This window comes from Spermophilus citellus (genome assembly GCF_964194105.1).
Source record: "Spermophilus citellus genome assembly, chromosome: 10".
Classification (NCBI taxonomy): domain Eukaryota; kingdom Metazoa; phylum Chordata; class Mammalia; order Rodentia; family Sciuridae; genus Spermophilus; species Spermophilus citellus.
This window is the reverse complement of record NC_138197.1, coordinates 27,573,832-28,650,827: the sequence shown is the minus strand read 5'-3', so window position 1 is coordinate 28,650,827 and position 1,076,996 is coordinate 27,573,832. Positions and strand designations below refer to the sequence as shown.

Here is a 1,076,996-nt window from a genome sequence, read left to right as displayed (position 1 = left end):
CTCCCTGCCGGAGGGATTTTAAGACCTCCTCAGGACTTTTAGAGCCTCTAAAGAGCTCATGAAGCAGAACCATAAAGCAGGGCCACCACTGTCCAGGGCTTCAGGCAAATTTCATGTGCTTGTCACTGCAGTGCTGTTCCTAAACTCTGGGCCAGTGCCTGCGGCCCTGGGGCCTGGCCTGGGGCTGCTCTGGTCTCTGACTGCAGCATCTGCTGCCTCTTGGGATCTGCTGAGCCCATGGGACCCAGGCCCAGGCACCCAGCAGTGCTTCCCAGTAACAGAACTGTAATTCAGGGCAGTGTTATTATGACGACCTGACTATGACTGGATGTTCCACGGTGCTGTGCAGTTTCCAAACCTGTTTTATGTCTATTTCATTTTGTTCTGAGTCATGTCCTTTTTGGCACATGAACATGTTGAGTCTCCTGGGTGGACAGTGACTTGCCCCAAAGTCGCACCATCCGTCATATGGCTCCAGATCTCATGTCCTATGGCAGAGCTGTCCAGTGACTGCCGGTCACCTTTGGAATTGGGCAGGAAGGGATTGGGCCAGGTTGAGCCAAAGACCAGCCAGCCAGGAGTTTTCTTGGCCCAGTTTGCTCTGGCTGCCTCTGAGGCTGAGATATTAGCTAATGGTTAATAAAGTCCCTTTGACACTTCTGTTGTGAGAAATGACCTACTGCCAGCAAGAAAAAGGGTCCTAGGCTCCCTTGAGTACTAGCATTCACTTAAAATGACAGGTTGGGCCTTCCTGTGGAATTTAGATAGCAGAGAAATTTTTAAGTGTTCCCTGTTTCCAGAGCCTGGATGAAGGAAGAAAGAGTCCTCACCACTTATCCTAGAGGACCTATGGATGGCCCACAGCTGGGAAGGGCCGAGCTGGAGCTGGTTAGGAGGATGGCTATGGGACCCTCTCTCTCAGGATTTAGGTAAGAGCTAGCCCAGCCCACTCAGAGGTTAACACAGTGAGTTCCGTGAAGATGGAGATGGTGTCTGCTGCCTCAGCTGTTTGCTGATGCCCAGTTCCGTGCCTGGAACTTATGAATTACCCAGTGGAAGTTTGTTGCAGATCTCCTGATTCTGGGGTTCGTTGTGTCTGAGCTTTTGCTGAATATGGGATGATTAATTCCATGAGACGGGGACCTTTGGGGCTCCAGACCCAGAGCTGAGTATACAGGTTGTAGTTGGGCAACTCACGAGGAGACCACTCATTCTCAGGGAGTCGGACTTGTTCCTGGAAGTCATAAGGTAGCAGGTCAAGGATTGCATACAACACACGACAGTCCAAGTGTCTAAGGCAAGATAGGCTACCCCCGCCCCCCGGCGTAGGGCTACACACATAAACAAGGTATCCAGGGAGGTGCCATTCAAGATCTAAGGCAGGAAGATTATGGGGATCAGGAAACATGTTTGTTTCACAAATAGAGCTCCAGGAATCAGGCTGGGGGCCCTCAGCAGGGAGGGGGATTTGAAAGAACAAGATGTTGCTTGCATTCTATGTGAGAATCTGGTTATGACAAGGAATCAAGGTAGGGCAGGTACCCAGTGATCCCAATATAGAAATGCCATCTTAGTCCATTTTCTGTTGCTATAACAAAATAGCTGAGTCTGAGTAATTTATAAGGAAAGAAGTTTATTTTGGTTCATGGTTCTAGAGGTTGTGAAGTCCAGGAACAAGGTGAGAGTAATGGCCTCAAACTATTTCAATTCACAGCAGAAAACAGAAAGGCAAGCAGGTGTGTAGAGAAGAGACAAAATACAAGTGGCAACCTCACTCTACAACAACGTGCTCCCACAATAACTGAACAAGAGCAGGAATGCACTCGTAAGAGAAAGGCATGAATCCCTTTACCCCCAGGACCCCAAACCTCCCATCAGGCTCCACCTCCCAACATTGCCACACTGGGAACCAAGCTCAATGTGGGTTTTATTGAAGAGAAACCGTATTCAAAGAACAGCAGATGGACTGAGCTATCTGGCTGCATTCCATGCCACTATGGAGATCTGGGGTCAGGCTGGGCTTCCACATGTGAAGCTGGGTGCAATTCCAAGAAGAGAGGGAGGCTGCAGAGATGGGGAGGAGTAGGGTCCAGTGAAGTCCTCTTTTCTGCCCATGGAGCTTATGGAGTCTCATGTCTCACTGGGGAGACAGCCTGCAAGTGGCGCCTTTTATGAAAGCAAAGAAAATGTCGGCATCTCCTGGGGAGCACAGACAGAGGGACTGGAGCCTGGTGGTCCTGCAGAAGCTGTGGGGTTATTGCAAGGGAGTCCAGCTAGTGCTGGGATCTGCTGCTGCCCTGTCACCAGCTCCTGCAGCCCACCCTGTTTAGGCAGGTTCCATTCTTGGAGCTTGAGGTCTAGTTAGGGAGAGAGATCACCTCTGCAATGGACTAACGAGCATGCCCACAGCAGCCCAGGTATAACCAACCCAATGCCATCACAATAGAGGCCCCCTGGCTGCAAGCTTGGGAGATGTGAGTGGACACTGGAAGGAAGTTCTCCAGAGGGGAGAGAGCCACTGATGAGTTGGGTACAGTCTCAGAAAAAAAAAAAGGCAATGGATTGGGGACAAAAAGAAAAAACAGACTTCACACGTGAATTCATCTTTATAGCATCTCTATTGTCACCCTGGGAGCCACTGACTTCCACTCAGAACAGGCTCCTAACAGATATTTTCCACTGAAACAGAGGGAAGTTACAATTCCCAGTGGAGCATCTCCAGGAGCAGGTGGGAGGAGGCAGCTGTGGACTTGCTTTTCCGTGGCTTCCCAGCAGGACTAGGGTAGCTCCAGAAACTAAAGACCCTCACCTTTGAGGACCTGAGAGATAGAGTGGCACCAGGGATGTCTACAGGCCCCAAATCCTGGAGGTCCTGAAATTAGTCATCCTGTCACCTCCCCTGGGCTCCAACAATGTGGGATTTGGCCCTGTTGGATGGAGTCCTCCAGGAGGTGGCAGGAACTCCCTGTCGGAGGCTGGGCTGGTTGCAATAGGCAGAATGCAGAGGCCCCGGTTCCTACTCCTACAATGGAAACTCTAATGAGAGAGCCCCACCTTGATCTCCTTCTTCAAGGTCCTTTCTAACATATGTGCCTTTGTCCCCTTTTAAGTCTCTATTTTTCTTGTGTGATACAGATGAATAGAAAGGATCAGATAATTTTCACTGTAGGTACCATAAACGTCTCACTCGCTGGTTCTGTGGCTCAGAAGAATCAACAAGAGGCAGCGAAAGGCATGTGAAACTGGGTTTGAGGTTCTGGCCCAGCTCTGCCATAGACTCTGCTTTTCTCCCTGGGTCTCAATATGCCTCAGCTATAAAATGGGCCATAATGTCTCTGTGCCTAACTCCCCAGCCTTTGGCAGAAGTTGATAAAATACATTGACATCAGAAGGTTCTGGAAGCATAAGGTCCTTTGCCATTGGATTCAGTTATTATTTTTTAAAAATATTTTTTAGTTGTAGATGACACTATATCCTTACTTTATTATTTTCATGTGGTGCTGAGGATGGAACCCAGTGCCTCACACATGCAAGGCAAGCGCTCTACCACTGAGCTACAGCCCATGTCCCAAGATTCAGTTATTATTATGGAAATGCCATAGAGTTTATGGAGGCTTGTGTCTATCTAGTGTAACAGCTTCCAAGGGGTGGCTTTATGAAAATAAAGGGTGAATTCACATGACATAATTTACAAAAAAAAAAGTAAATAGTAGAAAGATCAGCAGAGTAGAAGGAAAGAAAGAGGGAGAGGGATGGGGGGGGAGATGGGAAACCCTGGGGACTGAGCTAGAGCAAATTCCATTCCATACCTTTATAATTATGTCCAAATAATCCTGATGTTATGTATAACTAAAAAGAAACAATAAAAGAAGAAAAAAAATAAAGAGAAAATGTTGGCATCTCCTGGGGAGTTCAGAGGTTCTGCAGCCTGGTGGTCCTGGAGAGGCTCCAGGGTATATTGCATGGGAGTCGAGCTAGTGCTAGGATGTGCTGCCTGTCACCAGCCCCTGCGCTCCACCCTGTCAGCAGATCATCCTGAACAGTTCGTTGACAAGACTTCCCAGCCCCCTCGGCTCCTCCCACCATTTCTAAATGACCCTCTTTCCTCCCCAGCACCAGGAATGACTCTCCCAGGGGAAATGACATAGATGAGACCGATGGTCTAGGAAATTAATGAATAACCTAAAAACAAACCAAATCCGAATATTCCACCACGCCTGGCAAAGTATGGGATCCGTCCATCTCCTATGGAGATTCTTTTTTTTTTTTAATATTTATTTTTAGTTATTGGCGGACACAACATCTTTGTTGGTATGTGGTGCTGAGGATCGAACCCGGGCCGCACGCATGCCAGGCGAGCGCGCTACCGCTTGAGCCACATCCCCAGCCCTCCCAACAGGTCTTTAGGCCACACATAGCTCCCAGATTATCGGTAGCTTCCCATTGGGGTGCACTCTCAGTCAGCCCCAGTTCCCCCAACCCTGGCCTCCCAGCCCTCTTCTCCCCAGGGGTAGGACCTTGCAGTATGCAGGAAAGATGCTCTCAGACCTGTCTCTGACTTCTGGGCTGCTACTGCTGTGACACTTTCCTTCGGAGGGTAAACACAGTCACTTGTGGAGGAGGCTGTCGTCTTTAATTTTCCCCTCCACTGTGACTTCTGGCTCCCCACACCCAGCCCTCCCCACCCCTCCAGAGCACCAGGAACACAACATCCCATCGTTTCGTTCTCATGTGTGTTTATTGAGTGCCCACGGGGCCCGTGGTACTGTGCTCAGGGTTCGGAGCCACTGTCTAGTCCAAAGGAGACCAGAGCTAGTACAGAGAATTTTTCATAGCTGCATAACATCTGTTAAGGGGTAGGGAAGGGGAGAACTAATCACAAAACAAATTCCTATTCGAAAGCAACAGAATCTCCTCTGAGAGTAATATATATGGTACGCGCACACACCCAGGCGCACGCACACACACACGCACACACCCCTCTGGATGAACACGGAAGTATACCCACTTGGTTGTATATGCATGCATATACAACAGTGTTTGTGGGCAAATAAACTAATATATATATATGCTGTGCACACACACGCACGCGCACACACACACCACCGCACAGATAATCTGGCTTATGCTATCAAAGACACTATTCTCCAGGTTCTAGTAGAAGCAATCTGTCCTAGATGCCTGCAGCATGCAAAACTTGGAAGATCCAGAGTCACAGTTTAGGAGGACGATGGGGAGACACAGGGGCTTTTCCATCCTCAGGGCCCAGCCACAGCACATGAGGTTGCTCTTTGTTGGCGACGACAAAGCCTTTGTGGCAGGCTCCCAGGGCAGAGCGGAGGAGCTGGAGGCCTTCCGTCCATGGCGGGGCCCACGGGAGCCCTGGTGAGTCCACCAATCTTCAAGGCAGAATTGAAAGCTCTGGTTTTCGAGTGTGTAGTCCTGCGAACAGTGTTCCTGGGGACAGCGCGGCAGGTCGAGGTGAGAGTTCCTTTTCCCGCTCGTTCTCTGCGCTTTCCCACGTGTGCTAACGCATTTTGTAGTCATTAGATACAGATGTTTCACACAGCTGTCCCTTAAAATCCAAGTCCACTGTGAAATCGAGGTCTCGCTGCAAAGAAAGAGCAAGGGTTGCCGTGTTAGTTTAGGTAGGGAAGTTGAGCCCTCCTCCTGGTGCTGGACGGGTAGGCAGTCTCGGGCTTCTTGAGGGTTTCTAGCTAGGGCCTCTCCATGAACCGTCCTCAGGATCTATTCTGGTGCCTCATTATTCTCACAGGAAGTTCTTTGATTTCTAACCTAAATCCTGTCTGTTCTAATGTAAAAATGTTCTCTCAGATTTCATCCTGGGAAAAAATGGGGCGGGGGGAGTGCTTGAATGTTCTATGCCATAACCCTCCAAGTATTCTGTAGACTTGGGGTTACTCAAGAAGAACTGGTGTCCAATCTACCAAGCCAGATGAAGAAGTACAAACCAAATGTCATCCAGACACCAGAAACTGTTATTTCCTGGCCCAGCTCATCCTAACCGAGGTAGAACCCAGTCATTCGACAGAGTCCATCCTCAAAGCACCTCATGTGAAGGGCTGGGAGCTGCCCTCAAGGCTGAGAATCCAGGGGGAACCTAGAGAAGGCTCCTAGTTGCCAGATTTTGAAGAGTGAAGGTCGGAGTCCTTCCATTATGCCTAATTGCATGTCACCCCCAAATGTGTCCAGCTAGTGTCTCCCTTGGGAACTTTTCCAGTTGTACACATGACGTTTGATCCTGGGAGAGTGAGTCCTGGGGGCTCCCTAGGACCTTTCTCCTTGGTGACCCTGGCCACACCAGGCTCCTCAGCACTCACCACGTTTTTGGCATTTGGCTTCATGGATATGGTTCCATAGATTTCCTCCCCCCTCCGGACAGTGAGGTAGTCTTCCAAGTAGAAGACGGTCTGCTTCCAGTGGGTGTAGGGAGCATCAGGGGCTGAGGGGTGAGGAAGGAGGAGTCAGAGGTTATGTCTGTAGAAGGGCGAGGCTTCCCATGGGACTCACTGACGATCTTGTGGAGTCAGATGCCCAGTCTGAGCCCCCACCAGAACTCCCCACTCAGCCCCAATGCCCTCTCTTCCCTTCAAATCCCCACCCCTGCAGGGCTGTTATTCACAACCACGGATCAGCCGAGAAAGAAGCTGATGTTACAAGTTCATACCAAGGGTGCATGATGAAAGCCCTCTCATCAATGAACCTCATTAGCGCCAATGAACTCACCACACCGCTGTTTTAATTAGTTCAACAGAGTTAAGACTTCCAAATAGTGTGAGGGGAAAATTTGTGTAGTAGGCCCCCCATCTCCCCTCAAATAGCATCATTTATGCAAACTCCATGGCTAAACCAGCTTCCTGATTCCTTTGACATCCCATGTACTTGATCCTCAGTCCTCAATAGCTTTCCCTGCCTGTGACTCTGTGTCCTGGAACTGAGCCCAGCACCCTGGTCCAGGGCTACTGGGGTCCCAGCTGTGCCTTCCTTACTGGACTGGAAAGAAACGAGGGATGATTCTCACTCCACAGCTTCCACCCCCTGGTGCATAGTTCATATATCCCACATGCTCCACAGCCACCATGATGCCCACAGCACCCCAATATTATCCACTGAACCCCCTCAGCACATGGCATATTCTCCAGCTAAGCATGAGGGTCCCGCCTTTAGAGACATCTTCATCTTTTTGCAGCAGCTGTCTCTGGAACATTCTTCTCCTCCTTTTCCCTCATCCCTTGTGGTCAGCCTTCTCTGGACACTCACCCTTGTATCAAGGGCTCCAACAGCACCCTGAGCTGAAGTCATCACAGTCCAAATGCCTCCCCCTCCACCACTCATTTGCCTCTTCCACAAGACTACAGTCTCCATGAAGGCAGGGAAATGCCAGCCCTGCTGATGATCATATCCTCAGTGCCTGCCACAATATTCAGTCGTAAGTTTTAAATAAATGGACGATGGGGGAACCCAAAAAGCAGGTCCCTGTGATGCTTCGACGTACCCTGAGATGATCAGTGATGCTGGGAGTCTAGGATTGGAGAAGAACTCACTTTACAGCAAGGTTCTTGTCCAAGGCTATTGCTTTCTTCTGCCAGCTTCCTCTTTGTCATCTTGTTCCAGAGATGACAAGACTTGGGGAGACCCGATGAAGGCCTTTCAAACTTGTCAAAAGGTGCCACATAGAGAGGCTTATATGTGGCTATATGGCCTTGGGGCAGAACAAAGGCTAGTCACCAGGAATTACTGGAAGGCAGATATTCAGTTCACCAGGAAGAATCAGAGCTGTCTCACAATCACACCAGCTACCTAAGGCCCAGCCCAGGAGGGGCTCACAGGACCACCCTGAGTGAGTGCAATCATCACATACCAGCTCAGACCAGGTGACCTCTAAGATCTTTCCAAACCCTGAGATCTCTGTTAATGGTGGTAAAGAGTCTCTCTCTGCCCTCTGCAGTGAACTGGCTTGATCAAATGTCAGTGGTTTGGAGAGACTCCCGCAGCCTTCAAAGTGCTCATTTGGAAATCAATGTAAACTCAAGGTCACGGGGAGAAAGCACAGTCTGTGCACTTGGAAGGAGAAGGAGTACCTTATATGTGCAACCTGTGCGTCTCAGACTCTGGGTCCTCACACGCACCCAGCCTGCCCAGCCTCCCACATACTGTTGCCATGGACAAGTCCACCTGCTCCTGGCACACTTCCCTGCCAACAACCTCTAAATAAATTGTCAAAAGATGGCTTCTGGTTGTCTGTGGAGCATGTCAGTGTATGACTGACAGCACTCTCGCCCCCACTCCCACCTACACCAGCTCAGACAGGTGTCTCTTTTTCCTAAAGACCTTCAGGCAAGGGGACTCAAGCAGCCTTTTTCTGTCACCCAATCAGATGCTTTCTGAGAAACCAAGACATCACTGGCTCAAAATTGCTGGCCAGTGAACCCAGAAGTCTGAATCGGAAGGTGGCCTAAAAAAAAAAAAAAAACACCAGCTCCAGATTGGAAGAAAATTATTTTTCTATCAACATCAACACCAAAAGGTTAGAGATTTCCCCCAAATATCTATTTCCACGGTGGGTCCCTTAGCCATGGGCTAATTGTCTAAACCAGTTTTCTCCATCCTATTTCTCCATAAAAGTATTCGGCAAAATTTAGAATCTGGATGTTTGAATCTATTCCAAGAGATGGCAATACAGTAACTCTAGGGAGGAAGGTGAGGGGACAGCTTGCCAAGACATGAAACCTCCTCCCAGGTAGTGTGGACACACAGCCAGGACTGAATCACTGTAGAAAAGACATTTACAGCCAGGACTGAATCACTGTAGAAAAGACACTTAATTAGGCGACCATCAGCCCTGTTTCCAGTCTTTGCTTTGCCACAGACCTGCTACAGACTGGGGCTCATGTTCTACATCTGTGGAATATGGGACATGATACTTGTTCCCTGAGGCAGTGTGAGAATAAGATGAGAGGAGAAGGGGGAAGCGTCATATGCTAAGGGTGACCCAGTCTCCTGCAGTGCCGAGGACAGTCCCAGTTTATGTCTGTTTTCCTGGCATAATTATTAATAGCTCTCCCTTTTATTTGCAGAAGCGCCCTTAATTGAAAGATAAATTATAAAGTTAGCCTACCTATAACATATTAGGCTTGTATTTAGGGTATCACTAAGCCATTGCATCTGGTAATTATTTAATCACTACATAAAGTGGTATGTAATTTTGTTCGTCCATCAACTGTGGCTCTGGTCTGCAAAGGTAAGCTCCCTCATTCGAGCAGCCTAGAATATCCTGGGGAAGGATCTGGAATGCTGCTGCACAGCAAAAGGGTAAGCACCCAGCACAGGGCTGTGGATGACATCTAGAGCTCTCCATGTGAGTGACAAACCTTCCCTCTCTCCCCTACCCCAACTGCAACTCTGGAGATGGTACTGGCTTTCAGCTTTCCCTGGCATGGCAAAGCCTTCCTCTTGGAAATATTCTGGCCCCACCTGCCTGCCTCCACTTTTCTCCCTTTCTCGAGCCTCCTCCCCCTCAGTCTCTCTGGGTTCTAGATTCTGGACAATGTGTGTTCTATATTTTGAAGCAAATGTGATCAGTACTGTCCATAGCACCCCAAGTGCGAATGCACAGATTCGTTCACTTAGTAGATCTTTGTTTAGGAAACTTATGTGCCAGGTCCCCACCCCCTTGGACACATCCTCAGTGGGGCGGGGGAACAGCAACCAAAATGAACAGAGCTTTGCATGCCCCTCACCCCTGCAGGCCCTACAGCCTGACGAGACAGTCAGGTGGACAGTGAGAGACACAGTATGAAGGACAGAGTTGGAAATAGAGGAAGCTGTGGCAGGGGGCTCTCATTAGATTTTTCCTGGTGCTTTTGGAAAGGGAAACTTGATTCCTAATGACTAAGTGGCTAAAACTTCTTTCTGAAATATTAATAACTTTCCTAGTTGTAAATTTGGAATTATATTCCCTCGGGAATTTACATAGTTTTAAAAGAATTACCATGTACCAAGAGGTTTCTTTGACCTGAGAAAATAACCCAATGTCACAGGATGGCAAAGCTGGAGCCGGACTGCCTAAGTCCAAGAGCCAGAAAGTAACTAATTCAAGGACATCTCCAATGAATGGTCACCCCATCTTGAAGATTTTTCCAGGAAAAGCAGGTCTTGAAACCAAGCCTGCTTTCACCTGGCCTACTGCCTTCCACCTGCTACACAGTTTTCCTGGATTGAACAGAAGCCCCAAGGGTTCCCAGTGCCCATTTCCTACCCCCGCCCCACTGAAGATGTGTCCAAGGGGGTGGGGACAGCTCTGCCTGCTGGCTGGCAGAGTCTGGAAGCCTGGGTGCCTGTGCCTATTTGTGACAGCTTCTGCCAGAGCAGCAGAGATGCCGGAGCCATTAACAGGGATCATTTTCAGGCTGCATAATATGTGATGTGCTGTGGAGTGGGCCCCCCAGAGCCAGCTGCGCCTGGGCTGGGATGAACAACTCAGTCAGCCGTTGTGGGGGAGGGGTCCCATCGGCAGGTTCTGATTTGCATGAAATTCAAAAACAATGGAGACCAAAAAAATACTTTGTTTAGGCATATTCATACTGGTGATAAAACATTTAAAATAGCAAGGGAATAAGGAACACAAAATGCAGGATAATGTTCAACTGAAGGCCATATAAAGGAGAAGAGGATAGAAGTGAAGAATACTAGGTAGGTGCAGAGGTGTTGATACAGCACTTAAGTCACGGACTTCTGTGGGCTGACAGGGAGTTAGATAACTATTATTATTATTAATATTATTAATAGTATTATATTATCATAACAAGATGGCTATTAATTAACATTGATTGGAAATATAATCATATTTATTAACAATGTATTTCTAGTTGATATTTATAGTTTAGTAATTATTTATTGTTTAATCACTAACAGAGTTACATTCTGATAGAAATAATAAATTTATTGCTAGTTACTACTTGCATTCTAGTTAACACTACTTTATTGACATCCTAGCTTTTTAGTTAGGTGGTGAGTTCATGAGTGCTGGTGATATTAAAAAATAAATAAGCAAAAAGTGACCCAGGTGGGATGGGATTGTGGCTCAGCAGTAGAGCGCTCGCCTAGCATGTGTGAAGCCCTGGGTTCCATCCTTAGCACCACATAAAAAATAAAATAAGGATACTGTGTCCACCTACAACTAAAAAAATAATAATAAATATTTTTTAAAAAAGTGACCCAGGCATGGTCCAATGATGGCTGTGTGTCATAAACCAAGAACCAGGGCTAATCTAATTCTGTGCATCTGAGATCCTCAAAAACAGAAAGGAATTGCTTGGTCAGTTGTCAGAGGGCAGATGTCTGAGTAGAGCCCAGTGTCCAACACAAATGATCCAGTACAGAATCCAGCTGCATGCTGGATACAAACCCCACACTCACACCCCAAGGTGGCTGAGAAAGCAGCCAAACAAATACTCCCCCTGATGTCTACCCACTCCAGATTGCTGTAGGCAAAAGTAAACTGTGTCTATTCCAAAAGCACAAAGTCTCAGTGAGTGCAGAGGAGATGGAATCGCCTTTCCAGAGGGGCTCCACATTGGTCTCATTCTCAACCACATTATTGAGGACAGTCTTTCACAAAGACAGTGGTTCCCAAACTTGAGCAGACACTGCAACTAACTAGAAGTCTTGTTAAGAGGCAGATTGCTGGACCCCACCCCCAGAGTTTCTGAGTGAGTGGGTCTGAAGTGAGGCCTTACACGCTCTCTGGTGATGCTGAGGCTGCTGGCCCATGGGCCACACTACACCAAGGCATAGGAGCAGAGGACTTGCAGGGGGTCCAAATGTCTTACAGCCTAACTTTATGAAATTCTGTGCACCCTGTTACCACCAAAAGACAGACATTGGAGCAGGCTTTCACCTGGATTTAGACCACAGTCCGTGAGTTTGTGTGGGAGGGTGGTAGGGGTGTGGCTAACAAATAGGAAGGAAATCATCTTTGGGACAAATCCTCACTATCAGGAAGCCCAGATTCTGGACTCCAGTTTCACCAAGCCTCCACCACATGGGCCACTTGGAATGTTATCCCTGCCACCCACAGAGCCAAGAGACTGCTTGGATTGGAGAAGAGATCATTTCAAAGGGAGGCAAACCTTGCTGAGTGCTGCAGAGCTAGAGCCAGGCTATAGAAGCCCACACCTTTTTCCAGAGTGGCCTCATCTACTGACTTTCTCATCACCCGCAGCAGGGCAGGCCCTGGGCAGATCCCGACACTGTGTCCCTGACCACAGCCATGGTCCTCAAGCACGCTCGTCCTCAGCTCTCTCACTGTCTCCACTCCCTCACCGTCACTGGGACTGAGCTTTATGTATCCTTCAAGGTCAAGTAAAATCTTCCTTCTCTGTCCTGGCTGTCCACTGAGAAGGTGAACTCCCCTAGTCCCTCTCTAAGGAGGGTAGCAGCTGTAGGATGGTCTCCTAGACCAGGGAGGGTTCTGGCTTTCCCCAGGGCAGGAGGGCACCAGCACAGACAAGCTGATACAGACAAGAAAACCTTGACCATTTAGGGGACACTGGTTCTGGGAAAAGCATTTCTAGAAAAGATCAGGGAAGCCTCTTGGCTTCTCTATCCACAGGTAAACAAAGAATCTTCATCATCCTGATTTCAGAAAGTTCATAATCATATCCTCCAATTAACTCCCCTTCCTCTTCCCCTAATGCACACACACTCACCCATCCTCTGAGGATGGGCTTCTAGTCCCAGGAAGACTTCCGTCCCCTTATGAACACAAAGGCAGAGGCATAGCATCCTAGACTCATGTAACAGAGATGCGTATACAACTCTGTTGTAGAAGCCAGGAGTGCAGAGATGAATGAAATGTGATTCCTACTCCAGGGAGACAGGTAGTCTCAAGAAGAATGGAAATGTTGAATAAAGAATGGCTTCCCCTCTGGAATCCCATGGAGTTGCTTAAAGTGAAGAAAGTAAATATTTCTGCGAGGCTATGGAAATATCTCCAAGATATGTTGTTGAACAACAAAAAGGTAGCAAAGGGCAGGGTGGGTAGGATGACTCAACCAGTGGTTTCTCAAGGATGTTGTTTTCATATTGTGTTACAGTTAAATAAAATGCCACAAGTGGGGGAAACTGGTGAAGAGCTCACAGAACTCTGTGGGCTATTATTGCAATTTCCTGTGAGTCTAATAACTTCTTCAAAATAAAACACAAAAGCAGTATGTATAAATACCTACATGCTTGAGCACCCACTGAGGTATTTTGGAAGGACATGAAAGAAATCATTAATCACATATGCCTCTGAGGAGGGGCCCGGACACATGGGGCAGAGAATTTGTTCCTTGACGTGTTATCCTGTTTTGAACCAATTTCTTAATGTTACTGTGAATATGTATCACTCTTAACAGAGGCATAACAGGCATTTACAAGGGATGTTAGGGGCCCTGAGAAGGACTCCTAAAGTTGACCTGAAGGAAAGGCGAGGACCAAGTAACACCTGAGCTGTCAAGAGGTGAAGCCTGTGGTAGAGTTGACCAGGAAAGGAGGTGGGGACCGGGAAGGTACTGTGAGCTGAACCGTAGCCACTCATGTTCATATTGAAGTCCTAACACCCAGAACCTCAGACTGTGACTCTGTTTAGAGATATGACCTTTAAGGAGGTGCTTGAATTAAAACGGGCCCTTAGCATGGACCCTAACATAGTCTATTGTCCTTATAAGAAGAGAATAGGAACATGAAGAGAGAGCCTACAGAATGGGAGAAAATCTTTGTCACCTGCACCTCAGATAGAGCAATAACCTCCCGGATACATAAATAACTCAAAAAACTTAACACTAGAAAAACAAATAATCCAATCAATAAACAGGCAGATACTTCACAGAAGAAATACAATCAGCCAACAAATATATGAAAAAATGTTCAACATCACTAGCAATTAGAGAAATGTAAAATAAAACTGCATCTCATCTCAGTCAGAATGGCTATTATCAAGAATAAAAGTAACAATAAATGTTGGTGAGGATGTTGGGGAAAAGGCACACTCATACATTGCTGGTGGGACTGCAAATTGGTGCAATCACTCTATAAAGCAGAATGGAGATTCCTAAGAAAACCTAGAATGGACTCACCATTTGACCTAGTTACCCAACTCCTGGGAATATACCCAAAGGACTTAAAATCAGCATACTATAGTGACATATCCACATCAGTGTTTATAGGAGCTCAATCCACAATAGCTAAGCTATGGAACCAACTAGGTAGACTTCAACAAATGAATGGGTAAAGAAAATGTGGTATATATACACAATGAAATATTACTCAGCCATAAAGAAAAATGAAATTATGGCATTTTTCAGTAAATGGATGGAACTGGAGACTATCATGCTAAGTGAAATAAGCCAGTCCCCCAAAACCAAAGTTCAAATGTTTTCTCCCATATGCAGATGCTGACATCTGTGGTGAAGGGGCAGAAGGGGAGGTTCACTGGATTGGACAGGGCAGAGTGGGGGGAAGGGAGAATGGTGGAAATGGGAAAGGCAGTAGAATGAATCAGACATAACTTTCCTATGTTCATATAGGAACACACAACCTGTGAAAGTCCTCATCATGCACAACCACAAGAATGGGATGTTCTAGTCCATGTATGTATAGTATGCCAAAACACACTCTACTGTCATGTATAATTAAAGAGAACAAATAAAGATTTAAAAAAGCAAAACAAAACAAAACAAAGACAGAATAAGAAGAAGAGGAGAAGATTGGGATGCACAAACAAAATCCCAGGGTGCATGAGGAACCACCATGTGGGATACAGTCAGAAGACAGCCATCTGCAAGCCAAGGAGAGGGGGCTCAGGAGGAGCCAAACCTGCTGACACTTGGGTCTTGGAGTTCTAGCTTCCAGGATGTGAGAAAATAAACGTCTGCTGTCTAATCCCCACACCCCAGGGTCTATGGCACCTCGTTTTGACAGCCCAACATGGGAGGAAAGGAGATCGCAAAGCCTTGGGATCTGGGACCCTCCCACCCCCGGGACACACGCTGGATGCACAAGGCAGTGGTGTCTGCAGAGGCAACAGCCCAGAGACACAAGAAGCCTCCTTGAATTTTTGTCCCCCAGAAGTTGTTGTGTTGGAAATGTGGTCTCCAATGCAGCACTGTTGGGGGGGGGGAGCTTGGGAAGTGATTGGGTCAGGAAGGTTCTACACTCACAAATGGATTAATCCATGCATAGTTGGATGGATTCACGGGCTTTTTGGGGAGCAGCTTGTCATAAAGGCAAGCTCGCCCCACACACTAGCTCACTTACCACATGCTGCCTCTACCATGTTGTGATGTAGCACAAGGCCCTCATCAGAGCCCAGCAGATGCCAGCACCATATCCTCGAACTGCCTAGCAGCCTCCAGAACCAAATAAATTTCTAGTCTTTATAAATTATCCAGTCTCAAGTATGTTGGGATAGCAACAGAAAACAGACTAAGACAGTACAGGAGATCTTTGGGGAACTTAACCAGGGATTCAATGAAGGATGGATTGGGGGTAGACGTACAGAGGAGAAGAAGAGATCAGTTTGTAGTCTAGTGAGATCAGTAGAATTCTAACAGAGGCATTGCAGTGGAGCTGGGGGAGTCTAATTCAATCCTGGGTCCTTACCTCTCATACAGAATATGCTCAGTAAATGAAAATGGAAGAGTCTCTGGGGGTCCTCAGTAGTTTCCCCCTGCCTCCCCCTTACCCAGTGCTTGCTCTCAGCTCTGGGAGCATCAACCACATTTGGTTTACCTTCTCCTTGGGGAGCCAGTGTGTGGGACATGCCATTTCTCCCCTGCCTGAACCCCAAACACCTTCTCCATCAGTTGAGGCCAGTCTTGGTCTTGCCCACAAAGCTTCAGGGAAGCCCCGAGGAGGGGAGAACCAAGAAACAGCTCACCTGTGGAAAACCCCATTTTCTTGTGGCACTTGGTAAATTCAATATTAAAATAGGTGACCAGGGCGTGGACGTAGTCATTGCGCTGTATCTGCAGGCAGAACGCAGATGTGAATGATAACTCCTCTGTCTTCACCGTGTAGATGTCCACTTCCTGCAGTCCAGACAGGAGAGAATGCTGGAAACGTGTGGCCTCCACCAGGTCCAGGGCCTGGTCAGTGGACTCACTCCAAGAGAGACTGTGGGCAGTGGCCTCTCTGGGGGTGTCATTATTCTTAGAGTGAATCCAGGCCCACCCTCCACCCTCCCGATGACCTTCTCCATCCATTCTAGGGTGGAGGGTGCTCAGGGAATGGTACAAATGGACTTGAATTAAAAACTGAGGGGAACAGAATGTGGGAGGTAAATCTGCTGGAGATGAGCCCTGGAGGGGGCTGGCAGGGAAGAGAAGGGTCCATTAGACAATAAATCCCTGAACTGATCATGGTCCAGACACTACCTCCATCCAGTTATCCTCAAAGTGTGGACCCCAGATGGTCAGCATCCATATCACCTGAGAGCAAATTCTGAGTGGGGAAGGGAGGGGGTCCCAGACCTATTGAATCAAAACAGCAGTCTGAGTTTATCAGGCTCTCCCAGGGATTTGCATGAACCAGACCATTTATTTCCTGTTTTTTTTTTTTTCTTCTTCCTTCCTTTCTTTTCTATTCAAGCTCCCAGTAATAGGAGACACTGAGCATTGTCTCAGGAGTCAAAGCCTCAGCTCACAAAGTCACAGGTTGAACTGAAGGAAGTTCTCTCAACCATTTATAACAAGGTTGGACAGTTTTTTAAAAATAAATAAAAGGGAGAAATAAGAGCGAGAATTTTCAGGTCTGGCCGGGGAATGTGGAACACAAAGAACTAATAATTCTCACAATTTCAGCCCGAAAGTGACTGGAAATCAATCTCGCGTGGGGAGCAAGGGTAATAGAGAGACGAGTCTACAATGTGCTGTTCTTTTGAGTGTGGAGGACGCAGACCTGTGGTTTGCTGGCTGCCATGAGACAGGGAGACCCCACCAGAAGCCCAGGAAGCGTTCAGACAGATTCCAGAGAGGCCCAAGGAAGAACTCCCCACAGGTCATGTTTGTGTAGCAAGAACCACTGTCCTGAAAATTCTCTAAGAGCCAGACAGACACCTGTGTGCTTCCTGGTTCTAGGGGTCCTCCTGAGACCCAGAAGCAGGATGGATGAAGAAACAAAGTAGCATTGAGAAAATAGCTTTTATCTCTCTATATTTCTAGGATAAATAAAGAAAAAAAGAGATCCATAGTTGTCTGGGACCTGCAAAGAGAAGTCCTGGCTCCACAGAGATGGAGAGAGGAGGGAGAAGAGCAGTCATGGCTGATCATGAGAGTCCTGCTGTGGCCTGGGTTGAGCGGCCGTGAAGGCCTCTGGGAAACTGAAGCTCTCTGACCATTGTGAAGAGGGTGGGATTGCAGGGCTCGGGGAAGGTGGTAGCCCCTCAGTGAGTTGACTTTCCAGTGCAAGTTGCACTGTGTTTTCTGGGTTCTGATAAAACTATTGAAGGGTGAGCCCTGGCCAGGCATGCAAAAGTTGATGGGATTGTACGCCAGGACCCCTGGAGCAGAGCCCTTTATTCAACGTAAGATTCCAAAATCCCTCTGCAGCATTCCCAGCCAGTGTCCCTCTAGTGTTTGTAGAACCCTTTAGGGTGCTGCACTCCCCACCCACGGGGCAGCTCACACCATATCCAGACATCTCCAACCACTAGGTCCGTCTTCAGAACCAGACAGCCCACTCTGTCTCTGCAACTTCCACCCACAGAAAAGGCCAGTGGCTCTTCCCACTCACACAGGCCCCCTAAACCTTTTCTTCTGTAACATGGATTGTCCCTGGTTGGCAATTTCTCCTAAGTCATGGTTTCGGACCCCTTGTCATCCTGGCCTTTCTCCTCTGGTGAGTTCCACCACTTTCAAAGCTGACCATGATGCTGACTCACATTAGCCCTTCCTTCTCCATTTGGAACATACTTCTAGAAGCCCCCCCCCCCACCCATGCCATCCTGTTGGTACAGGCCAGGGCCCAGTCTGGGAAACCCTCAAAGACTCAGCACCCATGGGCCTTCATGGTGCTAACTGTCCCTCCAGCCACACATGATCCACAAGTTCCCTCCAGCTCCTGAGCGCTAGAGTGAGCCTGGGTGACCCTCATGGCTATTAATGCCACCATCATGGTCCACCTGGCTTGCAGTGTCCACACACAGTGATTTTTCTATCTCCTTCTCAGCCAGGGACAGCCAGGCTCCAGGTCCTCTCCAGGGTCCTGGACATCTTTCTGTTTAGGTCCCTCTGCCACCAGCCCAGCCTAGTTTCTGGCTCATCTCCAAAGCCTCATCACCTCTACCCTTATTCCTATCCTTGAGATGCAGAAGCTGCCCCTCATGGTCCTGTGCATCCTTGTTGAGTGACACAGCACGCCAAACACAGTAATGTGTGTTGGACCCATCTTCTCAGAACAGATCTCCCTGTTGAAGTCTTTCCTTCCTTCCCCAGGTCTCTCATAACCATGAATCAGCAAAACTCCTTAAGGTTCATTCAAAGGATGTTACTCCCTGGATCCACAATCTGCAATGACTCCCTGTGGCTTATCAGCTAGACTTGGTTACTTTCTCCTTCTAGACTCCCCTCACTTCTTAATTGCTTTTAGGACACACACACACACACACACACACACACACACACACACACACACATCACCCCATCCAGTAGGAACTCTACCTCTAGCAGTTTTTTCTTGCAGTCAAATGTCCATCAACCAAATGTCAGCTGTCATAATCTTTAGCTGACTGTGTTCACTAAGTCCTGAAGACATTTGCATTTGAATAGCCCCCCTCCTCAGAACAAAAGCCTTCAAGGGGACAATAGTGGAGCTATACATTAAACTGGCAATTACAGAGGCAGCTGGTCCTCTGGAGTGAGGGTCCTGCTGCATGTAAGAGTGGGATCAGTCACACGGCTGGGCTTTGCAGACAAAGGCCCCTGGGTTCATGCCCATCCCCCTTCAGATCCAAAGGTTTCAGATCAGTCCCCTTATTCTGATCCCCAGAGCCCTTTGCTGAAAGTTTTCTTTCTTTCCACAGATGCAGCAGCCTCTTGGAGACCCCAGGGAGACCCACTGCCTTGGCCTCAGGCAACCCCGGCCAGCAGAGGTTTCTCTGGAGTAAATTACTCAGAAGAGCCCCTGGCCGCGGCTGTCCTGCCTCTAAATCATGTTACAAATGGATGTCTCCAAGCAGAAGTCTGGTCAAAACAGACTCTTAATTATAATAAAGTGTCACACTAGGCAATGTTAATAACGATGAAAATAGCAATTAAGTGTGTGAAGAAGGGCAAGCGTCTTCCCAAAAGGTGGGGCCAGATGCTGCTTAGCACATTAGCAAGAGAGCTGATGGAAGGGCTCCCCTGGCCGCTGGAGCAGACACAGCCAGCCAGTCCCCCTCAGAAAACAGGAAGGGAGGCTGGGGCGGGGGGAGGGGCAGGACGGCATCACAGATGTCCCCTCCTGAGACACCATCAGTGCCCCTTAGTTTCATGAAGAGTGTGTGAGAGACACCACCCTCCCTCCTGTCCCTCCTTGATCAGTCTGGCTGCTTTGTCCCTGGATGCACTCAGGGGCAACCACAGGAGATGCCCTTGCTGGTACTGGGCTGAGAGGTGGGAGGAAGGAGGAAGGACACAGGCCCCTGTGGGAAGAAGCAGGCCAGTCCATGAGGAAACCAACAGGACCCAAAATGGAAGTGTAGGGGCCACGCCTGCAATGGGGGCTAGAGTCAAGTGCAGAAATCTATCAGATGTCCAAGAACATCGAAGGAATTTTATCCTCAAGCTGAAACCATTGCCTGCAGATGCCTAATGGTGGCTATAGTTGCCATGTGTCGTTTTGACCAATGTGATGGTGTGGGTGGACTTCCACCTGTTCTACAATATTGACAGAAATGTCTTACACTGTGGGTGAGCTTCTTTTTGTATGTGTTTGTTGGGGGGTGCCTTCCTTTTCTTGTTTGGGTACCAAGTGAAGAGGCTTCAGGGTAGAGGGGCTGGTCGGAAGAAATGGCTCACAGTTAATCCTGCCTGCCAGAGGAAGAGGCTGCTTCAGAAAGCAGTGGGAACCCTAAAAGCAGAGTCCCGGGCTTAGACTTGAAGCCAAACCTCTGAGGCAGGATGTCACCAACCGAGGGCATCTGATGAGGTCTGCATGAGGCTCTGCTATTTTATTTGCCCCTGAGGTCCCAAGTGATAGTCCAGATCATGGACTATAGTTCTGCAAAGGCCCATGCTCAGCAGGAGAGAACACTTCTCAAAGGGACAAAGCAGCAGTTTGCATCAATCTTTCAGAAACTTCAACTCACCCTGGTTGGCCCTGGACCCACCCTCCACCCCCATCTCACTATGAATGCTCCAGTCCCTCCTTTCACTTTCAGGGAAAAAAAAATTGTCATCAGAGCAAGTGTGTTTTAGCAAGTCAAGAGTCAGGTGTCTGATGAATACTTTCAGAAAGAACCCATATGTTTGAATTAAAGATTAATTTCAGCCATGTGAAATTGATGTCTTCTACATAAAAAATTCAGATGTCGGTAGTTTTATACAGTTCAACATAATATATCAGCACGTATAAATGCAAACACATAGAATGAGAACTGGAAGAGTCAATCCAGCCTTGGAGAGCGGTCACCCCGGGAGGAGTGTGGGATTGGAAGGGAGGGGAGGGAAAGAGAGCTTTAATCTGTGCTCTCGTTGGGTGTGTTTGAGTAGCTGATAATAAGCATGCATTGAGGACAGCTATGGAGAGGATACTGACCAGCTAGCTGTTCGTCTGCACTACGAAAGAAGGCCTTGGAAGAAAAGATATTAAAAGCAGAAACGAGCAAGCAGGACTAGGAAGGGGCCAGAAGCTCTGGCTGGGTCAGATGAGAGCTCTCGGAAGAGGAGATGATTGCATGGCAGACTGAGCCGGGGGGAGCTCTTTGCAGATGCACAGCCAGCTCTGAATGGACTCACTTTCCCAAGCCTCACATACCCTCCTGGCTCCACAGCATCCAGGGCCCTGATCTGGACCCTCTTCCTTCAGCTGTGCCACCATGGAGTCCCCTCAGGGGATCTGCTCAGTGAGAACCCCAGCTTTTGGCTTGTCACCGCAGAGCACCCTGAGCTCTGGCCAAGGTGGCCTTGCATCACTAGGATGGGGCAGTGCAGGAGCTGGTTCTGCCCACACTCCAGGCCCACCCCATGCCTGGCTTTCCAAGGTGGCTCAGCTGGGTTCCCAGCATGCCCAGGCCCAACCAGGATGTCTCCAGACCTTTATTAAACAGGCATTGGTCACCACTTGCTTTGGATCCACGATGTCCACCAGGGGCTCCTTCATGGCAACGTCCCGGATGCAGGTCATGTCAAAGCCATAGACGTTCTCCCACCCTGTGGGAACAGAGCGAGATGTCAAGGCAGGCTGCAGGACCCCCGAAGCTCACGTGGTCTCCTCAGTGCTAGAGCACAGCCTGCTTTAGAAGGTGGGGGCAGCCCACGTCCCCAGCATCAAATGGAGTGAGCACTGCTTACCTGCATGGGGAGCTGGGCAATATACCAATTTTTTCACTTTTATCTCTAGAAAAGGCAGGGCCCATTTTATAATTTGGTAAACTAGAGTTCAGAGAGGCTGGGAAACTAATTTCTCCAAGTTCACACAGGTAGAATAGAGCTAGGCTAAAACCAGAACCCAAATGACTCTTCCTGGTGTCTACTTTTGTGTCCCCTTGCTAAGCCACAGAGTGTCCTATGAACTCCCTCATCTGCCAGCGGCTTTCCTATTTCTATGCGCAAGCTGTTCTCCTCTCCTGAAAGATCCCTCTCTCACCCTTCTCCCAGCCCCACCCATTGACCCTTTAATGCAGCCTAAGGAAGCATGGACTCTTCAAGTGAAAGAGACTAGATGTGAATCCCCACACCGTCACGGACAAGTCAGGCCCTGTGCAGACTCCCCAACCCTCTGAACCTCAATTTTCTCCACTGAGTGAGTCCAAGAGAGCCTTTCTGTCTCCACAGGCCATGAAGCACTAAGGATCCATCCCATAAGGAATGGCCCGCAGGTGGGGTAAAACCATCCCAGCCTTCTGTGTTGGCCTTGTTCTTCAGACTACTCATAAGATGCTTCTTTCAGAGGGAGAAAGATTTGGGGTCTCAGAGTTGGTGAGTAAATGAAATTAAATCACATGGCTCAAGGTCATCAATGATGGTCATAATTGGTACCACTGATTAATCACCTTCATTGAATCTACCCAGCAACTCCTTGAGAATATCTCTGCACTAGAGATAAGAAATTTGTGGCTGGGAGAATTTGGCATCTGGCTCATACAAAAATTCTGGCTCCTGTCACTCATTGGGGAAATCATGAAGGTAGGCATGGAGCCAAACTTGTCCCCCTAATCCTTGAGCAGAGAACCAACTGAGTCAGCCACAGCTATGTCACGTTCTCACCCCACTGGGCAGAGAGGCTGATTCCTGGGCAGCTGAATCTCATTTATCTGTTTATTCAGCCGGGTTTATAAATGTCTTGTAGTAGAAGTGCTTTTCTTTATAATCTTATGAAGTTTAATTTTTTTAGAGCATTCATTGGGGGCCGGGGGGAGTTCCTTGGGGAACCCATGGCTCTGTGTGTGTGGAGCAGAGTGGGTGGATGAGGAGCAGGATGAGAGTGGTCAATGAAAGACTGGCTCCTTTGACTCAGATTCTTTCCTAAGGTACAGAAAGACCTTTCTCAGGGAGAAAAGAAAGCAGGAAAAGTAATCGTCTCCCAGAGGGTGAGCACTTGTGAAATTCCAGCTTGAGGATAAGACGCCAGTCAAATCCCATTCAATCACCCAAGGTGGGTGCCAAACTCCCACTTGAAACCTACATTATGGAGAGGAAGCTGCCCGGTTGGCCATAGGACAGGCTACAGAGAAGTCTCCCTCCCAGAAACTGGAAATAGCCATTCATCCTCTCCCCAGATGAAAACACATGCTAAAACACACTGCTTTCAGTTAAAACTCTCCCTTAAGAGACCAGCAGCCACGCCCCTGCTCTGTCTCTCCTGGATCCCACCATGACGTTAGAGTTCAGGGGAAGTGTTGGGCAAATCCTGAGGGTTGCTGAGGGTTGTTGGGCTTTGGAGTTCAAATCTGAGCTCTGCCATTTATTTGCTATGTCATCTTGAGCAAGAATGAATCCTCTCTAAGCCCGTGGCAGTTTCTTTCTCTTTAAAATAGAGGTGAGGAACCCATTTCCAGAAAAAAAAAAAATCTCCCAAATGATCTTCTGGGTTGTGCCTTATGCCAGCAGTTCCAACTAAAGAGTATTCCTAAGAGAGTCTTCAAATACTCCCAGGGACAGGGGTACTTTAAGCGAATCCATTTCCAGCTCTTCCATTTCCATATGTACTCTTTCCTGAAATTGATTTGTCTAAGATGTCTACAGTTGAGATGTGAATCAGTTCTTGTTTCTCATATTTCTTTTCCTTGTCCATGTCACCCACCCATATCTTACTACATCCATCCTTCATGATGCTTAAAAAAAGACTCCAAATAAAGGTACAATTTGAAAAATAAATAAATAAAATAGAGATGATGATGATGATGATGATGATGATAATGATAATGGCAGCTGCCATCAGGGTCATTATGAGGATTAAATGTGATAGCAGTTGTAAAGTGCATAAGATAGTTCTGGGCACATAGAACTTGATACACAGCAGACATTATCATCTTTTGGTTTGTGCTCTGTCTTTGCTGCCTTCTGAGCTGTATGACACTGGGTTTATTTGTAAAATGAGAAATTTGATTTAGTGGTTCTGTGAGTTCATCTGGAACACAGTCTCAAATGCAGACTCCTGGACCCATACAGGTCTGCTGTATCAATAGGAAATTAAGACACACATAGAAAAAGGGGAAAAAGACTTAATATCAAAAGAAAAAAGAGTCATCGGATCAGATTCAGACGTAACTCACATGTTGGAATTAAAAGTAATTATAATAAGTATGTTCAAATATGCAGTGAAAAGGTTGACAACACGCATGGATAGATGGAGAATTTTACCAGTAAGATGGAAACAACTTTTGAAGTCAATGAAAATGCTAGAAAACAAAAATTACAGGAAGCTGCATTTTTAAAATAAAATCTATATAGGCAATTCCAACCAGAGTTTGGAAATCTTTGGAGTGTATGATCTTTAAAGTTTTTTTCAAGTCCTGAAATGATGAACCTTGTGACACTTTCTCCAGCTACTCCTGACCATGGGCCTCTCCTTCTGTATCCTTAGTATCTAGTCACAGGCCTTGGCATGGTACAGGTCTGAAGGTAACATAGTGCTTTTCATGTTGCAATCCATTCCCCAACATTTAATGCTATACCCCTTTGCAATGCCTGGTGTTTTCATTACCTTTCTAGGGCTTAACTGATGTCTTATCTCCCAGCTAGACTGCCCTACCTCCAACTCTTCAGGAAACAGATTAACCAGGGTAGACATTTTTTCTCCTTTCTGTTGACTGTTCACTCCCACTAGGCTCTTTTTCCAGAAGAAGAGCAGGAATGGGATATGTTTCAAATCAAATGCATTAACTTTTTTATTGCAATTATGTATTATCTGTTGAATGAATGAATGTGAGGTAATGGCTACTAGCCACCAAGAAATATTGTTAGTTATCTAGGTATTAAAAAGTAACAGCAGAGGAACCTGTGAATCTTTTGTTTATGGATTAAAATTAGCTCCTGAAAAGAACTGCACTGTGGTGTAATGAACATAACTACAGCAAACCACAAAGTCCACAACTACAGATTATACTGACTCAAACCCCCATTCTAATAGCCTGACAGAGGAAAAGCCTCTTTTCTGAGCATAAATATTATTCATCTGTCTCTACTGTTCTTTTACCCACAGTGTCTAGCATGAATGGAAAATTATAAGACACATGAAAAAGTAACTATACTAATTATGATAAAAGATCTAGAAACAGGTAGACAACATTCATGAACATACATAGATTTTCATCACTGAGATGGAAATAATTTTCTTAAAGCCTATGGAAATGCTAGATCAAATTCACAATATCAGAGAGGAAGAATTATTTTAATTAGCTCATTAGCAGAATGGATACATCAGAGGCAATAATCAACAAACTAGAAATCAGGTCAAAAAAAGGACAAACTTAAATACAATGAGAAAAAAATTAAAAAATAAACAAAGCATCCAAGAGCTATGGTACAACAACAAACAAACAATACCTAACATATCTTTAATGGGAGTTTCTGATCAAGAAGAGAAAGAGATCAGACAGGAAAACACACACACACACACACACACACACACACACACACACACACACATATATATATTTACACACCCAAGTATTGTGTAAGACCCCAATTAGGATAATACAAAGAAAAATACCCAGGTAAATCTATGTGAAACTGCTTAAAATCAAAATATAGAGAGAAATATTTTTTAAAAAGCCAGAGAAACAGAAATATGGAACAAATTTGACTTCTTTCTTATTGGAGTGAGCCATAGCTACATCCTCTCTCCATTTGTTGGCTCCAGAGATCTGAGTTTCTCTGCTGGGGCTAATGGCACTGCCTGAGAATGATGTCAGAGAAAACCAGCAGGGCCTTCTAGGCACTAATGCAATTTCTCCTCTATTCACAAGGGAAGATGTTCAGAATATCGGTATGCATCTTAGGCTCTCACCGTCAACTCCTGGCATAAAAGCGGGTGGACCCAAGAATAGCACTCTAAGTGCTGGGAGTAGAAATAAAGGAGAAACCCAGGGATAGCCACTAGCCCTCCAAGAGGAGCTGCCCTTCCACCCTTCAACTGAGGGTGAGCTGCTTCTGCACAAAGTCTCCCTCTCAGTCTTCTCATCGTTGAGAAAGCTGGTGCCCATCTCTCCAAATCTCAGTGGCTGTAGAGAGTCATGTGTTGGGAATAAAATTGAATAGACAACCCACCACGTTCCCTTCCAACTTGGAGATTCCATAAATGTCTTTTATAGTAGGATTTTTTTCCCACTACTCCTCTCTCAGAGATAAGCACTACACCGTGCACACCCCTCTGATGCCTTACTTTTTTTTTTTATTCCTTTATCCAACAAACTCTGTATATGCCAATCATTCGTCTCTGTCTTCCTATGGGTTCTCTATGGGTGATGAACGAATCAAGGGCAGATTCTGCATTTCACCCGTTCCTGTGTTCCCCCTGTTGCATGTGGTTCAGAAAGGAAAGGGGAGGGATCGAGGGGAGGAGAGAGAAAGGAAGGAAAAGGCGAGAAGAGGAAAAGAAAGGATGTCTTTCCCCTAACAGTTTACTTTCTGAAGGGGCTGGGCACATCTCATCCTCCTGCCCCACTTTAAGATTTTTCCTTGACAGCTGGTTCTTGAGCCAATTGAAATTTGCTTATAATTGTTCCCTTAGCAACCAGCAGCCTTTATGCTTTTCTTTTGATTTGGAACGCAGAGTAACTAAAACCTCTTTTTATCTGAAAGACATTTCTAATGTGTTTGCTTCCATTACAAAATAAAAAAGATATTTTAAAAATTTCAATAGAAAAATTTAACAATATTCTAAATAAATTTTAAGTGGTGTGTGTGTGTGTGTGTGTGTGTGTGTGTGTGCGCGCGCGCTCTCTCACGTGCATGCACGTTTGTCATTCCGGTTTTTGTTGTTTTGTTTTCTTGGCAAAGACTTCAGAGCAAACACTCCATAAGAATAAAATGGGGGCTGAGTTTTAGACTTTGCTCTTTTCCAAAAGTTAGGAACAATGCATTGGAAATCAAAGGAATAAATCACACGATGCTCAGTCCCAGGCTGGCACCTGAGTAGCAGCTCCTGTCCCCTCGGCTCCTCTCTGGACCCCCAATCCTTTTCTGCCGGTGGCTGGCTCATTCCTGTCTACATCCTCCAGACTCCAAGTACAACCCAGTGAAAGGGAAGAAGGGATGAGATCTGTTTGTTTTGGAAACCACGAGGAAACTTCTTTAAAAGGTGTTCCCAGGACTGGAGCTCACTAAAGATTTAAGTGGAGATGAGAATAGAGAATGCACCTGAACGTTCCCCTCAAAACACCGCTCAGTACAATTACGCTACGAGAGCTCCGAAACACAGCTCCAGGGCAACGCATGTCCTATTTATACACACATTTGATCAATGTTCACTGTTGAGTTGTTTCTGTAATCTTCCCTGGGAAGACATCTGCCCTAGATTCCAAGCCACGAGGGGCCAGCGGGCTTGGCAGAGCCCTGAGCGGAAAGGGGCGTAGTCTTAGCTTCAGAGAGGAGACCTGGTCTAGTCCACCCGTACAGCACCATGAACGGCTGCGCCCTTAACACATGTCACCTCACTGACTCCCTGTGACAAGTCACTGGCTTTGATGATACTGTCTTCAACTGAGGCTCAAAGGTGTTAGGTCATTTGCTCAAGATTTCCCAGTCAGGAAACGGCAAAGCCCAGAGTTGAAACTCAGGGTTGGCGACTTCAAAGCATTTAACCTAAGGTACCCAACCCATTGCTTGCTCTCATTTGGAGATTTATCTCCTTCCCTCTTTAGGTCAAATATTAGAAATCGTACTAGATCAGCCAGAAACAGAACTCTGAGTGGGTTTCCAGGGCCTGGAGCCTCAAACAACTGTCCCAGTCCCAACTTCTCCTGAAGTTGGCTCTGAACATCATGCTTTGATTTTGCAACTCCAGAAAAGTGTGCAAATACACACACACACACACACACACACTCCCTAGCACAGTCCAGTGGAGGCCTCACTGGTGGCACTAAAGATTAGATGACAATTGTTGGAATAAAGGGGGCAACAATTTAGTGACTCTTGGCCTCTGGGGAAAGGAGGCCTGGGTTCACCTAATCAGCATTCGAAGCCCTCTGCAGTAATCTTGTCAAGCGGGGCCTGTCCACGCCATCACGGCAGGATCGACTGATTCTCCTGGACAGTTCAGAGCTTCTGTCCTGCTGGTAGCAGGCCTTCCCTGGCCCCCGGGGCCCGGCCCCCAGTTCCTTGTTCTGCATGTCAAAGTGGCCAGCTCACAGGGTTGTGATGCAGGCTTGCGGTTTCATGTTTATCTGCCTCAGACATATGTGCCTTTTTGGGAACATCTTGGCCTTCTCGGAGCTTCCTGATAAGGGACGGTCACGGTAACCCAAGAGTAGCAGGTGTTATTCCTCCCCTGTTTTGGCTAAATTTCCACTGCAGTTATAGAAAGTATATAAGGGAACAAAACTTGGATAATAAAGCAGCACACATGCCTCCTCCTGGATGAAGAACCTTGGTGTCCTGTGAACTCTTTTAACCCCGACGTCTCTCGCCGGACTCGGTCCATTCGCCGGACGCGGCACTGTCCCTTGCTCCAATTAGTTGTTTGTGTGCTTGCTTGTTTGATTCTTTGCTCTTTCATTATGTCTGAATCTGGTTGAGGAGATGCAGCTATGTCTAACCTCACAAACACACACAGTAGGATTTCTCCCCAGACTAGGCCTGCATTGCTGAGAAATGTTTTCTTTTAAAGGTAATAGAATAAAATAGTTCTTTTTCTTTCCAGACCAGATAAAATATTAGAGAGTGTTTTTTGTTTCATTTGTTTGTTTTACTTAAATTTTTTAAGAGAATCTTTGCGTGTGTGTGTGTAAGAGAGAGAGAGAGAGAGAGAGAGAGAGACTGAGAATCGAACCCAAGGGTGCTCTACCACTGAGCTACATCCCCAGCCCTTTTATTTTGAGCCCGGGTCTTGCTAAATTGCCCAGGCTGCCGTCCTCCTGCCTGAGCCTCCCAATTTGCTGGACGTACAGGAATGAGCCACTGTGCCCAACAGTGTCGCTCCTTTTCATCTGGTGAGGCATTATGAATACACATTTAATGTGAGCCTCCTGCTCCCCCTGAACACGCACACGCAGAGACCTACACATACACGCACACATAAACACACCATTTGTTCGACTGTTCAAAGCAAAGTCTCCCCTTCTGCCCACCCTACTGCTATCCAATCTCTGAAAGAACTTCAGGGAAGAATACCTCTTTACCTAATGTGAAGAGGAATCGAAATTATTTTGACATATTTGAGTGGCCTGAAGGCAGATTTACCATGATTGGCCTGGCTGGAGACCTGCCCCCGCTGACTCCTGTGATGGCCTTTAGGATGACTAAGCCCTGCTCTCTGCAATTCTTTTCTTATTCGTTTTGCATTCCTTCTCTCACATCAGGACATTTCTCTTTTACCAGCCATATCGCTTATTTTCTTTCTTAAACTTCCCTCTCTTGGGATTGGAGAGAAACACAGAGAAGAATCCAGAAAGGGTCACAGACAAACTCTGCCACGGGGAGAGTGGCAGTGTTCATGACACTCAGTCCCACTGAAGTGGCTCCCACCCACAGTGTGCAGCAGAAGTTCCAGGCAGAATGAAAAGGTGACTTACAGTGGATTTTGAAGTCCTTGTACTGTCTGTCTTCGATTGCTACCACGTACAAAGCTGCCCGGTCTGGAAACATAAGCCCTCCAGGTTTCTGTTGATGAATGGTGGGGAAATGGGTCTCGTAATCTATTCACCTGACAAAGACATCACATTTTGAACTGCACATAGAGTCACCAGACAAGCATCCCCTCGCCAGCATTTCTCATTCAAGGGACTGTCGCCTCGTCCAGGGTCAGGGCTGGGACAGCCATGCTCAATGTTTATTTGGGAGCCAGGAGAAGTCGGGGGACAAATGCAGAGTCGAGGGCACTTCAAAGCCAAGGTAAGCAACACGTTTGCTCACTGGCAGTTATGTGAGTCCCAAGGGCTATGGCCCAGGACAGACTTTTCTCTTGAGGGCAGCAAATGGGCGTCTACTATCGAGAGGCCCCAGTTAGTCCTCAATCGGGCATTCTGACGGTTGCCTGGGGGACCAGAGTGAGCCTCCCATCCCTTAAAGCAGATAGGCTTTACAGAGAGCGGCCTGGGAGAGCTCTCTCTGAAGTCCTCGTATTCTCCCTAGGCTGTAGGCCAGGGGGACAGCAGCAAGACAGCCAGCAGAACAATGCGGGGACAGCATGTGAGACACTTACCAGCCACTTGTCCCTGGCAAAGATCACCGTGTTGAGCATTGACTCATAGAATAGACAATAGCCCATCCACTCGCTGATGATGATGTCCACCTTCTCCACGGGAAGCTCCACCTCTTCCACTTTACCCTTAAATATGGTGATGACTGGAAAATAAAAACCCCAAGGCCAAGCTTTGCGGGGACCCCACCGAGGAACCATGAGCTGCTCACTTCAGAGCAATCTCCAATTCTACCTTTAGGAAGTGACGAGCCTTGCTCCCGGCCAAGCTGATCTGTACTAAGATCACTGAACGCTACTTGCACATTTGCCCCCTAAAAGGCTTTAAGCAGTTACGAGGGCTGGCGTGCCTCGCCATCAGCTAGCTCTCCCTGCAGCCCTATGAAGTAAGCATGTAATCATTCTTCTTGTTTTTACAACAGGAAACGGAGGATTGCAGCGGTCAAATGGTGGCAGCGGAAACAGAGCCCAGGTCTGATATGATAGGACAGTAATCCTCCCATCAGTGTCCCTGTCCAGGGCCAGGTGACCATGACATTCAAATGCAAAGAAACAAGGGATGCCTCCTCCATGCCCCTGTGTCTATTCAGTCAGCACCCAACACCCCTGGGTGCCCTCGGTGTCTGAGAGGGAGGCAAATTGGTGTTTTGACAAGATCTGGGTTCCACAGTCACAGAAACCTGGGGGTAAGTGCTGGGTCTTCTAATGGTTAGCTGACTGGCTTTGCCCGTGTTATTTGACCTAACTTAATGCCAATTCCCCAGAGAACAATGGGGGAAAGTAAGGTCTACATAGAGGGACCTTGTATTGATTAAAGAAATGACACATGGGAAGTGTCAGGCCCACTGTTGAGGTCAGCAGAAGGTAAAAATGATCTGACAGATTCCTTCTTGTTGATGGATGGATGGAGAGGGGATAGTAATAAAGCCCTATTCCAGGTGGCCTCTGCTTATGAGTCAGTTCCCAAACCTCAGATCCCACTGTGATTGGTAAAACTTCTTAGTTGGATTTTTGATCAGCTGACACAGACATATACATAATTTTGGAGTCTCTCTCCTCTCTCTCTCTCTCTCTCTCTCTCTCTCTCTCTCTCTCTCTCTCTTTTATTTGTTTCAGAAAAGATCAGAGCAAAATCTACCTTGGATTGCTGCTACTAAATTGACAGAGTCGTGTCCTGGTTGGCTACTTCCTTCTGAAATTCTCGCTCAGCACCCACCTCCCCACCGCCCCAAAGGCCACGCTGGGCCTGAGCTCTGAGGACAGGAACCCATGGTGGCCTGTACCAAATCAACCACAGCTGTCATCAATCTGAGTTTCATGAAAATTAATTTGGACACAAAGCTGTTCCTGGGTGAAGGTCACAAAGTCCAGTGGCTTAACTTGGTGTCCTCACTGGGGACGCAGATGATGACAGAGGGCCCATTAGCCACCTCTAGTGCTGGTTCACTCTATGCCTTCTTCTGTTTGATCCGGGGTCATTAGGAAGACCCTCCTCTACAAGGAGCCAGAGACTGTACATGAGCGCTGGCCCTGACCCAGGCCTCTGTGACCTTTCTGGTTACTACTCATGAGTCCCTGCCAAAATTCTCCTTCTCCAGGGCCCTGAGACAAAAGGGCAGGGACTCAACCAAGAGCGGGGCCCAAGATACACCAAGAGAATTCACAAGGGCACAAAATCAAGGATTTTTGAAAATGCAAACAGTGCCTAATTTATTTCTTATTCTTATACGCCTGACCTACCTGCCTAATTACTGGCTTGCAAAGTCTGGCTTCTCTAAGTTTTTGGTAAACAGTTTTACAGTGTTTTAATGGCCATTCTCCTTCTCCTCCTTCTTCTCACGACTCCTGAAGGCTCTTCCCTGATGTCCACAGGTGTCTAGGCTGCTGTGGGTCAGGCCCTCCTCCTGTGTTATATCATGGCCTCCCTATGACCAGGGACATGTCTCTTCTGTCCTCTGGAGTCCCATGGCCTCCAAATGGGGTGTTTAACACAAGGCTCCACCCATGACGATTCAGTGGACTGGGCTCCATTAGGAGCTGTGAGAAACAAATGGACAAGCACTTATCGGCTAGTTCAGCAAAGAGGCGTATGTGGAATATTCTTGGGTGCTTCCCCTGCCCCCAGTGAGTGAATACTGCCCATATTCTCTGTGCTAGCCTTCTAATCCATCAGCTGCTATATCCTGATCAGTATAGCTTATGACAGATAAATAGATAAGATGGCTTGATAAGCAGACAGGTGCTTTGCAACAGGAAGAAGAAACACCTCCCTTGGGTTCAGATGTGGACTGGAACACAGACTCTACTCCTACCCTTGTCCAGGTGCTTTTGTGCAGTGCTCAACCCGCACAATTTTATGCTGTCATCTTGGAGGCAACAACTTATGCTCTTGTTTCAACTGACAATGAATCCTGTGGAATCACCGCCTCTCCTTTGGGACCTCAGTTTCCTCAATAGTAAAAAGAAAAGAGGGGAAACAAAGGAAGTAAGTTGTATCACAAATCCTTTGCGGTTCCAAAACACTATGGTCCTTCAAATATGTACTGAGCACTCACATTCTGTAAGGCACTCTGTGAGATGTCCTGGTAAGGGCAGCTGGCTTTTATATAAAGTGCCACCTACAATATCCAGTTTAGTTCTAAGTTGCAACAATTCTTGAGCTTGATTTTTTTCTCAGAGGCCACATATTTCCTATGGACACAAACACAACTGCCAAGATGAATTGTGGATATTTATGAGGACTGTAGTCATCGCTGTAACCACTTCAATCCCCAAATTCAATTTCCAATCTGCAAAATGATACCTCTTGTGGTAGAATTTGTGCCAATCTGTTAGGGGCTGTGGACCAACATATGGCATGAGGCTGGCTTGAAGAATTCTGTGGGGACTCATAGCTCCGGTTTCCCCTTCTCCACATCACGGTTTTTCAAGGGGGTCTAAGGTTCTGGGTAGCTTCAGGCTGCAGACACCCTTGCCCAATCTGGACCCCACATCACTAAAACTGCACCAGCTCAAGGTTGCATTGAGGACACTAATGGGGCTGCATTCTTATTCCATAAGGATGGTGGAAAGTTGGTTCAACTACCTGTGACAGGACCCTGGCTCGTCAACTTCAGGATGATGGATCATAACTAAATGCACCACAGGGAGCGATCGACTCTAAACTGGGAAGTTTCCCCCGTAGCAAATTAGACATCCAGAAATGTTATACTAGTATTCTTTTTCTTTCAATTTGAGCAGTTATTTCAGAAATGTAATCATTCTGATTAAAGGTAATTTTTATTACCTTTAATATTAAAAAAATGATGTTAAAAATATTTTAAAAGATATTAAAAAATTGGAGCCGGGCGCAATAGCACATGTGTATAATCCCAGTGGCTTGGAAGGCTGAGGCAGGAGGATCGTGAGTTCAAAGCCAGCCTCAACAAAAGCAAGGCACTAAGCACTCAGTGTGACTCTGTCTCTAAATAAAATACAAAATAGGGCTGAGGATGTGGCTCAGTGGTCGAATACCCCTGAGTTTAATGCCTGGTACCAAAAAAAAAAAAAAAAAGCAAAAATTTAAAAACCTCCTCATTGGGGGCCAGCACAACATTTGAGCCTCCATTGCATCCACCAAAATCAGATGACCCTGTGGAGTCTGAAGTTAGTGATGTTCCCGTTTTAAACTCCTCACATCTGGGAGCAAATACTGTCCCACAGAAAAGTGGGCATTAGGGTCATGTGCCTGAGGACAAGAAGGACACTATGAGCCAGTGATACTGAGAGTGCCACCCGACTGCAGCCAGGCCCCTGGCCACTCCCTCTCCACTCCCTCAGAATGTCACTTGCTTGTCTGTTTTGGGGACACCCACGCTGACTGCCATGCACCTTCTGAGGGCCTGACTCGCCTCCAGCCTAGAGGCTCCAGCTCCCGCTGTCTATTCTAGGTTCCTATTTCCAGGATCTAACAGAGCACTCGACTCCCCACAAGCATTCAAAACTCGTTACTGCATGAATGGATGGATGAATGAGCAATTTCAAAAGAGAGAGAGAGAGAGAGAGAGAGAGAGAGAGAGAGAGAGAGAGAGAAGAGAGAGAGAGAGAGAGAGCGCATGCATTGGGTTAAGAAACAAAAGATCTTCCAACTCATCCTAATTATGATAGTAAAAAATTGCTATCATTTGAAAAGCAACATGCAGAGTGATTTCACATATATTATCTCAATCATCCTCCCAGGGACTTGCATGGCTGTTTTTACTCATCCCTTTGCCTGATGAGAGAAGTGGAGTTCATCAGAGTCAAACTTTGGACCCAAACCCAAGCCGGCTGTGTGGTCTTGTGCAAGGCACGCAGCCCCCCTGAGGTCCCTTCCCTTTGCCTGGTGGGTGGATGCAATAATGTCTGACCTGTCTGCTACCTTGGATTGCTTAGAGAATAATGAAGAGATCATCCTCAAGCTTGGGAAGTTGAGAGAAAAGAAATCAGAGAAGGGAAAGGACTCAACGCTGGTCAGGTTGGTTGGCAGGTGGAGGAGAGAGAAGCATCACCAGCAGCCAGGGCGGGGACAGAACCCATCAATCTTCCCTGGCCTCAGCACCTGCCCCAGCTTCCTGCCCTTGTTTTCTACAGGGCCCAGATGTGTGCATAAACCTCTCTCAAGTAGGTCGGAACCAGCCCAATCTGGAGCCTGTGGTGACAGGAGAAGAACATCAGTATGTATCTTTATCTTCTACATCTAGTAGGACTTGGCATGTGTCCTGCAGCAAACAGACCCCATTACTAGAGTGGCATGGGTGGCCCCGGGTGCCATGTACCTTCCATATAATACGTACCACTCTATGGTACCCAGATTCTTACTCATCCAAGAGCATAAAGCTTGAGGTTCCGCCTTGTCCCCAGTGCATGATCTGCCTCATTCTGTGTGCCAGCCTGCTCTGGCTCCCCGGAGAGAAGCTTAAGTCCCACTGGCTTCTGGCCAGAAGCCCCACCTGGCATCTCTCCTCCCTAAGCAGTGAATGTAAGTCATACTAGAACTCTTCCCCATCCCCAAACACCATCTACCACTTAAAACCCCTTGCCTGGCCCAGCCTGCCAGAGGAGAGCATAGGCCTGGCTGGTGGGGGCAGGGAGGGGTACTGGGAGGATCCAGTGAATCAGTTGGTGTGTAAAAGACAACCAAGCTTCCCCTGGATTCATGTACTCAAAAACTCACTCCCCATCTCACTTTCACTCACTGGCTGTAGCGGAGGTTTACTAGGGACGGACAGAATTGTGCCCCATCTTAGGGAATTGACGAAGATGCTCTTCCACAGCTGTGGGTTCAGCATCTGCGGATTCAACCAAAATGAAATCAAAAATATTTTTTAAAAGTTGTTTCTTTACCGAACACAGACTTCCTCTTCTTGTCACCGTTGCCTATGCAATATAGTAGAACAATTAATTATTTACACACATTTGCATTGTATTCAGAGTGATGAGTAAGGCAGAGATAATTTCAAGTACCCAGGAGGAGGTGCCTGGGCTACGTGCTACTGTGCCATTTGAAACGAGGAACTCGAGCATCCTCAGATTCTGGTACCAGCAGGGCATGGTGACACATGCTTTTAATTCCAGCAACTCAGGAGGCTGAGGCAGGGGGGTCACAAGTTCAAAGCCAGCCTCAGCAATTTAGCAAGGTCCTAAGCAACTTAGCAAGACCCTGTCTCTAAATAAAATATATAAAGGATGTGGCCCAGTGATTGAACACTCCTCTTCAGGAGGTTCTGAAACCCATTCCCTACTGACACAAGAGATGACTATACAGTTGTCCCTGTGTGTGAAACACTGTCCCCCCACTTATCATGGACCTCTTCATCTTTCAGGTCTCTGCTTCAGCACCCTCTTCTCTGAAAATTGTCCCCTTCTTACCAGTGCTGTACTGGATGATGCTCACCTTCAGCCCCAGAAGGAAGTAAGGGAGGGAGCAGAGTGGCCGGCAGCCCCGAATCAGAGCGCCTGCTGACCCCCGTCATGCAAAGACTTTCAGGCTAAGGACACCCCACCTGCGGCGTCACTCAGGCAGGACTGAGAAGAGGGGCATGCACAGAACTGTCTCTTAAAGAAAGCAGTCCCCTGGTTTTCTCCATCACTACAGCATGTTTCTAAGAACTTTCCCATTTTGTAATCACGTGGTTATTTTGTCTGCCCACTGGCCTTCATGGCTATCTTCTCTGTGACTTTGGAAGCTTTGTGACAGCAAAAATTTTACTGTCCTTGTCACACTCCCTTGTGCCTGGCTCAGGGTCTGGCATGAGGGACAATGAAACCTAAAGGGATGAATCAGTGAAACTCACTTCTGAGATTATTAATTGGTTATTTCACCAGCGGTTAGGAAAAGAAGTACCAATGGCCGATAGGCACTAGTACAAGTTCATTAAAAACACTTGTATGTGATTACTCTCGTTTCTTCTTTTGACAGGGCCATTAGTCAAGTTAATAGATGAAATAATAATAGCAACAGTAGCTAACCGTGCATTGGCTACTTGCTGCCCACCAGACGCTGCTGTGGTGTGCTGCAGGGTCTCAGCAACTGGCTCTCAAGAGGATGAAAGCCTAATTTGTAGAATCTTGTGATTTCTTGGTAGCAAAGAATACTTAGAAATATTTACATTTCCACCATGATCCATTTCAAGCCCTTAAACTTCACCCATTCCACAAATTTACTGAAAATTTAGCAGTCAGATGCCCTAGATTGCCACACTTTTACTGAAGCAAATATATAATTCTCACAGAAACCCTGTGAAATAGGAATCACAATTATTCCCATTTCACAGATGAGGAAACCAAGGCAGAAAATCACAAGCTGAGTGTTCAGGAAGTCCTGTTCTAGGGCCAGTGCTTACAGGACACCAGGTGGAGACGGGAGCAGGACTTTGACGAGGCCTCTCCTCCACTGCATCCCACTGGAGAAGGTGGCAGATTGTCAGGGGGCTTCACATCTGGCTTCATGACAGCATTCCAAGGAGCTGGTGAAGAGCAGAATGTCAACAAGCCCACAGGAGCCCCCACACTCGCCACAGGGCATCAACAAATGTGTAGATTTGAGGAGGGAGGGGTGTGGGAGTCTTAGTAGTTTGTAACAAGGGACCAACTGTCTCAATGTGAAATTTAGTATGAGTAAGAAACTCGACTCCCAGTTTGGATGCAAAACATGCGGCATCCAGAGGTAGGCTGGTTGATGGAGCCCAGCAGTAGTGTGTGAACCGGCCACAGGCTGTAGCTGGTCCCCAGCTAGAACAGGGTGGCACGGTGTTTTCCACACTGCTGATGGGAACTGGAGCTGCGCTGTCAAGAGGTACAGTGTGTGGCTCCCCCAGGCCCCTGGCTGAGCATCACCCTCAGAGGGTGGTGGGGGGGGGGACGCTGAAGCACACCTGGCCTGAGGAGAAGGGAGTCCAATCAAACCCTCCCAAGCAAAGAGGGGCAGGAAGTGGGCTGTGTAGCCGGCGTCTGTGGGAGAAGGGAGGCTCCTCACTCTGTGTGGCCCCAAAGGAGAGAAATAGAACATTGGCAAGGTCACCAGGAAGCAAAGTCCACCTCCGTGGAAAAAAGTGCTTTCTGACAACCCCAGCTCCCCAGATGGCTGGTAGTGGGATCCCCATCAAGAGGATCAAGAGGGTCATCCCAGAATGGCACACCTGCGTAGCATGGAAGAAAACTGTAGGGAGACAGAATCGGGCATCATCTAGGTAAGGTTCGCAGTGCGTGGCCAAGAATTATCAAGGTGGAGAGCATCAGGCCTGAAATAATCTACAGCTGCTTTATTGAGCACCTATTATGGGGGAGGGCTTGTATTAAGCACTTTGCCTATATTAACTATAACTCCCAGTAACCCAGAAAGCTGTGCAATGGTGTATCTCCTCTCTGGGGAGCAAACGGAAGCTCTTTAAAGGCTTCAGAGGCCCCTATCTCCATTGTCACTGGGCTGCATCCTGCTACCCTCTGATCTCTTCCACCCGTGACACTTATGCTTAGAACACACACAAAGGGAAGAGAAAGGAGGGGTATTTTGTTTTCCTTTAGGTTTCTGAGAAGCAAATGGGTGAGAGTGTTTGCATGTGGAATTACGAAAATCCTCTCAATCTGCACTCTGGTGTCAAGTCTCACGAACGACCCAGGATTCCCAAGCACCTGGGCAGTACAGTGGCTTCCTCGTCACAGAGGAAATGATGGTTGTCAGATGCTCCAGGCAAAGAGGAGTCACTGACGTGTGTGAGGGCCACGTGGGGAGTGAGGTGCATGAAGGCTGTGTGTCTGCTGCAGGTGGCTTCCTGTAGGTGTGTCTCCATGTGAATCAATCAATCCCAAGTTGCTTCGTGGGGAGGACAGGGAGAGAGATGGATCGCTTCTGGGAGGCAGGTATTTCGTGCCCCATGTTGTTGTTATTTACGTCTCCACACCCACACTCCCGAGATCGGCACCATTAGACATGGTGACATTTCAAAGCATTTCCATGGAAGCATCCGGGCACTACGAGCTGTCCTCTTTGAGTCCCCATGCCAAGGCTGAGTGAGCTCATGCAGGTGACCGGGCCCCGGGTGGCTCTGTCAATTCCCCCCACCTGTTGCAACCTCTAAGAAATAGACAATTTGCCAGGAGTCCCCTCCTTGGGACAGTGTGTGTGAGGGGGAGGAACAGGGACGAGGCATGGGGAGGCTCTTCTCTTAGGGACAATGGTTCGGCCTTCTTGGGTCTTTGCCTCAGTGGCACAGAATCAAGTCTGAGCTACCAAATCAGAGCATGAATCGATTCCACCCTAGAGATCCTCAGTGGAGCTCAAGGGCTGGATGTCCAGGCTGCCTTGGGAAAGGTGGGGGTGCGGATGCCACAGCTCGGGACGGTGAAGCTTGAGTGGGGAGAGGCTGGCCCAGCTGGGCACGTCAGAGCCCAAGAGGGTGGAGAAGGAGCCCTGGTCCGGCGCAGAAGAGTGGAGGCCCAGGGCCAAGAGGCCTCTGTGCAGGAGGAGGCCCACTTGAGAAGGCTTCACAGGGAACTGGCAGGAGGTGGCAGCAGCTAAGGGAGATTGGTCATAGACAACAGGGACTGGTTGGATAGTGAGCATGCAAATAATGGGAGGCTGGGAAAAACTAGAGTAATCCTGTGGCCCTGGGTGAAAAGTGGAGGTGTCCCAGGAGCTCAGGCTTGACAATAGATATAGACAAATAAGTGCTGTATAGAGGTGCACACACTCCCTGGCTTTCCACGGTCAACCAGCCTGGGAACATCAGGACCCTAAAGCCCATGGGCGTACCTAGCCCCAGGTCCTCATGTCTAAACACAGTCCCTGGGATCAAGGGGAAACAGCGGATCTGAAAACAGAAGCATGACAACCTGAACGAGCCTGGACGATCTGCTGCCAGAGAGTGAGAAAACTTGCAAAAAGGGAATGAAGTGCATGGAAAAGACAGAAGAAGCCAGACTGAAGGGTGCCCAGGGACCCAACTGGGAGTATCCAAGTAAGTAGTGATAACAAGCATAACCCATTAAATTAAAACTAGGAGTCCATAGGGAAATGAATTAATACATAACGAAAAAAAAAAAAGGTAGCTGGATAGCTGGATGGGCAGATGTACAGTGCACATGTACACAAGGTGGATATTTGGCCAGGTGCGGGGGCACACGCCTGTACTCCCAGAGGCTCGGGAGGCTGAGGCAGGAGGATCATGAGTTCAAAGCCAGCCTCAGCAACAGTGAGGTGCTTAGCAACTCAGCGAGACCCTGTCTCTAAATAGAATACAAAATAGGGCTGGGGATGTGGCTCCGAGGTGGAGTGCCCCTATGAGTGACCCTGAGTTCAATCCCCAGTACCAATAAATTAATAAATAGATAAGTAAGTAAATAAATAAAAGATGAATATTTGATGAGGAATGACATTGCTCCTAGCTGGGATCTGTGATGTCCCCCAAAATCCCATGGGTTGAAGGCTTGGTCCCAGCTGCTGGTGCTATTGAGAGGTGGTAGAAAACTTAGGAGGAGGGGCCTGCTTGGAAAAAATAGGTCCCGTGGGTGTGTCTCTGAAGGGTAGGTCTTGTTCTGGTTCCTTCCTCTCTTTCTGCTTCCTGGCCCTCAGCAGGTTCGCAGCGTTGGCTGACCACACTCCCCGCCATGACCTACCTCACCACTAGGGCCAAAACGATGGAGTTCAGTGACAATGGGCTGAAATCTCTGAAACTGTGAAGCAAAATAGATCTTTGCTCCTTTTGAGTTGCTTATGTCAGGTATTTTGTCACAGTGATGTAAAGCTGACTAGCACAGAGATGTTAATATGATTTCAAAGTGACTTCCCCAGGAAATCTTACTAATCACAAAGGGGAACAGGGCAACTCTGCCACAGAGAAGCCTGATAGACGTGGCTGTTACCAAGTGGTCAAAGCAGATGCTCTCAGGAACAGGAGAAGCCAAAGTGTCATGTAACGAGAACATGGCATCTTGTCTGGGATGTGTCTGCCAGAGATGCATCACCTGAACCCCTTCATGGGGACAGGCCACGCTCGATCCTGCCCAGAGTCCTGTAACTTCTGCTGGGTTCTTTTCCTCTGAACTTGGTGCTTTGGTCTGAGTGTGTCCCTGAAAAGTTCATGTGTTGGAACCTTAATTCCTCTGTGTGGCAGTGTTGAGAGGTGGGGCCTAGAGGGGGTGTCTGGGTCATGGCCCTGGAGCCCCAGTGAATGGATTCATGTCTTTTCGAGGGAGGGGTTAGTTAGTACCAGAGCAGGTTGTTGTGACCCTTGGCTTTCTCTTGTTTTCTCTCTCATCATGTGACCTTGCTTCTATACACACCTGCTTTCTCTTCCACTTTCCACAATGAGCTGAAGAACCAAGAAGCCCACACCCATACAAATGCCCAATCTTGAACTTCCTGGCCTCCAGAATTGTGAATCAAAGTCAACCTTTTTCCTTTGTAAATTACCAGTCTTAGGTATTGTATTGTAGCAATAGAAAACAGACTAAGGCACTTGGTCAGCCTGGTGCCTTCCTGTTAGTCAAATTTGAGTTTAAATGTGATCCCGTCAGAAAGCATCTAACCTAAAGTAACCACGGGGTCCCTTTCTATCCTATCACTACTTCAGTGCACAGAGGAGCACTTATCACCCTCTGGTATCTTTCTTTGTCTCCTGATTTGTTTAGCATCTGTAATTCCACGTTCCACTGGAACACAGAATCCATGAGGTAGTTTTATTCCCTACTCTGTCCACAGAGCCTGGCTCACAGTGATGCACACAGAAGTTGGTTGAATGAACCACACTACTGTCCCTTCAAGGGGTCTAGGCAAGTGGGTTAAACAGCAAACAAGTGGTAGGGCTGAGGCCACATGGAAATAGGTCAGTCCATAACTGTGTGTGGAGGCAAGAGAACCACTGGACCTGCCATCTCTGGTCAGACCCATAGGGACATCTGGGCAGCAGACACCCCACAGGGGAGCAGGAGGTTTGGTGCCCAGCAGGGAGCCTGGCCATGGAGCTGGGCTGCCTCAGCACAGAGGGGGACGGCAGGCTTTTTAGGGACTCCTATTCCAGCCTCTTCCCCAGGCCTACGGACCGGCCCTCAACCTTGCCCTGGCTCAGGAGTGTCCTTCCCTCCCAGCCTCATCCTCTCCACCCCTGGACTCCATGTGGGCTCTTTCTTGTGCACGTGTCCCTCCCAGGCCTGCTGCTCCCAGCGGATTTGGGCCCACTGACCAGAAATGGCAGCTCGCCCTGCTCAGGGAGGTCCTCTGATCAGGGCCCCGACAGGTCTAAGATGGGCACCGGGACAGGGGCCGGGAATGTCGCAGTCCAAGGGCGAGGAGCGAGAGGAGGAAGGGGAGGGAGGGGATGCACTTTTCTTTATAATCAGACTCCAGCTTGCAGAAGCTCCCAGGAGCAGCATGGTGCCTGGGCAGTCCACTGGCCACAGGGGTCTGCCAGGATGGCCGGGGGCAGGTGATGAGCAGAGGTAGGCCCGGGGATGGTGAAGACAGGAGGAGGGAGAGGAAGACTACCATTCTGCAGAGCTCAGCAAGGTCAGTGAAGCAGAGGCAAGACAATCAGGGATTCAGCCATGGGTGGGGCCTGCTGAGAGCTGACCCTCAGCTGGCATGGTAAGGTGAAAACCTGAGACCCCAGGGTCACCGTCCTGTTCTCAGGGGCCTCAGCGAGGGTCTCCACCACCCCAGGCCAGGAGCTCTGGACTCTCCCCTAGGATGTCAGTCTGTGACCCCCAAACAAGAAAGCGCAAGCCTCCTCCCCGCTCCGTCCATGGGAAAGTACTCGGAGGCGGCCTTACTGTTGTCCAGGTGGTTGGCCTTAATGATCTTCTCCGAGTAGTCAGAAATACTGGAGCACTCGATCTAGACAGGGCACAGAACAAAGGAGCAGCATGTCAAGAAGAGTCACAGCATGTCTGCTGCAGCCTGGATCTGGGAAGCCCCCAAAGCCCCTGTGTGAAAGGCTGTCCCCAGCTTGTGGCACTATTGGGAGGGGGTGTCACCTACAGGAGGCGGGGCCTAGTGGGAGGAAGTTAGGTGACTGAGTGCATGGTCTCGAAGGGGATACTGGGACCCCAACCCTTTTTTCTCTTTCTCTCCTTGGTTCTCAGTTTCCATGAGGGGAACAGCTTTGCTCTACCACATACTCCAACCACAATGCTCTCCCTCACCACAGGCCCAAAGCAATGGAGCCAGACAGCCAGAGGCTGAAATATCTGAAACCATAAGTCAATAAACCTTTCCTCCTTAACAGTTGTTTATGTCAGGTATTTTGTCACAGTGACAGAAAACTGACTCATACAACATCCAATACCAGCTTAATGAATGGAGAAGTTTCAGGTCTAGAGAGGTGTGGTGACTTGCCCACAGCTGCACAATAAATAATGGCAGAATAAATTAGGGACAGAATTTGTGCCCTCTCAAGTCCAGTGTCCTTCCACTAAATTGGATTGTCTTCATCAGGTTCTAACACCTGGCTGCAGCCCATGATGAAGGACCTGATCTTTGTTCTGGGGCTTTAAGAAGAACTGGTGATCCTCACCTCCTGGCTAGAGGAGAATGGGAAGAGGTAACACAGCCACTGACCTCCCAGGGAGGTGTTGGCCAGAGTTGCCACAAACCTTCCTCTACATTCCCCACATTAAACCCTCCCGAGGTGAACCATGCACACTTCTGACCACGTGGGAAATGCCAGGTCAGGACTTTAGGACTGGTCTTAAGATGCTCTCCTACCTCACTACACACGTTCGCTTCAACCCTTGCTATAGTTGGGATAGTTACTAAAAGGCTTTTTTGCCTGTCTATGGAAGGTTGTAGAACCTTTAGGAGGTGGGGCCTAGTGGGAGGAAGTGAGGTCAATGGGGACATGCCCTTGAAGGAGATATTAGAACCCAGGTCTTTGTTCATTTCACTCCTGACCATGAGGTAAGGCCTTTCTCTTGCCATATGATGTGCTGCCTCATCACAAGTCCAAAAGCAATGGAGCCAACTAACAATGGACTGAAACCTAAAAAACTGTAAACCTTTCCTCTTTTTAAGTTGATTATCAGGAGTATTTTGTGACAGTAATGAAAGCTGACTCATGCAACCCTTCTGCAGACTCCACTTTTGAAAGGATTTATTTCTTTTAATCTGGAAGTCCTTTCTAGGATCCCTAAGCCTCCTAAGTGAAGGGCCAACATATTTGAGAGATGAATGGGTCATTAGCTCACAGCAGGACCTTGTGGGAATAGTTGGAGATCAAGCCCCAGGCCTAGGATGTGCTATCAGAGATTTCTGGGAAACAGATGGGCCTCTGTCAAGCGCTGCCCCTACCTCCCTAGCTGGCTCTCCCACAGGGCTAGTCTGTGCCCAGGCCCTGGGCTTGACTCACCTCCACACTGAGGCCCCATCTCAGACTGCCCTAGGGCCTCACGAAGGGACCATTCCCTTCAGAAGTCATTGCAGAGGGCCACTGAGGGAGTTTCTGACAATCAGTGTCTGCCTTTGGGGCTGGAAATGGGTCTGGTCACTGTTAGAGGAACAGCTGAGCAGGCAGACCCTGGCCCAAGCTCAGGTCCAGGAGGCCCTCCCCGCTCCTGGGCTGCCTGGCTCTTGGCCCTCGGGTCTCACGCTCTTCAGAACCACGCCTCTGTCCTCCTCTTCTCCCCTTGCCACCATTCCACCATCCCCGTGAGGTGACGGAGGTGAACGGTGAAAACACAGGCTCCTGGCCAAGGAGCTGGTCTCCCATCGGGCCTCCACCTCCTTCTACCTGGGCCTCTCGGGCCTTGAGACAAGGTGCAGCCCGTCTCAGGTGGTCCTGGGAGGACAAGGCGGGTTCAAGTGTGAAACTCCAGCACCAGCTGCCCACGGCTTCCCGGACACGCCAGGCCACTCTGTCCCCGTCCCTGTCATCTTCCTCCACCTCTTAACGTCCCTGCCTTCCCATCCTTCTCTCACACTTTCTCCTTCCTTTTCTTCCTCCTTATTTTCTGATCCTGCTGTTTCTCTGGCTCCTGGCGTCTCTTTGGTCCCCTCTGCTCTTCATTTCCCTCCGGGTCTCTTCCTCTGCCTCGGTCTCCACTTCCTGTGGCTCACAGTGGTCTCTCCCCCCTCCTCCCTGCTCCACCCTGGCCACCATCTCCCTCCCTGGGGAGGAGCCTGGGCGGAGGGGGGAGCCTGGGAGAGAAGGGCCTGGCAGGCGGGTGGCGGGCTGCCTAGGAGAGCCGCTGAGGCTGTGCCAAGTCCCCACAGCTGGGCGCTCTTGACAGCTCCTTGGCTGGAGCCCCATGACTCAGGAGCCAGGGACGGCGCTGCCTTCCCCAGCACTGTCCCGTCCCCTACCGAGGCCTGGGCCCTGGGAGAGAAAGCAGGCAGGGATCACCAGATGACCCCAAGGGCACCTCGAAGGCACGTGACCTTTCTGCATGTTGAATCTGTGCCCTGCTGGGGGCCTCTGTCCTGGTGAGGGGACCTAGAGAAGGAAGCCTGATGGGGAGGGGCCACAGCCTGATGATAACAGTGACTAGGACTATGGCAACGACAGGTGACCATGTGCCTCCTGGGCATCACATGGGCACCTCCCCTCAGCTCAGGCCTCAGCTGAACTTTCACGCTGTTCCTGGTCAAGGCTGCATCCCAGGTACCTGAGGAAAGCCAGGGCTTCCGGAAGACTCTACAGCCGCTGTCCCAGGGGCATGAGAGAGGAAGGAGCACTGTCCTGTTGGAGGCTCAGGGGCCAGCCTCGGGGACCGGGGTGCCCAAGGGGACTTGGGGGCTCTGGTGGACCCAGGGCCTGGAGCTCCTGAGGGCAGGCTCCAGTGGCCCAGCACAGCTGGAAGGATGCTCCCGCACACTGTTCCAGGCCCCAGGGCCTTGCCACATGCCCACTGGAGCCCACTGGGGGTCGGCCTCTGTTTTCCAGCCCTGGACCCTCAGCCGTATTCCATCAAGGCCGGCAGCTCAGAGCTCTTCCCAGTTCTTTCCAGCTCCGACCCTCCCTGCCCTTCCCTGTCCTGGCTGCGTGGCCACATCCTGGGAGCCAGGGGAGGCTTCCCAGAGCAGCCTCCCCCTCCAGCCAGAGGCCTGCAGCGCCAAAGCAGATTTAAAGGGACCAACTTGCTCCTGAAAGATAGAGGAAGGAGATTGCCTGCCCTCTGCTAGGGCCCCTATCCCCCAGCCATGACAACAAGCCCTGAGCTCTGGCCGTCTGCCCGGCACCCTCTGAGCACCACCACGTTTGAGGCTCACCACAGCCTATGGGCCAGGTTCTGCCGACCTGCCATTCTACAGATGAAGACCGAGACGCAAAACGTCCAGGTCACACACGTGATGGGTGGAAGTGCAGAGGGTCAGACCAGGGCTCACGTCTAATCAGCGAGGGCAGAACTTGGTTCTGGAAGTTAAGGATGACCTCAGGAAGGCCCCAAAATCAGGAGAGCCAAATCCCTTCACAAAAGTCACCAGTCGCCAGGGCAAGAGGTCGGGGCCATGCCTGGTGACCAGGGGCCTGCCCACCCCGAGACCACGCTTGGTTTTCTCTACTCCTCCTCCGGAGCAAGCGTGCCCCTCCAGGAGGGAAGCCGAAGCGGTGGGGCGGGCAGGACGCGCTCACCCCGAACACCTTCCTGGCCCCGGCCTTGGCGGCGAACATGGAGAGGATCCCAGTTCCACTGCCCACGTCCAGCACCACCTTGTCCTTGAACACGTGCTTGTTGTGGTACATGGAGTTCCGGTAAGTGAGCGTCCGCACCTCGTCCTTCAGCATCTCCTGTGGTGGAAAGGAAGGGAAGGCAAGGTCAAGGCAGTCAAGATACCAGGGGGACAGTTGGGCCATGCACCCCTGGACCACCCCGGAAAATGCTTCCAGAACCTCAGTATCACGGGGCACAGCCACAGAAAACTAGGGTGGGGCAGCTGGGCCAGAGACTCCCTGCATTGTCCCAAACTACCCAGAAAAATAACTTGGTGCCATCAGAAGAGAAGCTCAGGTCTGAGCTTTAGAAAGTTCTATTTTACAAAAGAACACAGGGAGCAATTATTCCAACTCAGTGTGAGAGATTTAAATTAGATCTGAAGCAGAATTTTCTGCTATAGCAAAAGAATTGTCATTGAACAGGTTTTTTAAAAAATATTTTTAAATTATACATGGACAGGATATCTTTATTTTGTTTATTTATTTCTATGTGATGCTGAGGATCGAACCCAGTGCCTCACATGTGCAAGGCAAGTGCTCTGCCACTGAGCCACAGCCCCAACTCTTGAACAGGTTATTAAAGATGGGTTTTTTATGTGTGTGTACTTTCATTTCATTGGCTTGTTTGTTTTTGAGAATGGAAGACATGCTTCTCTCTCCAGAAGTAAGTGCTTGGTAAAAACTGGAACCTGATAAACTGTGAAAACTGTCTGTTGCCCAATGAGAACATGATGGATCTGTGTATGGGTAAGGCAGGGACCTCTGGCCATTCAAATTACGGGCAGATGCTTTCAGCTAACTCATCACCAACAGTGTTGGGTTATTTTTTTTTCCCCCACAGAAATCAACATTATTGATACAATTTGGATACAATAAAAAGCTCAGATTTTAAGAGTAGCCATGCATCACTTCATGCGTGAACATCACACAAGCTTGGACGTCGCTAGGCTGGGATCTCATGGCCACAGCCCTCCGTGGGGTCCCGGGTGCCTGCAACACCCTAGTGTGGCACATGACTGAAGTGGCCAGTGTGAGGATTTTGACACGTACCCATTGGCACCATGGCCATAGGCAAGATCCGCAATATTTCCTTTACCCTGGAAGGTGCCTTGCTCCCTGAGTCCACACGGCCCGAGTCCACACGAACAATATTCTGATTTCCGTCCCCAAGCTTCTTCCTGCCTGTTCCAGACCTTCGTGCAGATCAAACCGGCTGGCATGCGCCTTTTTGTGTCTGGCTTCTTTGCTCCATGTAAAGCTTCGAGATTCACTCGTTCGCGTGGCTTCGCGTATCCAGGTCTGTTTTCTGCTGTAGTTTTTATTGTCGACTAGCACGCCATGGCACCAGCACCACCAATGTTTTTGTCTGCTCCCTTGTTCATGCGAGTCTGGATCGTTTCCAGTATTGTTTGTTTGTTAATTATAAATAAAGCTGCCATAAACATCCTTGTGTAAGGATCTTGGAGGATGCACATTCCTATTTGCTTTGGGTAAATACCTAGAGCTGAATTTTCTGCATCTTAAGGTGGGTGCACGTTTAATTTCATAAGAAATTGCCAAATCTTTTCCCCAAAGAGTTGTACCATTTTATGCCACCATCAGCAATGTCTGAGAGTCCAAGTTGTTTGTCATCCCAGCAACTTAGTACAGTTAGTCTTTTAGTTCTAGCCACTGAACGGGTGTCTCACTGTAGTTTTAACTGCAATTCCTCGATGGCTATTTGTTTTGTAGGTCATGTGCTTGGTGGCTATTTGTTTTAGTCAGCTTTCTTCACTACTATGAAGAAAGACCCAACCAAAACAACTGTAGAGAAGGAAAAGTTTATTTGGAGGCTTACAGTTTCAGAGGTCTCTCAATCCATAGACAGTGGCTCCATTCCCCAGGGCCCCAGGTGAGGCAGGAACAACATGGGGAAGAGTGTGGCAGAGGGAAGCTGCTCACATGACGATCAGAGAGCAGAGAGACTCCACTCTATAAATATACACCCCATAGCCACAGCCCAATTCCCACCTCCTCCAGCCACCACTCAGCTAATCCCATTGAGGACTAATACACTGATGAGGTTAAGTTAGTCATTTCTCCTCCAAACTTTCTTGCATTGTCTCACCTTTGACCTTTTGGGGGACACCACATCTAAGCCACAACACTTCATATTTACCTTGTGTGTGTGTGTGTGTGTGTGTGTGTGTGTGTGTGTGTCATGCCAATTCAAGCCCTTTGACATTTTTTTCCCTTGCACTGTTTGTTTGACTTGTTTTTACTGAATTATAGGAGTGGACATATTCTAGAAATAAGTTATTTTATAAATTTATCCTTTTTACTTATACCTGACAGTAGAGTGTATTTTGACATATTATTACATACATGGAGTATAATTTCCCATTCTTGTGGTTTTCATGATGTGGAGTTTCACTGGTTGGGTATTCACATATGAACAGAGGAAAGTTATGTTTGATTCATTCTACTGTCTTTCCTATTCTCATCTCCCTTCCCTTCCATGCATTCTCCTTTGTCTAATCCAATGAACTTCTGTTCTTCCCCCCGCCCCCCACTCCTTATTGTGTGTTAGCATCCATTAGAGAGAACATTCAGCCTTTGATTTTTAGGGATTGGCTTATTTCACTTAGCATGATATTCTCTAGTTCCAACCATTTACTGGCAAATGCCATGATTTCATTCTTTATAGTTGAGTAATATTCCATTGTGTATATATACCATATTTTGTTTATCCATTCATCTGTTGAAGAGCAGTTAGGTTGGTTCCATAGCTTAGCTATTGTGAATTGAGTGCTATAAACATTGATTTGGCTGTATCGCTACGGTATGATGATTTTAAATCCTTTGGGTATATGCTGAGGAGTTGGGTAACTAGGTCAAATGGTGGGTCCATTCCAAATTTTCTGAGGAGTGTCCATACTGCTTTCAAGAGTGTTGCACCAATTTGCAGTCCCACCAGCAGTGTATGAGTGTGCCTTTTCCTCCACATCCTACCCAACACTTATTATTGCTTGTATTTTTGATAATTGCCATTCTGACCGGAGTGAGATGGAATCTCAGTGTGGTTTCAATTTGCATTTCTCTCATTGCAGGAGAGGTTGAACTTTTTTTTCATCTATTAATAGAAACAAGTTCTTTTTGCCAGCTATATAAAATATTTCTAATATCTTCTCCCAATCTGTGGTTGGCTTTTCTCTTCTCAACAATATCTGTTGAGCAGTCTTAAATGTTGATAAAGGCTGATTTCTCAGGCTTTTTCTTTCTTTCATTATCAGTGCTTTTTCTTTCCTATTGAATTTATCCCAAGGTCACAAAGATAGACTATATTTTCTTCCAGAAGTTTTGTGGTTACATTCAGGTCTTTGATTCATGTCAGGTTTACTTCTGTTAGTGGGTAAGGTGGAGTGTGAGCCCATGTTTTATCTTATAAATAAATGTTCCAAGTGCCACCGACTGTATACGCTGTCATCCCCCCACACCTCGCATGACCTTGCCACTTCTCTCTTTGTCTGTATGTGGTGCTGAGGATCGAACCCGGGTCGCACGCACGCCAGGCGAGTGCGCTACCGCTTGAGCCACATCCCCAGCCCTTTTGCCACCTCTCTCAAGATCAACTGCCTTTACACAGCTGGCTTTCAGATATTTAATCCGCTCCACTGATACACCAATTCCACACCAACTTGACAAGTTGATATTAATTTTGAAATAAAGTAGTGGAAGTCTTCCAATTTAGCTCTTATTTTACAAGATGATTTTGTTTTTTCTAGGTCTTTTGCATTTCTGTATGAATTTTAGAATCTGCTTATTAATTCATGCAGAGCAATCTCCTGGGGTTGATTGAGTTACAGTGATTCTGTAGGTAAATCTGGGGAGAATTGTTATCTTAGCACAACTGAGTTTTACAAGCCAAGAGCATGACACAGTTCTCCATTCATTTAGGTCTTCTTTAATTTCTCTCTAAAATGATTTATAGATTTCAGTGCAGAGATCTTGCATTTATTTCCTCCATTCAATTGATTCTTAACTATTTTATAGTCATGCCCAAGGCCTTTCAAAAGTACCCGATTCCAGGAGCTAGTGTATATGTGACCTTATATCTCGAAGCCTCGCCCACACCACGTGGTAGGATTTTTATTTGTTTTCTAGATTTCTTTATTTTTTTATGTAGAAATTTTTTGTTGCTTATAAATAAAACTAATTTTCCTCCTATCTGTTTGCCCTTTGTTTTTTGTTCTTTCCTCTTGCACTCACAAGAAAACACTGATCAGAATTGCCAAGGATAGACATCCTTCCTTCATTCCAATATGTAACATGTCACCAGCATGTAAAATTTTAGCTGTAGGCTTTCCATGATTTTTTTTTTAAATCAGACTGAAGATGTTCCCGTCTCTCTTTAACTGGTTGAAAGCTTTGATCATGAATCGGTATTTAATTCTATCACCTGCCTTTTCTACATTTTTTGAGATGGTGCATGACTTTCCTCCTTTGTTCTGTTAATGTGTAACTCCACAGACTGGTTTTGAATGTCATGCTGCATCAGCCTTTTTAAATATTACTAGGTTTTCTTTACCAACATATTGCCACAAATATTTGTATCTGTGTTTATGAGAGATGTTGATCTGAAATTTCTTTCTACCCTCCCTGCTAAGCTCTGCTGGGCGCGCCTCGTATGTTAGAAAGGATCCTCTTCTCAACACTTTTCACAAACGTTTGTGTAAGATGCATATTCTTTTTTCCTTTAACTCTTTTATATTACTCACTAGTAAAACCATAGGAGTCAAGAGTCTGGGGCAGGAGGATTGCAAGTTTAAGGCCAGCCTTAGCAACTTAGCAAGGCCCTAAGCAATTCAGTGAGACTCTGTCTCCAAATAAAAAGGGCTGGGGACGTGGCTTAGTGGTTAAGCATCTCTGGGCTCAATCCCTGGTGATAAATAAATAAATAAATAAATAGCCTGGGTTTTTTTTTTTTGGGGGGGGAGTTTTCAATTATGAACTTCATTTGTTTCATTAGTGAAGGGTTATTTTAGCTTTCTATATACTTTGTATCAGTTTTGACAATGTTATTTTTCCAATGAACTTATCCATTTCATTCAAAGTATCAAATATATAGGCAGACCAATAATTCTCTTATTGCCTGCTGAGTGTCAGCACAACTACAAAGATGTCTATTTATGATTCTATAACTTGTGTTTTCTCTGGGATTTTTTTCTTGATCACTCGAGGTGGGTGTTATCAATTGTTTTAGTCTGTTCAAAAACTAGCTTTTGGTTTTATTGGTTTTCTCTCTGGGTTGATTTCTATTCCATTGACTTCAGCTCCCATACTTATAATTTCCTTTCCTACAGTTATTTAGGTTTTACTTGTTCTTCTTTCTCTAGCTTTATAAGACAGAAGCTTTGATCATTGATTTTACACCTTGATTCTTGTTTTCTAACATAAACATTCAAAGCTATGAGTTACCCTCTAAATGTTCCTTTATCTGCATCCCATAACTTTGGATATGCTGTGTTTTCACTATTATTTAGTTTGGAATATTTTCTCATTTCTCTTGTGTTTTCTTCTCTTAGCCATGAGTTGTTAAGAAGAGTGCTGCTTAATTTCCAATTACTTGGAGATTCTCTGCATGAATATTACTTTTGGTTTCTAATATATTTTTAACAAAAACAAACTCTGCTTTATTTTATTTTATTTTATTTTTGAAATTTGTAGATCTCTTTTTTTGTAACCAGTTTTGGAATTTGAATGTCCCCCAAATGCCCGTATGTTAAAGGCTCACTCCCTGCCATGGTGCCATTGGAAGTAATGGAACCTTTAGGAGGTATGGCCTAGTAGAAGGAAGTTAGGTCACTAGAGAAATGATCTTGAAGGGGATATTGTGTACCTGTCCCTTCCTGATTCTCTCTTTGCTCCCCAGCTGACATGAGGTGAGCAGTTTTGGTCTGCCATGGGCACACTGCTATGACGTTCTCCCTTGCCATAGGCCCAAAAGCAATGGGCCCCCCCGACCACAGACTGAACTCTCCAAAACTGTAAACTAAATCAAAACTTTTCTCTTTTTAAGTTGATTGTCTCAGGTATTTTGTCACAGTGCTAGAAAGCTGACTGACACATCAGCACATGATCTATCTTAGTGAATGTTTCCATGTATGTGAAAAGTATGTGTCTTTCATAGTTTGGGATGTAATGCTCTATAAATTATAATTAGTTCAAGCTGTTTGTAACATTCAAATTTTCTACATCTTATTGATTTATGTGTGTGTGTGTGTATTTTTGCTATCAACTACAACGAGAAATGTCTTAAAAATATTTGACTGATTGGAGATTTGCCTTTTTCTCCCTTTAGTTTTTCAGGTCTTGCTCCATTTGTGTTTTTTGGAGCTCTGTACACACACATTGTGATGATTACACACATCACCTTGGCTAGGCCAAACCGCATTTCCCAGAATCTCTTTCTCCTATGTTTCCAGTTAGGGTGGATTGCAAGGGAGATTCTTGTGAGATATGGAAAGTGAAAAGAAGGCATGAAGACTAGCCACTGCTTCTCTGCTACCTGGGATTGATCTCTGTGATATTAGTAGAAGTAGAACAAGTTTAGTTAGATTGAGTTTTCTTCTGTTTTAAAAGACTTTAAACCTCTCTGTCTCAGAAATCTCTGAGATCCAGTACCATCAAACAGCTGGACAATATCTCCAGGACTAGGCACGGAGCATGGTGCACAATAGATGCTCAGTAAACACAAAGACAGTCTGTATGGCATATGGTAAAATGCCAGAACCAGAATCCCTGCATTTCCACCATACCTCCACTGCTACTGAGCTCTTCTGACCCAGTCCATGGCTTAGCCTTAATTTTCTCATCTGGAAAATTGGATCATCGGGGCTGGAGTTGTGGCTCAGTGGCAGAGTGCCTGCCTCACACACGTGAGGCACTGGGTTCGATCCTCAACACCACATAAAAATAAGTAAATATAATAAAGCTATTTTTTAAAAATTCAAATAGTAAAAGAATCAATACAATAAAAAAAAAAGAAAATTGGGTCATAATAGCACTTACTCTACAGGGCTATTGGGTTGATTGAATAAATACAGTAAGTTTCACAAAAGTGAAGCCCAAACAGTTCTGGATCTTTCTAATAACCACACACCTTTTCTTCTTCCATGCAAGGAAATAGTTGCGGATGAGCAGAAAGTGGAGGAAAATAATGACAAAGGTGTCAAAAATCTTCAGTCCTTGCCTATCTGCCTCTCCTGGGTTGGCCGAGCACCTCTGGAGACCCTGTGTTTGCTGGAGGAGTTTCCCAGATGTCCTGTTTGGATTCACAACTCTGTCACTTCTTTGGCCGCTTCCTCTTTTCCTTAAGGCCCTAAACCACAGGAGCAAGGTCCAAATGCTGGGAAGACGAAAGCTGTGCCTGCCAAGAGCAAACACTCCCTCTCCACCTCCTCCTCCCTGCTTCAGTGGCTCCTGGGAGGATGCCCCAATGATGCCTTCAGACGGGAACAGGCCACGCTCTCTGTTGAAAGCAGTTCCCAGCCCCCAGCTGAGGGTGGCTTTGTCTCCCGCTTCCTTGCCTATTAAGCACACAACAGCACATGGAGTAATTGCTAGGAAATGAGGCCCCCAAGAATGTATTTCAACAGGACCTGCAAGGTGGTTCCAAGAAGGGGGCTGGCCAGGAGTGGGATCGTGCCCAGGGCTCGGGGTGCAGGACACAGCTACATTGTCCAGGACTCTTCCTGAGGCAGAGGCACCAAGCCCAGCCCTGACTTCCAGAGATGCTGAGAAGTCAGAGCCTGGGTCTCAGGGTCACAGAGCCCACTCCCTCCTCTCCTCTCTGGGTGGAAGATTCAGGAAGCACACGTCTGTCACTCCAGCCCCTGTTCTGGAGTCCGTCCTTCTCAGAGAGGCTTTGGATTGGAAGACCACAGTCTTCCCCTCCTGGCCCCTGTTCTAAGGAGGCTGGGTACCAAGTCATCTCTGAATGGAGCGTGGGAAGGGAGGAGCACAAGCGTCCAGAATCACCTCCTGCTCTGCTCTTCAGAAACCCAACAGTCCCCTGCACCCTGCCCACCACTGGGCGCTTCCTGTTACTATTTACAGGTGAATCAAACCCAACCTGAGTGTGCTACGCTCCCCAACATCCATTGACGGCTGTCCATCAGCAGGCTGCTGCACCCCACCCCTGTGTGGAAGAAAGGGCATCCGAGCCACCACCCAGCTCTGCACGGTGAGACATGGGGCTTGCCCAGACCCAGGAGGCAGAGCATCGCTGCAAGCTGCCTGGCAATGACTGGGTAGAGACCCCTACTGCTCGACAACAAGAAACCAGAGGCCCTGGCCTGCAAGCACAGTGTCAGAGTCATCCTCGTGCCCCTACCCCCAGATGACCTTGACATTGAACCCAGTGGAAGGAGACCTCAGGGGTGAAGGAGGCTGCCCTGCTTTAAAGGACTGTGCATTTCTCTCGCAGCCAGGGTCTAGAATGGCCTAGCACAGCAGAGGAGGGATGTGAAATAATTGTGCAGAAGTACTTCTGATGAGAAGGTTGCTGAGGACTCTTCTAGGACTCAAGTGTTTTCTGGAACTTGCAGGTCCTTTAAGTCCGCTGCTCAGTCTGCACTAGGTTTGCGTATATTCATCAATTCACACAACTGAGGGAACCTGGTCTGGTATTTTAATTGGTGGCCCTAGGTGACCCTTCCCAAGTGGAAGTCATACTCCTCTGGTGTTGGGTCACCGTGCTGACCAGGCATCCCCCCGAGTGACTAGATTAGCAGCCATGTCAACAGACCTCTGCAAATCAGACAGTGGGCCAAGCTCTGGGTCCCAAGCTGGGGACATAAAGTCCCAAAGGAATTATAGAGATCAAGAGTAGCCCAGAGTGTGTGTTCCAAGTGCCAGAGGTGGCCCAGCAATTCAGAGCTGGGGACAGGCCAACCTGGGGAAAGGTGCAGACAGTTGGAAGTGGAGGCAGAAGATGGGGGGAAGGCTGGCTGGGGTATAGGTCCTGGTTGGCTGGTTTCTAGCAGGGAGACTTCCGGCTGGCCCAGGGCAGGTGTTTGGGGCACTTTTCTTTCTTCACAGGAATGTGCCCTGAAATGGGTACCCAGAGCCACAGGCTCATTAGCATTTGTCACAAGTCATGCCCTTTAATTAGAGACAGGATCTTGAGGCGGGATGGGGGAGATTTTGAGGTTCTCAGAGCTTCTCACAGGCCTAGAATAAGGCCCTGGGCACCAGGCCCCACCCTGATGATGAGCTGCAGTCCACCCACCTGTCCTGAGACGGCACTCAATCCCCTCCTGGGCAAGGACCCTCAGAAGTGAGCTCCAGGCCCAATTCCCTGCCCACAGGCTCAGGCCTCGAGGTCTTATGTAGAGGGCAGCTCTCACCAGCCAAAGCCTGAGCCTCCCTGGAGTAAATGAGGCTGAGCCCTGAGTCCAGAAGTAACTAAGGGGCCCCACCTGCACCCTCTACCGCCATGTGGGGCTGCCAAGGAACCAGCAGAAACAAATGAGTCCATGAGAAACAAATGAGCGGTTTCCAGAGAGAGAGAAAGAATGAGGCCTGGCAGGGTGGTGCACGCCTGTCATCCCTGTGGCCTGGGAGGCTGAGGCAGGAGGATTGAGGGTTCAAAGCCAGCCTCAGCAACTTAGCAAGGCCCTAAGCAACTGAGTGAAACTTAGTGAGACCCTGTCTCAAAAATTTTAAAAAATATATAAAAAGGGTTGGGATGTGGTTCGGTGGTTAAGCACCCCTAGGCTCAATCCCTATTACCAAAAAAAGGGAATGAAGACAGAAGGAGACAGAGGCCGTAGGGCACAGTGGTCAGGAATGAAGTCCCTGGAGCCAAGTGTGGAAGTTTAATTTCTATTTCTGTATCACTAGCTCGTGACCTTGTAAACAGATAATGAGAGCAGATTTGATTCTTAGGGTCCTCGGCCATCTGTAGAATGGGGACAAACAATAATACCAGCCTCTCAGAGGCAACTGGAGAAATAAAGGAGCCAATCATACAAAATGCCTGGAACAACACCCAGCAGGCAGTAAGCGCTGGAATGGTTTTTAAATGTTGGCTCCTCTTATTAAACACCTTCCTGCAATGGCTACAGGCAGAGCTTACAGCAGCCTCTAATTTGAAAATGCATTTGCATAGCAAGCCAACTTTTGTTTCTTTTCCAATGTTTTCTTCATACCATAAGAGGATCATGAAAATATCTCCTTCATAGGTTTTCATTGGGATTAAATGAAATGATACATTTAATGTACTTAGAACCATGACTGTGGCTTAGTAAGCACTCCATATATGCTAGCTGTTTACTGCCAGTAGCTTAAGAGTGTTAGGGATTATAACGGGCGGTGTAGAGTAGGAGCACCATCATGCCCCCCCTGTGGCCAAGAAGCCTCTTGTTTGGAGGCTCTGTTCTGTTCCATGGCTAACAAGTTGACCCTGCTATGGTGGAAGATAGGGTTTTGGATCTAAGAAATTCCAGAGCATCATCAGGTATCAGACCTGGGCCAGGTGGCCAAGGACACTTCCCACATCTCTCCCCCTGGAGATGTTCATCGCTCTAAAGAAGGGGCACCAGAGCCCAGAGCAATGGTGCACGCCTGTAATCCCAGCAGCTCAGGAGGCTGAGATAGGAGGATGGCAAGTTCAAAGCCAGCCTCAGCAAAAACGAGGCACTAAGCAACTCAGTGAGACCCTGTCTCTAAATAAAAATACAAAATAAGGCTGGGGATGTGGCTCAGTGGTTGAAGGCCCCTGAGTTTAATCCCCAGTACCAAAATAAAAAATAAAGAATGGACATCAGGACCTCCAGAAGGTCCTTTCAGCCTCAGGACTCTGGATGCAAGCACCTGAGCTCCCTGTAAGGACCAACACCATCCAGTCCATCCTGGGTGTCCAGGGATTATGGCTGGGGAGAGACACGGGTACGGAATGTCAATCAAACAAGCCCTGAAGGCCCCTCGCACTCTGCAGGGCTGTGGAGCCCACACTGGCTCTCACTGCTGGCCTGCTGCCGGCCTGACCCTGACCCCATGAGAAGGGCCCGTGGGACCGAGAGGGTCAGGACCTGCAGACGCTGGGAGGATCCACTTCGTGATGGTTCAGAGTCGTGCTGCCCCTGTACCATGACAAGAAGGCAGGGCCAAGCTTGTCCCACCTGCCCTCTACCCCACCCCTGGCTTAGGACATTTACCTCGTGGATCCCAAAGTGGGCGTAGGAGTCAAAATAATAATCTCGCGACGTCATCTCCTCCGGGTTCAGCAGCTTGGACATCTTGCCCCGTCCCGGGCAGCTGGGTTGAGTGGACACATGATGGACACATTGTACAGGCTTGGGTGGGACCACGGGCTGTGGGGGCTGGGAGGGGGGACTGCTCACCTGGGGAGGAGAGAAGGAGAGCCGTGTTAACAGGTCCTGCCCTGGCATCTTTCGCTCCGCTTCCTGTCCCCTCCCCGAGCCCTCTCCAGTCCTCCTGGGCAGGCATTCTGCAGGGCTGATGACCTCTTCCAGCTCCCTGGCAGTCAGATTGATGGCTGTGACTCACAGAGAGGTGGCAGGCTACTGATACGTCAAATGACCTGGACTGAACCCAGGTCCAGCTCTTGCTAGCTAGGTGACCTGAGCTGATCTAGGCCTTAGTTCCCATCTCTGTGAAATGGGGAGAACAAAATTTCCTTTAGCTGTGAGTAGGAAACTCTCAATAAAGGGAAAGACAGCTGCAGAGCACAGAGTGGTGCCTGAGAATGAGGATTCCAGAGCAAAGCCGAGGCTGTCTTGACCCCAGCTCTGTTATTCACTAGCTGCTCTGGTTTGGGCGTGGTTTGTCCCTTGAGGGTCCCTGTGTTTGGAGGCTTGATCTCCAGTGTGGCAATGTGAGAGAAAATGGAATCTGAAAGAGGCGGAGCCTCATGAGAGGTGATTGGATCATTGGGAGATGCCCTTGGAGGGAATAGACCTAGCTCTCTAGTGGGACCCTGCTTCATTCTCAAGAGGGTCCTTATAAAAGAACAAGAATGGCCCTTCTCTGTTTTTCTGCTTCCTGTCTCATTAGGTGATCTCACCCTCTTGCTCACACTCCCAGCATTGTGATGCCACCCGCCGTGAGGCCCTCACTAGAGCCCAGTAGAAGCTAGTGCCACGCTCTTGAGCCTCCAGAATTGTAAACCAAATAAACCTCTTTTCTTTACAAAACACACAGCCTCAGGTATTTTGTTACAACACTACAAAACTGACTGCTATTTGTTGACCCTGTGGTCCTGAAAGTCATTTGTTACCATTATGACTCCATTTGTTCCTCAGTAAAATACAAATCATAATAAAGCATGCCTGTAAGAACTGTCAAGGCCATTTGGATGAGTTTGTAGACATAAAGACTTTGTACACTTCCTGGAATGTAGGGAGTGCTTATTTATTTTGACTATTACTATTATTCTGATCACATAAATCATGTCCCCACTTATGTTTCAGTTTTCTCTTCCATAAACTGGGTCAGCTCAGACTTATTCTTAAGGGAAACAGAGGGATCCTAGAACACAGCAGATTAAAAAAATAAAAAATCCAAGGGATTCCATCCCTTCTCCTTGACGTGGTGCACTTGGCTCCAAGAATGTCCCATGTCCAGGGCTGCAGGAGTGAGCTGGGGGAGGGTGATGGTCCCATTTCCTGGTATATCTAGGCTACCACCTCTGGGAAATAAGCAGGCTTCCCAGTTTAGCAACATTGGATTTCAGGTCGACAAGATCCTGGGCAGGCTGACAGAGAGGCAAGCAGGGCTGCCTCATTAGAATGCAGCAGGTGTGTCCACTCTCGGCTTGGGATGCTGGTCACGGTCCCCAGGAGGCTAAAAATGGACTGTGTCAATTGTACACTCCCGTGCAGGCTGCAGAGTCACCTCTAAAGCCAAAGAAGTCTCAATGCATGTAGCTGACCCCAATATTGACTCCATTTAAATATGTTAAGGAGAGAAAAACTCCTAACCCGTCCAGGATTGTCCACAGCAATGGTCATAGGGCCCAGCACCCTTAGCTGTCATTCACCTAATTCCTAGCTTCCCTTTTCCATGAGATACCTGAGTCTTCTTCCCCAACAGCCACCTTATGAAGTATCTACCACACGCCACACATTGCATAATGCAAAGAGACAAATGAATTCGGGGGCCTTCAACTTCAATAGACACGGACGGGTCTTGGGGACAAAGAGATGACTATCAGCCAATCACTGGTTCCAAAGGCTGCCATCCAATCTTGGCCTTCTGCAGAGAAAACTTGTCTTCTTCTAACTATGAGCTAATACATGGACCATCTCCCAGAAGGCTTCGAGTCAGCAGGAAAGAGTAATGACTTTCAATCTTAGGGCATTCAGCTATGTGGAGTGTCGCTTTTAATTCCACAAATACCTATGGCACTTCTGCTCTAGCAGGACACTGGGTGGATCCTGTGAAAGAAACAGACATATGGGAACTGTAACCTCTAAAGACTCTTTTTTTTCTAGACCCTAAAACACACAACAACTCCACAGAAGCTAGAATAAGGTGTAGTCTGAAAAAGAAGTTCAAGGAAATTGTTCAGAGGCTGCAAAAAGAGAAAGAATTTACTTTAACTCAGAGAGTCAGGAAATCCTGGGACAGCTGGCCCAGGGTAAGCTGGGGACCTTGGGTAGGTGTCGAGGGTGTGGGGGAATTCTAGGAGGAGAGGATGCTTAGGCAAATGGTGAAGGGGTGGGAAGGCAGTGAGCTTGTTGGGAGCAGTTTGGCTGTGATAGCGGGGGATTCATTCAGTTGAAAGAAAAATAAGGCCAGGTTAAGAGGTTGTAGTTAAATACAGAAGGCCATGGGAGCATGGCCCCTTCACCCAGGGAGTTCTCTGTTTGAGCCCTACTTCAGGAAGATGAATACCAGAGCAGCATGCAGGAGGGGACAGGAGGAGAAAGGAGGAGAGGGACTCGGGTAAGGGAGACCAGGGATGCATTTAGGAGGTGATTTTCAAAGTCCAGTCAAGACCTAATGAGAATCTGAACTGCTCTGCCCGCCAGGGAAGTACAGAAAGAGAATCTACAGGAGTTGGCAACTGATGGAACGTGGGGGAGAGAGAGGAGCTGGAATCAAAGACGACTTCCACGTTTCAAGCCTGGGTGAGTAGGGATATGGTGACATTAACAGAATAAGCAAGTCAGCGGGAAGAGCAGGTGGGGGTGGGGGAGACGATGAGTTTCAATTTGGATGTGTGGAGTCTGAAATGTCATCGAGTCCTATAAGACAAGATGTCTAGCAAGCAGATATTAACACAGTGCCAGTCGATAAACACCAGGAACAAAATCGAAAAGCAAATGACAAACTGGGAAGTACACCCTCACGTGTGACAAAGGTTAATACCCTCTATATGGAGAGAGCTCCTAACACACCCATAAGGAAGAGAGGCACACCGCCAATTTAATGTGGACTAAGGGTCTGGGCTCTATTCGTGCAAGAATAAATATAAATGGCAAATTAACATGCAGGGGAAAAAAAAAAACCTCACCAGCAGTCAGGTAAATTCAAAACAACAACAACCACAAAATGCAAGTGGTCCCCATAAAAACTGTAAGGTTTGTTAAAAAAAAAAAAAAAAAAAAGCAGTTGCCCTCATCCACTTCCTGTGGGACTGTAAATAGGTCAAGACTTTTAGGAAGTCACTAAAATTCTTTTTTTAAACACAGATCCTTTAACCCATAATTGCATTTTAAAATTTATCCTAGAGCATTGTAATAATCATATATATGTAGTTACAAAAATTTCATGATGGTGTTGTCCATAATGGCAGAAAATAGTTAACTTTGATGCTCCACAAAACAGAACTAATTAAGTCGATGAGGGTGTATTCCACAGTAGAATGTTATGCAGCCATTAAAAATGTCATGGGAAGAGTGTCTAATAACACAAAGATGGAGTGCAGTAAATTGTTGGTTGAAGATGACAAGCACAATAGGGAAAGACTGTGTGACTGCGTTTTAGCCACTAAAACCTGTTCCTGCCTGTGTGCGAAGAGGGGAGATTCAGAGAAGGCACCAGAACTGGCAGTGACTAATGCAGAGAGTTGGGCTAAGAACAATTAATTCTTTGTTCTTGTGCTTGCTTAATATTTTCTGAAACAGATGCCATTAATATGGCACCACTCTTTGTAAATAGCAAAGAATAATAATATTGAAAAAGAAAAGGAAAAAGTTATCCTAGATCTTTGGAGAGAAACTGAGGCTGGGACTCTGGTTTGGAAACTATTTCTGGGGATGGGGTCCTGAAAGTGTGCATGTGGGAGAGGCTCCAAGTGGAGGTGGGGAGTGGGAGTGAGGATGGGCCTAGGAGAGAAGCCAGAGTTCCTGTCCTATGAGGACCTTGGAGTCACCTGGAGACCCAGGGAGAGAGGCGGGGGGACAGGGAGACAAACAACAAAGTGGGGAGGAGGCATCCTCATTCCTCCAGCCCCATGACTGACCCTCCCCTGGGGTTGTGCAATCCAAGCATTGCACCCCTGTGTTCAGCAAAGTGCTCCAGGACAAAGTGGACCTTCATTCAGGACCCTCTGAGCCTCATCTACCCAGGGTGACAGTGAGCTCAGAAGGCAGTGCAGAGCCACCTTGAATGGTGTACATGAAGCTGGCCCCCATACTGACTCCATTTAAATATGTTAAAAGAAAAACTCCTAGCTTGTTGAAGCATTGTGCGTGGTCAGGGTCACCAGGCCTCCTGCAACCCTTAGGGGTCATTCAACTCTGATTCCATGATCCCCCTTTCCATAGTCTCCTTCCCCAACAGCCAAATTACAAAGTATCTATTGTGTGCCACACATTGTATTTTTAAGGCAAAGGGATGAAGGGATTGGGGGAGATGGACTTCAATAGCCACAGGCCACAGAGACAAAGAGGTGACTGTCCCAGGCCAGTCTCTGTTCCCAAAGGCTGCCAGCCCAGCTCAGTCTCCTAGAGGGGACCTGTCCTTCTGTGCATGGGCTATTAGGTATGTCCTCTCCCAGAAGTCTTCTCCAGAGTGAGAAGGGGAAGTGGCCCAAGCCTTCAGCTACAAATGCCTGCTGAACACCTACCACAGAAAGGCAGTGTGCAGTTCCTGTGGAAGAAACCAGAGATGCATAGGACCCCTAGAGGTTGCCATATAGACAAATAGGAACCAGTGCAGGAATCCAGACATCTACTATAAAAGATGGTTCCACTGCAGATGAAGGTCCTTGGAGGGGATCTGAAAAGTTGGCTTTTGGCTTATCTGTCTGCCTACCCAGGGTCCTGGGAAGACTTGAAGAGCATAAGCAATGGTTTGAGCAAGGCCCAAGGTCTCATCTGCAATATCAGAAGGCCCGTTTCCTCCCTGGGCCACACTGGACAACCAGAGACTCCTAGCCCAGGAAGTCTTCAAACTTCAGACTATCTTGTGTATGTTGAGAAGTCGAAAAAGGTTGGGGAATCACACTAGGATGTGCAGCCCGACTCGCTCCCACGCTCCAGCACCTCTGTCTCCCTCCAGTGGCACACACCCCAACACACATCCAGGGCCCAAGCCCCTTCCCTCTGGACATTTTGCCACCCTGGAGTCCTGGTCCTGCCTGCTTCGCCTGCTGTCCAGTTTTGGTAGTTGTTTCTGCACGGTCACCTCTACCCTGGTCTTGCCCAAGCCACCCGGGACCCAGTGCAGGGAAAGGGCCCTGCCCTGCTCTCTCCCAACCTCCTCTGAGGGCCCAGCCTCGGGCGCTGCCATTTGCTGAAGGTCTGTGATGGTGATTGGCTGAGAATTACATCCCGCTGGATGGCTTTGTGACTTGCTGACCAGGACTGTCCCAACACTTGTCCTGCCTTCGGGGTGGATTTTCCAGGGGCCTCTTCAGCTAGGTGTTCTCCTAGTCTACACATTCCATTTTGGTGAACAGGCCTGGGCACCACAAAACACGGAGATAAAGGACATCGGAGTACAAAAGTTGGAGACCACAAAGATCATTTCCTGAGGAGGTGGCACTTGAAGGATGGGCGAGATTTCCCACACATGGGTGGGGACCCACGGAGAGCATTTTTGATCTAACCCACCTCCATTTGAAAAGATCAGCAGATGATGAAGGACGATGTTGAAGATGCCTATTGCTGACCGGGGCCCACTGTGCCAAGCACTTTCCAAGTGTCATTTCACGAAATCTTCATAATAATTCCACGAGGTGCTGAAATTTACAGACAAGAAAACCAAAGTTCCATGATATTTGAGTCATTTGCCAGAGCCCAGAGCTAGCGAGGAACAGAGCCAGAATGTAAACCAATGTCTGTTTGACACTGAAGCCCGCGCCCTTAACACTGGTGCTATGGCAAGCTCGGTTCAGCCCAACTGAGCTCAACTGAGCTACTGCAGGAGGCCAGGCCTGGTGCTGGGAAACGAGTGGCAAAGCTGGCCCAGGAAAGCAACGACTACCCAGAGCAAAGTGCTTCCATGAAACTAAGCTCCTACAGGCACTTCTCCAAGGTGGCTGAGTTTAAAAGGGAGCGGACAGTCGGCTCCAGGTTGCAGATGGAGAAACCGAGACCTGCGTAAGAAAAGCCAGAGGTAGATCTAGAAACGGAACTTTCAAAGAAAGTAGGAAAGTGGTGGGGGCCCAGTGAGAAGAAAGAGGAGAGTGGAGAGGAGGGGCTTCTTTTAAAGGGGGAAGGCGGGATGCAGAGAGTAGAGAGAGGCCAGTGCTTTCCGCGCCAGGCTGCTGAAGCTAACCCAAGCCCTTTGGGCTATAAATGGCTCCTACTGGCATCAGCCCAAGCTGTAAAACATTTTTTTCCTGAGAACAAGAGGCTCCACTAGAGGAGCCAAATCCTGCTCTGTTCTCCAAATGTCAAGAGAGCTTTTTCTAACCCAAGCCATTCATCCGCAGCAGTGGCCTGCCTGCCTGGAGACCCCGAGGTGGGAAGAGAGAGGACAGGATGGCAGGAGCTGGGACACTGCAGAGGAGCAGAGGAGGAGTGGGCCTCACCTGTCCCCCACCCCCAACTGCCTTCGCTCTCTCCTCCCACCCTGTCCTTGCAGCTAGCCCTGCCACCAGCGTTGCCCTGGACACTCACTGCACCCTGTCACTCCCCGACGTGTATGGACGAGGCTGTGATCTGAACTTGGCCCTTGTCGTTGGTACTCACATAAAGAGTTAGCTCGACGAGCACCATCTGTCTGCCTGTAGAGACCAGAATTTTACACAGAGAACATTGTAATGGTGTGACGCCAAACAGGGCTCTATAGGGCCTTTGGGCCTCTCCTACTACCATGATCACATTGCAAATAAGTAGTTTTCACCTCTGCCTTTGGCCAAAGAGGACCCGAGTTCCACCTTCCTATCTGCTGTCCTTCACCCATGTTTCCTGTCATCTGGGTACAGAAAGGGGCCCCACAAAGTCATCTTGAAGTCCCCCATGCCCCGCCTGCACTGGTGGAAGCAGCATGTTTTATCAAGTAGCTCTAGTCCCCTGCCTCTTACCCGGGGTGCAGAACCCCAAGAGTCTAGGGTAGGTCTGTTGCAGCTGATCCTGCATATCTCTGTGGTCCTCTTGCACTTGGCCAGCAGGGCTCTCCAGCTTGCTCCAGCTCATTTACCAAGAGTCATCCTCAGGACTCCTAATGCCCCTAGAGTGGGCTTCTTAGGCACAGACCCTCTCCAGATGTCCCTTCCCTAACCAAAATGCAGAGGCCAAGGCAGCTACTGCTGCCTGCCACTGAGAGTCAGCTACTGTCATCCATTTGTCTTTCCTGTTAACAGTGTCTCTGTCTGTAACTCTGGTATCTTGACAGAGCCCATCGTCATGTACTGTTTTGTGACCTTGGAGTCAAGATCCCTCAAGGCTGCACTTCTTGGAATCCCCTTCTCTCAGGTGCTATCACCCACCACTCTCAGTCCCCACCTTCCCGCTCTCCTGAGTACACTGCTTGGGAAGTGCTGAGCCAGGATTCATGAAGGGGCCTGGGGCTGTGGTTCTCAAAGTGAGATCCACGAACCATCAGCATCAACATCACCTGGGGGTTTGTAAGAAATGCAAATGTCAGGGCTGGGGTTGTAGCTCAGTGGTAGAGTGCTTCCTCCTCATGCATGAGGCCCTGGGTTTGATCCTCAGCACATAAAAATAAATAAATAAAATAAAGATATTGTGTCCATCTACAACTGAAAGAAAGAAAGAAAGAAAGAAAGAAAGAAAGAAAGAAAGAAAGAAAGAAAGAAAAGAAGGAAGAAATGCAAATGTCTAGACTTTATCAGAAACCTCCAAGTCAGAAACTCTGGAGTGGGGCCCAGCAATCTGTGTTCAGCAAGCCCCCCAGGGGACTTCCACACACTACTCAGTTTGAGAATCACTGGTCTAAACTGGCGCTGCCCACACTGTACTACTCCACAGAATAGTCCCTCCAAGAAAGTGTTCCATGGACAGGTACATTGGTGCAGATAAGCTGAAGAGATTTCTTCTTTGTGATACTTCTAAGCCTTTCATTTGCTAAAATAAATTGGAAATCTCCAAGCAGGAATGAGGGTGTCTGGTGCCACCAAATTTATGGCCGTGGCACTCTTTTTTACTAAGAAATCTATCAACATGCTAGAAACTAATGTTCCGAGGGAAACAATCTGGGCTCTGATTGAGAACAGTTGCTGTAATCCAATCTCTGTCAAACATTGTGGGGTGGCTTTCAGGCCACCAGATGAATGGGATCAGAACGAGTGGGATGAACCCTACAATGTGCATGTTCAGCAAGGTCCCCGGGTGAAGCCTATGAACCTGGTCCTGACAGTGCTGAGGAAGGCCCCAGCCTTTTCCATTGCCCTGCGACCCCCTGAGCTCAGATGCAGCCCTCAGATGCCCACCTGGCACTGTCTGAGTACTGCTAAGATTCCCACACTGCATCTGGGCCAGCCAAGTTCCCCTGGAAGAGAGACAGCCAAAGATTTCAGAAAGCTCTTTAGCTCTAATGGAAGAAGAAGATCAGGATCAGTTCGGGTTCTGCCATTCTCAGGCTTTGTGACCTTGGCCAGTTCCTGACTCACAGTCACCACCAGAGTTCAGTTTGAAGGCAGCCCCAGCGGGCTTCCGTGAGCTGTGCCCGGGTGTTTCCTGTCAGCCCCTGGCTGTCTCTTTGTGGTACAACAGCAATGCCTACCTCATATCAAAATGGCTCAGCTCCCACACAACACTCCTCTGTCTTCTGGATCAATAACTGCTGGGAAAGCGTCTCTTGGATTTGTTGGACCTGACCTATTTTTTAAATAAACTGGGGCTGTTTTCCACTATTAGTCACTTTTCTCCCAAGCCTCCATGTATTAAATTTTCTTTTTGTATCCTCAGATATTTGAGTTGCAGAGAGATGTCAGGTTAATTGGATGTTTGGCTCCTGGCTCTTCCTCATTAATGGGCTTTAAGAGCAGGTTTCCCTGTGTGTCCCCCTCCCCTTTGTCCCTCTTCCTGCCCCAAGGTAGCAGGATCCTCTCTCTCCTTGGACTGGAAGAACAGTGCTGAGCACTTGGCTTCCCTTTCTGGTCGCCTTTACAGGCAGATATGCAGAGAGACAGTTTCCTCTCACCCCTCACCTCACAGGCATTAGGCTACTCTTTTAGTTACAGATTTGAGTCACATGATCCCTAGGGGATCTGGGCTGGACTCTCATTTCCCCAGCCTGAGGACATCAGCAGAGATGTCTGTCCTGTACCCTCTTCCTCAATATGTAGACAGAAAACCTGTGCATTCTGCTCCTGGTTCTCTTGTCCCCATTCATATCCCTATGCAAACGCCACTGAAACTCTCTGACCCTCAGCTTCCTCTTCTGTCAGATGGCAAAAAACTATATGTTCCATCCCTTGCAGGGGCTGTTGTGAGGACTGAAAGATTCTGAGTATGCAAACATTCAGAGGAAATACTAAAATGTGACACAGGGACATGAGAAGTCCAGTTCTCACCATGTGATCCATGTCATGGTGCTAATTTTGGAGACTCTCTGGGCCCTTTGCTGGAACTGAGCACAGTGGCTTTGGCTGCCCTTAGAGTTTCTTGACCCCGCTCCTCACCCTCCATAGTGTCCACTCTAGGCTTTAGCTCTGCCCCACCTCCCTCTGAAGCCGCCTGAGTGCGATGGGATTGATTTCTGCAGGACGGGGCCATCCTTGGAAAGGAAATACTTTCTCAAACTGCTGACACCTGGGTCTGTCCTGCTCCTATTCCGAATCTTATGGCACCTGCTGGTCTAACACTACTGATTATTATCTGTTTTGTTTTACAGGAAAATTCTCACACAAATTATCTCACAACTGTAGGTGTTACCTGCACATAAAGAAGTAAATTCTTTCAGACTTGTAACCAGATCTTCTGTGTCTCTGCTTCCCCTCAATACTTGGCATAGATCTGAGAATCAATAAAGATGTGTCGATCACAGGCTCACCATTGCTCTTTAGAGATATACTATGAAAGTAGATTTGGGCATGGAGGTGCACACCTGCAATCCCAGCAGCTCAGGAGGCTGAGGCAGGAAGAGCGAGAGTTGGAAGCCAGCTTTAGCGACTTAGTGAGGCACTAAGCAACTCGATGATACTCTGTCTCAAAATAAAATAAAATAGAAAAGGCTGGGGATGTGTCTCAGTTGTTAAATGTCCCTGGGTTCAATCCCCAGTGCCAAAAAAAGAAAAGATAAAAAGAAGAGACAAGGCGGCTCCTGGCCACCACGCAACCAGAGAACTTTCAGTGAGAGGGTACTGAGGTGGCAGGAAGATAGAAAAAACTGAGAAGAATAATCATCAGAATGCCAGTAATGCTCCAAACCCTTTGAAGTGTTCGACAGTACTCCAATTGTCTTTACGGAGAAGTGTCTCATCTCCTAGGATTTCAAGAAGAAGGACATACTTTGCAAATATAGATTCCATTTATGAAGACTCCGCCATGTAGATGACAAGAGGCTTCGAGTACAGACTTAGTGTATTTGTTAGGCATTTTTTTCAAGCAATCTCTTCACACTGAAGTAGTGCAAGACTTCCCTGCAGGTAACGATGGTGCCATGACTCAAAGAAGCTGGCTGCCCGGGTCAGCCCACACAGCATGGCTGGCCAGGAGCCAGGAGGTCACCCCTCACCGCTGTCAGGCACCATCGTCAGGCCATTAAGCTTGTGGCTGGAGGAAAAATGAACTCCAAAGTCGTGTGGTAACACAGAAGGAGAATCACAAGTTGCTGACCGACTCATCTAGAGCCTCACCTGGTTTCCATGGATTCCTCCAGCAAACCTATGTACTCCAAATATATTTCCACCATGATTCTAAGAAGAAATGAATGACTCCTTTAATCAGAGATTCTGATGCAAATACTCACTGAAAACACTGACATTTCAGCTAAAAGGGAATCATGTCAGCTATTGGGTAATATGCAGGTCTATTCCAGAGGTGGTCTCAAGTTAACCAATATAGATTCCAGGATTATGGATATTTTAAGTGCTCCCAGGTGATTTCAGCAATCAGTTAAAAAGAAAGAAAAAAAAATGTCAGAACTAGCAGTTCTCAAGACAGTGAATACTGGACAGTGAAAGATAGTGATCCCTGACAGGTGGCCAGCAAGGTGAATCCTATGATTGCCCCAGCTGCCAGCCTGGAAAGAGTGCCCAAGCTACAGCATCAAATCCAGGCGGAACCCAGTGATCCCTGCTGGTGGAAAAGATGGAGATGGAATCTGAGGACGGCATGGCAGCTGACATTTGCAGAGCAGAGTCCTGGAGAGCAAAACATCATTCTTCACAGCGCAGTCTGAAGCATTCTGTAGTGTGTGCCCCTCAAGTCTTCAGCTAAGACTGATTGAACCCCACACCTGAATAATCTACCTAAGGTCAGGAAAAGAACTCCTGAAAGGATAGAATGGCTAAATCAGAGCACCCACAGGGTGCTGCAGAGATTCCCACACACTGTCAGAACAAGCCCAGGACCCCTGGGAGAGAGACGGAGGTTCCAGAAAGCACTTTAGCTCCAACAGCAGAAGGTCAGGCATCAGTTGGGCTCCACCACCTTCAGGCTCTGTGATCTTGGCCAGTCTCTGAGCAGCAGTTACTATCAGGGTCCCGGTGTGGCTCAACTTGAAGAGGGTCCCTGGTGGGCTTTGGTACACTGTGTCCCTCAGGAGATGTGTTTTTTTTTTTTGGGGGGGGGTATTTTCTCCTCAATAGTGAAAAACCAGCCCTAGACTAAAATAATATTTAAAAGCAAAATATGAAAAAGATTAAATGGTCCAAGTAGTTCAACTGCTTCCCAGAAAAACATCTAGTACCCAACAAAGTAAAATCCACAATGTCTGGCATCCAGTCAAAAATTACCAGGCTTGCAGAGAGGCAGGGAAATAATATCTAAAATACCTACAATAAGGAGAAAACCAAAAACCTATAAGTCTATAATATTACTTGAAAGTAGACTATAATAATACATACACACATAGATCACCTTGCTTGCCGTGTGTGTGTGTGTGTGTGTGTGTGTGTGTGTAGTCACTTTATAAAAACAAAAATATGGATTTTCCTCAAAAAAGGCAGAAAAAGAATAAGGGCAGCAAAAAACAGTGATATAGAAACAGATAGCAAGACAGTAGGTTTAAACCCAACTGCACAAATAATTATATTAAATGTAGTGGTAAAAACACCTCAATTAAAAGGCAGAAGCTGTCATATTAGATTTAAAAAGCTACCATATGCCTCCCGATTTGAAACTTACTTTACGTATTTAAAAAGTTTCAAAGTAAAAAGATAAAAAGATACATGGTGTTAATTCTAATTAAAGGAAAGATAGAATATCTATGTTAATATCAACTTCAGAGCAAATAATATTGTCAGGAAAAAAAGGAGGTCATTTCATAATGATCACTCACCAAAAGGACTTAATAATCCCAAATATTTATTGCATAATGAAAGAGCTAGAAAACATATGAAGCAAGAATCAATAGAGCGAGTCACTGGGAGGACGCAAATCAAAACTACATTGAGGGCTGGTAAAGTAGCTAAATGGGAGAGGGCTTCCCTGGCATGGGCACAGTTCTGGGTTTGATCCCCAGCATGGAAAAAAAAAACCTATAGTGAGATACAATCTCACATCCCAAACATGACTAATACATATTTACATATTTTAAAAAAAAAAAAAAAACAGAAAACAACAAGTGCTGGCAAGGATGTAGGGAAATTGGAAACCTTGCATGTTGTTGGTGTGAATGTAAAATGGTACAGCCGCTGTAGGAAACAGCATAGTCGTTCCTCAAAAAAAAAAAAAAAAGAAAAATTGAACTAACATATGATGCTGTGATTCCATTTCTAGGTTTTAAACTCAAAATAATTGAAAGCAGATTCTCAAAGAGATATATGTGCACTCTTGTTCACATCAGCTTTCTTCACAAAACTTGGAAATAAACCAAGGATCCGTTGAGGAGTAGATAAAACCTGACAGGTGCACACAGTGGAATATTATCCAACCTTAGGAGCAAGGAAATCCTGGCAGGTGCTACAGTGTGGATGAAACTTGGGAAAATTATGCTAAGTGCAATAAGCCATTCACAAAAGTCGAATATGGTGGGATTCCACCTAAGGGACACTTGGAATTGTCCAGACCATAATTGTCCATAAGGAAGACAGAAGATTGAACAGTGATTGCTAAAGGCCAGGGGGAGGAGGACAGGAGAATTAATGTTCCAGGAGTACAGCATTTAGGTTTTGCAAGATAAAGAAAGTCCTGGAGGTGGATGGTAGTGATGGTTGCACACACTCTGAATATACCTAATGCCACTAAAATGTACACCTGAAAATGGTTAAGATGGTAAATTTTAGGTTATATGCCTTTTTGCCAAAATTTTTTTAAATGGAGAGAAATATATGATCAAATCACAAAGAAAAATAGCCAAATCTGATGATTTCGATGGTCTAAAGCTAAAATAGGCAATCCTTGGACTTCAAGCCTTCAAAATGAAGAACTGTTGGTTCCCATCCCATCACTTCCCAAACTCCCCAATTAAGAATTTGAAGCACCCCTCTGTTAAATAAACACCTCACTATGAGCCCACTCTCAGGTCCTTTTATTCCTGAAAGAAAAGTACATTTTAATCATGCTGGAAAGGAGAGAGAAGAAAGACAAACCCAAAAGACCATTTATTTCCCAAGGACTATCTGTGGGTGCTGACCCTGGGAACGGAAGTAGAGGTAAGCAAAGGGAAGCCCTGTGCTAAAAGGAGAAGCAGGAAAGTCCAGAGCCAAGGGCCATCTCCTCGAAACTCTGGGGTTCTTCCCTTACATCCAACTTCCTGCCCCCTCTCCACCTGCTCCCGCACTTTGGCCCCTGTCCCCTGGCCTTCCCCTGCTCCTTGAGCACACCCAGGCTCACCTCCATTGAAGGCCTTTGCCGCAGCAGTCTCCCCACGTGCTGGAAGGCTCGACTTTTCGCCTCACTTGGTTTCTCTCCCACTGCCCTCTCCGCAAACATCCCCACCTCCGTCACATTCTGCTTCCTTACCTGCCTTATTTTTTCCAGCATTTCAGTTCCTGACACTGTTTTCTATATTTGTTTATTGTCTGTCTCTCCCATCAAATGAAAGCTCTTACCAGTGCTGGCAGGATCAGGCCCTCCGGTACCATAATACCAGTTGATAGAACTGAGCCTGGATCGAGGGGGTGTTCAGTAAATATGTGTGGGACACAAGAATGGACGAGCAGATGAATGGATGGATGGATGCCTTAACTCAGGGGCTTGGGGGGCTGATGCAAGGGTAAGAAGCACAGTGAAACTGGAACGGAGAGTCATCCTTGGAGACACACTCTCAGCCTGGGCCAGGAGCTCCACGAGAGAGACCACAGGGCACCTAAGGACAGAAGGTGCCTCATCTGTGCCCCAGTTAGACTGTGGACCCACAGCATGGAAGAAGGCTGGGTGCTCCAGAGCCCAGGAACACAAGATCAGCCCTCGGCAGCCATGTGACCCAAGAGGCTAGCTGGAGCTACCAGAGCCCCCACTGAAAAGTTCATGTTCATTAGCAAAGTTTTCAAGCCTCTCCCACCGTGATCTGAGCCCCACAACTCCTCAAGCTCCTTTTCAGGCTTCTCCCCTCCTCCAATGCTGCTCCATCCTACCGCCCTTTGCTGCGCCCCCTCAATGCTCTTAAAAGTCTCCTGACCTTTGTTCCCGCTGCTTCCCCGCCTCAAGCCACCAGCTCCTCCCTCTTACTTCCCACCCACCTGCCAAAGCCCTCCTCCTGGACAACTTCACCAAGCCTTCCAGGAGGCCCAGCCGACCTTCCCTATGGCAACTCTACTTTGATCACCTTTCGTTCGTGAACAAATCAATCACGGGACACACGGGCTGCCTCTGAGAGGAAGGCAGCAAGAGTCCGTGCTGTCCTACCAGGCTCCTTTGTAAGATCAGCCTTTTGTTGATCCGAGGTCCTGATCCCTTATTAAATTATACAATCCCCCCTTCGGTGTGTGTCATAGTCCCTTCCCCGCTGAAGAGTCATGAAATTCCCTCTCCCAGCTGACTATGTACAATTCTCAGAGGAAGCCTGAAACTCCAGTTCTGTCTCTGTATAAAAGAAAGCCTGTGGTTTGGAGGTGCCATAAAATGTTAGGGGATGGAAGGAATCGAAGCTGGCAGCCTTCGGGGGCTATGCCCTTGCTTCTCTTGTTCCTGCATTGCAGTTCTTAGCAAATGGTGCAGTCTTGTGTTAAATTCCAAGTCTTGTCTCACCCACAACAGCTCCTTCCCTCAGCACTCCTCTTATAGTCTTTACAGTACCCCTGCAACTCTTGGTGTCCCTGTCTGAACCCCTGCCAAAGCATGTGTTCCTCAAAAACAAGGACCATTTCTTACTATTGATTCATCTCTAGGATTTATCTTCGTACAGGCATGGAGCTGGCACATAGGACGTGCTAAGGGAATATTTGTCAAAGGAACAACTGGTTGAATGCACAGAGGGATGGATGGACAATTAGATCTATAGAAGGGACTGACACTTCAGAGAGTTTAAGTGGCTTCCCCCTCCAGTCCCTGGTGTCAGTAAACGACCCAACTCATGGCTTCCTGCCTCCAGAGTTGGCCCTAAGCAGGACTGCTGAAAATGTGTCCTCTGGATTTGACTTCCCTTCTATTCTCCGGGCAACTTGCCAGATGAGCAGGGCCCAAATGTTACTCTTTGCTCTCTTTGGGCCTGACTTTCATTTGCAAACCAGATTGGCTTTTCTGATTTCATCCAAAAAAGGTAAGCATTTAGCAACCTGATTCGACAGTCACCAAGGTCAAGATCCTGAGGCGTGGATGGCCAGTGGTGATAGCCCTGCCTGGAACATCTCCTAGAACATGGGGCAGTGCTGTGAACTCTCTCTTATGTCGAGGAGTTCACTCACCAACTGGACACAAAAATATGACCCTGTGCATGAATCACCCCACCCGAGACACCATCTCCAACAACCCCAAGGGCGCCTTCCTTTGGCCAGGCTCATAAAATGATCGAAAACTTCTTCTCAGGCAGTTGTGAAAGCTCAGAGGTGCACAGGGATCCTCGGCCTCAGCCAAAGGACCCCACGATGAGAAAAGTCCCACTTCTGGATTAGGACCTCCTATCTCCAGTCCCAGTTTTGCCACAATTCACCGCATGGCCTGGAGTCAGCCACCATCCTCTCTGGCCTGGGATCCCTATCTACAAAAAGAGAAGGGACAGCATTAGACACTATTGAGCCCAAGAATCAAACAAGCATCCAGGGGGATGGAGTGAGTGACGTAAGTCAGTGCCTGGAGCAGGCGTAGGTGATGTCACCCACCCTGAGGGAGCAATGTGAATGGCAGGTGCAGACTGGGCCCCTCCTCCAAGAGGTGGCCTAGGCCCTGTGCTGTTGTCTTCTCATCAGACACTTCTTTATTTTTAAATGTTGGCCTCTCTGAGGCTAAATGAAACCTATCCTTGGGTAGGTTCGGCTTATTCTATTCCATTATTTATTACCCTGTGTTCATAACTAGAGAGTAGAGGCAGAGAAAGAAGCAGATCGGTGAGAAGCAAGGCAAGGGCAAAAAGGTCACAGCCCTGAGAAACCAACCGTGAGGCCAGGATCACCACAAAGCAGAAAACAGACACTTCAAGGCCTGGGGCCATGATGGATGCCTAAGGTGCCTGTTTCCCAGAGCAGCCTAGATAGCGGAGTCAGCCCCATCAGTGGGGCCAGAGCCGCAAGTTCCCAGGAAGGTAAGAAGGCGCTGATCTTCACCTAGTCCATGTGCAGGCACAGTGTCCTGTGATCAGAATCACCTGGAGGACAGAGAGTTTCTTATTCAACAGGTATGGGATGGGGGAGCATTTGCATTTCTAATAAGCCCCCAGTTGCTGATATGACAGGTGCAGAGACCACACTGGTGACCAGGGAGCATTTGGATTCTGAGATAGGACTGCTTCTGTTTGAAAACAACTATGTGACCTCGTGACCTTGGGAAGTTCACTGACCCTATCTGTGTCTGTTCCCTCTTTATTCATAAATCCAGGATACTCTGAGTATCTTCTCAGAGGACTGCTGAAGAGTTAAATGAGATAATCCATGTCAAGAGCTTTGAAAGGTGCTTGGAGTACAGCTAGCGCCCAGTGAGTGACATGAATAATTTCTGTTTGTGCAAGGAGCTTAGTGGAAGTGGTGGTTGCAGTAACCTGGCATTGGGAACAAAGACGCTCCGCGATGACCCCCTAGGTCTAAGAGAAGTGGCTGGGACCCAGAGCTAGCAAGGTCTCCACGGAGAGGATTACGGGAAAGCTCCACTTCAGGGAAAGAGCCAGTAGACAGTAACCCCACAGGGGACGAACAGGGGACAAATGCCCTGACCACACTCTCCTCCCTTCTCTGCCCTCCTGCTAATGTCCCCACAGGGGAACTCAGTCAGCCACAGAGTGGGAGGAGCTAGGAAGTGAATCTGGTAAGAACTGTGCATGGAAAGTTCCACAGAACAGGATGGAGAAGGACAGGGAGTAAATTGGAGGGGCGGACAGAAGATGCCAGGGCACTTAGGAAAGAATCCACATAGGTCATTTGGTCTATGCCATCATCTTGAGGTAGGATGATTCCCTAACCCAACGGACACAGGTGACTTCCAGCAAGAGAGCGGTTTCTGAAAGGCTCCATGTGCCAGGGTGAGCAACCCCTCTACTAACCACTTCATGCAGCCTGAAATGCCAACCATCCTCCAGCACCAGCCTGGTCCCCAGTGTCACCAGGAAGGTGAGCCAGATGACCTTGACACCAAACCCAGCCAGCTCTGACACTGAGCCAACCAGACATCACCCTCAGAGGACACGGAACTCCTTAGCATTTTGTAGGGGACAAGAGACCACCTTCCAAGGGACAGGAAAGACAGGATGAATTTAGCAGACACTGCAAAATGAACTTAGCAAGCTGACACATGGACCTAAAGCCAGATCTCTGACCCAAACAAAGTAATGTCTCCTCAGAATATCCTCATCAAGCCAGGTGCTGTGGTGCATGCTTGGGAGGCTGAGGCAGGAGGATCACAAAATCAGGGTCGGCCTCAGTAACTTGGCAAATCCCTAAGCAACTTAATCAGACCCTGTTTTATATTTTTTAGACAATAATAAAAAGGACTTGGGATGTAGTTCAATGGTGAAGCATCCTGGATTCCATCCCCAGTGACCCTACCCCCTGCAAAAAAAAAAAAATATATATATAGAATATCTTCATCAAAGGACAGTCACACCATCCTGCCCCTTCCTCCACTTCCTCTACCTGAATTCTCCTTATGCTGCAGGATTTGGGGACTGGAATAGGCTTCCAAGATGTACTAAGTCACCTTAGCCCCCTAGGGGGAAATCACTAGACCATTCTCACTCTCTTCTCTAGAGACTTACAAAGGACTGATGGCAGAAAAATTCCACTAATGGTGGGATTCTGGAAGCCTCTTTGCACCTGGACCAAATATTGAATGTACCTGTTGAAAAGAACTCCAACTTAAGTTTCCCCTTTATTTTGGCTGGAATAGGAAGCTGGCGAGGTGACCCTCCGTGAGTCCTTTAGGCTTTTGGAGCCTGTTTAGTGATATCCTACCTGACCACAGAGGACAAAACCACACATTTTATTGAAGTCTTTTGGGCCTCCATCTGTTAATTCTGGGGAAAGTGATGTGGAAGAGGCACTTAACTGATTTTCTAAAAAGATCCAGCTACAATGGAGTAGAGAAGATACAACATGGTGCTCACCCTGCAGAGAAATGGCTGCACTGTCCAGGTGCAGCTGTATTCACTAAAAGCTGCAGTTGCAAGAGCAGAATTAACAGAGACCCAAAAAGACCCTAGAGAATCGTGTGGTGTCCCCCACGCCCCTACCACCATCACACAAAATGTTATTAAGCAGGCTCCAAAAGTCCTGAAGGACTTGCAGATGGTCACCCGTCAGTTCCCTACTCAGGGCAAAATAGGAGGGAAACTTAAAGCAGAGTTTTCTGTTCAACACATACATGTTACATTTGGCCCAGGTGTCAGATCTCTGCAAAGAGGCTTCCAGAATCCCCAAGACAAAGCCCATCTTGTTATGAGGGGAAGAGGAACACATTAGAACTTTCTAGGATCGGGTGATGCTGGAGGGATTGAAAATGTTTCCCATAAGAAGCTCCCACGCTAGGTCCCTGTGGGTTCAGCACTTCTTCAGCTTCACTCACGGTCATAACCTTTGTTCTTTTTCCTCCCCGGGTGGAAAAACAGAAATAAACCATGTTAAGAAAGTAGAATTGTGCTTACCTAACATGTGCAAGGTCCTAGGTTTGATCCCCAGAACAGGGGAAAAAAATAGGTAGAATCAGCAAAATTTTACTATGAATCATCTGGGATTGGGTGAGTGGAAGTGTCAGTAAGGGAGGCCTCTAGTCTAATTCCTGATTCCTGGTGAGACAGAGGGAGGAATGACAGTGTCCTTCATGGAGATAGGCATCCAATAAGAAAAGCAGATGAGGAAATTGGGAAGCATCTTGAATTGTAAGTGCCTGAAGAACACAGAGGAAGACAAATCTATCCATAAGTGCAGGTCTAAATGTCCCAAGATGTGGGAGAGGATGAGATCATCCAGGGACAGTAAGCTAGAGGCACCACTATCAAGTAAGGAAGAAGAATTCACATTAGCAACCAAGAAAGAACAGTAATGGACATTGGAAAGTGTATTAGTCAGCTTGGCATTGCTATGACAAAATATCTGAGATAAAGAGCTTATAGTGGGAAAAAGTTCATTTTGATTCACAGTTTCGGAGTTTTCAGTGGCCCTGTTGCCTCTATGCCTGTGGCAAGGCAAAGCATCATGGCAACAAGCATGTGGTGTAGGAGGTCCATTTACCTCCTGGTGACTGGGAAGCAAAAAGAGGGAGAGAAAGAAAAAGGGCTTAGAACCCAATATTCCCACTGAGAGCACACCCCCAATGATCTAACTTTCTCCTACTAGGCTCCACCCCCACATGAAGCTTTGAGGAACATTTAAGATCAAACCATAAGAGAGAGGCAGGTGAAAGCAGGGCTTAGAAGCCCAAAGAACAGAAGGTATCAGGTAAAATGCATCAACCAACAGCGCCTGATGCCCTGGATGGGTCAGGTTGAGATGAGACCAAGGAGACCCATTGCAGCAAATCACAAAGGAGTTGTCCAGTGCTGGTGGAAAGAGCCCTCTCTGAGGAGGGTATCTGCAGGGATGGCCATAGACCCCCTCACCGCCCCAGGCCCCAGTGTAGAACTCAGCTGCTGGTACGAGCCATGTGCCCAAAGGAATAGGAAGGACATCCTAGCTCAGGCCTGGGAGATGAGCCAGGCTTCAGCATTTTGGAAACAATTGTCCAGTCCTACCTATGAGGATGGCAGTGAAGAATGGTTTTAACAAATCTGGAACTCAAATATTCCCTCTCACTCCCTCCTTCACCCACCCTTTTCACAGTTAGAACAGACTAGGTCCTTGACATCTGGGTAAGGTTATGCGGCGATTGCCCGATCGAGTGGGTATGAAAGGAACGGCTGCCTGGGATTGGGTGCTTTCCAACATCCAGGCCCACGGAGCACAGAGTGGAGAAGCTGGGGCTTCCACCTGGAGCACGAGCCCTTCTTCGTCTCTCCTGCCTGAAAAAAAAAAATAGAGCGGGTGCTCTTAGAATCATAGAAGCTAATGCTTGAGAATGTGAGAGAGAGAGAGAGAGGAGAAGGCTGAGCCAGCAGGTGGAGGGCAGAAAGGAAGGAGGAGGTTTCAGGAGAAAAGTTCATTCTTTCCCAGACAAATAACTGCCTCAGGCTGCCCACCCTGTGTCCTTAGGTCTGAGTCAGGGCTCCAGAGGAGTTCTGCTCCCCGCAAAGTCAAACCACAGATTGACAGCACCTTCTCGCTTTTCCCCCAACCTCTACTTTCTATGCCATTTGCCACCCAGGGGGGAAAACATCACTCCATTTTCAACATCACGAATTTAGCACACGTGGGCATGTCTGGAAGGGGAAGCCACGTGGAGGGTGGCAATGAGCTCGTCCCCAGCTCCACTGACAACTCAATAAAGGGAGACAGGCACAAGGCTGCACTGGAGATGGCAAGGTAATAACAACAAGTTCAAGATTGGCACCACACTCTCTACTTCTTCAAAATGCCCTGATGACTGTTGTGGCCATTTATTTAAGGAGCAGGGCCAACCAGTGGGATCAATGTGAATCATCCCTTGCACTTCTCAGATAGGTTTGAGTCAGGGCCTAGTTGAGTCAAGATCATGGCTACTTTTGCTATGCTACCTGGTATCAGCTGAGGGCAAGAGGAACTGGAGGGAAGGACCTAGAAAAGTTGAAGCAACTGAGCTGGGTGTGGTGGTGCACGCCTGTAATCCCAGCAGCTTGGGAGGCTGAGGCAGGAGAATCACAAGTTCAAAGCCAGCCTCAGCAACTTAGTGAGGCCCTGTCTTAAAATTTTTAAATTTTAAAAAAGGAGGCGGGGGACAGCGCGCAGTGGCACATGCTTATAAACCCAGCGGCTCAGGAGGCTCAGGCGGGATGATCACGAGTTCAAAGCCAGCCTCAGAAATATAAAATGGGCTGAGGAAGCAGTTCAGTGGTTAAGTATCCTTGGGTTCAATTCCTGGTACCAAAAAGAAAAAAAAAATTGAGGCAACTAGTTCCTCCTCAGGGTTCACGATCTATTCCACCGTCCTCACGAGATCACAGGGCACGCATTCTGGAGGTGGAGGGATAGACCGGAAGTACTGCAAGACTCTGGATCCCTGAGGCTGACACAAAGCTGGAAAAAGAACCGGGGTGGGGTGCAGGCTTGGTAAAGCCTCAAAGAAAAGCCACCAGCCTTATGGACAAAGTCCCAGGGCTCTGCAGTGCTGGCAGCCTGTGCCATTGGTTTGGTTTTCTTTACATCTGGAAGTAGGGGGACACCTTATTTTTAAATTTATACCTAGGAGAGTGAAAGGCAGTACTGGACCAAGAGCAAGCAAGAATAAAAGAGGCCTGGGCCAAGTTGAGGCAGAAGAAACATCTGCTCCGCAGACATGGAGCCTGGTAGGGCCACAGCCTCGGGGCAGTTCAAAGCCCTTGTCCAGGAACATCTCCCTGCATGACCTACTCAGCACAGCCCCAGATGATGGATCAAGTCAAGTAGGAAAAGAATACTGATTGAGCCAAGCCCTAAACCTTTCTGTCCCAAATCAGGTTTTCAGAGGAGCCTCCAGGGTATCTCTGCTGCCTCTTCCCACTACCAAAGTGCAGGAAATCCCCAGGCAAAGCCTGACTTAACTCATTCTGAGACTGACATCTGTGCAGTTCCCCTTATCTGTCTGAAAACCTCCTCATGCCAGTTGGCGTGGACTCCACACCTTCTCTCAGAGTACTGACTTTGCTCTTCAGCAGTGAACATCTAACTGGCACAGCTTAACTCCCACCTTGCTTTTGGGTCAGGGGGAATGACAGCTGTGACCTCTGAGATTCACTCCATATTGGGGTCCTGTGTGACTGATAAGAGCCTCAGCCAGTGTATTAGAAAGGGTAGCAATACGTAGAGATTTCATTTAATTGATATATCTGTAGGGCCTTTCCTATAGGAAAGGCACCTGTAGCCATGACCATCCATTGGACAAACGGTTTTCTGCCTGCAGTAGGCCGTGGGCCCTGTGGCAGATGCTGGGGATTGAACAGCGAATCACACAGAGTGCCCACTCATAAAAAGTGCACCGCTGACTCTTAGACAAGGGAGTCAGGGAATGGAGTCCAGTGTCGTGTGTGTTGTGACAAGAGTCCTGGGCACTGTGGAAGAACACAGGAGGGAGAACCAAACCAGACTCGGGTAAAGGGACGGTGGCGGACAAGGCTTTCCTGGAAAAGGTGACTTATAAACTGAGACCTTAAGGAAGAGTAGAACCTGTCCAGGCAACGAGGAGAAGGAGACAGTCGCTGCCTGTGACTGCAGCCAAAGGGGAAGGACTAGAAATGAAGGTGGAGTAGTCTTCAGGGACATGAGTATGCAAAGCTTCATAGGCCACGGCAAGAAAGGGCCATTATCCTAAGAATAATGGAAGAGCCACCAAGTGGTTTAAGGAGGAGAGAAGCATAATCAGATTTCCATTTTAGAATCTGCATCCAGACCATTATCAGAGTAGAACCAAGCAAAGAGAGTAAGAGTGTGTGGAGACTATCAAGAGGGCACCAGAGAGATCCAGACATGAGAGGAAGAGACACAAACCAGGATGACCTCGGTGGGCCTGGACCATGGAGGACAGACTCAGGACAAAGAGGAGAAATAAATACTGAAGATGTAGAGTCACCAAGACTTATGGAGAATGGAGAGAAAAGAGTATAGGTTTGTGGCTTTGGAAACTTCATACTGAGAAAGATGATGATGATGGAGGAGGGCTGGGTTGGAAGGAAAAGAGCAGGACTTAGGAGGGGACCCTGAGTAGTCTGAGGCCCCTGTAAAATTTCTAAGTGGCAGTCAGACATGAGGGGACAACTCCAAGGACAGATTTGGGCTACAGCTCTGAGTCTGAGAATCACTAGCAAATAAACAAGGAAGAAAGCTGTACTAATCAGCTTTTCATTACTGTAACAAAATAGCTGAGACAGGTATTTATGAAGAAAAGAGGCTATTTAACTCAGAGTTTTGGAAATTCCAAGTTCAAGATTGGGCTACCCCATTGGTTCGTCGTCTGGCAAGGGAGGCCTATTGTAGCACAGAGTGGCAGAAGCACATGGAGGAGCAGTCATATCTTAAATCAGAAATGCCTTTTCCCATTATTAAATCCTTTCAATCTCTTCAATCTCCAGTCGACCCAAGGACGTGCCATTCAGCCCTCCTTTTAAAGTTCCACACCATCTTCCAATACTACACCGTGGGGACCAAGTTCCCAACAGGTGAAACAGCAGAAGCCAAGGGAGTGGATGAGATGTTCTGGAGAGAGTATGTGGGGTTAAGAGACAGACATAGCCTGGAACACAGCCCTGGAGAAGACCAGTACACCTGAGCTACATAACAAATGGTGCCCATCAGACCGTGAAATCAGGACTGCATATCCTTTCTGACATTGAATCTCAGATCCAGAACCACCAGACTCTCCCTCAACTATTTTTACAACTGGACTCATCCTATCGTGTGTCCAACGTACAACACACTCCCCCATGCTGAGACATCAGACTCTGACTAACTCAGAGGCTCCAGGCAAATAATTAAACTTTCACCTTACATATTGCATGTTATAAATTGAAAACCACATTTGATATGTATGTAAATATATGTACTTCTGCTTAAAGTACCTCCTGACGCAGATGCATATCCACAGCCCGGCACAGAAACAGCCCCACAGGCCCTACAGCCTGCCTGCATTAGCTTATTTATATCTACTCTCACTGAACATTAGACGTGACTGTTCCCACTTTGAACTATAAATTTTCCCTTAAAAGCAAAACAGACACTGGGCAAATAAAGTTATAACAGGAAGAAAAAGAACAAAACATTCAAAACATTTGTCAAGTTTCTTTATGACTTATCCTGTTATTAAATTTAATCCTCATGGCCGCCCTCTACAATTATGGTCCCACAGGGATGAAAATGAAATTCAAACTAAGATTGGACTCCAAAACTTGCCCCTGTATCCTCCTGGGCCCACAGCTTCAATGTGGGGAGAGAAGTAAGATTCTGACAAAAGGAAGTTAGTACGTTACATGTGATACACACTTTTTTTAATTCATTCATTAAATAGTCATCAATTTCCTACTATGTACCTGGAGGCAAAAGTTAAACTAATGCATGTTAATAGAGAATGAGAACGTTGCTTAATTAGGATCCTATCTACGCTTCTGATGGGCTATAATCTTTTGCGGGATTCTCTGATTGAGCCTCTTCAGAGAATTGCTGTCATAACTGCTTGTCAGGGAGAGATGAAGTCCTCGAATTTAACTCATCTGTGGGAATTACAGTCTTTCATTTTCTGGGAGGCCCAATCTTGAAAGGCCACCACTTTACTGCAGCTAACATGAGATCATCTTTCACAAGAGAGAGACAAATTGGGCCCCAGCTGATGAATTTGCTAATAGCCACTCCCTTTCTAGTGGCATTAGCTCAATGTGATCTTAGCTGGACCAACTCTTGGGTCGGGCCACACACACACTATGGGATTTATGGCCAGTAGGACAGGGGGTTTAACCTGGTATTTAAAAACCCAATTGTCTGGTAAAACCCTCCTCCCTTCCCCTTCCCCCTTCACCCCTCCCCTCCCCCTTTCACCCTCCTTCCCCCTCTCTCTTGTCCTCCCTCCCTCCCTCCCTCCTTCCCCTAGCCTCAGTTTCTGTCAATAGGAACATGAAGAAAAATCACCCATTAATGCAGGAGTGAACAAATAGGAACTGTGCTCTTTCTAGGAGCAGGTCTGGGAGGGGCATATTGAGAGCCACACAGGAAGTCTGCAATTTGACAGACAGATACTCCCAGCTTCCCCATATTCCTCGCATTTTTAGGGACATGGAGAAGTTTCACTTTCATTCTGAAGATGTGGATAAACACCTGGGTTCTAGATCCCTGTTATGGTTAGGATATATAATGTCCCTCAAAGGCTCATTTGTTGAAGCCTTGGTCCCCAAGGCAGCCACGTTCAGAGATGGGGCTCTTGGGAAGTGATGGGATTTAAGGGCTCTGAACTCACCACTGGTTTTATCCGTGGTGAGTTAATGGTTCTTGGCATTAGAGGGAGAAGGTAGAAATGTTAGTAGGTAGATCCTCGCTGGAGGACATGGATTCCTGGAGGTGTGCCCTGGAAGGATATTTCTTGCCTCCAACCCTGTCCTCTCCCCCTCCTTCTCTCTCTCTCTCTTCCCTGGCTTCTGTGACCTGAGAGCTTTCCTCCACTAGAACATTCTGCCAAGAGGTTTGTCTCACCTCAGGAAATTTTGAAACCATCAACTAAAATTGATCCTTTAATTTCCTCCTTTACTTTGTTTCTCTCAGGCATTTTGGTCCCAGCAATGTCAGGCTGACTAACAAGTGGGGTACGCCAGCCTCTGGGTCACAGAGAGCCCCTCATCCTCCTGTAACTGGACTCTTCTCGTGAGGACTGGTGGAACCCTGGGCAAGGGTGCTACGGAGTCCTGCTTCCAGCTGTCTTCCTGGTTCTTGCGGACTGAGCTGAGAATGAATTGGCCTTTCCTCAACTTCTTGGCTTCCATTTCTGTGAGTACTGATTCCACAATGTCACCAGTAAATGCCCTTTATGCATCTGCACCCCCTTTGGGACGCCAACAGATAAGCCCAGATGACTAATAATAGCTAATCTTCCTTGAGCATTCACCAGATGCCAGACATGTGCTTGACATGAAATAAGTTATTTAATGTTCATATCATATCATTCTGTCATAGATGATGAAATTCAGGCACAGGGAAGTGGAGTGACCTTCGGAAGCTAGGAAGCAGCAGAGCTCCTGTGTGAACCCAGACAGAGTCCAGAGCCTGCACTCAACCTCCACATGAGACAAAGAAGTCAGCTGCCTAGGGGTTTAATTTTTAGAAGGTGCCAAGGGGTTTCATTGTCCCTCCTGCTCTCCAGAAAATCCTTCAGATAAACTATGAATACACTCACAATTCTACCAATAAAATCATCCCTCTGGCAACTATAAAGCAAATCCCCTGGGAGGATGATGGATATAAACCCTATTACAGGTTCTTGGGTTCCAACAGTCACGAGCCCTTTCTCATATCTGGAAGTTTATCAGTTCCTTCCTGAATCTCCAGATGGGTAGGAGCTGTTGTGGGGCGAAGGGGAAGAAGTCAAGGTTGTGCGTGTAGGTCAAAGAGAGGAGAGAGGTCCACACCACCAGCAGAGTACATTCCAACTCTGAGAGCATTCCAGATGGGCTACTCATTGGCTGAATCACCTTGATCAACATAATTAACCACAACAGGTGTAAGTTTCCCAAACTGCAAAATGCAATTAGTAAGAGTTGCTCTGTATTATATAAATTCAATAAGACAATGCTTACTAAGGGCATAACATGGTACCCAATACATAATATGGACATTAAAATGGTAGCTCTTGTTATAATCACTGCTACCGATCAAGGAAAAGGCCAGGATAGAGACTTTGAGAAGCCAGTGGACAAGATGGATAGTTGAGTGAGGAGCAGGAAAGAGATCAAGGGAGAGAATGTCACACTGACTAGTCAACTGTTCAGGCCTTCAGAAGTCATGTCCTGCTGACCAGGCACTGTGTTGGGTATGTTGTGAGCTGATCTGTGCACCCCCCACAAAAGATGTTTTAGATTCCTAATCACTGGTACCTGTGAATATGACCTCATTTGGAAATCATGTCTGTGCAGATACAATCAAGTTAAGATGAGGTCATATGGATTTGGGATGAGGGCCCTAATCCAATATGACTGGTGTCCTCATAAGAAGAGGAGAAACATACACACACACACACACACACACACACACACACACACACAGCAGAATGGCATGTGCAGATGTAGACAGAGACTGCAATGATTAAGTTTAGAAGCCAAGGAATGCCCAGCGTCACTGGCACACACCAGAAGCTTGGAGAAAAGCAAGGCACAGATTTTTCACTGGAATCTCCAGAAGGAACTAACCCTGCTGACATCTGGATTTCAGACTTCTGGCTTCCAGAACTGTGAAAAGAATAAATTTCTTCTGTCTAAAGCCACCCAGTTTGTGGAGCTTTGTTACAACAACCCTAGGAAATGAACGCAGGAGATAAAACTACAAAGATAAATTTGAAAAACAAAGTTCCTGTGCTGCACTGTTTAGGGTTCACTTCCTCCTGCTAAAGTAGCTGGATGAGGTTGCAGACTCAGGACTGATGGCCTGTGTCGAGCTTCCAAAATGGTATTTGTTAAATGAGAGTCTTTCTCCTGGTCCGTCAATGAGGACTCTAAGCATCGATCTATCTCAGGTGCATACAGGGAATGGGGTGATGGTTGTCCTTGTCACAAGTGATGCCAGATCCCTGTCACCGACAGGGCATAGTACTGAGGACTCTGGGGGTGCGGGTGGCGGACAGTGGTGGAGGCCAGGAAAGAAGTCTTGGAAATAAAAGAAAGTGAGCTTGCGGTCCTTCCCGGGGGTTTCTCCTAAACCCACTGTTCCGTATTTCACCTGCTCATTTCTCTATACTATCTTCATATTTTTTTAAATATTTTTTAGTTGTAGATGGACACAGTATTTTTATTTTATTTATTTATTGTTATGTGGTGCTGAGGATTGAACCCAGTGCCTCACACATGCAAGGCAAGTGCTCTATCCCTGAGCCACAATCCCAGCCCTCTATCTTCATATTTTGAGTCTCTGCTCTGGTCCGTCTCATGCCTTACCAGTCTCATGCCTTACTCCCTTTAGGATAGTATAAACAAAGGTGACTCAGATTACAAGATTCAGTCTTGTGGACTGAAAAAAGCACGGGAAGCCAGAGTTGAGTCCTGGCTTCATCACTTACTAGCTTGGAATCCTGGGAAGTAACTCTAATTTCCTATGCCTCAGCTTCTCAATCTGTACAATGGGGATCATATGTACTTTACAGTGTTCCATGTAATGAAATCATAACATAAGCATTTTAGGGCTATATGAAGAGGAGAGAGCTCTCACTGTGCACAATTCCTAGGTCTTGTGTTGAGAAATATGAGTTTTGGATAGTACAGATCAGGATACACCAAAAAACTAGCACAAAAAAATAAAAACATCAGACCAGAATAAAGGAGATCTCTCCACCAATGCTGAGGAACTCTGACATCGGACAAGTGTTCTCATCTCTTCATTTAAATGATTTTAGTTTCCTTCAGCTCTAAGATTCTATGACATTATGAAAATGTGCATATCAAGCTTTTTGCTCTTATAAAATTGCACTTGAAAAAGAGATCTTTACTTATGGGTCACCTATTACGAATCCTGGAAAAGCTTTGATGATTGAGGGAATTCTAATTACAACTGAAGTAAGAAAAGACATTTTATGTGTGAAATATCCTATGGGCTCCATAATATTGGAAGGAAAAATCTTCTCAAACAATCCTCTCTCTACTATTCCTATGAAAAGGTGAATACCAGACTATCAGAGGAAGAAACTAGAATCATTTGGACCGAAAACTAGTAAAGAAGGTGAATTCACCTAATACAATTCATAGTGGAATGTAACCAGACAGCTCTCATTTCCCTTTAGGATAGTATAAACAAAGGGGACTCAGATTACAGTAAAAAAGATTGGGGTCAGACTCTAGGAAGAACTTCCTGATTACTGAAAAACTCCAACAGATGGGAAATTGCCTTCTCTGAAGCTTTCAAACAAGAAACCAAGTTGCCAGGTACCCATCCTAAATTAGAGTACTCAGAGGCAGAAGCATGAACAGAATGACCTTCCTGGAGGTTCTCTGCCTGTTCGCTCCATCTATTCCTTGACCAAATTAGTTCACAGGGTACTTTTCGCACACCCAATGACTGCTTGCAGTCACCTTGGCAGTTTGCATGTTACCATGCTGCCCGTTTTTCCCTGCTGGCACCGTAGGCTGCAAGGTGTAAGTAATGTTTTTACAGATTTTTGCATGTTCCACAGCGGCACGTGAGAATCACTTCACATTGCAGTTAGCAAAGAGGAGGAAATGAACCCACTCCTGAATTGGAGACGGGAGTGTTGTGTTTCACCCTCTTTGACAGCCAAAAGCCAATTTAGGACTCTTTACAAAGCCAAATTTGCCAGGGCGGTGGTGAGGGGACTGTGGGTATCTTCTTAATTCTCCTGAGCTCACTTAAGGCCTGAAATCAGTGTTGGCTGAGGGAGGAAAAATTGATGTGGATGATGGTTTATGGATCATTTCAGCTGGAGAGTCCATCCAGCTTGCACTTTTCGGGCAAGACTCCAAAATGCTAGCACAGTAATAATCATAAACACGTATTCAGGGCTCACCATGAATGCAGCAGGGCCCTAATCCCTGTGCATGAATGAGCCCATTTAACCATCTTAACCACCTTATAAGACCCATCGAGGGTAAGCAACTGATCCAACATAGTAATACAGCTGCCAAGTTCACAGCTGGATTTAAAACCAGGCAGCCTGTCTCCATAACCTCACTGTTAGTCAGTGCTCACCCTTTTCAGAAAGACATAGACAGAGGCCATCCTTAGGGATGGAGAGCTAAGTCTTGCTTCCTCTTGCTCCTCTTCTTCTTTTCCCAGGTCTTTGTATAAGGGACAATGCTTCAGTTAAAAGTGAAGGATCCATTAGCCAAAACTACCAAGTTGCACCATACTGGAAGTCAGCTCAGTTATCCCCACAACTCAGGCAACTCCTTGGTACCCTCAGCCCTGCTGTTACAGCATAGGATTTTTCCCAGCCCATGGTTATTCTCTCTCCCTGGGCCAGCAGTTCAACAGAACATTCAAGAAACAAAATGACTCTTTGCTAAAACTGCTTTCCCACCCTGGGTGCTCTCCTCTGAGGTGATGAAATCTCAATCAGGTAGTCATCACCATAAATAATGCATCGGGCTTTCACCCAGAATCAGAAAAGCAAGCAACAGCTAAGAAGGGTCCATTATCCCCCCATGGTTCACAAGTGGGTATTGTGATTAATCCATTTATCTGCTATTCAGATGAACACCCCATAGGAAGAGTCAGTAATTGCTGAATATTGAATAGGTACATGAATAACCAAAATGTACCCAGGCTCTGAGTGGCAGCAACACCTCAATTCCCAGAATCTTTCTTCATTTTGAGTTTTAAAGATCCACAATAACTTAAGTACAGCAGAGAGGTGGGAGATAGGAGCCCCAATTCTCCAGAAAGTCAGAAGTTTCAAAGAACTTGTTCATAATCACATGAATCAATTCAATCAATACTTATTATTTACTTGCCTCAGTCTCGGTGCTAAGAACACGGTACAAACAAAAAATCATATTATTTAACTGGAGAAATAGATATATAAAAGGCCAATTATCCTGCAATAGGAAAAGTGAGAGGTAGGTGTTAGGAACACAGAAGGAAGAAAGCTCACTCTCCCTGGGGGGAGAGGCTAAGTGGCAGATCTGGGAAGGCTGTGTAGAGGAACCGGCACTGGAGTTGGGTCTCACAGATTGAGGAAGATTTTCTCCAGAGAGAAGGGGGAAAGAGCAGCACAGGTAGAGGGACAATTGTCCACAAAAGCATTCAGGTATAAAGTCAGTGATCTTTTCCAAGAGTCGCACGGGACAGGTATTAAAGGGCCTTGTCCACTATGCTATGGAAATTGGCTTTCAGCTAGTTCAAAACTGTTAAAGGGATAGCAGAGGCATCCAGGGCCAGGTGTGCCCACCAAGCCTGTGCCCTAGAGGCTCCCAAGCCTTGGCTCATCACTTCACTAAGCCCAGGGGACTGTGGTCACAACATACATAGCTTTATTCCTGGCTTTCTCCCTCCTGGAATCCTTCCCTGTCTTTACCTTGTGAAAGAACTCCTCCCATCCTCCTTGCCTCCCCCCTCAGCACATCTCTTCCTTCCAAAACGTTCCTCTCCTCCCACTCCTCATCCACTCCCATTCACACATGGCATCTTGCTAGAAATAGCAAGGGTAAGGCTAAGAGCAATGAATCAGAAGAGGGGGCAATTTGTGTTCCAACGCTGATTTACCCCACCCAGTGCCTGACCTCAGCCTCAATGTCCTCAAATAAAATGTGGATAAGAAATGCATACTACCCTTGGCTTCTCAGGCAGGGTTATTGTGAAGGTGAAATAAGATAAAGCCTTGAAAATAACATTAACAAAAAGCAGAAAGGGGTGCTATTATGTCATCCAGCACAATTGTCTACCAGACTTTGAGTTCCTTGAGTGTAGGAACCAGGTGGTTTGGAACTTGGGTGTCCAGTTATTCCTGGTACAGTGCGAGTGCTTGATACGCCTTGAATTAAGACCAAGGACCATTACCGCCACCACCCCGCCCCCCCCCACATGATACACAGACACTTTTCTTGCAGGTCCCCATACATACACGCAAACCCACAGTACCCCACTTTGGGAAGTATTGCTCTCCTTCTGGCTTATTCCAAAAACAGCTAGTTCCTGGAGGAGAACCAAGTGATAGTCACGCTGCTTGGATGCCTCGCTGGGCACGTTTGACCAAGTCTAGGTTCCACCCCTTCTCCAAGGAAGTTGCTAAGAGCTGAACCTCCTCCTCCCCTACTCATTCCCCTCCTAGGAGCCCCAGCTGAGGCTGTTCCTGCCCCCGCCGCCTCTGTGCCCTGTGAGCGGCGTGGATTTTTTTTTTTTTTCCTCGCAAGAGCTCGGCCGCCTCTACTGCTGTTTTCATTGATGCCTTGAGCAGAGCTGGCATGTGCGACTGCTGAGAAGGGGGAGCGCCGAGCGGCGGGGGAAGCAAGTAAAAATAGCCTGGCGCGCGTCGCTCTGCCTGCTCCGGACGCCTTTAACCCTAGCCGAGTAGGGAGCGCTGCAGCCGCCACTGCATACTGCGGAACCCGGCAAGGGTCTGCATCCAGACCCCGAGCAACGGCGGGTTACAGGGGATAGGGACTCGCGAAAACTTTTTTTTCTTTTTCTTTTCTATTGTTTTAGAAAACAAGCAAGGAATGGGGTGGGATGGGGAGGCAGAGAGAAGCGCCTTTTCGCTTCCAGCGCTCCAGCCACCTGGCTGCAGGGACTGCTACGTGCCGGCTGGCCCAACACGTTGCAGGAGCGAGGCCTTGAGACTGAGCTATTTTTAGAAACCTTTTCGGCTGGTGGGCGATCACAGGGCGTAGGGGGAGGGGAATGATACAGCTGGGTCGACTGTGAGGCTAGGCGCCTTGCCCTACACGGGGTTCTGAATGTCTGCTCTCAGATGGGAGGGTGGGGAGAAGGAGGCGGCGAGGGGACCGCACGCCTGCTAGCTTTGCCCGAACTCAAGGAGACGGCGTTAGCTACTAAATGCCCTGCTGTTTTGAAGCCCCAGAGCGTGTTTGTTTCGAATTCGACAGTTGCCAGATGCATGCTGCTTCTGGTCTCTCTGGGAATGGGGATTTTTAAAGCTTTGCTGCCTACGCTGTGGGCTAGGGGTTAGCGACAGAGTTCTGACCTCCAGGAAAGAAGATCGCAAAGGGTCTCTCTGCACCGTTTTGCATTCCGGCAAGACAGAGGGACAATCCCCGCGCCACACCCCCCTCGCCGCCCCACGCTGCATATGGTTAACCATATGTGAAATGTACGGCAGCCCCACCAGACACCCGGCTATTAATAGAGCCCGGGAGTTTGCTCTCTGTGTCTTTTTCCTGCCACCGAGTAAGGGATGATCACACATACCCCACTCCGCCCCCACCTTGGCGCATCATTTCTTCGGGAAGGTAAGGGGGCTACCCACGCCGAACCCCTTCGTGACTACAGGTGCCCAGAGCCTACGGAATAGTCCAGTTGTTGTAATGACAACGGGGTCAGAGCGAGGCGAAGGAACACAGCCTCGAGTGTTGGGACGCAAAGCCCGGCGGGATCTCTGCGGCTCGGGGCCAACTCGAGAGTAGGAAGGGCAGCTATGGGATTGCCTCCGGCGGGGGGCAAGAGTATTATTTGCGGAGCTAAAGCGACCTCCTCGACAGCTGCTGCGGGACAAGTGGCTGCAGACCCATTTTTCGCTGCAGCTGTCCGCTCGCAGCCCCCACCCCCCGCGCAGGCTCGGCTGCGGCAGGAGCGGGCGCTATCCCTGGTTCTGAAGGTGGCCTCGGCCAGTGCGCCCTCCACGGATTGAGCGCCCCAGAGGCTGCTCTAACATCGAAGGATTGCAGACTTCTCCCGGGCCCGAATCTGGGCCCGAGGATCTGTGGAAGGTGCCTAAATACTACCACTGGCTTGCCCCCACCCCCGCGGCCGGGAGCTCTCGGTGATTATCGCGGGGAACTAGAGCTCGGGACCGACTTGAGCTTGAAGGGTAAAGCCGAGGAATGGGCAGGAGACAGTCAAGGAGCTGCAGGGAACAGACCTGGCCCCAGGATCACCCACCCTGGCTCTGCATAAAGCCGGGACGGGAACCCCTAACGGGGCCCAGAGCAGAGGGCAGGGGAGCGCGACTGCCCAGGGTTTGGGACTTGGGGGAAGGGGAAGGGAGCAGCGGGTGGCAGGAGAGGGTGATGGGGTGAAAGCGACTCTTTTGCATTTTCTAGAGGGAGGGGACCTGAGACGACATGCACTGTCTCCCCCCCCCAACACGTACACACACACACACACACACACACACACACACTCACACACACACACGGACGGCAGAAGCAAGCGGGATGGAGCTGGGGAAAGTTTGGCACTAGGTGCTGAGCAGCGGCGGCGGTGGCGGCGGCGGCGGCGACAGCGGCGGCGGCGCGGTGGTCCGGGTGGGCGGCGGGGTCGCCGAGAGCCCGGGCTCTGTAGCCTCCTTACCTCAGTGTTCTCGGCAGCGTTCTCCGCCATTTTCCTCCTTAGGAGCAGGCAGCGGGAGGAGTGTTTCATGCCCATAAGAGCCAGCAAGGGTTTGGTGATACAGAGATAGTAGAGAAAGAGAGAGAGCTGGTGTAGCTTTAAAAGAGAGAGCCAGAGAATGGGAGGAAAAAAAAAAAAGAAAAAAAAGAAACAGCCCCTCTGCTGGAGCGTCAGCCGATACAATCAACCACGGTGGAGTCTTTCCTGCAGTCTCCACTTTGTTTTATTTTCCTCCCTTCTCATCTGCTTCGGATTCCTTCAGACAGTTTCAAGTTCTTCTCGCGCACCCGACCCCCTCCCCACCCCTCTCCACCCGCGCTGCGGGCTCGGCAGGAGGGAGGCAGCCCCGAAGGCTCCGCGGCGGCGGCGGCTCCTCTCCCGGCTGATGGCAAAGTCCGACCGGCCGGAGGCAGCCACCAACTCCTCTCAACTTCTGTCGATCGGCTGGGCGAAGCCACACGCTTCCTGCGCGTCTCTCCCAGGGGCTGAGCGGGGTGAGTGGGGGCGGGGGAGGAGGTTCGGTGGAGCAGGCGCCGGCTGGGCGCAGATCGAGGGCCCCCAGCGCCCCCGGGCCCGCCCCCTCCCCAGGCTCCCAGGGTCTCTCCGCCGCCTCCACTCCTGGGCGCTGCGCACAACTTGCGCGGGGGCCAGGGCTGCGCGGACGCTGCAGGGCCGCGCGCGAGGCTCAGAGAAAGCAGGCTCCCCCGGAGCAGGGCTCTGGCAGGTTCTCAGACTCGGCTCACGTCCTCCCACTGAGGGCAAGCTCCGGGCAAGACTGGGCCACAGTTACCTCGCCCGCACCCCACCCCACCCCACCCCCAACACTCGTGCTCCTCTGCCAATTCCTGGATGCTTCCTTAGCTAATTACGGTTTGGGGAACGAAGGAGTGGGTGTCTGGATGGGGGAGGGTCCTTAACTCCTTCAACACTGGCGCTCAGCTTGGTGTCATTACCTAGCCTTCTCTCCCACTCTCCCTGTCCAAGGCGCTTGGGGCTCCTAGACCCTCTGGGGCAGGCAGGGTTGAATGAAGGTGGCAGTCATAAGTGGTTTGGGAAAGAGGGTGGAAGAAAGTCAAAGGCAAGAGCCTGCTGTCATGCTCCCCCTACCCCAGTCTTCTCTGGCAGCCCCCTGCCCACACATTTCTCTTCTTTCTCCTCACCCATCCCCCACCATCACCAGATTTTGAAGTCCCTTTTATGGCAGAGAGGGAGGATGTCACGTACCCATTAGGATTCTCTTGATCCTTTTTTAAGGGAGTTTGGGCGGCAGCAGGGGGTGTGAATTTTTATACAATGCATTCCTGTCTTCACTTCGAGAGCTTCTTTTTCTCTTGTCTTACTGGCCATCTGTCAGGCGGTTGGAAACAGAACAATGGGGGAGGGGGACCCATTCTTCCCCTCAGTTGCAACAGGACACTCAGGCTGACTCCTTGAAAGACAGCCTCACTTTGAAGCTTTCAGCCCACAAGTCAAGGGCAGGGAGCTCAAAGACCACCGTCAGCATCCTGGCTCTCTTCTCTTCATGGGTGTCTTCATTTGGGGAGATCTGCTCTGAATGCCCTAAATTTACTTTTATCATCACCTTTGATAGCCAGAAGTGTAAGCCTGACTGTCCTCAACTAACCTCGAGGTCCATTGAAGTAAAAGGGCTAGGGCCATGCTGGGCAATAAAGATACCCGCATCACCTGGTCCTCAGGCAAGGAGAGAAGACAAAGCAATAAGTGGAGGTGAGAAGTAAGGATGAAGAATGAGAAGGATGAACACACACAGAGACTTGAAGTTAATGGGAGTACAGTGTGTGTTGTGTGTGTGTGTGTGTGTGTGTGTGTGTGTGTGTTGTGAACGAGTAAATTGAAATGAATGAATTTAACCTCCTTAACCTTTTCCTTTCTCAGACCACAGACCTGGATTAGAGTTCTTAGCAACACACCTGGTCATTCTCTTTCCTTCTACACTCTGCCACCATGAGGAAGCAGTAGGGGAAGAAATGCAGTGAGTCTATATATTTTTTTTTTTTTTGCCCTAACCTCAGTTTCTCTAAGCATCTTCTTGGATATTAAAGATCCTGGGAGACACCCTACCAAAAACATCTCAGTACTTGTAAAATCAAAGAAAACCCGAAAAGGAAGGATCCCCACAGCTCATTGGTCCAGTGACAGATTAGGGTCCTGAGATCAGAGAGGACTTTGTCTGGTCCTTCAGCAAGAGGACCCAGCATCTGAGACCAGCTCTCCAGCCTCCCGACTTTCAGTTCAACACTCCTTCTGCTTGTGCATCCATTCTGTGACTAACCAGGGAGGAGGGGAGCTGAAACAAGCTCCCACCGAAATAGGCTGCTGCCTGTGCGTGATTATGTTGCTATGAGAACCTCAGTGGGTGTGTTTCCTCCGTTCTCTGTTGAAATCTTTTGCTTGGCTTGGCTTCTCCCCAAGCACAGACACGGCTCCCCTTGGAATGGGGAGTGGAGAGGCTGAGATGGAGAGCTGTATTTTCATGGTGAGATTTTTATGGGTCCGTGAGTGAGGATCCCAGGCCAGGAGAGTGGTTCCACAGTGCCTCCAAGGAGACATGAATGAACTCTCTCAGGAATGGATCCTCCAGCCCCCCTGCTGAGCAACCTTGGAACACTGCATACAGCCATCTTATTACAAATTCACAAGCCAAATCATGATTACTTTAAGAGAGTGAGTCTGTGGTGATTTGTTATATAACAAGAGATTACCTGAAACACCTACCTCCTAGAGCTGTGAAAATCCATGATGCATAAAAAATGCCTGCACATAGTAGGAATTTTATGGAGCGTTTTCTCACCATACCCACCATTTATATGATCCCAGTCTTTCTTCATCTCTTTTGCATCAATAGCTATCATATTTTTTTATTACTTTAATTAGTTGAATCATTCCACACAGAACTAACTTACTCAGTATCTCATATACCTAGCTCAGGAATGGACCCTAGGCTTGACACAAAGCAAAAAAAGACAGGAACTATTAATGAGTTCTTAATTTAGTTACCTCCACTGCTTTGAAAAATACAGAACTTTTGAAGAGATTTTGATAAGAAAACCTATGAGATGATAAAGGGGTACAGAGAGTTCACCAGGGTGTGAGTTACATGGATATTGTGGAACAATAAAACTTACTAGATAAAGCAGTTCTGGAGGTACATTTTGCTTATGGCATTTTTCATACAGTAGCCCTTCAATAAATCAAAATGCTTAGAACAACACTCGTCTAATGGTAAGAGCACAAATATCTTGTTAACATTCACTAAGCTTTGTCTTGGCTCATAAGTTAAACTTTGAAGAGTATTTACTACATGTCATGAACTCTTCCAGATTTATCTGGGTTTTTCTGTAGTCCTTTCAACAACTTTTTCAGATACTATCATTATTCCCATAAAACAGACGAGAGAGAGAGAGAGAGAGAGAGAGAGAGAGAGAGAATGAATTGCCCATAGGGTAGAATCAGAATCCACATCCAGGATGCCTGTTTCCCATAGCCTCATAGCATGACTCCCAAGAAGTTAACCAAGTTCATGGGACAAGACAGTTGTTCTCAACCTTGGCTGCACAGCGGAATCCTCTAGGGAGCTTTAAGGGGGAAAAAATGCTTTGGTGCCTCCCCCGTGACTAATTTAGTGAGGTCTGCATATCAAGGCTTTTTAAAGACCCTAATTCTAATGGACAGTCCTGGTTGAGGACAAGTGGTTAAGTATATTTGAAGATAAAATGAACGACAGAGGCAGAAGGTCTCTACAGTACAAAAGGTGCTCTCCAAAACCACAAGAACCCACACACTGTAGAAAGGTCTGTCTCAAATGCAGGTTCCTGAGAGCCATGAAGTAGAGAGCCACGTTGCACCGATGGTTGACCTGGTCTGCAAAGGCTGGAATTAGGTTCTTGGGGAGAACTGAAACTGGAAAAGGTATCCAGCTCTGTAAGATGCCACAGAGGAAGTGCTTCCTGTCACTGGAAGGATTCCACTGGACTAGTTATTTGGCAAAGCAAGGCCTCTGGGGTACTACCTGCCCAAGGCTGGACACCCCATATTTCTCTCACCTCTAACTAAGCCTGTGCTGAGACCTCTAGAAGAGGAAGACTGTAAAATCTCAACTCTAGGGGCCAACCAAACTTCCTTTGTTGTCGTCCCAAATCCAGTGACCCAGAGTCAGGATGCAGACCAGGCTGCCTGGGAAGGCGCAGTCTCTGGGTCCTGTTCCAAAGTGGTTGCTGCCACGAGGGGAGATATATAAGACATGTCATGTGGTTTCCTCCTCCCTCTCCTCACACGTGGCAAGGGCTCACATATGGCCACGGCACACTGCAGCGAATCCATGCCTCCTCAAGAATCAGGCCAGAGCTGTTATCCATCACACCTCATGGCAGCTAAGCCAGCAGTGTGCTGAGTTTCTTCCAGGCCAGATGGGAGCCTCACCAAGGCTGCAGCAGCCAGCTACCTGGCTAAGCTTTCAGGCAGCCCCACACCTGGGTAGTTCTCCTGCACAAAAGCATCTGCAGCCCTATTTCTCCCTAACCCAAGGCCCAGTGTTTCTTAAACTATATTCCAAAATTCAATTTGCAAGAGTACCACCAGTGCCTGCAAAGCAATTTAAGTTTATTTTTCTTTTTCTTCTTTTTTTTTTTTTTTGCCATTAAAACCAGAATGTTATTTCTTCCTTGCTCTGATAATGTCTGATTAAATCAATTCATTGTGGCTTTGTGCTGCATATGACACTATTCAGTTTGTTTATTTAATAATATTTGGAAGGCATTTTGTTAGTTCTGTACCCATAGGGTAATCCTTGGTGTTCTATGCTTCTGAAAAGTCAAACACTCGAGCTACCTTCCTTTGGCTCAGGGTGAGAAGGACCCAAAAAAGCATCCATTTTTCTCAATGGCCTATGATTGCACCCAAACATCTTTGGAGAAGGGGGAAGAGGAATACAGTAGCAGATCCCTAAAGGTACTAAAATATTCTAAAATGCTGTCACAACAGAATTTGATTTTCCTACTTGGTGGGGGTTGTGCACTCCTATCCTCCTTTTCAAATATTTCATAAAGGTTTGCCTCTTTATGGAAAAATCTCTCTCGAATCAAAGCCAGCTGGAAGTTAGTCAGTCTACCCAGTGCAATATCTCTATACATATTTGTTTCTATGATTCCTTACATAGCTATGACTATGGGCCATGCATGTGCTCAGCAATCTGGACTCAAAAGATAAAAAAGATGCATCTCTTCCCTGGTGACGCTTGTCTTCTGGGAAGAGTTGGTCAAATGGCAAACTCCAATATAATCTGTACTGTAATAGTCTTCTATTATCAAGGGTCTTATTATTGGTTCTTAAAGGTCAAATCAGTGGCTTATGGTCATATAGGCCCTGCAAGAAGTATTTCGTGACATGAACAGGAAACTCTGGAGACTCTAGGGCCTGCACCAGAGCATGGTAAGCTCCCTTCAACTATGGCTTGGGGTGCATTATTTAATCAAAGCACCAAAGTTCTTGGGTGCCTCTGGAACTTTTACACATGAGAAGTTTTGTGGTGGTCTCAACTCTCCAAACACACAATGTGCTGGTATCACTTGGGTCATAATGCATATCCAGTTTGGGGCAGATATTTGGTTTTTCAGGGGTAACCTCACCTGAAAATGCACAATAAGCAGAGGTGGCCAAACAAAACAAAGCTGTCATTGATGCCATCTGTTTCCTTTCCAGAGCATTTAACCACCTGGTCTCTTCTCTTCCTCCCAGATTATTTTATTTTAAATTTAAACTTTTTTAGTTTTTTTTTAAATTTAAAATTAAATTAAAACCCTTTCTGCTGTGTGCAGTAATGCACATAATCCTAGCGGCTCCAGAGGCTGAGGCAGGAGGATCAAAATCTCAAAGCCAGACTCAGCAAAAGCGAGGTGCGAAGCAATTCAGTGAGACCCTGTGTATAAATAAAATAGACTGGGGATGTGGCACAGCGGTCGAGTGCCCCTGAGTTCAATCCCCAGTACTACCCCCCAAAAACCCTCTTAACTCTTAAAATAATGTTAACATTTTGCTGTGTGTTTTTTTGCTTTTTGCTCATGCAAATATATATGACAAATTTTACCTCTGTGTGCAGTTGGTATATGTTACGTAGAAATAGAAACATGCTATATACATTACTCAGAAACTTGCCTTCTTCAATAAACAATGCAGTATAAGCCTCCTTCCAGGTAATTACATGTAGATCCAAGTCATTTTTAAAAAGTTATATAATTCCTCACTATATGGATAAACCACACATTTTAAAATCCCTCATTAATGAACTTCAAAGTTGTTCGTAGTTTCCTATTTTTTCTAAGTGATACTAAGTACTACTAAACAATAAATGTTCTTTTACACATACCTGTGAATGGAGCTTTTATTTCCACTGATAGTTTCCCAAAAGTGGCATCATTTTGATACATATTGTCAATTCCTTACCAAAGTGAGATTTCAGGCCCAGAGCTAGAACACTTGAAAGGCACAAACCTAATCTTCCTTCCTTTTCCTATCCCAATGTCAAGTGCAAAAACATCTGCTGCTTTCAATGTCCTGGAAGATCCACGAAATAAAGGACACAATCCTGTTGAACAGGCATTTTGACACCCATCAGCCTTCAAATGCGAAAACAGAGGTTCTTGAGACAGACGCGGAGATACAGGGTGTACTTTGCCAGAGGTCTTTACAGAGAACAGGTCACTTCCAAATGCTGGATAACAGGGCATGTATTTGGTGATACCAAGAGGTATTGTGATCTGAAAAGCAATAAAGAGTTCTTTTTTTTTTAATTGGCACAAAAAATACTGAGGGCCAAGTGGAAACCCTCAGTTCCTTTGTCTTCTGGAAGGCTGTGCTGAAGGAGAGCCTGGGTGGGTAGCAGCATGTTATCTAATAGAAACCTGCAACCAGGAGACCACACTCTCTATTCCTAGAAGAGCTTTGTTCAACTCCCTTGAAAATAATACTTTCTGTATTCAGAGTTGCATATCAGAGCTGACCCACCTGTTACCCTCAACTCAAGGAAAACTTATCACAATCTCCCCAGTGAGTCTATCCAAGGGTGGTTCAAAGAGTGAAGGAGGCCAAGAGAGGAAGAAGGTAAGAGGAAGGAGACATTTAGCAGAGCAAGAAAGAGTGTGTGGTCAATCTCTCTATGTGCAAATGGCTTAGAGGTGTTTCATTGGCAGAGGGTTGTAAAGACAAAAGAAGCCATCAAACAGAGGCATCTAGCACAGTTCCTGGGGCATAGTGTCCTAAGGTCCTAAGACAGCTAAATTTCCTTCCCAGAATCTCTTTTATCTAAGCTCACATGAAATTGACATTGGAGGAAGAATATGACATCAGGATGGATCAGGTTAACATCAGATGTGCTAGCTTCAATTCTGTCATTGAAATGCTGGATGGGCTTAGAAAAGCCACCTCACCTCTCTGGGGCCCATATCCCTCCTCCATCTTGAAAAGAAGGGGTTTGTCTGAGGCAAGACCCTCAACCCCTTTCTGTTTTATCATTTTATACGTGGTGTGAATTATGATTCCGACCACACTCACGTCGCCAAAACAAAGACCCAGAGGACAGAGTTCCTTCCTCCTGCTTGGAAGAATAAATGAAAGCATGGTCCCGTCCCCTTTGGGTCAGAGACTTGCAAAGGAGGTCTCCAGGAGATGCTGGTTACAGTGTTCTTGTCTGGTCTTTCCAGAGGTCAAAGGAGTTTTGTTCTGTTTGGCATGTGTGTGTGTGCGCGCGCGCGCGCTCGAGCTTGCGTGTTTTTTAATCCCGTTTGTCTCTAGCAGCCTCAAAGACAGTAAGCAAACAGCCATTAGAGATAGTCATCATTTGATTTCTCCATTTCTCCCCAGAAGCAGATCTCAAGGGGAAACCAATGCATTTTTTCGACAGCTCAGGCTACTGGGCTGAAAGTCAGCATAATCTCATCAGCTCCAATAATCTGTGTCAATATTTGCACAAATAACACAAATCAGCCAATTATCCCAAAACTCCCTTCTCTTTGACTCATGTATCAGCTACATCCATACAAATAGAATTTTACCTGTGCAGTGATTCGTGACTTCAACATGTATTCAAATTTGTGTGTTGCTCAGGAGTACATAATGAGGGCCACAGCGACGCCCCCAAGGCCGCCAGCAAGCTGTTGGAGAAGCTGGCCAGGGTGGTGTTCCTTCCAGAAGCAGTTCACCATGTGGCTTAATACACCTGTGGGGAAACAACAATCAATTATGACCCTCACATAACTCTCCAAAGTATCCATAAGGTGGGGGGTTAGGAGTGGCTTGGTTTATTCTATGGGAAAAACTACACAATGATCAGGTGACATTTTAAGATCACACAGCAAAAGAGTGGTTTCTGTTTCTTGGATCTACCAGGTTACCACTTAATGTGAGTGCAACTGTGGCTTCCGGAGGCAAGGGCTTCCCTCTTCTGGGATGGTAGTACTACAGGCAAATCTAGAAGCTGTCTCCTAGGAGGCCAGGGTTCCTCCCACCCAGGGCCAGCCTCACTGGAGGCAGAGGGATCCTGGTGGCATCAGAATAATGACTGCACACAAAGAACCCCCTGCAAACCAGACACTGTGCTAGATGTCCCACGCACTACCCCCACTGAGTCCTCACACCAGCCTCGGAGGTTGGTGGCATTCTTATTCCCATTTTATAGATTAGGAACATTGGCTCCGAAAGGCTCAAGAATTTGGATTCAAGAACCAGGTCATACTCATGTCTTTCTAATGCCACCAAGTGGACAGGAACCAGGCAGACCTAGTTTTACATCTGAACTCTGACATTTAACCAATTCTGTGACCTTGAGCACATCATTTATTTTCCCTGAGCCCTCAAATGCCCATCTGCAATAAGAGGTAGGCCTGGTTACACGGCCATTTCAGGTTGTTGTAAAGTGCCAAACCCAAAACCCAGAACCCAGCTCATTGATAGACTCCAGAAAATGAGAGCTATGACACGTGGCATTGTTGCTGGAAGTGATGGACTTAACTCAGCAAAATTGCGCCTGCTGTTAAGACTCTCAGGCACAGAAAAAGTTCACCCCACCCCCAGAGGCCAGAGTGTCTGTCAACCTGGCAATGGATCTAGACAAGCAGCTTCACCTAAGTGGCACCTATCAACCTGTATTCTTGCTGCAGTTCTGCCTGTCACATCTGCTTTAGTGACTTCTCTCAGTGGTATAACTCTGGGTTGCATAATGTATTTGCAGGTATGGAAGACATTGCTTTTTTTTTTTAATCTTCTGGAAAATTCAGCTTATACAGGCCCAAATCTTCCATCCAACCACATCAGGAATTGGTTAATGCATCCTGAGCAAATATTGGATTAATTGAAGGAAGGAAGGAAGGAAGAAAGGAAGGAAGGAAGGAAGGAAGGATCGATCCAGCACTTTTACAAGTGGATAGTGCAGGAAAAAGGGGGATATTAACATCAGGACAACCCTGCATGAATGCCCTCTTTTCTAGCCTGCAAAGATGATCTTTTTTCTTTTTTCCTTCCTCTATCCATTTCTCTCTCTTTCTCTCTCTCTCTCTCTCTCCTCCTTCTCCTTCTCTTCCTCCTTCTTCTTCTGACTAATCTATTGTCATCCTTTGCAGGATAGTCTATGCTACATTGATATTAACCAAATATCATTAGCTTTTCTTCCTGGCCCAGAAACCAGGCCCTGGAAAGTTCAAGTCACGCTTTCTGCCTGGAAGGCTCTGAGCGAGTCTTGCCCTCTTCCTTCTGACCCCTCTTATTTTGAATCAGTTAAGAGGAAGAGTGGGATACTCCCTTCCTTCTCCTGGTTGGATATTGGAGTCCCTGAAACCATTCTTGTCACTGCCTTTTCCCAGATGGAGTTTGGAAGAAACTTTCCAGTCCTGTAGACTCAGAACCTAAATTTCAGTGGGTAAGAAGCAAAAGAGATTGGGCCATGAGCTATGTGGACCGTTTTTGTCTGTCAGCATCTCAGGCAGGGATTGAATGATCTGAGGTTCCTCTTCTTGACCCATGTTTGTGACAGACAATCATTTACCATCCTTACCCATGTAAAGACCCTCCCAAGGGTTTCTAGAAGACCTTTCGGACCACAGTATATATACTCACATTATGTCGTACTCTTTGTCTTTGGCTCTCCTTAGTAATATCCAATAAACTTGAGGTTGCCTTGATGTTGTCCACGTGAATAATGTCCCTCATTATCACGGAGGACACAGAGGGGTTCTGCCAGGGGTGCTGGATCTTGTGCAGAGGATGGTGAGGTCCTACACGTCTCTCGCACACTCTCCTGTGTTCAGAGTCCTGTCGAGTCTCTTGGGGAAACAGTCATTCTGTTACTGACCCCAACCCTTCCATTTCTCTGTAAGGGCACAAACCCCAGTGTTGGGCTAGATACAAAGGACCCGCCTTCTTCAGCCATAGACGAAAATTGCCCAGAACAGCCCATTCATGAAAACAAAACTTCACAGGGGACTGTCTCTTCCTGAGTCTCCATGCCTGTTAGCAGAAAACACTGGGCTGGGTGTCCTCTGGTGGCACAGGTGCTTGGGCATATTGTCCTTCTGACTGGGAACACTTACTCAGGCCTTGTGAAGGGAATGTCCCATCAATGCCTCTGGGTTATGTTCTGCCTTGTAAATCTAGTCTGGCCTGTAGGGACATTGATTGAATATCTACAATGGAGACAGGACCCATGTCACCAAATCGATCCTCCTTTTTCAATGTGTTCCCAGATCTCTGGGTCCTGGCCTGGCTCCTCCTCCATCCCACCATCACCCTGTTGGGTATCAGCTGTCTTGGAGAAAAGGTCTTCCAGTGTATTGGCCATCAACTCTCGGTGGATCTGTATCTCAGGAGGAAACTCTGGAACAGGCAGTCCAGCCTCCCAGTACAAAAGAATGAATCTCTAATGGTGGAAAGTCAAGCATCAGTTACAGGATCTTGGGGGGTTTAAGTTCACCTTGCACTCTTTAAAGTCACGCTACCCTGGTATATAATTAGGCCTATGGGCTTCAGAGGAAGCTTGGAGTTATAGAAAGAAAGAAAAAAGAAATCACTGAACCAAAGTCAAGAGAATGTGAGATTGTAGTCCAGGTTCTCCCATGTCACCAAAGTCCCAGGATGGTGGGAAGTCAAGATAGAGACCCCTGAGAAATTGAGGCAGGGGGTTGGCTAAGGTCTATTTCTCTCCTCAATGTCCTCTGTTTTTCTGGGTTCCATTTTTTCCTCTGCAACATGAGGTATTTGGGGAAACTGAATTTTTGTGGGTCACATTCAAATCTTCCATTCTATTATTGTGAACCTTGCAGCTGGCATTCAGAGTCAAGAAACTGACTGTGGCCCTCATTATGTACTCCTGAGCAACACACAAATTTGAATACATTTTGAAGTCACGAATCACTGGACAGGTAAAATTCTATTTGTATGGATGTAGCTGATACATGAGTCAAAGAGAAGGGAGTTTTGGGATAATTGGCTGATTTGTGTTATTTGTGCAAATTATTGACACAGATTATTGGAGCTGATGAGGTTATGCTGACTTTCAGCCCAGTAGTCTGAGCTGTCGAAAAAATGCATTGGTTTCCCCTTGAGAAAGAAGGAAAGAGTATTAGGAAAGCTTGTGCACTGAGGGCTCAGAGTCTTAGGCTTCAAGAGTATCCAACCCTACCTTATCTTCAAAGTCAGTTTTCTTTGATGAAAGAAAGAAAAAAAGACAAGCTTTCAATACCACTTCCTCCCCTTAAAGAACTCAAGTGCTTATGGCAGAAATCATCTGTCTTTGAATATTTCATTCAAGCCAGGTTTGCAGAAAAGTCCTCTCTAGCTGGAGATTTATGGAGAAACATGGCCATTGGGGTTGGTCCATTCTCCATGCAGGTGGGAGAAGCATGCCGGAGGGTCAGGGGACGTACCTGTGGGCTGGTACTTCTCAGGATCTGTTTTGCAAGGTGGCCCTAAACAATGATCTGTTCCTGTCCCAGCCTGCCCTTTTACACTCCTCACCCTGCAGGCACTTTACCATCATTTCAGAGGAAATGCTGTGCTGAGAGGCTTCCCAATGGGCATATAGTGTCTGAAGCATGAATAAAAATGTGAGAGCCAAATCCAACACCAATGTGTAACAAAAATTCTACAGCAGGTTCCAGAACCAAGAGGCTGCCTTATTTATGAGCAAAGATGGAGTGAGGCCAGGTATGTGCATTCAGTGGTCTTCCAAGGGTACACAGAGAACCCTCATGATGGTCCTTTCCCTCAATTATAGTGGGTTGCGGGGGAGTAGCTTAACCTTTCTTGCCCAACTGCAAGAAATGCAAGAGAGTGTTTCCAAGAGACACTGTAGTAGCTGATTCTCGGGGGATATTTTAAATTTTTATAGCCAAGTCAAGAAGATGGTTATCTGAGGAAACTGCTTTAAATTTGGTCCTACCTAAAAGCCAGGGAACAGGATATCATGGCTTTGAGCCCCCCCCCCCCTTCTTGATTACACAGTCAATGATCGTAATCAAAAGACTAAAAAAAATATTAGCCAAGTTTGTGGGGCTCCTTGGAACATAATTAAGCATGGTATCTGGTCTTCTAACCTGGAGAACCAGGGACAAGCCAAGGGACATGTGCCTGACTAGGTAAAAAGAGGACCCACAAAGATCTGTCTCACAAGGACCAGGATGGCTAAGAACTGGAGAAGCTAACAAAAAGGTGCACACTCGTGTGGGGGAACATTAGCCCCACTTGGTTTTCCCAAACATGAGAGTAGGAAGAAGAGAGAAATTTGAGGGGTAAGAATTACTTTAATCACATGAATTTTTAAAAAGCTTCCAAATCCTCCTCTGTGAGGAGCCTGTCTAGGGATCCAGGCAGAACCGACTGTACCCTGACTTAGACTCTAACACCCTGAGGCGCCTCCATAAGCCACCTCTCACTCTGATTTCTACCCTCGAGGTTTACCAAAGCAGAGCTTTGTCCATGCAATTCCTCCACGGACTTCCACAGCCTCCTACAATAACGTCCCAAGACTGTCAGGGCCTCTTCCTGACGGGTATTCCCCCTCCATCCAACAGGGCTGGCACTTTCCGAAGATGCTAGGCCAGTGGACAGAGCTCCCCTCTGCTCAGCAGAGCATATACCTCTTGTTCAGAGCAGTTGAAGTCTGACATTGTCCAGCTTCCAATTTAAAAAAAAAAAAAATCCACAGAGATAAGTTCACTGCAAGCCAGAACATCAGCTCTGGGGAGAGGGATAATTGCCCTCAGTCTTATCTCAGAGCCCAATCTTATCTTATGATAAGATAAATTTGAGAATTTAAGGGACAGAAAAATCTAATAGAATAGTGGCAAGCCCAGTCAGGTAGCCATCCGTTTTAAATGCCAAAGGGAAAAGTCAGGACTCAGTGTCAACACGCCATGCTCATTCCACACTTTAATATAATGAACCCACAAGGGCAGCTCAAGATTAAGAGCTCTTCACTATGGGTACCTGCCATTTATCTTGGGGAGGTGACACATCAGTTCACTCTTCTTCAACAGTGAACCAATTGAGATAGACTGCCTTGCTTTGCTCTCTTTAAGGCAGAAGTGTATGCAATTAGCAAAGAGTAAACTCCTGAACCTGCTGCTTTTATTTTGCTTTTTGTGACCCCTGGTAATTTTCTTAGTGGGAGCCAGTGCATAGTGAACTCTCTGAGTCTATGACATCTAAAGTGACACCTCTCTCACCCATGCATTTGAATGGCAGTTTTACTGGGTAGATCATTACAGGTGCTCGGTCTTCCATTGTGCAGACAGCTCCATTGCCTTTTTGCATCTAGTATTGTCAGTGAGAAGTCAGTCGTCATTCTTTTCCTTTTTCCTTTTTACACAACCCCTCACTTTCTATCTGGGAATTTTGTTTTTAATCGTTTTCTCATCTTCAGTATTGCAGTCTAACTTGTTATAGACATTTTCTCACTCATCCTACTTGGCCACTTGGTCATGTTATTTAATATTGGGATTTTTGTCTCATTTCTTTTCTCTGAAACTGCTTGTGGATGGGTTCCGAAATCTATGGATATGTTCTCCACATCTCAACTTTCCCCTTCCATAATTCTATCTCATGGTCTTTTAGACCGTGTGCTCAGAGAGAATTCCTGTTTTGTCTCTCATTTCACCAATTTGCCCTTTGGTTCACTCTACTAACCCAAACCATCTGTTAATTTTAAATTTTCATTGTAAAGTTTTAACTCCAAAGGACTTTTTATGGGTCTGAAAAGCATACTAAGTCCTATTCCACTTACACAATTGATATTTCCTTCTGTGTGAATTCTTGTTTACTGAAATCAGTAATTCCTTTTTTGAGTAATGGTCTCCATACACAATTTTGGTGGCTCCTGGATGCAGGCTCACTTTTGTATTGGGAAATCACGGTTAACCTGGCAATGGTGGGAGGTCAAGGATTGTTGGTGGGGAGAGTAGAATGTACTATAGGCAGACTTTACTACAGCCTGTCCAATATAAGCAAAGGAAGGCACCTACTGTTGGTAGAGTGAAACAGTTGGTTTTGTAGAAATGGAAATCTTTCTCTTGGGTTGTGTTGGGCTACCTGGAGCAGTGTTCTGTTCCTGTGACCCAAGTTTCCAAGAAATTTCTATTGTCCATGGCCTGACCCAAAGGGTCAAACAGAGTTATAGGGGAATTCACTTGCCTGCCCCATCTTCCTGGTAACCCAAACCATTTGTCCATCCCACACTCTGGGCTCCTTTCTTCCACATACCTGTCACTTACAGGCCCAGAACACATTTTTCCCCCCAGTGGTCCTTCTACAGGAGCATTTGGAGCAGTGTTTCCTTCATCAGTCTTATTTTACCTATGTTTTATCTTTCAGGCATCAAGGACACCTTTATTTTCTAGCACTGTTTATATCTTAAAAGTATATATCTGTCATTCCTAGGATGAGTGAGATTGCTAGTTTTGCTTAATCCCTCGTCTTGAGCCAAAAGACATGTTCTGTAGTTGTTGCTGGTTGCAGGAATGAATTTAACTTCTTCTTTTCTTTGAACATGTCCCACATTTGAACAACATAATGGTTGAACCACTGACTTAGCGACTGATTTTCAATATGCCTCCTCCACCATCTCAAGTGGATATGGAACTTGGTAGGATCCTAGGCCCCAAGTGGACAGCTTGTCCTTGCCTCACTCCACGGTTCCAGAGTTCCCAGGTTTGATAACTTGGGAAAGAACCCTGATATTTTTCATGAATAATAGACGTCCCCATGAACCCACATCCAATTGTGGATTTTAAATCTGGCTTTGTCACTCTTCCCTGGTGTTAGGAAAGTCTGGATTCTAGGGGACGGGAATGGGCCTTTGCCAGCACATGAAGGAGATGAAACCAGTCTTTGCCCTCCACCTCTGAAGCTTGGCAGACTGTCTCCTTTCATGTCATCTGAGTAAAAGCCAGGGTACAAGTTTCTCTTCTGCCATTCACCCTCACCATCCAAGAAGCAATCATAACCAGCAAATGTTCTGTGGCTTTCTGCAGAATGTGGAGGAGCCCAAGCTAAGGTCTACAAAATCCTTGCTGTGGGCTGGTAGGATGGATGATATAGTCTCACGCACAACCTCATGATATATGCATCTATTTCATGAAGACGTCACCTGATTCCGCTGAAGAGTTCAATTTATCCCTTTCTAGATAATGCAACTGCTTCCTCTCTCAACTCACCCAGGCTCTGTTCTGTCCCCAAGGTCCAGTTAAGTTTCATTTCCATAAAGCTTTCCCTGGGGCCTCCCAGACCGTGGGGACTTTTTCCTCTTCCTTACCCTCCCACAACATTCTAGACAGTGCCAATCATTTTGACACCTCATCTTATAGAATTTTGACCTATCTTACCTAAAAGTTATGCCCAGTAATTCTGCTTATATGGAACACACCTTAAGAGAAAGGAAGAAATACACTCTCAGGAAGGGAAGGAGACCAGTTGCCACAATATTCATGCAGCACTCAACCACCAAACCAAAGCTTAGTAACCAGGAGCTGGAAATAAACTTGTTTGTTAATTAAACAAAAGCAGTTCTCTCGTCTTATTGGTACCATACCAGGGAGAACCTTACACAGTGAGAAATGAATGCCAATGCTTTCAAAGGAAATAATCACCAACAACTAGAAAAAGTTGAACACTGAGGGAAGGGTTGGATTAGGACCAAACCATCCAAAAGAGATGAAATCGTGTCTGTGAATTCTGTTTTCTAAGGTAAAGGGGAGTATCTTTTCAAAGGCCTTCCTCGGAAGTTTTAAATAAGACGTTTCAGAACTTGAAGGCAATTAGAGAGTCCACTGCAGGAAAATCCAGGCACATGGGGCACAAGATACAGAAAGCAAGCTCTAGCCACCTCCCCGCTTCCACGCTGCAGGTGTGCTTGGTCATTTCATAGCCAGGCCTCTTGATTTCCCAACCATAAACTCCAGAGGATGAAGCCATGCCTTCTGACTCCTTTCTCTTTTGGTGTCCAGCCAAGTGGTGAGCACAGAAAAAGTGCTTATACAGACTATTTAAATAAATGAGTGAATGAATGAATGAATGAATGAATGAACACATCTCAGTTTCAGGCTCTCCCTCTGACGTTTTTAATTCCACTGTCTTTCAAAAAAAAAAAAAAAGTTTCGAACTAGGAAGCTTTGTAAACCGCAGTTTTAGAGGACCAGTCGGAGGACTCCACAGTCCTTGGCACCACTCCTTCTTTACCCCTCTCCTCACTTCCAGTATGACAAGGAGGAAAATCAGTTCTCAACTCTAGTCAGTCGAGTTCCAGGCTATTCCCAAAGTGTTTCAGGCTAAAGTTCTGTCCAACGTCTCTCCAAGGCTCAGGCCTTGAGGGACCAGCTTTTGAGAAGTCCTCCTCCCTTCATCATCCAGATACATACCCCAGTCCCTATTAGCTCATAGTCCTGCTGAATGCTTGAATGTTCACCTGCAGAACCCACAAACAGCTACAAGTGTTCTGCTGGGTAGAAAAGACAAAGAATACAAGGGGTTGCAGTCGATGCTCCCAGGGCAGGCAGCCCTCAGCTAACTGTTCTGCTCCAGCTCAGCCCACGGAGGGCTCTGCTCAAGAAGCCAAGTCATTTTTGCCAGGGTTCATCTAATTCGCCTCCTCTCTTGATCTCCCCGCACAACGTTGAGCAAAACTCTTCCGGGAAAAGAGATGGGGGCAGGGGGTCAGATCAAGTGTGTGCTGGTGAGACAGGGAGTCGATGCCTATTGAAGAGCTAGGTACACCGCGGGCCTGGTGCCCAATGCAGGCCAGCTCGCGGGCACTTCCCTGGTTCACTGTTTATGTCCCTGCCAACAGCAATACCTCATTCACCTGAGAATCAGACTCTTTGAAAGAAATGCTCTGCCTAAGACCAGCTGCCTCGGGGGCCCCTCTCACCCAGTGAGCCCACACTTCTGGCACCCTATGTGGATGAGTGTCCTCCAGAGAAAAGGCTCCAACCTCCCTCACTTCCAGACGTCCTGACTCCCCAGCAAGAAGCGCCCATGTGTGTAACCTAAGATGCCACCCGCCCCAGAGCTGAGCCCTTCAAATTGCCTGGCTCCCAGTGGGGTTAGAAAACATTTGGATCCCTGCCCTGGAAACCCCCTGTGCTGGGAAGGGAGATAAAGCCATGTTTATTGAGGTTAGTCTTAGGACCAGTTACCCAAGTGAGGTCTCCCTTCTAGATCCTAAATACTGTGGAGCATCGAGCCTGACCCCATTTCTTAACAATGAGAAGAAATGAAACTTTGAAAGCTATGACATGGAGAGAGATGTCTAAAAAGAGAACTCAGGCACAAACCCCTGACGCTGGGGGCACCAAGCTGGTGGCCTGTCTCTGTCCCCTCCCTCCCATCCCTGGTACTTGGGAAGGAAGCAGCCTGACCTGATCAGTGCCGTTCGAGGGCTCCTTCACTGCTTGGCCTCTTGCAGGGCCACAGACAGGGAGGCTAGCAATCCGTCTCCACTTCTGCTAGAGATCCAAAGCAGTGAAGACCCCGCGTAATGCCTAGGAGAAGGTACAGATGCGGAAGCGCCCCTCAGGGCAGAGAGGCAGGTGAGCAGGCTCAACCCAGATAGCAAGGTAAAGAAATCCCCCGGGGGATCCCTCCAGCCGCAAACAGACAGGCTCACTGGTAAACTGATGGGAAGTGACACTCAGAGGCTCTCTGATCTGCCTGAAAAATGATTTTAAAACAGAACCTAAATCCAGATTGGTGGGAAAGGTCAGTCTTTGCCTGACAGTCCCTGAGGCCAATGTCCACAATCCTCCTGGCCAGCCAGAGTGAGAAACTGTACATATCCTCTAGGGAAATGTTTGAACTGTTTGGCACCTCCCTTCCCCAAAATTTCTCCGCTTCCTACCCCAACCCCCATCCCACCATGTTCTCCACTATCCACAGGACCTCTGAGCTAACCCAGCTCCCTCCGTGGCCACTGGGTCTGATTGCAACAAAGGGTAGATGATGACCAGCGTCTTTCAATTTCCCTTCTTGCAGGAACTAGGCAACGAGATGGTGGTACAATACCTGACAACCACCTATCCCAAATTCCACAGGTCACATTGCTGCTAGGGGCCCTGCCCTCAGGGAGCTTACAATCTGATGATGGGCTGACACCCCTTGCTCCCGAGAGAAGAAAAAAATAAACAAGAAACAATGAGAGCAAGAGTTTGAAAGCCACCTGGAGAGAATGTCCTGTTTGGGTCAGTTCATCCAACAAATGGCTATTGACAGCGCTAGGCTAAGTCCCAGGGATATAAAGATAAATAAGACATGATCCCTACCCCCTCCAGATTCCTTGTGCTTGGGAAGAACACTTGGGAGAAAGGTCCTTGTGAGAACTTGAAGTGAGCGCCTGTGGGGGCATGAAAGACTGTCATGGGAACACTCAGGAGCAGCAACCAGGCTTGATGTGCCTGGGAGAAACTTCCAGTAGATGGTTCCCGAGAAGAACCTCAATGACGAGGTGTAAGTCCTGCAAAGAGGTGCATGGGGACAGGGAGTGGGGGCAGAGCTGCAGACATTGTGAACTGGTGTGGAGGTCAGGAAGGGCCTTGGCTCCTGGGGAGGATGGGTCCCTCAGGATGGCTAGAGCAGAGAGTAAGGGCCGAAAGCTGACAGGAAGAGACAGCAAGGAACAGGCTGGCAGCATATGCAGGGGGTCCTATTCACTATATGCCTACAACAAGCAAGGCACTGTGCTAGAGGCAAAGGGGCATACAGAACAACAAAGTGGCATAGACAGGGCATCTTTTAACACTCCGCACCCCAGGAGGCACATTGTCCTCTTTATATACCTGAGAACACAGAGGCTCATAGAGGTTAAGTAACTTCCTTGGAGACACACAGCCCAAACGCTGCCAAGTTTTGTACCCAGGTCTGAGTCCTACTCCTCATACTCAGGACCACCGGGCATGTTTGGAAAGGGCCTTGGACACCCCACTAAGGAGTTTGCACTGTATTCTGAGGGCGTTGGGGAAGCCAAGCCCTGGAGAATTTTACGCAGGAGAAAGGCATGAGCACACCTGCCTGGGTAGGCAGCTGTGTGGAGAGCAGACAGACCCACGTTGGGGGAGAGGAGGTGGGCGGCTGTAGCAAGAGATTCTGGGGGTCCGGAGCAAGGTAGCAGCAGCCAGGAAGATAAGCAGGAGCTCCAGAGAATAGACAGGGCCAGAGGCCAGGCTGGGTGCAGGCGTAAAGGAGAAGATACCACTAGTGATAAGGGGCCCAGGTGTTGGCTGACTGGGCCGGATGGATGGTTGAAGACAGTATTTACCAAGACAGGAAATAAAGTGGGAAGGAGCAGATTTAGGGGGTGGAGGGAGAAGTTTCTTTCTGGGCCTCGCCTGGTGACAGGTGGTCGCATAGCCCTGGCCCTCAGGAATGCCACCTGGGTTTTAGACCCTAACAGGGAGTCATCTCAACAGTCGTTGCACCTTTGAAAAAGAATTCACTTCACCAAAGAGACCACAGTTGATCGGTTTTGGAGCCTGGAGAGCCCCCTACCCCTGACTTTCAGTGAGGTGACAGAGGAAGCAGATGTTAGGAAGGAGACTGGAAAAGACCATCTAGAGAGACAGAAGGGAAGCAAGCAGAGGGCACCGTCAGGGAAGTGGAGCAGGAGGATGTTGGGGGGGTGGCGTGGAGAGCCAATGGCCTCTCCTTTAGAGGCTTCTAGGTATGTGAGGTCTGAGAAGTAGAGTCCACTGGGCTGGACACAGAGGCCAGCAATGATTTCAGTTCTAGGACGCGCTCAGAATATTCTTGGGGCCAGGAAGGAACTATGAATGTCATCGTGAGGGTTGACAAGCGAAAGGGTGGGGACGCCACATTGACGAGAAAGGCAGACCAGGCTTTCAAGAACTCTGACTGTAAAGAGAAGTGGCGGTGGGCCCAGGTCTCGGAGGACTGAGGGTGGAGAGAGGGTCGGGCTGGAATTTCTACTGAAAGAGCCAGGATCGTGTGTTGAGATGCCAATGGGGAAAGAGCTGATGGTGAGGGAGAGAGTTAAGACAGGAGAGTCCCCAGTGGGAAGAGCCCCCTATGAAGAGGGAGGCAGGAGGAGGGGCCATGGGGAGAGATCAGCTTTGCCCAAAAGAAAGAACCCTCTGCACATTATGGGAGGAGGAGCTGTCAAGTGGCCAGAAGGGGGCCGGGCCAGTAAGTGAGAAGGCTCCACCCCGTGAGGAGATTGACTCTCTCCTTGGAGAAGAAGAGGGAGGTGGCTGGGAATTGGGGTGGCGGGGTCCAGTTGGTAGGAAGCAGGCTTAGGGGACGGGGGAAGGTTGTCCACGTCTCGTGTGGGGAGCAGAACAGAGAGCTGGCCGGGCCCCACAGAAGGACCTGTGGGCAACACTGAGGACGATGCCAAGGTCTCAGCAATCTTGTGCTGGCCTCCGTCCACCAGGTCCTGTGACCTTGAGCAGCTCTCCACCACCCAGGCAGGAGCAGAGAAGGCATCGGGCTGGATCAGGGTCAAGAATCAGAGTTACTTTTGTGATCCACTGGGTTGAGGTCCTGCAGAGGGAGGTGACGCAAGGGGTCATAGAGAAGCAAGAGAAGATCCCAGGGGACCTGTTGGGAGTCTTGAGAGAAAATGGAAAGACAAAGTCCTTGATGTTGGTTGAGGCCGCGAGGTAACAAAGCTGCAAGGACAAGAAATTGAGATGATGAGACCCTACCACATCAGCTTCCAAAGGGGCAGCAGTCCAGGGTCGGGAGACAGACAAGAGTGATCTCCCTGAAGTGGGGGCTGCTGACTCTTAAGGATCCCAGCCCTCGGTATGAGCACGGACGGGGCCATCCTCTGAGCTTCTCTGGGCATCCAGGCCCTCCACTCCCCACACCACATCACAGACTCAGACCGGAAGGGCCTGCTTGGCAACACATGGGCACATGTTGGACTCCAGAGCTGCATCTTTAAGACAGGTGGGGTCTAAACCATCAAGACATCACTCCTGACCTCCAGCCACAGGCCAAGCTCCCAGTAGCTCAGCGTCCTCTCCTCCTGGCCCCCCAGCTTGCTGCTCTTGGGTCCTGATGGCTTTGGGCTTTTGTCCCAAACTGTGCACCAACTTGGACTCTGACTCTAAGCTCCTGTGCCCCACATGGGTCTTGGCGCTGCGGGTGGTGTTCCTCTCCTACGGGATGCTGGCCTTCACCAGTTCTTCCCCCAAACCTGGCTTCTGGAATGCAGCCCCCGCCTGCCAGACTCTGTCGTCTCCCTCTGGTCGTACTCAGTGCTTCAGTCCTGGCACTGCAGTCTAAGTCCCTGGGTGGGGAAGACCAGGCACACAGCTAGGGGATGGGCCTACCCTTCCATATGAACCCCAGTCAAGCGGTGAGCGGCTCTGTTCCCCCCGGCCCGAGCACCCAAGTCCTCCCTCGAGGAGTGAGCTGCTCCTGCCCATTCATTCATCCATCCAGTCATTCATTTTTTACCAAACACGTCATCCTGTTTGAGGCTCCAAATGCTCCCTCAGGCCTCAGAATGGTGAAGCTTAGCGTAAGAAAGGGAAAGGTTCAGATGAGCTCAGATGTCAGGTGGACAGGGCACAGTGGAGCCCCGGGGCTGGCAGCCATCGGTGGGCCACTTTCTGTAGCCAGCGAGAACTCCACAAACCTGTCCTGTCACCTTTCCTTGTTCTCATTTCCAGAGCCACTAAAAGGGAGAAAGACAGAGACATTCACTGCATCCAATGGTGAGAACTTATCTCAGAAGAGGACCGTGGGCATGGCTGTCTCCCCCACACCATGTGGAGACCCATCTGGGATCTGTTCAAGGCAGCCCCATATCCAGAGAGGGCTTCAGAACTTGTATTGCTGGGACAAGACTTTAGGAGACCTAAAGACTTTAGGAGACCGGCCATGTCTTAGGAGACCTGCTCTCCCCTTATCCTACACTGGCCTTCCCGGCACCCCCACTCACTCCCATCACCACCAATAGTCCCACCAACACCCCACCTGGAACAGCAGCCACCCCGTGTGATCCTGCTGCTGAGCTACAGCCAACTCAGCCAGCGGGGGGCCAGCCAGAGGCCCAAGAGGTGGCCTAGCATGAAAGTGGCTACTAACATGGGCCATGGTGACAACAGATCTCGTCGAAGTCTCTCGAGAAGTTGGAGTGTGAGAGCAAAGGCAGCTGGTAGTGTGACTAGAAGCTAAAAGACACAATGAGAGAGCCACAGGCAAGCAGAAGCCATGAAGAAGCGGAAACTGCGTGTCGGTGGGGGGGAGGGGGCACTCAGTGGAGATAGAGACAAAGGAGCCAGAGCCCGTCTGGGTGATGGAGTAGTTCCATCTTCCTGCGCAGCTTAGGAGATGACCAGATCCCTCCGACTGCCGCAGAGCCGGGGTCCTGTCCTGGGCTCTGGAAGCCAATCTGCCCTCACTGTTTATGGCATCTTCAGCACTGGGGGGCTCCCAATTTCCAGACACATCCTTACAATAAATCCCCATAAATTAAGGTGACCCACAAAGGTGTCTGGGGCCTGGGGAATGTGTGACCAATGGCCACACTAGCATCTGACTTCCGTTCCCTTCATCCTGCCCTCCTTGCTCCTGCCAAGCGTCTGCCAGAAGGCCTTGAAGGACGACATCCAGTGAAGTAAGTGCCTCCCCATCGCTACGTTTTGGTTCTCCCCAACTCCCACTCAGCTTGGCCACGGTCTCCAGGAACTCCATTTTCAGGCCCTGGGGTTCACCAGGCGTTGACTGACTCGCATGGAAAGCTGCCACCTTACAGTGGGAGTGGTCGGTCCTCCCAGAGGTACCTTTTCCAGCAACAAATTTGAATTGTGTTTTTAAAATCTCCAAAATGTCTATTTTAAAATGCAGGCCCTATGTCCCGAAGCCTGTGGAGGGTAGGAACCCAGCGTTCCTTGAAATAGTCCTGTTAGTTCCCATAGCCCCTCACTTGGGTGGGAAACCCTTGGGTTGCAGGGGTGCAAATAGGACTTTGGGAAGAGGTTGCTTTATCAGTGCAATGAGTCTCAGAGAGGCAAGAGCTGCTGTGGGATCGTCTGCACTCCCGTCTCATCTTGGGACTATTTCCATTTTTCGAACACTTCCCTTGAGTTGGGAAAGGGGCCAGTTCCAAACAGACCTCACTCTGCTACGCCTAGTTACAATTCCCGCCCATCTAGCCCCTTTCCTGCCACCTTAGCTCAGTGCTGCTCTCAGGCCCGAGTAAGAGGCACATTGAATCTTCTGGAAAAATAACACAAGTCAATGCAATTGGAGCATTCACCACGAGCTCCCACATGCTCAGGGAACTGGGGGTGGGGGCTGAAATATTCCGACTCAGTCGCTCTCTGGGGGTGTTGGGGGGCCTGTGGGGATGTTTGCCTTTTCACAGATGCATGAAGCCATCTCATTCCCCGGCTTCTCTGGGAAATGAGCTGTTCCACATTGTTAACCTGGCACCAGAAGTTTTCATATTTCTTTAAAAGGCTGGTGATTTTGAAATCTTTTTTCAGGAATGTATGACTTATGACCCACTCCTCTGTCTTTTTAAAGTAAGCATTTTGAAAGTGATCTTTCCAAGCCGACTTGCTTGGGGTCATTATTAGGAAGAGCTCTCATTGCTAAGGCACAATTCTCCCCAGAGTGCAGGGACCCGACTGTGCGTTAGTCATCTTTGAATTCCTCAGTACTCAGGCCAGCGTGGGGCCCAGCGGGGACGGTGGGCACTTGGCTGAGGCTGTGGAACAGGAGGCTGGCTGAGCCTGCTCCTCTGGAAGGCTGTGCTACACCTTGAGGCTCTTCTTCAAAAATATTTGTATTAAGGTATAATTCACGTATCCTAAAATTCAACGTAAAGTGGGTTTTAGATACGTACAAAGCTGTGTGACCATCGAATATCTAATTCCAAACATTTTCATCACCTCCCCCCCTCAAAAAAAAAATTCCACACCCATTATTGTGGTTGGGGTCTAATTATTCCCCAAAGGCCATGTGTTGAAGACTTGGCTGCCAGTCTGTGGTTCCACTGGGAGACTGTAGGACCCTTAAGAGGTGAGACCTAGTGGCAGGAAGTTAGGTCACTGGGTGTGTGCCCTTGAAGGGGATACAGGGACCATCGCCCCTTCCTGTCTTTGCTTCTTTTGCTTCCCAGCTGCCATGAGGTGAGCAGATTTGCTTCACCATCTGCTTCCTGCCAATATGTGCTGTCTCACCACAGGCCCAAAGCAATGTGACCAAGAGATCATGAAATGAAGCCTCTGAGAAAATAAAGTTTCCTTCCTTATAAGTTGATTATCTGAAGTACTTTGTTACAGTGATGGAAAGCTGACTAACACATTCATTGTTACTCCACATCCTCCCTCCACTAGTCCTGGCAGCCACTAATCTACCTTCTGCCTCTCAGGATTTGCCTCTCCTGCACTTTTTTATAGAACTGGAATCATGCACTCTGTGGTCCTTTGTGTCTGGCTCCTTTTATTTGTCATAACGTCTTTCAAGATCCATCCGAGTTGTAGCATGAATCCTACTATGAAGATGCTGTTCTTCTTACTCTCGCTTCTAAGAGTCTTTCTTCAGCAACTTCCTGCATTTCTAATGTCCTATGAGCCTGATAACCAAACTTTCTAGAAAAGAAAGCAAAACAAAAAGAGATAGGTCTTGTGTAAAACTGAGAAAAATGTGGAGGTACTTGGGGCTTTTATTTCAGTTGATCAGGAATGTTGCCTGCTTGCTTTCAGTATCTTAGTTATTTTCTCAGTGGCTAAGTTTTCCAGTGACTCCAAGAAAAGCATCAATCTAAGAATCACTTGCTTCATTTCCATTTGACAAATCCATATATATATACAGAGAGAGAGAGAGAGAGAGATGCCGCAGTCTCGGCTGGGCACAGAATCACGAGCCACCACACAGCTTTGTAGATTCAAACAGCAATTCTTTATTCCCGAACTCACACCGGCCTCCACACACGTTCTGGGGCAATCCCAGTTCTGCTGCCACCCAATTCACCTACTTCACGAGGCTTTTTTCTCACGAGAGCTCAACGGGAGCTCAGGTAGCAGGAATGCCCTATTTCCAGCAGCAATAATCCTCAACATCGAACTTCCCTAAAATCCAAGGTCTTAAACTGGGAACGCCCTTAACCCAAGGAGTGGGATACTTCCTCATACTGCAGGACACACCCTAATCCTGGACCCTCCCTGGTCGTTGAGCAGGGTCACCTTTCTCAAACACACATGCAAGGTCAACAGCGAATTTAACATGGGGTACGCTGGCAAGGAAATTTCGATGCGTCATTCCTACTTCGTAATGGCCCTCAGCAGAGAGAGAGAGAGAGAGAGAGAGAGAACAAAGAAGCTAAGTGATTTGTACACAGTCACACTGGTGGTATATGTAACACTAAAAAAATTCATAACATTCTCTACTCTGAGTCCCCCATCAATACTTAAGAATTGGTGTGTGTGTGTGTGTGTGTGTGTGTGAAATTCAAGAACTAGTCTGACATGCACAACTAGGCCTCAGCATTGGTAGGAGCTCCCTTGAGCTCTAGGGCCAAGGCATTCTGTGTTTTGTTGGACACAGACAATCTCGTGGATCCTACCATCAGAGACAGTCACTCTGTGACCACAAAATGAAACCAAGAAAACACTAATCTGTCTAAGCAGACCAAAAAAAAAAAGGTCATTGTGCAAATCACAAAAACATCAACCATCTCTCCATCCCAGCTAATACTGATGATGGAGCTTCTTCAACAAGTGCAACTTGAACCTTGCTCCGTTCCTCTGGCTTTCTAGGGAAGAATCATTAACACAATTGTAGTAGCATCATCCTGCTTACTGAAAATACCCAACCCAGAGAAAGGCCCCATCCTTCCTAACCCTCCTGGCCCCAGGCACAAGCCCAGGTGTGTAAAGTAGATCTAACATCAATGGAGCAGGTTCTTCCTTCTTGGAACAAGTCCATAAGAACAACTCAGTTCAACTGCAGGTATGTTCTCTGTGGTTTTCAGGTAGAGAGTTTTGGCAGAAACAGAGATTGCCCTGCAAAGCCCACTGAACCAAGAGGCTCTCCTTGAACCAAGAGATTGTCACTTGGTGATGGCATTCATTGCCATCCAGTCTTCTAAGGACTGCTCCTATCCCTAGCTACTTGTCTGATGCATTAGGTGTTGTCTCTAAGTCAGCAGGAAGAGCGCAGACCTAGCCCTAAGAAGTCGACCCTGGAGCTGGTCTCAGGGACTGTGGAGTTCAGAAGATCCCCTGACCAGCATCCTTTTGGGACCAATTTTACCCCAGGTCATCATTTCAAAACTTTATGAAGGCTTCCCCCTGGGTCCTGTCTTTGTGCTGTGGCATCAGAAGGATTTTTGACTGAATGCTCATTTTTGACAACCTGCCTTTGACCTTAGACCAAGCTCCAGGGACACAGTGTCCTTACAGATGGCTAGGGTTTCCCTAGGGCTTTCTTCTTCTAAAATGGCACTCTTCTGGGCTTTAGACTTTCTCCCTGCTAATTCATCTTATTTCATTTACACAAGTCCTTAAGAGGCAATTTGGAAATATAAGGGCCACCATGGGGGAATTTTGACACAAGCAAGATTGTTCATTGGTACCATGCGGCAAAAAGAAAGATCATTTTGTTTAATGTAGGAGCCCCAACCCTCCTCCTTTGTTACCTTACTTCAGGGATTAATAAGTGCTGGCTTTTTTATCACAAGCCAATGTTGACGCGGTAGCGTTTGAGCACCTATGTCAAAATCCATTTTTCTTCTAACCATCTTTTCGTAACTCTCTCTATGGAAGGAACATTTAGCCTTAGAGTGATAATTTCTTATTGGAAACCAGCCCCTCATATTTTGTTTGCTTGTGTGTTTCTGTCCCTCTATTTTTTTTCCTCTCTTGAGAAACTGCAAAGATAACTGGTCAGAAACTCACCTTTGAGGGTGTGTTCTAAGATACCTAGGGTCCAGAATAAACAGTCCAAAAATATCCAAAAAGAAAGTCATTCAACTGTGCTTCTTTTTGTGGATGTTATACATAACATGTATAGCCTTTTTAAACGATATTTGTGAAATAAGAAAACGTGTTAACTCCAAGATTAGATTTTGATCAGCTCAGTCTTTAATCAATTTACCATAGATAGGTGGGTAATGCCACCCACTGCTGAGAACAAGACCACTGTTAAAGTTCCCATTGGTTTTATGAGTTAAGTTACACTGTTTAAAAATAAAAGCTATGCAACTATAAAACTGTGTTCAACTAGCTGGAACATGAGTAATGAATAGCCCATTTGGATGATCTGCAAAGGGACTTGAGGTTTGGGTTCAAACCACCTGTTGCCTATTTTTGTCCTCTGAGGCCCTCTGTCCTCTCAACGTGGTCTCCCTTACCTTTATCCCACTTATTTTTACTCTTTGTTCTTCAGCCACTTAAGAAAAATGAAATTCTCATATAGTTCCCCCCCACCCCCAATGTTGGTTACTGTTCTGAATTTAACTCATTATTAACAAAATTGAACAACTTTCCTCTGAACACTTGGGAAGGTAGAGTTCCTTCAACAGGCTCCTTCTGGTTCTTGAAGTGCCCTTGCATCATAAATTAAAAATTTGGGTCTTACAAATCGAACCTTGATCCCACTATAGTGAGATGTTTCTGTGGAGACCATTACAATCCTATTGGCCAAATCCAGCCCATCGGGAATGGGAACTGGCATGGGATCTCTTTGAGCCACAATAAAGCAGCCTGTTCTTGCTTTGCAGGGACTTTTTAGTTTTACTCAAGAAACCTGCCCATCTTGAGGGACCAAACATTGGCTCATTTCTGTTGTGCTAAACGATGCTTATTCTCCCCATCCAGTTGGGCAACCCCCCAAATCCAGGCTGCTACTTTTGTGAACATGAGGCATAAACATAAATACAAGGGACAATTGTTAGAGAGCATTACATGTTTCAAATGACTGTCCCCACACACTGGATCAAGTGTCCCTGAAAAGAATATTTAGAAACCTCCTTGGGAGAATCCTCCATGCTTATTCTGGGAGCTACAGTTCCCATAGTGTGCATTAATACAAGTGGAAAAAGGTCATCTGGATTGGCCTGTGACCCAAATGGACAGCATAAATGACAACTTTGGTGGTAGAAATTTAGCAAATCAGTTTAAACTTCACTAGCTAGTGTTGGCTAATCACATAGTGCTTAATTTCTCCTTAGGTCCTCTCCCAAAAGACATGTATGTTATGGCAACATTTTTTGCTGTCCCCATGTCCATACTACAGGGAAAGTATGTGACTAAAAGTAAGAGCTACCTGAATCTCCTTAGCAGACCCACATGGGTTCTGGAACATGTGTTCATAACCCAGGTCCTATGATAGCTTTTAGGATTCTTAAAGGGACTAATGATCCTTTTATTACTAATAAGTCATTTGTGTTAGGGTTGGCTAATATATTTGGTCCAGTATCTTTAACACTACTGTGCAGCCCCTGTTCAAGCCAGAGGAGTCAACAATTCACCCTGCAACAGAAGAACCTATAGTCCAGCTATACATTACATTCTCTGGACACCCTGGCAATCCTATATCAGCAATAATTTAGCAATGGTCAAGAGCTGGAGGTCAAAGATTAATTCCCACAGCTCCTTTGGCCAAAAAGAAGAGGTCTCTGAACAGAGGACATTTAGACATTTATTTCTTTCTCTCTTTTTTTTTTTTTGGACATAAATATGTTACTTGCACCCTAGTTCACACTACTAACCTACTTCAGGGCCGGGACTCAAATTCAGGGCCACAGATCTGGTTGGGGTTCTGAGCAATAATACTGTATCTTGTTGCATTGTCTCCCTCAGAATCAGTGAAAGGAAAAAGAAATATGGGGATCATCAGACTTTCCATGCCAGAGGTCCGGCAGTCTCACCGAGGCCCATAAACCCACAGAATGTCAGAGCTCATCCAGTCTAACGGCTCAGTTTACAGATAAGGAGCCTCAGGCCCAGAAAAGTGACTTGTTCAAGGTCACACAGCAAATTAGTGGCAACGCCCAGACTTCCACTGAGATGGCCTGAGCTTAGGGCACACCTCTGTCTAGGCCTTAGACAGTAGATGCCTTCATCCTCCGTCCCTAGAGCACATGGGTAGCTTTTTGTTTCCGTGTCCTTCCTCTCAGCAAGAAACATCCTTGGGCGGAGAAGGCTCATGCCTCCCTTGCAACCACACGGGATTTCTCTTGGCATTTTAGTTAGAAGTGTCCAGATTTCTTGTGTCCAAATTTATCTCCACTGCAGACAGGAATTGCAAAAGAACTCAACTCTGCCACTACACGTGCATCATGCTCATGCTAAATAAAGTGAGAGTAGGGAGCAGAAAACATGTAAGCAGAAAGGCCAGCCCCAAACTGTTGTCCCCTTTTTGAATTATTCTCAGGTCATCCTTAAATCACCCATGGAATTATTTCCCAAGTTCTTTCTCAAAAATGAGATTTCAAATTTCAGAATCTATTAACAGCCAGACAATCATGCTATCCCCTTGCCTACCCCTCCAAAACCTCTATTATTCCCTAAAAGTCACAGATCCTTACCCCACCATGCAAGGCCATCTGTGACCTGGCTTGAATCTACTTCCGGTAAGCAGTGCCCACTATCTCCTTTTTTGGCATTCAATCTGCATGGAGAAGATCAAATTTCCTAGAAAGAACTGCTTCTCCTTCTGACCTCCAAACTCTTATCTCCCTCTTGACAAATCACCGTCTACCTAAGTGCAGATACTGGAGTATATAGGTACATATATACATCTCTTCTCCCCTTAAAGGAATGGCTTCTAGTTATCCCCTGCTAGCAGAGAGCTCAGCCCATGGTTGCATTGAATAAAAAGTGAGTAAATGAGTGAGTATGTGCTCCGAAAAATTACGCTTACCCTCCCCCAGTTGCAGCCTGGGAAGAATCAACTACTACAGAAGAGAAAATAGATAATGTCCTGAGATTTTTCTCAAGTGAACATAAACAAAGCTCAAATGAGATAGCAAGTTGAAGCAAGTGTGACACTGCTTATTTTTAGGGTGTCTTTTTTCTTAAAGAAACACACTGAAGAATAGGAAATAACGCACTAGAAGTTGAGGAGAGGGTACCCATGCATCTTCACAGTTTGCGTGAACTTTGTAACCAGGATTCATGGGGGGCGGGGAATAAAAACCCCTCGTTGCCTGTATAATTTTGTTCCCTTTGTTTGTTGCTTTAAAGAGGCAAGATGCTATTTGCTTTCTATTACTGAACAAAAATCACTCAGTTTATATTGCTCTCAAAGGTAGAGAAGAATCCCTTCCCCTTTATGCATTCCATTCATTTGTAACCAAGATCTTCAGTGTTGCTAGTAGAGGCCCCCTCAGGCCCATATCTACTGGGGGTAAAGCAGTGAGTGGTGGATTTAGTTAAAACATCAGGTAAAATCAGTACCCTAACCTTTCTAGGAGAATCCTAGAGACAGAGGATTACCCTGTGCATACAATTGCTCTAGGCAAGAATCATCACCCTCCAAGGCTGTTGAGAGCTCTTTACAGTTTTCTTATCTTTTTCCTGTTTATTCTCCCTCTAAATCACTAAAAAGAATCCTGTAAGATAGGTGTAAATCTTTCCAGAGCACAGCTGAAAAGGTTAAATGGCTTCTCCTAGAGCATGCAGCTTGCTGGAGGGCCAAGGGGAAAATTTTAATCTAGTGTTTTTGCTTCGATACTGCAGCAAACCTCTGCTAGAATTTTAGAGAAGTCCAACTTCTTGGTGATAGAAAAAGCAACTATAACCTTCCTTGATAATTTAATCTACCTAACAATCTTCAGCCCAGAGAAAATTTTCCAAAAGCCCAACACAGATATATGAGCCGGCTCGTGTGAGTGCGCACATTCACCCATCAGCCATGACCTTCAATTTAAAGCCAGGAACTGAACAGGAATTCTCAGAGCAGCTTCTTCTTTCTTTTTTTTTTTTTCTTTTATTTCCCCTTCCCATTATCAGCCTTCCTTCCAGGCCCAATTATGGTTTAGGTCTGTCTCCATCCTCCAAATGCCTAATTTCACTCTTTCTATGCACATCTTCCCAGACTTGTACCACTCCTGTCCCTCCAAAAGGGACTGGATCCCTGAACTTGCGCATGTCTTCTCCATCTGCCTGCACCTATGTTACAAGCTCTCTGGGAATAGGACTAGCAGGGCTAATCAAGATATTTATTTGACTTAAACTGGCTTTTACCATTCACCCTACAGTCACAGGATTTCAATGCTTTTCAATGTTGGTTGCAGTCAGGGGACTGTGGACTCTTGCATGTATACCCTGTCCTTGGCTCTGTCTACTCCTGCCAGCAGCTCCTCATAGGACCAATCCAGACACTCAGGTTAAAACAAATAAAGGGGTTCCTGGGGGGAAATGAATGAATGGCCCAACTCCTTCTCTGTCTTATACGCAGACTCCACATGAGAGGACTTCCTACTCCAAGATAGCAGGGAGGCTCTTTCAGAAGAAAGAGGAGCTCCTGTCTGCTAAGGGCATGGTTCTGTCCAATGAGGTCAGGAGAGGGCTGTTGGAAGCTTCCGTTAATTCCGTTGGGACAGGCAAGTGGCAACTGGCAGTTAGTTCTGAGGTTGAGCTGAGGATGATGGGATGGGTTTTTAAGTGAACAGTTGGCCTTTACATCATGAGCGTAACTTAAGTGCCCAAGGAAATGGAATACCAGGGAGAAGGGACATTTGCAAATAATGCCAAAACCTCTTGTTAGTCTTTGGCTTCCATATCCTTCCCAGAAACTTTTGCCTAAATGCTAACCAATTTCTCCGTCTCTCCTCGTTGTACCATGGCAGATGTTCCTGTTGGTAAGGCAACAGGGGAAAAGCAGAAAAGATAAAGGATTGTAATAATTACCATATGTAATTTACCAAAAGCCTTGTTCAAATTAGATGATGACCTCTGAATCTGAGCTGGACCTGTTAGGTCAATGACCATGCTCTAGAACTGACAGAGGAGGTGTCTTAAGAAATGCCAGTTATATGGACAAATAAATAGCTAAATGAGTTTCGATCCAAGGCTGAGAACTTCCTTCTCTTGCACTGAAGCAAAAATCCCACACCCTCAGGTCAGACCTACTCGGATAATCCAGTTTCTTATCAATACAGGGAATGTCTGCTTCTTTTTCTTGCTTTCTCTTACACCTTGGGGCTAGAAATCCCATCACTGTCAGTCATCCAAACAGCAGGACAGAAGACAGACATTCTTTTGTTGTGGCCATTTGGAAATCTCCTGGGAATCTGGCTTCTCCTCACACTGTGGCTCCATGAGCCATAGTGGTAACAAGCTTAGGTTCAGAAATCAGAAAACTCCACACTTGAATCCTGGACCCTCTTACTGGATATAAGACTTTGGGCAAATTACTTAACCTCTCTAAACCTCCATTTCCTCAATCTGTAAAATGGGGATAATATTGGGTAAAGCACCAAGTGTCCAGAAATACATTTAGTGCTCAATAAATGTTTGCCTTTATTATTCCCACACCCCTTCCTGCCATTTCTTTCTTTCTCTTCCTCCCCATAACCCCTAACTCCATCATTGCCTATGAATAGCCCAAGGGTAGAGTTGTCACAAAAACTGGACCCAGAGATTATTTAAAAGCCTCCATGGCAGCCCAAGCAGCTGCGTGGTCTTTTGAAATGTACAAGTAAAAGCTGGTGATGTCCCCAAGCCCATATAACTTCCTAGGGATAACGGGGGGGGGGGTACATTCATAAAGGAATCACCCTTTAAAAGAATACATGTATGTTTTGCCCCCATGATATCTCAAATAGTACCTAGATTTAGAGAATCCTGTCCAAGGAGTAATGTCACCCAGATAGCACATATAACTAGCTAAATGTCTAGATCTATAAAGCCACTTCTTAGCATCTTAGTCTCTTCATAGGTAAAACCAAGGGGTTGGATCAGATGCTAGCTGAAGAATCTCCAAATTTCAAGAGTTCAAGTTTAAATGGTTCTATGATGATCAGAGAGGGGTCCTAAAAAAAAAAAAAAGAAATCCACAAAACTTAATCTCCCTGGGGGAACAATTCAAATGTTTTAATTAGAGGTAAAGTATAAAGTGTTCTAGTTTGATGTAAATGTAATGGCATGGGTAGGCCAGCGGGTTGGGGACCCTCTCAAACTCATCCTCAGTACCCAATGTGGCATCAGGAGTAGTCCCATTCCATCCTGCCGATGCTGGGAGAAAGATGCAGGAAGCCCGGGACTCACTCTGCTCCCTCACCGGCTGCTCCCAAGCTGGAAGGGGGTGTGGGGGAAGTGCCCAAGGTCTTCCGTCACTGCTGTAGACACTGGCAAAGGCCCTCCCTCCTCCCTCTCTGCTCTGCTTCACACTCACCTGTGTCCTCACCCCAAACTGTCTCCTGCCAGGTATTAGGTATCAGCTGCCCTGCACCTGCCAGAGGTCTTCTTTGACAACTTAGGTCACAGATCTTTGCATATGATCTGTGTACATTTGCAGACAGGAATCAAGAGCTCTGATTCCAATTATGTAAGAGCAAACGACAGTGACTTCACTTAGCAGTGAAAAAGGTTTTCAGGAGGAACCACACTGTATTCACCTGGGATGTTCCTATGGTAGTTTCCTCCACCATCAGGAAAAGCCAGCTTTTTCAATCCTGGCTTGAAGTCATGCCAATAGGTAGGGGAAAAACTTTTCTAATCATAAGGGAAGACTGGCGATGTGGGGAAGGGTGGATGGCCCATCTCTTCCATCCAAAAGGGAGCGTGGAAGAACAGTGGCAAGCTGCAGTTTGGAGTTCTCCCCAACAGGGAATGATTTTCTATTTCTGATTTAGCCCAACCGGGCTCTGATTTCTTAAATAAGGCTAAATCCAGAACCATTTAGGGAATGAGGTATCTGGCTAAAAGATGAGCTTTGGAAGAGTTGTCCTGTCGTCAGCTCTCAGGCCACATTAACACAAATAAATGACTCTGCCCATTTCATTCTATGAACAATCCATCTAAGAGAGGAAAAATCCCCAATTAGTGTCACAAAATGAGGTTCATCATTTTTGAGTGCAGACCCTCTGAGCATCTTGAGAGAAAAAGTGAGTCTCCACCTTCCCCCCATGAACAAACAGGAAGCATTAGCAGCAACCACCTGGAAAGGGAGCAATTATCCTCTGAGCCCAGGGATGACAGAAGTGAGCCCCATGCCATGGACAAAACCTACAAAGTCCTCAGAGCAGCCGGCAGCTGCCACATTGAGTTTATTATTTGCCAAACGGGGGTGGGGGGAGAGCTCCATTTCATTCAGAAAGCTCAGGATGGCTCTCTGAACTGAAGGTGAATGAAACACATAAAGTGTAAAAAAAAAGAGGAAATTTTATCCAAATTTTTGATTGGCTCAAAAAAGCATACTGTAAAGGTTCTCTTGGGATTGGTTGCTGGTGCAATTTTGCATCACAGAAGGGCAAGTGGAATTCTCAGAGAAGTCCTGGGTGGATCCGTGGCACGTGGCTCTGGCAGCCTGGCACATGAGTCTCCTTTCTTTGATACTTGAAGGGTGAAGGGTTAAGAGTCCTGGAGTTGTGTCAGCTGCTGTGTGGCTTAGTAAAGCGCTCTGGTGTCCAGTGCCCGTGATGAATGGATAAGCATCCTCTCCTGCTCAAAATAGAGGAGATAAAATGAAAGCAATCGCATAGTTCTGTTAGCAGGTCACTATGATATTGTCTAAACATGAAAACATAAGAGACAGATCCCCAAACTTTGGCATGTGAAGTATTGTATGATTCAAATTCAACTGAAGGAGAAGGGACGAACTGAAAAGAGCTAACCCAGTGTCAATGGGGTTCAAATCCCACAGGGACTGTATTTCTCTGGCCTTAGTGTTGTCGTGGCAGACACGGTCAGCAAGGCCCGCTCTCTATGTCACCCTCTGCCAGGACCTCAGCCACACGGAGACAATACCTGTCTGTCCCATGTGTTTGAAGCCCATGAGTTAAGAGAGCCCATGGCGTCTGTTCTGCTGTTCACCTCCTTTCCCTGGTGGTGGGATTGAGGTGATTTTTATTTTCTTCTTTTCTGTATTGGTTTTCTAGATTATTCTTTTGTATGTTGGTGTTCTATGTGCTCCAAGTTTTCTACTATGGGTGGTTTTGAAATCATATATACACGTATATATGTTTTAATTTTTTGATGCAGCAAGGATGAGCTCAAGGTCAAGGTGCCTAGAGAGCCAAAGGTGTGCTTTGCAAAGTCAGGACATTGTCCCAGGACAGGAGTTGAGAATTCAGAGCTTGTGGCTAAGTCTGACAGCCTCCTGCTGGCCAGACAGAGTGTGCAGCTCCATCAAAGACACAGAAACCTCTCTCCTCTCCCGGGTCCCTGGGAGGGCAGCAGTGCTCAGCCGATGCTTGGGGACCTCAAGCTTCCTCTTGCAAAGCTCACTCAGATAGTGGTGGATCGAAGACACCAAATAGCATTTCATCTTTATAAGACATCTCTGCAAAAGAGAGAGAGGGACCTTTTGTTTTCTAAAACTGGTGGCAGCACAATCCCACAGGGACTCTATTTCTCTGGCCTTAGTGTTGCCGTGGCAGGCACGGTCAGCCCGGCCAGCTCCCTGCTCCGCTCGCGCCCCCGTGCCCTGCCAGGACCTCAGCCACACGGAGACAACACGGGCCCGCCCCCTTTGTTTGAAGCCCATGAGTTAAAAGAGCCCATGGTCCCTGTTCTGTTGTTCACCTACTTTCCCTGCTATAGGGCTTCAGTTTGTTTTGTCTGGTAATTTTTTTTTTCTCTCTTATTTGATCCTTGGTCAAGGAGGGGGCGAGGAGACAGTGGCGACTTTGGGTGTTTCCATCCCTTCTCGGCCGACCCCCTCTGCTTTCTCTCCTCCAGGCCATGCCAGTCCCACTCTGCATCCTTCTCTCGAAGGTCACCTTCCCGACCATGCACTCGACATTCCTCCACTTTTTATCCTCATCCCATTGGGTGGATTCAGAGGGACCTTTCTGGGTAATTTCACAAAAGAAAGACTGCTTGTGAGTTGGGAGATGACCAACCTGCGACAAATCACTCAGGAGGCTGAGTGTCTGTGCTTGTGCGACCTGATATGGCCTTGGACCAAGGAGCTTTGCAGGTGGTTTCAGAGTTTCTGGGGGTCTCCCGAAACCCTGTCACCAACCGTGTGGATTGGGAATACAGGGGAGTATCTTTTCTTCTCAGAAAGGGAATCTCTAGCTTTCATTAGGTTCTCAAAGAGGTCTGTGTCCAGAAAAATGTCTAGAACAGTCATTGAATGGCTCTGTCCCCCCAGTTGACCACCTCAGCAGAAACTGTTGTTGGGGGCAGTGGGGCCGGAGGAGGTCAAAGGCAGGTTGTTCTTTCTTCCTTGGGGACAGTGCAGGTGCGGTGTGGCAGCCCTAGCATACTTGGATGTAGTCATAGGGGGGCTGTGGTTTAAAGAAAGAAAAAAAAAAGCCACAGGGGAGCCTCACTCCTGTCCAGGTGTTGGGCTGAAGAGGTGATATGCCTTCTCTGGTCTTGACATCACAATTCCCCGGTGCAGTGGCTCTTATTATCCCCATTTTACAGATGAGGAAACAGGCTCAGAGAAGTTAAGGAGCTTCCCCTATGTCCCTTCCCTAGCAAGAGGCAGACCTAGACTTGGAACTGGAGCTGTGGGGCCAAAGGTCCTCATTCCTCTCACTTCTTTGAGCAGCCCTATTTGTTTCTTGTGTCACTAGTGGGGGAAGGGGAGACAGTGGCCCAGACATGTCACCTACCCCCTTGGAGATTCATTCAGGTTCTTGTACCTTCAAAGTAGAAATATTGTTGGCCCTGCTTTCCTCGCCCTGTCTGGAGATTTGTCAAAGGATCCTTAAGAGAGGGCAGGAGGCCAGAGGCCAGATGCAGCTTAGCAGGCCCCACTTCCCAGGCAGGATGCTGCAGGGCGAGGGGCTGGAGGCGTGGCCATGGGCCTGGTGTGCCCGCAGAGCGGAGCTGCAAGGGCCAGCTCTGTCACCATCTCCTCTGGGGTGGGTAGAAGATGAACCGTGGTGGGCGAGGCTCCGATTGCAAGGTGGAAAGAAGGAACACTAGACTCCCGCTAACAGCCCACTCAGGCATGCCCGACAGCCCCCCTCCCAGCTAGGTGAGTGGCAGTTTCCTTGATGAGGGCGGCGGCAGGGTGAAGGGGTAGGGAGACGGGAAGGAGCAGAGCGGGGCAGAGGCAGGAGTGGGGATGGCTCGCCAGCTCTGCACCCAGCCCACCGGCTCCCTCCGTCCCATCTGAGGGTTCTCGCCCCAAAGCTGGAAGGTACCTTTCCCACCTCCATCCTCTGCTTCCAACCTGCCAGACACAAGGGGGAGTGAATGAATCCCAATCTCCCTAGAGAAACGTCAGGCATGGGGCTCTCCCGGGCCCCTCCTTTCTTGGCCTCCCCGCTCCCCTCCCCCTTCCCCAGCTAGGTAGTGAATGACTTCCTTTATGGTTGGTTTCCCTTCCAGCCCCCTTCACCCCCTCCCTCCAAATGCTTTCACATAATGCAGGCTTTCATGGACACTGGTGATTCATTTCCCATCAAACTTTAAATATTCCTCTCTGAAATGAGTAATTCTGACTTTGAAGGGAGGCACGCTGCGGTGGCCTGGCCTCCCTCCGGTTCCCACTGTCTCTTACCTTGCCCACCCCGCATGTGTGGCCTTCCATGGCCAGGGGTTGGGGGAGGAGCTGCTGAGAATCCAGGCTGACCCAGGAGCCCCAGGGAGAGCAGGGCACTGGGTGCAGGTGTTGAATTGGGACACTCTGAGCATGCTAAGCTGGGGGCGATTCAACAAAGTGATGGTTGATGGTGACCCTGACAGTCATTTTCAACTCCAAAGTCTTGGATGGGCCTCTGTGATGGGGAGTGTCAGGTGAGCCTTTCCACACAAAGGCAGAGCAGTGTGCATGGTCACATCCGGGGACTTGGTGAACAATCAGAAGAGCTTCCGATGGGATGGGAGGCCGCTTGCTAGGGGGCCTTGGCTCAGGGTGAGGCTTCTCTCGCCTCTGACCGGGTGCAGGCTTTCCCTAAAACCAGTTACCTCTCCGGTGTTTCCCCGGATCTGAAGAAGGCAGCCAACAGACCCTTCCTTAGACACCGGTCACCATGCTTTGTACCCTGTGACACCACCAGCCTGGCTACAATTGTCTGGATGTGGATGGGCTCAGTCCCTAAGCCAAGAGCAGCCACCTGAGGCGAAGCAGCAGAGCAGCCCTTTGGTTGGTCCCTGGGGCCCCTCTGTGCCCCTGTGATGGTCCAGTTCTCTAGGAGGCTAAGAACTACAGGATGGCCTGGGTTTCCCTATTTCCTTACATATCCTTACAATAAGCCCCCATCACCTGAGGTGACCTGAGCACATCACTGCTTCTTGATACCTGAAAAAGCTTTTTGAGACCATAAAGCTGCTGTGAGAAGCACTTGACGTGGTATAAAGGGCGTGTGGAAGACAAAGCTCCCCTAGGGGCCAGAATTTTACTCAATCACTTGAGGAAGGCAGGAGCTAAGCCCAGCCTGGGGTGTAAGGCTGAGCAACAGGCTTATTAGACAAGAGGACAAGAGCGCCAACCACTGGGTCACATCAGGACTCAAGCCCCGGGCGTCCACTGTGAAAGATGGGGGGAACCGACAGACAAAGCCAGAGAGAGAGGCAAAGCCCCAACGCCCAGCTGAGGGTCAGGGGGTGAGCTCCGGGAGCCCTCAAATCAAGCCATAGCATCCCCCAAGTGAGCTGGCTGAGGTCCAGTCCTCCCTGACTGTGGAAGGATGAGCTCATCTCCTCAGGATGTCCCTTGACCCTGTGCTCACCAGTTCTTGCCCCAGACATGTCATTCCTGATCCTACCTTCAGGTCCCACTGGCATATGAAATGTTCCATCTGTATTTCCCCAATGGAAGGAAAGCAAGGCCTCTGGGGTCGGAGCTGTGGTCCCCAAATGACACACTTGGACTGGGCAGTGGTTGGTCTATTTCCAAAAAGCTCCAGGATACCAGCTCCCTCAGCTGCCAATACCCAGCCAGCATCAGCAGCCACTGCCCTTGGGGATCCCACTGAGTGACCACCGAGGCATGAGTCTTTAGGAGGGTGGGGGTGACCTGCGATCATACCAAGCATGTGAAAAGAGGCCTGAATTAGAGAGAGTGAGGACCCCGGGAGGGAAGGGACCGTGGCTTCCCCCTTAACCTTTCTCAGCTTCTGTCTCTCCCGAAGACTTTTTGAATCAGGAGGTGTCCCCGCTCTGTGAGGCTTTTCCTGGTCAACACCACACCTGTCCCAGTCCACCTACATCCCACGTGCAGTGCCCTCTTGTCATCCTTCACTTCAATCATGTTTTCGATGACCTCATCCGAGGGTCGAACTTTTCTCCCCTGCCAGGTTGGAAGCTCTGAACAAGCGCGTATATTTTCTTTCTTCCACAGGCCGGCTAAAACTGCCATTTTGCCTCTTGGTCTCTGGGGCTTGCAGACAATCCTCTGATCAACTTTTCTTACACCCCATCCCCACCCTACATGCTGGCTTCTCAGTCCTTAGGTATTTCAGCAGCAGCCCCCAGGGGAGTTAACCGGGGCTGTGGTTTTGCTTCTCCTCTGCTTTGGACACTCCCCAAGATCAACCAGTTTTGAAATCCAGATCTTCACATCCTTGGGAGACCTTATCCAGGAAGCCCAACCTGGTGAGGCAGGAGTCCTGGGACAGCAAATCAGAAGAATTCCAGAAGATAGCAGACCCTGCTCCTGGGTCGGAGGCTCCAGGCAGGACACCCTGGAAGGAAGGATCACTGCAGGTCTTTTTCAGGAAATAGGTCTTTCCAGGTGCAAAGCTGCCCTGCACCTCCCAGTCCTAAAGCAGCCCAAGAGACCACCTAGTCCAGCCTCTGCCCACCCCAGGGCAGTTTCTGAAGAAATCACCTTGGCTATTAACTCTTAGATCTATCTTGTGGGGCAAAAAGAAAAAAAAACATGACTAGAAGAGGAAGAGGGGTCCCCATTTTCTCAGCTCAGCTGTCTGAAAGCCAAGCAGGCCTGGCCCTGGCTTTCAAAAGAAGATTCCAGGCCACCAAGAAGGAGCCCTTTCCATTTTTCACTGTCATTAATAATTTTGAACTTGCTGTTCTGCCACTTTTTTTTATTTAGAGAAGCCACAACTATCTTCTCTGCTCCCCAGCTGCCAGAGAAAATGGCCCCAGTTCTCTTCTGAAATCCCCCGAGGCAAAATGGGTAGAAGTCAAGAGCTGTGATCAAGGAAATGAGCAGCATCAAAACCACCCCGTTAAAGCTGATCCCATGGAAAATGTTGCAGAGGCTTCCTGTAAAAGAGCTCGTGGGCAATAGAAACACCAGCTCCTTAACTGAGGGGGAAACCCAGGGGGTGCCATTTGTGAATCAGCTCCACGGGTATAAGTACAGGGCACAAAGGTGTGACTGATTAGCACATCCCGTAGCAGCTCGAATAACTGTAGGTAGGCAACTGGAGGAAACAGCCCCTGAATGCTGGGTGGGGCAAAATCAGCCTCTCAGACCAAGAGTGACGACACCCTGATCGTGAGCCATCATCCACCCTGAGCGTATGAAGGACATTTCTGCACGCGTACTGGACACCACGTGGGATACTTGTGAATAACAGGGTGTGGTAGAAAGAGCACTGGACTGGGAATCAGAAGACCTGGGCTCTAGGAGTGGTTCTGCCACCACTAGCTTCAACACTTTGGGTGAGTTCCTTCCTCTCTCTGGGCTAAGTATGCTCATCTACAAACTGAAGAGGCTTCAGTGATCTCAAGGTTCCCTTTCTGCCTGAAATTTCTAATTCACAACTATTTCCTTGGCCATTTGTGAGGCAATTGCATATATAGAACTCCATGTTCACGTGTCTGGCTCTTGCAGTCATTGCATTTCATGATCAAAGTGAAACCACATTGGAGTGGACCAGCAATGTGCTCTGTGCACCCCCCAGGGACTCAAAAGCCTTTCCAGGGTCAGTGAGGTCAAAACTATTTTCACAATAAAAAGATGGTGCTATTTGCCTTCGACGCTGTGTTGACGCTGGCACTGATGCTGCAAAAGCAGTGGTGGGTCCAGCTGCTTTTCCTTAGCCCAAATGGAGGCCGTTCTGGAACTAGGGGTCATTGCATTCTTCACATCCGGGTATTTGCAGAAGTCGGGGTGGGGGGGGGGAACTAACTTCATTTAGGAATGTCCTTGATGAAGACACACACACACATTTTTAATTTTATTAAATCTCAACTTTTTTTGGTGTACTTTTTACAATATTCTTTGTGAGAATAAGAGAAGTACACATAGAACTCTTGGGTTCCATATCAAAGAAGAGTGTTTGTCTTGAGATAAGCACTGGGCGGTCGTTTTGAGTTGCAGACTGAACCAGCAAGCCACTTTTTATGTGAAACACTAATATTTTCTGCTTGAAAGAATAATTGATAGTCTACAATTATACAGATTTTGGCATTGGATAGCCATTTCCTCAAGACTGAATTGATCAAGAAAGATGGGTGATAATATATTTTGCCAGTGATAAAGTCTCAACTTTCAAAGGGAAAGCAGAATTTTTGGAAACCTTCTATTCTGACCTGTACTTAAAAACCTCTCTAACAAGATTAACAAATGTCATTTCTTTTATATCATATAGTGAGATGCACTGACATTTCGAAGACCTGCACAATTTTTTTCCAATTAACTAACATAGGATGTTATGAAACCTCACATAAGTAAAAGACCCATTCAAAGTCCAAGGTAACATTTTAACATTTAGGAAAAGTTTATTAATGTGGTTTCAGATTCCACATTACAATTGACCTTGAAGAAACCACCACTCCCTAAATTTTGGTGTAGAAGCAAAGGAGAAGAACAGCACTTATCTAAAGGTTATTAAAATACGTCTCCCTTTCCAACCATGTATCTGTGTAAGGCTGAAATTTCATCCATACGCAGATTGAGCAGACTGAATGCAGAAGCAGAGGTAAGAATCCAGATGTCTTCTATTAATCAGCACATTAAACTTGCAGAATAATCAAACAGTGGTTCTTACTCATGGTGATGTTTTCTCCCTCCCAGGGGATGTTACGCAGCTTCTGGGTTATCTTAACTGGAAGGAGGGGGTGCTAGTAACCTCTAGTGGGTAGCAACAGACAAGATGTACCACAGGGTTTCCTGCGACAAAGAAGTATCTTGTCCAAAATTTCAATAGTGTCAAGGTTGAGAAACCCTGACATAAAAAAAAAAAAAGAATGCCACTCACTAGCATTTTTTTTTAAAGTATCCATGGGAGGGTATAACGGGGTGGCTATCTTTAAATAAAGTTAATAGTTTAAAATTGTTGCCATGTTAATTTGTGATGTGATTACTACCAATAGATTTTAACTCATATAAACAAAAGCTCTTCGATATCCTCAATCATTTTTAAAAGTTTGATTCCAGCACCAAAAAGTTTTAAGAGGTCCTGCTATAGACAGTAGCGCAGGTGAATCCCAGAACTACATTTACTGAGCCAGCCCAGCCCTACCCATCAGCCATTACGAAAAAAAGAAAGCACCATGGCGGGCTCACCCAAGTAAAGGCTTCCAGGTAGAGGTAACGTCAAGAGAAGAACAGCACTTATCAAAAGGTTATCTGGCACCGAGGGCAAATGCCAGATCATCGCTCGGGTGTCAGAGCCTGATCATTGCAGGAAAAGCGACCATGACTTAGATTCATTTGCTACTGCCAAAAAGCTTACTGTCTAGAAGGGAAGAGAGACAACAGGTGACGTTTTCATCAAAATCTGAGTAGGAAAAGGCAAACCTTGGTGCACAGGATGCATGAGATCAACAGAGAGGGGCCCTGGGATTGGGGGGGTAGAGGGGCAAAAAGGACTTCTGGGAGGAAGTGACATCTGAGCTGGGTCTTGAAGGATGAGTAGGAATTTGGTCACTGAGAGTGGGAGAGGCACCATGGGAGACAGCCATTTTCCCTGCAGCTGTGGGGACAGCAAAAACCCCCAGAGGCATAAAACAGCATGATGTGTTTGGAGAAGGCATGAAAGGGAATGGAGAAAGCAGAAAACAGACAACCTCCCTCCAACAAAATAAAAGCAGTGTCCCCAGTAAAATCGAGATTTTAAAGATTTTTTTTAAATGCCTTTTTTTTTCCTTTTTAAGCAGAGAGGAGTCAGGCTCCAAACTTAGGTCTGCTGATACAAACTACCTGCTTTGGAAAACAAAGTGACTCTGCACTCCCATCTCCACACAGAGTGAAATGATGCCATCCTCCCTCCCCGGCTCTGGCACTTCCTTTTTGTTACACCAGTTCTTTCTCTGGCTCAGGGGGCTGCCTGGGTGTCAGTGACCTTCGGGTCAGAGGAGGAGGAAGGCGCCCCCTTGGGGCTCATGGCATGAACCCCAGACACGCCCCCTACATTTGCCAGAAAGGGGATGGGGTGAGCTCTCCGTGCCACTGCAGCAGATGACATTGTCTTTCCCACCTAAGGAGTTGGTGGAGATAGTTGGATGTCAATTTTGGAAACACGGGCTTGCCGTGCTGCAGCTCACTGGGACAGGCGGGGGTCTTGCCCATCAAGTACAACGAAAGCGGAGAGAGAAGACAAAGGGAACATTTTCCAATAATAATGAACACCCACCTATTCCCACCAGTAGCCTTCATCAAAGGTCGAACAGATCCAAAAGATACTCTGGCATTTGCCCAGGGTCCCAGGGGGAGAACCTGCCCTTTCCAACAGGTATTGGTAGGTGGCGGAAGCAGCTTATCTGACACACAATTGGGAATCTGCTTCCCATACAAGTTGGGTTGAGATCCCTTGAATGGTGGAGCTCCCAGACCCCTCCACCCCGCCCCCTACAGCAGGCCTGTGCAGGCCGACAAGGACAGCCTCAGGAGGCAAACGGGCTGCCCATAACAGCAGGCAACCAAAGCAGCACAGCGGGAGCAAGAGAGCCCCTCAAGCTGGCTAGGGAGCTGGCAGGTGGAAAGGACAGTCGGCTCACACGAGTCTGCAGGTCAAGCTGATTCTACAAACAGGAGAAAAGTCAGTGGCCTCAGGAGTAGTAAGGCTGGGACTGTCCTAGGAAATTGGGGCTAAAAGTAAAAAAGTGGGAATTCCAGTGGTGAGAGAGGGAGCCCCCTTAGCCTTCCATACCAAAGAGTTCATGGACAGGCCACCCAACATAAGGGGTCTCACGCTTAGGGAACTGGGCTTGCACCCTCTTGCCAGCAATCCAGCCGTCTACTGTGAAAGACTTAGTGAGTGTCCAAAGGCCCAGGCATGGCAGGGCAGAGGGTGCCAAGGAGGGACGGTGGTTTTCTGTTTCTCACCATCCAGGACGGGAAGGAGGCATCCCTGACAGGGATGTCTTGTCAATCATTCTCTATGATTGAAGCCATACACACAGGCCCAGGCCCCATCAGTGGGGCAGGAGGCAGTAGCCTCAGAGGCAGGCCTGCTCAGGGAGTGCCTCCCACCTGACCCGGATGACATCACACTGGTGTTTATTGTTTTGTTTATTGTATCACCGCAAACAAGCAGCTTCTTGTTTTACCAACACGCACAGTTTGCACACGGTATACAACAGCTACACGTGTATTGGGGGCCTTGGGGTAGATTTCATTTAGGAAAGACACTGGGGTCAGATAGTCAGGACAAATAACTGTGTCCAGGAGCAGTCACCTTACCCTTTGGTCCCCCAGGCCATCGGCATTGTCCCAATTACCTGGAGTTGCACCCACACCTGTCCGTTCACAGAGACTTTCAGGGTCAGCCACAGGGCTGGGGCTGTAGCTCAGTGGCAGAGCGCTTGCCTAGCATGTGCAAGGCACTGGGTTCGATCCTTAGCACCACATACAGTAAATAAAATAAAGACAATCTGACTATCTACAACGACAACAACAACAAAAAAAGTTAAAAAATAAGAGGGCCGAGGACACAGCTGCAATCATTATCACCATTACTATCAGAGGAATAGCTAGCAGCACCAGGCACTGTTCTAAGCTCTTTACAAACATTAACTCACTTAACCAGCCATGGTTGATATGGCGTTGTGTAAGCAACTTCGATCAACTAGTGAATTACCTGAGTCTGGCGATTAATAAAAGAACAAAAAAGGTGGTGGCATCAACTTGGCCCTCTCTGTGCACTGAGCAGGCCCAGCCCTCCCAGGAGGGGAGGCAGTGACTAAGCCACAGGCTGCTCCTCCCACCCCTCCCAGGGCCTCAGGAGGTGAGCATGTCCCCGTCTCAGCACTCAGGACAATAAGAACACAGGAGACAAAGTGGGTGCCACTCTCAGGGTTCCCAAGTCTGTTACCTGGGCCAAGTGTCGTTGATCCTCGGGCCACACTTCAGATCTGATTATAAACAAGAGTGGGAGGTCCCCATACACAGCCCATAGTTCCAAATCACCCTTTTCTGCTTCACTTGGAATCTCTCCTTGGAGTAACAGTCACTCCTGTTGGTGGCATGACGCCCTCCTCCTCCCTCTTCCTGAGGAGAATTAGGAGACGCACAGATGGTCGGGAGCCAGGGGGCCGTGTGCTCTGCTCATCAGAACCCCTGCCTCCAGGGCCCTCACCACCAGGAGGAAAGTGTGCAGGGCAGCTCCAAGAGGCCCTGTGGCCAGCTTGCTCAGAGGCACCCACGTCGGGCCCCTTCTCTGACGCCGTGGGGAAGGTGAACCCACCTCTGAGCCACCTGTTTCCTCCTTGCTCTGCTCTGGCATTGCATGTCTTGAGGCCAGGACAGTTTCTCTTCCCCTTAAATGGAAACGGGGCTACCTGGCACAACCCAGATGCCTTTCCTTCCCTTCTCACGTGGATTTCCCCCTCCGCCCAAGACTCTCACTCAACATTGACCAGGCACAATACACATCTAATGGAAACAGAGACTGCTTGCCTGAACAGTTCCTTTTAAAAAAGAGACTAGAAAGTGGGTGACTTTGGAGGGAAGCTTCTTGCCTCTCTCCCCAGGACTTTGCTCTAGCAAGGTGGATTCCGGGGTTGCTGAGGACAGGGTCCCAAGACTGTCCCCAGTGATGTGCCTTGTTACCCTTCCCCTTAGAGTCCTACCATCCAAAAGAGTGCAAAAGCAGGAAGCCAGACCAAGAGTGGAGAAAATACCTGGATTAGAGGCATGAGGGCTGGAAAAGCCTGGCAGTCAGGGCAGGAGTGTTCACTGGGCATTTGGGAAGAGGACTTTCCTTGATCCGGAATGACTGAGGCTTTAAAAGCTTCATAAGCACATCTGATAAGAAAGGAAATTAACTCAAATCCTTGTCTGGGCTCTCAGAGAAGAGGAAACAGGACAAAGGATGAGTCCCATGACTGCTCGTTTCTACAGAGGTTTGGAAATGCACGGAGACTTTTGGATCACCTTGCACGTGACATGTTGAAAATAGAACAGGGAGATGTGAAATGAATGGTGGAAACCTTGGATTGGATCCGAAGAGATGATGCTTATGCTGAGTCTGACAATTAAAAGCAATTCATTGTCTTTTGTGGGGGCGGGGTTACACATTGCCAGAGAAGGGGATAATGCAAGTCTCAGAGGCAGGATCAAATTTGGGGAAGAGACAAAGGGTGTTTGGGGCTGAAGCCTGCTGTGTGAGGGGGAGGATGGCCAGGGTAGATAGATGCTGGAGGGGTCAGCAGGGGCTGGCCCCATGCAGCCTTCCTGGGAAAGGAGTCTGGATTTTATTACAAACCATACGGACAACCCTGGGAAGGTTCTGACCCGGAGGGTGAATTGATCAGTTTACATTTAGAAAAATTAAAAGTCTAGGGGGCACACCTGAAGGCAACAAAAAACAGACATGTAAAGAGACCCCGTAAGAGGCCTATAGTAACCCAGGCAGGAAGTGAGGGTGGCTTTGACCTGGTGGACAGCCGTGGATGTGGGGCGGCGGGGAAGGACCACATCAACTTGGAAAGTGTTTCAGGGATGGTCTTGACAAGACTTTCTGGTGGACTGGATGTGAGTTAGACAGAAGGGGATGGAGGATGGATGCCAAGGGGACGGGGTACCACTTAGAGAAGCCAAGCACGTTGGGGTGGGTCATTACGAACCTTGTTTGGGGACATGGTGCACATGAGTATTAATGGCTTATAAAATGTGATGCTATCATAGGACCCATTGTGACTCCCAGGAACTTTGACTCTTCCCCTGAGGTTTTAACCAATTATGTCCCATCGTCCTATCTAAACAAATTGTCCCATAAAAACAAATTGACCAACAAAGATACCACTTATGGCCACTTTGAAATAAATGTGTTTTTAGAGTTTTTATTTATTGATTTTTTGAAAAAAGTAATGCATGAATGATTAGTGTTTGGAAATATATACATATGTTTTGTGGAACATATACAGAGGATATATAAGCTCTAGATTATGGTTTCCAGCATATTTCAATGTACCTGTGCCAGTTTTGTTGAAATAGTCACAGAATTGAAAACTTGGACTTGATGGGTTGAACTCTACTAGGAAACCATGGACAGAGTTCATGAAGATCAGCAATGACCTTGTCTGGTCACTCATCCATTCATTCATTCCACAAACACACACATGTACCTCCCATAAGAAAAGTCTGCACTTTCCTCAGTCTTCATAATAACCAACCTACAGAGGCCTTTCGATCCAGAACCCTGTCATTGTATTTTTCAAAACTGATTTTTTTTTTTTTTTTAGTAAATAAAAGCACAGAAAAACAAAAACAAGACCAAAGTATGGCTTCCTATCTTCACGTACAGGAAATGCATCCAAAGAGTGGCTCCTGCCCAGGCCCCTCCAGGCCCAGTCCTAGTGTCCCCTCCACTGTCAGCCTATATGGGAATTTTCTATTTCCTGCCCCAGGAAACCAGGAGAGCTAGGCTGTTCACATGGGGTGGGGGGGTTGTGTGTGACATTACATAGGAGCTGAGGGCTGACAGGTCCCGGCCAGGGCCAGTTGGCAATCAGGAGTCTGGACAAGAGCTGCCACCAGCCAGTTCTCCTTCCCTCCTCCTCCTCCTCTTCTTCCTCCTCCTCCTCCTCCTCCCTGCACAGAGTTCTGGAAGGCAGGCTCTGAATAGTTGTTTTCCTCTATGTCTTTGGTTTTCTATTTTCTCATTTTCAATTTTATCTTTCTGCCTCTTCTGTGTAACCAAAAAAAAAAAAAAATAGTAGTCACCCTATGATTAGCTCTTCAATCATTCCATCCAGCTTTCAGGTTTTCGTAGGCCTAAAACATTTTGTCTCCGGATAATTTCCATTGCTCTGCTTTCCTTGTGATTCTTTTTTAACCACATGTGCAACTCTCCAACTCACTTCCACATACCGGATGTGAATTATAAGTTATAAATGCTATGAGTCCTTTTTGAGCAACATTAACTCTATGGCAGAGATTTTGATATGTGTTGTCTACTTTTTTAGGTTCAGTTTTAATGATCCTCTAACCCCCCTGTGTTCATTTAGGGGAATTTTTAGACTTCCATGATAGCTATTTTGACTTTTGTTTTTTGTTGATCCCCATTAAAGAATTTTATTTTTCAAACAATGCTGAGGTTCTTTATAGAGTGAAGGGCAGATTTTGAGGAATGGTATGTGAATACCCAATGTTTATTTGTTAAATATTTTCAGTTTCACTGCACGAATATCCCACATTCTCAAAAGAGTTTTAAACCCTCCTGGCAGAATGCTCTGCTGAGCCTCAGAAGATTAGAGAAACCCTCTGGGAGTCTCTCTCCCTCATTGGCTCATTCATTCATCCATTCATTCATCCACTGAGTGCCCAGTTGGCCCCGGGGCCCCTTGTAGAGTCACAGGTTATAAGGTCTGGTGGGTCTGGTGGGCGTGTGTCTGCAAGTCGTCCCTGAGAGCCGCTTTCCAAGGAGAGAGAACAGCTTACACAGAGGTTGGTTCCTCAAGGCAGGACTGAGGCACTTGAGCACTTTGTTTCTGTCCTCCCCACTCTCTCCGGGCGTGTTCTGCTCTAGCTGTCTGGTGGTCCTGGGATAAACCATGTGGGACAATCTGCATGGTCTCTGTGACCCAGCAGGCTCTGGTGGCCACAAGGTGTTGGGTGGCAACCTGGAGCTCTGGAGGAGCCCTACCTACCCTACTGTGGATCCTTCTGTTGGAGAAGCTACAGAGTTTTATGGAAGGAATGCAAGGTGGTGCGACCCAGGCCTGCTGGCCTCTCTGGGTGTAAGTGGACCAGGGCGGAGTGGGCCATGGCATTTCTTGTTAGTAGTGTTCTGGACATTAGGCGGAATTATCCTACGAGTGAAAATTTTTCCATGCAGAGAGATGAATACAGCATTTTAACAGCTCAACACTAACTAGTTCTAGTAAAATATAAAGCCCTGCTCAAGTTTCATCCTTTAATGGAAAAAAACTCTAACCCAACAGTGCCCATATTTATGTCATTGGTGAGACCCCATGTGGTAGAATTTACATGGTTTAAAAAAAAAAAACTTGAAATTACACTTTGAGATACATCAATCCACATACCTCACGATCAAACTTCTGATACATCAATTCAAAAGTTCCCTTGATTTTCATGCTTTCTTTTAGGGACTTAGTGACTGTCAGAGCTGAAAGAGACCTCATAAAGACAGTGGGCACACCACGCAGAGTGTGCTGGCAACAAGAGGAAGTCAGTCCGTATTTTTAAAGCTTGCAGAACTGGGATATTTTAAGTCAACTTGTTGTCTGATCCAATTATATCTTCATTGTTTTTAATGCATAATGAATACTGACGGGGAGACTATTCCAGGCCCAGCACCAGGGTTGATTCTGCCATTTTCTTGCTGTTTCCTTGACTTTGCGTAATCACTGTGATCTTCAGCCCACCTGTTTCCTTACAGGAATCTTTAAGTTACTCATCCATTTTACGAAGGGTAGCTGGATCCAGACCACGATATGTTGTAATGGAGCACACGTAAACTGCAAAAGGTAGCGATGTGCTGAAGGCTAACCAGCTGGTCAGGCTAAGGAACTGGTCAGGCTAATGAGCTGGTCAGGATGCCAATGCCAACACCTGTGATGATGACCGTCCCTTCCCCCAGTAACATGCATGCCACGCGGGGGCCTGGCCTCACACCAGTCACTGTCCAGATTCTTCGGAGGATAAAATAACTACCCATCGTGGGCCAAATAACAGCATTTTGCACCTCCGTGGTTTGTGGGGGTACCTCTGAGTGGAGAACAACCAATTTGTCTTCCAGATGCCGAAGATGAGGCACGACTTGCTCCGGGTCACATACTTAGACATCTTGGTCAGGATGAGAGCTCAGTGCTCCAGAGGCCCAGAGCTCGCTCTGCATTTCCAGGTGCCCAAGGGGGCTGCTCCACAAGACCCCTCTGCATTTCCGGCCCTATTTGAGACCCATGATCCCCAAGGGAAACAACAAATGCTCCAAAATGAAAGCAGTGCTGTGACCCAGGGGAGTCAGAGGGTAGAGGACAGCAAATTTACCTGTGGCAGCAAAGGCATTGTTGACGGCACCGGTTTGGGGTTACTATCAAGTTAAGGTTGGGTCTCCTAAAGTCACCCCCGTCTGCTTTTCATGCAAATCACTCTGAGTCAATGGGAACAACTGTTGCTGTAATTGGAAGTTTGAATGTTGAATTAGTGACTATGGAAAAGCACGAGTTATAATAGCAGCTGTTGAGAGTGAACATTGTGACCTCAAAGGAACAAGGGGATTTGATGCTAATGATTGGATCAGGAAAGACCCTGGTTTGTATGCTGAGAAAGTGAAGCCAAAGGGACTCAAGAAATAAGGAAGTTATTAGGAGACGCATTAGTTTGGTTTGTTTTTTAAGTTCTAAAAAGTTGAAACTCCACCTACTTAGGGTTGCCTCTTTTTAAATTTGTCACAATCGGGGTATAGGTAGGGGGAGCCAATAAATTTAAGTCTTATTAAACATTAAGTGAAAACAAATTGTCTGAATCGGAGATAAAATGTAGAATGGAGTTAGATTTATTTTCATGGCTTTTATTATTTAAGTGGTGAAAAGAATTGACTGTATATGCATAAAGTAGCAACTATACATCAAATAGCATACACGAGATGTAAAATTAGTGATGCATGTGACATTTTTGCAAATGTTTTTCTTAAGGGGTAATGCTTTTAATATAATGTATCTTGGTTTTTTAAATTTTCTATTTGTTATTTTTAGGTATACATGACAATAGAGTATATTTTGACATATACTCTACATATATTATACATACATGGAATATAACGTGTTCTAATTAGGAATCTCATTCCTGTGGCTGTACATGACGTGGAGTTAACACTGCTCATGTATCCACATATGAACAGAGGAACTCATCCCACCGTGTCTCTAGGCCCATCTCCCTCCCTTCCCATCTCCTTTCCCTGTGTCTGATCTAATGAACTTCTATCCACCTCTCCTTCCTTTACTATGTGTTAACATCCCAAATGACCAAAGTCCAAATGTTCTCTCTGATGTGCGGATGCTAACACATAATAAGGGTGAGGGAGCATAGAACTTTGTTGGATTAGACAAAGGGGAATGAAGGGAAGGGAGGAGGCACGGGAATAATGTATCTTGTAAATCAACATAAAAGACATTAACATTCATCGAAAATATGGATGGATTCATAAGCAGAAAAATCATAGAAATTAACTTTAAAATATCATTGAAAATTTTAAAATGTGTCCATTTGTAAAAGGAACCACCATCATTTTTTCCACCATGATTTTTAAAAGGACATTCCAAGGCCCCAAAAGTCATCTCTAAATCTCAAAGGGTACAAGGGCAGCCCCATAAGTGGAATATGCTTAGCTTTCTGAAAACTCATCCCTCTGTTCTTATTTTTCTCATTTCACCAATGAACCAGTGTCTGAAGCCAGTCTGGGGACCACTATTTGGACCATTGATCTGGAAAACTCTGAGCACGTAGCTCAGCCTGTGCAAAATGATGAAGGGGCCTAATGTGCACACACACCCAGGGTCAGCTGGGACGACCAAGGAGGTCACCAAAAGCGCCTTCACCCAGTGGCCCTGGAGACTCCCGGGAGAGAGGAGAGACTTCAGTGGGATTGCCCACCTTGCCCCTGGACCCTAGTGAAGCCACTGTGTCAAATCTCCTGGACAGTATCTGGGTGGAGGGGAGATGCCACCTGGTGAAAGCAGGTGTGGTCAGAAGCAGCTCTGCCTAGGAGGGCTGGGGAGCAAGTGAGCTTCATGGCACTCGAGGGCTTGAGTGAGAATCCCAGAGACTCTGGGCAAACAGCCCTGACGGACAAGAGCCAGTGGCTCTGGGCCCTCGGGGGTGGTACTAGCTGAAGCCTACCAGGTGCACGGCAAGACCACAAGGTTCCTGACCATGACTAAACTGGAGAGGGTCCTGGTATAAGGACCTTGCATGAGACCCCTCCACCAAGTGGCCTCCTCCACTTCTCTGAACACAACCCCCTCCCCCCCCCATAGGACAAGTAGAACCCTTCAAAGGTGGGCGGTTCACTTAATAAGCAGAGAGAGGAGACCCACTGCCTTCCTGGGGTGGCCTCGGAACACCTCCAGGACCCACCCCTTCTGAGGAGGCTGTCCCTGTTTCTGCAGAGGACGTAGACTCAGGTCAAGCTGGATGAACACTTCTCCAGTGACTTCTCCCTGAGAGCCCCAGGCCCTGTAGAGAACTATCTTTAATGTACAACAGAATTCTGGCAAGATGGAGGAGGACTTCCAAATCCCAAGTCACCATGAGGGTTGACTGTTCTGTCTTATAGAGACCCGGCGCACATCATCTCCACCCATCCTCACCCTGTCACTGTGAGCTGTGGCTGCCGCCATTTTGCAGTTGAAGGCCTTGAAGCTAGAAGAGTTTAAAGAAGGTCCTGAGGGTCACTCACTAAATGGCAGAAGTGGAATTCAAACCCAGTTCTGTCTACTCCCAAAGCCCCCTCTTAACCCCACCACACTCCCAGAGGAAAAAAAGCAGAAAAAGAAAAACCCTAGAAAACAAGCTGAACATAGACCAGAAGAGGGGGATTCAATGCACTATGTATATTACGCTCATGAACGGTTAGGCAGGTATACAAAGAAATAAGTTACATTTATATGTATGAACCTAGAGATGTTTCTTATATGGTTTAGGGGGGGAGTAGAATATATGTCCTATCATTCCAATTTTCTTCCTGTAAAAGTCCAACATCTGTGAATTTGTAGAAGCACAGAACTTATAGAGCAGTCCCATAATATGGACTCAACCTCGGATACCTCTGGGGAGGGTTGAAAGGGGAGGAGAGTGACCTTCCCACTTAATCACTGGAATTGTCAGAATGAGCATATCTAAACTTCCTAATTGAAAAGAAAAAAAAAAAAAAAAGACCCTTGGTTTCATGTCCTCCATACAACCCAGTAAGAGGTGAGCAATTTTTTGCCAAAATGAGTCAAAGTGAAGCAGCAGAGCCCTCCCAGTTCACTGGGAACTCTCCACTAGTTGGGCAGGCTGCCCGGAAGCAGGGAGGTAGGACCAGCGCTTCCAAAGATAAAGGGTCCCTCTGCCACCAAGCCAAGAGGGCCCATGGAAAGAGAGCAGGCTCCCCTGTTCAATCCGTCTCTCTCTCCCCCTCGACCCAGGCCTTGGCACTGTCGGGAAACGCTGCGATTGATCACCTGGAAATAACTTCACCTTTGACGTTGAGTGGACTCATGGCTTTTGCATTTCCAGGCAACCCAATAGTATTAGCAGCCCCCAAACCCAATTATGGCCACACACACCCTCAAAACATCTCCCTGCAAAAGGGGACAGCTGAGCCCAGTTGGCTTCATTACTGGCTCCTCTTGGAAAAATCACTGGCAGCATGAAATCTTTAGTCTATTAATAGAGGTCTCCTACACCCTGAGAATAGCAGCTCATAAAAAAAAGAGAGGAGTGGCTACCGAGGTTCTGATGGATGGAACCAGAATTGGATCACAGAGGCTCAGCCCCTGGCTTACTTGAGGTTCCAGCCTTGAAGAGACAGAAGCCTTTTGCCTTTCAAAGGCATGGACTTGAAAGTGTTCTGTGGAAACTGTGGGAAGGTGTTTTAAAAGCTAGTGAGCGTCAAAGACAAATTGGATAAAGATGTGCGACAAGAAAGCCAGGTGTTTCTCTAGGACTTTGAGATGAACTCAGGACATAATTGGATCCTAACAATCCTTGCAGAATAACTGAGGGGAAGGTGGCAGGCATGTGGCGTTTTTTAGGTGAGGAGCCCTGTGACCTTCACTCAAAGTCACAGGGAGGAGATGGAGGCCTCGACTTAGACCAGTGACAGCACAGCCATGGGCTCACCCTTCTGATCTCAAAGCGTCTCCCCTTTGCCCCCGAATTACTTCTCCTAAGAAGCAATAAAAGGGGTATCAGGACTGGGTTTTCTTGCTGACAGGGGGTCATCTGGGACCAGTCCTTTGACGCCCTACAGCTGAAATATACCAAGCATAATTCCCCATCCTACAAGGACCTGGGAGGTTCGGAGAGGGTTCAGTTCCACACCCAGGCCTGATCATTCTCGATAGCCAAAGGCACTTTACAGTGTGGGAAGCACTCTGCAGGTTGAACTTCACAAACACCCTGGCCAGGCAGGACTGGCCTGACGGTTCCTGTTTAATACACAAAAGCCTCAGACAGCAGGTTACAGGCAGAGCCTACTCTAGCAACTTCCAGTCCCCAGCCCGACACTCTTCTTGTCCAATGTAAAGAGCAAAACCAAGCAGGGTCTCCACCGCGGACACCTTTGCCTGGCCATGGAGTGAGGTAGTCCACCAATCCTCAGCTGTCACAGTCATGCACTGGATCGGGGACACTTCCTCCCGAGGGCCCGGCAATCAGGCCATGGCTTCACATGCACGGTGGGAGTCTCAGCTGAGATCACAGAAAAATGAATAAATTAAATAAAAGGTGGGCAATCCATCCTATCCATGTTCATCATCCCCTCAAACCCCTCGGCTTCCTGGCACACTGTCTAGGGACAGGCACAGGGACCCTTTGTCCAAGATTCCTTCTGTAACTTTTGCTGATCAGCCAGTGCCCATGGCCAGAGGGGAAGGACACCAATGAGGCCGCGGAGCTTCTGGAAGCCATGCCATTTTATGGCGTGTTTAAATAGCTTTTGCTCCCTAATTTGGCGTCGCTTAGGGTTCTGTTAAAATTAGCATGTCCAGGAAATAGCAGCGAGGAAAGATGGCCCAGAAACCTTTTTTAGAATAGGAAGGAGAATGTTGCCCTGCTTTTAATTTTGTGCCCAGGGACAGACTACAAAGTGAAGGGGAGTTGACAAACTGTCCGTCTCCCTGCGCGCTTTGTCTTGCTTGTGCCTCGTGAGTGGGGTCCGTGGAGGGTGTCAGCGTTCCCATCCTCAGCCAGTCCCAGTGGGTTTTAATGGCTGTGGCTTCCTCGTGGCTGACCAGCTGCAGTTTAGAGTTCCTCGGGCTGGTCACAGCTGGGTGGAGGACCTCCCCTTCTTCCTCCCTCCTCCCTCCTCACTCCTATCTATAGGAGTGACAGCCCACTCACATGTCCTTGGAATTGTGTCCTGTCGCAGGAGGATACCTCGTTTTTCGTGAATATACGTGCTGTTATAAGAGTGGTATCACACGGTGCGTCTCACTCCTTCATTCAACACTACATTTGTAAGATCTTGTCACTAAATCTAGCTGGTGGTTTCTGACTGCTGCAGAGCATCCCCCCCCCCCCGCCCCCGTCTCCTGGAGATGCCTTCCAAGACCCCCGGCGGGTGCCTGAAGAATCGTGGATGGTCTCCACCCCTGTGTCTGCTATGTTTTTTTGGTACATGTAGAGGCCAATGATAAAGTTTAATTGATAAATTAGGCACAGCAAGAGATTAACAATGACTAATAATGAAATAGAACAATCAACAATATACTGTAATAAAAGTCACATGAACCTAGTCTCTCTCTGTTTCTCTCTCTCTCTCTCTCCCTCTCTCTCTCTCTCTCTCTCAATATCTGACTGCACTGTGGCCACCCTTCCTCTTCCTGTGATGCTATGACATGGGCACAAAGTCCCTGTGCTGAGATGAAGTGTGGTGAGTGACACAGGGTGGTGGTGTAGTGCCAGGTACTAAGTAAGGGTCACTTGAACCCAAGCCCTGCGAGAACTGTGGCTCATAAGTCAGTCTGACAACCCAGACACCTACCGATTGACTAATGGGCAGTGCAGGCAGCATGGACATGCTGATGATTCACATTCCAGGCAGGTCAGGGCAAGGTGGACCAAGATTTCATCACAGCTCTCAGGACAGTGTGCAATTTTAAATTTATGAATTGTTTATTTCTGGAATTTTCCATGTAATATTTCCAATCAGCAGTTGGCTTCAGGTGACTGAAACCTCAGAAAGCAAAACATCAGATGGGGTAGGGAGGGGAGTAGCTACTGCATTCCACTCTCTCACCCCACTGTATCACAGTTCTGCCTCTTGCTAGCTGTGTGACCTTGGGCAACTTACTTAACCGCTCTGTGCCTCAGGTTCCTAATACATAAAATACAGCAAAAAGGGCCTATGTTACAAGATTTAATAAGTTTTAATATATCCTAATAGTTGAGAAAAACTTGGCACCTAATAAGTGCTTTAAAAAACTCTAGCTACATTATTATTTATTTCTTCCCAATTCTCCCAGTGAAGGGTGTGTGGGATAGACAACTCTCTGCAAACACAAATAATACTGCCATGGGCATCCTTGTTCATGTTCCCGCATATTATTTTCCATTAATTTCTCTGGGACGCATACCCAGCAGTGGGTTTGCTGAAATACAGGGCGTGTGAATAATTTCAAAAAGAGAGGCCAGGCTGCCCTCTAGGATGTCCAGTTTGCAGAAGTCTTGAGACCTCTTGCTCCCACAGCCCTCCGACACTGGGAGCATCCTGCCTTCCAGTGGCTGCTAACCTGATGGGTGAAAAGCAGCCTCTAGTGTTGTCCCGTGTGTCTCCCGTGGGCACTAAGTGGGTTTGCACATCTCTCCATAAGCCTGGGAGTCTCCTGGGAATTCATCCTTTGCCCAATGTCCTGAAGAGCTTCCTGTCTTTTCCTTCTTGGTTTGTGGTTATCCCGCCATATTCTCATCTCCTTGTCGGTTCTAAGCCTTACCTGCAATTCTATCACCGATTGGTTACCTTGGTCTACGGTGTCTTTTACTAAGCAGAAATTCTTAATGTGGTCACATCCATCCATTTTTCCCTTTGTAATCTGTACTAGGTTAGTAATGCTTAAAAAGTCTTTTCAGAAAACACACACACACACACACACACACACACACGCACACACACAAAAAATCACCTTCATTTTCCCGTGTAGATGTACAATCCAAGCTGATTCTTGAACATGACAGAAGATAGAGATCTGGATTGCTTTTCTCCAGTAGCAAGCCCGTTTCCCACCTAGCACCCGTGGACGCACACACCATCCATTCTCTGCTGATGTGCTTGCCACCTCTCTCAAAACAGAGCCGATGCAGGGGACGAGGGATTCCTGTAATCCAGCGGTGTTGTATTGATCTTATTGATCCCACACCAGGAATGCACTCACCACATTTGCAGGCTCTTGAAGCACATTTGCAGCACCTGGCAGGGGGAAGCCTCTATTTCCTATTTTTCAAAACTGTCTTAGGAATTGATGGATGTTTATTATTTCACCTGCATGTTAGAATAAGTTTGTTAAGCCAGTCCCCAGATTCTACCATTTACTCCGGTTGAAGTGTCATGGCATTTATTTGAGGAGAATTTACATTTTCAGCATCCAGTATTAAACACTTATCTAAGTCTTATAATAACCTTTAAGAGAGTTATTTTTTTTAAAAGGTCTGGAAGGTTCTTTGCAAGACATTTTCCTAGGTACTTCATCATGTTGCTTCTGAAAATAGTCTCTTTTCTCCTGTTCATATGCTAATTGGTTATAAAGAATACTACTGATTTTTGTAAGTTATTTTGTATCCAATAACTTTGCTAACATTTATTGTTAGTTCTAATGGTTTGCCTGTTGATTCCATTGAGTTTTTCATGTCTGCAGATGAGTTTCTGTCCCCTCCCTCTCTATCTTTGTTCTTCTAATTCCTTTTTCATGAATTATCATATCGGTCAGGACCTCCAGTAATACATTGAAGAGTAACAATATTTCGTAGGCATCTTGTATTATTCTAGACTGTGAAGTAATTGTTTCCCCGTTAATATCATTGTTCATGGTAAATTCTTCATGCATACGCTTTCTCAAAGATGTTCTATTCCCAGGGTGTGACTATTTATTTTATTTTGGTGTATTTTTATGTTTTTGAGTGATCATTGATTTTTCATGATCTTATTTCTGGATTAAATCTTCTGGCCACTAGACCTTTCTAAATACTCTTGGATCCAGTGAGTTAATATTTCATTGCGAAATCCAAATAGACTATAATCTTAATTTTCTAAAACAATTTGCTCTCTTTAAAGTTTGAGTCTTACAGGCTCTTTTTTTTTTTTTTTTAACCAGTCTGAGCCTATTTTTTGACGTTAGTTTTCAGTTCCTTCAATGGTTATGGTTCTGTTTAAATTTTCTGTTTCTTGGGTTGTAATACACCCAACTCAAATTGTGTGTAGGTTTTTAAAATTATTTTTTTTCTAGAAAATTGATAATTAGATGGTAATTCTAATCAATTATATAGGCATTCACTTCCTCTTCCTGATGCTTGGAATATTATCTATTCATGGTCATTTTCTGCCAGAAGATTTGTTTCTCAGAGAACAAGTTTTCAGTTTGGTTATTTCTCCTCTGCTGCATTAACATGCATCCTCATCTTTTTATTCTGTCTTATTTCCATCTTGTAATTCTGTCGGTCTTTTCTAAATACCCCGAGTTGGAGGTTGAGCTTGTTTGTTTTCAAACTTTTTTTTACTGGATGATAAATGTAGTATTGGAAGCTCTACACTTCTAAGTACCAGTTAGCTACATCTCCTAAATGTCACTTTGAGTTTTGTTCATCACTATTTGGTATTTTCCTGTAAGTATTCCTCTTTCAATAGTGATATCACCAAAAAGGTGGGAATTTTTGTAAGCACCATTATTAGTAATTGCTAATTATTAGTAACTGCTAATTTCTTGGCATCGAGGTCAGAGAATAGTATCTCTCTTCATCCCGATAACCATGGGAGCATCCTCTATGGTCATATAGTTAGACCTCTGTCTTCTAGGTTCCTTTTAACACTTTGAAAATGCTATTTGGTTTTCTTGAAATCAGTGTTCCTGTTGAGAAGATGGATGTCAATTTGATTCTTGTTTTGTATTCTGATTGTGTGTGTGTGTGTGTGTGTGTTGTTTTGTTTTGGGGGGGGGTTGTTTGCCTTTTCTCTCTGGAAGTACTGTACACTTAAATTGCACCACAGATTTGTCTACTAGTGTTTTATATTTTTACCTATATTGTCCAGCACTCTATGACACCTTTCAATTTTAAGTCTTATATTTATCTTTGGTTCTTAGAAAAAAAAAATCTCAGCATACATGTATTTGTGTCTATAAATATATGCAAATATATATCCTTTCCTCCACTCTTTTCTGAAAAGGACGCCTATTTTTCTCCTGAGACATCTGGTATGGATCTTGACATTTATTCCTCTTCCAGTCCCCCTATCTCCTAGGCTTTCCTCGTCTGTCCTCCTGGATCCTGTTTTGAGACTTCCCAGACTCCATCTTCAAGTTAGTTGATTTGATCTTCAGGTGCAATCATTCTGCTACTCAACCTGCGTGCTGAGCGCTTTGTCAAGTGTTATACATTTTAAGCTCAGGAATTGCAGTTGGGTATTGATAACGGCTCATTTCTGCCTCAGGCTCCCAACATCCTATCCTATTTCCTCCTATGTCCGTGAGGATATTTATAAGGTTCTTGCTCACTTGATGCATCCCGCTGCCCCGCCTAACTTAGTTTGCTCAGCTCCTCACAGTTTTCCCTCTAATGATTATTCTGCTTTGGCAAGTGATAGACATTTGGGAAAGGAGTGAGGTCAGGGGCCCCAGCTGTGCCTTTGACAATGAACTTGAAGGAGGAGGGCCTGGCCTCTGGCCAAAAGAGCCCCCATCCAGCAGGACCACCTGGCTGGCTTGGCACTCTGCAGCCCAGCCCGGAGAATCTCCCTGTTGGGCACAGGAAGAGTTGCTCCTTCTGGTGTCTGTGATTACCCAGCCCCACTGCCCACCCTCTAGGGTCCTGGGGCTGCAGGGTTGGGGAGGGAACAGTCAGGGAGTCTGCAGTTTTCCCACCTTGTGCAGATGACCCAGGGCAACAGCACGGAGAGGACAAGCCTCATGGCAAAGCCCCTCCTTCCCTCAACCCACGCCCATCAGTGGCATCTGGTCTACCTCCTTTCTACCTGCCATTTCCCACTTTTTCTTCCAGCTGAGAAACCAATTTCCCAGTCTCCCCCTAAGCTCCTTGGACCCACCGGCCTCCCTCTGGCTTTTCCTACACCCTCAAGTTGGTTTGGGGATCCAGGGCCCGCCAGCATCTCTGCTGGTTAGCCATTTCTTCTGGGAGTGAGATGGTTCCTTCCACCTGCTGACTCAAGGTGTCTGCTCTGTTTTTAATCCATCTGCACACTTCCACCATCTTGCTTTATGTGTCAAGTCCCAAGTGGCTGCATTGCTTCAAAAAAAAAATAAAATAAAAAGAGGATAGGTCAGGTCCTGAACCTGGATCCTATCACCCAGCTGTACAGACGAGAGCCAAGAAGGGAAGGCCAGGTAGGTGCCAAGACGGGCAGACCCTGAGGACTCTTTCTCTTCTTGTCCATTGCTTTCTCAAGCCATGTCAGTCTCCTAAGCAGTTTCGTACCTCCTGAGCCGCGCTGCCTGCCTAAGGCTGCCAGTTTTCCTTCCAGGAATCTCTAGGGTTCACGACGGCCTTGGGATTGCGGGCCTCGCATGTAATTCCCTCTGCTTTTCAACCCTATTTGTCTCTGCCTGTCAGATTTCTCTGAATCTTGGTTTCAAAGGACTCCACTCTACACAGGCAAATGGGTAGGTTCCTCAAGGGTGTCCCTTCCTCTGTAGTCAGCCATGACACTGGGTACCAGAACCACTGTCCCAAAACTTCTCAGCAGGCTGCAGTGCTGGGCCAACTTATGCCTTCTCCAAGACAGACAGGGAAACAGGGGGTGGGGAAGGCCAGGAGCCCCCTCTGATAGTGAGACTTGTGCTGAGCAGCCCTCCTGGGTTGCCACCCTACCCCTGCCACCACCATCATGTCCCCTGCCCAAAGTCCCCTTCAACCTGGGCCTCCTCTAATATCCTAGGGATGCCACCACCATCTCTCAGGACTCTGCCAACTGGCACTCATCCCCAGAGCAGCGTCGGTCTTCTTAAAACTCTGTGGCCTGTGCCAGACTCCACTGTCTCTGTAGAAATCCCTGCCCCTCTCAGGGCCTCACATTCTGCCGGGAGCATTCTCCGGCTCCTTGGGGCTGCCAGCCAGCAACCTTGTGCTCACTCGGCAGCGGCTTCTCCTGGTTCCTCCACATTCCTGGAATGTGCCCAGCCTCGGCCCACTCCCCTGAGTGCTAGCTTTCTCTTGAGAGACCCAGACCTCCTCGGAGATGCAGACTGCACACCCCCGCCCCACTTGCTCACCTCCATCTGCCCCCTGAGCCCCACCCAGGCTCTCCGGGAAAATGGTCCAGGCCCAGGTCCTCCTCCCTTAGCTTGACATTGTACTTCTCCTTCTCGAAACTCAATCTCTCCTTGGTTTCCGGGACGCCATTCCCTCGGGGGTCTGAACCCTCTCCAGGGCCCTCCCACTGGTCACCCCTTAAACATGAGTGTTTCCCAAGTCCCCAACTCGGCCCTTCCCCCTCTGACTTCTTGTTCTTGATGTCCCAAGCTCTCCCTCGTGGTGACCTCATGGTGACCTCATGGTGACCTCACCTGTCATCCAGACCCAGAGCCTCTGCTTTCTGGAGGTCTTGCCGAGTCTTGATTCTGCCTCAAGCCCCACATCAAAATGGCCACCAGGGACTAGAAGTTCCACCTTCCGTCTCTGAGGTTGGCCCCCTCCCTCCGTGCCGACTGTCACTGCTTTTGACAAGGACCTCATGATTTTCAACTCAAACCACTGATGCAACCTATCTGCTGTCACTGCCTGGTTTCTCTTTTCCCCAAGCCACCCGCTAAAATGCGGGCAAGTAGAGTTTTCTAGAACAAAAATCTGTGCCAGCTCTTCTGTTTGAGGCTATCCGATGACTCCAAAATCATAAAGTCCTTAGCATGGCACCCAGAGCCCTGTAGGATCTGGACACCCCTTGTCTGGAAAGCCTTCAAGCCTCTCTAGCTAACTGATCTCTCTGGAGTGTCAAGCCCCAGCCCCAGGGCACCTTCCCCGCATCACCCCTACCTCTGGATAGGATCTCTTCCCAGGGCCCCACGAGGACCCCTGGGCTCACTGCTCACCAACACTGCTGAACTGCACTGTCTCCCCCCTAGGATACACACTCCATGTTTTTTCTTCTGTGTTTCTAGCCACTTGTGTAGTGCTGGGTCCTTGGTGATGGATCTGGAAATGGTGGTGGGATAAATTGGTGGATGAATGAATGAATGAATGAATGAATGAATGAATGAATGTTCTACCATGGGGGCAAACTTTGCCTAGAAAATACTGTATTATGGTTAGTGAATTCTTGGAACCAAACTGGAAAGGTTTAGATGATGTCAAACAGGGCCATTAAGTGACTTTATGTCACTTGACAAATTTAAAGGGGGAGGAGAATGAGGTAAGGGAAAGGGACCTACTATTTATTGGGTAGCACTTATGGCTCCTTAGTAGGCATTTTTTTAAAAAAATGTTCTCTCATTTAACCTTGGTAAAAATACTCTGGAATCAATATCTTGGTTTTCTAGATCCACAATTATGGCACAGAAAAATTAGCCTCAGGCCCCCGTCGTATTCCAAAATCTGTGCTTCTTCCAGGAGATTAGCCCGAAAGACCACCCAGGTAACCCTGCAGGTTGGAGGCTGAGGAGAAGGAGAGGGGCCAGTGGCAAGGCGGCTGCGGAGGTCCTGCCAGTGGGGATGCTGAGCATGGGCCCAGATGCATGAGCTGCCGTGAGCCCTAGCTCCAGTTGGTTTGCAGATGAGAGAAGGTAGGGAGAGGGTGATGTCAGGGACGACTGAACACCCAGAGGTGTCATTTCAGGGATTTGTCTTCTGTGGACTCTAGAGCATTATGGGGAGTCAGATTTCTGCTCCCTGCTAGGAAGGACTCTCTGACCAAGATGAAAGGAGGGGGGGACACTGGCAGAAGCGAAGGGAGACACCCCGGTTCATTACCCCTAGTCTGGGACAGCAAACGGTGGGCTAGAAATATTGGTCCAGGTGGGTGATTGGGAGAACAAGCCTCAACAGGTACATGGCTCCCTGCAGCCTGTGGTTCTGGTTCACTGGAATAGGTGCTGGATGGGTGGCAAAAATAATGCCTTCTCCTTAGCACCTTCTCAACATGCACATCGGTGACAAGGATGACGCTCTCCAAGTGCAGTTTGAGGAGATGGATTTTAAAGTTGAGCTACTCACTATCAGGGCAAATGTGGGCGTGGCTTCCTTCTGCTTCACAGCCACAACCAGTCTAGCACCAACAAGAGGTGTTGTATTGTTTATTTTTCTACTTGGAAGAAAATGTATGAATGTTCATACTTTAAATTCAATGGTATTCTGTGTGTGATCAAATAAACTGACTTGGTTGAAATGAAATATTTTTTAATGGTTTCTAAGGTATTTGTTTCTGTTCTGGTCTGGGTTTTTTTGTTCTTGTCTGTTTGACTTTTTTTTTTTCTCCCAAACAAATTGCCTTCCTGTGCTGCCTTGAACTTCCATGGTTCGACATCTGGGATTCCTAGACAGGCTAACTGTGTCCAGGTGCCCTAATCAGAGTGGGCTGGGATAACAGCAGGTGGCCAGTTAACTTCCAGGTAGCACGACAGGGGGGGGGGGGCGGCTCCACCTTGTTTACACTCAGACTCTCTCAGGGTTCCAGCAGGGCAGATCCCCGAGGCAGCAGGACATTTGTCCAGTGGCCTGGTGAGGACTGTAGCTTTGAAAACGCCTGTTGAAATGGCTGATGAAAGAGCAGCTATGGCCCAAACCCCAGAGCCCCATCCTGACAGTCTGGCTTCACAGAGGCTTGTGGGAAACAGAGACCCACCATCGAAAAGCCAGAGTTAAAAAGAAACTTGGGAGCCACGGGGTCTTTATTCCTCATTTTACAGATGAGGAAACCGAGGCCTAACGCTGGGTGGGCATGCACCACTCTCCATGCCCCAGCTCGGGCCTCTCCCTCCTCACATCCCCACTCCATCCACTGCCCCCTACAAAGAGGAACGCCTCCCCACAGGCTGTCCTCTGAAATCCCACACGGGAAGGGAGCATGTGTCTCTGAACACACATCACCACTAGAGTTTGGACACAGAAACATTGTTCCCTGCAGATGCGGACACCTCATGGACCCTCAACAGCAACAGTCTCAGCGTGGTCCACTGGTTTGGGCACTTAGTTCTTCGGGGGGTTAATGGCTCTGGTTCCACATCAGTCAGCCTTGACAACTTGTTCCTTCAAAATCTTTAACCATAAAAAACTGGAATTCAATACTGTATCTGCAGAGTGCCTTCTTCCCAGACAGGGTAGTGAAGGGGGAACGGGTGTCAGGGTGGGTTCGATAGCACGTCTTTCTATCCTCAGGGGCACATTTCAGGCTCTTGGGCCTGAATATTTTCAGAAGTGCAAGAAAGAGTGTCTGGGCAATGGGAGAGAAAAACACATCCATCACCTCCAGCCCAGACCCGTTAATGTGAAAAACTGGCCGGTGCCTGGCCTCACGCTGGCCCTGGCGCCTGTGTCCTGAGCACTGAGGATCTAACCAAGCAGATGTGAGCCGTGGACATCCCAGCAGGGGGACAGGGCTGGAGAGCCGGTCCCCCGTGGAGCTGCTGCCTCAGGGGGAAACCCACCCTTCAGCTTTGAAGGTTTCCACCCCTGGAGGACACCTGGACGGCAGCCAGAGGAGTGACTCCCTGTCCCTCCAGACCACCAAAGATGACACAAGAGGCTGCAGACACTGGGCCCAGAAAGCTGAGAGCAGGAAATAAAAACCTGGTCCTAGATGCCAGCAGTCTCGAAATGGACATGTGCCTTACCCCAGTTTTGTTGAAACAGTCATGTTTTAAAGCTAAATTTAAGACAAGGAGGAGGCGGAGTGGGAGGGCTCTGTGTTGGTAAGATAAGGAGGGCGTCTTACATTTTCCTTGCTCCTGACAAAGCATATTCACAATATCTCAGCTTCACCATGGGATACCTGATACTCAACATGATTGTCTGACTTGGTCACTTTGACCATTATCATTTCCTCTTTATTTTAAACAGGTGTGCATTGCACGCAGGATCTGGACCCAGGGCTTCACTTCCCGCCCCCACTGAGCTGCGGCGCTCCGACTTCTCTGAAGTCCCATCTACCTGTCGTGCTCTAAACCCACCACCCTAGGAAGTAGGTGAGTATTTGGGCCGAGACCCTTGGTTCTGCCCACAGAAATTGACTCTGGCCCATTGACTTGAGAACATAATCTACTGGGGAAGAAATCCAGCAACTTCCAGAATGGACCAGAAAAATGGAAGAAAGGAACCAAGTCCATGCCACAGGGAGAGTCTGATCTGGATGACAGAGTAACCTCCACCACTGGTCATTGTCACCGTGGCCTCCATTGCGTCTACGGAGATGATGCTCCACGTGCCCGTCTCTCTGCTCTACCCTTCAGATGCCAAGGTCCTGGCCCAGGCGGCCCACCCTCCTGGCCAGGGCCCTCACAGCACCTGCCTTCAACTTCCCAGCAGGAGACAGTGCTCCCCTCCCCCACCATGGAGGCACACACAGTGGGGATCCCCACAAACAGAAGGCCATCCACACAGTAGGTCAGCTATTATTCCCTTCTCATGGAAGAGGAAACTGAAAGTGCTCACAGCCTCATAACAGTAAGTGACCCACCCAGCATCACACAGCTGGTAAGAAATGCCATGCCTCTTAAGGGTCATCACGCTTTACCCACCACATCAGGGCTGTCTGGAGAGAGAGAGCTGTGAGTTTGCAGACTTTATTGGAAACCATCCTCCTCCGAGCCTGACCCGTGCTCCTCAGGCTGAGAATATCCCATAGGAAAGGGCCCTTGCGTGCAGGCGGACAGTTCTGTATGGAGGGGCTCTGAGCCTCTCTCTCCCTTCCTCCCTCTCTTTCCTCTCCCTCTCTCTCCCCATTCCTGTAAAATTCTTTTAGCCCCTCTGGTCCCATCACCAAAGTTCCTACAGTGTCACCAAGTCAGGGGACTGAACTTCATTCTGTCTGGTGAGTGGTGCATGAGGCAGAACAACAGATGAGTCCAGAGAGCCAGGCAAGAGCCTGTGACAAAGTATTTGGGCTTTGTTCAACCAGAGGCCATTGGGAGCCTTGGAAGGGTTTTCAGCAGGAGTGACCCAGTCCAGTTTTAGTAAGTGGAAGAATGGACAGGCTGGAATGAGGAGGAGGCACGAAGAGGCTAATGAGCAGGCAATCATGGTAGACAGGTGGCCACAGTGGGGACCAGGAACAGTGGAGGGAGTCAAATATTAAGCTGATGGAATTAAAGGTCCTGATGATTGATTTGACACAGGGTGGGTGGGAGCCGGCAAAGATTTTTGAGCAGTGGTGACATTCTCCAGGAGAGGGAATGCTGGTAGGTGGGCAGGTCAGAGAAAGCAGGAGTCTTGGGGGCTGGGGACTCAGGAAGGACCTCTATAAGCTCTGTCTGTCAGCCTTCTGTTACTATAACAAAGTACCTAAGAGAACTGATTTGTAAAAAGAAAAGCTAGATTTTGTCTCACCATTTTGGGAGGTTCTGTCCATGACCAGGCAATCCCTTGGCTCTGGAGGCTGTGGTGGCATATCATGGTGGGGTGCAGGTGGTAGAGCAAAGCCACTCACCTCATGGCAGAGAAGAAGGAAAGATGAGAAAAGACCAGGTCCCACAATCCCCTTCAAGGGCACACCCCCAATGACCTAACTTCCTCCCGCTAGGCCCCACCCCTAAACGTGCCCCCCCCACACACACACCTCTCAGTAGTACCTCAGGCAGGCCAGGATGGAAGCCTTGATCACATGGGACTTTGGAGGACATTCTAGATCCAAACTATGGCAAAAGCTGAAAGGTTCAGGACAGCCTTTTTCTGGGTCAGTGAGGGTCATTCCCTCTCTGTTCCTCTACCTAAAGGCTGTGGCCAGTCAGCTTCAGCATTCCTCCCTGGGTGTTTAAGGGCTAATTAATCAAAAGTTCTTTGCAGGTGACAAGGGGACCTGGGATCTCCTGTCGGCCCCCGCAAAAAGCAAACTGTTTTTGTGACCTTGACCAAATCCTCCCTGGACCTTGGTCTCCGGGCCGTCACCCACATTCCAGGGCTTTGTGGATGAATGTTGGGGGGAAGTGAAGTGCTGTGTAAATGTTGACTGCTAATAACAAACCCTCCACGAAACGTCTGTATATCGCCTGGGCAACCCAACGGCTTTAAAAATCTTAAGTGGCTCTTGTTCTTCTGATTCATCGCATTCTATGCATTTAACTTCCAGAACAAATTTAGCCCTCGAAATATCTTGGTACATTTTCTACCCACCCCTTAACATTTAAATCCTCCATCTTCCATGCCACTTCACCATTCCTGCATCACCTGTTTCCCTGGAACACCCTCCTCCCTGTCCTCTTCAAGAAACCAGCCCAGCCCACCCCAGAGGTGTGGCCTTGCTGGGTCTGCTCTAGGCACGTCCTGAAACAGGAAACCAGCAAAGCATGGCAGGAGCCTGGGGAGACATGGGCAGGGCAGGGGAGGAGAAGTTAGGACCCAGTGAAGGGCCAGAGTCCAAGGCAGCAAGTAGAATGATCCCCGGCCACCCACACACTGTAGGCATATAGCCTCAGGATTGGGGGAAGATTGCCGCAGGGTACCAACTTCTGAATCTGTTTGGAGCCATTCCCGTCCCTGGCTAGAGACCTAGCCTCCTCAGGGGTGGGGCTGGACCAGCCTGGAGTCCCAGTTCTTTTGGACCAGAAACCCATCAAGGGAAGACTGAGGTCAGTGCTGTTCTCTCAGAACCATTTGCCTTAGCCACACTCAGTCCATACCTCCTCTTTCTTTAAAAGCAAAAATTGTCTCCATCCCTTCCAAGATGTTAAACACGAGGTTTAAGGTGAGGCTTGAAGGCGGCCAAGGCAAGGGCTGGAGAGACTTTCAAAGTGTTTGCAGCTGAGCAAGGCAGGGCAGAGCCCAGCCCTAGCCGCCAGCTCCTCTGCACTGGGCTGGAGCTGAGATGGGAAATTCTTTCAGAACAGCAGGTGCCACCACCCTGAAAGCTAATAAGAGTGATAGAAAATGTTTATTGAGCACTTGGTATGCACCAGAAGCTATTCTAAGTATTTTCACATGAATTTACTTGCTTAATGCTCACAACAGCCCTATGAAGCACAAAAGATGATTTTTCATTTGACAGAAGGGCAAATCCAAGTACAACGAGGTTAAGTGACTGGTCCCAAGTCCACAGGCTGGCAAGCAGGCAAACTGCATTTTGAAACCAGGAGGTGGGGGCATCAAGTAAGGCCACATGGATGGGATTTTTGTCTTGTTCCCACCTCTCTCTCCTCTTTCTGGGTGCTGTTCTAAGCCCCTTGGACAATGGGAAGAGGAATCCCATAAGCCTCACTCAAGTACGATCTGAGCCACAAAATGAAACGAACACCTGATGCTGAAATCTCAGGAACTGTGGCTCCGGAGTTTGGTCATATTTTCAGCTGGGTTCAAATTACCAGCCCCCTTTAAATTGTACGATGCTGCTTCAATGATCCATAAAGTTCATCTTGCCCTGGCTTCTCTTCCCTCACCCACCCCAAACATTTATATCACAAAAATGAAACCCTTTGTATGTCCTTTAAAAACCACTTGCAAAACCCACAGGGTCCTTGTTCTTTTGTAAATAACAGGAGAGCCAGAGCTCTTCAGTCCCTTGAATTAGCTTCTGGTGAGTGACCAGCTTTTCTGAAAGTTAACTCCTCCGAGCCTGGCCTCTGATAATCTGCCAAAATCCCCAGCCACAGAAAAGATCAGAATCTGTCTCTCCCCCCATGCCCATGCTGCTGTCTGACATTTGACTGTTAACACAGTTCTAGCATGGTAGGCTTCAGATCCTTTTCTCCAAATAAACCTCAGTGCTGTAAAGAGATCCCCGTCCCACCCAAATGTCTGAACTCCAGGTCTCTCACTCAAACGTCCTTGGATTATAAACCTTTAGGCTTCTCCATTCAATTACACGCCTCTGCTCAAATACCTAATGGACGCCATCAAAGACCTGAAAACTCTGGCTTCAGATCAATACAACAGTTCCCTTGATAAGGTTCCTTCTGGTAAAGAACTAGAAGTACCCTCTCAAAACCCCAAGCACACTGGCTTATTATTATTTGCCACTAAAAATCTCACAGACTCTTTGTTCTCTGCCCAAACTCATGTTCCAGTTTTTTTTTTTTTTTTTTCCTGAGACCAGTCCCCCCCCATGCCTGAGAAAATGTACTCAGGTCTACAGGGGCAGATTCCATCTCCCCAGGCCTGGGCTTCCCTTCATGCAGCTTTGTCCCCGCATTCTCTCTACCTCAAATGGCACAACTCCTTTTCCTCCTTTCCCTCCTGACTCAGGGTCCTTGTAAGTCTCTCTGAAACTGACACTAGAATCAAAAGAGGAAGGGGAAAAAAATAGCCACAGAGAACCCCAGACAGTCTCCTTTAACCAGCTCTGAGCTGCACGCCCCTCTCTTGCCAGTTCTTTCTGGATGGGCCTCCGCCTCTCCCAAGCACCGCTCCTTCAAACTGCCCCCCAGTCTCTCCACAAGCATCCACTCAGCCCATCTGTCAAGTGCATTTCGTGCAAGACATCATCTACCGTGCCGGGGAGCATGGTGCAATGTGGAAGAATGGATTCCTGCCTTCCAGAACTTAGAGTCTCTAGGAGGGGACCAGACGCTTTCTCCAAAGTAGATGCAACTCCCGGAGAATCCTTTCTAAAAGACAGCAGTGACAGCCACAGACTCCATTAGCTTGAAGAAGTTGCACCTTGAGGGGTGTATAGAATTCTGGAGCAAGAGGAACAGGAAGGATGCTTTGGAAAGGGATCAAGGGAGCAAAGACATAAACTTATTTGGGGACAGTAGATTCATGACTCAGCACCAAATGACCAGAATAGGGCTGTGGGAGTTGAGAGGAGGTGTGGAAGCGGACAGATGTATGTCCCAATGCGGAGACCTGGGCAGGCTGGGGAGGGCTTTGAATGCCAGGCTAGCAAGGTGACCTGTAGGCAGCGCCATCCCTGAGGGAACCAACCTCTCCCCAACAAAATGGAAATAGGGCAAGGGGGAGGTGGCAGGGCCTCCTACCAAACATTGGTGACCCAGCCAGGCTGATGCTTCACTTTTAGCTCTGGCCCTAAGTTGTAATCCCAGCTCTGCAGGAGAACCTCCTGTGACAGCCCACATTGATAGTTTTTTGTTGTTGTTGTTGTTTGTTTGTTTCTGGAAAGAGTGCAAGCCTGGGAATTGAGAGACCTGGCTCCTGCCCCGGAACAGCCACTGACTAGAAGACAACCCATGTTGTTTTATGAGCCTCTGCTTCTTCATTTGTTGAGTGACAGTGAGGGATTTGAACCAGTCCTTCCAGCCCTCAGATGATATTTTACAGTCTCTCTGTGGGGCCACTTCTCTCCGCTACCCTCTCTTAAGGCTCCAGAAGAGATATATATATTTTGTTGTTGTTTTAGTTGCTGGGGTATCATCTTTTTTTTTTCAGTTTTCTCTCTTCTTCTATTTCCTGACAGATGTCTTTTTCTAAAAAACTTTTTTTTAATGTGAAAAAAAATTATATTTACTTTGAAAAATACAGAAAGCCTGGAGATGATAAGAAAATCTCCATCCAACCGTTCACAGAGAACCACCATGAACAACTTGGCATATTTTTCTGGTCTTTCTGTTCATATACATAAACACATTGCTATGGTTCGGATCCTGAATGTCCCCCAAAGCTCCTGTGTTAGGCAATGCAGCAAGGTTCAACGGTGAAAAGATAGGGTTGTGAGAGCTGTGACCTCATCAGTGGAAAAATCCGACGTTTAATAATCTGAATGGACTACTGGGTGGTAACTGTGGGGAGGTGGGGCATGGCTGGGGAAAGTAGGACACTGAGGGTGCCCTTGGGGATTATATCTTGTCCCTGACGCGCCTCTCTCTCTCTCTCTCTCTGTCTCCCCCCCACACTCCCTCCCCATCCCAGTTACCATACCTGAGCAGCTTCCCTCAGCCAGGCCCTTCCACCATGATGTTCAACCCCATTTCAGGCCCGGAACAGTAAAGCCAGCCGACCATGGACGTCACCTCTAAAACTGTAAGCCCAGAATAAACTTTTCCTCCTCTAAGTTGTTCTTTGTCAGGGATTTTGGTCACAGCAATAAAAAGCTGACTAACACATACAGTTACCTGTTTTTACTTTTAATTGAGTCAGTGCCATACAACGTGTACTGCTTCAAAACCTGCTTTCTTTTTTCATTTAAAAAATACATTTTGTAGAAGGATGGGGGCCGGGCTCAGCAGTAAAGAATGCACAATCAGCAATAGAAGGCCCTGCATTTGATCCTCAGAACTGCAATAAATGCATATATTTTTGAGTTTCACCTCCAGTATTGATTTTTTTTTTTGGTTGTTTTTGAGCCATCCCTCCAACTGAGAACTAGAAAAAGCTGGACAATATATAACAAGATCTTCTTGAAGATATCCAAAAGATTATCAAGGCAGTGAAATTTTGTGATGCTATGATCTGAAAGAGGAAAGAAATCAGGAAAAATGAACCCAGAATTCATTCCATGGTGGACATCTTTATCCCTCAAAGCCACAGCTCGACTCCATAAGCAAAAACAGCACTCAAGAGGCTGAGAAATCCGAGCGCCAGCAGCCTTGAGAGGCTGGTGGACCCCAGATGAAGTCCAGAGTCCACTAAGGAAGAGGAACCTGGTGAACACCCCAGGTCTTCAACCGGGACCCCAAAGGGCTTTGTCCAAGTTACCAGCCGAGCTTTTAATGGGTCAATTTCTCACTGAATTTGGGTGACCCCCGCCCCCCGCCCCGGATTAGCTGACAGCCAGCCCAAATCCCCTAAATCCTCCCCGGAGAAAGATAACATCAACTGGAACCCCAAATCATCTCCACAGTTTTTCAAACACAATGTTCGGCTTTCACAACTGAACAGAATAGTTGTCACAGTTGAATGTCCCCAAGGAATGCCATTAGAAAACCAAATAAAATGCAGAAGTTGTAGATGGATGGACGGAGAGCTTGAGAGACAATGAGGACCACAGAGGATGGGATTCTGGGGAGGTGAAACTGCGCAGAGAATGACCTGCAGCTGCTTGTTTTGAGGTCGCTGTCAATTCTGTGAACAGAAAATAAAAAACTAAAAAAAAAAAAAAAAAAAAAAAAAAACACAGAGCTTTGCCCAGGCCACGGGGCACTGCCTGGGGCCATTAGAGCTTCACAAGTTTCATGAGGGCTTATGGGGTGACAACTGGAGACCTGAGAGGTCTCAAAAATATGGCTGGCTCATAAAGAAAATGGCAATTATGTCATCTGCAGGAAAATGGGTGGAACTTGAGACCATTATGTTAAGTAAAATAAGCCAAAGTCAGAGGGTCAAGGGTTGTATAAAGAAGAAAAAAAAAAAGGTAAAGGCTAATCAAACAGAAAACAGAGAGAGGTCGGCAGAGCTGAGGCAGGGCACGAGAGGGGGTGGATACAAGGAGGAGGGGATGTGCAGGGGAGGCACACTGGCCAAATTACATTGGTCTATTGTGTGCGTGTACTAATATGTAACAGCCAATCCCACCACTGTGAACACCTGGAACGCACCAGGAACAAAGGGAAAAATATGGATGAGTTTTGCCCCTGTATATTCGCCAAATTCTGCAACTATCCAAGAGAGAAAGCTAAAGTTCCAAACAGAGGAGGTGGGACAGTTTAGGGTTCTGAGAAGATAAATGTTAGAATTTAGGACCAGCCAGAGAAAGGGATCTCAGTGAACTTTCCAGAGACTTGAGGGGAAAAACCTGAAGGTTTATGCCCCAGTATTAAAAAAAGAAGAAAAAAAGAAAGAAAGAAAAACCCAACCAGAGGCACACAGAGCCTTGCCAGACGGCAGCAGTCAGGGTTCAGCTTGGCACCTGAACGACTCAGGTGATCAGCTCCCGCTCCACCTGCCCAACTATAATGTAAGTCTGATTGGTATCTTTAAGGAAATACAAGGAAGATGGTGAGACAAATGAAAGCATAAAGAATTTCAACTGAGAACTGGAATCTATTTTTAAAGAACCGAACAGAAATTCTAGAACTCCAAAATCCAACATCTGATGTTATCAGCTCAGTATCTGACATCAGTAACTCAACAAACCTCTTACAGCAATTTCAACACAGAAGAGCCAATGCAAAATGTTCAAACAAGATCATTTTTAAATGAAAAATACACAAAACAGCATAAAGACCCAGAGGAATAGTTAGAATATTTATCTTATAGGAAGTCCCATGGTAAATTAAAGAAAAGAAAAGCAATTTTGGAAAAGAAGATGTCTAAGAATTTTCCAGAATGGATAGAGAATATTTGTTCACTTATACATAGAAATATACATAAAATCTCAATGAGGTGCATGACAGGACAAGTATTGAAAGAAAAAGAAAAAAAATAAAAAATAAAAATGTTCAAAGAAATGGCACTAAGAAGCCAGGTGCAGTGGTGTATGCCTGTAATTCCAGGATCTGGGAGGCTGAGACAGGAGAATCATAAGTTCAAAGCCAGCCTCAGAAACAGCTAGGTGCAAAGCAACTCATTGAGACCCTGTGTCTAAGTAAAATACAAAATAGGGCTGGGGGTGGGGCTCAGTGGTCAAGTGCCCCTGAGTTCAATCCCCCCCCTTAAAAAATGGCACTAAGATTTATATGTGACTTCTCATAGAGATGACAGAAGCCACAACACAATGGAATACTCACTGTTATAGTCCTAAAATGACATACTCTCCAACCTAGAAATACATGCACATCAAAACTAGTCCTTAAAAATGAAAGCAATATTCAGGCATTTCAGACTAACAAAAACAGAGTTTGTGGCCGCTGGGCCTGCCTTAAAAGAAACATGGAAGTTATTTATTCAATAAAAGGACAACAGTCTAAGGTGGAAATACAGACCCTTAAGAAGGAAAGACTAACAGAAAAGGTAAAAACATTGGCAAATATAAATGAAAATTGACTTTATGAAATAACATAATATTAACATATTGTGGGGGTTGAGATATATATATAATTAAAATGCATGTAGACAACAAGAAGTAAGGTTGGGAGGGAGAAAATGGAGATAAAATATTCTAAGGTCTTGCATTAGTTAGAGATTAGTGAACATCATAGTTTGTATTAGAGCATAAGGAAGTCAAGTATGCAAAGTAATCACTAAAAGAACAGTAAAAGAGCATATATCCATGAAATTAATACAGGGGTAAAAATAAAATAATCAAAATATTTTTTTCCTCCAAAAGTTGGTATGACCAGGCACTGTGGTACACGCCTATATCCCAGCAGCTCAGGAGGCTGAGGCAGGAGGATAGCAAGTTCAGAGCCAGCCTCAGCAAAAGCAAGGTGGTAAGCAAATCAGTGAGACCTTGTCTCTAAGTAAAATACAAAAAAGGACTGGGAATGTGGCCCAGTGGTTCAATCGCCAATACCAAAAAAAACCAAAAAACAAAAAAAGTGGTATGAAAGAAAAGAAAAGGTAGATAAAACAAACAGTTCAAATGTGGGGGGGAGGGTATGGCAATTGGTAGATATGCAATCAAATACCACAATAGTTACAATAAACGTAAATGGACAAAACACTAAATATATATTAAATATAAAATTAAATCTACAAAGATTATGAAAGTGGATTTTGAAGATCCAGCTATATACTGCATATAAGAGGCACTCTAAATATAAGGACTGACAGAATGGCAATTATCAATAACACAAGCAACAATAAATGTTGGTGAGGATGTGGGGGAAAGGCACACTCTTACATGCTGGTGGGACTGCAAATTGGTGCAACCACTATGGAAAGCAGTGTGGAGATTCCTCAGAAAACTTTCATGGAACCACCATTTTAAAAAATATATATATTTATTTTAATTTTAGTTGTAGGTGGACATAATATCTTTATTTCATTTTTATGTAATGCTGAGATTTGAACCCAGTGCCTCACATGTGCTAGGCAAGTGCTCTACCACTGAGCCACAACCCCAGCCCTATGGAACCACCATTTGACCCAACTATCCCACTCCTTGATTTATACCCAAAGGATTTAAAATCTGCATACTATAGTGACACAGCCACATCAATGTTTATAGTAGCTCAATTCACAATAACTAAGCTATGAAACCAACCTAGGTGCTGTTCAACAGATGAATGGACAAAGAAAATGTGGAATATATGCACAGTGGAATATTACTCAGCCTTAAAGAAGAATAAAATCATGGCATTTGCTGGTAAATGGATGGAGCTGGAGACTATCATGCTAAGCAAAATAAGCAAATTCCAAAGAACCAAAGGCCAAATGTTTTCTCTGATATGCAGATGCTAATTCACTATAAGGTCAGAGGACTAGGGAAGAATAAAAACACTTTGGATTAGACATAAGGAAGTGAAGGGAGGGGAAGGGGTATAGGGATGGGAATGAATGATAGGATAGAATGAATTGGACATTATGACCTATGTGCATATGTGATTACATGACCTGTGTAATCTTACATCATGTGCAACCAGAAGAATGAGAAGTCATACTCCATTTGTGTGTGTGTGTGTGTGTGTGTGTGTGTATCAGAATGGAAGATATCCAAAGACTAGACAAATGAAAATTGGTGTAGATAGCCAGATAGAAGAGAAAGCAGACTGCAAGGCAAAAACAAGACTTAAGATAAAGAAAGATGTTTCATAAAGAGATCAGTTCACCAAAGACCTACCACAATTCTAAATGTATAAGAATGCAAAAACATAGTTTTAAAATATTTAAGGCAAAAAAATTGACAGAATTAAGAGAAACAACAGATCCAAATTCTTAGTTGGACAGTTTAATACATATGTAATAGTGGATCCAATAAAATCAGAAAGGAAAGAGAAGAACTAAAAAACAGAACAAATGAACTAATTGGCAAATATAGAGCACTGCATGATTCCTTCCGCATAATGTTCAAACACAGGAAAAGTGATGTCATTACAAATTGTGACAGAGGGAGACAAAAGCAGTTGTCAGAAGTGGCATGAGGGAGAGTTTCTGGAGTGAAGTAATGAAGGTTCTAGAATGTTCTATTTCTTGACCTGGGTGGTAATTAGGTGGGTGTATTCTCTTAGAGATGACTCATCAAACTGCTATAATTCCTTTTTAAAGTTTATTAAGCATACTTGTGTAATTAGAATACCACATATAACAAAACAGTGTTATCTACATATATCAAGATGAAAATTGAAGTGTGTTGGAGGAAAACAGAACCCTGAAGGAGGTTAGAATTTTTTGTAAGTTATAAAAACACTACCTATTTAAATGGACCTACCTATACAAGCAGTAAAGGCATAGCTCCCGAACAGGAAGGGTAGATGCCGATCTTATTAAAATAGTTATCTCTGGGGAAGTAGAGAAGGAGGTTTGCAAAAGATGTCTCGACTGTGTCTGTAAACTTTTATTTTTTTAAACATTCCAGTAAATATGGCAGCATGCCATCACTTATTAGATTCAGCTGGAGGGAACAGAATTATTTGTTGCAATTGTCTGCATAAAATATTTCATGATTTTTTAAATTTTAAAAATTGTCAATGTGTTCTCATGGCCTTGGACATTCTGAAATAACAATTTTTTTAATGACGAATGTTACTAGGATAAACATCCTTATCTTAAATCCTTGTGGTCTCTCTAATTTCTTTGGAGACATTCTTAGGTTATTTGGATTACTAAGTCAAAGTCATGATTATTTTTTAAAGGCTCTAAAAGTGACGGCCACCCTAGCACCGTTACCCTCAACCCTTATGGGAGAGTGGAGACCACAGGGAATCTTCCTGTCTGGCCCTAGAGTATGGTCAGATCCACTCTCTTCAGACTCTGTGACTAAAAGGCCCGACCAGCCCGACTGCAGAGGAGGGAAAGTTTATCTGATGGTTCACATTTTCAGAGGTCTTAGTCCACAGGAGGCTGGCTCCATTCCTGGGGCTCTAGGTGAGACTGAATATGGTGGTGGGAGGGGGTGTTGGAGGGAAGCAGCTCACATGGTGATCAAGGAGCATAGAGACCCACTGGCCAGATACAGGAATAAGTGTCCCCAGCCATCACCCTGTTGCCTACCTCCTCCAGCCACACCCTAGCTCTTCAGTGACCACTCAGTTAATCCCCATCGGGGGAATAATTCACTGTGTTAAAACGCTCACAACCCAACCATTTCTCCTCTGAACCTTCCTGCATTGTCTCACACGTGAGCTTTTGGGGGACACCACATCTAAACCATAACAGACCCCCATGTCCAGTCTAGCCTGTGCCCTCCCCTAAACCTTGTAGCTAATCTTCACATAATCTTCATAAAAAGTCTTCTTCATAATCTTCACCATAATCTTCATGGCAAAGGTTCTACTGAGGGTTCTAGAAGGAACAAATAGGAAGAGCCAGGTAAGCTCACCTCCCGAGGACTCAGATTGCCTGGAGACAGTGAGCCACGGTCATAGGGGACCTCCCAAGGCAGCAAGGCAGGAGGTGCTGCCACGGTGGTCCCTAACTTTAATGTGAGAGAGAGCAAGATCCAGGGCCTTGGTTGGTCCGAGGACAGCATGCCAGGTAGAGCGCTGCTCCTCATGTGGTTTTCTGTCCCCGGACGGTCATGGTGTCCCTGGGGCTCCTTTCCCTTCCACTGGGTCATTTCAGTACATGGCAGCTGAGGAATACTGCTTCGCCTTCCCCGAATTCAGTTGGAAGGAAGCCGGGGATTGCTATTAGAGTTTTTACTCCTTCCACTTCCCTAGTTCCTGGTTACTACTTAAACCCCCAGAAAGCTTGATACAGGGGTGCTCTGAGCCATTCTGCACCTGCCTCATTCCCCACCCTTGAAAGCTCTGCACTATTTAAAGCGTTGCTCCTCTGTACCTGTCCTGTGGGCCCATGAAGCCTAAGGAGGCTCTCCAGGGACAGTAACCCTAGGTCAAAATCTCATGGGTGAATGGGGGGCGGTGGCACATGCCAGGAATCCCAGTGGCTCCCAAGGCTGAGGCAGGAGGATCCCGAGCTCAAAGCCCATCTCAACAAAGGCAAGGTGCTAAGCAACTCAGTGAGGTCCTGTCTCTAAATAAAATACAAAATAGGGCTGGGGATGTGGCTCAGTGGTCAAGTGCCCCTGAGTTCAATCCCAGGTACCCTCCAAAACAACAAAAATGAAAAAATGTCATGGGTGAGCTGCGCTCAGGCCTGCTCCATACAGAGCAGGAGACGTGTGGTGGGAAAGCCAGTCAGCTCTGTGGGTTCACTCAGTCTGCATTGGAGTGGACAGTGACGGTGGGGGACAGCCTGAGAGGTGCCATCAGGGCAGGACTGTAGGAGCCTTAGGCTGCAGCCTGGAAATGAGCCCATGGCTGCCAACTCTCAATTAGACATGGACTCTCATCTCCATTTTAAGAGGGCCTCCCAAAGGCCTTTCTGTACCACACAGGCCACATACTTAGGACCAGGACAGTACACGGAAGACCTATCTCATGGCCTCCCCTGCATTCATCCTACCAAGTGAGACATGGAAGCCTCCTAAAGCCACTCTGACTAGTCCCTGGCTTCCAGACAGGCCACATCGGGACAGAGCAGAGCATGTCCCAACTCTCCGCCAGCCTCCTCCAGCTCAGGAGGAGAAATCGAATAAACCCAGGAGCCTCCTGGCGGACTGACTTTACGTATAAGCAGTATGGCTGGGTGAGCAGCGTAATGAGATCATGGCTGCTCCTGAGGAGGACACAGGTGTCCATCGGAAGACACCTGAGCATAAACTGCCGAATCTCTCACAGTGCCACGTCAGAGGACTCCACAGAGGAGAGTCCCTTTGTGCCACGAACTGATAGACAGACTCTTCCCTTCTGTGCACAACAGTATTTCCAGACACACAATCGGCACGATGCTCGGGGCTGCACCGTGGCCACAAGGTGAGGTCCAGCCTGCCCATGAGCAGCAGCCTTCTCGGCACCCGCTGCTGTCCTTGTTGGCCACAAGCCAGGACTGATTGAGCCCAGCCCAAAGGGGCCGAATCCCATCCTCCAAAATGAATATACCTATGGACTCCTGCGGTGGCTCCCCGCAGGCTGTAGCATGAAACCCAAACTCTTCACATGGCCGGCAAGTCGCCTGTGCTCTGGCCCTGGTCTGGAATTCTGGCCTCCTCTCCCCCAGGAACATATCTGCCTGTTTGGTTTCTTAGTTTTCTCTGCACCTTCATGCCTCCAACCCTGTGCTGCTCTTCCTTGCTCAGTCTCAAATGCTCTTTGCTCTTTCTCTCTCTCTCTCTCTCATTCTTCGGAGCCTAGATTAAAAGTCACCTTTTCCCATAAAACACATTCCTCATTTCAGAATTCACAGGTCCTTCCTCAGGGGCTGACAGGTGCACCCTGTTCAATTTGTATCCATTCCTGCGTTTTCCCTGTGTTTGGTCACATTAGAGGCATGCGTGGACACTTCCCTGCGCCGGATCCCGAATACAGCCCTGGGAACACGTCGTGGACCAGGTTTGAGAACCTCACAGACCTGTGGGCAGACAGTCAGATCATGTCCCCTCTCCTCTGCCAAAATCCCCCAGTGGCTCTCTGCCTCTCTCTGAGTGGAAGCCTACAGGACCTTCCACAGCCTGACTCTGGTTACTCCTCGGACACTTTGTCACTCTCTTTTCTCACTCTGGTGACCTCTGACCTTCCCCTGCTCCTCTAACTTCCGGCATGGCTCTGCCCCCAGGCGCGGGGCCTGGCCATCCCATCTGCCTGGACAGCTCCCTCCTCAGGTACCTGCATGACTGTCCCTTTTATTTCCTTTTGGTCTCATCAAATGTCACTGCTATGGTTTGGATATGGCGTAAGTGTGTCCCCAGGGGTTCATGTATTAGAAGATGGATCCCCAGTTTAGTGATGTTAAGAAGCAGTGGGGTCGTTAAGAGGTGGAGCTTTATAAGAGATCACCAGGTCACTGGGAAGGTATAAATGTAGTTCTCAAGGGACCCCTATCTTTCTTCCTGTCTTGCTACATGATCTCTCTCTGTCCATGAACTCCAAACTTTGTGATGCTACCCATTTGAGGTCCTTGTCAGAGCTGCTGCCAAGCTATTTGAACTTTTGTCCTCCAAAACTGTGAGCTAAACAAACCCCTTTTCTTTTATAAGTTAACCAGCCACAGGTATTTCATTATAGTAACAGAAAATGGACTGATAATTTGCTGGCCATCTATATTCCTACCCTTCATATCCCTCTTTCTTAGCATTTTGTATGCATTATATATTTACTTACTTATCATTCATTGTTTGCTCTTCCACTGGATTGCAAATCCCATGTCAGAAGACATCTGTATCAGCCTTGACATGCCTGGAACAGCATCTGACATATAACAGGCACTCATTAAAGGTCTGTCAAGTAAAGAAATCACAGAATGAGTGCATGCTATATAAAATGCAAGTCAGGGCAAAGAAAAGAACAACTCAGTAAGTCACTCCAAAGCCCTCTCCCCAGAGCCCAGAGAGCTGTCATAACTGAGAACACAGATCCAGGGAATGGCCTGTATTCACTGGTTCTCTCTCATGAGCAAATTATTAAACAGGCAAAATGGCCTGATCCATGGCTTCTCATTCAGTCCAAAATATGTAGGAAGCACCTACTCTGTGCCAACGATGGCACCAGGCTCTGGGATCTCAGTGGTGAACAAGACTGGCCTGCTCCCTGCCCGTATGGAGTTTATATTCTAAATTGACCACGAAGTGAATTAGCAACATAATTAGGAATCGTCACAAATGCTAGATCTCCTGTCTCAACCACATCCTCCTGAAACCGAGAGACAATTTTGCTTAATGAGTAGGAATGCGGGTTCAAAAATCACACCGATGAATTGGTGAAGTCCTGGTTCCACTATTTATTAGCTGTGTGACCTTGGGCAAGTGACGTACGTCCTCTGAGCTTTGGTTTCTTTCTGCACAAAACAGGAATCTCCATAGCACCTGATTATCTGGGTCACTGTGAGGATTGAATGGGTAATCCATAAATAGTCTGGCACAGCAAAATGTCATTCGATGGTCACCGATGTTAGGAAGGTCAGCAGAGCCCAAAGCCATGCTGGGTGAGGCCGTCACTCGGGCTCACTGACAGGTAAGCAGATGTTCCCTAATTGGTCTGAATTGTGTAATCGGTCAACAGCAGGCACAGAATAAAAGCAGCCAGAACTTTTCTGCCTTGGTCTAATCAGCCCAGCGCACTCCCTCCTACCAGCTTGTGATGTGATTATTCCCCTGTGCGGAATAAGACTCGGGCCTAGTTCAGATCCCGTAACTAAGGTCCATTATGCAGGGTGCTGAGCAGCCAGCAGGCAGATCAGAGGACCTCCCCCGGCCGGAGCTGCCATTAGCGCCCCAGGACAGCCGTGTCCCCGCTTCTCTGTGCCTTCTCCATTCTCCCCGCTGCTCCGGCCCCTGCCCCCAAGCACAAGCCACTCTGGGCCCCAGGCAGCCCTGGAGGAGGCTCTGACTCACCCCTAAACCTTTGAACCCAGCCGAGTCAATAGCCAGGGGTCTTCTTTTGCCTCCTACCTCTGTGCCTACCATGGGCTCGATACACAGTAAGAGGAAAATAGATGTTGGTTATAAAGAACCAACAAAGGGAAGGAAAGGGGAAGGGAGGAGCAAACGCCTTCAAAGAACAAATCTGGTCAGGGAAGGGGTGGGTCAGGGCAGCCGAAGGACCAAGGGCGGGTTGGTTTGCTTGGACCTGGGCAAGGGCTGGACCCGAGCATAGCCTGAGTGATTCTGCAGCATGATAAACGTGGAGTTCATGGTTCCCAAGTCTGCCGGTCACCAACTAGGACCTGGACAGTCCACCTGACATACTAGGGCTCAGTTTCTTCACCTGGGGAGTAGGACTCAGGTGAGCTCTTTTCCAATGTTAATAGGTTCTGACTTGTTGATCCAATTCTTGGCTGGTAAATTAGATACGACTAGAAAAATATATCCCCCGCCCCCATCTCTGGGTCCCCCCAAGTCCCCCTCTATGAAAGAACCCAGAAAAAAAGTTCAGTGTCATCAGACCTACGGGTCACATCGTGGGCTTTCTCATACTTGAATGGACCATTGCCAAGTGTAATTACCTCACTCACAACAAGACGCTGGCCAGTACGCAGGGTCCTGGACACTGTGGGATCAAATCCAAGCAGGACTCTTGAGCTCAGGAGCCGTTGGGCAAAAGCATAACTTACTCACTGTGTTTCAGGTAATAGGGGTGAATTGAGATGCATTAGGCTTCAGGGGGAAAAATATAGTGCTTAGGGAATAAGGAGAAGATGAAATAAATCGTGTCTTATGTGATCTGAATTACAACATTTCTCTTGTCTTGCCTGGAGCAAAAGAGATGAGAAACTCTACCTCCAGATAGTCGAGTGTAGTAAGTACTAAGAGGACAGGCGCTAGAGGAGGCCAGACCTGGGAGGACGCACAGCCCCGTCCCTCGTGAGCAGTGTGACCCTGGTCAAGTTTCTTTTCTCTCTCTGAGACTGTTTCCTCTCAGTTAACCACTGACTGAGTACCTGACAGGGGTCCCATGAGAGGGTGTCACTGAGCGATGGCATAGCCATCCCGGTCTGTTTGAGTTTCCTCTATCATGTTCCCACGATGATGTCATTGCCTGCAATGCATGGCTCAGAATGTGGCCCTGTCACAGGACACACGCTGTATCCGTGGGTAATCACAGCCTCTAATTCACAGGGTTACGGTGAGCCTCTAAAAAGATAATACATAATTATCATCAGTGGATACTGCAACTTACGGCATGAAAGACAGGTGGGGTATATCCACACAACCCCAAGACATCACCACACGGGCTACTTCTTTTTTTATTGGTTCTTTTTAATCCTACATAGCAATAGGATTCATTTTGACATAATTATAAGAGCATGGAATAGAATTTGTCCTAATTCAGTCCCCAGTCCTTCTTCCCTTCCCCTCACCTCCTCCCTCTCCCTGTTCCCTTTCCTCAACTCCACTGCTTTGTGCTATTTACTTAAATTTAAGTAAATAGCACAAAGCAGTGGAGTAGAGAATATATATATATATATATATATATATATATATATATGTAATATTATATATAAAAATATAATATTATATATAAAACTTATAGTTGTTTTTTTAAATTAATTTCATGTGGATGTCTGCAATGGTGAGATTCTCTGTGGCATATTCATACATGTACGTAGGAAAGTTAGTCAGATTAATTTCCTGTCTTTCCCTACTTATTAATGACAAAGGAAAAGGGTACCTCGGCCACGTGGGAACCCGGGAACCTTACCTCACCAGGCAACCAAGCCTCCTCAGTGAGGGACACACGGACAGGAGGAACTGAGAAGAACAGGACACTCATGCAATTCTCTTGCCAGCAATATTTAACTTGAATCTTTCCACGAGGAAATCCAAATGGAGGGCATTTTGCAAAACAACTCACTTAGCCTCTTTGAAAACTGTCAACGAAAGGAGGAAAAGTAAAAGAGGCTGAGAAACTGTTCTGATTAAGGGAGACCAGTGTGCTATGAAAAGCTAAGGCAGAGTGTGATTCTTGATTAGATCCTGGGTTGAAAGAAAAAGGAGAGGGAGGGAGAAGGGAGGGAGGGGCTGAGTGAAGGAGGAAAGAAAAGGAAGGAAGGAAGGAAGGAAGGAAGGAAGGAAGGAAGGAAGGAAGGAAGGAAGGAAGGAAGGAAGGAGGCAGCAGGTGGGAAGGAAGATGATTATTGGAAAAGTAGGGGGGAATTTCAGGAAGGATGGCTCTGTTTGGATTTGTCTTCTAAACTTCATATGTTGGAAACAGTCCCTGAGGTAGCAATGAAGAGAAGCAGGACTGGAAACGGTGGTAAGATCATTACTGCCATTATCCCAAGAGTGGCTGAGGTACTGCAGGGGTGGACTCCTGATAAAAGGATGAGCTTGGTCCCACCCCTCACTTGTTGTCATGGGTGACACAACAAGAAGATACTCTCCAGATGGCACCTTGATCCTGGACTTCCCAACCTCCAGAACTATGAGAAGTAGATGTAATTTTCTTTATTAATTACCCACTCTGTGGAACAGACACACACACACACACACACACACACACACACACTGAGAAAGACAGAAAAAATGTGAAAAGTAGGTATAAGAAATGCAGTGTGAGAAATACCAGCAAATTGTGAAACCAGAGGTTTCCTCATACAATCTTGCAACCTTTGGCAGTTTTTAAATGTTTTCAAAATGCAAAGTTGAGGGGCAGGATAATACATGTGAAAATCTTTGACACAGTTCAATAACTAGCAAATATGATATGCTGGTGATAATGATATTTTGATGTGACCAAAATTATGAAAATCTAACAATGCCCATCTTGTCCCCACATCTGGGTTTCTGTCATGCCACACAAGGTGGCTCAAGCCACTGGCCAGTTCTGGGGTTCCATTTTCCCATCTGTAAGCAAAGGAGATATCAGAGCCACGTGAGGAGAGCCAGGGAGAAAAGGGGGTGCTGAGGGGATGACGCCGATGATGGTGCGTAATGAGGAGATTAGATTTCTCACAGGGGTTGGGATCAATCCCTGCACATTATGGTAATCATGATAGTGACACCCAATGATTATTCGTACGAACTCTATCCTGGTTTATTTTTCTCTTATTGCATCCTCTGTCATACTCTGATGAAATTATTGTCTCTCTGTGCTTTTTAACCATCCTGGCAAGGACATTTTCAAGGAGAAAAGTGATGATAGTTTTAAAAGGCTGGAGGAGAAGACAGACCCTATTGGAAACATAACTCTATAAACACCGGTAGAATTCCTTTCTTTGTGTCAGGCACTTGGAATGCAAAAAGGAGCAATCAGACCCCTTTTCTCTCCCTCCTGGAAGGGTTCATAAACTATGAGAGGGAAAACAGAATCAGGAAGCCAAACAATCAGTGAGATCTCCTTGCTAAATATTTTTTGGCATGTAAAGCGGATATTATAGTGAAATGATTAGATTATGAGAGCTGTACCCTCATCAGTGGATTCATCTACTGACATGGACTAACTGCATGGAAACTGTAAGCAAGTAGGGTTTAGCCGGAGGAAGGAGGCCACGGAGGGTGGCTGTGCCTTTAGGGTTTCTTTATTTTGTCCCTGGTCAGTAGACCTCTCACTCTCTCTCTGCTTCCTGGTTGCCAGGTCTTGAGCTGCTTTCCTCTGTCTTGGCCTTCCGCCATGATGTTCTGTCCCCTCAGGCCCTGAGCTACGGAGTTGGCTGACTGTGCACTGAACCTCTGAAACCAAGAACCAAAATGAACTTTCCCACCTCTCAGTTGCATTTGGTCACAGGGATGCAAAGATGACTAAACAGCATAATAAATTCATAGTAAGTAAGTATTCACTAGGGCTGGGGCTGGGGCTCAGCGGTAGAGCGCTCACCTAGCATGCGTGAGGCCCTGGGTTTAATCCTCAGCACCACATAAAATAAATGAATGAAATAAGGTATTGTGTCCATCTTTAGCTAAAAAAGAAAATAAAGTATTTACTGAATCATTTTTTAATGAACTAATAGTTGAGTGGATGGATGGATAATTGGGCAGATAAAAGAATGGAGAGGACGATATGAGGAAAAAGAGAGAGAGTGATTCCACATGAAGACCTGAGAAGGTTGGGGAGAGGCCACTAGTTTTTGGTATTTAAACTGCACCTCAAAGGACCAGGAAAATTTCACCTGGGATGAAAAGCATCTTAGGGGAACGGTGTTACCTAAGGAATCATTTTTCACTTTTCAATAAAATCTGTCCTACTTAGAAGATGAAGTCAGATGAATACAGTGTTAGCCATGTGATCACCAAGATAAATCTCCTCTGAATCAAAAGAGAATTACAGAACTTTCTAGAAGAAGAACATTTCTGAGCCTGCACGTTTGCTGACACTGTTCATCCTGGAGACACAAAGGCAGCATGACATTGCCATGCACCTGAAGGTGCTTGGAAATAAGATCTTTTCTGTAGATTTTCCTGTTCTGCTCTACAAAAGTCCAAGTCAAGGAAGGAACCAGAGAAAAGCATTCTGAAACTAAAAACACGCTTTGAGGTCAAGGTGTTTTCTGCTCCCTGTGTGGCATGTGAAACGTAGTAAGTAGAAGTCAATGAATCATTGTTGAATGAGTGGATAGATGGGTGGATGGACAGACAGAAGGACAGGTAGAGAGCAACCAGATAAAAGGATGGAGAGGTTATGAATGACTCAAAATACAGGCAATGTAGAAATGCCCAGAGAGAATTGCCTTCCTCAGAATGAGTCTACACCCAAACTGCTAGGGGCTGTTTTGGTTCCTGGAAGCCTGGCCCATTCAAAAGAGCATCACAATGCCTGGAATCACTAGAAAACATAAAAGAGCAAGGAAAGCCAAAGCTCAGAGACGGAGCCATTGAAAACAGTGCTTGAGCGAGACAACTTATACTCGTTGCCATATTTTAATTTTGCCCTAATCATATCTTTTCTTCAGAACTGCAAAGCCTAGGTTATAATTAAGACATAGCCTAATAGTTAAACTGTTGATCTAATAATGAGTTTTCTTGAAAAAAAAAAAAGCAAAATAATATGGCTGAGTCACACTTTTCATCTCTTACCCCTTCTCAGTCGTGGAGAACTGGAGCAGATTTATTCATCTTCCGCTGCGGTTCCTCCAATGGGCCGGGAGGCAGCGGGAAGGACAGGACCAAGCTAGGTGGGGGCACCTGCCCTCTGCAGAAGGCCTTGCTACCACCTACAACAAATGGCAGAAAAAGACAATCAAAGCTTATTTTATTCGATAATCAGTACAGTGCAGCAGCCAATTTTGCTGATTGTGAAATTCAACCGGGAGGACCATCCTTAGTCTTATATCTTACTCTGCAATATGGGGACAATAGATTAACTATCTCATAAAGTTGTTATAAGAATTGAAATTATAAAGAATATCAATCAATGAGCATGGCGTGTCTCATAGTAAGCCCCCTCCCCAAATATTGGATATCACTGAGACAAGATAAATAAGAGCCCATGGCTGGGAACCCAACCTGCAGGGTTCACTGAGCAGGCCCTGTCCGAATCACCCCACCGGCCATCCATGGGTAGATATCCTCGCTGTCCTGGGCTTCAGTGTCTCATCTCTAAGTTAATCTTCCTGATCACCAAGGACCCTTCCAGTCTAAGCTTGTTCAGTGTTAGAACAAGATCTAACAGAGAAAGAAGGCAGCCTGGGGAAGACACCTCCCTCTCCCCTGGTCATCTTGCTCACCACGAGGCTGGAGTTGGTGGGAAGTCTGGGTCCATGACGCCCCCTGGAGCTACCCAGCGGCAGAAAAGTAAGAACCACTGGATTCCGAGGACCTGCCGAGAATGCTGGTGTCTCCTGGATCTCATTGTGTTTCAGTCTCCCTTGGAATAGGCTTCTTCCCCTCCAGGAGCTAACACTGCTGGCTGTCCACCCAGAGCCAGGTCATCCTTCTTCCTTGAGATCTCACGAGGCTAAAATGGGCCCATCCCCTGGGGCCATATCATGATGGGTCTACACTGATGGCTCTCAGTGGGAAGTGGCAATGCTCCCCAGGGGAACTTGGAAAGAAGTTGTCACCCTGACTAGAGGACTCCACTGGCTCTGAATAAGAGAGGGCAGAGATGCCAAGTGTCCTGCATCAAGCAGGACAACACTGCTGTAGCAAAAGCTTGTCATCCAAAATGCCAAACGCACCCCTACTGAGAAGTGCCTTCCTAAATTATTCTTCCCATTGCCTTTGGCTTAGCTTAGATGTGGGCCTAATTTGACTAATAAGAATGTCTGAGAGATTTTCCTCATGATTAAGAAAAAGGGGTGGACCTTCTACTTCCTGCCTCTGTGTGACACTTGGAGTCTCATCAGTCAACCCACGGCCATGAGGAGAAGCCAAGAGAGTCATGGGGCACCCAGAGCTGTGACGTCACTAAGGTCTGAGCTAGCCAGCCTGAGGACTGCTGCCCTCAGGCCTCTTCCATAAGGGCACCAATCCCACTGGAGAGGCCTCCACCTTTACAGCCTAACCACCTCCCAGAAGCCCCACCCCCTAATACCATCACCTTAGGAGAGAAGATTTCCACTATGAAACACAAACATTCAGAACACATAGTTAAAAAACACTGTTGAAAGAAATCAAAGATCTAAATAAACGGAGAGACATACTGTGTTCGTGGTTTGGGAGAATCAACAGAGGAAAAATGTTAATTATCCCTCCACTGTATATACAGGTTGAATATAAGTCTACCAAAAAATTCAAGCAAACTTTTAATAAATATAGACAAGCTTATTTTAAAATTTATATGGAAAGGCAAAGAAACTGAAATAACTCAAACAATTTTGAAATGAAAGAATGAAGTGGGAGGAATCAGTCTGCCCAATTTTAAGATATGATATCAAAATATACAGCTACCGTAATCAAGACTGGATGGTATTGATGGAGGAACAGACACACAGATCCCTAGAACATAATGGAGAATCCAGAAATAGACCTGCACAAAATATGCATGAGTGATTTTTGAAACAGGTGCAAAAGCAATTCAACAGAGGAAGATAGCCTCTTTAACAAACAGCTCTGGAGCAATTGGACATTCACAGGGTAGAGAAAAATAACTTGGCATGCAGAAATTAACTCAAAATGTGTCATGGACTGGTGCACAATGGTAAAACATTTTTTTAAAAAATGCAAGAGAAAATCTTCACAACCTAGAGTTGGGTAAAGAGTCTTTAGGCTTGAGACCAAAAGCATAATCTAGGAAAGCAAAAATTGCTTATGCTCTGTGAAAGACTCCATTTAAAAGATGATAAAACAGAAAAGCACGTATGAGGCTCTGGGTTCCATCTCCAGCACAGCAAAAGCAAAAACAAACAAGGAGAAAATATTTACAAAGTATACAAACAAGCATGACCATAAAGAAGATATATAAATGGCAAATAAGAACGTGAAAAGAACTTCGATAACACTAATGACTAAGGAAGTGCAAATTTAAGCCATCAAGATATCATACACACTTAGCAGATTGACTGAAATAAAGAATAATGCACAAATGCAGGTAAGGAGATAGAGAAACTGGATCCCTCACACATTCCTGAGGGGATTGTAAAATGGTCCGGCCACTTGGGAAAACAGTTTGGCTTCTTTAAAAATCAAGTGTGCAATTACCATATGACCCAGCAACTGTACCCCTGGGCATTTATCCTGAAGAAATGAAAATGCATGTTCACACAAAACCTGTACACCACAGTTCTTCACAGCTATTTCCATGAAAGCCCAAAACTGGAGCTAGCCCTAATGTCCTTCAGTGAGTGAAGACTTAAACCATACCATGCCATGGAATGCTACTCAACAACAAAAAGAAATTATTGATATGTACAACAATTTGGATAAATCTCATGGGAATTATGCTGAGTGGCACGCACATAAACAAGATTCAGTCCCAGAAGGTTGTATATTTTACTATATGATTCCATTTGTATTGTGCCATAGTTTGGATCTTGAACGTCCTCCAGAGGCCCTTGTAGTAAAAGCTTGGTCCCCAAGGTGGCGCTACTGAAGTGGTAGTATCTTTAAGAGGTAGAGCCTAGTGAGATGTCCTTAGGTCATTAAGCTCATGCTCCTAAAGAAGATAATGGGACCCTGGTCCCTTCCTCTTCATCTCTCTTTTGCTTCCTGGCCACAAGGTAAATGGTTTTTCTCAGTCACACACTCCACCCATACTTTGGGCCTGCCTTACCACAGGCCCAAAGTAATGGGGCCAGCTGATTGGATTGGAAACTCCAAAACTATGAGTAAGGATAAACTTTTTGCTTTTTAAGTTAATTACCTCAGGTAGTTCATTATAGTGGCAGAAAGCTAATATATATATATATATATATATATATATATATATATATATAGAGAGAGAGAGAGAGAGAGAGAGAGAGAGAGAGCGAGCTTTCTTGAAATTATAGCATTAAAAAAAAAGAATAGATAATGGTTGCCAAGGGTAATGGAGGAGGGCAGTAGGAGGGTGGGAAGTGGGCATGGCTATAAAAAGGCAACATTAAGGATCTTTGTAATGGAAGTGTTCTTTATCTTAAATATACCAATGTCATTATCCTGTTTGTGATATTTTGTGCTAGTTTTGTAAGCTGTTATCATTGAGGGAAATTGGATAAAGTATGCATGGAATCTCCCTGTATCATTTCTTACAGGTGCAAATGAATTTAAATTTAAACTCATAATTAAATTAAATTAAAACTCATAAGTTAAATTGAGCCAGGCACAGCAGTGCATGCCTGTAATCCTAGCAACTCAGGAGGCTGAGGCAGGAAGATCAGGAGTTCAAAGCCAGCCTCATCAAAAGTGAGGCACTAAGCAACTCAGTGAGACCCTGTCTTTAAATAAAATACAAAATAGGGCTGGGGATGTGGCTCAGTGGTTGCATGTCCCTGAGTTCAAACCCCAGTACAAAAAAAAAAAAAAAAAGTTTAATTTAAAAAATTTTGCACAGTGTGTAGTCCACAGTCTGTTGCACCTGAAGCCTGTAGGAGTATAGTATGGACTTAAGAAACAGAGACAAGAACAGGCCCTACAGAGGAACAAGAGGGGAAAAGCCAACAGCCCACATGGGTCAAGATAATTGTGCATTGATATTTCACTTGCAGGGAGAAGAAAAGAAAGAAATTACCATGCAAGCTGATCTACAAAAGAAACCTCTTGCAGCCCGAATCTATCCGAAGCCAGAGGTTCCATTCAACCTGGCATGCATTCAAATTGCAAGCCCCCGCCCCTCCCTGGTGCCGAATGGGCCTCTCCAACACAGACTGAGTAATTTGATCCAGTTACTCTGAGTCAGCGGTTTGGACATGTGTTTGCAATCTGAAGGCTTCCTGTGAGGTACACAGGCCCTTAATAACATTTCTTACGGGAAATGTTTGGCTTGGGAGGCCAGGCCAAGCTGGAGTTGGACTGAAGTCGTGGTCATACATAAACAAGGGTTTTAAAGGTCAGTTCTTCAGCCAATGAGCTGGATTTGAGAACTCTGGGGGCAGGAGTGGGGAAACTGCTCTCAATGGGTTTTCTCAGAAAATGACCATGTGCACGCATTCCTCTTGTATCAGAGAAGAGAAGCCCTGGGGTGGGCGGGGACTGACTTTTCTGCTTCTCCACAACTGTCTCTGATGGGAGGCAGAAGAGAGGGCTCAGAGCCCCCTCCCTGCCCTGCAGCCCACTTCTCCTGGTCCAGCCCTGAGAGAAGCACTAGCACAGCATGCCCAGCACCCCTTAAGCAAAGCCATCACCCCTAGTCCTCGACCCCAGAAGGCTGCCATACCTGGCTCACCCTGGCTTTTGCATGGGGACCAATTTATATGAGTCACACCGCTGTGCAGGCATTTCAGGTGGTTCTATAAGCACACGCAAAAATAATGTCACAAATTAGTTCAACCAATATTCCACCAGGTCTGCCCCTACTGTTCTCAACTTCTTTTTTTTTTTTTTTTGGCCAGGGTGGAGGTGGGGAGGTACCAGGGATTGAACTCAGGGGTACTAGACCACTGAGCCACATCCCCAGCCCTATTTTGTATTTTATTTAGAGACAGGGTCTCACTGAGTTGCTTAGTGCCTCTTTTGCTGAGGCTGGCTTTGAACTCAGGATCCTTCTGCCTCAGCCTCCCAGGCGTCTGGGATTACGGGCGTGCGCCACCACGTCTGGCTAATTTCAACTTCTTTAACCAATTAGAGAACAGAGATTTGGAACAGCCCATTCCTCCTCACCCAACACTAACATCCATTTAACAAGTTTATGGCCTCCTTCCGCTTCAGAGTTGGACGGGACACCTCCCTTAAGCTGCAGATGCCAACACTGCCCCATCCCTTGGTCTCTTGGAGACTGTCCTCAAAGTCCAGGCTCCGGGGCAAAGGAAAGTCGACTCCTTGGCAAGAGACACTTGACCTGGGATTCCTTTTCTGCAAACTCCTAACTTAGTGGCCCTCGATCGGAGAGCTGTTGGATTATGGGAAATCAGCATGACTATATTCTCCTTCCACATGGAAACTGATTCTTCTCATCTCTTGTGGTTTGCTCCCCAGGGGCTAGGGAAGGGCACAGAGAGGAGAGGAAGAAGCAGGACCAGAAAACCAACTACCCAAATGACCAAGATGCCTGGGGCCAGAGTGGTCCTTGAGCCACTAGGCTCTGGGCCCACAGGATTGCCTCTTGTCCTGGTGAGTCACCAGCGGAGTATCCTCCCGAGCGGGGGGACAGGGGCAACAGCGTGGCTATGGACTTGCTCATTGATCCTCACAACCACGCTGTGAAGGTCACCAGACACAGAAAATGCAAGGGAGCACAAAGGTACAGGGTCAAGAACACTAGATTTGGGGCTCCTGAGTCTTAACTGTGGGCTCAGCTCACATTTCTGACCTGCACAATTCTTCTGTGCCTCCATTTGCTCCAAACAGAGACATTAATACCCATCTCAGGACAGGATGTGGCAAGTCACGGTTAGGAATGTGTTTTTATGCAAGTAATAGAAAACCCAAAAACTATGTCTTAAAGAATTAGGAGTTTGTTGTTGTTACGAAATTCAAAGATAGCTCTTCCAAGGTTCAGACACCTATTCATTTCTTATGGATTCTAAAACCCACATTTTTTTTCACATTTTAACATTCTATATGTGTATTACAAACATCAAGTTGTAGTTTAATTAGTGGCATTTTTTTATTTCCTAATGATACTTTAAAAATGGTTTATCATACAACATTGTGTTTCCAATTAAAAACAACAAGATATTAGGGGCTAGACTCTTATATATCCTCTGTCCTTAGGCTGGTGGATGCTTTGCCTTATCCTCATGCCTTGCCTCATTGTTACAAAATGGCTGCTGCATCTTCAAGCATTGCATCTATTTTACAGGCAGGAGAAAGAGAGAAGTAGGAAGGAGACAAAGGGTTTTCTTCAGTTAAAATTTGGTCTTTGTAGTTAGACTAATAACGCTTTCACTTTTATACTGTTGGCCAGAACTGTGTCATATGGCCATCTGCAGAGTGCTGGGAAAGTTGATTGTATAGATTTCCAGGGTCTATAAAAGAGAAAAGTAGGGCTGTGGGTATAACTCAGTGGTTGGGAGCTTGCCCTGGGTTTGGTGCCTAGTCCTGGAAGAGAGGGAGAGAGAAGGGAGGGGAGGCAAGAGAGAAAGAGGCTGTTGGATGGTAAATGAGCCAACCTATTGCATCTGCCACAGTATTTACAATAACTAGCACTCTCTCTGGCATGTGGCAGAAGATCCACAAAGAACATCCCTGTAACTCCACACACAAACAAAAATCCAAGTGGTTTGTGTTGGGGATGAGGTAAACCAGCCCACCAAACAACTTCTCTTCTTGGAGCAGTGCAGTCAACACACTACAGGAATGCAAATTAGCTTTCCCCAGGAAAGAGTGATAAACACACTTCTCTCCCTTCCAGCTCCGCACAGCCACTTCTGTGGGCTTATGCACTAGAAGATTCTGGTGCAAAATGAGTACACAAACTGCTTTGCTTTTCTCACAAATGGGTTCTTTTGGTTTCCTTCCACCACCACTAAGCCTGTCTCCTACTTCAGCTCTGGGGTAGACACAGCCCACAGCCCCTGGTGGCTTCAGGGGGAACAATCCGCAGGCTGGCACCTGTGACCCAGGCATTGGGCACTCTTGAGGGCATGCCTGAGCTTTCTTTTTTTTTTTTAAGGTTTTTACAAATATTGTTTATTTTAATGAAGCTGGTACAGACAATGTCCATTTAAAACCCATATCCCAGGCCAAAAGTACAAATAAAATCAAAGGAGCAGTGTTCTGTTGTACACACGTCTGCATGAATAACTTTATTAACTGCTAATGAAAATTAGAACTTTTCCGGGATCTTCTGACAAGATTTTTTTTTTAATCTTAAAATGCTTTCTCTTCAGTGAAGCCATCTTTGGAGTTAGTTGTTACTCTCCCCATGTCTGTTCGTCTTGACTCCAAAGCTGATATTCCTCCTCTTTTGGTCCAGACCCTCAGATTTTAAAAGTAGCATCAGATTAAGGAAAGGTCATTTTCCCACAGTTCAGTTCTCTGAAAAACTTCCATCTCCCACTGAAAGTCACAGTCCAGGAGTGAAGCAGTCACATGCTAGAACTTCAGGGCCAACTGGAAAGTCATTATATAAACACTCACATTGGTCGATCTTATTTACCACCAAAAGCCTGAAAATGCACAGTCCTGAAAAAGGTGGCCTCTCTGTATACACGTGTAATTTTTTAAAAGGAGAGGGCAATATAAAGGAAGCTGAGGTTTGATCACCAAAAAATCAGCACAATGAAAACAAACAATAATGAATAATGAGCACTAGAATTCCAATTACCAGCTGTTTTAAAGAGATGGGTGCCAGTTCTCAATTCCATTTGAACACCACATTACAAAAGAACTATTTTTAAAAATAAAAAAAGGATTGAGGGAAAAGAAAAAAAAATAAAGAATATCTAAACCATTGAATGACCCCCTGTTTGTTCCTGATAAACTTCAATCACATCTTCTTCCTCCATTCCCAGTTCTTTTGGAGTATGATTATCAGCAATTCTCTGACCTTCAAAGAGAAACCTGAGTGAATTCATTGGAACTCCCTGTCTTTGACAATATGATTCTTTGAGTTTCTTGAGATGTGTTGTCATTTTCACTTTGAAGTGAATCTCACTGCTATCCTGTCCAATTACTTTGAGTTTAATGTATTCTCCTTCTTTCTTATCCCCCAAATCCTCAGTTGAAGGTTTTGCCTCCTGATCAGACATGGTGACGGTGGCTTCACCCGGGGATCTCCGCACAGCAGCGGCCTCGGGTAAGTAGAACCTGGCTCCGGGGTTTATAAATCCGTCTCCCTTCCCCACAGCACAACCCATGCCTGAGCTTTCTAAGATAACAGGAGGGGAGCCAACAGTTATTCTGTTTATATATATATAAATTCAGGGCATCGTCACTGCAAACTTGTGGTCCTTATATAAGCTAAGCAGTCCAACTGGCCAAAGCTATAGCTAACAGAAATTAGGAAACTGTTCCTGGTCATCCTGCTGGTAAGCAAGGGACTGAGACACAAACCCAGGCCTGTCTGGTGCTGCCAATACCCATCATTTCCAGAAGTACTGCTTTCTGTTTGACTCTCAGTTTTAGGCCAGGAAAAAAAAAAATCATGCTTCTCCTCCAACATCAGGATCCCATAGAAAGGTTGTCATAGTGACCATGCAAATAAATAGAGGAGCTACAGACACTGTTGCCCCAGAACCTCTGGTCCTCAGATGGAAGCTGGCCTCTTCTACGCAGCTGAAGGGCAGTGTGTCCTGGAATCTGACCTGAGAGACACCCAATCCAGTCCCCTCCCAGCACAGTTGGGGAATGGAGATGAGAGAGAGGCTAATGACCACAGCCAGCAAAGTACTAGGACTCAGTGCCCCTGGCTTCTGGGCCATTGCTGTTTTGCACACCACAGTCTTCAGCTGGTTTTTGGTGCTCAGATGGACACTTCCAGTCATCCGGCAAGCCAGACTGGGAAGCCACCACCTCCGGGTGGACTTCCATCTATTCATTTAACCCGTATCCTTGGAGCACTCGCCAGAGGCCTAGCTCCATTCTGAGAACCAAACTGCAACCAAGGGCTATAATGATAATGCCCAGCTTTCACGGAGCCTCTTGTCCAGTGGAGCAGACAGATGAGAAGTGAAGAAATGTAGAGATATGACATGGCAGACATCAGCTAGGGACGTTAGGGTGGTGTGGACTTCAGAACCAGGTCAGGGTAGCATTTAAGTGGAGACCCGAAGGATGATAAGAAAGTGGTAAAGGGGAGGCGAAGACAGGAATCCATGCAGGAAGACAGGACCAGGCAAAGAACACCACAGATCCAAAGCCCCCCAGTCAGGTGGAAAGTTGGCTGCAGGAGGGACAGGAGGAGATGCCTGGGGCCTGAGCCCAGGGGCGAGGGGTGGGGAAGCCACAGGTGGGAGACGCAGGCCAAGGGCAGATCCCAGGGGGCCCAGCCCCTGAGCCAGGACAGGGGGGTTTCATTTTGGTTCTCAGCAGTTAGAGGTCAGCAGAGGGTTTTAAGGAGACTATAGCTCAGTGAAATATGTCATGCTCTCACATAAGCTTTGAAAAGATCATTCTGGATTCTGCAGAAGGAACCAAAAAGAGCAACAATAAAAACAGGGAGATAAGTTGTCCAGCAATGCTGGTGGTCCACGGCCCTATCACCATCAAACAGCAAACCCCCTGGGTCCTCACAAGGATGGCACTGCAAGAGGCCCCTGTAGGAACCCAGGGAGGAACAGCGTCCTCTGAAGCTGTGCCCAGACGGCCTGCTTGTCTGGTCCCTGTCGCAATCACTGACAACCTGTCTATGTTCATATCAAAGAAGCAAGATGAAAACACCTTTGCCATCATTTTTCTACAAAAAGGTAAGGCAAACGACAAATCACTGTGTCCCAAATTTGATCACTAATAATGTAGTAATTACTATAGTAAATATGAAAAATAGTGAGATCTAAGATCGTCTTGTTCTTTCCATTAACTCGCATCCCTCAAAAGCATTTTGACCCTTTGGTGATGTGGCTCAGCATTGGAAGAAGAATCACAGGTGATCAATAAAAATTGTTTGTGTAGCTTACATTCGGTGTGAACTTGTACCTGAGGATGAGTACTCAAAGGCAAATTGCAGCTATTTAATGGTCAGTGATATTTTGGTTCAGATCATTGTCTAAACTGAATTACGAATGTTAAAAATAAACATCTTTTTCAACAAATCTTTGCTGAGTGCCTGTTGTAGGTCAGGCCTTGCTGGGTCCTGGGGCAAATGAAAGCCAGTTTTTCCAGCATTTATGAACTTTATAGTCCAGTGGCCTGGAAAGACATTAAATAAGAGAAAACATACTAAGAAATTGCAGTTAAAATAGTAATAAGTAGCTGAGCGCAGTGGTGCACACCTGAAACACTAGCTACTTGGGAGGCCGAGACAGGGGGATTACATGTTCAAGGCCAGTCCAGACAACATAGTGAGATCCTGTCAGAAAGAAAGAAAAAGAAAGAAAGAAAGAAAGAAAGAAAGAAAGAAAGAAAGAAAGAAAGAAAGAAAGAAAGAAAGAAGGAAAGAAAGAAAAGAAAAGAAAAGAAAAGAAAAGAAAAAGGCCTGAAGATATAGCTCAGTGGTAAAGCATTTGCCTAGCATTGGGTTATGGGAACCTTAACCCAATCAGTGAATCGATCCTCTGATGGGATTAACCGAATGGTGACTGAAGACAGGTAGGGTGTGGCTGGGGGAGGTGGGAATTGGGGACATGCCTTTGGGGTATATATTTTGTATCTGACAAACTCTGTATCTGAATCTCTCTGTCTGCTTCCTGATCATCATGTGAGCCACTTCCCTCCGCCCCACTCTTCTGCCATGATGTTCTGCCTCACTGAGCCCTGAGGAATGGAGCCTGCTGTCTATGGACCTAGACCTCTGATACCAGGAGCTCCCAAATGAACTTTCCCTCCTCTACAATGGCTCTTTTTAGGTCTTTGAATCACAGCAGTGAAAAAGCTGACTAAAATGTCCTCCCACCTCTTTATCCCCTCCCATCTCTCTTCAAGTGAAGCCTAGGGACTCATTGTCTTGCCTCTCTCTCATCCCATGTCCTCCAACATGAGTCCTACATTCTGTCCCCTCCACGTGCAAGCAGATAACCCCAAGAGCCAGCATCTTCAATGAAAGAAGAGATGGAAGCCAGAGACAGCATAGAATCCCTGTCCGTTTCTCACCCAGGGTCCACTGCTTTTATGAGCGTTGGGGAATCATTTCCTCTTTCCAGAAGGCTCAGCTTCACCCATCTATCAAGTAGAAGGAAGCACACAGTCCCTGGAGTCCCCAGATGAGCCACCAGAGACTGACTCTGCTGCCCAGATGTCCTTGGAGGGTCCCACGGCAGGCCAGCAGACCCCCCCACCCCGCCAGCCTGGGAGTGTGACTGAAACCCCTCAGTCTCATCAGGTGCCCCCAGACCCTGAGCTGGGACAGGGCCAGACCCCATGCGCAGGCTTCCCAGCCTGCCTGCTGGCCCCACCCAGTCCCCTTCAAGTCTTCAGAAGCAGCATTTCTGAGACAGTGGGGTATGTGGTGGAGACTGTGGGGGGGTTTGCTTCTGATGCTGCACTTGACCCACAGCCAGATGTTAGTGGCTCCCCCTCCGTGGCAGTCCTCTCACCCAGCCTCCCTCCTGGGGAGAATCTGGCGAAGAGTGCTCACAAAACCCAGCAGCACTACGTGATGTCACCAGACAGAGGCTCCATCTGGCACTGGGCTCTGCAGGCTGGGGAGGAGACCAAGCACATGGCCATGCGCTGTCCCACTCTGCTGGGGCGTGGCTCTGCCATCTGAGAGTAGGATTGGGAAACCACGGAGAGCAGCTCACAGGGAGGCTGGGGAGGGAAACTGCTGTGGGCCAGAATGAAAGGAGGGACTAAAGGCGGAACAAGATCCCAGGAGGGAGCAGCCTTGCCTGGGGATCTGGCTGCCATTCTGCCAACAGCTCATCTGTGACGTCACTTCCCCTCCAGGTCTCCATCTCCTGATTGTCGATGGGACTAGACCAGGTGGCCTCTACGCCAACATCCAGCCGGAGGATTTCAGATTCTCCGTGGGGGCTGGTTTCTAAAACTGTGCTCATCTCTCATGCACCAGGAAGGAAACCAGGGCGGATAAGCAGGAGGCACATGGCAGCAGTGGTGCCCAGGTCCTCTTTCCTTGGCAGCCACTGGATGAATGACTCCTGGAGCCTGACACATTCCCAAGGAGTTGTGTGAACTTCAGCACAGATATGCAGGATCCAGGGCTCTGAATGATTGGGGTCGGTAGGCAGGTCAGCTATAATTTTACCACATTATATCTCACAGGACATTTAAGAACCAGCAGACCATACCAGGCACGGTGGTGCAGACTGGCAGTCTCAGCTGCTCGGGAGGCTGAGGCAGGAGGATCGAGAGTTCAAAGCCAGCCTCAGCAATGGCAAGGCACTAAGCAACTCAATGAGACCCTGTCTCTAAATAAAATACAAAATAGGGCTGGGAATGTGGCTCAGTGGTCAAGGGCCCCTGAGTTCAATCTCCAGTACCAAAAACAAACAAACAAACAAAAACCAGCAGACCAGATTGGAACATTTATGTTAACAACTTTATAGACCAGCCTCAAATTGTGTTGCACACCACCTATAGAGCCTCTTGATTATTTCATAATTTATTCCACATTTATTAAGATCTGATATTGTTCAGCACTGGACCAAGTACAGGAAGTAGAGATGGCTAGAATCCATTCCTTGCTCTCCAGCAATTCCCAACAGACCTGCTACAGCACCCCAGGATGCCCAGAATCAGAGCATCATTAGTCCAAATGGAACCTGTTGTGCAAATTAGGAAAATGTATCCTTTCTGATCAGATGCAGTCCTGGGGGCACATAGTCTAGCAAGCACTGATTTCCCTTCCCCTTTAGCTGAGCACCGTAGTGCAGTTAACAATCTGTGCAACTGATCTTGGTGATCACAGTGGGCTGCCAAATTTCAATCCAAGCCTAGTATATATTTATTTTTCTAATAGAATATGCATGTTAGTTAATGTCAGTGCAAAGCAGCACAGACCCAAATGAGTCACCTGACAGTGGAGAACAGGCACACTGGCTATGAGAGGATATTAGAAATATAATAACTGGCTGACTTGGTGTTTATTGGGATATAACAAAATGGAACACATGAGATATACCAGAGCACATATTCGGAACAGAAAACCAGTGTTAAAGGGAGAACAAGGCATAGCACAGCAACCACGATACTTTATAGTCACTGTGAGACCCCGTTACACTGTGGCAGTAATTGCATTGTAATTATTCCTGACTTGTTTAATGTGTTTTTAGTATTTTAAGGCCTTTGAGTGTGCCACAAAAAAAATATTAAAGTAAACATATACAAAAAAGATTGGGAACCATCCATCTCGTGGAAAGGGGGTGTATAAAATAATTTCCACTCCACAATTACGTTCTTCTTGGAGATGTGAGATTCAAAGAGCTACCTAGAGAGGCCAAGAAAAGCTTCCAAACGAGGTGATAACTGAAGCAAATTTTGCAATGAAGTAGGAGTTGGGGGAAAGGGCATCGCAAGCCCCCAGAGCCAATTGGACAAATGTGCAGAAAAAAGAACAGGCTTTACATATCGAATGGCAAGCTGTGGTGTGGACTGAAGAGGAAGTGGAAAGAGCATCAAGAGGTGAGAGAGAAGCCAGCTCACTAAAGAACACTGGCAAGACTGGCTCTCATCATCTCCTTCCCCCAAATCCATCCCCTTGCCCCACCCGCCCTGAGGAAAAGGCCAGAGTGTGCAGAGGCACGCACCACAGAGCTGTCCTGGGTTTCTGTGAGGGAATGCCGCACGTCTCATTCTTTTAACTGGAGTGGGAAACGTGTAACACTAACCAAGAATTTTTAAGCAATGCCAAGACCAGGATCTGCTGAACAAACCACATTCAGAGTAGTTACTCAGTGAAAAATGAAAAGATGGAGCCTCTTTTTGTTCAAAAATCATTAGGAATTTCAAGATTGCAACAGAAAAGTGTTCAGTGGAGTGCCAGACCCACCTGTGGGTAGGTCCCTGTGGGACTGTACAGGATGCACACCTGGGAAGCCAGCACTGCCTGAAGTTAAGGGACCCAGGAGGCTTTACTAGAACATCTCATCTCTATTGGAATGGGATTTATTTATTTGGGTCAGAGAGAGAGGTTGAGAGATCAATTCAAAGCAGTTAAAATCCTCCCCAACCCCCGTTTTTTTAGCTACAAAAATTTGTCCTCAAAATATCCCTAATAACAAAAAGGGTCTATGGCATAGCAACCTCCCACAACCACACAATTTGTTTGAGTTCCTAAGACTTTGAAAAAAAATACACACATATGCTTTCTTCTTAATGATATATCAATGTTCATCACCATATGAAAAGTGTTGTTAGTAAGGTCACTGGTTATAAAATAAATACACACAACTTGACATCTGATGATGGACCAAGATGTCAGACAAGATACCATACATCCTCACCCTTAAATAGAAGACATTTTATTGTTAAAAAAAAAAAAGGATAAATTAATAATGTTGCTGGAAATCAAGGAAGGATGCTATTTGAAGACGAGAAATATTAAGGATGATTGTTTTAAGTGGGATTCAATAGATGAAGAGAGGAAAAACAAATAAAACTCAAGCCAAAAATGAGTAGGATAAACTATACAGGGTAAGAATAGTTTCAGAGCACCTCTGAGTTCAAAATGGCGAAGTTTGTGTGGAGAAGAAAGCTCAGGACCTCAGTAATATCAAATAATTCAGAGCAGCCAGGCCAGTCGTCAGGCCTGACCCTCCTAGTCCCATACACACAGAGAAATCTGGAGGCAAGGGATTCCCTCCAAAGCCAAAGCTATTAGCGTTGCTTTCCAAAAGGGGAATTCTAACTGGTCAAATCTTGTGAGCTGGGACTACGAAGCAGTGCAGACCCTCAGATAACTTGTGCCCCCAAGAGAGATAGAGAGTCCCTATCATGAAGTTCATGCTACCCACAGATTTTGCCCTGCACAGGGACCTCCCTGCTGCCACTAGGGAGGGCAGCAGTAATTAGAATAGGCGATTATTTCCATTTGAGCTGCAAAAAAAAAAAAAAAAAACACTGTGCTTAAGCCAGGTGTTGTGGTGCATGCCTATAATCCTAGCTGCCTGGAAGGCTGAGGCAGGAGGATCGCAAGTTCAAAGCCAGCCTCAGCAAAAGTGAGGCACTAAGCAACTCAGTGAGACCCTGTCTCTAAATAAAATGCAAAATAGGGCTGGGGATGTGGGTCAAGTGCCCCTGAATTCAACCCTGCTACCAAAAAAAAAAAAAATTATGCTTAGATAGCAGCCTGTAAAATAGACATTTTTGAGGTCTTTCTATGATCAGATAACTGATCAATTATAAATATTGCATGACTGAAAAGAATGTAAACTCAAATAGTTAAAAAGAATTTAAAGTCAAAATGTTTCTTTTATATAGTCCATATTCTATATAGTCCCTATTTTATTTGGTTCATATTTGTAATAATTTAATTTATAGTTCATAGTAATTTAAACCCTCTCTAGCATCGTCCATTAAAAATATAGCATAAACCATGTGTTATTTGAAATTTTCTAGTAGCCACTTTACAATAGGACTGTAAAAACAAAGGGGTGAGATTAATTTTAATAGATTTTATATCATATCTAAAATAAGATCTTTTCAACATGTAATTGATGTTTTAAAATATTAATGAAATGTTTTATATTTTTGCACCAATTCTTTGAAAATCAATGTATGTTTTCCCTTATAGCACATCTCAGTTTGGACTAGCTCTATTGAAGTGGTGCATAACCCTGTGACTAGTGGTCATGCTGGGCAGTAGTGACTACTGTATTGGACAGTGCCCCTCTAAGTCCTTGGCGTTTTTGGCTTACTTGTGCTGTCATTTTTGCTTTGCACATTTTGAAGCCGTGCACAAGGGTGCAGAGAGCCTGTCCCCAGCCCCAGTTGTAGAAACAGGCTGTAAAAACTTTCTAAAGAAAATCAGAGAGGATTAGCCGCATGTTTTACATGAACCCAAATGTTCCAGCTGCACGTATTGAAGCATCTATTTTCACGTTATTTATATATTTGCTTAGCTGTCTATATTTGTTTGCTGTATCCTAAATGTGTTTTTCTGTGTTTTGCCTTAAATAAAGTTCTCCTGGGAAAGAACCAGGCTGTGAAGTCCTTCACACAGAATGTCAAGAGAGCCTGGCAAGCAATGGGACATTTGAGCAAGGCTTTCGACACTGCTGATAAGATCAATAATTATTTCAAGCACTAATTAGTGTAACTAATGTTCTTGGTGTCATTGGAAGTGTGCCTCAGAGCAGCTGAAAAACTCTTGCTTCTGGTGTAACAGCTGTCTCCTGGGAATGAGACTGAGATTGTGATTCCACAATCAGTTCTTTCCTTTTAATCACCTTGCAAAAACAAGCAGCCTCGGCCATCAAGTTCATGGTTAAATACAGGTTGAAAATTGAAGCTAGTTGTCACTGATCAATATTTAATATCTGGTCATTTCTCAGTCCTTCCAGAAGAAGAAAAGGTGCCAGCCAGAGGCTATCTATCCATATTTCTAAGATGCATGTTGAAGCCAAGGCCAGTCTCGTCTCTGCACAAGGGCAGAAACGATCTTGGGAGGCATTTCTCCCCCACTTTAAAGATGAATAAACCAGTCGAGTCAGACAAGCTGTCTCTGATGATGTGTATCCATCAGAGAGGGCTACCTGGGTGTTTCCATCTCCTAGAATGTGACTGATTTTTCCTAGAATGGCTCAATGGAGAGTCTATACAAAGAGTCTCCCTGGGCCACGTCAAGACAGCAGCTTAACCAAGCAGGGCTGGCAGGCAGGAGTTGAGGTTGCCAAGGGAACCTGCATTGCCTTGCAACTCTCCTAGAGAGTGACTGGAAATCGTTCTGAAACACAGGTTTATGACCCAGAGAGAGAATCCTGCTCCTGACCTGGGAGGGCTCATAGTACAACCTGAATGCTAGCAGGCTATGTATCCTGGGCTTCAACAACAAGAGATCACAGTCCTCAGTGTCCCATGTATGTGTAACCATGCACAAAACAAAAGCAACACTACTATAGTCCTTTCTGTGACTCCATCTATAGAATGGATATAGATGACATGGCTGGGGAGAAAGGATATCAGCCCCTGTGTAGATACGGAGGGGTCCCACACAATCTGCCTTGTGCCTCCGAGTAGCAATAGATGTGGGCCACTTTAGATAAAGGAAGGAAGTCTAAGAATGATTATTATTTCATCCCTAAAAGAGGCTCTGCGATCCAATACTCCCACATCCCGTGGCAGATGTTAAGGTTTGAATCTTAAATGTCCCACAAAGGCCCATGTGCTGAAGGCTTGGTCCCCATCTGATGGCACTAGTGGGAGGTGGTGGAACTTTAGGAGGTGGGGCCCAGTGAGAGGAAGTCAGGTCACTGCAGGCCTGCCCTTGAAGGGGATATTGCACTCCTAGCTCCTTCTTTTCTCTACTTATTCCTGATTGCCATGAAGTGAACAACTCTGCTCCACCATGAACAACCCATTGCAATGTTCTTCCCCACCACATACACAAAAGCAATGGAACCAGCCAATGAAACATCTGAAACTATGAGCCAAAACAAATTTCCCCCTTTTAAGTTGACTATCTCAGGCATTTTGTCATAGCTACAGAAAGCTGACCAACACAGTACATCCCTGTCTGATATTTTAAAAAGGCATGGGATACACAGGCTGGGGTTGTGACTCAGTAGTAGAGCGCTTGCCTGGCATGTGTAAAGCACTGGGTTCAATTCTTAGCACCACATATAAATAAATAAATTAAATACAGGTCCATCAACAACTAAAACCATCTTTTTTAAAAAAGGCATGTGATACCAGAGAGTTGACTGAAAGCAAAAATTGCAGGCACCAAGTCAGTGGTGGAAGATGGGCTATGGGCCTCCAAATATGGGGTGAAGATTTCTCCTTTTCTGTATCTTCATATTTGGAATTTCATTGGACACACACATACACACACACACACACACACACACACACACACACACACGGGACTATGCTCCCTCTTTTGCATATGCAGTAAACCAGGTCCAAATTAAACAGCTATATCCCCATGTTTGCAACCCAGTCAAGGCTCAGAGCTCAAGAGACACTATTAAAAGGGAGGTCGCATAAGCAAGAGGGTCCTGTGTATTATTACAGTGCCCTATTCATTCAATCTCTGGAGTGCCCAACTTGACAAACCATGGTCCTCATACAAACACTAACAATCAAAATGAAATTCTTCCAACTCATCTCATTTTCCTCACTCTTCTAGTCTGGGTCAAACCTTCTATTCCCCTTTCATAGATGTCAGATTCTCAATCTTCTCCCTCCTCTTCTTCAAGCATGTTTGTGAAATAACATGGCACAGGTTAGGTTCTTGTTAATGGCGCAGTACTCTGGGGGAGCGGAGGCTCATTCCTCCATGAAAGGTGAAGACAGAGCCATGACCAAACCCCAAAGTCTAGGAATTAATGGTCTAGACCTGCCCTGCTCCATTATGGTAACCACGAGTTGCAGGGGTCCACTGAGCACTTGAGATGTGCTAAGTCCAATGAAGGACTAAAGTTTTAAATTTCATTCAGCTTGACTATGGAACCAGCTAGGTGTCCACCAACAGATGAATGGATAAAGAAATCATGGTTTATATGCACAATGGAGTTTTATTTGGTCACAAAGAAAAATGAAATTGTGTTAATTTGCAGGAACTATGTTAAGCCAAATAAGTCAAATTCATAAGGTCAAGGGTCATATGTTTTCTCTGATATGCAGAAGCTAGAGAGGGAAAAGGTAAAGAAGGATGGGTTGGTTTCATAAAAATCCAAGGGAGATCAGTAGAGGGAAGGGACCTAGGGATGGGAGAAGGGAAGGGAGGGGGAAGTGCGGAGGAGGGATACTGACCAAATTATACTGTGGCCTTGTGTACATGTGCAAATATGTAACAACAAATCCCATCGTTATGTACAGCTATAGTGCTATATTTTATTTTCCTATAAAATATGGAAATTTTCATTCAATTTTAATTTTCTGGAATTTAAATTCAAACACTGATCATTCAATTTAGTTATTAAAAAACTCAAATATGTCTGGAGCAACTTAACAATTTAGTAGGTTTGTAATTCTACTTCTTGTCTCTAAATGTTATAAAATCTAAATACAGATCTGGTATTTCCAGTGAAAATTCAGTGTATCGTCTTAGATGAGTTGTTAATGTAAAACACTCACCAGAGTTAAAAGACTTAGGTAGGGGGGAAAAAGTGTAAAATATCTCATTCTTCATTTTTTATTTGAGCACCTATCAAAATGATAATATTTTAAATACATTATTTAAATTAATCTCACTTTTTTACATTGTGTTTCTTTCTATCATATTGACAAATTGTAATTGCGTATATTTATGGGGTACAGTGATGTTATGATTTTTAATATAGCATGGAATGATTAAATAAAGCTAATTAACCTACCCTGTATCTTAAATATTTGACTTTTTGTGATGAGAACATTCAAGCTTTACCCTTAGTAACACTGAAATGTTCAGTGCTCAACTATTTGCTGCTATGGTTTGAATATAGTTGACCTTCAACAAAAGTCAGGTTGAAATATGGTTGCCAATGTAAAGGTTGGCAGATGAAGCTTCTAAAAGGGATGAAGGTCTTTCTTAAGAGATGAGATTAGTTCTTCTAGAATGGACTTGAGAGAGTGAGTTGTAATTGAGTGTCTGGCCCTGTTTGTTCACTCTCTTTTTCACATGCTCGAATTGCCTTTTGTGCTCCACCATGAATTGAAGCAGCATCTCACCAGAAACCAAGCCAAGGTGGCCACTCAGTCTTGGGCTTCCTGCCTCTAAGGACTATAAGCAAAATAAACCTCTTTATAAATTATCCAGTCTCAGGTATTCTGTGATAGTAACAAAAAACTAAGACATTAGCTGTACTCATTACACTGTGCAACACATCTTTTAAAAATTTCAATGTATTCCTCCTGAGGCTTCGTACCCTTTGATTATCATCTCTCCACTCCCCCCAACTTCTATTTTCACATTTTAAAGCATGACTCCTGGGTAAATTTTAGTTACACATTATATTTCTACTGGTTCACTACTCTAGATGTATAATGTTACTAGGGATAGTACTGGAGAGGGAATATTATGGCCCAAAAGTTCATTTTTCATTTGCTCTCTCATATGACAAAAAAAGTCCCTGTGGGTCTTCTTCCAACTCTCTCTTTCCCAATTGCTATTTTCTTTCTTTAAAAAATATATATATATATATATATATTTTAAGTTTTTAGTTGGACACAATATCTTTATTTTACATTTATGTGGTGCTGAGGATTGAACCCAGTGCCTCGTGCATGCTAGGCAAGCGCTCCACCACTGAGCCACAACCCCAGCCCCCCAATTGCTATTTTTAAATTATTAACTTTAAGGAATACCAATGTACCCTCATCCTTGCTCCACCCCAGCGTTCTTCCCCTGCACAAGCCTACTACCTTCTCCGCCTGGCTTCTGATCACCCATAGCCTACTGCAAATAACACCCTCTATGCTGCCCATTTCTCAGTCTTTTCCTGTAACACTGCCTTCTTTGATCTTTTTTAACAACCCTTGTCTCCTGAAACGGCTTCATTACAGTTTCATCAAGGGGAAGAGCCCCCAGTCCAGGGGTTTGTCTGGCCTTCTCTCCCTGGTGCTCATGCTAGGGTTACTTCACCTCTGTTCTTACTGCTATCCTACTGTTTTTCTTTGTGCCCCTCCCCTCTCTCAGTGACACTATTTCTCAGGTTGAGTTTGTAGGACAGGGACTCTGCATGGGCAGGAGGCCGGTAGGCAGGAGGTCTACTGAAGGGTACTTCTGGGCCTAACATCTTTAGAGAGAGGAAAACAAGATTAGACAGAGAATGAACTTGAACTGAGATGAGCTTTCCACACAGGCCTCGACACATCCTTTGGGAAGCTGTGGGGTTGGGGTGACCCTTCAGAGTCCTTTGAAACTGAAGCAAGTAGATGTACATTTTTATCCCTGCATCAACCAAATGGATCCAGGATCCAGAATCCAGATATCCCTCCAAGGAGTGGCAAGTTAGTCACTTTCCATCACTGTGAGAAAATCTCTGAGATAAATCATTGATGAGGGAAAGATTTATTTTTGGCTCACAGATTTCGAGGTTTCAGTCCACGATCCCTTGGCTCCATAGCTCTGGACCTGTGGTGGGGCAGAATATCATGGCGGGGAGTCCATGGTGGAGCACAGCTGTTCACACAAGGCATCCAGGAAGGAGGGAGAGGGAGGGAGGGAGGGAGGGGCTGGGGTCCCAATGCCCCCTTATAGGACATGCCCCCAGCAACCTGACGTCCTTCCACTAGGCCCTGCCTCCTAACGGTTGAACCACTTCCCTGCAGCACCACTGGCTGCAACCGAGCCTCCAACGTATGGCCTTTGTAGAACACGTAAGATTTAAACCATAACCAGTGGCCGTCTGGCTAATGCAACCCACCACTAAGCCATTATTTGGAAAGTCTGCAAAGGTCTTCTCATTTCCAAATCTAACCCCATTTTCATGAGCCCCCTGCTCCTTGGTGTTCCTGCAGTATGGGCCCCTGTTGAACACCCCTTCTTCTCTTGAGTTCTGTGGCCTCCCCTAGTCCTGAGCCTCCTTCATCCTCTCTCCTGAAGGATTCAACTCTTTTATTGACTTCGTTTCTTCCTTAGACCTAGGTCCTATTTTCAGTCCCTGTCTTCTCTTCCTTTTCCACATTCCACTCATCTCACCTTCTCTCATCAGCTCAGCTCCATCTCAGATGATTCCCAAATCTCCACCTTTTGCCTCAGCCCCTCTTTTAAGATCTCCAGAATCACCTGCTTCTCCAACTCAAGTAGCCACCGCCGAACTCAGCTTCAGGCCAGCCAGGCCCTCCTCAGACTCCCCCAGGTTACAGCACCACCATGGCCCCCTTCCTGAGACACCTCCTCGCCAGCCCTCCTTCCACAGCATACTTAGAGAGGTCTGCAGACTCCCCGCCACTGCGTCTTGAGCTTCCATCCCCCTGTTCAGATCTTCATCACTCAGGAGTTATTGCAATCATGTCTTCTGAGATTCACATTGTCTTAGTCCATTTTCTGTTGCTGTAACAAAATACCTGAGACAAGCAGTTTATAAAGTTTGTTTGGCTCATAGTGCTGGAGACTGAGAAGTCCAAGAATGAGCAGCCATGGCAGGGCTTCATGCCATGTCACAGCAGGAAAGGGGAAAAGGAAAACATTGCCCTAAGGAGACATGGAGGTGCTGTGCTTTACAACAACTTTCTCTCCAAGGTGACTGATCCCATCCTGTAAGAACAAAAATGTTTCCAGAAAATTAGCTCAGCTCCATGGAAGCAGCATTAGAGAGCCCTCATGATGCAAACACCTCCAAAGGTGCCACCACTCCTCAACAAGTCACACAGGGGCCAAAGTACAATGTAATTTTTAGAGAGGACAGACCAGAGCATCCGCCTAACACTCCGTGGTAAGCCTCTCTGGGCAGCTAGCTGGGGTATTTAGGACACGGGTACTGCAGTAGCCAGTGGCTCTCTCAAAGTTCCCTGCCTCCAGTGGCTTCCCTGACCTAGCAAGCTGGGGAATGAGTACCCTCGCCCACTGCAGTTACATTTCCAAAGAGCATGGCTAGGTCCTCACCAGGCCCTGGTTCACTTGGGAAATGACACAAGACGCATGCCCCACTGCCAGAAAGCTCCCTCTGCACCTCCACCTGGCAGGGGACCAGAAACTCTGCTGGGTGCCCTTCCTTTTCCTTGCACTCTAGGAAGAGATCTTGATTATCCCCAGGCCAGGGAGTATAAAGTGGATGGTCCACAGGACTCTGAGAGGGACAGGGCAGTCCGTGGTGGAGTCTTTTGTGTGTCTGGGGTGGGGGGGAGTAGAGAGGCTCCATTTGTGATTAAAGAGGCTTATCCCTAGGATGCCCAGGGAACCCCAAGAACCAACTTCTCCCAGGACGGTGGATTTCCTCACTCCACCAGGGGGCCTGACCTAAGTAGAGGACCTGGGAGTGAGAGCCAAGGAAGGGAGCAGGGTGGGGGCTGCGGGGGCAGGGAGACTTGCACACACACACCCAATCTCTTCCCCCTGCCCCACGCCCACCCCGTAAGCTTCCCCCAGGCAACAGCACAGCTGCCTCTGATCCCACTCGGTTGCTCCGTGTGCTCTGAATGTAGAAAGGCAAACTCCCGAACAAAGAGAGGCCCCCGCCCCCCGGGTTCTGGGCGCGTCCCGCCGGCCAGTGGAGGAGAGAGGGGCGCCTGGGAGCAGTGCCGAGCGGGGCGAGGAGCTGCAGGCAGCGGCGCAGAGCACAGGGCACAGCGGGGACCCGCACGCAGCCGGTTCCAGGTGGCAGGGAAGGAGCGCGGAGCCGACGGGCGGTGGGCGGGCGGGCGCTGGCAACCGCGCTCTTGGTCCCTGTAGGCTCGCGCTCCCTCGCGGCGTTGAGAACCCTGCGCCCTGGGGCCTGGTAAGTGCAGGTGGCCGCTGGAGAAGCGCGCCCTGCAGGGGCTGGGGAGAGGGTACCCTGGAGAGGAGCCCCTGTGGCTCCAGAGAGGGACCGCTGCAGGGACCAGGGTGGGGGCTGGCGGCAAGGGTTTAAGGTGGCTGTGGATGAGAAAAGGGGGCAGGAATCCTCCGGGCACTCACGGTGGATGCGTGCCCACATTGGTGTCTGTAGGGGTGCGCAGCACTGGGGTCCATAACTGTGCTGCGAGTCTGCCTTTCTGCACTTGTCTTTAGGGGGAAGCCTGGGCCTCCGAGGGCCTTGTGTAGTCCAGGGTTCCCCGTGCATGACTGTCCCTCCTCAAAATGTCACTCTCTTTGTCCACTCTTAATGACAGTAGCTGCCTCTTCTGTGTTAGCTGAGGCGACAGGCCCAGAGTCATCTTAGCTAGAAGTGTACAGCCCTTGGCTGCAGTACCCCAGGCAAAACAGGGTCTGCTAAATGCTGGCAGCTGCTGGGTCTGGCACAGACACAGGATTGTTCTCAGCAGTCTGTCTCCCTTCCTGGGCATGCCTGTGTATTTGTGAGTGCATGGCTCTGCAGGTCCTGTCACCTGGGTGTGCATGCCCATCCTCCTGCCTGCAACTGGGTGGCTCTATGGAAAGAAGGAAGAGCAGAGAACGCTCTGAGATGTGTGGTTTTCACCCACAGTATGTGCAGGGTTCACATGTGTGAATTGGCTGGAAAATGAGAAAGGAAGAAGGGCCCAGTTTGGGTGGGCAGGAAAGCATCTTAACTTGGGTCTAGACTGCTGCCAGCGCAGGAAAAAGTGTCCAGAGGTCTCTAGCACATGGCACCTATTGGGGAAGGGAGATGTGGGAAGAAGGGAGCAGCTTCTGGAAAACTCCTAAGCATACACTAGAGGATATAGGGTGGAAGCCGAGGGATGGGGGGGGGGGGAGAATGAGGGTGGTATTAGGCAGGCCTGTGTTTAATTAGTGGGCAGCTGGATTGTAATGAAAAGCAGCCGTTGGAGTCTGGAGACCTAGGTTTGAATCAGATCTTAGTGTTCATCCCTACATCATAGCACTGTTCCCTAGACAGGTCTCTGGGGCTCGGTGGCTTTGTATAGTGGGGACCAATAATCACGGTCCTTCCTATCTTCAAGGCAGCCGGAGTCACACATTAGCAGGGCCTGAGAAAGTGATCTGGCTCCTAGGATGAGAGGCACTGCTGGGTTCCCAGATGCCAAGTTGGTGCTTTGGGGAGTCCTCTGGTGGTCTGGAGTTGTTTGGTCTGTGGGTGGTGGAGGGATCCATTTGCATCTTGCTTCCTCAACACTCAGCATAACAGTAGTGTCTGCCTAGAGCCCCTTTTTGTACTTTTGTTGTGGAAACTATGTGCAAGCCTGTGTGGTTTCCTGTAGTTTTTGTGCAAATGCCATCTGCAGCACTAGAGGAAAACTGATGGCCTTCGGGGGGAAAACCTTCCAGTTGCTCCCAGCACCTTGACTTTCTGCATGAACCCAGGGGACTTTATACTCTTCATCTTGCTTTTATCTTTCACTCACCAAATGAAGCACTCCCCACAGTTTGCAGCCTGGGAGACAGGAGAAGCAGCAGCTTTCTCAACCAAGGTCATGGGTCCAGATGTCAATATCAGGGTTCAGTCTTTTAGGGTACAGAGACTTTAGATCCAGGGCCAGTCCCCGTCCCAGCTGAGGAGAGGCAGAAGGATATTAACACATAGGCAGCACCCCCAGCACCAGGACATGGTTGGATGGCTTGTCCACCATGAATGTCACCTATCACAGAGACCTTTTTGCATGTAATAGTGTTTAGTCAACGTTTGTGGAAGGAAAAGCCCTGGGCACAGGGTCCTGGAAACCCCAGGTCAAGTGCTGGCTGGGCTCCCTGCCCACTGTGTCCTGGGGAAAGTCCCTTCACCTCTTTGGGTCTGCTTCCTCATTGGTCAAAATCAGGACATCTCCAAGATTATCTTTCTGATCTCAGCTCATGAGTGTTCCCTTGAAGACTTTCCTGACCACTGCTCTATCTAAAGCTAGATCACAGCATCCTGATCTGTTCTCTTCATAGCACTAACTATCTTCTGAACTTGGCTTTGCTCTATCCCACACAGTGTGAGCTGAGTGAAAGCAGGGACCACCTTTATCCTGAGTCCTGCTGGCTCCCCATCACCTAGTTCAAAGAGGGGCTCAAAAACTATTGTTGTGCAAGGGAGAGAGTGACTTAAGTCGATAAGGGAGATGCCTTCGTGCTTTCCTAATTATGCTCCGAGGAATTTCAAGTGGAAGAGCAAGCCCCACAGGCAGGGCACCAAGGGTTCACAGCTCGTCCAAGTTACATGTTGGCTTCTGGGGAGGATTTCCTTTGACAAAAGTGTTCTCCTACTAAGACCAAACTAGAAAATCACTGCACCACAAGACCCACAGGCATATTTTCAGCCCTAATCTGAAATGATAGTACTTCAACTGGAAATAATACCTTCTTGGCCCTCCATGAAGAACAGTGATTCTGATGCCCAAAGTAGTTATTCCACAAATCATCTCTGCTTGGTCATAGAATTCATCCTATAGTTGTATGCAACTGATTTAATATTCTGAATTTTTGGTCAAGGTCAATATCAAAATGCTTTTGCATATAACACAGCATGTAGGAACTCTGGTCCATGTGTAAGATAGACACTAGACAATCAGGAAACACTGAATGTGCACAAGATGGATAAGCCACACATGGTTATTTGAGAGCTACCTACTTAGGGTGACTGTATCTGCCATTGTCTTCCTTGGGTGTGTTCCCAGGCAGACTGCCAGATGTGCCTTGTCCTCAGAGTACGCCCATCATTTTCCTGAGGAGTTGGTGATGGAAGGGAAGCATTTTCTCAGAGATTACTGAGCATAGAAGGGAGCCCCACTCAATGGAATAGCCCTGACCTGTACTTACAGCAGCCACACTTTGGGCATTTCCAAGTTGACCTCCATGTAAGACAGTCTCTCTTTCTATAAATACAGTTGCAAATGGAAGCATAACTGCTGGGTCTAACCTATGCCCGAGTTTTTGGCCAATGTATATAGGGTTAGCACTGCTTTTCTTTAACCCCGTCAGAGGAGTGGGAATTACCATCCCCACAAGGGAGAAAAAGGTTTCATTATTTCACTTAGTTTGCTATAGATGGGTTGACATGACAGAAGTAGAGATCTGGACTCTTCTGTAAATTCCTCAGAGTCCTGTTTGTTTTTATTGTTGTTTTGGTTTGGTTTTTGTACTGAGGATTGAACCCAGGGGCATTTAACCACTGAGCCACATCCCCAGCCCTTTTTATATTTTACTTAAAAACAGGGTCTCACTAAGTTGCTTAGGGCCTTGCTAAGTTGCTGAGGCTGGTTTTGAACTTGCAAAAAATCTTCCTGCCTCAGCCTCCCGAGCCACTGGGATCACAGGTATGTGCCACTGTGCCCAGCTGCCTGTGCTTCTTGCCCCTGTCTCTGCTCTGGTTGACTCTTGTAGGTTCCCAGGTTCAAACGATTTAGACTTACAAGAGAGCACACCACAGTGCAGACAGAGTTGGGCTGACCATATACAACGTGCAGGTATTCACCGAGTGCCTGCAGTGAGCCTTGAACTTCCAGGTTCCTGAGAAATAATTCATAGGACCCAGCGCCTGCCCTCCAAGCTCTAATTGTTGAAATTAAACTCAATCCCAGGAAGAGATGAGAACACAGCAAAGTGCAGACTGCATGGCACACACCCAAGCCACAGCTGGAGCTCAGAGAAGCGAAGGGCGGGTGCAGGCCAAGAAAGCAAGCAGCCCGGCCAGCAGAGCCCACACGGAGGCCTGCACTGGGCGCCCTCAGCCCCAACTTGCATCCTGGCTCTGCCCCTTCCTCTCCATGTGACCTTCCATGTGGTATGTGACCTGCTAAGCTTCAGTTTCCTCATTGTAAATCGAGGAAATGATCTCTAACTCTTGGCGGGGTGTGTAAATGCCTGGGTTCAGCCCGGAAAGCTCCACTCAGCAGAGGGGCGACAAGCCCTGAAGTATGACACTGACACCCTGGAACAGCTTGAAAAAGGGATCGTGCTGAGGAGGAGACTGCTCTCCATTGTGTCAATCTCCCCTGTCAGTCCTCAGGGAGCCTGTGGCCTCCTGCTGGATGCCCAGGCCAGCCAAGCACCCCTTTTCTCCCTTCAGGTCCCTTTCCAACTGGGCCATGCCCTCTCTCCACACACCTGGCAGGGCTCGGGGGGATGCAGCAGCAGTTGGCCTGGCTCTGACTTTTCCACTGTCCCCTAAGTAAGCAGATGGCCTTACTGAAAGGCTTCAGGGTCCTTGCTATAAAATACCAAGAATTAGAGATTTTACAGAGGTTCAGGAAAGGTTACGGAAAATAGCTTTGATGGTCGAGTAGGGGTCCCTATTTGGTGAGGATGTGGGACCACCCCTCAGTGGTTCAATCTCATCCCAACTCAGGGATTCCCTCTCTCTCCCCCCACCCTCTCTCTCTCATATGGATTTCATGTTTTGAAAGAGGTTTGCCTGCCAACATCACATCAACACTCATGAAATGTTTGTTTATCTTAAGCAAAATAATAAAAAAAACCCACTGACTTTACTCTCCACAGTCCACCTTTCTGCTTCATATCATTTACTAATAGATTCTAGTGTGTTTAAAAGGCTCAGAAGAAAAAAAAAGAACAAAGGACAGAAGTGGGCCATGTTGTCCATTTTGTCTGAAATTGGGAACACATGGCGAAAACAAGCAAAAAAAATTAAATCATTCTATTTAATTGTGTTGCTGGTATGGTACTAGACTATCAAGCCTTCCTGGCCAGTAAGGGTCCAAGTTTCTCTTTTTCTTTCTTTCTTCTTTCTTTCTTTTTTTCTTTCTTTCTTTCTTTCCTTCCTTCCTTCCTTCCTTCCTTCCTTCTTTACTTACTTCCTTCCTTCTTTCCTTCCTTCCTTCCTTCCTTCCTTCCTTCCTTCCTTCCTTCCTTCTTTCTTTCTTTCATGTACTGGGGATTGAATCCAGGGGTGCTTTACTACTGAGATGCATTCCCAGCCCTTTTTTTTATTTTTTATTTTGAGACAAGGTCTCACTTTGGTTGCCCAGGCTGGCCTCAAACTTGGGGTTCTCTTGGCTCAGCCTCCTGAGTAGCTAGGATTACAGATATGCACCACTATGCCTGGCTAAAGGTCCAAGTTTCTATAAGTATTCCTGAAATATTATAAAGAGATTTAACTCTCAAGAAAGAAATTGAGATTCTGCCTTTTATAGATAGCCACTAGACTTCTGACATTTGGAGATGACTGTCCTGGTTTTTAGAAGAACATTCATTGCCACTACTTGAGGATAGAATTATATTTGTTAAGTTTTTATCCCTAACAACTCACACAAAGCTTGGCACACAGTATGCATTCAATAAATTCTCACTGAATGGACATTTCAAGAAGGAGCTCATCAGTCATCACTGAGATTGTGTCTTAGGAAAGTTCCTTTACCAGAGCCAGCTACATAATTTGCAGACCCAGTACAGCATAAAAAAAAATGACTAGAAACAACCCAAACAATCTACTTCAAAAATCAAGAGGAGATACAAATAAAAGTACTGAAAAATAAAGCCTTTTCCTTCCTTCCCTGGTCTCTCTTGACTTGACACACTGTTTTTATCTGCTAATGTTTAATAGCATTCTAGGTAAAGAAAAATTAAGATTTTAAATTATTAACATGACTTTTACTTTATATGGTGAAATTCCAGCTTCAAAGGCAAATACAGAAGCATTTAATTCATATGTGGAATCACCAAAATTACACAATTCATATTTCATGATCGTTACCAGAAACAATACATGAAACTAACTTGGCTGCTTTTGGTTCCCTTCCTGCTACACACATATTCCATCAGCACTCTGCCTTCAGCTAATGAGAAGGAAGGGGGAAGGGAAGAAAGGAACTGTGGACCTCTCCACCAGCCTGCCTTTTCTTTCCTTCTATGTCAGCTGCATTTTCAGTGCCAGTAATTGGCTAATGCAGGAAGTAACACACATAAGAAAGGACAGGTTATCATCAGCTATTTCTCAGAATGCGTAACTTGCCTTTTGCATTTGAACCGAGCTCTGCTTCCAATGTAGACTATGGCTTCTCAGGGCTGTCATGACCCATTTACCCTGTCACAGATGAAACACCTTACCTAGCACTAGCTTTTTTTGTTTGTTTGCAGATGTAGGGAATAGAACTCAGGGCCTCGCATAGGCTAGGCAAGCACTCTACCACTGCCCTCCACCCCCAGGCTCCAATACTTGCTTAGAGACTCTCTGAGTTTCTGTGCATCATGGATTCCATGGAATCCTGTGTTTAAGGGGAACATGAAACTATACACAAATGGAACAGCATAGAAAAGTGGACGCCTATATGGAGAATATCTCCTCTGCTCACATATATATCCCACTGGTCCACTGGACTTTACTTATAAAACACAATTCAAAGTTAAAATCATTTCAAAATGCCAATGGGCAGAGCCTTAAAACCAAGCTTCAGGACCCTCCTGAACTTGAGGTCCTCTGAGCCAGGAAGACCACATGGCTTCAACCCGTGGCCTCCCTGTTAGGCTACATTTTTGAATGGTGACCCAGTCAGGGCAGAACAACTCCTGTCAGTGTGTTAGAACCCTGGGATTCCAGTTAGTTGTTTAGATCTTTGTAAGACAATGGAAACTTCCATTTCTCCCCCTAGGTCTCCACTCCTCTGATTCCATCATTTATATATTGGAAAAATAGCATGGGTTGTTTCTAGTCTGTTTAAAAGATTCAGAAGAAAAGAACAAAGGGTAGGAACGGAGATGATCATTGTCCATTTTGTCTGAGGTTTGCGACAGATTGGAAAGCAAAAATCTTCCAAGAGTCCTTAGGCCTGTTCAAAGATGTTCCCACGCTGTCCTAGCAAGCCCTGATCATTTTTATATCAAAGCTGAGCAGAAAGTGGGGATGAGAAAGAGAGTGATTTAGTTATTGTGTTAGTCAGCTTCTTATTGCTGTGGCCAAAATTTCCGGCAATAGGGTAGAGGAGGAAAAGTTTACCGGGGCTCAGAGTTTCAGGCAATGGTCAGCCGACTCTGTTGCTGTGGCAGAACATCATGGCGGAAGGGTGTGGCAGAGGAAAGCTATTCAGCTTATGGCAGCCAGGAAGCAGAGAGAGACAGAGAGGAGCCAGGGACAAGACATAGTGCCCAAGAGCATGCCCTCAGTGACCCACCTCCTCTAGCCAGCCTCACCTGCCTATAGGTACCACCCAATAGTCCATTCACGTTATTAATCCACTAAATGAATTAATCCACTGATGAGGTTACACTTCTCATAATCCAGTCTTTTCCCCTCTGAACATGTGCATTTCCTAACACGTGAGCTTTTGACATGACTTTTACTGATTCCTAGATCCAAACCATAACAGTTATCAAAGGAATGTTCTTTGGGTTAGAGAGAAGACAGACACACAGGGAAGAGGGCATGTGAAAGTGCCCTCCACATTTGAGGGTGCTTTTTGCACACAGAGGCCAAGGGCAGTCACATCTTCCAGAAGATAGGAACTCCTCTGTCTGAGAAGAAAGGGGGAGACAGGAAGTTAGATCCAGAAGCACTGGGAGAGAAGGGAGACATTAAGGGGGCAGTTAGCACCTTCTGACTCCTCTGAACAGGTAGCTAAGGCTTTTAACTCGGCTGGAAACCTCAAGTTCCAAGCAAGTTCTGGGAAGCGAGTACTAGTATAGAAAACGGGGAAGAGCAAGAGATGAAAGTAAACACTTCTCTCCTTTTAATGTAGAAAGATCAAGTTAGAAAGAGCAGTGACAGATCATAACTGTAAAAATTTGTCAAGGAGAAGCCACATTGACACTGTCCTTCTGATTCCTTTAGTTGGTCCACATTCTACCTTGGTTTTAATTTATTGTGTAAAACCTGCTAGTTTTGAGTAGCTGTTTCTATCATTAAATGGGTAGATGCATGGCTGGTTGATATAAGTTCCCCAGGGGTCTGTGCACTACGTTCTGACAACCTGCAAGCTGAAAATGAGTTTTGCATATTTAAAAGACTGAAAGAAACTAAAGAAAATGTAGCAGAGGATGTAGGTGGCCCCCAAATCCTATATTAACTAGTCCTTTACAAAAAAGAAAAAAAAAAGGTTTTCTGACTTCTAATCTATCCAGCTCAGCCTGGGATGATAGCAAAGAAGAGTCAAGATGGTCTCTCTGGGTATCACCTTCTGAGATCACAATTTAACTCACGTGGGGCGCAGCCGGGGAATTGGGTTGTTTTCAATTCTCAGAGGTTCCAGGGTGCATCTAATGTTGAATGGCACTGCCCTGAGGCTCTGGTCCCTAGTCTGAGGCTGGGGACCAGCAGCATCCTCATTGCCCAGCTTGTCAGACATGTTTAATACTGTGAAAGGCAGGAAAGGCAGGAGGGTGAGGAAGGGAAGAGAATGGAAGGTGGGGAGAAAGAAAGAAAAGGAGAGAAAGAGGGAAGAAGGAGAGGAGGAGGAAGGTAAGAGGAAAGAAAAAGAAAAACAGAAAAATCTCTGGCCCCACCCCAGCCTCCGGGTTCTGATACACAGTCAAGTCCAAGAACGCTATTCAGAGGCTTGGTCTTTCAAACCTAAACCAGTTGGTGAAGACACACCCACAGATGGGTCAGTCTGAAGGAGAGGAAGGAAGTGAAAGTTCAAGGCCTCAGGTCTATACCTGAAATTACTGAGACTGTTGTCTTACGCGTAACTGGGGCCCTGGGAGGTGACGCAGGCTTCAGGAACCAGAACTTGGACAAAGTAACACCACCAACCACAGCTATAATGAATTCCTTCCCCAAAACAGTCATTTAGAATAATTTTAACTTTGGGCTCTATTTTCATTGCCACATGTATCTTAATCTTTTAATATATTAACTGCATTAACTGATTAGAAGTACCACTTTGGGCAAATATAGGGATTTACATGCAACTTCTGAACTACATTGAAATAATTTAAACGGATATTATACATGGCTGGGAAGTGGAGTTGGACTGTTAGCTTTCACCTTCACCCACTTGGGGAAGGACAGATTCCCACGGGATACTTCTTCCTAATTTCCTGCCCTCCAACACGGTAGAGGAGAGGTGGAAGATTTATAAGAATATAATAAGAATAAGAAGTTGTAGAATGTCTACGGTGTCCCATGCACTGCATGAGGTTTTAACACATAGTTGTCACAGCCCTACAAAGTCAGTGTTATCATCCCCATTTTATAGTTGTGACTGTTGAGGACCATACAAAGTTTGGATTGCTTCTTTTGGATTGCTGGTGTGCCCTTCTTAGAAAGAATTCAAGGACCAGAGGCACATGGGACAGCCAGAGATAAAGATTCCATCTTGAGCCACGTGCAATGGCACATGCTTGCAATCCCAGCAACTCAGGAGGCTGAGGCAGGAGGATCATAAGTTGAAGACCAGCCTCAGCAACTTAGCAAGGCCCTAAGAAACTTAGTGAGATTCTGTCTCATAATAAAAAGGGTTAGGAATGTAGCTCAGTGGTAAAGCACCCCTGGTTAAACCATACTACCTTTCCCATTAATAATGAGATCTTAAGAGGTCTTCACATCTCCAAAACACTGTACATTCATAGCTCCTGATGTCCTAGCACTTGGCTTACAACAGAGGCAGTGGGAAATTAGAATCTAGGATGGTTGTGGGCAGCACTGTGGAGTCTGAAGTCCCTCCACATCAGTAGCACTGGACTGAGAACCAGAGATGCGTGTTCAAATCCCAGGTCGCCTCTGAGGTGATCAACTTGAGAAGGCAGAAACAGCTTCCACCTTCAGGATTTATTTAGCCAAAATATGGGTATGGACTGATTTCTAAGGTTCTTTCTCCAACTGGAACATGCAGAGGGCTTTCCAAACCTTGGAAACAATGGCTAGTGATAATGGCAGTAATGATGCAATTAGTACAGGATTAGGAAACCAATTTGGGCAATACATAGGGTGTTCTGAAGCCAAATCATTTCTTTAACATCCTCCCTCCAAAACTCATGGAACCAGCCTGGCACTATGGTGCATATATATAATCCCAGAGGCTCAGGAAGCTGAGGCAGGAAGATTGCAAGTTCAAAGCCAGCCTCAGCCAACCTGGCAGGGCCCTGAGCAACTTAGTGAGAACCTGTCTCAAAATAAAAAAATAAAAAAGGGCTGGGGATGTGGCTCAGTGATTAAGCAGCCCTGGGTTCAATCCCTGGGACCAAAAAAAAAAAAAAAAAAAAAAAAAAAAGAAAGAAAAGAAAAAAAATAAGAGAAAAGAAAGAAAGGAAGGAAAGAAGGAAGGACTCATAGAACTAACGTTCTTCCTCTTCTTTTGACAGAAATAGTGTAACAGTGTGGGGGTTGTTGGCTAGTTGCCATGTGAGTATAAGATTTCCTTGCCCCAAAAGGTCAGATATCTTTTTAAAAGACAGGCATCTTATATGCTTTAGCCCACCTGTGAGAAGATTCTAATGCTTTGCAAAAGGGTTATTAAGTCGCTAAAAAATATGTGTTCATTGACCTGAAATGAAGAAACATGACTTATTTATCAGGGAGTTTAACAGCTTCCAAGCTTTCTGCAATGAATCACATAACCTTCTAGACTTAAGACCTAACAGATTTACATCCAAGTCCCAAAGTGAACATTGAAATTTAAATGTGAATGCATGAGTGTTCTCTGCCTCACCTTGGCACATACAGGCACACAGACTGATCAGTCCTTGTGGCGGGGCAGACTGCAAGACAAGCCGGGCATCTGGACCTGTGGCGTATGTGGCTCCAGCTCTGCCTCCACCTCTGCCTCCACCTCTGGTAGCATCCCTGGGCCCACTGGGCCTTCAACCCCCAGATTATGGCCTTTCTCTTTGGAGTTGATTTGTTTGTGGCTACCCAAAAATAGATGTTTTTACCATCAGAGTGAGGGAGTCACAAACCTCTCTAAGAATCCAACCTGTGAAACCCTAGCACATCACTGGTAAAATCTTTTTACACAATTTCCAGGGCCCCCCAAGTTACCAAGTTCTAGGGAAGGGAAAGGTCTTTTAGGCTTACAGCTAAGCCATGGTATCTTGTTCCAAAGAGAAGACAGGCACTATTTTGAAAGCAAATGAGAAATTGTACAAATCCTGCTGTCTTGGAAAGGAAATGAGTTTTGATGTCATTTGGACACTGCTTTTTCTTTTTCTTTTCATTACCCACCACCTAGAAGGGAGTATCTATGCCTCCCTGATCCCAGTGGGCAAGGTGTGCCTATTCTTAAGCATGAAATGATGTGCACCATAATGAGGGCTTTGCAGGGAAAGCCCCTCCCTCCACTCCAGAGCAAACCCTCCTCCAGCCTGGCTCGTCCCTACCAGAGCCACAGAACTACAAACTGCCATCATCCCTCTTGCTGCTGCTGCCATGGGAAGGGGCAGGTATATAGCAGGAATTCAGGCACAGGCTTGGGCCATGGTGTCTGGGTGACCCTCACCCTCTTATCCCTGCTGGGCAGAGAAGGACATTGGCTCAAGTAGGTTAGATGAACTACTGAAGTTCTAGCAGCCAGCGAGGATGACATTAATTTACCCTCCATGTATGTGACCCCCCAACCAAACATCAGAGAACCAGGCTCATGTTAATGAGCAGGATGGAGGAGGAGGGAAAACTCCCCTCCTGTCTGTCCTCGGGCTATAAGTAAGCTCACCATACAGGAGAAATTCTTCCCTGAAGCTGGTAGATATCCCTTCAGTCTCCAACCAGTGACATTTCCTACCCAACTCTCAGAAATCCAGGTCATTCAAATAGTGGCTTAGCCATGGAGCTGGGAAGAGGGTGGCTTCTAGGATCCTGACCTTGCGGGTAGCAGAGTTGTTGTGGACCCTGAGTCAAGTCTGGTGGTAAGCCCTTAGTTCGGATGGAGTCTAAGAGCTGTGACATCGTTGATTTGGGATCTGGAGTGGCTCCCACATGTTCTAGAGTTGCTCCTAGGAGCCATATCTTATGCCTCTTCTGACCTCCATAAGCAGAGATGCCCTGTGTACTCAAGCCCCAGCCTGACTCTAAACCCAAACTTGGGAAGGCCCCTGGGCATGAAGTGTCATCTGTTGAGGCCTGGCTTCCTGGGGGAGCATGGATGTTGGCTCTTAGGGTCACAGTCACTGAGCCCTTTTGCTCCTCTTGGATTTCCGCAAGGCAGTAGCACCAGCTGAGGGTGGACAGCAGGGCAGAACTGCTTCCGATGCTCCTGTCCTGACTTTTCACCTGCAGGGGTACAGCAGAACCAAGTGGAAAGGGCATCCTGCTCTGGACCTACCTGTAACTGTCAGTGTGATCTGCCTTGTCATGGTGGCATGAAGTCAGATCCCAAGGCTCAAACAGCAGGTCCAGACTCAGAGTTGCTGGACTGAGTATGGGGTCCAGAAAGCCATGACAGTAGCATGAGTCTAGATGTCCAGAAGTTGCCTTGATAAGAAGGAAGTGAGCTAGGATCAATTCCTCACCCATTGTCACCAGCACCCAAGCTGATGATGCAGAGCAGGGCTGGCTGTGCCAGAAGCTTCCTGGGCAGAGGTAGTTCTCAGCATCAAATGAGAGCTGGGCTCCATCCGAGAAGCCTAATGCAATGATAGAAACTGGAAAACAGCCCACCCTCAGCACACAAACAAGGACGTGTTCCTGGGAGGCAGCACCAGGATCCTGGGCAGACTGTCTCCAAGCCAGGCTCCTCCTGAGCAGTGCACAGAATGGGTCAGAGGGTGGGTTTCCATTTCAGACAGTGCTGCATGCCCTTGAGTAGGTTTCCTCATATGTTTACGGGGATCCCAAAAGGGTTTACCTCTTAATTACTGTGAGAACTACCCAGATGCTATTATTATTATTCCCATTTATGAAGTAACTAGCAAGCTACAGCCTGGAGGAAAGAAACTCACTGGCTCCATTGCCCAGCTCACAAGATCTCCTGCCATTGCCTGATGGGGGGACCCACTTGGCCAGGGCAGAAACCATACTCAACAAATGGGATGAACCTATGGGATACAGTTTGGCTCAGTAAATCAAACATAGAGTTACTATATGACCTAGCAATTCCACTCTGGAGTATCACCCAAAGGAGTTAAAAACAGGCGTCCAAACCTGTACGTGAACTTGTACTGTTCTTGGCAGCTCTGTTCCACAAGAGCCAAAGGTAGAAACAACCCAAATGCCCATCAAGAGATGAATGGATGAGCAAAGAGTGGCATGTGCATGCAACAGGATGCTACCCAGCTGTGGAAAGGAGTGAAGTACCCATACATGCCACAGATGTGAATGAGCTTTGAAAACATGTTACGTGAGAGAAGCCAGACACGAAAGATCATATATTGCATGATTCCATGATATATTAAGACTAGGAAAATCTACAGAGATTGAAAGCAGGTTAGTGGTTTCTAGAAGCTGGGGGGAGAAGAGTGAGGTAGGACTGCTTCATGAGGTTTCCCTCGGGGGTGATGAGAATTTCTGGAACTGGACATGGCTATAGTTGCACAACATTATGAACGTACTTGATGCCACTTAATTGCACACTTGAAAACGGTTCCAGTGGCAAATTTAATGTTGTGTGTATTTTGTCAGAATAAGAAGGAAAAGAAAACATGAAGTGGGGTCGGGGCCAGGTGGGGGTCAGCCAAAGACTAAGTGCCTATAAAATGAAGAGCTTCTCAGATGACCTCAGAGGTCGCTTTTGGTTCTAAAAATACTTTGTGGGTCTGGAACCGAGTCCCAGCTCTTCCCTGGGTCATTTTGACCATGGGCAAGTGTGGGGTGATGATATCCAATTGTAGAATAAAAAAGCTGATGTCTACACATGGATCTCCGAGTGATAGAGCGGGTTGGTTTTTTGTTTGTTTGTTTCATCTCAGCTTTAGGGTGGGTAGGAGAGGAAGACAGTGATCAGAGGGACTTAAATAGAGGGGAGGGACTTCACACGCCCCTTCCACCAGAGAAGCTCTGCTTTATCTAACATTGTGAAGACTGAGGGCGACATAAAACTTTGAAAAAGCATACAGCCAGAGTACCAACCGTCTCATGGTACAGGTAAAGAAACTAAGGCCCCAAGATGGACACTGACTTGCCCAAACTGAGCGATCTCCTGAATCTAGATGCCTGCCAACACCCTGACCTCTGCGTGACCTCCCCAAACCCCACCCCACCATGTACTGCCGCCTTCACGGATGTCCCACGCACCTGTCAGGGGACATTCACCACATCTCTTTGGCAAGTCTCCTTTTTTGGGTAACCACGGGATGGGAAGCGAGGACTTGCCTCACCCAGGGGGCCCTCTCCAGGAACACAGGCTGTCCCCAGCCAAATTCCCCTGCCAAGCACCAGCCCACCCCCTGGGTAATGAGCCAGAGGTCCCATGGGAACAGGACCCTCTCTGTGTCCCCACCAGGGCAAAGAAAAAAGCAGCCTTTTCCTTGAGGAAATCATAGATGTGTTCATTCAAGAGGGTCAGGGAGATTGTGATATAGATCTTCTCTGAGTGTAGGGGAAAAGCATAGACTCTATTCCTTCTTAGAATTCGCCTGGTGTTAGAAGGAGTGCTGAGTATATCTGCAAGGTGCCGAGCTTTTTGAAGGGCGCTATTGAGAACTGGTGTGTCAAGGTGAAATCCCCGTTAGCTCTTAGTTCTGAGACTGTGGTCCTTCTTCCTGAGGTTTCACTTCTCACATCAGCCCTCTGCTCTCTTACCTGGGTCCACTCCTGTGGTTAGGCAGCCTCAGGAACAGTCACCGGGGACTGACAGTACCTAGATTTGATAGTCCTAGAGAACACGGTCCCTGCCATGTCGAACAGAGCCACAGGAAATCAATTAACATGCGCCTGATTCTCACATCAGATAACTGGGCTCCTGGGTGTATTTTTAGAATTCATCTAAATGAATGCTCAATCCCCAGTCCCAGTATCTGGTTCCATAACCTGCTAAACCATTAGCATTATTTAATTTAACCTCATAACTGCTGACTCTAATTCTGATGCCCTGGGTCAGAAGGTCTCGTGGTTTCCCATTGCTTACAAAGTAAAATCCAAGCTCTGGAGTCCGGTCTATACCTTTCTCGTTAGCTATTGTGCCAGTTCCTGCTCATCCTCTCTCTAACTCTTGTCCATAGTTCCCTCTTCAACACTCCTATAAGCATCTTTATTTTTCTCCTGGAACTTCATACATTGTGTGAAAGTGATGTTGATCTATCTCCCCAGCCTTGACCTCTTAAAGGTTAGGGACTATTTCATTCATTCTTCTCTCCATCTTTATTTTTTATCTCCAGCTCCTAGGACATTGTGTGCCACATATGAGGCCTCAGGTGTTCAATGAATTAATAGAGTGATCAGTTAGTTCATCTCAGAGGGCAAACAACTGACCAGACATGGGGAGGGGGCCTTAGGGAGGCAGTAGCCATTGGGCAGACTCGATGATGTTGATTTGGGAGGCTGCAGAAGGGTGTGTCTTGGTAAAGTACTACAGGTCTAGTGGGAGCTGGTGACTGAGCAAAAGGGATGAGCACTGGACAAAGGATGGAGAGTCACTTGCTGAGTTGAGGACCGTGGGATGGGTGGGTTGCAGGGGAAACCCAGTTGGGACATGCTGAAGGTTAAGGACCTGGAACCACGTGAGGGAGCCTGGAGCTCCCTGGCCCCTGGTCATCAGGTCCTTGGCTCATTCTCCACCTTACCCTGCAGGGAGCCAGGCTTAAAGGGCTGAGCCCAGAGGAGGGTCCAACTGACGAGACAGGCAGAGAAGACCAAGCTATAGGCTTTGGCAGTTCTGAGATTCGGTGTCTTCGTCTATTTTATACTGCTGTGACAGAATATCACAAACTGGGTCATTTATAATGAACAGAAATTTATTTGGCTCGTAGTTCTGGAAGTTAGAAGTCCAAGAGCATGGTGTTTGCATCTGTCAAGGGTCTTTGTTCTAGGTCATCTCAGGGCAGTGGACAGAAGGGCAAGAGAGCAAAGGAACAAGAGGGGCCCAAACTTGCTTTTAAAATAAACCTCCTCTCCTGGTAATGACATTAATCCATTGGCGAGGACAGAGCCCTGGTGATCGAATGCCTCCTGTTAGCCTCCACCTCTCAACACAGTTGAGATTGAGGATCTCAACTGTTGCAGTGGGGATTAACCTTCTAACGCAGGAACTTTGATTTGGGGGTCATGTTCAAACATGGCATTCAGATTAAGGCCCATTGGAGACCCAGAAGAATCTGGAGATAGTGGCACTGCGAAGTAAAGCCTGAAAGGGAGCTTCAAAAAGAAGGGGTGATCAGGGGCTGGGGGTGTAGCTCAGTGGTAGAGCCCTTCTCTAGCACACAAGAGGCCTTGGGTCTGTCCCTAGTACTGAAAAACAAATGTGACCAATGTTTCACATTCAACAGAGGTGAAGCTGAAGGAGGTTGAAAAGCCACCTTTGTCTTGGGCAAGGCGTGATTAGGGACGAGTGAAGGGGTGGAAGTCAGACAGCCATGGGTGGGGAATGAATGGACGGGGGGCTGAAGCTACAGACCTTGGTGTGAAGAGAAGGAGAAAGATCAGGCCAGGACTTAAGAGGGACAGGGGACAGAGGCACATGTGGGAAGTTTGAGAACTAGCATGCATTATGATGAGATGGAGCCTTGGAATCTTACACCTGACACTGCACCCTGGCTCTGTGTCCTAAATCATTAAGAACCAAATTGTTGCTTCTAGAAGTGGAACTGGAGTAGGATTTTTTTCTTCTTTTTTGAAAGGGGCATTATCTCTAATTCCCAGAAATACAATCCAGTTAGAGAAAAGACTGAGCTGCTTTGTCAGAGACTCAACAGTTCAGTGGCTTAAAGTATAAAGAAGTTTCTTTTTCTCTCATGTAGAAGTCCAGAGTGAGCACGGTTCTGCTCCATGCTGCATGGAAGGATCCAGGTTCCTGCTGTCTTATTTCTCCTCCATCCCAAAGCAGCATGCATTCTCAAAATGAGGTTCCCAAACCAGCAGCAGCAGCAGCATCTGGACATTTGGAAATGCAGGGGTTCAGGCCCCACCCCAGACTTCCTGAATCAGAATCTCCAGGGGTGGGAACCAGATCCCTGTGCTTTTGAGAGCATTCGAGGTGATTCTAAGGCACCTTGAGTTTGAGAACCATTGTCTGCATAGTCGATGGACTTCAGACACATCTGTGTTTCAGCTGTTGGGAGGGGAAAGATGGTGGAGATGTGTCAGAGCAATGCTTTAAGACCCAGGCGTGAAGGGACACTTCCACTAATGCTTCATTGTCAAGGATTACTGTATAGTCAGATCTTTTAGCTTGGAGGGGGAAGTTGAGTACCTATGTACCCAGCTACAACTCCATTATAACACAAGGGGACAATGTTTGTTAGATCACCAGCAGTCTTGCCTACCTTATGGATCAAACTTAATTAAGTAAGTTTAATGCTGCTACCACCCATCCCCTGCAAGACAGCAGAGGATGTCTACGTACAGATGGAAGTCAAGGATACAGATGGATCCTCTGTTTAAGGATCCATTGTTTTTTAATCTCACGTACCAGCCCCCAAATGTCTGTTTCCCTCACAGGGCTTGGGCAGCCCAGACCTTAGACACCTGCCTTACCTGCTCAGCCCATTAGATACTGTACTATATATAGTTGCTAATCCTGGCTTAGCAACTTCCATCAAAGGTCAGGATTTCATCCAGCTGGTTGCATCAGAAGGTAGGTACCCAGGCTGGGCAGGGAAGGGTGGGAAGCAAGGGGGAGTGCTGATTTACTGGAAATGAGGCTAGAAGAAAGATAAGCGGTTTAGCACCGGAGCATCTGTGCACAGCTGTGCAGATGGCACCCCACACCGTTCTAGGAGTAACCATTCACATGGACCATGATGTGGAGCTCCCCCTGGAGTTGGAGGACAGAGCCACCTGGTCTTTGTCTCATCCCCAGGTCCCACTTCCCTCCTGAACCCCAACACCCCGGGCTCTTGGGCCTTCCTGAGGCTGCTGCTCTGAACCTTACAGAGCCAGCCTTGAGCTCACCCTGAATGAGCCACCTCTGAAACCTCCATCCTTGCCCTGAGTGGCTTCTCGGAAGGGAGCTCAGTGCTTCTAAGACCAAACTTAGAGAAACCAGTTCTGGGTGGGAGCAAGTTTTCTTTGCTTCTCAAAGCCACCCCTTGCAACCCAGAAACCCCCAACCTGAGAGAGCTGGACTGGAACCTCCCAGCCCCAGGGCCTGATCCCCATGTGGGCCGGAGGAGCCTCAGCCTACTTGTATATAGAACAGAAGCGACGGCTCCTCCTCGGGCTTGTTGAGACAATGGAATGAGACCCCTGGACCAGGGAAGGACCCTCCCCATGGCTGATGCTGTAAGGGCTAGGGATCCAAGCTCCTGACCAGGGAATATGGGAGCTGATGGGGCCAGAGGTGGTTCCTTAGGGCCCTAGAACACTTCATTTCAGGAATGTATGATCCCCATCCTGGAAACAGAGGCAAAGTGACCTGCCTTCCTGGGATCTGGTGTTTGTGTATTTAACAAGCTACTTCTCTCTCTCTCTCTCTCTCTCTCTCTCTCTCTCTCTCTCTCTCTCTCATACATGCTCCATCTCTCAGCTCTACTGCCTCTGGAAGCTCTGCAGGAAGAGGGGAAGGGAGCTCGTGTTGGTCAGTGCTAAAACCCCACCTGTGGAAGGCCTCAGGGGCTGCAGGCTTTCCCAGCCTGTGCCCTAGGTCCAGTTTTAAGGGCTGAGCAACAGCAACGAAAAGAGGGTGGGGTGGCTGGGAGGTGGGGCAGACTGCACACCCATTCTCTTGATCTATCAAAGCCGCCCACTCCTGCTGGGCTTCCTTCTGCACTCTGGCCCCTCTGGGCGGTGCCTGATTGTCCTCACAGGTGTTTCCCATCCATGGAGGTGTCCTGTTCTCATTTGTGCCTTGTCAGGCTGATTTTCAAAAGGACTTTTTGCCTTGATGTGTGATGGACTCAGGTCTGTGTTTCTTATCTGAGGCTGAAATTGAAAACCCAGGGGAAAAGAGGACACTGCAGGGAGAGCAGAGAAAGCTCAGAGAGAAAAGGACCAGGGGAACCCGCTGCAATGGCTCGAGCAAGACTCTTCCCACAGGCCCTGCTGAGAAGAATGGCCGTCGCCTGTGCTAACCCAGCTACCCAGAAATGCACAGGCACAGGCCACGACAGCCATGGAGTGAGCTTTGCTTCTCTCCTTTCATCTTTGGTTTAGATTTCCTGAGAGCTTGAGCACAGTGAGAAATATTTATGTAACTCTACAAGAGTTCAGAGCTTCCAGGTGATGCTTTAATACACTTGTTCCTCCCTTCCTTCCTTCAAATCCGTGACATGCATGGCTCAGGCATGCTCTGTGCATGTTCAGGACTCTGAAGTGAGCTCAGATTTTAGCCATTGATGGAGCTCGGGGCACACCTGGGGCTTCCATTAATGAGAGTTGGTGATCTTGGGATGTAAGAACAGGGAGTGGGTTGGAGAAACCTCCAGAGCTGGGGGAATGCTTAGAAAGATCCCGAGCTTGAGGAGTATTGACTATTATAGACAGATGGCATGCCACAATGGTGAAGGGCCAGGCTTTAACATCCATCTGGGACAATTTTTAAGTGAAAGGAACACAACTAATAATTATGTCAAAATGATAGGTTTAAACTGGGGCATTGTGTGGGTGCACCAGAACAGGTGGTCACCCTGCTGAGGGTTCACCTTGAAGCCAGTCCACCGGACTCCCACCCGCTGCTTACAAACAGCGTGACCACGGATGAGCTGTACAACTTCTGTCTCCCTTTCTGCATCTGTGACATGGGGACGATGCCCAGGCCTACATCATAGGTGATAAACACAGCCATTGCTATTACTAGGCACAGGATAGAGCCTTCAGTGACACAGAAATGGTCAGAAATTACCATGTGGCCGTCAGACTTGGAATGGAGTCGCATTTTTACCCAGCCCACTAAGGAAGATCTTAGCTCCACTCTCATAGATGGGAAGAACTGAGGCCCAAGGTCACAGAGCAAGCTGGAAACAGAAGTGGGACCAGAACCCAGGTCTTGGGGTGTCAACCCAGCCTTCCTTAAGTCACAGGAGGGTGTCACCCAAGCACCAAGGCAGGTGTCACCATCTAGACTTAAGGACATCATTATATTGCTGGGATGGCAGAGGCCATGTGGGTGCTGCCTGCAGGAGCCCCAAACACAGGCACCCAGGCTGTGGCCCTGCCTTTGAGCACTTCCTCCACCCCTGGGGGGAGGTGCTCCCTGTGTGCAGCATGCTAGCAGGCAGAGTGGGCTGAAGTAAGAGGCCCTGAGGCTGCAACCCCAGCTGTGTGAGGCAGGGCCTTCACTGATGTATTATTTAGGATCACCTGCCTGCTCTAGTTTGATCTGGAATGTCCCCTAAAGGCCCATGTGTTGAAGGCTTGGTCCCCAGGGTGGCTCTGTTGGTAGGTGGTGGAGCCTTTAGGAGGTAGGGCCCAGGGGAAGGAACTTAGGTCATGGGGGGTGTGCCCTTGAAGAAACCTTAGAACCCTGACCCCTTCCTCTCTCCCTCTTCTTCCTGACCTCCATGAGGTGAGTAGACCTCCTCCAGCACACTCTCCCTGCTGTGTTGTTTTGCCCCTAGCAGGCCCAAAGTGACAGAGCCAAGCAATCAGGGTCTGAAACCTCTATAACCCGTGAGCCAAAATACACCTTTCCTCCTTGAAGTTGATTTATCTCAGGCATCTTGTCACAGTGACAGGAAGGTCTTAGAGAGCTGGGTTTAATTGTTCCTTTAACATTACAATACAAAGGATTCTTGCAAATTCTCCATCCATTGGACTTTCACAATCACCCTGCAAGGGAGAGAAACAGTCAGCTCAGCATTCTCCCCATTTGACAGAGCAGGAAACTGGGGCCCTGACTTGCCAAGGGTCACTGTGATATCAGTGACAAGTAGTCTCCACACCCACATGTTCTGTCCTGCTAACCCGTGCTGTTATTTTGTCTGCTTGTTCACTGATTCTTGTCATGCACTGGGAAATCCTCATTTCATAGGTCAAACGGTAATTTGAAAAAAGGGAACCAGGAAAAATGTAGCAAAAGGTGGTCACTGCCTAGAGGCAGAGCTACAGGGCTCTGCCTATGTGTAAACAGATGTGGGACAAGGGAAAGGCCAAGGACTTGCCTCAAGATGGGAGCAGAGTCCTGACAATACACACAATGCATGTTGGTTACTTGTAAATAAGTGAAAAATAGTCATATACTTTGGAAAACAGGTCTCTCGGGGCATAGAAACTGTGAATTCTTAGTGCTGGAATTCAATTCAAGGTCTGCCTACAGCTCCATCCACATGACTCTCTAGTTAGCAATCAAACCCTAGGTTTGGCCCTAAAGATCTGCCTGCATTCATCTACCTGCCTGCTACAAATAATGCTGATATAAAAGAAAAAGCCAGTAGGTGTCCAGAGACTCACAGCTGCTGGATCTCAGGCCTCACAGTTAAGGAGACAGATGACCAGGGGAAGAACATGGTTCCCTCCTGAAGGCTCCCTGGGGAATTGGTATCTCTGTAGTGCTGGTCATTGTGGGACCCCTGACCCCAGGTCCTTCTGCCTTCCATAACCCCCAACTGGGGTCTTTGCCCAGGATGATCTTATCATTCTTAGCTTCCACCAGAAACCACCAAGCCAAAAGACTCTCCAAGAAACCAAGCTAGACCAGTTAGGCAAAGCCAGGCCTCTGCACACTGCCCTTCAGATCTCATGTATCTGGCTCTCCACTTATTGTTCAGTGCCTCAGTTTTCTCTTCTGTAAAAGGGGATAATAATCCCACCATGGGATTAAGTAATAAATCTATTAATGCACATATAGCACTTAGAGCTCAGCATGCACTTAGCATCTAGTAAAGGTTTGTGGTGTTATTATATATCAACCAACCACAATCTCGCTGGTGGCCATGGAAAGAAGACTGGCCTGGGAGACAGGATACCAGGGACTGTAGCATGATCTGACTTCCCCCTGCCACCCAGGACTTGGCTTCCTTTGTTCTCAAACAAAAGGGCTCAGCCAGGATCTCTTTGGCTTTCCCAGCTGTCACACTCAGAGGGTCTGAGGAAGTCCCACTTTTCTGACACTTCAGAAGGACAGTCACACCTACCAGGAATAGGTCACACAAGTGGAAATTAGATAAGAGAAAGGAGCTGGGAGCAGGGTGGCTCAGTGACAGAACACTCGCCTAGCATATGCAAGGCCCTGGGTCTGATCCCCAACACTGCAGGAAACAAAATAAAGTCAGAGGAAGGCAAGAGCAATCGTCTGAGTGCAGAAGGAAATGCACCACGTGGGGACGGTAACCAAGTTTCATTAGAAGCCGAAACGAAGTTATAAATTAAACCATTGAGGTTGTTTTTTCCTGTCCCACTGTGTTTGGCCATTATGCTGCAAGGCCTCTTGCTGGCCAAGAACTCAGAACTGGAAACTGGCACTTAAGTGAAGGAGTAGGGATGCGGCAGGACCTAGGTTTTCCCAGAGCAAACACACGCAAGAAGGTCTTGGTTTAACTGACAGAGAGAGTTGTGTAGATCGGCCACGTACCACACTGTGTTTTGAAGTGTATTGGAATGTCTAATCTAAGTAGAATTTGCATAACCTCACATAGTTATCATTTCTGTGGTGACATCACTTTACATCCACTCTCTTAGCAATAGATCTCCTAAACTCAGTCTTCGTCGCTAACTGAAATTTTATGTCCTTTGGCCCATGTCTCCCTAATCCCCCGGCCCCAGAAACCACCACTGTACTCTCTACTTCTGGAAGTCCAACCTTTGTGGATTCCACCGAAGAGTAAGCTCATGCAGTATTGATTCTCCTGTGCCTGGCTTATGTCACTTAACACAGGCCGCTCTCAGGGACAGTTCCAAAGGAGATGAAAGCAGGACGTCCAAGGGACATCTGCAATCCCATGTCCCTTTTAGCACTATTCACAATAGCTGAAAAATGGGAGCAACCTAAGTGTCCATCAACAGACGAATGGATAAAGAAAATATGGTGAGCAGACGTGACGAATAAGTCAACCATAAAAAAGGATGAGTCCATTGTTTGCAATAACATGGATGAAACTGCAGGACATTGTGTGTTTTCATTTTAGAACCGCCAAGGTCCCTGAAGGCCTCCCCTAGGAATGGAGTGCTCTCCTTTCATAGACTAGAGTCAGGGCACCCCCAGCCTGAGCTCTTGCTAATGTAAGCACACATACACTGGTGAGATCTTTGGAGTCAAGTGGGTGGGGAAGGGGGAGAGTCACAACTAAGTGTGGCCAACGTTTTGACTGCACAGGGGCCCAGGCTGATTTCCCAGCCCTTCTTGAAGCCCAGGCCCACCCTCCTGGCCACCTCTAGGACTTTGCTGTCTCCCTCCTGAGTACCCTTCCCTCCTGCAGAGCCTACAGAAACCCTGCCTGTCCTCAAGGACCAGATTAAATAACCCTTCCTTTTCCCACCCTCGCCCAACCTGGTAGATGAATGTCATTTCCTCTGAGCCACCACTGGGCTTGGCCAGCATCTCTGAGAACTGGATCCAGAACGTCAGGAGGTTATATCTGTGCCTTCACCCACCTTCCACAGTTGCCCAGACTCCTTGAAGAGTAAGGCCAGTGTGCCAGGGTGAATCAGTGAAGGGTGCACAGACCCAGGGCCTGCGCAGTCTACAGAGCCAGCTCTAAGCACTACCCACCCCCGCTGCTCATCCACATTAAAGGACTCAGCTCTGCCCCCCATCCAGCAGCCCTGTGTGATCCTTCTGCTCCTGGGCGCTGGCCCTGGCTGGAACCTTGCCTTGCACAAGGACTTCAGATACCTCTGGGCAGTTTGTACAGGTCTGTTGTCTTCTCTGCAGTTTAAAACTCATTCACTTGGGGTGGGGGCAGGGCTTATAGTAGAAAAGATGAAATCCCCAAGTCTCACAGTCCATGATGTTACACATCTGTCCCTGATGAAAGTCACCAAAGTGCATCACTTCACCACCCAGGCATGTGCGGTTGCTTCTCTGAAAGATTCTAGGGAGTGGAGCCTGAATTTGGTATTACCAGCCCGGGGCCTGACAGCTGCCCCTGAATCCAAGCTTTGTTCTACTGTCAGAACCATGGCCTGGAGGGGAAGCGCCCAAGGCTGCTTCTTTCTGGGAAATCTCGGGCATCTCAATGAGAACTGTGTCTTAAATGTGAATTTTGTGTGAGAGGACACACCCTGGTGCCCACCCCACCTCTCTCTCATGTCTATGGCAGAATAGAGGACACTTATATTGCAGGGCCCTGGACTTTAATGGGCACTGATTCAATGGAAATATCTAAGAGTAGGTGACCACCACCCTGGTTTGCCTGGGATGACCCAGATTTAGCAAAGTGCCACATTTAAAGAAATCCCTCTGTCCTGGGCCAATCTGGTCAACCTGGTTGGGAACAAATTCTCCAAGTTTTCTTCAAATTCTCACTCTAAACCTGATGAATCAGAAGCCCCAGGGGTAATGTCTGGAAACCTGTTTTAATGAACTGTCCAGATAATTCCAATGCCATGATGCCCAAGAGAACATGGCCTCCCTCAGGATGAAGAAACATGGCAGGTGCTACTTGCCTAAATCCTTGGGTGGCAATTAGAGGGCAGAGCCAGAAACAGGGCCTGACTCCACTGTGCAGCTCAGCTGCCTCACTCAGTCCTCAGGCTCAGAGCAGAGTTCCCAAGCAGGAATCAGCCTGTGAACATAGATCAGTAACTAAGGTACTGAAATGCCCCCATCAACTGCCATAGTCCAGGGCCACTGGGCATTACCATGGGGGTCAGGCAAGATGGGGACTGCCAGCTTCCAAGAGGGTAGGATTCCTCTGAGCCTTGGCGCATTTGGATAAGCAGAAAATAGAGCAATTTCACATAAAGAAGAATGAAGTTCTGGCATTTGCTGGTAAATGGATGGAACGAGAGACTACCATGCTAAGAGAAATAAGTCAGCCCCAAGAAACCAAAGGCTGAATGTTCCCTCTGATAAGTGGATGCTAACACACAATGGGGGTGGTGGGAAGAATAAAAATGCTTAGGTTTAGAAAAAGGGGAGTAAAGGGAAAGGAGAGGGGGATGGGAACAGGAAATTCAATAGAATGAATTGGACATAACTTTCCTATGTTCATATATGAATACACAAACAGTGAAACTCCACATTGTGTACAAGGACAAGAATGGGAAGTGTTCTCCATGTATGTATGATGCGTCCAACTTCACCCTACTGCCATGTATAACTGAAAAAAAAACGAATTAAAAAAAAACCACTCTACTGTCATGTATATCCAAAAAGAACAAGTATTTTTTAAAAAAAATATTTCTTTATTTTTAGTTAGACACAATACTTCACTCATTTATTTCTATGTGGTGCTGAGGATCGAACCCAGGGTCTGGCACATGTGAGGCAAGTGCTCTACCACTGAGTCACAACCCCAGCCAAGAACAAGTATTTTTAAAAAGAATATACCTGAGAAAGTATTTCATGGAAGGAAGGAAGGAAGGAAGGAAGGAAGGAAGGAAGGAAATTCAGACTCAGGGCAGTGTAAGCAAAAGCCCAGAGGACACAGCACAGCCTCCAGGAGGCCCAAGGAGACAGCAGCAGCGAGGGCCCTGGGGGAGCAGTTACCTGCTCTCTGTGCTCAGGCCTGGACCAGCCTGTGTCGATTACCATCCCAGGTGGGTGTCTCTGTCTCGCCTGACCCCACTGCCCAGCTCTTACCCACTAGGGACACTTCCTCCCATTGGCTCAGGAAGTCCAACTCCAATTCCTACGAACAGAAACAAACTCCACTTAGGAAGGCAATCTGCTTCCCCGAAATCAGAAGGCACTCCTCAGAGTTCAGAGAAAATGGCTCAGGTGGATTATCCAAAGCCCTGCTTTTCATTCACTGGCAGGGGAGATAAGACCACTTGGGGGGGCTGTGTTTGCTTTCTCCCCTCCAGGAGCTGCGACAGACAGACCTGCTCTCCATGAATTGTCCTCTAGCCAAAGGAAAACCAGGGATCCCCTTAGGACAGTGGGAGTGTTGCCCGCTCACCCCCTCCAGCCTGCCCCTTTCACTGAAGGCAGCCAATGCCGGGGCTGTGGACCCTTAGCTCCTTTCCCAGGGAGCTAAGCCTTCCTGAACCTTCCGTTTTTATAGCACACAAGTGTTCCTTGGGCCTCGGCCTTCTGGATGCTTCCCTAGTGTTCTCATTGGATAATGTCTACTCCCGGTCTCCACTGACTCCGCCTTCCCATAGGCATCCCTAACCCACCACAGGCTCCCACCAGCCTTGCTCTGGTGAAGGGTCGCTTTGCTAGTCCTCACCTCTTGGCAGATCTGCCGCTGTGGACGCCCCCCTCTCCCCTGGCTCTGGGACCCCACACTCCCAGGTCTCCTCTCACCCATCGCAATAAGCTTCCTCCTCACTCCTCCCTCCTCTTTTTGCTCCTTTCATGTGAGTCAGGGCTCTCGGGAGCCCCACCTGCTTCTTCCTTGCCCAGACTACCCGCCCAGGGGACCTCCTTCTACCCTTCAGAGCTCCACCTCTTTCTTGGACTTGATTGCCAACTTCCTAACAGTCCTCCCTGTGCCCAGAGGGCCTGTCCCTTTTCTTCCTCCACAGGGGACTCTTTATGAAATGTGCATCTCAACTCAGGACTGCCTGGCCAAAAACTTTCCTGGGGTTCAGTACTTGGGATTGAACTTAGGGCACTTGACTACTGAGCCACATCCCCAGCCCTATTTTGTATTTTATTTTACAGACCGTGTCTTACTGAGTGGCTTAGCAATTGCTGAGGCTGGCTTTGAACTCATGATCCTCCTGCCTCAGCCTCTCAAGTCTCTGTACCACCTGCCCAGCCTATCTGAAGTCCTTTTTAAAAATGCAACCTTCCTTTCCTGGGTCCTGACCCCTGATTTGGAGTAAGTTTCTCACGTTCCTTTTCTGTGGGTCTAGAGAAATGTCTGTGGTGGGTCCAGTGGACCCTGGCTGGGAAGGGTCCACTGTAGGGAGAGAACAGTCAGCAGCTGGGAGAGGCCAGGCCTCACAAGCTCTGTGGGATAACTACGGGGCCGTGGGGTTCAGCAGGTCCTCAGACACAGTCTCACATCAGGGCGGATGCAGAGCACCAAGGTGTAGCTCCTACTGTAGCTCCTGGCCGCCCCATCCATCACCATGTTCACAAGCTTCCTTTTTCTTCTCTGTCTCTTTCAGTATTTCTTCCACTGCCTCTCAGACTAATTGGAGAAAAATGGGTTTTGTCTTCTTTTTGACACAAAGGCTAAAAGTCTTAAATTACCTTCTTCAAGATCTGCAAATAGAAATCCCAGAGAAGACAGCCACCTTTTTTATCTCCCTCTCCCCCTCTCTCTGTCTCCAGGAGCCTCAGAGCTTTGAAGTAAGAGACAGAGCAGTGCTCAGGAGGAAGAAGCCTGGCCTGGTCCCAGCCCTGGCCCAGGAGATGAGGGAGGGACAAGAGCAGGGCCTGGCTGGGACCAGGAGTGATGGAGGGCGACATGGAAATGGGCTCATGGCTTGTGGTTCTGAAACAAAAAGAGGTTTCCTGGAAGGGAACCATTTCTGAAGGAGCACCCACTCTGTGAACGTGGGCCATGTAGCCAGAGGAGAAGGAGGAACCGTGGAGGCTTCAGGCTTGCTGAGGTCCAGACTAGCTGAGAAGCAAACAGGAATAGCAGGCACACTGGGCCTTCTCTACTTTTGTCACCACCAATGATGTCACAGCTCACAGGTGTCCATCAATGTGTCAGAACAAGAGAGAAAGCTTGGTGCTAAAGACTGGCTATTTTAGGACAGGAGTCTTGGTTTCTTGCCAAAGTTCGGTGACATGGAATAATAATAGCTGACGTTTATTGAGCACTTGCTTTGTGCCAAGGACTATACTAAACCCTTCACATGGATGATCCCATCTAATGTTCCAAACCACTCTATGATGTGGGTATCATCATTAACTGCATTTACACATAAGGATTCTGAAGGATGGGAGGTTGTGGACTTGCCCAACACATCGTGTACCAGATCAGAGCATGAACCCAGGAGGCTGACTTCAGAGTCTCTTGTATTTCTTGCTGTCAAACCACTAGGCCCATCTGCACCGGCCTCCTCATCTGGAAGGTGAAGGTGCTGGGAACAGGCGGGGTAGACTGGGAGACCCGAAGGCCAACTCCAGCATGAGTGCTCTGACAGGGCTTCTGCGATGCAGGTGCACACAGAGATCTTCAAATGGTGCCTAGTTCAGCTTTCCAAGGCAGTGTGGCCATGCCAACAGAGTGAGCACCTGTATGGGGTAGGGGACAGGAAAACAGGTGCCCTGTGATTGTGATGAGATGGGAGGAAAGTACAAATAGCACTAAGCCCATGTGAAATTTGTAAAAGCCTTTAGGTTAGACCTGTGGTCATGGGGGGCGGAGGGAGCCAAGATCCAGAGGTCTAGAAAATTCCACCCAGATTGACTGCATTAGGTGTCCAATGGCCTTTGTGTCTCCCTAATTTTTGCTCCATGTTGCACACTCACAGCCTCAAACCCTCCTGGTCACACAGGGGACCTTGAAGGGGACCTTGAAAGGGGCCTTGTCAAGCAGCTCTGGCTCTGGGAGGATGAGGCAGGTCCGTGTGTCCTCCCGGGGCCCAGCATGTGTGTGTCCTTTGCAGGTCCAGCAACCATGGCCCATTACAAGACGGAGCAGGAGGACTGGCTCATCGTCTACCTGAAGTATTTGCTCTTCTTGTTCAACTTCTTCTTCTGGGTAAGTGAACTCTGAACGCGCATCCCCTTTCCAAGCGCCGAATGAGTCAAGCCACCTTGGTTTTTTGTGAGTCATCACTTTCTTCCAAATGAAAGGCCCCCAAGGTGCAAGTTCTGCTGACTTTAAAGCAAGCATGTATGTTTTCCTCTGCAGGCTGGCGTGGGGTCAGCCACATGCATCTGACTAGAGAAAAGCGTAACAAAGCACTATGTGTGCCAGCCCCCCTCCCCCTGCAGAGGGTCAGGGGCTCTCCTCCCTGTCACTGGTATAATGCCCTATGAGAAACGCAACTGCCTCAAATAAGGCTGGTTTCCACCAAAGCCCATTTGCCTGCCGTGGTTCATATGGTTCTTCAGACCCTGGGCAAACATACGGATGCCTTGGGGACCCAGGACTGCCTCTCTATAGTGACTCCCCCAAGAAACCTGCCTGCTTGAGACTTTCCAGAACAGAGTAAAGGCTATCCACTAGGTGCCATTATCTGGTTACTTGAGAGCAGAATCCCATCAGTTGCCCCCAAATAGCCTGAATGTTTGTATTTTGTATTCCAGCTCACTAATTCTGGAAAGGCAGGTGACACTAAAGAGAGCAGGCTTTGCTCAGCCAGACCTAGGCTGTGCTATCTAGCAATGATGTGGCCTAGGCCACTTAAGTTGGATGAGTCTGTTTCCCCAGCTACAATTTGGGGATTATTTCTAGATTCTTAGGGTCACATTCAACAAATACAATGTTTTGAAGATATTGAATGCATATGTCTGAAAATACCATCAAAGCAACAAGAAACTTACTGATTAGGAAGAGTTAAGTTTGGTTTTGGGTTTTCTTTTTTCTTTTTTTCTTTCTTTTTTTTTTTTTTTTTTGGTACTGAGGATTGAACCCAAGAGTGCTTAACCACTGAGCCACAACCCCAGTCTTTTATATATATATATATATATATATATATATATATATATATATTTTAGAGACAGGGTCTCATTGAATTACTTAGGGCCTCACTAAGTTGCTGAGGCTGGCTTTGAACTCAGGATCCTCCTGCCTCAGCCTCCTAAGCCACTGGAATTATAGGCATGCACCTCCATGTCCAGCCAGAGCTAGGTTTCTTGCTACCCTGGGTAAGAGAGCTCTCTTTGACAGAGTCTTAGGAGAATCTCAGAAATGCACACAAAGGTGGACCATGTCTTAGCTTTCAGGCCCTTTCCTGCAAGAGCCTGATTAAGATTGGGAAGAATAATGACAGAGTAGTGTAGGATGGATGGACACAGACAGGCCAGAATCTTGAAGAGTCTTGGAGAACAGACCGTTGTTTGATGCTATCTATTCAAAAGCTGAACAATCTAATGTTTATTTAAATGTGTTTTGCAAAGTTCCTGAAATACACAATAAAATTATTTGCAGCTTTTGTCTCCCCGGGCAGGAGTTTCCTGGAACAGTGAGGGTGTGGTGATAAAGATGATGGGATAATAAAGCTGTGGAGCTGGAAACTGTAAACCATGTGGGTGTAGAAGGTTTCAGTTCTTAAAGGTAAATCCAGCCGGGTGTTTAAGATGCTTACAGAGCAGGCTTTTCTTTTTAAGAATGTTTTTCCTAATCATCCAAGTTTTATGTGCTCACTATAGATAATCCTAAAAAATTGAAAAATATAATAAAACTTACCCACGTCTTCCTGTCTTGGTTTCTAGAGCTGCTCTCACAAATTACGGCAAATGGGGTAGCATTAAACAACAGAAATATTTTTTTCTCACAATTGTGGACACTAGAAGTCCAAAATCAAGGTGTCTGCAAGGCCGTGCTCCCTCTGAGACGCTGGGTAGACCCTTTCCTTGCTTCCGGAAGCTGCTGGAAATGCTTGGCCTCCTTGGCATCATAGCTGCTGCCCTGTCCCGCCTCTGTCCTCACTGCTGGCAGTCACGTGCCAGTCTTCATGTGACATTTCCCTCTTCTTATGAGGATGAGGGGCATATTGGATACAGGTCACCCTAATGACCTCATCTTGACTTCACTGCATCTGCCAAGACCCTGTTTCCCAATAAGATCCCCTTCACAGGAACCTGGCAGTGAGAATTCCAGCATGTCTTCCAGGGTGCAGGGCACGATTCAGTCCGTGCTGCCTGCCATCCCAGAAACATTCACTGTTAACACTTCCTCCTGACTTTGCATGGGTCAAGGCGCGAGATGGTGGTGACCTTGTACTCTGGGAGTGATGGTGGGAATAGAAATATTTGGGGAGAGTTAAGTAAGGGGTTAGAAAGGTAAAATTGACAAGATCGGGCTATTACCAGATGGGCTGAGAAAGAAGAGGGCTCTGGGGAACGTAGCTCCTCAGTGGATGGTGGGGCTCTGCATTTGTGCAGGGGACCAGAAAGAGAAGCAGTTTGGGGTGGGGTGGGGTGGCGAGGTCGGAGGTCAGCATGTGGGTTTGTGTTGCCAGGAGACATCTAAGTGGAGACACACAGTGGGAAGTTAGTTCATGGCTCCAAAACTCAGGAAGCAGCCAGGCCAATGCCGCAGACTTAGGGACATCCCCACCTGGAGAGCAATTGCAGCCATGAAAATAGATGAGAACAGAGTGGACAGGGACTAGGAAGGGCGAGGAAGGAAGAATGAGGCCTGGGGACTCTCCAGGGGCCAGGGCTGAGTCTGGGCAACCAGAGGTCCTGGGTCGGCCTGAACTGAGGGAGCTCCTGAGGTGGGGGGCTGTTAGTGCTGAAACCAGGAAAGCTCCAGGCAAATTGGGATGAGCAGTCAGCCTTGAGCAGCCAGAGGAAGGAGGTCCACCATGGAAGCTGCAGAGTAAGAGCCAGAGAGGGGGTCATGAAACCAGGGAAAAACCCAGATCCGAGAAGGTGGAGATTGGGCAAAGCTAACAGTGTGGAAGGTTCAGGAAACATGGAGCATCCTCAGGCCTAGGAAAGGCCAGAGGGCTTAGCAACAGAGAGCAGCAAGTGTGGGAACTGCTTTGTGGAGAGTCAGGGTAGAAAGAGTGGGACTCCGTCTCGACAGCTTCCCCCAGACACACTGAGAAGAGAGGAGGCGGTGACCGCGGGGTCAGGAGCCTGCTGGTCCTTTGGTACCTAGGGCAATTGTGGGATGCTCAACCCAAAATATTTGTGAAACAACTGGGGGCCTTGCGCATCCTGACTGTGCTGAGGTCCCAGAGGAAGCGGTGGGCAGTAGACATGGTGACCGCCCCCAGGGGCCCCACCAAGCCAGAGTGGACTCAGCGTCCATCTGTGTTTGTGTTACTTTGGGGGTGGTAAAGAAAAAGACACGTGGGAGGCAGCACGGGCAGATGGGCAGCAAGCATGTCACCAGAGCAGCTACCGATGAGAGGAGCCACCCCCACACAGCTCTCCCAGTTTTGAGTTAAAAATAGCCCTGCCTGGGGGCCTGGCTGGCCTCGGACCAGTTTCCCAGGGCCTTGTCAGAAGGTTCTGACAAGGCTCCCCTAGACCTGCTGCACAGTCCTCAGAAGTAGACAGGGGCAGACAGACGTGTCCCATCTCCTGTCTTGCTGCCTCAACGCAGAGCACGACTTTACACTACCCAGGTCCCTGAGAACCTACCATAACCCACCCCTCCCTCCTAGTGGGAGGGCATCTAGGGAGGCAAGTGATACCTAGGTATTCTAATACCAGGTCAGTAATAATCATGACCATTTAAAAACTCATTCCACAATTTGTAATAAGTACCTACTGAGTGTGAAGCACAGTTCTAAGTTCACAACACGGGACAGAGTTCTTAGTTTTCCTGGAACTTCCTGTCGTGGGCTTCCTCTGTGCTTGCCTTTCCACCTGCATCACCCTATTCAAAACTCCCAGCCCCCCTTTGAGACTATGAACAGCTCTATTAGAGTCCCATTTTATAGAGTGTCAAGCAAATTTTCCAAAGTCCCACAGCTGGAGTCTGTTCTCCCTGACCCTAAGCCTGAGTGTGCTGAGCCACTATGCTCTGTGACGCCCAGCCCTGAGTCCTGCACTACGCCCCCCCCCCCCACTGTCTTTGGGGCACACATGGATTATCAAGGCAGCAGAGCATGCTGGGAAGTCCCAGGCTCTAGTGCGGGATCAAATTCAGATTGCATTATTTATTTGCCATGGGATGTTCAGTGTAAAGAATTGGATTAGGTCTTCTCTGAATCCCTATGCTAAAGCCCTAATACCCAATGTGACCATATTTGGAAATGAGGCTTTTAGGTCATAATGGGAAGGTCTTCATCCAATAGGGATGGTGGCCCTTTAAGGAGCAGAGCTCCAAATGCAAACACTAAATGAGGACAGGGCAAGAAGGCACTGCCATCAAGCCAGGAAGGGAGCCTGCACCAGGAACTCAATCAATGGGACCTTGTTCTTGAACTTCCAGCCTTCAAACTGTGACATCAAGTTCTGTTGTCTACAGCATTTTGTTATGACAGCCCAGGAAGACAGGCTGAGGCATCGGGCAAACAACTTAATCTCACTGGGCCTCACTTTTTTCATACATGAAATAAGAAAGGCGATACTTGTAAGAATCAGGGTTTCAAATTCAGGAAAACATTAAGCACATACTCAGTGCTTAGCTGTTATGCTGACTGTTTTGATAAGATGCCTCGTCTCTTCAACAGCTTTCTCCATCCATAGAACTGTCTCTAAGACTTCCAGCATCAAGAGACACAAGGAAGCATAAGAAATGCTAATGCAAAGCTTCAATCACAGAACTCAACTTCCCCTCACAGTGTGTGAAGGACTCTGAGATTTTCTCTGGTCTTTTCATGATTGCTATTAAGTGCATGTTGTATTTATTTCACAACCCTAATGGGTCACATTCCAAAGTTCAAAAAGCCCAGAGCAGTCCCCCCCTCCACCCAACCTGGTCAGGACTCGGGTGACAGCTCTTCCTTTTACCCCATCCCTGAAGCCCCTTTGGATCAGGAACCAAAAATGTCACCACTTTCCTGCCTCTTTCATGACCCTAAAAGCCAGTTGCCCAGGCTTTCCTACCTGGCTGCCTGGGAAATAACTTTCCTCCTCTTCTTTTTCCTACACAGCTCCCTATGGCTCCCGTCACCTCTGCAATGTTGTTCTCTAATTTATTATTTTAATTAGCTGCTTGGCTGTGTTAATAATCAAAACTTTCCCAGCCTCCCAGGAGCTCTGCCAGGCTACGGGGAGAGACTGGGGAGGCCGCCTCTGCCTTGAAGCCCGGTCCTGCCCTGAGCGACGGCTGAGCTTGGCACTTCACATGGGAATCCCAGGGTCCCCTTCAAGGAGATGTGAAGCTAAGACAGGTGGTGGAAAAGATGGAGGACTTGAATCCTGGCCAGAGCAGTGGGAAGGGCTCGAGGGCATCACCTCCGGATGCAGGGAGAATCCAGGAGGGAAAAGCCTCTGCTTGATTGAAAGCTGAGGCTGGAAAGCCCTTCACTGCCTGTGCCATCCCCCATTGAACATGGCCTCAGGGGTCCGCTGAGATGGGTGCATGTTTTGTCTGTGCAGGGCTGTGGCAGTGATGCCTGTCAGGATGAAGTCTGTGCTAACAGTCCTGCAGCACAGGACACGGGCCTGGCTGTCCCCCAACCCTAATGCCAATGGCCTGCTTCTTGTGTGCAGCTGTGTCTGGTCAGTGGCTCAGTTGATAAAATGAGCATGAAATATAACATCAAGGTTCTTGAATTCTTGCCCCACTCTTCCACTGACTAGCTATTGTGACCTTGGAGATGTCACTACTCTCTGGGCCTTAGTTTCACCATCTAGAATATAAAAGAGATGGACTCAGGCATTTTCCTCCCTCCCTCCCTTCTTTGCTTCCTCCTCCTTCCCTCCCTGTGGAGTCACGGACATCTCCCACATGGGGCACTCTCCTGGGGATACTAAGATGAATGAGGCTTAATCAAGAGGCTAAAAGGGGAAACACAGGAGGTAGCAAATAAAAGAAATAGGCTGCAATGCTTGTAACTATAGAGACAAGTACAAGACATGGACTTAGTGTGGAGGACACAAGAATTTGCTGGATGTGGGGCAGGGGCAGCTCCAAGCAAGGTTTCTTCTGAGTTCTGAGCTGGGTTCAAAAGATGCACAGGTGACCTTCCCCGCCCTCCCAGCTCTCAGGCTCAGCATGTCCCATGAAATTTTGGTCTTGTTTTAAGTGTAGAAGAGATTAGGAATGAGAGCAGGAGGAAGGAGTATTCTGAATTGTTTTTATCAAAGGCTCTTTCAAACCAAAGAGCCATGAAAAGAAGGCCTCCCCGTGGAAAATGACCCTTAGTATGACACCGTAAAGATCTGCTCATGCAGAACAGGTGGAGAAGCCAGCAGGAGCATGGGATGGAGCTGAGGAGATGCTTCTCTGGCACTCAGAGAGGAGATGCCCATTAACAGGGTGAACAGCAGCACATGATGCCAACTGCCTCATGTCCTCCTAGAGAGCACCCAGGCTCAGGTGTGGGATGGGGGTGCCATTGACCCCAAAAGTGTGCATTGGCTGCAGGGATGTGCTGTCACGACTGCAGCCTGGAGTTCAGCTACCTTTGGGAAATGGGGAACCACTCTTTAAAAGGAACTCTGGTGGGAATGAGCCAGGCTTGGCTCACATCCAGCCTCCCAGTCCTCTCCCTGAGCCCCTAGGTTATGTCACCCCCCCAAAACTGACCCATTCACTTTCTCCTTTGCAAGAGAATCATCCTGGTGATTTCTGCAACAATGTGGAGCCAGGGTTTCTCTAGCTAGTAAGTGGCAGCATCAACCCAGTGACACGAGGGCAGGGGCTGGGGCAGGCCTGGGCCCCACCACAGCACCAGAGCCTGTATTGCCACAGTTGGTGCATAATGGATGTTGGCTGAAAGAGAAAGAGAATAATGAACTGTGACAGGAAGACCTCCCGGATGCCAGCTCGGGCCTTTCCAGGGGGTTCCAGTGACCTGGAGAAAAGACCAATCATTTCTGGGAATGCACTGTCCCTCTAAAAATTAAAATTTCTCTAAAGTAAGGACAAGAAATGCTCCCTTTCCACCCAGGAATTCAGCAGACAGGCAGGTGTGGGGAGCAGATGTTATTTCCAAAGCCCTCGATCCAAATCCCAAATGCAAGTCTCAGGTCCACTGTGGGGGCTCCCGCACACCAGGCCATGCTGGGCCCAAGGGCTCCGAGGAGAGTGAGGTGTGGCTGGGAAGGAGTGATCCAAATGCCACTGAAGTGCCGAAGGAGCTCACCTGCCTAGAGATCTGAGCAAAGGGCCTAGAAAGGCGTATAAGCATTCAGCAGAGGAAGAAAAAGGGCAGAGAGAACAATGTAAGAATGGTGGAGAAGAACAAGAGATGAGAAGACTGAGGCCCGCCGAGGCTGCGTGAATTTGTCCAGACTCACAGAGTCAGTCAACTGAGGAACTCGACCTCAGCCACCAGCCCTTTGCCAAGTTCACCCTCTCAACCACTCACTCTGTGGGCATGGCCTTAGTTAGAGGGCATCTACGGTATGTTCAAGAAAAGCAACTGTGTAGGTCATCTTGATTAAAGCCCAGGTATGCAGAAAGGGAGGTAACAGCAGATAAAGCCCCAAACCAGGTCAGGACAGACCTTTTGGAGCCTTGGGGCCAGGCCAAAGAGTGTGGGCTTGGTGCTCTGGGTGTGGGGAGCCAGTGGAGATTTCTCAGCAGGGTTGCCATGGCAGCTCAGCATGGAGTGGACCAGGAGTTGAGGGCTGACCCCATGGTGGGGGGCCACGCTGGGCAATGTGGTGAGAAGAAGCAGGGTGAGTCTGGGAGCAGATGGGCATCCCACGTGTCTGTCACTGAGGAGGGAAGAGACGTTGATGACCCTGCAGGGTCTGGTCTGGGGTGGGTAGGTGATGGTGCCGTTGGTGAGACAGCGCAGGGAAGGAGCATAGGTGACAAGTGTGCCCCTAATAGATGGACCTTTCTATCCAGCCCCAGACCTTTCCAGACCAGCATGGTGCTCGGCACAGGGTAGGCAGCCAGCCAACAAGTGAACTGCCCTTGTCACCCTGTGATTTTCTGCCACCACCACCATGGGCTGCTGGCACTAAAGGCAGAGAACCCTCCAGACCAGGGGTCCTCCCTGACTGGGAGCCCCATGGTCTTGGCCCCTGCTCTGTCCCTGTCCTTCCCCCAGCACAGAAGCCCTACTGTCACCCAACAATGAAAAATCCCACTATTGCTTTTGTATCCTCTGCCTGCTTCCTTCAGGTCTGCCTGCTTCATTCTAACAGTCCCAGGCATGCGTGGTTAATCCCGGGGCCCCCATGGTGACAGGAGGACATTTTGGCAATATTTTTTTTCTGTGAACAGGCAGTTCCTAAAATTACACAGCATGAGTGACCTGCTCTGCCCCTCCTGGCTTGCTGCTGTGTCCTCATGGTCCAGCTTTGCCCTCTGCAGGGTTTTTTTGGGATTTTTTTTCTTGGTACTGAGAATCGAACCTAAAGCACTCTACTATAGAGGAACTCAACCCAGCCCTTTTTATTTTATTTTAAGATGGTCTCGCTAAATTGCCCAGGCTGCCATATCCCCCCCCCCCCAGACTCCTGAGTAGCTGGAATTGCAGGCAGGTGCAGCCACACCCAGCACTGGAGGTTTTCTGGGTCACTCATTGGCCATAGGCCATGGCTTTCTAAAAGGCAGCTAATACTCCACAGAAAACCAGCCCAGTTTCCTTGAGGAACCAAACACTGTTGAATCAACTCTATGTAAATGGCTATTGAAACTGTTCACTGAGCTCCCCGAGCCTAGCGGTTCTCCTCTGGGTACCTCTTCCACTGACTTAGACAGTTTCCAGATGGCTGAGTGACAGCCATGAGCCACTGGTCCGAGCATCTTGCTGGAGGAGTACTGGCAGAAGGTTGTCCCCCTAGTACTAACAGGGAAATTTTGCCCACATGAAAGGAACCGCAGAGATATCTTTATCCAGTGCCCTGATTTACAGATGAAGAAATGGAGGTTTAGACAGGCTGGGTATGACATGGCTCGTGGGGCCACAGCAGAACTAGATGCAGGCCTACTAACTTCTACCCTCGGTGACACCCTCTGGGGACCCATTCCAACATTTAGCAATTTTACTTCTGTCCAGAGGAAAGGTGTTTTTCTGAAGAGCTGGCCAAGTCCCAAGTAGGAGATTCCCCCAAAAGAACTGAAACCCTTCCACTCCCTGTGGCTAATCACACGTTGTTTTCCCTTCAGAAGCCACAGATGAAGCACTCTGGGGAAGGGTGGAGGCCCCGTGGACTCAGACTCATGTCCTGATTTCCTCTGGACAGAAGAATTACATGCTGTTTTCTAGGCCTTGATCGGGGTAGCATGTCCCTCCAGATGCCTCCCAGACTCTGCCCCATGGCTGGGGACCCAGCTGTCACCTGGTAGGCCTGGGGGTTCAGCCTGCTTTGCAAATTCTCAAGTGCTCTGATAAAGGGCAGAGCTCCACAAATGGAACCAACTGTGCTCCTCTCCTGGGGCTGCATCTCTCCTGGCCCCCACCTCTCCTCCTGGAAAATCCTGCTCATTATCACACATCATACCCAAAGATGGAGGGAAAGGATAGCATTAAATCCCAAATAAATACCAACAGCATTCCAGGCAAATGCTCCTAGCCCAGGGGTCCAGAGCCTCCAGACACCACAGTCCCCAACATGACCAGGGAGCCTGGTGTGTTCTGTTGAGACCCAGCACAGCGCCACCTTCTGGGAAGAAATGGAAGGAACACCTAGGTCCCCTATTAATTATGAAAACTAGGCAGCAGTTCTTAAGGAGACCACTGGAAACTTTATAAAGTATTCATGCCTGGGTCCCCCTCTTGGACATACTGATTGGCTCAGGTCATGGCCTTGGTTTTTCACAGCTCTCCAGGTGACTGTGCAGCCAGGAATAGGAGGACATAGAGAAGGAGACCATCTAGGCCAGGGCTCATTATGTGGTACAAGAATGGACTACAGACATGAATCTGAGAATCTGAGAACTGTTCTACGTAAATGATCATTTCTCTAGACCACAGATTCACAGTGGGTTCCATGTACCCCAATACATTAATTGTCCCCAGGCCATCCTAAGCATACCCTTTTGGTGGTCCCAGATTCAGATGCTCAGCCCACATTCTGGTTTGGAAGAGACGGGGTTAACTAGATTAATGGGAAATGGATAATGTGTATATATATATAAAGGGACTGTACCCATTAAAAGCCAAGTTTCTCATCTTTTTTGCTGGAGTGAGATCAACTCAGCATGGTCATGTTGACTATCTCATGCTGTTCAGAATCTCTTCCTGGCACTATGATATGCCTTTGATTAATAAAAAATGAGAAATGAATTATTACTTAATTAATGCACTATGTTTGGTAGGCAAAAGCCCTCAAAACATAATGTTGGAAAAAGTAATCAAAGGGGTCCTTAGTGGTTATAGATTGCAAACCACTGATCTAATTAATATAACTCAATCATTAGAGAGATGAAGAAACTGAGGACCAGAGAGATTAAGGAACTCTCTTGAGGTCACATAGCAAGTTATACAAAGTTGAAAGCTTCACCCAAACCTTACAGAAATGCTCTAGGTGACAAAGGGCATCATGGGTGGGATTTTTTTAGTCATAGAGGTTAACTGATGGGAGTTTCCATTGGTCATTCTCATCCATTGCTCAAGTCCATTCACCCAGACTCAGAAAATCTTTCTCTTGTCATGGAGGTTGTATGGGCCAAGATAACCCACACCCACAACAAATTTAAAAATCCCATCGTAATCCCAGGATTTCATTGACTCTAGGATATCAACAATTGTAAAAATGCACCATTGTATTTTGAACCACTAAGAAAAAGTGCTGCCAAGTATAATTTGTAAGATACCATAAATCATAAGATGCATCCCAATTTTAGAGAGGAAAAAAATGTGCATCATAGAATGGAAGAAATGGAGTCGTACAGCTACAGCCCTTGTATAATGTCCTTCCACCAAGTTCTCTTACCTGGTGAAGGTGCCAAGGAGATTAAATGGCACTTGGAAGAAATTGCATCTGTTTAAAAAGCACAAGTGTAAGAATAGGCCCACCCACTCCACAGGATCCCAGGACAAAGTCCTGGATTTGCCCTCTAAAGACTTGGCTTTGGGTTTCAATTCTGAAATGCTCCCTAATGTTGGTATCCTGGGAATGTTCTTGTTATTGGCAAGCCTCAATTTCTTCATCTGCAAAACAGAGATAATATACCCTTCCTCATCCTCACAGAGCAACTGGGATGCTCAGAAGAGAAAATGGCAGAGCTGTGAAAATTGAGCTGCGTAGGTGCCTAGTGGGTATTAACTCCCACCCACTCAGCTGAGGTCTGTGACGATCCAGAACAGAGAGTGGAGAAATGACGGGGCCGTGGGTTACAGAGAGTCACTCTGGGCACCTGGGGAACCCTTCACAGGGATAGGTCCTGAGGAGTGGACGGAGCAGGGAGAAAGCCATTTCTTTCCACACCCAGGACTCCTTGAGGAAGAACCACTCCTCATCAGAGGAAATGGACTCATCCTAAGACAGAGGACAGGGAGCTGAAGGAGGAGTCCGCCTTCCCAGGAACAGATGGTAGAGATAACCAGAGATCTCAGGGGTCCTGGACCAACACCCTATAATGCCACATCTGGCACCTGAGAACACTCATGCCTGTACACGTGTGTGCAAATGCACACCCATCTGCTCTGCTGGTGTGACACAGAACTGGTTATTCAGCCTCTTTAACCAGGCATGTTGAGCCGCCCCAGCGGTATTCCAGGTGCTCCTTCTGAGGAGGCAACTCCCAGACCTCCACATTGGCAGTGTCCTTTCCCTACCCCCTTCTTGGGACCAAAAGGGAATGAGACAGTTGCAAAGAAATCTCTCCTCCTCCGTCCTCCTGAGAGGAGTGCGTGGAGCACGGTGGCCTTCCCGGGCTGGAGGCGGTGTGATGGAGTGGGCAGGCCCTGGCTGTGTGCTCATCCTGGCTCTGCCCCTACCTAGAGGTGACCCCAGGCCATTTGCCTTTCCTCTGTGGTCCTGTTTCTTCAGGGTCTAGTGGCCCAGCTGTAGGAACTGAACTGGAAGGCAATGTTTATAAGTGCCCCAAGGGGACATGTGGACAAGAGCAGAGGCGCACCCCGAGGGGAAGAAAGCCCAGGGTGGGAGTGATGGGGAGGAGCAGCTCTGGGACGTTCTGACCCTTTCCACAGTTCTCCTGCCTCATGATAGGAGCAAAATCGGCATCCATCTAAGAAGCATGGAATTGGGGGTCACACTGGGATTCAGAATCTGCCTCTACACCCCACAAGCCTCCTAATCTCTCTACCCTCCATTCCCTATCTATAAAACCTGGCACCCAAACTATTCTCTCAGGCTCTTTGGAGGCTAAGTAAGATGGTGCGTTTAAAGCATATTATGTTTTAGATGCTCCACTCTTGATGTCATACTAGTATTATAGGCATCGGGACAACGATCACATTTGTTTTAGATGCCCTGGTATGTATACTATTTAGTTTAAAGGTCACAGTAGGGCTATTATTAATTTAGATGCTGCAGTATGATTTTATATTAACATAAAAGGTCACAGGAATCTATTATCAGTTTAAGATAATATAATATGAACATCATATTCATATTTTATTATGCAGTGGGTATGTGGTGGGCACTGGATAAATGGCCTCCTGCCCCCCCCCCCTCGACCTGTCACCACCTGCTCTCACCCGAGTCCCCCACAGGTGGGCGGGGCGGCGGTCATGGCCGTGGGCGTGTGGACCCTGGTGGAGAAGAGCGGCTACCTCAGCGTCCTGGCCTCCAGCACCTTCGCCACCTCCGCCTACATCCTCATCTTCGCGGGCGCCCTGGTCGTGGTGACCGGCTTCCTGGGCTTCGGCGCCATCATCCGGGAGCAGAAGAGCTGCCTGTCCATGGTGAGTGCCTGGGCTGGGGACAGGTCCTGCGCTGCCACCGCCCCCTGTGACAGTGGCCTCAGCCCTGGATGAGAAAGGTGCTGGGGCTGGAAGGGCCAGGGACAGGGAGGCCCTCCAGGGTCCGGTCGCCACGTTCGCCTGGGTGTGTCTGCTCCCCTTTCCCCTCCTCCTCCCCCCTTCCTTTCCCGCTCCCTCTTCTTCCTCCTCCTCTTCCCCTTCCTCTTCTCTTTCTCCTTCTTTCCCTTTTCTCCTCCTCTATTTCCCCTTCTCCTTCCCTTCCTCTCCCTCTTCCCTCTTTTTCCTCCTCCTCCTTTGGAAAGATAAGGAGTATCCTCATAGAACTCCATGATCCTCACCGGGTCACCGGCGGGCCTCCCTAGCTGACCTCCTCTCCTGCCCACCATGACTGCCCTCTCCTCTGCCCTGGTGGCATTTTGAAGGCACCCCATCATGTCATCTGCACAATTTCATCATGTGGCTCTCAAACTTAAGGATCCTTTTTTTTTTTTTTAGGAGGCATAACAATATTACTATTATCATATCTTAAAACAATTCATTCTTCAATATCATGAAACAACTAGATGGTTTCAGATTACCCCAACTGACCAGGAAACTTCTTTCTTTTTAAGTTTGAGTCACATCTAAACTAGGTCCATGTGTTAAAACTGGTTGATTTGCTTCCTAAGTCTCTTTTGGTCCCTGGGCTCCACCGTCAATTTCAATCTCTGTCTCTCTCAATCTATGGGTTGGAAAGAGGTCGTTTGTCCTGTAAAGTTTCTGGATTTTCTGGTTACATCCCTGTGATGTTGTTTTACATGTTCTCCATCCATGAGCTCAATCAGGTCTAATTAATTTGGTTGTGTGGCTGGGGTGCTTCATGGCTGCTGTTCATAGGCACCGTGGGCTCCTTGACAGACTTCTCCTGGGAAGCTGGGAAGAATATCCACACCTGCTCAGAGTCAGGAAAAAGGGCCAGGTGGGGAACTTGCAGGAGAGCCAGAGGCCTGGTGTCCAGCTCAGGACTCGGGCAGACCCAGCTCCTTGGCACCCTTGAACTGCTTGGCAGTGGCTGGCTCCTGTGGCCCGGGAGGATCTCGGGTGGGGGATCCTCCTCACCCTACAGCTCCTCCTGGGGCCAAGGCCAATGTGCAGAGGAGGAAAGGACAAGGAGGCTGAAAAACAGTCCAAATGAGCAAGGAACTGGCCCAGGTCTCAAAGAGAAACCAGGCCTCAGGAAGGGGGCTGGAGGGCCCTTGCGGTCCCCACGCCTGCTATCCAGAGTCCACTGTGGGCTTTGCAACTCTGTCTTGCACATGGTTCCGGGGAGGCGGCAGGGGAGGGGTGCTGCCCGGGAGCCCGAGGGTGGCCCTGCAGCCCTCTCACCAGCAGCGACCTAGTTTCTCGCCCTGGATATAAAAGCTGCTGCATGCACACCCAGCTGGATGGCTCGCCCCTGTTTTGAAGAATCCCTTCATTTTATTCTGAGGAATAGCCCAGAGCCAGAGTGCTGGCAGGTGCACAGTGAAGTGCTGTAGGGGGTGAAACCCTATGGTACACCGGCCTCCAGGACGTGGGGTTTGAGCTCCTTTCAGCAGTGGAGACGGGGTGCTTTGAGCAGCCTGGGTCTCCCTCACGTGGCCTGGAGTGAGTACGGTCGTCCTTTGGTATTGGTGGGGGATGGTTCCAGGACCCCCATGGAATCCGCAGATGCTCAAAGCCCTTATATACATAAAACGGTATAGGCAGTGGGAGAAAATACCAAGTATTTAAACTGACAACACATGCTGCCGGGGTGAGGGGCGTGCTGTCCATCTCCCAAGACCACGTGACCTACCACACCTCCTGGCCTCCAGAGAGGTATTTTCACCCCACTTTACAGATGAGGAGACGAGGCTCAGAGATGCAGAGCTGAACTAAAAACCCAGTCTTCAGAATCCCCTCCAAGCATGCACTTGCTCTGGGGATACCAATGGAAGATGGAGGCACGGGAGCTGAGTGGGGAGGATGTAAATGTTGGCACACAGCACTCCCCATCCTGTGGAGGGCAGTGCAGATCTGGGGCACCCAGAGATCTGGTTGGATGCAGAGGAGAACCTGGGACAGGGCCCAACCCCAGACGTAGCGGGGAGACCAGGAGCCTGGCAGTAGGACCTGGACACCTGAATATCCATGGGCTTCCTTGCCTCCATTAGAGTGAGGAGATAACAGCACACCAGGGTCATAGCTGGCTCAGTTTGGAGGGGAACTTGAGGGCCATGGAGTCCAACACCCACCCAGAGATTCCAGGCTGCAGGACCCTGCAGGGGTGAGCTTGCCCAGGCACTACCAGGGCATACTCCAAACTACTGGCTTTTGTGAGAAGTTTCATCATAATAGCTCTTCCCTTGGGCAGTCTCAGAGGTCAGGACAGCTGAGGGCTCAGCGCCTGCCCTTGCCCTGCTCCCCACACCTTCATGGCCCCTCCCTCCTCACTCAGTTCTTACACAGTCCACCATCTGTCCAGCCATCCTGGCTGATCCATGATGAAATTTGTCTCCAGCCTCCCTGGGCACAGCCTATCCCTTGGTCTGCATGGACTGTTCAGAGGGCACCAAGCTCTGTGTGCCCAGGACAGTGCAGGAAAGATGAGACGTAGAGGAAGGTCAGGGCCTATGCTTGTCCTTAGCTCACCTTCTGAAGTCAAGGGTTGAAAAATGAAGAGAGCTATGCCATCCCTCTGTGGCTTGAGGCAGGACTGGGGCACAGTGGCTGTTGGACAATCTGGTTTGAGATACTTCCTTCTTAGTTCTGCTTCTTCTGAAGAGATATGCCTGTGTCCATGCACACCCCACCCAGCACGGATGACCTCTCTGGCTCCGTGTCACTGTACATCCATCCATCTGAGGAAGCAACAGCTTGAAACTGAGGTCAGGAACAAGATAGAAGACACAGTGACAAACCCACATAAATACAGTCATCTCATCCTAGACCAAGATGCCATGAACATTCATCGGAGAAAAGATAGCCTCTTCAACAAATGGTGCTGGGAAAACTGGAAACCCATATGTAGCAAAATGAAATTAAACCCCTATCTCTCACCCTGCACAAAGCTCAACTCAAAGTGGATCAAGGACCTAGGCATTAGACCCAGAGATCCTGAGCCTAATAGAAGAAATACATAGGCCCAACTCTCCATCATGTTGGCTTAGGAACCAAATTTCCTCAACAAGACTCCTAAAGTGCAAGAAGTGAAATCAAGAATCAATAAATGGGATGATATCAAACTAAAAAGCTTTTTTATAGCAAAGGAAATATCAAGAACATGAAGAGAGAGCCTTCAGAATGGAAGAAAATCTTTACCACCTACACTTCAGATAGGACATTAATCTCCAGGAATAAGTGTGTGTGTGTGTGTGTGTGTGTGTGTGTGTGTGTGTGTGTACACATTTGCATACACACACACACACACATACAGGAACTTGTATAGGACAGTGGGATCATGCATCTCCGGCAACAAGCTAATAAACAGCACACCCCACAGCCTAGAACCTTCTTTCTCTGCTTTGCCTCCCATCCCCCACCCACAAAGAAGCAGTGACACAGCTGGTCCAAGGACAGACAAAGGGGCAAGCAGAAGGTCCTGAGTAAGCCACATCTTGGCCCCACCCCCAGCAATGAATTATTGGGTTCTGGATTGTTTAAACAGAGAAAGTCCCCATCGGCCACTCGTGGGCTAACACAAACAGAAGTTCTTAGGACCCAGGCTCCTGTTTAGACTAAGCAATGTGGTTCCTGGAACCTCCTTCTTGGCTTCATCTCCTCCCCCGCCCCCATGTCAAACTCCTTTTGAAATCTAATCGGTGGAAGGCTGAGGGAAACTGAAAGGGAGAAGCAGGGCGTCCGGCTCTACACAAAGTGATCCCCAAAGAGAAAAGGGAAAGATGAAAAGACTGGGTGTCCGAATGATGGGCATCCAACTTGGAAGGGGAGGAGGGGGAGGACTAGCATCTCAAGTTCACAGGGAGGGGCTGTCCAGCCCACATGCAGGCACACTGTCTGTCCCAGGCTGAGCCCTTCATCCTAGGACAACTGCAGCCCATCAGAGTCACTTTCTAAGAAGGAGATGCTCATCAGGGATGTGAATGGCGCGTCTCTGAGGGTGCTGAAACCATCGGCTTGGCATTGGAAATCTGCAGAGGGGGGAAAGGGAATGGGCTTTAAATTATTCACAGGCTCTTCATTTTTAGCTAAGACTGCACGAGAGGGACAGATAATTCAGGCCATCTGAGCCTAAGGCCAATGACCAGGACCGATGCCACCAAGATCAAAAGAGGAGGCTATTTTTAGAGTCTGGGTTCTGCAAACTTTTATATCGTCAGTGCAGTGAAGATCAAGATGGATGGCTCAGACTGAACTGGGTCTTCATCAGGAGCTCTTATATTTTTAGGGGATGAAGGAAAAAGGAAAAAGTTCTAGAAACCAATTTCTAAAAATGAGGGGACCCAGAATGGCAAAGCTTCCATCCAGGATGCCAAGATTTGGTGAGCCAGGGAGTCAGGTCTCCAATCCAGGGCAATGATATCCAGGCTGGGGCTCAAAAGCAGATTTTATTGTTATTTACCCAAGTTTCTCTGGGACCCTGGGTAGGCAGGCCACTCAGCCTGTCCTTACCACCTTGGAATTTCCATCTTTCTATGGGATGAGGTGTGAGGATAATGAAAAAGCATTTTAAGGTCTTAGGAAACGAGTCACCACATTATATAAAGATCATAAAAGGGTAGCTCTAATTAACATTTACATCACCATCACCATGACCAACCTCCTTTGAGAAGAAACCTAAATAAGCAGAGTTATTCTTAGGGCCACTTCTCCCAGGATACCCACATCCTAGGCAAGGCCACCCTCCCCAAAGAAGCTGGTGATGAGATGAAGTTTGGAGAGAGCCCGGTCCCTGTGCCCTGGGAGTTCGCGTCCACCCCAAATCTCATTAGATTGTCTGGTTCCACTCACCAACTGGCCACAGGGTGGTCATCACCTACTCTGTTTGATGGCACTTTGATCTTTGAGTCAGCTGCTCCTAAGTCCCAAAGGGACAGATCCTACAACCAGGGATTTGGAAATCTGTGGTTCTTTTCCAACAGAATGAGACATCCAGCAAGGTTTCTTCAGTGGAGGAAGGGAAATGGATAACGTGACCTCTCTTCAGGTTCTTTGGGAAGGAGGGTTCAAAGGCTGGCCTCAGGATGGCTGCAGAGAGACCCACAGAGTCGGCCTGTCGAGGTCATCAGGAAAGGCCTGAAATTGGAGCTAAAATTGGTTCCAATGTGAGACACATCCATACAGCTCCTTAGTGGAATATGACCCCTCCTCTTTGCAAGACTTTTCCACCAGCTCCTTTGCATTGGCCTTGCTTAGTTTGGGGGCCAAGCAAAAGCATGCTTTGAGATGGCTTTCCACCCCATCCTTGGCCAGAGAGAGACTCTTCCCTGGGGACACACAGCCAGGGGCTTACAGAGCCTGTTAAGTGGCAATGCTCCCTGCAGGGCCTCCCCCATACCCCTGCCCATGCCAGGTGGACTCTACCTGCTCTGCCTGAATGCCTCCCACCCAGAGAACAGGCCTTTCCATCACTCAGGACCCCAGTTTCTATCCGAATGAAACAGGAAGCATGGAGCCGATGGTTGGGGGTCCGTTTCCTGGCTGCCTGCCCCCTGATCCAGTCCAAAGCTCTGGGATGCTGGAGGTGTGGCAGAAATCGTTCCTGATAGGAAGCCACAGGAGATGTTTGGCCTAGTTAGAAAAGGTCAACTCGGTTATGTGTGCGTGGATAATCCCTGTAGCGGGGCTCCTTGTCACCCCAGCCCAGCAGGGCCCCAAGCAAATCTCAGAACAAGGCTAAAAAAAGAGGGTCAAAAAGAAACTCTGTGTGTGTATATGTGTGTGTGCGCGCATGTGCACGTGTGCACACATACACACAAGTTTGTGTCGGGAGGGCATCCCAAATCCAAGAGTACATTTGGGGATTCTATACTGTCCTTCCATTATTTGGTTTCCTTTCCTGGGCAGATTCTGGAAACTGACATAAGACAGACCCTCTCCCCTACCTAGGCACAGTCAGGGCCCGTACTGGCCAAGTGAGCCGGTGTGCAGAGGAAGCCCCAGGAAAGACGATCTGAATGACAGCCATCCTTCAGCCAATGATTGGCAGCCTGCATGCACATGCAGATCCTCCCTTCTTCCCAATGGCATTTCATCTGCTGACGTTGGAACCGGTCATACTCTACAAGCACATACCTGCAAAGGAAGTTCTGGAGGTGAACTGCGGTCAAGGTTATTGATCTGGGGTGAGAACTCTATCATCACAATGCCCCATCCGGACATATCAACATCTGTTGAGGCCGTCTGGAGCCCCATGACCATTTCACTCTGCTGGGGCCGACCGAAGAAAGGGGTCAACAGGCGCAAGGTGGTCATTTAAAGAGCTGCATATCCCCACCCCACTGCACCTCACCTGGGAGTGTGAGTTGGCTGCATCCCTGTCCTGTGCCAGGGACACCAGGAGAGAGAAGGACACACCTTCGTCCTGAGTGTCTGATCCACACCTCCCGCCCATGTCTGCTGTGCATCAATGGCAAACCCTGGGGCTGCCAGCCCCCTCCAGCCCAGGGTGGGGAATAGATCAGTGGTGGAAGTGTCTGGATTCCCCCCTCGTATGCCAGGTCCTGGCCCTAGCTTTGGGGAGTCTGTGCCCCAAATTGACACTCAGTGCCTTACTTCACATTTAGGTTTTAGAGGCACATAGAATCGTCTGAAATATAAGACACAGGAGCCAAAGAGATGGGGGTCAAAGGATCACTGTTATTACTAATGAAGCTGATTAGAGGGTGTGACTTTTCTTCTGCAGCCAAAAGTTTTGGTACCTCTCCACCACTGGTTGAGACAAGCTTGTGTGACCCATTAAGCCCACCGCAGGGCAGACAGGAGGGCATATGGCATCCCATGACTCCAAAGTAAAGGCAGAAAGCCTGCTCACCAACAGAGAGGAACAGCAGTGAGACAAGAACTGGGGAGAAGCCCAGGTGTTTCCGTAGACATCCCTGCTCAGCAGACAGGAAGCAGGAAGGAGGAGGCTTGGTCGGCTCTTCGGGGCTGATGGAGGTACTGCACCCAGATATCCTTCCCATCTAAGCTTGTATTTTATGTAGAAGACCCAGAAACGGTGAATGCTTTGCCCTGGTCACACAGCATCTTGACACAGAAGCAAGCTGATCCAGGACTCGCCGGCCAGAGTACCTTCTGTGTCATCTCTTCTCCCTGACCAGCACCATTCTGTGTCCTCGGGCTGCAGCGGATACACCTGGCCATTGCCACCTGCCGCAGCATCTCTATATGGGCAGTTTTTACAGTCTATTAACTTCCTCCATCACCTCCCCTCCTGTGTAGTGCTCCATATGACACGGATGGGGCTGCCTAATCCATCGACCTCAACAAGCGTTTCCAGCACATTCTCCCAGCCTGTCCTGCTCTGCTGGAAGAAGCAGAGGGAGGACAGGGGACGGGGACTCTGTCCTTGTCTGAAGTCTAGTGAGGAATACAAGATGCCTGTACTGGAAGGTAAAGGCCCTGTAAGTGGTCTGAATTCATCCTTGGACTTGCTCAGAAGCTCTGACCGACGTTCGCCCAGGACATTTCCTAACCTCCCGGCTGCCTGTTCCCTGGAGCCTGGTGTTTCCTGCCTCTCGGTTTTGTTTGGAAGTTCTCCTCCTCAGCCTTCCTCCTGTCGTTAGTCTCATCCTAGAATCGCCACTGCCGTGGACCCTCTCCTGGGGTCCCTGCCCCTGCCCTCTCTCAGGCCCTCTGTTCCATAGCCATACCTTCTCCCCACCAGCCTGTGAGAAGAGAGCCACTGGGAAAGCTAGGCCCTTCCAGGGATCAGTTCCTCCCCCATGCCTGAGTCCACTGGGCAACAGCAGCCTCTGTGTTCCCCAGGCCATGTGTCCCCACGCAGAGCCTGGTCCTCACCCCAGCAGTCAGCTAGCCAGGCCCTGCCACCCACTGTGGACCCTGCTCAGCCCATTCAGAGTAACCCTCACTTGAAACCTAGTGGACATCTATCTGTGGTTTGAATTTCTGGAACCATATTCTCCTTCCATATCCCCCACCCCCAACACATGCATGCAGTGTGGTCCTCACGGACCCCCAACATTTTGGCTTGGACTTGGATGGCCATTGCTACAACTTCTTGTACCTCTGGAATGCTTCCTGCCTCCCCAGGGCCCAGAGAGTCCCTGCCCTGCCCTCTCCCAGCTGTCGTTGGCCCAGCCCTGGTCCACATCTCTGCTTCCAGCAGAACTCAGCAGAACTGGGTGTCAGGATCAGCCAGTGTCCGGGGCACACCTCGCCTCTTCAGTGTAGAGCAGCTCCAGGCGAAATGGCTGAGGTCCAACATCCAGTGTGGCCGTGGCCCTGCAGCCCAGCCTGTGAGTCCTGGGCTGGTGCCAGGGATAGGAAGAGGTCACCTTCATCTTTCCAACTGCGACATCTTGTTCCAAGAATGGCTTGAGGCTTCCCAGTCCACATCCTCTGTTTTCTGCACAAATAGCTGACTGCCCCCAGCCTGTGGTTAATTGCCAGAAAAATAATTTGCCCCGAGGTCACTGCTGCTTAAACAGCTGGCTCCATCTTTTCCTGTTTGGCTGCTCGGAGCTCTCTGACCCTCCCTCTGCCTGCTTCTGTAATCCTCTCACAGCCGGCTGAGAGCCTCCTGGGCTCTTCTCCCTGCAACTTAACCTTGGCCTATCTGGATTCTTCTGTGTGCTATGGCACTGTTCTGAGAATAGGCCGGTCCCTCCTCCCCAGCCAAGCCTACCTGGACACGGAGCCTCATTGTCAGGTTGAGGCCTGGCAGGAAACTTTACCACCGTTTCTTTGATCATGCAGAACGGTGGGAGAGACAACAGAGGGACACTTCCACCAAGCTCCCTTCTTTTTGGCAAAATCTGTCCAGTGGAGAAAGTCTGAAATTCCAATTTTACGAAGTGCTTAAAACTTAACCACAGAGATGGCACCAGCTGAGGCTGAGCTGGCCTGTGTCTAATGCCCAGCAAATCTGTCCCAGAAATTAACCAGGGCTCAGCTTGCCCCCATGTGGCGTAAGTCCATCCAAAGACTGGATTCCTAATTAATCACCTTAATGCCACAAGGAGAAATATTTCTGCATATTTCCTGCAGAGCCTCTGAGAGAATGTACTGATCTGGTCCAGAGAATGCTATACTGTCCCCGGTTTCCTTTTGGACCTATAATTTTAGAAAGTATTCAATTCTGCTTCTAGTTCAAACTGTTCCATTAAAGAATTAATGAAAAAAAAAACACTTTGATATATAAAGCAGGAGGAGGGATTAATGTGTGGGACTCATTCTGGGCTTAATACACTGGTTCCTTTTATGGTTTGGGACCAGTATGGCATATTTTGAAATGGGATGTTTCTTAAGGAGGCCATGGGGACAGATGCTACATGACCTTTCTTTGAAATTCTCATTACCAGTTTCCCCAGATCTAGACATAGGTGATCACTTCTGGAAAGTTCAGGGCCACCCTGAGTCGGCAGAAGCAGGCCAGTCACCCAAATCCAAGTGGAGCTGGACTTCGGGCTGGAGGTTGAAGTGACAGGTTCAGGTCGCTCCTGGGTTCACAGGGACTGGGTACAGACCAGAGCCAGGAAAGCAAGCAGGGCTTGAGTCCACAGAGTCCCAAGGAGCCTGACAAGCTGTGACACCAGCAAGGAGCTCACAGGTCAGAAACTTCCAGCTCAGGGCGGGCTGCGTGGAGGTGATGCCACAGCTGAGTGTCGGAGGCTCAGCTGCCAATGAGCAGAACAAGAGTCAGGCAGGGGATTCCAGGCAGTGGGACAGCAAGAGCAAAAGCTCAGAACTGGAGGTTTCCTTGGGGTCCAGGCTTTGTGTGCACACAGGTTTGTCCCCACAGTTACTGGCTTCCAAGATGAGCTGGCTGGGAAGGGCAGAGGGGGCAGAGATAGGCATGGGAGCCCAGGAGGGGCAGGTGGAGGACTTTCTTGCAACATTGCTTGCAGGGAGGAGGGCAGCCCAGCCAGGGGAGGACCACATGGAGCACGTTTGGTCTACCTCTCTGGCACTCAGAGCAGCTGGCAGGGGACTGAGCGTGGGGCAGAGAGGGGTGCTCTGGGCCTGAGGAGGGCTTCCTGGACTTCCTCTTTTGTGTCTCCACCTTTACCCACCCACTTTCTCATCTGCTGCCACCCCCATGTCCACCAGAGCCACACACCCCCCAACATGCAGAATTCACCCTACACGAGCTCATCCATGTGCCCATCAGCTGTTTAGTGGGGACAGTACCACTCAGCCACCAGGAGACCGAGGTCTGTGCCAAAACTCCTGCCTACATTTCCTCGCTCAGCCGTGGACTTGCCGTGTGACCTCAGACAAGCTATTTAGCTCCTCCAAGCACGTGTTCTTGTCTATAAGATGAGCCTGAGACTAACGCTCACGCGGCAGTGAGATGAGTAACACTAGTACTCATTCCAGGGTGGCGGGGAGATGGCGTGGAGCACTGTGGAGATGGGCTGGCACCTGGGGACAGCTCAAAAGGGTTGGCTGTGATTGCTGGAGAGCACCCACTGGGGTACTCAGGGGCTGTTCAGATGAATAAGGCACTGATTCTGCCTAGGAAAGGTTAATTTTTTCTTTCTTTTAATGGAAGGGATGCCTCGCCACTGTTCCCACTGAAGTAAAACTGCATGCCCTCTGTCGGTGCCTACGCGTGCATGGCCAACACACCTCCTAAGCCATGTGCCAACAATTCTGGGTGCCCCCTCAATAGAACAGTGGGCTCTCCCTGGCATGGCTAGCTAGGAAAGCAGGACAGCAAAAGTTAAACACTAAATTGCATTCAAATAGAACTCACCCAAATGACAAATTAGCTGAAAGTTCCTTTTTGGTTTTTGTTTAATAATTCAAAAACCAATACCAAACCAAATGTAAAAGAAGACAAGAAGTGACTCCAGAACCTTCTTCAGGCTTCCTAGAGTTAATCTCTTCCACAAACTTTAATGGTAGTACATCCCTTCTCTGCTCACTAAAAGCAACTGGGGAGATCTACAACTATTTCAGAAGAGAAGACTCTCCCCCAGGAACCATTCAGCAGTGTGAGGAATGTCCCTAGCCCCATGAAACTCCCTCTCTAGCCTCCAGACCCTCTGGGGATGTGAGCTGAAGCAGTTTAGACTTTCCTGGCCCTTGCTTAGGTCAAGGTGAGCAACTTCCTGCCCTCCCAGGCAGGAGGATTGATTCTGTGTTCAGTTCTTGGCTTCTCAGAAGTTAGGGAACGTTTCCAAGATCTTCTTTTTGTGCCTCCCAAAGTGCACAGAGACACTTATGCAAATCAGATCCCAGCATCAGCCTTAGAATTAGAAGGCAAATATCTAGCTCAGGTTTTCTCAACCTTGACCCTGTTGGCCTTTTCAATCAAATAATTCTCTATTGTGGGAAGTGCCCCGTGCACGACTGGATAGTCAACAGCATCTTGGCCTCTACCTTTTACGTGCCGGTAGTACTGCCTTCTCCCAGATGTGACCACAAAATAATGTCTCCAGACATTGCTGAATGGCCTCCAGGAGGAAAATCATGCCAGGCTGTTCTGGTGGGTTCTGTCCAGCTCCTGCTATCCCAGAGGCATACTTTGTAAGCAACATACTTCTCCATCTAAACCAGGGGGTGTTTCCTAAGCAGATGTCTAGACCCAAGACCATTCTAGCCACTGTGGAGGAGCCAGAAGAATCTAGGGAGTGGCCCCATTTCCCAGAAGCTGCCATCAGAGGTTGATACCTGCAGCCAAATCAACTGAGACCAAGCAGTGGGTACAATTGTGTGCTTCTACCAGGGAAGGCCAACCCCAGGGAGCAGTGTGGCGGGCAGGCAGGGACTCCCAGTTCAGAGGGAAGGAGCAAGCAGAAAGTGCTTGTTGGGCAGGAAGCAGGCAGATGAAGCACTGCGAGCACTGGCAGGGGCTTGGCACTGCCAACCAGGGATGGCTTAGTGGACCTAGCTGGGGAATTGAAGGACAGCAGGCACTGGAATTCCAGGCAGGGGGACCAGGGAGATCAAATCCTCCAAGGCTGGACAGTGTGGCCTGTATGGAAGGGAACTGTACTCAGGGACACCAGGAATGCTTCTCAGATTTGCACAGACAGCAGTTAGGAGTCCTGAGATAAGTCCACTGGACTTGGTGTCTGGAAGGACTGCCACCCTTCAGTGGAAGGGCAGAGGTGAGGCGTTTGTTAGAACCCATGACCACACAAGGTGAAAACCTCAGCGACCTAGCCTCATTACCAGGGGACTTCAGCCAGCCACGGGCAGGGCTGCCAGGACCCTTGAGCCGGAGGATCTCAATGAGTACCACCCTTTGCCTCCTGGGAGCTGTCACACAGGGAGCTGTGACTCGGGGCCTCCCCCGCCCAGGTGAGTCACACACCTGCAGCCAATCTGCACGGAAGCTGCTGCCTGGAGCCAGAGCGCATGCCCACCAAGCACCCTGGCTTTGTTCCCCTCAGATCCCCAGGCCTGGCCCTCACCTTCCTCCCACGGCATCTTCACACTCTGGAGCCCCTCACTCCGCTCAGCACTGATGCCCCTCCCCTCCCACTGTCGGCCTGTCGATTACTAGTCCATGGGATGCCCCAGACAAGTCTCTGGGGAGCTAGCCTGCCATTAATTCGAGCAGTGTGCGTCCCTGTCTCTCCCTTTCCCCCCTCTCTTCCCCACCTGTCTTCAGCAGCAACTGTAGCAGTGGCTTCCCCAGGAGAGCAGCATGACGTGGCCACATCTTCAGGACAATCACCCGTGTGCCAGTTGCAGCTGACAGCACTGATGGAGGGAAGGCGGGGGGCCAGATGCTGCCCTTGTCACTGCCAGCAGCTGCGGCTTCTCCCTGACAGTTACGGGCTCCTTCACCCCTTCCTCCCACCTCGGGGGGCACACAGGTGTGCACCAGGAGGCCTGGAGGTAGCCATCCCTCAGGGCCCACAGGTCCTGTGTGACAGGACGGGGCTGTCCTCAGAACCACGGTAGGGCAAGGGGGAGGAGGGCACTTGGAACCAGCAGGAAGGACAGCCACATCAGAGAGAATTTAGGGACCCAGTACCCAGGGGCCCTGAGGAACATGAGGTGGAGGAGAGGGAAGACCCTGAGTGACGATGCAGCCACACTCCAACACTGTCTGACGGGATGGGCAGCTCCACACATGGCCTGGGATGACTGTGCTGCCTCTGGCTCTCAAGCACTGTTCACCTCACACCTTTGGGCTGTGAGCCCTGGGAGGGAAGGAGGGAAGAGCATCATGAAGCACATTTCCCCTCCTGTAGTCCTCCCAACACTCTGGGTGGGCAGGGCAGGCCATAGAGCCATTATCCACTGGAGAGGAAAGGGAGGCCGGTCCCACAGTCAGGGCCACCATGCAAGGCCCTAAAGCTTGCATCCTCCCAAGGCGACCAGTCAAGGATGAAATCCAGCCTGAACAGCTCCCACTGAGCCAGTCTTCTTACTGGAGAACATTTTCCTAATTTACAGTAAGGCATTCATGGTCACCCAACCAGAGCCAGAGAGTGGCTGCACCGGACTCAAGCCCCATTGGTTGATTGGCCACCAGCCTTTCAGACCAGGTTTTTGGGCTTTAGTTCAGAGGGCAGAGGGGGACCATCCACAGACCCACCTGCCAGCTCCCTGCCTGAGCTTACCCTGGGTCCCATTCAGAACCATCTGTAGATCTTGGGGCCCAGGGAACATGCCCTCATGGAACCTGCCACCCTCTGCCATCCTCATCCCAGCACCCGGGAGCTTGGGATCTCCTGTCCAGATGGCCTAAGCCTCCACAAAGGGTCTGCCCTGCAGCTGGGTAGCCACTGGAATGTGGACCTCTGGTCGGCACCCTGTGCTCCACCAACCCAGCCCTCCTCTCCCCTCCTCCCTTCGACCCCCAACTCTTTATCTCCGTCTCCCTGGTCCCTCCCAGCCCATGTGGGCCTGCCTTCTTGACTCTTATAAGAACACGCCAGGGTCCAGCTGTGTCCAGAGGCTCCTTAACAGTGCAAGGCCTGGTGGGAGGGGAGGAGGGCGGGCCTGTCCTGCTGGTCACAGTGCACAGCCAGGAAGCCCCAGCAGGAGCGGAGCTGAAGAGCTGCCCTGGGCCTGGAGGAGGTCAGCATGGTGACGGGAAGAACAGACCACAGGGCTGCGAAGGCTGGGAGGCAGCATGGGGCAGGAAGGGGCCCAGGAGCCTCCTGGATATCAGCCTGGGCCTTCTCCTGAGTCTTGGTTGCACCGCCCAGCCTGCCCCTCTAACCCCCCGTTCTCTTTTTTTTAATTGATTTTATCTTTTAAATACATGACAGCAGAATGTATTATAATTCCTATTACACATATAAAGCATAATTTTTCATATCTCTGTATATAAAGTATATTCACACCAATTCATCTCTTCATACATGTACTGTGGATAATGATGTCCATCACATTCCACCATCATTAATAACCCCCCGCCCCCTCCCACCCCTCCCACCCCTCTGTCCTATCTAGAGTTCATCTATTCCTCCCATGCTTCCCCTCCCTACCCCACTATGAATCAGCCTCTTTATATCAGAGAAAACATTTGGCATTTGGTTTTTTGGGATTGGCTCACTTCACTTAGCATTATCTTCTCCAACGCCATCCATTTATCTGCAAATGCCATGATTTTATTCTGTCTTATTGCTGAGTAAAATTCCATGGTGTATATATGCCACATTTTTTTTATCCATTCATCTATTGAAGGGCATCTAGGTTGGTTCCACAGTTTAGCTATTGTGAATTGTGCTGCTATCTCTAGGGTCTATAAAGAACTCAAAAAGCTAAGCATCAAAAAAACAAATAACCCAGTCAATAAATGGGCCAAGGACATGAACAGACACTTCTCAGAAGAGGATACACAATCAATCAGCAAATATATGAAAAAATGTTCATCATCACTAGCAATTAGAGTAGCAATTAGAGAAATGCAAATCAAAACCACTGTAAGATCTCATCTCACTGCAGTCAGAATGGCCGCTGAAGACAAACAACAATAAGTGTTGGCGGGGATGTGGGAAAAAGGTACCCTCATTACACTGCTGGTGGGACTGCAAAATGGTGCAGCCGATATGGAAAGCAGTATGAGATCCTTGGAAAATTGGGAATGGAACCACCATTTGAACCAGCTATTCCTCTCCTTGGACTATACCCAAAGGACTTAAAAACAGCATACTACAGGGACACAGCCACATCAATGTTTATGGCCCCCAATTCTCTAGCCACCTGGGCCCTGGCCACTCCCTGAGTACTTTCTCAGTACTCAGGCACACGCTCTACCCCTGCTTCCTTCTCCATCTGAAAATGCCTCCACATCCTCAGAGATGCTGCTCAGACATCGACACCTCCAGGAAGCCTTCTCTGACTGCTCACCCCACCAGGGTCCTCTCACCATTTCTAGAGCTTTCCCTACAGTAGTATTTATAGCACGACATTGTCACCACTTATTTGTCTATCCCCTACCACAAACTTTGAGGGCAATAACCACCTGATTATGACAGCTGGCACCTGGAACCCGGTGGGCATTCAGTGGGGAGGCGGATGACTGAATCACCAGCAGAGCAATGGCAATGGGTGGAGGAGTGAGTGGGGCACTTGGTGCCAGCAGAGGTCGTGATGTCCTGCTGGTAAGAGAAGGAAGATGGTAGGTGATGGCGGTCCCCAGCTGGTGTCTCTACTGCTCCTATTTGTTTTGGGGGGGACATTTGTCCCAGGACTGCTCTGACCCCTGGTGGTGACTGTCCTCTCTCCTTGGTCCTAGTATTTCTGCCTGTTGCTTGTCATCTTCCTGGTAGAGCTGGTGGCAGGCGTCCTGGCCCATGTGTACTACCAGAGGGTAAGTGGAATCAGAGGGCCCATTCTCTGCCAGTGCCCTGAAGAAACAATAGCCAGGGGGCACTGAGGCTGTCACACACGGGTGGTCCTGGTTCCCAGGCCCGAGAACCCTCTGCACATCTGGATCCCATCTTCCTCTCTGGGTTCCAGCCATTCTCTGCTGATACTGATGGGTACAACGTGGGAGCTGGGGGTGGTGGGAGTTCCCCGTGGGAGGCTGGGCCATCCCTCTCCCCTTCCAAGGATAGTTAGAGGTTGAATCCATCTGTCAAAAGACATCCAGGGGAAGGGCTTGGGGCAGGGTGACGTGCAAGACCATAAAAGGGAGTTCTGGGGGCTGGGGCTGGGGCTGGGGCTCAGGGGTAGAGCGCTTGCCTTAGACGTGTGATGCACTAGGTTCGATCCTCAGCACCACGTGAAAAATAAATGAATCAATAAAGATATTGTGTCCATCTGCAGCTAAAAAAATAATTTTTAAAAATGAGTTCAGGCTTTTCCTGCCCAGAATGAACAAGGTAAAGTGATCAGTCTGGTCCTCTCCCTTGCTGTGGCCTGGGAATCAGGGGTTTGAGGTCACGTGCAAGGTGATTTGGGGTTGGTATAGGGTGTACCACCATGCTGGTTAATTGAACCAGTGTCCACACAATCACAGTGCCCACAGGGTAGCAATTGGTAATGCTTTGAAGATAACCTTGTAATCAAATTCAGATCCACAGCTATTGGAAAGCAGCCGGTGCTAGCCTCGTAGCTCTGGCTGACCCTTGGTGACCCTTGGTGTCTCTTCCCCCACCTCTGCTCCGCTCTGCCCATCATGCCAGGGCCCTCACGGTGGCCCTGATTTTTGCAGCATCCTGTCTGTGCTCGTCTTCAATGCTGTCTCTGTGGAGGGTCCTTTGACACGGTCTGAGGTACCCTACCATGGCAGTGCCCTCACCCACGGTATCCTGGACTTAGCTGGCAGGATTTTGGAGCACACCTGGGCCCTCGAGTGTGAGTTGGGGTTCTCCTGACACCTGCCTTGTGCTGCTCCCTCCTCAGCTGAGTGATGAACTGAAGCAGCACCTGAACCGCACCTTGACTGAGAACTATGGGCAGCCCAGGGCCGTGGCGATCACAGCCTCCGTGGACCGTCTACAGCAAGATGTAAGGTGCCAGGCAGACCCAGGTTCACAACCTGACTCTGTTCCTTCCCACCTGTGTGACCCTGGCAAGTTCCTCACCCTTCGGAGCTTCCATTGCCACGTCCCTAGGGGAGACTGACTGGAGGTAGCCGGGAAGCAGGGCAGGGCTGGCCTAGGTTGTTCCCCATGAACCTCCTGGGGAATGTGAGCTGTAACTCTGGCCACACCCAGCACATGAAAGGTGCTTTCTGAACCCTCGTTCCTTTCCTTCATCCTCCTCTGCCTTGACCTCTCCCATAGCTTCCCCTGACCTCTTCCCCCAAATCCCTCATGCTGACTTCCCACTTGGGTCCCCTGGAGCAGGAAGCAGGCCAGGCCAGCAGAACTCTATCTGGTCAGGACAAAGATAAGAAGTGCCTTTCCAGGCCCTTCTATCCATGAGCTGCCTTTCTCCTTCCTTGGGGGCCTGGGGGCCAAGACACCAGGAGAAAGAGCTATGACAGGCTCTCAGTGAGGTGGCCACAGAACTGCTACAGAACAGAACAGAGAGCATCTTTCCTTCCCCCAAAGAGATGCAGCTGATCCCACAGTCCCAGCCAGAGGTAGGGAATGGGCAAGTGACCTCAGACCTGTGCTGTCCAAAATGGTGGCCACTAGTCATAGGTCACTTTTATACTTAAATGCAAAACTCAGTTCCTCTCATGCTTGTCACAATTCAAGGGCTCAATGACCACACATGGCTAGTGGCACAGATGTAGGACATTTCCCAATTCTATTGGACAGCCCTGTCCTACTGGTTCCATGATGGAAAATTCCAAGCAGCTGTAAGTGACCACTATGCTCCCAGTCCCTCTGCCATCCAGCCACCCCACCCAGGCCCAGGGCCTTGCTCTGGGACCCATAAGCATCAGGCAAGTAGAGGAAGTCAGTGGGTCCTGAGCGCCCAGGTGCCATGGCTCAGCCCTTCCCCACCTCCTTCCCCTAAGGCTCAGGTTCAGCTCCCAGTCAGGGTCACAGGGAGGAGTCTCTTCTCTCAAACAGGGACCAGGGACACAGGTATACCCACAGACACACACACAACACACTTAGCCAGGAACCAGGGTGGGCAGCACAGGCTGCTGGTCACCCTGTCCCGAGCTCAGTGAGCACCTGCTGGGCCTCCCAGGGGAAGAACTGTGTGAGACAGCGACTGGGACAGAATCCCTGCCCCGGGCACTTACTCTGGAAGCTCAGCACACAGCAGATGACATGCCGGGTGCTTGGCTGGGGTTCCCTTGGACTAGAGGGGAAGGGAGAGGGGTTTATAGGGGAGACTGACTGGAGGTAGCCAGGAAGCAGGTCAGGGTTGGCCTAAGTGGACAGGGGGAGCCGCAGGTCAGGGTGGGGACGTGTGAGGAAGGGCTCCTCTGAGAGCAAATGCCATGTTGCTGACCAGGATCTGTGTGGACAAGGACATGTGGACGTGGGCCTCAGACTCACCAAGGATATGGCTCCCTAGCCCACATGGCAGGCAAGAGAGACCAAGTCCCAAGACAGCAGTGGCTTCAGAGCCAGGGCCAGCATCAGGACCCTTCAGCGGCACCACATGTATGCAAATGACAGGTGCCCATGTACTACAGGTCACTCGAGGAAGATGGTGACTCCAAGTCCCTTGTTAATAGCTAGCTCTCCCCAGACCCTTTCCTAAGTGCTTACCTTGCAACCTGTCCTCAGAACAGCCCTGTTGGGGTGGCTTTTGTTATCCCCATTTTACAAGTGGCACAGGAATAGCAAGGCATACGCACACACATGCAGAGACACACCATGTACAACTCCTGTGCGACTCCCCCTCGCACTGTCCCTGGCCTCCTTCCTCCTCTGGGCCACACACGGGCTTCTGTTATCTCTCCTACTAAATAACAGTAATGAGAAGCTCCCCCAGGGCAGGATCTCCACCTGACTTATCTTTGAGCTCAGTCCCCAGCTTCACTCCTGGCACACAGCAGGTGCCTAAGAAACTCTTGTTCCCTGAACTATGAAGTACCTGCCTGCCACCCACCCATGCCATACTGCAGAGACCACTTTGACGCAGCCGTGTCCCCCAGCCTATAGAGGACTGAGCATCTCAGTGCCTTGACTCATAGGGATAAGAAGTGATCCGTGTCCATTCTTTGAATCACATTCAGCCTGGGCTGGCATTTCCGTCCCCTGGGCACTGAAGACAACCCAGGTCCTGCTCAGCACACAGCAGCCCTGTGCTCAATGCCGAGCTGCCATATTATGCGTGGGCTCTGGGACACTCTGTGCCCCTGGGGTATGGGGACTCTGAGAGCTTCAAAGCCAGAATGGGGACCCAGGAACCTCTGGCAAGGGTGGATGCCTGTCCCCAGGTCCTGCCTCACAGATGACCAGGAAATGTCCCCCTTGTTGTTCTGCCCCAGTGGGTCCTGGCTTTGCCACCCAGTGGCCCACAGCCCCACCCTCCCAGGACCCCAGCCGCTATCTACCCCTAGAGTCCCCAACATAGTCTTCTTAAAGGACTGGGTGGCTTCCCAAGGTAGCAAGCAGGTGTCCTGTGGAGAGGACCCCAGAGGGACCCGTTTCCTGCTCGAAACTGGGGAAGGGGAGGATGGCAGGGAGAGGAGGTAGGGGTTGAATCTATGGAATCCCGAGCCCTGCAGCCCCGTGACCCGGGGGCCCATGGGGCCCACCCAAGGCCCCTCACCTCCGGCCTCACTCTCCCTCTAGTTCAAGTGCTGTGGGAGCAACAGCTCGGCTGACTGGCAGCACAGCTCCTACATCCTGTCTCGGGAGGCCGAGGGCCGCCGGGTGCCCGACAGCTGCTGCAAGACAGTGGTGACACGCTGCGGCCAGCGAGTCCACCCCTCCAACATCTACAAGGTGGAGGTGAGTGCCCCAGCTCCAGTTGGGGGCACGGTGGGGGCCAGAAAGGCCATCTCAGGCAGATGGGAATGGTGCTTGGGGCCTCCAAGGGTCTCAGAGCCCTGAGACAAGCAGCTCCTACTGGGAGAACCCCAGAAATCATGGCGTGAACCCTGGGGCCCCTCAAGAAGCCTGGGAGTGATTCCAAGGCTGGATCCTGGTCCTCTAATCTCTGGCTTTCTTCAGCCTCCGCTGGACCCAGTGGACAGCCAGCCCAGCTGCCCCTGCTGGGCCGAGGCTCGTGTAACCCTTGGCTCCATTGCAGGGAGGCTGCATCACGAAGCTGGAGCAGTTCCTGGCTGACCACCTACTGCTCATGGGGGCGGTGGGCATCGGGGTAGCCTGCCTGCAGGTGAGTTGCAATGGGAGTCAGCACAGCGGCTGTGTGGAAGCGCTTGGAGGCCCTCTCCCATTGACCGAAATAAGTGGCCCTTTATGCACCCATAGCCTGCCCTCCCCTGCCCTACCTGTCTTCTCTCCCCTTCCCTTTGCAACCAAGGATGAACCACAAAGTCAGTCTCTTCCCCAGGGAACACTGAACACTGAACTTGAACTTAGAAGGAACAGGGACCTGGGAGGAGTCTGAGTGTGGGCTCAGGTATGTGTGTGCACCCTGCGCGTGTACAGCCTGCGTGTGGGTCCTTGAGCGTCTGCATGCACCTGGGTCTGCCTGGTTGGGATGTGTGCCGCACACGTGCTGAGATGTGCTTGTGCATATATGTGTGTGTGTGCACGTGTACCAGCACTCCCATGATGTGTGTGTGTGTGCACGTGTACCAGCACTCCCATGATGTGTGTGTGTGTGTGCACGTGTACCAGCACTCCCATGATGTGTGTGTGTGTGTGCACGTGTACCAGCACTCCCATGATGTGTGTGTGTGTGTGCACGTGTACCAGCACTCCCATGATGTGTGTGTGTGTGTGCACGTGTTCTCTTATACACCCAGCTCTCTCCCCGAGGATGGGCAATGCCCTTGGTCCTGTCGCTTCCCTCCACACCACCCCCCAGCCACCACCCAGGAAGCTGGCATCATTGACATCAGTTGCTCTAGTCAAGGGCCCAAAGAAGAGGAGCCAGGAGGGGACTCTTAGGGGCTGGGCAGATACAGTGAGCTCAGGTCCCTTAGGTCCCCACCTCACCCTCACCTGGCACTTGTACCCTGATGGAAGGTCCTTCTAGAGGGAGCTTCACATCCTGCAGTCCTGCCGTAGTAGCATCTAGGGAAGGCCAGGGGCTCTGGAGTCAGAACACCTGATCCAGTCCTGGCTCTGCTCCTGTGGGATCTTGAGTTAAGCTGTTAAGCTGTCCTTCAACTTCATCTGCAGAATGCGGGTCATTTCTCCAACCTCGTAAAGTCTAAATAAGAATTACAGGTTGCATGTCACCCACTCAGGGCACATGGCACTTACAAAGGCCTCCATAAGTGGAAGCTGTCTTCTCCAGTTACCTGTGAACTTTAGAATATTTTCAGTGGCTTCCTTTCATCAGAGCCTCACAATAACCTGAGACCCAAGCCAGGTGGGGAGGAGATCAGGAATGAGATCTGGAGAGGCCACGTATGTAAGGTGTCACACCCTGACCAGACACAGAGATCTCCTGGATTTGGTTCTTTGCTTTCCCAAACCCCTAACCCCCACACAGAGGTCTATGGAAAAGAGACACTTAGAGTGCCCATGTCACCTGGCTTCAGGAGACTTCCGGTGTAGGATCCTTCCAGAACAGGTGCTATCCATACACAACAGTGTGTGGACCTCGAAGACCCAGCTGCATCTTTCAGGCTGAGAAGAAGGTCCCCAGCATTTGGAGGAAGACCCTTCTTGGTTCTGCCACCTACAAATCATGTGTCCTAGGGCCAGTTATTTCATCTCTGAGCCCCAGTTACTCATTTGTAAACTGGTGTACTTACTCTTTGGTGGGATCATGAGAATTAGCAATATGCATGTAAATCACCAGAATTATTGCCGAGCATATAACAGGTGTTCGGTAAATGAGGCTCATCATTTTCATTATTTCTACATGGACACATTGTTTCAAAAAAAAAAAAAAATCTCCAGTGGTTCCCTGGCAAGAGCGGCCTGCCTCTATGTGCCCATTTACCTGCGTGGCCCAGGGAGTCCCAGGTGGACTTTGGTGCACTCCCCAGCACAGACCTTCTGTCCCATTTGCTGAAACCAGAAGAGTCACCACTGGAACCCAGGGAAGGGGCTACTCTGTGCTCCAGATCCTGGCTCAGCTGAGGTTTTCAGAAACCTGTTACTCCAGCAGTTGTGGGGGGGTGGGGCCTGCTCTATATGGATACAGACCAGGCCTGGTCTACTTCTGCACATTTCTTCATGATCCATCTGTCCAGAGAAGCCATAGCCAAAGGTACAGAAACCAGGGATGTCGAGTAGGGACCGCAAATGCCTTGAGCCCAAGGTCAAGGTGGAACTTTACTGGGCAATGCTTCACAAGCCCACTGAAGTTTCCTCCCACTCACAGCCCCCAACCTGGAAGGTTGAGGGGGAGTTTCACCTGGCCGCGGCTGTGGATCTCTACCCCTTACCCAGTGTTCCCCTCTGCAAGCCACTGAGCCTACCCTGCAGCAACCAAGGCTCAGGTTAGAGCTCCCTCTGCTGGCCAGATCTGGGCACTAAGCTGCCCCAGTCCTCTAAGTGGGCTGAAGCTTCTTCCCCAGACCCATATCCTCCTCAGAGCCAGAGCAGACACCAGGTACCTTCCTCACACACTCATCATGGCACTTTAGAGACCCCCACATTTCAGGATGTCAAGCATAAGATGGTTTCACAATGTTTCCTGGTCCCCAGAACTGGAGGAAATCATGTTTGGGAGTCAGAGGGCCTAGATTCTACACATAGCTCCACCTCTTGCTGTGTGACCTTGCTGTGTGACTGAACACCTGTTATATGCTCGGCAAAAATTCTGGTGATTTACATGTGTGACATTCCATTCCTTCTCTGAGCCATATAGAATGGAGGGATTGAACATTTTTTAAGCCTTTATTAAGCAGCAGCATCCACTTTTTCTTTTTTCTTTTTTTAAAAACATTTATTTCCTAGGACACAATACAATGCCTTTATTTGTATGTGGTCTGAGGATAGAACCTGGGTCCTGCCCGTGCTAGGCGAGCGCTCTACCACTGAGCCATAATCCCAGCCCCAGCATCCACTTTTTATGGAGTTTCCACATAGGACCCCACTCTCCATTAAACACAGACGGCAGAGCAGCTGTTAAGATTGACACAGGAGACAGGACTTTCATGACAGCCACCCTCACTTCTCTCATGACCCTGAGCTACTCTTGGGATTTCTGGTGCAGTTTAAAAACCACTGGCCCAGTCCGTCTCTCAGGAACCTTCTGACTCTAATGTGTGATTTTTGGGGGTAAGATTCCCTTCTCAGTAACCAGTTATCTTGGGATTGATGTCCTGCAGCATGCAGGAATGTTAAAGCAGATAACTTGTGAACACTCTGAAACCAAGCAGAAAGTTCACGGAGTGTTGCCAACCCTGACTTCAGCCAAGTATTGGGCCACGTGAGAATGTTGCCTTGCAGACCAGACACCGGGCACTTATGGGTTTAGGAGAAATTGTGACAACTAGATGAGCACGCTGGGAGAGGGAAATGAGATCAGTGTCAGCCTGGCCTTCAGTCTTAGACCATCTCTTCCTAGTTTTCCTAGTGATCTCAGGGATGGCCCAGAGTTGCCGATCAACTCTGATAATGGGCCACATCTGCAGAGAGAGCCGGTCTGTTTGTGATAAAGCCAGCAGGGAAGAAAGAGCTCGGTGGGTGGAGAAGACGGACTGAAAGGGAGTTCAAGTCCTCACATTTAAGTCTTGCCTTGCTTGGCATCCAGCCTATGACACAGAGCAGGGGGGATATTCTGCCTGGGTTGTCTGATGCAGATGCAGCCTGGAGGGTCACTGGTAGAAATCAGGAAGACAGCCAGGATGCTAAGGTGCCAACTCAACCCACACCAAGGCCCCATGCTCTGGTTCCAGCCCCACCTTCCCAGTGGGATGAGACCTCTACAGAGACTCCAGGGTGGTGGTCCCCAACTTGCCTGCACATCGGATCCCCTGGCAAGCTTTAAAACCCCCCAAGGCCCAGACCACACCCCAGCACAAGTAAATAAAATGGTCTGAGACTGGCCCCAAGGCCTCGGTGTGTCTGCTAAGCTCCTGAGTGTTCCTTAGTACAGTCAGGTCCCGAGTGAGGACAGGGAGGCTGGAAGTCAGGTGTGGGCAGCGTCAGGGGATGGCAGAAGAAGGCACTCTTCCTGGTGTCTCTGAACCACAGCAGTCATGTGGGGGAAGGAGGAGACTGTTCCCAGGTGGCTCCAGGAGACAGGCAGGAGCTGTAGGTGGAACTTCCAAGGAGACAGATTGGAGACCTTTTTAACAACCGCAATTAACCCACAGTGGTCCTTGCAGAGCCCTGAGTTCTCTGGGGCTGCCGGCTGGGACAGAGGTTGGGGCCAGTGTGGATGCTAAATGGAAGAATGCTTTTCATCAAAGACAAGGCCTACTGGGAGGGCACCTGATCCTTCCAGCAGGACCCACGGGCTCCTCTGTCCACCCTGGCCATGTAACTTGCCATACTGCAGGCAATGTTAGACCAGGTAGGGACCATGAGGCTCTTGAGATGCCCCCACATCATAGACTCCCAGACCAAAGAAGACCCTGCTGACTGCCGTCAGTTCTGATGGCACATTTCTAAATACCCTGCTCATGTTGGCCTGGGAGGAGTCCCATCTATGGGTATGTTTTAGTGTCGCATTGATTCAAATGTACCTTTGGGGTAGACAACCCCTAGGTCCATCTTATTCACAGAAAGTGACAGAAATGGGGAAAGAACCAGGTGAGGGAACAGCATGTGCCTGGCTGGCTGGCGGGGGTGGGGGATATGCTCAGGGCCCAGGTTAGGGATGCTGTCTGGCTTAGGGGTCAGGAGGGTCCTAGTTTTTTGTTTGGGTTTTTTGTTTGATTTTTGTCATCCTGGTTTTTAAAGCACCTTACTCTGGACCAGTGAACAGACTGGGAGCTTTTTTACTGATGGAGTGAGATGTAAGGCTCAGAGAGAGATGGAAATGTCCCTCTAGGTCACACAGCCCATCAGTGCTTACCCCACATAGAATGCAGCCCTCTAGCACCCCAACATTCCTCGTGATTGGATGCAGGCATGTTCCAAAGCCCCGAAAACTCGCAGGACAGCCAACATTGGGATCTATAGGTCGTTAGAAGGAAAACCAAAAGGTCCTTTGGAAATGACCTCCCAGAATCTTCCTGGCCCTTCCTCCCAGCTCTCTAATGAGGTGCTGGCTTGGAAATGTCAAGAAGGCTGAGAGCATGATGGCCTGCTTGTTAAAAATATCCTATACGTGGCCAAGTGCTCTGCCCAGGCAGCTCCCAGAAGAAAGCACTGTGCCCACGCAGGCCTGGCCCAGCCTCCCCTCTGCCGTGTCCAGCTCCTGCAGTCAGCTTGTCTTGTGTCTGGGAGATGCTGATGCTTGTTCAGGACCCCTTCCGTTATTATCCTTTACCTCTTTGCATGATTCGGGGTGTGAAGTGTGTGTGTGTGTGTGTGTGTGTGTGTGTGTGTGTGTGTGTGTTCGTGTACACACATCTTCGTGAGAGCATTGTTAACCCCTCTGCATGATTCGGGGTGGGTGCGTGTGCATGTATGTGTGTGCATGTCACATGTGTGTTCATGTGGACACACATTAATTAGTGTGTGGCCCACACACCTCTGCCTTACTGTGCCTGTCCTGGGAAACCCACATCTCCTGCACAGATGTGTGTACCAGGGAACTCAGCTCATTCATGCACCTGGCCATGCACATCTTCATCAGCCAATCCTTCTCCCTCTGGCTGGAGCCCTGTGGCCACCCAGGTCTGCATTGCCAAGATTAGAGGGGTAGGGGGTGGGGAGTTGGGGGAATTCAGAGCATTGTTCCTGTATATAACGAAATCTACCATCACCTCTGTGCTATGGGACAATCATGGGGCTGTTCAGGCACAATTGCCCCTCTCCTGTGGACAGAGAGTCAAGATCCAACATGTCATTTTCATTATCAAAATCATGATGACCGTCACAGGGCTTCTTGGTCTGACACATCCCCATCTCCTTCTCCCTAATGCATCCTTGGTTGAGAGGAGGAGGAAGAGGGAGGAGGAGACCCCATGAAGAGCAAAAAGGAAGAGTAAAGGTCCTCTACATTTTGGAAACGGGGAGCGTGAGACCTAGGGTGGGAGGCGACTTTCCTAAGACTCCGTGTGCCCCAGGCAGGGTGTTGTAGCCCCTTCCTTTTTGGTGAGTGCCTGCCCACAGAGGGGCTGTCAGGAAGGACTCCTAGGCCCTGGGTCTGCATCCCGAGATGATTGACAGGACACACTAGTGCTCCTCCCAAAGTCTCAGCTTCCTGGTGGCTTCTGAATATCAGCCAAAGCATGGATGATGCTCTGGAGTCCAAGAGCAGCAGACTCGAGGTGGACTAGAGAGAAAGACACTTCAGCTCTAAGGAGGGAATGGAAATATCACCACGGAGTAGCTAATTAAATCAGGCCTCCAGAGCAGACCTGGGATCGCGTGCCAGCAACATCTCTTGGGAGCACCTACTAGAGAGATGCAGGTCCTCAGGCCCTCACTCAGGCTGCTGGGGTTGTAATCTGCCAGGTAACAGGACCCCAGGTGATTCATGCCCATCAGAGTGTCAAAAACATGCTCTTGGACAGTAGTTCTCAGAGTGCGGTTCTCCCATACACACCAGCATCACCTGGGAGCAGGAGAGCAACGCAGGCCCACCCCAAGTCTGCAGAGGGAGAAGGGCCCTGGGATCCCGTCGTGCCCTCCAGCGGAGCAGCCTGCTCAGGGCACCGCAGCCAGTGAGCTCATGGAGTTCTGATTTCCCTTTGCTCTCTGCTCTCTCCCTCCTGGCAGATCTGCGGGATGATTCTCACCTGCTGCTTGCACCGGAAGCTCCAGCGGCACTTTTATTAATGGTCAACCCTGTCCCCTTCTGGCTGTCCCTCACAAGTACAAGGGCCTACATCTCCACATCCATCAGCAGGCCTGACTAGAGCCATGGACTACCTTTACCCTGGGCCCAGGCCCGGGAGCCCACCAAGTGCCTGGATGGTGACTCCTGCTCTCCCCACCTAAGCAGGGACCCTCAGCCCCCACCCCTTCACTTCTGAGCATTCATTGCCAGAATCCTGGGCAGGAATGATCCTACCAGGACATAGCCAGAGCCCCTTGCCAGGCATGGAGTGTCCAGGACAGTAGGAAGGTGAGAGCTCTTCACTTGGTCCCCTTGTAGCTGGAACCTGGAAGGAAGGCTGGAATCTGGGTCCCTCTGGGACTCCTGCATTGCGCTGGGTGCTGAGCAGCCTGCATCTGGCTCGTGCCAGGGACCTCCTGGTGGGGCAGTTAGGAATGGCTGTCTCCTAGTAAAACTAGCCAGTCCCTGGCCTGACTGTTCCCCACACTGTCTCATTGGAAAGCAACGTCCTCCTATCTGCATTGCTGCCTGCAGGGCTGGGAAGGGAGGCCTGAGGTGGGCCACCTGGTAGTGCTGCCAGGAAAGGAGTAAGAGCCCTACACCCTGCCATGCCTCCTTCGTGGAAGAGATTCCCCCTGGAGACCATGGCGCCAAGCTCCAGCCTCCAGTAATATGCACATAACTCCTGTTCCACGGCTTATTGTCAGAAAAGCCAGGTTTTCAACCATCTCGCTGCTAACATCCGAGGATTTAAAAGCCCTCCCCAAGTGGACCAAATCAGGCCTAAAAAGTCAGAGCCGCAGAGAAAGGGAAGTTCTGAGGAGGGGTACCCTGCCTGGACCCCACTTTTTCTGAGTCCCTCTCTCCCTGACCACATGGTCATCACCCTGTTCTTTCCAAGGGCCTCACTCTGCTTCCTTTTTCTACTGCCCCAGAGCAGACACAGTCCCTTCCTTTGGTTCTCTTGTGCATCAATGATTGAGTCAGGGAATTTTCAGGAAGAATTTTGCCAAATGCTAAGGGAGACCAGAAAGAAGATTCTAGAAAACATAGGGTAGAGTCTGTATCAACTCCTAGACCCCCATCGGGAACCACCCGGGGCCCCATGTAACTGTTACTTGGGCAGCTCATAACATAAGAATCCCACTCCTGGTTTCCATCCTTCCAAGGTCCTACACTTCTGCCCACCTAGGGGACCCTCCTACTTCCCCAGCAAGAAGGGGTGGCACTTTGTTACACTGAGGCTGAGACCACCTTCCCTCTCACCCTATCCAGCCCTCATTCTGATGAGCACAGCTCTTGCTGACCCAGGCTCATCCTGGAGGAGGGACATTCTCTTCTATACTTAGGGGTGCCCTAGAGGCCACTCACTGCTGTCATTTATGTAGTCCTGAATGGTCCAGACATTGCATCCTCAGAACAGGAAGCAGCCATGTGGACAGAGTTTAAACCAGGCTCTGGGGCACACTGCTTTCTCCACTCCAGATTCCCCAGGGGCTCCTCACAGCCTGGGCTGGTTTATCTCATCTGCCTAGATGGCTCTGGTGTTGCTGATGCAAATTCAATAAAAAGAAGACAAGCTCTCCCAGCAAGCCCAGACTGCACCACAGCCAAGAGAAGTGGTGGTTATCTTAGCTGCCCTCCAACTTCCTGAGACTCATGCAGATGATCAAAACGTGTGGTGACTCCCAGGCTTGCAGAGGGAGGGTGGAGAAAGAGAGTGCTGGACTGGGACCAGTCCTTCCCGCAGAGGGGCCACAGGGAGACGGTAGTGGGCAGGGATATTCTGTGGCCTTCTCCATCTGCCCCTGTGGGGCTCCCTTAATTCTCAGGGAGATGGGGACAAAGGTGACAGGTGGGCACCATTTGCACAGTCTTGTCACTGACACAGGTCAGGAGAGCCTGACTCATCGGCCCCTAGCCCCAAAGTAAGGCCAACCTTACTGGGGACAGGATCAGCTGTGATTCCTTCCCTGGGCACCATCCTCTGCAGATGGGGGCACGACTGGTTGGAGCTGCAGAGTGGAGGACAGCCCAGAGCTTTTGGGAAACATGACCTCCTTATTCATGCCAACAGGGTCGACATGAGACAGGGTCAGAGGAAACAGAGCCCCAGAATACAGCACCTTCTGCCTAAGGGCATATAACGGCTGCCATCCAGAGCTGTCAGGTTATGATCCTTGGTCAGATGTGCCCCTCCCTCTGACAGGGATGCAGATCCATGCCTGAGATGTCTCCTCCTGTTCCTGCTTGGAGGCTGTCACAGTCTCAAGTTCCTTGGAAAGAGAGGAAAATATGCCTGCAGAAAATCATATCCTCAGTCCTAGGGGACAGGGACACAAAGTGTCCTGGGGTCCCTGAAGCTTGGGTTGGCATATTCTTGCCTTGAGCAGACTAAGCACCCTGCCCTAAGCTCCCAAGGGCAACACAAAGAACAGAGCATATCCCCAAGTCTCCGGATGACCAGGGAGGGGAAGGAATGAAACCTCACCCTGGTGAGAGTTGAGATGTTCACACCAGTTATCGTCTTTCTCCTTCCCCTCCCCTTCACTGTAGCCCTGACTCCAGGGGTCCCTCTGGCATGGCTACTTGAGGAATGTTTACTGAGGGTCTCCTGTGCACTTAGAATGGGTTAGTTGCCATTAAATACATTACCTTGCAGTGACCCCAGTGAGAGGTACTAATTTCCCCATTTTGCAAATGAGACAATTAAGGCTCAGCCACGTCAGGGGCCCTGCCTGTCTGTGGTGATGGCTGTCGTCATGGACCTCCGCCAAGTGGACCCAAGGAAGCCCAGGCCCCTCTGCTCAGCATCCCATAGTCCTCGGCCTCTGCAACAAGCTGTCAGCCTGGCACTCAGGTACAAAGTGTCCTTCGGGGACATTGCCAGATAGCAGCAGTCCCAACACCCCTCCCAGGTCGGACAGAGCCATCCCTCGCAGCCCTGCACATTTGCAAGTTGGTGCGGAAGTCTGGCGTATTTCAAGGTGACAGCCAGGCCCCCCTAGCAGAGAGGCTCAGGCACACTTCCATGATAAGGTGGACACCACAGTGAGAGCTGGGACTGTCCCTCTGCTCCCAGAACCCTCAAACAGGGTGGGGTGGGAATCTCATGCCCATGTGGACATCAGCATCAGGACAGAGATGTATCTCCCCGCCCCATTCTGGGGCCTCATCATGTGCACTCCCAGAGCCACCCTGGGCAGGGACGGGCTCTAGGGAGTGATGCTGTCCCCTCCTCTTCCATTGAGGCCCTTTTCTGCCTTCTTGCCCTCTCCCGTATTGAGCACCCATTGTTGCTGGGCTCTAGGATGGACACAGTGTCCCTTTTGTCTGCAGAGCCTCACTCTGGGCAAGACCATAGGGATTTAGATCCGGAAGGGTTCTGTGACCCTGGGGGAGCAGGATATGATAGGTCACTATGATTGGCCCCAGGACCCTCATGCCTGAAAATCCACTTTGGCCTTGATATCGGCAGCTCTGGGCCCCTCTTCAGGGTTTGGAGGTAAGGGGAGTGAATTGGAACAGTTACCTTCATCACCATGCAACCCACTGGGGAAGGAAGGGGAGAAGAGGTGGGCCAACTGAGGAGGAAAGCAGTCTTTTGAGTGGCCGCTGGGTGGCGCTCATGTCTGCTGAGGATGGTACTGATCAAGCATCAAACCCAGCAATTCTCAAACTTGCTCTGGCGACATGATCACCTGGGGACTTTTCAAAACAGACTGCAGCCTCCCCAGAGTTTCTCATCAGAAGGTCTGGGGTCAACGATTTGCATTTCCAGCAAGTCCCTAGGAGGTGCTGATGCTGCTGGTCCTAAAACCACTGCTTTGGGCCATATTATAAAGGAAGACCTACTACCTTCTTTCAGATGTCACACCCCCAGGGTTCAAAAGCCCAGCAGGCTGTCTGGCTTGAGTTCCACCTGCTGCAGCCTGCGACTGTTCCCACTTGATCTGCTGGAAGAGGGTGGGATGAAGCGGCCACTGGTGTCTGTTCACAGCCAATCAGGAAAGCCCCTCTCAGCTCTGCATTCTTGCAGTCCTACCCTGATGGATCTGTGACCTTGGCCATGTGGCAGCAGTGGCCCAGGTACCTGGATCCTCTTCCTGGAGGGGGACTAGTTACATTTACCAGCCTGTTCTCCCACCACCTTCTATGTGCCGTGGGACAGCTCTGCTATATGCTCGTCAACCCCAGCCAGAGCACAGTACCCAGCTCCGTAGTATTCTAGGCCTCCCATGATCCCTGTCTCCTTCCCACCTAGGCAACACCTGTTCCACACCCTGGCCTCTCCCCCGAGCAAGTGCCACTAGTAATTCTAAGCAGCCCAGTGTTTGGAGGCCACTTGGGCTCCTGGAACCAGGTGGCCCATGAATGTGGGTTACCAGAATATTCTAGAAACAGAGAAGTTGCCTTAACTTACTGCTTATAGGGAAGCTATAAGTATGCCTCTCTCCTTAGCTGAGTTCACTGGAAGCCCAGCTTCATGTACTACAGGGCTTGACAATAAAGGAATTGTATTAAGGACTATGTTCTGCTGATCTGTCTTTTGCTCCTGTAAGGGAATCCCAGGCTATTGGCTCACCAAATGCACTGTGATCCTATAGAAGCCTCCACGCTGGTCATGGCTCCCCTATTAGCAACCCACTGACCCCATTTGTTAGGGTCCTGCTCACCCTGCATCCATCAGCTCTCATCATTCGTTCGTCTGGAAGGACCTCTCCTGCTCACGGGTATCATTAGCTCCTGCTCTGGCTGCAAGTGAGAGCCAGGCTCAAACAAGTGTGTTTGGATTGGGTTCTGCTTAAAGTCTCCCACCTTCCGTCTATTGGTGTTTTCACACCATTCCTACAAGACTTGCCTGCCTGTGTTAAGAAGCCTGCATTTGGCTTCTCCCTGCTCAGACCACACACACTCACCCTCTCTGGCTGTAGCAGGTGCAGAGTGTGGCGGGAGGTCTGGACACAGGGCTCCCTCTGGCTGACTTGCATCCTGGATCCCAAGCCACCTCAATCCAGTGAATCTCATAGACTTTCTCCTCCTGGCACCATCTGATCCATTTCCATCCCCAAATCTAGATTTGGAAACTTCCCCTGCCAGCTTACCTGGCAAAAAGCTGAAAGGAAGTGGATACTTTGTCTTTAATGACATAAAATACTCATTTTCTTTAATTCACTCCTCTTTCTAGAAAATTTGGTTGGTGGGGAACCCAAAGAGTATTTTGGTAATCTGGGCTCAAGGGAATCCCAAGACAGAAGAACTGGGGGGTGAGGCCCAGGAGGCAGCCAGGAGCCAAACTACTTGCCTGTTTGAACTTGAGGTGGGCCTGGCCACTTGCTGTGTAAGCAGATTGAGCCACCTGAGGAAGTCCCCAGGCAAGGACCCACCTTGCAGGGTAGTCTGCTTCCCTGTGTCTCTGGAGCCACTTTGGGCAATGTTCAGTTGTTCCCCGAACAACAGAGTCCTCTATAGTATGGATGTAAACAGGGAATGGCCAAGCCTAGGACATATTCATGGTCCCATTGGCCTGGGACATCTGCTCACCTCTGCTATCACTGTGTGTGTGTGTGTGTGTGTGTGTGTGTGTGTGTGTGTGCGCACATGATACTTGCACATACACGCACAAGCACACAAACATACCTGAGGAGGGACAAGCGCCACTCCTCCCCCTTCTCTGCTGCAAACAGGCGTTGCTGCTGGTGGTTTGCAACTGCTATCTAAACATCCCTAGCAGCCCACGAGGGCCTTGTCAAGGCAGGCAGGCAGCAGGAGGTGGTTGCTGAAGCAACACCAGGCTCCCCTTGGTGGCTGCTGCTGGCCTGTCAGTTGCCACCACTTCCCTGAAGGTGTCAATGCCTCATGGCAGCCCCACAGGCTGGGCTGTCTTTGCTGGGGACCTTGGATTCCACTACTTCCCCACAACTGAAAATAGAGAGGCTGATGGGGTTGCTATGGTTTGGGTAAGTGTCCCCAGAAGACCCATATGTTAAAATCATGATTGCCAGCTTGTGGCACTACTGGGAGGTGGTGGAACCTGCAGGAGGTGGGGCCTAGTGGGAGGAAGTTAGGTCATTGGGGGTAGGCTCTTGAAGGGGATATTGTGACCCAGGCCTCTTCCTGTCTCTTCTTTGCTCCCCCATTGCCATAAGGTGAGCAGCTTCCTCCACATACACTCCAGCCATGATATACTACTTCACAACAAGCCCAAGCCATGGGGCCAACAGTCTGAAACCATGAGCCAAAATAAACCTTCCTCCATAGAAGTTTTATAGTTATGGAAAGCTGACTAGCCCAGGGGTGAGGAACAACTTCCATTAGACTTTTGAAATATTGAGAGTAGCTCATGAACCTCTAATTCTGCTTTAAAGAACCCCAAGCTGGGGATTAGAGATCAAATTCAGCATGTGCTCCCTGAGTGGGACCCTTTCAGGGTCTCTTGCCAGGAAAAAAAAGAATATATTAAGAACATACTTGGGGGGCTGGGAATTCAAATGGGGGGGCATGGGGGTCGGGAAGGAAAGGCCAAGGGCTTCCCATGTCATTAAGTGACAGAACACAGGCCACTGCTCATGTTGACTGCCTGCTGGAGGGCCCTGCTCTGGACCTTGGGCCAGGCTAAATCCCACAACTTTGTAACCAGAGGAAAACTCTCTGGGCAACAGGAACCAGCCACAGACTACTGTGCAGTTTTCCTCCCCAAGTTTCTCTCTCTCTGCTGTGCCCAGGGCTACCAAGGGAAACTGATCAGTACCCCAGGTTCATCCCAGTGAGCTCTCAGGTCTCTAGAAGTTCCAGGTGGGCAGCTTGGAGCAGGAGAGTGTGGCTCAAGCACACCTGTGGACCATTATTATTCTTTTTGTTAGCTTAAGCAAACAATCGTCCTTCTCATAGCTGTCTTTAAACACAGCAAAACCCAGATGGCTAAATCAATAGTCTCCCAATCTTCGCTGAATGCTTTAAGAAGAGACCATCACAATGCCAATAATTTTGTGTCCAAAATGACATTTATTTGATTTGTCTTCCCTGTTGCTGCTGTGGGTTATTGAATGCTGCTGCTGAGCCAGCCCAGGGCTGAGCTGAGGCATGGGGAAGCTTGTCCACTCTGCAGTTCAATCCTCTCTCAAAACACCCAAACTGCCCTTCCTAGCTTGCTCTCCCTTGTCCCTGGCTTTGGGCCTGGGCGATGATCTTCCTTGGGTCGCACCTTTGGTTTGGGGATCCTGATTCCACCAACTTCTTGCTGAGCACCTATACTGATCCAGGAACTGTCTGGACGCCTACACACATTCTTTTATCTTAGCCTCCCGGCAAATCTGTAAAATAGCATTATCCTCATTTTGCAGATGACAAAACCAAGACAAGTTCAGTGGCTGCTCCAAGGTTCATGTGGACTCCAAATGCACGGTGGAAATAAATCTAGCTCTTCCAGTTCCCAGACCGGTGCTCCTGCCGTCCACACCATGGTACATCTCGAACATGAAGTTCGGGCATCCAGACAGCCAAGAAGATCATTTTGGTCAGGAGGAACCTAGACGATAGTTTATGAAAGCATTTTGGAAGCTGTGAAGCTCAATACAAACAAAAGGAGCGTTTCAGTTATGCCATGCTGGTCTCTGCCACTCTCCTGCGTGTGAGCACCAATACCAGGCAGTACAGTCATCTATCTATTTGGTGCAGAGAATTAGTCATCTACCTCTCCAGGGTGAGAGTGTCATGCTGGGTGAATGGCAAGGACACTCCTTCTCCCCGCAGTAAACCTCATTACCTATCAGGGCTAGCTGATTTCCCAGAGTGTCATTCAAATCCATCTCCCAGTGGTTCCATCATTTCTCACCCAAAACATTGCAGCACCCCGTCCCCTCTGCCCACTCTCCACACTGCAGCCAGTCATCTTCCTAAAGGCCAGGGCCAAGCCTATCACACCCTGGCTCACAGCTTCTCAGGCAGCTCCCATTGCTCTCAGCTGGAAGTTCAAGCTCTCTGACCTGGTCTGCAAGGATGAATTCTGGTGAGGGCTGCCCACTGCAGACACGCCCCCTCACCCTGCGCTCAGCCACCACACAGACACTCCTCCTTCCCCTCCTTCCCAGGTTAACTCCTCCATCTTCAGTTCTTAGCTTAGACGGTACTTTCTCCAGAGGGCATCCCCCCATGCAAGTTGGGGTTGGCTCCTGTCCTCACTGGATTGCTGGCTGTGGTCCAAGGTTGGGCACACATCTTCCACCACTGTATTGTCCGTGCTGGGTAGGTGCTGAGCTATTTGGCAGTCACTCACGATTCATCCTTTCTCACTTGCCTTTGCTGAACACAGATGGAGGGAGGTTCTCCCACATCTCAAGGGAATGAAGAGGGCAAAACAGGGTTCCCCATCTCCATGGACAGGAGAACTCAGAGCCCATCCCTGAAGACTCGAGCATCACCATTAGAAGACCCAAGGAAAACAGAGGCCCGTCTGCTGCCCAGCCAGGGCTCCTGCCTTCCATGGCTCTACCAGGGTGTGGTGCTAGAAGAGGATTCAGTGTGTTCCACTGCCCTGTGAGCTACCAGCAGACGGCACACTGTCCCTGCTGGGATGCCCCAGCAGGTATGCCCACAACCTGGAAGGAAAAGCAAGAGCAAGAATTGACTGAGACAAAGTGGCTTCCCTCAGGTCAGTTGATCAGCAGATAATAGCTTACCTGCCCCCAGCCATAACCAGCTCCTGCTTTGGGGGCCCCAAAATCCTTCTCAGTCAATCTCCTAGGGAGGCTCTCGGAGACCCCATTCCAGCTGGACCCTTTGAGAGAGGGTCACTCCAGATTCAGGGAACAGTAACCAGAGGCTTTGAAACATAACAGCTGCAAATAAGAGTTCCAAAGACTGGTGTTTGGGGACAATTCTGAAGATGTGACTATTCCCTTGAGAGAGGAGATAAAGGAGTTTGGAGCTGCCCCTCCTCCTATTGCCTTCAGACCTGAGTGCACATTCATGCCTCATCCTGCCCCCATCCCAGGGACAAGTGGCACAGCAATGACCCTGGGCAAGAACTCGGAGCTGCCTCATCTGTAACTCGTCCCTGTGGTGTTGACTATGACAACTAAGGAAAGCCTGTAAACCAGAACCCCAACCACGGCAGTGGGGGCAGCCCTCCCTGTGACCATCCTCAGACTGCGATTTCGGGGCTATCTTGGAGAATGTCTCAGAGCTACCCTGGAAGGGTTCTTAAGCTCTCTGCACTCCTAGAAGAGACAGCAGGCTCAAAGGAACCCTGAGAGTATCAGAGATGTGCTCCTCGCCCTTCACATAGGGTTGACCACTTCTGGGGAGACAGCCACTGAGATGAGGCCCTGGTCTCTCATGTAGAGGGCTCAGGCCTCATTTGGACTGACCCCTGATCTAGGCTTGCATATCAGGTCACCCAAGGAGTCAGGATTCCTTAGGTACCCACAGAGGGGACTGAGACCCTTCCCGCACCAGTGGGGAACCAGGACCCTGGGAGGGAGATGAGGTCCCCGCTGGGGAAATGTCCTGGATGTCCTAAGATTGGAGTCCGAGGACTCTACCAACCAGTATAATGAACAGATCACAGTCACAGCTAGATGAACAAAATGCACCCTGAAGAGACAGTCTGCTTGTGCTTTTGACGCGTTATCAATTTTTATTTAAAAACATGCTAAAAACATGGTGCTCAATAAAGCCAGGACCGGGATGAAGGGGACGCACATGTAGGGCACTGCAAGCAGAAAAGTGCATTTGAAACCAACAAGCGTGCACTCCAGGCTCTCCTGTGCTGCCCGGGGACAGCGGGCAGGGTGTGGACAGGAGGCCCACACTCCTCAGAGACACCATTCGAGGCAGGGAGGCCAGGACCCATCCTGGACCACTGCCTCACAGTGGTAGAGAAAAGGGAAATGGGAGAATGGAACACAAGAGGGGTCACTCCCATCCTGTGCCATGTCCCTGCTAGTTAGCACCTCCACCAGAGGGTGGGCAGGGGGCTGGAGAGGAGGAGACAGCCACTCCATCCATCTGTCTACTCTGTAGCCACCCAAACCTGGAGGCATGGCTACCTAGTTCCAAGTCCAACCAGAACACGTGCGAGGGGATCTGGGGTGTGTTCAGCGGCCTTTCCAGGGCGAGGGCCCAAGATGCAGGCCTAGGCTGGCAGGAAGGCTGGTGGCACTGATCCAGCTCAGACAGCGTGGCTGCACAGGGGAGACTTGCACCCCGACACCCACCGCCAGCCACCCCAAGGCAGTTCTCAGCTGTGAGTTCACCTTGAAGATGGCTTCAAGGAAAGGCTGAGTCTACATTAGGCATTCCCTTGAAGTCACCTGCAAACCCTAAGGGACTTTGTGAGTCAGGTCTGTAAATTGCTTGCATCAGACCTAATTGAACTCACTCTGACTTTGGCAAGGGAGGGAATTCACTCGGCGGGATTTGGCCCCAATGAGATCATAGTAGGGAGAAATGGAGAAGACACCGAGCCACCTTCCTGGCCTTCCAGGTAGTGTGGGGACCATTCTGCAGGATGGTCAAGGGCTCAGGAGAACACCTGCCCTGGCATGGAGACTTCCACCCCATGTAGACTCAGCAACATGAAGGAACAGGTGAGGCAAAAAGGCAGTTTGGGGACTTGTGGACAATGTTTGCACATGGACGGATGAGGAGGGTAGGTCAGTGGGGGGGGGGGGACTGCGGCAAAGGCTCCAGAGCAAGAGGCCACCCTGAAGCACTCCAGAAACAAGATTGCCAGGGAGTCTAGACACCTCCTAACATACTAGGCTTTTGCTGTGGATATTAACAAAAATTAAGAATTGCATTGATAGGCATAAATGAATCCATCCCCACCTCCAAAAACATATGCACCAGGTCCCACTGTGCTCCAACACTCATTGCTGAGTGTCTGCAATTTGGGGCCCTAGGGAGGCAGCTGCTGCTCCTTACCAGAACAGGCCAGAGCAGCTCTACTCACGTTGCCCCACACGCCCCAGGACCCGCCCCGCTGTGATGTCCATCAGTGCCATGCTCCTGTCTCAGGGAAGTGGTTTTCACTCTGTCCTACTTACTGAGACCACTCTGTTTTCCACTCCCACCCCTAAAACATGAATCCTAAACACACCAAAAGTCCTGCGCTCCTGGTCCCGATTTCTATGTTAGTGAAGGTGAGTGGAGAGTGACTGGTTGGCTGGTGGCCGTTTCAGCTCTGGGAACAGACAAGGCAGGTGGAGTTTGGTGAGAGATCTAGATAATGAGCAGGGAAAGGCGGCTGCCCACACAAGGCCCCGAGGTGACCTTTTCAAGCTGTGGATTCTTGAGTTTTTAAACTATAAAACATTAAACAGACGAGTCCCAGTTCTGGCGGGGATGCCCTGCTATAGCTGAAAACCCGCCTGTTGTGTGTGCCAGGACCGACTGCTCTTTTCCTGGGACCTCTGTGACAAGATCCCCCAACCTCTGGGGTTTTCTGTATCTCATCTCCTTGGGATGATACAAGATGTGGTGGCCACCCACCCCTATGCGGACAGCAACGAACCCCCCAAGGAGATGAGGGCCCTGGGAGCCACGTGGTCCTGTCCCTCCTTCCCCAGCAAGGCAGTCAGCTGGGGTAATCTGGCAGGGACAGTCATGTGTGCCAGTTCAGCCTCCCCCTCCTGATGGGCCTGGGTCCTCTGCCACCATCTGAGCAGCTGAGCATGAGGACTGCTTCCCTCTCCTAAGGTAAGTGACAATGAATGTGAGCAGTTCCTGAACTAGAGGGGTGTGTCTCAGAGTCTGCGGCAGGAATGTCTGTGAAAGTAACAGGGGTTATGGGACCTGGGCATGAGTGGGAAGGGAAGCCACCCAGGCCAGCAGAGGGAGGAAGAAGGCCACACTAAAAACTGCTCACCATTGAAAAGCACAAGGCTCTGTCAGCTCTGGCCACAGTCTTGGAAAAGCCCTTCACCAGCCACCTACCCAGGAGGACCCCCAGCCCACCCCACCACTGCTCTGGCCTCCCTGGCTCGGTCAGCAAATGCCACTGCTCCTGTGCAGGACGCCCTGTCATGCCCACATGATGCTCCTTTGTCTTTCCCGCCTTTCCTGGGCCCCTATTCACAGATGCCAGGCCTCAGGGGGCCGCTTGCTAGCCATCCCCCCTCCTTCCTGGTACATCTCAGGCAGAGCCTGGTGCGTCCCACCCAACAGCTTCAGGAGTATCCGGATGGAAACTGGACGGACGTCCCGTCTCCCCTCTCCCCTCCCTTCCCCACCCACAGGAGAAGGAAACTCAAACCGTTAAAGAAATCAACACAGTAAAAAGTTATAAATCAGAAAAGCTAACCCTAAACTTATCTGAGAGATAATATTCCTGAATAATCATAATCAGAGTAAAATAAAATAAAAAAGTTACACTGTAAGGTATAAAAAGCCTGGGCAAGATGCTCCAGCGGGCGGCGGTCGGACCCGCCCTGGCCAGCTCTCTGGCTGGGCGGTATGGACGGCAGTGGCCTCTGCCCCTGAGGGGGGGACACTCTGCTCCCCTCCCCACCTGGGGACAAAGTGTCAGTGTGAGGAAGGGCAGCAGGTAGGAACCCATCAGTGCTGGAGACTTCCTCCTTGGCGTCCCCCAGCCCACCCTGTCGTCTTTGGCAAATCGCAGGTGCAGGAATCCAGGTGTCCAGTGCCCCAAGGTCTCTGCACGCTGCCTCCCACTGGGCCCTCCGCCCTCAGAGAAGTCTGAGACTGAGGTGGGTGGGCAGGGGGAGGGCAGACTGGGGAGGTGGGGCAGGGATGGCAGTCTGGAGGGCACAGGCAGGGGACGAAGTTCAGATCCTCTTCCCTGGCACAGCGTCCGGGTGGGACTGGGCGCCCCCGCCAGCCCGCTCACGCATCATATTTTTTACCCGTCCGGTGGATGTGCTGGAACAGGGTCATGGAGAAGGCCATGCCCAAGATCTGAAAGACAAGGGGAGGGGCTTAGATGGTGGCTCCGGCAGCCCAGGATCTAGCCTCGGCCTTGGGAGCCTTGGGAACGTCAGAGGGCACCCAGCACAAGTGGAACTAAACATGCATGTGCTGGGAAATGCTCTGGGGTGAAGAAAAGAGCCAGCCCAGGTTACCAGGGGACACAGCACAGGGACACACAGGTGGACTCCAGCTCAGCTGCTCAGAGCTATGCGTACAGAGCCCCTCTGCCACTACCCCCCTCCACAGATGACACGTCAGAGGCTGGTGTGAAGGCTGAAGGCATGAAGGATCTGACCCTAAATGACTCAGGGGCCAACAAGAACCACGGGGAAAGAGGGAGGTGGTGGCGATGACAGATGAAATTCACACCGAGTCGCATGCTTAGTTCTAGAACACTGGACATGAGGCCTCAGGCAGAGGGGCTTGGGACAATGTTAGTACTTGTTTGTGTCCTTTGACCTCAATCTGAAAGGGGGTGGTGACCTGGACAAGCACAGGAGGAAGAAGGGGGGCAACTGTGGCTTCCTGGTCACCACATAGTATGCCACTGCTCAAGTCGTAAAGCTGGTGGCCAGGAGACACTGTATGTGTCTTCTCTGGCTCGAGTGCAACTAGAGAAGATCATATGGAACGACACCAACACCAACAGCCTGGTGCCAGCAAGCGCGGAGCGCGATCTTGCTCATCCCACCCCAGCTGGATGACAACTGCTGGATAGAGCTTAGCCCCGCCGTGCGCCAACAGGCGACTTAATGCCCCCCTCCTCGGGACGCCCCTCACCTGCATAATGAGGATGCACATCCCCACGGTGCCCAGCACGTGCTTATTCTCATCAAACCACATCTTCACTTTTTCGTAGCAGCCCTGGAGACCGAGACTCAGGTGAAGGTCCCGGCATGACATGAGCTCCCCCGGCTCAGCCCCACTTCACTTTCCCTGCCAGACCCTGTCCTCACCCACACCTCCTGGCCCTCGCTGACCCTCCATTCTGGTGCTCCTTCCTGTGAGCAGCCTCACCCCACCCAAGGTTCCCCCTACAAGGTACACAGCCACAGACCCCCTTCAACCCTTAACCTTGGACTCTCCCAACTTGGAGCCCAGCATGTGTGTGCAAGTGTGTACACACACCCCTGCCTTTTGACTCCACCCTGGTGTCCCCGCCCACTCCCCAGAGAGCCCATCCTTGTGCCTGTGCCCGTCATCCCCATGCCAGGCCATGCACCACGTGGTGGACCCCAGGACTCACCGTTTTCCACAGGGGCGTGGTGGCGTTTCGCCCACAGCCCTGGGAGTTCTCCATGCAGCAGCGGTCGGGAACTGTGTTCTCCCCCAGGACTGGGTACCAGTCCGTGTAGTCAGTGACCCCACAGCAGTGCATCTGCCCGGCAGGGATGGAAGGAGCGGTTAGAAGCACCCAGCCAGCCCCGCCCACCCAGGCCGTCCCCTGCCTGGGCCAACCCCAACCCCTCAGAAGCAGCTGTGCTGAGGTTCAGGTCAGGAGACAAAGGGCCTTCTTCTTGCCCTTCCTTGGGCTGTGGTAGAGCCCTGGGGGAGGCAAGCAACTGTTCCAGTCCCCTGCTCACCCAACAGCACCTTCAGCTCTTTGCTTTGTGGTACAGACCAACCATCCCAAGTTGGTGGCTCGTAGGTCCACCGGCCAGTTCTCAGGGCTTAAAATGGGGTGTCGGGAATACTGATTATTTTCCACTTAGAATCAGAGCTTGTTGCCTGAGCCGAGCACAATCATGGCGGCCAATCCTTGTGAGATAAATCCTACAGTTCACCCCAAAGCCAAGCCACTCCCAGAGCTCCCTCAGGCCTGTCCACTCCTGTGTCTGGGCCCCCTGGCCTCCGTGCTCACCTCCTCATCCCTCTCTGCTGTATCCCATGGTATAATGCCTGATCCATTTGTTCAGGCAAACGCCACCTGGATAGGTGGCCTGAAGGCCCGGCCACCACCCCGCCTTCCGCTGGCCTTGCCCGACGCCGCCGGAGCCCTCACCTCGGCCTGGATGATGTTCCAGGCGTTCTTGAGCCCCACGTTGTTCTCGGTGTTGTACAGCCGCAGCCCTTCCTTCAGGTCCTTCTTGGCGTTCTCGTTCACCTGGGAGGTGAGCACCGTAGGTTGGAGGGGGCCAGGATACGGTACCCGTCCCTGACCCGGGCCAGGCCAGCCAGAACTGGGCAGGGGTGCTCCCAGGTGGGGGAGGGAAGGCAGCAGGGATGGGGGCAGGGCGCTTGGGCTTCAGTCTGCCCCAGGAGCATCGTCACCTGCCACCTCCAGCAATGCATGGCCCACAGAGCCAGCACTGCCCAGGACGAGGAGAGCAGGCGGCACGCCCCCAACGCCTGCCTAGGACCACCACCTGCACCAGCCACTCTGTCCTGACATCTTCCCCACACACTGCCCCACACCCGGGCAAATAGGGTGGCTGAGCAGTCGCTCTGATCTTATGGCCACCGGCCACCTCTCGAGCAAGTACCGTGGCCTCCCTCTCCTCAGCTTTACCAGTGCTACTGGAATAAGAAAGTCCATTTTGTGAGAATTCAAGGACAAGAATTCTTATAAAGAACCAAGAACAGGGCTGACACAGAAATCTCCTCATGCTATTTCTTTTCCCTTTCACAGATGCAGAACTAAAGAGTTATTGTTTCGAATCCTAATGACGCCTGTAACTTTCTGTGTAGTTTGGGCAACTGCTTCCAGAACCCAGAAACAGATATGCACATAGTTATAGGGAGCAGATCAGAAAAAGGGCCTCGAAGCCCAAGAACCCGGCACCATGGGTGACCGCTCTGCAACACTACTGAGAAGATTCTCCAAGTTGGCCACAAACCGCCCATCCTCGGAAGGTGGCTGGGGCTCACTCTGGCCATCCTAATCTGAGGTGCTGTCTGAGAACAGCGGTCTATCCTGGAAGGTCTCTGGGGATGTAGCTACTCTCTACTGTTAACCCTACTCGACCAGAGTCCCCTGGAAAGTGCCTCCAGTATGGGGGAGCTCCCTGGAGGGAGAGGCAGTCGACTGCCACCCTGGGTAACTCAGGATTCTACTTCTTAAGACTATATACAACATCGAACTCCCCAACTGGCTCCAAACTCACCTCACCTTCCATCCAGGTCTTTCCTGGCTGCCTTTCCTAACTCCTGAGTCAATTCACTTTCTTCACAGGTAGAGTCTGTCTACACTGTCCTCTGGCCAGGGGAAGAACCCTGGCTTGTCCCAGCCCAACCCCTGGGCTGTGACGGCTATGAAATTCCGTTCACCACTCCCTTGCTGGAAAGCTTACCTTGTCCATGTAGACAAAGAAGAGGATGAGCAAAATCAACTCTGCAAGCAGGATGATCAACAGGACGATGAAAAACTGGAAAGAAAAAGTCCAGGCATGGGCACAGGATAATGGTGATGGCCAGGGGCAGGTGCAAATGAGGGACGTGGGAAGGCAGCACCCAGGCAGAGTATCCCAGGTCTGGGAGGGGCCACCTCCTCCCAGGGAAACCCAGAGAGACCACAAGTCTAAGGGGAGAGGGTCAACTAGGGGCAGGAGTGTGGTCAGGCACAGAACATTCTAGAAGCAATTTCCCTGGGCTCAGGTTGGGCACCCGTTGGCTTATGTTCTAGGTCTTGCCCATTTCTATTGCCCAAGTTCAGGGAGACCTGGAGTTCAGAGGACTGGGGACAGGGGGCCCAACTCACACTGAGGAGGAGGCACTTGTTTTCCTTGATGGCCCCCAGACAGCCGAGGAAGCCGGTCACCATGACAATGGTTCCTATGGCAATGACTAGGTTGGCTGCAGACAGCGAGGGGAAACTGGGGGAGAAGGTGGCAAAGTTGCCTTGGGACACGGAGAGCCAGATGCCCACTCCAAGCAGCCCGCAGCCACAGAGCTGGAGAGAAAGGAAAAGCTCATTAGACCCACACTTATACTCCTCTCCCTGGAAATCCAAGGGCTGCATGTCCCCAGCCCCAGCCCTGAGACACAAGACACGTGAGAGCAGGGCCAGCAGCCAGGTTATGGTCACAGACCCAAAGCACGAGACCTAGATGAATCCCACCAATCTGTGCCTCAGCCTCCCCATTTGGTGAAGGGAATTAGACCAGATTCATGAACCTCATCAGCTCATGCTCAGGATCAAATTAAATAAGACAGAGGCAAAGCAGGCAACAAACACGTCAAAGGTCCTGGATAGGAACAAGCATTGAGGCTGTTCCACTAGATAGAAAAGAGGCCCCACCAGGACAGAGGCCAGGAGAGGGGCGTGTAGCCAGGGGAAGCACGTGAGGACTTGTCTCTGGACTAGGAGAGAACTTGCTGCGGGTATGTCCTGTTGCCCAACCAGAAGACCATTTGCCACTGTTCTGAGAAGTCTGAAGAACAAATTTCCCCAGATAGAGGAAGAAAAGCTCTCACAGGGCCAGCTGAGGGGCTGCCGAAGTACAGGAGGTGGGAGTTCACTGCTGCCCTTGGTACCCATCAAACTAAGCCAGCCACCAGCGTGATGGACCCGAAAACTGACCCTCCTCCCCGCACCTCTGGGCTGCGACGGAAGCCAGCAGCTCCGCCTGGGGAAGCTTCCCTTTCATTGGCGGCAGATCTCAACATCTGCCTCATTATATGCTCCATGTAGCTGATACTCCCTGCTCCCTGCACTGGCTCAGGGGACATGTACTGAGTTTGAGGAGCCAATCAATCTGTCAACCAATCTTCATTATCTACAGCATGCAGCACCCCACACCAGAAAAGCTACAGGCACTTTAGAGACCTGCCTTCCAGGGGCCTCCATTCTGGCTGGAAGGGGGTAATAAAAACACAGCATCTACCACCCTGGGGCAGTACACACTGGTGCCAAAGAAATGCTACAGGGGTCCAGAGGAGGAGATGAACTAGGGGTAGGATAGAGGGTAAAGAACATTCCATACAAGGAAAATTGTAGATGGTAAGGGCTTGGGAGTCACAGATTTTATACTCAGCTTCAGCCTGTCCTGGCTATAAGATCTTGAAAACTTATTGAATTAAAATAATATTACCCTCCTACTGGACTGTTGGGAGAACTCAAGTGAACTAAAGTGTGTGAAGTGGCCAATGCCAGGCACCATTTGCTGAGAAGGAATTTACTGAGCATCTACTATGTACCAGGAACTGTACTCATGGCTGTGGCTCCTTGAAGCAAACACAGACCCTGTTTTCAAGTTGTCCTCATTCAGGGAGAAACCACAGATGTGGCCAAAACAAGGTAGTTCACAATCAGGCAAAGAGGGCTCTGTCATATGCCCAGGAAAGTGAAGGGAAAGGGCAGCAGTGCCCCTGGGGGACAGCATTTCCTTCACTCATTCAACCCACAAACCCAAACTGGGCACGGAGTTACTAAGTGCTGGCCCTGTCCTATGCACTGGGAAGATGGCAGGAAACAGTCCCAGCATACTCTGCCTTCATGAAGAGATTCCTATGGGGACATAAATACGACACTAGCAAAGAGATGAGTTTTCAATGATATAAACCAGGAAGAGAAATAAGGATGTGAAAGAGTTTGAAAGTCACTGGATACAGGATGGGAAAAGAAGGATCATGGAAAAGGTGGCATGTGAGGAGCAACCCAAAAAAGAGGGAGAGTGAGCCACAGAGATATGTGGAGATGGAATGTTCTAGAAAGGGTACAACAAGTGCAAAGGCTGTACAGGTTGGAAAGAGCCTGGCCAGCCAAGCTGCCAGTGGCTGCAACACAGTGAGGAGTAAGCACGGTAGGGGACGAAGGAGGCGGGGTGGCCCGGGGACAGATGAGACAGGATCTGGCAGGTAGGTAGATGTGGGTGTTCTCAGCGTGTTCCTGCAGCTGCAGAATGACACCATCTGATTGATGTCTTCAGGTGACTGTGGCTGATGTTCTGAGAAAAGACCCTGGAGGGCAAAGGAGGCAGCCAGAGAGCAATGAGGAGCTACTGTGGGGGTGGCTAAGAGCAGGTTGTGACATCCCTGGTGGTTCTGGAGGAGCAGTGAGAAACGGTCCAGTGTGACACAGACAGTATTGACAGGACTTGCTGGGCCCTGAAGAATAAGCAAGACTTTGATAAGTGGGGAAACTGAAAGGGGGCCCAGGCCATGCATGGGGGAAAAAATAAGGTAGGGGATATCTCCATGTGTTACTAAATCAGAGATGGTTCAAGGAGCCATAGGAGATCAGTTAAGTAAGTTGAACAACTGCCTGGGTCCCCCTCACGGTGGAGAGTGGCCCTGCATCTCTCTTACTCTGAAGCAGCCCCAGGTGGAACCAGGTCAAGGTTTCCCAGGAATGCACTTGGCTGAAACCAGGCATCATATAGCTTTGTAGGGGGCAATGGGTGTCACCATCCTCTATGACCACTAGGTGGCGCTCCAGCCCGGCTCAGAAGCTCTTTGAATTTTCCCTTGACATGTGAAACTTGCATCCAACTTGTCAACTGACTTTCTTCAAATCCGGTCAGTTTCTATGCTGCCGTCTCAATTTTTCTTTCATTAATCATACCCTCCCTGAAAAATTAATGATTTTCAGGTTGAAGATTTATAGCTAAAAGTCGGACACTGGAATGAGAAAGCTGAAAACTGCTATACAGGCACTTGCCACCGGTAGAACAGCCTGTGAAACAGACTTGACTTTGGGACCCATGGAGCTGCAGGATGCCCCCACCACCCTGCAGATGGAGATGCATAGGTGTCCCAGGCCCCAGAGCCTGGAGGTCCTCGGAGCATAGCCTTCTCCAGAAGGCACTGCTCACTGGGAGCTGGCCGGGGGTCCCTTCTGCACCTGAGTCTCCATTTCCCCGGGGCGGTGGGCAGGGACCTGCTGTGATGCCTAGCAGCCCCTCCCTGGGAAACCTCAACAGTTCAGAACTTTCTGGGGACTGGTCATCTCTTTCAATTCGTTCTCCAACTTCACATTCCACATTCTTTGACGTGCTCTGCAAGCTTCTCAGACACCCTATCCAGATGCCTCCTACCAGGGGAACAGAGCCAATGCCTTGTCCCCATACCTTGCTTCCCTTCTCACCATGGTCCCACGAGGCCCCAGGCTGAGACCCAGGCAAGATCTGCTGCCTGTGAGTGCAGCAGTCCCTGTCCATAAGCAGCCTGCCTGGATCTTCTTTCCAAATGCGTCTCGCCACACTGCTCCCTGGTGTGACCTTAAGATTCTGTAGCTCTCCAAGGCCCAATTCCTTTAAACTGTGGGATTTAGACTAGATCACTACTCGGGGCCCTTCCAGCATGATCCCAGCCAAGTCTCAGCCAACTGCTCTCATCCCCTAGGCCAGTGGTTCTCCAGCAAGAGCAGTTGCTCCCAGGGGGGCACGCAGCAGGGCTGGAGACATTTTTGGTTATGCTCCTGGCATGCAGGGGGCAGAGTCCACGCATACTGCTAAACACCCACAGTGCTCAGGACAATCCCCCACAGTACAGAAAGGCCTGGCTCAAATTGTCAATAGAGTTCCCCCGGCCAGGCACCCCCCACCCCCGGCTGTCAACTCCTTGAGAAGACAGCTGTGGGGAAAGGAGAGCCGGCTAAAGACAGGGCTGGTTCTGAAGGAGATGTCACGACCCACGAGAAGTGCTGGAGGTGTCCAGATGGGGCAGGAGCAGGTGGCTGTGAGCAGAGGGAGCAGTGGACAGCAGAAACAGGTCTGTTGTAGAGTTGGACAGCAAAGCCTGCCCTGGACAGGCGGGAGGTCAAGAGGACAGTACAGGGGACAGGGAGAGGGTGAGGCAGGGGTGGGAGAGGAGAGGAGCAGGGCAGGGAAGTGGCCCCATGTAGAGGGAGCCAAGCACAGGAAGGAGGCACGGCCTGGGGCGGCACATTCCACTCAGTGCCAGAAGCTTAGCGGGTGGCATTCGGGAAAATTCCCTTCCCAAACCAGAGGTTTGTCTCAGCTGTGATGACCGGGCTATAATCAAGTCCGAGGCTGGAGAATCTGGGGCGAGGCAGGGTGACTCAGGGAATTGGGACCCGGCCAATGTCAGCAACGACTGGCCCGAGGTCACCAGCCACCCCTGGTGTGGTCCAGGCCTGGCCAGTGCCCTTCTCCAAGCGGGGTCAGGCTTAGGGAACCTTCTGAGCAACAAGCCTCCCCTTCCCCTTGCCCACGTCCCCAACTGAGGCCATTGCAAAATAGCTTCCATTAGGGCTCCAAAGAAATCCACATCCAAATTTGAGAAGATAAATTCTACCCTTGCATTTGCCCAGAACTTCTGTGAGGGCCAGGTTTGGTGTCTGTTTTGTTCATGGTTATATCCCTGTGGCCTCGAACAGCACCTGACTCTTAGCCATGCTGGGCCTCCCCTTTTCCAGAGCTATCCTGTCTGGGCCCTGCACAAGAGGCACAGAGAGGAGCCCTGGGCACAGAAAGGAGCCCGCAAGCCAATGAGACACCCAAGGGTGTCCCTCAGCTCCCTGGGGCCCACCCAACACATGCACAGCAGGTAAACCGAGGCTCAGGCAGGCTGTGTCGGGCTGCAGGCCAGCTCTCCACACTCCCTCATTTATTAAACCAGTGCTAATCAGCCTCACGTCCCCACAGCATTTCTCCTCATCTTCAATTTAAATCATACTGATTTGTAGTCTTAATATATGGATCTGCCATGTGTCCTTATGTATGGGCCACCTGGGCACCATTTCTCCAGCAATAGGGCCTGCACACTGTCCTCCCTCCTGACATCTACCCCAACCTGCACGAGCTCAGGACAGCCACTACCCATATCCTCTCACAGCCCAGGCTCTCACCAGTGTGCAGGTGGCTCCTCCCGGGAATGACCTGGACAGGGCAGAATTCAGAGCAGCACATCAGGGGCCCCCAACCTTTGGGTAGACGTGACCCACCCTCACCAAACATGATCCAGGATCCAGGTCCATGGTTCATCCATTTTCTTCCACCATAAGGTCCAGAACATGTCTGGAATACTCAACATTTGTTCCATGGATGGATAGATGAATAGGCAGATGGACAGATGGACAAATGGAAGAGGGTTTAGGTGGGGGACCTCTGCAGGTCATAGCCTGGTACAGGACCAGATCTGGACACATACAACCACTTGGAAAAGAAGCCCTCTATGCGTCCATCCCATCCTCCCAGCTAGAACCCCCAGTGCCCCCAAGTTCCTGCCACTCCCCCCTCTTCAGCTCCTCACTGGCCTGGGGTGGCGTCTGCTCACTGGGCAGCCCCATCAGAGCCCTGGGCACCCTCCTGTGCTCACAGGGCCTCATCAGACAGCAGGCCTGGGGGGGTCTGACGTCCCTGGGAACTCCCCAGCTCTGCCCTGCCACCCCTGCCACCCTCAGCCCCTGTGTACTTGCAGGAACTTCTCAAACGCCAGGTATCAGCCCTCCCCATTGCTTTCAATGAGCAGGGACAGGCCCAGAGTTTAATGGCATTTAATCAATTAGTAGATATGGAAAATAAAAGAAAACCAAAACCGCTTTAATTTCACAGCTTGATGTGCTGTCTGATAACGAACCGCCCCACCCAGGGAGAGGCCAACCTGCCAAGAACGTCACTGCAGAGGGCGAGAGACAATCTATCAGCTCCAGGAGAGGGGCTGCTACTTTGTATTTCAGACGGCCCCTGCCTCCAGGGGCCCCGGCGGCTCATTCATTCTCAAAAGCCATAAAGGGAGACACAGGCGGGACTGGGAACGAGGGGAGAGCAGGATCCTGCTTCCAATTCTGCACGGAGGGAAATGAAGGGACAAAGTCACAGATATGGTTTTGCCAAAGTCACCCAGCAGGCAGGAGGATCACAGCTCTGCAGAGCGGGCGGTAACCCTGATGGGCACCCAGGTCTCAGTGTTTGCCATCTGATGAGCACCCCTTCCTCTTTTTTGTATAATCCTGCTCAAGAATTCTTTCTACTAACTCAAGAACCCACTTCCCTGTGGCTAACGTGCATCCGTCCTCATTTTGCCCAAGAAGCTCACCAAGAGGCAAGTGGGACAGGCCTTTAAATATTTGACGATGTGTATCTAACAACGTTCTTTCCCAAGTCTCCTCCTAGCCCATTTAAGGGCTTTTACATCTTTCACCTCTGAGTCACCCTCCACTATTCATCTCTCTCTCAAACTGAAAGGCAGACTCCAGCTACAGGAAGACCAGCTCAAGAGTACAAAGATACCACTCTACCCTCCCACACTCTGAGCTCTATACTTTTCCTAATCCAGCGTAAGCCCCATCAGCTTGACTGGTAGCCATGGCTGTTTTCTCACACTGTTTGCACATAATTTAAAGCCAAGTGGCATTATTCCTTGGTCATTCTCTTTGGGACCCTTTTTTTCCCTCTCTCTCAAAGTCTTCACAACTACACTTCTCAGCTCCCAATTCACCAGCTTATAGGTGACAGGGGGATCACACCCATATTTCTGAGCCTAATTTTCCTCCAAATAAACATTACGTAAAACATTTGCATATCTACAACCCAGTTACATTTGATTATTCCAGAATGGGGTTATTCTCTTAAATAAGATGGCCTAAGAGACAACACTGAAATGCTGTCAGAGGCTAGGGACAGTGTCAGGAGCTACCCATCTCTATGCTCTTACGACCCCTGAATCGTATGATCTGAGGGGGCCAGTTCTCTCCAGCAAGCTCTGTCACCCTTCCCCAATTCACCCAGAGCCCCCATCAGCCAACAGGGATGCCCATGCGACTCAACGAAAAGCCCAGGAGCATGAGGGGGGGAGGAGCGCAGGGCAAGGGGGCTCCTTAAGGTGGAGGACAGCTCCTTGCCACCCTCTACCGCGCTGAGGCCCTGGGAAAGGGGGCACATGTCCAATCAATCAGCAGCAGTCCCGGCTGCTCGAAGGGCTTGGTGTCCTCTCGTCCAGGGAGGGGCAAGCTGCCTGGGCCGGAGCACGTCCCATCTTTCTGGCCTCAGCACAGGGCATTTGCCCTTCTGAGGGCCTCACTCCACCTCAGTGTCTATGGACTCTAGGGAGGCCCAGCCCTGAGGGCAGGAGACTTGGGCCTCAAAGCCCGGGCAGGGGGCTGAGAAACGCCAGTCCCTGCAGAGTGAGGCCTTGCGCTGTCCTCACACAGCTCATCCTCTGACTGGGGGAAAGGGGAGGAGGTCAACGGAGCCACAGTGCTCACCCCACGCCCCGCAACCCCCACATCCCCAGGCCTCTGGACCCCCACATCTGACAGCAGCAGGCCCCAGGACAAGTGTCTCAGGAGACAGCTTCTCTCCACCTTCTCCAACTGACCCACAGGCCTGCACCCTGGGGGGGGGACCTGAAAAGGGAAGTGGAGGCAAGATCTGAACCCCTTCGAGGGCCCACGTGGGGCTGAGGCTGAGGGACGGCCCCAGAAGGACCACAAAATGACGTGTGGCCAGGATGCCACAGAGCAGTGGATGATACAGCGCACCTGCCAGCCTCGTAAAGGAGGAGCGATCATTCACCAGCCCATAAACATCGACTGCCGCCGCCGCAGCCCGCCAGGGCAGAACCACGCTCCCCTCCCGACCGTCCCACACGTGATGCATGGTGTGCAAATGTGACTGGGCTCAGTGGGTGTAGAGAAGGCACAAAGGGGCACACTGTGACTCCATAGTCCCAAGCTCCTCTCAACCCATTCAGCTCTGCCCACTGCTGTCAGTAGGAGGCTGTGACCTGTGGACTCCGAGATTCGGCTTCAGGCCCTCATGGACCAAGCGAGCAACAGGACCCAGCTGGTTCCCGTCCCGACTTGGGAAGTCAGTGACTGACATTGTCAGGGCAGGCACGGGGAAGAACATCCCAAGAGGGAGGGTGACGATCGCTGTCAGACCCTCCATGGGAGGCCTGTGTCCTCAGAGCTAGTCCCAGGACTGCCCTGTGCTGGACAGTGGGATGATGATGACCCTGGACACACATTTTCTCTACGCTCTGGAACTTGTCAACACTCAACAGGAAATGGCACAGAATTCAGGCCATCCCAGCCCAGAGTCTGATGCAAAGGGGGTGCCCTCCCTGCTGAAGTGGAATGGGGAGGGGGGCAGATATGCAGTTCTCATCGTCCAACCCCCGGGGGCCGTGGCTGCCAGAGTTGCTGTGCCCAGTGAGGACACAGCCTGGGACCACAGCACGAAGCACTGTCTCAACTCCCAAGGTCGCCGTGAAGTGGGAGGGAGCACTCAGGACGCACAAGAGCTTGTCAGAGGGGTCTGGAGAACGGGTTTTTCAATCACCACTATCATTTTTTTTTTCTCCTCCCTGCATTTGTTTTATTTTGAGTGTCTGGGGAGAAAGGCTTTCCTGACATCAAAGCTCAGAGAACTCTGCAGCCAGGGCTGCCGGGGGAGACAGGGATGGGCTTAAGAAACCAGCCTTCAAGGACCACATTAAAACCGGCCGCCACTGGGCTCTCCCCAGGAAGGCAGAACCGCCAGCAGCCCGGCTCTAAGGACCTGGCACCCAGGGGAGCAGCGAGGTGCTATGCAGCCCTGGCAAGTCACTTGACCTTCCTAAGTTTTCCTCTGTTGAGAGCGAGGAGAGTGCCGGGATGTCGCACAGCGGTGGGACACGTGCCCAGCGCTGGTGAGGTCCCAGATTCCATCCCCAGCATTGCGAAAAGCAAAGAGTGAGGGAGAGAAAAGCACCTCCCCAGCACTTGGGAACGCTGAGGGCGAACAGGATCACGCCCACCATGTCCTTTACGTTCCTCAGAATGCACTACTGCATTTATTCAAGCTTCTGGAAGCGGGGACAGGACCAGGATGCCTTGAATTCACATCACATAGTTCTGCAAAGAGCTCAAGTCGTCTGGGAGACTATAACTCATCCTTCAGGACAGGAATGGTGATGGGATGGGATTGGGGACACTCTCCTGTCTGGGGAAAGTTGTTCCCCCCTCCCAGACATGAGAAGTCATACAACAAAGACACTTTGTCCCTGAGTGCCTTCATTCTACTGTTCATTCCAACTATCAGAGGGGAGCCCTTTAATAATCCAACTTGGCGCTGGGCGTGGTGGCACACCCCTGTAATCCCAGTGGCTGGGGAGGCTGAGGTTCCTGGATCATTAATTCAAAGCCAGCCTTAGCAAAAGTGAGGTGCTAAGCAACTCAGTGAGACCCTGTCTCTAAATTAAAATATAAAATATTTAGTGGTCAAGTGCTCCTCAGTTCAATCCCTGGTACCCTAAAAATAAATAATATTGCAACACGGGCCATCTTCCTCAGCCCACATTACACATACAGATATGGGGAAAGACCGTGGTTGACAACCAACTCCATCTCTGTCCCCAAGACAGCCACCCACACACTCTTGCTCTAACCCTTTGACGTGGCTAACACAGGCTTTGCCTTCTCTCTAGGGATCTGATGCCCACAGCCTGATTATCTGCACTGCCAGCCAGGAGCTGTGTCCACCCACGCCAGGATTTTGGCATTCCTGACATGCTTTGTAGGGGACACAGGCCAGTTAAGTTCAGGTCTCTCTGCCAGAGATGGTCTCAGCACCAACTTAAGTAACAACTTGAGATCCTTCCCTGTCTGTGCCAAGCTCTGACCACCTCCTGGTGCTCCTTGACAGAGGGGAGACAGGGGCCCGCCCTCTGCTTTTCAATATGTGCACCACAGTGCAGGTTACCTGCCCGGAAGCTGCCTGTCTGTGGTGTCACTAGGCACACTCATTCAAGGTCACAGAGCTCTTCACAAGGAGCCATACCTTGTTCGCAGCACCCAAGGCCAGACACCATCTTCAGCCCACCCTGCCCTGCTGCTGCGCGGGGTGAACTCAGGCACTCTCAAGGATGGACCCCACCAGCCTGGCTCTGCTGCTGAGCCTCTGGTGCCCACCGAATCCTCTCAACCCACGGAGGGGCTATTTTGGATCCCCATTTAGAAATGAGAGAAGAAAAGCACAGAGATGTTACGTGGTGAAGAAACCCAGGAAGTCTGATTTCAGCAGCCGCGTTCTTGCCCATCACTCTACACTGCAGAGACCCTCGTCATCCCCTGGCTCTTTCTCAAATATGCCAGAAAAGTGTCATCAGGACGTGGCCCTACTTTGAGAAAGGAAGGCTAGCTGTGGTGTACCACCCATAAGCAGGCCTCGGGGCCTGGACAGTCACAGGAGTCTCCCAGCCTAGTAGGACAGTAGGAGGTCTAGTCTAATCTGGTTTAGTAGTTTAACATAAAGTCACAAAGACCAGTAGGACAGCATAAGACAAGCACTGCTAGTGACAAAGGTGGTAATGATGCAGTGGTGCCGAGGGTGGTGACGAGGCTGACACTTCTCTATGAGTCAGGTGCTGTGACAAACCCTTTCCACAAATGCCATGGAAAGCAGTTACTATTATTTCCCCCATTTCACAAATGAGGACACTAAGGATCAGAGAAGTTGAATATGTCACCTAAACTCACGCATGGAGTTGGCAGAGCGGGATTTTAATCCAGTTTGCTGGGACCCTGAATCTAATGATAATAACCTCCGTGGGTCTCCTACAGCCCTGGAAAAATTCAAAACCACACTGGAGTAAACATTTTCCACAATTTTCTACCTCAGTATGAGTCGAGGGAGGGGGGGAGCCAGAAGCACAGGCCCAGAGTGAGGGAGAAGCAAGTGGTGGGGCCCTGCAGGGGCTTGCCTGGGGGGCCTGGCACTGCAGTGTGGGTCCAGGGGGACAAGGGACACATGCTGGATGCAGGGCACCTGGAGGGAAAAGGACAAATGTCGGGGTCCAGGCTACAGGAAGGGTGTGGACAGGGGGTGCATGTGTAGGGGGTGGAGATGACCCAGACTAGGTGGTCCCCCCACTTTGCTGACTGTGCAGAGTTATGAAAATCACTGGTTGTACCTCTGCAAGAAGAAACAAGAAAGAACAAAAGAAAATAGTGTGGAGTTTCCCTTTTTGCTCCTCTATCTCTACAAACAGAAGCGCGTGTGCAAATGACGACCATCCTTTGCCATTTGTCTTCCAGAGAGTACTTCCACAAACGCTATCTCGGCAAATAGCCCCAACGATCTTACAAGGAGTTGTTATCCCGTGTTATGGATGAGGAGCCCAGAGCCCAGCAGAGCCCAGCCTTGATCTCCATGATACCTAGAGCTGGCAGACAGGGCAGGCAAGGACATTACAAATAGTCACAGGGACACAGAGTTTCAGAGGAAGGAAGGCACAGAAGCATCTCAAAGGTTTCCCACTTTTTGGAAAGGGATACAGGGACAGCCTGCTTAGGTGCCTGCCTCACAGGTAGATGTCTGCGCTGAGCTCAGCCCCTGGCAGCTGCTGCAGCCCAGGAGGCTGTGCAATGGGGTCTCCCCTGGGAACACACAAGTGAGCTGGACCTACTAGACTAAGAGGCACCACAGTGTAGAACATGGGTCAATCCTGGACTATGGGTCAGAGACAGCCATGAACAACTCTGGCCTCAAGCCAGGTAGACCTGGTTCAAGTTCCCGCCCAGGCTCCTCATTTACCAGCTGGGGGATTCTCTAGTGCTTATTTTTTAAATGAGGGTTTAATGGTTCCTACCACACAGAGTTGTAGTCAGAATTAAATGAGATTCATGAAAATAAACTTCCTAGCATGGTGCCTTGTACACAGCCATAAATGGGAGCCATTATTAGTATTTATGGCCTACAGTCGTCATTCACCCAGGTGACGGAGACCAGGCAGAGCAGCTGTAAGCCAGTGGCGAAGAGGGGCAGGAAGGTGCTACTGGGTTGGACCCCCGGGGCTTTCCCAGCCTCAAGCCCAGGCACCACGTGGCCAGGGGCTGGCCTTCCTGAGCCCTGGTCACCCGAGCAAAGGCAGCACGCACCCACCCAGACATGCTTGACTCACTGCCGGCCTCCCGGTCCCCAGCCACCCATCTCCGGGAGGCAGCTCGCTTTCCCGATTTGCAGCATGCTTTCTTTTGGCAGGGAGCTGCTGCCGTCTGTGCTCTGGACCGTAAAACAAGTTTTCATCAATAAATTAAGATAAGCGGAAAGCCAGCTCCAGAGGAGGCGGGCTGAGGCAGGCAGGCTGGAGGGCAGGTGGGAGAAAAGTCACTCTGTGACCCAGAAGGGACCATGGTGAATCCCAAGCCAGACTGGTGTTTCCCACCCCTTCTTGCTGGATCCCAGGTGTCCGAATGGAGCAGGGCTTCTCAGGGAGGGAGAGATTCAGCAAGGCACTGTTACATCCTGGGAGCCACGTGCAGTGACAGGTAAAGGCCAGTCCTCAGCAATGCTCGGGGGGCCACCATCATGATCTAGATTCTGTGTTAGACAAACTAACTCATTCGGACATTTGCCTGCCCAATTACTGACACTATAAAAGCTCCTCTAAGAGTAAAAATGTTCTCAGAGCACCTGGCCCCTCCTCACTGAGAACCTCCATTCCTCCAAGTGCACCTTCCACACCTGGGCCTCCAGATCTTGCAGCCTCTCTCCTCCCCAGGGCACTCTCCTCCACTTCCTCCCCAACCCTGCTTCCTCCCCAGCCCTGGGGCCCTCAAGGTCCAGCACAAACCCTGGCTCCTCCCACCCAACAGTCTCTACCCATCACCCTGGAAACTTCTCCCACCTGGCGAGGGCTGACCTTTGCTTTGTCTGCAGATGGCTGCAGCGGGCAGGAGCCCCCCTCAGACTTCTCCATGCACAATGCTGGGCACAGAGTGGCCTCCTTTGGATAGAGCCAAATATCCACCTCAGGAGCACCCGTGAAGGAGGGAAGGGGGTCAGCAGAGCAAAGCAAGCAACAGGGCACCCCCTCACCCCACACGCTAGCGCACAACCTCCTCAGGCCCTGACACCCTAAGCAGGCAGCGGCATATGGCAGGAGAAGGGCCATCTGTCTGTCCACCACCACACGCAGTGAAGAGTACATCTTGCATATGTTTATGAGTTAATAGACAGGTAAGCCTTCAGGTAAAGTAGCGTAAAGAAGCCCAGTAAGCACAGCACACAGACCAGATGCCATTCATCAGCTGCGTAACCTGGGGCACATCAACAGGCCCTCTGAGCTCCCATCTATAAAACACAGGTAAACCAGTAACACCCAAAGCCCTTTCCAGTCCTAAGATCCTCTGCCTTCACTCCCCTTTCTCCTTCCCTAGCTGTGAGACAGGAAAGGTTAAGACAGCTGCCATCAGCCCATGTTACAGGCAGGCAGGCTGAGGCCCCCAGAATAAGTGACTTGCCCTCAGAACTGGGAGGCTGGAACCAGGCCCTGCTGCCATCTGAATAGTGGTCCCACTTTTCTCAGGGAAGAAGGAAGGAAATGGTATCCACCAGGCACCAGGTGAGCCAGCCTGAGCCATGCCAAGTCATTTACCTCACCCCCTTGTTAGATGACATCATGATGCAAGTCCCTCGGCTAAGGAAACTAAGACTCAAAAAATCGACTTGCTTAGTATCCCACGGTCAAGGTCTGACACCACAGATTGGCCGCCTGAGGCCCTGACCATCTAAATATACACAGAGAGGGAAGATGGTAGGTTTCAGGCCACAATGACATTAAATCAAGACTGCTAATTATACCCCAACCTGGATATAAATCAGAATTGACTGCTTCTGAGCCCAAGCACTTCCCATACCAAGCGAAGTCATGTGAGCCCATGTGAAATCCAGTGTAGGCTGGGGGAGACTCAGGGGACCCCAGGCTCTGAGGCAGAGCCCAACTCCTCCCTCCTCTACCCCCGCCCCACAGCAAGGATAATTGCTCCCATCACCACAACCTGAAGGGGGGAAACGATGCCATTTTATAAAGGGTAACAGGGCGTTGGGGGTGGGTGACCTACACGTTAAATTGCGAGCTGGCAGGAGAAGCTGAGAACAAAGTTCAGTGAACGGAACAGAAACATATTGACAATAGCAAAAAGAAACAATTACTACGCATTTTTTCATATGAGATCTGAGGAATAAATTTGCTCTTGCTTTTGCTTATTCAACAGAAACGGAGGAAGGGGAAAAAAAAAGGAGGGGGGCAATAGCCGGAGAGACGAGGAGGACGCGGCAGAGTGCAGACGCTTGCACTTTGTGGCCCAGCATTTCCCCTCAGCTCTCAAAAGAGTGTTTTTTGAGATGCAGACAGGCAAAGGAGTCCAAAGAAGCAACATTGAACATGGAGGGACTTAGGGTGCTGCCTCCCGGTACCCACACAAACTAACAGGGGGCGGTGCCATGCCCACCCATTTGGCAGCTTGAGATCTCTGGAAGTAGAAATATACTTCTTAAAAAAAGGTTTTACTTGGAGATGGTACCTTCAAAATTCCTGGCACCAGCTGCTCCAGGGAGCTAGCATCTGGCTTCATTTCAGGAAAACTCTGACCTCCTTTGCAAAAGCAAACCTCCAAGGTAATCCTACAGAATTCTGCCTTTTCTGCAGAAGGCATCTCACCAAGGTCCAGAAACCCACCGCCACCCAGAAGGACAGAGAGGGCAGGAGCCCCTTCTGTGGGAGGTGGTGTAATTGCACACCAAGGTCTTAGGCAGTCATGCAGAGCACCGGGTCATCAGCCTGTGGAAGCTGGAAATCCCAGGACATAGGTCAGGATCTTGTCACCTGCACCAGGTACACATCCCTGAGGACACCTCAAGTCTCCCTTTCTCAGCTCATCAGGAAGATGGTAATGATGGTTTCCTAGGGTGCCCCCATTGCTTCTCAAGTCAAAACACCCAAGACACTCTGCACCAAAAGTACTTCCTTCCCATGTATCACATGCACCCTGAATGGCATCCTCTGAATCAAGTGTCTGTCCTCATCTCCTGAAAACGTGCTTCTCCTATCACGGCCCCCCTCTCAGGGCTGCGTCTCTTGATCTGTTCTTCTACCTGAGAATTGAAACTTGGACCTGGGACCAGTAAAGAAAGTCTGCACTCTGGACTCAACACCTGGGCTCTGAATCCCAGCTCCACCCCGACCAGAAGTAATTTTGTATCACTTGGCCTGAATCCCATCTGTAGAATGGGAATCACGATGCTGCGTCACCCAAAATGCATTCAGTACTTCCCCAGAAGGTTGTAGGTGAAGAACCAATAGGAGCAAATGTCTAAGGCTCTTAAAACAAGAATACGGCATAACACAGAACAAGCACTCATAAACCTACCGACATCATTAGTGTCAACCTTCCACAGCCCACGCCCCTCCAGTCCTAGCCTGTGGCCCTGCAGACATCCTGGGCCCCTCTTCCTCTCCACTCCCACATGCATCTCTGGTTCCATCCCTTTGGCTGAACACTGGAAAGGCGTCCCTGTTGGTGACCCCACCTCCTCTCCACTACTGCCACAATCCAAACACTCTGTGCCGTATGTCACACCTCACCTTCAAGATCCCAGAGGCCCAATCGCCCACAGGATGTGGCTGGAGCTCCTCAGTGTGGTGTTCATTCAAGACCTTCGACAGGCTCATTTTCCTTGAGTTTGCCTCCATACCCTACAGTCAGTACCTGTCCTGGGCATGCACGCCACGTCTCTGGGCCTGTGCTCCCTCCTCTATTCCTCTCTACAGCACGCCCTTCCTTCCACTCCCACCACTCAGCAATGCCTGTCACTGCTCTGAGGCCTATCACCTCCACTTCCTGCCCCCAGGGCATCCGATACCCTCCTCACAGCACTTAACACATCTTGCCTGCTGATGCTGGACTTGTTGGACTTGCGCCTCTCTGCAGGCAGGACCATGTCTTGCTGACTTGCTTCTCCTACAGTGCCTCACACAGAGCAGGCTCCCAAAAGACAGTTTCAAGCGGAACTGTATTTTCACAAGAAGGCAAATCACAGTGGCTTGGGACTATGGATGGTACAACCAGCCCATACCTGGCACCCTGAGGAAAAGACCCCTTACATGCTGCCGAGAATCATTAGAGTCAAGCACGTCCCAATTTTCTTTTTTAACTTTTTTATTTGTTATTTTTTGATATACATCACAGTAGAATGTATTTTGACATATGTACATTGAGTATAACTTCCTGTTCTTGTGGTGGTACATGTGGAGTTACACTGGACATGTGTTCATATATGAACATAGGAAAGTTATTTCTGTTTCATTCCACTGTCTTTCCTATTCTGATTCCCCCTCCATTCTCTTCATTCCCCTTTTTCTAATCCAATAAACTTCTATTCTCCCCACCACACACACACTTATTGTGTGTTAGAATCTGCATATCAGAGAGACCATTCAGCCTTTGGTTTTGGGGGATTGGCTTATTTCACTTAGCACAATAGTCTTCAGATCCATCCATTTCCCGGCAAATACCAAATTTTCATTATTCTTTATGGCTGAGTAATATGCTATTGTGTGTGTGTGTACACATACATATATATCACATTTTATCTATCCATTCTTCTGTTGAAGGGCATGTAGGTTTGTTCCTAGGTTTGTTCACAATAGCTTCTATTGTAAACTGAACAGCTATAAACATTGATGTGGCTATATCACTATAGTATGCTTGTTTTAAGTCCTTTGGGTATATGTTGAGGAGTGGGAAGCAAGTCCCACTTCTATGAACACCAAGGACATCGGAATTCTCCTCTGGCACAAAACAAACAAGAAGTTGTTTTATCAATGGGAACAAATCCCCACCCCCACCCCCAAGGTGTGTGATAATGAGGGCTGCTGAGGGGCTTCCTCCATGTAACTCAGATGTGCAATCCTGCTTTCTTTCCCTAGTTATTTATTAAGCACAAGCTATGCCAAGAACCAGGACTAGCAGCACTGGGCAGTCAAAGTGTTCTGAGGGAGCTGATGCTGTGGGACAAAAGTGGGACAGCGTGACTCTGTGCTGCAGTCTCATGCAGTCACTTGCCAACTTTTCATCTCCATTTGGATGCCCCACACGCATTTTTTTTTTTTTTTTGGTGTTGTTACCTTTTAGGGTATATCCTTCCACTCTTCTTTGGCATATGTATATCTACATGCGCACACACCACATACTCATTCAACAGGATTATTTTACTTACTGGGAGTTATACCCTAATATCATTGTGCTATCTTCTTTTTAAACTTAACCATGGGCCTTCAGCATTTTCTTCTAGGATTCATCTTACAACTGTGTTTTACACGGGGCTCACAGGCATCTTAGGATGACTAGGTTCACAACAGGAATCTTTGTGCTCAAGCCACAGGGAGCCTAAGAGTTATCAGCAATGCTTCACGCTCCTCACACCCCACCTCATCCATCAGGAAGGGCTTCCAGCTCTGACTCTAAGTCCCACCTCCAGTGGCTATGGTTTGGAGGGACAGCATGTAGACCAAATCCCAAGCCCCTTTCTGTGGCCTAGGAAACCTGGCCTCTGCCTTCCTGGCTCCTCCCTGCTGTGACCCACCCACTGGCCTGTTAGGTCACGAGGCACACCACACTATCTGCACCCATTGTTTCCTCTGTCCAGAATGTTCTTCTGGTAATCACCTGTTCATTAGGGAGCCATATGGTTGATTCTTTAGTTTCTGTTTTACTGTACTGGGGATTGAGACCAGAGGTGCTCCACCACCGGGCTACATCCTTTCTTGTTTTTTGTTTTTTGAGATTGCTTCTAAGTTACCAAGCCTGGCCTTGAACTTGCAATCCTCCTACCTCAGACTCCCAAGTAGCTAAGGTGCCAGGTGTGCCCCACTGCAACTGGTGGATGGCTCATGTTATCCTGTAAGTTTCCCTTGCTTCTTCCCACCCATTTATTTATTGTTGTCTGTCTTCCCTGCTGACTGTGAGCACTGTGGGAGCTGATTCCTGACTTAGTCCTTGTCTCCCTAGGGTGCTGCACTGGGCCAGCCCATAGTATAGACTCAATAAATATCTGAAAGAGGACAGCAGGATGGAGGAGACCAGAACCTGGAAATCTTCTGTTCTGGGGAACTTTCCTCTAAAGCACACAGTTTTAGTGTCACACACAAATATTTGACAACCAACCCCATCATGCACAATTATAATGCACCAATTAAAACTATGGAAAAATAAAACTTAAAAAATAAAAATAATAAAAACAGAAACAATTAAAAAGTGCCATTTAACCTGTGTGGACTGACTTTCTAGCACATCACCTAGATCCCAGGACAGGTAGCAGGGATCAGAGCTACAATGGAGAGAAAATGCTGAAGGATATGAAAAGCTCTAGCCACAAGAAATGAGAAGCACATGGGCTAGGAGCCAAGGGGATCCAAATCACAGCTCTTGTGTGCAACCTTAGCAAAGTGAATGAAAAAAAAAAAGTCACTTAACCTCTCTATGCCTAATTCCTCACTTACAAAATTGGAATCAGCCCCAAACTCAGGAGCTGAATGAGTACAGTGCCTGGTATAGTGGACGTTCAGGAAAAACAGCATTTTTCAAGGAATGCTGGAAGCTCCGACCACACTCTCTTTCTAATCAAAGTAGTCTGTCCTCTGGCTCCCCAGGTGCTGGTCTGCCTAGGTGTCACCATCACTTCCATGTCAGCCACCTTCACCTCAGCATCTCACCTAAGAACAAGAGGCACTGGGGGTGTGTGGTGGCACTGCTGGGGGCTCTGGGAGGAGCCTACCATGTTGCCCACTAAGATCGTGAATGCATTTGAACCAAGATTCTGCTGGCAGTTCCCAAGGGAGAACTGGCCCCAGATGGACCTGTCACTCTCAACCATGGCCAGAGGTGGGGATGGGCAGGCACCTGGGAGCAGGCACCTGGCACAGGGGCAGGCCACGGATACTCAAGGCATCTTGGGTTCTACAGTTATCCCAAGCTCCTTACAGCCTTGGTGGGAAGGAAAAGAGAGGAGTCCTCCGTATCACCTGACATCTTTTTTTTTAATATTTATTTTTTAGTTGTAGTTGGAAACAATACCTTTATTTATTCATTTTTCTGTGGTGCTGAGGCTCAAACCCCGGGCCTTGCACGTGGCTAGGTGAGCGTTCTACCGCCAAGTCACAACCAGGTGTGCCCCACTGCAACTGGTGACCTCAAACACAACACAGCTACTAAAAACACCCCCACTTATTGCTCCCTGAAGATGACAAGCTACTGCCCAGGCCAGAAATGCTCACTGTGGTCTCCCTCCTTCCAGCCACTAAGGGTCTTCTCTTTCCTCACCCACATCCAAGAAGCAGAAGCTGGGGTGATTTTGAGTCCCAGAATAAAACTCTCGGTGGGGAGGACATGTCCCCATCCCACAGAACTCAGTCACAAAATGAATCTTGCCTTTCTGAACCCCTAAAGTCTGTAGGCTGGAACACCTGGAGGCCGGCTCAGCCCACACCTAGATCAAGCCACACATACACATGGCTCAACTCCCAACTAGCTGTGGAGACCCCTGGACTTGTCAACACCATTCCAACACCTCTCTACCTCTCAGTTATTTTTTTCTAGAACTGCTTTTACCATGCTATTCTCATGCTTAGAGGCTTCAATGGCTCTCAGTGCCCACGTGGGGAGCCCAAATCTCCATGAGCCTCAAAGTCCTCGATGAGCCTCAAAGTCCTCCTCCCTGAGCCTCAAAGTCCTCCATAAGCAGCTTCTTCATCTCCCAGCAGAGCTCAATGTGAACCATTTCACTCCAGCAAAATAAGGAGGGGAGGTTTTCAGGCCCCTGTTCACACCAAGCCTGCGTCTGACCCACCCTGCCGGACGGGTCAAGCTGCTCCACCTTCCGCGGCACCTTTCTCTGGTAAAGAGCCAAAGGAGCAGAAGGAAGGGATCTGACCCTCTCCATCTCTGGGCACCTGCAGCATAAGCCCTCTGCCCTGAGTATCCTGAGTCATCACACTCGGTGGCTAGGAAGATGTCATCCCAGTAAGTGAGAAGGGCATGGGAATGGGGACAGACAGCAGGCTGCCACAGGGAACCTGCTGAGATGCCATCAAAAAGGGAGACAGGAGGGAGCAGCAGAGGGGCCGGGCTCTAATAGGAGAGCTTGTTGGGCATAATTTATTCCCACAGTGTCTCAGCGGGTTTCAGCTAGTTGAGTTTATAATGGAACAAGCAGTCGGTGTTGTTCTTGGATGCTGCGGCTCCGTGACGGGGGAGTGCGTGCTGCAGAGATGCGGCCATAAAGCAGGGGATGGCCCGTGGGGGCCAGGACACTCCACGGGGACCAGGTTTTACAGCCCTGGAAAGAGGAGGTTCCAAGAAACCCATGAGCATGGCCTATAAATCTCAGCAGGAAGTAGAGCAGGATCCTGTACTGGGGGGCGGGGAGGGAGTGGGGTGAGACAGAGGAGAAAATCAGGCCAAGCCCCCAGGGCACTGAGGAAAAGCAGCAGAAAACTGCCCCCACGGCTACCCGAGGTCCCTAGGAGAGTACAGGGCTAGAAACCCATCCAGACCCTCTGCAGAGAGGGTAAGACGTCATGCCACCAGTAGGCTGGGGTGGCACAGGAGAGACAAAAGCCGAGGGCTGCGGAGAGGGAGCTCTCCACTTTTGCTCACAGGCCTGGAGAACAGCACGGGTCACTGGAAGCCTGGTGGAAAAGGGTGTCCTAACTCCTCAGACCATGGAGGGGCTTGCAAGGGGAGGAAAAGGAAGTCCGAGCCTTCGATGCTGCCTGCCTGGCACCTTCCACCAACTCATGCTCACACTCAACAAGGCCATGTTCTCCCTGGGTCTCGGCAACTCTCCAGGGAATACCAGCTACCTTCTTCACTAGCTCCAGGGCTGTCTTCCCAGGGGAATGGCACTGTCAGGGAAGTGGCCACATAGCTGACTCCACTGTATTTCTGGAGCCAGCCCTCCCTCATGACCACCTCAAGGTCTGGCTTCACGATGGATTCTGCTCTGCTTTAGGCCACGCGGGATACCCCTAACGCTGGGGTTTTTCGGCAGTCCTCCTGAAAGAGTGAATCTGGCCTCCAAAGTCAAGATCAGGGGCGCCGCTGGGGAGCTTATCTGACCTCCTGAAGGGATTAGCGCCAAGCTCAAGAAATGCGAATCAGCCAACAAGGCCGAATTTAACCTCGTCCATCCTCCCAACCCCAGCCAGGGCACTCCAAAAATCGACAATTACGCTAGAGGCAGCTCTCACTGAAGCCCGTCATCAGCTATTTATAAGCCACCCACCTTCTTCGGGGAACCGGACACCTCCCATCTCATCACGGTGCTGATGCCTAGAGCCAGACATGTGGCCTTGGCCTCGGGGACTCTACGGCACTGGGCGCTCCTGCACAGGGCTCCTGCAGGAGTTGCCTTCCCCAGATCCTGTCATCTCTGATGCATGGAGAGCCATGCTCAGCAGGGTCTTACCTTTTCAGGGTGTCTCCTTATGAAGACCCAGAGCCTGTTACCATATGGGGTTCAGCTCCTCCAGCTTTTCTACCAGCTTAGTGCTGGGTCTCAGGATAGGGTACCCCCAGCCCCTTCCAGCTGTACCTCTCCCCACACCTCTCCTCCACCTCCTCCGCTCCTAATGGATCCTGGCTCCTGGCGACCCAATAAATCTAAAGAAATGCAGGACTGCAAAAGGATCAGGAGTGAGAACATTGATGTAAATGGAGGGCGGGGATAGTCTGAGCTTCTGGAGTGGCCCCCACAATCTGCAAACAAGGTGGGTGAACAGCTAACAGCCCCAGCTCCAAGGACACACCAGGCAAGAGACAGATTGTGCATCAGCTCAAAGAAACTGACCAGCATACACCCTGACAACTAGCACCTCTCACGTCAAAGATACAAAGGGTGCCCAGCTTAGTTTCTAAATGATCCACCCATTCCCTCTAGTAGCCTCCATCTCCCCGACTTGCGAGGAGTCTAAGAATTCCCACCACTGCCAAACCATCCAGGGTTTATTTATTGGCCTGCACAAAGACTTCACCTGAAATCTGTCTGTCTAAGAGACACTTGCCTTATCCTCAGGACAACCAAGGAGAAAAAGGTACGAGGGCTTCCCAGTTACCAAGCTAGACACCCAGGAAGTTAGTTTTGAAAATCAGTCACCCTTCTGCTACCCAAAAAAAGTGAAATCTCATCGATGGTTCCAAGAAATGGACACAGACCCGGCGATGACCTCCCGATATCAGCTCATAATGGCCACATTCCTTTGGGGTGGCATGGGGACAATCTCATGAACATGGTGGCAAAGGGCTGAGTGGGGAGAAAGTGCTAGGGAAGTTTAATAATAGAGCTGGGTTGGCCTAGGCCCGTTTCCTTTTTCAGTTGCCCTGATGGGCTGCTCCCATTACGCGATGGGGCTGGTGGCAGGGCAAGTCAGCTGCTGGAGATTCAAACCCGGGTCAGCCCGGGGACCGTGTCTCCTTAGGCCACCTTTGCGAAGGGTCTGCATGCCACAGTCAGATGAGGCCCATGCACAGCCCATTCAGCTTGCCTAACACAGCCTCTATAAAAAGCCCAGCGCTGAGGGACAGAGCCAGGCCAGAAGCCCCAAGGTTGACTGTCCCCGTACACATCAGCCCTCCAGCCCGGCCGCGTGCCTTGCTCCTCATTGTCTCTCCTGACTGTAGACTGCTATTTTGGGCTCTGGGGGACAAAGGGGAGCTGATGGCTGCAGCAGGAAGCCCACAGGGTGGGCAGGTTGGCGTCAAAGCAGCTCTCCTGGCCTCGGGGCAGCTGCTGCTCTCTGTCCAACCTCTCCTCCTAGTCCCCTGGAAACCAACAAATACAATTCACTCAACAGTCAAACCACGCATGTCCATGAAGCACCCACCCCACGCAGTAGTTACTAATGACAGACAAATGGTCCTGTGAAATACGTGATATGTGCTCGTCATCACTCATGGATCATTCACAGACACAAATGGGCGGGACAGGGGAGAGCACGGCAGCAAGCAGAGCCCCCGGCCACCCAGGTTCATCTGTGACTCGCTTCCCACATCTGTTAAATGGGTTCACCTCCTCAAGGTCATCACAAAGCCAAAATACGTTATACACAAGAAGTACCTGAAATCACGTCTGGTACTTAGTAACTGTTCTGTAAGTGATAAATACTGTCACTGTCATCCTCCTCATCATCAGTATGGACAAGAGAGAACACAGAAAACATTTATTGAGGCTGAGTTTTTGGTGAAGAAACTTGTTGAACTTGTAGCCTAGGGCCTGGACCTGGACACAGGGCTGGTTTAGAAGGCACTCGTGAGCCTGACCCAGGGAAGGAGCAGGGCTAGACACCGGCGTCCAGTTATCCACGGACTCGCAGGGGCTTCTCCCTCGCTTCTCCACACCTCTAGCAAGGACTCCCTCTGCATTTAGGCTTGTCATCTTGGATGTGGGACAGAAGGAACAAGGTCAAGGAGAAGGGCCTCTAAAAACTGGGAAAGAAACTGGGGTCCCAAATAGTAAGCACCTGGTCCAAAGTGAGCCCCACCGAGGCAGGGTCTCAAAGGTGATTGCTACCATCACCCACATTTAACAGAATGAGGCCTGTGCTCTACGCACCGGGTTGAGGGCTCCAATGTATTATTCCACTTCAACTCACGCCAGTCCTAGGAGCGGGCACTATTACCCAAGAGTCACTATGGGGCCAGGGTTTGTTCCCCACCCTGGATGACATCTGAGCCCTTCACTCCCCTGACGGGCATCAGAATCTCCTGAGTAGCTTTTCCACATTGCAGATACCAGGTCCCACACTGGACTGCAATGCATCTGGGTCCCCAGAGCCATACCCATACCTGCTGGGGTTTCTAAGAGTCCCACAGGCGATGGGACATCCAGCCAGCAGGGCGCTCCACTGGGCCAACACGTGGCAGACGGAAACACTCTGAAGGACATGCTGCCCCTGGGACCTGACATGCTGCAGCCCTTTCCCCACACCATCTTCAGAACAAACACCTTGTCATTGTGACCACCAACATCCTACCTCCAATGACTGGCTCCTGGGAGAAGTGGCCAGCTCCCAGTCCCCACCTGTCACCCTGGGGACCTTCAATGAAGGGTACAATGTTCTACCAGACTCCATCCTGGGAAGATCGGTGGCCTGTGTTCTCTGAGCTTTGGTGTCACTGCACAAACCCCATCTCAGGGTGTTCTACAGACTGCAGGGCTGGCAGCAGGTACCGGTCCCCGCCACCCATGATCCCACTGCATCCTCAGTGCCACCTGTGAGGTGGGCATCTTCATCAACCCCACTTACTTGGAGTTGAGGAAGCTGTCCCAGTGAGAAGCTTGGAAAGTCAGGCCCAGATCCAAGACCTCTAGCACCAGGCTGCCCTGCATCCCCAAGACTCTTGCACTGCTCACCGAGCCAGCAGAGCCAGGCCTGACCGAACAGCCTGCATGGCCTTCCCGCCCCCCGCCGCATGTTTTTATTTGGTTTTCTTAAGAACTGGTGTCTGTTTGGTGTCTGGACTTGCAGCAAGTGAACCCTCCCCTGAAGTCCCAGGAGCACCTCTGAGAGGCGGGCCAGGGCACCGTGAGCCCATTTTCTAGAGGGTGGAGGAGACCCACACACACCACCCCACAGCAATTTCCTGGGAGAATGGCACAAACCAGGTCTCCCAAAGCCAGTTCAGGATTCGCCATATAATTGTTAAACCCTTCTCCCAGATGACCCTGAGATTGCCCCAATGCCTACCCACCCACCCTCCCTACAAGATGGGTATCTGTTGGCTCTTGTGGGGAGAAAGCAGCAAGACCCCAGCAAGCAAGTAGGGTCGTTAGCTCAGCCCGAAAGGCACCTCGCTCCGCTCCCTTCGTTTTAAAATAGGCCACAAGGATGCCTGCCAATGCTCTTGGCAAACAGCAGGGTTATATTTCTGGCTCCACACCGTGGAACGCCGGACCCGGGGAAGGCTTCCCAGACCGACAGCTGACTCCGGCTGTGACGACAAGCCGTCCCGAGTCGGCCCAGGCCCAGCTCGCGCCCTGCGTGTGTAAGTAGGAGGGGTTCTGTCCCCACCCCAGCACTCCAGGAGCACAGGACAGCTATATAAGGACATGGGGCTGGGGGGAGCCCAGGGGCTGGGGTTTCTCCCAGGCCCTGGCCAGGGCTCCCGCTCTCGCAGGCATGCGCACACACCTGCTGCGGATGAACATTCCTGCGTGCCATTCCCTGGCCTGGAATGGGCTTCCCCCTCTCGCTGCCATCACAATACCCTCCAGACACAGAGCTGGCCTCACCTGCTGCAGAAGCCGGGCCAGGGGCTCCACTCCTTTCCAGTCACACTGGCACCAGAGGGCATGGGAATCTTGGTGCCCACGAGGAACTGGTATGGGAACTGGAGGCATTGGCCTGAGAGGCCTCCGCACATGTCAAGGAACACGGGGACAGGTTTTAAATGTGGGAAGGACTGCTGTAGTTCAGTGGCTACGCTCATTCCATGAGGCTCTGAAGGGCAGAACAGGGACCAAGTGGTAAAACCAAAAGATAAAAGGCCATCTTTCAATCTCCCTCACCCAAACACCAAAGCTGAGCAGGTCTCTGCCCCTGGGAATCTGAGAAGAAAACCCAGGACCCTCTGCCAGGACCTCTGCTCTGGGGAGGGGCTGTCCCATGAGCTATTGTGGTCCAGCCACTTTCTGCTCTATGCTTCTGTGTCTCACCATGAGCTCCCTTGGAGCAGGGCCCTTCCCAGGCGTTCTCCCATCCCACTCTGAACCCAAGCATGGTGCCAACTGGCTGTGCAGTCCTCCAGGGGCAGACAGCTGGAGCTCCCGGTCAGCGGTGGGAGACCCCAGGCAGCCAAGAGTGTCTCACTGTCCTGTGGTCCTTCTGTCCTTAAAACTAAAGGTGTCCTTTGCAAGAAAAGTACGTCCTCCCTCACGGATGTCTAGAAACCCACCAAAAGGTGAACAGTGGTTTTCTCTGGATGGCACACTGTGAGAGATTTTAGTTTATGCTATTTTTATACCTCTTTGTTCTTCCCAATATTCTGCAATGACTACATACTAGTTTTATATCAAAAATAAACTTTATTTTTAAAGAATCCACTTCTTTCTCCCCTTTCAGGCATGCCTGTCATTTGTCAAGATCAGCACCCAGAGCCCTCCAGCCTGCCCCCCACCCTTTCAACACCCTGTACACTCACACACACCAGGGAGAAGGTGGCAACACAAGGAATTTCATTTCTAGAGTAATTCACTGCTGGGAAGGTAACGGCCCTTGGTTTCTTTGTGCTGGTCAGGTACTGGACCCTGAGGACAGGGTATGGCACCCAGTGGTGCATACTGAATGCTCACTCTCTTTCTTACTGATCCCTGCTATTGTTTTTCATACCACCAAGCCTCCCTAACCATCTCCAAAGACAGCCTTCAATCTTTCAAATTCTGCAATCACCCAGGAACCCCCCACAGCAGGAAGCCCACAGTCAGGAAGTCCTTCTGAACTCGAACTTGGGAGTGGGTGGTGCTAGATCATTCCTGTGACTGAGTTAACTCCCAAAGCACAGTGGGAGGGGGTGGGGGAGATGAGGCAGAAAGGAAAGGGAGGCTGATAGGAGATGTAAGAGCCCCCTGAAACCGAGCATGGGCCATCCCCACGTGCCACCTCTTCATCTCGGTCCAACCTGAGTGCCCCCTGCCAGGCTCCAAGCCCCTTCTCCAGGGCAGGGTGACATGCCTGTCACAGCCATTAGCCTGGCTGTTCCCCAGGCCTGGCAGCCTACAATCAGCTCAGAAGTCCAAGGGCCAAGCTCTGCATACCTCTCACGATGCATCATAGCACCAAGAAAGGGTTCGGTGTCAAAGATGTGGTGTCCTGAGCCAGCAGCCAGGGATGGTCACTACCCATGGCTGCTGAGAAGCTGACCTCAGCATGGGCAGGCTGCGCTGGGGGTGGGCGCGGCAACAGAGCTTCTTGTGGCTTCTCTGTGCAATGGGAAGACTTTCCTATGTGCGTGGAAATGGCACTGCCCATGCTCGTGAAACACCAGATTCCCAAAAGACAGGTGAAAAAGTGAGACATGAGGGTGACTCCCAAAGAGCCATGAGCTCCATTCCAGAAAAGCAGGGCTGACAGGGGACTGGATCAAAGCCCGTGAGATCATGAAGGACAACAGTGCCAACACAGACCCATCTAGCAGATCCTGCAAGAGGACCTCTGGCATCCCTTGAAGCAGAAAGAATCATGTGAGGGAAAAACAAAGGGCAGCTCACTTTAAGCATCGGGCACAGGCAGAGCTCATTACCATGCAGGGTGGCACCAGATCAAAACATGAGGAAGATCAAGAGAACGCAGGGAAGGGCACGGATGAGAGGACCACAGGGGGCACAGGGGCTGCAGTGACACTGGTGCACACCTGACCTTCACAGATGGCCCTGTGGGAGACGACCCACCATCAGGGCTTTACCAACCTGGTGTGGGGAGTCCTGATCCCTTCAAAGAATTAAAGACATGGTCGTTTCTCTAAAATGAAGTCCTTATTTAAAATGAAAACCTGAGGCTGGCGTGGAGCTCAGTGGTAGAGCACTTGCCATGCCAGAGCCCTGGGTTACATTCCCAGAACCACAAAAACAAAATAAAAAATAAAAGTGGCATGTTTTAAGCCCGCCCCACCTCTGGGCTCGGTAAGAGGACAGTGGCTGTCGCCAGCACTGATCCCGTCACAGGGTGAGAAAAATACGTGCAGGACGGGAGTCCAACACCAGAGTTCAGGTCCCAACTCTGCCACCGACTGGAGGCTCGAGTACATTAAACAGCTTCTGGGGCTGTTTCCACTTTCCTAAAACAGAGAGATGGATGTCACCCCTATCAGGTTGACCAGGGATTAAACCAAACAACATACGTGAACCCTGGGATAGCGCCTGTCAGACGGAGGTGCTGGGTACCTAGCTGCTCACCTGGTGAGTAAGTTAGGTATGGATTCTGCCTTCAGGAATGTGGCGCACCCCCAAACAACCAAGGTGTGAGTGAACAGTGTTCAGGATTGCAGGAGAGTGGTAAAGCAAAAGAGGGCCTTGGAGGTTCCACCCTGAGCCGCTCAGGAATTTTTGTGGAAGGGCATTTGAGATAAAGTTTTTAAGAAAGCAGGTGGGCCTGTCACATGCACTGATAACTGGTCTGGAAGGAATCATGGTCCACACAGGAAGGAAGCAGGGCAGGAAGAGAATCACAGCACTTCCTGTGGGTCACACTGAACACTGACAGGTTAGAACAGGGATCAGGGAGGAGGACTTGATGGGTCTTCAGGGTGCCTGGAGTCATCCAGAAAGGGAATGGAGGGGCTGGGGTTGTGGCTTAGCAGTAGAGCATTCGCCTCGCATGCGAGAAGCGCTGGGTTCAATCCTCACACCACATAAAAATAAACAAACAAAACAAAGGTATGGTGTCCAACTACAACTAAAAAAATAATAATAATTAAAAAAAAGAAAGTGAATGGATTCCAGGCCCGGTGGCACATACCTGTAATCCCATGACTCCAGAGGCTACCGCAGGAGGATCGTGAGTTGAAAGCCAGCCTCGGCAATGGCGAGGCACTACGCAACTCAGTGAGACCCTGTCTCTAAATAAATGTAAAATAAGGTTGGGAATGTGGCTCAGTGATGGAGTGCCCCTGAGTTCAATCCCTGGTAACCTCCCCAAAAACAGAAAAGAAAAAGAAAGCAAATGGAAGTCGGAGGGTCAGGTGACACAGATGGAGACACATGAATTCTGCTGGCTTCTGCATGGCTGAGGCCCTGGGAGCGAAAATCTGGCAGTTTCATGGCAAGTGAATGAAGAGGAACTGGGAACAGAGAGGTCAAGGAAGAAAAGGGCAGGCTGTGAATGAGCCCTGACCTAGGAAATGGCAGCAAAAAGGGACAGATGGGATGGGGAGGGGTTGAGAGAGGTTCCAGCCTGGGAGCTGGGCAGGTGCAGAGACCCATTACCAAACCGATAACAGAGGACAAAGGGGGCTTTTGAGGCAAGAGATGAAACACATTTGAAGGACCAGTGGAGATGCACATGGAGACACAGGGATACGGCTGGAGACATAGTGAGGGAGCATCCTTCCCTGGTTCAGCCACATACTGTGTCACCTCCAAGTCAAATCCTCTGAGAATGGGGATGCAGCCAAACTGTGGCTTAATCATACTACGCCTCAGTATTATCATTCAAAACCTGAATGAACTATGCCATCACACAGGATCACTGTCAGGAGCAAATGTCATGGATGTGATAATGCTCAGGAAACTACAAAAGCACTTTTAAATTAAGATGCTATCATCAGAACAGAGCTGAACCAACAGGCTGGACAAGGAGAGGAGAGGAGCAAGTGAGGGCAGGGGACCAGAGAGAGAATCTGCTGGAATACGAGGTCCAGGGCAAGCAGCCTCCTGGGGAAGGTAGAAAGGAAGATGCAAAACCAGAGCACATCTCAAAAGTCAAAGGAAAGCACAGCTTCCCCAAGAAAGGGCTATGGGAAGTGACACGCACCTGTGCTGCCTGCCCTCCCCAGCACTAGCCAACGTCCGTCCCCCAGGCATGGCTCCTCCAAATACAGCCAGAAAGGTAATGGATCCCACTACTATCAGAAAGGTGAGTGGGTGTGCGCCATGGAGGGAGGACACAGCTCCCCGAAGGAAGTCTGGAAGGTAATGAGGGGTGTGAGTGTCCATGTGAGGGTGAGCTCATCCAAATCCCCAGGGGACAACCATCGCCATGAGAGGCAGTTGGGAAGCCATTAGCTCCCTGATTAAAATGAAGTGACTGTTGTTCTAATCCAGAGAGGTCAGGAGAATCTATTGGAGAGGGGCAGGCAGACAGGCAGTCTGTCATTTGATTAAGATGCAGTCTTCTAATCCATCACTCGCCATGCGCTGCTGCGCTCCCCCACAGGCACGCACGCAGGGCTGGCACAGACAGCAAGAGCCGACAGGCAGGGGGTCTGCAGGTAGGCAGGGGTCAGCTGGGGGCATTTCTGCAGGAAGTAAAGGAACTTCTCTTTGCACCCCATGAGTCAAGGAGCCCAGCAGTGGGAAAACAAATAGCCCAGAGTGATGTCAACAGGGGAAGCGGCAAGCATATCCTGCACCTGGAGATCAATGGAGAAGGGCTGGCTTAAACCCAGCACCGTGGCTTACCACAGTTGGCACCTTAGGGGGGAGCCTGTCCTCAAAGCCAGTGACGAACAAAGAAGAAAAATGACAGTGGGGATGAAGTGAGACTGACCTGCAGACAAGATCACATCTGCTCAGTGGGTACCATATTGGGGGACTCTCTGTAGACTGGAAAAGTCCATTTCAACTGAGGTGTCCACCTGCCTTGTGAGCCCCTGAGGAGGCTCTTACCTGTTGTTTTGGTCTGACACCCTCTGAGGACTCCTGTGGTTTCTCTTACCCTGAAGACTTAGAGAATCAGAAGCAGAAAGGACCACCGAGAGTCTTCGGGGCCCATGGCCTGTCCCCATGCTGGCCTACACTCCAAGCCTCACAGGTGGTTGGTGAGCATCACTCTTTCCTTTGGGGACAGATAGGCCAGGCAAAGTCCCTCACTCATAACCAGAAGCTCAGTCTCCTCCGACTCTTCCTTTAGTACATTCTCAGGGCCACTGTCAAATCATTTCTGCTGCAAACTTCATTGCTCAGGGACAGGCCTAGGACCAGCTCACAGGCATCTCCAAGATGGCTTCTCCATAAACTCAATGACCTTTCCTGCAGTGAACATTTACTGAGCACCTTCTATGTTCACAAGTAAGCTGCTCCTCTTTTCTGCTCCGGACAGAGCCACGCGCTTCCTTCTGCCAGTTCACCCAGGCCGCGCGCTCCCCAGAGTACTCAGTATCCTGAGAACCAGGAACGCCCTGCAGAACACCTAGCTGGAAGCCACCCCACCTCACCCGGAAACCACTGTCCACAGAAGGGGAACAGGCACAGCTTGTCCCCTGGCCTTAGGAAGAAATGAAGGCTCAAGGCAGTGCTTGCCGCCAGCCCCAGGGCAGTTTCTGGGCCTGGATGGCTGCTGGCAGGATGGCCAGGAGGTACTTGGAGAGGGGAGCTGGGGAAGATGCCAGGTTGTTCTAAATAGCCACCAATTTGGTTTCTCCCTGCCCTACCCCAAATGGGGCTATTATTAGGGCCAGGCATGGGAGGATCACGACCAGGGACAATGTGGACACGCTGACCCAGAGAACACATGTGTGGATGGACCAGGATACTGTTCCCTGGCACTGCCAGGAGAATGGGCATGGAATCCCATATTTTTCAAGTGGAAAATTCTGCCAGATATCCATCTGCTTCCTTTCTCCCCACTGTGGGGAACAGCCTCATGGGAAAGTGGTACTCAAGCCCTTCTACCACAGGCAGCCACAGTCCTCCTGACCTCAGCATGGCTGCCACAGCCCTGAGGGCGAGGTGCTGTCCACGGCCCCACAGTCAGAGGACAGTAGAGGAGGCCGCCTCAGTGCTTGATATACACCTAAGAAGGTTGCCCAAGTCTATCCAGCAAAGACTCAGGTGCTGAAACTAGAGACCCTCCACCAATTCAAAAATGCACAAATAAGTTGCAGAATGGGTCTTGGAGCTGACTCTGCATCATGGGCTTGCCAGCCACACCTAGGTGTTGGGAGCAAAGGCTGCTTAGGGGTTAGGAGATGCAGCCTGAGCCCCCTCCATCCCTTTCTTTTGACCACTGTGGCTCTAAGTCCACCAACCTACAGCAAGGCAGAGAGGACAGGGTCAGGCAGCCCTTTCCCTACTCGGTTTTCAGGTTGCCAGGTATACCAGAGAGGTATTCCAAGGTCATATGGCAAATCAAGGGCAAACCCTACCCCTGCCTTGCTCCTTTTCCCTCCAGCACATCTAGGCTGCCCCTCAACTCACTTCTATCCTTTGGAAGCATGTATAAAAGATTTGAGAAAAAGAAAACTGAAAACCTTCTCTCCCGAGTCAAAAGTCACATTTTTAGGGTGAAGCCCAGAACAGTTCCCAGTACATCCTTCCTGTGCCCCTGGGAGAAGCCTGTGAGCCGGAACTGTACTTGGCACCTTGCTGGTCTGTTCCACCGGCTGGCAGGTGCAAGAAACGTGCCTTGGTCCAGGCATCTGCTCACTTGCTTGGCTGCCCCAGGATGGTCCGATCAGAGTGGTGCCGAGTTCCAGAACCAGGCGCTGCCAGCGGAAAGCAGAGGAACGGCGCCCTCTGGGGCTGGAAAAGAGCACGGGTGGCACCTGGGGACTCCATTTTCCTTGTCTTAGCACCTGCATGAGTCAGGTTACAGCACACAGATCCGCTGTCTCCAAAAGCCTACTCTGAGGAACTGCAGGACCTTTGGAAAGACCTGGATGCCCAGGGTTGAGAAATGAAGACAAAGCAGAGGGAGGCCTGGCACGAGCAGGTAAATGACCGGCAACAGATAGTCCTGGGGGCTGCAAGGCAAAGCTGGGTCTAGTGTCCTTGGAAGGAATAGGGGAGGGAAGAACCCTGCAAGGAGGCCCCTCAGGGCTCCTGACTCTCATAGAGAGAAGAAGGTTCCAGAATCTGGCTGCGCAGTACAAACCAGTACAAATGGAGTAGACCACACAACCTCTCTTCTCGGCCATTGGCTCCAGCAGGATCTGGCTCCCACTAGCCTTTCTCCCCCATTACCCGGGCTCTCACACCCATGACTAAAGAGGCTATCAACCACATGGTCCCCTTTAGGGGGTGGCTCAAGGCTCACCATCTGGTGGGAACGGCTGCCACTGATGCTCACTGTCTGCCTGTGGCTTAGGGTCCCATGGGATGTGTGGGGGGGAGGGCTCAAAAGTGCGTTCTCCCAAAGCCGGCCCTGCCAGGCTACTCCTCAGGGGACCCAGCACGTGCTGCCAGCTGCCTCTCTTGCCCCATCTGTGTACCTCATGCCATCTGGGGGGGGGGCGGCTAAAACACAGCCTGGGGGCTGTATCTGGTGAAGTGTAAAGACCTAGCCTCCTACCAGGGGGCACAGAGTTAACAGACACAGCCTCCACCCCACACACCTCCCAAGATATCCACAGGCTTGGAGAGAGGGTGAGGGGCTCCGGAGGGTCCAGAGGAAAAGGGAGGCTCAGTTCACGTATCCATGGGACCAGGGTCCATGCAGCTGACAGTGTCTTGGGGAGAAGGCAAGAGTCTGGGTCAAGAAGACTGAGTCCCAAATGGCTGCGAGTAAACTGTTGGTGTCAAAAAGAGCATCACATGAGCAGCTGTCACCTTGGAGGAAACTACTCAGTACTAAGCACCTCTAATGGTGCCTGCTCCTAAGGCTTACACCCAGGGAACAGTCCACAGCAGGCAGGCTGCAGGACACAGCCTTACCCCAGGGCCAGGCCCCAGGAGCTTATGCATGAAGACAAGGCCAGGCTGCGAAGCCCTGGTTCCTGGGAGTGCAGAACTGGTGCACGTCGGGGTAGAGGAGCCCCAGCATGGCTGGCAGCACAATCCTACAAGTCTTCTCAGAGGCAGTGGACTCAGCTCAGTCAACTGCATGTCGTGGGCAAGCAGGCCAGGCTCTCCAGCTGCCTGACAGCCAGAATCCAAGGAGACAGGAAATCAATAGGGTCCTCACTTGCCTCCTTGGCCAGACCTGGGCAGGGCCAGCTGGTGGAGAGGGAGCCGGGGGAGTGGGGGCAGAGGCAGGGGCCTAATGCCTGGTGCTGTTCCGGCTGGCTGGACCTTCACTGAGGCTTCTTTGGTTGAGATCTGGGCCCACGCTAAGCTGCTTAGCCAACAACCCTGTCTCACAGCTCAGGGTCAGCATTGAGGGAATGCAGGGCAGCATAGGCAGCGCCACCACCAACTCCTGAGAAAACTTGAGCAAGCTACTTAGCCTCTGAGAGCCTCTTTTCACGCAAAACAAAGGACAGCAGCAGTCCCTGCCCCAGGGCTGGTGGTGGGAATTCAATGGAGTAGCTCCAAGCTCTGCCAATGCAGGTTAGGATGGGCGGGATCATGGGTTCCACCTGGAGATGTAGAACTCAACCACTGCATTGTAACTTGGGCACAAACTCAGGCACAAGAAAGGAGGTGGGAACACTCTGGAAAAGGATGCATCCCTATTTGTTAGATCCAGAGTCTCAGCACGTTGCCAGGCTGGTCCCCAATTCCTGGGCTCAAGTAGTCTCCTGTCTCGGCTGCCCCAGTAGCTGGGACTACAGGCATGTGCCACCACACTCAGCATGGGTGATTTTTTCTACATTGGATTTTAAGGACCATCAGTGATATCCTCCCTGCCCCTAACCCTAAACACACCACTCACCCACACCCCAACTTTCTCAGGGGATTCAGAGGCTGCGCTAGGTAGGAGGCCTGGGGACTAGCTGTTTGGATGCCTGCTGCAGTCTCAAATGGTAAAAAATGTGTGCAGGGTGTGGGCTGCAGCCACCACAGATATGTGAAGCCAGCAGTCTATGTGCCCAAAATCCCATGAGAAAAGGACCAGGCATTGAAGGGACATTGGAGACTGTAGATAGAGTCATGGACACTAAAGCCCAGAGAGGAGAGGGCATAGCTCACCCCAAACACCAGGGCACACTCAGGGCAGGGCTTGCACTCCCCAATACAGCAAGCTTCCCCTCCGCCCAGGACGCAAATTACACCTGGTGGCAGCTGGAGCCCCTCATGCCTCCATTACAACCCCCACACAGGGGCCTGTGCTGTGCTGTGAATTGGGGAACAGAGAAGGGTGGGGGCCTGGGTGGGCTGTCCCCATGTCTGGGCTGCCGGTGAGCCTCGCTAGTTGGTGGCTGAGAATCTGTGATCCCTGCTAGAGGTGAGGGCAGGAGGGAAGCCGAGTGCTGAGGGAAAGACTGGCAGGCATCCCAGAGCTCCAGGCACCCGGCAGAAGCCATGCCAAGACTCAGCCATGCCCACTCCAATAGAGAGGGGCAGGTGGCAGATGCCCTTCCACACTGCAGGCAGGGCCCTCTGTGCCATCTCCAGCCCCACCCCAGCTCATGGCTTCACGTGAGCGGCTTCCCAACTGCTCAGACCAGCTACCTGTGCAAGAGTCTCCCCGCCTACTGAGAACTGTTCTGCGGGGGGAAGTTTTAGAATAACACCACTCCTGCAGGGCTGAGGAAGGCTTCAGAGGCCCCTGAAGCTGGCCTTGGGACCACCCGAGGTGGCAGGGAGGAGGCAAGAGGGCTAGACAGCTCCCAGGATTAGCTGACCCTGCCCACAAGGGGCAGGAGGAGCTCTAGAATTGAGGGAAAGTGGGTAACTTCTCTCCTCCTCCAGGGTCAATGGCCCCCCACCTGCTGGAGCCCCGACTCCTAAGCAGCTCCCTGGCAAGGCCAGTGAGGAGGGGGCAGGGGAGATGACTTTGCCCTCCATGGATCATCAGCCAGGACACAGCCCAACTAGCCACATTCCTTTCTATACTGAGCAGAGTGACACACACCACAGCCCCAGGCTGGCAGTGTCCTGCCCACCTCCCCAGCCCCCCTGGGCAAGGCTAGACCTCCACCCAAGGTCAGGGCCTATCCCAGGCCGAAAGCCCACACCCACCACACTGGTCACAACCGGGGTGAAGGCATCCAGGAATTCCAGGGCTCCTGAGGGCCACCTCCCATCCCCAGCTTACAGAGAAAACACCAGGGCAGAAGGAAAGTGCCTGTCTGAGCAATGCAGGCCATTGTCAAAATGCAGGGCCACCAAGGAAGGGCCACCCAGTCTGACCATCTTCCAGTCCTTCTATGTATATGCAGTCATACAAAATTCAGGAACTTACCATATTCTAGATTTCCTCCTTAAAAATGGCACCATGGGGTGGTAGCTACGTGACTCTATCTCAGTTCCCCCTTATCTTTAGGGGACACATTCCAAGACCCCCAGTGGATGCCTAAAACCTTAGATAGCACCTGTGGGTACTGTTTTTCCCTAGGGTGAAGTTTATTTCATAAATCAGGTGGGATAAGAGATGAACAACAATAATATTAAAACTACTCTAACAATATGCTAGTAAAAGCCACGTGAACCCTCTCTCTCAAAGCATCTTCATTCCTTGCTATACTACAGTAACACTTTTGGACACGGCTGGCACACAGGTAACAAACCTGGAGAACAAAGGGAGAGACAGGGGGAGCACCATACACCAGAAAGTCAACCTCACGTACAACAGACGAGGTGGTGAACACTGTGCCCAAGTCATTTAATACGTTCCCAGACACATGTCATGCTTTATTTAACTGCTGTCCTAATGCAGTACAATTAAATTGCTCTTAACTCTCCTTTATTCTAAACTGCTCTTTAATGAGCATCCTAACACAGGGCATACTTGATAGCATTTCTGACTATTCCCTTAGAATGAAGGCTTGAAGGTACAATTCTTACCAGAGCATGTACAATTCTTAGGAGCATGTTGAAGGGTCCTGCCTGCCCTCAGGAAAGCTGCTTTCCACAAAGGTACTGACACCTTAACACTGCCCCCAGCACTGTATTACAATTACCAGCTTTTAGAAATCCCCCGTGCACTCTCGAGCGTGTAACTCGTGGTAGAGCATGCACTTAGTATGCACGAGGCCCTGGATCCACCCCCAGGTTCACAACAGACCTAAAAATAATCATCTCTGTGCATTTGAAAAGCAGGGAAATAGCATACTATTTATGTCATACTTTGGGTTTCTTTGATTACTAGTGATGTTCTCTGCATTCTTCCTCATGTTTGTTGATCAGTAATATGTCTTCTTACACAAACCTAATTACAGCAGCATCCAGCAAACCACAATTCTCAAACGTCCAAGCCATTTTAGTGCTATTATTATGATACACAAAATACACATTACATCACAGGAATTAATATTGTGCTTGTATTTTACAGCACAGTAGATAGGCTGATATGGTGCAAGGAACACCAGATTTGAAGTCACACAGCCCTGAGTTAAACATCTACTCCCTCATGTACCAACTGTGTGACCTAGGGAAAGTGACTTAACCTCTCTTATCCTGGATGTCACCTGCTGTGGATCTGTAAAATGGACTGACAATAGTAACTACCTTCCAGGGTCCCCCCCATGAAATCAGAGTGGGTGGTACCAGTAGGCCCTTGGCCATGAGCGCTCAGCTGCAGTGCCCAATGAGAGGCAACGATGGCCCCCTGAGTGGCCCCACGTACAAAGCTCCTACCCTGAGAGACAGGACAGAAGAGGCAGACGCAGAACTGGCCTGTGTTGTTACAATGCTAACTCACAGAGGGGCATGAGGAGTCTTCCCACTGGGTCCACTTTACAAAGAGGGCCCATCCTGTGGGGGCAGAGGATGGGACCCACGGCCTGGCTTTTCCTCCCCCAGGGGACCAGAAAAAGACTCAGCACCCCCATGAGCTTCCAAAGGCAGCAGGAGGCTGGGTGGGTCATCTCCACGGAGAGGTTCCCAGCCCTGGGTAGAGGCTTCAGTCCGAGAGGAAGACAGCGGCAGGAAGGAGAGAGGCTGCGGGGATCCGGGTGTCCCACCAGGGAGAGGCTGGCGTGCCGGAGGAGGCTGGCTACGGCCACGGGAGAGGAGAGCCGTTGAAGTCAACCAGGAGGCCAGCCGCCGTGCGCTGGCCCCCCTTCTCGGAGGCTGACACGGGGGCACATCTTGCGCCACACTTGAGAACAAAGATTAGGGCCAGGAAGTCTGGAGCCTTGGCTCCCACTCCTGCCCCACCCTCAGGAATAGCAAAGGGGAAAGATGAGAGGCCCTCGGATCGTCAATGTACCCTTTAAACAGGAAACATGCCTTTCCACGTCAAGGGAGTCCCCTCCCCCAGTCAGAACCTAGGCTACCCCCAAAGCCACAAAGGGGCCAGGAGGAAGAGCCATCAGTCACACTGCCTGTCATACCACCACCAAGAGTGGGAGATCAACACTGAAGCAAGGGCTTCAGACCTGGGTTCAAATCCTGGTTTCCTCATTACCCAGCTGGAGCAGCTCAGGCAAGTTACCTAACCTCTCTGAGCCTTTGTTCCACACACCTACAACACGGGAATGAGGACAGGATTCTCCCCACTGAATTGGTGAGGGTTAGTGAGGTGAGGCAGGTGTGATGCCTGGAATGTTCAACCCCCTCCCCAGCCAGCAGGAAGGTAGCACACGCTCAGTAAGAGCCATTGCTGGTGTGGCCCTAGGGGACTGGGCTGTGACTCCTCGTGTCACTTCCAAGGGACCAGAGTCCTCCAGGACTGCTCCCCCCCGGCCCCACATTCTGGTCCAAGCCTGCAGTGGGGCCTTCTGACTCCAAATGTGCCCCTTCAGAGTTCTAAAAGGAGCACGCACAAGGCCTTGGGTACAGTCCCCAGAACCACAGAGAAAGATCCCTGAAAGAAGCTAAGGGTGAAATAAAATCCTCCAGAAGGGAGAGGGGGTGAGAGGAGATGACACCGAGGAGCAGTCGAATGCCAGCGAACTGGTGACAGTTACACAAGGCCTATGGTACAGTCTCTACTTAGGTGAGAAGGACAGCACCCACCTGCCTGGCCCCACCTGCCAACCCCCTCCTGGTACCTAGGGTCCTGGGGAGGCCACTCTGCCCACTCTCAAGTCGGCTCTTTTGCCTTGGATTCCATTTCACCACCTTCAAACCCCCGGTGGCTCTCCTCACAGCTCAGCTCCTGCCTTATCTCCTCATCTGCCCCCTTCCTATCTGACCCGGCAGATGCTCCAGTGACCGGGTCTCCTAGGTTTCCGTTCCAACCATGCTGTCTGCACTGACCTATGGGTAACCCTCCCAGTTCTGACCAAAGCAAGCTCAGGGCAGCCAGCGAGGAGGTCTTCAGAAGCCACCGTGGCTGCTACTTCTAAAAGCCAAAGAAGAGCCCCCTCTCCAGACCTGGGTGCCAGTTCCCAGCGCAGGAGCACAGCAGAGAGCAAAACCAGGTGACGGCCTGGGACACACTCCCCACCCACAGGGGCCGGGCAGCGGAAGACTGAGGCAGCAGTGACCTCATGACTAAGGATAACGATGAGACCCCAGAGCAGGAGGTGCTGCTTCTCAGGAGTTCCTGGAGTGAGGGGGCAGCATTTGCAGGCAGGCCCTGACTTGGGCAGGGGCTATGTCCAGGTCCCCAGGAGGATGGGAACGCAGAGCCCTGGCCCCTCTCTTCCTACCCCAGCACCCAGGGCTGGGGCTCTCCCCTCTTTCCCATAGGGAAGGGGATGAGCTTGCTCTGCTCCCAGGCAGCAGAAGCTAGGACCAGGAGACGAATGGGAGCTCTCGGGTCTGAGTCCCGCCAGGCCAGGGGCCTATGGGAAAATCTCCTACTTCTTTCTGACGCTGAGAAGACAGTCACCTGACCCTCCTTCAGGAAGAGTCATGCCTTCGACGAAACCAGCAAGAAAACAAAACAAGAAACACCTTGGGGATGGAGGCTTGATGGGCATCGCGGTCCAGCCCCACAATCCACCAACATTTTCTGGGCACAGCAGCAGGCCCACTGGCCACTAGCAGCTGAGTGCACGTGGCACATCTGCTCTGCTGTCAAATGCCTCAGCTAACTTCTCTCAAAGGGCCCTCAAAGTAGGGTGGTGTCCTCTTCATCCCACATTTTCATGTGGGAAAATGAGGGCATGTGACTTAACCCCCAGAGCAGAGAATAAAGGATGGTTGGTGGGGGACAGAGACCCAGGAGTCCCAGCTCCCAGGTAAGGCTCTACACGTGAGATAGGAGGAGCAGCCCTGGGGGCTCAGTTTTCCTAGCCAGCAAAGGGAAAGCCAGCCCTGATAACTCAATGACATTCACAAAGGGCACCGTGGGAACAGACCAAAGCCACAAACCACAATTCAGTACAGAGCAAGCTGGCCCGGCAGCTGCAGGATGCTCCACCCCACGTGTCCTGGGGTGGGGCAGGACAAAACCGTGAGAGTGCCCAGGGAGGAATGTGTCATGCCACACTGATCGTTGAGCTCAGCAGAGGCCAGGACAGGATGCAGACCGAGGACCAGGGGGCCAAGCTCAGCTCAGTCGGCTGCTTCCAACCATGACCCTCGGGCAACTCACTCGGCTTCCCCAAACCTCAATTTTCTTACCTGTAAACAGGGAGAATGCATCTCCTCTGCAGGAGAGATAAAAGTGCTTTGTAAACTGTGAGCAGTATGAAAAACCAAGGGAATATTCTAGTCTTCCTCTTGAAGATAGGAGAGAGAAGAAGTGGGGAGAGAGAGGGAAGATGAGAGGAGGCTCGGGAGGATCCGCGATGAGGCGGAGATGAGACGCTGAGACCCAACCTGCTGGCTTCGGAGCCGAGCCTTTTCATCATCGCAGAAAACCCAACCTGCACAAATGTATGCCGAGTTCATAAACATGATTAAAATGGTTGTTTGCAAAATTCATACCAGAGGAACGAGCTGCAGATGGCGGCTGTGACGCCCTTCCGCTACGGGCAACAGCTGGCTGTGTGGACACAGGGACAGCTGGAGGGAGTCGTGCTAGAGCTCATTTTTGGCCTGGGAAGGTGGGGGGGATGCAGACCCTGCCATCTTTTCACATGGGAAGGGGAGACTTCCCAAAGTCAAACCCCTGAGCCATAAATCTGCCCTTTGCCCCAGAGACGTCAATGCGGTTTTCAACCAGCCCAACCAGGAGGGCAGCCATGCTCAGAGGGAGAACAGTGGGGCTCAGTCCAATTCTGAGACTGTCCTTAGGGAGCAAGGAGGGAAGGGACCCAGCAGGACCATGTCTGAGTTCTCTCTCAGCCAGAGGGACCTCCTGTTCTGAGGCCAACAGGTAACCCTGGCCTAAGGAGAAAGAAGACGCAGGTACCAGAACCTTCTCTCACCCTCACAGAGTGCTTTGGAGGCCACATATCAGGTGAGTGGGCATCGCCTGGCTGATCTTGAGCCATCAGGAGGAGAGGCCCAGGACTACATGTGTCACTGACTTTCTACTAGACCAGCCAACTCAGGACACATTTTAAATGTGACGAAAGGGACAATGTTGATCCCTAAGCTCTTGGCCTAAATTCAAGCTGACCCCTCTCTTTCGTTATATTTTGCTGCCTCAACCCCTTCTCTCCCCTGGCCACATCCCACCCAAGCTTCAGCTGAGCCCCACCTTCTCCAGGAAGCCCTCACCAATGACCCGTCCACAGCTGGGGCCTCCCTACAAATACTCAGACTGTACCACCCACTGCCTCAACTGCTACCCAGCCACTCCACATATCTGTCCAGGTCTGTCTGACAATCAGGTACTCCCTGGGGCAGGGCCACAGCTGTGTGACACTTCTCAAAGGTTCCCAAAGCAAGAGGAACCCAGAGAGCCCCAGATGATAACATCCAGGGTGGGAGCGGAGCTTGCAGAGCTCCCCACAAACATGCAGAATGAGCCGTGCCCCTTCTCCTGCAGGCCTGGAGAAGTGTCATCAGCCTGCCACCAAAATATACCAACGCCTGGGTGTGGATATACTGCCCAGCCAATGCTGGGGAGCACAGAATGGGCTGACTAGTCTCTTCTCTACTCCCACCCCCATTTTTTCTGGGCCCAGCAAGCTCCAACTAATCTCTTAGTAAATACCAAAGGGCTATGAAATTCAGACCCAGCCAACATATGCCAGCCGTTCTGCACTGATTATCTTATTTACTAGGGGACAAACACAGCTACCTGGACAAGCACAGGCCCCAGAGATAGGCACTGGTGTGCAGCCTGGGGCAAGTTACCTAACCTCTCTGAGCTTCAGCTGCTTCTTGTGCAAAATGGCAGGTCTACCGCTTCTCTCTCTAGTTTGCTTCTGAAATAATGTGTACAAAGTGTTGACCAAGTGTCTGGCACTCTCAGAAAGAACTAGATAAATGATAATTAGCATTATATGCTTATACCAATCCCTTAGGTACTACTGTCTTCTCTCTGCCAATGAGGGTGAAGCTCAAAGATGTAGACAGCTGGCTCAGAGTCATAGAGCCGCTGCCTGGGGGCAGGATGGGGGATTCAAGGCTGGGTCCGCTGACTTCGGGCCTACGGTTCGTCACACCACAGAGGACACAAAAGGGGCAGAGAGGGCAGCCAAGCATGTCCTCAGCTCTGGGAAGACTGGCAGTCTCAAGTCTCAGGGACAGAGTAGCTGTGGGACTATGGGTCAGGTATCTCCTTCCCGGATTCAGCAGCCCCACCCCCACCCCGACGAATCCTGGAACGTGAGTCTGCATTTGAGAGGAGTGGATGGTATCCCCCAGATTAAGTCCTACTGCCAAAGTCCCCCAAAGCTAGTCAGATTGGTGCCTGTCTTCGCCACGCAGGCAAACTAGACAGGCATATCGGCCTCCAAAATTTCTATTCCCTGGAAAAACCATGGTCTTCAAAATACTGACTGCAGGGCCAGTAATCGTCAGGAAGTGGGGAGACGAGATGCCGGGGCATTTTCCAAACTTAGTAGGTAGAGAAAAGCATACACATGTGCCCATCACACTCAGTCTTGTGACTGAGACCCTGGTTACATGAGGCCTCAAGGGAGCCAGGGACTTTCACAAGCATGACCTCCTTTAATCTGTAGGACTGCCCTGAGAAGGGTGGACTTTTGTCCCATTTTACACATGAGGAAGCTGAGATGACATCAGCCAGTCTTTTCAGCGTCACACAACTAGCAAAGAAAATGCTAGGACGTAAAGCCCCGGTCTCGTGCTCCGGGCCAGCACTCTTTCCACTACAAGGCGTTTGGCCTCTCATTTGTTCACTGACCCTTCACTCCACACACCCCTTCATTCACTCATCTCTATTTGTTTCTTAAACTGCTACAGCTCATGGCCTCCATCACTACCTCTCCTGCTACCTGAGAAAACCTGGGAAGCAATCATGATATTTTTCTTTTCTCCCAGAACTGCCAGCATCCAGCCCTCTGCAGGCCCCCTGAGCAGTCTCAGCGATTCACCCTGGAGGGAGCCCGGAGAGCAGCACAGACTGTTCCACACTCCGCTCACACTGCAGGCCCCTCCACAGGACAATGCAGCTAAAAGCCTTTTTTTTTTTTTTTTTTAAGATATCTGAGCCTCCCAGAAATCTGGCTCTCAGCATGTTATTTTAGGAGAGGCAAAGAATGGGAAAGATGATAAAGTAGCCCTCACCCAGCTCAAAGGAAGGTGCACTTAGTCAATTAATGATGGTATTTACTGAGCACCCACTACGGTGCCCAGGGCTATAGGGCAGGGGTAGGTAGGAGGAAACCACAAAAGAGGAGGAAACAAAGGTTCCTTGAGGGGCAATGGTCTGGTTGAGGGCAGGAGGCATGCACATTTAGAAGAGCAGCTCAGGCAGGAAGCACCCCAGCTCATCTGCAATACAGATGTTAAGTACACCTGAGAAATACAGGAAGACAAGGTGCCTTCTATAAATGGAGACAAACAAAATTTCATTCAGACCATGGAATTTAAGTTAGATATCAAAAGATGGCCAGGATTTAAATCTGTGATGATATAGAAGGAAATTACCCCTGTACTCCCAGCGGCTTGGGAGGCTGAAGCAGGAGGATCACAAGTTCAAAGCCAACCTCAGCAACTTAGCAAGGCCCTAAGCAATTTAGAGACCCTGTCTCTAAATAAAATATTTAAAAGGGCTGGGAGTGTAGCTCAGTGGTTAAGTGCCCCTGGGTTCAGTCCCTGGTACCTAAAAAAATATAAAAGAAGGAAATGGGAATTACCTGTACTACCTTCTCAACACCACAGCTAATAGCAAAAGCTTGGCTTGATCCCTCCTTCCCAGATCTTAGCTAAATATTTCATCTTTGTCATAGTCCCTGGGCCAAGGTTCCAGGATGGGAAAGAGAGCAATAAATTATATCTGTGAGAACATCCCAGCCCTCGACACATGGGCTCACGCACACTCCATTTGTCCCCACTGTTGTGAAGTAACAACGCTAGGGCCTCAGAGCTGATGGTGCTGGAAGGAACCTGGCTCTTGCTACTCAGCTTTGGAACTATCCCCAGCAGAGACCTGGCCAGGATAGCACAGCCTCTCTAGCCCACAACCTCAGAGAAAGGCACTCCCCAGTCAGCCCAACCAGAACAGCTCTTGTCTTTGAGATCTGATGTATTTCTTAAAAGATGAAACTCTCTCTGCCCCATGACCAGCAATTTTGCTCCTAGGTATATGCCCTAGAGAAAATTCTAATTGTGCACAGAGGAAATGGACATGGTCAATCACCTGATCATGAGAGCTGGGTAGGGTGGGCCATCTTTCCTCACAGGAGAAAGTCAGCCATGGAGAAGTAAAAGGACACTTGCTTCTGGGTGGCTCTGGGGGCCAGATCTAGGGCCAAGAGGAAAGAACTTCCTACAGCTCTGATGTCCCCAGATGGAGTGAGCAGCCTCAGGAGGCAGAGAGTGTCCACCTGCCTGTGACCACGTGGAAAAGCTGAAGCTAGGCATCCTCCATCATCGGGGCAAGGGCCAGGGCCAGGAGAGACCATGTGACCACTCCAAAAACCAAGGGACTGGACACATCCGCGTCACCTGGGGATCCCATTGAACAAACAGATCCCAACTCCACTCCTGACAGAGGACTCCCCCTCTGAGGGTGGGAACCTCAAGTGTCTGGCTTTGCAAGCTCCCCAGGTGATTCTAGTCAATAGTGAGGCTCAAAACCACCAGATTTGGTGTTCTTTAAGTTTTCTCCTAGTTCACGAGCCAATGGAGGGGAGTTGGGGGAAAGAAGAGATGCTTCAGGGCAGGGGACTGACTTCTCCTGGTTCCCAGTTACCCTGATGATACCACTCAAATCCTCCTTTCTCTGCTCTCACCCCATTTCCTTTCTTACCTCTTGGTGAAAACAAACAAACAAGGCTGCCGTTATTGGAAGGATTTTCAGAAATAAGTTAATCTCATGGTAAAAAAAGAAAAACAAGGGCTGGGGCTGTAGCTCAGAGGTAGAGCACTTGCCGAGCATGTGTGAAGCACTGGGTTCGATCCTCGGCACCCCATAAAACAATAAATAAATAAAATAAAGGCATTGTGTCCATCTACACTTAAAAAAAAAATTAAAGAAAAACAAATCTGATCACAGAAGCCAGAGATCAGGAGAGAAAATATTTTCAAAGAAAATCACTCATTTCCCAAGACTGACATCACAGGTCCAAAGAACAGTCCCTGGTTTGTGAGGGCACCCTAATAGCTAGAAAGTCTGGCCTTGGCCGACAGTCCCTGGCCTCCGTCCCACTTCACCAGGAAGAGACACTGTGGTCAAGGATCATGTTTGCTGTCCTCGGGCCCATACGAATCCTATCAAAAAGCCCAGAAATGCAGCTCATGACCAGGCAGAATTGGCTTCTGGTGGAGCAGTGACTGAGGCCCTGCAGACTTCCAGTCCCTCCCCTGGCACCCCCTGATTAGGCTGCTGTGTTCATAATAAGTGAGGGGCTCCTGGGGAGAGGGGAGAGGCCGCCCTGGCCTGAGACAGCCCCAGGCACAGGGAACATGGTGCAGTCACAGAGTGGCCAACTCCACTGGCTGGGTACCACATGACAGCGGGTGAGGAGGCAGTGGTGGGAGGGAGGAGTCCTGGAGGCCACGGGGCCCCCAAAGTGAAAGGCCCTGCCCAGTGCCAACAAGAAACCCGAGCAGGGAGATCATCTGAAGACGCCGCCTGCCTGCGCCCTGGAGCGAACCCCTTCCAGGCTCCAAAGTGAACATCTGCCACACTGGCCCAGGGACAGCCAGTTCCACGTGAATTTCCACCCAACCCCACCCCATCCCTCCAGACTCTGTCCATTGAGGTCTTCAGGGTGGGCTGGCATGGGGGACAGGTAGGTCAGCTGGGATGCGTGGATTTGGCTACTGCTCCCTCCCAGCCCTCACCCAAGGCATCCCTGCCTAGTGAAGTGGGGCTGAGGCCAGAGACTATCTGGGCCAAGGACAGAGCCAGGCCCTGCCTAGAAGAGCCTGTCCACATGGGCTCCCCATCTCAGTGCAGGTTTGGTGTCTGCAGGGGTGCCAGCAGGACCTGAGTCTCCTGCCTGGAGAAATTCTAAGGGCCGAATGCATTGTTGGGAATCTAAGGCCCCCAGAGCAGTAGCAATGTCTGGCCTGAGGTCACAGAGCCAGGGGACCTGGCCTGCCCCACTTCCCTTCATTCTCCTCTCCTGCTCACATTTCTGCACCTGCCGTTCTGTTGCCTTCTGCGAGGATAAGAGGCTCCACAGGAGAAAGAGAGAAAGAACGCACGGCATTCCCTGAAGAGTAATTAAAATTATTTTTAAAAAACCACAACCCTTACACACCCAGGCGTGCACTCTTGACTAAGCACTGCTCCCAATTACAGGCATCTTTCACTTGCCAGGCAGGAGGTTTATGTAGGTCATGCTGGGCTCTTGACAGCACAACCCCCCATGCCCCAATCTCTCAACCTCCAGACAGAGAGGACCCACAGATCTTCAATGTAGTGGGGCCTCCAGAGGGGATCAGGAAAGCCCCATGGATGTCTGAAGGGGCTCCCAGGTGACCAAAGAGCTGGCAAGTCTTCCAAGAGTTTCCTTGGGGAAACTGAGGTTCAACAGCAGACACAGAACATAAGAGAGAACCAGAATGTAGTGGAGATGGAAGGAGAGGGTCAGGGCAGTTAGTGGGGACAGGCCAGGGTGGACTCATGCCCACCAGTTCCCAGGGCAGCCTGGGGGAAACCTGAGGCATGAGCAGAGTCTCTATGGGCTTAGGAACCCCCTCCATCCCGAGTCTCTAAGACCATATCCCAAAGGGTCGAAGGGCATTCAGTAGACACCTACTCTTGCAGAGACAAGTGACATGTTCTCTTAGAATATTAGTTTCAGGGCACAAATTGGAAGGTTCTGGTGGGTGCTACCCTACAATCGAAAAAGCCACCTGTTGGCAGTAGGGAAAAGAAAAGAGGAGAGGGAAAAGCCTTGAGATAGTTCACAGACCAAAGCTCCCGAGGGAGGGAAGCTTAGCTGCAGAACTATAGCTCAGAACCACGGCTATCCAACCACTCTCCCAGAGGAGCACCAGGAAGGCTTGGAAACTAAACCTGCCTCCTGGACTCCAAAAATGTCCATCCTCTTAGACAATCTGTGATGCCTGTGACCTATGCTTAGTCTCTCAAGCATCTCCAACCAAAGTCCAAACAGGCTCTGAGCCAGTCTCAGGGAGGGACAAGTGGTGAGGATGTTTTAATGGCCCAAGCAGTCCACAGATTCTCAGCCCCACAGAGATAAATACCAGCCAGATGACAGGAGGAGAGGAAAAGATGGGGGAATAAACAAAGAAAAAGATCCACATACTGCTCCATATTGTCCTTGTCTCCTGCCCAGGGAACAAGCCCTGGATCCTCCTCAAATATAAGAAGTCAACGTACCCAGCCCAAGGGAGCTGCAGCTGCCTCTGACAGCCTGCTCCACTGCAGGGGGTGGGGTGGCTTGAGGATGTCAAGTTGATGCAGCAGATGAAGACCCTTCCTGAGAGGTCAATGGGACAGGCCAGGTAGCCTCTCAGGAAGGGGCTTCATCTGCATATAGCCCCAACTGTACCTGGCAGGAGCAAGGCCTGCTCCCCCAGCCCGCTCTGAGTCTAGCTAAAGGAAGGAGGGACCCAGCACAGAGCTCCACCTCCACAAACCAGCCCAGGCCCTGGGCCCAGGGCTTTCAGTCTAGCCAGTGCCCTCGACTGCATAGATAGGTCCTGGTGAAAGTCACTTGCCAGAGAGCCCCAGAAGGTTAGGTCAGAGGTAAGGGAAGCGGTCTGACCACTGGAGGAAATGGATGGGACTAGCTGGGGAAAGCTAACCAGGTGCCGAAACATGAGCGAAACAAGCTGCAACTCCTTCTCCAGTCTCCAGCTTGGGTCAGAACCTGTAGAGCAAGGGCTGCACAGGCTGGGCCGTTCACAGACCAACGCACACTCCAGGGCCAACCAGGAAGGAAGGCTGGTGAGACCCCTGATCCCACAGGCCCTTGGGTTTGGGATAGGACCAACTCCTGCCTCCTGCACCCACAGAACCTGGGGATGCCCTGTGTAGTGGGCTGAATGGTGACTCCAAGGACAGGTCCACTGACCCCTGGAGCCGTGGGTGGTCCCTTATATGGAAAAGAATGTTTGCAGGTATAAGTTAAAGAACTCAAGGTAAGAAGATCATGCTGGATGGCTTGGGTGACCCCTAAATGCCATTATGAATGTCCTCAAAGGAGAAAGGAGAGGGAGACAGATGCACAGAGGATAAAGTCATGGGACCAAAGAGGCTAGGTAACAAGGCCACAGGTCAAGAAATGCCATTAGCTACTGGAAGCAAGAAAGGGTCCTCTCCTAGAGCCTCTGAGGGAAGCATGGCCCTGCAGACGCCTCAACTTCAGATTTCTAGCTCCCCAACCATGAGAGAATCCATTTCTGTTGTTTTTAGCCATGAAATTGTGGTGAAGTGTTAAGCAGTCCTAGGAAACCAACACACCCTTGAGTGAGCAATGGCCAGTTTCCTCCAAGAAAACTGATGCTTGGGCACCAGTTCATGCCCCAACTGAGAAGGGAGCAGACGGGTGCCACTCCGTGGTCCAGCAGCAGCAAGATCTTGGCATTGAACCAGAACCACTCCCTGTTGGGTCTGCCCGTCAATAGGGACACCTTTTCCTGAGAGCATCCACCCCAGGAAGTGAGAAGGTAGGATCAGGAGGTGGGAAGCACATGGCCAATAAAACCCAGTGCTTGGGAGAGTCTGGGAGCTTCCTCTTGTTACTGTGTAGCCTCATTACCTAAGACCTCAGAGGTGTTGGAGACTATATTGGTGGATAAAATGGAGACTATACAAGTGCTATGTCACAAGTTGATTGTAAGAATATTTTTTAAATGCATGTTAAACATTTAATAGTGCCTGGCACATAGAAATTGCTCAATAAATAGAGGCTATCTTTGCTATGTCCTTGAAAGGGGCCATAGGGCTCAAATGAGGAATGTGTATGAAGGTGGTTTCCAAACCAGGAAGCACCCCACAAATGCTAGTCATTGTTAGATCGTTATTATAACCTCAGCGGAAGTCTAGCTTTTCACCACCTCAGCCCACATGAGCAGAACCAACTGTCCCTGCTTACTAAGATCCCAAGGGCCTGCCAATGGACCTCCTCCTGTCTTCAGGTGTCCCAAAGGTGCTAGGCCCCAGCTGCAAATGAACACCCAAGTCCCTTGCCTTACATAGGTCTGGCACAAGTAAGATACAGATCAGCTGTAGCAAGACGCCAGGGGACAGGTGGTGTAAAACTACACAGCCCAGCACGCAAGCCAGCCCGCCACATGAAACTCATTTGTGTGAACACCTGTCCGTGTCCTTATTTCCTACTCCTAGATACCTGGGCTCCGTGGTCCTGCTGATGGCACTAACTTGCTGCTCTCCAGACACTTGGCATGTGTCACCCTCACCTGGGGGTCTCCCCACAGCACAGCTCTGCCTCTTGGCACCTGCTGTAGGTGTCTCGGGGATGTCAAGGGGGCACAGACTATGGGAACCATGCACAAGATGGGCTGCCCCAGAGCTCTCAGAAGCCAGCCCCCATAGAGAGGCTGAGTCGATTTTCCAAAGCCTGCCCCCAGCAGCGTAAATCAGCTCAGGCTGTGCACATTCCTGGGGGACACATTCAGCCCAGGACACATGCGTGGCAGATGACTTCTAAAGCTGCTTTGTGGCTCTGAGTGTTCCTGTGTTGGTTGAAACTGCTGTTGGCTTCAGCTCCTGCATTTAATTTTTCACCACTAAACAATCCCTCGGATTTGCCCACTGTGCTGTTTACTGCAGCGTCCAGGGGCTCAGATACTACATGCTACAGGGTTGGGTGAGAGGCCTGGGGGACAAGGATTCAACTGTGGCCTCTGCTTATTCTTTTAGCTGAGAATTCCCAATCCTGGGAATTCAGCCTGGTCACAGACTCTCTGATAAGCCTAGGAGGGGGAGACACTCCCTTCTGCTTCCCTGGACTTCAAAAAACCACTCAGCCCCTACCTTCCCACTATTGTGAAGGGGAGGGGACTGTTTTCCTACCTCTTTTAAGCTCCGGAACAAGCATGAGTCAGGCAACATGTAGGGATGCATTGCTCATCTTCCCATGAGGATGCAACCACGGGCCAACATCCCACAGGGACCAGTCTTGGTTGGCAGCTGCCTGAAAACTGCCCCCAGTCCAGTGCCTGCAAGCATGATTCCTGTTCTGCCCAAAAGCAGTCAAACTTGACCTTGAGGGTGCCAACCTTCCCCCGCAGGGGCACTGGTCCCTGGAGTCTCCACTTCTAAAAAGATGTGGCAAGTGCTGCTGAGCCCAGGACTAGCTGCTCCTGTGTGTGCATGTCTGACAGCGAGTCCTCTTGAGCCCCATTGCCGGGTTCCCTAAGCAGGCCTGGAGGTGGCAAGAGCCCAGAGACACCAGAAGAAAAAGCCAGCCCTAGCCTGAAGCCACTCACCTCGCTCACCTGGGGTCAGATACAGCATGGCCAGACCCCCCCAACTCTAGGCAGGGTGTCTCTCCTGGGTACTCTTATAGCTTCTCATGTTTACCTCCAACATAGCTTTGCCACACCAGGTCAGGATGACTGATTCCTTGTCTGCCTCTTCCCACTGGGATGGAAGCTCCCTGACCACGGAGGCTGAGCGCCCTCTGAGTATCTCTGTACCCCAGAGAGAAGCAGCACTGACTTTAGTGAGAGAGAGAGTGAAGAGAGAGTCAAGCTCTCACCGTCCCCAGGGCGAGCACCACTTCCCGTGACCGCCTGGCAACCCTGGCCACGGCTCTGCTCCCCACAGCAGCCCACCCCACAAGATGGACTTGCTCTCACCAGACAGGAAGCCTACCACTGAAGCGAAGCTGACAGAACTGGGGAATCTGTCAGGGGGCCTGCGCTGACGTCAAACCGGACTCGACAGCTGTCATTTCCCCAGCCCATCACACGGCCATCCTGGCACAATCCTGTGTCTGGCTGTGAGCAGACGCTCAGCCTCGTCCGTGATCCCCCGGCTGCTCGGAGACATCGCTGGGAGCCTGCTCCCCCTGGGCACAGCCTCCTCGGACAAGAGGCCAGGGACAGCTCCTCCCCAGCCAGGCTGCTAGGACTACAGCCCTCGGTAGGGGGCTGGCCTGACTTCCAAGCCTCTGCCACCAACCTGTTGTGATTTCTTGGGCAAGTCCCTTTCCTTCCCTGGGTCCCAGTTTCCTCCGTGTGAGTGGGAGGGACAGACTCACTGTGCTCCACACATTTCCCTGAGGACCACTCATCTCTGAGCTCCGACTGTGCTTCACCAGCTTATGAAGGTGCCCAGTGCACTGTCCTCAGCCAGGGTCTGCTGCCCAGTAGAAAGCCTTGCTGTCCCATCCATAAGTCACAAGGAGTCCCAAGGGGAACCAGAAGTCACAACAGGACTGTGCCACCCGGTGCCTCCCATATGAAGAGACAGAGGGGCCAGCTTCCCGCATCACAGCTAACAAGTAGGCGGGTCGGGTCTGAAGAAGTTGGGGATTCTTGTTAGAAAAAAAAGGAGGAACGTCCACATCCTGCTTATCAATTGGGGCAAAATTCTTTCTAAAGCATTGATTAAGACGGGTCCCACGTAAAGCAGCACAGATCCATCTGGACATAGAGAAACAGACGAGGTAGCCGTTTTTGACCCTGGCTACACATAGGAATTCCCCAGGGAGTTCTTCGATGCCCAGAACGCACCCCACACCAATTAAACCAGAATATCTGAAGATGGAAGCCAGCATCCATATTTTGTTTTAAATCTACCACGTGACTTCAATGTGCAGAGAAGACTGAAAGCCATCCAGATGCCTGGCTGCCCATCAGCCCCTAGGCTAATCATTCTCTAACAAGCTACGGCTCCTGCTGCCGCCCCAACCTCGCGGAATCGGCACTCAGCCTTGAAACATGCCCAGTCCCATTTTCTCATCAGGGCTTGACCCAGTGCCCGGAGTAGTGTTCCTCTCCCCATTTTACAGGTGAGGAGATGATGACTGATGGTAGGAACTGCTGGGGAGACAGGTCTGTACCTGGGGAGCTGGTCTCAGATTCATTTTCTTACTCTAAGGCAAGGCAGACACACAGACAAGCCAGAGCATGGGCACACTGACCACTGTGGCACTGCGGGCGGCTCTGAGGCCTGTTCCCCTGGCCCAGAGCATGGTCTCGGCAAACTGCAGGGGAAACAGTCCATAGAAACCAGGTTTGGAGCAGGCCAAGAAACAAACGAGGGCCCTGCCCCACAACTCCACAGGACTTCAACACGACGGCTCCCAGCCTACTCCTGACAAGTTCATTTGTGACAATCTCCATCCAGGGCTGGCCATGCTGGAGAAGGCCTTGGCAGTGAGCTACATTCAAATCAGCCGGGTAAAGGGCACGGAATCTCACTGTAATTGGTCATGTTTGTTCCAAGGATGACGACTATAGCACATTTCTCACGTTAATGTCGTCCAACTACCCGTGTACCGCAATTACTCCGCATCGATTTTAAAGCCGACTTAGCACAATAGCGGCTTCTAATTTGTAAGCAAAACCGCGGTGACATAAATCAAACTGTTAGAGGCAACGCCACTGCCGCATGCTAATGGAGAGTTAATAGACAGGGGAGGGCAGCTAGGGCACTGGGCTTCCTGCAGGTTGTCACCTGCCCCATGGACTGGCACTCCCCTGCCCACATTCCACTCCTCAGCCTGGGTCTGATGGGCACTTTCTGGTGGTGACTTCCCAGATCTGATGGCCCCAGCTGTGATTGACAGCCCCCTCCAATGTAGACCAAATCCCACAGTGAGGCAGTGAGGATAGAGGTCAGCGGGTCCTGCCTCCCAGCATGCAGCCTGGGGGATGATTTAAAGAAAGAGCTATAAATCGTAGGAGAAGGAGGATCAGAGAGGCCGGCACTGGTGAACCTCAGTCTCTGGTCCTGACTGCCAATTCATATTTATTGAGGACCCACTGGAAAAAGGGCCCTGCATTAGCTATACCCTTGGCAGGAACATGGGCCTAGGAAGCCAGGACACAAAATGAGCTATCCATCACCCGAGTCCACCCATGATCTAATCAGCATCACCTCTGGGCACAGCGGGCTCAGGAAAGGCAGCCAGGTTTAGGGAATAGATGGGAGGCTGAGGGCCAAGACCCCTGTGTGTCCATCCAGATGCAGCTCCACGGAGGCTGGGGTTGGCCTATTAGCCTGGCAAAGGAAAACCTTGGGCCTGGGGACTTGTGCTGACAAATGCCCAGGAAGTACTTGTTACACCCCTGCCTTCTGGTCCAACCTGAGCAGGATTTTCAAGCTGCCAGCTGCTGCTGCTCCTGACTCTAGAAGTACAATTCCACACCCCAAACCATACCCAGCCTCACCAGGACAGGCAGGGCCCTGCACGCAGGAAATGGAGATCTCCACTCACATGCCCCCTCATAGGACACTGAGATAGCCCCTCGCTTCCACACCCTGGCAGGGCCAAGCTCAATGCTGCCCCTGGAGCATGGTAAAGCTCAATAAATGTTGAAAGAATTTTGAGGAAAGATAGTACAGAACTCTACACAGTTCTAAGCAGAGTACCCAAGGCAGCCTCTCATTGTCTTTCCAGTACACATTCACTCAGTCTTCCTTAAACAGCATGTTTTATGACACCAAAAAAGGGTTTGATTAGGTAATAGGATATCTTTTAATACTGTCCTTTAACACACACACACACACATACACACACACACAAACTGGCTTAATATGTCAAGGTACACTAGCCGTGACAATTCCATCTTTGTCCTTCCCAGCATAAGTAGGTATCTGAATGAATGAATGAATGAATGAATGAGTAGAATGAGTAAAGGACAGGGTGTGAACCTAGGTAGGAGCCCCAACAGAACTGTCCTACCAACCACCTACGATCAAAAGAACTGTGAGTCTCTCGGCTGTGTCCTCATAGTGGCAACTAGGCCCACAAACCTGTGGCTTCTCTCCCCTCCTCCACCCCCAAGAGCCAACAGACTTGCAAAGGTCAGCCGGATGCCGAGTCTCCAGGGCTCTCCTGTCACAGGACTGTAAAAGGCAACTTGAAATATCTCTCCACATCTTTGGAAAAGATCAACGGCTGAAGGATGGCTCCAGAGTCATGACCATCTCACAGGAAAAAGGCCAATGTGTTCCTCATCCAAGACCTGTGATGGGCAGGAACCTGTCCTTCAAAGGGCAGAACCCAGAAATGGCAGCCATTCTTAGCCCTGCCTTCCCACCTGGGAGGCCCTCTGCTGGGCAGCTCTCCTCAACAGGAAAGGAAGTGGGTCTCATATGACACTGAGATAGCCCCCCTGCCCACCAGCAGAATCAGCCCCACCGGCCAGGGGAGCAGGGCTAAGTCTCCAGGCTTGGGTCCTCCCGGCAGTTTCAGGAAAACACATTAGTAACCAATTCCTCTGCAGACTTCTCCCATGCCTCCACCTCCCAGAAAATGTCTCAGGTTCAGCTTGACACATGTCACCTCTGCCTGCTCCAAAGAAGCCCCTCAGCCAACATCTGCTGAGCTCTGTGCCTCAAACAGTCCTGCTGGAGAGACTGGAAGTGAGCGTCAGCCTCTGGGGTCCCATCCGGGAACTTGCAGCTTCCAGCCAGGTGCTTGCCAGCCCCAGACCTACTGCAGGACATTGGGGATGAGGCCGAGCATCTTGCTGACCCCAAGAATGCTTTACTCTTTGGTGCTTTGCCAGCCTGGGACAGAAAAAGACAAAAGTGGTGGTTAGGAGAATAGAAAGCAAACGCAAGACCGCACAGGTAGCATGCTTAGACCAGGGTGAGTACAGGTGAGCTCTCAGCATCAGCAGCTGCCACAGGTAACTATTATTAAGGTCTCTTTCAAGGAACTTCAAGATTCATTCCTTTTACCATCCCTTCCCCCTTCCCTTCATTCCTCCTGGCTTATCCGAATCCCCATGCCACAGACAAATCCGTGTAGTCTTCAAATGGATCTCGTGTTACCCAGCTGTCTGTCTGGTTGAGTCTTTTGCTCCTGACATGAGAGGCACTGACATCCCCCCACCATCCTCACAGATGGCCCATCTTGGCCAGGTGGCCAACAGCACTGGGCAGTGGGGACGGGCACTGTGGCTGAGTAGACACAGCTCCCTCACCAGGTGCTACTCAATGGAGACAAACTCATCATCATGACAAATGAAGGCAGCAGCTAGCCTTCCTCCAGTGCCATGCTGGGACATGCCCTGCATGTCCACAGCAACCCCGCAGGTGGGATGCATGTCACAGTCATTGTTCATAGGAGGAAACAAACTGAGCAGAGAGGTTAAGCACACCTGCTCCATCACACAGCCAAGAGTGGCACACGCCAAGGCTGTCGGGTGCCAAGTGCACACTACGCTATCCAGCCTCCCCAGCCTGTGATGGGAGGGAAGAGCCACCTGCAAAATCCTTGTCCCTGGCACGTCACTCTCCATTAGGACTTTTGTATCACAACATCACAGACACCACAGAAATCAGACATTCAACAAGGGTGGCCGTCTGGCTGGCTGAATGGTCCTGACAGCCAACAGGTCCACTGGGGCTCCCCATTCTTCCTGAGCCCTCTTTTGGGGGTTCCAGCTGTAGTGTGGGGGATGGACTGCCAGAGGCTGAAGGAAGAAAAGAAATATCAGGTTGTTTTTTTTTTTAATGACCCAGATTCTACCCAGATGCATTTGTTATTGGCAGCGTAGAGCCAGTGGAGCTAGGAACACGGCAGCTGGTGATGTCTTAATCACTGTGGACAGGGAGGGAGAGGGGGCCTGAGGTGCCCAAGCAGGCAGGCGCACCACCCAGTACCACCACCTGAGGCGCCCGCGCTGGCCGCCCGTCCCCTGGCAGTATCTCTCCCTGCCCTTTCTGCTTTTTCCTTCCCTCTTCCTCCTGCCCACTCCCAGGTCCTGCTTTTATCTTTCACTCCATCGCTGCCAAGGCACCGAGTGGAACGGCCAGTCGGAAGGCTGGGGAGTGTGGGCCCAAGGCAGCCCCCCACCCCACACCCCACTCCTGCCAGGTCAGGGCTCTCTGGCTAATGCAAGCCCCAGGGGCCTCCTCCTGCCCCTCCTTTAGAAAACTCAGCAAGAGGTTTCAAATCTGGTTTAAACATGCAGTCCCCAGTGAGCCTCCTAAAAGCATAGAACACCCCACCTTCGATTTCCTCCCCCACCTCCGGGCGGGCTGTGATCTCCAAGCACTCAGCGGCTGTGAGCTCATTCCTCATCTGTCCTTCTCTCCCTGCCCTGAAGGAAGCTGGGGGAGGGGTGGGAGGTCCAGAATGCCTCCTGCGAGGAGAAACCAAAACAAAGCCTAGAGAAGACAGAGCCCCACCAAGGAAGCGCAGACCAGGAACAGAATGCAGGCACCCACACCCTAAGTCTCAACACACATTCCCTTGCTGTCCTGCCAAGCGGGGCTGTGCCACCCCAGCAGGTACCATCTGCCCCTGCAAAACTCCCACACCTAGTGGTGCCTGCCAACGAGCCGAAACCTCTTCAGGCAGTGCTTCAGTGATTCCTTGGGCCAACCTAGAAAGTACTTATTATCTATCATCCCATTTTGTAGATTATGAGGTCAAGGCTCTAAGAGTAAAGCACAGTGTCAGTCTATTTTTCACTACAGTAGCAAAATACCTGAAGCCAGCTAACTTTATTTTTAAAAAGAAGTTTAATCTGCTCACAGTTCTGGAGGCTCAAGGGCAAGGTGCCAGCACTGGTCCTGCTCTGCTGAGGCCCTCATGGTGGATGGCACCACAATGGTAGAAGCTCATATGGAAATAAAGACATCACGTCTCCAAACAAGAAGTGAGAGAGAGATTCAGAGGTTGGGCTTGCTCTTAGGAGGGCTCAGGGGTTCCACGAGGGCTACCTTGTTTCCTTCTGAGGATAGCTCCCCCATGACCTATAAACCTTCCACTAAGCCTTAAGTTAAGGTTCTTAAGGGCTCCACACCATCTCTGAGCACTGCCACTCTATGGAGCAAGTTCCCAATATGTGACACTCAAGCTGTATCCCACCCTCACAAGCCCCTTGCTCTGCAGTACCCAGGGTCAGCAGTGAGGCCAAGAACCCAAGCCTCCCTCTGGCTCCAGAGCAGGGCTTTTCCCATAATATTACCTTGCACTGCCCCAGACAGCTAGAGAAGCCCTGGGAGCAGGCAGGGGTGTGTTGCCAGGTGCTGGGGTGCAGGACCACAGGGATGCAGGAGGGAGACAGCTGAAGCCAGGGGAATTCGATGCCTGGAGTTCTGGCTTTCTTCTCCCCCTGGGCCCAAATGAAAACTGTCTCTTAATTTCCTGGGAAAGTGAAGGGGAAAGAAATATGCCCGCACAGATGCAGGGTAAGGTCTGGAGTGACCCCCATCACTCCTCTCAAAGACCAGGCTGTCACCCAAACTAGGGCCCCCACTGCTGCCTCAAGGACCCGGGCCTCTAGAAATCATGTTCCATGCTCCTTGCACATCAGAGGAGACGGGGTAGCTCATTCCAGGTGAGGCTGAGCAGGGTCTTCCCCGTGGAGCACCCACAGCTACACACAAACATCAAAGACTGGTCACCTGATGTTGGTCACCCGACTGTGAGCTCTAACCCCAACCAAGGGACCCCAGGCTTCATTCACGCCTCAGACCCTGGCATCCAAGGTCAGAGGCATCAGCCCCAGGGTCCAGCAAAGGCTGCTGTCCTAAACACAGTGCAGCAGAGAACACAGAAGGGACAGAGTCATGAATAAGGAATTGAAACACCAAAAAGAAAGAGAAAATAAAGTGACTAACTCCAGGAAGTGGAACAGCAAGGCCAAGGCCATCTGCTGAGAAGCTGCTTGCTGTTCTTCTACCCCATGCCCCTCTCCCCCAGCCCCTCCTCCACCTGCCCATTTTGGGTCCTCAGCGTCTGCCAGGGCAGTGGGCTGTGGGGTAGTGGCCTGGCCTAGCCTTTCACAAGGGCCTAGGAAGCCTATAAGAGGCCCTGGAGAGGAACCCTCAGAGATCACTAAAAGAGCCATGGGGGTCTGTAACTAATGGCAGGGTCAGGGCCTTAAGAAGAGAGGTTCCTACTTCCCCCAAGATGCCTGTCATTCTGTAGAGAAGCCAGCCCAGGTGTCAGGCTGGGACAGCTGATGCATCCTAGGGATCCACATGGCCAGATGTGGAAGCCAGAACCACCTCCTGACCACCCAAAGATGAATGGTTCCCGTGGTTTGCCAGGGTGACTCTGGGTCCTGTGGGCTCCACTACAGCCAACCAGGTCTATTCCTGTGAGACCTGGACTTCCCTCTCTGTAACTAAGTTTTTCTAAAAGCAAAAGTTAGGCCATGAACCCTCCAGGAAACTTCCCTGCAAAGAAGATGAGTCTTAAGATTCTCCAAGGGCCCCAGAGATGGTGTGAAACCCTGGTCCCTGGGAAGACTGAGCTGGAAAAGCTCTCCAGCTCCTCCCATCCAGCCCCTGGCTCCAGGCAGATCCCCTTGCACCAGCCTGACCAATGAGTGCCCAGCATGGATTTGGATATTTTCTGGGGGAATGAAAAAGAGATATGGCTTCACAGTGACGTGAGAGCCCCACTCGATGTCCTGTCCCAAGAGCCTGTCTCTGCTTCTTGATGGTTAAAGCAGAAACCAGCCAGAGGATAATCCGCCTGGCTCTAGTATCCCCCCCAGGGCAGATAAACAAAAGCAAGCAAATTTGTTCCAATGCCTGTCAATCAAAGCACCAGACATCCACACTGGAAGATCATCCCATTCAGACTGGGGCTGTGATGGGGGCAGGGAAGACCTTGATCACTAACTGAGGTTACTTCCCTGCCCTGGATCATAGGAAGGAGCTGAGGCCAGGCACCACCCAGAAAGGAGCAGGGCCAAGGGACAGATAATGGGTCAGCTGTGGGGAACGTGCCATCTTGGTACCTGAGGGGTTTTCATGGTCATCTGGTAAACCCCCACACAAAAGGAAGGAACGCCAGACAGAAGCAGTCCTGCAGAATCTGCACTGGGCCAACCCATATTCCCCCCTCTGACAGAACCCTGTGCCCGGCCCACCACAGACCCTGGAGTGTGAGAATGGTGAGGCCCTCCCACCATCACACTCCCTGGGTAGCCCAGGAGTGGGGTTCCCTGGCGTGTCACACCTTACAGGTGCCTCAGGAGACAAGGGCTGGAAGCACAATCACAGGCTTGGTTGGCTGCTGGTGGAGAGATACTCCAAGGGACAAGACTCCAAAGCTCTAGGACCTTTCAGACACTGGGAGGAGAAAAGATGGTGACGTGACAGACAAAGAACCTGAAGCCACGGAGAGACCGAGCTCCTGATTTACATAAACAGAGTCCTTAGTGGACGTGCAGAGATGTTCCTGACAACTCCCCCACACGGGCCAGGCAAGTTCTAAGACTAGCGTCCCACTCTGCAGGCCAGAGGCTGAATTCCAAGGTCCTCACAGGAAGCAATGGTGGTGCTGGAGGAGAGGCTCAAGGCGCTCTCCCCATGCCCACTTTCCTTGAGACCAAGTCAGAAAAAGGATGGAGGCAGGCTCTGAGGGGAAAGGAGATGCCACCAGTCACAGTGAAGAAAGAGACAGGGGACCGGGCCTGGAGATGAAACACCACCACCTGTGAGCGGGGTAGCAGGGGTGGCAGGGAGGGCGGAACCCTTCCGAATCACATCAAAAGGCCACCCTGCGGGGGAAGCAGCCTGGTTTTGAGCCACGAGTTTAGTGGAGGATTTTTGTTTTGTGTTTTTTGGGGGGAGGGGGTTGTTTTCTAAAAGGGTGGCAGCTGGACTATGAGCCAAAGCCAGGGGATGAGGGAGGCAGATGTCATTTGCCCCACTTGGGCTGCCCTAGATACAAGTGGGTGGTTAAGAGGGTAAAGGCAGAGGCGGGAGGCCATGCAGTGTGAAAAGCAGCTCCGCCACTCAGGGGGCTTGGGGAAAGCAGGGAGGAGGAGGAAGCCCTTCCTAAGGATGACTGCCAGGGAAGGGGGGGGGGCACTGAAACCATCATAATTAAGGCTTCTAACAATAGGAAGGAGCCTCCACAGTTCTGTGTGTCAAACAAGGTGCCGAGCTGCTCTCCTAGTGAAGCTGCTTAATAAGGCAGCCCGCCCCCTCATTACCTGCTCGGCAGGCAAGACAGCCCTCCTAGGCAGGGGAGGTGGGGGCAGGGGGAAGCCAACCAACTGTGGCTGTGGAGTCCCCATCTCCTACTCAGCCCAGAAACAACTTTGGTTCCTTTCTAGCCCAGGTGGGATCTGGAGTAATCGGAAGATCCTCTCCCTGCCACTAGACCAGGACACCAAGACCCAGGAGTCATGAGCCTTCAGGGCTATGTCCACCTAGAACCCTGGAGCTCCTGTCCTCAGACCCAGGTCAGTGACAGTGACTGCTCCCTCTCATCTATGAGCTCCAGGTACCACAGAATCTAGGGCAGCTTCTGATGTTCAGGCAGTGAGTTCCAGCACCCCAGGACGCTGTCCTGTCCAGTAGGTCCTTCTCTCACCCAGGGCCTCAGTCTCCCTACCTATGAGACGTGAAGGAATCGTCCCTAGATCAGCTTTCCACCAAAGCTGCCATGAAAGGAAGAGGACTGAGCATCTCAAACATCAGCTCCTCGAAGTCACAAAGGAAGCCAATGACCCAGGAAAGGCACAGAATGTCAGTAGTCAACCAACTGACAGAGGCTAGACAAGTCTATCATTTTTCCAGATGTGGAAACAGAGACTCAGAAGGAAGTGACTTGCCCGAGTCACACAGCCAGTCACACACCAGAGACAAGAAGCCAAGTCTCTGGACCAGTCCCTGGCTCATCTCCATTCTGCCTCTTTGATCCCAAGTACAACTGAGAGTGAACTGGTGACTCCAATCCTTCTAGAGGACTCCAACTTCTAGGGAGGAAATGCTGGTTAAGGGGCTAAGCACCCAGGACCTCACATGCTGTTGGAGTGGTGCCCAGACCCAACCTGCCCCACCCATCCCCTACAGGTTGGGAGCTGTCTCCATTTAGGAAAGAAGAGAGAAAAAGAATCAGCAATGCTGAGAATCTTGTCAATATTCCTCCCACAGTTCCTGATTCAGACCGGCAGCCCTCTACGTGTGGCTTTTGTGAAACATGCACTTTTCACAGAGACTCCCCTCCTCCCAGCAGGCAGACTGAGAAAGGGGCCCCCAAAGGGGGCTGGGAGGGGAGGGGAGGGGAGGGGAGGGGAGGGGAGGGAGGGGAGCTGGGGCCTCCCTGAAGCTCTCTGTAGCTGCCATAAATGGTAACAAATGGAGCACCTTGCACACACAGCTCCTCTGAGAGCATCCACCTTCCTTCCCCCAACCTCCTCAACAACCTGGCCTCGAGCCCCAGGGACCAGTCACATAAGGTGTCCTAAATGGCTCAGACATCACAGAGCTCCTGCCCACAGCCCAGGCTCATGGGTCTGACAAGCTGCCACTCTGATTTGGGTCTGAAGGGCCCCTGCCAACAAACAGGGATGCCTCCCTTGAAAGTGGGGGCCGTCAGGCTGCAGGACACACCTGACCTCAATGTACAGAGCTCTGAAGGTTCAGGACCTTCCCAAAAGCAACTGTGGCTTCCTGCGGATAGACCCCGGAGACTACCGGCCCTGACCAGTCACTAGGCTCCCCGAGACCTTCCCCACCTGGCACCTGCAAGACTCTTCCCAAGAGGATCCAAAGAGCCATTGCTAAAAGGGTCTTCTCCAACCAGTCAGTTGCTCCATCCCCAGAATTCCCTGCACACCACAGATCTGGTTCTTTGTGCTGGCCCCTTTCTCTGACTTCTGGCCTCTCCTCATTGTTCTGTGGGAGAAATATGCCTCCCCCTCTTCCATCCTTCCCATTCCCTCTCACCTGATGTGCCTCCTGCCTTCTCCCAAACTGTATGTCTTCCTCCCTCTAGACCCTGTAGCCCTCTCCTCTCTGCCCTCCAGACGCCCAGCAGAACCTGCCTCTTCTACACAGCCTGTTCCCAACACAAGGCAGAGGGTAGGTGCTGGACAGGGACACTCAGCCCTCCCTCCGAGGTTAGGCAAGAGCAATCAGATCCGTGCCTGGTGCTCACCTGCACCTGCTCTCCTCTGTCCACACGCTCACCTCAGGGTACCTCGCTCATTCATCAGGCCTGCACGGTGACCACAGTGAACATGAACATGAAGTCACTGACAGGCAGATGGTCCTGTTCCAAGTTCTGGCCTGGCTGACTTCAGACTCCCCTTCCCCCTGTGCCTGGAGGGCTGCCTCTCCTCCTCTCCACCGGGCTGATCCTACTCCTCTGTGTCAAGTCACAGTCTTTCATTATTGTCTTCGCCCTCACTTCCAAAAGGACTTACAGAGACTTCCATTAGCAGGATCATCAAGATAAGATACAATGAGTCAGACATTCCTGATTAGAACTATTAGTAGAGAGAAAACTTAGTATGAGCTCCTGGAAGCCAAGGCAAACAGGGAAATGTGGTGGGCTGTATAGCAACAGGCACTGGTGTGAGTGCCTCCTAAGTGTGAGCTGTAGTGCTTAGGAACTCTCACCTGAGTTACCCCGCTGCCTTATGATGCTGGGTGAAGATTCCAAGGATCAGACTGTGAGAACCTCAGGAAGAAGCACTAACCCTGGTCTGACCAACTGCAAACCGGAGCACTTTCTGGTAGGCTACACTGCTTTCCCCAATACTTAGGTGGAAAAGATTGGATACTTCCAATCTTAACTGGAATGAAGAGACAATGAGTTCTCATCCTCTGTTAGTGCACCCCAGGCACACATCAGGACTCATAGGTTGATCACTGAGGACACTTTTCTTGGAATTCAGTCTCTGGAGTAAGGAACACTGAAAAACTACAGGGTAGGACTGAAATGAAGCAATGTACTGCCTAGCACCCACCACCAGGGGGCAATGGTTAGTCCAGCCAGGAAGCAATCCCCAGGCTGACACTAGGGAAGGGTGTGGAGTAGGTGCTGATACCCTAGGATCCATTATCATGGTTTGCCAAGAGCCACCCTGAAAGGTGTCCTGGTTTGGGGGACCCTGGAAACCCTGTCCCAAGTGACTCAAACATAATAACCCAGCCAGATGCAGAGTACAGATGAGAGGGAGCACAGACACTGTTTGTCTCACAGGAATAGTCAGGGATGGTGGTTCAAGTCAACAGAGCTGTAGCATGGCCAGGAAGCCACTGCTCTACCTCCTGGGCCTCAGGGATGCTCAAGAGGAGGTGGGGAAGATACATCTATGAGGAGAAGCAGACATCGGCAGCCCGATGTCACCTGGCATTGGTGGGCAAATCACTTCAGCAGACATCAGTTGTTCTTGCTGGCCTAGCTGCCCGCCCCCCCCCCTTCCCTGGGTATCAGCACTGCCAATCTTTCCCCAACGCAGAAAGGCTAGTCCTGCCAATTGAGCTGCTCTGCTCACCCCTGGCCAAGGGCAGGCAAGTGACCCAGACAGACCTTCTCTCCTGGGAAGCCAACTCTTGAGCAGTGAGCTTCAGGGGCCAAAAGCAGCAGGAGCCGAAGCATCCCAACAGAGTCAGAGTCGAAGTGGTAGAAGTCTTCACACCCCATATCTGGATCCCCCAAGGCAGCCCTGGCTCCTGCCCCCGCTGTGGCCTGTTGCTCAAGTTTCCTTTCTTGTCTGTGTGTCCTTCACAGATAGAAAACACACAGTTACAAAAACAGGGGTGTCAGTACCAAAAGAAGGGGAAAGAAGGCTGGATCAGAAAAACAAGAGATCTGAAATGTGTTACACCCCATGAAATGCCAAACAACCCTGCTGAAATTTATTCATAGATAAATCAGTAGATGTAAACCTGTTTTTCTAATTCCACCAAGGTTGGTATGTGGTGCCTGCAATCTAAGAGCCAGAATCAATCCAAGGAAACAGGTTGCTTAAAAAGAGGATGACAGCTATGCCCGAGAGCCACACGCACATGGAGGGAAAATACCTAAACATACACACATACATATTTATACTGTGAATATGTTTTCAATACTTTATGTACCTACATATAGATAACATATATGATGTTTATATGTATATACACATTTACATGTAAGTTCTATTTTGGACTAAATGTCAGTGTCCCTTCCACCAAAAAAAAAAAAAAAATTCAACCACTGAATTCCTAACCCCCAATAAGATAGTATTAGAGGGCAAGGCCTTTGAAAGGTGATTAGGAGGCCTCTCAGTGTCACCAGTTGCTGTGTGTGCGCAGAGAACCGGGCTAGCTCACAATAAACACCTCTTTGCAGCTTAAAAAAAAAGAAAAAAGAAAGGTGATTGGGACATGAGGGGAGAACCCTCATGAATGGAATTAGTGTCCTTATAAAAAGGACTCTGGAGAACTCTCTTGCATTTTCCATTACATGAGAATACAAGAAAGAAGAGGGCAGTCTGCAACTGGAGGAATGCCCTCACCAGAACCCAACCATGCTGGCACCTTGATCTCAGACTTCCGGCCTCCAGAGCTCTGAGAAAAAAGTTTGTTGTTTATAAGCCTCCTGGTCTATGGTACAGCTGTGTTTCAGCAGCATGAATGGAAGCGAATACTGTGTCTATATACACATGTGTACACACACAGATAGACCTACATGCACACACATCTGTGTCTGTGTACGGGTGTGTCTCTGGGTACACGCCTGGGGGGAGCTCTGAGACCTCACAACCTGGAGTGCCTAAGGGGACACTGCAGGAGTGGAACCAGACCAGGGGGAGGAAAAGAGACCCACCTCAAGCACTTCTTCTTCCCTCCATATCACCCAAAGAACCTCCACACACAGACCACCTGGCCCTGAGCCCTTCCTTTTGGTTTTGTCTGCAAACATGTCTGCACTGTGACCACAGGACCCCTACCCCCAGAAGGATGAGCAGTAGACCAAAGAACATACCACCCACTACCCTTCCACATAAGCACAGGTCACCAGGAGTCTGCAGCATGTGACTGAACAGGATTTTATCTGGGGGCTCTGTGCTGGTCCGGCTGGCAGTCCCTCCACACATGGCCTCATACTCTGACACAGAGGGAAACGAACTTCAGTCCTGCCTCTCATTTCCTTTTCTGCCTAAGGATGAATCTAATCTTACTTTCCTCTTTTGTCTTTCCTTTCATGGACTCTTCCCACCCCTTTCTGAGAACAGAATCATTTTTCTGAACAGTCTACTTAATTTTAACTCCCCACAGAAAGGGAAACTGAGGCACAGCCTGACAAACAGACTTCTCCACATCATTAATAATCATGGTGTGTCAAAGTAATCAGGACCAGTACCAAAGGCCTACCTGGAGCCAGATTCCAGGATAGGAGGTCAGCCCAATGGCCAGATGGCCAAACTCCATGGGCCCTCAGCACCTCTAAAAATGCAGTGGATGGAGACAGCAGTATTTCCCAGAACCCCCAGGGAGAGTGCTGTTCATGGGTAGATAGAATTCACTGATGAATCCCTAGGGGTCACACCCAGGAGGGTCTTTCCAGAACAAAGATAGATGTCATAAAGCTGCTTTCCAGGGCAGTGAGTATGGGTAGTTGCACCATCCTGTTAGGCTAAGGAGAATATATGCTCCTTCCCCACAGCATGAATCCTCTCCTTCACCTAGACCTGCAATAGTTAAAGAATATCACCTGGAAGGGTGCCTGCCCAAGACCCTGGGCTTACCCCACATTCTGTTCAGTTCACAGTCCACCTGTAAATCCATGCACATTTACTGAGCACATACTATGAGCAAGCCAGGCAGAGATGATAAGGCACTCCACTCCCTCCTCTGCTTACAGCCTTGGGTGGTGATGACTTTGAGAGCCGCTATCTTCATCTACACAGCAGATACCACTGACTGCCTGAGGGGGCCATGAAGATTTAAAGCTTAGAAGATGCTAGCAGAGGGGCAACCAAGAAACAAAAATATAAAAAATATATAAAAGACCCCATGGTTATAAAAGTAAACCCTGCCATATGAGCTAAGTAGAGCTAAAACCATCAACAGAGCGATATGCAGGGCCATGCTGTTGAAAGGCTGAAAAAACAGTATTTTTTCATTTGGGGTATACACATAAAAAAACACCAAAGTAGCTCATGGGCCTTCATGAACGCAACTGATCACCCACTGAACTGAAAACATCCCTGAAGACCACAGATGGCTACTTTTTAACTAACTTCTGTTTGAGGCTGGGGCTGGGAGAAAGAAGGCACAAATTGTCAACTGAGTCATATCCACATACACATAACCATGTTATGCTATACTAGAAACACAGATCCCAAAGCAGCATAATAAAAAGTTAACAGAGGAGGAGCACTGGTCAGGATGACTTCCCAGAGAAGATCACAGAAAGAATACTGGCTTTGGGGCTCAGCTGACCTGGGTTCAAATCTCAGCTCTGCCACTTTCTAGCTCAGTGACTTGGAGCAAAATCCCTCACTTTTGCAAGCTCCTTCTTCTCAGAGGCAGAGTGACAATAACCTCTTATCCTCATCTGGGAGACCAGATGAGGTAATCTAGGACAACACCCCACACAGTGCCCAACTATTTGCTCGTGTCATTCTCCATCACCACACTGTGACAAGGAATGGCTACAGGTCCATATTCTGCATACAGAGCATAGCTGAACCCTGGTGGACAGTGAGGTAGGCAAGGACAGAAGATCAGGATTCTCTACATAGCAAAATATGTCAGACCTTCATAGAGAACATGATAAAACTCTAGAGAAAGACATTAAAGAAGGTCTAATACATACAGAAGTATACAATGTTCATGGACAGAAATACATGAGTGGAATACAATTTGTATTCATGAATAAACACAAAGATGGCAATTTTCCCAGAGTTGATCAATAGATTCAATGAAAGGCCAATTAATTAAAATACCAACAGTGTTAGAGGGGAGGGGACTGATTGATTTTTGGTGAATATTCCAACTGATTCCAGAATTTATACTATAGAATAAAAGGCTAAGAACAGTCAAATACTCTTGAAAAACACCATGAGAGTTTCTGCCCTACCAGATATTGAGACTTAATACTTTGAAAGTGTAGTAACTAAGACAGCAATTATTATTGCCTGGCACCCAAACAGACAGCTAGCCCAATGAAAAGACTCAGGCACACATGGAAACACAGGCAGCATCACAGACCTATGGGGAAAAGGCTGTACAGGTGGCTGATGAAGTCAGGACAACTGATACTTACATGGGAAAAGGAAACCAAGGCTCTATCCCATTTCATACACAAATAACAGTTTCAGATATTAAGGACTTTAGTCTTAAGAGAAAAACTTTCAGAAATAAATATAAAAACGTATCCTTATTTATTTATTCATTCAATAGTTTACAAATGCTTATTATGCTGTAGCAAGCACTATCCTATTACCAGTATATAAAGACATCCGTGAAATATGTATTTCTTAAATAATACATGAAAGTATAATCTAACAAAGAGGAGAAACTGATAAAATTGACTATATTACAACAATCAATTTCTGTTATCAAAAGACTCTCTGAAGAAAGTGAACAGACAAAATGAACTCAAAGCTACAAACTGTATTTGAAGGCTGGGGGTGTACCTCAGTGGTAGAGCAGTTATCTAATAGGTACAAAGCCCTGCATTCAGTCCCCAAGCACCAAAATAAATAAATATGTTTAACTGACAAGAGGTTAGTATCCAAAACATAAATAAAACCCTAAAAATTAAGAGGAAAAGGCAAACAACAGAAAAATTGACAAAAGACGTAATCAGGCATTCACAAAAGAAGAAAGAATGGTTAATAAATATCTGGAAAGAGGTTCACTAGTAAACAGAGAAGCCCCAATTAAAGACATAATAGATCATTTCACACCCACTATATTGGATAATGCCCCAAATTTTTCATTTCAATTGACACTCCACTGGTAAAATGTTTGTTGATACATCCACACTGGAAAACAACTTGACCTTATCTAGCAAAGCTGAGAAGCACACATCCTAAAGACCAGCAATGCCATTCCTTACTATATACCTAGAGCAGCGCTTCTCAAAATATGGTCCATGGAAATGCTTACAAACATTTTTAGCACTTTGCTATGGTTAGGATATCCCAGGATGTTGACCAGTTGATTCATTCAGGTGTCACTGAGCTCAGTGAGTTCATCAGGAGAGTCACATGTGATCTGAGCTGTGACCTCATCACGCACAGCAGAACCACCCCCTGAGAACTGGAAATTTCAAAAGTTGGTCCCTCACCAAAGGGACTTCCTGAGTCACTGGCCTAGAGAAATTCTGGGATATGTCCAGCAAAAGACCTAAAAAAGAATGTTCACCAGAGCATTGTTTGAAAAGAGGAAACAGCCAAAATGCTCATAACTAGAACACACTGCAGCCCGTTCACATCATGGAATACTATAGAGCAGGAAAAATGAATGTGCTACGGTCACATCTACCAAAGTGAACGGAGCAAGAAATACAAAGTTGAATTTTTTAAATATATTTGGAATAATTCTATCTATTTCAAGTTTAAAAACAGGCCAAACCAAATAATGTGGCACTTAAGGATGCCTACCTATGTGAAATATACTTCACACAGAATTCAAGGGTAATGATTCGCTCTGGGGGCTCACACTGGGGATGTGCTCAAGGAAAGACACATGGAGGCTTATGAGTACATGGAATGTTCTATTTCATAAGCAGGGTAATGGGTATATGTCCATTTAACTATTATTTAAATCACATGAGTTTATATATGTTTCACAAACTGGAAACCCTTGACATAACTGTATTCTGGCTGGTGAAGCAGCCTGCACCTGAGTTCTGTATGTCCTGTTCTGTATGTCCTGTCTCTTGCTCAGCCCCAATCACAGACCAAGAGGCTCAACAGAGCCCAGCATCTTCAGGGACACAGTATGCCAGGAGGTCCCTGGGGACCCGACAATGTGACCACAGTCCAGCTAGTCCAATCCTGGCCTCTCTCATTATACCAACTAGGTCAGCTACAGAGAAGTGTAGAACATGGCAGATGCAGCTGCCAGTCCTAGGATCAGAGACCACTCTCCCCATTGCTTCCTATCTCCTCCCTCCCTGGACTTCCCTGCTTCCCCAGTTCTTTTCTTTCTTTCTTTTATTTTTTTTTTGGGGGGGGATAGATAGAACTGGATATTGAACCCAGAGGCACTTTACCACTGAGCTACATCCTCAGTTCTTTTTATTTTTGAGGCAAGGTCTTGCTATGCTGAGGCTGGCCTTGAATTTGTTATCCTCCTGCCTCAGCCTCGCAAGTTGCTGGGAATACAGGTGTGCACCACTGCACCTGTCTCTGCTTTTCCATTCTCCCTAAGACCAGATGTTCAGAACAACCCCTGGTCCCAGAATTACTTGGGCCTCTTCTAAGGCTCCAAACCCCTATCCAGAATTGTTATTCCAAGATCCATACTCCAGCCCCTGGGCACCCAATTGCCTGTTCACATGGGCTCACTATGAGAACTGCAAGAAAGCTAAGTGCAGCTACTGCACGTGGAAGCTAAAGCATTGAGCAGCACATGTTCAGAATGCCCTCATGTGGGCCTCATCAGAGCCCTGCGGAAAAGTTGGTACAGGCACAGATAAGGAAACCCAGGTGCCCACAGTTAGGGCACAACTTCTGCACAGGGGCTTCATTCCTGGGACTCCCTCTGAGTGAGTCAAGGGGCAGGAGGTTGTGGAATCTGTTCTCATAAGAAGCTGCTTGGTCAATAGGAATGTGCACCCTAGTGAGGAACCCCTGAAGCAGACAGAAAGCTCTCAAAGGCAGAAGACTTGTCTCCCTTCTCCTAGGACCGTCACCCACCTGCCATCATCACTAAAACAGTGTCTCCTACATGGCAACGATGCAACTGCCCAAGGCCAGGCAGAAGATCTAAGATCCCAGAGTCCCCCCTTCCCACACTTCTCCAAGTTCCCTGAGAGCATCTGAAGCTTGCTGGGACCCATGGGAAGATAAGGCAGACCCCACTGGGAGTGAACCAGGGACTCACTAAGTTAGTAGAGATTTCAGATCCCCCCAGAAGTCCCATGGCTAGTGAGACAAAGAGCAGGACCTGGAAGCAAGATCTCGACCTTGTGCTGTTCCCCCAGCTGCAGATCTGCTCACCCGCCTGACCGTGTGCCATTTTTAACATCCCTGCCAGGATCAGCCCCCAACCCCCCACCACGTCTGCTGGCAGCTTAGCTTTCAAATGTGAGCAGGGACAAAGCTGGCTCAGAAGACTTAACTCTGCCCGATGGGTTTAGCCCGGCTTCAAAGCTTCCTAACTGGAACCAAATAAGCGGGCATATCGCAGCTGGAAGGGAGAGGCCGGAAAGGGGGAGAAAACAGGGCATCTCTCTAAAGCTGGATTACCTACAGCAACAGCTTGCAGCCTGAGTGACACAGCAAGACCTGTCATGGTGGTCAACGCCAGAAAAACAAGCTAGTCATTTCCTAGGAGCCCGGAGACCCACTAGAAAGCCTCCCCAGGCCCTGGCACATACCCTCCCGCAAGCCAGTACCCTGCCAACTTCAGAGCCCATCCCAACCTCTCAATCCCATCTGATGGGCCCCTTTGCTCCTCTGTATTCAGCCCACTTCCAGTGTGTGGGGGGGGTCCTGCCCCTCCCATCAGGCTGCTGGCTCCCTCTTGACACAGACTCTAGGTTGACTTGCTCTCTCTCTCTCTCTCTCCACCCTTCTCAGTTTCCTGGACCCTTAGTCTCATTGAATCAGCAAACTTTTATTCATCCTTCAACTCCAAGTGTCACTTGCTCTACTTTGATATCTCTGTGTCCCACATCTATTGGGCAGTATTAATCTATTAAGTAGCCCTACTAAGCATCTATCACTCAGAACTATAATTATTTCTTTATGTGGCTAACTCCTCCATAGAACTCTGAATGGCTCAGTGGCCTGACTTACAGCAGGCACTCAATAAATGCACACAGTACACACTGGCCACAGAGAATCCATTAGTCCTTTCAACAGAAGAAAAACAGAAAAGCCACAGTTCACTGACTCTTTTTCCCAAACCAAGGGGAAAAGAAACTGACGCTCTTTTTTTCCTTCCCTTCCTTTCTGGTGGGAGTCAACACTTCAGAGAGGAAGCTTCAGAGAGTTACCAGGTAGCGCTGGAGAGGGGAAAGGTTGAGTCGAGTCAGGCAATCAGGAAGCTGCACCCAGGCCTGCTGCTGCTCACCCTGGATTGCTAGGGAAGCAGGAGGTGCCCCCTTGCACACTGGCCTCTCCCTGGCAGCCCTGTGTTCAAATGCTGAGTGCAAGACAGGCCAGATGACCTCCAATTCCACAACTTCCTGGCACGAGAAAACTGATCTGCCCTAAGTGAGCCCAGTCGGCCCCTGTCCTCACCAACTGGAGGCTCCTGCGCACGCAGCGGGCATTCAGCAAATAGTTGCAGCGTGAGTGAATGGACTCAATTGGGACCCCAACACCCTTGTAAGCCACAGAAGGCTAGGGCCACAGAGCCCGCGGCCAAGTTCAGCCAAGGGCAGCCAGGCACACGGGGGTAGAAGTAGCGAAGGGCGAGGCCACCCCGCTCAGAGTGGAGGTCAGTGGTGTTTTCTGCGCTCTCACTGCCAGGCCAGGCGGCAGAGCCAGTGTCCCTTCTCTCAAGGTGGAAGGAGTTGCTCACCCCATTTCAGCTGGGGCTTTCTCTCTTCTCTCTTCTCTTCCTCCCCACCCCCTCTTGATTGACACCAATGCTGGCTCTGACATGATTTAAAAATAGATATTAAGACAAGGAAGTTTAATTTTTAATGCTTTGGAAAGGAAGTGAACACAGAGCTGGCATTCTCTCATGGCCCCCATCCAGGGGTCTCTCAGGGTATGTGCCAGGCCCTTCATCTTGTTCCCTTGCTCCTAAGCACAGCCAGGCCTGACCCACCCTGAAGACTGTCTTGCAGCAATCCTCTAAAAGGCCAGCCTCCATCTCTCCATCTGAGCCTCTAAATGCCTCCTGCTCCCAGGTCCAGGCTCATCTCTGCTGCTGAGAAAGGCCAGGTGGGGCCGGCAGGGGCCAGGTCTGAACTTGTACTCTCTGCTGGGACCCCTCAAGCCCACTCATTACCAGAAGATACCCCACACACTCCCTGCGACACTCCAGACCACCCAGTGTGGAGCCCACAGAAGCCCTGATAAGCCAGCCACGTCAGTGCGGAAAGCACGCCACCAAAGCTGCTGGAGAGCCAGTGAACGGTCGGAGAGAAGCCTGACCCCACTTAAGGGAGGCTAATCAGGGGCTGTCCTGGCACCCTGCCCGTGGCGGCCCGTGCCAGCCTTGCCCCTGCCCCAGCAGGCACACTGACCGCTGTCTCCTCCACTAATTGGCCTTTATTAAGGGAGCAATCCACAAGGAATAGCTTTCCAGTGGGGCCAGAATGTCACTGTCTGCCAGCCATGATTTAAAGTGATGGGACAGCTCTGCTGGCAAGCATGAAAAGTGACCGTTACACTGAGTGGCAATTATGGCAGCCACCTACCTTCACCCCTCCATAGCAGACAGCAACTCGACTTGGGTTGCGAGAAGCTGGGCCGGGATCATGATTGGCTGTCCCAAGAAAAGGGACACAGGCCCCAGCACTCAGAGGTGCCTTTTGCAGCTTATCCCTATACTCACTCTCTCCTCTACTCACAATCAAAGTCTCCTTTGCTCTCCTGGAGAAGCTTAATTTCACTTAATCTCTAGCTGGAATAGTCTATCAGACAGCCATGCAAGGACCCAAGAAAGATGGGGGACAAAAGGGATAAAGAGGAAAGGGGACTCAGACCCCCTCCTCTACTCTCACCATCTGTATCAGGCCCTCAGAAATGCTGCCCTCCTGGGTGCCCCAAACTCCCACAGTGCACTGGGCTGCCAAGGTGGCCAGCACTGTCTGGCTGAAGTCAGCAGTGCCTGGACCCCCACCAGCAGGCAGGCGCCCAGCAGCCTGGGAGGCACCTGCCCTTTTCTTAGTAAGGAGGAGGAGGAGCACAGCTGTACAGCTCCACCCTCCTCAACCTGCCCCGGGTGATGTCACCCAGGCCCTCACCAATGCTAACACCCTGCAAGCTCCACCCAGTGGTGAAGAAGCAAGCACTCACAGGCTGTGAGAAGGCTGCCTTATATGCTTCACCTCTCCTCCGCCCAGGAACCTTCCCAGTGCTGGGAGGAGGCAGGGGCGTGGCCCAGTGGGGGTCTGGAGAACTACCAGATGGCTTCGGGATCTATGGGAAGAACTCTTGTCTATTGATCGCAGGTCTCAAGTTCAACCCTAATGTCTCAGAAATGCCTCCTTTTGGGATCTGAGCCATGAGACTAAAACCAGTGATGCTACAGAATTCCTACCAACTGCTCCTGGTCCCGCTGGGCTGGGCTTAACCATCCCTCTCCTTCAGCAGGTCCTGTTCTCTGGCCCCCAAGTATGTGTGCTCTGCGGCAGCAGAAGAGAACTCCCAGGGACCCTGATACATCCACACACTGCCAGCCTTTGATGCTTTCTGCTTTCATTCAGTTCTTTCTTCTGATCTTTCCCCTTACTAACTACAAGAAATCTTCACTTGAGGGAAGCAAGTGACCCACCTTCCCCAAATCCTGGCCAATGTCCTGCTCCACCTGCCCCTCCATCCCCCAACAAACACTGGCAAACACTTAGATACACAAGCATTCATTTCTCCTCTGCTAAATTTCCCATCTTTCCTGAGATCTAAGCCTTATTTATCATCTCACATGCTCTTAGCATAAAAGAACTGGGTCTTTGAGACTCAATTTTCCCAGCTTGAGTCATGGGAATTCTGAATATATCAAGTAATCAAAAAAGTCAGGGACCAGGGGGGAGCAACTCCTTGCCTGGTAAGAGAGCATAGTCGGCATCTTCTAATTAGGACGAGACAGCAAGTTCTCTCACTATAGATCATAAAGGAAGGACGTTTCATCAACTAGCTCATTAACTGCTGCCAAGCTTTTAAGGGAAGATGGAAAGAATCACTTGTCACCCCACAGCTAAGCTAGGAGAGACTTTATTACAGGCAAGTTTGATACCTAACTTCTCATCCCTATTAAGTGAGACTTGGAATTCCTACCTCATAAAAACATGTTGGATATTCACAGCTACATCTTCCCATTTATTCACATCCAAATATATCACGAGTACCTACTATGTGCAGGTCACAGGCCAGGGTACTAGTTTGCTAGGAGGTCCCCAAGTAAGTTGTAATCATGCTGAAGGAACCACAAGCGGATATACCATCTGCGGCCAGCAGGTGGCGGGGTGGGGGGGGAGGCACAGCGCGGAGTGGAGAGTTACTGGCCAAATGCACGGAGCATCCCCACAGGGTTAAGTGTTAATATGTGTAAGGTGAGACAAAACAGAAAAGTGGGTTTAAACTATGAAAAAGGACAGAAGAAAGCTGTGGACAACAAAGGACAGCATTCTGATGGACCCAGGATTCACGGAAATACACACTAGTGCTTGGCTGGCACAGATGCTGGCAACCAAGTCAAAGGACCACTTGCCCACAAGGCAGCTACAAAGTCATTCTTGACATTCCAATGGTTCTCACCACCAGAAAAATAATTAGAATAGCTGCCCTAGCTTCCATAAAATCCTAACCACAGGACAGGTAGCATCCTTCCTAATAACAGTTGGGGTGGCCGGAGGTCCTAGCCCATAGACACATCTGAGGAAACCCAATTTAAGTAATATTAGACAATTCTCTCTAGAAAAGAAACAGGTGCCTCCTCTGCCCCAGGATGTCACATAGTTAATGAGATGAAATGAGGGCAGTGAGGAAGACCATTGTAACAGCCCCTCTCTGGACTGGAAAGGAAGCCCACATTTTAAAGAAGAGAGTGAGTTGCCCAAGGTCACACAAGAAGCTAACAAAGAACCAATATCAAAATCTTGTCTTCTTCCTTCAAAACCCAGAGTGTTCCCTTCTGTGGGAGAAGTCACCCACCCTACACACACTTCTCAAAAAGTTTTCCAGCTAAAGTGAGTCAGTCTATACAAAAGCTGAGCCCCAGTGAACAACTACTTCTACTCAACCTCACTCAGAATGACTTTCTCCTGTCCCCAGCTCTCCTCCTGGACCATGCACAGGCAAGCAGCTGACAGCCTCCAGCGGGCAGGACAGAGCCTGGGGCTGAGCCAAACATCTGTGCTGACTATATTCTGGCCTCTGGTGAAGAAAGGCAGAGGCAGCAGTTAGGATGAAAGGAACAGTTAGAGATGAATTTAAGTTTTCGTCTAATTTGCCTAACTAGTACTTCTTGTGCACACGTGTACTTTAGTATCCCACAGAGGACAGAGAACAATTTCAAGACACCCCATCTACTGATAGTTTCTCTAGAAAATAGTCTCACCAAGGACAGGAGCACCACTTTCTCCCTTTGTTCCTTTCTCCCTTTGTTCCTTTACCAGTCTGCCCTCTGCCCAGTCCACTGCAATCCCTCAAAAGCAGCAGCAAGTCACCCATGGCAGCATGCCCCCAGCCCTCCCTTCCCACACCAGCCCCAACTCAACCTGGGATAGGGGCTCCTCCTCCTCTTCCTAGGATTCACTGAAAAGAATGGGACCTCTACACTCCCATCTTTCCTGCTCCCCCAAAAATGCTGCAGATTGAATTCTTGTGCATTCTGGAGTGATACAAGAAGAAACTCTGAAAACCACTCTCACCTGTGCTATCTCCAATGCAGGGTCACAGCTGTTAAAATGTCTGACCCCACACCCACTGCTGCAGGTTCCCTGGGCTCAAGCACTTCCAGCATGGATTTTCTTATTGAGAATTAAGTAGTGGCAAACTTTGCCAGCCTCCTAGGAGTACAGCAAGTCTCTCCTAGAACACAGGCAAGTTGGAGCCCTCGTCAGCCACCAATGAGAGGGAGAAAGGAAGAAAAAGATGCATGAGAGGGGGTGGGGGACGATTTTTTTTTTTAAGCACTTACCGTTGTGCAGAGAGGGGAGCAATGCAGCACGGAGGAGAAAGCGGGTATTCACGCTATGATAAGCAAAGAGGAGGAGAGGAGGGCAAAGGGAGGAATCAACGCAAGGACTTACCCAGAATATCAAATTGAAGAGGAACATCATGTACTTCAAGCAGCAGAGGCAGCCCCTGGCCATGTTGCACTTCTTAAATTCTAGGAGGAACACAAAGGACAGGTCCAGGTAAAACACCACGTACTTGCTGCCTTTGGGTGCATTGTACTTGTCGGTCTTAACACCGGCCTCCGCGCGGCTCTGGCCCCGGGAGCCCGCGGTGCCGTAGAAGGCGCCGGCCGTGAAGCCGCGGCCAAACGGACGACCGGAGGTTGACGGCTTGCCAAAGTCCGAGTCCTTGCTGTCCAAAGATGGACTCCGGTGAATCGAAGAATCCTCGCTACTCGACTTCTCCATGCTCGCGTCGTTCCCAGGGGGCGCGAGGAGCGGGGGGCATCGCTCCCAGAGTGGGACGGAAGGGGCGCCCAAGTCGGGCGCGGGCTGCAGGCAGGCTGGCGGGCCGGCGGAGCTTTGCACGCCCCCTCTCTGCACCCGGCGCACTCCCAGACGAAACCCGCTCCCGGGAGCCGCTGCTTATGGGACGGCACCCCGCTCCCGGCCGGCTGGCCCGGGAGGGCTCTGCGGCACTGCGCGGTTCTATCTATGCGCGCTCTCGAACGCTCTCCGGGAACCGGTTCGCCTGCGTAACTTGGCGTCTTAGGGGAGGCTGTAATTTGATTTCTCTTTCCAGAGCGGCAGCACGCCTCCCGGCTGCACCCACCGCTCCACGCGAGGCCGAAGGGCGCCGAGATCCAGGCTCCCTGGGCACACCTCTCCCAGTCCAGTCCCAGCCCTGAGCCCGAGCACTTTGCAGGCGCTCGGCCTCCTCTAGCTCCACGACTTTGCGGAGCTGCTGCCGGCCCTGGGCTTCCCGGGCACAACGGCAGGCAGTGCCTAAGGATCCGCCGCAGCTGCAACCGCTGGGCTTTCCCTTCGAAATCCCAGCCCCGACTCCAGACTCCGAAATCGCAGGGAGCCCCCTCCCCGGGTCCTCAGCCCCACCCCCTGCTTTGCATTTGACCAATGGGCATGAGGCCTGCCTGGCTCCGTTTGGAGAGCCACCCCCCCTCCCCAATGACACAATATCTTTAATAGGATTAGCGTTCTGCTGTGTGCCTATACTAGTGCGCCGCGAACCCTCGCTAAATGTCAAGGGCTCTGCGGCTGGGGGTGAACCAGAACCTTCATCGGAAAGCGCTGGCATCTTTAACTCAAGAAAGAGGGCGGCGAGAGAAGGGGGATGGCTGGAGGTACCAATGACCCAAAGAAGCCGAAGGAAAGGTCTGCGGAGAAGCACTGGAGAGGGCACGAAATGTGGCCACTGTCAAGCTGGCCGCCGCCTCCTGCAAACACCGGAGCCGGTCGGCCTGGGGCACATGTTCTCCTGGCTATATCTATCTACTCATACGCCTACACACACGCGCGCGCGCGCGCACACACACACACACACACACACACACCACGCTTTTGCACACGTGGGGCTGGCTAGAGTGGACAGGGAGAAGAGATCGCAGGGTAGGCAAGAGGTGTGGGAAAGCGTTTGGGGGCCTCCGCGGGTGCGCCGCCCTCCCCGCCCCCTCTGCGCGCACACGCACGCGCGGCTCCGCGAAGCTCCTGCAGCTGCGCGAACCCCCGCCCCCGCATTCCCGGGTGGGACGCCGCGCCACTGGGGCTCTGGCTGGGTTCTAAGGGGCAGGTGGCCGAAGTGGGGTCCTGCCTTGCTCCCCGCAGCCTGCCTATACCAAGAGTGAAGCAATGTAGGAGTACTCTTAGACATAGGCTGGGTCCTCTCAGAGTAGCGAGGAGTGCATGAAAGGAGGTGGTCAGAGAAACAGCAGGAGGAATGCGCTTGCCGAGGGTTTCAGACCGACCACAGCAACACTTTATTGTCTGGAAAAACACTGCGACTAGGGCAGCTTCCCTTAGGCTCATGTAGAAGTCTGCATTGATATCGTGTGACCACCACAGTTTGCAAATGATGGAGACTAGAAGGCTTGAGGGGCGGGGATCCCATCTCTCTTCTTCCACCATCCTTGTAGCTCCGCAAGAGAACTGACGGTACTACTAGAGCAGGAGCTAAGTTTAAATGGGCTCTGAAACCCCAGCACCTAACTCTGGGCTTGGCCTCTGGGAGGCACTGCACAGAGATGGCTGGATGGAAGCCTCCATACCCTACTTGAGGTTGGGTGTGAAATGCCCAGCCTTGCATCCTCCCAGGCATTTATTCCACACCAGATACTGTGTGCTGAGCACCAGGGGCAAGCCCCTGAGGAAACATACAAGATGTGCCCCTGCCCTTCAGGGGCCCACAATCCAGTCACAAAGACAGGAGGGTATTAATCACCCAGCAGATGGGCAGAACTGAGCTGGCCATGGCTGCAGGGTAAAGGAGATATGAATTCCATCCAGAGAGACTTCAAAACCCTCATCACAGTTCACCGAAGTGACTCTGTACTAGAATCTGCACCAGGCAGACCTGCATCCTAGAGGTGAAAGCTGTCAGATTCTGAGGGCAGCTCAGCCTCTTTAAAGGAGCCTGCAATGGTTTTACTTGTCTGAGCTTCTTCCCAACACAGGTGGGAATAAAGCCTACTGTGTATTGCAGCCTCCAGTAAAGTGCTCTCTCCTGCTCAGCACAGTGGTCCTGTGGATGCTATCTACAGATGAAGGGGCAGGTATTTAACTGGCTCCGACTGAACACCACTCAATTGGAATGGCTAACACCTTTTGTCCTCTTCGGCTTCACCTGGCAGGCCCACTACAGAGGGGCTCATGGCTGTCACTTGGTTCTCACAATGTTACTTCCTGGGTTCAGGGAAAGATTGTTTGCCAGCTAGACTAGGAATCAGGAGACTGCCTTTCCCTTCCAGCTCCTCCTAACTATGTTATCAAGGACAAGGTAATCTGCCTTTCTGCATTGCCATTTCCTCCTTGTCAATCAAGAGCCTCCTGCAGGTGTTGTGTGAAGGGAGCTGGTGGTGGTGACTCATTTACTCATTTAATCCTCGTTACAACCATACAAGATAGGTGTGGTTATTAACCCATTTTACAGACAGGAAATTGTGTGATTTCAAACAAAGAGGGTACGCCCTGGACACCAAGAAGGTGCTGTTATGACCTGGGCATGGAGTCACTTGGTGTTACCAAGCGTCCTCCCAAGCTGGCCCCCTCTACTTTCTAATCGCTTTCCAGTTCTCTCATCCCCAATTCACACCTGGGTTCAGTCGGAACAGTCTCCTGATTGCCCCTAGATTGTTCCACCTTCGTGTCTGATCAAAAATGAATGTGTGCCAGGCGCGGTGGCACATGCCTGTAATCCCAGCAGTTCAGGAGACTGAAGCAGGAGGATCAAAAGTTCAAAGCCAGCTTCAACATTTAGCAAGACCCTAAGTAACTCAGCGAGACCCTGTCTCTAAATAAAATACAGAAAGGGCTGAGGATGTAGCTCAGTGGTTAAGCACCCCTGGGTTCAATCCCTGGCACCAAAAAAAAAAAAAAAAAAAGAATATGTGCCACTGTTTCCTTATAAGCTTAAGGGCCTGAGGGCCAGAAGACAGGGAGACAACAGGCAGAAGAAGCTGTCCAATGTCAACAGTTCTGCTCCCTCCTGGTCACACTTGTCAAAGCCACATTGAAGTCCCACTTGTCAGTTTCTTAACAGAGCTACAGTTAAGCCCCATGAGGACACTGGCATAGTCACTATCAGAATAATAAGAGCAACTTTGGTTAAGTCCTTATATGTACCAGAAGCCACGTTTCCCTCATAGTGACTTATTTACTCATTTAATCCTCATTACAACCATACAAGACAGGTGTGGTTATTAACCCATTTTACAGACAAGGAAACTGTGTGATTTCAGACAAATCATGTGCTATACTCTCTTGGACTTTAAACACATTTCCTGCCCTTGGAAATCTTCCCAGCCTAACAGAATCTTAAAGCACAATGGGGAACCTGAATTAGTGTGCCCTGATCCAAGGTCATTATTTGAAAGAACCCTGAGTAAGGAGCCAAAGGGAGAGAAGAAATGAATGGGGCAGTATGTCTGGACTGCTAATCAGTGGAGGTAAGCAACCATGGAGATGGCCTGAGAAATCTTAAAGAGGATAGAAGGACCAAAGGATGCAGGTAAATGGAGTGTGGAAGACAGGGAGCAAGTCCTGTCTGAGGACAAGGCTGTAGAGGAGTGTCTGGAAGTCAGGTTTAGCTAGAACACAACCCACCTCCACCCCATCCCCATGAACAGACCATTCATAGATGGCAGATTGTTCACTGTGAGCAGGACACTGAGCAAGGACCCACCAGGAGAAAGGAGGCAAACCAGCTAAAGAGACCAGTCTCCTTCCCCGACTCCACACATACCTAGAGAAGCCCCAAACAGTGATCCACAGTGCACACACACAGAAGGACAAGCAAGGAGCTGTTCTGTGGCCCTGCCTTTGGAGAAGGACATTCTGAAGTGGGTGGGCACAGGAAAAAAGGGGGACAGAGGACACTCTAGAAAGGATTAGGTGTGGTCCATTCAGCAGGCCTGAATGAAGTGGGAGAATATGCCTGTGAATCAACTTGAGCTAGTTTACAAGGTCTTGCAAGATGCATGCAAAGTCTAGACTGCATCCTGCAGTTCCTTCCCAAGCAGTAGAGGAATGTCATCACACCAGGGCCCTAAAAAGATGGGCTGACAACAGGGTAAGGCAAGGCAAGGCAAGGGATAGACAGGCGGGTTTCAAGGGTTGCCACAGTTCCTTAGACATGGGGTACAGAAGGACCAACCAGGTAGAAACTGTGATGTGAGACACCATCTCTCCTGTCCTCTCCCATTCCTCCACAGCCCACCAGGCCCAGGAGGGCCAGAAGGCACAGGCAGCCTTGCGGGTTTCTTCAAGCATTTGAACAAGGCAGACCTACTTGGCTTTTTTTTTTTTTTTTAACAACAAAAAAAAAAAAGTGAAGCAAGTACAGAATTCTCAGAGGGGAGGAAGAAAAGTGAATGTGTGAAATCAACATGCAACATCTCTGCTAACTGGCAACCAGGGAGCTACAGGCTTCCAAGTAAATGCCAAGCTCTCTGTGCCTCTCCCTGAATTTCTGGGGCTTCAGTGTAAGACAGAGCTCAGTCTTTGGTCCCTCCCTCATCCACACACAGTCTCAGCCAAGGGGCCAGTCCAGATCCCCAGGCTGACCTGTGCTGAAGGTCCTGTATGTAGCATGTATAGCTTGCAAGGCTTCTCACATCCCCAAGACTCAAACAAGGCAAGCCGCCCCCACCGGGCTAGAGTTAGATTACTCCCAAAGTCCAACCTGCTAAGCAAAGGAACGTTTGAGATAGGCCACCGCAGGAGGACCAGGGAGAGTTACTCACCTTGCTCCAGTGTTTAAACTCTAAACTTGGAATCTTCTTTGGCTATATAGGAAATGCTTTCAGTGCTGAACAAACCACTAGGAATGGGGCCAAAGGAGAAGAAGGATGAGGAAGATGAGGTCCCTAGGAGGGGCCACCTCCCAGAGGTTTATAAGACGACTAATAAGAAGTGGATGGTGGCAGGGGCCACTCTCCTATTTGCTAAGGAAATGAAATGGCTAGGACACTGATTCAGAATGGTTGGTAACAATGACAAGTGAAGGAGTCAGGGTAGAGAAGAACGAAAGGTACTTTTGGGGAGCATGGGGGGTTTTTGAGGAGGGGTGGTATTTTTTGTTTTCTGTTTTTTAGTTTCTGAGATCAGTGAAGAAAACCATCAAAGCTTGGTTTAATAGGAGGGTGAACAATTTGAGGGAGGGATGGACTGCTCAGGGTACATTATAAAGGGTTCTAGGGACCTCCTCTCCTGGAAAGAGGTAGCTCCTTCATCCTCTTCAGCACTTAATCAGACTGCAATGACAGTGCACCCACCTGTCTCTGCTGTGATCCCTGGGCTTTAGAAAGATGGACAAGATTCCCCCGCACCCCTAGTGCCTGTCACGGTAACCACCACATGGCAGGTGTTGGAGAGGGGAAAGAAAGACCACTATGCCTAAGCCTTATGTTCTCCTCAAGGACAGCTTGAGAGTCCCAACTTCATTCCCTAAAGAATGGGACCCAAGCCAGAATCTATGGAATCGTTCCTAGAAAGCAGACATCTGAGGGCATCAGAAACTGATGAGGAAGCCCAGGAAATGTAAATGCCTGGCACATAACAGAATGCAAATGCCGTGAGGTCGACTAATTTGTTTTCAGCCACATCCACAGCACATGTCATAACCTGGAATTGATGGATAAATGGACAGATGAACAAATAAACAAATGTATGGATCCAGAGAGCCATTTTTGGAGGAAAAGTTGGGCAAGATAGAAGGGTGGAAAATAAGAAGACTGAGATATGAGCAAGACAGAGGACAAGGCTGCTTCTGGACCCCTGCCCATTCAGGTGGGCTGAACCTTGTGGAGGGGCTCCAAGGACAGGACAGTAGGGGCACCTCTGCCTACCACTCAGTCCCTGGGAACTTGGGCAAATGCCCTAGTGTTGTGTCACATCTCAAAGTCCCCAGAGCAAAGCTGCCTCCTGGCTGTGGCCAGCCCCCATCAGAAGCTATTGAGAAGGTGTGGCTATATACCGGCACCCACCTGGGACAGGTGAACATGCTGGTCAGAGCAGGCACTAGTGCCTCTGGTTGGGTCAGCAAGCTGCGCTCTGAAGAAACAGGGCCACAGCAATTGACCAGCCATCAGACTTCCAGCCCAGCATGAGTGCTGAAAGGGTGGCTTCCGCACCAAGAGGAGCCAGGCAAGAGGTGTGGATAGACTGTCACAGAGCTAATCTCAGGACCCTGAAATCAGCTCCACATGCCCTAGTGACTGCGATTAGCTGGCCCCATATGCCTCCATGCCTTCACAGATCCCACCCATACACCATCCTGCACAACCACAGTGAATAGAGCTCTGGCAAAACAGCAGGGTGGACACACTCCAGCCTAGACCTAGAGTGAGTTACCCAACTGCTGGGTAACCTAGGATGTCAGCTCTGTATTTCTTTGTCTATAAAATGGAGATGATAATACATGCCTTCCCAAGGGGTATGTAAAAAATTAGAGATTAGAAGTTATGAATGTAACACACATAGCACAAAGTCTGGACCGTAGAAATTGTCTAATGAATTGAGGCACCATTATCACTGTCAACAACAATAATTAGTATGATAAATAGGGTCTCCGACTCATTACAACCTGGTTGAACAGAGAAAGAAACACAATAACCCATAATGTCCTGTGGCCCATTTTAAGGGTGAATGCCATGGTGCCTCCTCCTCTGCATGCTGATACCTGCATGTCTACTACTCTGCTCATCCCTGAGTTCTCAGGAGTTCACAAAGGTCTCTTCTGGTCTCCTGGCAAACCCCCTATGACAAAATGAAATCCCCCTCCCCACCATGATATGCCTTTTTCTCCCACAAACTCATCACAGTTTGAAAGTACATGTTTCTCTGAGTGACAATCTGTGTCTGATTCTGCCCCTAGACCATCAGCAGCAGGACTGATCTGTCTTTGTCACCACTGTATACCCACTGCCAGAACCATGCCTGGTCTACAGGGCAACCCAAGAAACACTTGATGAACAAGTGAACAGGAGCTCAAGGAGGAAGTATGCACAGCAGGCCCGAGTCACCAGGAAGGGCTAGAGGGTCTTCGGGTTTATAGGGTCACCTCTAGCCACCTAAGGAACAAAGCCTTAGGATGTAATTTCCTGTGGGATCCATAGTTCCTTAAGAACAAAGCAAGGAGGGGACTAGTTGGTCCTGTAAGGACCCTTGAGCCCTGAGCTTCCCACCTTATAAAATGGGGCCTGACTTAGGTCTTGGAGATGTGCAGGGAGGACAGGGGAAGGGTCAAGCAAAGTGGGGAGTGCAGAAGAGGGCCCGGGCTGTCTGGGAAGTGCAGACAAAATGAAACTGCACAGAAAGGGCACCTAAAGGAAGGTGGATCTGGAGAAGAGATGACCCTGGTGCCAGTTAAAACTGCACAGGTGCGTGCTCACCCCTCCTCCCCCTCAGCTCCACCCACAGCATGTTTATTGGCCAATGCTCCCAACAAAATGATCCTACATCAAACTCCTCCTCACCTCCTGGGGCACGTGGCTCCCTTACCTGAAACCCCCTTTCCCTACACCCTGACTGGCTAACATCAACAGTCCAATGGGCGACAGCATGGCTACAGCCTCCTCCGTGGGTCTCCTTCAGTAACACCCTGAGTTGAACCTGCCATGATGTAACCTGTTCCCCGACCTCCCCCACCCCAAACTGTGAGCTCACAGAGAGCAAGGACTGTCCATCATCTTTGTCTTCCGAGCACCTGCCATGGTGTGTAGCACACGGGTGCTCTGAAATCTCTACCAGATACATGAAATGACAGTTTTGTGAGGACCTCTGTGGGTGTCCAGTACAAGGTGAAGGCAGCTCTTTAGAAAAACTGAGTGTTGGCGTGGAGCAAGGAGCCTTTCCACAGATAGCAAGAACTGCTACTCCTCTAGGACACTAATCTCTTCCTCCAGCATGTTCCCAGACAGGGGGAGATAACAGAGGCTGAGCTCTGAATAAAGAGCCACCTACCCTAGGCTTTCAGGTCCTTTTTTCCAAGAAAGTCCCAAACTAGCCCCATCTTTCATCCCAAGGCCAATCAGTATCCCTGTCAGATCCCCAGAAGGGCCTGGTGTGCGAGGCATTGTGCTGGACCGACAGACATACCTGCACCCACACTCAGTGCCAACACTGAGCCATTCACCCTGGGAAACAGAGGAGAAAGAAAGCATTTGTTATTAGTACTTATCAAGGAGGGCAGGTGGCTTCGGGAGGATGAGATAAGGCAGACCGCCGGGCATAGGGAAGTGTGATGAAGCCTGAGGTTTATTGCCATGCACCAGTGGAAATTTACTGACCCAGCAAATCCAATATTCCTAAACCGCTCCATGGAGGACACCGACTTGCAGGCTGGGACGGCGCTCTCTGACCCAGCATCCAGCCTGCCTGTGGAGCCAGCAATGCAGCTGGGCCCCTTCTGCTGATTTTAGGAGCTGCTACCAGCTGCCTCCCGTTCCCTCTCTACCTCCACTGAGCCTGGGCACGTCGGGTCTGGCACTGGAGCCACCCTGGGGAAGGACAGAGCATAAGTAGCACTCGACAATGCTCTAAAGTTAAGAAAGTGCCCCGATTGCACCCTGCTCCGAAGCCGTCAGAGGATGGGAACGTGTGCGAGTTCTACCCAGGTTGATGGACTTGGGGAGTCTGGATGGGTGGTCAGGGGACAAATGTACTGGGTGTCTTATGACTCACAAGTCTCACAATGCCTAAGTCACTTGGGATCTCTGAACCTTCTTGGGTCACTGTAAAATGAGGCAGGGCACCAGCCATCTCCTAATTCTGCCCTACTTTCCTCCTCTCATTTGTGGCTTGTCATATCATTCAAGATACCTCCAGCTGAAGGGGACCTCCTGAAAGCACCCATCCACCCCAAACCTGGAGACATCTTTGCTCATCTCAAGGTCACAACCATACCCTTTTATAAGCAATTTGGGCTACCAAAACTCTTAGAATTCTAGAAAGTTCTTTCCAAAGTCTCTCTTGGGTGACTCGGGTAGAGGTTCCTTCCTACTGTAACCTAATTGTATATGATGTGTACCCAGCCACGGTTCACCAAACCACAGTTCCCCAACACGGACCCAGAATACAGAGGCCATGCACACATGCCACCTGAAGTCAGAGCATGTGCATGTTCCCTGTCACAGGCTCCTTCCCTGTGACTGCCTCCTGCCTGCCAGTCTCCTTACTCCCTGCACTCCCCCTTCCCCATCCTCCCTCTCATTCATTCTGCCATATGCTGCCACCATTACTGTCCCAAGAAATGCCACATTGCCTCCTTCATCACCTCAAAATCCTCCCTGGCTGCCTGTGGATTTAAACAACAACACTCAAGCTTGTTATTCGAGACCTTCACTGAACATTGTTAGCCTTATTTCCACAAACCCCTGACCTGCGCCCTGTGCTTTGAGCAATCCAAGCTCCTCAGTGGATGCCCCCACTTCTATGGCTCCGTCCTCTGGCTCATGCACTGCCCACCCCCTCAGGGGTGTCCCCCACAAATCTCTGCCTTTAGAGACTCATCTCAAATGCCACATCCTCCGTGAAGGATCCCCAACACTAAAAAGCCCTCTTCTTGTTCTGAACCTCTCTTTTAGCCACCAATTTTACTCTGCATGGTTATCACAGATATTTGCATGAATGTCTTTTCTTTATACAAGAGCCACAGAATCTCCATACAGGAGGAACTCATCAGCCCAGCTTGATGATAGGTGACGGACACTTAAGAATACAAGATCACCTCAACACATGTGTGAGATACCCCCAACAATGCCCTCTGCCTAACTGGTAGGCACTCACCTTGATGGATCACCACCTTTTGTCCTCTTCTACGGAGTCCCTCTCTAGGGTCACCTACCAGACTCATCAGAGAATATGGCTGGACTCTGTGAGGCCCAGCATGTCTGGGTGGCCTTGGCTACTCATCCCCCCACCTCTGGCCCCAAAAGGTGCTTCCACATTCCAGCCTGGCTGGGTGTCAGGCACACTTGTTCCTCCCCTCCCCCACACTGCTGCCAGAGGAAATGCCAGCCTGCAGCCACAGAGGGTCAGACAAAGCACAAGCAAGCACTGACCTTCCTGCTCCCTTCCTATACCTCCAAGGCCTGAGGCAGAGCAGCACCCTGGCCTGGCCTCCATCCTTCCAAAAATGCAGAGTCTACCTCCCTACCCCGTTTGCATCTTAAAGGAGTAAGCACAAGGCAAACGCACCCAGACTGCAAGATCCAGGCAGAATGAAGAGCTGGGAGCCCCACTCCAGCTGTGTCACCTGGGAAGGAGACTTACAGCTCCCTGAGCACAGGACACTAGTGCTGAATGAATGAATGAATGAGCACACTTCCATTTCCTCATCTGCAAAATGGCATTAGGTGTGATAGTGAGGGCCAGTAAGACAATGTCGGTGGAACTACTCTATCAAATGCAAGGTACTATCCTTGGAACCTTCCATACACACACACACACACACACACACACACACACACACACACACACTCCAGCCAGCCAGTACATTCATAGGTGTTCAATCAAAGGACACCCACACTGACTAATGGATGACTGTGGTGCTCCTTAGTACCCGTTCTGAGCCCTGTCTTGGTTCGCCACAGTGGATGTTACCAAGGAACATTCTGCTCCATCTGCATTTTGGGAACAACAAAAAGATGAACGAGCAGCAGTTCAAGTGCGCCTGGGTGTGGTACAGATTGTGAGTGCTCAGAGGTCTGGCCTTTGGGGAAGGCTGCTTGGAGAAGGTGGGGTAGGGGTTAGGCTTGCACAGTATCCTACCAAGAGGTAGGCAGAGGAGTCCTGAGCGAGCAAAGACATGTTCCTTGTGACTCCTTTAGCTTTTTCCAAGGGGTCTTCAGGCTTAGGATCACATCGGATCCTCACCCCAACCTACAAGGTAAGCAGGGAAGGTATCCCAGTTTATAAATGAGAAACAGAAGCCCAAAGAGAGAAGAGGGCTGATTCAGGCTGGACCTGGAATCTACCTCTCCAGACTTTCAAAACAGAGATCATTCCCTACCCTTAGCTTTATCTGAGACTAGAGCTGTACCCTGCTTTTATGTATGAAGCTGATCCCTACTGAGACACACACATACCCATCTTGCAGGCTTAGAGGGTTTCTTAAAGAAAGAAAGAGAGATTATGCATTAGAATTACCCAGTCAGGACAACAAGGGAATTCAGTCCCACCCTGAGACTGAAGCCCTGTCAATCCTGAAAGATAGACAAGTGGCCCACTGCCATCCAACACCAACCTTCTTCACCACCTATCCAATGTCGTCCCTAGGCTCCTTCTAACTTCATATAGCATGATCGCAAAATGAGAGGAATTAGAGGCCCTACCCTCCAGAATCATTGCCATCACCAGGTATGGAGGAGACACATTAGCAGAGGGCTGGTAAATGTTTAACCACCAGCTGTCCAGGGGGAAGCCCTGATTTGTAGTGCTTGCCAATTGCCACAGTGTAAATACTCCCACCATGGCCAATTTCAAGCTGCTGATGGCTTAACAGCCAGCTGGCCAATTCTCCGATTATTTACTAATAGGCTCTCAAGAGGCTGTTCAAGTAGACTCCAGCAAACCACTGTAACAAACCCATCTCTTTTTTTTTCTAATAATAATTTCTAAAAATATATTTTTAGTTGTTGACAGACATTTATTTTATTTATTTATATGTGAGGCTGAGAATCGAACCCCAGTGCCTCACACTTGCTAGGCAAGCACTCTACCACTGAGTTACAACTCCAGTCCCAAACCCATCCCTTGCCTCCAAAAGAAACTGAGAGTCAACCCAGCACCACTCCGTCCCCTCTTCTCCAGCAGTAAAAGTTTCAGTGTTTAAGGTTTGAGGAATAGCAATGAAGGCTGGACCAAGCACAGGGGGAAAAGAATGTGACAGCCTTTATCTGGTCCCCTGGTATCTCCTCGTGGGAAGCCTAATAACCAGAGAAAGGTAGCTGAAACTAGCTCCTGTACTGCAGTGATCCCATCACAGGAGTCACACCAGGCTCCTGCTCTGCACAAAATCCTCTAATGCTTCCCATCACTCTCAGAGTGAAAGAAAAAGTGCTTATAAAAATTTGCACAAGCTAGCTGGATGCAGTGGCACTGTAATCCCAAAGCCTTGGGAGGCTGAGGCAGGAGGACTACAAATTCAAAGCCAGCTTTAGTAATGTAGCAAGACAGTATGCAACTTTGCGAGACCCGGTCTCTAAATAAAAATATTTTAAATGGACTGGGGATGTGGCTCAGTGGTTCAATCTAGGGTTCAATCTCTGGTATCAGAAAAAAAAGAATTTGCACAATTTACACATACATACCAGACCCACTCGCTCTCTCCACTCCAGCCACGTCATCCTCCATGCTGTTTCTTACACTAGAGCCTTTACTTTGGCTGTTCCCTCTTCTTGGAACATTCTTCCACTACATCTCTGCATTGCCAACTCTCTCCTCCTTTAAGCCTTCGCTCAAATGTCATCTCAATGAGGCCTTCCCTGACCAGATTGTTTAAAATTGTAGCTCCCTCGGCACACTCAATCTCCCTTACACTCTTCTGCTTTTTCCATAGCTGGTATTTCCAATATACAATACAATTTATGTTTTCATTACATTGATTGTTTATGATGTCTCCACCCATGAGAACAGGGATTTTGATCGACTTCACTCATTGCTGTTTTTCCGTGGCCAAGATCAGAGCTTTACACATGGTCGGTGCTCAATAGATATTTTTGAATGACTGAATGAGTGCCTGGAGCTGGTCTCTGCCAAAGCCATGTTGGCTTCCCAGGAGCAGGCAGCTGGGGCATGAGGGAGTCCAGTGGTTAGTGCCTACCTAGCTGGGACTCCAGGTGCCTGTGTTCTGGGCCTGCCCTGCCACCTGTGATCTGGCACAGCTGCACCTGCATCCCAACTCTGCACTTTGTTTTCTCTCTTCATTTAGACTGTAATGGGACCCCCACATAGCTAACCCTGGGCAATACCAAGGGCCAAGGCAGAGGCCAAACAGGACACCAAGTCCAAAGGCCTCTGAGCTCTACAGTAGGAGGCTCTGAGGTCAGGTCCAAAGCATTCCCCTAAAAGATGTCGTAAAGGCACCAGCCACACCTGAACCCCCGACCACATTGATTCCTCAAACCCCAGCTCTGGGTCTAGAAGAAAATGCTGTCCACTCCAGTGGTTAGTGTCAGCAGAGCCCCATCGCCGGGTGGTTGCCCCATAATGCCTCAGATGGGCTCCCCACATGCACAACGGCCAGCTCACACTGCTATTTTAAGCTCCATGGGCCAGCTGTAGCACGTAGCCACAGCGGGCTGGCGGCCCGGGAGGAGGTAGAGACACTAACTCAGTAAGGAGTGCTGACCTGGGGAGCTCCCAGAGGCGGGGACTGGTCATCCCCTTAACACCAGCCCTTCTCTGCAGGGACTGGAAACTCCCAATCCACACCCTCAAACTTCCAGGCCATGGGGAAAGTGAGTCAGGAGCTTCACTGGGCACGCCCAGATTCCATTTCTGAAAGTGACCCCCTGAATCTCTACAGCAAAATGATTCCTAGCCCCACCCTGCCAACCCCTAGAAATTCCAACAAAGCAAGAGCTAGCTAAGAACCCATCTTCCAGGTCCTAACAACATGAGAGACAACAGAAGTGCAGGCTAAAGAGAGGAGTTAAGTAGCTGTTATCTGAGAGTGGCTTCTCCCTGGAACCCCTGCCCACTTCCTCTCTGCCCTCCAGGACTGTGGACTGTGCTAGGTACACAGCCACACTCAGCAAAGACTTGTTGATTGTGTGACTGTTTCTAAATGCATAGAAATCAACTATGACACAAGTGGACTAGAGGTAACCTACTCTTTATTACTGTGATCATTATCATCATCTACATTTCTACTGCATCACTGAACCCAAAACTGAAAATAAAGACCATAGAACCAAGAAACCAACAGAACTTAAAAACAAAATCCTGCCATCCATGGAGATCTACTACAGGACAACTCCAGTAAGAAAGTTATTCTGTACTTTCCTTGAACTGAGCCCCCTAAAGTTGTGCAATATGGCATCCCTGTTCCAAACCACCTTTTCACCATGGGACATCCGAGCAACCAGAAGCTGGCTTGAGAAAGGATGCAAAGGACAGGAACTATGAGTCTAGCTACTTCTACCCCCAACCTCATGCTGCAGGGCATCAGCAAAACCACCCAGGACACACACCTGGGATGACAAGCAGCATCCCGCAGCTCTAATTGCCCTATTTAAGCAATATCAGCTTCGAGTAAGGGAAAAGGAGAGCCAGAAGTGCTATGATTAGGGAACTTGAGACCTCTCTCCTTGCTACCCATCTAGTTCAAAACAGAAGCAACCACCCAGACCTTAAAGAAATAGATCCACTACCAGGAGGTATAATTCTTGGATTTTCCTGTTGGAGAGAGGATCCCAGAAGCTAAGGGCCTTCAGAGATCCTTTGGTGCACTTTTTCCTTTCTTTCTTTGGCTTCAATCAATCCAGACACTCCTCTGAGCCTTTGTTGCAAAGGCAATGACAACATCCTGCATTTATAGAAAAATATATGTTGTTGAGGGCCACTGCTTAGAAGGCTGCTGACTGATCTAACTGGCTCTTCCTTCACTACTCAGTTAGCGGCTAATGTCCCTCCACTCCAGCAAGCCTGCCACAACCACAGTCTCTTAGGCAGAAGGTTCTTATTGCCACCCTTCAGTTCATCTTCTGAAGATGTATTTGCAAACAATTACCAAAGTGACCCTGTCATTAGTCTGAAATCACACCAGCTGGGCAGATGATCCTGGCCCAAACCCCCACCCTGTCTAGAGAAGGGACATATTTGCCAAAGTCACTCTGCTCAGCCCAAGGCTCGCTCACAGATAGAGATGTAGGTAGAGAAAGGGAAGGAAGAGAAGAACAAAAGGGTGACATCACTCCAAAGGTGATGTTCTTCAGGGCACCAAGGGGCTCCACCCTCCCAGAAGCCTTCTCTGGCCACGTGGCCACTGTGGTCTCTCCCTCTCATGCAGATCCTGAGTGCAGCACTGCAGGGTTCTGCCTTTGATTAGGTTGTGCACCCTCTAACCCCGGAAAGCTGGGGTCCCCACACGTTCCTGCCATCAGCCCCCAGACAGCTTTCAGCCTCTCCTCAGAGATCGTCTGTCTCCTCCATTCTGTTTCTGCCTCCGCTCCTGTCTGGCTGGCCGAGCCTCGGGGAGGGCTACGTGGCTTCACACTCAGCTCCCCACCAGCCTGTCCCAATTCTAGGCTTCAAATTAGCTTGCCTTCCCTTGGCATGGAGGCTCCTCGGGCTGATGGCCCAGTTACAGATCCCCACCTCCTCACAGCCCAGCACACCTCCTTCCTGCTCTCCCCCTCACTGTCCTCTGTCACACTGACTCAGCCTGGACACCATTTGAGTAGACACCATTTGTCTTTGCAAATGGACCATCAACTGTAGAGAAAAAGGGTGCTCACTCGTCAAGAATCTCCTTTAGAACCTACCACATCCTAGTCAGGTGACAGTTACTCAGTGCGCACTGATGAATGGGTGGTTGGGCAGGTGGGCGAGTGGGTGGATGGATGGATGGATAGATGGATAGAGGGAGGGATGGAAGGATGGAGGGATGGTGGATGAATAGAGGGAGGGATGGAGGGATGGACAGAGGGAGGGAGAGAGGGATGGGTGGAGAAATCTGGCATAGCCAAACATTCTGGTGGTAACTAGCGTAAATAAAAAGAAGAGTGGGGAGCGGAAAAGTAATAGAAAAGAAGAGACTTATTCGCACAAGGCAAAGAACAAGGCCGTGCCTCAGAGGGCCACGGACCACAGGGAGCCTGGGGGTGCACCACAGCACTCTTGTGCCCCAGCCCACCAAGCCTCTATCAGGAACCAGGAAGAGTAAACAAGCAGTTTCCATCAGCAAAGCATCTCCCAAGCTGAAAGTCTGTCTGATCTGGATGAATTACTTGAGTCATCAACTTCCCTAATCTGCCCCCAAGCCCTCCTTCAGAAAAGGGCACAGAGCCCCTTTCTGCCTGGCAGGAAGGGTTGGGAGATCAGGGAGCAAGAACCTCTGCTCCTCAGGACAGAAAGTCCAGTCTACCCCACTTCACACACAGACCCCCCAAAGACTTCTAAGCCCCCTCATGGCCCTCCAAGACACAAATGTTCCAGCACACAAATACACACACACACACACACACACACACAGGCACTCGCACCAACTATGGCAACATCCCTCAGTCAGCCTGGCTTCTGGCTGTGGCTTATCTTGAGCTCAGTCACCCATGCGACATCAAAGAAAGCCTGACAAATTCAGCAGCAGGTGGAAAGAATCTGGGAGAAAGACCAAAGCAAACTGCTAGGGGCAGAGAGACAGTGCAGGACAGGGGGAGCGGTGCAGGACAGAGGGAGGGAGGAGGTACAGGAGATGTGGTCAGAAGAAGCCGGTTTGGGTCCCAGTTCTGTTGTCTCTTAGGAATGATGTAACTTTGGGCACTGAACCTCTGGAGCTTCAGTTTCCCCATCTGCAAACTGGGCACAAAACCTGCCTCCCTACTGGACCATCCTAGGATGAAATGAGCTCATTCAGCCACTTATGTCCAATCTCCTCCCCTCTGCAGAAATCCTCTGAGTAGTAGCCGCAAGAGCAACAATTACACCCTGTAGCACAAGGCTCTTCCTTCTTGAGACCCCACCTGCCTGTCTCTACTTTCCACCTTAGTGACACGGAGGGGGAAGACGTGGGTCCAATCCCCACAGCAGCATGCAGCTCCCAGCTCTTCCCCTTGATGTGTTAACTTCTGTGCACCTCAGTTTCTCCATCTGAATTATGACTACCATAAACACCCAACAGCGTACAGTTTATGATCTACATGCATACAGTGCCTGATTCAGTACCTGGCACACAGTACACTTAATAAATAGTACAGAATATTTCTTTTAATTATCATCATCATCATGATCCTGGCTAATGGAATTAGTTCTTCCCTCCGGAGCTGTAAAGCAGAGGCCTGATTCCTTTCCCAGGTGCCAGCCTCTCACACAGAAGGAGATAGCATCACGTGTCCCAGCATTCGCCCCTCCCCAAGCAAACATTCACACTTCTCTCCATGGATACTCACACATAGCTACAGATCCTCTGCCACCCTGCCCACTCCCCTCCTTGCCTTTCCCAGTCTGTCAATGCCCTCCCTAAAATACATGGCCTGAACCCCTTCATCTGACCCATGCAGCACCCAGCACCCACCAGAACATCCAGTATACTGGAGGTGCACAGAAACACCTGGTGACCAAGTAGTCAATGAATGAGCTGAGCGCTCTATTTCATGGAATCTAAAACTGCAAAAGGCAACAGGCTGTGACATCTCTTGGTCTGGACGCTGTGTTTCCATCTCTGACTCCTTTCACCATGCACCAGACCGTGTTGGCAGACACAGATCCAGAGCAGCCAGAACCACCAGGGTCTCTTGAATCCTTAAGTCTGAGCCACCTTAAGTCATAGCTCTCCTTTTGATGTTTCTGCAGTTTTCTAATCCTATGTGTAGGACTATCATAATGAGTGGAACTGTAAACATTTGCCCCATTACCATTCAACTTGATAGTTTTGCTTCATTATTACTATGCATTTGTGTTTAAAGATCTGATTCTAGCGTCTAATGTTTTGGTAAATTCTTTCTCTCAACATTCAGAAGATCACAGAAATTTTATGCTGAAATGCAAATTTAATGCCCTCCTTGGCCAAATGAGGAAACTGAGGTCCAGAGTATCAAAGAAAGATGCCCAACGACACATGCAATTTTGTGGCAGAACTGAGATTTGAGCCCTGGGTCCCTCCCCTTCAGCCCAAAAGACTAATACTAATTCTGTAAAACCCTAGCATCTTAATATCTATTCTCTTCAGTCCTCATAAAGACCCTGTAAGAAAGACATGCCTTCCCGATTGCACAGATGAAAGAAAGGAAAGTTCCAGTAACTCCTCTTAGGCCAGGCAGGCTCAGCATGTCACCAAGCTGGGAAGAGACCTGCTCTGTCATTCTGGAAGCCCTGCCCTAGGCCTTCTGTCTAAAAGCCAAAGAACATGGGACACCTCTAACCAGATGTTCAACAGAAATGCCCCCCAACAGATCTCAATCTAAATTCCTTTTCTTCCCTTCCCATTTCTCCTCCAGTATTTTCTACTCTGTTAATAGCATGACCACTAATGTGGTCACTTAAACTAGAAACCTAGAGAGATTTCCCAGCCTCCTTCTATTCCCAGACTCCGTTTTGCCCCACAGATCTGAGCAAGTCTCCATGCCTAGAGTCCATCTATCACCCTCTCATAATGCCATTTCCTTGGCCGGGTCCTCAATCTATCTCCTTTGGACTATTACAAAACCTCCTTCCTGCTCTCCCCACAATCCCTCTCACTTTCTGAACACCTTCTACCATATTTGTACTTGCAATCATCTTTTTAAAATAAAGTTGGTCTTATGTTGCTTCAACTTAAAAATCTTACTGGTTTTATTCCACATTATTTTAAAGAATACAAAAGTATTTTCCCACAACCTGGCAGGCTCATCCACTAAGCTCCTGTGCATCCTGCAAGACCCAACTCAATCCTCACCTCCTCTTCTTTTGGTTCCTCCCTCCTGACTTCCTTCTGGTTAGCCTTGCAGTGCCCCCGTGACAGCACTTCTCACACTGCATTTCCTTTGTGTGCCTTTTGATCCCTTTTCAAAGGGAGCTCCTTGAGCAGGACATGGCATCTCTGAATCTCCAGCTCTTGGTCATGAATTTGCTAATTTATTCAACTTGTTAATTTATTAAACCCTAAAAACACTCAATGAATATTGTTGAATAATTCAGCAAATTCACAAATCAGGGCTCTGTTTATATTTATTATGAAAAGTAGTCCTCTGTTAACCTAAGTAAAAGTTCATTTTAGAAGGAGCATGTAAAGATACTTAAAGGGTCCCAATAAAGGATGCATGAAATCCAAGCTTCTGGGTTGATTGGTACTTCGTTTGGAGGTATCAATGACAATAAAGAAGGGGAAAATCCAATTTCAATAAATAAAGAGTCTGAGTTATAATAGATGTCAGTGTGACTATGACCCAACTGAATTCATCTGTTAATTGTTTCCATTTGCTTTAATCTGTAGCAACTCCCAAATGGATGCTTTTCAAACCACAGGTTGTGACCCAATCGTAGGTTATAAAATTAGTTGGGTCAGCAGTGTATTTTTAAAAATAGAACAAATGAAAGCATTTGGATTTATGGCAAGCCCAATTCCCCTGGGCATTTCATAGTGCCCCATGAACAAACTGTGGCCCCCAACCACAGCCTGGTCTATGCCCATAGGCTACTAGTACTGAAGTGGTTTGCACAGAGGGAGGGAAGGAAGAAGCGAAGTTTAAACAAACAAACAAAAAAATTACAACTTACTCACACAATAAAGAGATATGCATCATCCATGAGACATTTTCTCAGGTGTAGCTGTGTGTGCATATTCATGTTATCATGAAGTTTAACAAACAAGCCCCCAGGTCTTTAATAGGGACGTGATAGCCTACAGAGTCTAACTGCGCCCGTGAGAATATGCACTTTTGAGGCATGAAATTTAAAACTGGTTACTTTCTATAGGAGGCCACACCTGGCCAGGAAGGTTTACCCAGCTGCAGGAAATATACTTGGATTCACTCTTCAAGACGGAAATGTGCTTAGTGGATGCCAAAACGTTACGTGTACCATGAGAAGAGACAAATTGAGTCTCGTCAGTTTGGAAATGTGTCCCTCAGGCATTTGATCTGATGACATCATCCACTGGGCAGAACTCTGGCTAGGAATTTGGACTTAAGGTACTTGCCTGCAAAATGGGGAGAACAGTGCCCAAAATCTTGAATGTGCAATATATAACATAGACTTTTTATTTGTGTATTCATTATGTGATTGCTGGAACAAATCAAAATTGTTTTTTAAAAAAATGCATGAAGTTAGCTTGATATAGAACTATACCCTCGTAATCTATTAAATTAGAGAAAACCAATTTTTAATTGAGCCAGTATTTTACCCATGATAAATTCTACTCAGTTGCTTGTCTCATGTGTCTGTAGTAGACACCACCTTCTACTGGTTTCTTCAAAACAGAAGGGAAACATTGTGCCCTCATGCATCTAAAGACTGTGCAGGGAACATGAGGCCCCATCTCCTGTTTCATTCCGGGCAGAATGAGAGGAATGGGCTCAAAATGCAACAGGAAGCCTGTAGAATGGAGCTGTTAAAGACAGAACAGTTGACCCAAGCAGGTGCTAGCTACCCCCCTGGGCCAGTTAAGCCCACCCCACCTGGAGTCAGCGCCAGGCCGGGTGTCAGGGTGTGTAATGTGCCCTGCATGGCTGCTCATGGTCCCATCCTTCCTAGATGACTTTGGGAGGTGCCTTCCTGTCTGCGGCATCCATGATTCCAGGATGAGATGGGACAATGGCTGTGGGGTTGCCACAAACAATCAGATCTCCCCCAGGCCCCGTGGCCTATTTCCAGCTCCTGCTAGTTCCTGTCTAATGCCAGCGTCATCGGAGGAATCCAGGGCATCCTGGGCCCAGCATTGTTCAAATCATGCATTCCTCTTCATAAAAAGCTACTGAATAACTCTCATTCCTCTGCTCTCCCAGGAGAAACCACATCAGAGGATAAGCAACCAGATCCTTCTGTATGGTGGAGACAAAGGGGGACAGCGGGCGGGAGCCATAGGGCATCTCCAATGTTGTCCATCAGGTCCCCTGTGACGGACATACAGACATGTCAAGAAGGCTTGCCTGCCCCTACCCATTGGCTAAACCCACCCTCCAAACACAATGGCCAAGAGGAAGTGTGAGAGGCCAGAGTCCCACCTGCACCCTCAACCTGGACACATGGCTTTCTTTTATGTGTGTATAGTGATACTGGGAATTAAACTCAGGGGCACTCAACCACTGAGCACCATCCCCAGTCCAATTTTGTATTTTATTTAGAGACAGGGTCTCACTGAGTTGCTTAGCACCCCATTAAATTGCTGAGGTTGGCTTTAACTCGCCATCCTCCTGCTTCCTCCTCCTGAGTAGCTGGGATTATAGGCATGTGCCATCATGCCCGGCCTGGACACACGGTTTTCTAAATGTCACCATTTCTACACCCCCATCCTTCTAATTCTTTGTGAGAACTGCAACTAAACTCCGGGAAGGGAAGAAAAGAACCAGAGTTCAGGGAGAGTCTCCTAAATGTCAGGCACGGGGTTAGTGACAAAGACCTCTATCTCTAAGGGTGACCAGCCACAGCTAAAGACAGAAACGCAAATGGAAAAAAAACAGGCAACCAATATTATGCTAAGCACCGTAGGGAGAAGGGGATAGCCAGGGAAGGACGGGGAAAGGTCAGGAGAAAAGATCAGAAGGACAGAGGTAAGAAGAGCACAGAGGGAGGGGCCGGCATGGCCCCACCTGACCAGCGCCACCATGTTCCAACTCCACATCCTGCATCACCCACCTGTCCTCTGGCCCACCACACCAACCAGGGAGGGGGCTCCCTTTGAACCCTTTCTGTGATGAGGGATTTTACCCCTTTTCTTCTTAGTTGTGAAAACCATGGGAACGCTGAAAGTCAAGGACATTACAGACTTAAATAACTGAACCTTCATTGTTTACTCATCAGGTTAGTTTTAAATTTTTTTTTTCCTAATTAAACAAGGTTCCCCAGAGCTGGAAAGAGTGTGGCCCATCTCCTCGGGTCTGCACCTCCCTGCACCTCTTCTTGGTGGTTCCTAAGGGACCTCCCCATCTCCTCATCTGGCCCTTTCCATCCAGGGTCCTCTTCATGCAAATGCTGGTTATCTTTCCAACATTCAGTTCTGTTCATTTCCCTTCCTGCCAAAGCACTTCGACGGCTCCAGTTTCAAGCCAAAGTCTGGTGTGTGGTGGGAATTCTGCAGGCCCAATGGACACAATTCTCAGTCAAGTGGTGGAGTGCAGGGTGGCAGGGGGATGTAAAGACAAGCTTTTCTTGGGATTTTTCTCTAGAGAAGTGATAGCTTCTCTACTGTGACCAAGAGTCCAAGCCACCAAGTGAAAAAAAAATGGCTTAGTGGTAGTGAAGTTACTCAACTGCTTATTCTTTGTATGTGTGTATGTAGTTCTAGGAACCGAACCCAGGACCTTATGCATGCTAGGCAAACACTCTACCACAGAGCCATATCCCCAGCCCTCAACTACTTATTCTCTTAACCTTTTATTGTGCTTGGATCAAGAAAAAAAATATTTTAATCAATCAACAGGTGTTGACTGGGCACCCTCGAAGGAGGCCAGCAGAAGGGGGCAGGCATGGTTGTGGACATTACAATCCCCTGGTGTACTTAACTCAGGTAACAGCGATGAGATGCCTGGTTCACACCAGCTGCTTACACACCAGTTCACACCAGTTGGCAGGAAGGATACACTTCCTCATGTCTTTGCACATACATCCTGGAAGGAATATAGTCCCTGCTCTGGGGCACTCTTAGTTCTCTGGGAAGCCTCTTTTTTCCCCAATCCAGGCAAAATTAAACATTCTCTCCTACACTTTCAAAGCTCTCCATATTAAGACTCTCATGGTATATTGCTGAGAATCTTGATGCTGAGACTGGAGAGCAGAGAGGAATGGGGGTGGTTATTCTTCATCTGTGAATTCCAGAACCTAGAACAGTGCCTGAATCACAGCAGGTGATACAGGAATGAATAAGTAAGTGGACAAACAGGTGCGTGTGAGAAGCTCTCCAGGCAGTGAATGCCCACAGAGGTGAAGGCTGGGACAAACCCCCATCCCGAGGTTCTTTAGACCCTCCAAGGCTCAGATGGGTAGCATACATTCCAGAAAGGGGAAAGGAGCAGGACGCAAGTTTAAGCATTGCCTGGGTGCCAGCATGGGTCTGTTTAATATGCAGCATGCAGATCCCCAGAAATCAATGCTCATTTTTAAAACACTGCTGCCCAGAGCCACCCTCTCTGCTTGAGACCAGGGTCGGTGTTAAGTATCTTTCTATTTATAAAGCAACTCGCTGCAGCGCTGCAGTGTGGTCTCACACGCAGCCATGGAGGTGGGGCACAGTGGGAGAAACTGAGGCTGCAAAGCCAGACACCAGAGATACTGGGTGTTTCTGCACCAGGGAGAGTCCCTTGTGAGAGGGGCTCTTCCCCAGTGCTGGGCCCTCTCACTAGAGGCTCCGACCTGCTGAAAAGTGCAGTTCTCTCTGGGCTTCTGTGATGTGCTGAGCTCAGCCAGATAGGTTGGGTCTTTCAATGTGGTTCTCTTAAGCGCTTAGGGGAATGAGCCCAGAGAGACAGAAAGGTCAAGCCGTCTGTCTTTCCACGTGCAGGCTCTGACCTTCCCAGCATGCACTGGCTCTGAGTCTCACACCTTCTCCAAGGCAGCCACTCTCCAGCTCTGAGGCCATCCCAGTCTGCCAGGCACCCGCCTGGTGTCAACCTCCCATTCCTTTTTTTTTTTTTTTTTTAATTTTTTATTGATTATTTAAAGCATTACATAGCTCATGATATATCATCTTTCATACATTAGACTCAAATTGTGTTTTGAACTCCCATTTTCACCCCAAATATCCTCCCATTCCTTCTGTCTCTCTGTCTCACCCTTCTGGACGGCCAGAAGCCCAGACACCCTGAGGCCTCCAAGGCCAGAAAAGATTCATTGATCTTGTGTTCCTCCAATTCTGGCATCACCCCCAGGAGAGAGGCTTCCCCTGCTCCTAGGTCCCTCCAACCAGTCTATCACACACGCTGTCCCCAGCTCCATTGGCAGCGGCCATATTCACAGAGCACAGTAGATGTTCAAGGCTTCGCATCACACAAGGCCCAAAGCTGGTTTTTGCTGCCAGTCCTCCTAGCCACCTCCTCTGAAAACCAGGAGGGAAAGACAAGAAGGCAGCCACCTGATGCCACCAGAACAGGAGGTTCCCTGAGTCTTGGTCATATCCATGAAAACCATGCCGAGCAACCATGTGCTGGGCCTGCGACAGGGAGACCTGTGCCCAGCACAGCATCGGGGGCCTCCTCCTCCCTGACGGAATCACAGAATCGGAAGGCAACCTAGAAGTCAGTCAGGCATACACCCTCGGTACAAATGAGGGGGAAATGAGGTTCCAGAGGGGGAAACCACCACGGTCATCCAGCCAGGTAGTAAGTAACAAGACAAATAGGAAAACCCAGTTTCCTGCCGCCCTGGTCCATGTGCTTCCCAGTATGCTCCACTCACTCAACATTTATCAGGCAGAGACCTGCCAGGCGCTGTACTTGGCATATGGACTCAATTTAAGACATAATTGGTCCCTGTTTTCAAGCAGCTTATAATTTAAGGAGGAAAAGGGACAGGGTAAGGTAAGAAGGAAAAAGGGCAGGAGGGAGATTTCAAACAAACAAAAAATTTAACAAACTCTTTAAACAGCTCAAGATGTGCAACCCTCCGCGATACCAGGAAGGGCACAAAGGAAGTGGCTCCTTCCAGCTGGGAGGCACCTTGCTGGACCATGGTGAGGGGCAGTCTACCTGGCACCAAGAAGAAAGAGCACCCCAGGGAGAGCAAGTGGCACGGGCAAGGCACGGAGGACCAGAAGTGGGTAGCAGACTCACAAAAGCACAAAAAGAGCAGCATGGCTGTCACAGATAGCTTGTGAGGCCAGAGGGCACGGCTGCAGACACACAGCGTCTTAGCTTCCCCCAAGGCAACAAGGAACAGCTGGGCTTATCCACCGGGCAAGGCGAGGGTCCTCCGCACACCAAGCACAGTAATCAGGTCAGTGAGCACGGCCACTTCATAGGACGGCAAAGGACTAGTTAGGATAACCAGGTCAGTGAGCACAACCGCTCCGTAGGACAGCACAGGCCCAGTTAAGAAGCTCTTGTAACAGCAAGTACCTGAACTGGGAAGGCAGGATCTAGAGGTGACATGGAGGTGGGACAACAGAATCTGAACGTGGGGGGTCAAGAGGATCGGCAGAGAATGCCTCCTACGTTCCTGGAGGCAGGGAGGGCCCAGCAGGACGGTAACATCTCTCACAGGGATCGTCCTCTCCCTTTAATAGATGCGCCTGCCTGGTGCAGTTAGTTACCTTTCCATGGCTACATGCCTGAGACAGCTTCGTATTCCCCACAGGCTCAATCAATACCTAAAGCTGACACTGATCACAAAGCAAGCATGCTTCCCAAGCTGAATAACACCTTCCTAAGTGACAGCGCTGATGGATCTGGTACAAGAGTGGGTCACAGTCACACAACTGGCCCATCTAACTGCTAACTCAAGCCCGTCTCCCAATCTTCATCTCTAGACAGTGATTCTCAACAGAAGTGGGCAGCAGGAAGCCACAAGCAAGGGCCGCAGAAGGCAAGTGAAGACCCTCAAGGTTAGACTCCCATGACAAGGACTCTGCACACTAGGGCAGGCTCACAAACTGCTCTGAAGTTCTCCAGGTGACCAGAATGCTTGTGGCAGACTAAGGACCTCCCCAATTTTTATACCCTCTCATTCTAAAAGAAACAGGTCAGCAAAGCCAGGCAGTGGTCCATAGCTAGGAATGGCCACAGAGGGGAGGCCTGACCCTGTCCATGCTGACTCCCGAGGCTGGCTCCAGAGCTGAGAGAGAAGACAGAGCAAAGCCTGCGTTGGGAGCACTGCACAGCCGCCTGCAGCAGCAGCGCCCCGAGAGCAGAGGCTGGGCTGGGGCGGGGCACTGTGATGGATGGATCTTGCTTTGCTGGCTGCTACCAGAGGGCCAGGGAGGAAGAGGAGAAATGAAAAGGCTGGGAGATATTTTCCCTGTGATTTGTGCTGCTCGAGATGCCCTGTAGCAATATTTATCCTGCAGCTCTGTCCCACTTTCGTTTATTATCCAGCTTAGCCTGAGTTATCACAGCCAGGACGGGACCCATAAACTAGCCACCTGACACCTTTGGGACCGCACACCATATTTTAAAATCTCAAAGAGCAGCTTTGACCCTCGAGGGAAATTTAAAGAAAGAGGTGCACCCCTCATGCCCTGGGGACCATGGCCACTCTGGAAGCAGACACATTCCCAGATTTTCAGCCCAGAACCTGAACTATCCACAACGTCCTTGTCTGTATCGAGTCATCATCTGGCCACTGCAGGGCCATAAGGCACAGTTTTCAAAGGCCCAGAACATTTCTGGGTTGGAATTTTAATCATCTTTCAATAGCAATTCATTAAAATGTTTGCCAGTAAATAAATGAATGAATGCTGAATTTACTGGACATCTTCTATTACAGCCAGCCTACCATACCTATGGGCTCCACATCTGCAGATGCAACCAACCTCAGATCAAAAAAAAAAGATTTGAAAAGAAAACACTGCATCTGTACTGAACATGTAGACTTTTTCTTCTTATCATTTTCCCTACACAATAAAATATAATGACTATTTATACAGCATTTACATTGTAGCAGGTACTAAAAGTAACCTAGAATAACGAACAGTATATGGGAGGACTGTATAGGGTATACGCAAATACTAGACCATTTTACTCAAGGGACTTGAACATCTATAGCTTTGGTGTCTGAGGCAGGGCCTGGAACCAATTCCATGTGGACACTGAGGGACAACTATGTATATTAGATCTGTGCTGGGCAAAGGTTAAAAGTATAAGACCAAGTCCTCAATTATTCTATCTACGGGATCAATTCATAGAGACACACAGGATGTATAACTCGCAATACAGAAAGGATAGAATGGGCCTGATGGGGTAAGGGGAGGGGACAATAGGGGCTATCAGGTTACCCTGGGTCAGGGGACTCTTGAGATAAGTGTTGGCGTCAAGGAAAACGTGACAAGAAGGTGAACAGTAATTCCCAGACAGATAGCAAAGAGTTTCCAAAGATCATGAATTCTATGACTGTTATGGTTAGATATGAGATATCCCTGAAAAGGTCATGTGTAAGACTACACAAGAAACTTTAGAGTGAAATGATTGTTATGGGAGCCTGAATCTAATCAGTGTATTAATCCAGTAGTGTGGGCAGGTAGGGTGTGGCTGGAGAAGGTGGGTCACTAGGGACGTGCCTTTGGGGTATATATTTTGTCTCTGGTGAACAGAGCTCTCTATACTTCCTTATTGCTATGTCCTGAGCTGCCTTCCTCCTCCACACTCTTCCACCATGATGTTCTGCATCACCCTGGGCCAAGAGCAATGGAGTTGCCATCTAGGGACTGAGACCTCTGAAACCATGAACAACAAATAAACTTTTCCTCCTTTAAAACTGTTCTTCTCCCCCATCAAAATATCAATGAAATTCTTACAGAACTAGAAAAAAAACAGTCCTAAAATTAATTTGGAAGAATAAAAGACCCAGAACAGCCAAAGCTAATTTTAAGCCAAAAAAGCAAAGCTGGAGGCATCACAATACCTGACTTCAAATTAAAGTACAGAGCTATAGTAACAAAAACTGCATGGCACTGGCATCAAAAAACAGACACATAAGCCAATGGTACAGAAGACACAGAGACAAAACCCACACAATACAGTCATCTGATTCTTGACAAAGGTGCCCAAAACATACACAGGAGAAAAGACAGTCTTTTTAATAAATGGTGCTGAGACAACTGGTTATTCACATGTAGAAGAATAAAACTAGACCCTTATCTCACATCCTGCACAAAACTCAAAATGGATCAAAGACCTCGGAATTAGACCAAAAATTAACAACTCCTAGAAGAAAACATAGGATCAACACTCTAGCTTTTAGGCAGGGGCAACAACTTTCTCAAAAGAACCTTTAAATAGCTCAGGAAATAATGCCAAGAGTTAGTTAATAAATGGGATGGCATCAGATTAAAAAGCTCTGCACAGCAAAGGAAATAATTAAGAATGTGAAGAAAGAACCTACAGAATGGTAGAAAATCTTTGTTAGTTACTCTTCTGACAGAGGATTAATATCTAGAATATATAAAGAGCTCAAAAAACTTAACATCAAAAAACCATATATAATCCAATTAATAAATGGACAAATGAATCAAACAGATACTTTACAGAAGAAGAAATACAAATGTATGAAAAAAATGTTCAACATCATTAGCAATTAGGGAAATGCAAATCAAAACTACACTAAGATTTCATCTCACGCCAGTCAGAATGGCAATTATCAAGAATACAAACAATAATAAATGCTGGAAAGGATGTGGAGAAAAAGAAACAATTTTACACTGTTCATGTTATACAACCACTATGGAAATCAACATGGAAGTTCCTCAAAACATTGAGCATGGAACCACCATATGACCCTGCTATACCAATTCCTCAATATTTATTCTAAAGAATTAAGGTCATCACACTACAGTGATACATGCATACCCATGTTTACAGCAGCACAATTCACAATAGCCCAACTACACAACCAGCCTAGGTGTCCATCAATAGATGAATAAATAAAGAAAATGTGAGATGTGTATGTGTATATGTATGTGTGTGTCTATAAATATATAATTTTTTTAATTTTATATATCCATATATACATAGATAGATAGATAAAATCAAATTTTGCTCAGCCATAAAGAAAATTTAGATTATGTCATTTCCAGGAAAATGGATGGAACTTGAGACCATTATGTTAAGCAAAATAAGTCAAACTCAGAAGGTCAAGGGTCATAGGTTTTCTCTCTTGTGTGGAATATAGAAACGAAAAAGGGGAAAAAAAAAAGGTGAAAGGACAGGGATCTCCTGAAAAATCCATGGGAGACGAATAGAGGCAAGGGATCAGGGGGCAGGAGGAGGGATATTAGCCAAACTATATTGTTATATTGCATGCATGTGACTATGTACAAATAAATCCCATCATTAAGCACAACTCTAACACACCCATAAAAAACATGGAAAAAATAAAAATTGTTCTTGTGTAGTCTTCTGGTTACAAGCAACAAAAAACCTGACTAAAACAATGATCTAGTTACACAGCTTACAGAAGTGCACCAAAGTAGAAGGAAAAAAAGACAAGTCCTCATCCTTATAGAGCTTCATTCTGATTTGAGGACACAGTGGCAACAATAAAGTGGTGTGTGTGTGTGTGTGTGTGTGTGTGTGTGTGTGTGTGTGTGTGAGAGAGGGGGGGGGTGGGGTGGAGAGAGAGAGAAGGGCTAGGTAGAAAACTGAAGAGGGATAAGGGGACAGGAAGGAATCTGGGGGCAGGGGAGCTACTGTATGCAGGTCAGGGAAGGTCTGAGCAGGGCAGCGGCAGGGAAATAGTGGGGAAGCTACTGCACTGGTCCAAAGAAGAGATGAGGAACGGTGGCTGGGACCAGGGTTGCTGCAGGAGGAGGAAGAAGACGAGGATCAATGATGGTTGATCTCAAGGAAACAGCCTGGGAGGAGATTCCAGGCACGCTTTTGTACACTAAGAGGTCTATTAGTCATCCAAGTGGAGCTGTGGATCCAGTGATTTTATAAGCCAAAGAACTTTTGAAATGAAGAGGCTTTAAGGAATATTGACCCCAGAGTCCTGACCCAGCAGGTAATGATGTGACGGTGGGGCTGGAAACCTTCTTGGCAGCTCCCCAGCAGGTGCCACTGACACACTGACCTTTCTGCTCTGCTCAGGGGTTTGTGTCATCGTCCCCACTACCTGACTGGTTTGGTTGGGGGGCGGGACCTGATCTATGCAGCTGTCCCACTCTACAGAGCAGGACTCTGAGGCCAGGAGAAGCCAGACCACCTGCCCAAGGCTACTCGCCAGCTGGAAGCAGAGCTGAAATGGGTGATTTCTTCCATATGCCCCACAGATCCCTCAAATTAGATTTGTTCTCAGCAACAACAACAAGGAAAAAAGGAAATACTGCTTCTAAAATTTTTTCTTAAAAGTTGCCTTTGAAGTCTGAGGATTTTTTTTCCTCAGAAATGTATGTTACAGGCAGAATCCAAGCTGGACACAGATAGGTATGTCTGATGCAGGAATGTAGGTTTGGGATAGAAAGCTGGAGTAACTGCAAAGTTTGTCTCCATAAAAGAGAAGGAAAATACTGAGCCAATACGTGGACCAATGTGGATATGTCAGAAGGCTCTGGAATATTCCCTGCAAACACTATAAACAAGATAAATGGAGAAAAAATTCAGATTTAAATGACATTTATTGAGCACCTTCTACTTCCCAGCTGTTCTTCTGCTGCATTCAATCCTCACAGCAACCCTGCCAGACAGGTATTATTATTCCCAGATGAAGGATGTGGAACTTCGAAAAGTAAAGGGACTTGCTCAAGGTCATAGCAGCTAGAAAACAGCAGAGACGGAGTTCAGGACATCCCTCACCCCACCCCAGCCCCAAACATCCTGACTTCTGAGATCCCTCTCCCCTGCCACGCTGCCTCAGGGAAATGAAGGAAGAAGGGGCCCCAATCAGGTCCAAGGGGCTGGTTGAATGTGAATCAGGAAACAGAACCCATCTCCAGGCTCCCTGGAATCCTTCACCTCCTCCCTGCCCCAGGACAGCCAGAAGTCACCCTGCCCACCATGATAGCTCACAGGGCCATCTTCATCCTCCCTTCAAATACTGTTCAAAACTGCCTCCTCTATCAAGTCTTCCAAACTCCCTTGCTCACTTGGCTCGACCTCCTCCAAGCTCATGGGCTTAGAAGCACCTACCGAACACCTGGGTTTTATCCTGCCGACCCTCAACCCTCAGATCTGCAGCCCTTCTCAACTATAATTCCACACATCCTCACTGATGCCTGTGGCTCTGAGTTCTGAAAACGATATCACATTGCTGTTAAACAGCACACTGCCATCCTCCTGGGCTGCCATATTGTCACCTCACGTGGTCCTTATCGTCATTGGGGGTGGCAGGAAGGGAATGTATGCATACTGCCATGGGACAACTGAAGAGATATGGAGGTGCTATGCTTTGGATAAGTGTCCCACAAAGACCCATACATCGAAGCTTGGTCGTCAGCCCGTGGTGCTCCTGGGAGATGGTGGAGCCTTTAGGAGGTGGGGCCTCATGGGAGGAACTTGGGTCACTGGTGCCCTGAAAGGGGATATTAGGACCCCCCCCCCCATTTCTCTCTCTCTCTCTCTCTCTCTCTCTCTCCTTCCCAGCCACCATGAGGTACAAAGGTTTCCTCTGCCATGTGCCCCCCCAATGATGTGCTGCCTTGTCACCATCCCAAAGGCAATGAAACCGACTTACCATGGACTAAAACCTCCAAAACTCTGAGCCAAAATAAATCTCTTTCCTTATTAAGTTGATTATCTCAGATATTTTGTTAAAATAACACAAGGCAGACTAACATAGGAGAATGAAGGATTTTTCCAAGGACATCAGGCTAATTAATATCAGAACCAGAACTAAAAATCAGAGCTTCTCGTTTCAAAGGCAAACCTCTTTCCACTAGGCCACAGAAACTCCCTCTCCCCGCCCCAACTTCCCAGAGCAGGGACTTCCACTCCTCCTTTCAGAGGAAAAGTCAACTGGACCTTCCCGCAGTCTTGAAGCCAAATTACTCCCAGCTACCTGAAACAGAGTGGGCACCTTCTGCACATTAAGGGGAAAACAGCACTTTACAGAGAAAGAGGGCAGCCATGTGCTTAGGCCTTTGCCCCACTCCAGTGTTACAAGTCTAGAAGCTGCAATGGTTGGTGAAATCTCCCGTGTAGGTAGAAAGAAAGCCAGCTTCCTCTTCTCTGACTACACTCCATAAAACGTCCTAAACAGGGAGCCTGTTGCCAGAGGATCTGGACCAAGAGAAATGACAAGATAAGCATGCATACACTTCATGTTCCGGCTCCGTTGAATGCCACATGAGATCACCACCTTATATTTCTCTACTACCTTCCTCCTGAGTCACATCCAAACCTGAGCTCGTCCATCTGTACACCAACGCTGGCCAGGAGAGGAGGTGGGACTGTCGACACACCGCATCTTATTCATTTGGCCAGTAAGCTCTTTACTGATAGAGACGCACAGAGACAGAGGGGGCAGGGAGTCGCCTTATCTTCCCAGAGAGATGGGGAAGAGGATTTTGAGGCTTACCAAATCCTTCCCACCCAGAACCCAATTCCTCCCCAACCCTATAATCTCTCTTGAGACATCAATCAGCAAAGAGATTGGATGCAGCCATTCACGAGCAAGTATTAATGTATCAGCAGACAGAAAGAGGGGGGGCATGTGGAGAGGTATAGGAGGAAAGAGACAGAAAATAAATATGTGATTCCCAGGCTCTGGCAGCTCCCACTATGTGACATCCTCTGCCTACCCCTTATATCCTCTTATTAGACTGGGTCCTGAATTTGTTACTTGGGCTGGACACTGAACAGCTTCAGGCAGGCCCCAGTCCTGTTTCCCCTGCAGCATCTGGCACAGGCTGGGAACTCATCCATGTTGGCTCCCCTCTTGGTCTTGAATTGGAAGAAGCATAAAGAAGGAGGATAGAGGGGAAATTTTGATGAATACCTTATCAACTAAATCGGTTTGAAGCATCTGGAAGAAGTTGATACAGCGTAAAGGGTTGAGGACTTTTCTGATGATACAGAGAAAATGGTTCTTTGCCAAGGATGGTCAGTGCAACCCCTGCCTTGCAGGGAACTAAGCTCAAGGGTGTGGTGGGTTCTCCAAGCCTGTATGTCCAGAATCATTTTTTTTTTTTTTTGGTGCATAGTATGTGATATGAGGGCTGCCTCCTGCTACTGCTCTGCCCCTGGACTCCAGGTCATGCCTCCATCCTCAAAAGCCTGAAATCCTGGCCTACAGAATTAGACCCAGAGCTCCCAAAGAAGCCGGTGGGATGGGGATAAGGGTCGTCAGTACACAATGCCTCAGACAAGGACTCCACAGATCCAGTGGGGGTACCCTCACCAGAGTGATGCCAGCTAAGGCCCCTGGAGGAAACTCAATCAGCCCTGGTCTCTGCACTCCAGGTCAGCAGTCAAATCTGTCCCCTGGCAGCACCTAGCTCCTGCCATCCAAGTCATAAAGGAGCTCAGAGGAGGCCATGCTCACAGCATGGCGGCAGCAGCTACTTGAACATGGAACCAGACAGAGGTTTTAGAGGACTGTGCCCCAAATCCAGTCTATCATGGCCCCCACATCCACCCAGCCCATCTCTATCCCTCTCAGGCTGAACCTTGGGTGGATCCCACTACTAGCTTTTCCTGAGCACCTACGTGAATAACACTATCCTAACCATTAAGGGGGAAGAGAGATGCCAAAGTACACATGATATAACCCCAACCTCCAGAGGCTTACGGTTTTTCTCTGTTCTACCAATCAATACTACACTCAAGTTACATGTTTATCATCCTTAAAAATACATCTCTGTGTCTTCACTGACCGGCAGAGTAGATAGATCCCTCAATGAAAGAGCTAAAAACCCCAATCTACGCTCAAAATCCCATTCCTGCTATTCAACATCACTGTTCATTAGCAAAATAAAATGAAACCCATGGTGAGATATCACTATATAGTCACCAGAAATGGCTAAACCAAAAACAGCAGAAAATACCAAATGATGGGATGAACATGGGCCACCCAGAACTTTCATATACTGCTACTGGGAGTACAACCTGGTATACTTGCTTTGAAAAACTGATGATATCTTCAACAGTGGAATGCTGTACACCCATATTTTATGTCTCAGTAATTTCACTTTTTGCTGTAAACCAACAGAAATTATTTTTGATGAAAAAGTATATTGAACATCCATAGACGCATTACTTTAATCAAAACCTGGGGCTGGGAATACAACATAGGGTCAGAGCACTTGCCTAGCAAGTGTGAGGCCCTGGATTCAATCCTTAGCACCACACAAAAAATTAAAAAGTAACCCAAATCTGGAAACTACCAAAATATCTACAACAGTTCAAAGGTTAAATTGATTATAGTACAGACCCATGGTAAAACACTATGCATCACTGAAAATTAATAAACTACCAGGCCAGGTGCAGTAGCGCAGGCCTCCAATCCCAGTGGCTCAGGAGGCTGAGACAAAGAGGATTGCAAGTTCGAAGCCAGCCTCAGCAACTTATCAAGACCCTAAGCAACTCAGTAGGGCAACTCAGCAAGACCCTGTCTCTAAATAAAATATTTTTTTAAAAGGGTGGAACCGGGAGCAGTGGCACATCCCTGTAATCTTAGTGGCTCAGGAAGCTGAGGCAGGAGGAATTTAAGTTCCAAGCCAGCCTCAGCAAAAGCAAGGCTGCAAGCAATTCAGTAAGACCCTGTCTCTAAATAAAATACAAAACACTGGGGATGTGGCTCAGTGGTTGAGTGCCCCTGAGTTCAATCCCTGATACCAAAAAAAAAAAAAAAAAAAAAAAAGCTGGGGATGTGGCTCAGTGGTTAAGTACTCCTAGGTTCAATCCCCAGTACAATAAAATTTTTTTTTTATAAACTTCTGCCACTTGCAGAATGGATAAATCTCATTTTTTTAAATGTTCTTTTTTTAAAAAAAATATTTTTAGTCATAGATGGACACAATACCTTTATTTATTTTTATGTGGTGCTGAAGATCAACCCAGTGTCTCACAAAGCACTCTACCACCGAGCTACAACCCAGGTGAACCCAATGCCTCACACATGCTAGGCAAGTGCTCCACCACTGAGCTATTATAGCCTCAGCCCTAAATGTTCTTTTTGAAGCAAGACACAACAAAGAACACACTGTATGATCTCACTTATGTGAAGTTCAAAAACTAATCTATGCTATTAGATGCCAGGATAGAGGTTACCCTTGATCTAGAAAAACTGGAAACCGGTATGAGGATGAGGATGACTTTGGAGGTGCTGGTAACACTGTTTCTTAATCTGGCCCCATGGATGTGTTCCCTTTACAAAAATTCATTGAGTGCTGTATTTTTGAATGCATGTTGTATTTCAATAGGAGGTTAGAACAATTTTCTGTTTCTGTCCATCGACTCACTCCTGTAGGCCTTTCAAGAAAGGAACAAAGTTGTTTATGTAAAATAAATCACTGATCATCAGTATATGTAGTACTAGTGTTTTTTCATCTCCAAAACGAATCATATGAGATAATCTCTAAGGAACATCCAGCTCTCGATAGTGTAATGCTTTGATCCTATTCTTAGTAAAACCTCATTAATCAGTAATAAGAAATCCTTCCCAAATTAGTGAAAAGTGCAAAATATGGAACATTTGTTTAAGGAAAAGCAGTGTTACAGCTTTCAAGAACTAAGCACATTACAAATTAAAATCTAAATGTCTGCTAAATTGAAGCTAATGAAAAAAGTACAATATAGTTTAGGCTGACACTTCTGAAATTGCCTTGAATATTATTGAAATCCTGCATCCTGCCCACGGTAGGTCTTTATTTCAATCATTTTCATCCAGCGGAGTTATGAAGGCCAAATTACTACATCTGCTGTATTATAAGTGACCAAATTAGAGCATTTTGAGGGTCACACTAAGATGTCTGTCAGTCCAACACCCTGGCCACTTCAACCCCAGCCCTAATAGACTGAAGTGTTCAGCAAAGCTGAGCCCAGCAGGAGCCCCAGGGTTGATCCCACTCCTTAAGGACTGTCCTTTGCATGAGGCTGCCTTGGAACATGACGGACACACAGATTACTTAGGAGACTTAAGACACCCCTGGGGGTTGGACAACACCAATGATGGCAGTGGATTCTAGCAGGCAGCGGGACGGGAGTTCTAGGCGCCATCATAAATAAAACCTCTGCCCAGTGGCTAAGCTCACGGGCGCCTCACAAATACACACACAGATCGACTGCAGCTCCCTAGAAGCCTCGGAAGCTGACAAACACAGGCGCCTCCTCCCTGACTGTCCCCCCCCACCCCCGCCCCAATCAAGGCTCAGCAGGCAACTCTCTTCCAGCCTCAGGGTCTCCTCCTTGCACAGTGGGAGACACGCTCCACGACCCCAGCCAGGCTTCTCAGTGGTAACAAAGAACCCACTCACTAACACTTGAAATCTTCCTGGACTCCCCTACCAAACAAGAGAGCACGCGGAACAACGACTCAAAGGAGGCAATTTTCCAGAGGTCAAGTTGCAATCCAAAGAGCAACACCTGCCCAAGGAACTGGCATTTCATAAAGTTTACAGAAAAATGAGTGAATGAACCCTGATTCCCAGCGAAGCCCCATTAATCAGGAATAAGACAACCCCTGTGCCCCCACTAACAGTCGGTGAGCAACAGGGGTAGTGACCAAGCGTTTGGCTTGGGAAAGTAATTCGCAGGGTTTACATGCACTGAGGCCTGTAGACCTTCATTCCCTCAGGAAAAGAGAGCGGCTGAGTTAGGCCTCCCTTCCCCCAACCCCGGGCTGTGAGCGACTTCCCCTCCTCCAGGCCCCACCACCTGTCTCTGGACCAAACATGGATCACACAGAGGCATTTCCTGAGCTCTGCAAGCTCGCTGACCCGGGAGGTTAATCCTACCCTTCTATGGCCAGGCTACAAGACGATGAGACTCTCTCCAGTGAGGGACCACGGAATCCTAGAATTTCAGGGCTTTAAGAGATCTGAGAAACCAGTCAGTTCAAGGCTCCAAAATGTCCAGGTCACAAGGCAGTCACAAAGCAGAAACGGAAAGGCCAGCATTCAGGGTTTGGTCCTCTGGCACTTGGCCCAAGGCGCTCTACTAGACCTAAGACGCCATGCAGGGCCCATGGCAGGTGGAGAGCGGAGGGCTGTATGGAGAAGGCTGGTCTAGAGGGGAAGAGTGTGTGACTAGAGAGCAGCACCCACTAGGAACAAAGGACAAGGGGTGTGTAGTTAAATTTATTTGCCAACCTGCCACTACACACTGCATCCCTGAAGTCACCTAAGGATGATCCTCCAGCACCTTGATCAAAATATGTCTGGGTGTCATTCTCCCCTTGGTGGCCTGGAACAAGTGCAGAGCCAGGGAGAGCAGTTATTCCTATGGGAAGAAAAGAAACCGAGTTCAATAGTGAAGGAGACCACAGAACTGGAGGCAAAATTCTGAAAACGCAACTTTAATTTCGACATGGCAACTACTTTCTGAATGTCTGCTATTCCTTTATTACACAAGTATGCATTAAATACCCACTGTGTGCAGGGCACAGTGGGGCTTTCCAACCAATGACACATGCCACGCAGTGAAAAGTGACTGCCTTTCCTACTGAACTATGATATATCAGCTTCCTTTCAGCTCTGCAGACTGTGTGTCCAAAAAACAGACATAAACACACCTCCCAGGATTGTTTTGCGAGGCAAAGGTGAAAATTCATATGCAAGTACATAGGACAAAGACAGCCCCATGTTAGAATCCAGCTGTCATGGTTGCCTTCCTCCCCTTTTCTTCCATTAGGGACTTTTACCCAAGGAGCACTACAGCCCCAGCACCAATGTCCTTCCCCAGAGGACTGCAGGGCTGGACCTTCCGTGCCTTTCCTCCCATTGGCCCTTCTCCCCAATTCAACCCCAATCTCCAAGCCAGGAACTGTGGCAGGGGAGGGTGTCAGGCTGCAAAGATGGGAGAAGAGGGAGGAGCTGCCTCATAAATTGGAGGTAAGAGCCCAGGCAGGGCATTAATGATAACAGGTGAGTCTCTAATATCCACAGGCAGCAGCTCGCACCAGAGATTTTCTGTATCCTCCAGGGCAGAGCAAGGGATTACCACCGATGTGTTATCAGCTCCAATTCTTCCTGCCAGGAGTCAAGTATAATACCTCAGTAACATGGTCATGTTGATGCTAGCCACACAGAGATATGCAAATTATACACAGAGCACAGGGAGCGCACACTGACATCCGCTTCCTACTCCAGGATGCAAAACTCAGAAAAATTCTCTGGGCAGCAAAGAACACTAACCTGGGAGGCAGAGGCCCAAGAGTAACAATCTGCAACCTAGGCTCAGCAGTTCAAAGACTTCATTGGTGCAAACCACCATTCTTGGGATGGCAGAAGGAAATGGAGGAAAATGCAAAATGAGAGTGTCACAGTTTCTAGCCACACATGGTATCTAGGTTCTAGGGTTAAGGTACCCACATGAACACTGCACCAAAGTGTGGCAAGTGGCAAAACAGAGGACAACACAAAAGATAGAGAAGATGAAAAGAAGAGACCATCATGTTCAATTATGGGGCTTCTGGACTAGAATTTTAGTCCGCTATTTCACTGCTGTGATGAAAGGACCTGACCAGAATTGTAGAGGAGGAAAAGTTTATTTAGGGGCTCATAGTTTCAGAAGTCTCAGTCCATAAATGGCTGGCTCTATTCCTCGAGGCTGAGTGAGGCAGAAGAGTGTGGCAGAAGGAAACAGCTCACGTGATGATGAGGAAGCAGAGAGAGACTCCACTCTCCAGATGCAAATATATACCCCATAGCCACGCCCCCAGTTCCCATCTCCTGCAGCCACACCCCACCTGCCTCCAGCCACCACCTAGTTAATCCCATCAGGGATCAATTCACTGATTAGGTTAAGGCTATAACCCAATCATTTCTCCTCCAAACCTTCTTACATTGTCTCACACGTGAGCTTTTGGGGGACAACTCACATCCAAACCATAAGAGCGAGACATTCACACTGGCCCTTAAGTGGCTGGTCGGGCTTTTTAAGGACAGCCAGGGGCTGACTGGGGAATGAGGTGAAGGAACAGCTTGAGCTCAAGGGAGAAAAGCATCCACCCATCCATTCACAGTTGTCAGGCAGTTCCTAGGTGCTGAGGACAGCGAGTTTGAACAAGCATGGGAATGCTCAGAATAGACGTGGGGGGGGCATGGAAAGGGATGCTATGGAAGAAGCTTGAAGAAGAGAGATCAACCAATGCCTTCCCAGACCCCGCCTCCCGTCATACACAAAGGTCAACGCGGGAAGGAAGGAGAAGTCCCTGACCTCTGCAATCCTGACGCCCTCACATGGTTGCCCTACCAAGCAGGGTACACAGTGCCCTGACACCTGCCTCAGCTCTTTGGAGGGGATGGAGCTTTAAGCCTCCACCCAGGAAGCCTGGGAGAGAAGTGCGACATGTAGCCTAGAGCCTGGTATAGCCATAACTTGTCTTGCTAACTTCCCTTAAATCTACCCAAGGGACCTATTAGCTCTGCTGAGAAAGTGCTGAGGGGAAAGAAAACGGTCCTCCTCTGGCCCTAAAGCAGGGATGGATTAAAGGAGCCAGAAAGCTGAAAATTCTCTCTTTACTTTTGTCCCCACATTCATTACCTCTGGTCTCAGCTGTCACATCATCCCCACAGCTGACGGAGCAGGAGTACTTACATGGGCCCATCCACTGGACTCTGGGACCCTCAGGCACTTCTCCAGGTGGAAGGAAGTTGACAAGCTCCCAGCTGTGGTTCACTAGGACACCTCTGCTGGGATGGAAGCCCATGTCCCTTGTTCTGACTTTCACCATCACCCAAATCAATTATTCAACCTCTAGCTGCACACAGCACCACTCTGGGAGTAGTGAAGAGCAAGTAAAACATAGAACTAAAAAATCTCAACACAAGAGCGCAAGAGGGACTGAGGGCTGCACGTTGCAGGTGGGACAAGAACATTTTCTCCAAGCAAGCCCCCCACTAGGCCCTCCCCATACTCCTTCTGAGGTGGTAAGTTCCAGGGGCTCCAGATGTTCTTTAAGATCCCATTCACTTCAACAAACAGTGCTGGGGCACCGTCATATCCACATGCAAAAAATGAAGTTGGACCCCCTACCTCACACCATACGCAACAACTAACTCAAAATGGACCACAGACCTAAATGTTGGGACGTAAACTATATAACTCTTAGAAGAAAACATAGGACTAACTCTGTGATCTTGGGTTAGGCAATGGTGTCTTGGATAACAATCCAAAATTGCAAGTGATAAAAGAAAATATGGTTAAATTGGGCTTTATCAAAATAAAAAATTCTTATGCTACAAATAAAACCTCTGAAAGTAAAACCTATAGAATATGAGAAAATATTTGCAAATCATATCTCTATTAAAGGGCTTATAACCAGAATATATAGAGTTCTTCAGATTCAATTAAAAAAAACCTCAATTTTAAAATGGGCAAAGTATATGAATAAACATTTTCTCCAAAGAACATATACAACAAGGATGTGGGAAAAAAGGCACACTCATACATTGATGGTAGGACTGCAAATTGGTGCAGCCATTATGGAAAGCAGTATGGAGAATCCTTGGAAAACTGGGAATGGAACCACCATTTGACCCAGTTATACCACTCCTTGGTCTATACCCAAAGGACTTAAAAACATCATATACAGGGATACAGCCACATCAATGTTTATAGCAGCACAATTCACATAGCTAAACTGTGGAACCAACTTAGATGCCCTTCAGTAGATGAATGGATAAAGAAAATGTGGTATTTTATATATATATATATATATATATATATATATATATACACACACACACACACACACACACACACACACACACATACATATAATCACATTTTCTTTATCAAGGCATTTGCAGGTAAATGGATGGAGTTGGAGAATGTAATGCTAAGTAAAGTTAGTCGATCCCAAAAAAACAAATGCCAAATGTTTTCTCTGATTTAAGGATGCTGATTCATAATGGGGTTGGGGGTGGGGGGCATGGATAGGGCAAAGGAGAGGGAGGGGAATGGAGTGGGGATGGGGGTAGGAAAGACAGTGGAGTGAGATGGACATCATTACCCTAAATACATATATGAAGACACGAATGACATGCCTCTACTTTGTGTACAACCAGAGATATAAAAAATTGTGCTCGTATAATATGAATTGTAGGGCTGGGATTGTGGCTCAGCAGCAGAGCGTTTGCCTCACATGTATGAGGCACTGGGTTTGATCCTCAGCACCACATAAAAATAAAAAAATAAAATAAAGGTATTGTGTTCATCTTTAACTAAAAAAAATATAAATTATAATGCATTCTGCTGACATATATAACAAATTAAAATTTTAAAATTAAATAAAATTTTTTTAAAAAAAGAACATATACAAGTGGCAAATAAGTACATGAATAGATAGATGTTTAACACATTCCTCCTCAAAGAAATGCAAACCAAAACTATGATGAGATACCATTTCACATCCACAAGAGTGACTCCAAAAAGACTGACAATCAAGTGGGCAAGAGTGTGGAGTAATTGGAATCGAATCCTCCATAAACTCCTGGCAGAAATTTAAAATGTGCAGCCTCTTAGGAAAACAGTTTGATGGTTCCTCAAAAAGTTAAAACACATGGTTACCACATAACTCAGCAATTCCATTTCTAGGTATATACCCAAGAGAAATGACAACATGTCCACCCAAAAACCTATACACAATTGTTCACTGAAGCATTATTTATAAAAGCCAAAGAACTGAAACAATCCAAATGTCCATCAAGTGATGAATGGATAAACAAGATGTGGCACACACCCATGGAATGAAATATTATTCAGTAATAAAAAGGATATATGCTAAACATGGATGAACCTTGAAATCATTATCTACTAAAAGAAGCCAGATACAAAACACCTCATACTGTATAGCTCCATTTGCTGGACATGTCCAGAACAGGCAATCCATAGAGAGAATGTAGATTAGTGTTGTCCAAGGTTGCGAGTGGGGTGAGGGTTGGAGGGAAATAGGGAATGACTGAGAATGCATATCAGGTTTCTTTTGGGGGTGATAAAAATGTTCAAAGATAGACTAGGGTAAGAGTTACATAACCCTAACCATACTAAAGTCAGTTTGTTGGGGCTGCCTTATCAAAGTGTCACACACTGAGTTGCTTAAACTACAGAAACTTATTTTCTCCTGATTCTGGAGGCAAGGAGTCCAAGACCAAGGTGTGAGCAAGGCCAGTTCCTCCCTGTCTTGGTTTGTAGACAGTTTAGACAGTTGTACCCTCCCTTTATCTTCACATGGTCCTTCTGTGTGTGTGGGTCCTGATCTGTTCTTGTAGGGACACTAGTCTCATCAGATGACAGCCCACCCTCATGACCTTAATTACTCCTCTAAAGACTCTATTTCCAATACAGCCACAGTCTGAGGTATGTGCAATTAGGATTTCGACATATGAATCTCTGGTGAATAGTCAGTAACACTGTTCTTAAAAATCTCATCTCAGGGCTGGGGTTGTGGCTCAGTGGTAGAACACTTGCCAAGCACGTGTGAGGCACTGGGTTAGATTCTTGGCACCACATACAAATGAACAAAATAAAAGACCAAATAAAATAACACCAACTTTGTTTAAAAAAAAAAAAAACACCTCATCCACAAATCCTAGAGATCAGCTAGTCCAGTCCCTCATCTCACAGGTGGGGACTGAGGCCCAGGAAAGAGGAGCTGCATGCTCAAGGTCACAGCTGGTCAGAGGCAGGCTGAGGGCAGAAGGCAGAACTGTCGCTCATCTGGGCTCTTTCTTCTACACTCTCCTGCTGCCTTACCTCTGGGGCCCAGGAACAGAACAGACAATGATGGGAAAAATAAGAAAACTTTAAACTTAAAGAGAAAAATGCCTAAAAACTTAGATCATGTGCAATCAAAGTTCCAATGCGCTCCATGGCTTGGGAGCAGGGGGTGCAGACAGCAAGGCTCTGCAGAGGCCCTGGAAGAGACCTGCGCAGTGACAAGTGGAGGGTCCGTGAGCACATTCAACTCTAATTCCATATCTGTCATGTGCCAGGCAAAGTAGGAGCACGTTCCTCTGCAAGATGTGGTTTTTCAGAAGAGTTGGCACTTCAGCTAATCCCTGCAGAATGGGCTGAATGCCACCAGGATGAGGGCTTTCCAAGCAAAAGGGGCCATGTGACCAAAAGCACAAAGGCAGGTAATTTCCAGATCTGTTCAGGAAATAGCAAGTTGGCCAGTACAGTGGAAGCATATGCTTTCTACAAGACACAGTGGGGGATAACAAAGCAAAGGCAGGCTGGGGTCAAACTCTGGGGAGCCTTGCATGCTACACTTAGAAGCATGGCCTACAGATGAGCAACAGGGAGCCACTGAAGGTTCAGGAGCAGGAGAGTGACCTGAGCAGAGGCGTGCTAGGGAAAGGTGGCTCCGCCCACAGCAGTGACAGTGGGATTCCACTTCAACAGTTCTCCTATGATGCATTCACAGGACAAGGAGAATGTTAACACAGAGACCTGCTCCAATGGGAGTCCAGAAAGCGGGAAGCTCCGCTTCTAGGGGCTTGCTTAGATTTATCTCAATTAGGCTTAGTTGAGGAAAGCAAGAAAAGGGAACTCTGTGCCTGGAACTGAAAGGCAGCCAACTCTTGGAGCCCGTGTTGTGATCTCGTGCTGACAGCCCTTCTTCTTTCCTTTTCTTTTTCTTTGTAGATAAAGGGAGGGGTAGGAAGGGAAGAAAGACGCAATGGAGTTGCTCAGTGAACAAAAGCTCTGGTTCCTTCTCACACTTCATTTTTATCAGGTGTGCTGCTCCGTCAGCACCCTATAATCATATCTGAGGCAGGGATGCAGCCCATAACTTACAATTCAGTCGGAAATGCATCCTGGACGGTGGTGGTCCCTGCCTGCCAATGTCTGCCCAGCGTACATCTGATCAGGGGGAAGGAGCGGGCCCAGTGCACACAGAGAAGAGGAGAACATGTCTAAGAAATCGGGGAGCTTGACTCAAGTCCAGGCCAGTCCCCTCATGACTTTGAGCAAGACATGTGACCTCTCATTTCCTTAGTCTGCACTGACAACACACACAGCTGTGGTCGGTCATCCAGTGTCTATGGTGTGCTAAGGACCACTGTAGGTTTTTATGCTTTACAAACACACTAGGAGGTGGTTGCCTCCCCATTTTACACATGGGGAAGCTGGGGTTCAGAGATTAAATAGGTGAGTCAAGGTCATAAGGCTAACCTTGAACCCAGATCTGTTTCAGCAGAACCCATGTTCTTAAATGACACCACTCATACTTGAACTCAGTGGAAATAAGACCTGCTCTGCTCTCCCCTACCTGCTTGCTACGAGGCTCAGAGGGGAGAATCACACTCAGTACTACAAGGGTACTGTCCTCGTCAATGCTGCAGTGCCTCGAGGCCATAAGGTGGTGGCCCTCAAATGGGCTAGACCTCACCTCCACTGGGTCCCTTACCCAAGGTCCTTTTCCTCCAGTGCTCCACCTTCACTCCTGGGCCCACAGTTGCTTCCTCCAGTCACTGCCAAGAATGCTTGAGGTCCCCGGATTCCATTTGACTCTTAGAAGCCAAGCCCAGGAACCCTTGGTTGCAGTACCACCAGGAAAATGTGGACATCCATCCCCATTAGCACCCTCACTCTTGAGCCCTGGCTCCTGCCTCAGGCCCCTCACCCTCCTGGTCTGGAGGGGATTTTGTGAGCAATGGCAGGGAAGGACTCTGGTGCAGGGTCCGGCACTGAGCAGGCAGCCTTTCTGGATGGCTATTCACAAGCAGATCTCTGCCCTGTGCCACACAACCCTCCATCCTTCAATCCCACTTTCCCTTCCTCTCAAGGAGCCATCAGATGGCAGAGGTACCTAAGACACGCATCCTGAGGCTGCTGACACAAGCAGGGAGGAGGCAGACCTGTTATTAATGGAGGGAAATTGGACCTGACATTGTCAGTGATCTGAAACCTCCCAGCTGAGAAAAGCTTTGTTTTTTTAGTAAATAATAAATAACATGGGGTGTTTATTTCCCTCAAGAGCCGTATTTCCTAAGTATCACTCGCCTCGTACGTCATGGCTGTCATCTGGGGAGACCAAGGAGCAAGGCAGAGTTTTCAAGTCCCTTCTCCTTCCTGAGAAGTTCAAAGCCCATCAGACAGACACCCCTTCATCTTCCCCGCAGCTCTCGGAGAGGGGGGGGAAGGAGGGGAGCCTGGCAACTCTGCCTCCAGAGTGCCTGCAATAAATACTTGCTAACTGCCCAAGGGGGACAATTCCCTCATGGTGCAGATGGGAAAACAGAGGAGACGAAATTTACTGGGCACCCACCTAATCCAATCTTCCCGGTTCCAACTCTATGGCTCATACCGCCTCTCAGTCAAGCTACTCTGCTCAGAGGTACTAGGAAAGCCAGGTATGGACTTATTCTGCCAGACAGACACAGACACCCCATCTCATCACTGTGATTAGAAAAGTACATGGAGAATAACAACTTCATAATGTGTCTCACTTAGCTCCAACATCCAGAAAGGAGCAGCCTCCCAATCCACTAAGTGCAGAGCAGATCAATTATCGCTACCCAGGCACTTTCGGAGCAGCCTATCTTGTGTCTCACCAGTGTCACTGACCAAACGGTACTTTGTATTTTAATTCTGCATGCAGATCACTTCCCCTACCCCCCACGATTTTTATTAATTTTATGATCCCTGTATCCCTCAAAGTGCCCAGCATGATATCTTGCCCTTAATACACAAAGCAGGGGTCACAAACTGGCATCCCCAGACCAAATCCAGCCCACAGACACATTTTGTTTGTTCTACACCATGCTTTAATTTTTTCTTAATTTTTTGCCAACAGCTAAAAATCAGAAATTCAAACTTCACTTGAAAAAAATGAAAGACTGGGAACAAAAAGACTCGTGTAGAACACTCAACTGTGACAGTCCACTAACCCTCAAGAAATTCCAGCCAGCTTACATCTGTAGAGGGCGGAGGAAGGTTCTAGAAAATGGGCTCATTGTGATCACGTTCCCCCACCCTGATTCCATGTACTGATTACCAGAGGGATCCTAACATCATTGAAAGTCCACAGTGGAGGCAATTTCTGCTACTCAGACCTGGAGTCCAGATGCTTACAGGACCTGAGTTGCATTTCAGTATTTATTTAAAACAAAAGAATCATGTCTTCCATTTGTACTTAAGCATTAGCTCTTCTTTTGCATAGCCAAATATTTGCAATTATGTTCTACGCTGAGCATTCTGCTGCAAAACAACAACAGGACATAGAGAGAGGGGGAAAAAAGAAGAAGAAAGAGAAAGAGAAGTTCTGGCAATTCCAGGACACATTTTGGTGTGGTGACAGTCAGATGGACTTGAATAGCAGGAGCTGTCAGAGGGGGCTCCTGCTCTTCAATTTCTCTCAGACCCTACCACCCTGTCCCCTACCCCTCATTGGAGTTTGGAGCCTTGCCTCAAGCTGACTATCACTGAATGGGTGAGCTATGGTCATTTCAGACTACAAAGTGAGAATGGGTGACCTCTAGACCACTTTCTCTTGCTCTGAGTGGGGTCAGAAACGGAGGCGGGGGGGGGGTGCCCTTGGGAATTACTGAATGAGTGAAACAAGGTACCCTCAGTAGAGGCACCTAGGCCAACAGGCTTCAAAGCCAGAGTTACAGCAAAAATGCAGTTACCGGCCTTTAAAATGGGGCCTCTGCCACCAGACTGACTCAAGGGCAGTTTGTAAGGACAGACGGGACCATGATCTGATCTAAATCCGGGGCTGCTCTCAGGCACCTGACTTCCGGCTGGTATTTAACAACCCATAATGAGATCTCCCATTACTCTAGGAAAGAATGAAAGAATGCCTGGCTTCTTTAATTGCCCTAAGAAAAGAGTACAAAGAGGGGGGGGGGTGGACAGACACACGTACATAGACACATACAAATATATATTAGTATAATCATCAACGTATATTAATGCAGTTTCCTGCAATTATTATTTAAGTAAGTTAAAACTGTGAACAAACTAGTAGGAAAACTGATAAATACTCAATGATTCCTAGGTAGTCATTTAAAAGTCTAATTTTGATGATTATGTAGCTTGAGGTAGAATATTAAATAAAACAAACAGAATGCAAAATCCTACCTACATTATGACTACAACAATGTAAAAATTATGTTTGCCAGTAAACACAGACCCATGGCATTTTGGAAAATGGAAAGTTGATTTGTCGCAATGACAGTTGTGAGGTCTTTTCCCCCTTTTTTTTTTTTTTTTTTTTGATTTGTGTTCTTATTATACAGCATTATTCACACAATTGCACTCTGTTAAAATGCGGGGCCACTGGTGACCCTGAAATAAACTCACACAATCCAAGAGCAGGCAGCGATGATGGCTTGGTGGGAGCTGCTTCCTCACTGAGGGCCTTGTGTGACCGGGTCAGGTACAAGGTAGAAGTGTCACCAGCCAATCTGCAGACATGGGAGTCTGCAGAGCATTCAAAGATGGTACCCCCTGCACCCCACCCACCCCTAGGGAAGAAAGCTCAGCGTTTCCCACCGAGCACCGACATCACGTGGTCCTGGTTCCCCACCCATCAATGTATGGGACCCTCTGCAGCTCTGTCATTTACACTGTTGGTCCCAGAGTGCTGGTCTTTTTTAGGTGGACACAGTACCTTTATCTTATTTATTTTTATGTGGTGCTGAGGATCAAACCCAGTGCCTCCCGAGTGCTAGGCGAGCACTCTGCCGCTGAGCCAGGACTCCAGATCTTTTGATATAGTCAGTATGAGGAGGACAGATGCCTCTGACCGCTGAGAATGATAGGGTCACCTTGTGACACAATAACGTCATAACCTGCCCCCTGGGAGCCCCCAAGACTGTCCTTGACTCATTCATTTTAATACACATTTCATCATGGACATTGCTGGGGCCTTGGAAACTGGAGGGAGAGGCTCCAAAGGATAGAAGGACCATCACTGGACCTTCCAAATCCCAGCCCACCATGGCTTCAGGCCAGCCCCTTGGTGGAGCCCGGGTGTTGGGGTCATGTGGACACCCAGAAGACCTGACCCCACAGTGGCCTCCTGGGTGACTGGACACTGGGGGCTGTGAAGTGGCAGCTGCTTTAATGTAAACTGTGACTGAGAGCTGGCGCCTGGGAAGACAGAGAAACTTTCCTACTACCTCCAGTTTCCAATATGATCAGACTCCCCAGGGAGAGATTTCCTGCTATGAACTCCCCAGGGGATGAGAGCTAGAGAAGGAAAACACCTCCATAGAGAGCTGTCTGAGCCAAGAGGCCAAATCACACCCCAAATCCAGCAGGCCTCCTATTTGCAGGGAAATTTACTTAGACTTCATGGCTAGGCTTTTTCATTTTCAATTCCAAAGACTGGTTTAGCTTAAGAAAAAAGAAAAAGGAAGGAAGGAGGAAAGCAAGGAGAGAGAAATTTCATTCATTGCTGCCCTACTGTGTTACATACATGGATTTGCGGAAGAGTCCCCAGGAAAGGAAGGCACCCGCCCAACAAGTAAGGGTGGCAAGAAGGCAACCAAGCCAATCAGGTCAGGAAACCATAAGGACATGTGCAGCCCTGGGGCCACCCAACTGGTGGCATCTGCCATGAGGAGAGGTGGTAAGGAAGGGCTAGAGGGGCCAAGAGGGACCAAATGTGAAGGCCAGTGGCAGGCAGGAGGCCCATCCTCCTGTAAGCAATCTCCACCCCGGGGGTTATTTCCAGGCACTTTTTCCTGTGAGAAAAGAATGGCAGGAATGCAGCCCAGTCATTACCCAAATCCACCCTAGGATGGGCTCCATGCCCGATTTCATACAGTGGGGGGAGCCCTCCGGAGCCTAGAATCAGAAAATCCACTTAATAAATTCACACTGGCAGCCAGAAACTAGTGACATAGGTAATGCAATAGGAGGGCCTCCGTCAAAACCAAATACTCGCAGGCAGGCACACACGTGCACACACACAACACACACATACACACACGTGTAACCGTACACACACTCACATGTTCCATAAGCGTGTGACAGAATGCTACAAACCACATGGAGAGGTGGCCAGAAACACTCCTGGATTTTTATAGCTCTTCGGGGACCTGATCTCCAGGAAGTGCTAGCAATTGCAATCCAATTGTGTCCCTGGCTAGAGAAGCCGGCTGGAGACTGGAGACTGTGCACAGGGAGGAAGAACTTCATTGGGAAAAAATGTTGACAGAGTTTAATGTCAAGCGGAAGGACAAAGGCTTGGATGGAGGAGCCTTACTGAGAAATCAGGCATTCTGAGTGCTCCAGCAATTTGCATGGAGCCGTGCAGGGAGTATTGAGTTAAAAGGCACAGGAGGGGGCTGGATCCCCAAGGCCAGGACAGCCTGGGGTAAGGAAGGGGCAGCACGCAGCCTTTCTCCTGCAGTGCCTGGAACTTGGCACATCCCATAAGTGGGAATTGGCTAAGGTAACCCCCAGCTAGAAGGAGGGCTCTGAAAGACTGAGACACCCCCAAAACAGACTCTTCTCCAAAAAAAAAATAAAAATAAAATGGTGGAGAAGGAAAATCACTGCTGACTGAGCACCTAGCATGGGCCAAGCACAGGACGGCTGTAATTTTAAGAACCAGCAGCAACACAGGTATATTAACCTCATGTGGTAGACAAGACACCTGAGAATCAGGGAGTCCCCGACCTTGGTCACACCTCCAGAGTCCAGATACCCCATGCTCCATTTGAGGTTTGTCATCAGTTTTTCCAAAGTGTAGCCTCCTCATTCCAGTCCCCCTCAAAACAACACAGCGACCAACAACAAATACTAGCTCACCAAGGGCTCAAGTCAAGTTGCTTCATCTCTCCGAGCATCAGCTGCCCCTTGTGTAAGGATCAGGGGATGCCTGAGGTGCTTACTGAGGCCCCTTTCTGGGGTAAGTAAGCCCCTACCCAACTCAGAGGGACTGAGATGACCGGGGAGTCTGAGACATTCTCTGAACCCCAGATAAACATAGGAGCCCCAGTGAGCCTCTCCAACACCCCACTTTTTGTGCTACATTCTAACAGTAGAATTCCAACAGTACATTCTAACACCTAACAGTAGGTGTTCTTCTCTGTCTCCTTCGGCCTGCACCCCTCTGTCCAGAGCCATGTCTAACACACCACATTCATTAAATAGCTGGTTGGCTGCGTGAATGACCATTGAATCCATGAATGAGTGGACAAAAGCTCCTCACAGGAAGGCGTGCTTCCAAAAAAGTACCTTATGAAGATCTGTTCACCAGGAGACTTCCCACAAGTGGGAGAGCTGGACCTTCCCAACCCAACTCTGCATTAAAATCACCAGCAAAACTTTTCAAAATGCAGATTTCTGCCCCCATTCCCAGATTTTAAGACTCAGAAGATCTGGGATGGGGGCCCAGGAGTCTGAATTATTAAAAAAGCTTCCCAGATGTCTGCAACTCAGAGCCAGGTCTGGAATCACTGATGTCTATTACTTGGCTAACACTCCCTCAGTCCTGCAGTGGGACTGGATGAAGCTAAGAAACAAAAACAAAATAAGTGATTCTCTCCTAGGGTCTTTTATATAAAGGGCTCAAGTAACTTCTTAGGCTGTGACACCCACCGCTACCTACTGGAATGAGACAGATGGCAATGTTCCTCCTGAGAGCAGGCAAACTGAGACCTGGCCAGGAAAGAGGTCCCTCTTTTCATCTCACCCTTGAGCTCTTGAAGAGGGCAATTCATTAAAACCTTCAAGGACTCCAGTGGGTTCCAGTAAAAAAGAAAGAACAAGGCTAGGTATGCATTTGGCTAGATGATGCCAACACCAGGGTTGGCATCTCTCCACCCCAGGGAGGCTGGAGCAGAACACACAGGTCCTTTGCAGCTCACACACCCAAGTCTGACCCCCACAGAGATGTCAAGCCAGCAGGCCAGAAGGAACAGAGACTCTTCCTCTCCAGCCTTGCCCATTGCCACATCCTGGAGATAGGCGAGGGGCCGCTCATTTATTCATTCATGGAAATTACAGCAACGCTGAGCCGAGCCAAGTCCAGGAGTAGAGTCAGCTGGTGATGAAGGGAGAGTTTAACCATTCCTATTCTTTTCAATCAAAAGTAACTCTCCAACACAGACACATGCTTAGAGGCTGAAGCCGAGCCCCCCGTACCCCACAACTTCCCCAAGAGCCAGGGGGAAGACATCACCTTGAGCCCCCTCCCTCAGCGACCAGAGACAGCTCCTTCGAAGGCAGGAGCCAAAGTTACCCCAGCCAGACACACCCGCGGCCCCTCTTCTCCTCGTCCCCCTCCTTCCACCCAGTGTTGGATGAGATTGATGGAGCCGGGACAGCTGCAGCAGTGGGGCGGGGGTTGGAGGTGGACAACAGCTGGACAGAGGGAGGGCCCTTCCCCCACTCGGGCAGAGTCCCAGCCAGAGCTGGAGCGTAAGGAGAGAGAGACACGGTCTCCTCCACACACGTCTCTTTAAGGATGGAATGTAAGCACTCGGCTCCACTTTGACCTTGTTCCTCTGTCCCTCCTGGTCCTCCACAGGCAGGCAGGTGTCTCTGGATTCCACAAATAGCAGGGCCACTCACTCACCAGTATGGAAGGCACCGCAGCAGCAGCCCCCCCCATTCTGTACCCATCCACACCACAGCCCCCACCCACATGGGAATTAAGGCCTCACCACTGCCAGCAACCCCCATGCCTTGGAGGAGGAAGACCAGGATCCTGACCCCTCCACCCAAGAATGTGGGAAGCAGTACAACACCCCAACAGTGCAGGTGCTACTGAACATCAGTGGGTATGGCTTTGTCGCAGATCAAGCTGTGACTCATGACAGATTGGGGACCAAATCCTGGTTCTACTAAAAAGCTCTATGGCTTTGATTTCCAGTTTCTTGGTCTGCAAAATGGGGCTGCTAATATTTGCTTTACGGGACAGGTTTTAGAAGTCTAGGGACAATATCCTGGTCCATGACAGACATCCACCACATGCCGGACCTCAGTTTCCTCATTTGCAAAATGACTGACTGGACTAGAGGGCCTCACAGGTTCCTCCCCTCTAAAATCCACTCTGCCTCTGAGCCAGTAACGCAGGGACATGTGCCCTTCATTTCTTCTCTCTGAATGGAATTGCTGCTCAAAATGCCTTCCTGGTTCTGCAGCGCCTCCCAGATAAATGAGGCCCTCACACTTTACCCCTCCTCCTCGGCCACACAGACCCCGCACTCCACCCCCAAGCGTGCCTAGATGCGCCTCTCAAGGGCAGCCGTGACCTGCCTCCCCACATACACGTACAACATGAATACAGCTCAGCAATTCCTCACTAAGAACAAATCAGTCACAATACACCTCACGCCAAAAGTGGACCCCTGGAGTGTGGCGACACTGCCAGTAAAAACTATGGTCCAGAAGGGTACTGTCCAACATGGCAGCCACTATCAGTACGTGACCATTTACACTTAAATTTGTATTAATCAAACATAAACAAAATTAAAAAATTAAACTCCTCAGGTGCACTAGCCACCCTTCAAATGCTCAGTAGCCACGTGTGGCTAATGATGACCACACGGTAGGGTGCAGAACAGAGAGCAGTGGGTGTCAAGGCACTGAGCCAACAGATGCTCTCTGTAGGGACAGATCAGGCCCTAGGGGGGCCTGAACTCAAAGGGGACAGAGAGTAAAGGAGGTGGTCGCCACCCTGAAAGAGGAAGACACCACCAGGATTCAGGTTCCTGTAGGCTCACCAACCACACCCCTCCATGGGGGTCTCCCTGGCCCCAACACCGAGCAGGATGTACTAGGCAGCTGTCACATCACACTTCATTTTTGGGATGCATGGGACACCTGTCATTCTCTCCAGCCCTTGGCAGACTCCTGGCCCTTTCTAGCTCAAGGTCTGCACCTTATCCCGGGACAGGGAGACCTGCTATCCTGCTGTTGCGCCAAAACACCCCCATGCCCCACCTGAGTCTCAGGCTACAATAGGACCTTCAGAGGGCCAGGCCTCCCCTGCTTCCAGCCCAGATGGAAATACCTAGCCACAAACTCAGGCAAAAGAGAAGGAAGAAGCAAAAGGGAGAGAAAACTAGGTTTAATGAAGCACCTACTACATTCAAGGTTCACTAACATTTTCCTATTTGGTGTCCAAAAAATGCCACAAGGTAGATGTGGTTAAACCCACTGTCCAGATAAGACTAAGCTCAAGACAGGTGACTTGCGTAAATCAGTATCACATTCTGATGCAAATTCAGAAACACTTGGCTCTGACATCTACACCCCTCAGAGGCCTCAGTGTCCTCTGATAAGCTATGAAGGAAGACCAGGTATGGTCACTGGAGACCGCTGGGACCCTCCAAAAACCCAGAAGTAGGAGGATCAAGACCGAGGGCATTTTGCATTTCTGGTGAAGAAAGTCCATGGGACACAGCAGGTAAAGAACAAGGAGGGAGGAAAAACAAAACAGAAGAGAGAACCAAAAAGTAAGATCAAGTAAGAGCACAGAGACATCTGAACTGAATTACTTCAGGTGTAATTAATTCTTTGTGCAGTTGTTTGTCTAATGCCTATCTTCCTTAGACACCAAGAAAGCAAAGATGCTGTCTTGTTCACAGTGGTGTTCCTAACACAGTAGGTGCGCAATAAATTTCTGTAAGGAAAGATGAAGGGTGGAAGACAGATGATAGAATGCAAAACACAACATCAAGTAACTAGGGGGAAAGAAAAGTCCCCTTTTCTACTTTTTCAGAGACCACCATATCCACAGGGTTTTCCTGACCTCAGCTCCCTGAAGGCCTTCTTGGGGAGAAGTCCAGAAAAAGCTGTCCTCCTCCTATTGGCTCCAGCACCTTGCCCAGCACCCTGGGGCCCTGTCTGTCCCCTTGGACATCAGTTGCAACTCCTAACGGACACAAGCTGTAAATGTAGGCTGGGTCAGGGCAACAAAGAACTGGAAGTTTCTCTGGTGGCAATCTTCCCACTTTTACAGATGATGAGACTGAGCCCAAGAAGAGAATGGGCTTGGTTGGGCATGCACAGCATCAAAGTGGAGAAAAGTTTCTCATGCCTGTGTCTAAAGGAGCTTAATACCGAAAGACCACCGCCAAGCCCGAGTGCCCCATGGCCTGCTCTCAAGGCCGGCCAGAGCCTGCAGCCCATCTGTCTCCTCTGCCTGCCAAGAGGCCTTCCCTCCCCTGTGCCCATGTTAATGAAGCCCACTGCAGGTGATCTCAGAACACTGCACCAGGGGGAGGTTCTGCTGGCTGTGGCACTAGGCCTTTAATTTCCTATTTCCCAGCCTGACACCATAATGGTCTGGGCCCTTTCTGCTCTGAGCCCCAGGTGGTCATACATCACCTTGGCTGATGCCAGCCATGCCTTCCCCCAGCCATCTGGACAGAGAAATGAGGAAAGAGCAGGACAGGATGATTCTGGCGGAGAGCATTGCTGGGACACTACGGACACCTGGTCCCTGCCCTGCCCTGCCCGCCCTCGCTGTGCATGTGTTACTAGGAATCAAGGCTGTGAGCATGTAGCTCTGTCTTTTTCAAGGTCTCAGTTTCCCCCTACACAGCTGAGAATCCTCTGCCCCAAAGGCAGCGCAGGTTGTGTTGAGACAGGTGTTCCTTTGCCACCAGGTAAAAAAGAAGGAGAAAATCCATAACCACCCCAGTGAAGCGCCTTCCTATAGGACAGGGCCTCTCACCGATCAAGTTGGTGCATTAACACCGTTGACATAAAAAGGCCATTTCCTGAATTGAGAGCACTGCAAGTGAACAGGGCAGAGCAAGGGCACCTGGACTGGCCCATAGAAGCCACCACTGCAGAGCCACGAGCCAGGCTTAGAGAGGGCTGATTTCAAGAGCCTAAAGGTGACTGCAAGAGAATGAGGGCCCCAAGCACAGGGCAAGTGTGGCCTACTGAGGACCTCACTGAACCAGCAGTGAGCCAACATGCCTTCCACCAAAGGACACCTCGGCTGCCGCACACAGTCACGCTGTGGAGAGAGCCCGGGAGCACCTGAGGAATGAATGTGATATGGGATAATAAGGAGGACCCAGCACCACAGCTACGGAACAGCCTCAGTCTGATCATGAAGAGACACCAAACAAACCCAAAGTGAGGCACCGTCTGAAAAGTAACTGACAGTAACCTTCAATACTGTCAAGGTCAGGAAAGACAAGGAAAAACCAAGAACTGACATGCTACAGGGGCCTAAGGAAACATGACGTCTAAATGCAATTCAGGATCCTGGTACAGAAAGAACATTAGGCAGAAAAGAAGTGAATCCAAATAAAGGTTGTAACTTAGTTAATAATAATATACTGATGTTATTCTTGGTTTTGACAATGTAATACTATGTATACATAGTAAGTTACCAACAACCAAACAAAGCAAGAGAACATGTATGCATGTGTATATAAGTGTACACACAAGTGTAGACATGCTACCAGGGCACAGATGTGTTCACATGTGCATGCTGCCCCCATGGATATGTACCAGGACACAGAATGCATGAACACCTGTGTATGCCACACACACAGACATGCTTCCAGGGCCACATGTGCAGCCATGTAAGTTTGTAAGAGAGCATGGTGGGTGGGGTGGGGGTGGGGGAGGCAAAAAGAGGGAGGAAAAATGTCCTTTTGCTGTTTAGGCAGCATGCTGAGCTGCGGATCTGATTTTCACAAAAGGATTACTAGATTACATTCTTTACCACAGGCAGCTGTCCCTGTCAAATAAATAATCACCGCCTTGCATTTCTATATCACCTTTCATCCCACAGCCCTTTCCCCACATCTAGGACCAGCCTGGGAATGGCTTCAGCCCCTCTCAGAAAAGGGTGGAAGGAGAAGCAGGGGAGGGGGCAGCCCGCACAAAGGACACCAGCCTGAACCCACAAGGCTTCAAGAGAGGGAGGCTGGGGGCCAGCCAGAGAAAAGCCCCTCAGTGCCAAGAGGGAAGCCCCCGGTAGGAGCCCTCTGGATGAATAAAGCTGTGGTCATGGAGCAGGGCAGGCAGCAGGCTCCAGGGTGGGCCTCACTGAGCAGCAGCAGGGCGGAGCGATAATCGGTCCTCAGGTGTGAGTGTGTGAAGCTGGCAAGGGCCTTAGGCACTCAGTGCCTTTGTCTCCTCGTTGGTACAAATATGCCTATCACACAGGAGGCCTAGGAGCATCCACCTGCACCAAATCTTGCTATTCACCTGCTGGCCAGGTGAGAAAGGAGGCAGATGGAGAAAGTGGGCTTTGGGACCTGGTGGAAAATGTAGACACTTATTGGTTCCAAGGACAGAAATTCCAAGTTCTCCCAAGTGGCTGACTGTCACAGGTCTCCTATTGAGCAGCACAGGAAGGGGCCCTTGTATTTAAACCTCAGGTGGCTGTGATGTTATTGCTGCCCAGAGGAAAGGCAAGGGCTGCCAAGAGAGCAGGGTGGGTGTGGGCTGGGGTGGAGCTAAGGATGGGCAGCCCCACCCCAGAGGGAAGCCTCCGGGCCACAGGGCCAGTGTTGCCCCAGCAATAAGATATCTGGACCCCACTTCTGGGGTACTAACAGTCTAGTTGGAGAGGCAACTGCACACTGAAACATCAGGTCTCAACAGGAGAGCGGGGCAATCACCATCACAAGCCCAGGGTGAATGAGGACCAGGTCAAACGCCACAGGTACCACTGGTGACAGGCTTCCTCAGAGAGAGAGGGCTCCTGCCAGCCCTGGAAAGATGTGTGGGACTCAGTGGCAGGGGCAGGAGGAAGGGAGGCAGGCACCGAGATGAGGAGCCTCATCACAGCAAGCCGCAGAGGCAGGCAGACATCCATCACAGCCGTGTTGAGGAACAAGGGGAGTGGGCTGGAAAAGCCATCTGAAGCCACCCCGAGAAGGGCCGGGCTGCAGTCTGTGAGTTAGGACACCTGTGTGCCTACGGCTCGAGCACAACTGCACTTAGTCGAGAGGGCTGGGGAAGCCGGGGAGGTGGAGGGCTTTGGCATCCAGAAGCAAGTTTTAAGTGGACGGGGTGAGAGTTCTTTTTGAACTTCCTCATGACACAGGATATTTGACAGCTGATAGAGACTAGACGCTTCAGTCACCTGGGGTGATACAAAACTCAGACCTCCCCTTTGGCCAGGACCCCTAAAGCCCTTGATCCTCATAAAGCGAATCCCATGGCTCCCCTCTGGCCTCTTGCACAGGACCCCAAAGTCCCCTTTGGGCTCCACTGTGAACCCACCAGTGGACACAGCCCTTCCCCACAGCTTCTTTTTGGCATCCCCCACTAAACCCTGAAACTCCATTGTTCCTTCCTCCAAACGCATCCAAATTTCCCTCAAATCTTCCAAATAAAACCCCAAATTTCTCTTTGACCTCCAAATTTCCACTGGTCCTTTCCCAGGAAGTCAGTATGTCCTTTTGCTTTCACCCACAGGACCTCAGAGCTTCATGCATTTGCCCCCCCATAAACCTTCCCCCCCCAGGTCTCCAACACCTAACCCCCAAACACCCCTATGTCCACAAACTCCAGGCCACGCTTTGACTTCCCATACCAAACTACAAATCTTCCTCCTTCAAATTCCCCCAAGAAAGCCCGAACTCTCCTTGAGCCTTCAACATCCAACGTCTCAGCTTCTCAACATCCCATGCCAATCTAAAATCCCTCCCGCTCTCCATTTGAAAGCCTCAGTTTCCTTTCAGGGACCTTTCTGCAGGCTGGGAATGCCAAGGGCAGTACTTGCCAGCCCATCTGAGGCAGATGTCAGGCTTTTTATTTTCCATTCTTCCTGGCCCTGCAGTGTAGGATAGCGATGTTTTACACCACACCTGACTCTTCTTGAGATTTTTAACAACACCCACATTGACCTGTACTCTGTCAATAAGTTTCAGGGGGAAAAAAAAAAAAACAACAACAACAGAATTTCCTTGGTTCCAGCAATCAAATTCTAAGACTCCCAGAAGCGGTCCTAGGCAACACCCAACAACCTCAAATGCCATGACATGTCAACTGCCAGGACCATTTCTAAATGCTTACTCTCCATTTTGGGATTCACCTCGCTGCAGATCAACCCTGGTCCACACCACCCCTGGAGTACCTCTAGCCTCAGTAACCCCACTCCAAGCCATCCTGGTGGCTGCTCTGAGATGCCCGCCATGTAAGGCTTTCCCAGGAACATGGGTGACCAAGAGCTACAGTGCTGCAAACAAATTCTACAGCAAGCGACCAGCCAGAGGACCCTATGGTCACCGCATGGGATGATGTGGGTGGGATGATGTGGGTGCTACAGCCCGAGCCCTCGGTGGGTCAGCTGCAGGGACTGGAGACTCACCAGCAGTGAAGGGAGCAAAAAACCTGAGGGGCTGCATGGGGCTGAAGGAATCCCAGGCTGAATACCAGATCAAGGGCCATACCAAGGAAGGGCAGGAGGTGGGTCAAGCTAGACAGAACCCCACCATCTCTAAGCTATCCCACCCTAAGAGCCAGGTCCCCGGGAGCAAAGTCCCTCCTGCTGCACAGTAAGGAGACATAGGCACAGTAAGGCTGGCCTTTGAGGAGGTGAGGAAAGGAGGGGAGGGAGGAGGTGTGAACAGAAAAGGAGAAAATCTAATTAAAGCTGGTTCCTGCTCAGCCACCTGCTAAAAACCACAGCTCACCCAAGACTTGGGCGGAAGGATCACTAAAAACACTGCCAAAGTTCCTCTCCTCAGCCTCAGACAGACGAAGGCAGAGAACAGCAAACAGGGCCTTCCCTAGATCCACACCCCACCCCCAAAGAAAAAGGCCCCAGAAGCTGAAACCTGAGCGGATGCCAAGGGGCAGCAGGAGGCAATTTGCAGCAAGGAAAACTGAGCCCTCTGGCCAGATGTGGGCCCTGGGCAGGGGGCCGGCCAGTGCTAAGCAGCACGCTGTGTAGACTGAGGTACCCCCTCCTCAGGCCCTCTACACCCAGGAGCCCTAGGCTCTGAGCTGGGGGCAGAGTGCCGATTCCTAGCTCCCCAGGGGAGAGTAGAGGAGGGAACAATGTCGAGGACCTACCCGGCCTGCAGGGCTGGTGGCTCTAGACCAGGAAAGGGCATGGTGAGAGGGACGGAGAGAAGGTGAAGCAAAGGAAGGAGGAGGAGGAGGAGGAAGGAAAAGAAGAAACAGGGGAGGGGAAGGCGCAAGAAGAGGTCTGCTTGGCTAGAGCAGGCAGGAGGGGCGGAGCAGGGTGCTGGGGCCTCTTCCACCTGACACACTGGCCCAGCTGAGCTCCTTCCTCTGACATTTGTGAGCCAGCAGGAGACAAAGGGCACTCTCCTTCTCGGCATGGCCTGCCCCTCACAGCCCTTCCAGCCCTCCAGGCACGCTCTCCCGCCTGCTCGGCACTGAGGGGCTTCCTCACTCCTAACAGGTAGGCCGGCTTCCCAGCCTCCTGCCAGCCCCCCAGCCTCCTGCCAGCCCCAGCCCCAGCAGAGGGCCAGACCCAGGGGCAGGGGACAGATGGGTAATCACACCATGAGGCCAGAGGTCAGAGTCCTCCAAACCAGAGTAAAAGCCACTGGGCACTGCCACCTACCATCCATCCACAGATGACGGATGCGGCACCAGGCTGCTGAGAGGAGAGGTGAGGCCCAAGGAAGGGAAGGACCAGCCTCAAGGTCACAAAGCCAGTGAGTGGGACAGTCAGACTCAGATACCTGACTGCCAGCTCTGTGCTCTCCTGCCCCATACCACCTTCTTCAGAGTCCGGGGCCTGTAGGCCCTGGCCAAGGAAACCACACTGCTCCATCTCTTGAGAATCAAGGAGGCTGAGAAAGAGGAGGGAAGGAAGTTGAGCCCCCTAAAGAGCCAAATGCAGAAATCCGTGTGACAAGAGGTGGAATTATTTCCCTTGAAAAAAGAAATTAATAAAAAGCCCTCCCTTACCAGACCCCAGGGGTATTTGGCTATAAGCTGATGTAATAGAGAGGAGAGGCCAAGGGGAGAGGAGCCCCCACCCCCACCCCCAGCAAGCCTACTGCCAGAGCACGACGGGGAAGCTGCAGCTGGAGCTGGGGGCGGGGTGGAGAAGACAGGCCAGGCAGGATGTTGGAGCCTGGGATGGAGTGGAGCCTGCTGTCTGGCTGGAAAGCAGAAGCCTTTGAACCAGTAACCAGGGCTTAGCGCTACCTTGGGGCCCAAAAACAGGCCTGGCATGGTTGTGGGGTGCACAGAGCAGAGCATGTGAGAGGCATCAATGTCTACAATTAAACTTGGAGGATGTGAAGCCAGGTGGGAGGCGGAAAGCAGCGGGCAGGGTCCTGGGATAGTCGGGAGGTCAGGACAATGACTTGAGCTCCAGAGGCAGATAGCTGGGGTCTTCCAGTGAGAGGGGAATGAAGACCTGGGACGACCAAGGGAGCATGACCCAGGGACAAGTAGGCAAGGCCAGGGCCCAGCTTCCCATGGACTCCTCCCCCAACTGATGAAGCTGTCATGCCCATACAGGGCCCTGAGTCTGCAGCCCAGATAGAGTGGAGGTGGGGGAGAGGAGCAGGCCCCCAAGAAGGCCTGTCTTGGAGAGGGAAAAAGGATGAAGGAGAGCCCAGGAACTATGCCCACTACCGATAAGTAGCCTTGGAAGCTATAGGACCTTGCAGAAACAGGCAAATAAGACACAGGCCATGACCACAGTGGCCTTCCTGAAGGAAGAGGGCAAGGGAGTGCCAGCCAAAGCCTGCCTGACTCAGATAAGCCCAATACAAACTTAAGAGGCCAACTCGGTGCCCACCACGCCAGCCCTCCTATGCTCAATGCCTTCATGGTGCATCTGGCCAGTGGAAGGAGATTGATGGACCTGGTAGCTCCACAGAGCAGTGTGGGCCACTTCTCTGGTCCCACACCAGGAGTGAGTCCCAGCTGACCTTCCCCCATCCCAGCCTCCAGCTTGTGGTACACAATGGTGAGGTGCTCAGAAACGGGGGCAGCAGCAGGTTGACACCTCTTCATTCGAGTGACCATGTTTATCATCCTGTCTTTGAAATGCTGGACACATCCTTAACTCTCTGAGCCTCAAGTTCCTCATTGGTAAAGGGGAGATACTCCAGTACCTGACACAGGGCTGCTGGGATGACTCAGCAAGACCCCCAAAGTTGAGGAAGAACTGAGTGAGCAGGAATGACATACAAGGGCTTGAGAATGACCCTGATGAGTGGCACGTGACTCATCACCGGCCTCTGGTGCCCACCTGCCTGGATTCAAGGCCCTGCTCATCCAGGACCAGCTGTGCACAACAGGATAAGACACTACACCTGGGAGCTGTTGGGAGGCTTGGAGTCCGGAGTCAGTGTCACGCAGTGCTCTGTAAGAGTTTGCTATTATTAGGGGGCACCTGGGGGAATTAATCCCACTTTCCTCAGAGACACTGGGTCTCAGCTTCTGGTCCCTTTGCCACATGGGAAACCCAGCCAAGGCCTGGCGATAAACACTTGCCTGACAGAGGGAGCTGTTAAAAAGAGTCTACGCCACATGGAAGGGTCCTGAAGGGCCATCTTGCAACCTGGGACTACTGGGCTAAGGCAGCCACTTCCCAAGAGTACTGAAGGAGATTCAGATTCAGCTCTCAGAGGGCTGGCCCGGCTTCACCCCAGCTCTTATCCATGCTGGACCCAGTGAGAGTGGAATTGGAGTCCCTGGGCCAGCCAAGTGACGGCTGATCCACCCAGAGCAAGGGCTTGACTGGACCAGTTTCTAGAGAAACTGGTAGGTCGCCTGCTGCCATCTAGTGGCAGGCACACATAAAAGCAGGCAACAAGCTGAAGACGGTCAGCAAGGTCTCTGGACCAGGGGCTGCGCAACCAGGCAGAACCTTGAGTATCAGGAGGATAAAATGGTGCAAAAGGTAACAAAAACCAAAGGCCTACGGGCTACCCTCCCAGGGATCTGGGGACTACAGTTCACATTGCGGTGGTGCAATGGTCTGCAGCCTCCGGTTGCCCTGCTTGACCTCATGCTGCTCCTCTTCCTCCCTTCTCGACACGGACGGTTTGCCTGGGCAAACACTGCTGCCTCTCCACGCTGCACCACCCTCCCTCGCGTTTCCACCCTGGGCCATCATCACTTGATTTTATGTCCATCTTTTCCACCAGACCAGCTCTTAGTTTGTGGTCACATAAACGAGCTGAGCGGCTGGCTCCACAGGCCACACCAAGCAGGGCCTCAGAGCCTCAAATGCTTCCCACCTCCTGTTCTGGAAGCTGCAGGGCCCTAAACAGTCATTTACCATGCCACTGTCCTTGGGCCTCCCTCAGTCCTTCCAGAAGGCCCATCTGTCGGCCGGCTCACCTGTGGGCCTTCAGAACCAGGTGACCTTCCATCACTACACAGCAACTCGGAGCAGAAGCAAGCAGGTCTCACAGAAACGAGGCTGGTTTTCCTGTCCAATCGGCAGGATAGGCAGAAACGGGAGACCCGGGGTCCAGCCTTGGCTGGCCCCAGCTGGCCATGTCACATGCAAAGCAAGTTTTTTCCTTCTTCAAACCTAAAAATGTCCATGTTTGTACATGAAGGATCATCACTTAATTCAAACTAAAGTGTCCATGACTGATGACAGCTAATGGTACAGTTGTTCCCATAATACACTCGTCTTGAGAGGGTACAAAGTCTCAACTCAGCACTCATTCATTCAATAATAAAAACTGCACTGAGCGGCTGGGGTTGTGACTCAGTGGCAGAGCACTTGCCTATGTGAGGCACTGGGTTAGATCCTCAGCACCACATAAAACAAACAAATTAATTAATTAAAGGTATTGTGTCCATCTACGATTTAAAATATTTTAAAAAAGAAAAACACTGAGCACAAATGCTGGGGGTGGGGGGAGACTGCTATTTTTAGCAATGTGACTTGTTTAGCTGTTTCTAGTCACAGCCTGCAGAGGGAGGCCAACAAGAAAGGCCAAGGGCCTATGACCTGCCCAGAGGCTTGAGGCCCAGCAAGATCAGGGCGGCCATCCCTCACATTACACCTTCTAGGTGCTGTTCCAAGGATCCACCCCTCATGACAGACCTAGGAGCTGAGCCTACCTGCAACTGAGGAAATCAAAACCCAGGCAGGTTCCAGCCCTAAACTTGCCAGGAGTTACAACGCCAGTGTCACGTAGGTGTTGCACCTGGGCAGCCTCTGGCTCTTACCCTTGTGCCATGGTGTGTGATCGCCATTACCATACCCTCTCCTCCCTTCATCCATCTAACTTCACGGCACCTGATCCGTGGACACCTCCACCCACCCCACTTGAGGTTCCTGAGCCGCCCCTTACTCAAGACTATATGCCACAGTTAATCAGTCACCCGAGTGGGAAAACTCAATGCTGTCCACTTATGCAGCGTCATTTTAGGGCAACCTGAACTCATTTTGTTTGATATGATCAATCTGATGGTATTATTTATTTTGGAGTTTTGATAATGAGAAAAGTAAAAATTTTAAAAAGAATAATTGGAAAGAAAAGGTCTGGAAGTTCTGGAAGGACCCAGAATCCACACTAAATTTTACCTGTAATTTCCCCTAGGAAGGACACTAGGGGTTGTGGGAGATGGGTGGGAATAGGGACTCCTACCTTTTACTCTAGTTTTTTCATGTTATTTGATTTTTTTTACAACAAATACGTTTTCATACAATAGTTGGGTCACTGTTTAAAATAAATCCAGCATTCACACAGACATCCGAACCCTGCCCTGGTAGGAAGGTGCCTATGGGCTAGGTCTCAAGGACAGAGGCCTGGAGGAGAGGAGGCCTTGGCTTTCTCCAGGGTGGGTGGGGTCTCAGTACGGAGGCAGATGGTGAAGTGGTTTCTGGAACACAGGCACAAACTCTCAGCCCCCCAAAATACCTCTCCCATCTGCTCAGTCATGCCTGAGATTCCTTCACTGAGGGACAGGCTTTGATTCCAGTCAGAAATAGGTCTGAAACCATAAACCCACCCGAGAGAAACAGAACGATGGCTTCTAGTCACCCTTGGAGGGAACGGGGTTGCTGGTCGTGGGGAAGCAGGTTCCTATCAGGCCTCCACACAATCCTGCAGAAGGGCGGGGGAGTTCAGGCCCCAGAGATGAGGAAGAGGGTTCGTGCCAGCCTGCAGGGAGGCATCTTGTCACCTGAACGGCGTGGAAGGAGATGGCACAGACCAGGCAGGGGAAGGCAAGGCTGAGGGCCCACAGCCACGTGGGGCGGGGGGGGGGGGGAGAATCTGAGTGTGAAGAGCTCCCACAGAGGAGGGCACGGAGGCGCCTGCCAGACTGGATAGGGAAAAGCAGCCTTTCTAGAACCAGGGAAGGGGAGTCCCCACACCAGGCTGGACCCAGCCTCGCTGGAGGCCTGCCCAGCAATCTGGGCATTTTAAACAGAATCTAGACAAATGGAGCCCCATTTTGAGAAATTTGAATAGAGTGGTGGAAAAAGTTTAGAACAGGGCCAAGAGAATGTGGAATGTCAAAGCTGAAGGAGGAGGCTCAGCGCCATCAGTCATCAGGAAATGCAAGTCAAGCCCTAATGAGATGCCACTTCACACCTAGGACATCCAGGTGTGTGTGTGTGTGTGTGTGTGTGTGTGTGTGTTTCATGGGAAATAACAAGTGTTGGCAAGAAGGTGGAGAAACTGGAACCTGCACACATTGCTGGTGGAAATGAAAAATGGCCCTGCTGCTGGAGAGAAGTCTGGCTCTTCCTCAACATGTAAAACATAGAATTACGGTTCGATCCAGCAATCCACTCCTAGCTATATACCCAACAGAACAGAAAACAGGTGTCCAAACAAGAACCTTGTATTGGAGTGTTCACAACAGCTCTATTCACAATAGTCAAAGTCCATCAACAGATAAATAGATAAAATGTTGTACATATACGTGATGGAATATTACTTGGCCACAAAAAGGAAGTACTGTTCCATGCTACAACATGGATGAATAGAAGATATATCCTAAATGAAATAAGCCAAATACAAAAGGTCACATATTGTATGATTGTATGTATGAAGCATCCAGAAAAAGCAAATTCACATACTGACAGCAAATTAGTAGATGTCAGTGGTTGGGGTGGGGGGCTACGGGATGATAGCTAAGGGGCACAGTTTCTATTTGGGAATATTGTGGAGCTAAGTAGTAGTGATGGTTTTACAACACAGTGAATTACTTAATGCCTCTAGACTGAACATTTAAAATGGTTACAATGGTACATTTTATGTATATGTATTGTTATCACAATAAAAAGTCTTTAAAAATGAAGAGGACTTCAGGAGAGGCATGATACCTGGTCAGGCCATCCACTGGGTCAGAGGCCAGGGCTTGTTCTGGAGCTTGTTCTAGAGCCTCCCAGAAGGCAAACTCAAGAGCACAGTCACACCATGGCCGACTTCCCCACGCGTGGCCACATGCAGGCACTGCCCCCGAGGGTTTAGAGCATCCAGCATTTTCTCTGAACATCACAACAAACTCGTGTGTGGGTGCAAGTAGCACTTTCATTTTCAGGTGGAAAACCTGAGGCTTAGCGCAGGGAGGTAAGTAGCCCACAGTATCTGGTCAGTGGAGAGGCTGAGATTCAAATCTGTGCACCGAACTGTAGCCTCCAGCTATGGCTATCCTCAAACCAGACACTGGGGTGGGGGGGTCGGAAAGACTGAGCTTAACCAGGTCCAGCTCTCACAGGCTTGCAGGTGACCCTTGGCTATCTACTGGGTCTTGCAGTGCCTCAGTGTCCTCCTCTCTGAAAACTGGAATAACACCATCAACCTTGAAGGCCTACTAAGGCAAAAGATGAGATAATGGGTATGCCTAGCAGCTCCTGGCACATAAAAGGGGTTCCAGAAATATTCAGTTCCTCCCTCACCCCAAAGTGGAGCAGACTGCCTTAGCAGGTAGACAGGCATGGGGGTGAGGTCCTGCAGAGAGCTACTCAGAAAGAACAAGTCTCAGACAGGGATTGGCCCAGATGACCTTGAAGGTGTGACCCCTGAACTGTGATGTGGCCTGTACTCTGAGACCCTTCCCCAAGTCTGGGCTTCATAGAGGAGAACAGGAAGTGATTCAAGGGCACTGGGATCCTAAAGGCATCAAGGTAACCAGGAAAGAAAAAAAAGAAAAGGTGTAAAGGAATAGAAGGCTAGGAACAGCAGAAATAAAGTTTGCCAATAAAAATAGAAGGAGCGTCCATTTTTAGAGCGTTCTCAGTGTGCCAGACGCTATGCTAAGCATTTTACATAGATTATCTCACTGAGTCCTCACATCTCTGGGGGGCAGGCTATTATTAACCCCATCTTCCCAATCAGGATGCTGAAGCTGCAAGAGGTTAAAAGGTCTGTTCAAGGTCACGCAGCTAGGAAGTATCCACTCTGCCAGTCCTGAGTACCAGTCTCCAGAAACTGATTCAGTCACCCGACTTTCAGGGTGAGGTGCCTGGCTCCCTCTGCCTGGCTCCTGCCCTCTGCGTTCCGTCACTGGAGGTCTCTCCAGAGCAGATAATCTGCCCCAAGCAACAGAATCCTTCCCCGGCATCGCTGTGGCCAGGAAGCCGAAGCTAGAAGCTGATGCTAAGAAGAAAATGTGAGAGTCTCTGGTAAATATTTGGGAACTTTCTGTTAAACAGAGAAAAATAAATAGGGGAGCTTCTGTTTTCAGCAGCTCCGCCAGTTTTAGGGAGAAACCACGGTCCGCTCATGCTGCTGCCCAACACTGTCAGGGCCTGTGGGTGTGCTGCTGTGTGGGCAAGAGGGGCTCGGGTTTCCCATGCTGGTGGGGTATGGCCAGTCACTGGGCCCATGGCTGGTGGCACTCTGGAGCAGCCTGGGGATGTTCCAGAAGCAGCAAGGAAGTGACCTTCTGGCATCCCCCTAGCACTACCCTGAAGGAACCACAGGGACGTCATGCTGCCTACAAACCCCCCCAACCCCGTTATCAAGTACCTGCCACTGATCAGTAGCCCATGCAAGGCAGAGGCCACAGAGAAGCCATCCAAAGAGGGGCCAGTGTCAGGCTCAGGGCCCACATTCTGCCCAAGGGAGGAAGGAGGACACTGGTGGGCAGGGGGAAGGACTCCGCTCTGCCTGGTTCCACCATCCCCCCTCTGAGCCTTGGAACTCCAGTTCATGCAAGAGACCCTCTGATGTTATTCTCCAGCCACTTCCTAGGGAACGATGAGGATGCAAGAGGCAAACTCCAAAAGGATGCAGAGGTCTTACCCTTCTCTTAAGCTGGTATTTGAGGGCCGTAATGTATCAGACACTATGGTAAACCTTACATAGATCATTGCATTTGCTTTTCATTACAGCCTGACCAGGGGTTAACCCCATCACCACCGTTTCAAAAAAGGACAAATGCAGGGAGCCGTGGCGCACGCCTGTAATCCCAGCAGCTCAGGAGGCTGAGGCAGGAGGATTGAGAGTTCAAGGCCAGCCTCAGCAAAAGTGAGGCGCTAAGCAACTCAGTGAAACCCTGTCTCTAAATAAAATACAAAATAAGGCTGGGGATGTGGCTCAGTGGTTGAGTGCTTCTGAGTTCAATCCCCGGTAGAAAAAAAAAAAAGTGGACAAATTGTCAAAGAATTAAGTGACCATGCAATGGAATCAGGAAGCAGAGCCACATGGTCTGACCTCAGAATCCCTCACTTTTAACCAAGATCCTTGACCACTTCCTAAAACAGACCCTCAGGATCTGGGAAAGAATCATTAAACAGGGCTGGGGTTGTGGCTCAGCAGTAGAGCACTAGCCTAGCACCTGCAAGGCCCTGGGTTCTATCCTCAGCACCATATAAAAAAATGAATAAATAAAATAAAGGTATTATGTCCAACAACGACTAAAAAATAAATTTTAAAAAAAGAGTCATTAAACATAATTGTTAGCCTCAGAACATTTTCAACCTGATAAGGGAAATGGACAAATGGCCCCAGTGCACAGGAATCTACCTGTGAGCTCACAGGTGTTGTGATGGGCATCCATCATTTTTATCACAGTCAGGCACTGGAGAGCTGCTGGGAAGGAGAAGAGTGGGACTTTAATTCTAAAATATGAGGGTGCACAACAGCCAAAAGGTAGACACACCCGATGACCAAGGATGGATGGATGGACAGACAGAGGGACAGATGGGTGAACAAACCGGTATACACACACAATGGATTATTATTTAGCAATAAAAATAAAATTCTGACACTTGCTACAACATCAGTGATCCTTGAAGATACTATGCTGAGTGAAATAAGCCAGATACATTGTATGCTTCCACTTCCATGAGGTACCTAGAACAGTCAAACACAGAGACAGAAGTTAGGAAAAATGGTTACAAGGAGTTGAAGGAAGTGGGAGATGAACGTGATTGTGAATGCTACTCAGTATTGGTTTAGGAAGATGAACTGCTCTGGAGATGAATGGCAGAGACAGCTGAACAATGATGTGAACGCATTTAATTCCACAGGCCAGTGCACTTAACATGGTACATTTTGTGTTATGTGTATTCCACAACAATAAAAAACAATTTTAAAAGAAAAATAATATGCTGGTAGTGATGGTGAAGATCTGCTGGACTTGAACATTTTTTGTCTTTGCCTCATCCAATGATGGACAGAGTGCAGAGTGGTAACCCGGACAACCTTGGAGTGGGTGGCGTCTGGCTCATCATAAAGCCAGGAAGGTATTTCCTGAAAGAACGTAGGTACTCAATCTTGTGCTATGGCCTCCTTCAAGATACCTGGGAAACAGACCCTCTGGGCTTTGAAAGTTTGTTCCCTACTGAGTTTCAACAGAAACCAGGTGAGAACCAGAAGGAAGGCTGAGGGATCCAACTGGCTGAACTAGAGGAGAGAGGGTGTTCAGGGCACCTGAAATAATGACCACAGAACCATATTCCTGGCTCAGAGGGAACTGGAGGGGCCCCCTCCTCCAACAATCTTATAAATATTCTTATATCAGTAGGATAGCTACTGGTCCCTTAGTATGTACGCACAGCTAAAGAACTAACTCATTTGATCCCTGCAACACACTATAGGTTTCATTTTGGCACCCTACCCATTTTATAGAGCAGCGGGGCTCCAGAAAGTTAGGAGGTAGGCTCACAAGTCACCATCCTCATCACCCAGGGTCTGAACTCTAATCCAAAACCTAACTTCTTATTGTTTTTTTAATATCTTTTTAGTTGTAGAGGGACATAATACATTTATTTTTTTTATTGGGGTGCTGAGTGTTGAACCCAGTGCCTCATACATGATAGGCAAGCGCTCTACCACTGAGCCACAACCCAGCCCAAAACCTATTTTCTTTTTTTATTTGTTCCTTTTAATTATACATTATAGTAGAATGTATTTTGACATATCATGCATACATGAAGTACAACTTCTCATTCTTGTGGTTGTATATGATGTGGAGTTTCATTGGTTGTGTATTCATACATGAGCATAGGAAAGTTATGTCTGATTCACTCTACCATCTTTCCCATTCCCCTCCCCCTTCCCTACCCCCATCCCCCACTCCAATCTGGTGAACCTCCACTCCTCCCCACCTTTTTCTGCGTCAGCATCTGCATATCAGAGAGAACATTCAGCCTTTAGTTTTTTGGAACTGGCTTATTTCATGTAACATTATAATCTCTAGTTCCATCCATTTACTGGCAAGTGTTATAATTTCATTCTTATTTATGGCTGAGTAATATTGCATTGATGAATTATCCATTCATCTATTGAAGGGCACCTAGGTTGGTTCCACAACTTAGTTATTGTGAATTGAGCTGCTATGAACATTGATGTGGCCATGTCATTATAGTATGCTGATTTTAAGTCCTTTGGGTATATGCCAAGGAGTGGGATAACTGGGTCAAATGGTGGTTCCAGTCCAAGTTTTCTGAATCTCCATATTGCTTTCCAGCATGGCTGCACCAATCTGCAGTCCCACCAGCAATGTATGAATGTGCCTTTTCCCCCACATCCTCACCAACATTTATTGTTACTTGTACTCTTGATAATTATCATTCTGACTGGAATGAGATGGAATCTTAGTGTAGTTTTAATTTGCATTGCTTTAATTGCTAGGATGTTAACATTTTTTCATATATATGTTGGCCCATAATATTTCTTCTTCTATTAGGTATCTGTTTAGTTCCTTTACCTATTATTGATTGGGTTATTTGGTTTTTGTTTGTCTGTTTGTTTTGGTGTTAAGTTTTTTGAGTTCTTTTTATATCCTGGAGGTTATTGCTCTATCTGAGGTGCAGGTGGCAAAGCTCTTCTCCCATTCCGTAGGCTCTCTCTTCATGTTCTTGATTGTTTCCTTTGCTGTGAAGAAGCTTTTTAGTTTGATACCATCCTATTAATTGATTCTTAATTTTACTTCTTGCACTTCAAGAGTCTTGTTGAGGAATTCAGTTCCTAAACCAACACAATAGAGATTTGGGCCTACTTTTTCTTCTAGCAGGACCTCTGGTATAATGCCTAAGTCTTTTTTTTTTTTTTTAATTGGTTGTTCACAACATTACAAAGCTCTTGACATATCATACTTCATACATTAGATTGAAGTGGGTTATGAACCCCCAATTTTACCCCCAAATGCAGATTGCAGAATCACGTCGGTTACACATCCACAATTAATGCCTAAGTCTTTGATCCACTTTAAGTATTGTGCAGGGTAAGAGTTAGGGGTCTAATTTCATTTTATTACATATGAATTTCCAGTTTTCCCAGCACCATTTGTTAAAGCAACTATCTTTTCTATAATGTATGTTTATGGTACCTTTAACTAGTATGAGATAACTATATTTATGTGGGTTTGACTCTGTGTTTTCTATTCTGTACCATTGGTCTTCATGTCTGCCAAAATCTATTTTCTTAAACACTATAGATATGTTTGCCCTGATTTAAACATATCTATCTACTCTTTTATTTTTATTTTGTGAGACAGGGTCTTGCTATATTTCCCAGGCTGGCCCTGAACTCCTGAGTTCAAGCAATCCTCCTTCCTCAGCCTCCCCAGTGGCTGGAACCACAGGGAAGCCCACCTGGCAGCTACCATTTTCTTTGTGCACCTGGATGTGGCTCAGCAGAAAAGCACTTGCCTAACATGTGCAAGGCCCTAGGTTCAATCCCCAGCACCGCAAAAAAATAATTATTATGTATATGCCCCCATACATATATACACACATACTCGTATGTCTTCATATGTAAAACCCAGTGCCTCATACATGATAGGCAAGCACTCTACCACTGAACCACAACCCCAGCCAAAACCTATTTTCTTTTTTTTTTTTAATTTGTTCCTTTTAGTTATTTATTTATTTATTTTTAATACAACACTCCAAGGAAGTGTCTGTTGTTTGGAGTGAATACTGTCATAAAGGCCAGTCAGTATTTATCCAAATAACACGAATTGCGCCCTAAGCACCAGAAGCTATGCCAAGTTCTGATCAATAATCCACAAAACACAGGCTGTTGTTCTGCAGCTAGGATCCCAGGTGTTCTCCAGGCTCACTTGAGGGTCGGCTTCAAGCTCACGGCCCCACAAGGCTGTGAAACAGCCAGTGTCCCACTTGCCCATCCTCCCTGGGAAGCCAGGTCAGCTTGGTACTACCCAACAGGCCACGGCACACAGTGTCACTTTACACCGAGCCATTTAAGGCAGGCGCAGAAAATGTTTCCATCTGACAAAGACCATATGAACTATAGAGAGGGGAAAATCAATTGGGATCACATGAGTGGAAAGGAGCTTAAATTAGGGCTTTCTGTTAGAGTGAGAAACATAAAATGTCTCTTGTCACAGGGTTCGGGAAACACAGCCAATAAAAACAATACATATTTTTTAAAAATCGTCCTTTAGTTGTAAATTTACATCCAATTAAGGGAGAAAGCTGGAGGGGAAGAATGTGTTGGAGAAGGAAAGGAACCGAGCGGCCTCCCTGAACACATCTGTCACCTCTACGGAAGAAAGCTTCAGGCCCTCACTTCACAAGGCCGGGTGACGTGCCCGCCACGCACTGAACACCCTCGGCCTCTGAGACTCCCAGGGCACTCCCCATTTCTCTGTTATTACTCACTCAAGAAATTTTAGGAATTATATAAAAGAAAAATCACTAATAACCACTAACGCCATTAGCATTTCTGAGGCAGTTCCTCTTTCTTCTTCACTTTGTAAAAAAAAAACTAGGAATTATGGTATATACAGCTTACATCTTATAGGATTTGCTTAACATTTTTCAGAAATATTCTTGTGAGTCATTATAAATAAGTTTTGAATGTGATTTTTTTTAAAGGCTGCTCAACAGACCATCAAATGAATGTATTCAAAAACTATTTAAATTTATTTTTAACTGATACATAAAAACAAAAATTGTACATATTTATGGGGTACCATGTGATGTTTCGATACATGTATGCATTGTGTAATGTTTAAATCAGGGAAGACATATCTATCTCCTCAAACATTTATCATTTCTTTACAGTGAAAACATTCAAAATTCTTTCTTATGGCTTTTTGAAATATATAATACATTACCATTATCTACAGTCACCTGACATGCAATAGCATACTAGAACTTCTTACGTCTATCTAACTATAACTTAATGTATCCAAATTTATGTACCTAGTTTTCTATTATTGGTCATTTGATATGCTTACAATTTTTAACTATTATAAATAATGTTGCAATTAAGACATATAAAAACTTCTTCCAAGGAACAGGATCATGAATGAATTTTCTAGGACTCTGGATACAAACTGCCAAAAAATTGTACTAAAAATATTTCTAAGGAATGTTGCATTTTTGCAACTCCAGACATAAATGGCACTACATCTCAGCATTTTCTACACAGACCAGTTGAAATCATGCTGACAGCTGAATCAGTCCTGTGGGCTAAGAATTCCCCCACTTCTGTTCTGAAGTGTCCTCTGCTGGTTGCTGATCTACCAGCTGAAAATATTCTTCCAAGTTATCAGGCAACTCCACGGTTAACACCAAGCATACCACAGCTTGTGTCAAGTTCATTAACACCACACCTGTTTCCTCCATCTTGCTGTAAATCAGGGGGCACAGGGGCTGAAGCTTGCTCACCTCTACATCCCCTTCTAACATCTTCCACCCTTTTTGGGGGGCAGTGCTAGTGGCTGAACCTAGGGGTGCTCTGCCACTGAATGACATTCCCAGTCCTTTACAGTTTTTATTTGAGACAGGGTCTCACTAAGTTGCTCAGACTTGCCTTGAATTTAAGATTCCCCCATCTCAGCCTCCCAAGTACTGGGAACACAAGTGCTTACCACTGCACTCAGCCTCAAACTGTTTTAAATTCTTCCACACTCCCCCTTCTCCTGTGTCCCTCCTTAGGAAGTCATATGTCACAAGACTTTGAAGTAAGAAGGATCTGAGACCTTGGGAAAGCTCCTCACCACCTCCCCACCTCCCACCACCACCACCCCTTTTTTTTTGTTTTTTGCGATCCTGGGGTTTAAACCAGGGACCCTTTACCACTGAGCTATATCTCCTGCCTGTTTTTATTTTTTTGAGATAGAGTATCACTAAGTTGCCCACGCTGGCCTTGAACTTGAGATTCTCCTGCCTCAGTCTCCCCAGTTTCTGGGATTATAGGTGTGGCTCCTTACCCTCTTATGCTTCAGCTTTCTCATCCATAAAATAGGGGTAACAATACCTCCTTCTAAGAGTTACTGGAAGGCTTAAGTTAGATAATGCATATACTTAGTAACCATGTCAGGAACCTAGAAAATACACAATAAATGATAGCTTCTTAGGAAGAAAATAAAATCATAATACATAACAACAAACCCACCAAAAAATTGTTTAATCCTCTACCACTGGAGGAGATTAAAGACTCACAGCTGTTTCTCTCATCTGACACTCATCCAGCCCTGGATGCCTGTGGAGAGACTCAGAACCTTCAAGTACCATGCCAAACTCCCTGAACCTCAGACCCAGGGCAAGGGAGGGCTGGCAAAGCTAGTTCTGGGACAGTAGGCAGGCAGCTGGTCAGCGTGGAGTCACGGAAGCTCTGGGTCAGCTGTGCACAAAGGAGGGGTGAGAACAACCTACAGGGAAACCAAACAGAAACAGCCAGAAAGCAGCCCAACCAGAACAAGGAGAACATGCAGGAAGGTAGTTCAAGGTGCCATGGGCTCCTCTCCACAAGGAGCAAACAGGTGACTGGTACTGTCAGCGCTCCTTGGCTGACCCCAGCCAAATCTGCTATTGTTCACCGACGATCCTGGAGTTGAGTCACTGCGGCATTGTCCACCCTCTCTATCAGCAGGAAGCAGCTGGAGAGACCAACAGCAAGTGCAGGAAACTTTGGCCTCCACCAGATCCCCTCCCTGTTTGGGAGGCCCAGCATCCTGTCTGCCTGTCCTCCAGGGACCCCTACCCACCCCTGATGCATCCACAATTTGAAGACAAACCCTATTGCCCATTTCCATTTGCCTGGAGAGACACAAGCTCTTTGTGTGGCATTTTGGTGACTTTCCTAGAAGGGAGGTGGGTCTCCTGGATTCCAGTAAATAGAAACCAAGATAAAAGAAAATAGGCAGTAGACAAGAAAACAATTACATTAAATTCATTTGGAAAGGACGGACCCCATAGCAAGGAGATAATCTTTTCTCTGGACTGAAAACAAGAGCAAGCTTCTAACCTCCTCACTGCCACAGTATATTGGACAGAACTGAGGTGCACAGCTCTCTGGATGTATAAATGTATATAAATTTGACCTGGCTCTCAATGCTCAGATGGAGCACCCAAAAAATTCTTGCTGAGATTTAGGACCAACTCAAAAAAGCAGCAGGGTGGTTCATGGGTTCACGTCAGGCAAAACCAAGCCTAGTCCTGCCTGTAACCTTCAGTAACTGTGTCACTGATAAAGTGTAAGTGCCATCACATCTGTCAATCAAGGTTTGCAAAGTCTAGAACCTACAGGAGCCAGGTGGAAAATATAAGCTTGTGAGGCCACCTGGGTACAAGCACACATTCCCCACAAGGTATAAAGACTGAAGGACCAGGAAAGTCCACAGGCCCCACACGATGGTGGAGGCTGAGACTCAGATCCAGCCAACTATTGCTGTGGGGCAGTACAGTGTACTGTACTGTGTAGTTCAGTTTGCTTCCAACTTTCCACAGCCCAAATCCCTATTTTTGTGAAAAAAAAATCTTTCCAGCATTTAAATGTGGGCTCTAAAACACAGCAGCATTAGTTGGGTCAGAAAGAATACATCAGCGACCTGGATAGGACCTAAGACCCAAGATCAGACCTAAGGGCTAAGAGACAGCAACCTAAGTTCTAAACCTTAGGCTCCTCACCTGTACAATGAGAGCAAATAACAGAACCTCGTGTTGGGAGGATCAGGTAGCTTTAGGCTTGTCCAGCACTTCCCACGGCCTGACACACAGAAGGCACTTGATAAATGGCAACTATTAACTTGGGAGAGATGAAAGGGACTTCAGGAAGACCCACCCTAAGATTCCATTCTCCAAAAAGGAAACTTCACTCAGGGGTCCTGAACCATGATTTTCAAAAAAGCCATTGGCAAGAGCTCAGCAGAACCCAGGTCCGCTGACTCCCACCTCTTCCCAATACAGACTGGAAATATCACCTGTCACTGGGCAGGTGTTCCTCACTAGGGCTGGTCTTCCAACTGTCATGGCCAACTCCAGTTTCCCCCAGGAATGTGTTGTGCACACATTTTTGCCCCTCCTGCAGCATCCACGAGGTGATGGGGGCTCAGTTCATATGATCTGACTGAGTGGCTCCCGTCTCACCCCACATTCTGATTTATACTGAGTGTGTTCTAAGGCTGCACCCTGTGCCAAGCTCACTCTCCTGCCCTATCTCAGTCTGGGAAGAGTGGTAAAGGGCAGGCTGGGCATGAGAGGGGGCAGTGACATCAACAGGTATAAAAGATAAAGAGGGGACAGGGAAGGCCAGAAGGGACATGATTTGTGCCTGGAGCCAGAGTATGGGCTGGGTGGCTGGGGGAGCTGAGAGTAGGCTGGGAAGAAAGGCTGTGTCCTGGGCAGGCCAAGGAACCCAGGCATGAGCCATGAGGCCCTGCTGGCCTGCGGGTTTCTGCCTCAGGGCAGGTGTCATCAGCCCTCTCTGGGACAGGTCCTGTGGGTTAGCCAGCCAGGTTCAAAAGCACTGAGCTACACTTCCTGAGATGAACCTGAGTACCTCAAGGTTTGTGCCCTGGCTTGGCCTGGCTCCTGGCCCCAGGATTCCTGTTTGAACTTGTTCTTACTCAGACACATCCCACCTGGCTCCTGTAGGTACTAGACTTTGCAAACCTTGATTGACAGGATCTGGAGTTATGGCCTCGGAATTCCTCCTGTTGGTTCCAAAGCATACTTTAAAGCTTACCAATTAACACCAGCTGGAAAGCAAACCTTAGCTGGAAAGAGGCAGCCAGGGAAAGGAAGAACAAATGAGCCCAGGCAACACACTTCCCAAGGAAAGCAATTCAAGTCATAGGACTTTTACAGCCAAAAGGACCTTAGGGACCATCTGGTACCCCTTGCGTTACAGTGAGGAGCAGGGCCCATAAAGGAGTAGACATGCCCAAGGTCACACAGCCAGCTAATGCAGACAGACACCAGACTCCCTGGCCACTGGCTGCTAGCCTTCACCCTCTCCAAGGCAGCACTTCCCCGTTTCATCCTTTCAACTAAGAACACTTCCAACACTGCAGCAAAGAATGTGTCACACACCTCACCCCCTCCCCCCAGAAGCTCCCAGAAAATCCACACTAACAAAAGCCCAAGGTCACCACACCTTTTGGCACAGGTTTCTCTCCTGGCTCTCACTGCAGGAGGTAGCTGAAAGAAGGGAGAGAAAGGCTACAAAGAGGAGGGGCGTGCACTCCCACAGGGAGTCAGCAGGCTGATGGGAAAACACACACACACACACCACGTGGTCAAGTGAGAGGATTTCACAGCAAAGCACTAGGAAGGCAGGAAGTGACAGGGAGCTCCCGCAGGCCTTCCAGGCCTCCAGGTCAGGTCCCCTCCCCTCCTGCAAAGAACACAGACTAGGAAACGCCCCAGATCTGCATACCCTAACTCCTAGCTGGCAGAATTAATGAACTCTGAGCCTTGCCCCTCGTTTATGAAAGAGGTGCCTGGGCACCTGACACATACAAGGTAAAGCATTAACTGCTGGTTATTCGCATCAGTGAGACTTTCTGGCCCTTTGCCACTGTATAAGCATCCTAAGGACTACACATAGCACCTTATTCAGCTTGAGGAATGTTCATTTATGGACTGATTTTCTAACCAAACATCCCAGTCCCCCTTCACAGTGGAGGGTACAGCCAAAATGGCTGCCTTAGTTCCAGGTAGCCCCAGGGCAGTGCTGAGCTCCATTTTCATCTGACCCAGGGTTCTCACCGACAGGATGACCAGTTCCCCAGGCCCTCAGCTCACAACTCCCCCATGCTGCCCATCCAAGTTCTGCCTGGCTTTGTCACCTGCCTGCCATGCTTATTAGTAGATGTCACCTGACCCTATTCAAGTTTTTGGAGGAGTCAGGAGGAAAGGAGGAGGGAAGCGGATGGTAAATGTTTTCTGTGGGTTACAGATGAGGAAATTGAAGCAGGGAAATAAGGCCATCCACTGCCAGGCTGCCAGCCGGTAATCAGCCTAAGGCTGGTTCTCACACAGTGCCTGGGTGGTGATTCGCTGGGCAGAGGTGATCTAAGAGGGCTAAGGAATCTAAGGGCTGCAGATGCAGCAGGGCAGAGCCCACACAGAAGCTTTCCCATGTTTGTTAATAAGTTCCCTAAAAAAAAAAAAAAAAAAAAAAAAAAGGCAGAGGAAGGTAATCCAATAGGAAAGACAGATGATCATCCTCCTCCTCCTCCTCCTCCTCCTCCTCCTCCTCCTCCTCCTCCTCCTCCTCCTCCTCCTCCTCCTTCTCCCCCTTCTCATTACCACCAACTGACAGCTACATAGTGTTTTCCCTATGCCAGGCCAGGTCCAGATGCTTCACAAACTCACCCAATAATATATGAATACCCTGTGAAATAAGTTCTTTATTATCCCCATTTTATAGATAAGAAAAGGGTCCAGGTGCAGTGGCACATGCCTATAATCCCAGTGGCTCGGGAGGTAGAGGCAGGAGGAACTCGAGTTCAAAGCCTGAGGCTCAGCAAAAGAGGTGCTAAGCAACTCAGTGAGACCCTGTCTCTAAATAAAATACAAAATAGTGCTGGGGATGTGGCTCAGTGGTTGAGTGCCCCTGAGTTCAATCCCTGGTCTTATCTAATTTGCCCAAGGTCGCATGACTGGGGAATGACAGATCAGGATCTCGACCAGGTGTGTGGTAATGACCACTGTCCTATGCTGCCTCACACCATACAAGCCTCCTCCACCTCCGGGCCACCCTCCCGTCTTCCCAAGCCATGAGACCACAGCCTGCAAACAAACTCTCAGGCCTATAGGCTCTGGAACCTGGGGCAACTGCCTCCCAAGGTGCTTCCTCCAATTGCAGGAATCTGGCCAGCAGGTGCTGAGGTTAGGGAGGCAGACAAATGCTGCTGGCCTTGGGCTCCAGGCAGCAATGAGGACAGCAGGAGGTCACCAGGCCCCAGTCAAAGGGGATACTCTGTTCCCACAGACTCAGAGTCCCAGAAGAACAGATGGACAGGGGAATTTCTGAATGAGTAACTAACCACAGAAGAATAAAGTCATGTAAATCATCCCAGAACACAGTTAAAATAACATTAGGCATGGGTTTTCAAAAGCTGGCCCGAGGAGGTAGGAAATGCCCTAAACTGTGCTCCTCCGCTGTGGCCTGCCGCAGGGAAGTGCTGGGCCTGGTGTGGGTTTCTGGACTCTTCCTGGTTATAAAATACAAGGTTTTTACCCCATGGGCAGCAGATGAGGGATTGCTAAACACACTTGGATTTCTCCCACCAACAGGAGAGAGGCCCTAGGATACAAAACCAGACAAATGATCAAACCGATTCCTCTTGTTCTGTTTCTGTTAAAGTGCTTTTATTAATGGGCTGCAGCTTGTCGCGATCTCCCTCCAGCAGCTTATGAAAGGGAGCCCAAGAAAACATAACAACAGCTCTGCCCTATCAGGATGGGAAGTGACAGTGGGGAAAACTCAAAGCCCTTCCAGCAGGGTGAGCTGTGTTTGCAACGCACATCAGGAAGGCGGGCTGGGCAGCCCCCACTCCCCTGACTGAGCTTGGAAATGGGAGGAGCGGGGACATTGGACAGCCTTAGCTGGTATTTTTGTCATAATTCAGAACAAAGTTCTTTCCTGCTCACACAATTTTCATCCTGCTAGTAAAGTGAAGGTTTGTCTCCCCAAAGGCTTACAACTCATCCTGGCACTTGGTGTGCATATACCACCATCAGGATGTCATCCCACCCCTCAAAGCCACCTCTAGGTCAAGGCCAGGAACAACCAAGAACAAACTGGAGCTTGTCCAAAGGTGACAACAGGAATGACAGGTCTAGAAATGAAGTTATCTAAGAGACAGCTGAGGGAACTGGAGAGGAGGCGGGTGGGGAACTGTTGTCAAATGCTCGCAGCGTTGTCATGTGCACCAGGGGGCCGGCTGGCTCTCCCAGGCCCTGCTGGAGAGGCATGGCCAAAGAAAGCATGGCTCCAAAAGGAAGAGCCAAAAACCAGAGCTGCCCAGCAACAGGGGGCAGTTTCCACCAGCGGCAGTGTCCCAGCGGAGCCTGGCTCCAGAATGGAACCCAGTACCAGGGACAAGGAGAGAAGATGAGCTAGAGGACCCTTACTCCTCTGAGTCTGTCTCAAGCCCTGAGGAGCTGGGGACTGCAGGGGGTAGGGCTGTCTATCGCTCTTCAGTATTACCACTTACTAAGCGCTTACCAGGAGCTGGCATTATGCTCAGCCCTGCACAGCCATAAGCCAGCCAAACAGGTACACATCTGTCACATGTAAGTACCCCAAAATTCCTGTTGGATGAATAGAGAAGCAGATTGCCAATATCAAGCCACAGAGCTGGTTTACGAACCCAAATTAAAGCCACCAGGACCTGCATCCTGATCTACTGTACCTCATTGGAGCTACTGCCTGGGTCTTAAGAGACCTGTTAAGATGTTGGCTTGCAACTAGGTGTAGTGGCATGTGCCAGTAGTCCCAGCTACTGGGGAGGATCACAAGCCCAGGAGTTTGAGACCAGCCTGGGTTAAACATACAGAGATCCCATCTCAATATAAGAAGAAGAAGAAGAAAGAAAGAACTGACTGTAACCAAATGCAACCAGGACATCATTAGCAGAAAACAAATTTTGTTTTCCAAATATACCCTAATAAATATGCATTATTTTTAGGAAAGAAAATAGCAAAACTTTTATCTAAATAGTCACGTTCAATCAGAAATGTGTCCATTTAAGAACTGGTTGACCAATCAAAAAGAAAGTGAAAAGGGTTACTCAAAAAATAAAAGTAGCTGGGTCAAATTCCATTCCATTCCCAATTTTCTCAGGACTCTCCATACTACTTTCCATAGTAGTTTCACTAATTTGCAGTCCCCCAGCAATGTATGAGTGTACCTTTTTCACCACATCCTCACCAACATTTATTGTTGCCTATATTCTTGATGATTGCCATTCTGACTGGAGTGAGATGAAATCTTAGATTAGTTTTGATTTGCATTTCTCTAATTACTAGAGATGTTGAACACTTTTGCATATATTTGTTAAAATCAGCATACTGTAGTGACAGCCACATCAATGTTTACAGCAGATCGATTCATAATAGCTAGACTATGGAACCAATTTAGGAGGCCCTCAATAGATAAATGGATTAAAAAAAATGTGGTATAAATGAAATATTACTCAGCTTTAAAGAAGAGTAAAATTATGGAATTTGCCAGTAAATGGTTGGAGTTAGAAACTATCATGCTAAGTGAAATCAGCCAGTCCCACAAAACCAAAGGCTGACTGTTTTCTCAAATATGAGGATGTTAATTCACAATAAGGCAGGGGGCACTAGGGAAGAATAGTGTTACCTTAGATTAGATAGAGGGAAGTGATGGAAGGGGAGAGAAGGGGATGTGAGGATAGGAAAGATAGTAGAATGAAACAGATATTATTACTATATGTATATATGTGACTGCAAGACCAACATAATTCTGCAACATGTACACTCAGAAAAATGATAGATTATCCCACCTATGAGTGCTACATCAAAGTGCATAAATGCATTCTACTGTCATGTATAACCAATGAAAACAAATAAAAAGATTAAAAAATACCCAGTGCCACAAAAAAATGAAAATTATAAATATAAGTCAAAAGATGGCAACAATTCAAAGATCAGTCAACCAGTGAATGAATGGCATAAACAATAATGTGGTATATCCATTCAATCGAACATTATTTGTCCTTAAGAAGGAAAGAAATTCTGATGGTACATTCTACAACATAGATGAAAATTCTGAAAACATTATGCTAAGTAAAAAATCAGTCACAAAAGACCACATCTTGCAGGACCCCACAGATACAAAATGTCCCAAAGAGGAATAGCTATAGAGACAGAGAGTACACTGATGGTTATCTAGGGCTAGGATGGAAAGACAAATTGAGGAGAGGACAGAGTGACTGCTAATAGGATTTCTTTTGGTGGTGATGAAAGCGTTCTCAAGTCGACAGTGATGATGCTCACAAAACTGAGAATATGCTAAAAACCACTGAATTGTATGCTTTAAATGGGCTAATTTTATGGTAGTGAATTACACCTCAATAAAGTGAACCAGTTGGCCTTCTTCATTAATTTTAACAGATTACAGGGAATCTGATAAAGGGCAGAAATTACGGAGTTAATTAGGGGAAGCAGCAGCTCACTACTTCTTGCCAGTGTCACTCAACAAATATTTATTAAAAACATGTTATAAGCCATGCACTGCCTCACCTCAGGGGTCAGCAGTCATGCGCCAAATCCAACCCACTGCCAATTTTCATATGGCCTGCAAGCCAAGAATGATGTTTATATTTTACAAGACTAAAAAAAAAAAAAAAAAAACCAGAATAATATTTGATGGCATGTGGAAATTATATGAAATTCAAATTTCAATGTCCGTAAATAAATATTACTGGAACACAGCCATGCTTATTCATCTATGTATTCTCTATGGCCACTTTCGTGCTCCAAGGGCAGCGCTGAGGAACAGCAACAGAGCCCATATGGTCTGCCAAGCCTAAGATATTTACAATCGGGTCCTTTGCAGACAAAATTTGCCAACCTCTGTGCTAGAGATTAGAGTGTAGCAGAGGGGAAGGGTGAGGAGGAACAGTAGGGTCTCTGTCTCAAGGAGTTAATGACCAGCGAGGAAGACGATGCGGGCCTGAGGACCACACAGTGAGGGTACATCAATGGAGACAAATACGGCCATGCAGGAAAAATCCTCCAGCCTCTGAGCGCACCACACAAGACCTGGGCACCTGAGGGAGTGGGAGGGAGCCACATTTTCAAAGGCCCTGAGGAGGGAGAGAAGTGGCCCACCCAAGAGCCACAAGAAGGCCACCAAGGCCTTCACACAAAGCTTTCACAGCAGCCGGCACTCATTCCCCTGCCAGGCTAAGGTCCTGGAGAATGTGGCGGGGGGGCTGAGAGCCACCTGAAAGTTGTGTACAACCCTATGCCAGGTGACCTGGGAAGATAGAAAGTGGGAGAATTTATCAACTGAAAAATATGTATTGATTACCCAACAAAGTGTCCATCCCTTTCTTTATCCAGTTCATACACGACACAAAATAAGAAAAAGATGCGACCTTTGGCCAGGCACAGTGACACATGCCTATAATCCCAGAGGCTTGGCAGGAGACTCAGGCAGGAGGATCACGAATTCAAAGCCAGCCTCAGCAACAGTGAGGCGCTAAACAACTCAGTGAAACCCTGACTCTAAATAAAATATAATATAGGGCTGGGGGTGTGGCTCAGTAGCCAAGTGCCCTGAGTTCAATACTTGGTACAAAAAAAAAAAAAAATGCAAACTTTGGACTTCAAAAAGGAAACAGTAACTTAAAAATACAACCCCAAGTTCTCACAATGGTCTCACACCCCAGCTAGACTTGGGTCCTGCAACTCAAACATAAGTGCATTTGCCATTGCCAAGGTCTAGAATGTGATTCCCCAGAGTGTCTTCCAAAGGCCCACGTGTTAGAGGCTTGGTCCTCAGTCTGTGGCACTACTGGAGACACAATGACCTCCAGGAAGTAGGAACCCAGTGGAAGGAAGCTGGATCACTGGGGGCATGTCCTTGAGATGATATCTATCTATCTACCTATCTATCTATCTCTCCCCCGCCCTTTTCCAGCCATCATGAGTAGAGCAGCTTTTGCTCCACCAAGTGTTCCCACCATGATGTGCAGCCTCACCACAGGCCCAAAAGCAAGGGAACCAATAGACCACAGACTGAAACCTCTGAAATCATGAGCCAAAGTCAACCTTTTGTCCTTAGAAGTTGATTTATCTCAGGTATTTTGACAGTGATGGAAAGCTAACACACCAGACACCCCCAGGACTGTTCCCTCCATCTCTAGAGGTCTCCATCAGGTATGATTTACTGGGGGAAGCACCCCTCCCACCACATACTCTTTCTATCATGCTCCTGCATGCCCTACGCCCTGCCCTGCCCCATCACACTTGCCTCCATCTGATGGACATGTACCTCCTTTTTCCTTGACTCTTTTACTGAAATATAAATTTAATATAGGATATTAATAGTAGAAGCTTCAATTTGCTCACTGCTGTATTCTCAGCATGACCTGACACAGAGTCATCTCTCGATAAATATTCATAGAATAAATGCAAACACAAAACACCTAAAGAAAGGTAAAGGCTAAATATCCTTGGTTTGCAACCTTGAACAAGTTACTTCCTACTCAAACTTCTCATCTGTGAATAAATATAATGAAAGTGCCTACTTTGTGGGTAAAAAGGTAAGGAACACAGATTATTGTTATTATCACCTTCTTGTGTTGTGTGGGTCTTCCACATCTACAGGTTTTGCATCTGAGGATTCAACCAATAATGAACCAAAACTAGTCAGAAAAAAAGAAAGATCATGTCTATACTGAGCATGTGCAGACATTTTTCTTGTCATAATTCTCTAGACAATATAGTATGGCAATTATTTATATTGTATCAGGTACTCTAGGAAATCTAGGGATGATTAAAGTATACAGGAGTATGTGCACAGGCCTTTATATAAGGGACTGGAGCACCCATGGATTTAGTATCTGCAGAGGTTCTGGAAACAATCCCCACAGATGCTATGAGATGACAGTGTATATCTCATTTAATTCTCATAAAGTCCTATAAAATAACTTGTATTACAAATTCCTTGTAGACAGATAAAGAAACTGAAGCTAAGAGATCCTTGGTAAGTTATCCAAAATCAAACAAGAAGTAAATGACAGAATTAAAAACCCAACTCGGCAATATCAGACCTCAGGGTCCATGCTCCTTCCTCTATACCCAGCTGCAAAATAAAGTTGTCCAAAGAAGCTAGAGAAAGGGGGCCAGCATCTATTGGAGCAATCAGCATGTTCATGAAGGAGTGGGATTTCAGAGTAGGTTCTAAAGGAGTAAGAGATTCTAATGAGAGGCTAGGGCTGTAGCTCAGTGGTAGAGCACTTGCCTAGCATGGGTGAGGCACTGGGTTCAATCCTCGGCCCCACATAAAAAAATGAATAAATAAAATAAAAATATAAAAAATACATTTTAATAACAACAAAAAAAAAGGATTCTGATGAGCAGAGAATGCAAGAAAGTCATCCTAGGCCCAAGAAAGTGTAGATGGGGCAGGTTTTTCCACAGAAGCCAACATTATCACAACACCAACAAACAAGGACAATAGCAGACGCCTGAGGAGCATCTGATCCAACCATTCATTTTACAGAGCAAGAAACTAGGGTGTAAGGTGACAGAGGAACTGTGAAAGGCTGTACAAGGAGTAACTTATGCCTGTGTTGATGCTTTATTTTTATTCATTTCATTCTTTATAAAAATGACAAGCAATTGGGCTGGGGGTATAGCTCAGTGGTAAGGCACCTGACCCCCAGCAACGACAACAACAACAACAACAAAAAATAGCAATAACACGTATGTACTATAGCCAGAGAAAACAAGCCAGGATGAGGATAAGGTTAATAGTGTCCCCACCACTAGTCAGAAACAATGTCCAATAGTCTCGTATTTAACAGGTTCAGAGTTACATAAGCCACCGGCCTGCATCCAAGGGCAGAGTTTGAACCTCCTTGAAGTGTACTTGTATTGAAATTTTTGTTTCCAAATCTGTTTGTGATTCATTCATTTGTTCGTTCCCTCATTCTGCCAGCAATTACTGGGACCTTGGATAGAACCTGCACAGTTCCAGGCATGGGGATCCTTGTAATGCACATACATAGCTAAATGAGCTTTCATTCCTTGCCCACAAAGGCTGATGAAAACCATCCAGTGGTCTATTAAAAACAACAAGTGAGGACAACTAAATGCCCCAAGTATGTTCTGGCCAACGCTGGTCTCTGAGAGAATGCACGTGAGAGAGCTCTGCTCCCACCCATCTCTCACAAAGTTGAGAGCAAAGAGACTTTTTAAGGCAAAAAACCCATGATTTAAAAAAAAAAAAGAAAAGAAAAAAAAGCAGAAGGGTTGATGAGAGTAACATGATTTTGGAGACTGGAGGGCAGAAGGATGAATGGTAAGTGACACAAAGCTGAATCCTAATCCATCAGCACTCTGAAACCCCCAAAGGCTTAGCATCAGGGGGCACTGCAAACAGGAGGCAGATTAAAAATCTGCTGTAAAAATGGGACTAAATAGGGCTGGGGTTGTGGCTCAATGGTTGAGCACTTGCCAAGCATGCATGAGGCACTGGGTTCAATCCTGGCACCACATAAAAATAAACAAAATAAAGGTATTGTGTCCATCTACAACTAAAAAAATATATTTTTTAAAAATAGGACTAAATAAAACCAAACATCCATCGCTCATCCTCTGTCCCCACTTCCCTCAGCCAGTGTCCCTCCTCCACCCATCATCAGACGAGGAAGTAGCCATTTTCAATGGACAGCGCAAAGCAGGTCTGTGGACTGAGGAAACTGGACACAGGGTTAAGTTGACATGCGGAAGCTAAGACCCTTCTTCCATTAAGCTTCTGGGCACAGGGAGTCTGTCTTAGACCTTCCAATTAGATTATAAGAGTCTTCTCTAGGGAATCTCAACAATCTGCAGTACTAACTTGCTAAATTCATAAATGAACACACCAACCAGAAACCCTACATGAGGCCTGGGTCCTCTGTCTTCCTCCCCCTACCCCTCACACACGCACACTGTCTATCTGCCCCTGTCTCTCTCTTTCTCTCACTCACACACACACACACTGTCTGTCTGCCCCAACACACACCCATACACACACAAACACACACACACTGTCTGGGCACCCCACAACACACCCACACACACACAGCTTTAATTCACCTTTATTTGTGTGTGTGGTACTAGGGATTAAACCCAGGGGCATTCCACCACTAAGCTACATTCCTAGCCTTTTTTTTTTTTTTTTTTTTTTTGAGAGACAGGGTCTCACTAAGTTGCCCAGACTGGCCTCAAACTTGAAATCCTCCTGCCTTTGCCTCCTGAGTAGTCGCGATTACAGGTGTGTGCCATTATACCCTCCTTCAGTCACCTTTTTCATGCTTCATTCAAATGCTAGCAGACTTCCTAGGATCACTAGACTGAAGAAAGTTTGTCACAGGAAAGACTGGAAACACACACACATGTTATAGGAAACAATCAGGATGAATCCTTCCTTCCAAAAATAAGCTACCATTAATATCCTCAGAGACACAGGAGATGATATTGTATCCATGAAACCAAAACAGGCTGCTATAAAAGAAGAAGATTCAGACAACAAAATCTCTTAGAATTAAAAATAGGATAACTAGAATGAAAACTCAAAGAAAAGAAAGAAAATATCATAAAACTATCGAGCCGATCCAGGAGATTTAATATACAAATTCTAGACATTCCAAAGGAGAGGAGAAAATGGAGGGTGTAAATTATCAATGAAGGAATTCAATAAAATCTCCCAGAACTAAACATAATGTGTGCTCCAAGACTGAACAGACAGGTCCACAGGACACCCAACACATGGGGTGAAAACTGAGCCACACCAAGGCATGTCATGTGTGACATTTCAGAATACCAGAGACAGAGACTTTCACATTGGATGCTAGAGAATCCAGAGAGGGAAAACCAGGCCACCTAGAAAGGAGTGAAATGGGAATAGCGTTAGACTTCCAGACAGTAACCTTTACATGAAAAGTAAACAACGCTTTGCACACATGTGCATACACATGCCAATCCCCGGCTTAGATCTCTTACCAAGCCAGAATATCAATAAAATGTGAATGCCAAGTTCTTTTTTCAGATTTGCAAGGTTTACAAGCATTAAGAGTACCGATTATGTAGTACTTTGCCCCTGTGGCACATCTGTCACAGCAGGCTGCAAATGCAAGATGACTCCCTGTCTATACCACTAGACTCCAGGGGAGAGACTAGGTCTTACTCAGCTCAGTGCCTCCAGCAAGAGGTGCCATGGAATTTCACATGACAAGGACGCTAAGTGCAGGGAGGAGATGTGTAAACAGAATCTTCAAGAATAAGCAAAGATGGGCTGGGGATGTGGCTCAAGCGGTAGCGCACTCGCCTGGCATGCGTGCGGCCCAGGTTCGATCCTCAGCACCACATACCAACAAAGATGTTGTGTCCGCCGAGAACTAAAAAAATAAAATAAAATATTAAAAATTCTCTCTCTCTCTCTCTTTAAAAAAAAAAAAAGAATAAGCAAAGATGGTACAGCACAGTGTGGCTGCAGGCAGCAGGAATAGGTGCCAAGGCTCAGGGACCCATCACCATCCATGGGTTTGCTGACCACAGACAAAAGTCCCAGTCAACATCTGCAACTAAAGCCAGGAAAGCTTGAAGCCATGCTCAAGTAGAACTAGTGATATTATGAGTATCTGGGTTCACTTTAATATCCTTTATGGAACAAGGTAATCTACAATAAATAAACTACTACCTGAGTATAAAGCATGGGGATACTGAGGCAAAAGGCTGGCTGTGGGTGTGTCCTAAAGGTCCCCAGAGCAGCCTGGCAGCAACTAGGTGCAGGCCACCATGAAACCAGTGCCCTGTACAGAGATGGGAAGCCGGACATAACAAGAGGATGCGGAGGCTCTGGAAGAAGGGCACTTGAAATATGGCCACTGGGCTGGAACAGAGGGTTCACTGGACCTGGTCCCACTCTCCCCACCCCCACCCAGAAAAGCCGGAGATTTAAGGCTCTGAAAGATCACAGGACCAGAGAATGGGTGAAGGTCAAACACACTGGGAATACCATCTAAGTCTTCAGGTTGCCTCCTACCCCTTGAACCCTGTGTAGCCAACCTCGGGTTTTCATGCAGATTTTCACTGGCTGGATCTTGAGGTCAGGAAGGACAGTCGTGGATGAATAACGGTCTGGCCCTTGCACCACCCTTAACTCAAATTTATGGAGGCAGCTTTGTAGAGGGAGCCTCCCCTCCCCTCGCACCTCCCTCTGCTCTCCCCACGGAGGGGCCTCCAGCGGCGCAAGTCTAATTGGATTTCCACAGACCAGGGATGATTTCGTGCTCTGCAGTAGCAGCAGCGATGGCGGTGAGGTTTCTGAAATAGAAGCAGTCAAGGGCCTGTTTGCTTTGCCTCTGTGGCTGGTAACCCAGGGGGACCTGAGCAGCTGAGGAGGGCCCTTTTCTTCCTAGAATGGTGCCTTCCGCCCTGCTGATCAACACGCCCTCTCTGCCAGGCCCAGCCTCTGCAGCCACAGGCTGGGCTTTGCCGGTGGCACATATTCTTGGTTGGGAACACACTGCCTGCAGCTGGAGAAGCAGGGCCAGGCAGGGAGCCCTGTGGGAGGTGCGGCCTTCTCGCTTCTGAAACTCTCCCTCCTCTGCTCACAGAACAGACACACTTGACATTTCAGGCAGACAGCACCTCCCAGTCTGAACAGCTCAGAATAGTGAACCACCTGTGTGTCTCTCTGGGTCCTTAGTCTCTCAAAGTTCTCTCTCTTTATTACACAACAGGGGTAAACCGAGGCACGGGGTGGGGCCCAATACTTGCAGGGACTCCACTGTCATCGGAAACTCTCATGCCCAGTCAGGCAACCACCAGCTGCTGGTGCCTAGCTCTGACATATGCACCCTAGACAGCTCACCGTGGGCTTGGGAGGGCACATGCACAGGTGAACTAGGTACACACTTAAGCACGTGTGACAGCCACAGTGAAAGCAGACACATAACAAGCCCTACGCAAGAGTGTGCACATCAGGTGTGTGTATGTGGGGTAAAGGTAGAAGCCAGTGAGGGCGTGTGAGCAGATGTGTGTGAAGAACACATGTGCATGGTACGGGTAAATGTGTGTGTGAGAGCGGAAACAAGTATGAGGTCATGAGGGTGTATGTGAGCATGAAGTGTGTGTGTGTAGAGAGAGACAGAGAGAGAGAGAGAGAGAGAAAGGGGGAGGCGGGAGAGAAAGAGAGAGAGAAAGAGTGTGTGTGTGTGTGTGTGTGTGTGTGTGTGTGTGTGTGTACACACAGAGCAGACCCTGGGCCCCAGGGCCACACTGAGACAGTCGCTGAGTAAGGAGGGCAGGCAAGAAAGATCACTTCTCCAGACTCAGAAGCCAAAGCGTACGGTTAATATAAAAGGAACAACCTTATATCTAGAAGGCCCAGCTTCCTACTCCGCTTACCCCTGCCCCACCTGCCTGTGCTCCTGGGTTCTCTCTACCCGAGAGCGCTCCTGGGTTGCTCTACTCTCAGCCTTACTCTCTGACCTCAATTTTTCCACCTGTAGCATTTTTTTAAATTTTTTTCCCACTCCCCATCCCTAAACTGTAGCTCTTTTTTTTTTTTTTAGAGACAAAGAAAAACCCTCCTTCCTTCCTTAGGGAGTGATAAATACAAGGATTACGGAATGACATTCTGAAAGTGATTTGAATAACTTGGAAGAAAGGGGGGAGATAAAATACAGGGCATTTCAGCCCAGACTTTCCTCAGAACTGGGGGAGCTGCCGTCCCCAGGGAGGGTAGGGCTCACCTGCAGAGGTCTCCATCTGCCTGCTGGGGCACTGAGCCCAAGTCGGTAGCAGGAAGCTGGGGTCTCTTGGTAGCAGGCTTGTCTGAGGAGCCAAACACAAGACACAGGGTCCTCGCAGGCCAGAGAGGCTGCTGTCCACAGACGGGGCACAAACTCCACTCCCCAAGCAGCTTCCCCTAATCTGGAAACAATCTTCTCTTCCTTCTACCAAATAAGCAAGTTAAAGGAGGGGGCCTGTCCCTCACCTCCCTCCTGGGTGACCAGCTGAACACCTGAGAGTAGCCAAACAACAGGCTCAGAGGCGGTCTGACCATCACACCCAGATATTTGTTCACTGCTGTTCTCAACAATCAGTCCCTCTGTCCCTGAAAATACGAGCAATAGTCCAGAGCATGAACTTCGGCATCAGACTGACCTGCGCTGACAGCCAGCTCCACCACCTTTTACTTGTGTTCCTGGATAAAAAAATTTGATTTCTTGAAACTCGGCTTCCTCCTAATTAAAAAAGAGATAAGAGTTGTGAGGGTTAAATGAGACATGCACATAGAGACTCTGCACCATGCCGGACACACAACAAGCACTTGACAGCAAACAGTCACTATTACATAGCAGCATGGTGACCTGCCCCTCCCCACCCGCCACCGCAGCTCCAGTGCTGTGGGTGGAATCCAGGCCAGGCCTCACACCTGCTAGGCAAGTGCTCATGGAGCTCCGTCCCCGTCCTCACAGTGACCCTTTTGAAATACAAGGTAACTCTGTCACTCTTTTGCTCAAATTCCTCCAAAGGCGCCAATTTTTCCCACCATAAAAGCTACCACCCTTCAGCTGGCTTTCAAGGCCCCATGTGATCTGAGTCCCGTGATCTTCCCCAGGCTCTCTTCACTAAAGTTGGACCCGTCTTGAACAATCTTACAGGCGACTACCTCAAGGCCTGTGCATCTCCTGGTCTCTCTGCCCTGGAATGCACCTTCCTCTGCTATTTCCTTCTTCCACCTCTCCTTCAATGTCCCCTCCTGAGTAAGGCCTTTCACAATCCCTGCCAGTACCCCATCCTTCCCCCACTTCCCTGTTTTACTTCTCTCCATAGCATCTGTCACCATCCAATAAACTACAGATTTTAATTGCTTATCGTCTAGCTCCTCTACCAAAATAAAAGCTCTTGAGGGCAGGGATTTTTCTGTACACCTGCATCCCCAGAGCCTGGACAATGCCTGGTCCAGAGGAACCCCTTGAACATTTGTGGAAAGGAATGAGTCTTAGGACACCTAGAGTGGACCAAGCAGAGGCTGGCACTGGAAACAAGTCTTTTTGTTTTTAGAAACAAGTCTTAAGCTCCACTTTCCCACTAATAAGTTGCCTGCAATAACAAAAACAGGCCTCATTCTCAGCACTCGAGGTCACTGTCAAGAGGCAGCAATAGTAAGAGGTTGTCTAGGAATATGCTTTGGTGCTTGGCCTGGTGGAAAGCCCTAGAAAAATGGACAATCCCCTTCGGTACCCAGCTGGGAGCCAGAGTACTAAGAGGATACTACAGGAGATCCACTGCCTTGGGGAATCCTGCCAAGTCAGGACGGTCCCTAGATGGGCACACTGTATCCTATCTACTACTGAATCCTGTGCCCAGGACCTGCCTGCACAATGTAAGTGTTCCAACAAATGTTTGCTTGGAAGCATGAATAAGCAGATCCCATATAGATAGCCACGAAGAGAACAGAAAGATAATTGGTTAAAAGTCCTGAATAAAACATGAGTTGACCTCAAACAGCATGCAGACAATAGCTACCATGGAGAATACTGACAAAAATAGTGACAATATCAGCCCTCCACACCCATGGGTTGTACATCTGAGGATTCAGCCAAGCATGAACAAAAATTTTGGGGAAAATAAACCTGCTTCTGTACTGAACATGTACAGTCTTTTCTTCTTGATATTATTCCCTAAACAATATGGAGATGATTCAAAATACACAGGAGGGTGGGCAGAGACCGTATGCAAATACTGTGCCAGAGTTTAGGGTCCTCAGGGGGGTCCTGGAACCAACTCCATAGTGTGGGACGGCTGTTTAGTCACCCCAAGCCAGGTGTTTTCTGGTGCAGACACTAAGGAACTGGTGAAGACAGTCGAGGGGAATGAAGAACGACTTCAGGAAACCTCTTCTCAGTGAATGCATTTCAAGAAGCAGGGAAGGGCTGGGGTGTGGCTCGGTTGTACAGCACTTGCTTATTAGCTTGATCAAAACCCTGGGTTCAATGTCCAACACTGGAAAAAAAATTAATCTTAAAAAAAGTAGGCCAGGGCTAGAGATTTAGCTCAGGGGCAGAGCACTTGCTTAGCATGCATGAGCATGAGGCCCTAGGTTCGAACCTCAGCATTGCAAAAAAAAAAAAAAAAAAACAGAACATATGGTCAACATTAGCTATAATATTATACCCACTGTCTTTATTATTGTCTTGACACTTTTTTTTTCTTTTTAAATTTTTTGGTACCAGGAGTTGAACTCAGGGGTACTCTACCACTAAGCCATATCCCCAGCCTTTTTTTTTTTTTTTTTAGATAGGGTCTCACTAAATTGTCCAAGCTAGACTCAAACTTGTAATCCTCCCAAGTTGCTGGATTACAAGCATGCACCACCTTGCCCAACTATCTTGACACCTTCTGATGGAACAAGCTGAACAGTAGAAGTAGGAACACTGGGTTCTAAGACAGGCTCTCTCCGCAGTGGAACGTGGCCTTGGGCGCACAGCTTCACTGCTGAACTTGCCTTTCTCATTCAAAATGTGGACTGGTGAAGTGGGGCACTGTCCCAGTCACCCAGATGCTAGGACTCCCTCTCTGGGTCTCATTTATTCAGTCAACAAATAGCAGCTGGCAGAAGCCTTCCTAGACACAGGGCGTGCAGTAGCAAACACAGGCAGGCCCCTTCTCTTGTTGCTCCCTTGCCAATGGCGCTGACTTTGCGAGCCCACAAACATTCAGACCCATCCCTCAAATAACAAGGCCTTCTCCTCTTTGGGGAACAGGACTCTCATCTACAGAGTTTGAAGCCCTTGTTGAGGAACGTACCAAGTCCACTGTCTTCAGGATACTACAAGCTTCCCTGGGAAGTCAGCAGGCCTGACCCCTGAGGCAGCCCTCCCTTCTGCCCGCCCCCCAGAAGCCTTCTTCCCAGTTTGCAGAGAAAGAAACCAAGCTTTTGCTCATGTCAAACTTGTCTGGTGGCCAAGGCTAAGAGACCACAGAGTCCCAAGTCCCAAGTTCAAGAGTGTTCCTCTACATCCCTGATGGTGCCTGGCTAGGCCAACCTGAAAGAATTAGGAGCTGTACAACAAGTAGGGTGGCAAGAGCCCAAGACCCCTGGAGGTATAGCCAGGCACCTGCTACCTGGGCAGCTCTCTCTCCTCAGGCCTGCTTTCTGCACAGCCCTTGCCCCAGAGCCCATCCGAATGCAGCTCAGGAGACAACTGCAGAGAGAATGAGTGGGGTAGGCAAGTGCCAGGGATCCCCCTAACAGACAGCTGAGATAGAAAAGTCACCCAGCAAAAGTTCCTTCCACAGACAGGCTGGCAACTACTCTGGGGAAGCATAAGACAAAGCTCCGCTGAGAAGGTCCCTTGGCACATGACACCCCATCCAGAGGTTGACCTCCGGGCTCCTCCTCCAGCCACAGAGCTGCAGACTTGCACCTCCCGGCTGCAGGGGATCCAATTGCAGCTCCCCTCAGCCGTCTTAAAAACTGGAAAAGAGCAGGTGCATGAAGAGCCTCTGGAGCACCACCACTCACTGGACCACCCCCTCCCCACAGTGTGTGACTCACCATCCTAGACCTGGGGGTGACCCCACTTGGGAGCCTCCAGTCCTTGAGGCCCCCAAGAAAGAAGCAAGCCAGAGAAACAAGCAAAGGAGCAGGTCCAGAGCAGAAGCTCCATTCGGGTGATGTTCCTGAGCTCTGCTGTGGCTGGAGCAAGGCTGCCAAGTCGCAAGGCTTCACCAGGAGACTCCCAGGCCATGGAGGTGGGAAAGCAATGAGCTAACCAGAGTCCTCCCTCTCTCAAAGGCACTATGTGTCCAGGCAGTGGAGACAATGAAACAAGGCACTTTGGGACCAGCCAAGATCAATGGGGTGCCAGACAGGCTGCAAAGCACAGACACCAGCCGGGGGTGGCAACAGCTAGTCTGCAGGGCACTGAGAAGACACCTGCTTAGATAAAGAGGAGGGGTATGTGTAGTTCATTAAAACAAAAGTAAGAAGCACATTGCCAGTGTGTTCTCTGAATGTGTGTGTGTATCTGTGTGCGTGCGCGCGCGCGGGCACACAAGTTGGGGATGGGAGATTGCAAGGGGAGATGAATCGTGGGTCTCAATGGCAGGAGTAAGATTTAGAGTTGAATAGAATGTATCTAAGAGATTACCTCATGCACTATCACGTCTAATCTTATAATCCCAAACACAACATCCTTCATCAACAGATATGAGTGTCTGCTTAAATCCTAGCAGCAACAGAAAACTTACTACCTCCCAAGGAACCCATTTCTCTGCTGGATGGCTCTACTGGAAAGCTCTTCCTGGGCCTGCACCCAAATCTGATGATCCCCTAAGACCGCTCACCCGTAGATTTACTCCCCATCCTACACATGCTGGAAAACCATGATTATGGCCCCTCCCACAGCACTTCATAATTTCCTGACAAAATGAGCATCCCCAAATCCTTAATCGAGTTCCCATGAGTGTGGTTTCACCCTCCTCTAGATGAATTCAAATTTACCATTGAATTAAGAATTATGAAATCCTAATGCTGCAGATGTGGTCTGAACTCTTGAGGTCTGAACCCCACATCCAGGATGGTATTGTTCTTAGAATACTGGGGGTTCGGCTCAGGGGTGGAGTGCTTGCTTAGCAGGCATGATGCCCAGAACAGAAGATGAAGGAGATGGAGGAGGAGGAGGAGGAGGAGGAGGAGGAGGAGGTTGTTGTTGTTGTTAAGTGCCCCAGGAGGGGGAGAAAGAGGAGGGGGAAGAAGAAGGGGAAGAGGAGGGAGAGGACAAAAATAAAAAGGAAAAAACTCCTTAGAACCATATGGCATGGTTACCTTATATTTTCTTATACTTGTTCTCATTTATTTATTCCAGCAACATGTATTAGCTACCTACTATATGCCAAGCAATAAGATAGGTACAAGGGATACTGGGGGAAATGCCATACCATCTTTGTGCTAAAGGAGAGAGCCAACTTAGAGAGATTAAAACAAAATCAGAAAAAAATATGGGGAAAAGAACATGCTGCTAATGGGGTCTTTTAGGAGTTTTAACTGAAGGCACCACCCCAGTGGGGAAGGAGGAATCCAGGAAAGGGAGACACGTCAGGTAACTTAAAGCAATGCAGGGCTCCTGACAACAGCCATGGTGAAGTAATGGGGTACGGATATTCCCACTCACCTTAAACAACTAATAAACTGGACAGAAGGCATGAAACTGCTTTAGATTAGACCCCAGGCCATAGTACTGTGATCCTTGCAAATAAAAGAGGCGAGTCCTACTAAAGCCAGCTGACTGCCTTGGAGGCAACTTCCAGAGGGCAGGTCCAGAGGAGGACTCCAAGTGGAATTCAAGGGTCTCACCAAGAGGAGGAAACAGAAATCAGAGCTCATACAGCTAGGATTTTTAGTGTAAAATGCCAGAAAAGAAGGGTCTGTACAGAAAAAATTCAGAGAGACTTGCAGAAGAGACCTCTGGAACACCTGACTGATCTGCACATTTGGGGGTGAAACTCCACAAGACTAGGAGAAGAACCACTGAAAAGCAATACACCAATCATCTGTGGAGCACACTCAAGTCCTGAAAGAGCTCACATCCCCCTATGAGAGTGAAGAGATCTCAGAGGGCATGGGGTAGAGTCCTCAGAAGGGTGTTGCCTTAGTAGTGAGGCTAAATTAGCCCTAGACTGTAAGTATGAAACTGATCCCAAGTCATTTAAATGCATACCGGAATAAAGTCAAATACTATTTAAAGAAATATAACAAAACCCAACATCCATCAACATCAAATTCATAATGCCTGGCATCCAATCAAAAATTAGCAGGCATTCAGAGAAGCAGAAAAATGGCCTATAACCAGAAGAAAAATCCATCAGTAGAACACACCCCCAAAATGACAGAGATAATGAAACTAGTAGACAAAGATGGAAAACCAGGTGCTGTAAATATTCCCCATATGCTCAAGGAAGAAGAAAACCAAAACATGATGAGGAGAGACAGAAAATACATCAGAAAGACTCAGATGGTCTATGAAAGACGGGAGACACAATATCTGAAGTGAAAATATTCTGGAAGGGTCTGAATCAGATTAGATACTGCAAAAGAAAAGATCTGTGTAAAAAGGTAACAACAGAAACTATGCAAAATGAAGCTCAGAAAGAAATAAAACTGAAGAAAATTAACAGAGCCTCAGAAACCCATAGGATAATACCAAACAGTCTAATATCCACATAGTTGGCATTCTAAAAGACAGAGGAGCGGGAGTGGAAAAAAACTAAAGAAACAGTGGCTGGCTGGGCATGGTGGCACACACCTGTAATCCCACCAATTCAGGAAGCAGAGGCAGGAGGATCCCAAGTTCAAAGCCAGCCTCAGCAACTCAGCAAGGCATGAAGCAATTTAGTGAGAGCCTGTCTCAAAATTTAAAATTTTAAAAAAACAGGGAGAGAGGGGAGGGACTGGGGATGTGGCTCAATGGTTAAATGTCCCAGATTCAAACCCCACTGCCAGTGGGGGAAGGGGTGGAAACAATGCAAGATGGGGGGTGCATTTCAGCAAAGTAGATCACACCCAAGACAATGAGAAATGAGAGCCTTTGAGAGGGAAAAGGGAAGGGAGAATCACAGATAATGTGGCATTACAGAAACAAGGACAAGGTAGATCTAACCGGGGACCAATGAGCCTGGACAGGAGCAGATGGCAGCTCCAAGGAGACTCTGAAAGCCTCAGTCCTTTGGCCTCACGTGGTAAGCCAACAGGTCAGCTTGTCCTGGAAAAATGCAAATGATTTTTTGAGCCTAATGTCAGACTTTGCAGTTTTCCTAAACAGAAGGATCCAGAGAACAGAAGAGAGGTGGATCCAGCTGTGACCTCTGAGTCTTCAGGCTGCTCTTCCCCCAACCACAAGGACAACCCAAGGATGGACCCCATGTGGAATAAAAATAAAAGTGACAGAAATATTTTGCCCATCTAAGAAGGTTCCTCTCCCCACAATTCCTGTAATGAGAACTCTTAAACCAGAAAGGATCTCAGGTATCAGAACCCCTCACTTTCCAGTGAAAAAAATCTAAGGCCCAGAGAAGTGACAAGACTTGCCCAAGGCCAGTCAGGGTCCTGAATCCCATGGACTGCTCTTTCCACTGACTCCACCTGTTACAGCCCCACAGTGCTCTGGCACTCCATGCCGCTCTGGACAACGTCATTGTCTGTGTGTGTCTACCTGTGTCTGTCTCTACAGGCCCACTAGAGCTCCTTAAGGACAGGCCCAGCATCAATGAGCTCCCGAACTGCCATGGAGTAGGTGTTCAATACAGTCCCTCTCATGTGCACTGAGCCAAAGGTGATTGTCCACCTGACTCTGGAGAAGGGAGGAAGAAATGAGGTCTTTCTGAAGATTTGAGGCCAGAGCTGTGTCTACTCGGTCGTCTGCCAGAGGAAAGAGAAACAAAGACAGGCACAGCAATACAGAGAGGACCCACTAACTCTGCTCTAAGGTTGTTACCAGGCAACTCCTCAAGAGGCAAGGATGGGGGTGGGGGTGCTGACATTCCTCTGGCCTCTAAATCCTGCTTCCCTTATCAGATTGGCCCTAAGCCACAGCACTGTGCTTGCCACCCCCTCCTCCAGGCAGGAGCAGGGGAGGAAGAGGAAATGAACTTGAACTTTCCTTCTTCCCCCCTCCCCCAATACAGGCTCTGGGTTGGGCAACACTTCTTCCCAGAGGTTAAGAATGAGCAAATTCTTGGGCTATTCCTGGAGTCTCGATTTTTATCATCCTTCCATTCTGGTCAATTCTCAAAGGCCAGAGGCCAAGAATGCCAGAGAGATCTGAGCCGGCCCACCAAACCTAAAATAACCCCACACGTGCCTCTCTCAACTCCTCATGGATTTGGCCATTTGGGGTGCATGTTTTCTTACAAAGCTGCCCACAGGCCCTGTGATGTCCCCTCTCACACAGGGAGCCAGGAGCTCTGAGGTATTCTTGGGGTTGCTGAGGAAGGTGGGAGCAGGTATGGATGTGGCAGAGGGATAGAGGAGATAGAAAGCAGATCAGGACTAGGACACCTGGCTCCCAGTTCCTCTGCTCACCTGCCCAGAGATCCCAAGAAAACCAGCCTCAGTTTCCTCAGGCATGAGACTTCCAAGCAGCTGCCTCCTCTTCCCTCAACTTCCTCTCCACCTCCTTTGGGTAAGAAGGCATAATTCTCTACTCCCAGAGCTGTGGACACTTTCATAAAGAACTCCAGACCTACAGAGATCCCTGCCTCCTCCCCAGAGACATCTCAAACCCTGTGATTACGAAGATGGATGGTGAAGCCAAGCAAGCACTGCGTCCTGGGGAAAGAGAGGCCCTCAGGGACACAATTCTTTTTAGATCATATGTGTAGTATTCCTTCATTCAAAAAGTATCTGAGAGGTTAGAGGTGCAGCTCAGTGATGGAGCACACGCCTAGCATGCGCCAGGCCCTGGGTTCAATCCCCAGAACCACACACACACACACACACACACACACACACACACACACACACACAGTCCACCAGGTGCCAGGCAATGAGAAAACAGGAAAAGCATCAGAGAAGAGATACTCAAGGCCTCTGTTCTTCAGAAGGAATAGAGACCACAAGAGAGACTTAGGCAAGACATTAGAAATACTCCTACCCCTCTTGGAAAGGCAATCTCTAGCCTAATGGGAAAGCTATTAAATAAACAGAAAATAAAACAGTGATTACCAGATCCTGGGAAAGGTGGTTACCAGGCACAGGGTACCGCTGGATAGGAGGACTAATTCCTAATGTTCTCTAGCACAGTAGGGCAACCAGGGTGGACAACAATTAATTGAATATTTCAAAAAAGCTAATAGAGAGGATTCTGAATATTCCTAAAACAAAGAAATGATAAAAGTCTGACGTGATACATGTGTCAATTTCCCTGATCTGATCATTATATATATGACAGACATATTGAAGTGTCCCACTGTACTCCATAAATATGTAGAATTACTATGTATCAATTAAAAATAAAAGTGTAGCTCAGTGGTACAGCATGTGCTTAGTATGCTCAGGACCCTGGGTTTTTAAGGAGAAGGAAAGAAACTCTGGTGTCATCAGAAAATGCCAGTGAAGTTTACAAAAGTCCTGAGCCCAGGAGTCAGCTCTGTTTGTCATGCTGGGGAGTGAGGAAGGTGGAGATGGCTGCAGGGTCTCAGAAACACCAGGGGCCACAGAGAAGGCTAGCACCACTGGGTTTAGAATGTGGCAACACTGAGGCTTTAGTTCCTGATGCAAATCATGACTATATTAAAGACATTCAGTAAAACCACCAATACCGCCAAGCAGCACCTTCTGAAGTGTTCCTTTAAAGCTGCCCCATCTGCCCCACGAAGGCCCATGAGCATTTCCTGGCAGTAACTGGCAAGCTCTGGAAGGAGGTGAGGAACCCCTGTAGATACTCCATTAAAATTTTGCAGAATAAAAAGCTTTGGGAACTAGAGGCAAACTGGGCAAGATAAGGAAGGAAGCCAGGAGTCTGGGGGGTGACCCACCCCTCCTGTGAACCCCATCTTTAAAATGCCTTGCAAGGCTGCTGCCACGGCTGGAAACAGACTGCCTTCCTACGAGGTGGTGGCATTTCAAGAGAAGACTCCTGAGGAACAGACTCCAGAAGAAAGAGCACCGAATAGCAGACTTTCAGCCAGCTCCAGACTGTGATTTGGCCCAGGAAGTTTCTTTCCAGATCTGAAACTCTCTGCCTTCTTCCTACCTTCATCCACAAATATTCGAGGGCTTCCTTGGGTCAGGAAATCTTCTAATGGGGATCTGTTAGATCCCTAGGCCATCCTCTCCAACAGAGACTAATGGTTGGGTTGCAGGTGGCATTAGGCAGCATTCCCTGTTCACCTTCTGTGACTGACTCCATCCCCACTGCCCTGAAGGTGCACAGAGATGGAGCAGCCCTCATGTGTGAGCTGGAGACCCAACCCTGCCTTTCCGATCTTCTTCCTCCCACTAACCCACATCCAGAGTCAGAGCACAAAGTTCAGCACACATGGTTTAAACAGCACCTGCTACCCACTAATGGAGAAAGGCCATGCATGCTAGAGTCACCTTGCACCTCTTCCCTTGCCCAGAATCAGGGGCTCATAACTCAAGAGCCATCAGGTGAAGGGCAAATCCCACCCCCACCCAACCAGATAGCATATGAACCTAAGAAACCAGGTTGTCAGCCTGTCCCCCAGAACTGGGGACAATTCTATGGCTTCCCAATTTGACATAAGTATGTCCTACAATTAATATTACTATCCCAGAGGTGAGCACCCAGCAGGAGTATTCACAGGGAAGACAATGTATATGGTTCAGGTCCTCCAACCCCAAGACTCTGAATGCTTCTCACGTGCTTCATGTTCATCTGAATATCAGGATGTGAGCTCCTGGGAAGAAGAGACCTACTCTGCCTGATCTTTTCCAAACTGCAATGCCTGGGCCAAGAGCAGGCTCAAAGCACCCATCAATTCACCCAGCCCTGGTATTTCTAACTTCCCTCTCAGTGACCACAGTATGGTCCCTCTGGGAAAGCCACACCCATATTCCAAAGATGCTGCCTCTGTTGCTGTGTCCTTAAAGAGCAGTACTCAGAGCCCAAGGCATAGCCCAATGAGCATCCTCAGGGGAAGAAAGACCATCCTTATCCTTAAGGGACCTCCAAATTTGTCAAACAACTTTGACTTATTTGGATAAGCAGTGGGTAAGGTGGACAATGGAACTGGGTACCATCATTCTTTATGTCCATTAAGATGTGACTTTTCTGGGCAGTAAGACTCCCCAGGTGGGTCAAGGCAGGCATCTCCTTTGAATTTTACATAGAGGGCTCTGTCTGTATGTATAGCAATTTTTCCCCAAGTACTTGGGATTGAACCCAGGACCCTTCATCACTGAGCTACATCCCCAGTCCTTTTAAGTTTTCACTTTGAGACAGGGTCAAAGTTTTCTGGGTTGACCTCAAACTCTATCCTCCTGCCTCAGCCTCCTCAGTCACTAGGATTTCAGGTGTGCACCACCATGTCCCACTATCTGTAACAATCTTACCCCTTCCTGCATGGCTTGCTGCCTTCAGAGCCCACTCCTGGGTGCCAGAGATGCTGTGGGAATAAGCCTTATAAGGAAACAAGAGAACTAGATAAAACAGTCAGTAGCCACAAACAGAAAGGGTTGACGACTTATCCAATCCTGCATTTGGCTAAAGCTCTCTTATTGCACAGAGCACCTAGGCCAAAAGCTGTATCAGCCTTTAAGCAATCAAAGCGTTCAATAACTATTTGCTGATTAACCAACATTATGTTCTTTCAGCATGCTGAAGTTTGACCCAGCCTCATAGCCATGGAGAACCAGAAATAATGGGGAGATAGAGCAGAGAAGTTAAGAATCAAAGAGGGTCTCCTGGGTCTCTGCTTATGAGGAGTTGACCTATCATCCTCAAACTAGCAAACTCTCATTTGGAGCAGGCTGAGGACCTCCATCCAGTTTTTCCAATTACTTGGCCAAAAGGAGCTGCTGAGGTTTCTGGTCTTGCCAGATTGCTCAAAGGTTTGCAGAGTCAGCTTGGCATGTTTCCATCATCATTGAGCACTGTAAATATGAAGCCTCTAAGCTGATTAGATATCATTAACCCTGCAGCAAGAGCACCATGCTGACATCCCCAAGTCACCCAGATGCATCAGGGACATTCCTAAGTGTGGCACCAGGCCACACTCCCTCCTGTTCAACAGTTTTCACCAACTCCCTTGCTGAGCTACATCAGGCCTCCCACAGTGGGATCATGGAGGAGGAGGTGAAGAAAGAGAATGGCCAAGAGGCTGTGCCACGGGGCACAGAATGCTTACCGCCACAAAGCATTTCTTTTCCAAAAGATGCTGAAAGGGAGCAGGGAGAAAATAAAACACTTTGGGTTTTCAAATGTGAAAGCCCACTTCGGTTTGTTCTAATTTGATGAATGCACAAACCACCAGGCAGATGACAGGCAAAAGAACACTCCTGTGCTGGGAGAGTGTTTTCCATCAGGTCCAGTGAGCAGGGTGGGGGCGGCTGTTTGATGAATGACCAGAGCCAGGGAGAACTTCTCCACCAGCAGCTCCCCGACAGCATCCTCAAAACTGGGACTTAGGGATTTATTAATGCCCCATTTCTCACTCTTTTCCTGCTTCCTCCTGCCTTCTGGCCATTGGTGACATTTCACAGACAGGGAAGAGCTACCAAGGAAGGGCATGAAAAGAGAAAATTATAAAAATGAACACCTTGCGGGAAGTCAAAATGTCAAGTCCACCATGAGTTCCTGAGAAGAAAAAGGTAACGTGCATCTCACAGACCCAGGCACTCCTGTTCTACATGTGAGGTTCCCAGGGGGTGGGAGGGAAGCCTGGAGCATCGCAGGTGCAGTATTTGTTGGCAAATCAATGAGTGGAATTCCAGCAGTGGCCAGCTATCTGTGTGAAAAGTCTGTCACTTACAGACTCATATTTTTCAAAAATGCCATGAAAATTAGCAGGGGTACCAAGAAGCCAAGCTCTTGGCTCTTTGCTTTCAGAGGCCAGGAAGATTCAACTTAGATGGTTCAAGGAGACCTAGGGCCACAGATGCTATTACAAAGTCTAAACCTCTGCTGGCACTAGCCCTATACACACACAGAAAATCTACCTCAAACAGCACTTCCAACCAACATGAAAAGTGAGTGTCCTGGCCAGGCATGGTGTTGCACGCCTGTAATCCCAGCAGCTTGGGAGGCTGAGGTAGGAGCATCACAAGTTCAAAGCCAAACTCAGCAACTTTAGCAAGACCCTGTCTCAAAATAAAAAATAAAAAGGGCTGGGGATGTGACTCAGTGGTTAAGTACTCCTGGGTTCAATCCCTGATACAAAAAAAGTAAGTACCCTACCCTTGCCAATATCTGTGGTTGGCCTATCTGGGGTGGAGTAGGCTGGGAAGAAAGGGAGATTACAGTTTTTCTAAGACCTGTGGGGGCTATTTGCAAAGATTCCAGTTCTCAGACATCTGGGCAAGAGAGGGGTTGCACATCCATCCTCTCTCATCCCTGAACACACACCCTTGGATATGGCATGGCCATTCTGCCACCAGAGGAGCTGTCTCTTCCACCCCTGGAGCTCCACTGGTCCTGATATTTGCTTTGGCCAGCAGTAGATGGATACTGTGTTTGAGAGGCTTTCAAGTCCAGACCTTACAAGAAGATGATTCCATTTTCTCCTAAAAGGCTAGTGTCGTTGACAGTGAAAAGCCAGAAGGGGGAAAAAGGCCCGCTGACTCTCTTGCACCATCCAGTCCCTGCAGAGCCACTAGCTGACTGTTACTGCAGTAATGAGCTCAGGAGTGACCAGCTGAGCCCAGACTAAAGGTGAGCAAATGAAAGCCACAGCATAGCGGGCAAATGAAATGGAGAGTATATGAATCCACTAAATTATGGGGTGCTCTGTTGTGCTGCATAGATTATTGATTTTTAAAACCCATTCAGCAAGTCTAGGTGGCCACTGAAAAGAATAGGTCATTCTCATGTGGAAGGATGACTAAAGAAGTTGAAGAAGAGGAAGTCCAATACAATTCTATCTGCAGATATTGAGAACATAACTAGGTGGGTGGCTAGATGCTCGTTTAGCATTAAAATATCTGAAATGAATAGAAACCAAAGTATTAACAGTGATTATCTCTGAAGGGCAGGATTATGGGAGATTTTCCTTTCTATAATTTATGTAACATTTGAATATTAAAATGAGCTTTATTTTTGTAACAGAAAGATGCTTTTTAAAAAATTCATGTTTCCCAAAACATCCCTTTTTCATCCTCATTCCCCTGCTCCCCACTGCCAGCCTCCTGAACCTAAGCTGCTCCAGGAAGCATTCAAGGTACCCGCGATCAAGGACCCCACACTCTGTCCAGCCATACCTCTCACTCTTCACCTGGGCTTATGCTCCTATCCCCGCAACCCCAACCTCAGATTTTCACCCCTCAAAATGCAACCAGGCAAAGAGCCCCTTTCCTTCACCTCCCCAAATCCCAGCCCTCCCTCTGGGCTCTGATCTGTCTCCCCTGAGTTCCTCTGCAGAGCCTCAGAAACAATTCCACTGCCTTGCCCTTGACTGAACAGTGGCCTGTGTTATTCTCCCTGCACTGCCAGTACAGATCACTCCTTACAGAAACCCGCTAACCAGCCACCACCATCCCCAGCTTCTCTAACAGTGTCAGAGGCAGAGCCAAGTCAGGTAGTTCCAAACCCTCTTCCCTCTCTGCCCCTGCACAACCTGGACAAGGCGAGGACCCCACCCCAACCGGGACCTTCCTCCCCTCCCCCACCCACCTCCAGCAGCAAAGCGCAGAGAGTCAGTGTGAATGGCTGTTAATTTAGAGTGACTCACCCCATAACTGATGCTGTAAGCACTCCGGCCTCCCCACCCGCTGGATCCACATGCTGCATCCACACATACATACATAATGGTCAAACAGATCCACACTCTGGCTTCAAACCTAATTGCCTTCCTGGGGGACACAACAGTTCTTCTTCACTCAGGTCCCTGCAATCTACACATTCAGTTTTTAAACAAAGCTGTTTAGAATCTCCCAGGATTAAGATGAGTGGAAAATTGCAAGCCCAGACCTCTACCTCATTTTCTCTAAAACAAAACATGTCACTCTGCATGCTCACACACCCAGAAACACACTCTATTCAAATCCCACCAGTCATCCTACCCCTCAGAGCCCTGCTATATAGAGGGTTTGACCCAGAAGGGGCCTGGGGCTCTGTGAGGCAGGATATGCTCCCTCTATCCCGGGCACCTCCCTCTCCAGGGTTTATTGGAGCTTGAGACCCCCAAGCCTCAGTCTCTATGCTGTGGCAGGTACAAGGGGAGAAGCCTTAGGCAGGGCTGCCAGGCGCCATGCCCACTGAGGGGACTTCACATCACAGGTATACACTGACCTACTGAGTAGGCACAGGAGGGCCTCTCCACTGAGTCCCAGAAGAATGCAGGAGAACTCCCACCCACACAAACCCATGTGGGCACACCCAGTCACACACACGCTAGGACAGGCACACATGTACTCACCTACACACACAGGTATGCCCACACCCTGTTTCAACCTTGTTCTGGACATATCCCCCAAGATCACTCCTCTGCCTGTCTATGGTTCCCAGAGGCCTTCTCCTTCACTTTCTTTTTAATGTTTATTTTTTTAGTTATTGGTGGACACAATATCTTTATTTTATATTTATGTGGTGCTGAGGATCGAATCCAGTGCCTCACGCATACAGGTGAGCGTTCTACCACTGAGCCACAACCCTAGCCCCTTCTCCTTCACTTTGAACCTGACATGCTCTCCTCGTTGGAAGTGGAAGCAGCATAGACTATATGTGCTGACAGCAACATGTGCACCCTATAATTGGGGGACATGTACATGCAAGTATACACACAGCTGGGGCCACAGCCCACCAGGGTTCTAGAAGCCTGTCCCAAGCAGAGGTAGACATTATTTTAATTGTACAATAATATATTTATTTTAATTTTTGTTTTTAACCTGAGGAAAGGCCATTTTTCAAATCTGCACAAAGATGCTATACAAGTTACTAAGAACCTTACCAAGATCCTGCACCAAAGACCTCAGGCTCCTCCAGTCCTTCCACAGTGACAGCCAAGCCTTCCCAACAAGTGGGGGAATCCTAAGAGGTACCTACCAAGCTTCCTGAATCTTCAGACCCCTTGAACTGTTTTCCACACAATCCTGTTCCTATCACAAGATCAGATATTTTAACAAATGCTGACCATTGAGAGTAGAGACAGTCACAAGACTCTCAGAAAGCAAGCAAGTGTCCAAAACAGAATCCATTTCCAGCCATCCACCGCATAGGCGATGAGAGGGAGAAGAGAAGGCAGGAGGGGTGTGGTAATCTCAAAAGTGCAGACAATATTAAACAAGGAATAGTTCCCCAAAATCTATATTGGGTCCCAAGGTGTCAACTGAACCACTCAGGGGTGTGACAATGGCTCCCAAGGTCAACAGAAGAACTCCTCCTCTGCCTCCCACTCTCAGTGCCCCAGGCTGGTTCCAGATGAGTTTTTAGTTGTTTGTTGGTCTCTCTGAACTACACCCAGGCACTTTCTCTTTTCATGATGCTGTGGCTACAACCAAAATTGGAGTTATTAACCTATAGGGCTGGAGCCCAGCCATGGAGCCTTCCAACTCATAACTGCACTGGCAGGGGCAGGAGGCAGAGAGTTCAAATGAAAGTAGCCGCACCAATGAGGCATCTTTACAGAGACGGTGTGGCCATCTCTGTAAACAACCTCTGTGCACCCTTTCATCAGAAATCAGGCCACCGGGTTTACTCATTAACCTCTTTCGTCGGCTATCTACCTCTAGACCAGAGGCAGAGAAGGCATTAGCTGGAGGATGAGGTATTAGGATACTCCAGAACTGGAAGCCAAAACCCAGGCATGTTCTACCTCCAAAACAACCTACAGCAGAGCTAAAAAGGGTCCTTGGCCATGAATCACCCAACCTCCCATTTGCAGGTAAGGAAACAGGACTGAAGAAAGCAATTAATTTGCAAAGGTCACCTCCAGTGAGAGGAAGGAACAGAAGCCAGGATGAGAGCCTCCCTCCCCAGGGCTGGTCATGATTCCAGAGGCCCACAGCATGACAAGAAATGGCAAAACCAAAGCCATGAGAGAGGATAAACTTCCTGTCTGCAAAGTCCTTACTCAGGTCTCTTTCACTCTAGCTTCAACACAGACTGCAGAACCAAGACAGTCATCTGGCTAGAAATGGTGTGATGTCAGAGGCTGTCTGTCTCCTCAAGGACACACAGGCCTCCTGGACGGCTCCCCACCAAGTTCTGTCTGGCAGGGCCCACCAGAAGCAGACCCCACAGGATCTGTGATGAGGCAAGAGGTGCTGCACACAGGAGGACCACCATTCTCTTGTCCTCAGGTCCCTCCTTCTCTGCCACCTGACTGTCACCAGACTGTGTTTTCTTGGCCTAAGCCCATGTGCCAGGCTCCACTGCTCAGTCCAACTATAGGCAGTGCCCCAAATCCCAGAGCTGTGAGAATGAAAGTGGACACCCATGCAGGTCCCAGGAGGGAGGAAGACTCAAAATGAGAGCTCACACATTCCTGCACAGGCAGGCTTGGGGAGGGCCCTGCAGCAGATTCCCAGGGGCTGAGGAGAACGAACCCAATTCTGTAAAAGGCCAGGTACAGAAACTGGGTTGGAATCCCTGCTCACCTAACACAGGAAAAACTGTAAAATGCAAGAGAATGACAGCTACCACACGGGACTATGATGACAGTGAAATGAGATTTAAATCACAATGTCATATAATGACACTAAATTCACCGTGAACATTCGTAAAGGGTCTAAAAACTGGACTGATGACAAACATAAATAAGTATAAAGCATGGTGGGACAATAAGAAGTACAGGGCCACTCTTGGGCCACCAAATAATCCCTGCTGGAACTCAGACAGGGGACTCTTTAGGCAAAATAAGCCACCAGTCAGTACCATTCAGTTCCCCTCTTTCTCCACCAACCACACTGCTGGGTTCACAGAAGGTAAGAGATTACAAATCACCCAGCAGGGAGAAGCCACAGGATAAAATGTACATAAATTAAAACATAAAAAGGCCCAGGTCTGTAAGCAGCTCCTCCAGGGAGCCTGAATCAGCACCATCCACAGGGGCTGCCAGTAGCTCCAGCCTGCTAGCTCAGCAGGGGCATCGATGCACAAGGGCTGGGAACAAAGACACGCCATCAGCAAGACCCCAGGAGCCTGGAGGAGCAGAGAGGGGGCACTCCTGCAGCAGCCGAGGACTGGCCTGGACTCCCACAGCTTCGTTCCTGGCCTGCTGGTGAGAGGCCAAACCACCCTGGCTCCCCAGCCTGTGGGGAGGAGACAGGAAGCAGGAAGTTAAAAGCCTCTCCTGCTTCCCTAAGCTTCCTCCACACAATTGGGGTGGCCAAGAAAGGAACGAAGGGTACTCTCAGTGGTCAATCAGAAACAGTGGAGCTCCAAAGCCCACTTTAAAAACGTTATAAATTCCAAGTCAGGAGCAAGGGCAGAGGAACATCTAGAAAATGTCAGCATCTTATTCTATCCTTCCCAACCCACAGTTAAAGGGCAAGAAAAAGTGACTTCAGTTTATAACACACAGATTTTCAGAGACCCCGGCACACAATGGACCCAGGCTGATACTGACCTTTGATGTATTTTCTGTAAACACCTTGGCCCCAGAGTATTCCTGCAGGAAAATAAAAAAAATAAATAAAAAATTGTATCACCACTTTGCTATGAAGTCACTCTAGGGTGAATTCTAGAGCAATGGCCACTCTTTGGGGCAGCATTCTCCCACCAAGACCCCATTGATTCAACAACTGGAAAAGACCAAAAATGGCAAACAGATTCCAGCTGTGGTGCAATTCCACTCAGCTGGTGGTGGGTGCCTAAAGCATTATGAGCAGAACCCGAACCCTGGCTCAGTAGGAAAGACAGCTGCAATAGATTAGTGATGTCTGCTATGGGCTGCTATGGGCAGTTATAGAAGTAACAGTATCCACATTACATATATATAGTCCCTGAGGTAGACCCCAGGCATCTAATGATATAATATTCTGACCACTCAAAAGAGACCTGAAGTTTCAAGATACATAAAAGTGTGTAACTTCCATGAGACATCGGCTTGATCAACATACACTATGAGGCTGATATAATGGGATGGGCCACTGTGTTGTTTTCCTCCCTACCACATCCAAAGCTACTTTTAATAGCATAGTACAAAGTAGTGCAAAATGACCGTCAAATGGGAGATAAAACTGCAACAGAAATTGGAAGGGCAGTTAACTTGGAGTGTGAGGATATATATACAGGAAACACTTGACTCTTCACAGAAACATGACTCCGGAGAAAGCCAAGCCTGTGTGCAGATATTGCTGTGGATGCAAGTGTGGGATTCTGGAAGGTGCAAGGCTTGTTTCTTGAGAAGGTCAGGGGTCCACATTGCCTAGACTGTGCCTCACAGCAGGGAGTACAGTGAGAATATCAGAAAATCCATGAGCTGGAGGGACTCAGAATCTAGCTGGAGAAATAATGCCCCATGGAAACAGCAAACAGCATCACATTTTTTCACAATCACCCAGCTCAGAAGCAGTTTCAAAGTTCCTTTGTGGCCTCATCTGATCAATTCACAAACGGTCTTAGGTCATGCAGGGTCATTCTCTCCTCACCATCTTTCATGGCTGCCCAACCACTCTCCTGACCAAAATTTCCCCTCTTCTCAGATTCAGGTCTCCCCGTCTTTAAGACCAGGCCTGCTTCTGTAACTCCTACTCAAAACCTGCACAGATTCCAGGCCCCTCCCTCAAGGTTGACCAGCCCAGTGCCTGCATTTCTCTTGAATGAATGAATGAATGAATGAATGAATGGACAGATGAAACTCTTTGGCTGGACATTTGAAGTCAACACAATATAACCTCTGTCTACCTATCGAGTCCTTTCTCCAATGGCTTCCCTCCACACAATCCACACACTGGCCCCACTGGGCTACTCATACACCCAAACACCTTCCCAGTGCCTATCCTCAGGCTGATCCTTCCTCCATCTGCCCAAACTCAAGCCTCCCTTCAGCACTGGCATCCACCACAACCTGTTGCATAAAGTGCTCCTTCTCAATCGGGGTCACTGATCCACGTTTAAACCCACTTGACACTCTTCTCTCAGAAGTTACTCACTTTGTACTCTAAACTGTCATTTTCAAACCCCTTTCCTAGCCCCTTCCTGGATTACACACCCATGAAGACAAGGACCTTTATCTTTTTTCTTTTTGCATCATCAGAACTTTGCACAGAGCCAGGATGTGCTAATACACACCTGTAATTCAGCTGCTCAGGAGGCTGAGGCTGGAAAATCACAAATTCAAAGTCAGCTTGAACAACTTAGAGAGACCCTGTCTCAAAATAGAAAATAAAAAGGGCTGAGGACACATTTGTAATTACAGAGACTTGGGAGGCTGAGGTAGAAGGATCGCAATTTGTGGGCTAGCCTTGGCAACTTAGCGAGGTCCTCAGCCACTGAGCAAGACACTCATTTGAAATAAAAAATTTGAAAAAAAAAAAAAGGCTGGGAATGTAGCTCAGCTCAGCTCAGTGGTAGAGCACTCCTGGGTTCAACACCCAGTATGGGGAAAAAAAAAAAAGAGCTTAGCAAAACTCTTTTATATATATATCACACATGTTAAGCATTTGAAAAATTCACTGAAGAATCACCCAAGGCAAAGTCTGAAAGCCAACAGTCAGGCAAGAGTAGAAAATGCCATAGAAATTCTAAAGAAAAAGGCTCATTTGGGATGGGTGGCCAGGGAAGGCTGAAAAGAGCTATCCCTGCATAGAACCTTGAAGGACGGAAAGGAAGGTATGGGGAGAGCATTTCAGGAAAGTGAAGAGTATGGACAAAAGGACAAAAAGGAAAGAACAAAGCATGTTTGGAAGATCAGTCTGGCTAGACCCAAGGGTTTCCTAGAGGGAGAAGAGTGGGAGAGGAGCTCGATAGGCAGGCTGGGGCTAGAGGAGAAGGATGCTGACTGCCAGGCTAAGGCATCTGGACCAGATCCATTCCCCCTTAGTCAGTGGGGATGACGACCACAGCAAGCCTGGGGCTCAATGGGAAAAGAAAAGAAGTCTTGTTCCAAGCATATTAGTAGAGTCTCCCCAGTTAGGTTATAAATAACAGCCTCCATTTACTGCACACCTGCTGTGTATGAGGCCCTAAGCTACATGCTTCACATACATTATCTCATTGCTCCTTCCCACAGTCCTGAGAACTTGGTATTGTTATCCTTAGTTTGTAAGCTGGAAGCTGAGACCAAAAGAGGTGATGGCCCATGCCGAAGGCCTTACCCACTCACTCATTTGCTTCATAGTCCTAGCGTGGAGGTTACAGAGCCAGAGATGCAGGAGGGCACTCCTGTCAGTTAGCCTGGGCCCAAGGGCTACCCATTGATGCTGGCTGCCTCTCTACAACTCCCTTTATTAATCACTTCAGGGCAGCACATATTAAGCACACAGTGGAATCTTAATAAGCACACCACACTGAACACAGAATGGTGGTTGCCAGGACCTTGGAGGAGTGGGAAACAGGGAATTTTTTTTTCTTTTTTTTTTTTTAAAGAGAGAGTGAGAGAGGAGAGAGAGGAGAGAGAGGAGAGAGAGAGAGAGAGAGAGAGAGAGAGAGAGAATTTTTAATATTTATTTTTTTTTAGTTCTCGGCGGACACAACATCTTTGTTGGTATGTGGTGCTGAGAATCGAACCCGGGCCGCACGCATGCCAGGCGAGCGCGCTACCGCTTGAGCCACATCCCCAGCCCAGGGAATTGTTTTTTAATGGACAGAGTTTCAGTTTTGCAAGATGAAAAGTTCTGGAGATCTGTTGTGCAATAATGTGTGTTCTTTTTTGAGGGAGGGTACCGCGGATTGAACTCAAGGGAACTCAACCACTGAGCCACACTCTCAGCCCTATTTTGTATTTTATTTAGAGACAGGGTCTCGCTCAGTTGTTTAGTGCCTTGGTTTTTGCTCCACCCACCGGGCTTTACGTGTGTTCTCAATGCTACTGAACTGTTGTACGTTAGAGCCCTTAAAAAAAGGTTAAGATGGGCTGAGTGTGGTGGCACAGGCCTGTACTCCCAGTGACTTGCAAGGCTGAGGCAGGAGGATCACAGGTTCAAGATCAGCCTCAGCAACAGCAAGGCCCTAAGCAACTTAGTGAGAACTTGTCTCAAAATTAAAAAAAAAAAAAAAAAAAAAAAGGTTAAGATGGTACATTTTACGTTGTGTTTTCTGCCATAATTAAAAGCCTAATGTAAATAAAACACATTTAATTGTTTGGCTGCTGATAACATACTATTAATTATGTGATGCTGGAAGAGACCCTAGAAATATTTTAACTCAATATTCCTCTAAATCAAAGAGTTGGAAAGGGGAGGTAGACTGCCCAAGGTTGTACAAATAGAGCTAAGACAAGGCTCAATACAGAAGTAGGAAAGAGAGGCGCATGGCATGAGGTGTCAGAAGCCATGAGTTCAAGTTTTGCTTCTCTCTTAATGAGTTTTTTGACCTTAGAGAAGTTTATTCCCTCTAAGCCTCATTTTTATAACCTATGAGAAGGCAACTAAAATAACATACTTCACAAGGATATGTATGAATCAAATAAAATTAAATACAGCTAATGTGCAGTGAATATACTGGCCAACTATAAATGACTTTATAAACACTCATTATTCTTATTAATATGAAATCTCTGTTCACAGATTTAAAGAGCCCTACCAGAAGATTAAAACCTGATAAGTCAAACAAACAAAAACCCCACTCCATTCTGGAACACTTTCAACAGTTCATGGCCTTGTGCATTAGCAGGTCTTCCACAAGTGAGAGTAGAACTGAATTATACCTCAGGTTCTGTGCACCCGGATCCTCTTCCCCCTCTTACATTCAACCTACATACAGCCCAGTTATATCAGCCAGGCTGGGACCAGGCTGAGGGTAGGAAGCTGGGGTGATTGTCTGCCTCTCTGGCTGCATTCCTCAGCTAAATATAAATGATTTGTCCAGTCCATTGTTTGAAATTATCCATAATCCCTCTCCTCCCCTCCCCATTCATCATGATGGCAGGCTGACTGCACATCTTTATAGCAAAAATATACATACAAAACCTTCACTCCAGCTATTTTTAGTAAAGAAAAGGGAAGTGTCAGGTACACATGGGTCAGAGCATGAGTCCCTAGTCTCCACTAATCTAGGAAAGCTTCCTGGAGGAGGAAATGCCTGAGTTGCTCCAGTGAAAGGGACAGCTGCAGGTCAGAAAGGCACTGTCATAACAAATCAAGAAATTTGGTTCCCTGAACAGAGCCTAGAAAGCTGCTGCTTTCTTATCCCACTTTAGAGGGAGATGAGGAGGAAAGGTCGGGATACCCAGGAGATCCCATATTACCCCAAGACTGTCAACTTCCCTAGATGCTATAGACATTCCGGGAAAGATGCAGGAAAAAAATAGAGCAACACATTAAAGACAGAGATCCCAAATTCTAGTTCCAACATGCACAACTACAAATACTGGTCTCATAAGCTAGTGGCTTATTTGGACTTTATTTTTTTTAACCACAAGAAAGTTTTTAAAAGTCCCAAACTTGAGTGCACAGATGGGCTGCATCTCGGACTTAGGGACGTGCCAAAGCCCTGTCACTCTGAGTGCCGATCTGCCAGCAGTGGCCCAAGGAGTGATTGGGGATACCCAGGGAGCTGCAGGCAGTATCCCAACCTGCCCAAAAGGTCCTGGCCCTCTCTATGTGCCCGATATGAACTGTCAAGCCAGTCTACTGGACCCTTGACAGCTCCGAGGGTGTCCCTTTCTGCTGCATCCTACGAGCCTCCCATCCCTTCCCCTGGGCTTCCGTTGTCCACTCTCCTGCAACCCCATTCCCGAAGGTCTTCCTCCGAGCCTCTCCCTTGGCAGACTCCGGTCGGCTGAGTGACTGGGCTCCGCACGCACCTTCCCGCCCCCCTCTCGCGGCGCCTGCCCCATTCCTCCTCCTCTCGCCCCACTGTCGCCCTGCCCACACCGTCTCCCCAGAGTACCGCCTCCTCGGGACGCCCCCAGCCGCGTCCCCCCTCTCAGAACCGGTGGGAGGCTTGCCTGTCCAGCCGGGCACCAACCCGAGCCCCCGCAACTCTGCGCCTCGGGAGCCTTGCGCCGCCGCCCGCCGCCCGGCCGCACTCACCGCGCTCGCCGGAATGTGGCTCCCGGCTGGGCTCGCGCTCCCGCACCACCGCCGCCGCCGCCAGCGGAAACGGGGGGCGGGGCCGGGGCGGGGGCGGGGCCTTCCCGGGATCGCCGAGGCCGCGGGCGGGGCGGGGCGGGGCGGGGCGGGGCCAGCCGAGGGGCCAGAGAGCGCCGTGGGAAGAGTGCGCTGCGCTAGCCCGGAGCCGCCGCTAGGGCCAGGCGGAGGGCGCCCCGGAAAGCGCGGAGTCGAGAGCCGCCACCGGAGCCCGCTCCTCCACCACCCCGTCCAGGTCCCCAGCCTTAGAGCTGGAAGGAGGCCAGGCCCGGCCAGGAGCGCCTCCCTCTGCGGGCTCCGGAAGACTCCCTCCGCACCCCGCCGCCCGGATTCCCCGACTGGCCGCTCCCCCGAGGTGTTACTACGGCGCCTCCCCCTGCCCGGATCGGGCCTGGCCGCGCCCTTGCCCGGGTTGGGGAGAGGGAGGGCAAGGCCTGCTAGGTGGCGCTCCTGGGCTCCGCGCCCACACAACACCCCAAGGCCGCCTGGGCCAGGGGCTCAGCTTTCCCGCTCGTGCCAGTCTGTCTGGCCTCACCACCCCCACCCCACACGGAAGAAATCCTCCCCTGGTATTTCGGGCGCACTATTTGAGGTGTTGACAACGCGGGTGTGTATTAGATACTGCCCCGAGATACCCTGTTGGAGGAGCCGCTGCCTCCCCAGGAGCTAGAGGCCTCCAAGTGTTGGTAAAGGGCACTGTGGGCCGGGAGGGGCCGGAGTGAAGCTGGAGAAACTCAAAGTTTGACATCTCGGGCCTCGCGCTTCCTATTGGCTTTCCCAGGCCTGCATTCCTGAAGCCAGAGGCCTAAATTTGTACCGAAGTGACCACTAAAACCGTCATCTTTAATCGTTGTTGTCATTGAAAATCTAATCTGTGCTTCCCACTTGCATGAGTGTGATTTGAGACTTATTTATTTATTTATTTATAATACGAGATCTTGCTATGTTTTCCACCTGGTCTTGAGCTCCTGGGCTCAAGTGATTCTCCCATCACAGCTTCCCAAGTAGAGACTACAGGCATTGACCACCAGTCCACTTGAGACAAACCTTTAAAACCTGGGTCCCTATAATCTCAAGGGACCCCCTTTGCTTTCTCCTAATTACTCTGGCAGTTTCCACTCATCTACTGAGCTTCCCTCCACAACAGTCTTGTTTTTGACTATTAGACTTAACCCATCATTTGTCCACTTCTAATTCCCCTTTTCCACCAAAAGAAATATTCTACTACTTAAAAAAAAAAAAAAAAAAAAAAAAAAAAACTTTGCTTGACATCCCATATGCATAAAACCTTCCCAGGCTAACCCCACATTGCCAACTCTGCCCACCTTCCAAAAGAGGAAACTGGCTCAGACAGAAGACTTGATACTGATGTCTACCAGTGAGTGATCAAACTGTAAAAACAGTGGAGGCAGCCTGGTGAGGGAGCAAACATGGGTCTGTAAAAACAGACAGCTGTCCAAATCCTGGCTCTGCCTCTTACAGTTACGAGCTGTGACTGCGCTGGGCCTCAGTCTCCTCACCTCTGAAATGGGGCATAATAATAGAACACCTGCAGGGTTGATGGGCTGACCAAAATGATGGAGGCAACAACACAACACTTGATGCCAAGTGAATACTCCAAAAAATGATAGCATCCTTCTGCCCTTTACAGGAAGATAAACAAATCTGAAATGATAGAATGATGGAGTCTTAAGAAGTGAAAGGATCCTCCAAGAGCAATTATCCAGACATGGAATATTCAGTACCTGCAGGGTAAACCTGAGGAAAAAAGAGCTATAAAGGACAAGAGATTGTTCAGAATAAAGAGGCCAAGGTGACTTATACTCTATGAGGCAAACATATGCTATTCAAATCCACTGTGGACAAAACTCAAATAAACCTGCCAATGAAACAAGACACTTTTAGAGGAAGAATTCCCAAAAGCACAAGATCACAATTTACTGGGTCAGCCTTCTGAAAAATGTTGCTGAGTTCCCATTTTGCAGATCCTAAAAAAATTCTGAAGGATAATCATATATTAGATTAGATATGGGTAAGGTGACTACATCCAGGTTCTTGAGCCACAACCCATTTACTCCTCTTGTCCTGGTATAGTTATTAACAGTGCCCTTTTCACTTTCAGAATATACTGGTTTGGACAATAAATTATATGCCACTTTAACTATGACCACAGGCAAAACTCCAAAGGGCTCCTTCTAGCCTTGAATGCCAGAAACTCTGCTGGCATTTCTGGATCCCCAAGGATTTTGAAAGATAGTGTGTCAGTTTATCCCCCTTGAAATCACCAAATCAAATCAAAAATGATAAAAAGCAAAAAGTAAATTTTCAGCCAGCCACCCTGTCAAGCTTCGGTGACAGTGGCTGCTGAATGGTGACACCTAGTGAGAAGAATTGGAACTGCAGGAGCCTGGGTTTCAGGGAATGCTTCACTTTCCGCCACAGATTCCCAGTTGACGTGCAAACCAGAGAGCAACAGCTAACATCTACCAAGTACTTATGTGCCAGGCATGGTCCTAAGCATGTCATGCTTTAATTCGTTAATCCTCACACTCCACAAGGTAGGTACAGTCTTCATTCATTATACAGATGAGGAGATTGAGGCTCAGGACGAGGTAATTTTTCTTAGGTTATTTAGGCACTAGATAGCTAAGCTATTATTCCAGAGTGTCTGGCCTGCACACATAACTGCTACTCTATTCCATGTTTAGTGATGTGCAAAGTTACATTAGTGGTATCTTCCACCGAGAGTGACTTCCACCAACTCTGACATAGGGAAGAGGCAAAGGTAGGTAGAGAAGCAGAATGTAACAGGAGTTCTATTCCCATGTCTACCAGTAAATAAGGAACAGTTTCTGCATCTATAAAAACATGACATTAAAACAGACAAGAAAACATATAAACCATCCATTAAATGTACAGTGAATCTGCTCTGTGTGTGGGTGTTGCAGGGGATGGACCCCAGGCCTCATATATGCTAAGCAAGTGTTCTACTACTGAGTTACACCCCCAGCCCAGTGTTACTATTTTTGGCTGCTAAACCTAGTAACTCTACCTTGTTATTGACTTGCTATAAAGTATGGACTAAATCAAAGGCAGGCAAACTTTGTCAGTAAAAGGACAGATATTAGCCAGGTATAGTAGCACATGCCTATAATACAGCTACTTGGAAGACTGAGACAGGAGGATGGCAAAATTGAGGCCAGCCTGAGCAATGTAGCACGACCCTATCTCAAAATAAAACTTAAAAGCCTGGAAATGTAGCTCTGAGGTAGTATGCCCCTGGTTTCAATCCTTAGCACCAACAAAAAAATAAATAAAAATAAAAAATAAGATCAAATAATGAATATTTCAGACTTCATAGCTATACACTCTCTGACTCAACTACTCAACTCTGCCATGGGAGCACAAAGGCAGACATAGCAATACAAATATGAATAAGCATGACTGTGTTCCAATAAAACTTTATTTACCAAAAAAAAAAAATCAGATCACAATTTGCCAAGCCCTGATCTAAGAGGAGTATCTTTTCAAGTTGGAGCCTGCAAACTCCTGGCTATCTTCAGATGTGTTGTTGGGGTGAGGTGACCTGGGTCCAATTTTGCAAGTGTAAAACACAGAGAAAGACTGATCAAAAGCATTGAGCATAATGAATACCAGCAATTCTATGAGTGGGTGTATGCAGGTGCACATGTGTGTGACCCAAGATGAGCTGGTGCCTTCAGAAAGCACACACCTCTAAAGTGGGGCTTGAAGCTTCCTAGGTTCTGCAAGGTCTTGGTCAGAACTGTCTGAAGAAATGCAGATTCTATGTATGGGATTGCTGGTGATCAGCATGTACTCTGTAAAGACAGAGATGCACATTGTGAAATCAAACAGAAAATACAGAGGCCAGGGAAAGCAGAACACCCCTGAAGAAAGCTTTCAGTTAAGGCAAAGTCATTGGCATTCCTCCACCTATGCAAAAACACATGGTAACTATTTGAGTATCTGTGTGTGTGCACGCACATGCGTGGACACATACCCGCTATCTGAACATGTGGGTAGCAACTGAGGAATTTGCATGGTTGGTTGGAATCAATAAATGTAACCGTAATAACCAAATGAGCTATATGAGTATCAACTTTCTTATTGATCTTAGAATATTCCTATATACTTATCAAGGGCAATTCCATGGTTTAAATCACACTGTAGATTCTGCCCTGTGAATCAAAACCATGTATTAAATGACTGACCAGTTAAAAAAAGCAGGAAACCCAAACTTGAACTTGCCACAGCACAGAACTTGCCTCTGGACCACAGGAGTTGTGGGGGAGCACCTTGGGACAAAGAATCTCACAGGCAATTGAGTATTCCAGGATAAGGATTTTGATATATATATTTATCCTAAAACAAGAAATCAGTGAAGTATTTCAAGTAAAAAAGTGACATGATCAGATTCACATTCTGAACCTATGGCTCTGACTATAGTGTAGAGAACGAATCTGAGGAGTCAGGGGTTAAAAATTAAATATAGGAGACTTTAGCAGTAAACTAGGCATGAGATGACATCAGATTGACCATGGTGAAGAAGGAGACTTCTGAACAGACCTGAGAGATTTTAAAGGTGAAATTTACATATATCAGCAATATATATGTAAAAGAAGACTAGGGAAAAGAGATGTCAAGAATGACTCAGGTTTCTGGTCAGACTAAGAAGACAGCTGGTGAGGTCATCCTCTGAGATAGGAAACAGTGACAGAGGACTAGATTTTAAGAGGACAATGGTGAGTTCAAGGAACATGAGAGCTAATAAGTGTCTACGTGATACAGTAAATTGAAGGTCAGTAAGGATCTTGGAAAGAATCGTTTCTTTGATATGATGAGGCAGAAGTGATCCTGGAAAGAGTTGGAAAGGTTACTCCACCTGAGAAATGGAGATGATGAGACAATTCTTTGAAGAAAATTGGCTAAGCCTTGCATGATGGCACAGGCCTATAATCCCAGATACCTGGGAGGCTGAGGCTGAGCAACATAGTGAGACCGTCTCAAAAAAAGAAAGGAAGGGGGTTGGGGCTGTAGCTCAGTGACAGAGTGCTTTCCTAGCACGTTTGGAGGCACTGGGTTCGATCCTCAGCACCACATCAAAATAAAATAAATAAAATAAAGACATTCTGTCCATCTACAACTACAAAAAAAAAACAAGTTTTAAAAAAAAAGTAAGGGAAGGGAATAAAATTGGCCATAGGTGGAAAGCACATACAACAGATAACTAAAGGAGAGTGTAGAACAAGAGACGGTTCGGGGAATTTAAATGGGGAAAATTGAGCCTGTTAAAACCTTATGAGGTTGCTGGGGTTGTGGCTCAGTGGTACAGTGCTTGCTTGTCATGTGTGAGACACTGGGTTCTATTCTCAGCACCACATATAAAAAAAAAAAATAAACAAAGGTCCGTAGACAACTAAAAATAAAATTTTAAAGAAAAAAAATAAAAACCTATGGGACCTGGTGCCATGGGGCATCCCTGTAATCTCAGCGGCTCAGGAGGCTGAGGCAAGAGGATCACCAGTTTGAGGCCAGACTCAGAAACTTAGTGAGATTGTGTCTCAAAATAAATTTTTAAAAGGGCTGAGGTTGTAGCTCAGTAGTAAAGTGACCCTGGGTTCAATCCCCAGTACCCACTCTGCCCCCCACATACACACTATCAACATTTATTAATAAATAAATAAAGCCTCATAAGAAGAAGTTTAATTCTAGTATGGAAGAATCAGTTACTAACCAATCAACTCTCCCACAGAAAATGTCTACAAACTCTGGGCAAAACACAAAAGTAGCAAACAAGAAACCCACCTCAGGACCCTGGAGAGTGAGCCCAGGGAGGCAGATCTGGGGCAGGATTCATAGAGCACCTGGAGGAAGGTGGGTTCACATCTTTGTGGATTTTCCCTGTGTTGGCTGGAGTCCTGGAACACAATGGCTGGAATTCCAGCAGAAAGCCACTGTCCTTCTGGTTTAGGACCAGAGGGTGGAGCCCAGACCAATCAAGGTTACCAAAGAAGGAGAGATAAATCCTGGAAAGGAAAAAGCCAGAAAAGAGGAACCCAGCATTCTCTGCCTGCATCTCTGACAGATGCCTGTCCCACACGTGAGCAGGGAAAACCAGAGGCGGCCCAAAACTGAGGCCCACTACAGGTAATACATGGTCTGCAGTTTGAATTTAACCAAGTTAATTGCTGCTACAAGAAAAAATACCAACACTTTTGGAGGAATAAAATAAAATCCAGAGCCAAGCAAGATGGTGCAAAACTGTAATCACAGCAACTAGGAAGTTGAGGCAGGACGATCTCAAGTTCAGGCCATCTTCAGTATCTTAGCAAGACCCTTCACAACTTAGACCTGGCTCAAAAGCAAAATTAAAAAGGATTGGGATGTGGTTCCGTGGTAAAAAGCCCCTTGGTTCAATCCCTGATAGTAAATAGATAAATAAAATCTAGAGTCTTCTCACCAAACCTTCAAATAGTCAAGATGTGATCCCAAATTTCTTAGCATACAAAGAACCAGAAAAATGTGACCATTCTCAAGGGAAAGACAAACAATAAAGGCCAATTCCAAGACACTTCATATGTTGGAAATATCTGACAAGGATTTACAAGAAGCTATTATAGCTCCAGGATAGACAGAAAAATACATCTGTAAAGAATGAACAGATAGGAAACCACAGAGGAAAAACAGGGGAAGAAAGAGAGAGAGAAATGGAAAATTTAGAACTAAAGTATCTAGAATAAAAAATTTAAGAGCTGGGGTTGTGGGTCAGTGATACAGCACTCACCTGGCATGTGTGAGGCACTGTGAAGGACTGGGTTCAATCCTCAGCACCACATAAAAATGAAATAGAGAAATTGTGTGCCACCTACAACTAAAAAATAAATATTTTTTTTAAAAAATTTACTGGATGAACTTAATGACCATTCACCGAAGAGCTCAGTAAATGAACTTAAAGAGAGATGAGCAGATATCCCTCAATTTGAAAGAGAGAGAAGATTAGAAAGAAAAAGGGAGAAAAGTGCCTGAGGACCTATGGGACAATATCAAAATGTCTAGTGCATGAGTAATTGGAGTTCGGGAAAGAATAGAAAGAGGAAACAAGACAGAAAAAAAAAAGAAAAAAAGTATATATTTTTTTTTTCCAAAAGCTTAGGGGGAAGAGCCATTCAGGAGGGAGAGTTGATATATGGAAAGGTAAGCGATCACAAACAGTAAAATTTTCTATGGAGGGTGGGAAGGAATGGAATTCAGTGTGAGCTTAGATATTTGGCTAAGGCTGAAAACACGAGACCACCTGCATTGACTGCAACAGGAGGGGAAAGAAGGATAACACTGGAGCAAACATAGGAGAACTGATATGTCCTAGGGGGGAATTTTCATTTGATGGCTTCTATTTTCCTTATAAAAAAGAGAGAATGAGAGACAAGGTCACCTGCTACAGGTGGAGATGTGAAGGATGGGCCAGAGATTTGAGGAGATTGTCAGAGATTCGAAATAACCACTTGGGAGACTGAGTTAATTGTAGACACTTAACAGGGCTTCCTAGACATACCGAGGGCCCGTCTAAACCTAGTCACTGAATGTTATGTGGAACCAATATTCCCCATTGTGCGACTTTCCCAGGCTGCCTCGGTGCAGAGTGACAGTGGATGGCTGGGGCCAGCTGCAGTTGGGATTTGTTGGATGGTATAACACAATGGCAAAAGGTCAAGGTTAGGGTATTACCAAGACTGTTATAGACATAGAATCTAAGCTCAACAAGAAGAGAAGGAAGTAAACAAGAGAATTGATGGTGTGGAGACCCCCAAACCAGAGGTGCTGATGCAGGGGGCTGGGGGCAGGGACTGTTGCAATAACAGTAGTGGAACAAACCAACTGCGGGGAAAGGAGGTGGCAGTCAGAGAAGGGAGGGGTTTGACTTGATGGTTTGGGAGCAGAAGAATTTCCAATGATGTTAAAGACCAAACTGTTACTGTGGAAGTGGACGGTTTCCAGACAGTAGACATGGTGTTTGGGGAGACATAAATCATGAAACTGAGAGTCCAGTTGAACTGTTGGAAAGTTTACCCAATCCAGCGCTGAATTTGCCTAGATCCACAGCGAGACATAGCTACAGAAATGTTTGAAAAGGGGTTGGGGTTGTGGCTCAGTGGTAGAGCATTCACTTAACATACATGAGGCACTGGGTTCGATCCTCAGCACCACATAAAAACAATTGTGGAGGCTGGGGATGTGGCTCAAGTGGTAGCGCGCTCGCCTGGCATGCGTGCGGCCCGGGTTCGATCCTCAGCACCACATACCAACAAAGATGTTGTGTCTGCCGATAACTAAAAAATAAATATTAAAAAAAATTCTCTCTCTCTCTCCTCTCTCTACTCTATCTTTAAAAAAAAAACAATTGTGGTATAAAGGTGTATTAAGAATTGTAATGCAAAAAAAGTAATAATAATAAGAGAGCTCATGTATAATGGCATAATTTGGTGTGAACATACTTTATATACAGAGTTACAAAAAATTGTGCTGTGAATGGATAATTAGGATTGTAATGCATTCCACTACTGTCATGTATGTAAGAAATAAAAAAAAATAAAGATACTGTATCCACCTAAAACAAAAAATAAATAAATATTTAAAAAAAGAAGAAGAAATGTTTGAAGAGCAAAACTCCAGGACTCCAGTCCTAACAGAGGTTCTTGGGAAGGGGAGAGGGTGTCATGGCCACATGATAGACACTGGGATAAATGGTCTGAGGGCAATGGGAAGTAAGGAGGACAATGACCCTACCTGCCGTTTTTAAGCTATGACATGGAGGAAAACCAGACTCCCATGGGAGAGCTTGAAAGAATATAGTGTCTGTAGGTTTATTGCTTACCTATTGTCACATAACAAATTCACAACTGAAAACCATACTTATTTAATGTCTCATAGTCTCTGTGAGTCAGTGTCATCCTGGCCTACCTGGGACATCTGCTCAGGCTCTTACAAAGTTGTAGTCAAGGTACTGACCATTCTTCCACCTAGAAGCTTCACTGGAAGGACTCCATTTCTGAGCCCACTCGGGCAGCAGCAGGATTCATTGCTTACAGGTTGGATGCTGGAGGGTCCTGGCTTCTTGCTGGCAGCCTCCTGGAGGCTGCCCTTGCTTAGGCACATGGGCTTCTCCAGGTTGCCTCTTATTTTACCAAGCCAGCAAAGAGTCTCTAGAATGACCCTAATGACAAGCAGGGTCTCATGTAACATAATCATAGGGGACAGATCCCACTACCTTTGCCATATTCAATTAGTAGAAGCAGGTGTCTAATCAGACATCGTGGAGCTTGCCTGTAGTTCCAGCACTAGGGAGGCTGAGTCAAGAGGATTTTTTGTTTGTTTGGTACCAGGATTGAACTCAGGGGCACTAAACCACTGAGCCACATCCCCATCCCTTTTTTATTATTTAGAGACAGGGTCTCGTTGAGTTCCTCAGGAATTTGCTAAGTTGCTGAGGTTGGCTTTGAACTTGTGATCCTCCTGCCTCAGCCTCCTGAGCTGCTGAGATTATAGGATTACACCACCTCAACAGGTATTCAAGGGGATTTCTTGAGCCCAGGAGCTCAAGACCAGCCTGGGAAATTTAGTAATAATCTGTCTCAAAAAACAAAAACAAAACAGCAAGTTCCAGAGACACAGGCACACACACTCCAGGGGAGGACACTAGGCAGAGGTGGGAGCCTCTTAGGGTTCATCCTCCAAGATAAGAAAGAGGAGATAGGGGTGTTTGCCAGTTGCCATAGGCAGTATGGTGGGCAGGGAAGGAATCCAGAGAGAGTGAGAACTGGGTCAGGGCAAGGAAGTACTGAGCACTTGAGGACTAGGACTTAGTACAGGATGGTACAGTGACAGGAGAAGGGCTTGGGCTGGGGAAGAAGTTGATGGAAATTGGGTTCTCTCCTTTTCTGTGCCATACATACTATGAAAAAGAAACCTGCTTGCTTATTAAAAAAAAAAGGTGCATTAAATAGGTTAGTTTTGTTAGCTATGTATTGATTCTATGCCCTCCAAAACCTGGCTTTTTTAAGGAGCAGATGTTTAAAGTGCATACACAGGGACCGTCTGAGAGGAATCCTGAAGATAACAGCAAGAAATGAAATGACAGCTCCAATCTCCAGTCTGAGATACGGAGGAGAGTCTGAAAACGGAGATTGCTCCTGGAGAGGGGAGCCAGCCAACGCTGACACTTTGAAATTGGAATCAAAGCCTGGTGAATTCAACAGAGTGGGGTGAAATGAAATTGTGTGACTGTCAATAAAATGACCAGAGGATGACGGTGGATAAGACATAAAAAGATTCAAAAGTGCAGCCCTGGCCAGGGAGTCTGGGATCTAAGTGAATGTCTATCTATTTATGTCATAGAAAAGTTCATTAATATTGTCACTAAAATGTACAGAGGCTGGGTCTGTAGCTCAGTGGTAGACCCCTTGTCTGGGATCTGCAAGGGTCTGAGTTTGATCCCAGCACTGCAAAACAAGGGGCAGACTTGGGGTGGAAGTTGATGGAAATGGGGTTCTCTCCTTTTTCTCTGCCATACATACTATGAAAAAATAAACACAAAATGAAAAATTCCTAAGGCAGGATAATATTTCAGAGGACTTAATAGAGGGGCTGGGGCTGTAGCTCAGTGGTAGATCACTTGCCTAGCATGTGTGAGGCCCTGGGTTCGATCCTCCGCATAAAAATAAATAAATCAATAAAGATATAGTATCCATCTACAACCAAAAATAAATAAATAAATAAAATGAAACAAAAGCATGCTGTCCATCTACAACAACAACAACAAAATATTAAACAACAACAACAAAAAGGACTTACTAGAGCTGGAGTCAAATCACACACAACAATGCAAACTCATTTCCCAGCTTTCTCCCAAGATTAGACTAGAAGTGGTGATCCCTGCCTTTGGTTCTCATGTGGATAATGTGATTCCCATGACAAGTGCCCAGATATTGGTCCCTAATAGCATTCACCACTTAAAGATACAAGGTCTCTTTGGAGAGCAGCTGATTCCATTTATTAGCACAAGAAAAATCAAAGTAAATCTGCTAGCTGATGCCAGAAGCACGTTAGAATCTAAAGATTTTTGAGGTAGTGTTAAAAGGAAAAGGGACACAGCCAAAAACAAAACAGAAAAAGCAAAGCTGAAACTATCTGAGTATCAAAAATAAAACAAAAATTTTGCAAAAATCCTGAGTCTGTAATGACAACAAAGATGGGTTACTCTAAAAAGAGGCATGTTTGAGTTCCCCAAAATGTCCACTGTTCAAATAATATACATACCTGTGTTAATCAGTTTTCCATTACTGTAACAATTACCTGAGATAAATCAATTTATAAAGAAGAAAGTTTTATTTGGCCTCAACATTTTGAGGTTTCAGTCTATGACCAATTGGCCACAATGCTTCTGGACCTGTAGCAGTACATCATGGTGGCAGTGTGTGTCAGAAAGCCTGTTTACCACATGACCAGGACTCAAAAGCAGAAAGACTGGAGTCCCACAAAGCCCCTGAGAGCTTGCTACCAAAGGCCTAAACTTCCCATTAGGCCGCACTTCTTAAACAGCACTAACCCCACCACTCTGGGGAACAAGCCTTTAATGCATAGGCCTCTGGGGACATTCCAAATAAATACAATAATAATACCATAGTTAAGTACAGTGTTTTGTTTGTTTGTTTGTTGTGCAGTACTAGAGATTGAACCCAGGGGCTCTTTACAACTTGGCTATATCCCCAGCCCTTCTTATTTTTTTTTTTAAGACAAGATCTTGCTAAATTGCCCAATCTAGCCTCCAGCTTGCAATCCTCCTGCCTCAGCCTCCTGAATCACTGGGATTATTGTGGGCCACTGTGCCCAGCCATAGCCAAGCTTTGTTTAATTATTAAGCTGTGAATTTCTGAATTTCTGGTACCTGTAGTCTGCAATGAGATTTAAGGGACACCCAGAGGTAAGAGATGAACTGGGCTGCATTAAAAAAGAAGTGGCAGGCTGCGTGTGCTGGTATATACCTGTAATCCCAGTGATTTGGGAGGCTGAGGCTGGGGACAGGGAAGGAAGTGCTGTGTGTCTACCCCAACCCCCTTCTCATCTCCAAGAAAGGGGAATAACCCTGGATTGATAAACTCAGACTGAGGGATGGAGCTTTACTCTGCACTTGATCAAAAAGTCCAGTCCTGCTGCTTACCAGACTCCAGTGAAATAGAAATAGAAATCACCCGCACACTGGGATTTCACAAGGCTGGGGTGGGCGGGGTGAGAATTTGCCTGTCCAGTGGGTTCCAGGATGGTGCCCTGCTGCTGTCTGGAGCACACTCTGAGGCCAGAAGCAGTGCTCTTCACATGTGACCATCTGGCACGGGCTGCCCCCCTCCCTGCCCCACTTACAGCTCAAGGGCAGGGACTTTGGACGTCTTCACTGCTGCATCCTCAGCAGCTAGTACAGTGCCAGATGCTTCCCAGGGGCTCAGGAAGGGTTTCCAGGATGAAAGCAGCTCGTCTGGGTGCTGAGCATTCACACCAGCACCAGACTGGAGCTCCGCAGTGGTGTCCAAGTCCTAGGGGAAAGACAGTGACGAGTGCCTTGCTAACCCTCCTTTGTACTCCTCCCTTTGTCCTGCTTGGGCAGGACTCAGGTCTTCCTGTGCCCCTTGCCGTAATCCCACCTCAACGCCACTGTCATCTCTGGCCTTATCATGGGATTCCGCAGAGCCCCAGACCAGAGAGTGTTCCTCATGGAAGGCCATGGGTGGACATAAAATCAGAGGAGGGGACACTGCAGAGGACTAACGAACAAAATCTGGAGGCCCATAAAGCCACAAGGGGAATGTGACGAGTTGCCAAACCAGAGAGAGCAGAAGCAAATATCAAAGCCAGGGAGCACAGCCAGGAATCCAAGATCCAAGTGGGCAGATTATAACTGGGGAGGGGCCGGGGCTCCCTGGGGCAGGCATCTGAGGCTTGCTTTAATCTGCCTCCAGGGGTGGGGCGGGAGTGGGTCAGGCAAGATTAAAGGGGGCCATGGGTGGGCTGGACAGAATGGTATTTTCTGGGGGTTCTTACTTTTCCAGAGCTGAACACTGGGGGGTCTCAGAAGCCTGGAGGCTGTCTTCAAGCCCAGCTTCCACAGGCCGGCTGAGTCACCTTGAGCAAGTTTCTTAAAAGGAACCTCACCTTCGCTTGCTGTCAGGACGGTGCAGACCCTGCATAAGCAGCTCAAGTGAGAGATCTGCACATCCCCAGCAATCTCCAAATGATACTTGGCATCCACCAGCCACGGAGGGTCTGCGTCAGGACTGGTGGGGATTTCGAGAAAGGAGTTGGAAAGAAGTCAGCAAACGTAGTTACTGAAGAAGAAAAGCAGGATGAGAGGACCGTGCCAAACCCCGCTGTTCCCAGCCCGGCCTCTGAGGAGGGGGACTGCAAAGAGAAGCAGATCCCTTTGATACCAAGAAAGCATTTCTATGGTCACAAGACACTCAGCAGACTCAGGCTGAACATCTGATGACTCCCGATTACTTCTAAAAACGGGACGGCTGGCTGGCCAGCGGGCAGGCCCACTCCCCCCCCCCCCAGTGGGGTGGCTGTCTAATGTTTACTTCCCTTTATTCTCCACAATCTCCTGTGCCCCACGTCACCCCTGCAGAAACAAAACTGTTTTACCCTAAAGATGAGAAACCATGGATAGTCTCACCAAAAAATATTTTCTGCCTTCTTTCCCATAGGGCAGGAGAGTGGAACCCAGGGCTCATGCATGCGAGACAAGCACTCAACCACTGAGCCACCCTCCAGCCTCCAAAAGGTTTTCTTCTTACTTTCAGGACTGTCCAGGATCTTGGGGGCCAGCTCTCCACTCCCCCACCCAGCATCAGGCAGACTCAGCCTGTTCACAACCTGCCCTCCACCTGCCTGAGAGTCAGAGGTCCAGGTTGAAGAAGATCTGCAGCTTAGTAATCAGGTAACACAAGGTAGTGATTTCTTTGTGCCTCAGTTTCTTCACCTATGTGAAAAGAATGTCTGTGGTATCCCAGCAAAACTCATATGCCACGCAACAAAGTGGATTTGAAAGTGCTTTGTAAACTGAAAAGTGCTGTCCAGAGTTGGGGGTGGTGCACACCTGTAATCCCAGTGAAGTCTGAGGTCGAAGACTCACAAGTTCAAAGCCAGCCTCAGCAAATTAGCAAGGCCCAAAGCAACTTAGTGAAACACTGTCTCAAAATAAAAAATCAAAAGGGCTGGGAATGTGGCTCAGAGGTAAAACACCACTGGATTCAATACCCAGTACTGTGTGTGTGTGTGTGTGTGTGTGTGTGTGTGTGTGTGTGTGTGTTAGGGGTACCTTTTTTTTTTTTTTTAGTTTTATTATTATTACAGCTGTTCATGCCTTAAATGTTATGCCTCTGAATTGTTGCCAGATCCTATGATGGGTACTGGTTAGAATTAAGTTTGCCAATTACAGAAAACCAAAGTAAAAGTAACAAAAAACAAGATAGTAGTTAATTTTTCTCTCAAGTGAAATCTGTCTGGAGCTTTATGGTACTCCATGGTATCAAGGACTCAAGAGCTTTTTTAATATTTATTTTTTAGGTGTAGTTGGATACAGTGCCTTTGTTTTATTTATTTATTTATTTTTATGTGGTGCTGAGGATTGAACCCAGGGCCTCGCACAAGTCAAGAGCTTTTTTATTGTATTGATTTACCGTGGGCAGCTTCCATTCCTAAGGTCATGCTCCAAAAGTGGCCACACAAAATCCAGGCATTACATCACATTCCAATCAACCCCTTAGGAGTAAAGAAGAATATGCCTCCTCCCTTTCAAGACACTTCTGGAAATTGCATTTCTGCTTTCTTCCAATGGCTGAACTTAGTCCCGTGACCACATCTAAGAGCGCTGTGATTTTCAATCTGTGTGACCATGTGCTCAGCTAAAAATAGAGGATCTTATCACCCAGAAGAAGGGAAAACCAGGGAGTTTCTATCACATGTGGCCCCTTCTCCATTGTTGTTTTAATCTTGTCAGTAGCATTTGACCTCTCTTCCTATAAACTCTTTTGTATACCACTGAGAACAAAAACACGCTCTCTTGGGTTGCGGCTATAGCTCAGTTGGTAGAAGGCCCTGAGTTTGCTCTCCAGCACCAAACAAACAAACAAAAAAAAAAACCCCCCACACACTCTCTCTTGCTTTTCCTCTCTCTCTTGCTTTTCCTCCTCCTATTTTCTATCCATAAATATTTAAATGTCTCAACAGGATCCTGGCAACACTTTCTCTTCTCTGGCCATACTCTCCTCTCCTCCTACGTAATCTCATTTACTCCCAAGAATTTAAATGCCACTCTGGATGCCAGAGAATCCCAAATCTAGCCCTCATGGCTCGCCTTAGTTCCAGGGTTGTATGTCCAGCTGCTGTTTGTAATCTCCACTTGGGCAACTCAATCTTTACTCCTCATCTCCATCCACAGACTTGTTCCTCTTGGTAAATGGCACCAGTGAATTGAACCAGGAATGTTGGAATTGGTCTTAATTCCTTACTTTCTTCTACTTCTCCCTCCAAGTTCTCAGGGAGTCATGGTGTGTCTGCCTGGACAATTCTCAGGGTCATCTGCTTTCTTCCACCTGCACCACTGCACTTCTGCACCAGCACCAGCACGTCTCTCATGGAACTGCCGCAGCAGCCTCATCCAGCCTCCCCTCATCCATTCCTGCCCTCCCATAGCCCAGCTCCACAGCAGCGAGCGCAGTAGTCTAAGTAAGTGAATCAAAGATGGTGGATTCAGCCAGGCACAGTGGCACATGCCGGTAATCCCAGCGGCTTGGGAGGCTGAGGCAGGAGGATCACAGGTTTCAAGCCAGCCTCAGCAACTTAGTTAGGCTGTAAGCAACCTAATGAGACCCTGTCTCTAAATAAAAAAATAAAAAGGACTGGGGATGGCTTAGTGGTTAAGCACCTTTGGGTCCAATCCCCAGTATGAAAAACAAACAAGATGGTGGAGTCAACACATATGTACTCTGTGCCCTCTTGCAACATTTCTGAGATGACCATAAAGGGGCTATTTGTTTGTTTGGTATACACCGTACATTTATTAGTGAACATCCCTCCAAAATCAGAAACAATATTTAAAAAAAAAAATGATGGCACTACTTGGTCAAGCAGAACTGGCAACTTTCATTTTTTTAAAAAAGTACAAATCTGGGCTGGGGCTGTGGCTCAGAGGTAGAGCACTTGCCTAGCACACACGAGGCCCTGGGTTCGATTCTCAGCACCACATAAAAATAAATAAATAAATAAAATAAACGCATTGTCCAACTACACCTTAAAAATAAATGTTTTTAAAAAGTACAAATCTGTTAAAAATTTCAATCAGTGTGGGAGACCAACCTCACAGGTGACTGAGTTAACTCCCCTGCTGGGCCATGTGGCACCCATGCTGCTAGACTGCCCTGCTCTTCTAGGGTTTGAGTGACTGTGTCTTTGTGCCCAGGTGTGTCTTGCTACAGCCCCATGGGTGGAGCTACGCTCTCCTGTTCCTTTGTAATATAACCCCTTGCCCTGTTTAGGATAGAATCTTCCATGGAAGTGCCTTGTGTGTGTCCCCTCCTCTTACTGTGCCCTTGGGTGTGGCCTACCCAGGTGTCAGTCAACCTGCTGTCAGTGGACATCAGGAAGATAGACTCAGCCCCGGGAAATCTGACCCCTTGCCTCATTTGAATAGCTTCTCCTCAATAAAAGGGGTCAGCACATGCTCTCGCGCTCTCTCTCTTCCTGCAGACCCTTAAGGTCAGAGGAGCCGTCACAGCGACCCCAAAGAAAAAGGTATTTGTGTCTCTTGTGTGGTTATTTCGTGCAGCCCAGTTAGCCCAGTTTACCTGGAGTGACCCCTGAGCCTTTTAGTCGCAAGCAGAAACCCGGCAAATCAGTATACATATATATGTAAAATATAACATGCTAGTTATGTTCAATGCTACAACCCAATGTGAATCCAACAGAATGGGAAAACCACACATTTAAGCTTTAGGAACCATTTTTTTCTCTATATATTAACATTTTTCTCAAATAGATACATGGGAAAAAATGAGGTAACTGTAAAATATGCAAGGAACAGGGCTCCCTAAAATACACACACACACACCACACACACCATACACCACACACACCACACACACACCACACACACACCACACACACACACCCCACACAGAACACACACACACTCCCCACACACACCACACACCACACACATACACCACACACACCAACACACACCACACACAGAACACACACACCACACACAGAACACACACACCACACACACACCACACACACATACACACACAACACACACACACACAAACACCACACACACACCCCACACAGAACACACACACACACCACACACCACACACCACACACACACACCACACACCACACACACACACCACACACACACACCACACACCACACACACACACCACACACCACACACACACACCACACACACACACCACACACACACACCACACACCACACACACACACCACACACACACACATCACACACACAACACACACACAACACACACACACAAACACCACACACACACCACACAGAACACACACAAACACCACACACACACCCCACACAGAACACACACACACACACCACACACCACACACACACACACCACACACCACACACACACACACCACACACACACACATACACACATACACACACAGAACACACACAAACACCACACACACACCCCACACAGAACACACACACACACCACACACCACACACCACACACACACACACCACACACACACACACACCCACATACACACACACACACCACACACACACACACCCCACATACACACCACACACACACCACACACCACGCACACACACATCACACACACCACACACACACCACACAGAACACACACACACACACACACAACACACACCACACAGAACACACACACACACACACACAACACACACACACACACATCACACCACACAGAACACACACACACACACACACAACACACACACACACACCACACAGAACACACACACACACACAACACACACACACACACACACCACACAGAACACACACACACACACAACACACACACACACACATCACACACACACACACACACACACACAGAACACAGGCCCTGGGCCCAGCCAGGCTGGGGAAGGTGCCCACTGTCATGGCTCGGCCAGAAGTTGGAAAATAAAGGAGTAAACAATGCCAAGCCCCACACACCCCCTCCCCAGAAAATCATCAGTAACACGGCATCTATAGCAAGGTCGGCAAATCACAAACATCCTAAATAATTGTTCGATCGATCTTTTTTAAATGATGAGTGAAATGATAATAATAATAACGTGGTGTGCTCCCGCCTGTCCCGATGGCTGCCGTGGGAATCGTCGCTGGGGCCGACCCACAGTGGCCAGCGGTTTCCGCCCACCCCGCAACGGTCAGGGTTTGGGGAAGGAGACGGATTTTGGAAGGGTGGTTCCTTGAGTGAAGCATGTGGTTTTCGACCTTACTATAGATGTAGAAATGTCACCTGGAGTTAGGTACAGTAAGACTTGGGGTTCTCCACGCGGGTGGGACCGGCTGGTAGGTCCCACTGCAGGTGGGGAGGGTGGGGGGCGGGAGCCAGGGCAGCTGTGCGGAGGTCCAGGGTGGCTGGAGCCTCCCGGAGGCACAGGTGCCTGGGGCTGCCTGCTCTGTGTGCCGACCCACCGGTCATTCAGGGCAGCAGTCCAGCAGAGGATAAGAGGAAAGCAACAGAATCCGAGAAGGTGGGGAGCTCGCCAGACCCCACAGGGCTTCCTCCAGACCTGGAGGGCGGGGCTCAGGCTAAGAGATTTTTTTTTTTTTTAAGGAGAAATCCTAAAGGACTAAGGAGGTAATCATGACAACACTTCAGAAGCTGGAAAGGAAATGGTTGTGTTGAGTTACAAGACCTAAGAAAGCTGATGCCTAACCCAGAGAAAGACAAAAAGGAACACCGTTCGTGCCCCTCAACTCCAAGAAGCCAAGAACTGGGAGCACCAAGTGTCTCTGAAAATGGAGGTAGTCGGATATGGTGGTGATCCCAGCCACTCAGAAAGCTGAGGCAGGAGGATCACAAGTTGGAGGGCTGCCTAGGCAACTTAGTGAGACCCTGTCTATAAATAAAAAATGAATTAATTTAAAAAGGGGCTGGGGATATAGCTCAGTGGTGGATCACCCCTGAGTTCAATCCCCACTATCATCCAGCCCTGCTCCCCAAATAAAAGGGAATGGAGGCAACACTGGGGCTCAGGATGGGAGGGTGGGTTGGGGATGTAATTCAATGATGGAGCACTGGCTAGCATGCACCGGGCCTTGGGTTCCATCCCTACCACCACCACCAAAAAAAAAAAAAAAAAAAAAAAAAGGGACGGTTGATCAAATTAAGTTCAAGAAGAGAGAGAGAGAGAGAGAGAGACTCCCCAATCCTTGCCTCCCCACAATGCAGCTGGGGAATTGCTCCTCTCCAGCTCAGATGGAAACCAAAAGTTCTCACTCTTTTTTATTTTTTAGTATTATTATTTTTTTGTACCAGAGATTGAAACCAGGAGCCACTCAGCCACTGAGCTACATTCTCAACCCTTTTTGTGTTTTGAGACAGGGTATCACTAAGTTGCTCAGGGCCTCCCTAAGTTGCTGAGGCTCTCTTTGGACTTGTGATCCTCCTGCCTCAGCCTCCTGAGGCACTGGGATTACAGGGGTGTGCTGCCATACCCAGCTCAGAAGTTCTCTTCTTGGAAGAGGGTACCGTGGAGCATCTCTGGGTTGGGGGATACCAGGAACAGCTGAACACAAGAGTTCTGGTGCAGAACACAGAGGGGTTAGTGAAGGTTTCCATGTAGAGTGGAGATATTCCTAGCTCTTGCATTTGATTCCCAGAATGCTGGCAGCCAGAGAGCAAGCAGTTGGAGAAACACTTTCCATGGATCTGATCAGGCCAGAAAAACATACCCTAAAGAAACTCACTTCCTAAATTAAGACCCTGACTGAGGGCCACAGAATGCAAGTCTCCCATCAGCTTTCAGTTTCCACTCCTACATTTAGGCAGACAAGCAAGGGCTTCTGAGGCAAACCTCTAACATGGGCCACCAAGACCAAAGCTAACCAAGAGAAAACCAACTAGGAGGAAACAGACCAGGATGGGTAAAGAATTCCTCCCTGGATTAGAGTTGTGGCTCAGTGGTGGAGCACTTGCCTGGCATGTGTGAGGTACTGGGTTTGATCCTTAGCACTACATTAAATAAATATAGTAAAAAAAAATTAAGAATTCCTCCCTAAAGTCATACTGTCCTCAGGTTGCTGAGTGAAGATGTCCTCTCTTTGGCTGACTCTGGCCCTCTTTCCACCACTTGAACATGTTCTTTCCCACCACAGCCTGAAGTTCTAGGGCTCCACTTCCCCAGATCTTGACTCAGAGAGGCCTTGGATGACCACCCACTCTGTGAAGCCCTCTACTGTGGTTTGGATATGATTTGTCCCCACCAAAAATTCATGCTGGGCCTTTGTGCCTTCTATAGTTTGGGTCAGGAATGTCCCCCAGTGTTAAGGTGTTAAAGGCTTGGTCTTCAGCTTGGCACTATGGAGAGGTGGTGGAACCTTTAAGAGGTGGAGCCTAGTGGGAGGTTTTAGGTCATTGGGGGTGTGCCCTCAAAGAGAATTGTGGGACCTGGTCTCCTTCTCTTTTGAATCCAGGGCACAGGGTGAATGGGCCTTCTCCACCTTGCACTCCTGCCGTGATGTACTTGGCTGCCACAGGCCCAAGGTAACAAGGCTAATTGGTCATGGACTGAAACTTCTGAAAACAGGAGCCCCCCCCAAAAAAAAATTTTCATCTTTTAAAATTGGCTACCTCAAGGGCTGGTTTGTGGTTAAATGGTAGAGCACTTGCCTAGCACATGTGAGGCATTGGGTTCAAGCCTCAGCACCACATAGAAATAAATGTAAAATAAAAGTGTGTTCATCTACAACTAAAATAACTTTTTTTAAATTGGGTATCTCAGATATTTTGTAAATTAACAGAGCTGACCAACACAGTCCCCAGTGTAATGGTGTTGAGAGGCTGTAGGGCTTCCAAAGGCATGTGAGAGCCAGGTGTGGTGGTGCACACCTGTAACCCCAGCTATTACTCAGGACACTGAGGCAGGAGGATCACAAGTTCAAGGCCAGCTTGAGCAACTTAGCAGGTTCCTGTCTCAAAATAAAAAATGAAAAGGGCTGTGGATGTAGTTCCGGGTAGAGTGCCTTTGGGTTCAATCCTCAGTAACCAAAAGCAAACAAAAAAAAGATGTGTTTGGGGTCATGAAGGATCTGCTCTCATGAAGTGAGTAATGTTTTTTTTTTTTTTTGTCAAAGAAATGGGGTATTTCAGATATTTTGTAAATTATCTTGGGAGTTTGGCCCCATTTTTGTCTCTTCCACACATGCCCACACCCCACTCTTACCTGCACTCCTGCTTTGTGGTGCCATACACCATGTTACAATGCAATGGGAGGTCCTTGCCAGATGCAGCTGCCTGATATTGAACTTTTCTGCCTTTAGAACCATAAGCTTCACAGCCCTCTTGCTTTATAAATTACCCAGATTCTAGCTTTCTGTTATAGCAATGAAGACCTGGTGCAGGCGAGGGAAATGAGTTCCTCTTGGTGGAATGGGCTGACTGCGGAATAAAAGCTAAGAAAGAGAAAACCATGAAAAAAAAACACAGAACACAGAAAGTAATTTTAAAAAGCAGGGGCAGGGCAGGCTAGCCCATCTCAGGGATTGAGCTCCCACACTAAAAAGAGCAAAAAGCAAAAACCAAAAACAAGATGGAGCCTGTGCTCTCTTTTATTTATATCGGGGAACATCAAAGATTTTCCACGGAATGTTCTTTGCCAAATAAGGTAAAAGGTGGGCTGTCCAGTTCTCAATGGGTTACGCCCAACCTTGAGCTATGAGAGCGGTCTTCCTAGTAGAGTGGAGACAGAGATCACTTGTATTAGGCAATCCACTGAGTGGGAGGAGCCACAAAATAGCTTGCAATGCTAAACCTAAATCTCCCTGGCTTGATACAGAGTGAAGACCCTCAAGTAATTCACGGATGGCTCCCCCCAAGACACCCCTTCTCATCACTCTCCAACACAAAATCAAACTTTTTATGTGAAGGGACAAATAGTAAATATTTCAGATGTCATGAGCCATGTACAATCTCTGTCCCAATCTCTCAGTTCTATGGTTGGAGAGTGAAATGGCTAGAGAAAATATATATGACAAGTGACTGTGGCTGTTAGTACAAAAGGACCGGGCCGGATGCAAACTTCATGGATCAGCCAAAACCCTTTATTCAGGAACAGAGTCATGCCTCTAATGGAGCCACTTACTTTTTTTTTTTTTTTTTTTTGTGGTGCTGGGGATCGAACCTGGGCCTTATGCATGCAAGGCAAGCACTCTACCAATTGAGCTATATCCCCAGCCTATATGGAATCACTTTCCTGTTTGAAAATGAGCCACTGAACAAAGGAGGGGACTGGGATTATATAGGTTATTCTGAAAGGTGACTTAATTAATGAGCATGTCAGCTTGGGCACTCAGGTCTGTTCTACTGGCTTTGAAATGGGAGGGATCTGGGGTCAGCAGTCAGTCTCTGAGATTTATCTTACTGGACTGGATGAAGGGCCTGGGGTCAGTGGTTGGTTTCTGGAAAGGATTTGTTTAGGGAAGGATCAATGCTTTGGACTCTTCCCAGAGACTGTCTTTCTGAGTTTGATGGACACCTCCTCCCCACAGTTTGTTTTATTACTGGGAAAAAATGTATTCAGAAATGATCAATGCTCTCAATGTATGGGTTTCTTTCTCACTTCCTTCTCCTAGGACTCACTATTTTGGGATTTGTCATTTTTGATATCTAATAGTAGTTATATGGCCATACCACTATTGATGGATAATGAATTTTGTATCATTTTCATGGTCACAAATTATTATTTTCATTGTGATTTTTATTCCACCATTTTAAAATATAAAATCCGCCAGGCTTGGTGGAGTGCTCCTACAGTCTCAGCTACCCAGGAGACAGAGGCAGGAAGTTCACTTGAGCCCAGAGACCTGATCTCAAATTTTTTTTTTTTTTTTTTTTTTGGATGGGAATTCAAGATGGCGGGCTAGAGGGAGGCAGCATTCCTGGTTGCTCTGTGACCCAGGATTCAAGCAACAAGTGTACTGCTTCTCTGTGAAATGGATGAAAGAGGGATTTCACTAAAACCCAATAATGGATCGTCAGAGACATCTTAGAGACTCAGAAATTTGGGTGCATTAAATTTGGGTGCATTAGAGAAGAAAGACTCCATTGGAGCCCAGCTGATTGCAGTGGTCATGGTGCTAGTTCAGTTCAGAGGGAGGAGAATGCAGAGAAACTTGACGAACAGATTCAGTAAGGAATCTTTCCTGAGATCAGAAAAGCAGCCTGCCCTTAGCTGATCAAGAGGCTACACCATACACGGGTACATGAAAACTGTTCCATATTTCCCAACGGGCATGGAGGCGGGAGCCACCTTGAGGCAGTCATGCTGCAGCTGCTGCTACAGGAGCCAGGAGATCTGAGCAAGACAGCTACATGGTCCTGGCAAGCACTGCCACATGACCTAAATTGGACTTAGCAAAAATGTTGCTGAAAGCTCGGTTCTTGTCCCCAGTGTCAATCCAATATGAGGACACATTTTGAGAAAAGGGAAGAAGAAGGTTTATTGCTTTGCTAGCAAAGGAGAAGCACAGGGGACTCCTATCCCAAAGGCTGTGAGTCTGCCCCTCAGCAGGAACAGGATGGCTTTTAAAGAGGTGACTCAAAGGCTACATTCCACATGTCCTCTGTCTGGAGTTGTAATTCACTTGTTAATTTGGGAGATAGAAATTTTTGAGATCTTCTGGTATCATCCCCAAAGTCTGGATTACTTTGTTCCTGTGGTGGGTGTGTACTCAGGGACAGATAACTCTGCCTAGGATCCAAAAGAAAGGCAATTCCTGTTTCCCCTGAGATTAATAGGGAGAGATTAGGGAGGAGCAGGGAGAGAAGAAGAGAAAGAAACATGTCCACTTAAAAATGAGTTGCAGTGGTAGGGCAGCAAGGGTTATTTTCAAAACATAAAGTGGCCCACTCTTATAGAACGAAATCAAAACAGGCACAGAGAATATTTTATCTAGGGGGATTCAAGTTGGAAAAGTGAAGGCTAGCCCAACTCCCTTTCCCCTTTGAGTCTGGTGGCTCATGTGACCAGATGAAGTGGGTAAGGAATTTGAACAGGCAGGTGTGAATACACTCAGGGACTAAGCCTGGGAATCCTGGGAATCCTGGAAAGGCTGTATTTGTGGGCAGCAGGCGGAGTGAAGGATTGGCTTCCCTGATCCACTAGTACAATCCTAGGGAGACTCCTAGAATCCAGACTCCCAGCAGAGATTAGCAACTGCCAGACCCTAGGGGTGTGTTGATCTAATCTCTCCAGAGCAGAAACCACCCTGCAAAGCCCCTAATTAGATCTAAGCACCACCTGCAGAAGGCCACTCACAAAACTCAGCAGCTGCCCCACCCTGGGAATGCATCAACTTGGTCTGTGCAGAAAAACTCCAGCTGGCTGTACTTTCCATCCTGTGCTACCTTGTACTGGGGAGAAGAGAAGCTGAAAATTATTTAAACCAGTTTCTGGAAACAGGAAGCATTCAGAACCCCAACTGAATGAACTAAGGAAGTCAGTTCAGTCTATGAATGAGAAATTAAATAAAGAGATAGAAATATAGGAGAAAAACCCACAATCTTGAAAATGAAAGGCCCAATAAATAAAATTAAATGGAATAAGTGATTATGAAGAGAATATATAAGAACCCTGGGACAGGGGCTGGGGATGTGGCTCAAGAGGTAGTGCGCTCGCCTGGCATGCGTGTGGCCCGGGTTCGATCCTCAGCACCACATACAAACAAAGATGTTGTGACCGCCAAAAACTGAAAAATAAATATCAAAAGTTCTCTCTCTCTCTCTCCTCTCTCTTTAAAAAAAAAAAAAAAAAAAAAAAAAAAAAGAACCCTGGGACAACGTGAAGAGTCCAACTTTAAGAAACTCATTGGCATGGAGGAGGGCTGCGAGATGTGTACTAATGAAATGGATAAACTCTTCAGGGAAATAATAAAAGAAAATTTCCCCAATCTTCATAATGAGATGGAAATCCAGATATAGTATTCATTCAGAGCCCAAAACAGACAAGATCAAAAAAAGAACATCTCCACAACACATTATAAATAAAAATCCCTCACATACATAAAAAGAATAGAATTTTAAAAGCCTGAAGAAAAAAAATGTCAGGTCACATTTAGAGGCAAGCCAATCAGAATCACTTCTGATTTTTCAGCACAAACTCTACAAACCACTAGAGCTTGGAAGGATGTGATCCAAGTCCTGAAAGAAAATAACTGTTGGGCTGGGGATGTGGCTCAAGCGGTAGCATGCTAGCCTGGCATGCGTGCGGCCCGGGTTCGATCCTCAGCACCACATACCAACAAAGATGTTGTGTCCGCCGAGAACTAAAAAATAATAAATATTAAAAATTTAAAAAAAAGAAAAAGAAAATAACTGTCAACCAAGACTGCTATATCCAGCAAAGCTATCATTCAAAATTGATGATGAAATAAAAACCTCCCAAGATAAGCAGGACCAAAAATAATTCTTGACTGCTAAACCAGCACTACAGAACTTACTTAAAGAAATATTGCAGGGACTGGGGTTGTGACTCAGTGGTAGAGTGCGCATGTACCTAGCACATGTGAGGCCCTGGGTTCAATACTCAGCACCACATAAAAATAAATAAAATAAAGGTATTGTGTCCAACTACAACTAAAAAATAAATATTAAAAATATTTTTTAAAAAAGAAATATTCCAGAGAAGAAATAAAAAAACAACCTCAGAGGTCACAGAAGAGTAAATCTCATTTGAAGAGTAGTTAAGTGAATGAGAAACAGGACCAAATTAAACACAATAAATAAATCAAAATGGCAGGAATTAATAAACATCTCTCTATAATAACATTGAATATAAATGATCTCAACTCCTTAATTAAAAGATATAGGCTGGGGGGTGGGGCTGTAGCTCAGTGGTAGAGCACTTGCCTAGCATGTGTGAGGCGCTAGGTTTGAGCCTCAGCATCATGTAAATAAAGAAAATAAAGGCATTGTGTCCATCTACAACTAAAGAAAAAGTGTTAAAAAAAAGATATAGGCTGGTGGGCTGGGGCTGAGGTTCAGCAGTAGCACACTTGCCTGGCATGTGTGAGGTACTGGGTTCGAATCTCAGCACCACATATAAATAAATAAAATAAAGGTCTATCAACAACTAAAAAATTTTTTTTAAAAAAGATATAGGCTGGCAGAATGAACTAAAAAACAAGACCCAATAATACATTGTTTGCAAGAGATGCACCTTACAGGCAAACACACACACAGGCTTAAAAGTGAAAGGATAGAAATTGATATATCATGTTACTGGAGCCCCAAACAAGCAGGAGTAGCTACTCTCATAATTGACAAAGCAGATTTTACACCAAAATTAATCAGAAGAGACAAAGAAGATCATTTCATATTGGTAAAAAAAAACTATCTAAGAAGATGTAACAATAATAAATATTTATGCCCCAAATGTAGATGCCTCTAATTATATAAAAGAGACACTATTCAAATTGAAGGCCCAGATAGACCCCAGTATAATAATAATGAATGATTTCAACAAACTTCTTTCACCATTAGATAGGTCATCCAGCCATAAACTCAGTAAAGACTCATTGTACCTGAAAAATATTACAAAGCAAATAGATCTAACAGACATTTATAGAATATCTCACCCAACAACAGCTGAATATACTTTCTTCTCAGTGGCTCATGGGACCATCTCCAAAATAGACCATATATTATGCCACATAGCAACTCTCAGCAAATACCAAAAAAAATTGATAGTATTTGTTGTGTCTTATTAGATCAAAATGAAATAAAACTAGAAATAAGGGCCTGGGGTTGTGGCTCAGTGTAGAGTGCTCACCTAGAGTGCATGAGGCACTGGGTTCAATCCTCAGCACCACATAAAAATAAATTAAAGATACTGTGTTCACCTAAAACTAAAAAATATTTTTTTTTAAAAAAGAAATCAACACCAAAAACCCCTACAGAAACTATATAAACACATGGAGATTGAAGAATACAGTTTTGGATGATAACTAGGTGATAGAAGAAATCAAGGGAGAAATTAAATTTTAAAAAATTAATGAAAGTAATTCTAAGAGGAAAGTTTATGTCTATAAGTGACTACATAAGAAAATCATAGAGATCCCAAATAAACAACCTAATGATGCATCTCAAGGCCCTTGAAAAAGAAAATCAAACCAATTCTAAAACCAATAAAAGGAAGAAAATAATTAAGATCAGAGATGAAATCAATGAACTTGAGAATAAAAAAAATACAAAGGATCAATGAAACAAAGAGTTGGTTCTTTGAAAAGTTAAACAAGATTAATAAGCCCTTAGCCAAACTAACCAAAAGAAGAAGAAGAAAAACCAAATTAATAAAATTAAAGATAAGAAGGAGATATCACCACAGACATCTCAGAAACCGAGCAGATCATTAGAGACTGTTTTGAAAACCTGTACTCCATTAAATTGGAAAACCTAGAAGAAATGGATACATTTCTAGACAAATACAATCTGCCAAAACTGAACCAAGGGGACATAGAAAACGTAAACTGACCAATACTTTGTGGAGATACAAGCAGTAATAAAGAGAAAAGCCCAGAATGAGATGGATTCTAAGCTGAATTGTTTCAAATCTTTAAAGAAGAACTAATGTCAATACTCCTCAAATGAACACTTCCAAATTCATTCTATGAATCCAGTATCACACTCATACCAAAACTAGATAAGGACACATCAGGGAAAGAAAATTACAGACCAATATCCCTAATGAACTTAGATGCAAAAATGCTTAATAAAATACTAGCAAATTGTGTTCAACAACATATTAAGAAGATTGTACACCATGAACAAGTTGGTTTTATTCCAGAAATGCAAGGATGGTTTAATATACACAAGTCAATAAACGTAATTCATCACATTAACAGAATTAAGGACAAAAACCACTAAGTGGATTTCCTAGACAATTCTAAGTTGCTTAGGGCCTCTCTAAATTTCTAAGGCTGGCTTGGAACTTGTGATCCTCTTGCCTCAGCTCCCAAGCCACTGGGATTACAGAGAGAGGGAAGAAGATGGCGGCGAAGGGAGTGCATCACCCCCGTGTGCCGCTCACTGTGCGGGAGAATGATGAGTTAAAACAGCTGAAGGCTGTCTTGTTGGGAATTTCCAGCGAAATTGAGGTGCTCCAGAATCTAGTGGAGGGATTTTCATCGCGCGAGGATTGGCTGCGGGGGCTCAGTCTCGGGCAATTTCTCCGCACGGAGGGTCGCACTGCTTGTTCGGCTGATCACCCCGCGGCTGGGGTCTGCAGCATGTGCTGGGAGGCGGCGAGGAGGTGCAGCACTGCGGATTCTGTGGGCTCCTGCCAGCGGTGCGATGGCTGTGCTCAGTGCTGAGTTCTGGGTTTGAGACGGAGGAGAGAAGCGGTCCAGTTCGGTTCTCCACACCGGTCGGACCACGGAGGAGGCCAGCGGCCGCCATCTTGGAGAGCTGACGTAGTCATCCCTGTTTTCTACTGATCTCAGCTCATTCGGCTACGGAACAGGTGATTTCAGGCTGTTGTTTGCCTGCGTCTCGCAGACAGATTGCTCAGGCTCAGGGCTGGAGAACCCGCGGAGACTGCTTCTTGGAGCCTGCTCCTGGCGGACCGAGCACCGAGCTTGGAGCGGCCGGGTGCTGACTCCCGGAACTGTTTTGGCCCAGGGCTGGGGAACCCGCGGAGACTGCTTCTTGGAGCCTGCTCCTGGCAGAGCGTGCGCCGGGCTCAGAGCGGCCAGGTTCTGGCTCCCGGAGCTGCTTTGGCCCAGGGCTGGGGAACCCATGGAGACTGCTTCTTGGAGCCTGCTCCTAGCAGAGCATGCACCGAGCTCAAGGCGGCCGGGTTCTGGCTCCCGGAGCTGCTTTGGCCCAGGACTGGGGAACCCGCGGAGACTGCTTCTTGGAGCCTGCTCCTAGCAGAGCGTGCACCGAGCTCGGAGCGGCCGGGTTCAGGCTCCCGGAGCTGCTTTGGCCCAGGGCTGGGGAACCCGCGGAAACTGCTTCTCGGTCCGGGTCCTGCTGGGTGCTGTGGGGGCCAGAGGGGCAGAGTGGAGCTGCCGCCTGCGCCCGGAACAGGCCAAGCGACCTGCCGGCGAGGTATCACGTCACCCCAACTGCAGCTGGGGCCAAAGAGAGCAGCCGCCCATGCCTGGAACAGGACCAGCGACCCAATGGTGTGGTAGTCAAGTCACCCTATTTGGAGTAGGGGCCGAGCAGAGCCGCCGCCCGAGCCTGCAAGGTAGGCAGACCTGCGAACCACGGGCAGGACAGGCCCAGTGGCCTGCCAGCGTGGTGGACACGTCGCGCCGATTGGAGTGGGGGCTGAGCGGGGCCGCTGCCTGTGCACGGAAAAGGTCCAGCAACCCACCGGCGTGGCAGTCAAGTCACCCCATTTGGAGTGGGGGCCGAGCAGAGCCGCCGCCCGAGCTCGCAAGGTAGGCAGACCGGCGGCCCACCGGAGAACGGGCCCAGCGGCCGGCCAGCGAGGCAGTCACATCACACTGGTTGGAGTGGGGGCGGAGCAGAGCCGCCGCCCGTGTCTGGAAAAGGCCCAGCGACCCGCCGGAGTGGCAGTCAGGTAGCCCATTTGGAGTGGGGGCCGAGCAGAGCTGCCGCCCGAGCCCGCAAGGTAGGCAGACCTGCGACCCACTGGTGGAATAGGCCCAGAGGTCTGCCAGCGTGGTAGACACATCACACCAATTGGAGTAGGGGCTGAGCAGAGCCGCCGCCCGCATCCGGATCAGGCCCAACGACCTGAGGGCGTGGTAGTCACGTCACCACAATAGGAGTGGGGGCAGAGCAGAGCCACCACCCGCGCCCGCAGGGTGGGCAGACCTGCGACCGACCGGCAGAGCAGGCCTAGCGGCCCGCCAGCGTGGTAGACAAATCACCCCAATTGGAGGAGGAGCACAGCCACTACCCACCCTGCAAGGGAGATTTTTCAACTATACAAGAGCAATATAAATAAATAGGGTGAAAATTTCAAAAACACAACAGTTTTACCAAGCAGAAAGAAACGCGAGCAGTATGAAAAGGCAAGAAAGGACCACAAGCAATGCGGGTCAACTCAACTTTAGAAGAGGTAATAGCTGCAACAGATGGAATGTCAGATAAAGAATTCAGGATATACATGCTTCAGATGATCTGGAGTCTCAAGGAAGACATGAGACAGCAAAATCAAACAATGAAAGATCACATTGACAAGGAATTACATAAACAAATCCAAGAAGCAAAGGATCAATTACACAGGGAGATAGAGTAATAAAAAACAAACAAATAGAAATCCTAGAAATGCAGGAAGCAGTAAACCAACTTAAAAACTCAATTCAGAATACTACCAGCAGAGTAGATCACTTAGAAGATAGAACATCAGACAATGAAGGCAAAGTATTTCAACTTGAAAAGAACATAGACAGCTCAGCAAGACTGTTAAGAAACCATGAGCAGAACATCCAAGAGATATGGGATAACATAAAGAGACCAAACTTAAGAGTCATTGGGATACAAGAAGGCACAGAGCTCCAAACCAAAGGAATAAACAATCTATTCAATGAAATAATACGAGAAAACTTCCCAGAATTGAAGAATGAGACAGAATCCCAAATCCTAGAAGCCTACAGGACGCCGAATGTGCAAAATCATAAGAGATCCACACCTAGACACATTATAATGAAGATGCCCAACATACAGAATAAGGAGAGAATTTTAAAAGCTACAAGAGAAAGGAAGCAGATTACATTTAGGGGTAAACCAATCAGGATAACAGCTGATCTTTCAACACAGACTCTGAAAGCTAGAAGATCCTGGAATAACATATTTCAAACACTGAAAGAAAATGGGTTCCAACCAAGAATTGTGTATCCGGCGAAATTAAGCTTCAGGATGGAAGATGAAATTAAAACCTTCCATGATAAACAAAAGTTAAAAGAATTTGCAGCTAGAAAACCATCTCTTCAAAAAATCCTTGGCAAAACATTACAGGAAGAGGAAATGGAAAATAATAATGAAAACCAACAGTGGGAGGTAGGACAGTAAAGGGGGGAAAATAATCAAAGAAGAAAACAAATCAGGTTTAGTAACATTAATAAACAAATATGGCTGGAAGAACAAACCATATCTCAATAATAACCCTAAATGTTAATGGCTTAAACTCACCAATTAAGAGACACAGGCTAGTTGAATGGATTACAAAACAAGACCCAACAATATGCTGCCTACAGGAGACGCATTTGATAGGAAAAGATATACATAGACTGAAGGTGAAAGGTTGGGAAAAATCATATCACTCATATGGACTGCGGAAACAAGCAGGAGTGCCCATACTCATATCAAATAAAATAGATTTCAAGCCAAAGTTAATCAAAAGGGATAAAGAGGGACACTACATACTGCTCAAGGGAACCATACACCAACAAGACATAACAATCATAAATATATATGCCCCAAACAATGGAGCAGCTTTGTTCATCAAGCAAACTCTTCTCAAGTTCAAGAGTCTAATAGACCACCATACAATAATCATGGGAGACTTCAACACACCTCTCTCACCACTGGACAGATCTTCCAAACAAAAGCTGAATAAGGAAACTATAGAACTCAATAACACAATTAACAACCTAGACTTAATTGACATATATAGAATATACCACCCAACATCAAGCAGTTACACTTTTTTCTCAGCAGCACATGGATCCTTCTCAAAAATAGATCATATATTATGTCACAGGGCAACTCTTAGACAATATAAAGGAGTAGAGATAATACCATGCATCTTATCTGATCATAATGGAATGAAACTGAAAAATCAACGATATAAGAAGGAAGGAAAAATCATGCATCACTTGGAGAATGAACAATAGGTTACTGAATGATCAATGGGTTTTAGAAGACATCAAGGAGGAAATTAAAAAATTCTTAGAGTTAAATGAAAACACAATGGGATAGACAGCAGAATACATCAGTCACTAGAAAGGCAATTTGTAAATCAATGGAAATGTAACTGATGTGACACAGCAATCTGTATATGGGGTAAAAATGGGAGTTCATAACCCACTTGAATCAATCTGTGAACTATGTAATGTTTTGAACAACCAACAATAAAATAAAAAAAAATGAAAACACAGACACAACATATCAGAATCTATGGGACACATTGAAAGCAGTTCTAAGAGGAAAATTCATTGCTTGGAGTTCATTCCTTAAAAAAAGAAAAAACCAACAAATAAATGATCTCATACTTCATCTCAAAATCCTAGAAAAATAAGAGCAAAACAACAGCAAAAGAAGTAGAAGGCAAGAAATAATTAAAATCAGAGCTGAAATTAATGAAATCGAAACAAAGGAAACAATTGAAAAAATTGACAAAACTAAAAGTTGGTTCTTTGAAAAAATAAATAAAATCGACAGACCCTTAGCCATGCTAACGAAGAGAAGAAGAGAGAGAACTCAAATTACAAGCATATGGGATGAAAAAGGCAATATCACAACAGACACTTCAGAAATACCGAAGATAATCAGAAATTATTTTGAATCCTTATACTCCAATAAAATAGAAGATAGTGAAGGCATCAATAAATTTCTTAAGTCATATGATCTGCCCAGATTGAGTCAGGAGGATATAGACAACCTAAACAGACCAATAACAATTGAGGAAATAGAAGAAACCATCAAAAGACTACCAACTAAGAAAAGCCCAGGACCGGATGGGTATACAGCAGAGTTTTACAAAACCTTTAAAGAGGAACTAATACCAATACTTTTCAAGCTATTTCAGGAAATAGAAAAAGAGGGAGAACTTCCAAATTCATTCTATGAGGCCAACATCACCCTGATGCCTAAACCAGACAAAGACACTTCAAAGAAAGAAAACTACAGACCAATATCTCTAATGAACCTAGATGCAAAAATCCTCAATAAAATTCTGGCGAATCGGATTCAAAAACATATCAAAAAAATTGTACATCATGATCAAGTAGGATTCATCCCTGGGATGCAAGGATGGTTCAATATACGGAAATCAATAAATGTTATTCACCACATCAATAGACTTAAAAATAAGAACCATATGATCATCTCGATAGATGCAGAAAAAGCATTCGACAAAGTACAGCATCCCTTTATGTTCAAAACTCTAGAAAAATTAGGGATAACAGGATCATACCTCAACATTGTTAAAGCAATCTATGCTAAGCCACAGGCCAGCATCATCCTGAATGGAGAAAAATTGAAGGCATTCCCTCTAAAATCTGGAACAAGACAGGGATGCCCTCTCTCACCACTTCTGTTCAACATAGTCCTCGAAACACTGGGCAGAGCAATTAGACAGACGAAAGAAATTAAAGGCATAAAAATAGGAAAAGAAGAACTTAAATTATCACTATTTGCAGATGACATGATTCTATACCTAGCAGACCCAAAAGGGTCTACAAAGAAACTATTACAGCTAATAAATGAATTCAGCAAAGTGGCAGGATATAAAATCAACACGCATAAATCAAAGGCATTCCTGTATATCAGTGACAAATCCTCTGAAATGGAAATGAGGACAACTACTCCATTCACAATATCCTCAAAAAATAAAATAAAATACTTGGGAATCAACCTAACAAAAGAGGTGAAAGACTTATACAATGAAAACTACAGAACCCTAAAGAGAGAGATAGAAGATGATCTTAGAAGATGGAAAAATGTACCCTGTTCATGGATAGGCAGAACTAACATCATCAAAATGGCGATATTACCAAAAGTTCTCTATAAGTTCAATGCTATCCCAATCAAAATCCCAACGGCATTTCTTGTAGAAATAGATAAAGCAATCATGAAATTCATATGGAAAAATAAAAGACCCAGAATAGCAAAAACAATGCTAAGCAGGAAGTGTGAATCAGGCGGTATAGCGATACCAGACTTCAAACTATACTACAGAGCAATAGTAACAAAAACACCATGGTACTGGTACCAAAACAGGCGGGTGGACCAATGGTACAGAATAGAGGACACAGAAACCAATCCACAAAACTACAACTATCTTATATTTGATAAAGGGGCTAAAAGCATGCAATGGAGGAAGGATAGCATCTTCAACAAATGGTGCTGGGAAAACTGGAAATCCATTTGCATCAAAATGAAACTGAATCCCTTTCTCTCGCCATGCACAAAAGTTAACTCAAAATGGATCAAGGAGCTTGATATCAAATCAGAGACACGGCGTTTGATAGAAGAAAAAGTTGGCTATGATATACATACTGTGGGCGTGGGCTCCAAATTCCTCAATAGGACACCCATAGTGCAAGAGTTAATAACTAGAATCAACAAATGGGACTTACTCAAACTAAAAAGTTTTTTCTCAGCAAAAGAAACAATAAGAGAGGTAAATAGGGAGCCTACATCCTGGGAACAAATATTTACTCCTCACACTTCAGATAGAGCCCTAATATCCAGAATATACAAAGAACTCAAAAAATTAGACAATAAGATAACAAATAACCCAATCAGCAAATGGGCCAAGGACCTGAACAGACACTTCTCAGAGGAGGACATACAATCAATCAATAAGTACATGAAAAAATGCTCACCATCGCTAGTAGTCAGAGAAATGCAAATCAAAACCACCCTAAGATACCATCTCACTCCAGTAAGATTGGAAGCCATTAAGAAGTCCAACAACAACAAGTGCTGGCGAGGATGTGGGGAAAAGGGTACACTTGTTCATTGTTGGTGGGACTGCAAATTGGTGCAGCCAATTTGGAAAGCAGTATGGAGATTTCTTGGAAAGCTGGGAATGGAACCACCATTTGACCCAGTTATTCCCCTTCTTGGTCTATTCCCTAAAGACCTAATAAGAGCATGCTACAGGGACACTGCTACATCGATGTTCACAGCAGCACAATTCACGATAGCAAGATTGTGGAACCAACCTAGATGCCCTTCAGTAGATGAATGGATAAAAAAATGTGGCATTTATACACAATGGAGTATTACTCTGCATTAAAAAGTGACAAAATCATAGAATTTGGAGGGAAATGAATTGCATTAGAGCAGATTATGCTAAGTGAAGCTAGCCAATCCCTAAAAAACAAATGCCAAATGTCTTCTTTGATATAAGGGGAGTAACTAAGGACAGAGTAGGGATGAAGAGCATGAGAAGAAGATTAACATTAAACAGGGATGAGAGGTGCAAGGGAAAGGGAGAGAGAAGGGAAATTGCATGGAAATGGAAGGTGATCCTGAGGGTTATACAAAATTACATACAAGAGGAAGTGAGGGGTAAGGGAAGAATAATACAAGTGGAAGAAAAGATTTACAGTAGAGGGGGTAGAGAGAGTAGAGGGGAGGGGAGAGGAGGGGGGATAGTAGAGGATAGGAAAGGCAGCAGAATACAACAGACACTAGAATGGCAATGTGTAAATCAATGGAAGTGTAAATGATGTGATTCAGCAATCTGTATACGGGGTAAAAATGGGAGTTCATAACCTACTTGAATCAAACTGTGAAATATGATATATCAAGAACTATGTAATGTTTTGAAGGACCAACAATAAAAAAAGAAAAAAAAAACCACTAAGTGATTTCAATAGATACAGAGAAGGCCTCCAACAAACACTAAAGAAACTAGGAATAGAAGGAAAGTACTTCAACATCATTAAGGCAATATATGAAAAAAACCAAAGCCAACCTCACAGTAAATGGGAATATATGAAGGCTTTAAAATCTGGGACAAGACAGGGATGTCCACTCTCACCACTCCTATTAATGCTAGAAATTCTAGCCAGAGAAATTAGGCAAGAGAAGGAAATAAAAGGGATAAAAATGGGACAAGAAGAAGTCAGATTATCACTGTTTGCAGATGATATGATCCCATACCTAGAAGATCCAAAAAAACTTCACCAAACAACTGACAGAGCTGATAAACAAAATTTGGCAAAGCAGCAGTTTACAAAATCAACTTACAAAAATCAATAACTTTCCTACATACCAATACAAATGGCCAACAAACACATGAAAAAATATTCAACATCTTTAACAATTATGGAAATCCAAATCAAAACTACACTAATCTGCTGAGAAAGAAAGCAGGAAGACAATTCCATTCCCAGTAGCCTCAAAGAAATAAAATAAATGCATAGGAATAAATCTATCCAAGGAGGTAAAAGACCTCTACAATAAAACTATAGAACATTAAAAAAAGAAACTTATAACAACCTCAGAAATGGGAAGACCTCCATGTTCATGGATAAGCAGAATTAATATTGTTAAATGGCCATGCTACCAAAAGCAATATAGAAATTCAATGCAATCTCTATCAAAATACCAATGACATTTTTCTAGAATCAGAAAAAAAATCCTAAAATTCATTTGGAAGAATAAAAGATCCGGGCTGGGGCTGTGACTCAGCGGTAGAGCACTCGCCTAGCGCATATGAGGCCCTGGGTTCGATCCTCAGCACCACATAAAAAATAAATTAAAAAAAAATAATAAAAGACCCAGATTAGTCAAAGCCATTTTAAGCCAAAAAAAAGTAATGCTGGAGGTATCACAATACTTGACTTCAAATTTTACTACAGAAATGTAGTAACAAGAACTGCATGGTAGTGGCATAAAAACAGACACATAGGCCAAAGTTACAGAATAGAAGACAGAGACAAATCCACATGTCTACGGTCACCTGATCTTTGACAAAGTTGCCAAAACACATATTGGAAAAAAAGACAGCCTTTTTAACAAATGGGACAACTGGTTATCTATCTGTAGAAAAGTGAAACTAGACCTTTATCTCTCACCCTACACAAGAATCAACTCAGGATGGATCAAAGTCCTCAGAACTAGACCAGAAAGGGCTGGGTTGTGGCTCAGTGGTAGAGCATTTGCCTAGAATGTGTGAGGCACTGGGTTCAATTCTCAGCACCACATACAAATAAATAAATAAATGTCCATTGACAACTTAAAAAAAAAAATATATATATATATATATACATATATATATATATATATATATATAGAGAGAGAGAGAGAGAGAGAGAGAGAGAGAGAGAGAGAGAGAGAGAATTAAACCACAAAATATGCAACTCCTAAAAAAAGTAGGGTCAACACTCCAGCTTTTAGGCACATGCAATAACTTTCTCTGTAGGACTCCTAAAGCTCATTTCCCACCAAGAGTTCATAAATGAAACAGCATCAAATTAAAAAGCTTCTTCTAGCAAAGGAAACAATTAGGAATGTGAAGAGAGAACCCACAGAATGGAAGAAAATCTTTGCTAGCTACTCTTCTGACAGATTAATATCTAAAGAATATAGAGAGCTCAAAAAACTTTACACCAAAAATACCAAACAACCTAATTAATAAATGGGCAAATGAACTAAAGAGACATTTCTCAAAAGAAAAAAAATACAAATGGTCAACAAATACATGAAAAGATATTCAACATCATTAGCAATTATGGAAATGCAAATCAAAACAACACTAAGATTTCATCTCACATTAGTCAGAATGGCAGTCACCAAAAATACAAATAATAGTCAAGCGCAGTGGTCCACGCCTATAATCCCAGAGGCTCGGGAGGCTGAGGCAGGAGGATCATGAAATCAAAGCCAGCCTCAGCAACTCAGTGAGACCCTGTCTCTAAGCAAAATACAAAAAATAGGGCTGGGAATGTGGCTCAGTGGCCCAGCTCCCGGTACTCCCCCCGCCCCCCAAAAAAAGAATACAAATAAGAATAAATGCTAGAGAAAATGTGGACAAAAAGGAACACTTTTACACTGTTGGTGGGACTGTAAATTAGTATAATCACTATGGAAATCCATATGGAGTCTCCTCAAAAGACTGGGCATGGAACCGTATGACCCCACTCCTTGTTATTTATCCTGAAGGATTAAAGTCATCATACTACAGTGATACATGCATATCCATGTTTATTGCAACACAATTCACAATAGACAAACTATGGAGCCAGCCCAAGTGTCCATCAATGGATGAATGGATAAAGAAAATGTGGCACATATACAGAATGGAGTTTTATCAAGCCATGAAGAAAAATGAAATTATGGCATTTGCAGAAAAATAGATGGAACTAGAGACGATTATGTTAAGAAAAACAAACCAAACTCTAAGGTTAAGGGTCCTATGTTTTCTCTCATATGCAGAAGCTAGGGAGGAAAAAGGAAAATAAAGGTGGGGGCAGATCTCATGAAAATCAAAGGGAGATCAGTAGAGGAAAGGGACCAAAGTGTGGGAGGTGGGGAGGGACGGGGCAAGTGCTATGGAGGGCTATTGGCCAAATTTTATTGTTATATCGTGTGCATGTATGAATATGCAACAAATCCCATCAGTATGTACAACTATAATTCACCAATTAAAAAAATGTCGGGGAGGGAGGGGCTGGGGTTGTGGCTCAGTGGTAGAGCGCTTGCCCCTCACATATGAGGCCCTGAGTTTGATCCTCAGCACCCCATAAAAATAAACAAAATAAATAAAGATTGTGTCCATCTTAAAAAAAATCTTTTTAAAAAAATGTAGAGTAAAAAAGTGAGTTCAGCAAAGGACACACACACACACACTTTTTTTTTAAAGAGAGAGAGAGAGAGAATCTTTAATATTTATTTTTTAGTTCTCGGCGGACACAACATTTTTGTTGGTATGTGGTGCTGAGGATCGAACCCGGGCCGCACGCATGCCAGGCGAGTGCGCTACTGCTTGAGCCACATCCCCAGCCCACACACACACATTTTTTAACTTAAGTAAAAATCATTCTTAGCTCGTAGGCAGTGGGCTAATCTGGCCGTTTTATTTTCATCATAGCACAAATCATTTCCCACCATTTTCTTATTTATTTGCCTTTTTCGTTGCTTGTTTGTCGTCAGTGTCTCCTACTAGGAAGGAAGCTCTGCACCTGTCCTGGTGCATCCCCAGCACCTAGGAAGGTGCCTGGCACAGAGGGTGGGCTCAGTAAAGGCTGTGCAGTGACTGCTGTGCCACAGCAGCCACCCCTCAGCCTCTAATGACGGCAGGCAGCACCTGAAAGAACAAGTCCTTGGGGGCAATGGCACCTCCAACCTTGTCCCCATCCCATTCCTTCCTCTTGTCTCTAGCAACTTTTCCCCATCTTTGCTATCCACAGTCCAGGTGGGAAGCCTGTCTCTGAGGCCCAAGGACCCCCGACAAACCTGGAGGCTGAGAACTCGCAGGCTAAGGCTGGGCGGTCCCTATCAGTGCTAAAGGTGAGGGGCTGTTGGGTGGCTGGGCCAGCTCACAGACAGGGAGGAAGGCCCCCAGACTGATGGGTAGGCCCCTACATCCAGCAAGGCCTCCTGCCTCACCACTCAAAAGGAAGAGCCGGTGGGGAGAAGTTGGTCCAGGTAAAACAGGGCTTCTGAGTCATCCCTCTCTGAACTGAAACCAGTAACATTCAGCACAATAGCTGGTATACATGTAGTGCTCAACGGTGTTGAGGGCATGACTGCAGCCACATATTGTGGTGACAAAAAAGGGCTCACTGCTAACTAGTATCCAGAAAAAGTCATTCCTTGATCCTCAGATGGGAGAATTCAAGTTTCCAAGGGGGACATGGAGGCACCCAGCTAAAGTCATCCATCTCATCCATCCATTCATCCACAATGCACAAGCCACCATATGCATGCGATCCAGTTTCCCATGGAGGATGGCTTCCCTATGGATGAAGGAATGTGCGGTCTAGCAGACACGAGTCTCCTGTGTTCTGGGAGTAGTGATATTGCACACGAATTAGAGAAGTGGCACTTGGGCTTATTAGTCATGTTCTGATGGGGGTCAGCAAGCCCATCCTGTGGCTGCTGGTAAGTAAGCCCGCTCACGCCTGCCCCGAGCACTAAACTCACATCATGAAGATGTTATGCGAGGGGCCACATCCTGCCAGCCCGCATCCTCTGCCTGACCCCTTCTTTTGACTACTTTTCAAATCCAGTAGGTTTTGTGTCCAGCAAAGCTATGCTTCTTACAGTGTAGTGTGCACAGACCCTGGCCATAGGACAACCTGTTGGAGGCTCAGCTGCTAGACAGGATCTGAGAATATTGACTTCAACTTTATCCCAGTGTGACATCATCCAGAGTGGCTACTCTGAGAAGGCCTTGGTCTGGGTCTGTGGGCAGCTCACTCTGCTCTGAGCTCCTACTTCCACTGGAAAAGTTTTTCAAATTTTTATTTCATTTTTTTCATTGACAGCGCACTTCATTGTTATTATTGCTCAGATTTTTCAAATTAGGTATATATGACAGCAGAATGCATTTTGACTCATTGTATACAATTACAGCACAACTTTTCATTTCTCTGGTTGTACACATGTAGCGTCATACAGGCACCTAGGGTAATGATGTCCATCTCATTCCACCATCTTTCTTGCCCCCATGAAGGTTGATTTTTATTCAACCATTTCAAAACATTAAAAAAGTCCTTAGCTCCTGTATAATATAAATAAATTCTCACTTGCTTCCTTACCCATCTTGTTGCTAGTTTATTGTGCCCCCTACCAGAATGGAAGTCACGTGAGAGCAAAGAGTATTGCATGCTGCCTTGGTGTATCCCCAGCAACTAAGATGAGTGCATGGCATACAGCATGTGATCTATAAATGCTAGTTACGTGTAGGTCTGCCATTACTGTTTTTGCACTCTGGACAGATGTGGAACTTGATTATTCCCAAAGAAAGACATCACTTGCACAAAGGCCTTGGGATGTAGCAGACTTTACTGAAGATTTGGAGAGTCGCAGGGGGTTTACATAGCAAAAATACAAAAACCTTTAGGTTGAATATCAGACACCCACAAGCTCAGTCATTTCCACCAATTGGGCTTCAGCCTTCTAGGAAGGTCCTTGGCCACCTCTCCCCATCCTTCCTCGGCACGTAAAACAGAAGTCACATCCTAGTTTCTTGTGTATTCAGTCCTCCATTTGCCGAGTCCTTTCCTTTAGACCTTTCTCAGGGGCTTTTCTCCCCTTAATTGGCCAAAATTATCTTTCCAGTTAAGAATACTTCCCTCCTCATTGCTGAGACCAGGGTGAGAACAAAAGACTAACAGTGCGACCCACAGCTGGACAGTTCTAGCTGAGCCAAGGAGCGTGGGGCCCTCTGGTCTTCTTTGAGCAGCACAGTAGAGCCTTTTCCCCTCTTAAAAGTGTGTGTTTGCAGAGGCGCAGTCAGGGGATTTTTTTTTTTTTTCCCAGCGCTGGGGATGGAACCCAGTGCTCCATAGCATGCTGGCAAGTGCTCTACCACTGAGCTCCGCCCAGCCCAGGGGATGTTTTTACCTAAGTTGTGACATTTTCAGAATGGTCACCTGAATTAGATGCAGTGCTCTCTCTCTCTCTCTCTCTCTCTCACACACACACACACACACACACACACACACACACACACGGTCATCTGTCCTCTGTCCTGCCCCTCTTTCCACGTGGATGCTGGCCAGGGGCACGATCGGCCCCTGTCCACCTCAGCCCTCAGTCTTGTCACTCCCTGGCTGGCATTCCAGGCTCAGTGGCTTCCTCTGGACACCTGGGGCACCCCTGTCCCTTTCATGACTGGAGACCCAGGCTTCCTCAGCTTGGAATGCTGTTCCCTAGCCCTCTGGGGGCTGGCTCCCTGTTCTTCAGGAACCAGCCACAGTGGCCTCTGGCTTGCCTGCCTGCCCTGCACGTTCTGTTCCCTTGCTTACTCCTTCTTCCACAAAGGTAGCTCCAAGGGGACCCTGCCTGTCTTGCTCACTGACACATCCTCAATGCCTAGCACAAAGCAGAAGTTGAAAGTTACTAGGCTCCATGCTTCACTTTCTTCCTGGTGCTGTGATTGCAGAAAACCTGCGGTTCCAGCTATATGAAGGCTGAGGCAGGAGGATTGCTTAAGCCCCAGCCTGAGCAACAGTGAGTTCCCCATCTCAAAATTTAAAAATGGGGTTAGCATAGTACCTGTCCTATGAAGATTGTGGAAGTTCCCTTAAAAGTTCCCCTATTTAAGGACCAGGTAGATAATGGGTGCTCCCACAGGGTGAGTGGAATGCTTTGACACAAGGGCAGGAGTGACTAAGGCTTTTGCAGAAGAGGTGACTCCTCATTGGTCGTTTTGGCATTGGGATGATTTTGGGGGGGGACGGGGAGTACTAAGGATTGAACTCAGGGGCGTTTGACCACTGAGCCACATCCCCAGCCCTATTTTGTATTTTATTTAGAGACAGGGTCTCATTGAGTTGCTTGGCACCTCACATTTGCTGAGGCTGGCTTTAAACTTGTAATTTTCCTGCCTCAGCCTCCCAAGCCACTGGAATGACAGACATGTACCACTGAGCCCAGCTTGGCACTGGGATTTGAACCCAGGGGCACTCTATCATTGAGCTACAACCTTAGTCGCCCCATCCTCCTTTTTTTAAAATGTTGAGACAGGGTCTCACTAAGTTGTGGAGACTGGCCTCAAACTTGCTACCCTCCTGCCTAAGCCTCTTGAGTTGGTGGTTACAAAACGTGCACCACTGTGTCCGGCCTCATTCATTTTTGTAAAATGAATCACAGGTGGCTAGTGGGAAAGGAGGGGAAGAGCACTACTGGCCATGACTGTCTGTGGCGGGCAGCGTGCTCTGCAGTCAGTAAGTCAGGGAGGGTGTCTGGAGCTATTAGAGGCTGCAGGATTGGTAGAGCAGATCCTGTTTGCCATTGGCCCCAAGGGTCACAGTCACCCAGGAAAAGAGAGGCAGCTATACCTGCCACCTCCTATGGTGAGCCATTTGGAATGTCCACCTATCAGAAGGCAACTCTCCGTTGGGCAGCTGAGTTCAGTTCATAAAGGGAAAGGGAAACTTACAACCAACACAAGGGCTAGGAGGCAGCCACTAGGTGGCAGCAGAGTGTTAGCCCTGCCCCCCCCCCCCCCCCCCCGCCCCTTCCTTTCCTCCTTGACACAGGGGTTTGTCTTTAATTTGTCCACAGCCAAGCAGCTTACCATACAACACCCTTCACCAGCCTTGGTCTGAAGCTGCATGGCGTTGCAGCTGTCAGTCAAGCTAGGAGGGGGAGCATCTTGGGCCTCCACATCCAAGCAGCCTGGGTCAGGGAGGAGAGGTCAAGAGCTGTGGTGGTGACTAGGAGAGGGGTCAGGAGAGCCTTCTGCAAATACCCACCCACACTGGGACATAGGTGCACACACCATCTGCCCAGGGATGCAGTCCTTAGCTGCCCATCCTCCTCCTTTTTTTTAAAATTTTGAGACAGGGTCTCACTAAGTTGTGGAGGCTGGTCTGCCTGGGATCCTGATACCAGAGGGGTTTAAACTGCTTTTTGATGAAAAGATAGAGGGGTAGAGGGAAATTAAGTGGCTTGCTTCTCTGGGATGACGTCCAGCTTCCTCCCATTTGCTTATCTAAATAATGCTGGGGATGTAGCTCAGTGGTAGAGTGCTTGTCTAGCATGCCCAAAGTCCTGGTTTGATCCCTAGCAATGCAGAAAAATAGTAATAAAAATAAATACTGCCCATCCTTCAAGGGCCAGCTCTCCTCAAGCACCACTTCTTTAAATCTTCCACACCCTGATCTGTGTTATCTCTGATCACCAGTTGCTTCAGGGATCAGCCCACCGCAGATGGCTTCCCAGTCTGACTCTTCAGACCACAGGCTCCTACAGGTAACAGCAATGCATATTTATTGAACACATGGATATGCTCAGACTATGGTAGGCACTTATATATACGAGGTAGGTTATTATTATTACACCCATTTGACAGATGGGGAAACTGAGGCATAGGGAAATTAATGAACTTGCACCAAGGTCAAAGTCAGCAGCTAGTCTGACTCCAGAGCCCTTGCTCTGAAACAACACTCCACAACATCTCCTTGATTCTGCTGTTATCATTTTTGTATTCCCATAGAATTCTCCCTGAGCACTGGGCATACAGTAAACATGCCTGTTCAGCTGCAGGCTACTAGAACTGTGGTTCCTATTAGGGAAGATAATACCAAAGAGCCACTAGGTGGCAGCAAAGAGCCAGGCCCAGGCTCTCCCTAGGGCCAGCAGAGAAAGAGCTAATTACAATTAAACATTTTGGTGCAGCTTGTACTAGGCACTTTACAGACATCCCCTCTCCTCCTCTCAAAGGGCTTTGTAGATAAGTGCTGTTGCTTTCCCACTTCGCAAGGAGGAAAGGAGATTGGGGCTCAGATGGGTTGAGAAATTTGCTAATGTCAGGCAGCAGGATAGCTAGGACTAAGCCAGGTCTGCCTACACCCAAAGTCCCTGCCAGTTTTGAGATGAGCCAGGGAACCCCACAGTGGGGTACCTCTAGGCTGAGTGGGTTCCACTACCCTCCACCCCAGCCCCAAGGGGCACAGAAACTTCCGGGGAGGAAGGCTGGTTCCAAGGAGGTTACCGTATAAGATGCCCCACAGATGGGAGTTTGAGGCAGGACTTACAGACCATCAGAACTGGAAGGATCACAGAGACCACAGGGCTGCGATGGTTACTGGACCAACTCTGGCCCTTCACCACCATGCATATGGAGGCTTCTGATGTCAATCATCCAAATGCCTCCACCCGGCTTCAGCCTGGCCACCTCCTCCCTCTGCCCCTGCCTTCATTTGGATGTTGAAATCTAGATGGCCTGATCATGTCATCTTCCAACAACTCTTATCACCTCCACACCTAAACTCCAAGCTCTGGTAGACGGGGCCTGGTGCTAGCTGTCAGGGGCAGTGGCAGGACACCCAGGTGCAGTCATGTACAAGAAGCTGAGGGTGCATGGCCCAGGTGCCCATCGACCCTTGGGCCTCTCGTTGGGGCCAGCAGCAACAGGAGAAACAGAAGAGGGGCTCGAGCAGCAGTAGAGACATCAGGACCTGAGCTTCGGCACCTGGAGATGCTCCTGGCTGGGGCCACTGTGGGCCCTGTGTCCAGTCTGCCTCCCAGACAGCCCCTCTCCCCCAGTCCCTCCCAGGGCTCATTCAGCTAGACCAGCTCCTCTGAAAATACACATCTTGGGTTTATTTGGGGATGGGCATTGCAAGATCAGGCACTGTTTCTTTCTGCCAGGAAGAATCATGACCACTCTGCTCAGCTCACTTAGCACTTCAGGGGGATGTCCCTGCAGGTCCCCTCCCTATGTCCCCATTTCCTGCACACACGTCTACCCCCCTCCCTGCTCCCCGAGTCTCTCATTCTTTCACCAGCCGGTAGATGTGGTGTTGAGCCCCATGCTCGCTGGCCGACACCTCAAACACATATGCGATGCACAGCAGGGTCTCCTGTGTGTCTCTGTTGGTGACTACCTGTAGGACAGACAGAGGAGACACGGTTAAGGCCCCACATGGGGGTGCCATGTGTGCCATCCACCTATGGACCACAGTCCCAGGCCTGCGGCCCCCGCCCGCACACCTGTAGGATGGTGAAGTTCTCCAGCACACTGTTCATCATGTACTTCTCGGGCAGATGCTTCAGCTTGTGGATGAAGTTGATCATGTACTCGCAGAGTGGGGACCGGTGGATGCGGTAGGAGTAGTGGCCATTCTCATAACGGGCATACTCTGTCTGCAGGACCCAGAGGACAGGAGGGGCTTAGATTCCCTTCACCTGCCTCCCAGGCCTCATTCACAGGAAAGCTCCCACAACCAGTCACTTTTAGCAGGAAGAAAAGGCAGGCGGCCTAGAGGCCTGCGAGCAGGGCCAACCTCTGAAGTTCAGTGACATTAAACCAAGTCTCCCTTCCTCATTAGCGACCAGCAGATGCTGCTACCAGTGAGGGGAGCTTAGAGACCCAGGAGTGGCAGCAACAGATGAGATGGAATAGGTGCTTCTCAATTCTGGCTGCACACTAGGGGACTATGGGGCAGAGAGTACCCAGGGACCCTTGTGGGGCTAGAAACCTATTACGGTGTGGATGTGAGGTATCACAAAAGCTAATGTGTGAGACAATGCTAGAAGGCTTGGAGAGGGGAATGGGATACGTGGAAGAACTCTGGATGGGCCAAAGGGGAGGGAGGGGAGAGGAGGGGGCATAGGTATAGGAAAGATGGTGGAATGAGACGGACATCATTACCCTAGGTACATGTATGATAGCACAAATGGTGCGACTCTACTTTGTGTATAACCAGAAGTGAAAAATTATACTCCATTTATATACAATTAATCGAAGAGCATTCTGCTGTCAGGTACAACTGATTAGAATGAATGAATGAATAAATAAATAAATAAGAGGGGAAAAGGCTGAGAGGAGAAATGATTGGGCGTAGTCTTAACCTTTGAGTAAATTAATCCCTGATGGGATTAACTGGGTGGTAGCTGGAGGCAGGTGGCATGTGGCTAGAGGAGGTGGTTCACAGGGGCCGTGGGTATGGGGTATATATTTTGTATCTGGCGAGTGGAGTCTCTCTGCTTCTGATCATCATGTGAGCTGCTTCCCTCCACCACACTCTTCCCCCGAGATGTTCCGCCTCACCTTAAGCCCTGAGAAATGGAGCTGGCTGCCTAGGGATTGAGACCTCTGAAACCGTGAACCCTTAAATAAACTTTTTCTGCTCTATAATTGTTCTTGTCAGGTCTTTTTAGTCACAGCAGTGAAAGAGCTGACTAGAACAAAGCCCTGTGTACCTGGACTCTGGCAGTAATCATGGGAATCTACACACGTGGTGCACACACAACTCTAGAAATCAGAACCACATTGGTGGGTTAGATTGACCTCAACTTCCTGATTATCAGTGAAGTTGCCCAGTTCTGTGGGAAGCTTCCAGTGGAGGAGTACAGGGGGAGGTATGTGGGATGGATTGCAGGCCTGTCCAAAATTTTTAAAATTAAATAATTTGGGCCTGGCAGTGTAGCTCAGTGGGAAAGCATTGGCCTAGTATGTGCAAAGCCCTGGATTCAATCCCCAGCACTGCAAAAATGAATAATAAATAAAATTGCTATCACCTGGTCCCCACTCCATAGATGAGGGTACACAAAATGAGTGGGAGTAGGAGCTTTTGATGCATTTCAAAGGCCCCCAGGTGATTCTAAGGTACAGCCAGGGTTGGGAAACTCCAGGACAGAATATCTCTTGCCTGCTGCTGTCATCTGGTTGTTTGGCATGATGTAGCTTATCAGTAACTGATGGTCTGTGACAGTAGGACTTCATTACCTCAGACCATTAATTTCAGAGGAAAGAGGGGAGGATGGCATCTAGCCTGACATTGCAGCAACCTCACAAGCCTGTGGCACTGCACAGGACTCAGGGACACAGGTGTTCTGGAATGGAGGCATTTCATCCCATCTCCTGGGCCACTGTGTCACTTATTTAGAGATAAATGAAGGGTTTTATCATCCCCCCTCCCAAACATCCATCAGAAAGCAGGGGGGCTGATATTTAAACCCGGGTCCTCGGAATTTGTGGCCCCATTACCCTGCACCCCTGTACTGGCAGACCCCACTGCCTTAAAGGAAGTGAAGTTTCTGTCACACCCACTAGTGTGGGTCTCCAGGGTACTCAAAAATTGAGGAACAGAGACATGAATAGTTTTTAGCATTTGCAGAGTAAACAGGGAGCAGGGAAGCAGCAACGAGACCCTGGAGCCCTGTTCTTGACATCTTCTGCCCCTGCTCTCAGAGAGGACCCAGGGATGCCTGTAAGGATGTGCTTGGAAGAGGAGTCCCAGGGTGGGAGGGTTAGTGGTGGCACGCAGAGCTGTGCAGGCAACAGGGAGCTTGCTGATGGTCCACAACTAGAGGGCGCTCTTCCCCAACGCACACAGAAGCCATGTGGAGCCCACCTTCCACAGGGAGGCTCTGAACCATCCTGTCCTCTGGAGAGCCCCAGGGAAGGCGGCCACTCAGCCCTCATGCCCCCACACACCCACCCACCAGGGTGGCCTCCTACCTCAACTTTCTCCACCACCTGTTTGCCGAACGAGCAGACCTTGGTAGAACAGGTGATTATCATGTTCTCGGGACTCTCATACTGGCTGGAGACTCCATAGAAGGAACTACCCTCGTCCTCGATGTTGGTGTTGAGGTCTGCCTGCAGGGAGACATGGGAAGCCAAGGACACGGTCAGCAGCATCAGCAGAGCCCTATCAGATGAATAGGCTCTGAGCCCCTCAAGGCCACAGTGCCACCTTTTGGGTTGGGAAGAAATCAGGAGGGCTTAAAAAGAATGTGTTGGACCGGCGGTGGCACATGACTATTATCCCAATGGCTTAGGAGGCTGAGGCAGGAGGATTGCAAGTTCAAGGCCAGCCTCAGCAACTCCCGGTATCAAAATATAATGGGTTAGCTGAGTGGTTAAGTACCCCTGGGTTCCATTCCTGGTACAAAAAAAAAAAAAAAAAAAAGAATGTGGACAGAGTTGGAGACGAAGCTCAGTGGCAGAGTGCTTGCCTAGCATGCATGATGCCATGGGTTCCACTCCAACACACACAAAACATGGACTATAGATGTTGGAAAGCTTCCAGCATTCTCTACCCCCAGGCCTGCTGTAAACTATGGAAAAAGAGAACGCTGGGGCCTACATTTGCTTTAAGCTACTGCCACCTGCTCAGATAGTATAACATCTAGTAAGTAGGTTCCCCAATTTTGTTTCTAGAATCTGTGAGTTTTACAGTCTGAGTTTGTTCTTAACAAACTGCAGACATACAAATCCTTATCATTTTTATTTTAGTATGAATTAATTTATTAGAACCTTTCGAGAGTCAATGTTAACAATGAAGAATGCATGAGAACAGAAAGCCAAAACAGTGGACTGATAGAGAGGGACAAGGGACATCTCCAGGTCTCCTCCTCTGGCCAGCTGGTCACCAGATCCTACTGATGATCCTACTGATCCTCTTTCAGAAATGGCTCTGGGGCTGGCCTCTCGTCCATCTCTATCGCATTCTGAGTACAGTCACCTTTGATCTTTGCCCATCTCTCTCTCTCAGCCTCCAAACCAACCTCCCCAGTACCAGTCTTCCCCGCCTTCTGATTCATTCTCTTAACTGCTGAGATTTGCCTTCAGAAATGAAGTCTGAAACCTGGGGTGGCACCTATAGATCCAGCTACTTGGAGGCTGAGGCAGGAGGATCACTTGACCCCAGGAGCTCAAGTTCAGCCTGGGCAGCTGGCTCCAGGGGTCTCCATGAGCCCTGTTGCTGGTCCTTTCCACCCACTCCTCACAGGCCCCAGGACACCCTGCTCTTCTTTCCTGTCCAGCTGGATATGGAGCTGATCTGAAGTTTATCTGCAATGCCTCACTCTTAGTAAAGGTGGACTAAGTGGTAAAGGGGCCGGGTAAGGTGGATTGTCAACAGCACATACACACCTCAGCCTCAGTTTAGCATGAGGCTCCCTAACAGCAGTAGGTCTTGCTCAAGGTCACATGGCTCAGGTTGAGGTTGGCAGGCTCCATCTGCAATGCCTGTCTCAACCCAACAAAGGGAGGCAGGCACTGTATAAGCCAAATCGCTGCCTTGGGGACTGATGCTGGAATTGTATTTCTGAAACTCTAGGCCATTTAGGGGTGCCGATCTCCAGAACTCAGGCCCCACATTAGATTACCTTGCTTGTCAGGACTCAGAAGAGACGCACAGACATCACGAAAGGCTGCTTCTTAGGGTGAGGCCGCTCCACCCACCCACACAACTGTCTGAAATCAAAAACTGCAGTGATGAAACAGAGCACAGCCCTACACATGTATTGGGAGTGCAGATCATGGTCCAGGTTATAACCCTCAGGATTCTTCTGACTCCAGATACGGTGATTACCAGAACCCCAGGAAGATCTGAGAATCAGGTCCAGGCGGTTCTACTATTGGTCACTAGGGGGGCACACAAATACCATTTCTCTCCTTTTGGAGTTCTCCAAGAGCAAGACCTTCTGTAGACCAAAGGGTGTTAACTGCCTTATGGCACAATAGAAATATTATGGAGCCACAAAAAGTGCTAGGAAGTACCTGTGTTTATTATTGTGGATGAACATAAACACAGTGAGTGAGGAAAGCAGGCTATGGAATAGAATGAGGGTGTATTCTTTTTAGGATGTTTTAATGTTGAAATAGAATGGTATATGGTCCAGTGAGTTCCGCGTTGGTGTTAATGAGGCCATTAGGAGGAAAGCAAAAGAATTACAGCAGCATTCAAGCCAACGCTCAGACTCTGAAACAAACAACTGTGTTTATTCAATACCCTCCCACCCTTGGGTTGGCCTCAGTTTCCCCTCTCTGCCTCTGTTGTGTCCATTGTGAGTCCAAGAGGGAAGGCAGTCCTGGCAGAAGTGGATCAGGCCTCTGCTGGGCCAGAATTCATTGCAGCCATGGTCCAAGATATTCTTGTGAAATAACAGGTAAAATGGAGTAAGAACCTGGGTTTTCTCTGTCCCAGTTTCCCTGTCATGTGTTCCTTCTAGAAGGCCGAGTTTGCCAGACTGATCCTAAGAGGGGGTTAGGGACCGTTTGTGTGCTCAGGACATGCTGCAACTAGAAGCCCATGGCAGAAATGTGGATTATGCCTGAAAAAATGCCAACAGGAAGCCCAGCTGCCTGGGAAGGGCCAACACCAAATATGGGGTGAGACCAGGGCATTGAATAGTGACCATTCTCAGGCAGTAGCCACTGGTGGCCTGCTCTGATCAATGTTACATTCATGTATCATCTGCTACATATCCCACTATGCCCCTCACAGTGCCTTTTAAATCAATTCACTTTTATTCCTTGATTTCATTTTAAGCAATCGATCCATGAAAGTAAAGATTCTACTTTTCCCATGTAAGTGTCAATAATCACAGAACTATTAAAGAAGAAACGTCCATGCGTGTGCTACCTAGAACGCTGTGCACCATGTTCAGAATTGGCTGACATCCACCCTCTTCCCCATACACAGAAACTGCTATCCTATCCCAGAACCCCAGTGTCTATTTGTACACTCCATTTCATTGCTCTACGCTGTCATGACCTATCTAGATGGAAAGTTCCCTGGGGAGCAAGAACTAAGCTCTCTCCAAGCCCTTGGAAAGTGCTGGTACAGGTGGGCCTTCAATAAATGTTCTATGAGGCAGACTGAGGTGACACATGCCTGTAATCCCTGCTACTCGGGTGGCTGAGGAAGGATTGTCACACTGGAGGCCAGCCTGGGCAACTTAGAACCTGTCTCAAAATAAAAAATTCAAAGAGGGCTGAGAATGTAGTTCAGTGGTAGAGCACTTGCCTAGTACCGGCAATGCTCTGGGTTCCATCCCCAATACTCCCAACTCCTCCCTTCATAAAGTTGCATGCTGCTGATCCACCTCTCACCTCCGGGTGGCGCTGCATGAGAGGAGCCAGGTTCCTTGGTCTCAAAGAACCCATTTATCTACTTTGGGGAGTTGGGGGATACTCCACTCCATCTCAAATCTAGGTCTTCTGTCATCACCTCCCACTCTCTTGGCCCTTCTAATCATTCAGTTACCCATTTATCCAGTCCCAGCCCAGCACTGCTAGGGACAGTGAGGGCAGAAAAAAGTTGAGGCAGTAATTCTGCTCTCAAGCCATTTGTACCTAACTGGGAGAGCACATAGAACTGGTGAGCTGGTGGTCAGGTGGGAAGAAGGGGGGAGAGAGGAAGACACGGCCAGGTCTCAACAGGGGAAGTCAGCCCCAGAACCGGCCTGGGGTTGCACTGCACAGACCCAGGAGGCAAGGCTCACGGCACTGCATCTTGTCCTCAGTGCACAGACCCTCCCAGTTTCAACCACCCCTCTTGCTGCAGCTACAGTATAGGCATTTCCCCTCCACCCTTAGACCTCCACTCTAGACACCTCTCCCAAACAAGTTTTCTTTTCAATTTTCTCAGCCTAAGAAAAGAAGAAAGCTGCCCACTCCTTCTCACCACCCTGCCCTCTGAATGCCCCTTTCTCCTCCCCTTCTACCCTATTCATAGCTGTGCGTGCGGGTGGGAAGTTCACAGGCTGTGCCTGGAACAGGTGTGGAGGATTGGGTGACGGACAGATGAGCCAAGACAGCCGCAGCCGGGTGTGGGGGCCTGGAGGGGCTTAGATTCATAGTCCTGTGCTGGTATGTGCCTGGGAGAAATGTCAGAGCCCAGAGGGGAGTGGGTTGGGATGGGAGGAAGGCCTGGGGCACCCTCCGGCCACTGTGGCTCAGCTCAGGCCCTGTTCAGCATTTCACCACATGGCCTGGTGTTCATGAACCCCACTGTATAGGAATCTCCTCTTCCTGTCCCAAGGACAGTGGCCTCTGCTGGTCTCACAGGCTACTCAGTCCCCCACTCCAGGCCTGCAGTACTCATCAGATAGTGCTCGGCCTCTGCACCTCCACTTCCACCTCTCCTGCAAGGCCACGGATGTGTGGACCATTGTCTCCAGAAGAACTGTGACTCTCAAGGGAGGGAGGAAGGAACTTCGATTGGGACATCAAGGTGCCCCCAACCCCACCCCATGAGGGTGCTGATCACGGCCCCTGGACGCCTGGAGAGAAGGAAGCAGAAAAAGAAAAGCCAGATTTGGGAGAGTTGGCACTGTTCCCTGCCTGAGTGGCCTCCTTCCTCCTTGCAGGGCCAGCGCACACAGCTGATGGCAGGAGAGGGAGAGAGCGGGCCAGGGAGCTGGGGAGCCGCCTATGACTCCTAGGTCTCCCCATTAGCAAGCAAGCACGTTCCCCTTTCCCTGCTTGTCATGCCTCTACCCTCCCTTCCCACGAGGACTGACAGATGGACAGATGATTGCCAAGGTGCCCTGGCCTCTGACATGCCCTCGCTTCTGATTTCACTGTCCTCACAGTGCCCAAGCTACTGGCACCGAGCAAGAGCCTGGCTCCTAGGGCTCAGGGGAGGGGTGGGAGAGCAAGGGGGAGAGGTGGGGGAGGGGAGGGGTGGGAGGAGGAGGGGGCAGGGCCTCCCCTTTGTCACCACAGCCCCTTGCAGCTGGCAACAAGAAACCGCGGACTTTTCAGACGGAGAAACAGAGACACACAGAAGCCAAAATGTGCTCAGGCCCAGCTCTCAAGGGGCAGAGCATGACTTGGAGTGTCTATGTCCTGCTGGGGGCAGCGAGGGCCAACTACTACCTCTCTCACTCTGCCTTGTCACTCTAGGAGGGCTCACTTTTAGCCCTTGGCACTCTCCAGATAGTGGATACAACCCAAGACCCCAAGATCCATTGTGGATTCTCCCTAAAGAACCAAGCACCCGGAAGACAAGCCCCCACCTCCCACCCCTGCCTGAGAGCACAGCAGAGAGCCAAGCACAGAGCCACCTGTCATCTGCCTGACCCAACTTCCTTGGTACCAGACGACCAAACCTCTTCTGGCCTCCTCTGAGGAAGGAGAGGACATGGGCCATGAGCAAGGTGAGAGAAGAGGATTCTGACTCTCCCTTCTTATCTGCCAACTTCCATCTCCGAGGAAGCCAACACCCCCACTTTCTAGAAAGAAGGTCTGAAGTCTGAAAAATGCAGGAAGCCCAATCGCTCCACACCCGACTAACTCCACAGTCAGAGCTGCCTACTCTGGCCAGGTCACCCTCTACCATTCCTCAGGGGCCTGGAGTTCTGCTTCAGGCAATCCAGAACCCGCTTCAGGCCCCAGCAACAACAGCAGGCCCCTGCATGGAGTGGGTGAGGGGATGCCTGGGCACTTTATAAGGACAGCTTAGGATAATGGTTCCCAGCACAACACTCAGGCCAGACTGTTTGGGTCTAGATCCTGGTTCTGGCACTAGGACAGGATAACCTTCTAGCAAGTTGTTTAACCTGCCTCAGTTTCCCCTCTGCAGATGACCTTATCGACTGGACCTACCTTTTGGGATGTGGCAAGGATTCCACATGAGAATACTCACAAAATGCTGAGAAGAGTGCTGCCGTGATCTTTCGGTCTGCCCTGGCCTGTCCCACAGCATGTGCATAACAAAAATGACCATGGGAAAGAGGCTCACCTTGGCTGGGGACCTCAAAGCCAGGTGCTTGTTTGCCCCCTGCCTTGGTTTCCCAGTTGTGAAATGGGGTCTAAAACAATCCTCATGTGGGAGGTGGCAGGAGAATACAGAATATTACCAACAATCGGGAGGGCAGCGTGGCTCTGTGGTAGAGCACTTGCCTGGCATGTATCAAGTCCTGGATTCCCATCCCCTTCATGGAACGGGAGGGGGGGCGGGGGAAGGAGGGAAGGAGGAAGGAGAGGAAGAGGAAAAAAGAGGAAGAAGAAAAGAGAAGGAAAAAAGAGAAGGAGGGGGAGGAAGGAGAGGAAGACAAGGAGAAGAAAAATATTACCAACAACTAAACCTTCTCCAGGGTAGTGTTACCCCCCCAAACGCGACCTCCCTTCAGACCCCAACTGCACCCTCACGTCAGCTGCATTAGTGCCAGGAAAGGGCCACAGATGACCACACCCAGCCCCTTCTTCCCAGTTGAACCCAGACCTCGGCAGGCTGGGCATGGGTATCTCCAGGAGAGCACCAGGGGCCTCCACACACGTACCAAGAACCTTGAGAAGCCCCTGCTGATTAGTGACAGTGCTAATTGGTGTCCAGGACAAAGCCTCTGGATTGTAATTCCCACATCTAGGGTTGGAAGGGAGAGTGGGGAGAAGAAAAGTGGAAGTGAAGTGGTTTAAGCCCTTCCTGAAAATAAGCAGGCCGACATCCCGACTCACTGGCTGCACCCGAGGTCAACCTTTCTGGCTGAGGCCCTGAAGAGGCCAACATCTCTTGTCTGGTCTGGATCACAGGAGACTCCTCGGTCTCCTCCTTCTAGACTGGATGGGTGATTTTTCCAGCTGAGCACAATTCTGGCCTTATCATGATCCATTTAAACACCCCCAACCCCTCATAACCTAAAGAGGAGAGATGACAAATACGTCCAATAAATGCCACTATTTTTCCTTGCTACACCCAAGGCAGGCATTACCAATCAATCTGGTACTTTTGCTTCTCAACCCAGCACTCCAAACAATGTCTGCCAAAGCACTGGATGGGATACTCGGGTTAAACCCATTTTCGTGAGAATCTGGCCATACAAGTTTATTTTTCTTCCCTTCTACAGACCCGACCAGAATGATAATATCAAGGAAGTTTTATTTGCGGGGTGAAGGGGTACTAGGGATGGAACTCAGGCTCAAACACTGAGCCACATCCCCAGCCCTATTTTGTATTTTATTTAGAGACAGGGTCTCACCAAGTTACTTAGCACCTCACTGTTGCTGAGGCTGGCTTTAAACTCACGATCCTCCTGCCTCAGCCTCCTGAGCCACCGGGGTTACAGGTGTGTGCCACTGCGCCTGACTCAAAGAACTTTTATTAAGTTGCTATACCACAAATAGGAAGAAAATGGAGAGGAGACCAGACTGACAAGAGTTCAACACATTTCAGTAAACTGAAGGCTTAATTAGGACTTGAATAGGTATTATTACTATTATTATTATTTTATACTAGGGATTGAACCCAAGGGCACTTAACCTCTGAACCTTTTTAAAATCTTTTTATATTTTTTGAGACAGGGTCTCACCAAGTTGCTTAAGGCCTTACTAAACTGCTGAGGCTGGCTTCAAACCTGCCATCCTCCTAAGCCACTGGTATTATAGGCGTGTACCACAGCATCCGGCAGGACCTGAATGGATTATGCAGGGAAAAGGAAGCAGAAGCTTCCAGATAAGAAATGAGCTAAGCTGGTGGCTCAGGACTGGAGGGACCATTAGAGTGGGGGCTCAGGGAGGCACAAGCTGTGACACAGGGACTAACATCCATACATAGGATGCTTAGGCCTCCACACACAGTAGAGGACCAAAGGATAATTATATCTAAAATTAAAGAGGGGAGGCCTTGGGTCTCAGGAACACTGGGCACAACAAAAAGTACAAGAAGAGACAGGGATGAGGATGGGGGCGGTTAAGTGAGAACCAGCACCACAAATGGCCAGCCCCCCACCCCCTCCTCCATCCCAGCCCTCTGGCCAAGAATATACCTCCCAGGACATCCGAGGAGTCTCTCTGAAGAAACTGAATCACCTCAGAGAGGAAGAAAAGGTCTAGCAAACAGTAATATTTATTCAGTCTTCTAATAAAACAGCTGGCTCCCTGTCCCCAATCATCTTAAAGTGAAGCCTACCTGCACCTGGCACACACAGCTCCCAGTCACTGCTAAATACAGACAACCAGGAAAAAACATATATAGGTACATTGGAATTCATCAAAATTAAAAACTTTTGTGCTATCAAGAATGTGGAAAAAAATGCAGATTAGGAGAAAATATTTGCAAATCATATATCTGATAAAGGACTTCTATCTAAAATATATAAAGAACTGCTACCTCAATGATAAAAATATACATAGCCCAATTTATTTTTTTTTAAAGAGAAAGAGAGAGAGAGAGAGAGAATTTTAAATTTATTTTTTAGTTTTCGGCGGACACAACATCTTTGTTTGTATGTGGTGCTGAGGATCGAACCCGGGCTGCACGCTTGCCAGGCGAGCGCCCTACCGCTTGAGCCACACCCCCAGCCCCATAGCCTAATTTAAGAATAGGCAAAGGATCTAAATAGACATTTCTCCAAAAAAGATATACAAATGATCTGGGCACAGTGTCACGCACATGGAGTCCCAGCCAATAAGAAGGCTGAGGTGCGAAAACCACTTGAGCCCAGGGGCTCAAGACCAGCCAAGGCAATGTAGGGGACAGGGGGTGTAGTTCAGTGGCAGAGTACATGGTTAACATGCACAAGGCCCTGTGTTCAATCCACAACACCATAAAAGGGAGGAAAAAAGATATACAATTGATCAATAAGCAAAATGGTTAATTAAGGGAAGAAAAGATGCTCATCCTTTGTTATCAGGGTAATGCAAATCAAAGCCACAAGAACTACCATGCCACATCCATTAGGATAGCTACCATCACAGAGAATGAGAATATCAAGTGTTGGTGAGGATGTGCAGAAGCTGGGAGCCTCAGACACTGCAGGTGAGAATGTAAAATAGTGCTGCTGCTTTGGAAAACAGTCTGATAGTTCCTTAAAATTTAAATAGGTAGGGCTGGGGATGCAGCTCAGTTGGTAGAGTGTCTGCCTCACATGCACAAGACCCTGGGTTCAATCCTCAGCACCACAAAAAAAAAAAAAAAAACAGTAAATAGATAGGGTCTGGAGTGAAGTTCAGTGGTAGAGAACTTGGCTAGTATGTACAAAGCCCTGAGTTCCATCACCAGCATTGCAAAAAAAAAAAAAAAAAAAAAAAGAACAGAGTGTGCACATCTATAATCCTAGCTACTACACAAAGGCTGAGGCAGGAGGATTTCAAGTTCAAGACCAGCCTTAAAAAGTTGTTTATGATCTAGATTCTTTACCCAGTCAAATATCAAGTGATCAAGTATAAGGATACAGGAAAATGACATTTCAAACAGGCAAATTCATTGATCTGCCATGCATCTTCTCTTTTTTCTTTTTTGGTACCAGGATAGAACCCAGGGGTGCTTTACCACTCCAGCCCTTTTTATTTATTTTCTATTTTGAGACAGGATCTCACTAAGTTGCTACACATCTGTTCTAAGAAGGTACTATAGGATATGCTCCAGCAAAATGAGTTGGGTACACTAATGAAGAGAGAACTATCAGATATAAGAAACTGTAGGTTCATTATAGGAGAGTCTCCAGATGACAATTATAGAGTAATCAGTCTAAATGAGAGTAGGAAAATAGAAGCATTTTGGTGGTAAGAAGATTTCCAGGAGAAATCTGGAGTAGATAATTTAACTATGAAAATACATACATTTCTTTTCTTTTCTTTCTTTCTTTTCTTTTTTTTTTTTTTTGGTGGTAAGAAGATTTCCAGGAGAAAGGAGAAACAAATAAATTAATAGATTTTAGCAGTTGGGAAAAAAACATTTGTTTTCTATTTTTATATGGTGGTTCTAATAAAGTAATTTGTAAAATCTTTTTTTTTTTTTTTTTTTTTTTAGAGAGAGAGAGAATTTTTTAATATTTATTTTGTAGTTTTCGGCCGACACAACATCTTTGTTTGTATGTGGTACTGAGGATCAAACCCGGGCCGCACGCATGCCAGGCGAGCACGCATGCCAGGCGAGCACGCTACCGCTTGAGCCACATCCCCAACCCCAATTTGTAAAATCTTTAAAAATAAGCTTATTTTAAAATAAGTAAGGGTAAAAGCCATTTATTTACAAGAAAAAAATCCAAAAATTGTACAAGAAATGAACATAATTTTTTTTTGGTTCATTGGTGATCAATCTACATTGTCAAAAAAATGAAAAATGTTTTATTTCTTTTACTAAAGTACATTACTTATTCCATATGATTTCATTGGGATAATAAGGGTAAACATGATATCATAACTGATATTTTTTAACATTTTTTTTTTGGTACTCGAGATTGAACTCAGAGGTGCTTAACCACTGAGCCACATCCCCAGGCCTTTTAAAAATATTTTATTAGAGACAGGGGCTCACTGAGTTGTTAAGTGCCTAAGTTGCTGAGGCTGGCTTTGAACTCATAATCCTCTGCCTCAGCCTCCCAAGCTGCTGGGATTACAGGTGTGTGCCACCATGCCCTGCTCATAGCTGATATTTTTTACCATAATGAAATATGTAATGTCTTAGTCTCAACATCAAGGTGTAGCAATATAAGCATATTATTTAAAATTCAGGTGATAAAACTCTAACAGTTAACATTTATAGACATTGTCTCTGGGACTTGGACATGGGTGTAGGGTGGAACAGACAAAAATCTGATATTTTCATTATAAAAGCCTCTTGGAGTAGATAATCTAACTATGAAAATACATTAATTTATTTTCTTTTTTTTTTTTTGGTGGTAATGGGGGGGTACCAGGGATTGAACTCAGGGGCACTCAACCACTGAGCCACATCCCCCATCCTATTTTGTATTTTATTTAGAGATAGGGTCTCACTGAGTTGCTTAACGCCTCGCTTTTTGCTGAGGCTGGCTTTTGAACGCATCTCCTCCTGCCTCAGCCTCCTGAGCCACTGGGATTATAGGTGTGAGCCACTGTGCTCAGCCTACATTGATTTTTTTAAAAAAGACCAAGTTCGGTGTGGTGACACATGCTCCTAATCTCAGAGAATAGGGAGGCAGAGATAGGAGAACACAAATTCAAGGTCAGCCTCCCCAACTTAGCAAAGCTCTTATCTCTAAATAAAAAGGACTGGGGGTGTAACTCAGTGGAAAAGCACCCCTGGGTTTGCACCCTAGGAATGCAAAAAATAAACAAACAAACATATAATAATTTTTAAAAAGATCAATGGGCTGCAGAGGCAGCTGGGAGGCAGAGCATGTGCTTGGCATGCAAAAGACCCTGGGTTCAATCCCCAGCGTTGGAAAAAAGAAAAAAGAAAAAGATCAACTAAAAGAAAAGATGACTTATTTTTCATCACAGCATAGATTAAATGCAGACTTTAATAGAATCAAGACCTTCCAGGATCCAAGTCACCTTCCCAGTTCTGTTATTCCCTCTCACATAGCTTCCCCCAACCCCTTCCCACTTCCTTCCATGTCTGGGGCTCACATGCTCCCAGGCTATACTGGGGTCCCCATCTCTGCCTTTTGTGATCCTGCTCACCCCTAGGGCCAGGTCCAACTTCCATCCTGTTTGCAGAACCAGCTATTCCTGTGAGCAGAGTGTGAAAACGTGGGCCCCAGGGGCCATTCCAGTGTTTGCCTCTTCTGGAGAGAGCCAGCCTTGTGGGCTTAGTTGTGAATGACAGCTGGCCTTCCCAGCAGGGGCCTGAGAGCCACCTGGAATGATATATATATAAACTTTTGTGTGAATACTTCCTTTTCTAGGACAATAAGGATTTCAGATTATCAAAGCAGAGCAAATAGGGGTGAGAACTGCAGAGCAGAGGTATTAAAAGGAGCCTGGCACAGTCTCCTGGGCATTAACAGAACTGAAGGGGCAGGAAGGGGAATGTGGGCGGGGCCACCCAGGCTGGGTGTCCAAGCACTTAGGATGTTCAAAGGCTCAGAATGTGGAGGACTTCCTGCCCGTCCTCAGGGCTGGCTTGGTCAGCACTGCTCGGAACTTTCCCTGCGTCCCTTCCCTATGTGTACTGGGCCCCTGGAAGGCAAGCTCCCAGAGTGGGTCTGCACCTCCTGGCCCCAGGAAAGTGTCTATGGATGAGCAGTACCTGTCCACAGGTGGAGTGGGGAGAACAACAGAGGGCAAGTCCCTGGTGTGGACTGTACTTCTTCTGGGGTGGCCTGGCTGGAGCAGCTCTGCAGGATGAGCTATATTCTAGTCCTACTCTCCCCTTTCCCAGCTCTGTTCAGCCCAACTCACCCTGGAGACACACATTGGGACTGGCTGCCCATCTCTAGCCCCAAAATCAATCTGGGAATTGCCAGGCAAAGACCTGACCATGTTGATTCCGCTACCACCCCTGAGGGTCCCCTATACATCTTTTTCTAGCACTATGATCTCCCTAAAGCCCCACTTCCTGCCCAGGCCTGGAAAAGGGACTCTTGGGCTGGGGTGCGGCCCAGTGGTGGAGCATTTGCCTAGCATGAGTTAAAGCTCTGGGTTCAGTTCCCAGAACCACAGGGAAAAAGAAAGAAGAAAGAAATTTGAATCGAATGTATGAAATATGATATGTCAAGAGCTTTGTCATGGTTTGAACAACTAATAATAATAAAAAAAGAAAATTTTGAATAAAAGTGTTATAAGCATGTGTGCACAAAAAAAAAAAAAAAAAAGAAGAAAGAGGGGCACCTTCCTATCCTCCTGGCTCTCTGGCATCACACACAGGTTCCGGGACTTATTTCCCTCCAGAGGGGGCCCTTCTGCGCTTGCTTCTCCACTTCTCTCTCATGCAGCCCCCACAATGACAAGGACACCTGTGCCCACTCTTTCCCTGCTCTCCCCATCGCGGAAGCTCTGGGGAAGGAAGGAAAGGTCTACCCAAGGGCTTACCCAGAACTTCACGAGAAAAAAGGCATTGGAGGGTCCCCGTTCAAAGAGCTCCTTGAGCCCGCCCTTCTTCTCTGGGAACTTGTCATAGATCTGGCGGATGTCCACGGCTTCGAGGTAGGGGTCGCTGTAGCTGGGGCTGGACTGGCCGATGTGCACGAACAGATGCTTGTTGTACTGTGGCGGGAAGAGTGGTCTGAGAGGGGTGCCAGGAGAGGCGGGCACACAGGTGAAGTGGACCAGAGCTGGTGCTCACCCGCTAGGTGACCTGGAGCAAGTCACTTCACTTCTCCCATAGGGAATATAGAAACAGAAGGAGTGTATGTGATTCATGGTTCCTCTACCAAAAATCAACTCAGAATGTCACAGCGGCATCCTGTCAGCGGCCTCCTCCAGTACTACTCTGGCCCTTGCAGGGGGTGCTGGTCACCCAAGATGTGGGACACTGAACGGGCAATCCAAGGGTGGGCTGACACTCCTTGCTGGTGCCTCAAAGGATGTGGATCAGACACAGGAGGCTTCCCAGCTTCCTGACAGCCCCTCCGAGGCAGGGAGTGGAGGGAAGGGTGTGGGACAGGGCTGGAAGGAGGGAGGAAGAACACAGGACAGGGCGGGGGCAGGAAGCAGGGGAGGGCTTGGGATGGAGGCACTGCAGCCTGCGGGGAAAGAGGGAGGACCAAGGCAGCATGAGGAAGAAAGGGACGAGAGGAGGGAAAGGCCAGAAAGGAAGAGGAAACCAAGATCATGCCCAACGTGGCCAAGTGCAGAAGGGCAGCAGGCAGAAGCAAGGAGAGCTGCAGGGCGTGGGGGCAGAGGGCCTACCGTGTCTGGGTCCTGCTGCTGCTCCAGGAAGGCAGAGAACTCCAACATCCAGAGCTTGGAGCTGGCCACACTGCGGCCCTGCCATGGGGGTGCTGGGGGTGCTGAGGGCGATGGGGTGGGTCCTGCAGGAGACTCAAACCCTGCAGAGGGTGGGAGAGGCTCAGGAACCCGTCCACCTGCCCTCCCTGCTACACCCCCTGCAAGGGCTCTGGGCCCCACAAGTGAGGACCGTGCCTGATGGAAAGGGCAGTGCCAGGCACAGGCTCGGACGTCTCGGAAGGGCTAGCCTGGTACAGCTCAGTGGGTCAGACCTCTGCACAGAACTGAACTCAAGGGAGACTGAATTCTGATGGGGGCTGGGGGCCTGCTGGACTGCAGGGCCTCTAGAGCAGACACCATTGGGCTCTTGGTCTCCTGCAGCTTCTGGCCCAGGAAGGAAGATAACCAGAGGAAAACGATTCTTACAAAATGACACGAGCCCCTGAAAGCAGAAGTTTTCTGCCTGGTTCCAGCACTGAGAAAAGAACCTGGCTCAGAACAGGCATGGGATACAAGGTTGCTAAGGAATGAATGAATGAATGAATGAATGAATGGGACAAAATTGACAAGGTGTGCCCTCAGCACCAAGAGGAGCTCCTAGCCCCCTTGGAAAAACTCTTCAACATTCAAAGGTGCTGTTTGAGAGAAGCAAGTAGGAAGTTCAGGAAGAAAGGGCATTCCAGACAGAACAGCAAAGGCAAGTGTGTGGGGCTGCAAATCGGCTCACTGAGGTTGAAACTCAACACATGGTAAAAATGGAGGGAGGAGGGAGTGGGCCAGGGGCAGTAAACTGAGGCTGCAGAGATGGCCTCTAGGGTGCCTGGTCAACAGGATGGATTTTACCCGAGAGTCCAGGAAAGCCATTGGAGATCTGAGGCAGGGAGTGAAATACTCAGGTTGGATTTTTTTTTTTTTTTTTTTTTTTTTAGTTTCTGGGCAAACACTCCACCACTAAGCTATAAGGGCAGGCAGGTGAGGCAGCTCCCTGGAGCAGAGGCACTGCCTTGGAGCTTTGTGCAGCCAGGTAGCCCTGAGCACAGCTGGGGAGGAGGACAGCAGTACAGGCCCCCCAAGGAGGACAACAGCTTGGCACAGGGGTGAGGAGTACACACTAGGGTCAACGAATAGGATGTGGGCACAAGACAGGGATATATGGTCAGGGCACATGACAGAGTGGCACCTGAGAGTGACATACAGGCGTCCAGTTACTGGGGGCCTGGGATCAGGGCAGGAGCCTCAGGGAATGCACTGCCAACTTACCTGGCAGAGGCAGTGGAGGCTGGACAGTATAGGTTTGTTGAGAGAAGGGTTTCACACTGTGGGAGAGAGGAGAAATCAGCGACCTCAAGCAGGGGCCAATGCCCTCTGGGTGGCAGGCCTGGTGACTGGCCATCAGTGAATCGTGGTGGCTTTGGCCTCCCATTCCCTCCAGTTAACTCCCTTGGCATGCATGTTGGGGCAACCCATCCTGTTCTCTCCTCCCTGGCCCACCAGAGAGCTGATTCTTAGGTTATTTCCTTTTGGATCCAAAGCCCTAGCCCCACCTACACCCTGGACAGACATGAGTTTCAGCAAGTGGTACCCCAGGGGGTCAGCATGAAAACAGAGCCATGTTGATGCCCAGGAGCAGGAGACTCAATCCCTAGGCTCAAGGCTATTCTGAAAGTCTGACCCCAGCCTGAAGCCCCACTCCTTCCAGGGGAGCCAGGCTCAGTCTCATGAGTCATGTGTTCAGACTGGTTCAGGGAGCAACTAGTAGCAGAACGAGGCCATACTCACTCATGGGATGTTCCAGCTTGGCCTGGCAAAGCTCCTTGCCAAAACTGAGGAGGCAAAAGGGGCAGGGTCAATTATATGCACACAGGGGCCCAAGGTGTGGGAGAGAAAAAACTGGACCAAATGGGAGGAAGGAAAGTCAATGCCCTTGTCTAACAAGTCAATGCCAACAGACTACAGCCGCATCCACAAAGTGTGTTTTCAGGTATTTAGTCTCTGGAAAGACTGTCAATAAGATACTCCACGGGGAAAAAAACAACACCTAGGTTTGCTAACACTGCACACTGAATTCCCTATAAAGATTCACAGTGCACATGAGCACTTTAGGCTCTGAAAAATCCTAGAATCAAAAAATCGAGGCCAGGCACAGTGGCGCATGCCTGTAATCCCAGCAGCTCGAAAGACTGAGGCAGGAGGATCTAGAGAGGCTCTAAATAACTCAGCGAGACCTGGTCTTTAAATAAAATATAAAATAGGCTGGGGGTGTGGCTCAGCAGTTGAGTGCCCCCGAGGCTGGGGTGCAGCTCAGTGGTACAGACTGGGCTTAGCATGCATGAGGCCCTGGGTTCAATCCCTAGCACCAAAAAGGAATTGATTTAATTCCAAGTGTCCCAAACTTACTTGCCCACACAATCATCTTGTGTCACATCTATTTAACATGCTATTGGCCTACTGCTGTCTAGAACACACTCTAAAATATAATACACAAGAAGCCCATGGACTACTATGGGGCCTGCCCCTTGTCCACAGGCCTAGGGCAGCGTGGCTGGTGCATCTAAGACCCCTATGATCCCTACAGCCAAGACACAACTTGGGAAGGAGGAGTGTTTCTGGAACATTTTCTAAGTGTGGCCAACTTGACCATGGCTGAAAGGCTGGTCATTAGGCTGAGAAATTGAAAATCTAAGCAAGGGTTTGTTTCTGGACAGCTCTCCACCCACCTAGAAGCGGGTGGTGCTGGGATCCTGAGCAGGAGGAGTGGGGACAATTAGTGGCCAGCTACTAGGGACACACTGATGCTATGCTAAAGCCTCAGACTTCAGCTTCCTCATCTGTAAATTGGGCTGTCCCTCAAATGGTCACACCTTTCTCCTTGTTCAAGGTCTGCCATGTCACTGCTAAGGATCCCAAGAAGGTAGCTCCACCCACTGAGCCATGACTCAGGGTGGTCCTGTGCCCTGGCTTCCTCCTTCCCCCCTGGAGCTCCTGGACGGATAGGACTCAAGTGAGAGTGGCTGCTGGACTGGCTGCTGCTCATATTTGTGCACAGAGAGGGGAGAGAGGAGAGAGGAGGACAGGGCTGGTCTGGCCTCTGGTTCTAGGCTGCCCCACTTACCCCTGAGACTGCTGGGTAGCCTGGGCCCCGGGCGAGGGCCATTTTATTGTGGAAAGCTGTGGCCGAGATGATCTGGGCGGACGACATGGCAGCCATGCTCTGCAGGGCCTTGTCCTTAGCTGCCTGATCCTGGGGGAGACATTGAAGGCAGTGCCTCAGTGAGGGGGGCACCTGTCAGGCCCAGGCAAGGTGGGTTCTGGCCTTGGGGTGACAGCACCTGTCCCACTGCCAGTGGCCAGAGCCTGGGAACCATATCTTAAGTCTGCAATACCACTGGGTTCTCTATGGATTCCCTCATCTGTCACAGCCTCCGCACACCACTTGTCCTGCTAATTCCAGAGCTCAGAGACTGTGGAAACCATGCCAGAATGTAGCTTTCTTCTTTCTTTCTCTCTTCTTTTTGGCAGTGCCGGGATCAAACCCAGGGCTTCGCACATGCTAGACAAGTGCTCTACCACTGAGGTATATCCCCAGCCCTGCACTTCCATCTTAACAATCATGAGAACACCTTAAAAACAGGAGTCTTGAGCTGGGGGTGTAGCTCGTGGTAGAGGCCTTGCCTAGTACACGCAAGGTCCTTGGTTCCATCCACAGCACTGCAAAAGGAAAAAAAAAGAAACCAAGAGTATATAGGTCTCTTCTGCCTCGTCCACCACTGTACTCTGAACCTCAGCACCTGGATGGTGGTGGATGGTGCCTAAGTAGCTGTTGGATTCCATGCTCTGCAGGGCCTTGTCCTTAGCTGCCTGAAGAGGGATCATCTTTGTCCACATGGACTGTGTGGAGGAGAGGACAATCTCTTAGGCCCTACTTGTCTCATCCTGCCCTTTGCACTATAGGCACTTAACTTTTCACATGTCAAAATGTAAATAAATATCCCTGCCTGTCTTTGTGGACTCAGAGGGTTCAAAGAATGCGTTCAGCCTGCTCAGACCTGAATAAACAGGCACTTAGAAAAGCCTTTGATATCACACTAATAACAATAATCACCAAGTTGGGAGTGTAGCTCAGGGAGTAGAGGGTCCCTCTAACATATGAAAAACCCGGGTTCAATCCCCAGCAGTGCAAAAACAAATAAGTACACGATAAATAAATAATTTGGGGTATAGGAGCACCTGTAATCCCAGGTACTCGGGAAGCTGAGGCAGGAGAATCACAAGTTGGAGACCAGCCTGGACAACTTAGCAAGACCCTGTTTCAAAATAAAATTTTAAAGGGCTGGGATGTAGCTCAGTGTCAGAGCACTTGCCTAGAATGCATGAGGCCCTGGGTTCAACCCTCAGTGGAAGGAAAGAAGGAAGAAAGAAAGGAAGGAAGGGAGGAAGAGAGAGAGGAAGGGGCACTAACAATGTTACATAAGCTCAGGTAATCTTCCCTCACTCTCCAGTCTTTAAAATTGATAAGACTTGGGCTGGGGTTGTAGCCCAGAGGTAGAGCACTTGCCTTGCAAGCATGAGGCACTGGGTTCGAGCCTCAGCACCACATAAAAATAAATGAATAAAAATAAAGATATTAAAAAAAAATGGTAAGACTTTCTCTCCTTCTTGTGTGCTGGGCATGGAACCCGGAACCTTGTGCACGTTGCTAAGTACAGCACATGCTTTGCCACTGAGCTCCACCCCAGCTAAGATGAACTTGTGTGTGTGTGTGCACATGCACATGCTACTGGGTGTTGAACCCATGGACTCATACATGCTAGTCAAGTGTTCTGTCACTGAGCTACATCCTCAGCCCTTGGGAAAAAATTCTTTTAAATTCCAAGATAGGGTCTCACTAAGTTGGCCAGGCCAGCCTTGAACTTGTAATCCTCCTGCCTCAGTCTCTTGCAAAGCTTGGATTAGAGGCACATGTAAACATGTCCAGCTTTATTCCTTATAAATTACCCAATCTCAGGTATTTTGTTATAGCCACAGAAAACTATCATAGTCCAGACTGGCACAGAGTGGGCTCTGTCAACCAAGAGGACAGTGGCAGACATGTCAGGGCCTAGAAGCACTCAGCAACACAATGGAAGACGTGGGAAACATTCTGAGTGCTGACATCATCTGTCACTCAGGCAAAGCAGTGAAGTAGATGATGTTTGAAAACAGAGGTTTGTCATTGGGCCCCTCCCCAATGTCTAGGGTCAAAACTTGGGCCTGGCTCTCAGAGACTGTCTCAAATAACCCCAGAGGCAGTAATAAGTAGAGGTGTGCCTCCTCCTAAGGAAAAGCCAGCCCAGGCCTCTTCCTCCTGGAGATATGAATGACCTTGCAGGCTACACCCCCCGCCAGACACACACACACACACACACACAGACCTCTGAGAAGAACAACTACATCACGAGGCCAGAGAGCTCGTGGCTCTATGCCAGCAATCTTCGTCCCTTCCCGGATCCCCACTCTAAACAAATGACTGCGCCTCAGGAAACCATGTCCTTAGTGGGAGAGGCAGGAGTCAGGAAGAAGTAGAGAGGACATTATGGGGAGTGACATCAGTGGCCAGAGAGCAGAGTAGAGTCATTGAATTTTGCAGCTGGAGGGAACCTCAGCTATCACCTTGCCACATGGCCCTGTCATTTTACAGATGAGGAAACTGAATGGCACTCAGGGAGGTTGCGTGACTTTCCCATGTACCTGTGGCCACAAAGGTGGAGATAGAGCTAGGACCCAACCTCACAGCCTGAGGATTTCTACCCGGCCTCGCTGTCCACCCCAGAGCTTAATAACTTGGGCCCCAGGACCCCCCTTAGGAGTAGGACAAAATCTTCATGCCCACCTCTCCAGTAAAACGCACATATCAATGAAACTGCGTATTTTAAGCATTTTGTGGTTCCCTTTGGTGGCTGTCTGGCAGTCCACCGAAGGCTATCCAGCCCCAAGTTAGAATGTATGGACAAGGATGTATGCAATTTCCTAAGTGTGGGTGGGACAGTAGCCCCAGGGGACTTAAACCTTCCCTGGGGTGCTCTAAACATAACACCGCAAAGTCTGTCCTCCACGGAGACCTGCTGGGGTCCCAGGGAGTCAGCGGCACACCAGAGAAGGGACATGAGGAGCAAGCAGGGCTCCAGGGCTGGGGGTGTTCCAGGGAGGGATCCACAGCTGCAGCCAGGCCAGCTGTCCCAGGGACAAAGGGACGAGGTGTTGGGTCACAGCTGTGGGGCGTGGGGGACAGCTGGGTTGATGGCACAAGGAATGGAACTGGGCGGGCAGTGGGCTGTGGCTTCCTAGGAGGCAGAAGGATCTGTGGTTCCCACCCACTCAGTCTGGGGCACAAGTGTCAGGATCATGGGCTACTGGGGCCAGATGGGACATTCAAGGTCATCTAGTCCAGTGCTGTTGAGGTTCTCGGTCAGGTACAAGAGGCTGCACAGAAGGAGGGGGTCTCTGGCCTGTTGATATTTTGTTTGGGGAAAATAATAAAAGGGACTTTTGTTGTTTTTTTTTTTTTTTAATTATAAACTATTGATCAAGAGGCCAAGCAGGCTTGGTTGTTAACAGCTCCATGACAGGGAGCTCACTCCCACAGAGTATTCACCAAAGGGTCTCTGGTTCCAAGATCCAGGAGGCCTGACTTCCCGAGGGAAACCCTGTCAGCAGCTGGCCTTCCACAGGGCAGCCACCTGTCACAGAGGGCCTGCAAGGCGGGCTGATTCAGGGAGGGGAAGAAATGCCTAGTCCCAGAAAGCAGGGAGCAGGAAGGAATCCCACCAGCCCCTCCCCTCCCATAATAACACCAAACTCTGCCACCCCCGCAGGCTGACTGATGGCCCTGAGAGGCCTGTGGGGGTCCCAAGAGGGCCAGTGGCTTGGGGAGTTCTTCAAGGAAGGGGATCTAAAGGTTGATCCAACTGTGCTGAGCTAGGGGAGCTTCCTCTGTGCTAGGGGTTGGGCACAGCAGGAGGCGGCCTGTAGCTTCCTGGGACTAGAGAGACCAGCAACCACACAGGGCTCCAATGTCCAGCAGAGTGTGGTCACAGGACCCCAAAGCAAAGAAGCACACGAGCCCTGCACACAAGCAGCCAGCCCCTGAACACACAGGGGAGACTTTCCTGCTGGACAAAGAGCCCCAGTTTCTGAGAAGCTGGCCCCACCTGAAACCAAAGCACCCCCCTCCTCCCGCGGCTCCTGTCTGCCTTACCTTGAGCTTGGCCTGGATCTCGCGGGCTTTGCGACGAGCCAGCACCTGGATGTGACTAGAGACCTGTGGCAGGAAGAGAAGGCTCCTGTCCCTACCTCTCATACAGCCTGTGCTCCCAGACCCTGGGCCCTCAGCCACATCTGTGCATGGACTGACTGAATGACAGGATCTAGGGGTGGGGGTGGTGCTCAGTCCTGTGAATCCCCAGTTTGCCAACACTTTAAAAGTGTAGCGCCAGCGTTTTGACATCTTTTCTAATGTCCCAAAGAGGAGGCTGCTGTTTCTTCCCAGGGGATGACAGGAAGACCCCCCCCCCCCGCCCCAGGGAAGCTGGACCATGTGTGTCACACCCGCCCCCCACTGCCCTGCCCCTGGGGTCCATGCCCGCCTCCCGGGGCCCACCTGCTTCCTGGTGCGGGTCTTCCCTGTCCGGAGCTTGATGTAACGGGCAATCAGCTCATTGCGACCTGCAGCGAGTGACAACAATCTCTTGGTGGGGAGGAGAGGACAGAAGGCAGAGAAGCAAGAAAGCAGGGGGACAAGAGGGGCCCTTCCCTGGAGGAGCCCTTTCCTTCATTTCTACCTTGGGTGGGACTTGGGGTGAGAGACCACAGGGATCTCCCAGCAGCAAGAGGACACTAAGGCCTCACTGGGTGGACTGGTGACCTGAGAACAAAGAGGTCACAGCCCAAGGAGCCTCGCAGAGCCTCCCAATCCCCAGCCTTGTTCCCCACCTCTTCATCTGAGCCCCGTCCGGGGCTCCAGAGTAGTGCCTGACTCTTGGCCCTTTCCATATGAGATTCCCACAGTTCCTATTGCCTCTGAAAATGAGCAGAACCTTCCAAGATGTCCTGTCTGTGACTAAGGAAGGTCCTGGGAGGCACACTACTGAGACTGAGTGTCCCCAGACAGCAGGCCTGGGTCCTTCACTCAAAGACCAGAAATCCCAGCCAGGGGCGTAGCTCAGTGGTGGAGCACTCCCCAGGTCCGTACAAAGCCCTGGGTTCCATCCCCAGCACAACAGGAGCAGGGTGAGGGCTGGGGGTGCACCTCAGTGGTAGAGGGCTTGCCTAGCATGCTCACTGCCCAAAACAAGGAAACAAACAAATCCAGCCAACCCCACCTCCAGCCCTGGTTCTGACTTAGGCCAGTCAACAGGCAGCACGGAACGCTCCCAAGGCCTGGTGGCCTGGAGGTGACGCTGTATCTGCAGGAACCTGGCCAACTACAGAAGCCCTCCAAGTCTTCTATTACCCTAAATGAGCTCATGAAGATGTTCCCCCAATGAGTTCCCCACCTAGTTATGGGGGGCATGTGCTCACACATGGTTTGAGTGCTTGCTAGAGACAGAGGTGTGTTCAGAGGATGAGGATCTGTTCAGGCTGCTGGGTGGTGGGGCCTCTCTGCTTTGGACCATGACCACTGGGTAGGATTAGACCACACAGAAGAAGATGATGAGGGAGAAGGAGGGCGAGGTCTGGGGTTGGGGGATCTGTCCATTGCCTCCTAGCTCCAGCTCTGGGGCCAGAGGGCATAGCTCCAGCCTGCCCTGTGCTGCTGAGGCTGGAGTGGCCCACGAGGAAGCTGCTGATAAAGGGGGACATGAGCCGAGCGGGCTGTCTGCCACCTGGGTTGTAACCAGCGAGCCTGGGCCAAGACCAAACTGGCCCCCCAGCTGACCTTTCCCCACTGCCAAGCCTGAATTAAGAGGCCACCCTCAAGAGGTCCTATCTGCCAGAAAGACTTGCTGGCTAGGAGAACTGGCTTGTCTGTGTCCAAAGGAGAGAGGAGAGGCTCAGGCTTAGACTCAAGGAGACACTGCCCATGAGCTGCTCTGCACCTAAAACCATGAGTCCAGCAAGATGTCTCTTCTCAAAGCTTTTCAGGGAAAGGTTCCACAGGAACCTCGGTCAGTCCAATGAATGTCCCACAGTTCTGCTCCATGTCTAACTAGAGGCACTCAGTCTGCAGCTATGAAATATAAGGTCTAATTATATATAATTACTACTGGGTTACTGAAAAAGGACCACAAGCCTGGAAGGTGGGAGCTTGGCTGGAGCCCACAACTCCAAGAAGGAACTGAGACCCTGACAGGTCAGCTCCCTCCGAGGACCTTCACCCAGCCTTCTCTTCTTTAAATCTAGTTTCTTTAAGTTTTTTTCCTCCAGATTCAACCAACCAAATTTTTACAGACTTAGGAAACAGACCTTAACTCTGATCCAATGAGAACACTCTGTGGCTTTGCCTCCTTCTCTGTAAAATGAACATGTTCTTTGTCTAAATAAGTAGACAAATCAGAGACCAGTCCAGAGGCAAAGAGAGGGCTTCTCACACCCACAGGCTGACTGCAGTACTGTGGGACAAGGTGCTGAGGAGTGGGAGAGCCTCAGATGGGTGGTGGGAGAGCTGGAGAGATGGGGATGGTAGGGGGTACTTGGGAGAATATCTAGGGGACAGTTCTTGTGCTACTCCTCTGGCCCACACCTTGCACACAGTGAGCAGCTATCAGTTATCTCTGCTAATTAGACTTTTAGTGCCTCAGAGGAAGAGCCCACACCCTCATTCAAGTCTGCATCTCCAACAACTGGCACCTACTGAGTGCCTGAGTGAATAAATGACATGAGTTTGCCATGGCTCTCCCTTCAAACAGAACTGGGCTGCTGCTCATCCCCATAGCTACCATGGTCCAAGCTACCACGCTGTCTGTCTGGCCTGGACAATGAAAATCTCTCTCCACCTGGATTCCACACTCCCAGTCTGTTCTCAACACATTAGCTGCAGTGATTCAATTAAAATTCAAAAGCTGCCAGACTGGTGCATGCCTGTAACCCTGGTGGCTCACGGAGTGAGGCAGGAAGACTACAAGTTTAAAATCAGTCTCAGCAACTCAGTGAGGCCCGAAGTAACTTAGCAAGACCCTGTCTCAAAATAAATATAAGGGTTGGGTTGTAGTTCAGTGGCAGAGTGCTTGCCTCACACATGTGAGACACTGGGTTCGATCCTCACCACCACATAAAATAAAATATTATTGTGTCCATCTACAACTAAAAATTAAATATAAAAAATAAATAAAATAAAATATAAAAAGAGTTGGGGATGGGACTCTGTGATTAAGCACCCCTGGGTTTAATCCCTGGTACCCTCCCCCAAAAAATGTTTTTTTAACCACACCCCCCCAAACAGCTCCCTGGCTTCCATCTCCCTCTGATTAAAAGTGGCCAAGACCTACCAGGTGCAGTAGTGTGCACCTACAGTCCCAGCTACTAGGGAGGCTGCAGCAGAAAGAGTGTGGGCCCCGAAGCTGGAGGCCAGCTGGGCAAGATTAAAAAAAAAAAAAAAAAGCAGTAAAAGTGTGAAAGTCCTTTCGATGGCCTGAAAGCCCCTTCAGGATTTGTCCCCGCTCTGTGCAGCTCAGGCATCTCTCTAATGCCATCCGCCCCACCGCCCTGACCTCCTTGCTGTTCTGGGAACTTGTGAGGCCTTTGCACTTCCTGTTCCTCCTTCAGGGGAATATTCAGCCAAAGAGACCAATACAGCTCACCATCTTCAAGTCTCTGCTAGGGTCTGTCACGGCCTCGTGGCTCAAATGCCACCAGATGCCGTGTCTCAGGAGGTCTTCCCTGATCATGTCACTGAGTGCCCAATCACCCTCCCACTTCACCCTAGCACTTCCTATTGTCTGCACTTTCCTCTGCACCGCATTTTGAGGGTGGGGCGATTGAACCCAGGGGCACTCTACCACTGAGCCACCTCCCTAGCTCTTTTTTATTTTGCAACAGGGCCTAAGTTGCTTGGGGTCTTGCTAAGTCATGAGACTGACCTCAAACTTGTGATCGTCCCGTTTCAGCCTCCCAAACTGCTGGGATTACAGGTGTGCACCACCACAACTGGCTCTGAGTTTTTCTATACATGAACAAATCTAGAATTTTCAGGGCCCAAGGCATTCAAAAATTAGGAGGCTCTCTTTGAAAAAAAGAATGAGAACTACAAAATGATTAAAAACTCTTAGTTGGGGATGCACTGGCCCAGCATATGTGAGGCCCTGGGTTGGGTCCTCAGCACCACACACACACAAAAAAAAACCCACATCTGGGAGCGATGGCTGTGTTCACTACCATGATGGCGGTAATGGCTTCACAGGTACATACATCTGACAAAACTAAAATTCAGTTTAGGGACATGGAAGGGGCTCATACAAGTAGGGACTCCTGCAGCATAAGCCTCATGCTCTTCATGGTAAACCTGCCCCCTCCCTACAGCAGGTAGCAACTATACCTGTGTGCCATGTAAGTAAACTGAAACCAGGGGCTGGGGATATAGCTCAGTTGGTAGAGAGCTTGCCTGGCATGCACAAGACCCTGGGTTCAATCCCTAGCAACACACACACACACACACACACACACACACACACACACACACAAAGGTGGAAAAAAGAAATACAATTAATTAAGGGGGAAAAGGAAGGAAGGAAGGAAGGAAGGAAGGAAGGAAGGAAGGAAGGGAGGGAGGGAGGGAGGGAGGGAGGGAGGGAGAAAACTGAAACCAGAAAGTCCCATCCTGACCACCCACCAATACATCTCTGACTGCCCAGCTGACTCTTGGCAAGGCCACTTGCTTATGGCCCTACCTGGCGCAAAGAAGATGCTCAGTTAATGCCGTGCCTTTCACAGACCAGGCAGGCCTGACCCCTAAGGCAAGGGGGCTTGTTCCTCAGCACACAGAAGCAGACCTGGGAGGCCCTACCTGCCGCTGGCCAAGACCCTCATTCTAGGCAACATGGGACACTCAGCCTCGTGGGCCAGGAGCCTATCCCTGCCCTGCAGTTCTGGGGGACTCTCCTGCCAGAAAGGCCATTTTAGCCCTAGGCAAGAGGCCAGCTGTGGGTTTGAGCCAAACCCAAGGGGTTTAAACTGTCTCTGAATTTTTTTCTCACTATATTTATGGGGGTACAAAGTGATTATATGTCTAAAATGTGGAATGACTAAATCAATCTAATCATCATTTCAAATCTCATTTTTCATGGTGAAAACATTTGAAATTTATTCTCGTGGTACTGGGGATGTAGCTCAATGGCACACTCCTGTGCAAGGCCCTGGATGTGATCTTCAGTAAAGGAAAGGAGAGAAGCAAGGGATTTTGAAAAATGTTCTTTTTTTTGTGGTACTGAGGATTGAGCCCCAAGGTCTTTCACCACTGAGCTACACCCCCAGCCCATTTAACATTTTATTTTTAGATAAGGTCTTGCTAAATTGCCAAGGCTGGCCTCAAACTTGCAATCCTCCTGCCTCAGCCTCCAAGTCTCTGGGATTACAGGTGTGGGCCACCACACCCAGCTTATAATACACTATTATTAACTAGTCATCCTACTGTGCAATAGACTCAGTATTGCACAGTAGGATGACTAGTTAATAATAATGTACTATATACCTAATTAAATATATATAATACATTTTATATAACTAATCTAATTATTTTTGTGTTCTTTGACAATATTTCCTGTTCTTGGTTCTCCTCCCCGGTGAGTCTTGTTGTTGTAGATTCCACATCTAAGGAAGATCATGTGGCACCTGTCCTATGCCTACTCATTCCACTAGCTTTGTGTCCTCTAGTTTGTCTCTTCCCCTCATTGTCTCTGGAGCTTCAGTCCCCTCTCTCCCTTGGGGCTCATCTCAGACCACCATGTCATCCTGCCTCCTTCCATTGGTCAGGGCTAATGCCAGCAGCTGCCAATGCCCAGGGTAGATGCTGACTGTCTGTGGGTGTGCTGAGCCAAGAGGAACCACACAGCTTCCTTCCTGACACCAAGGGTCCTCCAGAAGTCATCCAGGCCATCCCACTGCCTGCAGGCCACCTGCCATCTAATCCAGGTTTACACTTAAGAGGAACTGCTGCTGTCTCTTCCTTCGACTCTCGTAACATTACCATAACGAACGCCTACCCGAGCCAGATACTGCACACCTCATTGGTACAAATATCCACACAATACAGATATGTATATGGTCACAGTTTTGTTTGCATTCCCCTTCAGTCCTCACATCTGTCCTGTGAGGCTGATACTAGTGTTTCCATGCTACAGATAAGGAAATTGAATTTCCCTAACAACTTGTTTGCACCTGTAATCCCAGCAACTGGGGAGGCTGAGGCAAGAAGACTGCAAGTTCAAGACCAGCCTCAGCAACTCAATGAGGCCCTTAGCAAATGAACAAGACCCTGTCTCAAAATAAAATCTACAAATAAAGGGCTGGGGATATAGCTCAGCATCCCTGGGTTCAACCCCAGGACCAAAAATAAACAACAACAAAGAAAAGGGCTGGGGACATAGCTCAGTGGCAGGGTACTTGCCTAGCAGACACAGGCCCTGGGTTCCAACCTCAGTACTGGGGTTGGGGGTGGGGACTTTTTAAGGTCACAGGCCAGCAAGTTTCTGAGATTCTAAGATTCAAATCCATGCAGTCTGGTGACAGAATATACACACACATATTGGCATAGTGCTGTAGATCAAACAGGACCTCATGCATGCTAGATAAGCACTCTATCAACTGAGCCACATCCTCAGCCCCCAGAGCCTATTTCTTAATTGTCACACACATTAATTCTATTGAACATGGGATTGGAATCCATCTCTTAGAATTAGGGGCTACATTAGGTGATCCCAGAGGTCCTGTGTAACCTGAAGAAGAAGAAACCGAAGCCCAAAGAGAAATGGTTTATTCACAGCCACATGGCACCATGAGACCCTGTGTCTTCTAAGGCTGTCCCCAGTGCCTTGTGACTATTATTACACAATTGATGCTCTTTCCCTGGAGGCCTCCCTGGCTCCAAGTGAGTTTCTTCTAAAATGGGCCATTCTTGCTCCCCACCTCTAGAGGGACCCCCAGATTCTCTGGGTCTCTGCATGGAGTTGGTCCACGGTCCCCTGCTTCCACCTGGGACCTGGAGGGAGAACAGGTGTGAGAATCTGCCCTAGTTTTCACTTTCTTATGGACAGTGGTACCCAGAGCTGGCAGAAGCTCTGGATGATGCAGACACTGGAAAGCCACAGAGTTAGGGGCAGGGGGGAAAGAGGAGGGAGTGTGGGCCCAGAGGGAGACCCCTGAAGTACAGCAGAGCCAGGAAGAGGAGCCATGGCAGTAAGAAACTTGTAGGAAATCCAGCCGAGTCTGTGGGAGAAGAAGAGACCTCTGTGCTTGTCCCCTCTGCCACTTACTACCTTCTCCCCTTCAGGGGTTGAGATCACAGGCAAGGGAAGCACAAGGCTGGCCTGGACCCTGGGGGAGGGCAGCTGGGCATTGCAATGTGGCAGGTGGCCTTGGCCAACCCAAAAGAGGGTCTGGGTGGAGCTGGGAACAACGCCCCCTCCAGACAGTGGGCCCATCTGTCAGGGGACATGTGTCCAACGGCCCCCAGTGCACATAGCTTAGATCCAAGGCCCCACCCCACTAGGGGTGAGGGCTGCCCATGGAGGAAGGGGAGCAGTGGCTGGCACAGGCTAAGAGTGGAACAGTCCCAGTGTTCACACAGAATCACCACTGCTGTCTGCTAAGCCCACACCCTGCCTCACACATGCCCTAGCAGTCAGTGCAATCCTTTCCTCAGACACATCTTCCCAGGAAAACTGTTACTCCACTGGCAAAACCCTGCCTAAGATAGGTCACTTGTGCATCTCATTCCCCATATGCCGATTCCCCTCTGTCCACACCAGCCTTCCCTCAAAGCCATAAGCATTAGCTGGCATCTATGGCCATACCACCCTGAACGTGCCCGATCTCGTCTGATCTTGGAAGCATCAGATGGCACCAGGCAAGCAGCACCTGCCACTTAGCAGGCTAGTAGTCATGTGGTTTTGTTCATATTATTCATAAGGTCCTGGGGTTTTTTTGGTGTTTTGTTTTTCTTTTTATCTTTTCTTTTCTTTCTTTCCTTCTTTCTTTTAATTAGTACTGGGGATTGGACCTAGGGATGCTCTACCACTGAGCCACATCTCCAGACCTTTTTATTTTTTTTAGACAGAGTCTGGCCAAGGATCTCTCTATAAGTTGCCAAAGCTGGTTTTAAACTTGGCAGTCCTCCTGCCTCAGCCTCCCAAGTTGCTGGGATGACAGGCCCCACACCTGCCCATAGGGTCCTGTTATAATGAATGCTGCTGTTCAGACCCCCATTATAATTAATGTTATTGGCTTCCAAAATGCAAAAGGGCTGAGAATCTGAAGGCATGAGACTTCCTAACCAGGGGACATAAATACCTGTATGGACTTTCCGTTCACCAGAGGCCTCTCAGGGAAGTGAGCCATTTCTCCAAGCCCTCTGTCCCCTCCCTAGGTTGGGCCTAGGGAGAAGAGGCTGGGCCTCAGCTCCACATCCACCCTAGACCCAATGGCCCTGGGGAGCCTCTCTGTCCAGGGATTAACTGGGGCTAGAGGACGAGGTTGTTTGTGGAGGAGCAGCTCTGACTGTAGTCTCAGAAGGCAGTGACTGGCCTTACATCTGAGTTGTTGCCACCATTATTCCTGCAGAGATCTGAGGCTTCTGGTGAAATCCTGGCCAGCCTTCAAGGCCAGGGCCCCCGGAAGCCTGCCCTAATCTCTACCTAAGTGGGCGTACCTACTCCTGCCTCCACGCAGGTAGATGGGCCTGTACCTTCCTCCTGGCCTTGGCTAAAGCTGTGTGAGTCCTCATCATAGCCCTCCTGAAACTGTGAGTACCATGAGAGCAAAGAACAGGGTCCACTCAGCTCCACACTCCCTGCTGTGCATCTTTGGTACCTGCGATGCGCTCTCATCACCATGGCAATACTAAAAAGCAGTGTCTTATTCCAGTAAGCACGTGGAAAGATGCTCAACGTTGCTGATCGTTGGGCAATTGCAATAAAAACCACGAGATACCACTTTACATCCACAAAGATGGCTGCGATCAGAAACGAGGAAAAGAGTAAGTGTTGGTGAAGATGCGGGGAATCCAGAACCCTTGAGGACTGCTGGTAGGAAGATAAAATAGTGCAGCCACTATGAAAAACAGCCAGCGGTTCTTCAAAGTTAAATATAGCTGGGCGTGTGGGCACATGCTGTGATCCCAGATAGTAAGTAGTCAGGAGGCTGAGGCAGGAGGATTGCAAGTTCAAGACCAGTCTGGGCAACTTAGCAAGACTTCTTTTGAAATTAAAAAAAAAAATTGAAAAATAAAAAAAACGAGAGTGTAGCTCAGTGTCAGGGTATGTTTGTCAGAATGGAGAGGCCCTGGGTTTCAGCCCCAGCACCAAAAAAAAAAAAAAAAAAGTCAAATGATTCCATCTTTATGAGATACCTAAAATAGGCAGATTCATAGAGACAGAAAGTAAAAAATAGATGTTATCAGGGGCAGGGAGCCAGGGAGAATAGAGCACGTGCCTAGCATGAGCAGGGCCCTGGGTTCATCCCCAGCACCACCAAAAAGAAAGAAAAAAAGTGAATGTACTTAATGCCATTGAACACAAATAACTAACTTTACGTAATGTCTATTTTCCCACCATAAAAAACCCTCCCCACAAAGCTAGCAGTGTCATTATCCCCACTTTACAAATGGGTAAAGAGAAGCTCAGAAAGGTAAAATAACTTGCATAAGATCACACCAGACATAGGGCAGGCAGACAGTCAGGGTGGCGGGCCATAAGTGAAGCATGGGAGGAGCTGGAAACCCACAGGGGGACAAAGCAAAGGGCAAGAATCCAAGCAGAGGTGAAGCTTCCTGACCTCCGTCCCATCCCCTAAAAGAGCCCTAAACTGATTGTAGCCCTGACTGCCACTGTCCATTTCCAGTTCTGCCTCTTATTACTCTGGGTCTCATCCATGCAATTAGGGGTCCCTTCCCCTGGGATAGTCTGTCATGATAACGCTTTGTTCAGATCCTCCACTAGGGTCCCCCAAAGCTACTATGCAAAGTCCTGCCTGGGGGCCAGTGTTACATACACTCTCCCTTCACCCCAGAGCTGCCACACCTCTCCAACCGGCTCAGGCTCCACTTCCTTCCAGAAAACCAAGATAACCCAGCCCTCCAGTTTCCTGGTTACCTACCACCTAAGTGCCTGCCTGAGTGGTTCACTTCCCAGAGACATTTCCCCTGTCTTTCTCAGTAAACCCTGCAATCATAGAGAAGAAACCGCCAAGCCCTCAGCCCCTCCAGGAGGATGTTTCAAAAGAACTGAATGACAACTGGCACAGTGGCTCACACCTGTAATCCCAGCAGCTCAGGAGGCTGAGACAGGAGGATCATGAATTCAAAGCCAGCCACAGCAACTTAGCAAGGCACTAAGCAACTCAGTGGTACTTTTATTTCCAAATAAATATATTAAAAAAGGGATGAGGAGGCTCTCTGGTTAAGTGCTCCTGGGTTCCATCATTGGTACCAAAAAAAAAAAAAAAAAAGAACTGAATGACTGATAACGGGACAGGAAGCCTGAGACACAGAAGAGGAGAAGCAGAAAGAGAAAGAGGGACAAAGAAGTGGGGATACAAAAGCCACCTCCAGGAAGATGAAGGCATGGGGGCAACCCTAACAACTCAGAGTTGGTTCTGACCCTCCAGAAATGGCGGGTGACCACCCAAGGCCATCACCAAGCTGTGGGCAGACAGAGGGCAATGGGGAGATGCAGGCAGCTGGGGAAAAAGTTGCTTTGCCTTCTTCTTTTCTCCACCCCCTACACGCAGGGGCCAGCAGAGAGCCTGGCCAAAGGAGGTCAGAGTGACCAGCATTAGCAGTGCCAGGGCGAGGGTTACACAGTGACGGGGCAAAAATGAAGGCAGCTGTGAGCAGGAGGCTGGCACCCCAGGCCCGGGAGCAAGCCCAAGAGAGGTGAGAGGTGCTCAAGAAGGACAGGGCGGGGCAGGGCCAACGAGCGTGGGAGACTGGGCTCAGAAATAACAGGTGTTAATCCGTGGTGTTGCTTTGCATGTCATCTGCATGTCTGCCTGGCCCTGGCAAGCGGGTGCTGCTCTGGGTGTGCTGTGGCCTGGGCTGGGAGCAGGCCTAATCCCTGTCCTCAAAGAGCTGAGGCCAGGTCCCCAGATCTACAATCCTGCTCTCAGCATGCCATCCTGCCTGCCTGCCTGTGGCCCACCAGGTGCCCCTCTGGGTTAGCCCTCTGGATAGGCAAAAAGTGGTGGGAGTATAAAGATAGGGCTCTTGGTGATGCTGGTAGCTGACTGGAGGCTCAGGATGTGGCTGGGGGATGCATGATGGTCAGAGCCACTCCCCTGAGGGAAGATCAGAGGATGGGAGCAGAATGGCGAGGAGTGAAGTCTGAGTCAGCTGGGCAGTGTGACTTTCCTGCTCCACCTCCTGAGGGGCCCAGCCCACACACTGGGATGAGCTCAGAGCTATCTATACCTCCCAGCTGCACTGGCCAGCCCTGCAGAGTGGCCCTCCATCACCTCTCCTGGTTCCATCTTGGCTGGGCCCCCAGGGCTGGTAAGAAGAGATGCAGCTAAGCCAGTATCTCCACTCACACAGGCCAGGTGAGTCATCAGACATGATGCACAGCCTCTGGTCCCCCTGCCCAGAGCCTGACCCACCTGAGCCAGGGCCAAGCCGAGGCGGGGCAGGGAGGGGAGCAGAGAGGCCATTCAGGGTGAGGCTGGAGCACGAGCTAGGGGGCAGGAGCGCCGGCTGCAAGCCTTACTCTCAGTCCACCGTCAGAGGGCCGCGGGAAACTCTTGGCTTCCCCGCGCAACCACTTCTGAACCTGCAAGCAGAGGTCCGAGAGGTAAAGGATACCCAGGACCACCAGGAGCTCCTGAGTCTTATTAAGAGGCATTAGTCCTCTGCCACTCTCCCCTCCCTTCTTTGAGGCCCTCTGTGTGGTCCCCATCCTGTATACCTCCTATCTGTCAGCACAGAAAAAGGACAGCCACATAGGGGGACACCATCATGGCCAGAAAGTTGACCAAACACCATCTTCATGCCACTTCCCTACTCAATGGTTTTGCTCTTACCAAAGAGAATTTCAACCCAAGGCCTGCCAGAAATCTACAGTGTGCCCTCCCCCAAGCCTGGCAAGCACAATGGTCTGGCGACTCCAAATAAAGTCTCTTAACCCCAATATACATATATATGAAGTATTATGACAACTAAATTAAACTAAGCGTCTACCCAAATGTGCGTTGGCAGGTGAATGGATAAACAAAATATGATATATACATACACACAAAGGAACCTTGGCCTTAAAAAGGAAACAAACTGGGCATAGTAGTATGCCTATAACTCAGCTCCTCAAGAGGCTGAGGCAGGGGGATGGTAAATTTGAGGCCAACTTGGGCAACTCAGTGAGACCCTGTCTCAAAATAAAACAAATATATAGCTCAGTGGCAAAGTACTTGCCCAGCATGCATGAGGTCTTGGGTTCAAACCCAAGTACTGCTCCTTCCAAAAAAATAATTTCCACAGGAAATTATTATGATCCATGTTATAACACAAGTAAGCCTTGAAAACATTGTGTTAAGTAGTCGGTCACAAAAGGACCATCATTACACACGTCCATTATATGAGATCCCTGGAACAGTCAAACGAATACAAAGTAGAATGGTAGTTGCCAGGCACTGGGGTTCAACACAAGAATGAGGAATTATTATTCAAGGAAGAAAGAGTTTCAATTTAGCATAATGAAAATTTTCTGGCAATAGATGGTGGTAATGGTTGTAACAAAACTCTAAGTGAAGGGCTGGGGCTGTAGCTCATGGTAGAGCGCTTGCCTAGCATTGTGAGGCACTGGGTTTGATTCTCAGCACCGCACACAAATAAATAAAATAAAGGTCCATCTAAAAATAAAAAAATATAATATTACACACACACACACACACACACACACACACCACACACACATATTATATATTTTAAGTCTGAGTGGCTGAGTATGGTGTCACACCCCTGTAATCCCAGTGGTTCAAGAGGCTGAGGCAGGAAGATCATAAGTTCAAAGCCAGCTTCAGCAACTTGGTAAAGCCATAAGCAACTTAGTAAGACCCTGTCTCAAAATAAAAAATAAAAAGGGTTGATGTGGCTCAGTGGTTGAGTGTCCCTGGTTCAATCCCTGGTACCAAAACAATGAAATAAACCCAAAAGTCTAGCCAATGTGGTGGTGCACACCTGAAATCCCAGTGGCTCAGGAGGATGAGGCAGGAGGATCCTAAGTTCGAAGCCAGCTTCAGCAACCTAGCAAGACCCTCAGCAATTTAGCGAGACCCTGTCTCAAAGTAAAAAATGTAAAAAGGGCTGCAGGTGTGACTCAGAGGTTAAGCACCCCTGGGTTTAGTTCTCAGTACAAAAAAAAAAAAAAAAGTTTGAGTGTACTGAATACCACTAAATTGTAAATTTAAAGATTCTAATAGTTAAAATGGTCAATTCTGTATTATACACATTTTACCACCAAAAAAAAAGAAAAAGAAAAGAAAAACAAAGACAGGAAGCAGTTTAAGGCCCTGGACCACTGTGGCACTTAAACTAATTTTTAGTATACTGGTTCTATTATGCCCTGGCACCTCCACAGGGCCTTCCCAGGCACCGGAAGCACTCTCAGGTCATGCCCTCCACTGAATACCCTCTACACACTTGTGTAGCAGACCATCTGTCCTTCTGAAGCACACAGACAGACCCTGTAAAGTGTCCTGGCTCTCCGACCAGGCACCAAGAAGCTGTCCAGCTGAACAACTGGCCTTCCCCAGCACACCACTTGGCCTCTCACCTGCACACTTAGCTCATGATGAACAGTCATCCCATTCTCCAAAGAGCCCAGCGTCCCAGGGGCTGCTTCCTCACCAGCTAACAGGAGATACCCTAGGTAAAGCACACCTGGCACCCCACAGGTGCTCCATAGGCATCAGCTGGGTCTTCCAGGAATCTCCCCTTGGGGCACAGAAGGTCAGAGCAGGGGCAGTGTAGGGGGAGCAACCCAGAAGTAACAGAGATTCTGAGAATCCGGCAATTTGCCAAGCAAGGAGAGAGAAGTTTTAACCAGTGTCTGAGGAGTAGACCTGGGGTCTAACTCAAAAGGACCTTGCTCTCCCAACCAGCAAGAGAGAAGGAATCATTCTGGCCTCATAAGAAAGTTTATAGGTGAAGGTTGTATTTGAAGGGACTGAGCCCGACTACTCCCCATGCCAGAAGCAAGCCAGATTTGAATTTAGTCAACTGAACAGTATTGAATAGTGTCCCCCCAAAATTTATGTTCACCCAGAACTTTGGTACCTGACTCGATTTGGTTTTTTTGTTGTTGTTATGTATTGCTTTGCAGTGCTGGGATGGAGCCCAGGGCCTCGTGTGAGTGGGACAAGTGCTCTACCACTGAGCTGTGCCCTCAACCCAGTCCCCCACTGACGCCAAGGTGGGTAGCCTAGAGATCAACATTAGCCCGGGGGCTGCCTCACAGGATTTCCTTTTTCTCTGCCAAGATGTTCCACCCAATCAAAGAAACCTTTCCCAAGTTTTCCACTATTACAGCATCTCACCTCCAGGGCCCCACCCTCAAGACCACTCCCAGGCTTCTCTGAAGCCCCCACTCTTGGGGAACCCAGGAGAGAAGAAAGCAGTGCCCACCTGGCAGAAGCCCTAAGAGGTCATTCAGAGGGAACCCCAAAGTATTGTGTCCATTCCCCCTGCTTTGGCTCTATTTCCAGGATTGGACCATGAGTCCAGGGGCCTGCTGCCCACCCCAGGAGGCTCCTTACCGTACATCTTGCCCTCATCTGACAGGATGATTTTGCGCCGACCGCAGGGTGGGTAGATGGCCAGAGCTTCCTGGAAGCTCTGCTCAATGTCGGGGCTCCACACGCCCTCTGCATCGTTGTCGATGGGCTTGTCCAGTGCCTGACTGCCTCCAGAGACACTGCTCCCCTCAGGGGAGTTAGGAGAGCTCCACTCGTTGGAGGTAATGGTGCCGGCGTTGCCCTCCAAGGCTCCGCTTGGAGGAGCGCCCGCTGGATCTGTTGGGGCAGGAACCATGGTCCAGGTGAAAAGGGGAAGAACCCTGTGGACCACGGGACACCAGACATCCCAGGGACTACTCCAGCCCCCAGTTATTTAGGAGGCAAAGTAAAAGGTCTGTAAGAGTCAGAAGAGCAGGAGTCTCAGAGAGGTCATTTCCCCTCTGCAGAGCTCAGCTCCCCACCTGTCAAATGAGCGTGACCTCTTATCATGGCTGAGGGCCCAGGCTGAGAAGTAGGAGACAAGGACCAAATGCCAGGGTCTGACATTAAATCAACCTGGGAGAAAGGATGCAAAATACTGTGCAAAACTGTATTTTGGTTCCTAAAAAAATTCAAGCAAGGACTGAGGTATATAGCTCAGTGATGGAGCACTCACCTAGCATGGGTGAGGCCCTGCGTTCATCCCCACACCATACACAAAAACAAACCAACTGTGTAATCCAGCAATTCCACTTCTCAGTATATATCCAAAATACCTGAATGCAGGGTCTCAAAGAGATATTTTCATGTTTGTAGTAACATAATTCACAATAGCCAAAAGATGGAAAAAGTCCAAATGTTCACCTCTGGATGAATGGATACACAAAACGCATATTTGCACAATGGAATATTATCCAACTTTAAAAATAAAAAAAAAAAAATTCTAGCTGGGCATAGTACCATACACCTATAATCCCTTGGGAGACTGAGGCAGGAGGATTACAAGTTCAAAGCCAGCATTAGCAATTTAAGGATACCTGTTTCAACACAAAAAATCATATAAAAATGGCTGGGGATATAGTTCAGTGGTAGAGCACTCTTGGGTTCAATATACCCATACAGGGGAAAGAAAAAAAAAAAAAAAGAAAGAAAATTCTGTTCCAACATAGATGAACCTTGAGGATAATGTGCCAAGTGAAATAAGTCAGTCACCAAGAAAACAAAACTGTATGGTTCTGGACTGGGGCTGTAGCTCAGTGGCAGAGTGCTAGCCTAGCACATGTGAGGCACTGGGTTGATCCTTAGCACAGCATAAAAAGCAACAAAATAAAGGTATTCTGTCCATATACAACTACAAAAATTAAAAAACCTGTATGGTTCTACTTATATGAGAAATAGAAAGTAGAATGTAGTAGCCTGGGACTGGTAGGAAGGAGAAATTGAGCTGTTATTCAACAGAGGTTCAGTTTCACTAGAAGAAAAGGTTTTGGATACCTGTTGTACAATATCGTGAATATACTTCACACTACTGAATCGTATAGTTAAAAAATAGTTAAGAGGGTGGACCGGTGGTGTGGCTCAGTGGTAGAGTGCATGCCTAGTGTGCAGGAGGCCCTGGACTCCACCTCAGCACTGCATAAAAGAATTCCAGAAAAAGAGAATAGATGAAGTGAAGCAGAGCAACATTTTAAAAGATAAGTTTAAAAACAAGTTTTCCAGGATTAACGAAAGACATGACTCCTCCAACTCAGGAACCATACTGAGTCTTAACCAGGATACATTTAAATAAACACATAGGGACACTATAGAATACCAAACCAAAAGAGAAGACCTTAAAAGCACCCCGAGCTGCAAAGGAGAGATTTTCTACAAAGAAAGGATCTCCCCTCCTTCCCGGCCCTGAGCTGGGGACCCAACCCAAAGGCCTCCAGCAAGCTAAGCAGGTGCTCTGCTGCAGAGCCACACACCTATAATCCCAGCAGTTCAGGAGGCTGAGGCAGGAGGATTGAGTTCAAAGCCAGCCTCAGCAACTTAGCGAAGTACTGAGCAATGCAGTGAGACCTGTCTCTAAATAAAATATAAAAACAGGCTGGGGATGTGGCTCAGTAGTTAAGCACCCTTGGGTTCAATTCCCAGTATGGGGTGGGGTGATGGGGGTGGGATATGAAGAAACACTAGAAATACTTCCTTTAAGGTTAACAAGATCAAGAATGCAGCCAGGTATGGTGGTGCACCATGCCTGTAATCCCAGCAGCTCAGGAGGCTGAGGCAGGAGGACTGTGACTTCAAAGCCAGCCTTAGCAATGGCAAGACGCTTAGCAACTAGTGAGACCCTGTCTCTAAATGAAATACAAAATAGGGCTGGGGCTCAGTGGTTGAGTGATCCTGAGTTCAATCCCCAGTACAAAAAAAAAGAGAGAGAAAACATAATTTAAAAAAAAATTGTTCCACTTAGAAAACAAAGCCACAAGGTATCCAGTGATATAACAAAAGGTGAGACCTTTTACAGAGAAAACTGCAACTGTTTCAACAGACAAAAAAAAAATCTAAATAAATAAAGGGAAGAAACTGTGTTCATGGATGGAAAACAATATAATAAATAAAGATGCTAAACTCCTCAAAAAACCATAAATTCAATGAAATTGTAATAAAATCCCCACAATTTTTCCACAAAATGTAACATTCTCACGGTATATGGAAGAGCTGTTGAGATGATTCTCCGGTTGTCTGTCACTGGCTCACTCTCTCTTTCTTCCCCTGGGCTTTCTATTTGGCAAGACTCATTCCTTAAATATCATCCTTGGGGTTCTGGCCTGACCACTCCTTTTTAACTTTACACAGACTCCCTGGGGGATGTCCATTTAGGGCTTCCACTTCTCCTGTACTTGTTTTTGGTTTTGGTTTCTAAGATGGGGTCTCGCTGTGTTGCTCAGGCTGGCCCTAAACTCCTGGGCTCAAGAGATCTTTCTGCCTCAGCCACCCAAGTTGCTAGGGCTGAGGTCTAACCATCATTCCCAACACAACCATACATTTCTGATTACCAAATCTGCCTATCTTGCCTGGAGGGCGTAGGCCTATGTAGCAACTGCTCACCAAGCATCTCTAATCAGATTATCCCCAAAGCTCCTCAAACTCATTATGTTCAAAAACCAGATTTTCAGCTTTCCCCTGAATTCTCTTCATGCGCCTCTCCTCTGTCTCAAGAGATGAACCACAGCCTACCCAAAGGCCTGAAATCTAGAAGCCTATTTGGATCTTCTTTCCCATATCCATTTATCCATGACGGCATTCTGCCTTTCTGTGTCTTAAATTTATCTCCTGAACCTACTTCTCTATGCAACAGCCCAAATGCAAGCTTCCATCAATGCACACCTGGATGCCTACAACAAACCCCTTCAGACTACATGATCTTTCCACCACAGTCACAGCAGTAATCACGTGATTCATCCACTTATTAAAATCTTTCGGTGGCTTTTCTAAGATAACCACACACCTCTTGATGGGATTTTCCCCCTTTTTTAATGCAGCTGTATTAATAATTATTATTATTTTAAATATCTTCTACAATTACTCTTGCAAATCAGATGGCAGACCATGTTAGGACTACTTTGAAAAAAGTCTTTCCTGGGCTGGGGATGTGGCTCAAGCCGTAGCGCGCTTGCCTGGCATGCGTGCGGCCTGGGTTCGATCCTCAGCACCACATACCAACAAAGATGTTGTGTCCGCCGAGAACTAAAATAAATAAATAAATTCTCTCTCTCTCTCTCTCTCTCTCTCTCTCTCTCTCTCTCTCTCCCTTTCCTCTCTCTTAAAAAAAAAAAAGAAAAAAGAAAAAAGTCTTTCCTAAGACATACTTTGCAAATTACATTCGGCAATAGAATAACAGCAAGAGCAGTAGCACCCTTCATCAGATGATAATTGCTCTCCCGCCAAACCTTCCACCCACCTGTTGGACACTGTACTCCCTCTGCACCCATTTAAAAGCCCCAAACTCCACCATCCAAGTCACCCCTAACATGCTCAACAATTCTTCACTTTTGCCCCATTTTTGTGATGGGTGCTAGGGATGAAACACACTAGGCAAGTGCTCTAGAGCTACATCCCCAGCCCTTTTTAAAAAAATTATTTTGATACAGGGTCTCACTAAATTACCCAGGTTGAGAAACTTGGGATTTCTGCTTTGGCCTATGGAGTAGCTGGGACTACAGGCAAGCACCACTACACCTGGCTGTTCTTTTTCTATTCCTGATGGGTGTGCTGCCTGTGACTTTCCTCCCCATTCCTCTTCACCTAACCAACTGCTTCTCATCCTTAAGTTCCAGCCAAAGCACTACAGAGTCAGAGGACCCCAGCCCCATAGATTAGGTGCCCTCTCCAAACTTTCAACAGCCCCATCTTCCAGACATGAGTTCCCACCTCCCAGTAATTATCGGTCTCCTTTTCACCATATTTTAACACCAGGACAGGGATCAGTCTTCATCCCACTAAGTCCTTGGCACACCACATGGTGCTGGTGAGTAAAGAATGAACAAATGAATGGATGTTTGCTAAGGGCTCTTTGTAGAATGATTTATCTGCAGGGAGAATGACTCACTCTGCTTAGTTTAAGAAACAAAAATTTCTCACTGGATGCAGTAGCACGGCCTACAACCCCTGCGGCTTAGGAGGCTGAGACAGGAGGATCGCAAGTTCAAAGCCAGCCTCAGCAATTGTGACATGCTAAGTAATTCAGCAAGACCCTGTCTCTAAATAAATACAAAATAGGGCTGGGGATGTGGCTCAGTTGTTGAGTGCCTCTGAGTTCAATCCCCAGTACCAAAAAAAAAAAAAAAAAAAAAAAAACAACCTCAGCAAATATCTAAATTTGGGCACATCAGAGATTTTTATATGTAAATTCTTTGGGGATTTATTTTGGAGACTTACAAAATAGAAGTGTGATGACTGAGAACCAAGGGGCTGGGGGCTGGTGTTGGTTCCAGTTCTACAGCAAACAGTGGGCAAATCACTTCACTCTCTGGCCTCGGCCTGCTCATCTGTAAAACTGGGTCTAAGTTCCTCCCTGGGCAGGCCATGAGTGCCTTGCACACCCACCCAGACCAACCCCCACCCCTTGGCGTCTCTGAACACACCTTCCAGATATTCACAGGTGGCTTTTCCCAGGAGTCTGGGGAAACTGATCCACCATGGAGAGATGATGGTCAATAAGGTGAGATGTCTAGTACAGACAGGGCTTGACATGAGTCAAAGCTGAGGGCTGTTTACTGTCATCAACATTATTATTAAAGTACACATAATATGTCAAGTGGCACATCTAAAGCCTAAGCAGAAAGATCCCTTAAGCCCCTATCAGCTAAGATGAAGACCCAATATTAATTAATCCATACTATCAATACCTAAGTCCTCATTAGTCCTGGCTTTGGCCTGGATTTTCTTCTGGAGCCTGACATGGCACAGATGTGGACTCTGAGCTGGGTGAGGGTGCTGCGTGGCCGGGTATCAGCAGAGATGGAAGGAAGGGCAGCCCAGGCCCTGATCCAACGCGATATCCTTTGAGAGCCGAGGCTGTGGTTTCTGGGACCTGTACCTTCTCAGAATCCTTTTCTTCACCCCAGAAGATGGGCCCTGTGGAGCAGCAGACCTGGGGAAACCAGAGGCTGCTCATGCCTGAGTCTGCCCGACAAGGGAGGTTTTCTGAGGACCTGTGTCCCCAAGATTGGGCCTGTCCCAGGGAAAGCAGGGCAGCAAGTCACCCAAGGCCCTGAGCCACGGGATTCATGACTGAAATGGAGTCGCTCCTGGCCCTGCAAGGCCCTGCCACTCCTGGTCCACCACCATGACTGGCTGGCCTGTCCCACCCTCACAGCCCACAGCCCAGGTTGGCAGCTGCTTCTTCACCAGGCAAACCTCCCACGTAGCCCTGCCCTGTGGCCAGTATAACCGGGGCAAGCCAACACCAGCCAGAGAGGATCCCACTCCTTCCCCTCCCCCAAACACTCCAGTGACCCTCAAGGGCCTGCCGGGGTGAGCTGGAGAGGGGGAGAACAGATGGCATTGCTGAGCCCAGGCCATGTGCCACAAACAGAGGAGTAAAAATAATCCTGACTTGGCTCTCAGAGACCGGTCTAGAGGCCTCCAGTTCTGCCCCTAGCCCCACCCAAAAGCCACCAGATGGCCTGCCGGGCAACCCAGGCCCAGACAACATGCTGCTCCACCCCAGAGCCCATGGATGCTGGAACGAATGGACTTTCATTATAATCTTCCTAAGAATCAGAATATGCTCTTCCAGAAATGCTTTCAAGACAGCAAAGGAATCACGATCCCCAGGACATACACAAAGAAGCCAAAGCTCAGGGGTGGGCAGAGAAAGCCCCGAGAAAGTGGCCACAGCAGACATCAAGGAGTTGAGGATGTAGTTGAGCCTTCGCCTGGCAAGAGAGAGCCCCCGGGTTCCATTTGCAGCACTATAAAACAACCAACCAAACAAACAAAACAGACCTCAGACCTGAAGTCCTCTCCCTGCAGGGTCCAGCTCATGCACTCACCTTTTAACAGCCACCCAGGACCATAAGTGATCTCTAAGTCCCACCCTGAGCCACTAGAGACTGCAACTCACAGTATCAGTCTTGTGAAGAGATCTCACCTGTGTTTGCCTGTAATCCCAGATGCTTCAGAGGCTGAGGCAGAAGGATCGCCAGTTGGAGGCCAGCCTTGGCAACTTCATGAGACCCTGTCTCAAAATAAAAAATAAAAAGGGCTAGGGAATAAAATTGGGTGATGTGCATAAATAAATAAATATAAAATAAAAAGGGATAGGGGTGTAGCTCAGTGGCAGAGCACGCTGGGTTCAATCCCTAATACCACCATAAATAAATAGATAGATAGATAGATAGATAGATAGATAGATAGATAAAGCACTCAACACACCTAACACCTTAACATAGCCTCACCCACCCTAAATATGCTCAGAATACTCAACGTCAATTGATGGCTGGGCAAAACCATCTAATGCAAAGTTTCTGTATAATAAAGTGTTAATTATCTCAGTAAATTTATGGAACACCTGTATCCAAAAATATGCTGGCAACATAGTACAGTATATGGTATATGTTGTTCACCCTTGTGACCATGTGCCCGAGTGGAGCAGCAGCTCACTGCCACTGTCCCACACCATGAAAGTATCCTGTTGCGAGCCAGGTGCAGTGGTGCATGCCTGTAATCCTAGCAGCTTGGGAGGGTGAGGCAGGAGGATAGTAAGTTCAAAGCCAATCTCAGCAACTTAGCAAGGCCCCAACCAACTCAGTGAGACCTGTCTCTAAATAAAATACAAAATAGGGATGGGGATGTGGCTCAGTGGTTAAGCACCCTTGGGTTCAATCCCCGATCATGCAAAAACAAGAACTACTAGAGTGTTGACACTAGGAGGTACAGGTTTGGGTGCTCACTCTGTGCCAGGCACTGGGCTGGGCACTTGACTACTTCTCTACTCCTCCCACATCCCTTAAAGTAGCTGGTACATCCCATCTCACCAAAGAAATGCTGAGGCTCCTTGAGCTAAAATGCTTTGCCCAAATGCCAAAGCTAGTAGGTGGCAAGGCTCAGGGGCTGGATCTGCAGCCTGTCCCCAGCAAGCTTTCTCTTGCCCACCACTTTGCATCTTTTACCTACTTTGCCAACACCTTTATAGACAACTGGAAAGGGAAATGGTCTGATTCTGCAGCATGAGGTATGCAAGTTAGACGTGAAGAGTAACAGGGAAGGGTACCAGACCTTGGACTGACTGGTTAAGGGGAGTTAGAGAAGTTCTTGTGTGCATGCAAGCCTTCCTAGCCTGTTCCTCGGCAAGAACCCCAATGCTTCCACAGCCTCTGGCAAAGGAAGATGCAGGATTGCCCCTGCTTGTGTAGGGAAAGAACTTCAGAGACCTGGAGTTAGCATCTAAGTTACAGGCGAGGAGACTAAGGCCCCAAGAGGGAAAGGGACAAGCAAAAAGACCACCAGACTAGTTGAAAGTGGAACTGGAAATAATCTCCCTGCACTTTTCTGCTTCACAATTATAACCACTGTGACATCAAGTGGATGCTTCTCAATGAGGGAAGGGAGGATCGATCCAGGGAGGAGGGGAGCAGCTTCCCCAGCCCAAGAAACCCCTTCTTAAACACCTCACCCGGAGCGCTTCAATGCTCTGTCTTCGGACCCATCATTCAGAACTGGGTATGAACATTTCTGCCAGGTATTGGGTACACGGTCAAGAGAGACGTGACTCTGCCCTCAGTGTCCTTCTTCATGTTTTATTTTGGGGACAGGGTCTGTGTTGCCCAGGCTGGTCTCAACTTCCCGAGTGGCTAGGGCTCACAGGCATGTGTCCCCGTGCCTAGCCTCAATGCCCTTCTTCTGTCCAGGGTGAAGGAGTTCAGAGTAACCAGGAAGATCAAGTGCAGCCAATGCTCACTAATCACAGAATCTTCTGAGGTTCCATATTTGCAAATTTTACTTGTGAAAATCTGTAACATCAAAATCAATACAGCTGCCAGGCACAGTGGCACATGCCTGTAATCCCAGAGGCTTGGGAGGCTGAGGCAGGAGGATCATGAGTTCAAAGCCAGCTTCAGCAACAACAAGATGCTTAGCAACTCAGCGAGACCGTCTCTAAATAAAATACAACATAGGGCTGGAGATGTGGCTCAGTGGTTGAGTGGCCCTGAGTTCAATCCCTCGTACAAAAAAAAAAAAAAAAAAAAAATATATATATATATATATATATATATATATATATATGTATATATATATATATGTGTGTGTGTGTGTGTGTGTATATAATATATATTTATACATATATTCATCTGGCACTATGATGCATGCCTATAATCCTAGCGGCTCAGGAGGCTGAGGCAGGAGGATTTCAAGTTCAAAGCCAGCCTCAGTAACTTGGGGAGTCCCTAAGCAACTTAGGGAGACCCTGTCTCAAAAAAAACCCAATCAATACAGTCTTTTCAGTATGTAAGACCCCAGAGTTTACCCAAACGCATGACACTCAAGGCCCTTCTATAAAATGGCAGAGTATTTATTTGCCTATAACCTAGCACATTCTCCTAGATACTTAAGTCATCTCTAGAGGACCTGTGTAACACAATGTAAGTCTATGTAAATAGCTGTTATACTGTATCACGGATAAGGGGGAGTGTCTGCATATGTTCAGTACAGATAACCTTGCCCTCAATATTTTTGATTTGGGGCTGATTGAACCCACAGGTGTGGAACCTGTGCACAGAGAGGGCCAACACTACTCCTGCCTCAGTGGTCACTCAGATGCGGCGGCATGGGCCGAGCGCTGAGCAGTCTACATGCCAAGCTGCCTCCAGGCTGAGGTTAAATAAGGCTGCATTCTGCCTTCTTGTCTCAGTTCCTATACTATATCCAACTGTCCTTTTCAAAGTGCTCTGTTGGGCTGTGGTTGTGGCTTAGTGGCTTGCACATGTAAGGCACTGGGTTCGATCCTCAGCATAAAAATAAAAATAAAAGTCCTCAGCATAAAACATAAAAATAAACAAAATAGATATTGTGACCATCTATAACTAAAAAAAACTTTAAAAATATATATGTTTTAAATAAATAAATAAAGTGATCTGTTGTCTGCTGTGTTTTTCAACCTTGTAGGCTTTTGGTTAATTTTTTTTTAAATCAAAGATACTTTTATTTGGGCTGGGGATGTGGCTCAAGTGGTAGCGCGCTCGCCTGGCATGTGTGCAGCCCGGGTTCGATCCTCAGCACCACATACAAACAAAGATGTTGTGTCCGCCGAAAAAACTAAAAAATAAATAAAATTCTCTCTCTCTCTCTCTAAAAAAAAAAAAACTTTTATTTTACTAAATTGCTTTACTTATTTTTATGTAGTGCTGAGGAATTGAACCCAGTGCCTTACATGTGCCTGGCAAGCACTCTACCACTGAGCCACAACTCCAGCCCCCTTTTGGTTGATTTCACTCTTCAAAATGGACCCTGGGCACACATTTTTTAAGCTTCATTTCCCCCCGACATTTAGTAAAAATGACTATTTATTCCATAAGATAGCATTTGACTAAAATTTATAATGCATAATGACTATAACATAATAAACACATCACAGTTAGATTTTTTGGGGCAGTGCTGAGGATTAAAACCAGGGGTGTTTTGCCACTGAGCTACATTCCCAGCCCTTTTGCTTTAATTTAAGACAAGGTCTCAGTAAGTTGCCCAAGTGATTCTCCTACCTCAGCCTTACCCTCACGAGTAGCTGAGATTATAGGCATGTGCCACGGTGCTGGGCTCCTTGCTTCTTTTTTTTTTATTGGTGCTTTATAATTATACATAATAGTGGGGTTTGTAATCAACCATATATATTAAATAAGGTGTCTTAAAACAGAAGCATATAAAAAGTTTATAAATTAATCAGTTGACAAGAATCTTGAGACCACAGATTTATGGGAACCTAACCCTAACTTCTACTAGGAGCCATGGTGCAATATTTGCTAACTCAGTGTCCACAGCAACTTTATAGGCCATAACTACCATGAATAACAAGAATCAGCTCTACCTAGGGAGGATAACATGGGAAACCGAACAAGTAAACATCTTGGGATAAGAGTGGGAGTGGGGATCAAAATGATGCTGGACTCCAGGGCCCGGGAATACCACATCTGGTTGGTGAAGGGAGAAACGTCAAAAGATATCAAGATAGTAAAAATGTAGGAACAGTCTCATCGACAGATGAATGGATAGACAAAATGTGAGGGGTACTACTCAGCCTGAGAATTATTCTGACACGCTCCAACTGGATGAACCTTGAACCTTGAAAACATTATGCTAAGTAAATAACACAAAAAGACAAAAATAATAATGTATGATTCCACTTATATGAAGCACTTAGAATAGTCAAATTGATACAGAAGAAAAAATAGTGTTCAGAGGGGAAATGGTAAGTTATTTAATAGGTACAGAGTTTCTCTTTGGGAGAATGTAAAAGTCCTAGAGTTGGACAGTGGTGACAGTTGCATGACATTGTGAATGTACTTCATGCCACTGAACTATCCACCTAAAAATAATTCTGTGTGTGTGTGTGTGTGTGTGTGTGTGTGTGCGTGTGTGCGCGCGCGCACCAGTGGTACTGGGAATTGAACCTGGGAACTTTCTACCATTGAGCTGCATTCCCAGTCCTTTCAGTTTTGAGACAGGGTCTTACTAAGGTGCTGAGGCTGGCCTCTGTCTCCAGAGTTGGTGGGATTATAGGCCTGCATCACCATGCCTGATATATAATATAAATATTTTAGCATGACTATTTTCTTTTTTTGATACCAGGGATTGAACTCTGGCACTCAAACACTGAGCCACATCCCCAGCCCTATTTTGTATTTTATTTAGAGACAGTTGCTTAGCACCTCATTTTTGTTGAGGCTGGCTCTGAACTCACTCAGTCTCCCAAACTACTGGGATTACAGGTGTGGGCCATCGTGCCTGGATTATCATGACTTTTAAAAATAAATAAATAAAGGTATTGAGTCCATCTACAACTAAAAAAAAATATTTAAAAAAAAAAATTAGACCAAAGATCTTATGCCTAATAGAAGAAAAAGCAGGCCCAAATCTTCATTATATTGGATTAGGCCCAAACTTCCTTAACAAGACTCCTAAAGCACATGAAATAAAATCATGAATCAATAAATGGGATGGATTAAAAATAAAAAGCTTTTTCCCGCAAAAAAAAAAAAAAAAAAAAATCAATGAGATGAACAGACAGCCTACATTTTGAAATACATTTTTGCCACACACACGTCAGATAGAGCACCAATCTCCAAGAAATATAAAGAACTTAACAACATTCCAAATTCCAAATTGCCACTGGAAAATTTGACATTTGATTCTCCCTGATGTGGTTAAAAACTGAATAAAAGGTGTTAATAGAACTTTTTTCTTTTGATATGTGATCACAAAATAATTCTAAAGCCTACTGTTTTTATCATTGAAATTTAAATTGTGAGATAGGTTTTAAATGTCTAGAATGCAATTACTAGGCTTTTCTTGAACCGTTAGATTTTTTTTTTTTAAAGAGAGAGTGACGGGGGGGGGGGGGGGGGGATTTTTTTTTAATATATTTTTTTTTAGTTCTCGGCGGACACAACATCTTTGTTGGTATGTGGTGCTGAGGATCGAACCCGGGCCGCACGCATGACAGGCGAGCGCGCTACCGCTTGAGCCACATCCCCAGGCCCCCCCCCCCTTAGATTCTTTTGAAGTAGAGTTTTTTCATGTTTCATTTGTATTTGTTTAAAAAAAAAAAGAAAAGAAAAAAAAATCCCCCCAACCAAATAACAACCAGAGCAAAAACTGTTGTGCCTTCTATTTATCTTTGGTTCCAATCTTGGCAGTTGTTTAAAGAAAAATAATTTTAAAAAATTAGATTTGTTTTATTAGGTTCAGAGTATGTGGGGAATTGTAAAGTTCCTCTTTTCATCACCTTGTATGTCTTTTGTTAATATTTGTTATGCCTTATTCTAAAACTGAGTCTCAAACTGGAATGCCTTGGAAGACAGATACTTTTGTAGAGGTCGTTTGACCTAAATAGTTAAGCATTTATATTAAGTTTTATTTTGATATCTAATCAGATTCTTAATCATAGCCCATAAGAAGGAATGGAACTTTAATATTGGACTTTGCTGATGTGTTTAGTGTCTGTAATTTTTTTTCTTTAAATCATAGCCATATGGTAAATTTTCTATTTTGTCATGGTTCTCTTTTATTGATGGGCATGCAGTGGGTGTTTCTTGGAAATGGCCAATTTTTATTAAAATATTTCTGGAAGAAAAAAAAAACTTAACAACAAACAAACAAACAACCAACCCAATCAGTAAATGGGCTAAGCAGCTGAACAAACACTTCTCAGAAGACATACAATGGATCAACACATATATGAAAAAATGTTCAACATCTCTAGTAATTACAGAAATGTAAATCAAAACTACTCTAAGATTCCATCTCACTCCAGTCAGAAGGGCGGTTATCAAGAATACAAGCAACAATGAGTGTTGGCAAGGACATGGAGGAAAGGGCACACTCACACATTGCTGGTAGGACTGCAAATTGGTGCAGCCAATCTAGAAAACAGTATAGAGACTCCTTAGAAAACTTGGAATGGAACTACAATTTGACCCAGCTATCCCATTCCTTGGTCTATACCCAAAGGACTTAAAAACGGCATATTACAGTGACCCAGCCACATCAGTGTTCATAGCAACACAATTCACAATAGCCAAACTGTGGAATCAACCTAGATGCCCTTCGATAGGTGAATGGATAAAGAAACTGCGGTATATACATACAATGAAATATTATTCAGCAATAAGAGAATAAAATTATGGCATTTGAGATAAATGGATGGAATTGGAGAATATCATGCTAAGCGAAGTAAGCCAATCCTCAAAAAACCAAATGCTGAATGTTTCCTCTGATAAGTGGATGCTGATCTATAATGGGGGGGATGGGATGAGTGGAGAAACTTTGGATGGGGCAAGGAGGAGGTGAGGAGGAGGCATGGGGGTAGGAAAGATGGTGAAGTGAGATGGACATGACTATCCTAGGTACATGTATGACTGCAGGAATGGTGTGACCCCACTTTGAGTACCACCACAAAAGTCAAAAATTGTGCTCCATTTGGATACAATGAATCCAAGAGCATTCTGCTGTCATGTATAACTGATTAGAACAAATAAATAAATTTTAAAAAATTAAAGTAAAATAAATAAAAGTATTTTTAAAAGCAGAAGGAAAAAAATGTGGACAGAGAAGAGGAGGTACTGTATGGGGACCCAGTCCCAAAGTACAAGGGATAAAAGAAAATGGCCTGTTTATAGTTGGAAATAAAAAGAGACAAGAATAGTCCCCAGGTTCTGGTTGAGTGAGTCCTTGGAGATGAAAGGGAGGAGAGGGAACAGAGAAAAAACAACCGCAGAGAAATGAACTAGGCAAGGCTGGCCAGGTACTCAGCCAGAAAAACTGACCCCAATGTGACTTTAAAAAGGCTGGGCTACCTGGGTGTGGTGGTGCATACCTGTAATCCCAGCAATTTGGGAGGCTGAGGCAGGGGGATTACCAAATTCAAGGCCAGCCTCAGCAATTTAGGGAGACCCAGTATTAAAAAAAAAAAAAAAAAAAAAAAAGGCCAGGGGAGTGGAGTGGCTCCACAGTAAAGCCCCTTGGGGTTCAATCCCCAGTACCAATAAAAAAAGTAAATAAATAAAATGAAAAGGCTGGGCTTGCTGAAAATCAGAAAAGGGACCTTCTCAAAAAATAGCCAAACAAAAAAATATAAATAGATTTAAATTTTTTTTTTAATTTAAAAAAATTGGGCTGCGATTGTGGCTCGGTGGCAGAGCACTCACCTAGCACGTGCGAGGCCCCTGGGTTCAATCCTCAGCACCACATAAAAATAAATAAGTGAAATAAAGGTATCATGTTCAACTACAACTAAAAAATAAATATTTTTTAAATAAATAAATAAATGAAAATAAATTTTAAAAAGTAAATAAATATCCAAATTGGGTAGGAGATTTAGCCCAGTGAAAGAGCACTGGCCTAGCTTGTGTGAGGCTCTGAGTTCCATCCCCAGCACTGAAAGAAAAAAAAACAAAACAAAACAGGAGTTGCATGGAGGAGCCACGTAAGGATTAAGTTAAAAGGCAGGTACAGCACCTGGTACAGGTACAGTGCAATATGTGTGCCCCATCCTCTTAGTGACATGCAGAAGGACATTTATCACATACTGCTTCCTGACAGGACAGGAATAGGGAGGAGGTAAAGAGAGGATGGCAAAGATCCTCCCCAGGAACAGGATGCATTGGAACAAAAGGAAAAGAGAGCCGCTCAGAGGCTGAGGCAGTAGGGTTGAGAGTTCAAAGTCAGCCTCAGCAATTTAGAGAGGCCCTAAACAACTCAGCAAAACCCTTGCTATGTTGTTAGCAGGGATGAAGGAGGGTGGGATGAAGGAGGGTGGAGATAAGAATGAAGGGGAGCTAAGTAGCCAGAAGGAGAGGAACTCTGGGAAACAATCCAGGAGGAGGAGTCTGCAGTGGGAGGGGCTGCTGGAGATGCAGAGAAGTGGGGGAGATAAGATTCCTAAGTGGCCATAGCCCCAAGCCCAGCCCCAGGCCCTAGGACAGGGCAGGGTAAGTGAGGACACACCTGGCTCCAGTACACCCTGTCCTCAGCTCTCCAGAAGGTGGGAACTGCAGCCTGTCCCCAACCAGCCCTCCCAGGTTTCCAGGGTGGGAGTGTCAGCAGGCCTATCTCTAACACCTCCAGGAAGTGGGTCACTGCCAGTGGATATCCACACCCCTCCACCCCCTGCTTGGGGCCACAAAAAGGGGTGATGAAATGTGATGAAACTGGCCTTAGGCCCTAGCATAATGCCAGGCATGGAAGCCCCTTGCAACAGTTGGCTTGCAGAAAAAAGACAAATTAGACTCCAAGCTCGGCTTTCCTGCCAGGAACTCCCCCTCTCTGGGGCTCAGCACCCCATTTGCAAAAAAAAAAAAAAAAAAGTGGTGGGTAGGGTAGAATATTATTAAGTGGGAAAAAAAAAAAAACTTGCTATCAAGCAAGTTCCTCCAAGAAAAGACATGGAGGGACCTTAAATGCATAATGCTAAGTGAAAGAAGCCAATCTGAAAAGACTACCCACTGTAGGATTCCAACTGTATAATATTCCACAGTTAATATAGGAAAAGGCAAAACTATGGAGACAATAGAAAGATCAGAGGTTGGGAGAAAATACTTGGTACACAGAATTTTTAAGGCAGTGAAATTATATGGGATGATACTATAACAGTGGGTACATATGCCAAAACCCACAGCATCTGAGATGCCAAGAGTGAAAGCTCTGTGAACCACAGAGGATAATAATGCACCACAGTAGCTCCTCATAGGAGGACCACACTAATGCAAGACACTGCTAACTGGAGGAGGACAGGTACATAAAAGAACTCTATACCCTGCTCAATTCTTCTATAATCCCCAAACTGCCAAATATTTTTTATATATATAATTTTTTAGCATTTGGGGATATTTTACCCACACACACACATAAAATCAGGCACCATGGCACATGTCTGTAATCTCAGTGAATGGAGGCTGACGCAAAAGAATCACAAATTAGAAGCCAGCCTCAGCAACTTACCTAGAACCTGTCTCAAAACAAAAAAAAAAAAAAACAAAAAAAAAATGACTGGGCATGTGGCTCAGGTTAAGCACCTCTGGTTTCAATACCCAGAACCAAAATAAATAAATACCATTATATACACACACACACACACATATTTTTGGTACTGGGGATTGAATCCAAGGTTGCTTAATCACTGAGCCACATCCTCAACCTGTTTTTAAATTTTATTTAGAGACAGGGTCTCATTGAGTTGCTAAGTGCCTCACTAAGTTGCTGAGACTGGCTTTGAACTCGCAATCCTCCTGCCTCGGCCTCCTGAGTTGCTGAGATTACAGTCACGCACCACCATGCTCAGCCTATCATATGTGTGTGTGTGTGTGTGTGTGTATTTAAATTTATTCTATTAAAAAATAAAGTATGGAACTGGGAAAAGTAAATCTTGTATTCTTTTCTTCTTGGAGCCTTAAAAAAGGGTTCCTAAATAAAATGAAAGCTTGTGCTGGGGGTGTAGCTCATGGCTAGCATGCACAAGGTCCCGGGTTCAACTCCCAGCACCACATAAAATAATGAAAGTACTCAAGTGGCCAAGTACTGAACCAAAACAATTGGCTTCACCTTAAGTAAGCTGTCCTGTGAAAATACAAATCTTAAAATAGATGATTTAACTAAGAAGTCTTTGCCAGACAGAAGGACTTGAAGGACTTGCCATGGAATTCCATCAAATGGCAATCCCTCCAGGGCACTGCCCGAATATACTCTAAGGGCCGCACACCAAATGCCCGTTTCACCAGTCTTCGGGATGAGTTTGCCCATCAGCCCTGCTGCTGGGATAGGGCTGCCCTCACCCTCCCAAACCACATACCCATGCAGCACAGGCCCCCTAATGGGGAGCTCAGGTGCACACCTGGCAAGAGCCAGGCAAAAGTGCTCAGCTCTCCAGGACCCAAGCGCACCAGGGAGTCACATGGACCCCCTCAGGACCCTGGAGACATTGATAGCCACTCGCTGAAAGTAGTTATCTTCCACTCTACCCCACTCAAAAGTTCAAGGCCTTAATCACCTCTCACAAAGGGCTGCACCCCTGGCACAGGAGCTCTCAGCCATAGCTCCCAGCATAGAAGTGGGTCAAGGTGAACAGAGCTTGGAGAGGAGGCAGAGGGCAGCACCCACTTTACCTTTGGTCATATTTTTGAGGGGTATGAAGGTACCAGGGATTGAACCCAGGGGCACTTAATCACTAAGTCATGCCCTCAGCCCTTTTATTTTTTATTTTGAGAAAGAGTCTCACTAATTTGCTGAGTCCTGCCTCGAATTTGCCATCCTCCAGCCTCAGCCTCCCAAACTGCTAGAATTATAGGCACGTATGCTATCACCTCCATCCCCTGGGTCATTTTTCATGGAAATGTTCTTTCCCAGAGCCACTCTGGCTAGACAGTGATAGGACTGAAATACTCTAGAAATTCTGTTTATGGCCCAAAGCCCTCAGATCCTGGCTGAGGCCACCACAGCAAAGGATCCATCCTGACCCAGAAAACTCACCCCCACTGATTCTCTCCTGCACCAGCCACACCTAGTGGCTTACCCCTGCAGGCATGACAACTACCCCACCTCCCATTCCAGAATGCATGGTCATCCAATTTGGAAACAAAGCCATGTTCAAGAATGATACAAGGGTGGGGGCACCAGCCTCTGCTTTACGGGAGGGGGACCACACAGCCTGACCCAACAGGTCATGAGAAATGGTCCAGGTACCTTCCACCAGCCAGAGAGGATGCCCCACAAACCAAGATGGTGACCTGGACCTCTTATTCTTAAGTGTGATCTGTAGCAGATACTCAGCCAGATCACACTTAAGAATAAGACCCTGTTCCACTTCTTTGTCATAAACCATTCCCAAGGTGTACCCCACTCCTCATCCTGGTCCCACCTTTGCCCCTAAAAAAACCCTGAAGGTTGGGGTTGTGGCTCAAGTGGTAGAGCGCTCACCTAGCACGGGTGAGGTACTGGGTTCGATCCTCAGCACCACATAAAAATAAAATAAAGGTATTGTATCCACCTAAAAAAAAATATTAAAAAAAAAAAAAGCTGAGGTTCAGGACACCAAACTCTAAGCTCAACTTTGGAGTCCCTCTACCCATTCATTTCTGTGTAAATGAATTTTCTCCAAAAATGTGTAAATAACATACCTAGCAAGAGCTTGTATCCAGAATATTAAAGAACATTCAAAATAAGCAAAGAGAAAAATGGGCCAAAGATTTGGACAGACACTTCACCAAAGAAGTTATAACAATGCAAATGAGCATATGAAAAGATGCTCTATATCATCAGTCATCAGAAAAATGCAAATTAAAATCACAATAAGATTCCATTACATGACTATCAGAATGGAAAGGAAAAAAACCAACAACCTGACAGTTCCAAACCCTGCTAAGAATATGGAGCAATGGACCTCTATGTTGCTGGTGCGAATGAAAAGCATTATACTTTGGAAAATAGATAAATACCCTGGCCAGGCATGATGGTGCACACCTGTAATCCCAGTGACTTGGAAGGCTGAGACAAATTTAGCCAGTCCCTAAGCAACTCAGTGAGACCCTGTCTCTAAATAAATACAAAAAAAAAAAAAGGCTGGGGATGTGGCTCAGTGGGTGAGTGCCCCTAAGTACTGATACACAAAACCCGACTCTGACAGTTTCTTAAAGCAGCGAACAGCTAAGTGCAGTGGCGCGTGCCTGTGATCCCAGCAAGTTGGAAGGACGAGATTGAGGCTAGCCTAGGCAACTCAGACCTTATCTCAAAATAAAAATCAAAAAGGGCTGGAGATGTAGCTCACTGGTTTCATTCCCTAGTATCACAACATCATCATCAACAACAAAAACCAGTGAACATTCATATACCACATAAACCAGAAATTCTACTCCTAGGTTTTGATAAAAGTGAAATGAAGCCCTGTATTCACACAAAGACCTGTACTAAAATGTTGATATCAGCTTTATTCATAATGAACATTTTGGGAACAACCCAAACACCCTTCCATCAGTGCTGGATAAACACGGTGGAATACCATACACAGTAATGGAATACTAACGGCCCTCAAATCACTCCACTTCCTATCTGCTCAGATATCTTTCCTTCTCTATCAACATACACAACTTGGATGACTCTCAAAGGCATTATGCCAAATGACAGAAGCCAGACCCAGAAAGCTACCTAACTACATGACGATTCCATTTTCCCGATGTTCTGGAAAAGACAAAATTACAGGAATGGCAAAACAGAGATGCCAGGGGATGGGCATGGGGGAGGGAGGGGAACTAATATCAAATGAAGAAATTTTGGGAGTTGGAACCGTCTGCAGCTTGACTGTGGTGGTTAATACATAACTCTGTTCATCTGTCAAAACCAGAAAACTGTACAATATAAACAGTATATCTTGCAGCCAGGAGCAGTGGCGCATGCCTGTAATCCCAGCAGACTGGGAGGCTGAGGCAGGAGGAACGCAAATTCAAAGCCAGCCTAGGCAACTGAGAGAGGCCCTAAATGATTTAGTGGGACCCTGTCGCAAAATAAAAAGGGCTGGGGATGTGGCTCTTGGTTAATGCACCCCCCCCAACCTTTGGTATCCCTCCTCAAAAAAGAGATACATTGTGCTACATGCATCCTTAAAAAGTTAAAACAAGTTCTGGGCTGGGGGAATAGCTCAGTGACAGAGCACTTGCCTTGCATTCATGAGGCCAGGGATTCAATCCTTTGCCCAACAACAATGAGAAACAAGACCTCCACATCCTACCCAAGGGTACAGCTCAAATCCACTTCATCCCTATCTCCCTTCTTCTAATCATTTCATGAAGACAGCTACTACAGGGCTGGGGATGTGGCTCAAGCGGTAGCGTGCTCGCCTGGCATGCGTGCGGCCCGGGTTCGATCCTCAGCACCACATACAAACAAAGATGCTGTGTCCGCCGAAAACTGGAAAATAAATATTAAGAAATTCTCTCTCTCTCTCTCTCCTCTCTCACTCTCTTTAAAAAAAAAAAAAAAAAGATAGCTACTACATATCTGCTCAGATCTTTCCTTCTCTCTTTCTCACACACACAGAGATATCAAATCCCTACCCATCCACAAAGCCAGGTCAGGCGCCCCCTCCTCTGTGAAGCCTTCCCTGACTCCTCCCAGCTCCATCAGAGTGAATCACCCTTACCAGCACCTACAGCATTTACTTGTGCCTCTAATTAGCCCTTCTTTCATCCCACATATTATCGTTAGTTATTCAGTCTGTGGGACAGGTACCTTCTATCCATGTTCCCCCACTGTCCCGTGCCAGCACACAGTGACTGCTATAGATCAGCCGATAGTTTGGGCCAAGAGAGGAGAGCAGACAGTGCTGGGGCTGGCGCTGTTCTGAGGAGGGTATAGAAAGCCACTGAGATGGCTTCATGTGCTCTTGCGTAAGCAGCAAAACTATTGCTTAAACTCCCAAGTGCTGGAAGTGACTCCACCTCCCATTCCAACATGAGGTCATGCAATTTATGATGCAGCACGGCTAAGGATGCTTTGCTTCCTGCACGCCAGCCAGCACAGTTCCAAGCCCCAGGCAGACAGATGCTCAGGACACACCTGCTGAGGGATTGGAGCTTGTCCCATCATCAAGGCGCTGTTGTTTCTCACTTCTAGAAGGCAGGCCCTCTTTGCAGCAGTAACTGATGGTGCCTATCTGAATGGAAGTCAATTTCATGATGCAGAACTACTGTAGCATAGGCATGGCCTATCAATGACTTCACGGGACCACTCCACAATTGGTTCTTTCCAAGCATATCACTAGCCTCTTCCTCTTACAAATTTCAGCTTGTCTTAAGGACCATTTACAGTCATTTATTTGACAAACACTTACACAGGGCTTAATAGAAGCCGAAGAACTAAACATTTTATAAATATTAACTCAATCTTCACATCAATTGTATGAAATTGGTTCTATTAACATTATCCTCATTTTGCAGATGGAGAAACTGAGACATAATGCAGTTACATAATGTACCCAAAGTCTACACCTGACAAGTGGCAAGATAGGGACTCAAATCCACAAGGCTGGTTGTAAACTACACAGTCCAAACGGTACCCACTAGCGCCATGTGGCTAATAAGCAATCATTTTATCACATTTGCACTTTTTAAATGTGACTCCTAGCTGGGTGTGGTAGTGGACACCTGTAATCCCAGCCACTTAAGAGGCTGAGGCAGGAGCATCACAAGTTCATGGTTAGCCAGGCAACTTAGGAAGATCTGGTCTTAAAATAAAGAGTGCTGGGGATGCAGCTCAGTGCTTGCCTAGCTTGTGTAAGGCCCAGGGTTCAATCCCAGGTATTGCAAATAAATAAATAAGTATGGCTTCTAGGTAACTTAAAATATACGTGTTATCTGCATTGTATTTCTGTAGGATTTGTCTGCTGCACTGGAGTCTACACCATTGCTCCTAGTCCAAGCTGGGTCATCTTCCCCATTTCCAGGCTCAGGACAGGACCAAGATTGCTACTGACACCCTGCTCATTCAGCTGCATAAAGATGGTGGGAGCCAGGCAATAACTCCCACATCTCCCCATTCTCCTCCTGTAACTGCCCTGACACTGCCCCTCTCCCAACTTTAAGGCCAGTTTGAAAAGCAGTTCAGCTCTACCTCCCTCCAGCAGGAATCCCAGAATGTGAAGTGGTAATATCCTCCAGTGCAATCTCACAAGCTAACATGCAAAAAAACTGAGGCCCAGGACCACAGAGTCAAGGAAAAAGAGGTAGTAGAGGCTATCTAGTCCAATTTCCCTCTTCCTAAGTGTCCCTAACAAGTTCTATGTAAAGAAGTTCTATGTGCCAGGTGCAGGAGCACACACCTGCAATCCCAGCAACTCGGGTGGTGGAAGCAAAAGGATTGCAAGTTCAAGGCAGTCCCAGCAACTCAGTGAGGCCCTAGTTAACTTAGTGAGAACCTGTCTCAAAATAAAAAGGGCTGGGGATGTGGCTCAGCACCCCTGAGTGCAATCCCTGATTAAAAAAAAAAAAAAAAAAAAAAAGTTCCATGCAATGAAGTTATTTATAGAAGGAAGTAACTTCAGATCAGATAAACCTAACACACTATTGCTGCAAGGAGGGCCTGCCTTCCAGAAGGGAGAAATAGCAGCAAAATGACAGCACCCTGATGGTGGGCAGGTTCTAACCTCCCACCCAGCTCTGTTAAGACACTCGTAATCAAGGCCAGGCCAATTCTCTCTTTTTTTTCCTTTCTTTCTTTCCTTTCTTAGCAATACTAGGGATGGAACCCAGGGTCTTGATCATACTAGGCAAGGACTCTGTCACTGAACTACCCCCAATTCTTATTAAGACAGATGTCTCTACCAATTTCTAAAACCAGACTCTCAGTGTGGCCAGTGTCACAGAGCTCAGTGACAAAGGTATTCCTGACATAGACCCCATCACACCATTAGCCCATCCAAGTTATGGTATGATTTACCAATTTTTCTTCTCCTTCATGATTTCTTTATTTTCCAGGTTTTCAACAATGTCTCTGTATTAGTCTCTTTTTTAAAAAAAAAAATATATATTTTTCTTAGTTGTAGATGGACACAATATCTTTATTTTTATTTATTTATTTTTATGTGGTGCTGAGGTTTGAACCCAGGGCCTCACGCATGGGAGGCAAGCACTCTACCACTGAGCCACAACCGCAGCCGGTCTGTATTCATTTTAAGAGTTAGACAAATAATAATATTAATAATAACAATTTCATCTTTCTGCTTAATCTCAGCAATTCCAGTCAAATGAGATGATTTTGAATCCTGGTTCTGTCATCCAATGCTTATTATCCTCAGTCTCCACAGAACAGATAAAAAAAAAAAAAAAAAAAACAAAGAGAGACTCAGGGCTTATTATCACTGGAAACCTCCTTCCGAGTGATGGGAACTACGGAGTCAGGACCCAGGGTGCTTTCAGCCACATTCATCTCACTGCTGTCTGACCAGGCCACATGGATGTCTCCTATACCCAAGAAAGTCATAGGGCTAAAATCCTTACTGAATATTTCTCCTCCTAAATGAATTTTCCCCCCAACACTTGGTAGAGTAAATCCATGTTGACTTCATTTTCAATGTCTCCATGGATTTTTTTGGTTCAGAACTCTGACCTACATAGAAGGCTAGGGGTGTAGCTCAGCGAACTTGCCAAGCATGTCCGAGGTCCCAGGTTCAAGTCCCAGCACTATAAAAACAGAATCTGACCAATAATTGGGCAAGACAGCAATAAGAAGCTCAGCGGTCTGCCATCTCCAGAGCCCTATCCTGCCCCTCTGGGGCGTTGCTGCCTGCATCCTTACCTTCCTCTCAGGCCTGGCAGTGAGGGGGTTCAGTGGTCACTCCTGGGGCTTCTCAGAACCCCCAACATTGATGTAAAAAATCTGGTAACCTGAACTCAGAGCAATTCAGGTGGATTGACTGTCACTTCCCCCAAAGCAAAGTGCTCCTTAGATCTCTCACTAAATCTGTCCCACCCTTACATAGGTGAAGGTGAGATAACAATCTTCTGCCTCCCAGAACATTCCACCACCTGCCTCAGGCAGGAATCTCCCCTTGCCTGTCTTACAGACTGTGACTGAAGAAATCCCTCCTCATCCAGTCAACCCAGGTCTGTTGCCTCCCCACCAAGAGCTCTGCCCAACAACATCGCCTTGCCATCAACTATTACTCAAGGCTCAACGCCAAGATGGAGGGCAGCCAGGATGGAGGGCAGCCAGGAAGAAACAACCCTAGCCTTTTATCCTGGCCAGGGCAACTCACCAAGACATCTCAGGGGCTCGAAGGGAAGGGGAAGGCATGGTTTTGGCAGGGGTGAGCTTGGCATGAGCAGAGGCTGGCAGATCTTTGCTAGAAGGACACAAAGCTGAGCCCTCAGCCAAATAATGGGCCTTCAGAGCTCAAGTTTCACTCTGAGTCAACAGCCCCCTTAGGAGAAGAGCCCCACCCTAGTGGCCCACCCTGTGTGTCATCAGCCCCTCCCCAATGCCCTTTGCACTGCCCCTAACACTCAACCGGATATGCAATCCCATCCCCCAGGAGGGTCACCCCTGCCTTAACACAGCTCCCATTTCCTGCCCCTGGTGACTGCTCTGAAGTCTATTGTTCCCATGAAGTTTGGGTCAAAGGAAGCCCGGTCCCCACCCATGGGGGCTCTGGCCTGCCCACACCACACCAAGCCAAGGAGCTGGCCCACACTGGAGTCCAGCCCATCCTCCCGCCTCTACAGGAGAGGCCTGTATTAAACACAAGAGGCTATAAGCACAGACCTTACTTAGACTGGAGGGAGTCCTGATGGAAAATTTCCCAAAGGACCAGTCCCCACCAGCTGAAGGTCCCCAAACCAGATCACACAGTTGATTAGAACAGCACTGATAATCAGACAGGAAAACCAAAGCTAGGAGAAAACTGTCATTTCAGAAGAGGTCAAAGCAAGGCTGGAATCGGAATACAGCAAAGGGAGATTGACTAGGTGCTCCCAGCAACAAAGCCAGGCCCTGCCCTGCCCTGCCCTGCACCCCCCCCCCCCCCCAGCCTTCTCTGCCTCCACCTGGGCCCCTGGGGCCGGGTGCTAGAGAGCAGCTGTTCAGCTCCAATTTCAGAGCTTTAAACGGAGCAGTCTCCTAACTTCTGCCAAGAGAGGGTTATAGGGGCATAGGGAGACAGGCAAGGTAAAGCCACCCTCATAAGCCCTGAATTTCCAACTGCCACTAGACTGGCCTCAACTACAGAAAGGTAAGGCCCAAAGCCAGGGACCAATGTCCTTTACTTCCACTGGGAAGGGGGAGGAGGAGCCACACTTTTAGCAATAGGGACTGCTTTGTGACAGTCACAGGCACTAGACCAGAATGGAAACCCAGAAGGTTCTGTGACATTTGCATCCCAGATCTGAAAAGACAGGGAAGGCTGAGGTTGCTCAATACTCCAGGCCCTGTCTTCTACCCAGCACCAAAAAGAAGAAAATAAAAAGATAGGAAGCCCTTCTCTACCTGGCAGAGTAATGCATAGATCTTGGAGGAGGAGGAAGGATATATCTGAAGGATCTCCTGAGGCCCCTTCCAGACTCGACCTGTGTAGATCCTCCTGTGAAATGGCTTCTTCCTCTATTGGGCCAGAGGAGAGTATATCTGCCTCCAACAACCTTATCTGAGCCACAGGATGGTAGGCACCACCACATAAGACTAGAGCAGCCTCCAGGCCTGGACAAAAGTGGCTGGGGAGATGAGGAGATGGGGGATATGGGATACACCAACGGGAGAGTGCAAAAGGGAAGGGTATGGGTTCTACTGTCAGCTCTGCTGTTCACAGGCTGCATGATTTTAAGAAAGTTATAGTCCCTCTACGGACGTCAGTTTCTCCATGTTTAAAATGAGGGAGTTAATGAGCCAGATGCAGTGGTACACACCTGTAATCCCAATAGTTCAGAAGGCTGAGGCAGGAGGATCACAAGTTCAAGGCCAGACTCAGCAACTTAGCGGGACCCTGTCTGTCTCAAAATAAAAATAAAAAGGGTTGGGGACACGGCTCAATGGTTAAGCATTCCTGGGTTCAACCCCTGATAACAAAAAAAAAAAAAAAAAAATCCCATACAACCTGAAGCCCTTGGTTCAATCCCCAACACTACAAAACACAAACAAAAAATCCACACGGGGAAAAAAGAGGTTCCTTGCTATAATAAGCTTAAAAAATACTGGGGACAGTATCAGCTGGGGGATCCCTGGGAATGTGCCGGGCATTATCCTGGTAGGTGCTTCTCAAAGTTCAGTTTTCACAACAAACATTCTGGATGGGTATTAATTAACCATTCCCTTCTTGATATTATCCATCAGGATACTAAGTCTGGGGCTTTAAACTTACTGTTGTTATTTGTTATTTGTGTGTCCTAAACCTGTGCCCTTTCAACACTGGGTGCTGCCTATGAACTAACTCCACATCCGGCCTGAGCAGGTGGGAGGGTGAGGTAATTCCCACCACAGTAGCTCCATCCTCAGGGTGGATGGAAGGGCAAAGACCAGAGCCTGCCCGACTCTGACAGTTTCTCCCTCCTTTCTTCCAAGAAGCCCTAAACATGATGTTCACATCAGGAATGAAGGAAGAATTATGAAGCCAGATCTGCCTGTGATGAGCCCCTCCTGTTATTGCCCACCATATACTGTGTCACTCCTGCCAGGCGTGCAATGAGCTACTCATTCTTCTTCCCACAGAAGTGGTCTAGCAAGTTGTAGAGAATGAGAGATTCGGGAGTAGGTGTGTAGCCCCAGTGGTAGAGCACTTGCCTAGCATGTAAGAGACCCTGTGTCCAATCCCAATAACACACACACACACACACACACAAAGAAAGAAAGAGAATGAGGGATTCTTCCACTTGATTGCTTGGTCAACTCCAGCATTGAACCAGTAAAAGTAGTTCACAGCTGGTAAATATCACACCTGTTTGTCCTTGGAGTCAAATAAAAGCACTATCTACACACATCTCAACATCCAAAATGGTCTCTTTCTTCTGAGGGGCTCACCCCCACAAACATTCCCAACAAACCACCCCATCACCTAAATGCAAAGATCTCAACTTCCTTTTAGCCTTCCACCAGTCTGTCCTGCAAACTATTCCAAGCAAGGACAGAATCCACTCTCCGGCAGAAAGACAGCTGTCTGGGAGAGGCAGGTGTAGACAGCTTTCTCTCAGCTCTGGCCAGTCCAGGGTAGCTGGAAGCCTCCGGGCCACACACTCCAACAACTAGTCAATTCTTCCTTGTATAAAAAAAAAAAGAAAAGAAAAAAAAAGACACTGTCCACTGCTCCTACTGTATAGGGAAGAAGAAGTCACAACTATAATCAAAATCCTCATGGAGAAAACTTTTGAGAGAAGAGGCATCACACAACCTACCTACTCAGGCACTCAGGCTCAGCACCCTCCTGAAGCAGAAATATGCACACACACTGTCACTCACGTTCACACAAACAAATCCACCTACTGGAAGCCAAAGTGAGTCACAGACAGACATCACCCTCACATACACCCAAAGCTAAGGAGGTTGGCACAGTCAGACGTCACCTGAACCCACTAAGCAGAGACACCCAGTGTGTCAGGAATCCTCTTCCTCGCACAGAGGCATGCTCCTGGGTGGCCTTCAGGGGAAGTGTTTGGGAGTTCTATTCCCCTGGTCCACTAGTTCTCAGGCTGAAAAGTGACAGCTTCACAACCCCTGGAGAGCAGGTATTTTTGCAGATGTCCCCCACTTTTCTCATCGCCTGAGCCCTTAAAACAGCCAGTACACATCCCTTCAAGACTCTCTCCTCCAATACAGAAAAGAGCCCAGCAGAAACGGGGTTATGAGTCCTGAAACAATTCTGTCGCCAATGTATGTTCTCGCTTCTGCCTCTCTCTGGTCCTTTCACAACCCGGACCCCATTTCCCCAAAGTCCTTGGGCTCCACTGCCAACTTCCCGACCCTGTAATCCGCATCGCCTCTACGATCTTCAGCGGCACAGCCTCCACGTGCCCTGCTCTTTTCCTCGTCTGGTCCCTGGATTACGTTAGACGCCCGACCTCTGGCAAAGTCTAATCAACTCCCGACTCCCAGCCTTACCGGTCCCGGGATGCGGGAGGTGGGGTGGGCGCGCGCTCCGCCAATTGCAGCTAGTTCGTCCCGAGCGCCGACTCTTCCCAGCCGCGGCTCGGCTGCGTCCCGGGAGGCGGGCAACCGCACTGCAAGAACGGCAGGGGGTCAACCAGCAAAGTGCGGGGGCTCCGGCAGAGTGCCGCGGGCCGGCGAAGGAAAAGTGGGACGGCGGGACTGACCCTCCCCGCTCCGCCAGAGCCTAGCTTGCAGCTGCCGGCCCCGGTGTGCGGAGCGGAGCGGAGCGCGCGGAGGGAGGAGATTTCCCAGAATGGGACTGTCGGGAAGACGCGAAGATCCCAATTCCTGGCGGAGTGAGTCAACCCGGAGAGGAAGGGAACGCGGGGCGACTGCTGCGGACGCGGGGAGCGGACGGAAGGGAGGAAGCGGGGGAGAGGGCAGGGAGGAGCGCGCCTGAGCACGAAGGGAAGAAAGCGGCTGGACGAGCGCGCCAGCAGCTCTGGAGTCCAAGGCGGGAAGACGGACGGCGGCAAGAAAAGAACACCCAGAGGGAAGCAGGCGGCGCGGCGGGCGGAGGGCGCACGGTCGGAAGGGGGCCCCGTGGGGCTGGGATGGCGCGGCGGGCGCCACTCACCTGACCGGGATGCGGCGGCGGCGGGCGTCGGAACCAGGAGCTGCGGCCCTCCCCACCCCCTGGCTTCAAGTTTGCCTGGAGGACGCCTGGAATGTGCGGAATGAAGGCTGGTATGAGATGCGCGCAGCCGAGGGAGGGAGCCGGAGGGAGTGGCGGCCCTGCCACCGGCACCTCGGGGAGGAGACTGGGACGCCCGGGAGAGGGCGGCCGGTGAGGGGCCGGGCCGGGCCGCGGGGCGGGGTTGGGGCGGGGTTGGGGCGGGTCGCTGGCAGGCGGCGGTGTGGGAGGCTGAGCGCGCCCAGGCGGGGACGCGGGCCTCGAGATCCCAGTTCTGGGACCAGGACCTCTGCGTCCAGCCCAGTCGCTCCCCGCCACGCATTTTTCCTTTGATCTCAGCCCCAGTTCGCTTCCAACTCTCTTCGCCCCTCTGCTTCTTCTCCTCCGGGCGGAGCCCCGACTCCCTTTCCCCGGAGCCGAAAACTTTACTTTCTGCCTGAATGGGGTGTCTCCCAGGAGGACCCAGCCCCTGCCTCCGTCCTGACACCCTCGGGGTGAAAGACTGGGGAAGGGGCGGGCGCCGGGCGTGCAGGAAGGGCTGCTCCCTTCCCGCGACTCCCAACGAAGGACACTTCTTGCTCCAGGGAACCAGGAAGCAGGAACTCTCAGCTCGACTCCCAGATCCGCCACTGGTGCCCCCACGCTGGTCGTCTCCTTTCAGTTGTCCTCTGGTGTCCCTCAGGATCCGCAAAGCTGTCACTAGGAAGAATAAAGCACGTGGGAGAAAGCAGTCAGTGTGAGATCCGTGCGGTATGGCAAGAGACTCGTTCTGGACTCAGTAGTAGTAAGTCAATGAAGATTTATCCAGTATGTACTATGTGCCCACTAGTAAAAACAGGAAGGACAGGACCTCAGCCCCTACCCTCAAAGAGCTTATAATTTAGCTGGGAAGACTAAAGGTACAGAAAAGTGTGTTCATTTAGTGGGTGTCTGGATCTTAACCATGCCAAATTAATTTAGGGGAAGAGGGATACAGGAAACACATGAACTCCTGTATGGAAATCTTTAGAACACATTGACTTAAAGATATCTCTGTCAGCCACCTTGTGGCTTTGGGAGACTTGAAACCAGAGGACTTGGCTTTTTTTCAAAAATCAAATCCAACCTCTAGAGTGATGTCGTTGAACTTTGTATTGAAGATATTGTCCAGATCTCTTCTCTTTTGCCAAACAGTAAATTTATGTCTGATTTATCTTGTTTTTCTTTTTTTTTCAAACTAGGGATTGAACTGACCATAGGCTACCTACCTTTGTCAATGCTGCTCCACAGAACTTATCCTTCAAGAGATGAAGGATAAGGAGGCACTTTACCATTGACCTATATTGCCAAACCTTTTTCCTTTGTATTTTGAGACAAAGTCTCATGAAGTTACTTAGGGACTTGCTAACTTGATGAGGCTTGCCTGAAACTTGCATCCTCCTGCCTCAGCCTCCTGAGTCTCTGGAATTACAGGCATGTGCCACCACACTGGGCCTGATTTATCTTACTTTTGACCCAGCACCAACATGGTGCCTAGGTTAGAAAAGTGCATAATACATACATATATTGGTACCAGGGATTGAACCCAAGGGCGCTTAACCACTGAGCCACGTCACGCCGCTAGCCCTTTTTATTTTAAAACAGGGTTTCACTAGATTGCTTACAGCCTCACCAAGTTGCTGAGGCTGGCTTTGAACCTGCCATCCTCCTGCCTCAGCTTTCTGAGCCATGCTATTACAGATTTGCACCACCACACCCAGCTGAAAAGTACATAATAAATGTTGAATGAAAAAAAAATTGCTACCATGGAAGATACTGAAAATATGTACTATTAAATGTCAGAGTTGTATCCAAGAGGTGTTCCAAAAGTCCAGACATTGCAGCTAGACTGTCTCCAATCTTCCAAGGCAAAGAAGACTGAGGAAGCAGCTGTCATTTGGATATATAAATGCTTGTTAAATAATGAGTCATATCAAGGCTTGGTCACACCTCATACACCTGAAAAGACCACAACACAAGGCAGTATATCAGCCCCACGTGGAGTACAAACTGTAAGGACTACTTAATTCAATAATACTGTGTTGAGTGACTATTGACTTTGACACCAAGCTAAGTGCAGGAATAAGTCCCTGCCCTCAACAAGTTCAGAGTCTAGGTGAGAAGATAATGATTATGCAAAATTCAATGGTAACTCAAGGAAAGGAACAATGAAATCCAAGTTACAGGGTTCCATTTGCTTCATCTCTTGAAGGATAAAGCCAAATTGAGACTGGAAACCCTGCTCAAGTCCTGTGGAGCAGCATGGACAAATGTAGGCCCGTGCAGGCTGTTTAGGAAAGGTGTGTGAGCAGGAGAATGAGATGTGAAGATTTGCAGTTAAAAAGGGGGAGCTGGGGGCTGGGGTTGTGGCTCAGTGGTAGAGCACTCGCCTAGCATATGTGAGGCCCTGGGTTCAATCCTCAGCACCATATGAAAATAAATAAATAAAATAAAGGTATTGTGTCCAACCACAACTAAAAAAATATTAAAAAAAAAAAAGTGGGAGCCAGGTTGGGAAGATAGTTGTATGGAGTTTTGGCCATCATAAAAGCCATAAAGTGCCAGGCACAGTGGCACTTGCCTGAATCCCAGCAGCTCCCAAGGCTGAGGCAGAAGGATCAAGGTTCAAGGCCAGCCTGGGCAATTTAGTGAGACCCTATCTGAAAATTTAAAAATAAATAAATAAAAAGGGCTAGAGATATTGCTTGTGGTAGAGCGCCCCTAGATTCAATCCCCAGTATCCTAACAACAGCAAAGCCACTTAGACACAGTTGTGACATATTCGGCGCCACTATCAAGAGACTCTGGCAATAGTCTTGGGGGTGATTCAGAGACTTAGGGTGTCCTAAGCTCAAGGAGTGGTCCTGAAGATGGCAAGTCTGAGTCCAGCCTCAGCAACTTAATTAAGGATCTGGAAGTAGACCAGAGGCAAAATCTGCTGAAACTGTTGCTTAGAGTTTGTCTGTGAAGGTGAGAGAGAAAATAAAAATGGGCTAAACCTTAACAAGGGAGCAATGGATGGTGTCATTACTGAGATAAGAATTCAAACAGCAAGGGATTCAGGTGAGGTGGAAGGTGAGTCCTGGCCAGGTTGAGAGGAAGGTAGGACAAGGCAGAGTACAAACAGGAGAGCCACCCTTGGGAGTCACATTCAGCACAGACTGTTCAGAGGGAACTTGAAGTTCAATCTGTTTTCTTTCTTTCCCCCAAATTTTAACTATCCAAAACCAAGACCGTCAGTGGCCAAAGCTGGAAAGCTATGTCTTTTAGGATTTTGGCTTCCTAGCCTCACCTTCCTTCATAGACTTACCTCCTAATAGAGAATCTTTGGGAATTTCACACCTGAAGCAGTTGAGGATCCTCTGAGTAAAGAAAGAAAACTGATCAGATACGCCTATTCTGAAGGGTTAAAGACTGACAGTGATTTTAGACATAGAACCTGTCCTTCCCGGGGAATTCCCACTTTTTAAGGGATCACCCCCTCACTCACTGATCCCTAGGAATCAATCTATTGATGGAAATATTTCATCAGTTTGCATCAAGCTGGAAGAGACACAAAAATGCATCATGTAATCCACAACTCTCCTCACTTCCTGGTGATCCAGACCACTCTAATTCTACAAATGGATTCTCAATCAAGCTTGCTGATGGGTGGTGCAGGTGGAGAGCAGCAGGGGTGTGGTGAGAGCTGGTTTTGATGTGGGGAGGGTATTTGTGTTGGTTATAGGCTGAAGTCAAAGTTAAAAATCATATTAATTACTGTTACCATATGTTGTTTGGTATTATTTCCATTGGCATGGGGCGCTGTACCACTGTCATAAACTTTGTTTTTCTAACTCTCATAGGTCATAGTCAAACAAATTATCCATATGACATTTTGTAGAACAAATTCAACCACATCTATGTCATAGAAGTCTTTGCAGCTATTAATAATGAGATGTTTTATATTTTATTTATAGTTATTTTTTGATGCTGGAGATCTAACCCAGGGCCTCCCACATGCTAAGCAACCTGCTACAGCCCGGGCCTCAACAAGATGTTCTTTTTAAATAAACTAGACATATATAAGTGGGGTCTAAAGACAGTATTTATATATCTTTATTTTTACCTCTGGAAGCTTGAAGATTGAGATTTCTTTATTTTCTCATGTTATTTATTTTGTATGACTAATTAGTACTTTTACACTTATATTTATTCATTCATTCATTTTGCAGTGCTGGGAAGATCCTTAAAATGTGAGGCAAGCACTCTACCGATGAGCTATATCTCTAGTCCTACATATTTTTTTGAGATGGAGTCTCACTGTGCTACCTAAGCTGGCCTCAACTCCTGGGCTCAAGCAATCTTCCTGCTTCAGCCTCCTGAGTTGCTGGAACTATAGGACCAGCCACCTTGCCATGTTTATACTGCTTTTATAATCAGGAAGAAAATGGGATTACAACTACATATCTAACCCTTCCCTCGTTTCTCACTCCCTTCTCCCCATACTTCACATCTTTTAAAAATGAAATAAGCCCAAGTGCCCATAATCCCAGTGGCTCAGGAGGCTGAGGCAGGTGGATCACAAATTAGAGGCTAGCCACAGCAATTCATTGAGGACCTAAGCAACTTAGAAAGACCATGACTCAAAATTAAAAATAAAAGGTTGGGGATGTGGCTCTCAGTGGGTAAGTGCCCCTTGGTCCAATCCTTGGTACCAAACATAAAATTAAATTAAATAATAAAAAAATGCTGGGGATAGTTCAGTAGAAGAGCACTCCTGCATTCCAGTCCCAGTACAATGCAATAAAAATAAATAAATATAGGGCATTATGTAAAATTGTGGATGTGTAACCGACGTGATTCTGCAATCTACATTTGGGGTAAAAATTGGGAGTTCATAACCCCCTTGAATCTAATATATGAAATATGATATGTCAAGAGCTTTGTAATGTTGTGAACAACCAATAAAAAAAAATAAAATAAAATGTAATCTGCACAGAAAAAAATAATAAATAAATAAATAAATAATAAAAATAAAATAGGTTCTGGGTGTAGCTCAGCACTAGAGAATGTGCTTGGCATGCTCCAGGCTTGGGTTCAATGCCCAGGACCAGAAAAACAAACCCAAACATACATATATCAAAACTTCACATTGTACATTGTAATTATATGTAATTTTTACCTGTCAATTATGCCTTAATAAAGCTGGGGTAGAAAGAGGTTATATAGCCAGGTACAGTGGTGCTCACATGTAATCCCAGCTACTCAGGAGGCTGAGGCAGGAGGATGGCGAGTTCAAAGCCAGCCTCAGCAATTTAGCAAGGTGCTAAGCAACTCGGCAAGACCCTGTCTCTAAATAAAATATAAAAAAGAAGGGCTGGGGATGTGGCTCAGTGGTCGAGTGCCCCTGAATTCAATCCCTAGTTAGCCCCCCCAAAAAAAGGTTTTATATATATATATATATATATATAGTTAACACTATTCAATGATCTTTGGATCTTTGAGGAAACACCAACATTTACATCTTCCTAACTCTTCATTCCTTCTTTCAATGTCCAAAATGTTTGTTTCAACCATTCCTAAGTTTATAATACTAGCAAATTATTTTCCAATAAATCTAACCATGTTCCCCAAACAGACAAACAAAAACTGGCAACTGGGATCCAGTAGCCCAATAGATCTGACAAGAGCAGTAAGAGACACTGTTTCCCAACCTTTAGGTAAAAGGCAAACAACATACTGTTTTTGAGACTTCCCCAAAGCTGCTTCCTCCCAGAGTGCATTGTGATTGACTCATTCCTACTCTCTCTTGCTCAGCTAAGACTCAGGTTCTTTCTCCCTTTTTTGTACAGTTCCGGAGATTGAACCCAAGTGAGCTCTACCACTGAACTACACCTCAGCCATTTTTATTTTTTATTTTGAGAGAGAGTCTTAATAAAATGCTGAGGCTGGCCTCCTAAATTGCTGGGGATTATAGGCCTGCACCACTGTGCCCAGCTTCTTCAGCTTTTTCTTAACTACACCTCAGCCATTTTTATTTTTTATTTTGAGAGAGAGTCTTAATAAAATGCTGAGGCTGGCCTCCTAAATTGCTGGGGATTATAGGCCTGCACCACTGTGCCCAGCTTCTTCAGCTTTTTCTTTTCTTTTCTTTAACTGGGGATTGAACCCAGGGGAGTTCTACCACTGAGCTATACTCCAGTCTTTTTTATGTTTAATTTTGAGACAAGATCTCACTGAATTGCTGAGGCTGGCTTTGAACTCAGGATCCTCCTGCCTCAGCCTCCTGAAAGGCTGGGATTATGGGCATGTGCCACTGCACCTGGCTTCTTTTTCCTTTTAAACCTCTGTCTCCTACTTTTCCTTAAGTGGACTCTTCATCTTGTGTTCCAAGAACAAAATGGACTGTGTGTGTGTGTGTGTGTGTGTGTGAGTGTGTGTTGTGCTAGAGATGAAACCCAGAGCTGGGTGCCTCACACCCTCACACATGCCAGGCAAGTGCTCTACCAGGAGTCTTCTCCTTTATTTCTGTAGAATAAAAGCAGTCAATAATTTGATAAGCATAATATCAGTTCTGTTATTTCTTTTTTTTTAATATTTTCATTACTTTTTAGTTGTAGTTGGATACAAAACCTTTATTTTATTTATTTTTATGTGGTGCAGAGGATTGAACCCAGGGTCTCGCATGTGCTAGGTGAGTGCTCTACCACTGGGCCACAACCCTAGTCCAAAGTTCTGTTATTTCTTTATCAAAGAGAAGTAGAGGCCTGGAGTGGAGCTCAGTGGTAGAGCATTTGTCTAGCATGTCAGAGGTCCTGGGTTCCATCCCTAGTATGACAAAAGAAAAAGGAAAAGCAGCTCTGGGTGTACTATATAGGGAATAGCACCCGTGACAGACTGAATCTGAACTGAGTTGTTTCACCAATCCCAAATTCACATGGTGAAGTGCTAACCCTCAGTACCTCAGAATATGAAAATGATTTAAGATAAGGTGTTCACAGAGGTGGTTAGATTAACAGGAGGTCATTGGGGTAGGTTTTAGTTCACTCTTGAGTGTTGTTCTTCTAAGAAGGTAAACATACACAGATCAAGGAATGGCCATGTAAAAACATAGGAAAGAGGGGTGTCTACAGGTCAAGAAGAGAGATCTCAAATAAACCAAACTTGCCAGTACCTTGACCCTGAACTTCCAGACTCCAGAACTATAAGAAATAAATTTCTGAGCTGAGCATGGTAGCACATGCTCATAATCCCAGCAATTCAGGCGGCTGATGCAGGAAGATCACAAATTAGAGGTCAGCCTCAGCAACTTAGTGAGGCCCTAACCAACTCAGTGAGATCCTGTCTCTCAAAATTAAAAAAAAAAAAGAAAAAAGAAAAGAAAAAATCTGTTACTGCAGCTTGAGCTGATTGATTTAGTTGTTTTCTAGATTGGGGAAAAAAAAAAAAAAACTGGTTTCTGGCACCCAGAGGTTTAAGTTTGCACCCAAATCTCAAATGGGGATTGTTTCTTTTTTGTTTCTTTTCTTTCTTTCTTTTTTTTTTTTTTAAAAAAGCACAAGTTTTTTTTTTTAAAGAGAGAGAGAGAATTTTTTTTAATATTTATTTTTTAGTGGACACAACATCTTTGTATGTGGTGCTGAGGATCAAACCCATGCCAGGCGAGTGCGCTACCGCTTGAATCACATCCCCAGCCCTGGGGATTGTTTCTGAGATACCCAAGATCAAGTATCCAGGGCTGGGGTTGTAGCTCAGTATTAAAGCACTTGCCTTGCATGTGTGAGGCACTGGGTTTGATCCTCAGCACCACATAAAGATACTGTGTGTTCATCTACAACTAAATATATATATATATATATATATATATATATATATATATATATTAAAAAAGGTCAGGTATCCAGAGTCTTCTTGAAAAAAATCAAAAGCAGGCTCCAACCTACCCAGCTAAAATGTTTTTTAATCTTTATCTATTTATTTTTATGTAGTGCTAAGGATCAAACCCAGTGCCTCATAAGTGCTAGGCAAATGCTCTACCACTGAGGTAGAGCTGGGGATGTAGCCCAGTGGTAAAACAACCCTAGGTTCACTTCCTAGTATCGCAACATCATCAAAAAGTAAATTAATTAAGCCGGGCTCGGTAGTGCACACCTATGATCCCAGCAGCTCAGCTAAGCAGAGGCAAGAAAAAAACAGCTAAAATTCTCATCTTCAGTAAACCTGTTGGAGACAATATTCTGAAGATAAGTATTAATATGTGTATTATGACCTCAATGGGGATTAAACAATTTGGGTTTAAATTCCACCTCTGCTAAGACTCAGTTTCCTCATTGACTTTCCTAGTCCTTTTTATATTTTATTTGGACACAGGATCTCACTAAGTTGCTGAGGGTGGCTTTGAACTTGCAATCCTCTTGCCTCAGCTGAGCTGCTGGGATCATAGGTGTGCACTACCGAGCCCGGCTTAATTAATTTATTTTTTGATGATGTTGCAATACTAGGAAGTGAACCTAGGGGTGTTTTACCACTAGGCTACATCCCCAGCCCTTTTTGATTTTTGAGATTGTCCAGGCTAGTCTCGAACTCATCCTCCCAAATCATTGGGATTACAGGAATTAGTCACTGCACCCACCTGATTACTGCTTTAAGAAACTGTCAAGAGTTTCTTTCTTTCATTTTTATTTTTTGGTACCAGGTATTGAACTCAGTGGCATTTAACTACTCAACCGCATCCCCAGCCCTTTTTTAATTTTTATTCTGAGATGGGTTTCACCAAATCGCTGAGGCTGGCCTTGAACTCACCATCCTTCTGCCTCAGCTTCCTGAGCTGCTGGGATTACAGGTGTGAGGCACTGCACCCCACTGATTTAGTAGTTCATAAACCAATATAAAAGTATAGACTTGGGGTGGAGGGTGTGGTTCAATGGTAGGGTGCTTGCCTAGCATGTGAGAGGCACTACTGAAGTACTAAAGCCATTTCTATATTATGCTGATATAGTTTGTCCCAAGCACGCTTAATTAGCACCTTAGTATTTAAACTTGAACTCAATTTTTAAAATCATTTTTCATTTCTGTTAGTACTGGGGATTGAACCCAAGCCTCAGATTGATCCTCCTAATTCCTCACCTTCCTCTGCCTATCATCCTTTTCCCTCAGACTATTCTTCCTTCCTAGCCTTCCTGTTTCCAAGCTACCGAACTTCAAGACAATTATTCTTGAGAATCAGCCAGGCATGGTTGCACAGGCCCATGATCCTAGTAGCTCTGGAGGCTGAAGCAAGGAGGATCATGAGTTCAAAGCCAGCCTCAGCAACTTAGCCAGGCACTAAACAACTGAGGGAGACCCAGTCTCCAAAAAAAAAAAAAAGGTCTGGGGATTTGGCTCAGTGATTAAGTGCCCTTGGATTCAATCCCCAGTACCCCCCCCCCAAAAAAAAGAAAATCATAACAAGGGACAGAATCTAGGTAGAGAGTGTTTAGATATGAGACCCCTGAGGCTTGAGAGCCACCACATTAAACAAGAGATGTGTCATAAAAGGTGGTGATACGCCAGGAAAGCTCTCACCCCCACTTGGTTCCTGATATCATTTGAATGTTGAATGTCCCTCAAAAGCCCATGTGTTAAAAACTTGGCCCCCAACTTGGTGCTATTGGGAAGTCGCGGAGCCTTTAGGAGGTGGGGCCTAGTGAGAAATCCTAGGTCATTGGGGGTACGCCCTCAAAGGGTTCTGTGGGACCCTGACCCTTCCTGTCTTTTTCTTCCTGGACATGAGGACAGTTTTACTCCCCCACTTAGAAACTCTAAAGCCAAGTGTGAGGCCCTGGGATCAATCTCCACCAAAAGAATAAAAAATGAGTTACTAGAGTTCTCAGGCATTTATGAGAGTCATGCTGTACCACTAGGGTGCTTAGTAAACAAGATGGTGCAGGAGTCACTCAGCCTTTTTAGACCTCCTCACCTATATTACATCATTGTTGTTATTTTGTTATTTTAATGCACTTGTAATATGCAGCTTTGGTCCCCAGGTGGTGCCATAAAACCATCTGAAGTCTGTAGTCCTCACGGCACTAACAGCAAATTATTATTGTGGCAGCCCAGGTTTTTGTAGGTGGGGGAAAATCTACTGGTTGATCTGTTGAAAGACTAGACTTTACTGCAGACTGAACCCAGGGACATCTGCCACTGAGCTACATTCCAGACCTTTTTTTTTTTTTTCCAGACTGGATCTTGTTAAGAAGTTGGCCTCAAACTTGCAATTCTCCTGTCTCAAGCCACTATACCCAGCAAGACAGGCATTTTTCTTTCTTTTTTGCAGGGCCTCACACGAGCTACATGACCAGCTCAAGGCTGAGGTCTGGTGTGGTGGTGCTCACCTGTGATCCAAGATACTCAGGCTGAAGTTGGATGATGGGGAGTTCAAGGCCACCCTCCGAAACTTAGAGACCCTGGTTCAAAATAAAAGGACTAGGAATATAGCTTAGAGACAGAGTGTCCCTGGGTTCAATCTCCAGAACCAAGAAGAGACACACCAGCCATGATGACAAGGAGACAGAGCAGCAGAGAGCGCATCAGGATGCAGTGTGCACAAGGCAAGGAAATAGGTCTCAGGAGATGGGACACAAGCTGGCCAGTCCCAGGTCAACCCCTGGCTGGGCAGAGAACAGGCATGTGGAGTGAGGATATGGGCAAGGGCCGTTCTACTCAGAGAAGGAGCTGGAGGCCAAGGAAAAGGGCAGCTCCCAGTGTCCCAGCATTTCCTCTGTGGAGCAATGTGTCTGAGAGAATTATGTACCGTTACTGTAACTGAACTGACAAATGTCAACTCATAATTGTACTGGTAAAATAAAAGACATTTATTTTTTCAAAATCAGCTGGGCACTGTGGCACATGCCAGTAATCTCAACAACTCTGGAAGCTGAGGCAGGAAGATCCCCAGTTTGAGGCCAGCCTCAGCAACTTCACTACAGATCCTGTCTCAAAATAAAAAGGGCTGGGGCTGGGGTTGTGGCCCAGTAGAAGAGCTCTCACCTCACACATGTTAGGAGCTGGGTTCGATCCTCAGCACCACATAAAAATAAATAAATAAAATAAAGGTATTGTATCCAACTAAAAAAAAAAAAAAAAAAAAAATGAATGCTAAGCTAGGTGTGGTGGCACATGCCTGTAATCCCAGTGGTTCGAGAGGCTAAGGCAGGAGGATCGTGAGTTCAGAGCCAGTCTCAGCAACTTAGCCAGGCCCTTAGCAACTCAGCAAGACCCTGTCTCTAAATAAAATATTAAAAGGGGGAATTGAGCACAGGCTCCAGCTCTCACCCTGCTTCAGGCTCCTGCTTTTTTCCTGTGTCTTTATTATTGCCATGACACTGCTTTGTGCAGGAAAGCCTACTAAAGATTTGTGAACATGCTTTCTTTTCAACTTATCAATATAAGGTAGCGCTTAAAATGTGAATTCTTAGAGGTGGGGAGGGGTCTTTTACCATTAGACACTTCACTTGTTTGGCAGCAATGACTATAAAAGACATCCTGAAGGCTCAGCAGTGCAGTGTCCAGGTGATATAAAGGCTGCTCTCTGTGGCCTGTTAGCTTAGCTCTGGGTCCTGCTACCAGTCCAGTAAGCTCTGGTGTCACATGGATGATGTGCCCTGGTAGCCTCCAAAATAGAAGGCTCAGTCTGCAGCCTCCTGCTCTACCCCAGGTCCAAAGTTTGTGCTGATACTGATCACAAAGACCTCATCAGCTCACTGCTGACACGATGAAAAATTTCACTAGAGACCCTGACAGAGGAACTGTAAGGATGAGATCAGGAGGAAGATGACGTTCATATTTTTATATAAATTATCATTTATTTCTGTAGCATACAAAAGGTATAAATATGATTTATGTAAAACCAATCACCTGCACACTCAAGACGAGAGTACATGAAACTGGGGTCTGTAGCTTTCTGAGTCAGAGAGTAGGAAGAAGCAGGATCAGATCCAGTCACCCCACCGTAGGTCCTCCATTCCCAGACACTGTTATCCTAGGACAGGAAATCAGTGGATAGCTTTCTACTTCAACAAGGGTCACTTGTTAGACGGTACATCAGCACGGTGGGGACAGAGGTATGACAGGCTTTCGGGCACTTTTATAAATGAGGCACTTTATGGGAAGCATGCCTGAGGTGGAAACCAATTATGTCGAAACAAGCAGGCCGCCTTGCCAGTAGGGGATGAGCACGAGATCTCCTCATCTCCCGGGTCTCCTGCCTTTATGTGGCTATTTGATTTGGAGAAAGGAGCAGCAACAGGAAGCAGGGATGAAAGGAGGGAAATATCACAGAGCCGCATCCGATTCCTGGCCTCATGCTGGCAAACAGCTCAGTGCCCAAAGGCTTGGGAGTTGAATGGTGCTCAATATAGAACTCACAGAGTTTTTGGATTCTCAAGTTCAGATACCACTGTGGTACCCATGAATTTGTGTAAGAGTCATAATTTGCTGGGAGGAGCTCATATCTGAAAGACTCAGTAGAAATCTTAGGATCTGAGAGGAAAAGTGACAGGAGCAGCATCTGCACTGATGGACCAGCCTTAGGGGGCTAGTAACATGGACATCAAGAAGGGCCCAAAGCTCTTCCCAGAAAGGTGTGCAGAGCTCAAGAGGCAACTAGCGGTATTCACCAAATCTCTTCTGCCACCACTCTTGACAGTGACACTGATACAGTTCCTGCACACAACGTTCCCTTATTTCTTGCAATGTGTGCAGGTGTGTGTGGCCTTCCACACTAGTGGCACCATGGTGTCATAGCTGTGGGAGGCACAGTGGGTTGAGAAGGAAGGCAACTATCAAAGGACTCTCGGTCTTCACTAGAACTAAGTCCCCTCTGGAGTGTGTGCTTTCAGCCTAAACTGAAACAACGACAATTAAAGAAAATTTTCACATCGTTGATCACAAATCTTGTCACAGCCACTGAGATTGCTGCCTACTCACCTACCCTGAGGGAAGAAAACAAGGGGAACTGTGATGTTAGAACCTTCCCATCCCATGGAAAAAGAAGCTGGTCCCAAGAAACAAATACTACACTCCCTCTGATAAAGAAAACACACTTCTAAGCTGGTTTCCTGGGGCACATAAGGTCTTTTTCCAGGGGAGTACAGTGCAGGCTCTACCTTCTCTTATGATGGGAGAGCAGAATTCAGTCACCTGTGTGGGCTCAAAATGATCACTAACTTTGGGTTTTCTTGGTCCCTATGGTAGATGACAATCTAGAACCACTGTCACAAAAACAAGGTAAAAGCTACATAACAATGGCTGTAGCACGAGTACCCCTTAAGGTACAATCCGTAAAACTGTTGCTCCTGGGTGTCATTTTCTACTCACAATTCCATGATCACAGGCCCCTTCTGGAAGTTGTTCAAGCCCACAGAGCATATGGATATACCTGAAGCAGGAGTTGGCAAACTGAAGCCCACAGGCCAAATCTGGCCTGCTGCGTGTTTTTGTAAATAAAGTTTTATTGGAACACAGCCACATTTGTTTGTGCATGAAATATCTACGGCTACTTTTGCACTGCAAAGGCAGATTTGAGTAGCTGTGAGAGAGATTATTAGGCCATTTGAAGACAAAGTTTGTAGGCTCTTGCCCTGGAGACTAAAGGCAATTTAGGGAACCATCACTCTCTGAAAAGGCCTTCTAAAAAAGAGACCCAATTATTTAATCGTTAGAATCTGATTCTGCTGCAAATCTCCAAGCATAAGAATCTCACTCTTGAGGCACAGAATCTGTTGGGTGATAACTTCAGGAGCCACTAATGAACTCCTGACAAGAACCTGTCTGTGCTTTAAACCCTCTCTCACCCAAGATAAGCTAAGCTGTGATCCCTGACCAAGTCTCTGGAGCTCAGAGAAGGGTGTGTGTGTGTGTGTGTGTGTGTGTGTGTACACAGTCATGCATAAACACATGTATGTACTGTATGTACACACACACACACAGGGATCATTCCAAAAGAGTCATACTCTTGCTCTTCATGTTCTGCAAGGTCAAGGTGGCGATTTCCTGCTCCTGAAAGCTCTGTAGCAAGCGAGCTCAGCTCTGATTGCTTTTTTTACTCGCAAGCTAGCTTGCTGTCAAAGCTAGAAAGCCCAATAGCGAAGGCCTGAAGTGCACACAGCGGGTAGTTGTAGTCCAGCGTGAACACATCATCTGCCACACGTCCAAACTGCATGACTATGTAGTCAGCTAGAAAAAGAAAGAAATTTGGAGGTTAGACCATAGTGTGATTGTACTAGGGAAAAACCCAATATATTTTTAGATACAGGGGACAAAACAAAACTCAGGATCAGTTTATCACCAGTTCTCTTTAAATTAGGAAACTGAACTAAAGTGGGTGTGGGCTAGGGCGTAACTCAGTGATTTCCATGTGATTAACATGTACTGATGCCCTGAATTCAATCCCCAACATGAAAGAAACCAAAACAAAACAAAAACAAAGAAAAAGAAATGATACAATAGGCAATATATAGAGGATACAAAAGTTTTGTTTTCTTTTGTTTGGTACTAAGGGTTGAACCCAGGGTTGCATTCCTAGCCCTTTTTGAGACAGGGTCTTGCCAAGTTGGTGAGTCTGGCCTCAAAACTTGCAATCCTCCTGCCTCAGCCTCCTGAGTCACTAAGATTAACAAGCATGAGCTGCCATGCCTGGCTTCAACAACAATTGGGAAGTTTTCTTCTAAAAGTCTAGTTTTGTCTTTCCAGACAAATCCTTTCTTTCCGAAGTAATTCTCTCCTGAATATAACTTCCTATCAGTTATAGGAAGCGATCATTTCTGTTTTGTCAGAACCCTGTCCCCATTCCAACACAGCCCTTCCTGTGGCTTACGGTCATTTTCATGAACTATCTGGAAGTTCTTCACAGATGCCTGAGTGACCCGGCCGTGAAAGTTCAGCACATAGGACTGAGTGTCGTCATTCCAGACTGGGGCCTTATTGTGCAGTTCAATCAAGTTCTCCATGGTTTTGTTTTGCCATTTTGAAAGCAAACTCTCATGATCCTGGTGGAAGGTAAAATCGTTACTTTGTACTGAGAAGTATGATAACACATTTATTTTATTTTAAGGCAGAAGTAGGTAAATATTTTCTCCATTTCAGAAAGGGTAAATTAAAAGAAAAGAGTTAAATTCAACACTAAGCCAGGTTGTTGTTGTTGTTATATATCACATATGATCTAGCATTTCTCTTTGCAGAAGAAATGATTTCAAGTCAATGACTTCAGTAGCATCTCTGGAACTGCAATTATCCTGAGAATTTGGGCGACGGCTCTCCTAATGAAGAGTGTGAGCATATTCCAGTTCAGGATCTGAACGAACCAATACTTTCTCTGTGCTGATCTCTTCTGTGTTATGTCATTGTCTTTTTGAGCCCTTTGCCAATCAAGCCTGTCCTTACTTACATTTCGTGGCCGAAACGGGATTCGCTCATGATTCATATTCATCCCTGGAATAATCACAGACATTTTCCTAGGGCCTTTAAATCCAAGCACATTTGTTTCCTGGAAGATGGGAAAATAAAGCACAATTTGACAGCAGAAAAGAAAAAGAGACCATGTCTGTCCTAACATGAGGCTTCCTTAGGCACACACATGCTGCCAATGGGCCGGGTGTGGCTCAGCAGAGGAGTGCTCGCCTGGTGTGCATGAGGCAGTGGGTGCCTCAGCACCATATGGAAATGAACAAATAAAACAGAGGCCTGCTGTCCATACACAACTAAGAAAAATTAAAAAAAAAAAATACGGACGATGGCTGGGTGCAGAGGTGCACTCCAGTAACCCCAGACACATGGAAAACTGAGGCAGATAGATCACAAGTCAAAGGCCAGACTTGGCAACTTAGTGAAACCCTGTCTCAAAATTTAAAAATGCAAAGGGCTATGGATGGAGCTCAGTGGATAAGTGCCCCTGAGTTCAATCCCCAGTACCAACACACCGGCAAATGGTAACAATGTCAAGAACACCAAAAACAATTTTATTACTTTGTGTAATTAAAAAGAGAATGAAAATTAGGAAGCTTGGTCAGTGGCATGTGCCTATAATTAATCCCAGACACTTGGGAGGCTGAGTCAGTCCTTAAACCCAGGAGTTCAAGGATAGCCTGGGCAACTTGGCAAGTCTCTATCAAGAATAAAAGAGCCAGGCACGGCGGTGCATGTCTGTAATCCCAATGGCTCAGGAGGCTGAGGCAGGAGGCCAACTTCAGCAATGGTGAGGCACTGAGCAACTCAGTGAGACCTTGTCTCTCAATAAAATACAAAAAAAAAAAAAAAGGGAATCAACTTGAGAAATGGAAAGAGGGAAGGAAGAGAGGGAGGAAGAAGGGAAGAAAAGAAGGAAGGATTAAAAGCAAAGAGATGGTTTTACTGTATTCTAACTTCTGGTCAATGGAGAAAAGGTCAGGAAGGTCTGAATTAAGTGGCATTAGGAAAAGAGAAGAGTAGATGAGGCAAGAAACAGTACAAAAGTGAAAAATAATTCCTAAATAAATAATTTCACAATTAAACAATCAAAACATGAATATGTGAAGAAAAACGATACCAGCAGCAGAAAGAGGGATCAGAGAAGTGGAAAGGAGCCTGGAGGGCGGCTGGCGGTGGCACCAGCAGGGTTCGCGGGGTGAAGGAGAAAGGGTATGCTGGGAGGGTCACGTACGTAGCAGATGGCGGCCAGCTCCTGCCGCGTGTGCGCCTTTTCAACCAGACCCTGGGCCCTGACTGGGCTGACTCCATGGTCATACACTGTGAACTTGGTCCCCATGAGGTTGGATCTAGTGTCAGGAGAAAAAGGCACAATGGGATCTGTGTATTTTCCTAACTAGGAGAGAAAAGGTTAAGCAGTAGAAGGGAGGCCTAGCTGCCTGCTCTCCAAATGCTCAAAGAGTCATCATCACTTTTTCAAAGATCTTTCATTAGACAAGGAAGTGACTTAAGATGTTCTTTTAACGTTGTTGTTTTCGTTTTTGATTCCACATCTATACATGCTGATTGTAAAAACTAAAAAGCGTATGGACTGTTCTGAAACCATAGGAATGCAGGTATCAGAAATAATAGGATAGTGATATAAGGCTGCTGTCACCTGAGTTTGCCAATGTAACTTTCCCCTTCACGAGATAAATCTGTTGCATCAGTGGAAATCAGGTAGTTGGATGTTTTGCTCTTTTTCCGCTTTCTACCTGCAAGAAGAAATATCTGGGGGAAAAAAAAAAACAACGTGTCAATCAAAAAATGAAATCAAGTGAACCCCCAAGGTTCCGCCTATTACTTCAGCAAATGTTTTACAAGTGTCTACCATGTGCCAAGCACTCAATCTTTGGGTCATTTCCCTTTCCCCTTTTCCTTTCCTGCCTTTCTCCCTCCCTCCCTCCCTTCCTTTCTCCGTCCCTCTCTTTCCCTTTCTTTAGACTTTAAGGAGAAAAAAACAAACTTTGGTCATATGCTACCATTATTTTGCGGTGGGGAGGGGGGTACCAGGGATTGAACTCAGGAGCACTCGACCACTGAGCCACATCCCCAGCCCTTTTTGTAATTTTATTTTGAGACAGTGTCTCACTGAGTTGCTTAGCACCTTGGTTTTGCTGAGGCTGGCTTTGATCTTATGATCTTCGTACCTCAGTCTCCTGAGCTGCTGGGATTACAGGCATGTGCCACCATGCCTAGCTACATGTTACCTTTAAATTGGTGCTGGGGGTTGAACCCAGGGCCTCATGCACACTAGGCAAGTGCTCTACCACTGAGCTACACCCCAGCACTCTTTTCCCGTTTTCTAAATCCTTTATGCTTCTCAGAATTCAACATCAGGAAGTCTGGGAGTATGGCATAGAGCAGAGGGCTTGCCTAGCACGCATGGGATCCTGGGTTGAGTCACCAGCACCAAAACAAATCTAACCAAAACTATCACAATTTCCTTCCTGTACATTTTTATTTACTTTTTATAGTTGTAGATGGACAGAATGCCTTTATATTATTGTTTATTTTTATGTGGTGCTGAGGATTGAACCTAGTGCCTCACACATGCTAGGTAAGCGCTCTGCTACTGAGCTACAGTCCCAGCCTGCCTCCTGTACATTTTTAATGAACTCACTAACTTGACTCTCCATATAAGTCTTTACACCTTTATTCTTAAAACTTCCAGTAACTTCTAAAAGAATCATCATCTAATGCCATGAAAAAGTCTTTTCATCTGTAGGAGACACAGGATCCTGAACACCTTCCTGTAGCTGTTTTTGAAAACTTCTTTTTGTATTTTGTTGTTGTTTTAAGTCCCTGTGGCTTTAGTGATTGTAGGTGTTAACATTCTGGTATGTTGTTAACCCTCAATAAGTAGTGTTTATATGAATAATATCTACCATCATCATCTCATTTCTAAGCACTTAAAATCATCCACTTATATCTAGAATTAGTCCAAAATGCTCTGCTTATTAGCAAGTATTAAACTGCTTCAAACTTGCTGGGCATGGTGCACATGCCCATAATCCTAGCAACTTGGAAGGCTGAGGCAGGAAGATTGTAATTCCCAGGCTAGCCTCAAAAAAGAAAAAAAAGAACTGGTGATGTAGCTTAGTGGTAACAGTGGTAAAGAGCCCCTAGGTTCAATCCTCAGTATCTGCCACCCACACAATTTGCCTCAAACATAAATTAGAATGTCTAGGCTAAGAAACAAGACTCTTGCATCTCTTTTCATATTTCCAATTCCTCCTATTCCCTAAAACTTGTTCTTCTTTCCAGGTCCTGTTCTACCAAGATAAAAAGAAAAACTAACCAAAAATAAATAATAGGAGAGGGGGGAAAAGAATTACATTAAAACTTTCTCTAGGGGCTGGGGGTGTGGCTCAAGTGGTAGCTCGCTTGCCTAGCATGCCTGAGGCACTGGATTCTATTCTCAGCAGCACTACATAAAAAATAAAAAAAGATATTGTGTCTACCTAAAACTAAAAAAAAAAAAAACAACAACAAAAACAAAAAACAAAAACCTTTCTCTAGGGCTGCATAGCTCTGTGGTAGAGTACTTGCTTGGCATGTGCAAAACCCTAGGTTCCATTTCCACCATGAAAAAAAAAAAATCTCCTCTATTTATCCTATATACTGATAAGTCTTTTCCCTGGGGCCAGGCAGGGGTGGGGAAGGATAGATCCTGGCTATTTGACTATAGTTCTTTGAAGACAATGAAAACACCTCTGGGGATTAACACACAATCCACTTCCAACCAACTAGATAACTATCAGCATTCTGTTGTGAGGCTCACCAACAATCTATTCCTGCAAGTCTTCTCAAGAGTCTTCTCAGGGGCTCAGTGGTAGCGCTTGCCTAACAAACCCTGGGGTCCATCCCCAGCACCACAGAAAAAGAGGGGAAAAAGTTGTCTTAGGAATCAATCCTCATACCTTCCGATTCTCATCTTTTTCCAGGTGCATAAAGTAAGTGGGAAAGAGACCCCGATCCATTCCTTTTTTATCCCTGGTTATCCGACACTTCACTGTGACACCTCGAGGGGCGGGACTATAGGCAAAATCCTCCAAATTCTCCACTTCTCCCAGCTGGTTGTCAACCTGCTGGGACACAGCACTGGAAGCTCCTGGATCCTGAAAGGATGGCCACACATGAGCAATAGGCTGGGTAAGAAAACCTCAGACTCTCTGCAAAAAGTACTGATTTCTCCCTTGTCTCTAGTCTTCCAACAAAACACAAGACACTGAATAGCCAAACAAGGCGTGGATATTCAGAGTAATGAAGACACTTAATAAAAAACAGGACATGACCTTACAGTGGATAACCTAAGACAGAACAATTGAAGTCATAATTTCTAAGTCTAAATTTGAGTTTACAACTTTCGAAGGAATCCTCAATCAGTAATCATATTTAATACATTTGATTATTTGGGAAATAGCCAAATTAGCTCCAAAGGAAGAAGTTTCAGAACTACATACTGTGGTCGATTTCTGGCTGGATGCAGAACTGGGTCTCTCTGTTTCTGAATATGGTGACTGTGAACTTAGTTTTTTTCCTTCTTCTTCCTCACCATCAGTATCCTCCTCATCAAAGTTCAAACTGCTTGAGATACCTGGCAGAAAAGTAAATATTGACAACAATGGCTTAAAAAAGAAAATCTTTTAAACAAAGATAAGTTTGAATTTTCTTGCTTAAAATATTCCTAACCCAGCTAGGGATTCAGCTCAGTGCTGCTGCATGTAGGAGCACGTGCCCAGCCTGCGCAAGGCTTGGCTTCCATTCCTAGCACCATCAAAGACAAAAAGAAAAAAGGAAAGAAATCCTAACTATTCTGACCCAAAATACAAGATGTTTTACCCCAAATCTGACAATTCATATTCTCATACCCCTCCTTATTTTTTTTCCCTTTCCACTATTGCCACCCCAATTTAGCTGTTTAAAACATCGAGTCTGCCGCCGGGCACGACGGTGCAGGCCTATAATCCCAATGACTGGAGAGGCTGAGGCAGGAGGATCACAAATTTGAGGCCAGCCTCAACAACGCAGAGTGAGGCCCAAAACAACTTATTGAGACCCTTTCTCAAAACAAAAAATAAAAAGAGCTGGGGATGTGGCTCAGTGGTAAAGCACCCATCAGTTAACTCCCCAGTACCAAATAAATAAATAAATGTTTTTGAATTTATAAAATAAAACATATCTAATGGAAAAACTTATTTACAAATCACCCATCTGATAAAGGGGTTAATGTCTAACAAATAAAGAACCCATACAACAATAACAAAAAAAGCAAGTCAAGTAAAAAATGGACAAAGGTTATCAGCAGATGAATGGATTTTTTAAATGTGGTATATAAACACAAGGGAGTTTTATTCAGCCATAAAGACGAAAAAATTATGTCATTTTGGAAAGCAGTATGGAGATTCCTTAGAAAACTTGGGGTGGAACCACCATTTGACCCAGCTGTCCCACTCCTCAGTTTATACCCAGAGACTTAAAATCAGTATACTACAGTGATGCAGACACATCAATGTTTATAGCAGCTCAATTCATAATAGTTAACTATGGAAATAACCCAGATGCCCTTCGATAGATGAATAGATAAAGAAACTGTGGTATACATACACAATGGAATATTACTCAGTCTTAAAGAAGAATAAAACTAGGACATTTGCAAGTAAATGGATGGAGTTGGAGAATATCATGCTAAGTGAAATAAGCCAATCCCCCCAAACCAAAGGCCAAATGTTTTCTCTTATATGCGGATCCTGATCCATAATGGGAGGGCCTAGGGAAGAATGGAGGAACTTTGAATTGGTCAGAGAGAAGTGAAGGGAGGGGAGGGGATGTGGGAGTGGGAAGGGTGGTGGAATGAGATGGATGTTATTACCCTATGTACACGTATGGCTGCATGAATGGTGCGACTCTGCATCTTGTACAGCCAAAGAAATGAGAAGCTGTGCTTCATTTGTGGACAACAAGTTGAAATGCATACTGCTGTAATGTAGAACTAATTAGAACAAATAAAAAAGGGGAAAAATGGTTTATCTAAAAAAATTTGTAGGAAAATGGATAGAACTTGAGAACATTATGTTAGTGAAATAAGTCAAACTCTGATCAAGGATTATATGTTTTGTTTCATATGTGGAAGACAGAGAAGAAAAAAGAAAAAAAAGGTAGGTGGTATCTCATGAAAATCAAGGGGAAATCAGTAGATTAGAGAAAAGGGATGGGGTAGGTAAGGAAGGCAGGCAGTGCTGGGGAGCCAAATTGGCCAAATTATATTGTTTTATTGTGTGTATATATGAATATGTAACAACAAATTCTATCATTGTATATAGCTATAATGCACCAATAAAAATGTGAAAAATTGAAAGAAAATGGGCAAAGGACCTAGACATTTCTCCAAAAAAGATGTATACAAGAAAATAAGCACACGAAACATGTTCAACATCAGTAGTAACAGGGAAATCAAATCAAAAGCATAAGATACCACTTCACACCAGTAGAAGGCTATTATTAAAAAGAAAAAAAAGGGGGGTGATAAGTATTGGCCAGGATTTGTAAAATCTGGAGCCCTTGTGCATTGCTAGTAGCAAGGTAAAATTATGTAGCACCTGCAGAAAAATGATAGGACAATTCCTAAAAAAAGTCAACACAGAATTACCATGTAACCCAGCAATTCCATTTCCAGGTATATACACAAAAGAACTGAAAGCAGAACCTGAACAGGTATTTGTACAAAAATGTTCACAGCAGCAATATTCAAAATATTCAGCAGATGGCAACCATCCAATATCCATCAACTGATGAATAAACGAACAAATTATGGTAGATGCATACAATGCAACTATTTTTTGGTCTTTTAAAAGAATGACATTCTGATAAATGACAACACAGGCAAACCCAGACATTATGCTAAATGAAATAAGCTAGATACTAAAAGACAATCTTGTATGATTTCATTTATATGAAGTACATAGAACAGGAAAATCTGTAGAGACAGAAGGGATAATAGTGGTTGCCAGGAAGTGGGAGCAGGGAGAAATGGGGAACTATTTTGAGTAAGTATGGAGGAAGAAGTTCTTAGATGACAAAAAGTTCTGGACATGTTCTGGTGACAGTTGTACAACACTGTAAATGTACTTCATGCCACTCAACCATATACTATAAAATGGTAAATTTTGTTTTATGATGTATTGACGTATTTTTCATACCCCTCCCCCACACAAAAATCAATGATTGCCTGTTTTCTAGATCAGTTACTTTTTTATTTTTCTGTATTTTGCTTATGTCTAGTCAACTAACTCCAGTTAAGATATTTAAAATACTACCTAAAATTCATGCAGAATCTTTCATAATCTTTTTTCTTTTCTTTTTCCCCCAGTGCTGGAGATGAAACCCAGGGCCTTTGCACATGCTAAGCAAGTATTCTACTACTGAGGAACATCCCAAGGCTTATAAAAACTTAAAACTCGGGCTAGGATGTGGCTCAATCAGTAGCGCGCTCGCCTTGCATGCGTGCAGCCCGGGTTCGATCCTCAGCACCACATACAAACAAAGATGTTGTGTCCGCCGAAAACTAAAATAAATAAATAAATACTTTAAAAAAATAAATAAAAATAAAAACTTAAAACTGTGAGATGAAAACACTTTTTTTCATTGTTTTCCTCACATTTACTTGAGTTTGAGTAGGAGATCCTGGCAGTATTATTTTTGTTTTGTTTTTTGTTTGTTTATAGGACATACAGTCTAGAGAGGAATACAAATGTAAATGGAAGTGTGACATAAAGTGTAACATGTGTGATAAAAGCATAGTGCTCAGACTTACAGTTGGGAGGAGGCGGCTCAGGGAAAATTATTTCCTTAAGAGAAAGCATCAAAAATAGGACCTAAACTAAATTTCCTTTTTTCTTGTGTCCATAGACTGAAGTGACTCTTATATAATAAGATTTATATAATAAATCATGATTTATATAATAAATCATGGGTTTACAAGCAGATTTAACAACAGTGTGGCTTTTTTCTCCAAACCACTTTCTGCCCACATTCAACAATCTTAGATGAAAGAAAATTATAATCTATCCTTACACAGTGCATAAATGTATTAGCTTTACTCAAGGACACCCAAGGATAAGACAAAGGCTAGTTAAAACTCAGTCTCAAGTGGAAACATATGTCCACACAAAAACTTACCCAATAGTCCCCTGTTATCTGTGATTTCAGTTACACACAGGCAACCATAGCCCAAAACCATTAAAGGGAAAATTCCATGTTTTGAGAGAGAGACCACGTTCACATAACTTTTTTTTTTTTTTTTTTTTTTTAGGTATGGATGGACATAACACAATGCCTTTATTTTTATGTGGTGCTGAGGATCGAACCTGGGTCCCACCCGTGCTAGGCGAGGGCTCTACCGCTGAGCCACAATCCGAGCCTCAACACATCACTTTTATTACACTACATTGTTACAATGATTCTACTTTATTAGTAGTAGCTGTTAATCTCTTACCGTGCCTAATTTATACTTTATTTTTTATCATAGGTATGTAGGTATAGGAAAAACACAGCATATATATGGCTTCATAGGGCATCTTAAAATATGTTCCCCACGGATAACAGAGGCTACTCTACATTAATACTCATAGCAACATTATTCATAATAGAACCTGGTATGCTGGCGCTCGCTTGTAATCCCAGCAACTCCAGGGGCTGAGGCAGGAGGATAGCAAGTTTGAGCACAACAACCTCAACCAACTTAGTGAACCTCAGAAACTAAGCAACTTAATGAGACACTGTCTCAAAATAAAAAAATAAAAAGGGCTGGGGATGTAGCTCAGTGGTAAAGCACTCCAGGGTTCAATCCCCTGTACAAAAAAAAAAAAAAAAAAAAATCATAATAGACAAAAGTAGGGCAGGGGCTGAGGATATGGCTCAAGCAGTAGTGCACTCTCCTGGCATGCTTGCGGCCCGGGTTTGATCCTCAGCACCACATACAAACAAAGATGTTGTGTCCACCGAAAACTAAAAAATAAATATTAAAAAAAAAAAAATTCTCTCTCTCTCTCTCTCTCTCTCTCTTTTAAAAAAAAAAAGTAGGACAAAACCCCAAATGGCCACCGAGTGATAAACAGATACACAGAATGTAGTCTATCTATATAACGGAATGTTATTCAAAATAAAAAGGAATGAAGTAGTGATATGTGCTGCTACATAGATAAACCTTGAAAACATTATGCTAAGTGAAAAAAAAAATATGTTGGACCACATACTGTATGATTCCATTTACAGAAAGTGTCCAGAAAAGGCAAATCCATAGTTGGTAGTTGCATAGGATTGCGGAGGCAAGAGGGAAATAAGAAGCAACTGCTAATGGGTACAAAGTTTCTTTTTGGTGTAATTAAAATATTCTAAAATAAATTGTGATAATAGTTGTAGAACTCTGAATATACCAAAAACCACTCAGCTACACCCCCAGCCCAAGAACCATCAAATAAGACTGCTTATGGTAAGTGCCTGACTTACAGAGACATTCAAACCATCAGCAGCATCCCAGCTGACAGCAGGGCACAGGCAGATGTGGATCTGTCTTTGCCCAGCTTAATCACCACGTCATGGCACTTTTCTTCTTTTTGTGCAGGGTTGGGGAAAGAACCCAGGTCATTGCTCATGTTAGATAAGCACTACCACTGAACTAAATCTCAGCCTATATAAAATTATTCTTCTAAGGAGCAAAGAAGACTATAGGGACCTCTATACTTATAATAATGAGAACTCCAACTGGTACAAAGTAGGTTCTAGATTATCATGAACTAAGAAATGGAGGCAGGGTAAAGGTGTTGAAAGCAACTTTTGTCAAAAGAATTGAAAAAGCCTAGAGTCCCAAAGAAAAGAGAAAAAAGAGCAAAGTGTTATCCAGTGTTTATCCAAATAGTGAGAAAGAGCTGGGTGTGGTGGCATATACCTATAATCCCAGCTACTTGGGAAGCTGAGGCAAGAAAGTTGAAAGTTAGAGACCAGTGGGGCAGCTCAGCGAGACACCATTTCAAAGATAAAGAAGAACAAGAACTGGGGAAATAACTCAGTGGTAGTATGCTTGCCTAGCATGCAGACCATCCTGGGTTTGGGTTTGATCCTCAGCCACACACACACACACACACACACACACACACTCACACACACACAAGTCATATCTAGTAGCTAATATTCATTCTATATTTGATTTAATTATTTTATTTTCTTAGACAATAGCATAAATGTTACTGTTTTTGACAATGACCACTACTCAGATATCAAAGTTGCTTCCACTACCATCTCTATAAAGCCCTAAGCCACATTACAAGCAATTTTACATCATCTTGATTGTTAACCAACAATGAAAGAATGTAAAGGAAAGATTACAAATGTCAAGTGCCTTACAGAAGGTAAATTGCCTTATAATCATTTCCAAACCTCACCATGTTTTTGGAGAATCTCCTCAAGGTCTGGCTTGGAAGCAGTATCCAGAGTGCTTTCCCCATCAACACTACCTTCAATATCTTCTTCTGTAGCAGAAGAACCTACTGAGAGAACATGAAGTTTGGTTTCCAAATCGTGAGCATCTGGCTTCAGGAAGGCAGCTGGACCATCAATGCCTAGAGCCCCAAAGAAAAGAGAAAAAAGAGCAAAGTATTATCCAGTATTTAGCTGGGTAGTTCTAGTATTTGTGATCAGAACTAAGAACTACCCCACCATTTCTCTTCCTTGCCTAATATTGGCAAGGACATTGGCCCAAGCCTGGGGTTCAAACAGAACACGCTCTGTTACAGAAGTAACATGTACTTGATGTTGTATTTTAGAAACTTAAGATTGATACCAAGAGGCTGGAGGTATATCTCAAGTGGTAGAATATTTGCCTAGCATGAACAAGGCCTGGGGTCTGTCCCTGACTCTGTGAACAGAAAAAGGAGAAAGAGAGACCAAGAAAATAAAGTAGGTCTACGGGAGATGCGTGAGGACCTTTATAGCACTGAAGCCAGTGAGGGGTTAGATCTGGAATTTGGGAACTTACAGTGGCACTCCTGCTATTAAGATTGCCCAATTTCAGGTGAACACTCTCTCAGCTCTGCCCTTAAAGGTCCAGCACAGTATGGGAGATGGGCATGACCTGTTAGGAACTGAGCAGCCTACCTGCCCCACCTCTATCCTGTGAAGAACTTTCTACTGAATGAATCTCTTTGATGTGTTCTGATATAAATAAAGAGGGCGTGGGCTCCCTTCTTTGTCAGAAGGTGCACCTATCTGGTCAGCTTGGCCCATGGCTGCCCCCATTCTGAACCTATATTTCTGTGTCCTGCAGTTATTTCGTAGTACTACTTTTCTTAGCTTTTACTTCTCGGCCAGCCCATCCCTCCGGAGGGGAACCCTTTTCCCTGCCCATGCTGGATGTGAGCAAGACAGGTCCTCCAGAGTATATATCTTGTCAAGCGCTGCTCAAGGGGCGTGACTGAGAAGGTCTTAGTCCTAGTCTTCCTCCTCCCTCACCACCTAAGATGATCCTTTGGCTACCTTTTAGCTACATACCTGTGGCTTTACAGTTAACCTCTGACATGATGTGACAACCACAACTGTATGCTCTTTTGGGCTGGGAATGTAAGTCAGTGGTAGAGCACTTGCCTAGCATGCCTGAGGCCCTGGGTTCCATTCCTAATGCCCATTTTTTTTTTTTTTTTTAGTTGTTGATGGACCTTTATTTTATTTATTTATAGGTGATGCCAAGAATCAAACCCAGTGCCTCACACATGCTAGGCAAGTGTTCTACCACTGAGCCACAACCCCAGCCCCTAAAGCCACAATTAAAAAAAAAAAAAATTAAAAACCCCAAACTGTAAGCACCTCAGTTAATTCATTTGCTATCTAAAAACAATAGTTCTAGGATGGATGTAAACTTGAAGATATCTTCCACAAAGGGACCATTTTAAAAATTCTATTCAAAGACCCAGAATGTGATTATAAAGATTCAAGGTACCTAGTGACGATGCTAACATTGTCCTTGTGCTCCATCTGAGACTCCTCCTGCCTTCTCCTAGGTCTGTGAAAACTGTACCTCAGCAGGAAACGAGGCTGCCCAAATACACACCATGTAGGATGACATCACTGTGCGGAGTCTGTGGCTCCACCAGAGGCGTGTGCTCCTCACCACCTCTTGGCTTTAACCGACGTAGACGGGCCTCTGGGTTTGGCTGCACCATGAGTGGCTCCAGGCGCTTCTTTCTCTGCTTCTTTTCCAGCAGTGCTCTCTGGGGGAAAAATGATATTTACAGCCAGGAGACCGAGCCACTTCAAATATTTGCAGTCTGCTTTTAATGATATTTATAAAAACCGTTGTAAATATTTTTTTTCCTGGCCAGGCACGGTCACGCGAGCCTGTGATCCCAGCCGTTTCAGAGGCTGAGGCAGGAGGATTGAGAGTTCAAAGCCATCCTGAACAACTTAGTGAGGCTCTAAGCAACTTAGTGAGACCCGGTCTCAGATGTGAATCAGTTGGTTAAGTGCTCCTGGGTTCAATCCCTGGTACCAAAACAAAAATAATACTACTAATTTTTCCCACATGAGAAATGAGGCACCGTTTTTATCATTTATTGAACACCTATGAAAATCTATTTTAAATCATACAATGCATTTCCCCACTGAGGATATGATTCAAATCTGTGGAAATATATGGTCATTATTGCATTATTATCAAAGCATAATCACAAATTCAAAACAAACACATACACACAGGGAAAAGATGGAGGACATAGCAAAGATGATTTTTTCTTTTTTTCCTTCTTTTTTAGGGGGTGGTGATACTCAACACTGAATACTCAAGGGTGCACTACCATTGAGCCACATCCCAGATCTTTTTTTTTAAAATATATATTTATTTTTTAGTTGTAGGTGGACACATAATATCTTTATTTCATTTTTATGTGGTGCTGAGGATCAAACCCAGAGCCTCCCGCATGCTAGATGAGCGCTCTATCACTGAGCCACAGCCACAGTCCCCCCAAATCTTTTTATTTATTCTCTGCTTCTTTTCCAGCAGTGCTCTCTGGGGGAAAAATGATATTTACAGCCAAGAGACATAGTGTCTCACCCAGGCTGTCCTTGAATTTGTGACCTGCCTGCCTCAGCTTCCTGAATAACTGGGGTGCGCCACTGCACCTAGCAGTAACAGTGATTTATTTGGGTACCAGAATATGAACGATTCTTTTTTTTAAATTTATTTCTTAGTTTTAGGTGGACACAATATCTTTATTTTATTTTTATGTGGTGCTGAGGATCGATCAGTGCCTCATGCATGCTAGGCAAGTACTCTACCACTGAGCCACAACCCCAGCCCTGAATGATACTTTCTTTTTTTCTTTTCTTTCTTTCCCTTTTCTTTTGCATATCAACAACAGAAATTTATTTCTCAGTTCTGAAGGCTGGGAAATCTAAGATCAAAGCACCAGAGTCTAGTCAGGGCTTGCTTTCTGATTCACAGATGGCTGTGTTCTCACTGTGTCCTCACATGGCAGCAGGGGTAAGGGAATCTTATTCAGTCCTCTATTATAAGGGTACAAATGATCATTTCTTTTTTTCTAGTTTTTTGTATTTTCCAAATTTCTTGTTTTTAAATTTGAAATAAAAAAATTAATACCCTCTGAATCCCAAATTATTTTCCTGTTTTAATCAGTCACATAGCAATACATTTATTTGGCTTTTTGTTCATATTACAAAATTAGAAATCAAACAAACTTGGATGGCTAGAAATATAGCTCAATGGTAAAGGGTCTGCCTAGCATAAGCAATGTCCTGATATCAATCCCAGGCACCACCAAACAACAGCAATAAAAAAAAAAAAATTAAAAATTGGGTCAGAGGTGAGAAGAAAAAAACATAGCAGTGGGATATGGGATATTCCAAATGGAAAGCAATCAACTCTGTGACAAAAGCAAGACAAAGGTCTGGGGATGCAGATCAGTGGTACAGCACCTACTGGCCTAGCATGCATGAGGTCTTAGGTTCATTTTTTTAGTTGTAGATGGACACAATACCTTTATTTAATTTGTTTATATGTGCTGCTGAGGATCAAACCCAGTACTTCATACACGCTAGGCAAGTGCTCTACCACTGAGCTACAGCCCAGTCCACCATGTCTGGATTTGATTCCCAGCACAGAAAGGAAGGGGGGAAGAGTAGGAGCTTGAAGCCAACACAGACACACCCTGGTTCAAAAACAAAGAAACAAAAATGAAACATAACAACAATAAAAGCAAGATAAAGAGTATGGTGATAAGATGAGGCTGGGATTGTGGCTCAGAGGTAGAGCACTGGGTTTCATCCTTAGCACCACATAAAAATAAGCAAAATAAAGATATTGTGTCCATCTACAACTAAAAAAAAAAAAAGATTTTTAAAAAGAAAATGGTAATAAGAAACTAAAAAAAAATAGCATAAGAGACAATTCAGGAAAAATTCTATAAGATGGAAAGTACTACAATCACATATACTATTTGTATGCTTTGGCAAATAAGAGCTTATAATAAACAGAAATTATTGTGGTTCTGATATGTCTCAGAATAGGAAAAATGCCAAGCCAACTGAAAAAAACAAAACCATGATTAAAAAGCAAAAGCATTATAACCTCTTTACTACTGCTTCTTAGGCAAAAAGCCATCTGTTCACCTTTTTATTTTTATTTTTTTAATTTTGGACATTGCTTGAGAAAGGTGCTGGAAGTAAGGAAGGAAGGAAGGGAGAGACGGAGGGAGGGAGGGAAGAAAGAAGGAAGGGAGGGGGAAGGGGTCTCTTGGAAGAAGAGTCCCTCCAAAAGGTGAGACTAACAATAGGACAGCAGGTGTTTTTTTCCTCCAAATAGAATTAGCAGGGCTACTCCTTTTTTTTTTTCATTCACAAAATTGAATTATTTTTTTCAGATTATATTAGTTTTTTAAAAATATTAAAACATTAAATATATTCACTATTTTATATTTTTTAAAATATATGACAGCAATAGGGCACAATTTTTCATATCTCTGTATATAAAATATGTTCACACCAATTTATGCCTTTATGTATTTTGTTGTTGTTGATTTTTTGCATTATAATTCTTTTTTTTTAAGAGAGAGAGAGAGAGAAGAGAAGAGAAGAGAAGAGAAGAAAAGAGAGAATTTTTAACTTTTATTTGTTTTAGTTTTCGGTGGACAACATCTTTGTTTATATGTGGTGCTGAGGATCGAACCCAGGCCACACGCATGCCAGGTGAGCGCGCTACCACTTGAGCCACATCCCCAGCCCTGCATTATAATTCTTATTACACATATATACCACAATTTTTTGTATCTCTGTTTGTATATAAAGTATGTTGACACCCAATTCAAGTCTTCATACATGTACTTTGTATAATGATGTCCAACACATTCCACCATCCTTGCTAATCCCCTGCCCCCTCCCTTTCCCTCCCACCCCTCCTCCCCATCTAGAATTCATCCATTCCTCCCTTGCTCTTCCTCCCTACCCCAAGGGCTACTCCTTTTCACTCACTTGTACATAGAGGTAAAAGACTGAGGAGTTAAAATAACATATTACACCACTAGGAATTAATAGATGTCAGAGCAAGGAATATTGGTGTTTGTTTTTATTTTGATTATTACTTTTTATTATTTTGAGATTTTGTGAGTTAGCATGAATAGTCAGAAGGAACCTTAAGGTACCAGGAACTGTAAACGCTTAGGAGGCTATGAGTTCCTCCCTGTAGAACTTGTTGATATTCATTTAGTAGCTAAGAAGCCTTGTGTAATTGAAGCCAGATTTAAAATTAGGTAGTCAGTGTAGTTAGGTAAATCAGGTCTAATATCCAGTGAAATCTAAAATGGAGGCCATGTTGAGAATGAATTTCCGGAAAAGCTGAGCAACTCTCGGAATGTTAATGAAGCCCAGGAAACGGCCCCCAACAGATTTGAAGACAGCCCATCCCAAAGAAATGTTAATGAACAGCAAACTTTTTTTATATATATATTTTTTTATTGGTTGTTCAAAACATTACAAAGCTCATGATATATCATCTTTCATACATTTGACTCAACTGGGTTATGAACTCCCATTTTTACCCCAAATACAAATTGCAGAATCACATCGGTTACACACTCACATTTTTACATAATGGCATATTAGTAACTGTTGTATTCTGCTACCTTTCCTATCCCCTACTATCCCCCCTCCCCTCCCCACCCATCATCCCTCTGTACCTCATCTGCTGTTGTTCAATTCTCTCCCTTGTTTCCCCCCCCCTTTCCCCTCACATCTTCTTCTATGTAATTTTGTGTAACATTGAGGGTCTCCTACCATTTCCATATGCTTTCCCTTCTCTCTCCCTTTCTCTCCCCCCACTCGTCTTTGTTTAATGTTAATCTTTTCCTCATGCTCTTCCTCCCTGTTCTGTTCTTAGTTGCTCTCTTTATATCAAAGAAGACATTTGGCATTTGTTTTTTAAGGATTGGCTAGCTTCACTTAGCATAATCTGTTCTAATGCCATCCATTTCCCTGCAAATTCTATGATTTTGTCATTTTTTATTGCTGCATAGTACTCCATTGTGTATAGATGCCACATTTTTTTTATCCATTCATCTATTGAAGGGCATCTAGGTTGGTTCCACAGTCTAGCTATTGTGAATTGTGCTGCTATGAACATCGATATGGCAGTATCCCTGTAGCATGCTCTTTTAAGGTCTTCAGGGAATAGTCCGAGAAGGGCAATAGCAGGGTCAAATGGTGGTTCCATTCCCAGCTTTCCCAGGAATCTCCAAACTGCTTTCCAAATTGGCCGCACCAATTTGCAGTCCCACCAGCAATGTACAAGTGTACCCTGTGGGAAGCCATCCTGACACGTGATTGGGTGGCTCCCATTAAGGGCCTGAGGCGCTTTGGCTGTGTCAAAGCTTTCCCGAGCCATTCCTGATGAGAGAGCCCATCCGTGTGGGGGTGTGCCTGACCACTGACCCCGGGGGCCCAATCACTGACCCTGACCTTGGAGTGCAGTCCCCCCTCAATCTTCATTGGATGGAATTCTCCCCTGAATCTCTTGTTCCCCAATAAAAAGCTACTCCCAGGCGTGTTCACTCTCTCTCTCTCTCCTGCTAGCCCTGAGTAATCCTTGCTGCCCTGCTGGGCGGTTAGAGGAGGGAACCAGAGAGGGGAGCCGTCTCGGACCTGGCAATAGAAATAAGGTAACTGAGTCTGTGTATTTTATTTCCATCTCTTCTAGCTAACTTTATGCCAAGAACCTCATTAATGGGCTGGGGATGTGGCCCAAGTGGTAGCGCGCTCACCTGGCATGCGTGCGGCCCGGGTTCGATCCTCAGCACCACATACCAACAAAGATGTTGTGTCTGCTGAAAACTAAAAAATAAATATTAAAAATTCTCTCTCTCTCTTTCTCTCTTAAAAAAAAAAAAAAAGAACTTCATTAATGAAACCATTGCGCCGCAGGCCGCAAGGTGGAGTACCCTTTTCTCCACATCCTCGCCAGCACTTATTGTTGTTTGACTTCATAGTGGCTGCCAATCTTACTGGAGTGAGATGGTATCTTAGGGTGGTTTTGATTTGCATTTCTCTGACTGCTAGAGATGGTGAGCATTTTTTCATGTACTTGTTGATTGATTGTATGTCCTCCTCTGTGAAGTGTCTGTTCAGGTCCTTGGCCCATTTGTTGATTGGGTTATTTGTTATCTTATTGTCTAATTTTTTGAGTTCTTTGTATACTCTGGATATTAGGGCTCTATCTGAAGTGTGAGGAGTAAAAATTTGTTCCCAGGATGTAGGCTCCCTATTTACCTCTCTTATTGTTTCTCTTGCTGAGAAAAAACTTTTTAGTTTAAGTAAGTCCCATTTGTTTATTCTTGTTATTAACTCTTGGGCTATGGGCGTCCTATTAAGGAATTTGGAGCCCGACACCACAGTATGTAGATTGTAGCCAACTTTTTCTTCTATCAGACGCAGAGTCTCTGATTTGATATCTAGCTCCTTGATCCATTTTGAGTTAACTTTTGTGCATGGCGAGAGAAAGGGATTCAGTTTCATTTTGTTGCATATGGATTTCCAGTTTTCCCAGCACCATTTGTTGAAGATGCTATCCTTCCTCCATTGCATGCTTTTAGCCCTTTTATCAAATATAAGAAAGTTGTAATTTTGTGGATTGGTTTCTGTGTCCTCTATTTTGTACCATTGGTCCACCTGCCTGTTTTGGTACCAGTACCATGCTGTTTTTGTTACTATTGCCTTGTAGTACAGTTTGAACTCTGGTATCGCTATACCTCCAGATTCACACTTCCTGCTTAGAATTGCTCTTGCTATTCTGGGTCTTTTGTTTTTCCATATGAATTTCATGATTGCTTTATCTATTTCTACAAGAAATGCCGTTGGGATTTTAATTGGCATCGCATTAAACCTGTAGAGAACTTTGGGTAGTATCGCCATTTTGATGATGTTAGTTCTGCCTATCCATGAACAGGGTACATTTTCCATCTTCTAAGATCTTCTTCTATCTCTCTCTTTAGGGTTCTGTAGTTTTCATTGTATAAATCTTTCACCTCTTTTGTTAGGTTGATTCCCAAGTATTTTGTTTTCTTTGAGGATATTGTGAATGGAGTGTTTTTCCTCATTTCCGTTTCAGAAGTTTTGTCGCTGATATACAGAAATGCCTTTGATTTATGCGTGTTGATTTTATATCATGCCACTTTGCTGAATTCATTTATTAGTTCTAGTAGTTTCTTTGTAGACCCTTTTGGGTCTGTTAAATATATTATCATGTCATCCACAAATAGCGATAATTTAAGTTCTTCTTTTCCTATTTTTATGCCTTTAATTTCTTTTGTCTGTCTAATTGCTCTGGCTAGTGTTTCAAGAACTAAATTGAATAGAAGTGGTGATAGAGGGCATCCCTGTCTTGTTCCAGATTTTAGGGGGAATGCCTTCAGTTTCTCTCCATTTAGGATGATGCTAGCCTGAGGTTTAGCATATATAGCTTTTACAAAGTTGAGGTAAGTTCCTGTTATCCCTAGTTTTTCTAGTGTTTTGAACATAAAGGGATGCTGTACTTTGTCAAATGCTTTTTCTGCAATGAACAGCAAACTTGACTTGGAAATTCCCAGATTATTTCTTTGGCCCACCTGTGTCCCAACCCTTCCCACCTACATTCCATCACCAAAAACTATAAAAAGGGGAAAACATTCGCCCTTCAACGGATTCCACCTCTTGTGTCCCCTTCTTCCTCCGGGAGAAGTCTTTTCTGCTGTCCTTTAATAAACTTCTAATTTTCCACTCTGACCTTGCCTCAGAGTGCTTCTTTGGTGTTATTCTTCAACAATGGGGAAGCAAGGACTCGTCACCGGTCACCGGTCAACAGCGGTAACGTAATGACTAAGAAGTAGCTTGCCTAGCATATGCTAGGTCCTGGGTAGAAATGGTAACTAGGAAGCAGTGTAGAAAACAGGAGAGATGGTCACCTCTTATTTGTGTGGCCATAGCTATTACATCCCATACCGTCTTATAACTGTGAAATGATTGACAAAACAAACATAAGCTCCAGCCTGTCCATTTCATTAACACATGTAAACAAAAAATGTACTAGCCAAAGAGCTAGAGTTTGATAATCTGTTCAAGAAAGAACAATACTAAATCTGTAAACAAAAATATTCTATTTACTGGGAGAACTTGCTCTCCACAAGGACAAGAAACTTCACAAGGCTTCTTCGTGCCTTTGTGAAATACCCTGACTGCTTGCTCACCAATCAGCCTTCTAATTTTCAATTTAAATTCTTGGGTATCATACTCTCAGGAGGAGAGTATCGGGAACAGCAGAGATGAATACACACTGAAACAGTAGTGATCCCACTGTCAATGAACTACTGTTCCGGTTTTATAACTTAACCATTGTGAATGTAACTAGTGTGACTGTGTGCCAAAGGACTTGGTTACATCCAGGCTTGCTGACAAAAGCTCTCAAGATCTGTAAAGGGAGACTAGACTACTGACCCCAGAGATCCTACCACGGTACCTGGTATAACCTTTCTCCTTCAACCTCAACACCCATCATTCATTTAGATCAATAAGGGGAAGAAACAACTGTGGACTCAATGACTTCAGGGCCACAGCTATTACATTCCAACACTAAATATGTCCAGCTGTTGTCCAGGTTTGTAAGAATAAAATCATACAATATCTACAAGTAGGCACAGTGCCACCTTGGTGAAAACGGCCACCTGATTTAGAATTCTGATCACTCTCACATCTGGGTGGGGAATGCTGAATTTGAACGTAATCATGCCAACTCACATTGCATTTGTTTTACCTCCGTGTAAAGCTACTAGCGTTTTAACTGAGACTACAAAAATAAGACTGCTTATCAAGACAGGAAGGCCCAGGGAGACAGGATGAGAGCCAAAGTTCAGTGTCTGATGTCCTAAATGCAATTAAAATTGTTGCTATCAAGACTTTAAGGGTCACAAAAACTAAAACACCTTTAAGTTTCCCAATTTCTTTGGGAATTGAACAATAACTCAAAGAATCCATCTTCCCTAGAATCCAGCAGTATGCCTTACTCTTCTCTGGGAACAAAGTTTTAAATGGTAATGTCAAAATAAACAAGGAGGAAATAAAGGAGATTAGATGGGATGGGGGAGAGGATTTCCATCATAGGACCTTATCCAATAAAATAACGAAGCTCAGGCAAGCCTCAAACTAACAACAGCTTGAGTTGTTTCTCGATTTTTCAAGAGGTGAAATCACCCTAGAGATAATCACTGAAATTACATAATGTCACTCTTGGAACTGACTGAGCCACAGAGGACAACCAGGAGGATCAGAATGGTTGTCTGGGGTCCATTTGTTTGGTCAAAATTGAACTAACCTCCCCCCCACACAAAGTAATATCACAGAATGGCAAGGCTAAAAGTTTTTAATTAGACTTCTTCAAATATCAATTTAGTTCACTTATGATCTCCTTTTTAAAAAAGATAAATAAAGACAGTTGGGCAACCCTACCCAAAGGGACTATGTAGTACTTCAATCCATTTCCCACCAGGTGATATAGTGTTCCCGACCTCACATGCATCTATGCATTATGTTATCAACTAAGGTGTCCACATGCCCTGAAAATAAAAGTACTCTAGTGAAACTAGCAAAAATGAAAGAAAAATAAACTCAATGAGAAATTATTTTAATAGGAAGTGCCGAGACAACTGGATATCCACATACAAAAGAAAGAAATTGAACCCTATCTCACCCCACACATAAAAACTAACTCAGGGCTGGGGATGTAGCTCAGCAGTAGAGCGCTTGTCTAAAATGCACAAAACCTTAGGTTTGATTCCTAGCACCAAAAAGGGAAAAAAAATAAGTCAAAGTGAACACAAAGCATAAGAACTAAAGCTACAAAACACTTAGAAGAAAACAAAGGAACAAGTCTTTGGAAGCTTGGTTTAGCTAACAGTTTCCTAGATATGCCACCAAAAGTATAAGTAACCAAAAAAAAAAAAAAATACAGATAATATTTTGATGCTGAAAATGATACTGTCAAGAAAATAAAAAGACAACTCGCAGAATGGGAACAAAATGTCCACAAATCATATTTCTTTTCTTTTTTGGGGGGTGGGGGGATAGTAGAGATTGAATTTGGGGACACTCAATCCCTGAGCCACATCTCCAGCCCTATTTTGTATTTTATTTAGAGACAGGGTCTCACTGCATTGCTTAGTGCCTCACCATTGCTGAGGCTGGCTTTGAACTTGTAATCATAACAAACAAACATAAGAGTTTGCCTCACCCTCCACAATTGCTCGGATTATAGATGTGCACCAACCACCACACCTGGTTTTTTTAAACATTAAATTCTAAGATAATATAATAACAGTTAAACATGATAGATATAAAACAAAGTGTATATATGAAATAATACTATAACCTGGACAGTGAAAGTATTCTAATGAAACTAGTAAAAATGGTTTATTTTTATCTGTGTTTCTAGTACTGCCCAAGGCAGAATCCTGTTCAGATATCATGTATCGAATTCCTTTGCCAGTGCATTCCTTTAGCAGAAGTGATTTAATTATACCGATACACCTTAATGATATTCACCATAAAGATCATTTTACAAGCTCTACTTGGTCTGATTTCAAAAATACCAGGCTGCTTTCTAATTGCAATCTACTGGGAATGTGATGACCAGCTGATTCTGGTACACAGTTCACTAGAGATTAATTCCTCAATTTAGATTGTTGAGATTGGCTGGTATGAACCAGTCCTCATAAAACTGATGAATTTTGGTTATTCTTAGCAAACCATTTCTTATCCTACAAAGCTCATGACCAGTGACTCTCAAACAAAGGGGACATGCCCCCAGTGGAATTTCTAAAAGTCTAATCTAATGAACAGCTGGGGCAGGGTTTCCCCAGCCTTTCATGCCTTGATTGATGATCACTGTCAGAGTGTACCACTGTCGCCGGTGGCTGTGCACTGCCTCCCTGGGGCAGGCTAGCCTGCTTTGGACTATTAGGCGCCCACCAAGACAATGCCATCCTGTGGAGTCTGAGCAGCAAACTACCCTTCCTCCACATTCCTCCATCGCAGCTCTATACTCAATATTCTAAGATCCTTTCTAACATTCTATCATACAGTTCAGCCTCACTCTACAGGTGAAACAATTGAGGTACTAAGTTACACATAAGCTGGGTACAGTGGAAAATACCTAAATTCCAGCGACTTGAGAGGCTGAGGCAGGAGGATCACAAGTTCTAGGCCAGCCTCAGCAACTCTGTGAGTCTCTAAACAACTTAGTGAGATCCTGTCTCTTAAAAATAAAAAGGGCTAGGGATATGACCAAGTGTTAAAGCACCCATATCCAATCCCAGCACAACCCCTGCCAAAAGAAAAAAAAATCACACAGCAAATTAGTGAGAGAAAGCCTTCTGATTGTAGCCCGATGCTTTTGTTTTTTTGGTGGTGGGGAGGGGCTACCAGAGATTGAACCCAGGGGCACTCAGGCTTTGAACCACATCCCTAGACCTATTTTGTTGCATTCCTCACAGGATCACTCCAGGTGAACTGGGCTGCACAAAATTATCACAGAGACAGAGATACCTTTTTCTTTGGGTCCTGTGATGGCTCCTCTGACCTTAGGGGTCTCTTTTATTGAGGAGAAGCCATTCAAATGAGGCAAGGGGTCAGGTTTCAGGGGGTTGAGTCTAGAGCTTCATGATGTCTACAGTCAGCAGGTTGACTGACATCTAGGAAGGCCCTACCCAAGGGCAGAGTAAGAGAAGGGGACACACAAAGGGTGTTTCCATGGAACATTCTATCCCAAACAGGGCAAAGAGGTAGGATTACAAAGGAGCAGGTGGGTGTAGCTCAACCCCATGGGTGACAGAGTACATCTGAAGATACGCCCTCACTTCCTGGACCAGGACAATGTTCAGGCTACTATGAACTGTAACGACCCGTCAAAGCCTCTCACTTCAGGATGGAAGGCGCAAATCATTCAGAGTGGCTCTGCACACATTTTATTTAGAGACAGGTCTTGCTGAGTTGTTTAGGGCCTGGCTAAGTTGCTGAGGATGGTTTTGTACTCACTATCCTTCTGCTTCAGTCTCCCAAGCCACAGGGACTACAGGCATGTGCCATGACACCTGGCTCGATGCTTTTTTCATGAGATGGGGCTGCTTTTCTGATTATTCACCATTTGAATATTCAGACCCCATGGGGAAGTGTCTTACTCCTGCTGAATAAATTCCTTCTCAGGCACATGATAGAATTCCAGGGTTCTAATGGTATTCTCATACACTGCTATTTAACACAAAGTCCAGAGGGTTTTTTTGGTGGGGGGGGCTGTTAATTTTTTTTGTAGTTGTTGATGGACAGAATGCCTTTATTTTATGTTTATTTTTATGTGGTGCTGAAGATCGAACCCAGTGCCTCATGCATGCTAGGCAAGCCCTCTACCACTGAGCTACAGCCCCAGCCCCCTATTTTGTTTTTTAATTTGAAAAAATTCCTATAAAATTGTTTACCCCGTCAGGCGTGGTGGCACACTCCTGTAATCCCCAGTGGCTCGAGAGGCTGAGGCAACAGGATCATGAGTTCATGAAGGCCTCAGCAACTTAGCGAGAACCTAAGCAACTCTGCGAGAAAATCTCTAATAAAATATCTTTAAAAGGCTGGGGATTTGGCTCAGTGGGAGAGAGACTTTTCATCAAATGCCTTTTTTGTATTATTATAAATGCTTTTATTATCTATATCAAAACATAATTTAGCCAGGCACAGTGGCGCACACCTGTAATCCCAGCAGCTCAGGAGACTGAGATAGGAGGATTTCTAGTTCAAGGCCAGCCTCAGCAATGGCAAGGCGCTAAGCAACTCAGTGAGACCCTGTTTCTAAATAAAATACAAAATAGGGCTGGGGGTGTGGCTCAGTGGTTGAACATCCCTAAGTTCAATTCCTAGTACCAAACAAACAAAGGAAGAAAACATAATTTGGAAAACTTTTGTGCTATAAAAAAGCTTACGAAAATCCCAACTTTTATGCTATATACCACAAGTAGCACCCTTGCTGAAAAGAGTAAAAATTATGAAATATTAGGTCATCTTTTACAAAATTATGATGGTGTGCTTGCCTAGCACGTGTGAGGCACTGGGTTCGATTCTCTGCACCACATAAATAAAATAAATGTTCATTAACCAAAAAAATGTTTAAAAATTCAGGGGCTGGGGATGTGGCTCAAGCAGTAGTGCGCTCGCCTGGCATGTGTGCAGCCCAGGTTTGATCCTCAGCACCACATACAAACAAAGATATTGTGTCCGCCGAAAAACTAAAATATATATATATATATATATATATATATATATATATATATATATATATATATATTTATATTTATATAAAATAAAAATAAAAATTCATAAAAATATACAATATATAGAATTTAAAAATTAGTCTTATTACATGACAGGTAGATCATATATTTCATTTACTATTAGTCAAGTATGTGCCACTAAACTTGTAACATTAGGATGCCTAAGAACAAAATTAAATAGAAATAAAAAGATCTAATTTTTTTTTTTTTTTTTAATGTATGTGGTGCTGGGGATGGAACCCAGGACCTTACACATTCAGGACATGTTCTACCACTGAGCTACCCCCAGCCCAAGATCTGAATTTTGTCATCACTTCTCTCTAAATAGTTTTCTATGCAATGGGATAAAGAAAAAGGGTGGGGGAGTGGCTCCATACAATTATTCTGATATTTGGGGGATACTCTTTGTGTGTGTGTGTGTGTGTGTGTGGTGGACCCTTGTTATCCACAAGTTTCATGTTTGTGGATTCAAATGACCTTAAATTGGAAAAAAAAAAAAAATATATATATATATATATATACACACATATATAATATATATAATTGCATCTGTACTGAGCTTGGACAGATTTTTTTGGTCATTATTCCTAAATACAGTATAACAACTATTTACACAGCATTTACATTATATTGGGTACCATATATAAGTAATCTAGAGATGATTTAATATAGGGGATGATATTCATTGGTTATGTGCAAATACTTCTCCATTTTACATAAGGCATTTGATTATCTATGGTTTTTGGTATCCTAAGGAGTCCTGAAACCAATCCCTTATAGATACCGAAGGACTACCATGTAAGTGTGTTGTGCAGGTATATCAGAATTTTCTCCATTGTCATTATACATTATTTTTTTTCCCTATTTTTTTTGAGAGGGGTACTGAGGGCTGAACTCAGGGGCACTTAGCACATCCCCAGACCTATTTTGTATTTTATTTACAGACAGGATCTCACTGAGTTGCTTAGGCCTCGCTGTTGCTGAAGTTGGCTTTGAACTTGTGATTTTCCTGTCTCAGCCTCCCAAGCTGCTGCGATTACAGGTGTGCGCTATTGCGCTTGGCTAGTTTTTCCCCAGTTTTAAATTATGATATCATTAAAGTAATTTATTAAACTAAAAGTCCCATTATTAATTCCACCAGCAACACAAAGAAGACAAAATTTCTATAGAATCTAAACATCTTGATTATTATTATTTTTTTAAATATCTATTTTTTTAGTTGTAGTTGGACACAATACCTTTATTTTATTTATTTTTATGTGGTGCTGAGAATTGAACCCAGGGCCTCGCACATACATGCTAGATGAGTGCTCTACCGCTGAGCCACAATCCCAGCCCAACATCTTGATTTTTTTTGTTGTTGTTGGGATATTATTTATTCTTCAAAGGTTTCACATACATCTTGATTATTAATGATACTATCTAGGAAGGCTTGAGCTACAGATTTTCCCGAATTAGGAAACGTTCATATGAAAAGGCAAATATGAAAGCAATGTACTTGGGTATATATACTACTTAATCAAGATGATCACAGCATGTAACAACACAAAATTGTCCATTTATTCCTTCTTTTATTCAAATATTTAATAAAAGATTATTATATGGGGCTGGGGATGTGGCTCAAGTGGTAGCGCGCTCGCCTGGCATGCGTGCGGCCCGGGTTCGATCCTCAGCACCACATACCAACAAAGATGTTGTGTCTGCTAAAAACCAAAATAAATAAATAAATAAATATTTAAAAAAAAAAAAGATTATTATATGCCTAGCTCTATGCTAAGAAATTCTGATACAAAAAAACATACTTGGTACTGAAATGTAACACTGTACCCCATAAAATATGTACAATTAATGTGTCAGTTAAAATAAAAATGAAATCTTAGCTGGATGTGGTGAGCCATGTCTGAAATCTCAGCTACTCAGAAGGCTGGAGGGATCACAAGTTTGAGGCAAGCCTGTGCAACTGAGCAAGACTCTATCTCAAAATAAATAAAGAAGGCTAGGTATGTAGCTAAATGGTAGAGCACTTGCCTAACATGCACAAGCCCCTGGATTGAAACCCCAATATAGTAAAAAATAAAAACATGTTTTTTGAGTCTTGTTCTCACAGAGGTTTGTCTAGCAAAGGGGAAAAAAAATAGTGAAACCAAAACCTGGGACCAGCATTATGAAGAAAAGGAAGACCAAAGCAGCAAGTTTGGAAAAACTTTTGTAGTTAAGTGAAATTACAGTGTTAGAAAGGTTTTTAAAGTAGCAGAACCAAACTACTACAGTGTTAAATGGCCTGGTGTGGTGGTGCACCGAGGCAATTTAGTAAGACCCTGTCTCAAAAAAAAAAGGGAGGGGGACTGTGGGATGTAGTTCAGGGGTAAACACCTCTGAGTTAAACACCCAGAAGAGAAGAAAAGAAGGGAGTGAGGGAGGAAAAATGCTCACATTTGCTTTGGTTTAGATATGGCAGTCTAGCTACCAGTGGGGTAAAGAAATCTTAGGAGGCGGGGCCTAGAAGAAAGTGGTTAGGTGATTTGGGATCTTGCTCTGAAGAGGGATTAATGTAGTTCACCTCCCAGGACCTAGTTCATTCCAAGAGCAAGTTGTTATAAAGAGAGCAAACCTGGCCCTGAATCTCTGGCTTCATGCCATCTATCTTCTGCACAAAGTCATTTCCCCTCTTATTTCTCTGCCATGTTATAATGCAGTCAAGGGGGCCCTCAAGAGACCAAACAGATGGGGCTACCTGTTCTTGGACTTTCAGCCTCCAAAACTGTGAGCTAAATCAATTTGTTTTCTCATAAAGTACACAGCCTCCATTGTTTTGTTCAACAATAGAAAATAAACCGATATATCATTCTTCTAATTCTTATGAAAGGTGAAAAGGAGTTTTCCGTGATTATACATCTAAGGCCTGCGCTACTGATGGCATCCTAAAAGCAGTTTAGTCTTGCCACAGGCCAGAGCCTTGGTCCAGCAACTACCCCAGACACTGCTTTATGAGTACCGTCAGAGCCCTTTCCCTTCCAGTCTTCTTTCCACGACTTTGTCAACACCTCAGAGTCAAGTCCGTCAGCAGCATAGTATCACTGTCCACCGATTTCAAAAGAGGAGATTCTGCTCACCTGATTGTCCAGTTTCAGTTGCCGAAGCTTCATGGTCTCATCTTCAAAGGCACTGTTTCAAAACCAAAGAAAACAAACCGGTGAAGAGAAAATCCTTTTAAAACCTTGCTAATTGCATCTTCGTGTGTGTGTGTGTGTGTGTGTGTGTGTGTGTGTATGAGAGAGAGAGAAAGAGACATATACTGAGAGAGAGAGAGAGAGAGAGAGAGAGAGAGATGCTGAGAGAGAGAGAGAGAGAGATGGATGCTGGGGACTGAATGTAGGAGCACTCTACTGCTGAGTTATTTCATAGAGGACCTGAGGAGGAAAAGACAAAGGTGTTACCACAGACCCCATGCATGCTAGAGTTCTTTCTCTTGCATGCACGGGTGAGCGCACACTCTTTCTTTCTTTCTCTCTCTCTCTCTCTTTTTTTTTTTTTTTTTTTTGGTAGTGCTGGGGACTGAACCCAGAGCCTTACATATGCTAGGCAGATATTCTATCACTGAGCTGAATCTCCTTCTTCCTTCTCTCTTCTCCTCCTCCTTTTTGGTTCTGAGGATCCAATTCAAGACCTCTAGCATGCTAGGCAATGCCTCTACTGCTGAGCTGCAACCCAAACGCCTTCTGTTTGTTTTAAACCATGTATTGAGTACTTATTATATTTCAAACTCAGTATTAAGTATTTTACACGCATTATTTTGTTTATTACTCAAAACATCCCTATGAACTAGGCATTGTTATTTTTCACACACTGAAGAAAGAGAAACACAGTCTTGGGAGCAGAAACAGACCCTAATCCTGTTCTTCTAGAGTCTAAATTATACCTGAAAATTGAATATTTTTCATTTCTTTTTTGGGGGCCAATTCTAAGAGAGGGAAACTAAGACTGAAGCTAGAGCTCTCTAGTTTCTTTAAGATTTGGGTAAATCATTTACTCTTCAAGTTTGTCATTAATAATATTTATTACATTGGTCTTCAAAGGAGACTGAAAATGTGGATGACAAGATTTGATACCACTGTGAGACAGATTTGCTTAATGTAAGGAAATAAAAAACAACAAAAACTGAATAAAACTATTGTCTTCAGTTGATAAACCAAACTCTTTAGATCTTTTTTTTTTTCTCTTTTTGAGACAAGGTCTCATTATGTTTCCCCAGAGTGACATCAAACGATTGGGCTCAAGCAATCTTCTTCCCTCAGCCTCCTGAGTAGCTGAAAACACAGATGACACCACGATACCCAGCTACAATTTTAAACAATCTATTCTATAATTTTGACAATTTGCTAATTTAAGATTCTATCTTGTGGGGCTGCAGCTGTAGCTCAGTGGTAGAGCGCTTGCCTAGCATGTGTGAGGCACTGGGTTCAATTCTCAGCACTGCATATAAATAAATAAAGGTCCAACAACAACTAAAAATATGTATGTATTTTTAAAATTCCATCTTGTGACTCATAACTCTTCAAAAGTGTGAAGTATGAAGCTGCATATAAATAAATAAATAAATTAAAGGTCCAACAACAACTAAAAAATGTATATATTAAAAAAAATTCTGGGGGCTGGGGATGTGGCTCAAGCGGTAGCACGCTCGCCTGGCATGCGTGCGGCCCAGGTTCGATCCTCAGCACCACATACCAACAAAGATGTTGTGTCCGCCGAGAACTAAAAAATAAATATTAAAATCTCTCTCTCTCTCTCTCTCTCTCTCTCTCTTTCTCTCTCTCTCTCTCTCTCTCCTCTCTCACTCTCTCTTTAAAAAAATAAATAAATAAATAAAATTCTGGGGCTGGGATTGTGGCTCAGCGGTAGCACTTGCCTAGCATGCACGTGGCCCTGGGTTCGATCCTCAGCACTACATAAAAAATAAATGAATGGAATAAAGGTTAAAAAACAAATCTATCTTGTGACTCAGAATTCTTCAAAAGTGTGAAGTATAAAGCAAGACAGAAATGGTTCTCAGTTTCTTGGATCCCAAATTTTTACTAGAAGTCTATTGCCAGAAAAACTAGAAATACATGGTCTTATTTAAGACAAACTCCATGGCCACAAAGGGAAGCACAGCTTTTGTTGCTTTTGGGGCAAACACACCAACAACATATTTCCCATGGTTAAAAGGTTTATCACGACTTTCCTACATTTTAGAAGGTTTTATGCATCTTAACAATGCAGAGTGACTTAGAATTTGCATACTATTCCCAAGATTTTTCCTGACTAACAACCTGCAAACAGGTTTAATAACCTCTTGGATGGGAAAGGTGCTTTCTGATTCTCTATATTAATTCCCTCATAATCTTTATTTAAAACACAAAACAAGGGCTAGGTTGTAGCTCAGTGGTAAGAGTGCTTGCCTAGCATGCATAAGCCCCTGGGGTTTGATCTCTAGCAATGCAAATAAAAAAACACAATACAATATTGGCTACTCAGTAAATTATCTCCTTTCTCCCAGCTCAAAAGAGGGACAAACAAACCTACTTCTAGTCTTGACCCTGTGGACCCTATTTCTTCTAGATATGCTTCTATCTTTTTATTAACTTATTATCCTCATTCACGTTTCTAAATCCCAATTCATTAATTATTAACCAGCATATTACTGGTGTTCAGTAGGTGTTAGTATAAATTTGCAAATGTCTATAAGATGACTAAGACAAAAATTACTGTGAGGGCTGGGGATGTGGCTCAAGCGGTAGCGCGCTCGCCTGGCATGCGTGCGGCCCGGGTTCGATCCTCAGCACCACATACCAACAAAGATGTTGTGTCCGCCGAGAACTAAAAAATAAATATTAAAAATTCTCTCTCTCTCTCTCTCCTCTCTCTCTTTAAAAAAAAAAAAAAATTACTGTGAACACTGAATAGGAAAGGGTAACCTGGAGGAAAAAAATCCACTGTTCCAGACTAGTATTTTTAAACAGCTGCTGCTATGAATCTGCTTCTCCTCCAATCACTTTGTCCTCAATACTAAACCAAAATTGTAGTGCCTTCCAGCATGGAGAAAAAAAAAAATCCTCCTCCCTCTCCCATCCCACCTTCCAAACACTGAAACCTCCTCAACAATGTTAAATGCTGAGATCCAATTAAAGTTCTCAAACATTTCTCTCAGATATGTCTTCAATGCCATATCCAGACACACTTAATTCCTTCCGTCAAGCCTGGGCAAGCTGAACAGACAGGCTAAATTAGCAGAATAGAATCAAAGCATTTTGATCTGAACAGAAGAACAATAAATAAATAGCTGCTCTAAGTGTAACATTTAGATACCTCCTGTACATCCAAAACCATACTTAAATTCAAATTACAATTTAGCCTAATATTTTTTATATACCTATATTCAATCTGAACTAGAATTTCTAATAATAACTGCTATTCAGTTATTGAATAGCAAGCCTAATCAAGCCAAACTAACATAAAACAGAAAGAATTCCTACAGAATTTTAAAAAAAAAAGTTTCTAAGCTGAAAATAGATGTCAGTGATAGAGCATGTGCTTAGCATGCAGGAAGCATGGGGTTCAATTCCCTAGAAAGAAGGGAAGGAAGGATGGAAGGAAGGAAAGTACGATTTTTCCTCATGGACAACTTCCTATTCATTTGATATACAAAGGGGAACTCTAAAAATATATCTTAGAGAAATGGATCTGTCATCCAAGTGTGGTAGATGAGAATGCACATAGAACACCATTCTTTAAAAAAAAAAATCTTTATTTCATTTTTATATGGTGCCAAGGATCGACCCCAGTACCTCCTGCATGCTGGGCGAGCACTCTACCACTGAGCCACAACCCCAGCCCTAGAACACCAAAATATATATAGAAGAACAATATAAGATCTTACCATTGTGCAGTGCACAGAGAGAATTTTCTGAGAATGGGGGTCTATTCCACTCACCTTGGTTTATGAGCATCAACTTTTTTTCCTAACCCCTCTGTACTATATTTTCATTCTCTCATATCCCTCCCACCTCTTTCTTTCTCTCTGTACCGGGGATGGAACCCAGAAGAGCTTACCCACTAGGCCACATCCCAAGAACTTTTTATATTTTGAGACAGGTTCTCATTAAGTTGCTGAGGTTGGCCTTGAACTTCCAATCCTCCTGCCTCAGCCTCTCAAGTCACCAGGATTACAAGCATACCCCACCATACCAGCCATCTATACTATATTCTCTTATTCACCTAACAAATATTTAATAAAAATCTGCTAAATGATGACCCTATTCATCCACTTCTATATACATACTTTTCAGAATCCTAAATGGGAGTCTAACACTTCCTGATTTGTCTTAGGAATGTATGTTCTTTGCCCTATTAAAAAAAAGAATCTAGAGGCTGGGGTTGTAGCTCAACTTGCCTAGCATGTGTGAGGCACTGGGTTCAATCCTCAGCACCACATAGAGAGGCAAATAAAATAACAAAGCAAGTTCTAGCAATAGTAAATAGGGTTGGGGACATAGCTCAGTGGTAGAGTGCAGGCTTAGCATGTGTGAGGAGGCCCTGGGTTCAATCGTCAGCACCAATAAACAAACAAACAAATAAATAAGGCAAGCCAGCCAGCTCAAAATTTTTGGTATTGTCCAAAAATCACTTAGTTATCACAATAGATACAGAGTAAGCCTTCGACAAAATTCAGCACCCATTCATGATAAAAACACTGAAGAAATTAGGCACAGAAGGAACTTACCTCAACATCATAAAGGCTATATATGAGAAACCCAAAGCCAACCTCACAGTGAATGAGGAAAAACTGAAAAGCATTTTGTTGGAAAAAGTATAAAAGGCAGCCGCATCCCAGAGAAAAACCCCAACATGGTGCCTAACGACCTTCTTTCCCCTTTTTTTTCACTGGTGCAAAAAGTTCCCGCGGGTTGAACACTCCTGCGAGCGCCAATTTCAAATCTCGCTGGCGGGGAACCTTAGCCCCAAAAAGAACTAATTCCTGGGCTTCGGAACTGATATCTGGAAGAACTTGCCAATAAATGGGTGGCCTGCCATTTATCTAAGCCCTGCCATCTCTCCTTAGATCTATATAAGCACACAGCCTTTTGCAATAAAATTGGAATTCTCCCCGGCGAAGTGTCTTGTGTGGAGGATTCTTTCACATTTTCTTTAAAATCTGGGACAAAACAGGATGTCCACTCTCACCACTCCTATTTAATACAGTGCTAGAAGTTTTAGACAGAGCCATTAGGCAGGACAAGAAAATAAAAGTGATAAAAAGAGTAAAGGAAGAAATCAAATTATGACCGCTTGCATATGACCACATACTTAGAAGATCCAAAAAGTTCCAATGAAGCACTGGTAGAGCAATAAATAAATCCAGCAAAGTACCAGGTTACAAAATCAACATATAAAAATCAATATCAGCTTTCCTATATGCCAATAAAACAAATCTGCTCAAAAAGAAATCAGAAAAACATAATAGCTAAATTGTGGAATCAACTCAGATGCCCTTCAGTAGATGAATAGATAGGGAAACTTTGGTATATATACACAATGGAATATTACTCAGCATTGAAACAGAATAAAATCATGGCATTTGTAGGTCAATGGATGGAGTTGGAGAATATAATGCTAAGTGAAGTTAGCCAATCCCAAAAAACCAAATGCCAAATGTTTTCTTTGATAGGAGGATGCTGACTCATAATGGTGATGGGGGGGGGGGGGAACATGGTAGGAATGGAGGAACTTTAGATAGGATGAAGGGGGAAAGAGGGGGCCTAGGGGTAGGAATGATGGTGGAATGAGTTAGACATCATTACCCTAAGTACATGTATGAAGACACGAATGGTGTGAAAATACTTTGTGTACAATCACTGACTTGAAAAACTGTGCCCTGTATGTATAATATGAAATGAACTGCATTTTGCCATTGTGTATAACAAATTAGAATATATAAATAATTTTATTTTTTTTATATTTATCTTTCAGTTTTCAGTGGACACAACATCTTTATTTTTATGGGTGCTGAGGATCGAACCCAGAACCCTGCGCATGACAAGAGAGCGCGTTACTGCTTGAGCCACATCCCCAACCCCAATAAATAATTTTAAAAAAGAAACCAGGAAAACAATTCCATTGCCAATAGCCTCAATAAATAAATAAATAAATGAGGTGTTGGGGTGCACATCTATAATCCCAGCGGCTCAGGAGGCTGAGGCAGGAGGATTGCAAGTTCAAAGCCAGCCTCAGCAACTTAGAAAGACCTTGTCTCGAAATAAAATAAAAAGGGCTAGGGATGTGGCTCGTGGTTGGATGCCCCTCTATTCAATCTAAACAAAAACAAACAAACAAATAACCTAGGAATAAATCTAACCAAGTGGGTGAAAGACCTCTATGAAGAAAACCATACCCTGAAGGAAAGAAATTGAAGAAAACACAACTAGAAGGAAAGATTTCCCATGTTCTTAGATAGGCAGAAAGAATGAATATTGTTAAAATGGCTATACTACCAAGAACAGTATACAGATTCAATGAAATCCCCATTAAAATACTAATGACATTCTTCACAGAAGTAGAAAAAACAGTCCTAAAATTCATTTGGAAAAATAAAAGACTCAAAGCAATTCCAAGTCACAAAAGCATTGTGGAGGCATCACAATACCTGAGTTCAAATTATACCACAGAGCTACAGGAACAAAAACTACATGGTACTGACATAAACACACACACACACATCAATGGTCAAGAACAGAAGACACAGACAAACCCACACAGACACAAGCATCTATCTGATCCTTCACAAAGGTGTCAAAAACATATGGAGAAAAGACAGTCTCTAACAAATGGTATTGGGACAACTGATTAGTCAGATGAAGAAGAATAAAATTAAACCCTTATTTCTCACCCTGTACAAAAATAAAATAAAATAAAATCAACTCAAATCGATCAAAGACCTCAGAATTAGTCCAGAAACCACACAACTCCTAGAAGAAAACAGGGTTAGCACTCCAACATGTAGGCACAAGCAACATCTCTCTCAAAAGAACCATTAAATAACTCAGGAAATAATACCAAGAGTTAATAAATAGGATGGCATCAGATTAAAAAAACTGTATAGCAAAGGAAACAATTAAGAATATGAAGAGAGAACATACAGAATGGGAGAAAATCTTTGCTATCTACTCTCTAGAATATATAAAGAGCTCAAAAAACTTAACACCAAAATAATCTGCCAGCTCGGTGGCGCAGCCTGTAATCCCAGCAGCTCAGGAGGCTGAGGCAGGAGGATCATGAGTTCCAAGCCAGCCTCAGCAATGACGAAGTGCTAGGCAACTCGGTGAGACCCTGTCTCTAAATAAAATACAAACTAGGGCTGGGGATGTGGGGTCAGTGGTTGAGTGCCCCTGAGTTCAATCCCCAGTGCCAAAAAAAAAAAAAAAAAAAAGAACAAATAACCAAATTAATAAGTGGGCAAATGAACTAAATAGATACTTTTCAAAAGAAGAAACACAATTGGTCAAAAATATGAAAAAATATTCAACTTCATTAGCAATTAGGGAAATGGAAATCAAAACTACCCTGAGATTTCATCTCACTTCAGCAAGAATGGCAGTCACCAAAAATACAAACAACAGGGCTGGGGTTGTGGCTCAACGGTAAAGCACTTGCCTAGCACGTGTGGGGCCCTGGGTTCCATCCACAGCACCACATAAAAATAAAATAAAGATATTGTGTCCAACTACAACTGAAAAAATAAATATTAAAAAAATACAAACAATAGGGGCTGGGGTTGTGGCTCAGGGGTATAGGCTCGCCTAGCATATCTGAGTGTTGGATCCTCAACACCACATAAAAATAAATAAAATGAAGGTATTGTGTCCATCTACAACTAAAAAATAAATATTAAAAAAAGAATACAAACAATAATAAATGCTGGAGAGGATGTGGAAACAAAGGAACACTTTTACACTGTTGGTGGGAATCGTACAACCACTTTGGAGGTTCCTCAAAAGACTAAGAGTATTACCTCACATGCACAAGGTGGTTCAATCCCCAGAAGCACCAAAAAAAAAAAAAAAAAAAAAGGACTAGGAATGGAACCATCATATGACCCAGGTATACTCTAATCGGTATTTATCTTAAAGAATTAAAGTCAGCGTACTATAGCAATACATGCATACCATGGTTGTAGCAGCACAATTCACAATAGACAAACTATGGAACAATCTAGGTGTCCATCAACAGATGAATAGATAAAGAAAATGTAATATATACACACAATAAAGTCTTATACAGTCATAAAGAAAAATGAAATTATGTCATTTGCAGGAAAACAGATAGAACTTGAGACCATTTTATTAAGTGAACCGAGCCAAACTCCAAAGGTCAAGGGTCACGTTTTCTCTTATATGCAGAAGTTAGAGAAGAAAAAGGAAAAGAAAGGTGGTAGAAGAGGGGGTGGGTACAGCACCATATGCCTATAATCCCAGCAATTTGGGAGACCGAAGCAGAAGGACTGCAAGTTTGAGGCCAGCCTCAGCATATTAGCAAGGTCCTAAGCAACTTAAGTGAAACCCCTGACTCAAAATAAAAAATAAAAAGAGCTGATGAAATAATAATCGGAATGCAAAATATATATATATATATGTGTATAAAGACATGAATTGGCCTGAACATACTTTATACAAAGATATGAAAAACTGTGCTGTATATGTGTAATAAGACTTGTAATACATTCTGCTATTGTATATTTAAAAAAATAAAATCAATTTAAAAAATTAAAAAAACAAAACAAACAAACAAAAAGAGCTGATGATGTAGCTCAGTGGTAAAGCACCCCTGGGTTCAATCCCTAGGACCAAAAAAAAAAAAAAAAAAAGGTGGGGTGGGGTTTCCCATGGAAAAAGACCAAGGGGAGGGATAGGGAAGGGAGAAAAAAGAGAAATGCAGGAAAATGATATTGGCCAAATTAAAAGTATATTTTTATATTGTTGCATGTATGAATATATAACAACAAATCCCACCATTATGTACAACTAATGCACCAATAAAAAATAAGGAAAAAAATCTGCAATAGTCAAGTCATACATTGGAATATTATACACATCAATGAAAACGAATGAACACAAGAAGATGAATGGATCATAAACATAAGATTAAGCAAAAGGGACAATATACAAAATAATTTTAAAAATGCACAAGGAGATACCTCACATTAGAATTGCTATAGTAAAAAAGACAAATAACAACAAGTATCAGTGATGGATGAAATCAGAACCCTCACACACCAGCAAGAATATAAAATGATACACATATTTTGGAAAACAGTCTAAATATAAAGTTACCATGGGATCTAGAAATTCTACTTCTAGGAATATATCCAATAAAAATAAAAACATGTAATGCATTCCAATGTCATTTATGTTTTTAAAAAATCAATAAAAAAAGAAATGAAAAAAAAAATAAAAACATTCCAGTCATGGTGGTACACACCTGTAAACCCAGCAACTCAACTGGCTGAAGGCAGGAGGATTGAGGCCAGCCTCTGGAAGATAGTGAGACTTTCACTACATTCTCAGCCCATTTTATTTTTTATTTTGAGACAGGATCTTACTAAGTCACCCAGGCTAGCCTCGAACTTGTGATCCTCTTGCTTCAGTCTCCCAAAACACTGGGATTACAGGTGTGTGCCAACATGCCCAGCTGTGTTCTAGATTAAAGTAAAACAGATTTAAGAGATTTGTGGCTAGCAAACACAATTATAGATGAATACACACAGTAAAAACTATGATGGATGCACTGAGGATATTTGACTATGAACTATACATTAGAAAAGAGTATACATTAGAAGAAGAGTATACATTAGTATACATTAGAAAAGAGCAAACGGCTGCATACTCTTTTCTAATCCCAGTAATCCCAGTGACCCCAGAGGCTGAGGCAGGAGGATTGAAAGTTTGAGATAAGCCTCAGCAACTTAGTGAGATGTTATGGTTTGGATATGAGATGTCCCCCAGAAGCTTATATGTGAGACAATGCAAGAAGGTTCAGAGAAATGACCCGATTGTAAGAGCCTTAACCCAACCAGTGATTTAATCCCCTGACAGGGATTAACTGAGTGGTAACTGAAATGGTAGGGAGTGGCTGCAGGAGGTGGGAATTAATAGGGCATGGCTTTGGGGTTTATATTTGTATCTGACAAGTGGAGCCTCTCTCTGCTTCCTGATGTGAGCTGCTTCCCTTCCCTACACTCTTCCGCCATAATGTTCTCCCTCACCTTGAGCCAAGGAATGGAGCTGGCCTTCTAAGGACTAAGACCTCTGAAACTGTGAGTCCTCAAATAAACTTTTCCTCTTCTACAGTTGTGCTGGCTGGGTCCTTTAGTCATAGGAGCGAAAAGGTGATTAAAACATGAGGATACAAGCAACTCAGGAAGACCCTGTCTCAAAATAAAAAATAAAAAGGGCTGAGGATGTAGTTCAGTGGTTAAGTGCCTCTGGGTTAACCCCAGTACCAAAAATAAATAAATAAAAAGGGGGGGGGGAAGGATACAACATGTGAAGGTCCCTCCCACATGTTACTGTTTTGTGGTGGTATAGAATGTCCTTCAGAGTAAGATTGGGGTAGAAATAATGAGGGAATGAGAACAGGGTTGTAAGGAGGAGCCATACTTCTCTGAGTATCCCAAAACCCATAGTGACATGAACAAATAAACATAGGGAAGGGAGAGTTCTTCCTTATAGAAAAAAATATCCATTAATAAAGATTAATAAAGGAATGATGGAAACAAAATCACCATTAGGCAATCACTACAAATAACTGTCCTAGGCAAGAACCTTCAATGGATGATAACATTAGTGGGTACAAGTGTGATGAGACAATATTTGTATTGTCTCAAAGTGTCTCCCTGTCTGAGTCCATCTGAGTGCTGTGACAAAATACCATAAAGTAGATAGCTATAAACAGTAACCATTTCTCTCTCACAGTTCCCCCTACTCCTACTAGGATTTGAACCAGGGATTTGCACAAGCTAGGCAAAAACTCTTTAATGTTGAGCTACACACCCCAGCCTTTTTGTTTTTTTAATGAAATAGCTTTTATTTCATTATTATTATTTTTTTTAATGTGGTGCTGAGGATCTAACCCAGTGCCTCACCAGAGCTAGGCAAGTGCTCTACCACTGAGCTACAACCCCAGTCTCACCCCCCACCCCTCCCCTCCTTTAGCAGAGTCTTGCTAAATTAGCAGACAAGAGTCTTGCTAAATTGCCTGGGCTGGTCTTGTGATCCTCCTATCTATCTCCCGAATAGTTGGAATTATAGCATGTGCCACTGCACCCAGATATTTTTCAGTTTTTAAAGCTGGGAAGTCCAAGTTCAAGGAGCCAACAGTGTCTGGTGAGGGACTATCCTGGCCCAACAGCACTTCTCTTTGCATCCTCACTTGGTGGAAGGGACAAGTGAACTCTTGGGGTCTCTTTCATTAAGAGCCCTAACCCATTAATGAGGACTCTATCCTCATGACCTCATCCTCTCTCAAGGCCCTCTCTACTAATACCATCATCTTTTTTTAAATATTTTTTTAATCTTGGAAATTATGGGCAATATATGGAATTGGGAAGGAAACACACCAACTGAGACACAACCCCAGCACTAACTCTTAATATCTCTAGTAATAAGACATAGTGACATCATGTTGTACCTAATATGATATGCTGAGAAGGGCACAGCACATCTGTGGAACTACAAAATTTTTAAAAAAGCATATTCTTAATTTAATCATGAGACAACTCAGACAAATCCAAATTGGGGAAATAGTCTACAAAACAATTAGCCAGTACTCTTCAAAAGTGTCAAGGTCAGGAAAGGAAAAGACACAGATTGGAGGAACTAAGGAGACATGATAACTCAGCACACTATAGGATCTTGGATTTGGATCTCAGACAAAGAGACATTAGTGGGAAAAGTGACAAAATTCAAATAACGCCTATGGATTAGTTAGTATAGCACTAAATCAGTATTAATTTCCTGGTTTTAATAACTTTTCTATGATTATATAAGATGCTAACATTGGGAAAACTAAGTGACATATATAAGCACTCTCATAATGTGATTTTTTTTTTTTGAGGTTCTAGAATTTGAACCCAGGGCCTTATGTATGCTAGGCAAACATTCTAACGCTAAGTTATACCCCAGCTTAGCATTCTCTCATATTTTTACAACTTTTCTTTAAGTCTTAATAGCATTTAATAATGTCTTAAAGACCCAGTAGATTCTACGATTATGCTACACTCTCAATGTTCCCATCAAGCTCTTTCAGTCTTCAAAATGTGTAAATTTTTGAGCTGCCAGTCACACAAAATTCTTTGTGGCCAAGCAATCAGGAGTCTTTCCTAAATCTACCTCCTGTGTGCCAGAAAAGAAGGATGCTACATTCAGCACTTCACTGACATCTGCAGAGCCAGAGCCCCTGCAGGCTAAACAGGCTCCTTCTGTGGTCCTGGAGAGAGTAAACATCATCCTTGCCAAGAAAGCTGCAGGACAGGGCTTGCAAATTCAAAGTGTATGGGAGAGAAACCAGGACTTTCCTAAGAGCAATTTGAGAGAACACTTCTTTTACAACTCCATCTGCTTCTTAACATCAGGAATGATACTTTGCAGTCTCAGCAATTAGTTACAGATAAGAAAGAAACAAAAGAGAAGGAATGGTTTGCCCTACTTTACCAAATGCAAAAAAAAATGCCAGTAGGGCTGATAAAGACAACTTTTAAGATAACTTTATTCATTTTGATTGGAGGATTTCATAATTGTAAATCTGTAGTTAATAAGCTGCTTGCATGAAGTTAAAACAAATACAATTTGTGAAAAATGGGGGCTGGGAGTATAGCACTGTGGTAGAGCTCTTGCCTAGTATGTGTGAGGTCCTGGGTTTCATCCCAGTACCATAAAAAAAAAAAAAAATAAATTCAACTCAATATACTAGATATAAATGTATTATGTGACAATGAATTATTTTTAAGATATAAGAAAAAATGAAAGGGAAAAAGAAAATTAAGATAATAGCTACAAAAAATAATGCAATGCAAAATTTCCACTTATATCTAGTCAATTACTCATGCTTAATCAAAGATTTGATTAATACTCTGAGAGGAACTATAGGTTTGATTATGACTTACTTAAAATCCACATACTTAAAAATCAACAAAGTTCAAAAATTTTTAAATTCACAAATTTAAAAAAAAACTTTTTTCTGAAAAGACATAGCTATGAAAATTAAAATTCAAGTAACAAACTGGAAAAAAAAAATGGTCTGCAAGTTAGGATAGTTCCACTTAGTGATTTTTTAACCTATGATGGTATGAAAGCAATACACATTCAATAGAAACCAGGTTTCAAAATTTGAATTTCTGGGGGCTGGGGTTGTGGCTCAGTGGCAGAGCGCTTGCCTCGCACATGTGAGGCACTGGGTTCAATCCTCAGCATCACATAAAAATGAATAAACAAAATAAAGATATTGCAACCATCTATAACTAAAAAATATTTTTAAAAATTTGAATTTGTACTTAAACAACCATTCTTTCGTTTTCAGGAAAATATTCAATGAATTACATGAGATATTCATTTATTATAAAATAGACTTGTGCTAGACAATTTTATCCAACTATAGCCAATGTAAGTGTTCTGAGCACATTCAATGTAGGCTAGATATTATGGTTTAGTTAAGAAGTGTCCCCTGGGGGCTGGGGATGTGGCTCAAGCTGTAGCTTGCTCCCTGGCTTGCGTGCAGCCCCGGGTTTGATCCTCAGCACCACATACAAACAAAGATGTTGGGTCTACCGAGAACTAAAAAAATAAATATTAAAATTCTCTCTCTCTCTCTCTCTCTCTCTCTAAAAAAAAAAAAAAAGAAGTATCCCCTGAAAAGTTCATGTGTTGGAAACAAGATACCCAATGCAGCAATGTTCAGAGGTGAAATGATTAGATTATGGGAGCTGTAACCTAATCTGTGGATTAATTCATTCAATAGATTTGATGGATTAATAATTTGAATGGACTACTGGGTGGTAACTGTAGTAGGCAAGTGGAAGGTGGCTGGAGGAAATAGGTCACAAGGGTGTGCCCTTGGGGATTATATTTTGTCCCTGGCATGTCTGTGTGCACACGAGCATGCTTTTTTCTCTCCTCTCTGCTTCCTAGCTGCCATGAGGCAGTTTTCCTCCAACATGCTCTTCTGCTGTAGTATTCTGTCTTATCATGCACCCAGAGGAATGGCATTGGCTGACCAAGGATTGGGTCTCTAAAACTGGGAGACCAAAATAAGCGTTTCCTCCTCTAAGTAGTTCTTGTCGGGTATTTTGGTCACATTAAAGGGAAAGCTGACCAACACATGAGGCAAAACTGTTGTTGTATATGTAAAGTGTTAGATGCAACATGATGGAGCCCCACGGTATGCTGAGGCACATCTGTTTTTGCAAAACATACACCCAATAAAAGAATTATATCTAGGATCTAAAGAATTTGAATTAATTTGCTTAGATTAACAACCCAATTAAAAACTGGGCAAATTCATTTATTTCACAGAAGAAGTTATGCAAATAGCCAATAAGAACATGAAAGATACTCAATAATTAGTCTTTAGAAAATGCACATTAAAACCACAATGAGATATCAATACATATCTATAAGAATGGCTAAATTTAAAAACTTGATCACACTAAGTATTGGCAAGGATGTGGAGCAATTTGAATTCACACTGCTGGTGGTCAACCAGAAGTTGTATGTAAAATGTACAATCATTTTGGAAAAACAATTTAGCAATTATTTTGAAGAGGCAAATATTTACCTACTATTCATTTCAATTATCACACTTCTACAAATTTAAGAAATGAAAAAATATGGCCACAGGAAAAACCCTATACATGAAAGTACATAGTAAGTTTATTTGTAACAGCCCCAAACTGAAAACACCTCAAAGGACCACCAGTAGATGAGTGAATAAACAAATGTTATGCAAGACACTCCTTGGCCACAGAAAAGAAAAAAACTACTGATACATCAAGCATGCACAAGGCCCTGGGTTTGTTCCCAGCACTGCAAAAATGTAAAAAATAACAGAGGTGGCAGCAGTAGCCAACGAAACAAAAGAACCTGTAGGATTGCACCACATTTATATAAAATTCTAGGAGATGCAAACAAATCAATACAGACAAAAAGCAATCAGTAAGTGTCTGAGATGAGTGTGGTGAGAAGAAATGGATTACCAAGGGGCCAGAAACTTAGGGTATGGTCATTATCTTGATTATCGAGTTTCACAGGTACAGAACATATATCAAAGCTCATCAACCTGTACAGTTTAAACATGGAATTTGGTGTTTGTCATATATCTCAATAAAGTTATTTTTTAAATCATTATAATTTTGTGTGAGGGGAATGCTGGAGATGAACCCAGGGTCTCACACAGACTAGGCCAGTGCTCTACCACTGAGCTACACCCCAGACCAATAAAGGCATTTCAAAATTCCACATACAAAGGGAATTAAACAAGTAAATAATTCACAATATATATATGTATGCACATCCCTATATTTAGTCATCGCTGTCTCTATGAAGTTCTATGAGTGTCAACTGAAAGTTAAACAGACGCAAACTACCTATCTTAAGCTTTTGCAAATTATATTGATGAAGTCTTCAACATCAAAAATACATTAAATAGGCTCCCACAAACACCCAGACCTTTTTTTTTTTTTTTAATGTGGTGCTGAGAATCGAACCCAGTGCCTCAGACATGCGAGGCAGGTGCTCTACCACTGAGCTTCAGTGCCAGCCCCAAACACCCAGACATTTTAAAAATATTTTGACATAATGATGCTCTATGATCATGCTTGCCACACAAATATGCAAGAAAAATATATGTGGAATGGAGAAAGAAACCTATAATGTGAATTAGGCTTCAGTCATTCTGATTTTCCTCTCCCAAGGGGTCCAAGGATCCAACGACCACAAAACTCTTCTCTCTTGAGGTGAGCAACCTGACAACAAATCCTTATTGTCCCCTATAACCTTATCCCCCAAATACACACTCTGCCATCTCCTGTGACAGAGAAAGAGGTGTTCCTCTTCTGCGAAGCAAACTTGGTGTAAGGATGGCCTTAAGCCTTAGCTTAATCAACTCCATTTTTAAAACTCCACTTTGAAAGCTGCAGCTCACCAGGCACACCTACAGAGCTCTCCAGTATGGCCCTCAGGCACAAACAAGTCACTTCTCCCCACCCTGACAAACTCAGAGTGAAGTCTCTGGCAGTGGACCCTCTCTGATGCCCTCCCTGATCTGATACCCTCCCTGATAAGAGAAGCAAGAAAATCAGGATGGGGACCACAGGGACCAGATGCTTTAACCTTAGGACAATGATGTTTCTGAGAAATCTGGTAGTAGCTGATTGATAGGGATTGAAAGGGTGGTCAGAAGTCCCAAAATTTAGTATAAATGATGGAGCAAATGAACAGACATTCAGCCAGCTGACACTGACGCACACAAGCCTGAGAGCCTGATGAGGATCTGAATTGACATCCCAACTCTTCTCATCTGCCTGATCCTCTACATAGTTCTCACCACTCTCAAACTCTACAGCAGCCTATTGACCCTGGTGAGAAAAGGACTTCTCCCTTTGACCGCCTCCTCAGCCAGCCTGCCTTGGTTCCAGATCTGATCACTAATCTGAGTGAATGTCATCTGCTGGATTTAGAGCCTAAGACTTGAGACTTTAGACCTGATACTTGAGCTCAGCGTGCAGAGGGAATGTCTGTCATGAGCCTGTGATTAAGTGTGTTTGCAGTGCCTAGCATTAAGGATTGTCATTTTCTTGGTTAAGAATCTATACAGTGGGGCTGGGATTGTGACTCAGCGGTAGAGCGCTTGCCTAGCATGGGCGGGACTCGGGTTCGATCCTTCGATCCTCAGCACCACATAAAAAAAAAATAAAGGCATTGTGTTGTGTCCATCTAAACCAATATATATATATGAAAAGAATCTGTACAGTGAAATTGAGTATTACACAGTATTGAGTGATTTGAGTGAATACAGCACTGAAAAGGGCAGAAGCAGAAGGCATTCTATATTTCTCCCCCTTGACTGCATAAGTCTTATCTTTTGCCCATTCGCAACACTTGCATATTCCTGTATCTTTGTCTTCTATGGTCCCCAGAGGCCTCTTCCCTGGCTCCCACCTATCTAGATCAGATACCTTCCTAGGCCTTATCTATCTGAAGCTAGGAATCCATCTCCACTTCCCTTCTTCATTAAATAAGGCTAATCAACACCCACTATCACCTTTTCAACTGCAATCTCCTTCTCAATTTACCACAATCTGGCTTTACTCCCTATTCCTCCAACTCTCAAGACAGTCACCAAAGACATTTCTAACTGAGAGAACAGCTTGTTTTCATTCTTCATCCTGTTTGACTTCTTTTTGAAGTATTTGATAAGAGTAATCACTAGCTCCTTTTTGAAACTCTCTCCTCCCATAGCCTGGCACATGGTGGCACATGCCTGTAATTCTAGGCTCAGGAGGCTGAGACAGGAGGACCACAAGTTCAAAATCAGCCTTGGCAACTTGGTGAGGCCCTAAGCAACTTAGCAATACCCTGTCTCAAAAAAAAAAAAAAAAAAAAGAAACACTCCTACTCTTACCTACTTGACACATTTCATTAAAGTCACTCAACAGACATTAAGTTGAACATGATCCAAATTACCACTGTACAAGTGGAAATTAAGACTTTATGTAGTTTTTATATGTTGTAATATTTCTCCAAATAAATCTCTCCTATAAATCAAAAAAAAAAAAAAAAAAAAAAAAAAAAAAAAACCAGACATTAAGCATATCCTAAATGTCAGGCACTGAGGTGGACACTAAGGAATTAACAAAGGAGTTACAGCCTCAGGCTTCACACTATTTCACCCCTTTATTTTCCCTCCCTCTCAATTTACCCTAATTGTAGTCCTAAACGTACTCCTGTACATGCTGATCTTCCTCTGTCACCAAACTGATTCCTATACAGATAACTCCCAAATCTTCACTTCTAGCTTGGAGACTCTGAGGAGGTCCTACGTAAGGTAATGTCCCAGAAGCTCCTATCAAACCAACCTTCCCATAAAAAAAAAGCATAACTACAGACCAAATGTAAAACATAATTACCTGAAGGACCTGGAAAACAACTGAAAACAAGCCTATGCTAGAGGGAGCTTGACATTTCAAAAAGATAACAATAATGGTTGAGGCCTCCCATGCCCGTAATCCCAGCAACTCAGGAGGCTAAAGAAGGAATATCTGAAGTTCAAGGCCAGCCTGGCAACTTAACAAGACTGTCTCAAAATGAAAAGTAAAAAGGGGTGGGATATAGGGCTGGGACTGTGGCTCAGTGGTAGCACACTTGCCTGGCATGTGTGAGGCACTGAGTTCAATTCTCAGAATCACATATAAAAATAAATAAAATAAAGATCTATCAACAACTAAGAAAAAAAATTTACAAAGGGGTGGGGGGGGCTGGGGTTGTGGCTCAGTGGTAAAGTGCTTGCCTAGCATGTGTGAAGCACTGGGTTCAATTCTCAGCACCGCATATAAAGAAATAAAGGTCCATTGACATTTTTAAAATATTTTTAAAAAGCGCGGGGGGGGGGGAATATAGCTCAGTGGTAAATGCCCTGGGTTCAGTTCCCAATACCCCTCTCCCCAAAAAATCACTGAAATGTATTCAAGTTTGTGAGAGACATAAACTTACAGGTTCAAGCTCACTGAATTCCAAGCAGGACAAATGCAAATACACACCGACATACATTCATATATACACCACTAAATTCAATCATCACTTCCTCTATAAAGAGGTTCTCAATTTTCTCCACATGATTTCCACTATTCTACCTCAGAAGCACTTCGAACATTTCTAAATAACATTTATCTTGAATATTCTGTTATACTTGTATCAGTTTCCTATCCCTTACAGGACTAACATTCAAAAATTGTTGACAGTGTGTCACAAAAAGAAATACACTATTCTGTCGAGTTGCTCGAGACAAAAACACTCAGGGTCACACCAGGTGAACTGGGCTGCATGAAATAACCACACAAGACACAGAGATACCTTTTTCTTTAGGGGTCCTGTGATGGCTCCTCTGACCTTAAGGGTCCACAGAAAAAGAAAGTTCATGCTGAACCTTTTCAAGGAGGAGAAGCCATTCAAATGAGGCAAGGGATCAGGTTTCAAGAGCCTGAGTCTAGCTTCATGACATCTGCTGTCAGCAGGTTGACTGACATCTAGGAAGGCCACACCCAAAGGCAGAGCAAGAGAAGGAAACACACAAAGGGCGTTTCCATGGAACATTCTATCCCAAACAGGGCAAAGGGGTAATATCATAAAGGAACTGGTGAGTGTAGCTCAATCCATGGGGCAACATGCCTATGTCTGAAGACACATTCTGCTACTTCGAGGATCGAAATATCTATCCAGGTGACTACAAAACTGACCTACAGAGCCTCTTCAAACACTGGAAGGAGTATGCAAATTCACTCAGTCTGGTTGCCCTCACTATTCAATGGATTTAGCACATATACAAACATATAAAACCCTAGTATGCCAAACCCCAATATCATAGAGAATCTTTTTTTTTTTTTTTTTGAGAGAGAGAGAGGGGAAGGGAGAGAGGGAGGGAGGGAGGGAGGGAGAGAGAGGGAGGGAGGGAGGGAGTGGGAGAGAGAGAGAGAGAATTTTTTTAATATTTATTTTTTAGTTTTATTTATTTTTTTTTTTTTAAAGAGAGAGTGAGAGAGAGAATCCTAATATTTTATTTTTTAGTTTTCGGCGGACACAACATCTTTGTTTGTATGTGGTGCTGAGGATTGAACCCGGGCCGCACGCATGCCAGGCAAGCGCGCTACCGCTTGAGCCACATCCCCAGCCCAGTTTTATTTATTTTTTAGTTTTATTTATTTTTTAGTTTGTATGTGGTGCTGAGGATGGAACCCGGGCTGCACGCATGCCAGGCGAGCGTGCTACCACTTGAGCCACATCCCCAGCCCCCACAGAGAATCTTTCTTTCTTTTTGGGGGGGAGAGGAACTGGAGATTGAAGCCAGAGCTGCTTTACCACTAAGCTCCATCCCCAGTTCTTTTTTTATTTTTTATTTTGAGACAAGGTCTTGCTAAATTACTGAAGGTCTCACTGAAATGCTGAGGCTGGTCTTGAACTTAGAATCCTACTGCCTCCCAGAGTAACTGGGATTACAGGCATGTGCCACCATGTCTGGGTATAAGCATAATTTTTTTTAAAGCATTCATTTTTTTTATAAACCATTATTTTATTTATTTATTTTTATGTGGTGCTGAGGATGGAACCCAGTGTCTCTCATGTGCTAGGCAAGCGCTCTACCACTGAGCCACAATCCCAGCTCCATAAGCATAATTTTTAATGACTGCATAATATTTAACTTAAGCCACAGCATCTTATACTAGTCCTCTATTACAAGATATTTATTTTGTTGCTAATTTTTAAGGTACCTGCATATCTTTCTTGGTGGTGGGGATTGACACCAGGGCCTGCACATGGAGGCAAGCACTCCACCACTACACCCCCAGTCCATGTTAAATTTTAAAATAAAGATAATGTTGAAGGAGCATACCAAGAGAAATCAGTACATATGGGCGCAAAAAGATCTATGTAAGAATGTTGACCGAAACTTCATTTATAATAGCCCAAAACTGGAGTCACATGTCTATGAACAGGTAAATAAACTGTTATACATTTATAGAATAGAATACTACTCAGCAATAAAAAACAAACTGCTAATATATACAACATTGTTGAATCACAAAAAAATTATGCTAAAGGGGCTGTGGCTGTAGCTCAGTGGTAAAGTACTTGCCTTGCATGTGTGAAGCACTAGGTTTGATCCTCAGCACCACATAAAAATAAAGATACTATGCGTTCATTTACAACTAAATAAATATTTTTTAAATATTATGCTGAATGGAAAACAGGATAACACAAGAGTATAGACTATATAGTTTCACTTATAGTAAATTTAAGAAAAGGCAAAGTCAATCTATTGGTAGCCAGGTGAGGTGGCCCACGCCTGTAATCCCAGCAGCTTGAGGCTGAAGCAGAAGGATGGCAAATTCAAAGCCAGCCTAGCAATTTAGCAAGGCCCTAAGCAATTTAGCAAGACGGGACTCAAAATAAACAGTAAAAAGGGCTGGGATGTGGCTCTGTGGTTGAACACCCCTGGGCTCAATCCCAAGTACCAGGGGAAAAAAATTATGTTTATGACAAACATTTAAAAATGTGACTGTGAGTGAACTGAAAAAAGTATGCAGATGAATCCAAAAGACCAGAAAAGTCAATGGAAAGAGAAAGGGGAAGTACTCTCACCTGTTGCTGTGCCAATGCACCACCCTACACAGAACCCTAAAGGAATTCGGAACATCACTAACAACAAAGAGAATCAAATATATTTTCTGGTCTGTTTCTTAGGGCTTCCTTTGATAATTCTTTCAATCACCAATGTCATTCCAATTTTCATACCTTCCTATGGGAAATAATACAACAAAATGTCAATGAGGAAGTGAATTTCAAGTCTGAAATATATGACATAGAATCCTTCAGCTGAAATTTTCAAGTCCATGAAGAGTCAACAACTGAAGTTGAACACAAAGCTCACAACACACGGAAGGATTCTTCTGGAGCTGACATAGAAACACAAACATTAACAACTCCTCTCTATATTGCAGAGTGAATAAATAACCATGTTTGTTTCCTGCTGCCTTAACTCTATTTTTAAATAACAAAAGCTTCCTTGTGAATTGTTTTCCTTTTTTTTTTTTTAAAGAGAGAGCGAGAGGGGGAGAGAGAGAGAGAGAATTTTTGTTTTTAATATTTATTTTTTAGTTTTCGGCGGACACAACATCTTTGAATGTGGTGCTGAGGATTGAACCCGGGGCCAGCGCACTACCGCTTGAGCCACATCCCCAGCCCGTGAATTGTTTTCATACTGTTAAAAAAAAAAAAAAAAAAAAAACAATTAAGTTGACAGATAAGTAAGTAGAGAAGACAAAAACAATCTACTTAAACTTATAATTTGCCATCTTAATCACAGCAAAACCAGTCACAGGACCTTTGTCAACAGCACAAACTTTAAGGCCCTGGTAAATATATCTAAAAGGGCATGCAGATAACCTAGGCAAGCAATTTCACTTTTCTTCATTTTCCTTCCCTAACAACAGGGATGATAATAATGATCTCATAAAACATATAAGAGAAAATGGAAAGTCAATCAACAATAAAAAGGAAAAAATACAAGGACAGGTTTTGGACTCTTCTGATCATGGCTCCTCTACTTACATGAGCTTGGACAAATTACTGAACCTCTCTGCCTGCCTCAGCTTCTCACACATAATATGAGGATAATAATACTCCCTTCACATGGCTACATAAGATTCAAACAAGAGCTGGGTATGTGGCTCAGTGGTGGAGAGCTTGTCTAACATGCTCCAAGCTCTGGGTTCCATTTCTAGTACCATCACTGAAGGGTTATGAAAAATAATATTCCTACAAGTCAGCTCCTCAAGAAAAATGAGGGATAGTGTGGCTTGGAAGGAGGGAGGGAAATTAACCGAACATTAACAATGAGCCCTGAGGGAAAAAGTCATCCCCAGCATCTCCACCAAAAGCAAACATTCACCCTTTCCCAACCACAACGGGTCCTGTAGGAAGGAGGCAAACACTGAAATGCTGGGCCCTGGACTTTTACCCTTTCCCAATGTAGATGAGTCCTGGAAGGAGAAAAGCAAATAGTGAAGCTCTAGGTAACAATGGCTCCCAGAGATAATCAGTGATCACTAAGTTGTGAGCTTTTTCCAGTGACAAATTGAACTTACAAGTTAAAATTTTAATCTGCACAATTAGGTCCCTGACTGTTCAAATTGAATGTCCACAGTCTCCATGATTAAGTCACCCTCATTGAAAATGATGAAACCCAAACTCCTTCTGGGGGCCATTTCCTATACCCAGAAAATGAGCCCTCTCATGCCTGATTGACTTCACTGAAGAATAAAGGAAAGCTTGCTGATCTGAGGTTTGCTTACAATCTCCTGCCTCTGTCATTTGGTTGCCATGCGCTTACAATCACCACAACAAACTGAAACAAGCTAATAAATAAATATAAGGGGCTGGGATTGTGGCTCAGTGGTAGAGCGCTCGCCTAGCGAATGTGAGGCCCCACTTCGATACACTACAACTAAAAAATAAATATTTTAAAAAATAGTAAAAATAAATAAATATAAGATGGTTCAAATAGTAGCTGGCAAACAGAAAGCACTCATTAGATTTTCTGAATCCCTATCTTGTCTACGTGCTATACAAGAGTGAAAGTTGTAGTCGATGCTCAAAATAGTCCTACCATTAATAAAAATTTTTTAAAAATGTGTCAAAATAAAGTGGTGGGGGCTGGTGGCTCAGTGGGAGAGCACTTGCCTAGCATGTATGAGGCACTGGGTTTGAGTCTCAGCACTGCATATAAATAAATAAAATAAAGGTCCACTGACAACTAAAAAATAAAAATAAAGTGGTATACTAATATAAAATAACAACAATCTGGGCTGGGGTTGTGGCTCAGCAGTAGAGTGCTCGCCTAGCTGCACAAGGCACTGGGTTCGATCCTCAGCACCACATAAATATAAAATAAAGATATTGTGTCCACCTAAAACTAAAAATAAATATTAAAAAAAATGTACGGGCCAAGACACAGTGGCACATGCCTATAATCCCAGCAGTTGGGAGGCTGCAGCTTGGGAGGCTGAGAAAGGAGGATCATGAGTTCAAAGCCAGCCTCAGCAATGGTGAGGCACTAAGCAACTCAGTGAGACCCTATCTCTAAATAAAATAAAAAATAAGGGTGGGGATGTGGTTCAGTGGTTGAGTCCCTGGTACCAAAAAAAGTAAATAAATAAAATTTTGAAAGGGGGGGCTGGGATACAGCTCAGTGATTAAGCATCTCGGGTTCAATCCCCAGTACCCCCCCAAAAAAAAAATTACATGAAAGAAATTTCTTCCTACTTATGCCTTACATTCCTTGCTGTGACTTTGCAAAGTAGGTAAAAATTAGATATTACTATCCTCATTTTTAACCTATAGGGCTGTGGAAAATAATAAGAATGATAAAATGAGAGTAGGAATGTCATAAAGTTTATCACAAAGTTTTCAAATTCCCAATCAGGATGGATTCCCTGACTACCCTGCCTAATTATAAGAAACAATTTTAATAAGGTATGCCACAAGCCTAAAATTATTGTTATTTATGTGTGAGAGATCAAAAAATATTTTTTTAAATAGAAAATGAAAACTTTGGTTTTTTTTTAATTTGACTTTTAGTTGTAGATGATGGACACAATATCTTTGTTTTATTTATTTTATGTGGTGCTGAGGATGGAGCCCAGTGACTCATGCATGTGAGGCAAGCACTCAACCACTAAGCTACAATCCCAGCCCTGAAAACTTTGTTTTAAACCTAAGGTGAACTCTTTTTAGATTTACTATAATAGTACCTGTCCTATTAGCTATGCACATTACATAGTTGACCATTAGAAAAGTGCATGTCTAGGGGTGCAATGAAGCCAGTTATTGAGGTGACAGAGGCTTCTGTTCTGTTCCTTGGTTTCCTCCCCCAGTTAAAGACATAACCGGGGCAATGTTTTCAAACCCTACTGTAGTATCAGCTATATAACAGACTTTGTTTTGTTTGCCAAGATAAGTCAGCCTGGGATTATGACACTTCATCAGTAAAGCTGGCAAGAGTGATTTTTGAACACACTATTAAGTTTGAACTTATAATAATGCTAATTGCTTTATCAAGTCACACACCAAGAGCCAAATGCTATAACCTTAATATCTCCAAGGTGGTATATATTGCCATTATTCATGGAATATTTTGCTAACCAGAATCTTGAACTCAGCAACTATCAAACAAAATTTCACTTATTATAGATTTTTGATAAAGTTTTTGTGGCAATTCTCCATCATAATTGCCAGTCAAAATCTTGGTAGAGCACTTGTCTCGCATCTGTGAGGCACTGGGTTCGATCCTCAGCACCACATAAAAATAAATAAATAACACATCTATTGTGTCCAAAAAATTAAAAAAAATTTTTAAAAATCTTGGTTTTGCCAGGCACAGTGGCGCACACATGTAATCCCAGTGGCTCTGGAGGCTGAAGCAGGAGGATCATGAATTCAAAGCCTGCCTCAGCAATGGTGAGGCGCTAAGCAACTCAGTGAGACCCTGTCTCTAAATAAAATACAAACAGGGCTGGTGCTGGCACGGACTCCCCCCGGCCCTCAGGGCTTGGATCCAGCCCTGATTTTTGTGCACGTCAAAGAGGCCAGCTCACAGGGCCTTGAAGGAGCTCACAAGGCCTTGAAGGATTTGTGGTGTCTGTTTTCATATTATTTCAGCCTGTAATGGTCATGTGGGGACGCCCTGACCTGCTTGGGTCTGATAAGGCTCCTGGTTGAAGGCTCATTATGAGTCGACATGAACCACCTGTTTTCCCCTCCTCCTTGCTCCCGCCTACTAGTGACTTTCCATTCTATCTGAAAGAAATATATAAGTATGAGCTGAGATAATAAAGACAGATTCCCCCAGGATGAAGGACCTCGGACTCCTGTGTCTTTGTTAATCCCGACGTCTCCCGCCGGACTCGGTCCATTTTGCCGGACGCGGCAGTTTGGAAGTCCCACCGACCGGAAAGCGGAGGTAAGCGTACGGGACTCACCTTCCATAAGAGAAGGGGGAGAATTGGAGACCTTCCATAAGAGAAGGGGAAAAGAGACCTTCCATAAGAGAAGGGGAAAAGAGACCTTCCATAAGAGAAGGGGAAAAGAGACCTTCCATAAGAGAAGGGGAGAAAGGGTGCGCACCATGGGTAACTCAGCAGCTAAAGTTCGTCTGGCCAACGAACTCAGAGAGCTGTTGAACACACAAGGAACAGGAATAAAAACAAAAACTGCAACAGAATTCGTTGAAGTTATTGCCCAGGCATGTCCTTGGTTTCTGACAGGGGGATTTCTTAATAACAATGATTTGGATCAGGTCAGATGTGATTTACAAAGATTGTTGAGGGATCAAGGTCCGGAAAGTATCCCAATCGCCACTTTCTCTTTATGGAGACTGGTTAAAGATGCTTTGTTAATAGATAAAATAAAGATTAAGGAACAGCTTGCAGAATGTGAACAAGTCCTTGGCCAGGTCCAGGAAGAGCAAATGGCAGAGTCCTTATCCCTTTCCCATTATTCTTTCACATCTCCTTCTTCATTCTTAGATCCACCCTAGCTGCTCTCAACCCTGCCTTCTCATCTTCCCCCTCCCTAATAGGCCCACAGAAAAGTCTTAACTGACCTTCTCCAAAATATTCACCATGGCTTATTTTAGGATTTTCAGCAAAAGAATCTCTACAAAAAGGTTCACTGTAGATAAATTTCCTATTTTCATATTACCCTGTTTTATTTGGCTACTGTCTGAAAAAAATTAGCACTCCAGGCGCTGGACACTCCCTTACTAGTTTTTCACAAAAATATGTAAACAAGGCCTCTGGCCTTGAGCTGGGCTTCACAGTGCTGAGTACATTTCTAAGATAAGGGAGTTACTAACTGGGCTCCATGGTAACAGCTGGCAGGAGGAGGAACTGGAAAGGGAGATAGAGGAACTGGAGGGTCGAATGAAGAAGCCAAGATTTAAAGCACCTATGGCCCCAATCCCTGTTGCGCTCCCTCCTTACAACCCCAATTGGGACGAGGACAACCCCAGAAGGCGGGGGGGCAAGGGTATTCAGTGGCAGCCTAAGAAGGCCCAAACTTTTCCAGTAATTAAAAACCTGGATGCCTATGGACAGCCGGCCAGAGTGTATGTTTCTTTAGCCTTTAAGGATATTAAACAACTAAAGGAGGCAGTTACTAATTACAGACCCCATGCCCCCTTCACATTGACTCTCTTCAAGTCTTTCTCTGCCAATCAGCTGACACCTAGTGACTGACAACAGCTTTGTAGGGCTGTATTGTTCGGAGGGGATTTTTTTTGTTGTGGGAAAGTGAAAATCAAGAGAGGTGTCGCGAGCTAGCCCGAGTCAATCAGGACGCCGGCTTCCCATGGCGTAACCTTGAAATGTTAACAGGCTCGGGACAATATACTATCATAAATCAACAAATTAATTACGATCCTGGGGTCTATGCTCAGATAGCTACAGCAGCCGTTCAGGCTTGGAAGGCTCTACCTATTTCAAATGCTGAAACAAAAATTTCAAAAATTGTTCAAAGACCCTCTGAGCCTTATTCTGACTTCATAGCCTGATTGATGCAGATAGAAAGAAATGAAATTGTCCCGAGGGGGATAGGCAGGGTCGGGAAGGCGTGCCTGGCCCCTGTCCCCAATGTGGCAAGGGGAATCATTGGAGCAGCGAGTGTCCTTCCAAGTTTGTTGCTCAGGGACGCCCATTGCAGCTGGGAAACGGGAACAGGGGCCCACCCCGGGCCCCGAAAGCCAGAGTGTACGGGGCGATACAGAGACAAAACAAGCTGCTACCGCAGTAAGATCTTGGCCAGGCAGGGAAAAATGCAGACAAAATCAAACAAAATGCAATCGGCTAAGAAAACTTGGAGAACTTTTGCCCTGAAAATGGGCAGCGAACTCCATGCTGTTTGCATCACCATGGTAACCATGGGCTGCCTGGCTGGAAGAGCGGCTTCCTGGTCCCACCTCCCACACTTTTGGGGCTACCGATTGGTTCTTCCACAGTCACTCAGACAGGACTTCTAGTCCCACCTTCCAGCCACTAACCTGTACTGCTGTGTTTCAGATTTCTACCGGAGCTGCTCAGAGCCTGTATTTTTAAAAGATGCCTACCTGTAAATGCTAACGAAAGATATCTTTTTCAGACAAAATTTAATTCTACAAATTTCTATGTTACAGTCCTAAATTTAAGCTAATTCTAAGTTAAATAACCTGACTTTTTCTTTATAGTTGTGTTACTAAATAATGTTCTATTGATGAGAGATATCAAATATGCTTCTTTATATTTTACCTTTAATTTTAGAGGTCATGAGGATGCATTTACTCGCCACAGGAACAAACCGACAAAGTTCCTGTGATGACCAAAAAATCCTTATTCTCATTGCTAACTATAAAAATAAAAATGTATACTCAAGGATCTTATTTCAGTTACATCAAGTGACGTCACATAAAAGAGTGCACTCCTAGTTAAAAATAAATTAAAATGGATCCAAATATTTTAAGACCACGTGGTTACATAAAGTTAATACAATTATAAGTTAAGTTCTTATTCTTAATATATATTTTTTAGATATTTAAATAACCTATATTTGTTAATCTATAAATTAATTAGCACATGCCTAATTGATTAGTTAATATATATTTGCCTAATTGTTTTTCTTCAACAGGAAGCCCATAATTTATGTTTTATATTTACATTTATCAAGATACTCTGCCTTTTCAGTTACAGATATTTGAGATAAATGTGTTTACTGTAAATTTGCTTTTAAGTGAAAATACAACCAAGTAATTTCTAATTCTCAAAGTTACTGTTTAAACTCATAAGATGATAAATTATTATAATTATTTCTACAAAATATCTAAGGGTTTTAACCATACTTTCATTGATATTCCTTATCAAAGTATAATAATTTGTTTATAGATTCTAAGGTTTTCAGAAATTGTTCCAAAGTATATTTTTTTTAAGAAAAAGGTGCTTCAACAAAGAAAAAGCACACATGGATCCTAAAAAGAAGAAAGAAATCATCTTTGGGTAAAACAAGGTCTTTATATTCATTTTCCTAAAAAAAAAAAAAAAAGGGGGGTTTTATATTGGTATCTAAACAGATGATATAAAAAGTTAGAACAATTAAAAAAGAGATTTATATATACTAAACTGACTATAATTAATTTAAGGGTATTTCAGGTTATTTTCCTAATTTAACTATACTAATGTGAACAAAAATTTTGTCCATATTTTGATATGATAAACACCTATTAAAATGTAAGTTTATTTCTTTAAAGAAAGATCCTTATTGCCTAATAATTCTTACTGTTTAAGATAAAAATTAATTTTGGTAAATAAATTCACATTGTTGATTAAACATTAAGTATATTAAACTACTAACTTAAACCCCTGTATGACCTTTTGAGAGGAGACCCCTCACCCACCTCCCTGTAAAAACCTACTCCAAAAGCCTTGAAGGCACTCAGGTTAATAAAAACAGCCCCACAAAAGATACAAATTACCCAGATAGATTATTCTATACCCCTATCATTTATAATCCTGCCATCAAAATTAACTCCTACTGGAGTGTTTTGGCAAACAGGTCCCATCTATTGGGTCCATCTACCCGCTTCTAACTCTCAGGTGATAACTCCCTTTTATAAACTAGTGATAAATCTGATCTGGAAAGCCAAATATTTGGGTGATGCACTGTTTGGAAAAACTTTTGACATTCTCATTCAGCCTTATACCCAGGATATGATTTTAAAATTACAACAAGAACATAATCTTTGGTGTCTCTTCCTTTGTAATTTCAAAGGTCAAATTGATAATCACTTTCCCCGACATAAACTTCTAGAAGGCCTTAAAAAATGTCCTATTATTTTTCCTAAAATTATTAAAAGGGAACCTATCTCAGGAGCTCAGACTGTTTATACAGACGGAGCTAAAGGGGGGTTTGCTGTTGTGTTTGATGGATCTCAAGTAATTCGACACTCTGTTCCTAAACTGTCTGCCCAAAGATCAAAAGTTGAGGCTTTAATTATGGCCCTTAAACTATTCAATTCTATTCCACTTAATGTGTACACTGATAGTCTCTATGTTGCCAATTTAGCCTTAGTTATTGAAACAGCCCCTTATATTGGCAGACAATCTACCATCATGGAACAATTACAAACGGTTCAGCTCCTTGTTTGGGCTAGACGAGATCCTTTGTTTATTGGACATATCCGAGGACATTCGGAGCTTCCTGGGCCTCTGGTGGAGGGTAATGCTAAAGCAGATGCCGCCACTCACAATATGGGCCTGGTATTTGCCATAACCAGGCATGATGAGGCCTCACAGCTCCATGCTAAATTTCATCTAAATGCACAATCCTTATGCTTCTGCACAGGATGCTCGCGTGATCAGGCTTTACAAATTGTTTCCCTATGCCCAGTATGTGCTCCATTTCTTCATTCTCCCAGTTTAGGTGTTAACCCTAGAGGCTTACACCCCAATGATGTCTGGCAAACTGATGTTACCCATTTCCCAAGTTTTGGAAAGCTGTCTTTTGTGCATGTTTCTATTGACACATATTCTGGCTATATCTTTGCTACCTTACATACTGGGGAAAAGGCTAAGGATGTAACTGGACATCTCTTAAAAGCTTTCTCTTGCATGGGCACTCCACGCTGCCTCAAAACAGACAATGGACCCGCATATACAAGCCAAGCAGTTCAACGATTCTGTGCCCAGTGGGAGATTAAACATAAAACTGGAATCCCATATAACCCCCAGGGACAAGCAATTGTAGAACGGGCCCATCAACATTTAAAAACCTATTTACAAAAAAACAAAAGAGGGGGAGATATATAGATGCTGCCAGGGACCACAAGCGCTATTATCCATAACCTTGTTCACTTTGAATTTTTTGCTCACTGATGCGAGGGGACATACGGCCGCACAGCGCCATTTCTCCCCTCCCACTGTACAAAATGCTCAGGTACGGTGGAAAGATTTATCCACCGGAAGGTGGCAGCCTTTGGCTCCACTCTTAGCGAGAGTGAGAAGAGCCGTATGTGTTTTCCCTCCACGAGCAGAAAAGCCCATTTGGGTCCCGGAACGCTGCATAAGACCAGTGAATGACAAACATGAGGCTACAGATGAAGACCCCCAGACACTTGAGCCTGTCGTTGCAACCAAGCTTCCGAACCGTGCGATGGACTCTGCTGGTGATGTTCCCTCTGGGTGAGTTAGTTCATGGGGGCCTTGGTCCCCCGGCCGGCACAAATCTTCTAACATACCTCTATGGAACCCCCTGTGAATGCAAAGGGGGAACAATGACGCAGGCCCCAGGCTTTTACACCGCCACTTCTGATTGTACCAATAGGGTAGCTTACCTCAGTACAAGTTTCCAGACTACGGGTGCTACCCACCCCAATTGGGTTTGTATCAATAAGCCAAAAATTAAAGCTCCAAACCCGGAGGGCACTCCACAATGCTCTTCAACTTGCAATTTTACGTCAACAATTCATTCCTCATGCTATACGGAGGCCTCCCCTTGTATTAAAAATGGGAAAACATATTTTGAGGCTACGCTGACTGCCGTCAAAGGGGAGGGTCCACCAAATAGTGCCTATTTTTCTCAACCTATGTTTGGAGGGGGAGACATATCTGGCTACATGAAGCTGGCTGGTTGTTATGGTATTGTTGGCAAGCCCTCCTGCTGGTCTAGCACGGCCCCTGTAGGGATCTCTGATGGAGGGGGACCCACAGATGCCATTAAACACATTGAGGTAATTAGGCGACTGGAACCAGAGACCCCCAAACTTATGTATCACCCCCTGGCACTACCTAAATCCCAACTCCCTGATCTAGATGCTAACACCCTAGGTATTTTAGAGACCACCTTTTCCCTGCTTAATGACTCCAATCCCACTCTTGCCAGAGATTGCTGGCTTTGTATGACCACAGGTGTAATGATGCCACTGGCCATTCCTGTTAACAATACCATTCAAGAGGGCACAGTGTGTGGTCCTGGGTTACCCTTTAGGGTGCAAGTTGTGGAGGGCTTTATGATGTGCCTTATAGGATCTTTTCAAAACACTTCTAATGATGTTGATGTAGGGTTCCTGAATGTAAGGAACTGCTCGGTGGTCACAAAGTATTCCTCACCAACCCCACCTCTTTGTCCTCCCAATGGTACTGTCTTTGTCTGTGGCGGAAACCTTGCCTTTTCCAGGCTCCCGGCCAACTGGACGGGCGGATGTGTCCTGGCATTTCTCCACCCTGATGTTACAATCGTCTCAGGTGATGAGCCCCTGCCTATTCCCAGCCTGGACACTTTGATCAGGAGACATAAAAGGACTGTTCAGTTTTTGCCGCTTCTTGTGGGCCTTGGAGTGACCACTGCTGTGGGCACCGGTACAGCCGGATTAGGCACGGCTATACATTCATACCGCCGCTTATCCCAACAACTCATAGACGATGTACAAACCCTATCAGGGACCATTAAGGACTTACAAGATCAAATAGACTCCTTAGCAGAGGTGGTCCTTCAAAACAGACGCGGCTTAGACTTGCTAACCGCTAATCAGGGTGGGATCTGTTTAGCCTTGGGGGAGAGATGTTGTTTCTATGCTAATAAGTCAGGCATAGTCCGTACAAAAATTAAGGAGCTTCAAGATGACTTGGAGAAAAGAAAAAGGGAGTTACTTGAAAATCCCCTTTGGACGGGACTAAATGGATTTCTGCCTTATCTCCTTCCTTTGCTTGGACCCCTGTCGGGCCTTCTCCTTATAGTTGCTATAGGCCCCTGCCTTGTCAATAGAATAACACAATTTATTAAAGATCAAATTAACATTTTGACTTCTAAGCCAATACAGGTTCATTATCAACGCCTACAAACCAAGGACGATTTTGCTGAAGTTTGTCTCCGACCGATTCGAAGATGATTTTTCTACAATGATCCCTGCTTCATGCCTTCCTCCCTTCACCCGCTTTTTTTCTTCCTTATTTTATTATTCCTCTCCTCTGACTCTATGCCTTGTAGAACCGGAACCAATTAAAGACCCAATAATGAATGGCTAAATAGATACCACTAAACGCCTTGGCAACAACGAGCTGATCTTGTAGTACCCAGAGACGGGCAACTTTCACGCTTGCACTGCAACCTAAGACAGGGGAATGGGGCCTCCCCAAAGACAGGTAAGCAGTGTAAGGGCAGTGAACGACCTAAGACAGGGGCTACTTGATTCCCTTTGACGTGCAACAAACAAAAGAGGGGGAACTGCTGGCACGGACTCCCCCCGGCCCTCAGGGCTTGGATCCAGCCCTGATTTTTGTGCACGTCAAAGAGGCCAGCTCACAGGGCCTTGAAGGAGCTCACAAGGCCTTGAAGGATTTGTGGTGTCTGTTTTCATATTATTTCAGCCTGTAATGGTCATGTGGGGACGCCCTGACCTGCTTGGGTCTGATAAGGCTCCTGGTTGAAGGCTCATTATGAGTCGACATGAACCACCTGTTTTCCCCTCCTCCTTGCTCCCGCCTACTAGTGACTTTCCATTCTATCTGAAAGAAATATATAAGTATGAGCTGAGATAATAAAGACAGATTCCCCCAGGATGAAGGACCTCGGACTCCTGTGTCTTTGTTAATCCCGACGTCTCCCGCCGGACTCGGTCCATTTTGCCGGACGCGGCAGGCTGGGGGTGTGGCTCAGTGGGCAAGTGCCCCTGAGTTCAACCCCTGGTACCCCTCCCCCAAAATCTTGGTCTCAAAAATATGCTTGGTTTCATCCACCAAGAACACAAGAATGATCAATAAAATAAAATAAAAAACACAAGAATTGATTACCTTGGTACTTGTTTTCATATGTAAATTGGCTATAAGTTGTTGAATTCTGCATTAATTGACTTTAAATTTTTTATCTGGCCAAGCTTTAATGTCCATTTGGAATCCTTTTAGCAGATCAGTTTAGATTGCCTCTTATCCATATTGCAAATGGCCCCTCAGTTTTACTATCTAATTTACTGCCTTTCAATATTTGAGTGCCTACTGTGTACTCACTATGCATTTTCAATAGACTGAGCAATAAGAATGGATGGTAACTGCTCCACTTCAAAACAGGCATTCATAATCTACTGAAGAAAAAGTTTAAATAACCTTTTGAAAGGGATATTTAGCAACATCTATCGAAATTTAAACTCTGCATACCCCAAATACACAAAGACATGTGTGACAAGGATGTTATTACTTCACTATGTTCCACAGGGGGAGAAATCAACATAATTTTAATGTCTCTGAACAGGCAAACATAAGGTACGTTTATAAAAAATAATACTTTGTGGACATTATAAAGAAAAAACGATGGGCTGGGGCTGGGGCTCAGTGTTAGCGCACTTGCCTGGCATGTGTGAGGCACTAGGTTCGATTATCAGAACCACGTATAAATAAATAAAGGTCTATCAACAACTAAAAAAATATTTTAAAAAAGAAAAGGAAAAAACAAAAGAAGCAGGGCATGGTGGTGCATGCCTGTAATCCTAGCAGCATGGGAGGCTGAGACAGGAGGTTTGCCAGTTTAAAGCCAGCCTCAGCAATTGCAAGGTATAAGCAACTTAGTGAGATCCTGTCTCTAAATAAAATGCAAAATAGGGCTGGGGATGTGGCTCAGTCAGCAAGTGCCCCCAAGTTCAATCTCTGATAACCAAAAATAAAAAGGAAAAAAAAATGAAGGTACTAAAGTATAGAGAGATACTAAATATTATAAAGATGTTCAACAACACTTTAGTTTAAATATAGATTAAGAATAATCTTTTCAATTACATGGTACTAGGACAACTGGATAGCCATATCAAGAGAATTAATTTGTACCCCTATCTCATGGAATAGTCAAAGATCAATCAAAATAGTTCAAAGATGTCCATTAATCCAGTCTACTATTAAAAGTGTTCTTGGGCTGGGGATGTGGCTCAAGCGGTAGCGCGCTCGCCTGGCATGCGTGCGGCCCGGGTTCGATCCTCAGCACCACATACCAACAAAGATGTTGTGTCCGCTGAGAACTAATAAATATTAAAAAATTCTCTCTCTCTCTCTCTCTCCTCTTTCACTCTCTCTTTTAAAAAAAAGTGATCTTATTAGGCTGTGGTTTTATAGTTCAGTGGTAGAGCACTTACATAGCACATATGAGGCACTGGGTTCAAACCTCAGCACTACATAAAAAAGAAAATAAATAAAATAAAGGTATTGTGTCCATCTACAACTGAAAATATTTTTGTTAAAAAAAAAAAAAGAGCTCTTACTGATGGCACTAGTTTTCTTCGCCAGCCATCCTTCTACAGTGAGGTAGTTTTTGTGCTTGATATAGAATCAAAAGGATAAAGATGTCTACTTTCTTTTTTTTTTTTTTTTTTTTTTTAAACTGGGATTGAATCCAGGAGCACACATCACCATTGAGCTACATCCCTAGCCCCTTTTTAAATTTTAAGACAGGACTTTGCTAAATTGCTGAGGCTGGCCTCAAACTTGTGATCCTCCTGCTTCAGCCTGCAAGTCCCTGGGACAGCCTTCTCATTTCCTGCCAAATGGATCAGACCACACTTTTGCTCCAGTGGCTGCATATCTTGAATAATTTCAGCCTGACTGATGGCTTGTTGCTTATGATGCTCCTCTAGCCTCATTAGGGGCCAGAAGCAAGAGCAAAAGGCAGTGCTGAGAGGGGGGCCCTGAAAATGGGAGTAGTAAACAGACCAGGACATGGCAAGGCCAGAAGCTGCTCTACCACTGAGGTACACCCCGTTCCACATCTTTAAAATCAATGTTTTGTCTTGAAAATTAAATTTTGGGCTACGTATGGTGGTGCACATCTATAATCCCAGTGATTCCAGAGGCAGAGGCAGGAAGGAAGATTCCTCAGCAAGACCATTTCTTAAAATAAAAAATAAAATGAATTGGGGACATGGCTCAGTAGTTAAGTTCCTTTGGGTTCAATCTTCAGTACCAAAAAAAAAAAAAAATTAAAAATTAAATTTTGGATTCTACTCCATAATGCAACTGGTTCCATTTTAATATAAAAACAACCCCCACTACCCTCTTAATATGAATAACTGACCTTCCATATAGAAAATACTCTCTTTTAGAAAACATTCTTATCTTGTGACTTAGCATAGAAGCTGCAAACTACAACGATGGGCCAAAAGAGCCATGCTGCCTCTTTTTATATTGCCTATCAGCTAAGAATGGTTTCTACATTTTTAGAAGGTTTAAAAAAAGTCTCACACAAATAATATTTTGAGATGTAAAAATTACATAAAATTCAAATTTCAATGTTTATAAATAATAATAATAAAGTCAATCTTATTCATTTATATTTTATCTACAGCTGCAGGTGTGTTGCAGTAGCAAGGCTGAGCCTGCATGGCCCACATAACCGAAAATATTTACTATGTAGCCCTTTTCAGAAAAGATCTGCTGATCCCTGGCTTAGCATGCATTACTTCAAACTAAGAGGTTGCATTCTCTATTTAGAGAAGCACAGCTGTGTGGTCAGAGCCGCTTCCAAAACAACAAACTTGGGAAGACTCAAGTTTCCTTATTGACAAAACTAAAGACAATGACACTAATTCATATGGTTATTGTGAGGACTAAATATAAGGTTATTGTGGGGCTGGAGTTGTGGCTCATCGTTCGTTACATGTGCGAGGCCCTGGGTTCCATCCTTGGTACCACATAAGAAAAATAAAATAAAGGTTGTGCCCAACTACAACTAAAAAATAAACATTTTTTTAAAAATATAAGGTTTTATAAGAATTAAATAAGATTTGTTGGGCTGGGGCTATAGCTCAGTGGCATGCTGGGTTCCATCCTATGGTGCTAAGGATCGAACCCAGTGCCTCACATATGCTAGGCAAGTTCGATCCTTAGCACCATATATAAACGAACAAATAAAATAAAGGTATTCTGTCCATCTACAACTACAAAAAAAAATAAAAAATTATATTTGTCCATAGCAAGGACTCAACAAACAGTAAGTGCTGCTATTACATAAAATTTTTTACTTTACTGCTGAGGGCCATTACCAAGTAGGAATGACGCATCGAAATTTCCTTGCCAGCGTACCCCATGTTAAATGACTTGCCTTGGAATTTCGCTGTTGACACTGCATGTAAGGTGACCTTGCTCAAGGAAGGCGGATCCGGGTTTAGAGCTGATCAGGTTTGAGGAAGTATCCCGGTCCTTGGGTTAAGGGCGTTCCCAGTTTAAGACCTTGGATTTTAGGGAAGTTCGATGTTGAGGATTATTGCTGCTGGAATTAGGGCGTTCCTGCTGCCTGAGCTCCCGTTGAGTTCTCGTGAGATTCAGAGAGCATTTTGGGAAAAAAGCCTCGTGGAGTAGGTGAATTGGGTGGCAGCAGAACTGGGATTGCCCCAGAACGTGTGTGGAGGCCGGTGTGAGTTCGGGAATAAAGATTTGCTGTTTGAATCTACAAAGCTGTGTGGTGGCTCCTGATTCTGTGCCCAGCCAAGACTGCGGCATTTGGTGGCCCGTACGCGGAACGTCTGAAACTTGGAGGTAAGTGAAATTGCTCGCCCCTGAGGGAAGGTGAGAGAATGGGTGACCATTTCAAAAAGCAATGTGTTCTTGTTTTGATTTATTTCGTTTTTGTTTCAAGCTGCCTGTCCCCAGAAATTTCTCAGGCAAACTGGGAAAAATGGATGGCTCAAGGTTTGAAGTTTGTCAGCCCAGAGAAAGAGAAAATTGATACAGCGAATTTTTATTCAGTTTTTGTTTCATTCAGTTGCGGTTTTGTTTTGTGTTATCTTATTGGGTTGCGTTATTTTTATAGAAGATTAGAAATTAGTAAAAAAGAAACCAAAAAGGTGTTAAGCAAAGTGTTAGAGATTCAGACCATGGAGAAAGACATTTTAGATCAAGCAAAAGAGAAGGTCTCTCGAGCTAGTCAGACAGAGGAAGAAAATTTAAAGGAAAAGGGGTTATTAGGAAAAAGGCCACAACAAGAGGCTGTTACTAACTCCGTTTTATTACCAGAGGGCGTAATTCAACCAACAGCCCCACCGATGGAAACAGCTGAGTGGCCCTCAAACCCCGTAGTTGATAAGTGGGATCCTGAGACAGGACCTCAAAGATTAGCATGCCCTGTACTTGAACAGGTAGGAGGGCAGCGAATTCACCATGCTTTAGATTTTAAAACAGTGAAGCAGTTAAAGGAGGCTGTAACAACCTACGGTCCCCAAGCTCCCTTCACAGTAAGCATGGTCGAATCCATTACTAACTTGGACATGACGCCAGCAGATTGGGCTAGCATGTGTAAATCTGTGCTAAATGGAGGACAATATTTGTTATGGAAAGTTGCCAATGAGGAATTTTGCACGGAGACAGCTAGGCAAAATGCAGCAGCTGGTTAGCCTCAAAGAAATCTAGATATGCTTTTAGAAAAAGGACCTTATGAGGGTCAACGGCAACAAATTGAATATGATCCTGCTATATATGCACAAATTGCTGCAGACGCAGTTAGGGCATGGAAGACTTTACAAGGACATGGAGATTCACAAGGTCAGCTATCTAAGGTAATACAGAGACCTAATGAACCTTACGCTGACTTTGTAGATAGGCTTATTCAAATAGCCGCCAAAATTTTTGGGGATACAGATCAAGCAATGCCATTAATAAAACAACTTGCTTATGACCAAGCGAATCGTTGCTGCAGAGAGGTTATTAGACCATGGAGACATGAAGACTTAAATACATATATTAAACTATGTAGAGATATTAATGAACAAGGGCAAGTCTTGGCAGCTGCAGTACAACAGGCTTTAGATGCCAGGCCAGAAACATGCTATAATTGCGAACAAACAGGACATTTTAAAAGGAGTTGCCCTATAAGAGGAGGTTTTAACAAAACTAGAAATCAAAGGAATAGAATACCGGGTATTTGCCCACGATGCCGTAGAGGGAGACATTGGGCTAATGAATGCCGTTCAAAAAACCAACATAGAAGGTACTCCGTTATCAAAAAACAGACAAGGATCAGGTATTTACCCACGATATCGTGGAGAAAGGCATCAGGCTTCATTGCCAAAAAACGGAGTGAGGGGCCCAATGCTCCGGGGCCCAAAACCACAAATATACGGGGCAGTGGAGGAACCCAGCAACACCATCAGGGTGGTGCCCAGGACACATTGTCCATTAAATCCCTCATCAGACAAACCCGAGGGAGCACAGGGTTGGACATCTGCGCCTCTGCCAGAGCAGTATTAACTCCAGAGATGGGAGTTCAAATCATTCCTACAGGAGTAAAAGGACCTCTTCCCCAAGGAACAGTAGGCTTATTATTGGGATGTAGTTCATCTACATTAAAAGGACTTATGATAAGTCCTGGGGTAATTGATCCCGATTATGTAGGTGAAATAAAAATTATAGCTAGTTCTCCAGGAGGTATATCAGTAATTTCACCTGGAGATAGAATAGCACAGTTGTTAATAATACCCAGCCTACATAATAAGTTCTCTAGTCATAATGTAGAAAGAGGTTCTAAGGGATTAGGCTCCACAGGTGTAGATTGGGCTATGTTGTCTTTAAATTTAGATTCTCGCCCGATGCTAAAACTAAATATACAAGGTCACGAGTTTAATGGGCTACTGGACACAGGTGCTGACCTTAGCATTATATCTCGTCGAGAATGGACAAAACATTGGCCATTACAACAAGCCACTCAAACGCTTCGAGGCCTAGGAGTGGTGACTAATCCCCATAGAAGTTCTATGGTATTAGATTGGAAGGATCCTGAAGGATGTGAAGGAACTATACAGCCATATGTTTTGGATCACCTTCCTATTAATTTATGGGGACGAGATGTCCTGGATCAACTAGGTTTGATGTTAACAAATAACATCAATTCTAATGCGCCCACTACTAGGGCTAGACAAGGTGTTAAGAAAGAAAAAAGATTAGGAAAACAAGAACAAGGTTTAGCAGCACCAATTCAATTAGATCAAGGAACAGACAGACATGGGTCGGATTTTCAGAAAGGGCCACTGAGACAATCAAAATTACTTGGAAATCAGAAAGACCAGTGTGGGTTCCTCAGTGGCCCTTGACTAAAGAAAAGATACAAGTAGCCCATGATCTGGTCAAACAACAATTAGCGGAAGGACATTTACAACCTTCCGTATCTCCCCATAATACTCCCATTTTTGTCATCAAAAAGAAATCGGGTAAATGGAGATTATTGCAAGATTTAAGAGCCATTAATAATGAGATGGTTATTATGGGACCTGCTCAATCAGGGATTCCTCAATTGTCTGCTTTACCAAAAACGTGGCATGTTTTAGCCATAGATATTAAAGATTGTTTTTTTTTCGATTCCAATTCATCCCGAGGATAGTCCACGTTTTGCATTTACTATCCCTGCATTAAATCATGAAGGTCCTGATGAGAGATATGAGTGGAAAGTACTCCCTCAAGGTATGGCTAACAGTCCAACTATGTGTCAAATCTATGTAAATAAAGCAATCCAGCCACTTAGAAATCAAAATCCTGAACTAAAAATATTTCACTATATGGATGATGTATTATTAGCACATAAAGATAAAAACATATTGCTGGAATGTTATGCCACACTTACGAACTTATTAAAAAATTATAATCTAGAGATAGGAATAGATAAAGTACAATTAAATTTTCCAATTAATTATTTAGGAGTTCTATTATCCTCAACCATGGTCCGTCCGCCGAAAATTCAAATACGAGTAGATCAACTCAAATCACTCAACGATTTTCAAAAGTTATTAGGAGACATAAATTGGATAAGGCCTTATCTAGGCATACCAGCAGGAGAGTTGGGACCTTTATTTGATATTCTAAAGGGTCCATCAGATCCAAATTCACCCCGAATGTTAACTCCTAAAGCTAGAAAGGCATTAAAAATTATTGAAACATATATGGAAAATATGCATCTAGATAGAATTGATATAAGTTTGCCTTTATTATTTATTGTACTACCAACAAAAAATATTCCTACAGGAGTATTTTGGCAAGAAGGTCCATTATTGTGGATACATTTATCTTATTCTCCTAACACTATTCTTACTAGGTATCCTGAGGCTGTAGGACAATTAATACTCAAAGGAATAAGAGCAGCAAAGGGAGTGTTTGGAATTTCTCCCAATAAAATTATTACTCCATACACTATGGATCAAATTGATGAGTTAGCTAATGAGATAAATACTTGGGCAATAATCATGTGTAAAACTAGTGTTTCATTTGATAATCATTTGCCATCAAATCCTTTGTTGTCTTTTTGGTCTAAGCATCCTGTAGTTTTTCCTAAAATGACAAGGAAAACACCTATCATGAATGCTCCAAATATATTCACTGATGGGTCTAATAATGGTACAGCAGCTGTAGTTACCCCTGATCAAACTTTTACATTTTTAGTACCCAAACAATCCGCTCAAAAGGTAGAGCTTAATGCAGTTTTACAAGTTTTTGTGATGTTCAAAGATTCTGTATTTAATTTATTTTCTGATAGTCAATATATAGTTAATGCTATTAATTCCCTTGAAGATGCTGGTAGGATTTCCCCTTCCTCTACTGTTTTTTCTTTGTTTTCCACTATACAAAGTCTAATATGGGACAGAAAAGATCCATTCTTTATAGGACATATTAGGGCACATACAGGATTGCCTGGAGCCCTTAGTTTGGGCAATGATTTAGCAGATAAAACTACACATGACGTACATATTTTCTCTACATTAGAAGAAGCTACAAATTTTCATAAAAGGTTTCATGTTAATGCTAATACTTTACAAAAGCGTTTTAAAATAACTAAGGAACAAGCCAGGCATATAATAAAACAATGTCAAAATTGTGTGACCTTTTTACCACAAGTTAATCTTGGAGTCAATCCTAGAGGACTGATACCTAACCATATTTGGGAGATGGACGTCACACACTTGCCAGAATTTGGAAAATTAAAATATTTACATGTTACAGTTGATACTTCTTCTGGATTTTTGATGGGCTCCCTTCATGCCGGAGAAAAAACTAAAGATGTTATAGCTCATTGCTTACAAAATTTTGCCACTGTGGGTGTTCCTAAACAGTTAAAAACTGATAACGGTCCTGGTTATACATCTGACTCTTTTAAACAATTTTGCTCATCATTTGGTATTACTCATATAATAGGAATCCCATACAATCCACAGGGACAAGGCATAGTTGAAAGAGCTCATCAAACTATTAAAACGTACCTATTAAAGCAAAAAGAGGGAATTGGTAAGGGGTATATATCCCCCAAAGATAAACTTAAAATAACCCTTTTTACTCTAAACTTTTTAAATTTGGATTCATCAGGACTTAGTGCTGCGGAAAGACATATGTATCCGAAAAATGTACATAAGCCTAAGGTACTTTGGAAAGATATTCTAACAGGACAATGGAAAGGTCCTGATCCAGTTATTGTCTGGAGTCGGGGTTCCCTTTGTGTTTTTCCAAAGGAAGAACAGCAGCCGATTTGGATTCCAGAGAGATTAACTAAAGCAATTTCTACAGAAAAAGAAGATGATTTGACTCAAATCCATAACAGCTGATATCCAGAGCTCCAGCTGGGCTATTCTTACATCTGCGACAGTGATTAACCAAGGTGTTTTTTTCAATATCTATTTTATTATTGCATTTTTCCCACATCGTAAAGTTCTATTTTATTTTTTGAGCTCATACAAACCTAGGTTAATGTTTTTCTGATCAGTTTTATTTTTTGACTGTGTTTTATTTTTTGACTGTGTTTTATTTTTTGACTGTGGAGTTTTTAAACATTGCAATGGAGATTTCACCTAGGTAAAACTACAAGGCCTTTATTGTCTTATGTGTTGTATGTTATGTGTGCACATTTCTGTTTTGTGTTGTATGTCTGTATGTGTGTATGTCCATATTTTATATATGAGGAGCGCTCATGAAAAAATTGGATCTGAATTTTTTTTTTAATTCATGTGATTTAAATGGTTTAATTTAAATTAGGTAAACAGCTGTTAATGATTATTTTTAAAGGTGGTTAACAGATCTCTTTGCTTACTAATTCAATTTAGGTAAACAGCTGTTAAGGATTGTTTTTAAAGGTGGTTAACAGATCTGTTTGCTTACTGATTTAAATTAGGTAAACAGCTGTTAAGGATTGTTTTTTAAGGAGGTTAACAGATCTGTTTGTTTACTTTCACCTTTCCTTTTCATTATATTTAATAATTCTGTTCAGGATAATGTCTCTTTAGCGTCATTGCCAGAATTCCCATCTCCATCCCAGTGCCGGTGAAGACTAAGATAAAACCAAACTACAGCTTCTACAATAGCTATCACAGTAAACTGTATAAACTGATGCATCAATGAATATAACTCAACAAGTAATGCTCAATCAAGGACTCGATTTACTTTGGGAAGAAATGGACATATTGATAGACTCCTCCGATTTGAACTGCTTGCAGAACTTGCCTGGACTATATATCAGTTGCATGCACTGTGAAATATCATCTGATGCAGCGAATTGTGGTACTGCTGGCATATCTTTGCTGATGGTGTCACCAGTGATGCAATTTCCTTGCCAGCTCACCCCATGTTAATTGGTAATGCTGGCATATCTTTGCTGATGGTGTCACCAGTGACGCAATTTTTCCAAAGGAGCCGTCAATTGGCTTGGTGTCGTGGCATTTCTGTATCTTCCTCCCTTCTACTAGTGATGGTCTAAAATTTGGGGGCCAACAGGGGTGAGGCAAAGAACCTCACCCCCCCCACTGGCACCAAGGCTAAATTTGGGGGCCAACAGAGGTGAGGCAAGAACCTCATCCCCCCACTGGTGCATAGGCCTATCCACAAGCATGGCTGAATGCTGGACCGGTAGTCAGTGACGGGTTGATCTGATTGCAGTGGATTCAACCTAAGACAGGAGGCTGACGCCTAAAGGTCAGTTTTCCCATGACGGGTAAGAACCATATGTTGAATTGGACAACCTACCAGGCAAGGTCCTTAAGCCACATTGCTTGTTGTTTAATTAATCAGAAGGGGGGAGATGCTGAGGGCCATTACCAAGTAGGAATGACGCATCGAAATTTCCTTGCCAGCGTACCCCATGTTAAATGACTTGCCTTGGAATTTCGCTGTTGACACTGCATGTAAGGTGACCTTGCTCAAGGAAGGCGGATCCGGGTTTAGAGCTGATCAGGTTTGAGGAAGTATCCCGGTCCTTGGGTTAAGGGCGTTCCCAGTTTAAGACCTTGGATTTTAGGGAAGTTCGATGTTGAGGATTATTGCTGCTGGAATTAGGGCGTTCCTGCTGCCTGAGCTCCCGTTGAGTTCTCGTGAGATTCAGAGAGCATTTTGGGAAAAAAGCCTCGTGGAGTAGGTGAATTGGGTGGCAGCAGAACTGGGATTGCCCCAGAACGTGTGTGGAGGCCGGTGTGAGTTCGGGAATAAAGATTTGCTGTTTGAATCTACAAAGCTGTGGTGGCTCGTGATTCTGTGCCCAGCCAAGACTGCGGCACTTTACATTACTATTTATTTATTTATGGTGCTGAGATTGAACCCAGGATTTCGCATGCTGGGCAAGTACTCCGCCACCAGCTACATCCATCCTTTTTAAAATTTTTTTAAAAACTTAAAGACAGGGTCTCACTAAGTTGACCAGACTGGCCTCAAATTTAGGATTTCCTTGTTTCATTCTCCTGGGTAGCTAGGGTTACAGGCATGCATCTACTCCCAGTGTTATTCTTTTAACACTACAAAGAAATGTGTTACCTTAACCTTACCTTCACTGACAACACTACCATGACTTCACTATGATATTATCACCCTTCAAAACATTCTGTATATTGGGCTGGGGTTGGTAGCTCAGTGGTAGAGCACTTGCCTAGTTATGTGTGAGGCACTGGGTTTGATTCACAGCACCACATATAAATAAACAAAGGTACATCAATAACTAATAAAATATTAAAAAAAAAAAAACCTTCTGGGTTTGGGTGTGATGGTACATACCTATAATCCAAGCAACTAAGAAGGCTGAGGCAGGAGGATTACAAATCAAAGCCAGTCTCAGAAATTTAGCAAGACCCTAAGCAAATTCATCAGACCCTGTCTCAAACTAAAAAATAAAAAGGGTTGGAGATGTGGCTCACTAGTTAGTCCCTGGGTTCAATTCTTGGTACAAAAAAAAAAAAACCCACAAACAAACAAACAAAAACCCCTACAAAGTAGTTACTATAACCCATTTTGCACACGAGGTATCAAACCCAGGAACTAAACAATTTGCCCAAGGTCACACAGCTTATCATGGAAAGAGCTAGAACAGGATCACAAATCTTACTCTTCTCCATCTCACTGTGCTAAACCGCACCACTGATAATACATGCTTTCAATGGTCAGCAGAGTCAGGGATTTCATTACTATGGTATTTTAATAAATTTGTCAAGAATCTTTTAATTCAAAACGCCAGTTCATTTGCTAATTTTAGATAGCAGAATTTCTAAGCCAGTGAATGGATTTCAAAGAGGTCTTTGCAGGGCTAGGGGTGTAGTTTAGGGCCTAGCCTGCATAAGGCCCTGGGTTCATCCGCAGCACCAAAGGAGAAAAAGGGCATCAGATTTTATGTTCAAACTAACAATCATTTTAGGTAATAGCAACAGCTACAAATAAAGTATTTTTAAAAAATTTTTTAGTTGTAGATGAACACAATACCTTTATTTTATTTATTTATTTTTATGTGGTGCTGAGGATTGAACCCAGGCCTCACACATGCTAGGCAAGTACTCTACCACTGAGCTACAACCGCAGTCCCACAAATAAAGTGGTTTTTTGTTTTGTTTTTTGTCTTTTTGATACCAGGGATTGAACTCAGGGGCACTCGACCACCGAGCAACATCCCCCACCCTATTTTGTATTTTATTTAGAGACAGGGTCTCACTGAGTTGCTTAGCACCTTGCTGTTGCTGAGACTGGCTTTGAACTCACAGTCCTCTTGCCTCAATCTCCCAAGCTGCGAGATTTTTTAAGTAAATAAAGTATTTTTTAAGTAAACCTGTCCAGATCCTAAATGTCAATACTGGAAGGCCATATTTTCACATTCTGAGACACATCTGGCTAGAACAAAACATTGTTCCTGGGAAAAGATCCATATAAATCAAATCAGGACTGCCAGAAAAGACTCCTTTGAAATCCATCCTTTCTCAACCAAGGAGAAATGTTAGTATTCTAGGCTCAGCTGTCTTCTACTTGAAAGACTGACACAATCTGGAGTTAACTTAATTGAAGCTAGGGAATTAAAATCCATCTCCTAAGAGGCTCATTTAGTAAGATAGAGTGAAAGCAGAGAAATTGCCTAGGGAGAGGGAGGCAATGAGAAGAAGGAAAAGCTGGCACCCAATTTAAGAATTCATATACCTCCAAAGAGCAAAGCAAGGAAAATTATTTTACAGTGAACCCCTTTAGGTTTTGCATGACCCACATAGCAAATGCAAAAGGAATTCCTTTGAGTGAGCCAAACAGAAAGGTTATTTAAAATGTATGACTAGAACCAGAATGCATTCATTTTTTGTAGATCCAAAAATAGATAATACTCAGAACCTAAGTCCATTCTACCTTTTATCTGTTTCTCTCTTCCTGGGGGCGGGGGGGGGGGTTATATTTTCTCTCTTCAGGAACATTATTTATTTATTTTTGTATAAAGATGGAAGTATGATCTTTTGCATGACAATACCTAATAAATACTTCCGGGAGCTAGAGGCATAGCCCAGTACAGTGTCTGCTTACCTAACGAGGGTTCCATCCCCAGCATGGCAAACTAAATAAATATTTTCTTTTCTTTGGATAAATCAGTACTCATTTGTACACTCCACATCCCCCTTTATTTTCAATGTTGAGACAGGGTCTTGCTAAATTAGGACCTCTCTAAGTTGCTGAGGCTTATGATCCTTCTGCCTCAGCCTACTGAGTTGCTGGGATTACAAGAATGTGCCACCATGCCCTATTTCGGCTTGTTTTTGAGACAGGGTCTCCCTATATTACACTGGCTTGAGCCCAAGCAGCTGGATCTATAGGCCCGCACCACACCCCACTATCACAACCTTTTTTTTTTTAAAGAAAGAGGAGAGAGAGAGAGAGAGAGAGAGAGAATTTTTTTAATATTTATTTTTCAGTTCTCGGCAGACACAACATCTTTGTTGGTATGTGGTGCTGAGGATCAAACCCCGGCCGCACGCATGCCAGGCGAGCGCGCTACCGCTTGAGCCACATCCCCAGCCCCAACCTTTTTTTTTTTTGGTACCAGGGATTGAGCTCAAGGGCACTTGACCACTGAGCCACATCCCCAGCACTATTTTATATTTTATTTAGAGACCAGGTCTCCCTGAGTTGCATAGGGCCTCACTGAGTTGCTTAGGGTCTCCCTAAGTTGCTGAGGCTGGCTTTGAACTCGTGATCCTCCTGCCTCAGCCACCCGAGCCACTGGGATTAAGTTAATGGCTCTTGCCCTGTTTTCTTCAGAATAATGAAGTTCAAGAAATCAAATAGCTGACTATACTCTGAAAATTACAAAGGTCACACAAATAAGTTGTTAGTATTCATCATTTTTTCTCTTGCTAGACTTTTCCCTTTCTAAAAAATGCAGTTGAATGCATACCTGTAAGCCCAGAGACTGCAAGAGGTGAAGCACAAGGATTGCAAATTGGAGGCCAGCCTCAGCAATTTAGCAAGACTCTTGTCTCAAAAAATAAGGGCCAGGGCTGTAATTCAGTGGCAGAGTGTTTGCCTAGCATGTGTGAGGCACTGGGTTCAATCCTTAGCACCACATAAAAATAAACTAATAAAATAAAGGCAAAAAAATAAAAAGGGCTGGGGATGTAGTTCAGTGGTAGAGTATGTACCACTCCCGCCAAAACAACAACAACAACAACAACAACACTGGTTTACCAGTTTAAGAACTTCCATCAAATGCTCCTTCCTACTTTTGCCTGGAGCTTTCCAGACATATCAAATCACTGTAACAAAATACACTGTTACAATATGAAAACAATTTATCCTTTGTTAAACCTCTTTCATTCCAAAACCCAAATCAAAGGCAAATTTTAGATTTACTGAAGTTTCTTTCTGCAAGGCTAAAAAGCACTGATTTCAGTTTTCAAAAGCCTGTGTGAAAAAAAAATTCTTATTTTTATATTATAGTTTTATTCTCTATACATTGTCACAGTAAAGAAACGAAACAAAACTTGCCAACTATAACTCATACTCTAAAAAAGTAGACATCAGAATTTAGATGATATGTTGTATTCTAAAAATCAAAATGATCAAATTTGAAGAGTAGGAAAGAAATATTAAGAGATCATTTGGCTCTGGTGTAGCTCAGTGGTAAAATACATGCTTAGTTCAAGCAAGACCCTGGGTACAATTCCAGGCAACCCGCTCAACAAAAAAAAAAAAAGTATTTTGCAGGGACCCCAAGAAATCTACCAATAGTAGGTGACATGGAGATAATGAGAAGAATCAGTTTTCACTAAATTTCATTTTGTACCTTTTGAAATTTGTACTAGGTACAGTTTAAATATATCTATTTGTTATTGTATCAATTTATTATAAATCACTGAAGGAATCCAAAGAAGCCCTCATTTCTAGAAGAGAAAATTCAGGCCAAAGAAGTAGATAACCTGCTCAGAATCCCACTGCTGAAGGGCGGGGCTGGCAGGAGAACTCAGAAACACAGTGAAAGCTTCCAGTGCTCCCTCACCATAATGCTTTGTTTATGTTTGTGGCCAAACATCAGGTGCCATCTTACAAAGAATAAAAGTACCACCATCCTCCAGTTCAGAACAGTTCTTTCAGAAATCATGGTGACTGGTACAATAGTAACACTTAATGTTGTCACAGAAGATTCTATGGCAAAGGGACAGACATGACATCTTCATTAACAAGTCTCCTACCAGGCTGGGAATGTGGCTCAGAGGTACAGCATTTGCTTGGCATGTGTGAGGCCCTGGGTTCCATCTCAGTTATCCACACCCCCCCCCCAAAAAAAAAATCAACTCCTAAAAAGTGAGTTAATAAAGAGGGAGGAGGTATGGCTCAAAGGTGCTCAGTAAGTACAAAGTTTTGGGTTGAATTCCCAGCACCACAGGCAAAAAAGTAATATTAAATAAAGACAACACATGGATTATGTGTGGACAGTATGCCCTCTCTCAGGCACACATAGATTCAAGCCTTTAAGCAGGCTAGGAAATTTTTTTGGCATTCATTATTACTGACAGCAAGTATGTCTGACTAGGCAGGAGATATTTAGTATTTAGTAGTACAAGGAGTTTATTCCTGGTGAACTGATTCAGAGGAAAGAGCAATAGCAGCCTACAGGAAATTCTAGTTTGAAAGAAGACTTCATTCCACTGCAGAGATACCCTTCAACAGGGAACTAAGGGAATTATTCAGACCCTAAAACCCTCAAATACTATGAAGCAAGGCAGCTTCAGCTCCTCTGAGGAATTCAAGCATTCTTTCCCTTTTGGTAAGAACAAGCATTAGCTTTTTCTTAAAACTGCAGAATTTCCATAGGAAAGAATAAGAGAAGCCAGACGTTAAAACCATCGGAAAAAAACTATCTGAATCAGCCTAACTGGAACAGAAAGACCTTGGAAGAAAGTTGTTAAAAAGGACTATTCTTTCCGTTTTTTTTTTTTTTTAAAGAGAGAGTGAGAGAGGAGAGAGAGAGAGAGAGAGAGAGAGAGAGAGAGAGAGAGAATTTTTTTTTAAGAGAGAGTGAGAGAGAGAGGGGGACAGAGAGAGAGAGAATTTTAATATTTATTTATTTTTTCTTAGTTCTCGGCGGACACAGTATCTTTGTTGGTATGTGGTGCTGAGGATCGAACCTGGGCCGCACGCATGCCAGGCGAGCGCGCTACCGCTTGAGCCACATCCCCAGCCCCCTATTCTTTCCGTTTTAGAGCTGTGTGTGGCCTTCAAATTTGTAGAAATACATGTATGTTAGATATTGTTAGTAACAAGACTGGCATAACTTCCAGTCAGAACTACTATTCATATTTCTAAAGAGAAACTATGGCATATGGATAAACCACAGACCAGGACTTTCTTAGATAATTCTAGGTCACAAGGTCACAACACACTGAAAACCACATCTTCAATTCCGTATCACTTACAAAGGCCAGAGAGAACTCAAGTCCCAACACTAGATAACCCCTATCGTATCTAGGGAATTGATATTATAAAATGCCTCACCTCAACAAATGTCCTGAGTGTAGTTTCAAATCCCATCTCCAATTTTCACTACATATTTTAGACATAAGAAAAAACAGTTGAAGTTTGTTCATTAACAATGTTTCTACTTTATTGTAAATAAATCTGCCTTGTAGTAAATTCAAATGAAAAAAAAAATCACAGGAAACTTAAAAAGTCAATTATGCTCCTAGGGAAAAGTATTAATATTAAAATCTCTATCAATGTATTTAATCAAAAACATTAAATGACCAGGTGTGGTGTCGGGCTGGGCAGATAGCTCAGTTGGTAGAGTGCTTGCCTTGCATGCACAAGGCCCTAGAGGGTTCAATCCCCAGCACCACAAAAAAAATAAATAAATAAAATAATCAGGTATGGTGATGTACATATGTAATCCCAGTGACTCAGGAGACTGAGCCAGAAGGATCGAAAGTTCGAGGCCAGCCTCATCAATTTAGCAAGACTCTGTCTCAAAATAAAAAATTAAAAGGGTGACTCAGAGCACAGTGGCGCACGCCTGTAATCCCAGCAGCTCAGAAGGCTAAGGCAGGAGGATTTGCTAGTTCATAGGCAGTCTCAGCAACTTTGTGAGGCACTTAGCAATTCAGTAAAACCCTATCTTTAAATATTTTTAAAAGGGCTAGGGATGTGGCTCATTGGTTAAACACTCCTGGGTTCAATCCCTGTACCAAAAAAAAAAAAAAGGATTGAGATGTAGCTCAGTGGTAAAGCTCCCCTGGGTTCAATTCCCAATACCAAAACAAAACTAAACAAACAAACAACAACAACAACAAAAAAACTTAAATAAATAGGGCTGGGGTTGTAGCTCAGTGATACAGCACTTGCCTAGCACGTGTGAGGCACTGGATCAGATCTTTGGCACCACATAAAAATAAATACAACTAAAACTAAAATAATAAATAAAAACAAGCATTAAATACATAAACAGAAGTCGAAACCCCAAGACACATTCACTCCTTCTTAGCAACAAATGAGTTAAAAAGTGATAAAAATGCCAGGAGCAGTAGCACAGGCCTGTAATCCCAGTGGCTTGGAAGGCTGAGACAGGAGGATTGCAAGTTCAAATCCAACCTTGGCAATTTAGTGAGACTATGTCTCAAAACAAAAAATAGAAAAGGTTGAGGATGTAGCTCAATGGTAAAGCGCCCCTGGGTTCAATCCCTGGTACCAAAAAAGAAAAAATAAGTTGCATTAACTTTACCTAGGTAACTAACATTACCATAGAGCAAGAGAAATACTCAGGGAGTCACACATTTCCCTTGATGTCAATTTTAAAAATTAAAGAGCTGGTTTCTTTGATAAGAAAAAAGGGAGAACAAAAAAATTTTTTAATTATATCTTTAAGCTTCTGGTCCAATAAATTTTTAAAAATTGCCTCATGGCCACAATATCAAAGTCAATTCCATTTTCCCTCCAAAATCATGAGTCATATCAAACATTTGGCGTCCATGAAAACTGCTGCTGTTTAAATTCATTCGATTAAAAATTGAGTTCCCAGGGGCTGTGGCTCAGTGGTAGAGTACTTGCCCAGCATGTATGAGGTACTGGGTTGGATCCTCAGCACCACATAAAAATAATAAATGAATAAAGATATATATGTATATTCATATATGTATATTTGAGTTCCCACACCTAAACAAGTATAATCTAAATTCAACCAGAAAAGCTGAATACCAACTTTACCTATCCTACAGTTCCATGCTTACACTTAGTAAGTACTATCAATTTTTTTCTCAACTTGGGGTTAAAAAAAAGCACGGTGAAATTTCACGAGTGTAGCTATTAAGTACACAGAACCTGATGAAAAGGGAAAATGGATGTTCTATATACTCCAACCTCTCCTGTGTGACTTTTCAAAAAAAATGGTTTAAAATTGTTTATATGCTAGTTTATTATTTTTTAAATTTTATAGTTGTTGATGGGCCTTTATTTTAGTTATTTATATGTGGTGCTGAGAGTGGAACCCAGTGCCTCACTTGTGCTAGGCAAGCGCTCTACCACTGAGCTACAATCCCAGCCCCACATATGCTACTTTAAATGAGACTAAACCCTTATGTGCCAAATCTTAACTTGCCACGGTAATGGAATAAAGAGCTAAGCATATAGTCGTCTTCTCTCAGACAATGCCAAAGTTTTGAGTCAATAATTTCACACGACTCTCCATTAACTTTCCATGAACCTAACTAACAAGAAAATAGGCTGAGATTTCAAATCATTTCTTGCTCTTCTTCTGGCGGAGGCAGAAAGAGGGGGCACGGCAGAGAAAAAGGAGCACAAACAAGGGGTATTCGAAAATAAAACAGTCCTGAGTGAGGGACAACTACTGGAAAACAGAAGAAAAAGAAGAACTTTGCATTCTCAGTCCTCAGCCTCCGTTCCAGAATTCAGCACTACTTGCCAAAAGCAATGGCATTAGAGCAAATTACTAAATATCACCCACAATCTTCCGCTTCGACTCCCCGACACTTTGTCCAACCACTCTCAGTTATGACACTCCCAGGCTTGCCGAGCAGTGCTAATGCATCCCAAGTAAGGGAAATCTGAGGCCCAGAGGGGCCACGGCGAGCTTGTAAAGAAAACTCCCTGGGTTCGCAAGCGGGGACCCGAACAGAGAGTCTGCTCACGGTGCAGGCTGCAGAGCCGTCTCTTCTGGTCTTCACCTTTAACAAGGGTGGTCCACCTGGGACTGGAGACAGAGGGCTCCCTCCCGCCGCCGCCTCAGTCCCTCGGGATGCGACGCGAGCCCCTACCCTCTGCCAGCAGAGCTCCGGGACAAGACCTCCACCTTCTCGCTTCAACCCTCCGCCCCGCTCAATAGGATACAACCGCCATCCCTTTCTGACCTGTCCCCGCGGGGTCCGAGTCCGTAGCGCGACGCCTCCATGCCGGCCGCTTCACCAGCGGCACCCACCACCAGACCCCGGGACGCCGATGCTAGGGTGGCAAGTCTGGCCAGCAGCCGGACCCCGCCCCCTGGCAACCACACCCCGCACTGTCGCCACCGCCTATTGGCCCACTGACAGGCCGCTCCTCCCTCATTGGCTATTGGTGCCAGCCGGCGATGCGGGAGGGTTTCTAGGGGGCGGGAGGAGCGCGGGAGTTAAAGGCGCCTGCGCAGGGGCGGGGATGACGCGCCTGGGCTTGGTTCGCTGGAGAGCCCCGCGGGGCAGGGGGCCGCGACGGCGGGCAAAAGTCTGTGATCTCTGTTGCCTTTGCTCCGGCTTGCTGAGGAGCGGCTCAGTGGGAGGAGCCCATCCCCCAATACCGCCACTTGTAGCGGCTTCCCGCACCCCAGCGGTGTACCAAGACCACTCCGAGTGCTTCCAGGAGTCTGTAGGTCTCCATTTACAAAACCTCTACAGCCAGCTTCTCCGTAGTCCGGTCCTTTCCTTGATACCAGAGGCCTTCCTGGAACCACGCCTGTGCCTTCACTGCACAACACTCTTTCAGCCTCCAACTACTACAGCCCAAACTTCTTGATCATCCCCAAACCTACTCTGAAAACACACCAGAGAATCCATCTACCTCTCTACTGCCTGTGGATCTTCTTCAAACATTTCAAACATCGTTATGCAAGAGAGCCACTATCTAAATTTGGTAAACTTATACTCTTGTTTCTAATAAATCACGTACCCAACCATCATTCCTTTCTCGTTACCAACATAGCATTAGCATTATAGCCCCCACAGAACTTCCTAACAAAAGTTACTTACACATAGACTACTAGCATTCTGAGGTTAAAGTTTGCACATTCGTTTTGAATCCAGAAGTTAATTTGTTAAGGAGAACTTTGGAGAACACAGCATTGCACTCACTGGGTCAGCTTCCACTCACTGGGTGACACTGAACATGGTTCATTTCTTTGTTGTCCTCTCCCCCGCCACACAAATGGGGGATGGGTCCCAGGGTCTCAGCTTGCCAGGCAAGTGCTCTACAACTGAAGCACATCCCCAACCCTTGTGGTTCATTTTCTATGCTTTAAATTCCCATCTATAAAATAAGCAAAACCTGACAGAGTAGGCTTATGTAAAAGCTAAATGATGGGGTTGAATGAGATCACATTTGTATGAGTAAAATGATGGCTGAGACATTTCTTTGGGCAGTCCTTCTGCATTAATTACCATAAACAGTATTCTTTGAAAACTTTCCATATTTATTTACCTCAGTTTAAATCCTTAGCTTAAGAAACCATTTTTCCACCCTATTTAATTTTACAATTTCTTTCAGTTGGAAACAAAAATATAAAACACAAGCAAACCTAAGTGACTATAGTCTGTGACCCCTTCATCCCATTGTATTCATGAAAACAAGGCTTGCTCCATTTCATCTTGCCTTTTCAGATGAGCCAAAGTTGGAGAGGTGGCAGTCAACCATAAAAAGTCTGAGTTTCCTTTGACTTTTTTCCATCAAGTCAAAGAGGAAGCTGCCACTGAGCCTCAGAGTTAGTACTTAAAAAATGTGGACTGGGCTGGAGTTGTACAGTGCTGACCTAGCATGAAGAAAAAAAATCCCAGCACTGGGGGGGAAAAAAGTGGAATTAATTAATTTAAATGAGATAAAGGATTAAAGAATAGTAGTTAAAAGAAATAAAACCTTTTGTGGATAGGCAATATTACCACAATACTAACAGAAGCAAAGTTCTCTAAGAACCTTCTGTAGCCCTTTATTTACATACATTTTAAACAGTTAATGCAAGATATTTACAAATTTTAAACAATGAAAGAAAAATATGAAGTGAATAGTTCATGACACTAAATTCAACTGTTTATGAAATATTTTAAATCTGGGAATTGAATTCCCTTGCTAGGGCTCTAGTTAAAATATTTTTTTCTGTTGGCACTATTTCTATTTTATTCTTTCAATAAAGTCTGTTATAAACCAGAAAAAATGACTTTATCAACTTCATGAAAATTAGCAATTTCTGAGACTATGATGAGAGAACATGATGTCTGAGAAATCCAGTCAGCTTTTTACAAGGAACTGGCTACTATTCAGCTTCCCTCTCTCCTTGAGGTAAGTCAACAGGTGCCTTCGTCTCCTCCATGTGACCTTTATCCCATACTTCTCTTCAGGGGTGTCTTTAACCAGAATAGGTCCAGGTTCTGGGCTGGTAGGAGTACTAGTTTGAAGGACACAGCTTACAAGGCTGTTTTCCCTCTGATCTGGGGAAAAGGAGTTCTCCTTCACAGATGATGACTCTGGGGCCTGGATATCAGGCGGAATGAACACATAAGGAAAGTTCTGAAATGCATTTGCTGACAGTTCCCCACAGCTTTGGGGACTGAGCACTGGAATTAAGGGTTTTCTGGAAATGTCCTTTCCTGATTGATTGGGGCACCCCTTTACTAACGGGATCCCCAGTGTCTCTGAACTGGAAGACAGCTGTGGACTCTCAAAAGTTAGACATGGAAACTTGCAGGTAGATTTTCGGCTTGAATGTCTTGCTTGGTCTTGGTGACGATGTTTCCGGTGAGCTGGGAAACAGCTTTCTACTGTTGTGTCAAACTGAGGTGTTACCTAAGGATCAAAAAAAAAAGTGAACCAACAAGGCAAGAAAATGACATCCAAAGAGCAGAACCCTAAATGCGGTCCCACTATAGTAATGGACACAGAACAAAAATAGTTATCTAGTAAGACAATAATAATAGATAAAGGGGTCAAGGGTGTGGGCTCAGTGGTAGTGTGCTATACCTAGCATGCATGAGGCCCTGGGTTCAATCCCCAGCACCACAAAAATATGTAATAATACTAATAATGGTAACAACAACAACAATAATAATAGAATATGAGCTTTAGGCAAGTTATTCAATCTCTCTGGTTTCAGTTTCCTCCTATATAAGAGAGAGGACAATGCTTCTTTCACTTTATCACATCATATAGCTACAAATGTTTAACTGTCTTTAAACTTCATGAGGGCAGGATTGGGATAGAGCACATACTTAGCATGCTCAAGGCATGGGTTTAATGCCTAGTTCAAAAACAAAAAGAAAACAAAACAGGGCCGGGATTGTGGTTCAGCGGTAGAGAGCTCTCGCCTAGCAGGGGTGGGACCCGGGTTCCATCCTCAGCACCACATAAAAATAAAGGCATTGTGTTGTGTCCAACTACACCTAAAAAATTAAAAAAGAAAAAAGAAAACAAAACAAAACAAAAATCATGAGGCAACAACCAGTAATCTTTTTCACCACTGACTTCCCAACATCTTGCAAAGTGCCTGACACACAGAAGGCCTTAAGTAAATAAATGGCAGACTGCAAGAATAGGGCATGAGACATATACAGAAAGTAACTAACATAGGACCTGGCACACAATGAGTACTCCGTAAGTGTTCATTCTCATCCACAGAATTTTAAACTGTAAGTTGCTTCTATAATAATGAAGTAATATGCTTCTTCCAAGCTGTCCTGATCAAGTTATATTTATTAAGCACTGTTAAGCACAGCATATGCTCTTGGCCTTTTTACTAAACTATTTCTCTTATATAGTAGCTATATTTTCTTCCTGGATCTCCACCCACTACCCCACCTCCTTTTTTGTGCTGGGGATTGAATCCAGGGCCTTGTGAATACTAAGCAAACCCTCTACCACAGAGTTACATCCCCAGCCTCACTAAGGCAAATATGGTATGTGCCATTTTGGGTGATTTTTTCTTTTTGTCAAGCTTCAATCCATTAAACAGTGGACAGAGTACTTAGCTAAATACTCTATCTTTGACATGAAGTTCAGGGAACAGTCTCATTTTTTATTTGTCTGCCAATGGTCTGGTTTCTCACCTACTTACTAGGAAATGAAACTTTAACACCAAACTTTTGCAGAGGAATGTGGTACTAAAGACTCCAATTCCATAACTGGGTCTGACCTAAGAAAAGAAGATATACCAGGGAAGATGGCTGACCACAGGAAAGCATACATTGCTTTCATGGACCTTATTCTTTGGAAGCCCTGGTTCAAGAAGAGTTGACATTCTTTTTTTTTTTTTCCTCTTTTTGTTTTTTTTTTTTTTTTTTTTTTTTGATACTTGGGACTGAACCTGAGGCACTTAATCACTGAGTAACATCCTCAGATATTTTTATTTTGAGACAGGATCTCACTAAGTTGCTTAGGGCCTTGCTAAGTTGCTGAGACTGGCCTCCAACTTGCAATCCTCCTTCCTCAGCCTCCCTAGTTCTGGGATTACAGCTGTGTGCCACCATGCCCAACAATTAAAAGTTGACATTCTAAAAAGCCTAACAGTAAAAATCAAAGTAAGGATCCCCTACCCAAGAAGTGATAGTGCTGTGGTCTATAGGCTTGCTGGGCACCTGTCGAGTGTGGGTGATGGGCCTCTGTGGAGCTCCATAGTGATGTTTGGGGCCCTCCAGTGGCTGCTGGTGGAATAACAGCTGAGCTTTGAGGGAAGATTGGCCGCGTCTTCTTTTGGGAGGCATCAATAGGTGACTGAAGGGCAGTTAGTAACCACATGGTGCTGGCTGCCTTTGGGTTGTGGAGTAGGTTCCAATTCAAACCCATGCCTGCAGAGAAGAAACAAAAGCTGCGAGAAAACAATTCAGATGATTCCCCAGCTCTTCCTGATACCCTGCCAGTCAATTCTACCAGAAACTACCACCTTGACTTCAAAAGATTGTGAGCACAGCCTTTTTTTCTTTTATTTTTTTTAAAGTTGTAGATGGACACAATATCTTTATTTTTATTTATTTATTTTCACGTGGTGCTGAGGATCAAACCCAGGGCCTCATGCGTTCAAGGCAAGCACTCTATCACTGAGCTACATTCCCAGCCCAAGCATAGCCATTTATTTATTTTTTTTTAATTTTGATTCAGATTCTTGCTAAATTGCTTTGGGACTCACTAAGTTGCTAAGACTGGCTTTGAACTTGTGATCCTCCTGCCTCAGTCCCTCAAGTCACTGGGATTATAGGCAGGCACCACTGCACCCAACAACCACAGCTTCTAATACTAATACATATACCACCAAGCAAAACCACAGTTTTCATATCCAACAAGGCTTATTCAATAAATATTTATTGAGCTCATGTTAACTGCCATACTGAACGCTGGGAATATAAAAAAATGAATATTTATTCAACAATCACTTATTAAATGCCAAACTCTTGGAGCAATACAGAGGTTCCTATCTTAAAAAGAGCTCAGAGTTGGACAGTAGCTTGGTGGTAGACTGCTTGCCAAGCATGCATGGAGATTGGATTCCATCCCTAGCACTGCAAAAAAGAAAAGGAACTGAAAGTCCAGCAGAGAACAGACATTTTCAACACAAACAGTACAATATATTTCAATATAATGTTACCATTTGCTTCATGAGAGGCTTTCTGGACAAGGATATTCCTGACCTATGAATGGAATGGCTTGGAGAAGCAAAAGGCAGGGAGCGTTTTCCAGCCTGAGGAACAGCATATACAAAGCCCATCTTGGTAATTCGGGAATTATAAACTCGGTGTGGGTGGGTACGGAGTATGAAAAGAAAGGGTAAGAAATGAGGCTGGACATGTTGTCAGTGTCAGGTAGAAAAACCAGGTGAAACCATAGGATTTGGACTTGAGCCTGAGTAGTTGAGTATTTTCAAGCGAAGGGATATGATCATATTTGGCTTTTCTTATTTTTTCATCCCAGATAATTTCAAATATAAATAAAAGTAGACCGAATAATATAATGGGCTCCATGTACTCATCACACAGGTCCAACCACCATCAATCCATGACCAACCCTGACCTGACCATGCTCTGACCCATTAACCCCACCCCTACACTATGTTGAAGAACATATATTGTGAATCATTATATCGTTCCCATTTACATAACTAAATAAATCAAATACAGATTCCTTAATATTGTAAAATAACCAGGAAGTGTTCAAATTTTCAAATTGTTCCATAAACATCCTAATTTTTAAAAATTTATTTGTGTACTTTATACAGATTATCCTGGCCACAGTATAAAAGGAGAACAATTACCTTGGAAGTGTGAAGACCTATTAGGAGGTTACTGTGTCATCTAAGTGAGAAATGATGGGGGCCTAAATCCAGGCTGTCAGTGGAGAGGGGAGGCTGACACACAGAGGCAAGGTCCGCAGATAATGTGTCCATTGGATCTAGTAACCCGTGAACTTTACTAAGAGCCTTTCCTGTGGAATGGTGGGACAGACAAGTGCGAATACAGTAGGTAGAGAATGAAATGGGAGTTGCAGCTGAGCACACTGGAAAGCCACACAATAGGGCAGAATGGTTCTACTATACAGTACTATACTATTCATTCATTTGATCAACAATAAAAAATTATACACTGTGACTTAAATGACAAAGCAGTGGAGAGAGATATAAAGAAAGAAAAAGGCATAACATCTCCACTCTCAAAGGACTTACATTCTAGTTGGGAAGTGAAGAAAAACCAAACACAAAAGGGGTTTCAATGGCTTTATGCTTTTGTAGACAGGGAAGGCCTACCTGACCTGAGTGAAGAAAGGAGAAAAAAACAGGAAATGGAAAGACAGGAGCAAAAATTCCAGGTTAAGAGAAGAGTAAATGCAAAGACTCCAAGGGAGAACTCTGACATGTTCAAGAAACTGGCTAAGGCTCTGCCTCCTCTGACTGGCACCACACCCATTCAAGTGTCTTAGCTCAAACCTCTCACCTTCACTTCAATCTCTGTGCTCAGCATGCCTCCTACAGACTGGCAGCTAGCGCACACATAATTCCAACTACTTAGAGACTTTCCCTCCCTTCTTTGTAGAAGGCACCCACTTTTACAGGAAGCCTCAGTTCATCAGAAAAGCCTTCCCTGTCCTAAGGTAAGATCTCATCAAAAATAATAGGCAGGAGAATCACCTGAGGCCAGGAGTTCAACACCAACCTGGACAAAATAGGAGGCCTGGTCCCCCATCTCCCGGCCCCACCCCCTAAAAAAAAATAAATAAAGGCGGTGGGGGCCGGCCTATCATCCCATCCACTCAGTTTGGGACTGAGGCCAAAACCACAAGTTCGGGGCCAGACGCAGCAACTTAGTGAGACCGTCTCAAATTTTAAAAATAAATAAATAAAAGGGCTGGTGATGTCGTTCAGTGGTAAAGTGTCCCTGGGTTCAATCCCCGATACGGAAAATAGAAAGAAAAAATCAAAGTATCAGTGACCTACTTTGTCACTTTACAGCTATAATTAAGTATGTGTTTATTTGGTTCTTGGACAATGTCTGTTCTGTGAGGATGCTCGGGGGAAGGAAAGGACCTCGTCTGTGGTTGTATTTTCAGGCTCTAGAAGTGCCTGGCACACAGCAGCTGCTCGACAAAATTTGAATATGCAACTAGTCCTTCTAAAGGTTTGGCTTCAGAGGGGGAAGAGAGACCCGCGGAGAAGACGCGAAGACGCCGCGCTGAGCCAGGGCTCCCGGGGAGTGCGCGCGTGTGGGTTGGAGACCCGCCCAGGAACAGGAAGGCAGGCCGCCCGCGGTCGGGGGAACCCGACCCTCTAACTGGATGTAGGCCGAGTGCGATCTCCGCGGGACGCAAACAGACTAACTCAGACCTTTAAAGACGGTGAGCAAAGCCGGAGGGGAGCCAGGGCAGCGTCGCCTGGCGGGAAAAGGCGAACGCGCGTGCGGGGGGCCGAGCAGACGGAGGGCGCCAGACCGGGGTCCCGCCATGCCCCCGCGTCTTCACACTGCCCTCGGCTCGCCCTCCCCGGCCGCGGGGACCCCCGGCTGCCAGACCCCGGCTGCCGCTGCCCCACGAGCCGCCAGCCGCCTTACCCGCCCGGCAGGGCCGCGGCCGCCGCTCCTCTCTGCGCAGAGCGTTCGAACCGGAACGCGGAGACACGTCGGCGCCGATTGGCGACGCTCCGTCACGTGATCGCAACGCTCCGCCGGCGCCAATTTCAAACAGCGGAACAAACTGAAAGCTCCGGTGCCGGACCCCACCCCCGGCCCCGGCCCGGGACCCCCTCCCCTCCCGGGCTCCCCCGGGGTTCCCACCCCTCCCGCACCGCCGGGACCCGGCCGGCCTGGCGCGAGTCCGTTTCCGGGCCCTGGCCCGGCCCCAGGTTGGAGAAGCCACAGGCGGCGGCCCTGGGATCTGGAGGTGAGCGGGGCGCAGGCATGGATCCCGGGCCCTGCCCTGGCGGAGCGGGGAGAAGGGCTCGGGCGCCGCTTCGGAAGGTCCTTCGTGAGTTCATGGCGTCCAGCTGCAGGACGCGGGACGCGAGCGGAGGTTTGGGGCCACTCGGGTAGGGGGTCTGGGCGAGGGTGATATATATATATATATATATATATATATATATTTTTTTTTTTTTTCTGCATCCAATCTGGCTTTGGCCATCTCGCTTCTTTCTCCATGCACCCCTTGGGCTTCCCTGCAAGTTTGACTTCTGCACCCTGCCCATGGCACCAGAAGTGGCCTACTCTCTGAGTAGGGGACTGGGGCTGGGATGAAAACTGAGCTGGTTATGCATTGAGTAAAAGACCATCTCTCTCTCACACACACACACACACACACTGCTCCCCTGCACCCGGGTGTTCTCACCATTAGGCAACACTGCCTGCACCCTCTGCTTTTGCGGGATTCTTGAGAGTGTAACAAGGTTTCCCTGCTCAGAATGGGGATTGGAGCAAAGGAGTGACGCTGTAAAGTGTTGGCATTATTAGGAAGAGGCAGGTTAAAGGAGTTGAAGAGAAAATTAAGACTCACTCTGTGGAAAAAAGGGAACAGTGCTTACCTGTTGAAGTGAGTGGGCCTGCAGGGATATGAGGCAGAATTAAAATTGAGTTTTGAAGGTAGAGAAAACTGAAATATAGAGGGAAGGAAGATGACAGGGTGGGGAAGGCCTGAGAACTCTAAGCAGATGGTAAATGTCAAAAACGTGCACTCATTCTTATGGGCATAGAAGGTGTCCTCAAAAGGGTCATCGAATTCCTCTGTCTCTCAAAGGACCTCAAAATATAATGCTAGGATTGTACTTAATGGTAGAATAGTTCGCATATCTATAAAAATCAAAATAACCCCCCCTTTTTAAAGATAATATTTCTTAGCACTTCAGAACCACCTTAGCATATTAATTATAGCACAGTCTAGAAGTCCAGAGATAGTTATAGTCTTGGTTCTGGAAGAGAAATTAAATAGTAAAGTAGCATTCTTACAAAGTTAAAATATGGTGGAGCTCAGGATATAGTTCAGTTGGTAGAGTGCTTGCCTTGCATGCACAAGGCCCTGGGTTCAATCCTCAGCACCACCCCCCAAAATAAAACAAAACAAAGGTAATATATGCAAAAACAGCTGGGCATGGTATGAGCACATACCTATAATCCCAGCAGGTTGAGGCAGGAGGATTCCAAGTTCAACCTGGAAAAATTAAAACCTGTTTCAAAATAAAAAGGTATGGGGGGATAGTTCAGTAGTAAAGAGCCCCTGGATTCAAACCCCATTACTGGGTGGGGGTAGGTATATGGAAATACTACAGTGTCACTATATAGCTCTTTTGCAAATTGTGAAAAAATACAGTTTTTAAAAATTAATACAAGAGATGAGCACGGTGGCACACACCTATAATCTCAGCGACTTAGGAAACTGAGGCAGGCGGATCACAAGTTCAAGGCCAATCAGCAATTTATCAAAGCTCTAAGCAATTTAGCAAGATCCTATCTGAACATGAAAAGGTCTGTGGATATAGTTCAATGGTAAAGTGACGGTGTGTTCAATCCCCAGTACCAAAACTTAAAAAAAAAAAGAAAGTAATGCAAGAGGGCTGGGGTTGGGGATCAGTGATAGAGTAGGGATCTGTGAGAGTATTTGCTTAGCATTCATAAAGACCCTGGGCTCCATCCCCAGCACTACAAAAAAAAAAAAAAATTCAAGACTCCTGTGAAGTAAATTGTATCCAATAGAGTTGTGCAGTGCAAAATCTGTATTACTTTATCATGGGCTTTTTGAATAGAGAAGTTTTGTGAACTGGGAGATGATTTCTCCAGTGATGTGGCATTACTACAATCTGCCTTTATCTCCTGATTCTGTAGGCATTGATTGTTATCATTTACAAAGTAAATTGACATAAAAATATAATCTCAGCTACTCAGAGGCTGAGATAGGAGAACCACAGTTTGAGGCCAACCAAGGCAATTTAGTGAGACTCTGTTGAAAAGAAAAAAGGGTTGGAGCCATAGCCCAGTGGTAGAGCATTTCTGGGTTATATTTCTAGAACATTAAGGAAGCAAATATGTATTTGTGTGTCTATGTACACAAATATATACACACACATTTATACAAGGGCTTTATCTAATATATACACACACATATTTGTACAAAGGCTTTATCTAAGAATAGGTTATTGGATCAGAGTTTTGTGCGGGCTTCTAATTATCATGTTTTCCTATTTCAGCATTTTCCATTTCCATCCCTATAGTCACTATAAGTAATCTATCTGTATTATAGTTGGCAATAATAGTTTTCAACATTTTTGCAGCTGTCTCACTCATTCTTGTAGTCATTCTTAAGCTTCCAGGAGACATTTGACTATCTCCAGTCCAATCTGTCTCCCCCCCACCACCTCGAATTACTTGCTACAGTTGTAGCTTTCTTTGGCCAGTAGGGTTTATCTCCTTATTGTCTGAGGTTTTTATAAAGGCCTAGGGAGCATTCACCTGGACCTTTAGGCTTATGTTCTTGACCATATGTGCAGAGGAACACCTTTCTGTGAGAGAACCCCTTCTCAGCTTAACAATCTCTTTATGTCCTACTGTTCCTTGTACCTTGTAGGGTCCATTCTTGTGATTCTCAATGGAGAGTGAAAGCACAGATTAATAATGAAAACCAGCCCCCGGCGGCCACTGATTCTCAAAAGACGGAGGCTGCCTCTTCCTGTTCAAGATGCCCCACGTGACACACCAGAGGAGGAACCTAAGAAACCCCCTGCCCAAGAGGAGCCTAGTCAAGCACAGGCCTCCAAAGAGGTGGCCGAGTCCAACTCTTGCAAGTTTCCAACTGGGATCAAGATTATTAACCACCCTACCATGCCCAACACGCAGGTGGTGGCCATCCCCAACAATGCTGATATCCAAAGCATCATCACAGCATTGACTGCCAAAGGAAAGGAGAGTGGCAGCAGTGGGCCCAACAAATTCATCCTTATCAGCTGTGGGGGAGCCTCAACTCACCCTTCAGGACGTCAGCCTCAATCCCAGACCAGCAATGATTCCAAGAGGGCAGAAGTTATTACAGAAATATTGGGACCAAAGCCTGCCACTAGGGATGCCAATGTTCTTAGACCACCTGGACCCACTCTGGGGCAGAGACTGGAGAACTGTGGTATGTGGTCTGCAAGGCAAAGGGATGAGGAGCCTGGCCTTTCCTCTCTAGTGGCGAGTCAGCCATGTTGATGCCCTCAACAGATAGGCTGAACCCAGGGAAAGTCTTGACTTTTTCATCCTTAAACCTTGCTACAGATTCTCTGGTACTGTCAAGAGAGTTATAATCATAACTTAGCATTTTTATTGCCTTCTCAATTTGGGGAAATGATTTATTATTTTGGTTTATTCTTTCCATTGAACTTGTAAGGAATTAAATCTTTCTTCATTGTAAAGGAGCAAACTAAAGCATGAGAAAGAAAAGTGACTTTTTTTGTGTAGATATTAAGTAATTCATCTGTAAGGTTGCCACAACTGATGACTAAGGTTTAGTGTGGCTCATACTGAAATGCAATTTGAACTATGCTCTTGAATTTCTCCTGAAACCCATTTTGGGTTAGAGTAACTTAGAGCTATGGGAGATTTACCGTGTGTTCTCTTGTCCCTAAGGGTAGAAGAGTGATTCCCTAACCACCAATACTGATGGGCCTATTGGGATAAGCAGCTGATCCTATTGGATCAGGCAGCTAAGTGGGGTCTTGAATTGTTTTCCCTCTAGCTGGTGGTGACACAACAGGCTGCCCCCTGGACAACAGCTTAACCAACATCCAGTGGCTTGAAAAGATGAGTTCTGATGGACTGGGCTCCTGTAGCATCAAGCAAGAGATGGAGGAAAAAGAGAATTGTCACCCGGAGCAGAGTCAGGTTAAGGTAAACCATTCTGTCATTCGCTAGGAAAATCAGAGCCAATGCAGGGAATTTCTAAGAGGAAAAATGGATCAAGTGGCTTGCTGGAACAGAATTTCCAAGTTCTAGTAAAAGCACTCAGTGCTCTTCTGTATAACTTTTGAGCTACTTTCTACCTGAGATCTTTTTCTCCCCATCTGTGAAACTTCCTTGAGGGCAGACTCTGAGCACTGGGTTTAGTATTCTACCCTTCTAGATATTCAAGAAATGAGTAATAGTCTTACTTTGGGAAGCTATTTGAACTTTAAGTAACACAGCTATATAAATTGACTATGGCTTTTTTTTTTTTTTTGCTTTTTTTTTTTTTTTTGGTACTGGGGATTGCACCCAGGGGTGCTTTACCACTGAGCTACATCCCCACCCACCCCACCCCCTTTTTTTTTTTCAGACAGATCTAAGTTGCTTATGGCTTTACTAATGCGCTGAGGTGGCCTCAACTTGCTATCCTCCTGCCTCAGCCTCCTGAGTCACTGAGATTACAGTGTGTACCACCATGCCTGGCTTGAGTATGGCATCTTATTTGTTGGAAGATGTTCTGTAATATTAATAGAAAATAAAGTGAACTAGGGGTGAATTTTAAATACTTTTCCAGCAATGAAAATTTATTTATCAATTATGTAGTCTGTTTTTATTTTGTTCATAGTCACCAATATCACACATTTAGATTCTTTAGTATATACCCTTTAATCATTCATTCATTCATTAAAAGTGAAAATTTACATGAAGCTGGCCATGGTAGTGCACGCTTGTAATCCCAGCAGCTCAGGAGGCTGAGGCAGGAGGATCGTGAGTTCAAAGCCAGCCTCAGCAAAAGCAAGGTGCTAAGCAACTCAGTGAGACCTTGTCTCTAAATAAAATACAAAATAGAGCTGGAGATGTGGCTCAGTGGTTGAGTGCCCCTGAGTTCAATCGCCAGTACTGCCCCCCCAAATTGCATGAATGTATACATTAGAAAGTATTTTTATGTGGTGCTGAGGATGGAACCCAGCGCCTCACACGTGCTAGGCAAGTGCTCTACTGCTGAGCCACCACCCCAGCCCTCATTAGTAAATATTAATTGAATGATATACTTAAATATTCAATTGTACTTTATAAAGTTCTATCTTAATTTTTTTGTTGTCGTTGCTGGTGATTGAACTCATGGCTTTTTGCATGGGAGGCAAGCACTCTACCACCTGAGCTAAATCCCCAGCCCTATCTTAATTTTTAAAAAGCAAATGATCAGATCTTTGTCCAAGATTTAGCCAGATGTATACTTTGAAGACATTTATCTGTCCCATGTTCATGAGAATGTTTTTCACAAACATTGGGACAAGATGGGTTATTCGCAGCATATCAGAGTTGACTACGAGTCTAAAAAATGGTCATGGATTAGTACAATAAAATCTCATAGTCTATAACCCAGCTCTGAATATTTTCAACTAGGAGAGAATGAACTTCCTCTTAATATTGAACAATATCTTCAACAAAATGAATGACATCACAGAAGTAGTTCCTCACTCACTACAATCTAGGCTAGGTCACTGAAGATCCTAATCCTAAAATTTATGCCACTGTGGAACAGCAGTCTCAAATGAGTGTGATTCTAGGATCTCTCTATGGGAAAAGGTTCCTCTAGAGGATGTTCTCAAGGGGCTCTGGTTGGAGAAGTTCTTGTGAACTCTCTTTGTCATTCCCTCTTCTCTTTCCTTTTGACTTCTCACATTCCTCAGATGGAAGAGCCCTCAGGAACATCAACATCCTGGCAGGACTCTGTGTCTCAGCGACCGCCTTACTCTTACATGGCCATGATACAGTTTGCCATCAACAGCACTGAGAGGAAGCGCATGACCTTGAAGGACATCTATACTTGGATTGAGGACCACTTCCCCTATTTTAAGCATATTGCCAAGCCAGGCTGGAAGGTAACATATCCCATAACCACTAAAGTCAAAGTCACTGTGGCCCAAGCCTGACAGATGGTTTCTGCTGTTGTACTGCACTTTGTATCTAGCCCTCTGGGCCAGACATTAAGTGCAAAGGATGCTAGAACTATAAACAGATGTATCTCTGGATTGTAACTGATCCCACTGAATCTAAGCAAAGTCATCAATGACAGGCACAGAGATGCATGCCTTTAAACCCAGTAACTCAGGAGGTGATGCCAGAGAATTGCAAGTTCAAAGCCAACCTCAACAACTTAGTGAGACCCTGCCTCAAAATAAAAGATATCAACAAGATCCCTATAATGACTTCCTTGGTTACCACATGAGGTTTACAGAGAGACTTCAGTGTAGTACCCAAGCCTACCTTTGTGCCACACTGAACAGTACCTGCAGCTGGAGTAGTGAAGTAATTTTATGAAAAGATTTGTGTGTGTGTGTGTGTGTGTGTGTGTGTGTGTGTGTGTGGTGGTGGTGGTGGTGGTGGTGGTAGGGGTTGAACCCAGGGCCTTATGCATGCAGAGCAAGCACTTTACCAACTGAGCTATATCCCCAGCCCCTTATGAAAATATCTGAATAAAAAAGAATCAGAACACTGAGATTCGCAAGATTGATCTCTGGTAATATCACATACCATTTACAGTTCACAGGTTCAAAGTTACAAGTCAAGTTTTTAGAGAGGTATTTAATTCTAAGATAAAGATGGTCTGTCCCTGTTTTGTTTCATTTTCCCCACAGTAGAACTCTTAACTTCACACTCTTAATTAACTTAAATTCCTAGTTTGGGGGTTCGGGTTGGGGTTGTGGCTCAGTGTTAAGAGTGCTTACCTGGCACACGTGAGACACTGGGTGCCATCCTCAGCACCACATAAAAATAAAATAAAGGTATTATGTCTATCTACAACTAAAAATATACATATATTTATATATTTGTGTGTGTATATACACACATACACAGATATATAATAAATAAAAATTCTTAGTTTCTTTCTTTCTCCTTATCTGTTTCCCTATTAATTGCTATTTCACAGTCTCTGCCTTCCTAGCTCTCTAGGGTGTGGGTTTTTTTTTTTTTTTTTTTTTTTTTTTTTCCAGTGCTGAGGATTGAACCTAGGGCCTCACATATGCTAGGCAAGTGCTCTTCCACTGAACTATAACCCTAGCTCTACCAGGTCTTTCCTTGTTTGCACACAAGCACGTGTGTGTGTATTAAACTTTATTTATTTATTTATTTATTTATTTATTTATTACTAGGCATTGAACCTAAGGGTCCTTTACCACTAAGCTATACCCCCAGCCCTTTTTATTTTTTATTTTGAGGCAGGATCTTTCTAAATTGCTGAGGCTGCCTTTTAACTTGCAATCCTCCTGCCTCAGCCTCCCAAGTCAGTGAAATTACAAGTGTGTGTCACTGTGCCCAACTCCTTTTTTATATTTCGCTGAAAACTTTTTTTACCTTTTGGGTAGAAATGGGATTTGTTGGGTTGAGGATATAATTCAGAAGTAGAGCTCTTGCCTAGCATGCACTAGGCCCCGAGTTCAATTCCCAGTTCCACATAAAAACAACAACAAAATGGATTTGCCTGAAAGGGTTATCAGACTTCTACTGGAACCAGCAGGTGGCTGCCTCTTTGCTGATTCTGCATTTGGCCCCAGTGTAGACTGTCCTAACTGAAACTTTGCTTACCCAGTGCCACATAGAAGCCCTGGCTATGGACATCAAATCTTAGATCATATTTGATTCCCAGAGTGATATATCCCTGAATCCCAAAACCAGTTTCTCAATATCTAAAAAATTTTTGTTGGTTTTGGTACCAAGGATTGAACTCAGAGGTGCTTAATCACTGAGCCACATTCCTATCCCTTTTTATTTTTTATGTTGACACAGGGTCTCACTAAGTTGCAGAGGGTCTCACTAAGTTGATGAGGCTGGCCTTGAATTTGAAGTCCTCCTGCCTTAGCCTCTCAAGTCACTGGGATTATAGGCATGTGCCACCATGACCAGCCTGAAAAGTTATCTTTTTCTCTCATACTCCCAATACCTTTAGATCTTTATTGACTGTGCAAAAGACAGTCTGCTCATTTCTCCTACTACAGTAGGATCTCTGAAAAACACATTGGCTGCCTGGCTCAGATGGTCTTCCTCTCCCCATACAGATGTAGTGGCAGGCAGAATTTGCAGATGTGAAGTCCTGCAAAGGGTTCTCCTTTTCACCCAGATCCTGTGCCATGATAGAGAGCTGGAAGAGAGGGGGAAGCTTCGGGCCCAAGGCGATGAGCCTGGGGGCAAGCCAGGTCTTTTCTTTATTACCATCCTAAGGAGTGGCACCAGGCTTTATCCCCATGGAACAGAAGGACAAACAGCTGAGATTGTTAAGTGTGCAGTGTCAGGAAGAGAGTTGCTAATAGGCAATGTTACAGGGAGCCTGGACAAAGCCTGTGCTGAGCATGTGGGATAGACTCCCACTGGCTTCAAAGATGATGTTTTTGAAGCTAAATTAGCTGATAACGGGTCTCCTTCCTCTCATTTCAGAATTCCATTCGCCACAACCTTTCCCTCCATGACATGTTTGTTCGGGAGACATCTGCCAATGGCAAGGTCTCCTTTTGGACCATTCACCCCAGTGCCAATCGCTACTTGACATTGGACCAGGTGTTTAAGGTGAGTATCCTTCTTTCTTCTAAATAGGATCAGTATTGGAGGTCATAGCGGACATCTCGAGAGGGACAGACTCTCCTCATGATGCTCTCATTTGGTCGGAGAGTTAGGAGCCAGCCAGCCAATTAACAACTTGCTGAAATAAGTAGAGTTGACAAATAACCAAATAATGCACTTTTGTGGACTGGGGCATGAGAAGACTGTTCTGATCCAACATAGAGGACTTCCTAGAGCGGTGCTTCCCTAATTCCCCTGTGAATAAGAATTTCCTGGGACACTTGTTACAGTACAGCTCTCCAGGCCGTATTGTTCTAAAATCAGGAGCCTATCGGAGTTCCTGGTTCAGTGGATCTGGAATGGACCCAGAAATTTGTATTTTTCACAAGCATCTCAGGTGATTCTTACAGAGAAAGTCTGGGAAGGTTGCTCTAAAAACACCCTTCTTTAGGCTAGAGACTAGAAGCTGAGCCATCAGAACATCTTTTCAGAAAGATGCTATTGTTTGAGGACCTGAGTGCCCATAAGGCTGTGGGTAGCTGTAACCATTCTGGGAGGGACAGTTGTTCAGGGTGTCCCTCGGCATCCATCAGGAATAGGTTTTTTTCCCAGTCTGGTCAGATTGACCACGTTGGTGGTAACTTCATCTCATTTCTCTCCCACAATGCTTGGCCGCCACCAGCCACTGGACCCAGGGTCTCCACAATCGCCCCAGCACTTGGAATCAGTAAGATTCTTTTCCTCTGGCTCGGGGCTTGGCCTTGTTTTCCTTTCACTGCTCAGCATGGCTTTAGTGGGCAAAGACATGGGGATGGGATTCTATGGCTGTGTGACTGCCAGCCCAGCACACATAGCACCCAAAGGATCTGGGAGTGAGGAACATGAGACTGCTATTGCCACTCCTCTTTACCCTCCCATGAGCATCACAAAGATGCACTGAGCAACACAGAGCAGGGCACAGCAGGTGAACATGCCATTGCAACTGCCTGGCATAGGCCTTGCAGGTGACAGTTTGTTCCCTCTGCCTTAGTTCTTTACTACTAAGATAACTATATGCTTTAGCATCCTCTGGGGGTGGTGAAGACCCATGAGTGAGGTGGTAGGACTGTCCTGCCATCACATGACCCTATGCCATCCACCTGTCCCCTAAACAAGGCTTGAGACATTATGCTTACCCGCATCCCTCCCTCAGATTGGCTTTTACTTTCTGGGCTGTTGGTTAGCTAAAGTGCACCAGCACAGCCTGTGGGGTTCTGCTATCCCCCTTTACCTTATTAACCTAGGTTTCTTTCTTTCCCCATCTTCCACATGCAGCAGCAGAAACGACCCAATCCTGAGCTCCGCAGGAATATGACCATCAGAACGGAACTCCCACTGGGTGCACGTGAGTACAGGAAAGTGGGCCTCAGGCCCAAGCCTTGTTCTGGGGGCATGTATGGTCTTTAGGGAATCAGACTCCAGATTCTGTTTCCAGCTCACAGGGATCTGAACCCAGAGAAGCACAGCAAAACTCGTGGTACTGAGAAGGGGAGAACACCTCGCCTTCTCTTCCTGATCACTCCTGTTTCCTCCTAGGGCGGAAGATGAAGCCTCTGCTTCCTCGGGTCAGCTCATACCTGGTGCCCATCCAGTTCCCAGTGAACCAATCGCTGGTGCTGCAGCCCTCAGTGAAGGTGCCACTGCCCCTGGCAGCTTCACTCATGAGCTCCGAACTTGCACGTCATAGTAAGCGAGTCCGCATTGCCCCCAAGGTGAGTGCCCTCTGCTTTTCTGTGAAGAGAGGCTCCAGTCACTCCTGGGTGTTCCTTGAGATTCTAAATCTACTTGAGTTGTCAAGGCATAAACACAGGAAAACTGAATAAGAGCTAAAAAGAAATTTGGATTATGACATAAGTAGTATCAAAAGCCGATTACTACCTGATGAGTTTAAAACAATGAAGACAGGGGCTGGGGATGTGGCTCAAGCGGTAGCGCGCTCGCCTGGCATGTGTGCGGCCCGGGTTCGATCCTCAGCACCACATACCAACAAAGATGTTGGGTCCGCCGAGAACTAAAAAATAAATATTAAAAAAAAAAGAAGTTAAAAAATAATAATAATAAAAAAAATAAAACAACGAAGACAAAGGTGATTATGAGGGGCTGGGGATGTGGCTCAAGCGGTAGCGCGCTCGCCTGGCATGCGTGCAGCCCGGGTTCAATCCTCAGCACCACATACCAACAAAGATGTTGTGTCCACCGAAAACTAAAAAATAAATATTAAAAATTCTCTCTCTCCCCCTCTCTCTCTTTCCCTCTCTTTTTTTTTTTTTTTAAAGGTGATTATGACAGGTGGGCTGGGGCAGTAAGGGAAAAATCCAGAAGGGAGGCAAATCCTAGAAGAAGTGGATCTAGGAAAGCCAAAGAGCTGCCAGGCATGGTAGTACATGCCTATAATCACAGCAACTCAGGAGGATGAGGTCAAAGGATCACAAGTTCTAAGCCAGCCTCAGCAACTTAGTGAGACCCTATCTCAAAATAAAAAGAGCTAGGGATGTAGCTCAGCAGCAAAGTATCCATGGGATATGAGTTCAATCCCAATACCACAAAAAAAAAAAAACCATAAATTAATCAAAAAAGACCCACATATTGACAGTTTAGTACAGGGTCTTCCATATTTTACCCATGCTCATAGTATGGCATACTATGCCATTGGCGGTACTGGAGATAGAACGCAGGGCCTCACACATGCCAGGCAAGCACTCTACCACTGAGCTATATCCCCAGAATAGTAAATCCAGGAACTCTATCACTGAGCTACATTCCCAGCCCTTTCTGTTTCTTATTTTGAGACAAAGTTCTACTAAATTGCCAAGGCTAAATTTGAACTTGTGATCCTCCTGCCTCAGACTCCCAAGTAACTGGGATACAGGTGCCACTGTGCCTGGCTTCCATGAGGTCTTATTGGGTTAGAAAAAGACAGTGGCCCATGCTTATAATATTAAATATTCAGAGGAGACTGAGGCAAGAGGATCACAAGGTCAAGGCTATTCTGGGCAACTTAGCAAGATTGTCTCAAATGTAATAGGATAAAAGAGGATGGAGAACTGGGGGTTAGCTCAGTGATAGAGCACTTGCCAACTCTGTCCAGAAGGTCATGGGTTCATTCACCAGTACCAAACACACACAAAAAAGACGTCACAGAAGTTCTTCCCAGGTACTTGGTATAGTTCTAATTTATTGCTTTTTATGTCGCATAACATTCACAGATTATTGACTCTTATATTTTTTACAGAAATATTTTGTTTCTGGGCTGTTGTTTTTTTCCAAATGTTTTTTAGTTATACAAGGATACAATATCTTTATTTTGTTTATTTATTTTTATGTGGTGCTGAGGATCGAACCCAGTGCCTCACATGTGTAAGGCAAGTGCTCTGCCACTGAGCCACAACCCCATCCCTTGTTTCTGGGTTTTTACCCTATGAACAATAATGTGATAAATATCTTCGCAGCAATCTTTCTTTTCTTTTTTTTTTTTTTTTTTTTAAAGAGAGAGTGAAGGGGGGGAGAGAGAGAGAATTTTTTAATATTTATTTTTTAGTTCTCAGCGGACACAACATCTTTGTTTGTATGTGGTGCTGAGGATCGAACCCGGGCCCCACGCATGCCAGGCGAGCGCGCTACCGCTTGAGCCACATCCCCAGCCCCCACCGCAGCAATCTTTCTTACTAGTGCTTTTATGTCTATGAGATAAAGTCCCAGATATGAAGTTGCTAAGTGAGAAGGTATTCTAAATTTTACTAAATATTTCTAGATTGTATTCCAAAAACCTGTGATGATTCATATTTCAAACAGCAATATAAGAACTATATAATCACTGGCAATTGGTATTATTAGTCTTTTTAATATTTGCCAATCTCAGGGCTGGGAATGGAGCTCAGTGGTAGTGTGTTTGCCTAGCAGGAGCAAGGCCCTAGGTTTGATCCACCAGCACCACCAAAAAAAAGGTTACCAATATTTGCCAGTGTAATGCTATGTTTCCTTGTTGATTCATAAGATTGAGCACCTTCTCATTATATTTGGTCACTTGAAGTTGTCTTCAGTGAATTGCTTATTTATGGAATGGACATTGCCCATTTTTCTGTAGGGTCTTGTTATTAATTTGTGAGAGCTCTGTTAGTAAAATATTGTTTTTATGTGTTTATGCTGAAGATATTTTTCTGCTTCTCCTGCTTGGTTCCTAACTGTGTATGGTCTCTCTGGCCACAGTAAAATTGTATGTAATCAATATGTCTTTCTTCTCTTGCAGCTTCTGGGCTTCCAGTCTTGGTTAAGGAGGTCACCCTACCCTCAGATTGTGCATGTAGTCTTCTAGATTCTCTTTTAAGATTTGTATGATTTTCAAATTTTAATTTTTATGTTTAAATCTTTATATAAATGGGTTTGATCTCCAACACCACAAAGAAATCTTTGTACCCAGTGCAAAATAGATACTCAATTTTATTGTCTCTGAGGTGGATTCTAATTATGCCAGTACCACATTAAATATTCTTACCTTTTTTTCCCTCCTGTTTGGTGTTAAGAATTGAACTCAGGGCTGGGGATATGGCTCAAGCGGTAGCGTGTTCGCCTGGCATGCGTGCGGCCCGGGTTCGATCCTCAGCACCACATACAAAGATGTTGTGTCCGCCGAAAACTAAAAAATAAATATTTTTTTTTTTTAAAAAAATCTCTCTCCCTCTCTCTCTAAAAAAAAAAAAAAAAGAAGAATTGAACTCAGGGCCTCTGTTACTGAGCATGTGCTCTTTGTGCTCTACCACTAAGCTATACCCCCAGTTCCAATTCATTCATCTTTTATCCCCAGAATGGAATTACCACCTTTATTATATATATTATATTCTCATATTTAAAAGAAGCTTTTAATTGTATAAAACCAGAGATATGAAAAATTGTGCTCTATCTGTATGAATAAGAATTGTAATGTATTCTGCTGTTATAAATAAAAATTAGAATTTAAAAATAAATAAAAGAAGCTTTTAAGGACTGGGGATATAGCTCAGTTAGTAGAATGCTTCCTTCGCATGCACAAGGCCCTGGGTTCAATCCCCAGCACCACACACACACACACAAAAAAAAGTGAAACATATTTAAAAGCTTTTAAGATTTTAAAAAGACAAGAGAGCTGATGGCATATTTCAGTGGTAGAGTACTTAACCTAGCATGCATGAGACCCTGGGTTCCATCCCCAGCAACACAAAGGGGAAAAAAAGGAAAGAAAATTTAAAATAGTATGACAAGATGATCGGCACCAGTATGTCACTTTGTTTGGTGATGGTTCTATATCCAGCCTGGTAGCAGCTGGTTGAATGTGACCCCTTTTACCTTGCCTCTGCTTCCCTTTCAGCTGCTACTAGCTGATGAGGGCATAGCCCCTCTTCCTACTGCGGGACCAGTGAAGGAGGAGAAACCCCTGCTTGGAGAAGGGCTGTTGCCTTTGCTTCCAATTCAGTCCATCAAGGAAGAAGAAACTCAGCATGGGGAGGACATGCCACAGTTAGCAAGACCCATCAAAGTGGAGAGCCCTCCCTTGGAAGAGTGGCCCTCCCCCTGCCCATCATTCAAAGAGGAGCTGTCTCACTCCTGGGAGGATTCATCCTGCTCTCCTACCCCAAGACCCAAGAAGTCCTACAGTGGGCTTAAGTCCCCAGCCCGATGTGTCTCAGAAATGCTCGTGATTAAACGAAGGGAGAAGAGGGAGATGAGCCGGTCTCGAAGGAAACAGCATCTGCAGCCTCCCTGTCTGGATGAGCCCGAGCTGGTCTTCTCAGAGGGCCCCAGCACATCCCGACGAGCTACTGAGGCCCCCCTCCTGGCAGAGCCTGTCTCCCACCTGAGCTGCCTCCAGGAGGAGGGAGGACCTTTCAAGACCCCCATTAAGGAGACTCTGCCCATCTCCTCCACACCGAGCAAATCTATCCTCCCCAAAACCCCTGAATCCTGGAGGCTCACACCCCCAGCCAAAGCAGAGGGTCTTGATTTCAGCCCAGTACGAACCCCCCAGGGCGCCTTTGGCTCCCTGCCTGACTCCCTGGGGCTGATGGATCTGAGCACCACGCCGCTGAAAAGCATTCCCCTCTTTGACTCACCCCGAGAGCTCCTCAATTCAGAACCCTTTGATCTTGCCTCTGACCCCTTTAGCAGCTCTTCCCCCTCTGATCTGGAAGTTCCCAAGCCAGGCTCTCCAGAGCTTCAGGTTCCCAGTCTTTCGGCCAATCGTTCTCTGACTGAAGGTCTGGTTCTGGACACGATGAATGACAGCCTCAGCAAGATCCTGCTGGATATCAGCTTCCCTGGCCTGGAGGAGGACCCATTGAGCTCTGACAACATCACCTGGTCTCAGTTTACTCCTGAACTACGGTAGAGACTGGACTTAACCTTGCCTTGCTGCTTAAGCTGTCCACCATTCCAGGCATTCATGTGGCTGGGCAGTCCTAAGGCTCAGTGTACCCCAATCCCTCTGAGTGAGGACAGCAGGCAGGGACCGTGCTGCTCCTCTTAGCTCCCCAGCCTGATTATGCCAAGGCAGCAGTCACACCTTAACTGCTGCTGGGACCTTTGCAAGCAGTAGGGTAACTGGTCTCTGTGCCACCTATGCTTCTTGAGAGAATCTGATTCCTCTACTCTCCTTGCCATAAGCTGAAGGGTGAGAATGGCAAAAGTAACGGTAAAAAGGAGTTAGTACTTCCCCAAACCGTTTTCATTCTGTGCCCAGCAGTCTCACCTTCCCTGCTCCTTGTAGGGTGACCCTTGTAAATAGTGTAAATTTTCCAAATTATCCTCTAATTATAAATGTAAGCTTATTTCCTTAGATCATTATCTAGAGACTGCCAGAAGGTGGGCAGGGTAACAAGGGGTTGCAATTTGCCTCTATTCCTTGCTTTTGGTTCCTGGAGAAGGGCAGGACCTGCAGTGCAGGTTTCTTCCTGACCCAAGGTACCTAGCTCAAGGGTTCTTTACTGTAGGCACCCAATCTGCTTCCCAGGGTCCCTCTTATTGCTCCTTCCTCCTACCTCCCCATGTTTCCAAGTCAGCTTTCCTGCAAGAAATCCTGGTTTAAAAGGTCTCATATCGGGTCAAGAGTTGAATTTTGGGGTGGTTGGATAAATGCATCTACAGAAAAGTGAATAAGTGCCCAGATGTGCCCCCTATTAGATGTTTCTCTGATAATGTTCCTAATCATGCCAGGGAGACTAGAATTGATGAGAACTCAAGCGGAGGCTTGAGAAAGTGGAAAGGACCCCTGACCTGCCTGGCTTCCTTAACCTGCACCTCAGCTTTGCAAAGAGCCACCCTGGGCCCCAGCTGACTGCATGTACATGAGCCAGCTCAATAACACTACTGTAACTACCTACCAAATAAAATCCAGGGTGGACCTGCTGGTCTCTGTGGTCTCAGTATCTGGAAGGGTTGGAAAAGAAAGTGGGTGATGGTGGATATGGTGGTAATGGGGAGAAACAAGGCCTGCAGCTCTCAGTGGAAGCACTGGGAGAATGCACAGGGTTTTTGCAGAATCCCCTCCCTGCCATACTCTGCTGGAACATATATCCTCTCTGACACAGAAATTGCCAGTTTTCCCTCTTTTCCCTGTCATAGATCTGTTCTTGGGGCCTCTGTGCCTACTGGCTAACTTAGGATTCTGTCAGCTCTCAGTAACAGTGGCAGGCCCCAAAAAACATTAGATTAAAATGGGCTGCACTGCAGGTGCCTTCCTAAAACCTCATCCCCAGCCTGAGACCTAGAAGCCAGTCTGCTTGGTTGTTCTCCTTACCAAGTCTTCCTAGCAAGTTCCTTCCCAGAAACAGTTCCTGTCACCAATTTTTAGAACTGTCAAAAGAGAGTCCTTCCCACTCTCTGCCTGTCTCACTTGAAAAGGAGGCAGAATCCCGAGGGCCTGAAGAGCCTCTGGTGACAGGTAAGGGCCTCCTCTCTTGTCACCAGCCAGGAAGTATCACCATAGCGACCCTAGCAACAAACAATGGTGCCAGAAAGGGCTTCCCCACTAAGCCACCCCTCCTGGCTCTGACGCCCAGAAGAAGAATGGCTAGTAACCCACAAAGATCACTCAGAGGAAGGATGAGCAATTCATCTTGTGTCAGAGAGCCTTTCCTGAAGGTAGGGGGAGGAGCCTACCTTTTTCTCCACCTGGGCTAGAGGCTGTGGTGAATTCTCCCCTGTGTTTCCCTCTTGGTCCTATGATGCTGCTGGCACAGAGCTCAAAACAGGGGAGATGCCTACTTAGCACAGATGAGTATCCCTTATCCAAAATGCTTATCCAAAAGTGTTTCAGGAATTTTTTTTTAATATTGAAATATTTGCTAGATGTCTTGGGGAGAGGACCCAAAATTCACATGTTTCACAAATACCTTATACAAGGTAATTTTATGCAATGTGTTTAGTATGCCTGTGTTTTCACTGCAACTGATCATATAAAGTCAGGTGTGGAATTTTCCACTGTGACCTGTCAGTACTCAGATTCAGATTTTGAGCATTTTGGATTTTGGATTTTCAGATTAATGATACTCAACCTGTATCATATGTATCCCCCAGCCCCACATACTTATAGAAATGACTTAGACCCAAGAAAGAGTAGGTTTGGGGAATCAGAAAATCCTCGTGGGTAGACAGGAGGGAGAAGCTTTTTTAAAGATACACACTTTTGTCCTGGCCAGGTCACACTGGGCACTGTGCTATGTGAAAGTATTTCACAGCCTGGGGTTGTAGCTCAGTGGTAGAACTCTTGCCTAGCACTTGTTAAGGTTCAAGCCTCAGCACCACATATAAATAAATAGACAGATTAATTAATTAAATAGAGGTATTGTATCTATTTACAAATAAAAATAAGTTTAAAAAAAAAAAGCATTTCACACAGAACAATATGCTGAAGATGAACACAGACAGCTCAAGTCCCAGCATCCTGAGTGAGTTCCTTAACCTCATTGGGTCTTGCTCTTTGCATCTTTTGAGATAGTTTCCTTCGCTCTGACAATATCTGAGACAAACAACCTCCTTTAGGAAAGGTTGATTTTGGGTTATGGTTTCAGAGGTTTCGGTCTATAGTTGTTCTGTCCTGTTGCTCTGGGCCTAAGGCAGCACAATGCGTCATGGTGAGAGCTCACAGTGGAGGAGTCGTCACTTCATGGTTATCCAAAAGCAAAAAGAAGAAGGGGCAGGGAGCCCACTTCAAGGGCACACCTCCAGAGACTTCCACTAGGCCCCACCTCCTAAAGATTCTACCAGCTCCCAATAGTGCCACAGGCTGGGGACCGAGCCTTTAACACATAGGCTTTTGAGGGACACTTCCAAACCACAGGGAAAATAACAATACTTGCTTACATAGTATGAGGGTTGAATGAGATGTGCTTAAGTATGGAGCACAATGTCAATACTTAATTGCTGGGCTGGGGCTGGGGCTGGGGCTCAGTGGTAGAGCACTTGCCTAGCACTTGCCTAGCACTTGCCTAGCACATGTGAGGCACTGGGTTCGATCCTCAGCACCACATAAAAATAAATAAAGCTATTGTGTCCACCTACAATTAAAAATAAAAAAAAGACATTTGCTACTACTTATCTCGTGGGGGCTGGGCACAGAAAAAGGGGAGGAACTGACATTCTAGATACTCTGTATACTTGTTTGCCTTTTAATAAGTGAGGGGACAGTGCTGTGACAGAGGAACAAATAGTAAAAGGAGTCTGAAATGGAAAACCAACTAGACCTGTTTCCTGGAGTGTCACCAGGTCCAGAAGCAAGGGAAGGAGGGTTTCTGGATGGACTGGTATGTGCCATTTCCCCTCACAGTCCCTGTAGCCGATGTGCCTTCTTAAGAGCACCAGTTCCTGGGCAGGAAAGGGGGCAACAATGATGAGAAGGTAGGAAATCAAAGCCAAAATACTATCAGTAGAAAGAAAATTTGAGCAATCCATGAAAATAATACAGAGAATATTACAATAACTTCAGAAAGTCAGGACAGGAGCCAAGAGATGACTCCTTGCTGGCCATCATGGCTTGATGAGAGTCTTGGGCTTCAGGAGGTTGGCAGTTTGCTCCTGAGGACAGTAGAATGCCTCCCCCCAGTCCCCGCACCCCTGCCTGCATAGCCCATCCCAGCTTCCTTTTGTCTCTCCCTAGATGGTCCATGCCAATGAATCCCTCCCGACCCACCAAACGTGGGTTCAACGTGAGTTCCTTCTCCCCAGGGAGACCTGCGAGTTGCCTGGCTTTACCCGGCAAGCCTACCACCAGCTGGCCCAGAGGCTGCCACCCCACTCAGATATGAAGTCCAAAGTGCACCGCCGGCTAATCCACCCTTGGAAGGACACAATCCAGCACAGCTGGGGCTTTCACACGTGGCTCGATGTGGGGCGTTTGCCTGCCACCTTTCCCACACACCCTGACATGCCCTATGACAGCAACGTCTGGCGCAGGCTGACCCACTCCAATGCCCACAACTATCCCCCAGCAGACACCCCCATCCCTCCTCCCTCCTGGATTGGGAAAAACGACTTCCTGGCCTTCATCCACTCTACCCCCATCTTCTTGGACATAAACAGGAAGAGCCAGGTGATTTTGAAGACAAAGAAGGAGCTGAAGGAGATGCAGAAACTCAAGCTGAGGAGTGAAGTCAGAGCCCCTCCACTGGATACTCATGGCAACATCATGCCTCCTGCAAACTTCAAAAAGTAAGAGAAGCCCCTGCCTCCCAAGTTGCTCATCCTGCCCATGTTCATAGGTGACCCTTCCCTCACTCCCATTCCTATTTCTGGTGTCTAAATTGTTACTCCAACCTGCCCATCTATGGTGTTATCCCTTTTATCCTTTTTTTTTTTTAAGTTGTAGTTGGACACAATATCTTTATTGTATTTTCATGTGGTGCTGAGGATCGAACCCGGGGCCTTGCACATGCTAGGCAAGTGCTCTACTTCTAAGCCACAACCCCAGCCCCCTTTTATCCTTTTTTTGTGGTGCAGGGGATGGAATCCAGGTTTCCTCAGAGTACTTGTTGCTAAGTATATATGTAGGAGATCCAAAAGGGAATAAGACCTAGTACCCTCCTCAAAAAGATTTCACTGTCATGTTTAATTACTTTAACTGTATTACTCAATCCCCTGAGACCCTCAGGAAAGTGGGCATCTTAGATGAAGAGGTCAAATCTTTTGCTCAAGTTCTCACAGCCCCCAGATCACAAACTTAACAGTTTTATTAACTTTTTCTTTTGCCTTTCTCTTTTTCAGGATTGGGTATTTAACCTAGGGTACTCTACCCCTGAGCTACACTCCCAGCCTTTTTAAATATATATATATATATATATATATATATTTTTTTTTTATTTGTAGATGGACACAATACCTTAATTTTATTTATTTTTATAATGTGATGCTGAGGATCGAACCTAGGCAAGCACACTACCACTGAGCCACAACCACAGGCCCCCCCTTTTTATATTTTTGACACAGGGTTTTGCTAAGTTGCCCAGGCTATCCTCAAATTTGTAAGCCTCCTCTCTCCGCTTCCTGAGTTGCTGGGATTACAGGTGTATGCCACCATGGCTGGTGATTTTAACTTTCTTAAACCTTTGAACCTCACATGTCTCAGGTATATATCAGAGATGTACCTTGTACTTTGATGGTTTTTTTGCAGATTAAATGGCACTATACTGAGCATATAAAAGGGGCACAAGAAGTGGCATCACTCTTGGTTTGGCATTTCCTTGAGAGTAGGATACAGCTGTGGGGGCAGCCCAGGAGCCTAGAATGAAGGAATGGGTCACAAAGTTTTTGTTTTTGCAGATTGAATCCAGGACTGTCTGCATGCTAAGCACATGATCTACCACAGAATTTCATCCCCAGCCCCTCAGATAAGGTTTCATAGTTCATAGAGAGGGTAGTATGTGAACTAGACCTTGAAGGAGTTAGACAAGTTCAGTAGGTGGGAACAAGAAAGTAATGAGGATCTGGTTGTTCCTCTGAGCAGCTCTGAAAAAGAAGGGTTTTTGTTAAAAATTAGCCTGAGGCCTGAAAGATGTACTTTAGTAGCAAAGCTCAAGCTTAAGCATGCTCAAAGCCCTGAGTTAGATCCCCAGCACAGGGGAAAAAAAAAAAAAAAAAGAGTAGTCATCAATGACGTTATGAGCATCAGGGACCCAAAAGACTTCAGACACATAAGATAAGATCTAAGTTTTAAGATGCTGTGGTCTTGTTGGGGAAATAGAATATTTATGTATAAATCCAATAGTTCTCAACCCTGGCAGCACATTAGAATGATCTAGGACTTTTTAAAAATTATGCCAAGGTTTGAGCCTCATCCCAGAAAGTCTAGCTTAAATGATCTGGGGGATAGGCATTGTGTTTTGTTTTTTGAAATTATTTTATTTTATTTAGTTGTGGATAGACACAATACCTTTATTTTATTTATTTATTTTTATATGGTGCTAAGGAACGAACCTCATGCCTCACATGTGCTGGGCACTACCACTGAGCTACAAACCCAGGCCCTGGGCATGGTGTTTTACTTATCTTTTTATTCATTTATTAAAATTTATTACTATTATTTTGGTACCAGGATCCAACCCAGGCCCTCACACATGCTAAGCAAATGCTCCACCACTGAACCACACTCCTAGCCTGTGGTATGTTTAAAATTCTAATGTACAGACATGGCTGAAACCCCTGAATAAACCAGCAACAGCAAATAGGGAATATCTGCAAACTAAGTGCAAAGCATGTTGAAACCGAAAATGTGCCACTATTCAACTGTGTGTGTTTGTTTTTTTTAAAGTCAATTTCCTACTGTTCAATACTACAGGCCAACAGAGAAGAGAAGCCACCCACTTGTGCAAAGTTCAGTGGACTTCCCACAGGCACTGCATTAGTGGAGAAGGTGAGACTTGAAGGACAGTTAGAATTCAGATAAGAATCTGCATAATGACAGTGGCTCAGGAGGTGGATGCAGGAGGATGGCAAGTTCAAGGCCAGCCTGGACAACATAGTAAGACCCCGTTTCAAAATAAATAAAAAGGACTGGGGATGCAGCTCAGTGGTAGAGTTCCCTGGGTTCAATCCCCAATTACCACCCTCCCCAAAGAATCTGCATAAAAATATCATACACAGTATGTCAAAAGAATAAAGTTTACTAGTTAGACATGATCTCACCAGCCCAATGACAAAATGCACACCTAGGGTGCAAGCCATTTGGCAAAGTTCCATATTGAAGGAAGAGAGAGAAGGGATTCCCATAGCCTAATCCCCATGGAGCTTGTGGAAGGCAGTGTCCCCCTCCCCACCATGCCTTGAGTTCTCCCTTGACTTCTCTGATGTCTCCACTTTCCTTCCTCCACAGAGCCCAGTACATATCTGCTGGTGGGAGGTTTGAGCCTCAAGGTCTCCCACTCCTGCCCAATCCACTCCCCACTACTCTCGCCAGAGGCTGGCCCTGCCCAAACCCTGTGCCTCATTACCAGGAGAAGGCGCTAAAGCTGGCCTTGCTGCCCAGCATGCCCCTGAGTAAGGACCTCATAAAGGATTACCAAACCCTGATAAAGGACCGAATTGCCTTGCCCCTCCACCCTCTGTCCAAGGCACAACCTGGCAAAACCTTGGGGAAGAAGAGGAAGAGAAGACCTGGATACATCTAGAAGGAGCCTCCAGATGGGTGGGGACCGTGGTGGGTCCGTAGGCACCCCCCCAAAACTCCAGTTTTCTAAACCAGTGTTCGTGCAGCAGGAAGATTTGGAGTGGCTGATGGACTCTGGCTTCTGGAGAACAGCCTCTTCAACATCTTCCCAACTCAAGCTGCCTCTGTACCCCCAGGCTCCTGGAGACTACGGAAAATCTAAATTGTTCAACCTCTTTCTTGGAGATACTCATAGCAGATGAGGGGATCGTGGCGGGGAGGGTGGGCAGAAGAGTGAGAACATGGAGGGGTTCCAGTTCCTAGGGGCAGAACAAGGAGTGGGAAGGAAGAAGATGAGTGTGTGTGTGTGTGTGTGTGTGTGTGTGTGTGTGTGTGTTTTGCACTGGGGTAAGAGGGGCTGCAAGAAATGTAGGTAAAAAGTCACATTGACTCTCATAAGGTACAGAGTCCCTTAGGCTAAAATAACCTCCCTTCCTCCCCTCCCTGGACCATCTGATGTCTGGACAAAGACCATACACACTGTGCTTAGGTCCAGGTCCCCATGTAAGATTTGGGAGAAGAGAGGTCAGGTCCAGGCTGATGCTGGAGGACAAGAGGATCAGACCTAAGGAAGGTTAGCCAGGTCTGAACAGAGGACAGGAGTGGAATGAAGTAGACCATCAAGGTGAAAGTCAGAGCAGTTGCCCAGAGCATCATGTGAGGGCCTTGGGCCATGCTGCTGCTAACTCCAGAGGCCTCAGGGCCTGCTATGGGGAGGAAAAGAAAGGCTGACGTGGAGGCAGGTGATGGGTAACAGCCAGAAAGGTGCTCTCCTGGCTGGCTGGGGTAGAGGTGGCCCAGGGACCTGTAGGAGGCCCAGTGGAAAAGGTACAGGGCTGGAGGGGGAGAAGTCAGAGGTGATGGCCTTACCCCATCTCCTCCTGCCCCCATTCTGTCCCAGGTCGGCTTTTTCTTGGCCTCTTGTCTGCTGACCTCCCTGTCTCCACTTTTCTCAAGCCCCACAGGCTCCTGGGGATAGAGGTATAATAGGTTTCTAACAGCAACTTAATCACTAATCATCTTTGTGACATTTTGGAAAGTCACTGTTCCCCTCTGAATTCCAGGGTCTTTATCTGCACAATGGGAACCACTGGGCTCTAAATAAGTGGGAAAAATAAAGTGATATAAGTGAAGTACTTGAAAAGTACTTGAAAAGTGGCATGTGATCTGCCTTCCAGGGCTGGGGTTGTGACTCAGTGATAGAATGCTTGTTTAGCTTGTGTTAAGCACTATCAATAATAATAAATACTATTATAAATATTTATTATAAATACTATTCTATTTATTATTTTCATTCAAATTGAATGAAAATAATAAATTGAATAGTATTCACCCATAAAAAATAGTGATGAAATTTGAAGACACCTCAATGAGTGAAAGAAGCCAGACACAGAAGGCCACATATTGTAGGATTCCACCGATGTGATCCTTCGAATAGGCAAATTCATAGAGGTAGAAAGTAGAACTGAGGGCACCAGGGCCTTGGAGGAAGAGGACAAGGAGTTAGAGTTTCTGTTGGGGATTATGAAAAATTTCTCGAAATAGTGGTGATGGCATCGTAACATTATGAATTTTCTTTTATGCCCCTGATTTGTACATTTAAGAAGGTAAATTTTATAATATGTATATTTTACCACAATATTAATAATTTTGAAAAGGAATAAAGTACTGATATAATATGGATAAATATTGAACATATGCTAAGTGAAGGAAGTCAGCTGTGGTTTGGATATGGCTCACTGTGGGAAGCCCGGTTCCCGCTGTGGGCCTTGTGAGGAGTAGCAGAAACTTTACAAGGAGGGACCTCCTGGGACGTTGTCAGGTCTTTGGGGGCACTGCCCCTCCCTGGGAAGGAGTTAGTGAGAGTCTCACAGAGTATCTTAGTTGTTCTCACGAGAATAAGTTGTTATGAAAGAGCAAGACTTAGCCAGGCAGCTCAGGAGGCTGAAGCAGGAGGATTGCAAGTTCAAAGCCAGCCTCAGCAACTCAGGCCCTAACTTAGTGAGACCCTGTCTCAAAACACAAAATAAAAAGGGCTGGCCAGGATGTGGCTCAATGTTAAGCATCCCTGGGTTCGATTCCCAGTATCAAAAAAAAAGACAAAACTTGTCCTTCTCCATCATTTACCATATGCCGTCTCCCTTGCTCATGTGCTCTCACCATGATGCCATCCACTGTGTGACACAGCTAAGGGGGACCTCACCAGAGCAGAACTGTTATCAGCACCATGTTTTTCAACTTCCAAAACTGTGAGCTTAATAAATCTCTTTTCTTTGTAAGTACCTAGCCTCAGATACTTTTATTATAGCAACGAAAAATAAACTAATACATTATATATTGCATTTATGTGGAATATCTAGGATAGGCAAATCCACAGAGCTGGGAGGTAAATTGGTGGTTACCAGGTCTGGAGGAGTGGGGAATTGAAAATATTTTGAAATGAGATGGAGACAGTGGTTGTACAACATTATGAATGAACTAAATGCTACTGAATTGTATAATTTAAAATGATAAATTTTATGTCATGTAAATTTCATCTAAATTAAAATAATTATAACATAACACAGGACTTGTGTAGAGTTTCCCACTTCTAGCTCCAAATCTATAATTCCATTATGTAGTCCTTCTCTTTGCCACCTCTCCCCATGGTGAGTGCGAAGTGGTGGAGGTGTAGGGGTCAGGATACAGAACCAAGAGGTGAAGAAGAATTTCTTGAGTAGTCCAAGGGAGAACCAGGGCTCTGAGAATGGACCCATCCTCCCTATTCTGGGTTAGGAATAATAATAGTTCCCTTTACATAGGATCCAAAAATGTCAGAGCTGGGCAGGCCATTCAAAAACAAGTCTTAACAGCTTTAGCTTTTACTATTATTTTAAAATGTAATGTATTTGATTAAATGTTTTTATTATTTATTTTGTGATACTGGGGATTGAACCCAAGGCCTCAGACAATGCCAGGCAATTACACTCTCCCTGAGCTAACCCCCACCCCCTAATGCCCTCAGATTTTTAGATGGGCAAACCCAAGCCCATCATGAAGCAATCTACTCCAGACCCCAAAGTGGGGCAGTGCCAGTCCTCCTGGTGGTGAAATAGCAGGTGCCCAGTTAGGAGCTAGAACTTCAAGGCCCTTGTTGCTACCCTACTTTTCAGGCTACTTGCCACCTCCCGAGTGAGAGGCCCTGTGGTACTTAAAGGCTAACATGAAGATTTTGGGGGAGAGGTGGGAGAAGGAAGGAGGCCATTTGGATTTTATAGAGCAAGACACTCTCTGGCCTTAAGCTAGAGAGAGAATAAAAAGGAAGTTCGCTAGATCCTTACCTTGGTAAACCCCAGACAACTCCAGAGGTTCTAGACTCAATTGGAAGTGCAACCCACCCCACTATCTTCCTATTCTGCAATCTGGAGCAGGCTTTTCCTTGCTGGTACAAGGACTAGACCATTGTTGGGGCCCTCTTTCCATTGGCAGCTAGGGATGCAGAAGGCTCCTGGAGCTCCTGAGCTCCAGTGGGTCCTGGAGTTCTGGGGACAACAGCAGCCATCCATTCTCCTGGGCCTGGAGACTCTAATAAGGCAATTCCTTGCTCAGCCTACCATGGGCCTGGCTAGTAACCACGAACACCCCCAACTCCTACCTCCACACACTAATGGATATGGAGTTCTTGAAAGTCTGGCAGGGTTGGGAAAAGGGGGTCCCTGTAACCTGGGCCTGCCTTAAGAACTTACTATGTCACTATACCTGAAGGGTAGATCTAAGGGGAGGCAGGGCTGGAGGGATAGACACTAGCTTCCCTGACACAGCCGGCATTCCACTCCCTGGAATACCCTGTGTCCTGATGAAAGCCACCAGCTTCACAGACTCTGATTAATCCTGCACAGAAAGCCTTCAGAACCACTTCTGGGCCAACACCTCTTCTTCCAAAACCTCTGCTCAAGATCTCATAAGCTAGGTTACAGAGGCAAGTTCAGGCTCCTAAGTAGCTGGGGGGCTGAAGAATGGTCAGAGCCAATAAGTGCTGAAACTGTGGGGACAGGGAACCCCCAGGGAGTCATTCAGGGGAAACCCTGTCAATAGTTTTTCATCACACTGTCTGGGAGAGCTGTCCCATGCAAGAGCCTTGCCTCAAAAAGCCCCATAGCAGGGTGGGGATGTAGTTCAGTGTTAAGAGTGCTTGCCTGGCATGTTCAAGGCCCTAGGTTAAATCCCCAGTACTGCAAAACAAACAAACAACAAGAAAACCCCAAAACAAAACAAAACAAAACAAAAACATAGCTGCTCCCAAAAATGACAGATCGGATTCAAATTCCTCTCTGCAAGCTTCCACCAACTCAGCTCCCACGTTCCCAGCCACCTCTGGCCTATTTCTGCTCACGGCTGATTCCCTTGCTCAGAGCCCTTTGTCTTCATGCTTCTCTCTGACCCAACTGAGCTCTCTCCTTAGTTGTGCTCTCCATGGAGCCATGTGTTTTCTCCATCACACAGTGGCAGTATTTACTGCCATCTATTTATCACAACAGATAATGGGTTTTGTGGCTATTCATAGAGCTGCACATTTTGTCAGTCCCTGAGCCAACACCTCCTCTGTAGGCCCTGTGACAGAGACTTACAAATGCTTAAATCCTTGTACATAATCTTCCATGTGTTGCCAGTGTTCAGATGCCAAGGTAGGGGTTTGAATGTATGGCTTCCCTTAAGCCACCAGCGTTTTCACTGAATGTTCCTTAGCACTGCCACGAGCTATCATGAGTTGATTCCTGGTCAGTAACCAGAGACTTATTGAGCCCAAGTAGAATTAGAAAAAAAAGTATAATTAGAAAAAAGGTAACAATGGAAGGCCCAAAGCTTAGGCAAGGAGGAAGGAAAAATGAAGGGGAATGGAGGTAGGAAAGAAAGTGGATAAACTGAAGAGTGAGGAAGAGAAGCACTTCAGCCAGAGGAAAGGTAAGGCAGGAATATTTGCTAGAGCCTGGAAGTCCAGAATATTTGGAAAGATTTGGGCAATTTTACCAGATTTTCTGAGGGTACTTGAAGAATCTAGATTGGAGAACATAGCAGGGAGTAATAGGCACACAACTGTAGCCCCAGCTACGTAGGAGTCTGAGACAGAAGGATCGCTTAAGCCCAGGAGTTCAGTTCCAGCCTGGGCAACATAGTGAAACTCCATCTCAAACAAATAACAAGAAAACAAACCAAACAAAGAGAATCTTAATGGGGAAACTGTATGAATTTTTTTTTTAGTTGTTGGTGGACTTTTTTTTTTCAATTTATTTGTATATGGTGCTGAGAATCAAACCCAGTGCCTCATGCATGCTAGGCAAGCATGCTACCAGTGGGCCACAACCCCAGCCCCTATAAATATGTTTTTAATCACTATAATGAAATACCAGGGGCGGTCTACCTTATAAAGTAAAAGGCTAAGTTAGTTCATAGTTTTGGAGGCTTGAAGTCTAAACAGCATGGTACAGGCTCTTGCAAGGCACCCCTTGGCTGCATCACATCATGGCAGGAGTGTTTGTACAAGTTTGTGTGTATGTCACTCTACTTATAAAATGTCAGTCATGGAAACTCCACCCTAATGACCTTATTTAATCCACCCTAGTCACTTCCCAAAGGCCACCTTTAAATAGCCTAGTTGGATTAAGTTTCTACCCTCTTAATACCTGACAATGGAGATTAAATTTCAACATATGAAGCCCTGGGGACACTCAACCCACATCTAAACCATAGCAGGTACAGAGCTCATGAGGTGAGGAGTGGAGATTAAATTTCAGAGGAACAAGGGAAAGGGTGAAGAACAGGAAGAGGTCTTGATCACCTGTGGCATCAGTTGTGTTCTGGGACTGAAAATATCAGGTTGGGGCACCCCCAAGGCTGCTCTAGTGCTTCATCACCAGAGGAGCTGGGATAATGACAGGATGTTTAGTCTGTGTCCTCTGGAGTCTTGCACTCAATTCATTCATTAAACTTTGTCCGAGTAGAGAGAAGAGAGGAAAAAAAGGGGGGGGGGGCTTTACAAAGCTGGGGATCTAGTGAGAAGATGGATAAGCAAACAATTATAAAATAGTATGAAAGGGGCTGGAGTTGTGGCTCAGTGGCAGAGCACTTGCTTAGCATGTGTGAGGCCCTGGGTTTGGTTCTCAGCACCACATATAAATAAATGAATAAATCAACATCTTTAAAAAAATAGTGTGAGAATTAATGTAATAGATACCTGATCCAGTTGGACTTACGAGCGAAGAGGACTCCAGTAGCATACAAGTCAGAGTGTGTATGTCCTTGTACATGAATGTGTGTTTGTGTGTGTGTGCATATTTGTGTATATATAGGTAGTTCACAAATAATAGCAAATGTTTACTCAAGACTTACTATGTACCAGGTACTGTTGAAGAGATTTACCAATCAGCTCACTTAATTCTCAAAAAAAATTTGTGTGTGTGTGTGTGTGTGTGTGTGTGTGTGTGTGTGTGTGTGAGATAATGGGGATTGAACCCCCAGGGTCATTTTACCACAGAGCTGCCTATGCAGTACAACTCTCCTTTATTTTGAGATGGAGTCTTGCTAAATTGCTAAGGCTGACCTCCAATTTATAATCCCCTTGCCAGGTGTGGTGGTGCTTGCCTATAACCCCCAAAACTTGGGAGGTTGAGGCAGGAGGATCTGAAGTTTGAGGCTGGCCTTGGAAACTTAGTAAGATCCTGTCTTAAAATAAATAAAAAGGGAGGGGCGTAGTGGCTCCTGCCTGTAATCTCTTTGGCTCAGGAAACTGAGAAAGGAGGATCTTGAGTTCAAAGGCAGCCTCAGCAAAAATTGAGGTGAAAAACAACTCAGTGAGACCCTGTCTCTAAATAAAATACAAAATAGGGTGGCTGGGGCTGTAGCTCAGCGGTAGAGTGCTTTGCTTCACAGGTGTGAGGCCCTGGGTTCAATCCTCAGCACCACATAAAAATAAATAAACAAATAAATAAAGGTATTTTGTCCGGGGCTGGGGATGTGGCTCAAGCGGTAGCGCGCTCGCCTGGCATGCGTGCGGCCAGGGTTCGATCCTCAGCACCACATACCAACAAAGATGTTGTGTCCACCGAGAACTAAAAAATAAATATTAAAAATTCTCTCTCTCTCTCTCCTCTCTCACTCTCTCTTTAAAAAAAAAAAAATAAATAAATAAATAAAAAATAAAGGTATTTTGTCCATCTACAACTAAAAAAATATTTTAAAAAATACAAGATAGGGCTGGGGATGTGGCTCATTGGTAGAGTGCCCCTCAGTTCAGTCCCCGGGACCCAAAAATATAAATAAATAAATAAATAAATAGGGCTGGGGCTGTAGCTCAGTGGTAGAGCACCCGTGATAAATGTCAGAACCGTCACAGGGTTCCTGGGATCTTTGCTGGGCAGGACAGTTCTGGAAAACAACTCCATTCCTGTCTTTGGCAGATTTGAGGGCCCAGAGGAGAAAGTCTGAAATAGAACTGGCTGCCCTTGACTCTCCACTGGCTCAAGGGAGCTGTTTGTCTAGCTCTGAATAACCCATTCTCTCAAGGATATTCTGGGAATTTCCTTACGTGGCAGGACATTTGGGTGGGTGATTTCATTGGTTCCAGACGAGCTCTCCTTACCATCCCTATCAGGAGAGAGAGGAATGGGCACTATTCAGGCCTAAGGAAGGAACATTGGGAAGAAGAGATGTGAAGATTTAAAGACATGAAGGCCAGACAGGGTGGCACTCACCTGTAATCCCGACTCAGGAGGCGGAGACAGGAGGATCACAAGTTTGAGGGCAGTCTTAGCAATTTAGTGAAGCCTTAAGCAACTTAATGAGACCCTCTTTGAAAATAAAAAATAAAAAAAGGACGGAGGATGTGACTCATTAGTAAAGCACCCCTGAATTCAATCCCTAATACTAAAACAAACAAAAAATACGGAAGGATAACACAGAGAAGGTGGGATGCAGTTAATCAGTTAATCTCCATTTCTTCTGGGGCTTGAACAACAGGGCAGGGACTTCCACATAGCTCCAAGGATTCACCTTAGATAGTGCTGAGAGATGCTGGAATAAATTATAACAGGTTAGAGGAAACAAGCTGTGAAATTCATCATTTTTTATTTTTTGTAGTGCTGGAGATCCAACTCAGGGCCTCACACATGCTAGGCGAGGCAAGCACTCTCCCACCAGCTACATTCCCAGACCTATAGACATATGTTGTTTTGTTTTGTTTTTGTGTTACTGGAGATAGAACTCGGGGTGCTCTACCACTGAGCTATACCCCCAGGCCCTTCTTATTTTTCATTTTGATACAGAGCCTCACTAAGTTGTCCAGGCTGGCCTTGAATTTGTGATCCTCAGTCTCCTGAGTAAGGAGATTACAGGCACAGGTCAATTTGCCTGGCTAAACATATATTTTTGTTTTGGTTTTGTGATGCTGGGAATTAAACCCAGGGTCTTGCAAGCACTTGTGAAATCTATTTAAGACAGTGTTTGTCCAATAAAAATATAATGGAAATATATATATATGTAAAGTTTTTTGAAATTAATAATTTTAAGTTGCAGGGGCTGGAGGTAAGGGTCAGCAGTACATGTTTAAGGCCCTGGGTTCTAACCCCAGTATTGCAATAAAAAATAAAAAAGTAAAAATTTTTGGTTGCTGCATTAAAAGCAAACAAGTGAAATTAATTTTACAATTTATTTTATTTACCCCAATAGATACAAAATATTACCCATATACAATAATGTAATCTACCTAAAAATAATGTTTAACATTATTTTTAGTATTGCTTTAAAAATCCAGTATGTATTTGATACTTAGATAACATCTCAGTTTCAAGTGCTCAATGACTGTATGGGACAGCACTAGTCTAGAATCATCAATAGGGGCAGTGACCCAGTGCACGCTTAGTATTCATGAGGCCCTGGGTTCCATCTCCAGCACCGAGCATGCGTACACACACACACACACATACACACACACACACACACAAAGTATAATCAGTAATAACTATTTGACACTCAATGGAAAATAAAAGTTATAGTCTGGTTTTATCCAAAGTTTTCTTTTTTTTTTATCATTTTATCATTATTTATTCTTTTTTTTTTCTTTTTTTTTTTATTGATTATTTAAAGCATTACATAGTTCATGATATATCATCTTTCATACATTTGACTCAAATTGTGTTTTGAACTCCCATTTTCACCCCAAATACAGATTGCAGAATCACATCTGTTACATATTCACATTTTTACATAATGCCATATTAGTGACTGTTGTATTCTGCTACCTTTCCTATCCCCTACTATCCCCCCTCCCCTCCCCTTCCCTCCCATCTTCCCTCTCTACCTCCCCTGCTGTTGTTCAATTCTCTCCCTCTTTTTCCTTCCCCCTTGCCCCTCATAACCTCTTATAATTTTATGTATCATTGAAGGTCTCCTACCATTTCTATGTGCTTTCCCTTCTCTCCCCGTTTCTCTCCCCCCATTCGTCTTTGTTTACTGTAGTCTTTTCCTCAGAAGAACTTCAAGCCTGAGGGCCTATGAGGCTGGTGCCTTTTCAGCCTTCATTGTCCCTCAAAACACCTGGATTCACAGCACTCACTGAGCTTGGAACACACTCAACAGCACTCCATGTTCACTGTTTTGCAGAGGGACCCCGGTCTCCTGCAGTTCTGACAGATCCAGCGGGAAGAGTATATGGAAGGGCTGGGGTTGTGGCTCAGCAGTAGAGAGATCGCCTTGCACATGCGTGACCTGGGTTCGATTCTCAGCACCACATAAAAATAAATAAGTGAAATAAAGGTATTGTGTCCAACTACAACTAAAAAATAAATATTTAAAAAAAAAAAGGGTGTGGAAGACAGTGAAGACAAGCATGGACAGGTAGCCGTGCTGTCTCACAGCACCAGGGAAGCTTTATACCCTAGCTAGTCAGTCTTCTTGCTGGTATAAGTGACTGGTCACAGGAGGGCCAGGCCAGACACAGAGGATGGTGAGGTGCCCATCTGTCCCTGTGTTCAGTGGGGGTGTGGGGACTAAGTACTCTCCCCACCTGCAAGTTATGGTCTGTATAACTTGCACTTCTCTCTCTGTCTGGAGTGTCCTGCCTCCAGGTAACTATGCAGACTTCTCCAGCATTGTGTGTGTGTGTGTGTGTGTGTGTGTGTGTGTGTGTGTGTGTTTCTGGGGACCGAATACAGGGGTGCTTTACTGCTGACCTACATCCCTAGTCATTTTTTTAAAAAAATTATTATTTTTTTAAATTTTGAGACAGGGTCTTACTAAACTGTCCATGCTGGCCTTGAACATGTGATCCTCTTGCCTCAGCCTTCTGAATAGCCGGGATTACAGGCCACCACCACCACTATGCTGGCTCCATGATGGTCTTTGCATAATGTCGTCTCCTCTAAAGAGCCACTCCTATCACTGCTCCTCCACGGCTCTCTGTGCTCTCACCTTGCTTTTTCTTCAGCATGTATTACTACCTGACATTATCAATTGACTTGCTTGTTCTCTGGCTTCCTCATCAGAATGTGAATTTCATGACAGCCAAGACCTTACTCCGTGCCTTGCTCTGGCACAGAGTAGATAATAAATATTTTCTGAAAAGCCCTCCCTACCTGCAGTGATGGGAATGGAAGCCAGGGCCTCATGCAGGCTAGGTTAGTGCTCTACCACTGAGCTAGACCCTCAACCCAGATATTTTTTTGGTGAATAAAAGGAAAACTTCATTCAAAGGAGAACAAATACCATGAAGGAGCTATATTTCACACTTTGAGTTTTTCCTCTCAGAATTTCTAAATTTAGATTCATTTGCTTCAAGATTTTTGTGAACCACAAGATGAGAGAAAAAAGACATTTTCCAAGTTTTTTTTTTTTCTTTCAGAAAGAAAAACTTCCACTTCTATTCCTAATTATTCAGAATGGTTTAATTTTCCTGAGTAGTGTTCCTGGAAATTTCATCCCCAGTGTCTCATTATTAGAAATCAATGTAGTAGTTATTCCTTGTTAATAATTGGTTTTCTGTTTTGCTTTATTTCTCTCTCTTTTTGGTACTGGGGTTTGAACCCAAGACCTTGTACATCACTTTTTTTAATACCTTTATTTTATTTTTTTATTTTTACATGGTGCTGAAGATGGAATCCAGCACCTCAAACATGCTAGGTGAGTGCTCTACCACTGAGCCAAAACCCCAGCCCATGACTTTTAATTTATCTTAATATTTTGCTAGGCTGACTCTGAACTTCTGGGCTCAAGCAATCCTCTTGTCTGAGTATGTTTTTTAAAAATTCTATAACTGTTAAGTCAAAAAAATAATGAAAGGAAGAGATTAAGATGAGTTATTGGTAAAGACACAGACAACCCAGTTAAGGATACAGACTAGCTTCAGAATATTCCTTGGCATTCTTCACCAGCATATCACAGGGATTTCTTCAGCCCCTAAGAAGAAAGATCTCAAAGGCTTGCATGCTAGAATGTTCCTGTTCTCCTTACAATTTAGGGGGAAGGACAGAGACCACATCAGTGTGAAATCCAAATTCCCGAGTAAATTAGCTAAAGACTGACATCTGCTACGCTGAAAGGGAGAAGTCCAGCAAGGTAAGGCCCCGGGTGGTCAGGGGAAGGAGTGGAGAAGGGCACTTTCATGCTTCCCCCAACCCTGGCTGCAGAAAATTCCAGGAGGAAGCAGTAGCTGGGAGCGGATGGTCGGGAGCCTGGGAGGGATGCAGAGCAGAGCCAGGTCTAGGGTGCATACAGACATGCCTGCCTGCCCCCACACGCAGAGCTCACAGGCTGCCGCCCCTACACAATGACACGCGCACCCTGGCAGTTTACAGCATCGTCACACCCCCCTTCACCGCCCACTCACACCAGGACCCCAGAATACACTGGATACTCTGCAGAACCTGCCAGCTGCAGGCCCTGCCAGCCCTCCCTCTCCTCTGGGGTTGGGTTTTTCCAGCCGGAGCCTCACACTCCCTCTACCGCAATCTCTGGAAATTGGTGTCTGACGTGGCTGCTCCTGCCCATTATTTATTTATTTCTTCTTTTCTTCCTGCTGAGACCCTCCTGTCAGAAGGGGAGCTGCAGTCCAGGCACAAAGATAGGCAGGAAGCTGCAGGGAGACACAGGAGCAGAGAGGACACAGGGAGGCCCCCTCCCGAAGCCCCTGCCTGGCTCACTCAGAGGGGGGCCATGAGCTCCCAGCAGGAGGCCAGGAGAGATGAGGGAGACACCAGGAGGAAGGGACAGGAAGCAGAGCTGCGGGACCGAGCCCACCTGGGCCAGCAACGACGGCTCAAACAGGCCACTCAATTCCTCCACAAGGACTCCGCTGACCTGCTCCCCCTGGACAGCCTCAAGAGGCTCGGCACCTCCAAGGATTTGGTGAGGCGGCCCTCTCCCCACCCCATGGCCAAGGAAGTCCCTGTCCCTTTCTCTCCACCTCCCCACATTCTGAGGAGGGTGGTTGGGAGGACCAGAAAGTGTTGATCCTCAACCTTCAGGTTCCCTCTCCCTTGCTGAGAAGGGGGAGAAAAGATCGGGCCACCTCCAGGGGCTTCACTCAGACAGTTCCCAGGCTCTCTGCTGGGGCTGTTCCTGTGACTTGGCAGCCCTGCAGGGCCCACTGTCATTGCTCAGCTGCCCCTATCTTGCCACCCAATAGCCCAAGGCTTATCTTGGGGGGGTGATGGGGAGCTATGCTGTTTAGGGGTAGAGGCTTAGGGGACCCAGGAATCCTGTGGAGCAGTCATTCAAGGCCAGGAAGCCTAGAGGACTTACCATTTTTAGGGCTGTGACTTCCCTGTTCTCCCCAAAACAGACTTCTTCATACCTGCACATTCATTTACCTTTCCCCTTCAGAATCATAACATCAAGGGCCTCCATACTTTTAGGGCATCAGGGTTTCATATGGCTTCTTGGTCCCCATGAGTGTCCTCTCTCTCACTTCTGGTGAAATGGCCCTACCAGGTTCTCTCCCCCTCTAGTAACTTTGGCCCCCACAGGGAATGAAACAGGGGAGTTAATGATGAGGAGGTGAGGGAATCCTGGGCCAACTGCATATCCAGTCATCCTCTGAGAAGTGATGGTTAAGTGCATGGACTTTAGAGTCACCTTGCTTGTGATCAAATCCTGGCTTTGCCACTTACTAATTTGGACAAGTTATTTTATGTCTCTGTGCCTTAGTTTCTTCACCTGTTAAATGAGAACATCAGGTAATCCAGTGACTCCAGAGGCTGAGGTAGGAGGATCATAAGTTCGAGGCCAACCTGAGCAATTTATCAAGACCCTATCTCAAAAGAAAATGAAAAGGGATGGGAATGCAGTTCACCAGTACACAGCACCCCTGGATTCAGTCCCCATTACTAGAAAAAAAAAATGAGAAATTTATGAGCACCTATCTCCTAGGGTGCTGTGAGTTATATGTGCCAATACATATTAAGCACTTAAGAGTGTGCCTCACTAATAGCAGTAGAGAAATGTGATTATTATTCCTCCGGCTACTATTCCACTTAGCCTGAGAGATAAAGTAAGCCTGAGAGAGGGAGGGTCCAGAAGATACAGAATTATATTTTATTGAAGTAAACAACCTCTTCTTGGGAAGCTGGGAGCAAATGCAGCCTTCACTGCCTTTCCTGACCTAGCCCTACCTTTCCCTATTCTCCCAGCTTGAATTTCCCCCCTCCAGGGACACAGCCCAGAGGTCAGGCAATGCCCTAGCTCCATTGTAGCAGCCCCCACTGAGGAAAAGTGATCAGATTAACTGAACTTTGAGTTCAGAGAACAGCCAGGGTTGGTCCTCCTTGCAAACACAGTGAGCACATCTGAGAAGAGGGATGGAGTAGGGAAGCAGGTTCTTATCTCCTGGGGGCATCTGTTGGGGACCATCCTACATCTGTGTGGTGGAGAAGATGCCCTATTAACATTGCTATTCTAGAGTGGTGATTCCAACTTCCGGGCTTCTCATTTCTGCCCTTTGCCTTGGTACCTCCTGAGTTGACCTCTAGCATTACCTCTTATGGCTTTGGGAGTGAAGATGCAATTGGTTGGGAGGTCCCACTGTCTCTCTCCCTGGGATAGCTCGGGATCAAACTGCACAATGTGGGAGAGGCCTGGAGCCTGGAGCCATCGTGGGAAATGTGTAAGATGGGAACTGCTGAACCCCCCCCACACACACACACCACCTTTTTTTTCAGCTGGTTCAGAGCTCAGTGCACTTTTCCCAGAGCTGGCAGCTTGCTGCTGGGAGGTAACCTCTAGAGCCCCATGAGGCCAAGAGTATAAAAACAATCCCAGGCTCCCAAAGAGAGAGGGCAGGTGGAGGAGCTTGTGGAGCCTGGGAGAGCAGTCATTCTTCAGCAAGCGCTTACTGAGTACCTACTGGATGTCGAGTAAAGCCCTGGTATACAAACATGAGAAACAGACCTGACCTCAAAGGCTCTCCAGGGTAGTGGGGGAGTGAAATCTAGAAATAACATCTATGAGAAACATAACCAAGGGAAATACGAGCAGGGGGAGGAGCAGGAAGAGTCCAGAGAGGGTACCCTGGAGGAGGTCGATCCTGTGCTAATTACAGAGTACACATGGAATCTCAGGTGCAAAATAAGAACCATTCTTCTGAATCCAGCATGTTAAGTCAGGCACCAGTTTGGCCTAGGGAAGAATGAGGAAACAGGGTTTCAGGGAGAAGGAGTGAGCAGGAGTGAAGGTATGGAGGTGAAGTGGAAAATTCAGACAGCAGCCAGGTGATCTGGGTCATCACCTTGAATGGATACACAACTCACCTGGGTTTTGTTAAAGTGAGGTTCTGGGATTGGGAGTGTGGTTCAGTGGTAGAGCATCTGCCTGGCATATGTGAGGTCCTGGGTTTGATCCCCAGCACTGCAAAAAGATAAAACCCCAAAAGCCAGACTTTGATTGACTAGGTTTGAGATTTCTGCATTTTAAGCAGGCTTCTATATTCTTTTTAAAGCTGCTGCTTTGGGGACCACACTTTGGGTGGCAGGGTTTTTGATAAGTCAGTCTGGAAGCCTAGAGCTGGTGTATTGGGAAGGCCACAGTGCCAGAGGCAGGTGCTTGTGAACTGAGGCCCAGTGACTTAGATGAGCCATGGGGAGGCTGAGGAAAGTAGTAACAGAAAGCAGTGCCAGACCCTACAGACAGGAGGGCAAACTGGTAGAATCTAGGAAGTGACTGGACAGGGTGAAGGTGTTAGTGGATGAGGGAAAATACTAGCAAGGGTGAACACTAGCATCCCAGTTCTGAAGACTTCATTGCTTCTTTCTATCACACCATCTGGGATCTGCAGCCCATTTTGGGAAGAGGACAGAAAGGAAAAAAAAAAAAAAGACAAAATTAGTCCTCTCCCCCACCCCCACAAAAGGGTACACTTAAGACCCAAGTTCCTCCAAGCCTAACAGTAATTCCTGGAATGTCCCTTTAGCCAATAGGTCAATCTAACCTAGAATGGGTCATTTTCCTCTTTCCATTTCCTCATTGCTGAAAAACCTAACGGGGTCCGAAAACAATGGCATGATCTGATCCTGGGGTTCATTTTGCTATAAACATCTGGTTGATGGAATCTTTGGTTGGCTCCTTTCCTTTTCTTTCTTTCTTTTTATTTTGGCGGTACTGAGGATTAAACCCAGGGCCTCACTCATTAGGCTAATGTTCTACCACCCAGTTGTATCCCTAGTCCTGCTCTGTCATTGTCTGAGATGTGGGTTTGGTGTGGGTGAGCACTCTAGGGGTATGTAAAATAGGGGAACTGAGTGGCCTAGATACTTGGGCTTACACCTGTCTGCCTGTCTCATTTTGTCATGGAGCCAGCAGCCGCACAGCGTGATCCAAAGACGTCTGATGGAGGGGAATCAGAGTCGGCTTCAGGGGGAGTCTCCCTTAGTGCAGGCCCTGGTTCGTGGCCAGGACAGCAAGAGGAAGACCACTGGGACAGAGATTCCAGCTCTTCTGGTCAACTGCAAGGTGAGAGGCCTTCTAGGGCACTGATATTAACAAACCTCCCTGAGCAGCAGGGAAAGAGACAGGGAGGGTAAAAGGGCACTTCTCCCCTCTCCTGGACCTAAAACAAGTTCTCCTTCTTCTTTTTTCTCTGTTTCAACCCATCTTTTTCTCCCGCAGTTCCATCTGTTATCACCCCGATATCATTTCTCTCCTGAAATTGTAATATTTACATGTGAATACTTAAGTCCTCTTCAACTGCTCTACATATCTGAAGGGTGCATGCATGTATGGGAAATGCAGTCTCCCAGGAAAAGCGCCTATGTTCCAAGGTGAAGACCCTGGCATCTCTAGAGCCACTGAAACACCCACTATTGAATTGTTCCCAATAAATGTTCTTCTGCCCAGAGAGCTCTCTTCCTGTTCTCCAATCACTCTGTCCAAGTTCTGCAGTCCTTTAAGGCCCAGCTCAGATGTTATCTCCTACTTGAGAGATTTATTGATGCCCCAAGTAGGAAATAGCTTTCCTCCCTCTCAACCTCTAAAAGGCACTTGACTCAATCTTCTCACAGACGTTAGAACTTTCTACGAGGCTGTGGGTGTAGCTCAATGGTAATGCACAAGGTCCTGAGTTCCATCCCCAGTGTTTCAAAAACAAAACAAAACAAAAAACCCCTCAAACCAAAAACACCTTTGTACCAGAGTTATATTTTACTTCCTTTACATTCCTGAAGAATAGTATTCACTGATGTACTTTCCAGCAGCATATCTTCTGCATTGTAGATGCTTAATAAATATTTTGAATGAGAAAACTATGTGTGTGTGTGTGTATCAAAGTGTATAGCCAAATGTCTGTAAATATCCCAAAGAAAGCAAACTTGTCTTCCCTTATTTGCAGTGGTGAACCTCTTGGTTACTCACATCTAAGTGTCCTGATAAGGGATTCCAGTCTCATCCCTCCTCTATTCCTAACCAGGAGGCCTCAACCTCACGAGAATTTCTCTAAGCAAACATCACCATTTCTGGCCAAATCATTCCCAACTTATGGACTCACCGTGTGGCTCTGCTTCTTTTCTGATTTCTTTACCTGAGAGTCAGTTTTGCTTCAATTATAACTCCCCTAAAATTTCCTTTTGAAGACTCAGTTCATTCCCTATGTTCATTTTTAAGAGAACCATTAAAGTGCTGGGAAAGCTGAAGCCTTAACCTCAATCATTATTTTTTTAAGTCCAGGGATTGAACCTAGGGATGCTTAACCACTGAGCAACATCCCCAGCCCCTTTTTATATTTTATTTAGAGACATGGTCTCACTGAATTGTTTAGAGCCTTGATAAATTGCTGAGACTGGCTTTGAACTCAACGATCCTCCTGCCTCAGCCTCCTGAGCTGCTGGGATTACAGGCATGTACCACTGCACCCAGCAACCCAACTCCAATCCTTCTTCCCGAGAAACTCACTGATCCACCCAAATTCTTCTTTTTTAGTGCCAGGACCAGCTGCTTAGAGTGGCTGTGAACACAGGAACCCAACACAATCAGATCTCCACTGGATGTCTCAGCCGCCTAGGGTAAGAGTGTGGTCCACATGAATGAATGGGGATGGGGTTTCTTTTTGGAGTGATGAAAATATCCTCAAATAAGCTAGTGATAGTTGCACAACTCTGAATATACTAAAAACCACTGAACTGCGGCTGGCTCATGGCTCAATGGAAGAGCCTTGACTAGCAGACAGTGAGATTTGATCCCAGCACTACAAAAAACAAAACCCCAAACTACATACTTTAAAAGAGTGAATTTTAGTTAGGTGCAAAGAGGTATATGCCTGTAACTCCAGCTACTCAGGAGGCTGAGGCAGGAGGATTGCAAGGTGAAGGTCAGCCTGGGCAACTTAGGGAGATTCTGTCTCAACTTTAAAATAAAATAAAATAAAAAGGAATGGGATTTAGCTCAGAGGTAGAGCACTTGCCTAGCATGTGTGAGGCCCTTGGTTCAACCCTCAGCATGTGTGTGCACACATGCAAAGAATGAATTTTATGATACATGAATACTATCTCAATAAAGCTGTTATTAAGTTTTTGGCAGTGCTGGGGATTGAACCTAGAAATCTTACACATGCTAAGAAAGCACTCTACCACTAAGCTGCACCCCAAGTCCAGCAAGTACATATTTATTTAAATACTTTTTTCTTTTTCTTTTTTTGTGGTGCTGGGAATTGAACCCAGGATCTCAAACATGCTAGGCAAGTATTCTACTACTGAGTCATATTCCTAACACCCCAAAAAGTGGGTTGGAGGCTCAGGCAGGGAATACAAGGATTTAGACTCCATGTGGTATCAGGGATTGAAAGAGAATAAATCAGTAATAGCTGATTAATGGGGTTGGGAGTAAGAGTGTGGAGTCCATGGTGACCATAACACTTGTTTCCTAACCACAGGTTAGGGAAGAGGGTTCTAAAAGCCCCAGGTGGGGACCTGGCACCTGGGCCAACCCAGGTGGAGCAGCTGGAGCTCCAGCTAGGGCAGGAGAAGGTGGCATGCTCAGCCCAGGTGGTGGGTAAGTTCTCCCTTTGCCAACAGCCTTTTGTCACCTCTCCTACCTTTCTTTTCTGGGCATGGCAAAGGCAGTTTCAGCCACTGCCAGTCCCCAAGGATGCTCTGACTGTCCTGAGCTTTGTGCCAGTATTCTCAGACCTGCTATTGGGGTGGGCAGGGAAGGAGGGAGTGCCGAGAGGGTGCAGCAGTGACCATGATGCAGCCTCTCATTTTTCAATGGTTTCTGCAGATGTTGACAGTCCTGAATTCTGCCTGGGCCTGCAGACTCTGCTCTCCCTCAAGGTAAGGTGACCATACTTGGGGCCTGATCCAAAGTATAGAAAGAGGCAGAGTGGGGCTGGGGATGTGGCTCAAGCGGTAGCGCGCTCGCTTGGCATGCGTGCAGCCCGGGTTCGATCCTCAGCACCACATACCAACAAAGATGTTGTGTCCGCCGAGAACTAAAAAATAAATATTAAAAATTCTCTCTCTCTCTCTCTCTCTCCTCTCTCACTCTCTCTTTAAAAAAAAAAAGAAAGAAAGAAAGAAAGAGGCAGAAAGCACAGAGTGGAAGTGAAGGTCAGGCTCTGAGGGAAAAGTCAAGAGAACTGGGGTCCAGATAAATGGGAAGCAGAAGGAGCAGCAGAAAGCAGGTGGAAGCTGTGGGAAGTGGAAGGGGGAACACAAGATTGGGTTGGCAGACAGGTGACCTCGTATCACGGACTCCATACCCCACAGTGCTGCATTGACCTGGAACGTGGAGTGCTGCGACTGAAAGCCCCCTTCTCAGAGCTGCCCTTCCTGCCTCTGTACCAAGAGCCTGGCCAGTGACCGCTGTCCCAGTTGGTCCCAGAGGGAAATACCTTGCCTTAGACGAAGAGCCATGTATGATGTGGGGGCATTATCTGAGCTGGGTAGCTGAGGACTACTGTATCTGTCCTTCTTCTTACCATCCTGACCCCCGCTGTCCCATTTCTCTCAGTTGGCTGCCTTCCTCTCTGCTTTTCAGTAGCTGCCCTCTGTTTCAGGAAGTTTCCATTAAAGGGCCTATGATTCTGGGCTTCCCTGTTCTCTCTCATCCCCATCCTAAAAAGAACGAAACCAAGTTAGTGTTGCAGAAAGGGAGCTAAGAAGAATGAGGAATTAACCCAGACCATGGAACTCAAAGGCTGCAGTCAACTCCTGTCCTCACTGGCCCCCAACCCCACCCCAACTGCCCCTAACCCTGCATCTCTTACTTCACTTCTGGGACTCATTATCTCCCACAGCTAGACTGCCATGCTTTTCCAGCCTGGGTCCCTGGCCCTTCTGGCACTTGCTCTTTGAGCACCTACCCTTCTGATTCTGTTCAGATGAGTGTGGAAAGACAGAAAATGGAATAATTCAATATAAGGAAGGGGAGTTAGTATAGGAATGTCCAGCCCATAAGGTTGAGTACTTTGATTAGTTATATTTTATGGGTTGCAAATGTCTGGGGATGTTTCAAAAGAAGGGAAGGCTTGATTAGCATATTTGTCATAGTGCCTGGTCTTAAAACTCCTAAAAGACTGCCTCTCCTTCACTGTCTTGCTCTATGACCTCTACCTCTTTCCCTGTCTTTCCTGCTGCTTCTGTAATTGCAGACCCAGGCCCAAGGCAAGCCGTGACTTAGCTACTTCTCCATTTGAATAAACACTTGTTTCTCTATGCTGTGTTGTTCTCTGGTCCTCCTCCTATCTACTGAAAGATGAATGGCAACTCGGTCCCTATTGGCTTATGGGAAGGAAAAGTGAATGGGGGGCCCTTCCCCAGGTTGACCCATTGGGTTAGTACAATGGAGAGCAATGGCTTGTAAAATACACTCAGTACAAATGCACACACACAATTGTGACAAAACAATACATATCTATACTGTGAGCAGTGGATTCTCTATTTTACTTTATTCTATTGTAGTTCATTTATTTCAAATATGCTGGCCACAACCCACCCAATGATTACAATATACAACTTGAAAAACACAGACTTAGAGAAGAGAAACAAGGGCAGAAAGAATATAAATTACCCAATATATAATTCTAATCAGAAACCTGCATCAGACTGTAAATATAGCACCATGACATAGACAATAAAGTGGGGGGAAACAAGTGGATGGGGGAGATGGGAGCAAGGCCTATCAAGCTGTGCAATACTTAAGACTATGGCAGGGCAGGAGGTATCACTCAGTGGTAGAACATTTGCCTAGCATGTATGAGGCTCTGGGCTCAGTCCCCAGCAGCACCAAAGAAAAAGGAAAACAGCAAAGTAAGAAAATACGGGCTCAACTACTTCAGTAAATGGAGAAAAATCATCTCAGGGTTGCTAGGACTACAAATAAGATTACACTGTAAAATGTCCTGAAAGACCCCTCTAAACAAAACAAAGAATTGGCCATTCCTGTACTAATTACTAATGTCAATGACATGGAGCTGTGCCATGAAATACGGTACTTAGGATTGGGTGGTGGATTCCCTACATCCACTGCTTCCCTGAATCTAAAGTCTGGTTTCCTTATGGGTGCTGGGACCATGCAAAAGATCTGTACTCTGTCTTCATAGATATATCTGTTTTCTGCATAGTGAGGGTAGGGAGCTCAGGGATGAGGCAGGGGTGTCCTGAATGATTTTGAATAAGGCCAAGATTTCATGATCCACTTGGCTGATGTGGTGGATGTGGTCTATAAGGAAATGGGCAGAGGGTCACCTTGTCTCTTCTTTCACCAAAAAGACTGAGGTCTCTAGTTCACGGTCACCCTAGGGTAGCTGCCATCCTTCCATGTCAAGACTCAAATCCTGCTTCTCTGTAATAATACATTCCCTATCCTGCCAACATTACAGATACATTTGGGGGTGGGAGTGGGGGTTCAGAAAGATTCTTCACCAGACAGGAGGCCAGCCCAGCTAGGTGGGATCCTGGAGGCTTGAGGGAGCACATGGTAGTGGCTGGTCCGGATGGTAGAGAGTTTGGTGAAGCAGGGCTCGGGCTGCAGGGAGGTCATCAGGATCTGAGGGCCAAAAAGGGGCTGGTAAGAGACTGTGGGTTTTCTGGGTACCTGGCCCCTGTCTCTCCTGGGACTCACCCATCCCCAGCTCCTGCAGGAGGCTGTGGTACTCAGGCTCAGCTTCTAACAGTTTCAGCAGATTGGTGGACTCCATCCGTTCCAGCTGTACCTCCCAGTAAACATAGATCTTCTGGTTAAAAGTGACATACACGAGGCAGGGGCTATTACGGCCCTCTTTGCAGGCGTACAGGCCTGGAAGGTGGGCAATGAGACAAAGGTCAAGTTGGAGTCCCCGTAGGAAGGCAAGAGCAAGATTCAACATCAGAATCAGCAGTTTTGGCTCTCCCACAGATGTCAAGCAACAAAGGCCCTCTTTCTATTTTTTCTCTATTGGGAACTCAGTAAAATGGGAAAACAAAGAAGATATTTGCCCTATCCAAGTATAGAAAAATTATAGTAAAAAAACCAGGCAGAACAGCACCTAAAAAGGTGGTATTTATTGATTTTTCCATCTTAATGATGTTTCTAGAGTAATGAGGGTCATCCTTGCTAGTTTAACAGATAGGTTAGTAAAATGTGATCAGAAAGAAAAGTTTCTCTTAGGTGTCAATCCTTTTTTTCAAGGTATATATGTCAACCTTTCAAGTCACTGGACTTGTATTCCAGAGAATGGTTCAGTTTTTATCATTTTAAAATAATATTTTAGTTTTGTAGTGCTACAGAGGGAACCAAGGGCCTTGTACATTCTGGGTAAGGATCCTACCACTGAGGTACACTCTAGCTTTTTACCATTTCAGTCATCAGACATATCCCCTAGTCACCCAAAGAGCTAGCGCTACTCCCCCAGGTCCCTGATTTGATAATAATGAGAATGCTCTGCTCTAGGAGAATTTTCTTCACAGAGTTCTGGCAAGTTCAGATAGAAAAGAACTGTCTAATGTCTTCTCACATTCCAGAAAAATAGATGATGAGAATCTTCTTACTCTTAAAATTGTCAAGATGGGGCTAGGTTGTGGCTCAGGTTGTGGTAGAGCACTTGCCTAGCATGTGTGAGGCACTAGGTTTGATCCTCAGCACCACATAAAAATAAGTAAATAAAATAAAGGTATTGTGTCCATTTACAACTAAAACAATTAAAAATCTAAAATTGTCAAGATGGCAACCTAGTACCCATACATCAGCAGCTAATGAAAGAGCTAAAGGACTGAATTGTTTATAAAGACTTTCATTAGGGACTATGTCGAGAGTGGAAATGAGAGGCAGACATTTACCTAGCCTATGTAATATGCTTATTTAATACAAATGCACTTAGAGAAGGGTTATGGGGAAGAATCCCACCTGCACAGAAGGCGCGGATATTTTCATCCACTTGGAAGCGAACAACGGTGCGGTTGTAATCGATAATATATGTCTGTCCATCCCAGGCACATGCAACCACCTCTTCATGCCCATTTCCCTGAAAAAGGCCAAGACAAGGATGCAGGAGTGGTGAAGGGGTGTTTTAGAAAAAGATCTAATGATGGGAGCTGGATGAGATATAAAGGACCATGAACTTGGCTCTGGATGGCCAACAGGGAGTTGAGGAAGCACTCCCACGTACCTGGTACCCGAAGTCAAATAAACCACTTTAAAAAATGCTCACAGCAACTCTATGGAGATGGAAACATTATTCCCTAGTTTAGTCTGAGAAAACTTCAGCTTTCAGAAATAGTCACTTGCCTAATGTCACTCAACTGGAGAGGGGTGAGGCAAGACCCCAACCCAGGTCTGCCTTCAAAACCATCAAGCATGCACAATAGCAGTGTAAAGTTTAGCCCCCATCTGCCAATTTAGAGGCACAGCATATTAAATAGACTCATATGGAAAAGAAAAAAACTACAAAATGCACATCTGTAATCGGGACTAACAGCTCACTTCTAGACTCTTACAGTAACTTCTTTTTGGGGGGGTTTATTGCTTCTACTGAAAGGTATGGAAATAAGAAAATTTTCCAGCTGCCTAGTAGAGAGAATTTATAAATACTGTGGTGTCAGGAAACACACTAACTCCAGATAACTTGATGTGTCTAAGAGACTTGATTTGAATAGGAGAATGGCTTGATTTAAAAACCATCTCTCCATGAAGGCAGAAATGCTATTCTCCACCATTTCTACTTACTGTGACATCTAACTTTTCTAGGGCGAAAAGTTGGTGATCCACCTGGACTGACCACAGCAGCTTGTCTGCTTCCTCCATAAGCTTCAATGTCCCTATAGGGGGAGACATGGGCTTGGGGTGGGTGGGTCAGGCCACTGAGCAGACCCCACAGGCAAACACCTACCCAATGCAGCCCAGCATTGCTCACCATCCAGGGTGCACAGGGCAAAGAGGCCAGAGCCACCACTCTCAGAACTGTGGCCTGTGGTTGAGGAAAAGGGCCACAATAAGAAAATGTGAAGGACAGAGTAAGATCAGTCTCCAGGATGAGGGGTGGCCCGTGACAGAGAGGGAAGGATGGGACTAGAAATGAGGTCAGGTCCAAGATCTCCTCTCCCTCAGAACTGACCAGCTATCCCTCAGCTCTTCCCCTTCTTCCCCTTCACCCATCCTCACCTTGCTTGATGTTGCCAATCAGGTGAGTGGAGACGTTCTTGTTGTGGATGCGGCCAGAAGTCTGGTGCAGCACTACATCTCGGGCAGCTGGGGTCTCCCTGTGGGCAGGAGGGAGGTGGGCCAAGAGGGAGGTCAAGTAAGCTGAGTTCTCTGGGCCCTTTGAAGCTGCCATCCCTATAAGTTTCCAGGACTTGAATCAGCTTGGAAACTTATCCCTGACTCTGCCTGGCCCATGTGGCAAATAGAAGAGAGCTTGGGCTGCCAGGTAGAAATTTTGGAACCTTGTAGGGCATAGTGGTGCATGCCTATAATCCCAGTGACTCGGGAGGCTGAGACAGGAGGATCTCAAGATCAAAGCCAGTCTCAGCAATGGCGAGGCCCTAAGCAACTCAGTGAGACTCTGTCTCTAAATAAAATACAAAATAGGGCTGGGGATGTGGCTCAGTAGCTGAGTGCCCCTGAGTTCAATCCCCAGTACCAAAAAAAAAAAAAAAAAAAAATTGGAACCTCTTTCAGAAACTCTAAGGTTAAAGCCCAAGATTCCATGGATCCCAAGTAATTTTCCTTAATGGGAAAGGTGCTTGGGCTGGGACCTAGATGAAAGAGCTCTGTTAACTGCAGACCTCACTGCCACGTGCCCTCCAGGAGCCCATCTTGCTTCCATGTACCCCACACCATTCACAGTCCATACTTCCTTACCTACTGCCCTCCGTGGCCCCCTCAGAGGTAGCAGGGGACCCAGTATCCTTGTTCCAGGTGCACAGAAGCACTGCATAAGCACAGCCTGGCTGAGATACCATCAATTCAGGAACACCCAGTGGCCCCGGTGTCACCGAGAGACTGTCCACCTGCCAGGAAAGGGGCTTAACTAGGTTGGGGAGAGAATAAAGGGATACTCTGCTGAGAAGAGGGAAGATCTGGGGTGGGGGTCCTAGGAACAGCCCTCCAGGTAGAGGGTAGAAGCAGGAGGAGGAATTCCAGGGTAGTAGGCAGGCGCCATCTCCTCCACACAGATCATCTGTTTTCTGCTGTGTGTGCCCCACTAGGTCCAGCTCCTGCTGCGGTCCATACCATCTCCCTTCACACTCCTACTTCTTAGCCCAATATTCCTTTCTCTTTACCACTCATTGGAATTTCTGCTTTGACCCTGACTGAAAATGACCCTCTTTGGATCTCTCTCAGCAAAGTGATGGTCCCTGCTTCCCTCCTTGGTCCTGTCCCATGACATTCTCCCAGAAGCCCTTGCTCTCAGCTCCAGGCCTCTTGCTCTCCAAGCTCAGCCTCTCACCTGACCCTCCAGCATCCATTTCTTGAGGGACACCAGCTGGCCTGTCAGGTGTTCAGTGCCCTCAGCCATCTCTTCCCAGCGGAAGGCCCGCACCACACGGTCTGTGTAGCCCACTACCAGCTCACAATACCCATCTCCATCTGTGGGCACAGGAAACAAGAGGGGCTGAAGCCAAATCTGTATTGATCAGCTTGAGGCCTAAAAGTACCTTCTTACAGCCTGTACTCTGCTACCATCTCCACCACTGGTCCCTTTGGTTCAGTGCAACTTTATGCCCAGCTCTCTGTGCTGGTCTCCTTGCCTTTCCTTGTACTCATAGCAGTTACTCATGCAAATGTCCTGCAGGTCCTATCACTTCTCTCCTCCTACTTCTTATATATGTAGCCAATGTGCCAATTCATTCAAATGTCACCTTCTTAGCATGAACATCCCTGACAATTCCATTTAAAACTGCTACCTCCACCTCAATATGCTTGAAATCTTTGTTTTTTTTTTTTCCTATAGCATTTATTATCTACTAATATACTACTGATTTGTGTGTGTGTATGTGTGTGTGTGTGTGTGTGTGTGTGTGCTGGGGATCAAACCTAGGACCTTGCCCATGCTGGGCAAGCGTTCTACCACTCAGCTATATCCACAGCCCTACTATTTAATTTTCTTATAAAATTTATATTGTTTCTTTCCTGTTTTTTTCCTAATAAGGTCCAAGAGGACAGTGATTTTGTGTGTTTTATTCATTATTATTATTCTAGAGTCTCAAACAATGCTTGGCTTATACTGGGAACTCAATAACTCTGCATTAAATACACAATAGATGTATAAATGAATATGGACTTCACCCTCACCCTCACCCCAGTCCCTTGGAATCTGTTCTAGCACCCACTGATTCCTACCCGCCCCCACTGCCTGCAAAGGCAGCCATGCCCACCGATGTCGCTGATGAGCATGACCTTGGTATTGGCAGGAATGTGTTGTTTGAAGACTGGACGCTGCTCCTCTCCCATGAATGTCTCATGGTGCCCAGAAGCATCCAGAACCTTGGCAGGTGTCAGGTCAAACAAGTGAAACCAGCCTTCGGCACTCACTGCCACTACCAGGTTCTGGGAGACACAGAGGTACAGGAGAGATGCACTAGACTGGGGAAAGAGGTTTGGGCACAAGCTAATAATCTAAATATTAGATCTCGGGGGTCAAGGCTGACTTCCACTGAGAGACAGGGATGGAGGGAAGGCCTTAGAGTCCTAACAAAGAATAAGATCCCTGAGAGTCCTCACCTTTCCTTTGTTACACACATCTCCAACTCCAACACAAGTCAACTGCAAGAGAGAAAGGGAGGCTCAGGGAGGTTACAAGGGAGACCATTTCTCCCCTAATCTCTGTGACGCAAGGAGGAATGGGTTTTATAATTACCATCATTTGCTGAAAACTTGTGCCATGGAATCTACACTGATAGTCTTTATTGACTGAGTTACTGGGCTATAGGTTCAGTTTACCTATACAGCACAATTAAGATTTAAGCTAGGTAAGACAATTTAGGTTTAAAACAAAACAAAATAGAACCCTACATATAATATAGCTAGACTAGCATATCTGAAGATGTACCCAGTCACCACCCCCATTTGACTACACACTCATGCACCACATAACAATGTTTTGACCACATACACGATGGTGGTCCCATAGATTACATCACCTAGTGGCATCACAGCTGTCTTAGTCTGTGTTTACATATTCTATGATATTTGACAATGATGAGAGTTTGATGATGCATTTCCTAGAACATATCCCTGTTGTTAAGTGATACTTGACTTTATATGAACAACTTTAGGCAGCTTCCATAAAGTACCAAGGGACACTCCATAATATAAAAGACAACCCAAGCTTGTTGGGGGGCGGGGGGGTTGGGACAGATGAGAGTAGTGCCTGGCACCATTCTCCCTGAGTTAAACGAATCCTAAAGCAGTGGTTGGGCTGATCCTTTGGGGAGTAAAGACACACTGCGGAGCTCTGCAATGGAACTCTCCCTTGCCAATCCCTGCACAGAGTGGATTCTATCTCTATTCCCCCAAACCCAGGGAGGTGAATACTGACCATTCCCTGACAGGTGCAGGTGAGCCATGGCCGGCTGTCATCATTCTTATACACAGACAGCTTTCCGCTGGTATCTCCCACTACCAGTTCATTTAACTTCAAATAGAGAGAAAAGACTGTTAGGATGAAATCCTGTCAAACCACAGCAAGTTTTTCTCAGCTCAGCCCATCCCTGAGAAATCACAAGGTTTCAATTTGTAAATTCACCAACTTTATTAAAAATTCTTTAATGGGGCTGGGATTGTAGCTCAGTGGTACAGGGTTTGCCCAGCATATGTGAGGCACTGGGTTTGACTTTCAGCAACATAAATAAATAAATAAATAAGTGTGTGTGTGTGTGTATAAAGGGTTTATCAACATCTGGAAAACATTTAAAAAAAAAACCCTTTGATGATGCATGCCTATAATCTCAGGAGGCTGAGGCATGAGGATTGCAAGTTTGAGGGCAGTCTTGGCAACTTAGTGAGATCTTGTCTCAAAAATTAAAAAACAAGCTGGGCATGGTGCTGCACGCCTGTAATCACAGAGGCTCAGGAGGCTGAAGCAGGAGGACCGTGAGTTCAAAGCCAGCCTTAGCAACTTAGCGAGGCCCTGTCTCAAAATATAAAAAGGGCTGGGGATGTGGCTCAGTGGTTAAATGCCCCTGGGTTCAATCCCTGGTACTAAAAAAAAACAAACAAAAGTTGCTAAGGATGTAGCTCCTGGTAGAGCCTCCCTGAATTTATTCTAATACTGTAGAAAAAAAAAAAGTCCTTTGAGACTGGTAAGGATATAGCTCAGTTGTAGAGCATCTGCCTAGTTTATGTGAGGCCCTGGGTCCTATTCCCAGCACCAAAAACAAACAGACAAAATCAATTTCCCAGGATTTAAATATTTCCATTTAGGTAGGTTATGTGTTGGATGCTATATAGAATCTATGATCCTTCCCAGAAAAAACTGACATCTGAACAGCTCTCTGCCCCACATGCCTGACTTCAGCTCTTCTAATTTGTCCATTATAAATGGGACAAAATGGTTTTGAAAACAGCCTAAGATACTGATTTTTTTTAAACTTTTCTTTCTGTGTATTGGGGATTGAGCCCAGGAATACTCTTCAAGTGAACTATACCTCCAACCCTTTAATTTTTTTTTTTAATTTTGAAATAGGGTCTCATTAAATTGCCCTGGTGGGTTTTGATCTTTTTGCCTCAGCCTCTCAAGTAGCTGGATTACAGGCATGCACCACCATGCCTAGTGATATTGAACTCTTGAAGACTCTCTTCAAACCTTGTCTTCAATCAGGAGCTAAATAAAAAGATAAGGCCTGCTCCTGGGGTCTCCCTCCTCTAGGCCTTTGGATCTTGGCAGCATGTGTGAATACAGAAGGGATTTTGGTGATTGAGGGGCAGAATCTCTCTGCTCTGAGTCTCTGGTGCCCTCAAGTGGTGGCTAGGTTCTGGGTGGGTGGGTGGATGGGGCCACCCCAACATGAAGGCTCTTCCCTATGACTGCTACCTACCTGGGCAGCTGCCCTTTTAGGGATTAACCATGAAAACCAAATGGCTCTAAACCCTATTTCTACAATCAGCTTTATGATTTGCTCTTGGAGGTATAGCTAACACCCTACTCCTATTCCCCAAATAGAGAACAGAATCTAATCATAAACTTAGATTCTCAAAAGAGAGTTAACTGTAAGGCAACAAAGAGATCAACAGTAAGGAAGCCAGGTGTGGTGATGCACGTCTGTAGTTCCAGCTACTAGGGAGACTGAGGCAGGAGGACTGCTTGAGTCCTGGAGTTCAAAGCCAGCTGGACAACATAATGAGACATACTATCTCAAAACAACAACAAAAAGCTGGGCCTGGTGGTGGTCTCCTGTAATCCTGGCAACTTGGGAGACTGAGGCAGGAGGATCAAAAGTTTGAGGCCAGCCTCAGCAAGTCAGTGAGACTCTATCTCAAAATAAAAAATAAAAAAGAACTGAGAATGTAGCTCAGTGATAAAGAATCCCTGGGTTCCATCCCCAGTACCAAAAGCAAAGCAAAACAAAATAAAAACAATAACAACAAAATACCACCAACAATAATAAACATAAGAAAAAGTTAGAAGCAAATTGGGATTTATCAATAATGATTTGACTCTTGGATTTATCTTTTAATAGTTATGGGAATTTCTGGTGAGAATAGTAGATCACAGAATACAAAGATCTTATTTATATGAAACTCTATAGCCAACATTTCAAATACGGCTGCCAAGAAGACTTTTACAGACACCCAGGAGAAAGGGAACACAGTGTTTGGGTTCAGAGTGCAACTGGCTGGATTTAAATCCAGCTCTCTCTGCTTACATTTTTCATTTATAAAACCAGGATAGGGCTGAGGATGTAGCTAGTATTAGAGCACTTGCCTAGCATGAGCAATGCCCTGGGTTCAATCCCCAGCACTGCAAAATAAATAATTAAATAGTAAAAAGGATAATGAGAGTATCTACCTCATAAGATTGTGAGAATCGAGCCAACAGAGGAAGCCTTTAGAACAGTGATTGGTTTACAGTGAATACCAATACCAGGTGGAGTTATAGCCTCTAGATGAACTCCTCCAAGGATAGGGAATTTGTTAGCATCTTTCATAGAATTAATTTTTATACATTTATTCATCAAATGCCACAATACACGAGTAGAACCTCAATAAATGTTTTATGAACAAACAACAAAGATTGTGTGTGTGTGTGTATATATGTATGCATTTTTTTTTTTTTTTTTTTTGGTTGCAGAGCTGGGGATGGAATCCAGGGCTTCCTACACACTAGAAAAGTTAAATGAAAGAGAATGCCAGGTCAGTCCTGTAGTTTTCAGGTAAAGCTGAACAACCAGTTGGGGGTACAAAGATAAATGTCAGACTCCCTGCTGAGAAGGAGCTTCCAGTTCTGCCAGGCAAGGTGGTGGGGGGTGGGGGATGGGTACCAGTGGAGGTTGGTGTACAGACCCAGGAAGAAAATCATAAAACAGTGCTGTAGGTACAGTGAGCAAGCAGATGTGAGTCAGCCAGGCAGAGAGTGAATGAGGCAACAACCTGGGGGAGAAGACATTTCCAGCAGCTAGAATGCTTCCCACCAGATCTCTGTGGATGAGCTTGGCTCTGGCCTCCAGTGGTCACTCACCATTGGATTGGTTAGCAATGTTAAAGGAGGAAGGAAGTGAGATCTTTCTGTGCGGATCTGCTTCAGCTTTCTAAAAGGTTGCTGTCCCTGGTGTAGACAGGCTTCAATGGGCAATCCTAGAGCCCATGTATTTTATTCTTGGCTTCTTAGACTTAGCAATAAATAGGTTTCAAAGAGCTTTAAGCTATGGGTTTAGTAGGCTGAAATCAGTCGTCCCCCCCCCCCCCCCGTTCCTAAATCTCCAAATATTAGCTTAAAACCACTAGCAAAAATTCTTTTTTCTCAGTGGTGCCAGGAATTGAACCCAGGGCCTCACACATGTACTCTACTACTGAGTTACAACCCTAAGTATTCCCCCTAACAAAATTTCTATCTCCACTCTGTGGATCAAGTGTTATACCTGACCACTTGCCAACTGTCTTATTTAGTTGCCCTTCTTTAAATTATATTTATAAATAGCAGGCAAAGCTCTTCAATTTGCTTTGAGACACATAAACACAATTGCTTTTCTTTCTTCTTCTTCTTCTTTTTTTTTTTTTCTTTTGTGGTGCTGAGGACTGAACTAAGGCTTGGTAAATACTAGATAAGTGCTCTACTACTGAGCTACATTCTAGCCTACAATGTCTTTTTCAATTTGCTTTCTTTTTTTTTCTTTTTTTTTTTTTTGGTACTGGGGATCAAACCCAGAGGCATTTTACTACTGAGCCACATCCCCATTTCTTTTTTCTTTTGAGACAGGTATCATTGATTTGCATAGGGCCTTGTTCAAGTTGCTGAGACTGGCCTGCAACTTGTAATACTTCAGACTCCAGTCTCTGGGATTACAGGCGTATGCCTACATGCCTGGCTTCAATTTGCTTTCTGAAAATAACAATATTAATTTAATCAAAAAGCACTTGTTGGATGACTATTATGTGCCAGGATCTAAGATGCTGTGAATCAAGCAGTGAAAAAACAGACCTAAAAAAAATTCCTGGCTGGGCTTGGAATTTATATAATCCCAGTGACTCTGGAGGCTAAGGTGGGATGATTGCAAATTCGATGACAGCCTTAGCAATGTAGGACTTAAGAACTTAGTGAGACCCTGTCTTCAAATGAAAATAGTAATAATAATTTTAAAAAAGGTCTGGGGATGTAGCTCAGTGGTAAAGTGCACCTAGGTTCAATCCCTAGTACATATATATCAAAAGTAAAAATTCTGGCTGGGCAAGGACCTGTTGTTCCAGTTCTCAGGGTACTGCAGAAAGATGGCATGAACCAGGAGTTTGGTGCCAGTGTGGGCAAAACAGCAAGCCCCTTTCTTTAAAAATAAATAAATAAATAAATTCAATCCTTATGGAACTTACAGTAATGGAGCTAGGTGAGGGAAAAAAAAAGGTAATATAATTTGCAGCTGTCCCTCCTATTTATGAGGGATTAGTTCCAGCTCTTCCCACTTTGTGAATACCAAAATCCAAGGATGCTTGAAGTTCGGGCCGGCCTCCCATATACTTAAAATCATTTCTAAAGTGTTATGCAAATAGTCATGCGCTACATTCATTTCAACCAATGGTGGACCACATATATGAAGGTATATACTATGTAGCCTATAGTTGACCATACTATTTAGGTTTGTGTAAGCACACTCTGTGATGTTAGTACAATGAAATCATCTAACAATGTACTACTCCTCAGAAGTATCCCCTTCATTAAGTGATGCACGATTATAGTTGTTATACAGTATTGTTTAGGAAACAATAACAAGAAAAAAAGTCTGTATAATTTCTGTTCAGACCCAATTTTTTTTTCTCCAGATATTTTCTATCCCTGATTGGTGGAATCTCTAATGCAGAACACTTAGATAGGAAGGGCAGACTGCAATAAAACAGAACAATTAATGAGTGTTAGTAATGTGCCAGGAGTTGTTCTACGTGCTTTATCTGTACTGACTTATTTAAACAACGAAAATAGTAATGACTGCTGAGAAAAAGAAAAATAGATGGAGATTGCTTCTGCAATTCAACAAAGATTTAACACTTTAAAGATGCCAGTCATCTGTCTCTACTTTGGGTAGGCACTATAGAAACCCGACAGTGTCAAGATGGGGCAACAAGTTGCCCGACAACAGGCGGCAGAGAAATCCTGTTCTATTCCAGAACAGAGTGCAAGAGCAAAGGTGCGTTTACAGCCATGTGAGACAACGCGGGAAGGACCAATTCTGCCAGGGTGGGAGGCGTTAGGGAAGTCTGGAGGATTGGAGTTATATGCAGCGCGGGATCATTTTCAGTTTAAGGTAGTAATCTGAAAGGTGATGCCATTAGGGGAGGCTAACTCGTAAACTAGTCCAGGTATCACCGGAGTTTATCAGGCTCTACTGTGAACAAATTACTGAATTAGGCAGAAGAAAAATAGCTCCCAGGGTATCTGCCTAACTACCCCGGCAGTGACGTCTGGAACGGAAGACATCAATAAAGTTTTCCTGAGCAGGGCGCCATGGTGGCGCCAGCGCGCATGCTCATGGCTCACCAGGCGCGCCTCCGGCGGCGGCTTCCTCCCTAGCCCCGCCCCGCGCGGATGCAGGCTGCCGGCGTCCCTTATAGTGCGCATGCACTCACCGCATCGTTATCGACGTCTCCGAGGCAGATTGCGTGTGGGAAGAGGCTCCCGCTAAACTCCAGCGCTACGCGCTGCACGTAGCTAACTGACCTCATGGAGCCTCTGAGGGCGGAGGGACCGGGAGCCCGCCAAAAGAACCCCGAACCCCCTCCGTCTGCCGAGCGAGCGGAAGGCCACCTAAAGCGGAAAGTTACGTCACCGTCTACATTTCCAATCCCTGTATTCCTCGCTTAACTTTAGAGAGGAGGCGGGTCTTCCGAGCCTGGAGGCGGGCTGACCCAAGGACTGATGAGTGACAAAGCAACTGGCCACTGCTTGTCTCCAGAGGGCTAGAACGCCTGGGTACGCGGACCGTGACGTGGCGAACCTGTTCCCTTGACAACGGGACTCTCTAGGGCTTGACCTAATAACCTTGACCTCTTACTTTATTGCTCTGGCAATGAAGTTCCTAGTCATTGGACCATCCCTGAGAATCATATTAACAGTTGTAATAAAGGACAATGGAATGATTTCCAATAGTGTTTTTTATTAGCCATTAAGAGTTGTGAAAACAATGTAGTGAAATGCAACCAGCATTTAAAAAAATTAAAAAGACCAAGTGACTCTTGAATAGCTTTTTTTTTGTGAAACCTTTTAGTTGTATACATTTATACACACACAGAAACACACACAAGCTTATATAATGTAAAAAAATTGTTTTGTTTTGACAGTGTTTTGTGGTCAATAGTTTGAAAACCATCTGCTGCAAAGCACATTTCACATATACTATTTCACGAAATTAGCACAGTCATGTATAATTGAATTACTATTCCAATTTCTTCAGATGGGAAAACACATTCAGCAAGATTAAGTAACTTGGGAATATAGCTCAGTTGGTCGAGTGCTTGCCTCAGATGTACAAGGCCCTGGGGTCAATCCCCAGCACCCCCCCCCAAAAAAAAATTAAGTAACTTGGCAGAAAGTGCTGGAAGTGGCACCCATACCAAATTGATCCCAAACCCCAGTGCCTTTCTGTCATTTATTGCTGTGCTACTGTTATCATCGCGGTTGACCGGTGACGAGCCCTTGCTTCCCCAATGTTGAAGAATAAACACCAGAGAAGCACACCTAGGCAAGGTCAGAGTGGAAATTAGAAGTTTATTAAAGGACAGCAGAAAAGACTTCTCCTCCCGGAGGAAGAAGGGGATCCAAGAGATGGAATCTGTGGAAGTGCAGTTGTCTCTGCATTTTATAGTTTCTTTCAGTGATGGAATGTAGGTGGGAAGGCCCGACGGGTGGGACACAGATGGGCCAAAGAAGTAATCTGATCTGGAAGGACTTCTGAGTCAGCACCTTCAAGTTTGCTGGGGGCTGTTCATTAACACTTCTTTGGGATGGGCTATCTTCCTGTTTGCTGGGGGCTGTTCATTAACACTTCTTTGGGATGGGCTTTGGCCTTGGGCTTTTTCCTGGACTTCATTAACATTCCATGAATTGTCCTGCGTTTCTGGAATTCATTCTCAACTCGGCCTCCATTTTAGATCTTACTCTATATTAGACCCGATTTACCTAACTACACTGACTACCTAACTTTAAATCTGGCTTCACTACCTTGCAGGAAGTGAACGTTGCTGGGATTCTGGACCTGCTCTGCCTTGTAGCCTTCCCAGCACAAAGTCTTCGTACCCCCCCCTCCCAAGTCTCTTTGTCTTTACTCTATAGTGCAGATGGGCCTATTATTAGTTTTGTGGGTGGCTACTTTGGGATTCTTTCCCTTTTGAATCTGGTCCTGCATTTCTTTGGGGAGTCTCATTAATCAGGGCAATAAATATTATTTATGAAATCCTATAGGTGCTCAATTCATATTTAGGTTTCAAGTCTATAAGCCCATATTGGTTTACACTTGGTCAGCAAAAATATTACCTCACCTGGGGTGATTGGACCAGGGGTGGCCTATTTTCTGTCTGAACATAGTGGGAGAAGACTGGAGGGCAGGACCTTTTTGCCAGGGTGGGTGGGAGGACCAGATATGGTCCTAGAAGTCTCAATGGATCACAGAGCTGGGTAAGATAAGGAACAGCAGATGAGACCAGCGAACAGAAGGCAGTTTAGACAAATACTGGGGATTTCAGATATACTCTTGAGGCTAAACCGTTACCCCTTCCTGTTTCTGGTAGTGTCCTATAGGTAGTGTCAGGTCCACTACTGTGCTGGGTGTAGAGGTATGCTTGCTGTTTTAAATGTATTATCTCATTCATGGAGGGGGAGGGGTTGCATCCTGTCTCACCTAATGCTCTACCACATCTCTATTCTCTCATCCTAGCTCAAACCCTAATAATTTTCCTATTGAGTTGCTGTTTTTGTGGTGCTGAACTACATCTCCAGCCTTTATTTATTTATTTATTTTTTTGAGACAATCTTGTTATATTGCTCAGGTTGGCCTTGAACTTGTGATCCTCCTGCCCCAGTCTCCCAAGTAGCTGAAAATATAGGCATGGGCTACTGTGTTCTGCTACTATTAGGGTTTTTTAAAAATTTTTTTGGTATTTTTTTTTAATTGTAGATGGACACAATACCTTTATTTTTATGTGGTGCTGAGGATCGAGCTCAGTGTCTCACGCTAGGCAAGTGCTCTACCACTGAGCCACAACACCAGCTCCTTCTGTTAGGTTTTAAGGAGTGGAAAAACAAAAATCCATTAAAAATATTTACCTCTAGGGCTGGGGTTGTGGCTCAGTGGTAGAGCGCTTACCTAGCATGTGTAAGGCACTGGGTTTAATTCTCAGCACCACATATAAATAAATAAAATAAAGGTCGATTAACAAACTAAAACAAAATATTTAAAAAAATTACCTCTAAATTTAAAGTGTGTTGTGCTTTGTTGTACCTTATTGTTTCTCCACTCTTTTCAGCCTTCTCAGTGAATTTGTAAAATGAACATATTAATAATTCTTGGAACAAAATATAAATAAGGATCACCCTGCTTCCATCAGTACCCTGGCCTGACAATTCCCTGAAATCATACTCTGACTCCACAATGTCTTAGTTCTGTCTTCCTCATCCTTGCCTCCCCTCACGGCCAACCCCAATCTGGGGAGTGAACCCAGGCCTTGTGCATGCTAGTCAAGCGCTGTACTACTGAGCTATATACCCTGCTCTTTATTTGGGTTTCTTGTTCTGGGTCTATGATAGGGCGGTTTTTGTTTGTAGATTGTTTGCCATGAATGTCATGTCATTTTGATCATTACTTGGATGCCATATATCTTTTGGTTTTGGTTAGAGTCAGCCAAGTAAATTTAGAAAGGGAGAAAGGGTCTCCAAGAATTGGGGCATGAGTTAACTTTGTACAGTCTATGCCTCTCTCTGCCTCATTTACTTTTAAATGCATTGTTACTTTCACAGTAGGTGGAACACATTAAAGAGGGTGCAGGGCCATGTGGATGGATTCCTGCTCCACAAGGAGCACCCCTATTCTTGGCACTCTTCTAAGGGGATGACTGGTGAGTTTATATTGGCATTATCTAGCTCCCATCTTGTCTAAGCCAAGCACTTTCAATGTTTTTTGGCCTAACAAATGCTAACTAGGTTGTCTTCCTAGTTAGGTGACATGGATACAGGTGTGTGGGTGGCGTATTCATATTCTTTATGAACCAGAGTAGCCTTTAATAGAAACTTCCACCAGAGTGGGAGTCTGACCTACGACATCCTCCAAAAGTAGACTGGTCCTGCTCAATGCACCAAGAAACAGGACCTTCAAAGTTCTTTCTACATGAGGCCCAGGACCACTCAGCATCCTAGAAGCAGGTTCCACAACTTCCTAACTGGATGTTTTCGAGACTCAATAGGACTGTTGCCTTTCTCTGTAATGCACCTTAGCATAATAGAGTTTATGAAAAGTTATCAAGTGAATTCAGGAACTTATTTCTCAAACTTACTTGACTTATAAATTGGGCAGAACACTTTGGCCAGCTCTGCTCTGAGTACTGTTACCCAGACTACCCTCTTCCTAATGAGTTTGGTGCTATCGGAAAGTACAAATTCTGGAAAGCTTTGAATGCTAAAACCTCTTTGACTGGTTGTATGTACAACTGTATTGAAGGATGAGTAGTTCTGAGGAAATAGGCTTAAAACACACAAAGGATGAGAAAGATGTTTTGAAGAGAAGTGGTGGTTGCATGACACTAAGTAGTCAAATGCCACATAGTTGTTTGGTTTTATTTATTGCACTGGGGATTGAACCAAGAGGTTTTTTTGCCACAGAAGTTCACAAAGGCATTGCTTTTCCTTGACCATCCCTCCTCAGGACCATTTTGGGAACCCTTCATTCTTTGCTTCTTAAATTGGCATACAGCCTAACCTTGCTAAATTAATGTGGATTCCTAGACTTTACAATGGGATAATTGGTGCATCAACATTTTCTGAGGCTGGCAAACAACTGGGGAAGAAGCAGAGTCTAAGTGAGCAATGCTGATTTCCAGAAAATGTCTTTATTCAGTAAAGCCCTTAGCTCAGTCATTTTGGCTTGAGTTATAAGATTGTGAATTGTTCTGAATTTGAAAAATATAAAAAAGGAAAAATATCACTGTTATTTTCCAGTAATGGGTTTTCTCAAAAAAATAAATAAATAAATAAATAAATACTTTTTCCTGGTCCTGCCTAAAGGTCTTTCATGTATTTTTTCTTCATTTGAAATACATAGCTGAGTACAGTGGTATATACCTGTAATCCCAGCTGCTGCTCAGGAGGCTGAAGCAGGAGGATCACAAGTTCAAAGCCAGCTTCATCAATTCAGTGAAGCCCTTAGCAATTTAGTGAGATCTTGTCTCTAAATAAAATATAACAAAGGACTGGGGAATGTGGCTCAATGGGTAAGCACCCCTAGGTTCAGTCCCAATTAAAAAAAAAAGATAATGATATACAATTTACCTCCAAAATCAAAGCTGGCAAAGCAAGCAAGTCAGGCCTTGTGGGCCATCATAAGGATTCTAATCTTAATCCTAAACATGATGGGATACCATTGAAGGTGAAGGGACATGACATGGATGCAGTGTGAAGTGCGTGGGGGGCAAGAGAATGCAAGGAATCTTTTGTAGGAGAGCAAGCCAGAGGTGAGGAGTGGGGTGGTGATGGAGATGCTTAGGAGATCAAATTTATAGGATGGCAAGATTGTTAATACTTTGGTGATGAAACTTAGGGAATTTGATATTTGGACTAGCAGTAGGGTAAGATAAACCCCATTTTAGTCTGCCCCGGACCCAGTGAGACCACTTGTAATCTGCATCAATTTAACAGTACTGGTTGCTACTAGATTTTCTTATTCAAATAAAGAGAAGTGTTGGTGAGGAAGGTGCAACTGTTCGGAAAACTTGAGTCATGACCTAGAACAAAGTTGTGTGGGGTAGTATTTTTCGCCTTAAAGATGTAATCATTTTAACAAAACATCTTCAAAAGCAGTTAAGTTTTAAACTCCTAGAATCCTATAGAAGCATTCAGAGCTGGATAAAACCTTAGGAGTACCTTTTTGGTACTGGGGATTTGATCTAGGGATGGTTTACTGAGCTACACCTCAAGTCCTTTTTATTTTGAGGCAGCATCTTGCTAAATTGCTGAGGAGAGACCCAGGCATATACCTCAAGCATGGGAGTGTCTTAGACCAAGCAAGCAGGCAGGACCAAGGGAGACTTGCTTCAGCATCAGCCATTTTATAAAACTCAAGTGAAATATTTTTCACATGTATCTTCCACAATGTTCATGTGGCCAAATTTCTTCTGGAAGAAATGTACAGGCAAGTGGGTGGGAAGACTGCCTATCACTTTGCAAAGTACTGCACAACTCACAGACAGATAAGGGCATGGATATTTACAACTCTGGACTATAGCCAGGATCATCTGGAGTTGGCTTGACATCACCAACTTGTGGCCCCCTGGCTTCTCCTAGGGTTCCAAGATGCTGTAGAAGTCAAGGATTAAAGTGTAGAAAAGCAGCAAAAGTGTTGTCTTAATATTAACGTTGAGAATAAAACTGGGTATGATCACTGTTTCACACTAGTTTTTAGACCTTGATAAGAAACCAAGGAAGCAAAAAGATGACTCCGCCAGATCAGAGTGAGGTATAAGTCTAACTTTAGAACAAACAAGTAGGTCCCAGACTTGTAGAAATTTACACTTTCCTCTTTAAGTGTCAGAAATGAAAACTGGAGGCACTGTTGGGCTTCTGTAGGGAGGGCATGCAGAGAACCCACAGCCTGCACAGGCCTACAGTGGGGCTGCTTCCTGTCCCATGGCTTTGTCTACATGGCATGCTGCACTTAAGCTGGACTGGGAATTAGAAAGGTGACCCACCCCCCTTCGTTCTGCCCCTGCCCACAACACACCCTCGATACCCACCCTCCAAAACGGAACACAAAGGGCTGCCTGACACCCAGGTTTTATTTCCACTTTATTGCTCAAGCGTGGGACTTGAGGCGTGCCTGGACCTTCAGCAATGTGCAGAGAAGAGGCTGGGGGGAGGGAGGCTGGGGATACAACCTGGCCAAGAAGGGAAACTGAGAGGAGAAGAAATACCAGGAAGGGAGACAGGGTCATCACCATGACACCAGAAGACATCATTAGCCATTTACCATGTGGGGTGAGAAAGGGATCAGAGAAGAGGTAATGGGCACAGTAGTGGTTTTTTCCATGCCCCTAGCACCCGCATGGAGGCCGCCTGTTTGGAAATGGACTGGAGAGGGAAAGGATGAGGAAAACGGCTGCCCAGTAGTCTCCCTCTCCACCCTGGTTTCACTTTAGACTCCATGCCTACCACTCACCCCCTTCTACCATTTGGAAATGGACCTAACAACAAACAGAGGGAGCAAAATAAATTAACATTCTGATGCATATGTGTGGATGGACATATGTTCACATGTAATGGGGGAAGGGAAGAGGGGGGCAATACCACCTAAAATTATCCCCCATCTCAACCCCCCAGCCTATTCCTTTTCCCCTTCCCCCCAAAACCACCATCCAACCAGATAGAAAAATAAAGGTCTAATTCACTCAAAATTCTTCAGTTTTTACAAAACTAACAGGGTGGAGTAGGGAAGGGAGCAGGAGAGGCAGGCAGCCGTAGGAGTAGGGCTGAGGAGAGGCTATGCTTCCGTCTCCACCTGAGATTGGCTCCCTGCCACACTGTTCTTCTGTTCATCCTTCATCTCTGTGTCAGTGGGATAGTCTCCTGCAGCTACTTCTGACTTGGCCTGTAGAGACAAGACAGAGGAATGGGCTGAATTCCCAAGGTAAAAAACATGCAATTTCTAAGAGTTGCGCAAACACTACAACCCCAGAATTGTCTTATCAAAGGTAATACTTATACATGTACAAATTATGAATTTATAAGTTCATTGTGTTAATATACATATATTTAGCTATAGATGGACACATTATCTTTATTTATTTTTAAGTAGTGGTGAGGGTCAAACCCAGTACTTCACACATCCAGGCAAGCACTCTATCACTGAGCCACAAGCCCAGCCCAAGGTTGTTCATTTTCATACTGTTTAGAACTATGCTCATCTGGTCATGATGGCCTCTACTACATGTGATTAGATCAAATCAGTGTGTATTTTTTTGGTATTGGGACTGAATCCAAGGAAACTCCACCACTGAGCCACACCCACATTTTTTTTTTTTTTTTTTTGAGATAGAGTCCCCTGCAGTTGCCTAGGCTAGCCTTGAACTTGCAATCCTTCTACCTTAGCCTTTTGAGTTGCTGGGACTACATTAGTGTGTTTTAAGTGCAAAACACACACTGTATTTTGTTGTTACTTTTGGTACCAGGTGTTGAACCTGGGGGGGGGGGGAGGTGCTCAACCACTGAACCACATCCTTAGCCCCTTCTGCATTTTGAGACAGGGTCTTTTTTTTTTTTTTGGTGGTGGTGGTGCTGGACACTGAACCCAGGGCTTTGTGCATGCAAGGCAAGCATGCTATCAACTGAGCTATATCCCCAGCTCCAGACAGGTTTTTACTGAGTTGCTTAGCGCTTCCTTGAGTTGCTGAAGCTGGCTTTTGAATAGGTGACACTCCTGCCTCAGCCTCCCCAGCTGCTGGGATTACAGGCTATGCTGGAGTATACATTGTATTTTGAAGATTGGAGGGTGGGGGCAGCAGCAGGAGAAAACAACAAAAATGCAACATCATTAAGAAATTACAATGTTCCAAAAATTCAGATAATTACATGGCTACTAAAAGTTATAAAAGTAGCATGTTTGCATTATATTTCTGGAGTATGCTGGTTTAGAATATCAGATCACTTGCTTCTGGGGGGAAGGTTTTTTTCTTACTACTATCTTTTTGTGCACTTTGAATCTAACTACATAAATGTGCCCTCTATTAAAAAACCCACTCACAGTTCAGTCGTAGAGCATATGCTCAGCACAACTTGAAGCACTGATTTTGATCCCCAGCACCAAAAAACTCCCAGCTCCCTCAAAGCATGTGGCGCTTTTCAGAGGTTCCAGGCCCAGATTCGGAACTACACTCAGAGTAAGTGCTCCTGGCTGGTAGGGATTGCCAGTGGATTTCCAGCCTTGCTCACAGAAGTATAATGGACTTCATTAACAAGGTTCATCGCGAAAGAACACACGTTCCTTGCTGCTACTGGAAAAAGGACAACTTCTGGTTTCCAGAATTGACAAAGACAACCATAGGCACAAGGAGCTTATACCAGACGAGTCAAGGAGGACAGACAAGGAAATACCTCTTTTACTGTCCACTCCAGCTGTTCCCCACTTTGATCCTCACCTTGCTCTCTTCCTCTGCTAGCCTCTCAAACATGTTGGCATAGAGCTTTTTCTCTCGGGCAAGTTGCTTGCGGATCCGCTGCTGGCACACAGCCAGCTGGGTCTTGGCGGCTTTGTTGTTGGGGTAGAGCTGTAGGACCTTCTGGAAGTCAGCCCGTGCCAGGTCAAAGTCATTCACAGCCAGGTGGGCCTCCCCCCGGCGGAAGAGGCCTTTCTCATTGTTGCTGTCCAGTTCCAGGGCCTACAGGTGCATACAGGAAAGCAACACAGTAAGACTTAGGTGCTACAACTCATCCGGCTAAGGCTGGTTTCCAGCAAGATGAAAAGGATGAACAGCTGGTGCTACCTCAGAAAGAATAATGATTCAGAACTAGGAAGAAACTCATTTATAGCCCCAGGGAAAGAAAAGGAAGATAGCAGGTCTTTGGATGAAAGAAAGAAAAGGCCTTTGACATTTTCTTTTCTTTCTTTTTTTTTTTTAAAGAATAAAGAAGGCAAGTAGGAGGGAGAGGCTAAGAACCACAGTGAGAAATAACTCTTTAGTGCTCCCGCCTTCTTCTGTGCCAACTGCCTCTTAACCACTAAAGCCAAAGTGCTTGCAACTTGTATTCAATGCCTCTGGGCCTGTGATTTCAGAGCACCCAAGTGACGTAGCCCATACTCCTAACCAGGTCACTGCGGATAAATTTCAGATATGCTGGAGCTTGCCCAGGCCTGCCATGAATGCTACCTCACCTTGTTACAGCTTTCAATGGCAGCTGAGAAGGCCTGCAGTTTCAGATGACACATGGCCAGGTTGAGGTGGGAGGCCAGTCGAAGGGCCTGTGCCTTCTGTACTTCCTCATTGGAAAAACTTGACTCGTATTCCAGCCAGGATACAATCTTCTTGTACTGTAGTAAGGCTTGCTTGTACTTGCCTTCCTAGAATGGGAGGGAGGCTTAAGCACCCAGCACAGGCCCAATAGACATCAGTGACCCATGGATACAAAATTCCTGCTTTCTCCCGCTCTCCCTCTCAAGACCAACAGACTCAGATATACTAGGTGACAACTGCAGGTGCTAACCTCTCCACTTCAGTCATCAGGGGAAGGGTGGGTCCAGAGCAGTCCTCCCTAGGGGTGTCTCATGAAGTATGACTGTCATCTCACCTTGAAGTACACAGTGCCCCGCTCCTTCACTATGGTGCTCTGCTCCAGTTTCTCCTCAGAATTCATCTCCCAAGACTCCTTGGCCTGCCCAGGGGAGAGGAATGGTCAGCTTCCCCAAAGTCACTGTTAGGGTGGATCTGATTCCCCAAGGTTGTGAGCAAACTCACCTTCTCAAAACTCTTGAGGTGTATTTCATATCTCAGCTCTGCATATGGTGGAATCTGGAACTTTTCCTTCCCAGCACTGCCAAAAGCATAGCTGTAGGGGTGCAAAAGTCTATAGGTCATCTGGTAGGCTTCACCTGCTCTAGGCTTCAAGGGCTTTTTGGTCATTTCTTGAAAAGTACCTGCTCATCTCTTGAGACTTGGTTCAAATGTTTCACGTTTGACAAAATCTTTCCTAACCTCATTATACATACTATTATGTGGTCCTCCAGTTGTTTCTAGTCTTCTCAAAACTTGTGCAAGTATGATTACTAATTTAAATGGTACATTGATAGGAGGGTCACTAAAAGGCAAGAACGACAGTCTACCAGTCTTTGCACCCCTAGGAATTTCTAACAGTCTCTGGGACAGAGAAGCTATGTTCTAAATAAATGGTATTAATAATTAAATCAATTAATGGGAGATGAAAATCTTGATGCTGGCAGAGAAAGGACAACAGACAACTGTGGCCACACTTCCAAATTTAATGAAAAGGTTATAATGGCCTACATGTTTAGTGTTCCTAGAGTTGCAGTGAACACAGGAAGGGAAGAAGACACAAACTGCCAATTTAACCATGGTCCTTCAGGTCTCTGAATTTTGTTTGCCCACCTGCTCTACAAAGTATCCATGCCTCACCTGGACTTGAGGTACACAACGGAATGTTCTCCTTTCTCCATGCGCTGAATGGCCTTCTCCAGCCCACAGGGCAGATCAAGACTTTCCCCCTCACCAATCTCAAAGCGGAGTTCCCGCTGGTCAAAGAGCTGGTCCTGGTGGTACCCTTCCAGTGTGACTGGCATGAAAAAGAGGCAATTACCAGGGTGTGATAGGACTAAGCACTGAGGAAGGATACCACCAGCTTTCCTACATATCCCCATCACTTCTTGCCCCCAAGATACCTGTCATATTCTTGAACCTAGAGAGAAGTTAAAAGAGTATGGCCCAACCCCTCATTTTATGGATAAGACAACAGGCTCAGAAAAAGGAAGTCACTTGCTTAAAACAACCCAGACCAACATATCAAGACTATATTGACCCACTCACCCCAATTTAGGATGCAGTGCATGGAGTATACACCTCCAGACATTATTTTTAAAGCACTGGTCCTAGTCATCATATCATCTACATACTGCAACAAGTAATGGACCTCCATGCGTGCTCCATGGGCAGAGTGGGCAATTCTCTGTTAAAAACCCACTTTCTGTCTCTATAGATTTACCTAGTCTGGACTTTTTATATAAATAGACTATATTGACTCACCCTCCACAATGGCGCCCTCATTGGGCCGGGCATAGCCTTCACCCCGAGTCCGTATTCTGCGGATGATTCCACCATCTTCATCTTCTGTCAGATCTTCTCCCTTGAATTCAAACAGCTCAACCTATGGAAATAAGACATAAGGTAATTATGTATGTATATTCTGCCAAAATATTTTCTGATATTAAAAAATAATAATAAAAAAAGATTCAGGGTGACCAAATCCTTCCTGCACTAACTCATTGCCAGGGAAATATAATTTCCTTCTCGTCCAAAAGATGAGAAAGAAGTACAATTGCCATACGAGATCTCACCACAGGGGCAATCAAGTAGTAACAAGAGTGGATAGAGTGGTACTTCTGCCAAGTTTTTGGGAGCTGCCCTGATCTCTCCTTTGGCAGAGGCAGGCATTCCACATAGATTTCAGGAGAGCAATTCATTTCCTATCCTGCTTCACCTAACAAGGACACAAGAAGCCCAACCTGGCAGGTGTCAGACGTGACCTTCCATTTCTCAGTAGTCTTCAGAGTGTTCCCCAATGTTAGTTGGCTTGACATTTTCAGAGTCAACAGCGTCAGTTCTGTCTCCTCTGGGAAGCCCTTCCTCAACCCAACTTAATAGGCTTTCCGTCGAAAGCCCTATAGTACCAATATCCTGAATTGTGTTTCATAACTGAGAATACCTTCTGCTCTTCCGAGCCCTTTCAGTAAGAAAGTCTCAACCAAAAACCCTGCTTCCAGTCTGGAAGAGCTCTATGCACCCCTCTTCCAACTCAAAGCCTCCATCACTGACCACTTTTGGCAGCAACAGAGCCAGCTGACCTCTCTATTTCTCCTCCTAAGGCCAGGCCCTCAGCCTTGGCTACATTGTCTCCAAGAGGCAGGAAGGGCTGGAGGGCAGCCAGGCTCTGGGCTGATATAAGGCCTGGCCCTTTGCCTGGATTTCTGTGGCCGGACACTCACCTCAAACACAAGCGTGGCATTGGGGGGGATCTTTGGAGGGCTGCCCGCTGAACCATAAGCATATTCTGGTTTGCAGGTGATGTGGCACACTTCCCCCACCTTCATGGTCGCTACAGCAATATCCCAAGCCTTGATGACCTCCCCTGCAGGTAGAGGCAAACAGCACCTCTTAGGAGGAGTATGACTCTAGGGTCAAACAGTACCCCCAAAAGAGAATTAATCACTGCACCCAGAGAAGCTGGACACCCTTTAGACAAAACCAGGTGATAAGAAGTTTACATCAAGTGCTGTCAGGTCTCAGAACTCTCTAGAATTAAAAAAACAAAGAAAGAAAGAAACAAACAAACAAAAAAAAAAACCCCAAACAACAGGATGGGTAACAGATTGTGATTAACAACCCTTCAAGAATGGTTTGGAGAAGAGTTTCTGCTTGTAACAGCTTCTATCCATCTTAAAGTCTACCCTACCAGCTCAATAACCATGCCTACCTTTTCCCAGATCAAAGGAGAACTTGTCCTTGCGGTCCAGACTGGAGTCAAACTTTGTGCCATCTAATAGCCAGCCAGTGTAGTGGACTGTGACTCGGTCCCCAATCATGGGCATCTCTGTGCCTGTACCCTCTCGCTTGATGACCTAGGAGGAAGGAGAAAGTGAATACCTCAGGGATGGGAGCAGATAGGGTCCCCAAATTACCTGCAAGTTTCCAAGAGAAACATAATAGGACTCTTTTGTGTTTGCCCTTCCCAGCCTCCTTGTAAGCAGATTCAAGGTAATTCTCCTATGATTCTTAAAACAAAACAAAACGAAACAAAACAACAACAAAAAAAACACAACTTGTTTTTGTTTATGATTGCCGTTAAAGTCACTAAACTCTTTAGACCCTGACTGTAAAGCTGGAAGATAAAACCAATAAACAGTTGAATAAAGTTAGTTATCAGCAACAAAGGGGGTAGTCTTTATGCTGCATTTCCTCATTCTGCCTGAATGCCAGTGGTCATTAGAATAGAGTCTGGTTTGGATAGAGGAGGAGAGGTATATGAATAATGGAGAGAACAGAACAGTTCAAAATAGGGAAAAGAAAAAGGTTACAAATAAGCACTGAAGTGGTCCATGAGCCTTAAACTTGGGATACGGGTTTTCCTGACTCAGACTTTAACTGAGTCCTTTATTTCAGGATCAGAGACATACAGGGTTCTGTACTCTTTAGAATTTAAAAGGGTGACCCCCACAGGCCACCTGGTGTGTGTATGTACCTTCTGTGAGAACTCTTCCATGACAGAATGTATAGGGGCCTCAGGGAAGAATAAAAGGGGAAATGACCCTTTCTGGAATCAACCTTGTAAAAAACAGCAGGATGCTGGAGAGAGAGACATGTTCACAGGAGAGCAGGTGGAGCAAGTGCTGCAAGTATCAAAAGCCTTCTGGTCCAGGTGAAAGCTCCATGAGGTCTCTGGCTTCGCATATGCCACACACACATGGAATTGAGAAATGAGAAGCCGGGAGGAGAAAACAATGGCTGGGAGAGCGCACACAACGCGGGATAGGACTTCGACGTCCCGGAGTGCCAGCAGAACCTGCTCTGAACCACCGCGGGTTGTCCTGACCCCGGTCAAGATGTCCTCCTCCTTGCTCCTTGGGCTATTTGTGGTGGGGCGGTTACTGAGGAGTCGGCTCCAGGCAAAGCTCTTCCTTTCCGCCCCGCACCCCCAAGCCCCAACTCTGGAAGGCGCAGGGGGTGCGCGGGGGGGGGGAGTCTGCGGGGGGAGGAAACTACAGATCCCGGCATGCAACGCTCCTGGTTTCCCGGGACTGAAGGAGGGGGCCCAGCATGGCCGGGCGGGTGACCTCGTTAGGTCCCGGCATTTGGAAAGGAGGCCCCTGAGAGCGCCTGAACCTTTCTCGAGGCCAGGCCCGGCAACCGAGTGCACAAAGGGCTTTGGACCACGAAACCGCTCGCGAGAGCTGCTTCACGTCCTAGATAATGTTTAACTCGAAGGGTGGGCGCGCTCTCGCACCACCGCCCAGGCTGCCAGGGACTTTCCGGCTACGGCCCGCGGGTCGCCAAGGGGCGAGGGCACGGTAGTGTCGGGGCAGGCCAGGCCCGGGCCCCGGCCCCGTACGCACGCTGCTTGGGCCCCCTGGCTGCGACTCGCGTGCGCTGCGGCCGCCCCGCCCCTCTCCGCCGCACCGTGCACGCTGGAGTTGGCGCTGCAGTCCCGGCCCCCTCCCGGGCCCAAGAGCTGCGGGCTGGGGGCCCCGACCCGGGCAACCGGCTTCCAGGGGGCCGCGAAAGGGCCCCTCGGCACCTAGGCCGACCCCTCCCGAGCGCGTTGTCGCTCATGCCACCCGCAACAACGCAGCCCAGTCCGGGAAGACTATGCCACTGGCTGCAGGACCCAAAGGGCCAAGGCCGAAAGGTTGCGGCCGGGGGTTCCGGGCCTGGCCGATCCCCGACAAGCCCTGGCCTCTCACCTTAAGCACGCCTTCGTCATGCTTGGGGCTGATGTCCACTCCCTCGAGGGGCAGAGGCGCAGACTGCGCCCCGCTCTCGGCTGCCTTCATCTCCTCGGCGGTCATCGCCGCTCGGCGCGCCGTTGGCTGTGGGAGCTAGATATGCGCGAGCCGGGCGCTCTGTGTCGCCGGGCCTGGGTGCCAGGAGTCGGCGGAGGGACTGCGCGGCGGCCGCCCACTGCGTAAGGCTGGCTTGGAGGCTCGCGCACCTCTGGCTGCCGGCGCGCTCGCAGCCCGCAGCAGAGACGGGCGGGCGCGGAGGGGGCGGGCCTAGGGCGGCCGGGGGGAGCGATTGGTCCCACCCGCCCAGGGGGAGGGGCTGGGAGGAGCCGCTGCGCTAGCGGGCGACTGAGGGGTTGGAGCGGAGAACTTTCTAGAGACGCCGGCTGCGGAGCCGGTTGGGGCTCTTGTTGGAAAGGGAGCTTAGGATTTTTTTTTACTCTCTGGTACATTCCTCATGTTGGGTGCCTACTGCCCACTCCCGGGACCCTCTTGGGATTTCGGGGACGAGTCCTTCCTCCCAGAGCTCTGCTCAGGTCCTCCCTGCCCCGTTCCTGGTTTAGCTGGATTCTTCCAGATCTTTCTCGTCCTTAGACATCACTCTCAAGTCCCAGCCTGCTAGTCGCCCCCGACCCGTCCCTTGCACTGCGGCCCGCCACGCGGTGCTGTTTGATAGAGCCGCGCGGCCGGATGTGAGTGGCGCTTGTCCACCTCCTGGTCCGGGACAGCAGATACGGTGGCCTGGTCTCATTGTCTTTACCCAGGCGTAGACACTTCAGGAGTGTCAGAAAAAGGGATCGAGGTAGTTGGTGGGTGGCGGGGTGGGCCTGGACAGCGGTTACCGAATGCATAGAATAGGGAAACAATCCTGTTCTCCGCAGAGCCTGAAAGACCCAGGCATGGCCAGAAGATGGGCAGTTTTCCCCTCTTAAGAATGTTAAGAGCAGTGCATTTGCAAGAAATGACCAGTTGAGCTAAGGACTCTTACATGGGGCACTTATTAAAGGAACCTTCCCGACCTCGATAAAACGGCTGGTTTTGTTAATACTAAAAACAAAATGGTTTCAACTCAAGAAAGAAGCTATTCCATTTTAGTAAAAGGTGCATAGGAAGGAATATTTTTCTTCTCATTATCTGGTTCCCAGGTGTTTATGGAGTGACTGTGGAGTTCAGAGTGTGTGTGTTGGGTCAAAACTATTTGCAGTGCCTAGTTACTTGTACAATTTTGGTTTGACCAAAAGATCTATCTAGAGAGGGTTCTGATTTTGCTCTGCTCTTAACCCTAGTTTAGCATAGAGTCTGATGAGTGCGGGGGTTCCAGGCCTGGCCGATTCAGGCCAGAGTGGTAGCAAAGGGTTATTGACTCCATGAATTTTTATTCCAATATTTGGTCACTCGATACTTTCTTGTCACTGCAGTGGTCGCAAACAATCATACGTAGGTAGCTAAGTGAAAGTTATTATAGATGAAATTTTAGTATCATAATTTGATAACTTAATAAAACTGTTCTTTCTAGCAATTTAGTCTTACCCAATTGAGTCATAACTAAGAAATGTCTCAGATGACTAGAAATACCCTCAGAGGATATGGGGCGTTGCCTCTGTAGGGGTTAAATCTGTTTTTTTTTTGTGGGGCTGGGGTTGTGGTTCAGCGGTAGAGTGCTCGCCTAGCACGTGCGAGATGCTGGGTTCAATTCTCAGCACCACGTAAAAATAAATAAAAAATAAAGATACTGTGTCCAACTACAAAAAAATATTTTTTAAAAAAATCTTTTTTTTTTTTTTTTTTTGTGTGCAAAAACAGCAGTACCAAGGCCCACCAAGCCTCCAGGAGACAGGGTAGTGGATACTGTCTTGCCCAGGGCTGTTAATGTTGGCTGCTGTTAATGTGTACCTGCTGGTTTTGTGTGTGTAGGAGTTAGCTGGGGCCCTTGGGTATTATCCCACAGAACAAATTGGGATAGAAGAATTAATCTTTAGAGCAATACTTTTCTGGTCTTTTTCTTCATTGGGAGCAGACAGCATGTCTAGCTCCTTTTAGTCCATCCAGCACATACTAATTTAGCACTTAAGATGTGTTTAGACATTGTATAAACATGCTTAGTAACATAAAGGATGCAGGCATGTTGGTGCACACCTGTAATACAGGCTACTCAGGGAGGCTGAGGCAGGAGGATTATAAATTCAAAGCCAGCCTCAGCGATTTAGGCCCTAAACAAGTTAGCTAGACCTTCTCTTAAAAATAAAAAGGGCTGGAGATGTGGCTATGTGTTGTTAAGTGTCTGGGTTTAATCTCTGGCACTAAATAAATAAATAAATGAATAACATGGTGGAAAGGGCATGTAATTTAAAGAAAGAGCTGGATCACAAGTGTCAGCTGTTTAAATTGGGGCAGATTACTTAATCTTCAAGCCTTAATTTTTTTTTTTTACATTTTCTTTCTTTTTTTTTATTGGTTGTTCAAAACATTACATAGTTCTTGATATATCATATTTCACACTTTGATTCAAGTGGGTTATGAACTCCCATTTTTTACCCTGTATACAGATTGCAGAGTCACATGAGTTACACTTCCACTGATTTACATATTGACATACTCATGTCTGTTGTATTCTGCTGCCTTTCCTATCCTCTACTATCCCCCCTCCCCTCCCCTCCCCTCTTCTCTCTCTACCCCCTCTACTGTAATTCATTTCTCCCCCTTGTATTATTTTCCCCTTTCCCCTCACTTCCTCTTGTATGTAATTTTGTATAACTCTAAGGGTCTCCTTCCATTTCCAAGCAATTTCCCTTCTCTCTCCCTTTGCCTCCCACCTCTCATCCCTGTTTAATGTTAGTCATCTTCTCATGCTCTTCTTCCCTACTTTGTTCTTAGTTACTCTCCTTATATCAAAGAAGACATTTGGCATTTATTACCATCGCTAGCAGTCAGAGAAATGCAAATCAAAACCACCCTAAGATATCATCTCACTCCAGTAAGATTGGCAGCCATTATGAAGTCAAACAACAACAAGTGCTGGCGAGGATGTGGGGAAAAGGGTACACTTGTACATTGTTGGTGGGACTGCAAATTGGTGCAACCAATTTGGAAAGCAGTATGGAGATTTCTTGGAAAGCTGGGAATGGAACCACCATTTGATCCAGCTATTCCCCTTCTGGGTCTATTCCCTAAAGACTTAAAAAGAGCATGCTACAGGGACACTGCTACATCGATGTTCATAGCAGTACAATTCACAATAGCAAGACTGTGGAAGCAACCTAGATGCCCTTCAATAGACGAATGGATAAAAAAAAATGTGGCATTTATACACAACGGAGTATTACTCTGCATTAAAAAATGAGAAAATTATAGAATTTGGAGGGAAATGGATGGCATTAGAGCAGATTATGCTAAGTGAAGCTAGCCAATCCCTTAATTTCTTTTTTTAAAAAAATATTTATTCTTAAGTTTTAGGTGGACACAATATCTTTATTTTACATTTATGTGGTGCTGAGGATTGAACCCAGTGCCTGGTGCATGCTAGGCAAGCACTCTACCATTGAGCCACAACCCCTAGCCTCTTACTTTCTTATCTAAAAGGGAGATCAGAACCTTAAATAGGGTTCTTTGATGATTGAGAGGGAAAGTATGTTTTGTATCTAGCACAGTGGTTGCCTTCACAGTGGGGGATAGTAAAAAATGAGCAATATTGTAATGTGATGTGCTTAGATGATGAGGACAAAGGACTGAGGAGGAAAGAGGTCAGTAGGAGAGGGAAGGTGGGGTGCAAGGACATGAGAGCAAGGTTTCCAGTGAGCAGGCTCCACCTCCATGCAGTGTAGGTGTAATGAGGGAGCTGTAGGCACTGGGGTCTTGAATGCTAGAGTGAGACTTTATTAATTGTAGAATTTTTCCTCGTTATGTTACATTTTTTTCATCGTAAAACTTTCATATTCCATTGTAGAAACTGTACAGGTATTTTATTTCCAGTTCTCTTCCTCCCCACCCCTTCTCCAGCTCATTTATTTATTTATTTTTTAATATTTATTTTTTAGTTGTAGTTGGACACAACACCTTTATTTTATTTATTTATTTTTAATGTGATGCTGAGGATTGAACCCAGGGCTTTGTACTTTTAGGCGAGTGCTGTATCGCTGAGCCACAACCCCAGCCCCTGTTCAGCTCATTTAGATTAATATTTTCATTAAAAATGTTTACTGATATTACTCAAAATACTTCCAAAAATTCCCCTGTTTTACAAGAGGCAGGGAGCACACTTTTTCCCTCCCTTTTCAGTATTGGGGATCAAACCTAGGACCTTGTGTATGCTAAGCAAGTGCTCTACGCTGAGCCCCCAACTCAAAGGGTACACTTTTTGTCACCCTCTGTACTCTGCAGGGTGACTGCGGCTAGGGTTAGCAGCTTTGTTATTGCAAAGTGAACCTCTCTGCGCTCACTTGGATATTTCCATAATTCTAGGTCTGTCCTTCTCACATGAAGATCTCTTGTTTTTTACTGTTGATATTTTGGCCTTAGACTGCCAATGCACTTATATATTTTAAAAAATTATATAATATTTGAATCATTCAAAATAATTGAAGATGAATGTGTGTGAATGTACTCACACATGTCATATAACATACTACAAAATGAAACTTGGGAATCTACCACCCAACCTAAAAGAACATATTTTTGTGGTGCATTATTAATAATTTGTATAAAAATGTACTGTCAAAAATTTTTAAATACATAATTTCTTGGTACTTTTTTTGTCTGTTGATTAAGAAAACAATCTATGCTGACCACAACATTTATCTATTCATATGATTATACTATTTCATACAGTTTAAAAATAGTAGTTGTCCAGGGCTGGGATAGACTGGGTCCTTGGCATCTGTGTTGGTGATAGATTGCTTTAGTCAAATACTGACTTTATTTTTATTTATTTTTTGGTACTGAGGATTGAATCCAGGGGTGCTTAACCACTAAGCCACATCTCTAGTCCTTTTTTATATTTTATTTAGAGACAGGGTCTCGCTGAGTTGCTTAGGGCATCTCTAAGTTGTGGCTGGCCCTGAATTCCATCCCCAGCATATTCCATTTCTCCCAAAATCAAATAAAATAGATGTCTGTGTGAGGTTTGAACATAGTGGAGAACTGTGTGAAGTTTAAGAGTGTAGGCTCTGGATTGGCTCACCTGGTTCAGCTTCTTGCCCAGGTTCTTGATTGGAGTATGGAGTTGAAGATGTGGAGGTTTCCAGCCCTGAGGTTGAGAGTCACTGGTCAGTTTTTGTTTTGCCAACTCTAGAGGAGTGCTTGCTGCTGCTTTTTTTTTTTTGTACTGGGCACTCAACCACTGAGCCACATCCCCAGCCCTATTTTGTATTTTATTTAGAGACAGGGTCTCACTGAGTTGCTTAGCGCTTCACTTTGGCTGGGTCTTTGCACTCTTTTTTTTTTTTTTTAGTTGTAGTTGGACACAATATCTTTATTTTTATGTGGTGCTGAGGGTTGAACCTAGTGCCTCACAAGTGCAAGGTGGGTGTTCTACCAATGAGCTATAGCCCCAGCTCTGGGGCTTTCCACTCTTAATCCTCCTCCCTCAGCCTCCTCCACCTCTGGGATTACAGTCCACTGTGCCTGGCATAGAGGAGTGCTTCTTTTTCTATGTTAAATCACATGGGTGCTTTCTATTCTTTAACACTTGATTATGAACTTGATATCTAAGGTAATTTAAGGTAACTTTGTGAGCTGATAATTTGTCTTTCCAGTAAGACTGGGAGTTCTTTGAAGGTGAAGACTTGGTTTTAACAATTCCTTGGCTCCATCATTGTCTTGAATATTTTGAGGGAAGGGCAACAAGGATATTTGGTGGTTGATAGGTTGGGAGTTATTGCCCCTTCTTCTTCTTCTTCTTCTCCTCCTCCTCCTCCTCCTCCCTCCTCCTCCCTCCTCCCTCCTCCTCCTCCTCCTCCTCCTCCTCCTCCTCCTCCTCCTCCTCCTCCTCCTCCTCCTCCTTCTTCTTCTTCTTCTTCTTCTTCTTCTTCTTCTTCTTCTTCTTCTTTTTTAGTAATATTTGATTTCCTGCTTCATATAAATCTATATCTTTGTTTTGCTCTTAGGAAAAAGTAGAACGTAGCCAGTCTTCATCATACTGTATCTATGGATGCCCTGAAATTTGGCCTTGGCCTTGTTCTTTAGAGGGTTAAGTTACCAAATGCCTATTTCAGTATTCTAGTTTTTACATACTTTGAATGATCAAGTATCAGATGTTTGTCTACATTATTGTCATTATATACTTTGAATGATCAAGTATCAGATGTTTGTCTACATTATTGTCATTATAATTAGCATAACTAGAATAAGGATTGACATTTGGGAAAAATGAAATTTTACCCTCCTTCATCCTTGGTTGAAATTAATGTAATATAAATGTAACATAAAGACAAACATATAAATACAGATATAATGTAATGAAAATATAAACAAGTAATATAAATGTTCACTGTAGAGACTACAGGAGCAACCAACCCAGCAGCTCTCATTGTTCCTTCAGTATCAATGGCTAGTTTATGTCAAACTTCCTTGGTTGGTCTTTTAACATTTTTAGATGTTTGAACTATAAGAGTAATACAATTTTTAATGAGACTTCAAATTTATTCTTGTATCCCAGAAATTTATTCTGTGTTGGTGATAGATTGCTTTAGTCAAATACTGGCTTTATTTTTATTTTTTTGGTATTGCGGATTAAACCCAGGGGTGCTTAACCACTGAGCCACATCCCCAGTCCTTTTTTATATTTTATTTAGAGACAGGGTCTCGCTGAGTTGCTTAGGGAATTGCTAAGTTGTTGTGGCTGGCTTTGAATTCATGATCCTCCTGCCTCAGGCTCTGGAGCTGCTGGGATTACAGGTGTGTGCCACTGCACCCAGCTAAATATTGACTTTAATATTTATTCTTTCAGCATTTAGCTAAAAATGTGTATTCAGAGCATCTCCAAGTTTAACCCTTTATCTGGGCTCCATAGACAGATCACATTAAGTAGCCCTTCTGTGCTCAAGTAGCTGTCTCTGGGTGGAGTATAGTTTTCTGGTATTTCTTTGAGCTTACTTCCTCAAGTTTAATTTCCCCATAGGAAGAAGTTTTCTGGAGGCCCTGACCAACGGTGGGGATACTCATAGATTCCTGGAAGGATCAGATTTTTTCCACTTATTTTTTATTGGTGCATTATAGTTGACCATAATGGTGGAATTTGTTGTAATGTAATTGTACATGCACACAATATAACAACATAATTTGGCTAGTATCATTCCCCAGTATTTCCCCTTTTCCTCCCTGGAGAGAGCAGATTTATTTCTACATAGACTTTTGCCTTTGGGAAGAAGGATATCTTTTCAAATTTTTAGAAATGTTTATTAACAGGACTCTTGGTTTGCCATAGGCTTCATTGATTCATTAATTAATACCTCAAATATCCTCTCATTCTTTCCCATGGGAAGGAAAAGAAAGAATGATGGAAAACATCCTTAGCACCTGTCCTCAAAGCTTGCCCCACTAATTTATACTTCTTGTAAATGGTCAGTTGATGTAAAGATATTTATTAAGTGCCTGCTAGGTACTTAGGTCAATTTGAGAGGCTGTGGGGTTCATAGTGTCTACAAAGGAATTAATTCCCTTTAAGGAGCTTGCATATATAGTAAACAAGGGCAAAACTGAGGCTAACCAATCTGCCACAGTTTCAAAGGGCAGAATGGCAGCAGCTGGTAAGGGAAGTGTTGTGGTTTGGGTTTGAAACATCCCCCAAAGGCCCATATGCTAAAAGTTTGGTGTCCAGCCTGTGCATTATTGGGAGGTGGTGGGACCTTTAGGAGATGGGTCCTCATGGGAGGAAATTAGGTCATTATGGATGTGCCCTTCAAGGGGATGTTGGGACCCTGGCCCCTTCCTGTTTTTCTCTGCTTCCTAGGCTACTGCAACGTGAACAGGTTATATCTGCCACATGTGTCTGTCATGATTATCTTCCTTATCATGGACCCAAAAGCAATAGGTCCAAGCAACCATTAGACTGAAATCATGAGCCAAAATAAATCTTTTCTCCTTTTAACTTGTTTATCCCAGGTGTTTTGTCACAGCAACAGAAATCTGACTAACAGATTATTCTGGGAAGGCTTCACAAAGAACTAGAACTTGAAAAAGATCTTGAATGAAGGATAATAATATCTATTTACTTAAAAAAAGATATCACATAAAGGTTGGGGAATACTCAGTGGTAGAGTATGTGTTTGGCATGCATGATACTCTGGGTTCAATCTACCACACCAAAAGAAAGAAAAAAGGATACCATATAAGTGTTAAATGTATAGTTTGATAAATTCTTCCATACCCCCAAGTTGCCATACAGATCAGGATATAGAAGTTTTCAGCATCCCAACAGGTTTTGCATGTCCCCTTCCAGCCAGTGTTCAACTCTGAGAGTAACCACCATTCTGACCTGAGACATAATGGGTTACTTTTGTTTTCTTTCCATTATTCAAAAGAAATCAGAATATGAATTCTTTTGTGACTGGCTTTTTTCATTCCATATTGTGTCTGTGAAATTCATCCATTTTATTGTATATGAGAATAGTTCCTTATCTTTCATGGCTCTTTTTTTTTTTTTTTTTTTTGGTGGTGGTACTGGGGATTGAACCCAGGGATACTCTACCACTGAACTATATTCCTAGCCCTTTTAAAATTTTATTTTGAGAAAGAATCTTGCAGGTTTCCCAGGCTGGCCTCAAACTTGTGATCTTCTTGCTTCAGCCTCCTGAGATACTGTTACAGGCCTGCCCCACTGCACCCTGCTCATTGCTTTATAATATTCCATAGTCTAATTATACCACATTTCCTTCCTTCTGTTGTTGATGTTGTTTCTAGTTTTTGGCTATTATGAATAAAGATTTTATGAGCAATTCTGGTACATAACTTTTATGGACATGAATGCTCATTTTAGTTTGATATATACCAAATAAATGGAATTCCTGGGTCATGATGTTTCTTTCTATTTAGCTGTAGTAGATACTGATAGTTTTACAAAGATGTGGTATCAAGTTATAATCCAATCCAGATTATGAGAGTATAGTTGCTTCACATTCTTACAAAACATAGTATTGTCAGTCCTTTTAATGTTCACTCATCTGGTGTATATAGTACTATGCAATTTGTATTTTTTGGTAGTTAATGCTATTGAATACCTTTTCGTATTGGCCATCTGGATAGTCTCTTTTGTGAAGTTCTTGTTCAAATCTTTGGCCCATTTTAAAAGATTTCATTGTCTTTCATTATAAAATTGAGTTGCTTTTACAGATATATATTACAATAGTCTTCTGGTCTGTGACATGCCTTTTCATTTACATAATGGTATTTTTTTGGGGGGGGGTACTGGGGATTGAACTCAGGGGTGCTCAACCACTGAGCCACATCCCCAGCCCTATTTCTTATTTTATTTAAAGACAGGGTCTCACTGAGTTGCATAGTGCCTCACCAAGGCTGAAGCTGGCTCTGAACTTGTGATCCTACCATCTCAGCCTCTCATGCCGTTTGGATTACAGGTGTGCACCTCCATGCTCCTCTTACGTAATGGTATTTTAAAAATATTTTTTATACCTTTATTTTATTTATTTATTTAAAAATATATTTTTAATTGTAGATGGACACAATATATTTATTTTATTTATTTAGTTTTATATGGGGCTGAGGATCAAACTCAGTGCCTCATCAATGCAAGGCAAATGCTCTACCACTGAGCTACAACCTATTTATTTGTTTTTATGTGGTGCTGAGGATCAAACCCAGCACCTTGCACTGGCAAGTGCTCTACCGTTGAGCCACAACCCCAGCCCCAGTATGGTATTTTTTGAAAAACAATTTTAATGAAGTCTAATCCATTATTTTCCTTTTTTAAACGATGAACACAATATCTTTATTTATTTTATTTATTTTTATGTGATGCTGAGGATTGAACCCAGTGCCTCACATGTGTGAGGCAAGCACTCTACCACTGAGCTATAACCCCAGCTTCTTAATCCATTAATTTTTTATAGATTTTCATGCTTAGTGATTTAAAAAAAAATGTGTGTCTTGTTTAAGAAATCTTTGCCTATCCCCTGGACAGGCAAGATTAAAGATAATCTTCTTTAAAAAACATAAACCATGGGGCTGGGGTTGTGGCTCAGTGGTAGAGCACTTGCCTAACGTGTGAGACACTGGGTTCTATTCTTTCAGCACCACATATAAATAAATGAATAAAATAAAGGTCCATCAACATCTAAAACAACAACAACAACAACAACAACAACAACAAAAAAACATAAACCAGGCATGGTGGCACACTTCTGTAATCCTCTTCTGTAATCCTAGTAACTCAGGAGGTTGAGTCAGGAGGATCATGTTTGAGTCCAGCCTCACCAATTTAACAAGACCCTGTCTCTCAAAATTAAAAAAAAAAAAAAAACAAAGGGTTGGGGATGTAGCTCAGTGGTAAAGTGCTCCTGGATTCAGTCTCTAGTATTACAAAACAAACAACCTAGAATTTTTTTCATTTGAATGTACAGGTGGATTATCTTATGTGGAATTCATATGGAATGAAGCAAAGAATCAGTGTTCATTTTTTTCTATATGGATGTACACTTGACCCAGCATCTCTTGTTGATAGATCACCCCTTGCTTGCTTAACTGTGGTGGTACCTTCGTCATCTATCAGGTGTGATCATATATTTATGTCTGTGGACTTCTTTTTGGTCTGTTGGTCTTAATTCATGCTTATGCCAGCACTTCAGCAATTTAATTGCTTTATACTTAGAGTAAGTTTTGGTATCTGAGAGTTAAAACCTCTAACATAATTATTTTTAAGATGATCTTGGTTATTCTAAGTTCTTTGGTTTTCTGTATTTATGTAGTATCGACTTTTCAGTGTCAACAACAACAACAACAACAACAACAAAAGTTCTGGATTCCAGTGAGTCTACATATCAAATAGAGATATTTGACTTCTTAAAATATTGTTTTCCAGCCCACAGACATGAATATATACCTCCATTTGTTTAGGTGTTTTTTTTTTTTCTCAACAATGTTTTATATTTTCCAGTGTAACGATCTTGCACATATTTCATTAGATTAATTTCTAGGGAAATTTTTGTTTTTGTTGTTATTATAAATGCTTTTTTAAGCATTTATTTTGTTGCCGGGCATGGTGGCACTTGCCTGTAATCCCAGCAGCTTGGGAGGCTGAGACAGGATGATCTTGAATTCAAAGCCAGCCTCAGCAATTTAGCAAGGCCCTAAGCAATTCAGGGACTCCCTGAATTGCTTAGGGCCTTGCTAAAATAAAATACAAAATAGGGCTGGGGAGGTGGCTCAGTGGTTGAGTGCCCCAGAAGATAATCCCTGATACCCCCCCAAAAAAGTCTAACTTGTAGTTATTTGTTGCCAGTAGATAGAATGCAATTTGGGGGGGGGGATTTTTTATAAACCCATATGTATATACATATACATAAAATTTACCAATTCTTAAGTTGTGGTTCATTTGCATTAAATACAGTCACATTGTTGTGCAATCATGCGTTTTTTTTTTTTTTTAAATTAAGGTACAATACTGCCCTCAGCCAGTGCGGGCAGCCAAAATAGAGTTGTTTGGGCTGGGGATGTGGCTCAAGCGGTAGCGTGCTCGCTTGGCATGCATGCGGCTCGGGTTCGATCTTCAGCACCACATACAAACAAAGATGTTGTGTCCGCTGAGAACTAAAAAAAAATAATAATAATAATTAAATATTAAAAATTCTCTCTCTTTCTCTCTCTCTCTCTCTCAAAAAACAAAAACAAAAACAAAAACAAAAAACAAAATAGAGTTGTTTGAGTGAATTTCCTGAGGTACCAAATAAAACACAAACACACAATTTACCTTTAACTCAAGCCTGAGGCTCCTCTGCCCTTGGCGTCAAGCTCCCAAAATGGGAGAGCAAGGAATGTCACAAGAGGCTGGCAAGAGAGAGCTAGAATGTTTGGGAGTGGTCTTTTATTGTGGGAACTCTTATTCTTTAGAAATTTCCATCCAAAAAAGTTAAAGGGGGACAGGTTTACAAGGACAGGTAAGGTAATTTGACCCCTGGGGCTGTAGGAAGACAAGTTTTGCGACATTCCAAGATTGGGGCTGCAGTCTAAGGCCACTTTGATGTGACCAAATCACAGGAAGTGACTGACAGGGCCTCGGCTAATCAGAGAAGGAAAATGCTGGTCACATGGCATGGAGGCCTCCCACATAGTTCCCCTTTTTTCTTTGAAAATGCAGGTGATGGTTCACTTTTTTGAGTCCTCAGATCCTTGTTTTGAAGGCTCGCCATCCTACATGTATAATACAGAAGAGAATTAATAGCAAAGGGAACAATACAAGAATATACCACGCAGAGTGTTTAAGAATGTTTCCAGGGTTAAAGCTGTTTAATTCTTTTAATATTTGATTAGCTAAGGAAGTAGGATCCAAAAAATCAATCTTACTTTTTTTATATCTTGAATATGATGATGGAGCTCCAAAAGATCCAAGCTGTTGTTATTATTTTGCCAAATACCCAACAAATGGTTTTTAATCTTCTCCCAGTCCCATTGGGAAACATTGTATTTGGCAGCAGTAACACACACATACTTATAGCTAGGGTGACATTTAAGTCTTTCCTTGAACTTCAAAGCTGAAAGTTTATTACCAATATTCATGACAGTTGCCTCTAAGGCATTTACCTTAGTCTCAATTCTTTCATCAATATTTATTTGATTATGAAGAGCCTTGGAAAAATTCTGAGCCAAAGTATTAAGAAAATTTGCATGTTGAATATTTTGGGATATAGCCACTGAATCTGTGACTGTGGAAGCAATAAAAGAAACCAAGGCAACAGTGCCCACTATTATGAGTCCAAGAGCGTGTTTAGATCTCGCTAGCTGGGCATGCGTTTGTTGTAAGACTTGAAAACCAGCATCAGCATACCATGGCTTTGAAATATTAGCTGGCAATAAAACAAAAGAGGGCTGATGGAGTATCAGCGTTCCTTTTCCTCTATTATATCTGGTGATACAATTAGTTACCTTAGATTTACTACATGTTACAAGATATCTATCATCTTTCCATTTAACTTTTACATTTCCAGTAATTAAAAGGTAAGGAGTTGAACACAGGCTTGTAAGTCATAGCAAGAACCTTCCTTATAACTCTTGCCTACAAAGTCTGGTAAAGGTTTGTCAGTAAAATTTAAGAATTCTGAGGCAGCAGTTAAGCACCAAACATCTTTATGAAGGCCACCTTCGATGAAGGTCAGGATGTTGCTAATAAATCCTCCAGGAGTCATGGCAAAACTCTCGCGTAACTGCCTTTTGTCAATTTTAGGAGACCAATCCAAAATATACCCACTATTTCTAGACACCTTATGTTGTATTGGAAATGTATTTATACAATCTATCCACTTAGGAAAGGTGCCAATTTCTTTTTTTTTTAATATTTATTTTTTAGTTCTCGGCGGACACAACATCTTTGTTGGTATGTGGTGCTGAGGATCGAACCCGGGCCGCACGCATGCCAGGCGAGCGCGCTACCACTTGAGCCACATCCCCAGCCCAAAAGGTGCCAATTTCTATTGCAGAGCTGTTAGGACAATGAGGTATTTGTGGATGTTCTGCTTATCTAATATAAGGTTTTGAGACTCCATTAACAGTATGATAAGTTGGTCCCAACTGCTGTCTTTTTCCTCAAATGACACTTTTAGGCAGCCAGCATGTTTACCATGGGACCAGTCACATGATTGGGACTAATATGAGTGTCTGTAAGTCTTCCCATCATATATGAGTCATCAGTATACTGGGATGGATTCTCCAGTCCACACTGCTGGGTATACTAGAGGTGGATCTGGAAAATATGTCCAATAAGTTTCTCCCTGATCCCTTTTACCTGACAGCCCAGTAGGACTATTACTGCAGCAAGCATCATCACTGGAGTTTTAGTTCTCCCTTGGAGCTGAATCATTCATGGCTCATTGCATCAAGTTCCTTAGGTCCCTCCATAAGATCAGCTTCTTCATTTGGTTTCTCTGGGACACTCTTCTTCTGAGGTTTCTTCCTTTTGAGGGAAGGCTTCTCTGGGTTGATCTTCAGTTGTTTGAATCTTGAATCTATGTCCTCCATGCCTGATGGTATGTTCAGGTACCCAAATAGGATGAAAAGCACCTTATGGAAAAATACAAGCATGACCTCTGCCCCATATAATCACTGGATCTGGTCCTTTCCATTAACCAGTCTGTAAGTCCTTCCACCAAACTCAGCCTTAAAGGGCCTTTTGCTGTGGAAGACATATATTGCTCAGCTGCAGTGTGACCTTCTGAGTCACAATTTAGAAAATTTAAAGCAAACAGCACGATTGAGATTATTTTGGGGAGCCATAGTCCTATGTCCCCCTTTTAGTTTTTATAATTGTAGCTTAATAGATAAATGAGATCATTCTACAATGGCTTGACATTGAGGGTCATAAGGAATACCTGTTTTATGGTCAATCTGAAACTCTTGGCAAAATTGTTGGAAAGAAGAGCTAACATAAGCCAGTGCATTATCAGTTTTAATCTGTAAAAGACATCCTAATACTGTGAAAGCAGCTAAACAATGAAAAATAACATGTTGAGTATTTTCTTTTGTATGGGCTGTGGCAAAGATAAATCTAGAATAGGTATCTACAATTACATGTATATACCATTGTTTACCAAATTGAGGAATATGAGTTACATCCATTTACCATAATTGATTTGGTTTTAATCCATGGGTATTTACCCCAGATAGTAAAGATGGAGTGTGTATAACACACTGGGGGCAGTGACGTACAATTTGTATTAAATTCTTTACATAAGCTAGAAGCATTTTGATGATGTAAAGAATGTGAAGCTTGTGCACAGTCATACAAAGACATTTGCTGACAAACAGCAACTAATTTATCAATCTTATCATTATCTGATATTAGAGGCCCTGGAAGATGAGTGTGGGCCTGTATGTGGCCTATAAAACATGGGTGCTTTTGCATTTGCACCATCCTTTGTAGGGTATAAAACAAATTGAATAACTCTTGTGATGACGTATATCCAATAACTGAAATTTCAATATTTTTGGTGAGTCCAACTGCATATAATAGCTGTCAGAATAAATATTAATAGGCTCATTTTTTTAAAGAGAGAGGGAGAGAGAGAGAGAGAGAGAATTTTAATATTTCATTTTTTAGTTATCGGCAGACACAACATCTTTGTTTGTATGTGGTGCTGAGGATTGAACCCGGGCCGCACGCATGCCAGGCGAGCACGCTACCGCTGAGCCACATCGCCAGCCCTAATAGGCTCATTTGTAAAATAGCTTGAAGCACAAATGAGAGCTTGTAGTTCTGCTCATTGAGCAGAAGCATATGAGGTTTGTATTACCTCTGTATGGACCTAACTATAAAAACCTGCTCAAACTGAACTTGAGCCCTCAGTGAATACCGTTACTGCACCATTTATTGGTTGTGCACATACAATCCTTGGAAGAATAAGTGGCGTTATTAATGCAAATTGAATAATTTTATCATGAGGATAATGACTTTCTGTCTGACCAGGGAAATCAGCAAAAGCTACTTGCCATAAATTAGAAGTTTGAAAGAGCCAATCATTCTATTGAATAGAAAATGGGATGATTATAATATTAGGTTCTGATCCAACTAGTTGTAAAAGTCTTGTTCTGCCTTTCATCACTAATTGAGCAACAAAATCATGAAAAGGAGTTAATGACTTTTGAGGATAGTGGGCTAAATGAATCCACTCAATAACTCCCAATGTTTGCCATATCACCCCTATAGGAGCATAAGCAGTTGGAAATATCAATAAATATATAGGCTTTTGAGGATTAATTCTAGTAAATTGAGCATTTTTAATAGCAATTTCAACTTTCCTTAAAGCCATTTTCACCTCTCCTGTGAGCTGACAAGAAGTTGGAAACTCCCTGTAATATCTGGAATAAAGAACTTAAATCTGAAGTAGTTAGCTTTAAAGATGGCTTCAGCCAATTAATATCTTCTAATAATTTTTGAAAATCATAAAGGGTGTGCAACTCCTTGACTCTCATTTGTAAGTTATGAGGATGGATTGTATGTCCTTCAATTATATTATTGAAAAATAGATATCTTTTGCACCTTTTGAGGTGCAATGCATAAACCCATTGCTGTGAGTGAAGTCTCTAATTGGGCAAAATTTTTTTAAAAGTACATCTGAATTAGCATGAGCTAAAAGTATGTTATCCATAAAATGAATAATATATGCATCAGGAAATTTTTCCCTTACAGGCGTGATGGCCTGTGCTACAAAATTCTGAGATAAGGTTGGACTATCACACATTCCCTGAGGCAGTACCTTCCAGCAATATCTTTTGACTGGTTCTTTGAATTTAATTTAATTGTGACACTAAAGGCAAACTTTTTATAGTAATCTGGGTGCAAAGGTATAGAGATAAAACAATCTTTTAGATCTATTACTATCAAATTATAATTCAAAGGAATAGCTGTAGGAGAAGGAAGCCCAGATTGTAGAGCTCCCATAGGTTGAATTACATGATTTATTGCCCTTAGGTCCTATAATAACCTCCAATTACCAAACTTTTTTCTTAATTACAAAAAATGGGTATATTCCAAGGGCTGAGTTTAGGCTCTAAATGACCAGCTTGGAGCTGGTCTTCAACTAACATATGAGCTATTTTAAGATTTTCCCCAATTTGGGTTAGTAACTTTGTGAGCCAAGTGATCTTTTCTACTGTGTTTTGGGCCAGGGAAAAAGTCAGGACCCCTACTAAAAGTTTTGGTATTAATTAATTAATCTCTGACCAGGAGACTGGGTCGTAAGTAGGTATTCGTCCTGTGAATTTCTCTCACTATCCCCAGGAGTAAACCCTTGATTAAATTCCTCAAATGACCTTATAGAATTTAGAGTTACTAATAGTAATCCTAAGCTGTTTAGGATATCTCTTCCCCATAAATTTACCAATAAAGTATCTAAAACATAAGGCTTAAAAATTCCAATATTTCCATCTCAATCCTCCCAGTGACAATATCGGGTGCGCTGAAGGCTGAGAAATCTGTCCTATGCCTTCTAAATTGGCTGGCACAGTATGTAAAGGCCAGGTTTTGGGCTAAAATTGGCGAGATAAAACAGATTTATCTGCCCCAGTAACTGTATTTCTTTGAAATTTTTTATGATTAATTTTACGTTCCAGTAGGTGGCGCTCCTGATGGACTAATTGTACCCAGTACGCTTGGTCTGGCAACTCAGAAATCGGTTTAAGGGAGGAGAGAAGATGGCGGCGATGGGAGTGCATCACCCCAGTGCACCGCGTCACTGTGCGGGAGAAAGACGAGGTGAAACGGCTGAAGGCTACCTTGTTGGGAATTTCCAGTGAAATCGAGGTGCTCCAGAATCTAAAGGACGGATTTCCAGTGTGCGGGATTCGACTGCGGGGGCTTGGTCGCGGGCGATTTCTCCGCACGGAGGGTAGCAGAACCTGCTCGGCGGACTGCCCCACGGATGGAGTCTGGGGCGCGCGCTGAGTAGCGGCGAGGTACCGAAGCGGGAGTACAGCGATGCGGATTCTGGGGGCTCCTGCCAGCGGTGCACTGGCTGTGCTTAGTGCTGAGTTCCGGCTTTGAGACAGAGGAAAGAAGCGGTCCAGTTCGATTCTCGACACCGGTCGGACCACGGAGGAGGACAGCAGCCGCCATCTTGGAGAGCTGATGTAATGATCCCTGTTTTCTACTGATCTCAGCTCATTCAACTACGGAACAGGTGATTCCAGGCTGGTATTTGCCCGCGTCTCGCAGACAGATCGCTCAGGCTCGGGACAGGAGAACCTGAGGAGAATACTCTTCGGGGCTCGCTCTTGGCAAGGCGGGCGCCGGACTTTGAGCGGCCGGATTCTGGTTCCCCGGGCTGCTTTAGCCCAGGGCGGGGGAACCTGCGGGGACTGCGTGCCGACGCCAGCTCCAAGTGGAACGTGCGCTGAGGGGCGGTGGGGCTCTGACTCCCGGAGCAGTTTTGGCTCGGGGTTGGGGAGCCCGCGGGGACTGCGTCTTTGACCCTGTTCCTAGCGGAGCGTGCACCGAGCCGGGAGAGTTTGGAGCGACTGGGCTCGGGCTTCCGGGGCTGCTTTGGCCTGGGGCTCGGGAACCCGCGGGGGTTGCTCTGTGGAGCCTGCTCCTAGAAGAGCGTGGCTGGGATCGGAGAGGCCGGGTTCTGGCTCCCGAAACTGCTTTTGCCCAGGGCTGGGGAAACTGCGGGGACTGCGAGCTGACGCCAGCTCCAGGTGGAACGTGCGTTGTGGGGCGGTGGTGCTCTGACTCCCGGAACAGTTTTGGCCCGGGGCTGGGGAGCCTGCGGGGACTGCGTCTTTGACCCTGCTCCTAGCGGAGCGTGCACCGAGCTGGGAGAGTTTGGAGTGGCCAGGCTCGGTCTCCCGGGGCTGCTTTGGCCTGGGGCTTGGGAATCTGCAGCGGTTGCTCTGTGGAGCCTGCTCCTAGCAGAGCGTGGCTGGGGTCGGAGAGGCCGGGTTCTGGCTCCCGAAGCTGCTTTGGCCCAGGGCTGGGGAACCTACAGGGTCTGCTTCTCGGTCCGGGTCCTGCTGGGTGCTGTGGGGGCCTGGGGGGCAGAGTGGAACTGCCACCTGCGCCCAGAGCAGGCCAAGTGACCCGCCGGCGTGGTATCACGACACCCCAACTGCAGCTGGGGCCGAGGAGAGTAGCCGCCCACGCCTGGAACAGGACCAGCGACCCGACTGCGTGGTAGCCAAGTCACCCCATTTGGAGTGGGGGCTGTGAAGAGCCGCTGTCTGAGCCTGCAAGGTAAGCAGACCTGCGACCCACTGGCAGGACAGGCCCGGCAGCCTGCCAGTGTGGTGGACAAGTAGCATCGAGGCAGTCATGTCACACTGGTTGGAGTGGGAGTTGAGCAGAGCCGCCGCCCGTATCCGGAAAAGGCCCAGCGACCCGTTGGAGAGGCAGTTAGGTACCCCCACTGGGAGTGGGGGTTGAGCAGAACTGCCGCCCGAGCCCGCAAGGTAGGCAGATCTGCGACCCACCGGCGGAACAGGCTTAGAGGCCGACCAGCGTGGTAGACACGTCACACCAATTGGAGTGGGGGCGGAGCAGAGCTGCCGCCCACATCCGGATCAGGTCCAACGACCCGAGGGCATGGTAGTTACGTCACCACAATTGGAATGGGGGCAGAGTAGAGCCGCCACCCGCGCCCGCAGGGTGGGCAGACCTGCGACCATCCAGCGTGGTAGATAGATCACCCTAATTAGAGGAGGAGCATAGCCACTACCCGCCCTGCAAGAGAGATCTCCCAACTATACAAGAGCAATATAAATAAATAGGGGGAAAATTTCAAAAACACAACAGTTTCACCAAGCAGAAAGAAACGCGAGCAGTATGAAACGACAAGGAAAGAAAGGACCACAAGCAATGCAGGTCAACTCAACTCTAGAAGAGGTAATAGCTGCAACAGATGGAATGTCTGATAAAGAGTTCAGGATATACATGCTTCAGATGATCTGGAGTCTCAAGGAAGACATGAGACAGCAAAACCAGACAATGAAAGATCACTTTGACAAGGAACTACATAAACAAATCCAGGAAGTGAAAGACCAATTTCACAGGGAGATAGAGGTAATAAAAAACAAACAAATAGAAATCCTAGAAATGCAGGAAGCAATAAACCAACTTAAAACCTCAATTGACAATACTACCAGCAGAGTAGATCACTTAGAAGATAGAACATCAGACAATGAAGACAAAGTATTTCAACTTGAAAAGAACATAGACAGCTCAGCAAGTCTGCTAAGAAACCATGAACAGAACATCCAAGAAATATGGGATAACATTAAAAGACCAAACTTAAGAGTCATTGGGATTCAGGAAGGCACAGAGCTCCAAACCAAAGGAATAAACAATCTATTCAATGAAATAATACGAGAAAACTTCCCAGACTTGAAGAATGAAACAGAATCCCAAATCCTAGAAGCCTACAGGACGCCGAAAGTGCAAAATCATAAGAGATCCACACCTAGACACATTATAATGAAGATGCCCAACATACAGAATAAGGAGAGAATTTTAAAAGCTACAAAAGAAAGAAAGCAGATTACATTTAGGGGTAAACCAATCAGGATAACAGCTGATCTCTCAACACAGACTCTGAAAGCTAGAAGATCCTGGAATAACATATTTCAAACACTGAAAGAAAATGGGTTCCAACCAAGAATCGTGTATCCGGCGAAATTAAGCTTCAGGATGGAAGATGAAATTAAAACCTTCCATGATAAACAAAAGTTAAAAGAATTCGCAGCTAGAAAACCATCTCTTCAAAAAATCCTTGGCAAAACATTACAGGAAGAGGAAATCGAAAACAACATTGAAAACCATCAGTGGGAGGTAGGACAGTAAAGGGGGGAAAGTAATCAAAGAGGAAAACAAATCAGGTTTAGTAACATTAATAAACAAATATGGCTGGAGGAACAAACCATATCTCAATAATAACCCTAAATGTTAATGGCTTAAACTCACCAATTAAGAGACACAGGCTAGTTGAATGGATCACAAAACAAGACCCAACAGTATGTTGCCTACAGGAGACGCATTTGATAGGAAAAGATATACATAGACTGAAGGTGAAAGGCTGGGAAAAATCATTCCACTCATATGGACTGCGGAAACAAGCAGGAGTGTCCATACTCATATCAAACAAAATAGATTTCAAGCCAAAGTTAATCAAAAGGGATAAAGAAGGACACTGCATACTGCTCAAGGGAACCATACACCAACAAGACATAACAATCATAAATATATATGCCCCAAACAATGGTGCAGCTACGTTCATCAAGCAAACTCTTCTCAAGTTTAAGAGTCTAATAGACCACCATACAATAATCATGGGAGACTTCAACACACCTCTCTCACCACTGGACAGATCTTCCAAACAAAAGTTAAATAAGGAAACTATAGAACTCAATAACACAATTAACAACCTAGACTTAATTGACATATATAGAATATACCACCCAACATCAAGTAGTTACACTTTTTTCTCAGCAGCACATGGATCCTTCTCAAAAATAGATCATATATTATGTCACAGGGCAACTCTTAGACAATATAAAGGAGTAGAGATAATACCATGCATCTTATCTGATCATAATGGAATGAAACTGAAAATCAACGATAAAAGAAGGAAGGAAAAATCATGCATCACTTGGAGAATGAACAATAGGTTACTGAATGATCAATGGGTTATAGAAGACATTAAGGAGGAAATTAAAAACTTCATAGAGTTAAATGAAAACACAGACACAACATATTGGAATCTATGGGACACATTGAAATCAGTTCTAAGAGGAAAATTCATTGCTTGGAGCTCATTCCTTAAAAAAAGAAAAAACCAACAAATAAATTATCTCATATTTCATCTCAAAATCCTAGAAAAAGAAGAGCAAAACAATAGCAAAAGAAGTAGAAGGCAAGAAATAATTAAAATCAGAGCGGAAATTAATGAAATCGAAACGAAAGAAACAATTGAAAAAATTGACAAAACCAAAAGTTGGTTCTTTGAAAAAATAAATAAAATCGACAGACCCATAGCCATGCTAACGAAGAGAAGAAGAGAGAGAACCCAAATTACTAGCATACGGGATGAAAAAGGCAATATCACAACAGACACTTCAGAAATACAGAAGATAATCAGAAATTATTTTGAATCCTTATTCTCCAATAAAATAGAAGATAGTGAAGGCATCGACAAATTTCTTAAGTCATATGATCTGCCCAGATTGAGTCAGGAAGATATAGACGACCTAAACAGACCAATAACAATAGAGGAAATAGAAGAAACCATCAAAAGACTACCAACTAAGAAAAGCCCAGGACTGGATGGGTATACAGCAGAGTTTTACAAAACCTTTAAAGAGGAACTAACACCAATACTTTTCAAGCTATTCCAGGAAGTAGAAAAAGAGGGAGAACTTCCAAATACATTCTACGAGGCCAACATCACCCTGATGCCTAAACCAGACAGAGACACTTCAAAGAAAGAAAACTACAGACCAATATCTCTAATGAACCTAGATGCAAAAATCCTCAATAAAATTCTGGCGAATCGGATTCAAAATCATGTCAAAAAAATTATACACCATGATCAAGTAGGATTCATCCCTGGGATGCAAGGATGGTTCAATATACGGAAATCAATAAATGTTATTCACCACATCAATAGACTTAAAAATAAGAACCATATGATCATCTCGATAGATGCAGAAAAAGCATTTGACAAAGTACAGCATCCGTTTATGTTCAAAACTCTAGAAAAATTAGGGATAACAGGATCATAACTCAACATTGTAAAAGCAATCTATGATAAGCCACAGGCCAGCATCATTCTGAATGGAGAAAAATTGAAGGCATTCCCTCTAAGATCTGGTACAAGACAGGGATGCCCTCTTTCACCACTTCTGTTCAACATAGTCCTCGAAACACTGGGCAGAGCAATTAGACAGATGAAAGAAATTAAAGGCATAAAAATAGGAAAAGAAGAACTTAAATTATCACTATTTGCAGATGATATGATTCTATACCTAACAGACCCAAAAGGGTCTACAAAGAAACTATTAGAGCTAATAAATGAATTCAGCAAAGTGGCAGGATATAAAATCAACACGCATAAATCAAATGCATTCTTGTATATCAGCGACAAATCCTCTGAAACGGAAATGAGGACAACTACTCCATTCACAATATCCCCCCAAAAGATAAAATACTTGGGAATTAACCTTACAAAAGAGGTGAAAAACCTATACAATGAAAACTACATAACCCTAAAGAGAGATATAGAAGAAGACCTCAGAAGATGGAAAAATATTCCTTGTTCATGGATAGGCAAAACTAACATCATCAAAATGGCGATATTACCAAAAGTTCTCTATAAGTTCAATGCTATCCCAATCAAAATCCCAACAGCATTTCTTGTAGAAATAGATAAAACAATCATAAAATTCATATGGAAAAATAAAAGACCCAGAATAGCAAAAACAATGCTAAGCAGGAAGTGTGAATCAGGCGGTATAGCGATACCAGACTTCAAACTATACTACAGAGCAATAGTAACAAAAACAGCATGGTACTGGTACCAAAACAGGCGGGTGGACCAATGGTACAGAATAGAGGACACAGTAACCAATCCACAAAACTACAACTATCTTATATTTGATAAAGGGACTAAAAGCATGCAATGGAGGAAGGATAGCATCTTCAACAAATGGTGCTGGGAAAACTGGAAATCCATTTGCATCAAAATGAAACTGAATCCCTTTCTCTCGCCATGCACAAAAGTTAACTCAAAATGGATTAAGGAGCTCGATATTAAATCAGAGACACGGCGTCTGATAGAAGAAAAAGTTGGCTATGATCTACATACTGTGGGGTCGGGCCCCAAATTCCTCAATAGGACACCCATAGCGCAAGAGTTAACAACTAGAATCAACAAATGGGACTTACTCAAACTAAAAAGTTTTTTCTCAGCAAAAGAAACAATAAGAGAGATAAACAGGGAGCCTACATCCTGGGAACAAATCTTTACTCCACACACTTCAGATACAGCCCTAATATCCAGAGTATACAAGGAACTCAAAAAATTAGATAATAAGATAACAAACAACCCAATCAACAAATGGGCCAAGGACCTGAACAGACACTTCTCAGAGGAGGACATACAATCAATCAATAAGTACATGAAAAAATGCTCAACATCGCTAGCAGTCAGAGAAATGCAAATCAAAACCACCCTAAGATACCATCTCACTCCAGTAAGATTGGCAGCCATTAGGAAGTCCAACAACAACAAGTGCTGGCGAGGATGTGGGGAAAAGGGTACACTTGTTCATTGTTGGTGGGACTGCAAATTGGTGCAGCCAATTTGGAAAGTAGTATGGAGATTTCTTGGAAAGCTGGGAATGGAACTACCATTTGACCCAGCTATTCCCCTTCTCGGTCTATTCCCTAAAGACCTAATAAGAGCATGTACAGGGACACTGCTACATCGATGTTCATAGCAGCACAATTCACAATAGCAAGATTGTGGAACCAACCTAGATGCCCTTCAATAGATGAATGGATAAAAAAATGTGGCATTTATACACAATGGAGTATTACTCTGCATTAAGAAATGACAAAATCATAGAATTTGGAGGGAAATGGATGGCATTAGAACAGATTATGCTAAGCGAAGCTAGCCAATCCTTAAAAAACAAATGCCAAATGACTGCTTTGATATAAGGGGAGTAACTAAGGACAGGGTAGGGACGAAGAGCTTGAGAAGAAGATTAACATTAAACCGGGATGATAGGTGGGAGGGAAAGGGAGAGAGAAGGGAAATCGCATGGAATTGGAAGGTGAGCCTCAGGGTCATACTCAATTACATATAAGAGGAAAGGAGGGGTAAGAGAAAAATAATACAAGTGAAGAAATGATTTACAGTAGAGGGGGTAGAGAGAGAAACGGGGAGGGGAGGGGAGGGGAGGGGAAGGGGGATAGTAGAGAATAGGATAAACAGCAGAATACATCAGTCACTAGAATGGCAATATGTAAATCAATGGAAGTGTAACTGATGTGATACAGCAATCTGTATACGGGGTAAAAATGGGAGTTCATAACCCACTTGAATCAAATTTTGAAATATGATATATTAAGAACTTTGTAATGTTTTGAACGACCAACAATAAATTAAAAAAAAAAGAAAAGAAAAAAATAAATAAAAGTTCTTCATTGACAAAAAAAAAAAAAAAAAAAAAAAGAAATCGGTTTAAATCTGACTGTCCGTGGAGCTACAGGGTAAAAGTATTAATTGGGCTAGCACATCTTTAGTAGAAAGCCAAATGGCATGTTCTGATTTTACAGTGACTGTTAGCTCACCTCTAAATAAGAATCAATAACTCCTGGTATTACTTGGATTGCCTCTTTAAAATTATTTCATCCCCAAATTAAGCCCATGGTGCCTGGGGGTAATGGCCCATGGATCTTGGTAGGAATCTGATGGGATCCCATTTTAGCTGTTATATCAGTTACCATGGCTGTTTGTAAAAGTATACAACCATAAATAGAAGAAGGAATAGAAGACCTTAGAAGATGGAAGGATTTACCTTGCTCATGGATTGGTACAATTAATATTATTAAGATGGCCATGTTACCAAAAGCACTTTTCAGATTCAATGCAATTCCCATAAAAATCCCAATGACATTCCTTGCAGAAATAGAAAAAGCAATCATGGAGCTGGGGATGTGGCTCAAGCGGTAGCGCGCTCGCCTGGCATGCGTGCGGCCTGGGTTCGATCCTCAGCACCACATACAAACAAAGATGTTGTGTCCACCGAAAACTAAAAAATAAATATTAAAAAATTCTCTCTCTCTCTCTCTCTCTCTCTCTCTCTCTCTCTCTCCTCTCTCACTCTCTCTTAAAAAAAAAAAAAGAAAAAACAATCATGAAATTCATCTGGAAAAATATGAGACCCAGAATAGCTAAAGTAATTCTAAGCAGGAAGAATGAAATTGGTGGTATTGCGATTCCAGATTTTAAACTATACTATAGAGCAATAGTAACAAAAACAGCATGGTACTTGATCCAAAACAGGCTGGTAGACCAATGGTACAAAATAGAGGACACAGAGACAAATCCACAAAATTACAACTACCTTATATTAGACAAAGGTGCTAAAACCATGCAATGGAGAAAGGATAGCATCTTCAACAAAAGGTGCTGGGAAAACTGGAAATCCATATGCAACGAAATGAAATTGAACCCTTTCTCTCATCATGCACAAATTCAACTCAAAATCAAGGAGCTAGGAATCAGACCAGAGTCTCTGTGTCTAATAGAAGATAAAGTTGGCCCTAATCTTCATCATGTGGGGGCAGGCCCCAAATTTCTTAATAAGACACCTATAGCACAAGACTTAAAACCAAGAATCAACAAATGGGATGCATTCAAACTAAAAAGTTTTTTTTTTCTCAGCAAGAGAAATAATATGTGAGGTGAATAGGGAGCATACATCCTGGGAACAAATTTTTACCCCTCAAACATCAGATAGAGCTCTAATCTCTAGAGTATACAAATAACTCAAAAAGTTAAATAACAAGAAAACAAATAACCCAATGAACAAATGGGTCATGGACTTGAACAGAAACTTCTCAGAAGAGGATATACAATCAATCAACAAGTACATGAAAAAATGCTCACCATCTCTAGCAATCAGAGAAATGCAAATTAAAACTACTCTAAGATACCGTCTCACTCCAATAAAAATGGCAGCCACTATGAAGTCAAACAACAATAAGTGCTGGCGAGGATGTGGGGGAAAAAGTTTCACTCATACATTGCTGGTGGGACTGCAAATTGGTGCAGCCAATTTGGAAAGCAGTATGGAGATTCTTGGAAAGCTGGGAATGGAACCACCATTTGACCCAGCTATTCCCTTTCTCGGACTATACCCAAAAGACCTAAAAAGAGCATACTACAGGGACACAGCTACATCAATGTTTATAGCAGCACAATTCACAATAGCTAGAATGTGGAACCAACCTAGATGCCCTTCAATAGATGAATGGATTAAAAAATGTGGCATTTATACACAATAGAATATTACTCAGCACTAAAAAATAACAAGATCATGGCATTTGCAGGCAAATGGATGGCATTAGAGCAGATTATGCTAAGTGAAGTTAGCCAGTCCCTAAAAAATAAATGCTGAATGTCTTCTCTGATATAAGGGGGGTGACTCAAAATGGGATAGGAAGGAAGAGCATGAGAAGAAGACTACCACTAAATAGGGAAGAGAGGTGGGAGGGAAAAACAGGGAGAAGGGGAGTTGCACAGAAGATGGAAGGAGAACCTCATTGTTATACAGAATACATGTATGATGTTGTAATGAGAAAAAGGAAAAAAAAAGTGTGTCACATTAGATTGGATAGAGAGAGGATGGGAGAGGCGGGGAGGAGAAAGGAGAATAGGAAGGGCAGCAGAATAGAATAGACAATATGATTGATGTATGTACATTCCATGTATGTATTATATGTCAAAATACATTCTGCTGTCATGTATGACTAAAAAAATAAAATAAAAAAAGTATACTATCTGAGTGGTAGGGCTTATAAAAATGGAGATCTGCCATGGTTGGCTGAGATGACGCCAGAGCCTGAGACTCTTAAGTCATTCTCCCCATCTATTTGGTGAGCCTGGGGAAAGGCCCTCCCCTCATTTTTTGGCACCAACAAAGGCGGAAGTGAAGGCAAAAATGGACACAGATGGACGCCCTCTTGGCTTCTTTCCTCCCTTGCCATGTGGCCTCTTGCCCTGTATTGCTGCCAGTGCGAACTGGGAAAAATTTCTGCCCTGATGCGTTGGGACTCGCAGTCTTGTGTCATGTGGCCATTTCTCCCATAATTAAAACTCTGCCTGCAAGAATGGCGTCTCTGGGATTGGGGCTGAAGTACCTGCTTTAAAGCCTTGGCAAGCGTAAAACCTTGCAATTGGGTTGGGCCGTCGTCTGCACAAAGGCGAACAAACTGTGAGCCAGTCCCCTTTTCCTTATGAGGCTGGAGGATGTCCTGGCAGACCTTATTTGCGTTTTCAAATGCTAGCTGCTTAACAATAAACTCACAGGCACCTGAGTCTCCCATTGACCTGTTAGCCTCTAGGTACAAGTGCACTATGAAGTTGGAGAACAGTTCTTCTGAGCTTTGTTTTATCTTAGTCAAAACTAGATTAGACTGATCCTGGAAAGAGATTTGCTGCCATGCCTTCTTTGCACATGAAGTAATCATCATAAACTGCCAAATCATAGTTTAACTTCCTCTCCAAATCTGCAAATTCACCCGTTCCCGTCAACATCTCCAAAGGGGTCTCAAGATTCTGTGTCCTGTTTCCCTCAGCCTGCTTGGTACAGAAATCGGTCCAGTAAGATCACCAGAGAAGATAATCTCCGCCAATCAGACAAGCTCTGGCCATGGACACCCAGTCATTGGGTGGAAGAGGTTCTTTGCAAATTGAGTTGAGCAAGCTTTGTACAAATGGCAAATTAGGACCATAAGTACCATAAGCATTTCTTAATTCTTTTAAGGTTTTCAAAGGAATTATAGCATGTATACGGACACACTGGTTTTGCTCCTTAACCTGTTCAAAAACTGGAAAAAGTTGAAAACCTGTAATATCTTCCCCTGCTTCCTGTGCCTTCCTGATTCCACATTGTAATGGCGAAAGCATAGCCATAGCCAAATCAGAGTACCGATTAAAGCCTGTTCTCTCAGCTGAAAGTGGCCAAATTCTGATGGCGGGTGCCAGTCTAGTTAAATGCAACCTAGCAATATTCTCCTCCATTTCCTCTTCACCATCCAACTGAGTCCCCTACACTGAGTCCCCTCCGACTCGGACTCTTTGTCTCCCGCCCATTCTGTTCCTCTCCATTTTGAATTGCCTCTCAGAGCTCTGGTCATGACTAATTTCCTCTCTGGAACATGCCCCCCTGGCGCTCCTCTGAATTGGTCTGGTTCAACTGAAACTGAACTTGTCTGCCCCCAGGCATCTGTCTGCTGGGTGGCAGATTCAGTGAAATTTGATTCCACTCTCAGTGGTATGGAAAGATAATTTTTTTTTTCAAAAAAACAGCCTCTGGCTGTTTTTCCTGCTCTATGCTCTTAACTGATCTCTGTAGTCCTTTTAAAAGGTCTTCCAGGGCCATTGACCTTGATCTAGATCACCAGAAAGACACATTTCTAATGCAGTCCAAACTTCTGAATACTGTCTATTGTACTTCTAGACAGTTTGGCTGGGAGGCAGCCTTTATACAATTTTCTTCCTAGTCTCTCCCAAGTATGTACATCCGGTAAATCCTGCTCACAAAACCACGGACAAACCTTGCTAACTGTTCTCAGGAACTGTGCTAGCTGCCTCTTTTCCACTTGCTTTCCTTTCAGGTTAATTAAAGTTTCCAAAATTGTTGAATACATCTCTATATCTGAAGATATGGAACTGCCCATGATAATTCTTTAACATCCTTGACTCTAAAACTGTTTCCTCCATGACCCTTCAGAAAATTTCACGGTCCAACAAATTTCTATAGCATGCTTCCTCAATCAACCTGGAAATTCTCCTCATGTAGCCCCACGTTGGGCGCCAATTACTGCCCCCTGCCAGCTCAGGCAGCCAAACTAGGGTCGCTCAAGTGAATTTCCTGAGGTACCAAATAAAACACAAACACACAATTTACCTTTAACTCAAGCCCTGGGACAGCTCCTCTGCCCTTGGCGTTAAGCTCCCCAAATGGGAGAGCAAGGAATGTCACAAGAGGCTGGCGAGAAAGAGCTAGCATGTTCAGTAGTGGTCTTTTATGGGGGGGGGACTCTCATTCTTTAGAAATTTCCTTCCAAAAAAGGTCAAGGAGGGCAGGTTCACAAGGACAGGTAAGGTAATTTGACCTCTGGGGCTGTAGGAAGGCACGCCTATGCATGAAGACACACTTTGTGACATTTTATGACTTCCAAGATCAGGGCTGCCATGTAGGGCCACTTTGATGAGGCCAGATCATGGGAGGTGACTGACAGGGACTCAGCCAATCAGAGAAGGAAAATGCTGGTCACATGGCATGGCGGATTCCCACAGTACAATTTGTGTTAAAATTTGCAAATTTTAAGTGTACATTGAACGAGTTTCATAAATGTTTGTGAAATTGCAGTCACAACATATAGAACATTTCCATTACCCACTCTGAAGTCCACATATGCCTCTCCTCAGTTAATCCCACCAGCCTTGCTGGCTCCTAGCATCATAGATCTTCTTTCTCTCACTATAGTTTTGCTTTCTCTAGAATTTCATATAATAGAATTGTATGTGTCCTTTTGGGTCTGGCTTCTTTCACTTAGTATAATACTTTTCAGATTTATCCATTTTGTGATGTGTATCAGTAACTTGTTCTTTTTTATTACTGAATAGTATTCCATTGTATGGATATATTACAGTTCATTTACCCATTTATCAACTAAAGGACATTTGGGTTATTTCCAGTTTTTGAGTACTATGAATGAAGTTGCTGGAACATTCTTGTATGAATAATTACATGGAAATGTGTTTCATTTTTCTTGGAAGAATACTAGGAGAATTGCTGGGTCATATGTTAAGTGTATATTTGACGTATAAGGAACGACTGGACTGTTTTCCAAAGTAGCTGCTCCATTTTGTATTTCTTTTTTCTTTTAAATTTATTCTTTTAGTTGTTGGTAAACCTTTATTTTATTTATTTATATGTGGCGCTGAAAATCGAACCCAGTGCCTCATACATGCCAGGCAAGTGCGCTACTGCTTGAGCCACATCCCCAGCCCCGGGCTGGGGATGTGGCTCAAGCGGTAGCGCGCTCGCCTGGAATGCGTGCGGCCCGGGTTCGATCCTCAGCACCACATACCAACAAAGATATTGTGTCCGCTGAGAACTAAAGAATAAATATTAAAAAAAATTCTCTCTCTCTCTCTCTCTCTCTCTCTCTCTCTCTCTCTCTCTCCTCTCTCACTCCTTTAAAAAAAAAGAAAAAAAAACCAAACAAACAAACAAAAAAAACCAAATCCCCAGCCCCTCCATTTTGTATTTCTACCAGCAGTGTGTAAGAGTTGCATTTGCTTTGGTGCCAATACTTACTGGTTTCTTACTTATTCTGTGAGGATACAGTAATATATTATTGTGGTTTTAATTTTCATGTGTTTTAATAAATACTGATGTTAAAGACATTTTCATATACTTATTTGCCATTTTGTATATATTCTCCAGTGAAATGCTAAATCATTTATCCATTAAAAAGCAGACTGTTTTCTTATTGAGTATATTTAAGAAAATAACGGCCTCTCAATGATGTTCACATCCTAATCTCCAGAACTTGTGGATTTCTTACTTTACCTGGCAAAAGGGACTTTGCATATGTGATTACACCAAATATCTTGAAATGGGGAGATTAGTCTGGTTTGTTTGGGTGAATCCAGTGCATCAGAACAATCTTTACAAGAGGGAAGTAAGGAGGGTAAGAGTCAGAGACAGAGAGTCAGAGACAGTGGAAACAGTGGTGGTTGTGCTGTGGAGGGGTCAGTCATAAGCTAAGGAAATCCTAGCAGCCTCTAGAAGCTGGAACAGACACAGAAACAAAGTCTTCCTGGAGTCTCCAGAAATAACACAGCCCTGCTGACACCTTGATTTTAGCCCAGTAAGATTGATTTTGGACTTTGGACCTCCATAACTGTAAGCTAATAAACTTCTTTTGTTCTGAGCTACCAAGTTTGTGGTAATTTGTTATATCTGTGGTATGCAGGTATGCATTGTTTAGTGATTGACTTAAACCAAGCTGTTTATGACTCTAGTCTGTTTCTACCATATTGTTCTGAATGGAAGGGAACAGGGTATTTCAGGGGATGGGAAGAACAGTAGGAGAAAACCACAGGGTAAACCTGAGCAGTGAGTTGATGAGGCTTAGTTGAAATAGAGTGCTGGAAGAGTAAGAGAAGAGATGGTGAGACTGCTAGATTTTGGAAGTAGAGAAATTTGGGCTTGTGATGGTAAGAACACACTTAGTGGGCTGGGGCTGGGGCTCAGTGGTATAGCGCTCGTCTAGTATATGCGAGGCATTGGGTTCAATCCTCAGCATCACATTTAAAAAATAAATAAAATAAAGGTATGTGTCCAGCTACAGCTAGAAAAAATTTTATAAAAAGAATACACTTAGCTGTTGGAGTGCTTAAATGGTTCATCAGAATATGGAGGTGGCTTGACAGGGAACATATAAGCATTGGGGAAAATAAATCTTCTGTCCCTTCCTCTCTGTTCTGATGAGCGACAAACTTGGCATGCTGTTTATTAGTATGTTAGAATGGTGTTACACTGTCCCATGAACCAAGAAGATTAATGAAGGTTGGGTATCTGAGAGCTGGGACCACCACATCCCTTTGGGACCCAGCATGTCCTGTATCTTGATATTCGAATTGGTGCTTACCACACTGATGACCTAGGCTGGTGTTGTCATCCTAGGTAGCACTTTGTTCTAATTTGCCAGCACTTCACCCATCATTTTCCACCTTTTAAAGGCATGGAGTTTGTTAGAGGAGGGCCTTTTTCCAGGAAGCCAAAGCATGCTGTTTGGGAACTGGAAAGGCATGGCCGTTGTGTTCTATTTTGCCCCTGCCTTGGTGGCACTGTTCTCAGCAGTGAGAATACACTGGGTGACTCACCACTTTACACCCGTGTCCCTCCACTTGTAGTCTTTGTTTGAGACTCCAGGCCTGAGGATTCAGGATATCTCCCAGACCACTGGACAATGATTTTCCATTCTCTTTCCCACTTTTACTTAGCCTAGGGAAGTTAAAATGTAGCCACCTTCAGGAAACCTGCCCTGATAGTCTTACCTAATTAGGTACACTTATTTTCTATGTTGTACATTTCAGCATTCAGTGACTGTCAATTCAGTATTTCATGATGCATGTTTTTACATGGCTCTCTAATTCTGGAGAATCAAGGGTGGGATAGGTGACTTTTAGTGAGATTACAAACTTCTCTCTTTAGGCAAAGAAATTTATTGATCTTTATTTCACACTTTACTAGCAGGTACCATCAGTTTAATTAGCTTCAAAGAATGAATTGTGTATAAACAAAAACTGAAAATAGTTGCATTGTTCAAGGGGCTTGTAAATTAAAAATATTAGAGATTTATATTTTATTAGATCCCTAAATAAAACAATTTTAAAACAACTTATTTAACTGTCATAATGTAAAACAGCTCCCAAGAAATTCTTTGAGCTTTATCTTCTTCAGAAATTAACTCAATTCAATTTGCCTCATGTTTAGAAGCCTCATCAAAATTCTGGATCTTCATCATCATCATCATCCTCTCCAGGAGCAAGACGTGCTTTTCCATCCTCAGATTGTTTGGGTGGAGCTTCATCCCCATTGGCTTAACTAGTTAGACTGTCTGCACCAAGCTGGTTTAAGATGCTGGGTAGCAACTGTCAGATACTTTTGTTTCAGGGTGCCCTGTAATGGTGACAGTGTTTTCTGGCAGAGATGCCTGAACTTTAGGGTTGTGAAAGTGGCACTGTTTCTTGGTTTGTAAACATATGCACCTCTTTAGTAACAGAGATAGTAACTTCTTTCAGGAGACTGAAGGTTTTTTTTTTTAATCATCTGTAACTTCTGTGAACCACTTTCTTTCTGTGAGCAGTTCCTTTCCATTGGTGTGCACTTGTGCTTGCAGTTTGGTGAGTTTCTGGTTCATGATAATGTCTTTCATTTTATCAAAGTGGAGATGGGGCTATGTGGCAGGGACTATGGATGGCACTCAAGAAGAGCAGACCAGCTGAGATTAGGCACACCCATGCAGGGATGCAAGATAGTGGTAGCTAGAGAGATGAGATTACAGACTTCTTGGGGACAGGAAGCAAACTTTCCTCATTTGTTCAGTGTCTCATCAAATCAACTATAAACCACCAAGGACAGATGGTGTTTTATATCACAACAATATCTATGGTGCCATTCCAATAAATTGAGTAAATTCCTCAGGAAAGGAGTGAATGGGATTGAAATAAGTAAGAAATAATGAGAGCTTCTTTGGGGGCTGGGATTGTGGCTCAGCAGTAGAGTGCTTGTCTAGCATGTGCGAGGCCCTGGGTTCGATCCTCAGCACCACATAAAAATAAATAAATAAATAAAAGTATTGTGTTCAACTACTTCTAAAAAATAAATATTAAAAAAATGAGAGCTTCTTTGGAAGCCTGGGAGAGATTATTTGTTAATTGGAAAGGGTATTTCCTGCTTAGTGGAGTTGATTTCTAAATTTAGGGCCAAACTTGTCAGGTGGCTCTAATTTTTTTTTTATGCTGTGAGAAGACTGGTCTCTGTTTTAATTTTTGAAAGGGGGAGGACTGAGAATTGAACCCAGGTGCCCTCTACCACTGAGCTACATCCCCAGCCCTTAAATTTATTTATTTATTTTTTTGAGACAGGATCTCACTAAGTTGTCCAGGGTGGCCTCAAACTTATAATCTTTCTGCCTCAGTCTCCTAAATAGCTGGAAATACAGGTGGGCCACTGCACCCATCTCTCTTTTGCTTCTTCTGGGTGCTCTCTTTTCATTTGTTCAGTAGACATCTAATATTTACAAGCACCCTGTGTGATAGATTAAATAGGTAATAGGTGATCTATTTTAGCTAAACAGAGGATTTATCTCTGTGATTGTCACTCATCACTCTCTGTCTCCAGTCCAAAGCTCCTTCTCCAAATCTACTTCCTATTTAGATTTTAGACAACTTTCCAAATGTCAAGAAATAGACAATTAGACCTATAAGAGGAGCTGAGCTAATGCTGCTTTTTTGCCAGCAGAGGGCACATGCTATCATGGGACTTGCTGAAGCAGTGGGAAAGGTTGGAAGTGGAGGGATCCTGTTTGGCAGAAAGTGGAGAAACCCAGAACATCAGAGGTAACTTCCTAACAGTAAGAAACTGAATTAAAACCAGGAAAAGCTAGGAGTTAAATCCAGAGTTTTTCCCCCCCTAAGAGCAAAATGTGCTTTACAACAGTAGAGGAAAGCATTAGTGATTATGTACTTAAGTAAATGAAAGTGGTAGTAACAACAATGACAATAAGATATAGTGAGGACAACTTAGTTAGATCCTGTCTCAAAAAAAAAAAAAAAAGATATAATCCAAAGTGTTTTTAGTTTATTGCAGGAAGACAGACCCAGTCCTTTTGAAGCACAGAGCTGGCTTCTGCCCTCATGGACATGGTAATAGCGTAGGAGCTGACAGTGGTGTCTCACCAACATCTCAATTCAATTTGTGACTTTCAGCAGCGTGCCAGTCCTCCATCCCCCATCAGCTCCCTTTTCTGTCGGGTTTTCCTCCTCACAAGGTGGGGAGGGAGATGTCTGTTTGGAACAATGCTCCACATTAACAGTAGAGGGCAGCAGATTATTTCCCCTGCCTCAGCTCTAACCTCGGTGTTATCTAGGATTACAATCGTTTTTTCCCCAATGATTACCCAGTGCCCAGTATGTGTGAGATTCTGTGCTAGGCACTGGTGATATAAAGCTATGTGTCCCTGTGTGGAGGAACTCATGATCTAAAAGGATGAGACAGACATGGGAACAGTAAAGTGCTAAATGGTGGGGTGAAGTGGTAAGGTAGGAGGCCCCTCAGGGGTGCTAGAGGCCCAAGGAGGGTTGGGAGAAGAGAGTCATTAAAAAAAAAAAATTCCCCAAGGAGGAACTTGGTCTTGAAAGATGGTAGTTTCCCCTCAGTGGACAAGACCAGGTAATGCATCCCAGGCAGGAGAATCAGGGTGAGCATGATACTATGTAGGGGCTTGGGCTTATACAAAGGGTGCTGGGGAGGGGGCAGGAAAAGAGTCTCAGGGAATTGATGGAGCATGGAGGACTGTCCTTGACTGATCTGATCAGAATAGTCATAAAGTAAATGGTAATTAATTAAAAGTTGTTAATTATGGAAATAACACTGTTCGTGAATAGCCCAGCCCTACTGAATGAGGACTGGCCCCAAAGTGCCATGAAACAGAGCAAAGAAAGAAAGGCAGACAGACCTGAGAATGCACAGAGTGCAGTTTATTGTGTGTGTGTGGGGGGCTTACTGATGGAAGTATAGTCCTGGATGGCGTTAAGACCAGTTGGATCCCTGCATTTTATGTCAGAAAGATTAGCATATATATGGGCTAGGACTTCATCCTGCTGAAATATACCTGGTTTATCTTATGTTAGTATCAAAGAGTCAAGCACATTCCTAGAGCCAATTGGAAAACTTCACATACTTCTCTAATCATTTGTCTGTTCATAATTTGCTGGGAAAATATGTAGGAAAAACATCTAGGTTTACTCTGGGGCAGTCATGGTGGTTGTGACTGTAGGAAGGGCAGGTCTGAAGATTGATGGGCAGTTGAGATTTGCTTGAGATAGGCAGAATGAGAGGTGGTGGTAAGCTGAATTGAGGTGGGAGCAGTGAAATGAAAAGGAGTGATTTGGACATGAGGTTGAGATGACAGATGTTGGTTTTCGGTCAGATGGGATGGGGTAAGGGTGAGGTCTCCCAGGTTTCTAACTTCAGTGGCTGGGGTGAATATTGGTGGAAGCTGGTTAGATGGAGAGCCAAGAAGAGGGGAGAGAGTTGTGGAGAAAGGCTGTAAGTTGTAGAGAAATATGAGATGTCATTTCCAGCCTTCTGTTTCCTCTCAATCTAAGTCCTTACTACTTTTCACTGGTTATGTGACAGTGGCTTCCTTAGGGGGTCTCACAATATTCTGTTTCTCTTCCTGTTGGAATAATGTATTAATTCTTTCATTTAATAATATCTACTAGCAGCCTGTTACCTGCAGGCACTAGGAGAAGTTTTCTCTGTCCTAGTGTAGCAGGTGGGGGATGAAGGAAGATGCAGAAGATGAAGACAATAGTTGTAATACAATGTGGAAAATTGACATGAGAACATTCTAGGAGGGGCATGGAATCTGGATTTAGGAATACCAGAAAAGGTTTCCTAGAGGAATAACAAATAGGCTCAAAAGAGCTTATGTAGGGGCTTGCCCACTGAATGGGGAGAGGTGTTTAAGTAAGACTGGGAGGGAAGGGTAGATGTATTGCCTGGCTCTGAAATGTGCAGAACATGAGAAATCAAGCTCTGTGTGTGAGAAGGCACAGGAAGCCATGCCCTCAGGTTTCATCAAGGAATGGAGATAGAAAGGGAATTCAGTGAAGAGCTGAGTTTACATAGTGTGGAGGCTTTTCACAGGCCTCCTGGAGAAGTTTAAAGGATGGAACAGAGAGGTATGTGGGGAGGAAGCATGAGGAAGTATGCAACTCAGCCATTCATTCATTGTTCAGTAAGCATGTACTAAGTACATAATTTAGGCTGGACATACACTGATGTACAAGACTGCTAATTTCCCATTCTCAAGGAACTTATATTTGAGTGGGAGAAGACAGTAAAATTTCAGATAATGGTAGGTGTTGTGAAGAATGGAAAACAGGAGATTGTGATTGATAGTTCTAAGGAGGAGCTTCCTTAGTCTGGGGAAATCCTCTCTGAGGAGGTGGTGTGTGAGCTGAGTGGGAGGTGAGTGTCTATTCTACCTTGGTCACTGAATCATTTTGGTACTACTAATCTCATACAACATCCTGTTCTTGGTTATTTGGGTTTTTAATATTAGGTTTTAAACTTTGTAAGGGTAAATTCCTTGTCTCCACTTTTTTTTTGTACTGGGGATTGAACCTGGGATACTTTACCACTGAGTCACATCCCCACCCCATTTTAATTTTTATTTTGAGACAGGCCTTGCCAAGTTTTTAGGGCCTTGCTAAGTTGCTGAGGCTGGCCTCTGACTTGTGGTCATTCTGCCTCAGCCTCCCAAGTTGTTGGGATTACAGGTATGTACCACTATACCTGGCTGCACTCAACTTTTATATTCCTAGTAGGGCTGGCATTTAAGAGGGGAGTTTTTAGGGCTGGGGATATAGCTCAGTTGGTAGAGTGCTTGCCTTGCATGCACAAAGCCCTGGGTTCAATCCCCAGCAGCACAACAAACAAACAAACAAAAAAACAAATAAAAAAACAGAGGGAGTTTCTGATTGCTGAGTTGTGTGTCTCCCTGATGCTCAACACTGTTTCTTGAATTCATTTGGCACTGAGAGATATTTATCTAGTGATGCTTTCAATCAATTGAGGGTCTACTATATTAATATCTGTATCCTTAGCACCTGGCACATAAAAATGAGTGAAAAATAATGAATAAATGAATGAATGATCTCAAGTATATCTACAAGGTGAGAAGAAAGTGATAGTGTCTACAGGTAGGGCCAGGGAAGCATCTGGGCTGCTTGACTCTGCTATTGCTTGCCAAATTTGGCATTTTGAAGGTTGGCATTTCCTGATTCTATACTTGAAATTTTAGTAAATTTAGGTGGACAGAGGTACCTTGGCTATGACTCTTTGTCTAAATAATGTACTTCTTTTGAATATGATTAATTGAAAGAGAATATAAATATTAAAAATGTTCAAGTGTTGTCAGCCATGGTGATAAAGCACTCTGTACACATTATCTTATTTAATGCTGACTACAAACCCATTGCTGTTTGAATGTGTCCCTCAAAGTTCATGTTTTACCAATCTTTAAATTCATATGTTGATGGCATTTGAAGTTGAGGCTCTCATGATTGTATTAGTTACTTTATAAGAAGAGGAAGAGAGATCAGAGTTTCTATACCCCTACCTTCTTCACCGTATGATACCCTCTCACCATGTGATACCCTCTGCCATGTGACAATGCATCAAGAACACCTTTCTCAGATGCAGACATCTTGATTTTGGACTTCCCAGCTTTCAGAACTCTGAGAAATATATTTCTTGCCTTTATAAATTTCCCAGTCTGTGGCATTCTGTTATAATAGCAGAAAATGAACTAAGACACCCATGAAGTAGATTTTTAGAAAAATTTCTATTATGAATCATTTTAAATAAGAGAACAATGAATTGAGCCTTCATGTATTCATCACCAGATTTAATATTTATTTACTCATAGGCAATCTTATTTCATATATGTTCTTACCCACTTCTCCTCCTCCCTTATAATTTTGAAGCAAATCCCAGATATCATAATTTCATCCATAAATATTCTAGAATATATATATATATAAAAGACAATGATTCTTAAAAAAACAACCTCAATGGCATTATCATACCAACTGCCCCACAGAATTATTATTTAATGATTGAATATTCTGATATTTTCATATTTCTGCTTATGATTTTTATAATGTGTTTTGCTTCAATCAGAATCCAAATAAAATCCCATTTTAAGATTGTTCTATTTGTCTCTTGGTTTTGTTTGTTTTTGAGATGAGGTCTCTGTTGCCCAGGCTGAGCTCAAACTCCTGGGCTCAAGCGATTCTTCTGCCTCAGCTTCCCCGATAGCTGGGATTATAGGTGTGGGCACCATGACTGGCTTCATAGCTTTTTTTGACTTATAGGTGTCCCCTTTCATCTCTTGTTTCTCTCTTGAAGTTTGTTTATTGAAGAAACCAGGTTGTTTGTCCATGATTTAGATTTTGCTGATTGTGTCCTCAATAATGTTGTTCCTCTGTTCCTTTATTTTCTGTATTTACTATAAGTTAGTAGTTTGATCTAAAGGCTTGATTGGATTCAAGTTACAGGAGGTGGGGAGTGCAAAAAGACTGTGCTAGGTTCTTCCATTAGGAGGTATGTAATGTCTGGTTTTTCTGTCTTTCCTGTACTGGGGATTGAACTCAGGAGCATTTTGTCTCTGAACTACATCCCAGGCCTTTTAAAAAATTTTGTTTTGAGATGTGGTTTCATTAAGTTGCCCAGTCAGGCCTGTAATTGCAATCCTCCTGCCTTTGCCTCCTGAGTAGCAGGGATTATAGGCACCCACCCTATAACCTGTTAGTTTTCTTTTTTTAAATGATGATGTGAGCAGCCATTGATCAATATTATATCAAGTATTATATTACTTCTTCCTTTAAAAATACTTAGTATACTTTTATAAAGAGATACTACCCACTATAACTTATTTTGTTACTCAGTTTTATAACTTGTGTAGAAAAGTCTAGATGGTTACTAGATTTTGTTTGTTTTTGCTGCTGGGAATTGAACCCGGGGACTTGCTCATGCTAAACACATGCTCTATCACCAAGCTACACTCCCAGCCTCTTTTTAAGAATTTATTTTTATTTGCCATTTTTAAAAACGTTTGTTTCATTCATCTTTGAATGTGACTGCTTTTTTTTCTTTAAAAGAAAGAATTATTATGAAGTCTGACGGTATATTTCAGTGTTAGAGTGTTTGCTCAGCATGTGCAAGGCTCTGGGTTCAATCCTCAGTAGAGCAAAAAAATGATTAATGCAGAGACTTAAACATATTTGATATATTTTAATCCATCATAATTATTGTCCTTATTAATGTACAAAATGATGGTTTGTGAGGCTGAGGCAGGAGGATCACAATTTCAAAGCAATAACCTCAGCAATATAGTGAGGCCCTAAGCAACTTAGCAAGACCCTGACTCAAAAAAATACAAAGGGCTGGGGATGTGGTTCAGTGGTTAAGTGCCCCTGGGTTCAATCCCTGGAACCAAAACCAAAACCAAAACCAAAAAAACCCTAATTGACACTGTTTTAATACTCTTTTATAGATATGTCAGTGCCAATATGTTCCAGACTTGTCATTTCCTCTGAGTAGAAGCCTGGAAGTGAAATAGCTGGGTTTATGGTAAATCTTTTTTTTAAATTTTTTATTAGTTGCTCAAAACATTACAATGATCTTGACATATCATACATTTAATTCAAATGGGGTGTGAATTCTTACTTTTCCATGTGTACAGATTGCAGTATCACATTGGTTTTACAGCCATGTTTATACATACAGCCATACTAGTGTCTATTGTACTCTGCTACCCTTCCTGTCCCCCTCCCCTCCCCTCCCCTTCTCTCCCATCACCTCTCTCTACCCACTCTACTGTGACACTTTTCTCTCTCTCTCTCTCTCTCTCTCTCTCTCTCTCTCTCTCTTTATTTTCTTCCCCTCACACCATCTTATATGTAATTTTTCATAACATAATGAGGGTCTCCTTCCATCTTCCGTGCGATTCCCCATCTCTCTCCCATTCCCACCCACCTCTCGTCCCTATTTAATAGTAATCTTCTTCTCATGTTCTTCCTCCCTGCTCTTTTTTGAGTCACCCCCCCCTTATATCAAAGAAGACATTCGGCATTTGCTCCTTAGGGATTGGCTAGCTTCACTCAGCATAATCTGCTCATTAGATTATGCTCATCCATTTCCCTGCAAATGCCATGATTTTTAAATTTTTTAGTGCTGAGTAATATTCCATTGTGTATAAATGCCACATTTTTTTTATCCATTCATCTATTGAAGGGTATCTGGGTTGGTTCCACAGTCTAGCTATTGTGAATTGTGCTGCTATGAACATTGATGTAGCTGTGTCCCTGTAGTATGCTCTTTTAATGTCTTTGGGTATAGTCTGAGAAGGGGAATAGCTGGGTCAAATGGTGGTTCCATTCCCAGCTTTCCAAGTAATCTCCATACTGCTTTCCAAATTGGCTGCACCAATTTGCAGTCCCACCAGCAATGTACAAGAGTACCCTTTTCCCCACATCCTCACCAGCACTTATTGTTGTTTGACTTCATAATGGCTGCCATTCTTACTGGAGTGAGATGGTATCTTAGAGTGGTTTTAATTTGCATTTCTCTGATTGCTAGAGATAGTGTGCATTTTTTTCGAGTATTTATTGATTGATTGTATATCCTCCTCTGAGAAGTGTCTGTTCAGATCCTTGGCCCATTTGTTGATTAGGTTATTTGTTTTCTTGTTGTTTAATTTTTTGAGTTCTTTGTATACTCTGGAGATTAGAGCTCTATCTGAAGTATGAGGGGTAAATATTTGTTCCCAGGATGTAGGCTCTCTATTTACCTCTCTTATTGTTTCTCTTGCTGAGAAAAAACTTTTTAGTTTGAGTATGTACCATTTATTGATTCTTGATTTTAACTCTTGTGCTATAGGTGTCCTATTAAGAAATTTGGAGCCCAACCCCACGAGATGGAGATTAGAGCCAACTTTTTCTTCTATCAGATGCAGAGTTTCTGGTTTGAACCCTAGCTCCTTGATCCATTTTGAGTTAACTTTTGTGCATGGCAAGAGAAAGGAATTCAGTTTCATTTTGTTGCATATGGATTTCCAGTTTTCCCAGCACCATTTGTTGAAGATGCTATCCTTCCTCCATTGCATGCTTTTAGCCCCTTTATCAAATATAAGATAGTTGTAATTTTGTGGATTTGTCTTTGTGTCCTCTATTCTGTACCATTGGTCTACCCTCCTGATTTGGTACCAGTACCATGCTGTTTTTGTTACTATTGCTCTATAGTATAGTTTAAAATCTGGTATTGCTATACCGCCTGTTTCATTCTTCCTGCTTAGAATTGCGTTTGCTATTCTAGGTCTTTTATTTTTCCAGATGAATTTCATGATTGCTTTTTCTATTTCTGCGAGGAATGCCGTTGGGATTTTGATTGGCATTGCATTAAACCTATAGAGTAGTTTTGGTAATATGGCCATTTTAATGATGTTAGTTCTGCCTATCCATGAACAAGGTATATCTTTCCATCTTCTAAGGTCTTCTTCTATTTCTCTCCCTAGTGTTTTGTAGTTTTCTTTGTATAGTTCTTTCACCTCTTATTTTTAGGTTAATTCCCAAGTATTTTATTTTTTTTTTTTTTGAGGATATTGTGAATGGGGTGGTTGTTCTCATTTCCATTTCAGAGGATTTGTCACTGATATACAGGAACGCCTTTGATTTATGCGTGTTGATTTTATATCCTGCCACTTTGCTAAATTCATTTACTAGCTCTAGAAGTTTCTGGGTAGAACCTTTTGGGTCTTCTAGGTATAGGATCATGTCATCCACAAATAGTGCTAATTTAAGTTCTTCTTTTCCTATCTTTATGCCTTTAATTTCTTTCATCTGTCTAATTGCTCTGGCCAGTGTTTCGAGAACTATGTTAAATAGAAGTGGTGAGAGAGGGCATCCCTGTCTTGTTTCAGATTTTAGAGGGAATGCCTTCAATTTTTCTCCATTTAGAATGATGCTAGCCTGAGGCTTATCTTAAATAGCTTTTACAATGTTGAGGTATGTTCCTGTTATCCCTAGTTTTTCTAATGTTTTGAACATAAAGGGATGCTGTACTTTGTCAAATGCTTTCTCTGCGTCTATCGAGATGATCATATGGTTCTTAACTTTAAGTCTATTGATGTGGTGAATAACATTTATTGATTTCCGTATATTGAACCAGCCTTGCATCCCAGGGATGAATCCTACTTGATCATGATGCACAATCTTTTTGATATGTTTTTGTATCAGATTTGCCAGAATTTTATTGAGGATTTTTGCATCTATGTTCATTAGAGATATTGGTCTGTAGTTTTCTTTCTTTGAAGTGTCTTTGTCTGGTTTAGGAATCAGGATGATGTTGGCCTCGTAGAATGAATTTGGAAGTGCTCCTTCTTTTTCAATTTCCTGAAATAGCTTGAAAAGAATTGGTATTAGTTCTTCTTTAAAGGTTTTGTAAAACTTTGCTGTATACCATCCGGTCCTGGGCTTTTCTTGGTTGGTAGTTTTTTGATGGCTTCTTCTATTTCCTCAATTGATATTTGTCTGTTTAAGTTGTGTATATCCTCCTGACTCAATCTGGGCAGATCATATGACTTAAGAAATTTATCGATGCCTTCACTATCTTCTATTTTATTGGAGTATAAGGATTCAAAATAATTTCTGATTATCTTCTGTATTTCTGAAGTGTCTGTTGTGATATTGCCTTTTTCATCCCATATGCGGGTAATTTGAATTCCTCTCTTCTTATATTTTGTTATATTTTTTGAAAAAAAAAATCTCATCCAAATGTTGTAGTCCTGTGTTATCTGTATTGTAGGAAACAAAGCACAGGTTTATGTCATGATTAGATTAGGTTAAAGGGTGATGGGCTCTCTAAAAGCAAGTTGTGGGGGATGAGGATAAAACTTGGAGGTGTAATAGCCTTCTTCAGTGGTCTTCCACTGTCCTGTGGCAAAGCATACAGGCTTTATTTTCTTAGGGCAATACAAGCTTAGTGCTAGATTTCTTGAAGAATGGTACTGGCACCACATCCCTAAAAATCATCCAAGATTTCAAATACAGTGATCTGGGACTCATCCCAGATACAATGAATCAGGGGGGAGGAGTAGGTATTTTTGAAAAGTTTCCCAAATGATTCTTACACTAAGGCTTGTATATTATTGTGAACTATTTATTGCTTAAAGGGTTGAGTCCCAGAAAACCATTCAGGGGGTCTGTGATATCAAAACTTTTTTTTCCCCCACAATAATATTAAGGTATTACATGCTGCTTTTTCATTCTCTCATGAATGTCAGCAGTGTCTTCCAGAGGCTACATGAAGAGAGATACCAGTGTCCTTACTAGCCTTGTGGCACCAGCTGCCTGGCGGAGGAAGAAATTCCTGTGCAAGTGATAAGTCTCCAATCAGAGTAGCTTCCTCACAGCATCTTGCTTCTTGTTTACCTTGAATAGCCCCTCTTCACAATAAATTCCTTTGGTGTGTTTCACTACAAATAAAGCATTTGTGGGCTTTCCCTGTATTAGGATCAGATCCATCAGGTATTTTTCAGAGTAAATGTAGAAGCAGATATGATAACTCATCTGGGGCTGGGGATGTAGATCAGTAGTGGATTGCTCACTTAGCATGTGCGAAGCTCTGGGTTTGATCTCTAGTAGTGTCCCACAACAAAAAAGAGAATTCATGTATCTTCATTAAGTCAGACAGTAAAGATTTAAGAAAATACAACGTCACTTTTCTCACTAAATCTTTCTTGTGTTTTGGAGGTTATTTTCATTATTTATTTATTTCTATTTTAAAGAGACAGTGCTTTACCATGTTGCCCAGTGTGGACCTGAACTCTTAGGCTTGAGCAACCCCCCCCCCCCAATCAGTCCCCTGTATGACTGGGACTACAGGCATGCACCACTACACCCAGGTTGGAAGTCATTATTTTTTTAGTGAATAAATATTTTAAAACTTTCAGTTTTTGGAGTCAGGTGCTATGGTGCATACTGGTAATTACAGATGTTGGGAAAGCTGAGGCAAGAGGTCCCAGAGTTCGAGGACAACCTGGGCAACATAGACCTCCCCCCACCACAGCCCACACCCAAAAAAGGAAAAAAAAATTAATTTTTAATATAATATTGATATATATTGATGTAGGACAGAAGAGGATGGACACCCAAGGAATTTTCAGGAAGCAAGTTCATTGGATGCAGAGTTCAGAGGGGCTATTGCCTAAAAGATTCTCTGGACCTAGAGTCTGGAAATTCTTGAGACTTTATACCCAAGGTGGGTAAGAGTTTGAAAGTTTACATGACAAGTACTTTTCTACTTTTTTAGACTAGACAGAGGTTTTGCAAGTTTTTTTTCTGCTCTCTGTGGAAGTTTTTGCTGATATCCTGTATAAAAATCTTTCTGATGGGGCTGGGGTTGTGGCTTAGTGGTAGAGAGCTTGTCTAGCATGTGTGAGGCACTGGGTTCAATTTTCAGCACAGTATATAAATAAATGAATAAAATAAAGGCCCACCAACATCTAAAAATATATATTTAAAAAAATCTTTCTAACAAGAAGAGGAATTTATATATTACAAATATGGGGGGGATTCTGTTTAATTATGGTAAGGGTCTTCTGGATGGGATGTCTGGTCTGCTTCAATATAACCCACATAAACCAAAGATCTTGAGACTGAAAACTTCATAGCATACATCTGGCACCTTGGTACACTCAATATATGCTTTTAATCTGATTCAAAAGATCATCTGTGGGAGATTCAAGATGGTGGGCTAGAGGGAGGCTGCATTCCTGGTCACTGTGACCCAGGATTCAAGCAGTGGGAATACTGCTTCTCTGGAGGTGGATGAAAGAGGATTTCACTAAAACCCAATATTAGCAGTCATTAGAGACTCAGAAATTTGGGTACATTGAACAACAACAACAACAACAAAACTCAATTGGAGCCAAGCTGGTTGCAGCAGCAACAGAAGTGGTGCTGGTTCAGTGTAGAGGGAGGAAAATACAGAGAAACATGATGGATAGATTCAGTAAGGAATCTTTCCTGAGATAGAAAATCAGCCTGCCCTTAGTTGACCCAGTACACTGTACACTGCTGGTGCATGAATAGAACCCCATGTTTCCCAACTGGCACAGGAGAGCTGAGACAGGAGCCATCCTGAGTTGGCCATGCTGCATCTGCTTCTGTAAGACCCAGGAGATCTAAGCCAAGACAGATACATGGTCCTGGTGCCTGCTGCATGACCTAGATGGTACCTAGCAGAACAAGAGCAAAACAGGCACATAGAATATTTTAACCTGTGAGAATTCAAGTTGAAAAAGTGGAGTCCACTTCTCTTTGAGTCTGGTGGTTCATGAGACCAGCTTCAGCAGGTCATGAGTTTGGATAGGTGGGTGTGAATACACTCAGGGACTAAGCCTGGATGCCTAAAAGGCTGTGTGGGCAGCACAGCGGGTGAAGGATTGGCTTCCTTACCCCACTAGTAGAATCCTAGGGAGACTCATGGAATCCAGACTCCCAGCAGAGATTGGTAACTGCCAGGCCCTAAAGGTATGTTAATCTAATCTCTTCAGAGCAGAAACCACCCAGCAAAGCCCCTAAGGTCTGATTAGATCTAATCACCACCTGCAGGAACTCATAGAACTATATAGTGATCCCACTCTGGGAGTGCATCAACTTGCTCTGTGCAAACAAAACACTTGCTGACAGTACTTTCCATCCCATCCTCTTACTGGTGAGAAGGGAAGCTGAGAATTTTTAAAAAAATATTTATTTATTTATTTTTTAAGTTTTCGGCGGACACAACATCTTTTTATGTGGTGCTGAGGATCGAACCCGGGCCGCACGCATGCGAGGCGAGCGCGCTACTGCTTGAGCCACATCCCCAGCCCAAGCTGAGAATTTTTGAACTCCAACTTGTAACGTAGTGAAGAACATAAAGAGAGGAAGGGTTTAATAACCCTCAACCCTTACTCTTGCATTCATAGCTCAAGAAACGACAGTTGGACCACCATTTGACCCTGCTATTGCCCTTCTTGGACTATTCCCTGAAGACCTTAAAAGAGCATGCTACAGGGATACTGCCACATCGATGTTCATAGCAGCACAATTCACAATTGCTAGACTGTGGAACCAACCCAGATGCCCCTCAGTAGATGAATGGATAAAAAAAATGTGGCATCTATACACAATGGAGTACTATGCAGCAATAAAAAATGACAAAATCATAGAATTTGCAGGGAAATGGACGGCACTAGAGCAGATTATGTTTAGTGAAGCTAGCCAATCCCTAAAAAACAAACGTCAAATGTCTTCTCTGATATAATGAGAGCAAATATGAACAGAGCAGGGAGGAAGAGTAGGAAGAAAAGAGTAACATTAATCAGTGACATGAGATGGGAGGGAAAGGGAGAGATGAGGAAAATTGCATGGAAATGAAGGGAGACCCTCATTGCTATACAAAATTACATATAAGAGGTTGGGAGGGGAATGGGAAAATAAACAAGGTGAGAAATGAATTACAGTAGATGGGGTAGAGAGAGAAGAAGGGAGGGGAGGGGAGGGGGGATAGTAGGGGGTAGGAAAGGTAGCAGAATACAACAATTACTAATAGGGCATTATGTAAAATTGTGGATGTGTAACCGACGTGATTCTGCAATCTGCATTTGGGGTAAAATTGGGGGTTCATAACCCACTTCAATCTAATGTATGAAGTATGATATGTCAAGAGCTATGTAAAGTTGTGAACAACCAATAAAAAAAAAAAAAAGAAAAGAAACGACAGTTGGGCATAGAGAGTGAACATAATTCTCATTATCTTGATCACCTCAGTGGAAATGGTTCCTTAATTTTCACCAAGAATCTTTATTGTGTGTGTGTGTGTGTGTGTGTGTGTGTGTGTGTGTGCATGTGCTCGCGCTAATTGGTTCATGGATATTACATTTGCTTTTCTCATTTGTAGCATTTAAAAAATGTATTTTTCCTTGCCTTGTGAGTATAGGGTTTTTGATTAGTAAATCTTGGTTTTGTTTTGTATTGTTTTGCAATTTCTCTTCTAACTGCCAAATTCTATTGTTCTTTCACTTTTTTTTACTTCTAATTTTCTCCTTTCTTATAACCATCTCTATACCTCTTCTACATTCTGTTCACTTTGTTGAAATTGTAAATTCTGTTCTGCCTTTATATCACATTTCCTTTTCTCTCAATTAACTCTATTCTTTACCATCTTTTAGCAGTAATTATGTTATTGTCAGGGTTTCCAGTTGGAGTCCAGATCCTTAGTGTCCCAAACAAAGAACTGAGCAAGACACAAGATTTACTGAAGGTAAAGGTGAAGGTGAAAATAGCTCTCTGTAAGGTGTAGTGGAATGGGCTGAGCAGGAGAGAGAATCAAGGCCCTGATGTCTGGAAACTAGTGTCTCATATACTTGAGGTGTTCTCTTCCCTACGTGGAACTGATTGAAGATTTTATCCCATTTGTTAGAATTGGTTACCTTGTGATAACAGATTATTGTCCAATTTTCTCTGTTGGTTACTTTAGAAAACCTAATTAGAATACTGCCCATTTTATCCCCATTGGTCATTTTGGTACTAAGTCCTCAGTGGCAGGAATTGTCATGGTAATGGGATTTACTGTAAATAGGGACAAGACGTCTCTCCTTAGAGTATTAGAAAGAAGCTGCTAGAGGTGTCCTTCAGCAGCTTCTTTCTAATACCCTGTCTTCATCATCTTGATGTACTTGAACTCCTCTACCACAGTTGATTTATATAATGCCTGCCCTCACTATTAATGATTGCAATTACTGCTGTGGATGCCATAGTTGACTCCGTTGTTTAATACCAGGTATAATACATGGTTACTTATTGTTTTTGCTGATGGCAATTACTAACCCCATCATTTTTTTGATGTGGCAATTAACACTGTAGATGTCATAGTAGGAACCATATTTAGCTTAATGCTGTATGTTGTGTTAGTTGTTTCTGTTATTTGTTTTCCCCTAATCTGTGAGGTACTGGAAATTCACAGGGACACTACAAGTTCACAGGATAGGAATTCTGCTGCTGAACAAAACTCAATCAAAAGAATAGGACACCTTGGTGCACACACAAGTTCATGACACTCAATCTTTAGCTATACTTTAATACAAAGAACAGAAGAGACAAAAACCCAAACTAATGACCAGGCCCCAAGTAGAAATAGCTAGGGGTGGGCCTCCATGTCTCACCTGTGGACATCATTACTATAGCAGAAACAGCCTGAAATAACACAAAGGCTGTGGACACCACACCTATGAGGGGATCTCAATCCAGATGACTCTAGGACACTTGAGTAACCCAAAACTGTGTCCTAAAAAAAGAGAGGAATTCACTTCATTTGATGCATAAGACTAGGACCTCTGAAAACAAGAAAACAAATCTCCCCCCAAATGTACAATTCCCCTCAAAGGTACCTACTGATAGGTAAATGAAAACCTAGAGAAAGATTGTAGAAAACTGATTTATCAAAATATTCAATGAACTAAAAGAAGAGTAAGGAAGGAATTAAGAGCAAGTACAGGAGATGAAAGACCATTTTAACAAAGAAATAGAAATATTGAAAAGAATTCGAGAATAACTCCTAGAAGTAAAAGACAAGATAAAATTAGAAACCCACTTGTAGGTATCAGTAACAGACTGGATAGTGTAGAAAATAGAACCTCAGCCCTTGAAGACAGAACTTTAGGCATTGAAGATAGGCTACTAACAGCGGAATGCATTACAATTCTTATTACACATATATACCACAATTTTTCATATCTCTTTGTATATAAAGTAGATTGACACCCAATTCATGTCTTCATAAATGTACTTTGGATAATGATGTCCATCACATTCCACCATCCTTGCTAATCTCCTGCCTCTGCCCTTTCCCTCCCACCCCTCTTCCCTATCTAGAATTAATCTATTCCTCCCATGCTCCCCCTTTTTACCCCAGTATGAGTTAGCCTCCTTATATCAGAGAAAACATTCAGCATTTGTTTTCTTGGGATTGGCTAACTTAGCATTATATTCTCCAATGTCATCCATTTGCCTGCAAATGCCATGATTTTATTCTCTTTTATTACTGAGTAAAATTTCATATGCCACATATTTTTATCCATTCATCCACTGAAGGGCATCTAGTTTGGCTTCACAGTTTAGCTATGTGAATTGTGCTGCTATACACATTGAAAATATTTAGTTGTAGTTGGACACAATACCTTTATTTATTTTTATGTGGTGCTCAGGATCGAACCCAGCACCTCGCACATGCTAGGTGAGTGCTCTACCACTGAGCCACAACCCCAGCCCCACTCTGGAATACTTTAAAGACCAAATCTGAGAATCATTGGAATAGAAGCAAACATGGAGATGCAAACTAAAGACAGAATATTTTCAATGAAATAGTTACAGTAAACTCCCAAATCAGAAATGAGGTTGACATCCACATGTAGGAGACTTACCGGACCCCAAATAGACCCTGACAAATGAGACACTCACCAAGACATGTCATAATCAAAATGTCAAACATAGAAAATAGAAGAATGTTAAAAGCTGTGAGAAACAAAAGATCACATTTAGAGGCAAACCAATAAGTCTCACTTCTGATTTTTCTGCTCAGGTCCCAAAATCAAGGAGGCCCTGGAATGAGATATTCCAAATCTTAAAAGAAAACAACTGTCAGCCAGGGTTACTATACTCAGCAAAACTCAGTTTCAAATTTGAGGGGAAAATAAAATCATTCCATTGCCAGAATAAAATAATTCATGAGCATCAAATCAGCACTACAAGGCATACTGTTATGGTTTGGATGTGAGGTGTCCCCTAAAAGCTCTTGTGTGAGACAATGCAAGAAGGTTCAGAGGAGAAATGATTGGGTTATGAGAGTCTTAACCCAATCAGTGAATTAATCCCCTGATGGGGATTGACTGAGTGGTAACTGAAGTGGTAGAGTTTGCCTGGAGGAGGTGGGAATTTGGTGTGTGGCTTCGGGGTTTATATTTGTATTTGGCCAGTGGATTCTCTTTCTTCTTCTTCCTGATCATCATGTGAGCTGTTTCCCTCTGCCACATTCTTCCACCATGATGTTCAGCCTCACCTGGAGCCCTGAGGAATGGTACTGGCCTTCTGTGGACTAAGACCTCTGAAACTATGAGCCCTCAAATAAGCTCTTCCTCCTCTATAATTGTTCCAGTTGGGTCTTTTAGTCACAGCGGTAAAATAGCTGACTGAAACAAATACTTAAAGATAAACTTGCACAGAGAGGAATGAAAAAAGAGAGGAATGAAAAAACAATTTCCAAATCCCACAACAGAGGAAGTTCAATAGAAGAATAATTCACTAATGAGAATCAAGACAGGATAAAATATTACCAAAAAATAAAAAATAAATTGACAGGAAACTAAGAATACATATTCATACTAACATTGGGCGTTAATGGTTTCAACTCCCCAATTAAAAGACAAAAAAACCCCAAAATATGGTGTTTACAAGAGATCCATCTTATAGGCAAAGATACTCACAGGCTGAATGTAAAAGTATGGCAAAAATTATTTCAGGCATATGGTCCAAGAAAACAAGCACAAATTAATCAGAAGAAACAAAATAAGGCTATTACATCCTATCAAAGGGAAAAATTCAACAAGAAGTTATAACCATAGTTTGTGTTCCAAATGTTAGTGCACCCAATTACATGTAAAAAAATACTCCATGACATTGAATTCCACATTGATGCCAACACAATTATACTGGGGAATTTCAATACACTTTTAGCACCAATAGACAGGTCATCCAAACAAACAAACAAACAAACAAACAAACAAACAAAAAAACCCAACAAAGATATTACCAACTTAACACTGTAAATCAAATCAATCTAATGAACATCTACAGAATATTCAATCCCCAAACAGCTTAAGTTACTTTTTCAGCTGTACAAAATAGATAATATTCTAGCCCACAAATCAAATCTTAACAAATATAAAAAACTGATATAATCCCTTGTATTCTGTCATATCATAATGGAATGAAACTAGAAATCAATAGCAAGAAAAATAATAGAAACCATATAAACTCATGGAGATTAAAGAGTATTCTCTTAAATGAAGAATGAATCAAAGAGGAAATGAGGACAGAAATCAAGAAATTCTTAGAAATGAATGAGAACAAAGACACAACATATCAAAATCCATGGGACAGTGTGAAAGCAGTTCTAAGGGGGCAGATTTATAGCACTGAGTGCCTACATTTTAAAAGTAGATCCCAAATAAATAAGCTTATGCTCCACCTCAAGGCCTGAGAAAAAGAAGAACAAATTGACCTCCAAAGCAAATTGAGAATAAGCAAATAATACAGAGGCTCAATGTAATGCAGAGTTGGTTCTTTGAAAACACAAATCAACAAATCCTTAGCCAAACTAAGCAAAAGAAAGTCAGAAGAACCAAATCAATAAGATCAGAGATGGAAAAGGAGATTTCACCACAGACCCCTCTAAAATCTATATGATGCTTGGATCCTATTTTGAAAATTTATTCCAATAAATTGGAAAATCTGAAAGGCACAGACAATTTAGACACATATGACTTGTTCAAATTGAATCAGAAAGATATAGAAATCATAAACAGACCAATATCAAGTAATAAAATTGTAACAGCAATTAAAAGCCTTCCATAAAACAAAAGCCCTGGGGGTTGGGGCTGTGGCTAAGTAGTAACACACTTTTTGGCATGTGTGAGGCACTGGGTTCTATTCTTAGCATCACATATAAATAAATAAATAAATAAATAAAGCTTTATCAGCAACTAAAAAAAATATTTACACAATTAAAAGAAAAGCCCTGGACCTGATGGATTGGATTCTCACCTGAATTCTACTAGATCTTTACAGAAGAACTAACACTAGTCTTTCTCTAACTAGTCCACAAAATAGAAAGAGAGGGAACACTCTTATTAAAATACTTTTTATGAATGCTGATACTAAAACCAGACAAAGATTCATCAAGGAAGAAAAACTATTGACCAATATCCCTGATGGATATGGATGCAAAAACCCTAAATAAAATATTAGTTAACCACATTTAAAAGCACAAGAAGGTAATATACCATGATCAAGTGGGTTTCATTCCAGGGATGAAAGGTTGGTTCAACATGTGCAAATCAATAAATGTGATTCATTACTTAAACAGAATTAAGAACAAAAATCACACAATCATCTCAACTGATGCAGAAAAAGCCTTTGATAAAATCCAACATCTATTTATGTTAAAAACACTGGAGAATCTAGGAATTGAAGGGACTTACTTCAACATCATAAATTCCATTTATGAAGAACCAAAAGCCAACACAATACTAAATGGAGAAAAACCTAAAAACATTTTCACTAAATTGAGGAACAAGAGAAGGATATCCACTCTCACCTCTATGATTCTATATAGTCTTTGCAACATTAGCCAGAGCAACCAGACAAGAAAAGGAAATCCAAGAGATACAAATAGAAAAAAAAAGAAGTCAAAATATCTGTTTGCTGATGATATGATCATATATGTAGAAGGTCCAAAAAACTCTACCAGGAGACTTCTAGAGCTTATAAATTAATTTATTAAAGTAGCAAGATACAAGATCAACGTGCATAAATCAATATCATTCTTATACTCCAATAGTGATTCAGTAGAGGAGGGAATCAAGAAAACCATCCCATTCACAATAACCTAAAAAAAATGGGAATTAATCTAACCAAGTAAAAAGAGTTCTATAATGAAAAGTGTAGAACACCGAAGAAAGAAATTGAAGAACTTAGAAAATGGAAAGATATCCCATGTTCATGGATAGACAGAGTTGATATTGTCAAAATGGCCATGCTACTAAAAGATTCACTGAAGTCCCCATCAAAATACCAAAGACATTCTTAACAGAATTAGAAAAAATAATGCTTAAATTTATTTGGAAGAATAAGAGGCTTGGAATAACCAAACCAATACTAAGCAAAATAAGTGAAGCAGAAGGTATCACAATACCTGATCTGAAATTATACTACAGAACTGTCATAACAAACAGCTTGATATTGGTGCCAAAATAGACATGATAAAATATAGTACACAGAGACAAACCTACAAACTGTTGGATATTTGACAAAAGTGCCAAATATATATCTTGGAGAAAAGACAGCTTAAAAAAATGGTGCTAGGAAAATTAGATAGCTATATGTAGAAAAATGAAATTAGACTTCTATCTTTCACCCTGCACAAAACTCAAATCTAGATGAATCAAAGATTTAATTAAATCAAAATGGATCAAAGACTTAGAATTAAACCTTACAACTGCTAGAAAAAAATATAGACTCAACACTCCCATGATATAGGTGCTGACACCTTGACAAGACCCCCAAAGCACAAGCATAAAGCCACAAGCAATAAATGGATGCCATCAAACTAAAAAGCTTCTGCATAGCTAAGGACATAATGAAGAGCACAAAGAGAGAGCCTACAGAATGGGAGAAGATCTTGGCCAGCTACTCATCTGATAGAGGATAGATATCTAGAATGTATAAAAAACTAAAAAAATAGCACCAGGAAAAAAAAAACACCTTGATTGATAAATGGGCAAAAGAACTAAACAGAAACTTCTCAATAGAAGAAATAAAAAAGACCAATAAGTACATGAAAACAATGTTCAACATCTTTAACAATCAGGGAAATGCAAATAAAAACTACACTAAGATTCCATCTCACTCCAGTCAGAATGGCAAGTAATACAACCAACAATAAATGTTGATGAAGTTATGGGGAGAAAGATACACTTTCACAATGTTGGGCCTGCAGACTGGTAAAACCACTCTGGAAAGCAGTTTGGGGATTCCTCGAAAAACTAGGAATGGAACCACCATATGACCCTGCTATTCCACTCCTGGATATTTTCCCCAGACATCTAAAATCAGCATATTACATCAACACAGCTACATCAATATTTATAGTAGCACAATTCACAATAGCTAAATTATGGAATTAACCCAGATGCCTGTCAGCAGATGAATGGATTAAAAATTGTGATACACACACAAACACAATGGAGTTCTATTCAGCCATTAAAAAGAATGAAATTATGGCATTTGCTGGTAAATGGATGGAAATAGAGAATATCATGCTAATGAAATAAGCTAAACTCAGAAACTCAAATGTCAAATGTTTCCTTTCATATGCAGAAGATTACATAAAGGATTAATCAAATACAAATTATAGACAAGTGAAAGGATGTCTAGTAGAGTAGAAAAAGGAGGAGAAGATGGAAGGGAAAATGGGGAAATCATGAGCTGAAATTTTCATACATGTATGAGTTTGTTGGGATGAACCCAACTACTATGTATAATCATTAAGCTCTGATAAAAAATCACTTGCAAAAAAATCTTACAGAGCTTATTTTTCAAGCAAGGGGATTTAATCTGATTGAAATATTTAAGTCTTAATGTTTTGTTTTAGTTAAAAGCTTAAGTTGTCTTGGTGACATCAGAATGTAATAAATAATCCTTTAGTGTGTACCCAGGAGATAAATGAAATAGAAAAATTGTACTTCATGTGATACATTAAACATTCATTAATTATAATGTGATAACCTAGTATTATATTCTGAGTGGTGGCAAATGAATGACTAACCCCAAATGTTAGCTAAAAATAAATTCCTAGATGGGCACTGTGGTGAACATCTGTAATCTCAATGACTCAGGAGGCCAAGGCAGGAGGATCACTAGTTCAAGGCCAACATAGCCACTTAGTGAGATCCTGTCTCAAAAAAAAAAAAAAAAAGACTGGGGGTGTAGCTCAGTGGTAGAATACACCTGAGTCAATCCCCAGTAATGCAAAAAAAAAAAAAATCGCTTATTTGAAAAAAGAATAAACTGAGGTTCATGGAGAGAGAATTTTCTTTAAAAAAAATTACAAATTTAGGGGATGTGGCTCAGTAGAGCACTTTTCTAACATTTTGGAGCCCTGGATTTGATCCCTAGCAGGCAAAAATTAAAAATAAAAAAATAACAAGGGAAAAATAAAAAATTATATATTTAGAAAGTATAGAAATGTGAGTCAACAGATTAATATTGGCATTATATTAAACCACACAATTTTATTTCTAAATGAAAATGCATCTTAGATATTGTTGCCAAATTAACATTTGAGTATATCTTGTCAACACAGAGTGAAACTAGAACACAATGAATTTTAGACATAACTGATAGAAACAGGTTCACCTATCCTTTTGATTATAGCCAAGTTATAAATAATTACATTGATGCTGCCACATATAGTTTTTTAAAATTTATTTATTTATTCTAATTTGTTATATATGACAGCAGAGTGCATTTCAATTCATAGTACACGTATAGAGCAATTTTTCATGTCTGGTTGTACACAACGTAAGTCATACCATTTGTGTCTTCATACATGTACTTGGGGTAATGATGTTCGTCTCATTCCACCATCTTTCCTACCACTAGTTTTTTAACATATTGCTTAAATTAGAGTTTGAGATGAATTCAGTTCTCTGCTTCTGCTAGTGGGAGGGGTGTGTGTAAGCTGCCAGCCTCTGCAACCAGGAAAGCCAGTTTTAGTGTTAGTAACTAATCACAGTAGGGGATACCTGCAACATTAGCTCCAAGGATCCACAGCTGGTAAAGCTAGATTCTTCTCCACTAGTATGGAGTGGCATATTGCACCTCTTCAGCAACTTACCAATTTCTTTCTGGGTTATTATCTCATAAATTCAGGTAGTAGCTCTACTACTGAGTCACATACCCAGCCCCTTGTCTTGCAAATTTGAAGAATGAAATTCATGGACAATAATGGAAGGCAAGAGTGAAAGAAGTAGGATTTATTGAGAAGAAAAGAGAGCCCTCACAGGACAAGAGGGGACTCAATAGCAAGTTGCCACTTAAGCGTACCAGTCTAGGGGTTTATATAGCTATTGTGGTGGCATTGATCAATACCTGTGCTAATCAGATCTTGGAGAAGTACCAACACTATTTGTTTTGTCTGTGAACTTCTAATTGGCTGTGCCCTTTAGCCCTTGAGTTTGGACTCTGTAGTAATATCCATTTGGGTTCACCCTCACTTCCATTTTCCTACCACTGTGGACAAAGGCTTGGCTGCAATGTTTGTTTCTACAGATTATTTTTGAAGTGGTCTTTATATTTGAAGAAAACTTTAATTGGGGCCCATTATCTATCCTATCTTATTTATTGCCATTTAAAAACTGAGATAGCTGACATTTAAATAAATATTGCTCTTTAGAAATGATGTTTAATGATTAATGCTGTGAACATTTTTACTAATTTAAACTCTGTTAATATTCTAAACTATATAGCCACTTAATATATTGTATGTTGACTGCTTGATATTTTAAAGTATATTTTTTTTCTGAGTAGCCTTTTGGAATAAGTACACTAAATACAGTTTCCAGTCATGCTACTTTCTTAAATTGTGATTATTTAAAAATCTTATCATCAGTAGAGAATTAAATAACACACTAAAAATTCTGCAAGTCTAACTTGTCCTTTCTCCCACGTTTTGCATGTCCACTTAAAACCATTATTTTTCTGCAAAATTTCTACTTATTCTCTCAAAAATCAATATTATGAAAGTTCTCTACAAGATTCAGCAATTTTTTGAGTCTCTCAATGATTCCAGCATTCTGTAAAACTGTTTCTTCCAAGAGTCTCATCTAGCAATATGAGAAAAGTAGAAGACCTGTTGCCAGGGAAAAGGGAGGACTTTGAGATCCTTGGTACTTTTTATTTTATTTTTTTTAAAGGAGAGAGAGGGAGAGAGAGGGAGAGAGAGAGAGAGAGAGAGTTTTTAATATTTATTTTTTAGTTCTCGGCAGACACAACGTCTTTGTTGGTATGTGGTGCTGAGGATCGAACCCGGGCCGCACGCACGCCAGACGAGCACGCTACCGCTTGAGCCACATCCCCAGCCCCTCCTTGGTACTTTTAAAAAAATTTATCTGATTTTTAAAAAATATTATTTTTAGTGATGAACACAACATCTTGATTTATTTATTTTTATGTGGTGTTGAGGATCGAACCCAGTGCCTCACATGTGTGAGGCAAGTGCTCCACCACTGAGCCCCAGCCCCAGCCCAAGTTCCTTGGTACTTTTTGATAAACTATTTACCATAGTTTCTTTTATAATATAAATATAATATATTTATATATTAATATATTAATATATAATATATAATATAAATATAATATATATATAATAGAAACTATTTATAATAGTTTCTATTCATCTACTGATGTGGTTTAATGAGAAACATTAAATTTCTATACAATCCTTTTTCTATTGATTTGCCAGATCTCTAGTTAGCAATGGGCTCCAAGTTGTTCAGTGAAACAGCAGACAAATTATGTTTATTTTTAACTTCAGTACTCCTTTGTCTCACCCAAAGTTTCTCCACTCATCCCATGCCACCCCCTGCCCCATTATGGATTAGCATTCACTTAGTAGAGAAAACATTCACCCCCTATTTTGGCGGATTGGCTTGTTTCGCTTAGCAAGATGTTCTCCATCTATTTACCTGAAAATGCCATAATTTTATTCTCTTTTAATGATGAGCAATATTCCATTGTGTATATTTACCATAGTGTCTTTATCTACTCATCTACTGAAAGGCATTGAGGTTGGTTCCACAGAAGCAATTGTGAATTGGGCTGACTGTATTGAAGTGGCTGTGTCAAGCTGTATATATGCTGTTTTTAAGCCGTGGGATAGCTGGGTCAAATGGGGGTTCCATTCCAAGTTTTCTAAGGAATCTTTATACTGCTTTTCAGATTGTGTAACCCTGCCTTGAGAAGGGGTGGAACACAAGTTTTGTAGACATACATAGTTTATTTTTCTTTTTTTGTGGCAGGGGGCCTCAGGTGATGCTCCTGTCTCTGCCTCCTGAGTAAGTAGGATTACATGAGTGTGCACCAGGCTTGGCTGAAAATTGTAATCAACAGTTTTTTTTTTGTACCAGGGATTGAACTCAGGGCACTCGACTACCGAGCCACATCCCCAGCCCTATTTTGTATTTTATTTAGAGACAGGGTCTCACTGAGTTGCTTAGTGCCTCGCCATTGCTGGCTTTGAACTTGAGATCCTCCTGTTTCAGCCTCCTGACCTGCTGGGATTACAGTTGTGTGCCACCACACCCAGCCCACAATAATTTTTTTTTAAATTTTTTTTTAATTTTTATTTTTTTTAAAGAGAGAGTGAGAGAGGAGAGAGAGAGAGAGAGAGAATTTTTAATATTTATTTTTTAGTTCTCGGCGGACACAACATCTTTGTTGGTATGTGGTGCTGAGGATCGAACCCGGGCCGCACGCATGCCAGGCGAGCGCACTACTGCTTGAGCCACATCCCCAGCCCAATATTTTTTTTTTTAATTAAAGCATCCTGACATAATCATACATGCATGAATTGTTTTTAGTTCATAATCCACCCCCTTCTCCTTCCTCTACTGATTTTCCTTCCTTTGGCTCATCTATTTATCTTTGGTTGGTTCTTTCTACTTACACATAAAGGTGAAATTCCCTGTAATATATTTACATATGCATATAACATGATTTTTTAAAGAATTTCTTCTTTATTTTCTTCCCTTTCCCATCCCACTTTATCTCCTACTACACTACTGATCTTCCCTATATCTTTATGATAAACTATGAAAGAAAATAAGGAGAGGATAGTTATTTTTCTTATTATTTCAACTTTAATGTCCACTCATTACTTGTCAAAAATTCCCTGTAATTCTAAAGGTAATCCCTTTTGATATAGTTCAGAAAATGCTGACTTACACCATCAGAATATCTTCCAAAATCTTTGACTGTGAATCCATTTTTTCCACAAGTTTATACTTAAACCTCTACCTACTCTGTTCAGTTGCATTTGGCAACAACCTGAGTTTCCTCTAAAAGATTTCAAAATATTCAGTTTGTTGATTATCACTAAGAGATTGATCATCCAGTTTTGTGTAGCAAACCCACTTTTTTTTTGTTTTGTTTTTACTTTTAAAATTATTTACTTCCTTGATTCTCTGTGTTACTCTGAGCACTGCCTCCTGGCTTGACTGGAGCCCCTCAGATTCCAGTGGTGTTACCCCCACACCTCTTCAGGCTCTGCAGGGACCCCGTTGGCCTCTCAATCTCCTCCTGGCTGAGCACCTCTATTACTTTATCTTTGTAGTAGATTTTGAAATAAAAGGATAAGTTGGCCAACTTTATTCTTGTTTTTCAAGATATTTTTGGATTCAAAGATATTTTCCTTTGGATTTCTAAATGTATTTTAGAATTAGCTTGTCAATTTCTGCAGAAAATGTATCTGGAATTTTGGTAAAGGTTGGGTTGAACCTGTAATGAATTTGGGAAGTATTACCATTTTAATAATATTCACTCTTCTGATACATGAATATGGGATATATTTCCACCTATTTAGATCTTTAATTTCTTTCAGCATTGTTTTATAGTTTTTCATGTACAAGTCTTGTTCTTTTGTTTATTTATGGTACTGGGGTTGAACCCAGGAGTGTTCTACTACTGAGCTGCATCCCCATCCCTTTTTTATTTTGAGATGAGGTCTCCCCACATTGCTGAGGCTGGCCCAGAACTTTATTTTGAGATGAGGTCTCCCCAAGTTGCTGAGGCTGGCCCTCTGCTTCAGCCTTCTCAATTTCTGGGATTACAGGTATGTGCCACTATGCTTGGCTCTTGTACTTATTATTTATTTATATTTTTGGTACTAGGGGTTGAATCCAGGGGCGCTGAACCACTGAACTAGATCCCTAGCCCTTTTAATATTTTATTTTGATACAGGGTCTTGCTAAATTGCTTAGGGCCTTGCTAAATTACTTAGGCTTTGAACTCGCAATCTTCTTGCCTCAGCCTCCCAAGCTGCTGGGATTACAGGTGTGCTCTGCCACGCATATGTCTCTTATACTTCTTTTGTTAAATTGTATTTTTTTCTTTTTGATGCTATTGTGAATGGAGTAATTTTCTTAATTTCTTTTTCAATCTGTTCAATGCTAGTGTATAGAAATATAACTGAATTCTGTATGTTTATTTTATGAACTTGATAAACTCATTCTAAATTTTTAAATCAGGTTCCTTAAGATTTTCTATATACAAAATCATGTTGTTTGTGAATAAGACAGCTTTACTACCCTTTTCTCAGTCTGAATCCTTTTATATCTTCATTGTAACCACCCTGACTAGAACCTCTGTACATGCTTAATAGAATTGGACATCCTTGTATTATTCCCAGTTTTAGGGAGAGAACATTCAGTTTTTCACCATTAAACATATTACTATTATTGTAGGATTTTCACAGATACTCTTTATCATGTTGAAGTTTCCTTCCATTCCTAATTTGTTGAGGATTTTTCATGAATGGATAGATTTTTAAATTTTCATTTACAGCTAAGGAAACCTGCATTATCTTCATAGCTGACCTGACTTCAAAGACTAAGCTCTTACTTATTGTGTTGTCTCTATCACACATTCTTCTGTCTCATTGCTGCCTCCTCTGGATTATTTTCAGCTTGCCTTATTAATTTGGTGTTTTCCAGGATTCTAAACTGTTCGCTCTTGTTCTTTCCTGAGGTGATAGAATTGGCTTCAACAATCACCTCTAAGGTGATGACTACAAAATCTCTACCTCCTGTCCTTGTTAGAGTTCTAGCATAACCTGTACTCCAAGACTTCTCCCCTTAGTATTTAGAGAAATCTCCTCATATCCTAAAGTCCCTCACTATCCCTTCTCCATTCAAATGGGCTCATCTTTCTGTATTTTAAATATCAAATGCTTCCTCCATGAATTCTTTTTGAGCCTGAAACTTGGGAGTGACCTTACAGGCTTCTCTTTCTGTGGCTCCTCCTCTCACCTTATGTAATCAATTGCCAAGTTCTACCTATTTTAACCTCCAAAGTATCTTTTTGGTACATGCTTTCATATCTACTGCATCTACCTCAGGTCAGGAAACTACTGTTTCTCACTGCTGTCTCCAGTCTTGTCCCTTCCCTCCCCCATCCCAAGTCCCCCTCACATTACCAACAGAGTGATTTCTATCAATTCAGATCTTCTAATACATAAACCTTTAAAGGCTACCTAGTCACACAGCATGGGAAACAAGGCCTTTTCTTTTAGTTGCATTTGTACATTAAATATACCTTAGATGTAAATTTAATATGCCAATTTAATAGCCACATAATACTTTTATAACTTGGAGACATTATAAATTATTTTACCATTTTTTTTAAACTGGATATTGAACCCAGGGGCACTTAACCACTGAGCCACATACCCAGGCCATTTTTTTTTTTTTTGTATTTTATTTAGAGATAGAGTCTCACTGAATTGCTTAGGGCCTTGCTAAGATGTTGGAGGCTGGCTTTGAACTTGCTATCCTCCTGCCTCAGCCTCAGCTGCTGGGATTACAGACATGTGCCATTGCTTCCAGCTATTTTACCAGTTATACTTTTACTTGCTTTGCATGTCATGTTATCTCATGCCTTAGTACTTTCTGTACATTGTTTTCTTTGAGAGGTTCTTTCTCCTTCCATACCATCCCTAACTACCTCTTTTCATTCTGAAATATCTAGCCAGGAGACCTCCTTTCTGAAACTTAACTCTTCCAATGCCAGATTATGCTCTCATCTGTATTTTTAGAACATTGCATATATCTATAATATTGCATGTATTTTCTTATACTTGTCATTTTTTACCCTTACTCTAAGTTCAAATTCAGCATTCATGCTAGATTTATTTTGAATATTCCCACTATATCCAGCATATAGAAAGTGCTCAAAAATATTTGTTGAACTCATTTGAATTAATTTTTTAAAATTTATTTTTAAAATTTATTCTGATTTGTTATACATGATGGCAGAATGCAATTCATTTCATATTACACACATAGAGCACAATTTTTCAAGACACCAGTGTACACAAAGTATTTTCACACCATTCGTGTCTTATATATGAACTTAGAGTAATTATGTCTAACTCACTCCACCATCATTCCTACCCCCTTGCCCCTCCCTTCCCCTCCCTCCTCTTTGCTCTACTTAAAGTTCCTCCATTCCTCCCATGCTCCCTGCCCCTCCTAATTGCCATTACATGTCTGCATCCTCATGTCAAAGAAAACATTCAGCCTTTGGTGTTTTGGGTTTGGCTTGCTTCACTTAGCATTGTTTTCTCCAAATTCATCCATTTAACCTGCAAATGCCATGATTTTATTCTCTTTTAATGCTGAGTCATGTTCCATTATGTATATATACCAAAGTTTCCCTATCCATTCATCTACTGAAGGACACCTAGGTTGGTTCCATAATTTAGCTATTGTGAATTGTGTTGCTACAAACATTGATATGGTTGTGTCCCTTATAGGCTGTTTTTAAGTCCTTTGGGTATAAACTGAGGAGTGGGATAGCTGGGTCAAATGGTGGTTCCATTCCCAGTTTTCCAAGGAATCTCCATACGGCTTTCCAGATTGGCTGTACCAATTTGCAGTCCCACCAGCAATGTATGAGTGTGCCTTTTCCCCTACATCCTCTCCAACACTTATTGTTGTTTGTATTCTTGATAGCTGCCATTCTGCCTGAAGTAAGATGAAATCTTAGTTTTGATTTGCATTTCTCTAATTTCTAGAGATGTTGAGCATTTTTTCAATTGTTTGTTGATTGATTGTATATTCTCTTCTGAGAGGTATCTGTTCAGTTCCATGGCCTATTTATTCAGTTATTTGTTTTTTTGGTGTTTAGGTTTTTGAGTGCTTTCTATATCCTAGAGATTAGTGCTCTATCTGATGTGCTTGTGGTATAAAGATTTGCTCCCATTCTGTAGGCTCTCTATTCACCTCACTGTTTCTTTTGCTGAGAAGAAGCTTTTTAGTTTGAATCCATCCCATTTTTTGATTCTTGGTTTTAATTATTGTGCTACTGGAGTTTTATTAAGAAAGTTGGGGCCTAATCCGACATGATGGAGATTTGGGCCTACTTTTTCTTCCACTTGGTGCAAGATCTCTGGTTTAATTCCTATGTCCTTGATACACTTTGATTTGCATGTTGAGAGATAGGGGTTCAATTTCATTTTGTTACATATGGATTTCCAGTTTTCTCAGCACCATTTGTTGAAGAGGCTATCTTTTCTCCAGTGTATGTTTTGGTGCCTTTGTCTAATATAAGATAACTGAAATTATTTGGATTAGACTCTGTGTCCTCTATTCTGTACCATTGGTCTACATGTCTATTTTGGTGCCAATACCATGCTGTTTTAGTTACTATTGCTTTGTAGTATAGTTTTTGTTCTGGTATAGTAATGCCACCAGCTTTACTCTTCTTGCTAAGGATTGCTTTGGTTATTCTGGGTTTCTTATTTTTCCAGATGAATTTCATGATTGCTTTTTCTATTTCTATAAGGAATGCCATTGGGATTTTGATTGGAATTGCATTGAATATAGCAATTTGTTAGTATGGTCATTTTGACAATATTAATTCTGCCTATCCAAAAACAAGGTAGAACTTTCCATCTTCTAACGTCTTCTTTAATTTCTTTCTTTAGCATGTTGTAGTTTTCATTGTAGAAGTTTTTTGCCTCTTTTGTTAAATTTATTCCCAAGTATTTTATTTTTTGAGGATATTGTAAGTGGGGTGATGTTCCTAGTTTCACTTTCAGTGGATTTGTCACTGATGCACAGAAATGCCTTTGATTTATGGGTGTATTGATTTTATATCCAGCTACTTTGCTGAATTCATTTATTAGATTTCTGATGAAATGTTTTGGGTCTTCTAGGTATAGAATCATATCATCTGCAAATAGTGATAATTTGAGTTTTTTTCCCTATCTGTATCCCTTTAATTTCTTTATCTAATTGCTCTGGCTAGAGTTTCAAGAATATGTTAATAGAAGTGGTGACAGATGGCATCCCTGTTTTGTTCCAGTTTTTAGAGAGAATGCTTTCAGTTTTTCTCCATTTAAAATGATGTTGGCTTGGGGCTTAGCATAGATAGCCTTTACAATGTTGAGGTATGTTCCTGTTATCCCTAGTTTTTTCAAGTGTTTTGAACATGAAGGGGTGGTGTATTTTATCAAATACTTTCTCAGAATCTGTTGAGATGATCATATGATTTTTATCTTTGAGTCTATTGATATGATGAATTACATTTATTGATTTCTATATGTTGAACCAAACTTGTATTCCTGGGATGAATCCTACTTGATCGTGTTGCACTATCTTTTTGATATGTTTTTGTAATTGATTTGCCAGAATTTTTTTTTTATATTTATTTTTTAGTTCTCGGCGGACACAACATCTTTGTTGGTATGTGGTGCTGAGGATCGAACCCAGGCCGCGTGCATGCCAAGCGAGCGCCCTTACCGCTTGAGCCACATCCCCAGCCCGATTTGCCAGAATTTTATTGAGAATTTTTGCATCTATATTTATTAGAGATATTGGTCTGAAGTTTTCTTTCTTTGATGTGTCTTTGTCTGGTTTTGGAATCAGGGTGATATTGGCCTCATAGAATTTCCCTCTTTTTCTATTTCATGAAATAGTTTGAGAAGTATTGGTGTTAGTTCTTCTTTAAAGGTCTTGTAGAACTCAGTTGTGTATCCATCCAGTTCTGGGCTTTTCTTGTTTGGTAGACTTCTGATGGCATCCTCTATTTCCTTGCTTGAAATTGATCTGTTTAAATTGTGTATATCAACCTGATTTAGTTTAGGCATATCATATGCTGCTAGAAATTTGTTGATATCTTTTATTTTATTGGAGTAAAAATTTCAAAATAATTTCTGATAATCTTCTGTATTTCTGTAGTGTCCATGGTAATATTTCCTTTTTCATCATGGATGTTAGTAATTTGAGTTTTCTGTCTCTCGCTCTGCATTAGCATGGCTAATGGTTTAACAATTTTATTTATTTTTTTTCGAAGAACCAACTTTTTGTTTTGTCATTTTTTTCAATTTCAGTTTCATTGACTTCCACTCGAATTTTAATTATTTCCTCTCTCCTACTGCTTTTGGGGTTGATTTGTTCTTCTCTTTCTAGGGCTTTGAGATGTAATGTTAGGTCATTTATTTGTTGACTTTTTCTTCTTTGAAGGAATGAACTCCATGCAATGAACTTTTCTCTTAGCACTGCCTTCATAGTGTCCCAAACATTTGATATATTGGTGTTCTCATTTACTTCTAAGAATATTTTCATCTCCTCCTTGATATCTTTTGCAACCCATTGTTCATTCAATAGCATATTATTTAGTATCCAGGTGTTGGAGTAATTTTATTTTTTATTTTATTATTGATTTCTAATTTCATCCCATTATGGTCTAATAGAATGCAGAGTAGTATCTCTACTTTTCTGTATTTACTAAGATTTGCTTTGTGACATAACATATGGTCTATTTTAGGGAAGGATCCATATGATGCTGAGAAGAAAGCATATTTTCTCATTGATGGATAATATACTCTATGTCAGTTAAGTCTAAGTTATTGATTGTATTATTGAGTTCTATAGTTTCTTTGTTTAGCTTTTGTTTGGTAGATCTATTGGTGAAAAAGGTGTGTTAAAGTCACCCAGAATTATTATGTTGTGATCTATTTGACTCTTGAACTTGAGAAGAATTTGATTGATGAATGTAGATGCTCCATTGTTTGGGGCATATATATTTATAACTGTTATGCTTTGTTGATGTATGATTCCGTTAAGCAGTATGAAATGTCCATCTTTATCCCTTTAGATTAACTTTGGCTTGAAGTCTACTTTATTTGATATGAGGATGGAAATCCCTGCTTGCTTACGTAGGCCATATGAATGGTATATTTTATCCCAACCTTTCACCTTTAGTCTGTGGGCATCTTTTCCTATGAGATGAGTCTCTTGAAGGCAGCATATTGTTGGGTCTTTTTAAAAAATCCAATCTACAAGCCTATGTCTTTTGATTGGTGAGTTTAAGCCATTAACATTTAAGGTTATTATTGAGATATGATTTCTATTACCAGTCTTTTAAAAATTTTTGGTATTTAGCTTGACTTGGTTTCTCCTTTTGTTGGCTTTTCTTTTTTTTTAAAGAGAGAATGAGAGAGAGAGAGAGAGAGAGAGAGAGAGAGAGAGAGAGAGAGAGAGAGAATTTTTTTAATATTTATTTTTTAGTTTTCGGCGGACACAATATCTTTGTTTGTATGTGGTGCTAAGGATCGAATCCGGGCCGCATGCTGCCAGGTGAGCGCACTACTGCTTGAGCCACGTCCCCAGCCCAAGCTTTTCTTTTTTTTAATATTTATTTTTTAGTTATTGTTAGACACAATATCTTCATTTTATTTTATGTGGTGCTGAGGATCAAACCCAGGGCCTTGCACATGCTAGGTAAGCGTTCTACCGCTGAGCCACAATCCCAGCCCCTTGTTGGCTTTTCTTTTAATGAAGTTCTTTCCTTTGCAGACTTTCATTGTTGTTTTTCATTTGTTCCTCATGGATTGCCAAGAATGTTCTGTAGTGCAGGCTTTCTTGCTGTAAATTCTTTTAGTTTTTGTCTGTCATAGAAGGTTTTTATTTCATCACCAAATTTGAAGCTTAATTTTGCTGTATATAATATTCTTGGTTGGTATCTATTATCTTTTAGAGCTCGGTATATGTTGTTCCAGGATTTCCTAGCTTTGAGAGTCTGGGTTGAAAAATCTGCTGAGATCCAAATTGATCTTCCCTTATCGGTAATATGATTTTTCTGTCTTGTGGCTTTAAAAATTCTATCCTCATTCTGTTTGCTAGGCATTTTCATTATAATGTATCTTGGTGTAGATCTGTTGTAATTTTGTACATTTAGTGTCCTATAGGCCTCTTGTATTTGATTTTCCAATTCATTCTTCATGCTTGGGAAATTTTCTGATATCATTTCATTGAAGAGATTGTGCATTCCTTTGGTTTGAATTTCTGAACATTTCTCTATCCTAATCAATCTTAAATTTGCTTTCTTGATGGTATCCCATAATTCTTGGATATTCTATTTGTGGTTTCTTACTTTCTCCACTGTGAGATCAACCTTATTTTCAAGATTTATATTTTGTCTTCATTGTCTGAGGTTCTGTCTTCCAAGTTTGAGTTTTTTATTTGGCTTATTGTTTCTTTCATTTTGAAGATTTCTGTTTTTTTTTTAGTATCTCTTTCTCTTGCAGGTAATCTCTTGCAACCTGTATTTGCTCTCTTATCTCTTTGTTGGTGTGATCGATGGTCATCTGAATATGTTCTCTCTTTGTTGGAGTGATTGATTTTACCTGTATCTGTTCACTTAGGTTGTTCTTTAATTCCCAAATCATTTTAGTTATGTATATTCTGAACTCCTTCTCTGCCATTTTACCTACTTCACTATCTATGGATTCTATTGTTGTAGTGTCTTGGTTTGTTTGGGTCACTTTCCTCCCTTGTTTTTTCATGATGTCTATGTGTCTTCCTCTCTTTCAGTGTAGATCTGAGGTATTATAGCTTCTGCCCTCTTGTCTTATAGTGTGCCTACAGGTTACCAAATACCTCACTTTTAAGGGAGAGATCAATATTATAGCATTCAATGTACCCAATGTGCAGCCATATATAAGTTAGCTTCTATTTTTACATTTACAGTTTTGTTACTATAAATAGAAATGATGAGTTTGGTTATCTTCAACCATTTAATCAATAGGTTTGTATAATAGTTTACAGTTTTTGATGGTGGAAGGGGAGATTGGGGAGCTGGCTGAGATGTTATGAGGTAGGATGTGAGAATATAGAGGTATTGGTGAGAGGATAATCATAGAAAGTTGGCTGATAGTAGGAGAAACAAGAGATAGGCAACCCTATGCAAGAGTTCCTATTACTTCAGCAACAGGGATAACTGTTAGCAACCCTAGTAGAGAAACCTCTGGTGTAGCCAGGCCACAGGGACCTTGGTGATGTCTTACTGGGTCCTTATTGTTATCACTTGATAGAAGCAGTGATATCCCAGTGCGGGGTGGCTCTCAGCATGGGCATGGGGGGTGCCTTTGCCCTGGAATTCCGGGCTGTGGTGGCTGAATTAGTTTTTTTCTAAACTTATTGTTTTTAGTCTAGTCTACTGTGAAACCTACCTAGTAACTTGTTTAATTCAATTTGTTTTTCTTTCCAGGATCTTTCTTTTAAAAATAACTACTCAGATCAAAACAGCAGAATAGTAACAGACTGAAATTTCCAGTTCCATTGCAGTTATGTATTACAACAGCAGTGGGGTGGGTGACAGGGAATATACTGAGGTTCAGGTTTTTAGACTGACAGAGATTTTGTGAGACTCGGAGACTCTGGTTACTGGAATAGAGAGCAAGAATGAGCTCATCAATTCCAAGTCTGCCCTTGTACTTCTGGCTCAGGGTGGGGCAGAGGAATGACATGAAGGGAAAGAAAGTTATAAAAAATTGCTTAGTAAACAGCGGTAGAAGAGAAAACCAGATTGAATTTTGCTTATACAGAAACCATACAGAGGGCTGATGAGATGAAAAGTGTTCTGCTTCTCTTAATTAGTCAGTGGAGAGCTGTAGTGGGAAGCAATTTTGTGAAGATTGTGCCTAAACTTACATCTTTGGAAAAGACTTTTTTTTAATCTCTTCTGGAGATAGCATCAAATATTGTCATGGAGGATCACTTTTGAAGCAAGTTGTATTATACAATGAGTTAGCTATGAATCAAAGGCCACCAAAATCTACCACCTACCAGAGCTTGGAATGGAGGAGGGTGGTGGTGCTTTTTAACATTGAGATCTTGAGATCTTCCTGGGTATACACATACACCTGTCACCCATGCAAGGGAAGTATATCCCTGCTAGACCAAGAATATTCTGGCACTATCACCTCTGCTTCAGTAGGAGTTCTCTTGTGCCTGGGCCCATGGTGGAGCTCCAAGGACCATTGTGACAGCACCAGAGAAGGAGGGAAGTAAGGGCTGTGTTAATAGCCTTGAGATTGCAGCTCTTCTCATGAGTACACAAAAGCAGCTGCCCATTCTATAGAGGAATCTGGGAACCTGCTGCAGACCTTAAGGATATGTGCCCTCTGTTCCACCAGAGAACACACCACCTTCTGGTCTGATAGTGCTAACAGCTGCACATGCAAGCTGGAGTCTGGCAAGGTGAAGACTTAAAATTGACAAGATCTGGAGCTTATAAATATATAATGCCCTGCCCCAGCACAGAGCCAGTTGTTGGTTGACATCTCCATATGTCCAAAGATAACTCAGAGGACATGGCACTAAATATTGAAAATTTTTCCATACCTCCAACATCTGATGCATTTCAAATATGGAAGTCCCAGAAAGAAGTCCCTCCACCTTTAAAAAACTCAATAAGAAAAAATTTTAGTATTTTTAATGTAGTTGATTTCACTGGTATTACTTTCTCTCTTGGCTTCTTTTACTGCTCATTATTTGTTATTGCATACTGATATATAATTTAATGTGGTTTTTCCTTTTCTTTCTTTTAAAAATTAGTTCGTTAATTGGATTTATTCTCTCCACCTTTTCTCTTTTCATTCTTATATTTTCCTTCTGTTTTGTTTCTTTTCCTCTTCTCTTTTTTCCCGCCTACCTTCTTCTTTATTGATTGCTTATCCTGCTTTCCCTTTTTTAAAAAATATTTATTTTTAGTTACAGTTGGACACAATACCTTTATTATAAATAATTTTTATGTGGTGCTGAGGATCGAACCCAGGGCCTCACATGTGCTAACTGAGTACTGCTGAACCACAACCCCAGCCCTCTGCTTTCCCCCCCTTTTAATTGTTCTATATAGTTTAATATTAAGTTTACATTATTTTGTAGTGGGGATTGAACCCAGGGCCTATACCACTGAACCACACATCTAGCCCTTTTGAAGACAGGATTTTGCTAAGTTGCCCAGGCTGGACTTGAACTTGAGATCCTCCTACCTCAGTCTTTCAAGTAGATGGAATCACAGGCATGTGTCACTATGCTCATCCAATTTTATATTCTTTATTGCCTAATTTTCAGCCTCATCTATATTACTATTCCCTGTTTTTCTCTTTGATAAGCAGAGTTATAGAGAACAATTTCAATAGGTTTTTATTATAGGTTAGTATTTGCTGTCATCACTGCTACTGGCGATTGTTACTGGGTAATTCTTTCCTCTCAGAGTGGCTCTGGGATGTAATCTCAGTGTAGTTTTGATTTGCATTTCCCTGATTGATTGGAAGGTTGAATATTTTTGTAGGGCTTGGAATTGAACTCCAGGCCTTTTACATGTGCTCTCACTGACACCCTCAGCCAGTTTTCTTTTCTAATTTAGTGTGTAACAATGTTTTCCTTTTAAGAAATATTTAGTCAATTTACAGTGAATATAGCTACTAATGTTTAGTGTTAAAACAACTATTTTTAAAACACTGAATTTTTGTGTTCCTAATTTATTTTTTTCTGCCCTTTTTTTTATTTTTAAACAGCTCCATTTCCTCCTTCATTGTCTTGGTAGTTTTATACTCTTTCACAGTTCTTTAGTCATTACTGTAGATTCTGCAGAGAGTACAACATACATCTTGCTCTTTCTTTTCTTTCATTTTTATCACTGGTGATTGAATCCAGGGCCTTGCACATGCTAGGCAAGTGCTCTCACTGAGCAACATCCAAAGCCCCTTTTACATACTTCTAATTTTGAGGCAGGATCTTACTAAGTTGCCCAGGCTGGCTTCAAACTTGTGATGCTTCTGTCTTAGCCTCCTCAGTCATTAGGATTATAGGGGTGTGCTACCACTCTCAGCAGTTGATCTGTTTTCAATTAATTTTTATATAAGATGTGAGCTTTATGTTGAGGTTCAGTTTTTAGCATACGAAAGTCCAAATGTTCCAGAAGCACTTGTTGAAAGACTGCTTTATCTGTTTGATTGCCTTTACACCTTTGTCAGAAATCAATTGGCTATATTGTGTAGATGTATTTTCTGAATGGTGACCCTGTTGTAGGCATTTGCAAAGTGCTTTACCCAGATTCAACTCACCAGCCTGGTGTAGACAGCCATCACCAAGGCCAAGGTATCTCTGGTTGCAGCCCAGAGATTGTCATGAAAGAGTGAGGCAGAAGCATGATAAAGGTAGTGTGGTGCTGTGGCAGGTTCCTGCAAATAGGAACTCTGGCTTCTCTCCTGGTTCTGTTATTAACTAGCTGAGGGGCCTTAAGCAAGTTCCTTCTCTTCTGTGAGCCTATGTGCACTCACCTATAACATGTAGCCTTAAACTAGACTTTGTATGATCTCACTGATTTTCAACATTTGTATTCATGAGCGCATAACTGCCTCCTGTCTTGGGGTGTTCCTTAGTTAATGGGGGTATAGAGTATTGAAGACCCAATAGCTGAAGCATAAGAAAGCAGAGTTGAGGGGATTTACCCGGTTCTCTGGGGGAGTTAAGGTGGGTATTAGACTATGGACTGCAAACCAACAAGTTACTGGAATGTCTCTGAATTCAAACTTTTTGTTTTTTAGGTAAACATGTAGAAACAAGAAGATTTTTGCATATAAATATGTTTCTTTCTTCACTGAAAAGGATTTTAAAATGGGGTCACATAGGGAAACTCCGAGTGACCACTGTTCCTTTTATATGGAACTTATAGGAATGCATGGACTATACTGAAAGGGCTTTCCAGAGGCCATGTATCAGGGATCTGAGGACCAGGGTAGAGCCTGTGGTTCCCCCACCTTCTGTTCCAACAATCGCTGCAATTTTGAGGGTCAAAATCTGGGAGAGAAAGCTTGAAGCAGGGCTTTTGCCTTTCCCCTGGAGGATTTGATCCCTCCTGAGTAACCAAGGAACTCCTCTGTCGGCAGGCATCTGGCTTGGTACTTTGAACTTCCTTTTGTGGCCCCTGCTGGTATAGTACCTGGCACCCCAGAACTCTGCCTCAAGAAGGGAGGTACTGGCAGAATTACAACAAAGGACCCCTTGAATTTGGGGAAACTTAAATTTGTAGGGGACAAAGTCTGCAAGAAAGGAATTACAAAGTTCTCCTCTCCCTGCAGATCGAGGAGATTGTGGAAGGCATCCCTGAAAGGCTCAACTCTCAGCTGGAGCCCAGCACAAAGGAGGAAACCCTACAGGCCATAGGCTCACTGGCAGGCAGCAACACCCACACCGTGGTGCCCATGCTGCTCAACAAACCCCTGCCTTGGGATAGGTACCTCTTCATCGTTCAGGGGCACAGTCTTCTGCTTAGTAGATCTTCTCCCCATCTACCTCAAAAACAGAACAAAAATCATCACTCTAGGTTGTTTTCTGTCTCCCTCCTTTCTGTTTGATGCAAGTCAAGCCTCATCTGTATGTTCTCTGGCCTCTTCCTCTTGGGTCTCACTCCCTCTAGCCACTGAGAACTGGTTCTTCATGGGCCTGAGAACAGATTAATCCTAGGGGCATGATCACCAGGGCCTGTGATATAGCTTTCCCTGAGTCTTACAGAATCCAACTGGCACCCAGCGAAAGATGACAATCAGTGTCCTGCAGCTGCTCCTGTGCATCTCAGAGAAGAACCAACTCAGAGGAGAACAGAAGGAGATGGCCTTCTAGCCTGTGGCAATCAGTACAAAAGAGGGGAGGACTTAGTGTTCTAGGAACCTGTGGGCAGAGCTGAGGACCCAAGGGCTTGGCCTGAGTGGCCAAGCAGGCTTTGGGTAGGAGCAAAGAGGAGAGTGTTAACCTGGAATCATTGATGCTGTACATCAGATTAGCACTTCAGCCTCCTTTTTGTACCAAGGACTGCAGAAAGGCAGAGGTCAGTCACATTTTATGGACAAGGAAATTGACATGCAAGGTTAAAAAGCTTTTTCCAGGTCTGGGATCATTTACTGGAATGCTGCTGTGGGGATGTTAGATAGGGGATGGGAGTCAGGAATTTTGGTACTTGGGATAGGGGTAGAAAAATTTTGTTCCCAAATCATCTGCTGAGTAGGTTCCCTTTCCATTCCTTGCTTCATTCCTGCCTATTTCCTTTTCTCTCCCTTTCTCCCTTCTTTCTTCTGTATCTCTCTCCTTCCCCTCTTTTCTCTTTACCTTCCTTCCTTTCTCCCACTCTCTTTTCTTTTTATGGAAATGAGGTTTTGCTTTGTTATTCATCATTGCCCTGTACTCCTAGATTCAAGTGATCTCCTGCTTCAGCCTCCTGAGTACCTGGGACTATGGTATGTGCCACCACATACAACCAGCCACCCCCCCCCCCTTTTCTTTTTCTTTTTTGGTACTATTATTGAACTTAGGGGTACTTAACCACTGAGCCACTTCCCCAGCCCTTTTAATTTTTTTAAAATATAGAGACAAGTTCTCACTGAATTGTTTAGGGCTTGGCTAAGTAGCTAAGGCTGGCTTTGAATTTGCAATCTTCCTGCCTCAACCTCCTGAGCTGCTAGAATTACAGGCATGTACCACTACATCTGGCCCATTTCATTTTTTAATGTCAAGTGAGCAGAAGATGGGGCTGGGGATGTGGCTCAAGCGGTGGCGCGCTCGCCTGGCGTGCGTGCGGCCCGGGTTCGATCCTCAGCACCACATACCAACAAGGATGTTGTGTCCGCCGAGAACTAAAAAATGGATGTTGAGAGTTCTCTCTCTCTCTCTCTCTCTCTCTCTCCCCTCTCTCACTCTCTCTTTAAAAAAAAAAAAAAAGTGAGCAGAAGATAAAGCCAATTGCATGTGTGTGGGATCTGCTTTCCCTTAGGAGAAGGTTTTGGTTTTCAGCCTGGGGGGTGTTTGTTTCCTATAAGGCTGAGTTAGAGTGTGCTGTGCCCAGCAGGCAGTGGGAATGTGGGCCAGGGTGGGCTCTCACCCTGGGTTGTTAGTGTGGGGTTGTGGTCTAAGCTCAATCATTCTGCCTCCCCCTCTCTCAGATAGCATGTTCTTTATATGAGGTGCTCTCAGGACTCCTGTGCCAGAAGGCTGTTCAGGACCTTTAACCACAGTTGTTGCTGTCTCTGCTGTGCCACCCCTACTGAGTGACTGAGCAATGTGCTTCCCAGAAGATGGTGGTTTATACTAAGAGCAAGCCCTTTGACCCCACTATGTAAGCCTAACTACCAGATGATGGAATAATGGAACTAGTTAATTCCTGAGAACTGTTTGGGTGGGAGGAAGAGAGACGAGAGGTAGACCATAGATGTGGGTACTGGAGCATGGACTCCTGTACTGATTCACACAACACTTCATGCCTATGAACCAGTTACTACTGTGAAAACATTCAGTTTAGATGGCATTTTCTTCATATGAGTTTGGACCATTTCAGTCAGTCTGGTTAGACCCTGTCTTGGCTTTGTCACCAATTGTGCCATCTTGTACAAGTCACCTCTAGAATTCAGTTTCCTCATATGTAAATGGGGGTTGAACTCCTGAATAAATTGTTTTTCATACTTTTTGCTCTAACCTCATAATATTCAAATAAATCCAATAAATCTGAGAAATTCTGAATTGTTAGACGTAGAGGTGGGGAGAGATTCTAACCCTGCTTCTATGTTCTTATGAGCAGAATTTGAGAACTCTATAGTCCAGAATCTATATAGTCTCTTTCACAGGACTCTGTGGCTGGATGAGGACCACATTGTTGGGGTGAGTGGATGAGCGATTGGAATTGGGTTCCATAGAACCATGAATTAATTTTTAGTGGTACTGAGGACTGACCCCAGGTCCTTATGCATGCTAGGCAAGTGCTCTGCCCCTGAGCTACATCTCTAGCCTGAGCCATGAATTATTGTCAGCAGGAAAGTAAAACCTAGCAACCTGCACTAAGAATTGTCTCTTAACTTGCCAATGGAGAGTTTTAATCTGGGGCATTCATCGTCCCTCTATCTGTCCCTTCATTTTCACAAACTCAATGGTGGCCTTCAGTTGTGCCCTGAAAGTAGTAAAGTTGATATTCGTAGTAGCAGTGTATGATGAGTTGGTGTTCTATGCCTATGAGCATCACTGCTGGAACCTTCTGCCCAAAGCATATATTACTATGTAGGGATCATGGATCTGACAACGTAGAACCATTTCTCCAACATCCCTGCCACCACTCAACCCCTGACCCAAATCTTCCAGGTCTTAATACTCAACTACAGTAACCTTGACCTTCTCTTCACCATCTCCCAGCCCTCTGGTCTCCTGATTCCTTAGCCCTTGTGTTTTCTCTGCTTTGTGCACACTGGTTCTGGCCACTTTCTCCAGCAACTCCTGACTTCCTTTGTCCTCTCTGAGTGGCATTGTGAAGAACTGTGAACTCTTTATCCTGCACTAGATGCTGAACTACTTCAGGTGCCTGCTCAATTGCTTAGATGATCATCAGAAGATCATATCCAGGAACTTCTATGTGCAGGTGAAAGCTGGGGAGATACCAACAGCTCCAGTCAATTATTTCCCATAATGGTGGGACTATGCACCAGAATGTTACATAATTTTCCCCAGAAAGAGAAAATAATAGAATTAAGCCATTGAAAATGGGGTTCCCCTCCCTGTTACTTCAGGGGCCTGGTTAAAGGGAACATGGAAAGTCTGAGGAGGAAGTTAGCAGATCTAATATGATTCAACAATCCTAACATCTGGCTCAAAATTGCAACCTTGTCTGCATCATTCCCCAAATCCTTATCCTTAATCTCCATTCCATGTACAGATCAGCCACTGGTCTAAAGTGGACACAGTCCTCACCTTAGTACAGGGCTGGAGGGCATGTGTGGGGAGTACCTGGTACCCGTGAGCTTTTCTCCATCTATAGCTGTAATTTCTTAGTCTGCAAAGCTCCTCTGGCACTCATAAGTGGTACAGAAATTGAGGCAAGACTTTGTGGGTGATCTGATCAGGTGGATCAAGCAGCCTAACCTCATCATGAAGGAAATCGGTCTGCAAGGAATCAGTAACCTAGTACTACACCCAGTATGTATGAGCCAGGGGGACCCAGGAAATCCATTGGTAGTCCCTAAAGCCTTTGATCTACCTCTGTTGGGTCAGCTGCTTAGGCCTTTGTGAATTTGCCAGCCCCTCACCCCAGGGCATTAGAATATGTTGTTTTAGGATTTCCATCTACTTGTCCTCAAGCTGCTCCCAGCCCCCAAAACTTCTCTTTTCATTCCTTCCAAATAACTTCTAGATTTCCCAAGGTGGATGTATTTTAGACACTATCTGTTTTCTAAAAACTGCCTACAAATATTGTGTGATCCCCAGGGTGAGGGGTGACCTCTGAAATCTTTCAAATAGTCAGACACTCTTAAGAGCCTGGTTCCATTTTTGAGAGACTTTCATTCTTGTGAGTGGCAGTATAGGTAGTGAGGGGTTTGCTGAACATCAACTACCATGGGTAGGGGGATGACACCAAGGTGGTCTTTCTCAACATCTCTAAGCAACTGCATCCACTCATCAATGATGTATGGGTCTGAGTTCCTGGATCAGTTGGGAACAATATGGGCTGGGACTGAATATGAACCTTGGAAGCTGAACTAAAGGTATTGGGTCTGGGCTCAGGGATGATGGAACACTGAGCTAACTGAGGGGCAGAGAAAAGGAGGTTTGAATAGAATGTACCCCAAATGTATTCCCTACCCCATACAACTTTCCACTTATTCTCTCACCAGATGTTCCCCAAAGTAGCCACTGGACCAAAAAGACAAATGTAGCCTACTGATAGTTAGTTGGTTCTGAGTCCCAGGGTCTCCTGCAGACTCCATTCATGATATGAAGGGTGGAGAGAGGATGATGACCATGCTTTCCTCCCAAATAATACAGGGTCCTTAGAATGCTTGTATTCTTGTGGCAAAAGAAATCTGAGACTCAGAAATTTCAACTTATCAGACAAAAAGCAATCCTCCCCATCTGTCATCCTCCTTATAGGTCATAGAACTATAGAGCCAGAAGGGGATTTACATCCCTGAGATAGATACATGCTGATAGGTACTCCTGTTCTGGCATTTATAACTTTTTCAATTTATGAATGTTGGATTTGAATTATGCATTTGTTTTATCTCCTTTATGACCCTGGATATCCTATAATGGACTTTTTAAAAATTCAGAATGTATACTTAACAGAGCCCTATGATATCTTTTTCCTCCAAACAGTATAAGAACCTTATAATGCTTTAATTCTGACCACACCCTTCCATAGTAGATATTGATATTGTCAAATATTTAGGTTCCATCTCATTTTTAAATTTTTTTTTAATATTTATTTTTTAGTTTTCCACAGACACAACATCTTTGTTTGTATGTGGTGCTTAGGATTGAACCCGGGCCGCATGCATGCCAGGTGAGCGCGCTACTGCTTGAGCCACATCCCTAGCCCAGGTTCCATCTCATTTTTGATGGTCCAGTTTTATACTTTTGGTCAGCGTCATCATGATTATTATTATTTCACAAGTCAGTACTTACTTGGATTTTCTCATATGTTTACAAATTTCTTTGACACCTTCCTGCTGTTTTCTCCTCTCTTCTAGGTTCATTTTTTTCCTCCTTGCTTTGTGATTCCTTCTTGAGGAATGTTAGCAATGAACATTTTCAGTCTTCATCAGAAAATATCTTAATTTTGCCTAATTTTCTTCAGTTTTTAGCAGTTTCTAATGTGTCTGGTTATGATTTTTTTAATTTTAATTTTTTTGGGGTTTACTGAGCTTCTTGAATTTCCAAGTTTATATTTTTCATCAAACTTGCAATGTTTTAAGCTATTATTTCTTAAAAATTTAAGCCCTACTGTCTTCTCTATTCTTCTAGGATTCCAATGACACAAATGTGAGATCATTTTTTATTGTCTCATTGTCCCTAAGATTCTTTTTGCTTTCAATCATCTCTCTCAGTTCAGAGTGAATGATTTTTGTTGACTTGTATTGAAGTTTATGGATTCTTTCCTCTGATGTCACCATTTTGCAAACTAGTCCATGAAAGTTTGTATTTCTCAGTTCTTTTCTTTTTTTTTAATATTTATTTTTTAGGTGTAGATGGACACAACACAATGCCTTTATTTTTATGTGGTGCTGAGGATTGAACCCAGGTCCCGCTCATGCTAGGTGAGCGCTCTACCGCTGAGCCATAATCCCAGCCTCTCTCAGTTCTTTTTTTTTAAAAGTGTTTTGGAGGGGAGAGTGAAATCTTTATTATTTATTTTATTTTTTATGTGGTGCTGAGGATCGAACCCAGTACCTCACATGGGAAAGGCAAGTTTTCTACAACTAAGCTACAGCCTCAGTCCATGGTTGTTCTTTGTAGTTTCTATTTCTTTCCCAAGACTTTCTCTTTCTGTACTCATTGCAAGAGTTGTTTATTGTTGCTTTTTCGGAATATTTTATATAATAATCACATTGAGATGTTAGTTTGATACAGGGTCTTGTTGCATTATCCAGACTGACCTTGAATTCCTGAGTTTAATGATCCTTCTACCTCAGCTTCCCAAGTAACTGGGAGTATAGGTATGTGGTGCTGGGTCTGACTCATTTTAAAATTTTTATGAGATAATTCCATCCTCTGTTTCCTCTTGACTTTGGCATATACATTGTCTCTTTCCATGTGAATTGAGATTTTCCTAGTTTCTTCCAGGCTGAGTAAATTTCATTTTGTCATGGACATTATGGATAGTATGAGACTTGGCCCCTTTGAGAGAATGGTTGTTCTTTTGTTTTAGCAGATAATGGGTCTTTTTCACTTCAGGCTACAATTCTGACCAGCCTTCTGTGACTTGTGATTCAATTCAAGTTCTGAGTATAAAGGCTTTGAGTTTGTGCCCACAGTGGCCAGAGTGGGACCTGGATGGTCGTCTGTCCTGTAGTTCTCAAGATCCATGGTATGCTCTTTAGAAAACTTGTAATGAGCTCAGGATTTCATACACAACTTTATTGGATCACTTTCCTGAGCTGCTTCACCTATACAATGTCACTAGCACTTCACAGTTTAACCCTCTGGCTAGAAAACTGGAGCTTTAGTTACCCCACAGCACCAAGCACTGCTGTGAAGGTACCACATCTGGAGCTAAATGGCAAGGAACTGTAGCAGTAGGGGGTCTCCCCTCCCCCTAGGGAATGTTCCTTGCAATGTAGAGTCCTTTAGAGTTTTGGTTCCTATAGGTTCCCATAGGTTACTTCCTTAGAGGCTGCTATAGGAGAGCCTGGAGAGAAGAAAAATGTGGGATTTCTCCACTTTCTTTTTTTAATATTTATTTTTTAGTTGTAGTTGGATGCAATACCTTTATTTTTTATTTATTTTTATGCGGTGCTGAGGATTGAACCCAGGGCTTTTCATGTGCTAGGCAAAAGCTCTACCGCTGAGCCACAACCCCAGCCCAATTTCTCCACTTTCTTTCTTTTGTTCCCTTGCTGTCTCCTTCACTCTCTTTCACTGCAGGGCTTTCCTTGGAGCTGTCTGTGGCACACTGTCACTGGCTCACTGTCACTGGCTGCCTTGCCTGCAGGGGCGGGGGGTGGGGCCTCTCAGTAGACATCCAAGCCCAGGCCCCAGGGTTATTGGAAACCAGTAATGCTCTCCTCCTTTGACTGGGACAACAACTTCCATTTTGACACCTTGTGATTTTTCCTGTTTTCTTCAAGTCTTAACTATCCATTTAAAAGTATTTTTCATGTATTTTATCTAGTATTTAAAGATGTTTATAATGGGAAGGTTGTTATCTTCTATATTGCTGGACTTGGATGTCAGGATTTATGCATTAATCAACAAATATTTAAGTGGTCATTATCAGCATAGTGGCAGCCTGTAACATGGGAAGGGCTCCTGAGTTCTGTATGCCTGCTGTTGCTCTACCATTTGCCAAGTCATTTGAACTAAGACAAGTCAGTGAGGCAAAGCTCTCTAGTTTTATCATCCATAAATTTTTTTTTCTAGGGGCTGGGGATGTGGCTTAGCAGTAGCACACTAGCCTGGCATGTGTGACACTGGGTTCTATTCTAGGCACCACATATAATATACATAAATAAAGTAAAGGTCTATCAACAACTAAAAGAAAATTAAAGTTTTTTTCTTCTATTCTTTTGTTTAGCATATTCTCTTCTCTCTGTCTGTTCTATCTTTTGCAATGTCTTTGGACTTATTCTCCATATTTCTTAATTTTTCTTTTATATTTTCCACTTCTTTGTTCACTTTGAAAGAATTCCTGGACTTTTCTCTTAAAATTTTACCTTTTTAGCTGTAGTTATTCTGCTTTCAACCCATTGATTGAATTTTTACTTATTTTTTTTTCAGGAGACAAGTGCTCTAGTTGATGATGTGATATCTCAATAATCACTCAGTTACCCATTTGTCTCTATAATGTCAAAGTTTGGATATCTAAGAGCTTCAAAAATGGACTATCTTTTTTGAAAGACATGAAACTTAAATTATACTCTCTAAAGTTTTGTTCAGGTTATTAACTGTTTACCTTGGATTATAGATTTTTTAAATTGTTTCTCAGATGTGGTCCCTTTCTTTTGTGGTCTTGGTTTTCCCAAATGTGTACTAAATCTTGGTAGTGATTTCTGGCTTTTTTATATGACAAATTTTAGTGAAAAGTGGTGCCTAGGAGTCCATCAGGATTACAGCAATTGCTGAGGCACATCTGGGGCATATAGTTGGGTATGCCAATCAATAGCCAATGTTTTCACTGGGGCCTTCCTCTTTTCCTGGGTATTATCAGATATCAAGGGAACTATCCTATCTCTCTGGCCTAGAAACTCCCTGCTCTTTTTGGGTGATACACATCCCTGTTGCTTGCTATGTAGTAAAAGGAGATATTGGGGAAAAAGACTATAGGGAGAAACTCAGTCTTGTGACTGAACTACAGAGCCTCTGAAACTCATTCTGTTGGCTTCCCAGAGTCACCTGTATTGCCTATATTCACATCCTCCAAGCCCAGAGCATTCCCAGACCTATGGTTTCTACTTTTTTGGGGGAGGGTGGGTGTCTAGGGATAAACCTAGAGCTTCACACATGCTAGGCCAAGTGCTCTGCCACTGAGCTACATCCCTAGTCCTGTGTTTTCAACTTTAATTTGCTGTTTGTGTTTCAGGGGAAACGTGTCCTCTGGTGGTAGGGAAACCCCTTCTAATATTACAGAGCCATATGAACTTAAAAATAGATCTCTTCTATTTTTTTAAGGTATTTAGGGCAAAAAGAGATGACTGAAGACATCCTGTCACCCATCTTGAGCCACTTTGCATGTGATACTTTTTGTCTTTATTTGTGCAGAGCTGGAAAATGATCCCAGGGCTTCTGACATGCTGGGTATATTCTCATACCAGGGACTCACACCCTCTCTTCTTCAATGAAAATTCCAATATAGAATTAGTTCTCTGTTTTTCCACTACTATAATGTGTCTATCCAACCTGTTAAAATGTCTGTAACTCTCCTGTTCTACCATGTCTCTTTTTTGACATTGTACCTAGTTCATGCTAGGTACTCAATAAAGATTGTTTCAATTTATGTGCAATATTATTTTAAAAGTGTACAAAACTCAACTGTTTATGATCATTGTTAATATATACAAGATAATGTAGGCTTAAACAATTATATTCATTGTATAAATAAGATAACTTATGTATGTTTACAAATTTGGCTTTCCTGATCTACACTTTTAGAAGGGGATAAAGAAGCTGTCCATGGCAGAACTGAGAGGATGACCTTGGTATCCCTAGCATTCGGCCTTAACCTCACTTATTAGCTGCAGGTGTCTAAAGAGAGAATTACTCACTTGACTCATGTTACCTTGACATTATGTAACACAATGCAACCAGCGTGCTGTGGATGTGGAGAATGAGATGTGGGAGGAAGAAAACCAGGCCAGACAGGGCCAGGAAATCATTGCCACCTCATCTCCCTTTTGTGCTTCATGGCAGGAGGGACCAAGTGGGGATCTCAGCCACCTCTGCCCTGAGCTACATGATACATTGAATTTTCAAATTCAAGCCAGGATCTTTCATTTGCAAAGAAAGCTATACTTTTCTAGTCCTGTTGCTTCTCAGCATTCAGGACAATAATATCAGAGTGATTAAGGTACTGGTCACCTCTGTCCTAACAACACCGGGCCTGACTCATCCCTCATTTGTGCTGTGCCATGGCCCTTTTACCCTTTTCCTTGTCTCCTTTATCATGAGCCTGGCTTTGGCTGTCCATTCCGTGGTGGGGCACTTGACTGGACTAACGACTGGCTGGTCATCTCAGACATTCAGGCAATCAGAGATCACATCCAGGTAATGGAAGGAACTTTCAAACTCTTGGTGAGAGTCCTTGAGGAAGTTCAGTTAAAATGTCTATGTTAGGATTCCAACATGGCGGCGGGCGCAGAGAGATGAAGTCTCTGACCTCTTCAGCTGTGCGGGCATAGGGAGTCATAAACAATCTAAATTCTGTTTGCTCAGGATCACTAGGCAATGATGAGCTGACGTGGATCTGGGGCGAACAGTCTGGGCCTCTCAGAACACACACTAAGCTTGGATCGGCTGAATTCAAGCTCCCGTTCGCCTGCTTCCCGCAGACAAACAGCTGTGACCAAGCACTAATCCATCCGGCTGAAACAACTGGTCAGCCCTTCTGATCCTACGGAGGTAAATGCCTACCGAGCCTTCATAGGTAGTGGCCACAGGTTTGAAACGGGGCTTGGGAGAGACAGTAAGGACCCACCCGTTGCATTGGTTGCCCAGCAAAGGGAAACGAACTGTCGCCATTTGCAAGAGACACCACCATGGCAGAGAACTGACGTCATCAGACTGCAGCGGAGGAGATAACTTCATTGAAACCTGTGGCTACAGGTGTGTAATTCCCTAGCCTTCCCTCTCCACACATCGGGGAAACCTTAAGGGCCCCTCCCAGCTCCCCCGTGAGTGCAATAGCCAGACTGAGGGAATCAGACGTGGTGCGGGACCCGCGGCACGAAACTCCCAGCTACCGCTCCCACCAGTGCTGACAACTGAGGTCTGTTGCACCAGCTACCAGGGGCGTGGCTACTGGAGGGCAAGTAAAATTCGCTGAGGATTCTCAGCCCCAAGCTCTACAAACTTAGGGTCTGAGGGAATGGCAAACTGGAAGAGTGTGCCCAGTCGTTCATGAAAACAGGGCTCCCGGGAGCAGCAGACCTGGCGTGTAGCCAGTATTGTGGTGAGCGGCACCCGTGAGAGGGGCCTGGCTAGAGGAAAAGTGGGAAGTGACTAGACACAAGAGGAGGCCCTAGGCACTCAGGATTGGAGACTCGCCCAGTCTGGGAGGAGCTGCTGCACAGTGATTGGTTCCCGCGTATTGACAGGAGAAACTTGGCCAGATGGGCACAGCGCCACCTACTGGAAGAGAAGTTAATCAACTCTAAGACTGCATTTACTAGTTTTTTTTTCTTTTTTTTTTTGATTTGGGTTTTTCTTTCATTTTCATTTTTCTTTCTTGTTGTTTTTTTAATTTTTTTACAATTTTTTTACAATTTTTTTCTTCTAATTTTAATTTTAATTTATTATTATTATTTTTAAAAAAATTTTTTTTCTTTTTTTATTTCATATTTTTTTCTTCTTTTGTCTTTTCATTTCTTTTCAATTTTCTTATTCCCCCTTCCTTGAATTCTACCTGCTTACTCTCATTCTCTTTAGTGACTTCTTCCTTTCCCTTCTAATACCTTTCCTCCCAAGCATCTAATAAATTTACAGGAGTAAACAGTAACTCAGCAGTCAAACAGAACAAGAAGTAACATGAGCAGCTTCAAAAAGTAAGGAAGAAAAGGAGTACAAACAATGCAGGACAGCCTAAATATTCAGGAGGACCTAGAGTCATCAGAAAAATGGTCATATAAAGAACTCAAGGAACACCTTAGACAGATGGAATGGAACCTTAAAGAGAATACAAGACAGCAAATTCAAGCAGCGAAAGAACACATTGAGAATGAATTACATAAACAGATGAAAGAAGAAGTTAAGCATCTTTATCAGGAGATAGAGATTATAAAAAAATCAAACAATAATTCTAGAAATGAAGGAAACAATAAACCAAATTAAAAACTCAATTGAGAGTATCACTAACAGAGTGGAGCAAGTAGAAGCCAGAACGTCAGATAATGAAGACAAAATATATCATCTTGAGAAGAGTCTAGCCAACTCAGAAAGGCTGGTAAAAAATCACGAGAAAAACATCCAAGAGTTATGGGATAACATAAAAAAACCAAACTTACGAGTCATCGGGATAGAAGAAGGTACAGAGATTCAAACCAAGGGAATGAGTAACCTGCTGAATGAAATAATTACAGAAAACTTTCCAGAAATATAAAAGGAAACAGATATACAAATTGAAGATGCATACAGGACACCGAGCACACAAAAGCACAGTAGACCAACGCCAAAACACATTGTTATGAAGATATCCAATATACAGAACAAAGAGAAAATATTAAAAGCTACAAGAGAAAGGAGACAGATTACATTCAGGGGTAAACCAATAAGGTTAACACTAGATTTTTCATCACAGATGCTGAAAGCAAAAAGGTCAAGGAACAATGTATTTCAAACACTGAAAGACAATGGATACCAACCAAGAATTCTGTATCCAGCAAAATTAAGCTTCAGGTATGACAATGAAATAAAAATCTTTCTTTTTTTTTCTTTTCTTTTTTTTATTTATTTATTTTTTTTGTATTGGTTGTTCACAACATTACAAAGCTCTTGACATATCATATTTCATACATTAGATTGAAGTGGGTTATGAACCCCCAATTTTACACCAAATGCAGACTGCAGAATCAGGTCGGTTACACATCCACAATTTTACATAATGCCCTATTAGTAATTGTTGTATTCTGCTACCTTTCCTATCCCCTACTATCCCCCCTCCCCTCCCCTCCCATCTTCTCTCTCTACCCCATCTACTGTAATTCATTTCTCTCCTTGTTTATTTTCCCATTCCCCTCACAACCTCTTATATGTAATTTTGTATAGCAATGAGGGTCTCCCTTCATTTCCATGCAATTTCCCTTTTCTCTCCCTTTCCCTCCCATCTCATGTCTCTGTTTAAGGTTAATCATTTCTTCCTACTCTTCCTCCCTGCTCTGTTCATAGTTGCTCTCATTATATCAAAGAAGACATTTGGTATTTGTTTTTTAGGGATTGGCTAGCTTCACTAAGCATAATCTGCTCTAGTGCCATCCATTTCCCTGACAATTCTATGATTTTGTCATTTTTTATTGCTGCATAGTACTCCATTGTGTATAGATGCCACATTTTTTTTTATCCATTCATCTATTGAAGGGCATCTGGGTTGGTTCCACAGTCTAGCTATTGTGAATTGTGCTGCTACGAACATCGATGTGGCAGTATCCCTGTAGCATGCTCTTTTAAGGTCTTCAGGGAATAGTCCGAGAAGGGCAATAGCAGGGTCAAATGGTGGTTCCATTCCCAGCTTTCCCAGGAATCTCCAAACTGCTTTCCAAATTGGCCGCACCAATTTGCAGTCCCACCAGCAATGTACAAGTGTACCCTTTTCTCCACATCCTCGCCAGCACTTGTTGTTGTTTGACTTCATAGTGGCTGCCAATCTTACTGGATTGAGATGGTATTTTAGGGTGGTTTTGATTTGCATTTCTCTGACTGCTAGAGATGGTGAGCATTTTTTCATGTACTTGTTGATTGATTGTATGTCCTCCTCTGAGAAGTGTCTGTTCAGGTCCTTGGCCCATTTGTTGATTGGGTTATTTGTTATCTTATTGTCTAATTTTTTGAGTTCTTTGTATACTCTGGATATTAGGGCTCTATCTGAAGTGTGAGGGGTAAAAATTTGTTCCCAGGATGTAGGCTCCCTATCTACCTCTCTTATTGTTTCTCTTGCTGAGAAAAAACTTTTAAGTTTAATTAAGTCCCATTTGTTGATTCTTGTTATTAACTCTTGTGCTATGGGTGTCCTATTAAGGAATTTGGAGCCCGACCCCACTATATGTAGATCGGAGCCAACTTTTTCTTCTATCAGACGCAGAGTCTCTGATTTGATATCAAGCTCCTTGATCCATTTTGAGTTAACTTTTGTGCATGGCGAGAGAAAGGGATTCAGTTTCATTTTGTTGCATATGGATTTCCAGTTTTCCCAACACCATTTGTTGAAGATGCTATCCTTCCTCCATTGCATGTTTTTAGCCCCTTTATCAAATATAAGATAGTTGTAACTTTGTGGATTAGTCTCTGTGTCCTCTATTCTATACCATTGGTCCACCCGCCTGTTTTGGTACCAGTACCATGCTGTTTTTGTCACTATTGCTCTGTAATATAGTTTGAAATCTGGTATCGCTATACCGCCTGATTCACACTTCCTGCTTAGAATTGCTGTTGCTATTCTGGGTCTTTTATTTTTCCATATGAATTTCATGATTGCTTTATCTATTTCTACAAGAAATGCCGTTGGGATTTTGATTGGCATTGCATTAAACCTATAGAGAACTTTTGGTAATATCGCCATTTTGATGATGTTAGTTCTGCCTATCCATGAAAAGGGTATATTTTTCCATCTTCTAAGATCTTCTTCTACTTCTCTCTTTAGGGTTCTGTAGTTTTCATTGTATAAATCTTTCACCTCTTTTGTTAGGTTGATTCCCAAGTATTTTATTTTTTTTGAGGATATTGTGAATGGAGTGTTTTTCCTCATTTCCGTTTCAGAAGTTTTGTCGCTGATATACAGAAATGCCTTTGATTTATGTGTGTTGATTTTATATCCTGCCACTTTGCTGAATTCATTTATTAGTTCTAGTAGTTTCTTTGTAGACCCTTTTGGGTCTTCTAGGTATAGAATCATGTCATCTGCAAATAGTGATAATTTAAGTTCTTCTTTTCCAATTTTTATGCCTTTAATTTCTTTCGTCTGTCTAATTGCTCTGGCCAGTGTTTCGAGAACTATATTGAATAGAAGTGGTGATAGAGGGCATCCGTGTCTTGTTCCGGATTTTAGAGGGAATGCCTTCAACTTTTGTCCATTCAGAATGATGCTAGCCTGAGGCTTAGCATAGATAGCTTTTACAATGTCAAGGTAAGTTCCTGTTATCCCTAATTTTTCTAGAGTTTTGAACATATAGGGATGCTGTACTTTGTCGAATGCTTTTTCTGCATCTATCGAGATGATCATATGGTTCTTATCTTTAAGTCTATTGATGTGGTGAATAACATTTATTGATTTCCGTATGTTGAACCATCCTTGCATCCCAGGGATGAATCCTACTTGATCATGGTGCACAATTTTTTTTTGATGTGTTTTCGTATTCGATTTGCCAGAATTTTATTGAGGATTTTTGCATCTAGGTTCATTAGAGATATTGGTCTGTAGTTTTCTTTCTTTGAGGTGTCTTTGTCTGGTTTCGGAATCAGGGTGATGTTGGCCTCATAGAATGAATTTGGAAGAGCTCCCTCTTTTTCTATTTCCTGAAATAACTTGAAAAGTATTGGTATTAATTCTTCTTTAAAGGTTTTGTAAAACTCCGCTGTATACCCATCCGGTCCTGGGCTTTTCTTGCTTGGTAGTCTTTTGATGGCTTCTTCAATTTCATCCATTGGTATTGGTCTGTTCAAATTGTGTGTATCCTCCTGACTCAGTCTGGGCAAATCATATGACTTAAGAAATTTATCGATGTCTTCACTATCTTCTATTTTATTGGAATATAGGTTTTCAAAATAATTTCTAATTGTCTTCTGTATTTCTGTAGCATCTGTTGTGATATTGCCTTTTTCATCCCGTATGTTAGTAATTTGAGTTCTCTCTCTCCTTCTCTTCGTTAGCATGGCCAAAGGTCTGTCAATTTTGTTTATTTTTTCGAAGAACCAACTTTTAGTTTTGTTAATTTTTTCAATAGTTTCTTTTGTTTCAATTTCATTGATTTACGCTCTGATTTTAATTATTTCTTGCCTTCTGCTACATTTGCTGTTGTTTTGCTCTTCCTTTTCTAGGGCTTTGAGATGAAGTGTGAGCTCATTTATTTGTTGGTTTTTTCTTTTTTTGAGGAATGACCACCAGGTGATGAATTATCCTCTTAAAACTGCATTCATTGTGTCCCATAGATTCTGATATGTTGTGTCTGTATTTTCATTTATCTCTAAGAATTTTTTGATTTCCTCCTTTATGTCTTCTGTAACCCATTGATCATTCAGTAACATATTTTTCATTTTCCATGTGATGTAGGATTTTTCCTTCCTTCTTTTATCATTGATTTCCAGTTTCATTCCATTATGATCAGATAAAATGCATGGTATTATCTGCACCCCTTTATATTTACTGAGGGTTGCCCTATGGCATAATATATGGTCTATTTTTGAGAAGGATCCATGTGCCACTGAGAAAAAAGTATATCCATTTGATGATGGTTGATATATTCTATATATGTCAGTTAAGTCTAGGTTATTGATTGTGATATTGAGTTCTATAGTTTCTTTATTCAACTTTTGTTTGGAGGATCTGTCCAATGTTGAGAGAGGTGTGTTGAAGTCACCCATAATTATTGTGTTGTGGTCTATTTGATTCTTGAACTTGAGGAGAATTTGTTTTATGAATGTCGCAGCACCATTATTCGGTGCATAAATATTGATAATTGTTATGTCTTGTTGGTGAATGGTTCCTTTTACCAGTATATAATGACCTTCTTTATCCCTTTTGATTAACTTAGTCTTGAAGTCGATTTTATTCGATATGAGGATGGCCACCCCTGCTTGCTTATGAGGACCGTGTGCGTGGTATATTTTTTTCCCATCCTTTCACCTTCAGCCTGTGTATGTCTTTTCCAATCAGATGTGTCTCCTGGAGGCAGCATATTGTTGGATTTGTTTTTTTAATCCATGATACCAGCCTATGTCACTTTATGGGAGAGTTTAAGCCATTAACATTCAGAGTTACTATTGATATATGGTTTGTACTTCCATCCATGTTTGATTGTTTATCCTTTTTTTAAAAAATTTAGTTTGTTTCTCCATGATTATCTTTCCCCTCGCCCTCTGTGTTTACTGAGGCACTTCCCACTGATGGTTTTGGTTATTGTTTTTCATTTCTTCCTCGTGTAGTGTTTTGCTCAAAATGCTTTGCAATGCTGGTTTTCTGGCTGCAAATTCTTTTAACTTTTGTTTATCATGAAAGATTTTTATTTTGTTGTCATACCTGAAGCTTAATTTTGCTGGATACAGAATTCTTGGTTGGCATCCATTGTCTTTCAGTGTTTGAAATACATTGTTCCATGACCTTCTTGCTTTCAGTGTCTGTGATGAAAAATCCGTTGTTAACCTTATTGGTTTACCCCTGAATGTAATCTGTCTCCTTTCTCTTGTAGCTTTTAATATTTTCTCTTTGTTCTGTATATTGGATATCTTCATAACAATGTGTCTTTGCGTTGGTCTACTGTGATTTTGTGTGCTCGGTGTCCTGTATGCACCTTCAATTTGTATATCTGTTTCCTTTTTTATTTCTGGAAAGTTTTCTGTAATTATTTCATTCAGCAGGTTACTCATTCCCTTGGTTTGAATCTCTGTACCTTCTTCTATCCCGATGACTCGTAAGTTTGGTTTTTTTATGTTATCCCATAACTCTTGGATGTTTTTCTCGTGATTTTTTACCAGCCTTTCTGAGTTGGCTAGACTCTTCTCAAGATGATATATTTTGTCTTCATTATCTGACGTTCTGGCTTCTACTTGCTCCACTCTGTTAGTGATACTCTCAATTGAGTTTTTAATTTGGTTTATCGTTTCCTTCATTTCTAGAATTATTGTTTGATTATTTTTTATAATCTCTATCTCCTGATAAAGATGCTTAACTTCTTCTTTTATCTGTTTACGTAATTCAATCTCAATATGTTCTTTCGCTGCTTGAATTTGCTGTCTCGTATCCTCTTTAAGGTTCCATTCCATCTGTCTAAGGTTTTCCTTGAGTCCTTTATATGACCATTTTTCTGATGACTCTAGGTCCTCCTGAATATTTAGGCTGTCCTGCATTGTTTGTACTCCTTTTCTTCCTTGCTTTTTGAAGCTGCTCATGTTACTTCTTGTTCTGTTTGACTGCTGAGTTACTGTTTACTCCTGTAAATTTATTAGATGCTTGGGAGGAAAGGTATTAGAAGGGAAGGGAAGAAGTCACTAAAGAGAATGAGAGTAAGCCGGTAGAATTCATGGAAGGGGGGATAAGAAAAATGAAAAGACAAAAGAAGAGAAAAATAGGAAATAAAAAAAATTAAAAATAATAATGATAATAAAAAAAATTAAAATTAAAATTAGAAGAAAAAAAATTAAAAAAAATTGTAAAAAAAATTAAAAAAACAACAAGAAAGAAAAATGAAAATGAAAGAAACCCCCCTGCCCAAAAAAAAAAAAAAAGAGAAAGGAAAAAAAGGAAAAAAAACCCTAATAAATGCCGTCTTAGAGTTTGATTAACTTCTCTTCCAGTAGGTGGCGCTGTGCCCACCAGGCCAAGTTTCTCCTGTCAATACGCGGGAACCAATCACTGTGCAGCAGCTCCTCCCAGACTGGGCGAGTCTCCAATCCTGAGTGCCTAGGGCCTCCTCTTGTGTCTAGTCACTTCCCACTTTCCACTTTTCCTCTAGCCAGGCACAAAATAGAGACTCTGCATCTGATAGAAGAAAAAGTTGGCTCCGATCTACATATTGTGGGGTCGGGCTCCAAATTCCTTAATAGGACACCCATAGCACAAGAGTTAATAACAAGAATCAACAAATGGGACTTACTTAAACTAAAAAGTTTTTTTTTCTCAGCAAGAGAAACAATAAGAGAGGTAGATAGGGAGCCTACATCCTGGGAACAAATTTTTACTCCTCACACTTCATATAGAGCCCTAATATCCAGAGTATACAAAGAACTCAAAAAATTAGACAGTAAGATAACAAATAACCCAATCAACAAATGGGCCAAGGACCTGAACAGACACTTCTCAGAGGAGGACATACAATCAATCAACAAGTACATGAAAAAATGCTCACCATCTCTAGCAGTCAGAGAAATGCAAATCAAAACCACCCTAAGATACCATCTCACTCCAGTAAGATTGGCAGCCACTATGAAGTCAAACAACAACAAGTGCTGGCGAGGATGTGGGGAAAAGGGTACACTTGTACATTGCTGGTGGGACTGCAAATTGGTGCGGCCAATTTGGAAAGCAGTTTGGAGATTCCTGGGAAAGCTGGGAATGGAACCACCATTTGACCCTGCTATTGCCCTTCTCGGACTATTCCCTGAAGACCTTAAAAGAGCATGCTTCAGGGATACTGCCACATCGATGTTCATAGCAGCACAATTCACAATAGCTAGACTGTGGAACCAACCCAGATGCCCTTCAATAGATGAATGGATAAAAAAATGTGGCATCTATACACAATGGAGTACTATGCAGCAATAAAAAATGACAAAATCATAGAATTGTCAGGGAAATGGATGGCACTAGAGCAGATTATGCTTAGTGAAGCTAGCCAATCCCTAAAAAACAAATACCAAATGTCTTCTTTGATATAATGAGAGCAACTATGAACAGAGCAGGGAGGAAGAGCAGGAAGAAAAGATTAACATTAAACAGAGACATGAGATGGGAGGGAAAGGGAGAGAAAAGGGAAATTGCATGGAAATGAAGGGAGACCCTCATTGCTATACAAAATTACATATAAGAGGTTGTGAGGGGAATGGGAAAATAAACAAGGAGAGAAATGAATTACAGTAGATGGGGTAGAGAGAGAAGATGGGAGGGGAGGGGAGGGGGGATAGTAGGAGATAGGCAAGGTAGCAGAATACAACAATTACTAATAGGGCATTATGTAAAATTGTGGATGTGTAACCGATGTGATTCTGCAATCTGCATTTGGGGTAAAATTGGGGGTTGTGAACAACCAATAAAAAAAAAAATATTTGACACCAGTCATTGAACCCAGGGGCAATTAATTAATCACTAAGCCACATCGCCAGTCCTTTTTTAAATAGGATCATATTTTATTGTTATCAATAATAATTAATGAAAACTAATATAAACAAAATTTAATCAAATATTAACAGTTTGGGGTTTTTGTTGATTTTTAAAAAATGACAGTGGAATGCATTATAATTCTTATTACATATATATACCACAATTTTTCATATCTCTGTTTGTATATAAAGTATTTTGACACCCAATTCGACACCCAATTCATGTTTTCATACATGTACTTTGGATAATGATGTCTATCACATTCCACCATCCTCCCCAGTCCTTGTTATTTTGTATTTTGAAATAGGGTCTCGTTAAGTTACTTAGTACCACACTAAATTGCTGAGGCTGGATTTGAACTTGTGATGCCACAGCCTCCCCAGCCACTGGGATTATAGGTGTGAGCCACTGCACCTGACTCAAAAACTTTTTAGTAGAAATATTTAATTTTTAATATTTTATATTTTATAATATTTAATATTTTAGTAGAAATATTTAAGGAAATGGAAGTGTTTACTATTCTGGTTTGATTATTACACACTATGGTTCATATATTGAACCATTATACTGTATCTCATTAATCTGTATAATAGTTAATAAATAGATAAAACTAAAATAAAATTTAATACAGATATTGTCCTTAGTTTTTCATACATATTGCTCTATTTTCCCATTTGAATTTTACATTGGATCATGGAATCTTTCATTATATAAATGTATACCCTTTATATAGAAAAACTAAAGTATTGGAGATTGAAAGAAGAAACATGGGTATAGCCATTGCCTAACAAAGGTTTTGAAAGATGATATCAAACTTTTCTTCTGATATTTACTGGAAATCTCAAGAGTATCTTTCTCCAAACTCCCAATTTTCATTCCCTTTCTCTTTCTTGGGACCAAACAAACCATGTGGGAGCATGGTTCCCCAAGTGATTCAGTGCTATGACCATGGAGAAATGATTCAGTCTCTGAAGTTAGGAGGGTGGTAAATTAGGACTGGTAAATGCTTCTCTGAAGTGCTCCTAACTTCAAAGTCAGAAAAGAATAAATTTGTAGCCTCAGGGGTCTGGTTAAGATGCCTCAAATCCCTTTCTCAAATTCTTGAAAATTCATTGATGGTTTTTATTCTATTCCATAATGGTACATTATAGTTTTTCATGTATCAATTTTAAAAGAGAATAATTTAGAAATGTATACTATTTTAGATAAAACAACACAAAGTGTGGGATTTGATTTAAAATAATCCTGTAATGGAATAGGTATAGGTGAAGAAATGGGGAAAAAAAGGTTGGTCCATAGTTGATACTTGCTATATATGGGGGATGGATACCTGGGAGTTGATGACACTATTCTCTGTACTTCTGTAGAAAACTCAAAAGAAAAATAAATATCTTACCATAACCAGAGGCAAAGCATAACATAGCTACAAAAAAAAAATAAGCAAAAATTACTCCATAAAAAAGCAAGGCAGTGTAGTATAGTGACTTTGTTTTTTTAAGTACTCATCAGTACTTTCTTTATTTTTTTTTCAGTTGCAGATGGACACAAGGTTTATTTTATTTATTTATTTATTTTTATGTGGTGGTGAGGGTAGAACCCAGTGCCCTGCACATGCTAGACAAGTGTTCTACCACTGAGCCACAATCCCATAGAATACTGATTTTAAATCCTCTGTATATATGCTAATGAGTGGGATAACTGGGTCAAATGGTGGTTCCATTCCTAGTTTTTTGCTGCTGTTGTTTTTTTTTTTGTTTTTTAACCAAGGATTGAACTCAGGAGCATTCAACCACTGAGCCACATCCCTGGATTTATTTTATATTTTATTTAGAAACAGGATCTCACTGAGTTGCTTAGCACCTCACATTTGCTGAGGCTGGCTTTCAACCCTCAGTCCTCCTGCTTCAGGCTCCTCTGGGATTACAGGCAAGTGCCCCCATGCATGGGTCATTTCCTTTTTTATTTCTGGAAAGGGTACACTTGTACATTGCTGGTGGGACTGCAAATTGGTGCGGCCAATTTGGAAAGCAGTTTGGAGATTCCTGGGAAAGATGGGAATGGAACCACCATTTGACCCTGCTATTGCCCTTCTCGGACTATTCCCTGAATACCTTAAAAGAGCATGCTACAGGGATACTGCCACATCGATGTTCATAGCAGCACAATTCACAATTGCTAGACTGTGGAACCAACCCAGATGCCCCTCAATAGATGAATGGATAAAAAAAAATGTGGCATCTATACACAATGGAGTACTATGCAGCAATAAAAAATGACAAAATCATAGAATTGTCAGGGAAATGGATGGCACTAGAGCAGATTATGCTTAGTGAAGCTAGCCAATCCCTAAAAAACAAATACCAAATGTCTTCTTTGATATAATGAGAGCAACTATGAACAGAGCAGGGAGGAAGAGTAGGAAGAAAAGAGTAACATTAAACAGAGACATGAGATGGGAGGGAAAGGGAGAGAAGAGGAAAATTGCATGGAAATGAAGGGAGACCCTCATTGCTATACAAAATTACATATAAGAGGTTGTGAGGGGAATGGGAAAATAAACAAGGAGAGAAATGAATTACAGTAGATGGAGTAGAGAGAGAAGAAGGGAGGGGAGGGGAGGGGGGATAGTAGGGGATAGGAAAGGTAGCAGAATACAACAATTACTAATAGGGCATTATGTAAAATTGTGGATGTGTAACTGACGTGATTCTGCAATCTGCATTTGGGGTAAAATTGGGGGTTCATAACCCACTTCAACCTAATGTATGAAATATGATATGTCAAGAGCTTTGTAATGTTGTGAACAACCAATAAAAAAAAAATTAAAAAAAAATTAGAAGAAAAAAATTTAAAAAAAATTGTAAAAAAAATTAAAAAAAACAAGAAAGAAAAATGAAAATGAAAGAAAAAACCCAAATCAAAAAAAAAAAAAAAAGAGAAAAGAAAAAAAGAAAAAAAAACTAGTAAATGCAGTCTTAGAGTTTGATTAACTTCTCTTCCAGTAGGTGGCGCTGTGCCCACCAGGCCAAATTTCTCCTGTCAATACGCGGGAACCAATCACTGTGCAGCAGCTCCTCCCAGACTGGGCGAGTCTCCAATCCTGAGTGCCTAGGGCCTCCTCTTGTGTCTAGTCACTTCCCACTTTTCCTCTAGCCAGGCCCCTCTCATGGGTGCCGCTCACCACAATACTGGCTACACTCCAGGTCTGCTGCTCCCGGGAGCCCTGTTTTCATGAACGACTGGGCACACTCTTCCAGTTTGCCATTCCCTCAGACCCTAAGTTTGTAGAGCTTGGGGCTGAGAATCCTCAGCGAATTTTACTTGCCCTCCAGTAGCCACGCCCCTGGTAGCTGGTGCAAGAGGCCTTAGCAGTCAGCACTGGTGGGAGCGGTAGTTCTGCGCCGCGGGTCCCACGCCACCTCTGATTCCCTCGGTCTGGCTGTCGCACTCACGGGAGAGCTGGGAGGGGCCCTTAAGGTTTCCCCGATGTGTGGAGAGGGAAGGCTAGGGAATTGCACACCTGTATCCACAGGTTTCAATGAAGTTATCTCCTCTGCCGCAGTCTGATGACGTCAGTTCTCTGCCATGGTGGTATCTCTTGCAAATGGCGACAGTTCGTTTCCCTTTGCTGGGCGACCAATGCAACGGGTGGGTCCTTACTGTCTCTCCCAAGTCCCATTTCAAACCTGTGGCCACTACCTATGAAGGCTCGGTAGGCATTTACCTCCGTAGGATCAGAAGGGCTGACCAGTTGTTTCAGGTGGATGGATTAGTGCTGAGTCACAGTTGTTTGTCTTCGGGAAGCAGGCGAACGGGAGCTTGAATTCAGCCGATCCAGGCTTAGTGTGTGTTCTGAGAGTCCCAGACTGTTCGCCCCAGATCCACGTCAGCTCAGCATTGCCTAGTGATCCTGAGCAAACAGATTTAGGTTGTTTAAGACTCCCTATGCCTGCACAGCTGAAGAGGTCAGAGACTTGATCTCTCTGCGCCCGTCGCCATGTTCAATCTCAAATATTTTTGATTAACATAATAATTATACATATTTATGCTTTATAGTGTGAACTTTCATCACATGCACACAATATGTACTGATATAATCAAGGTAAATAGCATTTCCATTTTCTTTTGTCCCCCTTTTTATTGCTGTGTAGACAACTTTTTAATTTGATGCTATCCCATTTATTAATTCTTGGTATTATTTACTGAGTTTTAGGAGTCCTATTGAGGAAGTTGTTGCTGTGCCTCTATGTTGTAATGTGGGCACTGTTTTCTTCTATGGAAATTGTAAAGTTTCTGGTCTAATTCTGGAGTCTTGATCCATTTTGAGTTCACTTTTGTGCAGGGTGATGGATAGGGATTCATTCTCCTACCTATAGATAGCCTGTTTCCTCAGAACTATTTACTTAAAAAGCTCTTTTCTCTGTTACATGTTTTTGGCACCTTTGTCAAGGATCAGGCAACTGTATCTTTGTGGGTTTGTTTCTGCATCATTTATGGACCATTGGTTTATGTGTCTGTTTTTATATCAGTTCCATGCCATTTTTATTACTATAGCTTTGTAGTATAATATGAAGTCAGGTATTATGATGCTTCCAGCATTGCTTTCTTGACCATTCTGGATCTTTTGTTCTTCTAAAATGAGTTTTTTTTTTTTTAGTTTTGTGAAGAACATCATTGGTATTTTGATGGGGACTGCACTGCATCTGTAGTTTGCTTTTGGTAGTGTTATAGTTTGGATGTGAGGTGTCTCACAAAAGCTCATTTATGTGACAATGCAAGAAAGTTCAGAGAAGAAACGATCGGCTCATGAGAGCCTTAATTCAATCAGTGAATTACTCACCTGATGGGATTAATTGAGTGGTTGCTGAAAACAAGGGAGAGGTGTGGCTGGAGGAGATGGGGCATTGGGGACATGGCTTTGAGGTATATATTTATATCTGGTGAGTGGAGATCTCTCTCTCTCTCTGCTTTCTGATCATTATGTGAGCTGCTTTCCTCTGCCACAGTCTTCCTCCATCATGTTCAGCTTCACCTTGAGCATGAGGAATGGAGCCTGCTGTCTGTGGACTGAGACCTCTAAAACCATGAGCCTCCAAATAAACTTTCTCCTCTATAGTTGTTCTGGTTGGGTCCTTTAGTCTCTGCAGCCAAAAACCTGATTAAAATAGTTTGGCCATTTTATGAACATGGGAGTTTTTTTCTATCTTCAAATGTCTTATTCCAATTTTTTCATCAGTGTTCTATAGTTTTCATATATATAGGTCTTTCACACTTCCTTAGATTTATTCCTAGGTATTTTATGTTTTCTTGAAGCTATTATGAATGGAATTGTTTTGATTTCCTTTTTAGCAAATTCATTATTGGTATATAGGAAAGCTGTTGCTTTTTATAATGTCAATTTTATATCCTGAGTATGTCCATCTCCTTATCATAATGTTGTGTTTGGATCCCTTGAGCTCCTCTCTTTAGTACTTCATAAAATTATAATAGGTTATCATGAGTTATAGCCCCTCACTGTGCTGTGTTACACTAGGACTTATTATTCCTACCTGTGTTTGTGTGTCCATTATACCTCCCTCTATCATTCTACTTCCTCTGCCCTTACCAGCCTCTAGCAATCACTGTATAGAAATGTCCTTCTGCTAGCACCTGGTCCTTGCCAGGAGAGGGGGTCAAAGTAAAATGAACTTGTTGGTTGAATCTCAAGAGAGCAGCCATGATACATCAAGGATGCTAATAATTAGGGAGCAGTATATCTGTCCCCTTTGCTCTCACCCTTCCTGCAGTTCTGACCCCCAGCATGTTGTACCACTTGCCACAGTCTGGCTGGGCACAATTCAGGAGCCACTTGTCAAAAGAAACGAACTTTATTTTTAGAACCACACAAGCCAAACAAAACAGCTCCTCAGGAAAACCTTCAGAGCCCAACTGCCACCACCGGCTTCCCACAAGCCTCTCAACCTCCCCCACTCCTCCTGCTCTTGAGGCCGATTGGCTGGGTCGCGTGGGCGGAGCCAAAAAAAGTCCCCCAATGAGCAGCTCCATGGTCTGAAGGGCGGGGAAACAGCCCAATGAGCAACACCGCAGAGGAGCCAATCAGTTGGCAGCTAGAAGTTGCTGGGGCCGCTGTGAGCCAATCATCAGCTGGCAGCTGGAAGTTTGCTGGCAGCTGTAAGTTTGCTGGGGCCCCTTCAGCTGTGGCTCTCAACATCTCCCCCTCTCTGTTTAAACAACAAGCATGTGGCTTAGGGACCGTGCCTACCTTAGGTTGTCCAATAGTACATATGGTCCTTACCCGTTATCGGATGAGCTGACCTCAAAGCGTCAGCCTCCTGTCTTAGGTTGGTACCATTGAAATTGGATCTTACCCGTCACTGACTACCAGTCTAGTATACAGCCACACCTGTGGATAGGTCTTTGTATCAGCGGGGGGGGGGGGTGAGGTTCTTTGCCTCACCTCTGTTGGTCCCCAAATTTTAGCTGAACGACCATGACAAGCAGAAGGCAGGAAGATACACCAAGCCAATGGACGGTTCCTTTTGGAAAAATTGTACCACCGATGACATCATCAGCAAAAATACCCCAACACTATCACAAGTCGCTGCACCAACAGATAGTTCACAATGCATACAAGTGAGTTCACAATGCATACAAGTGATACATAGTCCAGGCAAGTTTTGCAAGCAGTTCAGTGATGGCTATTGCAGAAGCTGTAGATTGGTTTTATTTTTGTCTTCACCGGCACTGGGATGAAGATAGGAATTCTGGCAATAATGGCTAAAGAAAAAATTATATAACATTCCAGAAGGCACTAAAAGAAAACAATTTTCTTTTTTCTTAGAAAACAATTTTCTTAACAATGTACCTTATCTTCAACAGAATTATTAAATATAATGAAAAGGAAAGGTGAAAGTAAACAAACAGATCTGTTAACCTCCTTTTTTGTTCATATATTAAAACAGTCCTCAACAGCTGTTTACCCAATTTAAATTAAACCATTTAAATCATGTGAAAAAAAATATTTGGATCCATTTTTTCATGAGCGCTCATCATATATGATATATGGACATATGTACATTCAAACATATAACACAAAACACAAGTGTGCACATATAATACATACAACACATAACATAATAGTAAAGGCCTTATAACTTTTTACAGGTAAAATCTCCATTGCAATGTTTAAAAATTCTATAGTCAAAAAATAGAACTGATCAGCAAAACATTAACCTAGGTCTGTATGAGCTCAAAAAACAAAATAGAACTTCATGATATGGGAAAGGGCAATAATAAAATAGATATTGAAAAAAGCATCCTGGTTCTGTTGCAGATGTAAGAATAGCCAAACTGGAGTTTTGGATATCAGTTGTTATGGATTTGAGCCAAATCATCTTCTTTTTGGTCTGTAGAAATCGCTTTAGTTAATCTTTCTGGAATCCAAATCGGCTGTTGTTCTCCCTGTGGAAACACATAAACAGACCCCCGACTCCAGACAATCACTGGGTCAGGACCTTAGTTAATCTCTCTGGAATCCAAATCGGCTGCTGTTCTCCCTGTGGAAACACACAAACAGACCCCCAACTCCAGACAATTACTGGGTCAGGACCTTTCCATTGTCCTGTTAGAATATCCTTCCAAAGTACCTTGGGCTTACGTACATTTTTTGGACACATATGCCTTTCTGCAGCACTAAGCCCTGATGAATCCAAATTTAAAAAGTTTAGAGTAAAAAGGGTTATTTTAAGTTTATCTTTGGGGAATATATACCCCTTCCCAATTCCTTCTTTTTGCTTTAATAAGTACATTTTAATAGTTTGATGAGCTCTTTCAACTATGCCTTGTCCCTGTGGATTGTATGGGATTCCTATCATATGAGTAATGCCAAATGTTGAGCAAAATTGTTTAAAAGAGGTAGAAGTATAACCAGGGGCATTATCTGTTTTTAACTGTTTAGGAACACCCACAGTGGCAAAATTTTGTAAGCAATGAGCTATAACATCTTTAGTTTTTTCTCTGGCATGAAGGGAGCCCACCAAAAATCCAGAAGAAGTATCAACTGTAACATTCAAATATTTTAATTTTCCAAATTCTGGCAAGTGTGTGACGTCCATCTGCCAAATATGGTTAGGTATCAGTCCTCTAGGATTGACTCCAAGATTAACTTGTGGTAAAAAGGTCACACAATTTTGACATTGTTTTATTATTTGTCTAGCTTGTTCCTTAGTTATTTTAAAATGCTTTTGTAAAGTATTAGCACTGACATGGAACTTTTTATGAAAATTTGTAGCTTCTTCTAGTGTAGAGAAAATATGTATGTCATGTGTAGTTTTATCTGCTAAATCATTGCCCAAACTAAGGGCTCCAGGCAATCCTGTATGTGCCCTGATATGTCCTATAAAGAATAGCCCAATGTCTCCCTCTACGGCATCGTGGGCAAATACCTGGTATTCTACTCCTTTGATACCTAGTTTTGTTAAACCCTCCTCCTATGGGGCAATTCCTTTTAAAATGTCCTGTTTGTTCACAATTGTAGCATGTTCTTGGCCTGGCATCTAAAGCCTGTTTTACTGCAGCTGCCACGACTTGCCCTTGTTCTAAAGCCTGTTTTACTGCAGCTGCCATTACTTGCTCTTGTTCATTAATGTCTCTACATAATTTAATATATGTGTTTAAATCTTCATGTTTCCATGGTCTAATGACTTCTCTGCACCAACAATTCTCTTGCTCATAAGCCAGTTGTTTTAGCAATGGCATTGCTTGTTCTGTATTCCCCAAAACTCTGGTAGCTGTTTGAATAAGCCTATCTACAAATTCAGCATAAGGTTCATTAGCTCCTTGTATTACCTTAGATAATTGACCTTGTAAACCTCCATGTCCTTGTAAAGTCTTCCATGCCTTAACTGCATGTACAGCAATTTGTGCATATACACCAGGATCATATGCAATTTGTTGCTGCTGATCCTCATAAGGTCCCTTTCCTAACAACATATCTAGATTTCTCTGAGGGTAACCAGCTGCTGCATTTTGCCTAGCCGTTTCCTTGCAAAATTCCTCATTGGCAACCTTCCATAACAGGTATTGTCCTCCATTTAGCACAGCTTTACACGTATTAGCCCAATCTGCTGGCGTCATGTTCAAGTTGTTAATGGATTCGACCATGCTTACAGTGAAGGGTGCTTGAGGACCATAGGTTGTTACAGCCTCTTTTAGCTGCTTCACTGTTTTGAAATTTAAAGCATGGTGAATTCGCTGCCCTCCTGCCTCAAATACAGGGCATGTTAATATTTGAGATCCTGTCTCAGGATCCCAACTATCAACTGCAGGGGTTGGGGGCCTCCCAGCATATGGAGGTGGCACTGTTGGTTGGACACTTATGCCCCCTGGTGATAGAAAGGTGTTAGTAGCAGTCCCCTGTTATAACTTTTCCCCTGATGGCTTTTTCTGCTCTAAGCCTTCTTCCTCTATCTGACTAGCTTGAAAGACCTTCTCTTTTACTTGAATCTTTTCCTCTTTCTGACTAACTTGAGAGACCTTCTCTTTTACTTGAATCAATATGTCTTCTCCTTCCTCTACCTTTGTCTGAACTGAAGGCTTTGGACTAAGGAAACAAGATACCAACATCCACAATGGCAATGTGCCAACTGGCAGAGTCCCTGGGCTTTTCTTTTCTATACTTTTTAAATCTTCACCATGATGGTTCCATTGTGATATATTTAACAACTCCTCCTTAAAAAGCCATGGGCTACATTTTTGTATTGTATCAACATATGCCCTGACTGTTCTTGATTTTACTGAGATGCCTCCTTCCTCTAACAATTTACTTAACACTCTTTCAGTTTGTTTTTTACTAATTTCTGATCCCATATTTCTACTATAATACAACCCAACAAGATAATGCCTAACAAAACTGAAACAGAGTGAAACAAAATTGGAACAACACAAAATCATTATAATAGCCTCCTGAAATGTCCATCCGTCCTTTCTCCCTATCTGTTCCTCAGATGTGAGCGGTTTTTCTTCCATCTTACACATCTCCAGGGACAGGCAACTTAAAACAAAAGTGAAGCAAAACAAAAGAATAATCTTAAAATGGCTACCCATCCTCTCGCCCTGCCCTCAGGGGTGAGCAGTTTACCTTATCACTTACCCTCAGCCGTTCCTGTGTGGCCCACCAAATGCCGCAGTCTGGCTGGGCACAATTCAGGAGCCACTTGTCAAAAGAAACAAGCTTTATTTTTAGAACCACACACGCCAAACAAAACAGCTCCTCAGGAAAAACCCTCAGAGCCCAACTGCCACCACCGGCTTCCCACAAGCCTCTCCCTCAACCACCAGCCTCTCCACCTCCCACAATCCTCCTGCTCTTGAGGCCGATTGGCTGGGTCGTATAGGCGGAGCCAAAAAAAGTCCCCCAATGAGCAGCTCCATGGTCTGAAAGGGCGGGGAAACAGCCCAATGAGCAACACCGCAGAGGAGCCAATCAGTTGGCAGCTAGAAGTTGCTGGGGCCGCTGTGAGCCAATCATCAGCTGGCAGCTGGAAGTTTGCTGGGGCCCCTTCGGCTGTGCTCTCAACAACCACTGACGCTTTTTCCGTGCTTTTAACTGAGATCTCTGCAGTATAATCTCAGGGAAATTATATCAAGGATAGAATTGTAGACCCCTCTGAGTACCAGAGACTTTGCCTTTTTAATTGCACCCAGATTCTAGCAACAAATGTCCACATCATCTAGGCAGGAGGACACTTTTCCAAAGGAAGGTAATTCTAGTTACACTTACATCCATACCTACTGTCCAGCACTTCTTGTGGCAAAAAGCAAAACAAAACAAAAAACCCCAAACTTACATATTTTCTGTTATAATGCAGGCAAGTACAGCTCTTTCTGTTCCCAGTATAAATGAAATCAACATGATACTATAGGCTTTGCTTCTTTTTAGGAGCTAATACCAAAACTGTTCTTAGAGTTAAATTCTGGTCCTGCATGATTTGGCCTCTGTCTGCATCTCTAACATGTGGCTGGTTCATCCTTTGGTTTTCAGCTCAAGCCTCAACTTCTCCTATAGGCATTTACTGATAGACCATCTACAGGGGTCCTTTCAGTCATTCTTTTTAGTCAGTTCAGATTCCTTTTTTGTTCTGAATTTGTGTTTGCTTGTAAATGTGTCTTTCCCTCAGTAGAATGTTAATTTCTCGAGGATGTGAAATCTATCTTGTTTACCACTGTGTCCACAGCACCTAGCCAGAGTGCCTGGTGATATTTAAGGACTCAGTAAGTATTTGTTGATTGAGTGAATGATTATTGTTTATAACAGTGAAAAATTGGTGACTATTTATTTAGCAATGGTGGTTCATAAAAATATGATAGGATCATGTGATTATATTACACACTATATGGAAAATATTTATGGGAAGAAAAAAATGTTAGTCCTATTTTTATAAAACAAAATTCTGTCTTCAGTATTAAAAAATACTACAAGGTAACTAAGTAAGAGTGATTCCTCTTCCCCAACCCTGCTTTCTTTTTTTTTTTTTTTTTTTGCTTTGGTACTAGTTGCTTAGGGCCTCACTAAATTACTGTGACTGGCTTTGAACTTGTGATCCTCCTCTCTCAGCCTCCTGAGATGCTGGGATTGCAGGCATGTGCCACTGCACTTGGTCTCGCTTGTTTTTGAGCGGAATCTTGTTATGTTGCTTAGACCTGACAGGAACTTCCTGTCTTAAAATCCCTTTGCTTTAGTGTGCCAAGTAGCTGAGACTATACATGCATACTACCATACCCGGTTTTCCTTTCCTATTTTCAAAAATAATTTGTGTTTGAAATATTTTATACAATGAAACAAGTGGTACTTTTACAGTGACAAGAATGATTCTAAATGGAGTTATGCAATAATGACTTAACATTTGGGAAGGACATGCATGGGGCTAGGTAGATAGTTCTCAGGGATCCAGAGTCTGAGTTGATCTCTGGTTTCAGCTTTTGAATGTATGATCCCGGGATGCCTATCTAATTGATGGTCAGTACTATCCTGGAAAAAGTGGATGATGATGTGAGATACAGGCTTCCCATACTTCCAGGCTGAACCAAATTAGCATTAATTTTCTCAAAGGTTTTGGCATCAGAGGAAGCCCCAGAGAGAAAAAAGTGCCTCTTCAAGATTGTCAAATGGGAAACAGATAATGTTACAAGCATTAATATGTAATCTGGAATTGATTCCAAGGTTTTCTAAATTCCTTTTGCAAATGGCACAATGGAAATGTGAAAAACACCCTGCTTATAACTGGCAATTTATATAAAACTTCAGTGGAGACAAGCATGATGTCTAGAAGCTAAGTCTGTCTCAAAAGCACCTACTTAGCCATCATGGTGAATATTTAAAGCTGGAGACCGAGGCTTTTTTTGGTTGTTTGTGCTGGACAGTTGGATGTGCCATTTTGATCTTGGAAGATATGTTATGCTTATTGTCCTTTTCTCCCTAGGGGATTGGTGGCTATGGGATATGCACTTGTAAATTTATTTTCTCACTCCAAAGCTGGCTGGCCTCATTCTCAGTTCTTGGCATTTGGGGATAAACCCTAGTGACAGCTCCAGAAGCATGTCCTTCAACATTTAGGAAAGGTTCTCATGACAAAAAGAAGGGACATGGTTTCAGAACAGCTTGGAACTTAGTTTTCTATCTTTTTCTGCACCTCTGCACATGCTGGAAGAAATTCCCATTCTTGATACACACAGGCATGTTCAGATTGCAGGGTAGAACATTAAAGGGAGGGTTATAGGTTATGTATTGCAGAATAACTATTACTTTTCTCCCATCACATAGCCACCAAGTAAGTGATGTTCTTATTTTGATAACTTAAAACCATACTAACTTATTTATTTTGATGTTTTTATCAGTGTCATAGTTAACATAGTAGTGGGGTTCATTTTGAAATAATCATGCCTGCATGGAATATATTTTGCTCCATTTTAGTCCCAGTAATTGTTCTTACAATCTCTTCTTCCCTTCCCTGTGTTTCCCTTCCTCTACTTGACTGGTCTTCCTTCTATTTCTTGTTCTAATTAGTTGGTGCTTTATACATGTACATAAAGGTGAAATTCACTATGTATTTGGTCAATTTCATTTCTATTCCTTCTCTTCCCCCTCAATTCCTTCCCTCTATTCTACTGATTTCACTTCTTTTTTTGTGGGATCCCCTCCCTTCACTTTAAAAACCATTCTGAAGCTGGGTTTGAATCTTTGTTCCCTCTACCACATAACAATTGTAGGGTCTCATGGTTTCCTCCACTTTTTCTCTGGAAACAGGGTGCCTTAACTGTCTGTGACCTGTCCAGCTTCATGTTTTCCCAGAGGCTTTAACCAGGTGGGGGCATTGAACATTCCCAGGCACTGATAAGGGTGTTTTTAGGTTCTTGCCCAAAACACTGGAAGAAACTAGCCCTGGCCCAGAGCCAGATTCTTTCAGCCTCATATAAATTTTATCCCCAAGCCCCTTTCTATAGACATCCCTAGGTATGACATCTCTTCTCTCCAGATTCACCATGAGAATATGCTGCAGCCACCCTATACTTAAATCTCCCTGGCAAAAGCTTCAGGCTTTGACTTGTCAAGCCTCCACAATTACGAGCCAATTCCTTAAAATAAATCTCCCTGCTTCTTGCTGGTTCATTTTTTTCTGGAAAACCCCGTACTATACATGGCCTCATCCTCAAGATTGATCCACATTGTTACACTTGTCATAACTTTTCTTTTGAAGGCTGAATAACATAGTAGTTAGGTTCATCTTGACATGAAGTATGTATGGACCACATTCCCATTTTGTTTAGCCATTCATCTATTAATGGACTCTTGAGTTGCTTTTACCTTTTGGTTATTATGACTAATGCTGCTATAAACAAACATGCACAAATATATCTTTAAGATCCTGTTTTCACTTCTTTTAGGTATATCCAGAAGTGGAATTGGCAGATCATGTCATGTTCTATTTTTAATTTTTTGAGGAACCCTCATACTGTTTTTCCATAGTTCTACCATTTTATACAGGCAGGGTATAAAGTTCCTATGTCTCCACATTCTTGCCAATACTAATAGTAGCCATCCTAATGGTTGAGAGAGTATCTCATGGTCTCTTTGATTTACATTTACCTGATGATTAGTTTTATGGTTTGGATGTGAGGTGTCCCACAAAAGCTCATGTGAGACAATGCGAGAGGTTTCATAGGGGAAAGGATCATGTGGTGAGAGCCTTAATCCAATCAGTGGATTAATCACCTGATGAAATTACTGAGTGGTAACTGGAGGCAGGTGGGGTGTGGCTGGTGGAGCTGGGAATTGGGGTCATGGATTTGGAGTATATATATTTTGTATCTGGCAAGTGAAGTCTCCCTGCTTCTGATCACCATGTGAGCTGCTTCCCTCTAGTACAATCTTCTGCCATGAGTTCTGCCTCACCTCGAGCCCTGAGGAATGGAAGCTTCTGTCTGTGTTTTGGGACTGCTGAAACCATGAGCCCCCAAATAAAATTTTCCTCTTCTACAGTTGTTCTTGTTGGGTCCTTTTGTCACAGTGGTGAAAAAGCTGACTAAAACAATTATTGATGTTGAGCATTTGTGTATGTGCTTCTGGACAATTTGTATATCTTCTTTGGAGAAATGTCTGTTCAGGTTTTTGCCCATTATAAAATTAGGTTGTTTTCATATTATTGAGTTGTAGTTCTTTACATATCATAGATATCTGATATATGAGATTATCAGATATATGATTTATAGATATTTCTCCCATTGTAGAGATTGCCTTTCTTTTCTGTTGATAATGTCCTTTGATGCACAGAAGTCTTAATCTTGTTCCGATATTCATCTAGTTTTAGTTTTATTGCCTGTGCTTTTGGTGTCATATCCAGGAATCATTGCCAAGTCTAATGTCAGGCAGCCTTCCCCCCATATTTTCTTCGAAGAGTTTTATAGTTTCAGTTATAACTTTTAGCTACATTGTGTTTTAGTTTGATATGTGCTATAAGGCAAGGATCATTTGCATGTGTATGCCTCTGTCCTTTAAAAATACAATTTACTTCAGAAATCTTACTACTTCCATAGCTTTGGGTGTAATTTTTTTTTTTAACCCAAGGGTGATCAAATTACTATATCCAGCTTTTACCTGTTTCCTGCATTCTAGACTCCATTTTTCAAATACCACTGAAAACCTCATGGAGGCACTATAAGCATGGCAGCCTGAAAATTCAGTGTGGCTAATTTTATTTGTGAAAATGACGTGTCCTACACCCATCGTAGAGTAATTTAATGAGTAGAAGTAAGATATAGGTACATATGGACATAGAAATAAAAATAACTAGGTTTCAGAGAAATATTGTTAGAGTACATCATGAACTGCCAATGAGGAGAGGCACATGGGGTCTTGGGGATAGGAGCAAGGTCTTTATAGAGGTATTTTCTCTTATAGACAGATATATTTCATGGACTTTCCCAGAACCTAGGTAACATGTGTCACTCAAATTCCTATGGTTTCCTTGTGATGATATGCTCATTAAGCAATTTTCAGTTCATACACAAAAGAGAAATGAGCTTTTACTTACTGGAAACAGCTCCTTTATAAAGAATCCATTGCATGAATGTAAATTTAGCCATCATGCATTTGTAGTGAGCCTGAGACTTTTTGAGTTTATTGAGATAATTCAGCTTCTGGATTGATATTCAGGCACTACTTGCCTGAAGGTATGCCAAGGCTAGGCTAGACCCCAAGAAAAGATCCCCTTCAGAGGTCTTAGTCCTGCCTGAAACGTGGATGGTTCCTCCCTATCCTTGCCCCAAATACTGTTCATCTATCAAACCATAAATAACAGTAGAATATTTATTTTTGCCTTTCCTGTTTTCTACTTTCTTTTAAAAACTTTTATTCATTCTTTTTAGTTATATACAACAGTAGAATCCATTTTGATATAAATATACAAACATGGAATATAATTCCAATTAGGACCCCTTTCTTGTGGATGTACACCATGGTGGTATTCACTGTGGTGTATTCATATATGTACATAGGAAAATTATATCAGATTAATTCTACTGTTTTTCCTTTTCCTATCCCCTCCCTTCTATTCATTCCCCTTTGTCTAATTTACTGAATTTATAATCTTCCCCTCCTCCCTAATGTTTGCCTTTGAAATGTATTATTACTCTTGAATTCATTATATTTGCCATTCCAGTTACCAGAAGACTAAATCTCAAAGCTTGATTTATTTACATTCATTCAACTTTATTATTATTATCTTTTATTCATTTATTGTTAGATTTATATTATAGCTGTATCCAAAAGACCTAAGAAAACATAAAAAAAGCACAGGGAGGCTAAAACAAAATCCAGTTCATGAATATTAGCCATAACTAACATTATTGAGCTTTTATAATGGGACATGCAATGTGTTAAGCACTTTATGGGATTTCTCATTTTTCAATATTATTTTTTAGTTGGACATAATCCCTTTATTATCTATTTATTTTTATGTGATGCTAAGGATCAAACCCAGGGCCTCGTATGTGCTAGGCGAACACTCTACCCCTGAGCCACACCCCCAGCCTGGATTTCTCATTTGATCTCACAAGAATCCTTTAAGGTTAGTCCTATTCATTTTATAAGAGAGACTCTCAGAGTGCTTAAAGTCACTCACTGATTTAATAGTAGAGTGGGGATCTGAATCCTGGTAGCTGTGATTTTATTGCAGCATGTACTTTACATTGGTAAGAAAAAATGCTGGCCAATCAATAGTTTTTTAAAACTGCACACTATTTAGCTTTGCGATTACTAGTAGTAAATGCAAAGACATTGTGGGTTGAAATAGCTCTGTGGATCTATAGAAAGCAGATTTCTACACTAGTAGAATACTTTTTCTTCCAAGTCTTGAGTTTGAGAGGAGTTTGTTAAGCAGGTCTTTGAGTTAATTCAACAAATGTCATCATTTGAGACTGTTAAGTAAGAAATTCACTGGTGATCTCCATAGGGCTAACTTCTGATTTTATATTTGAGATGAAGCCCAGGGTCTAATGTTAGGAATATGACTCTCTTACTAAAAAAACTTCTGAGGTAGGAGTGAGGGGAGGATAGAAGTATCTATCCAGGTTTACAGCCTAGTATTAATTGCCTTGATTCTCTCTATTCCTGATGTCACTTTTATTTTGCATTGCTGGATGGAATCCATAGCCTTGAGCATGCTTGGCAAGCACTCTACCACTGAGCCACATCCCTGACTCTGTTGCCATGCTTGAGGTTGAAGTCCCTATGCCACTGTATGGCTTAGCACACAACCCAGTTTGCCTGCTTCTAGTCTTTTTCCCTGCAAAATCATCCTTAAAATATTAAGCTTTTGGCTTAATATTTCCAAGACATTGCTTTTGTCATTTAATTCTTCTGTTCAAAACACTTGAATAGCAAATTGCTCTAAACTTTTTAGCTTACTGTTTAGAACCTTGTACAACCAAACTCTGACTGACCTTCATGTCCTAATCACCTTCTATTCCTACAAAGGTTGTTATTAAATTGGAAGATTCATACTCTAGGAGGGATGGGGAGAATTTGAAGCAAAAGGGTAAAATCTAATGTGTCTTATTTTTCAGTTTGAATTGACAAGAATTAAAATTTTTTATGGTGAAATAGCAAATATGGATGATATGTAATTTTTACATTATTTTTAAAGTTTAAATTTTAAAGACCTTTTTCAGTGTTTTCTTGGGCCACATTCTTTGACCGTGAAGATTATAAATTCCTTGCCCTCTTCCAGTCAGTGGGAGTTGGAAGCAGATAACAAAAACTGACCCTGGCATAACCTTTTGAAAATTCCCACATCCAAGCTTTTACACAGCTTGTTGGAACACTGACTTCTCTCCTCAAAAACCTTTCCTCCAGGTTCCAGCAGTTCTTCCTGATACTCCTGCCCTGTCCGGAAGTCCAGACAATTTCCAGAGTCATTCCCAGGAACGCTTGCATAAAGTGCTCCCTGTTATTTTATAGAATCATACTTTCAGAAAAGTTGAGAATCAACTAGCCCAATTCCCAACTGAAAAAAGGAGAAACTTTAGGGAGCAGAAGGGATGTTTTGTCCTAATTTGAAGGTGAACCCTTTGAAAAAAAGAGTCGTAACTTCTTCCACCTTTGCAGGGCGGAGTAGGAACAATTCCACGGAACTGTCATCTCCAGAGCGTTTTCACTTGGACGCATTCATCTTTTGCACAGCTCTGTGGAGGTGGCAGGGCAGGGTTCCTCCGTTTTAGAGACAAAATAATGAAACTCCAAACATGCTATAAGCTGACAAAAGCCGGGACCAGAATTCAGGTTTTGGATTCTCGAGTGCAGCGCTTTGACCTTGGAGTATTTGGTAAAATATAGGCGAATTTAATCAAGTCAGCCACTGCTGAGCGCCCAGTACACTTGGCGCTAATGGACAGAAGCTCAACTAAACACCCCTGCACGGGTCTGAAAAGCAGAGGGAGTGGGGCACTGAACCAGAAGTTGTGGTCTGGATTCCCACCCACAGCCTTCAAGGTCGGTTGCATCCAGAGTTTCCAATGCCACTTAATGCCGGGCAGTATTCTACCGCCCAAGCTCAATGGCGCAGCCCGCGCAAACCCCTGGTCTTCTAGGTCCCGGCTGTCTTGTGCCGGGGTGGTGGAGTCTGCAGGTGCAGTGGCACGGGGGCCTGGCAGCGCACGCTTCTCTCTCGGTGGGCGTTGGCCAATGTTGACAGTCGTTAGTGCAGAGGCGGGGCGATGCAAATTAGCTACCGGCTGACTTGATTCCTCGGGGTCTGACCTGTTCGCGTGGTAAGAGGCAGTAAGAGACGGTGAGCGCTGCTCAGGAAGGGCCGCCCCAAGGAGACGCCTGCGTGGGACAGGGTTGACAGTAGGACCTCTGACTGTATTGTTTCATTTAATCTGCAATTTGGGGGAGGCAAGGTGAGGGCTGGAATATCTTTAATATTCCAGATATCGGATTTCATTTCTCTTTCCTTCTTTCTCTCCCTTTTATTTTGAACCCAGGAATGCTTTAGCACTGAACCATGTATATATATACACACACACTTTCTGGTGTTTTAAATTTTTTCTTTTAAGGCTCAATTTTGTTAAGATGCCCACACTGACCGGCCACTGGTGATCCTCCTGCCTCCGTCTCTAGAGTCATTTGAGATTACAGGCCCGCACCACCCAACCTGACCCCACAACGCACTTCATCTGAGTTTTCAGCATGCATCTCTACAAATTATTACTTTAAAAAATACATAATTACATATAATAAATTATTAAATTCTAATATCTCTGCATATCCAATATGGGTTCAGCTGTCTCTTAAGATATTGTCTTTTCATAGTTGTTTTATCTGAATCAGGATCTTGATTAGATTCAACTCTGCATTTGTTTATTATCATCCATTTTTTGCCCCCTTTTACAAGCCCTTGTTGACAAAGCTGGATTACTTTTCTTGTAGACTTTCCCATCTAATGAATTTGACTGAGTGCTTGCTTGTGATGTAGTTTAGTCTTTTTTGCCAGTTTAACAGTTGAATGGACTAATACTCAAGCATTAAAAGAGAATAAAATTATAGCATTTGCAGGTAAATGGTTGGAGTTGGAGAATATCATGCTAAATAAACTAAGCCAATCCCCCAAAACCAAAGGCGGAATGTTCTCTCTGATAAGTGGATGCTAATCCATAATGGGGGATGGGGAGCATGGGAAGAGTGGAGGAACTTCGTGAAAAGGGGAGAGTGGGGAGAGGAGGTGGCATGGGGGCAGGAAAGATGGTCGAATGAGATGGACATCATTACTCTAGATACACATATGACTGCAAATATGGTGCAACTCTCTATTGTGTACAACCAGAGAAATAAAAATTGTGCTCCATTTGTGTACAATGAATCAAAGTGCATTCTGCTGTCATATATACCTAATAGAACAACAACAAAACTAACATTTCCTGGGTGGTGCTTTGTGGTTCCTATTACAGTGCATCTACAGCCTGTGAAATTTCACTTTTAGTAGATTCATGTGTTATCAGCTGACACTGATTATAAAGTTTCCATTAGCCTTTGCCTAATGGTTGTACTGTTAATTAGTGTTCAGAGTTAGATCCATAATTTCATTAAGGTTGAAAAGGTGGTTTTATGACTTGCTCATTCCTTTTCAATTTACTAGCTAGAATCATGTTGAGAACTTTTCTCAGCAACTGTTTGATTACTCTGTAACTCAATTTGTACAGGAAAGGTAGGAAAAACATGATGTTTGTCAATTTTGAAAGTAATGATTTGATATAGTAGTAACCAATAATGGTGAAAAATGAGTAGTATTCCATGGTGTGGATGTGTCACAGTTTGTTTAGCCATTCACCTATTGAAGGGCATTTTGGTGGTTTAGCTTTTGGCTATAACAAATGAAACTGCTATGCACATTTGTTTTGCTGGTTGCGTCCAGTCATGGACAATGATCAAGGGGTGGGACTGGTAAAAGAGTGTGCTGAGAGTGAGCACCTCTGGAGTCCCAGAAATGTGCCAGGCCATAGGAATGGACCAGAAGCAGCTGGAATAGGAAGATAAATCCCTTTTCCTGTACTTTCCCTCCAGCCCCTTCTACTAATAAAGCCTACCACTGTGTCAACTGGCAAATAAACATTCCAAAGTCCACATTCAGTATTATGAAAAGAAGGATTGAAGGGTTTAAACACAGGGCCTTGGGTATGCAAAGAATATACTTCAACACTAAACTCCATATTGCAGATATTTTTTATTTTCTATTCCAATTAGGTATATATGACAGCAGAATGCATTTTGATTCATTGTACACAAATGGAGCACAACTTTTACTTCTCTGGTTGTACTCAATGTAGAGTCGCACCATTTGTGCAGTTATACATGTACCTAGAGTAATGATATCCATCTCATTCCACCATCTTTCCTGCACCCATGCCACCTCACCTCTCCAGTCCCCTTTTTCCCTGAGATACAACAATCTGAATTTATGAGTCTAATAACATAACTTTAAATATATAAAACAGGCCCCGCGGCTACAGAAGGTGGGACGCCACAGAGAAGTGATTAATTAGCAAGCAGGGAGGAAAGTGGCTGCCATTCGGTGGAACCCTGCCGGCCAAGCCCGCACTGACCCCCGGGCTGAGTACGGGATTTCAGACGGGGAAGGAAGCTATACAGTCCGGTCCCCCACAACGGAAACTCCACCAAGGCAATCAGCGGCCACCATCTTGGAGAGCTGAAGTATCCACCGCCACTCTCCGACAGACTGCAACAATAAAACAGGTCTGTGTCACTCAGCCCATCCCCCACACATCGGGGAATCCGCATAAAACCTCTCCTAGGCTTTCCGGGGGAGGGAGTATCAGAGTGAGCCCACATAAAGACTAGGGGAAAACTAGAGACACCTGACCTTCAACTCCCCCGCCCATCAGCAGCCAAAACGAAACCTGTCTAGCCAGCGCTGGGGGAGGGGCAAGCAGAAAAAATCAAAACGATAGAGTGCCAGGGATCCCAATAGCCAATTGTGTGACCCCGGGGATCCGGGCTGACTGATTCGCCTGGCCTTCCCCATGGCTACAGAAGGCGGGGCGCCGCAGAGAAGTAATTAATTAGCAAGCAGGGAGAAAAGTGGCTGCAATTCTGTGGAATCCTGCTGGATGAGCCCGCACTGACCCCCGGGCTGAGTACGGGATTTCAGAGGGGGAAGGAAGCGGTACAGTTCTATCCCTCACAACGGGAACAAAACAATAGAGTGCCGGGGTCCCCAATAGACACCCTCCACACCCAACAAACGGCAGGTCCAGTGTACAGTTTGAACTGCCAAGAGCCATCACTCAGGGGAAATCTGGTCTAGCAGGAGAAACCAAGACTAGCAGGAGAAACTAGGGGACTAGAGGCCAGGCCCTCGCGACTGGGTGGCTGGAAACCGCAGGCCCGCCGGCGACAGTTCACCCACTGCCTGCGTAACTGGGCTGTAGGAGAACGCCCGCTGGCCGGCTACTGCCCGCCGGCTACCGACCGCAGGATGGGGTGCCTAGAGATCGCCCGCCTACCGGCGACAGCCGGCCCGCTGCCTGCGCGACTGGGCGGCTGAAGTCCACTCCCCTGCCGGCGACTGATCACCCGCCCACTGCCTGAGATACTGGGCGGCTGGAGACTGCCCGCCTGCCTCGACGGGGAGCTGAAACCAAACAGAGACAGTCCAGTCACACAGCCCCATTAGGACACCCCAGCAAGGAGCCTGGGGCCCGTAATAGCAGAGTAGTGATGTCACTGGAGCTCGGCCGTCGGAATTCCTTCCCAGCAGAATCCACATTAGCAGGCACAGTTTAACAACATAAAGAAGCAACAACAGAGTAATACAGAACCAAAACAAATCTATAGAAGAGAGCAGAAACACGGTAATCAAATAGAGCTGGAAAGTAATGTGGACAACATGAGAAAACAAGGGAAAAAAGGAGTACAAACAATACAGGACAACTTAATTCTACAGGAGGACATAGAAACATCAGAAGCAGGGATAGGGAATGAACTCAAGGCCTACCTAACTCGAATGGAGAGGAATATTAGGGAAGACATGAGACAGCAAGTCCAAGCAATAAAAGTATATTTTGAAAACGAATTAAACAAACAAATTCAAATGGCAAAGAACGAGCTCTACCAGGAGATAGAGATCTTATAAAAAATCAAACAATAATCCTAGAATTGCAGGAAAATATAAACCAAATTAAAAACTCAAATGAGAATATTACAAACAGACTTGATCAAGTAGAAGTCAGAACATCAGATAATGAAGACAATGTTTATCAACTTGAAAAGAATATAGTCAACACAGAAAAGATGCTTAAATCACATGAGCAATCTATTCAAGAGATATGGGATGTCATAAAAAAACCAAATTTGAGGGTCATTGGGATAGAAGAAGGCACAGAGACTCAAACCAAAGGAATGGACAGCATATTAAATGAAATAATTCTAGAAAACTTCGCAGAGATGAAAGATGAAATGGATTGCCAAATCCTGGAAGCCTACAGGACCCCAAACATTCAAAACCATAATAGACCAACTCCAAGACATATAATTATGAAGATAGCCAACGTACAGAACAAGGAGAGAATATTAAAAGCTATGAGAGAAAACAGGCAGATTACATTCAGGGGTAAACCAATTAGGTTAACGACTGATTTCTCATCACAGACTTTGAAAGCGAGAAGATCCTGGAACAATGTATTTCAAACGCTGAAAAATAATGAAAAATAATGGATTCCAACCAAGAATACTGTATCCAGCAAAATTAAGCTTCAGATTTGACAATGAAATTAAAATCTTTCATGATAAACAAAAGCTAAAAGAATTTGCAGCAAGAAAACCAGATATGCAAAGCATTTTGAGCAAAATACTACAAGAAGAGGAATTGAAAAATAGTGCCCAAAACTAACAGCAGGAGGTGTCTCAATAAAGGGGGAGGAAAATAACCAAAAAGTAAAACCAGCCAAACTAAAATAAATAAATAAAGTATGGAAGTACAAATCATATCTCAATTGTAACCTTAAATGTTAATGGCCTAAACTCACCAATCAAGAGACATAGGCTAGTAACCTGGATCAAAAAACAAACTATATCCTGTTAAAAGGAACCATCCACCAACAAGACATAACAATTATCAATTTGTATGCACCAAACAATGGAGCTACAACATTCATAAAACAAACTCTCCTCAAAAAACAAATCCAACCATATGCTGCCTTCAAGAGACTCATATGATAGGAAAAGACATACACAGGCTGAAGGTAAAAGTTTGGGAAAAATCATACCACTCACATGGCCCTCGGAAGCAAGCAGGAGTGGCCATACTCATATCGAATAAAATCAACTTTAAACCTAAGTTAATCAAGAAGGATAAAGAAGGACACTATATCCTGTTAAAAGGAACCATCCACCAACAAGACATAACAATTATCAATTTGTATGCACCAAACAATGGAGCTGCAACATTCATAAAACAAACTCTCCTCAAGTTCAAGAGTCAAATAGACCACAACACAATAATTATGGGTGACTTCAACACAACGCTCTCGCCATTAGACAGATCCTCTAGACAAAAACTGAATAAAGAAACTATAGAACTCAACAGCACAATCAATAACCTAGACTTAACTGACATATACAGAATATATCAACCATCATCAAGTGGATACACGTTCTTCTCAGCAGCACATGGATCCTACTCAAAGATAGACCATATATTATGCCATAAGGCAACGCTTAGTAAATATAAAGGCGTGGAGATAATACCATGCACCATATATGATCACAATGGAATGAAATTGGAAATCAATGATAAAAGAAGGAAGGGAAAATCCTACATCACATGGAAAATGAACAATATGTTACTGAATGATCAATGGGTTACAGAAGACATAAAGGAGGAAATAAAAAAATTCTTAGAGACAAATGATAATACAGACACGACATACCGGAATCTATGGGACACAATGAAAGCAGTTTTAAGAGGAAAATTCATTTCTTGGAGTTCTTTCCTCAAAAAAAGAAATAACCAACAAATAAATGAACTCACACTACACCTAAAAAACCTAGAAAAGGAAGAGCAAAACAACAGCAAATGTAGTAGAAGACAAGAAATAATTAAAATTAGAGCAGAAATCAACGAAATTGAAACAAAAAAACCATTGAAAAAATTGATAAAACTAAAAGTTGGTTCTTTGAAAAAATAAATAAGATAGACAGGCCCTTAGCCATGGTAATGAAGAGAAGAAGAGAGAGAACTCAAATTACCAACATACGGGATGAAAAAGACAATATCACAACAGACACTACAGAAATACAGAAGATAATTAGAAAGTATTTTGAAACCCTATATTCCAATAAAATAGAAGATAGTGAAGATAACGATAAATTTCTTAAGGCATATGATCTGCCCAGATTGAGACAGGAAGACACACACAATTTAAACAGACCAATAACAAAGGAAGAAATAGAAGAAGCCATCAAAAGACTACCAACCAAGAAAAGCCCTGAACCGGATGGGTATACAGCGGAGTTCTACAAAACCTTCAAAGAAGAATTAATACCAATACTTTTCAAGCTATTTCAAGAAATAGAAAAAGAAGGAGCTCTTCCAAATTCATTCTATGAGGCCAACATCACTCTGATCCCAAAACCAGACAAAGACACTTCAAAGAAAGAAAACTACAGACCAATATCTCTAATGAACTTGGATGCAAAAATTCTCAATAAAATTCTGGCGAATCGAATACAAAAACATATCAAAAAACTTGTGCACCATGATCAATAGGATTCATCCCTGGGATGCAAGGATGGTTCAATATACGGAAATCAATAAATGCTATTCACCACATCAACAGACTTAAAGACAAGAACCATATGATCATCTTGATAGATGCAGAAAAAGCATTTGACAAAGTACAGCATCCCTTTATGTTCAAAACACTAGAAAAACTAGGGATAACAGGAACTTACCTCAACATTGTAAAAGCTATATATGCTAAACCTCAGGCTAGCATCATCCTAAACGGAGAAAAACTGAAGGCATTCCCTCTAAAATCTGGAACAAGACAGGGATGCCCTCTATCACCACTTCTATTCAATTTAGTTCTCGAAGTACTAGCCAGAGCAATTAGACAGACAAAAGAAATTAAAGGCATAAAAATAGGAAAAGAAGAACTTAAATTATCGCTATTTGCGGATGACATGATAATATACCTAACAGACCCAAAAGGGTCTACAAAGAAGCTGCTAGAGTTAATAAATGAATTCAGCAAAGTAGCAGGTTATAAAATCAACATGCATAAGTCAAAGGCATTCCTGTATATCAGCAACAAAACCTCTGAAATGGAAATAAGGAAAACCACTCCATTCACAATATCCTCAAAGAAAATAAGATACTTGGGAATCAACCTAACAAAAGAGGTGAAAGATCTATACAATGAAAACTACAGAACCCTAAAGAGAGAGATAGAAGAAGATCTCAGAAGATGGAAAAATGTACCCTGTTCATGGATAGGCAGAACTAACATCATCAAAATGGTGATATTACCCAAAGTTCTCTACAGGTTTAATGCAATGCCAATCAAAATCCCAATGGCATTTCTTGTTGAAATAGATAAAGCAATCATGAAATTCATATGGAAAGACAAAAGACCCAGAATAGCAAAAGCAATTCTAAGCAGGAAGAGTGAATCTGGAGGTATAGCGATACCAGAGTTCAAACTGTACTACAAAGCAATAGTAACAAAACCAGCATGGTACTGGTACCAAAACAGGCAGGTGGACCAATAGTACAGAATAGAGGACACAGAGACTAATCCACAAAGTTACAACTATCTTATATTTGATAAAGGAGCTAAAAACATGCAATGGAGGAAGGATAGCATCTTCAACAAATGGTGCTGGGAAAATTGGAAATCCATATGCAACAAAATGATATTGAATCCCTTTCTCTCGCCATGCACAAAAGTTAACTCAAAATGGATCAAGGAGCTAGATATCAAATCAGAGATGGTGCATCTGATAGAAGAAAAAGTTGGCTCCGATCTACATATAGTGGGGTCAGGCTCCAAATTCCTTAATAGGACACCCATAGCCCAAGAGTTAATAACAAGAATAAACAAATGGGACTTACTTAAACTAAAAAGTTTTTTCTCAGCAAGAGAAACAATAAAAGAGGTAAATAGAGAGCCTACATCATGGGAACAAATTTTTACCCCTCACACCTCAGATAGAGCCCTAATATCCAGAATGTACAAAGAACTCAAAAAATTAAACAATAAGATTACAAACAACCCAATCAACAAATGGGCCAAGGACCTGAACAGACACTTCTCAGAGGAGGACATACAATCAATCAACAAGTACATGAAAAAATGCTCACCATCTCTAGCAGTCAGAGAAATGCAAATCAAAACCACCCTAAGATACCATCTCACTCCAGTAAGATTGGCAGCCATGATGAAGTCAAACAACAACAAGTGTTGGCAGGGATGTGGGGAAAAGGGTACACTTGTACACTGCTGGTGGGACTGCAAAATGGTGAGGCCAATTTGGAAAGCAGAATGGAGATTCCTGGGAAAGCTGGGAATGGATCCACCATTCGACCCAGCTATCGCCCTCTCGGACTATTCCCTGAGGACCTTAAAAGAGCGCACTATAGGGATACGGCCACATCAATGATTATAGCGGCACAATTCACAATAGCTAGACTGTGGAACCAACCTAGATGCCCTTCAATAGATGAATGGATAAAAAAAATGTGGCATCTATACACAATGGAGTATTATGCAGCAATAAAAAATGACAAAATCATAGAATTTTCAGGGAAATGGATGGCATTAGAGCAGATTATGCTAAGTGAAGCTAGCCAAGCCCTAAAAAACAAATGCCAAATGTCTTCTTTGATATAAAGAGAGCAACTAAGAACAGAACAGGTAGGAAGAGCATGAGGAAAAGACTAATAGAAAACAAAGACGAATGGGGGGAGAGAAAGGGAGAGAGAAGGGAAAGCATATGGAAATGGTAGGAGACCTTCAATGATACACAAAATTATAAGAGGTTATGAGGGGCAAGGGGGAGGGGGGGAAAAACGGGGAGAGAATTGAACAATAGCAGAGGAGGTAGAGAGGGAAGATGGGAGGGGAGGGGAGGGGAGGGGGGATAGTAGGGGATAGGAAAGTTAGCAGAATACAACAGTCACTAATATGCCATTATGTAATAGTGGGAGTATGTAACAGTTGTGATTCTGCAATCTGTATTTGGGGTAAAAATGGGAGTCCAAAACCCAATTGAGTCTAATGTATGAAAGATGATATATCATGAGCTCTGTAATGTTTTGAATAATCAATAAAAAATAATAAAAAAATAAATATATAAAACATAAAATTATCAACAAAAAATAGAAATTGGTAAACCCAGACTGAAAGTGGAGATTTTAATTCTTAGACTGGATAAAACGAAAGTATAAATACATATTTGAAAGGTATAACTAGCAAAATTGATAAAATAAACTTAACTGTATCCAAAATTGATATGTATTCTTCTCTAGCATACACACACATAAAAACGCATAATATACTGGGAACTAAGGCTAATCTCTACAGATTTTGAAAAAAAATTAATACAGAACATGTTCTTTGTCTACAATGTAATTAGCTAGAAATCCGTGTTTTGCATGCCTGAGTTCTTGTGTTTGAGTCTTACCAGCACAGTAAGGAGATAGAGAAAGAGAAAAGGAAGGGGAAATTAATATACTTTTTGATGAATTAAATGTGAAATGTTCTCTTTGGTAATGCTCTTTGCCTGCAGATCTATTTTATTTTCTGTTAATCTACCTATGCTAGCTTTTCTTCTTTTTTCTCCTCCTCTTTTTTCTTTTTTGTATGGGGATCAAACCCAGGGCCTCATGCATGCTAGGTAAGTATTCTACCACTGAGCTACATTCCCACTCCCATACTAGCTTTATTTTGATTAGTATTTATATAGTCTATTTTTTTCTTGTATTTTTTTAAAATTTAAATTCGTTTTGGAGTTGTAGATGGACAGCTTACCTTTATGTATTTTTATGTGGTGCTGAGGATTGAACCAGGTGCCTCATCCATGCTAGGCAAGCGCTCTGCCAATGAACTACAGCCCCTTCAATCTTGTATCCTTTGCTTATAAATAGCACATGGTAGGTTTTCTTTTTTAGTTCTAGGGATTGAACCCAGGGCCTTGCCCAATCTGGACAAGTACTCTACTTCTGAGTTACATGCCCATCCCTGTTTTCTTTTTAATGAAGTATACCAACAATCTTTTTCTTTTACTTAGAATATTTACTCAATTTACATTGAATGTAGATGGTAATATTTGGATGTACATCTACCATCTTTTTAAAAAAATATTTTTAAATTTTTGGTACTGGGGGTTGAACCTAGGGACATTTTAACACTGAGATATATCACCAGTCCTTTTTATACTTTTTATTTGAGACAGGATCTCTCTAAGTTGCTGAGGGTCTTGCTGAGTTTCTGAGGTTGGCCTCAACTTGAAATTCTCCTGCCTCAGCCTCTAGAGTCACTGGGATTACAAGAATGTGCCACCACTTCTGGAATATCTACCATCTTTTAGAAGCACATTCTCAATGTGCCACTTGTTCTGTGTCCCTAATTTTTCTTTTCTCTCTTTATTCTTTGGATTGAGTTGGTTTTAAACCATTCGGTTTCTCCTTTTTATTACTTTGATAGTTTTACATTCTTTATACTTCTTTAGTCATTATTGTAGAGTACAGCATACTTCTTTTTGTTTCCTTACTTCCTCCATGCCATGTCTTGTTACCATAAGTATGCCATAAGTTGCCTATTCTTTTGTAGGTGATTTGTATTTCATTCTCATGGTTTTAGGATTTTTCTTTTACCCCTGATTTCTGAAGTTTTGCTAAAGCATGGTTTTATTTTTAGAGAATACCTATGGTGCACTTTAAATGAGAAAATTCTGGCCTTTTTCACTTCTGGAAATTCTCAGTTACTTTTATATATTGCCTTCCCTCTATTCTTGTAGAGCTCCTCTTTCCTCCAGATCTGTTCATTGCTCTTTTATGAAAAATTGTTGTGTTTCTCTGCTTTGCATAATGGATAAATTCAATTTGGTTATTCTCTCTTTAACTATCTCCAGTCTTAATTATATTGATTGGGTTGTTTGTTTTTTAGGTGTTAAAGTTTTTCGAGTTCTTTATATATCTTAGAGATTAGTGCTCTATCTAATGTGGTAAAAATTTGCTCCCAAGATGTAGGCTCTTTCTTCACTTCATTAATTGTTTCTTTTGCTGAGAAGAAGCTTTTAGTTTGAATTTATCTCATTTCTTGGTTCTTGATTTTATTTCTTGTGCTTTAGGAGTCTTGTTAAGGAAGTTGGGGCCTAATCCAACATGATGAAGATTTGGGCCCACATTTTCTTCTATTAGATACAGGGTCTCTGGTTCAAGTCCTAGGTCCTTGATCCTCTTTGAGTTGAGTTTTGTGCATGGTGAGAAATAGTGGTTTAATTTCATTTTGCTACATATGGGTTTCTGGTTTTTATAACACCAAAGGTTGAAAAGGCTATCCTTTCTCCAATGTATATTTTTGGTGCCTTTGTCTAGTATGAGATAACTGTGTTCATGTGGGTTGGTCTCTGTGTCTTCTATTCTGCACCATTGGTCTACATGGCTATTTTGGTGCTAATTCTATGCTGTTTTTGTTACTATTGCTCTATAGTATAGTTTAAGGTCTGGTATTGTGATGTTTCCTATTGCACTTTTCTTGATAAGGATTGCTTTGGCTATTCTGGGTCTCTTATTTTTCCAAATGAATTTCATGATTTTTTTTTAGTTCCATGAAGAGTGTCATTGGGATTTTTGTAGGCATTGCATTAAATCAGTTTTGGTAGTATGGCCATTTTGACAATATTAACTCTGTCTTTCAAGAGTTGGAAATCTTTCCATCTTCTAAGGTCTTCTTCAATTTCCTTCTTTAGTGTTCTGTAGTTTACATTGTAGAGGTCTTTCACCTCTTTTGTTGATTGAGGCTATTTTTTAATGGGGTAATTTTCCTAATTTCTCTTTCAGTGGATTCATCACTTATATATAGAAATTTGATTTATGGATATTAATTTTATATCTTGCTACTTTGCTGAATTCATTTATTAGTTTTAGAAGTTTTCTGGTAGAATTTTTTGGATCTTCTAAATATAGAATCTTGTCATGGGCAAATAGTGATAGTGAGTTCTTCTTTTCCTATGTGTATCCCTTTAATTTGTTTTGTCTGTCTGATTGCTCTGGCTAGAATTTCAAGGACTATATTGAATAGAAGTGGTGAAAGAGGGCATCCTTGTCTTGTTCCAGTTTTTAGTGGGAATGCTTCAGATTTTTCTCCACTTAGAATGATGTTGGCTTTGGAATTAGCATAGATAGCTTTTACAATGATTGTACTATTCCTACTTTTTCTAGTGTTTTGAACATGAAGAGGTATTGTATTTTATCGAATGCTTTTTCAGCATCTCTTGAGATAATCATATGATTCTTGTCTTTAAGTTCATTGATATATGATGTATTACATATTGATTTCTGTATGTTGAACCAACCTTGCAACCCTGGGATGAACCCCACTTGATCATGGTGCACTATCTTTTTAATATGTTTTAGTATGCGGTTGGCCAGGATTTTATTGAGAATTTTTGTGTCTATGTTCATCAGGGACTTTGGTCTGAAGTTTTCTTTCCTTGATGTGTCTTTGGTTTTGGTATCAGGGTGATGCTAGCCTCATAAGATGAGTTTGGAAGGGTTCCCTCCTTTTCTCTTTCATGGAATAATTTGAGGAGTTTTGGTATTAGTTCTTTTTAGAAGGCCTTGTAGAACTCAGCTGAGAATCCATCTGGTCCTGGACTTTTCTTTGTTGGTAGGCTTTTGATGATTTCTTCTATATCCTTGCTTGAAATTTATCTGTTTAAATTGTGTATGTCCTCCTGATTCAGTTTGGGTAGATCATATGTTTCTAGGAAATTATCAATGTCAAGATTTTCTATTTTATTGGAGTATAAATTTTGAAAATAACTTATAATTATCTTCTGTATTTCAATAGTGTCCATCATGATATTTCCTTTTTTAAAAAAATTTTTTTTAGTTAAAGATGACATAACTTTTTTTTTAATGTGGTGCTGAAGATCAGACCCAGTGCCTCACATGTGCTAGGCAAGTACCCTACCACTGAGCCACGATCTAAGTTCAATATTTTTCTTTTTCATCATGAATTTTAGTGATTTGAGTTTTTTTCTCTTCTTTGTTAGCAGGGCTAAGAGTTTAATCAATTTTATTTATTTTTTCAAAGAACCAACTTTTCAACAGAGATATGATAAATTATAGTATAAATGTGTATTAAGAATTGTAATGCAAAAAAATCAATAAGAGAACTCATGTATAATGGCATAATTTGCTGTGAACATACTTTATATACAGAGTTATGAAAAATTGTGCTGTAAATGGATAATTATGAATGTAATACATTCCACTATTGTCATGTATGAAAGAAATAAAAAAAGAACCAACTTTTCATTTTGTTGATTCTTAAAATTTTTTTGTTTCAATTTCATTGATTTTAGCTCTGATTTAAATTATTTCCTGTCTTCTTCTACTTTTGGTGTTGATTTATATTTTTCTAGGGCTCTGAGATGTAATGTTAGGTCATTTATTGACTTTTTATTATTTCATTGAATGAGCTCAATGCAATGAAATTTACTCTTAGCACTGCCTTCATAGTATCCCAGAGATTTTGATATATTGTCTCAGTGTTCTCATATACCTCTAGGAATTTTTTAACCTCCTCCTTGATGTCTTCTGCTATCCTTTACTCATTTAATATCATATTATTTAGTTTCCAGGTTTTGGAGTAGCTTCTATTATTTTATCAATGATTTCTAGTTTCATTCCATTATGAAATGATAGAATACAGCATAGCCTTTTTTTTGTATTTGCTGAGAGTTGCTTTGTGGCATAATATATGGTCTATTTTATAGAAGGATCCATGTGCTGTTGAGAAGAAGGTGAATTCGCTCGATGATGAAATACTCTATATATGTCTGTTAAGTCTAAGTTATTGATTGTATTATTGAATTCTGTAATTCCTTTGTTTAGTTTTTATTTGGAGATCTATCCAGAGGCAAGAGAGGTGTGTTAAAATCACACAGTATTATTGTGTTGTGATCTATTTGCTTCTTGAAATCGAGAAGGGTTTGTTTGATATATGTAGATGCTCCTTTGTTTGAGCCATATATATTTATGATTGTTATGTCTTGTTGATGTATGATTCCCTCAAGCAATATGTAATGTATCTCTTCTGACTAACTTTGGTTTGAAGTCCACTTTATCTAATATTAGGATGGAAACCCCTGTGTGTTACGTGGCTCATGTGAGTGATATGTTTTTTCCCATCCTTTCACCTTCAGTCTGTGGATATATTTTCCTATGAGTCTCTTGAAGGCAGAATATTGTTGGATCTTTTATTTTTTTTTAATTCAATATGCCAGTCTATGTCTTTTAATTAATGAGTTTAGGACATTAACATTCAGGGTTATTATTAAGACATAGTTTGTGTTCCTGGTAATTTTGGTTTATTTTTGGTTTTTGAGTTGATTTCTCCTTTTATTGGATTTTCCTTTAGTGTACTTCCTCCCTTTGCTGATTTTCATTGTTGTTTTTCATTTCTTCATGGAGTTTTTTTGCCAAGACTATTCTGTAGTTCAGGCTTTAATTTTTGTTTATCATGGAAATTTTTTACTTTGTCATCAAATCTGAAACTTAATTTTTCTGGATATAAGATTCTTGGTCGGCATTCATTTTCTTTCAGAGCTTGGTATTTGTTGTTCCATGATCTCTTAGCTCTGATGGTCTGTGTTGAGAAATCTGCTGAGTTCCCCTTATGTCATTTGAAACTTTTCTCTTGCAGCTTTTAAAATTCTATTTTTATTCTGTATGGTTGGTATTTTCATTATAATATGCCTTGGTGTAGATCTGTTGTAATTTTTACGTTTGGTGTTCGGTAAGCCTCTTGTATTTGGTTTTCCAATTTGCTCTTCATGCTTGGGAAATTTTATGATATTATTTCGAAGAGTTGTGCATTCCTTTTGTTTGTATCTCTGTGCCTTCCTCTATCCCAATAATTCTTAGATTTGGTCTTTTCATGTTGGCTCATAATTCTTGGAGGTTCTGTTCATGGTTTCTCACCATCTTCACTGTGTTGTCAACTTTATTTTCAAGATTATATATTTTGTCTTCATTGCCTGAGATTCTGTCTTCCAAGTGATATAGTCTGTTGTTGATGTTTTCTATTGAATTTTGTATTTGATTTATTGTATCCTTCATTTCAAAGATTTCTGACTTTTTTTTTTTCAGGGACTCTATCTCTCTCTTGAAGTAATCTTTTGCTACCTGTATTTCCTCTCTTATGTTTTTGTTGGAGTGGCCAATTGTTGCCCTTATTTCCTTTCTTAATTCATTCTTTGCTTTGCAGATCATTTTAATTATGCACATTCTGGACTCCTTCTCTGATACTTCATCTACTGTACAGTTAATAGAATCTATTATTGCATCAGCTTGGTTTCTTTTGGGCAATTTCTGAATATCTTCCTCTCTAGCAGTATCCATTCGAGGTATTACAGTTTCTATTTTATAATCTTGGAGTATCCCTACAGGTTACCAGTACCTTGCCTACAGGAACCAGGATGATGGTCTTGTAGGTCCTAGCTGTTGTCACTAGATGGAAGCTGGAGAGAAAGCTGAAACTACCATGTTGGTAGATGGGGTTGCTCTACTGTGTGCAGTGGGCCAGGGTCACAGTCCTCTGCTGCTCCTCCTTCTGCACAGCAGGCGGCTGAGAGAATGTTTTATAAAATTAATGTTGATTTTGTCGGCTTTCATAGTATTCACTTTCTGCATGTCTTGGATTTTGGGTTCATTTGTTATTTTAAGTGGCATCTTTCTGTGTCTCTTTTACTTCCCCTCCCTCTCCTCCTTTGTGCATATATCTCCTTTCTGGTTGTTTTGTGGAGGTATCACCTGCATGCCTACAACATGGTATAATGTGCATAGCCTCGTCTAAAAATGGCAATGAATGCTTCTCAGCATGGTGGCACATGCCTGTCAGCAATCAGATCTTGTCCCAAAATAAAACAATAAAAATGTCTGGGGATGTTGCTCAGTGGTAAAGTGCCTCCAGATTCAACTCCAGTATCTCCCCCCCACCCCCGCCAAACAACAACAACAACAATGAATGGCTCCTTGCTTTCAGTGGTGCTGTGGATTTAAGCAGTGTGCTCAATTTTGTAATTGTGAATAAAATAATAAGCTTTTATTGAGTTCTTACTACATGATAGTTACTCTTCTACATATATTGTCTCACATAATGCTCATAACAACTCTGTGAGATAGGTAAAATCTACAATACAATGATGAGGACCACAAAGATGACCATATGCCCTTTAAGTAAAGTAAGGCATGGCAAGGTTAAGTAATGTCTTTAATGAAAACAAATGAAGCATTTAAATCAATAAATTATCCTTAATAGTAGTAAACTGAGACCCAACTAATCAATGTGTTAAGTTATTTTTTTTCTGAATAATATTAACTTATGACTCAGGTTAATGTAACATGCTTTGTAGTTTGTATAATTATAACTTTTAGTTCTGTGGATAAACACTCACCACCCTTAAAACTCACTGGTCCCTTAAAAGGCATGTATGACCTTAGGGGAAATGATGTGATCCAACAGACTGGAGTAGATTCATAAAGTTGATATCTACTAACACATATCCCATTATTTTTGATTCTCATGTTAATCTTTCTTATACTTATTAAATGCATGAAGAAGTAGAGGTTCCTGGAGTTAAAGATTGCTTAATATGTTATATTATAACAGAGTTGGAATCAGGAGTTAAAATATGTCTTCTTATTGTTTTTTTTAAATTAAAAATTTGTTTTTTAGTTTTAGATGGATACAATACCTTTACCTTATTTTATGTGGTGCTGAGGAGCAAACCCAGTGACTCACAAATACTAGGCAAGCATTCTGACACTGAGCTACAGCTGCAATCCCTTTTTATTATTTTTTTAAAATATTTATTCTTCAGTTTTAGGTGGACACAATATCTTTATTTTACATTTATGTGGTACTGAGGATTGAACCCAGTGCCACGTGCATGCTAGGCGAGCTCTACCACAGAGCCACAACCCCAGCTCTCCCTTTTTATTCTTAAACGTCTTTTTGTGTGTGTGTGCATTTTTTCCATACCATGGTGAAATACTTCCAAGGAAATACCCAACTCCTAAATGAAATAAACAGCTCTCTTTCTCAACTTCTTTGTTGTTTACAGAGATATTTACAGCTATGTTAGCGACCTCTGAAAGGGACTTGATGTGGGATATCACAGGAAGGAACATCAAGAAATTTATGGATGCCCTCCAAGTAGCTGGTGAGGTGAGGATGTTTCAGATACCTTCCTGGATCCAGCCAGGGCAGGACCACCTCCACCAAAGTAGAGGGTTGGGCACATAACCACTATACAAGGAGGATGGGGAGAATTTCTAATCAGCAGAACACTACATGGTCTCCAGTCCATTCACAGCTCCAGGCCTGGTTCCCATGTCCTTGGTCTGACCCACACCTCTACACAAACCCTGACCCAGCTTTAATCCACTCCCTAGGTCCGCTCTTCCTGTTCCTTTCTCTACCAGGGATTGTTATCCATTTTACTATTTTCACCCTTCAACATTACTTTCCCCTTGAGTTCTCTCTTTCCTACAGGTATCAGCTGATAATGTCTTAGAAACTCTCAAGCTATTAGAAGTCAAAATCTTAAATAATAAAATGTCAACTGCACTGTGCCAGAAGGTGACAGATACCATCATCACCTACCTGAAGATGTTGGTGAGGAGTCTATGCCTCTGTGTGAGGGGAAAGGAAAGGTACAAGATCTGATCCCAGAAGTTCTCTTTTGGTGGCTTATTACATTTGGAAGCTAAATGGGACCTGGAATATGAGTAACTCAGGTTTCTAAAAAGTTTATTGGAGTCCATGTCTTGTATCCTAATGCATGTCAAGAATTGTGATCTAGGTAGTTTGAACATATAGCAATGGAGTGAAGAGATAGGACAAGTGAGATGGAGACGGGGAAGGATTTGGGCTGTTGGCCTCAAGTGTGATCTTGTCCTCAGATTGTGACCTAAATCTCCTTCTAGGATGCTGTACACAGTCATCTTTGTTACTGTAACTCAACTAATTATCTCAATCTGTTTACTAACTAACCTATTTACGACTACCCATCTGTCTGCTAGCCCCTTTAGACTAAACTTGCATGTTGTCTATGTATCTATCAACTCACATTCATACTTTTATATTTACTTTTATGACCCTAGGTTAATCTGCTGCTCTATTTTCTTAGTTAACTATCTACCTATGAGGTGTTCTTCTTTTTCAGATAATCTGCCTTTTTCAGATAACCGGCACACTTGTCTTCTGACCTAGACCTTGGATCTATCAGGGATTTTCCAAAGTTATTGCTTCTGTTTACATTTTATTGGTTAACTTTCTGCTGCAGAGAAAGCTCTGTACTCTGGAAACTCCAGTTCCCACCCCCACCACAAAATACTAGACAAGAGACTGTATAGACTTAAGAACAAGCTCTTGTTATCCATCACTAGAAACGTGTGTATTGGCTGGGGTGTGATGTTGATATAAGTGAGTTCCTGCTCTCTTGATAGAATTGGTTGTTGACCAAAGCTGATTCTCAAAAGCCTGGGGAATGTGTCTTGGTTATTAGCTTTGGCAGTTAGTTTTTCTTTCTTTCTAGAAGCCACATGGAGAACTGGAGGAGATGTGTACAGCAGTCTTAATGGCTGTGGGGTCCCACTTCCCAGAAATGGTCATTGTCAAGCTGTGGGACAGACCTGATCTGCAGAGCCTGCCCCCAAGGAGCCTCTTGGTGGCAGTGGGGAAACTTAACCTCTACCAGGGTATGGATCCCTGTGATGGAGGAATTAATTTGACCAGAGGACAGGACATTGGGTGTAGGTCACTGTTAGGACCTGAGACTACCCTCATCACCATAGTTCTTCTCATGGAACAGCTCCACCTGGGTCAGGCTGAGGTTGTGTTAGGGTAGGACTGGGACAAACCAGCATCCCTGAAGGGTGATGGGAACGTAGGAGAGAGTTCTTGGAGACCAGGAATGGCATAGAAGGAAACATGTTAAGGACTGGGAGCCTGGTTGGCTGAGGAGGACATTTAGGAACAAAGAAGGGAGTGAGCAAGCACAGTAGAAAGTCCCCACTTGACAGAGGGAGTGGGGAGGTCATGAGGAATGTTTTGCTGGGGGAAAACTGGTTTTGAATTTGATTAGAATCTCATAAGAAAATAGTGTCATAGTAGGATGAGGCAGGGAATCACCATAGAGTACAGTCTCCATCTCTGTGGCTCAGTAGCCAGTGGTGACTCAACCCATTCCATTCCAACCTTAATCAAAAATAATAAGTCACCAGGCAAATGACACCTGCCCTCTATTTACCACTTGTATCTGAAGTCAGAGACTGGAGGAAATCAGCTTTTCTTATGGTACTGGCTTCAAATTATAGGGCATGTGGGTTGGACTACCCAGAAAGCTCAGAAGACATGGCAGTAAAAGTTGTGTCCTGATCTAATCCAGGCAGATGCCCCACATTGACCTCAGACAGCCCAGCTTTTTGTTGTTCAAGTTTCCTTGAAAAGGGTGTATTAGCAGGCTGTTTGGACTTATGGTATGGTAGCAGCCATTATTAAGCTTTACCTTTCTTGTGAGTTCTGTGAGATAATCTCATCAGAAACTGTAGTTCTATCTCACAGTGGAAGAAACTGAAGTCCAGATAAATTGTATCTAGCTCTAGGTTTCTCAGACTCTTTGGATGTAGATCTAGGGCAGAATCCAGGCCTTATGGCCCCTAATGTAGATTTTGTACACTATAGCTGGAAAGCTTATCTCCCTAGAATAGGCTCACCATTCCTTCTCCCTCTCAGGTACGATCACCTACATTGGTGCTACATGGAATTATATCCTGCGCTTGCTGAGGATGGCTGAGGAGGAGGAGGATATGTTGGCGATGTGTCATGGTGAGGCTCAGATGACCCTGGGGAAGGCTCTCTTGAGTCAGTATAGGAGGAAAGAAAGGCAGGAAAAGACCAGATAATGTGGATCCAAGTAGCCTGAGGAAAGGGCAGAAATTAGTGGGAATAGGACAGGGTGTGAACAGATGCTTGCTATCATCTGGTTGGGGGCAAGAGCCAAACTTGATAGGAATGCTGTGGGTGCTTCTGGAGAACCAGCTATAGTTGGAAGAAAGTATAGTTAGAGAGTCAGTGAGTGAATGGGTTGGTGTTTTCCTGCACAGGATTCCAGTGACCCTTTTGGGTTTGGGTATAGGAGGACTGTATTCTTTTGTGGGAAAGGAAAATTCAATGGGCAGCTGAAGTTGTGTGCTCCTCTCATAGTGCTCAGCAGATTGGTTGTCAGTGCCCGGAAGCATCTGGATATGGGCTCTAAGGATGGTGAAGAAAGGGACATAACCCCTGAGACAGCGTCTATCCAGGCCTACCGCACCCTTCGGGTTCTGTTCAACCGTTGGCCCCTGAAGAACACGGAGAAGGTGGGAGTGGGGGGAGTTGGGTTTGGGTTGATGGGCTGAAGGATTGATGCTGAAGCCCAAACAGTGTCGTTAAGGAACAATGTCTGTCTCCAAAGAGGAGAGTGATGTTTTTCAGTTGCCTCTTCCCATTGTCCAGAAAAGGGGACAGTCAAAAAACCCTGTATGATCACTGGGCATGGTAGTACACACCTGTAATCCCAGTGGCTTGGGAGCCTGAGGCAGGAGGATTGCGAGTTCAAAGCCAGCCTCAGCGAAAGTCAGGTGCTAAGCAACTTCAAAGCCAGCCTCAGTGAAAGTCAGGTGCTAAGCAACTCAATAAGACCCTGTCTTTAAATAAAATACAAAATAGGGTTGGGGATGTGGCTCAGGGATTGAGTGCCCCTAAGTTCAATCCCTGGTTACCCCCCGCCAAAAAAAAAAAAAAACCCAAACCCATTCACTTTTTCATTAATGATGTAATTGTTATTTGCATTTACTAAATTCCTTCTGTTTGCCAGGCACTGTGCCAGGCTCCGGGAAGACAAAGATGAATGAGGCAAAGCTACTGAGGACTTGTCCTATCTTTATTCTTGAACTGAGGCCAGCTCATTTCATCTCCTTGTGCACAGGTAGCAGAGCAGGCTCTGGTGATAGTAGGCCATCTCTTCTTCCTCATGTCACCATACAAACTCAAGAACCAAGTGAACTGGTTAACACAACGGTTAATGACTTTGATGTCAGCAAGACTGAAGCCTTTCTACATTTCCCAGGTGACTGCAGTGTGGATGATAAGGAAATGGAATTAGTTCATGAAGTTCATGTATTGAACTTGGTACAAGCACATGGCCCACAGGCTAAATCTAGCCTGAAGCCTGTTTTTGAAAATAAGTTTTTATTGGAACTTAGCTGTGCCCATTCATTTACATATTTTTAATATATTGTCCATTGCTGCCTCAGTGTTAAAAAACAGCAGAGTTGAATCGTTGGTTATAGAGACCCTATGGAAGACGTAGTGTGAAATATTTCTTGGAGCCAGGGGCTTAGATCAATGGTAGAGTGCTTTCCTAGCATGCACGAGGCCCTAGGTTTCATCCCCAGGACCATAAGAGGAAAAAACAAGACTATTAGAAAATATTAAAAATATACATATTTATTGCTTATCCGACCCTTTATAGAAAAAAATTTGCTGTCCTCTGTGCTAATGCCGACTACATTCATTGAGTCACTAGTATATACTAGGATATGCAAGTGGAGGTAGAAAAATCATCTTTTTTCTATGGGGAAAAAGGGAACTATGAGAAATATAGCCTAGGTGATAAATGCTATAATTAGAGGTTCTGTGTAAAGATAGGACTGAATTAAGGCCTTTTGGAACACAGAGAAGAAAAGATTAGGTCTGCATGTAAGAATTTAAGGCTTCTCAGAAGAGATGACATTTGAATTGCACCTCAAAGAACATGGGCAGACCAAGTAAGGAAATTGAATCAGCAATGAAATCTCCCATCAAAGAAAGTCACAGCACCTGACGGCTTTCCTGATGAGTTCTACCAAACATTTAAAGAGGAACTAATACCAAGCCTTCTCTGATGTTTTCGTGCAAAAGAAAACAAAGGAAAGGGAATCCTTCCAAAATATGAGGCCAAAATTATCCTGATACCAAAACCAGGCAAGGATGTTTCAAGAAAAGAAAGTTACAAGCCAAATCCCTGATAATCAGAGGTACAAACATACTGTACAAAATACTTGCAGATCAATTTCAACAGTATGTTAAAATAATCATTCACCATTCTCAGGGAGGCAAGGATGGTTCAACATTTATGACAGGATGCAGCACATGTTAACAAAATGGACAAAAACCTATTATCATCTCAATAGATGTAGAAAAAGCATGTGACAAAATTGAATGTTTTTACATGATTAAAAACTCTCAAAACTAGATATATAAGGAATATACATAAATAAAGAACATATATGACAAGTTTGTAGCTACTATCATACTCAATGGTGAAAAGTTAAAAGTTTTTTTCTAAGGTGCACTCCGTGTTCGTCATAGCATTATTCATAATAGTTAAGATATGGATCAACCTATGTGTCAGCAGATGAGTAGGTAAAGAAAATATGGTATATATTATACCAAGTGGAATATTATTCAACCTTGGAAAAAGGAAATCCTGTCATTTGTGGCAAAAGGGATAAACCAAGAAGACATTTCACAAAGCAAACCAAGCACAGAAAGATAAATACCACATGATATCACATGTGGACTCTAAAGAAGTTGAACTCATACAGGGTAGAATAGTGGTTGTCAGAGGTAATCTGGGAGATGTTAGTCAAAGGCACAAAATGTCATTTAGACAGAAGGAAAAAGTTCAAAGAGATTATTGCATGACATGGTGATAATATATACATATATAAATAGTAATGTATTTCTGAAATGGCAGAGTAGATTTTTTAAGTGTTTTTACCAGAAAAAATAAGCATATTGTGCATATATTAATTTGCTCAATTTAGCCATTCCACAGTGTAGACATTATAAAACATCCATGTTGCATACCATAGCATATACAATTTTTGTCAATTAAAAAAAAAGATGGGGGCTGGGGATGTGGCTCAAGCGGTAGCGCACTCGACTGGCGTGCGTGCGGCCTGGGTTCGATCCTCAGTACCACATACCAACAAAGATGTTGTGTCCGCCGAGAATGAAAAAATAAATATTAAAAATTCTCTTTCTCTCTCTCTCTCTCTCCCCTCTCTCACTCACTCTTTAAAAAAAAAAAAAAAGATGGGGCTGGGGTTGTGGCTCAGTGGTAGAGTGCTTGCCTAACACACATGAAGCACTGGGTTTGATCCTCAACACCACATAAAAATAAAAGTATCATGTCCATCTACTAAAACTTAAAAATAAATAAATAAAAGAAACCCAGCAAAAAAAGTGTAGGCATTTTTTAAATTTTAATTTAAATTTGTTATATATAACAGCAGAATGCATTACAATTCATATTACACATATACAGCACGATTTTTCATATCTCTGGTTGTACACAAAGGTTAGTTATGCCATTTGTGTCTTCATGCATGTTCTTAGGGTAATGATGTCCACTTCATTCTACCATCTTTCCTGCCCCCATGCCTTCCCCTCTCTCCCCTTTGCCCTACCTAGAGTTCATCTAATCCTCCCATGCCCCTGACCCCCAACCCCATTATGAACCAGCCCTCCTTATAGCAGAGAAAACTTTCAGCATTTGGTTTTTTGGGGGGATTAGCTAGCTTCACTTAGCATTATATTCTCTAATTTCATCCATTTACCTGCAAATGCCATGATTTTATTCTCTTTTAATGCTGAATAATATTTCATTGTGAATATATATACCACATTTTCTTTATTTATTCATCTACTGAGGGATATCTAAGTTGGTTTCACAGTTCAGTTATTGTGAATTGTGCTGCTATAAACATTAATGTGGCCGTGTCCCTGTAGTATGCTGTTTTTAAGTCCTTTGAGTATAGACTGAGGAGTGGGATAGCTGGGTCAAATGGTGATTCCATTCCCAGTTTTCCAAGGAATCTCCATACTGCTTTCCATATTGGCTGCACCAATTTGTAGTCCCACCAGCAATGTGTGAGTGTGCCTTTCCTCCTACGTCTTCTACAACGCTTATTGTTTTTGTATTCTTAATAGCTCTCATTCTGACTGGAGTGAGATGAAATCTTAGAGTACTTTTGATTTGCATTTCTCTAATTGCTAGAGATGAACATTTTTTCATATATTTGTTGATTGATTGTGTATCATCTTCTGAAAAGTGTCTGTTCAGTTCCTTGGCCCATTTATTGATTGGGATATTTTTTTTTGATGTTTAGCTTTTTGAGTTCTTTATATATCCTAGAGATCAGTAATCTGATATGTGAGTGGTAAAAATTTGCTCCCAAGATGTAGGCTCTCTATTCACCTCACTGATTGTTTCTTTTGCCGAGAAGTAGCTTTTTAGTTTGAATTCATCCCATTTGTTGATTCTTGATTTTAATTATTGCTCTATAGGGTCTTATTAAGGAAGTCGGGGCCTAATCTGACATGATGGAGAATAAGTGCATTTAAAAAAGGAACAAAATGGACATTCACAAGACAGACAAGGTCAGGGAAGCGATTCAAGGCAGAGGAATCAGTATAAGCACAGAATCCTTTTCTGGGCCAGTTGCTGTATGACATTTGGGGTAGATGAGAAGGTGATTATTCTCATGGAGTGAGATCAAGTTCTTCTTGTTCCTGGGAAATATTTCCTTGATGGAAATATTCCCATCATCATATTCCTCAGACTCTTGATGTCATCAGTTCCTAGAGAGCCCAAAAGAGGTGGCACAGGAACTGGGATATAGTCATGTTTTACAATGTACCCAGAAGAACTGAAGAGCACAGGTTGCATTCAACTTTGGGTAAGCAGTTCTCAACCTGCTTTGTGACTCAGACCTCTTTGAGATAAAGATGAAAGACACATTTAAATAGAATTTTGTGTACAGACTCTCTGAAGCTCATCCCTAGTCCTTATATTAAGAAGTCTTGTTTGGACTAGGTGGTGCATATATGTAGTTCCACTTTAGAAATTTTAGAAACTGAGGCAGAAGGATCACTTGAACCCAGGAGATTGAGATCAGCATGGGCAATAGAGCAACACCTTGTTTCAATAAATAATCTTGTCTAAATGAATGAATGGTGGAATAGCTCAATGGTAGAGTGTAGTATGCATGAAGTGCACACAAACACACACACACGTACACACACACACACACACACACACACACGGACTCTGGTTGTAATTTATGTCTTGTTAGGAAAGAAGGATCCATAGCTGAGTGTGGTGGCGTATATCTGTAATCCCAACTAGTTGGGAGGCTGAGGCAGAAGAATCTCTTGAACTCGGGAGTTGGTGGCCAGATTGGCATTGTGAAAACTCATCTTGAAAAAAAAAATTCAGAGTAGAATTCACAACAAAGAAAATAGAGAATAAAAATTCATTTCATAATGATAAATGAATCAATTAAGAACACATAAAAATTCTAAATGTTTGTGAACTTGATAATAAAACTTCAAGATACATTAGGGGAACACTAATAGAATTGCTAGAAGTAGTAGACAAATCCATAATCAGAAATTTTAGCATATTTTTAATAACTGATAGAACAAGTGGATAACCAGTAAGCATATAAAAAATTGGAACAACACTATCCAGCAATTGGACCTAATTGGCCTATGCATTGGAAAGGAAGATATGCAGCTATCTTTTCAGGAAACATGAACATATACATAAAAATATGGAACACATAAAAATCTTTGAAAGAATTTTTTTAAAAGTAAATGAATTTTAAAGATCTGTTCATTGTTAACTATAAACCATTGCTAAGTTTAAAGTAAACGGAAATGTGGTATGTTTGTGGATCAGAGGAGTCAATATTGCTAATATGTCAATTATTCCCAGATTAATATGTGCACTCTACACAATCCTGACCAATATCCCAAGTGGCTTTTTTTTTAAGTTCTGGTAAGACACAATACATTTATTTATTTATTTATTTATTTATATGCGGTGCTGAGGATCAATCCCAGTGCCTTGCACGTGCTAGGTGAGTGCTGTACTGCTGAGCCACAACCCCAGCCCCCCAAGTGGCTTTTTAAAAATGAGCTGAAATTCTAAAATTCTAAAATTCACATGGAAGTGCACAAGTCTCAACATACTCAAAACAATTTCAAGAAAGAAGGATAACAGAACTACAATAATGAAGATTGTGTGGTATTGACATCAAGACAGACACATAGATCAATGGAATGGCACAAAATACTATTCCATTTTTGGCAAAGATATAAAGGCAATTAATTGGAGAAAGGAAAATCTCTTCAACAAATGGAACATTGGGGATCTGCACGCAAAAAGATGAGCTTCAAGTCCTACTACATGCCATAAACATCAACTCAAAATGAATCAGTAAACCCTCAAACTCAAAATTCTACATGAAAACATGGGGAAAATATTGTTTATTCATTTTTCTCCTTTTATGGATCATGTTTATAGTACTCTTGCTAAGTTATCTTTGAGCAATCCAAGTTCTATTTCCCTATGTTTTCATGTAGAATTTTGAGTAATATCTTCAAAGAAAAGTTATTTTAAGCAATAACTTTTCTTTGAAGATACTATTAACAGAATGAAGAGATCAGCTTCAGAGAAGGAAAAAATAACTTAAAATCATAACTATATCTAGGATATATAAAGAACTCTCAAAACTCAAGAAAACTAGAAAAACAGATAAAAGCTTTCAACACATACTTCACAACAGAAGATACAGGGATGGCAAATGAGTACAGGCATATTACCTGACTTCATTTATACACTAGAGAATTTAAAATCACAGTGAAATACCCTACATGCCTATTAGAATAATTTGTCCTATTAAAATAATTTTGGAAGTTTATTTAAAAATATGGGAGAGATAAGTGACAGTAGATTGGTGGTTGCCTGAGGAAGAGGAATGTGCTGGAAGTGAGGTGAAAAGATGGGTCATGACAGTATTTAGCTTTGGAACAAACAGACCCTGAACCTGCCCTGAATAGGTCCAAAAATGGCCACGTGACATTAGGATCATTTAGACCACCATTTAGACCTTGAAGAGGTGAGGAAAGAGTATTTGGGGTCTATGGAGAGGCTGGGAGTCTTGTCTTGACTGTCTTTATGTACACAGTGTATTTGTCAACTCTTGGATGCTCTGACTCTCAGTGGCTCTGGAGGAGTCAATTTGCTGTCACAGATAGAAAATGTCACAGACATGCTGTTCAAGCTGGTGAGTGCTGTGGGGCTGGGAGCATCCTGGGCTTGCCTTGTCTCTCTTCTTTAGAGATGATGACTTCCCCAGTTCGATTACCATCTCCACATGACAGGTGTCTTTCATGTGGTGTCTGTAGCTATTCACACCTTTGGCTTTCCTGGAGCAGGCAAATGCCTGGATTTTGGCTGCAGAAAAAGATATTCTTTGTTGGTAAATTGGATACATCGTATGTCTCCCAGGATGACAGGTCTTTGTTGCTTCCCCTAAAATCTGAGAAAAGGGCAGTAGGTTCAAGCCACTCCATCATGCCTATGGGAAATGCCAGGCTTTCTGTATTATGGAGTAGAGTAAGAAGACAACTGAACATTTGCAACAGGGTGATACCTTCCAGAGAATTAATTTGTTGGCTGATGTCTTCCCTCTGGAGCTAAGCATGTTTCTGAGTTGTATCTTCTGGTTTTCCTTCTTGCCAAATACCACACTTTCATGGCTTCATGCCTCAGTTTCCCCATCCATGTGTAGAGATAGTTTCAGTTCTTCCAGGTCTGACGGCCTTGGTTTTCCTACAGGTGAGTGAAAAAATCACCAACACAGATCCTCATTCTGTGCAGAACCACAACGTTTCCCTGAGGGCTTTCTCCCTGTTGAGTAAGTGAACACATTTCCTTCACCCCAGGTATGTGTGTCCTCACTTTTGTCTCTGGACTAGAGTGGGGGCCCATGTTCCCATGGGGGTGTGTGCTTCCATCCTTTTAGATAAGATAGAAAGTTAATCATGTGAGCTTTAGAATTTAATGACTCTGAAAGGGCATGGGCCTTGGTTCTCCTCCACTCTTTTCAATTCCATTCCCTGGAGTTGGGATTCAATTCCCTTTCTCCAGTGGTGAGCTCCAGCTCAGGAAGAGAATAATGTGATTATTACAGCACTGATGGGAATGATTGGTTTGCTGATCTATGGGGGGCAGGTGGTTGGTAGGACGGGGACAAGGTGTAGCTCAGGAAAAATATCTCCATGGCAAATCCTAGACAAATGCCTGTTTTCTTCTGCCTTCTTTTCTTCCTAGTAATGGGCCCTAATTTATTCATCCCATGTCTTGGGGTTTGCTGTGAATATGATTTATTCCTCCTTATAACTGCCACTTAAACTTACCCTTGATTACCTTGTATTTCTAATAGCCAAGTTGTACAATAATCAGATGGTATCTTTAATACGAAAGACCATGGAATCCAAGGATCCAGCCAGGGTTATGTCAGCCCTTCAGGTCTTCCAGGATGTATTCCATGTTGGTGAGTGGGAATGGGGATGGTCCTGGGGCTTTAGGACTTGGTCTTTCCTAGGAAGGGGATGTCCTTTCTCAGGGAGACTGTCCAGTGAATTAGTTAAAAGGATGATTTTAAATTCAAAGTAAACTTAGTGTGTTCAATCTTGGCTTTGCATCTTACTAACTATGCAACCTTGGGCAGATTACATTTAATCTCTACCTCTATTTCCTCATTTTCAAAAATGGAGGTAAAAGTTATGTCTGTCTTCAGTGTTTTTTTAGTGAGGATTGAAGAGAAAACAGGTGAGCTGCTTAGAACAGCTACCATGCCATTGGTTTGAGTGGTATATGTATGATTTTCCAAGAGAGTTTCCCCTCCTATCAAGTGTTTTATGAATCTTTCACTGTGTGCTTAGCACAGTGCTAGGCACTGAGAATACACACATAAAACACATTTCCTGCTCCCAAGAAACTCACTATTGAACAGGTGGTATGGAGTATAAAACAATGCCAGAAAGTTCAGAGGTGAAATGATTGTTAGGAGAGCCTTAACCTTATCAGTGCATTAATCCTCTGATGGATTAACTGGTTGGTAACTGTAGGCAGGTAGTGTGTAGCTGGAAGAAGTAGGTCACTGGGATAGGTTTTTGGCATATGTATTTTGTTCCTGGTGAACAGAGCAACGTCCCCCCCCCCCGCCCCCACCACTGCACCACCCTTTGTTGCTATGTCCTGAGCTGTTTTGCTTTGCCACATGCTTCTGCCATGATGTTCTGCCTCACCTGGGGCCCAGAGCTATGAAGTCGGCAATCTAAGGACTGAGACTTCCAAACCTTGACCCCCAAATAGACTTTTTCTCCTCTAAAAATGTTTTTGTCAGGTCTTGTGGTCACAGTGACAAAAATCCTGACTAAAATAACAGAGAAGATGAGGATTTTCCCACTGGGAAGTAATGCAGGACAGTATGTACTCCGTTACTGAAATGAATGTTGGCAGGGTATGACAGGGATACAGAGAAGGGATCTATCAGGGTAGCTGGGAGGGGCTTTATGTAGGTAATTTCACTGAAAACAGAGAAGGAAGGAGATTGCAACAGTATATCAGGAGAGGGAATTCACCTCAAAGAACAAAGGTCAAAGTTGTAAAGGTTGAGGTGGAAGAGGTGGGGTAGAACAGCTTGGCTGGGGAGATGAATTTGTATGTTTAGCCATGGAAGATTGGAAGGAATGGGGCTTAGATACCAGCTGGATGAAAGTACTGTTTCAGATCACTTTTAAGTCCAGGCTAATCATTTTCAGGGTGCTTAGGAGTCAAGGGAGGGCTGAGATGCCTTCGGAGACTCCACCTAGCCTTGGAGGCCAGTACTGTGCCTGGAATTCTTCCCATTTGTCTTCTTATCTTTCTCCAGAAACAGAGGAGGAGGGGGGAGGAAGCTGACCTCTAGCTGCATGTATGTGTTTTCTCTAGTGTCCCAGACAGAGAAACTGCGGAGTGAGGTGATAAATTCTGTCATCATCGTGATACAGGAGGATTTCAAGCCAGTGAGCAGAGGATGAATGTTTGTCCTGGGAGGGCCATTGCTTTCTTGAGCCTTTAAGATGGTATAAAATGGAGAGGGGGAGGGCGATGGGAAATGAGGAAGGTCTCACAGCCAGTCCAGTTCTGTCCTGAGACCTCTGTCCTTGGGTTACACTGAAGTTTTTCAGAGCCTGAGAAGGAGTTGAGAAATGGGCAGTACTTAACAGCCTTTTTCTGAACCGTTTCTGTGGGCAGCAGTGTGGTGTCTCCAGTGTGGTGGGGACACAGCTCTAAATGACATTAATTTAGATCCCTGAGAACACACAACTGCTGTTTTGTTTTGAGAGAAAATCTCCATATCATGACTGGGGTGGGATCCTGACAAGCTGTATTTTGAACAAGCTCCACTGCCAGGGCTGGAAGCAGCAGAGACTCCCAGTTCTGGATTGAGCAGGACAGAGCACTGAGGTGGCTGAAGCAGGGACAGCGGTTTTGAGTAGCAAGTGGAGAATAATGACACTATCCTAAAAAAGAGAGGCCTAAATCCCTAGAAGATTAATGTATAGGTGGGGTCTTGAGGGTGGGCTGTCAGCAGTGATAGATTCATCCCTGGCTTTACCTTGGAAGGCCACAACATAGGAACCTTCCTGAACTCAGATTCGTCCCCTCCCTAACACTCCTGCCATTTTCAGTGTCTCTGGGGACAAAAAGTACTTAGCATTCTATAGGAGGATGATAGAATTGAAGTGGGTTGAAACTTCAGGACAGAGTACTAAAGTGGTCAGGTTCATTGGCAGGTGGTCTGTCATGACCATTGAGTCAACAGAAGAGTCACACTGGGCTTGGAGTAGGGAGATTTGAGAAGGGAGATTTGAGTAGGGAGATTTGAGTAGGGAGATTTGAGTAGGGAGATTTGAGTAGGGAGATCTGAGTAGGGAGATTTGGAGTAGGGAGATCTGGAGTAGGGAGATTTGAGTAGGGAGATCTGGAGTAGGGAGATTTGAGTAGGGAGATTTGGAGTAGGGAGATTTGGAGTAGGGAGATTTGGAGTAGGGAGATTGAGTAGGGAGATTTGAGTAGGGAGATTTGAGTAGGGAGATTTGGAGTAGGGAGATCTGGAGTGGTTCTCTGTGTCCTCACTGGAACATGAGGGATCTGTCAGCCACCCCTGAGATATCAATCCCAGTCTTGCCCTGTGATGGTCTGTGCCCCCACAGGTGCGTGGAGCCCTCCTGAACTTCATTGAGACCCTGAGCCAGTATGACTACTTAACCCTGTCCCAGGGGAACGTGGTCATTGACTACCTCATCAAGCTCAGCCAGTCCAACTCCTCAGTGAGTACAGGCCAGAGGCAAGGGAGGGCACCGAAGGGAAACAAGCCTCAGGGCGGCAGAAAGAAAAAAAGGACAGGGTTAAAAACACCAGGGCAAGAAGAGGGAGGGACAGCTGGCAAGATGTGGAGGAGCTTCGGTGCCTAGGACCCTGATCAGGGAGGAAGCCAGTAAAGGCCTCACATTGACTTCAGATTTCAACTTTTTCCTTTTCTTATCTCAGAATGAAGAGGATATTCGAATAATGTGCTTCAAAATCCTACAGATGGTACAGCTAAATGGAGTCAAAGGGCTTTTTTTCCTCTTCTACTGGCTTCCAGATCACTACTCTGCCCCATCTTCCACTCCCCCTCCATCTTATTCCTTGTTCTGTCTTTCCCATTCCTCACTACCTCCATCTATTCCCCTCAGGTGCTGGGGCCCCCTTTGAGAAGCAGCTTGGCAGAGTACAAGGAGGACATTGGGCAGCAAGACTGGAGGCCTGAGTCTGAGTCTTACTGCTGGTTTCTAGTTGTAGAGTCTTGAGCAAACTGCTCTCAGGACCACACTCTCTCCTTCTGTAATAAAAGGGGAGATCATGTGCCCGGCATGCTCACAGAACCTCCAAGTATTCATGGCTGCCTTTAGGCACTGACTCGTGGATCAGAACTGAGAAGAGGGGCCAGGAGGGAAAACAGTTGTGATTTATGGTCCTCCCTGGATTTGTAGTCCTTCTCACTCTTGAAAAGCTCGTCTCCTGACCATTAGCATTTTTTTTCTGCATCTGGAATGTTTCCCCATGAAGGCAACTAAAAGTCTCATAGTTCCAGATTTCACAAAGCCCCTCTATGTAATCATTTCCTTCCTAGTGTTATTTTAACAGCACCTCAGTTACATTTCACTAATATCAGCTGAAAGGGGGAAGAAGAGAGGGTAAAAGGGAGGGAGAGAAGGAGCTAGGGAAGGAAGACAGAATATGGTTGAATGGGAGGGATGCTAGGTGTACGTACAGATCTCAAATACCCCTCTAGGAAACCAGGAAAGGAATACAAGATATATATGATTGGGGCTGCCTTGCTCTTGGTGTTGAAGCTCTGGGCATGTCCCTTGCCAGGTGTCCTTGCCCATACTGATTACCTTGGTGTGTCATCCCAGCAACATCTTGGCCTTTGTGACTCTGAGTAAGGCAGCCACAGAGATAGCTCTAAAGGCACGGACCCTGGGCCAGGTCCCCTACCTCAGCAACTTCCACCTCATGCGTGAGTACAGGGGAGGGGCAGCCTCTGGACAGGTGGCATCTGTAAGCATCCAGGCAGGGACAGGCCTGGTGGGGTGGGAGGCAGCTGAGACCCTGTGGGGGTGGCAGGTGGAGGAGGGAGGGGTGCAGAACTATGATGTGGGTAAGGCTGCATTGGGGACTTGGCCCAGGCATGAGTGAGAAAGCAGAGGGTCGGGGCAACAGCCTGAGACCTCTTGGCCCCTTATGATCCACAAGGGGCCTCCTCTGAAAGAGAAGCAGCCCTGGACACAGTTTCTTCCTGCCACTAGTCTTTATTTTGAAGCACCGGAGTCAAGATGTGAAAACACTGTTGGTTAATTATAAAGTCATGGGTCCACAGGCATTCCTGATCCTTTGTTTTCCCTTGGCCCTGATTTGGAGACTTACCCCATACTTACCCCATCTCTGACCTGTAGTCCTGGTGGAGTTAGGGATGGGGTAAGGGTGTCATTCAGCTCATTATTATTTTTATTTTTAAATTGAATATACTGTTTGATTTTTTTCCCTTTTCTGAGTCAAAAATGTCACAAGCATTGGACAATGCACTGGCATTGATGCTCCTTCTCCACTTTGCATTTTTTCCTCCTGTGTGGCTCTGATGGTGGCTGCCAGTGCACTGACTCTGTACCCTTCCTTTATCTTCTCAGCTAACCAGGTCGTCTCCCCTCAGAAACTACTGACCTATCTTGTGGTAAGTGATGCTGGGATGAATATTCTTGTCTCCATCTATTCATCCACACACCATCACTCATCTGTCTGTCCGTCCATCTAGTCATCCCTAAATAGTTTGAGAACTACTCTACTCTAAGTGTTATGCTGGATATGGAATAAAGAGGTAAGGCCAAGGATCATGGCAGTCCCTGGGAGATGCAGTCTTGGCCAAGAGCATGAAAGAGGGAACTGGAGCTTAAGTGGTAGGACATGGAGCCTGGGAACTGAAGGTAAGATGCAAAATGCCTGACCTGTCTCCTCTGTGGCTCAATGGCGAACCTATTTCTGTTGACCTTGGATAAGTGCACATGCCTTTCTGGATGCCATTTTTCTCAATAAGTGCGTTTTGTATCCCTGTCTGCTCACCACTGTGACAGACATTATGAATATTTGGAGGGATGGAGGGACCAGATACAGACCTGCCTTTGAGGTGTTCACAGTTGTAATGAGGGAGACAAATGACAATAATCTAGTCATTACAGATCAGTGTAATAAGTATATCAACAGGAACCTACAGATTCAGTGGGGTCTTAGCAGAGTAATGGGCCAATTTGGCCCCCCGGAGTCATGGCAGAAGAGGTTTTATTTGAGGGCATTTTGGAGAACATGTTTAACAAGTGGGGAAGGTCTCAGCTTCAGATCTATCCTTCTGTGGTTTTATTCTAATTTTCTTCCTTCTCTTAAATTTTTTTCTCTGCCTCCTGTTTGCTTTTCTTGTTTCTCAGTTGCTTTCCCTGAAGCCTTACAGAGAAAAGGAGTTTGGTGTGAGCTCCTTAAGGCTCTTATATGCCTTGCATCCTATCACTTCCCTGCATCCTGTTATCAACTCAGATGTGGGCCAGGTTTGGAAGAAGGAGATACCCCAGATGTTGCAGATCCTGGATGGTGAGGGGTGTGCTGGGAGTGTGGAGGGATGGAGCTGGGGCAGTGGGGGAAACTCCAGAAGGGTTGGAGTCACAAGGAATAGGAAGGATCCGGTTAGGGTTGAGGAAGTGTGGGAATAGCTGCTTTTCGCCTAGTGGATGTGATGTGTGATGCAAATTCTAGTTCAGAGTTCTGTATCTCTAGAGTTCCAGAGTGACTACTGCTCCTTCATGTTGGTGGAGGATTAGGGGAGAGTGTGATAGGCTTTAAGACAGACCCAGGTTTGCATCCTTGCTCTGACAGACACCGACCAGCTATGGGTGTCTGACCTTTGGGATGTCACTCATCTGTTGGGGCCTCATGAAGTGGGCTAGCAGTTGTCTTGCTGGGTTGTAGTGAGTGTGAGATGAGAGGTAGAATGTTCTGATGTTGGCACTTTTTCCCTGACTGGGGCCTTCTGATCTGGTGGGCACCACTACTGTCATCTTTTCCAGATAATACTGAGAAGACCCTGAATCAGAAGGAGTGGGAGGAAAGACTCCTCCAGGTGAGGCCCTCCCCGAGAGACACCTCCCTCCACCCAGTGAGGTTCCCTCTTCAGCATCCTGGGGGAGGAGAGGATCTGGGAACACCACGGCTAAGGCTACAATCATGGAACCTCCGTGACCAAGGGAACTTTGTCTGGCCATTCATGCTGCCTGGTCTCTATATTGGAGCCTCTGATGATACTCTTAAGCCTTGACCCACTTTTCATGTCCCCACAAGGCCCAACCTTTGGTGAAGAGCAAGGAAAGACCCCTGATTGTGTGTCCTTGGGCAAGTCATTTAGCCTCCCCCAGACTACTGCCTCTTCATCTGCAAACTGGAAATGATCATTGCTATTTTGCACAGTTCAATAGGGTGATAAAGGAGAGGGCCTTGTGACCTGGAAGGGCCTGCTTCATATACGACTTGTCATGACCATTATTCTAGTGTTGTTGTTGAGTCCTCGATCAAGCCGGACCCCATTTTTAATTTTTCTCTCTATATTTCCAGAGAGTGCCCTTGACTCTTGGTTTTGTCTCACCCCACTTCTATGAGGCAGAAAAACTTACCCACCTTTCCTTGTGGCTCTCTCCTCCCTTCCTCTTTCTCAGTTTTCAGGTCAGTCATTAGTGGCCATCAATGATGATGACTGGCTGGAAAAACTCGCCAAAACCATCTTGGAGAAGATAAATTACTTTAATGATGAGGAGGAGAAGGTAGGTATGTGTGTGTGATTGGGGTGAGAGTTGTAAGGGAAGCAGGTGGGGGTGTGGGGGTAGGGGAGGAGCCTGGTGGGAAGGGCTATAGAAATGCTCAAGAAGGGTAGGTCTTGGGAGCAAGAGTAAAATGGTGTCCCTGGGTCCCGCGGAACTGAGGAATGGGGAAGATCACCCTGGAATGGCAATAGCATGAAAGTATCTCACATTTGCTTAGTGTTTTAGGCTTTATTTTCTGTTGTCTTAATGGAACCTCCCAGCAATTCTGAACAGAATAGAGCTGGTACTTGGGTGCAATGGAAAGATTATTGACCATAGAGTCAAACTTAAGCAAGTTAATTCAAACTATTTGAGGATGCAGCACATGGCTTGAGGACTGTGCTTGGTGTTAGGATCCACAGCTGATTGAGATAGTGGGGCACCTTTCCCTTATGGTGCTTGGGTCTGCGATGGCAAAGGCCTGGGTCCTGACCCTGGCTGTTTGAAGTGTTCTGGGTATCATGTGTCTTAACCTGTTTAATCTAACTCGCCCACTTGGGAAATGGCAAAAATAACCTCTACATCCTAGGAGGATTGAAAAAGAGCAAACATGGGGTTCCTGAGAAGATACTTTGTTATCTCAAAAGGCTAAACAACCCAGAATCCAGGGGTTTTATAGTCCTAAGCAGATTTTTGTACAATTGGCATTTGAATCTAAGTTCTTTGATTTTTTATTTTGTTTTCCTGTCCCTGAGCAATACTTTATTTCAGCTTAGGAGTCTCCAGGCAAGACACCTGCCTCACTTCCAGGACCCTAAGTATTGGCAAATATTTACAAAGCACCTACAAGGTGCACTGCATTGTGGATGGTGGCTTAGGGATGCAACATGACACAAGCAGGAATTCTTATCTTACAAATTTAGTTACTAGAAATATGTACTAGGTACCCACAATGCAGCAAGCCCTGTTAGGCCCAGATTCCTCATGTGAAAGACAGGTCCTGTCTTTAGGAAACCATGTCTACTTGAGGGATTGATCTGAAGAGGGGAGTGAATGTGTGGCCTATGAAGAGGGACAAAGCAGCTTTCCTGGAGATGATCCACAATCTTGATTTCCTTGTGGTTGTCCCAGGTATTTTTTAGTTGGTGTATTACAATTATAGATAGCAGTGGATTTTGTTGTCACATATTTGCACATATGCATAATATAAAATATAATTTGTTCACTTTCATTAGGGTTAGTCCCAGGTTTAGCACTGAAAGCCCAGGAAAGGCCTTGGTCCTGGGCAAACTGGGAAGATGGGCCACCTTGCAGAGGAAGATGAGTAGTAATTGCCAACTAAAATCAGTGACTTAAGTTAGGTGATAGAAGCAGAGACTGAGGTGTTAAGAGTCTTGTGTAAGTGATCTATCATGTTGGTGGGAATTTTACCCTTGGGAGAAGCTGGAGTAGAGTTCAGGAAGCTAGATGGGGAAGGACAGAAGCCCTACAAGGACCTGGTCCAGCCTCATGGAAAGTCTTTGGTATAAATTGCACTGCAGAGTCTTTCCTGCCTAGAGGCAAGCAAGGGGGCTTTGTGCCTTGGTCCCTGCCTGTCTCTCTGCTCTTAGCTTCAGGCTTCCATGGTTAGGAGGAGACTATGTAAGAAGACGGAGGAATGCAACTCCAAGGCTCTACTGGGCACAGAGGCCCATATTAACCTTGGGAATGATGGGAGAAGTCTACAGGCAGAAATTGGTCTGCAGCCAGTCACAGGGAAAGTGCTCTCAAGGGAGCCAACAGCACAGGATAGAGCGGGGAAGAGGTTCTGGCAAGACATTCAGGCATCAAGGGGGACATTTGCATGCATGCTGTTCAGGCTCTGCATAGGCACTGGTGACCAACAAGATAGACAATGCATCTGAGCTTTATTCTGGGCAGAGATCTGGGTTGGGGAGAGACAGGAGTAAACCAAGCAAATACATGAGCAGGATTGCTAGTGACTGATGAGATTCTTAAGGAAATGAAGAGTATGGTGCACTGGAGGGGACCTTAAGGGGAGGTCATGGAAGGCTTGGGGCTAACATGAGTGAAAGAAGAATGAGACAGCATTTTAAGGAGTAAGGGAAGAGTGTACAGATAGAAAAAAATAGGAAATGCAAAGACACTAAGGTGGAAAGTAGAGGAGCACATAAATATGGGTATCCAAAGTGAATAGGGCAACCTAGTAAGCAAGGATAAAGATCATTGGATTGTATAGGAGGGAGGAAGAAATACTATGTAAACATACCTACTGGGCTGGGGATATAGCTCAGTTAGTAGAGTGCTTGCCTTGCATGCACAAGGTCTTGGGTTCAATTCCCAGCAGCACATACAAGCACACACAGACACACACAAGAAAAGAAAGAAAGAAAACATACTTTCCATTATGCAATTTTGATTTATTAAACATGCAAATTTAAGGAACTGTATTCCCCACATGGAAGTGGGAAGTTTGTGGATCAGGAAGTTTCTTAAGATGGGATGCTCCCTTCCCTAAGAGACTGAGAAATGAGATATACAACTTTTCTTCCCTTCAGCTTTAGCTGCTGTACTATGAGACTGCTATCTTATCCATACTTGCACCCTGACCCTGAGGACCAAGAAGGCTGGTGGGGAGGTTGGGAGAGAAGGGGAGAATGGTTTGGCTGACAGTTCTTATCTCTGAAATGACTGTTCCCTTGGTTACTCCAACTTCATTCCAAGCTTTGATGACTTGCCCTCCCATCCATCCCAGGCTTTCCTATATAAATTCTTTGGCTTCACCCTGCGGACCTCAAGGAATCTTCAGCTGGTGAAGACCATGCTCTCATCCATCCTGAACAGTGCCCATGAGGAATTGCAGGAGAGAGAGGTGAGGCAGAGGACCCTGGCAAAAGGGGAACACTTTTCATTTTAGAGAGGAAAAGCCAGACTACCTGAGTTGCAATCTCAGTCGTGCGCCTTACTAGGTGTGTGCCTTTGGGTAAATTGCCAAATCTCTCTGTTCCTCTGTAAAATGAGGCTATGGTACCTTCCTCCTAGGATATTTTTGTAAAAGCTTTTTGTTTTGAAATAATTTCATATTTGCAGAAAATTTATCAAAGAAAACCAAACAATAGTATAAAGAATTTCTATATATATCCTTCTTTCAGATTTCCCAAAGTGTAACATTTTCCTTTGTATTATCATCTATCTCTTTTCCTCATATATATGTATTTATAAACATACATATTTATTATTTTATGAATCATTTCAGGGAATTGTGTGATGCTCATTTACCTCTAAATACTTCAGTGTATATTACCTACAAACAAAAATTTTCTCAGATATAGTCACAGTGAAAAATCAAAATCAGGAAATTAACATTGCTATAGTATCATTATCTAATTTTTAGACCCAATTCAAAAATTGCCAATTGTTCCACCAATATTATTTTTTTTCCTTTCTTTCTTTTTTTTTGGGGGGAGGGGTCTCCCTAAAATACTGAGGATGTCCTTGTGATTCTCCTGCCTCACCCTCCCCAGTTGCTTCACAGAGTAACCTTAATAAGGGCTCATGGTGGTGGTTGAGACTACTGCTGCTTGGGCTGGTGGGGATAGTATAGTTGGAGGGAAGCAGGTCTTTCCACAGAATAATTTTCACCAAGCTGAGAGTGGAGAGAAAAAAAGAACTTTGGGGCATGTCTGGAGAGCAGTCGTTTTCTGGTTTCACTGGAATGCAGAGTTAAAGACAGGGAAGTGAAAGTTATCCTCTGCCAATACTTGGGAACAGAATGGATGCAGGGAATAAAGATAAGAGCAAGGTGAACGCCTCAGATGGTTCCTGGGTTTCTGGTGTCCCAAGTTGGGAGATTCGTAGTATTTTTGGTGGGAGTGAGGAATTCAGGAGAAAATGAGGGAGCAAATTGATGTAGTTGACTTTTGACAGAAGGCATTGGGGTCCCCATGGTATAGCCAGATAGGAGGGGCTAGTAGCCAAGGAGATAATGGATCTCTGATCTGGGCTGGACATCTGGATTTGGGAGCCATTATACTTTCCTGTGTGTAAGATGGGGATGATAATGTCTACATGAAAGCCTTAGTGTGAGGATCATTGAGATAACATGGGTAAGGCTGGCACAAACTTAAGTACAGATATGGGCAAATGAGCATGGATGACAATGACCATGATGAGTAGAAGCTGATAGCTAAGGAGGACCTGAGAAGAGAGACTCAAGAGAACCCTTTCAATATGCTCAAGTAGTCCTTGTTTTATAACTAGGAAAAATTTTTCCTTTATCTGTTTGGAGGTCAATGGTCTATACATCTGAATAATTCTTTTCTGGGGCAAGGGTTCCTGATCTCTGTTTCCCATTCTGCCTCCTCTTAATGGTGGCTCCACCTATAGTAAGAGCAAAATAACTAGCTGGTTGGTAAATAGTTGGCATCTGTATCTCTGTATTGGTAGTGATCCTTGTGAGTGAGATCTAGGGAAAGCAAACATTTAAATCAAAAGAGTCTGCCATGAGACAAAGGGATTTGAATTAGATTGTGACCCCACAACTGACCAGTCACCCCATTAAATCAATGTGGCCTCTTCCAACCTCTAGATAGCAACAAATTAAATGAGAGGGACTAAGTACCCCTGCAGTGGGATTTCTTAAGAATCCATCTAGAGATAACTTGTAGAGGGGTCAGTACTAGTTGAAAGTTGTTCAAACTCCTTCTCTGCACTGCCAACAAGGGAAGTGGGATGGTACAGCCTGACCCGAGAAGTGCTTACTCAGTCCATCACTCTGCATAGCTTCTGCAGGAGCCAGGGAGCTGGAGAGAGACTGAGCAGAGAATGCTTGCAATTTGTGAGAAGTGAGATCTCAAATCCAAGTGGCAAAGCAGTTTTGGTCTTAGTAGAGGAAAGGAGAGCAGTCAGGATTGCTTAGGTTGTTGGGAGGAATGGTGAGAAGTTGTCTGTGCCTAGAAGCCTAGAGGGACTGTTCCCCTGATTGTGGTTGCAGTCTGCATGGGCCCTGTCATGGAGGGAAGCTTCCTGGATATCTAGTGGCATAGAGGGATGGTTTCCAGATTGTGGCAGCAGCCTGTAGAAGGCCATGATGAGAAGTTGCCTGAGTACCTAGGAAGCTCAAAAGAAAGGGTGCCCAGATCATTACCATAGCCAGTAGAAGGTCAGTCAAAGCAGAAATTTGCCTGGGTCCAAGGCAGCAGAGAGTGATGGCTTCTTGCTTGACTGGGCTCCCAGCCTGACCCATGGTGGCAACTGGTGAGTGATAGGGCACTATTTGGGACACTGGCTGGACCATGCCTCAGTCATTCAGCAGAGGGAATCAACACTTGCCATTCACAATCTGGGGCAGTAGAAGTTGGAACCCAGGTGAACCAGTTGAATATCTTTACTCAATACTAAAGACAGTATCTCAGTGAGCTATGTTGGCCAAGAAGAATGTGTCTACACCACAGATCACCTGTACAGAATCCACAACTGCAGGACCTATGCTTATAGATAGCCACCAGTCTCTACCACGAAAAGGATCCTGTGAGAGAGGAATGGGTACATAGTGACCCACAGTAATCAGGACAGCAAAGAACCCTGCATCCTGAACTACTGTACACAATAGAAATAATCAACAGACACTGCACCCTCTGAGTAGCAAGCCACAGGTCCCTGAGCTGTCAAACCAGAACTAGCTGGTGGGAGGTCCATAGCAACTATGAGAATGGCCCCTGTGTCCCAGTATCTGTGGAGGGATCCAGCGCCAAAGACTGACAGATGTCTTCTAAATGTGCCAAATTCTAATGAAATCCAAATCCAGATTCAAAAAGAATTTTCTTTTTTTTGATGGGGAAGGAGTTACTGGGGATAGAATTCAGGGGCACTCAACCACTGAGCCACATCTCCAGCCCTATTTTGTATTTTATTTAGAGACAGGGTTTCGCTGAGTTGCTTAATGCCTCACCATTGCTGAGGCTAGCTTTGAACTCTTAAGAGAAAAAAAGCTCACAAAGGGGTCCCTTGTTTAAAAGAAGAAGTTATAACCATCCCAATAGATGGGCAAGCAATATGAAAAAGCAAGAGTAAAAACTGTCCCAGACAGGCCACAACATGACACACTATTGACTTTGTTGACACCACAGTGGAGAAATGTCAGAGAAAGAATTTACAAATTTCACAGTTAAATTGTTCAGAGAGCTAAAAGAAGACATAAGGGGTAAAATTAGAAAATACAGGAAGTGAAAGATCACTTTAATAGAGATTCTGAAACAGAACCAAATACAAAATTCAGTGGAAAGCATCACTAATAGATCAGACCATTTTTAAATTGAAAAATGACAGCTGAATGCATTACAATTCATACAATTACACATATATACCACATTTTTTCGTATCTCTGTTTGTATATAAAGTATGTTGACACCCAATTTGTGTCTTCATACATGTACTTTTGATAATTATGTCCATCATATTCCGCCATCCTTGCCGATCCCCTGCCCCTCCCTTTCCTTCCCACCCCTCTCCCCTATCTAGAATTCATCTATTCCTCCCATGCTCTCCCTCCCTACCCCACTATGAATTAGCCTCATTATATCAGAGAAAACATTCGGCATTTGTTTTTTGGGATTGGCTAACTTCACTTAGCATTATCTTCTTCAACGCCATCCATTTACCTGTAAATGCCATGATTTTATTCTCTTTTAATGCTGAGTAAAATTCCTTTGTGTATATATGCTACATTTTTTTATCCATTCGTCCACTGAAGGGCATCTAGGTTAGCTCCACAATTTAGATATTGTGAATTGTGCTGCTATAAACATCAATGTGGCTGTGTACCTGTAGTATGCTGTTTTTAAGTCCTTTGGGTATAGTCTGAGGAAAGGGATAGCTGGGTCAAATGGTGGTTCCATTCCCAGATTTCCAAGAATAGATCAGACCATTTTGAAAGTATATTTTCAAAGTCTTGGATGAGACAAAGCATATAATCATTTTTTAATATTTATTTAATTATATTTTACTGTTTCTGAATGATCTTAGGGATAAAGATTGCAAGTGTCTCTTTTTTTTGGTACTGGGGACTGAAGTCAGGGGCACTCAACCACAGAGCTGCATCCCAGCTCTATTTTCTATTTTATTTAGAGACAGGGTCTCATTGAGTTGCTTAGCACCTCACCATTGCTGAGGCTGGCTTTGAACTCATGATCCTCCTGTCTCAGCCTCCTGAGCCACTGGGATTACAGGCATGTTCCACCATGCCCAGCCCAACCAAGATTTCTGTACCCAACAAAATTATGAAATAAAACCTCCCACAGAGACTAAAAACAATACATAACTGTAAAGTCTATAGTACAAACCCTACTTGATTAAATATTTCATGAAGAAGAAATGAAAAATAAAAATGAAGACCAGTATAGGAATAAATTATACTTGAAGAATCATCAAAGGAAATCAAATCTAAATTAAATATTCAAAGTAAATAAAAATGGCAGGAAATAAAAATCATATCTATAATAACATTGAATGTAAATGATCTAAACTCTAATCAAAAGACATAGATTAGCAGGTTGGATTAAAATTTAAAAAAGACCCAAAAATATGTTGTTTGCAGGAGACTCACTGACAAAGACTGAAGGTGAAAGATGGGAAAAGATACCCTGCAAATGGTAGCTGAAAGAAAGTAGGGGCAGCTACTTTCACATCAAACAAAGTGGACTTCAAGCCAAAATTAATCAGAAGAGACAAGAGGTCACTTCATACTGGTTAAGGGAATCGTCCAACAATAGGTATAATAATTGTAAATATTTATGCCTCAAACAGTAGAGCATCTACATACATAAAACAAACCCTTCAACACACCTCTCATTACTAAATAGATCATCCAAACATAAACCAAGATTCTTCAGAACTAAAAAAAATCCTACTAATCAAATGGACCTAATAGACATCTATAAAACATTTCATTCATCAATGACTAAACTTATTTTCAGCAGGGCATGAAATAATTTCTAAAATAGACCAGAATTTAGGTCACAAAGCAAATCTTAGCAAATACAGAAAAATAGAGATAATTCCTTACATCCTATCAGATCATAATGGAATGAAATTAGAAATCAATGACAAGATGAAAAACAGAAATCACTGTAACAATAGGAGGTTAAATAATACACTTTTGAATGATGAATGGGTAGCAGAAGAAATCAGAAGAGAAATTTTAAAAATTGAGAATAGTTATACAACATATTAAAATGGCACTATGAAGGCAGTTCTAAGTGGAAAGTTCATAGCATTGAGTTCATACATTAAAAAAAATAATCTAACATTATACCTCAAAACCCTGGAAAAAGAAGAAAAAACAAACACCCAAATCAGTAGAAGATAGGAAATAATTAAAATTAGAGCTGAAATCAATAAAATTGAGAATAAAAAATAGAGTTGGTTTTTTGAAAGGATAAACAAGATTGATAAACACCCATGGGCTGGGGTTGTGGCTCAGTGGTAGAGCACTTGCCTAGCATGTGCAAGGCCCTGAGTTCACTTCTCAGCACCACATAAAAATGAATAAATAAATAAAGGTATGGTGTTCAACTAAAACTAAAAAATGAAACATAAAAATATTTTAAAAATTGTTAAAACCCAAACTAATCAACAAAATTAGAGATGAAAAAGGACTCTATTGAAATCCAAAGGATCATCAGAGACAACTGTGAAATTTTTACTCCAATAAGCTAGAAAATCTTGAAGATCTGGACAAATTCCATGATCTACCCAAATTGAACTGGGAGGATACAGAAAACAGATGCTTCACATCTATCAAAAGCCTGAAAACAAAGAAAAGCTCAGCAATGGGCAGATTCTCAGCTAGTTCTACCAGACCTTTAAAGAAGAACTAATACTAATCCTCCTCAAATTATTATGAAATGGAAAAGGAGGGAACACTTCCAAATTCATTCTATGAAGCCTGATACCAATACCAGACAAAGACACATCAAGGAAAGAAAATTTCAAACCAATATCCTTGATGAACATAGATGCAACAACATACAAACAACAACAACAAAACATTTAAAAGATAGTGCACCATGATCAAGTAGGTTTCATTCCAGGATGCAAGATTGGTTCAATGTATGCAAATAAATAAATGCAAATCAATAAATCTACCACATAAATAGACTTAAGGACAAGAATCACCTGATTATCTCAATAAATGCAGAAAAAGGATTTGAAAGTACAGTACCAATTCATATTTAAAACTCTAGAGAAATTAGATATGGAAGGAATTTAACATTGTAAAGGCTATAGACAACAAACCCCCAAACCAACAACATACTGAATGGAGAAAACTGAAAGCATTTTCTCCAAAAACAGTGTCTCCAAAGACACTCTTACCACTCCTATTCAACATAGTCCTTGAAAGGAATTAAGAGCATATAAATAGGAAAAGAAGAGCTCAAATTGTCTGTTTGCAGATGACATCCTATATTTAGAAGATCCAAAAAACACTACCAGAAGATGTCTAGAGGTGATAAATTTAGTAAAGTAACAGGATACAAGATCATAATAAACCAATCACTTTACTATACTCTATGAGTCTGCTGAAAAAAGAAATCAGGAAAACAATCCTATTTACAATAACTTAAAAAAATCTAAGGAGGTGAAGGACCTCTACAATGAAAATTATAGAACACTGGAGAAAGAAATTGAAGACCTTAGAAGATGGAAAGAACTCCTGCGTTCTTGGATAGGCAAACTAATATTGTGAAAATGGCCATATTACCAAAGGTATCATACAAATGCAATGCAGTCCCCACCAAAATATCAATTACATCTTCCCTGCACTAGAAAAAGCAATTTTAAAACAAGAGACCCCAAATAGCCAAAGCAATCCTGAGCAAAAAGAGCAATGCTGGAGGCATCACAATGTAGGACCTCAAAATATACTACAGAGCGGTAGTAATAAGAGCAGCATAGTCCTGGCACCAAAACAGACATGAAGACCAATGAAATAGAACAGGGGACACAGAGACAAACCCATATAAATAGTTATTTGATATTAGACAAAGGTACCAAACACATATATTGGAGAAAAGATAACCTTTTCAACAGATGGTGCTGGGAAAACAGGAAATCCATATGCAGAAGAATGAAACTTGACCTCTGCACAAAAGTCAACTCAAAGTAGATCAAAGACCTGGAAATTAAACTAGGAACTCTACAACTGCTAGAAGAAAATGTAGGCCCACATTAAAAAGCTTCTGCACAGCAAAGGAAACAATGAAGAGAGAGCCTACAGAATGGGAGATCTTCATTACCTGCTCATTAGATAGGGCATTAATATCAAGAACATATAAAGAAATAAAAAACACCCCAAACTCCCAAATAACCCAATTAATAAATGAACAAAAGAACTAAACAGACACTTCTCAAAAGAATAAATACAAATGGTTGATAAATATATGAAAAAATTTTCAACATCTCTAGCAATTAAAAAAATGCCAATTAAAACTCCAGACAATTATAAAGAATACAAATGCTATTAAGTGTTGGTGAGGATGTAGGGAGAAAAGTACACTCATACATTATTGGTGAGAGCTCACATTTTAGTGCAACTGTTTTGGAAAGCAGTATGGAGATTCCTTAAAAACTAGGAATGGAACCACCATATGACCTAGCTATCCTGCTCCTTGGTATATATCCCAAAGATCTTAAATCAGCATAGTATAATGATGCAGCCACATCGATGTTTATAACAGCACAATTCACAATAGTCAAGCTTTGAAAGCAATCTACGTGCCTTTCAACAGATGAATGGATAAAGAAAATATCACACACACACACACACACACACACATGCTCACACACAATGGAGTATTACTCAGCAATGCGGAAGAATGACATTATGGCATTTGCTGGTAAATAGATGGAACTGGAAACTATCATGCTCAGTGAAATAAGCCAGACTCAAAAAGTCAATGGTAGAATGTTTTCTGTGATATTCAGAAACTAGTCTAAAATAAGGGGAAAAAAGGTAAAGGAAAAAGGGGAGATTCCATCAAAATAAAAGATAAATAGAGTAGATGAAAAGGATTGAGGGGGAGGGAGGAGAGATGGGATAAGGGAAGAACAGTGGAACGAATCTGACCTGATTTTCCTATGTACATATAGGAATGTACCACAGTGAATCTCACCATGATGTATATCCATAAGATATTAATAAAAAACTATAAGTAAATAGCAGAAAGATCAGTAGAATAGAGGAAAGGGAACAGGGTAGGGAGAAGAGAGAAAAGGGAACTTTTTGGGACTGAATTAGAGCAAATTATATTCCATGCTTTTATAATTATGTCAAGATGAATCATAATGTCATATATATGGTGGCATACCCTGAAATCCAAGTGATGCAGGAGGCTGAGGAAGAAGGATAACAAGTTCAAGGTCAGCCTCAGCAGCCTAGTAAGACCCTCAGCAACTTAGCTAAACCTCCTGTCTCAAAAGAACTGGGGATATAGTTCAGTGGCAAAGCACCCCTAGATTCAATTCCCAGTACTAATAAATATGTACATATATACAGTTCCTGGCACAGACTTCCCAGGCTTTCCTTCAAATTTCTGGTTCTGAGTTACGTGGTCAGTTCCCAGATAAATGCTTCCAGCTACACTATTTCCTGTTATTTGTCTTACCACTGTGTTACATACAAAGCATCCAGAATCCACTTTCTCCTCTCTTCTTTTCCCTCTGCCCATTCTGATTGGAGTGACTGCTGTTTTGTACTCTCCTACATGAGTCTGACATTCTCTGAAAGCATTGTCTATAAGGTTTCCCACTTCCATTTTCTCTAATTAGCTACTAATCCTGTTGATAATGTACCTCGAGTTTGTACTTCTCCTCTATTCCCACCTTAAACCAACCCTTCTCTGACTTACTAGTGCATAGAAGTTTCTCTCTAGTTGCTTTTCTTCCTTTTGGTACCAGGGATTGAACCCAGGGGTGCTTAACTACTGAGCAATATCCCCAGCATGTTTTTGTATTTTATTTAGAGACCGGTCCTCACTGAGTTGCTTAGTGCCTTGCCATTGCTGAGGCTGGCTTTGAACTTGCGATCCTCCTGCCTCAGCCTCCTGAGCCACTGGGATTACAGGTGTGCACCTGTCTGGCTCTAATTGCTTTTTGAATCACTTCTTGCTACAATGTTTGGCTCTCTGTCTGGATTTTGAACAGTGCAAGTCCAAAGGACCACATTTCCCTTCCCTCTCTCTTTCTCTCTCTCTAAATCTCTGATTCTGGAGAAGCACAGTAGAGGTGCTCAGCACATGGTAAATTGTGGCATGTCCCTGCTTTAGGGCATTGCTGTGGCGCTTGGCATTGTGTCCTTGGGACATCTGAAGATAACTCTGGATGAGCTGAAGGAATATAGTACTACACTCATGGACCAAGACACATCATCCATCCTCAAATTGATGAAGGTGATTACATTCCCATGGGCTCTACCAGCATCCCGCATCACCACAATTTCTCTACTTCTACCATGCCTTGTGATTCAACTATAAAGCCTGCATTTAACCTTAGGGCAGTTTTATCTTCTCTGTCCTTTTCCTTGCTCTCTTATGTCCATGTCTCAGGATCTGCTATCACCACTCATCCCCCCACTCCACCAAGTTGACCCTTCTATAGCTCTGTCTTCCCTTTGGGGCCCTCTGCACAATCTTTTCCTCTCTTGGCCTCAGTTTCCACATGAAGCAAGAGGACAAGGTGAACAGAAGGCAAGTTTCCCTTTTCCCCTACAGGAATATCAGCAGAGGGAGTGGGGGCTGGTCTGCAGCACCATCTGCTTAAGCTACGGCAAGATTATCTTAGAGAGCAAGGGAGCCATCTTCCATCATTTGGATACTATCCTGGCCTCGGTCCTACAGCACTACCACAACTGCATTGTGGAAAAGGTACTTCTTGATTCCTGTCCTTCACCCACATCCTATCCCTTCCTTTCTTTTCTCTTCCCCCACAAGGAACCTTTGCTTGGCTTACAGTGTTACTCAGTGGGTGGGGCTCTTATTGCTGTTTTGTTTCCATTTCAATCGTTTCATATTCCTTTATTCTGCCACTGAGAAACTACTGACTGGAGGAGACTGTAGTCATTTTAGGACGGTTGCAAACTGTCTCCTTCCCCACTGACATGCTGTGTGGCATGCCTGTGGGCTTCTCCCTGCCCTTTCCTTTGAAGGGAAGAATAATGCCTAATTTTCCAACACAGTCATGGAAAGAAGCATTTAGTGGGGTTCCTGCCTTTGTTGTTTGTCTAGAGTGTGTGTCTCTAGGCTAGAGACAAGCACTTCCCATTCCCTGTCCATCTACCATCCAGCTGGACAACCTGAATATTCAAGACAATATTCAGTGGAGAGACATTCCCTTGAGAGAGAAGAATACTATGCTATTGAAAAATTTAAGAGTTTTATGAAGAGGGAGCTGTTTCAGGGGGCTGGTGTGAGGGTGGCCCTTTCCTTCTATGGGGTTGTCACAGGCTTTGCCTCTTCTCAGCTGCACTCAAGAGAACATGCAGGGACTCAGTCTAGGGGAGGCTATGAATGCTTAGCTCCTTATGCCCAGATTGCAGATGGGTCTCCCAGGGCCCAGGACAATTCCTGTTGTTATTAGGGGTAGTCTGTTTGCATGCTGCTTTGTTTAGGATAACAATGTGAAGGTGGATTTCTTGAATGCTCTATCCCGTGTGACAGTCATCCTGAGCAACCTGTCCATCACCTTGCAACATGACATTCCCCAAAAAATAGAAATTATATCCTTCATGGTGGTAAGTAGCACTCAAGGAAAATGGGGGTAGAGGCAGGAGAGGAAGGTGTATGGGTCCCCAGGAATCTACTGGAAGGCTCCTTCGCCAGACCTGGAAGATAGTAGCCCAGTTTCTTTCTCCTACTTTCATCTTAACCTTTCTTGTCCTCCAGGTAGGGGTGAGTACTGTGGGAAGGCTGGGAAATAGGGAGAGGTGCTGTCCATCAGAACCTGGTTGTTGGAAATCCCTGAGGGTTCTAGGTCCAACCCTCTTGTGAGTATGGCCCAGGATGGAGGAGGAAGAGAATGGTAAGAAAAAGTACTCATGATCCTTTTGGTCTCTGTGGGTGGGGGGTGGTTGTCACAGGAGCTAATCAGGGAGGAGCCAGTGAACTGTGTCTCCAGCTCCATTAGGCGGACGGCCATGAACATCATCACTGACTTCAGGTAACAGTATTCCATCTGTTCTTTATTTTTTGATTCCTTGACTCTTTCTTGACTTGATTTCATCTCTTTAACCATCCTTACCCCTTTCTCATTTTCTGTGTTGGCTTCCAGTATAGGGGTCCCCTGGCAGTAGTAGACATCTACCAGACAATGTCATTTTCTTTTGCTAGGATTTTTTGGGGAGGGATTTTCTGAGCACCTGGCAGAGAGTGCCTCTTCCTTTCTACAGGTACTTGCTGTCATTTCTGCCCCAGACTTCCTTTTGCTTTCTGGGCTGTCCCTAACTAAACACTTCTAGGTCTATTCCTGACCTTTCAGTTCCCTCAGAACATCTGGGGGACAAAAAAGTGTTGTTATCCCAAACCATTAGGTGCCCTTGCCTCTGTCAGGCATGCTTGCTGTCTATGCTTCACTTTCCACTTCCTGATCCTCTTTACCTTATCATTTCTTCCCTTTTTCTCTTCCAGTTACCTCTTCTTCTGGTATCTCTTGATTCCTTCTCCTGCCTGACCCTGTTTCTACCATCTCTCTCTGTATTATTATACCTTTTCTCCTTCAGCTGTCATTCCTGACATTCAGTGGTTGCATCTTTGCTTCATCCTGGATCTTAGGAATTTCAAGCCTCTCTTAGAACCAGAAAACACAGTAGAGGTGCTTCAAACATGCTTCAAGAGTGTGCTGTCCCTGCCATCCTCCAACGTCATACGGAAAGAAGCATCTAGTCCCAAGGAGGGCCAGGCCAATGTGGTAATTAACTTTTTGTTGGTTGTTATTTCTTTTTTATTTTCAAAAGGATGAGAGTATAGACTTTGGCATTTTATGAAAAATCTGCCTTTAATAAAACAAAATTACTGAAAAGAAGATCTCTTATGAAGAAGAGATTAGAGGTCAGGCAGTCTGAACTCTACCCATGAGAATTACTTCCTCTTTTGGGTCACTCATTACTTACCTTTTATTAAAAGGCCCAAAGGTGAATACTTGCTTGGTTCTTCCCTTTATAACTGTCATATGATTGAAACCAGGCTGGATGGTTCACATATAATTTACTAAAAACCCTTAGATAAATAAGTTCCTGGGAATCTCAGTAATAAGAGATCTGAGTTCATTTCCTATAGGGCTTTTGAGGGAGAAAGGCCTCAGTATTTAAATTTGCATTTTTGTTCCACTCCTAGGAACTCTGTTGTAGTCTTTGATTATTCTTTCATCTTGACTGGCTAGTCTTATTTTATTGATGCCATGGTCTTTTGAATTTTGGAGTGATAGTAAGAATGTGTGTGTGTGTGTGTGTGTGTGTGTGTGTGTGTGTGTGTGTGTGTTTCAGTGCTAAGAATGGAACCGAGGGCCTCATACATGCTAGGCAAGCACTCTCCTACAAAGCTACATGCCCAGTCAATTTTTTTTTGTACCAGGGATTGAACCTAGGGGCACCTTACCACTGAGCCACATTTCAACCCTTTATAATATTTTATTTAGGGCTAGGGTCTTGCTGAGTTGCCTAGGGCCTTGCCATTGCTGAGGCAGGCTTTGAACTCAAAATCCACCTGCCTCAGCTTCCTGAGCCACTGGTATTACAGGTGTGCATCACTGCACCTGACTGATGAGAATTTTTTTCAAAAGAAAGTTTTCCTGAATTATAGTGGTTTCCTTTAGGATCAGTTGGTCTGTTTGTTTATGTTAGCCTTTTTTTTTTAACTCCCTCTGCCTCTCTCCTATATGGCCCCTGAGACCAAATCCCATGAGTTCTTACTTGTTTTTTTTTTTTTTTTCAAGGAAGAGAATATCTGAAGTATATATTTAGGTAACTTCTAAAATTAAATAGTACATGAGAGTTAACATTAATAAGCCTTTAGACATCTGAAAATAATATCCTTTTCTCATGTTTGTTTTGGCAGGGTATAAAGATTCTGGTTTGTAAATTATTTTAGATAGAAATAATTTACCTTCATTTTTGAATTAATGTTTTAATTGTATAAATTTATGAGTCTTCTCATCAAATGTTCAAGGATCCTTCTTAGTTCATATTTCCTTTAGTTCTCAAGGAATAACTGGTATATATGAGATGTGCCATGGACTTGCCCAAGTGCTGTTCCCATAAGGCTTTCCTCGTGGACTTCTGGTTAGGGTGGGGAGGGCATTTTGACTAGGCTTACCTGCTCAAGACTGACTAGGAATCCCAGATGCCCAGTAGGAATGGCTTCAATCTTCATTACACAGAGAGCTGCCTTTCCTTCTCATTTCTCCTCTTGCTCATTTTGGAGGTATACAACTATCTTGTAAGAAGCCTTTGGAGGTTGATGACCTACTTTCTTCACAAACTTTTGGCTTAGAGGCAAAATCAGTATTTCTGGTCAGAGCCACTGAGTCCACTACAGAGCAAGAAGGAGTAATCCACTGTCCCAGTTTTTGTGAATCAGTTACCCTGCAGACTGGTAGTCTGGCTCTCTTTCCCCTGGAGCCAGCTGGCCTCCTGGACCCTGCAGAATGAGGTAGCACCGCCTGCCAGGAGAGGCCCAGAAGGAGCTTAGCATGGAGAACAGGGAACGGAGGAATTCCAGGGTAGGCTGTGATATCAGAGAACTTCCAGCCCACTGGGAGGAACTGCATACCAGGCTGACGTGTGCTCTTGTGCATATGGCAAAGGATTTATCCAAGTTGCAGTAAGTGGCACTTGGAAATGTGGGTACACTTGTGGGGCAGAACTGAGCAAGTAAAGCTTCCTGAGGAAAAAGAGTATCAACTGGAAGGAGCTGATAGCTCTGCAACGCTCTGAGTCCCTCTTCCCTCCTCAGGAACTATTCAGGGAGACCTTGCAATCTCTTCGAAGAGTAATGGAAGCACTCGTCACTGAGAAGGCCACTCAGATCCATGTCTGCTTGCAGGTCAGCGGGAAGGAACCCTTGAATGTGGATGTATTTGTTTCTAGGGGTACCTTATAATGTACCTTAACTGTCTGGCTTCAAAGGGCTAAAAACTCCAAATCAAGGTGTTGGCAAGGTTGGCTTCTACTGGAGGTGCCAATAGAGAATCTGTTTCATGTCTCTCTCCTGGCTTCTGGTTTCCTGGCAATCGTAGGTATCCCTTGACTTTGAACACATATCTTTCTAATCTCTGCCTCTAACCTTCATTCGCAGAGCAGGTTCTCTCTCTCTCTCTCTCTCTCTCTCTCTCTCTCTCTCTCTGTCTCATTTTGTGTGTGTTGTGTATGTGTGTGTGTGTGTGTGTGTGTGTGAGTGTGTTGTATGTACGCTTGTACATGTATGTTCTTTTAATAAGGACAGCAATCACTTCAACTTGATCACATTTGCAAATACCCTGTGTCCAGAGAAGGTCACAGTCTGAAGTCTAGGTAGACATGAATTTTGTCAAGCCATTTGAGTTGGGAACAGAATAGCCAGGGGTGGGCGCAGTATAAGAGGTAGAACCAAGGAGGAAGGTTGGGTGTAGAGTGTTGAGGGAAGGCAGGGATCAGGGTTAGGGTCCAAATGATGTTAGTCTGCCTGTGGAGGAGAAACTTCCTTCCTCCCTTTTACCCACTACCAAAACCATTTTCTCTACCAGCTGCTCTCTGCTCCTTCATATAAAGGTTAGAAGTACGGGCTCCGGCTTTCATATATGCAGTTCCAGATTCTGGTCCTGTTGTTAGATATGTGGCCCTGGAGAGTTATTTGTCTTGACCTCTGTTTTCTCTGAGATGAAAACTATACAAGTCATTTTGGTAACCAAGTGAGACCATGTTTTGGCTCAAAGGAATGAAGTTCGAGTTCAAGTAATTTATCTATTTTTGAATTTGATTGTTTGTCTTTTTTATTGATATGACTTGATGTTAATATCAATGTGATACTTTGGCCTTCTTTTGAATATTCTATTCCCCATTCTCCTATGAAGCTTAGGTTCTTTTTTGTTGTCAGAATATAGAAACTAAGGGGGTATTGTCATAATATTTTGTTAAAAGTTATTTGAGGTAATTATTTCTCTGTGTTTATAGTGGCAAATTGACAGAATTTTGATTTATTTGTTTTAAACTTCAGGGTTTCTTTTTTATATAATTGAAGATTTTGATTATGTAAAGATTTATATAATAAATTATGTAAATTAAAGATTTATATAATTAAAAGATTTCACGACTTTCAAATGAAGACTTATTTGGAATAGTCTTCCCTGGGCTGACTTCCCTTGGCCCAGGTCTCCTCCACCCCAATCCGTTCCCCTTGTTTGTAGTGAGGGGCATGGGGATGGGGTTTCTGAGATTTATGACTAGTAGTGGTCCTTCTAGTAGTTCTTTCTGGTTGGATTTTTAAGAGGGCCACTGCAGGGGGGATTCCTTCTAGTTTAATTTAGAGCTGTCTGGGTGTGGAAAGATGCCATTGTGATTGAAGAGAGTGACTTGTTTGCTGTTGGGCTCCATAATATGGCTGCCCCCTGAAGGCTTTCTTTTCCAATTTGGTTTTAAGTTGTTTGTGCTGTTTTAAGCAGTCTTATGCACTTCAAATTTTGTCTGTCTTTACAACAGTTTTTAAGTGGGTGAGCTTAAGAGAATATCTACTCTCCCGCCCTGTCTTTCTCTCTTTATTGCCCCTCTCCCCTTATCCAAAGGACAGGGTTAGGGCACCCTGAGTTCTGTTTCCTATTCTGGTAACCTATCTTGCAGTCTTTCCAGGTCTCAGTCTATGAAGTATCAAATTTTAGAGCATTTATTTTGTCACCCAGTTCTCAATTTTGCTTTTAGTTGCTGCCTCCTTTCTGTGTTTTGAGGAGATTTGGAGTTGCTACCTACCTCACTTCTGCCATCTTCCTGAATCTACAGTTGGGAGATTTCCAGCATCTAGATTGGGAAAATATTGGGGGCTGAGAAAATGAAGGTCTCTGTTGCCAGACTCACATAGAGGGCTGCTTCTGGAAAAGAAGTCTGGCTCTCAGAAGTATACTTTCCACAAAGTGATACTTTGTGGAAACCAGACTCCAAGTTGCCTTTCTGGGTTCTGGAATGTAGCTAATCAGACCTCTCCTTCCATTCTTTTCTCCCTGTAGGTACTGAACACATGGCTTAACTCCCTGAAGGACAGTGAGCGGGAACGGGCCATGTGGTGTGCTGCCCGTATTCTTGGCTTCACTGCGAAAATGAATAACTTTGAAGTGAGTGGGTACCTGCCCTGGAGCCTGGGCCGTGGTGCTCCCTCTGATTACCTCTATGCTAAATTTCATCTTATCATCTGGTCTCAGTCACCAGCCTTACCTTCTGTCTCCTGACTCCTTACTGTACTCTCTGTAGAGCACTGTCTTGTTTTCTCCTTTCTCCCTGTTTCCTTTCCTCACCAGCATCTGTTGTTTTTTCTTCCTCCACCAATTCATTTCCATTCTACCCGGTTCACTCTGCATCTTTCAACAAGCAATCACTGAATGCTTACCTGGATGTCAGGCACCCTGCCTAGGTGTTCCAGTGGATGTCTAGGGCAGTTCTCTGTCCTCTTGAATATTACAGTCCACTGAAAGAGAGAGGTGTGCATAGAACAGACTGAAATAGAAGGTGATGATGGGTACATAAATCAAATGTGGTGGGGGAAAAATACCAAAACACAAATGATTGAGAGGAATTAGGGTAGGTTTTATAGAAGAGGAAGCATTTTAGCCAGGCATGAAAAATGAGTGGGATGTCAAGAGGCAAACAATAGGGAAGAATCTAAGATTATTCCAAAACTGTGACCTTGTATAGCGTTATAGCCCCAATTCACCTGTCAGTTTCATTCATGTCATATGTATGTGTGTGTACATAATCCAAACACACATATATGTATGTGAATATGGATGTGTGTGTGTGTGTGTGTATATATATATATATATACACACATATATACACACATATGTGTCTGTCTCATATTTTTCATATATATGCTGGAAATGGAACCCAGGACCTTGTCATGCTAAACAAACACTCTACCACTGAGTTATACCTTCAATTCATGTCCATTTCACCTTGTCTCTGGCATATGGATTTCTTCCTCCTAGTCATTTTCCTGGGATAACCCAGACTAAAGGAATGGCTGGGTTAACTGTGACTTTCAACTCTCTTACCTAGGTAGAAATTCAGTTTACCTGGCTGGGGTGCCTGGTAAGGCTGCTGGCCATACGTTGTCAGGACCCAGTGGACAACATCTGCTTCTTGTCTGCCCAGGCTGTCTACAACCTCTACTGTATCCTCCAGCAGCAAAAGCGTATGGGGAGCCTTCTCTCCCCACTCCCGCTCCAGCCTCCCACTTAGGCCTAGCCATCCCCACTCGCTCTGTTCCTGAAGAGAGAAAGCCAAGAATTCACCTGAGTCCCTAACTGAAAAACCTGCTCCAATATTTGCAGATATTTTGCCCCTCTTTGGATAAACTAACTGCTTGGGAAACAGTTCTTTTCCACCAGTTTCTACCCAATTCTGTGTCTGTCTGACACAGGCAAAGTAGGGATTTCTTTGACCTTAGTTCTTAGCATTCCTTGTTTTAATGTCCATTCCTCTTTCCCAGCCCCATGGGACATGCATCTCTCAAAGATGGCTGTTTAATTCAGTGCTTGGGGTTAGACTGGGATCCCTGAAAGGCGGGAAAGGGGAGCTTAAGAAATCTTCTTGGTATCTGAGAGGTGGAATTGGGTTTCTTTGTTTCAGAGGTGACAAGGAAAAAACAAGGCTTATGGGAAGAAGAGCACAAAAATGAGGTCTATAGTGCCAATGTATTCTATAACAACACCTATAGAATTGCCAAGGTAAGCAGGGGAGCAGAGACAAATCAGAAGAGCTGTGGCTTTCATTTACATTGTACTATAAACCCCTTGGGTAGGACTCTCATCCCACTTACCTTCTTTCTCAATTGCTGGATGTAAATGTTTTATTTGGGGGAAATTGCCCCTGCAGTGTAAGGCACAGTTCTGGGAGCAACAACATGCTTTCCTTGGAGCATCATGGATACTAATTCTTCTTGATTGCTCATATCCCAGAAGCATTTATTTTCATACTTTGTGAACAATGTGTAGGCCCAATGCAAACATGGAACAGATGTCACTAATGATGTGACCTCCAGCCTCTCTCTGCCACTGCTGAGCCTCTGCAGCCTCTACCTCTGCGTCCCACATTGCCTGGAGTTCACTGTTTTCTCCTTCAGATCCCCAAAGACTCTGTTTCCAGTTTAAGTGTCCTCTAGGAGCTGGGCAAGTGATACAGGCCAGGGATAAAAGTGCATCTTGCTCCCAAGCGGGGTTCTCCCTTGTTCCATGACCAGGAAGGACATCCCAAGACCTATCAGGCAGGAGGCCTGCCCAGACTGATGTCCTTGTTTCAGGCATTTGCAGAGTACTTCACCCAGATCCAGCTCACCAACCTTGTGCTGACAGCCGTGAATGACCTAACTGACAGTGAGTCCAAGGTGTCTCTGGCTGCAGCCCAGCTAATGAGTGCAGTTATGAAAGAACGGGGAAGAGACATGCTAAAGGTAGTGTGGAGCTGTGGCAGGCTCCTGAAAACAGGAACCCTGGCTTCTTTCCTTTCTCTGTTATTAACTAGCTAAAGGGCCTCACGCAAGTCCCCCCTCCCCCCTCCCCCCCTTTTTTTGGCTTAGTTCACTCACCTACAACTTGTATCCTTGGACTGGATTTTTCCCTCTGGTTCCTGTGAGCTCTGCTTCCTCTCTTGGACAGGTGGCTTCTGGCTCCACAGTTAACAACAGAGATGTATACAGGTGTAGGCATATGGAGGACTCAACAGTAGAAAGAAACACAGTCGGGAGCATTTACCTTGGTTCCCTGTAGTAATGGACTGCAAAATAGCAAGTTTGTGGAATGATGCTGACATTTGAATTTTTTTTTAGGCTATCATGTACAAATGGGAAGGTTTTGCATATAAATATGTTTCCTTCTTTATTGAAAAGGACTTTAAAATGAGGTCACCTGGGTCACTGTTCCTTTTATATAGACTTTATAGGGATGCATGGACTATACTAAAAGGGTTTTCCAGAGGCCATGTATTAGGGACCTGAGGAACAGGGTAGAGCCTGTGGTCCCACTACTGCCAATGCCAACCATTGCTGCAATTTTGGGGGTCAAAACCTGGGATAGGAACACTGAAGTGTCCCTAGGGATTTTGCCTTTCCCCTAGAGGGTCTGGTCCCTCCTGAGTAAACAAGGAACCTCCTCTGTAGGCTCCTCTGTAGGCTTTGGGGTTGTGGGCAGGCATCTGGATTGGTACTTCTGAACTTCATTCTATGGCGCCTGCTGGTATGGCCCCTGGCAGGGCACTGGCAAGATTACAACAAAGGACCCCTTGAATTTGGGGAAACTTAAATTGGTAGGGGACAAAAGCTGAAAGGAAGGAGTTAGGGAGACTTTCGGTTCTCCCTGCAGATCGAGGAGATTGTGGAGTGCATTCTTGAACGGCTCAACTCTCAGCTGGAGCCCAGCACAAAGGAGGAAACCCTACAGGCCATGAGCTCACTAGCAGGCAGCAACACCCACACCGTGGTGCCCATGCTGCTCAACAAACCCCTGCCTTGGGATAGGTACCTCTTCATCGTCCAGGCGCACAGTCTTCTGCTCAGTAGATCTTCTCCCCATCCACCTCAAACACAACAAAAATCACCCCTCTTGGGTGCTTTCTGTCTCCCTCCTTTCTGTTTTGTCCCAGTCATGTTCTTTGGCCTGTCTACTTGGGTCTCACTCCCTCCAGTCCCTGAGTACTGGTGGTTTTTCATGGGCCTGGTAATAAACTAGTCCTAGGAGCATGATCACCAGGGCCTGTGACATAGCTTTCCCTGGGTCCTACAGAACCCAACTGGCCCTGTGGAAGGCATTTGGCACCCAGCGAGAAACGACAATAAATGTTCTGCAGCTGCTTATGGGCATCTTGGAGAAGACCTACACCAGAGAAGAACGGAAGGAGATGTCCTTCCAGCCTGTGGCGGTCAGTATAAAGGAAGGGAGGGGGTCCTGGACTTAGTGTTCTAGGAACCTGTGGGCAGAGCTGAAGACCCAAGGGCTTGGCCTGAGTGGCCAAGCAGGCTTTGGGTAGGAGCAAAGAGGAGAGTGTTAACATTGGAATCATTGGTGCACTTCGGCCTCCTTTTTGTATATTTATACCAAGGACTGGAGAAAGGCAGGACAAGGAAATTGACATGCAAGGTTAAACAGCTTTTTTTGTACCCTGATTTTATGCTGGGATCATTTTGCTGAAGGCCTAATGTGGGTACGGGGGAATGGAAGATAGGCATTTGGTCATAAATTGGGACAAAGTTTGCCCTAATTTATCTTCTGCTGAATGGATTACCTCTCATTTTCCCTTACTGTGTTTCTTCTTCCCTGTCTCTCTCCCTCCCTCCCTTCCTCTTTTCGTTCTTTTATGAAGATATGGGGTCTTGCTATGTTGCCCTGTCTTACCCTAAAATCCTGGGCTCAAGCAATACTCCTGCCTCAGCTTCTCAGTTAGCTGGGACTATAGGTGTACCTTAATACCTTTCATTTTCTAATGTCAGATGAACAGAAAAGAAAGTAGATTGCATATGTATTGTCCCCTCATTTCTCTAGGGAGGAGTATTGGTTTCCAGACTGAATCAGAGTGCTGTATGGCTGTGGGTAGGGCAGGGTTGCAGCCTGGGCTTTCCAAGTGAGAGTCTGAGTGGTTGTGGTCCAGGGTTGGCCATTTGCCTTCCCCTTCCCAGGTAACATGTGCCTTGTGTGAGATGCTCTCAGAGACCATATGCCAGGAGGCTGTTCAGGAGCTATACCCACGACTATTGCTGTCTGTGCTGTGCCACCTCTACTGGGTGATTGAGCAACGTTCTCCACAGAAGATGGTGGTTTACACCAAGGAGGGGTCCCCAGGTGGCAAGAGCAAGCCTTTTGACCCCACTGGGTAAGCCCAATCTCCAAGTGATGGAGCACTGAAACTAACCAGTTTCTGAGAGCCCTGCTAATCCCTTTGAGAGGATGAGAGCAGTAGAGGCGGGGAGATAGACCATGGTGTGGGTGCTGGAGCATGCACTCTTGTACTGACTCACACAACAGTTCATGCCCATGAACCAGTCACTGCACATGAAGAGATTCAGTTTAGATGGCAAGTGATGGGATAAGACTGCCATTTTCTTCGTGTGAGTTGGGCCATTTCAATCAGTCTTGGCTTTGTGCGCCAGCTGTGTCATCTTGTACAAGTCATCACTAAAACTCAGTTTACTCATCTGTGAAATGGGGTTTGGATACCCAAATATGTTATTTTATCACATGGAAGTGAAAACAAATTACTGCCAATAAAGCAGAGACATTCTGAATAGGTGGATGTGGAGGTAAAGAGAGATCCTAACCCTGCTTCTGTTTCTTAGAGAACAGAACTTGAGAACTCTCTATACTATCTATTATAGTCTCTTTCACAAAACTCTGTGGAGGATCACACTTGGAGGGGAGAGTGGATGAGCAATTGGAGTTGGGTTCCGTGGAGCTGTGAATTTTGTTGGCAGGAAAGCCAAACATAGCAACCAGAGCCAAGAACTATAACCTAGCTTGCCAACAGAGGGTTTGCAAACCAGGACACAACACCTTATATATCCCTCTGGTCCCTTCTTTTTCATAAACTCAATTGCGGTGGCCTTCAGTTGTGCCTTGGAGGTAGTCAAATTGGTGTTCAAGGCGGCTGCATATGATGAAGTGGTAGTCTATGCCAGTGAACATCAATGCTGGGAACTCCTGTCCAGCCCCAAATCTTACTACATAGGTATCATGGACTTGACAAGGTGGGACCATTTCCCCAGCACCCCTGAAAACTCCAGACTCTGACTCCAGTCTCCCAGATCCCAGTAACCTTTGACTCTACCTTCCCCATCTCCAAGCCCTCTGGTCTTCTGATCTCACAGCCCTCATATCTTCCCTGTCCTGTGCATTCTGGTCCTGGTTACTCCTCTCCACTTCCAGCAACTTCTGGTTTCATATGTCCCTTCCCAGTGGCATCGTGAAGAATTGTGAACCCTTTATCCTGCACCGAATTGTGAGCCATGTCAGGAACCTACTCTATAGCTCGGATGATCATCAGAAGGTCATGGCCAGGACCTTCTATGTGCAGGTGAGGGGAGAAGTCACCAGCTCCAGCCATTAACTTGCTGCAGTTGAGGATTATGTTACAGAGTGTTAAGTAATTTGCCCCAGAAAGGACAAAAGAATAGAATCAAGCCATTAAAAATGGGTTCCCTTCCCTGCTACTTCAGTGGCCTGGTTAAAAGAGGCATGAAAAACTGGAGAGGAGGTTATCAGATCTAGAATAATCATGAATCTGAGCATCAGATTAAAAATTCCAGCCTCATCTCTATCATAAGGCTAAATTCTTACCCTTAATCTCTTTACCCCTATGTACAAATCTGTACTGCTCTCAACTGGACATACTCCTGACATGAGTATGGCACCTGAGGATGTACTAGGTGAGTTCTGAGTACTCATAAACTTTTTTCCATCCATAATTTCCTTGTCCCCACAGCTCCTCTGGCACTCATCAGTAGCAAAGATAATAGGGCAAGACTTTGTGGGTGATCTAATCAGATGGATCAAGGAGCCCAACCTCATCATGAAGGAAATCAGTCTTCGAGGAATCAGTAACCTGGCACTACACCCAGGAAATGTGAGCTAGTAGGACCCAAAGGATCCAATGCTAGTCCTTGAGCCTTTGATTCACCTTCCTTGGGTCTCTCAGCAGTACAGGAATTTATGAATTTCTCACCTCCTCACCCCAGGGCATCACAACATTTGGTATTTAGACCTCCATCCACTTGTCCTAAAATCACTCCAATACAATCAAGCCTTCCCTTTCCATTCCTTGAAAATCACCTTTGATTTCCCAGGTGGTTTGCCTTATGCACCATCTGCTTTCTCAAAACCTGGTTCCCAGAATGTTGTTTAATACCCAGAGTGATGAGTGATCTCTGCCTTCTTCCAAATAGTCAGAGATACTTCAGAGCCTGGTTCCACTTTTGCGAGACTTACTGAATAACGAGGTGCGAGTAGCAGTGCAAGCAGTGAAGACCCTGCGGAATATCATCTACCACGGGCAAGGGGAGGACACCAAGGTGGTCTTTTGTAACATCTCCAGGCAACTGCGTCCACTCATCAATGATGTATGGGTCTAAGTTCCTGGATCAGTTGGGAACAGTGTGGGCTGGGACTGAATATGAACCTCAGAAGCTGAACTAAGGATATTGGATTGGAGTTTAGGGATGATGGTGGAACACTGAGCTAACTGAGGGGCAGAGAAAAGGAGATTTGGCAGGATGAACCCCAAATATATCCCTACCACACACAGCTGTTCATTTACTCTCACCATATGTTCCCCAAAGGAGCCACTGAACCAACAATACAAATGTAGCATAATGATAGTTGGTTCTGAGTCCCAGGGTCTCCTGCAGATTCCATTCATGACATGAAGGGTGGAGAGAAGATGATGACCATGCTCTCCTCCCAAATAACACAAGGTCCTTAGAATGCTTGGGTTCTTGTGGCAAAAGAAAATTGAGACTCAGAAATGATTTTATAATTATAATGCTTTCAGTTTTCATGTGACAATGTCTTCAATTTGCCTAGTTTTCTTCAGAATTCAGTGGGTTATAATATGTCTAGGCATATATTTGATTCTTTTTAGCCTGTTTAGGGTTCACCAATCTATATCTTCCACTAAACTTGGAAAATTTTTAGTTTTTTTTGGTGTTTGTATTGCATTTAAATTACATGCAATATATTCATTTTCACATATTAATTCAAGCACATCACATAATTTGGTCCATTTCATTCCCCAATACTACTACTTTCTCTTCCCTTCTTCCCTATTCCTTGTCCCCTTCCTCTGCTCTACTGGTTATCCTATTTTCATGAGATTTTTTCCTCCTTTTTCTTTTTTTCTATCTAGATTCCACATGAGAGGAAACATATGATCCTTAACTTTCTGAGGCTGACTTATTTTGCTTATCATTATGTTCTCAAGTTGTATTCATTTTCTTGCAAATGACATATATTCATTCTTCTTTGTGGCGAAACAATATTCCATTATGTATTTATACCACATTTTCTTTATCCATTAATTTGTTTATGGATACCTAAGGTTGGTTCCTTATATAACTTGGCTATTTTGAATCGTGCTATAAATATGGATATGCTGAAACTATTTCTTTGGACAGATAATATAGAGTGGTATAACTGGATCATCTGGTGGTTGCATTCCGATCCTTTGAGGAAACTCTGTACTGATCTCCGTAGTGGTTATAGTATTGCTATTTGTATTTACAGTACCAGCAACAGGGTATAAGTTTTCCTTTTCCCCAACATTTTTACCAACATTTATTATTATTTGTAGTTTTGATATTGCCATTGAAGTAGAGTGTGATGAAATCTCAGTTTAGTATTGTTTTGCATTTCCCTGATTGTTAAGATGTTGAACATTTCCCCTATATTTGTTAGCGAATTTGTTTTTCTTTTGAGAAATGTTTGGTTGATTTTCCTGTTTATTGATTGGGTTATTATTATTTTTTTTGGTGGTAAGTTTTTTGAGTGCTTTATTCTGGATATTAATCCTCTGTCAGAAGAGTAGCTGGCAAAGATTTCCTCCCACTCTGTAGACTCTCTTCACACTCTTAATTATTTTGTTTGCTGTGCAGAAGCTTTTAATTTGGGACCATCCCATATATTAATTCTTGACATTGTTCCCTGAGCGTTAGGAGTTCTACTGATGAAGTCATTGGTTCTGCCTTTATGTTAGAATGTTGATCCTATATTTTTCAGCAGTTGCAGGGTCTTTGATCCATTTCAATATGACTTTAAAGCAGGGTGTCAGATGAAGAACTAGTTTCATTCTTCTATCTATTGATGCCCAATTTTCCCAAAACATTTGTTAAAAAGTCTGTCTTTTCTCTAACATGGGTTCCTGGCATCTTTGACAAGGATCAAATGACTCTATCTGGGTGTGTTTGTTTTCTGTATCTTCTAGTCTATTCCATTGGTCTATGTGTCTGTTTTCATGTAAGTTCCATGCTGTTTTTATCACTATAATTCTGTATGCTTTGAAATAGAATATTTCAAATAGAATACCTCCAGTATTGCTATTTGTATTCAGTATTGTTTTGGTCTTGAGCGTCTTTTATTCCTCCATATGAAATTTTGGGGTTTTTCTTTTTCTTTTCTTTTTTTTTTTTTTTACTTCAGAAACAAAGGATTTTGTTTATTTTTTTCTTAAAAGTTCTTCAAGATTTACTTTTGACAAATAAATCTCAAACATACAGAAAATGTCAGGCAGAATAAAAATAAAATATTCTATTTACATATCATGCTCTTTTCTAAGGTGATAATCATTAACCTGAATCCTCATATTTTTCTGGTTGTGTGCTCTTTGCTGCCATCCTAATATTTTTAAACTCTAATTTCTTTTTGTTAAAAACAATAACAATAGCAAATACTTAGAAACATTCTTTTTTTCTTTTTATTGTTGGTTGTTCAAAACATTACATAGTTCTTGATATATCATATTTCACACTTTGATTCAAGTGGGTTATGAACTCCCATTTTACCCCGTAAATGGGGTTTTTCTTTTTCTATGAAGAATGTAATTAATATCTTGATGGGGATTTCATTGAATTTGTAGACTGCTTTTGATAATATGGCCATTTTTATGCAGAAATACAAATATTATTTATTTCTCTTTGATAACCCAGTAAAACTTTTAAAATTTATTTATTCTAATTTGTTATATATGACAGCAGGATGCATTGCAATTCAAAGTACACATATAGAACACAATTTTTCATGTCTCTGGTTGTACACGAAGTAGAGTTACATGATTTGTGTCTTCATACATGTATTAGGGTAATGATGTCCATCTCATTCCACCATCTTTCCTACCCCCCTGCCCTCACCCTTCCCCTCCCTCCCCTTTGCCCTATCTAAAGTTCCTTCATTCCTCACATGCTCCCCCTGCCATCTCCATTATGGATCAATATCCTCATATCAAAGAAAACATTCAGGATTTCATTTTTAAGGATTGGCTTACTTCACTTAACATAATAGTCTCCAACTCCATTCATTTACCTGCAAATGCCATCATTTTATTCTCTTTTAATGCTGAGTTATATTCCATTGTGTATGTATACCACAGTTTCTTTATCCATTTATCTGCTACTTCAGTGGCCTGGTTAAAAGAGGTTGGTTCCACAATTTTTAGCTACTGTGAATTGTGCTGCTATAAACATTGGTGTGGCTGTGTCACTAGTCATTATAGTATGCTGTTTTTAAGTCCTTTGGGTATAAACTAAGGAGTGGGATAGCTGGATCCAAATGGTGGTTCCATTCCCAGTTTTCCAAGGAATCTCCATACTGCTTTTTATATTGGTTGCACCAGTTTGCAGTCCCACCAGCAATGTATGAGTGTGCCTTTCTCCCACACCGGCATTTGTTGTTGTTGTATTCTTAATAGCTGCCATTCTGACTGAAGTGAGATGAAATCTTACAGTACTTTTGATTTGCATTTCTTTAATTGCTAGAGATGTTGAACATTTTTTCATATATTTGTTGTTTGACTGTATATCCTCTTAGAAGGGTCTGTTCAGTTCCTTGGCCCATTTATTGATTGGGTTTTTTTTTGGTGTTAAGATTTTATTTTTATTATTTATAAGTGACAGTGGAATGCATTACAATTCTTATTACACATATAGAGCACAATTTTCACATCTCTGGTTGTATACACAGAATATTCATACCAATTCATGTCTTCATTCCTGTACTTTGGATAATAATGATCATCACATTCCACCATCATTAATAAACCCAGGCCCCCCTTCCTTCCCCTCCAACCCCTTTGCCTTATCTGGAGTTTGTCTGTTCCTTCCCTGCTCTTGCTCCCTATCCCACTATGAATCAGCCTCCTTATATCAAAGAAAACATTCGGCATTTGGTTTTTTGAGATTGGCTAACTTCACTTAGCATTATCTTCTCCAACTCCATTCATTTACCTGCAAATACCATGATTTAATTCTCTTTTATTGGTGAGAAATATTCCATTGTGTATATATGCCGTATTTTTAAATCCATTCATCTATTAAAGGGCATCTAGGTTGTTTCCACAGTTTAGCTATTGTGAATTGTGCTGCTATAAACATTAATGTGGCTGTGTCTCTGTAGTATGCTGTTTTTAGGTCATTTGTGTATAGACTGAGGAGAGGGATAGGTGGGTCAAATGGTGGTACCATTTCCAATTTTCCAAGAAATCTCCATACTGCTTTTCATATTGGCTGCCCCAATTTGCCTTCCCACCAGCAGTATATGAGTGTATCTTTCTCCCCACATCCTTGCTAACAATTATTGTTGTTTTTATGCATAATAGCATGTTAATGATGTTAAGACACGTTCCTATTATCCCTAGTTTTTCTAGTGTTTTGAACATAAAGGGGGTGCTGTATTTTGTCAAATTCTTTTTCTGCATCTATCAAGATGATCATATGATTTTATCTTTAAGTATATTGATGTGATATATTACATTTATTGATTTCTATATGTTGAAACAACCGTACATCCCCCGGATGAATCCCACTTGATCATGGTGCACAATCTTTTTGATATGTTTTTGTATTCAATTTGCCAGAATTTTATTGAGAATTTTTGCATCTATGTTTATTAGAGATATTGGTCTGAAGTTTTCTTTTTTTGATGTGTCTGTGCCTGGTTTTGGAATCAGAGTGACATTGACCTCATAGAATGAGTTTGGAAGTGCTGCCTCTTTTTCTGTTTCCTGAAATAAATTGGAGAGTATTGGTATTAGTTCTTCTTTAAAGGTCTTGTAGAACTCGACTCTGTATCTGTCCGGTCCTGGGCTTTTCTTGATTAGAAGACTTTTGATATGGTGTCTGCTATTTCATCACTTGAAATTGATCTGTTTAAATTGTGTGTATCATCCTGATTCAATTTGGGAAAATTATATGACTCTAAAAATTTGTCAATGCCTTTGATATTTTCTATTTTATTGGAGAACAAGTTTTCAAAATAATTTCTGATTATCCGCTGTATTTCTGTAGTGTCTGTTGTGATATTTTCTTTTTCATCATGTATTTTAGTGATTTGAGTTTTCTCTCTTCTTAATCAGCATGGCTAAGGGTCTTTCAATTTTACTTATTTTTTCAAAAAACTAACTTTTTGTTTGTCAATTTTAAAAAATTGTTTCTTTTATTTCAATTTCATTGATTTCAGCTCTGATTTTAATTATTTCCTGTCTTCTGCTGCTTTTGGTGTTGATTTGTTCTTTTTCTAGGGCTTTGAGATGTAGTGTAAAGTCATTTATTTGTTGACTTTTTCTTCTTTTAAGGAATGAACTCCAATGCAATGAACTTTCCTCTTAGAACTGCTTTCATAGTGTCCCAGAGATTTTGATATGTTGTATCTGTGTTCTCATTCACCTCTAAAGTTTTTAATCTCCTCCTTGATGTCTTCTTTAACCCATTGTTCATTCAGTAGCATATTATGTAGTCTCCAGGTGTTGGAGTGGATTTTATTTCTTATTTTATCATTGATTTCTAATTTCATTCCATTATGATCTGATAGAAAACAGAGTAGTGTCTCTATTTTTTATATTTGCTAAGAGTTGCTTTGTGGCATAGTATATGGTCTATTTTAGAGAAGGATCCATGTGCTGCTGAGAAGAAAGTATATTCTCTCATTGAAGGATGAAATATTCTATATATATCAGTTAAGTCTAAGTTATTGATTGTATTATTGAATTCTATAGTTTCTTTGTTTAGCTTTTGTTTGGAAGATCTATCTAGTGATGAAAAAGGTGTGTTAAAGTCATCCAAAATCATTGTGTTGTGGTCTATTTGACTCTCGAACTTGAGAAGAGTTTGTTTGATGAAGATAACTGCTCCATTGTTTGGGGCATATATATTTATAATTGTTAAGTCTTGTTGGTATATGGTTCCCTTGAGTGTGTAGTGTCCTTCTTTATTCTTTTTGATTGACTTTAGTTTGAAGTCTACTTCATTTGATATGATGATGAAAACCCCTGCTCTCTTCCGCAGTCCATGTGAGTGGTATGATTTTTCCCAACCCTTCACCTTCAGTCTGTTATTAGTCTCTTGTAGGCAGCATATTGTTGAGTCTTTTTTTTTTTTTGATCCAATCTGCTGGTCTATGTCTTTAGATTGTGAGTTTATGCCATTATCATTCAGGGTTATTATTGAGACATGATTTGTATTCCCAGCCACTTTTGTTTATTTTTGGTATTTATCATGACATGGTTTCTCCTCTGATTAGATTTTCCTTTAGTGTAATCCCTCCCTCTGCTGATTTCCATTTCCTCTTCTTGGAATATTTTGTTGAGGATGTTCTTTAGTGCAGGCTTTCTAGTTGTAAATTCTTTTAACTTCTGTTTATCTATTTATCTAAAGCTTAGTTTTGCTGGATATAAAATTCTTGGTTGGCATCCATTTTCTTTCAGAGTTTGGTATATGTTGTTCCACAATCTCCTGGCTTTGAGAGTCTGGGTTGAAAAATCTGCTGAGATACAAATTGGTCTCCCCTTATATGTGATCTGATTCCTCTCTCCTGCGGCTTTTAAGATTCTATCCTTATTCTGTATGCTAGGCATTTTCATTATAATGTGCCTTGGTGTAGATCTGTTGTAATTTTGTACATTTGGTGTCCTGTGAGCCTCTTGTATTTCTAATTCGCTCTTTATGCTTGGGAAATTTTCTGATATTATGTCATTGAAGAGATTGTGCATTCCTTTTGTTTGAAACTCTGTGCCTTCCTCTATCCCAGTAACTCTTAGATTTGGTCTTTTGATGCTGTCCCATAATTCTTAGATGTTCTGTTCATGGTTTCTAACTTTCTTCACTGTGTGATCAACTTTATTTTCCAGATTGTATACTTTGTCTTCATTATCTGATGTTCTTTCTTCCAAGTGATCTAGTTTGTTGGTTTCTATTGAATTTTTTTATTTGATTTATTGTATCCTTCATTTCAAGTATTTCTGACTATTTTTTTTTCAGAGTCTCTATCTCTCTCGAAGTAATCTTTTGCTGCCTGTATTTGCTCTCTTATCTCATTGTTGGAGTGATCAGTTTTTGCTTGTATTTGCTCGTTTAGGTCCTTCTTTAATTCATAGATCATTTTAATTATGAACCTTCTGAACTCCTTTTTGGACATTTCATCAACTTTGCTGTTCATGGGTTCTATTACTATAGTATCCTGGTTTGTTTGAGGCACTTTCCTCCCTTATTTTTTTATGTTATCTATAGGAGTGATCTGTATTGAGGCCCCTCACAAATGTGGTGTTTACATTTTTTGTGTTTTCTTCTCTTTGCTCTTGCTACATAAGTGGGGCCTGAAACCCTCACTAGTCATTTCTACTTGAGGTCTGGTTGTTGGTTTGGGGTTTTTCTCTCCCCATTCTTTCTGTTAAAGTATTATAGAAATTTGAAGTGGATTAAATTGTGTATAGAGCAAGGTTTGTTATCTCTTAGCTGAATTGGGGGTGTAGCTCAGCAGTGTAGTGTCTACCCGGTGACCTTGGAACTTCACACTGGATTTCCAGCACCTCACAGAAATGAGGGAAATAAATAACAAAAGCAGCCTATAATAAGCAGCACTAACATAAATACTAAGTGCTTACTATGATATTTACAACACTAATAATCACAAAAGCAGTAATGGTGGTGTAAGAAATTAACAACAGCAACAATAACAAACATCTATGAATGAGATATAGCATTAAAGAAAATACCAGATGTCAACTGTGACATCTACCACACTCATAACTGCAACAACATTAATGAATGTTGGGGGCAAAAATTATATAAACTAAATAGTTTTAAAAGATGGTGAATCACAGTTCATTAAAATAAAATGGGTTAGGAATACAAAAGAGAATTTAGAATATTCAAAAGGTAAAAAGAGATATTGCAAGTGAAGGCCAAAGAGAAGGAGACTTGGCAAGCAACACAAAATGGCTCTCAGCTTTCCTGTTCATCAGTACAAGGTATAATGGAAAAGGAGGTACTTTCACTAAATCAGTGCACACTCACAGGGCAGGCCTGATATGAGTTCTAAAAGAGAAGGTCCTATGCTTAGGGTCGAGCTATGATAAAAAAAATTTGGAACTTTGTTGGGTATATCTAGTCTGGGGAGATTAGATCAACACACTTCTATGGCTGGGAAGAGGCCGATTCCTACTGGGTGTCTGGATTTTGGAGGCTTCCTCAGAATCCTAATAGAGTAGAACAGCCAACTATGCTGGGTAGAAGTGGTGTAGCCAGTCTTGTGCACTGCACCATCCACAAATATGGCCTTCAAACACTCAGTCCCTGAATCCAATCATGCTTAACAGTTTTCTGATCCTCTTCAACTGGTCACATGAGTCACCAGACTCACAGGGTCAGCAAGTTGTACTCCCAGTCATATCTCTGGCCGGAATCTTCTTGGATCCAATCTTCTCTGTGCCTGTTTCAATCATGTTCTGCCAGGGGTAATGTAGGCCACACAATAGGTGCCAGTTGGGACAGGGAGGCAGTGTTTGCTATGACTTCCTAGGTTCCCATGCAGCAATCTCAAGCATCATTGCCACGTGATGGCTCCCTGCCTCAGGTCTCCACTCATAAGTTGAGAAACATGACTACTTTTCAAACACCACCTTCCTTTGGAACCTCTGAGCTTAGCTAAGTTCCAATTGCCTTGCTATTCTACATGTGTTCCTGTGCCAACTTGTCCACCATGGTTCTCATTCTTTTCCTCTGTGGAACCTTTTTCCTCTGTAGCACTATTGCTACCACAGCTGCGCTCTAGTGTACTCTTCTTGTCTTCCATTCTAAACACCGGAATTTTTGAGTCTCTAACTGTCCATTATTGAATTTCAATAAATTTCCTGCTAAGAATCAGTATCACCATCTTTCAGTTTTGAACTACAGAGCAACTGGAACTTGCAGCATTTATCTCCTATGACATCTTTGTCCCTTTAGTATTTATTTATTTTCTTTCTTTCTTTCTTTCTTTCTTTCTTTCTTTCTTTCTTTCTTTCTTTGTATTGGGGATTGAACCCAAGGGTATTTAAACAGTGAGTCACAACCCCAGGTCTTTATATGTTTTATTTTGAGATAGAGTCTTGCTAAGTTGCTGAGGCTAGCTGCAAACTTGCAATCCTCCTGCCTCAGTCTCCTGAGCCACTGGGATTACAGGCATGTGCCACCATGTCTGGTTTAATTATTATTTCTAAAAAAAAAAAAAATTCAGCTGCAAAGTGTTTATCCTGTTCTTCTAAGGCTCTGTTGACACAATTTGTTACTGTCTTTTGTATAGTCACAACATTCTTTTTACTTTGAAAATTTTTTCTCAGTTCAGAGTGTATGATTTTTGTTGATCTGAACTTAAAGAAGTTTACTGATTCTTGCTTTCAAAAATTTTTATCAGGTAATTCCAACCCCTGTTTCCTCTTGACTTGGCATATACATTGGCTCTTTACATATGAATTGAGATTTTCCTGGGGTTTTCTCTTCCCCCTGGGGACACAGTTCCTCCCAGTGGAAAATAAGTGTCTCTCCTTCAGAGTTTTGGCTCCTACAGGCTCTCATTGGGAGCCTGCTGCAAGCGGGGCAGGAAAGAAAAGAAATCCAGGATTTCTCCACTTTCTCTGAGAATATTTTGTTCCCTTGTTGTCTCCTTTGGCATTCACTGTAGGGATTCTTGTGGAGCTCTATCTGTGGCCCATAGTCACTGGCTGCATTTCCTAGGTCCCAGAGTTATTGAGACCAGTAATGCTCTCCTTCTTCAGGAACAACTGCTTCCATTTTGACCCCTGAGGATTTCTGCTTTTTTCACAGCTCATCTACCCATTTAAAAATACTTTTCATATATATTATCTAGTACTTAAAGGTACTTATAACAGGAACGTTGTTATGTTTTATATTGAATTTATAGCCTAGCCAAGAAGCATTAAGTGGCCATTTGCACAGGGGCAGTCTGGCAGCACGGAAAGATCAGGGTGCCGGACCCCTAAGATGTAAGTGGCCGACTTTGTGTTAAGCCATTTGAACTGAGGTGAATTACTAAGGCAAAGCTTTCTAGTTTTATCATCCATAAAATTTTCTTCTTTTGTTTAGCATGTGTGCCTTTCTCTTCTTTCTAATTCTTTGAAATCTCCTTGTTTCTTAATTCTTTTTCTTTGTATTTTCCATCTTTTTTTTTTTTTCCTTTGGAAGAATTCCTGAGCTGACTCTTTTCTTCTTACAAATTAACCGTTTTACCTGTGGTTTTTCTGCTATTCAATCCATCAACTGAATTAATTATTATTATTTTTTAATGAGATAGGTGACCTCTTCTGGTTGATGGTGTGATATATCAACAGCTATTATATTACTTTTGGGAATATTGCCTTTATGTTATAAGGATACTGCCTTTCCTTTTTCAGTATTAATTGTAATGTCAAAACTTGTATTTCTAAGCATTATAAAAATGAACTCTTTTTTAGAAAACCTTTCTGAAGATTCAATTATACTCCTTATTTTTGTTCAGTTATATTATTAACTGTGTCCTTAAATGCTAGATTCTTCTGTTGTTTATAAAATGTGATTCCTTTGTTTTGTAGCATTAGTTTTCCTAGATGTGTGCTGAATCTTAATAGTGAGTTCTGGCATTTTCATATGAGAGATTTTGGTGAAAGCTGTACCTATGAATCTATCATTATTGTGGCTATTGCTGGGGGAACATCCAGTGGTACATGGATAGTTGGACAGGCAATCAGTAGCAGTCTTCCTGATCTTCCTGGATGTTATTGGATAGCTGGGAACTGTTCAATCTCTCTATTGGTTTCCTAGAGTTTCCTGAATTTCCTGTATTCACAGCACCCCAGCTCAGAGTATTTCCAGACCTACTGCCCCCTTCTGTAGCAGCTCTGACCTATGCTGTCTACTTGAATTCTAGTTCTTTCAGCTGCTTGTCTTTCCAAGAAATCATGCATCCTCCTGGGGAGGGATCCTGTTTAGTAGTCCACATCCATTATAAACTTAAAAATAGATATCTACTATTTCTTGTAGGGATTTGGTGTAGGAAAAGATGACTTCACTCATCTTGAGCTACTCTACATGTGACGTTTTTTCTGTTTTATTTTATTTTTTTGCCATTATGCTAAAATGTATACATTCAAATGTTGAAATGTTTCTTTTGTTTTGTTTTGTTGGTTCAGGTACTATCTTGTCTTATTTCACTGTCTCTATTATTTGACAATGGGCCTGGTTCATGATAGGTACTCAGTAAAGATTTGTTCAATTAATATAATCCTGAAAATGTACAAAACTCAGATTCTTGAGGTCATTGTAAATGGACACAAGCTAATGTATGTTTGAGCACTTTTATTTATAGTGTAAGTAGGATAACTCTATGTTTAAAAATGTGGCCTTCTTGAGTTATACCCTTAGAAGGGGACAAAGTTAGAAGCCGTAGATATATAGTCCGTGGCAGAACTGAGAGGAAGACCTTGCTTCCCTGATTTACTAGCTGTAGGGATCTAAAGAAAATTATTCAAACACTCAACTCATGTTACTTGACATAAGGTAACACAAGGCAGTGGGTGTGCTGTGGACATGGACAGTGAGATATGGGAGGAACAAAGCCAGGCCAGACAGGGCCAGGAAACTACTGCCATCTCTTCCTCTATTTTGTGCATCATGGCAGGAGAGGGACCAAGTGAGGATCTCAGCCATCTCTGCCCTAAGCTACATGTTACGCCGAATTTTCAAATTGAAGCCTGGGTCCTTCGTTCGCAAAGAGGTCTTCACTTTTCTAGTCCCATTGCTGCTCAGCATTCAGGACAATAATATTGAGGTGGTTAAGGTACCGGTCACCTCTGTTCTGCCAACCCCAAGCCTGACTCATTCCCCTTTTCTGCTATAGCATACCACCTTTGCTCTTCCCTTTGTCTCCTTTGTCATGAGTCCAACTTTGGCTGTCCAGTCCATCCCCACCTCTTGAACCTCACCCTCTGGGCTGGATCTGGGCACTTGGATCCGCTCCACAGTCTTCCACTCAGCCCTTGGACCTGGGGAATCATTGTCGTGGGGTTTTGGGGATTCCCTTCTCTCTATCACACAGGCCTGTGGCGGGACCCTGACTGAGTGGACTCACGTGCTTGGCTGGTCATCACTCACAGAGACGTTCCGGCATACCACACTCAGTGATCACATCCAGGTAGTAGGAGAAACTTGCAAATTCCTGGTAAGTGAGAGTCCTTGAGAAAGCTCAGTTAAAATGTTCGTATTGGGGGATGGGGTTGTAGCTCAGTGGTAGAGCACTTGCTGGCATGTGTGAGGCACTGGGTTTGATTCTCAGCACTGCAAATAAATAAAGGCTTATCAACAACTAAACAAATTTTTTAAAAAATGTTCATATTGGCCATGTGTTACGAGGACAAAACAGGGAAGGCTGACAGAAGGCAGCTTTCTTCTGTTCCTTAGTCCTGTTCTTTATCACCAATCAATTCTGAGACTCCACATTTAGGATGCTAATGTCCTGGTGTCTGTAATTGATCTTCCCAGAATCACAGTCTTTTCCTTAGAGGCTGAAAGATCCTGCCAGATTGCTGGATTGTGATAGGATAGAGATATTCTGGTTAAAGTGGGTGAAAGAGATGTGGGCAGGATTTTAGGTTGTTAGTCATGATGTTTAGGGTCTGTGGCTCTTAAGAAATCAAAGACAAGCCAGAGATTAGGAATCAGAGTCTATGCAGATTTTGCAGAATTTTGATGTTTATTGCTAAAATGCTCTCTGAAAATAAATAATTAAGGGCTTAGCAATTTGGGTAGTAATGAACAACTGTGTCTTTAGCTCCACATTAGTTCTTTGTCCTTATTCTCTTCTCTTTCATGGAGCAGGTTTCTCTTTATGAACTTTCCGTTGAGTCTGCTGGGGTGGGACGGGTTGGGATGATGGAGTCTGCAGGTTCCGTGGACAAGGGTGAACAGGTGCTGCTATCAAGAGATCTGCAATAATCCCAGACCTGCCCTCTCCTGCTCAGTACCACCCATCTGTGGCTCCACAGGTGGGCCAGCGCAAATATCATCAACTTGGGGACTTACTATTCCAGAGCTTTGGCTTCCTGAAGCGACCACAGCCCTTCCTAAGGGCAGCTGCAGTCAATTTCATAGGTAAGGCAGTGGCACCTGGCAACTCCTCTCTCCCCTCTTTGGCAGGGGAGCATCTTCTGCCAAAGGGCTAGGTCAGAACCATGGTGTGACAAGCAGATGACCTCCTTTCCTAGCCTTGACCTGATTGGATAGGTTGACATGTGATCCAGCCCCAAATTCTGCTTTAGAAAGGTCCAGAGGAAGAAGAGACTATGCTCATGTACCCCAGCTCTGAGTGGGTTCCACTACCCCATCTGGATTCAGCCTTGTGGACCAGAGAAGTGTCATTTGAAAGAGGAAAAAAACCAATTGCTTCCATTAAGACCCCATGGATTTTCCAAAATATTTTTGCTTCAAACTACAATTAGCTGCATGTGTTTAAGTAAAAAAACGTATGCAATTTATATTGGCAAAAAGATTGATGTAAATAATGCCAAAAATTTCACCATTTGGATTTAGTCACTACTGATTCTAGAGACTCTTCCCTAAGAATGTGCTGCATATCCATATCCCTTCCCACAACAAATACTTTTAAAAAAGACAGTTTGTGGGCTGGGGATGTGGCTCAAGCGGTAGCGCACTCGCCTGGCATGCGTGCGGCCCGGGTTCGATCCTCAGCACCACATACCAACAAAGATGTTGTGTCCACCGATAACTAAAAAATAAATATTAAAAATTCTCTCTCTCTCTCTCTCTCTCCCCTCTCTCACTCTCTCTTAAAAAAAAAAAGACAGTTTGTTATATTGTTTTTTCCCTTGCTATATCACAAATGCATAGTATTATATAGCTTCAACAGTATTTTTATAGTTGCATAATATTAATTCTGTTTCATGGATTTATGAAAAAAATTAATCAGTCCATACTTTTGAATATTGAGACTGTATATTTAAAAATATTTTTAAGCAGGTCTGCAGTGGCAAAATCTCTGCAAGCCATCATGGATTTAAAGTACAAAATTTAAAGTACAAATACTAGGCCCAAAGAGTTTGCAGAATTTTGATGTTTATTGCTAAAATGCTCTCTGAAAAGCTCAAGTAATTTTCAGCAATAGTATACGTGAGTATTCATTTCTACAGACATTTGCCAACCCTGAGTATTATTTTTTAAATCATTAATTTGATAAGTGAAAAAATATTTTAGTGTTATTTATATTTAGAAGAAATACATATATATGTTCTCTTTGCAGAGAAATGGGAGCATTATCAATAAGGGTAAAGTTCCATGTACTCTCTGTTCAGTCTAGTCTTCTTCTCTGCTCCTGTGTGCTGTGTTGTTTTTGATTAATTATGTCTTTATCGGCAACCAAGTTAAATTTTTTTCTATGTTGATTGGCAATGCATATTTCATCTTGGCAAATTTGTTGCCTTGTGCCCCTTGTGCATCTTTCTGTTGGTGTAGGAATCCCATAAAGTTCAACACCTTCATCTAATGCTCTGCTTGTCACCCATGGATGATAACTTTTGGGTCACAGTCACTACTGTAACCTAGAATTTTTCTTTTACTAAGACATATCCAGGATGCAAAGCTTCTCTTAGAAGTATTCTTTAGTAAAGATGGTGGAATGAGATGGACATCCTTATCCTAGGTACATGAATGACGGCACATATAGTGTGACGCCACATCGTGTACAACTAGAGAAATGATAAAATGTGCTTCATTTGTGTACAATGAATCAAAATGCATTCTTCTGTCATGTATAACTAATTAGAACAAATAATAAAAAACGAAATATTCTTTGCTAACACTGGTTGTAAATATCCTTTTTTCCCCCCACCACTGATCCTGGGAAAAGAGTCAGCCCAAAGGCCCAGGAATTATAGAAAGATTTTTCTATCTGTTCTGCCTTTAGGATTAACAACTAAGAGCATAAACATGAATTGCATACATGATGATGATGTACAGCTGATACGGCATGGTGAGTCTGGACCTTGTACCTGGGTTCTGAGTTCCACTAGGGGTGGGGTAAGATCCAGTGCAGGATGGAGGACATGTCTTAAGAACATGTGTCATTCTTTTGAAATCTATCTTTATCATCTAAGCGTAATATAAAATAGTACAGAATGGAGAAAATGGAAGAAAGAAACAAATTATTTGCTGTTTTCCTAGTAAGATAGAAACAATGCTCATATTTTGGTGATATATCCTTGCAGTCATTGAACATTATGTGGTGTAGGTGCTTTCACTGCAGTAGTGTTGAAGACAGGATTGTCCCTGCCCTTAAAGAACTTGCAGTGTTTTTTCTTTTATATGGCATTAAAATATTTCAGTGTTATTTATATTTAGAAGAAATACATGAATATATTCTTTTTGCAGAGAAATGGAAGCATTATCAATTAGGGTAAAGTTCCATGTACTCTGTGTCCAATCTAGTCTTCTCTCCTCCTGTGTGCTGTGTTGTCTTGTATTATTTTTCTGTGTAATAGATACACACACACGTGTGTGTGTGTGTGTGTGTATACATACATACATATATATATACATATACATGGATTATTGTATATACACACACATATATATATATACAGTATATATAACATATATTGTGTTAGTCAGCTTTATGTAACTATAATAAATACGTGACAAAAATCAAGTTAATAAGGGGGAAAGTTTATTTGCCTCATGGTTTTGAAGTTTTGAGTTCATGACTGATTATCTCATTGCTTTAGACCTATGGCCTTAGATCTATGGCCAGATAGCAGATCAAGGTGGGGAGCACCTACTGGAGAAACTATTCACTTCATGGTCGCCAGGAATCAAAGAGAGAGAAAGAGGAAGAGGCTGTGGTTTTATAACCCCCTTGGAGGGCACATTCAATGTCCTAAGACTAGTCCCCTCTTTCCTCCTGTAGGTTGCACCTCCTCCCAGTAGTTCTATGTTGGGGAAGCAAAGAGAGCTAGGAAAGGGTTGGGGTCCCAATACCCACTTCTAAGGTACACCTTCCTTCTACTGGGCCCACTTCCTAAAAGGTTCCACCACCTTCCAATAGCTCTGCAGGTGGAAGGCCAACCCTCCAATACATGGGTCTTTTGGAGACATTTAATACCCAAACTATAGAATCTAATTTCTATGCTTTTGTTAGCAAATATTTTTGTTCTATTTTTAACCCAGAATTTAGATACTATGATTGTTATTATTATTTTGCACGAACTGTTTTAGGTATTCTTCACCATTCCTTTTTGCTTTTTTCTGACCATCTTTTAGGGAACATTTTTATTTCTCCTGGAGTAGATCTTGTAGAAATTCCTTTTTTTAAAAAAAAAATTTAGTTGTAGATGGACCTTTATTTTATTTATTTATTTTTATATGGTGCTGAAGATTGAACTCAGTGCCTTACACATGCTAGACAAGTACTCTACCACTGAGCTACAGCCCCAGCCCCAAGAAATTTCTGGGATGCTAATATTTAATATTCATACTCTTGGTAGATTTTTTAAATGTAAGGATTCTCAAAGGAATAAGACAATTTGACACAATTCTAGATTAACAATTACTTTCTCTCAGCACTTTGGAGATATTATACTAGTGTTTTCTGGCTTGCTTTGTTATGTTTGAGAAGCCTGAGGCCATTCTAATTTTTGTTCTTTGTAGCTTATCTTTACATTGACAGAAGTACAGAGAATATTATCATCAACTTCCTGTATCTTTACCCCAGATACAGCAGGTATCAACTCGTGGCCAACCTTGTTTTTTTTTTATTTTTTATTTTTATTTTCCCACCTATACCCTGTCCCTGGCAGGGTTATTTTGAATTAAATCCAAGACTTCATATTATCCCGTCTATAAATAGTACATGTTTCTAAATGATTCTTTTAAAAAACAAAACATGAAAAAAGTATAATGGAGTAGAATACAAACTATCCAAGAATTGGGAACTGGTTTGAGGTATTTCATCCAAACCTCTGAGGCTACCAGTTTATTTTCTAATGTCTCTATAGTTAGAAACACTTCAGAGAAGCACTTACTAGCCTTAATTTACAACTCTCCTAAATGCAGATCTGAATCATTTCTCCCAGGGCACAGAAGTTAATTACTGAAAAAACCAGTATGAGATTTTTCAATTTCTATTTCCCTTTCCATGAACCCACACTCCTGTGTGGTTCTTTAATTGGTACCAAAGTCCCAAGAAAGAGGTAGGGGGTGGGAGTTGGTGGGTTTGTAGAAAGAGGAGCCAATATTTCCAGTGTTAGTCAGAAGAAAAAAATTTATCATTACTTTTAAAACTCTTGGTAAGCTCCAACAGCCAATAGACATACCTATGCTTTTTTTGTTGTGAAATAAAATTTAATTTTTTCATCGACATTAACAAAAAACTTTTATATGCTTCAAAGGATAGCATTGAGAAAACAAAAAGATAAATCACAAAGTTGGAGAAGACTTTTGTAAGTCATGCAATAGATGATGTAGAACAGGGTACTAGAATATGCAAGGAACTAATAAAACTTACATTAGGGGCTGGGGTGGTGGCTCAGTGGTAGAGTGCTCACCTAGCATGCATGAGGCACTGGGTTCGATCCTCAGCACCACATAAAAACCAACAAAGGTATTCACCTAAAACTAAAGATACATACATAAATAAATATTTTTAAAAATATATCATTAAAAAATACATCAAATTTCTGGGAAGCAATTGATTTGGACTAGGCACCAAGCATCTAAACCAATGTGGAATTTATTTATTTTTATTCCAAATAAATGGTTTATTCTTTTTTATATCTTTTTTATTGTTCTTTTTAGTTTTACATGACAGTAGAATGTATTTTGACATATTATACATACATGGAGTATAACTTCCCATTCTTGTGGTTGTAGAGTCTCTGGTCTAATGCACAGGTCCTTGTGCAAGGGTGACAGGGGACTAATTGGATTTTGTTACATATGGGTTTCCAGTTTTCCCCAGCACTACTTGTTGAAGAGGCTATCTCTTTTCTATTTATGGCACCTTTGTCTATTATGAGGTAACTGTATTTATGTGGGTTTGTCTTCTATTCTATTGGTCTTCATGTTTGTTTTGGTGTCAGAACCATGCTATTTTTTATTACTATAGCTCTGTAGTATTAATTTAAGGCCTGGTATTGTAATGCTTCCTATTTCACTTTTCTTGCTAAAGATTTCTTTGGCTATTCTGGGCTTCTTATTTTTCCATATGAATTTCATAACTTTTTAATGTCATCAGAACCTTGAATAGGAATTGAATTAAATCTGTAGAGAGATTTTGGTAGTATGGCCAGGGTGGGAAATCTATCTTTCTTGTTTACTACTGTATGCACCGCACCTAGCACAGTGCCTGGTGATAGGAAGAACTCAATAATAGTTGACAAATGAATTAATGATTTTTATGTATAGCAGTGAAAAATTAGAGACAGTTTAATTATTCAGTAATGAGGGTTCATAAAAATGACAATCCTGTGATTTGATCTTATACTGTAAACAGGTAAATCTTATGGGAAGAAAAAATGTTATTCTTATTTTTTGTAAAGTTCTATCTTTAATATAAAAAAAAGCCCTGCAAGGATAGGTACCAAAATATTAGCAGTATTTTTTCACAGGGTTCTTGATTCCTCTTTCTTCTCCCCACATTTTTTTAAATGGGGTCTTGTTATGTTGCCCAGGCTGACCAAGAACTCCTGGGCTTAAGCAATCCTTCTGCCTCAATCTGATAAATAGCTGAGGCAACAGGAACTCAGTATTCTATCCAGCTATCCTTTCCATTTTTAAAAAACAATCTTTAATATGTTTTCTGTAATGAAACCAGCATTACTTTTTTACAATGCCAAGAATGATTCTAAGTGGATTTGCATGATAATGGCCTATCATTTGGTAGCCCCTGAGTGGGGCTAGGTAGACAATCTTCAGGGATCCAGAGTCTGAGTTGACCTCCTTCTGGTTTCAGCTCTTGAATGTGTGAAGAATGATCCCAGAGATGCTATCAAGGTGATAGCCAATGCTATCCTGAAAAAAATAGATGAAGATGTGAAGATCCAGGGTTCCTATTCTTCCAGGCTGAACCAAATCAGCAGTAACTTCCTCAGAGGTTTTGGCATCAAAACCAGAAAGAGAAAGAAGCACCTGTTTAGGACTGTCAAACGGGAAATAGATATTGATGAGAATCATTAAAACAAAATCTCAAATTGGTTCCAAGTTTCTGAATTCCTTCTCAAACAGCAATTCAGATGGAAGATCAGCAGAGATTTTAGTACCAATGCTAAACATCCAATTAAACAAGTTGAGCCTATCTAAAATGCAGCTGCATAGGAATCACTGAGAATATTTAAAGCTGGGAACCAATACTTTTTCCATTTGTTTATGGACATGTCAGTGCTTTTGTCCAATGGGTTGTGCCATTTTGACCATGGAAGATACATTATGCTTCTTGTCCTTTATCTTCCTAGAGAATGGTTGGTTATGGGCAGATACATTTGTCAGGCAAACATTTTCTCATCCCAAGGCTAGCTGTCTTTCTTCCAAATTCCTGGGATCCAACAGTAAGCATGAGTGACTAGAACAACTTTGGAAAGTATGTCCTTCACCATTTGGGAAATGTTACCCATGAAAAAAGGGAGACACAGGGTAGCAAACATCATGAAACTTAGTTTTCAATCTTTTCCTGTACATCCACATACTAGATGTAAATCCCATGTTAGCTTTTTATGGTTGTGACCAAAATATCTTACAAGAACACCTTAAAAGTTTATTTGGGCTCACAGTTTCAGAGGTTCAGTTCATGGTCAGCCAGCCTGAATGCTCTGGGCCTGAGTTGAAGCAGAACATCTTAGTATAAGGTGTGGAGGAAGAAAGCTCAGCCCAAGGCTGCAAGGAATTGGAGAGAGAGACAAAATATAGAATCCCCAAGACATGCACCCTGTTTAGTTAACTTTTTTATTGCTGTGACATGACAAGAAAAATTAGAGGTGAAAAAATTTATTTTGGCTCATGATGTCAGAGGTCTCAGTCCATAGATGGCTGACTCCATAACTCTAGGTCCAAGGTAAGGCAAAAGCCATGGCAGAAGGGCATGGTAGAGGAGAAGAACTTAGGATATAGCCAGCAGAGAGTTGTGCTCACCAAGGACAAAATATTAACCCAAAGTATGCCTATCTCCTCTAGCCACACCCTACCTGCCTATAGTTACTACCTAGTTAATCCATAACAGTGGATTGAAGAAGAAGGAGTCTGCGAAAGGGTCTGGAAATAGGAGGGTGTCAGTAAAGCCTTTGCCGGTGAGAGGTGTGCTGAAAGACGAGAAGACATTGAAGTTCATACAGCAGGTAGGGAATGGAGGGAGCATTCTAGAAGCCACATGAAGGAGCTCGGGTGTGGAGTAGCAGGCCTTCATGCTGGGATTTGAAGGACAAGGAGAACACACAATGAAAGGCTGAGGAATGGGGAGGGCCATGTCACAGTGGACCATGTCTGGCAGGCTGAGTTTGGGCTGCATTTGGAGGGAATAAGGAACTTTTGAGAATAGAAATGTAATGTGATCAGACCTGCATTTTAGTAAAACTGCTTTGCAGGTGACAAGATGACTTGGAAAATGGAGGCACAGAAACTACACTGTAGTTCAGGTGATACTGTGAAATATATAAAAGCACCCTGCTTTCCACAAAATGTGTGTATATTGTGTGTGTGTGTGTGTGTGTGTTCATAATCATTTCAAATGCATAATAGTAATCTCATAAGAAGTTAGGGGATTTTTTTTCTTGCAGTGCTAGGGATCAAACCCAGGACCTCATGCATGCTAAGCAAGCACTACACCACTGAGCTACATTCCCAACACTAAGATAAATTCTTGAAGTCATTAAATGTAAAGGGAACTAAAAACCAGAATGTTAAGTGATGGGAGGATGCTGTGTATGCCTTCAGATATGCAGTTGGTCTCAGGAAGCCACACTAATAAAGTGGCCACCTAAACTTAAACTAATTTAGTGTTAGTTAAAATTTAAATGCAATTCCTGCTTTTACTTAGCCATATTTCAAGTGCTCAATAGCCCCATGTAATTAATGGTTACCATGTGAGGCATTGCAGATATAGAACATACCCATCACTATGGCAAGATCTACTAGACAAGGCTGATGATGGGCAAGATCTACTGTATAATAGCCAAGCAGAGACAGGAGACATGGCATTAGATCCAACTGAGGCAGGAAGTCTGAGCTGAGTTCCCTGCATAAAACCACCAAAGTCAATGAAAGGGTGTTCCGAAAAACAAATCTACCACCAAAACAGGAGACCACATGGAAATGAGTGAGTTTGGCCTAGGCTTAAAGTTAAATGAGAATTTTTCCTGGGAATTCATAACCTTGGGCTTGTGGCACATAAAGGTTTGGGATTTTAAAAATGTCATGGTGAGAAATCAATAATTGCTGGTCATAGGCTGGCAATAAACATGAGTTCCTTAGTAAGCACAAGTGTAAATGAGTGCTGAAGAGATATATCTTCAACCTCGGTTTTCTAGGATTCTCATAGATGAAATACCAGTAAAAGCAAACTCACAATCCCAAATTACAAACCACACAAGAAATCAACCCATCATGAAGTAAAGTCAGCAGATGAAACAGACAGAAAGGTTCAAACTCCAAGAAGTTCAGAAAATGAAAGCTGTAATAGTAATAGGTTTACCATGATCACATAATTAAGTATAGAAGAGGAATAAATGCTATGAAAAAAAAAGTAGTATAGTAAAAGGCTTCCAGAAAGGTAGTGTGTGGATCTCTGAATTTTTGCCCCAGCAAAACAAATATCACTGGTAGAAACTATAGAAAAAAGCAAATTTTTGAAAATTAGAAAGCCAGGTTGGTGGAACACATCTGTAGTCTCAGTTCCACAGGAGGCTGAGGCAGGAGAATCACTGGAGCTCAGGTGTTCAAGACTAAACTAGGAAACAGTGAGACCCTGTCTGAAAATGAATTTAAGAATCCAAAGATTATTCTAGGGCACACATGTGAGCTAGAACCTACTCCCTCCATTCCCTCAGCTCAACATGACAGAAAGTTTATTTTAGAAGATATGCAAAAAAAAAAAAAAAAAAAAAAAAAGCAGCTCACTCTCCCACATGCTCCCAGTCTAGAATACCAGTTTCCTGCCATGAGGGATTGGCTACTCGTATTTCTCATTCTGCATGCCTATTTTTGTGTTGCAGAGACTCCATTCCAAGCAGACACAGCAGAGAGGTCCATACTCGAGTTGATGGGATGCAGGCATAAAAATGTCTTGGGGAGTTCACCCCAAACTCCTTTTCTTTGTAGAGTTTCAGGGAAGAAAAAAAAACACTTAGAAACAAGAGAAGCAATCAGGGGGCAGGAAAAAAAATTTAAGGGGATAAAAGGAAGAAACTTAGAACAAAACCACAGAGAGGTAGACCTGAAGTTTAGATCCTTCTCTTTTACTTCAACCCGTTTAACATGTTCTCCAAAAAGTCCTCAAACATCTCTTCTGCCATGTGTTCTATCACTCCTGGGAGGCAATTTGGGCCATCACTCTGTTAAGACCCCACTGCAGAAAGGATCCAAGTGGTGGAATAGAAAAGGCCCTGTTCCTGGATGCTCCATGGTGTGAAACCAAGAAAGCAGGCAGACTGCTTCTCCACAAGGTGAGTAACTAAATAAAGGGGTCGCGGCTTTACTGGAATTTAAAACTGGACATTCAAAGCAGACCTGGAACACAAGAGGTTGAATATAATAAAATAAGAAAAAGATTGCCAGTGGCACAGCTGCTGCCATGGCTGGGTCAAAAGCACCAGAAGAGCAACCCCTACATGAGCATAGTAGGGGGATAAGAGAATGAAAGGAACCCACATTTTTTGGGAGGCCCTAGGTGTTTCTGAGTACAGAGTATTTAGAAAACAGGAACATTGCCCAGCAAACCTGGAAGTTGAGCTGCATGATATCCACATCTCATCAGGTGGCATGCTGAGGACAAAGGAAGGAACCATTTTGCAGCCATGGTCCAGGGGCTGGAAGCTGAAGAAGCTAATTCCTGGCAAACCTGATTTGGGCCCCCGAATACAGGCCAAGTAAATACACACTGCATGACATAGAGTGTACTTAAGTGACTAGGAGAAAAATCAAACATGGAGAGAGGTTTACACAGGGAAAACTGGTCATGGAACGCCCCCCCCCCCCCAGCTCTACCTCTCCCCCTCCAATCAGACTGCTGGCAGGACCTGCTGGGAGAGAAGCACCTGACCAGGGACTTGGAAGGATGGGGGCAGAAAGATTGTTTAGAGACTGAAACAAAGACCAGGAAACATGGGGTCTGCAGGTGACAAAGAGGACTAGGAACTGGCTCCCCCACCACATGAGTGGAACCCAGGGAAGACTCCTGGGTAAAGTGTTCCAGTGTGGACTAGCAAGTACTAGACACTAAAGATGTGCTGATTTTAAATCTCCAGACCAATTGGCATTCAGCAAAGAGCAGAGAGCACAACTAAATCCTGCCTCCGGGAATTCTGCCTATGGGATTACTTCTCTCACTCCAGCAATCCAGAGGGTGGAGCCTCACTCTCCAGAAGACCCCACCTTAAACTGATGAGGGAAGAAGCTGAGAATATTTTGAACTTCAATGGAAAGAATTTTTTAACTTTTCATCAAGATCTTTTTTTTAAATTCTTTTTCTCTGTTTAGTTGTGACCTTGATAGTACAAGAACATTGATACATTTTCATATTTGTTTTTGTTCTCAATTCTAGCATTTTTGAAGTGAGTTATTTTTCATGGATTAGTTTTTTTGTGAACTAGGATGTTTGATTACTGCATTTTAGTTTTGTTTTGTATTCTTTTATTTTTATTTTTAATTTTTAGAAAAATTTTACTTTATTTTCTCCTACCTATTTCCCTTGATTCTCTCTTTTCTTCTGCTAACAGCCAATCTCTATTGTTCTCCCTTACACTCTTTCTTTAATCTCTTACTTCTGTCTTCTCTCCTCCTCATAATTTTCACATCCTATATCACTACTATTCTCTCCCTGTCCACCATTTGAAATTGTAAACCCTTTTGCAAACTTGCTGTTTTTATTTTGGGCAATAACTAATTATATAATTTCTGTTTATTGTGACAATTCTGTTTATTGTGACAATTATGGATGTCATAGTAGAAACTACTTGGTTTAATGCTTATACTGCTTGCTTTGGTTGTTATTATTTGTCTCCCCCTAAACATAGAGGTATTGGAAAACTTTCAGGGACACTATAAGTCCACAGGATAGAAATTCAACTGCCTCAGATCCATACTGTTAGATGAGTAGACACACAAACAACATGAAAAAGCAAGGGAAGAAATTGCTCCAAGCAAATCAAGATACTTCAATAACAGAATCCCTCAACACCATGGTGGAAGAAAGGTCAGAGAAGGAGTTTAGAATGTACATAGTTAAACTGATCTGTGAAGTAAAGGATGGGATAAGGAATGAAATCAGAGAGAAAATACAGTAAATAAAAGATCACTTCAATAAAGAGACAGAAATTCTGAAGAAAAAAAAGCAAAATTCTCAAAATGAAGGAAACAATAAACCAAATTAAAAATTCAATAGAAAGCTTCACCAGCAGACTAGATCACTAGGAAGACAAACATCTCAGGCAATGAAGACAAAATACATAATTTTGAAAATAGAGTTGACCACAGAGAGAATATGTTAAGAAACCATGAACAGAACCTCCAAGAATTATGAAATGCATGGAAAGCCCAATTTTAAGATTTATCAGGATAGATGACAGAGGGAGATACAAACCAAAGGAATGCATCTTTTCAATGAAATAATATCAGAAAATTTTCCCAAAATAAAGAATGAAATGTAAAATCAAATACAAGAGGCTTACAGAACACCAAATGTACAAAATTATAACAGACCCACATGAAGGCACATTATAATAAAAATGCCTAGCATACAGAATGAGGATATAATTTTTAAAACAGTGAGAGAAAAATAAATATAAGGGGAAACCAATTCAGATCTCAGCTGATCTTTCAACCTAGATGCTCAAAGGTAGAAAGTCCTGGAATAACATACACCATGCTCTGAAAGAAAATAGATGCCACAAAGAATCCTATAGCCAGAAAAATTAAGCTTCATACTTGAAGATTAAATAAAAACTTCCATGAAAAACAAAAGTTAAAAGAATTTGCAACTAGAAAGTCTGCACTATATAATATTCTCAACAAAATACTCCATGAAGATTAAATTTTAAAAAAAACCAGCTAAGGGAGGAGTCTGTGGGAAGAATTTTGAGAATTTTAGAGATGAAGGCTAGAAAAGATTTAAAAAGCAGTTTAGTCATAAAAGAGCAAGTACATCAGAGTAAAGATGTGGTTGTTGTAAATGTTATAGTCACTAAAGAAATACTAACTATCCCAGAACAGTGGCGAAAGGCTGTAATCCCAGTGGTTTGAGAGGCTGAGGCAGGAGGAGCACAAGCTGAAAGCATCAGCAACTTAGCAAGATCCTAAGCAATTTAGTGAGACCCTGTCTTAAAATAAAAAATAAAAAAAAAAAGAGTTGGGGATATGGCTCAGTGGTTTAGCATCCCTTGGTTCAATCCTTGAGACAAAAAAAAAAAAAAAAAAACTTTCTATCCAGAAACAATGGGACAGATGGCAAGGGACTGGAAAGACCACACCTATCTCAGGCTCAAGAGTGTAAAAGTAAAAATTCCTTAAGAAGAGACCATGGGAACACCCTGCTTGCATGGGGTGAGAAGGGCCTAGAATGTTATTTAATCATGTACAGGCACTCAGGTACTTGGAGGGTGCTGTAGACAAGTACTAGGAGGCTTGAATATTGCTCCAGATAATGGCAGACCTTGGTGGCAACGACATGGAGCTGATTCTGAAGGAATGCAGGATGTTAGAATTAGGGAGTTTTCACGGAAATTTCAAAGGGAGGCCTGGGAGACCAGGCAAAGTGTAACAGGATCAGAGTCACTATGGGGCTGTCTCTGACAGGGTGATGCATGAAGAAGTGAGTAGGAAGTGAAGGCTGCAGTGGAAACCCCCACCCCAATTACAAATGGCAGTACAGTGGAATGTCTGTTGCAGGAATTGAGCAGAGCTAAGCCAAGAGAGAGGCTATGTGAAATGCAACCAGAAAGACCGCAGAAACAGAGGTACACAAGCCCTTTGGAGAGAACATCATGATTCCATGTTCCTCAGATGCTGGAAATAGTTACTCGACTTATTTGCCCAGCTGGATTTTTGTCTTGCTTTGATCTCATCCTTTTTCTTTTTTTAAATTTTTTTAGTTGTAGATGGACACAATACCTTTATTTTGTTTGGTTTTTTTTATGTGGTGCTGAGAATCAAACCCAGTGCCTCACACATGTTAGACAAGCGCTCTACTGCTGAGCCACAACCCCAACCCCAATCCCATCCTTCTTTCTATGTCCCTATTTATCCCTTATGGAATAGAAATGTTTCCTCTGTGCCATTATACGTTGGATAAATTTAACTTTACAGGGGAAAAGAGATGAAAGTTTGCCTTCAATCTCAGAAGAGATTTTGGACTTGAACTTTTGGGCAATTCTGGGGACTCTTGGAAATGGACTAAATACATTTTGAATTGTGAGATGTGCATGAAAACTTGGGGTTCAGGGTGGAATGTTATGGTTTGGATATTAGGTGTTCACATGAGAAATTATGTCCCATTGATGTATGATATATCAAAGTGCATGAATGTATTCTACTGTCATGTATAACTAATTAAAACAAATTTAAATTTTTTTAAATCTAAATGTGAGACAATATAGGGATGTTTACCTTAAATGGTTTGATTATGAGAGCTTTAATCACTATATTAATCACTGATTTAAATTGTTGTAAGCAGAGTTTAATGGGTGACTCTAGTGGGAGTTCAAAAGACCAGAATGCTGATAGGACTGTGGACAGTAAAGACTGGGCTCATGAGGTTTCAGAGCCTTGACTTTGGACTAGAGGTCATTCATGTTATCCTCTGACAAAGAAATGTGTACATTTAGTCCATGTCCTGAGACTTTTTGTGAGGTTAGTTTTAAAGGTGATGTACTAATTAATTAATCTGGTAGAGGTAATTTTAAGGCAGTACAGCATTCAGGCAGTGGCATGTGTATTGCTAGAAGCTATTAACCAAATTTACTGTGATAATCAGGAGCAGAAAGCAGAAAATAAAGATTTGGAAAGCTTGCTTTACTGACACCCTCCTATTTCCAGACCCCGTGCAGAACTTGGCCATAATGTTCAGAATACTTTATTGTGTGTTATTGCTTATCTGTTTCCCTCTTAGGAATAACTTGCCTTTAACTTTTCTTTTTAAGGCTCTGGAACCCTAGCACCTAGCTCAGGGGCTGACACGTGGAGACACTGATGCAGAGGCTTCTCCTTTGTCCCTGTGGGTGGTGGCATCACTGTGAGTCATCCAGGGAGTAGCTCAGGGCATACCAGAGAGCTCTGAATTGGAGAGACGTGGTGCCTATTTTCAGAACTCACACAGTATTTTTGAGACTTCAAGTACCTCAGACGCTGAAGCTTCGCAGACTCCTTCTTCTTCATCTCGTCCCCGGCTGGGTTCCCTCTTCCTGAGCCACAGTATAGGGTGATTGTGTGACTCTAAGCCAGAGAACACAGCTTGTGTCTTTTCTCCTCTTATGTTCACACAGGGAGCATCTGTGGGCTCCACACACCCTTGGATGGTCCCCTTTGGTCCTGTCCTTTCCTCTTGTTCTGAGGGCGAGAGGCATTGATGATGACCAGAGAATGGATTAGGAAGGAAGGGACCATGGCTTAGTCCCAGGAAAGGCTCTGCTCCCTGAGGCTTCTGTACTGCCGAGCTGGCTAGGACACCTCTCCTCCCTCCTGGTCTGTCTGTTTCTGCTTCAGGAAAGTGGTGAGCCACGGCCTTGCACTTCTAGGAGGACAAGAATATTATGTGACTAAAGAAGCCCCATTTAGTGCCCAACACTTAACAGATGCTTAGGGAAATGGTTTTGGATTGATACCTGCTTAGTTTGTTCCTGTCCCCTGGATGCCTATGAGCTGCTGCCATTTGGGTTTGTGAGAAGGAGAGTTATAGCTGGTGAAAGCACTGAGTTGAGTCACAAGTCTGCATCTAAGCCTGACTCTGCCCTTAACTAGCTGTGTGACTTGGAGTGAGTTGCTTTACCTCTCTGACTCTAGGCTTCCAGGTATGCCATTTAGCATAGGCAATAGGTGTTTACAAGATGCTCAGGGACTGTTTACAAGATGCTCAGGGACTATTTCTTTCCCTTTCTAGATTGTTGTGGGATGTTTATATTTACTTTATGTATAAGAATGACTTTTTTATCTTTCTGCCTCTTATCTCTGTCACACCTTTGTGTGTGTGTGTGTGTGTGTGTGTGTGACTGGAGATTAAACCCAGGGCCATCCTATCACTGGGATGGAGATATATATATATATATATATATATACAAGGTCTTGCAAAGTTGCCCAGTTTGGCCTTGAATTTATAATCCTCTTTTCTCAGCCTTCCAAGTTGCTGGGATTACAGGGACCTGTCACTGCACCCAGCTCTTTTTTTTTTCTCCCAAGTATTTGGGATTGAACCCAGGGGATCTCTGGGTTCAATAATACTGAGCTTACATACTCAGTTGTTTTGTTTTTTGTTTTGGAATGATATTGCTAAGGTGCCCAGGCTGGAATTGAATTTCAAATCCCCCTGCTTCAAACTCCTAAATGGTTGGGATTATAGGCGTATGCCAGCATCTATCTCTGTCATATCCTTGTACACCTTTATCAAGCCCTTTCCAGGCTGAAGCAAAGGGTGTGTGTTTATGTGTGTGTGTGGGGGGAGCCACTCTGAATGACCACACCTTCCAGTCCTGATGCACCAGGCTCTGACCAACCACTGTATTTATTGTGGCTTGGGCATTGACCCTGCCTGGATAGCAAGGCAGTCTTCTTTGTGGGCGTACCCCCAGGGTTGAGTTACACCAACCTTGAAATCCTAACCCTTCTGCCTTTGATGGATAGAACTTTGTAAGAATAGTGTTCCCCCAATAAAAGCTGACTTCTGAACGTTCTCTGGCTCTCTCTCTCTCGCTCTCTCTCTCTCTCTCTCGTCAACCTCTCTTGACTTTATCTTGCTCTCCCTTTTGGGGAGCCTGAGGCTGAGAGCCAGGGAAGCCATACTGAAGCTTGTGTAAAGTTCTGTGTTTTATTTTGTGCCTCTACAAATTCACATGAGCAACCTTAGTTCAGCTGCCCTCGCTGGTTGAGGGCGGCAGGGGGGGCCCCCGAACAGGGACAGCATGGTGTGAATTTGTAGGTAGACTTGGGTGAATGCACTTTAGAAATTCAGAGAATTGTGTTTTTGGGGGGTGTGAAAGAAGCAGGCAGACTGAAATCCAGGGACATTAAGGAACTAACATGGGCAATTCCACATCTTCAGAAAAAGAGATTAATCTATTGATCCTGGAGACATTAATTAACCAGAGAGGGAAACAGGTCAAAAGGACCCAACTGGCTCAATTCCTGAAAACTGTTAGTGATGTAGGCCCCTGGTTTTGTGAGGAAGATTGTGTACTTGGGAGAGGCTAGGTATACAGTTGTCTAAAGGCTGCCTCTCTGCTAAACTATCTAGAGGCACAATAGAAAATATTCAAAAAGCCTGGACTGCTCTAGAAATGTGTCTTTTTGATGACTGACACAAGGAGCAATTGTATTCAGAAGACTTGTTGAAAGGGCTCCAAAAAAACAATTAGAGGGTTGAAGCAAGAAAAATTGTGGTGGCTTTCAGGCAATTTTCTCTATCTGTAGCCAGACTGAGGAGGAGTTAATTCTCACCCAGTCTGTAGCTTGAAAACTGCAGACAGAGGACATCAGGGCAAGACCTAAAACCACACATTCAGTCACAGATGATTCAGACAGAAACAGTGATTACAAGCATACCAATGCAACTCGTTGGTAGGGGCATATGCTAGAGAGGAAACCAGCGCTGATTGGGTTTCTGCAAGGCTGATTCAAGATGGAGGGGAGGAAGATGGACAGGAAGATCCTAATGAAACTGAGCCACTACAGTCTGAGGATTCCCAGTCAGAGGGTGAGAATGAGCTGGAGGAGAGCTTTGGTAGATTACATTTGGCTGGCCCTGAGTCTGCCATTTGGATCTGGCCACTCACCTCCGGGAGAACAAAGTTCTAAACTGGCTGTAGCCATGCTTATGCCACTCCAACATGGCGTTAGGACAGTGATGGAGGTGGGGGAGGACATTATAGGTTTTCAGCTTTTCCCAGTGTTTGAGCAGGTTAATGAACAAAATCAATGTGTCTGAGTGCATACTGTGGTTCCTTTTAAAACTCTAAAGGAACTTAAAAATGCTTGCTGTACTATGGTCCAAATTCAGCATCTGTTCAAAGGCTGCTTAAATCTTTAGGTAGTGAGCCTCTGCCCCTGTATGACTGGATTATGCTGGCTAAGGCATGCCTATCAGGGGGCAATTATCTATTGTTGTCATCCAACTGAACCAATAATTGTGCCGAACAGGGTGAGAAAAACTTCATGCAAGGCTTTGAAGCCCCTCTAGAGATTTTAACTGCCAAATTGGAAAGGCAGATAAATTATGATCTGCCAGATTACAATCAGATTACTGTTTGTGCCAAAAAGGCTTGGAAAGAATTGACTAATAAAGGTGAACAGATACTGGATTTTAGCCAGATTCGGCAGAGAACAGACTAATGGTTTTCTGACTTTGTAACACTTCTTTACCAGGCAGCGAACCGGGCCATAGGAGACTTGAATGCCTCTGAGTTTTCGTTCAAACAATTAACATTTGAAAATGCCAACAAAGTTTGTCAGAAGATCTTCCAGCCCATTGGAAAAGGGGAATTTTTTTCCAAATTAATTTGCCTTTTTGGATGTGGGTCCCACATACTTGCAGGATTTACACTCCCTGCTACTTTAAAGCAAGTGTTACAACCTCAGTCTAGGAGATGCCATTCTCATGGGCGATATTTGAACTGTGGCAAAACTGGCCATATGGCTCAGAACTGTGGGTCTCCATGCAATCAGGCAGAAACCTCACCTGGTTTATGCCAAGGCTGCTATTGAAGAGATGATTACATGGTGTGGGGGAACTCACGGAGGTGGCGGAGGTGGCCTGCCACCATTTTAACATCACTTCCTTCTTCTTCACCACCAGGAAACTGGAGCTGGGCCTGCCCTGGCCCCTCCACACAGCAGGGACATTACAGACTATAATGGAAGAAGAGTCACAGGTTCAGATGTTATCAGGGTCAGCCATGCCAACCCAAGCCAGGAGCTTGGAGCTGTGACCAGCCATGGGAACAATCCTGACTCCTGAAATGGGGCCATGGTAAATCCCTACTGGGATTCATGGGCTACTGCCACTACGTACCACAGGCCTAATTTTGGGGTGGAACAATTTACAAAAGGGAATCCAGGTACTGCCAGAAGTGATTGACCCAAATTTTAAAGGAGAGATTTAAATTATTGTACAGTCATATTGCACTATTCAGCTCTCTTCAAGAGATGTATTAGTGCAGTTAATATTTTTGCCTTGTCATTCTGCGAATGGCCCAGATGAAAGCTCAACATCTGGGTCCCTGGACTGTGCATATATGGCTCAGTTAGTTATTCAGGAGCGACCCCTACTGGATCTTAAATTCAATCATAAAATATTTCAGGGCATTGTGGAGCCTTGAGCTGATAGATATGTCCTATCTAGCAGGTACTGGCCCAGGGATTGGCCTTTACATATTGCACCTGCCCCTTAGAGAGGATTGGTCAGATCTCTCAGCCTGCACAAAGTGCAGTATCTTTGCTGGGAAGATAAAGATGGTAACTTTGGAATTTTTAAGCCTTATGTCTTAGACACCTTGCTAGTAAACTTGTGGGGCTGAGATATTCTAAACAGCCTAGGTTTGTTATTAATAACTCCAGATTCTATCATGTCACATGACTTAATCAAAAATTTATTTCTAGAGAAGTTGAAGAAAATTTACAAGAAGGGTATTTACCTATAACCCAGTCTTCCCAACAGAAATTAATTAATTCTCCCAGCCAAATTTTTTGGCAGGGCCCCTGACATTATCCCTGACCCAGAGAACAGCAGAAAAAATTAATTGGCTCACAGAAGAGCCAATCTGGGTTAGTCAGTGACCCTTAACAGGGGAGAAACTTAAAATAGCCCACATGTGGTCCAGAAACAACTTTAGGCTGGCCATTTAGAACCTATGCTCAGTCCTTGGAACACACCCAAGAAAAAAATCTGGCAGTTGGGGATTATTACAAGATCTCAGGGCAATTAATCATGTTATTGAGCCCATGGGAGCCTTACAATCAGGGCTTCCTTCCCCAACAGCCATCCCTTTAAATTATCATTTAATAGTAATAGATTTAAAATATTGTTTCTTTTCTATACATTTGCACCCTGACAACTGTAAAAGTTTGCTTTCAGCATTCCAGCAATACGTTTTAAAGAACCAGTTAAAAGATATTGCTGGAAAGTGTTGCCTCAGAAAATGTGTAATAGCCCTACTCTTTGTCAAAATTTTGTGGTGCAAGCCATCATGCCTGTGAGGGAGGAATTCCCTGATGCATACATTATTCATTTTATGGATGACATACTTTTAGCTCATGCTAACCCATATACTTTTAAAAGTCTTTGATCAATTAGAAACTTCACTCACTGGAATGGGTTTGTACATTGCACCTAAAAAGGTACAAAGGACCTCTCCTTTTCAATATCTAGGTCATATAATTGGAGGACACACAATCCATCCTAAAAATTTACAAATAAGAGTCAAGGAATTGCACACAATGATTTTCAAAAAATATTAGGTAACATTAATTGGCTGAGGCCATCTTTAAAACTAACTACTGCAAATTTAAGTCCTTTATTTCAAATATTACAGGGAGATTCTTCTCCAACTTCTTCTCATCAGCTCACAGCAGAAGTGAGAACATCTTTAAGAATGGTTAAAATTGCTATTAAAAATGCTCAGCTTACTAGAATTGACCCACAAGAGCCTAAATATTTGTTAATATTTCCAACTGCTCATGCTTGATATGGCAACCATTGGGAGTTATTAAATGGATCCATTTAACTCACTCTCCTCAAAAGTCATTAAATTTTTTTTCATGATTTTGTTGCTCAATTGGTTATTAAAGGGCAGAATGCAAGTTTTACAGCTGGTTGGATCAAAACCTAATATTACAATCATTCTATTTTCTGCTCAACAGAATGATTGGCTTTTCCAAAATTCTAATACTTGGAAACTAGCTTTTGCTAATTTTCCTGGTCAGATAGAAAATCATTATCCTCTTGATAAAATTGTTCAATTTGCCTTAGTAACTGCATTTATTTTGCCAAAGATTGTGTGTGCACAACCAATAGATGGAGCATTAACAGTATTCACTGATGGCTCAAGCTCAAGTAGAGCAGGTTTTTATAGTCACACTCATACAGAGGTTATACAAACCTCATATACTTCTGCCCAATGAACAGAACTTCAAGCTCTTATTTGTGCTTTAAGTCATTTTAGAAATGAGCCCATTAATATTTATTCTGAAAGCTCTTATACAGTTGGAGTTATAAAAAATATTGAAACTTCAACTATTGAGTATAAGCCATCACAAGAGTTATTTGAAACACCATACAAAAGAAAATACAAATGCACCAACACCCACGTTTTTTTCACATTGATTTATTTCCATCATTTATGACAGACATGGAGTATATTAAATTTATGTAAAAGTTATAATCATCATCATACCATAGAAATGTGTGAAAAGTAAAATTAGAGATGTTTTATAGGCTACATATGGGCCCACACTAATCTTCCAGGGCCTTTAATGTCAGGTAATGATAAGATTGATAAATTGGTTGTATGACTGTGCACTTGCATCATCAAAATGCTTCTAGTTTACATAAAAAGTTTAATATTACTAGAAAACAAGCTCATCAAATTGTACATCACTGCCCCCAGTGTGTTATACACATTCCAAATTTACATCTGGGGTAAATCCCTGTGGATTAAGACCAAATCAACTATGAAAGATGGATGTAACTCCCATTTCTCAATTTGGTAAACAATGTTATGTACATGTAATTGAGGATACTTATTCTAGTTTACCTTTGCCACAGCCTGTGCAAAAAAACAAAACAACAACAACAAAAAAACCCTCAACAACTCAACATGTTATTTCTCACTGCCTAGCTGCTTTTGCAGTATTAGGATGTCCTTTACAGATTAAAACTGATAGTGCACTGGCTTATTTTAGCTCTTCTTTTCAACAGTTTTGCCAAGAGTTTCATATTGACCATGAAACAGGTATTCCTTATAACCCTCAAGATCAAGCTATTGTCAAACAAGCTCATTTATCTATTAAGCTGAAAGGGGGAGATAGGACTAGGACCCCCCCCAAAAAAAAAATAACCTCAATCATGCTCTGTTCATTTAAAATTTTTTAAACTGTGACTCAGAAGGCAGTACTGCAGCTAAGCCACACATGTCTTCCACAGCAGCAGGCCCTTTAAGCCAAGTTTGGTGGAAGGATTTGCATACTAGCAATTGAGAAGACCAGATCCAGTAATAATGTGGGGTAGAGGTCATGCTTATATTTTCCCAGAAGGTGCTTTTCATCCTATTTGGGTACCTGAGTGAACCATCAGGCATGGAGGACCTAGAACCAAGATTCAAACGACTGAGGACTGATCCAGAGACATCAGACCTGACTCTCACCATCAAGGGGAACTCTCAAAGAAAGAGGGGAAAGAAAATGGCTCAGAGAGACCCAATGGTGAAGCTACCCTCATGGAAGCACCTGAAAAATCTGACACTGCAGGCTTAACAAATGATTCAATGGTGATGTTTGCCACAGTACTAGCTCTATTGAGCTGTCAGGTAAATGGGACTCAAGGAGAGTATTTTCCAGATCCACCTTTAGTATACACAGCAGTGTGGACTAGAGAATCCATCCCAGTATGACTAATATATGATGACTCATATATGATGGAAGGACTTACAGACACCCATATTACTCCCATCCATGTGACTAGATTTAATTATTCTGGCTATAGTGCTCAATTACCTATGTGTTGATCCTGCAATAAACATGCTGGCTGTCTAAAAGTGTCCTTTGAGGAAAAGACAGCAGTTGGGGGACCTAGACCTGCTAATCATACTGTCCCCAAAGACTCAAAGCCTCATATCAGATCATTATTATAACAGGACTTTCTCATAACAAACTAGTCATTTCAGCAGAACATCCACTAATACCTTACTGTCCTAACTATTCTATGATATAAATTGGCACCTTTCCTAAGTGGATGGATTGTGTAAATACTTTCTCAGTACAGCATAAGGTATCTAGAAATAGTGAATACATTTTAGACTGGTCTTCTAGAATTGGCAAAAAGCAATAATGCAAGGGTGCTACCATGACCCCTGGAGGATTTGTTAGTAACATCTTGACCTTCAGTGAAGGTGTCATTCCCAAAGATGTCTGGTGCTTAATTGCTGGTGCAAACTTCTTACATTTTACTGATAAGCCTTTACCAGAATTTGTAGGCAAAAATTGTAAGGAGGGTTCCTGTTATGGCCTATGGGCCTGTGTTCAATTATCCTTATGTTTTAATTACTGAAATGTTAAAGTTAAAAGAAAAGACAATAGATATCTTGTAGATGTAATAGTGTAATTTAACTAATTGTATCGCCAGATATCATAGAGGGAAAGGAACACTAGTACTTCATCAGTCCTCTTTTGTTTTATTGCCAGCTAATATTTCAGAGCCATGGTACGCTGATGCTGGTTTTCAAGTCTTACAACAAATACATGCCCAGCTAGTGAGACCTAAACATGTTCTTGGACTCATAGTATTTGGGAGTAGTTGCCTTAGTTTCTTTTATTTCCTCCACAATCACAGCTTTGGTGGCTACATTCAGCATGCAAATTTTCTTAATAATTTGGGTCAGAACACTTCCAAAGCTCTTCATAATCAAATAAATATTGATGAAAGGATTGAGACTAAGCTAAATACCTTAGAAGCTGCTGTCATAAATATTGGTAATGAGCTCTCAGCTTTGAAATTCAAGGAAAGACTCAAATGTCACATTGAGTATATGTGTGTTACAGCTGCCAAATACAATGCTTCCCAGTGGGAGAAGGATAAAAACCATTTGTTAGGTTTTTGGCAGAATAATAATAACAGCTTGGATCTTTTGGAGTTACATCATCATATTCAAGATATACAAAAAAGTAAGATTGATTTTTTGGATCCTATTTATCTAGCTGATCAAATACTTCGAGAGTTAAATGGCTTTAACCCTGGAAACATTCTTAAACACTCTGCATGGTATATGCTTGTATTGTTCTTCTTGCTACTAATTCTTTCTTGTATTGTAATCATAGGATGTTGTGCTTTCAGAACAAAAATTTGGGGACTTGAGATAGTGACTCATCACCTTCTTTTTCAAAGAAAGAAGGGGGAATTTGTGGGGGAACCACTCTGATTGACCACACTTCCAGTCCTGATGCACCAGACTCTGACCAACCACTGCAGTCATTGTAGCTTGGGCATTGACCCCACCTGCATAGCAAGGCAGTTTTCTTTGTGAGCATACCCCTATGGTTGAGTTACACTGCACAGTTCCCTTGAAATCCTAACCCTTCTGCCTTTGATAGAACAGTGTCCCCCCAATAAAGCTGACTTCTGAACATGTTCTATCTCTCGTCAACCTCTCATGACTTTCTCTTGCTCTCCCTTTTGGGGAGCCTGAGGCCGAGAGCTGGGGAAGCTTTCCTGAAGCTTGTGTAAAGGTAAGTTGTAACTGTTTTCACACTAGTGACCTTAGTTCAGCTGCCTATGCTCAACAGGGGCGGCATGTGTGTGAATATTTACAGAAGGTTGGAAACAGCCCAGTGTAAAGAGAAGCTTCCACTATTACTCCAGTCACCAATTTATTTCATAGAGTGTACTCTGATTTCTCATCCTGATTATTGTTCTTGCTTTCAGGGTCTATAACTTGAAGGAAGTTGGGTAAATAATCCCTTGTAGAAAATTAATCTGCCTGATTGACAGTATACTTCTTAGAAATGCATAGAATAACTTCACAGGACTAACAGATGAATCTGAGAGGAGGGGAGTGTGTGTGAGTGGGCTGAGACAGGGGTGGGCTTGGGGGAAGATAGGGACAGGATCTTCTCTGTATTCTCTCAGGAGTCCAAGTTCTTTGCTTCATCAGCTGCTTTGACTTCTTCAGTTGCTTCCTTGACTTGAGCGGGAGGCTTGGGCCAGCTTCCATGTTAGCTACTGGCCTGTTTCCCTAGGGGAGATTCAGAGACAGGTGGTAGCTGGCATCTCCCCAATCAGCTGGTTTATGTTTGAGATAGTCTTGCTAATTTGCCCAGGCTGGCCTTAAACTTGCCATCTTCTTGCTTCAGCTTCCCAAATAGTTGGAATTACAGGCTCAGCTCTGTTGTCTTCCAGAGCTGCCATGGTGTGCACCCATGATTAGAAGCTGTGTCTGCTAAGCTCTTGTTCCCAACCTTGCCCCATGTAGGTTGCTGTGAACCTACATGTCCTACTCGCCCACCCACCAGTTGACACCAGCTGGCATGGCTGAATCTCACACCATGAGGTCTGTGAAGACCAGCTTCAAGAACCAGTGCTCCTAGTGACAGCAAATTTGTACTGATGGAAGTACAGAGCAATGAGGGAGCAGAACTATGAATATGGCCTCAGGAAGGAATCCAGCCCAGATAGCAGCCATTCGTGGCCCTACTCTGGGTAAATGCTCCCTGAGAGGCTAAGATGTGAACTGGGCAGAATTTTGGTACCACCAGCTATATTTAACTGAGTATATACTCTGAACCATACCCCTTACACACATGATTTCTCAATACAACAACCCATTTAGGGTAAGTTTTAAACTGAGGCTCAGGTCTAATAACTGGGATGACATCACTCAAACTGTTAAGTGGCAGTGTCGGGGCACCATCTCCAATCTACCTGTGATCATCCTTCCACCTGCTCTGCCTTGTGTGATTGGACATAGAACTTTTCAGTGGTTGCCTGCACCAAAGAGAAAGGTAAGCATTGCAGGTCATGAGGTCTAAATCCCAATTCTACTATGGATTAGTTGTGCAGACTGACCTTCAAGTGGCCAGAGAAAGCAGATTTGGCTGAGACTATCCCTTATTCAAGAGGCAGAAGCTGGGCAAGTGGCACTGTGTTCTTACTGTGTCACCTCTCTCCTGCTAAGTAGTGTTACCAAGATGAGTCCAGTGGCCACAGCTTTAAAATAATGAAATCAGGGTAAGGAATAGTCTGAGGGATGTGGAGAAGGAGGAAGGCACAGGCAAGCTTCTTGTCTAGCTTTGATGGGGCTTGTACAGGAGTCCCAGATCTTCCTTGAGACCCAAATGTTTTTGTCATTTCCTTTCCTCCTAACACTTAAAGGCAGCCCTACCTTCTTCCTTCTGGAGTTGCTGCCTGGATATCCAGTCCTTGCCATGGACTGAGGCCCATGTGGGTGAGTCAGTATGAACTCCTGAGCTTGTTGGTGCAGGGTGGCTGACATAGTCCATTCACAGTTCCTTCTGTCTGCTTTGGCAGATTGTATCTTTCCCTGGCTTCCTCTTTGATCTTTGGTTTTTATCCAGGTGCCCATGCGTCTTAATGGTCCTTTGTTTTCCTCTCTGCTAGAATATCTTTGCTTTACTTTTAACCCCATTCAAAGCCTTTGAGAACAGATACCGAAAGACCTACTTCACTGGGACCTCTTGATCCATCCCTTCATTCATTCTCTTTCCAAGCAGTTATATTCAGGTTACTTCCTGGTCAACTGGAAATTGGAACTTCCCTGAGGTTGACTCAGAATCCAATGCTGGGTGCATGAATATATTGAACGTATGTCTGGGGCTGTGTTTTAAAATTCTGTATTGCCTGACTCTTGCATTTGTTTTTGAGTGCCTTAGGGGGAGGCAGGATGGCCAAGTGGGAGGGGCACTGGATGGAGTATGGGAGGAAGCTGTCCTGCTGCTGACTGCAATGGGAGCTACTGCTGACCAGGTGCAGAAGGCTGAATCTGTGGCCTAAGCCTGGTGATTGGAAACTTCATCTATAATGAAAATAAGGGCATCTAGCCACTGACGCTCCAGAGATTCAAGTCATAGAACTCCAGAAGGACTTCTTTAGGAATGAGGTGCTCCCTTGTGTCCTCCTGTTGCCCCCTCCCCAACCTGGTTCCATCCCTCCTCATTCTGGCAGCTACCTGCTCCTTCCTTCCCATCCTACAGGCCCACAGACTCTCCACACCCACTCTGATGCCTCAGAGCTCCCCTCCTCCTTTTCTTCCTGCTGATCCAGGTATCCAGGCTTTCTTCCCTTCTGGTCTCTCCTCCTTTCCACTTTGAATCCAGCCCTGGTTTCCCCTCCATCTCCATTTTCTGTTGACTGAGCTAGCTCCCCACCACCACAGTGGGCCCAGCTCCTTGCCTACCCAGCTCTCAGCCACCCAGGGCACAACTCGCCCAGTCTGGAGGCTTTAGTCAGCATCTCCCTGTGCCTCCCCCTACCTCCCCACCAGCACCAGCCAAGTTTGGTCTGGAGGGAGAGCTGGGCAGCCCCCAGAGTCCCTCAGAGCACAGTACATCCTGTGCTCCACAAGCCTCGATGGGTCCGGTCTTCACCCTGGTCCTTCTTACCCACCGCCATGTGGCTGCAACCCCTATTCCTTAGGTTGGTGGGGGGGTCCAACCCAGGCCAGAGTCTCTGGTGACAGAAGCAGCAGCAGCAGCACCAGCTGTGGGGTTAGGTGGCGACTTGGTGGTAGTGGAGGTGGGGGAAAAACCTCCCCTGACCTCCACTACCCTGAGCAGCAACACAGGCTCAGAGCGAGAGGACGATGATCAGAGCATCAGTATCAGCAAGCTGCTGATGCTGGCCACCACCACCAAGCTCCTGGGGCCCCGGGCTCAGGGAGATGTCCAGGCCGGCCGCCCTGTGCTGGCCACCTGCGTCGTGGTCTCCTCCTTAACCTCCTTCTGAAGCATGACAGCGACAGGGCTACGAGGCGCTGTCCATGGTAGTGGTGCTGGCACAGAGCAGTTGGCTGGACCTAGACCTTATCACCTTCACCGACCTGTCCTGATGATCCTGGACCACCACCGACCTGGTGGTGCCACAGATCCCTCAGCCACTCTGCATCTGCTCACTGTCGCCTCAGCTTCTGGGGGCGGGGCCAAGGCCAAGATGTGCTGCTAACTCAGGGACTCTGGCCGCCACTGGGGTGACCTTGACAGTGGGCAAATTCGCCTTCACCTACCTGGCTTGGCTCATCTACTCCATCGCCTTCATGCCTACAGTAATGCTTATCCTGGGCACGTCCATCATAGACCTCCTCATGCGCTTGTGCCTGTCAACACCACCGGCTTCTGCCTTACCAAGGTGCTGTTGATGCCCCTGCTCTACAGCATGGTGCCGGCCATCAGGGAGAATGCACCTCCTGGCAGGGCTGGACCCCTGCTGCTGGGACCCCAACAGCACCACAGCTGCTGGCTACTTCCTGGGCACGTGTCTGGACATACCGACAGCTTCCCCTTGGTGAAGCTGATGCTGGAAGGCTGCCGTGCCGCTGCCTGCGCACCTACTTACTTGCTTTTCTCTGTCTACATCCTTGCCCTCGCCTCGCCAGTGGCTTCCTCACGGTTTACTGCTATCTCCCTCCAAGGAGTTTTTGCCCAAGGAGTGCAGAAGGATGCACTTGGCTTCAGCTCTAGTAAAAGTTTCCCTTCCCAACACAGCCTGATGAAATGGCAGGGCAGTTGCGGGGAGGTCAGAAGGCCAAGGGGGCTGGAAACTCTCAACCCAAAAGCAAGGCCCCCTGCCCTTTGCCCCCTCAATTTGGGAGGCCATAGCCAGAGTGTTGACATAGCCATGGGGCACCTTCTCTTTCTCCTAGGCACAGGGCCCAGCTGAGAGCTTTCCCGAGATGGCCAAGACAGCAGGAAGGTCGAGGGTGGAGCACCATAGCCACTTCTGGCCCCACACACCCTGACAGTCCTCCAAGGCCCCCAAGGCTTGGTAGCCAAGAAAGAAGAGGTTCCTTCCTGAGCATGAAGATAGAGAGGGGCTGCTCACCACCAGGAGGCAGTGAAGGGCCAGGAAGGGCAAGTCCACCAGGCTCAGAAGGTGGCTGCAGCTGCTGGGTCCTGGGGCCTGGTCCCAGAACAATGGTGCCTGCGGTGGTAGACTGCTTAGGAAGAGAGAATGAGTGAAGGGATTATCAAGAGGCCCCAGTGCAATAGGGCTTTTGGTCTCATTTTGAGCAGGAGGTGGAGCCACTTACCCTGTGCTTCCTTCTCCATATCCTACCCCAATACTGACCTCCTCGGGACTGGGTGACTATGCTTCCTGCTTTCCCCGCCTCACCCAAATTCCCATCCATTGTGGGAGAGAATGGAGGAAAGGGGTTATCCAGGTAGGGGGCGGGTGCTGTGCCTTGGGCCTTTACCAGGCTCTTTTAGGCTGTTGTTAGTGGCCACTGACCCAAATCCACTCTTCCCCTCATGTGTCTATTCCAGATGAAGATGGAGGGAGAGAAGGAGACGGGGGTGGGGAAGATATATTGTTTCCTTGTGTCTACTTTGTGGCCCTTGCAATGAGGAAGTCAGGGTTCAGAGAACCCAGGAGCCATTTGGCTTCCTGCGGAGGCAGTGGCTAACATGGATTGAGTGCTTCCTGGGGGTGGGACACCTCAGTGCCTCTCGTGGATTTCATAGACTCCTCACAACACCTGGTGAGGTGGGAACTCCTACCATGCCCAACTTAGAGATGAGTGACCTAGGCCTGAGGAAGATGGCCCACTACCACCAACCTGGGAAGATGAGGAGGCTTGTGAATGCCACACTGCAGTCAGCAAGGGAAGCCAGGTCTGTCACCTCCAGAACCTGCAGCACCCTGGGAGCCTCCAGTTCACCTTTCCCTCCACTGAAGCTCAGTACTGGCTAAAAAGCAGGGCTGTTTTTCAGTTTCTATGTGGGTCCCATGGAAGAGGTGAGCAAAGCCAACCAGTGGGACACCCTGTTAGGGCGAGGGCTCAGGGCGGGGGCTGGCCAGTGGCAGCTTGCCTCCCCTCCTCCTCTTGTCACAATTACATCTGGAAGGATCCAGTAAGCTAGTTCCTACTACAGTGTTCACAACCCGAGGGGCTGCTCCTCCTCTGAAAGGAATCTAGGTACCAGGGAGTGGGGGCATGTTGGACACGACTTCTTGTCACCCTTCACATCATGACGGGGTCTCCCTGTTCCATGAATGGACAAGGCTGGCTCTACTGGGTGGCCACCTGTGTTTACCACCCTAAATAGACAAGAGTGAGGTCCAGTGCCAGGACCTGGGGAGGCCACCAGGCATGGAGAGCTGGGGAGTGGCCTAAAGCCAGATGACCCTGGGAGCCATTGGGAGTGATGTGATGGGGGAAGTGGGGGCGCACACATGGGGTGGAGGTAGGTGCTTTATATTCTTCTGTAATATAATCTATAGGCTCTGTGTTGTGGCCGTTTTCCCTCATGCACATATTCACTCAGTTCACACATTTATTGAGCACCTAACATATACCAAGAATTGGAGCATAGATTACTTTTATAATTTGGAAAAGCAAACACTAGAGGGAAGAAGCAATAAATAACAGCAGGAGAAGCAGCCAATCAGCACCCCAGGTCACAAGCTGCTCTGCTTCAGGATCAGGTCAGGGTTCAGAGAACCCAGGAGCCATTTGGCTTCCTGCGGAGGCAGTGGCTAACATGGATTGGGTGCTTCCTGGGGGTGGGACACCTCAGTGCCTCTCGTGGATTTCATAGACTCCTCACAACACCTGGTGAGGTGGGAACTCCTACCATGCCCAACTTAGAGATGAGTGACCTAGGCCTGAGGAAGATGGCCTAATTGGTCACTCAGCTGAAGAGCAACAGACCTGTGGTAACTGCCACCTCCCAGCAAACCTAGACTCAGAGCCTGGCCTGCAGTTCTCTTGGACTCTAGATCTCCTACCTAGCCTAGAGCTCATGTGTCTGGTGGCCCTCAGCTGGCAGGCCATCTCAGGAAGTACTAGGGCAGGACAGGATGGGAAGACCCCAACTTCAAAGTCTACACACTACAGAATCAAAACCACCCACTGCATCCTAACTACATCATCTTCACTCTTGTGCCCTATTTAACTGTAAAAATTAAGCAGAAACCAAGTAAAATTTGTTATATTTGCTTTCAGGGATCTCAACTCAGACTGCCAGATGATGTTTAAGTGACTGAACAAAGCCTTTTTAAGAGCAAAGTCGCTATGGTGTCCTGCACTCTAGACATCTAGTTTGTATTTATCGGAAACTGGGGAAATGTCACAGGAAAGTTAATTGGCCTCTGGGCGCAATAATGCTCACTACCAGGATTGCTAGAGAGGAGAGGTGGAGCCTGAAAGGCTGGTGGCTGGAAGGGGCTCATCTCCCTCATCTGGTCCTTTGAGGCTGTTGAACTGAGTATGGGGCATACTTTGGAATTTATTGTGCTGCTGCTAGGCAAACTCTATTTGCAAGAAAGAACAGTTCAACTAGGAATTTCTAGGCCTATAATAACATGTGACTCAAAATAACTAGTGGGAATTCTTGGCAGAGTTAACAACTTTTTATTGAATCTCTCTCATGCACGCGCAGGCCCAGGCGCACACGCCTTGTGATGTTGGTTTCCTGTCCTATCAGAGTCCTCTCCGCGCTGAAGCTGGGAAGACATGAAGGTCTGATGCCCAGAGTGGACAGCACTTGAGGCCAGGGTCGGAGGCATTCCTGTGTGTTCTTCAGCTCCCGTCTACCCCAAGAAGGCGCTTGAGGAAAACTGCCTTCAATCTGGGGCCTGAATCTCTCCAAATGTTGTCTTGAACCTCAGTCCTTCAGGTACACAGCAGCACCCGTTCCCTGTCCCCAAAGGGCCTTCCTTCCCCGCCCCACACGGCACCTCACTCTGCCCCCCTGCCCAGCGCTTCCTGAGCTCAGGGCTTCAGCCCCAGGGTCCAGGCAGGCAGCCCTGAGGAATGCTGGGCCACAGCCCTCCCACTGACAGGTGGCCAGTCAGAGAGCTCAGGATTCCAGACTCTTCTCCCTGCTGAATGCTGTTAGGTTTCACATCACACGCTCTATCCTGTCTGCTTTTAAAACTGATCTGAGGTGACTTCTAGGCATGTCTGGCACACAGTCCCCTCCCCTCCAGGGCACCAGCTCACCTTTCATGAAAGGCGTCCCCAGCAGGCCTCTGGGCTGCTTTCCCAGCTCCCAGCCTGGCCTACAAGGTTCTCCCCACCCGAGCTCTGGCTTCCTCCCCATCCACATCTCTCTTGCCCCCAGCACTCACCCCCAGGCTGCTCCCTTCCCTGGGACTGTGACATTCCCCCAAACCAGCTTCTTCCTGGGCCAGGGCCCTGCCCTGTATTTTCACAGCCTGGTCAGGCCTCTGTTTAGTCTTTACACCTTGTTCCTTCATCCCCATTCCACGCTTGCTAATTTTTGGTTTTCACTAGATGTTAAGCTCCTTGGTGGCCAAGGCCTCGGCATGTGCAATATACTTTTTTTATCCCAAATGCCTGGCACACAGTAGGTGCCAAATAAATGCTGAATGAATCAATGAATGACTCATCCATGAATTCCTGGGAATGGGTTGTGACTTCTTGTGGGGATACAAGATGGTCACATAAAGAAAAGTTAAGGAGGGGTACTGGGATCAGAATCAGAATGTCTACGTTTTATTCTCCTTAATTTATTTTTGAGACAGGATCTTGCTGTCACACAGGTTGGTCTTGAATTTCTAGGCTCAACTGATCCTCCCATCTCAGCCTCCCAAGTAGTTAGGACCACAGGGACATGCCACCATGCTTGATAAGACACCTACATTTTAAAGGCAGATGCTTCACACACACACACACACACACACACACACACACACACACACGTACACCCACATGCACATACATGAATACCCTATGGAGGGTCTGGACCAGGGAGGCTCTAGGAAGCGGCCTGCTATTCTGTAGCCAGCCTCTCTGACTCCACACTGTCCCAGCCAGGGTTCTTTTGGAGATCTTGGAAGAAAAGCTGCTGCTGGAGGCTCCTCAGGTCCTGCAGAAGCTCAGGAGACAGCTGCTCAGCTGACTTCCCTAGGTCCTTTTCTTCCTCCTCCTCCTCCATTTCCCCAAGCCCATCAGGGGGCTGTGGGGAGCTCCTGGAGATGTAGCCCTGGTCCGACTGCACGGACTGCCGCTGCTCCTCCTCACAGGGTGTGGAGGGGTCCTTGAGGACCAGGGCAGGATCTTCCCATGCACCCTGGGCCTGGCTCTTCAGACTCTGCTGCAGAAGGGAGAGCATCCAGCCCCCCAGCTGCTCCCTCCCACCATCGGGGAGGTGGCCAGGTGAAGCCACTGGAGTGCTGCAGAGAGGCGAGTCCTCAGGGTCCACGGGGAGGAAGAGGAGGTTCTTTCTCTGGAGGCCACGATCCTCCAGCAGGGGGCAGGCCTCGCCCTCCTCCACCCAGGTCAGCCGGCTGGCCACGCTGCTGTCAGCAAGAGGAACCAGCTCCACCGCACAAGCAGCAGGGACCTGCTCTCTGGGGAGCACCACGGTTTGGATGGCCTCCCCCTGGGGCTGCAATTGGGGTGCCACCCTCGACATCCCCCTTCCTTCCTCACCCACACACAAATCTACCCTCAGGCAGCCCTCGGAGGCAGGTTCCCGCACCAGGGGCTTCTGCCTGACCATCCCGCTCCCTGGCGGCAGCAGTGGCTCCTCAAACACTTCTTCGTCCAGGGATGGGAGGCTCTGGTCATCCGTGGAGCAAAGGTTCTCACGTTCAAACCAGTCAGGGCACTGGGTCTGCCACTCCCGGAACTTCTCCACGGCCTCCTTGAGCTGCCGGCCACTGGGGCTCTGCAGGTAATTTTCCCCCGTGAGCTCCTGGAGGCGGTGCATCCGGCCAGGTTCGAACATCTCCAGGTCCTGGATGCGGAAGTAAACCTCCTCTAGCTTGTCCATAAGGGGGTACCTGGAGGTGATGTGGAAGAGGTCAGGGACATCGCTCTCACTGCTGATGCCCGTGAAGTAGCAGATGACGTAGGTGCCAAAGCAGGCTGGTTTCTTGAAGTCTGGCAGGATCATGTTCATGGCCGCCGTGAAAAGGTCCCCAGTGGGCGGGGTGGTGGGTTCATCCTCCCTCAGCCTCCTGAGTCGCTGGGATTATCAGCATACATCACCATGGCAGGCAGGATGACGACTCGGAGGAGTTGTTTACCACTTCCTGCTTCTGGTTGCCCACCAAGGTCCTGACCCCTACTTCTGAGATGACCCGTTTTTCCAGGAGGTTGAGGGACATTTCAGCACCACAGGGGCTGATCAGAAACAGAGAACTTTATTAATTTGTTTTCTCAGCTTTTTTTATTGGTTCTTTTCAGTTATACAGGACAGTAGACTCCATTTTGATAAAATTATATAAGCATGGAATATCTTATTCTAATTAGGACCTCATTCTTGTGGATGGGCATAATGGAGGGATTCACTTAGATATTTTCATATGTATATATAGGAAAATTATGTTAGATACATTCTGTTTTTCCTATTCCTATCCCCACTCCTTTTCCTTCATTTCCCCTTTGTCTAATCTACTGAACTTCTCATCTTCCCCCACCCCTTTATTGTGGTTTAGCTTCCACATATTAGTGAAAACATTTGACCTGTGGTTTTTAGGAATTGGCTTATTTCACTTAGCATGATAGACTCCAGATCCATCTGTTAACTGGTAAATGTCATAAAGCCATTCTTTATGGCTGAGTAATATTTCATTTGTGTATATAGGCCAAAATGTCTTTATCCATTCTTCTGTTGAAGTGCACCTAGGTTGGTTCTATAGCTTAGCTATTGTGAATTGTGCTGCTATAAATATTGATATGGCTACAACACTGTAGTGTGCTTATTTTAAATCCATTGAAATATATACCAAGGATTGGGATAGCTGGGTTATACGGTGGTTCCATTTCTAGATTTTGAGGAGTCTCTATACCACTTTCCAGGGTGATTGTACTAATTTGCAGTCCCATCAACAATGTATGAGTGTATCCTTTTCCTTCCACATCCTTGTCAACATTCATTGTTGCTTGTGTTCTTGATAATGGCCATTCTGACTGGAGTGAGATGAAATCACTTCCATTTTAATCTGCATTTCTCTAATTGCTAGAGATGTTGAACACTTTTTAATATATTTGTTGATCATTCATATTTTACAGGTCATTGTGAAGTGTCTGTTTAGTTCCTTTGTCCATTTCTTGATGGAGTTTTTTCGTTTTTTGGTGTTAAATTTCTTGATTTTTTTTTGCATATTCTGAAAAATAATGCCCTGAGGTACAAGTGGCAGATTTTCTCCCATTCCATAGGCTCTCTTATTACACTCTTGTTTCCTTTGCTGGGAAGAAGCTTTTTAGTTTGATGCCAGGGGATGATTTTTAAATTTTATTTCTTGTGATTTAGGAGTTTTGTTAAGGAAGTCAGTTCCTAAGCCAATATGTTGAACCTCAACAACACACTCCATTGACACCACAGTGGAGGAAATGTTGGAGATAAAACTTAGAAAGTTCATGGTTAAACTGATCTCTGAGGTGATGTAAGAAGCGAAAATAGAGAGAAAATATAAGAAGTGAAAGATCATTTCAATAAGGAGATAGAGATTCTGAAGAAGAATCAATCAGAAATCCTTTAAATGAAGGAACCAATAAACCAAATTAAAAATTTGTTGGAAAGCATCAGAAACAGACTACATCACTTGGAAGACAGAGTTTCAGAAAATGAAGACAAAATATGTAATGTAGAAAACAAGGTTGACCATGGAGAAAAGATATAAAAAGACTATGAATAGAGAAAAACAATTTTTTTCTTGCATATTTGTTTTGCATATCCTGGAAAATAATGCCCTGAGGTGCAGGTGGCATTTAGATATAAATTTAGAGGTAAACCAATTTAGAGGTAAACCAATGTACCATTTAGAGGTAAACCAATGTACCATTTAGAGGTAAACCAATGTACCATTTAGAGGTAAACCAATCTGGATCTTGGCTGATTTTTTCATCCAAGGTCAGGGACATTGATCCTAAAAGCTAGGAGGTCCTGAAGTAATACATACCAAGCTCTGGAAGAAAATAGATGCGAACCAAAAATAGTATGTCCAGCAAAATTAAGCTTAAGATTTGAAGTGGTGGGCCAGGTAGTGAGTTGGGTGAGCCAGGAGGGTCAAGTGGGCTAGGGGAGCTAGTAGAGACGGTGATCTCTAGGAGCACGGTCACGGAGCGTGGATGGTGAGCTCCTCGGATGCGCCAGACTTTCCCAGGGATCAGGGGTTGGGAGGGTCAGTTCATCGGCAGGGACATCTAGGGAAGACAAGAGAAGCCAGGCCACACGCTTGATCCCCACACCCAGGCTCCAGGTGGAGCCCCTGCTGGCCAGTCTGTGAGGGACCTGGACCCAGTGCCGAGCTTGAATCCCTAGCCTAATAAATGCCACCATTTCTTCAGCCATTGAGGATAAGCCATTGGGGATAAGCCATTGGGGATAAGCCATTGGGGATAAGCCAAATGTTGCTTGTTTGGGATGCCTGAAAAAAAATCAGCTTGGTATCTCTCTCTCTCTCTCCATCCTATCTGCCTTTAAGTTGATCCTTTAAACATTTTAATTGGAAAAAAGGGGCACAAAGACTTGGCTATAGAATAGAGGTGTCTGCTCAAGGAAGGACCTTTTTTTTTCACATAATGCAATAGATTCAACATCCTTTCCTTGTCTGGTTGAAAACATGGTATACCAGAACTTTCTTTTTGGGTGGCCCGAAAAGCCCTCTATGTGGAGTGGTGGAAGGTAGGTCCAAAATGTGGGTCTCTTGAAGGGACTCAGGAACCACAGCATACATCTGATGTGACCCATGCATCTATCAGAGTTTGTTTGTTTGTTTGTTTGTTTTTCCTAGCCTTGCATAGCTAGGAAAGCACTCTACCATTGAGCTACACTTCAGTTCCCAAGCTAGAAATTTAGACTTTAATTTTAATCCTCACTCTTGGGGACTCATATCAGAACTACCAGAGACACTCTGATAACTACTGAGGATTTTCCTGGGATAGACGGCAATTCAGGAAAGTCACAAATGCCATAGCAGCTGGTGGTATAGTTCAGACACTTGAAGTATGTGTCTCCTCTTTGAATTAAAACCAAACCAAGGGGCTGGGGTGTAGCTCAGTGGTAGGGAGCTTGCCTCACAAGTGTGAAACAACTTCCCAGATGACAGAAGAAACAGCCTAGAGTCACAGTGGGGCAGTGAAAAACTGAGTCTCCTAACCTATGCCACATGTTCTCCTTGACTAGCATTTGACCAGCAGAGGAGTGCAGAGGGAGAAGGAACTGCTATGTACTGATGCTCACCAGCAGGTATCTTTCTTGGTATCTCATTTAATCCCAACAAAGCCCTGAGAGAGGCATTACTATCTCATTCTATAGAAAAGAAAATGGAACCAAAAATTTGTTAAGTAACTTGCCTAGAACTGCAAAGCTGGTGAGTACAGCAGGGTCTACAGCTGTGGGTTCAGGGTCCAGAGACTGAGACTTCTCTATCACATGCTGCCGTACTGTGTTATTCTCCCTGACCATGTACACACAAGTCTGAGGGCCACAGGATGGGGTCGTTCTGCTGTTCCACCTGCCTGGTGGATCAATCCTGATGCAGGGGAATCTTCTCTAGTTTCTTCAAACCCATTGATGTTTCAATAATACTATTTTTAATAATGATATAACTGGCTAATAGCTCTTAAGCAAATATCATGTGCCAGGTTCTGAGCTAAGAATCTGTGTGCATTATTCCACTTAATCCTTTTAATAGCCTGACGATGTGGGTATCATTATCATTGTCATTTTATAAAAGAGGAACCCGAGGCACAGAGAGTCAAGTGATCTTCCCAGACAGTGGTGAAGCTGGTCTTTGCGTCCAGGTTCAGCCAGACACCTCATTCCAGGTTCCTGACCACGGTGGTCTAAGAGAGGCAACTGTAGTTACTGAGATTGAGATCACAGAGCTGGATTGAAGGGCGCCCTGTGAGCACAGACTTACAGAGAAGGTCTAGGGGTGAGGCTGATGCTGGAAGGAGAAAGAAGGACATAGGGGAGAAGTGAGCATCAAAGGGGAAGCCCCCACCAGCCCCAGAGCCTCTGACACTTACCATGTTGCCTCCAAGTTGTGCATCTGGTCTTCAGGAAGAAGACAGAGCCCACCAGCAGGAAGACAGAGATGAAGCCAAGCACCCACAGGGGTATATATTCTGTGGTGAGCAGAACAACGTGAGTGACAGCAAGGGTCCCAGCGCCATTCCCCAGTCCCTGGCTCTGTCCTCTCTGGCCTGCACCAGGACACACTGAGCCTCAGGTTCAGCCTTGTCTGCCTGGCTGGGTACAAGGCTCAGTCAGGAACCACTCTGACCCCTGGGGAATGTGGGAAGGGGTCTGAGCTTACCTGCAATTGTGACTGCAATTAGAACAAAAGGAAAAAGAGAAAAGAGTGTTCTTAATTATTAGCAGTAATTACAAAATCCATCACTGATGTCCACGGAGGGCCTAACCCTAACCCTAGACCCAATACTTTGGATATGGGTCAAAAATAATGCAGCCACCTACATGAAGCACCCTCAGTTGTTGGTCTAAGAAGAGGGGCCTCACCTCCCTCCCGGGAGGCCGGGTCTCTTCCAGCCTGTGCCATGTCTGCTGTTGTGCAGTTGGCATGTGGCGATGGCCTCGTGGGAGTTGGGGACCCATGGCTTCTGAAGGAGAAGTAGGCAATTGGCTCAGGTAGGAAGCTGGGACTCTCCACCACCTTAGCATGTGATCTGGAACAAGCTATTTAACATCTCTGCCTCAGTTTCCTCATCTGTGAGCCTGGGGTGGGGAGTCTCAACTTCACCATACTGTGACTAGCAGTTTGTAAGGAGTAAAGCACTTCCATTTTACTGGTGCCTGACTGTAACTGTGTGCTAGTAACAACCCCATCTTCAGTCAAGGAAGTTAAGGTCAAGGAAGCCACAGACTCTGCCCAAGGCCACACAGCTTATGAAGGGCTGTGGGGAGTGCAGCTCAGGAGAGTGTCCTCAAATTAAGTCACCCTCCCCACCTCTCCGCCACACCTAGGACCAGGTCAGGACTCAGCTCCAGGGCATGACCTTCACCCAACCTCACCCCAGACAGACACAACCCAGGGCAGAGGTGTCCCTCCTACCCGAAGGCTCTGGAACGTCTGGGCAGGGGATGGTCACGGTGTGTCTAAGACAGTCATTAAGGCAGCTGTTGAAGAAGGGCTGGACCTGGGAGAGAAGAGGAAGAACTGCAAGAGGGCCTCTGAGAGGTGGCAACATACACCCATCCCCACGTTTTCTCAACAGCAGGGGCCATTTGCAAGTAATGGACCCTGGGTGGCTAGGCCAGATCTCCATGTGGCTGTTGAGCTGGGCGTGTTGGCGCTTGTGTGTAGCCCCAGCTACTCAGGAGTCTGAGGCAGGAGGATCATCTGAGCCCAGGACTTTGAGTCCAGCCTAGGCAACGTTAAAATACTCCATCAAGAAGCCCAAAGATCTTTCCAGAGGCTGCTGAGCCAGATTTCCTATCTGTGCAATGGGTCAAAGGTCCCCTGCCCAGGTGGGGTTGGGAGAACAGGGCAGCTGAAAGGCAGGCTGGTGCCTTCCCTGCCAGGGCATTACAGACAGAGCGGTGCTGGGGCCTGATACAGCGCAGGCCCACGGCTGCCCTTGCTTACCTCGCCCCCTGGCAGGAAGGCCCACCTGTGCACACTCTCCCACACCTGTGTGCATCACGCCCACCCACCTGTACTCGGTGGCGACAGCACCAGTTAGAGCTGTGTAGCGGGAGAGTGAGGTTGGCTCGCTGGTGGAATTCCTCTTGTTTGGGCTGCAGAGAGGAGGACAAAAAAGGCCAGTTGGATAAGAACTTGCTGCATCACACCCCCAAGAAGCTTGGGGACATCACCCTCATGGACCAACTGCACTTCTCAGAAAGGCCAGAGGGGGAAACGCTTTTCAGATTTCTATTCCAGAAAAATCGACCATTCTGCAGGGCGAGTGGTTTGCTGTCAACTGATAAAGACAGTAGTGACTGGTATTTCCCCTCGGTGTCGCTGCTGGGGACTGTAGGACAGATCTGTGTTCACACCTAGCAGGGAGACAGACCACACAGCACATCTTTTCTGCACTAACCTGGCTTCATCTTATTTCTTGTCTGTAGGACCCCTTTGTCTTAATCCCCTTATTTCTTCTTCTTTTTTAATCTTCAGTCCTTTTTGGAGTCGGGCTCAGGGGCTCATACCCAGCCACTGAGGTAGTGCCAACAACAGAGGAAGCAGGAGGACTTCAAGTTCAGGGCCAGCCTCAACAACTTAGCAAGGACCTAAGCAACTTAGCAAGACCCTGTCTCAAAATTAAAAAGGGCTGGGGATGTGGCTCAGTGGTGAAATGCCTCTGGGTTTAATCCCCAGTGTGTGTGTGTGTGTGTGTGTACACATATAAATCCTTTTTGGAATCAAGTAGAATAAAAACAGCAAAATAGAGAATAAGGGGAGAATGGGGGAAGGAAGAACAAAAAGGACAAGGGGTGGTGGGCAGGGCAGAATTGACTCTATTTCATCAGCCAAAAGATAAAAAGAAAGACCAACTCTACAGCTTGCTGGGCGCTCAGGCCACTCCTGACTCGGCAGTGTTGGGCTCTGGAGTATGTCAGAGGGGTGACCATTACCGCAGGTATCCGCTGTATGTGCTCGAAGCAGCTGTGGTCCTCCATGTGTGGAAAACTGTTGAGCAGGATCTGGTAATGGGAGGATTCGTTCCACAGCGTGAAGCTCACCCGCAGCCGGTGGGCCTCCAGGGTTTCCACGGTGATGTTGGGGTCCCACAGGCTGCCTGTCAGGGGCACAGATGTGGGCTGGGAGTGAGAAGGGATGTGCACGCCCACGTGTGTGCTCGTGCATGTGTCCGCGTTGGGTACAGTTCTCCCAGGCCAGCCAGTTACCTGAGCTCACACAGGGCGTGGCTATCTTCATCCTGGAGTCCTCACAATCTGCCGACCCAGAAAGAGAAACAATTAAGCCTCTGCCTTAGGAAGTCTGCTCTTCCAGACTCTGGGCAACAGCAGCCAAAATCATGTTCCTTGGGAAGACTGTTCAAAGACGGTCCCTTTATAGCAAGCTCCAGGACCGGACTGCTGCCACTGGCCAAAGATCCAGTGTATCGGCAGTGACCTGTCCATCTCAGCCCTTCTCTCTCAGAGAACCTTCCTGATTCTAGTATATGCCTCCTGAGCTCACTCTGGGTAGCCACAATCTTGCTCCTTCCAGTTCCTTCTCTCCCCACCCGGAGCTTCCTGGCCCACAGATGCCTCTGCCTTTTTACAGACTGAGAAGTACTTTGGTCCCCACAGAAGATTCTCAAACTTTTGTGGACATCATCATCACTAGTTCCTCGCCCAGCAGATCTGTGTGGGTGCTGAGAATCTGCATTTCTAACAAGTTCCCAGACGATCTGTTGATGCTGCTGGTCCATAGATCACACTGAGGATCACTGCCCAACAGTGATATTCTTGGTCCCTTGTTATGGTTTAGATATGAGCTGTCCCCTAAAAGTCATGTATGAGACAATGCAAGAAGATTTAGAGGTAAACTGTTGGGCTATTTAACCCAATCAGTGAATCAACCCCCCCAAAGGGATTAACTGGGTGGGAACCAAAAGCAGGTTGTGGCTGGAGGAGGTGGAGCACTGGGAACGTGGGGCGCTGGGGACGTGCCTTTGCAGTTTATATTTTGTCATGAGAAGAGCTCTGCTTCCTGGGCACTGTGTGTTTAGCTGCTTTATTTTTCCACACTCTTCTGCCACCATGTCCTGCTTTATCTCAGGCCCTGAGGAACAGGCAGCCACCTATGGACAGTACACTGAAACTGTGAGTCCGAAAATAAAATTTTCTTCCTCTAAATTATTCTTGTCAGGTCCTATAGCAGAGAAAAAGCTGACTAAAGCATCGTCTTCTCCAATCTCCTTGATTATCATCTTTTACTTTGGTTTAAAAAGACACATGGCAAGTTTCAACTACCTTAGAGGGACAGGATGAGTCAGTCTACTTTAGGAACAGGAGACGGGGTGGGGAGATTTACTCATTCAACAAAGACCCATTGAGTCTATTATAGGCCCTGCACTGTCCTGGGCACCGGGCACTGAACACACACACTGTGGTGGGTAAGACAAAGTCCCTGCCCTCTAGAGATGACACTGAAGAAGAAAAGCCCACTAAGAGCAAACCAAGAGCATGTATGAGAACAATGTCAGAGGACAATGACTATCATTGATTCACTGGGGTGGGTGTGTGTGTGTGCGTGTGTGTGTGTGTGTGTGTGTGTGTGTGTGTGTGTGTAAAAAGAGGGTCGTCACTACCTTCAAGCATTTCCTGGGCTGGGGGAGGAGTGCTGTGGGCTGTGCTTGCCTAGCACACCCAGGGCCCTGGCTTAGATCCTTAGCATTAAAAAAAACCAGCAAGCATTTCCTAACCAGCTACATAAACAAGGAGATTTATGAGGTTCTGAACAGTACAGAAGTGTGGAAGACTCAGACCTTGTCCTCAGTGGGCTGAGGTTCTAGATGTACCTGGCTTTGAACAAGAAATGTAGGAAATGGCTGAGATTCAGGGGAGGACAGAGGTATAGAAGGTGACATAGATAGAAGGTGTCCAGGATGCTTTAGAAGATACACTTGGCAGTGATCTCAGGCAGGATGGGTCAGTGAGGGGAGAGAAGAAAGTGGGATAATGGAGATGGGTGTGGGACAAATGCAGACAGGGTGTGTGTGTGGGGGGGCGGGAATGAAGAATGTGACTGGAACTAGGCTGAGAGCAGGAGCTACCGCTCTTCCCAGCGTGTCTTATCTTCCTGACGTTTTCTGGGCTGAAGCTAGTTCTCTGGATAGAGGGAAGGGCTCTTATTCCCATCACACTCCTGGGATCCTGGGCCCATATCCAGTGTTGGCCAATTAAGAAGGGGCTGCCTTCAAGGGGTGGAGGCTGAGCCTCACGCTGAGGAGCTCCCAGACCCGGGCGCCTATTCTTTCTGTGGGTACCACATGCTGGCAGTAAGCCGTGGTTGAGCGCAGCAGGGAGGCTGCTGTCTGCCCCTGCTGCCAGCTTCTCATCCCAGAGTTGAATGATGGAGGAAATGGCTTAGGAGGAGGCTCTTACCTGGCACAAGGAGCTTCTTGGACAGGTGGTTTGGGTCCCCATCAGGGATGGGCTTGGGCAGGTGGTGAACAGTCACCTCGTACTCCTGGCCGGGTTCTACCACAAAGTGGCTGAAGGCGAAACGCCACTGAAGAGAAGGGAGGAGGGGAGGTTGGGGGGGGGGTCACACACACCTGTCGTCCATCTGGGCCCATAGGATCCCACCCCTACCTTCCCCCCAACCAGTCAGAAGTAGGAATAAAACAACTACCACAGCAGAATCTGAAATTGGAGGCACAGTATCTTCCTCTGTTTTTTTTTTTTTTTTCTGGTCTTTCCTGCCTGTTTTAAAAAACCTAGGCTGGCCTCATCAGTAGAGAGCATTGTCAAATGCAGAGGAGGAGGGCAGAGGCTGGGGTGTGGCTCAGTGGTAGAGCAGGAGCTCAGAGCTCAGCAAGCACAAGGCCCTGGGTTCCACCCCTGGCACCCAAACAAAACAAAACAAAAGCCCCTGCAGAACATCTGGTGGACAGTGGGAGCAGTCCTCCCCTCCCATCAGTTCTCTGGAATTCCCGAACAGTGGGCGGGCGTAAGTGACCTGAGCTGGAGGGCTTGAGGCTATTGGACCTGGAACACAAGAGGCAGCTACATACTGTTCACTGACTCTTCCTCTTACAAGGCATAGTGGGGGGTCTCTGTGGAGAATGTTCTGAAGCACATAAGAGCAGAGGGAGAGCTAGAGGTCCCTCTCACCCTGGGTCTGCAGTGAGATGTGTCTGTACTGAGCTACCTTCCAGATAGTACAGATATAGAATCCAACTCCTTTTTTAAAAAAATTTTGAGAGATAGGGCCTAGCTGCATTGCCCAGGCTGCCCCCACACTCCCGGGCTAGGTGATGCTCCACCTCCGCCTCCAGAGTAAACCCCATTCTAACGACCTGGTGGAGGGGGCTGGGGCGTCCTTTGCTCCTAAGTAGATCAAGGCACCAGGTCCTCGCCCTCCACATAGCAGCCAAGTTTGGGGTCCTCACTTAACATTGAGGGGGGCTCTGCCTTCGGTGCTTATGTCTTTGGCAGATCTAATTTGTTTTAAAGCAATCATCTGCAGATTTAAACCAGTGGTTTTTCAAACTAGCACCTATATCAGGTCATACAGAGGGTCCTTAAACACCAACTGCTGGGCCCCACCCTCAGAGATTTTTGTTCAGGAGGTCTGGGATGGGGCCAGAGAACACGCATTTCTAACAAGTTCCCAAGGGTTGCTGGTGTGGTCCAGGGAACAGCTTTGGGAGTCGCTGCTTTCAACTACACAAGACCAACATTTTATCCTAGAGCTGTGAAAAGCAAAACCAGACCCAACTGTTAAGACTCATCTGCTTGCACCCCACCCATAGCAGGTCTTTGGTCCAGGTAGTTTTTCCTCTTGGAGGCAGGTCCTGGATCAGTTCAAGTTACAGACCCAGGAGATGGTGTAACAAAAGCCCACTTCACCTTTTGAATATAGCCCTAGCTGCTTAATTTAAAAGGGACATGTTTTTCTTTTCCTCTTTTCCCCTCTCCCCTTCCCTAACCTACCTGCAAAAAAAAGGTTAACTTGAGTTATCAGTCTTCCACAGGAAGGAAATGTCACTGGAAGATCTAGGAAGTGACTATGTCCCAAATTAACAAGTGAATTTCAACACACCTCAGGGAACACCTGGGAGATCCTGCCAGGCACATCTGAAATGCAGTCTTTGAAAAGCTTCTTCCAAAGCCCTCTGTTTTCCCCACAGGCAGAACCCAGAATGAGTCTCCGGTGATTCTCCTTTGCTAGCAAAGCAATAAACCTTCTCTTTCCTTTTCTCAAAACCATGTCTTCATTATTAAATTGACATGAATTGGCATTAGGGTCAAGGACCAAGCTTCCAGGAACAGTAGGACTGTAGAAGTGGTCTTCTAATCCAACTTCCTTTAGGAATGAATAGCCAAGGGGCTGGGGCAGCTCAGTGGTAGGGAGTGTGCTTAGGATGCATAAGGCCATGGGTTCTGACCCCAGAATCAAAATAAAATAGAATCAAACAAACAAATAAAAAACAATGAATAACTGGGTAAAGTTGGAGAAAAAAAAGCAGGGGTGGGCACATCAGGATCTGTCTCCTAGTATGGCTCACAGCAGATACCACATCCCCCCTGGAGGCAGCCATCTTGAATTCCTCAGACCCCCACCCCCATCCCAACAGCACTGTCTCATCCAAATCTGGGGACAAATCTGTACTGGTACCTCAGAAGAACGCAATCCACTCAGGAGCTGTCTTCTTACCTGCTTGTAACGTTTTAGCTTGGACCGAAACTCAAACTCGACACACAAACGTTCATTGGTGTTTAGCCGCAGGACGGACAACTTTGCACCCTTCGGGGAGAAGAGGCCAGCTGAAGTCGGAGGGCGGAGAGGAGACAAATAGATGCAGCTGCATAAACCACTGGGTGTGCCACTTCCCTATCTGCTATTGTTATGCTCGAATTCGGGACCCCCAAAGACCACCAGAGACCCAAGATCGATGTAAGCAGCAAAGAGGTGTTTATTGCAAGCTAGCTCGGTCCTCCGCACACACACAGCAACTGGTGACGCTGAGAGGTCCCGAGCCCAGGGTTTGCAGCAGTTTTATACATTCTTTGGAGAAGGCAGGGACTTCACATACATCATAGCAAATCATCACACACCATGGGAAAATCAAATAACAACTCTAAAACATGATTAGCACATTCACTGGCGGGAACAAGTTGGGTAGGGGTGATTGGTCAGTACAAAAGGGGTATTCATTTGAACTGATTGGTTTAGGCCACGAGGGGTGTATGTGCTGAGCTACTTGGTTTCCCAACACGTTGTCAACCACCATAAACCACTGGGAGGGTCATCTGGCATCCCAGGTATTTCCCTGTCTCATGCTGATTGGTGGCTGCTAGGGGGCTGCTATGGATCCCCACCTAGCCTGACTGAGTCAGGGACACCTGGCGCAGCAGATCTCTCCTGTTATTTGTAGATAAACAACTTGGCAGGGTGGGAGTGTGCCTAGGAGTGCTCTGTGGGTCTTTCCAAGGACAAAGGTGATGTCCCTTCCTTGGACAGGCTTTGCTCTGAGGTAGAGGCTGGTTTTTCACTATGCTTCTCACTCCTAAAGGAAAACCTGCCCATCTTGCCTAACCCCCCACTTCCTGTTCCTTTCAGCTCACTCTCTGCCTCAGCCTGCCGCCTCTCAGACAGCTGCCACCCAGCTAGGTGAGGACAAGTGGCACTTTACACCAGACCAGCAGCAGGGGCTGTGCAAACTTGTGGCTGGGGCATTGGCAGCATGGTGCTGCGTCTCACAGCAGCCATCCCCGCCATTCTTGCAGAGAAGGAGCAGAGCCTGTGGGCTGGGGACTCAGAGGGAACCAATCTAGTGCCTGTTCACTCTGGGCTGGCTTGTTAATAGCTTCCCAAATTTGTGTTGGCCTCTAGGTTAAGGGAAAAAACACAGGCAAATGTGCTACTGAAGCCAGGTTTAAAGTTAGGTAGTCAGTGTAGTTAGGTAAATCGGGTCTAATATCCAGTGAAATCTAAAATGGAGGACATGCTGGGAATGACTCAGGGAAAACACAGGACAATTCATGGAATGTTGACGAAGTCCCAAAAGGCCCTAGGCCAACGTCCACCTCAAAGAAGTGTTAATGAACAGCCCCCAGCAAACTTAAAGATAGCCCATCACAAAGAAGTGTCCCACCCCTCAGGCTCTCCAACCTACATTTCATCACCAAACCTATAAAAAGGGGAGACAACAGCCCTTCCTCGGATTCCACCTCTTGGGTCCCCTTCTTCCTCCGGGAGAAGTCTTTTCTGCTGTCCTTTAATAAACTTCTAATTTCTACTCTGACCTTGCCTCGGCGTGCTTCTTTGGTGTTATTCTTCAACATCGGGGAAGCAAGGACTCGTCACCGGTCAACAGCGGTAACACTACCATTTTTCCAGATATAAATATTCCAACTTAAACATCTGAAATTGTTCATGAAATTAACTACTTGTCTTTATTTTCTTTCAGGGTAATAAAATTTTAGGCAAAGGAAAGTCTTCCATGAAGGATAGTGTGATTTTGCTGTGGGCTCGCCTCTAAGACAGTGAAAAGGTATTGGCAGAATGATTGATGGATCCTTCCAGCACTGAACTGCAGCCTTCATGTCTGAGCACAGGAGCCTAATTCTGAGTCTGAATGGGAGGTGATGTCTAGCTGTGGATTCACTTGGAGGTGGTGGGACCCTAGGGCCTGGCTGACATGCCCACTCACCATCTGTCTGCAGTGTCCATTCAATGTGCACCACAGGGATCAGGTCTCCATGCTGGGTTCTGGCAAGGCGCAGCTGGATCTGGACATGTTTTGGATAGTTTGGAGTCAGGTTCCGAGGGTGGATCCAGCTGTCATCCAGGCATGTACCTGGTAACCAGGGAGAAGTAACAATCAGAGATGGCATCCTTCCTATCCCCAGGAGGCCCAGGAGGCCCAGGAGGCCCAGAGAGCTAGTTCCTGAATGGTTCAGGGCCTGTGACCTTCCAGCTTGCGAAGCTCCCTGGGGTCCTACTCTTTCTGATCTGGGGTAACCACAAAGCTCTGAGTCTAAAGGGCAATTTGAGAAGATGGGTTTTGAGTAGAAGCAGGGGTTGGAAATGGGGCACAGGATCATGGGCAGTGGTAAGAGCTGATTTTTACATGTCGGGTCCCTAATCAGCACAGACACAAGAAGTATGTGCCTCGCCCTTGAATGAAACCAAGCCAAGCAGCTGGGGATGTGGCTCAGTGGTAGAGAGCTTGTCCAGCTTATGTGAGGCCCTGGGTTCCATGCCCAGCACCAAAAAAACAAGACAAAACCAGGCATCATGGTGCACTCCTGTAATCCCAGCAACTCAGGAGTCCGACAGGAGGATCACTAGTTCCAGGCCAATCATAACAACTTAGTAAGACCCTATCTCAAAAAAAAAAAAAAAAAAAAAAAGAAAAGAAAAGAAAAAGAAGACTGTACTGGGATGTAGCTCAATGGTAAATGCCCCTGGGTCCAATTCCCAGTACCCAAAACCAAAACCAAACCAAATCAACTAACACCATAGATCACAGCCATCTTACTTTATTTACAGTGAAAGTCATGGCAGACCAAATTGTCTTAAAGGTACCCTAGGGCAGCACGTCAGAGAATACTTTCAAAATCCAGATGACAGCAGGGTTTCTCACTGCCCAATTCTGCATGTGAATGTTCTCCATAGGAAGCACGGTGCCCACACCTGGGGCGTGCCCTGAGACCACCACAGCCTGAACTTGTAGAGGGGCCGCAGATCTGCTGCCAGAAATCAGCACAAGCCAATCACAGTATTAACAAAGCAACAAGAGGACAAAAAAAGAGGACTTACTGTTCTTGACTCTGCAGTGTAGCTCCTGTGGAAAGAAAGAAGGTGGTAATTACAGCTGAGAAAGAACTTAACCCATGCACTGCTGGACTCCAGAACCTTCCCAAGCTCATTTTTGAGAATAAAACGTATGCAGCTCTCCTTTTCCTTTTCCCACCCTTCTTTCATCCTGGCCAACCAAGGGGAAGGAGCATGATAGATGGCAAAATGGAAGTGGAGATTTTATGAGTAACTGTTAGAAGCTGGGAACTTTACAACTTTAAAAGACACTGAGAGGTTTGCCTTGGGGCACCCTAGTGAAAAGGTCCCCAAATCTCTGGAAGCTTCCAACCTTTGGGAGCGGTGAAAGCCAAATCATGAGTCCTGAAGCAGATCAGCTATGGGAAATCCACTAAGTCCCTATAAACTCACTAGAAATGTGGGGGGCTTGGGATCCAAACCAGGGCTCAGTAAATGAAACCATTCTCCTGAGGAGTGACCACCACGTGTTCCATTAAAGGTCACGGTACACGGACTAGGTACACAGACTAGGTTGAATATTTTCTTTTCCTTTCCCTCCCACCATATAAAAATTATAGGAAAGGGAAAAATTTTGCAAATTCTGAAGGACAAAGAGGCAACCTCAGTGGGCAAAAGATGTGACCACTTTTAAAAGTCAAAGCAGAAGGAGGAGGGGGTAAATAGCTTGGGCAACAGAGGAACTCATGTCTGAAGGCGGCAGAATGGAGTGCAGGTCCCCCTGGGGAATGTAGGAACCTGCCCTTGAAGCCAGATTTAAAGATAGGTAGGTAGTGTAGCTAGGTAACTCGGGTCTAATATGGAGCCCAATAAAAAAAATGAAGTCAGGATCTGAGCCCTGGGAACCAGAACAACACCTGGGAAATTGAAATATTAATGTCTCCAAGGCCTGTTAATAAAGCAGCTCCCAGCAAAACAGAGAGATGCTAATCAAACCACCCTAGGCCCTTCCTGCCCAGATCATTCCTTCCCTCCCCAAAGGTCCACCAGTTTCCCACCTTTTAGCCTTCCCACCTGCATCCCCCATCACACAGAGGAGAGAGGGAAATAAAGGTCAGGAATGTGGGAAGACAAAAGAAGACGTTAGGTATAAAAGGGAGAAGACCTCCTCTTTCTGGATTCCCACCTATCCGTCCCCTTCTTGGGGGGCAGGCGGGGTGAGGGGTTGGGGGGTGGTTGTCTTTTCTGCTATCCTTTAATAAAGCCTTTCACGTTCCACTCCACACTTGCCCAGGCGTGCTTCTCTGGTGTTATACTTCAGCATTCAGGGAAGCGAGGACTTGTCAAGTCACCTAAACAGTTACATCCTGAGCTCAGACTGCTGGCAGCCAGACCCAGAGGAAACACCCTCAGATTCCAACACATGACAGCCACCCAACAGGCCAGGCCCATCATCAGCCTGACCTCCCACACAATGATGTCCCCTGTCCTTAACCCCAGGTACACAGAGCAGTCCACAAGCTTTTTAGTATTTCTTCTTAAAATATTCTCAAGGAGGACCCAATAATTGAGATGGGTTTCCTGAATGAAAAATAAATCAAAACAAAATTTAAAAAATGCTCCTGGAGGGGCTATGGCTGTGGCTCAGCGGTAGAGCTCTTGCCTAGCATGTGCAAGGCGCTGGATTCGATCCTCAGCACCACATAAATAAATAAATAAATAAATAAAATGAAGATATTGTGTCCAACTCTACCACGTGGCCTGCGCAGTGGTTTCATTAATGAGGTTCTAGGCATAAAGTTAGTTAGAAGAGATCAAAATAAAACACACAGACAGTACCTTATTTATATTGCTAGGTCCGAGACAGATCACCTCTCTGGTTCCCACCTCTAGCCGCCCAGCAGGGCAGCGAGGATTACTCTGGGCTAGCAGGAGAGAGAGAGAGTGAACACGCCGGGGAGTAGCCTTTTATTTGGGGAACAAGAGATTCAGGGGAGAATTCCATCCAATGAAGGTTGAGGGGGGGGTTGCACTCCAAGGTCAGGGTCAGTGATTGGGTCCCCGGGGTCAGTGGTCAGGCACACCCCCACATGGATGGGCTCTCTCATCAGGAAAGGGTCAGGAAAGCTTCGACAGAGCCAAAGCGCCTCAGGCCCTTAACGGGAGTCACCCAATCACGTGTCAGAATGGCTCCCCACATATTCCCCCCTTTCTTTTCTTAACAATGAGGTGGCGGTTCACTCTCTGGAGTCCCTGGATTCTTGATTGGAAGACTCGCCATCCTATAGTTACAATACAAAAGAGAATTAACAGCAAAGAGAATAATCCAATAATGTACCAAGCGGAGTGTTTAAGAATATTTCCAGGGTTGAATCCATTTAACTCCTTCAATATTTTGTTAGCCAAAGAAGAAGGATCTGAAAAATCAGCTCTATTATTTTGAATGTCTTGGATATGGTGATGAAGTTCCAGAATATCCAAGCTATTATTACTATTTTGCCAAATACCTAATAAATGGTTTTTAACCTTCTCCCAATCCCAGAGAGAAGCATTGTACTTGGCAGCTGTAACACAAACATACTTATAATTTGCATGGCATTTAAGCCTTTCCTTAAATTTTAAGGCTGAAAGTTCATTACCTATGTTTATAACAGTCGCCTCTAAGGCGTTCAATTTAGTCTCAATCCTTTCATCAATATTTACTTGATTACGCAGAGCCTTGGAAGTATTTTGAGCTAAATTATTAAGAAATTTTGCATGCTGAATATTCTGAGACAATGTCAGAGATGCAGAGACAGTTGAGGCAATAAAAGAGACCAGTGCTAAAACACCAACAATTATGACTCCAATAGCACGCTTAGGTCTTGTTAACTGGGCATGAATTTGCTGCAAGACTTGTAAACCAGCATCAGCATACCATGGCTCTGAAATATTAGCAGGTAATAAAACAAAAGAGGGCTGATAAAGTATCAGCACTCCTTTTCCTCCATTATACCTAGAAATACAATTAGTTAGGTTGCACTTATTACAAGTAACAACATATCTGTCTTCCATCCATTTAACTTTTACATTTCCAATAATTAAAACATAAGGAGATTGGACACAGGCTCTTAAGCCATAGCAAGATCCCTCTTTACAGTTCTTGCCAACAAATTTTGGTAAAGGTTTATCTGTAAAATGTAAATATTCTGAGGCAGCGATTAAACGCCAAATATCTCTTTGATACGTCCTTCACTATAAGTCAAAATATTACTAACAAATCCTGCAGGTGTCATAGCAGAATTTCTTCGTAATTGTCTCTTATCAATCTTTGGAGACCAGTCTAAAATATACCCACTATCTTTAGACACCTTATGTTGTACAGGAAAGGTATTTACACAATCCATCCATTTAGGAAAGGTGCCAATTTCAATTGTAGAACTATTTGGACAGTGGGGTATCTGTGGAGGTTTTGCAGAAATGACTGGCTTGTTATGGGAAAGTCCCATCTTAATTACTGATCTAGTATTAGGTTTTAAGTCCCCATAAATAGAATTATTCGTCAGTCTAGGCCTACCAATTGCTGTCTTTTCTTCGAATGATACTTTCAGACAGCCAGCATGTTTATCATGTGACCAACACAAAGGTAATTGGGCACTGTAGCCAGAATAATTAAATCTAGTCACATGATTGGGAGTAATATGAGTATCTGTAAATCCTCCCATCATGAATGAGTCATTAGTAAATACTGGAATAGATTCTCCAGTCCACACAGCTGGGTGTACCAGGGGTGGATCTGGGAAATATGTCCAATAAGTGTCTACTTGATTCCCTTTTACCTGACAGCCCAGTAGGGCAATTACTGTCGCTACCATCAAGACTGGGGTCCTGTTCTTTCCTAGGCGTCGAAGTAGTCAGGAAGCCTGGGTTGTTAGCTTCTTCACATCTTTCCACGAAATCAGCTTTTCGGCTGGTTCAATCTGGTTTTTCTTCATCTTTTTCCGATATCTCCTCCTTCTGGGTTGTGGCTCCTCCGGGTCGATCCTCAGTCGCTTGAGTCTGGGTTCTATCTCCTCCATGTCTGATAGCACGTTCAGGCACCCAAATAGGACGGAAAGCACCTTCTGGGAAGATACAAGCATGACCCTTTCCCCACATTATTACCGGGTCTGGGCCCTTCCACTGACCAGTCTGTAAATCTTTCCAGAGAACTCTGCCTAAGGGGCCTGTTACTGAGGGAGACATTTGCCTCTCAGCAGCACTGTGACCTTCTGAGTCACAGTTTAGAAAATTTAAAACAAACAAGGCATGATTAAGGCTATTTTGGGGAGTCATAATCCTATTCCCCCCTTTTAATTTTTGTAATTGAAGCTTAATAGATAAATGAGCTCGTTCCACAATGGCTTGACCTTGGGGGTTATAAGGAATTCCTGTTTTATGATTAATTTTAAACTCTTGGCAAAATTGTTGAAAAGAAGAGCTTACATAAGCTGGAGTATTATCTGTTTTAATTTGTATAGGACACCCTAAAATGGAAAAAGTTGCTTAGTAATGAGAAATTACATGTTGAGTATTTTCCTTAGTACGTGCTGTGGCAAAAATAAATCTAGAATAAGTGTCCACTATGACATGTACATAACATTGCTTACCAAATTGAGGAATATGAGTTACATCCATTTGCCATATTTGATTTGTTTTAATCCACGGGGATTTACCCCTGATGGCAGAGATGGAGTGTGAATAACACACTTAGGGCATTGGCTTACAATCTGACGAGCTTGTTCTCTAGTAATACTAAATTTTTTACGTAAGCTAGAAGCATTTTGATGATGTAAGGAATGGGAAGCTAGGGCACAGCCATACGAAGACATCTGTTGACAAAAAGCTACTAACTTATCAATTTTGTCATTACCTGAAACTAGAGGTCCAGGAAGATTAGTATGGGCACGGATGTGCCCTATGAAACATGGGTACCTTTGCATTAGCACTGTCTTTTGTAAATTATGAAATAATTCAAATAACTCCTGTGATGAAGTAAACCCAATAACTGAGGTTTCAATAGTTTTGGTAACTCCGACTGCATATAAGTTGTCAGAATAGATATTAATAGGCTCATTTGAAAAGTAATCTAAGGCACAAATCAGAGCTTGAAGCTCTGCTCTTTGGGCAGAATTATAAGAAGTTTGTATTACCTCTGTGTGGACACGGCTGAAAAAGCCTGTCTTACCGGAGTTGGAACCATCCGTGAACACCAATAAAGTTTCCTCTATTGGATAAGAACGTACAATTTTTGGAAAAATAAGTGACGTTAATGATGCAAATTGTACAATCTTATCACGAGGATAATGGCTATCTATCTGTCCAGGAAAATCTGCAAAGGCTATCTGCCATGAGCTAGAAGTTTGAAAAAGCCAATTAGTCTGTTGAACAGAAAATGGAATAATTATGATATCAGGCTCAGATCCAATTAATTGTAAAATCCTAGTTCTACCTTTAATTACTAACTGAGCTATAGAATCATGAAAAAGAATTAATGTTTTTTGAGGGGAGTGGGATAAATAAATCCACTCAATAACTCCTAATCTTTGCCATATGGCTCCTGTTGGGGTATGTTCAGTTGGAAATATTAATAAATACATTATTTCTTTAGGATCTATTCTAGTAAGCTGTGCATTTTTAATTGCAATTTCAACTTTTCTTAAGGCTGCCTTAGCTTCTAAAGTTAGTTGATGTGGAGAGGTTGGAGAAGGATTTCCTTGTAATATCTGAAATAAAGGACTTAACTCAGAAGTAGTTAGTTTTAAGGATGGTCTTAGCCAGTTAATATCTCCTAATAGTTTTTGAAAGTCATTAAGGGTACGTAACTCCTTAACTCTTATCTGAAGATTTTGAGGACGGACTGTACGTCCTTGAATTATCTGACCTAGATATTGAAAAGGAGATACCTTTTGAATTTTTTGAGGAGCTATACATAAACCCATTGCTATAAGCGAAGTCTCTAACTGAGCAAAAATTTCTGAAAGTACTTCTGGATTAGCATGAGCCAATAATATATCATCCATAAAATGAATAATATATGCACCAGGAAAGCTATTTCTTATGGGATCTATCACTTGGTCAACATATTTTTGGCACAGTGTAGGACTATTACGCATTCCCTGGGGAAGTACCTTCCAGCAATATCTTTTAACAGGTTCCTTAAAATTAATTGCTGGGACAGTGAAAGCAAATCTTTCACAATCTTCAGGATGTAACCTTATAGAGAAAAAGCAGTCTTTTAAATCTATTACCATCAAGCTATAATCTAAAGGAATGGCTGTGGGGGAGGGAAGTCCTGGCTGTAATGATCCCATAGGCTGAATTGCTTGATTTATTGCCCTTAAATCCTGTAGTAATCTCCAATTTCCTGACTTTTTCTTAATAACAAAAATAGGGGTGTTCCAAGGACTAAGTGTTGGTTCAATATGACCAGCCTGAAGTTGTTCCTCAACTAATCTATGAATTATTTTAAGCTTTTCCCCTGAGATGGGCCACTGAGAAATCCATATAGGCTCCTCTGTGAGCCACGTGATTTTTTTCAGCTGTCTTAGGGATCGGGGAAGTACTCAGGGCCCCTAGTAAAAATTTTGGTCTGGAGCATTTACTAATCTTTGTCGTGGAGACTGGCTTGTAAACAGATATTCTTCCTGAAAGGTCTCCTTATCATCTCCAGGAAAATACCTCTGATTAACTTCCTCAACTGACCTTATAGAATTTGGAGTAACTAATAACAATCCCATTTTGGCTAAAATATCTCTTCCCCACAGGTTAGCTGGTAAAGACTCTAATACATAAGGCTTAAATACTCCACTGTTCCCATCGGAATCTTCCCAAAGGAGATAGTTGGCACTTTGAGCAGGCTGTGAAACCTGTCCTATTCTCTCTAGGTTAGCTGGTGCTATATGCAAAGGCCGGTTCCTAGGCCAAAACTGACTGGACAATACCGAGATATCAGCCCCTGTGTCAATTATTCCTAGGAAATTTTTATTATTAATTCTAAGTTTTAATAAAGGGTGTTCTTGCCGTACTAACTGGGACCAGTATACTCTGTCCGGCGGTTTAGAAACTGAATCTACCGGCAGGTGCCTTTCTGAGACACAAGGCAATAATATTAATTGAGCAAAAATATCCTTTGGGGTGAGCCTTAGGGCATAATTGGATTTTACAGTAACATATAACTGTCCTTTAAATTCTGAATCTATCATACCAGGTATTACCTCAATGGCTCCCTTTAAACTATTACGCCCCAAAATCAGACCTACAGTATTATCAGGAAGTGGCCCGAAAATCCCAGTAGGGATTTGTTCTGGCCCCGTTTCAGGATCTAATTCAACTGTCTTTGAAGGTCCTAAGAAAACTGTCTGTGATCTCTGTCCCTGTGCTGGTAAAAATCGTGGACTGTCCTGGTCGGCGCCAGTGACGTCACACTGTGCGACCTTCCCGGAACTTCCCTGTATTGTTGCTGGGCCCGGGGAGGGGCCGAACGGAAGTTTTTTGTCCTCTCACTAGGAGGAAATGCCTGCGGCGAGAAGGCAGGCTCATCCGCGCCATCTGAATTCACCGCGTGGCGCTGAGTCCTGCAGTATCTATTATCGCCAGTAGATGGAGCCCTAAACCTAAAATTGCGCATGCGACACTCGCGGGCAAAATGATTGTTTTTTCCACAAACGTAACATCTACCGTGGGACTTTTGACCTAATTTTTGTGGCCCCAAAGTTTCTTTTAATGTTGTCGCTAAGGCCACCGTTTGCAACTGAGTGGAATCTAAGTCAGAACACAGGCGAATATACTCAGAAACTGTTCCTTTTTTACGATGTGGTCAGAGAACATCCTGACAAATTTTATTTGCGTTCTCAAAAGCCAATTGCCTAACGATAAATTCGCTTCCTCCTGGGTCCCCGATGGACCTGTTCGCAGCCTGATACAGTCGGGCTACGAAATCTGAATAAGTCTCACTGGCACGGCACCTTGTCTGATTTTGGTAAGAACTAAATTGGACTGGTCCTTGGGGACGATTTGTCTCCAAGCGCGTTTTTCACAATCAGTTATTTGATTGTATACTACAAAATCATAATTTAACTGTCTTTCTAAATCAGCGAAATCTTCAGTCCCTAAAAACATCGTTACTGGCGTTTCTATGCCCTGTCTTCTGTTTCTTTCTGCCTGTTCATTACAAAAATCAGTCCAATAAGTCTTCCAAAGCAAGTAATCTCCTCCGCTCAGACAAGATCTGGCTAAAAAAATCCAATCGCTAGGAGGAAGGGGTTGTGAGCAAATATTTTCTATCAGACTCTGTACAAAAGGCAAATTTGGACCATACGTCTCACATGCACTTTTTAATTTTTAATAGTTTTAAATGAGATTACAGCATGAACTCTAACTCTCTGATCTTGCTCATTAGTTTGCTCAAAAACTGGAAAGAGGTGAAAATCAGTAGTATCCTCGCTCATTTCTTGAGCCTTCTTAATACCTTGCTGGACTGGGGTAAGAAAAGTCATCTTTAATTCAGCATACCTGTTAATTTTGGTCCTTCTAGCAGGTAATGGCCAAATTCAAATAGCTTGGGCAGGCAGTGTTAAATGCAGCCTATTAAAATTTCTCTCTAAATCCTGAGTTTCAACGTTTGATTCTTCTTCCTCAGACCGTGAGCCGCGGTCAGATTCTGCACTATCGCCATTTCGAATTTGGGTTTCTAAACCACGTGGTTGAGAAGAACCCTGAGCCCCTCTAGGAGTTTCTTCTGTATTTTCCTCTCTAGGAAGATCATTTACCTCTTCTGGAGGGCTCTCTAAGATTAGGGATGTTTCTCCTGTATTATGCTGTTCTGTACAATCTGCCTGCGGGCTAGCATTTTTAACCTTTGGCTTGGCCCCTAGTGCCTTTGTTTTTAAATGGCTCAAGGGAAAGGAAATTAACTTAGCCTCAGGCTGATTTTCCATTTGAATAGACTTAACAGCTCTTTGAATGCCCTTTAAAAGGTCTTCAGGGGGCCATGAACTTTGGCCCATATATTTAAAAAGACAAACTTCTAGGGCTGTCCAAGTTTTCTGTATATTTTCTATGCCTCCAGGCAGTTCATTAGAAAGACAGACTCTCTGTAACTTCCTTCCTAATTTCTCCCAAGTAAGTAAATTTGGAGACTCTTGGTCACAAAACCAAGGACAATATTTACCTACAATCTTTAAGAATTGTAATAACTGAGTTTTCTTTATCTGTTTTCCTTTCTGATTAATTATACTGTCTAAAATAGTCAGATACATTTCCTTATCCGTAGAAGTAGAATTTCCCATTTTAAGTAATTTAACGTCTCTTTCCTTCAATATCTCCAGGTACTTTTGTGACCCAATTGTCACCTCTTTCTTTATCTTTATTTTTATTCCTTATCTTTCTTTATCTTTATTTTTTTCCTTATCTTTTTAGCGTGCGTTCCCACTCAATCTAACTAATCTAGAATGCCCCACGTTGGGCGCCAATTATACCACGCGGCCTGTGCAGTGGTTTCATTAATGAGGTTCTAGGCATAAAGTTAGTTAGAAGAGATCAAAATAAAACACACAGACAGTACTTTATTTATATTGCTAGGTCCGAGATGGCTCACCTCTCTTGTTCCCACCTCTAGCCGCCCAGCAGGGCAGTGAGGATTACTCTGCATTCATAAGACAAAGACAAGATGAATAATCAGAGAATGAAAATGATCCTGGAAAACAAAAAAAAATTAGGGGCTGCAGCTCAGTGTAGAGCACTTACCTAGCATGTGTGAGGCTCTGGCTTCCACCTCCAGCACTGAAAAAAAAATCACCAGGAGTGTTGGGCTATAAAATTAGAGAGATTTCTTTGAAGGTAGTGATACTGCTGGTTACGGGTGACAAGTTCTGCTCTCTTAAATGTTGAAGTTTGAAGCACACTGAGGCAGGCATATAAAGGAGGGTTTATTTAAAAAGGGGTAACGTAGACTTCTCTTGGGAGGGAGAAGTGGGACATGGCTGATATCCTGGTATTCCAAGAAGTCAGGTGTTCTGCCCTTTTTATATGCCCTAGTCTTCCTTTGTTTTCTTTCCCTCTTCCCCTCATCTTTCTCCTTCCTGCAAATATGACTAGGATGGCCAGGAAAGTGGGATGGCCAAAAGGTGGGAAACAGGTGTGCTGAAGGGGGAAGAGCAGGATGGTGCAGCCCAGGACACATTAATTAGCAACTTCATAGCTCCCTGCAGGGAGGGGCAATTCCTGGGACAGGTTACCTGAGCAACAGGTTGGAGTAGGGGCAGGTTCTTGATAAGGGTGGAGGAAGGGCTTTGAAGGAATTAACATTTCAGTCCTGCAGGCCACAGTCTCCAACTTCCTGGGACTCACTCAAAATTGGACTGACTCAATAATGACTGCCTGTCTAATTCTGGCTTCAGCAGAGCAAATGCAGATAGAAATAGAAGATAAACATGAAGATCAGAGAATCAATTTAGGAAATACAAAATATGATTAACTGGATTTCCCCAAAGAGGTTATGTAATACCAGATTCGTGGGACCCCAATAGACCTCCAGGAGCCAAATCCGATGCAAGCACACAAGAGTCTTTATAGCAAGCTTGAGCCTGGACTCACAACTGTTCCTGACGCAGTGATCCCAAGGAGTGAGTCCCAGTCCTTTGTTCAGTGAGATTTTATAGGTTTTGTGGGGATACTCTATGTGTCACAACATCACACAGCAAATCATTTCACACCACAGGAAAGTCAAACAACAACTCTTAACATTGATTAGCACATTCACTGGCTGGAACAAGTTGGGTAGGGGTGATTGGTTAGTATAAGAGGGAGTCTTGCATGTCTGAAAACCAAAACCAAACCTTTGAACTGATTGGTTTAAGCCATGAGGGGTGTATGTGCTAAACTACATGGTTTCCCAACGTGGTATCAACCACCATAAACTACTGGGGGGGTCAGCTGGCATCCCAGGTATTTTCCCTGTCTCATGCTGATTGGTGGTTGCTAGGGGGTTGCTATGGGTCCTCACCTAACCTAACTGAGTCAGGGACACTTGGCACTGCAGATCTCTCCTGTTATTTGCAGACAAACAACTCAGCAGGATGGGTGTGTGCCTAGAAAGGTTCTGTGGGTTTTTCTAAGGACAAGGGTCACGCCTCCTTCCTTAGGACAGGCCTTGAGGTAGAAGCTGCTGTTATTTATTTTCAAAAATGGAGTCACATCAGTTTCTCAGTTACAGGTGAAAATAATAAAATTAAAGAAATATTATTATTATTTATTTTTAAAAAGGACAGTCTGGAACTGAAAGACACGCACTGCCCAGTGAAAAACCTCTATTCAATGGCCTGCACAACAAATAAAGAAAATAAAGAACCAGACCAAGGATCAATATCATGAAGCCATGGAAACAGCAGAAATAAAAAGAGGATCCTAAAATTTCCAGAGGAAAAAGAAAAAGGGCTAGGTGTGATATGAAGAGCCAGGAAACAGAATAGGATATCTTAGCATCTCTATTGTTTGCTGAAGGCAACAAAACAATTCTGTAGGAAAAGAATTCTTAACTTAGATTTTTAAAATTTCTAGCCACATTAGCCAAAAAAAAAAAAAAAGGTGAAGGGTACACTAAAGATATTTTCAGACATGCAAAGACTTAAAAATACATATCTCATATTATATATCTGCATTGCTCATATACTTAGGAAATTGCAGGGGCATATGCTCCAGGAGATGAGAGAGTATCCCCCAAGGAGAAAGACACAGGGTCCAGTGTAACAGCTGAGTCCTTGCTTCCCCGAATGCTGAAGTATAACGCCAGGGAAGCATGCCAGGGCAAGTGAAGAGCGGAAAGTGGGGGGCTTTATTAAAGGACAGCAGAAAGGACACCCCCAACCCCCTAGGAACAAGGGGACCTGAAAGGTGGAATCCTTTCCAGAGGAGGTCTTTCCTCTTTTATATCTAAGGTTTTCTTTTGTCCTCCCACATTCCTGTCCTTTATTTCCCTCTGTCCTCCGTGTGATGGGGGATGAAGGTGGGGATGCCAAAAGGTGGGAAACAGGTGGACCTATGGGGCAGGGAGGAGTGATCTGGGCAGGAAGGGCCTAGGGTGGTTTGATTAACATCTCCCTGTTTTGCTGGGAGCTGCTTTATTAACAGTTCTTTAGGACAGAATTTCCCAGGTGTCCTTCTGGTTTCCTGGGCTCAGATCAAACTCCATTTTCTTTATTGGACTCCATTTTCTTTATTGGACTCCATTTTCTTTATTGGACTCGATATTAGACCCGATTTACCTATCTACACTAACTACCCATCTTTAAATCTGGCTTCACCAGGACCTGGTGGATTTGAACATGACAGACATCTGGGATGAGAGTTGTGCCATAGAGGTTTATCTATGATATTGCCCCACAAAAATAGTTGAAAAATTACATAAACAAATGAAAGCAATTGGGGGGAGGGTGGAATTAGTGTATTCTCTAAACAATACTGTATTCACCAAACAATTCCCTCATTATTTAATTTCTATACAGAATAATGTAAAAAAAATGCACTAAGGATTGTCTTTGTATAAGAAATTCCTCCCCAACAGTCATCCCTAATCTCTTTACATTAAACTTCCCATTTTGGGGGCTGGGGATATAGTTTAGTGGTAAAATATGTGCTTGAAATGCATTAGGCCTTGGGTTTGACCCCAGGAATAGAAAAAGAAGGAAAAGGAAGAGGAGGAGGAGAAAGGATGAAAGACAACTATGGAAAAAATCAAGTCCCATTCTTCAAAAATAGCAAGACAAGGTGGGTGTATGGCACAGGCCTGTAATCCCAGGTGCTAGGCATGCTGAGGCAGGAGTATTGCCCCTGGGTTCAATCCCTGGTACCAAAAAAACAAAACAAAACAAACAAAAACCCCCCCCCACACACACAAAAAAAAAAAAAAAAACAAAAACAAAAACGGAAGACAAGAACATTATTTACTACCTGCTATGAATGGCTTTATGTTAAGTACCTTTCAGAAACCAGAGGAGTATGTTCAATGCAATGCAGATGATCATGTTTAAAAAAAAATCATTCAGATATGAGAATTTTATAGGGAGCCATAACATTTCTATATACAAAATCATGTAACAGTGAGCATTTCCAAAGTCTGAATGTCCTCTCCATAGTTCAAGTTTGCCACTCATTGTTAAAATATCCTTATATTGAAGCAAGTATTGTTTCTCAAAAGTGTTTGCCAAGAAATTTTCTCTTACAGCTACTCATTATAATAAAAATTATCAACTTGGAACTCTAATCTTTTTTAAAAAACATTTTTCTAGTTTTATTTTATTTTATTTATTTTATGTGGTGCTGAGGATCGAACCCAGTGCCTCAAGAGTGCAAGGCGACTGCTCTGAGCCCCAGCCCCAGCCCCGAAACTCTAATCTTTTTGACAAAAATATTAAATGACTATTTTAAAACTTCATATTGTGGAAAAAATTAAGCTTTCACAAAAATAGAGCAAACGTATAAAAGACACTGTCCATCACATAACTTCAAAAATTTTTGTCTTATCTCTAACAGTTCTTTATATTCAAGTATTTTAAAGTGAATCCCAGAAACCATGTAATCTATCTATAAAGACTTAAGTATTATATGTAATGAATAAATATTAAGATAATCACAACATCCACCATAGCTAACAAAGTTAATGAATTTCTTTTTGAATAATTAAAATCATTTTTTTAAAGATGATTTGTTGTATGGAAGTATAGTTCACATACAATTTAATTCTGGATGATTTGACAGCAGCTAATACTTACTGACGTCATTTAATCTTGAGAACATTCTTTTAAAGTAATCGTGGTCATGAACTTTATAATGACACTTTGGTCCCTGAGCACCATGGATATGACAATGGTGCCTAAGATTATAACAGCTAAGAAACTCCCATGGCCTAGTGATGTCACGGATGTGACGGGACACTTTTCCCCTTCAAATCCCTCTTCTCCCGGGGCCACACTGCAACCCCCATCGCTCCCAGTGAACTTCGGAGCGCAGCGATCTTGGTGCCAGGTTTCCAACCCGCTGCGAGGTTCCAGCGCAGACTTTCAGATCCCCAACCCTGTTGGCCCTAGTCCCAGGCTGCCGGCCTCGCCTGGCCTTTGCCCCCGTCGCCACCCTCACTGTGGCGGGGACTCTGGGACGCACTCGGACCTCACCTGCTGCCAGCAGATGGGGACCGGGTAATCCAAAAGCCGCAGGTCGGCGCGACGCGGAGCTGGAGCGCTCAGGAGCTGGAGTAGGAGCAGCAGCAGCCCCAGCCAGGACCCCGGAGCGACGCGCGGCCGGCGAAGCGGATCGCCCATGGCCCTGGCACAGTGGCCGGGGATCCGAGGCGACAAGTGGGGAACGGCTCCTCTCCCTGCCACGGAGCGGCCTAAGTCCAGGGTACTCCGCCAGCTTCCGGCTTCCAGCAAGGTCCAGGGGTTGTTGGGGAGCAGTCTCTCCCTTGGCTCCGCCTTCCCGCGTCTCCCAGGTGCACCCCATCCGAGTCCACCGCACCCACTTGCAGCAAGAGCCCCGCTGCCCCGCCTGCAGTGCCAAGTCGGCAGAGCAAGCGAGGGAGCGGTCGTTTGCTCTCCAGCCTTGGCTGGCTCCCAGAAGTAATCTCTGTCAATTGTTCAAAGTGGATTTTAATCCTCCCGCTACCCCTCTGCTGTCGCTCTGGTCCAGACTTCCTTCTCTAGTCACTTCCCAACTCGGGGAATCAGGGAAGTCCGTTTTCTTAACACCCGTCCCTTTTCGTCCTTCCCCTCCCCACTCTATTTTCTCACTCTACAGTATCAAGTTTTTCTTTCTCTTTCAAAAGTCTGGAAGGAACAACTCTAGGATGGGGAAGGAGGAAGGAGCAGTCTTTTCCTAGCCTGCTGGAAGTCAGGTTCCTAATCTCCTACCCCTGTGCCCTCACAGCAGTCAAGTGTGTTGCATATTGTCAATCAGGACTGTCCGTCAGCTAATTACATCTACAGGGGCTACTCTGCAGAAGAAGGGATCTGTCCACAATAAATACACCATAAATTGAAAACGTCCTAAACGAAATGCATTTAATACACCTAGCCTACTGAACATCTTGGTTGTTCACTCACTGTTCACCTTTGAAATCAGGTGCCTGACAGGGGAGCTGGCCTGCTGGTGGCTCAGCATCCGATTTCCAATCACATATCACTAGCCTGGCAAAGGTCAAAACTCCAAATCCAAAGTACAGTTTCCACTGAATGCAAATCGCTTTTGCACCATTCTAAAGGTGAAAAACCATAAGCCATGAGTCAAACCATCCTAAATGACAACCCATCTGTAATTAGTGTCCATTTCTCAGCATCCATTCCCCACCACATGTATCATTGCATCCTCTCCTCTGGACCCTTTAAGACCCTCTAAGCAGGCCACTGTTTTTCCCTCCCCTTGGTTCCTGCCACTCCCTCAAGTCCTTCTTACTTCCTGCCTACTCCTCTCCTGTTTCAGCCTCCATGCTCTGGTCACACTTGTCCTCACACAACTGCACTTTTTATCCTTTTCCTCTATCCTAGTCCCACTAGTGTCCTCATTTACTTCCTCACCAAGTCTGAACGCCACTGTCTGGCCTTTGGTGCCCACAGAATCTAGACTCACTTAACTTTCCCCTGCATTTTCTACCTACCTGGATAGGAGCTTCCACCCTGGGGCCGTGGCTTTTCTCACTGTCCAAAGCATCCTCACTCTTTCCTGGCTGCTGGTAGACCCCTTGGCAGGATCCCAGTGAGCTCTGCCTGCAGGACAGGACCCACTGATTGAACAGTTCAGCCAGTCATTGGCCTTAATATATTTTGCTTATTTCTAAAAGAATTTTGGTAGGCAGGCACTGTACCATTGAGCCACATCCTTAGTCCCTCTGAAAGAATTTTGAAAAACTGCATCCTTTTATACATTTTTAATAGGACAGAAAAAAAAATTCACCCTAAGTGTAATCAGATGTCGAGGAAGTGTTATGAAAAACTTGACATTTGTGGTGGGCATCCTAGATGGCTCCTGAAAGTTCTACCTCCCTATATTCACCCCCTTTTGTAATTGCTCTCCCCTTGGGGGGTAACAGATCATAGTGATTTGGTTCTAACAATAGAATATAAGTAGGATAAGGCACTGTCACTTAAAAAAATTAGGTTACAGAAACACCATGATTTTGTGTTGCTCGGCCTCTTTCTCCCAGGCAAGCCAGGCTGGGAGACACTCAAGTAGTGGGAATTAAGAGAGCCTCTGGCCCCAGCCAGTGGGGAGTTGAACCCCTCATTAATTTTAATTGGTTTCCCAGGTGATTCTAATCACAGCCTGATTTTGAACCACTGTCCTGATTGCCATAAGTGCCGCACTGGTCACAGGTCATGGTGCTGCTTTGTGATGTGGCTACTGGGTTGTATCCAGTAGAAGGCTTCATCATTGAAGACAAAGTCCAATTTCAGAGATTTTAAAGTCTAAAACATGTTTCTGACTGGATGAAATAGAAACTTGCCTACAAGATGGATCCCCTCCAATGGCCTGGGTTCTGGCTTCCTCAGCTCTGTGCTCCTCTCAGCCAATTGTGTATTGACAGGCCACTGAGTTGATTGCATGTTCTCTGGACTCTTTTCCCTGACAAAGAGCCTCATCATGAGGATAGATACTAAAAAAAGACAGAAAAAAGAAAAAATGATTTTCTTTTTCTTTTTCTTTCTTTCTTTTTTTGTAGATTCATTGACTAGTAGACTAGTATCAGGAGTCAGTCAGATAAGAATTGGAGAATTTGGTGGTATCTTTGGCTATGGGAAGTGAGAAATGACCACAGATCCCATTGCTGGGCAGCAAGAGTGGATGGGACATCTATCCCCATGAGGAAAACCTGTTAGACCAGGACGCAAGAAAAGACCACTGACTTCAATTAAAATCAAATTAAAGCAAGCTTATTATTTCAACCAGCCGGGCTGCCTCTCCCACCAAAAACCATGGGAACAAAACAGCCCTGCAGCTTTCTTGCAGCCCTGCTCTATAGCCCAGAAAGTTACACAAAGGGGGGGTTACAGATAACAAAACTCTGAGGAGCATAACACAGAGGCTAGTTTATGTTTTTTCTGGCCCGGACATCAGAATTTATGAAGGTCATTAGAGCCTTGGAGAGGGTCATTATCTGGCCAGGGAAGGCCAAAATTGATGAGGCATCACTAAAGTTTCAGAGAGGGTTGCTATCTGGCCAGAGCTCCAGGCATGGGTGAGTTCAAGGCACGGGCAGGCATTCCAAGCAGGTTCAGAATTTGCAGTAATTTATGGTAAAGCCAAAATTATCTGTTCATGGCTTTGTGGCGAGATGGCTCCCAATTTTAAGAAAAGATCAGGTTGGGTCTATCATACCCCCCTTTTCTTATGTGTCCCTTTCAAATCTTTGATAGGGTGGGGGAAAAGCACTGAGGGAATTTTAATCCCTCAGGTAACAGTCTCCAACTTTTTTTGAAGTCACCCAAATCTGGTCTCCCTGATTTGACCTGACTTAATTAATTATTTATATTGACTGTCTATTTATTTTTGGCTCCATTATTGTAAGAAGAGGGGAGTTGCTTGTTTTGGCTTCTTCTGAGCTGAGAGGGGGTGAGGGATGTGAGTTTCCTTTTAGAAGTCAGTTCAGTTTGAAGTCTGGTTGGGGAAGAACAGGTTATAAAGTCATCTGGGGATGGGTGCTTCTATGAGAGAAAAAAATCCATGAGTACTGAATAAATGTTGCAGCAGCTGGAACTTGTCACTGTATAATAGAAGTCCTCTCACCAGGAGGTGTGAGGGCTGAGAAGTTAATATATATGTATATATATTTACCAGGAGAAGCTGTCTCCATAATAAGGCCAGAGTGGACAAAGCCTTTATATAGAAATGTAAATCTTTAACATTTTTAAAGTTATCAGGAATGTAAACACAACATTTTTTAGTGTTACAGATGTCCTTCCCCATAAGATACAGTTTAATAATTTAATGTCATCTAATCTTGAAAATCCTTTTACTAGTATGACCTCTGTGTCTAATAAAGAAACCTTTAATTCTGTTATTCAGGGCTGGATAATCATACTAGCAAACACCAAGCCTACCTGTGTAAGTTAGGAATATCTGTAGGCCTTCAACTAAAAAACTACTCTGGCAGTTCCTCTTGATAATCTATTTTTATAGTTATCAGGCATTTCTGTCTGAGAATCCTTCTTTGTAGCCTCCAGTCTTACTTATTTTGGGGGGCTAACATAAGGTATATATCTTAAATAATAATAATAATAATTATTATTATTATTTAAAATGCCCAGGAATGGCTGTGTTTTGGTTTTAACTGTCTTTGCTAAGTGTTTAAGATGAAGCAGTCAAACTGACTTTTGTTTTTATCTATTGTTAATAGTCAGCTGAGTTTTTATGGGAGTCATTCCTGGGGAAACTTGAGAGCAGCTTCTCAGTTCTGCTAGTGCCATTTGCGCTAGGATGAGTCCAGGTCTTGCTTGACCATGTGGCTTCCCTCGGAAACATCAGGGATGTCTCACTTCTCTGATGACCCTCCTCTTCATAGCAAATGCACTGATTAGCTTTCTGTTCTCCAGTGGTCTCATTAATCTCCCTGATCGGGAGGTTATGTGGCCCAGAGTTGCAAAGCTCTTTAGAGAAGTCCCCTGTTCCCCGGATTCAGACTGACTCAGAGGGCAAGAGCCAAATATTGGTTTTTCTGGCCCTTTTAATTTAACTTTAATTTGATAACTTAAACATCCATCAAATAAAATTTAACAGCCTTATATTAAGAGTACTGGGCTTTAGTGTCTAAAACTTTACAATTATTTATTTATTTTTATTAATTGGGTCTGTGTTTTCCTATAGGTGATGGCTTATTATCTTAAATTAACCCAAGTTGTGTTCTTAAAGCAACACCTCTGCAAAACACTAACAGGGAATCTTTAGATCATTTATAAGGAAATTAAAAAATAAAATTATCAAGAGTAAAAACATATTTAGTTCATATAATAGCTACCCTGAATTTTGGCTGAGTTATACATTATATCCCCTGTTTGAGATCCTAGTAATCTTGACAGAAACACAACTTTTGAACATAACTTTAAATGAACTAAAATCTGGCCTACTGCTTTCATAGTCATTCTCACATGTAGTAAGATGGGACACAGAGCCTATTCTCAGGTGAGGCAGGGCTCTTCATAAATCTTAAGTGTTCTAGTTCTAAAGCTGATCTTTGTCTTTTAAATATCATTTTACAAAGTTTACATAAATTGTTTGAGGTCACATGGATATTAGATAACACCATATGATATCATATTTAAAACATGAATTAAAGAAAAGCTGAAAGTTTTTAACCTTTTGTGGAAAGGAGCAAAATACTTTGTGCTTTATAATATTAACCTTTACACAGATTAGGCTCTTATTGACTTAAAAATACATTTAAATTGTTCCCCAATGTAAAAAGTAACACAAAACTTTACATATCTTATTGGTAACAGGTAAAAAAATTCCCAATATGTTTTTTTAAGCTTAAAATTACCATACAACTTTAGAACACCAGCTTGATATAATGCTCTTTTTTTTTTTAAAGATAGAGTGAGAGAGGGAGAGAGAGAGAGAGAGAGAGAGAATTTTTAATATTTATTTTTTAGTTCTCGGTGGACACAACATCTTTGTTGGTATGTGGTGCTGAGAATCGAACCCGGGCCGCACGCATGCCAGGCGAGCGCGCTACCGCTTGAGCCACATCCCCAGCCCGATATAATGCTCTTTTAAAGCTTCTCCCTTACACACTTGTATACCTGGAAGATATGAGCACATTAATACATCACAATTACATTGATGTTTTTATATTAGCCAAGTTTAGCTTTTAAAGAAATGACAGTACAATCAATAATAATAAAAATAAAAATAATAAATAAAAATAAAAATAATAAATAAAAATAAAAATAATAAATAAAAATAAAAATAATAAATAAAAATAAAAATAAAAATAATAATGCTCTAAAATAACAGTTCTTATTTAACCAGTTGTTTAATTTTTATGGTTACTTGCTCTAGAAAAAAAGAAATAAAACTTAATAAACACAATGTTATGGGTAAACTTATGTTTTAAGAAATCTTTGTCTTTTTAACACATGACTGATTGTTAAAAGAAACTTATACAGACCTTAGTATATCAATCAGATATCTAACAAAAGTACTCATGAATTAGTAATCCCATACCAAATTTACTTTACTTATTTTATCAAAATAATAGACAAGTGTATTGAACAGTGTTAGCAATTTTTTCCCTGTTTAAGGAAAGTCCTAAAACCAAGGCATATTAGACATTTTATAGACATTAATATTTTATTAGTTTTTTTGAACACCTAGAAAAACTTGTAAGCTTAAATTTAAATACATTTATTTTTATCCGTTTATCCAATTTAAATTGAACCATTTAAATCACGTGAATTAAAGATCTTTGGATCCATTTTTTAAAAATTCTATGAGCACTCCTTATATCTGTTAATTTGTATATCATATATATGATATACGTACATATGCACATATAGACATACAACACATAATACAAGTGTGCACACATAACACAATAGTAAAGGCCTTGTAGCTTTCGCAGGTGAAATCTCCATTGCAATGTTTTAAAAACTCCACAGTTGATCAAAAATAGAATTGATCAGAAAAACATTAACCTAGGTCTGTAGGATCAAAATCATGAGCTCAAAAAATATAGAATCTAAGAAAAAGCAAGAGTCCTAGAAAAAATGACCAGCCAGTAATTAGTAAATACCATATAATTTACTTTTTGGTTTAGTCTTGTTTGAGTTCAGGTAAAAGATACCTTTACTCTTTTTTTCCTTGGGCTTCAGATCAGTCTCCTACTGAGCTCACAGGCTTCTTCTGTTTGCATTTCAAGTAAGTCCTGGCTGAGGTCAGAAAGGAGCAGGGGAAAATGCTATTCTGAACAGAAACCTCATGTCAAAGGCATTTTAACCATAAGTCATGATTTTCAGGTTTGGATGTTGAAAATTATGATACAAGTTTAAGATACAATTTACAAAATTTCATATCTTTACATCTTGTTTTGCCAAAGGAAAAAATTTTTCCTGGGGCTGGGGATGTGGCTCAAGTGGTAGCGCACTTGCCTTGCATGCATGCAGCCTGGGTTCAATCCTCAGCACCACATACAAACAAAGATATTGTGTCTGCCGAAAACTAAAAAAATTAAATATTAAAATTCTCTCTCTCTCTCTCTCTCTCTCTCTTTCTCTTAAAAAAAATTCCTACACTAGAAAAGCTTGCTCTTACACAACTGAAAATAGGATCTTACTTGATAGTATAAAACCTATCATCAGAAGAAATACCTTCAGGATCATTAGGCCACTTCCTTTGTTCTGAAGTTCCTAAAGTAGTATTAAGTTACATTAAATCACCTAAATATTTTTCAAAAGAGAACCACACACTACCATCTATATCCAAAATTAAGCTTTAAAATTTCCAAGACTGTTGCTATTCAACGTCATTTTAATAAGGCAGACCAACCCCCAATTCAACACTTTACTTTCCCCAAGCCCTACACGCTGAGGGGAACAGATACCATACTATGATTTACTATCCTTGTCCAAATTAATGCACTGATACATATAGTGACATTTTCCCAGGCTACCCAATTCAAAAATGGTGAAAAAACTGAATGATTGGAGTTATTTGCCAACTTGGAAGTAAAGTTATTTAGTTTTCCATCCTAGATATATAAGTTCTGTGGCATGAATTATCTGAAATCATAAACTAAACAATTACCTACACCCAACTTTTAACTGCAAGATTGTGCAATGCTTCAAAAACCTATTCAGATACCAGATTATTATAATAAAACACCATCTTTTAGACATACATTCAGCCAAGATCACCCCCAAGAAACAATTTATAATATCAACACATTATTGCCCATGTCTTAAAGGACCAGAAACAGATATAAAAATTTAATAAAAATTTCAATTTAATAAAAAGAAATACAACAATAGACAGACAGAAAGGAGCTCCAAACTATGGCTGACAGACGGGAACCTTTAAAACAGAGCAGATAAGAGAAAAAATTCCCAGGTTTCTAACTCCCATTCGACTCCTATACCAGTGGCACCATAGATGTCCCCACGAGTGGACCAGATGTTTTCACAGAGGGGCAATCCGAAATGTAAAATCAAGGGTCTTGGTGGTGACTTTACTGCATTTAGTGTCCCCTTTTTCTTTTTCTCTTTTTTAAGTAGACAGAGGTGGCATAATCCCTACAGTGCAGGGAAGGAAATCGGGAGTTCCCCGAAGCAAAAGGGCTTCAGCAGCTGCTGGGAGTCCCTCATCCCTCCTTTACTTACAGGATTATATCCTCTGGTTCGGTTCCACCCCAGGCACGCTCCATATCTCTAACATTTCAGTAGTCAACTCTCAAAAAGTTCCTGGGGGCTCCTTTAGAGTTTTCCCCTGAGGTGTCAAAATTTGTAACTGAAAGTTCAGTTCCTGACCTTGAAGCCAATTAACGCCAATTTAATAATGGATAGGGTTTTGAGAAAAAGAAAAAGGGAGGTTTATTGCTTTGCTAACAAAGGAGAAACACAGGGGACTCCTCCCCAAAGGTTGTGACTCTCTAGATCTGGAGGGACAAGGGGTTTTAAAGGAATTTCACTTGTTAATCTGGGAGATATTCAGTTCTTAGATCCCCAGCAGGCATTTCCCTCTGCAATGGGTGTGCTCCAGCAGCCAGCTAGGGGCTTCTCTCATCCTGTTTAACAAAGGGGGGTAAAGTTCATCCCAGTTTCTTAAAACACAGTTCAAACAGGTGTTAGGCTTACTTGCTTTATTACCCATTTTCATGTCCAATTTCCTTAAGTTTTTACCATAGAAGTCACACAACAAAAGGCAGGAAAAAAACACATATAGAACACAGAAAACAGAAACACAGCACTGAAACTGGAAAACAGAGGAGCAATGCAATGTCTTGCTAAAGCTCCCGTCGGCACCTCTCTACCCTTCCAGAGGAATTCCCTACAGAACGGTACAGAGGACAGAATGATATCTCGTTACTGTCCCGGACAGGAGTATATGTGAGCCTCGCCAGGCCACCTCTCTGTCTTCAGAAGAGATCTCTCTTAACCGAATACCAGGTGTTATAAAGGCACCACTTACCTATGGAGGCCTCCTCCACCAGATGCTTGCTAATTGTTTTAGTGCGGCAGTTCACTGCAGTACAGTACTCTGGGAATTGAAGGCTCACTCTGAGGCCTTGGAACGTCTCAAGGTGCACACCCTCTAGAGTGGCTCTCCAGCCCGGAGCCCTGGAGCAAAGGCCGGCTTTAGAATTTCTAGCAGTCTGGTCTTGTGGCCTGGTCTGGCAGGGTCATCTCGGTGGGGTCTCCAAAATGTTAGACCAGGACACAGGAAAAGACCACTGACTCCAATTAAAATCAAATTAAAGCAAGCTTATTATTTTGACCTGCCAGGCTGCCTCTCCCACCAAAAACCATGGGAACAAGACAGCCCTGCGGCTTTCTTGCAGCCCAGCTCTATAGCCCAGAAAGTTACACAAAGGGGGGTTACAGATAACAGAACTCTGAGGAGCATAACACAGAGGCTAGTTTACATTTTTGCTGGCCCGGACATCAGAATTTATGAAGGTCATTAGAGCCTCAGAGAGGGTTGTTATCTTTCCAGGGAAGGCCAAGATTAATGAGGCATCACTAAAGTTTCAGAGAGGGCTGCTATCTGGTCAGAGAGCCAGGCATGGGTGAGTTCAAGGCTCAGGCAGGCATTCCAAGCAAGTTCAGAATTTGCAGTAATTTATAGTAAATCCGAAATTATCTGTTCATGTCTTTGTGGTGAGATGGCTCCCGATTTTAAGAGAAAATCAGGCTGGGTCTATCAAACCAAACTAGGAATTAGTGTCTGATTGATTACATTCATCTCTCCATTACCTGAAATCACGTCATGTATTTGATCTGTTCCTCTGTGTGTATAATCTCAACAAAGGAGATTATGAAGGAGTCACTTTCTATCATATTCCCAGTTCCTGAAAAAGCACCTGTCTCATAGCCGATGATCAATATGTTTTAAGTAAACTATTGAATATATGTGTCACCTGAGATTTACTAAAGCTCAAGAGGATTTTTGCATGTGGAAATCTTTCTTATAATAACTGGTGTTATTATTTGCTTGAGTTGCAGAATTTAAACCCTATTTTCTCATAAACCTTTAAATTCAACTTATAAAGCTCCCTAGTTAATTTATTAATCTAACAGTAATTTTTACTTGTTCTTTGATTCATGTGCTGTGAACTTCATAGATGTAACAGATTAAATTCATGTTACTTTGCAGTGCCGGGGATGGAACCCAGTGGTTTGCTCATGCTAGGCAAGCACTTTACCACTGAGCTACATTGCCAGCCCTAAATCCTCTTTAAATATTTAACAGTACTTAAAAATTGACTTAACTTCCTCAGACATTTCAAACAACATCATCAATTTTATTTGTGTGCTTCTTTTTAAAAAATTTCAAATGTTGACAGGTAGACTTAAAAATTTAATAAGTGAGATATTTCTAAGCGCCGGGCACGGTGGTGCACACTTGTAATCCCAGCGGCTTGGGAGGCTGGGGCAGGAGGTTGGCGAGTTCAAAGGCAGACTTACAACTTAGTAAGACCTTAAGCAACTTAACAAAACCCTGTCCTTAAATAAAATATTTTTTAAAAGGGCTGGGTTTGTAGCTCAGTGGCTAAGTGCCACTGGGTTCAATCACCAGTATATATATATATGCTGTAATTTTATTCTATTTTAATGCTGAGTAATATTCCATTGTGTATATATATCACAGTTTCTTTATTCATTAATCTTTCAAAGGGCATATGGTTGGTTCCACAGTTTAACTATTATGAATTGAGCTATTACACTGATGTGGCTGTGTTACTATAGTATGCTGTGTTAAGTCCTTTGGGTATAGACCGAGGAGTGAAGTAGCTGGGTCAAATGGTGGTTCCATTCCAAGTTTTCTGAGGAATCTCCATACTGCTTTCCAGAGTGATTGTACCAACTTGCAGCCCCCACCAGCAAGGTGTAGTGTGCTTTTTCCCCCACACCCTCACCAACACTTATTGTTGTTTGTATTCTTGATAACTGTCATTCTAACTGGCATGAGATAAAATCTTAGAGTAGATTTTTAAAATTTGCCTTAATTAGTTATACATGACAATACATTGCCTTTGATATATATCATACATTTGAATCAGATGGGATATATATTTCTAAGCATTTAAACAATACTTGAAAATCTATAGTTCAATTACAAACTGCAATTGGTTATTGAAATAATGGCCACCAATTTTATCATACTTGCTTCAGTAATCCTCTCTCACATTCACTCTGGGCTTGGACATTGAAATTGTTCTGGCCAATGGGGGTTTTCTTGGGCTTGATCTGTCCCTATAGTGATTGGTGGAATGACATAAATATTGGATTCAGAAAAGGGCCAAGTAACTCTCTCTATTTGTCTTCAGCAAATCTGGATAAAAGTGATTTCTGATCCCTTTTTAGCACAAGGGTGGGAGTAAGGTCTTGTGGGTGCAAGAGAAAGTACTTTAGAGAAGATTTTGTGGTTGGTCATTGCTAGGGGCCATGTCCTTTATAGCCATTGAGTTTGAAATTTGCTGCAACTTCCATTTAGATCTGCCTCTACTTCCACTTTCCTGCCTTTCACCACTCAGGACAAAGGAGTTGTTTGAAATGTTTCTAAAGGTCAGCAGCATGGAGTGGCCTTCATATAAAAAAGCCAAAATTTTTCAGTACTGATGTTGAACCTAGGGGGAGCTATATCCCCAGCCCTTTTTATTTTGAGACAGGGTCTTACTAAGTTGCCCAGATTGATCTTGAACTTGGGAACCTCCTACCTCAGTCTCCCTTTTTGCTGGTTTTATAGGTATGTGCCACCACACCCATCAAAAGTTATACTTTTAAAAGATAAAAGTTCTCAATGAGTTTCTAACACAGTTCCACTTCATCCAATCCTTAGTCATTGCTCTCATATGCAAATATTTTTAAAGTATTTTCTTCATAACATACCTAATTAAATCCAATACAACATTCTCCATGCAATTTACTAGGAGTGAGAGCTCCAGGGTGCCAAACATATGGTCACCTTTGATGTAACAGTCATATTTTTAGTCTCCCCTATGGTGAGGCTGCTGCCACATTCTGTAATTGATTAGCTTTTGGTGCAAATCATCCTTGCTGGCAACCTAATTCTGGGTTCACAAAATCTGACTACTCCAATAACTCGAAACAATGACAAAGAAAGCGTGCAACCACACAGAATTACCTTTTCAATAATAAGGAGACGACTCAGTGACCTTAAGGGTCCTTGGAAAAAGAGCAAGGAGGAGCTCCTGCTGAACCCTTTTACTAGGGAGAAGTCATTCAAGTGAGGCAAGGGGTAGGATCACAAAGAAATAGATGAGTGTAGCCCAACTCTTGCAGGTGACGCCTACACCTGAAGACGCGCCTGGCTTTCCGAGCTGGGACAATGCCCCAAGTCACTATGAAATGTAGTGATTGGTCAGAGCCTCCTGCTTCAGGACTGGATGTCATGGTCATTCAGAGCAGCTTCTCACAAGCTTTGATTTGGGGAAGGCAAATAAACAGATATACGGGGATTTCTTGCTTAAACCACTTGCTGTAGCACAGGAACATTCCAGAATTCTGACCATCAGAAATGTGGCTGAGGGACATCAGCATCATTTTTTTCAAAGGTATATTCTTAGCAGATATAGAAATTACTACTTTTTTAAAAATTTCTAAGAGGAATTAAAGCCAGGGAGAGCTATTTAAAAAGGCGATGAAGGGGCTGGGGTTGTGGCTGGGGTTGTGTAGAGCACTTGCCTAGCATGTGTGAGATCCTGGGTTCGAACCTCAGCACTGCATGTAAATAAATAAATAAATAATAAAATAAAGATCCATTGATGACTAATTTAAAAAAAAATGTGGCTTGTTAAGCCAAAGCCCTTAGACAGGCTCTCGGATCTTTGTAAACACTGGGAAATAATTTTCAAAATGTTTGTGTGGATGTGCTTCCTTCTGGAAAGAGAGTTCAAAAATTTCATCAGCTTCTTGAAAGAGTTTTGTCATTAATGAAGCAAAACAAAGCCACCACCATCACCATTGTGACATAACCACAATACTGACTTAGTCTACCCTTTTCACTTACTGGTAAGTAAACCAGTCACTGATAGAGCAAACTACTTGTCTGAATTTCACAGTTACTCAGAGACAGGGCCCAGAGCAGAGAGTAAGCAAGTCAGGTGGTGTGCTTGGTGAAGAAGGAGAAGCTCCTAATTCTTAGGCTGGGGTACTTCCTGTTACACGAACCCAGGACAGGGAATCACTGCATCCAGGAATAATGATTATGTGTGTGTTTATCTTTTTTCTTCTTTTTAAGGAAGAGAGGAGATGGATGTAGAGATAGAAATAACTTTGGGGAAGTTGGAGCAAGATGTGATAAGGGACTCAGAGGCTTTAGAAGCCATTCTGTTTGTGGGAGGGAGAAAGAGCAACATGGCGAGGGGAATCCAACTGTGTGAAAGTGCTGTCGACATGCTAGAGAATGGTGGTCATGAGAAAGAAGAAAAGTATACAAACTTTTGAAGACTCCATGTATATATGCCAAAGTATACTCTACTGTCATGTAAATCTAAAAAGAACAAATAAAAATTCAAACCAAATTGCAGAATATCTCCCAGTCAAGATCCCCTGAGGCTCCCCCCAACCCTCCCACCCCATCCTTCACTAGGGATGGAACCCAGGGCTTCAGGCTGCTGGTCCAGCGCTCTCCCACTGACCCCACTCAGCCCTCATCAGGCTTTTCACAGGACTTGACCAGCTGATTCTAAAAGCCTATGGAGTAAGCATGTAGAGTCTGAGGTCCTGACGCAGGTAGATGAACGTGACTTCCCATGGTTCTCTCTGGTCCTGATGTGACATGGCCTCAGGAAGCCAAGTCTGCATGCCCAACACGGCGGCCAGCTATGTTCTAGGAAGGCTGGTGGTCGTGGAGTTGGAGAGAAGTGGAGAGCTGATTATGGATAAGAATTGGTGATGGATTGGCTGAGATGAGCATTGGCAAGATGGAGAAGATGGTGCCAAGATTTACAAGGACCAACAGCACCACAGATAACCAACAACTGGAAGACTAGAGACATTTGAAACTGAGAATCCAAGAGTAAACCTTCAGCCAAAATAAAAATGGATAAATGAGAAGCTGCAGTGGGAACGTTGCTCCTCATCATGAAGCTGAACCCAGGGGATGGCAAAAGCGAAATACAGGGTCAATGCTTGACTGTCAAAAAGCTTCTATATGCTAGGGTCCTGTTAAGGCCTGAAGGGAATAAAGCATATGGAGTGTCCCTGGAGACTTGGGTCACCTCACCTGGCATCCTTCAATCAATTTCAGATCAACTAAGGTTGAATTTGGGTCTTGAATTTGGGTTTATAAAATGGGGTGTGAACATTATTTTTAGTCTTCGTTTTCTTAATGATGGTAAGCATCTTTTCATGTGATTGCTTGCCATCTGTGAAAATTTTTTTGATTAAGACTATGTTGCAAATATTTAACTCATTTTAAAAATTGAATAATTGCTTTTCTTATTAAATTTTTAGAAATTGAGGTACAATTTTTTTTTTAAAAAAAGTATATGGGAACTCAAAGGAACTAAAATATCCAAAGTCTTCTTGGAAAAGAAGAAACAAAGTGAGAAATTATTGGACTTTAATACTTATTCTGAAACTATAGGAATAAAAACCATTCTGGGTGTCTTGAGACAGGGATTTAGAATAAAGAGAGAGAAATAACTAAATCTTAAAACACCCACAAGTCATTGATATGTAGGAAGCACAATTATATAAATCTTCAGCAATAGGCCCTTGGATGAGCCCTTGTAAAATGAGGGGAAAACACAATCGCTGGGACAACTGGCACACACTTGTGTAGCTCCACCCTGGATCTACCTCCAGTCTGGCTCCTAATACAGCCCTTCTATAAATACGGGACCCCAAGCCCAAGTTAGGGCTGCTTCTCCCTCTTGAGACAGCCAGCATTCTCCCTTGAATATTTAACTACCTTTCTAAAGAAGCCTGTCTATGCCTTTGTCTGGCTCATAATGAAATTCTTTTCTTTTCTTTTCTTTTCTTTTTTTAAATATTTATTTATTTATTTTTCAGCAGACACAACATCTTTGTTTGTATGTGGTGCTGAGGATCCAACCCGGGCCGCACGCATGCCAGGCGAGCGCTCTACCGCTTGAGCCACATCCCCAGCCCCTGAAATTCTTTTCTATCACGTATTCCAACAACCCCACTGGTCTTGAGTGGAGAACCCCCTCTCTTCTGAGAATGCCTTGGATCCTTCTCTGGAGACACTTCATGACAGTACTGACATGAGGACCAACAAATAAATTAATGGAATAGAAAGAGAGCCCCCAGAATAGAGGCACAGCATTGGCTGTTTTGTTCTTGACAATGTGACAAAGCAATGTAACAGTGGTTCACTTTATGCTTTGAATATATCCCTTCCTGCTCTAAAACGGACATGTTTTTTCCAACCTTCTCCTCCCTGACCTTCTCCTGCCTGATCTCTTCCATGATCCTCTTTCCTAATCTCTCCTTCCTAGTAGTGGCCACAGGTTTGAAACGGGGCTTGGGAGAGACAGTAAGGACCCACCCGTTGCATTGGTCGCCCGACAAAGGGAAACGAACTGTCGCCATTTGCAAGAGATACCACCATGGCAGAGAACTGACGTCACCAGACTGCGGCAGAGGAGATAACTTCATTGAAACCTGCGTCTACAGGTGTGTAATTCCCTAGCCTTCCCTCTCCACACATCGGGGAAACCTTAAGGGCCCCTCCCAGCTCTCCCGTAAGGGCCCCTCCCAGCTCTCCTGTGAGCACGATAGCCAGCCCGAGGGAATCAGAGGTGGCGCAGGACTCGCGGCGCGGAACTACCGCTCCCACCAGTGCTGACAGCTGAGGTCTCTTGCACCAGCTACCGGAGGCGTGGCTACCGGAGGGCAAGTAAAATTCGCTGAGGATTCTCAGCCCCAAGCTCTACAAACTTAGGGTCTGAGGGAATGGCAAACTGGAAGAGTGTGCCCAGTCGTTCATGAAAACAGGGCTACCGGGAGCAGCAGACCTGGAGTGTAGCCAGTATTGTGGTGAGCGGCACCCGTGAGAGGGGCCTGGCTAGAGGAAAAGTGGGGAAGTGACTAGACACAAGAGGAGGCCCTAGGCACTCAGGATTGGAGACTCGCCCAGTCTGGGAGGAGCTGCTGCACAGTGATTGGTTCCCGCGTATTGACAGGAGAAACTTGGCCTGGTGGACACAGCGCCACCTACTGGAAGAGAAGTTAATCAAACTCTAAGACTGCATTTACTAGTTTTTTTTTTCTTTTTTTCTTTTCTCTTTTTTTTTTTTTTGATTTGGGTTTTTCTTTCATTTTCATTTTTCTTTCTTGTTGTTTTTTTAATTTTTTTTTACAATTTTTTTTTAATTTTTTCTTCTAATTTTAATTTTTTTATTATTTAAAAAATTTTTTTTTCTTTTTTCTTTCCTATTTTTTTTCTTCTTTTGTCTTTTCATTTCTTTTCAATTATCTTATCCCCCTTCCTTGAATTCTACCTGCTTACTCTCATTCTCATTAGTGACTTCTTCCTTTCCCTTCTAATACCTTTCCTCCCAAGCGTCTAATAAATTTATAGGAGTAAACAGTAACTCATCAGTCAAACTGAACAAGAAGTAACATGAGCAGCTTCAAAAAGCAAGGAAGAAAAGGAGTACAAACAATGCAGGACAGCCTAAATATTCAGGAGGACCTAGAGTCATCAGAAAAATGGTCATATAAAGAACTCAAGGAACACCTTAGACAGATGGAATGGAACCTTAAAGAGGATACGAGACAGCAAATTCAAGCAGCGAAAGAACACATTGAGAATGAATTACATAAACAGATAAAAGAAGAAGTTAAGCATCTTTATCAGGAGATAGAGATTATAAAAAATAATCAAACAATAATTCTAGAAATGAAGGAAACGATAAACCAAATTAAAAAATCAATTGAGAGTATCACTAACAGAGTGGAGCAAGTAGAAGCCAGAACGTCAGATAATGAAGACAAAATATATCATCTTGAAAAGAGTCTAGCCAACTCAGAATGGCTGGTAAAAAATCACGAGAAAAAAAAAATCTCTCCTTCCTAGGAGGATTCCACAGGATCCCTCTAAATCACCTCTTTAAAATCTCCATTTCCCTTGATGGGCAGAATCACAGACTCTGGGACAGGAGGCCTCTGTGTTTCTCCTTTGCTAGCAAAGTAATAAGACTTCTTTATCCTTTTTCTCAGAACCGTGTCCTGGTTATTGGATTGGCATCAAGGACGAGGACTGAGCTTTCGGTAAGGGATTGGCAACTGTGGCAGGACCTGAGAGCAGCTCCCAGGGCAGTTTTCTTGGGAAGGTCTAGCATGCAAAGCAATCCCCACTTCCATGCTGGGGACACAAAGTGGCTGGTGAGTTTGTGCCAACTGCTGGAGAAATTGGGAGATGATATGAGTTTGCCTCAGGTCAAACCAGAGGAGCTGTTTCTTGAGTAAAGGGAGGGACTGGGGGACTGTACCAGCAGACCCTGGAGCTCCTTTTGCTGCAGAGAGCTCCTGCCTCCTCTCCCTGAACTTCACAAGTTTCTCTGTTGGTCACTCTATTTTGAGAAAAAGAAAACTGAATGAGTAAAATCATGATACCCTTGCTAGCTGGTAAATTCCCTGGTGTGCACGCAGAGACCCCTCAATCCCACACATCTGGTTCCTCTTTGTGGAAACTTCTGGTCCCTCTTTGTGGAGACATCTGTGGTGCTGCTGGCATAGGATTGATGGTTAAATAGGACTTGAGAAACTAGGGAAACTAGGGAGTTTACTCCCTTCTCGACTGCTCTAGGTTCTCATCTGTTTGTTGGCCTTGGCATTCTCCTTCGTTCTCTCTCTCTGTTTTGTTTGTTTGTTTTGTTGTTGTTCTGTTACTGGGCCCTTTAAGACATGGGCGATACTGTATCATTTCCCAACAATGGCCCCTTGGGAAAGATCTTGGCTGACTGGGCCATGTATAGCTATAAGCCCAAGACTAAGCAAAAGATGGTGTTTCACTGTAACAGTCTGGCTGAAGTATGTTCTGGAAGGGGAAGAGAGGTGGCCACTGTCTGGGACTCTGAAATACCATAAAAGCTTGCTGTTGGAGCTGTTCTTCCAGAGGTCAGGAAAATGGGAAGAAATCCCATCTGTGCAGGCTTTTATGCAGCTACACAATCAGGAGTTTGAATGACCAAGGACTAGGTTGATGGTGCAGAGAAGGCATAGCGTCTAGTGTGTGACGACAGCAGATAGTTGAGGAGGAGCTGATAAACTTAAATATAGTGATTCCTAATTCCCACCTGGTTCCTGACCAAGCTGGCTGGTCTGGCACCAAACCTCTGGTCCCACTAGCTCTCTTAGTCCCATAGGGAGCCTTTCAGCTGAAGGAAGATGGGAGAAAGGGGTTCCCACTGTTGGCATCACAGGGCTGTAACACGGGGTCAGGGATGGTCTCCACTTCTAAAACCCACAAGACCCTCCTTTTGGCCAGGGAGCACCCATTGTCAGAGCAGGTCAATTCCCCTAAAGCAACACTCCCCCCGCATGAATGCACAGGGGCTACCAGGGGGCATTACTGGACTTACAGTCGCTTCTCAACCTCTGACTTGATGAATTGGAACCATCTCAATCCACAGACGATGGCTGAGTTATTTACTACCATTTTGGCCACTTGCAGCCCCACCTGGGTGGATACACAGACTGCTTAACATGTTACCCACTGCTGATGAGCACTGACTAGTGATAGATAAGGCAAGGGAAGACGCTCAGAGGCCCAAGATGAGGATCCCAATCAAGCCCTGCCCCAGCAGAAGCCATTCCTATGAGGGAGCCCAATTGGGACCTAAATGTGGTGGGAGATAGCACAATGATTAATCAGAAGTGTATTTGGTGGGACTTGGGAGGGGGGAGTACCCGAGTAAAAACATTTAAATAACATTCAGGAGTTAAACAAAAACATCAGTGAGGGCCCCTTGGAATTTTTAGTAAGAGTTTATCAGGCATAGAGGAAATACACAGATGCAGAAGCCCCTGCAAACCTTCGCATGGTCAATGACTTTCATTGAGCAAAGTGCCCCAGACATAAGGAGGAAACTTGGGCGGTTGGAAAGGGCCATTGTTATGAAACCCTCACAGCTGGTTGATATTGCCTTTAAGGTGAACAGTTCCTGAGAGGAACAGAAACAAAAGGCAGATGTGTTTTATTGGCAACACTTTCAAAGGGAACCTTAAGGAAATCAAAAGGAAGGGATAGAAATGGGCACCCTCCATTAAAGGAAAATCACTGTGCCTACTGTAAGGAGGAAGGACTTCAGAAAAAGAATTGCCCAAGGTAGCAAAGGTCCCCAGGACCACATCACTCCCCTGAAAAAGAAATGATCTCTTGAATTCAGGATTCAGGCAATGAATGATGGGACCTGGGACTCAAGGCCTTGTGGAGGCCTGCATACCAATAACCCCAGAGGAGCCACAGATACAATTACAGTGGGGACCCAACTGATTGACTTCCTGGTTGACACTGGTGCCAGTTATTCCATTTTAAATTCTAAATTGATCTCTTTAAGCAATAGCACCCTGGCAGTAGTTGGAGTGAGAGGCCAAGCTCAGCATCACCCGCTGCTCAAACCCCTTGAATGAAAACTGAGGAAGAAAAAAATTAAGGCACAGTGTTTTGTTTTGTTTTTGTATATGTCAGAATGTCCAACCCCTTTCCCAGGATGGGATCTGTTGTTCCCAGGATGGGATGCACAGATAACATTCTCACCCAAAAAAGCAACAAGTTCATTTGTAAATTCCCCCCAAATATACTCTGGTTCCAGCTTTTGCTTGCCAGCCAGGAAAGGAAAATGAATCCATTCCACTGGAAGTCAACAAAAAAGTGAATAAGACTGCATGGACTGGTGGGACCCCAGGAAGGGCCATCAATGTTACTCCAATCAAGATCTTCCTTAGGGGCTGGGGTTGTGGCTCAGTGTCGAACACTGGCCTAGCATGTGTGAGGCACTAGGCTGGACCTCAGCACCACATAAAAATAAATAAATAAAATAAAGGTATTGTGTCCATCTATAACTAATTTTTTTTTTTTTACAAAAAAGATCTTGCCTCAAGAAAAACCAGTACCCCCTTAGGAGAGAGGCACTAATAGGAATTCAGCCACTTCTAGATAAGGTTTTAAAATACACCTGTTACAAAACCTACCTGTTACAAAACCTCACACTGATGAGTACTGATTTGTGTAAGACTTGAGAGCTTTAAATAATATTATTGAGGACATTTACCCCACAGGACCCTGTTGACTATGATATCACCCTGATGGATTTAAAGGGTACGGTTTTTTTTTTTTTTTTTGTATTCTTCTGGAAAGGAAGTCCCATATTTGCTTTTGAATGGCAGGTCCCAAATACCAAAGTAACTATCAAGTATTTTTGGATTGTCCTACCTCAGGGATTTAAAAACTCTCCTATTCTGTTTAATGAGTGTTTAGCAAAAGACTTGTGAGGGTTTCAGCTGGATCAGGGAATCCTCTTACAATATGTGGATGGCCTGCTTTATAGCTCACCCAGACAATGAACATTGTCTTTCAAATTCTATTACTGCCCTGAATCACCTAGCCTCATGTGGATATAAGGTATTCACTAAACAGGCTCAGATTTGCAAGCAAGTCACTGATCTGGGATTTAAGATTAGCCAAGGAACCCAAAGTCTAATGTCAGAAAGCAGACAATTTTGGGTCGTAGGGAACCCAGGAACCAGAGGCAGTTACGTAGGTTTTGGGGAATGGCAGGTTTCTCCCATATCTGAATCCCTAAATTTGGAATAATTGCAAAACCCTTGTATGTGGCATTATAAGGGACAGATTTGGATCCCAGAATACCAAGCTGCTTTTGAGAAGTTAAAATAGCCTCATGACAGCCCCTGGCCTGGGCCTTCCTGATTTACAAAAAGGAATTCAGATCATGTACTTGAGAAACAAGGTATAGCCCTGGAAGTTCTCTTGCAGATGCTGGGAGATATACCACGACCAGTGGTCTATTTGCCAGACAGTTTGACCACACAGCCAAAGGGTGGCCCCCTGCCTGCAGGCAGTGGCTGCCACTTGTGATTTACTATAAAAGGCTGAAAAGTTCACTCTAGGACAACCATCACTGTTTGTCCCTTACTAAGTCTCGGTCCTACTAGAACAAAAGGGTGGTTTACCAGTCGACTGCTGGGAGGATGGGGAGACACTAGGCCTTCCTACTAGACAATCCCAATGTCAACCTTAAAGTCAAGTCCACGTTAAATCCAGCAACACAGTTGCCATTAGATGATAATTGGACCATACAACATAACTGCCTGGAAATCTTAGAAATTGTCTACTCTAGCAGATTGGACTTGTCTGATCAGCCTATCACAGAGCTGGGCCTCTTCACAGATGGGAGCAGCTTCATGGGCAATGACCAGCAAGTAGTTGGATATGTTGTGCTCACAGAACAACAGGTACTGGAAGCTAAGGCTTTACCACCAGGAACATCAGGCCAGAAAGCAGGGCTAATTGCCCTGACAAGAGCTCTCGGACTGTCAAAAGGAAAGAAGGCGAACATTTATACCCACTCTAAATAGACTTTTCAATAGTACAGGAACATAGGGCTATCTAGAAATAAAGAGGTCACCTCACCACTGAAAACAAGGACATTAAACATGCTTTTGAAACACTGGCATTAATATAGGCAGTGGCAAAGCAGTCAAACCAAAGCCGGTGGCAATCGTGCACTGTCCAGTCACCAGAAGATAGACACCCATGTGGCCAGGGGAAATCAAGTTGTCAATAAGACAGCCAAAGGGCTGCAAAAGTAAACCATTTATTTGGGCTGTGACACCTCAGTTTGAACTGGACCAACACAAGCCCTTTTATACCGAGGAGGATAAAACGTGGGCTAAAGAACTGGGTTTGGACTCCTGGGATAGTACTGCCAGACGGAGGTGAAATTCCTGTGGACTCATCCTCCTGCCTGACAGACTGGTCTGGCCCTTGGTGAGGCCCCTATATGAGAGTACACACTGTGGGAGGGATGTGTTGGTGAATTTCATAAAACCACATTTGCGAGGACCACACAGCCGAAAAACCATGTAGCAAGTGACTCAGAACTGTGTCTTATGAGACCATAACTATCCAAGACTGAAAGGCAGCCTACTGTAAGAGGAACACAACATGTGGGAACACAGCTTTTTGATGACTGGCAAATAGATTTGCCCAAATATCTCACACCACAGGAAACTTCAGATATTTTCCTGTACTGGGAGACTCCTTCTCCAGATGGGTAGAGGCATATCCTACCAGAACAGAAAAGTCTACAGAAATAACTAGACTTCTCTTGAAAGAGTTGATCCTGAAATATAGGCTCCCCTCCTCCATACAAAGTGACAACGAACCATCTTTCATTGCTAAAGTGACACAAGTAAGCAAAGTGTTGGATATCTGGTAGAAGCTACATGCATCCTGGAGACCCCAATCTACAGGAAAAACAGAACAAATCAACTATGCCTTAAGAAAAAATGGCTAAATCATGCCAAGACATCCACTTTCAGTGGGATAAGGTGTTGCCAATTGCTCTCCTCCAAATACAGGTGGCCCCCAGAAATAGGCTTAAATTCAGCCCCTTTGAAATAGTGTGTGGTAGACCCTTCCTGGCATCCTGGGGGAGAAGGGAAGATTTAGCTACAGAAGGAGAAACTTGACTAAGACAGTGTGTACAACAAATCAGTCAAATATTAACCACTCTGCATGAATATGCTTCCTTTCATGTTCCCTCCAAGTTTGCAATCACCTCTCCATCCCTTCCAGTCTGAGAACAAGGTGCTACTTAAAACTTGGAAAGAACAGGGACCAGAGCAACAACTGGGAGAGAAGTAAATAGGACATTATGAAATGCTTCTGATGACCCTCACATCCCTGAAACTTGCTGGAATAAAACCCTGGGTTCATCATACTAGAGTGAAAAAGTGTCCAAAAGATTTGCAGGAAGCCGCCTCCCCCACATGGACATCAGAACCTTAAGGGTACCTAAAATACTTGTTTAAGAAAACATAATGAGAGATATAATGATTTTACTAACTTTGTTGTTTATTCCTACTCCCTCCAGGACAACAGTTTGGCTACCTTGATTCAAGCAGTTGATTTCTGGATGTGCCTTCCAAGAGCCCGATCCTCTGTGAACCAGGGTGGCCTCTTTGTCCATTCAGTTATGAGCTTCACTGAGCTCCCAGATGGAGACTGGATGTCAACATGGGACCTCAGAGCTCTCACCATTATGTACGAGGTTTGAGTAATGCATTACCCACCTGAGACAGTCTTCAATGTGCCTTGTTTCACTCTTACAGCATCTAATACCCCTTACAAAGAATTCCAGAATATCTCGAAATGAGACCCCCTCCTGAGCCAGAACAACTACCTCTGAGTGCACAAAGTATTGTCCAATTTCCTGTGGAGAAAATGATAGCAGTAACTGATTACTCCTTCCCAGATCATTCTTGGATGGAACACACAGGATCTAAAGTTGGGGTTTATTTCCTCATTGGGTAATAATCCTTCTGGATTTCTGTAAAGAAACATTGGTCTTCATGTGTTTGTCTGTAAAATTAATGATTATCTGTGGGCTATGGAATGCCTCAGGAACTTCACAACTCCCACCCAGTATTTTCAGGAAAATTTAGTGACACCATTTTCAATCCATTCCTTAAATGAACCAGCTCACTGATTTAGCTTTCTAAAGCTTTGTACCTGACTGGCTAGGGACCTCCAGGGTGGAATTCCTGATGGCAATGAATATTTCTTGGTTAAACCTTATTGCCATGGTGGGGAGTTGGGACACACCATTGTATCCCCCAAAAGTCTAGAACTTTAATCACTGTGACCAATGAGACATCCTTGTCCCTCTCAAATTTACAAAGTTCTCTGGACTCCTTGACCAAAGTAGCTCTAGATAACTACATGACTTTAGGCTATCTGTTGGCCTGGCAAGGGGGGGGTTTGTGCTATAGCAGATACATCTTGCTGCATTTATATTAACATCTTCTCACAAGTGGAGACCAGTATTGAAAAAATCAGGCAATGAGCAACCTGCTACAACAGACCCTTGACCATCACACATCCCTTTCGGATGGGATGGGGATAAACCTAACTGATTCTCTAGCCTCTTCTTCTGGATACCAGGAGGGATCAAGTCTATTTTATAGGTCTTCCCTATCTCAGTCTGACTACCCTACTCATCATCGCCCTTTTGAATCTTTCTGTTTTCTTCTCTCTTGCTTTTCCTCCCTTTGCAAGTAGGCAACAAAAAACCAGAAGAGAGAATAGCAACAAGAAGTAAAAATCTTCCACTCTAAAGACCCCCCCTTCATTGCCCCTTTCAGCAGGAAGCAGGTTGGAGATGTCATAGCCCATTTTTCTGTAGAAATGGAAGCTCAAAATTGACAGTTCTTCTCAAGAATGTTCTGTCACATACGCCAAGAACCCTGCTGGTCCTGAGTGAGTTCTTTCTTTCTTCTGAAAAGTTCTCAGTGCTTCTCTGGAGACATCTCTTCTTCCTTGACAGCACTGGCATAAGGCTCAACAAACAAATTAATGTAATAGACAAGTCCTGGAATAGTCAGGGCACTGGCTGTTTGGTTCTTGACAATGTGACAAAGCAATGTAACAGTGTTTCACTTTATGCTGTGAATCTATTCTTTCCTGCTCTGACATGTTTTCCCTTCCAACTGACCTTCTCCTCTCCTCCTGATCTTGGGAAAAGGATTCATCTAAATCACCTCTTTAAAAACCCCTTGTTCCCCCTGATTGGCAGAATCATAAACTCTGGGATAGGAATTCCCTGTGTTTCTCTTTTGCTAGCAAAACAATAAAACCTCTTTTTCCTTTTTCTTAAAACCTTGTTTTCATTATTGGAGAGACAACAAGAACCAAGCTCTCTGTAACAGCAATCCAACAGAGAAAGGAAGATCATTTTTAAGAAATGTGTTGGGGCCGGAGGGGTGGATCATTAGCAGAGTATGTGCTTAGCATGTGTGAAGCCTTGGGTTCAATCCCCAGAACTTAAAAAAAAAAAGTAAATGAGAAACAGGGCTGGAATGACTGGGTATCAATATAGAAAAGAATGTCTCTCTACCCCTACCTCACACCTTACACAAAAACTCATTCAAGAAGGATCATAGACATGAACATAAAAGCTAAAACAATAAAACCTCTAGAAGAAAACATAGGAAAATATCTTTGTGACTCAGGCACATAAAGGTTTCTTGGAAAAAGAAATCAATAAATTTTAAATTAAACTTCATGAAAACTAAAAACTTCTATTCATTGAACATATTTTTTAAAGAAAAAAAGATAAGACACAGGGAAAAATATTTTGTAAGACATACATTTGACAAATAACATATCTAGATTACATAAAGAACTTCTTAACTCAATATAAAAAAATACAGTAAATATGACTTCTTTCCTTCTTCCTTCCTTCTTGTTATCCTGGGGATGAACCCAGGGCCTCAGGAATGTTAGGCAAGCACTCTGCTACTGAGCTACATGCCTCTGGGTAAGGATCTTTTAATCTAGAACAGTTGCCTCACCCTTTTAAAAATTATGTTGAATATTCCACGTTGTTTTTTTGGTCCGACAGTTTCCTTGCAGTGCTTCTTAGCATTATGTTTGTTTATCCCCCATACTTTCTCCAACTGGAAGGGAGGTCTATAGCCTTGATTAGCAGTTAAACATTTTATGGCAAGAACACCTCCCAGCCTCCCAGTTGATATATATTTCAGATGATATCATGTGAAGAGGCCTCTAAGGTCAGATTGTTCCCACTATTATTTATTTAATTTATTTTTAAACATCTTTATTGTCCTCTTTTCTATGTCCACCCAGTCACACCGGCATTCAATCAGCCAGACCATCTCTGCTGACCATCTCTGGGTTCTGGGCTGTGATAATGACCCCTTGGATGCTCTTGAGGTCTGGACTTCCACAATGCATGGTTCCAGGAAATGCCGTCCGTATGGCCATCTGTGTGGATGGTGCCTTCTGTTGTCGTGCAGCACCCGGGACAAGCTCCTGCATGTGAGGTTGAGTTGAGCTTCCTTCCTCCCTTTCTCCCTTCTTTCTTCTCTACCTCTCTCCCTTCTTCCTGTCCCTTCTCTTGAGAATCCACTCTTGAGATCAAGCTTGTAATCACTGTGATTAGACCTGGCTCTCTGGTACATCTGGTCCTTCTGGAAGCACACCTGAAGTTCATTATTCTTTGCCTGCCCAGAGGGAGAAATCTTCCAGGCAAGGGTACCCAGAAACCAGTGTCTACTGCTTTTATACTGTTTAGGCTGATAAAGGCCAGGAACCCAGAACCTTCCATTTTGTACAACTCTCTAGAGAGTCTGCTGCTCAGTCAGCGCTGATGCGACTAAGCCACATCCAGCCTGGTGTAAGCCTCCCTCCCCCTCTCTAGACCCTGGGGCCACTCTCCAGACCCCGGGGACGTGTGGGTGTTCACAGTAAAAGCCTCCGTGGACCGGGTGATGGCTTGCTAGCCTACCTTTGTGGTTGTCTGAGGGTTTCCTCCAAGTGCCCCTTGGCATCATTTCTTCCAATCCCAGGCAGTTCATTGAGTGTTCCTAGCCAACCCCCACTGAGCGGGGCTCCCAGTTCATGCTCTTAGGGCTTCTGAGCTACCTGTGGAAGTCATTGCTCATCTCAGGACACTGTCACAGCAGGACTATCACCAGGAGTAACATGGCACCGGGATGCCAGGGTGAGCCTTCTCTCCCTTCCTGACACTCGGTCGTCAGGGCGATGTTTGATGGCGGTGGCTGAGGGGTTGCATTCTGCTCCCCTTGCAGCAATTTCACCATTGGATTGAAATGTGCATTGTCCTTGGACTTTCTCTGCCACCCACTCTACGTTCTCTGGATTCTCTGGAATTACCTGACTTTGCCTCGCTGCCCAGCCTTGGGTCACGTATTAGCTGGACATATATTTGGCTGGAGGCAAAAGAGACCAAATTAAAACAGGAGACTTGGTTTCTTTGTACAAGTTCAAATCCATATGAGGCTGTGCTCCATGAAGACATCAGCAGGCCAGGCTCCTGTCTTTTTATTCTACCATCCCTGGGCTAGTGTCCCTGTTGGCACGTGGGGATGGCATTTCAGCTGGTAGAGGGAGGAAAGGGAAAGTGAAAGGCGAGCCTTTGCCATTTAAGAGTACAGTCATCTCCCTTATCTGCAATTTCATTCTTCCAGGTTTCAGTTACCCGTGGTCAACTGTGGGCCAAAAATACTACATGGAAAATCCCAATTCATCAGTTTAACATAATTTTCAATAAAGTATATTATTATAATTGTTTAAGTTTATTAGAAGTTATTGTTGTTAATCTCTTGCTCTGCCTTATTTATTTATTTATTTTGTAGCAATAGAGATTGAACCCAGGGGCATTCTACTCTAAGCCACATCCCTACTCTCTTTCATTATTTATTTTGACCCAAGATCTTGTTAATTTGCTGAGGCTGGCCTCGAACTTGTAATCTTTCGGTCTCAGCCTCTTAAGTCCCTGGGATAATAGGAATGTTCCACCACACCCAGCTTATTCTGCCTAATTTTAAACTTCCTCATAGGTATATATGTCCAGGAAAATACATGGCACACACACGGTCAGTCCCATCTGAGATTTCAGGCATTCACTGGGGTTCTTGGAACATAAACTCTCAGATAAGGGGGGAGTACTTTATGACCGTGACCTAGAGGGTACACATGTCACATCTGCTCACATTCCATTGACCAGAATGCTGCAGCTTCTGTAGAGGCTGTGGAAGTGGCCTTATTCAGGGCAACCATGTGCCCAGCTAATGATTCTGGAAAAGGCAGGAAGGCCACCTCTGCCATAGGCCAGTTCCATGGTGTGGGGCCGAGCTCCCCTTCCACAGGGTTCATAGTCTCCCCTCGTTGCAAAACAACACTACGACCTCCCCCTGACAGTCTGGATGCTTCTCTTCCCACAAAGATTCTCCTTGACTGACCTCTAGCCAGGCCCCCTGAGCCCCTTCCCCACTGGGCCTCAGCCTTGGTCTATGAGGACTTGAAGGAGCACTAACATAGACTCTAAGAGCTCCAGGCCACATCCCTGGGATGCCCCGGGCAGGATCTAGTGAACCCCTGCTCAGTCCCTCCGTCTCCCTCATTCTCTCTTCACAGCCTCCAGACACCTCCGTGCAGGTCAAAGGTGGGTTCAGTTTGTGCTGGACTCCTCCCTGTTGCAATGGTGTCTCGCTGGTTAAAATCTGTCCTTATCAGTTTAGGGCCCAGCTTTGTTCCTTTTGACACCTCCCACCATCCTTTCCTGGGTGGGGCTGGATTTCAAGGTTTCCCCAAACCCTTCCTGAGGGAAGGTGAGTTTGAGATTATGGGATGCTGAAGACGGGACACAGAGCCCCGGCTTCACAGATTCCACAGTCGCTGCTGCGGAATGATGGAAAAAGAGCCGCATGGAGCAACAGCCACATCCGGCCCTTCCTGAACGGGCGCTGAGGTGAGGCTGAACTGACGCTGCCCTTTTACCTCCTCGTGGCTCTTGTCTTAGGTGGAATGTGTACCTTCTAGGTCACGGTCATTCCTCCTGTTTTAGGTGGAATGTGTGTCTCCTGGCTTAGGTGGGCTGGTGCTGTGGGTTTGCTCCTCTGGAAGTAGTCCACTCCTGCTGCCTCCTGCAGGTGGTATGGGGGAGGAAGTCCAGATTGTGTCCTGAGAAGGGCCAACCTGCACTTCAAGGAGGGGGGCTTGAGTTCCTTGATGGAAGCAGTAGCTGCAGTTTTCCACATGCCAAGACAGTGGTTGGCAAGGACCCACACTGTGACTTGAAAAGTTTCTCTCTGGGTTACCGTGTGCTGTTTGCATGCACACCCGTTGGTTCTGGCATACTGTCGCTCACACCTAATATACACCCGGGAGGCCCTCATGTTACCAGGGCTCAGATGAAAGTCACTGGGCCTCACTGGCTGGTGCATCCAGAATGTGTCCTGGCGCTGCTGCTGCCTCATCCCCAGAGCATGGGGACATGCCTTCAGTGTCCTGATTCCTTATAACCCCCAAGACCACCAGGTGAGATGATCCTACAGAGCATTTCTGAGGCTGGGAGGGCATCATTCTTAGGGGAAGACTTATATGGTCTTAAGTTTAGGGTACTGGTTAGCTCTTCACAGTGCCTGCCCCACAAAGAATGAAAATAGGTTCTTGGGTTTGGGAGGAAAAGGAGGGTGTTTCTGGGATGGCAATTCTATTTTTTTTTCAGTTTGAAGTCTGAGTTGGACATGTTGGCGCACATCTGTAATCTCAGCGTCTAGGAAGGCTGAGGCAGAAGGATCCTGAATTCAAAGCCAGCCTCAGCAACAATGAGGCGCTTAGCGACTCAGTGAGACCCTGTCTCTTAATAAAATACAAAATAGGGATGGGGATGTGGCTCAGTGTCAATCGCCACTGAGTTCAATCCCTAGTACCCCCCCCCCCCAAAACAAACAAACAAACAAACAAAACAAAACAAAACAAAAAACCCAAAAAACTGAAGTCTGAAAGTATGGGAGAGAGGGACTGGAGGTTTGAAGTGGTTGGAAAAGTTACAGATTCTGCTTATTGAATCTGCTGTCTATTCCAGATTCAGACTGTTGCGATATCTGGATCCAGGAGTGCAAGAAGGAAAACTAGGGTAAATCCAGGTGGGAACGTCACCAGAGTCACTCCCTGACTCGCTCCTCCAGAGCAGGCTCCTAAACCCCAGGAAAATCCCCTTAAGTAAACTAGAGGAGGCTGGATCTGCAGATTCTCCTCCCGCTGCTGTCTGAGCTTGGCGATTCCTAGAGCCCACAGACTGACAAGTGGCACAGCCAATGGGGCAGGCGCTGAGAGATTCCAAGGCAGGGAGCAGTTCGTGCGAAAGGCAGAGCTTTCCAGTTGAGGGCGAGGCCGCGCTTAGGAAAGGCTGGGGAGGGTGGTTCGGCCGGATCCAGTCCCGGAGAAGTTGGGCCTTGGAGTGAGATCCAAGGCTTGTACTCACTGTGAGTTTGATACATGGTATTGGGACTTTTGACTCTGTACAGCGACCTAACTGGCGTTTTCAGCCACAAAACTGTTGTTGAAAAAGAAAACAAAAATTGTTGGAACACCAACGATTTCTTTGTCCACGAGAGCGGGCAGGTGAGGGTGGAAGGATCCAGGGCGGCTGTTAGCCCTTCTTCCCTGTTGCGCCATGGACGAGAGCCATAACCGCGTAAAGCAGGAGAGGCCCACGTTCAGGCTGCTGAGTTGGACAATTCTGGTTTATAAGCTTGGCACCTGTGTTCACGCAACTACATGATTGAGTGAACTCAATTGACTTACTTGACCATTGTAAATTTCCACTCATCTGTAAAATAAGAATAATTAAGATTAACTAAGGACTGGATGTGATAATGAGCTCCTAATTATCAGTTTGTAGAAAAGTGCCTGACACGTAGTAAATGCCCAATAAAGGTATTGTGCCTGCCCTGTGCCCATTTACTTCTCTGGCACTTTTCTGTGCTTCTCCACTCTCCTTGGCAGGTAGATAGCCCTTCCCCACCAGCTCATTCTGAAGGCTGCCACTCATGGTTCCTGTGCATGGTCTGCTAATATATGAGTGATTCTTAGGGGGTAATTTTTAAATATTGCTGAGAGAATGTACCTAAGAAACTTTTTAGCCCTAATTGTGATCTTTTGTTCAATAAAAACAACATAAAAAAATCCATAACACAATCAGAAAACATAAGATGTTGACAAGGTTGTGGAGAAATAGGAACCCTGTACATGGTTAATGGGAATGTGAAATGGTGCAGCTACTATGGTAAGGGTATGGAAATTCCTCAAGAAATTAGATGTGGATTACTCTATTATGCAGAAATTTCATTTCTGGTTATATACTCCAAACAAAAACAGGGACTTGAACAGATTTTTGTACACTCATGTTCATAGCAGCTATATTCACATTAGGCAAAAGGTGAGAAAAACTCAAGTGTCCAGCAGCAGATGAATGGACGAGGAGAACGCCATCTGTGTATGCAGGGGAATGTTATTCAGCTCTTAAAGGTAATTCTGACCTATGCTCTAATGTGAACGAACCTTGAAGATATGCCAAGTGAATAGCTAGTCACAAAAGAAAAAATACTGTATAATTTCACTGCATGACGTACTAGAATAGTTTAATTTGACTACTAGAAACAGAGTGATGCTTTGTAGGGACTGAGAAAGGTGGGGTGGGGGATGAAAAGATGGTATGTAATGGAGATAGTTTTTATTTGAGAAGATGAAAAAGTTCTAGAGATGGATGGTGTAGATGATTACATATTTAATGCCACAAAATTGTACACTTGAAAAATGGTTCAAATGATTTTTACCATTTTACCACAATAAAAAAGCACCTATTTAAAGTACTCTAAGCCTCGCCTTTAATGACTGGGTCCTGTCAGATGTAAGAATATGTGTAAGAGAGGACAATTACCCAAGTTAAGCTAATGAGAACATTGCAAAGGCTTCTTCCCCTTCTATAGAGATGGTCTATCTAATCCACCAGCACAGGCTTGCCGTATCCAGGCAGTGCATAATGGCCAAAGTTGTTATTACTGTAGATGAAGAATGGTCATAGGTCCACTCTGAGGAGCTGCAGTCAGAAGTCGTGTGCACCATCAAGAAAGATGAGGGGATGTTCCACCTCTTTCCTCTTTACCATTAGGAAATTTCCTGGTAAAGATGTGAAGTGTAGACTGCCATAGGACACCTAGAACAGCCAGACACAGGGAGAATTTTAAAATTTGTCTGTTCCTTTCCTCCTTCATTTGTCACGTATAACTAGGTTCTTACTAAATGCAATTCTCTGGGCAGGCTAATGTGGATCTGCAAGTGTGAAGAAAGTTTAATTCCAGACTCTGAAGCTTGTCTCATAAGAAGAGGTGAGGTCTGCAGTTGTGATTTTAACAAGTTGGGCTGTGTGGAGGCCAGAGGTGGACAGACTTTACCGTAGGCTGCCACAGAGAGGCAGGAAGAACCACATCATGGGCCTGCACCTGCTGCTTGTCCAGGGTAGTTGTAGACTTGAACCTGAGAGCTGGGGAGGGATCTAAAACTTGAGCAGGGCTTAGAATCCCTGGCAACTGTTCTCACCTTCTGACCCTGTCTTCTCCTTGCTTTGCTTTCCTCCCTAGGGTGCTGTCAGAGTTCTGGTCTCAGATTCCATCGGTGCCCTGAGAGTCTGAGGACATGGCTGCAGTAGTGGTGGCTGGACTGATTCCAGTGTTATACTCTGTGGCTGCTGACAAATCTGGCTACTACATTGGGCGGCAGCTCTGGTTTGGCCTAATGGCCATGTATGGTGTGGTGGTGTATGTGGTCAACCTGCCCTGGACCCACATCCGGAAAGATTTCTGGTGCCATGGCAACATCACCTATTCATGTGTGATTGAGTGTTTTGAAACGAGTTTTAGTGAAGCTGTAGTGGGGACTTGGTACTTGTTTTATTTCATTTTCCTAACCCTCTTTTTCCTTTTGGAAATCTTTTTGGCTCAGATCCGTCATAAGCACTCCAGGGTGAAGTCTGTGGTGTCAGCTACAGAAGCAGAGGAGGGATCTCTGATGGGAATCCAGGAGGAGGTCACCTGTTCAAAGAAATCCACTGTGGACTTCCACCGGGAGAAGATGCTATTGCTGTTATACCTCCTTCACTTTCTCCTGCAGATCGGTGTCCAGTGTGTGTTTTTATATTTTCTCATGTACCGACACCTGCCCATGGTGATGAATAGCATCATATACTGTGGCTCGGAAGAATGTCCTGGCCCCTATCTCTGTCTGATCAGGGACATCTCAGACAAGCAGATGTCCATCTATACTCTGCTCACCTTGTCCTTGGCGATCATCTTTCTTTGCTTAGGTTTCTTTGTGTACAGCATTCACCATTACCTGCTGAAGGGCCTTTCCATTAACAAGCTTTGGATTGATTAACATTTGAGAAATAGTGCCCTTTCATGCAAAGCTATTCTTCCCTCCTCTAAATTTTATATTTGAGCCAGGGGCCCCTCCTGCTACATTTCTTGTTTTTTTCTCTTGTAAATAATAAACATTTGCTGTTCTTATTTCCTCTCTGTACATCCAGGCTGAGGCTGTCTAACTATGGGGTGGGTGGGTGGTATGCAATTGATAACATCACTGAGATCTTTAGTGTTTGTTATCTAATTGACTCTCACCCAAAGCCTGACAGTGAACTTGGGACTTCATTCTTCATCTTCTAATGGTGTTAGCTTTATTTATTGGTACTCTGGCCTCTCCAGTATTGTCTCTTCTCTAAAGGAAAATTCTTAGGTGGACTTGCAGGGTGAGTCCATGCTGAGGTCCCCCAAGCTCCTAGTGAGGGCTCAGTCCAGCCACCTTACACTGGTCTCCAGCAAGAACTTAATAAGTGTGGTTGATTTCTGTGGGAGGGAGTACAGGTGTGGCCAAGGTGGTATCAGGGTACCACGATTGTGCCTTCCTCCCAGACCTGGCCTGCCTATCTGGAGACACACCAGCTCAGCCCACAAGGGCGCTATTAACCATTTATAGGGGTTCCTGTTGTGTCCTATTGTTTGCAAGCACTGGGGGTTTGACCAGATGCAGCTAAAGCTCTCCTTATTTGGGGGAGGGCAAAGATGGGGACCAGAGTGAGGACTCTGCAGTATAGGTGTGGTTAGTCACCTCATCCTGTGATAAGTGAATCACCTCAAAATTTGATGACCTTTCTTTCCCTGAGACTTGGGTTCCCCAGAGGCTGAGTATGAGATGTGGAGCAGTTTCAAGAACTGGCCTTGCTGGTTACGCAAGTGACACATGTGGTGTTCCCATGTCACCTAGTTGAAGGTGGTTGGGATTCTCCTCTGGTGTGGTCATGGTCCTGAAGGCTGACTGTGGCATGCCAACCCCGAGATGGTCCCCAAGATGCCTCCTGGTATCTTTGTCTATGTGCAGGCAGGGATTGTGACTTGCTTGTAACCCAAACAATGTGATGAAGGATGTCACTCCTGTGATTATTAGGTAGCAGTTTCTCCGTTGATGACTGACAGAATAATCTGCCGGGTTCTGAGGGCCTATGGAGGGAGTCACAGGGCATGGAATGGCAGGCCCTGTAGGCTAAGAGCTCTGCCCACCAGCACCACTGACAGCCAGTAGGGAAATGGGGACCTTGGTCACACAACTGCAAAGGAACAGGCTTCTGACAAAAACTTTGAAGTGAATTCTTTGAAGTGCATTGTCCTCTGGATGAGAACATGCCCACTTGGGACTTGGTTTAACTTAGTGAGACCATAGGCAGAGGATCCATGCTTGGGTTCCTGACCCATGAAAACTTGACATGATATATGCATGTTGTTTTAAGCTTCTAAGTTTGTGGAAACTTCTTGTTCAGCAATAGAAAACTAACACATTGACTCCGGGACCCCCACATGGTCCAGGAGCCAAGGGAAACTGTGGTCTGGGCATTAAGCATCTGTGGAGAGGCTTTTCTTTCATCCCAACAATTCTCCTTCGCCTTCTCTGGCAGCTGACCCGGCCACACTGTCGGAGGCCTGAGCAAGTCTTAGCAGTGAGTGCCAGAGAGAGACCACTGCTGCTCCAGCCCCTTCCCCGGGTTAGAATGCTCCTTTGTAGGCCAGTCCCAGGGCAATGTTGACCATCCCGAAGAGAACCAGCCTGCTCTGCATTTGGGGTCAGCAAGGGGGACCTGAGGTCTCAGCACCATACAAACAAGTTATCTGCTAGATTCACCAACATTATCAGGCACAAGGCTCAGCAGCTGGAACTTCATAATGCCACCTTTAATGCTCATTCTGTGAAGGGCCTCTTCATGCACCAAGTCACCTGCATAACTGTGTGCAGGACCCTATGAGCCCCCTTTTTGAAACTCAGGTTTGCAGGAAGGCCAGCATTCTGTAGGAACCAGTGCACTTCTGGAGTTATGAGGAAGAGGGATTGCCTATCAGATCTGAAGGGTGTTTTGGGGTGAATCATAGCCAAGAGTTGCTGTATACCCAGGGCCTACAAAGAGTTGCTGGCAATAACTTGGGCTCAATGAGTACTTTTGGGGTGCAAGGAGTAGTACCACATACTGGTAGGATAATCTGTTGACAAATCCTGAAAAAATCAAGTCAAGGCAAAGGAGAAATGTTTACTGGACCCAGCTCCATTCTCCAGCACAGGTGGAGAAAGGGCAGATTTAGAGCTGAGAACCAATAAATTGATAATTGATAGCCTACCTTTTTGGCTACTCAGCTTTTATACAAATCCTTGTAAACATATTTGAGCTTCCAAACAACAATGAAACATGCTGCAGGTTACTTAGTACACATGACATAGCCCTCTTATTCTCCCCAAAAGGTGATAACCTAGTCCCCAAAGATATTATGTCCATTGGTGGCTATATTCAGTCTTTCAAGTTTAGCCATTCCTATTGAAATCTTTGTTAGCTAGTAACTATTGCAAAGTCCATCTTCAACCATTTATCAATAAAATAATAAAGGAAGAAAATAGTTACTATATAAACTACATGTGTACAAACACAAATCATGCAGAGCTCCCACATCCTTGTAATTAGTCATGAGGACATAAGGTCATAGTTGATCTCTTCTCTGCCTCAGTCTGAAGTTTAACTAGATGGAATTCTCATTCTGGTGGTGTGATTCAAGCCATCATTGTGGGGGGCCCAAATCCTCAAGTCTTGACTTTTTCTTTGGTTTATTTGCTGTAGTTTTCAATTAGCCTTTACTATTGTGCATGGAAAGCAGATGGGGTTCCAGATACAGTTCTCCTTGTCCCCCGCTGTGGTGCAACACAGTGATCAGTTGTAGATCAGTCACTGCTGCCAGTGGAGTAACCCCCTTCTGCCTGCTGATTTGATGGCATAGGAGCCCCAAGTGGCCAAGTGATGGTCTCAGCTTCCATACCCATTGAACCATTGTTGCATCCTTCAGTTCTCCCCTGGGAACTGTGACCTCCCAACCAGAGGAGTTTAAGATTGCTGAATGGGAAGGAAAAAGTTCTGCTAATGTTTTATTAGGTATAATACTGAGAGGAGCTTCTCTGTCTTTCACTCTTTTATTCCCAGAAAAAAATATTCTGACTATAATAAAAATATATTCAGCACCATAAGCGATCACTGACTCGGAGCACATGCTGCAGCCATAAGACAGACTCCATTCTTCCCAGGTGCTGTCTCACCGTCGACACTGTGACAGCGCTTTCAGTAAGCCAGCCACCACTGGCTTCTGGGCGAGGGGGATGGTGGTGAGATTCCACGGGCATGAGCTATTGCCACGCTTTCTTTGCTGTGAGTTTTTTTCCTTGATTAAACACGATTCTAGGAGAGAACCAGGATGGTGAATGGGACAGTTCAGAGTCCACTGACGGTGCTGGTAGAAGCATCGTAGGCTGTTTACCTTCAGAGAATGCATCTGCTCTAGGGAGGACAAATCTCTGTTCTCTCAATGGTAGAAAAGGTCCAATAAAATCACTTGCCATCAGCTGGCTGGCTGGTTTCCTGGGGGAAAGGCTCCATGTGGGCCTCAGTGTTGAAATCTTCTGTTGGCTGATGAGGCACTCAATGAGAGCAGTTCCGAGTTCAGTGGGGAGGCCCATATTGTGGGGCCCCTGAGTCGCCTCCATCCCCGCCACCATGGCCACTTTGTTCCCGGGTCCACTGAGCAATTACTGGGATGCCTGGGAGAAGAAGGTGACTTGCACAGAGTGTGTCATTTGTCCACTTGAGCATGCATGTGGGAAAATTGCTGTGCCAATTCTGAGAGGGGCCTCTATATCCTGCTCCTTCCAAATCCCTGATAGTCCATCCAGGCTGTCAACAACTGCTTGTGAGACATTTAAATCTTTACTTTGGATCATCTCTCAGTTCAGTTAAGTGAACAAATATCTGGGTTAAAATCCTGCCCACTTGAGGTTTTTGTTTCATCCCTTCCCTCTCCACCCAGAGGGTCATCCCTGACTGAGCCTCTTATGCTAAGGTGCCTACTTTTGTGTGGTCAGTATATCATGCCACCCTATCTGCCTCTAGTTCTTCAATCCTTCGGAAACTGGTCTTGAGGAATTCCCCATGAAGCCTTAGACCTCAATTGAAGGAGAAGACAATGTAGGAAATGTCAGTGTCCCAGGAATCAATGATTGGCTCACATAATTACATGTATCGCAGAGCTCCTGGAGCTCAGATTTTATCGACAGATTGCCACAGGGCACATCCAATCTGATGATGCACATAAGATGACAGAGTTCATGAGGGAAGCTCAGCCTGCGTGGCCACCTAACATCCTTTGACTGGATGTTTAATCTCTTGCAAGAGCCTGTAGCAAGCCAGATAGTGTTCTCAAAAGGAGAATAACCATCTGCAGGAAAGGATATGAATGTGTATTTGTGAAAATCTGAGAGGGTTACATAGTGATTATTCTACTGGTGCTTGACAGACGCCAAGCATTTTATTATTTTCCATAGGAACTTAGGAAATCATAGTATCAGTAGGAAAATAAGTGGAAGAGTAGCTTGTATCGCAGCCTGGATTTGCTATAGGGCTCTCCCTTACTCTAATCCTACTCAATTTAATAATGTCAGGTATTGTTTTTGAAAACAAAGTTTGGCATTTATTTATAAAATCAAACAACATTTGCTTGTTCATCAGTCTTGCTCTTAGATATTTAGTTTAGAGAAATGAATGTTTATGGTCACACAAAAGTCTTTACATGAAAGTTTATCCATAATTGCCCCAAACTATAAACAGCCAAATATCCTTTAGCTGGTATATTCAAACAAATCATAGTAGATCCATACGATAGAATCCTACTTAACAATAAAAAGAAATGAACTATTGCTGAATCTCAAATGTATTATACTAAGCTGAATGAGCCAGATTCCAAAAACAGCATCCCATATTATTCCATTTAGACATAGACATCCTTGAAAAGGTAAAACTTCAGGGTGAGAGAGCAGATCACTGGTTTACAGGGTGAAGGGTGGAAGAAGAATTTACTTCAAAGGGACTGAATTGAAAGAGTGTAGAGAAAAAAAAATGGAGGGAAATGGAACCATATTTTGGTCTTAATGGTTGTTCCATGACATTTGACAAAATGCACTGAATTGAATACCAAAAGGCATTGATTTGACCACATGTAAATTTTAGAATAAAAATTTTAAAGGAAAAAAATGTGGTCAGTGTCTATCAGAGTCTGAAGTAGAAGTTTTAAAATCTGGAACCACCTGGAATCTACTCCCAAAACAAAAAAACTATAATGTCAGTTTTATGGGCAACTTGGATAAAAGTCAAGATACATATTGCCTCCAAAATACAAAAGCAGGTTAACAACGATTAAGCCTCTTTGTGTGTGCATGTGTGTGTGTGTGTGTGTGTGTGTGTTAAATGTTGCAAAATGACTTTAACCATGAAGGGAATATCTCAATATTGTCCAGACCATTAGACATCAGAAATTTTACCAAGCCGGTGGGTTCCTTATTTTTGTGGTACTTATTTTTCACCACCTGGGTCTCACATGCCTTATTAGGACATCTAAATTATTTGTTACTTCCTTCTTATCATATTCAACCAGCAAAATGTTATAAATGTAGTAGACCATTGTGATAGTTTGTGAATTGTCAACATGAGTGGGATTTTTCTGGGCTATATTATGGTAGAGAGCAGGAGAGTTGATGGAGTCCTGAGACAAGGCTGTGAAAGTATACCAGTGGCTCTTCTAGGTAAAAGCAATGTACTTCTAGCTAGCTTTTACAAATTGGTGCACAGAGAGAGAGAAAATAAAAGCATTGGATAAGTTTGTTGATTTGCTCCAGTAAAGATACCACATCTGGGATGGCAGCTACAACCAACTGATGAAGTTTATAATAGCCTCCAGTCGTTCTCTAAGATACATTCAACTTTTTCCAAGGCCCCAACAGACATGTTAAATGGAAATGTGCTAGATATCACGTTTTGTATCTCTCAAGTTTTTGATGTTGACACGGATTTCTGCATTTCTTCTAGGGATATTTTATAGCATAATATCTTGGTAGAGGGTGGAAGTTCTAGGAGATTCCACTAGGCTCTCACTATCAAAATCACCCTTGTTATAGGGGTCTGAGAGCTAAGGTGAGGATTCTTTCAGTTTGTAAGTACATTTATTCCTGTTGTATGTTCAGGAACTGAGTTAATAACCACAGAATGAGTCTATAGACCAGCCAGGATGACTGGAAGTGGGATTGGGACTGACTCCATAAGCCCAGTAAGCCCCCTGCTTTGGTGGGAATCTGTGGTGTCTTGGATTCTTAAGAATTAGCATTAATTCAGAGCCAGGATCTAGTAATATCTTAGTAGTCCAAGTACTTCTTTTTTTCAGTACTTGAACACTTTCGTAATGACTACAGATCTCTTCAGGGAAGTCTTAGAGGAATATTTATTTTATATAATTTGGCAATACTGCACAGTCCTGCCCTTTCAACCAAGGGACTCTGAGTCTGTAAACTGACTTAGGTCTGGCTGCTGGGGAGAGGCCATAAGTCTTCGTTGCAGTAACTCAAAGCAGGTTTTGATCCACCAGACCTGTACATTTTTCGGTTATATAAATCAGTTTGGCAAACCTTTCCTGAAAAGGGGCAGATAGTTAATATTTTAAGCTTTGCACACCAGATGGTCTGTGTTGCAATTTCTCAACTTTCCTGTTGTCATAGGAAAGTAGCTGCAGACAATCTGTAAATAAATGGATATGGCTGTTTTCCAGTAAAATTTCATTTACAAAATAAGCAGAGGGCTGCATGTAGGTCATAGTTTTTGACTCCTTATACAGACCCAAAAATGTTGTAGTAGGCTCCCAATTTATTTTATTAATTCATGATCAGTTAACCACTATGTGATATCCATGTGGGCCAAGCAATCCATTTATCCACATGTTTCTGCTGATCTTGAAGGTAAACACTTTTTCTCAGGACACTCTATCTTGGCTGCTTTTTAGCCACTGTTACTCTAGGATTCCTTTAACCCTACTGCAATCACAATAGTGTCCCAAAGGTCATACCTACTTGCTAAAAGAGAATAGCCATAGAGTTTTGAAGTATGCAGGTGTTCCTTCTCTAATTTATTTTCAACATCTTAATGAAGGAGGGCCTTCTGATCCTTCTCAGAATGTGGTTGGGAGATAGGTATGCATTTGACATAGCAGGATTTCTGTCTGCCTAAGCCTTTGGATTTCTTCCTCCACACCATGCCATGGAAACCTGTCATCTCATCCCTGTTAAATGAAGGATGTTGCTGAGTCCAAATTTCAGCCAATGAGCCAACTGAGATCTTAGAACCACTTCCAACTGCACAAAGTATAATATGGCATGTGGAATCTGTCTTCAGTTCACCCATATGAATGAATCTGGTCTGACATGGTTATATTGCACTCTCCTTAGTCTAATTCCACATTTCCAAAGTTTTCTGCCCCCATCTGAATTATAAAAGTCTTGAAATGATTTTAGTGAATCAGCTATGTATTCCTGGGTCACACTATATTTGTGAGATACTGAGATTTGACCTATGTTTCAGGTCTAGTGCATGGTGGGTCTTGAGGAGAATGAGCATCTCTTTCCAGAAATTTGCCCAGATGAAGTTATCACAGGACTTTCAAGCAAAGAAAGGTTAGTCATGCCTGACTTCCACCATCAAGGGGTGCTCACAGTTGGACATTTGGGATTTTTCAATTTTATCCGAAGCCTACCAGATTTCCCAGTTTCCAGTTTCAGGGTCTCATTGTTTCTCAATCCCTCCCTGACATTCACATAAAAAACTTGTAAAGCCTGTGAATTTGGCTGCTGTTTTAATAAGTCGCTTGTAGAGTCAGATTATGTGTTTAATTTCCAGCAGTAGTTTCCTGGTGGTTATAAGAAATGAGATTACATTAGGCTGACACTGAAAGCATCTGTTTCTCAGATTGTGAGCTTGAGCTTGTCTTTTCCTTTTTAGAAGTCCTGCAATGTACTCAGAAAAGTTGATTCTACACCACAGTCCCTGTTACCATCACTACTGCCATAACAAAGTTCAGCAGCCATTTGTACTTGCCAAGGCATTTACTTTAGTTAGTGCTTTATCATGATCAACCACTGATGGCAGTTTAATTGATTGGAATGTCATGGTGTGTTATGAATAATTAGCATCTGGTTTCTCATTGACAAGGAACTTGACACTACCCTCCAACACAAACACATGACCAAACCCATTCCCAAATCCCATATCTGAGAGTCTGTCTCTATGATCACTCCTAGTACCAATTCTGTATTAGGATCCAGTCTGGAAACGGAAAACACACCAGTCATTTGAAGAGGAAAAATTTAACATAAATGGTTGTTAACTCATAAAATGTGATTAATTATCAAACCAAAAGTAGCAAATGCAAAAACCAGCTACTAACTCTGGGGCTGAGGGAGAGTAACTTAGAAAGAGACTGAGAACTTAGAAGAGCTCTTCCTACCACCCTTCTCAAGGCAGATTTAGACCTTCCTGAAGAAATGTGGCTGCCATAGGATCACGCAGCCTGAATTGGTAAAGAAACTTGTCAGAGGTGGTGACAGGAGTGGCCCAGTGGGTGGAAGAGAAAGGTGTTGGAAGGCACTGCAGGCTGGAGCTGGTCTCCAGGGGCTCCTGAGATGAGCATGACCAGCACTTTCACACACCACTCCTCTGCTACCTGCCTAAAAATCATGCACCTACCTTGGAGAAGAAGTCATTTTAATCTGCAATGGCCTTGAAGTGTCCCTTCTATACTCTCTGTTGACAAAGTTCCTGTTAACAATGAACTGGTAAAGGAGAAAGATTTATAGGGTCAAACTCTGGTATCCCAAAGCAATGGAAAGCAAGGGTTTAGAATTGAAAAGCAATAAATTGATAACTGTCATGAGTGAATAAATGTGTCAATTGAATGGATGATAAGAAGTCCACTGTAGCTGCAGTAAGGAATGAACAATGTGGGACAATGTGGGAAATGAAGTCTGAGAGGCTGAGAAGTAGACAGGGTCAGGTCACTCGGGGCATGATAGATCCAAGTGTGATGGGAACACAAGGAACAGTGTTTGCCTTCCCTCCCCCACTCCTGACCACACTGTCCTCCTTTTCTCCCTGGGGGCTGCCATTCCCCCTTTTCTTGGGAGATGTTATTTTCCATATCCTTCAACTTTTGCATATATTTGTTGACTATTGCACTTCTTCTTTTGAAAAGCGTTTGTTTAGGTCATTTGCTCAGTTATTTGCTCAATTATTAATTGGGTTGTTTTATGTTTTTGTTAACTACATTAGTTTTATAATCTGGATATTAATCCTTTGTTTGAAGAGAAGCTAGAAAAGATTTTCTCTCATTCTGTAATTTTTTAAAACATTTTTAATAGTTTCCCTTTCTGTGCAGAAGCTTACTAATTTGATGCCATCCCATTTATTAATTTTTGGTATTATTTTCTGAGCTTTAGGAGTCCTACAGAGAAAGTTGTTGCCTAGGCCTGTGTGCTGAAGTTTTGACCCTACGTTTTCTTCTAGGAGTTGCCTAGTTCCTGGCCAAATTCCTAGTTCTTTGATCCATTTTGAATTGCCTTTTTGTGCAGGGTGAGAGAAGTCTATTCCCCTTCTTCTACATACGAATAATCAGTTTTCCTAGCCCCTCTTGTGAAAAAGGTTAACCTTTCTCCAACATGTATTTTTGGCACCTTTATCAGAGATCTGATGACTGTAGATGTTCTTCTTCTATTCTGTTCTCTTGAGTTATGTGTCTACTTTTATGCCAGTACCATGCAATTTTGTTACTCTTTCTCTGTGGTATATTTTAAAGTCAGGTATGGCGATGTCTTTCAGCATTGCTTTTTTTTGGCTTAGAATGACTTTGGTTATTCTAGATATTTCATTCTTCTAAATGAATCTTAGGACTTTTTAAATTTCTAGTTCTGAGAAGAATGTCATTGAATTTAATGGAAATTAAATTAAATTTGTAGATTGCTTTTGGAGAGAGATATATTAATATCAATATATAATATATAATTATGTATATTTATATATAATCATATATCTATGTATATATATAAATTTTTTAAACAATATTAATTCTACCTGTGAACATGGAGGTTCTTTCCATCTTTCTTCTGAGGTCTTGTTCATTTTCATTCTTTAGTGTCCTATAATTTTAACCAATTCCTTGATTAGATTTATCATTCAATTTTTGTTTTGCTTTATTTTTGTGAAGTTATTGTGAATGGGATTGTTTTCCTGATTTCTTTGTCAGCGGACTCACTTTTAGTGTATAGGGAAGCTATTGATTTTTGTACGTTTATCTTGTATTCTGTTACTTTGCTAAATTTGTTTATTAGCTCTAGCAATCTTCTGGAGGAGCTTTTTGCATCTTCTAGATAAAGGATTATATCATCTGCAAACAGTGAAAATTTGACTTCTTTCTTTCATATTTGTTTTCCTTCTATTTCTTTCTCTTGCCTAGTTTCTCTAGTTAGAATTTCTTGTACTAAATTGCATAGGAGTAGTGAAAGTGGATGTCCTTGTCTTGTTCCTGATTTTAGAGGAAATGATGTTAGTTTTCCCCCATTCAGTGTGATGCTGGTTTTGGGTTTGTCTTACATAAGCTTTCTGATGTTGAGGTAGGTTCCTTCTACCCTTAATTTTTTCAGTTTTTTTTTTATTATTAATGGGTGCTGAATTTTGTCAAAGGGCTTCTCTACATATATTGAGATGACTGTGATTTTTGTTTTTAAATCTATTTATGTGGTGAATCACATTTATTGATTTGTACATGTTAAACCATTCTTGCATCTTTGAAATAAGATCAACTTGATTATGGTGTTCAATCTTCTCAATATTTTGATGAACATGATATGCTAAATATTTTATTAAGGATCTTTGCATGTGTGTTCATACGGGATATTGGTCTGTAGTTTTCTTTCCTTGATATGTTCTTGTCTATTTATCAGCATCAGGGTGATACTGGCTTCACAGAATGAATTTGGGATTGCTCCTTTCCTTTCTATTTTATCACTGGTGTTAGCTCTTCTTTAAAGATATGGTAGATGGATTTGACTAAGACTCCATCTGGTCCTGGACTTAATTTTGTTACATGGCTTTTTATTAATACTTCAATCTCATTGATTGTTATTGACATGTTAGGTTTTCTATATCCTCTTGGTTCATTTCTGACAGGTCATGTGTGCCCATTTGTAGATGGTTTTCCAATTAATTGGAGTATAATTTTTCAAAATAGTCCCATATGACCCTCTGGAATTCTGTGATGTCTGCGGTGATATTTCCCTTTTTCATTTCTAATTTAAATAATTTAGGTCTTCTCTCAGAGTTAGGTTGCCTAAAGGTTTATCACTCTTTTTTAATATTTTCAAAGAATTCATTCTTTATTTCATGGATCTTTTGTATTTTTAAAATTCTCTATTTTATTAATTTTGTCTCTGATCTTAATAATTTCCTTCCCTTTACTGGTTTTCGAATTGATTTGTTCTTGTTTTTCTAAGGCCTTGAGATGTATCACTAGATTATTTATTTGGAATCCTTATATTTCTATTATGTAGGAACTCATGGCTATAAACTTACCTCTTAGAATGGCCTTTGTAGTGTCCCAGGTTCTGGTATGTTGTATCATATCCTATTTGTTTCTAAGAATATTTTAATTTCTCCCCTGATTTTTTCTGTCACCCATTTATCATTCATAAGTGTACTATATATCAACAATATGCTGTCTCCAAGAGGCTCACTTCATAGGCAAAGACATCTACAGACTGAACGTAAAATGATGGGAAAAATCATCACTCACATGGATCTTGTAAACAAGCAGGGGTTTCTATCTTCAGATAAAATGGACTTTGAGCCAAACTTAATCAGAAGGGACAAAGAAGGACATTTCATACTACTTAAGGGAATTATACATCAAGAAGACATAATATTGTGTTGGAACACTATGAAGGCAGTGATAAGAGGAAAGTTCATTACATTGAGCTCATTCATTAAAAGAATAGAAAGCCAACAAATAAAAAAAACCTAACATTTCATCCCAAAGTCCTAGAAAAAGAAGAACAAAGCAACATTAAAAGCAGTAGAAGATAGGAAATAATTAAAATCAGAGCTGAGGGCTGGAGTTGTGGCTCAATGGCAGAGTGCTTGCCTCGAACAAGCACTACCTTAAAAAAATAATAATAAAGATACTGTGTCCATGTATAACAAATTTTTTAAAATCAGAGCTGAAATCAATGAAATTGAAACAAAAGAAAAATTCAAAAAATTGACAAAACAAAAAGTTGGTTCTTTGAAAAAATAAATAAAATTGACAAACCTTTAGACAAGCTAGCAAAGATAAAGAAAATTCAAATTACTAAAATTCACAATGAAAAAGGAAATATTACAATGGACACTAGGAGATACAGATGATAACCAGAAACTATCTTAAAAGAATAGAATATACTCTATAAAATAGAAAATATTGAAGATATCAAAAAATTTCTAGAGACATATGAGCTACCCAAATTGAATCAGTAGGACATAAAATATTTAAACAGATCAGTTTCAAGCAATCAAATTGAAGACACCATCAAAAGCCTACCAATCATGAAAAGCTCAGGACCAGACAGATTCTCAGCTGAGTTCTACCAGACCTTCAAAGAAAAACACCAATCTTCCTCAAATTATTCTATGAAATAGAAAAGGAGGGAACCCTTCCAAACTCATTCTATGAAGCTAGTATCATCCTGATGCCCAAACCAGACAAAGACACATCAAGAAAATTCAGACCAATATTCCTGATAAATATAGATGCAAAAATTCTCAACAAAATACTGGTAAACTACATACAAAAACATATTAATAAGATAATGCACCATGATCAAGTGGGGTTCACCCAAGGGATATAAGGTTGGCTCAACATTTGGAAATCAATAAATATAATTCATCACATCAATAGACTTAAAGATAAGAATCACATGATTATCTCAACAGATCAATAAAAGCATTTGACAAAATACAGCATCCATTTATGTTCAAAACACTAGGGAAAAACTAGGGATAGTAGGAACAGACCTCAACATTGTAAAAGCTAAACTCAAGGCCAACATCATTCTAAATGGAGAAAAATTGAAAGCATTCCCTTCTAAAAACTGGAACAAGACACCACTTCTATTCAACATAGTCCTGGAATAATAATTCCTCTATACAGAGGAATTAGACCAAAAAAAAGCAATTAAAGGGATACAAATAGGAAAAGAAGAACTCAAACTATCTCCATTTGCTGATGAGATGATTCTATATTTAGAAGACCCCCCCCAAATTCCCCCAGAAAACTTCTAGAACTCATAAATGAATTAAGCAACATAGCAGGATATAAAATTAACACCTATAAGTCAATTGTCTTCCTGTACATTAGTGATGAATCCACTGAAAGAGAAATTAGGAAAATTATCCCATTCACAATAGCCTTGAAAAAAAACCTTAGGAATCAATCTAACAAAAGAGTGAAAGGCCTCTGCAATGAAAACTAAAGAAAGAAATTGAAGAAGACCTTAGAAGATGGAAAGATCTCTTATGTTCTTGGATAGGCAGAATTAATATTGTAAAAATGGCCACACTGCCAAAAGTGCTATACAGATTTAATGGATTCCTATTAAGATTCCAATGATGTTCTTCACTGAAATAGAAAAAGCAGTCATGAAATTTATTTGGAAAAATTAGAGATCCAGAATAGCCAAAGCAATCCTTAGTGAGAAAAACAAAGCAGGAGATATCACAATACCAGACCTTAAATTTTACTACAGAGCTACAGTAACAGAAATGACAAGGTATTGGCACCAAAACAGACATGAAGACCAATGGTACAGAATAGAAGACTCAGAGACAAACCCACATAAATACAGTCATCTCATACTAGACAAAGATGCCATAAACATACATTGGAGAAAAGACAGCCTCTTCAACAAATGGTGCTGGGAAAACTGGAAATACATATGTAACAAGATGAAATTAGGCCCTATCTCTCACCCTGGATAAAAATCTCAAAGTGGATCAAGGACCTAGGCATTAGACTAGAGACCCTGCACCTCTAGATGAAAAAGTAGGCCCAAATCTCCATCATGTCAGATTAGGAAATGCATTCCTCAACAAGACTCCAAAAGTGCAAGGAGTAAAATCAATAATCAAAAAAATGGGAACAATCCAAACTAAAAAGCTTCTTCTCAGCAAAGGAAACAATCAAATGTGATGAGAACACTAATCTCCAGGATACATATATATAAAGAACTCAAAAAACTTAACACCAAAAAAAAAATATCCAATGAATAAATGGGTAAAAGAACTGAAAAGACACTTCACAGAAGAAGAAATATGAATGGTCAACAAATATATGGAAAAATGTTCAACCATTACTAGCAATTAGAGAAATGCAAATTAAAACTACAGTCATATTTCATCTTACTCCAGTCAGAATGGTAATTTTCAAGACTTCAAATAACAATAAATGTTGCCAAGGATGTGGGGGAAAGGCACACTCATGCATTGCTGGTGGCACTCCACATTGGTGCAACCACTCTGGAAACCAGCATGGAGATTCCTCAGAAAACTTGCATTGGAACTGTCATTTGACCCAGTCACCCTACTCCTTGGCATATACCCAAAGGACTTAAAATCAGCATACTTAGTGACCTAGCCACATCAATGTTCATACATTTCAATTCACAATAGCTAAGCTATGGAACCAACCTAGGTGCCCTTCAACAGATGAATGGTTAAAGAAAATATGGTACATATACACAATGTAATATCATTCAGCCATAAAGAAGAATGAAATTATGGCATTTGCTGATAAATTGATGGAACTGGAGACTATTATGATAAGTGAAATAAGCCAATCCAAAAAAACCAAAGGCTGAATGTTCTCTCTGATAATTAGACGCTGACTCACAATAGGTAGTGGAGAGTGAGGAGTGGAGGCTCACTAGATTGGACAGGGAGAAGTGGGGGGACGGGAGGTAGGATGGGTTTGGGAAAGGCAGTAGAATGAATCTGACATAATTTTCTATGTTCATATATGAATAAATGACCATTGTTAACTCCACATCATGTACAACACAAGAATGGGAAATTATACTCCATGTATATATGATACATCAAAATACATACTACTGTCTTGTATAACTAAAAAAGAACAAATAAAAATACGCGTAGTGTTCAATCTCCATATATTTCACAGTTTCTGTAGTTTTTCTTGGTGTTGATTTTTCATTTTGTTTCATTATAATCTGATAAAATGCAAGGTATTATTCTGATTTTTTTATTTGCTCAGAATGCTTTGTGGATTAAAATATGAACTACTTTGGAGAAGTTTCCATGAATAGCTGAGAAAAAAATGACTTTTGCTTTTGTTGGATGAAATAGTCTATAGATGTTTGTTAAGTCCATTTGATTTATAATATTTTCTATGTCTCACGGAGTCTTTGCTGAGTGATCTGTCTGTTGGTAAGAGAGGTGTGTTATAATCACCCTGTTTTATTGTACTGGGATCTACCTGTGTATTTAATTCAAATAGTGTTTGCTTTATGTAATTAGGTACAATGACATCTGGGGCATGAATATTCACTATCATTACACCTTCTTGTTGATTTCTTCTCTTTACCAGTAAAAAGTGGTCTTTTTGTCTTCTGATTAATTTTGACTTGAAGTCTGCTTTGTTGGATATGAGAATACCCACTGCTGCTTGTTTTTAGGCTTAATTTGCATGAAATATAATTTTCCATCTTTTGTCTTTCAGTCCCTGGCTGTTTCTGACTGTAAGGTAAGTCTTTTGCAAGCAATGTATCAGGGGTCTTGTGTTTTAATCCATTCTGGTGGCCTCCCAGTGTGTGTGTGTGTGTGTGTGTGTGCACGCGCACGCACGTGTGTGTGTGTGTGTGTGTATGTGTGTGTGTTTCATACCAGGGATTGAACCCAGGGAGCATTTAACCTCTGAGTCACATCCCCAGTCCTTTATATTTTTTATTTTGAGTCAAAGTCTCAATAAAGTTGCTTAGGTCCTCTTTAAGTTGCTGAGTCTGGCTTTGAACTTGCAATCTTCCTGCCTCAGCCTCCCAGCTGCTGTCATTCATTACAGGCATGTGCCACCACACCTGGCAGCCTATGTATGTTTTTTTGTTTGTTTGGGTACCAGGAATTGAACTCAGGGGCACTTGGCCACTGAGCCACATCCCTGGCCCTATGTTGTATTTTATTTAGAAACAGAGTCTCACTCAGTTGATTAGTTCCTTGCTTTTGCTGAGGCTGGCTTTGAACTCTTAATCTTCCTGCCTCAGCCTCCCAAACCACTGGGATTATAGGCGTATACCACTGCACATAGCAGCCTATGTGTTTTAATTTGAGAATTGAAACCATCTGCATAATTATAGAGATTTTAAAAATTAATTCCTGCCATTTTGATATATTTTTGTGTTTTATTCCCATTTGCTTAGCTACTCTTTAAATGTGGTTTGTTTTGGATGCTCTGGATTTTGTTTTTTTACTTCTGTGTGTAGGGTTTAAGTATTTTCTGTAGTGCTGGCTTATTATTATTATTGGCAGCCAAGGATTGAACCCAGGGGTGCTTAACCACTGAGTCACATCCCCAGCCCTTTTTATTTTTTAAAGAGAAGCCCTACACAACTCATCAAGACCCTGTCTCAAAATAAAAATAAAAAAAATATATGAGACAGGGTCTTGCTGAGTTGTTTCGGGCTTCACTTAGTTGCTGAGGCTTTCTTTGCCTCCTGTTTTAGCCTCCTGAATCACTGGGATAATAGGCATGAACTGGTTGTAGTGAGTTATTTCAGTTTCTTCTTATCTTTGATTGTATTAATTTCTTCTTTAATTCTGAAGGATAGCTTTGCTCAATATAGCAGTCTTGGTTGTAGCTCTCTTCTTTCAGGGTCAGGATACATCATTCCAGGACTTCCTAGAGTATAGAGATCATACTGAAAAGTCAGAAGTAATTCTTATTGGCTTACCTCTAAATGTGACCTGATTTTTTTTCTCCTGAGTATTTTAAAATTCTGCATGTTAGGCATTTTAATTATAATGTGTCCTGGAGGGATACATTTTTAATCTTGTTTGTTTGTAGTTCTGAATGACTCCTATATCTGGATGTCCATCTCATTCTCAAGATTTGGAATTTTCAGGGGAGGGGGGTGTATTATTTCCCTAAAGAGTTTGTGCATGCAATTATCCTGCATTTTACAACCCTCTTCAATTCCAGTGACTCTTAAATTTGGTGTAGTGTATATTCTGGTCATGGTTACTTTTTCTCTTTAATGCTGTCTGAATATTCAAAGCTGTCTACTTTGTCTTCCAGATATGAAAAATTCTTCTGCATGTTCTATTCTATTAGAGAGTAGAACTGAACATTTTATTTGATTTACTGAGCCTTTTACTTTCAAGATTCTTTTTGGTTCTTCTTCAATTTCTCTGTCTTGTTATTGAATATCTCATTCATATTCTAGCCCTTAGTTCATTCAGTTGTTTTTCTGTGTTCTCTTGGAATTAATTGATTTTAAAAAATAGTCATTCTTTTGAATTCTTTATGTGGTATTTCATCCACTTCAGTGTCTTTGGAGTCAGTTGCTGGTGAATTATAAACTTTAGGAGGTTTCATGCTACCTTGTTTTTTTTTTAATTCTTATATTAGTTTTGAGATTTGTGCATATGTTGGGATGAATTTCTCTTTTATGTGGGCCTTTTGAGGGCATAGAATTCTGTTGGTAAAGTGTTCTGGGACATCAGGTTACCATGATTTTCTTCAACATATTTTCGAGTAGGTTTTGTATTATGGTTTCCCTGTTGGTTCTTTTGTGATGATTAGTAATATTTTCATACAGTGTGTGTGGTGTCAGAGCTTGAGGATTACAATTCCCCTATAGGTCTCATCAGAGTGGGGTCATTTTTGTAGATCAGGCAATTGTGCTGTATTCCGCAGAGTATCTGGGATAAATCTTCTGTGATTGATCTTATAGACTAAAAAACTCTGTTATGGCACTGGACTGGAGGCATAAGGAAGTGACCTAGAGTGAGACCTCTCATAGGTGTGCAGTCCATATTCTTTGTGTTATTTCTCTTCATTTGTTATGAAGCAGTGTCTATGAATGGGATCTGAGTATCCCCCACCTCACACCAGCCATTCCTACTTGTGGCCTGGTTTTCAGAGTAGCTTTTTTCCTACCCTATTCTTTTTATTAAAGTATAATTGAAGTTTGAGTGTAGTTAGTGTATGGAGTTGTGGGTAGAGCTCATTGGTTGGGTCTCTACCCTCTGAACTCACAATAACCCAGTGGATTCCCAGTACCTCACAGTAAAGAGGAAAACAAACAATAGCAACAAGAGCAGTCAACAATATCCAGCATTAAAACAAACACCTGTGTCTACTGTGTCATCTACAATACCACCACCAAAGCAGGAATGGAAAGGCCAGCAGTTGCCAGTACAACCACAATAATAAATAGCTGTGAACTAGATGTGGTAAAGTATGTTACAGCAGGTGTTGGCTATGCCACCCACAGTACTAATAACCGCAATGTGAATGGTTTAGTTTTAGAACTAAATAGTTCTAAAAGATGGTGAAAATATGGTTCATTAAGAGAGAAGGAAATGGGGTAGCAAGTAAAAGAATGTTCAAGATGTGAGCAGAGATAAAGAAGAAGAGATGCAGCAAGTGAGGGCTATAGAAGGAGGAGGAAAATATAAATAAAAGAAACAAAAAGAGAAGGGGGGGTGGGGGAGAGCTTAAGACAACACTTGTCTGGACGTCCCAGTCTGGGTCCCTCTCATCACTCCAAGGTTCTTGCCAAGGTTCTTGGGAATGGAAAGGGGTGTTTCAGGGACATTGCATTTTACTGTCCTCTTTTCTTTCAAGGATGACACATGGGAAGACAGATTCCTGGTACTGCCTAAAATTTGCCATCTTCCCAGCCTCCTCTGGAACAAAGTATTTTCTCACAGAGAACTCTTCTGGAAACTTTGAGTCAGTTCAAGTTATAAGAACAACAACAACAAAAATACCATGCATTTTGTAGCCTTCAAAGCCCTTCATACACTTTCTTATCTCCCTCCTCCTTTCTTCTTTCTGCATTCCTGGCCTCCGCCCTTCTTTCCTTCCTTCCTTCAAGCCAATTTAGTTTCCCCAGCTCTCCCTTTCCATGAACTATCCACTTCATTCCTCCTGTCCTGCCGACTTTTCAGTCTTTGGCCATTTTTCCATTAACCTTTCCACCACAGGGAGGAAGTGAACCGAGAGATTAATGCTGACATGAAGTGAGGTGTCATCCTTGGATTCAGGTGACCCAAGTGTGCTCCAGCCTTCCTTCCCTTTGGAGGATCTGAGACAAGTGAGATCAATTGAGATTTAGTATATTTCTGTGAACTCTAAGAATCAGGAATAAAGAAGGGATACAGGAGAGGGAAGGAAACAATTAAACCAAGGTAGACATTGTTAAGAAATTTATTTGCAATTCTTATTTTTTGTGTTTTTTTGTTTGTTTTTTAAATAACATCATTCCGTAGATAAAAATGCAATCTTACAGGAATATACAATAGCTTCTCACACAGAGATGACCCTGAAGCTCTTCTGGAAAGGTTTCCCCTTCTAGATCCCTGGCCTTGCTCAAGGGCGAGAAGGCGTAGCAGGCGAGACCTTTCACAACGGGATGGTCTGATTACAAACTGTACAGCAGTATTTACAACAGGCAGACTGTGAGGTCGTGGAGCCTGGAGGGGCAGGAGTGGGGGTGTGCAGGGGTGTGGGATGGTGACACGGGGGCCCTGTCCACCTCTTGGCACCCCTCTGAGAACAGGTATGATACAGATTGGGTTGGGGGCATGAAGGTGGTCCGAGCAGGAGGACATGAGGACAGGATGGACAGGCTTCACCTGGACTCTCTCACATGGAGGGAAGTTTTGCTCGGTAGCTCTGGCATGTTGAAATAAAACAGCAATGTTTTGAAAGTAATAGTCATTCCAGTGCGTCACCCACTGGGGATCTGTCACCCTCTATCTTGTGTGTTTTCACAGGTTGTTCCAGATGGTGACCATCAGATATGTCCAAACCTGGTTATTTCCTTGTCACCCATGGCCTGTCTCAGTGCAGAACCTCTGTCCCTGTATGTAATAGGAGAACAGCATGTGTTCTGGGAGGGGCAGGATGCAGATGGTGCATGGTCGGGTAGGGAAGCTGAGAGAAGGATTCCAAGTTGGGATGGTGGGATGAGCTGATGCAGGGCGGGTGGTGTGTGGAAGCAGGAAGTGCCCATAGCTTTTGACCTCTAAGAGGCCTTCTGAGGGAGCCCTTTGCACAGCTCTGTTAATTTAGAGACCATCTGTCCTTGATTCTCAAGTCCCCGGCCCAACTTGTGTAGTTTCTCCATGTTGGGAAGCCTCGGGGGAGGGCTTGGTACAGCATCTGGTGACTCATCCTCTTTTGTCCCTTTTATGCTCTATAGAAAGAGGATGGCTCCCTTCTCCTCTCCTGACAGTTCAGGAGACACTGCTTCAAGGGGGTCTGAAACCTGCACCCTCAGATGCTGTGGCAAGCGAACCCCTGCTTACCTGGTGCCTGCTCACCCTCCTCTTCCTTACCCTCCTGCATATAAACTTGAGGGCTCTAAGAATACCAGGCAGGAATTCTCCAGGCCCATGGAGCAACCAAGAACCATTTGGTCCATTTCTGCACTTCTTCACATAGAAATTACCTTCTCTTAAAACCTACACCCTCTCCCACCACAGCCTTCTCTGACCTTGAGGAAGTCCATGAGTGATATTTTAGTTGGAAGGTTGACATGAATGTCATGTTACCCATTCTGGAAGGTTCACACAAGCCAACCAAATTATTTAGATTCTGAGCATTGGGGTGCATGGGATGCTCCACAAAGGGGGGCAACACTGCAGGAGCCAGTACCTAATCTGAAGGGAGAGGATTTGGCTTTGGTTACATAATATGAAACTTTTCTCTAATTACCTGGCCTTTGTCCCGTGTTCCTTTTCGTTAGGGACTTTAGAGAATTTCCTGAGAAACCCCAGCTCTAACTCCTCTCGGGGTTGTACTACTCCACCATGCTGGGCACATCCAGCTGCCATCTCCACTTCCCTTCAGAGATGGATCAATAGGCTTTTCTGATACACCGGATTCCAGGTCTTTCCCAGCTCATGTGCTGTGGGTCAAACTCCCCGAGTCATTGTAGGAGAAAGTGTCGATTTTAGGAGTGGTAGTATTTCCTCAGTGCAGATAATTGATATTATTTATTCCATGATAATAATAGGTTCGGATGGCACTGTGTCACCCAAGGAAGTTGCTCTGGTTCTCTCTGGGTCCCCTCTACAGGGTCCTTGGCCTTCTGTGGAAAAGTCACTAATCAGAGGAGCTCAACCCCATGCTGGTGCCTTATGGTGTGTGTGTGTGTGTGTGTGTGTGTGTGTGTGTGTGTGTGAGAGAGAGAGAGAGAGAGAGAGATTCAAGTGTCTCCCCAACACTTGGAATCTGGTAGAAACCTGTTGACTTTTTGTGTTGGTATCTGATGCCACAAAACAATGTTTCGTTGGTTTGAAAAATAATTAATAAATAATACATAAGTTAAAACAGAAAACAGTGTAAAAATCTGCACAGGGACTCCTTTCAACTCTGTCTCTCACTAGGCAGAAGGGAAGAGGACAGCGGGAAGCTGGGGAGGAGGGGGGAACAGAGGACTTCTTAGGAAGGGGCAAAGGTGCACCGTCCCTCATCCCTGACACTCGTAGGTTACCCCCCCCCCCCTTCACAGCCTTCCTTTACATCACCTCTACAAGCAGCTGCTGGAGAACCCGGCCTTGGGTGGCTGAGATCAGGCTTCTCTGTCCCTTGACAGGAGCCTGTTTTCAGGCAATCACTGGCTAATGCAGGGGAGGGGCGTCTGGCAGGTGACCTGGCTTGGCAGGGAAGACAACACTGAGTTGGAATTGTATTTTTCTCATTTTCTGAAGTAGATCCTTGAGGCACCAGCCTCTCCATGGTACTGGTCATTATGGGTGGCTGAACTGAGCATTTCTTTCCATAAAATGGGAACAGACTCCTGGGGAGTCAACACCTGCTCTTCTCTTGCCTCGACTTCTGGTTATCCATGCTGACGTTTCTCTCAGAGCCAGGTCTTTAAAAAGCAGAATTGGCCTGGACTCTAACAGCAAGTTTTGACTCCCTGGGTTTTGAGCAGCTCTTCTGGAGGTCAGAGAACCCTTTCTTAGCTTCTTTGCTAAAGAGTTTCTAAATCCTAGACCATGAGATTTCAATTATTCTAGGTCCCCAAGGTCAGAGGTGACATTGTCCTCCTTTGGCAACATTTCCAATATGGGTTCATGAGGCTAAAACCCTGACCACCAGGGTTCTACACACACCTAACCTAAATCCTCTATTTCTCTGCCTCTGGGTGTAGTGGGGGGATCAACCCTCCCCATAGAACAGCCACCATCCCCTGCTGACTTCCAGTCTCCTCCTTCTCAGGGTGTTCTGATCCTCACAAGGACATGACTTTGCCACAGGAAGGTACACTCCAGCAGGTGCCCTCCTGCCTTCAGCTGGTCAGTCCTGGATGGAGAAGGGCTATGAGGAAGTGACAGGCACACGGAATTTGGAGCCAGGGAAAAAGAGGAAGGTAAATGACACAACCTTGCACCTGACCTTGATTATTCTAGTTAAAGGAAAGCCTGGGGTTAGGAAGCGGGAAGGGGGATATGCCTAGGAGCTGCTGAACCAAAGCAGAGGAAAGTTCACGAATCAGGCAGAAACCCAGGAAAAAGTCTCCCTCTTCTCAAGACCCAAAGAACTGTCTAGAATCAGGCAGAAAGGAGACAGCTGGCATTCTTTCTGCTTAATGTGTCTATGCAATAGTTTTCACATAATGAAAAACTATTGAAGATCAAGGTGTGGAAATAGAAGAGACGGAGCTAGTCAGAAGAAAAATGAAGCTTGCCAGATTTCAGAATGTAACTGCTCTCCTTCAAGTCCCTTGGGTCCTCAGTCACTGGATGCTTTTCTCCTGGCTCTCAGGGGCTGTCAGAAAGACTGCAGAAGAATCGGCATGGTGGAGAGTAGACACACTCAATCCGCTGTGGATGTGGCTCACTGGTTTCAAAGGGCTCCCTCTCCATTGTAAGTACTTCTCGCACCAGTCCATCATGGCGAAGAGCACCGCGTGCCAGTCTTACACTAAGCCAAGCTAAGAAACACTCGTTGCCCTGGAGAGGGAGTGCTCTTTTGCACCCCTTTCCTTCCTGGCACCAAAGGGTAAGGATGGCATGTTCCCAATGATGCCACTCTTTATTTTATTTTTATATTTTGGCAGTACTGGGGACTGAACCAATGGATGCTCTATCACTGAGCTACAACCCCTAGCCCCTGCCCTTTTTAGTGTTTATTTTTAGAGACCAGATCTCACGAACTGATTTGAGTTATGGAGGCTGGACTCTAACCTGGAATCTTCTTGCCTCAGCTTCCTGAGTTGCTAGGATTACAGGCCTATGCTACCATGCCTATCTCTGCTGATGCCATTCTGAGAAGATCATTCTAGTCTTCCTCCCTGTGTTGGCTATGGAGAAGGCAGACCATGGAGGTGAGGGTGAAGGACAGGGGAACTACACTGGTGTGTGTGTGTGTGTGTGTGTGTGTGTGTGTGTGTGTGTGTTGCTGGGGATTGAACCCAGAGCCTTGTGCATCAAGGCTGTGGAACCACATTGGGTAGGTCACAAGGAGCTGTCAGGAGCCCAGCCTGCAGCCCATGCCATTGCACAATGACACTTGGTGACAAAGGCTGGAAATTCAAAAGGAATAGAGAGGCAAAAGGAAAAGGTTGAGTGTGCATGTGTGCATGTAGGTGCATACCTGTGTAGGATCAATCAAAACTCTGAATTTCTATCTAGGGGCCAAATGTAAGCAAGAACCAGATATCAATTCAAAAGGGCTCCCCTCTCCATCATAACCACAATCTCAGAAATTTTGGGAAACTGGATAAAGAATGACACCTAATCTTAATTTCTAGAAGACCTTGTCAGTACTGAAAGGAACCATGAGTGTCTGGGTGGACTGGGAGTGGAAAGCCATGAAGAAGCAATGTTTCTAGACTCTGGTTAACTCAAGAGTATTGGGTGCATTTTTCCATGTTTTCATGAATCAGTTCGTGAGAGTGCAACTCATCTTCACCAAGGAATGTGCTGCCCCCTTCCTGCAATTTCTAACCAGCGGGTAAATTCTGAGTTAACTGTTGGTCTATTTTCTCCCAAACAGTCAACTATCACTTTTCAACTATCCTTGGTGTAATTGAAGGACACAGCACTAACAGGGTGATGCTCCAGGTAAGTGCCAAAGAGCATAAGAGATGCCCCCACAAAATCTATTTCCTCCTCCACTGTGAATTCCTGATGCTCTCTCCCTTGTTGGGGTCCCCCCTTCACTGCCACATAGTTAGAGTGGGTCTGGAGGGAATCCTGCTCTAGAGTGAGGAAAGGATGGAGTGAGTCTGACAGAAAGGGACTTCTGTAAGGATCAGGGATTCATTCACCCACTTTCTTCTCTCTAGCAGGGCTAGCTGCAATTGGGTAGACCAGTTGTCTGAAGGGAGGCTACCCACTCCCCACCCACTAGCTTGACCTTAATTTCATCTTCTGTCAGTGTAGGAGTTACTAAGGAATCCAAACCTTTGTGCTGTGGGAGTGACCAGAAAAGCCAGCCACCTCTTCCTAGGGGGATGCTGAAGCCTCACTGCACATCATGGGGAAGGCTGCTCTTGGACAAGTACTGAGTCAGAGAACCACAGCAGGGAGGAGAGAGTAAAGAAAGACCTGAATGAGAGGGTGTCCTGGCCTCCCAAAGCAAGATGTGGTGCACATATAGCTATCACAGGAGTTTGGAAGAATTGAGGGAAATGGAAGTGAACACAAGATATGCAAAACAGTCATGTCTGAACCTGTTTGTGGACAGCAGAGTAATGACTTATGCTGGGGATACTTTTGTGCATTGTACTAGTGAAAAGAAAAATCCTTCCCTTTCCCCCAACCACACATAGAAAAGCACTTGAGTTCAAAGGTAAAGCTTGTCACACTCCAAATACAAAATGATTTACTTTACATGCAGCAAAATATACAAGAAGTGAATTCAAAAACAAACTTAATTCATTATATTCGCTTGGCACAATTGCAATTCAGTTTTAAAAAAATATTTGAAAAATACTGAAACTGACCTGAATTCAAGTATAACGGTTTCTTCAACAGAAACATTATCAATGCAATAAAACATTACACGGAATATATCGAAGCAAAATGCCTTCTTGAGTTTTTTTTTCTTAAATTTCTGTGTTTTTTTAAATACAGTTCTAATGCCAACACGACTCACAATTGTATTTTTAAAATGAATATTATTGCATTGTTTTTGCATATCTTGTGGGACAGAAAATGCAAAGAGTTACTGATTCCCGTTTCAGAAGCAGAGACAGTGGTTTGTTTTTGCTTTCAAATGGCCCTAGATTCAGATCTCCCCACAGTTAAACCAGAAAGGGGAAACTCTGCACTCACCTGTGTGCATGGGCACACTGAGCGGGTGCATATACACACGTACAACATAGACACATGCACACAGACAACCACTACTCACACACACACGCCCAACACACACTCTCTCATACTTCCTCTCTCCTGCACCCACCAACACACCCAGCATAAGGAAACCAACCCCAATCGCCCGTTTGTGCAAGACCTATCAAGTGCATTGCCAATTACCTTTAAATTGTAAAACCAAATCAAACCAGAAAGAAAAATTGTTACTACCTAAGGAAATTATAACAAATTATGGGGCATACACGAAGGCTGGTAAAACTCTCTTACAGTGGCTATTGAACCCTCCCTCAATGGAAAAAGGAAATCTGCAACTGTTTAAGGAATACAGTAAAACCAAACCTGGTTTACAGATGCAAAAGTGAAAACAGTAAGGTGGGTGGCTACAAAACTTGTAAACGCTCCTCTTCCTTCCCTCCCCCTGGGAAAACAAAAATAAAATAAACCAGGAAAAAAAGAAAAAAGAAAAACTGCAACATGCTGTCAAGAAAAATGTCAAACCACAAAACAAAAGAGCGCTCAAAGGAAGCTCAGCACCACCTCCTTCAGTGAGAGCTGGTGGCCCCATCCCCGGGCAGCGCCAGCTGGGTCCTGTCCTGGCTCTCGCTGACTCTGGCCGGGCTCTGGTCTGCAGCTCGCGTGGCTTGTGCAGGCAAAAGGATCCTGTCGCGGCGAGCGGAGGTGGCCGGGGCTGCAGCCGCGGGACTCGGGGTGAAGCCGCCACTCTGCCCGCGTCCCGGGCCCTGCGCGCCTGTCCCCCAGGCTGCTGTCTCCTCCGCTCTTCCTCGTTCCTCTCCAGTAGGCTGGGCTCTTGCTGGAAGTCACACCCCTCTCCTTCTCCAAACGCACAGGGCCTGGCTCTATGGGGACAGTGAGGCTCCTACAGAATGTGTGCAAATGATTTTTTACAAGCGAAGTTGAAAGACACCCGTTTGCTCGAGGGTCCTTTCTGAGCGAGCCGCCGCAGGGCGCCTAGGTCCTCTCGGGCCCCGCAGGCAACGCCGGACCCGGCGCAGGGTTGACAGCGCAGGGCGGCGCGTGGGTCTTGCTCGCCGCCGAGATTCTTCTGCCCGCTTCTCGCCTGTCGCTCGGTGGACACACACTGCCTCGCGGCTTCTCCTCCCCCTGAAAAGCGGGCTCTCACACCACCCAGCTCTGCGTCTTGTCCCAACAGAAATGAATGAAGACGCTGTTCCGGTTAACTCCAGGTCACGAGAACAGTGAGGCACTTCTGAAACGAACCCATTAGGAACATTGAAACAAATAAAAAACCCGGCGTCTCCCAGCCCTGCGACTACAGGCTGCTGACGTAGACCCTGCTGTCCTGGAGCTCCTCCTCGCTCCGGCCTCGCCCCAGGGCGCGCGCACAGCTCCCGTCCTCCTCGCCGCCGGCCCTGTCCTGCCCCGGGTCCCTGCAGTTCACAAAAGGTAGTAGGGTGCCATTGGGGCTCTGCTGCGCGCCCCCACTGAGGATGCTGTCGGCCGCGTTCTCCATCTCCTCTATTGTCATGTCGCAGGCGTCCGCCAACTCCTGGGTCGTGACCTCGATGAACTTGGGATCTTGAGCAAACTGCCCCAGTCCTTCTGAAATCAAGACCTGCGGGGGAGAGATGGAGAGAACAATGTCACGGCCTCTTCAATGGCTCCCTCCGGATTTATTTCTCTCATTCCCTTAGGCGCTTTTCCTATGAAGGTTTTTTTAGCAAGCTGGTCTTCCTGGTCTCCTTTGATTTTGTTCCAGTATGTCAAAACTCCCCTAAAATGTGGTGCCAGGCAGAGGAGAGTGGAATTGAGATTCTCGTGCTAAAACAGTGACTCCCAATCCTGGTTGTATATTAGAATTATTAAAGAGCTTTGGAAAAATCAGTTTGTCATAGGTTTCCAGAGCTTTGCCAGAGCCTTTTTCTCCTGAGCCCTCAGGGCAGAGAACCAAGGATTTTGACCCTCTATGCACAAAAGCAGCCGGAGCTCATGTATGTGTTGTGAGTAGTCACAGCACATGGTGGGGCTGTAGTCACAGCACATGGTGGGGCTTTTCAGGGTTCACTGCCTGTAGCAGGACCCATCACTTATTGGTTTCTTATCGCCAAGCCTCAACAAAGCCAGCGGCATCCCATAATGATCTGCACTCTGGACCCTTTTGCAGGTCCCGAGAAGGAAGGTCTTTCTATTCAGAGACCTGACATCCAGTGATCCAGGAAAGAACCCGGTGTTTCTCCATGCCAAGACCCCTTGCTGCCCTTGGCTTCTCCCCACTCCCTGTTGGTGGTGCCACTTGGATTCACCTACCGCTTCTACCAGGCTGCTGGCACTGCCATGGAACTGCCTCCCTGGGGCCGCAGCCTGAGTGGGCACCGTGAGGGAGACGGGCCGGGCTCTCCTGATGGTGTTGCTGCCCCCACCGCAGGAGGTGGTCTCCTCAGACCAGGAACTACAGTGGATGGACGGGAAGCTGCTGTTGAGTTTTTCGATGGACTCGGCTCCTTCCAGCCTTAGGGTGGGGATGGGCTGTGGGGGCCAGGCTCGGGTACCAGGTGTGGCAGGGGGTGTGGCACATGGCCTGGGGAACGTGGTGGGGGAATGGCTTCTCTGGAGGAGAGGGCTCAGGCCCGCCACTGCCAATGCCTGTGGACACACAAAGAGCAGAGTTATTGGGAATGGTCAGGCCCTAAGCAGGGGAGGCCTCTGCCTTCTAAGCAGCTTTGCAACTGTTAATTTCCAATGTGTTCCACGTGTTGGAATCCACACTGCCACCATCTTTATCCATTGAATTCAACCTCTCTGAGACCTGGCATAAGTTTCAACAATTTCAAGACATATTTTATGAGCATCTCAATCTGAAGTAATGGCTTTTTTGTAGCTTTGGAAAGCTGCAATTGTGTTGAATCAAGATAGTCTACTATTTAGGCTGTTCCTGTCACCCCTTAGCTTTGAATTCTCTTGCTCTTGGTTTTCTCATCAGTAGAATAGGAATAATGATGATTGCATCATCTTGCATCATCTCCATCCATCTACCCGTGGGGTCAGTGTGAAGTTTAAGTGAAATAAGGGCTGAGAAGTACAGTGTCCATCCTAAAGAGCTAGACAAAACCAGAGTTGTTGCTTCAATTTTTACCATGACTCAGTTCGCTAACAGTGACCTCCCACTGTCTAGCTCAGGCTCTCTTTGAATTATTGTTTAAATCTTATACTGTGTTGTAACTGAATGATTGGTGTGTTTGCATCCTCTGTCCCCAGTGTTCACAAGTATCCCTAGGTCAGGGACCATAGCTTGCTCAACAGTGTCAGCGGCTTGGATGTGATGTGTTCATGGGAGAGCATGACACTCGGTGGTGGGAAAGTCCAGTTCTGAGAAGCAGAGAAGACAAGAACATAGGGTGGAGGTGACAGAAAGGCACAAAGAGGAGTCTACAAATAAAGAAAAAAAACTTGCCTACCAGCATGATGAAGGCAGACAGATGAAACCAAGTTCTAGAAATCATTTAAAATAGCACACACAGGGTCCCCACATCCTGCCACCCTCCCTTCCCCAGCTCACATGGTTCCCAGCCTAGGACTTCTGGGTCCCTGGAGACCTGAGGGAAGTATGAGGCGCTATATTACAGAATGCCCAGTGGAAAACATCCTTTTAAGGTAATGCCAAGGCTAAGTAAAACTATTGCTTTGAATTGAATAACTCAGCTGAGCCACACCTGTCATCGTATGTTGATTATAAGCTCTGATTGACAGTTGAATGCCTTTTGGGTACAAAAAAGTCATTTAGAGCAAAGGTCCAAGGTAAGGGAGTCTAGAATTAAAAAGGTAAACAGGTTGAGGGAAACTTGGGTTTAGATCCCACTTTCCCTGTAGGTGATGGACTGGCCTTGAAAGCTCTTCAAAAATTTTATAACTGGGAATATACTTGATACTGGTGCCCTGGATTGTGCCATCTCAGTTCAAGCCAGCCACGCCAAGAGTCATTTTATCTAGTGAATCTCCCTGGCTCTGTTCTCCTTGGATACCATTCCTACTCTTGACTGTGCTGTTGGCAGGTGCTTTGATTACTATCATTGGATGGATTTTTGTGCAGTCCACCTTACAGGTGTATTCAAATCCTAGGTATGACAACATCTGCCTGAGTGCATGTTGTATAAGCCAGTGTCTGAGGGTGGGAACTTG

The 1,076,996-nt window shown here is 45.3% G+C and overlaps 15 protein-coding genes and 1 long non-coding RNA gene across 51 annotated transcripts in view; 5 read left to right on the top strand and 11 right to left on the bottom strand.

The window, feature by feature from the left end:
- Positions 1-5,490: 5,490 nt before the first annotated feature.
- On the bottom strand, positions 5,491-183,772 carry PRMT8 (protein arginine methyltransferase 8; the record flags this gene model as incomplete). 3 transcript variants are annotated; one of them, XM_081311854.1, is made up of 10 exons in its annotated part: positions 5,491-5,611; positions 6,342-6,463; positions 15,944-16,094; positions 21,301-21,416; positions 29,441-29,528; positions 30,070-30,212; positions 42,352-42,415; positions 46,149-46,304; positions 57,431-57,616; positions 183,725-183,772. In XM_081311854.1, the coding sequence occupies 10 exons, from the start codon at positions 183,770-183,772 to the stop codon at positions 5,528-5,530; spliced, it is 1,158 nt and encodes a 385-aa protein (XP_081167980.1). In that variant the 3' UTR covers positions 5,491-5,527. The 3 variants fall into 3 exon arrangements, with proteins under 3 accessions (XP_081167980.1, XP_081167978.1, XP_081167979.1); XM_081311852.1 differs by lacking the exon at positions 183,725-183,772 and adding an exon at positions 92,110-92,184 and having other exon boundaries at positions 57,431-57,652; XM_081311853.1 differs by lacking the exon at positions 183,725-183,772 and adding an exon at positions 92,110-92,184.
- A 3,575-nt stretch (positions 183,773-187,347) lies between these two features.
- On the bottom strand, positions 187,348-187,926 carry LOC308658721 (small ubiquitin-related modifier 1-like). Its single transcript, XM_081311567.1, has one exon. The coding sequence runs from the start codon at positions 187,825-187,827 to the stop codon at positions 187,522-187,524; it is 306 nt and encodes a 101-aa protein (XP_081167693.1). The 5' UTR covers positions 187,828-187,926; the 3' UTR covers positions 187,348-187,521.
- A 14,945-nt stretch (positions 187,927-202,871) lies between these two features.
- Positions 202,872-952,954, top strand: TSPAN11 (tetraspanin 11). 4 transcript variants are annotated; one of them, XR_014024061.1, is made up of 9 exons: positions 202,872-203,214; positions 231,925-232,019; positions 244,699-244,890; positions 260,765-260,839; positions 261,877-261,981; positions 264,687-264,845; positions 265,147-265,233; positions 279,228-279,568; positions 952,867-952,946. XR_014024061.1 is itself a non-coding variant. In XM_081309807.1 (8 exons), the coding sequence occupies exons 2-8, from the start codon at positions 231,936-231,938 to the stop codon at positions 271,881-271,883; spliced, it is 762 nt and encodes a 253-aa protein (XP_081165933.1). In that variant the 5' UTR covers positions 202,872-203,214; positions 231,925-231,935; the 3' UTR covers positions 271,884-276,409. The 4 variants fall into 4 exon arrangements, 1 of the variants encoding a protein (XP_081165933.1); XR_014024060.1 differs by lacking the exon at positions 265,147-265,233 and having other exon boundaries at positions 952,867-952,947; XM_081309807.1 differs by lacking the exons at positions 279,228-279,568; positions 952,867-952,946 and adding an exon at positions 271,824-276,409.
- TSPAN9 (tetraspanin 9) lies at positions 282,272-479,136 on the bottom strand. 3 transcript variants are annotated; one of them, XM_081310190.1, is made up of 10 exons: positions 478,725-478,739; positions 473,156-473,197; positions 455,069-455,148; positions 364,421-364,500; positions 288,512-288,703; positions 288,105-288,179; positions 286,817-286,918; positions 286,061-286,192; positions 285,595-285,678; positions 282,272-284,802 (listed from the first exon to the last, which is right to left on the bottom strand). In XM_081310190.1, the coding sequence occupies exons 4-10, from the start codon at positions 364,481-364,483 to the stop codon at positions 284,731-284,733; spliced, it is 720 nt and encodes a 239-aa protein (XP_081166316.1). In that variant the 5' UTR covers positions 364,484-364,500; positions 455,069-455,148; positions 473,156-473,197; positions 478,725-478,739; the 3' UTR covers positions 282,272-284,730. The 3 variants fall into 3 exon arrangements, with proteins under 3 accessions (XP_081166316.1, XP_081166317.1, XP_081166315.1); XM_081310191.1 differs by lacking the exon at positions 455,069-455,148 and having other exon boundaries at positions 478,725-479,136; XM_081310189.1 differs by lacking the exons at positions 455,069-455,148; positions 473,156-473,197; positions 478,725-478,739 and having other exon boundaries at positions 364,421-365,357.
- On the bottom strand, positions 519,833-520,898 carry LOC308657914. Its single transcript, XR_014024095.1, has 2 exons — positions 520,519-520,898; positions 519,833-520,479 (listed from the first exon to the last, which is right to left on the bottom strand). It is a non-coding gene; the product is annotated as an uncharacterized lncRNA (long non-coding RNA).
- On the bottom strand, positions 521,242-591,586 carry TEAD4 (TEA domain transcription factor 4). 21 transcript variants are annotated; one of them, XM_081310175.1, is made up of 14 exons: positions 591,184-591,586; positions 590,559-590,677; positions 569,377-569,467; positions 562,779-563,033; positions 548,491-548,555; positions 548,089-548,151; positions 543,967-544,095; positions 542,634-542,677; positions 542,115-542,170; positions 540,816-540,955; positions 539,997-540,170; positions 526,983-527,123; positions 524,510-524,662; positions 521,242-524,403 (listed from the first exon to the last, which is right to left on the bottom strand). In XM_081310175.1, exons 1-14 carry the CDS (start codon positions 591,560-591,562, stop codon positions 524,290-524,292), a joined length of 1,923 nt encoding a protein of 640 aa, XP_081166301.1. In that variant the 5' UTR covers positions 591,563-591,586; the 3' UTR covers positions 521,242-524,289. The 21 variants fall into 21 exon arrangements, with proteins under 21 accessions (XP_081166301.1, XP_081166290.1, XP_081166304.1 ...); XM_081310164.1 differs by having other exon boundaries at positions 569,377-569,490; positions 591,189-591,586; XM_081310178.1 differs by having other exon boundaries at positions 569,377-569,463; positions 591,189-591,586.
- Positions 602,725-687,672, bottom strand: TULP3 (TUB like protein 3). Of its 3 annotated transcripts, none has more exons than XM_081310187.1 (11): positions 687,558-687,672; positions 634,727-634,778; positions 618,824-618,983; positions 617,163-617,267; positions 611,187-611,320; positions 610,644-610,841; positions 608,339-608,451; positions 607,916-608,030; positions 606,665-606,763; positions 606,095-606,266; positions 602,726-605,454 (listed from the first exon to the last, which is right to left on the bottom strand). In XM_081310187.1, the coding sequence occupies exons 1-11, from the start codon at positions 687,596-687,598 to the stop codon at positions 605,321-605,323; spliced, it is 1,323 nt and encodes a 440-aa protein (XP_081166313.1). In that variant the 5' UTR covers positions 687,599-687,672; the 3' UTR covers positions 602,726-605,320. The 3 variants fall into 3 exon arrangements, with proteins under 3 accessions (XP_081166314.1, XP_081166313.1, XP_081166312.1); XM_081310186.1 differs by having other exon boundaries at positions 602,728-605,454; positions 617,163-617,339; XM_081310188.1 differs by lacking the exons at positions 634,727-634,778; positions 687,558-687,672 and having other exon boundaries at positions 602,725-605,454; positions 617,163-617,339; positions 618,713-618,848.
- Positions 688,855-695,661, bottom strand: RHNO1 (RAD9-HUS1-RAD1 interacting nuclear orphan 1). 5 transcript variants are annotated; one of them, XM_081311665.1, is made up of 4 exons: positions 695,469-695,661; positions 693,683-693,852; positions 691,974-692,225; positions 688,855-690,231 (listed from the first exon to the last, which is right to left on the bottom strand). In XM_081311665.1, the coding sequence occupies exons 3-4, from the start codon at positions 692,139-692,141 to the stop codon at positions 689,677-689,679; spliced, it is 723 nt and encodes a 240-aa protein (XP_081167791.1). In that variant the 5' UTR covers positions 692,142-692,225; positions 693,683-693,852; positions 695,469-695,661; the 3' UTR covers positions 688,855-689,676. The 5 variants fall into 5 exon arrangements, with proteins under 5 accessions (XP_081167791.1, XP_081167790.1, XP_081167794.1 ...); XM_081311664.1 differs by lacking the exon at positions 695,469-695,661 and adding an exon at positions 695,246-695,461; XM_081311668.1 differs by lacking the exon at positions 695,469-695,661 and adding an exon at positions 695,246-695,461 and having other exon boundaries at positions 692,016-692,225.
- FOXM1 (forkhead box M1) lies at positions 695,815-710,772 on the top strand (the record flags this gene model as incomplete). The annotated part of the gene is made up of 9 exons (XM_081311663.1): positions 695,815-695,925; positions 698,464-699,012; positions 699,610-699,761; positions 701,510-701,701; positions 704,253-704,381; positions 705,058-705,102; positions 705,690-705,759; positions 705,951-706,126; positions 709,756-710,772. The coding sequence occupies exons 2-9, from the start codon at positions 698,511-698,513 to the stop codon at positions 710,770-710,772; spliced, it is 2,283 nt and encodes a 760-aa protein (XP_081167789.1). The 5' UTR covers positions 695,815-695,925; positions 698,464-698,510.
- On the top strand, positions 712,428-718,039 carry TEX52 (testis expressed 52; the record flags this gene model as incomplete). Its single annotated transcript, XM_081310317.1, has 3 exons — positions 712,428-712,523; positions 714,538-715,088; positions 717,745-718,039. The coding sequence occupies exons 1-3, from the start codon at positions 712,449-712,451 to the stop codon at positions 718,037-718,039; spliced, it is 921 nt and encodes a 306-aa protein (XP_081166443.1). The 5' UTR covers positions 712,428-712,448.
- NRIP2 (nuclear receptor interacting protein 2) lies at positions 729,736-738,239 on the top strand. Of its 2 annotated transcripts, none has more exons than XM_081309808.1 (6): positions 729,736-730,449; positions 733,894-734,046; positions 735,508-735,590; positions 736,457-736,575; positions 736,804-736,856; positions 737,292-738,239. In XM_081309808.1, exons 1-6 carry the CDS (start codon positions 730,258-730,260, stop codon positions 737,382-737,384), a joined length of 693 nt encoding a protein of 230 aa, XP_081165934.1. In that variant the 5' UTR covers positions 729,736-730,257; the 3' UTR covers positions 737,385-738,239. The 2 variants fall into 2 exon arrangements, with proteins under 2 accessions (XP_081165934.1, XP_081165935.1); XM_081309809.1 differs by having other exon boundaries at positions 730,149-730,449; positions 733,890-734,046.
- ITFG2 (integrin alpha FG-GAP repeat containing 2) lies at positions 737,375-751,865 on the bottom strand. Of its 2 annotated transcripts, none has more exons than XM_081309805.1 (12): positions 751,273-751,865; positions 745,541-745,636; positions 744,724-744,765; positions 744,378-744,549; positions 743,450-743,589; positions 742,861-743,009; positions 742,162-742,259; positions 741,914-741,967; positions 741,727-741,818; positions 740,908-741,025; positions 739,648-739,821; positions 737,375-739,572 (listed from the first exon to the last, which is right to left on the bottom strand). In XM_081309805.1, exons 1-12 carry the CDS (start codon positions 751,366-751,368, stop codon positions 739,469-739,471), a joined length of 1,335 nt encoding a protein of 444 aa, XP_081165931.1. In that variant the 5' UTR covers positions 751,369-751,865; the 3' UTR covers positions 737,375-739,468. The 2 variants fall into 2 exon arrangements, with proteins under 2 accessions (XP_081165931.1, XP_081165932.1); XM_081309806.1 differs by having other exon boundaries at positions 744,378-744,580; positions 751,273-751,307.
- On the bottom strand, positions 757,674-766,365 carry FKBP4 (FKBP prolyl isomerase 4). The gene is made up of 10 exons (XM_081309261.1): positions 766,080-766,365; positions 764,096-764,240; positions 763,608-763,750; positions 762,649-762,769; positions 762,025-762,181; positions 761,350-761,440; positions 761,183-761,266; positions 760,770-760,955; positions 760,036-760,275; positions 757,674-758,489 (listed from the first exon to the last, which is right to left on the bottom strand). Exons 1-10 carry the CDS (start codon positions 766,182-766,184, stop codon positions 758,382-758,384), a joined length of 1,380 nt encoding a protein of 459 aa, XP_081165387.1. The 5' UTR covers positions 766,185-766,365; the 3' UTR covers positions 757,674-758,381.
- LOC308658143 (maestro heat-like repeat-containing protein family member 1) lies at positions 894,743-958,440 on the top strand (the record flags this gene model as incomplete). The annotated part of the gene is made up of 40 exons (XM_081310770.1): positions 894,743-894,832; positions 895,160-895,282; positions 896,205-896,367; positions 897,404-897,496; positions 897,875-898,029; positions 898,638-898,778; positions 904,732-904,830; positions 905,385-905,463; positions 905,992-906,102; positions 907,545-907,618; positions 908,813-908,929; positions 909,150-909,194; positions 910,020-910,164; positions 910,832-910,875; positions 911,621-911,780; positions 912,254-912,306; positions 912,896-913,000; positions 915,735-915,851; positions 925,303-925,425; positions 925,747-925,899; positions 926,643-926,765; positions 927,111-927,190; positions 927,802-927,937; positions 929,980-930,069; positions 932,219-932,323; positions 933,264-933,399; positions 933,837-933,934; positions 934,507-934,656; positions 935,564-935,718; positions 935,984-936,119; positions 936,874-937,067; positions 937,801-937,938; positions 938,147-938,264; positions 938,673-938,813; positions 939,133-939,306; positions 950,879-951,037; positions 951,296-951,418; positions 952,242-952,347; positions 954,176-954,241; positions 958,217-958,440. The coding sequence occupies 40 exons, from the start codon at positions 894,743-894,745 to the stop codon at positions 958,438-958,440; spliced, it is 4,842 nt and encodes a 1,613-aa protein (XP_081166896.1).
- A 24,511-nt stretch (positions 958,441-982,951) lies between these two features.
- LOC308658142 (interleukin-17 receptor A-like) lies at positions 982,952-1,014,469 on the bottom strand (the record flags this gene model as incomplete). Its single annotated transcript, XM_081310769.1, is given in 11 exon segments — positions 982,952-985,553; positions 985,556-985,589; positions 985,595-985,703; positions 990,565-990,689; positions 991,207-991,290; positions 992,131-992,294; positions 992,404-992,451; positions 994,612-994,738; positions 996,890-996,999; positions 998,889-999,035; positions 1,014,142-1,014,469. Coding segments are annotated over 11 exon segments (2,484 nt in total). The 3' UTR covers positions 982,952-984,345.
- Positions 1,014,470-1,071,939: 57,470 nt separating this feature from the next.
- Positions 1,071,940-1,076,996, bottom strand: part of CACNA1C (calcium voltage-gated channel subunit alpha1 C) — a 634,974-nt gene continuing 629,917 nt past the window's right edge. Inside the window, exons 47-48 of the mRNA XM_081309259.1 lie at positions 1,075,128-1,075,463; positions 1,071,940-1,074,435 (exon numbers count right to left, since the gene is read on the bottom strand). Of these exons, the coding sequence (XP_081165385.1) occupies positions 1,074,133-1,074,435; positions 1,075,128-1,075,463 (639 nt within the window). The 3' untranslated portion in view covers positions 1,071,940-1,074,132. The remainder of the gene's footprint in view (positions 1,074,436-1,075,127; positions 1,075,464-1,076,996) is intronic.

What these genes read in the sequence shown, in the direction of transcription:
- TULP3 (XM_081310186.1), bottom strand. Translation starts at nt 687,598, where the DNA reads ATGGAGGCGTCGCGCTACGGACTCGGACCCCGCGGGGACAG. An exon ending in GGAGATTCTCCAAAAACATG is followed by an intron (nt 611,321 to 617,162) that starts GTGAGGTTTGGA and finishes CTTTTCTGCCAG; the next exon opens with GTATCTCAAGCAGTTTGAAC. An exon ending in AGCTGGCCGCCATCTGCTAC is followed by an intron (nt 606,764 to 607,915) that starts GTACGTGACCCT and finishes CCCATCTTCCAG; the next exon opens with GAAACAAATGTGCTTGGATT.
- NRIP2 (XM_081309808.1), top strand. Translation starts at nt 730,258, where the DNA reads ATGAGCTCCCAGCAGGAGGCCAGGAGAGATGAGGGAGACACCAGGAGG. An exon ending in GGATGTCTCAGCCGCCTAGG is followed by an intron (nt 735,591 to 736,456) that starts GTAAGAGTGTGG and finishes TCCTAACCACAG; the next exon opens with GTTAGGGAAGAGGGTTCTAA. An exon ending in AGACTCTGCTCTCCCTCAAG is followed by an intron (nt 736,857 to 737,291) that starts GTAAGGTGACCA and finishes CATACCCCACAG; the next exon opens with TGCTGCATTGACCTGGAACG.
- FKBP4 (XM_081309261.1), bottom strand. Translation starts at nt 766,184, where the DNA reads ATGACCGCCGAGGAGATGAAGGCAGCCGAGAGCGGGGCGCAGTCTGCG. An exon ending in GGGGCACTGTGTACTTCAAG is followed by an intron (nt 760,956 to 761,182) that starts GTGAGATGACAG and finishes CTCCCATTCTAG; the next exon opens with GAAGGCAAGTACAAGCAAGC. An exon ending in CCATTGAAAGCTGTAACAAG is followed by an intron (nt 760,276 to 760,769) that starts GTGAGGTAGCAT and finishes ATGCACCTGTAG; the next exon opens with GCCCTGGAACTGGACAGCAA.
- TEAD4 (XM_081310164.1), bottom strand. Translation starts at nt 591,562, where the DNA reads ATGCGTGGCGGGGAGCGACTGGGCTGGACGCAGAGGTCCTGGTCCCAG. An exon ending in GGGATTACAGGCAAACACAG is followed by an intron (nt 563,034 to 569,376) that starts GTGAGATCTCTT and finishes CTGCCCCAACAG; the next exon opens with ATCCAGCGGGCGCTCCTCCA. An exon ending in AGATCCAGGCCAAGCTCAAG is followed by an intron (nt 544,096 to 548,088) that starts GTAAGGCAGACA and finishes TGTCTCCCCCAG; the next exon opens with GATCAGGCAGCTAAGGACAA.
- TSPAN9 (XM_081310189.1), bottom strand. Translation starts at nt 364,756, where the DNA reads ATGGAGAAGTCGAGTAGCGAGGATTCTTCGATTCACCGGAGTCCATCT. An exon ending in ACAAGTGCCTCCTCCTCAGT is followed by an intron (nt 288,180 to 288,511) that starts GTGAGTTGGGCC and finishes TTTTCTTTCCAG; the next exon opens with TTTTTCATCGTCCTGTTGAT. An exon ending in TCTTTGTCTACATGGACAAG is followed by an intron (nt 286,919 to 288,104) that starts GTAAGCTTTCCA and finishes CTCACCTCCCAG; the next exon opens with GTGAACGAGAACGCCAAGAA.
- TSPAN11 (XM_081309807.1), top strand. Translation starts at nt 231,936, where the DNA reads ATGGCCCATTACAAGACGGAGCAGGAGGACTGGCTCATCGTCTACCTG. An exon ending in CCCATGTGTACTACCAGAGG is followed by an intron (nt 260,840 to 261,876) that starts GTAAGTGGAATC and finishes CTCCCTCCTCAG; the next exon opens with CTGAGTGATGAACTGAAGCA. An exon ending in TCGGGGTAGCCTGCCTGCAG is followed by an intron (nt 265,234 to 271,823) that starts GTGAGTTGCAAT and finishes CCCTCCTGGCAG; the next exon opens with ATCTGCGGGATGATTCTCAC.
- RHNO1 (XM_081311665.1), bottom strand. Translation starts at nt 692,141, where the DNA reads ATGCCTCCCAAAAGAAGACGCGGCCAATCTTCCCTCAAAGCTCAGCTG. An exon ending in ACAGCACTATCACTTCTTGG is followed by an intron (nt 690,232 to 691,973) that starts GTAGGGGATCCT and finishes TTTGATCCTTAG; the next exon opens with GTAACACCTCAGTTTGACAC.
- LOC308658721 (XM_081311567.1), bottom strand. Translation starts at nt 187,827, where the DNA reads ATGTCTGATCAGGAGGCAAAACCTTCAACTGAGGATTTGGGGGATAAG.
- ITFG2 (XM_081309805.1), bottom strand. Translation starts at nt 751,368, where the DNA reads ATGAGGTCAGTTAGCTACGTGCAGCGCGTAGCGCTGGAGTTTAGCGGG. An exon ending in TAGAAAAGTTAGATGTCACA is followed by an intron (nt 741,026 to 741,726) that starts GTAAGTAGAAAT and finishes GGCCTTTTTCAG; the next exon opens with GGAAATGGGCATGAAGAGGT. An exon ending in CCTGCAGGAGCTGGGGATGG is followed by an intron (nt 739,573 to 739,647) that starts GTGAGTCCCAGG and finishes TTTGGCCCTCAG; the next exon opens with ATCCTGATGACCTCCCTGCA.